Source organism: Camelus bactrianus, chromosome 34 (genome assembly GCF_048773025.1).
Source record: "Camelus bactrianus isolate YW-2024 breed Bactrian camel chromosome 34, ASM4877302v1, whole genome shotgun sequence".
Lineage (NCBI taxonomy): Eukaryota > Metazoa > Chordata > Mammalia > Artiodactyla > Camelidae > Camelus > Camelus bactrianus.
In genome coordinates, this window is record NC_133572.1 from 12,684,575 (window position 1) to 13,739,291 (window position 1,054,717).

The 1,054,717-nt window shown below is 38.0% G+C and overlaps 15 protein-coding genes, 2 long non-coding RNA genes and 1 pseudogene across 37 annotated transcripts; 9 read left to right on the forward strand and 9 right to left on the reverse strand.

Annotated features, from left to right (window-relative positions):
• Positions 1-77,644: 77,644 nt before the first annotated feature.
• On the forward strand, positions 77,645-358,412 carry PDE3A (phosphodiesterase 3A). 3 transcript variants are annotated; one of them, XM_010946497.3, is made up of 16 exons: positions 77,645-79,888; positions 243,187-243,237; positions 301,368-301,625; positions 303,734-303,888; positions 308,175-308,299; positions 318,326-318,545; positions 321,848-321,933; positions 324,258-324,412; positions 325,817-325,954; positions 330,386-330,497; positions 336,620-336,733; positions 336,879-337,078; positions 338,731-338,934; positions 339,628-339,783; positions 341,585-341,840; positions 350,306-358,412. In XM_010946497.3, the coding sequence occupies exons 1-16, from the start codon at positions 78,929-78,931 to the stop codon at positions 350,545-350,547; spliced, it is 3,432 nt and encodes a 1,143-aa protein (XP_010944799.3). In that variant the 5' UTR covers positions 77,645-78,928; the 3' UTR covers positions 350,548-358,412. The 3 variants fall into 3 exon arrangements, with proteins under 3 accessions (XP_010944799.3, XP_074213471.1, XP_074213470.1); XM_074357370.1 differs by lacking the exon at positions 77,645-79,888 and adding an exon at positions 82,454-82,476; XM_074357369.1 differs by lacking the exon at positions 77,645-79,888 and adding an exon at positions 142,323-142,345.
• Positions 351,537-379,511, reverse strand: LOC141575899 (uncharacterized). Its single transcript, XR_012503971.1, has 3 exons — positions 379,340-379,511; positions 377,919-377,994; positions 351,537-351,670 (listed from the first exon to the last, which is right to left on the reverse strand). It is a non-coding gene; the product is annotated as an uncharacterized LOC141575899 (long non-coding RNA).
• On the forward strand, positions 372,441-423,414 carry SLCO1C1 (solute carrier organic anion transporter family member 1C1). The gene is made up of 15 exons (XM_074357371.1): positions 372,441-372,816; positions 376,953-377,115; positions 378,270-378,411; positions 387,457-387,589; positions 392,221-392,345; positions 395,647-395,793; positions 397,274-397,372; positions 399,416-399,661; positions 400,617-400,781; positions 407,675-407,870; positions 411,574-411,739; positions 414,418-414,602; positions 416,138-416,202; positions 420,923-421,040; positions 422,587-423,414. The coding sequence occupies exons 2-15, from the start codon at positions 376,987-376,989 to the stop codon at positions 422,807-422,809; spliced, it is 2,139 nt and encodes a 712-aa protein (XP_074213472.1). The 5' UTR covers positions 372,441-372,816; positions 376,953-376,986; the 3' UTR covers positions 422,810-423,414.
• On the reverse strand, positions 392,406-434,381 carry LOC105062276 (uncharacterized). The gene is made up of 5 exons (XR_834681.2): positions 434,258-434,381; positions 405,498-405,565; positions 399,870-399,953; positions 395,560-395,968; positions 392,406-393,175 (listed from the first exon to the last, which is right to left on the reverse strand). It is a non-coding gene; the product is annotated as an uncharacterized LOC105062276 (long non-coding RNA).
• Positions 434,382-445,988: 11,607 nt separating this feature from the next.
• On the forward strand, positions 445,989-503,349 carry LOC105062275 (solute carrier organic anion transporter family member 1B1). The gene is made up of 15 exons (XM_010946498.3): positions 445,989-446,124; positions 450,441-450,589; positions 475,679-475,820; positions 478,443-478,575; positions 480,708-480,829; positions 481,877-482,023; positions 482,383-482,481; positions 485,150-485,386; positions 488,406-488,570; positions 489,947-490,142; positions 491,896-492,061; positions 494,237-494,421; positions 497,679-497,743; positions 499,336-499,453; positions 502,109-503,349. The coding sequence occupies exons 2-15, from the start codon at positions 450,506-450,508 to the stop codon at positions 502,302-502,304; spliced, it is 2,055 nt and encodes a 684-aa protein (XP_010944800.1). The 5' UTR covers positions 445,989-446,124; positions 450,441-450,505; the 3' UTR covers positions 502,305-503,349.
• A 6,174-nt stretch (positions 503,350-509,523) lies between these two features.
• SLCO1A2 (solute carrier organic anion transporter family member 1A2) lies at positions 509,524-586,844 on the reverse strand. Of its 3 annotated transcripts, none has more exons than XM_074357372.1 (16): positions 586,658-586,844; positions 541,942-542,133; positions 541,476-541,592; positions 538,959-539,100; positions 536,816-536,948; positions 533,258-533,364; positions 530,395-530,541; positions 527,598-527,696; positions 526,821-527,039; positions 524,247-524,411; positions 522,693-522,888; positions 520,591-520,753; positions 519,611-519,783; positions 514,837-514,901; positions 513,867-513,984; positions 509,524-510,275 (listed from the first exon to the last, which is right to left on the reverse strand). In XM_074357372.1, exons 3-16 carry the CDS (start codon positions 541,533-541,535, stop codon positions 510,059-510,061), a joined length of 2,004 nt encoding a protein of 667 aa, XP_074213473.1. In that variant the 5' UTR covers positions 541,536-541,592; positions 541,942-542,133; positions 586,658-586,844; the 3' UTR covers positions 509,524-510,058. The 3 variants fall into 3 exon arrangements, with proteins under 3 accessions (XP_074213473.1, XP_010944804.1, XP_074213474.1); XM_010946502.3 differs by having other exon boundaries at positions 541,476-541,597; XM_074357373.1 differs by lacking the exons at positions 538,959-539,100; positions 541,476-541,592; positions 541,942-542,133; positions 586,658-586,844 and adding an exon at positions 537,860-538,063.
• LOC141575917 (small nuclear ribonucleoprotein-associated protein N pseudogene) lies at positions 567,576-568,281 on the forward strand (annotated as a pseudogene).
• Positions 570,710-577,294, forward strand: IAPP (islet amyloid polypeptide). The gene is given in 4 exon segments (XM_045510383.2): positions 570,710-570,746; positions 572,172-572,247; positions 576,700-576,769; positions 576,771-577,294. Coding segments are annotated over 4 exon segments (318 nt in total). The 3' UTR covers positions 576,906-577,294.
• A 15,301-nt stretch (positions 586,845-602,145) lies between the features above and the next one.
• On the forward strand, positions 602,146-622,714 carry PYROXD1 (pyridine nucleotide-disulphide oxidoreductase domain 1). Of its 3 annotated transcripts, XM_074357762.1 has the most exons (12): positions 602,146-602,353; positions 605,121-605,201; positions 607,623-607,742; positions 610,188-610,316; positions 612,267-612,340; positions 615,315-615,475; positions 616,248-616,348; positions 617,352-617,487; positions 618,408-618,520; positions 619,309-619,431; positions 621,393-621,530; positions 622,314-622,714. In XM_074357762.1, the coding sequence occupies exons 1-12, from the start codon at positions 602,270-602,272 to the stop codon at positions 622,560-622,562; spliced, it is 1,509 nt and encodes a 502-aa protein (XP_074213863.1). In that variant the 5' UTR covers positions 602,146-602,269; the 3' UTR covers positions 622,563-622,714. The 3 variants fall into 3 exon arrangements, with proteins under 3 accessions (XP_074213863.1, XP_074213865.1, XP_074213864.1); XM_074357764.1 differs by lacking the exons at positions 602,146-602,353; positions 605,121-605,201; positions 607,623-607,742; positions 610,188-610,316 and adding an exon at positions 610,352-611,987; XM_074357763.1 differs by lacking the exons at positions 602,146-602,353; positions 605,121-605,201; positions 607,623-607,742; positions 610,188-610,316 and adding an exon at positions 610,352-611,966.
• On the reverse strand, positions 622,715-648,221 carry RECQL (RecQ like helicase). Of its 3 annotated transcripts, none has more exons than XM_010946504.3 (15): positions 648,112-648,221; positions 645,582-645,629; positions 641,109-641,306; positions 639,931-640,110; positions 636,987-637,093; positions 633,156-633,354; positions 629,912-630,078; positions 629,070-629,151; positions 627,882-628,030; positions 627,677-627,794; positions 627,044-627,182; positions 626,084-626,175; positions 624,636-624,855; positions 624,182-624,311; positions 622,715-623,593 (listed from the first exon to the last, which is right to left on the reverse strand). In XM_010946504.3, exons 2-15 carry the CDS (start codon positions 645,595-645,597, stop codon positions 623,444-623,446), a joined length of 1,947 nt encoding a protein of 648 aa, XP_010944806.1. In that variant the 5' UTR covers positions 645,598-645,629; positions 648,112-648,221; the 3' UTR covers positions 622,715-623,443. The 3 variants fall into 3 exon arrangements, 2 of the variants coding, with proteins under 2 accessions (XP_010944806.1, XP_045366250.1); XR_006721862.2 differs by having other exon boundaries at positions 623,455-623,593; positions 624,182-624,363; XM_045510294.2 differs by lacking the exon at positions 622,715-623,593 and having other exon boundaries at positions 623,978-624,363.
• Positions 648,222-648,345: 124 nt separating this feature from the next.
• GOLT1B (golgi transport 1B) lies at positions 648,346-659,597 on the forward strand. The gene is made up of 5 exons (XM_010946505.3): positions 648,346-648,495; positions 652,415-652,506; positions 653,915-654,093; positions 655,130-655,211; positions 657,103-659,597. The coding sequence occupies exons 1-5, from the start codon at positions 648,471-648,473 to the stop codon at positions 657,139-657,141; spliced, it is 417 nt and encodes a 138-aa protein (XP_010944807.3). The 5' UTR covers positions 648,346-648,470; the 3' UTR covers positions 657,142-659,597.
• A 4,793-nt stretch (positions 659,598-664,390) lies between these two features.
• Positions 664,391-672,062, forward strand: SPX (spexin hormone). Of its 2 annotated transcripts, XM_074357330.1 has the most exons (6): positions 664,404-664,552; positions 665,022-665,102; positions 665,512-665,569; positions 666,019-666,081; positions 667,327-667,410; positions 671,161-672,062. In XM_074357330.1, exons 2-6 carry the CDS (start codon positions 665,076-665,078, stop codon positions 671,217-671,219), a joined length of 291 nt encoding a protein of 96 aa, XP_074213431.1. In that variant the 5' UTR covers positions 664,404-664,552; positions 665,022-665,075; the 3' UTR covers positions 671,220-672,062. The 2 variants fall into 2 exon arrangements, with proteins under 2 accessions (XP_074213430.1, XP_074213431.1); XM_074357329.1 differs by having other exon boundaries at positions 664,391-665,102.
• Positions 672,063-673,522: 1,460 nt separating this feature from the next.
• On the reverse strand, positions 673,523-713,202 carry GYS2 (glycogen synthase 2). Of its 2 annotated transcripts, none has more exons than XM_074357327.1 (16): positions 712,742-713,199; positions 704,656-704,837; positions 704,194-704,385; positions 701,172-701,354; positions 697,608-697,752; positions 695,301-695,418; positions 694,997-695,117; positions 692,471-692,577; positions 691,748-691,807; positions 690,760-690,838; positions 689,868-689,981; positions 682,396-682,522; positions 679,173-679,268; positions 677,875-678,038; positions 676,541-676,621; positions 673,523-674,479 (listed from the first exon to the last, which is right to left on the reverse strand). In XM_074357327.1, the coding sequence occupies exons 1-16, from the start codon at positions 712,857-712,859 to the stop codon at positions 674,258-674,260; spliced, it is 2,109 nt and encodes a 702-aa protein (XP_074213428.1). In that variant the 5' UTR covers positions 712,860-713,199; the 3' UTR covers positions 673,523-674,257. The 2 variants fall into 2 exon arrangements, with proteins under 2 accessions (XP_074213428.1, XP_074213429.1); XM_074357328.1 differs by having other exon boundaries at positions 674,345-674,479; positions 677,875-677,952; positions 712,742-713,202.
• Positions 713,203-728,331: 15,129 nt separating this feature from the next.
• LDHB (lactate dehydrogenase B) lies at positions 728,332-745,992 on the reverse strand. Its single transcript, XM_010946507.3, has 8 exons — positions 745,835-745,992; positions 742,873-743,007; positions 736,524-736,641; positions 735,137-735,310; positions 733,033-733,206; positions 731,730-731,847; positions 729,955-730,078; positions 728,332-728,706 (listed from the first exon to the last, which is right to left on the reverse strand). The coding sequence occupies exons 2-8, from the start codon at positions 742,999-743,001 to the stop codon at positions 728,539-728,541; spliced, it is 1,005 nt and encodes a 334-aa protein (XP_010944809.2). The 5' UTR covers positions 743,002-743,007; positions 745,835-745,992; the 3' UTR covers positions 728,332-728,538.
• A 67,978-nt stretch (positions 745,993-813,970) lies between these two features.
• On the reverse strand, positions 813,971-821,512 carry KCNJ8 (potassium inwardly rectifying channel subfamily J member 8). The gene is made up of 3 exons (XM_010946508.2): positions 821,098-821,512; positions 819,808-820,251; positions 813,971-815,603 (listed from the first exon to the last, which is right to left on the reverse strand). The coding sequence occupies exons 2-3, from the start codon at positions 820,179-820,181 to the stop codon at positions 814,703-814,705; spliced, it is 1,275 nt and encodes a 424-aa protein (XP_010944810.1). The 5' UTR covers positions 820,182-820,251; positions 821,098-821,512; the 3' UTR covers positions 813,971-814,702.
• A 14,486-nt stretch (positions 821,513-835,998) lies between these two features.
• Positions 835,999-942,565, reverse strand: ABCC9 (ATP binding cassette subfamily C member 9). Of its 10 annotated transcripts, XM_074357780.1 has the most exons (43): positions 941,962-942,564; positions 941,475-941,589; positions 939,929-940,049; positions 938,893-938,946; positions 937,404-937,566; positions 934,714-934,855; positions 930,047-930,168; positions 923,709-923,875; positions 922,430-922,672; positions 920,047-920,241; positions 917,704-917,856; positions 917,014-917,169; positions 915,733-915,867; positions 913,643-913,805; positions 913,197-913,237; positions 912,127-912,269; positions 904,838-904,946; positions 900,186-900,293; positions 896,097-896,169; positions 894,652-894,757; positions 887,601-887,639; positions 886,004-886,105; positions 884,246-884,330; positions 882,888-882,968; positions 876,721-876,858; positions 876,448-876,573; positions 872,306-872,402; positions 870,055-870,284; positions 869,293-869,441; positions 869,005-869,074; positions 866,748-866,905; positions 863,134-863,226; positions 858,213-858,315; positions 852,810-852,911; positions 852,008-852,128; positions 850,647-850,777; positions 849,823-849,901; positions 847,862-847,970; positions 846,390-846,493; positions 843,898-844,031; positions 841,996-842,058; positions 841,030-841,205; positions 837,365-837,502 (listed from the first exon to the last, which is right to left on the reverse strand). In XM_074357780.1, exons 5-42 carry the CDS (start codon positions 937,543-937,545, stop codon positions 841,068-841,070), a joined length of 4,650 nt encoding a protein of 1,549 aa, XP_074213881.1. In that variant the 5' UTR covers positions 937,546-937,566; positions 938,893-938,946; positions 939,929-940,049; positions 941,475-941,589; positions 941,962-942,564; the 3' UTR covers positions 837,365-837,502; positions 841,030-841,067. The 10 variants fall into 10 exon arrangements, with proteins under 10 accessions (XP_010944811.3, XP_074213876.1, XP_074213877.1 ...); XM_010946509.3 differs by lacking the exon at positions 841,030-841,205 and having other exon boundaries at positions 835,999-837,502; positions 941,962-942,562; XM_074357775.1 differs by lacking the exon at positions 841,030-841,205 and having other exon boundaries at positions 835,999-837,502; positions 941,958-942,562.
• A 43,591-nt stretch (positions 942,566-986,156) lies between these two features.
• On the forward strand, positions 986,157-1,000,581 carry CMAS (cytidine monophosphate N-acetylneuraminic acid synthetase). 2 transcript variants are annotated; one of them, XM_074357235.1, is made up of 9 exons: positions 986,157-986,522; positions 992,076-992,218; positions 992,378-992,533; positions 994,220-994,353; positions 995,997-996,091; positions 996,476-996,647; positions 997,432-997,585; positions 999,861-999,892; positions 999,987-1,000,097. In XM_074357235.1, the coding sequence occupies exons 1-8, from the start codon at positions 986,263-986,265 to the stop codon at positions 999,878-999,880; spliced, it is 1,134 nt and encodes a 377-aa protein (XP_074213336.1). In that variant the 5' UTR covers positions 986,157-986,262; the 3' UTR covers positions 999,881-999,892; positions 999,987-1,000,097. The 2 variants fall into 2 exon arrangements, with proteins under 2 accessions (XP_074213336.1, XP_010944813.1); XM_010946511.2 differs by lacking the exon at positions 999,861-999,892 and having other exon boundaries at positions 986,158-986,522; positions 999,987-1,000,581.
• A 13,934-nt stretch (positions 1,000,582-1,014,515) lies between these two features.
• On the reverse strand, positions 1,014,516-1,033,373 carry LOC141575918 (sulfotransferase 6B1-like). The gene is made up of 6 exons (XM_074357542.1): positions 1,033,129-1,033,373; positions 1,030,858-1,031,042; positions 1,027,024-1,027,150; positions 1,017,724-1,017,818; positions 1,017,386-1,017,572; positions 1,014,516-1,015,749 (listed from the first exon to the last, which is right to left on the reverse strand). Exons 1-6 carry the CDS (start codon positions 1,033,271-1,033,273, stop codon positions 1,015,631-1,015,633), a joined length of 858 nt encoding a protein of 285 aa, XP_074213643.1. The 5' UTR covers positions 1,033,274-1,033,373; the 3' UTR covers positions 1,014,516-1,015,630.
• Positions 1,033,374-1,054,717: the final 21,344 nt, after the last annotated feature.

Below are 1,054,717 nucleotides of genomic sequence, written 5' to 3' on the forward strand. Positions count from 1 at the left end.
GACATCGGTCTTGGAATGGCTTTTAGCACTTCCATTGCTCTCTTAAAGAGGATCCAGGAACAAAGCCTCATAGAGAAGTAGGAAACAGCACATAACGTTTTCTCAGCGGGTGAGGGGAAAGAACGGGTAGACGGACTCCCTTCACTACACAACAAAACTTATTTTTAAAAAAACTTTCATTAAATATCCTTATATTTCTCAGGATTGGGCATCCCATGCTTTCACTTGCCCCACGTTGAGCCTCTGTCATCCCCCATCAGAGATGATGCCCATGCAATTTTTGCTACGTAACCTGGGTCCTGCAATAAGTGAAGTGCAGAGCTGACCTGACCCAGCTGTAGCCTGAGACCGGCCAACCTGCAGACCCTTGAGCAGAATATCAGCCATAGACCCACGAGCTAGAAATGAAAGTTTGCAGTGATAGGGCACTGAACGACTGAGTTGTGTTTGGCAATATCTGGCTAATACAGTAGCCGATGGACTTAAAAATTGGTCTGGTTATGAACAAGCATTAGATTAAGTAAAATAAGTAAAAGTAGAAAGAAAGGGAAGCAGAGAGAAAGGAAAACACAGAGAAAACTCAATGTTCTAGGCATTGTCCACATTTTATCTCCTTTTTTTCTCACAAATACTGTGATACACTTATTTTCATCTCCAATTTATCAATGCAGAAATGAAATATACCCAACTCAGCAGAAGCTACCTCTTGGGAAAGTTAGATGTGTGTGCGTCTGTGGATGCTCCTGGACTTTCTTATTTTATTCACTTATGCAATTTTTAAAATAATTAGAATGTGTTGATTGAGGAAGGGTGTAGCTCAGTGGTAGAGTGTGAGCTTAGCGCACACAAGGTCCAGGGTTCAACCCCTAGTACCTCCGTTAAAATTAATAATAAATAAATAAACAAACCTAAGTACCTCCCCACAAAACAGAACAAACAAACAAAAAACGACAAAAAACCAATTTAAAAAATGAAAAAAAAAAAAAAAAAAGAAACCAATAGAGTGCATTGATTTTAATGTATTTATTTCCAAATTTTAAAAATTGATATTGGGAGCCTCAGTCTGTGTGGATTTGAGTGACTTTCCTATGGTGACACAGACAGTAAGTTGCAGAACTGGGTCCCAATCACACGTAGTCCATCTACATTTATTTGTGTGTATGAAGTTCAGTTCCTCCTCTAAGTTGCAGCTATAGGATGGGACAGAGAGATGGGTAAGCGTCAGTCAGTCTCGTCCCTGTCCCTGACATTGGCTGACCTCTTTCCATCTCTCCGATCTCCATCTCCTCTTATAGAAAATCTTATTTTGCAACCAGAGGTGGTGTATACACTCCCTCCTTGCCAATTTGCGAAAGCAGAGAACAACAGTACTTGTGCTTCACACGTATCGAAGAGTTTGTCAGAATCCCAGGGGCGGATCTGCTCTGAGATGTTAACTACTCCGGCATCTGGGGTGCAGATGACCCTACAAGAAGGTGCTGTGTGTACTGGAAGATTCCAAAGTTGAATAAACATGGCTGAGCGAGCTTTGTTCCAGTTACTCTCTTGCTATTAAGGACCTTGTCCCTGTTTTTGTTAGCAGCTCTGCCATGGCATTTATATTCCACATCTTGCTTGTTAACATCTAAGAATAGAATTAGGATGTTAGCAAAACTGAGAGTGTTTTCTCCTTCCATTTCCCAAGAATATATAGGGTGTGAAGATGATGAGTGGAATGTATTTTCCCATAATATTCTCCTTGGGTAAACAAACCTAGAGATTAAAACCATTCTTTCAGGCTTTCATCTCCTAACTTCAGAAAGAATTTCTGACATCCTCACTGTTAGGACAGCAAATATAGGCTTATCCTAATACATGAATTAAATCAGAAGCATATGCAGAAGGAAAAAAACAGCATCTGTTAAAATATGTCACATTGTCCAATATGAAATACTGGACTCCAATGACAGAGGAACTGGACCCTAAAACATCAAACATCTGGTACCGGTCTCCCATAGACTTTGTGACCAAAGGTACAGCAACACTGATGAAGGCACAATTTATTTGCTCCTGCTACAAGACCACAGAAGGCGTGAAAACTGACAGACCAAATTCTGGGATACTCCAAGCACTATAAATGGAAACTAGGACTTTTGCAATGAAAACAAAGAGTGTATCCCAAAGAAAAGCCTTTTAGCTATCCAGAAAGGTTTTGACAACCTTACAGGATTTGGGGATTAATTATTTTAATATGGTGGTGATTGCAATCTTGGCTTGAAAGGCGTGATAGAAGAACATATCCAAATATTTATACACATGGAGCCAAAGCCTTAGTTTAAAAAAAAAAAAGTGTAACTTTCCACTGGGGAGTATGACTACATGGTCAAATTTATTTGCAACATCTTTTTGTGCATATAATCATTTAACAACAATCTTTTTTTAATACATTAATCTTTTTCTCATTATTTACTTTTTAAAAATTGAAGTATAGTCAGTTACAGTGTGTCAATTTCTGGTGCACAGCACACTGTCTCAGTCATGCATATGCATATATATATTCTTTTTCATATTATTTTCCATTAAAAGTTATTACAAGATATTGAATATAGTTTCCTGTGCTTTAGCAACAGTCTTAACAAATGATACCAAATAACTGAAAAATAGAATTCATATTGTATTTTGGAAGGCAGACCCAAAATATATCACCTCTTTACTTTCACAATATAGAATCAATCTTTGTAATGAAAAGAAATGTTTTAAAAGTAAAATAGTACAATTGCATCTTCTCTTACAACACATTTCTTATTTTCTAATAGATTCTTGTGCAGGAGGTTTTTCTCCCTAAATAGCTCTAGTGTGTTGCTAAGTTCTGCTAAGCTACAGAATGCATGAGACTGAACAAGAACCCTGCTGACTGTGACCTGGGTTAATAACTGATTATGCCATGTTGATGATAAAGTCAAATGACAATGTGGACTAACTTAATAAGCCAGGATCTTGTTCAATAAGGCCCTTGTCGTATTGACAAGGTGTTAAATGTGCTGTACCAACAAAAGTAAAAGGATGTAGGTTGATCCAAATCATAAACATCGCTTTCAGTGTAATTATTTTGAAGTATAATGTGATCTTTCTCTCCACAGTATCATAACATGAAAGGCACGGACAGAGTTTTAAAGATAAAGTTTTCTAGTGATGGAAATGGAGAAGGTTTCTTAAAGAGTTCAAAAAAGAACTTGTCTATTTCTATGAGGGGTGTACATGAATTGCTAATTCACAGAGAAGAAATAAAGTTTCAAATATATTCTCTTACCATCAGTTGTCTGTATAAGCCGCAGTACATTTTGTAGGCAAGAAATACAAGAATCCGCATGATCTTTTTAGTGCCTTGTTTATAGTGGCCCAATGAATAACACCAAAGCATTTATGTATATGTGTAGAGCTAATATATAGAACTAATTTTGTCATTTAAATTGTCATAATCTCAGTAACTTAGACAAGAACTTGTTGACTCTCCTTTTACTTTTTTATTTTTTTGCCTAACAATTCAAATTATTGAAATGCCTCATCTTAAGGAAATATGTTTGTTTAATTCATAAAGTTTAATGGAATATGCTCCAAAGCCAGTATTTTTAAATTACCTATGAATTTTAACATCTATTGAAAGAAATTTGGAGGAAAGAATATGTCTGGATGGGTATATTCAAATTGTTCAATACTGGCAGGCATTTCAAGTTGATTTGCAGTTTGACCTGTCCTGTGCATACCCCACGAAATAGGTCCAGGACCCATATAAATAGACACAAGAAGTAGGCAGATAATGGCATGTTTTAAGGAAAAAAAGATCCTAAGAGACAATTTAGAAGATGGAACAGTCTGCTTCTAAATGCAAAATCTTCCAGGAGTGAAGCTGTTACGGCAGCTAGGCCATCAGTCAGCAGAGATGGTGCAGAAAGACCTAATATTTTTTCCCCTTCGTGGGGCTTTGGTGTGGAGTGGGTGATTTGTCAAGGATAGGAAACTAGCAGCTTCAACTAGACTCCAAAATTTAGGGACACAGCTTCCTTCTGAAGTTGAAGTCCGCTTTATACTTACGCCTTCTGAGAAGTGATCCGTGACATTAAATTATATTAGAAATGTCTTATCGATTATGGCCTCTCCCAAAGGGCTCAGTTAAGGATATAAATCTCCTTAAAACATCAGTGCAGAATGGGACTCTGATAAAACACGTTGTCATCTATCTGCAACCTATTAAAATTTATGAGCTCATGGGATGACTGAAAGTTTTTACAATTGATAAGGAGTATTAAAGAAAAAGGAGCTGAATTAGAACAGCTCTATCAGGGTTTATTCAACACTATGTAAATAAGGGATAGAATGCATCAAGCGTTGCTACATTTCAAGCTCATTTAAGGGTAAGACCATATCTTATTTATATCTAAGCTCAAGGACAGGACTGGGGATTGCACAAACAGACCTGAGTAGACAGGTTTTAAAAAAGGCCTCCCCTCTGGGCAGATGAATTGAACCAAGGGGCCCCAATCAGGGATCTCAGTCCCACGGGGAACAGCTTGGTGAACAAAGTACAGGCCAGATTTTAGGCCCTAATTGTATTTTGTCCCAGCACCTTTGGCGGTTATAAAAATTATACATCAGTATGTGGTGGCCTGTGTGGAATAAATTAATAAGCAAATGAAAAAAATAGGGAAAAGAAAAAATCAGGGCTTTCTGATTGTTTTATCGTTTCTAGAAAGAAGCCATATTAGGATGTTTTTGTCAAGATAGGTGGCCCCAGAAGACCATAGAGATCACTTTCCCCTGGTTCAGCAACGTCAGAAAACCTCCTGATGCGTCGTGTGGTTTGCAGCTGCCCTGGTCCTGGAGTCCTACAAAGCCAGCCTAAGTGTGGCCGCTGTAGGGCTGCATTCTGTAGATTCATAAATGGCTGTCTTCTCCCCCTTCTTTTCTGTGGATTTCAGGAGAGCACTGATCCCCCATGACTCCCACGTTGTCTTAGGCTTTGCGGTATTCCGTAAACTGTCTCGAATAAATCTAGGAAATAATTATATCATGTGTTTGAGGGTTTGGTTAATGGTAATCAGTCCCCCACAGGCTAATAACTTGTAAGTGGCTGAAAACTGAGTTACAAGATGTGTACAACTAGACTCTGATCAGAAGGGCCTCTAACAAGTAATTGCTGCCCTGTGAGGCTCTACCCGAAACATAGCTGAGCGTCGCTACAGACCCACCAGCAAAGTTCATCTTATTTGAAAGTCTTGTCTATCAAAAGCTGGAGGAGGGAAGGGAAGTAGCTCAGTGGTAGAGCACATGCTTAGAGTGCCTGAGGTCCTGAGTTCAATTCCTAGTACCTCCAGTAAAATAAATAGTGAAAAAAATAAAAATTTAAAAAAACAACTGCAGGAGGAATTCTGGAAAAGAGGGCAAAGGCACTTGAGTGGACAACGTAAACATACACTCAAGTTAAGGCCCATTAATCAAAATCATAGTTTTCTAATCTCTTAGTCCTCAATGGAGGAAGAACATAGCAAAAACAAAAAAGTGTAACAGCTGAAAAGGTAACAGTCTAAAAAATGCGTGAGATATTGAAAACTTATTTTTTTGAAACCAGGCATAACAACTCCAAAGGCAACAGGGCCATTTAGTATATAAGCAACAAGCCTAGGATATTTCAATGGCCGCTGAGGGGATTCCCGCCTCATCAAAGAATTCTGCTGTCATTCTGATCATAATGATGGTGCATGAAAATAGTCTATTCTGTTTACTTTGTTCAAAAAAGCAGAAAATGTGTTAATTTTCATAAAGTGGTTAAAACATAAAGTAGTTCAGTGTTTCTCATTGTTAGAACAATGTTTTCTTACTATGATAAGAATGTGTATTTCCACAGTCAATTGCAAAATCATTTCACTGTGACCTGGCACCCTGCAGTGCTTTGGTGAGGGAAGGACTAAGTACTAAAGCTACCACATGATAAATACTTGCTCAAAGGAGGATGCCGCTAATAATAACACTTTAAAGGTCAGGGCTGATCTTAAACTGATGTGAACTCCTTTCCATTCCCAGTTGGACACCGCCAGGGTCCATTCTAATCGGCGAATGTCCTTACCATGCCAGTCACCAAACATGTTGAATATCATCCCTGCCGCAGAGCCAGGTTCCTTCTGTTCAGTATTCCTTTTACCGCCGGGGTCCATTCTAATCGGCGAATGTCCTTACTATGCCAGTCACCAAACATGTTGAATATCATCCCTGCCACAGAGCCAGGTTCCTTCTGTTCAGTATTCCTTTTACAGCATCCCGCGTGGCTGTGCTAACGATACTTCCATCCTACACTGAGCTCAGACTTCTCAACCACATTCCAGAGTTGGTCCAAAGTTAACCAGAACGCAAATAACACCTTGTGGGACATGTTGTACTAAACAGAGGCTTTCAAGCTGTGGAAACTTGGGCAGCTAATTGGCCTCACTTTTTCTGAGTATCCTCATTTTTAAAACAGCTTTGTTGAGATACATTCACATACCATATGTGTTAGATTCCTGCAGAGAAAAGAACCGACAGGATGTGTGTGTGTAGGGAGAGAGAGTGGTTGATTCTAAGAAATTGGCTCATGTGATTGTGAACGCTTGGCAAGTCCAAAATATGCAGGGCCCAAGGCCCAGGGAAGAGCTTCAGTTCAATTGAACGGCACTGTACTGCGGAATTCCTTCTTGCTTTCTGAGGTCAGTCTTTTTCTATTAAGGCCTTCAACTGATTAGACGTGGCCCACCCACATTATGGGCAGGAAACTGCTTTACTCAAAATCTACTAATTCAAATGTTAATCTCGTTTACATAATACCTTCACAGAAGTGTCTAGAATGTTTGACCAAGTATTTGGGTACCATGGCCTAGCAAAGTTGACATGTAAAATTAACCCTCATACCATACAATTCACTGATCTAAAGTATCTAATCCAGTGGTTTTTAATATATTCACAGGTCGCAATACTCATCACAGTCAACCTTAGAACGTTTCATCAGCCTCAAAAAGAAACCTTGTACCTTTTAGATGTCACCCACCTAGCTCCCCAACCCCCCCAGCTCCAAACAACCTTTAATCTTCTTTGTGACTCTATAGATTTGCCTGTTCTGGACATGTCATATGAATGGAATCATACAATATGTGGCCTTTTGTGATTGGCTGCTTTCCCTTAGCATGATGTTTTCAAGATTTATCCATGTGGTAGCATGTATCAGTTCCTCATTCCTTTTATGACTGAGTAATATTCTATTATATGAATATAGCACTTTGTGTTTACCCAGTCACCTGTTGATGGATATTTGGGTTATTTACATTTGGGGCTATCATGAATATCCCTGCTATAAACATTATTAGGAATAACGCTGCTATAAAGAAGTTTTTGTGTGAACATATGTTTTTATTTCTCCTGCACGTATGCCTAGGAGTGGAATTGCCAGGTCACATGATAATTCTATGTTTACTCATTCAAGGATCTGCCAGGCTATTTCCCAAAGCAGTTGCATCATTTTACATTCCCAGGTTCTGATTTCTCCATGTCCTTTCTAATACTTATTATATGATTTTTCTAATCTAGACATTGTAGTGGGTGTGAAGTCTTATCTCTCATCATGGTTTTGATTTGTATTATCCTAGTGACCAATGAGGTGGAGCATATTTTCATGTGCTTATTGATTATTTGTATATCTTCCTTGGAGCAGTGTCTACTTAGCTCCTATGCCCAATTTTCAGTTGGATATTCTTCTTATTATTGAGTTATAAGAGTTCTTTATACATTCTGGATATGTCTCTTATTAAATTTATAATTTGCAAATATTTTTTGGTCTGCCATTTTGTGGTTTGTCTTTCCACTTTCTTGATAGTGTCCTTTGAAGCACAAATGTTTTAAATTTGGATGAAGTCTGAATTATCTATTTTTTGTTATTGTTGTTGGTCAGCCTTTTGGTATCATATCTGTGAGTCCTTTGCCAAATCTGAAGTCATGAAGAGTTACCCCTCTGTTTTCTTCTGAGCTTTATAGCTTTAGATCCTACATCTAATTCCATGACACATTTTTAAGTTTGCTCCTGTAGATGGTATAAAATAAGGATCCAGCTTCATTCTTTTGGATACAGCCATCTAGTTATTCCCAGCGCCATTTGTTAAAAAAAATTTTCTTTTTTCTTTGAGGTGGTCTTGGCACTCTTTTCAAAAGTCAATTGGACCATTGATGCATGGTTTTATTTCTGGACTGTGAATTCCATTCCATTGATCTCTCTGTCCTGTGTCAGTGCCACACTGTTTTGATTACTGTTGCTTTTTTAGCAAGTTTTAGAATAGGCACTAGTGAGTCCTCCTACTTCGTTCTTCTTTTTCAGGTTACTTTTGCTTTTCTGGGTCCCTTGCAATTCCATATGAATTTTAGAATCAGCTTGTCAGTTTCTACAAAAAAGTCATATGGGATTCTGACAGAAATTGCCTTGAATTTGCATTTCTTGGTTTAATTATTGAAGTATTTTGTTCCTTACGATGGTAACATAAAATCTAAATGGGGTTGTTTTTTAAATTTTATTTTCAGATTGTTGTAAATGAAGTCAGTTCCTTTGGAAAGAGATTAGGAGCTAGCTATTTGATGGCTTGCTTCTCCCCCAGGCAAAGTATATGAGCCAGGGCTCCGGATCTGGGAGCTGAGAAAGTGGCTGATTCCCTTGCTTTAGTTCCTGAGCTCTAGGTGGAGGGGCGGCAGTACCCGAGGTCTTCTTAGCTTGCCTCTTCTGTCCTGGAACCACAACTATGAACCCAGGTAAGGGTGATCGGGCTCCAGCAGTTAGTGACAGAGCCTTCATCAGGAGAGGGGCTAGACAGGAGCCACCTCATGACGACACTCACCTGGAACTGGGCCTCAGTGGCCGGTAGCTGGGGGCGGGATGAGAGAGGCTGACATCCTGGTCCTCCCCGGGCGGAAGGCCCCCTGCTGGAGGCGGTAGAGGGCAGCAGCCCCGTGCTGTTGGCTGCACCAGGATGAAGTGGTGTCTTGGCCTTGCTGAGGTGGGAGGGAGGTGTCGGGGAGCGATCTTGGTTCAGACACCCCAGATTTTTGCTTTTCTTACAGAATTTTATAAAGTTTCTTCCGTAATTGTTTATTCATCTGCTGTATTCTTTTAGGACCATTTCCAGAGGCTTTAAATGGTTGTATTTTTATGTCATTTTCTTAAAATGGGGAGTCACTCTGTGAAGCTCTTCACTTGGTCATGTCAGAATTGCCCCGTTTTTAAAATGGAGTTGATGCTTCCTGTTTCATGGGGTTCTTGTGAGAATTAAATTAGATAATACACGTAGTGTGCTAATGCACTTAGAACAGTGCCTGCTGCAGAGAAAAGGACCAAGTAGTATTACCTATTGATGATTGTTACTATTAATTGTTTTATTGATTATCATTGTGATTACCAGTCGATAGGGTAGAGGTAGGTTAAAAGCACAGACCTTGAAGGTAAGGTGCCAGCAATGTTTTGTTTTGTCTTGTTTTTAATTTGTGTAATTTTTTTTAATGAAATGTGCACCCAAGAATGTACACAGCCCCCCTCCCACCTAAAAAAAGCTAGCACCCTGACCATCATGTATCTAGATGATTCTTCTCATCAATCTTTTCTCCTTTGACTCAGGTAAGTATTATCTTGTATCATACTCATATTTGTTAATAGACCATTTTAAATGTCATTTACACATTTTTTAAGGTTTCTTCTGAAGATTTGCTCTGGGGGTTGCAAACTTACGACTCTTAGCCTTTATGTATCTTTACAGAATAATAGCAAATCTTTTAGAACAAACCTAGCAAATCTTTTAGAGCAAATAATAGCAAATCTTTTATGTTCCAGGCACAATTCTTTGTTTATTAATTCATTTATTTCTTCTAATACCCCGTGAAATGGATACTCTGCAAAGTCTATATTTTTAACCCCTAGGCTATATCCCATTCATGTAAGATTACATGCCTATTTATGTATTTATATATATCCTTACAGGACATTTGGTCCTGTCCAAAATGTCCATAAAATATCTGGCCTACGCCAAAAGGTTTTTGATAATTGGTTTGTCTGAAACCATTTGTCACGGAGCAAAGAAGCTCATGGACGTTTTGGACAGGACCAGATGTCTGCTAACCACATACACGCATAGAAGGATTCTCCCCAGTGTCTGAATAGAGATTACCTCTAAGAGGTGGGATTTTCATGATTTTTTTCTTTTCCTTCCATTTTTGAACCGTGTGCTTTTTAAAAAACAAATGAGAAAAAAAATCTGTCATAACTGAAAAAAGAAAAAGAAAAATCCCAGCGTAAATCTGTAGGCCAGAACAAAGCTGAGTGAAGCTCTTTATGGTAGGTGGCATCTAGTGACAAGCGTGATTAGCCTGAACTTTTGTATTATACTGTGTGAACCTTGCTCAGACTTTCCTAGCATGGTTTGTTATGTAGAAATTAGAAATTTATCAAAATAAATTCTATTAATGTAATTCGTTATATTTTAGGCAAAATGTATTGGGGAGAAGTCTGTGCTATGTACTTGTTTCTCTTAGTTTTTCAAGCCCAATCAAAACCTCAGTCCCAAGTTCATGAGCACCTGCTCATTCACCTGGCAGTTATGAAATTTTCAAACTTAATTAATCCCTTAATTTCAAGGGATTCCTTTGCTCTCAGTGTGACTAAACCCCTCACTATTCCTAAATAGCTGAAGAAGGTGAGCCCTCTGAGTACTTGCTTTTATCTCTTTCAAGTAAGACTGAAAAGCTAAATTTTTTTAAACAAGGAAAATATGTAAAGTACACTTAATTTATATTTGTAAATTCCAGTTTAATGCCTTAAGTCCTACAAACACTTACTACTAATTCTTCTCTTGTAAGTAGGGGGGCCCAGGAAGAGTAGTCTTTGCATCAATTTTGTTTGTACTTGAGTGAACTGCGTAAGACCGTTCAAGTTGCCTTGTTTTACAGTATTACAAGTCAAATTTTGTATTGCTCGTTTTAATTTCAGTGACTTTTTTTATCCTCAAAAAAGAAAATATACAGAAATGAATCATTCATATCTTTCATATACATCACAAAATACACTGATTTTTTTTTCCTTTTCCTAGTTACTAGAAATGTAACTAAAGCATAATTTTGCTCTAGGAGAATGAGACAGAATGTCACCTGATTTCAAGCAATCTCCAAATCTGAAATAAGATAAACTGAAAAACGTTTCAATTTTATAATTGCTGAGCTAAAGCTACATAAGAATGTGATGACAGTTTTTAATATAAGCCCAACACTGGGTATTTAAATACTTGTAATTTTTCTTCATTTCTCATTCCCTCCTTTATTGGCCAAACTCTTTTTTTTTTTTAACCAATGTAAAAAAGAACTTGAACATATTTAATTTATGTCTGAGTAGATGCCTGTGATCCCAGCCCACATTTCAAGGTTAAGTTGTATGATTGTTCATATATTATTAGAATGCTGGATCCAAGGAAAACTTTTTAAATTAATCCTACACTGAAAAAGGGAATTAATAATTTATCAACTGCCTTTTTTAAATTTTTTGAGTGATGAAGACTCTGAAATACAAAGCAGGATATAAATCCTGACGTAACGTGCAAGCAACCAGACTTTGGCAAAGAATATTATCAACATGACCCAGATGCGTGATGTGGTGTGAAAGATTTTAATCAACCAAAAAAGGAAAATATTTCTAAGAGAAAAATGCTAAACTCAAGTTACGTGATTTCGTTCATATATTTCAGAACTGATAGTTCAGCTTTTTAATGAAGTTGGCTTTTTCCCCCAATTTATCGCTAATTAAATTATTTAAATCCACATAGTCATAGAGTTGTGGAACTGGGCTTTCAACCCAAGACTGTTTATATAAGAGTAAAAATGTTGAAAGCAACCTAGAAGTCCAGTTCCAAAGGCTTGACCCAGTAATAAAAGATAAAATCATACAATGAAATATTTTCCAGCTATTAAAGTCATTCTGCAGATACAAGTAGTAGGAATGCAAGTTATAAATTGTATCTAGTAAAACTAAATTTTACAAAGCAGCCATATATGCGCCAGAAAATATAAAAAGGGCATCCTTCAATATTGTAACCACAGCTTTAAGGTGAATTATTTATATTCTTTATTATTTTTGCCTATTTCTTTTTTAAAGTTTCTGATTTTTTTTTTTTAACAACTGAATTAGTTCGCTAGGGCTACCATAAGAAAACATCACAAGCTGGATGGCTTGAACAGTGGAAACTGATGTTCTCACCATCCTGGAGGTCAGCTGTCTGAAATCAAGGTGTCACAGAGTTGGTGTCTTCAGAAGCCCCACTCTTTGGTTTGTAGATGGCTGCCTTCTCCCTAGTATCTTCCCATGGTCTTCCCTCTGAGGGTCTGTGTCCAAATTTCCTCTTCTTATAGAGTCACCAGTCAGACTGGATTAGGGCCCACTGGAATGAACTCATTCTAACTGAATTGCCTTTTACAGACGCTATCTCCAAGTACACTTACATTCTGCAGTATTAGGATTCAGACTTTAACATACAAATTTGGCTGGAGGGCATGATTCAGCTGATAACAATAAATGTTCATGTATTACTTTTATAAAGAGAAATATAGGAACTTCATTTTGACAAGATAAAGAGGGGAGAAAAATAGCCTTTTTTCCCTAATATTTATACTCTAATGAATTTATTGTGGTCTTTTTGTGTATAAATCAGTCTCTTTGGGATTTGGTTATTATGAGTCCATCCTTCCAAATCCTTATCAATTCTGGACTGAAGCTTTAATACTTAGATCTTGTGTAGTGATGATCGTCGGATGCCCAACAGCGAGGCACCTCATAGGCAGCTGGCTAGTCCATTTTGGGTTGGTTTTTGAGCTGTGACAGCTTTCTTAACCTCTTGGGTTCAGCCTCTTGTTTCCTTAGCCTGACATAAAGAGACTTTTAATTTAATGTTAGGGGAAGCAACAATTCAAATCTGAAACGTACAGAGAAATAATAGTTATGTTTTCCAGATCACAACCAGTAAAAGGCAAAATAAACACAAGGAAAAGTTTTCTGAAGCCTGTGAAGAAATATTCTTTCTCTTCCCTGGTTTCTCTTACTACTGTGCTCTGTGGACACCACTGGCAGTAGAACCCTGAGAAAAAGATGGGAAAATTCTTGTAATCATAGAAATCTGGAAACTTCCTGCCCATAAATCTCTTTTCTGGAAGATGTTGCCTACTTTTTTGTTTAGTTTAAAAAAAAAGGGCAGTAGAGAGGGAGGGATTTTCAAAGAAGCCTGAAGGAGCAGCAATAAATACAGAGAAACCTAATGACATGGGAAACCGAAAAGGAAGAGAGATCAGATTTACTTGCTATAATCAAAGATTTATTTGCATATTCTCTAAAATATGTTTGAAATAAAGGTCTGATAAAGATTATCAAACAGTGTAAGTTTATATAAATTCATAAATCCATTTTTATTACACATCTTTCAAAAGAATATAGTACTTTGAGCAAAATAAGTGGAAAAAATATTTTTATAACACTCGATCAAAATCTCTTGTCTCTTCTTTGAATGCTACACACTAAATCATACAGTATTTCCAGGTCATGTTTTTCAGTAGAGTTAGCTTGTCTAAATTTTAAGTGATTTTAGGGGTTAGGAAAAGTAAATATATCAGACTTAACCATAGTTTCTCATTAACTTCATCTGTGCTTATAGAATAAAACATTTCTTATTCTCAGAAATAAAATAGTCAGTTTATAAAAATATAGATGCATTTATATATGATTAGCAGTTGCTTTTATGTTTGTAATGTATAATCTCAACTGAATTGAAATGGACTTGAGATACCTAAAATATATTTGACAAGTTAAAACATCTTTAAAGTACAAGTTCGATACTTAAAATCCTCAATCTAGAAAGTATTTAAGATTAAGATTATCTTGAATACAGATCTGCCTTAACAAGGAAATATTTACATATGGCAAAATAATTGGATGTAAACATGAAAAGAGAACAGATACGTCTAAAAAGTAACTCTCGTATCAACTTCTTTAATATTTCAAGTGCTGCAGGTCTTTCTTTTGTAAATAAACCATTAAAAGCAAATCTCATCATCTGCCCCATGTACACAATGCAGACATTTTGATCATTGCTCTAGAGTTGAGTACAGTTCCCATTAAAATGTTCTTCTCTCCCTGTTAATATATTCCATTATCTGAATGACTGTAAACAGACAAACAAACAAAAAAACCAGTGACTGTCTCCAGACTGACCTCCCCAATGCCTTAGGAAGCATTTGTCATCCAAAATAGGACATGATCGTTGGGAGTATATTTTATTTGAAAAACTTGGCAGGCTTCATCAAAGCCATATTCACAAAGTTGTTAGTGGGTGGCAACACAGATTCTTTTTTAATTTAAAAAGGACCTGGATAACTTTGGTACTTCTGATGTCCCAGAAGTATTACTTGGCAAGGATTACGACAAAGAAACAAATCACTTAGCTGTGTAGGCTGGACCTGGTAGGATTTGGAAACCACCTTTCAGAAAAGAACTGGGAAATTTGCAAGCGAATAAGGAAGTAGGCCCCCTGGCAGGATCAAAATGCTTTTCCTCATCTGGTGTGAAATTCTTTTTCTGGTTGCAGCTAATTATTAAACCATGCTAGAATCCTAATTTATGACATATATCTGGTCTATTATAATGAGATATTTCCAGAATGTGCTGTAGTGGTTGAAACTGAGAGCAGCTGAGTGAGGCAACAGGGTGGCCTTAAGAGTTAGTGAAATTTAAAAAAGGGAGGTGGTGGGGGGTGTTGGCTGGGGAAAACATGGATTGTCCAGAAGCTAAGCATTACATATGAAAATAATGCTTGGGGAAGTCAGGAAACCCGAGAAAGTGAGAGGCTGAATAAGAAAACAGGCTCTGAATTCTTCTGGAAAGAAAAGTATTACATTAAGCTCTATCTTTTATTCCTTGAAAAGGCAGGGAATAGAAGCACTTTGAGCCAAGGATAAAAATGAGAACCTCTTTTTGTTTCCTTTTGGTATTTGTTATATCAATGTCTGCAGCATTTTTTAATGTTCTGTAGAGGCACAGAATTTTACTGGGGAAGGATTTCATGGTTTTAAAGGTAAAGAAAGCCAACAAAATCTGTTCAGTTTACTCTGGCAACCGTATCTTTGGGGATGTGTGTGTGTATGGCTTCCTAGTGTTTGGATGTACATTGAGATGAGCAAATCAGAATCTGTTTCTTGTATTTGTTTCTTTTAAAGTCATATGAGTAGAATATAAGCTCCATGAGAGCTAAGTTTTGTCTGGTCTGTTCTCTGCTATTTACGCAGCACTTAGAACAGTGCCTGAGATGGAGGGGTTGTTCCACACCTATCTGTCGTGTGAATACGTACAGTGAGGGCATAATCCCTATGTTCAGTGTAGATAGAAAGTCTCTAAAGTTGAGACAGGAGGGATGGCAACAGGAAACAACCATTAAAAGAATGACGCAGTCATTGAGAATACGACATAAACTGGTTAGAACCAAGCTGGCCCAAGATGGCAGAAGATTCGAATTCCAGTAGACTTGAGCTTCATTATATGCTCATTAAAATATATTAGTGCGCTAAATGACACACTCACAGGTGCCATGACAGTTCTCAGGCTGACCATAAAAGGCAAAAAAGTGGACAGGGCTCAATTCCTGGAAATTCCCGCCCCTTTGCCAAAACAGTTGGAATAATCCTCCCACTTGTTAGGCTATGAAATTACCCAACCCATAAAAACTAACCATCCTCACATCCTGGGGCCACTTTCCCTTCTGAGACGGACCACATTCTGTCTATGGAGCATGTATCTCTCTAAATAAACTTGCTTTCACTTTATTATGGCTCGCTCTTCCTGCATGAGTCAAGAACCTGCTCTATGGTAACAGAGTTGGCTAATCAGTTACTATTATGCACTCACTCTACCAAGTTTGTGGATAATTTTAACTGATCTGTACCTGTAAATGGCTTTAAATCTAATAGAGGAGATAAAGTGTATACGTAGCATGACCTGAGACCAGTGGAAGGAATTGATCTGTTGTTATGATATTGTAGTGTTCTGAAAGCCAAGAGAAATGAAAGTGCCAAGAAACTTCGGGTTGTCAACAAAACAAATAAAGTAAAAGAAGATAAGGTGGAGAAGAGGCACCAGGCTTAGCTTCTAGGAGAGTCAATAAGAGGCTTTGTATTACACATAGTGATGAAGAGCCTTTTCTCTCGAATCAAGCTGCTTATGTTCAAGTCTAAGCTCTGACACTCAGTAACTCTGTGTCCTCCCTGTGCATTGGTTTCTTCTTCTGAAAGATGAAGGTGACAGTAATGCTGCCTAACTCCTATGGGACTTCTGAAGACGAATAAGCTAAAATTTTTGTGAGGCGTTTAGAACAGCGCCTGCCACGTTGCATACACCATTGCACGTTAGAAGTGATCGTTGTCCAAGCTGTGGGGAAAGGACTCAGCTATTAAGTGTTTTAAAAGGAGAGGAGCGTGAAGTTTCTGTGTGCCAACTTTCTGTTACTGAAAAAGCCTCTCCCCTAGAGCTCTGTAAGTTCAGTTATGCAAGTTTAAGGGAAGTAAGGTATGCAATTCTTAGTACCTCCAGCCTTCTCATGTTAGGCAGCTTCCAACATGACTTCCATCGATACTCACCTCCTGGAATCCATGCCTGTGTGGACTCCCCTCCTCAGAGTGTGGGCTGGACCTACTAACTGGGTTTTAACACAGACAACATGGCAGAAGTAGTAGGATGTCGCGTCTGTGATTAGGTTACGAAAGACTACACCTTCCATCTTGCTGGTCCTCTTTTGTGCCAACACTCTCCCTTGCCCTCTTGCTCTCTCGCTTGATCTGTGAAGCCAGAGGCCATGTGGCAAGAAGTTGAAGGAGGCCTCCAGCCAACAATGGGTGAGGAACTGAGGCCTCAGTCCAACAGCCTAGGAGAAATGGAATCCTGCCAACAACCAAGGGAGTGAAGTAGGAAGTGAGGGAGCTGTGGCCTTGGGAGAGACCCAGTCAGGGGACCTAGTAAAGTCACACATGAATTTCTGAGTCACAGAAACTGTGAGATAATAAATAATGCTCTTTTAGTCTGCTAAGATTTGGGGTTATTTGTTATTCAGCAATAGATAACTAATGCACACTGTAAGAAATACATTCTACATTGTGGCTTAACATACAGACACCTGTATGCACGGTTCCCTGGCTAAAAGCAAGAGTTTCTTACTATGTATAATGAGCTTAGATATTTTCTATCCTATTAATTTTTAAAGGTCATTTTAGGGACACTAAATTGATGACTCACCAGTTTGTTGTAACAAAGAGTTTGGAAAACATTGTTTCAGAATATAGCCCCTGGAATGAAATTTCCTGGCTTTATAACTCAGTTCTACCACTTAGGAGTTGGATAACCCTGGCAAAGTTACACAGCCTGACTGTGTGTTGGTTTCCTAATCTGTAAAATGAAAAAAAAAAAAAAAAAGATAGAATATAGGGAAGATAGGGTGGTCTTATGGGTTGTCTCAGATAGTGGGTACAAAGTGTTTAGTATGGAACATCACACGTAGAAACTGTTAATGATTGTTAGCTAATTTTTTTTTATTGTAATGAAGTTTTCCTCGATATTCCCTTCTTCCTGGGACAGAATTGGTAATTCTAGCCACTCCTATGGCTTGTGGAACACAATTACTATAGCATCTTTTACATTCTATTATAATTATTTATTTTTCTATCTATCATTTCATCTCCCACTCTCATTCCATTCCTACTAAGTTATGAGCTCCTTGAGAACAGGTCCTATTTCTGATTCTTCTTTGTCTCTTTAATACATAGCACAGGATAGGCTTGATGTGGGATAGACATTCAATAGCTATAAATGAGTAAATGAATTAAAAGTGAATAAATCCATGTTCACCATCACAAGATAGTCCATTTAGTGTTCAAGATCTGTAATTAGGAAAAAAAAATGGTGCCTTGCAGCAAGTTAAAAACATAGTTTCTACATACTCATTTTCCTATCAAAACAAGTTTATTTCCTCCAACAGTTCTCTTGTGTTCTCTCCTCAATCTTCATGTAGAAGAACTACAGATGGAAAAATAGGATTTGTAATTCCAAGTTAACTCAGTGAAAAAGTGCCAGATTTTTCAACAATTCCTGACCACCGTCTCAGTCATCCTTCTCTAGATGTATCCCCTTTTGCTAGTATTACTGTTAAAATCTGAAAGCCGCATTAGAGCAGGTGAGGGCAGACCCATGTGATATATAAATCTCATTATCCTGGCTTTACATTACAGTTCTGCCAGTGTATTCCAAATTATTGGGGAGTTATAAAATGAAGAATGCTCATTCTTACACAAATATCTTTTTCCACGTACTCAATTACTTTTTAAAAACATAGGTTCACATTTTTATTTATATTTATTCTTATTAAGTATTTGGACTTATAGTCTATATTCTTCAGACGACTTTTAGAATCCTGATTTTCTCGGGCTGAATTAAGATTTCTCAGCTTTATATTGCTGAAAAATGTAGTAAGTGTGCCTTCTAAGATGTTAAGTGAACTAAGCTTGTCGAACAGGATAGGGCAAAGTCATGTCTCTGGATACTACAGTATAAATTGATATTCAGCTCTATTAATAAACACTCTGGCTAGAATTCAATCAGGACAAATTATTTTATACTTAATTATATCATGCATGTCCAAAAAGTCATTATAGAGTCTATTCCAATTGTTCTGATTGAATCTAGGTATTTGAACACCATAGCGTTAACAGAGAACTTCTGTTTTCCACCTGTGTGGTCAGGCTACTAAAAAGCTAATGAGTTTTCAGTGCACAGCCTCCTCTTAGTGAACCCATGCTGGATTCCAGGCATTGCCTTTATAAGAGCCAGAAAACAATGTATAATCCATATTCAAATTTTAAAGAGGATCAAAATTAAAGCTCAGTGATCTGTATTTTGGGGAATTATTTTTGTGTTCTTTCTGACCACGAGAGAATACTTCCTATGTTCTAGTCACTACTACCTTTTTTTTTTTTTATAGTTCTGCAGAGATCTGACAATATTAGAAAGTAACATGTGTAAATTCTTTCCAAGAATCTCATGTAAGACTGTCTCTTTAGCCAAATTGTATTTTGTCCCTCACTTCATATATTGATATCAAATATAAGTCAGATAATGACTTCCACCTTCAGTTGATGGTGGAGTTATTTTGTGACAGAACAATACTCTTGCCAAGAATAACTCAAAAAACAAGATATGTGTATTTTATAAAATGATGTATTATACAATATATATGCTATACAGTTTATAGGTATCAATATATGTGATATGTGATATATATATATATATTCACAGTGGGAAGGAAACCACTACTACCATACTTGCAGTTTTAAATCTTAACGATGACCAAGATGGTTTCGCTTCACTAAAAAATGTCAGTATCCTTCATGGACAACAGGGGAGCCAAATAAGAGCTGAGTAATTCTGCTTTGACACTGTCTTTGGTATTTGGACACTTCTTCCAAGAAATGTGTCAACAACCTGTCTTCCCATTCTTCATACTTTGCACAGCTGCTCTTCCTGTGTGCGTGCCGGTCCCTGGAAGGGCCATGTCCTCTCACAAGTCCATGACATTGTACGTGCTTTCTTCACGTCTAGAAATTTCTTACCCCCATTTATTCATTTGACTTATAGCTCCTTATCCTCTAAGATCCAGTTTAGGATTTAGCCCATCTAAAAATGCTTCCAGGCCCTTCTCTACCCCCATCTAAGCTAGGTAGATAGCCATATATGTGTTATGATACAATTCTAGGATTTTTCTACTGTACTTTATTAGATTTTTTTTAAATCTTCACCATTAGGTGAGTCTTTTACAGTAACACCATGTTTTATTTGCCTTTGAAATGCTGACATCTAGATAATGAATGAATGAATAATAGTAAGTTAACTAGACTTAAAGTCTGTTTAAGACCTGGTTCTGGTTATACCTGTGTGAGATTAGACTAAATTGATTAGCTACTCTGACCTTTTGTTTCCTCTTCTCATGAAGATAACAGCTGTTCTTTTTTCCTTGTTTGTCATTGTAAGGATGGAATGAAATAACGTAGTTAAAAGTCCATGCTATCAGTGAGGTCTTACAGAAACCTACCAACAACTCCCTGAGCTGGGCATAAAGAATAAAAGGAGGAATAAAATACAGTCCTGCCTTTGAGAAACTTCAGTCTGCCATGAATGTCAAGGAAACAGGAGAAGGAATTGTTTCCTTCTGCTGTAAACAGGGAGAAAGTCAAAGAGAGATACAGAAGGTAGCATTTGAGCTGGGCCCTAAAGGCCAGTGAAGCGCTGGCTTTATTTGGAATTTTGAAATAAGATTAATACAAAGTAGAAGAAACAAAGAGTGCTATGGGAGTGCAGAGAGAGAACTGCTTGATTTTGTCCAGGGGAGTCAGATAAAGAAAGCTTCACAGAAGACATGACATTTAAGGTAGAGCTAGAAAGACAGACAGTATCTCCCACCCTTCAAAGCCCTAGCAGGAGGATGGAAATTCTAGGCAGACACCAGACTAGATGCCCAGGCTAGCTGGGCTACAGCATATGGTGTAGTGTGAGGACTGGCTGCAAACTCCCAGAGGAGGGTGTTTCTAACCCCCACCTGAGGGCATGAACCTGGGTTAATAGCAGCTGAAGCCAAGAAGGGCGTGAAGGATGGATGACTGAATGACAGATGGGGCAGAGTCACATGAAGAGTGATGTCAGGATCTGCTGAGGCTGGACGAACAACACAATTGCCAAAACGAAATCTGAGAGCGCAGACCAGGAGTCAGAAATGGATGAATGCCATGGTGTCAACACAGGGCAGGGCAAATTTCCAAAGGCAAAAGTCCAGTAGCCCAGCTGGGTTTGAAAGCTCTGGGTGAGTACCATCAGGAGCAGGGTTTAAAACAAAGACTTGATTGGCCAGAAAAGGAAATCAATGAGAGTCAAGTTGTCTTGACAGTGTAAGGCAGAGGGTGTGGTTATTTCTAAGAGCCCAAAGAGGATTTGTGGCATAAAAACCTTCAGTGTTACCTGTTGGCAGATGGAATTGCTCTCCACTCTGGGGCAGGAAGCACCACTCACTCTACTCGCCTGCCTTTGTGGTTGTTACGTGCAGTTATGCTAGAGGCAAAAAATAAACCTGGGAAGATTATAGAGGGTCCCATGAGGAAGAGCCTAGAATGCCAGAGTGAGGAGTTGCTCTGTGATTTGGAAGGTAATAGGGAGGCCATATGATTGCAGCTGAACTTTAAGAAAATCAGCCGAAATGATAATGGCACAGCTAGTGATGTTCGTGACAAGCGGAACTTAAGTTATAAGAAGACTAAATTGGGGACTGTTTTCATTATTCATTTATGAAGAATAGATAATCAGTGTGGCAAGCACTCACTTATCAAAACTTTATCATCGGCCTTGCAATGAGGCTAGATCATTCCATCTTATGGACCACCTTTCATCATCATCATGCTCGCCCTTCTGTTGTTGCGTGCATGTGGGTGGCGGTGGTGAGTACTGGTATGAAGAGGAATCAGAATTAGCATTTTTGTAAGATTCCACAAGTGCATTTCAAATGTAATTCAGGCAGGTTTCTAGGCAAAATGTGGTCATGTCTGCTTCTTATACTTGTTATGATGACCTAGAATTAGTTACAAACCTCCTGGAAAAATTTCTTACACCCGAATGTGCTTGTTTCTGAAATTCCTCTAGGCTGTCAGGTTGGGAATTCTTGACTTTGCCCAGTTCTGTTCCCTGGGAGGGGCTCTACAGTCCATTGGTCTCTGGTGGCCTTTGTTTCCTCTCTCTGTATGATTGTTTTTGTTTTTCTCATTATCCTCCTTGGTCCCATCTGAAGTGAGCATTGGAAAATATTCTCTTCTTGGAAGCTAGAAGGATTCTCTCAGCCTGTAGAAGCACAGAGACTGGAGGACAATTTTGTGTTTTGAAAAACACTTTCTTAGCCCAGACTCATGATATCTCTATCTATAAACTCTCTTAAAATGATTGACTTCTTATCTATCAAATTTCAGTTAGCTCCATGTACCCTAAGCCATGGTTCTTTGTTCTTTTCTAGACATGCTTCTTAAGTTTTATATATTTTTTTATATATTTTATATATATATTTATAATTATATATATAATTATACATAAACAAATCTAAGAAATGCATGTGTATGCATGTATTCATACATGTAAATATATATTATACACACACACACGTTTTTGTTTGTTTCTTTCCCTCATGCTTCTCTTCCTTGACTTATTACAAGTAACGGAAATCTCAGACTTTGGTGAGAGAGCTGCAACTTTAGTCTCTAGTCACAGAGTCATTTTGTCCAATTTTAAGAATTTCTTGGGCACCATCTTAACCTATTCAAAAGTTTTAAAAATGAGTAAGTATAGCCTTGTTTTGATTTGTACCACAAAGCTAAGTTTTTAAGCAGCCTTTATCCTTCAAGCACTTCTTAATTTTATTTTTTCACTGTTTAGGTTTGAGGAGCGTAGTTGCCTTTTCCATTTATCTAAGACTCCACAGTTATGGCCTCCCTCCATGTCCCTTCACTCCTTTTTGCAGATCAGTTGGCTCTTTTCTAAGGTCATGTCTTTCTTGTATCTTGCCATACGCAGACAGTGGCAACTAACAACGGCACTGACATTCTATTCTCCACATTCTGCTAGAGCTCCACGTTCATCAGATACTTCGTTCACCTTCCAAGCTATTTCAGTTGCGCATGTCACAGACTGCTGTCTTTCCACCCTGAAATGTCAGTTTCCTTACTGGCAGCCTCCTAGTCAATCCACATATTACAGCTTACTGAGTACCTGTCATCCCGTTTCTAGGTACTACGTCCAGTAGCATTTTGGAAAAGCTAGGTTATGCTCCAGTAACTAATCTTACAATTTTAGTGACCTGTGGTAACAAAGACTTAGGACTTTGAAAAAGGAGTCAGATACTCATCACCGCTGAGCACCTATGTCCTAAGTGCACTGCCGTGATCTTTACATGTACTGTCATTTTAATCTTCACAAGGTGTTCATGAGCGTCTCCATGGCTGTACACGGAAAATGAGGTTTACAGAAATTAATTGTTCAAGGATACACAGTATATAGTGGTACTGGGATTCAAATCCAGGTCTGTCAGGCTCCAAAACTTTTGCCTTTTTTGACTACTTGAGGGAAACTAAAATAAAAGTACCTTCTGCCAAAAAATAAAACTAGGCTAGTCACATTGGTTATTGGCCACAGCTACTGCATGTAAGAGATATTCTAAAAACCTGATATATGCTGATTAATTTTCAGCTTTCCTTATTTTATCTTACTGTCACTGAGGGCATGACTCAACATCTACTTTTGAATATCATGTTAAAATATTCTGTAAAGCTCCTCTTTTAAAAAATTAAGGGATTTGTGAAAGCTCCTTTGTATCTTTCCCTTTTTTCCCCATCAAAATGTATGCCTAAAAGATGGAAGAAAAATATAGATTTGCTTTTCATCACATGAAAAGAATCCGAGAAGTGGTAGTGGAATAATAAAAGAGCATTACTATTTGGGAAGGGATAATAACTGCACAAGAGAAAATGCCTACAAGAAAATTAAAATGTATACATGAAAAATAAAAGTCTAAATGAGATTGGCAATAGAACCCTTTTCAGATCTGTCAGTTTAACCATTTCAGTTCTAATTTAGATATTTTGATCAAGAACTTTATAAAACAGAAGAGAACTTAAATGGAACTGTCCATGTAAGGGAACTGAGCTGACGGGATGACAGGAAACTAGATGACCCGTTCAGATGCATTCCACTGAAGATTGTGACTCAGAGTAGTTAATATCTGATGGCTGCTCTCAGATCCAATCAGCGACTGGTCACACTCTCCATCTCCCTGCTGATCACGTGTCTGCACCACACTTCCTGCTGAAATTAACACAGATATCTCTAGCGAGGAAAATACATTTTAAATGATGCTGAATTTCAAGCCATTTTTCAAATCTAGGCATGATTCAGTTAGCACAAATATAGAGAAGGAAAAGAAAAGCTGTACCGTCACCTTGATGAGAAAGAGATTTTTCTCATAGGCATAATCAAAGCAATGCTTTTCTGTAATTTGCCTAACTTAATTTTAGGCTTAAAGTGAACCTTAAATATACTTCTTTAAAAACATGTCCTTCCAGTATAAACTGTTAGTTTCCTCCTCTGAACTGCTGTTTCATTTATTGTGTAAACCGTGTTCATGGTCCTAGCATATATTGTCTATAAATAAAACTTGCCATTTGTACAAATCTGTAATTGCACAATTTAGAAAATGCTTTCACATCCAAAAACACACGTTTGAATCCATAAAAATCCTATAAATGTATCAATAACCCTATTTTACAGTTGAGGAAATAGAGATTGAGTGAGATTGAGCAGTCTGTCCAAGTTCTTAAAATCAGAAGATCTGAGACCTTCCTGATGCAAAATCTGGTCTTTTCATAGAAATTACTCTGTCACTTGTATTGCTGTTTAACTTTAACCCTATATGTACTGAATGCCAACAGGGTGAGAAGCTTCTTGAGCAAACCATGTCTTGTACAATTTTTTAAAAATAACTCTCACAGTGTGTCCTGTGCAGGGCAGTCATCCAAAAAAGTGTTTTGTAGGTGATGATGGCCATTTCCAAGAGGCTTCTTCCAAAGTGGGCTTAGAAAATCTTAGCTAGCTTGGAGATGTGTTTCAATTGTATTTTTAAAAATAGTGAGCTTACTCTCCTGCAGAATTTCTTGATATTAAGAGCCCCAATTTTTTGCTTGCTGAGTCAGTCTTCAAGCTTCATGCTGTAGGTTCAAATAAGCCATAAATAAATAAATAAATACATACGTACATACATACATACATACAATAAAAAACCAAAACAGAACACACTCTCACCTCAATACCTTTCAAACAGAAAATTCAAGTTTTTAGATGTATTCCCTTTTTTTTTTTTTTAACTTGCCGAGAAAAGTAATTATTTACTGCATAGGAAAAAAAGAGAAGCTATCAAAGCCAAATTTAAACACGCCATTGGAGAATTTAATATAAAAGTGCTTTTTGTTTTGTTTCCACATACCAAAGAATTATGATAAACTCAGTCATTAACATCTTTGGCAGTGTGTTTTTATTAGAGGTAACTGATATACAGTGAAAGGGGAAACATCTCTGTAATAAAAGAAACATAATTTCAAATCCTTTAGCATAATTTTTAAACAAATTTCTGTGTTCAAAAGTTCTCAAAATGACTCAGCTCCTGAAAAAACTCCATGGCCTCTGTAAAAATAAGACAAAACGTGTTTCCTCTGAGAATGTTAATTTATGTTCAAAAGAATTACCACAGAGTGAGGCTCAAAGATTCAGACTCCATTGTCGTCATCAACAAAAACTAGCGTTGCTAGAAATAAAATCCCCTAAAAGGCAATGAATCAACAATGCAGTATTGGAAGTTTCTATCCTTAGAAAATGTTTTAGGAACATACTTACTTTCCTTCTTAACAATTTATTTTCCCAGGAGACTCAATTAGGCGCTGCCATTACAATTGAAATGGCTCCTGATAAGAGCCTTCTGTGCGTGGGACAAATATATACGCAGAGGAGGGGGAAGAGTTAGCTTCCCAGAGGGACTCCCACGATGGTGATGGTGGCGTGGGAGTGGTAGACCTTTTGGCTAAATAGCTGAATGTAATTTCTACATGGCTTTGTTTTATCGAATCCTCACAGAAACCCTGAGAGGAAACTATGGCAGGTACCAACCCCATTTTACAAGTGAGAAAACTAAGGCCCAGAGATATTAGTTACAGCATCCAGGTATTCAGCAGAGTCTAGGAACTGCTAATCCAGTGAGTATTCCACTGTATAAATTTACACCTAATTTCCGGATTAAAATTGAGTAAACGGATTCAGGAATTTGGGCTTGTGGGAATGGGGAGGGAGCAGCCATAATCTATGGTTCTCTTCCTGTTACAACACAGATCTCTCTATTCATGCATTTAACACAATTTTAAGGAGTATGCATCGCGCACAGGGCACTGCATGGTACTGGGGTAATGATGGTAAATGGGACAAACATGCATCTCTGCTCACGGAGCTGACAACCTAGTAGGCGAGAAAAACAGCAGAGAAATGCTTTCACACACACGTGATGACATTTGTGTTACACTTGTTGGTAAGTCAGGAGAGGAGCAGGCCCAGTAGTCACATCCCAAAGTAACTCAGTCGTTGCCAAAGCACGAGTCACATGCACAAAATGGTGTCTTCAGAAACAAAATTAATTGTCCTCATTTCTATGTGTCCATTTAGTCACTGAAAATTAGCCTTGTTGATGCTCTTCTCCTGGACCAGGACTGTGGTGTGTCTTTCCTTTCCAGGATTGTTCTGTTGGAAGCAGATGTGTAAACAATATATATATATATCATGTATGCATGTATGTGTGTGTGTATATGTATATATATATATTTTTTTTCTTTTCAAACTTTCAATTCTGGTGGAAACACTTTGTTTTCTTAGAGAAATAGCAGCTGGGGGATTAAACACCTTTGACTGTCATTACCAATGCTCAGGGTGAGAGTTTTAGCTTCCTGTATGTTCACCATTCATAAAGAACTCAGACCGGGAGGAAGATCATTGAACTGGGAGGCTGTGAACTGGGGGTAAAGTTCTGGCTCTTGTTACTTCATAAGCTCCAGGACCAGGGGCCAGTTACTGCCCTTCACTGGCCTCAGTTTTCCGCATCTGTGAAATGACTCAATCTTTAAATACTCTTGTGCCTCTTAAACTCTATGAAACAAACACTCTAAGGGCTAACAAACTTCAGAATCTGTTTAAAGCTAAGAATCTGGCCCATGTATTTAGTGGACAGACTGTGTGTTTCAGTAGTTATTTTGAACGTGTCTCGTGTAAATAAAATAGCCATTAGAGAGGAGAGATTTATTTTAAATTCACTCCACACACAACTAAAAGCAGCAGAGCATTTTTAGATCACGTATGTATTTTAGGAACAAAACCAGCTGATACCTTTTACTCCAGTCAACAAAGAGCCATGGTGAGGTTGGCAGTTAGATGTTCAAAAGCAATGATGGGGAAGGGTAATAGCACCTCCATTGACACACACACACACACACACACACACACAAGTTTTTTTTAAAAAAGCAATGATGGGGTTTCTTTTCATAGCCAAAGAGTTCTGAAAGTAATCTAGTGAGTGAATGTGATGGGGAGACCATTTTCTCACTGTGTTTCCCAAGCTTTTCATGCAAATCTATAAAAATGAGCTTGCACAGACATTCTGTGACATTTCTATGGAGTAAGATGAGCAATTTGGGTTAAAGTATGTGGGATAAATTGAAGAAAGCACATTAGAATGCAGTATTAATGTGAGATCCCCTGTCTCTTTGGTGACATAAATGAGCCATTTGCAGGCAGATTATTACCTAGCCAGGTTAAGAATTTTCCATTCTTCTTCTTTTTTTTTTTAACTCTTTAAAAAAAATTGATGTCTAGCTGGGAACAATTAAGTAGATTAGCACATATGGCCTAGTGGAATAAATCAAGAAGTTTTAACATTTTTATTTAATTTAATAATCACCTTTAGTGCCTTGTCATTTTGAAAGTTTAGCCAGAGCTTAAATTAAGTCAGATTTTATTCTTTCCTTTTATGCTTTCTTTTCTGTCTCTCTTTCTTTCTCTAAGTGTGTATGAGATAAAAAGAATGGAACATTTTTATAAAGCCCTATAAAAGCTTTTATGGAAATCCTCTCAATAAAAAGAACAAAACACCATTCTAAAAAATGAATACCAGCAAGTAAAATATATATGGCAGTCTTAAGACTGAGAAACAGAGAAAAAAAATTGATAGCACCTCTTAAATTCCTGTTGATTCTTCTCTCTCATCTTAAATAGTGGCTGTAGCACCCACTTAAAACTTCTGAACCAAACGAGATTTGGTAGGGACTTCACAATGTACAACAAATTCGAATTCTGAGAAACTTCGCATAACCAAACATTCTATTTCATTTCAGCCTAAGGTCAACATAGCATTTGCTTTCCAAATTCAGTTTTGTGTATTTGGGCTATTGGATTTTTACAAAACATGAAAGCAACTTGTTAAATAAGTGAACTAAATTGGAAGATTTTTGTTTGTTATAATGTTAACTCTTGTTCTGATTAGAAAACTAGGCATATTTCTTTTATGTGGCTAAATTTTTGATTTATTATATATGCGTGTATATAGTTGTACTGTTTTTAGAGCCAAAAGAATTTTTTTACCCTAATTTTTTTTATTGCACTTTACATCCTAAATTCCTCCTTCATAATCTTCACTATATTTTATTTCAGGACTACAGTGTTATCTTGCTTAAGTCACAAGGAAATACCACGTGGGTGTCCCACAGGCACCTAGATCTCAGCCTGTCCAAACTGAACTCACTCCATTTCTCACCAGGCTGGCTTCAAGAGCTCTTATTTGCTCTTAGTCATTAGTGATATCACATCAGAAACTTCCAGTTACCCTTGATTACTCCCTGCCTCTCAATCCCAGATCCAGATGATTACTGAATCCTGTCAAATGTCACAGAGAAATGCTTTGAAGTTTAAGCCTGTTGCTTAAATCAGAAGTAGCAAACAAGATTATACTGTGTATATAGCACAGGGAAATATACACAAGATCTTATGGTAGCTCACAGAGGAAAAAAAATGTGACAGTGAATATGTATATATGTTCATGTATAACTGAAAAATTGTGCTCTACACTGGAATTTGATACAACATTGTAAAATGATTATAAATCAATAAAAATAATAAGAAAAAGAAAATGAAAAAAAAAAAAAAAGAAGTAGCGAATCAGAAGTAGCTCTGCCTCTTGCTTGAATCAGAAGTAGCTTTGACTCCGCCCCGTGACAAGTAAGCTTTAGTGGCCTCAAATACGAAGTGGAGGGTGAACTTAACTCAGAGTGTTGCCAGAGACCACATGAGGTAATACATAAAGCACCGAGCAGACTTCTGATGTGCAGTAAATTGAATCTGAGCTGGGGGAAGGATGAAAGGGAAGAAAAGGTTCAGTCCCAACAGACAGTAAACAGTCTTGGAAACCGGAAGCAGAATAGTCCATTCAAGGGTAAGGATGACTTACTAAGCATCGACAGTTCTCTACATCCATGGCTGTTACATACAGAGACCAGGCTGTTACTATACAGTACAGGGAACTATATTCAATTTCTTGCCATAACATATAATGGAAAATAATCTGAAAAGAAAAAGTATATATGTATGTATAACTGAATCATTTTGCTGTACACCTGAAACTAGCATTGTAAATCAACTACAGTTCAATAAAAAATTAAAAACAAAAAAAGAAACCAGGTTGAGGACTTAATCGTATAATGTTCATAGCTAAATAAGATTTACTCAGGCTGTTGTTTTAATGCAAAATAGAAAAGAGCCGATCAGCATGAAGAATAATGAAATGCCGCCTTCAGACACGGATACGTACATACACGTGTCGGCTCAGAGCACCTCGTAGGAAAAGACCCCCAGTAAGTGACTGACCAGGCGTTCTCAGCTCTGCGTAGAGAATGTTGGGAAGTGATTACAACAGCTACTTTGGCAACACTTTATTTTTGAAGTTTTTAAATTTACAATATTAAAAATTAAAGTTTCACCGTGGCCCTGTTCTCTCAGTCAAAAAATAAAAACAATAAGAAACCTCAGTCTGGGAATATTTTGAGATTAGCCTTTCAACCAGGCCTCACTCATTTGCAATGATTATCTCTTTCTTTTGATCCATTTCAAAAAGCTGTTCCTTTTATCTTCAGCTGATGTGGGCTAATTGTATCTGCACCTGCCCAGAGGAGGGACCAGCCCTTTGGAACCAGTGCTGCAGAGCAGTAGTCAGGACTTGTCTGAGATGGGCAGTGTCCCGTAGCTACAAGGAGACAGAGGACATCGGAATTGGAAAGATCTTTCTGATTTTTCTTTCTGCTGCGAGGAGAGAGACAGCAGGGTATCAGTGATTCTGTCTCCTCTGTGGGCCAGTTTTCCTGTGATCAACAATAAGAAAGAAAACGGGGGAGGGTATAGCTCAAGTGGTAGAGCGCATGCTTAGCATACACAAGGTCCTGGGTTCAACCCCCAGTACCTTCTCTAAAATAAATAAATAAATAAACCTGATCCCCCCCTCCTCCCCCCAAAACCCCAACAAAAACAAACAATAAAATTTCATCTTAAAAAAAAATCCATTAAATGGTTAACTGAAGCTTTATGTGTTTCAGGTAACGCTGAGATGGCCCTTTCTTTGTCTAAACTAAGTGAATTGTCCTTAGGCTCTCTTTTCACTGTTTAAAGTAAGTTTCTGGCCATCGTTGGATATGCCTGCTTTTAAAATATAACTTCAAGGAGACACAGCTGCTTCAGGAATTGTGGTTTACAGTGTATTTGAGGTGTCAGAGTAAGTCCATTAGGATAGAAATCTATAAGGGCTATTAAATTTGTCAACCGTATTTAATAGTCTTTCGCTTTGGCAGATGTTTATCTACAGTTGTTTATGACTTTCTAATTTCCCTGTTTCTGCCAGGGCCTATTTGAAGTTAATACCATTTCTAAAATTTCTTTTGGGTCTTTAGAAGATCATTTGTCTATCATCTCTTCAAAATATGTTGTTATTTTCCTGTGGTTTCTTGCTATGGTTGAAAAACATCAGCACGTTTAAGTAAGAAAAATTATGTCAGGTTAGTTAGAACCAGGAATGATATGGAAGTTGATACTTAAGACTAGGTTTCAAACAAAACTTCAGGAAATTCGAGGAATTTGGGTTGATTAAGTCTAAGATGCAGTGGAAGCCAGTGACAATCCCATAAATGTTCTAGAATGTCAGCCCCTTGCATGAGGCAGTGAAAGGCTAGCGAATTGTATGCAGTGATTACCTCCAAGCAGCACATAATGGCTGCTACTCCTAAAAGGTGATGAATTATTTAGGAAAAACTAGTTTGTTTAGTGATGAGCTGTAGGGGAGGGTGACTATTTTGACAATATCATATAGAAAAAAATCAAGCTCAAGTTCTTATATTTTTGACTTAGACATAAAATCAAAATTAGGGTATTTAAATATGTTTTATTATGAAATATACATTAAAAAGGACCATCTGAATGACATATATGTACAATTTTACAAAGAGCAATAAGATAAAGAGGCATGTGCAAACCACCTGCCTTAAAAATTGGAAAATTAGCTGCAAATCAGGTATATTTCCTTTCCTGTGCATCCTTTTTGGGAGTCAGTGCTCCAAAACTTTCATTAACCATTCCCATAATATTGTTTATGACTTTAGCACATATGTGTGTCCTAAAACTACTGGCTAGTTTCGACTGCTTTTTACTTTTGTATGCTGATAATAACTCATTCTTTTAAGTGCCCTTCAGTGACTTTTTTTCCCCAAAATATTATATTTTGAGTGTCATCCTTGATACCCTGGTTCATCTATTTTCAAAAATGTATGATATACAACTACAGTTAACCCTTGAAAAATTTTGGGGCTGGGGCGCCGACCCTCCCCTGCAGTTGAAAATTCATGTGTAACTTCTGACTGCCCTAACACTTAACTACTAATAGCCTATTGGTAACCAAAAGCCTTAGTGATAACGTAGTCAATGAATACATATTTTGTATGTTTTATATATATATATATATATATATATATATATATATATATATATATATAATATTTTATATATTTATATATTTTTATATATGTTATATATATTATATCTTATATATATATATAAATATATATATATATAATATGCTGTGTTCTTATAATAAAGTAAGCTACAGAAAAGATAATGTTATTATGAAAACCGCAACGGGGAGAAAATCCATTTACAGTACTGTCCTGTATTTATTGATACCAGCATTGTCTGTTTGCAGGATAAATCATCTGTCAGTAGCTACATCAATATTGTCTTAGATGATACAAAACACTGTGGATGTTATATGTATTAGTAACACTGGACATCAGAAATGAAAAGACAGCATAAAAAAGAAACTCATATTTATTTGTGGGTGTAATGATTCATGCATTGATAACGAAGCAGCAGCCATAGGACTGCTTTATGGTAGCCTAGTATAATCAATACGGTCGCTTCACAGTAGCCTAGCTTATATGCTAATGAACGAATCAGTATAAAATTTTTATGGCATATGTTACAGTCATATTTATAATACAGTGTTGGAAACATTGTCACATTAGAAGACACCTGTGATGGTAGGCTGATACGCAGTTTCTGCAATTGTGAGAGAGGCGTAATGTACGGTAACATAATTTTTTGAAAAGCAAAGTTAAGAAAGCTGAAACATTATTAATTTTATATTAAATATCACTCACCTTATGTCTGTGTAAAGATACGCTATCCACTTCGGTACAAGTCCTTCACAGGACGAATACTTAGGCGATGAGGAGGATGATGACACAAAAATTCTCACATGGTTCTTGTGGTATAGATTAGATTTTCACATGATGGCATACACACATACATAAGAGGTAAGCTTATTGACTGTGCGGTGTGATGGTTATGTTACATTGATTACGTGGAAGTGGATCATCATGAGGGTCTTCGTCCTCATCTTCACTCTGAGTAGGCTGAGGAGGAAGGGGAGGTGTTGGTCTTGTTGTGTCAGGGATGACAGAGGTGGAGGAGGTGGGGGGGCAAGAGGGGTGGGCACACTCAGTTTAACTTTACAGAAATGCTCCTAATTTCTTTCTGACCTTTTTGCTTTTTGAGCTCTCCAAAAATGTTTCTATATGGTACCAGTCGTCCTTCCACCATGTGCCTGAGCTTCGGTGCCTGTATTGTAGAAGAGTCCATGTCATAAAAGAAATCAAAAGCAGTCTTGAATAACTGGAACTCTGCTGCCAGGCTGTCTGATGTCAGTTTGCTGTCTAGTACTGCTGCTTCTCTGTCTCCTTCCTCTTTGTCTGGCACTGGTTGGAAAGAACTCATCTCCATCAAGTCATCTTCTGTTCATTCCTCTTGGAGTGATGTCTGTTAGCTCTTGGATTTCTCCAAGATCCCTATCTTGAAAGCCTTTACCCCTCTTTCTTTCTTTCTTTCTTTCTTTCTTTCTTTCTTTCTTTCTTTCTTTCTTTCTTTCTTTCTTTCTTTCTTTCTTTCTTTCTTTCTTTCTTTCTTTCTTTCTTTCTTTCTTTCTTTCTTTCTTTCTTTCTTTCTTTCTTTCTTTCTTTCTTTCTTTCTTTCTTTCTTTCTTTCTTTCTTTCTTTCTTTCTTTCTTTCTTTCTTTCTTTCTTTCTTTCTTTCTTTCTTTCTTTCTTTCTTTCTTTCTTTCTTTCTTTCTTTCTTTCTTTCTTTCTTTCTTTCTTTCTTTCTTTCTTTCTTTCTTTCTTTCTTTCTTTCTTTCTTTCTTTCATTTATTTACTTATTTATTGCCATATCCACAGACTCTTTCATGATTTCCTTGATTGGCTCTGTTGTAATCCTGGGAAGTCATGCACAACATCTGGACACAGTTTTCTTCAGCAGAAATTGTTGTTTCTGGCTGGATGGCTTCCTCAGGTTTTTCTATAACACCATGATGGCATCTTCGGTGGTGCAATCCTTCCATACTTTAATGATGTCGTCTCTGTAGGGGTCTCTCTGTAGCACTGACCATCCTTTGCATAGAGTACCATGTGTAATGAGCCTTAAAGATCTTTATGACCTCTGATCGAGATAAAGGCTGAATTAGAGATGTTGTACTGGGGACAAATAGACCACTCGGACACTTTCAGTAGTGAACTCATGGGGTTCTAGGTGGCCAGGGACATTCTCTAATATCAAAAGAACTTTTAAAGGCAGTCTCTTACTGCCAAGGTGCTTCCTGTCTTCAGGGACAAAGCATTAATGGAAGGAATCTCTCCTTGTCCCGGCCTTCTTGTACAAGCGAAAGACTGGGGGCTGGTATTTATCTTTCCCTTCAAGGCTTGGAGGCTAGCAGCTTTATAGATAAGGACTGTCCTGATCAAACACCCAACTGTATTTGCACAGAACAGTAGAGTAGCGTACCCCTTCCTGCCTTAAATCGCAGTGCTCACTTCTCTTCCTAACTGATGAATGTCTTTACTTGTGGCTTTTTTTTTTTTTTTTCCAGAGTGGTGCATTTTTGTCTGCGTTAAAAACCTGTTCAGGCAGATCTCCCTTCTCTTCCTTCTTAATGGCATCTGGAAAATCTTCTGCTGCCTCTTGGTCAGCAAAGCTGCTTCTCCTGTTATCTTGACATCTCTAAAAACCAAACCTCTTTCTAAAATTATCAAACCATTCTTTGCTGTCATTAAATTCTCCAGATTTAGAGCCTTCACCTTCTTTTTGCTTTAAGTTGTCATATAATGACTTCACTTTTTCTCAAATCGTATTAGTGCCTATAGGTAAAGCCTTTCCTATAGCAACCCTGCACCCACATAAAACCTACGTTTTCAATGTGAGATTTAAATAAAAGGTATTATACAAAAAAAGTGCGAAGTTTTCACACCTGCTGGGGTAGCTGCAGCGATGGCTTCATGAATTTTCTTTTTGGAAAATCGTCCTTATGCTGGATTCATTTATCTTGAAATGGTGGGCAACCGTAGCTGCAGACCTCAATCGATGGTACACAGCAAGCAATTTAATTTTTCTTGTAATGTCGTGACTTTTCTTTGCTTCTTGGGAGTACTTCCAGCATCACTAGGAGCACTTCCTGTGGGTCCCATGGTGTTATTCGAGATTTATACTGTTGCACTAAACACGATGAAAAATACTCAACCTCGAGAGATCACTAGTTACTGATACAACAGTTTAGTGCAGAGACCAGCTGCTCACATGGACGTGATTAGCCGCAGGTGGCCTTTGAAGCAGATACCCGCAACACTTGAGTTCAGCCCAATAGTGACAGGAGGTGGCTGAGGAATTACTCCGGTAGCACAGTGTGTGCTACAGTTACTTTTATGCAGTAATGATGTAATACTGCATCTTCAATTTGTTTCCATTTCTCTCTACTTGAAATGGCACCACGTAGGGTCTGTAAGTGTGTGCATGTGTTTTGATAAATTTCAACTTTTATTTATTATAGATTTGTTTATATTTTATGGTAGTAAATGATAAAATAGACTATATGTCTATATCTATTTTTTGCATTCATTCTAATTGTTTGATATTTCTAGGCTAAGTGGTTCATCTGTGAATTTTTTTAAATTGTCACAAACCACAATTTTTTTTTTCTAATATATTTATTAAAAACATAGGTATAAAAATATCTGGGTATAAGTGGACCCAGGCAGTCTAAACAAGTGTTGTTCAAGGATCAACTGCATATGAATTTAAGATAATTTGCTTATGTAGTCTCCCATCAATGTACATTTGGATTATTTCTGGTTTTTGTCTATGTCAAATGCTACCTCTATTGACATTTTTGTGTATAGTACTTGATAAGCATATAGAAATAATTCTCTATGTTATTTTCCTTGGAATAGAATTGCTGGGTTTAATGCAAGCATAACCTCAACTTTACTAGGTGATGCCTAATTATTTTCCATTGGTTGTACCAACTTAAACCCTCACCTGTACTTTACATATTGGGTTTTATGGTTTTGGGTTTTTTTTTTTTGGAATTCTTATATATTCCGGGTATAAGATTTTCTTGGTCATGTATTTTGAAATATTTTCCTAACTGAGTTTGTTATTTGTCTTTTCTCAATGTCTTTTAATAATAAGTTCTTCAGTTTAATGTATTTGAATGTATTAATCCTGTCCTTTATAGCTTGGATTTTGTATGTCTTATTTAAGAACTCTTTCCCTACTCTGATGTGTTCTCCTATACTTTCATAAAAGATTTTTTTAAGTTCTAAACTTAGTATATGCAATAATCTGTTCAAAGAACTATCTTTTGGCTTTGTTGATTCTATTTGTTTTCTATCTCCTTAACTTTTGCTCTTATCTTTAAGATTACCCTTCTGATTTCTATGAAAGTATGGTTCTTTTTTTAATCTATAACTAGATAATTAATGAATTGTCAGATTTTGTAGTATTTTTATACTTTTTTGGGTAATATTACCTTAGCTCTGTGCCTCAAACTATAATAGATAGGATTACTTTTCTTTAAAAAACTTTTTTTGGCCGTGGGTGGTAATTAGGTTTGTTTGTTTGTTTATTTATTTATTTACTTACTTGGTTATTTATAGAAGAGGTACTGGGGATGAAACCCAGGACCTTGTGCATGCCAAGCATGCACTCTACTGCTTGAGCTATACCCACCCCGCCCCCAGGATTACATTTTCATGTAAGATTTAAAAATGTTAGAGCAGTTACGGTTCACAGCAAAATTGAGGGGAAGATACAGAGATTTGCTATATTACTTCTTGCTTCCACACATACATAACCTCCTCTGTCATATCCCCTCCAGGGTGGTACATTTCTTACAACTGATGAACCTACACTGACATATCATAATCACCCAAAGGCCAGAGTTTCCATTAGGGTTCACTCTTGGTGTTGCACATTCTGAAAGTTTGGATAAATATAAAATGATAGTATCTGTCATAAAAGTATCATACAGAGTATTCTCACTGCCCTAAAAATCCTTTGTGCTCCGTCTACTCATCTCCCCACCAAAGCCCTGGCAACCGCTGGTATTTTTGCTGTCTACATTACTTTGCTTTTTCCAGAATGACATATAGTTGGCATCATGCATTATGTAGTCTTTTCAAATTGGTACTTTCACTTTGTAATACTCATTTAAGTTCCTCCATGTCTTTTTATATAGCTTGATAGCTCATTTCTTTTTAGTGCTAAGTAAAGTTTCATTGTATGGATGGACTACAGTGTATTTATCTATTCACCTACTGAAGGACCATGAGAATTTTTATCGTGAAAAGGTGTTGGATTTTGTCAAATGTTTTTCTGCATCTATTGATGTAACTGTGTGACTCTTCTTTCTTAGCCTATTTATATGATGTAATATATTAATTGATTTTTGAACGATGAAACAGCCTTGAGTACCTGGGATAAATCTCACTTAGTCATAGTGTATAATTCTCTCTACACATGGTTTTGGGTTGATTTGCTTATATTTTATTGAGGACTTTTGCATCTATGTTCATGAGAGATATTGATTTGCAGTTATCTTTCCTTTTAATGATTTTGTCTGGTTTTGGTATTAAGGTAAAAATAGTGGCCTCATAGAGTTAATTATAAAGTAGTCTCTCTGTTTCTAACTTCTGGAAGCTTGTAGAAAATTCATATAAATTCTTCCTTAAACGTTTGGTAGATAATTCATCAGTAAGCCCATCTGGGCCTGGTGCTTTCTGTTTTGGAAGGCTATTAATTATGATTCAATTTCTTCAATAGACACAGGACTATTCTGATCTCTGTTTCTTCTTGCATGAGTTTTGACAGATTATGTCTTTCAAGGAATTGGTTTGTTCATCCAGGCTATCAAATTTGTAGGCATAGAGTTCTTCATAGTGTTCTTTAATTATCCTTTTAATGTCCATGGGATCTGTAACGATGTTCCCTCTTTTATTTCTGATATTAGTAATTTGTGTCTTTTCTTTTTATTCTTAATTAGCCTCACTAGAGGTTTATAAATTATATTGATCTTATAAAAATAACAGTTTTTGGTTTTGCTGATTTTTTTCCTGTTGATCTCCTGTAGATAATTTTATTTGTTTCTGCTCTCACTTTTATTATTTATTTTTCTTCTGTGTATTTTGGAATTCAGTTGCTCTTCTTTTTCTAGTGTCCTAAGGTGGAAGCTTAGGCTATTGATTTAAGATCTTCACTTTTTCCTAATATATCATTCAGTGCTATAAATTTCCCTGTAAGCATTGCTTTTGCTGCATCCCACAAACTTGATAAGATGTATTTCCATTTTAATTTAGTCCAAAATATTTAAAATTTTTTCTTGATATTTCTTCTTTGACCCATGTATTATTTAGACATGTATTTGTTTAATCTCATGCAAACTATGATTTCTATTCTTTTAATTTTGTTGAGGTGTGTTTTATGGGTCTGTCATGGTAAATATTCTATGTGAGCTCAAAGTAGTCTATAAATATTGATATAACTGGTTGATTGATGGCATTTAACTGTGTCCTTACTAACTTTCTACCTGCTGAAACTATCCATTTCTGAGAGAGGAGTTTTGAAGTCTCAACAATAAAAGCAGATTTATCTATTTCTCTTTGCAATACTGTTCGTTTTTGCCTCGTGTAGTTTGATGCTCTGTTGTCAGGCACATACAGGTTAATGATAGGTAAGATAATTATTATTCTTTGATGCTCAATATTTTCTAGTTTTTATTTTTATCTTTTGAACTGTGAGTTATGAATTAGTGATTTTTAAATTTTATCTGAATGACTTTTTAAGTTATCTTTTTTGTCATCTTATTAAGTGTATTTATAAAAACAGAATATGTTCTCTAAAATATTGATTCTTTGAAATTTGTTGATGGTTGATTTATTATACATCACTCAATCAGTTTCTGCAAATGTTCCAGGAATCCTTGAAAGTACATACACTTTGCAGTTTGGCGATATAATTAATTTTATGTGTGTGAGTGTGTGTGTGTATCTTCATTTGAGCAAACTTTATAACTGTATTTTTCATATCATCTCAATCCTTATTAATTTCTTTTCTGATTGATCTATCAGTTATTGAAACAATTAATTTTCTAATATGATAGTAAATGCATCAATATCATCTTCTTTTGTGTATTTTGAAAATATTTTATGACATACTTACCAATTTAGAATTACTGACATCAAATGTTTTGTCAATAAGAAATAGCTTTGGAAAGATACAAGAATACAAAGCTCTTATGTGTTGTTTCTTAAATACATGCAAAGGGGTTATACATCACATTAATAAATGCAGCTGAAAGTGGAAACAACCCCAAATCTATCAGAACAAATAAAAAATATTTCAAAGCAATGAGGCAGGTGTGGCTAATTCATGAGTTATAGAGAACTTTCATTACAAAGGATTAACATTAAAACACAATGTCATAGTTTAATGGGTAATGTTTCATTTTTCTTAATTTAGTAGGCTGTAAAATAATAGTGCCTCTTTAACTGAATGACAGATTAAGTGAAATAAAATATCTGGATATTTAAATGCATCCTGCCCATCTTTGCCTTTTTCTGAAAACTTCGGTCTGTTTGCATTTGTTCAAAATAGATTTATTTGCAGTTGCTATTTGGCCCATTTAGCCCATATTTTCAGCCCTCCAGGATTTTAGTCATATTTTGTTTGTTTAGTCCCCAAATTAGGTATTATTATTGTTCTCTATAGTCAACGTTTGGTCAGGTTTACCCACGTGTTTCCGTTTTCCCAGCTCACCAGACCCTGCATCTTATACCTTCCTTCATAAATCATTTTTCATAGTTCTAATATTCATTCTTTGGCAGTTCCCTTAGCAATGTAAATTAGTATTAAAATTCTCAGGTTTTGTTTGTATAAAATTGTTTTTATATAACTCTCAGTCTTGGAAAAGTGTTTCCCTTCGAATATAATTCTAGAGTGATAGTTACTTTCTCTTAACATTTATAGACATTATCTCTCAATCTTCTAGCTTGCTTGTTGCTTTGTAGAACTTAATGGTTAGTTCTAATCCTTATTATTTTATCAGTAATTTCTTTCTGGATGTCTTTAAGATCTTTTTTCTTCCTGTTATTCTGAAATTCTATAATGTGATGACAAAATTTTGTGTTTGTTTATCCTTCTTGGGATTCACTGGGTTTCCTAAAACTAATTTCATATGTGTTTTATCAATTTTGGAAATTCTCAGCCTTAGTGTCTTTGATTATTACTTCCCTACCATTCTTTACAGTTTCTCATCCTGAAACTCCAATAAGATAATTACCAGTCCAATTTACTATGTTCCCATAAAAGTTAACCTCACCTTCGTATTTTTTGTCTTTTTGATTCTCTGCAGTACATTCAGTCTAGTCTTCAGTTTCATCTTCCTGCTTATCGGTTTCATTTTTACTTGTGTCTAATCTGCTACTTAACACCTTCTGTGTATTCTTAACAAATTCATTGACTTTAACACATTCTAAATTCCCAATATGTGTTATAATATTTTCTATTTCTAGAAATTCTGTGCAATTTTAAAAAATGCTCCTTGCCATTTTTTATAATTGTTAGTTCTTTTGTCACAGTTGGGTTTTGGAATGTACTAAACATAGTTATCTTATATTTCTATATGATAATTCTATAAATTTTTGTTCTGAAATTTTCACATTCATCTGACTTTCTCTAAGAAGCTCACTTCTTGGATTATTTTATGATTTTTTTTTTAGTCATAGGCTTATGTTTCTTGGACCTTTATCTATTGGAGTTCTTTGAAGTCTGAGGTTGAAATTAATTGGCTTGTTTTTGGTTTTTTGGGGCAGTTGAAGGCACTAGCAGGATAATTTCAATATTCAGCTTAAGGCTTTTTGAATCCATCAGATGTTCTGCCCTAAATCCACGTGATGGCTGCCCTATGATTAGGAACTTCCCCTCACCTCCCTGCCTTCCTCCACCACTACCATCCAGAGTGAAGACTGTGGCAGGCAAAATGCTTTTTTTCAGCAAGAATGTTTTTAGTTAACTCATTGAAGGGATTGCTTTGGGGGCCCTGGTTTATATAATGGCATCTCTGTTTTGACTTCAGACATTGGGGGTGCTCTAGTTTTGTCCCTTGCCTGTTACACAGGACATTAAAATTCAAGCTCTACCCTGTCAAGAATTTTCAGATACCCCAAAGGCAAACACCTGTGTAGCTGGCGTCTAAGAATTCACCTTACTTTCCAATTAGCTTATGAATGCTTACAGAAAGGTGATTGTGAATGTGTACATGTGTGCATGTGGGTCTATGTGTGTATGTTTGCTTGATCCAGTCTTTTTTCCTGTTCTATACGGAGAGTGTGACTTCAGGAAGCTACACCATCAGTACATCGCCAGAAATAGAGGAAATATTTCTAGGAGAATTTCTACTATCGTGGTGAAAGAATTTCTTAACTCTTCTAACTAAAGAGCTAAAGGGAAAAAGCTCAAAATCAAGTTCACAGTTTACCTGGAGAGATTTCTTCTGTAATAGGGGATTGGTCTGGAACAAATGGGGCTCTGAGAATTAAAATCAGGATTACAAGAAAAATGGGAGGACTAAGTACAGAACTCAAATTACCCACCTTCAGAGTCTTCTCTACCTAAGAAAGTGGCTCCTCCTCCTTCCCTCTCACTTTTGTCTCCTCTTTGCCTTACTAGTTCCTCTTCTGGTTTTAGGAAACTATCATTTCCTCACCTGGGATAATTACTTTCCAAAGGGAAGACAGGGCTGCAGTTCAACCTCCCATTTTATCAAAATCGAATACATTTATATCTCAGCATGCCCTTAGGAGTCAAGTCCAAACCTGGAGGAGAAATGCCCGCACCAAAGAATTACAGCACTCTTTTAATATGCGTTAGAAACAGCCTCGGGAATATGTATGAAAATTAAGTTTCAGAGTACTCAGAGTATGAAGAAACACAACTTTAGATCAATTAGCCATAAATGATGCACATACTGGAAAACCTAGCTTCTGACAGTTTGCTGGGTGGACTAATACAGATTTCATTCAACAATGACCAATAAATGAAAACGAAATCCAAGAAATGAACAAAAACATAAGATGGTAGAGATAATTGAAATATGCAAATGGATATACATATATAAATCTGCCTTTTAAAGGAGAGCAGTTGTTAGAGTAGATTATTAAAATTCCATCTATTTACTGTTTATGAGAGACATGCTTAAAACACAAAGACGCAGCAAAACTGGAAAAAGAAAATTTTATCGGCGAGGCGCTTTAGAGGCTGGAGTCAATTTCTGCCACATTTGGTGTCCTGCTTTGACCTTTTTACCAGGTGGCCAGAAAAGCTGCTGCCAGCTTTCAGCAATGCTCAGAGCAAGAGAAGACTCTCCATTAGCCCGCCTGCAATGCAGATGACCCACTATTAGGTCCCTGTGACCCAGCAGGTACACTTGAAGTCCCTGCTAATCGGGATGCTGTATACATAACACAAGCCCCGGAAGAAAAAGCACTGAGCTGAGAGCAGCAATTCTGTATGCTATGTTAATAAGCCAGCACAGTGGGTGAGGCTTTTGCAGTTCTTTTTACCATAATCTCTGTCCCATTCGCTATTTTAAATGGTGAAAGATCTGTACCTTGATGAAAACCGTCAGCATTTGCTATCATTAAAAAAGTTTTCTTGTGGAAAGAACACAACATGATAACTACTCTCTTAATAAATCTTTAAGTATACAATACAGTATTGCTTACTGTAGGCACAGTGTTGTACAGCAAATTTCTAGAGCTTACTCATCTTCCATAACATTTGTTGTCATTTAAAGGTAACTCTGTCCTCTTAAGTTAGGATTGCAAACAGGAACATTAACATTTTTTTCCCCCTCAAGTAAATAGCCTAGTGTTAGGGAAGTCAGCTTACATTCTTTTACAATCGTCATTACATACTTGCAGTGCCTTGAAAATAATTGATGAAATATTGTGGAAAATAACTGATGTCCTCTGAATATCAAAAATATTATCACTGGAAGGGCCTTTAGAAATCATTTATTTTAAAACCCACATTTCCTTGATGAGAAAACTAAGGTCCATAGAGAGAAAGTGACTGACTGAGGTCACAGTATTGCATACTGGAGCCAAGTCTACAATTCAAGTCTTCTGATACATCAGCGAGTAGTCTTACATGCTCTTCGTTTGTTTCAATGTATATAATAAGGAAGCTTCTCGTTTACAGTCTGTGTTCAGCACTGGGTAAAAATAAACACTTAGCAAGATCATACTGTATAGCACAGAGAAATATATACAAGATCTTATGGTAGCTCACAGCGGAAATAAATGTGACAGTGAATATATGGTATGTTCATGTATAACTGAAAAATTGTGCTCTACACTGGAATTTGACACAACATTGTAAAATGACTATAACTCAGTAAAAAATATTTAAAAAAATAAAAATAAACACTTAGCAAATTTCTCTAAGGGTGAATAGATGAATCACAAAGTGGATTCTAATGTTCTTTGTGTCCTTCTCAAATACCATTCAAATCCAGAAAGAGGGAAACATCCCTGGAATAGTGTGTTCTTTCATCATTCCACACAACCCAGATAATTATATTGCTAAAATACTAAACATGAATATTTTGCTGAATAAGCTTGAAATGTAGCTTTTCTAAACTTAGCAGCACGGGAAAATGAGCAAATTCTAAGGAGACTTTTATTAGTATGACTTTTGTTTTATAAAATGCCATTTGGTACCCAAATGTAGCATCTCTACCAGAAGACCTACATGCATAATGCTATTTAAGTACCTTTAATGGTCTTTAAGAAAGGTGATCTATTAAGGTTACTATTTAGCATATTCCCTTCATCTGTATAAATTGCTAGTCTCAACAAAAGTAAGAATAAAGTAAAACTGAAAAGTCACACCCTCATATTAGAATGGAACTCCTATTTATTGCATCGTGACCTCAAATACTTTAGATATTTCCCCATCTTTTCTGTGTTCCTGCTCCCTTCCACTGTTTTTTTTTTGTTGTTGTTTTGGTTTTTTTTTTTTTTTTTTTTTGCATTTCTTTTCATACGACATATCTGTGCCTAGAAAACAATTCAAACGTCTGGGAAAATACTAATTGTTCCAATGTTTGTTATCACGTCGTTGAAATATCCTGGTCACTTACTGAACATCCAAGAGGTTTGCTGTCAGATTTGCTTTCTCCACCACATTTCTGCTCCCGGTCATAAAAGGGAGAGAAATTCCGTTGTTTGTACAGTTTGGTCTCAATTATACAAAAGGGCACTCATCAAATTTATTGTCATTGCTTTATGCCAGTCTCTGTTTGTTATTTCCACTGTTTCCTTTCTCCCCTCAATTCTTTAAAAATGTGCCCTCTATTATGCAATACTTGAGTTCCCCACCATTATTAGAGTGATTCACTGAAGTGTTAAATTTGTCTCTGGCAAACCAAGAAGCCCAGGAATCCTTTTATACAAAACAAGTTAAAAAATACTTGGTAATATTATTATATAGACAGAAAAATGCACATTTGCTAACATGTCCGAAGTCAAAAGAATAGAAATTAAACAACATGACCTTTATCAGAATCATCAATTTCATGGTTACTGTGATGGGTACCAAGCATTCAGCTAGGAGCTCTATGGCCATCAGCTCAATTAATCCTCACTGACGTCATAGTATTAATATTCCATCCTCATTTTTGTTGGTAAGGAAGCTGAGGCATAAACAAATGTAGTTTGTCATCCAAGGCACTGTTTCTAGTAAGAGGAGGATTGGGTACTGAATCCAGGTGTATTGGCAGCTGGAGCATAGAATATGCAGCTTTCCATAAATGAAGATAGGCCAGGAGATATAAAAGAAGGTCAGTAGAATGTTTTTATTCTTTAAAATAACTTTTTAAAAAATACAAACGCATTAAAAAAAAAACCCAAAGGTTAATAATACCCCGTATGCTCAACTAAGACCAAATATCTGGTGGATGCCCTTAGTTGTGAAGGAAGGGCTTTTTGCAAATGAATACTGCCTGTTCATTAGAAAAATGATTGCGAGAGTTGAAGCAGGAATCACAAACTTAGTGGCCAGCTAGGTAATACAAGGGAGTGACTCAGAAAGGTTAAGAGCAGTGGTGATGGGGAAACATGACCTAATTCAGTGGTTCTCAAAGTGTGGTCCCTTGACATGCAACATCACTTGGGAACTTGTTAGGAATATGTTTAACTCTTTGGTCCCCCCAGCCCAGCCCTAGTGAATCAGAAACCAGTTGGAGGGTGGGCTCCAGCAGTCTATAACTGGCCCTGCAAGTGATTCTGATGAATGCTTACACTAAATGTCACCACCCCCAACCAAACCAATGGGTTTGAATCTATAGGTTCCAGTCACGTGTGGCCAGGAGGAGCCGGAAAACAACTTCTGTAAAGCTTTCTGAGTTTGCAAGATATGCCAGACATACGGAATTGTATGTCAGTTTTTAAATGTTTGTGACATTTCGGTTAAAAACAAATAAGCAAGCAAAATCTGTGATGGCTAAAGAAAACATTTTTGCACACCAAACCTTCTCTGGGATGCCAGCTTTTAAAATTTCTGGTTGTGAACATTTGTTAAAAGAGAGAATGCTGTCAGCACACCTTGCTTTTACCAACATTTCTTACACTAGTAAATATTCAAGAACCATGGGGTTCTTCTTGAGAAGATGAAGAGCTGGTAAAGCAGTTGTCATTTTCCCTTTGAGATTTGTTACAAAAGGACTACAAATAAATAATACAAATAGCTAAACTCTTAAAATAGCTTGTATATCTTCTAAAATAGTGATCACACATAGTAACATGCAGACAAATATTCTACTACTGACCGTTTATCTTCCCAGAGTTTAGCATGATCAACAATACGTTCTTCTGGTCTAATTTTATTACTTTTCTTCTCTTTTTTGATCCATCAATTTTGATATTAAATTTTATTTGAATCCCTGCAACAAAAGATAATGAAATCCATCTTTGTTTCCCCTGCTTGACATTTTTTCACCTGCTGATTTTTGTTAGCTTCTTATTTCATTATAAAAGTTTGTAAGTCCGCATTTAGTAATTATAATTATTTTCCTATAAGTTGATTTTAAGTTAATAAATACCATTTTTAGTATTATGATCACAGGCATTTTTTTTTTAAACAAATTCAAGGTTTGTGGCAATCTGACATCTGTCTGCGCCATTCTTCCAACATCATTTGCTCACTTGGTGTCTACGTGTCACATTTTGGTAATTCTCGCCATATTTCAAACTTTTTTATTATTATATTATGATGATCTGTGATAACATTTTGATCTTTTGTTACTGTTACACAAAGATTACAACTCTCTGAAGGCTCAGATGATGGCTAGCATTTTTAGCAATAAAGTCTTTTTAAATTAATGTATGTACATTGATTTTTTAGACATAATTCTTTGCACACTTAATAGACTACAGTATAGTGTAAGCATAACTTTTTTATATGCATTGGGAAAGCAATAAATTCATGTGACTCGCTTTGTTGCGATACTGATTTTCCAGCAGTGATCTGGGACTGAACCCGCAGTGTCTCTGAGGTCTGCGTGTATGTAGATTCACAACAGAATTTATTACCACGATCGGACTCAGAGAAAAGAAGATAGGACTCCATAGCTTTAAATATGGGCCACTTGACAAAGATTATTCATCAAAGCCAGGGCATTTCTTTTTTCCTACCATCTTAGCTTTTTCTGGGCATATCCACTTGTCAGTCTTTTTGCAACCCATATCATCTTCTTTCCTAAGGCCCCTTATTATTCTGCTTGAACAGATACTTTGCTTTTTTTCATATAGGGTAAATAAGTGAAGCGTTTTCAGTACTTGCATATAAACAAAAGGCCTTTATGTTGCATTAACCAATAATTGACACTTTGGTTGGAACTCTCAGCCTCAGCCCATTAGACTCAGTCTATTAAGACTCTCAGTAATTTTTCTGTCACAGTTTTGAAGGCATCATTCCATTATCTTCTAGCATAAAGGATTGCTGATGAGAAGTGTGATGTTAATTTAATTCAAAGTCCTTATTGGTTTCTTTTCTCTGAAATATTTTAGCATTTCTCTGTCCTCCGACCTCTGTCCATCATCCTTCAGAGTTATGGATGGGAGACTGACTAGAGAGCTTTGTATAAATAAATGATCCATGTCAAAAATGAAGACGTGCTTAAGGATATATGAGCAGAGAGGAGGCAGGTTGGCTGATTACCCCTACAGTGTTCTGTATAAGGAGAGCTTTATGTGGACAGTGGGGAGTTTAATGTATTTATGCCTGCGTTTCTTGGTGTATTTTTCTTTCCTTTGCATCTCTTGTGGGAGCTCTGACATACCGTAAGTTCCCCTTTGTATCTCTCTCAGACCCGAAGTCTAGGAGTTGTAATCTCGCTTAATTTAGAGACATTCTTAAAGTTTTAGCCTAAGCCCAAAGCAGTCAGTGCCAGCTACGCTGAATACACAGGCAGTACAGAGGGTAAGGGGGACAGTTCCCTCAGGTGATCTGAAAGCAGCTGCTGAATTAATTTCTATGGTCGACTTCTCTTTGCATTTGTTGATTCTGAGACAAGAGCCCTTTCCGGGCTCCCAAGTGACTGCTCTTGCTCCAAATGTTCCAACGGTTTTGTTTATTTACTTCCTTTCTGACATCTCTGTCTGGGAGATCTCATCCTCTTTGCCTTTTCAGGTTGCTGTATCAGTCAGCGGCCATTTGTTTTCTGCCTTCAGGAATTCTTCATTATTTGGGGCAGCTGGTGGGATCCTTTCTTGTACATTACAAGTGAGTAAAATCACTTGTAAAATCACTTGTAAAATCTGAAGCCAGGTTAATCTTGCTCTGCCTGCTACTGGACCAAAATGGATAACTCCCATTTTATAAGAAACTCCTGAATTCTTACAGTTGCCTGCAAGGCTCTCTCCAGTCTAGCTCCTGGACACCTCAGTGACTGCCTTCTTTTTCCTGCTCTCTCCGTCCCTTCGGTCACACTGGCCCTCCTGACGTTTCTCAGATTTGGCGAGCTTTTTCCCGTCTCTCCTACACTCCACATACGTTCCCACATGTTCTTACAGATCAGGTCCTTAATCTACCCAACTCTCTGTTGCGTGTCTCCTCTCCAGAGGGGCCTGGTCACACCTCGCTATGAAAGGAAGTTCCTCTAGCCCCTCAGGCCTGCTTTATCTTTCCCGACGCTTCTTACCTCCTGAGAGGATGCTCTATATTTATTTGTCTGACTTGTTCACCACTCTGCCTGGCACGTGGACCAGTCCTTGGCCTTGGCAGGAAGGGGATAAATAACCCGTTGGGTGAATGTATGAAACAATGATGTCTGTTATTCAAGCTGACGTGGATATTAAATGTGTTGTCTACTTTTGTCATCTATTTCAAGCTAAACAACAACCAAAAAAGCAAAAAGTAAAATCACTACTATAGTTTATAAAACAGATAAACAACAAGGTCCTACTGCATAGCACAGGGAACTATATTCAGTATCTTATAACAACCTATAATAAAAAAGAATGTGGAAAAGAATATATGTATGTATATGTATAACTGAATCACTATGCTGTACATCGGAAACTAACACAATATTTTATATCAAATATACTTCAATAAAAAATTACTAGGACAGGTAGAGTTTCTTTCTTTCTTCAAATGGCACAGCAGTAGCTAATACAAGAAGTTCAATAATCTTAAAATCTGAAAACATCTATGGATAAATGACGGTGAGATGGCTTCTGCCATTGTGTCTGCCTCCTGCCATTGTGTCTGCCTCCATGAAGATCACAGCTTAGTCACTGAACACTAGGAGGTAAAGAGACCGTTGCCCTCCTCCCTTCTGCATGGTTTATTTTCTGTTCCATTTATTATTTACATGGTGCTATCACCATAGCAATCTATGCCTCAATAGTAAAAAAAAAAAAAAAAAAAAAAAGTAAGCAGGAAAGGAGGGGTTGAAAAAGTATGCCCTCTGAATTACTCATTTGAACGCATTCTGCTCAAGAGAAAGATCCTCAAACGGGAGTGACAACGAACGTCCTCAGTGACGACAGAACTGTCACTTTACTGTCTGAGCCTCAGTTTCTCATTTGTGAGATGACACATTTGAAAACGAATGACATTTAAGGTCTTCTTTAGCTCTACCTCCCTGCAGTCCAGCAACTCCAAACGTGGCTAGTTTCAAGCACACTTCTGCAATATTTTTCCATGTTCGTTTTCTATTACAGCAGTCACTGATGATGAATGGACCTCCTTTAATCGGTGGTAGCCGTAAATACAAAACATGCCTACGGAAACAGCACGGTTTCCATCCAGTACTGTAAGCCTTAGCTATCCAGAATGTGAGAGTAAATGGAAAGACCCATAAGGTAACAGTGATCAGTATGGAAACTAAAACCACGCCAGCAAGGTCCAGATCTGGGTCCAGCCACTCTAGATGAATGACTTTGGGCAAGTCATTTAACTTCTCTGTGCCTCCACTGCCTTATCTGTAAAATGAGGATCCTTTTTAGGTCCTATGAGAATGAAATTAATGTATCAGAGTGATGTCCTGAGAATATTGCCTGGCATCTAGAAAGCATTATTTATGTATTTTTCTACTATTATCTAATCCACAGGGTTAATATGAGAATCTAATGAGAAAACACACATTAAAATAACACAATATCTGATAGAAATTCATTAAATAATATTTATTGAGGGCTTCCTCTAGATACTGGGGACACAATATTGAATTAAAGTCTCTGCTTCCCTGGGATTTGCACACTAGTGGAGAGAGACAGAAAATGTACAAATAAACTGTTAAATATAGTGCTTAAGGTAGTGAAAATTGCTAACAATGAAATTAATTTTGGCAGAGAGAATGTTGGGGGTCCTGTTTTACTTAAGATGGCCAAGAAAGTCTTGTCTGACAAGATTCATTTTTCCGCCCAAGGTAATTCATCTGACAAACAGCACTTCATAAATACGGAGTGTCAATGCCATGTCATAATTAATTTCTTTAAAATTTATTATGTTAAGAAGTAAGAGCTTGCATTGGGTATGCCATTGCTATTATGCTAAAAAAATTAGAGTAGAGACATGTATTTTTGATTATTCACTAATGCAGTAAGAAAACATGCTCTCATTTTAGTCATTTTCAGTGAGAAAAAAATTTATATAAAGTCATCTAATCAAGAGTAACTGAAAATTACTGCTATACTATATGATATACATCATACTGATTTTCAGTGTTCATAATAATAATGCTGATAACTTTAAAAAGCATATTTAATGCATTCAAAATACAGAAATGTCACAGGATATTGATTGGGAAATTGAGGACTACAGAGATGTACAAAGTCAAACCAGCAACACAGCAGCACTCAAACCTAGGTCCTTGATTCTAAATTCAGAATTCTCTGCACTGGACTCTAAACTACCCAAATAATAACATATTTAATTGGCTATACTTTGCAGTTTCTTAATTCTTAAATACATATTACTAGCCTTTTCTTTGTTTGTTTGTTTTTTAATTTTCATTCCTGAGGGCCAGGTTGCACAAGATAATTTCATTTGCTGCATTAGTGGACTTTCATTATCTTTGCCGTCAGATGAGAAAAATGTTGTATGCATTATTTTTCATCTTTAGTATCTCATTGATAATTCAGCAGTTATTTTCTACTGTAGAGCTTCTCACTCCATGGTTAACAGTTACCCCAATATGCCAGTGTAACTCCAATGAGTAGTTTATCAGAAACACGTGAAACCCAGAAGTTCTAAAACAAGATGCTGTCCTGCAGCACTGAAAGCTACTTATCCTGTGGTATAAACCAGAAAACATAAAAACCTGCAAATGTGAACTGATGAAATGATGAATATTGATGCTGTACAAAGACGGTGATTTTTATAGTGGGGTAATGTCTGGAGTACCACTCTTAGTCACCTGTGTACCAGTGAAGAGATTCAGGCGTAGGAGAAATAAACAAGAGTAGGAGGTCATAATGTAGGATTTCTATTCAAATATTTTGCCTATTGAATGAATGAAATATTTTAAAATAACACATTTTCAATTCATGAGACTATCTAGGAAGGCATTATTTTAGAAGCGTTTTAAAATACAGTCCCATTAAGTCGGTTTTTTAAAAAAAAGTAATAAATGACATTTTGCTGATGTAGTATCTTTTCAGGGCAATTTTCTTGGTTTAGAAAACAGAAGAGGAAAAAAGGGGGGAAATCCTAGTGCCTCACCCTCCTAAATACAGTGAAAATAGAAAAGAGGATGCAAACACTAAGCCACACAATGATGTTGCACTTGATGCTTCCCCCAGGTGTGTTTGTACACATCCCATCACTTGGAGTTTACAATTAAATGTAAAACTGAGAAGATAGTCCGGCACCAAGCTAGCAGTTAAGAATGCTGTTTGCTTTTGTCTTCAGCGGGGCCTCAAGCTCAGTGTGTGCGAGCTACACTCCTTACTCACTCAGCCACATTCCCGTCTCCTTCGGCTCTTTCTCCCTGATATGATGAGTGACATCACCTGGCCCCTCTAGTCTGAATCCTGGGAGACATTGGTGCCTCTGACCTTTCAGCGTAACCACCATCCTCTCCTCTGAGTTCTCCATGGAAGTATGTTGACTTGCGTGCTCATGATTTTTTTTTCCACCAAAATGATTATAAACCTCTCAAACTCAAAAGAATCGCCATCCCGAGCCGCCTCACAATTCAGTGGCTCCCCAGCTGGGGTAAGTGATCCAGCCATGTGGGCTGCCTAATTAACCTTAAGTCTTCCCCCAGTGATTTTAGCCAGGATAACTCAAACTCCGTCAGCTTCAGCCTCTTCCTTGTCACTTCTCACCTGTCCAGCCACATCCTCCTATTTACTTCCTGCATGCTCAATTACGTGTAGTTCTCAGAATTCTCCATGTTCTGGCAAGCCTTCCGTCCCTTGCATAGTCTCCATCATCTGAGAAGAACTTCCTTCCTCTTTCTTAGCCTGGGAAACCTCTCTTACCAGACTTGGGCCAAGCATCGATTCTCTGTTCTGACTACCCTGATGAACTCCACTAGGTAGCTGCTCCTCAGAGCTTCTGTTGCCCATCTTGTCTGGTTTATTTCCACCATGGCCCTCATCCATTTTCACAATGACCCATTTGTTAAATACCTACTAAATGCTGAATTTCAAAGATAAAAGACAAAAGCTGTGCCCTTAATTTGCTTACCATTCAATGTGGAGGAAAATCAAACAGTTACCATACTGTTATATCAAATGTAGGTCTTTTTAATGGGGATTCAGCACTGTTTTCCCCTTCTGCTCCACTTCCCCACAAAGCCTTTTTTTTTTTAACCCCAAGGTTAAAATTTTTTCTTTTCTTTCTTTCTTTGAGACCAGCAAAATGCTTTACGAAGTCACCCCCACTCTGAAAAGTCATCCAGGATTATTCTGGATTATACAGGTGGGCCCAGGATAATCACAAGGGTCATCATAAGAATGATCAGAGTGAAAAGAAAGAGATGTAGTGATGGAAGGAGCTGAGATTGGAGAAAGGTGATGCTAGAAGGAGGCCATGAGCCAAGGGATGCAGGCAGCCTCCAGCGCTGGCAAAGGATGGGAAAGGGATTCACCCCTAGAGACTTCAGAGGGAACCAGCCCTGCTGACATCTTGATTTTAGCCCAGTACAAATGATTCTGGACTTCTGACCTCCAGAACTATAAGATAACAAATTTGTGTTGTTTTAGGGCACTGAATTTGTGGTCATTGGTTAGAGCAGCAATAGGTAATACACACAGCTTGGCCTGATTTTTTTTTTCTTTTTCAGGCAAAGCAAAGTTCTAAAATGGAAAAATTATAATTCAGTACACAGAAATGTGTTGCAAACATGTTTCCCAAAAAACAGAGAGTTAATTTTGGTTTTCATCACACAAATAATTTAGAAGTATTTCTGCTCTAACTCTCTGGCTAGGCCCAGATGAACACATTATACCCTCTTCCTTGATTATCTTTCAATTCAGCATCATTACAACTGACAAGAACTGGGGGTTCTGCTAAGAATCCCAAATTTTAAATTAGATTTTGTGAAGTGGAAGGATATGTCAGTTAAAATAATGTATAGACACACACACACACACACACACACACATAATATATATTTCCTCAGGTCAGTGAAGAAAAAATATGTATGTCTTAATGAAAAAGTAAAAATAATTACACTGTGCTATTATTATTGAGAGTAATTTTCCCTCTGCTTTAAAAAATTAGCTAAAACCTCTTTCTGCTTTCAAAATTCCATTTCTCAAGTTTGACTTTACCTCTCTCTACTGATTTAATAATTATTCTATGCCAGGCACAGTACTTTCAAAAGAGATAATTTCTGGGAATGATCATTTGTTTTCTAAAATGAATGAGTACAGGGTTTCTTGAAATAGAGACCTCCCCTAGGGCATTTCTTAACATTTCAATTTTATAAGTGTGTGATTTATTCACAGCTTTTCTTGAGCACAATTGTCCCACAAAGTGAGGAGCATCTGTGTGTATATAGTGTCTGTAACTGGGCACGTTTCCATACATCAACCATAGTGCATGCATTTCAAAACATGCCATTTAAAAAGTAGAGCAATTCCCTGGGTTAATTTTGTTTCAAAAGGCTGAAACTGCTGTGTTGAGGCACCAAATGCTTACTCATAGTTACTTTGATCTCATGTACCTTGCTTTATACTTATGGAAGACACACAAGGAAGGAAGGAAAGAAGGAAAGGAAAGAAGAAAGAAAGAAGGAACATGAGAGGGAGGCTCTAATGAGTTAGTAAAATGAGTTTTACCTTTATTTAATTCTGTTTGTCTGAAAGGAAAGTAAACAGGCAATCGTCTTTAAAAGATAGCCACATGATGCCCTGACATACGGCAATGTAATAACAAAATTTAAAGATGAATTTAAATATCCACTTGATTTTTTAAAACATATATTATATCATAGCTTCAGGGGTCAAATCAGAATAAGACACACTGAATTTTAAAAATATGTATTTGTGGTTAGTATCTGCAGATCACAAACTCCCAATTTATCCCTCCACCCACTAACTACTACATATAAGAGATAAACAACAAGGTCCTACTGAATAGCACAGGGAACTATACTCAATATCTTATAATAGCCTATAATGAAAAAGAATCTATATATACACATATGTCTAACTGAAACAATATGCTGTACACTGGAAATTAACACAACATTGTAAACCAGCTATACTTGAATAAAAAAAAGAATGTGCATATGTGTATTTGTAGACTTTCATCTGTTCTCTGTTCCTTAATATTCCCTAGGCATACAGCATACTTACTTGGCCTTTGGTAATATTCACAGACAAATTGCACAATTTCTGCTGGTTTCCAACAGCAGGGACTTAGTGCTGGAGAAAGATTGCATGGCATGTGCCAGTGCAAACATGGACATTTCCTCTCTCTGTTTTCCTGCTCCCAAAGGCCAGCCAATCCAGGGTGAGAACCCTCAAGCCTGGCACCTAGGATTCAGAATCTCAATACAAATGATTATGCTTTCATTCCAGTGCCTCTGCAGGTGATAGAAAGGAAGCTGCCTTCTCTCCAGGAGAGGACTGCTGTCAGTATATTCACAAGTGCTTTTCTTTTAGGAAAAAAAGTATTAATGCAGGGCAGTGCTTAGAAAAACTAGTAGTTAGCTACTCTTGAAAGCAGTGCTTTTTCATTTTAAACCATGACCAGAAAATAAAGAGGAATGTAGACTCTGGGTATAGCTTCCTTTGTGCTTTCCAGATACAGTACATCTAATAAAATTAGAGGTTCTTCACTTTCTATTTCTCTCTCAAATCTTTGAAGCTTTCTATTAGTAAAACTTGATACCAACTTCAAGGGGCAAATCTCCAAGGCATGGATAATTGTTTTCTTTTTATATCCTTAACAATTCTTATTACTTTGACAAGTATCTGTGAAACAGGCAAAGAAGATTCCTCTGTATATTCATTTTCTGTGGCTGCATAATGAATCACCACAAACTTAGCAGTTTAATATAGCAGTCATTTTTTATCTCACAGTTCTGTAGATCTGAAACCCAGCACAGTGAGACTGGGTTCTCTACTTAGGGTATCACAAGGCTAAAATCAGTGTGTCAATTGTGCTGAGTACTCGTCTCAAAGCTCTGGGGGAAAATTCGCTTCCAAGCTCATTTGGGTTGTTGACAGAAAATAGTTCCTTACAGTTGCGTGGCTGAGGTTTCCGTTTTTCTTTCCAGCTGTTAGCTGGAGATCACTTTCAGCAACTAAAGGACCCACTCAAATCATTTCCACATAGCTCCCTCCATCTTCAAGTCAGCAATGACATGTCAGATCCTTCTTGTACGTCAAATCTCTGACTTCCCCTTCTGCTACCAGCTGGAGAAAAACTACTCTTAAAGGGCTCATGTATTTAGTTAGGTCCATCTGGATAATCTTCCTATCTTAAAGTCAACTGATTAGTAACCTTAATTACATCTGCAAAAACCCTGTTGCCAGGTAACATAACATAATCACAGGTATAACACCAGTGGGTGGGAATTATGAGGGCCATCTTAGAATTCTGCCTGCCACAGTGGGTGTCTATTTAGCTTACCCCTGGTCATTGCCACATTTTATTGTCTCTAAACTACTTCATAACTGTAAATTCTAGGACACTGATTACTATGCAAGTGATTCTTATCCATAGAAATACAACTGAAATGTGCCTGGTAGAATGCAACTGATTGTTGCTCTGTGGGCTACTTTTGCATCTATTTGTAAACTTGTTTTAGCATTCCCTATTGCCTGTATACATATGGTTCTTTAAACTCTCCTTTGACTTTGTTGTAACATCTTACTAGTTCCCACATTAAATATTAAATGAAACAACATATTTGACTTGCGTTCATTTTATATTTATATACATTATACTTTTACTTTTTTATGAAAAAAAATCGGTCCTTTAACGATATTTGTTGTATTAGTACTCAAGAAGCTCATTAGTACCCAGGCACAATCTTAGATAAGATGCTAAGAAGCTTGGTCCTTAGAAAATTGAAAAAAATCTCCTAGAAATGAAGGGAATAGTTGAGTGGAAAAGGCATTTACTATTTCAAGTGAAGTTTTCTGCTGATACGTTGAAGAAGTTATTTAAAAAATTGTCTCAATTCCAACAACTTCATGTGTATTTTTTTCAGAAGGAGAGAGTATTGAGTATGTATATTTAGTAACAGAAATACAAAAATGACCTTGAGTTTTCTCTAAATGAATAAAAGCCACAAACAAACAAAAACTGAACTCACAGAAACAGAGAACCGATTGGTGGTTACCAATGGCAGGGTATGGGAGGTGAGCAGGTGGGTGAAGGTAGTCCAAAGGTACAAACTTCTAGCTATAAAATAAATAAGTCCTGGGGATATAATGTAGAGCATGGTGACTATAGTTAATAATACTTATTGCATATTTGAAAGTTGCTAAGAGAGTAAATCTAAAAGTTCTTATCACAAGAAAAAGAAATTGTAACTGTGCATGATGGATGTTAGCTAGACTTATTATATACAAATATTTTCAAATATTGAATCATTATGTTGTATACCTGACACTTACATAGTGTTATGTATCAGTTATACCTCAATAAAAAAGGAAATTTTACAAAGAATGGGTCCATCAGTTAACTTGACTGGTATATTTATATGTCTCCCTAAAAGATACCCAGGTCTATTGCACAATTGATTATACTTACCAGTTATGACAGGCCCAGCATTCTGAACTTAGTAAGTTTTATACAAACATTTTTCTCTATTTGTTTTCAAATATCAGATTATAATGAACTACAATGATAAAACATAGACAAATGTTGGTGTTTGAATGGTAATCAGGACCCCAAACCAGCGTTTCAGTTTGCTACAAATAATCTCTAATGAGGTAGACTATATCCTTAGAGATTCTCTTTGTACATAAGAACAATGCTTTAACTAAGGAAAGACAAGAAAGAAAGATACTTAAAGTTGCTTTACTTTGTTTCTGACTGTGTATTCTATGAGACGCCAGCAGTAATACACCAGATGCTTTCTAGAAAGTATGTTTAAAAAAAAAACAAATGTCTTAAATTAGAGTCAATAAAAAGTAACTTATTCAGCAAGAGGATCTTAGTTAAAAGCTTTGTGAACTCTAGAAGGAAAGCATAAGGCTGTGCTTGGCCTTCATTCTCACTGAGAAAAAATAATTCTCATAGGAAGCGTCCTTTCGTGGCTCATTTACAGTTTTGCATCCGTGAGAAAGAAGGAGGTTGATGCTGAAATCAGCACTAAATGAGTAAAATAAACTTATACTATAGACTTGTGGGAGATAGCCTTCAGCATGATGAATTAGTCATTTCTAGATTCGGTGAGTAGCAAATTCACCTTTACCCCTCTCACCATGCTGTTTTATTCATCAAGGCATTTGGCCAAGAAGGATCGAGCTGTTGTGTTAAAATCATGAACTATAAGGAATACTTTTAGACTTCACAGGCAGAATACTTGTATTTAAGTGGGTTGTATAAATTGTGCTTGTTTTATTTGCACTGCTACATAAAACAAACCCTTGAGATAGTCTCACTTTTAAAAGTAACCTTGTTTGATGCAGAAAATATTTATAAATAAGTCCAAGGAACAAGTAAAGGGAATGCGCACGCTGCAAAAAATCAAAGGCAACTGGCTGGAATTTTTTTTTTTTTCAAATGTGATCTTAAGCTGTGGTCAGATAGACTTGACACGTGAATATTACACCTTTCCAGGATCATTTTCCATTGCCTTTAAACAGTGGAACTCTCTCATGGCCGCATTGAGTTGTACTTTGAATTTCTTGCGTTGATGCATTCCTGATTTTATTGGTGCTTAAAGGCAAAGTTTGGGTTTTATTTATTTGAAATGCATTAGAGAAATATTTGCAGAATGATGGGGTTTATAATAAAGGCTTCTAACAAACAGATCGGTTAATAAACCAGCAAAACTCCACCCATATGTATTCACTTAGAAAACTGATAGAATTGCTTAGCTGATGATTCTGAAACATGGAATATTTTTGGAAACTTTTAAAAAGCTTTAGTGTTTTTTCACACAAGGACAGTCAGATTTAAAATACAGGCCACTCTTCTGTCAGAACAAACGCAACCTAAGAAATTTGTTTAAATATACATCCCCAAATGAAAGCCAAAAAAGATAGAGGCTGGATATTTCCAGGGCCAAAATAAGCAATTTCAAGGGGAAGAATTTGGTGTATACACATGTGGCCTACATCACGACAAGCAGTTGTGGGGCCTGGTGTTTTAACTAGGTTGTTAATAGTACTGAACTTTCGTAGAGAATCCTGCTTTTGGCCAGTGCAGACTTGGCATAACATTTTGAATCCTCCCTGGTGCCCAAAGCACAGTTCAAGTTTGGCTTTCTCCGTGAAGCCTTTCTAACTGATGAGACTACCTTGATCCTTCAATAGGAAATCAGTATCATCGTCTTGTATGCTATGTTGTGTTAGTTTCAGGGTGTGTGCACGTGTGTGTGCACGCATACGTGTGTGTGTTTCTGTGCGCAGACAATTCTCGTCTCCCAGGCCAGAGTTTATACTTCTCCACCAGGGGAGCATGGCCTCTTGCCTTTGCTTTTCCCATGGTGCCTGGTATAGGACATGTTATTAAGCATGAAACAGTTCCACTGTGAAACTCCAGGCTCTGTGGCCAAAGGGGTTTTTAATGGGGTACACAGGAAGTATACTAGAGTCCATATTTTTGCTGAGTGGGGGATCCATTTTCAACTTGGACCTGAGCTGGAATTTATTCTCCCAGCCAAAAGCAGTAGAATATACACCCCGTCCTTGCAACAGCTACGGCGCTGGCAGAACACAGAGGCTGCAGACAAAGAGCATTCAGAGAAGACAGAAAGTTGCTGGGCTGCTCAAATACAGACAGAAGCCAGCCCCTGTATAATGAGTACCAGCAGTAGCCAGTTAGCTGACAGCAAGGAGAGAAACTGCTTTCATATTGTACTGTGTACAGTTTATGAAGGCTAGATCTACGTTAACGTCTGAAAAGCAACCAAAGATGGAAACTAAGAATTTTCTACTGTTAGCAATAAAGAATTTGATACAAAGACACGATGATCTCAGTACAGAAGAGCCAGGGGGTTAAGAAGAGGATATGGATGACAAATTGACTACAGATGAAGAAAATTCCTCTCTGCTGGACCTGAATAGAGATACTTTACTAGTTTCACTGCGCTAATAATACAGAATGGGAAAAGATTTCCCAAACTCCACTCAGTGTTATTTCTAGTTTGTTACATATACTTGTCTTTAAATGGAAGTAAACTCTAATGTCACTCTTATGATAGTTTTCTTCATAGAGCCTTGAGATAAAGAAACCCTCTAGGTACCATTAACGATAGAATCTGAACCTAATAGTTTGCAAGCATGATTCTGGCCCTTATGTTGGAGGTACCAGGGCAGCATTCTTTGTTGAAGAATGCTAGAAGAAATGCTAGAAGAAAAGTTATTCTTACCAGGACACATTGCAGTGACACCTGGTTGAGCAAACATGGCTGTTCGCTAGTACGTGTATAGTGAATAGCATGACTATCGGAATTTCTTTTGGGTTTATTCCTAAAATGAAACAGGATAAAACCGCCCAGTAGTGTCCATACAGTGAAAAGAAAAAAAGCAAGATGAGATTGGATGCTTGATAATCTTGAAATGAAAGAGGAAAAAAAAAAAAAAAAAAAAACCAACAGCTGGCTGTTAATAAGCCTTAGAGGTGACAGTTACCTTGGTCAGTTTACCGAGGCTCAGAGTTTGACATCCCAGACAAAATAATCTTGTCAGTCACCCAGAGTTTGTGAATGTCAGGGAGGCTAACTTGCATTTTCCAAACTCATAAGAGACTGAAAAATGCCAACTTTCTTAATATATTATAACTTAGAGCTCTTGAGCTTAACTGACAAAAACCCCAATGTCGAGCTGGCTTGAGCACAAAAGGAATTTATCACTTTAAATAACCAAAAATGTTTTGAGCTTTGAGGTTTGGTTGCCTTGATAATGAGTCTCAAATAGTATCACAATGACCTGGTTCTCTGTCTTGGATTGATTTCCCTCCTCATGCTGGATTCATCTGCAGAGATAATCATTATTCTTTTTTTAAATTGAAGTATAGTCAGTTTACAATATTGTGTTAATTTCTGGCATACAGAATAGTGATTCATGTGTGTGTGTATGTGTGTGTGTGTGTGTGTGTGTGTGTGTGTGTGTGTATCCCTTCTCATATTCTTTTTCATTATAGTCCATTACAAAGTATTGAATATAGTTCTCTGTGCTATACAGTAGGACCTTGTTGTTTATCTACTTTATACATAGTAGTTAGCATCTGCAAATCCTGACCTCCCAATTTATCCCTGCCAAACCCCCTTCCCTTCTGATAACCACAAGTTTGTTTTCTATGTCTGTGAGTCTGTCTGTTTTGTAAATAAGTTCATTTGTGTTCTTTTTTTTTTTTTTGAGATTCCTCATATGAGTGATATCATATATGATTCTTTCTCTTTCTGGCTTTATGACAATCTCCAGTTCCACTCATGTTGCTACAAATGGCATTAATTTATTCTTTTTCATGACTGAGTAGTATTCCATTATATATCCCAATATGTACCAGATCTTCTTTATCCAGTCATCTGTTGATAGACATTTAGGTTGCTTCCATGTCTTGGCTATTGTAAATAGTGCTGCTGTGAACATTGGGGTGCATGTATGTTTTTGAATTAGTTTCTTCTAAATGTATGTCCAGGAATGAGATTGCTGGGTCATAGGGTAATTTTATTTTCAGCTTTTAAAGGAATCTCCATACTGTTTTACATTTCCAAGCTAAGAATATGGGACCACCCTGAGAAAAAAGAATGTCAGTGAGAACCAAATCTTTTCAGTGCAAGCTAATGATCAGTTGCGGTTCTTTGCAAGTCAGTAGATTTTGGGGTGGTAATAAAACCTGTGGAGAGGAAACAGTAAGTATGACTTCTGGGTTTGTGATTTACTTTTTACTCTGACTTCTTCCAGTTACCTTTCATAGTCTGAACCTGGGTGGCACAAATGATTAACACTCAGCAAACTGAGTATCAAATATTCACCAAGTGACAGTTGCAAGCTTCTAGTTGATTGAGCACAAGTAAACATTATATGAAATTGCAGTATTGATGGGGACTTGAGGTTGCCTTTCCTCTGAAGGGTTGCTATGACATCCCAGTACTTCTCAAAGTGTGTTCCAGGAGCCAGCAGAAGCAGAATCAGCAGGACTAGGGGATTTGCTAGAAATAGAAATTTGGGGGCCCACCTTTTGACCTAAGGAACTGGAAACTCTGGCACTAAGACCCAGCCAATCCTCCAGTTGATTCCGAAATGCGCTGATGTTTGGAAACCACTAGTGGGAGGCTGTTCTTAAGCCTCTGGGACTTCCAGCCTGATGAAGTGGGAGCTTGGTTTCTGAGTGGCTCAGAGCCCATTAGCGCCTTTTCCGTTCATCCAACAGAATCCCATGCCATTTATAACCTCCACCTGAAACAACGTATCCTGGGCAGCCTCGTGTTCTAAACCTTCAGCTGGATCGCTGACATGGATTAGTGTGAGAAATATTTCTATATCACCGCATATTTGCTTTAAAAATATGTTTTAGCTATTTGCCTCACTATGCCACTTTGACCAATGTTATGTGATCTTGAAATAAAAAACCTTGTCTTATTTTAGGGTCTGCTTTGCCAAAAATATTTATGGCTTTCCCAGCTCTGCCAGAGTAGGAGAGCTTCAGGGGTTTGGTTTATAGCAAGCTGACTTGTGTAGGTCAAGAAGGCCTGTGGAAAAATCTGAACTCTGCCTCTTTCCCAAACCAAATTCAGGCCACGGTCCCAAAAGAGAGAAATAAGCACTCAGGTGAAGAATTGTTCATTTCTTGTAGAATGTGTAAAAGATCTTTCCTAAGAAGGCTTGATGTAAGATCAGAGAAATGTGATTAAAAATAAAGCTTTAGCGGGAATTGGGGAGTTCACCAAAATTGGGGATTGGATGATTGTATAATGCTTCATTTCCAGCCAGTTTGCGATCTTCAGATCATTTTGGGAGAAATCCCTCTTTAATAATCTATAGTTCTTTATTTATGTTAGTACAGATGTATATGCACTGAATCTACCATTGTTATTTTGAAGAGTGTTTCTCAATATGTGGGTATTTTTGTAGATTCTTAAGGAAAACATTTGTCTATTTTAAACCATGTTATTTTTTCCACATAAGAGGATGACTTCTATAACTGAAAATTTTATGCTAAGTCTTATGCTTTTCTTCTTTGAAACGTTTGTAATTTATGCATTTAGCTGTTTGCCTGTGGGTTTTTGCCTAGCCACTGTAACATTTTACATAGTTTCTTTCTTTAGAAGAGAGTATTAACGGGGTGGGGTGGGGGCAGGGCATAAAGATATGGTGATATATTGATAATTACCATGAAAAAAGAACAATGGATACCTTTAAAAAATTTATATTTATAATCTGATTTTTCCAGAATGTGTCAGTCTCAGGGAATAGATGGACAGGATGTTACAATCAAGGGATATGGGACAAAATAATGATAATGATAAAAATGTATTTCTTAGAAACTATCAGAGCTGCTGCATCATCTCTTGGCATTTCTCTCTGTCTTCCTCATTTATCCCAGTGCTGGTCACGTGGCTCTCTGTTCACATCTCTAATGATGACATTCCCCTTGTGACATCACCATATTACGACACAGCGTGGCCTTCATTTCTGTTTCAATGGTATGTATGGTGAAATAAAGAGAAATACCTTCCCACGGTTAGATTAAGCTGTACAGACTTACTCCCTCTCTTCCCACAGTAGCACTTTCTTTTTTCCTTTTCTATTTGATTTATGGATTTAGTCTCTTACAGCCTCCTTTTCCCAAAGAATCTGGCCTAAGTTTCCTGAGGGCTTTCCCAGAAGACATTATTTTGCTGCTTTCTTCCCCTGTAATTCCCAGTGTGCTCCAACTCAAGTTCAAAAACAGTTCTACCACGTATGAGCCTCTGTTCAATCTTACGTGATGCCTGAGAGGGAAAGAGGTCACTATTTTTGTGTAAATGCTTTTTTTAAAAAAAAAAATGGAAACCCAGCGTATTCTGCTACTGCCATTCTCATGAGGATGATTATGACTTTCAAAAATATCATCCTAGCCAACCCTCTTAAATGGAGCTAGAGGTGTCCACCTTTGTAGCAAATTGAGGCCCTTCCATTATTACTCTGAGAATATATAGAAATAAAGTTTTTTGTTTAGATAATATCACTTATGTAATTTCAGGAGTCATTATCTAGGTCAGCCTTTCTGGGATCCAGAGAAGGGCGATGCTGAGTTAGCTTTGGGAGTAAGAGTCCTAAGACTGTGCTCTGGTGACCTCTTAACTTGATTATTGGTGTCTGTTACGGACTAAATGTTTGTGTTCCCCCAAATTCACATGTGGAAATCCTAACTCCAAGTTGATAGTATTAGGAGGTGAGACCTTGGGGAGTTAGTTAGGTCGTGAGGGTGGAGCTCTCATGAATAGGACCGCAGACAGCTCTCTCCAGCCCTTTGCCATGTGAGGACACAGCAAGAAGCCTGCCATCTGCCACCAGGAAGTGGGCTCTCACTGGATACCAAATTAGCTGGTGCCTTGGTTTTGGACTCGCAGCCTCTGGGACTGCGAGAAGTAAATTCTGTGTAAGCCATCCCCTCTATGGTATTATTGTTATAGCAACCCAAAGTGGCTAAGACAGCGCCCAAAAATCCAGGGAGGAGTGTAGTGACCCAAATGAAGAAACTTTTATAAGAAGGTCAGGATCCAAGATATTTTACTGGATGGAGCACAGCAATGGGGAAGGAGCCAAAATATATTGGTCGAAGAATGGGATCCGTAGACATTAAAGAGTCCAGTGGGTCAGAGGGAGATTCAGAAGCACACAGAGGACCACAAACTCACCATGTGTCTGCAACAGTTCGTCCCTTTGTGCATAAAAGGAGTCACAGGCTCATCCAGCTTTGTAGTAAGAGCTTTCCCAGACCCACATGAGCAGTATTTTGCTTTCCTTTCCATTATTTGGAGATTGGGAGCCTCTGTAGACTTGACTTTGGGTATTAGGGCTTTACGTCCATTGAATTCAGTTTTGTTCAACATGAATGGACCCTTCATTCCTTTATTTTAACCTTTTTTCTTTCATCTGCCGGATGCTTCTCTCTGTGTTGCATTTGACTGCAAACTTCACCCTAAATCTTACCAAGGGATTGTCTGTCCTCGGCTAAAACACCTTTGGCGAAGGAACATCACCAAAGTTGTTGATCTTTTCATTTTCAAATGGCTTTCATTGGGAGCCAGTTCTTTCTTCTATAGGCAGAGCACGAATGCATTTACTCTGCAGCATGGTTGTGCAGGAGAAATGTAGCTCCTTTGCTGTGTCAGTTTCTGCACTGACCTTGTTCTCACCTGCCCACTCCACACACAGGCAAACTGGAGAGTGTGGACATTGAAGACTTCCCAATGGACATTATTTCCCTCTCTTTCAGTTCAAAGCAGAATCTTTATTCTTTCCAAATTTCAACTCCCTTTGATGTCTGGTTTCATTTTTGATGGCTGTGTTTTCTTAGGTAATTGCTCAGTATTTCAGATTTCATCCTGGTCGCTTTCTTCCCCTAAGGTGGTGCCTAGATGTATGAGACCTGCTCAGTGTATTTTCTCGTCACTGGAGAATAAGTTTCTGCAGACCCACGTGGTGCCCTCCAGGTCATCTGTTCTCTGAGATCCTTGAGAAGTGCCATCCAATCTACCTCTTAGACTGGAGAATTCTGAGGGGTGAGTGGTCCCGTGTACTATTTTAGGCAAATATGGACGCAGTCAACACTGCCACCCATGAGCTTCACAATTTTACCTACAGAATGGAAGAGCCCGCCCACAAAGAGCCCACTCAGTTTGATATCAGGTATCTGTTCATCTACTGGTGTCTTCGTCACATCTGCAACCCTTCCCCGGGACATGTGGGAAATACTGGGGCCCCAGACACCAGTCACAGGCCAAGGGAAACCAGAAACCTGGCCTCGGCTTGACAGAGACCTGATATCCGCAAGTGCCTCTGAGATATTCCTCCTTAGCAGTGCTGGGTGGGGCCCTGAGCCTGTCACCCTCCTTGGGGCCTGAAGCCTCCAAGCTACGTGGGGAGAAAACTGTCCCTGTTGGCTAACATCCACCTCCATTCTCAGTCATTCCACTTAAAGCTCAGCAACAAATTGAGAAGAGAAATGGATCCTGGTGTCTCATCCACTTGCTTTATTTTGTCTCCCTTCTTCCCATGACCCCTGAGAATGAGGTGTTTTTTTCTCTAATAACTGTCCCCTACACCAGGCTAGAAGCCTAATGGCCAGGGTGTGCTGATAAATGTTTAACCACTGGCCCTTTGGGGGAAGAAAACTGATTTGTGGTGTTGCAGATGTCCATAGGGTAAGTACTCCAGGTGTTGCTGATTTCAAGCTACCAAAAGATGACTTTAAATGAATTGAGGAGAGATGCACATCGTTGGCTCCTGGAAGCCAGTGGCAGCCTGTTCCAGTACACGACTGCCCTGGACTAGAGCTCATTGGTCAAGCAGTGGACTCCCTGTAGTAGTGTCCATGATCTGAACCTTCTAGCTTCCCTCAATTGGTAGCCTAAAGAGATATTAAAATTTCTTTTCCCCTCTTTTATTCCAGTTTAACATCAACTGCAGTGTGTATTCAGAGAAGATTATATTTTGTGCATTTAACAAATTATATTATCTACCATTTTAGGAAACTATTTCTTGAGTATTTGAGCAGCCAGTAAATCACTGCCGTGTCAGTCTGCTTTTAGCTCTCTTGGGGTCAAGTCAATTGATATCATCGGTAAAATTTCATTACGTCTTCTTTAATAATGCTTGCTAATTTACATATTGAAATATGTATTAATTTATCATAAACTTTTCTCCTTTATACTTTTTCACTTGATTGAGGTATGAGTGAGAAATAAGATTCTAATATGTTTAAAGTGCACAACCTGATGATTTGATCTTTGTGTATGTTGTGAAAAGATCCTCCCACTGAGCTAATTAATACATCCATCACCTCATATATTTGTACTCCCTGCCCCTTTTTTGGTGAGAACATTTAAGTGCTGCTCTTTTAGCAAATTGCAACTGTACAATAACACAGCACAGTGTTATCGCCTCTAATCACTGTGTTATGTGTTAGATCCTCAGAGCTTATTCATCTTGTAACTGAATGTTTGTGCCCTTTGATCATCCTCTCCCTTCTTCTCCCATCCTCCTGGCAACTACTTCTATTTCTATGAGTTCAATTTTTAAAACATTTTTTTAGGTTTCACATGTAAGTAAGTGACACCATGCAGTATTTGTCTTTCTGTGTCTGGCTTATTTCACTTAGCATAATGTCCTCCAGGCTCATCCATGCCGTCGCAAATGACAGAATTGAGTTCTTTTTAAGGCTGAATAATATTCCACTTATTCCAAATATCACCACACTTTCTTAATCCATTTCTCCATTAATAGACATTTAGGTTGTCTCCATACCTTGGTTATTGTGAATAATGTTGCAGTGAACTTGGGAGTGCAGATATCTCTTTGAGATAATTGTTTCAAATCCTTCAGATATATAATCAGGGTCGTATGGTAGTTCTATTTTTAATTTCTTGAGGAACCTCCTTACTGTTTTCCATAGTGGCTTCACCAGTTTATGTTTCCACCAACAGTGCACAAGGATTCCCTTTTCTCCACATCCTCACCACATTTGTTATCTCTTATCTTTTTAATAATAATCATACCAGTATGAGGTGTCTCCCTTATATTAAAACTGGGAGATTATATAGATTTTTGAAATAATCTAGATGAGTGTCTATTAATTTTATTCTAGTAAAGGTGATTGTTTTAGCAGGAGACCCTGAGACAACGATTTGAATGGAAGTAGTTTGTTTGGGAAGTAATTCCCAGGATGCATTGGTTGGGAGTGAAGAAGTGAGACAAGAAAAGAAAAGGAAATCAGTTGCATTAAAAAGCAGGTTACCATTTTTCATCAATGGGCAATTGAAGCACACGCTGACTGGGAGCCCCTGGGAGACTGCGTAGAGCTCGATGCCTTCAGGCCTGTCTCACGTGTGGCTCAGGCATGAGCCTAGGGCTAAAGAAAGAATCCAGGCAGGGAGGCATGGCTGTAGTCATTTTCAGGGAAAGTGAGTGCTGATTGGTGGGACACTAACGTCTGCTACAGTCCACCCCTTCCTTGGACCACTCGGGCCCGCTCAGGCCTGGCTGGAAGGTAATCTGCTCTGTTTCGGATTCTACGAAGGGGTAGATGTTCTCTATCTCTCCTTCTCTCTCCGCACATGTGTGCGCACACACACACACTCTTCCTACAACAAAGCTCCCTTTTCTACCACCCATTCAGCACTTTCACTGGCCTAAGTTTCTTACCTGATGGATCACAGACCTACATCCGTGAGGGCTCTGAGCCCTACACTGCCTCGATCTTATCAGATTATCCCCTGGGATGGAAAGTACCAAGAGGCTTGGCAGTGAGTTCTTTGAGTTCCTTGAGTTCCAGCCACACTACTCTCTGTTCCCATGATGCAGAAGCGACCCTCTTCTCATGACAATCAGCATAGTGACTCCTTTTGTTGCTTTCTGGTCTCCTGGCATGAGATGCCCACGATGTCTGGGCAGCAGCCCAAAGTTTTAGGTGTAATGAAGCCCTAATTGTGTCCCCAGGTGGAGGCTGTGCCCCATCCACCCTCCCGTCCACAGTTGTCTGCACCTTGTGAGATGACTGAAATATTCTTTCAGGCTAGCATCTTCTAGCCTGCCACGATGTCTGTAAGCACTCTCTGCAACCAGAAAAAGTCCCCAGTCACAGATCAGCAATAAGAGGTCGCTGGTGTGCACAACCAAAGATATGGGAGGGTAACCGACAGTGTCTGCTACGTGCTAAAGGGGGCTGTGATATTGTGATTTGTAATAAGAAATATATATTTGGATTTCACCCCTATTTCTGGCACAGGGCTCCTAAAACTCTTGGAGTATCTTAAATGATGAGAGCCATCAAGGTGTTTTATTATGTTAACAGGTTGACTTTTGGACCTCACCTATGGATGGAGGCTGGTTGCCAGAACCAACCATGTGATTAGAAGATTTACACTTTCAGTCCCACCCCAGACCTCCAGGAAGGGGGTTGGGGTGGGAGGTTGAATCATTTAATTAGTTATGTGTATGTAATGAAGCCTCCATGAAAACCCTAAAGGAGAAGGTTTGGAGAGCTTCCAGGTCGGTGAAGATGTGGAGATTCAGGGAGAGTGGTGGCTCAGTGAGAGCCTGGGAGCTCCAGGGCTTTTCCCCACGCCTTCCCTTTTGCATCTATCCACCTGGCTGCTCCTGAGTTATATCCTTTTATGGTGAAGTGGTAATCTGGTAGGTAAAACGTTTGAGTTCTGTGAGCTGCTCTAGCAAATTAACTGAACCTGAGGTGGTCATTGGAACTCTCACCTACAGCTGGTTGGTCATGAGCACAGGTGATCACCTGGGCTTTTTGACTGGTTCTGAAATGGTGATAAGGTGGGCTTGGGTGTGGGGTATGGGAGGGAAGGCAATTTAGACCTTAACCTGTGGGATTTAATGCTATCTTCAGGTAGATAGTGTCAGAACTGAGCTGAGTTGTAGGACACCCAGTGATGTCTGAGAATTACTTGCTGGGTCGTGTGGGGAAAAAGCCACACACTGGAGGGTCATTAACTGTGAGACTGGAAGCTCCTGTGCCATACTATGAACTGTACATCATATCATATAATTTCGTCTTGATAGCTGCATTCTGTTGCTTTTATCACTCAAAGTACCCCTTCTTTTATTTTACCCTGTACTTTATGCCATCATTGGGACACAAGCATTTTTTTAAGTCAGGTAAACCTGAAGACAGAGGAAAGGAAATAAAGCAAAACAGATACAACCCGTGTCCTCCCAACTTTCAGGACCTCTTCAGTGAGGACAGAGAAAGGCAGTTGTAAGTGTGAGTAGGACTTGAAGTCCTCAGTTACTGAGCATAACTTGTGAGTTTTCTGCAAATAGTAACAGAAAATCGTCTGTTCAGATCCCACTTAGTCCTACTGCTTGGGTGCAAGAGGAAACTTATTTTAGCCTTCAGCCCAGATATATTGGTTAAATTATTACCATTTTAATTTAGAGCAGCTGAGAAAATATATGCCAATTACTCCCAGTGACCCCTGCATTCAAGATGTCTTTTCATTCATTAATTATTGGGGATTGGGCTTTTGTAAGAGGAGGTGATGGTGACCCTGCCCTCTATTTCTCTCTCATTTAACACCTCCTTTGTAGAGGTGTTGTGAGAATTTCTGCCTGTGTGGTGATGAAGTTCAGTAGCCTGCTTTGAATTTCTCAGTGGGAAAGGTGTCATAAAATTTTAAAGCAAAAAATATACTTCTCCTAATAAGGATGTTGATCTTGAAATGCAATATGAAAGCCAGAGACTGGAAATTTAAAACTTGCAATGAAATGCTCTAAAGCTGTGATCTCTTCTGACCTTGGGAGTTCAGCAGGGGTGGGCCCAGGGAAGACTTGGATGGAAGATGCTGCAGGATGTGGTGGCGGTGATTCAGTAGGTGGCCTTCTTCCATCCCAAGGTGGTCCAGAGCCAACTCCCAGCGTGGAGTTTCGGAGTCCTGTGCTGCAGGAGAACCAGCCATTGGATGGGATGTAAGACTGAGGTTCTGACCACTTCTGCTCATTAAAAATTCCAGGGCATTTTTATAAGGTTAAGGAGGCATCCTTGTGTTCTACAATCTGGTTCCAGTTGGGTGGCAGAATTGGCTACTTAGTAAGTTCTAGAAAAAAAGAATACGCGTGGAAATTTCAGGAGGATAATTAGCATTTCTATGGGAGACTATTCTGATGAATTGATTCAAAATTGTATACTGAACTCTTCTTTTATGAAGTAGCAAAACAAAACACCTGTTTGAGTAAACTTTCTTATAACTGTATTTGTAGATGAGCGCTAAATCTCTTTTTCTTATTAAGTTCATGTAATAAGGGTTAATTTAAGGAATATGTCCAGAATTTATATATGCTGATGAAGTGATCTGTGTTTTCAGGGTTTTTTCTGGGCTTTTCTTTAGTCCCTAGAATAACTGATATTTAGGATAGGAAATGGAATAAGATACATAGTGAATGATAATAATTGTTTTAATTTAGAATAATCTGAAAGCTGTTCCTGACCCTGTTTAGCGGTGTGTCACCCATAACTTTGAGAACTCTTGCATGTTGTCACCCTTAATTTTACATGATAATTAATGCATTATAACTACAAAAATCGGAGCAAGAATGTACAATTTATTCCTAATAGTAAATGGACTAAGGTCCTTAGAAAAGAAAAGAAAAAAAGAGAGAGAGAAAAAAATAACATCAGTATAAAGATTAGGTAAAGGAGAAGAGAATGATTATGAGGGAAAGCTTACACATTCCTAGGTTTTTCTAGAGTCTTCCTTTTCTGGAATGGGAGATGAACCACACTGCTTTCTTCCACAATCACTTAACTATTCTTACTGAGCTCAAAATGCCCCATTTCCAGATTTTGGTTAGAGGAAATCATTGAGCCTAAGCTCTGTATGTAATTTGTCATTTCTGTGGAAAGTTACCATAGCTCTGTGGTTCCAGGAGGATGAAAAAAATGCCTCACAGTTTCAGGCAGAGAACAACTCAGATTAATTAACACAGTAATTCCCTCTCAGGGCCTGAATGTGAGATACTGACTATATTGAGAAGCCCGGATGATGCCGTCTCTTCAGAATTCCATAGTAGTGGGGGAAATAGTAGACTCCAGCAATTTCCTTTTTGTATTTGAGTTTAAATCTTTAAGAGTAAATAATAATTTGTAGGCACTGGTTACTTCTTTTCTACAGTTTCTACAGGTGATTATTGTTTAAATGCTGCATGTTGATACTTTTGCTGCACCCTTACAACATAGCGATTGTGTTCAAGCCAATCAGACAGGCCAGAGTCATAAATGAGATGATCCTTTTGGGGCTAATGCTTTGGGGGAGGCAAGAATTTAAGAGACAGTGTAACAACTAGCCCTAAATGCTGTGAGGTCCAATACAGCTATGAGTTATGTAAATGTAAGGAGTGTAGGATAACCAATCAAGTTCCATATTCTTTAGCTACTTTGACTTTAAGATGAAAATTACGTAGTTCCTGGGTTGTGGCATCACCAGACCTGGAATCCAAACGGAATTGTGGAGCATCTGAAGCATCTGAAATCTGAGGCCTGTTTCTGCATTTATCCAATTAGGATGCTCTTACCATCACCATCTATTTTGTATATTTCATAGTGAACAATGTTAATACATCATCTTTGAAAGCGAAGGATAAAACTATACTTAAGTACTTGTATTTCGTTTTAGGATAAACTGATCTGTAATAGTCAAAAGAGTAAACTATTATATTTTCTATTTTTTAAGTTATACATTTATTTTACTGTAATGATATATAACAATTGTTTCAAAACAAATTAATCAAACACCAAAAGAATTTCAATGACAATCTCCAGGTCCATGCATGTTACTTCAAATTGCATTATTTTAGTCTTTTTTTATAGCTGAATAGTATTCCATTGTATAAATATACCACAACCTCTTTATCCAGTCATCTGTCGATGGACATCTAGGTTGCTTCCATGTCTTGGCTATTGTAAATAGTGCTGCTGTGAACATTGGGGTACGTGTGTCTTTTCGAATTATATTTTCCTCTGGATATATGCCCAGGAGTGGGATTGCTAGATCAGATGGAAGGTCTATTTTTAGTTTTTTTTAGTAACCTGCATCCTGTCCTCCATAGTGGCTGCATCAATTTACATTCCCACCAGCAGTGTAGGAGGGTTCCTTTTTCTCCACAGCCTCTCTAGCACTTATCAGTACAATGATACATCAACTTATAGCAGTCAGAATGGCCATCGTTAAAAAGTTACAGCATTTTAGGATGGTTTGCACATCAGTGGAGGCTGTAGAACTGAGGTATGATGTCAATTTATTAGTAACTTACTTGGCAATCACTATTTTCTTCTACCTCTCCCCTGGAAAAATAATTTTTTCATACTATTACACATTTCTTTTAAATTTTAGTAAAATGTATTCTTCTTCATAAAATAGTATTTGAGGTGTTCCTTTAATAGAAAGGTTCATTTTTGTAGACTAGAGTAAATATGGGCTGTGATGCACTCATGAAGATTGTGTTATTGAAAATTCCTGCTAACTTTTCTTCAGTAACATGCTCTCTGCCCACTCTTTGCCCCATCTAAAAAACAATAATTAATTTCTTTGATTTTTTTATACATATTCTTGTATGGCTGTATTCAGAGTCCAGTAGAAGAGAATTTTTATTTTATTTTTAAATTAAAGTGAATGATCTTAAAGAGTAAGACACAAGAGTGAACATTACTCTCAGGCTTTTCCTGACATATTTCTTGTATTTTGAGATTAGGATTTTTTTTAAAGTAATTATTACTGAACAGAAATCAGTTCTCATTCAGTCCCTTCCACCACCATTTACTTTCACAGATACAGTTGAAAATCACTATCCATAATGATGGATTTGAGACATTACAAGATTCTGAATCATCATAGAAAGATTCCATTAAATTTGCTGTGCTGATGGTGCTAAAGCAGAGAAGTGGAATCACTGATTTCAGTAAAACTTTAAAATAATAATATAAGCAATCTTAAAGCTCTTATTATTCATACTAGTTAGAGCATTTTGCTGTTTGTATAAAAACAGACATACAATAGGGGCATTCACGTTCTTTTGTTTGACTCAGGTACTCTGTAACATTCTCTAATGGCCTGTGAGTTCCTTCTTAGTAATCTTATAATCCACTGGCACTGAAACAAGCTGTAAAGAATTCTATACAAGAAAGCGTAAGCCTTCCCTTTTATACAGAACATCAACCTTTGATATATATCTGTATGAGACTCTTAAGTGAAAAACATGCTCATTTCACACACAAACACAAATCATCATTGTTTGGAGGACTTTAGCAGAATATATATTTGTATTAGGACATAATAACTCCCTTTTGAAAGAGTTACAGCGCTTGCGGGTCCAGAGGAGAGAGTTCCTGATGTTACTGGTGAGTTACTGTATTATCAACAAGGGTACCTGATGTGGCTGTGATGGAGAATACATCAACGTATGGTAGGAGAGACTTGGATTCTAGGTCTGATCATGATCACATCTATTATATAAAGCAAACTTAGTGTGTCTCATTTCCAAATTTTAAAACTAGATAAAAATGATGCATTTATATTACGACCAACTGAAAGAATTTATGGGGAAGTGATACAAAAGAAGTCCTAAGAACTGACTCTTGTAGTTGGCAAGCTACTAAGATCTTGGAATTTACCCTGTGTTTTTTAAAAAATATTTTATTTATTTATTCTTGAATTAGTTATTTTTTATTTGGGGGGGAGATAACTAGGTTTATTGATTTTTTAGAGAAGGTACTGGGGCTTGAACCCAGGACCTCATGCATGCTAAGCACGCATTCTACCACTTGAGCTATACCCTCCCCCCATTACCCTGTGTTTATTTTAACAGCCTTCGTAAAGAGTATGGTTGAAATACACATTTTAGTATATTAGTGAGTCAAATACTAGGTGTCTCAAAAATTTTCAGCTGAAGTGCCAAAGGTTAGAAGTGTGCCTGAGATTACAATCTCTCAGGCACCATGCCTGAAGCCTTTGTCTGCAAAAGCCTTTGTCCCTTTAATCCAATGTGACAACAAAACGTTACCATTTTCTGCACGTGCCATAAAGTGAACAAGGCTGGGAATCCTTGTACTGAAAGCATTCTGATTTTCCTTAACTTTCTGTTTAGAAAAGGTAGAGCCAGCCTCTGACACCCAGAATGTGATGTAGGGAAGGTCAGCTCTCAGACGACAGGGGTACACAGGACACGGAGGCCAAGTAAGCTGTCCTGGTGGTTTGTGCTGGTGACAGGCTGACTCTGTGAGTAACAGTGTTGTGGGGAGCAATCTGTTCTCACCTTGATTTTTCTCTTCAGGGTTTTTAGACCAGTTCACACTTGTATATCCAAAGCTGTTACTTAAATTCTTCGGGAATTAAAAAGAGGGGCAGCACTCCAGAGCGGGGAGGGAGGTGATGCGTTCCCAAATGCAAGGTTTCTACCTTTTTTCCCTGATTAGATGTGGAATAAGTGTTAATAAGCTCTGTCTTTCCAAAATGTTTGATTTTTTAAACTTAAATCCAATCCCTAAAGTAGTGCTAATGGAGGCTAGGCCATGGATTATGATGTGAGCTATGACTCTTTAGGCAGTAACTGATATTCAGACATCTCCTAATTCTGGATTTTTCAGCTGACTTGCTAACCAGATGCATATATTTAAATGGCTTTTTCCCTGTGCCTGCCAGAAAACTGCTACAGATTATGGACATTTCAGCTGAGAAGCAATGCAAGGTTTTCAAAACTTTGACTATTCCCTATTTCTCTGATAAATGAGTGATTTATCGAGCAATTTTTGTTTTTTAAAGCAACTTTCTATGAAAAGTGCTGCTTACATGACTTTGCCTATCAGTCCAATTGGGCAGCTTGAACCTTCAGTTTAGATTTTGAGGCATCTGTCCACCTGAACAATCATATGTTAAAATATACGGAGACTGTCTTTCACAATAACAATGAACAAGAAAACAAATCAATGAACAAGACCATTTTGTATAGTGATAAGTGCTACAAATATAGCGAAACGGGGTAGCGTGTGTGCACATGGAGTCCCGAGACTTTCTGATAAGATGTGTTGGAAAAAAGCCTTTCTGAACAGGTAACATTTGAGGTGAGAACTGATGCGGCAGAAGGAGCCAGCTATGAGAAGATCTGTAGATTCCAAGGTCCTGAGTTGACATGATAAAGAGCAGAAAAATGGCTTGAGGGGTGAGAGATGCGCTCTCCATTAGAAGCCGCTAGCCACGTGAGGCTATTAAAATTTAAATTAAAATAAAATAAAATCCAAAAACTCAGTTCCTCAGTGGCACTAGCTATATTTCAAGGGTGCAACAGCCACACGTGGCTAACAGCTGCCATATTTGATGTGCAGAGGATGTCTCCATCCTCCATTGGTTGGAAGAACTTTCCAATGGGCAGTGTTGCACGAGTGAAGTAGGAGGCTTGGCATAGGATGAATGGTCACAGAGAATGGCTTGGAAAGATCATAAAGATCCTTGCGGGCTGTTGTGGGGGCTTTGATTCTGCAAGTACCCTGGGAAGCCTTTGGATGCACAGAAGCAGGGAGTGACATCATTGGACTGACATTTTTGAATGATTGCTCTGGCGACCGTGTAGAAAATAAGTGGTAGGAGGGCAACAGCAGTTAGAGAAGTATCACAGTTGTGCTCGCAGGGAAGATGCGGGGTCTTTGGCTGGTTATTGTAAGAGGGACAGTGAAAAGCAGGTGGGTTCAGGGTATATTTTAGAGAAAGAATCAAGTGGACTTGCTAATAGACTGGAAGGGAGAGCAAGGTAAACAGAGGAAGGAATGGAGGGTGATAACTAGGTAGGTGGCTATGTTTTGTCTTGTGGTGGGGAAGGACCGAGGAGAAATAGGTTGGGTGTGTGGGGGTTGGTGATGGAAGGGAGGTGAGGGAGCTGTAAGTTAAGCGTTGTGTTTTGGATGCATCACATTTTAGATACCCACTGGATATACCTGCGTAGAGGTCAAGCGGGTAGCAGAAAATGAGTGAACTCCTACTGTGGGCTGTAAACGTTTCGAATTTAACATCATTCCCTTAATCATACCATAGTTGGCAAAGTGTAAACAGTATGCAGTGGGGTTCATTTCTGAATTCTCTTCACAAAGTACTAGGGAAAACACGTTCCCTGGATTTGGCTAAGTGAAGAGCTTTTTCAAGGCAAGTTTGAATTTTTCCTTCCATTTTCCATATTCTGTTTTTCTTTGTGTACCACATTTTCCTAGTCCTTTGGCTCTGTTGTCACTTTCTTGAATTAGAACTCATCACTGTCTGCAGAAAATGGGCAGTTTATATTTCTCTGTGATTGCTCAATGTCCACTGGACGTATTGGGACTGACTTTATTTAATACGTTCCGCCCAGTGTTGGTCACTTCTTTCGTTTAGCACCCCTGCAGCTTTCAGTGTCTGTCTAGTGAGTATTTGGTTGTTTTTCATTTCTCCACGTTCTGGATGGTAGTGCCAGTAAGGTGTGGAATTGATCTTCTTTCCTTTCAGGGGACAAATAGCTTTCTGTTTGCAATATTTGTTGAGAATTAGGAGATACCAGGACATTGACTCTGTAATACTATTGAATCCCTGGAGAATGTCATTGTTTAACCTACAGACCTAGTGTTTTTGTTTTGCTGCCATTAACAAATGCCATTCTTATATTTTTTGGTCACAGTGTTGTTTTAATAACAACGTTCCATCTCTTTAGTTCAGTTTTGATAGTGATTTATTGTTTTTTTTTTTCTAAACAACTGAGATCATTATGGGAGTAGGGTACAGAGAAACTGGAAACGTTCTGAAATTCTCACTATTCCTTCCTAACCTTGATACATGCCCAGATTTGCACCATTTTTCATTTTAATACGCTGTTTTTGATGCCAGTGGATATTAGCACGATATTCCAATCAAGGCTTTTCACTCTGCAGTGCTTCAGGTAGGCTCTGGCTTATGAATCATATGTCGAAAAAGGAAACTCAGGAAAGTATGTGTGCATGCTAGGGGGCTCATTTGTCTTTGGCAAAGGCATTGCTGCTCCTGTTCCCTTAATTATTAAACAGATGGTGCTCACTGCCGCTGACTAGCTGCCCAACGTGTTTTCCATGTGGTAGCATGGTTCTGGGCATCTGATGGAGAGGAGCTGTATCATCATAGCTCCTCACATCCATTTATGTCATAATATTAACATTAATCCTATACCTGCCACGAATGAGAGCAGGCTGTTTCCCATGAAGCTAAGCTTAACACTTAAGCCATTTCCTCCCCTACCCCCCATGAATTAATTTCATCTCAAATATCTCCTTTACCTTTTCTTTGTTGCTTCATCTCCACACACAAAATACAGTGGCATCTTGAGCCAATCATCCAAATACTCCGGGCTGTAAACACACTTTAACCTGGAATGTCAAGATAATGAAGACAAAATTGGATTATTATTAATATTATTAGTGAGGGCAAACAACATCTAAGGTAGTCATATTAAAAGTGAACAAGAGTAGACTATCATGTTCCTGTGCTGGGTGTAAAAAGAAACTGGCTCCCAACATCGATGGACTTTAAAAAGTCCATTGAACAGATACTGAATTATGTTTTCATAATCTGCCCAGAAAGTTAGCTTTAAAAATTTTCTTTTAGTTTCTCAAATACTACATTATTAGAGTACGTGAAATGTGTACCTTGTAAACATTAATAACTAGGGTCCTGATTTTTTTCTCATAAGCTTTATTCACGGGAGACATAGTATTTCAAAAGCATAGACTGTCTTCTAAGATCTTTAGTGTTAACCTACTTGTCCTCACCCCCCCCCTTGAGATTTCTTTATATTACTTTCTGTTTGACTGGGCTTTGTAAACCTTCTTGAGGCTAGGGTCCCTTAATCTCAATGTAATTTACCATCCACCGTCAACAGCTGTTGACTAATATTCATACATTGTTAAGTAAAAATTTTTTAAAAAATGCTCCCCCCCCCTTCTCTTTAATGCTGTTATGGGCTAGGTAACTTGTTGAGATTCTCCATTATTTGGACCGACAGGAAAAGCTTGGGTTCTCTGAAAACAGACCATCGAGCAGGAGCAGTCAAGGCCTTAAAATAATGCCACCTGAAGCTGGTTTGCTGTTCTACCTGACTTGGGAACCTTTAAGCATCTTTGAATTACTCAGATAGCAGATGTGGCTGTCATTTTTAATGACAGTGAGAAGTCTGTTGGCTCCTATCGCCTGCCAAATCTCCCAGCAAATCCGTTTTTTCAAAGTTCTGGACGGCTCAGCCAGAGGGCCAGTCGAAGACCCTCGCCCCCCACCCCGGGCTGTGGAGAGCTGGGCGGTGGACGGATCTCCGCAACCCCTTCCCCATCGGCCGGGCTCCGGGGAGAGGAGGACCGGAGCTGAGAGCAGCGCCTCCCCCGGGGGAGGGGCGGGAGCTGGGCTGCGAGAGCTTTCCTAGGGAGTTGCCTTAAAGAAAGCAAGCGGGATTGAAGATCGATCCAGCTGCTTGTTTTTTTTTTTTTTTTTTTTTAAACACAGTTTTAACCAGTCGTCTCCACTCGCTTCCCTTCTGCAAAATTGCAGATCGCCACCAACCTCGCACCAAAAAGAAGGGGGGAAAAAAGAGCAAATCTCCATCTCCCTTCTCACCCTCCCTTTCCTTTCACCCTCCCTTCCACTCCAGCTCGCTTGCCCTCCCTCCCTTCTCTTGCGGCAGCCTCTCGTCTCTCGGACTGTGTCTCTCTCCGACGGGACTTAGCAACTTCTTGGTTATTTCTTAGCCCCTTTTCCATTTTTTCCACCCTTTGCCATGAACTGGACCGACAGACGCAGGGGTGGCTGTGCTTTCTGCCTCAGGGAATGGCGGTTCGCTTCCTGGGGCCGTGCCGGGGAGGATCGGCCGAGGAGAAAGAAAGAGTGATAGAGAAAGAGCCGCAGGAAGGAAGAGAAGGGGGACCTCCGTCGGCCGCGGGGACCCGCGCGCAGCAGCGCCGCGCCAAGCTGCGCCCGGGATGGCCCCGAGCTCGCCCTGCGCCCCCAGCTCTTCCAGCGGCTGCGGCCCCCGTGCGCCGGCCGCCTCGGGCAATCTTTAAAATCCTGAAGTAGGAAGAGACCCCCAGAGGACCGAAGTCGGGGGTGGGGGTGGAGCGGAGAATTTTGAAAAGCTTTTCCAAGAGAGAAAAAGAGGAAGTCTGATCGTTTCTGCCTGTGCTAGCTTGCCACTTGAAGGCGTCTCTTTGGAGCATCTAGTCTTCTCCAGGAGTTATTCGAAAGCTGAAACTTTAAGGGCTCGCGGGCCTGGGAGAAGGAGGGATTCCGAGGGTGGGATTGGGAGGAGGGCGAACGAACCGGCGGGCGTGGGTGCGTGTCTGTGTGGGTGGCGGGGCGGGGGCGCCGGGGGGACCTCCAGGACTCCGTGAAGAGGGCGCACCATGGCAGTGCCGGGCGAGGCCGCCAGAATCAGGGCCCAGCCCGGCCCCGGGGAGGCGAGGGCGGCCCCCGCGGCGGGCCCGGACTGCCACTGTCGCGCGGGCTCCGCATCGCCCCGGGACTCGGGCTGCCGCGGCTGCTGGGGCGACCTGGTGCTGCAGCCGCTCCGGCGCTCCCGGAAACTTTCCTCTGCGCTGTGCGCGGGCTCCCTGTCCTTTCTGCTGGCGCTGCTGGTGAGGCTGGTCCGCGGGGAGATCGGCTGTGACCTGGAGCGGAGGAAGGAGGCGGCGGCGGAGGAGGAGGAGGAAGCTGCCCCGGGAGCAGAAGGGGGCGTCTTCCCGGGGCCTCGGGGAGGTGCTCCCGGGGGCGGCGCGCCGCTCGGCCCCTGGCTGCAGCCCTCCGCGCTGCTCTTCAGTCTCCTGTGTGCCTTCTTCTGGATGGGCTTGTACCTCCTGCGCGCCGGGGTGCGCCTGCCTCTGGCCGTCGCGCTGCTGGCCGCCTGCTGCGGGGGGGAAGCGCTCGTCCAGATTGGGCTGGGCGTCGGGGAGGATCATTTACTCTCGCTCCCCGCCGCGGGGGTGGTGCTCAGCTGCTTGGCCGCCGCGACATGGCTGGTGCTGAGGCTGAGGCTGGGCGTCCTCATGATCGCCTTAACTAGCGCGGTCAGGACCGTGTCCCTCATTTCCTTAGAGAGGTTCAAGGTCGCCTGGAGACCTTACCTGGCATACTTGGCCGGCGTGCTTGGGATCCTCCTGGCCAGGTACGTGGAGCAAATCTTGCCGCAGTCCGCGGGGGCGGCTCCGAGGGAGCATTTCGGGTCCCAGCTGATCGCTGGGACCAAGGAAGATATCCCAGTGTTTAAGAGGAGGAGGCGGTCCAGCTCCGTGGTGTCCGCCGAGATGTCCGGCTGCAGCAGCAAGTCCCATCGGAGGACCTCCCTGCCCTGCATCCCGAGGGAACAGGTAAGCACCCGCAGCCCCTCTCTCTCGCCTCGGGAAAACTTGAAACCCTTGGGATCCGTCACAAAGTGGAGGGAATTCGAGCGCTGGGAACTGAAGGAAAGAGAGCCTAGAAAAGTGCTCGAACTTCAGACTTAGTTGGAAAACTAGCGAGTTTTTCTCCCCCTCTCACACAGTATTTTATAAACTGAACAATAGGAACGCGAGTAAGTCATAAAACTAGATGGCATTTGCACGGTCTTCCCCAGCTGGGCCAACTTTTTAGATCTGCTACACCTGGCATCTGGCTTCCCTACACTTTTAAGTGCCCTCATGCTTTCCTCCTTTAGCAGAAATGTTCGAATTAAGTTTTTTCAATTTTCTTTTTAGTAATGTGATTTTTTTTAAACGTGAATTTTGCTAGATTTCTTTGTTTCTTCGTATAAAATCTCTTCTGAAGTGACAAGTAAACGTTTATGGAAGTCAGTAAAAATATTCTAGAGTAAAAGCAAGGAAAGCTTGAAGGGGAGGTACTGATACACACTTGATGGTTCTGCAGTTTTACTTGAACTTTTAATGCATTTGGTGGGGCCCAGTTTGTTTTTAAATGTAACTTGGGGACATAGGTTATTACGTGCAAATATATTTTGTATTAAATAATCATTAAGCTTCAATTTGGGGAACAATATATCTGAACTTCAGAACTTGTCAAAATCGTGGACTACACTGTTAGTGTCAACTAAAAAAATTCTCTTGAATCTACATAGGTGAATATTTAGAAATTCATATGGATTTATACAGGAAATATTAATTCAGGAGAATATTTCTAAGTTGCTGGTGTTACAAATCTTTCAGAGAGGAGGTGGAGGAATCTAGAATTGTGAGTGACGTTATCCTAGATAAGAGTTTACTGAATTTTGGAGACCAATCTCCTTATCATTAAGTGTTTTGAGATTGTGGGGTATAGTTGCTATAAAAGGCACAAATGAACAAGTCCCAACTTTAAATGCAAATTGTTTCTGAACAGGAGTACCTAAGTGTTCATTTCTCTGCTCCAAATGTGTTTGACACTTGGTTGGGTGTGTGTAGAGAGCTGGTTATGACCAGCAAGTGGAAATTTACACCATTTAAATTTTTGCCTACCTGTGGTGCTATTCGGACAACTTTAGGGAGAAAATCTCCTAAAACATAGAAAGCTTTTTCTCTTTAGGTTATTCTGTGGATAATCATCTGGGTATTTCTAAGGAATAGCAGTCACCATATGGTGTGGTGGCCAGTTTGTTTCTGAAATGGAGTTGATTACACAGACTGGTTGTTTGACATTATTTAGCAGAATGGATGACAGTATCATAGTCTCAGTGTTTATTTTAAAACAAATGTACTTACTTAGCTTCTCGTTTAGATAAAGCAAATATTTCTTGGGTTTGAGCTTACTCTTAAGAGTGAATGAAGTTAAAAACAGGCCGCTGACTGATGATGCTCAGTTTTGGTAGAAATTTGGAAATCACCAGAATAAAGTGAGTTGTCTATTAAGGGTAATCCAATTAGAGGGAAAAAACACAGTTTAATTTCTTTTCAAATATCTTTTAAATGAAAACACTGCTAGTTTAAATATGTTTAGAACACACTCTTCTTTAACTTACAGGGAAATGTGATATGATTGTTGCAAAATTGAACCCTAATTTCTAAGGCAATCCTGTGATTAAATCATACCTAACGTGACTCTAAAATTAATATCATTTAGCCCGTGAGATTAAATTTCTGAAATTTCATACTAACATTTGAAAGTTAAGGAGTTAAGGGTAGAGTTAAGATAAGTGTTCAGGTGAATTAACTAGCAGTGTTAATGAACACGTAGATTTTTATTGGTTTTCTCTGATTTTAATTGATGGAGGATTTGAATCATCTGTGCGTTTATAAGAAAATGACTGAGCATTGCATTTTTAAATGTTTTGCTGATTAAGACTGTTGACAATGTATATTTGCAATCTATCATGGTCAGTTGCTATTTTTTTAAAGGCTGTGTTTATGAAGATGATTTCTAAAGTGAGAGGCTATCTCTGATGGTTGATGGAAAAACAAGGTTACATTTAGCAGAAATTTAGATACTTGAAGTTTTAATGAGGGCTTGAGTGAGTGTGTGGGTGTTACTTAAGACTAGTTTTTATACGTGACCCATTAAAGTTGTTGCTGAGCATAATTGTGTGTGGGGGGGGTGGGAATTAACAAGGACTAGTATCTTATAAGACAGGGCAATATCTCATACGTTAGTTTAACTGTGTGAAAAGTTCAGGAGCTATATAGTAAATGGCTTATCTGTTTTATCACAAGGAAACAAACTTCTGATTAAGGGTGCAAAGTGTACCACTGTCATCTGCATACTTTATGAAGTCAAGAATCAAAATAATTATAAAACCACCATGTATCCCACTGCCCTAAATGCTACCTGATTAGAAGTTTTTTTTTTTTTTTTTTTTTAAAGAACATCTCCTCTCAAGACAATTCAGGCAACAAGTGAATTTTAAATAGAGGTGTAAGGACATAAAGCACAGAGAGTCTGGCAGAGGCCTCTTGAGAATTCATTTGGACCTTGCTCCTTGTGAGGTTTAAAGGTGAGAGAATTTCAGCCTTTTCTTCTCCACGTGAATGACAGTCGCCACTTGCTTAGGAACACTCTCTTCAATGACTCAATTCTAAAAGGTCAAGGAGAAGAGGTGATAAAATTTTCATAAGGCCAACCAAATGACCTATATATTTCCCTCCCTTCTGCCCTTCCTTCCTTCCCTAACCATAATTAAAACAAGAGATTGGCTATTACATATAGAGTTCAGTTTTGCAGCATAGATAGTAAAGATGGCTTCAACCAAAGAAAGGAGACATGGATCCTAGTGGTCAGTCACAGAGTGAATTGGCCACTGGGTGTATGTTTGGGATGCAAGTGAAATTAATCTACTCTCATTAAAGAACAGACCGAGTTTGCAATATTTGCCTGGCTTTTAGTTCAGTCCTACCGGCCCAGTATCTTCAAGATTTTGTAGATCAGTGTGTCAAACTATACTTTTTTTTTAGTTGGCAGTGTTAAGGCAGATGTTTCCATTAAGGTGTATGTATCTTTCCCAAGGGGGGCTGTTCACATCTCAGGGCAGGTATGTGTCTGTCAAGTTACCACTGTCCCCTCTGAACACTAAGGTCCTTAGAATTTATTGAATTATTAGATATTATGAATGATGAGCAAATATGTTATTTTTCAACAAAATTTCAACTAAGCAATTTTGATTACTTGGAAATTGTATTTGAAGGGGTGTCTCTCTCACTTCTCTACACAACAGAGAACACACTTAGCCAGTTAGTCCCCTCTGATTATTGTGACCACCTTGCACATTCATTTTTGAAAGATTCCAAACCAACACCATTTTATTTTAAATACACAAGAAAAGAATTTAATATTCTGGCCTATGGTTGCACATAAACACAAGCCATACACTTCTCACCATTCATGCATCGGTACCACTTCCTGACAGAATTCTTTATGATGGGTTCAATATCCATCAGGTACAGCCATAGACTGCACATTGTGTAATTAAAAATCAAAATTATTTCCCATGCCTAATTCCCTAAAGCTCTTCATTAAATACCTTTAGCAAAAATAGATTTTTGTAGGAGTATAATAATTTTGGTAGGAGTCTGGTGGTTAGTTATCAAAAGTAGAATCAAGTTTTTCATTGCTGTTGGAAGAAAAATGTTTTCCAGCAAAAAAAGCCAACAACAAAAACAAAACAAAAATAGGAGAAATAGGTATAGTTTTCAATGGTAGGCATACAGTAGGCCTTCTTACATCTTTAGTAAAAACATAATTTACTTGCATTTACAGTGCAAATATAAAATACAGAAGTATGTCTTCTGAAAATATAGAGTATAATGTCCTTTAAATTCCTAAACACATTTCAGCACAACATATTTCTCAAATTGAATAAATTTCAGAAACCATCATGGGTTCCTTATTTAGTTGTAGCTTCCATCATATTTTAGTAGTATAACTCAGCTTCCAGAGATACAAAGAACAATATTGATTATTTATGACCTGCTGACAGAATTAAAATGAATTAATGCCAACTTCTGAAAACACTAAAAAGGAAAAACACGATTTTCTTCTCCCTCGGGAAAGGTGAGGGAGAAGAAATTTTTTTTCTGTGTAGGGAACAAAATTGTGATTTTACTTTGTGAATACAGATATTTAAAGCATACTGAAAAACTGTTTTAACTGACAGAAATAGTCAGTGAATCTATATAAATTTACAGAGGTGGGAAGGAGTCAAACAGGAATTTTACTCTTTCTGTATTGAGTTGAAAGTGTAAAAAAGTTAAAACTGTAGAGCTGAAAGAAATGCTGTGTATGCTGAGCTGTCGTGTTAATTAAATAAACAAGCAGAACAGTGACTCTGTGTATGAAATACATTTTGAAAAGCCAGGGGAGAGGGGGTGCAGTCAGGCCAGGGTGAGTGACACTGGCATGAAAAAACATTCGTTATATCTGTAGTGACATTTGTGTGAATTTGTTGTATTCTGTTAGGAAATACAGCTCTGAGCAGAATCTCTTCAGGACTCTGGGTCCATAAAGGCTTTATCAAATTTCACTTCACTTCTTTTTAAAATAAGTTCCCTTTTATTATGTTGAAGTAGGATATTTATGAGCTTCAAAATTAGGAATATGCCTATGCCTATATGTTGGATTTTTAAGGTTTTCAGTTAACATGGTTTGTGCCACTAGCAGCCCAGGAGAGTCGATCCAGACTTCAGTGAAAACTTGTGTTATGTAATCTGTCAAAAGAATGAGTTTATTTGGGGCTAAGGGGTGGAAGTTGGATTTTTCAGAAAACCTTTTTGCATAGGGTGAGCTTCTTTAGCTTTGTGAGATGATGCATAATCCCGCATGTTTCTGGTGGATTGTTTTAGTTGACCATGGATCTCCTACCCCACGGAGTCTCCGCCTCCCTTTTCTCTTCTGGGTGTGATATTTATAATTATATCTTTTAAAAAAAAGCCCTCAAATTTGTCTTTACTTTCTCCATTCATGTTATCAGTGAAACTCTATCAAGTAATTCAGAATGAACCTCAGAAAGTTCAGACACCATGTTCTTGGCACCTAAAGATGTGTTCTCTTAATATTCAAATGAACAATATTTCCTTTACATGGAAATTTAAATTCTTTTAGGAGTTACCAATATGTATAAACTTTTACTAGTGGAAGTATTTTTTTGGAAAAAAAATTGGAAGTATTTTTTAAAAGAGTTCTTGTTTTTGTTTTCAGTAAGGCTATCCTAAGGCATTGTCTTAAATTTGCACTGCGAATGTCTGTTTGCCCTGTTGTCAACATAAAATACATGGGTTTGATCTCTGGGTGAAAAAAAATCTTAAAAGATGTGCATAAATTGTAGTTCAGAGAAAGCTCTGTCAGATAACAGTTGTCAAAAATCTTAGCTGGCTGTATGTGTTCACCAGGAATGTATAAAAGAAGATACTATCCTTAGCAAATAGTATTTCTGAAGGTTTTTGATCTGTGAACCTATAACATGTCATGTTAACATACTTTGGGCATTAAGCCATCTGCTAAAAACCCTACAAATTATATACAGGTGTGATGTAGCACCTTGACTCTCCAGAGCCTAGAGTCTAGTTAGGTAATGAGACATCAACATAAGAAAATGGGAAATCGCAGTAAGAAATACCTGAGTAACCTCTTAGATCATTGTTGAAGGAATGCGTATAATAATGTAGAGCAGGGTTTAAATCTCGCTCCAGGGCATTCATCTTTTCTCTGAAATTTTATGCAAAACTTCATCAGTTCATTTTTCTGGGGAAAAAGTGTCACAGATTTTCAGAAGGTCCTCAACACATGATGGTTAAACATAAATGTCTTAGACTTTGGGCAGGTTTATGCTTTGAAGTCAAGGGAGAATTTTTTCTTTGCAATGGAAATTACTATACATTGATAGGACTTCTGAAATAAAAGTCAGAACATTACAGAATTTAGGACACGTTATACACAAGATAGCACAATGATTGTTTTTCTGTCTTGAGGTGGTATATGACTGTACGTAGCCTGTTGCAGTGAGATCTTAACATGCTTAATTCTGTACAGGCTGTAGTTTGGAGACTAGAATTAGTCTGATTTTAGAGAGAAGAAAGCTGAGGGGGGGAGTCTGCTAAATGTGTGTAGTCAGCCTGAGGCAAAATGTTGGCTTTTATCCAGTTCTCTCTTGGACTTGAATCTGCTGCTGGGGGAACCGAGCAGGAAAGGAGTCAGGCAGATCATTTTAAGTCTACGTATCATTTGTGGTTTTACACTCGGAGTCAACTAAATTCTCATTCAGAATCAGAAGACTGAGTAAAACCCGTTGAGTGTTACAGGGAACACAAAACTCCTTTGAGCCCTTACAGTGAATTTTCTGGTCATCAGATTGCACCGGGCAGCCTTTGGAATATCTTACTTAGGACTTTGTCCCATAAGTGAATGTTAGTTGCATCACAAGGTCTAACTTGTGGAGTCTTTATCTCATCAGAGAAGAGTGTGCAATGGTGGTTTAAATAGTGATTTTTGTTTTCATTTTTAGTTTTCCAATAAATTGATTTTAAAATGTTCAAGGTTTCCAAATTCCAGGCAGAAAGTAATCTGCACGTCTGTAAAGCACTTCTTTGTTAGCAAAAACAGCTGGTGGGTTTTGTTCACCAACTTATTTTGCACGGTTTTCTTAGGAATCCATTAAAATGTAAGTAAATAGGATGTAATATTAGAGGAGGTCCTGAAGGAGATGACCATTTAGAAGGTGGAAAGCTATTTGGAAAAAGTCACAAACTAAACTTCTGCCTGTTTGATTTGATGAGAGCTGTCATTTATTACTGAGGAATCTGAATGGTTATTACAGATTTTGTGTTGCCAGTCCTGCTAAGATAGTAGTAAAACAACTTCGGTGTATTCCTGAGAATATGAACAGTTTTAAGGAATGCGTGATGCCTGTTAGTGGGGGCATGTGTACGTGCGTGCATGTATGTGTATGCCTGTGTATGGGCGACTTTTTTCCTCTGCCAGGAAATTGCTTTGGTTGCATCAATTCGGTGAAGAAACAGTGTCACCCAGTGGCTTTGATGAAAACAGCCCTGTAAACATTATAGATAAGCGCTGTCCAATAGAAATACAACAGGAGCCACACACTGAGTTTCATATTTTCCAGTAGCCTCATAAAAATTAAAAAAATGTGAAATCCATGATTATCCTGTTTAATCCGTTGTCTCGGGTCAATATAAAATCAACATACAAAATCAAGATATGTTGCTTTCTGTTTTGTTGTGCTGAAGTCTAAATAGGTGGTGTGTGTTTTATGTTTACAGCAGGTCTCAGTTTGGTGTAGCCACGTTTCAGGTACTTGATAGACACGTGTGGCTAATGGCTACCTTTGAGACATTTTTTAAGAGGTGAAATACTTGAATACTAATGTCATCTCTTCCATTATACTGGAAAGTCCACGTAGACTTATTGAGAGCAGTTAATATATAGACATTCACATTTATATGTAATCTTGATAGCTCATTTTTGTACCACTCACTGCTCTGATACTTAGCGCATGTCTGTTTTCCCTCTTTTCTTCATTTCACATTATTGCATGTATTTTAAACTATGTTGATTTTAGTTGGATGGGGAGTTGAACAGTCCCTCATAGAGAAGCATTTTTTTAACCTGATTTATAACACAGAATCAGAATTTCCAGCTGATGATGATTTCGCCTCCCAGAGTTTGATTCATCCCAGGCAGGGCTGTTGTGTACAGTGCGAACACGTGGTCAGTCGTGTTCATGGTGATTAGTCTGTAGTGGGGTTATCTGCCGTCTCTTTAGAAATGAAAGTGCTTGTGTTTATAATGTAGGTCGTTATCTCAGTAACTTAGGAAACTAAAGTGACAAACCTGCTAGTAGCTTTAATGCATGAAAATCATAACAGTATCTCTGAAGGGCTGATGGTTCCTCACTGTTGCTTATGTAAACCCCACTCTCGTGGATACACAAAACGAAAACCGTTTCGTTCTGTGTATAGAGAGGATTGGAGATTTTAATAGTGTGGAATTTCTAAGCTAGGAGTTGAGATTAGATGGCTTTTGGTCTGTGATTTCAGGCTGCAGGGTGATCTCAGAAAAACGTACAGATGGAAAAGACTAACTTTTTTTCTTCTTTTTTAAAATCAAAGTATCGTCAGTTTACAATGTTGTGTCAGTTTCTGGTGTACAGCACAGTGTTTCAGTCATATGTGAAAGACTTTTTTTTTTTTAACATTTTTTATTGATTTATAATCATTTTACAATGTTGTGTCAAATTCCAGAGTAGAGCACAATTTTTCATTTATACATGAACATACATATATTCATTGTCACATTTTTTTTCCCTGTGAGCTACCATAAGATCGTGTATATATTTCCCTGTGCTATACAGTATAATCTTGTTTATCGACTAACTTTTAAATGTCACTTTCCTTCCGTCTCCTTTCCTCAACCTCTGTGAATTCATTAACTCTAGGCGTGGTTCCGATATTACTTGTAGAATTAGTGGGAAAATGACTATTTATATATGCATGTTCCTTGACGTGCATAGATATATAGGGTTATTTTTTAAAGTATTCATTTATTTTGTATATATTGCTTTTTATCTGTGTGTGATTTTTTTTTTTTTAATTGGAGGCACTGGGGATTGAACCCAGGACCTCGTGCATGGTAAGCATGTGCTCTACCGCTGAGCTATTACCCTCACTGCTGTGTGAGATGTTTATCGTGACTTTTGATTTATAAATTGCCCCCCTTTTTAAAGCATAGAAATATTATTTATCTTCGCATTAGAGAATAACAATAGTGAGATATGTAGATTTTCACATAGAATTTAGGAAATAATCTAAAAAGAACAAAAAGTAACAGAATCGTGATATACAAAGAAGCCCATTTGGCTAAAAGAAATAATGTGGACTCAGTCTCACTCCTGGTGGAGCCGGCTTAATTTAGACTTCTTGAAGTAGTTAGCTGAGGAATAAAGTGACATAATAATCATAACTGTTATTTGAAAGAGTTTGTATTTGAATGTAACTACTCATTTGCCCTAATTTTGAAATTGCTTTAAAATAATGTAGAGGTTGGTCTTGTAAATTTTCTTTTTTGGCCAGTCTTCTTTTCCAACAATGTACTCTATATATGTGTGTAGATATGTATGTGTGCATGTGTAAATATTTTTTCCCAAGAAATGCATTTTATTTCATATTTTTGTCAGCCTATAGATTCTTCTCAGAGTGTGTTAAAAAAATATAAGGAATCCCTTTCTGTGTCCCATACCCAACAATCCCTTGTCAGAATATTGAAATAATTTTATGCAAGATGCTTGTGGTTTTGATTTAATAGGATTTTAATAGAAATTTTCCATCTTCTGAAGTCAGTTTAAATAACTGAATATTTATGCTAGTCTGTGGCAAGTGTTTCCTCCTCTCCAGGTATAATCCTCTTAAAGAAACCTAGTGTAAGTCTGAAATATTATTTTGGGGGGAATGTTTTATTTTGTGGCAACCCATGTGAAATCAGTGTCCTTTGAACATTTTTAAACTAGCTTGAGTACAGATAAAGGAAATAGTTCTAGTTTTTTTAATTGAAATATAGTTGATTTACAGTGTTGTGTTAGTTTCAGGTGTACAGCAGAGTGATTCATTTATATATATATATTTGTTTTCAGGTTCTTTTCCATTATAGGTTATTACAAGATATTACTGTGCTATACGGTAGGTCCTTGTTGTTTATCTGTTTTATATACAGTAGCATGTGTCTGTTAATCCTAATATAGTTCTTATTTTTAAACTAAGAATTTTAGAGGATCAAATTAACAAGTGCACTTAGGAAGTGCTCCTCAGGACGCAGTGCGAGTTGTGATAAGAAACATTCCCTTGTTCGGGAGTTAGTATTTTGGGTCCTGACTCAGCACCGGTTTCTGAGGAAGTTTGGAAAGGCAACCAGAGTTGCCTCGGCTACCTTGAAAATTTGCTTTCTAGGCTTAAGAACTGAAGAAGTCAGATTCACGTCACAACAGTTTTCATTATAGAAGGAATCAAACTTTTTAGCCTCCCTGACTCAGCCGTAAATATTTCCTTTAGAAAATTCCAGCCTGCTGCCTTGCTTGTTGTGGGTGCTGGTTGGTGGGATAAAAGGATGAAAAAGAAAGAAATGATTTAGTCTGAAACACTTATCTCCCCAGTCTCCTGAGATTGAGCTAGTGATTAAACCGATTTAAGTAAACTTCTGGAGAGAGAAGAGAAGAAATAGCTTATGAACTAGTCTAGGAACTTCCATTTTTAATCTATTTTTATTACTTAAAAAGTATTCTCTGACATATGTCAGGTAAGGGACTGCATTTACCTGGGCTCTTAGTGGTAGGAAAGCCCACCTTCAGCATGAGTCCTAGATATTTATTTTTTAGCTCAGTTCCAACTGAAAATAACCAAAGCTATTATCACTGTGATCACCGTGTGTAGAACTTTAGAAAGAGCTCTGAAATAGGATACATTTTTTAGAGAAATAAAAATTCAAGTCTTTTTCATGTTGAGCTAATAAATTAATTGAAGAAGAATAATCTCACTCTGTTGCCATCACTTTCTACAAAGTGTTGGCTGGTGTTCAGCCACCACCTTTTTACCCTCTCTTGGTCTGTATTCTTATTAGATGTTCTTACTGTGTCACTGTATTTTCTGCAAAGTCTAATGTAAATACTGTCTCTATGTTATCTTTCAATTGCACTCAATTACAAAATATCTGACTTGGTAAAATTAGCTTTTTTTTTTACTTAAAATGTCATCCAACAGTACTGCTAGTCCAATTGTGCTGAATAATCTAGAAGTTTGGTAGCATAATTTCAGAGTCCAGAGGAAACTGAAAAATCACCAGTTCACAAGGTTTTATTGAATGACAAGTTTTTAGTTTATCCAGTCATTTTTTTCCTGATCCATCTAGTTTTTATTAGAATTTGTTAAAATAGAAAGTTTTAGTTAAATAAGAATCTCTTGTGTCTGTAGTTTTAATATTTAATACAGATACTGTCATCTCCTCTCACTGAAATTAGAGGCTTCTCTTTTGAGTATGCTAAGCAGATTATCATGCCTTAAAATACACGAGGAGTATTATGTAGGAAAAAAGTTATTTCCAACTTTCTCCTATGCGGACAAGTTTCTTTCAGTTTGTGGATGTAAAATGGTCTCATAGATAAGATTGTTTAGAATGGTTGCCATTACTGAAAACTTTCAGAGTTTAAGATATCTTTGAATATACTATTTTTTTTTAAAAAAATCTGAATGTTGTTTCTATTTGAAAGCATAAATTCCAAACTGAGAATTTAGTTATAAATAATTCATTTTTTGAAATAATCAAAATATATTCTTAAGGTTAAATGAGCCATTTCTAAATTAATTTGACATTTTTATTAAAAAATTTAGAAGCAATACCTTTAACTCTGTCTTCATTTTGGGACAGGAAGCTAACTGTATGTCTCTACCATCTTGAATAGAGTTGAACGTTGTCTGTTTTTACTCTCAATGATTTGTTTTTGTTACGACTGAAATTGTTTTTGCTAGACAAACAGGACCTACATTGTAGCAGTTATTAAGACAGTAGCCTCATTTTGTCCACTTCTTGTTCATTTTGACTTGAATAATAATTGAATTGGCTCTTCTTAAGCCCTTTGGAGAATGACAATGGGAGCTTCTAAGTGTTTTCAGTGCTGTAAGCCATCAACTGTGAGAATTCAGTTGGGAACGCTGGGTCCAGATATAACTGAACACTGATTAAGTAAGTTATCTAAAAAATCAAGTGGCATTTAGAAATGGAAACTGCCCATCATAAATGAGTGAAAGAAATTAATGCTAGTATCTTGCTTGTGCAGAGAGAAGACTAGATGAAAATCAAAATAAGGGTTCCTCAGTTTAAAACATAGATGTTAATTGTATGGTCTTTTGGGAACATACTGTTGTTGCACTTAAAATCTAGAACTCTTTATGATTTGGAAAGAGGAGACCCTGAGTGGGGCTGCTTCTGGATGCTGGGTAGGAAGTCCAGCCATGCACTGGCTTAGGACCTGTCTTTGGACCAAAAGCACTTACATTATTTTTCAGAGGTCATAATGCTGTGCATGAACTTTCCTGACATCCGTGACTTTCCAAGACATTGACTCTTATTTTTTAGTTCTATAGCACATTTATTACATTGAATTATAAATGGACCCTTATGGTAATCTTCTGTGAACTTTTACCTCTTATGTGACCAGATTGATTAGAAACGTCAGCAAGTAAATATATCTTATTTAAGATCGACTCTATTTCACATTGACTCTTTGTTACTAAGTATTTCAATATGCCTATACTCTTACTTCTTTTTCCCTGGTGCTAACTAACCTTATATAATTATAATGCCCTGTTAATCAAACCATTGTTTATGAATTCTAATAGTAAATGTCTCTCATTCATAGATTAATAGATTTCCTTTGGATGCTTTCAGAATTTGTGAGATCACTTGACCTCACCTTCTTTTGATTACACTATCTGGCACTTTCTAAATCGAGCTGTTCTGTGTTCTCAATGCTATAGTTCTCAATTTTTGCTGTAAATAAAAATTATCTGGAAAGCCTATTAAAATGCAAATTCTGAGGTCCTATGGTCAGATATTCTGATTTAGATATGTGTAGAGTGGGGTCCAGAAATCTAAGGATGTAAGGAGCATTTTGGTTGCCTCAGCAGAGAAACACAGGGCTTCAAACTTTTGTCTACTAAGGGAGGGAGGGTATAGGTCAGTGGTAGAGCATGTGCTTAGCATGTACAAGGTCCTGGGTTCAATCCCCAGTACTTCCATTAAAAAAAAAAACAAACCACCTAATTATCCCCCCTCCCCCACACAAACTTTTGTCCACTAAAACTGGACAGAAAGTTTTAGACTTTTGCAGTCTGATTAAGCAAATAGTTAAAAAGCACTTGGCTCAGTAGCATGGGGAAAACTGATATATTATTTATACACACATACATGCACATTCATACATACATACCCATAGAGAGAGAGATTATAGTTTATCAACCTATGACAGTCAGAAAGTTTTTGCTTTGATTTCCCCATTGAGAATACCTCAGAGAAGTTACTTGACCACTCTGCAGGTCAATGTCTTCTGGGAGATAAGAGCGATAGTTTCTTTACCCATTTCATAGGCTGTTACGAGCTTAAATAAAAACAAATTGTTCTACAGATGTTAAGTAGAAAGAGTATATGCACTGGGCTGAGACAAGTAAAGGCTTTGTAGTATACAAGTTCCTTCAACTTTCTTAATCCCATCTATCGACTTGAATAATCCTATCTATAACACAGGAATACTTCTTGGGGTGTGAAGATTAAATCAGTGGAATCGATGGCCATCGATTCTTGTCAAACATCCCTCCCCACTGAACAGGAGTGGTATCTATTCCTACCCGTTAGGGCCCCATCATTGAAGATGGCAGGTAAATATCAGAAAGGACAGTGTGAAATAATGCAAACAATTTTGCACTTGATAAAAAAGAGAAAACAGAGTTGCAGGGTCTAGCAAAAGATGCAGGTCTTCTGAAGTTAATTAAGATGATACTAGAGAGTTGCTTTAATTACAGTTGAAGAGCCCTGAGAGTCAGACAGGTTAACAGTGGAAAGAGAAAAATGTGACAACGATGGTGACAGGTGCTTCAGAAGAAAATGATGTGAGTGAAAAACGGTGAAGGAGAGGAGGATATTGAGGAAAATTGATTGGAGTCTTTGAACGTGTTTGTGAAAATGTCTGGTGAGTGTTGACTCAGTTGTGCAGTTATGTGTCATATAACCCCATCGGAAACTTTATTTCTGCTCTTGCTGCTGTTACAATCTGTGCTTTGTTTTTGAAAAACAAAATGTTTTCTTTTTTTCCAGAATTGTTAGTTTAATTTTTTGTGGTAAAGTTCTCGTCATAACCTCCCTTTTTCTCATTATTTGCCAATGAGACCATTATTCTCAAATAACAAGAACTTCCTGCTTACAATCTATGGAAAGGAGCTAGTTCACCACTATGGCCCTCAGTAGAAGATAGTGGTTGTTTATGTCATCATATAAGAATATTCCTCTAGCTGTTCCCTCTTCTTACCAGCTTCCACAGGACCCCGATACACAGACCACTTTTCTTCCAGATTTTCCCACCTATTGAGGGATTTTTCAGTCTAGAGTGAGGTGGTTGTTTTGGTTGGACTTCAGTGGGAGCAGGAATCCTGTGTCATCCCATTCTGTCACCGGGGGTTTCCACTTAGACCTTCTGCCTGGGGTAGTCCTCTTATTCTCCAACTTGGTCATGGAAAGTTCTTTGGTTTTTCACTTCTTGATGTAGGAGATGTCAGAGAGGTGAGGGGGAAGACCAGCAGATCAACAGGCCTTGGAGGGGTCACTGCAAGACTGGTACTCCAAGAGTAATGGGGAGCCATCGAAGGAAGGGCTTTAAGTAGAGCAAGGATGTGATCAAACTTACAATCGATAGGCTCTGTGTGCTGAGTGAAAATAGGTGGTAGGATGGAAGAGGGGAGGTTAGAGGACTTGCCACAATCCAGGGAGGACGGAGAGTTGTACAAGAGGTAGTGTCTGTGGGAAAATTGTAAGGATATACAGAAAGTGATGCCAGCAAGGTTGGTACTGACTGGCTGATCTCTTGGAAGGTAGAGAGAGAGAGTTCCTTTAATGTTTTCTCTTTTATTTTGGGGCCTAATATTAAGGAGATATATATAGTCATTTCTTGCTTTTAAAAAATCTGACTGGGTTGACTTTCTTTTTCTTCTTTTCAATTTTATCTCCTGCCTTTGGCTTCCAGAAGATGTACAAATTATGAAGAAAGCCATCATATTGCCTTCTTTTGCAGCTCTAATCAAGTATCTTAAACTCTTTGTAAAGTGTTAACATTTGTTGGACCAAATTATAGCATTCGGTCAGATAAAAGTTAGCTTTGAAATTTTATTCTTACATAAGTGTTTTTTAAATTTTAAAATCAATTTGAAGAAAATCAATGTTTAAGACATTTAAGTGTCATTCTCCTCTCTCTTCAGCAGATACTTTTATAACTCATGCTCTAAAATCCTAAGCTATAATATAGCAAAAAAAAAAAAAAATTGGACTCTTCAAGAAAATGCAAGCCTTTCTCTTTTTATTAGTCTTTCAATAGTCTGACAAATCCCATTTTTATCTAAAGGCATGTTGCCAGTGTTCCCCAGACCTTCCTATAGAGGAAATGCTTCTATTTTGTTTTCATATTAACTCAGATCATTTGTCAACCTACAGAACACTTCAGTGATAGGTGTTGTATAAATATTTAAATTACGATAGCTTGATTGCACTGTAACTTTTCAGAGTTTGCTAACTCTACATAGTGGTTACTATCTGATTATGAAATATTTCCCATACTGCTTGGGAGCAACAAAAGAGAAGGAATTTAAAAACCTGTGAAATGAAGAGTTTTTAAATCACATGGGAAAATACTTTGATGAATGGAGAGGGAAATTGGGAAATAAAATGGAGGATGCAGGATGCTACACAACCAGATGCATAGCAGAGGAGAAAATTGTCAAAATGTTTGCTGTTGCTTGTATGAGGGTATCGCAGGTGAATTTTATTTATTTTTCTATGTCTGATTTTCTAAGTTTTCAGCCCTGCATGCTTACTTTATAATCAGAAAAACATTTAAAACTTTATAAGGAAACTTCATTTTGTGTTGTTCCTCTGGATGTGTTCCCAGGGTGCTCTTAGGACCACTTACCTAATACTGGCTGTTGGACTTAGACGTGGAGATAGGAACTCCGGGGGCTTTTATGAACAGTACTATGCTCTTCAGTCCTGGGTGTAAAGCATGTTCAGAAGTAAAATCCTTCTGCATTCCCAAGTCTTCACCCAGACGGCTGGAAAGGCATAAGTTTCTTGTAAGATTGGAGGTTCACTGAGTATGTGATCCTGCAAATTGGGTCCTTGAAATTATTGATTGGCATGTGCACAATTTTTGTAACTTCGCCTGAAAGTATGGTTTTATGGAAAAATATACATAGATGTGTGCTGAAATGCATACACGTGTATTGAAGCATGCTTCAGTTTTTACAATGGATTTTCGGCCTATTTTTGCTTAAAAGGTGGTAGCAAAACTAACACCGTGACTGTAATGTGTTGAGATGCAAGTGAAAGTGAATTATGTTCTATTAAGAAGCGATAATTCTTTTTGTTTGTTTGTTTTGCTGGGGGTAGGTTTATTGCATTTATTTATTTGTTTGATTTTAACGGAGGTGCTGGGGATTGAACCCAGAACCTCATGCATGCTAAGCACGCACTCTACCACTGAGCTACACCCTCCCCCTAAGAAGGGAAAATTCATTATAAAACATATATAAAGAAAGTATTGAGCTTGCCTTGCTGATTATTAGGCCAGTAAGGCTCAACTTCATAATGACTGTTTTTCAAAGTAATAAACATTAAAAAAAATTGTTTTTGGCCTGAAAGGATTCTGTGTACCAAAGTACTTACTAATACATAGTATGATTTTTGTAATAGTTTATGCATAGTCCATAAATAAAATATAAGCATTTTAATTTTATAATATTTTAAAATGTCATCCATAACTCCTATGCAGAAATATTATGAGTTCTTTCTGGATGTTGCTTTTTCTGCAGCTGAGTTACTCTGTGTATAATATTGATTAATTTCCGTTTTGCTTGTCAGGGTTTTTTTTTTTTATTATTATTCTTTGCATTTCCTGTCTAAGACTAAGGAACTTTGTGTGTTTCCATTTAGTTTTGCTTGTTCCAATAAATGAATAGGAAAAGAAAGCAGTATTTCACAAATTAACTTCCATGTCTGGGATTATTAACATGTTTTCTTGTTTGAAGAACTATCAATTTCTGTGGAAATAATGTTGAGACTATTAAACCAGTTTATATAACTGTCTTGAAAAAATAAAGAGACTGGGGTCTCGCTTAACCTCTCCAAAATTTTTTGCCAGAAATAAATAGGATAGAATCACAGAAGGTAGTTAAACCGAAAAAAAAATAACCTTTACTGAAGTATTGCACCCTCTTTTTACTGTTCTGTCCCAGGAGAGTTAGCAGATTAGTACTGGCTGATTATGTTTGAGATGGTTAAGGTGACAGAAACTGGCAGGCATTTCTCTGTGGGTTGGTGGATGCTGGCGGGTGGGGGGTGGGAGTGTGGAGACTGGAGTTCGCATTTGGCAGGAGTCCATATCTCTGCCTCACAGGTCAGAGATGCACTTTTTCCATAGAACCAGGGGTTATCCATTGCTGAGACACACTAATAATAAAACTCTAACTCATCAATCAGAATGTCAGATTATTAATTTACACTGGGGAATTTAGTTGTAAGGAAGACCAGAATGCCAAACTGGTACGTGCTTCTTGTTCCTAGTGGGAAGGTCACCTTTAGCATGGTTAGCTCCTAGACTGGGACCGCGGCTCTCTGGCTTATGGGAGTTCTCCTTGGAAAACCTACACTCTTCAGGTGTTTTATTCCAGAACATTTGAAGAGTGCCCACAACCTGTTGGAGAGGGCAGGACTGTCGGGGGAGGGTTCTGAATGGACTGCCCCTGCCCACCCACCTCCAAGCTTATAATAAAGACACTACATTAATGGATGATTACAGTGCAAGTGATAAATGCTTTGAAATACAGAAAGTCCAGAAAGGTCACAGCTAAATTTATTGCTTGAATACCATCACCCTCTTAACGTGGATTTCTGGTAATATTCTATCTTCCTTTCCTTTCCGACTTCTTTTTTTGATTTATGTTTAACTTTTTTCATGTGTTTATGTTAATAGTAAGCTAACTGTCATAAACTTTGGTACAATATAAAAATATATCTAAAAAAGAAAAAAAAAGAATGTATCTTTCAAAGAATGTTTTGCTGTATTTCTCTTGTGGGCATGAGGTTCAGAGGGAAGGAAGGAGGGAGAGGATAAAACCGGTTTTGGAGCTGGATGCCAAGTGTGGAGCCATGCTGTGTTCCAGAAACGACAGGTGGAACCAGTAGTCCAGCCTTTGCAGTGGGAGGAGAGGTGGGGTGTGGGACATCTTTAAGAGATAAGATGGGGGGAGGAGATAGCTCAGTGGTAGAGTGCCTGCCTATAGCATGCACAAGGTCCTGGGTTCAATCCCCAGTACCTCCACTTAAAAAATAAGTGAATAAATAAACCTAGTTACCTCTTCCCCTGAAAAAAAAATTAAAAAAAAAAAGGAAAAGATAAGATGGATAAGTTGGGAGTGGGGAATGAGAAAGAGAAAGCATTCAGAATTAGACTGAGGAGTATGAACATGATTGTCTGCACTGAAAGCTATTACAAGAATTTTAGCCAGAGAATGATGTGGACAGATTAAACATAATTTTGATAGCAGTGGATCAGATGAGGGGCACAGTGGACACAGGAGACAGTTAAGAGGCTATTATAAAAGTCCAGGTTATAGCCATTGAAGATTTCTTTGGACAGTAGCATAGAAAGGAAAGGTGATTGAAGAAAAACATGAAAAACTGTATAATTGGCAGGGTTAGTCAGTGGCTTCTCTATGTAATTACACATGTACGAATTAGGCTACACACTCTAGGTCAAGTTTCTGTAAGTCCAGTGTGATTTCTCTTCTTTGCCCACTTGGTGGAGATTGCCGCCTGGTAAAATCTGGCTTTCGGTATTCTTCTAAACTTGTCCTTATATATCATAGTGGATTTTTGGAGAAATTATTTTGTTATTATGTGTATTCCTTTTCCTAGAAAGTGTTGCTGCTGTTACAGGGTTGGAGGGAAGTAAAGGTAGAGCCAAATTAATGAAATTCCAAACAAACGGTCCTCAGTAAGCTTTTCCTTAGTTACTACCATGACAGGAGCCAAGTTCCCTTCCATACCATCTCCCCTCTCCCTTTCCTTCTCTCTTTTCTTTCTCGAGAAATCCAGAATCTGGTACAGTAGTTTAGATGTGGTCTAACTGGAACCAAGCAGAGTTTGACTGTCACCTTTTTTGGTATCAAAATCATTTATGCACTTTTATCAGCATATACTTACCTAAGCACCAATCCTAAACTTAAACCCTATCAAAATGTGGCTGATGAGGCAGGAGGCTGTGTGATTCTGTCACAGACCTACTTACACACCACTCATCTAGATCGTAAGACCCTTAACACATACTAAGACTGCACTGTTTTTTTGGATCAGTACAATCGTCTATGTATTTAATTTTTGGTCAGCTAAAACTTCGAAGACCATCACGAATTAACACTAAGCTTTATCTGTATTGCATTGATACTTTGGACCTTCTGTTCTTGTTTGATTCAGATGAAAACAGGAAAAAAGCCAAGATTTCTGATGTATTAAATACCTTTTGGTGATTTCTGTGTGGCTGGAAGAGTGGGAAGTGGGAGACAGAAGCCCTGTAAATAAAACGTGGTTACATTTTAGGGAATTAAATAGTTCCATTTATCTACTTCCTCTTCATTCGAAGTAGATGTTAAAACTAATAGAAATCTGTAGCGAGTTGAATAATAGTACAAAACCATAGCCAGCAAAAGAACCAGTATGGCCCTGTGACATTTTGTCCATGATTTTGTACATAATACTTAACACAAATATTACAACAATTTGAGAGATTGCTAACTATCACCCCATATAGGTCTAAAAGTCGCTGGAAAAGAAAGGCTTGAGATTCAAAGCATCAAATTATGGGTGCTTTTGGAAGTACTATCCGCATAAGGTGGTACAGTCAATGGTGAAATGAACTTCTCATCCCAGGTGAGCTCTTTGGGATGGCAGGAACAATGGTCCTTTGTCTTCTACAAAGGTGCGTATCACGTGGTAGGCTTTTTCAGAGTCAAGCCTGCCTTTGATTCTGATATGTTCTCTCCAGGGAGACCTCCCCCCAGCCTGAATCAATGCTGTAGTGAGCCAGTTACTGATTGTGTGTCACATCCATCAGGTATGTTGAAGTGAGAAAAAACAAGTTTGCAAGTCACAGCTCTATAAACTTAATCCAAGAAGGGCATGAACCTAATTTGTGGACCAAGTGAGCATTGACTTTCCTGTACAAAATTCCTGTTAGGAGACATTTAAATAAATATAGCTTAGAGGAAGGGCCTTTTCGGCAGTTTCATTTGACATTGGTGAAATATTCTTGCAAGAGGCAATATTTGCCTCAGTTTTTACAGGTCATTTGGTTTTACTTTTGACTTTAATTACTGGTTTTCTAACCTTCAGTGGCAGGCTGTTTCATAATTTTTGTTTCCTCATAAAGTTATGCTTCATTATTTAGTTTCTATAGTTTATGAGTTCATGCTTATAACTTACAGGGAAATCATAAAAAAACGGGGCAGAGTAGCTAGAACACTGAACGTTCTAAAAGGATAGTGCTGCATTAAAGATGGTATGAATTACTTTTTCATGAGTTGGGATAAATAATATACCTCTTTGTGCCGCTTTGGGCAATAGATGAATGTTTACTTTATTTAACGTTGGAATGAAATGAATTGCTAAAGGGTTGCACCTGAAATACTTTTTTTTGATCTAGTTTAGTTCAATATTGATTTGTGTAATATTTGAGCTATTGGAAAAGCAATTGTGTAGAACTCTACATATTCCTCCAGTAGTGTGCCAAAGTCTATAATTTGTCATATCCATGGGGGAAAATGTGATTTTAAAGTGTAAATAAAATATAACAGAGCTTGAGTCAGTTATTTCTGCTAATTCTGTTTTCTTAAATAGAGTATTGCATCGGTTATCAACTGGGGTTAGTTTTGCCCCCAAGTCTGAAGGTGTTTCTAGTTGTCAGGACTTGAGGGGGTGCTGTCAAGGTGCCTGTGGTAGGTGGAGGCCAGAATGTTGTTAAACATCCTACAATGCCCAGGACAGTCCCCCAGACAAAGAATTACCTAACCCAAGATGTCCGTAGTGCTCGGATTGAGGAAAACTTCAGAGTATTGTGCATATATTCTTATTAATATGCCATATGGACAGGAGAATGAAATAAATGGGAATTAAATTTTCTTTTTATTCTAAGTGTGAAAATAGCCAGATAGCAAGGTCTATTAATGGAGAGATTCAAGTACAGGGCAGTGATTAAGATGCAAGATTTCTTAGCGTATATGAGTTCCAGTATTCACTCCAGCCACTTATGAGCTCTCTGGCCTTAAATATTTATAATTAATCATAAAGTGATTAATCGCTCTGAGATTGAATATATTCATTTATGAAATATGGATAATTAAAACTACCTTACAGGCTTGCTCTGGTAAATAAAATGATGTTTGCAAACTGGAAGATATTACACGTTCAATAAATTGTAGCCACTGTTTATTATGTTTAGAATGTAATTTGGGATTGATAGTGTAGTCTTAATTTGGTTTTATATGGAATGAGATAGTAGAAATATTATCAAAAGAGTTTTTTTGGAATGAATCATAAGGATTTCTTTTCAATTGAATGAAGCAGTGTAGTCTTTAAATGTGTATTTGTACATATCTTTATTTGTATCTGAAAGATAAGAAAATTTGACAACCTAGGGAGATCTCTACGAATGCAATCTTCAAGACTGGAAATCAGTATTTTAAAATGCCAAATTATTAACATGAATTACCAGTGGGTTTGGTTAAAAAAAAAAAGCAATATTTTCTCTTTTTAAAAAAATTTACATTTTCTCTATTGATTAAAGGTTTTCTAAAAAAAAAAGCTTATTATATTCCTTTTGTAATTAAGAAAACAAATATTAACAAACATTTATAACAACAACAAAACCCCTCAGGGTTTCCCAATATAAACGAAAAATGTGATACTTGTTGAAACATTCCTCTTTTAATTTATAGAGTTACCCTTTGGCTGATTTATCTCTGTTACTTGGTTTTCCTCTTTAGTCACCTTTCTAAAAGTAGTGAGCTGTAGGACCCATTAAAATTTTACTGGCGTGATAAAGCCGCTCGTATCGATGCCTTTATCTTCTGTTTTGGCATGTGGTGCTGTCGCTGAAGCCAGTGAAATTGGGTCTGGGTGGTGAGAGAAAAAGAGGACAGGAGAATTTATAGCTTGACTCTCCAAAGCCAGGATGCTTTCCTTGCCTGGGTCCTCTTCAGCAGTGTATTAAGGACTTGAATAAAAACACAGGAAGCATATTGATTAAATTTCCAATTGTCCGAAACTGGAAGGTATGGGTCATAGTTTGCATGGTTGGACATAAATTTCAAACCGTGCTGGAGTCAGTCATTGGGCAAAAAGTAAGAATGTTAAATTTAATGGAGAAAATATAAGCTGTGATAAATTTGGTTTTACAAATAATTGTATAATTTTGTGAGAGGGAGTTTAGAACATTATCTAATTCTTGTTTAAATAAAGGATAAATACTTAGGGTTGGATGCCTGCAAGTTCGTTGAGTTTTCTCTCTCTTATGAGCTGTCTTGTTAGATGTGGTTTTGGTAGCATGGATTCCAGAATTCTGCTCTTGCATTTGTAACATTTTGACCGGTTTTGCTTGCCGTAGTTTGAGGCATATAGACCGCTATACAGTGGTCAGAAAGCCTGGAATTAGTAAAATCCCTGCTCTTCCATGTACCCACTGTGTGGCTTTGAGTAAATTATAATGCTTACTCTCTAAAATTTAGGTTTGTTATATATATTAAAACAAACAAACAAACAAACCAAAACGAATTGACTGGGATGATAATTGTGTGTTGGGTGTTTATATTTTAAAGATGGCCTATAAACTGTATTGATTAATTCAGAATTATTAAAATAGGTAGCTCAGTCAAAAGTGATATCAACCCATTTTCTTAAGTGCCAACAAAGCTCATTTTAAGAATTCTGAAAAAGATGAGTTTGTAAATGAACGATAGTAAAGGAAGGTTGTTCACAGGAGTATTGATGAAATATGGGCAGGTTTAAAACAAGTAGAGGATTTGGTGAATACATACTGAACTTTAGTCAATTCTCTAATTCCTTCTATGGAAACTTAATGACATCCATTTGTCCATGAGAGTGCCCTTTTTTCCAGGAGTGCTGGCCATCTCTATCCAGTTCATCCTAACAACCTTTCTCTCTCTCTTTTTTTTTTCCTGACCTTTATTTCCAAACGAGTAATTACTAAGGCTAAACTAATTTAGGGGGAAAATACCCAGTAGTCTATCGGTAAAGGAAGAGGAGGAGGTGTCTGGGGAGGAGAGGAACTTAGTGTTATTCTGGAGGAGAAACAGTAGGGCCAATTTGCAAAATTTTTCCTGTTATTTCACTTTTTTTTAATCCTTAGCGATAATGTGGTAATAAAGATACTTTATTTTATTTTCTCAATTTAGGCATCTCAGATGTCTTATTCTGTGTCATCAATTGATGGGTTTACGCCTACCTCCAAAACTTTTGTCCTGATAACTCTGCCAGTACTGTTTTGAAAACCTGTACTGAGACTCTGAGTTATAAAAAGCCTAATGTTTTTATGAAAAAGAAAGCAGGCCATCGAAAGAACTGTACTTACATTTTAACGTAGGTTTCTCTGTCTTCCCTAAAATGGTATAGGCTGCTAGAAGCCATTTGTTTTAGTGGCTTTCATTCCAGTCTTTGTGAGAACAATGATTCTTAAATGCATAAATTAAATGAATAAAAGTAGACACGGGACAAGTTTGTTTAGCACCAGTGATTGGATATATTATTCTGGAATCAAAACTTCTCCTGACTCATTTTTTTCCTAGAACTCCAGTATCTCTAAGAAGTTTCAGTTGCTAGAGGAAGTTTTTACTGTGTTTTTAAGAATTGTGGTAATATAGACGTAACACAAATTTACCATTTTAAACATTTATAATTGTACTGTTTTCAGGGTCATTAAATATATTCACAATGTTGTGCAACCGTCACCACCATGCATGTCCAGAACTTTTTCATCTTCCCAAACTTCCCAAGTTTATGGAAACTCTGTACCCATAAAATGATAACTCTTTCCCATTCCCAGCTCTCTCTCGCCCCCGGTAACCACCATTCTTTCTGTGTCTGTGCATTTGACTACTCTAGCTACTTCATACAAGTGGAGTTATACAGTATTTGTATCTTTTCTTTTTTTGAAATGGCTTGTTTCACTAAGTATATAGTCTTCAGGGTTCATTTATGTTGTAGTGTGTGTCAGAATTTCATTCTTTTTTAAGGCTGAATGATGTTTCATTGTATGCATAGATTTCATTTTGTTTATTCATTGATGGGTAGTTGGGTTACTTCCACTTTTTGACTATATGAATAATGCTGCTGTGAAGGTGGGTGTACAGATAAGATTTTTATATCACTTAAAATTTCAATTGGGGTGGGTAATAACTCAGTGGTAGAGTGCGTGGTTAGCACGCATGAAGTCCTGGGTTCTTTCCCCAGTGCCTCCCTTAAAAAAAAGGCACTAACCTAAATCTTTTATATAAAATCACCAAGCTGTCAAAGGAACTGTAGCCAATATGGGTGACTTAAGTGCATTTATTTAACTAGGACACTTTCCTTAAACTTATCCTGATCCTCATGGAAAGATGAAAGTTTATAGGAAAAGAGTAAAATGCATACAGAAGACAGTTTTAGCACATTAATTAAGACCTATAAACTTGGGGTTAAAACAAATTTTATTGCTTGACTGGTCATTTTATGTAGGATTCAGACTATTAAACAATTGACTGGGAAAGCTGAAAAATGCTGATTTTAATTATTTTCTACTAGAGAGGCAAGGAAACCTCACTTAAATATAACAGTGGGCAGAAATAACAGTTCTTTTAAGAGCATTCAGTGCTTTACTTTTCTCTATTTTTTTTTCAACAAGGAGATTAATTTTTTCATCTATAAAATCATCATACTAGTATTCTGAGTTCATAACTTGGAAAGATGTCTTCACTGTATTTGGCAAATCTTTTACGAGTATTTTTTAAATGTTGCTTTAAACACTCAATTGTGTATTCATCTTAATTTTCAATGTAGTCATTCCAAATGAGGCAAAATTTTAAGAATGATTGAATTGGACAGAGGGAAGAGCACATTAAGATTGTGGTTTAAGAGCTTTGTAAGAATCCTTTGCTCTTGGTGTCTGCACAGTTCTCCCTGAGTCCTGTCGTGTCCACTTCTGCTTTGAGACATCCATTAGTAGATACTTTTAACACTCATCCTTTTTCTGCCCCAAACACGTGTGAAATCAGGAGCAGGGTTCCAGGTATCATTTTACCTTCTGGAAGTCGGTGTCTGTGTTCTGGCATGTGTCCAACTGAACTCTATTTTTAAAATAAGGAGTTGGTACCCAAAACCAGGGAGATGCTGGAGGATGAGAAACCTTGGTCTCCTGCTGTCTGAAGGAAAGGGACAACCAGACCCTGGTGAATGTGGAGAACAGCAGCTGAACTCTTTGTTATAAAAGTTCATTGGCTCCTTAACATTGTTAATATTTTTAATCCACACTTTTGTTTCTCTTAGTAAGAGAAACTTGGAGTTTGCTCTTTTTTCCCTGTTGTTAATTTTCGCCCAATATGCTAAGCATTTTGCAGATATCACCACTAATTCTCATAACAGCATTAGAGATCTATATCACCATTCCTGTCTGAAGCCCACAAAGGTTGAGTACCTTACCCAAGATTTTATTATTTATCAGATGCTGCGCCTGGGTTTGAGTCCAGGTCTGTCTGGCTCTGAAGGCTTCCTGTTTCCATTGCACTAGACGGCAAAGGCATCACCGGAATTTCCAGGATATAACTTTCTCCAAAGTGATAATCATTATGTCAAGCCCTTCCCTTCCTTTTCTATTCTTGCTGTCCTAGTTTAAGGGCACGTCATACTGGCATGGACTCTTGTGGGAACTTCTGAACTGATCTTCCTGCCCCCATACTCTCTGAGTATTAATTCATCCCTTGCACTAAGGTACTAGATCTTTCCAATGGTTGGTTCTAATCATGACAGTGGTTTTGTTGAATGCTAATATAAAATCATGTCACTGCTTTGATGAAACGTAGTTGGTGGTTCTTAGTTGCCTTTCAGATAAAATGAGCGTCTCTTAATTTGGGATTCATGACCCTCTCTCATCTGCCCTTCCTACCTGTCAACATTTTCAAACTGCTGCTTCCTTTGTCACATCGGTTTTCTAACTAATTTGAATTGCCTATAGCGTGGTGGCTCTTTCCCTCCCCCTCCCCCCCACCTGCTTCTCCCCCTCTCCCCTGCCCCCATAGGTAGATAGATTTCTGTCTCCTTGTTGATTTCCTATTTCTGCTATCATATTTTGCCCCCTGCTTCTAATGCCCATCTCTCTAACTTGATCTCCAACTAATGTCAATAAAAAAATTTACCCATCTTCTGCCTGCCTCATGATGCATTTGCTGATCATCCTAGTTGGGGATTTTTTCTCCTTTCTAAGTCTCTATAGCATTGTGCCTTCCTCATGGCACTTATGTTTTGCACCTTAGACTATGAATGTTTTTGTAAGTGAGACTGAGGTCCTTGCTGGGGGGGAGGTTGGTCTGTGTACAGTTGAGCCCACCTGTCATGTGCGCCACTCTGTTGGTTGTTGTGCCACATAGATGGTCAACAAGTGAGACAGTATCATAACTTACATGTAGGTAGTGCTTGGAAATTTAGAGAATATCTTATGTGTACATTTTCCTTATTAAATTTGGCAACCATAGTGTGGCATTTGGTGGTTATCCCCATTTCATGGAGGGCGTTTGGAAGTTTACAGAGATAGGCTCAAGAAATGTCTATGGAGCTTTGTGGCTGTCTGCTCCTGGGAGAGTGGTGTGATGGGACTGTGAGTTAAGCAGTTTGGGGCCAGAAGGATCTCCAGGGCAATTGAATTCATACTTTCTGAACCTTATTTGTGCCTTGGACTCATCTGCAGGAAATTAATGATAAGTTATTTACCAAGCAAGTCCTACCCCTAAAAATTCTGATTTGATGGTCTGAGGTGGTACCCAGATACTGGTTATTTTTAAGTGTGATGATTTTGAGAAGTATTTCATCATTCCAAATTTATGGAAGAAATTTATGAATGGAGATTTATAATTTCTGTTATAAACACACTAAAAATTTTTGACCCAGTCATTCACATTTAGGCTATTTTTTATTTTAATAAAATGAAAATTCCATTTTTCTTTATTTCCACAGTATTTTCAAAATTGAAGTATAGTTGATATATAGATACAGATATATCATGTATTTTTCAGATTATATTCCATTATATGTTATTACAAGATACTGGAAATAGTTCCCTGTGCTATACAGTAGATCCTTGTTGCTTATCTATTTTATGTATAGTAGTTTGTATCTGTTAATCCCATACTCCTAATTTGTACCTCCCTTCCTCTCCCCTTTGGTAGCCATAAGTTTGTTTTCTATGTCTGTGAGTCTGTTTCTTTTTTGTATATAGATTGATTTGTATAATTTTTTAGATTCCACATGTAAGTTACATCTTAATAATGTTTGTCTTCTCTGTCTGACTTATTTCACTTAATGTGATAATCTGTAGGTCCACCTATGTTGCTGCAAATGACAGTATTTCATTCTTTTTTATAGCTGAGTAATATTCCTTTGTATGTATATATAACACATTTTCTTCATTCATCTGTTGATGGACATTTAGGTTGCTTCCATGTATTGATAATTGTAAATAGTATTTCTGTGAACATTGGGGTGCATGTATCTTTTCGAATTAGAGATTTTGCTTTTTATGGATGTAAAAATTCAGTGTTTTGTGATGCTAGTTTGAAAAATAGGTCTATATCCCAGCTGGAAGATAATAACTCTTCAGAGGCACAGATTTATGTTGATATAATCCTACCTCTGAGCTATTAGAGTTAAACACATTATCCTGTGATACTTTGGGTCAGCAAATGTTTTTGGAAAACACAAGCTTGGGTACCAGTAAATATTACATTTTAAAGTCAAAAAAAGGAAGAAAATTTTATATGTTAAGGAGAATCATTAGTTGAGAGGAAGTTATATAGAAATAGAGAAATAGCATGTAACTCCTACTCATTGTAGAGTAACATGTTATTTTTCTCTCTTCTTTTTTTTTAACATTTTTTATTGATTTATAATCATTTTACAATGTTGTGTCAAATTCCAGTGTTCAGCACAATTTTTCAGTCATTCAAACTCCTACTCATTGTATAGAAATAGAGAAATAGCATGTAACTCCTACTCATTGTAGAGTAACATGTTATTTTTCTCTCTTCTTAAGGAATGCCATCACATGGATTTTTATTGTTGTTGTAAATTATTAACCAAATTTATTTTATTTTCTTAGTGTGTGGGTGTGTACCTAGTACACACTGAGTTTAATTAAATTTCTTCTTGCACGCTCAAGGTCTTCATTGTCAACTTGAATTATTTTAAAATACAGCAGTACAATCACATCCTCAGAAACCATTAAAATGTTTATAGAGGTATTTTCTTAACGCCGAATGACTTAACCTTCTGTGCTTCTATATTGTTCTGTGTGCCTCTTTATAAACTTTTATTCCCTCCCTTAGAGATAGCAGTTCAGTGTTTAGCAGATACCTTTGATTCTGCTGCAAGGAACAACTGTATGTTTGCAGAGAGAGCACTTAACCACACTTGTTAAGTTTAATGGTCTTCTTTATTCGCAGTTGGAGTCAGTGAGTTCTAGATGGAGGCCTGAGGATGACAGTGTGTCTGTCTTTCCTGTGTCAGACATAGGATTTGTGACCACAGTTGTATTTACCATTCAGGGGCCTTTTCTCCATTATTGCTGGATTTACAACTGTGTCATGAATGGAAGAGTTTGTTGGAATAGCTTCCTAAAGGAAATGAAGACACTTAACATCAGAGTGCTCAGGATGATAGTTCACGATAAGGAAATGAGAAGTACAACAACCTCAATTTTGTCTTCTTTTATAAGAAAAAAAATTATATCACTTTCCATTTTTATTTCAGGGCTACTTCAAATCTAAGCTTTAAATTTAAACAAAGTGAGGACTATCAAATATAATGAATTTTTAATTAGATTCTTTAGGGGTAATCAGCCATTTAATCTCAATTATATATATATCTGCATATAAAACTGTATATATATATCTATTTCGAGAGAGACCATATATACATGGCAGGCACTCTAATTTTTATTTTAATTATCCACCCCTGAAAGTTAATAATTTAGTCAAAGTTCAATATTTAGCTTTCTCCCTGAAGTTCCTAATGAATTATTTCCTTTCAAAGACTTTTCCTGGAATTACACTCTTTTTGGCAGATAAATCTGCATATCTAACATGACATCCTTTGGCTGGATTCCTGAAAAAGAATAATTTAAAAGACAGAAAAATGTAAGCTGGCTTTTGAGCATTCTAGTGTTAGAATTTGGGGAGAAATTAAAACAAAGAAATCGTATGCCGTATTTATAGGAATATGTTATTTTATGAAACTCTACTGATAATAACATTTTTGTTTCCTTTAATAAGTTCATTAAGTTTATAACTTTATTTCAGAGGGGAAATACTTTCTCCCCGTCTTTTACTGAGTTGAGTTTTGGCAAAAGTGACTTAATTATAATTTTAGAACTGCATCCTGCTTAAGACTAATTGGGTCCTGGACTTCATAAAATCATGCTTATGTAGGAAGCCATATAATCGTAGGTCTAGAAAAGGAATGAGACAACTTGGGTCATTTCCAAGTTAAAAATATAATGCTGTGAGTTCCTTGAGGTAGGAGCCACATCTCTGAATTTTTTTCTTTATTCTGACTTGAACCTAATAAAGTACTGTATACATAATAGACAGGCATTAAATAATTTTTATTGATTTATTGGTTACAAAATAAATACATTGAATAGTACTGTATCTCGTCTGGAGAAATACTAATCTGACTTAACTAGTATTTCTTTTATGGAAATAGCCATTCTGGTTGGTTTAACTCTTTGACCTGTCAGCCTCAGACCACTTTATTTGTGTGTATCTAAATTATTTTCCTTAAGAGGCATGATTCATAGTCCTTGAGCTGTTGGCTACCTGCCAAACACCACTGCACATCCACCTCTGTGTAGCTTATACATTTTTGGGGAGGGAGAGGTGGGAGCTGAAACTGGCACATAAAAAATCCTTTTCGAAAAAAACACATCTGTCTGCTGGCTAATGCCTGACAAAGAATTGTTAATGGTCTCCTACTGCTTGGTGATTCACAGACCTAGCTTTCTGCTGGTCCCCCCCCCCCATATTTGTTCTTATTCTGAACAACTTTTATTCAGGGGAGGAACCTAAAATCAGGTTGTCTGTGTAAAGCTTTGAATTTGGCGTGAAGGCAAGAGAAATGATAGAGGAAATGGGAGAAGAGGAGGAAGAGGAATTAATGAGTCCTGCTCCTGAAACCACAATTTACTAATCCTTCCCTGTTCCTGCGGGAATTTTCTCTCTGTCTTTGTTACATCTGTTCTGTTATGTGAGGGTCTACTTCTGGGGATTGTTCAGACCTCATGTGATCTCTTTGTGTACGCTTTGTGCACATCTTTTCCTTGCTCTGGTCAGCGTACACCCCATTTCCTGGGAGCCCGCCAGCTTCCTTCCCCCCTTTCCCTCTGCCAGTCCTCAGGATGACCTAACTTCTAGTCCTCACTTACTGAAATCCTGTTCGTCCTTCATGCCCTATTTCCAGACCCATCTCTTTCACAGAACCTTCTGAACCTGTGCAGCTCAACCTCATTTCCTTAAAACTCCCCTTCCTAGCCCCTCACAGGTCAGCAGCTGTTTTCTCCCCCTGTTGCGTGTCTTATTTCCCTGATCACGGCAGCGGTATCCTGCCTTAAGCTGTTTCTTTGCCTTACTGGTGTCAGGAGTCACAGCCACTACAACCCCAGGCTTGGGGTCGAGGCGGTTGTTGATTGTCAGCTGTGTTGCTTGAGGGAAGTTACTCGGCAACTCTGAGCCTTTTTCTTCATCTGTTGAATGGAAATTAAAATTTAAAATTAAATTCAAAAATTAAAATTAAAAATTCATACATAAGATTGAGTTTAGGTATTCAGTAAAAACTTTTTTTTGGCAGCTAATTATACTCCAATTAAATGGCTGAATTTTTAAAAAGGCAATAGAAGCAGGACATAGAAATAGTTTATATTCTTAGTCTATAAAGATAGCAGATATTCTTAGCCTGTAAAGGTAGTAGCCCTGAATCTAACACTGTAACAATTTATATCACGTACCTGGGAATGTTACCAACGTTCCTAGATAAGGAAAGGGGTTGTTGGGTTTTTGAGCCTGATTTTTTAGATTGGATAGTTGCAGGAAGATATTCCAACACTCCTCATTTTCTTTCAATTCAAAGATTCTATTACTTGGAATTAAATTTTTAATTGCTTTTGGAGTACCTAATTTTAGGGTTTAAGTTAGTTTTTGTAAAACTACAGTTGTTTAAAAATTGCTTCCACTTGATTTCCAGGTGTGTAGCATTTTATCTTTACTCTTAGTAACTGCATGAAGAAAAGCAACTGGTATATATAAAAATATTTTAATTTTTTATGGAATTTCATTATGTTTCTGACTCTTCCTGTACTAAAGTGTAGTGAAATATGTTTTCTTACAAGTAGAACTTTATTAGAAAAATCACATCTATAGCAATATTTTAGAAGAGAAAAAGAGGACACTAATGAACTCATCTACAAAAGAAACAGACTGGCAGACGTAGTAAACAGTGTTATGGTTACTCGGGAAAGGGAGTGGGAAGGGATAAATTTGGGAGTTTGAGATTTGCAGATGTTAACCACTACATACAAAAATAGACAAAAAACTAATTTCTTCTGTACAGCACAGGGAACTATATTCAGTATCTTGTAATAACCTTTAATGAAAAAGAGTATGAAAACAAATACATGTACGTATATGCATGACTGGGACATTATGCTGTGCACCAGAAATTGACACATTGTAACTGACTACACTTCATTAAAAAATATTTTAGGAATCTATAGAAGTATGGATAAAATTTTAAAACATTAAACATGTATATCTGGCTCCCTTTATAAAATACTAGTTTAGCACCTACATATATACCTTAAATGAAAACTAATAGCTAAAAAGTTGATATTCTTAAGTGAGATTTATTACTCTGGTATTTACGCTGTTGTGTAGCTCTATAGGTGTGAGAAAACACTCATTATTAAGGGCACATTTTTCTTTGTGGAAAATTGGCTCAAGCTGGCTTTAATTTGTAGATAGCTTTTATTAAAGAGTTTCTTTTCATAAGGGTCATTTTTCTTATTTCAAAGCTTAAGTGGATTTATAAATAATTATTTAGATGTAACATCTGCTCTTATTTTTCCCCATTTAGATTTTTTCCTGAAGTATGTCATGTTTATATTCTGTAAGCTACACAAATGAGTTTTAAAGGAAAATACATAATCCTGAATAATTATATAATTTATTGCCATTCTTTCTCTTACCACAATATTCTTTTCATTAAATACATTTTGCATTCTACATTTAGAAAAGACTTTTCTAAATGCCATGCAAAATTTAAAATCTTTGAGAATGTTAATTATCTTTACATACGTTATTTCTGCTGCCTAGTTTCTCAAAGTGAAATGATGACTCCACTGAGAATGAGGACCCTGGAAATTTATAAAAAAGTGACATATATTTTCCTTCCTTCCCCTTCTCCCTTCCTGCTCTCCCTTCTCGCTTGCCCCTTCTCCCTCCCCACTTCCTCTCTCTCTTCCTTTCTCCTTCTGGAAATGGAACATTTGTTTCTTATGAAATCCTGTTCAAATCCGATGAATGATAGACTAAAACTAACTAACTAGATCCAACCATGGAAGGATGTAGGGATGCAGAGATCACCAAACTTTTTCTCATCATCTCTGCCTGAATTCCTCCTAGCCTACCCTAGCTTCTGAGGCTGCTGTATCTGAAATCTGGAGCTTGAAAGCAACATGTACTAGATCATTTGAAGTCTAAAAATGGTTGTCATGTTTGTAAGTCAGTGACCCAGATTGAAGCTACCAGCAGCATTCTACCTTGAATAGTTTGTATTTTTAAAAAATTCTATATTTCACCAACTGCGGTCACTTCTACAACTCCTCCTAGAAAAAATTGTTTGTCAGATTTGGATCTATTTACTATTACTAGCTCTCCTGTTTAAAGATGAACCAGATCTCTTTTCCTTAAAATATGCTTACCGACAATTCTAATGCAATAGATCCAGTATGTTTTCTTTTTGGAAATTAGCAAGATTGTGAAACCTTAATAGATGGGAGAGGTGTTGATCTTTGCTTATAATGAAATGCTTTCAAAATGAAGTCACTGAATCCAAAAGAGTAAACTTATGAAGCATTCCAGTTGGAAATCACCAGATAAGTTTCCCACCCCAAACAGTAATTATTCTTGTAGTATTTTTGTGGCAAATGTTTATTTAACCACTACTTGAATACCTCGAATGAAAGAGAGCACACCACGTTCAAATCAATGCAGAGATGGAGGTGTGTATATATATACACACACATACATACACAAAGGGTGTAATAGAAAGAGAAGGGAAAAAATGGTAGGTGATAGATTTTTGATGAATTTAATTATAGTAATCATTTCACAATGTATATATATATATCAAAAATCACATTGTATACTTTAAGTAGATACAATTTTTATTTCTTAATCATACTCTAATAAAGCTGGGGAAGAAAAAAAAAAAAAGAAGTGCTTTGGATCCAAAGGAACATTGGTGCAAATTGTGGGCAAGTTAGTGAATTTCTTAGCTTTGATTTTTCATCTGTTAAATGCAAAATTAAATGCTAGTTCTGCAGGTTTGTTGACTGGTAACATAAACAGATTATGTTGTATATAAAACAATCAGTAAAACATTGCTATAGGATGGTTATATTGAGTCAGAAACTGCCCTGTTGTAACTTTGACCCCTTTTTGTTAATATTTATTTTCTATTCTATGTAATCAACTTAAATAGTGAAAGACCATTGTCTTTTGCCTCCTAGGACTTTCACATCTTCCCTCCTGGCTAAAGATGTCCATATAATTCGGTTGTACATTAACATCTTTCTTCCCTGGGATGTAGTGGTACTTGATGCCTACTGGAGGGTTGGGCTGTACTTGGCAGTAGTCATCCTCTGGAAGCCACACTTGTTGGGCATGACCTTGGTATCTTGACTGTACTTGACTGGGTTCAAGCTGAGCAATGACATTCTGATCCAGTAATTTGGTATTGGGACCAAGTGTAAATTAAATCAGTCTTTACCAAAATGCACCACCCCTTTCCAAAACCCCTGCAAGGCTAACGAGCAGAGGAAAGTCAATCTGCAGAAGGAAGAAGCAGATGCAGAGAGTGGGGGTAAGGGAGAGGGATCTGAGTCTCCTCAGGGCTTTGCTGACTCTGCTTCTCCTTCCCTGAGGCTGCACCGTGTGCCCCGCCGGACCGATCCCCTCTTCTGTGAATAACTCTGCCCTAAGCTGTATCAGGTTTGTGTCTGTTGTGGCAACTACTGTTTTTCATCAAAAGACACTGTTCATTGTAAGGTCACCGCAATTCAGAGATACCAAGATGTGAAAAAAATATTTTAACATATTTTAAAAGCATCTCTGTTAACATCTAGGACTCAGAATGGAACATGATGATTAACTCAAACCCCCTGCCTCCTCCCCAGCCAAAATGGTGACACTAAAATAAAAACCAGCATATTTCCTGTTCTGTCCACAGAACCTTATCCACTGTTTCCAGCTGTCCGTGAAACATTTCTATTTAGATGTTCCTGTCAAACATATTTGACAGTTGATTCTCTTCCCTCTGGCAGGCTGGGTCCCATTATTTTATTACAGTTTTCCTCCCTCTTCTAAAGTAGCGATCTAAGCGTAATTTGGAATTCTTTTCTCCTTCCTCCCTCAATTTCAGTCTGACACAAAATTTTGGAACATTTTTTTCTTTTAATTATTACTTTAAACTGAAGTATAATATACATAACACAAGATTTACCATCTCGACCGTTTCTAAAAGCACATTTTCACGGTATTAAGTGTATTCATGTTGTTGAGCAACCACCACCACCATCCCATCTCCATAACTCTTTGCATTTGAAAGGCAGAAACTGTATCCATTACATAATAACTCCCCATCTTCCCACCCCAGCCCCTGATAACCACCATCTACTTGCTGTGTCTATGAATTTGACTACTCTAGATAGCTCATGTAAGTGGGATCATACAGTATTTGTCTTTTCATGACTGGCTTATTTCTTTTTGCATAGTGTCCTCAAGGTTCATCCACGTTGTAGCGTGTGTCAGAAATTCGGCATTTCTCATGTCGACATTATTCTTCCACTTACTCTTCGGCTTTCTTCTTTCCTCTTTGACAACCAAGGGTCTAAGCCTTTGTCACTTTGCACCTGAGTTCCTGAAATAATGTCTTAACATTATCCACCCCTGCTGCTTACAGCCATAATCTATGATGTATGAGGAGTCTTTAAGAACGTGGTTTTCACCTGGTTGTTGACCCCAGGATTCCCATGAGTGGAGCCCCATGGATGGCTGGTGCAACCCAGAGTCTCTGCGTAGCCCAGCTTGCTAAAAACATTACCCTTTCTCTCCTGACATTCCCCATCTACTCTAGCACTTCGTACTTCATTTTTGAGTCCTTCATTATCTAGCTGGACTCTTCATTATCTCCTTACCCTGTGCTTTGTTTACATACCACCATTATTCGCAAGGACCTTCATTTCAATCAGGTAATCACGTAACTTTCCATACAGAATTCAGTGGTTATACGTATCTCTTCTTCTTTTTGCCTTTAATGCCTCTCAGATGAAAATTTCAATTTACTTTCATGACCTATCCAAATACTCCGGGTTCTGTGTGGCTTATCTTCTTCATGAAAACTACGGAACCGTTACAACCCTATAAGTAAGTAGTTCGCTGCTTTTTAGTTTTACTCTTAAAACATATTGCTATGGATTGTATTTCACTGGTTAGTAGTGTCCTAACTAGATTTCAGCTTGAAGCCTGATGCTTGTTTTTCATAGCTCTATTGTTTCTAAATCACCAACCCTTAATTTACTTGGAAGAGCTTTTAAGTTTGAAAACATTTAAGAAAATGATCAGTGTGTGTGTTTTTTTTTCTCCTGAGAAGCACACAGGCAACCTATTTGATTGAATCTGTGTTTAGCCTAGCATTCTTTTAATATGAGAAGTATTTGATTTACCTGTAGGAGATACAGATCCAAGAAAGGGAAAAAACAAACAAAAACCTATCTGAGTAGTCATGTTGGCGCTATGACATCATCGGCTCTTAGGGCATCTGAATGCTGGGCCTTCTATGTAGGTGGTAAATGGGGTATTGGATAAAGAATCTTATTTAGTTTTTCTGTTTTTTGTTTCTTTAGAACTACTCTGTCTTCCTTACCTCTTAGTCCTTTTCTGAAGCTTAAACTCAAGGTCATTGTTGAGTGGGAAGGAGGAATGTTACCCATCCTTTTCCTCCAACTCACGTAAATGGGATTTATCAGTTTGGCCTGATTTTCCTTCTTTCTGTTAATATTAAACATCATACTAGCTGTAAAAAGCAAATACTGTAATTGGGGTTGGGGAGTATCTGTTTAAAGTCCGTACGCATTTTAGCTCATACTTCATATGTGGCATAAAGGCGGTATTACACAATTCAGTAATAGGAAATTGAAACACCAGTTGCATCTTGTACTAGGAATAAAATGATGAAAAAAGTAACACCATGCTGCTTTTGTGGATTTTACAGTGTAGTAGGAATGTATTAAGTAATTACAAGTGTGTGAATATGGTTAAAGTTCTGTAGGATACTGATTGCTGTGGAGAAGATAGCTGGGGAGTTACACCTTGTCTATGGGATCAGTGCAAGCCTTTGAGAAAGTGTCCTTTATTGTATACATTAAATTTGTTTTTGTTTTTGTTTTTGTTTCTGTTTTTACAGATATAGGGGTCCTTTACTTCATTTCAGTTCGGTTCACAATAAACACTTACTACAAGCTTTTTAATGTGTTATACTTGGGAAATCATCAGAAAATAACACTAGGTCATCTGGGATGCATGAGTGTGTATTACAGTGAGAGGAAGACACCATGGCTTTGTACAGAACTTGGGTTCAAAGTCACAAAGCAACCCACGCTGAAGCCTTGGGCAGTTTCAGAAATTCTCTTGACTTTGGTTTCTTGATCTGTCTAATGGGGAAAATAATTCCTGCCTTGCCAAACACAGCTCGTAAGATGTTCTGCTGTGTGTAAAAATGTCAGTGAAACTAGAACATTGAAAGTCCAATTTATTCCAGATGAACGTGCATTTCCTGTACTTCTTGTCCCAAGGGAATATATTTCAGCATTCATAGTCCAAAACCATACCAGGTCTCCTTCCTGGTATGAAGAAAACAACATAAAATAAGGCCTAGAAGTGCAGTCCAGGAGTATGGAGCAGAGTGCAAATTGTAAGCCCCAAATACTGCTTCTGTTTGAATTTAGTTTCGTTTTCACACCTGCCCCAGGCTTTCTCATTTTGTAGATGCTTTATTAACAGAAACCCAGGAGGAGGCAAGGACAGTTGGTTTCTTCATTTTGTAGCACAAACCACCGTCTAGATCCAGCCCATTCATTATGGTATAATGGTATCTCACACAAGTAGTGTTCTAACTTGATGGTTTAAAAGTGATGCGTGGGGAAACCTGGGCTGATAGCAGACATCCCAGAGTAAGAGTGATGAGTGCAGCAGCGAAACCTGCTGAGCTACTGAAAGCTCTGAAGGTATGTGCAGTTGACCCTTGAACAACATGGGTTTGAACTGTGCAGGTCCACTTATATTCAGGTTTTCTTTCCATTAAATGTAGTACCTGTATTTTCATTTTGCACATCTTTAAATTAACCAAGTGTGGGGAAAAGTTTGTATTTGGTTAGAGATCAAAATATGTGGGATCAAAGAAACTAGGGCTTGAGTCCTAATGTTCTCCAAACTCTTTGAGCTTCTTGTTCTTGGGTGAGTCCTTTATCAATTCCTTTGATTTTGAGTCAATATCTGGCTGCGTTGGGGACATTCCCCTACCCCTGGCATTCTTCAATGGTCAACTGTATATTCATAAAATTGTATGCCTGTGATACTGAGTAACAATTCATAAAATCACTGGAATGTAGGCTGTAGATGAGACACAAATTTGGGCTAGAATACAGATTTTGGAATTATCCTTCTACAGATGGCCAGTTAGGCCAAGGAACGAGACACAATTTCCTGGGAGTTTGTAGAAAAGAGGCACTCTTGAAAACATGACTGTCTAGGAAGAGAGGAGAGGTGCGTTTAGGGCAGACAAGTAGAGTTTTAAAATCACATAATTGGAAATACCTCGCACATCTTCTAATCTGATATAGTTCAAAATAAAGATGAGTCAGTGGGGTCCTGTTAGCTTCAGCGTTACGGTTTCTGTAAGTCATGGCATAGACGTCTCAAATTTACCTTTTAGTGCAGGTTTTTAAAATCCAATTCAGCCTCCTGTTGGTGTTTTGTCTGCATTGAATTATACCTTGTGGAAGGGTGAGGATTTCTTCCCTGTGTTAACACCATTGAGTGGCAGCAGTATTTAAGATCTCTCTTGAGTAATCAGATTTGTTTCAGTATATATACGTTGTCCCTGCTTATGAAAAATTATCAAATAAAATAATTCCTTGGATATTACTTCTAGGTCATTTTCCCCAGTTGCTCAGTCTAGTTCTTCCATGAGCTTGGACTAGGAGGCACTTGCTTTCATAAGCCTTACTGGTCTAGACTCTAGGTTCCCCATGGACGTTCTCTTTCATTCATTGAATCCAGAGAAACACAGTGCCTGGCAGAAAGAAAACGGGGAAGATTTGCTGAATGAATGAAATATGCAGATTTCAGAGGCTGCATATTTTTTAAAGGTAGAGACTCACTTATCAGTCTTTTTTCTTTTGGGCCAAGCATAGATATTTGAATATAGCAGAAACACAAGTCTGTTGCATTAATGTTCTTTCTTTCCAGTAGCTATCTTTTCTCATGGTTTGAACTGAGGGCAGCAATTGTTATTTTTAAGAGCATAAGAATGATTTTTTTTAAGTCTCATAAACAAATATAAACCATTATTAGAAATAAAAGTATGTCAAACATCATGAAATTCTGATCATAAAATACTCATTACCTTTATTTTTAATTGAAGTATAGTTGGTTTACAATGTTGTTAGTTTCTGGTGTGCAGCATAGTGATTCAGTTATACTATATATTTCTTCTTAGATCTTTTCAGTATAGGCTATTACAAGGTACTGAATCTAGTTCCCTGTACTATACAGTAGGACCTTGTTGAGTATCTGTTTTATATATAGTAGTTAGTATCTGCAAATCTCAAACTCCCAAATTATCCGTCCACTCCCATCCCCCCTTCTCCCCTGGTAACCGTAAGTTTGTTTTCTGTGTCTGTGAGTCATTACTTTTTAATCCTGACAATCAGCCCTTCCAGGATCACTGATATGGTTAACAGCATATTTTTTTAACCCACCAAAATACCTTTTATTTAAAGACCTTCTCTTTAAACCACATAATATAGAGATAGTTAGATTCTATTTATTCCTAATTTCTCTCTTGCTATTTTTTCCTTTTTTTTTTTTTTTTTTTTTGTATCATGCCCACAGCAGCTGTTTCCCTAGCCCTCACCCCAACCCACAGACTTTCCCACACTCCTCTTTTGGCTCTCCCTTGGCATTGATCCTTCGTTTGACAGATAAAACACGTGTTTGTGTTGTAGTTAATGGCCAAGCTACAATCCATCGGGTTTCCCATAGGGGTGATTATTCTTATTTTACTCCCCAAGCAAGGCTGTCCTTTTATGATATAGTGTTCAGTTTACCCTGAATAAGCCTTCTGTCTCCTCACTGAATTCCTCATTCCTTGGTAACTTACTGACAGATGACTCTGAGGTTCTGTAAACTCAGTGTGAGTGAAGCTCATGAGATGAGATGAGAGCTGGGGACACAAAGAGGCAGCCTGGGGTGGCCGTCAGCATTTGACAGCGGTGGGGTGTGGTCCAAACTCGGATGCATCCTAGCTTGTGACTCCGGATGTAATATTCAGTATATGTGAGTTTTAACCTCCTCATGCATAAAATGAACCAATAACTGCCTCTGTTTGGAAACTCTGCTCCAAAAGGAGTCATTTGGGTGCATTTCAAACCAGTGCGTGATGGGGCCACCCTCATTATTTCATTAAGAAATATAAAAATCATGGTTGCTGATTCTAAGGTGCACATCCATGGTTCAGTGATAGCACAATATGAATTTTGGTTGCAGAAACATTTCCCAGGTTGCTGGTGGATTTATGTGAAATCCTGGGGGGATATAGAAGGAGTGAGGGACTTCGATTAAAAGTCTTGCCAGAAACATCAGCTCTTTTGAATTTAAGGATCTGATAGTATGTGTTCTAAACTATGTTTTTAAAAAAAACTGCCATAGGTTCATTTTCCTATGTGGAATAATTGACAACTAAATTGAGTTGCTTTCTTATGAGCTGTCTTTGTTGTCCTTGTTCCCAAGAGCTATTTTATACATTTTAAGTGTTCAGGGAAGAGTCTGTAATGGTTCAATCAATAAATGAAATAATGAGTTTAAGGCAAATTCAGAAATTTAAGAATGAGTGCATACATCCCACTTTTGTGTGTTGAGTGTGTGAATGCGTGTGTTTGTGTGTGTATGACTAAATGGTCATGATTTAAAATAAGGACAGAATTAAACATTGAAAAACCATTTATTAAGAAGCCAATGTGTACCAAGCACAGTAGAATAAATAACATTTTCTAAAGTTGCAGGTTTTCTTCCCGATTTAGAGGTACTCTTACACATGCTATATAAAGCAACTTAATTCTTTAGTTTTTTTTTTTTTCTTTCAGGAATCTTGATATATATCTAATTCCATCTTCCACAAACTCTATTCATGTCATAGATCTTTTTGATCCTAAAGATCATGCCTTACAGGATTGCTGATAAGATCAATAGCCTGTCTTTTTAAAAATCAATTAATTTATTTAATGGAGGTCCTGGAGATTGAACCCAGGACCTTGTGTGGCTAAGCATGCGCTCTCCCACTGAGCTGTTCCCTCCCCGATAGCCTGTCTTAAAAATCCTCCAGGATATCTTCTTCTGCACAGTGGGGATGATTATAATAACTACTCTAAGGTGTTGGGAGGATTAAATGAGGTAATGCACACAAATTGCTAGCACAGAGCTTGGCACAGAGTGGGCACCCAATAAAAGTTATCTGTTCTTGTTGCTTCGAGGGCATCATGTGATGTGACTGATTGTATCCGCTGTGAGTGCTCCAGCTACGGTCTCACTGAGTCCCATGCACCAGACTTGATGGTACACTTTTGTGAACTAACCTCACCCTTGGCAGTAACTTAGCATTCCTCTTCTCGTTTTCTGGCAGTCCAGTTTCCTGCCCCATTTTGCTTATATTTTATTTAATGTAGTTATATTCTTAAAAGATTCATTAGCTTAAATCCTTTCTGAAATAGACAACGACAGAATGAAAATCTTATTCTTAGTATTTTATCAGTTCTTCTCGTTACTTTTTTCAGTGTTTTTATAGTTTATATAATTAGAATTATAGTATGTATATTGATTGGTTTTCTGTATTTTTAAATTAATATATTTTCTACAACATTAAAAGTACGAGAACTTTATCACTTTTTAACTTGTGTCACTTTGCAGCACTTTAATCACATGTATGCTTCTTAACAGTCAATGTATGAATGTGTCATAATTTATTTAAGCTTTTCTCTCTTGTTGGACTGGTCAATTATCTCCAAGTTTTGTCAGTATAAGTAATACTGATGTAAGTATCTTTATAAACCCTGGTTTGCTTTTCTGATTATTTCTTCCAGGTACATTTCCATATATGAGATTATGGATTAAGGAAACTAAGCATTCTGTATTTTAAAGCAGTGGTTTACAATGTCATAACTAAAACTGGAAGAAAATTTCTCTTAAAAATCATAGAGCAGAGGTTTTTAAAGTACTCTGAGACATTGCCTTTGGGTTTGCAATTGAGAGGAAAGGGCCATACACTGAAAGTAACTTTTTTCATGTCTTATTTATACTAAGTGAAACTTTTGTTACTTAGTAATAAGGATGCATTTCAAAATGTCCGAATTGACAGAAATTAAAGTCATATGAATCTGTTTCATTTTATAATGAAATATAAAAGATTTATTTCTTTTGAATACTCATTATTATGTACTAAATACAATATTTAATAAATAATTTACTTGAAATTAAATTTCAACCCTCTGATTAGATTTAATATTAATGAAGAAAGACAGTGGCATGAAGGTAGTTTTAGGAACTTCTTTTTCATCAAGTGAAGACTGTCTTACTGATTCTACAACTGTCATCAAAATTTCTCTTAGGAAAAAAGTATGGAAACATATTTAGATATTTTTGCAAATATGGGGAAAATATCACTCTCTTCTCATTCTACCCATTCCCAAAGGGCTTGGATGTCAGATGCAGCCAGGGCTTCAGGGAGGAGAGGAAAAACTGTGTGACAGAGAATATTTTGGAATCTTCTTGGCAACTTGTAAAAGAGTAAGGGAAGGAGGAAATACAGGGGACCAGGCGTTGACAGTAAATTGCAGTGTGTAAATCCCCCCATATCCTCATCCTCCCATGAACGCTTGCTTGCAAGTTTTACATGATTTTAAACCTGTGAGAATGAGCCGAGCTTCATGCTGAGGTTGACATGATGTGGGGTAGAGGCAACCCTAGAATAAACTAGCATCCCAAGAAGATGGAAAAATCAACTGCTAATGACAGTAGCTGCAATCTTGGCCGAGAGTAAAGGTCAGGTCGGGAACTTTCACCGACTGGAATTTGGGGGCATCGAAGGCATTTTTTTCTTGTATCCTGAGAGATCCCCAGTGAAGGCTGAGTTACAGGAGTTTTTCAGGCTCTGCCAAGGTCATAGCACAAGCTCTGCTTTTCACTGTCGTGTGGAGCAGAGTCCCTGAAGATGGGCTGCCTGGGGCTCACTGAGGTCCCCTCGCTGGATGCACTTCAGGTTTATCTCTAGAGATAGAAACTTCTGGATGCTTCTGGGTTAAGGTTTAGTCATTCCACTTTGCTATCAGATTCCAGATAAGTTATCGGCTAGTAAAAGGATGACTGTCTCGCCCTTGATTCATATGTCCTTAATCTGACAGGCGTTTGGACTGTACTTGAATAGGAATAGAGGAGGGCAGGTTTATGAGTGACAGGCTTGTTTCATATTGTCCCAAGTACTAGGACTAAGGCCAAAAATAAATGCTTTTCTGATTATGGGAGGTGTTTAAGCCTGAGTGGAAATACAGTTTGGTTGGGATAGAATACAGAGGATGTTGAAATGGTAAAACCATAATAGTAATGATAAGTTAAATAAAATAGTTATTTTAGATAAACTTACGTGTTCCACTGGTCCAGAAATTATCAAAGCATTAAATTACTCACCTTAGAATATTAGGGCATTAAATTTTAGGCCACATGTATTTGTGTTTTTCCCCAGCCCACCCCAAAGTTGACCTTTCTGCCATTTATTTTGCCTTTGTGTAAATGTAACTCTGATGTTTTGCTGTTGAGGAAACATTTTATACTAATAGTAGCTGTAACTTAGATGATCAAATTAGTGAATATTTTTTATACCTATTTCTATCAGATATAAATCTGTGTTTACGCCAGATAACCACTCAACACTGTGAGAATATCCAGTTGGCTGTGAGGCTTGTGGCTTTAATTGCAGCCGAGTTAATCTGTAGAATTTAACAATTATACTGCCATCTGTCTTAAGGGTTTATAACTCTGGCAGAGAATAAGCAAATAGCGTAAAACACTTGTACCTGTGTGTGCTGCTCATAGTTTTATTGGTAATAAAAAAAGACGTACTGACTTTTGTGCTTGGGAACAGAATCTGTTTCTAACCTTTGCTATGAACAGGAAATGGGAGAGGTGAAACAAGGCCTGGCTTTGTGGCTGGGCCAGAGCACTCTGTGTTCCGAATTGTGGCATTCAAGTCTCATGTCTGTCTAGCTTGTTGCTCCTTGGAATAGCTGGCCTTTGAAGTCCTGAAAACATAGATTGGTAATGAGCAACGTCAAGTCGAGAGCGGGCAAATATTTGGAAAATCCAGGCTCTGAGAATAGCCAGTCTAGGATAATTTGGCTCGGACTGTGCAATAACTGTGTTTCCCTTTCCCACCTAAATTATAAAGTTTTACTAATATAATAGCATAGATTTCTTAAATAGCAATCATTGAAAAGTCTCAACTTCACTTGTGTTTTTAGATAGAGCAATTATTGTATTTCTTTTTAAATTTTAGGGCAGCACTAACTTGCTGGCCAGTGTGTTAAAATGACAATCCAGCCCGAGTGCTTTTTTTTTTTTTTTTTTTGTAATTAGGCATGGTATTAGAAGAAAGAATTCTAATGGAAGTTTTTGGTTAAATACTGAACTAATACTTTTGAATAAAAGTCAACCTTTAATTTAGTTTTTTAAACTTAAAATAAATTTTTTGTCCAGTTTTTTTTTTAAGGAGGGGCTAATTAGGTTTGTTGTTTATTTATTTATTTTAATGGAGATACTGGAGGTTAAGCCCATGACTTGGTGCTTGTTCAGTACGCACTCTACCACTGAGCTACACCCTCCCCCGTCCCCAAAATAAACCTTGTATCCAATTGCATATTATTGATGAGGGTGTCCGTTATAATACATACAGTGTCCTGTTTTAGAAAACATTTTCTGTTAGGAGAAAACCCACATAATTTAATAAAGACTCTCACCAAGGTCATGTTCTATATGTGTGTGTGTGTGTGTGTGTGTGTGTGTGTGTGTGTGTGTGTGTGTGTATGTATGTATATATATATATGGAAGGCCAGCTAGACTTAGGTGATTACTGGAGAATACCTCATTTACTAATGTTATATTGTCCCCTCCCTCTAAGGAAATAAAAACAGGCTAAATTTGCTAAGCCATCCCAAAGGGAAGACAGATACGAATATTTTTATATATTTAGGAATGTATGAATTTTAAAAGGCAGTCTGAGTTACTAGCGTATTTATCTCCTGCCTTGGAAACAGTTCTTAAAACTGGAGAGATGATTCAGTTAAAATTACTGTAGATTTTTGAAATCTGATTTAATATTTTAGTGTGTGCTTTTTAAAACTTTCCTGTCTTTTATAGTTAAGATTGTCAGAGTATAACACTCATTTTTTAGAGAACCTCATTTTGCAATACTGATATCATTTTTTTTCCTTTTTCAGATTTATTAGGTAGAATTATTACAGTTTGACTGCACATACATGTTATATTGCATGTAAATACATATAAACAGTATACTGATACCTTTAACTTGGTATAATAATTATGTAACAGTAATAGTTTAAAATTTCTGTTGCATGATAATTGGACTTGGAATGCTAGAAATCACTGGAGTGTGTAGCCATTGAAGCCTGAGTTGATTTTAGTTATGTTTGGTTTTGTACAGTACCACAGTCTAATGCCGCACGCTATTCAAATCTGTAAAAAAAAAAAATGTGGCTTTTCATTTATAAAAATGTATTTATACATATTTACCAAATGTTCAATAATTATAAAATATACACACATTTGAAATAGAGCCCTATGAATCTTTGTACAATCATAAATATGGAAGTTACAAAAAATAATGGCAGGTAGATACTACATCTCTCTCAGGAACTCCATTTCCCTTACTAAATAGTCCTCCTTCCCTTGCTCCCATAGATAACAATGTACGCACTTATACGCTTGTACCCGTCTTAATTGACTCCTTTCTTGGAACTTTAATCCTGAGACATTTCCTAGTACACATACAGCTGAGATGAAAGTGTTCCTTTTAAGTGCACACTCTTCATAATGCCTTGAACTTGTTTTTCTATGGCAGAGGGAAACAACCTCATGCACCTGGACAAACAAAGGTGTTCCTTCAAAAACAGACTTTCAGAATCATTAATTCCAGTTTAGAAATAATTATAAAGGTTAAGTGGACTCTCATGCGTAAGGTTTTAGTGCTGGTGAGTGGCCAGTGTGTGTTTTGCTGCTCCCTTGCTTTCATCTTCCCTACGACACCTCCCTGACTGGGTTGTCTCTTGAAGTTTGATTCCACCTGTAGCAAGTGGGCCAAAGCCAGCCCTCCAGCCTTCTGTAACTTCCTGGTGGTATGCTGGACCCACTGGTTGAGATCAGAAGCACTTCTGCCCAAACACATGCCAAGGTAAGGCTAGTGGTGGTCAAGGTCAGGGGTAAAAGATGGGTTTTTTTATTCCTTTGGGTGCTATAGATGTACAATAAGTAGATAGTACAGATAGTAATAACCTAGTAAGAAATAGTGGACTCACTGTGTGTGGGAGGATGAAGAAATGGCAGTGTCTTTCAGTGAGGGGGATGCTGGTGAGAGATGATACAAACTAGAAGTAGAATGTGTTAAGTTTTTGCCTTTTTTTTAAATAGCATGATTATAAATACAGAATTAAGAGATATTACCAAAGTAAAACTTTGAAAGGATAAATCATTCTTTGCTTGAAATTTTTTTAAACATTTTTTATTGATTTATAATCATTTTACAATGTTGTGTCAAATTCCAGTGTTCAGCACAATTTTTCAGTCATACATGGACATACACACACTCATTGTCACATTTTTTTCTCTGTGAGCTACCACAAGACTTTGTGTATATATTTCCTTTGCTTGAAATAGTTAAATATTATAGTAATCGTATTAGTTCTTGCTGTAAATTGCTGTAAAATAAAGCGGTCAGTTCTCAGTGATGAGGAATGGCAAGGATGAGGATAGAAAGGGAAACATAGTGATGGTGGAGGCATGAGCGGAACAAAGCATCTTGTCCCTTTTGTACTTGGGGGGATAACTTACATCGTAGACCTTTCACTGTCTCTGTCTGGTTTTCTCCCTCCTTTCCCCTTTTGATTGATTTCCCTGATCGCAAGTTTCCATAAGAAAATAATTCAATAAGTACAAGTAGATATGGAGAAGCATATATAACTGGCTGGATTTCTAAGCTAAGAATTCGAACACATGCTTGTAAGTTTTATTTAAAAACCCTATTGTTGCAAATTAACATAAATTCACAGGTGAATGAACAATGACGTTCTCCCAACCATGCTGAAACAAAAATTGTTTGGGAGGTGGTGTGGAATACTGTTTATAGCTGCCTTATGGGTGATTTACATTGAAACTGCCGTGCATGTATCACATTTACTGGAATAATCTGTTTATTGGAGAATCATAGAAAAAATAAGCAAGTTTTCATCATTCACACTATGGAGTAAACCAAACAGCCAGTGACAAACCTTGATAAATATTAGCAATGATTATAATTTAAAAAAACCCAGAGTATCAACAAGAGAACAGCCATAACAAGACAGTGGATCACAATGTAATGACAGTAGAATTTCACGCTGAATTCTGTCTGTCATGGCATCCGCGTTCTGCTCTGCACAGCACTGCAACCACACTTCAAAGCCAGCTGAGGACTAGTTTGCTCAGGAAATCCTAGCGATGAGAAGCTTCAGGTTTTACCGGTATGTGGCCCTTAGTCTTAGGCAAAAATGATAGTCTGTGGAATCTAGTGTCATTGATCTGAAAGCACTAACAAAAGAACATGTCTTAGATAACCTTGCATTAGCAGGAACACACAGGAGTTGCCAAAAAAATACCAATTTACCCTACTTAAAAGAGGCAAGCTCCTAGATTGACTTAGGTGACCCATAAAGTCTGGTGGTAATGCGTGTTTTTTTAGAGTAGTTTTATCTTTAAACTTCAAACAAGTTGGTGACATACATGAAGCTAGTGGGGTTCTTTCCACTGGCAGATGAGTGCTAAAGAAGTTAAGTGATTTTTTTTTTTCATCATGCAGTGTTTCTGATAGTTCTGCCTGCTTCTGTTTTCACCATGCTTCTCTTCTATATTTTAAGAGAATATTTCACTTTTTAAATAAAAAAGTAGTCTCATTATGATTTAATTAAGTTTATTTTTTCTTGCCCTAAGGAACTTTGTAACTTATAAGTATGAATTTATATGTATGCATAGTTGTATTAATAAATGCGTTTATAAAATTGATATTTAAATAGAGCTAACAATCAGGTTGGGCCAGACATTCCTCTAAGTGCCTTACAATATTAATTTATGTAAACCTTTCAACAGCCCTAAAAAGAGACCTTCATATTTTGGATTCAGTATAAAATTATGCTCAGAATGTCTGTGACCTATTTCTGTGTTGCTCATTGTGGTTCTATATATTTATCATCTGCATAATGGAACTAAGACAAACATAGAAATATCATGGTATATTATTTTATTTGCTTCTCAAGTGTCTGATACAGTGCCTATTTTTCTAAGTATTTATTAAGGATCAGGAGGCAGCATAATATTATTGTATTATATATAATCTGGTTCTAAACTACCTGGTTTTGAATCCCAGCTCTGCTTCTTACTGGCTATGTGATTTGGGACAAGTTACTTAAATTGTCTGTCCTTCAGTTTCTTCATTTGTTAAATGTTTATAGTAGTAGTACCAACTTTGAGAGAGTTATTATCCAGATGAATTAATATATTTAAAGTACTTAGAACAGTGTCCAGCACATGTTAAATACAACATAAATAATATACATAAATATATTATATTTGAATGCTCCAGATTTCCACAAAGGGAAAATACTTAATTTAGTTGATAAAAACTTAAGCAATGAGAATGGCAGCTGGAAGAGGTTTTATAACAGAATATAGTGGATTATCCGGAAATTTATCCCTCCCTCAGGCAGCTCTACCCTGCCTGTTACTGGTGTATATGGTTGCTGGCTCCAAGTGAGAACTGAATATGAAAATTTTCAGTTTGTGAAAAACATCTGGAGGTTTCACTTGACTACAAATTTAATATGAGCCAACTGTATGGTACAGTTGCTTAATAGAAAAAAAGAAAAAGAAAAAGAAATCCTCCTTTAGGCAGTATAAATAGAAAAAGAGTGTCTACCTCATGGAAAGTCATATCCTTGATGTCCTTAACACTGGCTGGGTCACAGTTGGAATACTGTTTTCTGTCCAAGACACAATAATTTTAGGAAAGATGTTGGCACACTGGGGAGCCAGGAGCCTGGAAATCATGTAGAAGACAGAGGAAGTGGGACTATGTAGCCCAGAGAAGAGAAGACTAATGGGAACTAAAACACCTGTCTCCATTTATTTACAAGGTTGCCATTGAAGAATAAAAAGGGACACATTTGTGTATTTCTCTTGAAAGCAATCAATATAATGAAAGTCACATTAACTCAAGTGTTAAGGGGGAAAACTTTGTAACAGTTAGTCCAGTAATGGGAGTGCAGTTGACCCTTGAGCAACACAGGTTTGAACTGTGTGTATCCACTTACACAAGGATTTTTTTCAGTAGTAAATACTACAGTATTACATGATCTGCAGTTGGTTGAATCTGTGGAGGAACGGCTGGTGCAGAGGGCTGGCTATAAGTTATACACAGACTTCTCATCTGTACAGAAGGTGGGTGCCCCTAACCCCCGTGTTCAAGGCTCTCCTGTAGTTTGTTCTCATTAATGAGTAGGGTCACTGCTCTACTCACGCAGGGTCTCATGCAAGGTCTTGCACGGATGCTGTACGAAGAATTACTGTATGTGGTCAAAGATTAGCTTCCATCACTCACATTCACAAAAATCAACTTTATGCATTCATATCCTCACAGGGCTTGGGCAGTGAAGATCCCTGGAAAATTTATTAAGATTTTAAGGCTGTTACGTGACTGCATGGATGGTTAAGATTAGCCTCAGTGGCACTATTGGCTATTTCTCACAGTGCAAAGAATAAAAAGTGTGTGTGTGTATGTGTGTGTGTGTATTATATATAAATATAAATAAACTGGTTTAGTTTTATTCAGGCTGGTTTTGAAATCACTTAAGTGTGGGTTTAAGGAACACTGGATGATACGGTATTTTCCCAAATTTCATAAATTCTTCTAAGTTTTAGTAGGTCATTAAGAATTCTTTATATGTGTGCCAGCAAAAAGAATTGAGAAAGACTGGTTGAGTCTTGTATGTTTTGGGGATCTGATCAGAAAAAACCCATCATCTCGTCCCTGATCTCTAGGTGGGTGGAAATGTTGTGTCCCTTCGTATGAGCAGTATCTGAGGTTCATACCTGTCCACTAAAGGTTCTCTTTTAAGGATTGAGTGACATGAAAGTGTGTAACTGAAAAATATGGAAGATAGCTATGGTGTAGCTTTGGGAACTGACTTTGTATTTTATAGGAATGTTTCTCTTGAGATATTGTCATTCTTTTGTCTTCAAATGTTTGCTTGTCTTCTGGTTAGGTATGTCCTCGATGTCAGCATTCCTTTAAACTCATCAAATCCTACCAAATTTCAGACATTAGATTGTTCAGTTTCAGCAATTAAATTTCTTTGAAAAAGTGATAAAATAGACTTTGTAATTCTACATGTTTCTCATGGAAGACAAGCATTTAAAATTTTCATGTAATAGATTTAACCGTACAATGTGTGTATTTCCACATGGGATAAGTAAAAAGTAAAGAGGGATTATCCAACTAGGAGATTAAAAGGCACATTTATATACTTTTCTTTTGCAATGTTAGAAAACATGAGTTTTTTATCATCTAGAATATTCTATAATCCTCTCACAAACTATTTAAATGAATTTCTTCATCTTCTTTGAAGCAGAAATGGGTACATCTGAGGAATTGTTTGCACACCCTTTAGGTGGTCCCAGTCCCATGTACTTTTATCCTAAACTGAATTACTGGGACTGGGTGATGGACCATGTCATCTCCTATAGAATTTTTGCTTCTTGTTGTAATCTGTTAAATTGTGAAGAAACACCATAAATTAAACCATCTTGTTTGAATGTTTAATATTTTAATTTAGACACATATTTTATTTTTTAATGTACATGAGAAAATGAGAGGTAGCTATTATTTATATGTGTATTATTTGCAACCCATACATTTTGGAAGGTTTTCTGGATGTTCCAGAGCATGGGACTGGATTTGTACCAAAGTATTGAGTTATTGTGCATTCGAGAGTTCAGACTGCAGTTTCCCCTGTTCCTCTGCTTCAAAAGTAGTATAATGAACACCATCAAAAGCGGTTTAATTACTGGAATATTTTCTTTAAAAAAAATTTAAAATGTATATGAAAAAGAACACATCGTTATGTATAACTGAATCACCCACTATGCTGTACCCGGAAACTAACACAACATTGTAAATCAACAATACTTCAGTTAAGAAAAAACTTAAAAAAAAGTGTAATCTCGTGTATAAAATGGAAAGATTGATAGGTCAATATCGTAAGTGGGATTTGTGGAATGAATATATTGACTCTAAATAACATTGATGAAAGAAACCTTTCCTTTCCTCTCCGATTATAATTCTGCCACTTGAATTCTCCATTAGGACCTTGGAGGAAAATAACTTTAGGTGATAGTACGAAAAAGTGTTTCATTAAGTAATGGTTGTGAGTATAGTTAAGTTCTGTTTCTTGATATTGCCTTTGATGAATATAGGTCAGAAAAATAGCATATGTAGGTTTGATTTGTGATTTCTTAACCTTTTTTTCCCCTTTTTTCTTTAATTGGTTACTTTTGGGGCTGTGTTATCTTATTTTTTAACCCTTGTCTCAAATTATTTCTTGGCAAAATGCTGCAACTTAACAGCCCCCTCCCCCCTTTTTTTAATAGTTAAAAATTTGAGAATAGAGGTAAGGGCCTTTTGAGATGAAGATCAATTTGAATGTAATTTGAACGTAAGACGATTTAGTTGTAAATGCTGTATTGGTCACATCTGTGTATTTGTAGTGCACTTCTAAGCCAAGAGCAATTTTCAGCCACCTAACCCTGGCGGGTAAGCAGACTATCCTGAGTAATATAGCAGGCTCACATTAAATGAGAAGATAGGCATTGCTGAATGAACACTTTACTGAGCACCTGCTGTGCTCAAGACGCTTTAGGAGGGAAGGACTGTGAAAGAGGAAGTTGATATATTTGGCCAGTGGATTTGAGGACAGGTGTAAGTTCTTTGTGTATTTGCTAAAATTCCCCAGTGAAGCCATCCAGCCCTGGACTTTTGTTTGCAGGGAGGTTTTGTTTGTTTTTTGTTTGTTTGTTTGTTTTCATTACAAATTCTGTTTCCCTTCTAGGAATTGATCTGTTCAAGTTATCTGTTTCTTCTTGATTCAGTCTTGGCAGGCTGTATGTTTCTAGAAACTTGTCCATTTCTTCTAGGTTGTCCGTTTTGTTGGCATATAACAGTTCATAACATTTTCTTGTAGTATTTTGTATTTCTATGGTGCTGGTTGTCATTTCTCTTGTGTTTACTTTCTCGTGTTGTTGTTGACTTTTTTTTTTTTTTTTCTTATCTCCATTGGTTCAGTTTCTCATTTTGCCTGAAATGCTGAAGCATCCAGTCCATCTCTCTGTATCCTGGATGTTGATTATCTGTTATTCCAGCATCCACGCAGCATCCAAATACCAGCCCTGCTGCATCTTGGCTTATGTTGTAGACTTGAACTCCAAGATGCCCCCAAATGTTTTTAAATTTTATTTGTGTACATTTTCAAAATAACCTTCCTTTGAGGTCTCAGTTTTATGTGAACTGTAGTTAAACTCTTCTTTTTTCCATGACTTGTAGCATATGGTATTTAACCGTTCGCTAGTATCACTTTCCTCCAGTAAACATATTTGTACAAAAACATTTCAAGAGAACATTACACTTAATAAGAGGAACTCCTCTAAGATGACTCGACTGCTTAGACAGGGTTTGAAAATTAAAATATATGTGGCTTAGCGTGCTGTTTCATTATCTTTCAAGTTTCATTACAATATCTGACCTTTGGGAAAGAATAAGCATTTACAACTTTTGAAACCAAAATAAGTTTTCTGACATTTTATCCTGAAGTATTTGCCCCTGACAGAAGAAAATCAAATCAGTTGACATTGCAGCCAACCAGTATTGACCCTGCATTTTTAAAAACCCATCTATTGCATGTGGTTTGAAAACATAGTCAAACATAAATCTAAGATTGGAATTTTCTGACCTCAGAGGCTATGAATGGCTTTCCATAAACGATGCCCTTAGTGTCATTTTTCATTTTTTAAAACAAGCCACTGAATTCTCACATATTTTATCCTCATCCGCATTGTCACAAAGGGCCTCTAGCATTTTTCAGTTCTGTTGGACCTGCAACAACGCACCATGCTAATATTGGAATGCATGTTCTCTGTCCTGATGGTGACTTCTGAGAGGGCTGTTGTGTGAAGTGTGAGGTGTGCTTTCCGGATCATGAACACAGCTGCGGACACCTCGAGGGTGATTATAGATGTCGTTTGTGAATCAGAGACATCTGTCTTAGAGTAACTGGGTGACTTGCTCCAGAACATTCAGATACTCAGTGGCCGGGTCATGGTCCAGCTTTTTTAGTGGTGTGGTCTGGTGCTTTTCCCAGAAAATCGGGTGATCATACCCCATGTGCAGTAATCAAGCAAGTTGGCAACCTCTGATCTAATCAGCCATTAAAAAGTCTATAAGACAAAAATTTCAAAACTTGGAGAAGGACATATCATTGTTAGTATTTGTGACTCCAGTTTAGGGACTCAAATGATGAGGGGTAATGTGCATGTTTGTGCCTATATAAATGAATAGTGGGATGGTAGCATGGCTGAGGTGTGGGTTTTCACGTGGCCTTGGATTGAGACAGAACTGGACTCAATCTCGGCTCTACTTGTTACTAGAATTGTGGCCTTGGAGCAAATCATTTAAACTCCCAAAGCCCTGGTTTCTTCATTTATAAAACGTAACACGGTTATAATGTCTTTACTGCAGTCTTTGGGTAAGAATTAGAGATGCTGAATGAAAAGTATGTAGCATAGTGCACGGTGCAGAATAAATTATTTTTTAAAAAGTGATGTCAACAACAGCTTCTCCTCAAAGGGTAAAAGGAAGTGGTTATTTAAATCATCACAATATGTTAAGTCGTTAGTTAAAATTCTGATGGAATCACAAGATAATTTTAGCATGCGTATATACGATAATGAGGACTCCGTGGACAATTTATTTGTCCTCCAGCTACTTATTTTTAAACTGGGCAACTTTCACCTTCAAGAAAGTTAAAGAAACAGAAAACTAGAGATTACTAAAACCTTTGGAGAAGTGATAGTGTGATTCATTTTGAAATTTTTAATACAATGCCTTGGCTAGTATCAAGAATCTATTTTTTTCCCTAAATGGAAAAGTTTATGTGATGTTTAGGAAGATGTTATTTTGCTTAAACACCAACTAACTGTCTTCAGGAAAAGGCAGAATCTGATTGCTTTGGAAGCTGATGTGAGCATGTATTTAATCTCTAACACAAAGTCTGATTTCAGGGTTTGGAGAGCAGAATGGGATTAAATCATTTCAAATATGGAAACAAAAAAAAGCTACTAGTTTAAGAAATTTGTTTTCTATATATTTAAACATTTCATACAGGTTGAACTGCTTACTAATATAATTCTTGTATATCAAGATTTGGACTGCTCACGCCACTCATTCCCACATCACTTTGGATTCCTTCTGTGTACACTTAACCTGGGGGCATCTTCTTGCATAGTTGGAAGAGCAGCAGAAGCTGCCAGGAAACCGTCAGTGAACATCCAGGTGTTCCAAACCTGATAAATTATTTACAGCGCTGCTTTCGTAAGAACAGATGCCCCGAGAGTCGTCTCCTGTTTAAGCTCTAACAAAGAATAGTGGGCACAAATGGCTTTTGGCCATGCAGGTGATACTGTGATCGACTGGTGCTTTGGAGTCAAGATCCAAGAGGCTTGAAGTATTCCATACGCTGCATTAGTATCCTTGGATCACTTGCGTTTTCTGTCAGTGGCTCATCTGAATCCCATGTCCTGAAACTAATATACCATGTAGCTCCCTCTAATGGGCCTGACCATCATTATAGTCTGGGAAATTTCCATGTCTGTCCCAGAGATAAACAGTAACAGGGCCTGTTAATTCCAAGTGTAGTTAACTGCCAAGCTACTCTCCACACCTGCTTTTATTTCTTCTTTATGAAAAGAGAAAATTATCTGAAAAGGAACAGAAAACACATATGTGTTACTGTTTAAAGGACTGTAAAAATACACTGAGAGGAATTTGGGACACCTTATTGTCCTGATGCTCGGGGAAAATGGCCTGAAGGTAAACCTGACACAGATATCATGTAGTTACTCTGTTACCTTGGGCAAAGGTTCTGAAAACTTCTTTAATATGATCCAGCAATCCTACTTGTGGGCATATATCTGGAGGGAACTCTAATTTGAAAGATACACACATCTCAATGTTCATAGCAGCACTATATTCAATAGCCAAGACATGGAAACAATCTAAATGTCCATTGACAAATGAGTGGATAAAGAAGTTGTAGTATATATATATGGTGGAATACTACTCAGCCATAAAAAAAGAATAAACTAATGCCATTTGCAGCAACATGGATGGACTTGGAGACTGTCATTCTAAGTGAAGTAAGCTAGAAAGAGAAACAAAAATACTGTATCACTTACATGTGGAATCCAGAAAAATGACACAAATGAACTTATTTACAAAACAGAAACAGACTCAAAGACATAGAAAACAAACTTACGGTTTGGGGGAGGGGAATAGGGGGAGGAATAAATTGGGAGTTCAAGATCTGCAGATACGAATTACTATATATAAAATAGATGAACACATTTATACTGTATAGCACAGGCAAACTATATTCAATATCCTACAGTAACCTATAATGAAAAAGAATATAAAAATGAAAAAAAACCCCAAAACTTCTTTAAAATATATAAAATAGAAGCAGGTGCTCTTGCTTCAAATTTAGAAGATGCTACTTATTACCAATGATTAATGACTAAAAAGAATATAATTGGAAACTTTTACTACTAACATTTAGATGCACAATGAGAAGATCCTTATCTGGTTTGTGTTTTTGCTGCCTCTCCTAATGCATCAGTTCATGCCCACATATGCTGGGACCCCTACAAAGATGTCTCTATTCAGCAACACTTTGAGCGTGTCAGGTAAATGCTTCGTCAGGTACCTCTTCTGGGAGGAAGGAAGCGCTCCTGGTTCTTGGTGTAGCAAATTCACAAACTAGATCCTTTAAGCAGATTTTTTTTTGAATCAAGGAAGTTTTTGTTCATCCTAAATTGACATAATCCCCTAGTTCTTAACACACACCGTGCCTCACATGAGCTTCTGCATTTTAGCAAGATATTCTTTTGTTGGAAAGAAAAATTGTCCATTTTGTTTTAGAGATAAATGACCCAAATTTGTCATCCTTTGTTTTGGCGTCAGGGTGCGTTATTTTACTACATGAGAGCAAAAGTCAAACCCTGAAAGGAGGACCTGCAAAACCATGAAGTGGGCTACTCAGAGCAACTTCACATTTTACTCTCATTTGGGGTATTTTGAGTGTGTGGAGGGTTAATAGCTCAGTGGTAGAGCTTGTGTTTTGCATGCGTAAGGTCCTGGGTTCTATCCTCAGGACCTCCATTAAAAAAATAAAATAAAATATCATATTTTGAAATAAATAGGTCCCTGCCATATATATATATATGTACACACACACACACACATACATATATATATATAAACACTGGCTGCTTTGAGTCCTTGGGCACCTCCATTCCCTACTTTATAGAGGCAGGTAGGTAGGTAGGTAGATAGATACATGCATGCATTGATACATACATACATTTTCTTGAAAGAATTATGTTGCAGTGAAGGTAATATTTCTGGCCGTTCTGGTATTGTTGCTGTAAGAGCGGGTTAAGCTTAGTGGGAAAACTACCTTATACTGATGTTTTTGTCCAGGACAGAAGCAGATTTTACTCCCTGACTCCAAGCGCTCATCCTGTGCTGTGCTTGTTCCGCAACACTTAAATATTCTGGATTCATTGGAAGATTTTTTTTTTTTTTTTTGCATCTCTATTCTATCTTTTTAGTTCTCATTAATAATATCTCCCTTGGACTGTCTCACGCGTGGAGGGAAACGTCTGCCCATCTGCATTACCAACCCTCATATAAAAGTTTGCTTATTTGTTTGTTGGCCATTCTCTGATTTCATCTAAAACAGGTAGATTGATTTTACGTTTTGAAAATAAAATGAGGCTACTGGGGGATTCTCTATAGAGCTAAGACTAGCTCTGCACGCATAAGGCACCAGGCTCCTATAAACAAAATAAGTGAACCACAAGTTTTAATTTCTGAAAATAGTTTCTCCATATAGGGTGATAGATGATATTTTTGTGGTTCATGGAAATCTTATTCTGCCATGTTGGTTCTTGTGGGGTAAAAAAGATCTTATCATCTGAGAGGATGAGGATTTTGTATACAGTGTTGGAGGGGAAAGATTTTTTTCTCCCTCCATGACCATAAAGTAATTTAGTCTTTCTGAAAATATTTCTTTCTGTTTAAGATGAGGATATTTGAGTTGCTGTGAGGCTGATTTTAAATCACATAAGCTAAGTGTTAGGACACTGTGCCAGTCGGATAGTGACTGGTCAGGGAAAAATAAAACAGAACACATACAGGTAGCTATAATATGCCTAAATTTTCCATGATGTTAGATTATATTTCAATTCCTTGAAATTTAATTGAAGAACATAAACTAAGGGAAATCATGAAATCAGAGATAATCTATGTGGCTTATCTTTTCCGTTGTATATACATCTTTTGAAAGAAAATGTTTCCATTTTATACAGCAGTTTAATATACATTATGCAGTGGCTGTGGCATTCATAACTTGCTGTCTGCTGAGAATTAAAGCAAAATTTTAAGACAAATGAAATTATGTGTCCTGGTAATCTGCCTTCAGGTATTTTTTAATCTATAAGCACTTTAAAAATACATAATCACTTAGGCAGGGGTGGGTATAGCAAAGTGGTAGAGCACATGCTTAGCATACACAAGGTCCTGGGTTCAATCCCCAGTACTTCCTCTAAAAATAAACCAAATTACCTCCTCCCCCCAAAATAAAACAATATCATAGTCATTTAGGAGCATCGTTATCTTTTTTTTTTTTTTTAGCAAATTTTTTTTTGTGAAAAGCAGTGATGAGCGCCAATGTTGATAAAGCATTTGAACCTAGAAACGTTGTTTTAATTTACAGATGTGCAAGCTAAGGCCTAAGGTGGTTAAATACAAATGTGGATTTATCCAATTTCCCAGCACACCAGATGCTTAGGTACTTTTTTTCTGTGACAAAAAGCCAAAAATTTACTCTGCAAACATTTATTGAATTCTCACTGTGTTTCTGGGGTTATATGAGATGGTGGGAAATTTCTTTAAAAAAAGGGGAAGAGCTCAAATTATTTTCTCTTCTTCCCTTTTTCCATGTTATAAAAATTCAGATGGCCAATTCCTTGGTTTATTTAACCTACTTTTCTAAACGACATTAAAAAAAAAAAAACCCTACAGTATGTTTTGAAAGCAATATTCAGTTTGGTACTATGCTGTTTGCTAGTTAAAATTGTTTTTGAAGTTTAGGTGAAAGGTTATGAAAGAATTAAAATGTATCTTTTCGTATGCTTTTGTGTACAGGAGGTAGAAAACGCAAAAATGATATATGGGATATTAACAGAAATATATATTATGTCACAGATGGAAGTCTGGAAGTTCTCAGGGTTGGCTTCATCCAGGAGCTCTGGTTCCATTTTCCCTGGAATTCCCTGACTTTGCCCCCCTCTGGTGGGTAGCCAGGTAGCTGAAGCATTTCTGGGCCTCATATCCACACATCATGAGGATGGGGGAGGATGAGGTGGAACTTTCCCAGCAGCCCCCAGAAGTCATCCTTTTATCTTACTGGTTTGGATAATGTTCTTTGAAACATTCTGTGGAAAGGGCAACGGGATGGCTCCCTGACCAGTCTGACCTTTGGCAGGACACAGATGACCTGTGACACTTGGGTTACATGAGAGAGGTGTAGATGCTGCAACAAATTGGGACTCTTATTAAGGAGGAGGAGAGAGTGGGGGCCACAGTTGATAGACCAGAAACCTTGGGCCTTAGGAAAACTGGAGATTTTGTATTCTTAATATTAGAAGAGGCAAGCATGCAATTCTGAGGATCCATGATGAAGTAGGAAAGAAAGGTTGAAATATATAGGATGCGAAAGTGGTGTACAGCCTTAGAGATTTTATCAGTTGTGGTGATATGTGCTATTACCTTCTGGTTCTGCTTGGGGGGAAGTCTCTATATGAAGGATGACTTACAAAATTATATTATGAAAATTCTGACAAACAACATGGCTTTCTCAAGATAGCTGTTTATTTCCAATTTATTTAGTTTCTAATTATTTAAATTGTTTAATTATTTGGTTTTTAAAACCCAATTAAGCAAACTTTTAATAAATACTGTACCATATTTCAATGTCAGAATTCTAGGAACAGCATTAAAAATCAAAGAAAATAAATGCACAAAGTGTAATTTTAGTAAGATTGAGAAAAGTAGGGGGTACTGGAAAGAGATTTAGGTGAGTGGCTCCTGGAAAGAAAGGTTTCTGAATCTACATAGATAAAATCTATGCCTTCTCTGTCACAATTTTTGCCTTCAATTCATTGTTTATAGACTGTTTCCTGTTTTCTGATCTAACAGATAATCAAAGTTTTCGTTGATGGGTTTTGGGGACAGAGCACGCATAGGTAAAATTCCTAGATGGTCGAGATGCTGTAAGTACCATTGTCTTCCTCCACTCTGACCAGCACTGAGTAAGAATTGCTTGTAGAAAAATGGAGTGGTCAGTTATTTTTTTTCACACTGGGCTTAGTTCTCATTTAACCCAAATTTGATTTATTCTTCCCTAGACTCATTGTGTCTCATGCAGGGGGTTCAAGTTTCCCTCGTTGGTAAAAATAATGTACAACATTGATATTCTTGTAAAATATCAAGAAAGTACATAATCTTTGTTGATTTGTTAAATCGGCAAAGGACTATTGAATGTTGAAGTGACCTTTTCCTTTTTGTACATTTCAGCTGAGTTTATCTCTTATTCTAGCCTTTACTATCTGTTACCCATTCTTGCTCATGACTAAGGCGTGTGCCCCAAATCGTCTGTGGACCAGAAGGGGAGCATGGATTTGTAATGTTGTGAGTTTATAATTTGTTACCATCGAAATTCCCTGGAAGCTTTGAATTGGTGTGGTGTATTGTGCCTCCGTAGGAAGTATTGAAGAAGCCTCTACTCCTCTCTTTATGGGGTGGGAGGAGGGCCAGAGAGGCTATTTAGAATGGTGTTTAGAAAATATTTGCTAGTTTTTAGTAACTCCTAGACCTGGTAAGGCTCATGAGCAGGCGGGGACAACGGATACAGTTGTGAGCAAAAACAGACTCAACCCCTGTTCCGAGAGAGTGTAGCCCGGTGGTAAACACGGGTAAAGCAAGTACATATAAAATATGATGTTTAAGAAGGAGAGGTACATTGTGTTATGAAGAGCCTATAATAGGCTTTGTTCATGAAATTCTGATTGAGCCAAGATCTAAAGGAACATCAGAAATTAAAAGTTGTCCAAAGGATGAAAATTTTTACAGCAATTATTAGTTCACATTAATGGCAAAGAGAGAAGAGTATTTTAACATTTTGTCACATTTATTACACTGTGTATTGTCTTAACATTAAACATTTATTATATTGTGTATTATAATAAGACTTCAGGTTCTTCATTTGATTTAAAGAATGTTTATGGAGCACCTGCTACACACACAGGGGACTCCTCTGGGTGCTGGGTGGGGTGCAGTAGCAAACAGAACAGAAAGGGCCTGGGCTGTTGGACACATGCTCCAGGGAGAACTTCCGTGTGAGAATTGCCTGATAGGCAGGCGGTACCGCTCGCTCGCTTCTCACTCTGCCAGAGCAATATCCCATTTGCATTCCCTGTTACCGGTAAGTCAGTGTGAGAGCCCTGATGGTGGGGCATTTTCAGGTATTGACACTGATGATCTGTGACTAGTGGTTGTATCAGGTTGATCAAAAACATCACCCTGCTGTTGAATCAAACCTTGAGAATCCTAATTCTTCTCTTCGATTCAGCTCTGTCACCCAGCAGAATCCAGGCATCTCTTTCAGATGATAACAAATCATTTACGATGTGACTTATTCTGAAACAGCAAACTCCAAACCAGCCCATACGATATTGACACTCCTTTGTTTGTTTGTTTGTTCTACAAGTAGGGGAACAGTAGGGAAATAAACATCAAAGGAAAGTTGTCTGGTAGGCAGTGGGGAGTCGGGGTGGGGATGTGTGATATGAAAGGTAACTGAAACAGCTAGATGGTATATTACAGTGGAGAGACTCTAGACGTGGTGGTTGGGTCCCCAGATCTGAATATGATTCCTGGATCTGACTCCTACTAGTTATGAGATGCCATGAATAGGTTGCTTAACTTGACTGATCTGTTTTCTCCTTTTCTGACATAGCCATTGTATTCATCTTCTCCGCTCCGCTCACAGCTGTTGTAAGGATCACATGAGAACCGTGCAGGTGCTTTTATATCGTAGTGAAGGTGCAAAGCTAGAAAGGGGCAGATTTCAGACCCCAGCAGTGGGGTACCCACTCTTGGTACAATGCAGTGCTGGATCTGGGCAAATGAGTGAAAGAAGGGAACCTGGAATGTTTTCTCCCACTTTGTGTGTGTGTGTGTTTGTGTGTATTTCTGGTATTGGGCAAGATTGGGGTTTTTTAGCGCAGAGGAATTTTCGTGGTGTCCCTCCAATAAAATGACATCAGTGAAAGTGGGTTAGAACCTGGCTCCTCAGAGGTAGATCTGTGGGTCAGCGGCAGCATCAGAATTACCTGGGAGCTGGTAGAAATACAGACTCCGGGTTCCCACACTCCATGAGTGAATCAAAATCTGCATTTTAACCAAATCCCCAGGGAATTCTATGCAAATTTTCTTAAGCCTTGGGTTGGACAGATTTCTCGCTTGGTCTGCCCTGATCCTTCAGAAGACTCTCTGGGATGTTGCACAGAGAAATGCCGACAACCAGCCCCTGCCGGATGCTTCAGCACCACCTGGGAGAATGGGGGCGCGCAGGAGGGTTAGACGGAAAAAAATAGGCTCCTTTCTGTTCCCAAGAAACCGTTTTAGGGTTGAAAGGTTCATAGTCCATCATCAGTCCCCTGAGCCCACCAGTGTTCAAAAATGTTTTTTCCCAAGACTTTTATGGTGCTGAAGTCAGACTTTTCATATTGAAAAAACAGACCAAAAATGACTGACAGTTATAGTGTCTTGGATTAAGGAAGGAAATATTTAGTCAGAGGAGCTGAGAATTTATCAGGAGAGCTGTGTGATTTCATCTCTGGGATTTGGTTTCTAGTCACCTTTGTTCTCCGAGGATGGTAAGTGCCTCCGTACTCTGCTTGTTCTGAGTTCCGCGACACACACATCGTAGGGGCTCAGGGCATTTTGCAAAAAATATCTTTTTCTATCATAAAGGGAAGAATGAAGTCGGTTGAGACCAAGAGTGGCTTAAATTCTCAGTAAAGATCCCGTACATATTTGAAGACAACTGGTTCTCCAGATTCTATATGCAGTACCCAAACTTTTTGTATATAATTACAAGTTAACCCTCACTTCCAGCCCTAGCAAGGTTTAGGATTAAACACAATTGAGGAAGCTTTTCCCTTAGAACAGTGCTTTTCTTTGCAGGATGGATGAAATCATTTTTAATCTTTCCTCTTGTAATTACAGTTCTTGCAACTTTACTCTTTTCTCCTTTTTCTTTCTTTTCTGCCTGGGGTGCTGGATGAAATATATGACTTTTTTTTCTTTCTTTCTTTCTTTTCTTTTTTTTTGAGCTGGAGGTTATGTGATTCCTTTGTGTGTTGACTCTAGGTCTGGACTTTGTGAACAGAGATGGAGAGTGTTGGGCGAGGCAAGGGAAATCGGCTTTAATACTGCAAATGGATGGGTGGCTCGTGATGAAATTTCCGGCCTTATTTTTCCAATTTTGCTATGAAGTAGAGAAATTTTGTTCCAGCCAGTGTTGTACTTGACTCAGCCTTCACTCATTTATTCAACAGATACTGATTGTGTCCTCAGCATATGCTGCTAACTGTATAGGTGGTTGGCTTACTGTAGAGACTAGAGATTTGAACTCATTCACACAGCTCCCATTTTATCAGGGTGGACATTTGAAATGAACTAAATTGAGGACGAGCACCCTGTTGCTTTGATTAAAGCTTTTTTTTTTTTTCGGTTTTAGCTAACCCCCTTTTATGTAAAGAAAAAGGACTGTTTTTGCCAATAAGACTACCAGTCAAACAGGTAATTACTTTATCATAACTGTCTTGCAAAGTGGACCCGCACAAGGGTATTGCTCACATGGAGACTTTCCTCAAGTTCTCCTACAGCTGATTCCATCAGCAAAGAAGGCTTCCTGCTCTGGGAAGCAGAGCAAGTTGTGAGAAGGAATTTGTTTCATTTTCTCCAGAGTTCAGCAAGTTACTCAGATTTCGCTTATAAGGAAGCTGCTAACTATCCACGGGTGTTCGGCCTCCTAAAGTGTCCGTTTATCTTCAGCACAACCTGCTTTTGAGTGTTTACTATAAGGCTTTAACCGCATAGTAATTTCTCCCTTGAAGAGGTCTGCTGTATATAATGTTAAGGCGGCGTTGTCGTGGCTGTTATTCTGTGTCTTAAGCCAAATACATTTCTCAGCATTCCAAGGTTATATGAATACACAGAAATAATTGTTTTCAGATGTTGATGTTGCACTTAGCGCTTGAAAATTTGGTTCAAAAGTCATTCATCTAAAAAGCAGTGCAGATAAATGCAGTGTGCATTCGGACATATATTATGATGTAGAAATGTTAGAGTGACTTAGCCTTCTGTCATATCTTCGTGACATAGGACATGCAGTGTGCTGTGTTCTGAGTCAGCCTGTTTCCTGTTAATGCAGCTACAGTCCAGACATGATGTGCTTTGCTTCTAATTCAGTAACTGCTTTTAATCACTGAGCCACACCCCTGATTCTTGGGTTCTTTTGTCACTTAATATGTTTTGTCTTTAGGTCTGCTTCAAAAGTTAAAAACTTGAAATCTTCCCGTAGTTTCAAAATGTCATTTTTCTGTAATCACCCCTAAAATGATAATAGGACTTTAACAGCCTTGCCCATCTTGGGTAGTTTTGGAAGGAAGGGGTTGAGAGTAGTAAGTTTTAAGACTAAATTGGAAAAATATTCTACACTTATTTTTTAAATTTATATTTATTTATTTATTTATTGAAGTATAGTTGATTTACAATGATTATTAATTTCTAGTGATTCATTTATATATATATATATTCCTTTTCATATTCTTTTTCATTATAGGCCATTACAAGATATTGAATATAGTTCCCTGTGCTGTACAGTAGGACCTTTTTGTTCATCTATTTTATATATAGTAGTTAGTATTCTACATTTATTTTTGTCCTAACTTTCATACATGCACACCCAGAATCAGATCATTAAGTGCTGAGGGTTTAAAAAAAATCATTCATATATGACATGCAATATGAATTTCATCTGTTTGTATCAACTTATCTTCTAGTCAATAGAGGAGAAACATGAATGAAGTTTTCTTAGACCAGTGGTATTGAGTCTTTACATTAATGAAAGGGCAGATTCTTTTCTTCATCTCTTAATAATTATTAAATTTTTCCAGTAACATTGGAAGAAAACCAAAGAAAAACTCTATTTGATGTATATATATTACACTGGGAAATATTCAGATCACTGAATATTGTTGACTGCTTATTTTGCAAAGCAAAATATTTTGGTATTACAGTATGGTAAGTGCTGTGGGGCAGAAGGGGCGTCTGCTGAGTTTTTACTTTCAAATGCATATTTCTGTCTTTACCTTGTAGTCTTGCAGCACATAATTCAAAGTGTTTGCAAAGTACACGAAGTTTATTGTATTGTTTAACTGTCTGTTTCAAATTATAACTTTAAAAAGAAAATGGGACTCCCTTCCTCCACCCCCGACCCTAGAGACAGATTTTCCATGACAGAATAGTTTTAACCATCAGGATGTTGCATAAGTCAGCCTGGAAAAGATCTGGATAGACAGCTAGCACTATCATCTCATAGAACTTTGCTTTGTGACAACATTTTTTTTTTTTTTTTTTTTTTTTTTTTTTGCTGAAAGAATTATACGTAAGCTATAATTTTCCTATTCGGACATACTTTCAAAATCAATTTTTGTTTGCTTAGTTGTTTCTGATTGTTGTTATTTGGACACTCTATACAAATAAGAAAAATTTTTAAAACTGTAGTGCAGTGTCAGATCCCAAGAAACCTGACTAAGGTTTGACTCTCATGAGTCCCGGGGACAATCCACACGAGGGACGTTTGAAAGAGTTAATGTGTGTGGTGAGGTGTGGAAAGTTAAAGTGATGTGTCGTGTCGGTCATGCTGCCTGGTTTTTGTGTTTTGCAGGGATTATTTAGGATTTCATTTTTAAGCTTTACTTTCCAAAAGACTTACATTCCAGAGTAATTTGTAATGGAAAAAAAAATTGGTGAGATGGCTCTATCATCCTACAGGTTGCTCGGGCCGGCTCTACAAAAGTTCACGGGGTGGAGATTAAAAAGTTCACAAGTCAGAGTCTGTTTTAGAAAAGTTGCAGTTAGTAGGAACTGTTCCCTGAGTTCCTTTGGGTTTTTATTTGCTCACTTAACCAAAGAGACCTGGGCCAGGCCATGTATTTTTCAGGATGTAATGATCAAACTACTGGGCTGGTTGCTTTTCAAGTTCAAACCTATTTCTCAATAAGTCCCATCACTTACACAACACTTCTTGAATGCTTGTTTACTACGCAGACACAAAGGGTATCAAGGAACACTAGGCTTATTTGTTGGTGAAATCTGGGGCGGGGGAAGCTGTTTTTTGATGGCCAGTTGTTTACAAGGATCCCTGTCTACCTGGTGACATCTTGAGGGCTAAGGGAGTGAAGGATGCTCTTCGACCAGCTGTGGAAGACTTACTTTCTTCCCTTTCTGCTCCAGGAATATAGGAGTTAGGGGTTTTCCATCAGAGATTTGAATTTTCCTTTAGGTTTTATCATCAACATCCCATGGGAACTTAGAATAGAACTAATCTTTGATTATTTATAGATGAAAGGAAGGGAAAAATTACCAGTTTTGTGAAATAGTTGTTGTTTCTGAACTTCATGAGTGAAAATATTCTACATCATACTAATACATTTAATCAGGTTTTGTTAGAACTGAATCTAATTCCTTAAATTACTCAACGCTGAAGGTCCATACATTCAAGGCATTACAACTACATACCATTGGAACTATACGTAGATAGATAAGAAGTAATGCTGGCTAGAGGAAGATACAATGTAGCTGAGAAAAATAAGCTTTATTTTATTTACCTTTTATCCAGCAGATAGTTTATACTTAAGTGTCATGAGCAGTTACAAAATATGTTACAGTTCAGAATTGGAAAAGATTATTTCCTGGGAGGTGGGGAGCATTCACTTAGAAAAATCTTTGTGGAGTGGATAGTATTTGAGTTGGATCCTGAAGGGTGAGTGGAATTTGAGGAGGTGGATATTGGGGAAAGACAGTCAAAAGCAACATCTTTAATAGAGGAAGAATGAAAAAATATGGTATCAGGCAATAATGGCTTACTTATGTTCCAGTCATAAAATGCACTGGGTTAATTGGTTAACCCTTACTGAGAGCCAGATACTTTGCTAAAATAAGCATTTACATATATTATTATTTTATTTAAATCTTGAAGATTAGCCTAAGAAGTAGAATTTTGTGGATAAAGAAACCAGGACATCGTACAACTGGTGTTTGGCAGAAGTTGAACTTGAAGCTGGAGACTGGTGCCTTGAAAATTAGCCTCTATTCCTTGATGTTGGAAGACCTTTGGTACCACAGAGAATGAGGTGCATTTTATTCTGTAAGCTGTGGTCACTCAGGTTGAGTGATGTGTTCCTCCCAGTTTTTCTTTTTACCTCGTCTCACCCTCCTATTTCTACTCATTCCTCTCTTCAAATCCTGCCATCAAACTACAGAGAGAAACCTTTTAGAATTCTAGATCTGATCATTTAGTGCATTTAGTGTTTCCAGGTCTCACAGCATGTGTTTCCTGTCCCTTCCCATGTGATACTGTGTACAAGGCCCTCCCAATCTCTGTAGCTTCATTTGGAACTATTTTCCATTCTCTGAAATATTGTCTTCTCATTTCTTTACTTTTCCTAGGTTGGCGCCTCCATTGGGATGCCTTTCTCACTTCTGGGTCCCCCATCCCCCTTCCCACTGTTCTCATTTATTGTTAAATATTAAACCACTTGTTAATTCTTTAGTTCATATGACATTTGAAAATTTCCAGACATGCAGTTCTCAATCAAAATGGAATTTAACTGCTGACGTTCCAGATTCCATATTAAAATGGCTCCTTAAATTATTTAATGTAGGTTGTTTCTCTTTTTTATTTATTTTTTCAAACTTCCAGCGTGTGCTGTAGAATCACAACCAGGTATGTGTATTAGTCAGGGTAGGCAAAGTTGGGTTGCAGTAACAACAATCACAAAAATCGTAATGACTTATAGCAAAAAAGACTTTTACATTCATGTGGCTTGGCAGGAAGGCTATGCTTATCATGGTTACTTCCAAAGAAAGCTCCACCTGACATGTGCTTCCCTAATCATAGGGCAAGAGAACCGGGTAAGTCAAGTATTGGCTCATAGCACTTCAGCCTGGTAGTGATTCATGCCACTTATGAATCCATTTCACTGACCTCACATGGCCTCACTGAACATCCGGGAGACGGGAACTACAGTCCCACCAAGTGGTGGAAAAGTTGGAGGACAAATGGAAATATTTTGTCAACAGCACTGCAGTGTGTTAAAAGATTAAAAATTTGGTGCCAATTCTTTTGAAGTTTATGTTCATTAGCAATTTGAAAAAAATGTAGTCAAACCTAGCAGTTTGGAAATTAAAACTTGAAAACCCTTAGACGCATGATTATGCATCTTTCAAAATCATTTCAGTGGGAAATACTGAATTCGATGTATATGCTTACACTTTAATAAATGTAAACACTTAATGGCTGGTGCACAAAAATGGATGCTAAACCAATCTTGTCCACTGATAATGTCAAAGAAAAGGGCAGTGTCCCAGCAAATAGGTTGAGTTATCCTTGAGTATATATCATCTTGAAGGATCCTCTTTTCCAGGAGAGACCATGGTCATCATTCAGAATTTATCAGTCAAAGGCACTGAGCAGAGTTTGAATGAGTCAAAATTCCACATTAAAGTACTGTGTAGATTTGTTGAATGTACAAAAACAACATTTTTCTTAATATTTATTCTCCTTTGGTGTATTTTCAGTTGTCAGCACGAATGACAACCAGCAATTGTCAACACTCATTGATCTTTATTTCCTTTTACAAGAAGTTACATAGACATTGATTTGTTGGGCACTTAACATGGAGAGGAATCTTTCTTATGTATGGATATTGTTAAATTACATCACTGGCATCCTCACCTGAACAGGCATGTGAGAGGATGTGGGTGAGGGGAGAAATTAAGAATTGAGTTATACCAGAATTACTAATGAATATAAGCTTCGCAGGAAGTACCTCATTGTTTTCTGGGATGAATAATGACTGTATGATCCAGTATACACACATAAAATGAGGAAATCTGAAAGCAGTATCTGTGTGATCCATAGAATTTGGCCAGTAGTTGCTTTTTCCTGTGTTCTGTTTTTATTGCACAACAAGAGTATCACCTTCCATTTCTTGTGTGTAAGTTCAGTATGTGTGAGGAGATCTCTTAGCTTCCTTTTTCTCACAGTAATTGTGCTGAACATTATCAAGAGATGCCATGGCATTAAAGATTCAATATGGAAATCATAAAATACCCTAGTCCATGAAAACAAAATTTAATTTTTTAAAAGGGAAATAGGCATTAATTGTTGGTCTGTTTTTTGTTTTTTTTTTTCATTTAGCCAATCTTCTTATGGAACATCATTCTTCTGCCTCACAGAAAATTTGCCTAATTGTTCAAAACTCCCGCTGAATGTTTGTATTTCCATATCGTCTGAAAAGAACATCTGATTTTGGGTGAACCATGTCTGTCTCCATATTGTGACAATATGAGGGAAGAAAAAGGAGGGAGAACCTTGCAGTGTTGGTTTATGCAGTGGCAAGTTAAAGGACAAGAAAAATTTAAATTATTGAGCATGTGAAAATTAAGTTCCTGTTCTCGGTAGTGGTGCAGTAGGGAAGATTTCAAAGATGCTACATCCCATAATTCCTTTCCCCTGTATTGTATGATCAACCAGCAACTATTTATCAAGTGCTTCTTAATTTAAGATACCAGTGGCTAAGTTTTTATTTCTGCCACACTTCCTCTGTCCTGTCTCCCTCAGCAGCTCCATCTCTCCCATCATAAATATCAGTTTTGCATGTGCAGTAAGTGTCTTCTAATTGGCCTCACGCCACTCGCTTTTCCTTCCTGACACCAAAGACCCATGAACAACTAGTAGCAGTGCCTCTTAAACTTGCAAGCTTGTGCAAAAACCAAAACACACACACACACACACACACACACACACACACACACACACACACACAAAACAAAACCAGTTAGTTGTATTGTTTTTTATCAGCCCATTTATGTTCTGAGGAATCTCATCGATCAGAGAAGTCTATTATTCTGTCTGAATTCATTGACTTTATCCATCAGTCACTGTGTCCTGTATGTAGCAGCGGGTGTAAGCGTATCATTGACTCAACCACAGATGACTGACATTTACAAGCTCAAATGTTGTTTTGTGAGTTTTTGAAATTAAAGAATTAAAGCATTAATCCTCTTTCAATCTGAACCATTCAAGACACAGCCTCACCTCATTTTATGGGTGAAGCTGTGGAAAAAGTGAATGTGTTAAGATGTAAATGTGTGCTCGGTGATATAAAAACCAAATGTGATTTCAGCAAATGAAGGGAAAGGGTGAAGCGTGCCTTAAATTGTCTGCCTCGGAGATGGGGAGGAGATTTGGACACTAATAGAAACAGGAAGTGTTTTATTATGAACCTTGGGTGTACTCAGAGTAAATCAGTTCGCATTCTAAGAAGGAATCCAGGCTCCAGGTTTGAGCCCGTGTGTATCAATAAATTTCACACTAAGAAGTACCTAATCTTGAGTCTTAGAAACCATCTCCTACTCTCACGAGTTGTCAACGAACCCATCACCACAGCTAGTAAAAGAACTCCAAAAGCAAATCCAGCTGGCAGAAATTGCACAAATAAATGAGTGACAAAAGATCGAAATGGGTGAGTTTTACGGCATCATCTCCATGGGGCCCCACACTCCACTGCTTACTTCAGAAATGATGAGAAGTCGTGAGGTAAAGCCTGGCATTAAATTCTCCGCTGATGCTGGAGTGAGCGTTAAGATTTGTGCCTGGGTGCTTTTCCCCCTGCTTTGTCCTGCAGATGTTTCACCATTTAAGAGGAACTGACTATACCTTGGGGGAAAAACAATTCCTCTACCATATTGTGCAAATCCATGTCCATCTTCTCATTTCCCCCTACTCTTTTCAGAGTTAAGTCACACAAGTATCTGTAGGGTTTTTGCAAATTGTTAGGCCTGAGAAACGTTTTCCCCAAACTTACGGCGTGTCCAAATGGCTGCCGATTACAGCCAGATACGAACACGTGCACACTTATGGAGTGAAGCCAGTTTTTAAAATGTGGGTGGCAGTGTCTTTAACGAGGACTCAGCATGCTTTCCACCATAGGGGTCAACTTGAAATTCTTTGGAAGCAAACAGAAGTTTGGAAAGACCAAGGAAAATGCAAACGTGGCCTCACCTTTTATTTCTCACTGACAGCCTTCGTGCCTCTCTTGCTGTGTTATTTATTGTTTCTTCCGGATAATCTTTGCATCCTGAGTCTATGGACTAGAGTTACTGGCCTGGACTCATTTTTTTTCCTTCCTGGAGGTATAAATAGACTGATGACGCCCAACGCGCCCTGCAGCATGAGCATCATTCATATCGTACATCTCCTTTCTAGGTCACAACGCTTTTTAAAAAAAATCAGCCGCAGTAGCAGCATGTGAGGAGATGAACATATGACCCCTTCCTCTCACCTCAAAGCAGTGCCTTTGATAGCATCCAGACGGCAGTGCGTGGAAATGTGACATTTGAGTGACACGAGAATAGCAGAGGCAAAAACAGCCATTCCTACCAAATAGCTTAAAAATAACATCTTCCCCATCACTCCTGCTCCCCTACATGCCTGAAATGAAGCCCTTGCCATTCAAGAGTGCTTTGGGAGAATTTGAAGAGCCGGCGCCATCCCCCAGTACAGTACGTCTCTGCTTTCTCTCTTTGTTCAATCATAGCAGCTCACATCGTGAGAAAATTTCATCTCCCTCATTCCTCTTTCTTCTCCAGTAACAGAAACATGGTCATGCTTCCAGACAATCATTTATTGCTGAGTGGCTACCGTGTGGGGGACAGTGTATTGGGTGTTTTGAGATGGGATGTGGGAGGAACATCGTTCTGTGTTCTCGACTTCAGCTTCTTCACTTTCCTTGTAAACTGTGATCTCGAGTCCACCCCAAGAGGGTTAATTGCTAGAGATCATCTCACTTTTGGGGAAGGCTGGGAACGAGGTTGGCAAGTAGCAGAGGCAGTGCCTGTCATCCAAGAGTTGTGTCTTGCATCTCAACCATTCGTTGCTTGGTTCTCAGTCTATCAAAACTTTTGAGTGACCATTAAGTCTCTCTTTGAGTAAATATTTATCGAATGCCTACTATGTACCAGACTATTCTAAGCATTTAGAATACCAATTAACAAGTAAACCAATCTTCTGTTTACTTTAAATTTCATTCCAATAGGTCATGTCTTAGGCGGAATGAGGGTGGTGAGGAAAAATCAAGCAGGCTGAGTTTTGTCGACAGGTGCTGATGGAACGTGTGTGTTGTCTTCTATTGGTTGCTCAAGGAAGAGCGAACTGAGAGGGGGACAGCTGCTTCTCTCAGGGGAACAAGCCGTGTGCACGCCGGGGGGAGATGGGTTCCAGGCAGACAGAATGGCAGGTGTGAATCTCACAGGTGAGGATACAATGGAGAGAGGGCGAGAGAGGGGTTGTGACAAGAGGTCACAGAGGACGTAGGATGCCCACGGAGGCCCTTGGAGGCCCTGTTGAGGTCTTGGGACTGTATTCTGGCCCAGATGTGCCATCTCAGAGGGGTGGCGTGATCTGATATGCTCTTCAGAAGAGGAACGTGGAACGTAGACTGTCGATGGGCAGAGACAGGCATGTGCTGGTAGTTTGATGAATACATCAAACGTATTTTTATTTCAGAGGAAGAGGCATGTCAAAATTCAGAGCTGATCAGGTCTTGCTGGACGGTAAGAAGTGTAGTAACAGCAAGTTGGCACCAGAGAAAGAGTATTTACTTGGGTGCATGAGCATCTGCCTTGTGATGCTGAGAATATGTTCAAGGCAGTATACTTTTTTTTTAAGTTTCACTTTTTTAAAATTCATTTTTTTAACAATTTAAAATTTGTGTTTATTTATTTATATGGGGGGAGGTAATTAGGTTTATTTATTTATTTTAATGGAGGTACTGGGGATTGAACCCAGGACCTTGTGCATGCTAAACACGCGCTCTACCACTGAGCTGTACCCTCCCCCCAGTATAGGCTTTTTAACTCAGGCTGAGCCAGAGTATGGAGGTGCAGAGCCCAGTTCCTTGCAGAGAGGTGTGTCACTTTTTTTTTTTTTTTCTTAACAAAGCTTGCTGTTTAAATCTAGAATTTAAATCTAACCTTTGTATCCCTTCAGATATGTCAACAAAAATTCAGTATTTGGAAGTCTGCCTTGATCCCTTGAAAAAGGCTGTAGAGGGCAGGAGTCATTGTAAAATATCAGGTATTTAAGAATGTAGTTCAGACCTCCAGTCCAGGAAACTTTCAACCTCAGTGTGTTCACAGCTTTCCTGGTCACTCTTCATGGTTTCTAATTCACTTGTGGCTTTTAAGTTTTTGTGGGTTTTTTTGTCCTTTGTTTTTTTTTTTTTTAAGGAAAGGACGAGTGATCTTCTGGCTGTCAGTAGATCCTGAAGCAAAAGGGGATTCATTTCTCTCTCTCATTTCATCACATCCCATGACCCCCTGGTGCCTCAAGGGCTTTCCTCACATACAAAAAGAGAGTGCTGGACTTCTTTTGGAAATATTCAAACTTTATTTAGAAATATCTGTGCCTGTGATACATGAGCCATTGAATATAACACAGAGACTGTTTAACCCTGTGTCCCATCCCTTCCTCATAGATGTCTTTTTGTTACCTTGCTCCAACGTGACTCGCCCGGCCCTACACCTGCTGAATCTGCCTTGTCCCTCCCTGTGTGTGAACAGTCTTCTCTCTCATCCCCTGTTAACATGCAATGCTCCTTCAAGTCTCAGCTGAGATACTGCTTCCTCTTGGAGTGTGTCGCACATTCCCAAACTCATGTTGAGTGTTGCTGCTCCCGAGTCATGGGTGTCCTCTGTGCTTATCAGGCTGTTCTTATGTGGAGCTGTAAGGACCCAGGGAGACTAAGTTGTGCAGAGGCAAGGATTGTCTCTATCTTGTTCATTATTCTTGTTCTTGGTGCCTGGTTGAGTGTATGGAACGCAGCAATCCATACATGCCTGTGAGTATAACTGAATCAAAATAGTTCTTTAAATTTGGCAGTCAGTTGTTTTAATCTGTTTGTTCCCCTGCACTGTTCCCGGTCATCAATTAGATCATATTAGAATTGAAGTCACCTTTGATAACTGCCTCTTTGTCACCCATTCATTTAATCATACACCAAGTTTTGACCCCTTTCCTTCACAGTGTGTCTCTCAGTGTCCTCATTGTCCTAATTAAGGTCCTTGTATTCTTTACCTGTGGGTAAAATAAGGTTGGCGAATGCTGGTTAAGCAGCCCATGGTTGAGTTACTGCGGGGCTTGATGAAACCTTTAATGAAGGAGCATGGTCCATTTCTACAGGAGGAATATGGGTCAGAGCTTTTCCTCCATATATTCCATCAGAGAGTTGTCTTCAGTCTCCCAGCATCTGATGTGGTTAATGAGCTGCAGAACTTACCTGGGGAATTGCTGGCGGAGGTTGCGGAGGAGCAAACTGCTCATCAAGGGCTGAGGATCGTTCGGCTGTAACTTAATGACAGTCATCAGCCATCGACAGCAAACACATAAAAAGAAAGGATACCAGATCCCAGCCATTGATGACCCCTGACCTTACACACCCTCGCACCTTGTACCAGTTTATCTGGCTTAAGTGATGAGCTCCAAATAGGGGAAGTACATACCTTATTCTCCTGCTCAAGACCCTTCTGTTTCTTCTCACGGTGCTGTGGACTGCTTGCCTTCCTTGATGCTGCCTTGGTAAGATTTTGAAGAGTTGACATCTTCTGTCTTCAGGTATCTTCAGAAAAAATGCTGCGGTGTTCTTATTTACTGCCTGCCTACATCATTGGTTTGAATCAGCAGGTGCAAGGGATTTAAAAAAGCCAGCCTGAAGAAAGTTGGGTAGAAGGCTTATGGGCTTTTGTTTCTCAGATTTGTAAATATAGATATCTCTCTCTCTGTATGTCCTTCCATCCATCCATCCATCCATCAATCCACCCACCCACCTTTTTGCTTAAAGTAAAAGTATATAGGCAGCAAAAACTATGGAAAGAGAGAATCTTGATTTGTCAGAGTATCTAAGAACTAAGTAAATTAGAAAATTCAACTTTCGTTTAGAGAGGCCAGAGAGGACAGCCTGTAAAATGTTAGATACCTTCTGCCCTTGTTTTGAATTTAAATAGGGATCCTGTTCGGGAAATTGTATTGCTGATATATTGATTATCCATTTGTGCCTGTCCAGTTGCTCAGGGTGCATACTTTGGAGTCATCCTTCCTAGCTCTGTTACTCTTACATCCCATATCTGATTTCTCTGCAAAGCCTGTCTCATCCAACTTCAAAGGCTATCTGGAGTCTGACCACTCGTTACCACCTGAGTAGTTACCATCCCAGTCTGAGCCAGCATCATCTGTTACCTGTGTTACTGGGATAGCCTTCTATAAGGTTCCTGCTTCTGCCCTTGCCTCCTTGTAGTTTATTCATCACACAGCACCAGAACACATCCTCTGAAAGATGAGTCCAATGATGTCATTCCTCTGCAATCTCACGATTGCCTCACCACTCATTCAGAATGGAAGTCAAAGTTCTTAACACAGCCAATGAGCGCGGCTGTGAGCTGCCTGCCTGCTCTGTCCTTCACCTCATCACCCCACACTTACCTCATTTCTCCTCTTGTCACGTTAGCTCATGGCTCTTGTTTGAACTTGGTGAGCCTGTCCTTGACTCAGGGTTTTTGCACTTCCTGTTTCCTCTGCCTGGACTGTCCTTCCTTTCAATATCCACGTGGTTTATTCTTTTACTTCCTTGAAGTCTCTGCTCCAGTTTTCCTCAGCTTTCCAAAGCTAAGCCAATTTATAAATAACAGGTCCGAGTTAGAGCAATTAAAATTATGACAAGTGTAGGACAATACTCTTGAGATATTGGTACTAAAGAATTTTTACCAAAAATTTAGCTGGAAATCCAATTAGGCATATATGTGTGTGTCCACGGGTAGAGTTGCTACGCATTGCATGGCAGTTGAACAACTAAGGTGCTGGGGTTTTTTTTGGTTTATTAGTATACAATTTTAATGATCCTTTGTAGTTCCCTTCTTTACAGTGTCACATTGAGTCACAGGTATGGATTTGCCCACTAGAATCAAGCAGAGGATTTATGCGTTTAGATGAGTTTTCAGTTGAGGACCATTGTGAAAGAGCTCTCCCCCCCCTGACTGGGCATGGAGATGCTTTTGTCAGTTAACCTTCATTTTTGCTTTGTCCTCCCTTGGCCTGAGTTATGTCTGCCAAAGCCTCCTTCCAGGGCATCTTTTTAATCCCTTCTATAAAGGCTCATCAATCACTTCCTTCCCAGAGATGCATCTACTTTCAACAAAACCCCAAAAACCATAAAACAAAAAACAAATCTAGAAATTCATAGAGAGATCAAGATCTCAAGTAAATTCTGATTGAGACTGAATTGAGAAATAATCTCCCTCCTAATATGGAAGCACTTACAAGGGAAGGAATCTGTTTTCTAATTCTAAGGAGAAAATGTTTTGATTTCTTTTGTTTTTAAATAATAATAATGTACTCAGACCTTAGATTTATACAGGCATCCTGGATTTCTCTGAGACTCCTAATAGTATTATACTTACAGTATTTCACTTGTTAAAATAAAGCATATATGAATTAAGGGTATATATATATGAGTTTGAGCACATACATACATGTGAACACACAACACGTGTCAAGAATATATATACACACCTTAATTCTTGTATGTTTTATCCATTTAGGAAATATTATAATTCTATATACATATGTTTTGTATATAAATTATTATAATATAGCATTATCCTCTATAATATTTAAGTGGTAGATCCAGAATGGAATACTGGTTTCATAAACGCACAACTCAATTGGTAGAAAAGGGTGTAATTTCTCTATTCAAAGGTATCTTAAAGGTTAACCTACTTCTGGCAGGTTAGAAGTTAGGACATTTTATTATCTGAGTTCTTATATCTGTTAAAAAATAACTTGCAATGTCATTAAATTTGTCATAGTTGGTTTATGGCAATGCTGTAAAATTGAAAAAAAAAAGAAGAACTTCTAAACTATGCCCTGATTAAATGAGTAAACATGTCAGATAAATGACCATTGAGAAGAGTTACTCTCATTTCCCTAAAATTGCTGCATCTTGACCCCATCTTCTCCACAAGTTTTCACAGTATTCTTCATTTATACAGTTGGGCATTATGATTATTCTGGTGATTCTGTTAGATATTTACTTTACTAACTCGCAGATGTGATCTTTGACATCTTTTTCTTAAAAAATATTTCCAGATATTTTTTTCCTCCTGGATTTCAGGAACTTGGGTACTTCAGTCTGTTCGTGAATTTCCATCTTCCTGTGTGTGATTATCTTCATGTGGATGGTTTATTATTTATAGACCAGTTAGGTGTGCTACCACGAAAGTCTGAAGGGCGGTGCCTGCTGACTTTGTAGATTTGTTTCAAGGTTGTTAATATTTCCTGAGGCGCTTCTGTTGGTGGCTTCTTACAGAGAGAGCCCACCTGAGATTTCCCATTTCTGTTCAATGTCGTATTGAATTTGTTGCCACTGTTTCCATTTTCTTCAAAAACAGTCCTTTTATTTATCCTGAATTTCATCAATTAGTATAAATATTAACTTCCAAAAACCTATTTTGGGGTGAATATATAATGTTGGGAAAATTTTTTTGTATAGACTTGAGTGAACTGGATAATAGTCCAGAAATGGCATCTGGTCCTTAGCCTTCTCCCACTTTCCTGCTGATGTGCCCAGAGAAACAAAGGAAAAGATACTTGCAGAAAACTGCCATTGACCTTCAGCCTCTGGCCTGGATCTGGGAAGCATTTTCACTAACTGTCAGGAAGATAGAAGCAGAATGAAACTCATAGTCCTTCCCCCAGCTTTGCTCTACTTCTCTGAAGGTAAATAAGAACACTATCTGTCTTTACAAAGGTTCAGAAACAGAGCTCTTGCAGTAAAAATCAAAGACACACGTGAGGATGCTGTTCATCTTTTACGTGGCTTCAGCCTTCTGAGGCCACCGAGATACCTCCCACTCTATTATACAGTCAATCATATGGTATTTACAGTGATTCACAGAGTGATTGAAAAATGCTTATGGTGAAACCTTAAGGGGAAAAGGGTGGATTTTTAAAAAATGAGTATGGAAGGGAATAAAACATGTGAAAATAACAGTGCATAGTTGTAAGGTGAAGGAAATACCTCAAATGTTCACGGTGATTCCATGTCAGATGGAGGAGTTAGGAATGTCTTTTTTCCCTATGTAATGTTTCTTTGTCATTTCTCAACATTTTTATAATGAACATTTGTTACTCGTAATTTTATGACCATTGAGTGTGCATCGAGTTGCTATTTAAACAAGCAAAAAAAGAAATAGAAATTTTGAGGGTACCCTCATTTTTTTGCATATGTGACTTGGTGTAAAATTGTCAACATTTCTGTGAGGTGGACTTTTATCAACATTGCACAATTAAGAAGTGGTCAACTGGTCAAACTAGGATAATAGTGCAGTCTGACCCCAAACACCATGCTTCTTCCATTGCACCTTGTTGCAAACAATATCGTCTGAATGGAAAATTTCAAAGGTAGGAAATATACTAAAGGATACTTAGAGTGAAAATTTTAAAGGCTTTTTAAGGTTATTAACATAATTTCTTTTTTTCTTAAAAAAATTTTTTTTGAGGGGAGGGGAAGGTAATTAGGTTTATTTATTTTTTAAATGGAGGTACTGGGGATCGAACCCAGGACCTCGTGCATGCTAAGCACGCTCTCTACCACTGAGCTATACCCTCCCCCTCATAATTTATATCTTTAAAATTTTTTGTCTACCCTTAATATTTTCTTTGTGGAGTAAAAATGTTAAAGACATTTTTGAAGTTAGTAACATAATTTCTTTCAAAATTTTTGTATACCCTTTAATGTTTTCTTTTTAGTGAAATAGCATATAAGGAAAAAATCAAGTATAATTTGACTGTAAGGAAATTGCTTAACTTCTTTGTATTTGTGTTGAATGTGGTAGGTATGTATATTGTTATGTAAACATGTATCTGTTTCTAAGATTTTGTAGCCTTAACCTGAAATGTATACATCAAAATGTTCCAATTTAATGGCAGTCCAATTGAATGCCAGAATATGTTTTTGAGTTATACTGGTTTTATTGTGTAGCAGTAGTGTCTGTTCAGAAAATCAAAAACCACTGTAATACAAGCAGCAAGAAACTGAATGAAAAGAATCAATTACATTGATAACAAAAGAACTAGAGGTGCCAAAAGGGAATGAAGAGTTGCTGCCCCCCAAGTCAGAAAGCTGCCACCACCCAGGGCTGGAGGCCAGGAAAGTACACTTGGCACTGAGTTTCTGGAGGTGGGGGGCCGGGGGGGCCACCGTGGCTGCCACTGTGGGAACAGTACTGGTGCTACCGAGTAGACTCCCAGGAGCCAAAACTGCTAAAATTTCTGAAACAAGGAGACTGGCTACCACAGTCACCTGCAGTGGTTCTCAGAGCTCTACTGCTGTTTCCTTGCTTAGAAATAGGGGGAAAAAAAATAAAAAGCTTTTCCTTCCTTCCACCTTCGGATCCCTAACCAGTGCCTCCGTTTGGCAGAATTATTTATTAAATTAGGAAATGAATGGTTAGAGAAATAGAATGCTAGCAAAGAAAGGGAGATGTACTGCTCTGAAGCTCCTCATGCATGGTTTATAAGAAGAATGCATTACAGAAGAATTTAAATCCTGGTAAATGAGATCTTTTTAAGCTTTTGGAGGAACACGAAAATTGTCAATATTAGGGTAGAATTCACATAACTCATCTGTTAGAACAAAGACAATGCCATTTTCATCTTTCGACATGGAAAATAATTTTAGTAGTCTTCTCAGGATTATTAGCAACACCTCTTTAAAACATTTGCTACCTGAAAACATGACTTTGGCTCAGTTAGTTTCAAGACTGCATTGTCCATCAGTTGAAGTAGGGTCATGGGAGTTGATGATCTCAGTGGTGTTTAGATTCCCCTCCTTTTTGGGCTCACTGCTCCCTTTCATGTAATCCAGCGCTACCCTCCCTCAGGCACTCAGATCACAGATGAATGCCAGTCTGTTATTAGCTGAACTACCATCACTCTTGATAAAATATGACTTTAACTTTTTATTTAAGTAATGCGTGTTTAGTATGATATACTGCGGTATTTCTTGGAATGTCGAGTTCTTATCGGTGGTCGTGTGAAAGATTGTTCTAGATGTAACTAGGAATGCTTATAGATAATATGTGTTTCATAAGTTACTTGAGTTTCAGTTCTGTTCACATCTTGCTGATGGAAGAAAGGGGAGCAGATCTCGGTTTGGCATTAGCATGCCTTTCATGTCCCTCCAGCACTCCTTTGTAACAGAGAGCCTTGGTCTCAGAGTATTTGTCAGGGAAGAGCATCTTGCTGGAGTGAAATGGGGTGGCATTGTTTCTCACTGAGTTTAATTGTATGGCAGCTTTCTACTTATATAAAATGTTATTGAGTTTCCATTTAAGTAGTGATAAAAGGTTAAAAAAAAAATAAATTCAATTGAAGAAAATTCCAACCTAAGTACACTATATTATGGATAGTTGACCTTTGATATGGTAGAGTCATGAAGGTGATTGCTACGTGAATAATTTAAATTTTGAAAAGAGTGATATAGAGTACATTTACTTGCATCTTTTCCTTCTTTCTAGTTATATTTACATAAAGATATAAAGCATAAAATGATAGACATCTTGAAGAGTTAGATTAAACTAATCATTTCATCTATTATCTTCCTAGGTAATCTGTGTTAAACTTTGGATTTAACCCAAGAATTAAAAGGGATGCTGATTATTGATTACTGGTTTTTTAAAACCACAGTTCCTATTAAAATAACTTTGCAAATTTAAACAAATTTTGACCACTTTGTTCATCAAATGAATAAGAGCAGATATGTGTCAAAATGTCAAATGACAAGTTGTGGTAGCCTTATTCCAAAAGTGATTTATTATTATTTACTTGATAGATGGTATATCAAAATACAGATAATATCGGAAGATTTTTTAAAAATAGCAATCAGAATAGGAGTAAAAGGGATGCTAAAGGAAGAGGGGGAGAGATAAAGTACTTCTTTTGGTCTCCTCACTGCTGAATTTCTCTGTTTTGGATGCTGTGTATAGAATATATAGATAACAGTCCAAAGCACCACTAAGCAGGACTTATTACCAGTCCTGGATCTTACCTATAACTTGTAATTTTAGTTAGAAAATATATTAAAAGTATTATTTGACAAGGCTTAACCCCAGAATTTCCATATCAATTTTGAACATCGAAAAGGTTAAGAACTAAACTATTACTTGGTTGTTTATGAAGAATTAGGGTTAGGGTTCGGTCTCTGATCAGAATTGTATCCTTCTCCTTGGGGTTGCCCTCTACAACATTCTGAATTGGTTGGCTCATTCCTTTAAAAAAAAAAAAAGAAAGTCCCAATTTTATTTATTTATTTGTTTAATTTATTAATTATAATGGAGGTACTAAGGATTGAACCCAGGACTTCATGCACGCTAAGCATGTGCTCTACCACTGAGCTACATCCCTCCCCAAATTTGGTTCATTCTTAATCTTAGTTTGGGTTTTTAAAAATGTATTTAAAAATTGCTAAAAAATTTATTTTCAATGTCTCAGTATTTCAGTGTTTTCCTTTTTATTCTCAATTTATTAAACATTTACTGCAAGTTTCTTACAATTCAGTATTCATTTAGTTAAAAAGCTCTGGTGAAATACCAACATATGATAGGAGAATAAAATCTATATTTTTATTATACCCAAGATAAATTTTCTCAGTGATAGTACTTTGTCTATGTCCATCTAAATTAGGAATAAAAAGAGTTGCTGCTGCCTCCAACCAGACCTTTTGAGAATAAATACAAAAGTAGTTAACAGGAAATTTAAGTTCCAGGCATCATCATTATTACAGTATGAACAGCAATAGACCAGAGTCAGAAAAGAAGACTTTTAGCTTCTTGATGGCAGAGCTGGATACAAATATGTGATCTCTCTCAGTCTCCATTTCAACATCTGTAAAGTGAAAATAATTATCTTTTCCTGTTCTACCTCTGCTATTTGCAGTATTAAGTATGTTGGTAAGTAATTTATATGTGTTTTTAAAACTCCACATTAATGTTGCATTTTTAATCTTGCTCAATTAAATCTTGGCTTATAACTGTGTGCCTAATATGTAAGAATATTGTAATTTATGCTCAGATAAAGAATCAGCTAAGCCTATGATAAATATATCAAGAGGCAGTAGTTCATTTAGATTATAGCAAACAAACTCTGAAGCTACAAAGATGTAGAATTAGATTCCCTGTATGAGTGATACCATATAGTATTTTTCTTTCTCTTTCTGGCTTACTTCACTTAGAATGACAGTCTCCAAGTCCATCCTTGTTGCTGCAAATGGCAATATTTTATTCTTTTTTATGGCTGAGTAGTATTCCATTGTATAAATATACCACAACTTTATCCAGTCATTTGTCAGTGGACATTTAGGTTGTTTCCATGTCTTAGCTGTTGTAAATAGTGCTGCTGTGAACATTGGGGTGCATGTGGCTTTTCGAATTAGAGTTCCCTCCAGATAAATGCTCAGGAGTGGGATTGCTGGATCATATGGTAAGTCTATTTTTAGTTTTTTGAGGAATCTCCATAGTGTTTTCCATAATGGCTGCAACAACCTACATTCCCACCAGCAGTGTAGGAGGGTTCCCTTTTCTCCACACCCTCCCCAGCATTTATCATTTGTGGACTTTTGATGGCCATTCTGACTAGTGTGAGGTGCTACCTCACTGTAGTTTTGATTTGCATTTCTCTGATAGTTAGTGATATTGAGCATTTTTTCATGTGCCTATTGGCAATTTGTATGGCTTCATTGGAGAATGGCTTGTTTAGGTCTGCACATTTTTGGATTGGTTTATTTTTTTTTTGTTATTAAGTTGTATGAGCTGTTTATATATTCTGGAAATAAAACCTTTGTCAGTTGTATCATTTGCAAATATTTTCTCCCATTCTGTAGATTGTCATTTTGTTTTGCTTATAGTTTCTTTTGCTGTGCAAAAGCTTAAAAGTTTCATTAGGTCCCATGTGTTAATTTTTGCTTTTATTTCTATTGCCTGGGTAGACTGCCCTAGGAGAACATTGCTGAGATTTAGGTCAGAGAGTGTTTTGCCTGTGTTTACTTCTAGGAGGTTTATCGTGTGTTGTCTTATATTTAAGTCTTTAAGCCATTTTGAGTTTATTTTTGTGTATGGTGTGAGGGAGTGTTCTAACTTCATTGATTTACGTGCTGCTGTCCCGTTTTCCCAACACCACTTGCTGAAGAGACTAGAAAAGATGTAGAATTAAGAAACAGGAAAGATCACATGTTCTCAAAGGTGACTCAGTTTACTCTTGTTTTTCCTTTCTACATTTGTTTCAGTACCTACCCAGAGTATTTTGAAATATTATATTATCTAATTATAAAAGTAAGGTGTATTCACTGACAAAAATGCAGAAAGGTATCAAGAGGGAGATTAAACATCACACTTAATCCCACTACCCAGGACTAAACACTGTTCATATTCTGGTATAATTTCTTCCATCGTGTGTGCATGTCAGTGCATGTGAGCACCTTTGTGTAGTTCTTTCAGGCTTTTTTTGATTTTACAAAATGAGGACCTTACTCAATAAAGAGTATGTACATGTTTTATAGCTGAGTTTTCCGCTTAGTTCTTTTTTTCTTCTGAACAGCAGAACCATTTAAAATTTGTTTCTGCCTAGTTTAAGTTGTTAATGATACTCACTCAAGCTTTTATGTTCTTTGGTAATTTGATGTAATAATCATGGTTCTGCACTGGCCACTAGATGGCTCTGTTTTTGGAGTGTGCCCTGTATTAATTATGTTGAAGTGATGAGAAATTTCATTGGCCTTATCAGCATTATATTAAACATACACAAGTGGAATTGCATAATAGTTCACTGAAGTAGGCTTGTGATATTTTAAATAGTATTTCAGTCGAGCCACAAATTTAATATACCCTCTTAAAAATGGGGATTTATATACTTAGAAAACAATGTTATTCACCTAATAAAGTCTACTGGCAATTGGTAAACCAATTTCTGGAATATTATTTTGGGGTCTGTTCTTTAAATCTGTTAAGTGTAGTGTTGAGTGTATCATCATTTTGTCCATTAATCAGTTAATTTTCATCACAATTTTCCCTTCTATTCTTTATTATAGTGAGTCTGTGATTCTGTAAGCCTGTGAGGTATACTATCTATGTAAGATTTTATTTTGGATGTTTGTAGTTGTAAGATGTCTACCGTGAGTTGAATTATAATTACTTTCAAAACCTAGTTGTTTTTGTGTAGGCTCTAAGCCCATACCAGCATAGTGTGTGATGTGAATTTTCTTTCTTCTTGAAGACTCGACTCGAGGACTGTGAATGACTGAACGGCATTGAATGAAATGAGACACTGGGGCACAGACGTTAGTTTCTCATGTGTGAATAAATTCTGGTCTTTGAAATGGTTTACCCAAAACTTCCCAGACATCCCTGACTTCCTACCATCAAACCTAATCTTATAGGGAGTAAATCAGATATTTTCAGAGAAGTACTCTCACCACATTATGAACCTATTAAATATCACGCTCCAGTTATACCATTAAGCAAATCTCAGTTGTATTAACAAGCAGTTAAAAACATACAAGAATATAGAAGAACCCTAGAAGAAATTAGCTTACCTGTGACATTTAGGTTCTTTGTGCATGATTGTTGACTTCTGTCTTCTTAGATGCATGATGTCCCATTTATTTAATCTTTTTTTTTTTTTTGAAAATTTGAAGTTACATATAGTTTATAAAAATTCTAAGTGTTTTTCTTAGTTGATCAAACCTTCCTTTATGGAGCTAGAAGTCAATAAAATTGGAAGTTGCTCTCCACCACTTCTTCTCATTATTAGTATGTCATTTTCCATTTCTACAGTGTGTGTATATCAAGCCCAGAAGGGCCTTTACAGCAGTTCATACCAAGTCGTAACATTACACATACCTACACCTCTGATATGATTCCCTTTACACTGATCTCCCCCCTCCCCGGAACAGTCCTTACATGTTCTAGAACATTGAGTACCTTTACTTCTTTTATTTATAAATTTTTAAATTGGCAGCATGGCTTGAATAAAACAGAAACTGAAGTCGAAAGTCCTGGAGGCGGATAAAGTGGGAAAACAGAGGACAAGTGGCTCCTACTTCTTAGAACTTGAGAGACTGTATAGAAAGGAATGTTCCAGAAGAAGAAAACATTATAAATAGTACAAACATGTGCAAAAAATATTACTCATCTGAGATCTCCCTCTCTGATATCTTAGATCATGAAGAAACCGTGTTTAAGTGGGAGTTGTGGAGAGGCCATTGCTGCGTGTGGGGAGCAGTGAACTAAGTCAGCAGGTTAAATTAAAACCTGACCTCCTGGCCCATTTATTTTTCTCCTTTCTGCCTCTTGAAAAGCATGTTCCCTAGAGATCCGTCCAAACAGTCACAGGGAGTCCTGAAGCCCCACCCTTTGTCCAGTACACTGAACTGTGTTGTGCAACAGCAGGGACATTGCTCCCGCTCCAGTTTTTGACAGCCAGACCCTTGGAAGTCCAGCTAAGCAGCAGGATGCTTCTGTGAAACCCAAACACTTTGCACGGACAGTTACGATCTGTGAATGAAGTGATTTTTTTTTTTTTAATGAAAAAATAAGTTGGTGGGGGTGGTTTAAGATTTAATTTTATGAAGCCTATCAACCAAACTAAAAACTTGTATAGTTAAGAATTCTTGCTGAGTGAGAAGCAATAATTCTGCATTTCAATGCGGTGAAGGGGTAGTGAAGACATGAAAAGGTATCATTTGGCAGATCATCTTAAATGGGGCTTTGGAGTTGTGTTCAGGTGACTATAACGTGACAGAGTGAGTGGTCCTGAGTAATGCATTGAATCCAAATGCTTTTTTATTCTGAGCGTATCTTTAAAGAAATTATTTTAAGATTAAATTATGACTACATTATTTAAACATGTCTCACAGTGAGGCCATTTGTTTATTTTTGTGTTTCCAGCTCTGTTTTTTAGTAACAAATCCAGTCAGAATATAGAAATCACAGTATCTTAATGATCACCTGATTGTGGCTTTGTGACAGATGAAGTCTGAATTTTAGGATGGAATGTTTCTCCCTTTTTCTCCTTCTTAACGGTCACCACCTGCTCCAGTTACTGAAGGGACCTGTCTTTCTCCATCACTGATGGAATGAGGTCTTCAGTGTTTGCTTCTCATCCTGTGGCTGTTCAAGCTCATTTGAACTCCAGAGTTGAGTTCAAAATTTGCCAAAATAAGCACACATTTCATTAGTTTTTTGGAGACTTCTTTGTTGTTCTCATTGTTGAGTGGGCAGCTTTTGTTAAATGTGCCTCCCGGAGTTTTTTTCTTGGTTGTTGAACTACTTGACCTGCATGTTATTTTTAACAAGTACACTCAATTTTTATCTAATTGGGAGTAAAAGAAGACAGCTGGTAAACATAAATTCTAAGTTGTTGGTTGTTTTCGTCTTTCAGAAAATTCTGGTTTGAGAAATAGCAGACAGACTTGGTGAAAACGATAGACTACGTGAAATCTCTAGAAGAGATTTGTTAAGGAAGCAGATAAGAGGTCACTGGTCATTCCACTCTTACTTTGTATTTGGGAATCTTTAATTCTGAAATGAATCATAAATATGGTTTGGCCCAACCTCCTTTTTAAATGCAGGAGGACATCCAGACCCCCAGAGCTTTGTATAATGATGTCCTGTGTTCCTGCCTGGCATTCTCTCCAATAACCTAAAGACCTAGATTAAATGTTTTATAAAAATAAATTGTTATTCTTGATTATATAAGAGAATTTTAAAAATCTCTCATTTTGATTTTCTAAGTGTGTGCTACTCTCAAATGCACTGGAAACATGCCTTCTGACATCTTTTACTAGGTTTTGAACTTTCTTACGTTGTTAGGACATCCACTTTACTCTGAATATTTGGGCTAATTAAACAGTGGAATGTTGGTCAGTAGATAAGAACATTTCTTGCAACATTCACTTAAACTTAATAACAAGTCTGCCTTTTGTAGCCAGCTTTGTGATTTTCGTCCTTTAAGCTCAAGCAAAGTAAATCGTACTGTTTAGATTTTAAAATAGCAACACTGTTCTACTAGGATCTATTTGTGAATTCATTTTGGTATTTGTTTTTCCATTTGCAGTTGATTTCTGAGTATTCTGAACTGTCTCAGAATCTTGTCTTCTTGCATTTTAATTACATTTTGCATACTACGCATATATTTTGCCTTTGTATCTGTCACTTACTATCATTAACCTTTTGTTTGGAAATTACAAAGGCAGATAAGATTAAGTTCAGTGCTAGCCTGTGGTCTGGGGCAAGTTATTTAAAATCTCTGGATCTTATTTTATCATCTGTAAAATTGCCTCAGTCATATGGATCTGTAAGATGGATTGGAAAGATTAAATGAAATGATAAAGATAAATTACCTGGCATGGCATCAGAAACCCAGTAAGTTCTTGCTAATCATAGTTATGCAGGGAAGTCTCCTAACACGGATGCTAGGCAAAGGTCTGCCTGACATCTCAGGTTACAGATAATCTTGCCCTGCACAACCTCTTCCACCATCACACAGCTTCTAGCATGCCAGATTTAAGAGAATTACTTCACTGTTGTTATTGTTACGACTTTTAACCTAACTACCACTGAGGGAAATTAGAAATGAGTCCTTAACAAGTATTTGTTCGATGCACATTAGTGGTGGATTGGCACACACTGTGATTGGATTTTGTGATTTCTCTACACAAAGGATGGAAAGACCACTAAACACCCTCTCAAAGTTTCAGAAGTCTTTACTGGCAGGAGTTACTTTGTTCAATGACCCCAGAGGAGAGGTTACTTAATAGCTTATTTTGCACACTGTGAGGCTGCCGCTTTGTCACTAAGTGTATCATTAACACGATCTGAGGATCTGAGCCCTCACACTGCCACGCTGAACTGGGAAGTGAATCCAGACCCTTGGCACTTGTGGGCCAGGTGCCTCAGAACCCAGTGATGCTCTGCTTAAAAACCATTCATCAAGTAGGAGAAGGCAGAGATCACTCCACTCCACTCTCATGGTTATTTTTCATTTTTATTTCCTTGGCAGATTTTGAGACATATGTTCATGTTTAACCCTGAAAGACTTCTAAGTCATCCTTTAAGCCTTGGAGTGGCTGAAATGTTCCGAGTTTCCAAGTAGCTAGGAAATCAGTAACCTAGCAATTAGTATCCTTCGACTTCCCTGGGTGTGCCCTCCAGGATCCATTTTTTTGCCTGCCCTCTGAATGCCTCTCCTCATTTTTAATATGTTGTAATGTCCTGTCAATTTTATACCTGTCAGCTCCTGTCTATTCCTGCGATGTTAGCCCAGATTAATCACCTCCCAGCCAGCTGGTGGTCATGGTCTTTTGTTTCCAGCCTCTGATGCCCCGCCACCCCATCAGTCTTTGATATTGCTTTCATGGTCACTTTCCTAAAATACACAGCTGCTGGATACTTATTCAGCATAGAAACTGATGGGCTCTTTCTAAACTTGATAAATGAATTCAAATACTGTGTCATTAGTAATAATTATTTAGAAACGATTGGGGTTTAAAAACACCGAAAATTCTCGTCCAATAAACACAAATTCTTTTATATTTTTCAATGACACATACTAAATAATATCTAGAGAAGCTTAATAGTTTTAAGCACAGCATATGTTTTTGATGACATCTGAAAGGAAATATTTATGAGGAAGAAGTAAGGAAATAGTTATTTAGAAAGTCAAAACAGAGTAAATTATTTAAATCCACTTAACTGTGCTGCACTTGTAAATAATGTCTAAATTTTGAAGTGAAACTTCAGTTTGAAGAATGAAGACAGACAAAATAGATATTTCCATGGCAGAACTGTTCTTTTATGGGATTTTGGGGACCTCTAAGTGACATTCTGTGCCAAGAATGACTTTGGAAAGTTGTGTCTTCTTTTCTAAATTTGCTTCCATCTCCACCTCTTCTTGGAAATCATATCTTAAATCTAATCTCTTTCTCTTGGCGACAGTCTTTTGGATATGACTCTGAAAGCAAGGCAACAAAAGCAAAAATTTTTTAAATGGGACTACGTTAAACTGAAAAGCTTCTGCACAGCCAAAGAAACCGTCAAGAAAATGAGAAAAGCACCCTCCAGAATGGGAGGAAATAGTTGCAAATCATCTATGTGAAAAGGAGTTATATCCAAAATACATGCAGAAGTCACACAACTCAATAACAAAGCAAACAAACAGTAAAATTTTTAAAAATGAGCAGGGGAACTGAACAGACCCTTTTTCCAGAGAAGACATTGAGGTGGTGGACAGATAGATGCAAAGGTGCTCAACATCACTCATCACAAGGGAACTGCAAATTAAAACCACAATGAGCTATCAACTCACACCTTTTAGAATGACTGTCACTAAAAGGAAAAGAGATGACAAGTGTTGGCGAGGATGTGGAGCAAAGGGAACTCTTGTGCACTGTTGATGGGAATGTAAAATGGTGCAGCCACTGTGGAAGACAGTACAGAGTTTCCTCAAAAGAATTGAAAATAGGACTACCGTATGATCCAGCAGTTCCCCTTTTGAGTATTTATCCAAAGGCGATGAAGTCAGGATCTCGAAGAGATAGCTGCACTCCCGTGTTCACTGCAGCATTATTCACAGTGTTTGCAATAGGGGAACAACTTAAGTGTCTAAGAATGACTGTATAAAGACCTGATGTGTACAATGGACTATTATTCAGCCATGTGGGAGAAGGAAATTCTACCATTAGCAACAACATGGATAGACCTTGAGGGCTTTACGCTAAGTGAAATAAGTCAGACGGAAAGACAGATACTGTGTGATACCACTTATATGTGGAATCTAAAAAAGTCAAACTCACAGAGAGCAGAGTGAATGGTGGTCACCACGGGAACCGGGGAGATGCTGGTCAAATGGTGCAAAGTTCCAGTTATAAGATGAATAAGTTCTGGGGATCTAATTACAGCCTGGTGATTATAGTTAATAATTCTTGAAAGTTGCCAAGAGAGTAGATCTTAAATTTTCTCACCACAAAAAAGAAAAGGTAATTTTCTGAGGGGATGGAGGTGTTAACCAATGCTACGGTGGTACACGTTTCACAATATATAAATATATCAAGTCAGTATGTTTTACACCTTAAACTTATACAATGTTGTATGTCAATTATATCTCAGGAAAGCTGGACAAAAATCAATCTCTTTCCTGCTTTGTTCTATCCCTGCTAGAAGGGTTTGCAAAAAGATTGTTTTTTCTGACTTGCATAACAGGAATCATCCATTATTTTTCTTAACTTTTAGATAATTAAATACATATAATATTTATTTATTTTTAGGTTTATTAAATATTAAATTTATATAGATATATATACACACAAAGGCTTGTCTAATGAAAGAAAAAAATTGTTGATGGACTTCATGGCATAAAATAGGAGTTTTTAGAGTAGCCTTCGACAATAAGTTTCATCTTGAGCATTGTTTCTATTTGAGTTGGAATGCAGTGTTAAGAAGGGCTCTGAGGCTCAGTGGGAAAGAAGGAGGTAAGAATTAAAATGATGTCTGAGCTGGCAGACATTCAGGAAGGGGGTGGTGTCCCAGGGGCCTTTCCTGCTTTCAAGTATGACCACTGTTATTGGGAGATGAACCTAGAACCATCTGACTACAAAGCTCAAATTATTAAATAGCTAGTCTCTATTGCCTCTCATAACAGTATATAAACGGGCAGGAAAGTATGTTGTAGCTTACAGTCTTTTTGCACTTAAAAGTATATTAGATGGGAGTAGGGCCTGTGGCCACCTGTAAACCCAAGGAAAGAGCTCTTACCAGAATCTGACCATGCTGGCACCTTGATCTTGGGTTTCTAGTCTTCAGAACTGTGAGACAATGAATTCCTGTTGTTCAGGCCACCAGTACGGGATTTTGTTATGACAGCTTGCGTCGACTAATCCCAGATTCCTAGGCTTTATCCTGGAGATTGAGTCAGCAGATCTGGAGAGCAGTCTGGCATTGGAACTCTTCAAGATCTCCATAGAATTTTGTAGTGTACATTTCAGGTAGGGAAAAATCTAAGCTTTAATTTGCCTGCAGATGGTTTTCAGCCATCAGCCTGAACATTAAAATCTCCTTAAGGAGCTTTTTTTTTTTTTAATATATTTTTATTGAAATATATTCAGTGTACAATGTTGTGTCAATTTCCGGTGTACAGCACAATACTTCAGTCATATAGGAACATACATATATTCGTTTTCATATTCTTTTTCACCATAAGTTCCTAGAAGATACTGAATATAGTTTGCTGTGCTATGCAGTATAAACTTGTTTATCGGATTTTGTGAGAATCCTCCTGTATTTCAACGTGAGAGACACTCTGCTGTGCAATTCAGCGGGTTTGTAGATGTGATTCTCAGTGTATCTGTGGAAGAGAGTGAGCTGTGAGTCTCCCTGCTCCGCCATCTTGGCTCAGCCCCTTCCTTAGGTGCTTTTGAAATATGACTCAGGCAAGCTTCCCGCCCAGGTCAGTGAACCCCAAGGTGGGGTCAGGGCTGGCGTTCTGAGGGGCATCCCAAGTGAGTTTAATCTGCAGTCAGAGAGGACCGCTAAATTAACCCCCTTTCCCCTGTGCTTTTGCTCCACAGATTCAGGTTTCTAGAGGTCAAGTCTGATCATAGTCTCTTTCCCCTTTTTCTACATCTCAGAGCCACAGTGCTACTATTTTCTGATTTTCCGAGCAGCAAATCCCAGTTCCAAAAGCCATCTCTTTTCTATTGCCTCAAGTTCATCAGTAGTTGAAAATCCCAGAATCATGACTGAAGAAGTAAAAAAAAATATGTGTATGCATTTTGTAGGATTTTGGGTTCTGAAAATTGGTATTAATTACTTAAAGCTGCACAGTTCAAAAAAGTAATGCATTTTAGATTTTCTACCAAACTAATATTTATTTCTTCTTAAGACTATTTTTCTGGTCTTCTCATTCAAAAAATACTTACTGAGTATCTTTTATAAGTCTGCTAGCTACTATATTTGGCACTCAGGTTGTAAGGGAGAAGGTAACATTTAGAATATATATATATATATTTTACCAGTGTGTTGCTGACATGATTAGTCAGAAAGGACGTGGAACATAAACAGCCCTTATGTTCCTACTGGTGAGCATTGGCACCAAATTTAACACTGAAAGGGACAGATACGTCTCTGCCTCCCCCCTTTTTTTTTTTCCAGAAAGACGTTAAAGTTTATTAATACCACCCCCAGAAAAAAAGCCCCATTAAACAGCTACTGAATATGGGATAGTTCCTTATTTACAAGTGTTACTGCAGGAGACATGTTTTAATCGCCTTTTCAAATAAACAAAGGAGTACAATGATTTTTCTAGAAGTATCAGTACTTCACTTTCCAAGTAGATTATTAAAACATTAAGTGACTGCCCCAATTAGAAACAGATAAAAGAATACCTTAAAAATATGCATAAAAAAGGTCACTGGTACTTGAACATGAATTTTCACTGAATTATTCTTGTGCCTAATTCAATTTGATTCAAAAAGCTGACCTAAATAAATAAATAAAACAGAAAAGCAAGTGAATATAGCTTCATTTAAATACATACTCTCAAGCTAGTTTAAAAAGAAAAGACCCTTGCAGAGTCTTTCATTTTAATATGTATTAGTGTAATTCAGGCAATTCTTGGGTAGAAATCCCAGAGATTCTGATTCAGGAGATCAGAAGTGGGCCTTAGGAATCTGCATTTTTTTAAGCATATTTCTTGAGAGAATGGATAAGAAAAGACAGCTAGAAAGGAATTCAAAGCGTCTTTAACAAACGCTAGTCAATATCATGTATTTGTCTTCTATTTCTTTCAGGGTCTTTAGTGCAAAATCTTTGCTGCCTGATGGTCGACATCTTTGATGTCAGTTTTATGGGGGGCGGGGGGAAGCTTCTGTACATTCCAGCAACTTCAGCTCCTCCTTTCACTCCCACCCCAAACCCTAATCAGTGGGAAATTTGGAAACTTGGAGAGACCATTTCTTTCCCTTTTCTCCTAAAGGTACAACTCTTCAGTTATATGTAAAATCCTCCACTCTTCAGTTCTTAAATCTCTCTCTGAATCCAGTCACCCCTCAGGGGTTTTATTAATTGAAATGACCACGTTATCTCAGCTGCAACTCATCTCAAGAACTGTGTCTCAGAAAACCAGTAAGTAGCTAGTGACTTTCTGTGCCCTGTACAAAAATAAAGAACGGTTTAAAGTCTAAATCTTATCATGGTTTCCTCTGAAATTTTTAAGATGTTGGAATGTGTAGCTTTGAATCTTGTTGGGGGAATTTTTAAAAATTGGCTTGGATTGAAGAGCAAAATATTTGGGCACATAAGCAGCCTACTATCCAGAGATACTGAAGAGTGTATATTTTCAGATCCACATTTTAAATCAATTAAATCATGACTTACGAATAGGGTAAATCTTTTTAAATGTCTTGCAATTAACATATTAAAATGAGTGAAACTCAGTGCAAGCTTCTTGTATGTGATCTTACATGTAGTTAAGTTGTAAGACCTTTTGCTTTTTCAACAATCAATAATGAACAATTCAAACAGGGAGGTAGATCTTAGGAATGGAATCCGATTTGCTGTTATAATTGTTCTGGTGACTTGTCCTATTGATTGATTGATTTAGTTTGGGGGAGTGGTAATTAGGTTATTTATTTATGTTTAAAGGTAGTACTGGGGATTGAACCCAGGACCTTGTGTGTGCGAGGCATCTGCTCTACCACTTGAGCTATACCCTTCCCCACTTTGTATCATTGAATTTTTATAGGTAAAACTTTTAATTGTGAGTATCATGCACCTGAAAGAGTGTATGTGTTCGGTTTGAAGAATAGCACTCGTATGCTACTGTTCAGCTTAAGAAATAAAACATCACTCGTGGTTTTATATCTCCCTTGGGGCTCTACCCTAATCCATCCTCCCCTCCTCCTCGCAGGGTTGATCTGTATCCTGAGCTTTGTAAAAATAGTCATCTTGCTTCTCTTTACAGTCTGAATTCTTGAAAAATGTTTAGTTCTGTTTTTGAAAGTTATAATATTGGAATCATACTATGTGTATGTTTCTATGGCTTTCTTTTTTCACCAGTGTTGTAACTGAGATTCGACTATGTTGATGTCTTTAACTGTAGTTCACTCACTTACCCACTATTTATTAGTAGTAATGGACTTTTAGATGGTTCCCAATATGTTTAGTATATTACAGTCTCACAGTGCGAATAAAATTATATGTGGCTTCTGGGGCACACGTACAAGTATTCTTTCCACGTGTGTACCTTGGAGTGAGTTGCTGGGTCGTATTACATGTGCATGCTCAGTTTTCCTGACAGAACCAAACTGCACTCCGAAGTGGGTGTAACAGTACATTTTCCCTAGCAGATAGAGTGAATTCCGGTTATTCTGCACTTTAACAAATTTCATGTGTGTAAAATGAAACTTACTGTGGTTTTCATTGTCACGTTCCCGATTCTTAGTGAGGCTGAACTTTTCATATATTTAGAGGCATTCATGAAATGCCTCTTTGTGTTTTTTGCCTACTTTATTGTGGGTGGTTTGTCTTACTTATTAGATTTTAAAATTATTTTAGATGCATATCTTATGTCAATTATACATATTGAGAGTGTCTTTCTCAGTATTGTCTTGAATTTTCATTCTAAGTTGATTTTGGTGACAAACATCATGTTTTAATGTAGTTGTACTAGTTTCCTGTGGCTTCTAGAGCAAATGGTCACAAACTCAGTGGCTTAAAATAACACACACATTTATTCTCTTACAATTCTGGAGGTAAGAAGTATAAAATCAGTTTCACTGGTGCAAAAATCAAGGTTTCAGCAGGCCTTGCTCTCTCCAGAGATTCTAGGGGGAAAATTCTTTCTCTTCCTTTTCCAGCTTCTAGAGTTGCATTTCTTGGCTCTTGGCCTTTTCCTCCGTGTGCAAAGCCAGCAGCTTAACATCTTGTTTCAGTCCCCACATTGCCTTCTGCTTCTGTTCTTAGATTTCCCTCTGCCTCCCTCTTACAAGGAACCTTGCGATGACATACATTCAGGACCACCCAGATAATCCAGGATAATCTCATCATCTCAAGATTCTTAATTTAATCACATCTGCAAAGTCCCTTTTACCATATAAGATAACATTCACAGGTTCCAAGGATTAGGATGTGATGTCTTTGGGGCCATTATTCAGTTTACTATAGCAGAGAAAGTTATGTTTTTCTTTTTTCTTTTTTTTCTTATTTTTGGTGTAGATGGGAGTGTGCTGATTGTTGACTCTTCACAGGCCAGATTAGCTGAATGATTTGTTAATTAATCTCTTTAGATCACTGTTGATCAGAAATGAGTGACAAAATAGTTCTGTTGACACTGTTTGACATAAATCACAGCAGTTTTTTTGGCTCCATCTCCTAGAGTAGAAACAAAAGCAAAAACAAATGGGACCGAATTAAACTGGAAAGCTTTTGCACAGCAAAGGACAGCATAAACAAACAAAAAAGACATCCTATGGAATGGGAGAAAATATTTGTAAATGATGCAACTGACAAGGGATTAATTTTCAAAATATGCAAACAGCTCATACAACTCAATAACTCAGTATCAAAAATCAAACAACAACAATGACTTTGCTGTACACCTGAAACATTGTTAAAAAAAAAAACAAAAACAGTTCTGTTGTTTAATTATGAGGGAAGTTTCCTCTTATCATCTACTTTTGGTGCTAAATGTAGGGAAAAATAAGTATTAGTTTCAAATTCCTGAACTCCTCTCCATTCTCTCACTTTGAAATCAGTAAGTTGTCCAAATCTTTGGGCTGAGTGTCCTCCATGAGCTCACACTTATTTTTCCATGTGAGTTCTGTCCTATGGAAAAGTCTAAAGAGTGAGAAAAATGATGCAAAAATGTTTTGGAACCTCTTTGCCTAATTAAATGATGTATTAATTCTAAGCATGCTTGGTAAATAGTAGATAGAGTAAATGCTTTGGGTTCTGTGTGTCTGGAAATACATTGAAATTTAAATGGACTGAAAACACAGGCTATACTAATAAAGGAAGAAATTGAAAAGCAGGTGTTCCTTGGAACCATTGATGAGAAATGCAAGAGACTCGTGCTAGATAAGAATTGAAGTAGATAAACAGGAGTGGAGTGAGTTGGAGACAAGACACCATAAGCACAAGAAATGTTTAAATACTTCAGTTTGTATTTTAGTTCATGATAGAAGTAATGGAGTTTAAAAAAAATCAGGCAGCTTTTTAAACTTAAATCTCTTTGCTTGAATCATTTGCATTTTATATAACTTATTCTTTCTTTTGAGCTAGAAAGATTTTGTTCTGGTTTTTATTCTTATTTTGAAGACTGGCAATATTTACAAAATTACTAGCACAGCATTGCTATTATTAGCAAGCAAAATACTAATGTCACAAACTTCTAATCAATTTATAATGCCTTTAGACTAGGAAAATCTGTACCTTGGTAATGTCTATGCAGGGTGGTAAAGGGGAGACAAGTCTGATATATAGTTTGTGCTATGTAATATTTGATTTTATGACATTTGAATTTTGTGAAATGGATTTTATGAGTGTTGTGATCCTAATCTTCACTTATTATCAATTCTTCTCTGATAGGAATATAAAAAATAATTCAAGGATGGTTCAGTATCCACAAATCAGTCAATGATACATCACATTAACAAAATGAAGGATAAAAATCATCATCATCTCAATAGATACAAAAAACTTTTATAAAATTCAGCATTGATTCATGATAATTCTGAAAAAATGAGTATGCCCTAACATAATAAAGGGCACATATGCCAAGCCAACATCATACTCAATGATGGAAAACTGAAAGTCTTTCCTCTAAGATGAGGAACAAGACAAGAATGATCACTCTTACCACTTTTATTCGACATAATAGTAAAAGTCCTATCCAGAGCAGTTAGGCTAGAAGAAAGAAGTAAGAGTCATCCAAATTGGAAAGGAAAAAATAAAACATGTCACCATTTGCAGATAATGTGGTAGTATATATAGATAACCCTAAAGACCCTATCAAAAACTGTTAGAACTAATAAATAAGTTCAGTAAAATTGCAGGATACAAAAGTCAGTATGCATAAATCTGTTGCATTTCTATACGGTAAGTATGAACTATCAGAAAGAGAAATAAAGCAATTCCATTTTTCAGCTGTGTCAAAAAAGCATAAAATATCTGGGAATAAATTTAATTTAACCAAGGAAGTAAAAGACCTGTGTGTTGAAAGTTGTAAGACATTAATAAAGGAAATTGAAGAAGACACAAAGAAATGGAAAGATGTTCTGTGCTTATGGATTGGAAGAATCAATATTGTTAAAATGTCTATGCTACCAAAATTTTTATTTCTCTCATGCCCCATTCCTTGCCTTCTATGTGTGTGTGTGTTTTAAGATTCCATATATAAGAGCAGTCATACAGTATACAGTGTATGGTTTTGATTTATATTTTCCTGATGATTAATGATGTTTAGAATCTTTTTGGGGAGATACAAATCAAAACCACAATGAAGTATCACTTCACACCTGTTAGAATAGCTACTGTAATAAAAAGGCAAGAAACAATAGGTTTTAGTGAGAATGTGGAGAAAAGGGAAAGCTGTGCACTACTGGTGGGAATATAAATTGGTGCAGACACAATGGGAAACAGTATGGAGGTTCCTCAAAAAAAATTTTTTTAAAATAGAACTGCTTTACAATTCAGCAATTCCACTTCTGGATATATATCCAGAGGAAATGAAATCATTTTCTTGAAGAGATATCTGCACCTCTGTGTTCATTTCAGCATTTTTACAATAGCCAAGATAATAGAACCAACTAGGGTGGAGGGAAATAGCTCAGTGGTAGAGAGCATGCTTAGCATACACAGGGTCCCAAGTTCACTACCTCCATTTGAAAAAATTTAAAAAACAAAAACAAAAACCCAGTTCCTTGTTAAAAAAAAAAAAAAGAACCAACTTAGGTGTCCATTGATGGATGAACAGATAAAGAAGATGTGGTGTATATGTGTATATAGTGGAATATTACTCAGCCACAAAAAGAAGGAAATCTTACAATTTATGACAACCCAGGTGGACCTCGAGGGCATTATGCTAAGTGAAAGAAGTCAAACAGAATGATAAATACAAAACTGTATGACTGCCCTTATATATGGAATCTTAAAAAAAAAAAAAAAAAACACATACATAGAACAGATCGGTGGTTACCAGAGGCAAGGGATGGGACACGGGAGAAGTAAAATTTTTTAAAAATGAAATCTGTATTTTTGACCCAGCACGTGTGTGTGTGTGTCTATATAAATCGTGGCTTCATTCTTTTACTTATTCATTTATAATTTTTGAAGATCTGCCTAGGAGGGTTCCAACAGTGAGCAAAGCTCCATACAATCTTGAAGGAGGATGTACATGACTGAATCTTACAGCATTGGGCTAGGGAAGATACATGCTAATGAAAAAGTAAAATTAGAAAAAGGAAAATACAGCCTTAGGTGTTTAAGGATACAAAAGTTAGGGAAAAATCAACAAAAATATTCTCTGAGAATCAACTGAGTATATGAAGTCTACAATAAAAAGTATGGTATATATAATTTTAGTACTTACAAAATATGTGCTACATATCCTTGTATCAGTATTATACACATACATGCCCCTTCTCTCTGGAGAGTCCATTGTCAAAACATTCACAACCATATCTCTGTTTATATGAACATATACAGTATAACAAGACAGTGTAGAAATTAAAAGTATGTACTAAAAGGTGTAAAAATGGAGCCAGAAGCAAAAATTTTAAGAATAACAGGAACATTAATAAAAATTATCAAAACCTACTTAGTTTCCATGGGTAGCCTAAATTTGCTCTAAATTTCCTAGTAGGCACTGTGAAAAATAGGACCCAGTGTATCAATTTATAATTATTAGATAAAAGCATATCAATTACTTAGAAACTATTTCTGATCCTACATGTTTTTGTAGGGGCTTGGGTTAAAACGAAATAAAATTTCAAGAAGCATTCTAGGAAAGTCGACTGAGTATAATGAGTAGTTCAATGATATTTCTGCCCTCAAGATGGGAACTTAAAGGCAAATTTCATATCATTAGTCTGTTTTGATCATTGCCTGTCCTGTTCCATCTTGTGGCATCGTATGTCTTTTGAATCTGATAGAGGGGAATAGAGTTGGCATCGAAGGGGAACTCGTTACATGGAATTATCTAAATTATCCAAGAAGGATGGACTCTGAGTCTCTTGAACATATGCTTGGGTCCACAGGGATTCAAACCAGTGCCTTGAGGTTTAGATGGAAAGTCCTTCCCCAAAGAGCAAAAAGATACGTCAACAAGATTATGACCGTTGGCAAATTCCATCAGATTGTTTTGAATCTGTGGGCTGAAAATGTCAGTACTTATTAAACTATACATTGAAATTTACTAAGAATATGATTGCTGAGTGCCCTGTATTCCTTTCTGCCATTAGCAATGCAGTGGCAGCTGAGCTGAGCTTTCTTTGCTATAAGGTCACTGTTGGTTGTGAGTTAAAAAAAAAAAAAAAAAAAAAAAAAAAAAAAAAACAACAGAACAGAACATGGAGAAATTGCCTTGTCTCCTAGAAATGCTATCCAGGAATTTAGTGCAGGTGGGACACCCCCTTATTCCACCCACATCCTCACCGGTGAGTTACCTTTTGAGGAAATCCCTTTCTTCAGCAAACACTCAGCCCTTCCTCAGCAGCAGAGTACAAAAAAGGAAAGATGTATTCCTGACATTTTCAAGAATTTCAAAGTCCATTGTATAATTTTCTGGAGCAGAAAACGTACTATACGTTTGATTGCCTGTGACATTTGGAACTGCTAGAAGCGTGAGTTAAATATTTCTTCATAAATACCTCTTTTCCCCATTTTAAAAAATACCATAGCGAAAACCAAATACTGTATGCTGGCAGATTTATACCCATAATTATCATGATAATTATCATGCAGTTTGCAAGTAAGGGATTCTAGCCTTCCAGTTTCTGATCAGAAATAATGCACCCATTGGTTAAACAAATGCTTTATTTTTACGAAGTCAAAAGAATACTCCTACCTCATATGCAAATTATTAAGGCCACAAGCCAAAAGAAATAATTCAATATCTAGCTAGATAACCAGGAGGGGTAAAAAAGGAGCCCTGAGTTTCTGCTAGAATCTTCTGTCTTTAACATAAAACAAGTGATGGTGTCTGACACTTGCTGACCTGGGCTTAGAGGAAGGAAAGTAGGGTGGAAGGCAGTGGAGATGTGATTTCCAGAGTTCCAGACACATGGCTTTGTTCCTAAAGGTTAAGATAGAAGGTACAAAGGCTCATTTTTCTATAATACATGCTCTCTAGTGCCATCAAGTATTGGTTTGTTGTTCAGCAGGGTTAGTTTAAGTTAGAGGGCATCTTATGACCAGCTGACATGATATTTTACATTATGAGAAAAAGGAAAACAATTATTGATTTCATGTCTGTGATTCATACCTAGCCAGACAACTCAGATTTCCAGTGTTGTGCTTAAAATTCTAAACATCTTAATAACAACGTCCAAACATTATTTTTGACTTGAAGGCAGTACATTCCTCCCCACCATTCCTTTATCTGGAATGGAACCTTGGAATTTCTCAAGATTCAGAGGTTTCAGTGAGGTGTGATGAGTAGTTATGCCCCCCACCCCAACTTTGAATATGGAAAATGTCAAACATACTGAAAAGTTGAAAGAACTTGATGTTGAACACCCATGTACAATCAGCTAGATTCTACCAGTAACGTTTTATAGTGTTTGCTTAATCACATATCCATCCATCTCTTCAATCCCTTAGCAGTGCACCAGTGCATCTACATTTTTTGATGAATTTCAAAGTAAGTTGCAAATATGGACACACTTCCCTGAAATCTATCAGCATACATATCATTACGTAGAATTCAATTTGTGTTTACAAATAGTTATGTTTTAAACTTAACTCGTCTAAAGCTGCTTGGCTGAATAAAGAACCTGTGGGGAGAAAAACCTGCCAAAAATAAGAGCAGTTGAGATTTGACCAGAAAAGAGCAGGGTTTGTTTGTTTGTTTGTTTGTTTGTTTTAATAACAGCTTTCAATTATTCTTACCATGCTAAGCTCTTTATATATACTATTTGATTTGATCCTCACAACCCTATAAATTTGTTTTATTATCTTTGTGTTCTTTATAAGAAAATGGAGGTTTATAGAGTTAAATCGCTTGTCCAGGGTATACAGCAAGGCTGGAATTTACATCCACATGTGTTGGACTTTGTTTCTTTTTATGTGTGTTTCTTTTTTAAAACCAGCCTCTTGATAATGAAAAAAATTGAGATACTCCCTATGTTTCTGTAAAAATATCCTCAAAATATATAGCATCCTTTCAAAATTACCCAAGGGGAACCTCTGTTTACTTCCAGTTGTGGATATGACACTTAGAAAAAAACATTTTCTCTAAACTTCTCCTTCATCTTGCAGTAGACAGAAATAACAGCACTCTCAATTAATTTGTGCCTCTGTTTTTTTCTGTTGTTTATAGGCTGATACTAAACTATTTGACATTACATGAAAGCTAATTTCTACTATAAATGTTGAAACCTGACAATTTTCTCTTAAAGGGATTATTTCTAGTATACCATTGATTCAGAAGTATGCTCATTTCTAGTATCTTAATTTTTCCTTTTTGATTTTATATGTATGTGCACACACACACACACACACACACTTAAGTTACATCTTTTTTTTTTGAAATGATGGAACTTGTATTTGCCTTTATTTTATTTAAAAACATTTTTTAACCGAGATAGAGTCAGTTTACAGTGTGTCAGTTTCTGGTGTAAAGCATAGTAGTGCGGTCACACATGTACATACATATATTGGTTTTCATATTCTTTTCCATTATAGGTTGCTACAGTGTATGGAATAGAGTTTCCTGTGCATACAGAAGAAACTTGTTTATCTATTTTATGTATAGTAGTTAGTATCTGCAAATCTCAAATTCTCAATTTACCCCTTCCCACTCCCATTCCCCCCTGGTAACCGTAAGTTTGTTTTCTGTGTCTGTGAATCTGTTTCTATTTTAGTTACATCTGTTTTTAAATGCTGTTCAGAATCTGAGGTCAGGATTGATGCATTCAATTATTATTATGAATATTAATTAATATACCTTTTTTTAGCTATAAGTATCCCTAAGGGAAACACTGATTGTATTAAACTGGAAAAAAAATGCTTTTTTTTAATAAAAAGATCATTAAATTTTGTTATCAGCATTTCCTTTACTTAACTCTGAGGTTCAATAGGAGAAACAGTTTAATTTCCACTGAGAGAATTTATTTCAGATGTAAGCTTTGTTGTACTGAATTCTAGCAGAGAGACTTCTAACACAGCTTGCAGCCTTTTTTGGAGAGGTGGGTGTGGGGAACTAGTTCTTAACACATTAATATGTAATTACGCTTATGGAGCTAATGTCCTTGAACATGTTACGAATTAAGGTGCCAGGTAGAGTTAGGTCAACTAAATCCTACCTGAAGAAATGCCATGCACTGTTGAGTCATCCAAAGGCCTCATTTAAAAACGTTTAGCCGAAAAAATGAGCGTGCATTTGTTTCACGTTTAGAGAGTGCATGTTCCCTCATTCTCAAGCCCGCCCTACCTTACAGCCTGTGCATGTGATACACAATCTGTGCAGAATTACATATCCTTCCTTATGTAACTCAGTGTGCTAGAGAATTTTAAAGGGAGTGAAAGAGTTGTGTATTTTAAAGTCATTAAAATATTCTTGACTTAAAGAAACACTCTGAAGTATAAGAGGGAGAAACCTTGGAAGATTTCCTTTTCTCCGTCCTTGAGTATGTTAGCCTCGGGCGTGAGACCCTGAAACAGCAACTCCTTCCGTTTTTGAGGAACTTCTTAGCACCCCCCCCCCCCCCCCCGCGCCCACCCTTCCTTTATAAAACAGCCAAAGATGGAGCTTGAAAAGCCTTTTCGTGGTTCATCTTCTCCATCAGCTTGCCTTTCTCCTTTGTCACCGGAGCAAGGATTTCTCCCCAGATCTGGTCTTCTGCCAGAAGCCACAGATTTGACTTCTTGAAATCTCGGAAGTGCTTGTTTCCCAAATAAAAGCAAATGAATGAAATGTTGAAGGTTTTAAGAGTCTGCAGATGACGCGTGTTCTTCCAGAATAGTCTGTCAGCAATTGCAGTGTTCAGAATAATAATTGTGAGAGAGGGCTAATTAACTGTAGGAGTCTTTTTTTTTTTTTTTTCAGGTTAAGCTTTTATTTTAATGAGCTCGAGGAATAGAAATGGTTTATTCCTCTTGACAGCTTGGTCCTTGGGAACAAATAGGGGAGCCACGTTTGGAGGCAGCCTGCTAAATTGGAAGGAGCGGTGATTCCAAAGAGGATACTGAGAAAATGGGTAGAATGATGGTTGTAATCAGACCTAAGTACCCTAGGTCGCCATTTGCAGTTTATATAGCTTCATCTGATCAAGCTTTGGAAACACCTAGGTTATGTCATATAATAAGTGTTGGATCCAGAGCCCGTAACTCTGCCCACTACACATTCTGCCTTCGGTGAGCCCCTGATGGGTGTATATGCTCTTTCTTTCTTTCTTTTTTTTTTTTTTTTGCATTTTCAGTACCTAGTTCAGGGTGTGCCAGTCAGTAAGAGCTCAGTAAATACTGGATGTAGTCTGCAAAATTAAAAATTGCCTGTACATGGATTGCATAAATGTTTATTGTAACTGTAAAAATTTCCAGGAGAGAATACTTTTCATCTAAATGTACTACCTATTTTGAAATACAATTGAAGTGACGTTTCTCCTTTGTAACCAGAACAAAATCTGATGGAATATTACATATGACAAAATCCTTCTAAGCACCAGGAGAATGCCAGGATTTTATGGGGTTGTATTTCAATATTGTTAATACTGATGTTAAAAGTTCCTCTTCTGATGGATCTCAAATCATGTCCAGGTCCAAGTTCAGGCATGTGCATTTTTGCCCAGGTTTTTGGATAGTTGAAAAGTCTTTCAGCCCTTCTGAATTTTCTCATGCATTTTCCTCACCATCTTAATAAAAGAGCCGAAAGTAATTATGCCAATTTGAAAACATTCATTTGTGAATTTTCAGCATTTACTTAAACTCCCAGCTTCTCACAGCCAGGTTTGTTACCTATACTTTCTCTTGGAAAAATGGCAGTTGTCTGGGGTTGACTTACGATTTTTGAGGTAGTGCTGTAATACTTGTTAGAGGAATAACAGCCGAGCTATGGTTTCTGTTACTTCTAAATATTCTTCCCTCTTACAGAGTTCTCTTAAGATAACCAACACAGTCAACAGAAGTTGAAAAACACTGAAATGATTATTTTTCCTTTATATGAAGTGTTGCTGAATGCCGTGTGCTCTAAAAGGTTCATTGCAGTGGGTACTGATGGGCTCCCCTCTTTTGATGGGTGTAATGTGATTATACTGTCACAAGCCCCCATTCTTGATCAGTGCCAAAGTTCACATATCTTTCGACTTAAATTCCTTTCAGTTTACTCTCCTGTGCTTTATACCATGACATAGCTCGTTTCTGTTGTTGAGGGTCAGAATTGAAAAATTACCCTGGTTTGGGAGTAAAAGTTAAGGAAAAGGAATCTCTGCAGAAAAATATTTTGGTTGCTCATCATATTAGCCAAATCTTGGTCCTTTGAGCTTGTGATCAAACATGAGCACGCTTATAAAATGCTTTCCTGGGGCCAGCATGGCAAAAGCTGTGGTTAGAAAGTGATTCAGATTACACTGAGGACACTTGGATCAGAGACTTCTGCAGCTGGAATTGCTTAGAAGATTCTCGCCATTTACTTGAACTCTTTTTTGTATGTTAATAGTTGAACATGGTATAATAAAACCTTAAAACGATTTTAAGTTGATTAGTGCTAACACAGCAAAGAAGCTGGGAGTTAGGCGAGAGAGCAAAACCAAGAAAGTAGACTCTCTAAACCTGAAGTCCCTGGATGATTCAATGGCTCAGTTTGTCAAGATTTAATCATCATTTCTGAGTTCTTTTTATCAATGTTGACAACAGCAAGTATCTGAGGAAATGTTTTCTTTTGGCAACAGGGCTGGCAAGAAAGATGAGTTTGTCTGTCCATGAAGTTCTTGCTTTTGCTTTCTGGCCTCATTTTAATAGCTGTGAGGCCAAATCCTCCACCATCTTCGAAGAGAATGTGCAGTTTGGGTCTTCTCGGAGATGTGTCAGTGGCCAGGCAGTAAAATGGATTGGCAATTAGGGTCACTGCTGTAAAATGACACAGTTAATAGTAGAAAATTACAGAGTAGAAAGCCAAATCAAAATGATAAAACGTCTTGCTTGTATAATATTTGTTAGTTGTGTAACAGAGGCCCTCTGACTTCAACTCTTTTACAATTATTTTCTAAACTTTATCAGTCACATAGCAGAGCATCTAGGATTTAAAATTGTCTTGCTTATGGATGAGCTGCTGTATATGCTAGGCATTGCATAATTTAATATGATACATTCCATCTTCTAAAAGTGTTACTTCTCAAAGAAATAAGAGCATTTACAAAACTAACAGAATTGTATTATTAAAGAAATGCCTTGATTAATTGCCAAGTCTTTTAAGAATGCATTTCTGTAACTTGGTCTATTGACCATTTTCATCCCATGGAAGGAAGTTTTTAATATTTGCTTTGGATTGCACAACTTCCTTTATTTAAAAAAAAAAAAAAAAAAAAAAGGACGATGATTTGCCCAGAAGCTATTCCATTCAGCTTAAAAAACCATAGGACAGTAAAGAGAAGACTATTTGCGAATAACGTTTCCCACCATGTTTTCACAAAGATAAGTTCTAGAGGGGGAGAAGCTAATCAAAGAAAGTCAAAACCAAACTGACACTGGCAGTGAAGGCAGAACCCATTTCAAGTTATGAAATGAAACCATAGGAGAAATTCCCTTCACTGACCTCCTGTTAATTAACCAGCTTACCTAACCAGCCAGTGCTCTGCAGTCTCTGTTGGAAATACCAGCTGATGACCATCGCCCGTGTTTGCTCCCAAGCTTACACTGACTGCTCCATCAATTGTGTTTTTTCCCCACTTAGGCTTACTACTATAATTAGATAATTAAAAATTATATTAACTCTTGCACAGGGAAGCATATACCAAGATCCTGTGGTAGCTCACAGTTAAAAGAAAATGTGACAATGAATATATGTATGTTCATGTATAACTGAAAAATTCTGCTGTACACTGGAATTTGATACAACATTGTAAAATAACTATAACTCAATTAAAAATGTTTAAAAAATTGTATTAACTCTTGAAATAGAATCAGAAAAATATTGTGGCTGTTTTTATGAAACCTTGGTTAAATGCTTTTTTTGAGACTTGATGAAGGCCAACTGGATATAACATATATATTATTAAATTAAGTGTAGGTGACATAATTGTAGAATATTTGGAGAACTGTAAAGCTCAGATAACCTTGTTGCATTCCAGATGTTTGTTATCTTCCTTTTAAAAGTGACCTGGAGTACCAAGTAGACCTAAACCTTGTAAGGTCTTGTCCTTCATAGAAAGATTGGTGAATGAGTGTATGAATAATGAGCATTTCAAGTTAAAAACCAAATATTTATTATATGTACATTGAATTTGGTTAAGGGATTTTTCTGTTCCACATGACTCAGCTGCCTTGACTGATTTTTTGTTTACCAACTACCTGTGCTGGTCATCGGGATAAGATGACTTTTGCCATGTGAAATCTAGCCCTGACCAAATCTAACCCTGAAGCCAGTCTTTGTGAATCGCATATAAAGTAACACGATGAAGCAGCTTGAAAAAAAAAATAAATATATGAAGCATTTTAATCTTTATTTGTACTTTTAAAAACATTAAGAGAATCCCATTTATTGCTCACAGCATCTCTTCTCAAATTCCCCAAATTCTACCCAGAGTCTTGATTTAAACAATTGATTCAGAAACTCCAGGGAAGTGACCTGGTAAATAGTATTTTTAACAAGCTCCTCAAATGACTTCGTTTCTGGCAAATAAGGAAAGCACATTATTTCTCCTTGCTGCTCTGACTCTTAGGACTATGTAATTGATCACTTAGCTAGAAAATGAAAAATACTGTGTTAATGACTAAAATTATGCATTGCACATGTTTTTTTTTTTTCCTGTGCTCTAGCAAACCTGATATAGAAGAATATTTCTAACCCATACAGAAGCAAAAAATCTTTTTGTTCCAAAATAACTGACTAGAAAGCTATGGCCTAGAGAAATTCCCTCTCTTCCTGTGGGTGGGCATTTTCTGAAATGACCACATAATACTTTCCTTTGGAGCATGTGGGAGAGAAAAAGTCAAGTGCACATTGAGGATGAGAAAACTGAGTTTTGGGTGAAGAGAAGCAGATTCTGGCACACCGAGCTGAAAAATGCAAAAATATTAGAGCCCAGTTATGCATACTTGAGCTGGCCTGGCTATAATACGCATTAAAATAAAATAAAAGTTGTTTTCTCAAAGGCCAAAATTGGAGCTTAGTGAGTCTGTTTCAGAGATAAGCATTTCTCAACTTTCAGTGTAAAAGGAGAAGCTGGTGTTTATGTAGAAGAATCTATGTAAAGAGCCATATGGAGCTGTCTCTAATAAATATCCATTTAATCAAATGTCACTATGTTTTTTTTTTTTAATGATTTGTAGCTTGATGCGGAGAATGTACTTTTATTTCTTCAACAGCTGCTCTTTTTATAAATGGGTGCAGCTGTACTACAGATTTAATTGGCAACAATTGCTTAATTTTTAGTCAGTTGCTTCCAGTCTTTCAAAAGCAGTATTTCCATGGAAGGGAAAGCCTTGATTTCTTTTTCCTAGAAAGTACAATATGAAGGGGGAATGAGGCAAATAAAAATTTCTGCTTGTTTTTTTTTTTTTTTTGAAAACATGAAAGTGATATTTCCTATATTTCTGGCACTAATTTTCCTTGCCATCTTTTTCGTATCACATTAACAAAGAGATAGGATGTCCACACGTCAGTCTTCATCTGAAAGCTCCTAAAACACTGTAAGCTAGAGAAAATTCTGGCAAATGACCTGAAAATGAGAAAAAAATGATATCCATTAGTTTTTTTTTTTAATCAAAGTTAGTCAGTTTACAATGTTGTGCTAATTTCTGGTATACAGCACAGTGATTCGTTTGTACATTTTCATATTCTATTTTAGGCCATTATAAGGTATTGAATATGGTTCCCTGTGCTATTCAGTAGGACCTTGTTGATCTATTTTATATATAATAGTATTTACAAATCCCAAATTCCCAATTTCTCTCTCCCCACGCCCTTTCCCCTCTGGTAACCATAAATTTGTTTTCTATGTCTGTGAGTCTGTCTGTGTTTTGTAAATAAGTTTATTTGTATTTTTTTTTTAAGATTCCACATATAAGTGATATCTGGTATTTTTCTTTCTCTTTCTGGCTTACTTCACTTAGTATGATGATTTGTAGGTCTATCCGTGTTGCTGCAAATGGCATTATTTTATTCTTTTTCATGGCTGAGTAGTATTCCGTGGTGTAAATATACCACAACTTCTTTATCCAGTCATCTGTCAGTGGACATTTAGGTTGCTTCCATGTGTTGGCTATTATAAATAGTACTGTTATGAATATTGGGGTGCATGTATCTTTTCAAATTAGAATTTCCTCCAGATACATGCCCAGGAGTGGGATTACTAGAGAATTACCCATCACCACATATTTATTGCTTGAATTAGAACCTTAACTTTTCAACACAGAGATACTTTTATCTCTATGTGTTTAATTAAATAAAAATGTAAAAATGTCATTCTCCATCTCTTTATGTTGTTCTGTTTCTCTTATAACGTTTAAAAATCTGCTTTCTGGCTTAGTTACTATGGAGAATTCATCCTTTTATGTGCCTTAAAATTCAATCGTTTTTAAGCCTAGAAAAAAAATTCAAGAAAAGGTAAACATTCATGTTACAGTATTTTCAGTTTATCTCAGTTTCAACATCTTTTATTTCTCAAAGTCTTTCAGCTTTGAGATAGAACTAGGAGCACAGATGTATAGAAATTAAAAACCTGATTTGAAAAATATATAACACTCTTTAATCTTTCAAGTCTTGGCTGGCGAGTTCTAGGTGTATAGGTCTGCTAGGTAAAACCTCCTAGACTTTCTGTTTTTTACTGCTCACATACCCACTCGATTTGTGGTTTAGTTATAGAGCCTTTTTTGTTGTTGTTGTTACGCCTTCTTTATGAAATTTTTTCAAAGATCTACTTGTGTGTATTAGAATCTTTTGAAATGTTACCTAGGTACTTCTTAATTTCTTTGTACAGTAGGTAATGTGGGCAGAAGTCTGTAATAGATGTGAATTTGTATTTCCCCAGCCTAAATCCTAGTCCCTCTTAGTTATCTGGTTATTGCCCAGGTTTAAAATTAATGAAGAACTAGTTACTGTGATAACCTTGAAGCTTTTCGTTTCTCAGAAGTATTTTATGCTTAATGCTAGTGGCATAGTATGTAAGTCAGAAGCAAAATCTGTCCTAATTTTTATATAATATTTTCTTTAACATTTTAATTTTTGCTTATTAAAGAGTAAGCCAGGCATAGTTAACTGAGGTAGATACAGCTCTGTATGCTCCCTCCAAATCAATGATACTTTTATTTATAGTTTCCAATCTTTGAGGATAAAGGAAAATACGATTTTTAGCTTACCTATGATCTCTGTGAGAAAGGGCTTTCTCTGTAGAAGGCAGTAGATTTGTTCTTTCTCATTTTAGTATTAGTGTCTATTAATGAATAATGAACTCCATTAAGTTTAATAAACATTTCAGAAAACTTGATTTACTTTTAACTCTCTGCCTTATCTGTAACCCTTTGTTCTTTATCCCATTATCCCAGTTTTATTTTTAATGATATCTAAACTAAAATAAAATTTGACATATTCTTAATATTTAAAAGTATGGTAGCAAAATGTGAGACAATTGGTGTTAGTCGAACATCATTAATAATAATAATTGATGTTACAATGACCAGTCACTTTAAGTTGTATTTTAAAAATTACTGTTGTCCTTTCAAAATTTTTTTGTTTCTCTTTTCCTTGGTGTGTGTGTGTGTGGTGTGTGTGTGTGTGGAGAATGAGTTGGGGAGAAAGTACTGAGTACTCAGAAAATGTCTTGATCAGTCATTATTAATGTGATGGCAAAGATTCAGCATATTATGTTGAGAGCATAAGTAGCATGTGAACTTGGGCAATGAAATGTCAGTTCTTGCATTAGTTTTCTGCTGTAGCAAAGCACCACAGACTGAATGGCTTAAACCACAGAAATGTATTGTCTCACAGTCCTGGAGGCTAGAAGCTGGAGACCAGTGTCAGCAAGTTTGGTTTCTTCAGAGAGTTTTGAGGGCACGGTCTAATTCTGTCTCTCTCCTAGCTTGTGGTGGTCTCAGGTGTCCCTTGGCTTGTAGGTGGTGTCCTCCTTGTGTCTTCACATCATCTTCACTCTGTGTTCATCTGTCCTTGAGTCCAAATTTGCTCCATTTTTAAGGATGCTGTCATATTGGATGAGGGCCCACCCTAATGACCTTGTCTTAACTTGGTCGTCTGCAAAGACCCTATTTCCAAATAAGGTCATGTTCAAAGGCACTGGGGTTAGGACTTAAATTTTTTTTTTTTTTTTTTTGCAGGACAGGGGAGGGGCACAATTCAACCCATAACAGTTCTTAAAATACTGCTTTGTTCCTTTGTGATTCATCTTTGATAAATTTTCAGAGTGCATTTTATTTTTATTCTGAGAGCTCAGAATCAGACAAAAAATCCATCCAAGTTTATTGATTTATATAGTGGGAAAACAGCTTGACGTTTCATAATGTTACAAAGTGAAATTACCTATTTTCTGCACCTTTGTGCTGATACTGGTATTTTCTGAAAACTAGTAAAATAAAAGGATTCACCTCTCTCCACTCGCTATGGAATCAGTGTTTCATACCCTGTGACATTTACTTCTATGTACTTACTTATTTGCTTTATCTTTCAGCGTTATTACTCATTACCATACTGACTTCAGTACATCTTCTTTTATGATGTGACAGGTTATGGAGTACAAAGATTTATTTGTTTTTCTAGGTTAGCAAAAAATAAATAATCTGAGAAATTTTGATGAGCACTTGGAAATAACTGGGGAGATTGTGGCCTGGACAACCACGTTAAGGATTTTACCTAATACCTGGACACCACAGCTAGTGGTTCTATGGGTATTTCGTTGTTTCTCAAAATAAAACCCAAGCTATAGTTCTTTTCTGATTATTATTTTTTTTTATAGAAGTGCAGTCAGTTTATAGTTCTTTTTAAAATACTAACCAGACAGTATAAGTTCTCATTTTGGCATATTTCTGATAGGCCTATTAAAGTACACTGCTCTGACATCTATATTAATATACTGATACACATTCATTGGGATCAGTAATTCTTGGTTCCTGGTGTATATATTCCTCATGTTTTTAAAAATGAAAACGTGATCAGTATAGTGCTTACAACTGGCTGCTTTCAAGGGGGTCACCTAATCATAGATATTAAAAATATGTTTGAGCACTAGAGAGGAGTGTAGACACTCTCAGGGGATGACTGTAGGTTTTGCGGGTTTTATTTTTTAACAATATTTTTTTCTAATTATTTGAAGTGATCCATGCTTATTAAATACATTTTGTGAAGTGCAGAAGAGTATATGGGGAAAAGGACTTGCAGTTCAACCACAATGTAGATAATCTTAAATCTTTCTGGTGTGTGTATCTGTCTGTGAATGTGTGTGCACATTCCTATGTGTGGAGCTAAAGGATAATTTGTTTAAAAAGTAAATCATGACTTATATAAGTATAAAATGAATACATGCCAGATATTTTATTTAACTGATTAACTATTGAGGGAAGAGATAAGATAGTGCAACTGATTCAGAGAAATCTTATGTGTCACATATTTATCATCAGATAAAGGACAATGGAATGGATTTTAAAAATATGCAAAGCTGATCATTATCTGTAGGGCAAGAAACATTCTCACTCCAGTGGACACAGCGTGCATTTCCATTAGGATCTGGGTTCTGACAGCATTCTGCATTGCTCTCTGCTTCTTCTAACTTCCAGAGTCCTCAGATGGCTCACAGACAGTGAAAGCCAGAGCTATCCAGATGTGTGAGTTGGTCAGGACGCCCACTGATTTATTTTGTTTTACCCATTTCATAGCCTTTCACAGTTTTTCCATGATCATTATGTTAATGTTTATTTTCACCAGTTGGAGTTACAGCTTTACATTTTTTCCACCTAAATCTAATACAATGGAAAATAAAACGTGTATTTCTTCCCATTGACATCACTGCTCTCCACTTGGTTGCCAGTGAGCATTGTGAAATGCACAACCAAACACAAAAACAAGGAAACAAAAACAAACAAAAACACTCCCCCCTTCCCCTCCCTTTTCTTTGCTCTGGGAGAGGGCCGTGCATCACCCCTCCCCTGTGCTCTCTCCCAGTCACCCTGCCCTCCTTCTGTGCAGTTTGTCCCATTCCCCAGACACGTGGGCCGCCTGATCAGTCCAGTCCTGATTCTGGAGTGTGTAGGTTTTCTTGCTTCAGTGGATGATACCAGTCACACCATCTGAGAAACGCATACAAGAATATTGTTTGTTGTTGACATGAATTCTTAACATTGACCTTTAAAAAGCTTCTATTTAACTGCAGTTATATTGTCAAATTAGCCCAATCTTCACTCACCTTATCAAAAATTCATCTTCGTTGTTATTCCCATGAAATAAATCTCTTTCTAAATGAGCAGGCTTTTAAGACAATTAGCTTCGTTAGCACTGAATGCAAGAAATGGCATTCCCAGTGTTCAATCCCATTATTTTGTCTAAAGTATTCAGGGTCAACGACATATCTCATATTTTAGTAGATATTTTTAACTAATAACTTTTTTTTAATAAAAAAGAATATTTTTAACTTCTTCAGGGGCTAAAAATTCAAGAATCATCAAAAAGATTCTCTTGCAAATGCGGTACACACATTCTGAATTTGACTATGGCTATCTCAAAATGAACTTACTTTCTGTTTGCTTTTAAGCGTAGATTTTTACTAACAGTTATTTCTCCTGGTCATTTTTTTTCCCCTTCATTAATGATTTTTCTATTTCATTTTCATTTCAGTGCATGGGCAAGAGAAGAGAAAAGGGCATTCATTTTTGTCTTTTCTAGCAATTAATACTAAATTATTAATAGACAGTTTCTACTGAGAATTTCATCTGGCTGTAGTCTGTAGTCAGAGTAACATAACTAGCAAACTTGGCAGTCAAACCCTAACAATACTAGCCAGCCTTGAGGTGGGCATGAAAAATGATGACCATCTTTGTGCCTTATTACCATTTTGATTCAAAAAACGTTGTTTTGAGTATAAATATACTACTGTAGCCATGCAAATAAGACAGACTAACTGTTTGTTTTCTCTTATGTATATTCCATATAATTAGCAGAATGGGAAGTTAATGTGTAGCTCTCTACCAGTCTCTATAGAGGAAAGGAAATAATTTGTGCCTAAATGTATGAATGTTTAACTGAACTATTTTATATACAATCATATGTGATCATAAGATACAGCATTTACTTAAAATTTATAGTTTAATTCCAATTCTTGCCTCACCCATTGACCACATAGTGCTAGTCCAGTAAAAACAAGCCTGAAAGTCATGTTCACTGATTTAGATGTTGATGACAGATGGGTCTTAGGGCAGGATAACGTCTATGGCTTGGAGACATTGATTGTTAACATTTACGCTCTAATAATGAATGACCTGGATTTTTCTCATGTTTGAGGTCTTGACGTCACAGAGGCTCAAGGATTTGGGGCTGTGGTGTATCCGCTGCTGGCAGTCACTCATTAGTAAATCCTTGGTGGGAGAGTTGGATTTGAGTGACATCTGGAGGCTTTCTGTACCCTGATGTGGGGGGAATTCTGGGTTTGCATGTTTTTCTGGTAAGATAGATTTGGCTTCTAGGGAATACCACAAGAGCAGTTGATGGATTTAACATTTAGCATTGAGAGGAGCTGAAAGATCAGAAGAGTGGAAGGAGAAACATTGGTCTTTTATGATTTCTTCCATCGAATGGAATTAATTTGATTTTAAGTGCTAATAGAAAACATTGCTTGAGCTATGTCAGTGTCAGGAATACATATCTGTTATTAATTACAATCATTACAATCTGAAAGTGAAGACTGAGGGTTTTTTTTTAAGCTATCGGAAAATTAGAGCAGTTATTCTTGAGTGTTCAGAAAGGAGGTGTTCAGAAGGATCTGGCTGTGAGGCGAAGTTATTAGTAGCTGAAATCCGTTTTTTTCCTCGAGGCTGTCGTACTGTGGGAAACTGCACGAGCACTGACGAGGTTGTGTGGGAATGTTGTATTTGCAGCCTGGAAAAGGGAAGGTAGAGGGCTTCTCTGCATTGTGGCTAAGCCGAGCCGTGCATGCATAATGAGCTTGGAATGTGACTGCGACTCCAGTTCCTTGTAAAACTGTGCTTCTATAGTTTGATCATGCAGATTTGATGAAATCTGAAGCAAGTTTCCTCTATTGTATATTAACAATGCCCCAGAGGTAGCTATAAGATTCCATCATTATTAAATTCTGGAGTATAATGTGAAATGTACAATATTAAATGTTTCTCTCTTTTGGTTCTCATCTCATCAGAAGAGCCAATATCTCTCTGGCACATTATCAGTAGAAGAAATAATACTTTACTATTTTCCTAGTCAAGATTTTTTTGTTTTTGCAACCCAGGAGTGTCGATACATAGCACATTGTCTAGACCTCTGTGCTACGGAATGGTTTTCCATACTTTATAAAAAAGCTTGTAGTCAAAATTGTAAAATAAAATTTCAACTACAAAGTGGGTATCTGTCCTAAAAGGGTTATTCTACATGTACCAAATTGCTTTAAAGGCGTAGTCAGTAGTGGTAAGTGGTATCAAATCCTATTGTGGTCATCTCATTAATGATTCATATATAATACTCTACTGGAAAAATATAAAATAAAATGTCAATTTCGTAGGACTATAAAATACAGAAGTTTCATATTCCCCTGTGATCCCACTTTCCAGATAAAACTCCTATTGATAATTTAGTGTGTAGTCTCTCAATACGACAAAAGGCATGTGGACTAGCTTAGTGAGGAGGCCATATTGCATGGTGGGTAGAGGTGGAGCACAGATTCTAGCACAGGGCTGCCTGGATTTGAATCCTGTCTCTGCTGCTGTAGGAGCCAGGGTCCTGGCAGGAAATAGACCCCATCAAAGGGGCCACTGAAAACTTTGAGGAGGAGACTAGTTGCGGAGAAATGAAGGGAAACAAGGGATGGTGAGGCCACCTGGGTTAGTGAGAGGGAGCTGCTCTTCCCAGCCCTGGACGCGAAGGCACAAGGAGAAAGGGAGTTGTTACTGGAATCCAGTGGGGGTAGAAGCTGTAGGAAAGGGGTTACTGAGCCGAAGCTGTGGCTGCGAGTGGGAGGAAGGCAGCCCCTGTTGGATCAGTGCATGGCAGTAAGCAGGGCAGGGGAGGGCCGCGGGGGTGGGGGGTGGGGATACATCCCCCACTTCTGCCGCCTTTCTCTACCCCCACCTTTGAGGGTCCCTCTAGCTTTTGGAATCCAGACAGAATCCAGGGACTCAGAAATCCAAGTGTTTCAATGCATAGAAATCCGCCTCCCTAGGGCAGAGGAGAAAGGTTGGTGGGGACGAGGTTAATGGAGAATTACAAACAAAAATATTTCCGAGCTGTATGATCTAAGAAACAGTGTGGACGAGTAACTCTGGGCTGCAGTTTCCTCGTCAGTTTAATGGAGAGAATGACAGAGCCAGTAATACGGGGTTATTGTGAGGGTTTAATGATTACTACATACAAAGTGTGTAGGTGAGTACCACATGGAGAGAAATTGATCAGCAAGTATTATTAACAGCACCATTATTTATGAATTAATTTTTTATGCACTGTTCAGAAACTTGTGACTTTAACTTCAGAAATATATCTTGATCGTCTCTATATATACAGACATGCATACACACGTACACTATGTATCCATGTGCGCGCACACATGCACGCATGAACATACACAAGTGCACAGCTACTTCTTTCCTCTCTCTCTTTTGCCCCCTCACTCACACGCTCATGAACTCTACTTTTTATTGGCTTCAGAGTGCTCCATTGTATGGGTATGCCCTGATATATTTAAACTTTTCTCTTTAGATGGAGATTTAGACAGCTTCATTTCACTGTTATGCAAAATGCTGTTCTCACATTTCACGTTTTAACTGCTAATTTTGGATTCTAGAGAAGCAAGTGAGTTTTGTGCCCTTGAGCCATCTCGATTAAATCCTCTTCAGGCCAGTCTCTGATGAGAAGGGATATAAATGAGTGACTTTAGGACAGCTGTTCCGGAAGTGGCTGAAGCCTTTTATTTTTCTAGGTCCTCAGCTCATTCAGTTTTATAGAGGAGGAAAAAAAAGGTTTATAGATTTTTAAGTGACCTTTAACTTTATTGTAGGGCAACTTTTTAAATATTATTTTCCTGATACTGTGATCCTTCATACACTCAGGTTTCGTATGTTTTATCAGAATGTTGATGATTGTGTTAACAAATTCAGAGGCAAATTTTTGATCTAGTTGATTTCATTGTAATGAGGTCAGAGAAGCACAGTTATGGGTGATTAACTGGAACCTCATGCGGTGTATGTACTTTTTTACTGTGATGATGTATCTTATGATTGTGGTTTATATATATGTATGTGTATATGTGTGTGTGTGCACATATGTATACAAGTATATGTATGTATGCACATATGTAAATATATGTATATAAGTATTTATATATTTATATAAGTATTTGTGTATGTATATATATTACATATATATACACATTATATATGTTATATATATATAAAATTTTGCCCTAGGACTATTTTTATCCTTACGGGACAAATTATGAAGTAAATTTTCCCTTTACTGTGGAGTATATTTTTCTAAAATTCAGTTGACCAAGTATGAAGAAAAGTGACATTTATTTACTTTCCCTACTTAACAGGGATAGCAATACATGTCATTCTGTAATGAAGTCGTTAAGTATATTCTGCCCTGTAGTGGAGAATTTCAACCAAGAAGAAAGAGAGTTTCTACTTAGTGTTTATTAAGAATACACTGAAGAGGATTGGAACAAGTGAGATTTTATACAACACTGCAAAAAAAAAAAACACCCAAAACAAACAAACAAACAAACTACGCTTTGGTGGCACTGGTAGCAAGCGGTTCTAAGTACGATGCGACTCGATTTCATCACTTAAGTGATTTAACACCCTTGAGATTGTTGTAAAAAAGGAATTCTACAATATTTATTTATTTAAATATACCTTCTGTCTAAAACCATTCAATTTCAGAAAAACAGACAGTGGAAAAGGAAATGTTTCATGAATTTCTATGCAGTTTCCTTTTGCCCTAACTCTACCGGTGGGAAGTGTGTTGATTCGATGCCACTCGGGGTTCTGCGGTCCGGTCCCTGCCTCCCCTGCCCATTTTGCTGTTCTTCTTGTGGACTTGAACACATGATCTGATCATCTCTGCCTCTGGGCTCAGCCTTGACCCTTTATCCCTGGCTCTTAGTGTAACATCCAACCAAACTTGGAATGCTTTCGGATTTTGGATTTCTTTCATTTGTAACCACAAGCTCAGTGTTAGAACGTTAGGATCGTATAAAGAAGAAAAGAAAACTGTCATTATGATCTTACAACTCTGAGATAAACAGTTAATATTTTCAAGGTATCACTTTGTATATTTGACGTAGGTGCAGCAATACAGTGCGTTTAATTTTGAACATTCTTTTCAAACTTAAGTCTATTTCATAAGCATTTTTTTCTGATATTAATGTTCAGAAACATCTTTAATGGTCATGTGCCATTTTACTCTATGGCTATGATATGACTTCTTCTTTGTTGGATATTGTGTGTTGTTTCCTCATTTTCCCTATTACAAACAATGAGATTTAAAAAACTGTATAAAAAACCCTCAAGTTACAGATCTTTTTACGAATATTCCTAGAAGTGGAATTACTAGGCTAAATGGTATGAACACTTTAAAACTTCCTGTATGTTTTGCCAAATTGCTTTCCAAGAAGTTTGTACCAATTTACGCTCCCACCAGCAGTGTAGGACAGCACTTGGTAAGTTTTTAATTGGTTATGTTTGCTAAAAAGCCAAATGGACAATATTTAACTGATCCTGAAAAACAAAAATGAGAGCGTAATTCTACAGGCATTTTGCTATCAAGATGAGCATTTCAGTCTGCTGGATTTCTGTTATGAATTGAAGGAATTCTGTGTGTTAAAATAAATTTTATATCATTTTTAGCCTCATTAGGTCATCTGACTGCAGTAATACATTGACTTTGATTCTACTTCTCCCTCTTTGGGACTTTTAATGTCTATAAAAGTCAGCAGAGGTTAAAAAGTAATGTGCCAGGGTTCTGACCCCTTTACTTTGGACTGGAGTCAGTGGTGAGAAGTGGGGACTGATTCTAAGTTATGGAAGACAGCTGTGCTGGGCTGGCCCACAGTGTTTGCCTTTTCAGTGGAGAGGGAGGCAGTAGCTGAGTGTCTGACCCTCGATATATTCAGCAGATAAATGGATGCATAATGGATGAATGAATGAAGTGGTGCAGTGATAAACTCACAAACCTGCTGACATCCAAAGCCGAGAGCCATCTTTTGTCATTTGCAGGTAGTATAGATGGTCAGCTCTCTTTACTGCTGATGAAAACATGTTTAGCCAATCAGAATTATGCTTGTTAGAACATCATGGCCTTTCAGGTCACATAACCCCCCACCACGCATGTGTGTGTGCGCGCACACACACACACACACACACGTATTACATATCTATGGTTATGGAAGTGACAGAGGAGGCTGATGGGTTCGAAGAGAGAGTCATTCATGTTAACAGCTATACCCTGAATACCACTCTTGCCACGTGGAAGAGGATGGGCCCAGGAAATGAAAGAGAAGTTCATGAAGAAGCATTGTACTTGAATTCTGCTGTCCATGTGATCTGACGGTCTCAGTGTTATCATAGTTGTTTATTTTACATTTTGAGATGGGCATTTATTCCATAATGGGAAGTAGTCGTTAGATCCTTCTTCTCAAGAGACCTATGACAGAAGCTGCCAATGGTAGATCCCTGAAGAAAATGTGCTTACTTAGGAACCATCTTCATAAAATCAAAAAAAGAAAACTTAATGTGATTCTGCTACAATTGATAAAGTACTTTATACCTGCCAATCCCAGAAACATAACTTGTCTTGATTTAAATATATGTGTGTGTGTGTGTGTGTGTATATATATATTTTATATATATAATATATATTTAATATATGTATATATGTGATTGTTTGAAATGTAATGGATTCTTTCTAATTTCTTAACTGGATAAGGGAATTTTAAGAGATTTGTGTACTTCAGTGTTCTTGCTAACAAGTTAAAGTCATGAGCCGGTATTTCTGCTCTAATATTATGTATGAGTCCCTGAAAAACCTAGGTTTTGCAAATTGTGCCCTAAAGCAAAACAGGGACCATGAGAAAAACAGATATTGGACAGACCACTCCAAATTTACACAACTTTGTAACCGGAGTACTAACAGAAACAATAATTCCGAGCACTGCCCTAGTGCCGTTAGGAAGATGTGCTAGTACAGATAACTAAAGAAATGGCACATTAAATATAAAACCTTACCTTAATGTAAGAAAAGGTGAAGGTAGATTGTTGGAAGGAGATGAAAAGAAAAGTTGCGGCTTCTTAGAAGTAGAGGCGAGGGCAAAATACATGGAGACTTGGGAAACACACGTTGCTTGCTTCCAAGAGAGAACCGGGAATCAGACTGAACAGAGAAGAATGGGGTGTGGCCAGTGGGCATCTTGTTTGGGAGTGTGTTGTCCTGTTCGTTGTGCTAGTTAGTATACCTCGTGTTCTGCTGCTGTGACTTGGTAGTTACACATTAACCTGCCGGGGAAGAAAACCTCACATGAGCCATACATCTTTTGCTGGTCCCCTTTTTAGCAATTAATTGTGTGTGAGCTGATGAACTATACAGAAGCATGCAGTGTAGCAGGAAAGACTTACTAAGGTTGTATGGTTAACTAAAAGGAAAATTGGACAAAAGGAAATCATAACCTATGTTTTCTAGTTTTCCAATAAATCCTTAGTAAGCAATTTCTGTTATAATGTCTGTTACTATACCTATTCTGTTAAAACCAAATTTACCCTAACATTAAATCATCTAAGATCCAAATCTCCTAGATTGGTGGGCACTGCGAAGTCTGTAGATGAAAATATGAGGCATCCCTGACTGAAGTACTCTGGAACTCTGTATCCAGATTGATTTCAAAGTCAAAAGTTTAAAAAACAGAGCTTTTACTTGACTTCATCATGTTTAATTTTTCTTTATCTCTTGTACTTAGAACCAATAGGACTCAACTTTATATGTCTGAGACAGAACAGCATGATGGAAAACAGAATTTTTTTTTTGCCTCTCTTTTTCTCTGTCTGCTTGTCTCTTGTCTCTTCCCCTTTCTCTCTCCCCCATCCCTGTCTCCCTCTCTTCCTTTTAAATGTAGACACAAAAAAGCAGCAGCAATAAAAACAAGAATCTGAAGTATCTGATTGCCCCCTCCTGCTGACACAAGAAAGAGATGGACTTCAGTCCATCGTGCTTGTGTTAGAGGGACGGGTAGAAAATTGGCACATTGGGTGTGTTTTGGCACTTCTGGCCCTGTGGAAAGTAGTGATTAAAATCCCAGCCTGCGGAGTTGGGCTTGGGTTCCAATCCATGCTCTCAGCACCAGAACCTTGGAAACCCTGGGCACTTTACTTAGCCTGACTATCCTGCAGCTTCATATTTGTTGGTAGATTGCAGAACATACTTCTGTAGAATTTTTGGTTTTAATGGGCAGTAGCTTCTCAGTGCCTGCCATGCACTTTAAGTTATTAATCCTTAGTCATCTTTGTTAGTGTATCATTCACCCACCCCTTACAAAATGCCTGGAGATAAGCAATTAAAGATAAAGACTTCCACAAGCAATTACGAATTGACTGTGGAATATTCTTGAACTTTTTCCTATGTCCATTTCAGAATTTATAGTGACAAAACATGAGATTAACAAACTGATTTTTGATTATATTAAACAGATTGAAGAGTCGATGCTAGTGTTTATGTAACTAGACTAAGAATGCAAAGCCATTTTCAGACCAGTCACTCTGACTAGACTTGTTCAGTTTGATAGAATCAAGTAGTCTTTATCTTTTCTGTTTTCCTACCTTTATGCGTGTTGTGTTTTTCTTTAGTCATTTTATTGATGTGCGATTTATATGCTGTAAGGTGCACAGATCTTACGTGTGTATTTCAAGGAATGGGACAAATGCATACAACGTGCAGGTTTTCTTTCTGCTCAGACCATCATTTCATCATTTTCTTGACCGTCATTAACAGCATGCAGCACCCGCTGAGTGACACCCAGTGTCGGGTATACATGGAACCTTTTACTGATGTCTTCATCAGTCCTCCTGACAATGCTCCCTGTTTGAAGCTACTGTTAGTCCCGTTTTTTAGATAAGAACTGATTTGAGCAGGGTGAAATGACTTGCCTGAGGTCACTGCCTGTGCTTAAGTCACAGAGCCTGCCTTAGACCATAAGCTTGTGCCTTTGACCACCATCTCTCTATCACTCTTGTAGAAGCCGGACCACGATTTCTTTTCATGCTAATGAAATTGACACTAATTTTCTTGTAACTATTCTTAGTCTTTCTGTTTTATAAACATATTTTAATCAAAATGGGAACCAATATATAGAGAGACATTGAACAGTATTCTTGTAAGTGAAGGGACCTCTTGAAAACGTAAACCATATTATATATATATAGTGGAATGTATCATGAGTGAAATATTCTAATTAGAATTTAATGCAGTTTATTTACTTCATTTATAGTCTGCATTATCTGCTATTTTTGCCTGATGGCAAATTGCCATTGATTGATGGCGATATGTTTTGATACTCAAATAACAAGAAGGAAACTTTAATACATTGTTTAAAAGAAGAAAATGATTAATTTTTATGCTATGAATAGAGTACTTACCCATATTGCTGAAAAAATAGTCCATAATCTAAAATTGCTCCCCTAACCATTTCTCATTCAGACTGTGAATTTTTTTTTCTGATTAATATAATCTGAAATTCTTTTTTCCTTTCTTTTTTCAGGATTTTTTTTTCTGTGTTTGTTATTTGGACTGTTCTTCAGCCAGTTTGCTAAGCAGAAGAATATAACAAGTTATTTGTTCAAGTGGGTGTCCTCATGGTCTTTAAAAATATGCATATTGTATCTTACTTGGAGGGGCTTATTTCTCTGATTTAAAAAAAAAAGTGATTAAAATGAAAAAGGCTTTAACTCTTTCATTGTAGAGAATTTACAAGTATTATAGGTACAAGAGAAAAGTAGAATATTAGTATGGAATTATGACCAAGCATAGGAATTTCCTCCTTAATTAATACTGTGTTCTGACAATTTTGTGAGCAGGAAGTTTCAATACTTTGCTCTGCCTTGGGGTGTATGAGCATCCTGAAACAGTAAGGTGGAATAATTAAATCAGAAACGAGCAGCTCTTCATGGAGTCAAAGGCAATATTTTCTTTTTCTAGTTAAATTTAAATGTCTACAGTTCTATGGTCTGTGTAACCTCAGCGCCACGTCAGGGGTTTGTTTATTGTCAGGAAAGTGCTAAGAAAATATCTGTGAAATTCAATTAATGAAGGAGTAAAAGATTTATTACTTTAACCAGCTGTGAGCAATGCTACTACTCTAAAGAGATGTAAAATTATTCTCACAATCTGTTTACATCAACTTGGGGGTTTTTAAATGGCGTAAGACTTTCTGTTAAGTTCAGTGGAAGTGATTTGAACCTGTTCATAGAATGAAGTAGTTAAATTTTATCATTCTTATTTTCCTAGAAAATTATACCAAAGGAGTTGCTGCCTTTTCATCCATTGAGCTCTTCCAAAAATGAAGCAATTTTGTAGTGCTCTTAAGTATTCTAAATGATCATTCCAGACTATTTTACAAAATCCAAGTTCCTTTAACGCCATGGTACTAAAATTGAAAAAGGGTGCTCGACTTTTGAGAACATAATGGTGATAGAAATGAAAGCATTATTGCTTTTGACGTATCAAATTTAGCTCATTAAGCTGTCATTATTCCAGTCTTAAGCTAAGTAATTCACCTCGCTTCATGCAGCTCATCCTCTTACAGTATTATAGCCTCTGTTCTGACTTCAGTAAACTCTGTTTTGTAACACTAGGCTGTTTGTATGGAGTGAACTTTAAGAAACCAGAGAATACAAATAATTGCTCACCTATTTGTAAACAAAACTTTACAAAGTAATATTAATCTAAGATTATCCTCACATGGATCTTGAGAGGTTATGTGTGCATGTGTGTATACATATGTATATGCCTGTGTATATATAATATATAATTTCATGTTTTTGTAGGAATTATGATGATCAATTTGATATGTTCTACTGAATCACACCACCAGCTCCATTGCCGTGTTTTCAGTTTATAGATGAAGGGATCTGGGAAACAGTTAGGACCAGCTGAATGCTACTAATCACTTCCACTTTCTAAAAGAATCATTTTAAATTTGTCACTTGAAGTGAGAGTCCAGCACTCATACAGAAAAAATGTCTAGTCGAAAGGGTGCCCAACCTGGTTAGACTTTGAAGGGATCTTTGGAATGAGTCTTCCTGCCTAGAAAGCCCTTTCCCTGGGATATGCCTATGGCTTAATTTCTCATTTTATTCAGGTCACAAGTCCAATATCCCTCACTGAAAATCCCTCCCCTGAGGCAGCCCGCCCAAAGCGGGTTTGTCTGTTGTTCATCTTTCTCACCAGAGCGGGATCAGTGAGGACCTCCTTCTGCTGTGCTCACTGTGGTATCCTTCGTCCCTAGAGGTCTGGCCAACGAAAGGCTTTTAGGAAGGAATGAATTATGGAACTAAAAAGAACTGCTGACATGGTCTTGTCTCATCTTTCAAATTTATATGAAGTAAACTAAGCCTAGGGTTGATTGGTTAACGGCTTTCCTCCGTGTTCTGTAGCTCAAGATTGAAGAAATAACAGAATCCCAGTTCAGTGCTTCATTCTGTGACGTTCACTTCTGCCTGGGAGAGTCAGCATAGGAGAGGGTTAAGAGCTGACGTTTGGGAGCCAGACGGACCTGGCTTTTGTCAGAATTTGAGTCCTAGCTCTCCCACTTAACTGGTTTTGTGACTTTGTGAAAGGTCCTTAATCCTTCTAAGTCATTTTCCTCAACTGGCTTGAAGCTCACGTCGTCGTCGTCATCATCACCGTTTAGTCATTATCATAAACATCTTAGAGATGTTTAGTCTGTTACTTCCTAGACTATTACTATATTATTTCTCCCTGAACTTCATATGCCTGGAGCGCCTTAGTTTATCAGAGATGATGTATGCAGTTTAATAGGTTGAGATACTGGTTTTGAATACTAAATGATATTACTATAACATTTAGTTACTAGTCTCTAATACTAATTAACATTAAATATTCATGAGTCCAGTGTTTTTGATTCCTGGGGCTGCTATAGATCTTCCACAGACTGTTCTCTTATGCCAGTGGATTTTAGAAACAGGCAGGATGTAAGTTCAGGTAGTACATTCAGAGGTTGAAACTCTGAAAAATATAATTCAAGAGAAAATCCTTTTATCTCCTTACCACTTTCCTGTCTAAAATGGAAAAATTTCTATCAGTCAGGAATCAATTAAGAGAAGGCATGGATGATGTTTTAGACAGATAAATTATAAAGATACTTATTGGATCATTCTCTATCTAAAAGTGTCATCTGATTTGAATTTCTATTTTTTGAGCATGGAGTCATGTGGAATAATTGATACTATTAAGAAACTAAGTTTTTAAGGTGTATATTTTTTAAGGTGTCGTAATTATCATATCAATAAGTTTCCATGCATGGTAGCTTTGCCCCTTTTAGGTTCTAATTTTAAAAGAGACATCATTTTTGATATTGATTAGAGTTTATAGATTGTTCCCGAGGTCCACTATCTTTAAATTGCAGTTTCTCAAATGTAGTGGATCTGTAATAATTTATTGTTACCATTAGAAAAGATAAAACAGTTCCTTAGCTTGGACATTTTTGCTCAAGAGGAAAATGCTACCATAGCTGATTGTCTTCAGAATAGTCTTTGGCTGATTGATTCATAGTTGAGACTTAAGGACTGTTCATATCAGAATCTTAGGAGAAAGTCTTCAGATTGCTTCCACCCTATAAATTGAGCAAAAGAAGTGCTAGTTGGATCTGAGAAAGTAGATGCCAAACTTTATGAATGCCCAACTGTATTGCAGTTTCCTCATTTGTACAACTGGCTTAAGGTGATTTCTAAAATATTCTTCTTAGTCATTCTGTTGTCATTCTGTGTAGAGATAGAAACACCTGTGTACCCGCAGTAATGTGTCCATACAAGCCAATTCATACACGTGAAAGAGTTATTCACTCCTAACTCCAAAGAGTGTATCTAAGTCTTCTTTCAGTCCCAGGTCCTTCACCTGGGCACATCTTCATTCTTTCAGTGAATGCTTCTTGAATGAATTTTAATAAAGCTCTTCACTCGTCAAGAAAACATATCTTTATAAACTGAGTGTATACGTTTTCTATTGCTGCTATAACAAATTACTACAAGGGCATTAAACACACATGTATTATTTTACAGTTCTGTAGGTCAGAAATCTGACCCAGATCCCACTGGGCTAAAATCCTGATGTTGGCAGGACTGCTTTCCTTTCTCTAGGCTCTGGGTAGAATCCATTTCCTTCCTTTAACTTCAAGAATCTTCCCAGTGTCCTTGGCTTGTGGCCTCCTTTCTCCACTTTGAAAGCTAGCAAAGATGAACCAAGTCCTTCTTACATCACGTCACTCTGACCTCTTCCATCTTCACATGTCCTACTAAATGATCCTTCTGCCTCTCTTTTATAAAGACCCTTGTGATTATATTGAATCTGCCAGATAATCCAGGATAATCTCCCTACCTCAAGGTCCTTAATCACATTTACAGAGCTTTTGCCATGGAAAAGGTAATGCCTTCAGAGTTTCTGAAGATGAGGCTGTGAACATCTTTGGGGGCCATTATTCTGTACACTGAGTGTATGTCAGAGGCTTAAGTACCAGAGTTCATCTCCTTGTAACCACACAGGGAACCTGTTTCCTGGTTAACAAATGCAAGTGCTTTGACCCAGCCTGCCTGAGGTTTTAGCTCAGTAAAAAGAGCTCCATTCTTTAGTTTTAGATTTCAAGTGTATAGTCAGCAGTAATTTTCTGTAACCCTGTATTGATGGACTGTCACTTGAGTTCAGAATACTGTAAATTCCTAACACTTCAGTTCCTCACAATGACAGTTCTGCGTGGTAGATGGCTAATTTCTTGGAACTGGACTTAGAGGACTCCTTCACTCCTCCTGGTAACTTTGCAACCTTGTGTGATCAATTTTTTGTTACTGAACTTCATTTGCTTATGTATAGATTGCATATGATAACTTGACCTCTCTTAATTCCCAGAACCAATGAGATCTCAATGAAACATGTGGTAAAAAGTGTAGAGCTCTCTTTCTACATATACAGTATTTCTCTGAGGCCTTATCGAAGGCCCCTTTGGTACTGAAGTGTTTTATTTACATTGATGTAAACAGACACAACGGTGAATCTTAGCATATTACTGAAAGTAACTCAGCGTTTTGTAAAACCAGTATTTGGTATGGCTTCAAATGGTAAACTTTCAGATTATACAAAGCAGATTTATTTTGCCATGTTTCTTTTGGAAAAGTAATGTGAATCTGGGGATGGTCCCACTTTTCTTTCTGTAGTTCTCTTGCATAAAGATGAAACATTGATGCCTCAATAGTTCTAAATACACTTTTAATTAAGAACTCTCTAGGACAGTGGTTTTCCAAGTTACTTTATGAGTATCAGAAGCCTTTCTGCAGCAAAATATTACATGGCGCTGCCATATGCAAAGTAACTCCACGTGGAGCTCTCGTTGAACAAGAAGATGAGAAGCATCAAGTCCATTGGTTTGTGCCCCCACAGATACACATTCCAATGTCTGCTAAGGCATCCTCTGTGGGTTTCAATGACCAATGGTTATTTATTTGTCAAGTATTCAGTAAGTTCTAAGCTGTACAAGATAATAAATAGTACGTTCAGGTCAAGAAGCTATGGGGACTCTGTGTGTGTGTGTTGGTGTGTATGTAGAGTAGCTTAAATAAATATGAGTTCTCCACAAGTTTATTTTGTAAATGCTAATGCTAAGTCAATGTTTGTTCTCTGAGTTAACCTCTCCTATAACCCACGTGAGTATTTATATTTAAAATTATTTTCTTGAAAGTTACATTGTAAATTCATAAACTATGTCTATATATTATTTGTATTTTAGTATGCACACTGTGTATGTGTATATGTATATAATTGAAAAATATAATCTCTATAAATTTGAAAGTTCTATTTCTGCATCTAGCCACCATGAACAGCGGAAATAGAGGGCATGACGTGACAGCTTTTGCTCTTGGGTATTTAATGTTTACTGATCATCTTTTCAGTGGAAAACTGAGTTTCTGTCAGAATAGCCGATCTAGTTTATAATAACGGATCTTGTAGTTCTATTTGTTTTCTCCTTGTCTGTGTTTTCTATACTCACATTTATAATTTTACAGTAGAATTTATAATTTGGCTCATAAACATCTTCAGAAATGACATTTGAAACTCTTACCTAATTCATTGTCTGAGAGGATCTGTTTCTTGGATAATTGAATATACTTAAAAAGTAAAAGAGAAACAGCATGAAACTTTTAAAACCAAATGATTGGAAAAGAGAGGGAACATTACAATTTTAAAATATATAGATATCAAATGAATAAGCCATTATTTTTATTTCTGTTTTGAAGAAATGAGTTACTTAATGTTCCACATATGTGTATATAATTGGTCTCATGTTGATATATCAAAGTGACTTGTGAGAAACAGGTGATTTTTCCTGAAAACAGTTTACTTATTTGAGAAACAAAACTGTAAAATGTTTTAAACATTTTGATTCAAATCTTGAAAGACTTTGTCTATTTTTATTCTTCCTTTATAAACGATTATTACACTTAATTCGTATCATGAAGGGCATTTATTATGATACTAAGGGGTATCTGTACACTGTTTTGTATCCGCTTTTTGGATTCCTCTTTTTCTTTATGACAGCCCAAATGTAAGGCACATTTCTGTTTGTATTGGGCCACTGAGAGATTATAAAGCTAACGGAAAAGTGTATATATGAGTCCACGTTCTGCCTTTTCCAAAATTCATTGCTCTAAGGAAAATTGGTTAGTCTCAAGGAGTTACTTAGATTTTCTCAATTTAATTTACTAGCCTGTAAAATGGTCTAGTCTGAAAAACGGGAGTTACAAGGATTCAGTGACACAAGGAACGTGAAAGTTTATGGTGTAGTGCATGGCGTGCGTTAAGTGACCAACAAGTGCTTTGCTTCCCTTGTTCTGTTAACTGGAAATTAAGTTTCAGACTTACAACTGTTAAATTTATATCTCCAGCTTGGACCTATCTCTTGAATTCCAGACTCATATATCCAGCTGCAGTAACTGACCTCTTGACTTGGACGTCGAAACATCTCAAATTCCATGTGTCCCAAGTGGAAATCCCAGTCATTGCCTTTAAACCTGCTCTATCAGCAGCCTTCCTAATCTCAGTTGATGGCAACGCCAGCCTTGCAGGTGCTGTGTTAAAGGTCCTGGACCGGGGCAGGGGGTCGGGGGTGGGATTGTTGACTTTTGCCTCTTTCACTAGAAAGCACCATTGTCAAGCTACTTTTTTGGGGGCGGGGTTGTTCACTAGTACTTCCCAAGCATCTAGAACAGTGTCTGGTGCATAATAGATGCTCAGTAAAAACTGGTGGAATGAATTGGGTAAACAATAATTAGATTAAAAATGCATTCCTAGTGTTCTTTACATTTTATCTCATACTGTTTGTTTAAAAGGAACCCATTAAGACAGAATAACAATTAGAATAGCCAGTCTGCAATTTGGAAAACACCTGGAAAGGCAGCATCGCTCAAGCAGTTAGGATATGGTGGTAGCTCTGGAATTGGAATTGGACTCCCTGAGATTGATTCCGGTTTCTGCTACATAAAAAGCTCATTGGAATGGTTAGCTTCTCTGATTCTCTTATCAACCTGGATACCTGAAAGTAATGAGCCATGTAGTTGCTAGTCCCCCTCAAAAATTTTGATTTAAAAAAAATATTTTTAACCCAGTACTTGTTTTTCTTAAGCATCCAAAATCCATACATGGTGGACATTCATTTTATTCTTTGAAGACGCCATCTTTTCAAGATAAAGGAATTATAGCTTGAAGTCAAAACAGAAATTCCACCATAATTTATCTACATAGGTCTTTTCTGATATGTACCCAGCAGTTTTGTCTATTTTGTGTTAGTACCCATGCATTCTGTCACCAGATCTTAAATTGCCCGTCTTACATTGGATTTGTGACGCTGTGCGTCATCAAGAGCTCTTCTCAAAAACGCAGATTCAATTACGTTGAACAAACAGGCCAAATATCTAATCTGCCGCCATTAAATCTCTGTTAACCTGCTTTCGTCCAGCGGGGGCTTGGATAACAGAGCACGACCACATCTGTGTCCACAGCTGCTTCCTTTCAGGCAAGAACCATAGCATAATATTCTGGACAAGGGCTTTGTAAAGAGTCTGTACATAAAACATAATTTGAGGTATCAGGCAAAGCCTGTGTTTAGTGTTCTCGGCCTCTGGTTAACCATCTGTCTCCCCCTAACAGAGTGCCCACTTTGGTTTTTGGGGTACCTACTGGCCTTCTGTTTCTCTCATTAAAAACCTCTTTTCCAGAAACAATCTATCATTTAGGTCTTTGTGTGAACTATTTATCCTGACAGTATTTGCTTTGACAGCCTAATTTTCAATGAAATAAATAGTCTTTTTTTTCCCATTAAGAAGCTGGATCTGAATAAGTTGGTAGAAATATTCTGAGAGGGATTTTTGGCACTACGGCAGTCCCCACAGGTATGTCAGCCCACTCCATCCTTGTAGAATGTCTGATCCTGAACTTAACGGTACTGTTTCTTCTGATTATTTTGTTACCAGATGGCATTTCATGTTCTCCTTTTGATTGTTAAATGTCTTTTCTTCTTTTTAGTGCCGCTTCGAAAATTTAGAAACAAATAGAATGAGAGTAAAAATGACATCTGTTTCTGCCCTTTTCTAGAAGCTGTGAGTCTAATGCTGGTCTTTACAGCTACTAGAATGGGGAGCTGTTTGCAACATCCAGTGCTTTTATTTTCTGAGTTGTTGAGTTACATTTTGCTGTATGTAGTTAAGCTTAAGTAGTTACAAAGATCTAGTAGGAATTCTGACCACCAGGAATTTTTGACTCCATCAGTGACAGGCGTTTTCTTCTGTTTCATATGTCGTAATGCAGTACTAGGAATGACAAGTAATTTTGAAAGTTGTTTGATTTCTTTCAGAGCATCAGTGCCATTTATTGTTCCTGTTTATCACTGATGCTGCTATCCATCTATTCGACAGGTTTTAGTTTAATAACTAAAGTGGTTCAGGAATAGAGCAGGACTTAACAAAATAAGACTTGGCCCCGGTTCCTGGCCAATAGATACTGTGAAGGAAGGGTTGGAGGCTGGAGGTTATAGTGACTCTGAACAGTGGGGAAAGGAGGGTAAATTTGTACTCGGAGTGTGTTTGGATTGCTTGGTTTCACAAATGTGTGACTACAAGTGCTCATATTTGCCATGCTTTTCTCAATCATACGATAAGGGACCATGATGACATAAATTAGCTTCTTTACTGATTTTCTCCTCTGTTTCTTCTAGCTCCCTCACTGCAGCAAACTAAACATTATGCCCTAGTTTTAATGAATATCCTTGGAGAAAAATGTATATCTTACATTTAACTACATATAAATGTGTATGTGTGTGTGTATATATATTCAGTCATTGGGGTGTAATTTGTGAGTCTGGTGTTGCAAATCTTTGCAAATTGCCTGAAATAGCAGGTTCTTCACTCTTCAAGCTTGGTAGGTCAGGGATATGTAGTATAGGATCCTTTCCTCTTGGCCCTGCCAGTATGGCAGAGGTCATCACACTGCAATGTGCACATCGATCTCTTGCTAACTTGTCAATGCAGAATCCCAGGCCCCAACCTTAGGATTATACCTAAATTTTAGACCTGGGATTCTAGACAGTGGCCTGCAGGTATCTATATTTAATAATACCCTCCTGATAAGAGGACTCCTAACATGGGTGGTCCAAGACCACATTTTAAGAAATGCCAACTCTACCATGTTCTTTTCTGAAGATGAACAAGAACTTACCTTTCTCTGTCCTTGGCATGGGCAGTTCCTATGCACTATTTGAATATCTAAATATTTATGTCTCCCTAAGAATTGGGAGATACAGTACATTTGCCCAGAAGGGTAAATTGCAGGCAAAATTCTCCAGTGTCCCAGAAAGGACTGGTTATTTATTCATCAAAGACTGCTTGCAAAGAGAGATCTATCTTGTCAGTATTTAAATATATTATGGGCACAGAAATTTTTATGGATGAAGACTATGAATCAGTTGATTTTTATAGGACACTTTTTCAGAGTTTCCTAATCCTTACTTATGACTATGACTGAACTTTTAGCGTGTTCAAACTTAAAGCTCCTAGGGATGACTAACACTAGAAAAATTGAGATCCACTTGGGAGAAGATCTCGAAGTATATCAACCTTTAGCCCTTTGCTTATTACTAAGAAAATAACTGACAAAAAAAGCAAGAGCAACCAAGTATGAATAGAGGACTGCTTTTTAAAATTTAAGCAAACTGCTGTCATCAAGAAAAATCTAATAGTGGATTGGAGTGTTCCTGTGTTTGTAAACAAAGATTAACACCCCTGAGACTTTTTAACCCTGTCTTTTTTTTTTTTCCTCTTCAAGTAAAAGATGATGGTGACCGATTATTTTTTGTAATGGACAGTAAATAACCCAATTTAATAATGGATTAAATGAATAGAGGGGCATAATCAGATTTTTAAAAGATAGATTATCATTTTAATTCTCTAGACGCAGCACATTTCAATAGAACTTCCTGTGATGATCAAGATGTTTTATATCTATGTTGTTCAGTCTGGAAGCCTCTAGTTACATATGGCTATGGAACGTGTGAGATGCAACTGAGAAATTACATTTTTAATTTTATTTAATTTTAATTAATTTAATGTAAATTTCCACCTGTGGCAAGTACCTACCGTACTGTTCTAGAAGAAAGTGGAATATGCACATTTCATAACTCTAGGGGTTCTCACTGACTTCTGTAGAGAGTCGAGAGCACAATGAATGTTTAGCATTTGTAGTATGTAAAGGTGGCTTCTTAACAGAGCAGTCCTTTGACTTCTTTAGAGAGACAGTTACTATTTCCCACTTTTATTTTGAAAGTCCCTCTCTTAAAGCAAGGAGATGTTCTAGAGTGAGTCAGGAGATTGGTGGTACACAACACCTGGAGTGACCACGTTATGAATGCCGCCCCTGGAATCATGCACCCAGCATCCGTGAGCACCCTGTAAGCTGTGCCACTGCTCAAGGAAATGCCTCATTGACTTTGAAATCTACCATACCTGGCATGTACTTGGTTCCTGATAAATCTTTGTTCACGTAAAACAGAAATGCATATTGCAATTTGAAATACATATGATATGAAAAGATAGTGACATATGGTGTGAAATCCATCTTTTACTATGTGCTGGTAGAGCCCATTGTCTGAATTTTCTCTTTGATTCTCTATGTTCATTGATTTGTTCTGCATTAATAGAGAGCTTACTTTGTAGCAAGTGTTAATTTTAAGTATTATGGAACACAAAGATAATGTGGACACATACGTGCCTTTATGAATCTACTGCTGATTAATGAAGATGAGACTGAAATAAATGTGCTGCGTTGTCAGAAAGAACCAGTGCCGCGGCTGAGGTCCGGGCACAGTGTGGTTTCGGAGAGCGGAGGAAGAGGAAGTGATTTTTTTCTGACTGAGGGCAGAATGGAGGGGACACAGGCAGAGAAGGCTGCATCAGGCAAGTGACTTTTGAGGCAGACTCTGAAAGATGTGCAGGAGCAGGTCTGGTGATGACTAAGGGCGATCAGGCTGTGGTCCAGAGATTTTGCTAAGAACTGTAGAGACATGATCTCACTTCAGTTTTCCCAGTATTCCCCCCGAGGTCGGTGTCCTTATCATTGCTTGATTGATAGCTAAGACTCAGAGTTTAAGACACTTGCCCAAGGTAAATTACATTATTCAGTGAAGGAGCCAAGCCCTGGACCTAGGTCTTCTCAGCGCCAAATCCCATGCCTTGCACCCGAAGTCATTGGGATCGGTAATGAACAACCCAGATGTTTGGAGAACTCAGAAGTGCGGTACCACTGAAGCGCAGGATACAGGGAGAAGCGGCCGAGGAGGTAGGGCAGAGGCCTGAGGTCATGGAAAACCCTCAGTGCCGTGATAAACACATTGGGATTTTTTCTGTAAGTAATGTAGACGCTTGGATGGGTTATTTTTAGATGAGTCAATGACATCATGGTTCCCCCCAAAATTCGGGAGCTAAAATCAGCATCAGATTTGGCTAATTGTTTGACTTGAATTTCTATTTGAATTGGCTTTATTATTTCCTGAATGGGACAGTTTTGCTGGGAAGTGGTTGAGGTCTCCTCGTGTGTGTGCTAACAGCCAAACAGCGAGGTAAAAATTCACCATCCACCATCATCCCAGAGACCCATGTGGATACTTAATTTAAAAATGATTTTCATTGCTTTGCGTATGTCTGCCAATGGAATGGAAAGCTTTTGCTGTATTGTGTGTTCTTTTTAAATTGTTGGTTTGTTTTAATGTGTGTTTATGAAAACATAAAGTAACAGGGCAACAGATATCTCATCAACTTGCCAAGTCATTTCTCAGATTTGGCCCAAAGTTGGATGATCCCTCTGCTGCTTCCTGGCTTCATGGGCTCAGGACCACCCTCTGTCCGCTCACAGCCCTGCGGCAGAACGAGTTATATGATCAGAGTCAGGCAAGCAGACACCAGAGCCAAGTGTCGTTCTGGGGGTTCTCTGCTTTGTTCTTGGTGGTGACCCTCGTGAGACTCATGCTACAAGCGCGGGTCATGAGCCAAGACTGGTGGAGAAGAACCAGGGAGGAAAGCTTGACTCATGGCACAGCCCCTCCCCCACCCCTCTGCTGGAACATTCTTCATGCCCACCTGCAGTAGGGTCTCGAGCAAGACCCCTGCTCCTCACACAGATGAGCACACACTTTGTTCCAAGTGTAGAGGCATGTTTTTCCTTTCCATTTGCTTGCTGTATTCCTTCTCCTTCTGCTTCAGATCCGTTCCTTGCCCAACTCCTGACTGTCTCTCTAGGACCTTTCTTCTTTTCTTGGGCTCATAAGCATCCGGTTAACCTGCAGGTTTCTAGAAGCAGGCTACCTGGACAGGAGGGAAACAGGCAGACCTGGTTTTTAAATATGTGCACGTCTTTGGGAGCCGGGAACCATGGTACAATCTCGCTGCTCTGGGATAAGAACTTATGTTAGGAAAGAAGAGTTGATGACATGAGTAATAGGGACATTATTTTAAAAGTCTGGAAAACTATAGATGCTAGGAACGCAGTCAGGCATTTTAGCTCATCATTTTGAGAAGTGAATGAGGTTAAGTAAATTGAGTCCTCAGTTACGAATTAGTGATTATTGAACGTGTATCACTGTCTTGATTATCAGTGTGTGTGATAATGATCGGTAATACCCAGATTTCCCATTGGATGAATAGCCTGTTTAAAAAAAGATGTTACGTGTGTATTTCTACCTCACTTGGTTTTAGGAATGCTTTGGTATGAACTGTTTAGGGTCTGATGTCCATGGAAATGTCTATTACATTAAAACAGGTTTATTCTAGAATTACTCATTCATTTGTTCAACCACTGTTAATGGACATCTTCCATCTGTCCGAGGCCAGATGCCCTTCCATGTGCTGGGGACGTGGTGATGGTTCCTTTTATGAAACGTCGGGGCTCCACGCATGATTTTGTTCTGCTCTTCCAATTGGTATACACAGCTTTCAGAGCTCTTGTGTTTGGAAGGCTGGAAGGGCCCAGACTTTGAAAGTGCCTTGTTTTCAACTCTGTTTGTTTCCTTTTATCTTAATAAGCTATCTGAAGCTCGTGGATTAAATAGAATAAATTTCTTAAAAACAAAACAACAACAAAACCACAATGGCCCTGCTCTGGAGGAGCTTACACTCTGTAAAACAGTGTTTTTCAAAGTGTGATCCCCGGACCAGCAGTACCAGTGTTACCTGGGAATCCTTAGGAATGGAGATTGTCAGGCCCCACCCAGACCTCCTGAATCTGAAACTCTGCAGGGCGGGACCCAGTCATCTGCCTTTTAACAAGCTGTCCTGGTGATGGTGAGAGTTTGAGAGCTACAACAAAAGCCAGATAAGAAACAGATGATTACGTGCACCAGGAAACGCTGACTCCTAGGAAGAAAAGCAAGCAGGGAAAGAAGATAAAGCAGGACAGGGTAGAATGTCACGTGGCATGGTCAGGGGAGGCCTCTCTCAGGTGCTATCTGAGCTCTGGGATCATGTGAGGAAGCAAACTGTGAGAATATCCCGGCTGCAGGCTTTGCACTAATCCAGGTTAGAGATTTCAGTGAATTGAGGTGTGGTTGAAACTGTGATGTATTTTCAAGGTAGAGGTTCTAGAATTTACTGTTGAATTAATTGGAAAGGGGATGTGAGCTTACAGGATGGTGATAAGGTTGTTGGCCTCAGCCGCTTGTGATCGGCTGACAGTAAGTACCTCCTGGTAAGATGGGAGACAAGGACACGGGGTGGGGCAGGGGAAAGAAGATGTTGGAGGAAGGAATAACGTTTGATTTCAGAAATGTGGAGTTTCAGAAGCTGCTTCGTGATCTGTGAAGCTGTGTATGAGCTGACCATTCAGAGGGACGGTTGGGGCTGGGATTACCAACTGGAGAGTCTTATGAACAGTATTCAGACAAATGAGCTACCATGGGATCAGCAAGGGACTGAATGTATATAGAGAAGGAAAGTGTTCTGAAGACCCAGGGTACACCAGCACTGGGGGGGAAGAGGGATACGGCACAGATAGTGATACTTCAACGAATGAAAAATGATCATCTGCTCTCCTGTTTTGAGGTCGATACATTAAAGTGGCAGCATCCTGCCTCATGCCCAAGTTCAACATCTTTCTTAAATTTGCCATTTTTCTCTGTGACTTTGGTACCCACACAATCGTTCTTGACATTCATGTGCTACAGGCAGCTGGTCAACCATCCGAGCTGCAGGGATAGCCAGTGAGCTTCCATTTTTCACAGTTGATCTGAAATCTAGAGAACGTTTATCATGACTGTATCTTTTCCTTTACTTAGCGTGAAATACTAAAGAGTCTTTCTGAGAGCATGAGAGAATTAATGATTAGAAAAGAGACAAGAGGAGAGCGGGCAAGATAAGAAGACTGTAAAATGGAATGAGTTACTAAAAATTGCTATCTTACGCGTATCAAGAGCCCAAGAAAAGTTTCCCACTTGGGACATTTTTGCTTTTTCTCTGAGTATTTATAAATAATCAGGATGAAAAATAAGAAGTTTTTGAAGCAATAGAAACTGACCTTCTACTCTAGGACTTTATTTAGAAGTTGGTGAGGCTGTGAACACTAATATAAAATTCACCAATAAGATATTTGGAAATTCTTGGTGCCACTTTTCCTTCCCCTCTCATTTCATGCAGTGATTATTGCCTGAGGTCTTTATTGTGACCTGAACATCACTTGATGATTGATTTCATACCTTCCCTGCCCTTACACCCTGCTTAGACACCCCATAGAAACTTCTTAAATTCTTCTTAGTTCATGCAATTTTTTTCCCAACAAAATTACTTTTCCCTTTAATGATATTTATTATTCTCAAGTTGACTTGTAATCAGCAACTCTATAGGCACCTGCCTCTTAACTTTTAGATTCTGTATTTTAATGAGCTAGTATTATTTCTTTTTTAAATTGAGATTGTATTGTATCTTTTTTTCAAGGAACTCGCTTGTGATTAAGTTTTTAAACTGTATCCAGGATCTAAAAGTTTGCTTGAAAATTGGCTTTCCAATCACCCTTGCTAAGGAAAAAAATGTTACAATTAAAGCAAGTCAACATTGGAAAGACAAGTCATACAGGCGTGTGCAATGTGCCTTCTCAACCTTGAAGCATCTGGCAAAGAAATCTGTGTTTCGTGAATGATCCCACAAATCTACTTAATGAGTTCACAACAAGGCGCGTGGTCCTTGGGGTAGTGAACACTCAGTCAAAACTATCATCCATTTGCTTTTTGAAGACATTTACTGCCAGTCTGAAACTGATTTTTTTTTGTTGATTGTTGGATCTCATTTCATATCAACGTGAGTTTATACTGATAATGTAGTATTTGTAATTAATGATTTTTCCAAGTCCCTCAGTGAAGTAAATTATGAAGCTAATAAGATGTGCATGTTTTAGGGCCATTAGGAAACATTTTTTTTCTTTGTATTTTTTAACATGATGAATGCAACAGCAGGAGCATAATTAAATAGCTACCCAACATCTGAAACGACTAATGCATCTCCCCTTTCCAAATTAGATAGCCAGGAGAGTGTTAGTTAAACATTTCTAGTCTTGTATTTGATGATCGTATTTATATAACCTAATAGTCGCCCCTTTTCCTCTCTTCTTTCCTAATAATGAAGACATTGCTTCTGGCATTAAATGAGGGCAAGAGAAAGAAGGGCTGTGAGCTTGATGTGCTGTTTCCTTTCTTCTGCTCCTCCCCTCCTCCCAACCTACATTTCTTGGCATCTTTCCCCTCTCTGTTTGTTAGAGCTCCGACTCTGACGTAAAGAACTCACAGCGAGTGACCCCTGTGGCAAACCTGTAAAACATTATACAACATGAATAAGAACGTTCTTATTAGATCCGCAGCTGGCTGGGTGCAGACATATGGCAGCGAGGATGTTTTGGAAGAAAGGCATCGCTTGACAAAGAAGCCAGTCTCTTGAATAAAGGTTTACATTGACACCCCTTGATGTTTATAATACCTGATGCCAGGGGCAAGACTGCCCCCCCCCCCATTATATTGTTACTTTACTGTTTAAACCCCATCGTTTCATATGCTGAGCTGGCTCAAATGTAGAAGCAGACATTTTATGTGTGCCTATATAACTTTAAAAGAAAAAAAAAATCAGCCCCAGAAAACTTTCTCAGGCTCTGTCTGCCCAGCTGGGAATGGTCTATTCTTTGCGGCCGGAGCTCAGATGGCGAGTAGGGGAATTTGCGAGAATGGCCCAGGTCCTTCTGAGCAGGACTAAAGCCAGCCACCAGAAGGTCTGCAGGCTTCGGAATGCCCTGACAACTGCAGCGGTTTCCTCCGGTCAGTGTTGTTGTTCTTCAGACTGGGAGTAGTAGCCCTCAGTTGCTCAAAATTGAGGCTGAGAATAGTTTGTCCCCTCGGAGGTTGTCACACTGGTTTTCACTTGACGTGCTGTATCGCAGTCTTTCCATTGCAGCCCTGCTTTCATTTCATAACCCCAGCTGCTAGCGTTAAGGAGAACGTGGTCACGTTTCACGATCTGCACGAGCACACTGGTGCTGAATAATAGATAGTGAAATTTTCTCGTGGTGGCAGTTGTGCCATTGCCCCGGGAGGTACGATGACACTTTGAATTACACGCACGGGAACTGACAAGTTCTGTCTCATGGCCAACCAAGGTAAATGAATGAAGCTGCTGCTCCTACTGGGATTATCCATCTCCTTTTATTATTGACTCTTTGTAACCTTGATGATATTTCTAGTATTCAAAATCTTTGGCTGTTATCTTCCTCGTTCTTATTGCACCCAGAATAACTTAGTGATAAGTTCTTGCTCAGTAAGGTGTGCTCACGCTACGTACCTGATAGCATTTTTATTAACATTCCCATTTGACAACTGAGAAAAGTGAGACAGGGAGTGGTCCACGACCTTCCCAGAGCAGAGGCAGGCTGAGCTGGGACTGGAACACCTAGTAAGTAGGTGTCCGCTGACACTTCTGATTTACTAAAGTGTGTGTATCCTGAGAAGTGCATATTTGTAGAAGAAACAGTATATGCAGAGAATGAACTATAGTTTTGAAACCTTGGAGAACATTAGAAAGGGTGTTAATAAGCATAGTATTAAAAGTGCTCTGAATTACGAGAATGATTTTTTCCTAATTTTTTCAGTTTTTGTGTTAAAAATTCTTGGGTAAGACCAATATGTTTGTCTTGTTCATTTCATCTGTGTAAAAAGAATGTGAGTCTAAAAACTGTTCTAGAGTTATAAAAGTCATGGCTAGAAAGGACTTGGAGATGATCTAATCCAAGAGTCCTCAATCTCTAAATCGAGTCTACTAGGGGAATTATATAGTCAATCACTGAACGTAACTGATCCTACTCAGGTTTTTCTAGAGAGTGCAGAAGGCAGCCCAGCTCTTATGAGGATCCTTCATTTGACATGGCCTATCAAAACCACTCATCAAATAGATACTTTATTTTGAGGAAATAAAAATTGCTTCATCCATAAATGGTTGAGAACCCTGTTAGGTCATCAGTCGTCCCAGTTTTATATTTGAGAAAACTAAGATTCATTTGTTATGAGTTGAATTGTGTCTCCCAGCAAAGATATGTTGACATCCTAACCCCCAGGATCTCAGAATGTGGCTTCATTTGGAAGTTAGGTCTTTAAAGGAATAATCAAATTAGCATGAGGTCATTAGGAGGGACCTAGTCCCATATGACTGGTGACCTCATAAAAAATAGGAATTTGGACACAGAAACAGACACACACACAGGGAAGGCAGTCGTGTGAAGACGGAGGATTAGAATGATGTATCTGTAGGCTAAGGACCATGAAAAGTTGCTAGTAAGCCATCAGAACTAGGACGAGGCAAGGAGTTGTCCCCTGTAGGTGTCACAGGGTGGTGGCCCTCTGACACCTTGATTTCAGACTTCAAGCTTTCAGAAATCTGAGACAATGAATTTCTGCTGTTCTAAGCCACTCAATTTGTGGGACTTTGTTGCGGTCACCCTAGGAAACTAATACATCATAGAAAGTACTTGTCATAGGCTCATAGGGAATGAATTAGTAAGGTAGTCAAGTCTGGAATCCATTCTGTGTGTCCCAGGTTTGGTGCTCAGTGCCTGCCTCTAGAAATAAAACGTTTCATTTCTCTTCCTGTGAAGGTGAACAGAGTGTCCTTAACCAGTCGTTAGGAAGGGGCTGTCATTGTCCTACTGCCCATTTTTTGTTATCTTTGTACGTGAATTGATTATATTTATAACAAGTTCTTGAAATGTAACCATTTCAGGATGGGGTTTCATGTATGAAAATTGAAAAATTACGCTTGAGGAGGTAAAAGGTTTTGGTCATTCCTTCCATTTTTCAGTCAAGCAGGGAAATCCAGAGAACGCCATCGTGACTATGTCTTTTCTTTACTTAGTGTGAACACTGAAACCATAGTTTGTAAAATACGTCACGATCCATAGTGGTCAAGGAATTAGAGTCAGCTGAACTCGGCTTCCTATATCTCACAGGCACACAGTTCTTCAGAAAGTGCTCGCGAGACTCAGCGTGTACATTTCATGAGCTAAATCTAATAGGGCTGCCAGATAATAGATGCAAATGTAATTTTTCAAGGATTGGATTTGAGTCTAAAAGTCAATATTAATGACTATAAAATACATTTTATTAAGACTTGGCATCATGGAAAATCCCATTACAGTCCCCCCTTTCTTTTCAAGTTAAAATTAATTAGTAAATTAAGAAGAGAAATATGCATGCCTCTCTAAACTCAACGAATTAAAAAATGCAGCATGGAGCAGTCAAGTCCTCGCCCAGGCCTTTTTATCTTGTGTACGTAATTTGGAATACTGCTCTGTTCATTTTGTAGAAAGTGACCACGTTTTTAAACACCTCCATTCAGTCTGAGTTGGGACTGGGTTTAATTAAACCCTTATAGTATCAAAATCAGGATCCTGAGAATGAAGAGATTTATTGTTGTCTGGTTCAGATTTCAGCCAAGAAAAACACTTGTTTCTTGTGACAATCCAGAGGTCTGATCCTTAGAAAATTACCCACAGGGAGGCTGCTTGAAGTTCCCAAAGGCTAACGGCGTTTTTCCTTATCAGGACATATTTCTGATACCCACACAGCTCTCCTCTTAACTTCATCCTGTTAGACCACTTTCTGTTTATTTTGACATCCCAAAACAGAAGTGCACCATTTGTTCTACTAATTTCAGCAAAATCAGTGCCTCTTCTGTTCCAAAACCACATCTGTGTGAGCATACATCCCATGTTTGTTCTTGCAGGATAGTTTGTAACATAGTCATTTTTTATGCATCATGACAGAGTGAGATGACGTTTGTTTGATGTGGAGAGGAGTCATCTAAAAGATGATTCTGTATTTCTGATGCTTGATCACCTACTAAATTTACAAAACACGTGGTCAGTGGTTTTAGGAATTCCTTCACAATTTAAGGAGATGTATTTTACTCACAATTATTACACTGGGTGAGAAAGCACTTTTATATTCATCCTCTCATTCGCCCCTTCATAGAATCCCTGTGAAATGGGTAAGACAGCAGTGCCCCTGTTTACGTGGACATTGAAGCTCAAAAAAGTGGAATGACTTTCTGAAGTTCTCTTACATAGTGAAGCTTAGAATTAAACGTTAATGCGAAGTTTGTCCTTCGGGGGAAAAAAAGCACTGTAACAGTTTATGTAAACTTGGAGTGGCGTAGTCTCATTAGACAATTATTGTCACTTGTGGTATCGGGCCATTATTAAATAAACGGCACCACTCTTTTAACAGAAGGAAGACTTTCTAAAAGACCTAAGAGGTTAAGTGGACACTCAGAGAGACTGTTCTCAGAAGACTTGTTTTACTTGGAAAGTTTTGAGTGATCTTTAAATCGTTCATTCTGTGTCTTAGGCTTCTATTTTTTAATTCAGTTTTATAAACTATGAAATAAGAGCTTTTTTTAAAAATTTTTTTTAATTTGGGGGAGTGTTTTATTTGGCGAGGGGCCGGGGGGATGATTAGGTTTGTTTACTTTTAGAGGAGGTACTGGGGATTGAACCTAGGACCTTGTGCATGCCGAGCATGCACGGAACTATACCCTCCCCGCAAGAGCTTGTTTTGTTGTTGTTTTTAATTTTATGCCCATGTCGAAATCTGATAGATTTGTATCCTGTGGTTGCAAAATGGATAGATTTGTACTTTGAAGTTCCAGCTTCCGCCCTCAGAGATACAGATAGCAAACAGCAAAATATGAAGCAAATACATTGGACAGTTTAGGGAATTTTATTTTTAATTGGTTTACTTACTAATAGGATCTCTGAATGACTATGTAATTATTCATCTAGGGTCATCGTTATCAAAAGCCTATGATGTGCTATAAATGAAAGTAATGATAGGTGCTTTGGACAGGAAGGCAAAATCTGTGATAAGGACTTTGCAGCTATGAATGCCAGACATTTGTCACATTCTCATTTAACCCTGAGTGGTTAGTAGATATGCTGTCTAGATATTTGAAAAATTTTTTTCATCTTGCTTTGGAAATTCTTTTAAAGAAACATAATCAGTAGCATTTATTAAAAGCTAACAGTGCCGCTTTATGTGTCAAGTGAGTTAGGCAGTCTCTGATCTCTTGAGTTTCCAAACCGAAATTGACACACTGATGTGGTCGGATGTGACAGGTAAGTGACTAGCATTCCGTGCAAACATGAGCAGTGCTGATGTGAGAAGCAAACATTTGGGTTGAACAGGCACATGGATGGCAGGTTTCCGTGTATCAGTTACTTCTTTATGGAAGCTCCCTCGAAACAATCTGCAAGGATGGATTACGGGTCCCATGCTGTATCGAGGGAACTTCCAAAACAGCTCAGTCGGGGTATTCACTAGATATTAGAACTCAAGCTGTACCACTGTTTTCACCGGATTCTTATTACTCTCTTGTCCATGTTCTGTGAGTACCTTGATACTTCAGCATTTAAGTAATTAATCTGTCAGCTCTGGAACATCTCATTCGGGGACAAGCACAGGGTTAGGCTCAGTGCGTGGCAGACGGACCTGCCGTCAAGGAGCTCGCATTTTTTAAGGGAGGTGTTTATAGTACAGTATGGAAAGTGCATAGGTGGTGAGTAGTTCCTTTTTCTGAAGCTGCCCTTATTTGTGGTCTTTAAGTAAATGAAGTCCCCCCTCTGGAATCTCCCTCTCCCCCATTTCCTCCCTTCCTGTTCTCTCTGCTTTGGCTTGGGTCCTGCTTATCCCTTGCCAGATCATAGAAGGATTTCTTAACTGGTCTTCGTGCAGGCTCCCACCTTCACCTGACCCCAGGTGGATCTTTAGATGGGATCTTTCTGAAGAACAAATCTGAACAAAGCAGGGACTGTCTTAAACCCATGGTGTAAATACTCTGAGTCCTTAGCCTGCCATATCAGGTCCTTCAACATTTGACCCCCGACCCCTGCTGTCTACCTTTTTTTTAGTGCATCCTGAATAGAGGCCATCAGTGGACTAGTCTTCTTTCCCAGAACAAACAGTCCAAGTACTTGCACATTCTGAAAATTTGCCACTGGTGTCCCATCCGCCTGGAATGACCCTTCAAACACCTTGACCTCCCTCCATTTCTTTCCTTCTTTTTATCAAAAGCCTCTTAAACCTTCAAAACACATATTACATGGTTTATACAGTCTTTTGTCTTTGAGGAACAGATATTTTACTGGTTATAACATTATATTTTAATTCTTTATTTACACGTCTTGTAACCCCCTAGTGAACGAAAGTTCCTTCGAGGTGGACACTCATTTAGTTTTTTATTGCTCTTACATAACCCAGCATCTGGTAGTAAGTACTTAATATTGTTGAATTAGTGAGTATTACATATGTAATATAGGTCTCCTCATCAAGGCACGCGTATCCTTGGCTTTCAGAAGGCCTTTATCCTTTGCTCTTTCCAGAGCTACCCAACTGACAAAGTGAGTATGATCTACCTCTGATGGGCGGTGTGTATCATGAGATTAATTTTTTTATCATCTCATCTGTATTCACATTCATACTTTAAGTGCATGTTCTCAGTGGGAGGAGCCCTTATGCTAATCTGTGTAATTAAAGATGTGGAGATCTGAGGGCTTGTCAGCTGCTCTAGACCTTGGACACAATTTATGGCTCAAGGATCCTTCAAAGGTGTTCAAGCTGCAGTTGAGATTTAAATTAACTATTTAAAGGAAGAAGAGTAAGATTCTCCCTTCCTACCTTTGTTCTCTGTTTCCTTTTGTTTGGTTTCTAATTTATTTGGCTTTGATTTTCTCTGGTTAATTATACCTGTTGATCCATGGCATCGTCAGGTGTAAATACTGATGAGATCGTGTTTTATGGCCTCCATCTTTGACCTTGAAAGGGTATCCCAATTCAAATGTATCTAGAAGTGATGAGACATTCTCTTGTAGGAATAAGAAAGAAATGGGTGTGGACTTTAAATTAAAAATATTCTTTGAATTCTGTGTTTAGCAGGGGTCTTCTTAGTGATCTTGCCACCAACCTCCCTCCCGCAAGTTGCTCGATCACACAGTCTGCAACCATGTTTATAGACTTGGCTTTCTAAAGCACACACATGCTCGTATAATTCCTACTTTAAAGTGCCTGAAGTCTCCTTTTGCCTTTAAAATACATTCTGAACCCTTTAACTTCATGGACAGAGATCTGTATATCTTGACCCCAGCGTACCTTGAATCCTTGGTCATCTCCTGTGCTTACCAAAAGAATAAAATAAAATAAGAAAAGCATCTCAGACATCACATCCTGTCTTTAGCTCAGCTCTCGCTAATGCTGCTACCTCTCCAGGAAGAAGTCATTGCTTCCATATGTGTGATTCCATTAGCACCTTGTTCGTTCGTGATAGGTGGGAAGTAAAATAAAGTAAGAGCTAGTGTTTCACGGGCAGACCTTGCTGTACGCTTTCCTGCCTTTGACAGATTCCGCAAAGTAAGGAGCTCTCTGTATGTGACAGTCCCATCATTTGTAAAAGAGGGGAAATGATACTACTCCAGGAGGATTATTTCATGGATTTTCAAAATATCATAGAAAATACTTAATGCATGCCTGGCACACAGTAAGGACACAGCCACTAGTAGGAAAAACAAATGTGTGCTTACATTTTATTTTAACTTGCTTATGTATCTTTCTCTTTTTTTAAAATGAAATGGCCAGAATCCCATCTCTGTCTTCGTTGTGCACAAAGCATCCAACAACTCTTGACCTATAATATTGGCTTATATGGTTCTTGATGTTAATATATATGGAAGGTCAGCTGTTGGTCAAAACATTAATTACTTGAAGAAGAATTATTAGAAGAAGATTATTAAAATAAGTGTTTAAATACCCATCCTAATGCTGCAGTTGACGCTGAAATATTTTGAGAGGCATTTTGCTCACAGAGAAAAGGAAAATGAAAGGAACTATGTGAACCACAGTTTAAAATAACAAATCCCAAAATGTCAGATATTGTATCTTTTTAGTGGAGAATGACTCCTGGAGCCAATTTAGAAATAAAAACAATGTCAGTACTTGTGAACTCTCCCTTTGGTTTAGATTCTGCAGGTAGAACTAGTATTAGTGGGAAGTTTCCTGAATAATTCCAGAGTAGCCAGCAATGTGAATACCCATCACCAGGCGTGTCCTTGTCACTGTACTGGAAATGGGCCGTGCTGTACTCACTGTTCAATACGGCTAAAATAACTTGAACATAAAGAGGTCATTGTAATCCCCTATGCCACAATATTTTCGATAGCACACCTCAAATTTAAATGGAGGTGAATGTAATGATTATGATTTTTTTTTCCTTAAGGAGATACTCCTTGAGTATGAAATGTGTGTGTTATTTTTTAAAAACAGCTTTATTATCAAGATGTCATCCACATATCATGAAATGTATCCAGTTAAAGTATACAACTCATTGAGGTTTTTCTTGTATTTCACAGAGTTGTGGGGCCATTATCACTCTCTCGTTCCGGGACACTTTCACCATCCCCCCCCACCCCAAACCCCTCTACCCATCAGCGGTCGCTTCCCATTTCTTCCTCCCTCTCTGCCACCTCCAGCCTTGGTCAGCCACTCGTCTGTTTTCTGTTTCTCTAGATTTGCCTAATTTGAACTTTTCCTATAAAAGGGGTCAGCTATTTGTGGTCCTAGTGATTGGTCTCTTTCACTTAGTATCATGTTCTGAAGGTCCGTCCACATTGTAGTCTCTCTCAGTACTTCATTCCTTTTTATTGCCAAATAAAATTGCGTTGTATGAATAGATCACATTTTTTTTCTTTTATTGAAGTATAGTCAGTCACAATGTGTCAACTTCTGGTGTACAGCACAATGTCCCAGTCATGCATATACATACATATATTCATTTTCATATTTTTTCATTAAAGGTTATTACAAGATATTGAACATAGTTCCCTGTGCTGTACAGAAGAAAATTTTTAAGATCTATGTTTATATATAGTGGCTAACATTTGTAAATCTCAAACTCCCAAATGTATCCTTTCCCACCCCTTTTCCCCTGGTAACCATAAGATTGTTTACTATGTCTGCGAGTCTGTTTCTGTTTTGTAGATAAGTTCATAATGTCCTTTTAAAAAGAATTTTTTTTTTTAGATTCCACATATGAGTGATATCATATGGTATTTTTCTTTCTCTTTCTGACCTATTTCACTTAGAATGATGATCTCTAGGTCCATCCATGTTGCTGCAAATGGCATTAGTTTATTCTTTTTTATGGCTGAGTAGTATTCCATGATATGAATATACCACAACTTCTTTATCCAGTCATCTGTCAATGGACATTTAGGTTGCTTGCATGTCTTGGCTATTGTACATAGTGCTGCTATGAACATTGGGGTGCATGTTATCTTTTTGAATTAGAGTTCCCTCCATATATATACCCAGAAGTGGGATTGCTAGATCATATAGTAGGTCTATTTTTACTTTTTTGAGGAATCTCCATACTGTTTTCCATAATGGCTGCACTAAACTACTGAAAAGACCGCATTTTATTTCTCCATTGATCAGTTAATGGATATTTGAGTGATTTCCACCTTTCAGCCATTACGAACAGTGTTTCTATGGACATTCATGTTCAAAGTTTCATATGGACATAGGTTTTAATTTCTCTCGGGTATACAGTTGGGAGTAAAATTGCTGGATCATAAAGTAACTGCATGTTTAACATTTTGAGAAACTACTAAATAGTTTTTCAGAGCGGCTACACCACTTTACAATGAGGATTCCCATTTCTCCACATCCTCACCAATACTTCATTTCTCCATGTGTGTATGTGTGTGTGTTTAAAATATTACTGTAACTACAGTAGTGGCTATAAAGTGGTCTCTCACTGTGCTTTTGGTTTGCTTTTTCCCAGTAGCTAATGATGTTGGGTATCTTTCCATGGACTTGTTGGGTATTTGTATATCTTCTTTGAAGAAATGTCTATTTAATCTTCTGCCCACTTTTTAACTGGGCTCATTTCTTTTCATTGTTTCAGGATTCTGTCTTCTAGGTACAAGTATTCTGCATACAGGCCCCCTATCAGATTTGTGATTTGCAAGTGTTTTCTCCCGTCCTCTGGGTCGTCTTTTCACCTTTTTCATGTGGTTGTTGTACATCTTGATTTTTAAAACGAAAATCTGACAAATTATTCTGAAAGTGAGATTTTAGATTAGTGTTCATTTCCATGACCCATGTTGAAATGTACATACTTTTGTATTGTTCTTCTCTGAAATTCTTTGTGTTTGGAATTGCAACTCTTAAGATTTTGAAAAACAGTTCATTTCATTGTTTCTCAGACCGTGCTTTACGATGTACAGGTGCCCCATGAGAAATGAGTTCAGTTTCTGAGGTAAGGTATATTTGAGAAATCGAGACTACTGAGAAATTTACTTGTTTTATTTCTAACTCTGAGGTCATAATATTAAAGGACATATAAAATTCTATATTAAAAATAACATGTGTCTAGACCAATATTTCCAATCTTTTAAAATGATTTTCCCCCAAACAACTATTAACAACTAATGATTTTTCCCCCTAAAACAGCTAGCCCGGGTTCTAGGAAACATACTTCAGAAACATTGTTTTAATCTCTTTTCCAAACTAGTTTCACATGGTTCTCACCATGCTGGGCATTTGTTCTTTTTTTAAAAAAAAAAAAAGAGTAATGGTCATTTTTTATTTAAGAACCACATATATGGCAACAAAGGAAACTGAGACATCCACAAATTATTTCCACCGTGTTTATTTAATTCATGAGGTTGAATTTGATACGTTCCGTATACATAATGGCAATCAAACTAGTGACATACATGGTTCCTCTGTGTACCAATCGTATAGTTAGAATGTTATGATTTTGCTTTGGAGCGAATCCAGATTCAGTTAACGTGTGGATCTGTTTCTCATCCAAAGCCTTTCCTGGTAAATACTGGTTGCCTGTCATTATCGCTGCTCTTCCATGTGGAGTGTACGTGTGCGCGTGCGTTTGTGTGTGTGTGTGTGTGTTTGCATTTGTGCGTGTCTGCTCAGATCGAACTTGATGTTATTTTTATGGATTTGGAATGTTGGGGCAGAGGCAATTATCTTTTCCTCATTCCTACTCTGTGTCAGACGGTCATTGCTTTACCTCCAGCATCCTAAACCGCTTCCAGGCAGGGAGAGAGGGAAAAGAGACAAGTGAGCCAGGTCTTTGCCCTTTTAAAGCACTTCCTTGGAGGTTTCCCATAGTGACTTCTGCTTACATCTGATTGGCCAAGACTGTGTCCCAGGGCTTCTTGATCTCTAAGGGAGGGGAGGTCAGGAAATGTAGTGTTTAAGCTGGGAACTTCGCCATCTCTACGAAATGTGGGGTTTTGTGAAGAAGGAAGAAGAGTAAGACGTACGTGGTGTGGGAAACGAGCCGTCTTTGGCCACCTAAGGCAAGGGATGAAAGAAAATTCTGAGTTAGAGAGGGAAGGGGCAAAGTTCTTTACTGTGTGTATTCTCTTGTTTGTATCCTGCGCTCACAGCAACTCAGGATGTCTGCATTTCCATCAAGAGGTACCACAGCATCTTAAAACTAAAATAATAGGCATTTTATTTGTTGTAATTTGACCAACATATTTCACAAGATGCTTTTTATAGGAAGAGAACTCTAGGGAGAATGAAATTGAAGACAAAGAAGTATTTTGATAACTCTAGAACTTTTTAATCAACTCCTCATTATTTAAATTCCTAACTAGGTAACTTCCCTTATTTAATTTTCTTCTGGACAAACCAGACATTCTTTAAATAAATTTTTATTGAATCCCTTAACTGGTGCCAGGTACAGTGCAGATAGCAAATAAGACCGAAAGATTTCTGCTGTCCTGAAACTCACTTTCTAGAACGGGAGACAGATAGAAAGCAAATATTGAAATAAATAGACAAGATAATTTCAGATCACCATAAGTACAGGAAACAGATGGTTGTATTGAAAAGTGATGGGGGATGAAGAAGGTAAGGCTGGCCTCTTTATTTCCTAACCATAATATTTAGTATCAAGCCTGGCCAAGGGTAGGTACTTAGTATATATTTGTTGACGTTGGATGGATGGATGGATGGATGGACGGACAGACGGACGGATGGATGGATGGATGGACGGGTTACTGGTTAGTCATTGAAGGTATCTCTGAGGCAGCACTATTTCAAATGATACCTGAAGGATGACAATGAGCCAGCAATGCTAAGAAATGGAAAAATCTGTTCCAGGCACAGCAAACAATATTCAAGCCTAGTAGGTTATAACAGTGAGTTCACATTTAATTCTAAATGAAACAAGAAGCCATTGAATGGTTTTACATTGATCTCATCTTATCTTCATCAAAGTTATGTGAAGTTATTAATCTTACTATTATCCCCATTTTACAATGTGGAAACTGGACCTACAGATGATACAATAACTTACCCAGATTCATGGAGCTAGTAAGAGTGAAATAGGATTTGATTTCAAGAAATTTGATTCCAGAATCTATTCTTAACCACAATGCAATTGTTATAAAGACTCAATAAATATACTGTAATATGTACAGTAACTTGAATAACAAGACCTGGGTTCTTAAATCAGCAAGAAAGAGAGAGGCTGAAAATAAGATCTCTGCTAATTTAATGGATTCTGTTTTCAAGCATTTTAAAAAAACATTTCTTAGATTGACTTATGAGTTGAATATATAGCAAAGTCTTTCAGAACTTCCTCTGATTGACTTTATCTTTTGAAGTCAAAATTGTGTTTGTGTAATATATCATAAGTTATATTATTCTAAGGAGTGTAGTTTATGATTCTAATGAGCTCTTTGAATATATGGGACTTGCAAAAATAAATTTTCCTTTAAGTTTAGAATAACAGTAGCTTGAAAGAGGGAAAATATTACACATTCAGGCTGGACAGTTCACTTGGCTATACTTCTAAAACTCTATACCATGTGCAATTTATTGATTCTGAAAAACTGAATTTATCATCTTCTAAAGATATTATCTTGAGCATTTTGTACACACCCTGCAGCCAGAAACAGTGTTAGAACACTCACTCCCTCATGACCACTTCCAAAAAAGAAGAAAATCACCAAAGACAATAATTTTCAATTTTCAAATGTGACTTCCTGATCATTTTTGAATCCCACAATTCTAAGTCTTAAATGCCTCAACAAAAGATGAGAAACTAAAGAGTTTTCTGTGGCAGTTTTATGAAAAACTCTGATTATGACACAGCCATAATATACAAATATTTTATTTGTCAAATTCCCTTTCTCGATCACAGTTTATGTTGAAATATGTTTCTTGGTGAAATATTTAATTCTTCCAACCATGGTTGGAAGCAAATAAAATGTGCTTAATAGAAAAAATGTTTTATTGCACACTTCCTTTAATATGTCCCCTTACCCGAAAAAACAGTCCAGGGAATTTTCAATTTAGATAAATATTCAAAAAAGCAGGAATCCCATCCACTATATATTATTGATTCCAATACACAAAGTCAGTGGTAATTTGGTACCTTCATCAAGCTTCCTCTTCTACAACCCAGAATCCAATTTGTTTTTTAAACAGCCATTGTTAGGTAGCTATTTGTCTGTTTCCTTGTGTTTTTTTCCTCTCCAGATTCGCTGTTAAAGTTCTTCCCCTTTTTTATGTTTGGCCTTTAATATAGACTCTGAAACATAGTAGTTGCTTAAAAAAAAGAAAAACAGTAAAAGCAAGAAGTCTCTCAGCTCTGAAACTTGAGGTGAGAACAGAGTAGAGAAAGACACTGTAATTCTTTTTGAGCTTGTAATTCTTCCCACCTCCGTTCAAAAAGTACAAACAGTTATGCATCATACTCTGCTCTTCCTTCTTCCTCTCCCTTTCCTTTGCTACATCATCTTGCATTCCAGTTACTTTTCGTTCATCCCTGGGGAGCCACATTACATCCCCAAGTCCCCAAAGGGAATAAATTTCCAAGAAAATCTTTTCTTTCTGCAAAAGAACATTGGTTGTAGTATAAACAAAGCCATGAAATGACTTTCGGCATATTAAATGAGTCTTGGAACCATCAAGAATTGTGGAGCTATGTCAGATTTGGGGGTGTGGATATACTGTACCTTAAACTTGAGCTGAGAGATTGTCTTCAGGCTTTCTAATAAATTATTTCCAGCAGCACTTAAGAAGCTAAAGACAAGAGGCACATATTTTGTGAAAACTTACAAATTGTAGAAAGTAGGACTAAATTATTTTGGCAATACCAAGTTCAGACGAAAAAGAAAGTTCAGCCCACAAGACGTGTAATGGGTCTGGTATATATTCACTTAGTCATTTATCATTTTCTCCCCACCCCCTGCAACATGATGCTGTTTGAGGAAGAGAAGGAGCATGGAAAATGTTTGGAATTTTGTCATTTTGCTGAAGTTTTTCTGGCACTGATGAAACATGTAGCTAAGCACTGAAAAAAAATAAGAGTTTAATTTTTTTTTTTTTTACAAAGACCTTTTTTGAAAAAATGTAACTTAAAGAGGAAATTGGGTGAAAATGAATTCAGTATTTTATGTCCTTTATAAGACTTAAAATGAGTTTAATTTTTTTTAAAGTAATGTGAATTGCTGAGATTTATTTTAAATATTCCTACTATTGATTTTTAAGGCCATTTCTACGAAAGATGGTTTGAGTGGAATTTTCCTCTGATTGCGTTAGTTTTGTCGCTATGTATAACAGCTTGAAAATGAAGTGGTAACAACATATCTGAACTTCTATAGGTCCACAAAAGTAAACTAGTTGGGTCTCAAAGTCATTCTCCCTTTTTCAGCACACATTATTAATTTTAATGCTGCAATTTAAGAAATTGTGTGTTGTTTACGCCACATGCAGTATTGAGAACGTTTGATTAAAAAAGAGAAAAAAGAAACTTAAAGCCATCCAAATGTAACACCTCTTGAATCTTGTGCGTTAACGCTCCTGCCACAGCTGAGGCTGTGTCTGGATCTCATTATTTACCCTGGAATTTTGAAATTCTTCTTCTAAGGAAAGATCAATTTTATAGATTAGATTCATGAAGTTGCCCTCATGCCATGAGGTTTGACTGAGTTGTAATAATTTTCTGGGGAAAATTGCCTTGAATGAGGCATTGTATAAATGGAACCAGAATTCATAGGGAAACTGAGAAGTATAAGCAAGATTCGGTCTAAAGACAACGGATGAAGAGCTAGAAACAGTGAATAAAACTTTGTTTTATGATTTCTACGCAGTTACCCAAGTTGGCAGAAATAATACGAGCAGTAGTTTAACCAGCTGTAAAATGCAGATTTAGCGTTACGTTCTGTGCTACTCAGAGATTTGGGTTTCACCTGAAGTAGAGTTGATAGAGTTAATAAATTTAAGCCGTAATGCCTTGTTTAAAGTTTCCTAAGAAAACCACCTTTTGTTTTACTGCTCAGAACTTAAAAGCTTTTTTATTGTGGTGATTTTAGAAACATTTGCCATGGATTCGTGAGGTTTGTCTCATTTTATTTGCTTATTTTTTTCAGGCTTAACTATTCCTTGCACTGGAAATTTGGTTGTGCTTCCAGACTAATAGATAATCTGCCTGAAGGTGCAAGTCTTGTTTGTGTTGAACAGACTCGAGTAGCTTTTTCCCCAGCTGATCTTTTCAATTGTTTTTCTTATTTTATTTTATTTTATTATTTATTTATTTACTTATTTATTTTTATTGAAGTAGAGTCAGTTACAATGTGTCAGTCTCTGGTGTACAGCACAATGTCCCAGTCACGCATATACATACATGTATTTGTTTTTGTATCAAATGTTTATTTGTGACACTCAACCTTCTGCTACTCTGTGTGCCCTGGGAAAGTTAAGCCACCCCAAAATCACGTGTCTGCACGCCTCTTGTCACCCAGGGGACGTAGTGATGTTAAAATTTGGATTTTCCAAATGTTACACAGAAAATAAATCTGAATCTGATTCAGTACACTTAGTCGACTTCATAGTTACGTTCCATGTGTTACATGTTACACTGAGTAATGATGCGTGACGTTTTGTTTTACTTACAAATTTGATCAAATTTTGTAATTCGTGGTTTGACGTGGCCAGTGAATGGGTTTCTCTCATTCTGGATTAATAAAAGACAGACATATACATGACATTTGAATTATACTTTTCTTAAAGAATAAGAATCTAGTAACACCCAGAGAAAATTGTATAATTATTAAAAATGATAAAAATGATAGCTAACATTTAATGTATACTTACTAATACACCAGATACTACATACTAAGCCTTCCCTATGTAATAACACATTTAGCACTCCCCAAACCCACATGAGTTAGATGCTGTTATTATCGTGAATTCCAGAGATATGAAAACTGAGGCACAGAAACATTAAATTGTCCAAGGTTATATATCTAGTATGATTGAGCATCATGTCTGATGGGGGATTTGAACCAGTAAATCCAGCCTCTAGAACCCACATACTTAACCACTATGCTCCAGTTTATTAACTGATTCAGAAGGTACTTCAGGATCCTGTGGTGTCTCGGGATCGGCAAAAGCAACATTTGTTATGTGTACCTAGAGCACAGGGCTAGATATTGTGGGTACCCGATAAATATTTGTGGAAAGAATGTATGAATGAAAGAGTGAGTGAGTGAGTGAATGCTGGGGTGAATAATATGTACTAGTGAGATATGCTAACAGAGAATTTGGGATAACTTAAATTCTGATATATCATTTCCTATACATTTTGAGGTAATTCCATACCCAACACTGAAAAATATAATTTATAGTATTTACATAGGACTTTCCAAGAAATTACATTTTTCTCTTATTTCCTACTTTTAAAAGGAGCTGGAGACTAGAGAGTGGAACATGGATTTTGGAGAAGTAAGTCTATCACATTAACTACCACTAGGAGTTCCATGAAGACAAATCAAACCCCATATCTTTTTCTTTTTCCTTGCCAATATATTTAATTGACCAGGACCTGATACATGGTTTGAACTCAATAATTATTGTTAAAAGTTGTACAGTAGAAAAAGTGTATAAATTTGTAGTCAGCGGGCCTAAATTTTAATCCATATTTCCCCACTGATTGTATTTTAATTTCACCTTTCTTTACTCACTTCCATATCTATAACGTAGGGATTATATGCCTCTATTTTTTTTAATAAAGAAAGAAAATAATGCTTAAGTAAAGCATGTAGAAAACTGTAAAAAAAAAAAAAGTTTGTCAGAATTAATCACTTTCGAAGTAAAAGTGTTCTGTGATCAAATACTTTGCAAATGTTACTTGAATTGAGTTCCTTTGTTTAATACCTCGCCAAACTTTAACAGTGCTAATATGTGTTGGAACTATTCGAGTAGTAATTATATTATGCAGAATTTCACAAATTAATTTTACTGTACTGCCATTTCTTTATAAAATATCTCACAGGGAACATTGTTTAAGTACAGGACTGATGTGATTGCATTATTACTAGTATAGTACCAAAAATGCAAACCAGCAGTAAAAGTACAAAAATCCCCTGTAATCAAGATGGTCAAGATGTGTTAAGTAAAAAAAGAAAAATGAAAAAGGAATCTTTGTAGCATCAATAACCACACAGAGGTTTAGGATACAGATTGTCATTGTGATAACAGGGACAGAAATAGAATTGTGGGAACATTCTAAACCAAAGTATGAGAACATCATTATCAGAAAGAGATACAGGACCTACAATAGAGAGGCTGGAATTTCAGAGTCCAGAGTAGTTGAATTTCTATTTGAAGTTTTCTTATTCCCCCATGTTTATAAAATTTATACTGGCTGCTAAGTTGGAACACTTAGAGTCAGGATCCGGGGTTTGTTCTCTGCCAAGTAAATGGAATTTAGGTAGTTATCACTGACTGGGAAAGGAAAAAGTAGCCCTTAATTTCAGTCACATGTGGTGCTGGACTGTTTTCAGGCGCTCGGTCCTTTCGAAGCAGGGTCCTTTCTAAAGAATCTCTTTTTTCTACTAATTAGTCTGAAGGTTCAAATTGGGGAGAAATGATGTTCGGAATGATGAAAAAGAGATTATGATCTTGGGAAAGATCCTTGAGGCATGAAAGGTTGAGACCTTTAAGCTGAAAGAGAGTCTTTTCCCTTGTCTCTCCCCCCCAACCCCTGCCACGAGTCCAGGGCAAGAGGTAGTGACAACTACAAAAAATAAAATAAAATAAAATAAAAATGCTTTGTGACAGCCTCTGAGTTACCTGATGGATATTTTAGTGGCGTGTGCAGTGTTTTGTATAATGTAACCATGTCCTTTCTCCCCTTGGATCTTCAGTAGCGTCCCCTTGATAATGCCTTGTAGAGTGGGATGGATTCGGCGTGCGGGGGGATGTGATGAGGTGGCGGTGCTGCAGGTAGGCTGTGGATGAGAAACTGAGGCTGCGGATTGTACCCAGTGAGCCCAAAGGAGGCTGGTGGAGCCTCCGAGGAGGCTGATAGAAGCCTGTATGGGATTTGGGCCTTGGGTGAAAGGTGTTAAGAACATCCCTGAGTCTCCCACACACTGTCACCCAGTCCTCCTGAGTTCTTCACTGGGGTTTGGGGCCTGGAAGGACCTAATATAAATGGCACTGAAAAAGATCTACCCACCGTACAATGAAAGCCACGGGTATGCAAGACCTTTAATTTGCTTATGAAATGGAAAGTCCCAGGTTTCTCACAGTACCTGGAGTTAAAAGGCACCCCAGCTCTTGCTTTATGACTCTTGAAAAGCAAAACCCATGTGTAAAGGGACAACAAAACTAGATTAAATACTATGACTAATACAAGAGTGCCTTTGTGGAGTGTGGTATATAGGCTTCATAAATTCTTGTTGTATTGAATAAAATTGAGTAGGAGTTTAGGGAAGTGGGAACCCCTGGTCCATAGTATCTCCCTAGAGAGTGGATTTTTTTGTCATTTTTAATTAATGGAGCTAATGATTAACTTTTAAACAGTTTCATACCAGAAGAAGGGAGTCAAAACCCAATATATACCTATGCTTAAGAAGATCCAAGCCTTTTTAAAGTTTTAACTGAAGGATGTTCTGTTTATTGAAGGTGCCACTTCTGCTCTCATGCTGTGGTCTTAGCACCCTCTGTTTCTTCTGTCCTGCACGCCCGTTCCCCAGATATCTGTGTGTCCGCCTCTCCCACTTTATACATTTCTGATAAAATGTCATTTTCAGAAAGGACTTCCCTGATTTACTCACATAAAATTAACTCTCTTCCCAGCCCTGACCGCCGTTTCCCCCTCAGTCTCTATCCTTTACGCTACTCTAGGCTTCTTTAGCGTCTCCTGGAGCATTATATCTTTATGTGTTTATGTTCTGTCTCCTTTCACTAGAATTGTCAGAGCCAGGAGAACAGAGATGCGTCTTGGTTTGTTTACTAATGTGTAGGTTGTGTCTGGAACAGTTCCTTCATGTAATAGGTACACAGTAAATATGTGTTTAATGAATAAATGATGAAATAAAAAGAGGATTTTATATTAGCTTCCATGTATGTACTATATACATAAGTATATCTATATATGCATATATAAATACATAAATTGTGTATGTATATTATTGTTTTCAAAAATATATTATGGTAATAATTTTCAACAAACGAAGTAGAAGAATGGTTTACTTGAGAGTAACGTGAGGAATACCATTGTGACTATTGATCTCCATCATTACTTCTTTTTTTTTTTGCATTTGCTTTCATTTTTTTTATATATGTTTGTTGAAGTATAGTCAGTTTACAATGTTGTGTCAGTTTCTGGTGTGCAGCCCAATACTTCAGTCATATAGAAAGATACGTATATTCCTTTTCATATTCTTTTTCACCATAAGTTACTACAAGATACTGAATGTACTTTCCTGTGCTGTACAGTATAAACTTGTTATTTATCTATTATATATATGTTAGTATCTGCAAATCTTGAACTCCTAATTTATCCCTTCCTACCTCCTCCGCTGCTAACCATAAGTTTGTCTTCTATGTCTGTGAGTCTGTTGCTGTTTTGTAAATAAGTTCGTTTGTATTTTTATCTATCTATCTATTTAAAATCTCTCGGCTCTTTAAGTACATGCAAAGAATTTGCATCTAGTTGGTGGTTTCCTGCAGCTTTCATCCCTTCGGTAATAGCTCTGGTGAATTTTTTTCCCCAGAAGTCCCTAAAAAGGCATCAATGTTTATATTAACAAATAAACAAAAAGAAGAACATAGCACAGGGGAAAATATCAACAAGAATGGAAAATATGTTACATACAGAAACATACTTGCAACTATCTGCATTTCTCAGGCTATTATTAAAAAATATCTCTGCTTGGATAGAACCATTTTGTTTCCATGCTAACTTCTCCTTTGCTTCTCCTGTGAACTTTTTAAATTTGGTGTTTGGCCGCAGTTTTGTTTTCCTTGGAACTGAGTACTGTGTAACATACTGTTAGCTGAAGGCTGTGATGTAGAAATTTATTATTAAAAATAAAAGAGGGAAGAATTTATTCCATAAGGAGGAAAATGACTTAGTGTCAAGGAAGTTAGCTTCTCAAAATGCTTTGCATAACAGTGTGTTCCTTTTCAAGGAAATAAATTTTGTGTCCTAGGAATAAATCTAAGGATCTTCATTTTGCTCATCCTGATTCATGGGAGCTGAAAAAGAAGGAAAAATAAACATTTTTAAAGAGAATTCCTTCATCAGATGGAAAGATTTTGTTTGCCATGTGTAGGCATAACCTTGGTGACCTATATCTCCTCAGACCTTCTGGTTGGATGTTTATTAAAATGTCTTTACCCAGAGCAGTCATCATAGTTAAGTAGCCAAGAGGGTATTTTTCTCTAGAAGATGAAAGACATATATTTTTTTCTTCCTGAATTAAGAAGCCAGGTACTCTTTATCAACTAGAATACATTTGAATTACCTATTTGTTATTCATTTAGTTTTAATCGCTCTATGTTTTACTTTCCTAGAACCTTTATATAACTGATCATAAAATCAGAAGCATGCCTCCTCCAGAAGGAGTATCATATCATGTTAATAAACTTCCTGTCTCTTTTCCCAGAGTGGCCTAGGTATCATGCTGCTGATCATTTATCTTGAAAGTCTAGTCCAGATGAATTCAACTGCCAAAAGAAAAAAAAAAAAAAAGATTCTGCAGTACCCGCTTCTGTTCCTCATTGTCCCTGACCCACTTCTGTCTTTCATCTAATCCCATGATGACGTCAAATGACTGCTTTGGTCATCTGCAACTCGGCGCTAATCCTCCCTGTTGATTCAGAAGATACTTTGACTTTCTTATTGATACATGCACATCGGTTGGCACTTCATTCTGAAATTCATTGACTTACTATGCAAGCTCTCCTCTGTACTATTTAGTATAACTGGCCAGTTTTTTTCATTTGTCCCAGCCAATCATTAGTTAAGAGAGTGGGGCTAGTTATCTTTGTACTTCCCAAAACATTTAGCCCCGTGGTTCTGCTTTAACAGGGATCCTTACCTGCGACTAAATGCTTCATTTTAATTTAAGTAATCTGTACTGTTCAAGAAGTCAGGCAGGTTATCGTACTATGGGTTGTTTTTTTTTAAAGAATCCTGAAAATACTGTGCTTTCATCCGTGAGCTGAGGACAGTGCTTTTATGACAGTAAAATAAATTCTATGTGTAAATAGGGTAGAAATTCATATGCTAGCATGTGCTAATGTGAAACTGATCCTTACTCATTTCCCCCCACCAATCTGTGCCAGGTATGTAATAATCAGGGGAAGAAGCAGAGCTCTGACCCCCCTATCCAGCCCATCCCACTTGATCTACATTTAAAAAATAAATGCAAGAAAATACTGTAACAAACCCCATACACTCAACACTGAAATAATTAATGTTAAATTTTGGCTCAGATGATTTTAATTAAAAATAGATCTTTTAATGGTGAAGCCATTGTATGATTTTGTCAAGCCCAAAGGGAAAAAAAAATTTTGTTGATTTCCTTTGCCTCTCTTCTTACTGAATAGAGAACATCCCAGTATTCTCATTCATCATTTCAGAGTTTGTTAGTTTTTAGACATTTCACATAGCATGTAGATTTCTGTAACTTTTCATTACTTTGAAAAAAAGTGGTAGTCATATCATTTTAAAATACATTTTGAAATATTACCACAAGCTTGGTCAACTCAGACTTTCAAATATATTATAATAATGACATTACTATAGAATATAAATACATATAATACAACAGAATAGAATTCCTTTAGCGTAAATCTCTCTCGTTAGTCTATTGAATACTGCTAAGGAATAACTGTCTCATACATAACACATTTAGCAAATTTACTATTTTATGCATGAAAGTAAGAAGCCAGAGAGTAAAACTTTTGGAGGTTTATTTTGTAAATTCTGGTTTGTAAATTGTCAGATTATCTTCTCTTCTATAGGAAGAGATGACCCAAACGAGTCTACATATTGAATGTTTTTGTTCTTTGACTGCAGAGGGCAGTGAATCTCGTGTTTTCCTTATTTTAGTTCTGATCTTGGAGAAATGTTACCTTCTTGACGTAGGACTTGTCATCATCAGATATCCTCTCAAATTCATACAGGTGGATTACGATTCATGTTGGTGATTTATTTACCTCATTTTATTGTGACACTCATGCACAGTAGAATTCAGCAAGTGACCCTGTTAAAGTTTACTAGCAGGGGGATAATAGTCATAATAACCTTTTGTAAACCATTTACGTGAGAAGATTTAGATGAAACAGTGAGAGGAGAAGGTAGGCCTTCTGCTTAAAATTCATTTTTCTCTGAGAGGCTAGTACTCAAATTTGCTTTCTCTCTATAGTTGCCAAAACAAGCATCTCATCTTCCATTTATTAATGAGAGGTGTTTCCAAAGTGTCAGTAAGGGAGATGACTGAAATATGTCAAAAATTGTTTGGGGTGGTTCCAATGAACAGTTAATTAAATACTCCTAATTTATGCTTCTGAATCAGACTATTTCATTAGTTGATTAGTGCTCATTTACCTTATTATAATCAACTTTAAACTAGTAGTAATGAATATTTACTAGCAGATACATTGCCAGTAAATCTAGAAATTAAAAAAATTAAAGCATTAAAGAAATGTCAACTAGGTAAGCATTCGATTTTATTTAATAACTATCTGGGCTAATTTATCCAAAATTGCATACTAGCCAAACTATAATCAAATCATTATAATAATTCCAAGGCTTGGAATAATTGACCATCTTATTAAAAATGAGTAATTTTAAATTATTGTATTTTCATGTATTATACCATGAGCATTTCTCATGTAAGTTTTTAAGAAGGCTTTGAAAGTCTAATTTTAATTGCTGTATGATATTGTTTTCTATACTGTAATTTATTGAATAGTTCCCCTTCTGTTGGGTAACACTGTGATTAGCACATTGTAACTACTAGATTCTTACATTTTTATTTACTAGTCAAAGGATATGATTTTTTAGGAATATGTACTATGTATACACCATTGATGTATATGGTGTGAGTCTCTATGTGTGGTAAGTGTGATAGGTTTGTATAAACATATATATATCTCAATATGTGTATCTGCTGTGTACTAGCAACAGAGGTAAGTACTTACCTCTCTAAATCCTCACCAAATACTCAACATGATCGATTTGATAATTTAATAGGCAATAGTAGTATCTTGTTATTGTTTATGCTTCCAGTTTCTTTCAATTCTAGTAAAATTGTTTCCCATGAGCCTCCTGACTTGATATTTATTAGGTAAATTATCCTGATCCTTTTTTCCAGTTATCTGCTGGGGTTGTGTTTTTTTCCAATTCGTAGAGCTCTCAGGGCACTGAAGATACTGTCTTTTAGCTGCCATTTACTGCAGATATTTTTCCAATATGACATTTGTTCAGCCATCTGAAGACTTCATGTAGCTTGACCAATTGATCTATGTGTTTTCTTTTTTAAGTTGGGAAATCTATTTATATTCCAAGGTAGTTTATTTGCTTGAATTTTTTCCTACTTTATACTTACAGTTTAATCTTTAAAAAATTTAACTCTTTTTATCTATTTAGAATTTATATTTGTGTATATTGTAAGGTTCAGCTCTAATTTTTTTCTCTTCATCTGTTGAATGAATAATTCATCAAATACCCACTGATTTTTATGTTTTCTTTTTCATATTTTGTTGCTACATGTACTTGAGTTTATTTTAAAACTGTCAACTACATTTTATATATATATGTATTTTTTTTATTCATTCTTTTGAGACTTAACTTTGGGTTAAATTTTATAGTATATTTTAATAACCACTAAAGTATTTTCATCTGTTTTAATATTTTGATTCTTAGAAGTTTATTCTCGCAGATAAAATTTAGGTTCTTTCAATTTCTGAAAAATAATACAAAAAGCTTTTGATTGAAATTGAGTTAAATCTGTAAATATATTGGGGTAAAAGTGAACACAATAATTTTATTGAATTCAGCCTTCTTAACCAGAAGCATTGTATGTCCATCAGTAAAGTTTTATCATTTTCTGCATATGGTTATCAAACATTTCTTGATAATGGTCAAAACTATTTTACTTTTTTTCCTGAACAGTTTCTTTATTTTTTATATCTACTGAAGAGTCATTGCTGTTGTATAGAAGAGCTAATGTATATAAATATGTTTTATAGTGTCTTGTTAGTGTGCTGGTAAGGGTTTCTCCCACTGGTACACTTGAGTGGTGAGTGTACTGGACAGAGGAATGGAATTTTATTTCTCTCAGTTGATATCTTGCAGTTTCTTAATATTCTCTGGTTAAATGTTGTTTTCAATAAATAAATATCATGCTGTGTAAGCAAAGTAGTTGGGACTATTAAAACTATGGGAATAACTTGATATTTTTTGTAGCCTCTGTTTTTATGAAAATCTACATTTTGTGACTTTGGGGGCGTATTTCACATAAAATAATTTTCCTCCTTAGAAAGCTTGTATTTTTGTGATATTATCAAAACAAAATTTAAATGATTGAAATATTTTGGCCTTCTGGTTCTTATCATTCATGACAGTAGACTAAGCTACCCCAGTAGATTTCTTCAGCATATTTTCTTAGTAAATTAGAAACTAATGGTATGCAAATAAAGCTTAACACAGTTTAACATCTATCTAGCACGCTCCTGACAAAGAACTCTATATCTGTACATCAGCAGACTCGTTTTGTCACACAGTGATATTAAAATATCTTCAAAACAACTCGCAGTTGAAATACAAGCTATCACATAAGAAGTATATTACTTTAAGTATGTTAATTTATTCATGAGGGCTGTTTAATACATTACTATTAAAACACAGATGTCAAAAGCCTAATTATTCTTTAAAAGAAAAAGTAGAAATAGTTGTCATGCAAAATAGGTATCATTTTATTTACTGTAATTATTAAATTATCTTACAGCTCATGGGGCATTCAGAATGGGACCACAAACGAGGGCCAAGAGGATCACAGGTAAGTTTCTTTGCCTTTTTTGCATTTTGTGTCTTACCACTTGAGCCATGAGTTTTCTAAAACTCAAGAAATAATAATAAGGAAAGAGAAGAAGAGGCAAAATCATCATGCCATTTGCTTTTATTTAAGTTAGCTGTAATTGAAGTCTGGTCTCACATCCCAAGGGCAGATGCCAGTGTGTTCCTCCTAAGAGCTTTCTGGTATCCCAGATTGGTTGTGTTTATATGAATGTAGATTTTATATTCATCTTGTCTCTGCAGAATACATTTGATCAGCAACCCACGCTCTTGATTTTAATCACTTCCTTTGATAATTTGTCTGTGTATTTTCTTCCTTTCTCTATCTTCCTGTTTTTGGTTAAATATTTTGAAATATAATCAGAGTAAACCCTGAACTAATTACAGATTTTTGTCTCTAAATTAACTGTCTTCATCATTGGGAAAAAGAAAGATGAAAGGACTTATTATTTTGGAAAAGAAACAAATTCTGAACCTTTCTATATTACCAGACTGTTTTCATTGTCTTAGGGAAGAAGAAAAGCTTCCGTGACGCATTTATGCTTTTTAATGACCTAATTAGACAATGTGGATTTGTTTTGCTTCCATAATTACTTTGCCTGACAGGATAAAGGCTGAGTTTTACACTAAGAAAATTCTCTCTCCTCCTGGGGTATTTTGTAAAGAAATAAAAAATCATTTATCTCTTGGCAGTCAGTGTTTACCTGACCATAAACCTGCCAAATCAGGTGGGTGAAACATTTTTAACCTCTGTGGGTCTCACACTTTGTATTTGCCACTAAAAAATATGGCTAAGGGAAAGAGAGTTGAATGTGAAATGCGGTATATGAAAGTCCATTATGAAATGCAAGGTTCTCCCAAGTGTTCTACAAAGCTGACACCAATCTGTGCTGTCACTAAGTTTGCATGGATGACAATTTAATTTAAGTCGCTGGGAAAATAACCCAAGTCAGTCAGTTGTTTTTAGTTGAGAGTTGAATAGCTGTGGTTTTATTTTTGTCCATTATCAATTTGATTAGTAGATAATATCAACCAGTTCGATTCATTTAGGATTATCCGAAAGAGTGTATGCCTCTCGTTCCATCATTCTCACTTCCCCATCTCCATCTCTGTCTTCTCTGGCAACTCTCCTTCCCTCTGTACACATTTAATATTTTAAATAAAATTTTGCTGGAAAGTCAGTAATGAGATGATGAAATCAATGCAGGAAAATGTTTTGTAATTCTAGACCAATAAAAAGCAAAGAGGAACACCAGTAAGAAATTCTGTGTTTCTGATTATGGCCACCAAAGATGTTTTGATGTTCAGAACATGCCAGGCAACTTGATGAGAACATGTCCCTTCAAAGTTAATGTAGTGTTAATTTTTTTAAGTTTGAAATGATGTAATATTTAAATATATTATTTAAAATATATATAACACTCTCCCCAAATGACCTATTTGGATATATTTTATGTAGTCTGGATTGATCATTCTGTCATGATAAGTTGAAAAAAAAATAAGAGTCACAAAAGCACAGCATTGTTTGAGTTAACTTAAAGCACACACACAAAAAAACCCAGAAAGGAAATTTTTCTTTTTTTTACAATTCCAGATACTGCACCTAGGTAGAAACTTCAGAATTCCACACACACATGCAAAATATTTTCATAAATAAAGTTTGATTATTTTTGAGAGCCTGAGATGATTCTTAAAAGCAAAGGCATTAGAACGTTCTTGCATGAACTGCCATTATCAGCATCCAGGTCTTTCTTGGACCTCTCAACCAGCTAAGTAAATATTCTAAACGTGGTATATACCTTTGTCTCACTTTGATCCTCAACTCAGATAAAAGCTGTCAATGTAAAATGCAAAAGCACACACCAAAAAAAAAAAAAAAAGATAACAATTACAACAACATACTTCATTCTTTGGAAATTCTAGATAAAGAAAGTAAGCACAAAGTAAAAACTCTTTAACTTATTCTAATTCCCCACTGAGGGGAAAAAAAAAGTCGCTGTATTTATGTTTTAGATCATTGATCCTTTCTTATCTTGCTGTTATTTACTTGGGTAATATGTCTAAAGTCTGTCCACCATTCAAAAGGAATTCAGACAGACTCCATTTGAACACAGATCTCTAAATGTTTTACCAGTGCTCCAAGGCCTTGCTCAAATCCCATCTCAATTTAGTTTAATTGAAAACAGGTTTTTAAGCACTTACTCTGTGTACAGCACTGTGGGAGGTCTCATTCTGAAGAAAAACTGAGTGACAAGTGTTTCTGCATCCCAAGAGCTCACAAGTTACGGTTATGGTTGGAAATAGAGCAATACTGGAGTATATAATTTGTATAGAAAGCAGAGTGGTAGGTATAAAATTTAATGTATAAACAAGCTGTAATCAGAGTTTAGGAGGGACAGAGTATTTGTTTATCCCTGGTAGAAATGGGAAATTTGGTGATCCGGGGTGAGCCTTCAAGGTGGGGTTGTAAGGTTTCAGAAAGGCGCAGAGGGACAGGAAAAGCTGGGGTAGAAGTCTGAGCTGGCACAGTGTGAGAATGCTTGGCTACATGTGAATGTTCTTTATAACTGCTTTATAAACACTTACTGGCCAGGGGCTTGGCAGGAACTGCTGTGAAGGAATGATCCAGGGAACGTCATTCTTTATTGATTAGACAGGAGGAGGAAGTAAGGAGGGTCAGGAGTTTGAAATTCAGGGCTTCAAGAATTAGTGCCAGTAGCACAGCCTAGTTTACAGGCAAGATGATGAGTTTAGTGTTAGCTGTGTTAAGTGGTAAGTGAAGATGACAGTTCCGAAAAGGAATTTCAGACAAATACTTGAGGGGACGTTCTGGTGCTCTGCAGCCAGATTAGAGCAGAAGATGTCAATTTAGGAACGCCAGTCATACTGTGACAGTTGAACTGCATCAGGCAATAGATCCCAGAAGATATTAAAAGAGGAAGACAGATGAAAGGCTGACTCTTGGGGGAGATTCAATAGAAGCGCTGGCAGGATTCTGGGGAGAGAGTTAAAGCATGCACACGAAGTCTCACTAGAGACCAGTGGAAGGAGACTTAATGCAGAATCAAAAGTAGTGAGTGTGCTATCAGCTTACACTTAGAAGGAGGAGAGCTGAGACCACAACCAGAGGTTCCAGAAAACAAAAAACATGGCAAATGCCTTTGGATTTAGTGAGCAGCGGGACGTTAGTGAACTCCGAGAATGCAGTTTTGATCAAGTGGTGGAAAGCAGAATACAAACATTTAGAAGAAAACAGTGTAAGATATTAGGTCTTTTGGAGGAATTTTGTTTTAAAGTAAAGATAGGATTAAGACAGAGGTGGCAACGGAAGTGAGGAAAATTTCTTTTTATGCCAAGATGTATATCTCAATAGCTGTTAATGGAAGAAAGAGAAACAGCGTAGAGAAGACAACACTGATAATTCTCGAAAGTGTCCTGTTTAAGGACTGAGAAAAATAGTGTAGTTCAGGGAAGGGCGTGCTCTTTTTCCCCAAGTGGTCCTTTTGGCAGGTCCATTTGACACCTGTTTATGTGTTTTTTTTTTTTTAATACTCCATCAGTTCCTGCCCCAGACCCCACTCTTCCCCCAGTTCAGAAAAACTGACCATGTTCTCAAATAAACTACGGGATAAATCCACCAAAAAGCACACATGAAGAAGTTTTGCAAAGGAAGTAGAGATGTCTATATCAGAACAGGAGAGAAGAAATAGGGACAGATAGTAATGAAAATGAAAGAAATATTGTGAGCCTAATGACTTCAGTTTTCTTGGCAGAGAAAGGATACATAAATTGGGGGAAGTTATAGTGGAAAATCTTGAATGGCAGAAAATACATGGGGTAAATTTGTTTTAGATACCTAAAAAAAGAGGGTGCTGACTTGCTGGGTAAACGTCAAGAAGTATCAGGTGGAAAGCAGTGGGCTGTCACAGACGTGAGTGGGCAGCCTACAGGACAAATTTTAACCTTGTTACATTTATTCAAAAAGCACCAGTATATGTCAGCACATTTTTTTTTTAGCCTTTGAGGTGTCAAAAATGAACTAAATGACTTTTGCCTTTAAGAAGCATATAGTTTTTAATCTAAAGTCAGCCTTAGCTCAAAGGGTAAAAAATGATCAGCTTGTACTGAGGGCATTACTCATTACCAGGATAGAGCTAAATTTCTCCGGGTTTTCCTCTTGCGTGCTTACTAAATAAAAGTTTTTCTCAAATTTGACGTAGTCTTCTAAAATTATACGTGCATTATCATAGATGATAAAATGTACCTTTCATATCACGTACTTCTGTAGAAAAATGCCTGTCTTACTTCAAGTAAATTTGAATACTTAATTGCATATGACTCTTCAAATTCAGCAAGAATTTCATTAAAATTGATTTACTTTATTCTCAATACTTCTGTGACGTAATTTGTCAGCTCACTTAAAGCTTTCAGGCTGATTTTTCTTGGTGTTTTTTTTTTTTTTTTTTTTAAGCATGTGCTTTCAAATAGTAGATCATCCAAATTAGGGAAGATGCTAATGATAAACTTCCAGCAGCGTGCAGAGCTCTTTTGTCTGGCAGCATTCCCAGTAACACCAAACGAAGTCAGGGGATAAAATTCTCAGAAGGCAATTAGGTTTCTTGTTTTTTCTTTCCTCTAAATTCTTGAAGAAAAGGTTTTTGGTGGGAATTTAAGAGAGACAAGAGAAAGCTGCTGTCCTCTGAAAAGCTTAAAAGTGGTAGGAGATTTTAAGAAGCCAATAATTTACTTATCAGTTAGCTATGGGTCGTTGGGTCATTGTGGGAAAGATTGTTTGTCCATTTGTGTACTTCTTAACATTTTAATGTGCTAGAAACCAGCAAGCCTTTATTTATCAATAGTCAGAGACTAGCAGTTTCTGTAATCATTTAGTGAGTGTATGTGTGTGTGTATATATATATACTAAATGATGTGTGTGTGTGTGTATATACATATGTATAAAATATATATATTAGTGTGTATATACTACTGGCCAAGCTTTATCAATTACACTTAAGACCACTTATTGAAGAGACAATTTATGTATGATCTATCTAGTCTTCAAATAATTGAAGTATTTTGTTAGACAATGAGACGCTAGTTTATATGTTTCTAAGTCAGTGGAGTATTTTATGTGCAATACAAGAAGATAACTGAATATTCTGGTAGGAAAAAAAGGTAATAGATGTATTAGGCAGTTGGTATACTTTAAAATGAGATGAAAATAGAAAGTGAACATATCAAAGTTTGTGGGATGTAGCAAAAGCAGTTCTAAGAGATAAGTTAGTAGGGATAAATGCCTGCCTCAAGAAACAAAAGTCTCAAATAACCTAACTTTACATCTCAAGGAACTAGAAAAAAAAAAGCCTAAAGTTAGTACAAGGAAGGACATGACAAAGATTAGACAGAAATAAATGAAAAAGAGACTACAAAATCAATAGAAAATATCAGTGGAAGTAAGAGCTAGTTCTTTGAAAAGATAAAATTGACAAACCTTTAGGTAGGGTCACCAAGAAAAAAGAGAGGGCTCGGATTAATCAAATCAGAAATGAAAGAGAAAATGTTACAGCTGATACCACAGAAATACAAAGGACCATAAGAGACTGCTATGAATAATAATATGCCAACAAATTGGACAACTTAGAAGAAATGGTTCAATCCCTAGAAATACGCAACCTACAAAAACTGAATCATGAAGAAATAGAAAATCTGAACAGACCAATAATAAGTAAGGAGATTTAATATGTAATTAAAAACTTCCCCAAAAGGAAAAGATCAGGACCAGAAGTTTGCACTGGTTAATTCTACTAAACATTAGCACCAGTTACCATCAGTCCTTTTCAAACTCTACCAAAAAATGGAAGAGGTAAGAACACTTATGAACTCACTTTATCAGGCCAGCATTACCTAGATACCAAAAATCAGACAAGGACACTACAAGAAAAGAAAATTATAAGTCAGTGTCCCTAATGAACATAGATGCAACAATTCTAAACAAAATATTAGTAAACTGAACTCAGCAGCACATTAAAAGGATCATACACCATGATCAGGTGGGATTTATTCCAGGGGAGCAAGGATGGTTCAACATTTGCAAATTAGTCAGTGTGATATACCACATTAACAAAATAAACGGCGAGAATCTTGTGATCATCTCAATAAATGCAGAAAAAGGATTTGACAAAATTCAATATTCATTTATGATAAAAACCTCTCAACAAAGTAAGTACAGACGGAACATGCCTCAATGTACTAAAGGCCATCTAGGACAGGCTCACAGGCACACATCATGCTCCGTGGTGAAAAGCTGAAAGCTTTTCCTCTAATAATCAGGAGCAAGACAAGGATGCCCACTCTCTCCATTTTTATTCAACATAGTATTCAAAGTCCTAGCCAGAGCAACTAGGCAAGAAAAAGAAATAAAAGGCATCCAAATTGGAAAGGAAGAAGTAAAACTGTTACTGTTTGCAGATGACATGACATCAGATACAGAAAACTCCAAAAACACTATCAAAAACCTGTTAGAACTAATAAACAAATTCATTAAAGTTGCAGAATATGAAAACAGTACACAAAAATAAGTTGTATTTCTTTGCACTAATAACAGACCATCAGAAAGGAAATAAAGGAAGCAATCTCACTTATAGTTGCATCAAAAAGAATAAAATATCTAGGAATAAATTTAACCCTTAATAGCATGGCTTTAATTATCTGCCACTACAAGCTCCAAACTATAAAACTTCTAGCATAAGCAGCATAGACCTGCATCATTTCACTTCTGCAGAAATATTTTAAGTCTCAGCTATGAATTTTTATTGGAAGTTATTATGTTTTGGTAAAGCTACTGAAGTTGATGAACCAAATTCATTTGCCTCCTAGTGGTCTAATTTGGTGACAGGTCAGTTCTTTCTGGGTTAAATCATTTTTTTTTTAATTTTTAGTTTTAATTTTTAATTGAAGTATAATCTATTTCCAATGTTGTCTTAGTTTCTGGTGTACAGCATAGTGATTCAGCTATGTATATATATATATATATTATTTTATATATATTATAGTATAGATATAGATATATATATATATATATATATATATATATATATATATATATTCCATCTCATATTCTAAATCATTTGTTTTTGATAAGAGAGTGTGAAAAGTAATTTGTATGTCTTCTAGGCATACCTGGAATAATCCTACAAAAATTTTTTAAAGTTAACTCCGTATAATACATTTTAGAAAGACTACCATCCAGATTTCCCATGTAATTCATTCCAAGGGATTATCGTGAGCAGATTGGGAGTTCGTTATTACATCATCCAAATGCCTGATGAGTTACCAAGGATAATTCATGCCCTAGATAAAGCTGGCTGCCAGGGTTACTTTTTCTGCAGTCATAGTGTTTTTTGTTTGCACTTCCTTTTCCTTTTTTTCTTTTTTCTCTATATTAATCTAATAACTGTTGCCACTGGTTTAGAAATTGTTCCAATAATAATTTCATTTTTTGGCAAAGTTTTTTTTTTTTAATCATTATGTTGTGAAAGTTGTTTCAATTTTGTTTATATGGACAGAGCCACGCACATCTTAGGTGTGGCCTTGTCATCGCATAGGATAGTGGCAGGAAAGGACTTGCCTGTTTAATACTTATTGAATGACTCTTATCTTGGGGACTGTGGACCCCATTCGTATGCCACGTACACTGCCTTATGCTTGTTTTTTTTTTGTTAAATCAGAACTTTCTGGTACGTTATATAAAATAGAACAAAGGTAAGTGTTTCATACCTCCTATAGGTGTTTAAAATTTTCCCTGTTAGTTAGATTTACACTGTTGGATAGTCTTTTTTACCCTCCCCCTCATCCTGTGAAATTGTTTTTCTCTAGTTACAGCTTAGTGTTGTGCCTTTAATTCACATTGGGAAACTTTACAAGACACAGTCTTAGAAAACCTGTCTCGATGGGGATATTTTTGGAAATGTCCACCACATCCACAGTGTCAAAAGGGTGCAAGAAAAATTTCTCTTTGGTTTTGTTCAGAAAAGGGAAAATAGTGTTTCTCTTTAACCACTAAACCCAGTAGTTCATTACTTCTCCAGCATCTCTGGTCTCTTCCCTAATAGATGCCAGTGGTAAACTCCCCACCTCCAGCTGTGATCATGAAAAATGCTTCCAGACATTGTCACGTGTTCTTTGGTGGGGAGTTGGGGGGGGGATTGCTTCTGGTTGAGAACTATTGAGATTATAGCATAATCTCTTTGCCATGCACATGGAAGAGAATAAATAAGTATTTACTGATTAATTTCAACATATCCTATAGGAAGATGGGAAGATGCGTCTTCAATTACGGATGCTTTCAAGCTTTCAGGTTCTGTCTTTAAGTCCTCCAAACAGCAATTTTAAAGATCATAGTCATTTCATTGTGAAGTAATAGTCCCAGTAGAGTCATGTGCTAGGAAACTCGGAGGAAAAAATGCATTCTTTCTACACTTAAGCATTCAGGTGTCAGGGGAGCAGCCTGAGAGAGCATGGCTCTGTCCGGGCAGTGGTTGTGCAGAGTGTGTGTTTTCTGGTGAACAGATGGGTGACCTTGAGTAAGTCACTCTTTAGTAAATGCCCCAGTCTCTCTAAAAGGACATCAATGAACAGGAATCAAACAAGTCCACAGAAATAAAAGGGGAAATTGCCACTGGCATTTATGCTTTTTCCTCCCATGTTTATAGATCAATAGACATGCTGTTTAATACTTATTGAATGACCCTCTTCTCTTGGGAACTGTGGACACCATTCACATGACATGCGCACTGCCTTATCCTTGTTTTTGCCAAATCAGAACCTTCTGGTACATTATAGGAAACAAAACAAAACAAAAAAATGAAGTAAGCAACCACCGATGACAGCTGTTTATCTGCAGAAGCTGTAAACAGCTTCAGCAGCAGTCAGATTTACTAAATGTATAAAAGCATACTTTGAGAAAGATAAATGCGGTATTACCTAACACTTTAAGCTACAGACCGTTTCTGCCCACTTTTGCATTTGAAACTGTTATCATATTCTTTTTTTTTTTCAGGTATCTTGGTGTAAACATTCAGAAAATTAATTAATGCAAATGTTTTTTCATGTAAGTGCCCATAAAGGAAATGTAGACATTTTGGAAACTAATCTTACGTCTCTAAAGTTTTGCCTTACACTTGCTGGTGTAACAGAAGAAAGATACGTGAACTTGAGAACTGTCCTTTTTATCTTTTGGTTGCAATACCTGACAAAGGGAAATCATTTTTCTGGCACGCTGGGGGATCTTATGCAATCTCTGACATAGAGTAAATCTCGTTCTTCATTAATTGTGAAAACATGCTCTCTAAAAGGAAAGTTTTAGGGGGTAGGTTTTTACATTTTTACTTTACTTTTAGATAAAACTGGTGGGAAAAGATTGTGCTGAGTATGATTAGATTTTCATAGGAGACAAAAATCTGAGAGTTGGTTACAGTGACCACAGCGAAGCATCAGATGGAGCTGGAGGTGGCAGTGAGGCGAGGTGAGGAAGGTCATATGACAGTTGAAACGCCGGTTAACTAGAAGGGGTGAATTAAGGCTGCAGAAAAAGGAAATAGTTGTGGGAAATCGTTGCTCTTTTCAGGTGAATATGGACATCTGTTTTGGTGTACTCACAAAAAAGCACCAAGATGCCAGTTTTTTACTATCTTCTTGGTACAATGTGTAGAAAATTGGAGAGAATAAATGTTTTCATTTAATTTCCTTGTTGTGCATATCCAGGTCATATGTAAAAATCTATATTTCTGATATGTAACAGTCTTAATTATAGTCTAGGAATTTTTCTTTGCTTCCATTCTAGGGGACAAGCTAAAGGGTTATTTAACAGCATTCCCCACATGATTTTATCATGTCATCAAAGCTACTGATTATTTACACTGTTTTACACCAGACAGTGAAGATTGCGTGGTCATTCTGTCCTCAGCACTAAATGATTGTCCCATTTTGTATAGAATGCACCCGTTGTGTAAAATTAAGTAAATTCAAAGCACTGGTGGTAATAATTACAAAGCAAAATCCTGGAACAACATGAGAGACATTAGTGAACTGCATTTATCTCTAAAGTCACAAAAATTAAGCTTCTTGTCACATTTGATTGTCAAGATCATAGGAGTTTTTGTTTGTTTTTTGTTTTGTTTTTGCTTTTGTGGTAATGGCTTATGCAATGACCGATTTCTGGAAAAACTCTGAGTGTCACGAGTTAACGCTTGTTCTTATTGGAAATCTGCAGGTTATCAAACTTGAATTAAAATAGTTTGCTTGCTGGATTCTGTGGCCTGATGGTTAAATACTTCTGGGTAACCATTCACACTTGGATCTCCACAACTCTTTCCATTTTAGCATTTTGTAACCATGTTCTTTTTTTTTTTTTTTTTAATCATTTTAACCCCAGGCCTACAGAAAGTTGTTTACATTGTGTCAGTGATACACACTTAGAAGAACAATTTTTTTTAAAATTGGGGCAAAAAAAAAACTCTCAGAAGGAGATTGTGGGTGAGACAAACAGATTTAGAAGAGGTATTTCAAAAGTAAACCAGCGCGATCCGTTGGGAAGATAACAAAGTGCGAACGGACCAGACGTAAAAGCTCTAGTTCCCAAATGATTGTTGGGAACAGAGGAACGGAAAGAAGTTGTCTATCAAAGACGATACAAAAGAGACCCAAGGGAAGAAGAGTTAGCAAGTAGAGAAAAGACCATGTCATGAAACAAGATAAGGCCATAGTTGAGAAAGTTAGAGACATACATAAAAGCCCTTAGGTTTTTAATGTCATGATTTGGGGGTTTGAGTTCTCTGTTTCTTCAAAAACATGGCAGTGTGGTGCATGTTTATTGTATTTTTAGGCCTTTGTATGATTTTTAAGAAATATTCCAGTGTACCAAGTGTGCTTGTGAAATCTAGTCCGGGGACAATTTTGTTTTCTTCCCGATAATGGATATTATTAGCTACTTTAAAACCTTAACTATTTTTATCTGGAGTGAATTTCTGCCAGATGCTAATAAGGAAAAATAGGAATATAAGTAATCTCTCTCACTTCCCAGTGTTTAAAGGAAATTCTGTTTTCACCTTTTTATGCACCTCCATGGTCATGAAATTTTTAATTGGTAGATGCAGTGAGGGAAGTGAAGAATTTTCCCAGAATGAATAGTGTATTATACAAATTATGTGCATAGCTAGAACATGTGAGATGCTGTGTTACATTAAATATCACATAGTTGGAACCTTTCTCTCTTTTTGTATTATAAAATATTTCAAATATGCAGCAAAGTACCGTGAACAATGTACAAAAACCACGTTCTCATGCATTGAAATCTATAACGTTATTTGAAGAAGGTATGAATATTATTTATTTTTTCAAGCCTGCACTGCATTAGTAGCAGTCTGCATTGTGATAATAAGGGAAAAAAAGAACAAATGCTTTTTAAGGAAATTTTAGTTTGGTATGATTATTTATCATGTGAAGTTAAATTAATGCATTTTCCTCTCCTGTCTTTTTTCCATAAACAAAAGCCGCAGTGCCAAGACCAAAACATAAGAAATAGTAAAATTATGTATTTTTCTTCTTTTTGAACCGAAATAGCAATGCCAAGTTCAGTTTGTTCCATTGGTTTTAAGCCAAAGAAATGGCAAAAAATAGTGAAAAGCCTGGTCACAGCCTGTGTCATAAGTTTCTATTAAAGTCCTTATATAAATTTCAGATCTCTGTGCTGTATGAGACATAATCACTCCTGCACTTAAAAAGTCCATCATGAGAAGAAAGGGGAGGGGAGGAAGGCGCCACACTGACCTTGAATGCTGTGTTTGATTCAGAAATTTTAATTGATAGATAACTGCTTAGAAATTTTCTTATAATACTTTTTCATAATAAGTATTTTCTCATTAATAGATAAATGCTTAGATAAATTTACTTCACTATATTTGACCATGTGGGAATTAACATAATACAGAAAAAAAGAAAAGTAGGGAAAAGAATTAGAGAATATGGAAAGAAATATGGACAAGATTAGTTTTTCAAGGAGACAAACAGGATGCATTTTTCTTTGTTTTTTAAACAGAGTACATTGATAAATATGTATATAAGTAATATCTACTTTAATGTCATTTAGCACAAGCTGGTCTGTGACCCCTGTATTAATACATATGTATTCAGAAATGCATTAACGTAAATTCCTAAGTATAGTCATAAGGATGCCCTGTATTAAAAATAAAATCATTATCTCTTTGGAGATATTAAGGAAAGAATACTAGAAATTTTATTAACATTAAACATTCTGTGCCAAATAGATTAGTTTTCTTAACCAGACTTAAAATTTTTAAAAATCTTATTTTAGAAAATCATTCCTGGACTGGATCGTCAGATCAGACTTCTTAAAATCAACTTCATGTACAGAACCTATAAAGCTGAAAACTGATATGATTAACTACTGCTACAATGTCTTCTAAAAATGTTACTTTCTCTACAAGATGTATAAATATTTCGTGGTTATTGTAGCCACAGAGGAAGATGGCCTCTACATTTTTATTTTAAAAGTTTATTTAATCATTTATCTGGGAGTTAGGATCACAGGTTGTGTATTTATCACATATGTTGTCATATTTGCATACACAGTAGAATAGTGTTTGCAAAGTAGAATCAAAGAGTAAAAAAAGAATTGTAAAACCTACTCAGACAACACTCTATTTTAGGATTTTCCCCAATGATTAATGCAGACAAAAGAAGGCACGTTTACAGTTGGGCATTAAAAAAAGAGGTAGGTAGCTAATGCGTGAAAGACAAGATAAGGACGTAGCTAGAATGTATTCTCATTACATTCCAGTTAAAGTGCTGAATTAATGAGATTAAACTGAAGGGGAGGAAATAAAATTTTGCGTATAAAATTTTATTAAAATTCTAGTATGGAACATGCCTGCATATTTGTTTACAAACAAATGAAGAAAAAGGTTTAGAGATCTGGGTTGACTTCAAGCCCAGTATCATGAGGCTTTTCTAACAACAGGTGCAACCTCAGGCTTCGTTAGCAGTGACAGTTATGGAAACAGAGCAAAAAGGTTAATTCAGCAAAACCTGTATTGGCCCAATGACATCTGTGGTGTTGTGAATGCCAGATTTCAAGACAGGTATTGAAAAGCAGATTCATTCACACAGAAGATCTGCATGTTTAGAAATCATGTGGGAGAAAAGGTGTGTTTTCTTGAATTGTCCAAAGTGTTGGATTGTAGAAGGAAGTGTGAGATTTTTTTTTTTTTCTGCTTAGCCCTGTAAGATGCTGTTTGGACAAATGGATAAGCATGAGTGCAGTAAGATTTCGATTGCAAATGTGGAAGTCAATTCTGGCAATTCAGACTGATAACAGAAGTCAAGTAATGGTTTTCCTGAATATGAAGTTGTTTAAATGATTGTGACATAGCAGATTTCCTATTAGAGTAGACAGACTAACTTCATACTGTATGTTTCCTGATTGTTTCTGAACAGTGATGGATGAGAAGTCCGAGATATTAAAATCTCAATCTCTGAAATTAGTGTGCCTCAGAAGAGAGTCGTTTAATTGTGGTCTTCATTTGATGGAAATTTCCATGCCTAGGCAAGCCCTAAGTTTTAAGCTCAGATCTGGACTGTATTCTGTACAGAGTAGAATGGTCACGTCCACTTGGAGCAATTTTAAAGTAGATGATAAGATACCCATTCAGAATCACCTAGGGAGCTTTTGAGAGATTCTTATTGACAAGTTTTAGATGGACCTAGGAGATTTTCCTTTTAGGAAGTGTCCCAGGTGATGTGAAGAGTGCCCATGTTATTATACGATCGACTTAAGAGAGATGGAATGGATGGTAATGGATTTCGGTGCCTAAAAGAATCTCCTTTGTCTCATGCCTGCCTGAAATTTGAGTATTAGAGCTAAATCCCTTTGCTACTCCTTGTTTATTTATCTATAAATGGTGGGAGCTTACATTTTTTAGTGGATATTGGTCATTTATTAGTATGAATGAAGCATAATGAGAAGAATGTTTGGTGAGGGTATAAGGGCAAAGCAATGGTGGTAGTGGACTTGAAAGACAGGGAAACAACATTGAAGATTAATACTGTTTCTCTTCTGGCACCAGGGCAGGAATTTACACAACTCCCAGGAGAGCCATTCACAGTGCAGTTACATGAGTGATACTCCCTGGGGTTGTGCAGTGTACAACACACACAGCTGCACACATGATTCTATGCAGACCTTTAAATCTATTTCGACACCCATAACAGAAGGATGATTCTAAAACCTGAGCTTGGTTGTGTCACCCCGATTAACTCTCAGGGAAAAGACACAAGCCTTGTGAGTTTCTGACTCCCAGCTCTCTCCGAACATCTTCTGTCTTTCTCCAAAATAGGTCTAATTCCCTGTACCTTGGATGGCATTATGTTATTCCACTCTTCTGTGCCTGTAATAAATACCTTTTTCCTTTTTTATCTTGTTAAATCCTTCTTCAGTACAGTTGAAGCGTTGAGTACCAACTCTTATTTAAACATTAACTGTGCTCCCATGATACATTTTCATCCATCATGCATTTATCATAGAACTTAGAAAACTATGCAGAATATCCCACCAACTCAAACATCTCACATTCAGGAACTGTGTCTTGTTTGAACCTCCCACAGTGACTGCCACTCAGAAGTTATGCAAGAAATACTGAATCAAGGAATGAGTAAGTGGGGTGTCCAGTGTGAAGTCTGAGCCCACAGAACGTTCATTTAATCTGCGTCACAGTTTGGCTCTGGTGTGGCTTTGCTTTAATTTGAGGATGCTGGAGTTCCAGTCGGTTTTCAGAAAAGTTTATTTTGAAGAAATGCAAATTGTTCTAACAGAGGCTGAACTTAAAAAATATCTTATTATTGATTATACATGGTGACAGGATTGACCAGATTGTTTTACTGCAGGTAAAAAAAAAAGTTTGAATTACCTTTTTGTTCTATAAGGATTTTCAACAGAAGTTATATTAGAGAAAGGGAATTAAAACACGTTTAAAAACAAGGAACCCAGAAAGTAACAGAAATCAAGTTTATGATAAATTTGTTTACCTTAGTTCTTAAGTATTTTATTAATTTTAATGTTAATTTTTAACCAAAATATGACCTGGGGCAAAAAAAAAAACAAACCAAAAAAACTTTAAAGCCAAAGTTCTAGAATGATTTTTAAGGTGTTACAAAACTATCTTAGATTGTTAAACAGAATATTTTATTAGCTTAGAACACTTCACTAAACTCCCAAATAAAACCCAATCTTTTCACCCCCAAATAAAATGTGAAACTTGATAATCTTTAGTACTAAATCTCCATTTATCTAAAGATTAATAATGTCCTTCCTTGTGCATTTTTCTCTACTTTCCTTCTGCCTTGATTGCATACTTAGAGTTTTTAAGGTTCTCTGTTAAAATTTATGGAAGAACATAAAAATATATAATACCCTGTCACCATAACAAGGAGTAATAAATATCTTTTGAAAGAATAACAACTTGTGCAGACAGGTGATTTATACTTAAGATATGCGGCTGATTTTAGTGTTTCGGACAAGACTGTTCTCCACCATGGCTGTTAAACTCCAATTTTATAGTTCAAACATGTATTTCCTGCTTTAATTAGAAGTTATCTTTGTAAGAAGCATGAAATACAAAATCAGAAATGTCAGTGTGGGAACCATCGCCCAGTGTTGTATTGATTGGTTTTAATCAGTTGTTCCCAGTCAAAATGCTGATTCTCCATCTCTGATCTTACTGGACTTCCCAAACCTGGGTTTTGGTTCATCTTTTTTGTTGACTTTGATGGGAATTTTTCCCTGTTTGATAAGTAATTTCTCATTGCTTGCTGTGACAGAAGAGAAAAGATCTGAAAAAAAAATTAAAACTATCAGGAGTTAACCGCAGGAAAAAGAATCTAACATTTGTTGAACGTGTTTTTTTGTTTTTTGTTTTTTGTTTTTTGTTTTTTGCTGCATCTTGTGCCAGGTACTTCATTCACCTGATTTATTGTAATCTTCGAAACCATTCTGGAAGGCCGGTAATAATGATTCAGCTCAGGTTTTGAGCACCTCCTGGTGTGGCTGCAGTGCTGGTGGGGAGGCTGTGCCATGGAAACAGGGCAGATGAATTTTGTCCTTCAGGAAGCTCGTAACCTAGACTTCTGGATAGCATTATACGTTTATAAATGAAGAGACCGACGTAAACAGTTTATATGACTTGCCAAAAGTCGCAGAGCTAGAAAGAGGCCAGGTTGTGTTCCAGCCCATGTCTGTCTGACTCAGGAGAGCTGCTTCTAACTCTCCTGTGCTGCCTCACCTCTCACCGAGATATATTTAATATCTGACTTGTTATGGGGCCATCGAAACACTACCAGATAAGGTAAAAACTGAGTTCTTTTTATGCCAATACTAATTACTATCATGTAAAATAATTTTCATTTTCATTTAATGAATTACGAATGTTGAATTTTCATTAGAACCATAAGCCCTGTATCGTGATGGAGGTTATAAATTCAGAGTCTCAGAAATATTTCAGTAACAGCAAGGTCAACCTTTGAGTGGTGGGTTTTCCAAACAGCCTTATAATAAAGGTGCAGGGAATAAACGTTTTAGAATTGCTTTTCTGACAAAAAGTGGTGGTTCCAGCCAACAGAAATACACCACTCTATTTTCCGCTGCCAAGCCTGCCTTACATAAATTAGATTTATTATGTACAGTGCATGAAGAAGTTCTACCCCAAACCTGCACAGCACTCTAACCTTTCCACCTTACCACGTAGGCAGCAGGACTGTTAAGGAGGTTAGTTTATTTATGATGGAGTAGAAATCACTTCTGAATATGAACTCTGGAAGACCTCTAAAAGGGCTCCAACCTCTAATTTAACCAACAGCAGCCCACTGAGGTCAAATTTATTCTAACTCATCTTCTTAAAGCTGCACATCTGTGAAAGCAAAAGGTTGTAATTAAATTTGCTTGGAATTTCATGGAACTACGCGTTTTAGACTATAGTCCTGCAGAATTCCACACTCATTGCAGTGAAAGGCAGGTTGGTGTCATGGTTAGGAGAGTGGGTGATCTTTGACATAATAAATGTTCCTGGCTCCACCATGAAAATGCGATATTTAACCACTAGAAGGCATACTTTTCTCATCTGGAAAATGAGAGGATATCTACCTTGTAGGATTGTTCTGTGGTTGTAACACATTATAAAAGCATTGAATCATAAAGAGTATCTGGAGTAAATGTGCTCATTTAAATGGTAGCGTGAAACACCATTATCATCTGCTTCTGCTGCCGCCGCCATCACCATCAGCACCTCCTCCACCGCCATCACCATTACCATCACCTCCTCCACTGCCATCACCGTTACTACCACCACCACCACCATCGTCATCATCACCATCATCACCACCACCATCACCATCATCACCACCTCCTCCACCGCCATCACCATTACCACCATCACCTCTACCTCCACCTCCTCCACCTCGATCACCTCTGTCTGCAGCTTTTTAAACACTGCATGGCATGAAGGACCCAGGCCTTCTCTCTCATCTGATGCCCCATAATACATCCTCCTCACTTTCCCTTAGGCCACAGAGAAACAACTTACCTGGTCACCTTTGTCAAAATGTTCTGAATACATTGATTGGTAGCATTTTCTTTCCTTGTCTCTCTTTTCCGAAGAGAGAAAGATACTTCCCAGTCATCTTTTGGCAAAGAGAGATGGTGCTGTCTCATGACCTATTCCGCTGAAAGGATGATGAGCTTGAGTTTACCATTACACAGATTGGTTTGATAAACAAGAAATGACATTATAACCCAGCTCCAAAATGGAAACATTGTCCTTCCACGCTTCTGTAAATGTCATTTAACATATTATTTATTGAGTCACCTCTGATTATGTGGGGATGATAAATTATTTGTCTCATTTGGAATGCCTACTTCTCAAATAATTTATGGGAATGAATATAATACCACCCAGACAATATTCCTCAGACATTTTCCATGAGAATGCTAATTCTGTTGGCCTATATTTTGCAAAACAAGTGAAGACAAAGCTGTCCTTGCTAAAATTGAATTTTAACTTTATAAATGGACATCATTTTTATTTTTACTTCACATCAAACCACATGTGAACTTACAATAAGTAAATTTTAGCTTCCTTAATAGCTATATAACCATTTCATTAGGGCTAATATATTATTTAAGATCAAGCTATAAAATTAAGACAATGCTGTACAAAAGCCCCTGTTAAAATCAGGAGAGGAAAATAAAGCTCCAATTAAATAAACAACTACAAAAAAAAAATAAACTTTAACCAAAGACAGAATTTATAAGCACTCCACAAGTTGATTTTGATAGACACCTTGGGTACTAGTTGGTTAACCAGGCAACTTCCAGAGTCCCCTGATGCTGTTTACTGGTAATAATGTGGCCTTCTAGATGGAGAGTGTTTGGAAATCCTTTGTGTATATTTTATATATGATTTATTACATTTTATGTATAATTTATTACATGATTTAATATATGACATATATTAATCTCCTAGATTGTTTGAAGCGATCTACAGACTTCCATCCATGTGAAAAGAGGTTTTTTTTTTTCTACTCTATTCTGAGTTATAGCTTAAGGTTCTGTAAAAATTAGCAGTTTATACAATTTTCACTAGGAAAGCTATTCCTTTCTTTCACCCTTCCATTTTTTAAGCCCATTACTGGATTTGACCTGACAAATGCTCTAATTACAAATTATCATCTGAAAATCTCATTTAGTTTTTTACATACATGATGATTAAAGAGAAGGATTTTTTTATGTTCAGCCAAACTCAAATGCATAAAAAAATGGTAGAAATTAGGGCAAACTTGCATATATTCACAAATCTAAGAATTCACACCCAGAAACTATTGCCACATCTTAATTTGAGCTTTTCATTATATTAATTTATTAAATGAATTTTACTGAGAGAATTGGTTAAATGTCAGCAGTACCAGTCTTTAAGTTTTTAAAATGTGGTTTGGAGTAAAATATTATGTTTCATTCTGAGCAAGGAATTTGAGAATCAAAGTAGTCTCACTTATTAATTGAATTGTGAGCAGTATTTCATATAGTGTAATTTTTACACTGTCTCCTGAATGTTAGATCAGCAGGAAATAGCAAAATTGACTAAAATTAAAATGTGAACATCCTGAAATAAAGACAGTACTATATACAAACTAATTAAAAACAGAGATGAGTAGCTTGGCAGAAGCATTAAGATATCTGGAAAACAGGAAATAAGGCTTGCCGTGGTCTTACATAATGTACAAGGACTAAATCCTCTACTAACAATAAACAGAAAAGAGGAGCTGACTCTGTGAGCATTAAGAAGTCATTTACCAGTGGAAATGACATTAGACAGTCTTCATTTTAAGTATGCTCAATTTATGTAAATTCACAAAAATATAATTCATCTAGCAGAAAACAGTTTTCTTGTCAGTTACCTAATTGATAATGAAAATATTATATATTCTTTCTTAGCCGTGTGTTGTTATAGGCACAGATGGACTTTATCATTTTTCAAATGGAGTGTGTCCATTTGTTAGAATATATGATTCAGCAACCCAGGGTCACACGAAGTTATACAAAGGCTAAAGGAAAGAATATGTTGACAAAAATTTACGTTCTACTGTCCAGTTTCCACTTTTAGATCTTTGAATTTCAGAGCCACACGTAAGTTTACAATTAGTTATTTGTAATTTTTGTCAGATCTTTCTTTACATTCCCATTATAGCACACATCTGTATGATGAACAGAGTGTTCCTTCCAGTATCTATGTTGTAAGTGCATTAATACAAGATTCAGTAAGCATGATTCTTGCATGCCTGAAAATAAAAACAGATACACATCATTATTCATCACTTCATTAAGTCATTCATTCAACATTGTGTCTCTTCTGCATGGCAGGCACTGGAAATAGGAACACAGAAATGGAACTGCCCTGTTCTGAGTCTGATAGATGAAATACAAACAATGGATTATGATTGATACCATGTTGGAAGTATGGTCTGAGAATGATGGAAGCCTATAAAAAGATATATAAATACACTAACTAGCTAGTCAAGAAATGCCTGGTAGAAAGGAGGTTACATTTGAATTGATTCTTGAAAGTTAATTAGGAGTCAGACTAGGGAAGGGGTGTGGAGGACTCCCCAGGCAAAGGCAGAGGGTGTAAAGGTTTAGTAGAGTTGTTATTCACTAAAACAGGGCAAAAACTTCCAGGCAGGAAGTGGCTTGAGACTGAGGGAGGTCACATCTTATGAGTCCTTGTAGTTTTAGATGATAATTTTCTGAAGCTTTTGAAGGACCTTGGATTGGGTACTAACGTAATCGTTACCAAGTCCAAACTCGTTCTGCTCGCCACACAGCAGGCCAATAAATGAGGAGACGAGGTGTTAGAGCAAGGAATAGTGACTTTATTTGGAAAGCCAGCAAATGGATGTCCTGGAGAACCATCTTCCCCAAGTCAGAATTCAGGCTCCTTTTATACTAAAAAGGGGGGTGGGGTGTAGTTGGTTGTTGAATACTTCTTGGTGTAGGAATTCTTTGTTCTTGCAGCTGTCCACATGGGTCAGGTCATGGTGCCCCCATAAAATCTCCAACAAAACAAATGTTATTTTCTATTCTGCAACTTGTTATATTTATGTAAGTGCAGAAGTGTTAATATCCTTAAAGGTCAGAGCCTTGAGAACGGGCTCTCCTGTATATTTCAGGCTCTAGGCAACATTCTTTTACAAAAGGTGCAGAGCTGGCAAGAGTAAGCCTAGGAAACAGGGCACAGGGTTAAAGCCAAAGGAACGGATCTAATATGGAGTCAGATCTGTTCATTTCTGTTACATAATTAGATCTAAATTTAGGAAGATTATTCTGATAGCAGCTTAGCTAGAAGGTGGATTGATCAAGTCTTTTAAAAGTCACTCTGGTAGCACTCAGGTGATAGATTAGTTGAAAGCAAGAGACTTGACGCAGGAGACAAGTTAGGACTATGACAGTAATCCAGATAAAATACAAGCTGGACCAAGTGTTGCAGGCATGCAGAGGAAGGTTGTGTCATGGCATGCCCTCAGAGAAACCTTCTTTTCACAATCTCCTCTAAATTAGGTGCTACTCCCTCCCCATATACATAACCATGATTTATTAACACAAGCTTCTGTTTCCTTTTTAATATTCATCCTAATTTGTAATGAATTTTGATGTACCCATTTATCTCACCACTAGGCTATAACCTGTAAATGGACTGAATCCATATATACTTTGTTCACAGTTGTGTTCCCAATGCCTAGCAAAATATTTGCCACATAATAGTTGCTTGATAAATATTTATCGATATAATTAAAGAACAAGCAAAAGATATCCTGTCATTTTTTTAGTTGGGGCCCCTAGGTATAGGTTGAAATTCAAGCAGTCATTGAGATGTGAAATCCAGGAGGAGGAGCAGATTTTGGTGGGGTTGAGGGTACGGATTCAAGTTTTAGCCCACAGAAATGGTTTCACTTAGAAGTCATCACCATCCAAGAGGCAGTCACACATATGATGGTGAGAGTCTTGAGAAAGGGCCACACTAGAAATACAGATTTGGAAATTTATGAGCTAAACCAGGTAAGTTTGCCCAAATAAAGTGAGGAGACTAGGAGATGGCACCCCGTAAGACAACGCAGCTGCAGTACATACACTGACGTATCAGACGTGTTTCAGAGGCAGAAGGTATTAAATCTTCCCATGGTATCAAGGAGAAACAGGAACAAGGACTACCCAGACTGCCCAAGAACTACCCAAACAAGGAGTCACAGAAAAGCTTTCCTGTTTGAAAGAGCTAGCTACAGCAAAGTTACAGGAGTAGACGTGAACTGCAGTCTTTGCGAGCCCGGAGAATAGGGCAGAGCCGAGGGTAGGCCAACCTGCCAGAGCACATAATCCTTGGGGCAAGCATGTTAGGAAACAGTGAACTAGTTAGGGACCACTGTGGCGTACCTGGTTCGACCTGATAAGGAGTTTGGAATGCAGCCAGTAGGTGATAAAGATCATTAGAGGATTCTAAGGGAGGTAAACTGGCTGCATTCAGTCCCTCCTCCTCCCACAGCCATTGAACTCTGTATTTTTGGATCAGTGCATATTCAAGTCTGTGTCTGTTTTTGCATAACTTCCACAAGACTGGGAATCAGGACCCAAACTTGTGTTAGCTTAGCTCCTGGCTTAGCTCCTAACTATTAACAGCATGATTTTGGATCCATTAAATAGCATCTTTATGGCCCAGTGTCATTCATAATGAGTTTGACTGGATTATCTCTGATGTCCCTCTTTGCTTTAAAATTTTATACTTGTATCATGTGCTTTGGAAGTAGAATTTGACATTTACTGGAAATGTACGGTCATACTTACCAAAAGTATGGGGGGAAATGTTTTTAGTATTTTAATTTAAAATTAGTTTTTTAATCTAAAATTTGGTTTCCTTAATTTTAAAATTAAGGAAAAGATGTTGAAAAATATACAGACAACCGAAGAAGTAGTTCTTAAAAGATGGGACAAAAGTGGAGGTGTGAAATCAGAAACAAAGTTGTAGCAAATGTAGGTCGGGAACATTGACCAGAGTGGGGGAGGAGCTGCCCTATGAGAATTCCACCCATTTCATCACTTGTTCGGGGGAGAAACTGGATAGCTGAGGGTTCACGGAGGCAGAAGGAATTCTTAAAGATGACTTGTTCACTCGATTTCACTTCCTCTGGGAGTTTCACACTTCAAAAAAGAACAAGGAAGGATTTCATCTCACTATACTCCCCAAGGAAGTTTCCATAAATAAGTTACATCCCTTCTGATTTTTGTTTTTAATGCACAGAGAGCATCAGTCAGGATAGACAAACTGGTACTGCAGTACGCAACGGACCCCAGCTCTCCAAACCATGAGGGTCATTGCTTGCCGCGTCGTGTGTTGTCTGTCATGCTGTGGCTTGAGGCTCTGTTTACGTGTTGTTCTCACCTCAACGCAGAGACGGTGGAGACACTGCCGATCACAGTGGCAGAGGGAAAGCAGGTCTCACTTTGGCAATTAAGTGCTACACCCTGGAAGTAGCACACATCACTTCTCTTCGTAACTCGATGGCCATCGCTCGTGACCTGGCCCCACCTAATCACAGAGGAATCAGGCAGCTGTCATCCCTCCGTGTGTCCAGAAGACAGGGGTTAGAAATATTTTACAAACATCACTTAGTTTGCCTGTCTAGTCATTACTGGGTAAAAGAAATTATTCTCTCCAGGGTAAGAAAATGCACAAATTGTCCTTCTCAGGGGAGACATCCAGAAAGTTCCATCTAGTTCATGACCCCATGGTGCACAGTAGTTTCCCCATTTGGGAATGTGTTAGTTTTCTAGCTGCCATGACAAAGTACCACAAATGTGCAGCTTAAACAACACTTCTAGGGGCTGTAAGTCCAAGGTCAAGATATCCACAGGGCTGGTTCCTTCCAAGACTGTGAGAATTTGTTACGTGTCTCTTACTGGTTTCTGGTGGCTTTCTGGCCATCTTTGGTTTTCCTTGGCCTGTATATGCATCACCTCAATCTCGGCCTTTATGTTCATTGGCATTCTCCCTATGTGCATGTCTGTCTCCAAATTCCCCCTTTTATAAGGATGTCAGTCATATTGGATTAGGGCCACCCTAAAGACTTCATCTCCAAATAATGTCACATTCTGGGGTCCTAGGGGTTAGTACTTCAACATGTAAGTTTGGGAGGAACATAATTTAACCCATAACAGGGAGGGTTGAATCATCATTTCTGTATTAGATTTGGATGAGCTCCTATTGATCAAGAAACCAAAGCCTTCCCACCCTACCCCAAGTAATACACATGCACACACTCACGCTCAGGTGGAGGACAGACAGGATCAGCACAATAAATGCTATCATTTGGAAAAGGGAGAAAGGAGGTCACACGGCATTCCTAACCTGAAGCCATTCCAAAATCTTGTTGGGGAGTGGTTTTGAGGTCCCATAACCTGGGATGAGATACATTTCTTGTTTTTTTAGACCTTGGTTCTGCTTCCTGGGAGAAGCCCCCACCCACTGTTCTCTGGGCCCCAGACTCCAACCAAAGATGTTCCCCTGATCTGGCTATCCCCTGGGACCACCTGTGAAGTGGGTATCAGGGAGCATGCCCTCCTTAGGGGCCGAGTGCTTTTATTTGATGACTTAGTACCCGTAGAGTGTTAGGAATTGAAGGGTTGTGTTAAGTACTGAAAAAATGGTTCCTTCGGTGATATAACCCTTCCAAAAACATAGTTCCTTTTAAAATGTTTTAAAATAGATTCTATCCAGCTTCATACGCTAATCATTACATCTAGAGTTTTTGTTTTTGTTTTCCTGGAGATATGTCAAATTTGCTCTCTCTCTGTGTCCTTCTCGCTCCCAATGTAGATGCTGACAGTAGGAGTCTGTCAGACTTGCTGGGAGGCCTTAGCAGAATTTTAATGAGAAAAGCATCTTCAGCCTCTTTTCTCTGAGTTATCTTATGCCACCAAAAGGGTATACTGAGTCCTACCACCTTAATGTGATTTTGCTCTAAGACATCTTCATCCATTCAGAGGTTTTAACTATGGGCGTAATGACCATATTCTCAATTAATTCTTACCAAGGCTGAGTCCTAGCAGGTATTTTTAGCTCAGTGTCCTTTTCAGTTTGTTTTTTGGCCATTTGAGAATGGGAAGCACTTGTCTCTTTTCTGTTCTTGACCCTTTCTGTTCCCTTTTTTCCCTTCCTCGCAAATGATACTGGTCTTTTCTGAGATCATCCGTTTCTTGTCCTACCTTGTCAGATACAACTCACAGGAACCAACGCATGCTATTCACATCCTGTTCTCCCATCTCTACTAGAGCTACAAGTTCATTAGGTCCAACATCTACCTTCTGAGATACTGGAGGGGACAGTGTTACCATGTGTTCTTTCTCTGCATCACATGGACCACCTCGCTCCAGGCTTCATGGCAGGTTCCTCACCATCTTCCACCAGGTCCCTAACCTCCTATATAGTAGTGATTTTTTTACAGCAACTTCCCACTTTTGTGTGCTAATTCCTGAATGACTTTTATTATGTAGTCAGCAGTGTATATACAGTGGTTTGGAGGTGCACCTTAGGTGATGCTTTGTTAAAAATCAAAGTTAAGAAAACAAACGATGGTTACCGAAGGGGAAAAGGTAGGGAAAGGTAAATAAGGGGTTGGGGATTAAGGGACATACACTATTATATAGAAAATAGATAAACAACAAGGACCTACCGTATAGCACAGGGAACTATATTCAGTTTCTTGCAATAACATATAATGGAAAACAATCTGAAAAGAAAATATATGTACATATGTATATGTATAATTGAATCACTTCGCTGTACACCTGAAACTAACATTGTAAATCAACTACACTTCATTAAAAAATTAAAAAGAAAAACAAAGTAAGGATCTTCGGCTCAAATTGGGTCAGAGAAATAACTGAAGAGCCAAGTAGAAATGGAGTGGGTGGAGTCATCTTCTACAGGAAGAAAAAGCTACTTAAAAGATTGGCTTAGAGTTGATTCATTCATAAAGGAAACTGTAAAAGCTTTAAGAAGGACCTTGCTATTTGGGATGGAGAAATGAGACTGTGCATATTAGATCAAAAGTTAATAATATAAAAACAAAATATGACTAATTAAAATTGCATAATTAGCACTGAAAAACTGTCCAATTAAATTAAATTCACTACACCCATATTTATTACGTAGTAAGCCGCCTTTGGGATGGGGTGGGGGGGCTTCTGTGCCAGTTTTAATAATCCCATGACTTGGGGATGGGGAGTTGGGGGCAGGGAGCAAAGATATGAGGAACTCATTTTCTCAAAACTTAACATTTGGATTAGAAGAAAAAGAGGCACTCATCAAAGTTAAGACAACAGACTATAATGTTTATATTCTGTAGCCTAATGTTAACCAGAGCAGATGGAAATTGGAAAAGACAAAGATGAGGATAGGCTGAAGTCTTCAGAGATAATTTTATAGAAGCTGGCGGCTTTCAAGGATGAATGAAAGGTGATTAGTGTGGGAGAGCAGAAGGGGTCATTTCCAAATTCAACTCTGGAACCCCCTGGTAATAATCACAATATTCTAAGGTCCAAAAGTGTTTGGTCATCTTAGCACTGTGTTCATAGCCATCAGTGAGCTACTGTGCATTCTGACAGTCAAGGGCCTTCTGATTCTTCTCTGTTTCTGTTTCTATTGATCACGTAGCTGGGCAAATTCCTGCACATTGTATTTTGCTATTTATCTTTTGTGACACCAAGAGCAATGATGAGCGCTAAGTCAGAGGAATAAATGCACAGCCCGCTAGAAAAGTAATGCTCCTCGCCCTCTCCCCACACTCACACGTGGCTTCCCTGACAAACATGCCAATATGAAAGCATTTCCTAAAACTGACAGCTTAATGGTATAAATTAACCTGAGTCTGCTTCTGTCATTTTCAAAATGATGGTGGCACATGAAAGATAGTGGTGAAATATGAATAATAACCAGAAGGAAGAGCAACGTGTCCTCCTGCAGCTCTCAGAAGCAAATGGAGGGTTCCACTGTCAAGAAAATTACAGCCTCTAGGTTTGTTTATTACAGAGATTTTCAAACAACCTTCCTTACAATGAACTAATTTGGGCTTGGGAAAAAAATAGCAGAAGACAGCGCTTTCTAAATTTCCCTTTAAAATGATGAAAGGCACTCAGAATGTTGGACTCCATCACCCATAAAATAAAGCAAATTAGAAATAGTGTATCACCACGACAAACGTATCAAGTTTAACTCAGAATAGCAGGTACGAAGTTAGTGCCAAATGGAATGCTTTGTGCCCAGTACTTTCAGACTCTTGTTATTTGGAGTAAAACTCTAGTTTTTGTTTTGTTTTCCTAAAGGGTCATCAAGCAACAAGTGACTCCTTAACATTGATTCAGGTCATTGTATGAAAAAGTTATGAGGAACTAAGGAGAGGGAATTGGGTAGCTGGGGGTAGGGTATGTCCACTTCTGCCTCGCCTGCTGCCTCTTCTCTCATGTAAGGTTTTGTTGCTAAACCATTAAATACACACATCCAAAGACTGCAAGCTCCATTACACTGCACTATTTGCAATTTTCTCCTCCTTTGGAAGTGAGCATATAGTATTTACATATGTAATGCATGTGTCTAAATGTAAGATCTACAGAGAAATGGTAAAATACCACTATTTTAAAATGGAGCACAGCTTCGTTGACTCATAAGATAAAGAAGTAGAAGCTCCTTTCAAAGATTTAATTCTGATTCTAAAAACATGTATTTGGATTGTTTAGTTTGGGGGATTTAAAATTTTTTCATCCTCTTAGCACATCTCTCTTCTTTGAGTCAGAGACTTCCAAAGATGCATTTTTACAAAAAGGCTTTGCCTCTTCAGATTAAGATCTAATGGAAATATCCTTCCATGATCTGTTGCTTTAAAAATGGTTGTAAAAGAAAATGATTTCGATGTAAAGAATTAGTCATTTTGTAAATAATACACTTGGCGGTATTATTATTAAATTATATTTTTAAATATTCCAGAAGTAATACAATTATAATAATGCAAATATGTACACTTAGATGGTAAATTATTTAACTGAGAATGGTTTGTCACCACTGCTCCATGGTGTGGGCTAGAATCTGAAACAACAGTTGTTGCAGCTGTATATATTGACATTGAGAGCAGTATTTGGGGGACTGTAGACTTTCCTCATTTTTGTGTTTGCTCTTGCCTGTCCGTAAGTGGGAATATTTATTCTGCCGTGATCCTGTATTGCACTTGAAAACAAGTACACCGTGGCAGAATGAAGTTCATGGTGGAACACAGAGGTAAAAGAATAAAAAAGAAGTACATTTAGGAAGGGAGGGCATAGCTCAGTGGTAGAGCACATGCTTAGCATGCATGAGGTCCTGGGTTCAATCCCCAGTATCCCCATTAAATAAATAAACAAACAAACAAATCTTATTACCTCCTGCCCCTACCCCCCAAAAATAAATTTAAAAAAGAATAAAACATAATAATAATAATTAATAATAATAATAATAATAAAAGAAAAAATTTAAGCAGAGGGGAGCAAAGACCATTTGCTAAAACTAAACTGTTCTTGAGAAACTATCCCCTAAGGAACTCTTGAACTCTGCCGAACAGTTTCAAAATTGCAGGCTAATTCCTTGGGCCTTCCCTTTTTCCCTCCCCTCTCACTGTCTGCATACTGGTTTTTGCTTGTAACATACCCAGATTCTACCGAGTCAAGGCCTGCCAGAAGGCTGGAATTGCCCTCCCCCTGCAAAGAACTTCGGTTCGGAGATACTCCCCTCACCCCTCCTTTGCTTCATTCAGGGTGTAAATTCTTGAATCTAGAAGCTATGTGTAGTCTAAATATCCCACATTTTCTACGGTTTCAAGAAACAGTTGGGAATCAGGAGGTCATGAAGTGGAGGGATGTAATTTTTCCAGTGACTTCCAGACTATCCTGAGGGAGCTGCAGTCTTTGCCCTACCTTAATTCCTGCAAGTGAGTTCGTTAGGAATGAGAGGATTGATGATAATCTCTTTACGTTGGGTTTTTAATAAGGAGGCAGTATAGAGGATAATGGTTCACAGAGCTCAGACGGTGGAGTCAGAGACGGCCTGGCATCACATCCTGGCCCCATCACTTACAACATACGTGACCTTGGGCAAGTTGTTTAAGCCATGAGCTCATCTGTCAAATATGTATAATGTTAGTACCTTTTTTTTCCAGAGTGATGTGAGGACTAAATGGCATAATGTGTATGAAGTGCTTAGACTAGTCCCTGGCATAAGATAAACCTTCAGTAAGTGCTAATTTTGATTTCATTTCCTACCATTATTTTTGTTTGCCTTTTTGAATCGATCAGTGGAAATTATTTGAAGAAGCTACTCATCATATTCCCACAAAACAAAGCAGATCTCATTTTTATAGACTGCAAAGAGTCGGAAAAAACACAAATGGTGTGAGATATGTGTTCATTCTAGTATAATAGAGGGCAGGAGAGTGGCTTAATTTCTATAAAGATCTGTGAGGTACAAGAGAGTTCTGAGACCACAGGAACTTATCAGTGAAGGTCGGTCTCAGCTCAGATTCAGAAAAGTGCTCTAAGGACCACAGCCTTCTAAGTACCATGAGAAACTGGTTTGTGAAGTGGTGACGTCCTTGATGCTCTCAGCAAAAGAGAATCCAAAGAAAGACTGGTTGCTCTTGTCCAGCGAGGTCACACAGATGGGCAGTCTCGTCAGGAGCACGGCCCTCTGTTCTGCAGTTCCAGAAATTCGTTTTTTGTGAGGTCACCTAGAAAATCAAACTCTGAAAGCACAAACTCATTAGAGACTTACATAGGAGTGGGATGAAATGTTATCAACTCAAATCATGTGATAGATTTGTCAGGAAATTACAGATTCTGGACAGTTGCCCAGGAAATTTCACCACGTAGTGCGTGACACGACTCAGAATCCCACATCGCTGATCGGAGGGAGTGGAGCATAAAATTATTACAACGTGCACGTGGTATATACTTCAGTTTCTTGTATCTCTGGGATGTTGTCATCTAGGTAGAGCTTAGCAGCATTATTCCCCCAAGTCAGAACCGCCTCCTTCACCTTAACAGGCTTTTTACGTATTGACTGTTCTTTGATAGCAGCCAGTATTCCTCACTTGATGTTGAATGCGACTCTGGATTGAAATACCCTTTTCTTTAGACTGACGGTAAGAACTTACCGTGTAAGTTCTGTTGTCCTTTGTTACCACTCAACCCTAGGAATAACCCCCAAAAGCATTGCTCTGAATATGTGCTGTTTTACACTGACTCAAGCTCAGACTCGTTCTTAGACAAGACCTGTTCCAGGGCTACAGTTCTGTGTATCTTCTTTTTGTCGTCATTTTCATCTTTTGTGTCGTTGCTTTCTTTGCTCTAAAAACATGTTAACTGCTTTCTGGACACTTTTAGAATCTGTTTTCTTGATTTCTCTGTTGTCTTATTGTAAGAAAAACAGTTCTCACTTAAAGGCAGTTGTGATTAGGTAAGGCACTCAGAACGTTCTTTGCTGCTATGTTTTATTTAATACTTTCTACAAAGAACGTTAGACCTTTCTGCCCGCTATTGAAAGTTTAAAAGTACAGATCTCCTAATAGTTCCTTGATCTCATTCTTTCTCCATTTGCTAAATTGACATTTTCCCTTGCCCGATTCTGCCAGGGCCTTCTGGATTTCTTATTTTCCATCCTTAAACCGATACACACAGCTCATAAAAAACAGTAGTTACCAAGTGACAGGTGTTTTTGAAAAACTTGCTTCGTTTATATGTTCAGTGAAGACATTACCTCTAAATCAGCAGCTAGTAATGACCTTTTGTTCCAGGGAGCTGTTGGAAACCCAGATGAAGTCCTGGAACTGAAACTTAGTTTAGGCTTAGTCTCGAGTTGGTATTTTCCAAATGTACCTTCTTGAGTTTTTATCTCACGTCCTAATGGATTTATTCTTAGACTGTTCCAAGATTCACCTCAGCTTCAACAATAGGTTATTCATTTCCTTCCCTTCTTTCCCCATCCCCTCTTCTGCCTTAAGCAAAACAACAATAAGGTATTAAATATCTTACAAAGTTATAGCTTCCACATACCTGCGTTCCATTCTCCGCCGCCATTTGCCAACCCGGGGCGGGGGAGGGGGGTGTTTAGTAATTCACAAAATCTAAATCTGATTCCTCTTATGTAAATGACAGTGGTTCCCACCTCCGAGGTTTTGTTGACCATTAAATGGGATAATGTGTGAAAATGCTTAGCATGCTACTAGGCACGTGATAAATGGTCAGTAAATCCTCACTGTTCTCCTTCAACTAGACTAAGCTATCTTTTGCATTTCTTTTTCTTTCCCCCTTTTTTTTTTTTCAGTAACGGCGTTTCAGATTTGACTTTGGTTGCTGCCTTGCCTTTCCATTTCTTTGCTCATCTTACCTTCTTTCTTTGATCCCTTCCTTCACTGTCCGTTGGGCACATCGTACCACACTAGGCACTGAGAACACAAAGGTGAATGATTCTCTCCCTCCACTGATGGAGTTCACAGTTTTATGGGAAAATAGACACTCACCATCACCTGTAGGAATTAACATGAGGATATGTGCAGGAGCTTTGGCAAAGTAGAGCAGGCAGACATGGGTCAGCCAAGGCCTCCTGGAGGAGAGGAATTGCAGAGCTAAACCCTTAAGGATGAGTAGGAAGGCTTGAGGAGGAGTTATGTCTTCTATGGAGAGGAAACAGCATGATCTAAAGCCCCAGTCTGTTGAGAGGAATACACCACGAACATTTTATGAAAAGAGAAAATGGCAGGAGTTGAGGTGAAAATGTGGGGAGAGGAGAGCTCAGTCACACGAAGTCTCGACTTGAGGGGCCACTCTCCTCTTGAGAGTTAGTGGGAACAGATTTTCAAATTATACAGCCCCCCCTGTTATTTCTTCCCACCCAACCCCGAAGCCCACATGCTAACTTTGCTCTTTCCACCAATGGGGGAAATTCCTCGAGTGAGTTGGAACAGGACAAAGGGTTAATGGATAAGAGGGAGCTACTGGAGAAAAAAAAAATGTAGTCTGGGAGCAACATCATCACATCTGTACTTTAAAACCGCTAACTCCTGTGATAAATGGATTTGCATGAGTAATTAAAACTTTTCAATATTAGTATATTTAAGATTTTTGAAAAAGTGGTAAAGCAAAACTTCTAGGAAAGACAAAGGATTAATGTATCTAAACAATACCAAGATTGGTTCATCTTACTTAACAGACTTACCCTGAATTTTCTCTGTAAGGTTGTTAACGTTATCGGATCTCATTCAAATGTGCGTTTGTTTACCTTGAGGAGTGAACCATTTGGAGCCTGAAAAGGGGCTGATTAATTGGCTCATTTAATGAGGCCATTTGACTCTTTACTGTTCATAGTGCCTGCTCCTTTCTAGGAACAGACTAGGTATTGTGAGTGTTCAGCTTCTCCCTTGTAAATAAAAAAAAGCCATACTTTTTTTTAGGCAATAATAACTTAAAATTTCTATGTCCTTCTATACTGTGTGCAAATACCAAGGCAGGATTTTTTTTTTTTATTAGGATTTCTGGAAAGCATTTATGTTAGATGGTGTTTTTTCCTATAATTCTGCTGTTTCTTTGATAGGGGTATACAGACATTCCCTTGCTCTGTTTGCTCTTTGTTCAACAAGTTAGAAAAGTATGTTTTCATGGAATGTGTCTTAGGCAAAATAGCTTGATAACTGTATCCTATGATTTCAGCATTGAAAAAAAAAATCTGTCTATTTAGGCGAACTGTTGAAACACGTATGTATGATGTGTGAGTTCTCAAGCCGATGTCTTCACCCTCCGGCTGCAGACATGTTCTCAGGATAACACTGGGTGTTTATTTACCGTGATCAAAGAGAGGGAGCATGTGTTGAATCAGAAGTCAGAGGAATAGTTTTCTTTAACACCTCTAGCCTCGGAACAAAGGTCCTTCGAGTCCTAAAACACAAAGAGAAAAGCCTTTAAGATTTCTGTCTAACCTAACGATCTGTACAACCTCTAACTGGAATTTGGAGAGCTGGGGGCCAGATACCACTGCTGCCTTGATGCTGAAGCTGTTTCTGAAAACGGGAGTGGAACAAGAACTAGAGAAAAATCTGTTTAAAAGGGCGCTTTGCTCCTGTCCTTCTCTATAAGTAGAAGTCGGAGCTTTTTGCCAGGGAGGAGGGGAGAGCAAGGTTGGGGGTGGAAGGCAGTGAGGAGGAAGCCAGTGGGGGCAGTTGTTTTTCTGTGCCTGCTGACGTCAACGAAATTGCCAGATGGCATTTGAATGTTTTGCAAAAAGACAGGAGCCTTTTATTACAGCTGTCACATGGGTTTCATTCATTTGCATTCCCAGAAGTGGTCTGAAGCCTTTCCTAACTGCAGGAGTAACGAGGGCTGTGTACCTTCAGCGACCCAGAGGGCCTTTTGTGGGACCTTGTTACCTTAAGTGGCTCTGATAAGGGACATGTGCTCAGAGGATGGCATGTTTCACTGTCAGTTTCAGAGGGCCGTGGATCACTCTGCTTCAATTAGGACTCTAATGTGATCATTCAAAAAAATCTTCTCTGCAGAAGGTCTTTTGTGCATCCTGACAGCCCCAGAAACACACTCAGTAGCACCTGAAGGGTCTGAAATGGCAGAAACAGGCCTTAGAACAAGAGCGCAGCTTCTGTGAATAGATCCCAGTACTGGCAAATACCGAACATACACCAGACCCTGTGCATACGTAGAGACAGTTTTGCTTTTACTGTCTTGCCCCATGATCCTTGTTGTGGCATCCCCACGCCATCTGGAGAACAACAACAACAAAAAAATAGGAACTTGTAGAAAATGTGTGAGTCCCAACATAGAGGAAAGAGGAAAGAGAGGCATCTTGAAATGCCAGGAGCTGCTCTAGGAAAATGATCCCAGGGCCACTGCCTTGGGCCAGGCTGACCTGTCCTCTTCCTAGCTCATCCCTTCCCACCTTCAGAAGTTTTCATGTTTTACTGTATTTTAATGCCTGGCATTTCTCAAACGTCTAATCCACTGGGTTAGCGAGTGCATTTCTTTTTGTAACGTACCTATTTCTGTAGCGGTTAATTGGATGAATTGATTTCTACAGCCAATTTGAGAACGATAAAAAGGATAAAGTGCTTATGCCAGAGGAAGTTTCTGCGATTGTCGCTGCAACTCCTATTCCTCACGGTAAATGATTTGATATTGTGAGGGTGTTCTGAGCTGTGTTACCCAGGTCTCCTTCTTCCTGACTTACCTGAGATCAGCAGTCTGATACCCTGCAGAAGCAGGAGTTTTGGTGACAGTAGGTCTGTGTTGGGCTGAAATGAGAAGCATCTAGTGTACCAAAGGAATTGGCGGCTGGGAACTCGAAAGGCTCAAAGATTAGGTATTTTTTGGTCTCGTGCCCACACTGGCAGGGATAATAGGATGCTTAAAATAGGACTAATCATCCAGTTTAGTGAAATATCTTTTTGCCGTCTTGTCAGTGGCGACATGTAACGTGGATGTTAAGACCACTGGCTCCAGTAACGGACAGACCTCAAGCAGCTTTCCAGGTGCCCTGTTATGTTGCAAAGGAAACAAATGCTGTCACTTTTGCCATTCCCGGCTCCAAACACATATACAGGCTCGGCCATGGAATACTTTCCACATATAAACAGTACGAGTGGAGTTCCTGGGGAGTGCACTCATCTCATTGTAATTTCACTTTCTGGTTCTGCTGCCAGGGTTTAGGGAGATTTGGGAGGTGATGGTGAACATTATGAAAGTGTAAGCAGTACCTTTCGGCTTCCTCTGATCCCTTCCCCCACCCCCGCTGCAGGGGATGGGCACGTGGAGGGGCATGATCAATATCTTGTATGTGTCCATGGGCAGATCCAGGTCTGAGAGGTGGTGTGAGGTCAGAGGCAAGGAATGTCAAACCATCATCAAGGGATAACTCTGAGGGAAAAAGGAGATCTCGAGAAACAATCCAAATGGGAAGGTTGATGGGAATTCAAAAGGGAGGGGTAGAAATACGTCACCATCTTCCACCCTAGGCAGCATCAAGGTGGTTTGCAGGTAGACCTGAGAGTAGAAGTGTATTCACAAACACGTATTTCACAGAGGATATTCTTGGTCTTGAATCTCAAGAGGATGCAAATCATGTTCAGATCTGTTATATGTCATGTTCATGTTCCTATTCCCCCAGGAATAAGCCTTAGGAAAGCTAGAGTGTTAATAGCAGTGTCCTACTTTGCATGACCCAGCTCCTCATCCACTCTGAAAGCACAGAGCTCTTGTCCCAGGCATGAGTGTTGCAATTGTTGATATTACAATGGTTGTCATTCATCATCCTTTATCTAACATGCTAGGGTTTGCCCGAACATTACAATTAAAACAATATGCTCCTGAAGGTAACTCTAGGTGATCCTCATTTTTGCCATATTACCCTTGGCCCCCCCCCCAAAAGTCCTGAAACAGCAAGCTATTGATTCATTTGTCTCAGCTATCAAAAAATCCTGTTCTGTTCATTTACCTCCCTTAATTATGAAATAAGTTTTTGATTGTTCAGGAATATAATATATTAAATACATTGGGCAGTGCTACAGCTCAAAGAAGTTAAATATATATATATATATATATTTTAGTCAGTTTTGAATATAGTGTCAGGACAAAGAATTGAATAATCAGTTTGTCAAGCTGTCTTAGAGTCCAGCCACCATCCAGTATTACTGTGATGATACCAACACCATTTCTCAATGAGAAGCCATTTGTATATGACTTTGCAGTGCCTGGTTTCTCCGTGCTCATGCCAAAATCCAAAACAGAACTGCATTTTACCAGGGAGAAACCACAGGAGTACCTACATCCTGACACACAGACGTAACCGTCCTCCACCTGTGGCAAATGGCCAGGATGTGTGTCTCGTTAGAGATGAGAGGCAGCGAGGATGTTGGGCTATTCTGGGCTGAGTCCCATGAGTCCAGCTGAGGGCTGGTAGAGGTGTTATTTTTCCTTCAGACGCAAGAACTGTGTACTGGCTTCACCAAGGGAATTCAGGTTTCAAAGAACATAAGCAATTTAACTTATGAGAGGCTGATGAATAAAGCAGAATGTTAGTGTACTCATTTTTCTTGAGAAATATCATTGCCAGACAGATTAGAACACTCACGTTGGCTGTTCAGAATTTTGTTTTCAGAGTAGGAGACACAGTGAATAAACACGTCACTGAATAAATAAATGCATTTATTAATGCAGTAAACATAGTGGGTACCATATGCTGTGATAAACACTGGAGGAAAAGAGTTAAATAAAATATACAGTCTGGTAATGAAGAAAGATAATGCAGACAAATCATTTCAACTTAAATTCAGTGATTGGTACATAATTAGAGTGTTGCAGGAGTACAGATGATGGGTACCTACCCCAGCTTGGGGCAGACCGGGGAATCAGAAAGTGTTTTTAGAAGAATTAGATGGTAATGGGGTTGTGAAAATAAATTAAATGAAGATGGTGGTGAGGGGTGGGGGTGGGACAAGGAGCAGAAGTAACTATATTTGCAAGATGGAGATGATTAAAATCTAGCGTGTGGAAAACGTAAGTAATTGTTATTGGAGCAGTAGTTGTGAACAGAGTGGCAAGCTATCTAGGAGGTAAATATGGCAGAGCTCTGACTAATGGAATGAAGGAAGTGAGGAAGGGGAGCTAAGGTTTCTAGCGTGCGTGATTTGGTGGATGTGGGAGGCACTGACTGAGATAACTGCAGTCAGATAAGCAGATTGGGAGAGTTGGGTGAGGTGGGGTTTGGAAGCTGGCCTTTGAGGAGCCATGATGCATGTCTCCAAGGAGTCCAGGAACAGTAGAAGGTTTGGGGCAGGAGATGGTTCAGGAGTTGTTAGTGGGAAGAGATGATCATGGCTCCCAAGAAAGAGTGTGAACATGCTTAGAAACAGTCGATAGAATTAGAAGAGAAGGGGGGCTGAGAGATGAAACCTGGTGACGTGGCGTTTCAGATGTTGAGAGGGATGGGAAGTGAGGGGAACATTCCAGAAGAAGCAGAACAAGAATGTTCAGAGAGACAGGAAAAGAGTCAGAAGGACATGGGCGCTGAAGGAAGAGAGGTTTTCAGAGAATGAGTCACCAAGACCTTAAACTTCTATGAAGAAGTCCAGTAAGGCAGACACTGAGAAGTATCCTTGAATTTGGCGATTAAAACCCATGGTAGTAGCAAGAGCCATTACAACCTCTGTTCTAGAAGCCCGGCCCGGGGGATTGGCATGTGGGTGGAAGGTGAGAAGGTGAAGACACTGTGAATGCTAACTGTTCTTTCAGCAATTTTGGTAGAGAGATGGGATGGTAGTTGGCGGGCGTGGAGACTGGTGGAAAAACATGGGATTAAAGAGGAAGATGGGCTGTCCGAGCAAAGGAGAGATGAGAGTTTGTCTGGGTAGACTTATAGCCTGAGGAGCAGACACTGGTATCAGAAGTTTGCTGGGAAGTGCAATTTCAGGGTAAAGAAACTCAAATGATCTTAATGGTTACGGCCATCTTGCCCTGAGCTTAATGTGTATTTCTCAATGTCAGGGCTTGATCTGCCAGCTTCTTTTGAAAACTCAAGCTGGCGGTTAGGAACATTTGAGTGGCATTGAAACAAGTTCTTCCTTTTCAACTGCTCCTTTCTGATATCCCTTATCACTACTAATATTTACCAACATGTTTACCACAGTAAATGCCTCATGACACACGGAATTTTCAGTATAGCATTTTCAGTTTATGCCGAGCGTCACAGCACAGTTACCAGTATGCCTCCCAGGAAGAAAAGCAATCATTCACCACCTTATTTAGCTGGATGATACTGTGAAAAGGTGGCAGATCTCATCTCTTTATAGATTTGATTTAAGAGGCCTTTTTTTGAACTTCTCAAATCCGAAGGAAGAAAGAATATTGTCTTCAAAGAGCATACAGGATGCTTATGTGCTGATTTGAGTGGAAAATTGAAAAGATAATATACATATTTTAAGGAAGGAGAGAGATTGACTACCTTTCATTAAATTCCCTTTCATTAAAAATATAAATGATCAGCCTACACTAAGTCAAAGGAATTTAGTCATCGAATGCAATCACACACTGTATACAGTATCAAACTACTATTTTAGCAGTGAGTCAAAATCCGTTCACTCTTATTTTTTTCCTTCTGTTTCCCAGTATTTTCTGATGATGTAAATGTGCCGTTACTACAGAGCAAATCACTGTCTCTCAAGTGTGCAACTAAGCTTCAATACTAATCATAAAAGGGAGACCTGAACCAGTAAAACAGTAAAACTTATTCCAAGGAGGTTGTAATGAATGTTGTTTATGAGAGACTAAATCAGGAGAACGGTCTGAGAGTATGAAACTGTCTGGTTCACTGTTGTGTATCAGGCCTAGGACAGGGCCTGGAAAATAGCTACCATAGAAGAAATTCCTGTTGATTTAAATTGTAAAAAAATTAAAACATAAAATCAGCTATTCAAAATGACAACAAAAAAAGATAACTATGAATGTATTCTTGGACTGAATATGTTCCCTTAAAATTCATATGTTGAAACCTAACCCCTGATGTGATGGTATTTGGAGGTAGAGTTTTGGGGCGGTGATTAGGTCATGAGGATGGAGCTCTCCCAAATGGGATTAGTGGCCTAATAAGAGGGACCTTAGAGAGCTCCCTCACCCCCCTGCTGCCCTGTGAGGAAGCAGGGAGAAGCTAGCTGTCTGTGAGCCAGGAAGTGGGTTCTCGCCAGACATCATATCTGTTGGCATCTTGATCTTGGACTTCCCAGCCTCCAGAACTGTGAGAATAAATTTCTGTTGTTCGAGCCACACACACACACACACACACACACACACACACAAACACACACACACACACACACACACACACACACACACACACACACACACAGATACAGGGGAGCCCTGAAAATAAGCAGTGGGCTACAGGATCAAAGACTAATGGAAATGAGGGAGAACATGGGAGGGACGTCTGTCCAGGCTGCCGCCCTGTCTTCAGCGCTCCCTGTCTGTCCATCGCTCCTGGGAATCTGTTCGCCCGTCAGGCGGGTGTGTTTATTGCAGACAGGCATTCATCCCAGGTAACGTGATACTCAGTAGGAGGTGACGAGGACAGGAAGGGGGTCTTGTCTGACTGTAAGGGCTGGGCACACTCTTCAGACTGATTTGAATGATGAGGATTCTCCGAACTTGGGAGAACCATTTGTGAGAGCAGCATGTTGCGTTCGAAGGCGGAACTCATTTCATGATCACGTTTGTTCAGCTCTTACAGTCTGCTGAATACTAAGATTATTTAAAAAAGGAATAAACATCATTCTTGCTCTCACAATCTGGCAAGGACTTTAGTCGCAAACGATTAGCAATAGCAGAGGATGATAACATACTGTGGAGGCTTTGAGGCTGAGGTGATGAATGTGGTGTTCGTTTGAGAGTGAAGCTGAAATGTTTTCATGTTTTACCGTTTGAATCGTGATCATGAATATCAGTATACCAGAGAAATGAAGCTCTGGGCAGAAGTAACACCATAAGCACAGGCAAGGGGTTTTGTAGCATATTTTAGAGAAATCCAGGATTTCTGGGAGGAAAGACATTAGTAGGGTCTGTGGAAATGTGACTGGGAAAAAGAGGCTAAGGGTTACATTTTTTTTAATTTAATTTTTTTGTTTTGTTTTAATTTTTTAAAACAACTTTACTGTGGTATAATTTCTGTATAGCAAACTACACATATTTCAGATGTTCAACTTGCTGGATTTTGATAGATGTGCACACCCACGGAACCACCACCATAATCAAGATAGCTAACATTTCCATCACTCCCCAAGAGGTGCACATTTCAAGCTCCCCACCTATCCCTTCCCACCCCCTTTCTCCCCTGGTAACCGTAAGTTTGTTCTCTATGTCTGTGAGTCTGTTTATTTTTTGTAAATAAGTTCATTGGTGTCTTTATTTTTAATTCCACATATAAGCGATATCATATGGCATTTTTCTTTCCCTTTCTGACTTACTTCACTTAGAATGACTATCTCCAGGTCTATCCATGTTGCTGAAAACGGCATTATTTTATTCTTTTTTTATGGCTGAGCAGCATTCAATTGTGTATAAATATACTACATCTTCTTTATCCAGTCATCTCTTGATGGGCATTTAGGTTGTTTCCATGTCTTGGCTGTTGTAAATAGTGCTTTTGTGAACATTGGGGTGCATGTGTCTTTTCACATTATATTTTCCTCCAGATATATGCCCAGGAGTGGGATTGCTGGATCAGATGGTAAGTCTCATTTTTAGTTTTTAAGGAACCTCCATACTGTCCTCCATAGTGACTGCACCAATTTACATTCCCACCAACAGTGTAGGAGGGTTCCTTTTTCTCCACACCAAGAGGGTTAAAGGTTAAATTTGAAGACACTTAAAGCTATGCCAAGAAGTTGAATCCTGTTCTGTAAGTTTGTGAAACCATCAAAGAAAATAACAACATATTCTTATCTCTGTGTCAGGGAAAACCAAGTTTATGGTAGGAAAAAATTGGGAGGAAAAAAAAACCACAGCCACACTCATGTGAAACAGGGAGAGATGAGTTAAGCCCAGGATGAAGGGATGTTAAAAGAAATAGTTGACAGAGACTCTTCTGTAGAAAATTCCAGATGCAGTGACCTATTTGATACTAAGGATGAGAAAGAAAAAAAATCAGTTAAAAAAAAAAAGTCAGGGCATCCAGTCTTGGTGAGTGATTTGCTGTTTGCCAAAATAGGAAGGAAAGAAAGAAGGAAAAGAGGAGTTTCCGATGGAGGAGAGGAAGTATTCTCTTTGGAAAAGTTGAGTCTGAAATAATCAGGAGATCTTTTGAGTGGGGCATCGGGGAGCAGATAAGAACACAAGCCTGAGGTCCAGAGAAATGGTCCGTGCTGGAGCTCTCGATAGGGCGGTGGGGTATTCATTATAACACCATGTGAGGGCTAGAAGGATGAGATAAAACAATAACAAGGAACAGCCATTAAGGAGGGAGGAAGAGCCAGTGAAGCAGCCGGGGAGTTCCTTCTTGGAGAGACTAGAAAGCCAGGCCAGGGCAGAGCCGAGGCTGGGGGAAGAGATCACAGTGCCCTGTGGAGGGAGACAAAGCCAAGAAAGTTGCCATGAGATATTTGAATTAAGATATTGATTGCATTGAGTAGAGAATTTTCTTTCACCAGGAAGAGACAGAAATCAGATTGCCAGGAGTGGAAAACTGTTCATGCCTTTCCAAAGAGAAAAGAGGGCTCTTTCCAGGGGGTTGATAGATTAGAATTTAAAAAAGAATGAGCAGCACCTTAGATGGGGGTCAGAGAACAATTTCATAAGCAGGGGAAATGCTAACCATTTTCTTAGGATGAAAGGAGAGAGAGAGAAAGGGGTAGAAAGAAGAGATCAAATAAGAAAATCCGAAGTTAGAAGGAGAAATATGCTGTCCATGTTAGGAGGATGAGATTAAAAGTACATAGAAGGAGGAAACTGATATTAAATAGAAGAAAGAATATTTCATTGAAACAGTCGGGAGAAAAATCAAGAATTAGGAAATCCCGCCTATATTTAGAAACGTATATAGAGCCGAATGAAAATTGCCAGCAAAGGATTGTCTAAACGTGATGTTTTCTGCCACGAAGAACTGGAGAAAGACAGTTCATTGAAACCAATTAGGCATCTCTTTGCTGAGTGTGGTTAACGTCGCTGTGGAAGGAGACAGTCAATACGAAATGATTCTTCTCTTGAAGAACCTCACAAATCCACACACGTGTAGCAGAGTGTGTTTGCACAGGAAGGTTGTAAGACTGGTATTTGATTATTACAAGTCACGTAAGATCCATGGCACATGGCAAGCACGGAAGGCACATTTGAGGACCGTGTGCTGGATGCTGGCGTTAGACAGATCTTCCGAACCTAGGCTCATCGTATTTTTAATTCTCTCAAAACCTTCTGAATGGAATAAGATACCTAAAACCAGTTTCTTAAACCAAAGTAATGAACTCTGACTTGCAGACAGATTCATTGTAAGATTTTATTTTCATGACCACCTACTACTTATTGACTAATTCCGTATACACTGGATAAAGTTTATTTCTAACTATGAGTAAAAAAAAACCTTACTCAGACTAGCTGTAGTAATAAAGAAAAGTTATTGTCTCTCATAATAAGAAGGTCAGAGGAGAAGAGTCTTAAGGATTAGTGAATTCATGGCTCAGTGATGTTTTGTGATGGACGTAGGTTTTTTAATTCTCTCCACTTGACTACTGTTATCCTGTTGTCCCCATCCTAAAGCCGGTATCACTTAAGACCCAAAGGTGGCTGCTGGCAACAACATTACTTCCTTCTGGAGAGAGAGAATTTCCTTTCCTAAAAACACGAAACAAAGTTCCTCTCCTGTCTCACTGACTTACGTTGACTAAAGGCTCCCATCCTTGATCAAATTCCTGCCCTTGGAGGGTGGAATCACCATGACTGGTGTAGTCATTACAACATCCACTGCATATGGTTTGGAGAAAGCTCAGAATAGGGGCGTTTCTTAAAGTCTCTGGACACACTCTCCTTGATGCCAAAGTGCTGCTGTGGTCCGTGGAGCTTCTGTTAAGCCCGTCGATGGATTAGCTCCAAGACCTGCTTGATGGGCATCTGAGAAGCCCTTACAATTTTTTTGTCCTTTGTGGCTGATGATAGAGATACTATATAAGTTAAAATTATTTGGTAGAAATATTAAAACTAGGAGGAAGACAGTTTGAGGCTATTTTTAGTTAGACCTCACTCTGTATTAATTTTAGTCTTTAGTTTGCTGTCAGAATCAGCATGTGAAAGCATTTATTGCTTCTGCCCTATGTGTGCTTTAATAACGCCTTCCTTATTTGTTTCTATGGGAGATTTTAATTAAAGCTCTTGTACCAGACTTCCATTCTCATCTCCTTATTTTAAGATGAAAAAAAAAAAAAGAAATCTAAAATTAACTGAAACAATTTAAAGAGGAGGAGTTCACTAGCAATTTATCCCTAAATCCTTCCTCTTGATCCCCAGGGGAAAAAAAGTAGCCCACATTTTTAATCAGAACTTTATTAGTCCTTTAAGGTTATAATCTTAAAAGATCATTCTTGAAGTTATTTTGTCTTCTTTGCATAGGTCTTTGTCTTAAAAAAAATGTGTGTTGAATTGTGACAAATTGTTAGTCACTTACGTGTCTTAAGGATGCTATTATGGCTAAATTAATGGCATATGGAACCATTCACTGAACTCGCAATTATGTCCACAAGGAAGAAAACAAATCTGTGACATTAATGATGAGTAACTCATCATTATGGCCAAGTAACTTATTTTCTTGCCTGAGTTCCTCCTGTACTCAGCAACACATTGTTGCTAAACGTGAGGAGGAGGGGATCATTCTGAAAGGCATCTCATACCAAACCTTTATAATCCTGCCCACCATCTGCCTAGTAAACATCTCGGTGAGCTACCGGAGTCTGCTGACTCAAAGATAATCGTATTTATTATCTGAATGTCTCGTAGCATTCTGAATATAATCAGATTATAACTGAAACCAGTTTCCTAAACTGAAGTAATTAACCCAGACTTGTAGACAGACACATTATAAAATTTTATTTTCATTACCACCTAAAAGGAAAATGAAGACAGATGCTTTTCTATTAGCAACAGAAGTCTCCACAAAAGCCCACTCGTTTTCCTCCCAGAGGCAAATATTATAAGAAATCTGGCTTTAAGTAGGGGAAGTAGGGAGAAAGGATAAATGGCATTTTTCTTGATGGAGAAATAGCAGTGGTGGGGTCTTCCCTAAGACTTAGTTCTGGGAAGAGTCTAATTTGGCTTTCAGAAAAGATGTGAAGGAAGGGAGTATGCCATGCATTCTTGGAGTTTGCTGATGATGTCAGTATATTCTCCTTGCTAACAAGAGCCTAAATTGATAATTAACTGAAGGAAGAATTTGCAAAGCTAGCAGTGTGGAACAAACTTCCATATCGTCAAAAGTAGGTGACCGTACGTGGGAACAGTTACCCGAAATACTGACAGGCAGTTTAACGTTATGATGAATCGTGTAGGTCCAGACTTCCTGGGTTGGAATTCCACTTTTGCCACTGACTATCTGTATAACTTTGGGCAAGTGACTTAACCCTTTGTGCGCTGGTTTCAAACTCTGAGGGTCATTCCCTTTATTAGGTAATTTGTAGAGCTGTGAGAGTTGCCTTCTGGAAAATCAAGAAATGATATTACAAACTTTTAATAATTTACATGGATCTTCTCTGTATGCAAAAATGTTCACCATAAGCTCATCCCAGCCCTTAAAACCAGTTAGCAAGGAGCAGACCCTCAAATACCCTGAGAGGAAGGGGGGCTTCAAGTTTCCTACTCTTTATTGGGGGAATGGGAGCCTGGAAAGGCCTGGAATCCGTGTTTCAAAGTTGAGGCTTGGGTATTGGAGCTATGAGGGTTCCGGGGGCTGAAGATACTGAGGAAAATGCCAAGAAGTCAGAGGTTTCCGTATCTGACTGACAAGTCTCTTTGTAAGCAGCCCTTCTCCCCTCTCTCTCGTCTCTTCTCTGGAGAATTGATTTTTTTTTTTTTTTAAGATCCTACTTGGGGGAGAGGTGTGGGTGGTAATGGCAACTCAGTTCAGGGCCGCCGTTTTCAGAGTTTGTGTGGAGAAGAGCCACATGGTTGGACGTAGGTGTTTTGAGACTTACTTCCATTTTGAGAAACAACTTCTTTCACTCAGAGGCTGTGGTCCTACATCCACAGGGTTCCCCTGGTTTCCTCTTTTATCCTCCAATCCCCTTCTGTCCCCTGAACATCTTCCACTGGACCACAAGTTGCTTGAGGGCTGCACCCCAGACCCATTCATCTCCGAAGCCTGGACAGGTGTAGACAGTACCAGGTCCCTGGTCAATGTTCAATTAATATTTGCTGGATAAATGAGACAGAAATGGCTATATCCCAGTGCCTCCATATTCCCTTTTTGAATCACACCATTGATAAAATGTATTTTGTCTCTAAAAATATTGCAATGGGATTGAAATCGGGTGCATTTGCAAGAAAAAATGAAAAAAAAAAAATACTATCCTATCTATCAAGTGGTTGTAGAAGCCTTTGTGAGCCAGCCTAGGATTTCATCACTGTTTCTAGTATTATGTATTACTTCTCCAGAAAAATGAGTTCTAAGTTCCCCCAAAATTGACTTGTAAGGGTTTTTAAAATTTGATTTCGTTAAAAGTTTGGAAACCTTATTACTTAATTTATGGTATCTTTGATTACTTGTAGAAACTGAAATGTATTGAGTTTTTAAAATCCATTTATGAAGTGTTTACTTGCCAAATTATTTGGGGTTCTTAAGAGTTTCCACTCCCCCCAGTGGTTGTTTAACGTTGTGGGGGCCTACTTGCATAATCTACCCAAAAGAGAACTTTTTTTTTAGACAATGGGTCAGACCAAATACGGATTTATACATTCACAAGAGAAATGCCCATATTTTATTTTATGAGGGCAGAAGCACTTGAAGACATTTCTGAAAGAAGGAACTGAGGGAAGATTTTGGACAGGGTAAAGAAAAATGTTACAGGAACAGATACGCTGCATTTTTTTCAGGCCCTAATATGGAATCAGTTTACAAGTGTGATTGATCCTCCTTAATATTACTCTTACTCTTCCCTTCTGGGTCACTCATGCTGCAAGAATCCTAGTTTCCACACATTGATATTTGTGGCAGCCTTGGTCAAATCGGTCCTCCTCTTTGCCGTACCTTACCTCTCGTCAAGCACAATGCACTGTTAGGTTACATCATTTTCCTTCTCCGACATGTTTCATCACTCACTCACCAGCTGATAGAAAACTTCATCTTTCATTCATGAGCACCTGAAATCTGGCCTCATATTTCCTTTTCAGCCTTACTTTCTGCTAATAAAAATCAGAAACTTCTCATGCCTGAGAGACAAGTCTACTCGTGGAATCCCGCATCTGGCTTTCTTGTGCAGACACTCCACCCACCTCTGACATCATGCTTCTCTGAGCTGTTCTCCTCTGTCTCTCACCTCCTCTGACCAGTTCTTCCACCTGGATCTCTAGTCCAGTTGTCCAGTTTCCTTTCTTTTCCCTCTCACAGACCCCTCCTGTTTTCATTTCATTGCCTTTTCATGTAAAATTTCATGCTGAGTACCACTGGAAAGTATATTAAAAAAAACCCAAAAACATATTGGAGTTCATGGTCTCAAGCCTCAGCTGGACCTTCAGTATTGCCAGAAAATCTAGCCAGCTCGCCAGCTCACTCTCATTCCTCTTTCAAACGTTCTTCATTCTCTTTGTACCTCTAACCGCAACACTGTCTGATTCAGCTTCTCAACAAGGGACATATGACTAAGTTCTAGAGTGAATAAAAGCCAAAATGTAAGGACCCTAACTCCTCACCTGCAAATCTATGAACATTCTTCTTTCTCACTGTTACCATGAGAAAGGTCCCCAGTGGTAGCCCCCCACCCCAAGCCTTTACTTCCTTCTCTTGGACCCTGGTTTGTTTATCGTCTCATTGTGTCTACTGCATTTTAAATCCCTCACACTCGTGAGACCCCCCCACCTCTTCAACAGTGTTGCTTGCTCACTTTCTCACCAGCTCTAGACCTTTTTTCCTCTCTCGACACAGATATATTTCTATCTCCCCTTGTATAGCTAGTGGTCTCCCTTGTCCCCATTCTCCTATCTTCCTTTCCTTGCTCAGTCTATTGCATTGTGACTTATAACCTCAGGACTCCCCTGAAACGGTTCTCTCCAGTGTTACCAGTGCTCTTCCATACACTAAACTAATGGATATTTCCCAGAAGTGGTCTCTCACTGCCAACTCCGACCTCCCTTGACGAAAGCATTCCCTTGGTCCGTTTGACCCTGCCACTCTTTAGTTTTCAGTTCTCCCTTCTCATTTTCCTTTGTGGGTTTCTCTCCTCCCTGGCCCTTAAGAGTTGGTATTGATGATGGCTCTGCCCTCGGCCCACTTCTCTCTCCTTACGCACTCCCATGGCAGTGTTACCGAAATGGCCGTGTCTGCGGCATCAATACCTGAATGTGTATTTCCAGTCCAGTCGTTCCTCCCGATGTGCGGCTTGAATCATCCTGTGAACATCACACAGTTACTCACAGATGAGTATCAGCAACCACGCCAGAACTTCTTCTTCTCCAGCGATCCCTAGGGAATCTTTAGGGGAAGATTCTAGCTACCCATCTGCCCAGCCTGACTCACTCTTTCTTCCATCCATACTGATAAAATTACCATCCCGCAGGGGTTTCTCATGGCCTTTAGCAGTTCACCAAAGCTCCTGAATTTGACTCATCATCCTGTCTTGATATGGTCCCTCAAACCGAGCCAGACACATCCTTTTCTTCGTTTTTTTTTTTTTAAATTAGATATAATCAACATATAACTTTATATTAGTTTCAGGTCTATGACATAATGGTTCAATATTTGTGTGCGTTGCAAATTGCTCACCACAACTAGTCTAGTTAACATCCATCACCATATATCATTACGCATTTTTCCCCGTCATGAAAACTTTTAAGAGCTACTGTCTTGGCCACTTTAAAATATACAACACAATATTATTAACTGTAGTCAGCATGCCATACCCAGACACGTCCTTTTCAACCTGAAGCCCTCTGTACGTCACTGAACTTTGTCCCCAAAGGGCCATTCTTTCTCTACGTCCAGTCCTTTTAAGATTTTCTCTTTCCCAGTAAATACTCATCCATGTACCTCAGTCCTGTGCCCCCATTCTTGTCATACGGGTACCAGATTATAGAAAAATGTAGACTTGCTTTCTTTTACCAGCTCTGTTTCTTCTCTTTGGCAATTTCACTATTTTCTGGACTGGTTATTCCAGAATCAGCCTATTAAATAGAATTCTTATTCATGATTTCAACATTAGAGTCTAACAGTTCTCAATATTTTTATTTGACTTTTAATATTAGAACATGAAATTGTTCTAGAAAGTTAAATGTTTTAGGATGACTTTTAGAAAGTTCATTTGTTTGTTTCAAGGAAGTAACTTGGGACAGTGTAACTTGGCTTTTTTACATGTCTTTAAGGCACAGAACTGGAGAGAGGAAATTTACTTCTCTTTGGGGGTTTAGAGGATGCTGGCTTATGACTTCATTTATTTCTGATATCATCAAGTTCCTAAAAAATACCAGACACTGAACTAGACTCTGTGGTTAAACTGGTGAATGAAAATTAGCATTGCCTTTGTGCTGAAACTTTCAGCCTAGAAGAGGCAGGACAAACTTTCACCAAATGGTCACACACCAAAAGTTGAATTGAACACTTGTCACAGATGCTGTGAGAAAGGCTCTCTGAATACACGTGAAAACTGGTCAGAGATGTAAGGGTTTTCAGAAGTTACAGCTCCTGGGGTTTTCATCTGTTTGTTTTTGGCTTGGGTGCTTCCACTGTACGAAGTAGCGGAGGGCCCCATCAGGCATTCACACGGCAGCCAGTTTGGATGCTTACCGCAGTGGTCCGGGGGGGTCTCCCTGGTCAGCAGTGGTGGAAACAAAGCACTACCATAGACAGTGGCCATTGCTTATGAGGTGAGAGTCTGGTGATCCCACAGTGGGAGTAGAGCAAATGCCAATGAAGGCTCACAAAACCATTGTTGGAATGTGCATTTTGATGGTTTTGTCTTACGAATACTTTAATCACAATAGAAAGTTCCAGGTGGAAAAATTTAAATCAAATTGCCTATGAAAAAATGGGTCATGTTTACAGTGAGTGGCTTATAAAAATGGAGAAAGGTGACAGAGCTGCAATGTTTGTGATTAGAGAAATTATCCCATGATAATTACAGTTTCACTTTAACAGTGATCCTGAGGAATATGACCCAATTTCAGATTTTTTATTGCTTTTACCAGTAGTCTTATGTGAGAGTTTTGTGTTTTGTTTTGTTTTTAGCTTTTGTGTTTTTCTTTTTTTCTGTGAAAAAAGAAACTAAACTCTGCCTGTTAATGAGGGAGCCGCACTCATTCAAAAAGATGTTCAGACAATTGGAGTTCTTTTTAAAAGGTGGAATACTGCCATCTGTTGTTCAGTAAAATTGTTTGTAGGCTAAGCAAACAGAAACCTCAAGTTCAAGTTTAATAGCATTGCTTTAAAGCAATTCAACAAACAAAAGATCATCAAAATTCATCACCTTTGTGAGTTCATACTTATTTCAGAGATTCTGAATTTTTTTAATAATATTTACTGGATTCAGAGAATCCAGTTTCTCCCACTAACAGAAATAACAATTCTTTGTATCTACATAGCAACTCATACTTAACCAAGCCTTCCCATTTTCATCTGCGTGAGCAGTCTTGGGAACCATCCATTACCTGAATTCCTCAAGCTTTGCCAGCCACCTCATCTTTTATAATTAGGAGAAACAGAACCAGCCTGAAAGTCAAAGGCAGCTAAGGTTATCTCCTCAGAGATAAGGATGCTTACTTGAGTAAGCGCTTTCATAAGTATATTTTATTTCCTAAATAGTAAAGCAGTATTCTGTAATAATTGTTATTTTGGGGGGATGTTGGGCGAATTTGCTAGGATCTGGAAGATCTTAAAATAAACATAGGGACAGTTTTAACAGTTTTGGACTGACTTACAGATAGATTGTAGGGCAGTATGTAAGGACCCGAGAGTGCATACTACATCCTATTTGGTGACATGGAATGTTCTTTGAACATCAAAAGAGAAGGAGGTTAAGAATTCTGGTAACTGCTGGAGTTTGCTGTGTCTCACATCTCAAATGGGGCCGGCCAACTGTGATGTTTTTAGAACGCAGTTTGATGAAGGGCCCTATATGTTTTCCTCCTACTGTACATATATATTATCTTAAGGAGAAAATCCAAATGTCAACTCGTATTCCCTGCCAGAAAATTAAAATAAGCAAACATCTGCTTCCTTAGGATGACATTTAGCCAAGGTTCAGCCTACAATGAGTTACTGCAAAATTTTCACATGATTTCATTTTTAAAATATTTCCCAACCAACTTCAAGTCTAAAATTATAAATGGGTCCTATGAAAGTATAAACACATATGCAATTTTGCTGGCCCTGAGGTCAGAACCAGTAATACACCAAAGATCATTTCTCGAATCCAGCTCATCTTCTAAATGAATTTAGTACGTTCAAGACCAAGATACTACTTCCTGGTAGCACAGAGAAGGATTTGGGGTGGGGGTGAGGGGTGGCAAACTGTTTGAGAGAGGTGGGGTGAAACGGTGCCCCGACACCCATCAGGCATCTTTTCCCAGCATTAGGACCGAAGTTGGGTAGGAAAAGTCCCAGTGGCTCCCCTTCTGTGTCATCCCTTATACTGTTTATCCCTCCCTTATCCCAGCTCCCTTTCCACCCTGAGAATGTTCTTCCCATGCTGTGTTTTCCTCCCAGGGTGCCTCTCAGGATGACTAAATAGAAAGAAGAGGGGGGAGTACTTCCAACAATGGAGCTAAGATGGCTGCTTTTAGAATTCCTTTCACATGGTCTGTGATAAATCGTACCGGTGCAATCAGCCATATTCACTGAAACCAGGACTTCTGGACAATTACTTTCTAAGAGCCTGAAATTAATCTCAGAACTGCTCTGAGTCTATGGGAGGAGGAAATACAGACTGTATTTACCTAGAATAAAAAGTGGAAAAGTGAAACTGTTTAGGTTTCTGCTTTTGTTGTTTTACTTTGTTTTTGTTGGTAGGGAAATTATATCTCTATGTTGCCTTCGTTTACAGAGAGACCACCGGGCCAGGTGTGTGTGAACACCCATGCACACAGTAAGCATCCCTTTTTCAGGGCAATAATAATAATGATGATAGTGGCGCTATATAATATTTTTCAAACAGGTACTGTGGGGCCAAGCACTCTACTGAGGTCTTTGTGTGCATGATCTCATTTAATCGTCAACAATACTGTAAGTAGGTTATTATTACTACCCCCTTTTTAGAGATGGGGAAATAAGAGCTAAGGAGATAAGTGAATCTCGTCAAATCTCAGCAGATCAGAAATTTGAACAGAGGCAGTCTGATTCTAGATCCAGAGTTCTTAAAATCCCCATGCACTACCCCATAAAATAGAAATTTGATATGATGAGTGAATAAAACTTCCTGGCTTATATCCCAGTTTTGTGTACCTTTGCTCCCAACCTCTCACATATACAACCTTCCATATGTACGTGATGAAAATGTACACTTGTACCTTTTTGTACATCATGCTAATTTGTAAACCAGACTTCACTCCTGCCCCTTATTCCAGGAATGGTCATGAATACCTTTGACACAGCAATTATATTTTGTCTCATTTCGAGTGAAAGAAGGTGTTGGGTTTAAAATAGTGTGGAGCACTTTTAACCAGTAGTTGGTCTATTAATTTAAAACGTTTTTAAAGCAGAGAATCATAAAAATATATGGTTTTCATGCCTCTAGTAGTATATTTTAACTTGATACATATAAATATGCAAGCTTTCACACATCTTTCGATGAAGAGCCAGGAATGTTTCTCTTTGGGTATTTTTTCATTATATTAATTGGAGTTCAGAGTTATCTTTCTTACATGCAGCATATCCAGACTTCATTGTATATGACTGCCAGTTTCAGGGGGTTTTTTTGTTTGTTTGTTTTTTTATTTATTTATTTTTTATTTACAGTAGTAATGACTCAGGCAGTTGGAAGCATTCTGAGTTGAAAATCTTTAAGGCACATTATCATTCTCCTCTTGAAACTTTCCAGTTGTATCTCACCTGCTTAGCAGAAATCGATGTTAGGGCCTCATCCTTATGAATCTGTAAGGAGGTCTTTAAATGTATTCAACTTCGCTTTTAAAGAAACTGTTCTATTGTTTACTTGCGTATCGCTGGTTTATAGGTACTTTATTAGCATACGTAAGTTACAGTGACCACTAGAACTGACCTAGACGGATTTGGGGCCAAACAGAGCTGATACTTGGCAAATGTGCAACTCAGCTACTGGGGGTTGAAGCTCCAGATAACAGTCTATCCCCCGAAAAGTCCTCAGCATACATGAGGCACGTTACCATAGGGAGGAAACCACAACAGTAACTCAGTAATAAGTTAGAAAGTGGAGCTTGCGTAAGACTAGCAATTAGCGATGGGTGTCAAGACGGCGGGAGGTTAGCAATCACTGAAACAAGGATTTTCAGTCTACATAATAACTTTAAAATCTTTTTTAAAAAATTTGAAATGCTTCATGAGCCAAGAAAAAGGTTTTTAAATCATTTCTGTCTTTCTTCTTTGATATATATGTGTGTGTGTGTGCTATGTAAAGAAATGCTTTAGACTTACAGAATTGGAGGGACCTTAGAAAGATCCAGGCTAGTTTTCTGATTTTACAAAAGGAGAGCTTGGGTGCTCCAATGGATACAGTATTGCCTAGGGAAAATCCATGGTTGATTTTGGAAACCATCAGAAATTTTAAAATATTGAACAACAACAACAAAAAGTCTCATTTGAGGAATAAAGCATCTCAACTAGGTTATCTGGATAATTATCTCAATCCTAGAGCTTTTGTATTTGTAAACTATCTTTGAGTTTCATGTAGAATTATAAAAAGAGACTTTTGTGCTGCTTCCAATTCCTCTCCTCCAGTTAGAATAAATTAATCTCCAAAGCAAGTGACACAACAAATGATTCTCTGGGCTTGAAGACTTGAGAATTATTACATCTTCTGCTTCTGGGCAGGGATGTATTTAACCTTTTTTCATGAAGTTATCAATTTAATCTTTGCTTCAAAATGTGTAGGGAGAAGAGCTGTAACTTGACTATTCTGGTGCTGCCCCCAACAAAATCTGTCAAGCATTGGATGCACTATGCACTTCACCCCACCCCCTACACCAGATAATCGCTCTGATCATTTTGAACAGCTAATTGCTGTTCACGTCAACTTTCCCATTCCTTTTCTGATTTTCCCCCTGGGCACCTTCACTTTCTTCAAGTGAAATAATGTTTGTTTACTTCTTTATTTCCACTTACCTTGTTCCTGTTGTTATTTCCTGAGACTTCCTAACAATTTTTTTTTCTTTTAGAGATTCTCCATTTCTGAGTAATAGTTTGATAGAAAGCCAGACACAGGCCTGCAGGAAACAATGTGTCATGTTACTTAAAGAGCTAACTTTGTTTTACGTTCTGTTAGTCATTTGATCACATGGATTTATCTGTTAGAATTTTTCATAATTTGCAACTTAGGGTAGTTCAGAAACTTAGACGCCCTTCATAGAATGCAAACACTTTCTGACCCCTCTGCATATTCAAGGCTTTCCCCTTTATCATACCAGCAGTGCAATTTCACAGTTTTAGCACAGAAGTAGTGAGAGTAAAAATACATGTTCTGTAATTGAATTGATTGATACATGCCTACGCTACAAGTTACGTTTTATGTTGATTCTAAGTGTGTTTGTTATTATTTCTTTAACTTCTTAGCTGTAACGTCAGCTTTTCTGGGCCTTTGGTTTACAACGAGTAAAGTAACTTGGAGCAAGCTAGATTGTTACCGTAGCAACCAGCATTCCGTAGGACATCCTGGAGATGGGGAAGTAGACTGGAAGGAGATAAAGGGGAAAAAGAAGATGTTGAAAGAATGGAGTGCTTTGAAAAGTGGTGGATTTACCGAAAGAATCGGCTATTTTTGGTTTGATATATAAAACTGCACTTTACTCCACTGTTCATTAGACTTTAATTCCAGATTTTCCGTTTAAAGGTGGCAATTCAAATTTGGTTGTCATTTGAATAGTACCCAGAGACTTATACTTGCATTTTCTCAAATGTTCAATATAAATATTTCCATTATAAGGAGAGCCCGCAAAGTGAAAATTTTTTATATTGCTGGCTCACTCTTTTTAAGGAAAAGATTTGTTTGATCATATGCACCATAAAAAGACTCAACTTGTGGTTTTATGCTCCGTGTAGTTCATTACTGCACTCAAAAATGATTTCAGGCTATCAGCTTAAGATTTTCCTTTAAAGTAGCTTTAAAATAAACTTGACCTGTAGTATTTATTGTATTTATTATCACTATCTAAGATTTCACCAGGTAGATGAAATTTTTCTGAGCGTGATTTGGTATACTTAGAAATTTAATTAGATTACTTTTAAAGTTGAATAGGTGTGGAAGTACCATCTGTGTGAGTCACTCCATTGTTTCACATTTTGTATCATATGATGAAAAAGCTCTACCGATCAGCTGAAGCCCCCCTCCCTTGAAATTCCTGGACATGCCTGAGTCTTTTTAACTTGCCTGCCATTTATTGAAATAGCAGCCCATCTCTTTCAGTCTTTCAGCATTTCACGTGTGGTTAGTTTCGGTGAGTTTTTGTGGCAAGCGAGTCTGATTGTTGGTTTTAGATTTCGTGCCTCATTGAAGCCTTTAGTTATTTGAGCCAAAAAATGATGATAACTTCTTATGTGTGGTACAACTTTTAAGTGTTATACAATTTTAACTTTTCAATAGAAAAAACTAATAAAACAAAGGCCTGACTTCATAGCAGTAGGGAGACTTTTCCAATAGTAAAAATGTTTGGTTTCTTAGCCGATTCCAATGTGGATAATTCGCTTTTTATTGGCTTGAAAATTGCTTTTGTTTTCACTTGAAGACCTTTGCTCTCATAGAAGCTGCAGTACCAGAAGCATTAAAATTCATAATATGCTTATTTTGTAAATTCTTATGTAACACTGACATTGACTTATAAGGATGAGTTTTCAGTTCTGTTTCTATTTTAAAGTTCTTTTTAAATTTTTTCATTATGTGTTTCTTTCTGAGTATATAAGAAATGCATGCATTACTAAAAAAAAAAAGAAAATGTATTATAAAAAGACATAAAATAAGAGAATTACAAGACTTGTTCTCTCACCAATAATTCATTTAAAGATTATAATTATGATTATTAACAAACATGTTCTACTTTTTCCTCAGGTTTATGTTTTTATAACCTTTATACTGAGTACATTTTGAGAAAAATCTCTTTAATTATTAACTATTAGAACATAAACTGTTAATTTCATTGTCAAAACATCTTAAAATTTTAAGTCCAGCATACATAATTTCAACTTTTTTTAGGGAAACAGTACAGTGACTTACTTGTTCAAGTTTATTAGAAAAACATGGTTAGGAATTCATAGTACTGTTTCAGAAGATCACACTGGATGAGTTTTTCAGAAGCATAATAATTAGACATGCACTTGAAAATACATTTCTAAAAGGGAATATTAACCCAGTTCAGTAGCATTTCTCATGAACACTTTTGAAGTTAACAACGTAAGTAAATATGTGAAATACACATAATCATATATCCTAGAACTATTAAGATTGCACTTAAACTTTCATGTTGATTCATAAAAGATATTTAAACCTCCAAGCAGAGAAAAACATGACACAATGATGAAATAAAGCATTAAATAATTACAGATGTATTTAGTAACCAACAATGAGAAAGTTCGGCATTTTTTTCAGCCTGCTCTTGAGCTGTGGAAAAGGAGTATGGATTTGGGTTTGCAGCCTGACGTTTCCACGCTCCAGCTATCTGATTCGGAGTTATTTTTGACTCGGTTATTTGGCAAGTTATTTTTGACTCATAAAAATGAAGGTAATAAGAGTGCCAACCTTGTCCATTTGTGCTAAATAAATATCAGCTGTCACCATGATTATTACTGCTTGACTCTTTTTATTCTAGTACAGAAGGATGTAACTTCTGTATCACGGCTTTACAGAATAATTTATCCATTGCGTATAGTTATTATAAGACAAGATACCTTCATAGATGTTGGATGTTTTCATAATTATCATATTTTTCTGATTACGAAAAAATACATGTTCCCTCTTGCTGTGATGTGCTTCCCTTCCCACTGAACAATATTTTATGAGTATTTTTCCAAATAATCATTTATAGGCCGACCCAAATCTTTTAAACAAATACACGATACTTAATATTTATAGTACAACTTAAAAAAAAAGTAATTTCTGTTACAATGCATTTATACCCACATTCTTTGTTATCAGAGCACTGCTGTACCCTTTGGGGCCTTGATTTTGTATTTCTGTGTATGTGTAGTTTCTCTTTAGACTAGATGTCTACTTTTTTTTTTTTTTTTTTTTGCTGGATTATAGGATATATACATTCAAACTATAAATTAATAGACTTGGCAGAAATTTCTTTCCAAAGATATTGGATTGTTTTTACTCACTGCTCACTTCCCCAGACCGTTGCTAACACTTGGTGCTGTCAGTCCTTTATCACTTTGCCACTTTGATAAGTAAGCATTTTGTTTACATTCATATGCATCTTAAATATTTGGGAGGCAAGTCCCTTTTTATAGATTTGATTATTTACATTTTGTTTGAACTGTTTATTCATTGCCTTTATCCAAGTTTCACTTTTTAAAAAAATTTTAGAGGCCTTTTATTTGCATGTGTTTTATCTTCTCTGTGCGGTAAGCATTTTCTCACGGACTGTTTTTTTACCTTTGCTTGTGGCATGTTTTCTCATGAAAAAGTTTAGGTCTTTATTTAGTCAGATCTGTTAGATGTTTTCTTGACAGCTTATGCCATTCATATTATTTTTAACAGTCTTCCTACTCTCACCATTATAAAATAGTCCCCCATTTTTTTCCTTTAGTGATCTTATAATTTTATATATTTAAATTTTTCATCTCTCTCGAGTTTATATTTAAGTCTGTTGTGAGAGAATGATTAAGTTGTATTTTCTTCCAAATACAAACTTCTAATAATCTCTTATTGAAAAATTCCAGAATTATAAGTACTATTATTTATATCATTGTTGAACACTTATAATTGCCAGCACAATATTAAGTGCTTTACATATAATATCCCTTTTCATTCTTATCATTAACTCCTAAGATTGATGCTGCACTATATCCATCTTACAGATGGAGAAATCACAGCACTGAGAGCTTATTAACTTGCCAGAGATCATGCAGCGAGAAAGTGCTGGGATCAGGGGTCAGGACTTGGATGTCAATAGCCCCGTTCCAGAACCACGCCAATCACTGTGTTATGCAATTTAAACCCACTGTGTTATGTGAGTTCCTGGTGCCTCACACTGTGGCAACATTCCAGTAATAATAGTCGTCCGCATGCCGTCTTTAAGTTTCAGCTACTCTCTTAACCCTGACTCTGCCCATGCCCGCCCTTGCCCCCATATCTTCCAGCCTACATTGTAGCCTGACCAGCAGGGTTGGGAACATTCTTGTCCTCTGTTTTTTGGTGCTCTTCATTTCTTTAGCAAACAGAGAGTAATGACTCTGAATCCGATAGGCAGTTTGGCAGAAAATGACAAGTGTGCCATAGATTTGCAGAACTGAATTCTGGAGTTCGTACCCACCGCAAGAAGAGGGACATTTCGTGAATCTGAACACAAGTTGAGTTGTTTTTGTGCTTACCTCTAATATTACTTGAATAATGACCACACACCAGACTCAAACGTCGCATTAAAATATTCCTAAAATGAAAATCTTCTACTACATTAATGTTAACTTTTCAGGGTGAAATTTCTTTTTTTTTATGCCTCAGCAGGATTCCATTGTGTGTCTATATACCACATCTTTTTTCTATCCCATCTATTCATGAACACTTCCTAAATAATACACATTAAAATGTTGAGCTCTTCATAAGGAATGATTTTTTAATTGCAAGTATAGTTGATCCACAGTGTTGTGTTAATTTCTAGTGTACAGCATAGTAATTCATTTATACTTATAGATATATATTCCTTTTCATATTCTTTTTCATTATAGGCCATTACAAGGGATTGAATACAGTTCCCTGTGCTATACAATAGGACCTTGTTATTTGTCTATTTGATATATAGTAGTTAATATCTGCAAATCCCGAACTCCCAATTTATCCCTCCCCACCCCTGTGCCCCCTTAGTAAGCATACATTTGTTTTCTATTTCTGTGAGTTTGTCTCTGTTTTGTAAATAAGTTCATTTGTGTCCTTTTTTTTTTTTTTAAGATTCCATGTATAAGTGATATCATGCGGCATTTTTCTTTCCCTTTCTGGCTACTTTAGTTAGAATGATGATCTCCAGGTCCATTCATGTTGCTGCTCGTAAAGAATGATTGATATGAAGGGTTTTATTGGTTTCCTGAAACTTTTTACCTTTGAAAAACTACTGTGTATCTTTTTATCTCTTCAAATATGTCCTGCCCCTCCATAGTCTCTAGCATTAAAAAATGTGCATTGAACACAAATGCGGAAAAAGCCATGGCAAATTTGGGAAAGTTTAAAACAGGAATGTGATGCGAAGTTTGTTTTACTGTCACCCTAGCACCACTTGAGTCCATTTTTGCAGAAAAAGCTGTTTGTCTCTGTGCCTTTAGCTTCAGACCTTTCTCACCCGCCTGCCTGTGTGTGGTGTCTCAGTCTTCAGGAACCAGCATCACTGTGGATATTGCCGTGATGGGTGAGGCTCATGGCCTCATCACCGACCTCCTGGCAGACCCTTCTCTGCCCCCCAACGTGTGCACATCCCTGCGGGCCGTGAGCCACCTGCTCAGCACACAGCTCACCTTCCAGGCCATCCACAAGCCCAGAGTGAACCCAGCCGTCACCTTCAGTGAAAACTACACCTGCTCCGATTCTGAAGAAAGCTCGGACAAAGACAAGCTGGCTATTCCCAAGGTGGGTGTTAATAACATGCTCCTGGAAAGGTTCCACTTTTTCTTTCCATCATCTCCTCGGTCTCTTTCTTGTCACCCCACACCCACATGCAGATTCATATCCATGACTCCGCAAAGATGTATCTGTCATGGTGACCAAAGTCATACAGATTGAATCCTAAAGACCCGTCCTTCTACTTGATAGCTTTCTGTAAATAAAACATTTACCTTTTTACATTACCTTTTTTTATTCAGAAGTTCAAGAAATTTTTTCTTTCTATCAAGCCTTGTTCTATGGGATAAAGATACAGTAGTAGGGAAAAAAAAAAAAAGCAAAAATCCCTGGTCCCACTCTTGTGGATTCTGTTGAAAGTGCATTGCCTTCTGAAACGCAAGATTCCTTTGCTCTTGAATTTCACAGTGTGGTAGCCTTCCTCGTACCCTCGAGTCTTTCTCAAACCCAAGTTGTTTTGTTTTTGTTTTTGTTTTTTTTAATTTTTTTTGCAGGGGGAAGGCAATTAGGTTTATTTATTTATTTATTTATTTGGTTTTTCAGTGGAGGTACCGGGGGTTGAACCCAGGACCTCGTGTGTGCTAAGCATGCGCTCCACCACTGAGCTACACCCTCCCCCCAAACCCAACAAGTTTTGATCTCAGAAAAGCTTTTAGTTGATTTTAGATTTTTAAAGTAAACAATGGCCTTAGTGATTTATATAATTTCTTCTTTTACATAAGATATAAGAGTTGCACAGAAATGAGCTGTAAGAGATAGGGTTCTGTACCTAGTTCAGAACTCAACATTAGTTGAAAACAAGTCATGTTACAGACTGAAAAAAACTGGAGTTTTCAATACATGCAGCACAGTTATGTATTTAGTAGACAAGCTACTGTCCCCTGGGGCTCATGGTCAACCAGTAGCATGTGGCTGTGAGTCTCTTGCCTCTTGTCCTTCACTCAACTTTGTCAGCTAGATACTTAAGTTTCTTTCTTGCATCTACTTCTCTGAGAAAGATATGGCTAAGCATGATATGACAGTAAAAGAATGGGGAGAGATTAACTGATTCCTTTAGGTCTCAAAACAAGCATAAGGTCAGGGACAGATTTACAGACAGTAATCCTGGTGTGTGCAGTGCTTGACTTCTTGTCTTCCTAATGAATTACCTTCTGGGATGCGTATCCAGATCTTTAAGAAATAATTGGCAGCTATTTAGTATCAGAGCTATTCTTGAATCCCAAGATGCCATATATTTACTTCTTGGGCTTTTCACCATCTTCAGAAGAGTCAGATGGGTCTTTGTAAACTCTGTCTACGCGGTTGTTCTCCTAGGACTCACTGGCCACAAATAAGAATGGGTTGAGCATCTGCCTCTTAAGACTATTGCTTTAGTTGTATTAGGTCACCTTCACTTTCATTTTTAAGGTTCAGACTCTCTTTGGAGGGCTGGTGCTCATCCTGGTGAGCCCAGAATCTTGCCACAGTGCTGCTGATGCCACATACTCTGCTTAGGATATGGCAGGAGAAGAACTAACAAAGAGAGGGTCCCAGGTTGATCAGCAGAGTCTTCAATTAAGAGGAGCTGGTCCTGATGACATCACCCATATGCCAGATGTCTGTCGTGTTAACCACAAGAGAAGTGGTACTGTTTGTGAGTGTCACTCTTAGCTCTTGTGACTTCTAAATCAAGAAATTAAAATTAAATCAGTGAACACTTCAGTGTAGTGACTGTTGTGCAAGGTGATAGAAATTAAGCCATAGCTCAAACAAGTGTCTTAGGAGGAAAAACTTCTGCTCATAATAGCTAATACCATGTGTGCATAGGTGTGTAAACCCTATTGAACTAACACAACTATAGAATTATCTCCAAGGTAGTTGACCCTATTCCCATAATCCCATATTTGTATAGTCATTGAAATGAAGATCCCAAAATATTCTTTTGATAATATTCATTCATTTTGCCCAGAGTTTCTTACTGAATTTCTGAGTCACCCGCATTTTAGATAAGTGATTTTCAAACAACAGAGTTTAATAAATTTACTGCCAATTAAAAACCCACTTTCTTTCATTATATGACATACAAGTTAGTGATAGAAAATGTGCTTGGTAATAAAACCATTGCTCCTTCTTCCTAGCGTCTGAGGAGGAGTTTGCCTCCTGGATTGTTGAGACGAGTCTCATCGACCTGGACAACCACCACCTCAGCCACAGGCCTGCCCACTTTGGAGCCTGCCCCCGTGAGGAGGGATCGGAGTGCCAGCATCAAAGCTCACGAAGCACCTTCATCCAGGTTAGGCAACGCTCCTGTTGGTTTCATGACTCTTGGAGAAGTTCCTTACCAAAAATGAATTACAAATTACAGGGGGAGGGAGGCCCAACCGATTATAGTTGGTCACAGGCCATTTTCAAAAAGGAAAAAGGTATATGGTTTAAATCCAGAGCAGAATAGAGATTAACATCAGATAATTTGGCTTACACTGTGTTGTATGACCTTAAATATAAAAGGGGGTTGTGACTTGAGGTGATGCCTGCTACTGTGACTTTGGATGGGAAGGATTGAGCCCAAAGGCATAGGCTAGAATTCACATCTTCGGAGACCTACATTTTATCTTTAAATCAAAAGTATCCAACTTGACATTTGCAAATGACTGTTAGATTTCCCGCAGCCCACGAGGTTAGCTATCCTAGCATTATATGAAAGGCAGAAGATCAGATCAAAAAGTAGATTATCATTCTAAGAGCACCTAGAAATGTTCAATCAGTAATTTAAACTTTATTTAGACAGAGGAAAGATTGGTGGTTGCCAGAGGCAGGGGGAGAAGGGTAGGCAAAATGGGTGAAGGAGGTCAAAAAGGTACAAACTTCCAGTTATAAAATAAGTAAGTCCCGGGGATGCACTGTACAGCATGGTGAGTATAGTTAATAATACTGTACTGTATATTTGGAAGTTGCTAAGAGTGTAGATCCTGAAAGTCCTCATCGCAAGAAAAAATAATTTTATAACTATGTGTGGTGATGGATGTTAACTAGACTTACTGTGGTGATCGTTTCACAATATATACAAATATCAAATCATTATGTTATATACCTAAAACCAATATAATGTTATATGTCAGTTGTACCTCAATAAAAAATAAATAGAATAAACTTTAGTATATTAATTCTCATTTTATAAAGTGACTGACAAGTCCGAATCACCAATGCAAAAGGGAAAGACGGTGCTAAAATCTAGAGAGTTTTGGAGAAAACATCATGAAAGGGCTGCTTTCAGAGGGAGCTGTTGTGTTTGTCTATTTCTATTTAGAATAAACATAGCATACTTTATATGAATTCAAAAATTATGAGAACGTTTACCATATGAGTTCGGGTTTTGGAAACATTTACATCAGTTTTATCAATGACCTAATGGCTGAAAAATTACCACATCTTTGTCAAATTACATGAAGGCAATATTAGAAGTGATTTTTCTCTTGATCTTGACCTTGAATATAAATAAAGCATCATTCTGAGATTGGCAGAGAAATGGAAACCTTTCATATCATAAGAATTTAATGACTGCCGACTTCTCTTGCTTTCTTGATTAAAAATATAATTGGTTTCTTCCAGAGTAACATATTATGGGGAGTCTGTTAAACCTATAGAATGAGAAGTAAGCCTGAATGATTCTTTCTTTCCCATAGTGTAATTCCACCCTGTCTTTTTACCTGGACTTTCATAAAACTTCTGAACGTCACCATTGGAGGGTGTTCCCCAATCTGTTTCATAAACATTTCCTAAAGTTTGAAATTAAAATTCATTGGTGATATTTTCCTCTGAAATATATCTGATAAAGGCTTATTATCCAAAATATATAAGGAAGTCCTGCACCTCCTGGGTAGTTTTCAATCCAGCTGGGTAGAAAGGACACTGGCCTGAGAATCAGCAGTGTCTTCACCCTACCTCTCAGAGATGTGTGTCCTGGGAAGCAGGTCCTTAGCTTGAGCTTTGGTGCCCACTCTAAGGAATTCTTAGGGAAAGGGAGTACTTTGGCACAACTGGAATAAAATTAGGTGGAAGAATGGCAGTAGGTGCTTTTTACAAAGAAGTAATCGAGAGAAATAAAATAGTCCGAAATAAATCACCCTAATCATTCCACGTTGGCCTTGGAAATGACTGACCCCTCCCTTGTTATATTGGGCAGGAAGAAGGCTGTAAACTTAGTAAAAGCAACTGTTAGGACCTGGTAAGACTTTTAGGACCCAGAATAAAGTTGTTACAGGTAAAACTAACGTTATAAAACGCACTTGTGTGGAGGAGGGGGGAGACCTTCCACAGCAGACCCACAGGGAGTTTTCCCCTGCTGTGTGAGTGTGCGAAGACCAAGTAAAGGTTTCCCCAAGCTAGTTTCCTCTCCCAAATCCGAATCATTACATATGTATGAGATCAAAACAGGAATCAAGGTGAAGGTCAATATGCGGCTGAAAACAATTACAAGGGTCACACAAAGCAATGCATTTGAAACTGCATTTATTAATAATATATATTTTAGCAAATTAATATTTATTGGTTTTCTATTTTAATAATTATTGTAATAACTTAATATTTATAATATATAATAATAAATTGTGATACATTAATATTTATTATATTAAGAAAGGATATATGCTAGAATTTTATTTATCTTGAAATTCATTAACTCCCTATACATTAAAGATACTCCATTATTGCACTTTAAGTTATAAAACTTCTCAAATGCATATTATAAATGTCTTTATTAAAGAAATATAAAACAGTAGTAGGCAGTTTTCGAGCTGGCTCTCATAATATAACTTTTTAAGATGTTATAAAATAGTTACTATTCAGATCTCATCTTTTAAAATCTACATAGAGAAGTCACAACCTATTATTGTATCATTACTGAGAAAACACCAAGGCTGCATATACATTACATAAAATTTTTTCATAGTAGGTCTTTTCAGTCAATCGGTTGAGCAAAAGGAGTTGTAAGGAAATAAGATGTAGTTATCTAAGATTCAAAGTTTTTTTGTTTGTTTTTATTGTTTCAAAATTACAGGCATTTGTGAAATGCCTAGGATGAGATTTCCAAGAAGGATAAGAAACAAATATTTTGTATGCTTTTGTTAGTTGCGTTTGATAATTGCCGGGGCTTATTCCTCATTTCAGATATCTTTGGTATATTTTGTAAATCTCTATTAGAAGTAAGGAGAAAAGATGAAGTGCCTAGGTCAATAGTTGAAGAAAGAGCTCTCCAAAAAAGAAAAAGAGGAAAGAATTGAGGTAACAAGTGTCAGAATGTCAAATCAGACTCAACACAAATTAAAGGTCATACCTATCGCTACATTTACTAAGGCCAGGCAGTAGCAACACGCATGCTCAGAGTGTTTTCCTTTGCCAGGTCCTATCCCACATTAGCACTTAATTACATGACAGTCTCCACCCGTTCATGACCCTATAATTCCATCCGTTTCAAGTTGATTTACAGTACGCCACCCAGAGAGACCAGGTACATCCTGCTTACAGTGCCACTCTTGAGATTGGCTAAGGATCATATTGTCCAGTTTTACTCATGCAAATGATAGATTTTAACCAGTACCAAATTGACTAATGCTTGAAAGCACACAGGTGTTAGTTAGCAAAACACAAAGCAAGCACTTTTCCTTTGGCGCCGTCCAAGATGGTCAACATACCTTCCTAAATTCTTTTCTGTCTCAAAATACAATGAATTCTGTTTCAGATTCAGCGTGTAAGGTTTTGAGCAATGCCTGCAGGTAAATTTTGGTTTGGAACACCTTCAAAATTTATATCTCATTAATTACATGGCTTTGTAATGTTTTCCACTCCAACGTTCCAGAGATTTATTGATTCCAGATTTATTTACAGTAACAGCCTAGACAGACCAAGGATATCCTGCTAAAAGCATTCCCTAGGTGAAGACTCACTGTCGTCACCTTTCTCCTAGTAAATAGTATCAGTGTGTTTAGCAACAGGTCCATCATTAGTATGTCTACAGGGGGATTTGACTCATCAAATCTTTTCTTTTCAGGGTATCATCAGTAAAAGAAACTGTAGGCTAAAAGCCTGTTACTAACCTTTTCCTTCACAAGGAAATACTGAAAAAAATACTATCTTCGAATGACTTTACAAACACCTAATTTTTGAGTTTAGATATAGAAAGAATAATTTTTTAAAAAAAGCATAGAAGGAAGCATCATGATATTCATACCTAATGTAAGTTCACCTGCATCTTAACTAGTTAATTTGCCATGTTTTTAGAAAATGTAACATGATTATAGAAGTAAAATGAGGAAGTATTTGATTCCTATTAACTGGATAAATAGTAAAGCTGTCTTTTGCCTTTTGTTAACCCAGTGTCCTTGAAGAGTGACTGCCACATCCCTGCAGTAGAGATAGAATTTAGTTAACCTAGTTTGTCATTTGGAGATAAAATGTCATTGAACCTGAGCCATGACTCAGATTGGCAAGTCTATTACAGAAATGATGCTTGGGTTCTGGTACAGTCTGCTCCTGTAACTGATGAATAATTTCTTCGTTTTTCTTTATGCTCTGTCTTTATAGTGCTATTAATCCAGATTCTTGGAAAAACCCGGTGATGATGACTCTCACCAAAAGCAGGTCCTTCACTTCGTCCTATGCTGTTTCTGCGGCTAATCATGTAAAGGCTAAAAAGCAGAATCGACCAGGTAAGTAACTCATTGGGAAAACAGTTCATATTCACTGAGTGCGCAGTCATGGGATGAACTAAACCTTAAGTGTTGAAACACTCCGATGTGTTTGGTTTGACTGTCCTGAAAATAAAAACCTCCACAACCAATTAGTTACGTAAATTTCCACTTTGTATGATGACACAGAGTCTTTTACGTTTGCTGTACCGAGTATCCGACCGTGAACTTTTTAGATGAGTAGGAAGTCAGTGTCAGCATTGTGGATAATCTCTGGAAGCATCATCTTATAATATAAAAGCTAATGAAGTACTTAAGAAATTTCAATTTCATTTTTAGTGTCTGTTGAAAGAAAATTATTTCCCAGGAGTATGGTATTTATATGAATTCTAGGAAATGCTTCATTTACTATACATACTATGATTTTTTCAAAGGAATTCTTACTCTGTGTCGCTCACCACCTCCCTCCAAATATATAAATATGGAAAGGAAGAGGTTTCTCAATTTGAAGAAAATATAATTCAGGATCTTTGAGAGCCCTTTGAGAAAGCCCACAAATCAGCAACCAAGAGACCCAGCAGCACTGTGAGTGGGAGGTTGTCCTTCCTGTTCAGACAGGTGCAAAGTGAAATTTGATGTGATTTCTCCCATCTGGGATTCGCATGATGATTTCCAGGTTGGTGTCAGTGCGCCCCTTGTGCTTCTAAGCATCAGCTTCTTCCCTTCAAGTGTCATTTACTCAATAAATACGTGTGGAGTGTTCACTCTTTCTGACACCGAACTAGCTTGAGGAATATGGCGGTGATTCAGCCACTCCCTGCCCCTCCTCTCACAGAACACTCACCTGCATTCTAGTGGGGACTATAAACAGATTGCCAGCTATTACTATAGACTTGGTGTGTTAAAGGCTATGATAAGGAAGTGAAGGAAAACTTTCAAATAGTGAAAGAAGAAAAGAGATACAAGACCCAGCATGTAGAGGGAACGCTTCAGGGACTTAAGATTGTATGTGGCTGGCAAAGCTAACCAGCTGAAGGGGAGAGCACTGAAGGCAGAAAGGGAGATGAAAGCGGGTGTGTGGGCAGAGGACAGCGAGCTGTGGGAAGGAGTCTGGCTATCAGTGAAGTTTCAGGGAGAGAAGGAAAGTAAAATGATTTGGGGGAAGATCACCTCATTGAATCAGAATCTGTGCTGAGTCAAAACTTGCATACAGTTTTTGTCTGATACCACGTCCAGGCTGGGCCCCCTCCTGGAATCCCAGTGGAGAGTCTGGGGTATTTACTCTCATCTCTCCTTCTTAGAAGGTTCTCACGCCAGGTTTTCACCTCTCAGCACTGCAGAAAACTCTGCTGAGATTTTCAGTAGCTCTCTGCTTGGCTTCTTAATCTTCTGCCTTAATAGCAGCTAAAGAATTCACCAAATGGCTCAAGGGGAAAGCTGCCCTCTTCCCACTGGACTGTTAGACATTCAGTTCTGGCTGCCATGGCAGCCCTAGACTCCAATACTTGTGTCATCAGCCTCATGACATTACTAAAAGCTCTGTTGGCTTGTCTTCCTAATAGCTGTGTCCGTCTGCCTGGATTCTTCGCCTTTTGTTACATGCCAGTGGTCAATAAATAATGCTCCGGTTGGAAGAACAGTTCACAGGATTTTGGCTCGCCCTTCTGAGGGTCTCTTCTCTTTGGAAGCCTAGGCTCTTAGAATGGGTTGCCTTGCCTGGATAGCTCTTTTAATTTTTAACTCAGCTTTGCTATTTGTTCCCAGAGAAGCATAGACACACTACAGACTACTGCATCCTAGCCAGAAGCAGAAGTCCACAAAGTGGCAGTGTTTCTGTGAGGATTAGGGAACCAGTACTCACGTTTCACTAATAGTTCAAAAGCCCACCATGAAATACAATCTTAATTACAAGAGGCACAACTTAAGGAATCACTTCTGTTGTTGTTTCTCGCATCTAGGAAAGAAAATTTTGTACTTTCTTTCCCCTTTGATCACCCACTTTATACTGGTAACCATTCCTTGAAACTTCAAGCACTGACTCTGCTTACATCTTTACTGTTTAGCATAGGAAGCCACCTCCTGCACAGGGTACCATTTTATTGAAATTGCATCACTGGAAGAAATCACTAAAAGTAGTCTGGTTCTCCAGAAATGAATCTAGTTCTCTCTACTCTTTAGATATATTCATTCCTTTTTTAAAAAAATTTTTATTGAATTGTAGTTGATTTACAGTGTTAGTTTCAGGTGTACAGCAAAGCAATTCAGTTACATATATACATATATATTTTTCTGATTCTTTTCCATTATTTGTTATTATAAAAAATTGAATATAGTTCCCTGTGCTGTATAATAGGTCCTTGTTGTTTGTTTTCTTTCATAGTGATATGTGTCTCTTAATCCCTGACCCTAATGTATGCCCCCCCCACCCTTTCCTTTCTGGTAACACTAGTTTGTTTTCCATGTCCGTGAATCTGTTTTTAGTTTGCAAATAATATTTGTATCATTTTTCTTTAGATTCCACATTTAAGTGATATATGGTATTTGTCTTTCTCTGACTTACTTCACTCAATATACTTTTTGTAACTTAGAAGTAACTAATGGTCTGATGAGTAGAATTGAGCTTTTACTAGGGTCAGGAACAGGACAGTGTGGGCAAATACTTAAATCAGGATTACACTAAGGGCAAAAACAGATTAGCTCAACAATGCAGACACTCGTCTGGGACTTCAGCAAGATGGAGGAATTGGATTTGAAGATTCCACATTAAACCTGAGGCTTTTAAAGGGGCATTAAAGTGGCCCTAGGTCAGGAGGACCCCTTGAGGACTCCTTGAGGACCCCTTGGTTGCCCACAAAAATATGTATAGATAATTTTTGGAGGAAAGCATCATGAGTTAAGGTCCCTGCAACTTCAACATATCATGTTCAGACAAACGGGAGCTTATAACCAAGATCACTTTAAACATGCAAGGAAATAGGGAAAAAAAACACAAAAAAACAGGAAAAGCAACTTTACAGATCTTACTGGATGAGTAGGAAATCAGTATGAGGAAAAAAACAGGAAAAAACACAACTTTACAGATCTCTGAAAGGGTTGAGATATTTAAGTGCTAAAATATTTAAATATTTCATTTAATTTAAAAATAAATAAGAAAAACATGAGGTCACAAAAATGGCAATGAGAGAAGATAAAATTATAGAGCAGTTAAATATCTTTTGGAAGCGTAATCAGAGAAATATGATAGGATAAATGGCGTAAGAGACCACAGAAGGAATAATCAGTAAACTGGAAGGGAGAGAACGTGCAGAAGTTACCCAGAATGAAACATTGATGAGAAACTGAAAGCGTAAACGATTTTAAGCACTATAGGGAGAAGGAGTTAGAGGCTCTAAAATCCATAATCATAGTTTTATTAGAGGGTAGAAAACATAAACTATTTGAGGAGAAGAGAATAAGGGTAAAAAAGTACATATATATCACACGCAGACACCTAATAGTGAAACTGCAGAACACCAAAGATGAAAAGGAAAGAAAAATTAGCTGCAGAAAAGACACCTCATTATCTTGCCATCAGTCTGAGAACAGAACTGTCAGAAATAAAGGGTGTCGGAACCCAGGAAAGTATTCGAATTCTTCAAAGTTCTGAGAGAAAGTAATAGTCAACCTGAAATTGTGTGCCTGGCAAATCTGTCTCTCAAGAATAGGAATGAATTCATGACATCTTCAGCTAAATAAAAACTTTACCACCTACCAAATCTTAACTAAAGAAATTTGTGATGGTTGTATTCTAGAAGGGAAAGTAAAAACAGAGAAAAAGTCTGAGGTCTAATTGAAAGGGCAAACAAATAAATTTGAAAGCCATGATTCCATCCAAACAAGCATTGTATGCATGAATAATAGTATTTCCAGATTTGTAGTTATTTTTTTTAAAGATTTTTAAGGGAAATAATTAAAATATTAGACAATAATAATATGTAACTCACAGGATGAAGTATGAATTTAAGCATTCTTTAAGTGTTCTTGTATAGCTCAAGAAACGGATTCAAATGAGGAAACTGAGACACAGAAATGTTGAGTAACTTGCCCAGTGTCACAGAATTCATCCAGAATTCTTTCTTTGGTCCTAAAGACTTGGAAAAAAATTGAAGACAACAAATTGAGATCATTTGAAATCAGGATTTGGGGGGGGTCTTGTCCTTGGCTGAGGACAAGATAATGGGATGATTCAGTTTTCTGTCTCTCAGTTTCTTCATTTAAGTAATAAAATTAAAATTCTTAAAATAACCAATATGATCGAGTCAAGAAGAATGAAGGTCATGGTTAGTGCAGTCACTGGAAATAACAGAGCAAATGATGGAAACAGACATGAGGAACAGCCTCATAATCTGCGTTCTTCTTTCTACTTCGTATGCCTGCGCTCGAGAAAAAAGGGCAAAGTGTAAAAGGAGCAGAATGTCCACAGAGGATCCCATACAGGCAGATGGGAGAGAACACAGCCCCAGGAGGGGTAAGAGCCTCTCCCTTCTTGCCATGAAGTACATGAAGTATCTGCATTGTCTTTACTTTGGAAGGGATTTTGCGTTGTACCATCTTCAGACTGCTGTCACAGCACTAAATCTTTCTGAAATGACCTGTGTCCTATGCTTATTGAATTCAACTAAACAAATCCCTGAAAGTCTGCCAAAAGGGAGAAAAATATCCATCAAGAATCAGAGAGCTGAAGCTGTTACTGTTCTTCCTGGACCAGACGGGCCCTTCCGTTTGGAAACTCTTGTTTCCCGGCATAGATGGCACGTTGGGGCTGATTGAGCTTCAGTGGGTGTGACGTGAGTAAGTGACAGTGATGCCACCTGGTTTGCCAGAAATGGTGGAAAGGGGCCGAGGAAAGCCCCTTTGTGTGGCAGGGTATGAGGAAATGGAATCAAAGTGTAAAAAGAGCCTGAGGAGGGAAGTAAGCAGCAGTGGGCCAAAGAGACGGGGGTAAATTTAGAGAACAGAAACCCTGGAAGATAAATGACCTGTGTCCAGAGGGGACTAATGAAATCTCCTCTTTGCGCAAATCAAGTAAACAGTGTGTCCTTCTAGCTCAGTCAGTCGGCATTCATTTAAACAGCTGAAACACAAACAATTATTATGCAGTTACTAGTATAAAATAAATGGATGAAATCACACAGGAGTCCTTTGATGAAAGCATAAAAACAGGAGATTTAAATACAATTTGCATTTTCAATCTTGCTTTTCTGTTATGAGTCACTGAATATGTACAGAGGCCTTTATGTCATTCTGCTTTTAAAATCCTTCTAATTCATCCTTATCACATCTGCTGCAGTTCCTTTCCAGATCCTTACAATTTTTGTAAGATTTTTATAATCCTGTTACGGTGATTACAGATATCTCTGCACCTAAAAGTCAGACTGAGTTTTTCCTATAGAAAATTTGAAATGAGAAAGAACTTTAGTTATAGCATTGTGATTTTTTTTTTTTTTTTGCATTCTCTATACTTTAGATACTTCTTTTGTTTTGGAAAAATATTACGGCTGTCCATTTCCTGTGGGCATGAAAAAGAGGCTTGTATTTATCAGACATACTAGTTCCTTTTTTGTTCAGTTAAAATTAAACGGAGAGAGTTTTACAGCACAGACAGATGGATTCACTTAATTTTCCCTCCAGGACTGTTTATTGTCTCCCTTTGATTGCCCAAAGTTTCTTGTGTCTTGACACACATTTTCTCTTGTTCTCAGGAGCAAGGAATTAAAGACTCAATTACTCAAAGGAGTAATTTGGTACTTTAGAATGCTTTAAAGTTCCATTTTTCATGTTTTAAATGTTTTAATTTTAAGTATTTCACGTTACAGCAGTTTGAATCATCCAGAGATTTTTGAATTTCACAAGCTATGTCTTTTTCCTGAAGTCTCTTAAAATTATTTAAATATAAAATGAAGGTAAATATATTTGAGAGCATGCATATTTCTCTGAGTCCCTACGTGTGTGTGTGTGTGTGTGTATGCAAGCAACATAAAGTTGAATGAGACTTCCAAAGGTCCTAAACTTCATCCCTCTAACTTTAGACATGATTACACTTTAAAAAAAATCTTAGAAAATAATTTGGTTTTGAAGACTTAAAAGAATATCCTGTTCCTGTGTGTGAAATAATTTTTTTCAGTCTCTCCTTTCTAGAAAGAAAGAGTATTTGGTTATTATCTGTACTTACATCTCTCCATCTATTTGAAGACTAATATATGTAAATAAATGCCCATTTCCTACAGCATTCCTAATCCTTTCTGTTTTTAAAACTTTAAGTAAACTATGATAAGGCACACTGTGAGAAATAGTTGGCTTGGGAGAAAAGAAATGTGTATATTTAGACCGTTGCCTTCTCATCCACAGAATAAAACCACCCCCCCTTTTCACCATATTGCCAGGACCCATGCTTGTTAGTAGCATTCAAAATATGTAGACTAACAGCACTGCAGAAGCAAAGCACTTTTCCTCTGTTTCAAGGTTTATGTGAAATTTCGTCTCAGGCAGTAAGTCTGGAGTCTTAAGTTCTGCTTATTTGTTTAAGTTTAGTTAATCCATGAGTTCCAAGAACGCTAATCGTTGAGCGGATTTTTACATTTGTATTTTAAGAGTGAATTGGCTTTTTGGGAGAGTATCAGCTGGCCGCTACTAAAAATTAGCAATGAAGAAAATCACTCCGCTCATCATTTGCCTTCAGAAGATAGATTGTGTCAAGACAGAAATGGGCAATGTTCCCATAGACTTTCAACTACTCTAAAAAAAAAAAAGTGGTAGGAAACTATCTGAAAACTCAGAATTACTTATCAAAATAATTAAAGAATTGCCTAAAGCAGAGCCCATCAGGAGTCTAAGATGCAGCAGTTAAAACCTTGCCTTGACCTGGCCAGCCCGACGCCGTCTTGCCAGGAACCCCTCTGAGCCCGTTCCCAGCCCCTCTTCTTCCTCTTTGCTAAGCTGCAGCCACAATGACCTCCTGACTGATCCTCTGACACCCCCCCGGTGGGTCCCTCTTTCTGGAACATTCTTTCCCCAGCCCTTGTCTAAATGTCTTTCTTATATCATCAGACTTCTGATCAAATTTTACCTTAGTGTGTTCTGTGCTTCCCTGTCCTCTGCAATATTTTTTCTTCGTATCGCTTCAAACCATCTGATTTTGTTTTCTTCCTCCTCCTCCCCTCCTTTCTTCTTCCTCCTCCTCTTCTCTTCCTACTTTCTGTCTCCCCTGAAAGAGGAGACCTTGAGACCAGGGAATTTTATTTTGTTCACGACCACCTCCTTTAGTCCCGCAATCAGGCACGCCATCTGTATCTGTTAAATGATTTCTAAGTGAAAGAAGTCAGACTCAAAGGGCTGCAAATTCTAAGATACCAGTTACATAATGTTCTTTCAAAGACAAAACTACAGGTCCGGCAATCATCCGTGGTTGCTAAGTGCTGGGAGTGGGGAGACGGGTTGACTGCAAAGTACAAGGGGTATTTTGGGGGGTGAGAGAACCAGTCCACTCCTGATTGTGGTAGTGGTGATGTGGCTCTACACCATTGTCAAAACTCACAGGAACGGTACACCAAAAGGAGTCATCTTGACGTATGTCAGTTATACCTTAATACAAAAATGGAAAAAGAAGAAGTTCCGAATGTACTTACTTTGAGTGATAACATTATTTGAATATACAAGCCTGGCACAATGATTAATTTAGAAGTCTTATTAGTTTGTGGTGAGATAAAATGGTGATAGTCAAAATGAAATATGTGAGGGTTCTGGAAGTGTGTGTTTTACATACACAGACACACACACACACACATTTATAAAATATTGGTAATTCTAAATGAATCATCTGGAATTGCCTCAGATAAAGAATAATTTTGATTCAACTAAGGCTAAAAAGATTCATTGAGTTTTTCCTTTGGAAAAGCATAATCATTGGACTTAATCAGAAAAATATTATTACTACAACTGTTGAGAATAAATTATTACAAACAAAAAAAGAAAAAAAATTTGTTAAATGAACAAACACCTTGATAACCTTTAAACCACATCAGACCAGCATCCAGCTCCTTAATGGTTAAACTGCTTTTCTAGGGTAATCTGGTGGCTCATCATCCTTAATCTATCAAATAGTCTAAATTAATCTAGTCCTTTCCAACCTTTCTTACATGAGAGCACGTGCACATGTGTGTGAATCCGATAATGTTATATATAGCATTGGAGAAATGGGAAGGGATTTACAGCTTGGTGAAAATTGTGTTTCCTTTATTTTATAAAATTATAAGAAGAAAATCTAATTATAAAATGTTAGAGATAATATTAAAAATTAAATTTATCCTGGGACGTCCAAATAAAATCTTTCTATTGAAAAAGATTTACAGCCATTGGTACTTTATAGCACATCTGTAACTTAACTTGCTGCACACAATGATAGGTTGGCTGGGGAACTCTGAGTTAAGAACTTAATTTTCTTTTGGCTCAGGAAATGATGTAATGTGAAGGTTTGTCAGGATCTTTGGTAAAACAGCTAAATCTTTTCAATAAAAATAGAAATCAGAATGAAAACCATAAGGCATGGCATTGTAAAGAGAAATACAAATGCAACCTAGCAGATAATGAATTTTTCTTCCACGTTGGGCAATCTCCCATCAAACACTGGACGAATAAAGCACAGTTTACTAAGAATAGCTGGGCTCACTCCATAGTCTCCTGTTTACTTGCACTGGAACTCTGGGAAGGCTGTTTCATCTCTCTTCGTCTGAGTGGTTCCATTTGTCAAGTACAAGGCGGGGGACTGATCTGGTGACCAGAAATCAGTAGAAATATTGAGCAAAAGACTAGAAGGGTAGCTGGCCTCCACATTCAATCACAGGAAGAGTACAGTTTCTCATCTTTTAAAGCAAACAAAACAAAATAAAAACATAACAGTGCCAACAAAAGCCCTTCAACAAGCTTAATATTCCTCTTGGTGGACCAGAAAACCTCTGGATATGACAAATAACAACTTTTGAGAAAATTGAACATTGGAGCAAACCAAGCCAGTGGCCGGTTCACCACATAATCTATTCGATGATGTAAATGTTGCTGGTTCCACGTTTCCCCGGAGCGGTGAGAAACAGAAGACAACTTTTAAGATTTCATTTCATTTGCCTTACAGTAGATTGTTTCGCCTGAAATCATGAAAATCAGTAAGCAGGGAGTTGTTCAGAAGTTTTTTTCCTCTCTTTTCTTCAATTTTAAGTGCAGGCTGCCTTCTCCGTGTTTGGAGAGAGGAACTTCAAAAGACGTTATCCCTGTGCTCAGACATCATCACTTTGAAATCTAAGCCAGTGTTTTGTGAAAATGTTCACAGCTGAGAGCAAACACGGTCTGGCATAAACATCCACACTTCTCATTTGAGCTTTAGGCCCACCGTTTGATCTGAAATGGATCATATTAACTTTTTTAAATGTTTCCTTTAGAAATTAACGCCGATCGAAGTAATGTTTCACACACAGAAAGTAGTTTCACTGAACACATGGATGGTTAGCTAAGTCAGTTTCCTCTCAAAAATGTATCTTCCTTATTTACTTATTTCAAGCAGCCGTTGCGTGCTTAAACTCCGCTCCAGATACGTTAAAGTTTTCAAACAACTGCAGGTCCTGCTGCTGCTGAAAACCTCACAACCTAAGAGAAGGCAAATGCATGAGAAATTTTTAACTGTTGTCATCAGGTCAGAATGCCAAGAAGAAACAAAAATGGGAGCAGAAAATAATACCCTTCTGTCCTGAAGTTACTCCAGGACACCGAGGCTTTAAGTGAATTTGCCAGCATGGCCACCAGTTTTTTCATGATGACGCGTTGTTCCCATTCCATGCTGCAGAGACACCCTCCCCCGGCCCGTACATCCTCTCTCCAGATGGTAGCACGCAGCGGAGGCGGCCCCCGGTGGCCTGAGTCCTCACCATACTGAGTTAAAAGGAGTCCCAGGTGAAGTTTACGAGTTGCAGTTTTGACTTCCAAAGATTTATTTAGTGACTTAATCTTACCTCTTTTTCTTAGGTTCCCTAGTGAAAATCTCACCTCTTTCATCGCCCTGCTCCTCACCTCTCCAAGGGACTCCTGCCAGCAGCCCAGTCAGCAAAATTTCTGCAGTTCAGTTTCCAGAATCGGCCGACACAGCCGCCAGACAAGGCCTGCGTTCCCACCGGGTGTTAACTTACACACAGAGTGCCCCTGACCTTTCGCCTCAGATCCTGACGCCGCCTGTTATCTGTAGCAGGTAAGGAATTGATCACTGTTAACTGGAGGTTCACTAATAACAAAACTCGTTCTGGTTTTCCGCTTAGGAACACTCACCAGCAGTCCACGCAGCTCTGTGTGGGCTGGCCCACGTAGTTGACAAGAAAATGCAAGGTAATATGATTTGTGTTGACTAGGCTAGAAAAGAAACTTAATTTTTCGGTGCTTTTTTTTCCATTAACAGAAAGTTTAGAGGCCATATGGTCCACACAGCTACCCTTTGGAGATGATATAAAATAATTCATTGTATATTTTGTCTGCTTTCTGATGGAGAATGCATACAACCTCTAGTTTTAAAAAATCCTTCCAACTAGTTTGATATAAGTTGATATTTTATTGGGATTTTTTTTTAACTTGTTCTCCAGGGAGGATTATGTATCGATTTGAAAGGTACTATTTTATCTTAAGTCTATAACTCCCATTTTAAAGCTTTAAAAATGTGCGGATAACACATGGCCCATTAGGACCTCCCCAAGTGGATCTCTGAATGTGATTAAGTAGTTGCTGGGGCTGCTCTGTCGTATTGAAACAGGATGGCAAAGTGTTGTCTACCACAGAATCAGAAAAGGGCCTAGCATGGTAAGAGCAGTTCTCTTACCTTGATCCACTTGAAAGAAATACCTCCTCTTACTGATCAACAAATTATTCTTTACTAATAGCTTCATGGTGAATAACTAATCTTAAAGCATTACATTTTTTTTTAAGTAATAAAGAGTTGAGTGTTTTTAAACTGAGCATAATCCTGAGAGTGTCTTGACTAAAAAGCTCCCCCTGCCAACAAGGTTAATGCGGATAACTGAATAAATTAATTACATGTTGGTCTTCTAATATCAAATATTGGGTTAGACCCAGACCTGATCGACAAACTCACGTTTAAGCCTCACAGATTTCATTTTTCCATCCTTTGTTCATAAACTCTACAAGTTAAATGATAGTATCTTTTAAATTATCTTTATTTTTACTTCCTTTCTCTTTGCAAATATTTTTTAAAGGGAAAATCATTTGTGTTTGTTGGACCAGGACTACAGTCAAAAGTTACTCTGCCATCTGAAGGTTCTTCTGCTGCCCTCTCTGTAATGGCTTTTTTTAATACAATAATTTCTTTCTTTCTTTCTTTCTTTCTTTTTTTTTTTTTTTTTGACAGTAATTTCTGAGGGAGGTTAATTCCATCTTTTTCTCCCCACCAAAAAGTAAGCTCTGAGCTAAAAGTAGGCTCATATTCTACTCCTGGTGATTCACAACACAGATCACTTTATTACAAGCACTGAGAAGTCCTGCAAAAAAGAAGACATCATGATTTAGGTTCCTTCTAGCATTTTCTGAATTTATTTGACGACAGAACCAATTTCTTTAGGTTAACATCCCATAATTGCCCATAGAGCTAGTGTTTGGCGGAACACCTTTGAGGAACATTTTGTGTGTGTGGTTGTGTGTCCTGAGCCAAGATGAAGCGCAGTGGAGTGACCAGCCTCGGGGACATCTGCTCCCGGGGTTTCTAGGGAGACTGTCCCACTGTGAGCTCCAGACTTGCGAGAAATAAGTAGCCTGAAGGTATAACAAGGATGTTCAGGAAAGATGCACGATTCACGTAACTTTTCTCACCAGTCTGTATTTTTGTATTTTTTGCAGAAAGTATGTGATGGGATTTCTTTCATTTTTTTTTTTTTTTAAGAAGTTTGGGAGAAAAACAAGGGAATTTCACTGCCTACTTGTTCAGTAATGTTAATAAATCCAGGAGTGTGTGTTTTATGTGTTTGGGCTTTTTAAATCTATAATTCAAACCATGTTTTATTATTGCCTTCAAGGCAGTCACCCATGTAGGCACAAAGAGCTCCAGAAACACACGACTAATTATTGTGGTTTCCCCTGCTGAACTTGAAGGGTTTGGCATTGAATCCCAGTCTCTTGGCTGCTGTAATGTCTATGCAACAAGCTGGTTTTCTGGCATATTTGAACTACTAATTTAAATGTTCTTTTTAAGTATTACCTTGCAGTGAAAAATCTTCAAAGTGACACACTTTACTTCTACCAAGTGTCATCCGAGAATATAAACCCAGCATTTACATCTACTGTCTTTTTCCTTTGGTTCTATCATTAAATCAAACTGATGGGATTTCATATTTAGAAATAGCGTATGTGTGATGCTTTCCACTTACATTCAAGGCTTGAAAAATAAATTTACTTTGGATGAAAATACTCTTAACTGGGAAATGTTTATCTCTACTGCACGTATAAATGTGATTCATGGGGGAAAAAGCGATGAGATGTTTAATAAGTTAAATTATAAATGACCACTCTTTTACTTTTAGAGTCGTCTGTGGTTAAATAACAAATAAACAAGAAACCCTCTGAGACCTTTTGTAATCGTAGGCAAATGAAAGAACCCAGAGCGAAATGCAGAGTTAAAACCTACTCATGAAGTCTCTAAACAAGATAAGTGAGAGAGGAAACTTGCCAGGCCATTTGTGGGGTTACTTTTTGATTTATTGAACGGTCAAAACTGTTGAGAAAGCAAAGGCATCCTGCATCCTCCAACCTCCTCTGTCAAAGAGCCCTGCCCACCTTTCAAGTGCCTTCGTTGTCCTCCGTTCCTCACAGTGTGCTCCCTTGGCCTGTTTTGCTCAGCTAGCATCCTGGGTGGTCAATGTTACATTAACTCTTCATCAAAAAGTACGTCTACTTTATTCATTTCCTTAGGGCCTTAAAAGGTGAACTGATCAATCTGAAAAGAGTAATTTTCATTTTGTGGCAAAAAAAAAAAAAACCAAAAACAACTTAACATACTATCATTCTCTTCTTATGCAGTCTTTTCTTAAGGGCTCTTTGGACATTAAATCTCCTAAGCCATAAAAATAAATCTAATAATGTTAAACAGACTCCAGAGGATTCTCTTGGGAAAGATATTTTTGATCAAATACACTTGGGCGCCTCCAAAATCACTCCTGGAAGTAGGTAGCAGACTACCCCAGGATTCTCTAAATAGTGTAGCTCAATTTTGCCGGTGGTTTGACCTAAAGTTTGGTCTAGGCTGTGGAGGAAGATGAGAGCTGAACAGTTTCTGATCCTTTTTATCGAATGTGCTTTCCCCCAAAAAGAAGACATTATCTTACACATATCAGCATCCGTGTATAAAACACAATGAACTTTTTTCTATCAAACGAGTAAGTAGAAGGTGGAAATATTTGATGATTATTCTCTCTCTTAATGTATCCATACCTGGTGCATGCCTGGGATCTTTGGAAAAGAAAAAATTCTTCTTACAGCTGTTCCATTATTTCTCAGCTGTGGCAGACCATATTCCCAAGGGACACCTGCTGACGGGCCCCTGGAGAGAAGTGGGGCAACCATCCAGACACCCAGCAGAACAGGTAATTCTTTATTGGATTCCGTTCCTCAGAATGGAAATTGCTTTACTTGATTTTTTTTCCTGATCCAAAAGGTAACATATGTTTCTGATGTTTTAGATTACACATTTAAAAAAGCCAAGGAAGGAAATAAAAATCATAATCCCTATGGCCGAGAGTTACTCGTAGGTTAAATTTTGATGCAGAGCTGTCCAAAATGTTTCTATACATCTGTACACAAATGTACACTTTTGAAAGTGCGAAGCCATTTTATATAATGGATACCACTATATAGAAATGTTATTTTATCGTGCACACTAGAGGGGCATCGATTTTAGGGTGCTCTCTGGAGATCTCCATTGCAGACCCTAAGAAATGACCCTGCTTAGATCACTGTAAGCTTGTTTAAAAAAAAAATTCATAGTTCTTCCTGGAAGCAGTATTATGGAAAGGTTCATAAGACAGGCTTTGGAGCCTGGTTTATATCCTGATTCAGCTACTGACTCATTTATCATCTCTGTGCTCCACTTCCTTCATCTGTAGAATGGAAGTCATAATAGTACCTACCAAACAGGACTGTTGTGAGAATTAAATTATTAAAGCATATAAAGCACTTATTATAATATCTGGGCCACTGTAAGTAGTGTTTGCTGCCATAATTATTATAATAATTATCATTTTACTTTTACTGATGTAACCCTAGGGACTTGCTTTTGTTAGTGCTGAGCGTTGACAAGTTGGGAGAAAAATAACTTCCCTGAACTTCAGCCTTGAGGACAATAGTTACCTAAGAATGATCCTTAATTACCTGCACCAGCATTTCCTGATAGATACTCAGTAAATATTCATTGATATTCATTGATTATTTGCCTTAAAGAGTGGTGTGCTGTGGTAACGGACAAAGTTCCAGGGACACAGGCAAGGAAAAATCTAAAGGAGAACTCTCTGTGTGGCTGTTATCTGATATCATAGCTCTGGAGATTCAAAATAGTCCCTTCTCTATGCCCCACGGTGTCTGATTCTAACATAGAAGCAGTTGCACGGAAAGATGGGAGAAAGGTGGGTGAGCAGTCTTGAGAAAGGAGAACAGAGTTAGCAGAACTGTTTCCTGACTTCAAGACTCAAACGTCATAGAGGGAGTATGATGCTGGCGTAAGGACCAGCAAATAGGTCAGATGCAGTTGAGTAGAAAGCCCCAAACTAGACCCAAGCCTACAGACTCACTGAACTTTCAACAAAGATCCAATTTTCCAGTCCAGTGGGTTTGGGAAAAAAATGAATCTCATCCCCTACTTCACATTGTATGAAACTTTATTCTGAGATAGCGCCTGACCTAGATGTAAAAGCTAAGCCAATAAAACTTCTGAAAGAAAACACTAGAAAATATCTTTGTGACTTAGGGAAAGGCAAAGATTTTTTAGGCCATGGAAAGCAATAACCATAAAAAAAAAACCTAGACTTCATCAAAAGTAGAGGATAGGATATCGGATAGTCTGGTGGCAGAATTTACCAGCTGTGTGCCCTTGGGCAGTTTACTTAACCTTTCTGTGCCTCAGTTTTCTATCTGCAAAGTGAGGGCAGTAGTGATGCAGTGATGCAGTGATGCAGTGATACCCACCTCAGAGGACTGGGGAGAAGATTCAATGCGTTAGTGTAAATAAAGTGCTTTCAGTGGTACCTGGCACTCAGCAAACACGCCATAAACTTCTTTCAGGCACTCTTTGCAGTGACGAGAAGCTTCTTGAGGTCTTTGCCCAAGAAGCATGTTCTTCAGACACTTGATGCTACCTGACTGGCCCTCTGGTGAGCACAGTGTAGTGCTGACTGCAGTGGGAGTTAGTGGAGACGGGCAGAGAGAGAAGGAAGCCACAGACCCCTAGGGATGGAGATTGGATAGATAGGATCTCCCACGCATCTTAGCACACACTGTTGCCACGTGTTCTGCAGACCACTTTGTTCTCGGGTGTCAACTCAATTTCTCCCACTCCCGTGCCCATCCTAGAGTTAGGATTTTAGCCAGTTACTCATGGTTTAGTGGGTCGAGGCATGCAGAAAGGAAAAAGAAATAGAAAGTCAGGGGATTTTTAGAAGGTATGAACTACTGACCTGAGAATGATTATTGAGGAATTCTTAAATGCCATGGAAGTCACAGATCATAATTCCATCTATTTCATTGGGTTAAAAAAATGTGTGCTTTCTGCCACCCCGTGATCCTATATCCGTGGTGTGTAAGCTCATAAAAGCACTACTCCCTTAAACACTTTACTGTATGCATTTCAGGAATATACACTTAAATGGGATGCCTTTTTCCATTGCAAGTTTCCTAATTTGTTCTCTTTGAACTGCAGATGATACCACTCAAGTTACCTCTGATTATGAGACCAATAACAACAGTGACAGCAGTGATATTGTACAAAATGAAGACGATACCGAGTGCCCAAGAGAGCCTCTGAGGAAAGCATCAGCTTGCAGCACCTACACTCCTGAGACCATGATCTTCCTGGTAGCTCCCTATGACATAACGTTCATTTGCTTGAGAACTTGGTTTCTATGGCAGGGATTGGCTTAGAAACAGATCCCTGAATCATCAGATTTGCAGAGATACCTCACGTGGGTTACACGTGTATCGTAACCCTCCCTGTATGTAGCAGTATAACTTCTCTCTATCCAAGTCTTACTGGTCTCTTAATGGTTCCGTTATGTAGTGATTAAAAACAGAAGTATCCATCTGCACAGCTGATTACAGATATTTCCTAACCCAGCTGAAAATGTGAATGTGTGTAAGGAAATGAATTATTTCATTCAGTGAAACAATGTTTTATAGATGTCCGTTGATCAAAATGAAACATGTTCGTTATCTTAGGGCTTCTGTTGGTTTTTTCTCTAGCGCCTCCTTGATTTAGAAAGCGAACCAATGTTTATTTTCCTTGTTATATTAAACCAGGTTTATATTGCTACCCATTAAAATATCTTTTGACGATGACTTATTTTATGTGTTTAAAGAGAGCCCCTTAGAGAGGATAAAAGCCTCCATTTGAGTCTGGCTAATTTGGGGAGGGAGCTAGTGGTAGGAACTAGTTGACTGTCATGTGATTATCAATTGTTGCTATTATCATTTTTCTTCACCTAATTTATACTTTTAAGTCAAAGAGATTGTCAGAGAAAATAACCTAAATGCTTCTTTATCCTCGTTATCTTTATTTTCTATTTTTTTGGTAAATAAACTCTTACGAAGGTCTTCATTTGGGACCAATTATAAAATGTCTTTACATTTATGTGGTGGATTTTTTTTTTTTTTAAGAAACCATGCATCGCATGAATTAAATTAAAATCCCTGGGGGAAAAATGTGGTAATTGTAATTCTACGGGATTAATGCTGATTTTGAAGTAGTAACACAAATTGAACCAATTAGAGTTGGGGTGATTAACTCCCCCTCCCACTTGGGTTTCTTTTGAGAATCCAGTGTAAGCCAGAAATCCTCATCTCAGCAAAATTTACATAAACATACAAAGAGATAAATTTGCATACAATTGCAGTGTGTTCTGAAGTCCTTGAATCTGTATGTAAGAACTCCACAGAAGACTAGAAAGCAGTTGTTTTAATGTATGAAAGAAACATCCTGTTTTTGCTGCGGCATGTATGAACCAGCGATAGGCAGTGACATAATGCAAACTTCAACGCATCAAAGAGCATTAAGACCTTTTCTCCTTACTTTGGGACCAATGTTTTGTTCTTTTGATCGTTTTTTTATTTTTCTTTTTGGAAGATCACTCATTCACCCTGAAGTTTTAAGTCATTTACTTCAGGTAAACTCCATTGTTGAACTGAACTTACCAAAGGAAGCACAGATTACTTTATAGAAAAACTGTTAAACGTGTTGTTAAAACATTTGTATCTTCATTGCAGGACAAACCAATTCTTGCTCCTGAACCTCTTGTCATGGGTAACTTGGACTCAATCATGCAGCAGCTAAATACTTGGAATTTTCCAATTTTTGATTTGGTGGAAAAAATAGGAAGAAAATGTGGCCGTATCCTTAGTCAGGTAAGAAATGCATTCACACATATGACTTTAAATGTAGGGGGAAAAATTCCTTGGTTGTTTACAGCTCCGTATGTGCTTAACGTCAGTGGTGAGTATGAGGTGGAGAAAGGAAATTTTAATGCCCAGCGTTCTGTAGAGTCCTTGGCGGTGGGATCAGAAAAGAAACCGGAACATCAAGGGACTAGAATATCATATTCTGCAGCTGAAATATTGTGTATTTTTTAAGACAAAATGGAAGGGGCAGGTACACACAAGCAAGATGGAGAAATGATCTAAAAGTCGTAGAATTCAGCAAAAGAAAAGCTGATACAAGCCCTCAAAAGAAGAAACCTGCCAATTTATAAACACCAATCTATTGTCTGTATTTCCAGTGACTTTTTTTAAAACTTTTGATTAATACAGTGCTTAGGACTTATCAAAAATACGATGATATGCTGAAATATGTTTCCCCCAGTGTGGTGAGAAACATATTAAATAGAGTTCTTTGTATTTTAACATGGAAAACAACTGTATATATCACACAAAATATAGAATGCGAACTACTGCAGAATAACAAGATATTCCCCCCCCTTAAGTATTTTTTTCCTTAAGCTAGACTACTTTCAAGGTTTCCTAAATATAGAAATGTTTTGTTTCTCCGAGGGAGAAAGAAAACACAGAAATTAAGAATTTGGACATGTTTGTTTTCAATAAATAAAATGAAACGGATTTGCGCTGTTATCAAGCACTTAGCAAAATACACACTCTTAATTAATCGGAAAGATGTAATAATCTCAGCTTCTTTAAAAATGTTTTAGGTGAGTTCTCAAAGATTGAATAGATATCACGGCAGAGATACTAAAGACAACCAGATTTGTTAATAAAAGACTAAGGTGAGCATTCAGGACCCAGATTTATGGGGGGCCAGTAACCCTTCCTTGCAAAACGCTAGAAGAGAAATCAGTTGTTAGACTGATTTCCGCTCCGTGCATCGGAGGCAGGCTTTCTTCAGACCTCTGAGCGAGTGTCTTGAGTGTGGAACTTCGAGCTGAGAATCCCTGATCTGTGAAGGTTTGAAGGAAGAAGATAGAGGGGCCTTTTCCTCCACTCTTCAGTCCCTCAGACACAAAGTGCTAGTCTAGTCTGCAAGAAGAAAAATGGGTCCCTGCCTTAAAGGAACTCCCTTTCCAACAGGGAAATTAGATACGTGTCAAGATCATGAGAGTCCAACTTGATATGTACAGAAGTGTGCTAACATGATGGATGGCTGTTGGAGCACAAAATAATCAACAGTCTCCCTAACACGCAGCTGGTGCCTCTCCTGGACTCTGATCTGACCACGAACACGTGGGGAACTAGGATGGGGACCCTTGTACTTTTACTGGGAGTTAATACTCCTTCTTTTTTTTAATTAAAAAAAAATTTTATTGTAGTAATGTTGGTTTATGACATTATACAAGTTTCACGTGCACAGCATTATATTTCTCCTTCTTTGTACCCAAGGGCATCTTTACCACCAGATATGTAGTTTCCATCTGTTGCCATGCAGTTGACCCCCCTTTACCTGTCTTGCCCTCCCCCATCACTGTGCTGTGCCCTGTGTCTACATGTTTGTGTGTGTTTGGTTTGTTCATTAATTTTGTTTGTTAGATTCTACGTATAAGTGAAGTCAGTGGTGTTTTTCTTTCCCTGTCTGACTTAATTCATTTAGCATGACATCCTCAAGGTCCATGCATGTTTTTACACATTAGTGGTCTCAGTCTTATTCTCCCTTCCTCCTCAATGCTGAGCAGCATCTTTTTTTTTTTTTTTGGCGGGGTGGGGAGGAGGTGGAGGTAATTAGGGTTATTTATTTACTTATTTACCTTAAAGGAGGTGCTGGGGATTGAACCCAGGACCTCGTGCATGCTAGGCATACACTCTACCACTGCGCTATACCCTCCCCTCTGAGCAGCATCTTTATATGCACTGATTTGAGTGCAAGTTTAAGGGCAGCCGTTTTACCCAGTCCACCTCCACCTCACGCCTCAGGGGTCCCCCAGGGACCTTTTGTGTCCCACTCTCTGAAACCCACTGCACACCAGCACGCTGAGGGAGTGATTTTACCTGGAAATCTGCCTGCAACGGTGCCACGAGAAGATGGGACAGTGGGCCAGGAGGCAGACTTTCTCTTTTACTGGACACTGTGTTCCCTTGTTTTGTATTTGCTGTATATGTCCCAGACTTCTCGAAACGTGACAGCTTAATCTTCAGAGCAACTTTAATGCAGGTTTTTTTTTTTAATCTCTAGTTATAACAGAAGAAGAAACTGAGACTTAAAAGAGAAAACATAACTGTTCATCTAAAGCCATGTGGTAAACATGGACCCAGGACCTGATATGTGCATATTGGAAGTCCAGACTTTTTACCTTCATTGCAAATTCTTTTCAGTTCCCTCGTAAATGCATTTATGTATTATATTTTCAAACTTTCTGAATAGAGAGTCTGAGCAAATAGACAGTGGTTATTATAGCAGTTGGTGTGACAGTGTCACACCTCGGTCCCCTTGAAGTTCTGTGAGCTGGGGGCAGGAGGGGGGGACCTTGACCATCTTAGCCGCAAAATGTTTTCTAAGAGTCATAGATGGAAGCAGACAACAGAAAGATTAGAGAGAATTAACAATTAGATTTTGGCAAAATTCAATAATGTATCTTTTTTTCCCAGTTATCTTTCAAAAACAAATACATAACTACATAATTCTTACTATGTCACTATGTTATTTTTCCAATTTATATAACTGAACTTTGAGAAAAGGCAACTTTATTTGCCTTGCTAAGTAGAACTTTATGGTTTTTTCCTTTGATTTGAGTTTGGAAGTACAAAAATCGTGAAATTTTCACTGTGTAAAAGGCATATTTTTTTTGCGCCCCAGTAAGACTTCAGGGCAGCTGAAATGAATTAACTTTAGCATTCCAAGAAATCACCTTTTGGCTGAGACCACATAGAGAAGGTCTCACTTCAAAAGACTTCTAAAGAGACATATGTGCAATGGAAATGACTTCTCAGCCTCAATGTACTGCCTGCCTTTTTGATGATTATCGTGTTTATTTTAACAAATTTAAAAGGACATCATTCAGATTTTGGAATAGTATTTTTTTTCGGTTACCAATATTTACCCTGTTAACAGTGCCTTTTCTTTATTTGTGAGTTTAGATGATTGGCCATTGATTTATCAGTTTCTTGGTGAAAATTCTTCTATTTTAAAATAATACTCTAAAATATCTTGCCTTAATTTTCAATTCATTTTTCAAATGTTTTAAGAAAATAACAGGAAACTTAAGTCATTGCAATCCTAACAATATTACTTCTCAAATAATGGTGGTAGGATTTGCAGCAGTATACAATCTGAAGCCATAATTCTTGGCTTGAATTCTGGTCCCGTAATGTGTTTACTGTGTGATCTTCAGCAAGTCAGTCAACTTCTCTGTGCCTCTGTGTTCTCTGCTTTCAAATGTTGGTAATTAGCATTATCTTTCTCATAAAATGCTATGTGAATTAATTAAAATGTAAATAATTAATATGTGTAAACTATTTAGAGCAGGCATCACACTTATTAAATGCCACATATATATATTTATTTATATATGTCAACAGTTGCTGCTCTGTTGTTATGAATGGGGCTGTATTCCATTCTGCCTCAAGAATAACCATTTCTCTTCCCATCACCTCCTTCTGTGCCTTTATCATTCTTTTCTTTCTCCATCATTTGCATATCAACTATGCCAGTTACATCCAAAGATATTTACTTGATTTGAGTCTCCAGGGCTATGAAAGTAATTAGAAGAGGAATAGATACTTGGAGGAGAAAGAAGGAAGACAAGTGAGGAAAAATTATTTTAAACATTTTTATTTATACTGAATTAGGACACATCTTTTTTTTTTTTTTCTCCATACGTTTCAGTCAAGGCAATCTTTTTCTCTCTCATAATTCTGTCCCCTTGTTTTTCACCAAGGCACAACTCTGCATCCATCATCCTCCAGAAAGCTTTTATTTATTTGTTTATTTTTAGTTATAAAATTGGTCCACAGTAAAGCTTTCCTTCATTCTTTACTTAGCACTTACAGTGTATATTATACAATGAGCAATTTAGTAAATATTAATCTCTAGTTATTGCTATCACGCATAGTTCAGTGCCTTGATATGTTTCTGTAGTGTGACACTGGATTTTTTGATTGGCAGTTTCTTAGGCATATGTCTCTATCTTTAAAAACAGATTCTATACCCCTCATCAGGGACTTCAGGGGTAGGACATAGAGGTCTTCAATATCTGCTTGATTTATTGTTCCCAATAAGTGTCTCTATAGGCAGTAAATTAATACGGTTGATGGAATATATAATCTTTCCCCCTTTTTCTCTTTACGTCTAACCCACACCAAGGGCTGTTTCGTAAACTCTGTCTTTCTCCTTTACAGGTATCATACAGACTTTTTGAGGACATGGGCCTCTTTGAAGCTTTTAAAATTCCAGTTAGGGAATTTATGAATTATTTTCATGCTTTGGAAATTGGCTACAGGGAAATTCCTTGTAAGTATAAGAATTAATACTTTTAAAATCCTTTGAATTTGCTATAGATAATTAGATACTGAATTATTTGCAGCTAGCACAGCATTACACATCGAAACACCCCATGTGGCTACATGGTATTGTGATTAGGAGGTAATAGTGTATGCCAGAATCCTGGTCCCTTGACACATCAGCTGTAGGGGACCCCGGGTCTTATTTAAGCTCCACATGCCTGATTTCTTCATCTGTAAAATGGGGATCACAGTAGCTACTTCGTAAGATTATCATGAGGATAACATGATGTGAAAATTCTAAAGGGGTGATAATAGTGCCTTGCACATAATAGCTCCGATTTAATGTGTGTTAAATAAATAATTAAATGTTGTATTTATTGCTCATGTTATAATATGCTCCTTTTATTGGGTGAATTCTCAACCTTTGTTCTGGCATCTGCAGAGTTAAGTCACTGCTGAAGTTTTTCAGGATAAGATAAATGTGGCTGGGGAAGAAGGACAGGAGGGGATGATGGTCTAATTAAATAGAAGAGAAGAGACATCTGGAATTTGTTGTGGAGAAAGTGTTAGGAACATTTTAAAAATCGGATAGATGTGAAGACCAAAGGAAAGGATACAACCAAGTGTTCAAGCTTATGAACTTTGAATATTGAGAGAATAAGTTTGTCATTTATGATCTTGAGGAACTGGAGCACAGAGGAGATAGTGAATTAAATCTTCAATATATAGCATTTCAGATATCATTAGGACATGTAAATAGAATTGTGCTCCATGCTACAAAGTATTGCACTGGAAAAAAATGCCTGTAAATCCAATCAGACGTGTACAGAAATCACATGAAACATATAGGAAGTAAATGTATAAAAAGAAAACAAATCAAGCATCATATGTTGGTTGGAGTGTGTATTATTTAAACTGTGTTAAGTTTTAAATTTGCTTTTATGTACCTTGGACTTTAGAACCCCATGTCTGATTGTAGTTGCAAAGAGCTAAAGTTAAATAAAAATTATATGGAGACTAAGAACACAGGTATTTTCAGAAAGGGGTGGTGCATTAAGCAGGTGATCCGATATTAACGTGTTGTTGATTCCAAAATGCCACGCACGTGCAACAGTGGAAAATGAAAATGCACAGTTGACGCTATGTGATAGGAAAGGAGAATGAGTTACTGAGTCTGTAAAATGTGTGACAGAAAAGGAGAATGAAGAATGAAATCTTCAGCTGAGATTTGTTGGAGAATATGGGGCCAAAGGCAGACAAAATAGGACAGCGGGAGTAGAGAGGGGGCTTAGGAGCCTGGGACGCTGTGAGAAAGTAGCTCGTGGGGCCGTGAAAGTGAGGAGAGAGAAAGGAAAAAGGGCTAGTTTGAAAGGATCTCAAGATAAGCCCTGCTTTCTTAATAATACTTTCCCAAAGCTCACCCTGGTTGGATGCCAGTGACTGACCTGAGTGTTGGTGATTTCTCAAAGGCTGAGGAGTTACATGAGCCAGCTTTTATAGAAAGGAAGCCACTGAAAACACTAAGGAACAGCTAGTCATCAGATTAAATTTACCAATAAATATTATATTTCCAAATATATTTTAGTGATATAATCAGCTCTCTCCAAGCTCCACTGAATTCAAATTGACATAACGACTAACTTTTGCTCTAGATAGTGTATCATTAAATCATAGGGAAAGTTGACCAGTCTTTAAGTGTAAAAAGAAGTTTTCAGAGTCTTAATTTTAGTATTCCTTTTCACATTTTCTTATTACATATTTTTATGTTACACATAAATAGGTATTGTTCCTGAAATACGTTCTTCATTCCATGTGAAAAGAATTTGTTCTACTAACCTTACTTAAGTCCCAAACGCTGTCCATAAAGGGAATTTATTTACGTCTTCTCACAGAAAAGTTTTAGCTTAATTGATGATCACTTTTAAATAATAATTACTACCTTGCATGTTGTGGGGTTGCAAGTTTAGACTAATATGGATAGTAATTAAAACTTTTGTTTATCATTAACTAAAATTAGCATGTACAGAAATTTGTAGTATGTCTGCTTATTTAACATTTAATTCCTAGAGAACTGTATTTCTAATGGCTCTATTTAAGTAAACCCATAACAAAATTAAAAAAGCCTAAGAGTAACCAAAATGGGGTTAGATTAGAATTTTTAGAAACAGAATTTTTATTGTAGTTCTAAGAACACCTTTACAAACTTCCAAAAGAAGAGGGAAAGTATGCAAACTTTTAAATTTGTACTCAGAACCTTACTAAAATTTGAAGAATCTATATTTAAAAATAGACATAAATGGGGTAGAGGATTTAGAGATTCAAACTACTATGTGTAAAATAAATAACCTACAAGGATATATTGTACAACACGGGGAATATAGCCAATATTTTATAATAACTATAAATGGAATATAACCTTTCAAAATTGTGAATCACTCGGCTGCACACCTGAAACATATAATATTATACAGCAACTATATCTCAATTAAAAAAAGTAGACATAAATAGATTGATAGTTCATGGAACTGTAGTGGGTAAGATTACACATAGAGGCAACTCACTGATAAAAATATGATATCAAAAATATATTTGTTCAATAAAGATTAGGATAAATTACACTTTAAAGTCAATTGCCAAGGGGAAAAACAATGTTTGATATCATTCATAGTCCCTTTCAGTTGGGCAGTTCAGCTAGTAAAGATGATAAATCATCAGGTCATTTTCATTCATGGATTCAAAGTTACTTTTGAGAGTACTTTCTATTTTCAAAGACTTTCATCTCTAAAATGTATTCTTGCGAACACCTCTCATTTTCCATGTCAAGTTTGAGGAGTGGGGAGAATGCCTCAGAGATGCCCGTGACCACGTACCATCTAATGGCGGAGATTAGAATAGTCTTGCTGGACCTCTGTTTAGTTCGGTTGGATGACAATGTACCCGCCGATTTTAAAGCCAAGCACTGATGTGACATGCTGCAAGCTCCAGGGGCAAAACTATCACAGTATTAGCTATATTCCAGAGGGAAAAATGTTTCAAATCTCTTTTCTAGTCTTTAGTACTTCCCCTTATCTTTTGGTGAACAGGAGCATAGACAGAATTTTAAATGGAAACATCTATAAATTTAGGTGGAAAAAAACCTCTAAATCTTACGTACAACGGCAACCTTCCATACCAGCTGGCTTCACCTCTGTGCTTGATGGATAAGGAGGAAGTGAGAGAACAACTCTGTCAAGGCGGAGGAGGGAGCTGGGCAGGCTCTGGGAGCGGGTGGAGTGGGTGACGTATTTGTGTGCGCACGCTGGGCTTACGTGCTGTCAAAGAGGCAGGGGGGTTGCCGGTGGTGAGAGAATTATTGAGGGCTTTGTCCAAAATGCAGAGATGAAGGAAGAGGATGAGAATGATCATGATAAAGTCGGGAGAGCTCTGTTATCATTGCTTATCCCTGTCCGTTGCCTACCATGGCCAGAAGAAGAGCAATCTTTGAGCATATTTGGATGTCCTACAGAAAATTGTCAATCCCCTGTGTTGCCCTAGCTAGCGTCTTTCCTGGGTGCCTTTTTCTTCTGAGTTGGTCACCAGTGATACCAACGCTTGGCACAATATTTGCACATAAGTACAGGCTAAGTCAATTTTTGTTTAAAAAACATGCTAATGACTGCTTACAAGGCAAATGATTTTTCCATCCTGCTTAGGTGATAATGACAACATAATTCATTTAAATATCTACATGCATCACTGTATATATATTTTTAAGGAGTTATATTTGGTTAACTATTGTTTTATTTTTTACTTTCAAACCTATGCTCCAAAGCAGGAGGGGTTTCATTTTTCCTATATATTACCTTTACCTAGTTTTTAAATCAAGACTATACTAACCTCATAAAATATGTTTGGCAGCTTTTTCTTTTTACCTTTTTAGCACTGAATTATTTAGATAGATTGCTTGTTCGTTGAAAGTTTGCAAGAAGTATCTGTAAAGCCTCCTGGACCTGGACCTTGGGGTGGGGAACGGGGCAGGAGCCAGTATCACTCAAGCGCTGTGTCACCTGTACTTGATGTTGTCTGTTTCTCATCCCAAACAGGCTCCACCAACACCCTGGTACTGTCCCTCCCACCCCTGTCATGCTGGGCGCATGCGCGGGTTTCCCCAACTTGCGACCTTCGGCAGTAATGGTAGTTACATCCACACAGGCATCTTCCCAGCTTGCCACAAAGGAAGAGAAAAGAACTTAACCCAGAAGATCTCTCTTGACTTATCCCCTTACAGTGACCCTCTCTGACCAGGCTGTGTTTTCTCCCTCCCCAGGGGCTTAGCATCACTTTTATTTTAGCTCCTCACTTCTCTTCTTAGAAATCCAGCATTAATTTTGAAAGAAGACCAGAAATCTGCATTTATTCATCTTCTTTTAAGAACAATCATTTACTTTATGTGAATGATATTCGCATCAATCACAAACTTACGATATACCAAGCACTTTGACATACGTTCCCTTCTGTAATTCTCACAACTGTCCCCTGAAATAGGCACGATGATTGTCTCCGTCCTTTTAAGATGAGGATCTGAGACTTAAAGTTTTTAAGTGACTCACTCAAGGTGACACAGGTAATAAATATCCAAGCAGAGACAAAATGAGATCTGTATTAAATCCAGAAACTTCTAGCATGATCAACTTTGTGGCACAGGTATAGTCATAAAATGTAATCGTCTTGAATCATTTGAGATGGTTCCCACACACAGGGATAGAGACTCCAGTTTGAATAAAATTGTTCTTTGGAGACTAGGCAGTATCAGTATTTACGTCTGCAGTGATACCATGAGTGGATTTTGCTGTTTACCCCTCGGGAGCCTAGGAGGTCTGCTTCTCAAAGCTGTTCTGAAGAAATCTTCTCGAGCCCTCACAGAGCCCCTCACTGAATTCCTGGAGTATTTAGCCAAGATGTAGCTACGCGTCATCACTTAAAGACTGACTCCTAGGAGTTGCCCGAAATGCAGGAAAATAGGCACGTCTTTCTGCGTTCTGGTGCGCTGCCAGCATCACCGACGTCACAGTGTCTTCTTTCTCCCCCAGTCGGGGGGCAGGTGTTTCTCTCTAGTTCCCATCATCATCTTGCTTGTTCTCTTCTGCTTTGCTTCTCCTCATCAGTTATTACTCAGAGATGTGATAGATTTTCATTGGAGAAGGAACCTGTATCGTGGCTGGTCGTTAGAAATAAAATATGTAAAGTTAGCATATTTAGGATAAAGCATACCAATCAATGAAGTCTTATGAAGGGCCAGGTAAACAAAAGAGGGAAGTATGGAAGAATTGCATGGAGAAAGAAAATGGGCCAAGAGCACACTGGACCTTTGTCACTGTTCCGTGGTACTGAGCTGCCACGTAGGACCCTGTTCCCGTGATAATGACATTATCCCTAGGAGATGTGGTTCCCCCGTCGTCGTTATTCCTTGAAATGGCTCGATTCCCTAATTATTGTACGAAGAGGTTTTAATTTTTTTCCCTCTAGGTAGGTCCTAGAATAGCATTCTGTAATTAGAATTTCTGCATCAGAGAACATGGATTTTGGTTTTGACTTTGCTTGGTAGATTTAATCTATACATAAAAGTTACTCATTTTATTACAGTGTTTTAAGTTGGATGGAAAAGAGTAATACTGTATTCAGTTCCCAGGGGCTATTTGGGTTCTTTTTATCAGAGAGAAGATGTTGGGTGGTATAGACCATTGGTCTAACCTAGTTGAAGTGTGTCAGGGGGTTGTTTTAATCCAGTCCTCTGTGAAGTCTTGTACAGGAACATGGGAATAAGAGCAAGAATAAATACTACAGTCGATTCACATAGTGAGTTTCCTGAATATGTTAAGCGTCTGGTGGACTCTGGATGCAGATTTTTTTTTCATTTTAAACATCTGCTTGTGTAATGAGTGTTGCAAGTGTTGGGTATTTTTTTTCTTACAGTGAATTAGTTCTGGAGTAAGGGAGGAGTAATCCCGGAGTATTTGTCCTAGAATGTTTGGCTGTCTTTCCCTGGAGCGTTAAAATGTTGGGACTAGCTGTTTACCCAGTAGGTGGCACTCTCAGTCCTTAGACCCCGGAGTTCACAGATGAATGACTGTTGCTTTGCACCGGTTACAGATCATAACAGAATCCATGCCACCGACGTCTTACACGCCGTCTGGTATCTCACGACGCAGCCTATTCCAGGCCTCTCAACTGTGATTAATGATCACGGATCAGCAAGCGATTCGGGTCTGTATGAAGTACCTCTGTGCTCCCTTGTAAATGATGGGAACGGAAGGGTGTTTTTGTTGTTGTTTTTTAAAGGAAGCCAAGACAACAGATATCTGGTTTAACACTTTCTTAAAAAATTTCTCTTTTCATTTTCTCTTCTCAGATTCTGACAGTGGATTTACACATGGACATATGGGATATGTGTTCTCAAAAATGTATAATTTGGCAGATGATAAATACGGGTGTTTGTCTGGAAACATCCCTGCCTTAGAGCTGATGGCTCTGTACGTGGCTGCAGCCATGCACGACTACGACCACCCAGGAAGGACCAACGCTTTCCTGGTGGCAACCAGTGCCCCTCAGGTAAATCTTCTGCGTTTGATCCAGAGAAATAATTCAGAGATTTCTCTGAAGAAAATTAATTTGATAAATCTGACGTAAGCACCAAGTGAATAGGAGCCAAACTATATTCAGCCCTAAGATAAAATTCTTAAGAGATCATGCTGATTTTGAAAAGCTGTCATAATGGTGGGTATGTAATGTTATAGCCGATGGGGACCCCTTCGCAGTTTTCTTAAGAAGAAAACGCGTTAAGGAGCTTCCTCAATGAAGAAAACCTGACCTATACAGAAGTTTCTTTCTGAAAAGGTTAGAGAACCAAATCCTTCTTGGTTCTTTAAGAATTAAAGGCTTCTCCGTATATACATTTAAGACTAAGAATTAAAGGCTTCTCTGGATGTAAATCCCATTCCTTTGAAATATACTCATTATGGTAATTATGATTCTGATGGCATTTCTATTGGTTAGGAGGAATAAAAAACCAATTTATTTCATTCATTTGAGGGAAAATTTTTTATCTGAACATAGTATTCCAAAATCAGTAACTTTAAAGAAGTTCATCTTAGCATGTCTTTAAATTTAAGTCAAATACTAATCGCTAACTATTTAGGCTTCTCCATCTATGTAATTAAACTTAGTAAGACTCTCTTTGGTTTAATCAGCTGGACCCAAGATCTTATTTTGCTTTCTAGAGGCTCTAGAGGCCAATCTGGTCCAATACCTTTTTTTTTTTTTTTTTACCTTGTTTGCTTTTTGTCTTTTACTCCATTCCCCCTCATTTCCACAGCCTCTCTCAAATACGAGTCTAGAATTTTCTTCTAATCCAGATACAGTACAAATGTCCTGATATTTTTAACTACTTATTTTAATTTCTTACAGCATCTCCTTCATACACCAGAATCTGTTATCCCTAAAGATGGGCAGATCCTTTTGCCAGCACCATTTACCATTCAGACTTCCCTGCACGTGATGCAGTTTTACTTCAGTATTAATTTCCACGTGCTTGTTAGTCTTTCCTTTTTGTCTTGCACCTTTTGTCCCTTCTTCGTCCCCCTAGGCACACTAGTTGTCAAGCATTTTTTAGGCGACTTCCTTTTCTTTGCAGCTTCCCTTAGCATTATTAGAGAATTTCAAGCAAGTAGGTACTTACTATATATTTTCAATTACTAAATAGAGGTTGCTATTTCCTATGGCTGATTCTGGGTGAAGAATGTTTTGAATTATGGGCTTCTCAGGGATTCCATTCTTCTGTGTTAGTTGCATGTGTGTAACTAAAAGGAAGTCATTCTTATTCTAGATGGGAAGTAACTGAGTTACCTCTTAGGGGTATCACTATATTTGCCTATTTTTATGGTTAAATTCCTGTGCCCTGCAAAAAAAAAATAATAATTATAGTAACCTGATAAAAGCTAAGTCTAAGCCCTTAACTTGCAACAATTTGAAATGAAGTTCCAAGGAAATGAATTTTATTTTATAAAAAACAACATTTCACCAAGAAAAGTAATCAATGAATTCAGTGTACAGCAACCAGTGATTCTTAATAATGAGCTGTCATAAGATTATGTTTCTGTGTTTCACGAAAAAAGAGGATTCCAGAAGTTTTGCATATTCCCAATTATCTTTATGTATTTATTTTAATTTAAAAAGTTGGACTCTTCACTCTCGTATTTGCCCAGGCGGTCCTCTACAACGATCGTTCGGTTTTGGAGAATCATCATGCAGCTGCCGCATGGAACCTTTTCATGTCCCGGCCAGAATATAACTTCTTAGTTAACCTTGACCATGTGGAATTTAAGCATTTCCGTTTCCTTGTCATTGAAGCAATTTTGGCCACTGACCTGAAGAAGCACTTTGACTTCGTAGCCAAATTTAATGCCAAGGTAACTAGATTTATACCAGTCTTCATTTTATGGTCACATTGAAGGATGTCATGGAGTCAAAGTGTTGAACAAAACTCACTGCTGTCACCTCATATATGTCAAATGTGAAAATGAAATGCAGTGAAGTATTTAATCAGAGGCAGATACAAAGGCATTGGTCCCAATCTGGAAACCTAGTAAGTTGAGATGGTATCGGTATATATTGTACTTTGTACTGCAGAGGAATAATAAAATTCTAACTAGCCTTGTGTTTTTGTTCACTTTAGTTTGCTCTCATCTCTGTGGGATACTAACATAAGTTAGCTGACAGTAGTAAAGGCTTCAAACACCTGAAGCAAAATTTCATACAGCAAAGATAAATGCCCAAATGTCAAGAAAATTTCTTATTCTTTGTAGCCACATTATTTTAATAGTAATTGATAATATATGCTAATATCAAGTAGCATTTGTTTTCAATTCCATAGTTAATCATTATTTTATCCACCATTTAGTATTTTGCTTTTTTGATGAACTATTTTACTATGAATTTATGCAATCCAATAACATTATTTTAAACAGCTGGGATGTTTCTCATGACTTAGCATTCTGATGTGTACATGGTAGGAAGACAATAAATACTACTTCTGTTTATTCTCCTGCTCAACTTTTGCTTTCACTGAGACAAAACTCATTTTAACTTTGCCCCTCGAACAGGTGAATGATGAAGTTGGAATAGACTGGACCAATGAGAATGATCGTCTCCTGGTTTGTCAAATGTGTATAAAGCTGGCTGATATCAATGGGCCAGCCAAGAGTAAAGAGCTCCATCTTCAGTGGACGGAGGGTATTGTCAATGAATTTTATGAACAGGTAACAAACTTACCTATTTATCTTAATCCTTATTTAGGCTGCTCATAAATTCCCTAGAACTCCCCAAAATTGTAAAAGTGTGATCAATCTATTTCATATTCATACTACCATCAGAAAATGCACTGGCCAATTTTAATCAGAGGACTTTAAAAAATGACAATAATTGGACTGAACTGTAACCATACAAACTCTTCAAGTTATTTCCAAGTGTCTTAGGAGAAGAAGGTATTGAGATAATGGAATGACCTCCAGGAACATTAGGAAGACCTTTGAAATGTTGTTCTTTCATTAATTTGGTTATAGTAGCAGACTAGTTTAAATTTATATGGATGAATGTGTATCAGATTGAGTTCATTTACTTTTGTAATAGAGTTCATAACAGCAGTATATGAAAAAGGTAAAAAATAGGCATTTTTTGACATGATAATGTAAGAGTTAGTGCACTACCAACAAACCAACCACAAAAACGTAAGCACAAGCGTGTCTTCCCTGCATTACCCTGCCCTGACCGAATCACACCTGAGACTCTGTGTTTAGTGCTGTGAACCACTCTCTTAAAAGGAATCTTGGGGTGGTAGAGGATGAGTAAAGGACAGGCATCAGCGACACAGAAGGACAGGAAAGAAGTGAAGACACTTACCTTAAGGAAAGACAGAGGTAATGTAATAACTTTTCAGATACTTAAAAGACTGACGTACAAATTTAGGATTGGGTTGATCATGACCTGTTGTACAGATGCAAGGAAGTAAATGATATAAGATACAACAGGATTTGATTTATTTAAAAAAAAAATCCTAGATTTCTTTCTGTTTCCCTAAGAAGGGCATGACTATAGCCAGTCTATAGAAATTACAGGGAGATAGATTTTAGGTCAATGTCAAAGAGAAATTTGTATTATCAAAGCCATCCAGAAATAGGATAAGGCACCTTATTAGGAAATCACTTTTCACTGGACATATTTAAAGAAAGGTTAGAAACAACTTTTTTTGAGTATTATAGACAGGAGTCCTGTAAAATTAAGAGTTTGCTTTCTAGAAAATAATGTATTGCCTTTCCTTGGAATTCATTCATTCATAAGCAATCCTGAAATAATGAAATACAGAAAAAATGAAGAGAAAATTCACTTATAATAATTTCACTACTTAGGCGTAACTATTGTTATTTTGGTATAATTTCTTCATTATTTTGCTAGCTAACTTCTGGTTTATAACCTGGTATTTTTTTCCCCAGAAAGATGAGTCAGTTCAAAATAAAAATACTTACACAGTAGTACTGTTAAACATAGATTAATAAGAATATCAGAAATCATACAATCACAGAAGACATAATTCAACCAAAAGCTGGGTTAGATAGCAACTTTGAGGAATAAATTATTTTAAGCTTTCTGGCAGCCAAGGCCGAAAAAAAAAAAAAGAGAAAAACATGATAGATTATGTATTTGATAATGAAATCCAGTGCTGCCTTTTAAGATGCATTTATACTTGAATTTACACTCTAGTATAAGGAACACTGACTAGTGTGATAAGAAAGATCATCTCCTGAGACATTCAGCCACTTCTTGTATTTCCCACCAAACCCTCAAGATGACCAAAGTGTTCAATGGCAACAAGCAGTCCTATCGGAATCCTGGAATTTGAGTGAAGTGTCCTTGCAGTCAGGGGAGCGTTCACACGTCAATGTCTGGGTTCTTGCATATTTGCACATTTTGGGTGCCAAGTGAATGGGAGCTTTATGCAGATTTTAAACTTTCCTTGTCCTTTGCCTTTCTAGTTAACTGTTCCTGCTGCCTTCCTATTTCCAGGGTGATGAAGAGGCCAGCCTTGGGTTACCAATAAGCCCCTTCATGGACCGTTCTGCTCCTCAGTTGGCCAACCTTCAGGAATCCTTCATCTCTCACATTGTGGGTCCTCTATGCAACTCCTATGATTCAGCAGGACTGATGCCAGGGAAGTGGCTGGAAGGCAGCGATGAGTCAGGAGATACCGATGACCCAGAAGAAGAGGAGGAGGAAGAAGCACCCAATGAAGAGGAAACCTGCGAAAACAATGAATCTCCAAGTAAGTTACAGAATCTCTCTCTGAGGGTTTTTCCTAGGGTTATTTTCTTCCTTAGGTCCCGATAAATTTGATGCTTCTTTTGAATCACCGTTTCTAGTCCAAATACCATCTGCTGCATTACTATGGAGCCCCCACCCCTTCCCCAATAGCATAATAATGGGAATCACAGACTATGGAATCCATCATAATATCATGTTCATACAAAGATACGTTCTCAGCCATGAAGCAAAAAAAAACTCAATAATCAAAACCTATTCTTCAGAGTATCTTAATGATGCAGTAATGAAAGGACTTTCAGATACCATCTAGACCAACCATTGGCTTTTAATGGCTTGACTGGGGGTGGGGGCGCCCTAAAGTGGTAAGAGGTAATAATCACACGTTCATTCATCTGATATTTATTAAATACCTACTCTGCCAAGCATTTCTTCAGCTACTGAAGATAGACAAAAGCAGAGATCAATCCTTGCCCTGTTAGACTTAAATTCCTTAATAAAAATTTTAAAAAGAAGGGGAATATGAAATAACACAGAAAGATTAAAATTGTAGATAAGATAGCCATGGAAGGTCTAAATAGGTTTTTTTTAAAAAAGGAAAGAAGCAAGGAAATGATCCATGGAAATAGATGCGGACCAAGAATTCCAAGGAGAGAGGAAAGCAAGCCACGTCAAGGTCCTGAGGTGGCTGTTGGCTGGGCCTTCATGGAGCATGAGGAGCGCGGGGAGGCTGAAGGAGAGGAAAGGTGTGGGGAGGTGGGGACAGCAGGGGGAGACGGTAGGGAGCCAGATGATGGAGGGTTTGAAGGTAGAACTCTGTAGGTCCCAGCATGGAGTCGGGCTTTTCCTCTGAGTCAGATGGGAAGCCGTCGGCGGTTATGAGCAGAAGACTTAGTGATTCAACTTACATTTTAACTGGATTGCTTCAGCTGCTGAATTGAAAATATTGTCAAGTTTGGGGTAGGAGCAAGGGTACAAGCAAGGCATTTTTTTTCATATTCCAAGTGTTTTTATTCCGAGCAGTAGGTACAAAATATAGTGACAGATGTGTCTTATTCTGTATTCTTCATGCTGCACAGGCTCTGATTTGCCCCCCTGAGCACCTCTCATTTGATCTGCTTTTATAGATTTAACAAATCCCTAAATTTACTTTAGTGTCCACTTCCTTCTTGCTCTCACTGGCAGTCGAGACAAAGTTAGAAATGCATGTTTTCAGACTTCATTGAGGAACTCCAGATTGAGACATGCTAGACTGTGGAGTGAATTCATGGTCAGAGGAGACGGGTTCAATGGGAACGAAGCTCGAAGTCTAAGAGCAGTTGCTGGGCTCACTCTGCTCTTGCCTGGGTTGTTATGAGGCTGTTGAAATTATCCAAGTGAGAGACGACTGTGGCTTTGGACCAGGCTAGTGGCCACAGTGACAATGAGAAACGGTCCCATCTGGCCATTGATTTGGAGTGCATCATGTCCCCATTCTACTCCATTCAGCTTAATTGACTATAAAGTCAGATTATTTTTCTTCATCTCGACATATTCTCTGCTGTTTCTCCTGCCATAGGGAGAAGGCCCCAGGAGCATAACTAGTAAAACCAATAACCCTTATACTGACATTGCACAAATGCTGTCCCTGTGTTCTTGAGAACATGGTGTGTAGTTTCTGTCTACCCTCCTAAAGGAAGTACAGCTGTAATACTGATCATTTTCAAAGCCCTTACCAAAAATATTACCAACGAAAGACATTATGGTCATTTGTTTCTATTTGTTAGCAGTCAGGAAAATGCACGCTTAGTTCTCTTTGGCCATCTAGTAAAGAGATACTCTGCCACGGGTATTACCGCATTTTGCCCTCATATAAGTGCCCTGTTGTAAGCGCACATAAGCTGAGATAAAGAACTCATTATTGACCATAGGCGGGTGAGACGGGCAAATTTGGCTTCAGGTCAGATTTTGGCTTATGTTCTAACCCATATATTAACTTTTGTAGAGAATGGGAGGAAAATCAAGAGTTGTTTTCCTGCAATATTCTGTTATCAAAGTAATTTTATTTTATTCCTCTGATGCTTGTAAGAAGATTTCTATTTAAAAACCTTGTGCTGATCTGGGGATTCAGAGGTAGGAGCCAAGATGGGCTTCATGGATTATTTATTCATTTGCTCATTTAATAAACATGCATTAGTTTTGTTTTTTTTTTTAACTTTTTTTTTCATCCAAAGAGCCAGGTAACTTTCTAAGGACTGGACAGTTTTTCCACTGACTGTTATTGGAAAGAGTAGGCTTAGCCTCTGGAAGAGCTTTGTTCCCATGGGTCCTACCTGATGGCTATTTGGACTCAAATACATTGAAACTACACACTCATAATCCAGGCATCAGGAATTGGAGAACCTAGGCCAGGAGATTTAACAGGCTCAACTTGTCAGCACTGGCTGTAGCAGCAAATACCAACAACCAAATATTTGATTTGTGTCTGTCCTTTAAGGTTTGGGTTGCCGTAGTGACATCCAGGTTCCAATCTGTGACTCTCCTGACCTTCCCATTTTTTATCAAGCTCACAAAAGCGGGAATGGAAATTCTGTGGATTCTGTTTACTAGAGACATCTAAAAGTCAACTCGTCACCTTACATTAAAATTTAAAATATCCATCAACAATGCTTGGATAACCATAGCGTTTGAAAAATTATCTTTGAAGTATCCCTTTATGGCCAAGACAGTGATAAATGCTGGGCACTGTTAGTAGTCAGTAAAAATTGGCCACATGGCATAGTGGAATTCTAGAAATGGAAGGGGAATCGGTGATCATTCAGTTCAGCTGCTCCATTGGGCAGAAGTCTAAACTGAGGCTCAAGTTAAGTGACATCCCAAGGTATGGATGGTTTCTGCAGGACCAGAAAGGAAACCCAGGTTTTTAACTCCATTGTTACTGACATTAGTAATTTTCATTTCAGGATTCAGATTGACTGAGACGGTTAACTTGATTTAGCCTGAAGCTTAGATTTCAGGGGAAAAATTTAAGTACGCACTGATAATTTCAGTAATTTGCAAAACTTGGAGATCTCTCAGGAAACACAGAATAAAATGTTTCAATATGGTATCCTAGGGAAAGAAGGCTTTTTCCCCACCTCATAATTAAATCTGAAAGATTCCCACAGCGAACTAAGAGATTTCTAATGAAGTACTAAGCTGCATTTAGAATTTGAGCAGTGAAAGGCTCTTTGTTCTCATTTCAAAAGGTTCCAGTGCTGAACAATTTGGCTCCCAATACAGGCATGTTTTAGACCACCTGCAGACTCTAATCTACGCAAATGTATTTGGTACAAACTTTCTTCTACGTCACCTTATTCAATTTAATTCCAGAGAGGTTTATTGCTAACGTTTAGCAGCACTAATAAGAGAACAGCTGCTCTCATGGGGACTGCCCTGAAAGGAAAAAGAAAAACTGAGCTTTTGTTAGCTTCTTCTCTGGGAATGCACTGCCATGAATGTGTATAACCTTCGGATGGAGTAATCACCTTGAGCCGTAGAATAGGTCCTATAACTATGATTCAAGTCCATCCTTCAGCCAGTGATCATCTGTAACTCTCTGGACTCAAAGGATTAGGTTAAAAAGTATATTAACATTTAAAGATCTCTCAACAGTGACTGATTTGTACTTACCTACAATAAAAACAATGTAGAAAGAGACAAGTAGATCACTTTGGTGGAAGAGTAATTTTAAAGATTTGCTCTTGAAAATCAAATGTACTAATGTATTTTATTGATTTTTATGGAAAGAACTCAGACTTTTTTAGATTTTCATTTATGTGCCCTTGCTAAAAAGCTTTCAGTTGAAGAAATTAATGTCATGCTCCAGGGCCCATGCCCTCTGCCTGCACGCGTTCTGGTCACTGCTAGAGATGTTGCCAGCCACTTCTTCACCCAGTGTATTTAATTCTCATCATTTACATCTCAGCTCAAGTGTCCTGTCCTTTGGAAAAAGTCTGTTCTCTTCCCTCACAGGTTGAGTCTCTTAGGTTGCCACACTTTGATCTGTCAAGAGAAACTACACTGCACACCTGTTAAAAATGGCAAGGAAGACTTTCTTCAAGACTGTTGCAACAGGAGAGAGAGAAATCAGGCTCAACTCCATTAAAACAAAGGCAGGAGAGTTCTTAAGCCCTGGGGGGAGCTAATGAAAATGTACTGGAGGATCTCAGAGGGGAGTTAGTCAATGTGTTTAGGCCAGTTGTGTTTGCTGGCCGGCGCTTATTAAAGTTAGGCTCCTACCCTCCTACGGAGAAGGGCGATAGGGACCCTGTCTTTCTTAATAATTGCTGTTCAAAGGGATGGCTCCCAGGTCCTGGGGGAAGATGTTCCTGGATTGTCAGACTGGCTAGTGGCCAGGAGAAGATTTATCTCCTTTACAAAAGGGCAGAGAAAGAACTTGCAATTACAAGTTTTGGGGGGGGGTTTGTTAATTGGAAGTATGATTGATATACAGTGTTAGTTTCAGGTGTATAGCAAATGATTCAGTTACGTATATATGTGTGTGTGTGTGTACACATACATTCTTTTTCAGATTCTTTTCCATTATAGGTTATTACAAGATATTGAGGATAGTTCCCTATGCTGTACAGTAGGTCCTTGTTCTTTATTTTATATATAGTAGTTTGTGTCTGTTAATTCCAAATTCCTAATTTATCCCTCCCCACCTCTTTTCTTTCCCCTTTGGTAACCGTAAGTTTGTTTTCTATATAGTGGGTGTTTTCCTATTTTGTAAATAAGTTCATTTGTATCAAAAGTGATATTGTATGATTGTCTTTCTCTGTCTGACTTCACTTAGTATGATAATCTCTGGGTTCATCCAGGTTGCTGTAAATGGCATTATTTCATTCTTTTTTATGGCTGAGTAATACTCCATTTTATGTATCTTCTTTCTCCAGTCCATCTGTTGATGGACATTTAGGTTGCTTCCGTGTCTTGACTGTTGTAAATAGTGCTGCTATGAACACTGAGGTGCATGTATCTTTTCAAGTTAACAGTTTTATCTAGATATAGGCCCACGAGTGGGATTGCTGGATCATATGGTAAGTCTATTTTTAGTTTTTTAAGGAACCTCCATACTGCCCTCCATAGTGGCTGCACCAGTTTACATTCCCACCAACAGCGTAGGAGGGTTCCTTTCTCTCCACACCCTCTCCAGCATTTATCATTTGTAGACTTTTTAATGATGGCCATTCTGGCTGGTGTGAGGTGATACCTCATTGTAGTTTTGATTTGCATTTCTCTAACAGTTAGTGGTGGTGAGCATCTTTTCATGTGCTTGTTGACCATCTGTCTGTCGTCTTTGGAGAGATGTCTATTTAGGTCTTCTGCCCATATTTTGGTTGCTTGTTTTTTTGTTATTACGGCGGATGCGCTGTTTGTATACTTTGGAAATTAGTCCTTTGTCAGTCGCATCATTTGCAAATATTTTCTCCCATTCTGTAGGTTGTCTTTTTGTTTTGTTGATGGTATCCTTAGCTGTGCAAAAGCTTTCAAGTTTAATTAGATCCCATTTATTTTTGCTTTTATTTCCATTACTCCAGAGGACAGATCCAAAAAAACCACTGCTGTGATTTATGTCCAGGAGCGTTCTGCCTATGTTTTCCTCTAGGAGTTTTACAGTATCTTGTCTTGCAGATTTTAATATTTTCTCCTTATCCTTAATTTTGTCAATTTGATTACTGTGTCCCTTGGTATATTCCTCTTTGGGTTGATCCTGTGTGGAACTCTGTGCTTCCTGGGCTTGGATGACTGTTTCCTTTCCCAAGTTTGGGAAGTTTTTGGTTATCATTTCTTCAAAAATTTTCTCAGGTCCTTCTGTGGCCCCTATAATGCAAATATTAGTGTGCTTCATGTTGTCGCAGAGTTCTCTTCTTTTCATTCTTTTTTCTATTCTGCAGCAGTGATTTCCAATAATCTTCTAGCTCACTGATCTGTTCTTCTGCCTCATTTAATCTATTCTTGGTTCATTCATTTCAGTAATCTTATTCTTCAACTCTGGGTATTCTTTATATTTTCCAACTCTTTGCTAAAAACTCTGCTCTGTGCATGTATCCTCCTCTAGAGTTTTCGGAACATCATCCTTACTCTAAACTTTTTCTCAGATTGCCTGTCTCCTCATCACTTATTTCTTCTTCTGGGATTTTATCTTGTGCCTTTTCCTGGGAGATATTCCTCTGCTGCCTCATATTGTCTTTCTGTTTGTATTCTTAGGTAGGTTAGTTACGTTCCTTGACCTTGGAGAAGAGGCCCTCTGTGGGAGGCATCCTGTGCGTCCCAGCAGTACACTCCTCTCTTGTCACTCAAGGGCCAGGATCCAGCTGGTCCCAGTATAGAGTGTGGTCTGTGTGTGTGTGGATTCCTTCCACAGGCTTTGGGATTGTTTTCTTATTTCTGGTATCTGCCCCCCTGGTGGATGAGGCTGGACTAGAGGCTTGTGCAAGAGGAGGCACTGTCTGCCCACTGCTGGGTGAAGCTTGGCCCTGGACCTCTGGTGGGTAGGGCTGTGTCTAGAGGTGTTTGTGGCTCAGGAAATCTGTTGATAGGTGGGGCTAGGTCTTGGTGCTAATGATCCAATCAAGATTTCAGCCTCCAGGAAAGCTCACATAGATGAACACTCCTGGAATGTCTGCCACCAGCTTTTTTGTCCCCAAGGTGAGCCACAGCCATCCACTACCTCCCCAGGAGACCCTCCAAAACCAGCAGGCAGGCCTGGCCCAGGTTCCTATGAAATCACTGCCTCTGCCCTTGGGCCCAGTGCACATGCGCTTCTGTGTACACTTCCCAAGAGAATGAAGTCTGTTTCCCACAGTCCTGTGGGGCTCCTGGGGTTAAGCCCTGCTGGCCTTCAAAACCAGATGTCCTGGGGTCTCCTCCTCCCAGTGCCACCTCGGGCTGGGGAGCCTGACGTGGGGCTCTGAACTCACTCCTGTGGGATGGCCTCTGCAACTTAATTCTTCAGCTTGTGGGTCACCCACCCCAGGGGGCATGGTGCTCAATTAAATTGCAAGCATGCCCTTCCTACCATCCTGGAGCTCTGGTTCCCTCTTTGTGTTTCCAGTTGAAGATCTTTTTTGCTAGGTTCGTCTTTTTCTCCAGTGGTTGTTTAGCAGTCAGTTGTGGCTTTGTTGTAGTGAGGAGAGCTGAGCTTGTGGTCCTACAACTCCGCCATCTTGACCAGAAATCTGAAATTGGTTTTTATTACACTTTCTCAATCAAGAGCTGTAATTCTGTGAAAATCGTCTTTAGAACTTACGTATCGAAAGCATTAAACTGTATGGTCGCACGACTATAATTATTTAAGTGCATACTTGCTGAGCCTCGTCATGCATAAGAAATGTTCAGGTCTTTACAAGACTCCCTTAAAGAGGCTACAGTCTAGTAAAGGAGTTGACTCTTAGAATATATGAGAACAAGATAGGTGCCTTAGAGTATATACATTATTTAGGACATTGGAGTTCTGTCCCTTGTAACAAAAACACTCAGATGAGTATATACCAAAGGGAAATGTTCTGGTTCATGTAAAACCTGTTCTTATCTGTGACTTACCTGCCTGACAGCATGTTCTTTTAACCTTGCTTTCTTTTCATGAAACTGGAATTAAATAGTCAGCTCTATGTTCACTTCATTCCAGACACACGAGCAGAGAAGAGCCCCAAACCTCATTTCCTGACCCCATACTTGTTCTGTGCTGCTGGGAAAAATCTCAGCTGACTTGTGTCACATGCCCACCCACTGGCCAATCACTATGTGACACAGTCATGTTGTCAGGAGAGGGGTGAGGAACTAGAGTCTGACCACTTCTAGAAATGCGTAACTGAAAGGAAGGGTGAGCATTCCCCCACGTGACTGACTTTGGGTGCAAAGTTACCAGAAAAAGAAAGAATGATCATGAGAAAGAAGAAAAGAAACAGTATCAAGAGAGTTTAGAAGAGACAAATTATTTCTTAGAAGAGGAATAATCATAAATGGACATGAAGTCTTGGGCTGAGAAGAGCATTTCAGCGTGAGGGGCAGTTCACTGCATAGGTGGAAAGGAGAGCAGAGAAGGATAAACAGAAGCCAGGTTGCAGGCAGAGGAGGACTGTGTGTGTGCCCCAGAAAGAAATTAGTCTGGTAGACTTTGGTGAGTTGAATTGGTTGAGAAAGCAAAGGAAGACATAACAAGAAGTTAGTTATTCCAATAATCTAGGTAGAAAATCTTGGGAGTCACAACTCTAAGATACAAACAGAACTCTGTAGTGGATGTTACCAGATACTGAATACTGTTCCCAGTATGTCTCAGTGATATAAAGCCATCTTCCCTTTCTTTTCCCTCCTCTCGAAAATTATTATTCACAATATACAAGTCAGGTGATAAATGCATGTAACCATTTGGTACTTAACTCCTATTAATAATGTGAAGAGAGAGAACTGTCATGTAATAAGTAGTCTAATTTGGTGTTTTCTCAGGAAAGAAAACTTTCAAAGGGAGAAAAATCTACTGCCAAATAACTCAGCACCTCCTGCAGAACCACAAGATGTGGAAGAAAGTCATTGAAGAGGAACAGCGGCTGGCGGGTGTAGAGAATCAGTCCCTGGACCAGTGCCCCCAGCCGCATTCCTCAGAACAGATCCAGGCCATCAGGGAAGAAGAGGAAGAGAAGGGGAAGCTGAGAGGAGAGGAGACCCCACCCCCAAAGCCAAACCAGTGACAGTGGATAGGATGAGCTGTGTTTCCGAACAGAGTGACTTGTCACAGACTCCTTTCAAGCCAGCACAACACTTAGACACAACACTGTAGAAATACATGAAGATGGGCAAACGGCTATTTGCATTTTGGGATTCTTCGCATTTTGTGTTTATTTTTACAGTGAGGTTAATGGTTTAAAAAAAAAAAAAACTCTTGCTCAGAGAAGCTTTCACATTGTAACACCAGCTTCTAACGGATTTTTTTTTCAAAGGAAGACATAGATATGTGTGTGTGTATATAAGTTCTCACGTACATACATGTAAAACATATTCACAGACACACACATACCCACTGAAAGCCGGGATTACTGGCGCCACAGTTTAGTAACACTCATATTAAGATATATAGTGGTCACTGTGATATGATATAGTAAATCATAAAGGGAAAGATGAAGGAGAAACAAACCACAAAGGAGATGGTGCGGCTTAGAAGGAAACCAGTGCAGCAAATGTGGGTTACACTAAGCAGCTTTTGCTCTTAGTACTGAGGGATAAACGCTCCAGAGCATTGTTTGAATTCTTACACATCCTGCCAACGTTGCGCGCGTGTGTCTGAGATAGAGAAGATGGAAAGGGTGCTCGCGTGTATGTACGTCTGTGCGTATGTAGAGATTTTTGTGCTTTCAGTTGTTCACAGAATTGCAGCCGACGACCCAGCACATGTGAACAAACAGGATGAAGTTCACTCTGGAGGGTCTCTGACAGACAGCCACTGCAAACACCTTCCATCTGGCTTCAGGCAAAGCCCCTCTGCGGAGGGAGGGGATGGGCAGGCTGGGGGAGAGGGCCCTGGGACTGGTACTACTGCCGTGCACCACTTGGAGGCTCTGTGTCACCAGCCTTAAAAACCAGGAAGACAGGCATTTTCCAGTCTCTTCGCCTAATGAATGTAAAGGAGCTATTCGTCTGTGAGTATGTCTGTTACTCACCTAAGATCAGGTCACCAGTTAAGGGGATGCATTCTTCACGTGGAGACGCGTAGGAAGGAGCTGGAGTCGGGTCTTCCCATCAGGTTAGAGTTCTAAAAGGTTGCCAGAGAAGACTTGGGAAATGGCTCTTAACAGGGCTCTCCCATGTCTCAATTGGCTGCAGAACAGAAGAAAAAAGGCAGGCAGGTAAACAGAAACCACTCTGGGATCAGCAGTGAAAGGTGAAGGGCTTCAACCTAGGGCCTGGTGGTTCTGACACAGTGCAAGCCTGATTCTTGGCCACTGTTGACAAGTGGCTTTTGGGTGGCGAGGGTGCAGCGACAGCCCTGCTGTGGTATTTATTCCAAGTGCGGTGTGCTGGGGTGGCTTCTCGTGGCAAGGAAGACGCCAGAGGGATGTGGCGGGACTGGGCCTATAATGGAAAGTCTTTTTTGTTTTGTTTTGTTTTTTTTGGTTTGTTTATCTACACTTGTTTATGCTGTGAGCCAAACCTCTATTTAAAAAGTTGATACTCACGTTCAATATTTTATTTCATATTAATTATTATATTTGTCATGAATAGTTATCTTGGTGTAAATATACAAGATTTGTTTTTGTTTCTGTAGATAGTAAACTTTTTTTTTAAGGGAAAAGGGAAACTTTTATAAAGTTCTATTTTAATCACCATTTTGATACATTGTAACTATCTCCAAGCCCAGTAAGAGAGTGATGACTTATTTGCATGGAGGTCTATGACTAGCCACTCATCTACATATTCTAATTTAAATGATAACCTGATACAGTTATTTTATGCCAATTAAATGAGGATGCTGCAAAGAATGTTTTTTCGCTAGTAACTTTTGGATCCATGTCACGCAAGTGAAAGACTTTCTTAATATCAAATGTTTATAAATGGTGTCCATTTCTTCCCAGCATTTTTTCATTATAACTCTTCCTTTAGTACCACACCCGGACCTGCTCATCATCTAAACAATCTCAGCTTCCAGTAAACCCTGCTGCTGGTTTCTACTTTATATTCCATCTGAAATCAGAGAAAAAAGCATGTCTACATTTAAAAAATGCCTTTATTGCTCATAAATGGATAGGCTTCCCTTCTGAAGCAATGATTTTTACAATAATCCATGGCATTTTTTTAAATAAGGTAAAGATAATACAATCAAAATAAATGTGGTTTCAGGCAAATTTCTCAATAAGTAGGAAAATATGAAAAGGATCAAATGGATGCAGACTCTACCTAAATAATGAAAATCCTTTCTTTTTTTTTTTAACACCAGGTCTTCATTATTCCTTTTTTTTTTTTTTTTAAGTATTGCCTATGTGTCTCTGTTTGTAAAACTTACTGTGAGTCAAACACATTTCCCCAGTGAACATAACTATTCTCCTTCCATTGCAAATAACAGAAGGGGGGAAAAAAGCATTTATACTCATATACCTCTTGGATCTAATTAACAAGAATAATATTTTCCCTTGCTCCAAATGCCATATGTCTCTAAAATAAATCAAAGTCAAGGGAAAATCTAGGTGTGCAAGTAGAATGGTAAATAGTTGTGGGTTCATAACTGTATACTGGCAGCTTCATCAAAGCTATACGACCCCAGATAGGGGCCAGCCTGGCTGCCAGAGTAGAAGTTTAAGGACACACTGCCTGGTTTTGTTTTATTTTCAAGACGTGAAATAATGATGGCCAAAGCAGTGAGAACCTCATCAGTCTAGGCAGATGAATCATTTTTTTTTTCTTCAAAAATAAATTGCCAACGTATTAAAGCTAGAAGTCAATTCAAATAAATGAATGGAGAATCATCAAGGGTGTGACTTTCATACACACCTGGTACATCGCAAAGGATGCCCCAGGACATGAAACCCTATTTTCTGCTAGTGATAGTCTCCCCACCCTCGGTGACAGCAATATGACTGTGTTCACTTCCAACTCTGGAGCTTACTTCCTGTGGTGCCAGTGTATTTGTTGCAATTTACTACATTTTTATATGAGCCTAATTATATAGGTGCCATTAGGTAAACTCAGGTCTTTCAAATGAAGGAATGTCTCGCCCATTTAGGGAAAAGGGTAATTGTATAGACAGCCATGGAACTAAGGTAGGAAAGGCTGGAACTGGTGGCCTTGCTCCTCTGTTAAGGAAAAGACCAGGTAGACTGAGAGTCTCATTGATGTCATTTCCAGCATGCTAATGGAATGTCTTTCTGGTTATCTAAGCCAGTCTTGAGAATATTGTTTGCTTGGTGAAAACACCACTTTAGCATATTTTTTACACTATTACTTGTTTTTTGTCATTTCTGTTAAGACCTGGTTTTGCTCTCAGTTGAAGATGGATACGGTAGCTTTGTACAGGGATTTATCTATATTGGTCTTCATCTGAGCAGTGAAGGAATTTCCTCCTATTATGGTTAGGAAAATATCCACTTTCTAAAAACAGAATCCCCAATTGTGTCTGTTCCGTTTTGATGCAATCCCAGAACGAATCCCAGCCATTGCAGTCCCAATAAAGCTAAAGACAAGGGACTGTATGTCATGCAGACGTCATATTACATGTATGTATTATAATTTCCTCATGTCCCTGCCTCTCTTGATTTGCAATTTTACAATGTCCCCCTGTCACTTTCCCAGAGAACTTTCTTTGAAGGTAAAAGCTGTGCAAAAGGCATGAGACTCAGGCCTATTTTTTTTTTTTGTTGTTTAAATGATGGAAAAATATAAATTATTTTCTAAGTAATAAAGCTATGAAAATTATCATTGTAAATAAAGTCTAAAGTTTGAATTGACTGCTTTACAAAAGTGAACTGTTTGTGTGGTGAACAACTCCTGACTAATGAGAAGTGACTCATCCAAACATCATTTCTGTTCTACTTTGGCAGGTATTTTTGGTGCTTCCAAGTCAGTGTGGGGATCGCCCCTGTCCTTGTCATTTAGGGCATTTCTAAAATAATAATGAAAACCACAGAAAAGGTCTTGTCCTTCTCTCCATCCTAAGTCTGATTCCCACCTGATGCTTCTCCTGGTGTATGTGCCATTTTGGAAATCAACTGCCTTTTCCAACTGGCAGAAGGCTCCAGTAAAACAGGGTTCTGTCAACTTCCAGGGTCTAGAGGAAATCGAATTCCCTGTACTCTAGAGATGATCAGGTAATGAATGGGTGTGGGAAAAAATAAAATCTGAAATGCTAACAGCTCAACTCCAGACATTTCAGCACTAAAATATCTATATACTCTGAAACCAAACAGTTTCTTTCATTTGCCCTCTCTCCTAGCAAGCAGCAAAACAGTGTACGACCAGTCATTCATCTCTCTCGTGAGTTTTCTATGAGTAAAACTATGAACTTTCTGATCCTGTCAGTCCATTTTTCTAACCTACTGAACAAAACGGAACTTTAGGAGACCAGTTCGCCATTTTAGGTCAAGAGTGTTCCAAAGTTAAATTATTCTTAGCATTTCTAATCAGAGCGAAATATACCAGTTTTAGGTCCTACAGGAGTATCAGTTTGTTCTCTAGAAAAATATTCAAATTACTGAAAATTTGGGAGTACATTAAACTTTAAGCACTGACTCAATTAATTACAAACAATGCATTCGATAAAGAACTTAAGTTGGGGTTTGCATAACTGTTGTAGTTTTGCACTGATGAACCATGGCCAGGGAGGAACAAGAACATATTTTTCAATCTTTTGTACGCACTGTGGACGTTGGGCAGTCTGTCCTATTACCTAACAGATTTCATCTGTTAGAGCGATGCTGTTTCTACCCTACCTGCACTGATCCTTAAGTTCACACAATCAGATCACTCTAACAGTAGGCTAACAATGGAGACAAAAAATAATTGAGCATTTTGTTGCTAAGTATGTTTGAAGACACAAAATTGAAGACTAAGGCATTGTTTAGTTAGTGGAACTCAATATGCTGATTCAAATCTACTGATCAGTATAAATTGTGTTAGCAGAGCTAAGACTATAGGCTATAATGTGATGATGTACAGACGGAAAACAAAATTGGCTTTTGACATATGCTGAAAGCTTTTATGAATCCAAATTTCCCATCTAAAGGCAGCTAGTTCTTCTCCATATCCTACTTTTAAAGTTGATTACCTTGACGGGCACTGGTATGGATTTCTGCTTCCCTGAGGCATTGTGGAGCCAAGAAAAGGCAAGCTTTCTTATTGATAAGAAATACTGAACATATCCAAGTTCAGACACATTCCTTCATTATTTCACATCAAGAAGTGGTTTTTTGATCATGCTAATAATTCTAATAAAAAATGCTTCAAAGAGAAGAATATTAAATCCTATGGAAGTACTATCAAGAATTTTAAATTTATTTTTTTGAAGCAAAGCTGTTAAAATGTTTTAATCAGCTAAAATGAAACCAATAAAATGACATTTCATTGTATAGAGACACTAAATATTTTGATATAATCACAAGTATTATGTAATAGGAAACTGGAAAGAAGAATATTTAATTATTTTTCTAATGCCCCTCATGCCTCAGGGAAGAAAATGTTTTATGAAGAGTCCAATAAATATGTGAAATAGGTAAAAATAAATTTAGTCCCCATAATTAAATTAGATTAAGTGTACAGATTATAGTCTTGAGTTATTCCCCCCTAAAAAGGAATGTATTATCCAGTGATTTGTTGTGGATTAGGTTATTTTAAAATAAATGTTTTGTTAATACAGATTATGTTTTACTATATTCTAACACCAGCAACAACCCCAATACTTATCTTCATTACTAAGAAAAATCTTAATCTTGACTTTCATAGAGGAAACACTGACCAACCAATAAACCACACACACGACGTTCATCTGCCAAGAGCAGTCAAATGGCAGGTTGGAATTTGAAATTCAATAGAAAACGGATAAAAAATGTTTTTAAAGCTTAAACAGTTTAAATTTTTGGTGTCAATAGAAATACCTATTTCAAATGAAACACAGGATAGCAGAGAATTATTTCTTCTTTAAAGTGGAAAAACAAAGTCAAACTCAGGAGCAAAGTATGACTTCTCTCCAATTTTACTTCTCTAACTCAAAATTAGTAAAGGAAAATTCATCAGAAATTCTCTTCTGCTAAAATAAGGAGAAAGATGCCTTTCAGTCCAAGTTTTAACTCCCCACACCCAGTCTCCATTGTGCAGCCCATGGTACTGAACAGCAGAAAAAACAGCTGTGGATTGGGAGTGAACACTACATGAAATATGAAGGGCCCTCCCAGGACACCTCGCCGTCCTTCTTCTGGCAAACCAATTTAGTTATCAGTTACTCTGGAGTAAAGGGACTAAATGAGTCCCTGTTTCAACTCTGACTTCCTTTATGACAATCAGCACTTAAACAATTCGGATTGTGAACTAGCCCTTAGCTCTTGGAAACTGCTGCTTGAGTAACTTTTGAAGGAAAGGATTTTTTTTTTATTCTATTAATTTTACTCTCTATCTAAGAGCAAAATATTCAGATGCTTTAATGTGAAATTAAAATTGTTTAAAGATGTTTTGTGTATATAAGCTGTTGGTGAATAGACTTCTCATCACGTTTCCTTTAAAAATGAACTGATTATTTTTATGACTCAAAACCCCATATTATACCAGATATTTCAATTTAGCTATGTATAATAATCCAGTACTCGAGTATTGCTATCTTTAAATAACAACCCTGACATACCTATTTATCACCTGTCAGTGGGGTTTCAATGGCTTGATTTTAAGTATGTATTTGTTCATTAGTTTAAAAAAATCACTATTTTAAATACTCTGTAAAATATGTGCATGGGATTTTTGCCGTATTATATTTGCATATGTATATTTTTCCATTTTTTTCCCATTTATGAGTTTCAGTTCATTTCCTAATACATCCTCACAGAAGAAAGCAAACCATTTTGGTTTGAACAAGAATAATTTGTTAGTTGACAAGCACTGGAAATAAATATCACTGAACCTACCACCTTCTGATATTTCTTCCTAGAAATTTTTTAATCATACAAATCACAAAATGAAAATTGGTGCTTTTATATTTTATAGATATTCTGAAACTCTCAATGCAAAAGAATAAAAACAAGATTCTCCCTAGCTTTCTATAACAGTATTAGGATATGCAACTGAAAGAACTTTAACTTGAATTCAGAGTGTTTTGGGTTTAGGTTGGTTCAGTTAAACTCATTTGGTTTTTGGTGTTAAAAATTTTTTTTTCTGATTCTCGATGGAGCAGTTGTTCTGATCAGTCATTACCTCTTCCTGCTAAAAACTTTCCTTGGAAAGTTCAAATTAGTATGTCCCAAATATTTGTCCTGTTGGATATTTGTAAACCAGAAAGTGTTGAATTAATTTAATTTAGTATTCCTAAAAAAGCAATATTTTGAAATAACTGCCAACCAAAGCAACAGTGTAAGGGACGTCATTTGTACATGATCATTTTTAACAATGTAATTCTCACCACTCTCAACAAACCTGAATGTTTGTTAATAAGTTTCCAAATCCATCGACTTTTAGAAACAAAAGAGTGAGGCACTGGACTCACGTGATCATTTTGCAATGGAAATAAATCCTGCCCTCGCACCTGTATCTTGCACTTACTATATATAGCAATACTGCCTATCATCGTGCCACAAGTATTTGTTACGTGACTTAGTTAATGGCTGATAAATGTTTTGTAAAATGTAGAATCTGTACAGAAAAAATATTAGATGAACTGTATTTATTTTTATTATTTTTTAGCTTAGACACTATAATGATGCTCCTTTTTCCCAGAATTACTGGAAGTGCCTCTTGGTTTTATATATACATATATATTAATGTTATGGTAAATACAGAACTCAAAATTATTAGAATTGTGTCACAGATGATCAATGTGGATGTTATAATGTGAAGATAATGTATCAAACAAATATAATTCTGTGGTATCATGTTTGATGTAGTCATTTGTACAACCCAAGTCCTTCATCCAGTTTGGAAGGCATCCTTTGCTCTCATATCCAAATGCAGTAGGCTGTTTCCCACCTACACCGCAGTGAGACAAGGACTCCTGGGGGTTTCTGTTCCCATGGTCATACCCCTCCCTCTATCACTGATGAATCCTTAGCTGCATTAATTGTCATCTAATTTTCTGCAGCTAAGCAGTGCCCTTTCTCTAATGAACAGTTAGCACCAAAACCAAGATACCTGGAATTCTGGTATTCAAATTCAGAGTCCTATGAAATAGTGCTGCCATTTACATCATGAATGCTACAATTTATCCTATAAAAATTATCTATGGATTCCCAATATATGGGATGGTTGGTTGTACCAAGTCAGAATTGTTTTTGTTCTGGGTATTTAAAAGCACTATAAAATTCTGAATGATTTGAAAACACTCAAATATAGTTTGATTTCCTCCATTACCTATGAGACAAAAGTCTAACTTCTAAGCCTAATATATTCAAAGCTCCCCTCACTCTGGCCTCAAACCATGTCCCCATCAAAAGAACCAGCCATTTATCATTTATATTTCTATATCTTAGGCAAATCAAATTAGTGGAGTATTTACACACTATACATTTTTTTCCCTTCATGCACGTATGCATACACACACACACACACACACACGAATTCTTCCAACTACACACAGCACAACAGGGCAAGACTGACTATGTCTTCTTGAATTGTGGGTTCTGCCCCTCCCCCAGGGCTTTCCTCTTATGGTGATGCTCTGGTCCTCAGTGGAAGGGAGGCAATAACTCGGTAGATGGTACAGTCTGAACCTTAATCACCTTCCCTTCAGTTAGGCGCTATCAAATTGGCCTTAACTAAGGAAAGTTAATTTACCTGACAGGGTGTAAGACATGATGACAGTTAAGTTCTAATGGAGCCTGAGATCCAGGCCAGAAGAAAGGGATGGCCAAGGTAACTGCCTGGAAAGCCTCAGAGATCAGAATAGTGTGTCCTTGGTCACACTAATCCACACTTGGTCCAACTCTGCAGATCACCCCTACACCCACGAACCACATGAGGTGGAGCTTGGGAAATGGGTATCACACCCTGACCGATGAAAAGAAAAAAATGAGACCAGTTCTTAAATAATTAGGAAACCTTCTGCTTATTAGTATAGCTCTAGACAACATTCTTGCTTCTTTTATCCTGAAGTAACTTCGTGTCCAGATCATTTTTCTGACACCGTTGCTGGCTTAAGAAAGGAGACCCAGGCCCACCCCTGCTGAGATCTGACAGGCGTGAAGAGTTGAGCGGCCCATGCTGTCTGGGATCCTCTGGGCTCTGGGACCAGAAAGAGCTGGACATGGGAGGGGAGGTGTTGCCTCACACTCTGTAGTTTAGGATTCAGGAGATGGGCTCACTCCTTGCTTCACTGTCAAACTGACTGGGTTTTTCCCCAACAAATGCCAAAGGTGAGTTCGTTGAAGCCTTGGGCTCTGGTCTTCAGGGACTTCAAAAAGTAGGTAAAGATGATGTATTCATTTTCTGTTTCTGCTGTAATCAGTTACCACAAACTTGGTGACTTGAAACGATGCACATTTATTAGCTTGCAGCTCTGTCAGTCAGAAGTTCAGATGGGCTTGGCTGGACTCTGCTTGGAGTCTCTCACAAGACTGAAATCAAGTATTTGCCAGCCTGGTCTCTTTTCTGAAGTCTAGAATCATTCAGCTTGTTGGCAGAATACAGTTCCTTCCAGTTACAGGGCTGAGGCTCTGTTTCTTTGTTGGCTATCCTCTGGGAACCCTTCTCAGCTTCTTAATGTCACCTCAGTCCTCAGGGAATTGCTCCTCTCACCCCAACCCCATCCCACCTTCAAAGCAGCAATGGCATATGGTTCCTTACACCCTGAGACATGGCATTGGATCTGGGGCGGTCAGGTCCAGGGAAAAGACTTGACTGTGAGACGCAGAGGCAGCCCAGTCCTGGGTGGGGCCTGGGTCGGGGACAGCAGCCATTGTTGGCATTTACTCAAGCAGCGCCCTGGAAGCAGCCCAGATCTCTGACAGCTGCTGCTCCAGCACAGCTCAGCCCTCAGTACAGGCCGAGAGTCCCCGGTGCCCTGCAGAGTGGTTCCACAAGGGGGCAGAGGAGGCGGAGGCTGGGCAGTGACCAGCTGTGAGGGACAAAGCGGACTGCACCCAAAGCTGCAACTGGGTGGAGCCTAGGCACCCATACAATGAGTGCCCTGGACCTCTATCTGTGCACCATCCCCACCTGCTTCAGCACGCCCCTACTCTGGGACAGGGTCCTGGTGCAGGGAGAGAAAAAAACAAAACATTTAAAGGGAGCAGAGCCAGCTTGGGCCCAACCCTCAGGGCTTCTGCTCCAGCAACCTGGGATCAGACCCTGGCCACAACAGAGCAGCAACAGCCACCGAGGCCCACATCTCACTCAGCACCAGTTCTAGCCTGTCTCCAGCCCCAATCCCTACCATGGTGATAGCTGCCAGCACACCCTGAGGAAAATATGACTTGCATCCACATGAAAGCTAGCTCTCCAACCAAAAGGCACTGGGCACACACAGTCTGTATAGGGACATTCCTACATAAGGATGCCACTTCAAGATCGTTAGCTGGTAACTGTTTCACCTAAATTCTCAGAGGCAGAGAAAGTTAAGCAAAATAAAAGGGCGGAAGAACTACTCTCAATTGAAGGAGCAAGAGAAAACACCTGGAAAAATAATGAAACAGAAACAAACAATTTACCAGACAAAGATTTCAAAGCATTGGTAGCAAAAATATAACCTGAATTAGGGAAAATAATTGATGTAAACACTGAACAGTTTAACTAGAAAATATATAAAAGACCCAATTAGAGATAAAGAATTTAATAGCTGAAATATAAAACACACTAGAAGGAGTGACTAGCAGACTAAGTGATACAGAGGAACCCTTAACTGATCTGGAAGATAGAATAATGGAACTCATGCAACCAAAACAGCAAAAAATTTTTTAAATGAAGCAATTTAATAGACATTCACATTATAGTGGTCGCAGAAGCAGAAGAGACACAGAAGGGGACTGAAAATGTATATGAAAAAATTATTGCCAAACCTAAAGGAAGAAACACATACCCAGGTATAAGAAGCACCGAGGGTCCCAAACATGATGACCACAAACAGACCTACATCAAGACATATCATAATTAAAATCGCAAAACTTAAAGAGAAAATTCTAAAGGTGGCAAGAGAAAAACAAAGAGTAATATACAAGGGAATCCCCATTACGCTATCAGCTGATATTTCTCTGCAGAAACCTTGCAGAAGGGTGTGGCATGATATATTCAAAGTGCTGAAAGGGAGAAACCTGCAACCTAAGATACTCTACACAGCAAGTTTATCATTTAGACTAGAAGGAGAGATAAAGGACTTCTCAGACAAGCAAAAATTAAAACAGTTCATCAATACTAAACCCTAAAAGAAATATGTAAGGGTCTTCACAAGTGAAAAAGAAGAATCTATAGAAAAGGGAAAAAAAATCCCACTAGGAAAGCAAATATATAGTAAGGACTGAGGATCAACCACTTAAATAAGCCTGTACAGAGTAAAAGAGAAAAAACTATTTAAAAAAATAACTGCAACTACAATAAACAGTTAGTGGATAAACATGAAGATGTAAAATACACATCAAAAACACAATATGAGGGGGAGGGGAGTAAAAAATGTAGATCTTTAGAATGTGTTTGAACTTAAAGGACTACCAGTTTAAAACAAGTATATATAGTTACAGGTCAACATGTATGGAACCCATGGTAACCACAAATCAAAAACCTACAACAGGTACACAAAAACTAGAGGAGAACAGGTGTACAAGTAAAGAAAATTATTAAACCACAAGGGAAGAAACAAGAAGGAGAAGAAATAGAGAAGTACTTACAAAAACAATCAGAAAACAAGTAATAACATGGCAATAGGCACATACCTGTCAATAATTACCTGAAATGTCAACAGACTAAAAGCTCCAATCAAAAGACATAGGGTGGCTGACTGATAAAAAAAAAAAAAAAAAAAAAATAAGACCCATCTCTATCCTGCTTACCAGAAACTCACTTCAGAGCTAAAGACACAAAAAGACTGAAAGTGAGGGTATGGAAAAGATATTTCATACAAATGGAAATGACAAGAAAGAGGGGTAGCAATATCATATCAGACAAAATACACTTTAAAACAAAGCCTGTAACAAACGACAAAGAAAGGTATTATATAATGATAAAGAGATCATTACAAAAGAGGATATTATACTTGTTAACACAAATGCATCCAATACAGGAACACATAGTTAAAGCAAATACAAACAGGCATAAAGGGAAAAATTGACAATAATATAATAATCACAGGAGGTTTTAACACCCCACTGACATCAATAAACAGATCATCCAGACAGAAAATCAATAAAGCAACAGTGGTCTTAAATGGCACAATAGACCAGTGGACTTAACAGATATCTACAGGACATCACATCCAAAAACAGCAGAATATACATTCTTTTTAAGTGCGTATGGAATAGTCTCCATGATAGATCATATGCTAAACCACAAAACAAGTCTCAAAAAACTTAAGAGGATATAAATTCTATCAAACATTTTTTCTGACCATAACAGCATGAAACTAGAAAGCAATTATGGAAAGAAATATGGGAAAAGAACAAACACATGGATATTAAATAACATGCTACTAAAAAAACCCAATGAATCAAGAAATCAGAAAATACCTTAAGATAAAAAAAAAAATGGAAACACAGCACTCTAAAATCTACTGGATGCAACAAAAGCATTTCAAAGAGAGAAGTTATAGCAATACAGGCCTTCCTCAAAAAATAAAAGTCTCAAATAAACAACCTAATCTACCGCCTTGATGAATCAGAAAAAGAAGAGAAAATGAAGAACAAAATCAGCAGAAGGAAGGAAATAAAGATCAGAGAGAAAATAAATAAAATAGAGAACAAAAAACTTTAGAAGAGATTGATGAAACCAAGAGCTGTTTTTTGAAAAGTTAAAAATGATCAACCTTTAACCAGACTCAGCAAGAAAAGACAGAGGACCAAAATAAACAAAATAACAACTGATACCACAGAGATACCAAAAAATCATAAGAAAATACTATGAAAAGTTACATGCCAACAAAGTAGACAACTTAGAAAAAATGGAAAAATTTCTAGGAATATACAACCTGCCAAGACTGAAATGAGTACAAACTGAACAGACTAATAAACAGTAGAGAAATTGAATTTGTAATTAAAAAAACAGAAAACAAAAGTCCAGGACAAGATAGCTTCACAGGGGAATTCTACCAAACATATAAAGAAGGGCTAATACTTATCCTCAAGCTATTCCAAAAACCTGAAGAGGATGGAACACTCCCAAATTCATTCTACAAGGTCCCAATTACCCTGATACTAAAACCAGACAAAGACTAAAAAAATTAGTATTACCACCCCATACCATATAGATGCAAAAATCCTCAACAAAATACTAGCAAACTAAATCCAACAATATATAAAAAGGATCATATACCATGATCAGGTTGAATTTGTTCCAGGGACACAGAGACAGTTCAGCACTAGAAATTCAATCAATGTGATACAATCCATTAACAGAAAGGAGAATAAAAATCACATGATCATATTTTCTATTTCTTCCTGGTTCAGTGTTGGGAGATTGTACCTTTCTAAGAATTTTTACACTTCTTCTAGCCTGTCCATTTTATTGGCTTTTGGTCATTCATGGTACCCATATGATCCTTTGTGTTTCTGTTCTGTCAGTTGTAACTTTTTTTTCATTTCTGATTTTATTGATTGGATCGTCCTCTCTTTTCTTCTTGATGAGTCTGGCTAACAGTTTATCAGTTTTTTCACTTAAAAGCACCTGCTCTTAATTTCACTGATCTTTTCCATTGTTTTTAGTCTCTATTTCATTTATTTCCAATCCTTATGATTTCTTTCCTTTAACTAACTTTAGATTTTGTTTCTTATTCTTTCTGTAGGTTCTTTAGGTGTAAAGTTAGGTTGTTTATTTGAGGTTTTTCTTGTTTCCTGAGATAAGCTTTTATCACTAGAAACTTCCTTCTTAGAAATGCTTTTGCTCTGTCCCACAATAAATGGATTATTGTGTTCTCATTTTCACTTGTCTCTAGGTATATTTTGATTCCTCTTTAATTTCTTTACTGATCCATTGGCTGTTTAGTAGCATATTGTTTCACCTCCACATATTTGCGTTTTTTGCAGTTTTTTTCTTTAAGTTTATTTTACAATATTGATTTCCAGGAAGAAACAGAATATATGAATTCCAATAACCAGTAATGAAATTGAGTCAATAATTCAAAAACTCCCAACAACAAAAAAGCCAGGACCAGATCACTTCACAGGTGAATTACAACAAACATTTAGAGAATAGTTAGTATCTATCCTTCTCAAACAAGTCCAAAAAACTGCAGAGGGAGAAACACTTCTGAACTCATTCTATGAGGCCAGGATCATCCTGATACCAAAACCAGACAAAGATATCACAAGTAAGGAAAAGTACAGGCCATATCACTGATAAACATAGAAACAAAACCCTCAACAAATTACTAGCAAATAGAGCCAATAATACATTAAAAATATCATATACCATGATCAGGAGGATTTATCCCAGGGATGCAAGAATTTTTCAGTATCCACAATCAAACAATGTGATACAACACACTAACAAATGAAGAATAAAAACAATATGATCATCTTAATAGATGCAGAAAAAGCTTATATTAAATTCAACATTCATATATGGTAAAACCTCTCAACAAAGCCAGCAAAGAGAAAACATACCTTAACATAATAAAGGCCATATATGACAAACCCAAAGCTAACATCATATGCGATGGTGAAAAGCTGAAAGCATTTCCTCTGAGATCAGGAACAAGATACTCATTTTAATCACTTTATTCAACATAGTTTTGGAAGTCCTAGCCATAACAATCAGAGAAGAAAAAGAAATAAGAGGAATCCAAATCAGAAAAGAGGAAGTAAATGTCACTGTTTGCAGATGACATGACACTATACTTATAAAATTCTAAAAATGCCACCAGAAAACTACTAGAGCTATCAATGAATTCAGTACAGTTGCAAGATACAAAATAAGCATACAGAGATCTGCTGCATTTCTATACACTAACGACAAAATATCAACAACAAAAAAAAGATACTGAGGAAAAAATTCCACTTATATATTATAAAATATGTAGGAATAAACTTACCTAAGGAAGAAAAATACCTATACTCTGAAAATAAGGCACTGAGGAAAAAATTAAAGATGACAGAAAGATATAACATATTTTTCATTGGAAGAGCCAATATTGTTAAAATAGTTATACTACCCCCCCAAAATCTATAGATTCAATATAAACACTATGATTATACAAACAGCATTTTTTCACAGAACTAGAATAATTTTATACATTTTTGCATAGAAACACAAGAAGGCTCAAGAGCCAAAATAATCTAGAAAAAGACCAGAGCAAGAATAGCACTTCCTGATTTCAGCAGAAGAATGGCACTTCCTAATTTCAAAATATACTACAAAGATACAGTAATTGAAAGAGTATGGTATAAGCACAAAACAGACACAGATATAAATGGAAATGCATACAGAGCCTAGAAATAAACCCACATGCCTATGATCGATTGATCTATGACAAAGTAGTCAAGAATACACAATAGAGAAAACAGTCTCTTCAATAAAAAGTGCTAGGAAAACTGGACAACTACATGTAAAATGATATTAGAAAACCTCATCACGCCATATAGAAAAGTAAAATCAAAAAGGTTAAAGACCTAAATGTAAGACTGGATACTATAAAACACATAGAGAAAAACATACACAAAACAATGTTTGAGATAGATCACAGTGTTATTTCTTTGGATTTATCTCCTAAAGTAAAGGAAATGAAAATAAGCAAATGGGATCTAATTAAAATGAAAGGTTTTTGCTCAGCAAAGGAAACGATAAACAAAATGAAAAGACAACATGTGGAACAGGAGAAAATATTTACAAATGATATAATCAACAAGGGGAAAGGTCAAAAATACATAAACAACTCAATATCAGAAAAAAATTCAATCAAAAAATAGAAGACCTGGATAGAATTTTTCCAAGGAGGACAAACAGATGGCTAAGGGGCACATGAAAAGGTGATCAGTATCACTATTTATTAGAGAAATGCAAAACAAAATTGTGGTATCTCCTGACACCAGTCAGAATGATTATCATCAAAAAGTCCACAAATTACAAAATGTTGGCAAGGATGTGGAGAAAAGCCAACCCTTGTACACTACTGGTGGGCATGTAAATTGGTGCAGCCACTCGGGAAAATGGTATGGAGTTTTCTCAAAAAACTAAAACTAGAACTACCATATGACCAAGAAATTCCACTTTTGGATAATATCCAAAAAGAACAAAAACACTAATTTGAAAAGAAAAATGCACCCCAATGTTCACAGCAGCATTATTTACAAAAGGCAAGATAAGGAAGCAACCTAAGTATCCATTAATAAATGAATAGGTAAAGAAGATGTAGTACATATGTACAATGGAATAATACTCATCCACAAAAAAGAACAAAATGTTGCCATTTGCAGCAACATGGATGGACTTGGAGGGCATTGTGCTAGTGAAATAAGTAATTCTAGATAAAGTCAAATACTGTAGAATATCCTTATATGCGGAATCTAAAAAGTACAAGGAACTAGTAAATATTAAAAAAGAAGAAGAAAGAAAAACACTCACGATGTTGAGAACATTCAGGAAGTTACCAGTGAGGAGGAGGGGAGGGCTGATATAATGTTGGAAGAGTGGGAAGCACAAGCTATGGAGTGTAAGGCAAGCTCAAGGATGTACTACACACCATGGGGCCACTATTTTCTAAAAATGTTAATAAAAAGTAACCTTTTAAAATTGTACAAAAACCTTTTCAAAATTAAAAAATAAAATTAAAAAATCACATGATCATCTCAATAGATGTGGAAAAAAAAATTCAGCATCCATTTTTTCTCTAGTTGCAGAGAAAAACCCAAAGTTAGTAGAAGAAAAGAAATCATAAAATCAGAGTTAGTAGAAGCAAAACCCAAAGTTAGTAGGAGGAAAGAAATCATAAAAATCATCCAAGAAATCATAAAAATCAGAGCAGAAATAAATGAAACAGAAATTTAAAAACAATAGAAAAGATCACTGAAACTAAAAGCTGGCTCTTTGAAAAGATAAACAAAATTGATAAAAATTTAGCCAGACTCATTAAGAGAAAAACGGGAGAAGATCCAAACCAAAAAATCAGAAACAAAAACGGGGAAGTTACTACACTAATAAAATGCACAACCTAGAAGCAATGGACAAATTCTCAAAAAGGTACAATCTCCCAAGACTGAACCAGGAAGAAATAGAACAGACCAACTGCCAGTAGTGAAACTGAATCAGTAATTTAAAAACTCTCAACAAACATCCAGGACCAGGTGGCTTCACAGGTGAATTCTACCAACATTTAGAGAAGAGTTAACATTTATCCTTTTGAAACTATTCCAAAAAATTACAGGGGAAGGAACAACTTCAAACTCATTTTATGATGTCACCATCACCCTGAAACAAAAACCAAAGATATCACACACACACACACACACACACACACACAAATTACAGGCCAATATCACTGATGGACATATTTGTAAATATTCTCAACAAAATACTAGCAAACCAACTCCACCAATACATTAAAGAGTTTGTAAACAAGATCAAGTGGGATTTATTCCAGGGAGGCAAGGATTTTTCAATATGTGCAAAACAATCAGTGTGATAAACCCCATCAACAAATAGAAGAATAGAAACAGTGATCATCTCAATAGATGCAGAAAAAGCTTTTGACAAAATTCAACATCCACTTATGATAAAAACTCTTCAGAAAGTGGGCATAGAGGGAGCATACCTCAACATAATAAAGGCCATATATGACACACTCAGAGCTACCATGATACGCAACAGTAAAAAGCCTGAAAGCATTTCCTCCAAGACAAGAAACAAGGATGCGCACCTTCACCATGTTTATTCAACATAGTTTTGGAAGTCCTAGCCACAGCAACCAGAGAAGAAAAAGAAATAAAAGAAATCCAAATTGAAAAAGTAGTATTAAAACTGTCACTGTTTGCATATGATACAATAGTATACATAGAAAATCCTAAAGACCCTATCTGAAAACTACTAGAGCTCATCAATGAATTCCATAAAGTTGCAGGATACAGAATTAAAACAGAGAAATATGTCACATGTCTATACACTAACAATGAACTATCAGAGTCATTAAAGAAGCAATACCATTTACCATCACATCAAAAAAATAAAATACCTAGGACTAACCCTACCTAAGGAGACAAAAGTCCTGTCCTTTGAGAGCTATAAGATGCTAGTGAAAGAAATTGAAGATGACACAACAGGTGGAAAGATATACTGTGTTCTTGGATTGGAAGAATCAATATTGTTAAAATGGCCATAGTACTCAACACAATATAAAGATTTAGTGCAATTCCTATCAAACTACCAGTGGTGGTTACCAGTGGAGAGAGGGAAGGAGGAAGGGCCACTTTAAGTGTGTGCGATTAAGAGATACAACTATCATGTATAAAGTAGATAAACAACAAGAATATACTGCATATTACAGGGAATCATAGCCATTCTCTTGTAGTAACTTGTAGTGGAGTATAATCTATAAAAATAGTAAATCACTATGTTGTACTCATGAAACTAATATAATATTTTAAATCAACTAGACTTCAATAAATTAATTGCTTGATTAATTAAACAAATAAGTTACAACAATGCCCCTGAGGCCCAGTGAGATCAGTGGTCATAAATTTAAAATAAGACATGATGGCATGTGAATGAGTTTTTCTTCAACTATTTAAAACATTGTAGATGCAAACAGAGTAGACAGGAAGCTGGATTTTACCCAAATATAGTTTCCTATGGGAGAACAACAAATTGACAGATTAACTAGATGGAATTGAGGTGGTTCAGGAGTAATTATAAAACAATAGTGATTAAATTAATCTAAAAATAGAATTACCATATCATCCAGCAATCCCACTCCTGGGCCTATATTTGGAAAAGACAAAAGCTCTAATTCTGAAAGATACACACACCTCAATGTTCATAGCGGCACTACTGACAACAGCCAGGACACAGAACAATGTTAAGTGTCCATCAACAAATGAATGTATATAGAAGTAGTATACGTATATATATATATATAATGGACTATTACTCAGCCATAAAAAAGAAAAATAATGTCATTTGCAGCAATATGGATGAATCTAGAGATTATTATACTAAGAGAAGTAAGTCAGAGAAAGTCTAATATTATATATGACTTACGTGTGGAATCTAAAAATTAGTACAAGTGAACTTGTTTACAAAACAAACTAATTCAGACATAGAAAACAAACTTATGGTTACCAAAGGGAAAGGTGGGGGGAATAAATTGGGAGTATAGGTTTAACAAATGCACATTACCATATACAATATAAACCACAAGGATTTACTGTATTGCACAGAGAACTATATTCAATGTCTTGTAATAAAATATAATGGAAAAGAACTGAAAAAAAGAATATGGATATAAACATATATATATGTATAACTGAGTCACTTTGCTGTCCACTTGATATAAACACAATACTGTATACCAACTATACTTCAACACAAATAAATAAAATGATTGCATGAATTCAGAAAAGGAAAGAAATGAGAATGTGAGTGCTATGGGTCAAATTGTGTCCCCTCAAAAAGATGTATTGAAATATTAACCCCTTCAATCAATGGACATGACCTTATTTGGAACTAGTCTTTAAAGATATAATGAAGCTAAGATGATGCCCTTAGCATAGATCCTAATTCAATATGACTGGTGTCCTTTCAGAACAGAAGAGAGAGAGACACCAGGAGAAGATGACTGTGTGACAATGGAGGTGGAGGCTGAAGTGATGAACCCATAAGCCAAGGAATCCCAACAACTGTCAGCAAATCCCAGAAGGCAGGGGAGGCAAGGAGGGATTTTCCCCTGCAGGTTCCAGAGGGAGCCTGGCTCTGTTCACACCTTGACTTTGGACTTCAGCCACCAGAACTGGGATAATTAATAAAGTTCCATTGTTTGAAGCCACCCAGGTTGTGGTACTTTATTACAAAACCTGAGGAAACAGATTCATTCATGATTAACTCACTGATGGATGATTTCACACCACAGTGGCAGAGTTGAGTGATGGTGACAGAGATTGCATGGCCTGCAAAACCTAAAATATTAATCATCTGACCCTGTACAGGAAGTTTGCTGAACCCTGGTCTAGAGTGTGAAAGCAGGATGCAATCCGATGCAAGGCCGTCTAGAAACTCTGGGTGTCATTTAAATAAGTCTGATACGCATTCAAAATAGAAACATGAACTGTGGACTGAAGGGGTCAGAAAAGAAATCATGTTAGTTAATTTGAGAACATTGGGACTAGACCAAATTACACCCTCAGGGGGAGAATTGCACCTCGTGGTGAGGAAAAGTAGGTCTTTTGTGCTTTTTGTCTGGTAAATAGTATCTCCCCTTTACTGTCCCAGTGGTCACCTGTCCAACACACTGAAAAGTGTAGGACGTGTTATGACATTTGCTCACTATTTCTGATGGCAAAGTGGGCTGACTGCCAAAATCAAGCGTCCAGTCTTTTAGAATCTAGATATACCATTGCTTCATTATAAGATTTATTATTTATCTTTCTTTTTTCTTTTGTTGTAAAATGTTTTATAACAACCGACTATTAATTAATGATCCTGACCATTGTGTGAACTGCAATTATTTATGTCATGATAACTTTTAGTCATTTAGTGCTTTGTTATTTGCAATGCATTTTTTTTATTTTTTAACACCTTCATTGTGGATGGTTCCTGTACAGTAAACTACATATATTTCAGATGTACAATTTGATGCATTTTGATAGATGTGTACACCCATGACCACCACCACAATCAAGATAGCTAAAATTTCCATCATTCCCCAAGAGGTACAATTTTGGGGTTCCCAATTTATCCCTTCCCACCCTCTTCCCCTGCCGGTAACCATAAGTTTGTTCTGTATGTCTGTGAGTCTGTTTTTATTTTGTAGATAAGTTCATTTGTGTCTCTTTTTTAAGATTCCACATATAAGCAAACATATGTGGAATATTTTTGAATGCATGATATAATTTAATCCTTAAAACCACTCTGTAAATCTCTTTAAAGTAAAAAGTTTGCTTTACAGGGGAAGAAGTTGAGGCTCAGTAAAGTGACCAAGTTAGCATCACAACAATTTTTTTTTTAAAAAAGGTGGATCTGAGATACTTCCAGTAGCAAATTCATTTATTAACATAAACCACATGCAAGCTGATACTGCTGAAATTCCTCTAAAATGGTACTCTTGAAAAAAGAATTTATTAGAATTGTAAAATTTCTCAGTGCAAGGAGTTCTCTTTTCTTGGAATTTAGATCGAATAAATAACTGAACGCCCAAAATTCAATGTTTTCCTTTTTTTCTACTTTGAAGATTCATAGTAACTGTGGTTGTGAGCAACTGACCATATCTCTGACAATTAACACTTTCTGGACAGAACTCTACAAAGCCTTGGTCCTGACCCAACACGTGGTCCCTGCAGATTCTAGAAAGAATCCCAACGGGAGAAGAAACCATACAGAGAATTAGCCTATGAGCACCCCCCAGCCCCTGTTTTTTTTTTTTTTAAAGAAGAATTCCAGTGATGTCCTCAAGGAGCGGCTGGCTTAAAATGTTCTTGGAAGGAGGAGGAGAGATCTTTGTTATAGACTTCCGTCCCTCCTCCTGCTCTGTTCCCTTACCCTCTGCCCCCTGCAGAGTTGTGTTTTCTGGGAATCAGCAAGTAAGATCACAAGTGGTCTTTTCTTTTTTCACTCTCTCCATAAAGAAAGCTTTATCACGTGTGGCCTTAAACTCGCAGCAAATTGCAAAGAAATGGCTCAAAGGCTTCAGCTCTTTCTGTGCCCTGGGAGCTGAGATGCACGTCAGTGGCTTTGCCAGCGTGGCCTGTTCCCTGCAGACTGCCAGAGAAAAGAGGCCAGGAGGAAAGAGAAAAGAAAAGGGTTTGGCCAGGGGTGAGACCATGCCCTTCATCTTTTCTTTCCCCTAATCTGCTCTGTCTGTGTCCATCCAGGCTCTCCCCACCTGGCAAAACTGCTCAAAGCTGCTGGAGACTCCACCTGCTTTCTCTTTCCGTCTGCGGAGCGTGGTCCAGCCTCTTGCTGGGCACGTTGAGAGGAACTGCCTGTCTGACCTTCACCTCCAGGTAAGATCTGGTTCTCTGCTTCCGTATTTTATTATGATCATATCAGATTCTCACAGGAGAGAGGTTAACAAAAACTCTCATGTTCTGCATGACACGTGTCTTATCCACAACACTTCTGAAACGTGTAGGGGCCCTTGTTAGGTTGGTGGAAGTGGGAGAGGATATCGGTTCAAGAAGTCAGACAAACTCAGATCTGCATTCAGATCTTGACTCTGAGGCTTGTTAGTTGGGTTGTTTTTGACAGGCCACTTAACTGCTCTTGAGTCATATTTTTTTTTCTATAAAATGGGAATTATACTGTTAACTTTGTTGAGTTGTTTCAAGGATTAGCAAAAAGTTTATTAGATACCTGGCACATAAACCGTCCTTATTAAATCTGCATCTGACACAAACAATTCCTTGTAGTGAAGGGAACCCCTCTTCCTTAGAACGTACCATGAGGTTATCTTCCCTCCTGAAGGGAGGGATGCTGGTGTCCAGGAGACAAGCTCACGCAGAGGTTATCCTCTTGTGAGATGACTCAGAAAAGAAAGTGATGGCAGTGGCTGCCTTTGTGACTTTGTGGGGTCTGCGGAGGCTGACTGCTGGATGGAGTGTGTCACGGGATCAGGGCACGGAGGTCAGTATATCTGCATGATCCAGCTACTCCCTTCCTAGTCTGTGTACCTGCCCTCTTGAAAGACTGGAGGATTGCTTCTCTGACCCATGTGAACAGAAAATGCCATTAAAAAAAAAAAAAAAAAAAACTGAATGAAGAACTTGGCTCATTTTTCTTTGGCCTCCAGGGTAAATTACACTCCAACTCAGGGTGTTGGATGAAAACTTTGCAGAAGTCTGTAGCAGAACAAATAAGGATTTGCCAAATGCAAATCCTGCTAAATAACTGTGTTTTTACTTTACTTCTGCAATTGCTAATGGGGAGAGTGCGAGAGGGAAAGAGAGCCCGTCATGCATGCCCTCTCTCTCCACTCACCTCTCCCCTTCTTTTCAATGCTTGCAAACATAGCCTCCTTGAAACAGACGATACTTGAGGTTATGCAAATTAGCCATCAAGATGAAATTGTAGTTTCAAACTATGCAATGTCAATATTTTAAGCTAGATGTTATTTTGGCTCAACACACCATCAGCCAGAATGACTACAGTTCTCTTGTTTCTGTTATCGCTTCTGATTCTGGTTAGAGTGATTTTGGTGTTAATGTCTTTAAATATAAGACAGTGTATTTTGGTGTCTCAAGTTTTTAACGTTTTTTTCAACATTTTTTTCCTCTTTAGCATTAGCATTCTAGATGTAACCCTTTGAATCTTTTAAAGATGCATTTAGTATAAGTGGTAGTATATTTTATTATTAAACAATTTATTTGCTGGTCACCAGCTTTAAAATTATGATTGACCAGAAATAATATATCTGAACCCCTAAAACAGTAGGCCTGTTTGAATTCCATAGTTTAATTTGTGGAAGAGGATTGTGTTTCACACTGTAAATTTGACATTATTCATTTTGCATTTTAAAATCTTTCCGGCATATAGTTCTTGCTTGATGATATTTCTATGTGTTTAATATTCAAAATAATTTTCATATAAGAAATGTATGTTCATTACAAAAAAATTAGAAAATAGGGACACACAAAACATTTTAAAAAAATCATCTGCAATGTCACCAAATGTTGACCTTTTCTTTATAAACTTTATGAACCTCTGTTTCTATGTATATACACCTATGAATATATGTGTGTTTCTTTTTTAAGTGTTACATATGTTGTTCTGCAGTATTTATTGTTCAAATCAACAAGGTAATAAAAAATAGTTCTACATGACTATATTTACTTCTTTACACTAATTTCTAGTGATTTCAAAAGATTTCATTGTGTGAGTATACCATAATTTGTTGGACACTTAGGTCATTTTGTTGTTTTGATTTTCTTTTTTTTAACTAAGTAATGCATCTCTCCAAGAGTTTAATTAAAGGTACTCAATAGTTTTGCAGTAAAGAAATCTATTTAACCCAGTGGTCCCCAAGCACTCATTCATTGTTCTGGCAAAACATTGCTCTGGAAAACTAGTTTTAGCGATTTGATGGACATACGAAGTTGGTATTAGATGGTAAAGAAGAATGTCTATGTCTTCAGTTTCTTAGAATTTTTTTTTTAAATCATGATTAGATGTTGAATTTTATCACCTGATGTCTTGCATCTATTGAGATTTTCATATTTTTCATTTTGAATTTTTTTCTAGCTTTATTGAGATATAATTGAAAATAAAATATTTAAGGTATACAATGTTTTGATATATATAACATTTTGAATTTTTAATGCGATGATTTAGGTGAATAAAGTTCCTAATATCAATTGTTTCATTAAAAAAACTTATAGAATTTTAATTAATTTGTATCTGCTAGTATTTTATTTAGGATTTTAGCATCTCTAGGTTGGCTCTGAAGTTTCCCTTTTTGGGCTAACTTAATGAGATTTTATTACCAAGATAATTCTGCCTTTGTCAAATGAATGGAGACTATTAACATCTGTTTCCATCATCTGCTGTTTTTCCTTGAAGGGTATTACATCATCTACCCTTAGTATTTTTGTTTAGGGGATAGTTTTAGAGTATTTTTTGTTAATGTCTTCCTGGGCTATTTTTCTCTCCTGGTTTGCATCAATACAGGTAATTTATATTTGCTAGAAAATTATCCATTTTGTCAAGACTTTAAAGTTATTCCTATCTATTTTGGATTATTTTTATTTTAGATTATTCTAAACACTTGTGTTTAGAGCTAACATATTCTTGTGTCTTTGGCTTTTGCTCTTGTTTAGAATTCTCTGCTCTTTAGTTTTTTGGCTTTAAAATTCTTTTCTGTTTTCCTCACTTTCCTTTGTCCCCTTTTAAGTTAAACTTATGCATGTTTATGAAATTAAATAATCTAAAAGTCTAATAATAAATTTAAAAAAATGTCCTTGCCCTACCTTTGTCAACCCATTTCCCAACCCCTGGAGGAATCCCCTCCAATTTTAAATCTTTTAGGTCTTTCTTCTGATATTTAACTCCATCTTTCAAAATAAATTGTGTATCCTATTTCTTGATATTTCAGCTTGAGACATTATCTATGAAATCAAACTATGAAAGACGAGGTTTCATCAACACAGAACAAGCATTACATTAAGTCAAGTTAGTATATAGAGAGAATAACCCTAAATTTCTACCACCATACATTAAATTTTTACTTCTAACTTTATTCTTTCAGTTAGTGTGACGAGAATACAGAAGATCTCTATTAATGTACAAATGCATCATCTGACAAACATCACAGTGATCCAGAAGTTATTTTTAAATTCATCACTTAGAAGACTTAATCAGGCAGGCACTGAGCTATATGGAATCCTGAAGAAGAGAGGGCACAGGATATGTAAATATTGGTGTGAACAAAGGGGAAAATAGATTCAGACTCTGTGAATCTGCCCAGGAGGATGGGAAATTAACACCAGCAGGGAGGCCATCATTCTTACTTTTAAAGGCAGACCAAAGACTACTTTTGCCTGAATTAAATCTATGCCTCAGGCACAAATCATGCTGCTTCCTTAAGTGTCAAACTAAAATGATACACAAATTGGTCCCCCCACCCCATCTTAAGCCTTACTTTGGATGCTGCAGACCTATAGGAATCACAGCGTGCTACAAGCATCGACCAGGGGCATCAATCTTTTCTATCCATTCTGCTAAGATGATAGATTTAAAGGCTTTAAAGTCTTGATGCTAATGAATCAATGTTCAAATGGCTAAATTCCTCATCCTCCTTTCCCGTTTGCTGCTAGTTTAAGCTGGCAAGACCACAAAGTTAGCAAAATTCTTCCTTGTTATTTATTCCAAAGGCAACACCTAAATTTATTCTTTGCCATAATGAGGCTTAAACTGGACGGATTGAGAAAGAACGCTGGCTACAGAATCCCAATGGCAGGATTACTTAATCAAATATCCTGGTTGATTTTAATAGAAAAACTTTGCCAACTTACTGTGATAAAATCAGGTAGCTTCAATGTCAAGTTATGATGTCTACAGAATTGTGATAACACTGTGAAATAAAAACTTCATTTAATAAACTATGTGGACTAGAATTAAATTTTTTGTTTTTTCTTTTAAAAATCAGCTTTGACAGATCAGAGTCAAGGAAGGTTTTCATAATGGACACTTCATCCAAAGAAAATACCCAGTTATTCAGCAAAAATTCAGTGCAACCTGTTGAGAGGCCTTCCTTTAAAACAGAACACCCCTCCTCAGAGGAGGAACAGCCCTGCTGCGGTGAACTAAAGGTAACAGACAATTAAATGCTAAACAACCACAAGTGGTTAACTGAAAAGCACCAGAGAATTCAGTGCAGTCCATGCTCTTGGCTCTCAATCCAGATATTTTCTATACGTTGTAGCTAGAAGTGAGAATATTTTTTTCTTTTTTAAAAAGTGGTCTTAGATGGAATTTATGAAAACCACACCTTGCTGGGCAGTGAAAGCAGTCTTTGACCATGTAGGTTAAATTACTAAATATTACTTTCCTGGCTGATTTGAATGCCCCTCCTGAACAGAAAGGAGAGAGGTAGAAGAAACTAGTATTTATTAAATATCTACCAGGTACCAGACATTACGCTATGCCGTTATAACATTTAATCAAGGAAACATCCATATTATTCCCATTGTACAAATGAAAAATTTGACTTTCCTGGCCAGACGGTAAGGAACAAGGTTGCCTTTTAAATGGGGCTCCATGTGACTCCAAGTTCTTGTTCTTTCTTTGTATCAAACATTCACTCAACAAATATATATACATATGTTTTTTCATGTAAATGCTAACCTGCCTAATGAATACGCCATCACAGACCCAGGTCTAGCAAAATACGTAAGCCAGATACCAAAAATATATTTTTTTCATTGAATAAGAACTTGAGTATGAATTTAACTTGAATATGAATTTAAACACAAAGAACAGTAGTTCTGCTTTTTCAGGCTATTATGTTCCCTGCTGAAACATGCACCATCTCTGTGAAATACACAATCATGAGTTCTAGATTTGGGAAAAGGCATTAAGTGTGTGGCTTATGGTTTTCGTTTAATTTTCTTACCTTTCAATGGCTTCTTCCTCTCTTTGCTTCACCTGCAACGAATCTTCTTTTTGAAGCTAAGACAACTCTGAATATCCTTTGGGGGAAGAAGGGAGAAAGTGAGGGAAAAAAAAAAAGGAATTCAACATACCCTATGAATAAAAACCTGTCATTTCCAGGAGAATCTGAATTTTTAGAACTCCACACGAGCTTGAGGTGGCAGGAAGCCTATTATTGTGCTTGACTGAAATCTTCAGCGATAACGAGCTTGCTACATGGTTCCTGGTTTGCGTTTTTTGCCTCTTTGTTTAGTAAACTTCCAGTCATGTGTCAGGCTGGAGTTAGACTAAGTTTGCCTTTCATGTTTTTCAGGTGTTCTTGGGAGCCTTGTCTTTCGTGTACTTTGCCAAAGCCCTGGCAGAAGGCTATCTGAAGAGCACCATCACGCAGATAGAGAGAAGGTTTGATATCCCTTCTTCACTGGTGGGAGTTATTGATGGTAGTTTTGAAATTGGTAGGTATTGCAGATGCCCTGACTTTACTTAAGTACAAGGTTTCTAGGCATGACTGACTAAGTGACAACCTCACTGCCTTCTGCTGTCTGCTAGAATCAGACCCTAATTGTAAAAATCTGATTTGGGCAGAATTTGCCATGACCTTATGCTACAGTAAAGGCAATTTGTTTTCTCCAAGCAAACAGCAATTAACATCCTGCCCCAGGTGTTCACTATTACATGACTCACACAATTCAGTTTCTAATCAGCATTTGAGGGAATTTTCTGGGAGAGACGGAAAGATGCTGCTGGTATTTTGAGTTAAAAGAATGTAGGAAGAATTATATATCCTGGAATCCCTGTGATTCAAAGTTCAGAAAAATCCAAATGAGCCCTACAATACTGTATTGTAATGATTTAAGAAGAAGGTAAACCATAAAAGGGTTTTTTTTCCTGCCCAGTAGCCTGGAAAGAAAAGAAAGGGATTCGATTAAGAAGAACGCTAGAGCAAAGCAGGCAAAAAATTTTCTGCTCTCCCGAGTCTTTGGTTAGCCATTGACTATACGTGTCCTCCGAGAACTTGAAAAGACTAAGTGACTTTCGACACTGTTTAAAGACTGTAATCCCACTTAGTCAGCTTCTTGAACTATAAACTAAGAGGCTTTGATTTTTTGTTGAAGTAAACAAAATGAGTAGCCTCTGTGACCCTTACTGCCTGTTGGGACTCGAATATATGCTACAGTAAAATCTCTGACGGCTGCAGGTGCAGCTTCACTTGAATTTTCAGAAGCAGGAAGGAATATTTTTCAATAATTACTTTTTAAGTTCTATTGGGCTGCACTCTGCCCGCCTGCAAGCCCTGTACTCGCCCAGCTTCAAGAGCAAAGAGAAGAGCCCGGAGCCAGCAACAGAGACATCAGTGGTTTAGTGGATAGAGGGGAATCTTACATGTCTGAAGCAGGGTCCGGAGACGACACACCATCCTGCAGGGAAGGCAGCAGACCGGCCATGGCAGCGGCTTTCACTTCCGGGGTGGGTTGGGGGGAGGTCACCGCTTATAGGGGCAATTGACTTCAGGTTGGCTCACTGGTTACCAGGGAAACCAATAGAGGGGCACGCCCCTCACCGCCTCTTTGATAAGCTAACTTATCCTAGAGTGAAGTTCTGGTCTAAAGTTAGAGCAATCACTAGTGGGGATGGGGGCAAATACGTAGGATGGCAGTCCTGTGAGCAGAGTGTAGGTGACTCAGGGACTGGTCAAGTAGGGGACATACAGAGAGCAGGGGAACAGCCATCTGGGGTGGCCCGATCCTGCAAGTTCACACTGTATATTTCAGTTTTTACTCTAAATATGACAGAATGAAGAGAGTGAATATGTCAACTTTTGCTTCCCAAATCCATCTTTCATCATCCTACCAGAAAGATTTCTTGGTTGAGTGCTAGTTAAACATGAATGTTCACACAAATGACTGGATAATTCTGTTAAAATAAAATGCGTAGACTGATTCTGTAGGAAGGGAGGTAAGAGTCTGCGTATCTAACAAGCACCACCTGATGTTAACGCTATTAGTCAATAGGCTGCACCTTGTGTAACAAGTTTCTGAAAAATCTGATCATATCACTCCCTTGTGTAAACTCCTTAGATAGGACTGGATGGTTGATTTATTCCTTGATGCCTGCCCTACCTAAAAACTGAATCCCAAATTAATGAAAGGCCACGGAGAGTCAAGGTAAGGGTATACTGCATCAGGAGAAGAAGCAAGTAGGAAGAGGCAGCTGGTGCAAATCAAAAGGATCAGTTTTACAGAAGAAAGAAGAAATGAGCAGATAGAAAATTACATACGAAGGTTTTCTTTGATTATTGCTTGCTCTAGATTATTGTGTAAAAACTTGTCAGAGCTGAAAAGACTTAGAATCTGGTCCACACTTTTCGTTGGATTCCCAGATCCCAATGCACAAATGGAGAGAATCTATGTTTGATAAAGGGTACTGATGTTTCACAGGAAGTGACAAAGGACCCGAGTCCAAATTCACAGTAATCCTTCCAGACCATTCTAAGGATAGAAATTGTTTACTGGATTAGATGAAATAAAAGCCCCCTTCCTTCCATTGCGAGACTTTATCCCAAATATCACATGTCGCTCTAATTAACAGTTTTCCAGAAAAGTGGGTTTCCTGGCTGTAATCTTAATTTACTCCTTTCGTCTCTCTCCACATTCCTTCCTTCCAGGATTCTGTACTCATTTCTACCCTCTTTCTCACACTTTAAATTCTTCTCTTTTTTTTTTTAACAGAACAATTTCATTTATCTTTTGACATCAATTGACATGATCATCTAACATCCACATACTGGACAGTCAGTTTCTTCCCAAGTAAAGAATTTTTTCATAACAAGGAATCTTTCTCCAACAATGTCAGAGAGTAGCCAAGAAAATGTTTTCTATATCAAGCCCTTAACATTTCCAGATACTAATTCTTTGTTTCAAGTATTTTTTCATGTGTTTTCTTCTAAATATTTTAAAACTTTTGCTTTTTACATTTTAGTATTTAGTCAACTTGATGTAGATGTTTTTAGGCATACTTTGTTTTTTAAGGCAGTTTTGGGTTCACAGTAAAATTGAGTGGAAGGTACAGAGATTTCCCATACACACCCTGCCCAGAGTGGTATGTTCATTACAATCAATGACCTACAATAACACCTCAGTATCATCCAGAGTTCACTTAGGGTTCATTCTTGGTGGTGTATATTTTCTGGGATTGAACAAATGTATAATGACATGTATCCACTATTAAAGTATCATACAGAGTAGCTTCAATGCCCTAAAAATCCTCTGTGCTCTGCCTGTTCACCCACCACTCCCCTCTACCCCCGGCAACCACTGATCTTTTTGCTGCCTCTGCAGTTTTACCTATTTTAGAATGTTATATATTCAGAATCATACAGTATGTAGCCTTTTCAGATTGGATTCTTTCACATGGCAATAAGCATTTAAGGTTCCTTCATGTCCTTTCATGACTAGGTAACTCATTTCTTTTTGGCACTGAATAATAATCCATTTTCTGGATGGAAACCTTAGTTTATTTATCTGTTCATCTACTGAAGGACTTCTTGATCGCTTCCAAGTTTTTTGGCAATTACAAATAAAGCTGCTATAAACATCTGTGGGTACAGATTTTTGTGGGGACATAGATTTTCTGCTCTTTTGGGTTAAAACCAAGGAGCATGATTGTTACAGTGTATTTTGTGGTCCAGAATGTGGTCTCTCTTGGTGAATGTTCCATGTTGTATATTCTGCTATTATTGATGAAGTAGTCTGTAGATATCTACTATCTACATATTGCCAGTTGATTGGTGGTGTTGAGTTTATCTTTTTAGATTTTCTTTCTGCTAAATCTGTCCATTTCTGATAGAGGGGTGTTGAAGCCTCCAACTGTAACAGTTGACTCTTCTAATTCTCCTTGAAGTTCTACCAGTCTTGCCTCACGTATTTTGATACTCTGTTACTAGCATATGCACATTAGGGATTGTTACGTCATCTTGGAGAATTGACTCCTTTATCATTATGTAACGGCCCTGATAACGTTCCTTGGTCTGAACTCTTGCTTTGTCTGAATTTAATATACTACTCCTGCTTTCTTTTGATTCCTGGTAGCACGCCGTATCTTTCTCCATCCATTTACTTTTAATCTGTAGGTGTCTATATGTAAAGTGAGTTTCTTGTAGACAAAATCTTGACCCATTCTGACAATCTGTCTTTAATTGGTGCATACAGACTGTTGATGTTCAAAGTGATTACTGATACAGATTAATGTGTCTACCATATTTGTTACTATTTTCTATCTGTTGCTCTTGCTCTTTGTTCCTCTATTTGTCTTCCACTCTTATTCTGCCTTTTCTGGTTTTTATTAACCATTGATAATATTTTATCTTCTGCCCTTTATTAGCATATCAGTTACACTTCTTTATCTCACCTGCTTTTTTGGTTGCTGTAGAGTTTGCAGTATATATTTACAACTAATCCAAGTCCACTTTTAAATAACTATACCACTACCTGGGTAGTGCAAGTACCTTAGAATAACAAAATAATTTATTTCCTCCTTCCTATCCTTTGTATCATTCCTATCATTCAATTTCACTTATACGTAAGCATACGTACATCATGCATAAGAATACATCATTGAATAAATTGTTGATATTATTATTTTTGGACAAACCATTATCTGCCAGATCAATTAAGAATAATAAAAATAAGTTTTTCATTTACCTCCACTTATTTCTTCTCTGATGCTCACCCTTTCTTTATGTAGATCTAAGTTTCCAAACTTTATCAACTTTCCTTTCTCTAAAGAACTTCTTTTAACATTTCATGAGAGGCAGGTTTACTGGACACACATTTCAATATTTGTTTGTCTGAGAAAGTATTTCTTCTTTACTTTTGAAGAATGACTTCACAGCGTACAGAACTATAGGTTGGTGGAGTTTTTCTCTCAACACTTTAAACATTTCTCTACACTCGTTCCTTGTTTGCACGGTTTCTGAGAAGAAGTCAGATGTAATTTTTATTTCTGTCTTCTATAGGTAAGGTGGGATTTTTCCTTGTCTTTTCTGAGGAAATTTCTCCTTATCTTCGATTTTCTATAGTTTGAAAATAACATGTCTAGTTTAGATTTTTTGGCATATCTCATGCGCATCGTTCTCTTAGCTTCCTGGATCTGTGGTTTCATGTCTGACATTAATTTGGTAGAAATTCTAAGTCACTATTGTTTTAAATATTCCCTTCTTTCTTCTCTTTCTAGAATTCCCATTACCTGTACATCACACCGTTTGTAGTTCCACAGTCCTTGGATATTCTGTTCTGTTTTTTACAGTCTTTTTCCCCTTTGCTTTTCAGTTTTGGGGTTTTCTGTTTCTGCACCCTCAAGCTCAGAGACTGTTTCCTCCGCTGTGTCTAGCCTCCTAGTAAGGCCATCAAAGGCGTTCTTTATTTCTGTTACAGTGTTTTTGATCTCTAGCACTTTTTTTTAGTTCTCAGAATTTCCATCTCTCTGATTACATTGCCCATGTGTTCTTGCACGCCGTTTACTTTATCCATTAGAGCTCTTGGCATCTTTATCATACTTGTCTTAAATTCTCAGTCTGAGGACTTCAACATCTCTGCCATGTCTGGTTCTGATGCTTGCCCTGTCTCTAAAAAATATTTTTCTTTTTATTTTTAATACGTAATTTTTTTTTTCCTTCATAGCCAGAAAGGATGTACTGGGTAAAAGAAAGTGCTATAAATAGGCCTTTAGTAACGTGATGGTAAAATATGAGAAAAAGGAAGCATCCTATAGCCCTGTGGCTCTGGGGTTCTTAGTGAGCCTGTGCCTCTGGACTGTAAACTTCAGACATGCTTCTCAGTCCCCCTGACCTCCATCAGTGGGACAGGATGGCTAGAGCCGGCTGGAGTTGGGTATTTCCCTTCCCCTAGGTCAGTTAGGCTCTGATCATGCCCCAGCAGGTGAGACTCTGATTAACTGGTTTCCCCTAAAGTCAGGCTTTCTTAAGAAAAACAGAGTGCTTGGCATATTTCAAAATGGTTCTCTTTCCCCTCTCCATGCAGGAAGCCAAAAAGTTTTACTCTCCAATATTCACTGTGAGAACCTAGTTGAGCTTTTGAAATAAAACTCACAAAAGTGTGGGGAACTTCAAACACTAGGTCCTCCTGGAGCTTTTTATCACTCAGAATTGTCCATGCTGAGCCTCCAGCAACTTGTCAGTTATAGTTCAGGGTTCTCTTTCCTTAGCACTTGTTCCTAAGGAGATTTGTTCTTGTGGAATTCTGCTTCAGCGGGCCACAATTCTCTGCATTTGCTTATTGGTCTCTCCAACTTTGGGGCCAGCATTTTGCCCTATGACCCCACCTCTCTGACAGATTTAAGAAGAGCTGCTGATTTTTTGGCTTTTTACTTGGTGTTAGGATGTAATGGCTACTTCCTGCTTCTTACATGCTGGACCAGAAAGGTACATCCTCAAAATAAATTTTTTATATAAAGTCAGGTAGCAATCTCTTTATGTTATTGTAACTAATTGTCCAATCACCACTAATTGAATATATACTTAACTCAATTATTTGCAATACATTCTTTATCGTATATTATCTACCATTTAAGTGCAAATCTTTTCTATAAGTCTGTTTATCCATAACTCAATACAAGACTGTCTTCTTGATTATAGTTTTATAATTAGCTCTGCTATTAGGTAGGAAAATCTACTTTTCCATCAATTTTTTTTTTTTTTTGGCTATACTTGGATAAGTTCCCTGAAATACCCTATTTTGGCTTGATTGAAATTGCATAGAATTTATATATCAAACCAGATAACTGACATTTTACATTAGTGAGTCTTTCCATCCATAAATATGGTATATCTCTCCATTTATTCAGCCCTTTTTTATAGCTTTCAATATTATATTTATGAACTATAAATAAACTACTAATCTTTTGTTAGATGTATTCCGACATATATAAAGTTATATTGCTATTTTGAAAAGAACTTTTTAATTACATTTCCTTTTATTAATTCCTGGAACACTGAAACAGTATAAATATGTAAGCAGCAATCTAGTGAACTTATGTTAATTTTAATTAATCGTTTTTAGATGCTGTAGAGTTTTACGAACAATCATATTGTCTGATACAGAAGACAATTTTGTACAATTCTTTTCAATTCTTAGATTTGTTATTTCTTGTTCTTGGCCTCAGAATTATGTTGAATAGAAGCAGTGACAGAGGACATCCTCCTCTCACTTCTGACCTTAATGAAAATACTTTTAAAACTTCACCACTAAACAATATGTGTGCTGTATGGTTTTGATAGAAAACACTTTAAAAGCTGATTTTTTCAAAATTTTTTTTCTTATCACAAATGAGTGGTTAATTATATCGAATGGTTTTACCACATCTCTTAAGACAATCATGGAATTCTTCTCCTTCCATTATTTAATATAGAGCTTTAATTAATAGATTTTTTTGGTAGTACCTTTGCACTTCTAGAATGAACTGCATTTGATCTTTCCTTTCATTGTCCTTGTCTAGCTTGGTTTCAAGGGCATATTACTCTTATAGCAAGAGCTGTGTAGCTTTCTTTTCCATTACCTGAAGTACCGGGGTGGGGGGGTGTTTGGGGAGAGAGAGAGAAAACGTATTTGTAAAACTCTCTGGACCTATTGTCTTTTCCAGAAATTAGTGACAGTAGATGTGAAAGAATTTTGATGCCCAATTTGGTTTTTTACATTACTCATCACCACTTATTTTCTAGGTATACCTTCTGAGAATTCAGAAGAAAGGATACTAAGCAAAGGAGGCAAAAACTTGTGTAGATATCACTGACACTAAAACGGTATCATGTACTGTTTGGCAAACCCACTAATGTAACACAGAATTAGTCTGTAAACGTGAGTTCTTTGCTGTGAGGTGTTGGTGGCCCGGGAGTTGGGGAGGGAAGGTGATGGTGCAGTGGGGCGGGGGAAGGACACATTACCTATAAATTGAAAGTCAGCTTTCACTTTAGTTTGGTTGATTTACTGTGACAGATCAGCAAAACTATAGACATAATTATCAATATGATATGATAACAGAATTTCTTAATGTTAAATGAGGAATCGCACACTCAGTTAGGTCTTTGTTTAATCTGAAAACTGAAAAAAGTTTAATTCTTCTTGGAGCCACAGAGCCTGGAGCCACTGTAGCCTGGAGCAAGCTACTTTTCTCACTGTCATGATTGTCCTCGAGGCTGTTCTTTTCGCACATGACGAAAGCTGGCAATGTGAACAAACAGTAGTAAATTAGATGATTGCTTACAGATGTAAGGAAACTCACTCTTTCTGGAAAATTGGAAACATCGAGAACTTCAAAGCGAGGCCACCCAACAGCCATCACAATCAATTGCTGGAGAATTGCTAGGTTTTACTCCAGCTAGCACTGCAGTTCTTAAAAACTAAATATTCCAAATGCAAATATCTAAAACTTTAAAGCCCCTTTAAATTTAAGACCCTAAACAGTGTTTATCAAAGCATGTTCCAGGAACCATCTCCATCAGCATATTTAAGCTGGTATTAAAAATGCAGATTTCTTGGCCTGCTCCCCATGCACCTCCCCCATCCATGGAATCATAAACTGTTAGGAGCTGCCAAGATTCTGCATTTTTAATATTTCTATTTCCCTCACCATCCCTTTCCAGCAATTTTTGTGCACAGCAAAGCATGAGAACATCCTTCCTAAAGTATGTTTTATCAGTTATCATCACCATCAGCTAAAATTTATCACATCCTTCCTTCACTAGAGATATTTTAGGAGGACCTAAGTCCCACCTTCAGAAAAAATATTCTTTATTTTTTTAAAAAAGAGATGGTCATATTTTATACAGATTTTCTATTTTATAAAATAGAGGCATACATTGAGGGTTATATAAAACTGATATATTTCTGAAGTTACGTGGAATAATTTTTATTTCTATTTTGAGTCATATTTTTGTAAAAAGCATATAAACATGTTTTTCATAATTTGATTTCATTTGAAGTGAGGCACAGTTGTGTTCATTTTATTTTTTCTTTCAGGAATGTCAGCTAAAGCAAGAGTATATAATGTATGTCAAGAGCAAATGGGAAACTAGTAAAAGTTTTAATAGAAAATGTTAACAAGTGAAGAAACAGTAATAAAATTCACTTCAAAATCACCAGGGAAAATTTAAGAGAGCAACTAAAGAAAGCCTTCTATTACTTGATTTACTGATAAACCACTTTAAAAGGACAGATAATTAAGCTGGATGAAAATAAGGTAGAAGTGTTGGTTATGAAAATATTTTGATAAAGGAATGAGATGATTGAAGTAACGAATCTAAAGATAGTTTCAACAGCCATCTCAGATTAAAGGAAAGAAAGACAAATGATGTGGAAGATGTTGGAGACGGCTTAGTCAAAAACAGAATGTTGCCAGACCTTCTACAGGCATTTGTTCATTTAGTTACTCTGATGACTTATTTCTAAGTTCTCTAACTTATGAATATTTTATTCTTTTCCCCAAAGGGAATCTCTTAGTTATTACATTTGTTAGCTACTTTGGAGCCAAACTTCACAGGCCAAAAATAATTGGAGCAGGGTGTCTGATCATGGGAGTTGGAACACTGCTCATTGCAATGCCTCAGTTCTTCATGGAGAGGTAAGTCTAAAGCAAACACCTTTTTCTTGCTTTAACCAACTGCATGTCTTCCTTTTGATGATTACAATTAATTATTTACAGTTAAGAAAATAACTCCTTGCTTAAACCATGACAATTTGTATCTTATTTCCAACCACTTTGGGCAAAATTTCAAAATGCTTACAATTTTACTTATAATTTCATAATCTATAAAATACTTTTTTGATATACTACTATGTATTGATGTCAACAAAATTAAACAGAAATGTTCACTAACGTGTCTTCATTCAAATGTTTTCATTTAGCTGTGGAGGCAAAGTATATAAGTAAAAAGAAAACAATATATTGTGTGGTAAATGTCGAATGAGTGTCCAATGGGTAATGAATGAATGCCACAGACAATATGCAGGACCATGGTATAACTGACTAGCAGATCTCTGACTGAGGGACATTTAACCAACTGAAGTAACTATTCAATGTCCAAATATTTTCTCATAGAATTTTCTCCATAGAAGATGAGTATTTGTATTCCTTAACCCTGGAGTTTACTTTTGATAGTAATTCTGTTAGTACTTGCATACAAGTTTAGTCGTTCCAAAGGCTTCCATATTTGTCATATCATTTCACCTTTACAAAAACCTGTAATTGAGGAAAGCATAGTTTATCTTTTTTATTTTAGAGCTAAGGACAATGACTTAGAGAGTCTGGTGACCTTCTCAAGTTTAGGTGTTCTGTAATCATAGAACCGGAATCCTAAAACAAGTACTTTGAGTTCTTTGCACATATTACCGTTGCCTCTCTTCTCTGTGATTACTTATTGCCCACTGAGTGAAGTGACTACCATGAGATTTTGAAGACAGAGAATATTTTAGAAAATTATATGGCAAGTAATACTTGGATGATTGCCCACTCTAGACCACCATATCATGACATTTTAGAACTAGAGAGACTTAGAAATGATCTGGTCCAAACTTCCTTTTGGATTCCCAGGTTACTTTATATAAAAATAGCCTGATTTTGACTTCTGTGTCCAATCTATAAAGATCACAGAATCCTCTGTGTAAGGCCTCTCCTACCTGTTTGGATGGTTTCTCTGGCTCCTTTGTCTTCACTTGGAGAGGGATCTGTAGCTTCAGGACTTCTGCATGCTCTTTGGACATCCATCTGGCCTCCTTTCCATGGGGCAGTTTTCTTGATCATTGAGGTTCTACAAAGGTGTATATGGGGCCAGTGGGCAAGGAGGAGGCAAAGGAGAAGGCTGAGGAAATGGGTCTCCAGTCCACCTAACCCCTCCCTGACCCATAGCTGTGTTATCTGTTCCAATCACTGAGCCCCCATGCAACAGTTTACTCAGAAGGGGAAAAAAGTTCCACTACTAAAAAAATTTAAAAATTTGAAAGTAGTTACAGAGGATAGATAAATCCTTGACCACTGACCCAACTCATTCTGGGGTGGATCTTCTATGTGACCTTGATCATGGTACCTAACCTTCCTAGGCCTCAGTTTATGCATCTTAAAATAGGTATTATAGATATTGAAAAGAATACTTAGCTTGTAATGCTGTTGCAAATACTAAATGATGTGACACAGGTGAAATGGTGACCAAGTTTCCTGACCTAACTAGTAGCTGTGTTTTTCTTGTTGTGTATTGTTATCACATCCTCCTCAGATAAATAAGCCACCTGGTTTTAACCAGAGACCAGAAATAAGTTGTCTTAAAGATGTTGCATTCAGATTAATAATAGTCTTATTTTAAGTTAATGACAAACATACTAATACAAGAAAATCAGAAGGAGAATTATATCTAAGAGAAGCCAGCCAGGCTAGTGCTGACAAAGGATGTCAAACAAAGACAGATTCTTATTGACCACATTTTATATGTTGAAAGATATATTTGTTCATTTATTATTCAGTGTCTGCCATTTGCTTGGTACTGTGCCACGTAATGGGGAAAACCCAAAACGAAATAATACAAAAATACGCACACATAATACTTGCCCTCATGAAGTTTGCTGTCTACTGAGGATACTGCCCAGCTTCATACTCAGAAAACGTAACTAAAAGCCTATGAGTTCTCTGTAATAAAACAAAATTATCAATAAAAATTCATGTGCAAATAAATAAAAAAGTATTTTAAAAATAAAATAAAAAAAATAACTTCTTTTTAACCTTTTGTAGCATTAGTCACTAACTGGATACTTGTCCAAAACGTAATTTCTGTTCTCTCAAAGATGACTACACTTTGTCTACCTGCAGAAATACCCTTCAGGTCCAGCAAAACATAATATTACTTATAGATACCAATTATTGAGGGCCTACCCCCAACAGACTGTGTTCAGCTTTATGTGTGTTAGTTCCTCTGACTTATGAATTTAATAAATATATATGGATCATTGTTCTAGGTAATGGGGATGGAGTAGTGACAAAAATCTCTGCTCGGAAGGATCCTATCAGGAGGAGATACACAATAAATAAACAGATAAATAATGCTATAGTATGCAAGATCCAGTGTGATGTGAAGTGCTACAGAGAAAAATAACCCAGGGAAGTCACATAAGAGTGCATGCGTGTTGAGAGGGGAATACAGTTTAAAGTAGGGTTGTCAGGGGGTGGATCGCTGAGATGATGACATTTGGGAAAGGCTGAAGGAGATGCGGGGAGAGCCATCCAGACTCGGGAAGAAGACTCTAGGCTAAATGGACAGTGAATGCAGTGTTCCTGCAGCAGGGCGGATGTGGGCACGGGGTGAACTGCAGGGATGGATGAGCGTGGCAGGAGTGTGAGGGGTAAGGAGGAGATGTCAAGGTGTTTCTCAAACTGTGATGGACATGTGAACCACCTGAGGCTCCTGGCAACGTATATGATTCTGATTCGGTAGCTCTGGGGTGGGGTTTGAGGTTCAGCTGCTGCTGCTGGTCTGCAGACCACACTTCTGGTAGAAAGGTCACAAATAATGGCAAGGACCTTTCCTTCTCAGAATGGCATGGGAAGCCAGAGGAGAATTTTGAGCAGAATGGCATGATCTGACAGATTTTTAAAGGGACACTCTGACTATTGCTTGGAAAAATAACTCTGGTGGGGCAAATTTAAAAGCAGAGAGACTATTTAGGGGGCTGATATAAACTTCACGCATTACAATCAAGAGTGCGTCACTCTGTGTTGGAAGCCAGGTCAGAACGAAAATCCCTGATTTAAAAGCGTTTCCACCACTGGTCCCCTGTTTAGTCCCTTCCTTGTCTCCTTATCCGACAGAGCCTAAATAGACCCAGAACACAGCTACAGTCTCCATTTTACAACTAAGAACACTGAAACTGGAAAAGGTTAATTGATTTTTCCAGGGTGTCACATATCGTAACTAGTGAAAAAGGTGGCCCTTACATAAAATTCTGTTTATGCAAAATCTCAATTGTGCTTGCAGTAATTGCCTTATGATAGATTAAACTGAGAAGACTCAAATAATTAAAACACTTTGAAATATGACATAATCACTATCGACACTCATTGTAAGAGCCTTTCGGTGTTACAATAGTCCCTGGTATCTCTGGAATTATATTAAGGAAAATTATATTTACCATGATTTTAATGCTAAATGTTCTCTGTACCTAAGAATTAAAAAATGGTCATCCTCATTAAGTGACTCTTAATTTTCATCAAGGACCCATTTGATAGAAGTGACAAAAACTATGAACACCTTCCCTTAAATATTCACATGCATTACAAAAATAGTCTTACTTTTACCATGGGGTTCATAGACCCATGGAGGCATAGGTTATGCAAAACTGATATAAGCTAACCCATTTATCAACCTGAATATGTTAATGACTCCATGTATCTTGTCCTTACCATGCTGAATAGGTTTTTACTATGAACGTATTTCAAACATTACTATAATTATTAGCCTTTAATCCCAAAGTACCTGAACAAAAGGAGAGTCAAGGTGATGTGATGTCCCTTTGTTGGGTACCTCTACCCTGGAGGGTACAAGAAGAGCAGAGAAATTAGCTCCCGAAGGATGATTTGAGAGGGAGTATGGCACCGCGGCACTGTAGATAGAATAACCCCAGTCCTACTACCCAGCATTGGCTCTCCAACCCAGCCGCCACTATAACCTGATAAACAGAGGCAAGGGTAGAATTGGAAATAACTTGGCGCCAGATTAATAAACTGTAGAGGGAAAGGCTACCACCTGGATAAATGGTTCTGAAAGCTCATGTATCGTCATCAGTTCTCTGGAGTCAATATTGCAATTGTTCTACTAAATTTACGACTTGAACTGAAGTGTGCCAATGGCCGTAGTTGTCAAGTTATTGCTTTTCCTCTGGCTTAGAGATAATCATGATTTTATTAAGTGTTGGGTATTTTTTCCCCATAGGAGTAGATAATTTGTAGTCATTATTTTATATTAAAATGAGCCTCTCTAAATAATTCTTACTTTTACTTTCTTTCGTAATGCTGGGTAATTGGTTCAGATATGGTGTAATACCTGTGAACCAAACTATTGTTAAACGCTGGTTTGGTTGAGTGTTTCAGATTCGGGAAGAGCTGTAAACTCAAACAGGTCCCCTCGTGAGCTAAGCAGTATACATAGCATGTTTTTAGTATGATGTTAAATGAGCCTGTAGTAAAGGAAACACTTTTTTTTTTTAATCCAGGTACAGATATGAAAGGCATTCTCTCTCCTCTAATTCCACTCTCAGCATCTCTCCATGTCTCCTGGAGTCCAACAGTCAATTACCAATCTCAGTTATGGAAAAACCACAATCCAAAAGAAGTAATGGTAAGATGATTATTTTTTTACTTGACTAAGCCAGCTCTTTTTAAAGACTTTATTGGAGCTTTCGTATGAATAAAAGAGATCTATGTGATTTTTGCTGTCAAAAGCTTTAACTACATAAGATGAGATGTTCGAGTGTGAAAAAAAAATTCCCAGAATATACGGTAGTATATGATGAGATCCTAAGAAAATATGCAGACAATCAAATTTTATGGAAAGATGGGGCATTAAGTGCTGGTGACTGACAAAAGCTTCCAGTGGTTCCAAATAAGGTGGACTGTGAAACAGGGAAAAACTAGTTCAGCTTGTACAAGTCTCAGTCCGTTGCTCAGATATAAAAGAAAAAATATTTTCCCTCCCAAACTCAGTTTAATTTCCGCGTTCGGCCCCTTTTTGCCAGAATGGTAAAAACGTAATCTCAGCCAGTTTGTCCCTAACCTCTACCCATTTTCCCAGGGGTTGCTTACATTCTGGGGAGCTTACATAACAGTAAAGGGGAAAACTGGGGGACGGGGAGGTCTTGGTGTTATCAGTCCTCGGTCAGACGAAATATCTAAAATCCCTCTGGTCACAGTGTTGGGTCATACATGTCATCTTGGGGTCATCTTATGTCCACGTTCATGTCCTCTTCAGCACAGCAGCTCTCTCTGATGCCAAAGTGGCCTTGGAAACATGGAAATAATTCTACTTTCCACATGAGATAGGATGTGGGGAATCTGGTGAGACTGTCCGGAGCTCCACATGCTGACACACACTGCACAGCAGCGCTGCATGTGAGCCACCGAGGGGCTGTGGGAATGGTCTCTTCTGAGTCACTCCAGGCACTGAAAACCCTGGGAAAAGACAGAGGCAGGCGTGCTTAGTACATGGTGCAGCCATCCCCGATCTGGGGTCTTCTACCTCCCTGGGCTCTACCTGACCACGGTGGTACAGGTTCTCCTCACTCATGCAATCCACGAATCTATGCACAGGGGTTTTCCATGTCCCCAGGATGCTGCACTGGCTGGCACTCAAATCCCTTCTCTCCGTAACCCTTTAGCATCAAAACGCTCAGCACTTCCTCCCGCCTCCACCATCTCACCCCCTACTCCTAGCCTGGGGAATATTTCCATATAGGCAGTGTGGATGCCTTTCATTTGATACACCTGCTAGCCAGCCAAATCATTTATCTACACCATGAAACCTTTTCACTCCCCTATGTCCTCATTCATGCTTTCTTTGGAGATGTCTTTTCCTGGTCAGTGAAGAGGTCTGGCTCTTTGAATGAAGGGAAGGGCCAGGGGATTAAAAGACATATGAGGGGAGAAAGTGGGGAGGTTGTAAAGCATATGAAATATTTACTGTCCTGCTGTATGAAAAGAAGAAAGAGAATTCCAGAAGAAAACGCAAGTGTGAAAGAAGGTGATACCTTCAGGAGGACAGACATAAATCAATGGATGAGAACAGAGGGCTTGTTTATGTCAGAATATAATGGAGAGTAAACTCCATTCAGGTCCACGTAAGGAGGCAAGGGCATGAGCTAAAGGATATGGACTTTCATCCGTGCACAATGTACAGTCATTGAAGGTGTTTTATGTTGGTTTTGGTTTTGCCCATCAGGGAAGAGACATGCTATCAACAATAATACAACTAATTAGGAAATATTTAAACCTTTAATGGTAAAAAGAGAAATGGAGGGTTTAGAGTTGAGGAATGCAATTTTTTTTATGTAAGGAGACACGTTATTAGGCAGGTACAGAGTATAAGACTCACAACTCAATCCTCTGTTTTTCCTTCACATGAGGCCCTGCACCCTTAAAGTCACAGACATTAAACAGTGGACACGAGGCTCATCCTAACAGTGACAGCGGGGTAAACAGAGGACTCTTCTTGAAAATGCTTGGCACAGAAACCTGATTTCCCCCACAACCATCTAGAGCAGAGCTGTCCACTGAACTTCTCTGATGATGGAAATGTTCTGTTCAGTACAGTAGCCACTGGCTGCATGTAACAATGAAGTACTGGGAATATAGCCAGTGTGAATGAGAAAACTAATTTTAATTTTATGTAATTTTAATTAATTAAGTTCAATAGTGACATGTGACCCCTACATTGAAAGAACAGATATAAGTGTCTACACTTACCTACAAGACTCCTCTACTAACAAGCTTAGTTAGATCTTGCAAGTGTTAGGGCTGGAATTGATGTTGGAATCAAGTTTTGGAAAAGGAATTCCCACTATATTTTGGGGGGTGGAATAGAAATCCAGGGAAGATACGTGAAAAATCCCTAGCTCCTTGGCTACAGTCCTAGGAGAGGCAGAATCAAAATTAAAAGCAACAGTAGTGTTTTCTGTCACCAAGTCTGATTCAGCTACACAAAAACATCACCCCAGTTCTTCATAACCCATCCTTTACCTTCAAAGATTACTTTCAAGGTCACTAAAGGAGAAAACAACTCCTACCTCATAGGGTCACTAGGAGAATTCAGTTGACCAATGTCTGCAAACCACTTAGCCCAGCGTCTGGCAGAAAGGGAGCATTTGGAAGTGGTGATCTTTGGAGGGTGTTAATATTCTCACTTGTATTAAAGTCACTAAATTCTTCAAAATATATTTAATTGATGATATGGGAGCAATTATTCTACTTCACATGATCATATTAAGACACGACTTTTGGGACAGCATTGTAAAATTGTTAACTTTGAATGCCACTCTAAAAATACTGTTGAAGGTTCTTTTTGTCAGAATAGTTCTGCAACCGAAGCACACAGGGTTTTACATTTTTATATGAATTTGCTCTGAAACAGGAGTCTTCAAAATGACCATTCACTATCAAACAATTGTAACTGTGGGCAATGTGGCTCAAATTTGAAGTTATCACTCATATAAAATTTTGAATTTCAGATAAAACTTGGTCAGCAACAAAATTCCAAATGTTGCAAAATAGAAAAGTTTAAAGATTTTAAAGCCTTGGTTCAAAATTTTGTGTTTTGTCCCAGACAGGATATTGAATGTTATGGGGGGGGGGGGGAAGAATTCAAAGAATTTATTATAAACATGAAATAAAAAGAAGAGAGAAAAGAAGTGGGGAACAGGTATGAGGAGAAGTCGAGTTCCTTGGTCAGAGGCTCTGCAGGATTTACTGTGCTGAAAATACTGGAGTTACAAAACATTTTCCAATCTGGCTCAAACTCCTATCAAATTACATCGATTGCCAACTTCTGCATTTTAACGCACCTTTAGGACAACGTGTAGACATGCAGAATAACTGTTTAATGTCGACAGTGATCTAATTTCAATCCTCTTGTTTGCTTTCCCTTCAAGAGTGTGAAATTGACAGCAGCTCCTCCATGTGGGTTTATGTCTTCCTGGGGAACCTTCTTCGTGGAATTGGGGAAACTCCCATTCAGCCTCTCGGCATCGCCTACCTTGATGATTTTGCCAGTGAGGACAATGCGGCTTTCTATATTGGTAATGTGCACCTCATCCATCTTCTTGGGAAGCAGGGTGCCTGGTTTTCTCAATTCCATTCTCAACTTCATAGGGTGTGGAAGGTTTCATACTTCATCTCCAACTTCTTTATTCAGTTCACCTGTGAGCTCAGCGGCAGTGATGTACGACCCTGTACACGTATCTTCATGGAGACCTAAGAAGGACCAGAACAAGGCCTGAGCTAACCCCATGTCTGGAACAGGTCCCAGTGGATGGATTAGCAGCTAAAAATCACAAAACCCAAAATACAGCAAAGGCAAACTCCAAATCCAGATGAATCGAAGCAGCATTTATTGAGTGCCTCTTGTATCCTGGAAGCTAAATTTGTTCTCGGTTTCACACAACAGTCTTGACTTCTTGGGGTTCTGATCTTTTGAGGGCCTCACCCTCAGAAACAGGACAAGATTTCAGTTTACTGAGTGGGGTGTAGCTAGGGTCACTGTATAGTTCTGCCCTGGCTATTCACACAGGACTCCACAGGGCTCTGATGACAGCCAAGCATGCTGTGGTTAAAAACAAAGCACCCGTTCTAACGGAAAATTTCAGCATAGACCAATACCTGGAACTGGAAAAGAAATTCCATCACACATTCTAGGCAATCACTCTGGAGATGGGAGGAAAGGTGGCAACCCGGAGATGCACGCAGGGGTTGGGGTGTCCCCGTCCTGTCCAGGAGCTCAGTGCCTGTCCACTCTTCACCCTCTCTTCTGTTCTGAAAGGATCTGATAACTGCTGTCTACTCCTCCAGTTAATTTAAATTAATCTCCCAGTGATATGTGTGTATTAAGCTCTGTGGTGAAATAAAAGACAAATGGGAGCTACTTTGCCAGAAAGAGCAACCTTTCTGGTTACTAGAAACAGTGTCATTTAGGACACCTGCCCCACTTGCCTGTTTAAGCTGCCCAGGCTGCTCCTGTGCATCCCGGAGCGCATCTCTCCCCTCTCCCCTCTCCCCTCTCCCAAGTGTAGATCCTTGGCTGGCCACGTAGTTACTGCTCTCACAGATGGTCCCATGGAAACTCTGAATGCACGTTCTTTTTCATTAAGGTGGAAGAAATCAATTTTCATGTCAAAACAAGTCTTATGCTTAACTGACCACAAAAGGTTTTTGAAAGACTGTCACAGTAGTATAATTCAGATTTTTATCACTGGGGGAAATCTAATCCGAGGCAGTAAGTTTTTGCTCCTTTGGGGGAAATTAACTTCTTCAGAGTCTTAGTGTCATTTTCTTACTAGAGTTAATTGACACCTTAAAAATGTTCATTCTTCTTCCAACACTGAGAAGGACTTATTTCTGGATTCAATGAGGTTGAAAAATGGACAAATTAAGCACATTTAAGTGAAACGTCGATGACATATTTTCAGCTACTAGCTGGATCTCACGCATATTTCTTGCTTAAAAATGTATTAATTTACAAAAGCAAAGAAATGGTACTCTCTTCTTTATTTTTTGGTGCAGGGTGTGTGCAGACGGTTGCAATTATAGGACCAATCTTTGGCTTCCTGTTAGGCTCGTTATGTGCCAAGCTGTATGTTGACATTGGCTTTGTAAATCTAGGTAAGGGAGTTTATTTCTATTTATTCGTTTATTCTAATTCCTGTAATTTTTTAATGGGGCTGGTGTCGAAAATATCAAGTTGCCTTTCATAAAATGACAGGATGGTAGCCTTTCACAGAATGAAAATAATCCATGGAAAACTTACTACCTATCTAATCACCACACACACTAATAAATGGAATAGGAAAACTGGAAAAATAGGTGGTGATCAGAACTGGATGACCCATGGTTTGTTATTCAGATGTATCATTTTCCACTTCTGGTTTCCCAGTTCAAACGCATTCCAACACAGTGAAGACTAACAACTGTGGCTACTTGTCGGCTCTTGTTGGTTTCAAGTACATCAACATTTGTTACAGTTACGTTAATTGATAACATATTCATGGACTTGCCAGTAAGGCCAAGGACTGAAAGTCTTCCGGCAACTAAAATTCCCTTCTTTAATGTACAAACTTTTTTTAGTTGAAGGCGTATTATAGTGAGATGAACCTTCCTTTCAGGGGAATGCTTTAGGGGAGGAGATGAATGCAGGACCTCATCTTTCCATAACTATTAATTTGCTTCTTTCCTTTTAAGATGCAGGCCCTAGACACAGAGAGTATTCATCTGTTTTTTTTGTTTGTTTGTTTAAGAAATCCAAGAAAACAGAAGCAAGAAAACAACTTTCATTTTTAACAATTCTGGAATTGCATTTTCATCAGTCTGTGTTATAAATGATTATTGTGTATTAAAATAGAATGCAAAGCTTGGGCTAGTTTTCTTTTTTTCATCAGATAAACTGGAATAATGCATTCCCCAAATTCTATTTATTCATTTATTACCCCCTCCCCCAAAGTTTTATTTTACTTCTGTTTTACCCCAGGTGATATTCTACCACAGTGAGCAAAATAGTTGAGTTCCTTGACTTCATGAAGTTTAAAATATGGTCATGGAGACTGATACAGATAAGAAAGTGTAGGTGTGATGAGTGGTACAGAGGAAAACCGTTAAGGGGAAGCAATGAACATGCAGTGACAAACTAGTATAAACATTTTACTGAGTATAATGTGGTAGCAATTGACTAACTGTCAAAGGATTCTCATAGAGTGAGGTGGAGGGAGAGGATAATAGTATGTTTCATAGGTTCTTATATTGAAAAAAAAAACACACTTGATTTGATTTTAGAAACTTTGTCAATACTTAACTTTTAGTCAAATAAGAAATGGTATCAAAAATAAAGTCTTTTGGAATGTGGGATTAATAGATATACACTACTATATACAAAATAAACAATAAAGACCTACTATATAGCACAGGGAACTGTATTCAGTATCTTGTAATAACCTATAATGGAAAAGAATCTAAAAAAAGAATAGATAAATATATATCTATATATATGTCTGTATAAGTGAATCACTTTGCTGTATACCTGAAACTGTGAATCAACTATATATCAATAAAAAATAAAAATTAAAAAATAAAGTTTTATGATGAATAGATATTGATGTTTTATTTACATATACAAATCTTGCTTCAGACCTAGAATAGCTCTGAAGCATTACTAACCATCATGTAATACAAAACCTTCTCAGTGGTTCAGACTAGTTTTGGGCCAGAGGTTGTAGGGAATAACTTTTCCTTCCAGTAAAATCTTAGACGGATATTCTGCATGTAAATCAGGTGAGAGTGGTAATCCTGCTGGGTAGCTGGCAGAAGGTCTGAAGCCCTCATAACTCTCCCTTACATGTTGCTTTTCTCCTGTTGTGGGTCCAGGGGTCCCTCTGCAGAACCCAGAGCAGAGTGAGACCCGTTTTGGTATGTAGACTCTATTAAACTTTTCATCTAAGGAACAAAAGACAGCATCGGGCTCTGAAAACACCCCTTTCCCTTCAAAAAGCAAGATAGTAACAATGTTCAGATTCAAAAATGTTGTGTATGAATTATTAGGTCTTTTTATGATGTGATAGAGCTAATATTAGCTTTAGGATTTTTTTTTTAAAGAGGCTTATTTCAATACATTAACTTCTCTGTGCATGCTCTCTGGCCACCCTCTCTCTTTTTCAGACCATATAACCATTACCCCAAAGGATCCCCAGTGGGTAGGTGCCTGGTGGCTTGGTTATCTAATAGCAGGGACCGTAAGTCTTCTTGCAGCTGTGCCCTTCTGGTGTTTACCAAAGAGTCTACCGAGACCCCGAAGCAGAGAACATTCCAATTCCTCCTCTGAGAAGTCTAAGTTTATTATGGACGATCACACAGACTGCCGAACACCTCTTGGAGGAAAAGCAAAAATAATGGAAATGGCAAGAGGTGAGCCAGATTCTCCTTGATTTTGAAGCACGTTCGATTTTCCTGCTGAAAATTACAGGGAAACTATAAATAATACCTCTTTCTCCTCTTCGAGTGTTCAGGAAAAAAACAAAGAGAAACCGTACAGGAAGCAGAAATGAAGGTTATTTAAAAATCAGCTTTATTACTGGAAAACTGATTGAAGAAATTGACCACAAAGCCTTGGTACCTTACTTGTTGATGTCTCCACTCTGACGTCTCTCAGTATAGACGTTGCAACGGCCCCTACCTGCAAGGGCTGCTTCGCGTTAGCCTGGGTGGACAGAAAAGGAAAGAGTGACTCTTCAGGGCTTGTGGTCTTTTAACAGATGAGATCCACCCACTTGAGAAACGTGTATCTGGGCATGTGTCCCACCAGTGACCAAAGGAGTGAGTGTGGTGTGGGGCAAAAGGTCAGACGTTTTCCAGTGAATTCCCTCCACGAGGAACTGGGTGGCCATGAGAAAAACTGATCCCTTTCAATTGGCCCAGCAACATTTACATTTATAAAAATCTTCTCGTTTCTGTTTGGCTGGGTAAAAGGAAGAAGGGAGAATCCCAAAGTTCATTTCTTACAATAATTAACTGGAAATACCTTTCCTATTTCTTTCTCTGTACCCACGACCCAAGTTTGAAGGAGAGAGACAAGAAAATTGAAGTCGTGGATGTCTTGGCTATGACTTGTGTATTTAACCCACGTCAGAGGAATCTGGTCCCATATGACCGATCTAATCTAATTTAGATAAGCGAGTTGTCAGATCTCAGCCTTGACTTGTGCCAGTGTCTCACTATCCATGGTACACATGTGCACCGGGCTCTAAATGCTCCTGAGAACTACCGCAACGGAACTCAGCATTCTAAGCCCTGATGCCACAGCTGTATCTTCTGCCAAGTGTCACACTGCCTTTAATGACTCCATGCTATTTTTGTCTTACAGATTTTCTGCCGTCACTGAAGAGTCTTTTTGGAAATCCAGTGTACTTCTTGTATTTGTGTGCCAGCACCGTTCAGTTCAATTCTCTGTTTGGCATGGTGACATACAAACCAAAGTACATTGAGCAACAGTACGGGCAGTCGTCCTCCGAGGCAAACTTTGTTATCGGTATGCTTCTCTGTCCTTCCTTCCTTCCAATAGGTACTAGCAGCGGCGTCCTGCTAACCCTTAGTAATTTTAATTGTTCCAATATTTAGACTGAAGGTAATTGATGGCATTTCAAAAAGTGAGTGAAAAAAAATCTGGCAGAGTGAAGTATTTAGTCTGTGGAACAAGTTTATAGCAAAAATTATTCAGAACCATGGGTGAGTGACCATGAGAATACCACGTGGAGCAAACGTGCATTTAATTAGTCAATGGTTATTACTGAATATTTGTCTTTCAAGTGTAGCTAAAACCTGCTAACAGTGGCTGTTTTACCTGAACAGTTTTTAGGATTGCAAAAAGTGAGCATTCAGACAGGTTGAAAGGCGTTCGTTACAAAACAAAGTTTGTTTACAAAATCAGAGTTAAGAGACTTCTCTGATTCCTGGCATTTGGATTACTCTGAAAGGCTATGTTTCTAGGACAGCAGGACAGCTAATAAAGAGAAAGATATTCAAGGGCAAAGAAAAGCATGAAAAAACAAATGGAGAACTAGAATCTACAAATACATAACCATCACCCTGCAAGCAATTGTATACCTTTAAAATCTGGATTAACTCCTTTAGTCCATGAAGATGTCATTTAATGCTACTGTTTCAAAGGGTAAAATATATTCTGTTTCTTTGGACATGTTCCTTTATGATAGGAGACTCCAATGGTTTAAAATAATTTCTTCTTCATTTAAAATATTTAAAGAATTGCTTTATGCATCTATCTCTGAAAGAGACCTCAAGGTTGGCGGGGTGGTGGTGGGGGCTGTGGAAACAGCTGAGTATATTTTAGATGTATGATTTTCCTGTAACAATCCTGGGTAATGGGCACTTAGCAGATGCAATTCTAGTTGACTGATTATTTGAACTGTTAGTCCCCTAAATTCTAAATGTTGAGGCGCTACCACTGAAGTTTTACTTTCACCATTAATTGGTTCAAGTTAATTTAAGTTTATTATTAAATGATTGACCTGAAGAAATACTTTAGGGGTTTTTTTTAACCCCATGCCCCATCCATGCCAATCAATGCTTTATACTGACTTTAAGACTAGAAGAGGAATAAAAGTTTGAGACATTTCTTTTTAATATTTTTAAATTCTTTTGTGTTTACTGAGATATAACTTACAAACAATAGTTAAGTCTACAGGCCTTAAAAGTGTAGGTCAGCTGGATAAATGTTTATATATATATATACATATATGCATCGTGACCATTATCCAGAATATATAGCACATTTCAGTACCCCCAGAAGTCTCCCTTAAAGTTTCTTCCACCTAATATTCTTCTCCCAGCTAATAACTATTTTGAACTCCACCATCATAGATCAGTCTTGCCTGTTTTTGAACTTTATATAAATGGAGTAAGTTCTGTACTCTAGCTTTTTTCAGTGGAAGTGAAATCCACAAGATTCATTCATGTTATTGTGTGTAGTGATGGTTTGTTCTTCTCATTACCGTGCAGTATCCCATGGCGTGAATACCCCACAGTTGATGCATTTTCTTGTTGACGGACATCTGGGTTCTATACTGCTTTGGGATACTATAAATAACACTCCATGAACATTCTACATCTATTTTGGTAGGCAGATTCACTCATTCATCTTGGCTATATCTTGGAGTGGAATTGCTAGGTCATAGGGAGTGCCTACATTTGGATCTGGTAGATGTGGCCAAAACATTTCATAAAAGAGTTGTGCAAATTTTGTTCTTGTTGTTGAGGTGATATAATATTATGAGGTGATGAATGTGTTAATTAACTATTATTATGCCCAAGAAGGATGACTAATTTTACTACTTTGTCTGCACCCAACTGGTTATATGAGTATATAAATTCTTCCTTGGATTTCTTTCTCTGTTAAATTCAGATTTTAATGCTTATTTCTTCTAACAGTAGGGTAATATTGTGAGGGTCCATGATATAACATGGACTTTTACTTCCCTGGGACAAAATCTCTAAAACATCCCAAAATACTGTTATTACTATAACTCATTACTATGTCATCCTAATGGCTAAGGTTTTCATGCACCTGGATGGGAATGAATCAAAGTTCCCAGTTTATATTGTAATTGCGTTGACCATCTCAAAACATTTTACACATCCCTTGTAACTCTTGTTTGGGACAGAGGCAAAAAAAAAGGGTCTTTAATGTGAACAAATGTGCTGAAATAATAATAATAATAATAATAATAATAATAATAATAATAATAATAATAATAATAATAATAATAATAACAACAACAATAACAATAATAATAATCTTTTAAATTTCTCTTAGCTTTCCTTGGGTACTTAGGTAAATATGAATATTAAAGTCAAGAGAAAATATATAAAATAAATCGAAACAAATTGCAGGGGCTGGCATAAGTTGCAGTTAATATTTCCATTTGAAATATTTAGATGGTAAACATTTTAAGAGCAACACGTTTTATGGTGTGAGTGGAAAAACTGTGCAGTGAAGAAATCAGAGGGAAATTTCACTCTTTAAATGACTCAAAATATACCTTAGATGAAAGAAAAGAGGCTTTTGGAGGCAAGAAGCACATCTCATCTGGTGTTCAGAAAGTCTGCCATCAAATTGGCCCAGCAAGGACAGCTGATAGATTTTAGGAAACCTGAAAGGGTGAATCAAGGTGACAGTATGTTTGAAAAGTACTGTGAATCTTTTTGGAATCATGTTATCGTTTAGTGATCTTGAAGTTGGAGAATGAGACATTCTGGAGAAATGAGTTTTATGCACATTTTTATGGAAAACTGTCTGTGTAAGGAACACAGGATTCAATGGTGAGCACAGTTCTTGCCTTGAAGGTTGGATTGGAGGGTGAGAGGTATGATCCAAACAAGGTAATAAGTAATTGCGGTAGGTACCAAGGCTGCTGCCCACAAGGGCCTTGACTGAGGGAGGAAGGGGGTTCTAATGACCACGCTGTGCACCCTGGTGTCAGATGTGTTCCCTGGGGGCACACGTGGCTGGTGGAGGGTGTGATAAATGCTCTGTTCAGGGGAAGCCCAGGGAACTCTGAAGAACAAACCCACTCTGGGAGTCAGACAGACTTATGTAGGAGAAAGTGATGATACCTAGATCAAGAGCAAAAGGATAAGGAGATGTTAAAAGATGAAAGTATGAGGACTGGAGTGGGGATTTGGGAGGTCACTGGGTCAGACAGCAAGCATCTTGAAAGGAAAGACCTAGAAGCAAGAGAACATGTGAAACTTCATGGAAGTTTCAAGTTAGCACAAGCCTCTGCAAAGAGGTCAGTCAGGAGAGGGCGTTCCTGATTTTTAACAATCCACATGAGGGAGCAGTGCCCCTAGAATCACTGCATATTGATCCTCAGGCTCTTCCAAGCCAGATGGAGTGGTGCGACGTCTCTGGACTCCAGGATGCAGGTAGCTACAGACTAAAGGGTGAATTTTGTGCTATGATTTCTTTTTTTTTTTTAAGGATTGTTGATATTTTATTATTTTTTTTAAATGGAAGTAGTGGGGATTGAACACAGGACCTTGTGCATACTAGGCACGTGCTGTACCACTGACCTATGCTCTGCCCCCTGTGCTGTGATTTCTTATGTCCCCAGTTTGATGGGTGCTTAAGAAAAAAAATAAACTTCTAACCACATTTTCTGAAGGTTTCAGTTCAGAGCTTGGTTTTCAGAAGATATTCTTTTCCATGAACTGTTTCTAGGGGACAGAACTGAGAGAAAGACTAGGGCTCTGTGCTCTTTTGTGTCAGTCTCAGGTCTATGAGAAGGGATTCAAAAGCAAATACTAAGAATGTGTGTGTAAAAATACGGATTTAAATGATGTGCAGCAAATCCATGGCAGCACTTATTCTTGGGAAGGAAAATGGAACCTGGAACAGAGGGACAATCAGTTTTCTATATCTCCATATTTTAAAAATCAGAAAAAACTGGGAGAAAATATTAGCGATTATTAACTTCAGTCATGAAATACCAGGTTTATTATAGTGTTGTCTATTATCTGATCTCTCTTAAAAAAAAAATAACTCATTCTATGAAAAGTGCCTTTGGTACTTTGACACAGATTGCACTGAATCTGTAGATTGCCTTGGGTAGTATGGTCATTTTAACATTAATTCTACCATGTGACCCAGCAATTCCACTTCTGGTATATATCCAAAAAAAATCCAAAACCACAAATTTGAAAAGATACATGCACCCCAGTGTTCACAGCAACATTATTTATAATTGCCAAGGTATGGAAGCAAACTAAGTGTCCATCAACAGATAAAGAATATATGGTATATATTACATAATGGAATATTACTCAACCATAAAAAATGAAATTGTCATTTGCAACAACATGAATGGACATGGAGGGCATTATGCTAAGTGAGATAAGTCAGACAGAAAAAGACAAATACTGTGTATCACTTGAACGTGGAATCTAAAAAAAATACAACAAACTAGTAAATAAAACAAAAAGGAAGAAGACTCACAGATATAGAGAACAAACTAGTGGTTGCCAGTGGGGAGAGGGAAGGGGAGAGGAGCAATATAGCGGTAGGGGATTAAAAAAATTGTTAATATGGGATTATCTGAAATCACTTGTGTGAAACTTTTTAAAATTGTAAAGCACTACAGAATTTAAAGAATCTTTCATTCAATAATAAATAAATGAGTAAACTTTCAAGTCTAATAATAATAAATAATAATAATCTGGTGCCTCTCACCTGATGTTTGGCTCTTCAGGGGTCCAACACACATTCTCTGCCACTTGTACTCATAAACTTTAGTTCAGCTGAAGAAGCAAAAATTAAACATTTTTTTAAAATTTCACTAATTTCATGATCATGCCTTCTTCAAGGTGAGTTGATTTCTAATGTGATCATTTTAATGTTAACTTAACGTATAGTCAACTCAAAAGAGACGAAACAAAATGCCCTTTTAAAAATCATCTATCAACCCATGGTGAAAACATTTTTAAAATAATGTAATTGCTAGCCAAAGATCACTAAATATTTGATATTTGAGAGTCTATGAAACTTAGTTAGGAGACTAGATATACAAATCTAAAAAGAAAGAAAGAAAAGGAAGAAAGGAAGGATGTTAGTTTGCATGTCATCATCACTAGATGTGTTTTTAATTTTTAACAGTCAAATTGCAGTGTGAGTCAGAGACAGGATACTTATAATTGTTGTTTACCTTACCAATGCTTAAGCTCATATATGAACCTTGTTTGCTGGCCAAAATTTCTACAAACTTCAGCCCTTTTATTATTTGAAAGAAATGTGTTATCTCAAAACCACACGATAATGTGGACATCAGTGACAGATGAGTAGATAATATGAAACATAAATTCTAATTCACAGAGAAGTTCTTTACCGTTGAGTGCCTGATTGCCTTACTGTACAGTTATTTACCAATTTACAGTCCAACCAATGGACTCTTTCCAAAGAACCTCTTTCCCCATCCTTCCTAACACAGAGGTATTCCACTTCCCCTATCCCAGTATTTTCCTCTTTGTAAATCTTATAGATAGAAATGTTAATAACTTAATTGAATGATATTTTGTGCCAGTAATATTGTGCTTTTCATATCATTTAATCCTGTCAACACTATTATTAGTTCCATATTATATGGGAGGAGACAGGTTTAGAGAAGTTCAGAGAATTACCTGCACTGACACAGCTATTAAGTTGTAGAACTGAGATCCAAACCCATGCAGCTGAGTCCCTGAACTCCAAACTCTCAACCACTTTGTTGGATTTCTTTCTAGTGTTGTTTTTAAGTCACATTTATTTGACTACTAGTGAGGCTGCACATCTATTTATCAAGAAAACTTCCTCAAATTCCTTGACGGAGAGGCAGTTTAACATAGTGATTGAAAGCATGAAACTTGATCTCAGACTTCCTGGATTCAAATTTGGCTCTTCCACTTACTAAGCACAACCATGAATAAACTGCTCTTTGAAATGAGGATAAATAATATGCTTATATCCTAAGGCTGTAATGAAGAGTAGATGTAACAGATATTCTATCAAGTGCTTAGCTGAGTGACTAGTACATTGTAAGCAAATAACAAATATGAAAGTTGTCTAATGAGGAGGAGGAGGAAAGAAGGAAGGGGAGGAAGAAGAAGAGGAGAAAGAGGAGGAGGAATGGAAGGAAGGGGAGGAAGAAGAAGAGGAAGAGGAGGAGGAGGAAGAGGAGGAATGGAAGGAAGGGGAGGAAGAGGAAGAGGAGGAAGAGGAAGAAGAAGAAGAGGAGGAAGAGGCAGAGGAGGAGAAGAAGGAAGAAGAAGAAGAAGGAAGAAGGAGGAGGAGGAGGAGCAGGAGGAGGAGGAGCAGGAGGAGGAGGAGCAGCAGGAGGAGGAGGAGAAGAAGAAGAAGAAGTTGAAGTTGAAGTTGTTACTGTTACTGTTACTGTTATTGGTAGAAAGGATAGCAAACTAAGAGGCTGGGTCAATAAAAACAAATTTGAGGAGGGGGCTAGAAAATAGAATCAAGGCTATTTTTTTATTATTTGCAGTAGTCCATGTGCCTATTATTCTTTCATGCACAATCTTAAAGAACATTAGAACATCACCTATTTGCCACTTGAGTATATGTTAATCCTGGGATTAGACCAGAAAGACACTGATTCATTGATTCAATTGGTGTTTACTGATTTCAAACTCTGTGCTAGACACTGTCATAAAGAGAACTCTTGAGTCTGACAGTGGTCCTATCATTCATCTAAAACCTAGATGATAGTGACTGAGTATTTCTATAACTTAAATTGACCAAGTAGTCTAATGATATGCCAGAAACTGTTGTACAGTTTTGTGTAATCCCTTGGAAAGCTTGTGTGAGTGTACTCAGATTTCCTTTAGAGATTCACAAAATGATGTATTTTTCTTTTTCCTCAGGGCTTATCAACATACCTGCAGTGGCCCTTGGAATATTCTCTGGGGGGATAGTTATGAAAAAATTCAGAATCAGTGTGTCTGGAGCCGCAAAACTCTACTTGGGATCATCTGTCCTTGGGTACCTCCTATTCCTTTCCCTGTTCACTTTGGGCTGTGAAAACTCTGATGTGGCAGGACTAACCGTCTCCTACCAAGGGTATGTTCACTTATTGAGTTAATCTGAGGAGATGGGCTTGTTCAATCAAGTTAATTATCGATAGAGTTCCAAAATAAGATAGTTTACTTTTTAAGTATCATAAATATGAAAAGCAATTATTGTTTTATTGTGGAATAGTGGAAAATGCTCATGACACAGAAGCTGTTATTGTCACCAAAATCTCTCCTGTCTTTGAATCTGAATGTGTTAGAGAAATATAAAAAAAATCCACATCTTACTTTAGGGAAGCAACCTGACAATGGAAAATACAGTCCTTAAATATTGCCTTTGCCCATTTTTAGTGAAGTGACATTGTATGGGTTATTTAGCCTCAATTTTCCCATTTGAAAAATAGAAATAATAACTGCCTTTTAAGGTTTTGTAAGGCAAAAGCAAGGTAACATGTATGAAAGTGATTAGAACTTACCTGGCACAAAATAGATGTGCCCTACATGGAAACAACTCTGTATTTTTTTCTTTGATCACCTGGGTGACCAAAATGGTCTCTGTGCCATCCTTTATAGTCTCTCCTATTCAAATCAAGTGAAGTTTCAGAAGAGAATGGATATCCCAAAATCCAGTGACCCACATGCCAACTCTCCTTAGCTCTCTGAGGTTCTCTGAAAGAATATTTACTGATGCTTTCAGACCTAAGCCATCCTGAATGGGATGGGCGATTAGATTTTTTAGTTTCCAGAGTCTAAAGGCTGGATCTTGAAGAAACTATTTTCCCTTCCCTTTCAAGAGTCCTTGCTATCACTCTACCTCCAAGCATGTGTTCCCAGAGGCAGCTGTCTTCATTCTTCCACCTAGCTATATATTACTTAAAAAAAAAAATTATTGAGCTGCTGTGGTTTCCAGGCCAAACTCCCTGTTGTATCTGCCTGATTGCCTGTGGCCAACACTCCAGACACCATACTCTGTTTCCTGATGGTTCAGCTGCCTCTTGCATACTGCTTGCTCTCTAGCTCCCTTCCTGTGCTTCCTTCCACACTTAGCTACTGGTCTTGTGTCCATGTTCCAATCTCCATCACTTTAACCTGGTTTCTCCTGCTGTTAAGTGAACATCAATTATACATTTTGCCATCTAAAATGTCCAGGAAAATTAGTGAATGCAAAGTTCATATACCGTTACTTCTAGGAGTTATCAAAGCGATGTTAGACTCAACAGAGTGTAGTGTTGCCTTGGCAACAGTCAGCAATGCAGATTAAGAATGTCAGTCGTAAACAGGAACTGCAAGAAGATTCTGGAGAGAGTAGAAGCCCTGAGCCATTTTTCACCGTCTCTATGATCCTCACGGTGGATCGACAGTGGTGAAGTGTTTTATATTTTGCAATTTAGAAAATACCTTAGCTTTTATTATCTCACTTCTAGCTTCAGATACCTTTTTTTGAGATAAGTTTTATTATCCTCATTTAAAGGGAACTGGGCTTAGAAAGGTCAGTTTGTTTCCTCAAAGTATAATATTCTTTCTAAAACATTATGCTGTCTCAAAGCCAGAAGCAAACACATAAATGGACAGCAAAATTTTGAGGTTTACATTAAAATTAAACTCACATGATAAAAGATCAAATATTTTTAAACAAATAAAAATAATATACTCATTGGGTGAGTACTAGCCCTTGAAAGCAGTCACTTTGTAAGACTATAACTATACTGCAATAATGCTATCCTTGTTTAAAGCTCCTCTTTTGAAATTGCTTTCCATATTCTCAACAATGGCAAAGATTTAACCTTTAAGGACAGCTCTGTTATTCGAAGCAGCCAAAGAAATGGCAACATCACAGGGAAAATCTCTCCCCTCCCAGCATGACTATTTTGAAAGAAAAATCTTATTTGAGTATTAAGCATTCTGGCATATTTGATAAAACTCATCTTACAATTAAAATTTTAAATAAAGACTCTACTGTCAAAACATCCTTCATAAAACATGTATGCAATTAATTTCTGCTTCAAAATTGCTCTAAGTGATCATTTTTAACTTATCTTGAGTAATAAAACATAATAGGCTTTATACAATACAACATGCTCTCCAGGGGTCATCCAGAGTTTCTCTGTTCCACAAAGCTGTTTTGGTTCTGGACATTCACCAGGAACACTATAGGCAAGTTTTAGATATGGTAATAGAAGAAATCTTTCTTCTGTAATGATGAGAGTAAGTCTGATGCAAGATAAGAATCTAGAATCCAGAGGCCTGGAAGGTTCTAATTCTGGGTTTGTCACTCACAAACACTGTGAATTTGAACAAATTGTCTGCCTACCTTGGACCTGACTTTCCTGATCTGCCCAATGAGAAGTTGCATAGGTTCTTTCAGCTCTAACTTTCTATGCTCAGCCCTATGGTATCCATAATGGCCTGATTCTAGGCTTTCAGAGACCCATATTTATACTTTCAGATACTGCAAAATAGTGTCAGTTAAAAATTGATGCCTTAGGGAAACCTCCTACACTGTTGGTGGGAATGTGAATTGGTGCAGCCACTATGGAGAACAATATGGAAGTTCCTTAAAGAACTAAGAATAGAGTTACCCTATGATTCAGCAATCCCACTCCCGGGCATATATCTAGAGGAAATTCTAATTTGAAAAGATACATGCACCCCAATGCTCATAACAGCACTATTTATAATAGCTAAGACATTGAAGTAACCTAAATGTCCACCAATAGATGACTGGATAAAGAAGATGTGGTATATACACACAATGGACTCAGCCATAAACAAGAATGAAATAATGCTATTTGCAGCAACATAGATGTCCCTAGAGGTTATCATATTAAATAAAGTAAGTTAGACAGAGAAAGACAAATATCATATGATATCACTATATGTGGAATCTAAAAAAACAGATACAAATAAACTTATTTACAAACCAGAAACAGACTCAGACACAGAAAACAAACTATGGTTATCAAAGGGGGAAGGTGAGGGGGAAGGGATAAATTAGGAGTTCTGGATTAACATATATGCACTACTATATTTTAAATAGATAAACAATAAGAACCACAAGGAACTATATTCAATATGTCATAATAACCTACTATGGAAAATAATCTGAAAAAGAATATACAAATATATAACTGAATCACTTTGTTGTATGCCTGAAACTAACACAACATTGTAAATCAACTATACTTCAATTTTAAACAGAAGAAAAATTAGGGAAGAGAAAAGGATGATGTATTCCTAGATGACTTCTCAGGAGACCTAGTTAAATACTCTTTCATTCTGTTAGAAGCATCTCAAAGGGTCTTTTGTTTTTGCATTTGAAGTGACCAAATCCAAAGCAGTTCTACGAGACAGAATAGCGTAAGAGTTTGTTCTTATATACAATAAGAATAAGGTCATAAATTGCTCTTAAAATTTACTTTGCTTTTTCCCTACCTTGTTAGCCATTTTCGTACATCTTTGCCTAGAAATAGATTGAAGATTCTGGAGTCAGTAGATATTAGTAAAAGCCATTAGCTAAGAATTGGATATGATGTGAAGCTGTAAACCTCTAAAGATAATTTTCAAGAGAAAGCTGTTTACTAGTGGATTCACATTTAATGATCAGAAGCTGACATTTCTGATGACAATTGTGTCTCCCAAAAGCAAACTTCATTGGCAGTGCCATTTGTATCACTCAAGAATATTGATTTTTGAAAATATTAGGGTGCTGCCTACTAAGAGGTAATATTTTATACCATTACATTTCTTTTCAGAACCAAACCTGTCTCTTATCATGAACGAGCTCTCTTTTCAGATTGCAACTCAAGATGCAAATGTTCAGAGACAAAATGGGAACCCATGTGTGGTGAAAATGGAATCACGTATGCATCGGCTTGTCTTGCTGGTTGTCAAACCTCCACCGGGAGTGGAAAGACTACTGTAAGAAATCTTTTCTAAAGTGTGTGCCCATGGCCCTGTGACAGTGCGTAACTATACAACCCTATGGGGGCCCAGGGACCAACCCAGGAGCAGACAACACTGGTAGAATGCCTGACTCTTACTCTGCCCCTTGTTCTTTTGTGTGGAGACAGGGAATAGAAGCCTCACTAGTAGAACTAGAACTGCTGGAAAAATTAGGGTAAGAATTAGAATAATCAAACAGGTTGGAGGAACTTTGCAATTATGAAATCTGGGTCTCTCATTTTGCTTGTAAGGAATATTACCCTAAAATGTGAAAGTCTCAGTTATAAGATCATATAAAGACATTTGCATTGGCATCCATCTCTCCTGAACCCATGACCGGAGTCCTTGGAGGTTTTAGGGAGAGGAAAAATAGAGGCCAGTGTTAGGAAGTCTAGCCCAAAAGGTTTAGACCTAGGGGTCAAGGAGCCAATTGTGAGGAGGTTAATGGTTCTGGGACAGCTCTGCCAGAGCTATCAAGCCAATTCATGTCATGGTGAAAAGAATAGGTGGCTAGAATGAAGGGTTCCTGTAAGGTGTAAGAGGAAGAAGAGGTTGGAAATAGGTAGGAAACCAACTGTGAAGGATATTATGTTCTCGAATCATTAGCAGACTCATACTCTGAATCACACCTTTAGATCCTTGTCCCAAACACAGACTCTTCCTTATGCTCGCTGTGTATATGGTACAGTGGTCAGATGGCTTTCTACTCCTGGCTGATGAAATGTGCCAGTAACTGACGGCCCTTGAGGGCTGAAAATGAAACCACACATCTATTTACATATTCTTATCAACTAGATAAGAATGCTTAGGCAAACACTTCTGTAGACACAGATTCATGCTTGTTAAATTTTTCTGTTTATTATTATTTTATTCAGAGGAGAAAGGATTGGTCTCTAGCAACAATGCATACAACCACCCACCCATCTGAAATCTGAGTTTTTGCCCTTCCTCCCTCTTCTTCCTTTTCCCCTTTCCTTTCCCTCCTCCCCAACTTTGGCCACTACTCTTTGGCCCAAACTGCTTGAAGGTTTTCCTTAACCAGAGTTTTCATTTACTGAAAACACTGCATTCCAGGGACTGATTGAGGTGCTTTAAAAACAAAATTGCATCTAAACATCATGATCCTCGAGTGACTGTGTATTATTTTACTTAGTTCCCTCACATGAGAACTGAAGCACTGAGATACAAGGGACCTGCCTTAACTGCCATATCTAGTGGGGCCAAGTAAGGATTCAAAGCTGTTTAGCTGACAGTTAAAAAATATACATACACACAAACCTATATTGCTACTCTTCCTTGAAAAAGAAGTGCCATTTTTACTTCATTTTTTATCAAAAAATTTACAAGTTCTTCTGTAATAAAAATGACAACTCATCATATATACACATTCATACATGAAATTTACAGAAATAAACTGATGAGTGCTTATGAAAGTTGCCTCTCCAAGATTTAGTTGAGTTTTATTACTCAGATTTTTTCCCCTCTCATAACCACTATAAATTCTGTCATATCTTCAAATTGTGCACATTTAATACATTTTTATTGAGCGCCTAAAGTGAGGGCCTTTTGATAGGCTTAGATGGACCTTGATGACAAAGCAGAGTTTCTGCCAGAGGTTACATTTTAGTGGCGATATGCAGTTTAAAATGAAATGATTATATAATCAGAGAAGAAGGAATAAGCACTGCGAGGAAAACGTAAGTTAGAAGAAAAGTGTGGAGAGATGGAAGTATCCTATTATTTTTAGTGGAAGTATCATATTGTTTTTTGCTTTTTTTTGGCAGGAGGAGGTAATTTGGTTTGTTTGTTTGTTTGTTTATTAACAGAGGTACTGGGGATTGAACCCAGGACCTGGTGCATGCTAAGCATGAGCTCTACCACTGAGCTGTATTCCCTCCCCTCTGAGGTTTTATTTTGAGTGGGTGGTCATGGAGGCTCCCTTTAATGAAATATCTGAGCAGAGACCTGAAGTGTGTGTTCTAGCCATGGAACTCTCCAGAACTGCCCAGCAGAGGAAACAGAAAGGCCATGAGGCCTGGGTAAACTCACCATGGCAGTGGGAACTCACCATGGCAGTGGGAACCCATGTGTGTAGCTGAAGTAGAGGGAGAGGAGGAAGACCACTGAGTGATGAGATGAGAGCGGGATTCAGGAGTTGCCTCATGGATGGTGTGTAAGCCGTTATAAGGATGTGGGATTTTAGACACGTACAATGAGAAGCCATTGGAAGGCTGAGAATGGTGATGCAACGTGACTGCCATTTTTAAAGGCTCACTTTGGCCACCGTGGGAAACACACTATAGCTGGGTTAGAATAGAAAGACGTTTTTGCAATAATCAAGGCAAGAAAAAAATGGCAGCTTAAACTTAGAAGTAGTAGAGAAGATAAGGTACTGTTAGATTTGGTGGGATTTACTCCGAGATTGTTCTGTAGGATCAATAGTTTGTAAACCATCTGCTCTTTGGATATGGAAATGTTATCTCCAGATTCCATTTCGCTTGATAAACTCTTAACACAGAAAAATAAAAGCATATCTCCCCATTTTTATATAATAAATGTATATTATACTGTAAAAGTCTTTAAAAATAAGTATTTCTCTTTAATTTTATTTAAAAGTTACCTCAATAATTGGATTTTTCCCTGCTGCATTTCAGATATTTTACAACTGCACCTGTGTGGGAATTGCAGCCTCAAAATCAGGAAATTCTTCAGGCATGGTGGGAAGATGTCAAAAAGATAATGGATGTCCCAAAATGTTTCTCTATTTCCTTATCATTTCAGTCATCACGTCCTATACTTTGTCTCTAGGCGGCATACCTGGATATATATTGCTTCTGAGGTGAACATGGATTCTCCCTGCCCCGATTTTAATATAAGACATACTGTAATCATTCAGAGCAATGACCTCAAATTCTATTCTGTGGAATCATTATCATTTTTATACAAAAATGTGGTTGAACAGAAGTTTCTCGATCGTAATATAATTTACACTTGAACATTTTTTACTGACTCTCTTACAGATCTCTACAAAAAAATCTATATAAACTCAAATTTTAATATTAGCTTTGTAATAAGTATTCTCAGTGATGAATTTTTCCTCCCAATTGAATTAGTGTTGCAAATATTCCTCTTATACAACTGTTGAAAATAACCTAAAAATATGACAAATTTGGATAAATTAAGCATGAAAAATCAAATTTTGTTGGAAACCAATCTTTTATGAGATGAATTAGGTGATTTTTAAATTAATTCATATATCAAAGGATGAATATTAAGTTTTTCTAAAATGAAACTAATATTCAGTATGAATAATATGAAATAAATATTGCAAATATCTTTAATTTCCCACAGTTTACATGATAGAAATTGATCAGGAAAGCTCAACAGAAAATAGGACCTAACATCCACAAATCTGTTTTTTAATAAAAGCATTTAAGGAGAACATGAGAACATGAGATACTGGTGTTCTCAAATGGGAGCATGGGTTTGTGGAAAAGAACTGCCCCAGAGTCTGCAGACCAGACCAGGATTCTTCTTGGTCACCTATTTATTCAACATTGTTTTATATTGTGCCAAGTAGTCACCTGGGCCAAGTGAATAATCAGCTACAAGATCAACCAGGCTACCAGAAGAATTTCCCTCTCCACCAGTCCCTCAAATGAACCATGCTTTATTTTGATGTCAGAAGGAAATGTCCTTTGTTTGAAGGAGAAAACTGTAATTTTTGACTCTTTTAAAGCAGAGACTAAATGAGGAACTTATTACCATGGTTAACACTCAACAGTTATTATCCTCATGATTATTACAATTAAAATCTACCAGCTAACCCACCAGTTAAAGCTACATAGTCATATTAAGAATGCTCTTGTTATTTTAGGTATCCTTGTACTTGGCTGGTAAATTCAGGTCCCCACTACTGAGCAAAAACACTTAGCATGCCACAGTGATTCTGACTGTATCAACTCAGATCAATATGGTCTTGAGCTTTTTCAGACTAAAACCCACCTATTTTATAGGTTATTAATCTTTTATTGTACCTCAAATTCTTACAATATCTTAGAATTTGTTTTCTTGTGAATCTTAGTTATTTCACTGATTAAACGTGATTTTACTTTACTCAACACCATTTGAATATGTCTAGTAAGGGTGGTTTATCTTTTAGAAATATTAACTATAAAAATCCTTGATGAATTGAATACAATGGACCATGGCTTTTACATAATTTGCCTCCCTTGTGCTGAAACTGTAGTGGATTCTCCATCAATGCTACTTGAATTCTAACATCATTTCATGTGTGTTCAGTATATTATTACTGATATTACTATTTGCTTTAATGAACTAAATTTTTTGTAATAGTGCTTTTGTTGTTTATAGGTGCATTAAGCCACAACTTAAGTCTTTTGCCCTGGGTATCTACACATTAGCAGTAAGAGTTCTTGGTAAGTATACTCTGTCCTTTAATTACAGTAGCCATCACAAGTGTATTTTGAATACTTTTCTAAATATTTTTACAGAATTATTACACATAACTCAATGATATAGGCAGTTAGGATCCAGTTTTTTATATTTTCTTCCTTCATTTCTTCCTTTCTTCCCTCATTCCTTTACTTCTCTCTTCCCTCTTTCCAGAAATTTTGAGGACCAATGCTATACCCATGATAAAGTGATTTTATGAGAATGACATTTCTTATTTAACAGTCTTGTCTCGTCCAGCACTGGTAAAGTGTCCAAAAATCCAATGCTGTTATGAAAAAGCCCTTTGAGAGGAAAGCAAAAAATGAATCATTAAGAAAAGCTGAAGTCTAAATATATTTTTTTCAGTTATTCAGTGGAAGGAATTCTTTTGAGCTACTCTCAGTGCTACGATATGTCATTTGGTAGAAAGATAAGATTCAAACAATCAAAACAGCGTAGATTTGAGGTCATGATTTTTCAAACGTAACTGGAATTTTTTTTTTCTGACTACCATACATTTCAATATTCATTTGTTACAACCCACAGAAAACAGAGTGAGTAAGTCAGATAAACTTTATTGCAGAGTTTATATTCTAAAGATGAAAGTGAAACAATCATAAATATTCCACTGTAATTTGACAGAGAGTGATTACCTGGGAGAAAAACAAATCCAGAGCTTTAAATAAATGTGGCTTAGATAGACCTTGCTATAAAATGGATATAAGTGAAGATATAACATAATCCTGATAAAACCGGGAAAAAACAAAAATGGAGATTTATGCCATCATGGCTAGCTCTAATTCAACAACATAAAATCAGAGATTATGTAGAAAAATATCAGACTATTGAGCTTAAAGTACATCCCTGGCTGGAATTAGTCTACAGCTCTGGGAAACATAGATATAACCTGGAGTGTGAAAAAAAGATCTCAAGTAAAATAAATATTCATAAAGTTGATTCCATAAAAATAAAAATGTACTTGAAAATGACAAAAATACTACAAGGCAAATGAAAAACTGGGAACAATTGTTTTTCAATCTGTATAACAGACAAGGGGCTAATACCCTTATGATAAAGCTCCTAAATGCTGAGAACAAAAAGACCAACACCAAAGGGAAAAGGGGGTAAAAAATATGAGCAATCATTTCATGGAAAAATAAATGTAAATACCTCTTAATATATAAAAAGATGGTTAAGGCCGCTCATAATAAGAAGAGTATGATTAAAACTATTACTAAGATACAGATTCTTACTTAACAGATTGGCAAATTGCCAAATGTTGTTCATCATGTATTACAGTACAAACAGAAAATAAAGTTATACATTGCTGTTGTGAAAATTATACTATTTATGGGGAGGGGTATTTGGCAAAAATTAATAAAATTTACATATAGATTTGTCTTTTGACCTAGCAATCCCTCTTCTATGAAGTGGTCCCAAAAATTTGCTGGCAAAAGGATGAAGTATGTCTAATCTTAGGGACGTCCAATCACTGTGGCATTATTTATAATAGCAAAAGACTGCAGGCAGTCTTAAATGCCCACCAGTATGAGATGGGTTACATGAACTATAGAAAACCCACATAATGGAATACTATGCAGCTGTGAGTACAAATGAGGAACTCTCTCTCTCTAATGTCACCAAGTTTACTTGTCAGTACTTGGTGCCATAACAGAACACCCTGGACTGAGGGGCTTAAAAACAGAAATCTAGTTTCTCATAGTTCTGAACACTGTGAAATTCAGATCACAATGCCAGCAGGGTTGGTGTCGAGGGAGACCTCTTCTGCCTGATTTGTAGATGGCCACCTTCTCGCTGTGCCTTCATATGACCTTTCCTCTGTGCACATGTGGAGAGTGAGAGAGAGATCTTTGGTATCTCTTTCTTTTCTTATAAGGACACCAGTCCTATCAGATTAGGGTCCCACCCTTATGACCTCATTTAACCTTAATTATCTCCTTAATTAATTTGTTTCCACATGCACTCACATTGGGGGTTAGGGCTTCAACATACGAATTTTGGAGGGACGTGATTCAGTTGATAATACCAAGTAATTTCCAGGATATGCTACTAAGTGAAAGAAAGCAAAATGTAGAGCAATGTTTATCATATGATGCATTTGGAGTAAGTATAGAAAAGTGGAAATATTATACACACACACAAAGGTATTTGCTCTTGTTTTAACAAAGACACAATGGAAGCATAAACTAAAAACAAATAATTTTTAAAAAGGTTGCCACTAGGGAAGAAAGGAAAGAAGGGAGAGAGAACAGGATGGAAATGAGACTTTGTAAATGTAACTGTTGTATAATTTTCAATTTGAAATCATGCCAAGATTTCATATAATTTAAAACGATTAAATTAAGAGAACCAAAGAAATTCTTAAAACAAACCAAAACTAACTATATATTATATAGGTGATATAACCGTACAGAAAAAAACTTTAAACTACTACATAAAAATAGAATTATTACTAAATCCCCATAGCTTCACAACATTTTATAGTCTTGTCATTAATACTAACTTTGGTATTGTTATCTTGAAACTATTATACATTTTAAGATAAAGTAAGATATTACGTTAATACTACTAGGAACCAATATTTTCAGCATAATAGAAAAGGGACAAAAGCATAAAATAAATAATTAAAGTAAAACTCTTTCTTAATGTAAATTTAAAGTGTTAATATGAACTCATATTGTTTTATTTTTAAATAATGTGTATTTTATAACTCTGTCTCCTGGAAAATCTAGACTCTGTGTAACCCAGGAGAAATGAGCACCTATAGCAATGAGTCTGTGGTATCTAAATATCATTCCTCAAGAGAGAAGCCATAGCACCTTGGAGAAGTGACCAAGGTCTATGGCAGAAAATGCATAGGATGATTATGCGACAACTTTTGTGTGGTATAGTGAGAAAACTATCAATGGGATATGTTAGAAGGACACAGGACATATCTGAGGAGTTGGCTTCAGGTGAGATAACCTGAAAATACTACTATAAGAATAATACATAATAATATTATATTAATTAATATACAATACAAATAATATGCTATATTAACATATAGTATATTAATAATTGTAATAGTTGCAGTGTCTTAAAATACATTGAATATATATGAAGACATAAATTTGTAATGATACTTAAATAATTTTGGAGAACACTGGGACACCAACTCATTATTCTTAAAGTTGATAAAGGGAAAAATAGAGCCTTTATCCTACCTTCCCTCTACTAATTATATTTCCTTTTTTGTGTGTTTTTGTACCAATTGTATTTCAAAGTAACCAAATAAATAGTCATGAGGGAAAATTCTCTTTTATAGAAAAATCCTAAATGATTTGTACACAAGGAATAACATCTTTTAAAAAAATCCTTGTTTTGCAACCTCATCGAGATTTGCTAAAAGCTATAGGTGAAAACGGATGAAAGACTTGATAATGGAGGGCACAGCCCCATTTTGACACTACTAAGAGCATCAAGCAGGTGACCCAGTCCAGGACACAGAGAACCACCTGTGTCTTGTTCCTGCCTGACTCTAGGCAAGAGCTAGCTCCCGGGTGACTGGAAACGTGAAGGACAGGGGAACAAATTAAACGATGCTGTGAAGAAGCAATCAGTCAAATAAAGACTGTGGCACATTCTACAAGACAAATGTTTTTCTTCAAAAATTATTAGTATGAAAAAAAAGTTGGGGAGGAAGCAGCTATAAAGAGTCATCAACTAAATGTGTTCATCTGGGTTGAATCCTGATTAGACTGAAACAACTCTAAAACAATGCCTTGAAGACATTCAGAAAATTTGAATGTGGATTTTTGTTAGGATTAAAGAATTATTATAAAATGTGTTATGTGTTAAATGTCATAGTGGTACATTTTTTAAATGTCATCAGTTAGAGATGTGTTCCAAAATACATCTAAGGGAAATGACATGATGTCTGAGGTATCTCTTAAAATATTAAAAAAAAAAAAAAGTTTCTGGATGGGGGCTGGGCTGCGGGACTGGAGAGAGACAACACAGGAATGGCAAAATATTAATTATTATTAAAGTTAGTAATGGTACATGAGATTTCATTATATCATCCTCTCCAATTTTGTAAATGTTTGAAACTTTGACACGTAAATTTTAAAACATAAGAAGATGGCAAATATTGGAATCTTGAGGACCACCTTCAGATTATTAAAACTAATGTAGTTAGTTATCATCTAAAGGTTTTTAAGTGGGCAAATAATCTATTTAGTTGGATATAGATATAGAGAGAAATTTTATTTAAGGCATCAAATAATCCAAATTGATCATTAGATATAGTTATCTAAGTGATCTTCTTGCTCACAGGATTTTATGCAAAATAGGGTCGTTTACTTCTTTCTTGAATCTGGAATCCTTCTCTTCCTGGTACAGAGAGGACAGACCCTTGCAAATGATTCCCTTTGTAAATGTACATTTTCCTTACAAAAGGGAAACTTGAGCTCTGTCTTCAGAGCTTCTCCTACGTCTTCTGTTTCTCAAAATAATCAGCTCAAAATAATCTTTATACCAGAGCCGTATTTTGGGGTAGCATATTCTGGTGTCCTACAGATGCCCTGTTATCTCCAATGCAGGAATTTTGGGACTGAATGTGGTTCCTGATAATCATTCATTACAGACTAGCCAAAACGATATGCATATATGTTGAGTAGCAATTATCTGTTTTTCTTACAGCAGGAATCCCAGCTCCCGTATATTTTGGAGTTTTGATTGATACTTCATGCCTCAAATGGGGATTTAAAAGATGTGGAAGTAGAGGATCCTGCAGATTGTATGATTCAAATGCTTTTAGGTACTGTATCAAACCTGTTCCCACATCTCACTGTGACAACATGCCAGGTTTACGCAATGCAACTGGCACTAAAAATCCTAGTGGAGTTTCATTGCTTGTAAGCAAAAGGATAGTCTAATAAAGAAGTGTGTTCTGTTTTATAGAGTAATTCTATTATTATTTACTTGGCAAGATTTTTCATTTTTTTCTCCATTCTTAATCTTGACTCCCATTTTAAATGAATAATCATTTGAAAAATATATGACACAAGATTTCAGAATATAGTAGAATTTTGAAAGTTTATGCACGCAAGTGAGTAATTCCCTGAAACTCAGAAGCATTTAAATTTAGGTCACATTTGGGGTTTAATTCTATTCTTTTTCAAACTGAGCCAAACTGTCCCATTTACGTCAGATATAATCCCCCTGGGCAAGAGTTGGATTTGGCTCTAAATCTGTGCGGCTTTTCTTGCCAAACTGATGTTCAATTATTCCAGTACTTGAAATGCATAAAAGTAAAAGGTTTTCTCTGTGTGTGTGAGTGTGTATGGGGTTGAGGGGCATGGTTTTTCACTATGGTATCATTCAGTTCAATTCATCAAACATTTAGTCCCCTTATTGCTTAAAGCAATGCTTCAATGGCTTAAAAGCAAGAAGGATTTTTTTTTAATGTACAAGCTGAGTACTCCCTAGAGAAATAAGCTTGGTGCTGAACCGTATAAGCTGGAAGCTGGATGTGAATTGAGCCGACCATCTCAGATAAGTTCGTTTGATTTAACAGGCTTTGATGTTATGTGAGAAATTTATTTTGGCCTTTGAAAGGGACCTGAACTATGAGAAAAATTTACACTTTATTCACATTTACTAAGGCTTTATTTACTTTAATGTAAAGACAGTGTAACTCAATGAGAGACTATGAGTGTGAGTACAAGGTAACCAGCATGAATCAATGTGTCCTTTCAAACTTTCGTGTCTTATGAGAGAATGCAGAACTAAAGTCTTCTCATGGAAGAAACTGATTCAAACCTCTGGTTTGTTCTTAAGTCTACTCTACGGAGAGTTCTGACTTCCCCCTAACATTGCTTCTTGCAGTTCTTCTGAGGAAGTGAATTTGGGCAAGTTTCGAGGGTAGGGTAACCACATAATTTATCATTCAAACCTGGATACTTCTGAGAGTGAAAGGGGGCACTATTAAAAATTACACTGGGACAACACTAGCATAAGCTGAGACTGTTCTGGGCAAACAGAGATATAGTCACTTGGTCTAGGGAATAATTTACAGAGAGGATGGAACTGATTATATAATTAGCAGTAATTGAAAATGGTGGGACTACTAAAAAAATTGCTTTATATTAGCTCACTGCCTTCAATAGTCTATCGAATGTTCACAGAAAGGCCTTTTCTAGCCACTGAATCTGCATCCTTAAAGAAAACCATTCTCATGATGATTTTATCGATATTGATTGATTTCATTGACATTGATATTTATTGAGTGATATGACTTTACTGTTATATTTTATTTAAAGTTGGACAGTCACAATAACTAAGACTGAAATTCTCTCTTCTAGGCACATGTATCTGGGACTAACCATGATGCTTGGCACAGTGTCCATTTTCCTAAGCACTGCAGTACTTTTCACTTTAAAGAAAAACTATGTCTCAAAACATAGAAGCTTCAGAACCAAGAGAGAAAGAACAATGGGGTCTACAAGAATCAGGAAGGAAAATTTTACTACAAGTGATCACTTGCTGCAACCCAGCTACTGGCCAGGCAAGGAAACGCAGCTTTAGAAAAATGATGACTTCAAGCCATTTTTTCTAATTTCTGGAAATTCTGCAAACAAAATTTTAATGAAAAGGTATAAATCCTTTCTCCGTTCAAAAAATGTCTAATACCTAGTATCAAAAACAAAGTAAAGTACCTGATAAAAAATATAATTAATTATGTTATAGGAGATATAGAGGGTAAAGTTAATCTTAAACCATTTAATTTATAAATAAATTCCTTACATTATTTACTCATTCTGCTTAATTTTGCTGGCACCCATTGATATATTAGCTGTATTCCAAGTAGAACAACTTATCCCTCTAGTTTAATGACTATGTGTAAAGTAATTACTAAGCTGAGATACTTGTCCAGGATAAGAGAATACATGAAAAAAAAATTAAACCATGTCTTAGCCTCCTTCAAATATCACCTTAATGGAGGAATATTTTATCTTAAGCTCCTCTTTTGTTTTGAAATACAGTAATTGATATAGAAATGTATAGAGGCAAATGATCTTGGGGGATTTGAATTTTGGATAATTAGCTCTTCTCCAGTTCATTACATGTACATTATGTGTGAGAGTTTAAGTGACCATAGTTGGAAAATAATAAAATTAATATTAACATGATTTATTGTCCTTCTGTGAGTTCCACAGAGTAAAAAAAAATTGATAAATACAATACTGCCCATATCTTAATGTATGTAAGCAACTCCAGTCTTATACATATGACATGGTCCTAAAGCATCTTTGAAAGCTGAATTTCTGAAAGTCTACAATAAGCTTAGATGTTATAACAGGAATGCAGAGTGACAGGCTGAGTGATGGTGTGGTAGCTTTTGGTGCTCTACCTGGCACCTGTCATGGGGCCTGCGGGGGCTGCCACTGGGACAGCCTGCCAGACAGTTCTCTGTTTCTCTGCAACTGAAGAAATCAAGGCGTTTCCTCTTCCCTGGCTTCCTGGTCCTGCTCTGACTAGAACTAGTGGGTTCTGCAGTCCATCATCATGAACCTTCAGCTCTGTTAGGTTCTGGGTTTTTCTTCCTCCCCCACAGCTACATCCTTAAGAGGGGCCTGGCCCCTTGCAAGAAAAGCAGACTTAGGTAGATTCCCCTGAGTGGAGTCTTAGAATTAGACCACAATTCTACGCAGCCTGTAGAACAAACAAACAGGGCAATCCCTACAAGGAGTCCTTCTGAGATATTTCTTGGGAGCCTATGTCCAACAAGAAGGTCCAGCTCAAAAATGCAGATTTACTCACACAGTGGAAGGATCAAAAAGCACACACAAAAGGGTTTACAGTTTTAAAAATTTTTTCCTTATTTCCAGTACTGAGAATATGAATTAAAAAAAAAAAGAAAAAGAAAAAGAAAAAAAACCTGGAGATGGAAAGGCTGGTGATGGGAGGGCAGAGAAAATTTCCTTTAAATATGTATTAGTTTTGTCATTTGATTTGAATTGGTGATGCAAGATTATTTTATATTTTGCTATTTTTTAAAAAATTAAAATAGACTCATTTTGTTTCTAGCAGGTCTACTTCAGACCTGCTGCTGCTGTGCTAATTTGTGGGCAGAAATCCTTTTTTGTCATCTCAGTATCAGCCCTGCCCATAACAAATATTTACTGAATGGGTGAGTGAGTACGCTAGTCAAGAGTTTCCTTTGTGGAGAAGTAATTAAAATTCAAGTTCCTCATCCTGTCTCCCACATCCTCTTTATTTTTTCAAAGCTTTTTGTAGCAACATCCTGAAAAATAACTTCTTTGCAAGTAAATTTCTAAACAGACTCCTATCCAATGTACTCTTGAATAACTTGAAAAATAAAACTTGGCATAAAGGATATTTAAGTGATTTTTTTTTCATAAAAGCACTGACTGTCAATGAAAAGGAAGCATATTTTTATGCATAATCTTTAATCAACAGTGGAATTACATATACTAAATTCAGTTGTATGGCATATGAGAGTATCATTTAGTGGCAAATTGAATTTACTAAAAGGAACCTTGATATTTTAGATGAGTAAATTCATTTGACAGAAGTAAGCAGGCTTTTTATGCCTCGGAAAGCACATGATTAATTTTTTTTTATGACAAGTCAAACCCCATTTCAGAGGTCAAAAAATTCCCTCAACCACAGAGCCAAACATCAGAGGTAAGGTCTTGACAGATGTGTGGGACCCACGATTGCTGCACAGTCAATGGGCCACTTTATTTGCTTATTATACAGTCATGAGCCCAAGGGGGGACCAGCACCTTGAATGAACATCTGATTCACTATAACCTTCAGACAGATAGCGTTTCAGCAATATGAGTGTATAAATGGAGTGACTTAAATTGAATGACTTCCCCCAAGGCGGAGGTAGTTCAAACTAATGCTGGGTTCTGCCATTGCATCATGATGCCTCTCAAGTAGATAATAAAAACAAACAATCTGAAACCTCTAAAAACAGGTGGGAGGACTTTTGTGACCAGGAGCATTTAAGAAATCTCCACTTACTATAAATGCATACACTCAGACATAAAAGGAAATTGAAAGAACACGTTGACTGTAACATATATTTGAGAATAATTTTTATAATTGTTGTAACAACTATTATGTACAATTAATATTAAGCACTCTCTTTATTCGTGCTAAGTGCTTTAGACACATTGTCTCAATTTCAAAGATCAAAATAACCTTATGTATCAGGTGTAAGTACTGATACTTAGAGGAAGAAACTGAAGCTTAGAGAGTTTTAGGGACTCTTCCAAAGCCACCAAGTTATAGTATTTGGTAAAGCCAAGACTTCAACTGAGGCTTATCACAAACAGCCATGTTTTGCTTGTATTAATCTATATCTTAAATTGTTGTCTTTCCCCTTTGTCAATTTTGTACATAGACATTAGAAAGGTTTTAACATACTAAAGCATGCACATGGTTAAAAAAGAATCAAATGGTACAAAGTGATTTAAAGTGAGATGTAACAGTCTTCCACACCACCTTCCCTTCTGTTCTTCAAAGGGAATTACTTCTAACCAGTTTGGTTGGTTGGTTTTTCTGATGGTCACTTCCATTATCATTAAATACTATGCACATACCACTTTCCTGATTTACTAACATGGGTAAAGTTAATTTACCTCTATTCTGATAGGTTAAACTAATGTCACTTACTCATCCCCTGTTGTTCTTCCCTGGTAATCTGTACATAGTGAGGTCACTGTTTTGAGTTCCTCAAATGTCACGTCAGTACCTCCATTTCTTGTTCAATAAACATTAACAATATCATATGTTCTCTTTGCAAAATGAAGATCTTAGGGCCCCCCTCCCTTCTATGTCTCTAAACTCTCGTCCATCTCCCTCTCTTAGCTGTGCCTTTACTTTTACACTGTTAATGATGACAATTTTAGTCAGCTCTACAGCCATTAAATCTAGGAAAGGCCAGAGTGGTTATGATCAAGATTGATGCCACCTACTGTTGAAGTCATGAAATGTCACTGCTAGAAAAAAATGAAGTAAGAGGGAAAAACGTATCTAATGAGGACCTACTGTGAACCAGGCATTGCAGGCACATTAATATATTTAAATGTTAGTAAGTGTGATGTAAAGAATTATTTTATGTTTGAATAATTTTGGACTATGCTGAGTTAATGACAGCTCCCATTTGATTGCAGAATCTCTCAGATTCTTTAATTTAATGACATACATTGCCAATCTCCTAAAGGGAGTGTGTATCACAAACTTATTTGGCATCAGATCCACTGTTTTATTAACAGGTCTTCAACCTAATTAATTTTCAATAGAGTATATTTGGAAAACACAATTTTGTCCTCTTTTTAAAATTTTTTGCTGTCTTTCTTAGCTTCTAGTCAAGAAAACGATTTCATTTTTAAATGTCTGGATAAGATTTTATAGCACAGGAATTATCAGCTCCTTTTACACCGAAGGAATGTTTTTAGCCTTTTTGAGAAATAGTATCTCGAAAAGTTATTGATTATTGTAGCTTTAAAAAAAATCTGCTTGCTGATTCAACTGTTAACATTTATATTTTTTCTAGAAAAATCTAGACTTTTAAAAGATATTTTTAATACTATGAACTTAGATGAGCTAAGATAATTACTACAATCTTTTCTCATTTTTAATTTTGTGTATTTGGGTTTGGCTTTTTTTGCATATTATGCTTGTCAGGAACTTACTTCATTGGACTTTTCAGAGAAATGCCACTTGGAATCTGTTTCCCTGCTACCTAATGATTAATCTTCGTGTTTTACTTTAATTACTTTCTTCCTTCTGCTTTCTTTAGGTATGCTTTAAAAAAATCTTTACCTAAATTCTTGATTTGTAGGCTGATAACGTGTATGCTCTAGCTTAGTAATGAAAACTTTAACATGCCTTAATGTACAGCTTTGTTCATAATACAAAAGTTATGCCATGCTGTAGTATCAGTGCTGTTTTTTTAGCTGTTTACAAATGCATTCCTTGATTTTCTGTTTAAGTCAAAATTTCTGTTTACTCTAAAAGGAGAATAATTAAAAATTTCCCACTGTTTGGATATTTCAGTTTAAACGTCTTTTAATTTTTAGATTAATTATATTTATAATTAGGGAGCACAACCTATTCAATTTATCCTTTTGGAAATTCAAGGGTTTAAGCCAAAGAAATCATCAATTTGTGAAAATGTTTGGATTTTGAAAATAAATTCATTGATTATAGAGGATAATACCAGATATATATTTACCAAATCAAACCAATTAATTATATCATTCACATCTTCTGATACTTCTTTCGTTTTCTTTCAAAGCCTGAGAGCAACAGTATGTCAAAATCTCCCAATTATAATTGAATGAGTTTTTGTGAATTGCCTCCACCTTTAAAAAAGTTTTTATTTGTAGAATTGAATGTTGTGTTTCATTAACTATTATATCCTTATAATGTATACATTTGATTTTTAAAACTTTATTATTGTACTATTTAAAAATTTTTCATTGAATTTTATTTGAAGTAAATTAATTTTCTTTATCAGTACTGCCATTTCTGCTCCCTTTATTGATTGTGTTTCCTTGATATGTCTTTGGTTCTGCCTTTATTTTTTAAAATTTCCTGTGTTCTGTTTAAGGTTAGATATTTGTTAACAGTACAGAACTGGATTTTATTTTTACTTTATCTAAAATTCTGTCTATTAATAAGGTATTTAATGATCACACATGATGTTTGGTTTTATTTTTGTAATACTGTTTCATTAAACTTTTTCCCTTATGTTTTCTTTTCATTCTTCCATATGCTAAACGTACTATACTTTTGCTTTTATTTCTTAGCAATATAGAAGTTACAGCCACTTTTTTGGTAACCTGAAAAATATTCTGCAATTGGTTACCCCAAAATTATAAAAATATATATTCATATTATTTTCCTCTTAAAAATTCCAAGAATCAGGTAATAAATACTGTCTATTAACTCTCTCTGTGTAAGAGTAAGCTCCTTGACATCAGTCTTAGCATGGTTTTTTAGATTTGCCCCAAAAACAAAAGCAACATAGCAAAAGTAAATTAGTGGGACTGCATCAAACTAAAAAGCTTCAGTACAGCAAAGGTAACCCTCAACAGAACAAAAAGGCAAACCTATGGAAGGGAAGAAAATTTTTGCAAATCATGGAAGTGGTGAATATCTAAAATATATAAAGAACTCATACAACTCAATAACAAAAAAAAAAAAATCAGATTCAAAAATGGGCATAGGATCAGTACAGACACTTTCCAAAGAAGATATACAAATGGCTAACAGATACATGAAAAGATGCTTAACATCACTAACCATCAGGGAAATGCAAATTAAAACCACAATGATATACTACTTCATACCTATTAGAATGGTTATGGCCAAAAAGACAAGACATAATAAGTATTGGAGGGGATGTGGAGAAAAGAGAACCACTGTGGTGGGAATGTAAATTGATGCAGCCACTATGGAAAACAGTATGGAGGTTCCTCAAAAAATTAAAAATAGAACGACCGTATGAGCCAGCAAATTCACTTCTGGATATGTATCCAAAGGAAGTGAAAACAAGTTCTCAAAGAGGTATCTGCACTCCATATTCACTGCAGCATTATTCACAACAGACAAGATATGAAAATAACTTAAGTGCCTGTCAACAGATGAACGAATATATATACATATCTATAATGGAATACTATTCAGCCATTAAAAAGGGAATCCTGTCATTTGTAACAAATGGATGGACCTTGAGGGCAATATGCTAAGTGAAATAAACCAGACAGCGAAAGACAAGTACTGCATGGTATCACCTGTATGTGGAATCTTCAAAAAAAAAAAAAAATCAAACTTGTAGAAATAGAGAGTAGAAAAGTGATTACCAGGGGCTGGATCATGGGGGAAGTAGGGGGACAGGTTGGTAAGAGTACAAACTTCCAGCTACAAGATGAATAAAGTTTGAGGAGCTAATGTATAACATGGTGACTATAGTTGATAACACTGTATTATATTAACTGAAATTTGCTAAGGGAAGAACTTAAATGTTCTCAATAACAACAACAAAAAGATAAACAGGTGAGGTGATGAATGCATTAATTAACTATTTTGAGGGAATTCTTTCATAATGTACTTAAGACAACTTATTAATATTTTTACTTTATAAATCTTCTTCTGGCTAAATAAACAAATCTACAAGCAACATTTCATGCATGCATCCTTTCCCTATCTCTATTTCTTTAAGATAGATTCCTAGAGATAGAATATTTCAAACATGTTGACCAATGGCGTTACAAATGGGAAAGGCAGTAGAGCCTAACATAAACATTTGAAAGATCAGCTTTTCTCAAACTTCACTAATTCATCAATTTTATGAATTTAAAAAAGGCCATTTCAATGTTCTGACTTTCATGCTTTTGCTAGCGAGTTAAAACTTTTACAAGTGTACTATTCATCTCTCTTCTTTTATAGATTGTGCTCATGGCCTTACTTACATATTTATATTTTGGTAGTTACCTTATTAATGATATTTACCATTAGTGTGTCCCATGTGTAATAATTATTTTTCTAAATTGGGGGCTGTATTAGTTTGCTAGAGGTGCCATAACAAAGTACCACACTGGGTGGCTCAAACAACAGAAATTTATTTACTGACAGTCTGGAGGTTAGAGGTCCAAGGTCAAGGTCTGGCAGGTTTTGAGGGCTCTCTTCTTGGCCTGCAGATGGCTGCCTTCTCACTGTGTTCACATGGTCTTTTCTCCGTGTGTGCACAACCTTGTCTCTTTATCTGTCCTAATCTCTCCTTATAAGGACACCAGACTGATTGGGTTCATGCCCATTCTGATGGCTTCATTTTAACTTGATCACCTCTTTAAAAACCTTATCTCCAAAAACATTCTGAGGTACTGGGTGTTAGGGCTTTAACATATGAGTTTGGGGAGAAAACAATTAAACCCATATTAGAGGGGTAAAATTGAATTTTGTTTAATGTGATTTTTTTATTTAAAGATTTTTAAAAATTTATACAATCAAATATCTCCCTTCTCTATAGATTCTACATTTGCTTCTGACCATTGGACTATAAATCAAAGATCACCACAAGCACCCTTACAGGTTCAATACAGGCAAACCCGGGAGATAGTTTGATTCCAATTCCAGACTACCACAATAAAGCAAATACAGTCTATTTAGTATGCAACAGGATTATGTTGAAAAAAACAACATGTATACTCTAAAAAATACTTTATATTGCTAAGAAATATGCTAACCAAACCTGAGCCTTCAGCAGGTCATATGTAGGTAGTAACATAAAAGATCACTGATCATCAAAACAGTGAAAAAGTTTGAAATATTTTGAGAAACACCAAAATGTGACACACAGACACAAAATGAGCAAATGCCCTTGGAAAAACAGCAGAAGACTTGCTTGACACAGGGTTGCCACAAAACGTCAGCTTGTAAAAAAAGCAATTATCTGAGAAATGCAATAAACAAGGCATGCCCCAGACAGCTCACAGAACTCAGGAAGATGTTACTGAACGCAAGTTCATGTGCTGGACTCACCGTGAGGTCAAACTGAAACATTGGAGTTTGGAGCAGAGAAAGGTTTATTGCAGGGCGAGCAAGGAAGACAGAGTGGCTCATGCTCAGAAAAACCCCTGAAGGTTTTCAGCTGAGCGTTTTTAAAGGTCAGCTGAGGGAGGGGCGCCCCAGGGTATGTGATCAGCTGTGCACAATTCTCTGGTTGATGGTGACCATTCCTTGGGTGCCAGAAGGTCTGGGGGCCATGTGCTCAAGATCATCAAGTAGTTAATTTCTTCCATTTGGTGGTAGGTTTTTAGCATTTGAAAAACTCGGGAAACATGCCTGAGATACCACTATCTGGGTACTTCAGAGAGGAGCTATAGCAGTGGATATAGGGGAGGGGTCTACCCAGGAAAGGCCCCCGGGGGTCCTGTTCCATTTCAAAGACTTGATAAACTACTGAGAGGATCCGACTCAGGAACAGCCAGATGGAAGAGGTGCGCAGGACAAAGTATTTGGGAAGGGGCAGGAAGTTTTCATGTCCTTTCCAGGTACATCACCCTCCTGGCTCTTCCAAATGTTGACCAACCTGGAAGTTCTCTGAAACCATGCATCCTTGTGGGTTTTTTTTAAAATGATGGTTATTAAATAAGCATGGTTAAGTTATTGGCCATAAGCAATTAACTCAGCCTCCAGCCCCTCTCCCCTCCCTGGAGGTGGTCGGGTGGTGGGGTGGAGGTGGGGTTGAAAGTTTCAGTGTTTCAAGTAATTGGTTTCCCTGGCAACCAGCCCCTCAGCCTTAGGGGCTTTGCTAAAATTACCTCATTAACATAAACTCAGGTGGTTGAAAGGGGTTTGTTATGAGTAACAAAAGACGCTTCTGTCACCTTTATCACTTTTATCACTTAGGAAATTCCAATGGTTTTAGGAGCTTTAATCATAAATCACAATATCACATAATCTCCTAGCACAAACCTTAGAAACCGATATTTTTATAATTCTGAATCTTTTCATCAAGAATATGGTTTGTGTTTCTCAGTAAAATTTTATAGTTTTTTGAAAAATATACATACCAAATATTTCTAAGATTACTTAGAGTCTTCAACATTTGTGTCATTAATATGATTGGAATGTTTTCTATTTTATTTTCTAAAAGATTATTTAAGATCTTTTATTTTATGTGTAACAGATTTAGCAAAGCTGTTAGTCACTTCATGTTTCTATCGTAACTGGCCTTCTTTACCAAAGTTCATCATTAATTTAGGTTGTTCAATTGATTCTCTAGGTGTTTCTTGGTGTGTAATCAAAGTCTATGAAAGAATATTATTTTGACTCTTTTTCAAAGTTGATACTTCTTATGTCATTTTTTTCTTGTCTGATAGAAAATCCGGTGATGGTTATATATGCCATATATCTAAAATTGAAATCTGCTTGTGATATTCTGTTATTCAAAATCATCTAGCAGGCTTCCAGCATTTTCAGACAGCCTCAGACATCCTTGGTAAAGTCTGACTTTTCAAGACCTGGTCCCTGACAACCTCCTCATTCCATCTCCCAGATAACCCCTAATGCTAATTCTTTACTAGATCTTCTGGCCACGTTGTACTGTAGTTTCCTAAATGTTCGGACCTGCTACTTTCTTTACCCAGAAAACACTTTCTCCGTTTTCCTTTTATTTTCACCCTTCCACCCAGCTCAGGGCTTCTCAAATTTTACTCTGTCTGTGAATCACCTGGGGATCTTGTTTGAAATGCAGATGTGACTCAGTGGTTCTGGGGTGAGGACCTGAGAGTCTGCATTTCTAACTAGCTCCGCAGATCAGCAGCATCACATCCTTAGCAAGGACCTGGCTAACTCTTCCTCCTTCTCCTCCGTGACTATTTAGTTCAGTCACCTCGAGTCAGCTTCCCTTGACCACAGCCTCACAGCATCCCCAAAGTACCAGGTGGTGGCCCAGTACAGACTGATGGTAGACACTCTTATCAGTCTACACTATCTTGTACGTTACCAGAGACACACTACAAACTGAATACTGAATAAATGAACAAACAAATGATATAGGAAAAATAAGCTCCATTTAGGGATTGATAACAGGATTAATAAAACCTTTGGCAAAACAGAATAGAATAATGTTGTGAACAAAAATACTGCAACCATATCAGTAAACAAAGAATGCTGAAACCAAGTCATCAGCGGCTGCTGCCACCCCCCAGTGAGGACAGGCCTGCAGCCCGGCCTCTGCAGCCACTCACATTGGTGCCCTCAGAGCAGACTCAGAATAATAAAGGACAAAATAATGGCCCTTGATAGCTAGGTGTTTGTCAAAGGAATGAATTCAATGAGCCCAAATGTTTGCCTCCTCCCATACATAGAAAAGCACTAAATTCTTTAACTTGAGATGCCTGGTTTTCTTTAGATAACAAGTAATGTTTTATTGTTCCAACTACCTGGTCTTTGTTGTAAAGCTCCTGTATATCCTGGCTCCTCCCCTACCTCTTCGGAGCAGTCCCTCAGAGCCATCTCAAGGGCTACCTTCCTGGCTCCAGTCCTCCCACCAAATAAAACATAACTCTCAACTTTTAGGCTGCGCATTTATTTCAGTAGACAGCGTGTTGATAGAAATAGGTTATGTGCTCCAAAGGTATTCTGGATCTTTGAAATTGTGAACATACTAAAACTAAATAAATAAATAACCATTAATGAAAAGCATTGTTTTCTATTACTTGACCAGCTAGATATTTGATGGACTCTATAAATCATTTTTTTCCAAAAAGAGTCAATTTCAATTTAGATATGCATTTTATCTTAGAGCATTTCTATATCATTCTTTAATTTTGCCTATTTCTTTAAAATCTATAAAGCATTATAGCACTTTTTTTCTCTTAATTCCATGTAAAGACTGATTCTATTTCTTCCCGTTACAGATGAAAAACCTGAGACTAGAAGAGGCTTATATAAGTTAACCGTGCTTGTTAAGATCACAGAATCAGGTGCTGGCAGAGCAGATGCTTAACCCCACATCTTCTGATGCCTCCAGTGTTCTAGATACTTACCACACCTGCTTGAAACTTTTTCAAAGCCCCAAACTAGCAGAGACAGTGATACGATACCATACCCATGATATTCAGTTTTGGTTGTGATCTAATCAGATTTCACCTCTAGTCCACAATTTTTTCCCCTATATTGAAATAACAAACTTAGTTTTCCTCTCCTGTTGTTTCCTTTTCTCTGTTTTCTTCTTCTAAGCTAGAGCTTAGCTTTGTGGGCTGGCTAAAATACTTGATTTGTGGCAGAAAAAAAAAATGGCAGTTCATACCCTACGAAGAACCCCGTAACAGCTGCAGGGCTGATGAATGAACACCGAGCACCTATCACTGCGGTAAGCAGTTTCAGCACTGGAGGGCGTCACAGAGGTTGCCCATGAACAGACAGGGGGTCAAGGCCACAGAAGCGAAAGGTCTCATAGTCCAAAAACATCCAGTTACTTACGGTCTGTGCTGAGCTGGCTGCCTGGGTGCCCTGACGTCCGCCCTGTGATCTCTCACCCACATTGGCCGCGGATCAACCTGAGTTGAAAAATCAAAGGCTTTGAATTTCAAGGTGGACTAACCTGGGACAAAAACTGGTCTGAGAAACTCCGATAACTTTGTAAATAAAGCAGTCACGCTGATATGGCATGTAACTGTTGGTTGTATATATTTAGTGTTACCATGGTCTTACGTAAGCTAAGCACCGCTGCCTCTCAAATCTTATTTTCTCTTACTCTCCCCACACTCACTCTGCTCCACTCAGGTCCCCTCTCTGTTCCCCCAACACACCAAGCAGCCCCTAAACCTGGGTCTTCACACCTCCTGGGTCCCCTGCCTGCAACAGTTTGCCCCCTAGGACTTGATCTTTGTTCCCACATCAGCCTTCTGGAGACCCTCCCTGACCACCCTCTCTAAACCAGCATGTGCTGGCCCCCTCCATCCCATTAACCTCAGTTGTCTCTCTTTATAGCAGTTTTCACTCCTTAATGTAGGTCTTCTTGCTAATTTAATTTCTTGTCTGCAAGCTCCACAGAATAGTTGTTATTTTCCACTGTAATGAACTTGGAACAGGGTAAACGCCCAATGACTGAATGAATAAAACATCCCAGACTTGAAAGTGGTAGAAGGAAGACTGAGTAAAACCTCAGAAGTGTAGAAGTCTTCTTCTCCACTAAGGAAGAGAATCAATTTACCCCTAAAAAATGTGTAAATAGGTATCACATACTGGAAACTACTCAAACTTTGGCAGGAGTTACTCCTTACAGAAAAGCTTCATTAAGGTATTATTTACAACCAATTGGACGTCACTACTGAGGTGACTAGGCACATCCACACATAAGACCCTTTAATAAATGGCATTTTCTAACATTCCGGCTCCAACATCAGTACAACTCAATCTTAGGTTACACCGTGCTTTAGGCCAGGTCTGGCTTGGATTAAATCCATATTTGAAAAATCCAAGCATTGATTGATTTCATGCCTAAGGCCAGTGTGATTGGAACATACTCCATGCTTCATAAGCAGAATCCAAAGTTGTGAAAGATTCCAATTCCAAGACAGAAAAGTATTCAGGAGGCTAACAAGTGCATCTGTTTTTGCCTTATTCAGAAAAGCATGTTTAAAAACAAAACAAAACAAAACCCTGGCAGAACCCTGGCCATTTTGAAAGCATACAGTTTACGGCAATTCTGAAATGGAGCCTTTGCCATCCTAAATCTGGGCTGGGATGGCCAGGGAGTTGGCAAAGTGCCATATCTGCACTTAGACATCAGTCACCCACCCGCCTCCCCATTGCACTGAACTTCAGGAATCCAGGCACCCACACCACTGAGGCTCCCAAAACATTCTACAGTCCCCAGGGATTTCCCAGACAGCCAGGGACACTGCAACTAATGTGTCCCTGTACCTGCTTTCTTCCTCTTTCCCGCTATTTCCAGACTTCCGGTTCATCTACCTCGTAGATGGCTCAAGAAACTGACTCTGTACCTAAGAAACTTAGGAAAGCTCTGGGTCTGAAATAAAGCACTGCTCCAATTTTCACCTTCTCTCCTGCATCACATTCCCACTAGACGGTGAATTCCTTTCTCTCTAGCTATTAAATGTTTAAAAAAGAAAAAGGTAAGAGAAAGTAAAACAATCCTCTCTTAATTCTACGGCTCCCTCTAGTTACCACTTTATTCCTCTTCGCTTATTGTAACTAGGTTTCCAAAAATTTTTCTGTAGCATAAATATGACTGAAACATTATGCTGTGCACCAGAAATTGACACAACATTGTAAACGGACTATACTTCAACTAAAATTTTTTTTAAAGTTTTTAAAAATTAGTAGTGTATATGAATCACTATGTAGAGGCATTGTGCTTACCAACTAGAACAACTGAGATGTGTGAACGGTTCTTATCCCCGTGTTCCAATGGGGAGGACACTGAGGCTTAGAGCAGTTCATTAATTTCCACAGAGTCACACAGAGAGTACACAGCAGACCTGGGGTGCAAATCCACAGTCTTGCTACCATGCGCTGAGATGGCCAAGACACACCATCTGCCCAAGCTCAACACGCTATAATCCAATGTCCAGATAACAAAGTTTCCAGCTCAAACCAGAACTGTTGGCCGCTTTTTCAGTCCTTCTTCAGCACCAGGAGCCTTCAGCTCTTTTTGCCTGCCGATCCCCACTCTCCAGGCTGCCCTGTTGCATTCTCTCTTGGACCCCCTCCTATTTCTCTGACCACTTCCTCTCAGCTTCTCTTTCATTGCCATGTCTTCTGAATTTACATCCTTTTTAATATTCATACTTGCACCCTCCCCTACGTGATTTCTTTTGCATTCGAAGATTTTTCTCTACCATGTCTCCTAAAAGTGGACACCTCTAATTGAGAGCTATCTATTGGACACAGTCTTACTTAATCACAGATACCTCAACCTCGATTTACCTGTGAGGAGACCACCCTGATGTTGCTCTGTGAACATGCAGCTTTTGCAAGCGTGAGAAGACCTGTAAGGAGGAGACTCCCACACTGAATACAGGGGGTCATGGAAGGAGAGGGTAGGCTCTAATGCTGGAAAAGAGGGAGTCCTAAGATGGAAAGTCTGAGAGTGGGACGTAGGTCAGTGAGAGAGAAGGCTCAGGCTCCACTCTGAGTCTAGTCACCAAATAACTGGTATTACAGGTTTGTACTCATTACAGGTTCTAATATGGAACCCACCATAGAGAAGAAGACCAATAGCTAGAAAAGGATAAAGTTCTCAAAGGCAGGGGTTACAAGAGGGGCAGACAGCATACATTCAAGGTAGACCATGTGATCTCTGCCACTGCCACTTAACTCTGTCATTGTAGCGTGCCTGCAGCCCAAGATAATGTGTAAGTGAACAATCATCTCTGTGTTCCAGTAAAACTTTTTTTTCCCCCGAAAACCACTGAGGGGCTACTGTTGGTCTTCAGTCCATAGTTTGCTGACCATTGATCTAGAGAGACAGAAAGTAAAGATCTGTAAGTTGTCACCATAAAACCACTGCCAGCTCCTACTTTTCTTTCATCCCCTAGCATTTAGTTTGAACATTTTACTGATTCCTCAGCTGTACTCAAAGAAGTTTAAGGACTGGTAGTTTGTCTACGCATGAGCAGGAGTTTCACTGCGGAAGCAGCACACCCCAAGGTCAGGCATTTTATCTACAACTAGTCTGTGAGCCTCTCGAGGGCATGAGCATAGCTTATTCTTTTGTGTCGACGCCCAGCACTGAGCACCTTGCTTAGCATATTAACGCTGCTCGACAAATTTGTGTCAGCTGAACGAGCTGAGTCTTCAGCACTGGTAGGTTGTACTCAGTCTCCAGTTTTCAACTATTTCCCCTAATCCCAAGACTGATGGAAATGTTCCCAATGTACGTAGAGATGACACAAATCAACAGAGGCCAGCTCAAGCCCTTACTTCCTGACATATGGAAATAAAGGCGACTTTCCCAGCCTTTAAGTCATTCATGTATTTGTAATGGTGTTCCAAAATTTAGCTTTGTGTTAAAGGACTCTACACTGAGGCTGACCTGGCTGGGACGCCAGTATTAGAGCCTTTCTCTGACATAGTCTATCCCGGTGGCCGCGTCTTTCCTCTTAGGACAGACAGTGTTGGCCTTGACTCATGTTTCTACTGGTTATGTTCAACCATGGAGTCCAGCAGAGGAAGAGAGATGAGGGCTAAAGAAGGCAGTTACCATCTGTGTTGTCTTCCTATTGCTACAATGCAAAGTATCACAGATTTAGCGGCCTGACACAGCACAAACATATTCTTACAATACTGGGATCATAGGTCTGAAATCAGCTTCACTGGGCGGATGTCAAGGTGTCAGTGTGGCTGGTTTCTTCTGGAATCTCTGAGGGGAGAGACTGTTCCCTTGCTTTTTCAATTCTAGTGACCTCTTTCATTCCTTGGCTTGTGGCCTCTTTCCTCCGTGTTCAAAGCCTAGAACTCCAATCTCTGCTTCTGTCATAACATCACTGTCTCCAACTGTAGTCAGATCTCCCTGTAGTCAAACCTGCCTCTTAAATGACAATTTAGGGCCCATCCAGATTACTCAGGCTACTCTGCGTGTGTTAAGATCCTCAACCTAATTGCATTTGTAAAGCCCCTTTTGCCATTAAGTTAACATTCACAGGTTGCAGGGATTAGGATGCAGATATCTTTCAGGGCCATTATTCAGCCTCCCACATCATCATTTTCCACTGCCCTTCAACTTCCTTTTATACATTACATGCATTTTACAGGGGACACTGCTGAGATACCAGATCCTGAGAAGAGACAACATTCAAACGTTAATGGGTTAAATAGTGACCATTCACCATTTTATTAACAAATATTTAACAGGTATCTAGCAGGAATCTGGAACTGTGTTAGCCCTTGAAGCAAACACTGTAGACATCCCCCTGCTCTCATGGCGCTCGGCGGTCACGACGTCGTTACTAAATCACGCCTGCCCTCCCACTTACTTCCTTCTCTGTGGATTTGCCCTTCCTAGTCCAGCCCTGCCTTCCTGACCCTAAGCCGAGTAACACAGTCTTTCCGGGAGGATGGAACAAGAACAGAATTCATTTCCCATGTAACATGACTGAGTTAATAGCATTAAAAACCTACTTAGATGATGTTTCACTCTTTAGTTATGTTTACTTCTCCTAACCTGAAGTGGCATGGAAAAATATTGCAGTATCCCAGGCATGGGTTAAACTTGCGAAGGCTCCTAATCTCCTCTGAATAGGGATTAGCGACTGCATAAATATAGGCCAAGAAAGAGCTGATTCCTGGAGGATGAAAGCTGCTTTCACCGCAAAGTGCTAAATGACGACTCAGATACATGAACTGTTTAGTTTCCCTCTTTACAGATAGGGGTCTGCTTCCACCTACTGGCTGGAGAATTTCACAACCATCAGTACAACACAGGTAATTTCCACTTGGATCTTTGTATCTGTTTCTGATTCGTAGCCATAATGTCAGCTCCTGTCTACCAAGGACTTCTTGACTCCAGAACCTACCAGCTGTCTCTAGTCCCAGCTTCTGGAGTGATTGATTCGACGAGCCAGTGTGTTATGTTACAAAAATTGTTAGGCAGCTACGGATAGCCAAGGGATCTAAGAGGACATCTGAAGCCATGGAGACGTCCATAGGACACAGCACACTAAGAGAGGCCCAAGGAAAATGGGTAAGATGATTCAAGGAAGTAAGGTCATGGCTGGAATTTCAGGGGACATTTGACTAGCAGTAGTTGAGAAAGGAGAATTCTGTTGCTCCAAACACAATGTTGGGGATTGTGACTGGTCTTTGTTCAATCACGTGAGAGCAAACAACTTGAGAATTCTCTAGGAAAGTTAGAATTTCCAGAGAAAGAATGTTTACTTGGTGGTCCATAGTGTTAAGAATATATTAGAAAATAGGGCTAATTAGGATTTCTATTACAGAGAACGAAATGCTATACTGGTGCTATTCAACAGGATACACATTTTTGCCTTTTGAGGATGAAAAAATATTATCCTGAGTTTGAGCCAAAGATACCAGAAAGGGATGAGGGAAATAATATCTGTATCATATGAAATATATTAGAGGGCTTTATCATAAGGTCCTATGGAATTAGCATAAATACTGTCTCTAATCAAGTAAATGCAAAATGAAACAACAGTGAGTTTCCATTTTGCAACTAACTGTCCAAAATGGAAAAAAAGATATGACCGATGGCTATAAACTGAGAGGTGCAATATATATGGAGGAACTGTTGTTGATAGACCCTTTCTGGAAACCAATTTGAAAAGTGAGTTTTTAAAAGCTTACACTCTTTGAATCAGTAATTTTGGTGCTAGGATAGTATGCTATAGAAATAATCATAGATGTGTTCAAAAACTAGAAGATGTTCATTACAGTACTGTTTATGATTAGAAAATGCCTATTGTAATAACTACCACTTACTGAGTGAGTATAAAATCTGACATTGTGCTTGATCCTTGATCCTGAGGGATAGCAGGAAATGAAAGGGAAAGAAAAGGGAGGAGGAGAAAAAGGGAAATCATGTATGAAAACAGAATTAATAGAGCACTTCCTATCTTTTTTGTTTCTTGACAGCTTAATGATTTGGTATTTCAGTCCTTGGAAAGAGTTAGGTTAAAGGTAAAAGCCTTAGGAATAATTTAAGTGAGACCTTGACCCTGGCCTCACACCTTAAACCAAAGTTAATTCAAAATGGAGTATAGACCTCAGTGTAATAGCTAAAAATACAAAACCTCTGGAGAAAAATGAGAAAATTTTAATTGACCTTGATTTTGGCAAAGATTTTTCACTTAGAACATAAAAAAGCACAAAATGTAAAGAAAGAAACAAATTAGACACTATCAAGATTTTAAACTTTTGCTCTTGAAAATCTTTGCAAACATTTATCCTTTGTTAGAAGACATCTACCAAGAACCCTTACAGTTCAGTAGTAGGAGCACAATTCCAGTAAGAACTGGGCAAAAGATTTGAGCAGACATATCAATGACAACAAAGAAAACCCATGGTATGTTTCTCTTGTTTGGCTTCTTTCATTTCTCTCAGCACAGTTTGTAGTTTTAAGTGTACAGTTCCTTCACAACTTCTGTCAAAAGTGTTAAGCATTTCATATTTTTATACTACTATTAATTGCAATATTTTAATTTCAATTTCTAACTGTCCAGTGCTAGTATATAGAATAGGGTACCAGACACTATTCTAGGCACTGGGGATACAGCAGAAAATAAAATAGACAAAGAACTATCCTTGCTCTTTCAGAGTTTACACTGTAACGTAAATGTATCAGTGCTAAGGCAGAGAAAGGCAGACAATAAACAAAATAACATGACTAAAATTCATAGCATGATGAATGATGAGATAAAAATAAAGTAGTAAGAGGTCAGAGTGGGTAATATTTAAAATAATTTTCAGAGAAGACCTCACTGGGAGAGTATCATTAGGGTGAGAACTAAAAGATGCTGATTGAGTGAGTTATGCAGATATCTGGAGAAGGACATTGTAGACAGAAACAACAGCCAGTCCAAAGATTCTGAGTACAGGGTCTCTGTCTTATAGGGCCTTGAGGCCATCCTTTGGACTTTATGCTGAGTGATGTAGGAAACCATTGGAGGATTTTAGCAGAGCAATGTCATGACATGACCTGTTTTAACACGATGATTCTGGCTGTTGTGTTAAAGTTTATGTAGGGGGGTAAGGTTGTAGGGGTGGTGCGTGTAAAGGAGATAACTTGAGATACAATTTGAAGGGTGCTGCAATAACTCAAGACCAGAGTAATAACTGGGGTGGTGGTGAAAAGCAGTCAGATTCGGGATATATGTTAAAGTAAAGCCTGATAATTGTATAATGGAGGAGTCAAGAATTATTCCAACATTTTGTGAGTGTGTGCAACTAGAAAAATAGAATTACAGCTTACTGAGATGGAGAATATTCTGGGAGGAGGTCTGGGAAGGGAGGATGATGAGAAGAGCTTGGAAAATATTAAGGATGAGGTGCCTCTGACACCTGTAAAGGGGGATGGTGGGCAGGTAGTGGAAAAATCTAGGGCTCAGGAGTGAAGTCCTGGTCAGAGGTAAAAATTTGGGAATTAACAACATATAGATAGTATTAAGACATGAGAAAAAAAAGAGATGATCAAAATATAACAGTTAAATCCTGAGACACTTTAATTAAGAGGTCAAAGTATATAAAGGATTTAGTAAATGAGCTTAAGATAGAGTAGCCAGTGAGTTAAGAGGAAACTCACAAAAGATGGTGTCCTGGAAAGTATTTTCAGGAGGGAATAATTAGCTCTGGACAATGCTGCTAATAGGTCAAGTCAGATGAGGATGCCATCACATGCGGCATTTAGGTAACTTATGACTTAAGCAAGAGTAGTTTGAGTGAAGAGTTGGGGCAGGGGGGAACTTGACTGAAGTGTGTTCAAGGGAGAATGTGAGGGAAGGAATGGAAAACAATCATTATAGATAAGCCTTTTATGAAAAAATTTTAAGTGTGAAAATAGCACAGAAATAGAGTAATACCTGGAAGGGGAATGGGACCAAAAAAGGATTTTTGAAGATGGGAAAGTGATGGCGTGTTTATATGGTGATGGGAACATGTCTTTAGAAAGGAAAAACTGCTATCCTTGGGAACACAAGAGGAAGTAATCTGGTGCACACACAAGTGGAGTTTGGCCTTAGCTATACAGACAGTTCATCAAGGCAGAGTATGTGGTACTGATGCTATTGGCAGACAGATGTGGTGAAAGGAGCTTTTGGAAGTTTTGTTCTTCATTTTTGTCAGTGAAATGGTCATCAGCTGAAGGTGGAGGTGGGAAAGGATGTGTCAAGAGTTTTGAGGAGTGAAATGAAGGCAAAAAATAAGTTACTCAAAAATCAAGATGACTTGGACTGGGAAAATGCAACATGACACCTGAACAAAAGAAAGGCCCATTTGGGTTTCATGATCATAAATTTAAAGTCAATAGGGTTGAGCATTTTTCTTCAACCTCATTCAGCAGCATGGATGAATGGATTCAATCCAGGCTGTAGTTTTGTCAAGCAATTCAAATGATGCAAAGGGTCACAAATGACTTGAAGCTGTATGGAAGAAAGGTTATGGGACCATTAAATTGAACCTAGATATGGAGGGAAATGAAAGCATGAAATAAGGAACAGTGACATCTCTGGTAGAATCAACTGATGGTCAGATAGATCCTGGTTGGTGGAAGCATTGCTGTGTCCACAGTATTACAGCCCATGAACTGGCAAGATAGTGAAAATTTAATCCTTGCAAGTGATACGATGGAGAGGTCGCAGTTTCGGTGTGACAAAGTCTACGATAAGGCCATTGGTCAGGAAGAAGCAAGACCACTGGAGAAGAGAAGATTGAAAAACTAAGAAGTCAGAGAGTGAGAAGGATTCTCTTCATGGTTGTTGAAATCATCAATAATTATGACAGCAGGAGTACTTTGAGAGATTGGGTTTGAACCAAGAAGTGGGAGTGACTCAAGGACTGATGGATGATTCCAAGAAGCAGAAGAGACAGAGTCTCAGAGAAGAGAACGTGGAAGCAGCAAAGGAAGGAAAATTGGAAACTAGCGCATCTGGCATGGAGCGACGTGGAGAGTAACACTGCCCTCACTGATCACAGCAGCAGGAGAAGCAGTGTCTTCAGGGAACGGCCAGGTTTAAGTTAGAGCAAGAAGGTGAAGCAGAGAAGTTTCAGGGAAGAGGCTAAAGGTAAAGGGAATTCCACTTGTGATTAACCATGAGTTCCAAAAATCTCAAGAGAAGGATCTCGGTTCAGGATTGGGGGAGGGAAAGGAAATGAGGGGCAGATACAGGGGTGGGCAGAGCCACTTGGGGATTAGACAGGAGCTGATGAGAGTGATCAGAGAATCCCGACCTTCCTGTGGTGGTGACTAACACAAGAGAGATGATGGCCATGGTAAGCTTCAACATGATGGCGCCAGAGCTTCAGTGTCGGTGGGGAGGAAGGCGTGGGGTTCTTCGTAGGAGTATACAGCCTCCTGGAGCTGTCTCTAGACCACTGTCAAGGGAGGTGTGTTGGGACGCATCTGCAGGTTGGCTTTGAACCTGAAGGCTCCCTCTTCCAGAATGCCTGTGGCACCCATCTGAGCACTCTGGAACTAGAAACTGCTGGGTACATGTCTTAGAGATTTTATTTCTACTCCTATAATATGAATTAATTGCTTTAAATATTTATAATACACTAATGTCATATAATGAATCTTATTAGGTATTAGGTATTGAATCTATCATTTTTCAGGTACTGTGTAGAGCACTTTACATTCTTTAATCCTTACCCCAAGTATTGCCTTCCTGTTTTACAGAAATGGATATTAATGCTCAGAAAGTTTAGATCACCTGCTTAAGTTCGTATTGCTACCAAGGAGCAGAGACAAACTGACATCAAGGTCTATCAGATTTCAAAGAGAGACATCATCAGAACAGTGGAAGTAAATGCCAATAAGGTTGTTTTTAGCAACTTTTTAGCAATTTTTACAATTCTATCGACCCATGGATGTCAGCAAAATATTGATCGTGAAAGAACTGTTGCAATGTCTTTCCCCTACTTTTGTTCCTCCGCAAGTCACACAAGAACAACAGTCTCAGGACTTAAACAGTCGCAGAAAAAATAAAGGGCAAAGGCTCTTTGACCTCAGGAAACCCTCTGGAATTTCACAAGATAGCTTTAGTTTAGGAGTTAGAAACACTCTAGTTAATCTGTACTGTTTTACCATCCTTCTCTATAGTTGTCTCAAAACAAGGTGATGCGCCTTGCGTGGCATAGAAATTTGAAGAGAAAATCATTAGCACAGGAACACCAAAGCTGTATGCCGACTCCAAATGGAAAGGAAGTACCGAAGTCACCTGGAAATGTTCTCCAGCTCTGCCACTGGAGTTCTCAAAATCTGGTGTTACATAAAAATTTACCGAAGTGCTTATTTTAAAAAAGTATAATCTTGGGTCAACTGAATCAGAATCCCCTGGGTGCAGGGCCCAGACAACTACAGATTCTGACTGAGCAGAGGGGTATTTGGGAGCCTGGACCCTGATCTTCCCTGCCCCAGAACTACATTTCTCAGTTCCCTTTCATTGAGGAACTAGACTTCCTAACCTTTCCTCTCCATGCTCTGGTTCTTCCCGGGATTCCAACAGTTCCAAGAATAAACCAGGATAGAACTAATCTATCAAATAACTGAGATTCAGAACTTAAATAAATACTGTTGCAGCTGTAGCAACAACGGCCCTGCAGAAGTGATAAGAGGTAAAAATGTTTTCAAATTTGCATCCTCAGATTGCTATTTATGTAAGTACATATATTCATTCCCATTGCTCTCTCTCTATAATAGCCATATATATGTATACAAATATGTATAGTGCTCTCTGTAGAATACTTTGCATATTACATGTAAATATAATACATGACATTCACGATATAACGCATATAACATATGCCATTCATTCATGTCAGAAGTGTCTGAATCTTACTTGCATTAGTACATCTCCAGAACAGAGCCCAGTGTCTGGGATGTAGATGTATTCTAGGGAATCTTGTGAATGAACGAACGAGTGCACAAAATGTCATCCCTCTTCAAAAAAACTTTCAATTGGGTCAAGCCCTCCCCTCCTCTAAAAACACAGTTAATAGAAGGAAATTATGGGACCTCTCTTTCTGCAGACTTTGATATAAGAAATCTCCCGTGCAAAGTAGCCTTGACCTTTGTTATCATTAAAAACTTTGTCTTAGAAGACTTATCTTGTAATGAATTGGTACTTTACTGTTCCATATGGGACATCCAGGATCTAGACACATCATATTAGAACTGCACCCAAGCATCAAGCAAAAGAGTATATTTTATCTTTTGAAAGCTAAAGTAACCTGTAGACCAGTTTTGAAAATTGTCTGGAAATCTTTTCTATGTGGAAAAGTTTTAAATACTTTGGATAATCTGTTGTATTTGTATTTTTAGAGAAAAATATCTTATGCAACCAACTTGAGTAAGCAAATATAAATTATTTTCAGAAATAAAGCTTAATTTTTGAACTTCTACATACAAATAATTTACACATTCTGAGAAATGATTAACATAATTAACATAACAAAATATAGGAATGCAGAGAAGATTCTTAGAATAAGTGGTTAACTTTCTTCTATTTACCTTGGACAATGACCTAACAAGGTAGTTAATCATCATTGGACTGTAAAAAAAAATATAGCCAACCAACTATTTAACAAGAGACTCCAACAACAGATAAAGGGATGGACCTATTGCTGTTCCTGTAGGATCCAAAGTCCAGGTAAGGACCTCTGAGATTCTTGAATTTCAGTGTTTCTTCTATGTGAGAAACTACAAAAAATTTCAAGGAAAAAAACTGTTTTGATAGACATGATAAATGTCATGTACTTTATGCTTTGTGTCTTCTACACACTTCTAGAGGTAGCAGAGCCTCCGGTTCATGAACTTTTGAAAATAAAATACAGAAAACCAGATATTTATAATTTAAAAATAAAGTTTGAAATCCAGGTCCTTCCTGTTACTTTCTGGACAAGTGCAACTTCGGTCTGGAAAAAATGTACTTCTGGTTACCTTCTCAAAATATGCTACAAGGCAATTCTTTTCACTCACTGTATAGAATTGGTAGACTTACTCCCTATTTCTTTGATTCTATCATAACTGGGTAATGTGGGGTGAAGAGTTAGTCAGCAAACATGAAGAAATGGGATGTGTCTCGGAGCCACTTACCTGACTCTATTTTCCTTGCTTCAACTCAAGTTCTACTCGAGGTGAGAGAAAAGAAAGAGGTTTTCTAGATAATTTTATCTCTGATTATATGAGAAAAAAATTCTTAGCAGAGTTCCGGGCATAAACTAAGAACCCAATAAATATTAGTTCCCTTCCCCAATTCAGGAAGGTGGCTACCCTTTTAATTATTATTTTTATTTAATTAAAACTGATTATACCTCAATAAAAAATATATAAATAAAAAAAACCTCTTACATCATTTACAGACCCAGAAAAAGTCTAAGAAGTTAGTAGACTTTTTCCCTCCTCAGTACCACAGGTACATGGTAGGAACCGGGTCACTCGGCTTGCCCTGCTTTTCTGTGCTCACTCAGATAGTAAACGCTTGCACAGATAAGCAGAAGCTGGTGAGATCTGCCCTCTACGCCACCCCTCAATCAAAAGGCAGAAACAGGATGTTCTATTCAGGGAAGAGTTGCGATGCTATGTCTGAATGCCTGTCCTATAAAATATTGTAGTTTATGTCTTATAAACATACTGTGTTCCCAAAATTCATTTACATGTTAGTTGGTTAGAGCTCTGAGAAAAAAAATGTCGAGGAAAAATAATGTTAAAATATCTTCAAGTCAGGCTTAACATGCCATGGCAATGTGGAAAGTGTGGTGTTTAGCGTCAACCCTAAGGTGACATTCTAACTTTTTAACTTCTTTGTAGTGATTTGTTACAATTTAATCTTTCTTGGAAATGAGGTAAAAGTACCTACATTTCCAACTTTTTTTCCTGGATATTTTTTCCCATTATGGAGGAGAGAGGTGTGGGATAGTAGTCTGTCTGGGAAAACAGTGGAAATACAGGGAAAAATAATGACTATGTTACAAGGGATATTCTCCAGTGGAGCAGGGGTGCTGGAAATGTTATTTCAACTGGGAGTAATGGGAAAAAAATCTAAGAGGGGTGATTGGGGGCAAAATTACAAACAAGAGACGAGGAAGAACATTATAGGTTAAGAAGAAACATACAGATAGGCAGAGACCTTTCTTCTGGGACAATGGTCCCACGTAGTGGGAAGCGCTTACAGGCATACTGGGAAGTAAGAGCAGAAACAAGGACTGGGTTATTTTGGGAAGAATGTCAAATACGAAATGTGGATTTTATTTTGTGTGGTACAAGGGACCCCTGAAAGAGTCTGAGGATGAATATGATACACATAGGAAGGGGACAAGGATGGGAGACAGGTTAATCATTTAATCAATTGCAATAAACGAGGATAGGAGTGATGAGATAACAGCATTCGGGAATACTTTTTCAGTAGCCAACCCAACCAACCAGACAAACACGAAACTAAAGCTAAAGGGTGACTATCCACCTTTAAGATCATTCAGATTTGCAATTCTGCAATTGAGTGGTGAAAAAGGATTTCCTAACATTTAAGTCTTGAAGAAAGATAAGGAGATACTCAAGTGAAAAAAATGACATACGATTTACCAAAAGGCTGCCAGTGACTTTGGGACCACCAGATTACTGATTCTCTCCTCACTCCACTTCATTCAGTAACTGAACAGGCACAGGTGTATGTATGGAGCACATACTTGAAGTAGATAAGTGGGATTCACTTAGATGTACATTGGTGTGGGTTTCTGCATTCATATGTAAGACACATCTGCTCATATATACACAAGGGATAATGTGTTCAGGTAGTGATCATTTCTACAATTCTACATTAACCATTAAATATGCATTATGCCTACTTATGGACTTAACAGATTTATAACAGAGTCTCCATAAATCCTTGTTGAAGAGAGGAATAAATAAAATACCCAGTTGATCCTCATTATTTGTGGATTTGGTATTTGTGAATTTTCCTACTCACTAAAATCGATCTGTAACCCCCAGATCAATACTGCTGCTTTTTCATGGTCATTCATATACCTGCCCAGAGTGGCAAAAAATTTGAGTTGTCTCACACGAATGTTCTGAAGTCGGACAAGGGAGGACCATGCTTACTTGCTTCAGCTCTCATAAACAACTGCCCTTTTCACAGTCTACTTAATGCTTTTTTTTTTTTTTTTTCAGTTTTGTGCTTTTTGTTGGTGATTTTGCTGTTCAGACGACTCTCTAGCGAAGCGCTGAAATGCTGCGCAGCGTTCCTAAGTTTAAGAAAGCTGTTATGTGCCTGATGGAAAAAAAATACATGAGTTACATAAGCTTCCCTCAGGCGTGAGCTGCAGAGTGTGACTAGCCACAAATTCAATGACACTAGGTCAATAATATAAATTAAATAAGGGGTCTTAACACAGAAACAGACATAAAACCAGGTTATGTATTGAATGGTTGACAAAAATGTTGTGACCTCAGATACACAGGAACGGACTCCGTATTTCCCCTAGCAGCAGTGTTTAGTGTCTGCTGCCTCTGTGTTTGCAGGGACTTTGGAGAACACAACTACTGCAAATAATGAGAACCAGCTGTATATATAACATATATTAACTGCATTGTATAATTAGTGCCTTATTAATAGTCATACATCTATGCTTATTTGTGTTTCTGTATAAACATGGATATTCTGGGTACATAAATATGTATTCTGCACATATGAATGATTAAGAATACATTTTCTCAACCTCAGTGAAGAACCCACTATTCCATTAAAAAAAAGAGCGAATCTAAGGAGCAAGCTGATTCACTTTACTAGTCTTTAAAATAGGGACTTAACATTCAAAATTGTAATTCCTTGTACATTTGACTCCAAAACTTCACTTGTAGGAATTTATCCTACAGAAATGATCACACATCAATAAACAGACTTCTTAAGAAAATTTTCTAATATGAAATAACCAGATGCAAACTAATCTAAATTAGGTCCTACCTAGACATCAAACTAGGTAGATACCAATGGACAATGGAATACCCTGTAACCATAAGAAAACAGAGGAAGTTATTTATTAATATGAAGTTGAATATATACAGCAGAGCAAAAAGAGAACAGGATTAATGGTATGCTGCCATTTGTGTTAGTTACAAATGCCTACCATATTTCTGGATAAGATTTTTTAGAAGTTAATGATACTGATCCTCAGAAAGAGAAACTGAATGCTGGGGAATGAGAGTTAGAGGAAAAATCTTTCCCATATGTCTTTTTTGATCTTTCGTGTTTTCAACTACATGCACATATTTTCTTTTTGTAATAAATGAACAAAATTAAAATAAAGTGGAATCACAATGGTGGTAAGGTTGAGCAGGCTCTCTGAGAGGTACTTAGAGCACACCAGACTCTTTTTAACAAATCCAAACTCTACCTACTTTTTGAGCCTGGTTCCAAAGGTATCTCTTCTATAAAACATTTTTAAGCCACTCATTACAATTCATTCTATTATTTTGCTATCCATTTTTGTCTATCTACTACATGCAAGGCACTGTCTGGCACTTTGCAAAACTATACACATGGATGAAACCTACATTTGCCTCCCTAAATCTTATAATGTAGATATACAGAAAATATAATAAAATTTTATCTCTGACAAATAATTACTAATTTAATCTAAACAATCAATAAAATATTAATTAATCTAATCTAATAGAGTGTGTGATTGTATATTACCTGATTTATTTGTTGTTTCAAGTTTTTCTCCATACATTTATCTTCCTAAATTACAGTCTCACTAAAGCTAGGCATTTGTGTATGTGTGTGTGGTTTTTCTCCCCTCCTTTTGTGTCCCAAGTTTCCCTAGCCCAGTGCTCAGGACACAGCAGACCTTGAATGAATATTAGTGGACTTGCTGATGATCGATGTTGATCCTGCAGCATTTATTTCTGAACTGAATACTGTTATTGTGTACAGTGAGATAAATTATACTTTTTCTCCCCAAAAAGGCAATCATTTCGAATCAAACATCGACAACAACTGAAAGCATTCACATGCTCGCTGCAGTTCAGTGATGGACCAAAACCAACATTTGAAGATGGCAGAGATACAGCCTTCAGAAAAAAGGAAAACTAGATTCTACTGCGATGGATTCAAGGTGGAATGAGTTTCATGTTTTCAAACTGAAATAAGTGAAGGGAGAATTTTTATTTAAAGAAAAGGCAGCCAGTGTTTTAAAAGAACATTTTACTTCAAAGTAGAGTTTTCAACTGAAGCATATATTAACATAGTAACAGGATGATCTATATCTTGATTTAAATCAGTCTTTAAATCTGAAAAAAAAAATATTTCTTTGGTGATATTTCTGATGGTTAAGAGTTTATTAATGTCGAAAATTTGGAAAGATTTTGATATCTTTTTTCTGATTCTTGATGGATCAAAAGATACTTTTAGATGTGATTAAAATAAAAGCAGTCTCTGTGTAATGGATAATATGTAAAAAAATATTTTCACATTTGACTTATAAACAGAGAAGTTAATCAGCCTTGTGATTCACTTGTGGTCTTGACTTACTCAAATTATTTTTTTGAGAGAACAGCATTTTTTATTCTAATAACTCAAATAATACAGTCTTATGAGAAAAGGCCCATAAAAACAACCAAAAGACCTAGCCCAGAGACCTAATTGATGATTTAGGAAAGCCATTTAATTTTTCCATATGCAAGCTGGTAAAAGTAGTAATTCTGTCTCTTGCTTTTGTCACAAAACAGTGGGACACTAAATGATATAGTCTGCATTGGGATTTTCTTAGATAGGGAAAAAAATACTCCTTGAGCACAGTGTTAAGGCAACCAAGGCTCCAGGAAATTGAGAAGTTTACCCCAAATCATCTATGCTGTAGATGGAAAACTCTTGAGCCTAAAGCAAAGCCTTTAAACTTCCTCTAGGGAAGACTAGAGGGAAAAAAAAATCAGTCAGCCTTCCTTTGATCAATATTTAAAGTGTTTTCCTTAAAGTTGTAGTTTTATCTAGCTGAATAAAGATCAGAGATTAGACTCAACTGCAGTCATGTTATATAAGGTCTGTTTTAACTTCGTCCAGAGAACATGAAATCTGTTTATTTTCAGAGATTACTGGTGAAGTCTGTTCTGATGAAATAGTTAAATAATATTTAAGCAGAACAGCAGTCACCAGGAGAAAGTACTAGCTAATGCAGCTGTACCTCTGCTGCCTAGAGCTATTATGGTGTGTTGGATTAATTTGCTTTTAAACGTTGATGGTTACAGTGATTTCATTTGCACATGCGTACAAGGTGACAACAACCTAGCTGAAGCAAATAAAATTGCCAGAGTGGTCCCTTTGCAGCATATCTGGAGAAGAGCTTCGAGTTAGCAAGTTGGCAGTGTGTTTAAAGAAAGTGAATTGCAGCCCAGTAATAAAGATCAGAGAAGCAATAACAATAATAGTAGCTAACATTTTTAGTGAGCACTTACTGTATCCAGACACTATTCGAGTGTTTTACAAGTAGTGGATTTATTCCTTACCACAATTCAGTCAGCCAGATGCTATTATCTCCCTTTTACAGATTAAAAAAAAAAATCCAAAAAACTTAGAGAGGGCAAATGACTTTCTTTTCTATCCCTAAGCTCATAAGTGGTGGAGTTGAGGTCTGAACTCACGCAGTTTAATTCCAGATCCCATGATTTCGATTGTACTACATATTGCTAAAGTAACTCAAGATGTCCTGGTAAGCATGAATTTATAAGTGGGCTATTTAATCCTCTTCCTCATTCTGTGCTTCTAAAAATTCACCTTCACACCAAATAATTTAGTTTCAAGCAAAATATGCACGTGCTCACACACAAATACACGTGTTGTTACTAATGCATACACAGGCTTAGCAGGGAGAAATGTGCAAAAGAGCAAACAGATAATGATTTTGAATAACAACAACGTATTTTGATTCTTTCAATTTCCTTTCCTTCAATTTTTAAGCTGAATCAAGGAGGTTATTACATAAACCTGACAGTAGAGCTGTTATCTTGACACTTGTCATTTCTGCATTTCAGATTTCTTGTACCACTGTGTTGTGATGAAAATTCTTTAAAAACACAAAAGTAATGCATCATTGTCGAAAGACATAAATATTAGGGCAAAATAAAAGTTCTCTCATTATACCTTTATTCCCACTTCACTTCCAGATATAATTAGGGTAACTACCCCATTTGTAACCACAACGCTATCCATATTCCACAGTTTTCCTCTGGTTCACCTTCCTCCAGCCATATTAGCCTTTTGGCTATTTCTCAAGAACGCCAAGTGCACTTCTGACTTGGAGAAGCTTGTACCTGCTGTTTCCTCGTCTGAAATGTTCTAGTCAAGACATCTTGTTCTTTCATCCCATTCAAATCTCTGTTTACACAGTACCTCTTTCTGACCACTTCATATATAATAACAGCATTTCCTACCCATAACTATTGAGCCAAATTGACTTTTTTCATAGCATTTATCACCACCTAACACTGACACACAAATGCACACATTAAGTATATGTGTGTGCGCATGTGTGTGCAAATGGAGTAAAACAACACAAATTTATTACAAGTTTATAATAATCTTACAGTTCTGAAGTTGAGAAGTCTGAAATTGGTCTCAATGGACTAAAATCAAAGTGCTGGCAGGGCTGTATTCCCTTCTGGAGACTCTAGGGGACAAATCATTTCCTTTCCTTTTCCAACTTCCAGAAACTGCCAAAGTTCTTAGGTAATAACTCTCTTCCATATTCAAAGCTAGTGATGGTTGGTCAAGTATATTTCTCCCTTTGCATCACATTAACACTGACTCTTTTGTCTCCCTCTCCCACATTTAAAGACCCTTGTGACTACATTGAGTTTATGGGGATAATTCAGGATAATCTCTTTAAAGTCATCTGATTAGCAACCTTAAATCCATTTGTAACCTTAATTCCCCCTTGCCATGTAACTTAACATATTCATAGGTATGCAGAGTAATGGCACTCAAAGATGTCCAGGTCCTAATCTCCAAAACCTGTAAAAATACATATTTTCCCCCTAGAGGAAGTCATTTGCCCTCTCTGTATCTAATTCTTTTCATCTGTGAAAGGGAAATAATAGCATCTGGCTGACAGAATTATGGTAAGGAATAAATCCACTAATAGAAGTAAAACACTAGAACAGTGTCTGGCATATAGTAAGTGCTCAATAAATGCTGGCTACTATTATTGTTATTACTCCTCTGGTCTTTATTACTGGGCTGCAATTAACTTTCTTTAAACACACTGCCAACTGGGAACTTGAAGCTCTTCTCCAAACGTGCTGGAAGGGACCACTCTGGCAGTTTTATTTCTTCAGCCAGTTTGTTGCCACCTTGCTATGCATTGTGTGAATGAAATCACTGTACAGGTCATTGAGATATAAAGTTAGGTGGCTGATTTGAGCTCTTCTTTTTTGTTTTGTTTTGTTTTAAATGTAGTTAATCACTATGAACTTCCTTCTTAATACTCTTTTTGGTACATCCCGTATGCTTTAGTATGTTGTGACTTCATTTTCACTTATCTTGAGGTATTTTCTAATCTCCTTTTCTAATTCTTTGACATACTGTTGCTCAAAAGTGTGTTGCTTAATTTTCACGTATTTGTGAATTTCCCAGTTTCGCTCTGCTATTGAGTTCTAGCTTCATTCTGTGGGCTGAAAAGATACTTGGTGTGATATCAGTCTTCTTAAATTTGTTGAAACTTATTTTGTGACCTAATGTGCAATTTATCTTGGACAAAGGTATGTGTGCACTTAAAATGAATGTGTATTTTGCTGTTGGTGGGTGAAATGTTTTGTGTATTTTTTTCAGGTCAATTTGGTCTATAGTGTTTTTCAAGTTCTCCATTTCCTTATTAATCTTCTATCTGGGTGTTCTGGCCACTATTTAAAATGAGATATGAAAATCTTCTACTAGTATTATATTGCTGTCTATTTCTCCCTTCTGTTGTGTCAGTGTTTGCTTTATGTATTTAGGTACACTGATCTCTGATGTGGGTGTCTGTATGTGCATATACATATACATATATATATATATATTTTGTGTGTGTATATAAATTTTATACATATATATAATTTAAGTAATTCTTTCGAAACTCCTTTCAATGTTAGTCTGTATGTGCCAAATATTTTGAAAACCTACATGCTTGAGAATATATATCCTTATAGTCAAACAACCATTTGGTTAAATATAAAATTCTAGGGTCTATGTTCTTTTACTTTAATACTTCAAAAATATTTTTGTTTATTTTTATACCTCACTTGCTGTTAAACAGTGATTTTTTATCTTTCATGTTGGATATTCTATGGGCAGTACCAATCTGAGGTTTTTTTCATCTTTGTTAAATACTAGGAAAATTGCATTTATTGTTCCTTTAAATATTTCTCCTCTCCTGTTTCTTTCTCCTTTTAAGAAATCTATTATTCAATTATATTATTCAATTATTATAAATTTTAATTCAATGTTTGTATATCTTAACTTCTCATATATGAATGTGTATATATCTAAATTATCTATTTATCATCTTTTTTCTTCCAGCTTTCATATATATTTAAATAATTAATTAAGGAAAATTTATGCCAGAAGAAGTTCATTTTTTAATAAAGCACTTTAAAATTTGCAAGCAAGTAAGGCTAATAACATAGGTAACAGCCAGGATATTACCAAAAGCTAGGGATTATGAGAGTGAACTCATAAAATTTGGCTGAAATGAATCAAATAAAAATACATCAAAATACACAGAAACTAAATATGATAAACTCAGTAAAAATGCAAAAGGAATTAACCACAAGGTGTTTATCTATCCAAAGTGAGTTTGGGAAATATAATTGCCTGTAATTAGTAAATAATAGAAAAAAAGAAGAAAGATTAAATATCAAAAAATTTAAAAAGTGGTTTGTCTCAGTGTATTAAAATTATATAAAGCAAAATTAAATAAAAAGATGTAGATTTACAAAGATAAAGACATATGTTTTTAAAGCATAATGTTTGATTTTTAATAAAATTAAATATTTGGCCTGGGTATACTACCCGATTTATGCATCAGACAAGTGCTTTTTAGTTTTTTCACTCTGTAATACACGTTTCTAACTTAGTTATGATATATCTTACAGAGATCATGGGAAGGGCTTTGGCACTGAAAACTCTTCCTGTTCTTCCACTAGTGCTAAGAATGATATATTTAAATGGAGAATGTGAATGGAGCAAACTTTCAGAAATAAGCCTTATATTAATAAAGAGGAAAAAAGAGGATAAATCAATAGTGGCCTTCCAAATTCCACACATTTTTGATGCACTGACATTCACAAATACATTCATGAACTCATAAGTATCATTCCTTTGAATGTTACAGTGACCCTATAAAATAAGCAAGTTAATTATTACATATTTTCTTTTAGTGGATTAGGAAACTGAAGTTCAGTAAATTGTGTAACCTTTTCATCTTTGTTAGGTTAGTAAGTAAAAAAAAAAAAGAGAGAGAGAGAACTATATCTAGACCTTCTGATTGCGAAGTACATTCTTTTTTCTTGCATCGCATGCACACCAAGTCCATGGCTAGTTTTCTACTTTTGCTGAGAACAGTTCACTGGGTGAGAAGTTATCAGAAGAAAGAAGGGGAAAAGAGTATGAGATATGAAATCCAGATATGAAATAAAGCCAGGTAAAAAAATATATAATGAATCTAAAACCTAGTTTTTTCTGAAACACACCAGCAAATTGTATTCCAATCTTGTTTGGAAATAGTATATTAAATCTATAGTACTTAAACTTAATTCAAAATTAAACTAAACCTTATGAAAATTGAGAGCTAATAAAAAGGACAGTCACAAAGTGTTCTAGCTAGGAATTCTTCTAAGCAATTGTACAATTTAAAGGTGAGAAGAAGACAATCAATTTATCTCAGTAAAGCAAATAGCACAGTAATTTTAGGTGACAAATATTCTGAAATTAAGACTAATTAGTGGGTGACATCAGCATCATGGTAGCATGAGATTCTCCCTTTTTCTCTCCCCTTTATTCTACAACCAGTAAAACATCCACAACCTAACAAAGCTGACTCTGGACAACACACCAGGATGCCAGAGAATTCCACACATCTGTCCAGCCAAAGTTGGACGGGTTGGAACACACAGGGGACATGGAATTGGGAGGACAGCAGAGGCAGGCCCTGTGATCCCAGACCCCTATCCGTGGCTGCTCTGCTGAGTCTGGAGCCTCAGAGAACCTGGTAGCATCAGAGGAGGCATTGCACACAGCTCTAGCCTCCCAGCCACAGCAGCGCCTGCACCTACAGAGAACTGGGCAGCAATGGCAAAGTGACCTGCAACCCCGTCTTCCAGTTGGGGAGGTGCCCACAACTCTGGCTCACCCCAGTTGGTGCACCGTGAACCTAACAGTACCAGACACAGCAGAGGCATCTGCCATCCTGGCTTCCCAGCCACCCATTCTCTCCCTCCCTCTGCGGTGGAGGAGCCTGTGACTCAGGAGATCCTGGAACAGTGGAAGCGCCCACCATCCCAGTGCCCCAGGTGGTGTCTCTGGCAGCAGTAAGGAACCAACAACCACAGAGTCACAAACAGTGACAATGAAGGCACCAGGCTACACCACTGACAGAGGTGGTGGAGGGTGGAAAATGCTTATTTTCAAATATACTAGAGGGAGCTCAGGTTAGAGTGACCAAAAACCTGTGCTGTCGCATTACCTACTGAAAACATCATCCTCAGTAGTAAAAAAAAAAAAAAAAAAAAAAAAAGAGTTATTCCTCCAAGACCAGGAACAAGACAAGAATGTCCACTTTTACTACCTTTGTTCAACACAGTATTGGGAGACATAGTCAGAGCAATTAGGCAAAAAAAGAAATAAAAGGGATCCAAACTGAAAAGGAAGAAATAAAACTGCCACTATTTGTGAAAGATATAATTTTACATAGAGAAAACCCTAAAGACTCCCGCAAAATGTTATTAGCAATAATAAACAAATATAATAAGGCTGCAGGATATGAATCAATACACAAAAATCTGTTGTGTTTCTATATGCTAACAATGAGCTTGTTAAAAGAGAAATGAGAAAACAATCCCATTTACAATTTCAACAAAAAAGAAGGAAATATCTAGGAATAAATTTAACCCAGGAGGCTAAAGACTTGGACACCTGAAAACTGTAAAACATTGTTGAATGAAATTGAAGATGACACAAAGAAATGGAAAAATATTTCATGCCCATAGAGTGGAAGAATTAACATTGTTAAAATGTCCATATTACTTAAAACAATCTACAGATTCAATGCAACCCCTATCAAAATCCCAATGATGTCTTTCACCGAAAGGGAACTAAAAATTCTAAAATCTGTATGGAACCACAAAAGACCTCAAACAGCTAAAGCAATCCTGAGAAAAAAAGAACAAAGCTTAAGGTATAATACTCCCTGATTTCAAAATATATTATGAAGTTATACTAATCAAAACAGTATAGTATTTTAAAAAAACCAGACACATAGATCAATGAAATGGAATTGAGAGCCCAGAAATAAACCCACACATATATGGACAAGGAACAAAGATCATACAATGAAAAAAAGACAGTCCCTTAAGTAAATGACTTTGGAAAACTGGACCGCCACATGCAATAACACTAGACCACTATCTCACACCATACAAATAGATCAACTCAAAATGGATCGGACTTAAATGTAAGAACTGAAACCATAAAACTCCTAGAAGAAAAGACAGGCAATACACCCTTTGATATTGGCCTTAGCAATAACTCTTTGGATATGTCTCCTCAGGCAAGGGAAACAAAAGAAAAAATAAACAAATGGTACTACATCAAATTAAAGAACTTCTGCAAAGCAAAGGACACCATCAACAAAACGAAAAGACAACTTACTGAATAGAAGAAGATATTTGCAAATCATATGTCTGATGAAGAGGTTAATGTCCAGCATATGTAAAGAACTCGTAGAACTTAAAAACCAAAAGCCAACCTGATTAAAAAATGGGCAGAGGACTTGAATACACATTTTCCCAAATAAGACGTACAGATGGTCAACATGCACACTGAAAGACATTCAACATCACTAATTATTTGGGAAATGCAAATCAAAACCACAGTGAGATATCATCTCACACCTCTCAGAATGACTATCATTAAAAAGGCAACAAATAACAAATGCTAGGGAGGATTTGCAGAAAAAGGAATCCTTGTGCATTGTTGGTGGGAATATAATGCTATGGAAAAAAGGATGGAAGTTCTTCAAAAAGTTAAATATAGAACTACCTACCATATGATCCAGCAATTCCACTCCTGGGTATTTATCCAAAGAAAATAAAAACACTGATTCAAAAAGATATATGCACCCCTATGTTCATTGCAGCATTATTTATAATGGCTAAGTTATGGAAACAACTCAAGTGCCCATGGATAGAAGAAAAGATAAAGATGTTGTTTACATATACAATGGAATACTACTCAGCCATAAAAAGATGAAACCTTGCTACTTGCAAGAACATAGATGGACCTTGAGGGTTTTATACTCAGTGAAATGTCAGATGGAGAAAGACAAATACCATATAATTTCACTCATATGAAAAACAAACTGACTGAAAAACAAAGTAAATGAACAAACCAAAGCAAACTCTGTAGATACAGACAACAGAGTAGTGGTTATCAAAGGGAAAGAGGTGTAGGGAGGGCAAAATGCATAAAAAAGGAAACTAACTTTTTGGTGGTGGGCACACTGTAGTGTATACAGAAGCAGAAATATAATGTTGAACATAACGAAACTTTTTGAAAAGTTTCAAGAAGAAAAGCTGATCTTGGTTATAAAAACAAGTATTTTTCAATAATATTGGATATATTCATAAATCAATTCTATAAATTATCATTGCACTTTCCTCAAAATAAATTTGAATTCTTTAATCAAAGTATTCAATGAATGGTAAAAAATTTCATTTTTAACACTTTTTGCATATTTCAATTATTGAAATCATAATTTGCAAACAGAATGTAAAAAAAGAGCTGAACAAATTAATTGATTAGCGATTATATAATGTATAAAATGTAATTTGTAATTCTAAAACTGTGTTTTAAAATATCTTGACATATGGAAAAATTATTTTAATACAGGTCCTATTTGAATTGGATAAACTTATATTCTGTACCTGAATAAAATGTAACTGAAAATACCTATAGTTTTCCAGCACTGAAAATTGTCAAATGTTAAAAAAGAAAACCTTATTTTTCCTCATATAAATACTTTACAACAAAGATACTCTAAAGAGAGGCAAAAATGATAGTACCTGTGATATTTAGAATACAAAATGTACATAGGTTAATATTTTTAAAAAGGAATTGAGAATATTTCCATTTAGCTCAACTTGCTATGGGCTTACTAAGAGAATATTTTCTTCATTAAAAACATTATGACCTGCAGAGAAGAGTCAATTGAAAATGCTGACAATTTCAAATTTAGTAATCATGAAATGCAATTCTGATGATTTCAGATAATTTTATGAATAGACTAAAATGTTTAAAAATAATTTGAAAAATATCCTTCAGAAAAATCATAGTGACATAACATTAGAGACAAATACTCATAAAAAACTGACTAAAGCACATGGATATATGCAGATATACATACTACTGGTATACATAAAAAAATCAATCAAGAATAATTACACTGTGTACACATAATTCTTATAATATAAATATTAAAGTAAGCAATGAAAAGAAAAATTTTTTAAATGTTTCCATCAATTTACTTGGATATATATTTTTATTTGAAAAAATAGAATAGTAACAAAAAAGTTATTGATCAATACAATTTCAAAAAATGTTTAAGCTTAATTTTTCACCACCCAATTTGCTCTAAAAAGTATTCCAGTTTATATGATCAATTATATATTTACTCTAGGTATAAAAGAGATACAAACCAAATTCCTACGAGGGTAAATAAAGCTTTACTACAGATGTGTCACTGAGGTAAACATTAAAAAGCTGAATTCACAGAAATAGCATAGAATAGTGGCTGCTAGGGGCAGAGGGTGGGGGAAATTGGGTAACGCTGGTCAAAGGGTATAAACTTTCAGTTAAGGATGCGTAAGTTCTGGGTATCTAATGTACAGCATGATGACAATGGTTAATGATACTATATTACATACTTGAAGTTTTCCTAAGAGAGTACATCTTAAATGCTCTCACTACAAAAATAAAAAATAGGTAACTATGTGAGGTGATGAAGGTGTTAACTAGCTTTATTGTTCTAATCATATCACAATATATGTATATGTCAATCACAATGTGGTATACCTTAAATTTATACAATTTTGTCAATCATATTTCACTAAATCTGGAAAAATAAAACCTCATGCAGTACTCCCATTGCTGCAAATGGAGGAAAGCAGTCAGACTACTACAAATAAAGCAAATGAGAGGTAACAAGGGTCTGAGTTAGAACAACAGAGAGATGAAGGAGAAGTAGACTAGTATATTAACTCCAAGAAATGTTGCTTTTCCGTGTGCGAAATTCTTGTGTTCCAATCACAGTTCTGCTACACTTTTAGCTTTATTCCCTTAAATAACTTGGTTAAATAATTCCCTTAGTTAAATAATAATCTCTACAAGTTATTATTCTTACTTGTAAAATGAAGAGTAATACTTGCCATGCAAAGACTATGTGAGCATTAGAAATAATACTTGTAGAGTACTCAGAACACGTCCTAGCAGATACTAGCTTCCATATAATAACATGATTTATATGCATGCCCTTCCTGTATTCATTGGAAACAGAAATACCTAGTGGACGGGAAGGTATTAAGTTCTCTGTAGGATGTCTGATGCAAACCTTCATCTGTGCTGTTAAACATGTTTCAAAAGCTATAATGCCTAGTGATAGTTTCTGTTTAGACAAATTTAGAGATGTGCTAAGATCTATGTCATAGGAAATAATAGATTACAAAGAAAGTACACACATCTATCCAGAAAATGTGGCATAAACTAGCATATTGATTATGCATATTTATTTCAGATACTGTATTTTTCTCATTCTTATAGTTTATTTTTATAGTTTTTGGTAAAATTTTCTATTTCATTTATTATGAGATTGTTTTCCTTTACTTGAAAGGCCTGGTTAGATTAGTTGCTTTAAAATTCTTGTCCAGTAACACTAACTTAAGTGTAATGTAAAGGTTGGTGTTGGCTGATTGTTATTTTTCTTGAGAACTGGTCACATTTTCCTGGCTCTTCAATATGGTGGTAATTTTGGACTTTGTTTCATTCTTCCAAAGGGTTTTGATATTTTTTGCTTGTTTTATAAGGCAATTAAGTGTGTTGACCTCAAACTGCAAGCTCCCTTAAGCAGGAGTTCAAATCTCATTTCAATTACTTTATCCTTAGCTGGGCTAACCTGAGGTGCCCTGTTCATGCATGGCTCACAGGTCAAAGATTTGGGCAGTTTATACACAGAATCTGGGGCCCCTTCTCTAGATGTCTTCCTTATGAGATTCTTCCCTTTTAGGTAGCAGCGGTTAACCTAAACTCTTCTTTCTCATTCTTCAGGCAAAAGGACTGTGGGTTTTTAAAAAGTGTTTTCGCTTTTCTGAATAATGCTAACTGTGGCCTCACCTTAAAGCCATGAGAGTGACAAACTAAACTCAGGCATTTCCTTCTTTTAAGTGTCAACTCCTGTCCACAATCTGATGACTTTTGTTTGCTCTCCTATGCTTTTAGATGTTTTTTGTTTTCCCCTCACACTTTATCATTATTTGCTGCAGGATCAGTCCATGGGAGCTTATTCAGCTATGTTGGAAGTGGAAATGGTTATAAATATTTAAAAATCACCCTGGCTGTGGTGTGAAAAGAGTTAACAATGAGGCAAGAGATGCCAGTTCAAAATGGTAGTAGTCAGGATGAAAAGTGATGGTCATTTGAGGTGAAATTATAAAGTGGAGCGTACTGAAAAAAGAGATGTTTATAAGATTAAATTTTTAGCTTTGGGTGACTGATTGGATGTGATACATAAGGGAGCAGATGCTGGCCTGGGCAGCAGATAGCAGGTGGTGACACAGGAAAAGGGAGGTGAAAAGGGAGAAAGAAGAGGATGTGATCTGGAGGTAAAAACCAAAATGAAGCCCTAATATAGGCACATTGGAAAAGCAGCCTGAACCTCAGCAAAAGCAAGCTTGGCTCAACATACAGATTTGACAATCATCAGCATTTAGGTGGCAATAAAAACAATGACAATTGACGAGTTTTCCCAGAACGAATATGTAGAGTAAAAAGACAAGAGTCCGAAACAAAACTCTGTTGAAACAAAAAATCTGGAACAGCCAGAATAACATAAACCTGCTAAGGACACTTGAGAAGAATAGTGCAAAAAGTAAGATTTGGGTCATGAAAATATAAACAACTCAGTTTTTACCAGAAAAGACAAAGAGAGAGAGGTATGGGAAAGTGAGGATGCGGTGGGGCAGAAGGAGGTTTTTTTTTTTTTTTTTTAATGGAATAAGCTTGAATATGGATCAATTGCACAGCTATTTTCCAGTAAATCTCAGAACTACATCCAGATAAAAACTCTTTCTTGAGAACCAAAACTTAGCAGCGTCTGTTGGATTTATGTTTACTTTTTAGTCATCTCAAATTTGATTTGTGAAAAGATGATTTCATTGTCTTTAACCCCAAGACTTCTCTTTTTCTCATCCCCAATAATCATATTACTATACACAATTATACACACTGGAAATCTAGAAAACAAAATCAGTACATTCATTTTCCATTATTCCCACATTTGTTGGTTCTCCTCTTAAACTTCTCCCAAGTGTGTCTGTAACCTTTTGTTTCCCTTTCCCATCTCATCTTTTTTTTTCCTGAAATCTGCTTAACTATTTTTTTTTGCCATAAATTCATCTTCCTTATGGCTGCCAGCATTATCCCTCTGAAATTTAATCTCTTTATGTCCCATTTAAAAATGCAGAATGATCTCCCAATGGTTGGTATATTTCTGTCCTTATGTTCCACCCACAGATGCTCTTTTTGTTTTTCAAAAGATCTATATTCTTTCATTACTCTTTTTGAGTGCTTCCCAGTTTGTTTTAAATGTTTATTTATTCTTCAATTTCTAAGAGAAATTATGGTCATTGTGTTTGCATCTGTTATTCCCCAAAAGACTTAGTTCAGATGTTACCACATCTACAGAAACTCTGACCTGTGTTGGCAGAATTAATCACTCTTTCCTGTGTACTCACAAAATTATAAATTTATAGCAATTATAGTATTCATTACTGGATTATACTGGCATTATTTATTTACTGTTTATTGCCCTAGGAGAATATTAGTTCTCTTAGGGCATCTAGTTTGTCTTGTTTTTACTTCCCTACTTATTCTGTACCAGAAAAGTACAAGGCTTAGGAGAGTAATTGCCATATTGTAGTTGCTCAATAAATGTTTGCTGAGTAAATAAAGTGAGGTTCAAATGAGTTAACTAAGTTAATCAGGCTGAAGGTGTGTCAGTGTGGAAACCTGGAACTGTTTTCGGACTTCAGTTCCAAGACTCTTGCCATGATAAACAAAACACTGACCTGCCACGACTGCAGGTAAATAGACTTCAGCTCTTATCTCAATGCTAGCTGTTTCTTTCTGTTTTGGGTACTTCAAAATCTGATGATTGTGAACATTTAACTCTGTGTTTTGAAATCTCTCAGTCTTAAATTCCCCACCTTCATGGCGTGGGTCTTTTACAATTTTTCATTGGAGTGTGTAGCTTTATTAGTATTTAGTTTCTTATGTTCTCGGAAAATCATCATATCATTCTTTCTCTGAACTTGTCCAACATTAGCAGCATGGTTGAAAACACCCACTTCTCAGGGTTATAGAGAAAAGAAAGCACATTTATAAATCTACCTTTATTAACTAATTTCCTATCCTTCTAAACTCCCAGCTCACTGGAGGAATCCTATTGTAGTCACTGTGTTTGCATCTGTTACCCTTTTCTTCTTTGTAAAACCAACTTAAGGTTACATTGTGAGAATTTTTATTTTAATGAGTCTTTCTCTTGAGCTAATCTTCCCTTTAAGATTGAAGACATGGACATTACAAAACCTATCTCCGAATTTTCAGGAAGCTCCTCTAATATAGGACAAGTTTTATACCTGGTTATGCTTTAACGGGGTGCCTTGTTACTTTCTCAAACTCCCTCCTCTTTGATTTCACCAATTAGTGCTTTGATGATCAGGATTTAGGTAAGCGTTTGCTTCGGTTTTTCTTTAATAATCAATAAATCATATTCTCAGTATGCTCATTACCGATTCTGCAGCAGCTATAACAGTGCCTGACAAAAAACAAATGTTTGGCTAAATGATCAGAGTCCTATTTTTATCTGAACGAACTTAATAGCTAGATGACAGTAGCTCAGTGGTAATAAAAACAGACATCTATCAAAGCTTACTATGCAGCAAAAATTTAATGTATGTTATTTTAATCTTCATAACAATTTTACTATAGTTATCTCCATCCAAAAGCTGAGAAAACTAAGGAATGAGAGGTTTCACTATATGTTAGCTCTGTACCAGATTTATAGCCTAAACTGGGGAATAATAATTTATTCAACAACTAAAAAACATTTATTGAGCATTTACTCATTATGTGTCAGGCATCTGAGTTTGATACAGAGCCTCATAACATTTTTGTCTACTTATTTATTAAAGAAGGAAAGACAGAACTTGAAAACTTTCAGTTCAATGTGGTAGACTGAGAATAATAAGGCTGAAATCACCTCCTCCCCCTTCCAATTTTAATAAATGATTTTAAACGTATTAAAAGCAACGTATACATCTCTTAGAAAACAAAAAGAGATACATTCTGTAAATCAGAAACCATGATACTTTTCTAAAAAGTAAGATGTAGAGAGAATTAGGGTAAAGAAATCACATTCCAAGACAAATGCAGGAGGAAAAGAAACCTGGAAAAACATGGAAGGGGCTCCAAGGGTGTTTTAAAGGCAAAAGCCACTGGATTATAGTATCGAGACAGGTTCCCAAAGACAACCGAGAGGCGGTTCTATAGGATATTTCAATCACTCAGTCGGAGACAACAAGCCTCTTCCCTTGATTAACATTTCCCCTGATCAAAATACCCCCACTTAGTCCAACCAGTAAACTACAGAGGCATCTACCCTGGGCAGGAGGAGTGAGTGTGGATGGATGCTCAGACATACGGAGTGTAACTGTCTCAGGTGGCTGGTGATACCCACGGAGACAAGGAGTGCCCACATACAGAAGATTAACTATTGACTTACCCTGCAGCTAATGATCGCTGCTTTCCACCCCAGACAGACTTCACAAAGACTGAATATTCAGAGACAAGGAAACTGGAGCTTCTGCAGCAGCTATAATTTTGATTAAACATCCTTTTTTTTTTTTGGTGGAGGTACTGGGGATTGAACCCAGGACCTCGTGCCTGCTAAGCATGAGCTCTACCACTGAGCTATTACTCCCAACCCTCCTTCAATTTACCACTCTTAATTGGAGGCAACAAACTCAACAAATTAAAAAAATCCATCCATGACTTTAGGGTCAGTTTCTGGAGATTTTAACGTATTCCTTTAAATATGTCTTGGTACCTTATTTCTTTACATGCCTTGTTATTTTTTGTTGGAATGTTGGCATTTGAAAGATCAGCTAACTCAGACTTTGTGGTTTGGTTTTGTACAGGGATGATTTTCTCTACCCAGCCAGGCTAGAGATTCTGGAGCCCTCTCAAGCTCTTTCTGGGTTTATGTCCCCTGAGCTATTTGAAGAGGTTTGCTGGTTTCAACTCTGGCGTTCTCTCCGGTGTCTTGAGATACTATGGCCTCCCACTGATGCCACAGTAAATCACAACATTGGCCTCCCATCTAGTGTTTATCTGTGGTACTGCAGCTGCCACTGCATAGTTTATTGTCTGTTCTGAGACTCTTAATCTGACCACCCACTCTTGTCAGCCCTTGGATTACAGACGAGTCCCTCAGGCAGCCCCCCAAAAGTCAGAATGCTGGACATAAGTTCTTCGCTTCATCTCCCCAGGGAGAAGATAGGAGTTTGTTTTTCTTTTATACCCCCAATTATATCAACCATGCTTGGTTGGAGAAGGCTCTGGAAAGATTGTGGAGAGTGTCACAGATTTTCCTCCTGGGCTTCCGTGTCGTTGGCTTTGCACTGCCTATGACGCAGGAATGCTTTAACTGGTTTCTAGATTTCTCACAGAAACATCTGTTCAGTTTTTTGTTGTTAAATCCATGTTTTCACGGGGGAAAGAAGGTCAAGATCTTCCTAGCCTGTCATCTTGCTGATACCACAGGACCACCAACATTTCTTCATTTTTGGTGTCAACAATGTAATTTTTAAATGTTTAGAACCTGAAATGATTTTATTTCTGTTCTATGATGCAAAGTCTGTATGATTCTACAAGGTTTCAAAACTGACTCTCCTTGAAGAAAATCTTCATAATTTCTATCTCTATTGGATAATATCTTCCTAAGAGTCTTGTTCTTCACTTCACCACTTTAGTAAAACTAATTTTGACTTTCTTCCACCTTTTGTGTTTCATTCTTAGACGACTTCCTTTATCTTATATAAGAATTCTTAATTATCTCTAATAAGTCATATCATTTTACACTTTTTTTCACAAGTCCTCTCAACTTCACTGAAAGTTCTCAGGGAAGGGCGAGGATGGCGGAGTGGAAGGACCCTCGGAGCTCACCCTCTCCCACAAATACACCAAGACTCACATCCACGGACCCACCCAGCCAACCAGAGCACCTGCTTAACTTTGACAGAACATCGCCTTCTTCAAAAAACAAAATACACCACCAATCTGGTAGGAGAAAAGGAAAAAAGAGAGAAGAACAAGGAAAACAGTGCGGGACGGGTCCCGCGAGGGGGGAGCGGCAGAGGAGGACTGGCGCTCCTTCGCTGGGGCTCCCCTCTCCAACGGGGAGGCCAGCAGGACAGAGGGGGAGCCTCTGAGGCTCGGATCTGTAAGGAGCAGCCCTTGACCGACAGAGCTAAGATAAACCGGCACAGAGGATCCCCGCGAAACCAAGCCTGGCAACTGGGGGACAGGACAGGCCGCCCAAGCAGGGCGGAGGACGGGTCAGCTGCCCTGAGTCTGCCCCGGGGGACTGCAGGGGGCTGCGCGCCGTGGCTGGGAGGGGATACGGAGCAGAGCAACCTGGGTCCTCCATAAAATACGAGAAAATAAAAGCAAAGCAACACGGCCGGTGTGCCCTGGGGGGAGGGGCGCCGTAAGCCTTTGTCTCCTCAGACCCCCGGCGCCATTACTGGCGCCACAGCCGCCATCTCCTCCTGGGCGCAGCCCCCGGCGGGGGCGGGGCCGAGACCTGAATCCGCACCTGGGGGCCGCAACCTCCTGGGCGGCACTGAGACTTGTTCACAGCCCGAGGCAGACAGGAATGTTCTGCCCCTGTGCCTCTGAGAACTCGCGCCTCTAAGGCAAACGAACAAACAGCGGAGTTCTAGCACAGAGCAGGGGCGAGGGCTGGAGCGGCCGCTTTCCCCCAACCCGCCTGACAGGGAGCTAGGACCTGATGCGGTGCAGGCAGCCGCACTGTCCGCGGGAGTGACCCGCCCAGATACCCTGCAGGAGCCCGGTGCCTAGACGCAGTGTTGGGAGGGGGCGTGAGCCGCCTGCTTACCTTGCACTAGTGCGGCTACGGACAATGGCTTTCGGAAGAGCTGCAACCCCCGCCTCCCATGCAGAGCATGGCGCTGGAACAGTGTGGAGGGGGGCGTGACCCGCCTGCGCACCACGCAGAGCGCGGCGTGGGGGGGGGGCGTGGCGTGCGTGCGTACCTATGCTGAGGGGGTGCCCGAGCTCAGCTGCCGAGAAGGGGTGTGACCTGCGTGTCTACCGGCACAGGGAGCAGCACAGACCAGGTGCGTGACCCAAGGAGGGCCACTGGAACCAGTGAGTGGTGTTCGAGCAGCAGGGCAAGGGTAGGAGCAGTGACAACCACAGAACAAAAGGGAGGCCACGCCTAATGGCTAGGGGAGACTCTGCAAACCAGAACCCCGGCCACATCCCCAACCAAAGGGATGACAGGCAAAAGGTAGGGAAGACTTGACAACCACCCATACTTAAGAAGGACCTCTTGACAAAATTATTAAGAGCGCACAGTCTCCATGGGAACACACTTCTTTTCTTTTTTCTTTTTCTTTTTAAAATTTTACTTTTTTTAAATTTTTGTTTCTATATTTTAATCTCTTAAAATTTTTTCTTTTAAAATATTGTTATTATTTTTAAAAATTTGCCTCAATTTCATTTTTATTTCTCTTTGTATGTTTTGGTTATCAATTATACTGTTTTCAAATCTTTTTTTCTTCTTTTATTTTCTTTAAATTTCTCTCAATTTGATTTTTTATTTCTCTCTGTTTTGTTCTTCTGTTATTGATTATACTCTGTTTTCAAATCTTTTTTCTTCTTTTAAATTCCTTTTAAGTTTTATTTCTGCATCCACTTTATGTAAAAAAATAGATAAATAAACCCCTTAAGGACCACAGAAGATAACCAATATTCCATAAACCATAGTGCCAGAGAGATAAAAGTAAAATGAAGGAGAGGAACTACTCCCAATTAAAAGAACAAGAAAAATCCCCTGAAAGAAAAATCAATGAAATAGACCTTGATAGTCTACTAGATCATAATTTCAAAAAAGAAATGATCGGAGTAATGAAGGAACTAAAAGGGATTGTGTATAGAGACAGAGAATATGTCAAAAAGGAAATTGAAACTATAAAGAGGAGCCAATTAAAACTGAAAAACTCGTTTGCTGAGATGAGAGCTGATCTAAAGGCTGTACAAAGCAGGCTGGATAATGCAGAGGAACGAATAAGTGACTTAGAAGACAGGGCAACAGAAATCACCCAATCAAAACAGCTGAAAGGCAAACAAATAAAAACCAATGAAAACAATATAAGGGACCTATGGGATAATATAAGCATGCCAACCTATGCATAACAGGGGTCCCAGAAAGAGAAGAAAGAGCTAAGTTGATTGAAAAGATATTGGAAGAAATCATGACTGAAAACTTCCCAAACCTAAAGAAGGAATCAGATATCCAAGTACAGGAAGCACAGAGGGGCCCAAACAAGAAGAACCCAAACAGACCCACACCAAGATATATTATAATCAGGATGGCCAGGGTTAAGGATAAAGAAATGATTCTAAAGGCAGCAAGAGAAAAACAAAGAGAGTGAGTTACAAGGGAACCCCCATAAGGCTTTCAGGCGATTTCTCTATACAAACTCTATAGGCCAGAAGGGAATGGCAAGATATATTCAAAGTCCTGAGTGAAAAAAAGATGCGACCTAGGATACTTTATCCAGCAAGGATGTCCTTTGGAATAGAAAAGAGATAAAGAACTTTACAGACAGGCAAAAACTAAAAGAATTTAGCAACACTAAACGTATGCTAAAAGAAATACTGAAAGGTCCTCTCTAAATAGAAAAGAAGCAGGATGCTACAGAAAGGAGAAAGCCATAATTGGAAAGATAATAACTACCATGAATTACAACAAAATAAACATGAAATTGTAAGAGGACATCTAAATCATTAAGGATGGGAGAGGGGAGCAAGAAAATACAGATTGTTTTCTCTTTTTTTCTTTTCTCTTCTTTTCTTTCTTCTTCTTCTTCTTCTTCTTCTTCTTCTTCTTCTTCTTTTTTTTTTTTTTGTTCTCAGTAGGATGGGTTTGAGCTTATATTACTACCTGTTTAAAACAAACAGATATAGTAATGTATTAATATATGTACAAAACAGGGTAACCACAAGCCAAAAACTTACAATAGAGTCACAAAAACTAAAAAGAAACCAAGATAACACAAAGGAAAATTATCAAACCACAAAAAAGAAAGGAACAAAGAGGAAATACAAAGTCAATTGCAAAACTAAGTTCAAAATGGCAATAAACAAACATCTATCAATAATTGCTACAAATGTCAATGGACTAAATGCTCCAATCAAAAGACACAGAGTGGCAGACTGGATAATAAAACAAGAATCTACAATACGCTGCATACAAGAGACCCTCTTTAGTGAGAAGAACACATATAGATTGAGAGTGAGAGGATGGAAAAAGATATTCCATGCAAATGGAAATGACAAGAAAGCAGGAGTAGCAATACTAATTTCAGACAAAATAGACTTTAAAACAAAGGCCATAAAGGAAGATAAAGAAGGACATTTTATGATGATCAAAAGAGAGGGTGTGGAGAAAAGGGAACCCTCCTGCAATTTTGGGAATGCAGTTTGGTTCAGCCATTGTGGAAAACAGTATGGAGATTCCTCAAAAGACTAAAAATAGACTTACCATATGACCCAGCAATTCCACTCCTGGGTGTATATCCAGAAGGAACCCTAATTCAAAAAGATACCTGCACCCCAATATTCATAGCAGCACTATTTACAATAGCCAAGACATGGAAATAACCTAAATGTCCATCAACAGATGACTGGGTAAAGAAGATGTGGTGTATTTATACAATGGAATACTACTCAGCCATAAAAAATGATAACATAATGCCACGTTCAGCAACATGGATGTCACTGCTGGAGAATGTAATTCTAAGTGAAGTAAGCCAGAAAGAGAAAGAAAAATACCATATGACATCACTCATATATGGAATCTTTAAAAAAAAAAAAGACAAATGAACTTATATATAAAACAGAAACAGACTCACAGACATAGAATACAGACTTGTGGTTGCCAGTGGGGAATGGGGTGGGAAGGGATAAACTGGGGGTTTGATATTTGCAGATACTGACTGGTATATATAAAATAGATAAACAAGTTTATATTGTATAGCACAGGGAAATATATTCAATATCTTGTAGTAGCTCACAGTGAAAAAGAATGTGAAAATAAATATATGTATATTCATGTATGACTGAAGAATTGTGCTGTACACCAGAAACTGGTGCAACATTGTAAACTAACTATAACTCAATCTAAAAAAAAGTTCTCTAAGTAGGAAGAAATTTTGCCTGCTATGGAGGATCTATATTGGGCCCTTTTTCTCTTTTCTTCAAGCATGGCCTCATGTAAAACACACAGTAGATTCTAGTTAGACAAAAGTTTGACGAATACTTTTTGAGCAACTGTGTTGCAAGCATTTTTCTAAGCACTGAGAATTTAGCACTAAACAAAGCAGACCAAAAAAAACCCTGCCCTGATGAAGTTCATATTTAATTGAGGGCAATATACATTAAACAAGTAAAGAATTAAAATGTAATGTGAGGGGAGAAATGGTGTAATTTTAAATAAGTTTGTCCAGGAAAGTCTCACTGTGAAAGTTACACTGAGCAAGAACCTCAAAGATGTGAGGAAGTGAGTGATAGGAGTGTGACTCCGGATAGGAACGTTCCCTGAAGAAAGAAAAAGCAAAAATGGAGAGTCTGAGGCAATATAATAAACATGGATTGCTCAAGGTACAGCAAGAAGTCTACTGTAGCTGTAGGGGAATGAGCAAGGACTAGAGTTACAGAAGATGAGATTTGCAAGGTAAAACGTGGCACCTGTTGGGAGGCCATGCTTAGAGGGGGAGAAGAGATCATTTGGGGCCTTCGAGGACATTGGGAAGACTAGGTATTACTATGATTGGATGGAAAAACAGGGAATGGGGGCATGATCTACTTTTCATCTTGAAAGGATTTTTCCACCTAATGTGTTGAGAAGAGACCATAAGTGGACAAGAGCAGAAGCAGAGATCTATTAGGAGGCTAATGCAATGATCCACTCTAGACACGATGGTGGCTACCACTGGTAGAGTAGAAGGTGATGAGAAAGGCTTGTGCTAGTCAGCTTGGGCTGCTACAACAGAACACCAGAGACTAAGGGATTTACAAAATTTATTTCTCCCCATTCTGGGGGCTGGAAGTCTGAGATCAAGGTACCAGCATGGTTGGGTTCTGGTGAGAACCCTCTTCCTCATTCTCAGATGGCTGTCTTCTTGCTGTGTCTTCATATGGCCGAGGGAGAAATATTAATCCAATCATGAGGGCTCCATCCTCATGGCCTGATTATAGGTTTGCTTTACACCATTCACTTTTACCAAGGACCTGCATTGGTACCTGTTTTCTGCTGACTGAAAGAAATCCAAAGAGAGTTTTTGCTTTTACAAGAAAGGGCAAAAAAGTAAAAATAGCATTTAGCATTTGTTTTGCAGCGAGCCGTTAGAGGGGCAATGGGCACTTCCGGCAATGACAGAGACACCGCCAAGCTCTGTCCCTGCGAACTACACTCAGCATCTCAGTGTCAGGCTGCCATAGACTTGAACTGTGTCTGTGAGCATCTGTGCCTTTGTCTCAATTTATTTTGTGCATTTGTTAGCAAGATATGTCCTAAGGTAATTGCATTTTGGCTTATGAAAATTTCAGAGGGATGCTCTGCTTTCAGATAATGAGGGAAATCTATACCACTGAAAGGACCCATCTCCAAATGTTGTCACTTTGGGGATTAGAATTTCAACATATGAATCTGGTGGAGATACAAACATGCAGGTCATAACAGGATAATATTTTAATACTAGATATAAAAGGAATTTACTTATGGATATAAATGTAGACTGTAAGAAAGATGAATCAATAAATTTTGTCAAAATCAAATTGAATATAAAACATCTATAACCACTGGAGTTAAAAGTCTTTTTTTTTTTTTTGAACACTGACTATATTGCTTTGTTGTGTTCACTTTAATTTATTTTTCTCCAATATTAGTGAGGTTTTTTTTTTTTTTTTTGGAGCAGAGAAAGGTTTATTGCATAGCCCAGCAAGGAGCATAGGTGGCTCATGCTGTGCCCCCTACCCCCCAAAACCCCAAACTCCCTGAAGGGTTTCAGCAAAGCATTTTTTTTTAACATTTTTTATTGATTTATAATCATTTTACAATGTTGTGTCAAATTCCAGTGTTCAGCACAATTTTTCATTTATTCATGGACATATACACACTCATTGTCACATTTTTTTCTCTGTGAGTTATCATAACATTTTGTGTATATTTCCCTGTGCTATACAGTGTAGTCTATTCTACAATTTTGAAATCCCAGTCTATCCCTTCCCACCCTCCACCCCCCTGGTAACCACAAGTCTGTATTCTCTGTCTGTGAGTCTATTTCTGTCCTTTATTTAAGCTTTGTTTTTGTTTGTTTGTTTGTTTTTGTTTTTGTTTTTTAGATTCCACATATGAGCGATCTCATATGGTATTTTTCTTTCTCTTTCTGGCTTACTTCACTTAGAATGACATTCTCCAGGAGCATCCATGTTGCTGCAAATGGCATTATGTTGTCGGTTTTTATGGCTGAGTAGTATTCCATTGTATAAATATACCACCTCTTCTTTATCCAGTCACCTGTTGATGGACATTTAGGCTGTTTCCATGTTTTGGCTATTGTAAATAGTGCCGCTATGAACACTGGGGTGCAGGTGTCATCCTGAAGTAGATTTCCTTCTGGATACAAGCCCAGGAGTGGGATTCCTGGGTCATATGGTAAGTCTATTCCTAGTCTTTTGAGGAATCTCCACACTGTTTTCCACAGTGGCTGCACCAAACTGCATTCCCACCAGCAGTGTAGGAGGGTTCCCCTTTCTCCACAGCCTCTCCAGCATTTGTCATTTGTGGATTTTTGAATGACGGCCATTCTGACTGGTGTGAGGTGATACCTCATTGTAGTTTTGATTTGCATTTCTCTGATAATTAGTGATATTGAGCATTTTTTCATGTGCTTTTTGATCATTTGTATGTCTTCCTTGGAGAATTGCTTGTTTAGGTCTTCTGCCCATTTTTGGATTGGGTTGTTTATTTTTTTCTTATTGAGTCGTATGAGCTGCTTATATATTCTGGAGATCAAGCCTTTGTCAGTTTCACTTGCAAAAATTTTCTCCCATTCCATAGGTTTTCTTCTTGTTTTACTTCTGGTTTCCTTTGCTGTGCAGAAGCTTGTAAGTTTCATTAGGTCCCATTTGTTTATTCTTGCTTTTATTTCTTCTAGGAGAAAATTTTTGAGATGTATGTCAGATAATGTTTTGCCTATGTTTTCCTCTAGGAGGTTTATTGTATCTTGTCTTATGTTTAAGTCTTTAATCCATTTTGAGTTGATTTTTGTATATGGTGTAAGGGAGTGTTCTAGCTTCATTGTTTTACATGCTGCTGTCCAGTTTTCCCAACACCATTTGCTGAAGAGACTGTCTTTATTCCAATGTATATTCTTGCCTCCTTTGTCAAAGATGAGTTGACCAAAAGTTTGTGGGTTCATTTCTGGGCTCTCTATTCTGTTCCATTGGTCTATATGTCTGTTTTGGTACCAATACCATGCTATCTTGATGACTGTAGCTCTATAGTATTGTCTGAAGTCTGGGAGAGTTATTCCTCCAGCCTCTTTCTTTCTCTTCAGTAATGCTTTGGCAATTCTAGGTCTTTGATGGTTCCATATGAATTTTATTATGATTTTTTCTAGTTCTGCGAAATATGTCCTAGGTAATTGGATAGGGATTGCATTAAATCTGTAGATCGCCTTGGGCAGTGTGACCATTTTAACAATATTGATTCTTCCAATCCAAGAGCATGGTATATCTTTCCATTTTTTAAAGTCTTCTTTAATTTCCTTCATCAATGGTTTATAGTTTTCTGTGTATAATTCTTTCACCTCCTTGGTTAGATTTATTCCCAGATATTTTATTACTTTGGGTGCTATTTTAAAGGGGATTGTTTCTTTACTTTCTTTTTCTAGTGAGGTTTTATAAATGAAAAAATTTCCATTTTTCAGCTGACTTCTTGGAAGTGCTTCCTTTGAGAATGTCTAGCCACTCCTATCACAGTTCACCTCTGCTATTTACTTGGTGATAAATAATAGCTTGTCATCATGGCCACCTCAGATCATTAACTAGCTTCTTAGAAATCAGCTAACAACTTTGTCCTGCTTTAATAATGTGATGCCGTAACCAAGTTAGAAAATGATACTTTATCGGTATAGTGATGTCACTGTTAAGAGGACTAAGAAGTACCAATTGGAATAGAGAAAAGGTAGGTATGCTTTTTATGATAAAAAATAATATTAAGTAAAGAAGAAAAGCTATTTTAATTCTGGGCACATATCAACATTATGTAGTCCTTTGAGTAATCATTTACCCCGTTCCTTCTGTTTTTTCTTAGATGTTCTTGGGAGCCCTGTGCCTCAGCTTTATTTCTAAGGCACTAAATGCGGTCCTTATGAAAAGCTCCATCACTCAAATAGAAAGGAGGTTTGACATATCATCTTCTACTGTTGGCTTAATTGATGGAAGCTTTGAAATTGGTAAGTTTTATTTCTACTTTTATTATTACTTAGTAACCAGATTTGCAGAGGTAAAAACTCTTCATACACGCTCTACACAACTGATTCTTAACCAAGGGTGAATTTGCCCCCCAGGGGCAATTTGGCAATATATGGAGACATTTTTGGTTATCATAACTGAGGGTCAGAGGTTCTGCTGGCTTCTAGTGGTAGGAGTCAGGGATATCTTAAAACATCCCACAATGCACAGGACAGCCTCCAAAACAAAGAATTATCTAGCCCAGAATGTCAAAAGTATAAGGCTGAAAAACAGACTCATTTCCTGCAAACTGATACTTTACAGGGCTTAATCTTCCCTCTCTTTAGATGCCGTGAAAAGAAAAAGGTGCAAAGAAAAAGGTTGGAGAGAGGTTTATGATTCTGATGATTTGAGAAGGGAGAAACCATTTTGAAGCAATCTTTGTTAGATTCTACTGTTAAACTGGATACAAAATTTAGAGTTAAAAGTTTTTTTTTTCTTACAACATTAATTATATTGCTTTGTTGCCATCAATTTAGTTTAGATTGCTCCAATAATAGTGAGGTTTTATATAATTATTGAACATTCTTTTCTCTTACTTTATGAACTGGTAGCTAATTACTTCTGCTCATTTTAGAATTCCCCCACATTTTAACAATTTGAAAGGACTCAAAAATTATGTCTATTGTATAAATCATGCATTTTTTTTTACAAGTTTGCTCTTTATTTCTTAACTTTATTTGAAATATACTTGGCTATTGATTATTTACAAAATAATTATATGAAGGAGGACTTATCTATCTTTTTGTTATGAATTCTAGCTTTTTGTGATTCACAGGCTATTGTACCAAGCATATCCTTTATGATTCCACCTCCCAGGTTTAATAGAACCATCTAGAACTTTAGTTTTAGATTGTTGTAAGCTTTAAACTCTAATTCACTGTATATCTCTTTTTTATTGAGGAGTTGACTCTTATTATGTTTGTTAAACTTTCTATTTCACAGCAATTATTTGACACGGTTGTAAGTTTTACTAATTTCTTTCTCACCACTACTTCTTGAACCTTATTATTTCAAGTCTCATCTTTAGTTTTCCTGGAGTATGTCTTCAATTAGTTAGTTTTTTCCAGAAATAATTGAACATACGACATTTTTCTGAGCTCTTGCTTGTTGGCGAATGTATTTACTTTACTACCATAGTCAAGTGATAATTTGACTGAATATGAAATGAACAGTTCAAAATCTTTTTTCTTAGAATGTGTAAAACATCTACTGTGTCATAACATCCCATATTACATGCAAGAAATCATAACTAGTATTATTGTCATGCACAAATAGTTACCCCCTCTTTATGCCCGAATTTCAGAAATTTTACCAGCATGTATCTAGGACTCTCTCTTTTCAATTATTTATGCTGGAGAAATGTAGAAATTTTCTTCTGAAGCCTTAAGCCTTCCTTTAGCTCAGGAAATTATTTTATATATTTAAATTTGTTTCTTCCCCTCTAATTTCTTCTGAAATATATATAAGATAAATATTATATTTTCTGGCCATTTTTTCTTTAAGTTTTCCTTTTTAAATGTCTACATTTTTTTCTTTAAATTCCATCCATCTTCTCTGATGCCATCTTCCATCTTATTGTATCAGGTCCCAAATGTACATTTGTCTACAGTATTTTTAATTGACAACAATACTTTATTGTTCTCTTCTTATTTTTAATCTGCCAGTTCTTATTTACAGATGCAACATACCTTTGTACCTCTAGAGATACCAACTGGATTTTTTTCAGTTTCTTCTCTTTCTAGTTTCCTTATTTAACTGTTTCTTCATGGTAAGTTGCTTTATCTGCCGGTTCAGTTTGGTGCTTCTATTTCATGTTACTTTTCTCCATCAAATGTTCCGTAATTCTTGGCTGTTGTCTGTTCATTATTATACCTGTAGCTCCAGATGGATTAGAATTGGTAGTGACTCCTTTCACTTAGAATGCTCGTCTTCTTCTTTTTAATGGAAATAACTTATAAACATTAAATTTCAAGTGACCTACCCCCAGGAAACTTTCCTGAAACCACTAATTAATTTGCGCTTTCCTTTTCTGTGGTCTAAAAGCACCTTTATCTATCCATTTATTTTTGTCACTGGTCTGCAGTTTCTTCTAGGGCTGATACCATGCATGGTTTATTCTTTTTAAAAATTTCTGACTTCTAACACCATGGCAGGTACTTATTATGAATTTAAAGAATGCTACGAGTGAATTCAAAATGCATGAATAAATACCTTTCCCTCAGGTCAGGACTTTGTCCATTTTTCTCCATTCCAGTACAACCCACTCAACTTCAAATTCTTCAATAGAATTTTGCTTTGCTAATACTGCCAAGTAATTGAAGAGCTTTCTTTCTTATCTAAAGCCAATCCTACTTATTATTACTACTGTACAACTTTATAGTGAATGGCTTAATATAAGTGAGTTTCATCTTAATTAAATTACCTGATCTTTGACAGAAAGTACCATGTCTTGTGCTCTATTTGTATCCATTCTGGGGCCTTCCATCTACTGGACACAAAACTGGACTCAGGCACTGTTTACTATGAGGAATCACATCCAAATAATGTTGTTCTCTTTCTAGGAAATTTGTTTGTGATTGTCTTTGTGAGTTACTTTGGAGCCAAACTACACAGACCGAAGCTAATTGGAACTGGTTGCTTTATTATGGGACTTGGAAGTATTTTGATCGCTTTACCACATTTCTTCATGGGATAGTAAGTGGCTCTGTGCCATTAATTCTCATTTACTTGCAAATTAATGATAGAATTTTATTTTTTTCTTTTACATAATGAATCCCCTTTAGAGAAGAATATGCACTAAGTATGTATAGAAATTGAGTATATTTCTATGTATAATTGCTTTACCTAATGGGATGCTCACTGATATTGAAATATGAATAGCAATAAATAAGGTGTAGTTTCATAGGCTATAAATAAGCATTTTGAGACTTTTTAGTTATAATATGTATTCTGTGTCTTTGCCTACAAGACTTTGATGATATTCAGTAAGACTTCACCACTCAGCCCACTGTAATATGATTTTTCCCAGTGCTGTTTCCATTGAGACTTCTTAAGTCACTGTGTAGTTATAATTAGAATCAGATCCTAATGGCAGAAAACCAAAAATAGTGATGGCTTAAGTAAGATAGAAGCTTGTTTTTTTACATAAAGAGTTAATGTAGCCAGCCCAGGAATGGTGTGGTCCTTTTTATCATATTGCTCTGCCTTGCATGGCTTTGACTTCATGGTCCGAATGGTGGCAATGTTGTTCCTTGCCATAGGATAGAAGAAGGGGAGGAAAAAAAGAAGAGAAAACAGAATGCACACAGGCTGAGGCATATTTTCAGAAACATAACACTTCTACCAACTTCACATTAGCTGGAAATTTGTTACACCTCACATCCAGATATAAAGACATTGGGGAAAATAGACTTTATTTTAGGTATCCACTTCCCAGCTAAAAATCCCACCTTCTGTTACTATGGAAGGAGAGAAGAATGGATATTGAGGGCCAGTGAGCAGTTTCTGCTGAAGATACCAATTACTTACTCATTGCCAACACCAACAGCCATGCCTTTTGGTTACCATGTTAATTATTATATTTGACCCTCATCTTCTTCCTAGTACTGATCCTTCCTATTTTCATTGTATTATTCTCTCCATGTATTTCCTCCTTTTGGCTTCTTCATCATGCCCATCCATTTCTTCTGTGGCTGACGCACCAATAAGGTCAGTATTGCCTAGACTCCCTCCTCAATCTTCTCCACTTTTCATTCTGCATGATTTGTATGGAGTACATGCATTAAATGCAGCTATCACTATACACAGTGAATTTTTCTTATACTGAAGATCTGTGTAATCAACCACCTCATGGGTAGCTCCTCAGCATTCTTTTATTGAAGTATAATTGACTTAAAATATTATATTAGCATCAAGTGTACAGCATAGTGATTCTTTATTTTTATGTGTCTTATTTGTTTTATACCTAATAGTCTGTACCCTTTAATGCCTTTCCCTTATCTCTCCCCTTCCCCCACCGCTCTTCCACTGGTAACCGCCACAAGTCTTCTGTCTGTCTGTTTCGATTTTGTTATATTCGTTTTTCTTCTTTTTTTTTTTTTTTTCAGATTTCACATATAAGTGAAAACATACAATATTTGTCTTTCTCTGCCTGACTTACTAAGCATAATACCTCTGAGTCTATCCGTGCATTTTTGGATATCAGCATTTATCTCTATTCTAGCTCCATCTCTGTTGTTCCTATTAAGTCCTTCATAAAATTGAAATGGATTAGAATTTTTTAAACCAAGTTTTGAAGAGCCAGGCATATGACAGTGTATGTGTGTGGGTGTGTGTGTATCCATGAAAGAAAATCAGACAAGTTATTGATGAAAAATGCAGATGAATCAGGATAATTATAGATTGATTTTGAAAACACTGCTCTAAAGTTTATTAAACATTGTAAAATTTGTCAGAAAGTTTAGATTGTGACCATCTTTGAAGATAATTCAAAGGGAATGGATAAATACAGTTACCTGTTGTTTTTTTTTTAAAGCATTAAACCAAGGTATTTCATACCTTGATTGGAATATAAGCACTCCTAGGATGAGAGCAACACGATAAGCCACCTTGCCTGGGGACTATTGCATGATATTTCTTACAACACTCCTATTTCACTTTTACCCATCACATCTCCTAAAATACAGGCTTGAAAACTGTTAGAGAGGATCCTGATAATTTGAAGAAGAGAATGGTGCAAACAAAGGGGAAAATTCCGCTGTATTTTTGGGAAAGGTGAAAATATTCAGTAGATAAACAAAATTTTAAATATAGTAATTTTCTTACAGTTACAGATATTCTAAAGACATCTCTACTAATCCATCAGAGAATTCAACATCAAACTTATCAATCTGCTCGATTAATCAAAATTTGTTACTCAATAGAACATCACCAGAGATAGTTGGCAAAGGTAAGAACTGAACTGATACTAATGAATAATAATGTCACTAATAAACATTCTAAAATTTAACAATTGAATTACATGTGTAAAAAATGATTGTGATACCTAGTAGCAAAATTGATTTAAAAAAGGAAAAATGTTTATATATATATTATATATAAATAAATATAAATAAAAGAATATAAATAGGAAAAGTATTAACATATCATATATAAAGAGCTTTTAGAAGTAATAAGAAATGAGGACTATTTTGATAGGAAATTGGCAAAGGATATATGCAATAAAAATAAAGAGGAAGTGACATAAATATGTTAAAAATGTAACTTTATGAAAAATGCAAATTATTACACCAATTAAAGATTTTTTACCTATTATAGTGCAAATTGTACATTTAAATAAATTATAACACTAATTTTTCTATCTATAAGATAAGAAAAGATTCAAAATAAAAAGAAATGAGGTAGAGAAAAAAGACTTTTATGTATTATGGGGAATGTATAAATTTCTCTTTTTGGAGGTTAATTTTCACTATGGTAAAGAACAAAAATATGCGTATCTGCTTAAATCAGCAATTCTACTTTCATTGTTTTATCTGAAGTAAATAGTCAGGAATGTGCAAAAGGATTTATTTCCGGTTATAGCCGTAGCATCCGTGGCATAGAATGAAAATTAGAAACTTTTTGTCAGTACAAAGAAAGAGATTGATTAAATAAATGATGAGACTTGCATTCAGCACACTATTGTGCAGTCATTAAAATCCTGATATAAGTAAGTAAAGAATATTATGCATATTTTTATATTCACAAAAATGTGAAAGATATATACAAGTATTAGAAGTGGCTCTCTGTGTGTGGTGGGATTACAGATAATTTTTACTTGTTTTCTTTGTGCTTTTTGGTAATGTCAGATTTTGTAATGTGACTATAAATCATTCTTATAATTAGAAAAAAGCAAAAAAAATTCTTAAATGGAACAATTAAAGGGTTAAATTAGTTGAATTTTAAACAGGAATGTTAAAATCAATGTTTTAAATAAAACACTCTCTTGTCTACATAGGTTGGGAAAAGGAATCTGGGTCATATATGTGGATATATGTCCTAATGGGTAATATGCTTCGTGGAATTGGGGAAACTCCCATAACACCTTTGGGGATTTCTTACATCGATGATTTTGCTCCAGAAGGACATTCTTCTTTTTATTTAGGTAATGCACAGAAAATATTAGATTTTATGGTTACTCTCCCTGAGTTTACCTTTAAATAATATTGTTCCCAAACTTGTTCTTTTACTTATTAAAAAAATTATTTGGAGAAATGTCTGTGTAAGTTTACTTTAAAAAACATATTGATAGGTAAACAACACAGGGAACTATATTCAATAGCTTGTAACAACCTATAATGAAAAGGAATATGAAGAAGAATATATATATGTATCACTGAATCACTATGCTATACACCAGAAACTAACACAACATTGTAAATCAACTATACTTCAATTAAAAAAACATTGAATAAGAACCTTGTATTCTTGGCATCTAATAAGAATGTTTTATAATATTTTTAGGAAATTTGCATGCAATAGCAATGATTGGCCCAATCATTGGCTTTACAGTGGGATCTATTTTTTCTAAAATGTATGTGGATATTGGATACGTAGATCTGAGTAAGTACAATCAGAACAAGGTAACATGATAATACTTTCCAAATACATGACAATTAATTGAATTCACTCTTTCAGTAGTCCTTTGCTGACTATTTGTGAAAACTTACAAATAGGAAATAAATCTGCTCATAGCCAGAATAAAAATAAAATTCAGCTCCTATTCTACATCAAGCTTTGACAACAAAGTGCAAAATAAGAAAACTGAACAAACTTGCTGAAGATGACTTCATCCAAAGTAACTGCAAACTAACTGCAGTTCCCTCAATGTTCTCTCGAATGTCACTTCCTTGCATTTCCCCTTAGAAAACCTTCTTTGCCTTCTCTATTTGCATACCTCTTCAAGTCTCTTCCAAAATGTATCTCCTCTTCAGAGAAGCCTACTTCACCACCCTCCACTGGCCCCAAGTTAAGTGCATGTAGTAATCACCAAGTGCATACTTTTATTGTGGTGCTTATCACAACGAGCCATAAATATTTGTGCACTGACCTGCCACGTCTTTTAGAACGTAACAGTATAGTATCTGTCTTAATGTATCATAAATAATTAGTGTTTGTGAATAAAGAAATCTGAATCTCTATTTCACCCAAACTTACACAGAGTAGACATCATACTAAGCCAACAAATAACCAGAAACTAGTAAGTATTTTATAATATAAAGCTGAGACATGTACCTGATACAATGTTTTACGTCCTCTATTTTGGACGTGTGAATTAGAGTGAATTCATGTGCCATATGTTTCTATTCATTCACTTACAGGTTCATCGTTGTTTTTTTTATCACTAAGAACCCAGAAATAAATTATTAAAATCTTTAGAATGAGTTTTGTAATCTCTTTTCTATAGTCAGCAATCACTACTCACAGCATTTTAGATCCATGGTGATTCCATTTCTACTGCTAAATGTCTAAACCTTATTACATCCTCTCTTATTCAGTTGTGGTTATCATGTAAAAAAATACGAAGTATACTTTGGCAATACTCCAATGCCTAGAGGACCAACAAGATCACATAAATGAGTAAAGAGTGTCCCAGGTGGTGGTTAAACTGGGAAAAATTAGTGGTGGTGAGTTACCCTCTGCACACCCCTGAAGGTGCATGTACTGCTCAGCCTTAACCTAGTCTTTTCATGCAAAAATTTAGATCCAGCAATGACAAAATCTTCTGACTGGTTTTCAAAAAAATCCAGAAATCCAGATTTTCATGTAGAATTTCCCAATTTTTAAGATAGTGTATGAGCCAAGGAAAACACTTTGGCAGACCATGTCTAGCCAGGTTATGACCTCTAGTTCCTACATGTAGACCAGTGATAGAACATGAAAAAAAAAATGTAACCAAAGAGGCATTTCTGAAGATGATGAATAAACCATTAGCAAGTAGATGGAGCCACTGATTTTACCAATGATTTCGGAAGTCTGTCTGAGTTGCCAATTATGGAAAAATACAACCATGTAAATCAGTTTTAAACTCAGATCTGTGCATACTTGAAAACCACTTCAATAAACAAGATGAACAATTTATTTCTATATAGCAAGCCAATGTTTTCTCGTGTTAATGAGTTTTCCTATAGATCACAGAGTAACAGCACCATTACTGTGCTTCAAACAGCTATGCTGTGTGTGTGTGTTGCCTTCTCATTAGAATGTTTACTTTCTACTTACTGAAATGGCTTTTATACTTGTTTGGATGTATCATTAATGAATCACTCATGCAGCGGTAAAGAAAAATATTATTGAAATAAAATGATTAAATTATCCCTAAAATTTAGAGTCTAACTCTTCCAGGTCACTTTTAAACTCAGATTGTCACTCTGGGCATGTTTTCACCAATATCATCCTCTGTGCTGTCAAAGAACTGGAAATGCAGATTCTGAGGGGAAGAAGCCCCACTCTTAGCTCTGAGAATTTCTTGCAAATGACTGTAAATTTCATCGCTGGTGCTTTCTTGACCTTGGGGGATGGTCCCAAGAGAAGTTTTCAGACAATAATGAGGATTCGTGCTTTACCAATGTTGGTCCTCAAACAGTTTGCAGGCTTCAAGTTTCAATAATGGCAGCTGCCCCAGTCATGTTGCCAGAAAAGCCACCAAGTTCATACAGGCTCCGGCAATGACAACAATGTCATGACTGATTCCTGGATAACAGCAATTGTAAGACGTTATTGAATGTTAGACTTTTTCTTATTTCAAAGATGAAAAAGGGTGGAAAAAAGAAAACAGTGTCTCAGATTTGATGAAATACAGTTTACTTTCTTCATCTACGGAAGACAGCACTTATTGCCATTGTTGCCCAGAAATTCTTGCATTTCAGCACTTCCAGGGTATTCAGCCCACATCAACACAAATATAGGAATACGGTAAAAAAAAATACAACTGACCTTGGAGATATTTACCACTACATCATTTTATTAGTGTGAATAATGGTTGTCTTAACTTTTTAAATCTAAGTGTTCTGTGTATTGTACCATTTTCTAAACCAAGTCAATTTCAGATTCTATGGTGTCCTTAGAATCCTTTTCAAATAAATATAACCAGGGAACTCTGGGTGAAAAATATCCTGAAATGTGGTTTATCTTCATCCTGAATAAAATAGCATAATAAACAGAAACAAAAATTAAAGTTAGAATTAAAAAAAATTTTTTTTGACTGGCTTCTTCTAATTCTTTTTTCTAGGCACTGTCAGAATAACTCCTAAGGACTCTCGTTGGGTCGGTGCTTGGTGGCTTGGTTTCCTGATGGGTGGACTAATAGCCATTATTTCTTCCATACCATTCTTTTTCTTGCCCAAAAATCCATATAAACCGCAGAAAGAAAGAAAAGCTTCAGTATCTTCGCCTGTGCAAAATGAGGAAAAGAGTCAAAAGGCTAATTTGACCAAGCGTGGGCAAAAGTTTACCGAAAGTATAAATGGTAAGTATTTCATGTTTGTTGTCCATTTGGGATTATTAATCCTAGTGAAAGGCAGAAGTGAATATTCCAAAATAATGTCGTCTTCCAAACGTCTGAAGTTAGCATTCTTCTGCACCAAGTTTGGCTGAATTACTCTAAGATTCCTAATAAAATTCATAAATATTTTCTGAACAGACATCAACTCTCTGAAGAGAAGAGGATTAGGTTTATGGTGTTTGGCAGGGAGAAACTAATCAAAGGCTAACAATATCTGTTATTTGTAAATCAAAGAGTACGTGTTCATTTCCAGATTATATAGTGTAAACTACGAGGGTTAAAAGGATTGTATTATTTCTTCCTTCTTTCCTTCCTCCCTTCCTTTCTTCCTTCCTTCCTTTCTCCCCTTCTCAAGTATTACCAGGAACCATACTATGCCCTGGCAATAGAATATTGTCTCTGTTTTCCAAATATTTAAAATCTAATGGGATTGTACCAAGAAATATATAGATGATTGCAATATGGTGCCTATATAAGGAACTACGAGTGCCTATAAATTGGGCAATTTAACTGTTCTTACATGGAAAGATGGAGTATGGAGAGGGAAATCAGGGGAGATTTCTCTCTGGATAGAGTAAGATTATTTTCTTATATAATTATATAAATTATTATTAATTATATAAGTAATTATATAGGGAAAAATATGCTTACCTACACATTCAAAAATGAAGTAGAAGCAACAGCAGTAGTTAAGAGTATTGGAGTCCATCATGTGAATAAGAATCCTCTACCATTTGATGGTGCCTTTCCTTTTAAACATAAGCCCTGAGGGCTAATAGAGAACAATTTAGGAGCAAGGAATCTGGGGAATGATTCAACAGCAATCAGAGCAAGATAGCTGAAACAATGAGATGCTAACAGCACAGTTTTCAGATTGCATAGAAATGGTGGAATAGTAAAAGTCAAAGCAGAGCATCACCAGAACCCTTGGCAACCTTTTCAAGTTGAAGTGACATTAGAGATTCTCAACTGTACCCAAGTGCTCCCTCTCATCAGTTCTTCCACTCACAACTTTATTGTTACTTTCTTCTCTCTACTACTCTAATCCAAAAGCAATGGTGTGCCTTGTATTGGCTCATGAGAGAGGACTTAATTTTTCAGCTGCATTGGTAGCCTGAATTTGGCCATGGTGGGAGAAGTTACCCCCATTTATTACCGTGGAAATTGGAAAATACTCAGGTCAGGCCTTGCTTTTCCCAAGAATCAATTGTTAAACGTTTACCAGCAAATCACCGAGTTAGAAGTCTTTGAAATTTAACATACACACTAAAAGTAACATTCCAATAAATTTTCATTTGGTCTTTGTTGTTTCCCCTGTAGCAAATTAAATCCATAAAAAAAATAGTGGTTTATCTAAACCCAAAGGATTGGATTGACTGTGAGCCCAAAACAAATGGAGAGGATAATGAAGAAGCAAAAACAGGGCAATTGTAAACATCATGTATGTCATCAACTGTGTTTGTAAGATAGTGACCGAACTAAGACAGTAAAGAGGTCCTTAATTGTGTGCTGTTGGTAATAGACGAAGTAACTAAGAACATTTAGTCAGAAAAAAAATCAAATTTGAATAGAAATAAAATTAATTGGTTAGAAAAAAAGAAAGATTTCAGTTCACTGCAAAAACAATTTGTAAAAAAGAATAATTGTCTAAAAATGGAGCAATGCCTTTTGGAGATAGTCAGCTTACTGTCAGTTGAATTGCTTATTGATTGAATTATCAAGGGTATAGAGTGGATCATGATTGTGTAGAAGTTCAGACCAGATGCCATCCAAGTTTTCATCCACCTCAAAAATTTAATGATTTGGTGAGCCTATCTGCCTTATTTTATTTTACTTTTTTATCAAATGTCACAACTCACTTACAGTGCCTCACAAGTTAATGGTCCTTCCTAACTGAGGAGTCCCATGGAGAGGAGTTTAGCATTTTGGCCTAACAACTTTAAATACTATTTATTCCTGCTATACATTTCCTTACATCTTTTTATTCTTCCATGCCCTTTGCCCTAATCTTTGTTCTTATTATTATAAGCAAATTAAACTATTTCTTAGTTACCATTGGAAAGGTTTCATTCTGACCACATCTAACGGAAACGTTTAGAGATCTACAGCACAAGATCTTTCAGAGATGTCCATGCCATCGATCCCTCAATAACCATATCTGGTTCTGTCTTGCTAGACTCTGACTCTTCCCACTGTTTTTCTGAGTAGTTCCTTCCACTTTTAATTCCCATTGCAGCTGGTTAACCTGATGATCAGAGACCCAGATCCCATAATTCTTGGTAGGTATGGAGATTAAGAACTCGTTACACATCTGTTTGTAGGCATAGGTTTTTGCCCTGTTATTGTCATAAGGTCACTTGAGACAGAATAATACCTTAAGAAAGGTGATTGATAATACTACCAGATTTACTGACACAGTATTTTATGGTAGAAAAGCCATATCCCAGGAAACAAGAGATCTGAGTCCTGGTACTAAATTGAGCTTTGTGATTTTTGAGCCTTAGTCTTATTTCTGGGTGCGTTGGATTATACTATCTTTAAGATAAATTTCTACATAACAATTACATCATTAATATAACAATTATATTATTAAGTGCTAATAAATAAGAAACACTGCATTTCATTCACTTTTGTTTCTTGAGTGCCTAGCATATTACATGGTACCCAAATGAAAACCAAACATTTGTTAAGTGAATGACTAAATGAACTCATGAAGTATGCAATTGTATGGTAGACTGCGAAGAATAATTAAATATGATGTGAACAAAGCAAATTGCTAAGCAAGTAAATATTTGATCTTATTTTGGAGTAAGATGAACTAACTAAACAAGAACAAATTGTTGACAGTAGGACTGCAAAGTATGCTGACTTTCTATGCTATGTATTTATGTAACTTTGAATCTTATATAACTTACATTTATAGGATTAAGCTATTAATATACATTTAACCTGCATTATAATATTTTCATCTCTACTTTTATAGGTTTTTTCCAGTCCTTGAAAAGCATCCTTACCAATCCCTTGTATGTTATAACATTGTTTATGACACTTCTACAAATCAGCAGCCATATTGGCAGTTTTACTTATGTCTTCAAATATGTAGAACAACAGTATGGTCAGTCAGCTTCTGAGGCTAACATTTTGTTTGGTAAGACCCCTTGTTTATGTTTGCTTGATAAATGATATGCTACCGAGTAATTGAGTTCCAAGTGACACTGTGGTATGCAGGAAATTTCATATTTTAGTAAATATAATTTCCATTTATTCTTTTTCAAATTTTGTCAAATCTATCGGTGTTGTGATAGCAGCATTGTTCTGCATTTGAAGTTGCCTTTCGTGTTATTTTTGAAGAGATAAGTCCTTAAAGGAAAAGTCACATGTGAATGGAATATTTAGACATGGTATCTGGATAACTGGATCTTACACTCTAGGGCTGAGATTCTGAGACAAATTCTTTCGTAATGTAATTATTATTATTCCATAATTCATGGACTTTGAATCAGAACCTAGCTACATACAAGAAATAAGTCAGTAGTGTTCTCCAAAGAAAAATCAATTTAAACACATCACTGATATCTAGATAATTCAAAACAAGTATCTTATTTAAGAGAGTTTTTTTTTTTTTTTTGCTACACTGTCTATTTCTAGTGACACATTGAAGCTTGTTTATGAAGGAAAGGTTTTCTTATATCATTCTTTCCCTACATCCAGTATAAGATTCTTAAGAGCAGTAAAATATACAGTACAGTAACCAGCAGACTGTGGAAACTCAACATTTGATAAATTAAGCTGAATTTATTAGTGGTATATGAATAAGTCGTAAGTAAACAAGAAAATAATAATTCTGTATGATGCTCTTCTTGAACTTGAGATAAAAGTTAAAACTAAACTTAAGTTTAATCCCTAGTAAGATTCTCAGCCTAACTTTTTTTTGTTTAAGGGTACTTCATGTTTAATAAATCTTGCAGGACAATGAAATGGAAAAACTATAAGTGGAATCAATTATTTTTAATACCATGTACTGGCCTATTTATCATTTCAGGGCATATGTGTGTTTAGATGAATAAAGAAGAGACATTAAATATTCAATTCTAAAGTACTGGGCAAATTTATAGTAAGTTCTTAAGGATAGGAACTCTTCATTTTAAGGAGATATAAAAGATTTTAGATGGTACAATAAAAGTTTCATAGGCAGGAAAGTGATATTTTGTTGTTGTTTTCCAGGGGGTGGGACAAAAAGCACATTATAGAAACTATATGTTTACACTTACAGATGTTCTTGGCCAAATATTCTTGGCCTTTGCTATTGAGGAAACCAAACCTTTAGCACTGGCAAGAAGAAATTATTTGTTTCTCTCCTACATGGTACAGTGATCCTTTACCTCCACCCTGGCCTGCCAGCCTTCTAGTTAAGAAGTAATAAGATCTGATGAATTTGGTTGATATACACTGTATTTCATATGTAAAGACATTCAGAATAACCATCTTTATATAATTACATCTTTTCTGCTTTTTAATTTCTAGGATCCATTTCCATACCAACTTTGGCAACTGGAATGTTTACAGGAGGATATATCATTAAAAGATTCAAACTTACCTTGGTTGGAATTGCCAAATTGTCATTTTTCACCCATGCATTGGCCTTCATATTTCATCTATTAAATTTTGCACTAATCTGTGAAAACAAATCAGTTGCCGGCCTAACCTTGACTTATGATGGGTGTGTATATATCAGTATATCAATTACACAATATATAAACTATCCAGTGTAAAAAGAATGTAAGGAAAACAAGACAGGTAGCAGTTTTAACTAAACTTTTAATTTAGACAAATTTCAATTGATAAATTTTTAAAACATCCATTTCTTAGGATCTCAAAAAGTTCTTTTTTCCCTCCTTCCTTAAAGAAAACCTATATTGGTTATAATGGTGATAGTTATCGTTTATGGAGTGCTTACAATGAGTGATGGGTACTTTTTTGTCCATTTTATAGATGAAGAAAAGCGAAGCTTAGACAGATACACAGGTTATGTGGGTAACAACGTTAAGACTCTGACTCGAATTTGTAGGTTTTGACTCCAGGACTCTTAGTCTTAACTGTTAGAATCTCGGATCCATCGTCAGAGAAACATAAATGACATTCTCCAAAAGTGACTGGACAATCTTTATCAACATTTACCTTTGATGTTTAACAACTATCTTTATAAGAAAACCATCACATTGTACTGAATTCTCCTTTTCTGAAAGCTAATATTGTTTCTTTGGGTATTGTTTTCACTAGCAGTAGAATTGATGAATATCCTATATGTAATTGCATATTGGACCTGGAAAACGTTTACTTTTTATTATGATTATGTAATGTGCAGTATTCCTAGCACAACAGCCTCTACGCCAAGTCAGGGGAAGGTTTCTGTGCAGATTTCTTATCTCCTGAATATAGCCAACAACGTAAGCTTAAGAAGGTTCATGTTCCGGCCACAAGCAAAGATCCTTGGATCATAGTTGAGTCAGCATGCTTCTCAGTGCTGCTTGTTGCTGGGTTTGAGCATTAAACTCTGGACCCTCTGAGGTGTCAGTTTGAACTTGTTAAATCTCTACACATTCACTTACCTAAACGTCACCCTATTTTTGGAGGCTAAATCATTCCCCATCTTATGCCCCCAAGCAGGAATAGGTATTAAATGCTTTTAGTAAAATTCTTGATTATGGACTTTCTGAACCTGCTTTTTTTTTTCAGGAAAAATACTTTCTCATTCAATGATAATTTATCAAGATTTCTACCACAAAACAGAAACATAATTTTAAAAATCTATAAGCAGAAAATTAATTATGCAAATAATCCATTTTGTAATTTTAGCCATGTTATAAGATTACAGTTTATAAACACAACCATGTTTTACAGTAAATAATCACAAAATATGTTGTAGTTTTATTTTAAAAGTATATGGAGTTTTTCTAGTCCTTCTCAGCTGATTCTATTCTTGATTTTTAAAAATTAATCCTTAGGGATTCTGTTTTGACTATGTTGAGTTCTTGTGTAATTAAAATATAGATTTTTAGAATCAAACTAGTTAAATAACATTCACATATTTATGGGACTTTACAGTGAGCTGGGAGGAACCTTACTCTAATGCCCTGACCCTACTGAAGAGAAACTAAATCTCAGAAAAATGTAGTGACTTTGAGTAATTTTTTGATAGAATCACAAAGACCTCTTGTGTTTCTCTTTTTATATTTTATTTTTTCTAGGTAATAAATTATGTCTGGGTAAAGATGAAGGGTAAAAAAGTTAATAAGCACTAAAAATAAATTTTGCCATCTTGGTGTCATAGCCCACCAAAATTTTCCATCTAATTTAAGGATAACCTTTTCCCTTCTTTCTCCTCTCTTTCCCTCTCCTCTCTCCTCCTCTTCCTCCTTCTTCTCCTCTCTCATCCTCTCTCTTTTTGATATATGTCCATCATATATTTCCAGAATTAATCCAGTGGCATCTCATATAAATGTACCACTTTCTTATTGCAACTCAGACTGCAGTTGTGATGAAAGTCAATGGGAACCAGTCTGTGGGGACAATGGAATAACTTACATGTCACCTTGTTTAGCAGGATGCAAATCTTCAAGTGGCAGTAAAAAGTCTATTGTGAGTATTAATTTTTACTTTCTTCTCCTTAATGAAAATTGCAGATTTGATTTAACTTACTTTAACTTGATTATTACTTATCAAATCTTTCTACAACGAAGTTCTCCAGTAAAAATACAGAAAAAAGATTTCCATTATTGTCTGTCATTGTGATGGCTGTGATGTGTAAACAAAGCCTCATGTAGAATCCTGCTTGGAACACAAAGGGGTTTTTTTGTTGCTTGAATTCTTATTTGAGATTACCTTTTCCCCTTGAGTTTATAAGAATATGACCTTTTGAAATTTAAAAGCATTTAGGGTCTCTAGGAAGCACTTAATTTGACTAAAGGATATGATTTCCACTAAGCTGGAGGTACTTTACCCTTCAGGAGCTGTAGGAAAGTCCTGAGCCAACCCCTTGTCAACTCTAGGTGCTTTTCCAGGACAACCATCTACATGCAACCTTGCGTATAGATTCTGATGAGTTCATCTCTAGGCTCAATACTCTTTTGAATTTCCAAGAAATTAACCAGTGCTTCATACTCACTTGACTGTCCAATTTTTGGCTTCCAATTTTGATTTTTTTCAAAGCTGGCACTTCCCCTACCCAGGATAACTTAGTTATTCTGCTTACCTATTGCTAACGTCTCCCACAGAAGTGCTGTTCCCTTCTTGACTCAAAATATCCGCTTCCATGCAGATTATGGGTTCTCCTCAATCCCCTGAGCAACTTCCAACAGCTGGGCATCAGAAGGGTATTCTCTACTTCACTTCCAATCCACTGAATATCTCACAAAATTGGGGAGCCATTTCCTGGACCATTTTCCCATCACCAGTATTAGCAATATTATCAGCTTTGATCATTGTTCTCTACCACATCCTCTGTCTTTGATTTTCAAACATTTTCCATCTTTGTCTTTCCTATAGTCATTGTATTAATGAAGGACATCGAGAATTTTGAAGCATAAAGCACCTAGATTCTTTAAAGCTGAGTCATAAATTTACACAAATGTGGCCCAAGGACTGTACTTAAAAACCTGCATCTCATATTCATGGCTATAGTGCCTTTCACTGAGAATGGTCCATTTAATCCATGGTCCCACTTTGCCCATAAGAGAAGGGCTGGAAGAGACATGATGTTAGAAGCCTAAAGAGAAATCTGTCCACTATGGAGACACTATCTTAATATTGACAATCACTGTATCATTTGGAGGCTACTGGGGAGTTCTTTTGCCAAATTCTTAGTAATCAATCATCCCTTTTTAATTACTCAAAATAATGTTCTTTGTATCTAAATTTGGTTTTATTGGCCAATGCTACATAAAGTCCTCTGTATTATTTCTACTGAGAAAGTAAAGCTTGGTCATCAGATTAGTGTGGATTCAAATTCTTCCTCACTTCCTCCTTCAGTAATTAATCTTTAGCATTAATAGGGTCAGACTTCCCTTAAACCTTCGTTTAGCCTAGACTCAGAACAGAATTTGTTAAGGCCACCTATCTACATAAACTGCCTGCCAAATTAAATCTCTAAAATTGTTTGCTCCTAAACGTTCTCTGTCTGTGCTTTTACCTTTGGGGGGTAGTCTGTTGTGTTAGATCTCTCTGATGATGGCACCATTTATGCTGTAATCTGTCGTTCTGCTCCTGGATGTTGTATTTGCTGGCCAAAGTAGAATTCTAGCATCCCTGCCTGGTCCCTTTGCCTTAGACTCTACCCTCCTCTGGTGGTGGCTTTAGTTCCAGGTTTGGCCCTTCCAAAACTACTATATTTTCAGGATTCCCTAGGCAATCCCTACCCAAGGAGTGGCCCTGATACTTTGTAGAGACTGTAAAAGAGAGTAAAGCAGGTGTGTTACAGAAAGTAGAGGAGAATGGTAGAGAAATATTTAAGAGAATTTGTATTAAGGAGAAAACTGTATACAGAGTATCAGACATGAATTCTTTCTGTTCTTTCCCAATTTTTAATTTAGAGAAGAATGAGAATTTAATAGTAAATTACATTTTCTTGTCCAGAAAGGAATCCAGGAAACTATTTTGCCTTTCAACTATTAAGCAATTTTTTTTACAATGTTTTCTTTATAAACTGTAAATATTTTAGCTTGAATGAGTGAGATGTATTTAAATATAAAGGAATGTATTTATAACCTAATCACATTTTGCAAATATATTCTGTAATATTTCAAAAACTATTTTTAGGTGTTTCATAACTGTAGTTGTGCAGAAATAAATGGTTTCCAGAGCGGAAATAACTCGGTGAAGTTGGGCGAATGCCCGAGAGAGAATCAGTGTGCAAGAAAATTTTATATTTATATAGTAATACAAATCCTTGGTTTTCTTTCCATGGCATTGGGAAGCACCGCAACTATCATGCTGATTTTTAAGTGAGTATGACTGTTTTTAAGGCATTTTCTGTATATTAGACTATAAACACACCTAATAATGTACATATTTTTTTCATAACATATTTGGAGCCCAAATTCATATTTTGTTACAGTTTAATTTTTCTAAGAATGTATTGTCTTAGGATTACTGTGATAGTTCAGTGCTGTAATTAATAATAATTTTGCCTTGGATTCTTCCACTACAAAATCTAGATTTCACACTTTCTCCTCTAATTAAGAATTTTAAGACACGGACTGATTGACAACTGCTTCAATGTGAAAGAATCCTTGTTGTGATTCTGAAAGAATTTTTAATTTTGAGATACTTTCTATCCTGAAGGGCCTATCAGAGTGAATCACCTGTTGATTTTGTTGAAAGAAAACATTTGGGAACCAGACTGTGAAATATAAACAGTCCATGATATTCCAAAGCTTTAGTCTACTCTCAGAATGGCTTTTGAGCTAGTCTCTCAAATACCTTCATAGAGAAAAGAAACAAATGTATGAACAGAATTAGTTCCTTTCTTCACTGATTAGGCAAATATTGAGACCATGCTTGATGAAGATACTCCCTGGTAAATAAAACAGATAAAATATCTGCTCTCATAGATTATAACAGGAAAGACTGACATAAGACAAACAAGCTTAAAGATAAACACATAATTACACATTGTCATTAGCACTCCTAAGGAAAAAAAGAGTGTTATTAAAGGGAGTTAAAGGGAAAACGAACATAGGATCGAAGTGTGGAGCTGTGAGGATGAGGACTCAGCACTTCTCAAATAAAGATTAAGTGAGTTAAAATTAGCCCAGAGAAGAACTTGACAGGGAGAGGGACTAGGTGCCAACGCCTCAAGGCAGGAAAGAGCTGATGTGGCTGAGAAATGAACAGAAGCCAGTTGGTTGGGACATACAGACTGAGAGAGGGATGGCACAAGGTAAGATTAGAGGGTTAGGAAGGGGACAGATAATACAAGCCCTGTTGGTGAAGTTCATCATTCAGTCACCCAAAACTGAAAGCATATATGAAGATTTGCATGTAGGTCTTAAAATATATATATGTAAGTACGGTGACCTAGGTTAACATCGAATTATGCCTCGAAGTCTTAGGGGGTTAGCCACAGGCTCATTGTCAGCCAACAGCATGATGTGGAAGGGAAAGAAAAGAAATGTATTAACTTTTGTTAAAATGAGTATAAACCCATAAACTGAGTCTACAGTTGTGTAAATTCCACAACGACTCTGAATCTTGTCAAATTACTTATACTAATTTATTCCACAGATATTGCTCTACCTTAATATAAAATATTGTCTGCTCAAAAGGAGGAGCCTTCCGTATTTGCCAAGTTACAGATCTATTAACTTACAGGAGGTCTTCTCAAAACTCCAGATTAACTTGCTTCTCAACAAGTTTTGGCTTCTTAATTTAAAGTTTTTTCATGGAAAGAAAGAGGGTTTTAGAGATCACTGTTCCAACCTTGATGATAGCTTTCCCTATTAAGAAAGTTGTTAAGAGCAACATTATCATTTATCAGAAACATTTGCTGATCTCCCACCAGCCTTTGATTTTTTTTCTTTGAAAGAAAACTGTGAGCCAGACTGTAGAATAAAAATGTAAATTTCAGTCTGTCAATGATGCTCCCATGCTTCCATCATAAGGTTATTGTTAAAACTAGACTAAGCAGAAGTGATGGCATTTATGTATTCAGTATGTATTCATGTCATGTGTTAGGCACAGTTCTAGGCGCCAAGGATGGAACTGTGAACAAAAATGATAAAGTTTCTGCTTTCATTAGCTTCCAGTTGGGTGAGGGGTGGTGAGGGATGGAAGACTGTATGGGTATAGGAGACAAAAGCAACAAATAAGCAAGTAAATACATAAAATAGAAGTCTTAAGCATTAGGAAGAAAAATCAATCTGAGTAAAAATATAGAAAAGGTAATAAAATTACAATGTTTGGAAATATGAGTGAAGGGAGTGAGGAAGTAATTCTTTGTACTATTCTTGCAACTTTTCTGCAAGTTTGAAATAATTAAAAAAAACCCACATTTTTTAAAAGAGATGGCAGTTTCAGACATTTCCCTCCTAAATATTTGAAGGCTCAACCAATCCTGTGAGTCTTTAAAAATTGGACAGGAGTTGAAGAAGGTGATTCATCACGAGAGCCCCTTTCCTCTTAACAAATGCCACCTTCTCTGCGAGAACAGTCACATAGTGAAGAAATCCACATGTTATGGAGTAACTGAGCCTAAAGCTGTGATTGGGATGTGGGTGATAAACATCCCTACTTCACTTCTATGAAGTGTGGTTAGACTAGCGAGCACTTTCCTGGGGCATTTATGCAGCCACCTATGTAAGCTGTTGAAAGGGGTGGGTCACCAAACTAGATCACCATGAGCATCTGAACCTCCAGCCCTGCCAGGTCAAGGACCTACCTCTCCCACAGAAAGCAATCAGCCAGTCACCATGCATCCAAAATCTTAAACACGCGGAAGGCCTACCAGCAAATTCTGTAGCACAGTGCTCATACTCTCAGCCAAGCCCTCCATTCCTAATTTCTGGTGAGGAAGCAAGCACACTTGATCTTCATTAGCTAGGATTTAGGTCACTCTCCATCTCAGTAAATGGTAAAGGCAGGGTCTGTCTTAGGATCCTCATTCCGCTGTCGCCACAGCCTGGCTTGATGTGCTCCCAGAATGCGAAAGGGAAGACCATCTTTAAGAGAGCTTACAAATGTGCTCGCTGTCTTTAAAATGACATTTAAATACACCGGATGCTAGAATACAGATAACCTTTTTGACCTTCCTGGTTATATTATGTGGTTCACGAATCATAGTTAACTCTTCTGTTAAAAACAGTGGCAGAAATAAGGTGGTCAAAAGAGTTCTGCTCAGACCAAGACCTACATAATATCTGCTCCTGTCAACTGAACAGATCACACGAAATCAGTTTCTTCATAGATATAATAAAGCATGTTTCTACTAACTATCTCAAAATTTCCTAAGGATCAAATGTGAAAATGTTTGTAAAACTGTCGAGATCATAACACACTGAATAAGGAAGGGACTAATAATTATTAATGTCATTCAGATGTTTGCCTACTAAAACAACTGAAATTATAACTTTAAATAATGTCAGCTCTTCACCTAAAAGTTTTCATTTGACCCTGAAGAACAACACTGAGAAATGTCTTAATGTTTAGCTCAGTTTGGTCTTTCAGAGATGTTTAATGCTGCTTTGCCTTCATTTTATTTCAGAAATGTTCAACCTGAACTGAAATCACTTGCCGTGGGTTTCCATTCACTAACTATTCGAGCACTAGGTATGATACATATGTAGATGATGAATTCCAGATATAAATTTTCACCTCAAAGCTCAAAGACTGAATTGCCATCCTGACTGTGAGCCTCCTATTTTGATATGTCCAGTATATGTCCAATGGAACCTAACTGCTTCCACGGGAAAAATACAGACTGAGTACCAAACGGCCAATCACAAACAATTGTCTGAATACAATACAGGTGTAAATTGTGGGAGGTGTATTAAAAATCCTGAAAAAATATTTGGAAAACAGGTCATTTGAAGTTTTAAAATTTCAGTAATGATTAAGACCAAGTTTGTTACCTAAAACATTTAATTCATTGTTTGATCATTAGACATAGAAAATAAATTGTTAGCATACATTTTTCATTTTTCCAAGGATGGCTCTGATTTGCGGAAACCTGTGAGGTCCTAATCCAGTTTCTCAGCACCAGTATTCCTCAGACATATTTGTCTCAGACACTAGTTCCTGGACATTCTAAGATTTCTCACTCTCAGAAAATTAAGACTAAGATTAAATAGAGTTGGCAAAATTGTAAAATATGAATCACTATCACTTTTAAGTAACAATATAAAATTTGAAAATCATTCATTAAACTGAAAAAAAAAAGAACAAAGTAAAATCATGATGACTTCAGTTCCACCAACTGAATTGTGGATCTCTAATAGCATATTCCTAAAATTTTGCTCAAATTACCAATGCTGAGAACTAGGAGTCAACCTCAGAGTTTATTAAAATAGCAATAAGAGCAGATGGGTACTTCCATGTTAAGACAATATATGTGTTCTTGAAAAGCCTCAAATTCTACAAACTCATACACTACAGATAAAAACTGGGTTAGGTACAGACCACTGGAGACTTGGTCATCATGGTGATCAGAATATCAACAGAAACAAGATTCAGGCCTAACTTGGACGGCCCAGGCAGCTTCAGGAGGTGTTAAGAATGAACACAGTCAGTGGAGAGAACACACATGATTGTGGGCTCCAGTGACACCTAGACTGCGGGAGTGGAGCTCTGACACAAGAATAAAGGGCAGCCTACTAGGAGCCCCACACTTTGTGAACCTGGGCCTGTCTTCTCTGGGGAGGAAGTCATACTGTTGGCCTTCACCTTTTAATTTTCTTAAAGATCAAGTTGAAAAATCTCCTGCCTTTGCACAGTTGAGCTGAGAGCTTTTTTCTTTCCCTGTGAAGTTCTAACTTGAGTCCCACTATTCCAGCTGTCCTTGCCTAAGAAAAATTACATAGGAACCAACATGACTTCTATGTTTTGCTGACAACATTCTCCTTTTTACCAACCAGGCTTATGCTAAATTGGTATTCTAAGATGAACAGGCATATAATCTTCCTCCTTCCCTATGTGTGCTGGCATGGTAAAGGTAGACAAAAGATGTCTGTGCTATTAAATGTGATTTGAGCTTTTAGAGTTCTAATAATCTTGATTCTTGAGTAGAGTTAGGCCAAAACAACGAAAGAGTCCATCCAAATTTTTAACTTCTACGGACTCTAAAACGTATCCATCTGCAATATCACCACCCGGTTTCCTTTGAAACATTTTCCTTGGATTGATATCTTTTTAACTCTTTGCAGGAGGAATTCCAGCTCCTATATATTTCGGGGCTATGATTGATAGAGCATGCATGAAGTGGTCCATCAACAATCTTGGGAAGCAAGGGAGTTGTAGGATATATAATTCCAAATTATATGGGTAAGTTGTCTTAAATATATTTTATTAATTGATTTTTTCCTTTGACTATGTTAATTCCTGAAGGATGTTATTTTCAGTATAACATTAATAATTATAGCCAACATTTAAAAAACTTTGTATTCAGTGCTATATCAGGCAATCTGGCATCTCATTTTAATAGAAACTGTAGATGATATTTTTCTCCTTTTCCCTTAAATATGAAGAAACTAAGAGCCAAGGAGAATGAGTAACTTGTTCAAAATTACACAGTTAATATCAAAAAGATCTGGGATTTTTATTCAGGTTGTTTTTGTTTCCAAAAACTCTCCTAATACTAAACAACAACAAAAACTACAAAAACACACACAAAAAACCAAAAAAAAAAAAAAAAAACACTATATACAGTGGCCTCAGCCTTCTCTAGGAAGACAGAAAATTATCAACTGGGGCTCTGGTCATAATTTAGTGGGAAAAAATATTTCTAGACTCTTCTGTACATAGGGAAATAACTGGATGGTTGTCTAGGAAAAGATAGTTGTAGTAATTCCTTAACCTTAAATGAAAACTAACTGCAAATTAATCAAATATACAAATTTAAAGTGTGAAACTTCAAGTATGAGAAGAAATCATGGTAGCAATTCTTTTAACTATCCAGGAAGAAGGAATGTATTTCTAAGTATGACTTAAATCCCCCAAACCATGATAGGAAAAATAAAATAAAATATTTTAAAAACTCTGTATCACCAAAAGTTCAAAGACAAAAGATAAATTGCAAAAAGAATTTATAACTCATGACATAGACGCAAGGCAAATGTCCTAAATATATAAAGAGTGCTTAAAAACTAAGAGTAAACCATACCAAATGCTGGCAAGGATGTGGAACAGTAGGAACTCTCTTTCATTGCTGGTGGGAATGCAAAATTGTTCATTCACTTTGGAAAACCATCTGACAGTTTCTTACAAAGCTAAACATAGTCTTACTTTATGGTCAAGCCATTGTGCTCCTGAGTATTTACTCAAATGAGTTGGAAACTTATACTTACCCTAAAAGCTGCATGTGGGTGTTTAATAGCAGCTTTATTCATAAATTGCTAAAAAATGGAAGCAACCAAGATGTTCTTCAACAGGTGAACAGATAAATAAACTGTGGTACATACATACAATGGAATATTATTCAACAGTAGAAGGAAATGAGCTATGCAGCTACAAAAAGACAAGATGGAATCTTAAATGCACATTGGCAAGTGAAAGAAGGCGGTCTGAAAAAAACTCTGTCCTGTGTGATTCCAACGATACGTCTTTCCTGAAGTTCACACTATGCCTGCCACCTGGAAATGACTGTCCTCTTTAGAACTCGTTACACTTTGTGGCTCAGTCATGGCCCTTATCCCGTTTCTTTCGGTTAGTTGTGTTCATTGTCTAAGGTAGTTTGCAAAGTAATTGCCTAAAGATTGTCTGAAGAGGAATTTTTAGAAAGATCAGGGGATTCGCCAATGAATACATATGAAAAAACTTAAAGTCACCTTATGATTTCTTTTGGATTTAATACTTTGAGGTAACTAGATAATTATTCATTGCTTTTATCTAGCATAGACAAATAACATGAACAATTCCTAATCCAAGGAGTAAAAGTCTATATTATAATATCAATCCTGAATCTAAACCTAATTCAGTTTCTCTCAGTAGCAGTCACGTAAGGAGAAACCCACATTGGTTTTTCTTGGTAGCAGTGGAAATTTTGGGAAGTTTAACATTGGTGATAACTATTTGGCATAACCCACGCATGAGGCAAATATATCTGAAGACTTTAAAAATATTTCTTTAGTAAAATTTGGTACAGCACAACATCCTGTTCCAATTTTAATAAACTTAAGCTTAAACAGCTCAAAGTTATATAATGAATTCCATTCACCTTCAGTTAAACCTGCTAAGTGTGTTCATGGTATCTTTTGCTTAAAGCTTGTCAACATTTAGTTAACGAGGCGAGCGCTTCCTAACCTAGCAGGTCAGTGGTCATCAATCTTTCCTGCTCACTGGAATCACCTGAGGAGCTTTAAAAAATACTAATTTCTGTGTCCCACCTTTAGTGATTTTGACTTAATTGATTAGGGGGTGTGGCCTGGTTATGGGATTTAAAAAAAATCTCTTAGGTGATTCTAATGTTCAGCCAAAGTGGAGGATTACAGGAATAGACCACGTCTGCCAGGTAATTTTATGCATTTTTGTTAAAAACTTGTAGTGGACCACACGGCAGGGTCTTGTGGACTGTAAGCCAGTAACATAAACGTTGGCTCCTGGTTCAACTTAAATGGATTCAATTTGATTGTCTTACCATCAGTTCATTGCCTTTATCATCTGTTCTCATTGCATGTGAGCTAATCTGTCTTTGAGAAAGTTAAGCATTCCAAATATACCTTATTTTTTGGAAAGCACAGATAATTAACTACCCTTAGTTTCTAATGGGTTAATATTCCTTTAAAAATAATCACAGATTCCTTCTGCTCCAATCAAAAGAATCACTAAAATTGTTACCTCAATATTCTTCGATGTTTTTATGCAAGATTTCAAACATCTTTTTTTTTTTTTTAAGATCTTCTGCATCCTGGAGAGCAAACATACAGTGTTGCACACAATTCCAAATGAAAATTGCCTCTTTTATTTTTTCTCTTTTCACAGAAATACCTTTTTTGGCTTGAGTACATGCTTAAAATTCTCAGCACTTATTTTATATGTTGTATTAATTTCTGCTATGAAGAAAAAATATGAAGGAAAAAACACCAAGGCATCAGAACCTGAAGGAAAAGCCGTGAATGAAGCAAACTTAGAACCGTTAAATGGTGATGCCACAGCAGACCATGAAACACATATTTAAGGGGAGAAGAAAAATTTCTTCTGCTGCTGGGTTTTTAACTAACATTGTATTAATTGAGTAGGATGTTATTTTTGAGCAGTTCCTGGCCCTTTCACTGATGATGTTCCACATTCCTTACTAATAATGGAGCAATGAATCACCTATGAATTTATGACAATGAAACAAACTATAAATGGGAACGAGAATGGGAGTGTTATGGCTGTGCATCTGGGGTTAAGAATAGAATATATGATCTATACAAATTTAAAGTGAAAGGCATAGTTAATATGTAACAGAATAAAAAGTATTTGTTTAGGTAATTGTAACTCATTAAAGCAGTGACTAGTAACTAGATAAAGGTGAAAAAGGAAGAGAGAAATTAATAGCCTAAATAAGGAGAAAAGCCTAATGCCATTTTTAAAACCAGTTTGGACCATGTTACTCAAGCCTAAAGTCTAGTATAACGGAGGAGTTATGCTATCATGACACCTGTCATTCATATATTAAGTCATATATTTTCCAAACCTTATGAATGTATAAGCTGAAGTTGTGTTTGACTAGCAACCCCCTGATACATTGTCTTCCAAACTCTCATTAAGATACTGCTGAAGAAATAGAGCAAATCAAAAATTTGCAAGCTGAGATGGTCAGACAGCATATTACAGGATGTGTTAAGTTTCTTTCAGGCTCATGGAAATGGATTAAGAAAAACTGACATTAACTTGAAAAAGCAAAGCCCATTTAAAAGAGGTGACTTCATTCCATTTGTCTGCTGTCTGGAAGAAGTGAGGTCTGCACCAGATCATTTACTAGCTGTCTTGCTACTGCATGGCTTTTTTTTTTTTTTTTTTTAATGAGTTTATTTGTTTGGTGCACAAAGAGACTTCTTTCACAGCCCCACCAGTAGAGCAAGAAATAGAGTAAATGAGAACACATATTTGAATATTGTATTTGCTAGTGATGGCAGCTTTAGTATAGTAAATGCTAGAAATTGTAGTTTTTATTCTTAATAGGCTAAAAGGAAAAAAATGGCATTAGAATCACCTGTGGAGCATTTTTTTTTTTTTTTAAAAAGAAGCTACAATCATACACCCACTCCAGAGATTTTGATTCAAAACATATGTGATACAGCCTGGACATCTCCTTCCTTTAAAAAAAAAAAATCCAGATGGAGCCCTTGATAAAGAGATACAGAAAACCAAGCCTCAGGATAGAAGAAATTCCTAAATATACCAAAGTCGCATAAGATGAATGCTTGCTAGAATCTGGGAATGAGACTGAAATTTATATGTATTAACCTATTCTCAAACTGTAGACCTGAGAAAAGATTCATTAAACACATAAGCAGAAATTTGAAAAACCACCCACCTGCTAGATTACTATGTGAAAATTTTGATGGGATCTTGTCTCATTAAAAAATAAAGAGAGAAAATTATGGACTTCAAAAAAAATTACAAAGAAAAAGACAGTATCTTGAATATTTATTTCTTCAACAATTATTGAGTGTCAAAAATCTAACAGGCAAAATGATATATAACAGTAAACAAACAAGGAAGGACACTACCTTACAGAGCTTACACCTTAAAGGGAAAGAAGACTATAACAAAATTAAGTTATAAAATTTTATACAATTATATAAATTGAAAGAATAAATTTATATTTAGAAGTCCAATGTGCTATCCATTGCACCACAGAGACACCTTAAATTTATATTTGTATGTGACATGTACAGTGAAGGAGAGGAACATTAAAATGTATAGCTCAGATTATTTGATCTACTTCAGAGTCCAAGAATCCAGGATAAATATTAATCCTTACTTCAGTAGCAGGTATTAAACATGAATACAGACCCAAGGGGGAAAATTCAACAGAGATAAGAATATGATAAGAAAAGGTTTCGAGGAAGCAAAATAAGGCAAAATAGTTAAAATATATGTTGAATAAGGTTGAAAGAAGACAATGGCCCCAAACCCAAATCCATGATAAAAAAAAATACAGTTGAAAAATCTATGAAAATCTGGAAGAAAAAGATAAAGAAGAAATTTGTGGAAGAAGGTAGGTGATTTAGAGGATCAACTAAAACACCAACCTAAGAAATCTATTTTTGAGGAATTAATCAGAGCTGAAAAAGAAGCATTAATCAGAGATTTAGTGGGAGAATGACTTCTTTCTATGAAGAAAGACTTAAGTGTCCAGACTGAAGTCTCCTTCTTGCCCCACATCTTCACACTCCCATCCTTTTTCACACAATGAGGTCTTTGATCATGATGTTTCTCTCGCCTGAAAAGCTCTTTTTTTTCCTGAGTAACTGCTTCTTGGCATCCAGATCTAAGCTCAGTCACCATTCTTTCAATGTCTCTGACTTCTTCACTGGTTAAAATCTTCCAATATATTCGTAGCAATGTAACACTTATCAAAGTGATAATTTTACATTTTTAAGATTATTTGATAACTGTTTGTTTTCCCCACTAATCATGAGCTCTAAGGTAGGAAATGAACTCTTTTTACCTACATATTTTATTTCCAGCATCTAGCTTGGTGCCTGACAGCTTGCAGATGCATCATCAATTATTTCTGAAAGAATGATACATGAATGAATAAATGAACTCTAAAAATGCCAGTCATACAAAAAAAAATGCATGTTATAAATAAGAACTAAAAACAAGATGGAAAAATTTAAAATAGCTACATTAAGTCATTGGTATGGAGTGATGGTTTCAGATGTTTTGAAGCTTTTCTTTAATATTTTAAATGAAAAATAAATTTGAAATGTCAAAAAAGTGTTTTTGACTGCTATCTACATGCTAAACATGAGAGGTAAAAATATTTACAAAATAGAATCTTGGCCCTTTGCCAGCCCACAAATGAGGTGGAGAAATAGCATGTAAACACATTATAATATATACCATAATAAATACTATAATAGAATAAAAATGTTCATGTCTCTCATTCTTAGAAACTATGCTAATCTCTTTGTTTCAATTTCAACATATGTATTTCTGGAGCTTTTACCCAAAAGAAAGTATTGAGCAATAATCACAATAAATTTGACAGTGGCCATTGTCACTTTCCTCTTGTGTGTCTTCTACCCTCCCTAAATAGACTTGCTCACCACCTGGAAACCAAGAACCAACCTGATGAGAAGATGATTACACAAAGCAGTGTGATTTCAGCAACACCATGGACCATTCCTGACCACTAACCTGTAAATGCACTGTTACCGAACTTGGGTTTGGCCACTCACCACTCAAAAGCCAATAATTCGAAAGGCAAGTGTTAGTAGAAAGGAAAGGTCCTTTAATCACAAAAGCCGGCAATCTAGGGAGAAGGCAGACATGTCTAAAAACCAACTTCAAAGATTCTGCTCAGCCATGACCGTTTTTAAAGGGAAAAATGGCAGCGGGGAGGAAATCTCAGCGAATCATCAAGGCAGGAGGTTGAGTTCTGCTCATTGTCCATTGCCTGCTGACTGGCTGACTCTCTCGTCACATGTTATTTTGCCTACGTGACCTGCCAGCAGGATTGCTAAGGGAGCTGTTGGGGGTAGAGAGCTAATCGTTCTTTAACTACTTACTTCTTCATTCTTCTTTTTATCTAGAAAAAGAATGAACAGGTTAGGAAAGACATGGTGTGCACTCAGGAGAGCATAAGTCAGGCATTAGTTTCACTAGCTTAGTGACCTCATACCTATAATTAAGTTCTTTCAGGGTTAGAGGGGAACAGAAATGTGCAAAGAGCAAAAGGGCAAAAGAGCTGCCTTCAGTTCCCCACTGTCAAACATCATTCCATTTCTATGAAATCAGTGGTGAAGTTCCATCTCCTGTAACTCCTTTGGGTTGACATAGGGTATTGTAGTCTCAGAGTGGAAGATACAGCCTCTTGACATGGGTCTGTAGCATCTTTTTGCCGACAATTTTAGTTGCCCACTTACCTATACAGGTAGAGCAAGCTATAATTATTTTGATGCCTATAAATATATAGATTATTATGAGCAAAAATGTTAATCGCATTCTTGAGGCCAGTTCTTGGAATTGTGCTAGCCACAGGTTCAGTGCTGCTCAAGATGGAGAAGCTTATGTCATGTCGACAAGTCTGATCATCATACAGTTAGCTCCCTCCCCCACCAAGTGACAGTTACGGTATTTACAAAACAACTCAGGAATGTGTATCAGGCACTAAGCCTGTGACTCTATTATCCCTAATCATTAACCGCTCAGTTTTGTACCTTGGGGGTGGGCTGGCCTGCAGGGTTCTGCTCCATTCCAGCACCTCTTGCCCCTAACTAATCTCTGTTGTTAAGCTTGAGGCTGCTTCAAGGTCTATCACTAGAAACTTACCCCTTTAAATTTAGACTTTGTCTCCATTTAAATTGGAAGAGACCACAGATTATCCGGCACTTCACAGTAGCAGTGAGAGTCCAATTATTTATAAGCAATTGGTTTTTGAAAGGAGTGGAAATGGAAAGCACAAAGAATATTTAGAAAGCAAGAGAAAATTTAACAGAAAAGTGACATGTCATTAGGATACATTAAATTATTATTTTATTTAGAAACTGACTTCTTCTGTGTTGGAGGGTGGAGGGAATGAAAAGTGCCCGTCAAACTGACAAGGCATCTCGAGACAGAAAATTAAGGCAGGCAGCTTCATGTAATTAATGGATCCTTTATTATAGGGTAACTTACTCACACGGTGGGATCTATTGGGATCAGGCAGTAAGGAACTGGAAGCATTCACATCTGCACTCCCCACCACCAAAGGGACATAGGTGTAACTGAGCAGGATCCTATTATCATCAGTGACCATCTGATATCTGCAATGGCACTTGGTGGCTGCTTAACTGTATTATGGTTTAAAGGGTTTTTCTCATGCCGTTGCTGACCAGGGTTGGGCTGGAGAGGAGCGAGGCTTGGGTGGTCCACCCAACCCCCTCATGTTGCTGTGTGCAGGGAGCATGCTCAGTGCCCTCCTCTTGACCCCAGTCCCCACCTCTTGACCCCAGTGCCCTCCTCTTGACTCCTTGTGGTTTCCTTGTATCCTGTTGTTCAAGCTGCGGGCCTCAGCCTGCAGCAGGAGGTCTCAGGTCTCAGCCGCTTAAAAGGCTAAAAGCATTTACCAACCTGACTTTAAACTGCACAATTTTTTTCTCTAGAGTTCTTTTCCATGGAGCCCCTTCCTACACATCCTTTGTTCTAGGTACAAACATATTGTTAGCCCCAAAGCTATAGAGGTAGACTTCATATCCAGCAGAGGGAAGGGGACCACTGCATCTGCAAAAGCAAGGACAACTTTGCAACAATTTGTTATCCTATATGTGATCCCCGTAGAAACTAGCTCCCCCCTTCAACTCTTGAACGTTTACTATAAAACCCTCTGCCTTCTGTCCACAGCAGGCTCACAGTCTTAAAGGCATTAGCCCACTGTGACCTCCTTTGCCTGGCAAAGAAATAAAGCTGCTTTTTCTACTTCATCCAAAACTCTCTCCTCAAGTCTCATTTCAGTAAGTGGGGTGCGGAGGCCATATTTGGGCAACATTGGGACAATTTTATAGTTAACCTAGGGAATGGAGGTGGGTGCTTGGAAATAAGACAGGCATTCCTAAGTCAAGATTTACGAATAGGTAACTAGTCTTATGAATGCTGGGAACATGTCAGGGAAGATTTTCATCATTGTTTGAGAACTAACAGAGCATACAGGCTATTAGCTCCTAGTGATTATTAAACAATATCTATTAACTGCAAATCCCCTGATGACCGAGAAGTGATTTACTGCACAGTACAGTCCTGGGTAGGGTCTGTGGAAGGACAGGACAAAGTGTAAGGGCCCAAGGTGGCATCAGCCTTAACAGCCGTACACACAGGAATTACGGACATCTGAAGGCTTGAAGAGTCTTGTAAGATTTCCTTTTTATTTTATTTTAAAGTAACATTTGCTTAAATTTTCCTTAGGGCTGATTGCAAAAAAAAAGTCTCATATTTTGTTTTTATCACACACCAGGCTTTACTTTGACAGCACTGTTTATAATGGACCTCTGAGTACTGCTTGAGCCATTTCTATCATTATTGTCCTGTATGAGTCACATATGTAAGTCATATTCATATATGACCAGGCTATAACATTGAGAACAGTAAAAAGGAAAGTAAGTGCATTGTTTAAAAACATAAAAATAATCTCCTCAGGTACCTACTCAGGTGTTTGTAGGATGCCAAACCTCCTGAGTAATAAATTTAAAAATTTGATACAAGAGTCATAAATCTTAAAATCACTTCCAAGATTTAATATGCCTACTATGTACTATGTGGCTGAACAAACTGAAAAAAATCTTAAGTATACAGTCAATAAAATAAGCTCCTTATTTCTATTTGTCCTAGAGCAGGAGATAATATTTATATCAATGCAGGTTTCAAGACCATGACGTTGTGTAATAGCATTTATTACTCTCACCCTAGACACGGGCAAACTTAGTGTGAAACATAACTGGCAATATCCATCTTCTATCTGGATGTGTATCATCCAGTATAATAGTCACTTTCCAAATCTTATCAAGTATTTGATTGTTTTTCCTCCTTCTCCCTTTCCTGTCCTCTTTTCTTTCCCTTCCTTTGTCTTGTCCTTATTTTTCCTACCTGAATAATTCAATCCTGAGCCATTAGATGGTGCCAAGCAAGCAGGTATACAGGAATGTGGAGTAAATAAACCTGGCTGTTCATCCTACCCTCTTGGACCGGAAACTCCATATCCTCCACAAGGCCTCTTGTGTCTCTAAAATCCTTTCAGACTTTTATTGTATCCCTAAGCTACAAAACAATTGAGTAGATTTAGTCTTAAATGTGCATGTTGAATTTTAGTAACCTCAGTTCCATAACAGAAGCTACTTTTTAAAAGCTTCATTCTCTAAGATGATGTATGGAAAATTAGTCTTTGTATTTTAATGTAGGACATCCTCAGTGACACAAACATTAGATGCAGGCGGCGTCCTGAATCTGGGAAAGTGGCTTTTTTGGGGACAATATCTGACACTGCAGACAGTTTTAGGACTAGTGTTTTTCTAATATTGTCCTTTCATCCTTTGACTTAGACGCTTGTTTTTAAGAGAGAGTTTAGTCACCACGTTTGAATTGCTGAAAAAAAAAAAGTCCAACAGTTTTTGCTACATGATTTTTAATTACCTGATTAAGTTTGTCAGTACTCTGAACAAAATGAGTAAATGTATGACACGAATAAAAAAAGGCAGGGAATGAAATAAGAGCAAGTGATGGCATATTAGTGAGTAATCTACTTTAAAAGAATCATGTCTAGAATGAGTAGGAAAGGGTAAAGAACAATTCCAAAATAGAAAAAGACTTAGGCTTCTGTCACTTAAAGTGATAAATTTGAAGAAAAATACTTCAATATTCACAGAAGATAAGAATTTCAGTCTCTAAATCAACTCGATATCAAAGCAGAAATTCAATGGCCTTAAATAGATATTCATAATAGGAAAATTTTAGAATCTCTTGGAAAAGGAGGTGTGGGAGCTATTCACTTATTTTGCATGAGTTGAAAGAGAAGTTGCTGTTTTAATGTAAAAATAAAGCTGGATCTAATATCCTGTTTTGAAGGTTATAAATGTCCCTCTGAGGAAAATCACTTCACCATCAGTGAACATTTTTTTACCTTGAGTAAAAAGAAATTTTTGATAAAGACAGGGACAAGTTACCTGATGTACCTCTACTGATTTTAAAAACAGCTAGGTTGAGTGTGTTGTCCAACTCTGGGAGACATGCGATAGCAGAGTGCTACAGTTTAGTTTTTAATTCCTCATCAACCAAAACTTTGGACTTTTGGTCCATCTCTTTGCACTCAGTTTCCTTCCCTGTAAACTTTGTCTCCAGCATAGTTTCTGAAGAGGCATTTTCCGCAGGTAGACGATGCTTTCTCAAAATAAGTAGGATCAAAAAGGCTGGAATATAGCTTGATCCTCTTAGTGCTGCTGGCAATCCCAGGTAGATGCGTCTATCAAAAAAAAAAAAAAATAGTTAAAACATATTGTATCTTACGTAGACAGTGTGGTGAATACAAATTGGTTTTGCATATTTTAATTTATTAATATTTTACTCCCATAAGGACAAAGCAGCTAACTGTTTTGCATGTCAAGCTTACAGAAGGAATTTTGCTAAATTCGCTTATTAGCAATTTGTTAAAATAATTTTTGGCCTTTCTAAATCCAGAAAATCCAAATTAAATTTCTTCCTTTCTAATCTTTTGTTACTGTTTTTATGTTATCTTTTTACATTGAATAGACTCTCCAACTTAAATTTAATACTGACAGTCATAGAGATTTTATTTTGGTATTCAATGAGAATTTCAAAGAGTCACCACTAATTATGATGTTTACTCCTGTGTTGTTGTTTTTTGATGATCTTAATTGGGTTAAGTAAGTTCCTCTTTTCTCTTCTGACTTTGCTCAAGTTTTAGTTATGAATTTGTAGAATATCACCAAATCGTTTTTCTGTGTGTAATTGTAGTTAGCAGAATATCCAAGATGATTATTATATAACAAACTCTATTTGTTAGCTTTTATACATTACTAGATTCCATGTGTTATTTTCTTGCATGCATATTTATAAGTAAAATCAGCCTATACTTTTCCCCTTGTACTGAACTTGTCGATTGTCAATATCAAGATTGCACTAGCTTTGTAAAATGTATCGGGACATTTTCCCTCTTTTTCCATTTCTAGGAATAACTTGTATAATACAGGAGTTATCAGTTCATTAAAGGTTTGTAAGACTTGCCTTGAAGGCTTCTGGACTTGATACCTTCGGAAGATGGGAATTTTTGACTGATACACATTTTTAAACTGCCATGAAAATATTCATGTTTTCTATATATTTATAGTAAAATTTAGTAATGTATACTTACCTAAAAAACTCTCTATTTAATATGTTTCCAAATTATTATGTCTAAAATTCTGAAGTATCTGTACTTGTATTTCCTGTTTCATTCTTAATAGTGTTTATTTGTGCATTTTCTCTTTATTTGCCTTTCAGATTATTGTTATTATATTTTAGTATTTAAAAAAAATACACATTTTCATTTTTTTGGTTACCTCAATGGTGTGCAGTATAATTATTAATTTTTGCTTTTTATTGTCATTTTTCTACTTCTAATATTTTCTTTTATTATGAAACATTTCAAGAATGCAGAAAAAGAGTTAAAGATATTTGTATTTACCACCCAGATCATTTAAATGATCAAATTTTGTCATTTTTGTTTCAGAACAATTTAAAAGAAAGTATTAATACATTTAATTCCCATGTGTATTATGATCCTATTACATTCGGACTCATTCCAGCCGTATGTAACACTGTGTTTAATTTTATAGATTTTGTTCCTAGTTAATTTTCATAGTTTTACAAAGCATGCATGTATCCATTCATAATATATATAATTATTTTATATGTTTTTAGATTTTAAATAATTGGTATATTATATTTTTATTCTGAAGATTTTCAGATCAGTCCAACTTTTTGAAACGATGCTCATACATATAGTTCTACTTCATTTATTTTTAACCATTGCACCACAGTCCAGTGAATGAACACACCACAGCTAATTATCCATTTTCCTATTGTATATTTATATTGTTCAGTTTTTCCTTATGTCACCAATATTGCAATAAACCTTCATTTACCATCTCCTTGTGCATGTAAGAGTTTCTCTAAATTATGTCTAAGGGTCTTAGACTACGCAACTTAGCAAATATGTTCCCAAAGTTCCTTTTTGATAGTTTTTATTCCCCACCAGCCATGTATGAGAGTTCTTGATGCTCCAAATTTGTGCTCTGTCATTCTTCATTGTCTATAGTGTCTTTTGTTGCAAAGAAAATCTAAGATTTTACATGCAGTCACATTTGCCCATTTCTTGCTCTCTGGTTTGTGATTTTGTTTCAAACCAAACCCAAAGCAATAGGATCATAAAGATATTAGGGTCTATTTTTGTTGGTAATCTAACTACTATTGGTCTAACAGTTATTTCTTTATAAACCACATGTTTATTTCTCTGGGTAACTTTTATGTTTTTCTTTATCTTGAGAGTTTGTAATTTCACTCCAATATGTCTATTATATTCCACTAGGCTTTTGAAGTTTACTTTGATCTGAAAATTTACTTCTCTGTTAAATTCTAGGAAATTCTAAGCCTTTAATTCTCTAATTATCTCTGCCATTTCCTCTGTTCTCTGTTCTAGAAATTTTCTGAGATATATGCTTTAATCTGTCCCAGGTGGATGGGTCACAGCTAAGAAATCCTAAATTTAGGAAATCTCAATCTTTTAAATGGGTTGCAAACACATCTGCCAATCTTTGCCCTAGAGGGAGCTATTATCCTCATCATCCTGGTCAGAAAACTCTGCTCCAGAGGGAAAGATCATTTACATCTTCCAGCATTGCTTACTGTTCAAACACCAAGATAGTTCAGACCAAAAGCCTCTGCTAACAAGATATTCAGAAATTCAAGGGACTCATGAAGAATTTTCTATCAACATGTAATTCTTATTTCTATGTTGTATTAGTTTTTGGTGAATTTTCTCATGAGTATACTTCACTGGCCATGCTAATTAACCTGACTAGACAAAGAATGGTACTAAATACAATAATTTTGTCTGAAAAAGCATTTAATCAAGGATACTATCAACAGGAATCTCCAAGCAGCAGGATGAAGCCAACCTACACCAGGGATCTTCGGTGTTCCTCGACTGTGATGCAAACCCGTGACGTGCACAGTGTGTCCCTGGGGCCTCCTCCGCATTATCCCGTGGAACTTTAGGGGAAAGAGGATCTGAAGAAACCATGAATCTCATGCTGTCTGCTCTCTTCACAGTTCTTGACATATATCCTTTTACTGATCAAGAGAAGGCCTTAGACTATTTTAAACAATCCTAAATCATTTTTCAGTAAATAAAAGAGTTTTTTCTTACTGCCCTATAAGGAGAAGCTAATACAAATTTAAACAACAATCAGGTCTCCAAATGGGAAAGAATGTGAAAATAGAAAGTGAAAAATAGAAGAGTTTTGTTCAAACACAGGTAAATATTACCATGAGTTTTGTTCAAAATCAGATCTATATATTAACAAAAAACTAAGGCTTTAAGAGAAATGAAGAACATTGTATCAGTGAAATTTAATGAGGGAGAATAAACATTATTTTGGAGATGGGAAGTGGATGGTAAAAGGCAGTAAAGATTCTGGCTAGGAAGATGCTGAAATAATGTAGGATGAAATGGGGATACTTGAGAGAGTAATATAGTTTGATAGGTACAGACTTGACCTTCAATGATGTATTGATTGCAGGCAATTTAGGGAACAATCTTTTGAAAGTCATCCATGCTTATATTTACCAAGTACTTTGAAAATATTGAGGAACTGAAATTCTAGTGTATAAGTGAGAAATGGAGATACAGTATCAATATCTGTTCTGGAAACAAAGCCCAAAGTTGTCAGTCACTTGACAAGGAAAATGTTACACATGAATGGTACCATTTTATGCCCAGTCTATGCTTAGAAAACAATTCTCAAAACAAACAAACAAACAAACAAAACTTTACCTGAAGTTAGTGGAATCATAGATCCTGCATGCCCCTGACTCACCACACTTCAAAGTTCCCCAGTGTAAACATGTGGAGTCAATTAAAGCTCCAAAATAGATAGGTGCAGGAATTCCAGCTTCAATTAAAAGGGAGAAAGAAAAATCCATTAACAAGGTAAGAATTAAGATACATTTTTTTGTTAGGAAACATTTTAATTTTCTCTATCCATAGAACAAATGAAGTTTAACAAAATATAAATCTACTGCTTTAAACTTTATTTTTAGAAATTAAAAGTTACTATTTTTCCCTTTTTATTGAAGTATAGTTGATTTACAATATTGTGTCAGTTCCAGGTGTACAGCAAAGTGATTCAGTTATGTATAGTTATAAAATATTTTTTTCAGATTATTTTCCATGGTAAGTTATTACAAGATACTAAGTTACTTTTACTGTAAACATTTTAGATGATAAAAGAAAGTAATCTCATAGATAAATGCAAAATAAAAATTATCAGTAGAGAAAAACATTTAATTAGTGATTCTTTGTATTTCTTCTCTGCAATGGTTTGGGCCAGTCACGGGCACACTTTATTTTAACAAAGCATTTCCTATTCCTTTGCTTTTCAAATTGCACTGATGAAAAGCAATTGATGAAAAGTAGAATTAAGGTCAGCTAGGTCTTTTCCAAGTAAAAAGGAGAAGTTCTGCATTTCTTCTTGTGCTTCATTCTCATGCTAATTACAGGGGGGAGGGTATAGCTCAGTGGTAGAGTGCTTGTCTGGCACGCACAAGGTCCTGGGTTCAAATCCCAGCCCTCCATTAAAAATAAATAAGTAAAAAAGAAAAAATACCTTCCACCTCATGCTAATTACAAAGTTCCACTTACAAGTGGAAGGGATAGTTGTTCCCGTTACTCTGAGGGGGTGATTTCATTTACTTAATATTAAATAGTGATCTGATGTGATGTTAGAAAAAATAACTATTTTTACCAAATATTCTTGTGCAAAATGCATGCAATCCTACGCCAAGCGACTTCTCTTCAGACTTGATACACCTAAAAAATAAATCCATAAATAAAAGAAAAATAGAGGTTTTAAAACTACCATAGTTTTTTAAAAGGACAATTTGTGCTAGTAACACACTGAGATTAGAAAATTTTCTTGCATGCTCAGGTCTTGGTTATTTAATGCCTAATTATCCAGTTCATAACCTACATAGGAGCCCCACCTCTGGTCCTTGGCATTTTATCCATCATTTTTTGCTCACTCATTTCTAGCTTAAAATTGTCAAAGAAGAATACATTTCACATGAATCGATTTTTTACCCCAGTATCCTCTTCTTGAGTAGTAGTTCTTGATTCTAATGGTGAAATCTTTTAGATGAAGGAAGAGAGTAAAGACATGAAGAAAGCTGAAAGCATGATTAAGTACTTGTCTTAACATAAAGTAGATATTAATACTATAAAAAGTTTTGAAGCTGATAGGCAAATGGAAACTGAGTTAAGAATTTCAATAATCAGGTTAACCATTTGAAAGATATAACTTTTAAAGCAGAAGAAGAAAATACGATACAATGGAAAGCAAAAAAAGAAGCAAAAAGAAAGTCAAATAAATAGAATATGTGAAATAAAGTATGAAATAAAGTGGCAAAAAGAGCTCTATCACAGTGACTGCAATCCATACAAGCAGGTTAAACTCACCAATCTCAGATTACAAAATCAGATCTAGCAAATTGTCTGTAAAGTGAAATAGAAGATTGAAATATTGCAAATAAAAGGAATAAAAAAAGGTATAACATGAAACAATGAACCAAAAAAAAAAAAAAAGCTAGAACTGCAATTTTAATAAGAAACAAAATAGAATTCTCTGAAAGAAAGGACAAAAAGATAAAGAAGAAAATTAAGTGCTGCTAATAATAGAAGTATAATGATCAAAGACACATTTACATCCTACAAGAGAGACTCCAAACATGTAAATTAAAAAACTGACAGAGTTACAGGGAGAAATACATCAGCAATTTTTAGAGATTTTAATACCCACCTCTGAAAAACTGTTAAGCAGACAAAAAACAAGTATAGATTTACAAAGTTTAGATAACACAATGAATTAACTTAAGTCCAAGGAATATGAAAACTGTATATTGAAAACACAGAAGTTACACATTCTTTTCAGAAACACATGAAAAAATCAAAAATTGAACATGTGCTAGGCCCCAAAGGAAGCCTCAATATTTCACACAACCCCACATCTTTCAGATTATGTTCTCAGAACATGAAAATGAAATAATAAAGGATACCTATTGAAATTTCCCATAGATATGGAAAGTCTATAACACACTAATAAACAAATTTTGGTTTAGTGGAGCAAATCGTGAAAGAAATTACAAAACAGAATTAAGCTTCATGGAAAATACTATTTGAGGCACAGCTAAAGTAATAGTTGGAAAGAAATGTGTGGTTTTATCTATATTAACCAACATGAACAAATGATCTAAGTGTTAAACTCAGATAGCTGCATAAGGAGCAACAGAGCAAGCCCAAAAGGAGAAAAAAAAATTTTAAATAAAACAAAGAGCAGAAAAATGTGAAATAAAGATTAACAAACTCAAAAACTCATTCTTTTAAAAAGAAAATAAAACAGAGAGCTTTTGGTAACAATGCTTAGGAAAAAATAAAGATGGTACAATAAAATACAAAAGAGAAAAAGGGAAAATCCTTTCAATACATGAGAGAATATTAGAATGATAAAAGGCTGTTACAAACAGGTACATACTAACAAGCATACAGCTGGTGTCGGCACTAGTATGAATAGACACTAACACTAAATAAAGGAAAATAGTAACCAATATCACTATCCAAATAAGCCCAAAGTGTAGTTTCACAGGTGAATGCACAGAACTTTCAACAAATAGATATTTAATGCAAGTAGTTACAGAAATTAAAAAATAGAAAATTAACCAATTCAAAAAAAAAAAAAAAAGAAAATTAACCAATTCTTTTGTAGGCCTAGAATGATTCCAAAACAAAAAGAATAGAAAATAGTAGGTATGTTTTACTCATCAACAAAGATACAATAATTTTAAATAAATTATTATTTAAACAAATCATATATAAAATATATCATGATTAAATATGGTTTTTCTTAGATTTGTAATCAATACAATATAAAAAAAACTATCACTTTATTTCACCACACTAAAAGTACTGAGTAGAGTCTATGTAAGTTTTTTCCTGGATGCAGAAAAATATATTTAATAGTTTAATACTGATTCTATTATTAAAACTCAGAAACTTGATGAAAACTGTATACTAAAAATCTACAGGAAGCATCATATTTAATGGAAAAATTTTACATGGTTTCCATTAAGATGAGAAAAGAACAAGAATACGCACTGTCACTAGTAGGGTTTAATATAGTTTTGGAGGTCCGAGTTGATGTTCTAAGAAAACTTTAAAAGCCTAAGATGTACAAAGTTTGGAAATGAAGAGATAAAATTTTCCATATTTGCATACATTTCTACAATGAAAACCTAACAAATCCACAAGTTACTAGGACAAATAAGAAAAATTGATGGATAAAAAGTAAATTTTTAAAAAGCCAAAGCATTCCTCTAAACCAACAATAATCAACTAGAAAACGTAAGAGAAAATAGTACCATATAGAATTACAAACGTATGTGTGTGTTTGGATATATATATATATATATATGGATATGTATCTCTTTGTAAATCTACATGGTACCATTTTGTATGTATATGTGTATATATATATGTGTGTGTGTATGTATGTCTGTGTATAGAAGCTATAAAAGAAAATTTAAATAAATGGAGAGAGAGTCCATGTTCACAAATATATGATGTCAGAGTTTCTCTGATTAAAATAGGGAATCTGCACAATCAAAATTCATATGAGAGTATAAAGATCCATGCATTGAGAGCTAAATCAATTTGGGAAGAAAAGAGTAAAAGAGTAAAGGTGAAAGTAGTGGGTGGGTGAGGAAGAGTTACTTTGAGACATTAACATAGCCAGTGTCAAGGTAGCAAAATCAACGTGGCACTAGTCTGAGAACAGACAAAACTGTGGGACAGAATAAGAGTGAAAACTAGGCCCATGTTATACAAAAACCTGCGATATGATAAAGGCAGCACCACAAACCAATGGAGAAAGGACCTCTTATTATGCTATGATGTTAGGAAAACTAGTTTTTTGGAGAAAAATATCACTGAATAGCTCTTTCTCTGGCACCAAACATAAAGATAGACTTGTGATGGTTTAAAGAACTAGGTAAAGCTACAAAGTTAATAGGATAAAATTTAGGGGAATATTTTTATAAATTAGGAAACCCTTTTTAAATATAACTACCCAATACACCAACTCTAAGGCAAGAAAATTGTTAGATTTCAGTACAACAAAATTTAGGATTTAATTTCATTAAAAATACTATGGAAAAGTTCAAAGAAAGATGAAAGACTAGGAGAAGATAATGATATCAAATAAACAATATTATATTAATATCTATAATTCACCAAAAGTATAGACATTATAATAGAAAATGGGCCCCCAAAATGAAGAAGCATCTTGAAGCAGAAGCATTAATAACTAGAAAAAAATTTGAAGAGATTCTTAAACTCACTGAATTAGACAATTGCGTATTAAAACATCAGTGAGCTACCATTTTACACCCACTGGAATAGCTGAAGTCAGAAAGTTCAATAATTTTAAGTGTTAGTGAGGTTATAAGGCGGGAGAAACTCCCACGCATTGATGGTGTAAGAATAATTCATAAGTACTGGCAGTACTTGGTGAATTTATGTCCACATGTGCCTCATGCACCAAAACAAATTATAGCACAACACTACTTGTCTGAATATAAAACACAAATACACATAAAACTTAGTATTTTACAAAGGAAATTACATATTTAAGAACATATATCTATCATACAAATGTGGATGCCTATGGTTGAGAGGAAGTGGGGAATGGAATGAGAAAAATAAAAATAAAGTAAAATGAAGCAAGAGGGAAATCCTACCCCAGCCTATGATGACAATGTGTTATGAACTGAGAGTTATGATCAACTTAACTCTGCTTCATGATGAAGAAACGAGAAAGCAATGCACTTTGTTTACTAGGCATGTTTAGGATTGTTTATGAGGCACGAAGATCAAAAGAACAAGGGTCATAAACCTAAGTGTGAATCCTGGCTCTGCAATTTCCTAGTTTTAGTAAGCCCTTCAGCACTTGTGTCTCACAAATAGCTTTGTTAAGACTGTTGAGCATTTATTATTATACCCAATTTTTAATTAAAGAAAAGCGAAGCTCAGAAAGATCCATCGACCTGCCTTTTGCCCTGTGGATATTCTTTGGTGAAACTGGAGCTTCTGACAGCTTTAAACTCCACTGCCCTACAGGTTGAACCACAGGAAATGAATGCAAGAACCACTCTGTACCCACGAAAATGACTGTTTCATATGGCTTACCCTAAAATGTAAATGTGTCTCTTCTTGTGTTAAACAATGAGAGGTTTTCTAATTTAACTCTACGAAATAAGGAAGGAAAGGTCAGCAGGGAAGTACCAACCGATGAACATTTTATACTGCTAACTAAAATTTTGTAAAATTCAACAGTGCTGAATGAGAATATCTTAACGCTATAGTAGAGCACTGAGTTCTTAGGTACCGTGGGCTCCAAGTGGCTTTCTTGGAAAAAGTTCCCCTACTAAATAGCTAGAAATAAATCTAAAGAAAGAAAATAATTCTTGTACCTCAGGAGAACCATATAGCCAGGTATGGCAGATAAGGAATAAATGAAACTGCTGACCACCGACAAGATTAAAAAGTACTGGAGCATCATGGAACAGTCACGTCCTTTGTCACATAGCCCAAGGTGTGCGGATGAATTTCCTGGTGTTTGAATGCAGCTACAATTTTGAAACATCTGTCGAAAAATAACATATTATCCTATTTAAGGAAGGAAATCTTGAACACAAATCTCAAATATTTATTACATCACCAATTGGATCAAGATGGAGACTTTATTCACTTTATTCTTGCATCCTTTATGGTGTCTCTCAGGATTATAGTGGGAAACAAAACAAAAGTGTGGCTTCTGAAAAATAGAATTTCTTCCTAAATATACTGAGTAAATTTGCAACAGCTCAGCTCTCCTCAAGTCACGCTTTTGAAAAACATATACTGTCTTGCCACACACTGAATATGACAAAATTTGCTTCATGGTGCTCAGTTTAAATATATAGATACTTAACAATAAACAAAGATTTGTTGAAAAAATATGTAGTTTATTTTAAAAACAGAATAAAGTCAACCCTTTTTGAATTCTTATGTTCCCAGGTTTTAATAAGAATCAAAATTTGTATTTTATTTTCATCACCAACCAACATTATAAGTGATATTTTAAGGCAAGAAAACATGCCCAATTCCATCTTCTTAGAAAGCTGTCAGAATGTGAAAAACACAGACAGCACATGTGTTTTTATACACAGGGAAAAAAAAAACCTAGCAAAGTCATTAGCTGGGTACTCGAGATCAAAACTGCCAAGTTTATCTCGGTTTAAAGTACTTTTAAATAAAATTATTAAGCAATAATGTCAACTGCTATGGAGTTAAAGATCAGTACATAGACACTGTGCAGATTTAAAATAAGATCTAGGAAATAACAGTTAAATCAAGTGAGCATATAAAAAGTAACTTATTTTCAGTAATAAAGGCCAATAGGATGTGTTACCATGTTTATTCCTGTTCCGGAGGATGTCTCACAACCAGCAAGACAGGCTGACATATATGACAAACCATTGTTTCCACATACTGGGTCCCATATTTTAGTTGGGCAGTTGCAATTCATGTTACAGTCAGCAAGGATATTTCCCATATGAAAATCCTGTTGCATTCTGAAATGATTTAAAATAACACCATGGATATTGAAAGAATATTGGAGCATTTTCTTTTTCTTTTCATTTCAATTTGCAGTTGTATTTCCTCTGCTCCCTAAAATAGAAACAGAAATCTTCCAGTTGTCAATGTGTGGCCTGGGTACTATAGCTCTGGCATAAAAGACACCAGTTTCTGTGATCATAGCCACTTTTTCAATGATTTCTTTAAGGTAAACAAACAGCCACTGAACCACTGGGGGTCAGAAGAAGGCAGGCGGGACTGAGAGCAATCAGCTTTAGATGTTGGCAGACTGTATTCCTGCTTGCAGCTGTATCCAAGCAGAGATCCCAGCCAGTGCCTCTGCCCATCTGCAGGGCTGAGCAATGGTCCCCTCTGGCCAGAGTTCAGTTGGCAGTTATGCCTGATTTGGGTCTCCAGTCAACCATCCATACTAGCCATGGAGTTCTGCTCACCTGCTGAGCAGAGTCTCCAGTTCTATCCACCCAGAAAGACTGGCCAGAGAACCTGGGCAACCAGAGAGCCCATCCTATAGCCACACAAGACCCCGGATAGTCAAATAGTCAAGGGAATCTTGAGAAAGAAGAATAAAACTGTAGATAATCACATTTCCTGATTTCAAACCATATTACAAAGCTGTATCACCAAAAACAGTATGGTATGAGCATAAAAACAGTCACATAGAACAGAATAGAAAGCCCAGAAAAAAAACTCATGCATACATGTCAATTAATTTACAACAAAAGAGCCAAGAATATATACAGTGGGGTTGAAAAAGTCTCTTCATAGATGGTGGAGGGAACACCAACCAGACAGCCATGTGCAAAAGAATACTGGATACTTATCTTACAGCACACACAGAAATTAACTCCAACTGATTAAGATTTAAATTTAAGACCTGGAACAATGAAACTCTTAGAAGAAATCATTAGGGGTAAGCTCTTTGACTTCAGCCTTGGCAATGATTTTTTTGGGTTTTCTTATGCTCTGTGTAATGTAATGGAAAGAGCCATAGAGAGGGAGTCTAGAGATCACATTAAAGTCCTGACTCATAACTAGATTATGCCTTTTTACACATCTGTTCTGGGAATCAGGATAATTGGAGATGGAGATAATCTTTAAGATTTTACCAATTTTAATTTTTATTTTACTATACTGATGGAGTTGAAGGGGTGTTCCATGACCTCCCTTGGTCATTTAATCCCTGTGAATCTGAATTTCTTCATCTGTAAAATGGAAAAAACAACACCTACCTTAAATGAAATTTGCAAGACTCAAATCAGATAATATATAAAATTACTTTTATGATTATATATTTAATATTATTCCAATTGCTTAGTCGTCAACAATGTGAAAGGGAACATTTTAGGATGCTCTTCATTTCATTTTAACCGATGACTTCATTACCTACGTATACCCTACAGATGAATTTTTAAAATTCATGTCACTATGCAAAACCTTCCTGTGAACCCAGATAACCCTCAAAATGGAAATCTGAAACTATTCAAGATATAGACACACTTATATGAATAAAATATATAAATTTATATATGAATTTCTGTATCATGTATTAGGATTCAGTTTTGTTAAGTTTAAGCCCATTGTGGAAACATGTAAAGGTAACTGAGATTCTAGTTAACTTTAAATTTTACCTATATGTGAGAGTGTAAAATAAATAGATAACACATCCTAATATAAACTAAAAGCATAGTTTCTTCACTCTACTATCTACTAGGATATCACAAAGACAAACACACACACAAGCAATCATAAACTCACTGACTCGGTGACATATCCCCAACCTCTATAATAAGATAGAGAAGGAATACAGATTACTGCCATTAGCTTCAATTAGCAAATGATCTGGTCATGTATAATTACTGCAGAAAATGTTATTAAATGTTGAAAGAGAACAACGTTTATTAGAAAACAACATACCCTTCATAAGAGGTGGTTATGCCAGCCACTGAGGAATTATCACAAATCATGAGAAAACACAAAAAATAGAGAAGATATTCAAATAAAGATAACCAGCATCCTATGTGGGCAGCTTGTACGACAGTAATCTTGAACTTCTTCATAATTAAACCACCAACTATATATCCGATGCATATTGGAGGTAAGTTATAAATACCTACAAATGCAAGTAAAATATTATGTACAAAGTGACTTAGCAAAGGGACAAAAGTGACGTCACATTTATCTAGTATGTCTTACACAAGCAACCACTTAGGTCCAACTCACAGTGGAGAAAACTGATTTAAATTTATTCCCACTTAGTTACATGTCACATACAGAGATATTTTAATGCCTCATAACATCAAAGTACATTTTGGAAGACTGTTGTCATTCATGTAATTAATAGCAGTAGATTGTAAATTTCTCATATGCAGGGTTCATGGTCTATGTCTCTTTTCTTAGGATCCAGGTAGAAGTAACAAGTCAAAGTTGACTAGTCATTTATTACTTTTCATTCTTTGGAGTGGGATTATGTATATAATGATTTGTATATAATGTATATCATATAATCATATAGAGTATGATTAGTATGATTTTGCAGCTGTTTATTCCCGCTATGGTTGTTAAGAAATTTGACTCAGCTCAAGGTACTTTAGAGGTACTTTGATAAACCTGTGATTGTTAAGTGGCTTTACATTTCATATTTTGCTGCTACTGACTAGTACTCTCCCTCCCCTAATCCTCCCCCCCAAAAGGGGGAGGGGAAGGGAAAAGATAGTCCTGTGTTTCATTCTTACAATGCCAGGATTTGCTCACTGAATCACATTCTTAGGAGAGATTGTTTAAAATGCACTTCCAAGTCCCATACCAGAGAGTCTAATTTAATCTGTCTGAGGTGGGCCCCAGGTATCTGAACTTTTAACAAACTGTAAAAGGTGTGTGAGTGTAGGTAGTGTGAGTACGTGTAATCTGAAAATTCTCTTTTCAGAATAGTGAAAGAAAAAAAAACCCAAGAGAAACTCAGGGTGAAGTAGACCCCCTGGGGTCAGTGTGGTGGCAGGAAAATCAGAATGTATGGGATGCAGAGATGTCTCAAAACACCCAGGGGCGGGGGGAGGGGGGCAGAGAACAGAGTTAGAAACCATGGAATTCATGAATTGGAGCCAAAAAAGGTAAAATCTGAGAGTGAAACACAACTCCTAATGAGTTAACTCTGTCTTGCTTTTTTACATGAATGAATTGCCAATCTGAAAACTGTATCTAATTTGGGCGTTCCCCAAGATTTCCTCAAATATTTTGAATTTGCATTCTGACTGGAGAGAGACAAAGCAAGGAGAAAACCAGGATTTTCTGGCTTCTTCCCTTCCCTGCCATCTCTTGAGTTCCCTGGAGAGCAGAAGGGGGAAAAGTACCAGAGACAGAAATATCTTAACAGATTTCAACTGAGGAATTTCCCAGACCCATCGTCACAGTATTCACCATTTCATGGGAGGTAAAAAAATGGGGTACCAATGCAGAGAAGAGCAAACATACCAATTAGAAAGATTGCATCTGAGGCTGATTTTCCATAGTGCTGTTCCAGATACTTAGGCATGAAGGAGATCATATTGACAAATGCATTGAACTGTAGCACACTTATCAGTATGAAAAGCATGTAAACTGGGTTGCATAAAAGACTTTTCATGAATGGTAAAAAATCTGAAAAGAAAGAATGACAATAGTGTCAAACGAACTTGGCTTTGCATTTTACGATGGACTTTTCCTGAAACATCAACCTCCCCTCCAAATGATGGTTTTCTGTTTTATAATGCACGTATGTTTCTTAATTCTTTTCACCCCTCAAAAGCTAAAGTTATATCATTGCTTTGGTAGTGATGCGGCTGACTGGGTAGGGATCAGAACACAATCGCTTTGCCTTCACCAAGTTACCATTGTGTCTTAAAGAAAAAGTACAACATGACCAAAATTTTGTCCGAGTTCACACCATTTCCTCTCATCCTTCTCTTTTCCTTCTATTAATATCTTCTCTTCTCTAGAGGTCATCTAGAATGAAATGTGCTTGTTCTCTTATTCTGTTCTCTAAAGCCAGGAAGGAAATCAATTTGATAAAGAAGTTCACATTGAAATATTGATAATATCACTCCTGAGTATTTAAAATGAAGATACATGTGGAAATTCATGGGATATAAATTTTCTCAAGTAGTAGGCACTTCTCTGCTTCTCTAGAAAAACAGTTTTGGTGGTTCTGCCAATGGTGCACAGTCTTTTAAAATACCAACCTCCAGGCTTCTCTCCCTGAGACCCTGATTTATTTGGTAAAGACTAAGGACTATGTAAAAGATTTAACCAAAACGTTTTCCTCTTTGGGTGAACTGACAAAGCTCAGAGCCAAATTTGTGGCCCATCTCTAGCAAAGGTTTTGGGTCAAAATGTCTCCATTGTGGGTCAAAGTCTTACTGATAGTTTCTTTTCACTTTTCTTATCTTCATGTTCTCTGTCTTGATTTCCTTAGTTATTGTGTATAATCCTGTTTTGCTTAATAAGCTGTCTACTATTCATTCTAGAACAAAGTATCAAAAAATAAACAAATTGGAAAGGAGAAATCATAGCTTAACTCAAAGAAATGAACTCTAGTAGAATTCATATTTATCAATAAAGTACACAGCCAGGGAGAAAAGTTGTGTTCAGAGCTTCTTGGAGCTGTTTAAGGCACCCATGTTTGTTGACATCCTCACCTAACAGGTGAGTCCCATTAATTTCAGTGTCGTTTCTACATGTCTTATACCAAGCCCTTTCCTAGTCTTGAGAATTGATCTTGCAGCCTGCAAACAACAGTGTGTGTTAAAATCCTCTATCAGTCTATACCAGCCCTTCAACAAGCGTTGTGAATATAATCGTAACGACTCAGAATTTGTAAGATTCTGAATGGCTCCTAATGATCCAAGAAGTATTAAATTATGTTCAATTGTCGTTTAAGTGAATTTGTAATTGCTAAGATTTCTGGGCAAGTTGGTACTATAATTTATGGGTGATGGAGGAAGCAGCAACATCCACAATAATAATACTAAAACCAGGAAGCAGTTAATAGTAGTCCTATGTGTTAGGGCTCTGTCTACCCTCACACAACAACTCTATAGTCATAAATAAATAGTATGTCCCCATCTTACAGATCAGGAAACTGACCCTCCACCACCTTCCAAAAGAACACTCTTTAAGAATCCCAAGGGCCAGCCCATACTTCATACTAAATACACCAGACCTCTGGGGAACACTACAGAGTTGCAGGCATCAGTCACTTTAGAACTTTCCGAGGTGATATCCCTAGCTGGCCCAGGTTGACAATGAGTGCTCTTGAAAACGAATACATAGACAACCTTAGCTTAGTTTCTCACAGAAAAACCTTCTGTCAACTATGCTTTGGAGCTTTCATTGAGGATCTGTACAAAAAACAAACCCCCAATCTGTTCTATGAAACATGCTCCTGCATTGGCTGGAAAACCACTATGTGACGCAATAGGCCCCACACGTCATATGATAATTTTTTTCTTTTATACAATTTGTTACTTGGAGGACGGTTCCTTTTTCAGAACTGTTATCCTTTCCCGTCTATCAAATGTAGAGAATTATATGACATTTTGTGTTTTCTTTTTCTACCTTAACTTCCGAGATGCTCACAGCTAAGCCAACATTTTTGGTTTCAGAACCAAATCATACCTATTTTGAATAGCATGTATTTTTTTCTTCCTTTCGTTCTTGGTTTGAATTTCTTTTTTAATTAGACCTATGCTGCCTATAAGAGAGATTTTTTTTTTAAGGCTAATGGGATCAAATTTATTTATTTATTTACTTACTTACTTACTGAGTGCCCAGATTGACATATAATTTTATACAAATGCTGATCTGAGATAATTCAGCCCCTAAATTATATGGTTTATTTCCATGGAGTAGCATAGGAGGAATCAGACTAGCCAGACATTATTGACTGCTGACTGTTAATGACAAATTGCCTTAAGGCAGCCTAGCATATTGAAATGTTAGATTAAAATACAGACACATCTATAGCAACCAAAAGGTAAATTATGTAGAATTTAAAATGTTTATATTTGCCTTTAGTGATTGCATCCCTCTTTTTCTTGCCATTGCTTTGTTTCTCTTCTTTGTCATTTGTGACGGTCTCAGCGCTATTCTCTACTCCTTCCTTTGGAAGCGTTTTGGGCAAAAAGAAAAAAGGAATGGCAGTGAGCACATTCACTCCTGCACAAACCAAAAAGCCAAACCACCATGCACCAACCCAACGAGTATCAGTGGGGGTTATGGTCAGAGCATCTGTAAAGAGATACACACATATTTTATTAGCTTAAGTCATTGCTTCCTGTATGAACAATACAAAATTATTAAAATTATAATTGTCAGGTTCTATCCAAGTATGGAATTGATACATAATTCAGACACTGATAAAACTTCTCTGACAATAAGTGATATTACACTATTGTCTAGCGATAAATGAGTTTGACTATCTGTCCTATTGTGTAAGGAATTTATAAACAGGTATTTATTAAATAACTACAAGGTCTGTTTCGCTATCCACAAATGATTGCTTATATTAAAAAAAATTTCAAACCTATATGCTTAACTCTTTTGAAAACAAGAAATACTATTTTGGTGCAGTAGAAAGAGCGCCGGATTTTGAGTCGGAAGATCAGCGTTTTATCTTGCTCTCCTGCTCCCTGGTTTGAAACACTGAAAATTATTTAAATGCCTTCACTTCAGTTTGGTCACCTGGAAAGTGGAAATAATCTATGTAGCTGTGTAAAGTAACAATTAAATGTGATAACATACCTGAAGATGCTTGAGACAGCTAATAAATAGATTTTATTGAGTTACCTGTTTTCACAGATCCAGTGTCAACATAAATATTTGCACAGAACGATGCTAATGAGAGTCCAATCAAAGGACCAATGATCGCTCCTGTTTCTATAAACCCTAAAAATAAAGGAAAATATAAAGTTATATATAGTTTATACATCCACATACAGAGTTCTAATCCCATGAAGAGTTTGAAGATTGAATTGTTTTTACCTTAGACTTTTTTGTACTCAATCTGTACTGAATGTATTTGATCTGTAAGAAAATTAAGCTTGGTGTATGTATAAATAGCAAGGCTGTTTCTTTAAATGTTGAAAAAAGAGCCCCATCGTTTGAAGCCACTTTCTCTAGGGCTCCAAATTCTCTCTCACGCTGGGTTACAGGTAAAGATGTGCTGTAGTAGCGTAAGCTGGGATCTTGTTATTGACAAAGTTACAACACAGAGCACAATTCTTGTGATGCCTTCCGTAGTCATACTTTTAGAAGAATTTTAAAGCAATACCATGTTATGATAAATTCCTTGTGGCATATTCCTCAGAAAAGCTTCACTCCCAGATCTGCAGCTGGAAACCTCCTCTGGCTCTGTCCTCACCATTGCTGATAATTCTCTTCCCTCTTCTCACCACCTCCTTTCTCAGCCTCCACATTCTTCTCTTCCAATTCCATCAGTCCCCTCTGTCCTCGCCGGACTCGTTACACATCTGGGCCATTAGCATCAGCTATCTCGTGACTCGTCTAGACCTCTGACTCTATGCTGAGCCCTCTCCACTTACTGAAAATCCAGGCATGAGCTTCTTCAACTTTCTTCCTCTTTACTTCAAAATGTGTCTTCTTCTATTGCCTCTGCCTTCTCCACGGTTCTAGAGGCTAGTCCAACCAGTACACACCTGACTTCTTGATGCTAATCCTTTCTGTCTTCTCTGAGGTCTTGCTCAGCCAAACGCTCCCTCTTGTGTACTTGTCCAGTCGCCCCCATCCACTGATTTCTACAATGTCTCAAATCCACGCTGATTTCTTTCCTGTCATTACATTTGCCTTCGCTGCCTCACCACTCACCCATTCCACTCGAATCCTTTCACATTCTACTCAAAATCCTCTCTGATAGCCCCCGTGATTTCTTTGCCACTTATCCAGTGTCCTTCTCTGGTCTTCATCCTCTTAACTGGCCAACTTTCTTTTAACATTTTCCTCCTAAGTCCCCTGAACTTATACGTTCACTTATTGCTTTATTTTTTCCCTTATGACGACCCCTTCTTTAAAATTTCTCCCTCCTACTCTGCTACTTAAGTAGAAGTGTTCCCTAGTATTTTATTCCAGGATCTCTCACTGTATGGTATGTGACCTCCCATAGCAACCTTATTTCTCCCTCTTCATTTTATTTATTGTCTCTGTATAGGTGATCCTGAAACTTTATGTCTAGTTTTTATGTTTCTCCTAAAACACCAAACTGTTTTCTTGATGTATGGCTAATTGATATATAGTTATTTAATTAGACACAGACTTATCCACTTATTTCATTTTTTCCCTAAATTTCATGTAATCTTTCAAATTTAATTATATACACATATTTATCAAATTTTATTGATTTATAATTATGTAGTTACTTATATACTAAACCTTATATGGACCATGTCTTATTCATCTTAGGACATATAGAGATGATCACAGTTGTTTCTATATATTATATACTGTTATATTTGTTTAAGAAAATAACACATGTTATAACAAGATGTTTGTTAATCTCTAGCAGGTAAGCATTTTGTTGTCTTTCAGTATAAGTATGTGAAGGGATTTGAAAGAACTGAAATAGAAAAACACTGAAAAAGATTATTGCCAAATAATCAAAAATTACCAAAAGTTGCTTGAGGTAATTGTTCCTAAATATTTTAATCTCATTATGTGCAGCTCCATTCCTGTCTTCTCTCACCCTCTTTGACTTTTCCGGTTTTAAAAAGATATTTCTACATTAACAGCAAAATGTCTCTCTGCTCAAAGTTATGATTATATAACCAATAACAGATGGAATAACTAAAGATATAAGCAAGTTATACATATTAAATTGAGAATATTTAGGAGATTGCAAGACAACATACAAAGGTGGATCTTACGTTGCCTGTTGTGGGAGGTATTGATAGATTTTAGAAAAGGAAATTTCAGGAAACATAACCAAAAGTATGAAGACAGATATTTGTGAAAAATATGAAACAATCTGTTGTTATAGAGAAACTTTTAAGAAAACTAAATAGATACATTGATTGCAGCTATGGGTAATAAGTGGGGAGCTCACATTTAATAAATAAACACTCAGTACATTTCATGAGCATGAAAGAGAAGACAGAATGTTTGAGAAAAATTTTACTGTGAAAATGGTTATAAGAAATTGATTAAAAACACTAGAGATAAAATGACCAATAAAGAAGTTATAATAATCTACATGTGAAGTAATGAAGACCTGAACAAAAACAGAGATCATGAAAATAGTGAGAAGTTTTGAATATGAGACATTTTAGAGAAAACATTGGTAAATCTCAACAGATTGAGTATAGAGTTGTGCCAAGGAAATGGGGGAGTCAAATAGAACTCCAGGGTCACTAGATTAATGGTATTTTCAATAGTAAAAAAGCAGATTTAGCAAAGTGGCCTATTTGGAGGTAGCCTGTAATTGCTTCATTCAACTGACTTTAATTGATGGCCAGCTGTGCCAAAGCTCTCTGATTATCATTCTGGAAATCGCTGAGTTTAAACAAAGAACCAATATCCACCCTCAAGGAATTTACTGTCCCGGAAAGAGGCTAAGGCAGATTTTCCAACTCACCAATATATAAAGGAGAGTTTTCAGATTTGGCAAAATCTTCTATGTAGGAAATGCCCAAAGGCATGATGGGAGTTTCACCAATTCCACGTATAATATTTCCAACCAGTACATACACCCACATTAATGATTTAACTTCCTTCACACACTCTGCATCAAAAGCAAAAAAGACATGGCATTAGTGTTTTGATAGTGAAGTATCAGCAATACTTAATTCGAAGTTTTTGGTAAGCATTTCACAGTTCTTATGCGAGCATGGCACCTTGCCAACAATGCACGTTACTATCCTGGCCGTGACTCACTCATCGGGCCAGTCCTCTTGCATTGTCGGGCACAGTCTTATGTATGGCCGACAATCAGCGGTGTGCTGGGGCCCATTTCTACTGCGCTGGGAGAGCTGAGTATACGCATCTCTTCCCAGTTCGGTGTTTAGTGATAACTTATGGGAAGTTTGATGGGGGTATTTATACCACTGACAAACACTGAAACTCAGGGCTTTTCTTTTCCCTGCAGAGAGCTAATTTACCACCAACTACTTAACTCAGTTAGCTGCTATAAGTGCTTTCCTATTTATATACCAACTTCGGAAATAGGGAAAAAAACCGTAAATATCCTTCCCTAGAACTGACACTGTATTTATAAGATTTGAATGAGTCTCACTGAATTTTGAATTCTCTGCAGTTCTAATTGCTTTATAGAAACTAAAAATATTTCACATTTTCCCTATAGAGCTTAGTATATACTGTTACCACCGAATAACTTTTTAAAAAAAATTGGAGTATAGTGACTTACACTATTATTTTAGTTTCAGGTGTACGACACAGTGATTCAATATTTTTTAGATTATACTCCGTGTAAAGTTATTATAAGATGTGGGCTATATTCCCTGTGTTGCACATTACATTCTTTGATCTTATTTATTTTATACCTAGTAGTTTGTACCTCTAAACCCCCTTCCCCTTTTTTCCCCCTCCCACCCCTCTCCCCACTGGTAACCACTAGTTTGTTTTCTGTATCTGTGAGTCCATTTCTGTTTTGTTATACTCATTCACTTGTTTTATTTTTTTACATTCCACATAAAAGTGAAAACATACAGTATTTCTCTTTCTCTGACTTATTTCACAAAGCATAATCCTCTCCATGTTCATATATGTTGTTGCAAATGGAAAAATTTCATTCTTTTATATGGCTGAGTAATATTCCTGTGTGTGTGTGTGTGTGTGTGTGTGTGTGTGTGTGTGTGTTACATCTTCTTTATTCATTCATCTATTGATAGACACTTAGGTTACCTCCATATCTTGGCTATTATAAACATGCCACTATGAACATTGGAGTGCATATATCTTTCTGAATAAGTGTTTTTGTTTTCTTCAGATATATATCCAGGAGAAGAACTGCTAGATCCTATGGTAGTTCTAATCTGAATTTTCTGAGGACCCTCCATACTGTTTTCCACAGTGGCTGCACAAATTTACATTCCCAGCAACAGGGTACAAGGGTTGCCTTTCCTCCACATCCTAGCCAACGCTTGTTATTTGTTGTCTTTTTGATGCCAGCCATACTGGCAGGTGTGAAATGGTATCTCATTGTGGTTTTTGATTTGCATTTCCCGGATGATTAGTAAGCTGCACCACCCACAGATGTGAGGGTCCTGAGCACAGCTGGGTCTGGAAATTTCTTGTGAGGCCATCTCACAGTCATTCTCCATTCAGAAAAGTCATAGTCTCCATTTCTGGGTATTCACATTTTTATCTATGGTGAGCACAATTATTTGTGTCTAGAGATCATAGGCAAACCCGAAGTTTCCTTTAGGGCAAAACTGAAAATATCAGGTTATCAAGGAACCAACACATTTTCCTGGAGATACACCAGACTGGGAAGGCTTTGTTTATCTACTACAATGCACATTAAAAGAAATAGGAAATAAGACTTGAGTTAGTTTTGGCAAAAGCCAGCTCAAGGAGAGAACACAGGCCCTTGTTGATGTCCCAGTTTTCCTTTGTTTCCCCAGGAGTTTCCTTTGGGTTAGAATTTCTGAGGCAGTTATTCTTAAATTCTTTTAAACTATTTTGGTTCCCTCTGATTCCATGCTGGCAGTGAAAGCCCCAAACTTGGGGACCATCGTAGCTTCCAGTAATACGAATCCAGCATAGAAATGTCCCTGGCACAGGAGAGAAAAATGTTCTGGTCTGAGGTAAATCAACAGGGTCACCTCCAGACTAAGTATTACAATATTATATAGGTTCCCCCAGCACACGAAGGGGCGGAGGCAGGAATGTTGGCGCTGGGACGGCAGGAAGCTGGAAGAAGTACCACTGTTGTGTTCTACTGTGAAGTAGCATCTCAGGTAAAGAGGGAGAAGTGGGGCAGAAAGACAAGTTCCTAGTTCAGCAGAAAGAGAGGAGAGCAAATCAGAACTCCAGCATCCTCGCCTGCTTTCTCTGCTATAGAATGTCAGTCATATGACACAAATTGTTTGAACTTTGTTTCTGCATCAATTTCCTGTCTTGATAATTGTATAGACCAGATAATCAGCAGAGACCCATCCTTCTAAAATACTTTCCTCTGTGGAATTAACTCCGCAGTGGTCCTTGGATGGGTGTCTTTGACTTATTTTTAAATGACCGTTTAAAAAAGTAGACAAGGCAATCTTTATAAGTACATTCAAATAAAGAGGAATAACATTCTGTGTTATTCGCCATTCCTATTTCCCCACCACGATCGCCTCTAAAATCCCTGAGGGAAAAAAGTATGTTTTTGTTTATTTACGTTACTTAACCAAACCCAACAAGTCATTCAGAGCCCCTCCACAGAAAGTGTTGAGTTACAAATCAACTAAAGCCGAAAAATGAAGTAGGCAGACAACCTGGATTCTCTGTTGGTTTGAAAATCTTCTGGGTTCCATTTTCCATACACAAGAAACTCTTTGAGGACAAATTGTCTGCAACTGAAACTGTAGATTCATATTCATATCTGTTTGAACAGAGGGAAGACATGTTTATGTCAGGGAGCCAACAAGGACAGTGTGAACATTGTGAAGACATTAACTCCTTCTTCGCTTAAGACACAACAGCCAAACCCAGTAAAGCAGACATCTTTCCATCTTTGCCACCTAATCACCAGAGATTGTCATCATCAACAGTAAACTTGCCACTCACCGTAAATGTGCTATTCATTGACCACTTGCTTTTAATTATCTATATCTGTATGACCTACCTTTTAGATTATATACTATCAAACTTCTGTGCTATTTTAGGTGATTGTTTCCTGGAAATAATTACTGTGGGATAAGGAACAAAAACTAAGAAAAATAATAGACTCTACAAAGTATAATTAAGAAGATAAAGGCTTCGGGGGAAAAACAACACAACAAAACAGCTCTCCAATGTGGGCTTCTCTGAGGTTTGCTCATAAAGAAATATACCCCCACTTTCTGAGAATTCAGACAATAATTGCTTCACGCATTCATCGGTCCTCAAGAAAAACAAGACATCTGCCCATCGTAATGAGAGACTTCTGGAAACTCAAACACTGTGACAGTGCCATGTGATGACTTTCTCTCTTCTCATAAGAACAAAAGGGTTAACAGATTGTGACTATGTACCTTAGGTAAATTACCACAAAATTCATATGCCCTTTCTCAGAAGGTAAATTACAAGCTGCAATAATGGAAGAAAATTGGCCCAGATAAGTCTCTCTTTGTTAGAAATTATGCTAGCTTGGTTTCTATATTTCTATTAGATAAGAAAAAGCCAAACAAAACAAAACAAAACAAAACACACACACACAAAACCAAAAAAACCTAGCCCTTCTGAGTTCCAAATGAGCTAAAGGATATTATGCTTGGAGGTCACTAATAGTTCTAATTTCTGTGCAATAGAGCATAATATAAAGGGTCAAAATAACTTCCCCTTAGAGCAACTGCCCAGTCATGCCCATACAGTTCGGCTGTGAAGTGTGGACAAGACGTCCATCTCCATACCTATGATCCCATGAGATATGCCAGCTTCAGACAAAAAATATAACACCTTTGGCAGAGGGTAGAAAAAAGATAAAGAACAGCTGAATATTACTTGATGTCGTCTTAGGATAGGAAATAAAAAAGACGGTAATAACTCCTTGCCTGGAAACTTCTGATTGCTTCAGAAATACCTAAGAAGATAACATATCTTTTTCATTTAATTTATCCATTAAAGCCCAATAACTCATTCGAAGTCCATTCATCCCCAAACTATCAGCAAAATGACAGTTCATGGATTTTAAAATGGAAAAGGAAAAGGCTTACAAGGGTATTAAGCAAGAGAAAAATCTACGTATTTAAAAGTGAGGTTCCCACTCCCACCTGGCTGGTAGCTAAGTTTCCACGTCTCAGGCAACAGATTGGAGAATCCCTGCCTGGGATAACTGACACGTGATGGGCAGTTCTGCACCATCTATAAATTATCCAGTCCCTGTGCTGTGAAGAAGTCCTCCATTAACCAAGTTCCACACATGTTAGCTTGGTGTTGTTATTTCTCTCTCTTAAATGTGAAGAGCTAATCAAGAACCATGGGATACACGAAGGAAGCCTATCACAGAAAGAGAGACAAAGCAGATTAAAAAAACCATACACTTGAAGGAGACAGAGACATGATGACAGATGAAAAAATGTAGCTGGAAAAAGACATTGCATTCTTGAAATAAGCAAGATGTTCCTTACAAAGATACAATCAAGGAACAAGAGTTCTTGAAAATTAAAAATATGATAGCAAAAATTAGAAATCCATTCAAAGGTTTGGAAGATAAAGTTAAAGAAATCTCCCCCTTCCAAAATAACAAGAAGACAAAGAGATAGAAAATTAGCTAGAAACGATGAGAAAAATGGAAGTTTAATTCAGGATGTAACAACATTCAAGAACTAGTCAAAGTTCTAGAAAGAAAGAATAGAAGGGGAGAGGTGGATGGATATTATCAAAGAAAGAATACAAGGAACTTTTACAAATGTCTGATTGAGGGCACCTAGTAAAACAGAGCAAAAGGATTTATACCAAGACAGTTATAAAAATTCAGACTCTGGAGTTTAAAGAAAACCCCAATATCTCTCAGAGAAAAGAAACCTGTCACAAGGGTTAGGATGACATAAGATTTTCAACAGTAACACTAGAAGCTAGAAAACACATGGGAACAATGTCTTAATTCCTACAAAAAACACGTCAAACTAGACCTTTATACCAGTCAAACTATCAACCAAGTATGGGATAGAAGAGGAATACTTTCAGATGTTCAAGGTCTTAAACCTTTTAATTCCCTTACACACTTTCTCAGAAACCTATTAGATTATGTTTTCCGCAGAAAGGAGTAAGAGTAAAAAGGAAAGCAGAAGATGTGATACCCAGGAAATAAGTTACTGAATGGAAGAAAGAGGCAAAAAAAAAAAAAAAAAAAAAAAAAAAAAAAAAAAATCCCAAGGAGAAGGATGAGTGAAAATTTCAAGGAAGCAGCCCTGCGGGGGCCTGGAGGGCTCCCAGTTCAGATGGCAGATGGAGAATTGATGGTGAAATGGAGAATTGATGGAGAGGTATCTCAAAGACAAAGGTGAACCCTTTGAAATAATATATGAGGATATTGAAAAGACATTGCCCTACCAGTAGAGAGTTTGGTGATGATTAGTAAGAAATAAAAAGGAAATGAATCAAATAAAAAAGTGAGGCAATATTAAATCCAAGGAAAATAAAAAGTAAAATAAGAAAGGAATAATAACAGCATGGTTCAGCTGAAATATGAAATATATTTATGTAGTCATACACATGGGATAGTAAATATGATTTTATAGTAGGAAGTCAATATATATATAACATAACACTAAAGCACCGAAAACAAAAAGAGTTAACATTTACTTAGAAAAATGGAAACAAATAGCTGAAGAAAGAGCTAAAAGGGCTGGGGGGCCTCTGGAAAGCCATAATACGAGCAATGTCGAAGGAGCAGGGGTAAACTCTTTTTTTCTTTCCATGTAAGTCTTTAGTATAATTTTATTTTTTACAGATTTGCACACATACTACTTTTGTAAAAATTAAAAATCAACCTTCAGACAGGTCTGTCTCTTGATGACCTCTAATTAAACAGAAATTCAACTATAATTAGAAGTTTCTAATTAATCCTTAGAAAGGGGTAATCCTAAATTTTGCCTGGTCCTAAGAATCTTTTCATCAGATCAACTCCATGAAAGACTTGTCCTAAATCCCTGTTTTGTAAAATTGACCTGTAAGTGGGGACCAGACAGCCAAGAGCAGAAAACAGGCGTGTGCAACAGAACCTGTGCCTGGCAGTTCCCCTTACAGTGCTCAGTGCCTTTAGAAGCATCGTTTCTAGAAAGGAAATCCAAGCTTCGTTTCCTGCAGCTGAAAGCTGAACCTAAAAAGTCATCAGAAACTGCGCTACTTACCGGTTCATGAGGAAATGAGGTAGTGACTGTAAGAAACACCCTAGGCCCATAACCACACATCCAACACCAATCATTATGGGTCTATGCAGTTTAGTTCCAAAGTAACTCACAAATATAATCAACAAAAGATTTCCTAGGGAAAAATTGAGATGAAAAGATGAATATTTCAGTTAAATGTGAGCAAAGTCTGAATTAACAGCCTCACCCAATCATTTGCCATCGAGCATTTATTGCATTAATAAATATCTTAAATACTGGGACTGGTGCTAGGAGGGGCATGAAATAATAAATGAATAAGACACAGCTCCTGCCCTGAAAGGAGGCTCTGTTTCACAGTGTCTTTTAACAGGGATTCTTGACTTGTAATCTACAAATCCCGAAGAAGCCCATGGACAGAAACCAGGCATTCTATGAACTTGAATGAGAAACAAAAATTGCATCTGTATTTTCACTGACTTTATTAAGTATTAGTGTTTTCTTTGACAGTGAAAGAAGACACAAACTATGGTAGTATTAATGGTACCTACGATTTTTTTTCACCAATTATCACCAATACATGTTACAGATATTTGCACAGGACATTACAGTTGCTTCAGATACCTCAAAATATTATTGACACTGATGATGACTTCAAAATTGGTGGAGATATTGTTACTTATTGTGTTGGTAAAAAGTACAAAAATTAGGGGGAGGGGTATATATAGCTCAGTGGTAAAGCGCATGCTTAGCATGGCCAAGGTCCTGGGTTCAATCCCCAGTACCTCCACTGACAAAAAAAAAGTACAAAAATTATTATATGACAAGTTGTTTTTAATATTTTGCTAATTTACTTAAACATAACTGGCTTCCTTTGTAACCATATGGCTTTCATTTTATACAATTAAAATATTATCCTGAGATCATCTGGTACCAGATTGCCAAAGAGGTCCTTGGCACAGGAATATTAATAACTTCTGACAATCTCTTAGCGACTCTCTGTTGCCCAGAGGATAAAAAGTAAGTTCCACAGCCAGCACTCAAAGCTCTCCATAGCCCATCTCTCACCTTTGCCCATTTCTCCATTCTTGAATCCTAATAATTCCCACCTTAAGCTTGGCCGGTCGATAATACTGGGTTGAATCTTGCGCCCCGCACGAGCTACCATGCTGTTTCATCCTTATGCTTCTTCTTCTATTGGAATTCTCTTCACCCTCATCTAACCCTGTTTGTTCATTTGAAAAATTTGTACTTATCTTTCAAGAGACTGCCTCCCCTAAGTGAGGTTGTGTCCCTCCTCTGTGTTTCTATAGGACCTTGCATATATCTGTGTCACCAACCTGACTACATTCAATGACAGTTATTTTGCATCTGTGCTCTCTGTTAGACTGGACCGAGCAGCACCTGTTTCCGCTTTGTCTCTGCTCAGTCCTAGTTTTTCTTTCAGATCCTGATTAAAAATATTAAAGGCAATTTTCACCTCGAAGGAAGTAAAAACCATTACAAAACTATAAAGGAGTAGCTTTCATGTTTTTATGCTGCTTTGTTCACAGGAGAAATCTTTCCCTTCCTCGTTCCTTCTCTCTGTCCTCGCATCCTCCCAGTCAGCCACAGAAATCAGAGCCTGAGGACAGACTTTATTCTTCCCTAAAAGCTGTTTCTGAAATAAATTCAGGAAGATGCAAAACCAGTGTCTTCCTTCCTCTGCACTCAGACTAGAGAATTGTCAGCCTCCCAGAAACAAAAAGAGAGAAAATATATTCGCTTTTTCTTTTAGAAAATAGATCCCTTTGTTTTCCATGATATACTTTAAATACAAAGATAAAGCCCTAAAGGTTATCAAATAATAGATTAAATATAAGTACTCTAAATACTCTGCTACTCATGCTAGCTAACTGAAAAAAAACCTATTAAAATAAAAAGAAATTGTTTAATTTTAGAATACAAAGTCCTGTGATAACACACATGACAATGTTTAAGTGTTATTTGGGGATAATATTTAAATGAATTGTTTCTAAGCATATTCCAAAGTGAGCTAGGCTATTTCAGAAAACATATTCAGTCAGATTAAATGGCCTAAAACAGCAAATAAAGAGAATAAAATTCAGACTCGCTCCATTGATAAAATAATATATAAGAAGAACGTAATGCAAGAATAATTCATTACCAATCTCAAAGCTGCCATTTATAAATCCGACTAGGGATGTTGGGATGTTGAATTGTCTCTCTATTTGTGTGAGCATGGAATTCATAAAAGATCCAGATAGTGTTTTGGATACATATGCACATGTTATTGCCAACAGAAACATCTGGGGAGAAAAAAGGTATAAGAAAACATATGAGAAATTTATTCTTAAGTTGTATAATTGTCACCTTTGGATGAAATATCTTCTACCACAGGACCGATCGTCTCCAATTCAAGTACCTCTTGCATTTTCAAGAAGCTTTTAAAGGTAACCTTGACCACTCACTCCTTATCTTCCCACCCTGCTGTGTGCCTGCCTCTATGACAGCCTTCAGCACACACTTCATTTACGTGTTTGGATGCCTAAAACCTCCTCCTTCACTAGGCTACGAGCACCTTGATAATAGGAACTGTATGTAACTTACCTTTGTATCCTTGGTGTCTAGCAAATGCCTTGCTGATAGTAGGCACCCAGGACACCTTTAGTGAATTAATGACAGAGTAACTGTTCAAAAACATCTTAAAGAAATGTTCAGAGCTTTCACTTGAAAGTGAGCTGAATAGAAGATGAAATGCAACAGGATTAAATACACCTAAGTCAAAAGTTATCTGCACCAATTAGTTTGGGGAACTCTGAATAGAAATTTATGTCAAAAAGACCTGGGAAATTTAAATATCAAGCGCAATAGGAGTCAAAACTCACATTGTTATTTGTCTGATGAGACAGTTCAGATATTTCTCTAACTAATTGTCTTTTTACACTAAACATCATTTGTAGAAAATCTGTCATCACACTGTAAATCTTTGCGAAGCACATTGTTGAGAGTAAACAATTTTTTCATGGTTTTATAGTTCAGGTTTTATATGTAAAAGCAAGCAGGGTCTACCACATAAAGTGAAGACCATACTTGAGAGAATGATTTATTTTATGTAATATTTTCAGAAAGGAAACTAGATGAATCATGATCCCAACACTCTTTTCCTGAAACACCTAGATGAGCTGTCTAAACTGTAGGCTTCATTTCACAGAGTGAAAGCAACTAGTGACTATTCTGACTTGGGCTAGAGATGATCAGACTCCTTGTCTAATGCAAAATAATCTCTCTGTTTACAGATCTAGTCCCACCAGCTTTTAACAATGCCCTAGAGTTTGAAGCAAATTTGTTGAATACTTTGATACTTTCTAAAACATTTTGCTTAAGGAGCATATTTCTAGGGCCACATAAACAGAAAAATACAGCTGATTATTAAGCAATTGTCTCTTTTACCTGATAAACTTGTGCTGTCAATATTTTGCCATAGCATTCACGTCAATGTCTAAACCCAACAAACTCCAAAGTAATAATAAAAATAAAATTTAAAGATCAATTCTTTCTAAATAACACCTGACTTGACTTTTCTCCACAAATGCTATTAATAATAGCTAATATTTATTGACCCTTTACAGTTTTCTAGTCATTGTTCCAAGCACGTAAGAAGAAACAAATTCTATGAGATAAGAATATTGTTATTACCTCTTTCAGATGAGAAAATTGAAACACAAAGGGGTTAAGCAACTTGTCCAAGGTCACACAGCAACTAAGTAGTTGAACTTGGCACACACCTAGGAAGCCAGGGCCTCAATCTTTATTTCTAACCTCTTCATTTCAGGAGATGGACGTGAGAATTGAGGGATAATTTCAGGGGAGTTTTGAACAACAGTGTAATTCAAGTAGCATTTCGGGCAAAAGTAATTTTTACATCTATATCATGATTCTCCACTTTGTACATGCATAGATTTTTCCTACACGTGTATAAACAGAAAAACTTTTGAAGGGAAGAAAATTAGTGGCAGTGTCATAGTTTGGAAACCACCTGCAGGCACTAGCTGTAGAATCAAGACAATTTTCCCCAAGCCCTTGGTTTAAAATACAGATTTTGTTTGAAGGCAAAATGGCTTTGAAGCTCTGCAAAAAGAATTTGCTCTGAAATAGTCAAGAATACCAGAAACACCCAACCAAATGGGCATTTTTCTTATAGAGAATGATTGGTATGTTGCCCAAGCTCTAAGAAAACATTTGTTTTAGTGGGTCATTGTGAGGTCATCACTGCATACAGATCAATAAAGCTTTTGTGTCCAATGAACCATTTTCCAGGAGTGACCTCCACACTCCTCTGACCTAGAAGTCCCAGAAGGGTAAGAAATAAACTGGCCTTTGATTCAGGAAAAACAAGTCCTGCTCTAATATAATGTGTGCTTGAAAATGTTTACGACCCCGTCTTCCATTTAAATCCCCACAAAACTATTTCTGATTAAATTGCCTGAATCAATAATCCTACTTAGACACACTCTCAGTTACAAACCAACTTCATTAAAGCAAGAAATTATCGATGTATCAGGCCTTAGGACATCAATATTAGATCACTACATGAGGATATGAACAACTTTACAAGGTCTAAGTTTAAAAAATTTATATATGTATGGTACAATACATTTATCCACACAAAGCAAGTCCATACCTTCAACTTGGAAAGACATCTTATTCTATGAGTTTCAATTCTTTTCTCAGTTTCTCCCATGTTGCTCTTCCAAGTGTTCCAAGATATTTATGTTTTAAATCTTGATATTTCTTAGTTCTATTCTTTTAAGGAGACAAAAATCTATTAAATTTCTGACAAAATCATAAATAGTCATTCTTCTGAAGAAAATACTAAGTTTGAAGAACAGAATCAGAATCCATTGTATTACAAAAATACCTAGGAAGCTTCTGATTGAGATCTCGAAAGCAATGACGTTGGAGAAGATTTAGTTGTTAATTTTCCATTGAAAAAGTTACATCAAATCACTGTAGTTACTCTTTAGTGAGATTAAAGATTAGAATAATTTGTTATGGTCCCCTTGCAAAATAATGGCCACGTGGTTGAAACAAAGGTTTCATTTCTTTAGCCAAAACAAATAAAATCAAAGTGAACTCCTTGGACTTACATGAAAATGCTGCTTTTAAGAACACACAGACTTTGATTTGTGTTTGTGCTAAAAAATCTGCTTTAGCCAGCCTACCAAGGATCAAAAATCTCTATTTGGCCAGGTTCCCTCTTTGAGTTCTTTGCGTTCCAAGACTTCCCTGGAGTCTCAGGAAGGGAAACACTTTCTGGGGCACTGCTGATTCACGGAAACCTGGGGAGACAAGGAATTTTAATCATGGAAATTGCCTAAGTGAAAATAACAAATACATCTACGATCTGGAAAAGAATCCTACAGCTGCAAGTTAAGATGTAGGTTTAGGAGAAGATCAAACACATAAGAAGAAATCCATATGTATATCCACATATAATAAATGCAGATATATGTGTATCTATATATACAGGCACACATTTTATATGTAAATCAAAAAGATGACTTAAACTCTATTAAATTCTACTAACCCCTTGTCAAAGATTTTTGTCAATTTTGTGTCTTGAAACTAGGGCAATATTTTGTACCAAAACCAAAGTATTTCACTCTGACAATATTTATTCTAGTAAATCTACTTCAAGTTGCCAGATGCTATTTTAACAGTATCTCTGGCGTTAATTTATTAAAATCTTCTGAATGACATCTATTCGACAACATTCTGAATGGCACTTAATTCTTAGAAATCTGAATCCCACTACCCTACACACAAATAAGGCAATAGCCATGGAACGATGATGTATGAGCTTAGTTCTTTTCACTCAGTCTCTCACGAAAACAACAGATATTTATCAAAAGTCTACTATGTGCCAGTCATTGAAAGGATTTCAGCAGTGACCAAGGCAGACACGTTATCCTAAAGACAATATTAACCAGGTTGGGAAGTATAAGGCTCTGCGGAAAGTCCTTGGACCCAGATCCCAAGGAACTTAACACTTTCATTGGGAAAGGTAAAACCTTTCAAGAAAACACATCGGAGTAGAACTAGACAGTTTATGATCAAATACAAATTGGTCCGGTAGGTAGGTGGTGAAAAAAATTCAGAGGTCATGGATGGAGATTATTAGACACATGCTTGGCAATTCTGAATGGCTGTAGGAATGAACTTATCCTGAAAGAAATCCCTCAGATAAAATTCCAAGCAACCTTAACTGTAGTGCAAATACATGACACTGGGTTTGGAAAAACTCATAGAATGGGACCATTTTGCAAAAGAGTGGGGAGAGCTATTCTTTGGTCTCCATCTGTAGTGCATCTGCTTTTATCATAAACCCCTCAATAGCCCTCATTTCTCCTTCTCATACATTTTAGGACCCAATCCCTCTCCACTATCCTTCTTTCCTTTTATCCCTCCTTGCTGGTATTTTGATATATTGAAGCTCAGTATAGTCACCCAATCAAACAAAGAGAGAGGGAGAGAACTTAATCCTTTTTGTATCAAAGTTGACTTCATTCTTCTCAGTGGCTACAAACAAGACTATTCAAAATGCCTAGTTTTTCCACATAGCTGAGGGGGCCCAGAGGGTGGAGTTGGTAACACAGAAAATCACCACGTCGGCAAATTGTTGTTCCTTCTATGCTTTGTGATACTGTGCAGGTTTTATCATCATGCCTCAAAGATTTGTTTCAAAATGTGTTTACAGCCTTGAAAGAAGTTTTATAAACAACTGTCCTGACTGGCGTAAAATGTATTGTTAAAAGCTAAGCACTTGGAAAGAATGTGATCCAATTAACCTTAAATGTTCCCTAATTTGCCAGCTTGTACTGTGAAAACATTTCAGCTTTTCAGACACTTTTTTTTTAATGGAAGAAAATCAATAAATGAATGAATAAGTTCTATTCTTTTTATTTAACAAAATTTGTAAATACCCATAGTGAACGTCACAATCACCGTTCAGGACTTGGGCCCCAAATCAGAGAATGCACCCGTTGTTCCTTTAGATCCTCAAGGCCGGGCTAGCGCCAGGCATGTGAACAGTCCCCCTTTGTTAGTCCCCCTTGTTTACACGGTGACTTCTGCTCCCAGGACCACAGCATCACTGACAACTCCCCATCAGTCACCACTGCTAATGAAAACACCTTGCTGGAGTTTTATTAAGCGGAGAATCACTTTACGTCTCTAATGCCTTCTCGGCATTCACATGGGGGCAGGCCATTCTTCAGGACCTTACTTCGCACAAACGTACTTGAGTTTCTTGCAGGTCTGCTGGTCACGACTCTGCTTTTGGTTTTTGTTTTTATTTTTGTTCTAGCTGGTAAAGCACATTACAGAATGGTTAACTCTCTGCACATTTTGGGCCAGTGGATTCCTAGAACTTTTTCATCCTGCCCGACTGAAACTCTGTACCCACCGAACAGCAACACTCTGGGGTCTGAGACACCTCTTGGTTTCTAGCCCTGAATGGCATGTCTCAACCACAAGAGAATACAATTTTTGGTAAAACTAACAAAAGGTCTTCTTGTGTTCTCTCCCCGGTGGTAAATACATAGACATAGCTTATTTTACTCTAAGTCATCTGGGAAAAAAAGCCATACATTTAATCTTATATTATTATATACTATTGAATTAACAAAATAAAGGCTTTATCATGGCAAAAACTCGTAGTACATACATGAAGAAGACTTAGGAGAACATCCTTTCCCTGGGACAAAAGAGAGGGTCCCACCAGCAAAAGTCTTACGAAAAATGTTTATTTCCAGAATCCTCAGATGGCTCCCAGCTCTGCAGGAAGAGGACAGGCTCTTGGCTGTATCCAGCAGAAATTATTCAACCAATACCCAGCCAAGAAAGTACGTGCCAAAGCAGCACACGGAGAATCAACAGTGACCCTTTGTTTGATGCCTACCAAGTTATTTTGCTTCTATTTGTTCCTTTTCGTCAGAAACCAAAGGATAAGACAACGGATTCTGCAAATCAGCCTTACAAATGTAGGCATTATTTTAACTCCAAGCTCAGAGACCAGGAATGCATCATTCTAGGAAAACCTAAGGGAGAAACCCACCTGGGCCATAGACTCATACAAAGGATTTTACCACGCAAACAGGGAACGGAACACACAAAAACACAAGCAAAAACCATCATCAACAACCCAGTAATAAAAATACCTACCAGGTTACTTTAGAAAACTTGCTGCCTTGCTCCAGATAATAGACCCAGACATGGAAAAGTCATGCTAAAACCTGACTTCTAAGGAGAAGTCTTTAGGAGAGCTGGTTGTAAATACTGTCACTATTACATCTCATGCTGAGTAACTCTAGAGAATGATTAGATAATTATGGGAGTAGCCAATGTTTTCCACTTTTGCAATTTAAACTGTTTCGTTTTTCAGATTATTATCCTAATTCTTCTCTTCCTTTTGCCTGCATAAGCATAGTTTCAGATACAAAAGCTTGTTCCTTCATTTAATGATGGCAAGTAAATACTGAACTCCTCCTTTTTCTCACAGAGAGAAGACTTTCTCTGTTCATGAAGCTCCCTGAATAACTGAACATCTAGTAAAACGTTCAGAGTTTTTTTTTTTTCCCAACCCAATTGTTTATGAGTGTGTTTATGCATTCACATTAATGAATATAGCAAGACGTTCAGAACTTAAAGCGCAGTTAGCTTGGGTTTAACCTAATTAACTTGTGAGCTGTTTCAACTCTGAGCCTGTTTTTCCTTATCTATGATGCTGGAAGATTTATGCCTACCTTGCAAGACTGTTATGAAGATTGAGTTATAAAATTTCCGTAAGACCCCTAGCATGCTTGCTGGAATGAAACAGTCGGTCTGTAAGTGGAAGTGATTATTATTCATTCATTCCACAAATATTTATTAAGGCTCTACTACATTCCAAGCACAGTAGCTGGTGCTAAGCATACAAAGATAAGTAACACTCGTTCTTGCTCTCAAGCAGTCTCACAAGCTAATGGGAGAGATTGACAATTAAAGACAGTAAGAGCTGGTTAGTCCCATCATGTAGACAATCTGGGCTAAGTAATTAAAATGAGCAATTAATGAAAACTATTTATTTGCAGACTATTCATTTGGAATATCATTTGGATACAGCATAGAGGTTTAAGTACTTGAGCTTCGAAATGAGGCACTACTGATTTGAAAGCCTATTTTTTTTAATTGAGTTATAGTCATTTTACAATGTTGCCATGAAAGCCTATTTTTAAACTAGCTGTGTGGTTTTTGTACAAGTCCCTTAATCTATCCATACAATGAAGATAATCTGTATCTTTATATAAGTCAAGGTCTAGACATGAAAATAGAACCCATGACAGGTAGTTCGATTAGTTAATTATGGGACACCAGTTCTAAAGTTATCAGAAGAGTTAAAAAGCCGAACTGGACAGTGGATAGGCAACACAGAGGTTTCCGCCCGTGGCAAGTCTCTCCCACTCCTAAGGCTGTATCGGAAAGGGAAGAGGGCTGAGCTGCAGGAGCTGGCGACCTCAGGGACACACAGCCACTGCCAGAGGCACCGCTTAAAGGGGGGAGCAGGAAAAATGCCCTGCTTGTTCCCCTCTACCACCCCAGTCTCACACCAAGTCCTATTGACAGTCCAACTGGAAATCAGATGCAAAGGAACCTGGAAAATTTAGTTTTCTGAAGTCAGTCCCTTGGGGGTACAGAGAGGATCAGAGGATGGGAAGGGACAACACAAATGACTGGCACAATCACGATCAGCTGCAGTAAAATTAAATAAGACAACACATGGTAAGTGTGTAAGATGATGCTAATACACAGTGAAGGGTAGCTATTTATGCCATTGGATATTATACCTTTATTCCTTCATGCTCTTAAATTCAGGAGATTTCACTAGTTGGCCTAGTTGACTAGCTCTTGATATTACATATGCAGACCCTGTGATCTCCATGTGTTACCAAGTGAGACTTTGTCATCCAATCAATCAATTTTAATGGATTCATATATATTAACCAACTACTTTTGCATCAGGTAAACCCAGCCATTGAACCCTTCACTCAGCAAGGTATATCCAGCTTCCTTACTTAAGTTATGTGTGGGGAAAATGTCCAAAGAAATCCGGGACATATAGTCTGAATTACCACCAAGTCCTTAGTTAGAATGCTTTAAGGAGCAGAGCAAACACAATATATTAAAGTCAGAGGGTAAAACCTCTTCATGGAGGACGGAGAAAAAGGCAAAAGGATACTGTTATTATTCCTCATTCTTGTTATTTCTTTCTATGTAGATGGAATTCCATTAGCACCACATGTCCTTCCTCTCCCTGTCCTCACTCACTCCGTGTGGAGGAGGCTGACATGGTCTGATGACTACATGGGGAAGTCTACCTGTCTGGAAGTTAACTATAAAAAAGCCTGCCTGCCAACAGAAACGAGCCACATTCTCTCACATCGGCTTGTTTAGTGCTAACAGTGATATTTTGGACTCTGTGTAATACTTCTCTGTTTTATTTTTCAACTTACTCACAGTTAAAATAGAAGGAACAGAACTGGTATTTATTGGTATCTATTTATTGGACATTCTCAAAGACCCTGACATACAGGAAAATCATGAAGAAGCAGATTGTCCTGAAGGGCTAAGACCAGGTTGGAAAAACACAAGCTCTATTATAGTATATACAATGTGATGGTATTTTCGGTAAAACTGTATGTAATTGGAGATAATAATAAAAATATATAAACATTATATACTACTCTCTATATTCCAGACAGAGTTTTAGAAGCTTTACAGATGTCAATCCATTTAGTTATCACAAAACTTTATGACATAAATAATATCATCCTGACTTTGAAGATGTGGGAATTAAAGCACAGAGAGGTCAAGTAACTTGTGCAAGGTCACACAGCTTGTAAGTGTCAGATGTTTCTTCACAATTAGGTTTTGACTACACATTTTGGACAGGAATACCACTGAAGTGATACTATATCCTCCTCAGTGAATTATATTTTGAGACACATGATGTCAGTTTGTTCCAATATTGGAGAATGTTAGCTTTTGTCACATGGTTAAAGTATACCTGCCAGGTTTTTCGGTATGGTTAATATTCTCCTTTTGTAAAAATAGGTAATTTTCATGGAGATGTTTTGAGCCTATATCCTATTTCTCACCAGATCTTAATCCTCTAGTTTTAGTATCCATTGATGATTTCTAATCCTTTTATTCATGTTATATCTATCAGTTGGCATTCTACTTTACAAAAGACTTCCCCTTTCTCTCTCAGTATTTATTTATCCACTTGTTTCAGTATAGAGTTGTGAGTTTTTATTTTTTCAATAGGTTACAATCTATTGTCTGTATTATTTATATTCACGTTTAGATCTTCTAGTAGAAGTCCCTTCAAGCTGGTTCCTATATCCTCCTGATATACCTCCATGTCTAGTAGAAACCTCTTAAAATTTGTGCCTGTGTTCTTCTGATATGTCCCCCTCATGGTTTGGCCACTTCCTTACTTTCTGGTTCCTAAAGATGTTCCAGGCTCATTTCCCACTTTCTCTGACACAGCTCTCAAAGTAACCCTTTCTCCAAGAAATCTTGGTTTCTATTGTGGAGAATAATATTTAGAAGCTAAGATGGAGATTTATACAGGCAAACCTAGGAAATACGTGTCTGCATCAACAAATATAGACAGATAATGTAAGTAAATGTAAAAATATTAAATATGAGTTCATACTGATATTTCCAATTCCAATCCAACACGATCTTCCACTATGACCAACACTTATCCGTAGCGAAATAATCATGAATTTTTTTCCTCTTGGAAAAAAATTTTCCCCTCTATTACCAACTTCATATAATTTTTTATCTCAGATTCTTAGATCAAGAAGATTTTGCTTTTCCCCAGTATATTTGACTCCCAAACCTAACACAATGTCATGTTATCTTTGGATGTATTTGTCAATTAATTCACGCTTACTAATCCAAAGTAAAACTAAACTTCAAAAAGTACTTGCCACATTTTTAATTTTTATCCAGGGATTACTATCCAAAATCTATTTGCAGTTGACGAGATTTGCGCACATCTGTCTGTTCTGATCACCCTTTGTCCTCTGGCGAATTGCCTCTGTGTTCTCTACTAAGCTGAAGCAATGGGAAGCCTTTATTGTACTTATTTTTCATGGTGGTTGGTTTTTGTATTTTTTTTTTTGTATTGTTTTGTAAGTTTTTATATTTTCCTATTTTTTTTTTTCTTTTTGCTAGAGGGTTAGCTTCTAGATTGGGTCCAAGACAAACATTCTCCCTCCATTCAGCAGAAATGTAGAGTCTGCTATAACTCTCCCTCCAACTATTAAACACCCTCCCCAGAGATAGCAATGAGTAGCTTTGCTGTTTAACTTTTTCTCACTTACTATTGAGATTGACTATGCACATTTGTACGAGTCTTCATATGTTCATGTAGATAGTCTTTGTATGAGGAAGGGTATGTGGCGTACTTTAAAGAAAGCAAAGTTGACTGGAAGCTGAGGAAATTTTGAGGTGAGAGGAAGTTAAGAGAATCTGTGTAGAATGATTACCACATTCTCACGAGGAAGGCAAGTTCATCAGGAGAAAGAGGAGTGTCAGGGAGGTGTTAGAAGACCTCAGTTGAATGCAAAAAGTTAAAAATAGTCAGCATGGAGATTAAAACAGGAAGTTAAGTGGAAGTGAGTAAAAGAAAGGACTGGTAAATAGCACTGATTGCTTGACTGCATCAGACTGGATGATATGAACTTGTACAGAATATCATCAGTATCATTATGTGATTTTATGCTGGAAACATTCGATGGCAAGAGAAAAGGGGGGAGATAAATAGATGTATGTATTTACTTAGACTTTGAAATTGGCTATTTTGATTCAGCAGTGTGTTAAAGGAATAAAGGAATCTAGGAAGCCAATAAATGTAGAATTGAAGTTATAGACCATGAAGTCAAGGTTGAGTACAGAAGGAAAGGAAGAATAAGGAAGTAACAGACTAAAGCCACGGGGAATGCCGTGTTACCAGTAATGTGATACAGGTGAAAAGTTGATTAATTGAAAAGGTTAGCGAGTTAGGCAAATAAAATATTACTGTTAAAGCAAAAAAAAAAAAAAAAAAAAAAAATTCAGATGCATTTCCTGGTGGAAGATACCAGATGAGGAGTAGTTTTTTGAGGTGACAAGACCACGTGGAACAGCCAGACATGTGGGTTGTTGATCTGAGGGTGGAAGTGAAAATAACTGAAATGGAGAAAGGCAATGCCAAGGTTTGAATAGTTGATCCACAAGTGTGTGAACTTTACTCAGGCTACGCAAAAAAGTTTTCAGATATATTGCTCCTGAAAATTCCTGATACATTTTATAATTAGTATTTGGCAAGATTGTGAGTTCTGCCATTAAAAAAAAAATTTTCCCATAGCCAACATCTCAAAACAATCTATATCTGTTTTGGGCTTTCCTTTATGACACACCTCTTACATATAAAGTTTCATCGAGGTTTAATATTGGCAAGGGTTAAGCTAGCATGCTTCTAGAGTGTCTCTTGGAAGTTTGAAAAATTGATAGTCCACACTAAGTGAAATAGAAATTCCAGAACTTCCATGGGAGATGCTAGAAGAGATGAAAAAGGTCAAAGAAGTGGGTGTACTCAAGTAGATACAGCACATAAGGTCAAACCCCCCAGCAGTCATCTGTGTTTCATAGGAGAGCCCCGAGAATGCTCCATGTGCCAGAGCAATAAGGATTTCACTGGTAAGCATTTTTGAGAACCCGGGGGATGGCTGCCCTCTGCAGGGCAGGGCTAACATTCAGAGATACTCTTACAGAACAGGGCTCTCCAAGAGCAAAGGGGATGAAAAGGATCCAAAACAACAGAGGCCAGCTGGTAGCATTTAAATACCCGAAGCAAATTGGGTATAGTTACTGTAATGAGCATCAAGGTTGGGGTAATAACCAGCGGTATCTGAACTACAGGAAGTTACGGGAATGGTTAATAGAATGTGACAACCCTAGGGGCATTGGAGGTAGATAATCAACAAGGATATGACTCAACCTTCACAACCAAAAGGAATCAAGGGTGGAGTACCAGGGGGCTGAGAGCAGCCATGCCTAGCAAAACGTTGTAATAGCTTATTCAATTTCCCTAGCTGAGCCATTTTTTCAGATTGGAAAGCATTGGCTAAGGGAGAGGCCAGGTCCCCAGGAGAAAGGGCACATGATATCTTCATAAGTATATTGGTTTCCACCAGTCCTTGCTCAGAGAGCTCTCTGGTCATTTACTAGGGCAACCTTACACTGGGGACAGTTCAAGGACTAGGATATAGAGTCTGAGTTGACATGGGTACCTCATCATCATAGTCATCACAGACCTCCTGTTAGTCTGAGGCCATATGAGGGCAGATAATAAATGGAGTCCGAGTGCAGGTCTGGCTCACAGTAGGTCCACATGCACACTCATGGTTATTTTTTGGGTCCCCAATAACTAGAACAGACATTCTTGGTAAATGGTAGAACCTCCACCTTTGTTCCTTGGCTTGTGGGGTAAGAACTATCATAATGATCTATGGAGGACCAAAGGATGCAGAACTCCTTTCCTATGCCCCATTTAACACACCGCTCTGGCTCTACAGTAAATAGACAGATCCTGGAAGATGACAGGACATTGTCACAAATTCAGACTAGCAGGAACACCATTTGTAGTTGCTGTGCAAGATGTGACATCTTTTCTAGGGACAATTGACACGGTCTCCGGTGCATGTTATCCATGTATGTTATGCAACCATTTACCGGTAAAGTGTATTCTTTTCTAACTTTATCAAAGAAAAGAACCAGATGATGCTCATATTTCCGTGGGAAGGAAAGCAGTATACATTTACAGAGACAGCCATGGTGGGAAAAGACAATGTGTGAAGATGATGGTAAGATCCAATATAAGAATCACAGAAGAGAACCCCTGGGCTTTTAAATCAAGGCTGCAGCCACCAGGGCCTGGAGACAGTGGACTGACTGCCAAGGGCACATCAAACGACCATGTGGCTGGAGCTGCTCACGATGAACTGGGTTCTGTCAGCCTCACCAAGTCAGAGAGTGAGGCAGGTGCTGGGCAACATATCATAAAATGGAAGTGATACATTCAGTATCAGACACAAGCAAGTTCAGAGGGCATGAGTCACTCAATGCCATCCCCCAGTGTTGCACTGCATTTCTCCATTATATCATATCTGTAAAATCAGCAAAGTTCCTTAAAATTAGCTGGCAGAGGAGGCAGAAAAGACTGAGTTTGCCTTACAAGTGGGTGAGCTCAATATGTGGATACAAACCAAAAATGAATTGCCCCTCTCGGAGATGGGGCTGAAAAACAGAGATGACAACCAGTCTTCCCAATCAGCAGAACTTCAGGAGGTGCACCTGATCATTCACTTTGTGTGGAAAGAGAAACGGCGCGATGTGAAAATGTGTGTGAATCAAGGGCAATGGCAAGTGGGTTAGCTGGTTAGTTGGAGACTTACAAGGTAGGGCTGGAGGAGGTCTGGGGATGAGGCGTGTGGATGGATTTCTAGGAACGAATGTGAGTGTGAAAATCTGTGTATGCCTACCAGAGAGCATCCACCGTCAAAGAGGCACTTAATAACCAAATGATTCAACAGAATGATTCAACAAGTTGGTGTCACTCAGCTTCTGTGGTTGACCAACCCAGAGCTGACATTACGAGGACTTGAAAAGAATAATCATAGGGAAGCACGGAGGGAGTGTATGGGACCAATGAAACAGATTCCAGCAAACCAAGGCTGATCAGTTCATCACTGATGAATGTCCAGTTTGCCAGGAACAGAGACCAACTCTGAGCCCTTGTTATGGTACACCTGAGAAAACTAATCAGCCATGAGGTGGCAAATTAATTATACTGGACACCCTGCCAGGGGTGTTGATTCATCTGTACAAGAACTGATACATATTCTGCGTTTGGAAATGTCTGTCCTGCTCACAGAGCCTCAGTCTGGGACCATCACCTAAGTGCTTACAGAGTGTCTGGTCTACCAGCATAAGATCCTGCAAAACATTACATTTGGACCAATGGACCAACTTTATGACAAAAGAGGTTCAGTAACAGACAAAATACCATGGGATCTACTGGTCCTATTAAATACTGTACTATTTAGAAGTGACCAATCTGGGACAGAACAGTAAATGATCTATTGAAGTCACAGTGGAGGGGCCAATTTGGAGATGACACCCTGCAATGATGAGGTACAACCCTCTAGAAGGCAGTATACCTTGGTGATCATTACAGACTTCTGTGTCATGATAAACACAAAAAATGATCTGCGAACCAAAGGGTAGAGGTGGGAATGCTGTCACTCATCATCACGCCCAGTGGCTGTCTTGTAGAATTTGTGCCTCCCACTCCTGAAACGACCAGCTGAGTAGTCCTTACAGGTACTGGGTGGGTCCCAGAGAAAGAGAGCTTCCGTTGGAGATAACGTTATGTACATACCTCAAAACCCTTCAGTGGTACCAAGAGTAGACATTGGATGTATTAGTCAGTTTTTCTTTGGGAATTCTGCCTAACAAGCCACCACGGTATCTTAGTGGGCTGCAACAACAGATATTTATTTTTTTTAATGTTCATGCGTCTGATGGCTGGCCATTTGGTCTAAATGAAAGACTCTACCAGGCATGATTTTCACCCTTTCAGACGTCTTTAAAAAAAAATTATTTATTTATTTTTATTTATTTACTTTGAAGGGGAAGGTAATTAGGTTTATTTGTTTATTTATTTTAATGGAGGTGCTGGGATTGAACCCAAGATCTCGTGCATGTTAAGCACGTGCTTTACCACTGAGCTATACCCTCCCCGCTTCAGAAATCTTTATACAGGCCATGCCTTTGCTCTGCAGCTGCACCTGGAGAGCAGCTCTTGGATATGGTTTTTGCCCTATGGATGTGTCTTAATGGCCAATAATTCTTCAATGTGGTTTAAAAAAAAAACGATAACAATTTTATTTTGCAATTGCAGGTTTCTGGGCTGTCTCTAACCTCTTTCAATTCTACTTGAAAACAAGCCATTTTCTGAGCACCTCATTTTTTGTGGTTCCTTGTCCATTGCTGTTAGCAACAACCAGCTCATGATGTCAACATTTCTGCCTCAAGACCTCCTGGCCAATGATGCAAGTTCATCAGGTATTTTGCTTGTTTGTTTGTTTCTAGGTTATTGTAGACCAACTACTTGATTGACCAAATGTTTCATCACTACATAACATGGGTCACTATTTTTCCAGCTCACATATAGCTTCTTGCCGTCTGATTCTAAAAATGATGTATAGTTCATGGTTTTTGTTACAGAAGAACCCCATTACCAGTCCCAGTTTCTAGATTTATCAGGTTTTGGTGCAATAATGCTGCAGAACAACATCAAAAACCTCAGTGGCATGGAAGCAAGTGTGTTCACATTTGTGGCTCTGTTGTTCGGCTGTGGGGCAGACACAGACCGAACTGAGTGGAGCCAGGCTGGTTATGAGGCTTCTATGATGCTTTAGTTCTGTCCCACGCATTTTCATTTAGGAACACAGGTTACCTGATGCATAGCCTTCTCATATCAGATCACAGGAGGGCTAGTGAAGTGAGGAGAAGTGTGCAATTGCAATGAATGCTCCTTGATGCCTTGTGCTGGAACTTATGCAACATCTTTCTGATGCATTCCCCTGATCAAAGCATGCCATTTGGTCATGCCAGTGTCAGCGGGGCAGAGACGGATATTTGCCCACAATCAGAGGTTCTGGAAAGTCATCAGAGCCATAATCATTTCTGTATTCACCCTTTGTTCCAGCTCCGCATAGTTGCTAGTTACTTTTTCAAACTCACTGCTACTTGTATCTCCCCAAATGATGTTCCATCTCTCTAGAATATGTTACTGCTTTCTCTGCTAATTCCCTTGTTCTTCAAGGCCAAACCCCAAAAGGACCACTCTTTGCAGTCTTCCCATCCCAACTCCACCTGCCTTTATATAATGTGTTGTTTTTCATTGTATTATAAGTATATGGATGTCTGTAACAAATTATAATCTTTCTGAAGGAAGATAGGATATTTTACTCATCATCCTCCCCTACAACAGAGCTTCCCAGACTGCAGGGCTCTTATTTAGTGAGTGGGTTCAAGGTGTGGTGAGATATTAACAGTTTAGCTGAAGGATGGCCAGTCTGGAGTGGCCTGAGTCAGTGGGCTGCTCACCTCCAGGTGTTTATCTTGATATGAAACACAAGTATCTTTTCTATGTGTGCACAGAAAGAGCTCTAAAGCACCTAGAAAAGTGTTGTTCTGTTAATAGTAATAAATAAATAAGCTGTAAAATCTTTTTCTATTAATTAATTAATTAATTAATAAATATCAAACCATTTAAAACCATTCATTGCTAAGCAAATAAATAAATATCAAACCATTTAAAATCGTTCGTTGCTAAGCAAATAAAAGTTCAAAATATTCCTACAGGTCAGTGTGAATCACACATTTTTCTTGGAGTTCGGGATGCAGAAATCAAATAAGCTGTCACACAATTTCTTAGTTATGACATTAATACCCAGAAAAATATGATTGTGGAAATTACACAAGAGCTACATGATTGAATAACACATAAAAAGACACTCTTAGCTAACTATCTTCTCTCTTGAATAAAGTCCAACAAATATGAACACGTCAGATGATAATAAACAGAAGTTTGCCTCAGAAAAATTCTTCAGCACATTTCTTCTGATCAGAAGAAAATTATATTTCCTTGGGGCTAGTGAACACATGCCAAGTTGAGTTATGATACAAACTAGTTTCTATGTGTCCACTTTTGTCTCCCTCTGAATCTTGGGTGATATGATTCTGCCTCTGACAAAGCTAGAAATCAGAAGGTAGGGTGAAAGCTAAGGAAGGGGCTATGCCTTATCTCTGATTTGGTGGTAGGCAGCTGTCTCTGTGTCTTATTCTGCCTTCATGACATTCATCACAGTGCAGGTGAGATAGATAAAGATACCAGGCACAACCCTTAGTTTACAGATCTGCCACCCGGAGTGGGGAGAAGAAATCATTAAAAAGCTTCATAAGCCGTCTTGTTTATTTCATCTTTCTCTTCTCCCTCCTAAGTAGTCCTTGGATCCATTCTGGTTTTTTTCCCCCCATCTCTTCGCCACTACCCTAGTTCAATTTGCCACCTGGTCTCATGTGGTTTCATTGTTAGCACTTCTATTTAATAAGGCAAAATAATTCTTTTTCCTTTATTTGATTGCATATGTCTCTCTATCCTTCTAGGTCTCAGATTTGTTCAATAAACATATATTATGTACTTAATATATACAGAACTGTCTTCCAGGTGCTTGGAGGATAGGTAGCTTTAGAAGATGTGGTTTCCATCTATATGAGACCTATCGCAAGATAAGGTACCTACAGCAGAAACTATCATTCAACGTTATGTTATGCCAATGCCCAGGTTAAGGAATAAGGGCATAGGTTGGGAGCCAGACCATCTTGATTCCAATTTTGATGCATAAATTTCTCACGGTGTGGCCTTGAAAAAAAATTATCGGACCTCAGATTCCTTTTCAATAAAATCTACTCTATAGGAAGACTCGCCTCTGAGCTTTCTTGTGAGAATCATATGAGTTAATATGTACAGAGATCTTAACACCATGCCTGGGGCATAGAAAGTGCTCAGAAAATGTTAGTCACTACTATTGAGGGAGAAAAAGATCAATTTCAACTTTGAGAATCAGAAAAGCTTTCATAAATTAGGTGGCTCTCAAGTAGAACTTGAAAGGTAGAGGTTAGACAGATAAAGTGAGGGGAGAAGGCATTCCAGGCAGATGAGTAAGAGAGCAAAGGTCTAGCATGACAGAAGCTCCTTTAAGAAGCTCTGCATTTCCACCACGGACACACAGCAGAGAGGAGCCAAGATTTAAGGCGGGCAATTGGTAATGCCTAGGACCAAATATCTGATGGTCGCTCCTGCTCTGGTCCTTGTCTACTCTCCTCTCCCACTGTTTCCACCCTGATGTTCCCCCCCCCCCCCGTGTGTGAACACACAGGGACAGATTAGATAATTACATCATTTTCCAGGCGGGGCAACTGAAACCAAAATCATTAAGAGATTAGTTCAAGGTAACATCTTAGGTATTTGGAGGAGCTGATCTGATTCCCAAAGCAGCCCTTTCCTTCAGTCTCTACCCAATTCTATCCTCCTAAACCCCCAACACACACATACAGACACACCCCTCCCTTCTTTTTCATCTGTTTAAAACTAGACAAATATGCACTCTAATGCAAACACCTAGAGATCATGACCCCAGTTTTCTCTATATGAACCCAAAGGAGTGGTTGGTTTCAAGCCAGACAGAAGAAATAAAGGGCCCTGTAGCCTGCTGTTAGGAGCATTTTTTTGAGTAGGGAGGACCGCAAAGAATTCCTTCCTGTAACCCAGTTGTAGCTAATGCTATTGTGCGTAAAGGAGAAAATGGAGCTGATAAAAGTCTGGTCTGCACCCCAAAATGATGTGAATAAGTCAGGCACAAAAACCATTGTTCAACACTAGAGAGAGCTGAGTTTAAAAAATTAATTACTTCTGAAATATTCAACCTAGCGCTCTGCGTCTTAAGTTAGTAGATATTTGCCAATTTAGCCTTTACTTGGGACGGCATAGAATTGACATCAGTATCCCAAGTAGGCAAAGCATTATTTTAAGTTAGCCATGCATTTTTGTCAGCATCTCCCTTATGATATTATCATTTAGAATAGATGACATGTGTTAAAATATGAACCAAAATGCCTTTGAGTTTATCTAATCATCTGAGTTGCTTACAGATTAGCTGTGGTACTCAAAGGGCTTTGATTAATGCAACTTAGAGAAAGAAATGTGATGTAGGTTGGCTGCAGTGCAGATTTCATTTTTCTCAAATTTTTCATAAAAAGTCGTTCATTATGATTCATCAACCCCAGGCTGATGGCACTAGATAGCATTTTACTTTCATTACTCACCAGGCCATAATTCTGAGTTTATGGATATGCGCCTCTTTTCAAATTCAGCATACAATGACTGAAAAGGTTTTGGGTTAGCAGCAAAACAGCTAATAGATGTAATTTACTAACGTGCTTTTTGTTTAAAATATCATTGGCCTTAACAATAGAGAGAGAATTAATTAAACATCTCTTGGTAGTCCATTAACTCTTTCCTTTCAACTGGGCCAGAATAAATGGTTGCCTATCTGGTGGGATTTTATGTAAACTAATTCCAAAATATCACTCTCAAAAGGTTAAAATTTCCTACGCTCCTTCATAATGAAGTACTGAAGAATTCCTTTTAAAAATTTACTTGCATAGGTCAAAGATGCCCAGTAATATATGCAGACTGGCTAATATATCAGCCACAATTAGATGGCCTTATGCATATGAAATACTTGGTCAATAGATACAGTTGATAAGCTTTTAAGCTGCACCACATGCCTCCACTCAGGCTCACACACCCATGACACTGAGAAGCCCAAACGCACGTGAGCTCCCGCATGACCTACAACTGTCATCGTGGAAGTCAAATTGTCATTTATTTTTTTTTCTTCTGAATCCAGATGAGAGATGACAGGCTAAATCAAAGAGTAACTTCCATGAAAACATAACTTTCAGCCCCTTTTTCTCTTCTCCTTTCCCTCTAACTCTTTAGATATTTTCCTCGGGGCCTAATTTTGCTACTTTACAATGTAACATCAGCTAACCTAATTCATCATTCTGATTAGGGGCAATTATCCTTTTATCCTTCCCAGCAAAAAAAAAAACGCGTATGTTTGTAAAATACAGGATAAAGTTTTCACTTTGGTTATCTCATGCAAGGGAGAAATTTTGATGACAGACATTTCTATCAGCAGGGACACAGGACAGAAGAGGACAACATTTTGCAATACCTTTCAGATCATATCCATCACATAGCCACTTACTCTGTCTACACATAAACCAATTCTTTCACACAAGGCATGAGTGTTGATAGAAAAAAAAAAGCAAAGGAATCAGATAGGTCAAACTTTTTTTTTTTTTTGCCTGCTGGATAAATCTGATGAACCTAATAAAAGTACTGCTGAGCAGTGAAAGCTGGAACTTCTGTAACTGAATTTATGTATCTTCAAAAATCAGATCAGTGTCACTTACTGAGCAACTATTTGCATCTTGCATTAGTGTTAGGGGTTAAACAGTTCTATGTGCCGCCTTCCAAAACTTCTAGAATGAGAGAGCTGCAATATTTTAGCATCATAGGAAGCCCGAGAGAAGACAGAATCAAAGGACAGCGCCCTTCCCTTATCTACTGTACCATAAACTCACCATATACCCCACACTTGACCTCACGGAAGTGTAAATTACAGCAATTCGCTTGACTCACTTTCCACAGTAGTTTATGCCCTGCTTCTACTCCTTTCTAGTTGCTATGAAACTAATCTAGTTAATAAATTCAAACTGATACATTACCACCTGTTAATTTTGAATTTAATATGCTCCTCCTAGGCAGATACACATTTTTAATAGGGGCCTTTTGTTAAAGATTTTTAATTAAAAGGACTAGCTCACATGTTAGGAATTTTAGCACACAAGAAGCCAAAGAGGCAAATACATTTGGTTTGGAAAATCTTTTAAGACCCTTCACATCATACAGTAACTTATCTGAATGAGTGTAGCAGAAAATTACATGCATAAGAGAAAGACAAGAGGAAATGAATGCATTAATTAAAGTCCTACTTTAAAATTAACAATGCATTTGACTCGGGTTATATATAAATAAGGTTTTCTTTTTAAAGGAAAGGAAACAGTTTGAGCATTTTGATTTAGAGTGAGTCTTCCTGTTAACTGAATTCAGATGTTAGTAAACCCTACTCCTTATTTCTTTAATAAGTAACGGGACTACTGTTTCTCCCTTTTCTTAGTAAAATCAGTGTTGAGAATAAAGATTCTTTCTTCAAAATCCCTGGCTTATATGTGCAAAACAATTTTCCTATTCCATATTTATATAAATACAAAGTAATGACTCTGTAGGAGACAGTGAGTAAATGCTATTTCTTATGAACACAAAAACGTAGAAACCATAACAACACATTCAAAGAAGCAGGTTAATTTTTAATCCTCAGTTATTTGTAGCAGTTTTGATTTTGATCTGTTTTTGTTTTGTGTTTGGTTTGGTTAAGTACAATTGTAGGATTTTCTAGGACCGTGATGTCTCATAGTCCAAATGCAGCTCATTCTTCACCTAAATCTCAAAAAATCAAAGCTAAATATATGCGAAAGTAGCATTTTCATGTGGAATCTACCTCCTCCTTGCAGCAGGAAAATTAGGTTATGATTCTGTGGACCAATTGGTGTAACTGACGTAAACATAGTAGCCTAGAGATGTGAACAATTCAGCCTATTCTAAAATTATGGAACCAGAAAAATAGTAACAGATTTACCTGCAAGCAAGACCACAACATCTTTATTTTTCCCTTTAGGCACAGACAATAAATAATTCTGTTCATTCATTTTAAGTAAATAGCCAATCCTGAAAAATTCAGGATCATTATCAGTTTGTGAGGATGGATTCATAATATCATGTTAAAAATTAAAATTGATTTTAAGTTAGCTTTTGCTATATCATCATAGAAACTGAGTAAGCAAGACTGAATGCAAAATATAAAACTAAAATGTATTTTTCCATTCCAAGTCATGAAAGACAATCACAAATTATGCTTTCTTAAGCAAATGGACTGACAATAGAATTAAACTTGAAATCAGTTACAATGTCAACTTATCAAACATCAAACTTGCTAAATTTAATAAAAACTTTTTATAAGGTGTATTTTTTCAATTGTACATTAAATACGTCTTAGAAATGCTCAATTTGTTGAAAGCTGGGTCTTAGACTTATTTGGTCTTTTAATGGCTATTTTCTAATAGATTTTCTAATAAATATTAATATAAATATATTAATAAAGAACAAGTTCTAATGACATAGTATTATAAGCATAATAAAGATGAAGAAATTCATTGAAAATGTTCATATGTGTGAAAGATATATTCATGAAGAATATAATAAGGAAGAATGCATTTATGAAGAATATATTTATATGAAGTATGTTTTTCAATAGGTTCATGAATATATTCAAGAAGAAAATATTAATATTTACTTAATACAGTCAATAAATTGCATTTATAAGAAACCATATACAGAACCATTTCATATGCTTATGCAGATTAATCTTTAAAACATTGTTTCTGGTAAGCTAGTAAATTTAGAAAAAGACTATCCTTGATCTCTGAAGAATCCACCTACTTCCATGACATGGTGGTGAGAGCATAGTATGTACTGAAGAGAAATCAAACAGATAACGTTTTTTCTGAGCACAGAATGTAGAGCTAGGGTGAATATTGTGTTTAAGAGAATTTATATTGGTAATATATACAGTCAAATCAAACCGTAACTGCCAACTATACGACTTTGTATTGAAAAGATACATCCCGAAAAGAAAATATATGTGAAATATATATGACTATCTTTTATCCCACCTTCAGCAAAAACCACTGGTACAGCCATCTTCCCAGCAGTGTTAAATACCTAGTTATTTAACCTGGTGGGAATGCAGTTTGGTGCAGCCACTGTGGAAAACAGTATGGAGATTCCTCAAAAGACTAGGCATAGACTTACCGTATGACCCAGGAATCCCACTCCTGGGCATATATCCAGAAGGAACCCTACTTCAGCATGACACCTGCACCCCAATGTTCATAGCAGCACTATTTACAATAGCCAAGACATGGAAACAGCCTAAATGTCCATCAATAGGTGACTGGATAAAGAAGATGTGGTATATTTATACAATGGATACTACTCAGCCGTAAAAACTGACAACATAATGCCATTTGCAACAACATGGATGCTCCTGGAGAATGTCATTCAAAGTGAAGTAAGCCAGAAAGAGAAAGAAAAATACCATATAAGATCGCTCATATGCAGAATCTAAAAAAACAAACAAACAAAGCATAAATACAAAACAGAAATAGACTCACAGACATAGAATATAAACTTGTGGTTGCCAAGGGGGCAGGGGGTGGGAAGGGATAGACTGGGATTTCAAAATTGTAGAATAGATAAACAAGATTATACTGTATAGCACAGGGAAATATATACAAGATCTTATGGTATCTCACAGAGAAAAAAATGTGACAATGAATATATACATGTTCGTGTATAACTGAAAAATTGTGCTCTGCACTGGAATTTGACACAACATTGTAAAATGATTACAAATCAATAAAAAAATGTTAAAAAAAAAAACACCTCGTTATTTAAAAAACAAAAACAAAAAACTAGTTTTAGATTCCAAAGCAATTTCCTTTAGATTGAAATTTGGCCTGTTGTGTGACCCAAGCTCCAACATCATCAGATACTATATATTCTGAACTTGCAAAGTCATAGCCAAGGCCATCTGCTCTACTCCACGGTGAAAGAAACACCCAATGCACTTCATTTGGAAACAAGATGAGCTAACAAGCCATACATGTGCCATTAATAATGGTAGGGTCATTGTATTTTATGGTAATTGCCAACCTAAATCCACCTACTTAAGATAAAACACTTCTTCCTTCACTCCTTGTGCGAAGCTCTTGCTAACAGGACTAATCCTAAATTCAGACCACAGGGAAAACAGCCCCTATTTGTAGACTGTCTGTTAAGACTTTATCTTTTTGAAAGATCAAGAGTGTTTTAAGACACAGAGGCACTGACATTCTTTTGGTGACTTGAATTGGAAAGAAACTGAGTATTGAAAGTGGAACAACTTTGAAGAAAACCTGCTTAAAACGTCATTGTGGGTGGTCACTGAACTTCCTGCGGTAATTTCTATGATGTATGTAAGTCAAGTCATTATGCTGTACACTTAAACTTACACAGTGCTGTATGTCAATTATAGCTCAATAAAGCTGGAAAAAAAATCAATATTAGGAGGCTATTCATCAAAATGTTGTTTTATTAGGGGAAGGGTATAGCTCAGTGGTAGAGGACATGCTTAGCATGCATGAGGTTCTGAATTTAATCCCCATTACCTCCATTTTTAAAAAAAGTTGTTTTCTTATCTCTGGGAGATGAGATTAGGTTGGTTTATACCTCAGCATTTTTCTTATCTATATTTTCTATGTTTCTTTAATGAGCTTTTACTGGGTGATTTAAAATTTTTCCTCATAAAATTACTATTGTATCTGGAGAGCTTTTGATGCTCCAGGCACTGTATAAAAAGCTTTATCTGTAATATCATTTAATTAGCGCATAAACATACAATATAGTGGTTGTTACCCAGTATCATAAATGAGGCAATAGAGATTTAGAGATATTAATTTGCTTAAAGTCGCACAACCTGGATTCCCGCCCAAAACTGTCAGCCGCCAGAGCCCTCACTCTTAATCATCACATTATAATAACAAGGTGCCTACAAGTGCCCAAGCCATTCTACTGAGAGATACCAAGTAAACCAGAAGTTAGCAATTAGTAGCCCTCCCATTCAAGAACCTTGGAAGCCAGTAGATAAGACAGGTAGACAACGCGTGGCAAACTTCGTTAACATGAGACGTGCAAGCTTGGGAGTCACCAAGTTCAGGGTGTGCTGAGAACAAAAAGCAAGTTGTCTTGTTTTGTTATCGCAGTTTCTCAAAATGGGGTCTCTAGTCCACCTACAACATATTCCTGGGCCCACCTCAGACTCACTAGAGAAATCTCTCCCCCACCTCAGATGAGTTCAAAGTATCTCCACGAGCATCCCAGATTCGGTGTCTTACACTTTTTAAAACACCTTCCAATGCTTATAAACTTTAGTAGAAAAAATGTTAAAAGCCTGGGAAGGGCCACTGATCAAGGACATACATGAAGTGTATCAACACCAGGCTTTGTTATGCCCCCAAATAACTGAGATCAGACAAACACCACGTAAGGCTACCCTACCCATACCCCATGGGCCTTTGGGTCTTGGTTTGTACTGACTTGAAATTGGTCTTAGGAAGTTTTCTCCTGGGTTTGGAAGAAGGCTTGACAGTTTGTGACTTCAACAAAATCTTGGGACAAAATCTGAAGGACGGATTGAGAGCGATTTAAGATACCTCCAGATGCCCATATTGTTCTGAAAAATTTCAGGCCTCCACTGCACCACACTTCTAACCTATATTTTGAAAGGTCTTGCTGGGGTGTTTGTCTTGGTTTGGTTTGGTTTGGTTTAGTCTTGGTTTTAGCAGTCCACATTATTTTATTTTCTTTCTTTGTGGTTGAGTTTTGTTTTTATTGTGGTAAGAACACTTAACATGAGATCTACCTTCTTAAATGTCTAAGGGGACAATACAGTATTGTATAAGCATAATGCCCTACCTCAGTTCTCCAGAACTTATTTATCTTGTGTAACTGAAACTTTATATCTGTTGAACAGTACCTCTCCAGTTCCCCCTGCTCCCAGCCCCAGGAAACCACCATTCTGCTCTGTTTCCAGGAGTTTAACTATTTTAGGTACCTCACATAATGCGAATCTCACAGTATTTGTCCTTCTGTGCGTGGCTGATTTCACGGACTGTCGTGCCCTCCGGCTTCATCAATGTCATGGCACGTGGAGCTACCAGACAAAAGCTCCTTAGGGCTTTAGTGACTCAAATCTCTTAGTATTTTGTCTAATCGCTACCATGCACCCCTCCTGGTCTTTCCTCCCTTTGCATTTAGGAAGGTTTGCTGTTTTATTTAAGGATAGCCTTTCAAAGGAAGGCTTGCTATTTTATTTCAAAGATTGACAGCTTAGAATTGTACTTCACTAAGCACTTTGGTCCAGACCTACAGCCCCCAAACTGAATTTATTTCTGGAAATGCAAAAAAGAGGCAAAGTTAGGAGAGGTGGATGGTAGCAATTTGATAAAATTCTAAGCCCTGAGGGCATCAATTCTAGAGTGTCAGGGAATACCAACTAATCCTATTCTGTTTTCCCAGTAATTGGATCATTATTCTATTTCTCCCACTTCATCTGATTTTACATCTGATTTCAGTAAGGTCACCTGATTGAGGGGATCTCTAAACTAAACATTTTGAGTCTTCTTACAAAGGGTACTATTCTAGTGGTGTGTGAGTGTGTCCAAAAACATCAGTCATTGTCAACGAGTCAGTCCATCGTGGCTGTCCACATCCCTTTTTGCCTGTCATCTGTTGTTTACAGATAAAACTTTGTTGTTGTGGGTCTCTGAAACTCAACGTGTGTCTTCAGAAAACAGAGGTGTTGGCTCTTCCATCCTCAGCCAAAAGTGTCATGCAACAAATACCTTCAATCCAGGGATGCTGAAACACATTAAAAGAAGAATACTCTTTCTCTGTTCCTCTACATGTTTGGGTGGTTCCTAGGTTGTGTGACTGTTTCTGTGGGATTGGGGATGGGAGGAGTATGGGTGGATGTAGGCAAAAATACCTCAGTGAGCTTGGCAATTTCGTCAACCAATCAATTTACACTTACAGTGAAACCACTAATCTTCAAAGGAATTTTCGGCATAAAGTATTAAATTTTTTTTTTAACAGTGAATATAAAATAGCTAGATTTCAACCTTAATTATATATTAGTTCTCTGAGCAGTGCTACAATTTAATCACAGGGTATCACTCTTAAATTATTATAGGAGCTACTTAAATAATCAAATCCAAACCAGAGTTCTTTGGTCTATTCACATTATCATTTAAAACTCACCTCTCAAATTACATCCAACCACAACAGAAAATGACTATTTGGAATCAGTTATTTTTGTTTGTTTTTGGAGGGGGGAGGTAATTAGGTTTGTTTATTTATTTATTTACTGATTTACTCAATGGAGGTACTGGGGACTGAACCCAGGACCTTGTGCATGTTAAGCACGCACTCCACCACCGAGTTATACCCTCCCCACTGGAACCAGTTAATGTTATCCCATATCTACTTAGCTTGGAAGTTACTGAGCATTAGATTGAATTAAAATAAAACTCAAGTGCAAACAACATAAAGTAATGCTATTTATGAAGGGTTCCTAAGTATAAAACAAAACAAAAAATTTAAATCAGGTTTCCAAGAGCTAATAATCTTCTGAACCAAGATGGACAGTAACATCGTACAAAGGGGACAAAAGTTTGTCCTAAGGCTTCTCCAACAGGGAAGACTTCGCAGCCTCTTTCTACACTTTCTGCCTGTGTTGTTCAACCCGCTTTGCGGTACTTTTCTCCAGCAGGTTGACAATATCACTGCTATTTTCTGTTTAGTTGCCCAAATTCCCAACTGGACTACACTTGAGGGTTTAGTACCCAATGGATGCTCCAAATATTACTGAATGAATAGTTCAAGCATTAAAGGAGAGTAAATTAAATTCTCCTTACAGTCTCTTCTAACTCAGACGTTGCTGTTCACAGTAAGACATACTGGAGAGCTGTAGGACACCGAGGCTCCACTCCTGAAGGCTGCGTGCACAAACTTGCCTGCTCTCAGTCCCAGCAGAGACAGCAGGTCGAAAACTGCCTGGGACTCCGGCCATCCTGCCAGAACTGCCTCAGGGTGCACCCTAGCCCGCACCAAACTCCTGCTCCAGCTTCTCTTGCTCCGGCACTCTTCCCCACTGAGGCAGGGACCGCCATTGCAAATGCGTGCGCACGCACTGGGGAAGAAGAAGAGCCAACGCAGGGCCAGCCCTCCCTGCAGCCAGGGCAGAGACCTGGAGCCAGCCCAAAAGTGTGGCTCAAATCCCCTGGGTCCTGACCCCGCCTCTGATCAAGGCAGATACTCAGAACCAGCTGAGAAACACAGCTCCAGCCCTCCAGGGCCCCAGCCCCATCCACACTGGGGCGGCGACCACCCCTGAAACTGGGAGAAGCCCTGGCTCACGCCTGGCTCCAGCTCTAGCCCTTCCAGCCCCAGCCCTGCTTCCCACCAAGGGGTGGCTGCCAGCACGGCCCAGGAGTCACAGCCTATGTTTTCTTCAGTTCCAGCTCTCCCACCAAAGCCGCTGGGCACAGGCAGACTGCCCCGGGACCCTCCCACACAAGGACACCCCTTCAAGTCCGGGATAGACAACTGTTGCACGTAATTTCACAGAGACAGAGAAAGTTAAAATGAGAAGACAGATGAATATCTTTCAAATAAAAGGACAAGAAAAAAGCCTGAACAACTTAAGATCCCTATTGAAATGGAGATAAATAATTTACCAGATAAAGAGTTCAAAGCGATAGTAATAAAAACACTAACTGAACTTGGCAAAAGAATAGAGGAACACAATGAGGATGTCAACAAAGAACTAGAAAATATAGAAAAGAACCAGGCAGAGCTGAAGAGTACACAATTACTGAAGTAAAACTACGCTGGAAGAAATTAACAGCAGATTAGGTGATACAAAAGAATGCATAAGTGACCTGGAAGATAGAATAGTGGAAATCACCAACAGAGCAGCAAAAAGAAAAGGCAACCTAGAGTGTCAACTCTACCTGAGGTGACTGCAGCAGCAGCAAGTGCCTGTGGTGGATTTCAAGGGGGAACTGACACAGGCATTCTTAGCCGAGACACCAAGAGGTGGTTAAAGCAGTATTGGAGCAGTCACATGGTTCATTCCAAGTGAAGGAAACCAGGCTCCATCACAAGCTTCTGACTCAACTTGTGTTATCTGTAGGAGAACCCTCGTCATACCTGTAACTGTAGCCTTTCCTTTGTCTTAAGGATCCTGGAACTTCCCTGTGGACCTTGGATTTAGGGGAAGAGCCGCTGCGACTGTGGGAAGAGCAGTAGGATGCTGTAGACGCTGACTATAGAATGAGATGTACCTTGCAAGTTGGCCAGATCTTCACTGGCATCTTTAAAGCTTCTGATCAGCCTTTGAGCTTGAACTCCTGTGTCTGTGATGAGTTCAGGGAGATCAAGCCGAAGAATGTGAAGCAGACAGAGCACGAAGAAAAACGGGTTTTGGGTCTGGTGTTGCTGCCTGGGGAGAACTTGGTTTCCATGACGGTGGAGGGATCACCCCCGGTATCACTTGCTGGAGCTACAGGAAGCCCTGGGGTTGGCAGAGCAGCTGGCAAAGGCATACCAGCTGGTGTGCCGATCCCCCAAACTCCTGCTGGGTTAGCAGGCCCTGTCTGAGCGTTGGGAGGCCACCCCACCAGGCAATGACTCCACAGGGAAGAGGCACCATCACAGCTGCTCCACTTGCTGCTACTGCCGGCACTGCGGGAGCCCCAGCTCGGTACTCAGGTGGACAGGGGCCTCCGTCCACACCTGCTGGCCGTGATTCTCACCTCCAGGCACTACAGTTCCACCCCCTGGTATGAGACCGCCCAGGGACCGGCCAACTGGGTTTCCCCCTGCTTGAGCTTTTTAAATTGTGAACACACGCACACACACACACACACACACACACACAAATTTGGTCAAAGTAGAAATTATCTTTAAAGACATTTAAAAATCTTTTTAATCTTTAAAAATCGTATAAGAAGCCCATTAATTCATATGATGCATTATATCCTAACCTGGCACTCATTTTTGTCCTCAATTCCTTCTCATTTTTCCCCCCTGCACCTAATCTTTTCCAAGTCACGTTATGATCCTGAATATAATTTGAAGTCATTTACTCTCTAACTCCTCTGTCCTCACCCCAGTCTAAGGCTTCATCATCTCTCATCTGGAATACTGCCTAGTCTCCTAGCAGGTGTCTGGTTTTCTCTCCTGCAACGCTCTGATCCACTCCATGCACAGAAGTGAGACTGATGTTGAAACAAGAGGTGCAAAACAAAACACGTTACTCCCCTGCTTGGACCCTTTCGATAGCTTTGGATTGCCCTCCTTAACTCAGCCTCTGAGCCCTGCACCTGTGGGCTCCTGCTTCCGTCTTCAGCATCATCTTTCCACCACTTTCTCCTTCCCTCACTAGCATTTGCCAGTGCTGCTTCTCTGGTCTTAAACATGTCCCCAGCACTCTTTCCTTGGTTACCTCTCATGTTTTACGATTCAACCTCAGTGCTGCCATTTTTTTGGTTTCTCTAACCACCATATTAACTCTCTCCACAGACTTACCAATTGTAATTACATATTTACTTACTCATTTGCTTGTCTTTGTTCCCCCAAAGGCTCTAAGCTGCACGAGACCAGGAACTTGGCTTTGATCCCTGCTGTATTTCTAGTACCTACAACATTCCCTGTCCCAGAGTAGGTCCTTAATCAATACTTACTGAATCGATGAATAAATGAAATGTACAACAGGACAGTTTTTCTCAAAAGTAGGCATATGACCACTGAGGAGATCTGTTTTTAAACACACCTGCTGATTCAGTAGATCTGGGATGGGTCATGAGATTTGGCATTTCTGATAAGCCCCTGGGTGATGTCAGAGCCGCCGACATCTCACTCACTCTTTTGACTAGCATGGCTAGAGGGAGAACAGAGATGGCTGATAGCAGTGTTTGTCCTGAACGAAGGAGCTTATGATCTGGTAATGGAATTGCCCCATAGAGATCATCACAGCCACATCCCGTTCATTGGTATAGGAAACATGTAAGACCTAAAATTAGTTGAGATTGCAGTAGCTGTTGACCTTACCAAACATTATACAAGACCAACAAAAAGCCATGTGTAGCTATAACAAAATCATTCAAAGCATTATAATAAAATACAAAATTGACAGGAAGCAATTGGTAAGTCAGTCTATGGGCAGAGAGACTTTTTTTTTTTTTTAATTTTTTAAGGTCACCAGTCACCTGCTCCCTTACTGCTAATCCAAGGTCATTTCTTAGTCCTCATTTTACCTGACTTACAAGGCATTGATCACTTTGTCTTTTTTTTTTTTTTTTTTGCCTCATTTTAAAATTTATTTTTCTTTATTTAATTCTTACTGAAGTATAGTTGATTTCAGAGAGACTCTTTTAAACAAAGAGTAAATACATATCATGGGACAAACAGATGAGAGTTGGAATTTCACTTTGCCCCTGAGTAGCTGTGTAACCTTAAGCAAGTGACTTATCTTCCCTCAACCTCAGTTTCATCGTTCATCAATTGGGGCAAATGATAACCACCTTAGAGGTGTGCATATGGAGTGAGGTTTCATATATCAATTAAATATATGTGCCCGATACAAGGTAGTCCTTGAAAAATGTCAGATTCTCCTGTTCCTTTCTTAGGCAGAACATTTTTCTTATAACCTTAATTTCTCAGGGGTGAGAGTCCATTTTTGAATGTATGTTTGACACCTTTAACATCTCAGAGGGGAAAAAAAAGGAAAATAATTATGTAGGTTAAAAGCAGACATTTTGGTCTAAATGAACACTCATCTGTGAATCAGAAAAAGCTCTTGTCCAAGATTCAACACAAACTAACTGTGTGATATTGGACACAATGTTGAACATCTCTGGGCCTCTGTATTACTTCTAAATCTTTGTATGCACTTTGTTAAGTACATTTAGTTATCTTCTTACAGGAAATCATTATTCTTCCAAATGGTTTGAGTTTATATTTCCTTTTGGAATATCAATAATTTTCACAGAAATACTAGAATTTCAGAATCGTTGATAATTAGAACAAGGATTGGAAAGCAATTTCTTTCCTCCTAAAATCTCTACTAAACACCTCCAAACTATGTAACTCAGCTTTAAAGAAATACATGGAATCAGGGAACTCAACTTTTTTACTTAAAGAAATGTCATCTTTTTTTTAGATTATACAGACATGCACATTTTCACTGTCTTAGTTGCTATATATGATATCAAGGTCTCATAACTTAGAATATTAACTTACACAGGTCTTAAAAATACAAGAGAAAGGAATAATTGGGGGAAAATAAAAAATAAATTCAATCTATACCTTCAAAATAATTGTGATGTTTCTATGTAACAATGGAAAAAGTCAGTGAAAAACTGCTTGACTATGGTTGTAAGGTTATGTGTCTCTATCTAAATGCTGACAAGTGAATTTTTATTTTCTGTGTCCTTTTGTTTAAATTAAAGTATGGTTGATTTACTATGTTGTGTTAGTTTCAGATGTACAGCAAAGTGATTCAGATATATATATATATATATATATATATATATATATATATATATATATATATATATATATATATATATATTTTTTTTTTTCTTGTTCAGTCTTTTCCATTATAGGCTATTACAAGATACTGAAGATAGTCCCCTGTGCTGTAGAGAAGGTCCTGGTTGTTATCTATTTTATATATAGTAGTATGTATCTGTTAATCCCAAACTCCTAATTTATCCCTCCCCATCCCTTTCACCTTTGGACCTAGAAATGATCAAACCAAGTAAAATAAGTCAGAGAGAGAAAGGGAAATATATGATATCACTTACGTGTGAAATCTTAAAAAATGGCACAAATGAACTTACTTTCCAAAGAGAAATAGACTCTTCTGTGTCCTTTTTTTTCAACCTTGCCCTTATATCATAATCTACTACTGAATGTTCATGGAATTAAGCCCCAGGAGTTATTGGAATTTAGGCAGACTCCTCACTGTCCCTGACTTCACTCTGCATATAAACACATTTGTTGTTGTTCTTAATCACTTCTTTTTAATCAATTCCTCGATAAAAACTTCTATTGAATCCTTGTAAATCCACTCTGGTATTTTACAAAGATGGCAAATTCAAACTTCTGCTGTATGTGATCCACCATTAATTCTACCAAGATGCTCTGTCTCTGCCATGTTAATATTTTTGATGTGTTCATGTAATAATGACCCATCTGCTTCTGATGTCTCTGAGGCATTTTCTAGCTATAGGGATAGAAATTAATGACAGAGTCTCTCTGAGCTGCCTGATGTCAGAGGTGGGAAATGTGTAAAGGGTATATAAGAGGTGGATGACTGGTTAGCAAGACCGGAGTAAATACTCCAAGGGAGGCAAGCTTGGGATTTTTCATGAAGCTTCCTTGGTTTTAAAGGCATTTTCTGATATTGCTGATGCTAAGACATTAGAAGGTAAGGAATTTTCTGTTCCTGGGAAAATATTATTTACTTAGCATTAGAGCAAATTTGAGATGAAATATATGGCTTATTTCATAGCAATAAAGCCTTTCAAAGAAAGGCTAAAGGATCATGTGCTATAATATTAGTTTTCCAGATTGTTTCAAGAAGGAAATGGGGTAAGTGAAAATTTTGAAAATGTTTGAAAATTGTTTGAACAGTATTAAGGGATTATATTAATAAAATTATGGTCCTTGGATATTATGTTTTTTAAAAAAATTTTCTTAAAAGTAGGCTCTAGTTTAATGTATCATGAATCAGAGCTATAGTAAATCGCTTGATTTCAGGGCTGAATTATTCATTTCAGAAAATCTGAGAAGCAGTGGACATCATGAAGCTGCCAGTAGTTCTCATTGTGCTCTCTGTTGCATTAAACCACTTGGAAGCTACCATTGAAAGGTTAGTAACTAAAATTCTGTTTTTTTTTTTTTCCCCCGCAAGTATGAGAAAATTAGAATTAAATACTGCTATATAATTAATAGCCCTTTTGCCACTAGATTTTGACTAAGAATATGAAGCCGTTCAACTGTTCCTTAAATTCCATGCTTTTTAAAGAATATCTGTCTAGTCAATCTATCTGACGAAACTTCCAACCGACAGGAATGGGTATTTTCAGTTTTGTCAAGAAATATGCTGCTGGAACCCAGAGGGACAAAGCCAGAGCCTGAAGCATCAAAACCTAAAAGGTAATCATTTCAACTATACTGACCTGGTTCTCAGACAAAATGGAGAAACTTAATTAAAGCATATATTTTATATGAGATGGAATTTTACTGTATGTTTACCTAGATTTTTTTTTTCTCAGATGGCTCTGGCAACATCCAAAACATTTAGACTTTCTTCTGGAAATTGAAATACATAGAAGTAATCAGGCTGCAAATTAAAGTTGCTAAGAAATTAAATTTAAAAGATCTAGTTAAAAAGCCATGTATTCTTTGTGCATTGTCAATCATTCTGTTAATGAAACAAAATTATAATTAAAAAATTATTCTCCATGAGGGTACTTCTGAGCTGCTCTAAATGTAAAATATCATCTCTTAAAAATGTTTTCAGTGGGTAGCATTAGCATCAAGATTAAAAAAAAAAAAGCTTATTTTGAAAGGTGTCATTTCATTCGAACGGTAATTTTAAAGCAGTCTAAATGTCAGGTGAAAATGTTAGCAGTAATTACAACTTTCAAGTGAAAAGCCTTTAAAACTGTAATTCTCCATTTACTTAAAGATTCTCTAGTTCGAATTCATGCATACATCATAAATAATACAATAAGGATTTGTTTGTGCCTAAATCGGTTTTGACTCCATGTAGCTTTGTAGAACTGAATTTATACTCTCTTAAAAACCAAGGAGAGTAAGTTTATGAAAAGACTTCGCTTTAAGTCATATTAGAACTCCTTTTATAGAATTATCAGCATCTTATCTATTTGTCCTTCTGGGTGCTTTTTGTTGAGATGGCGTTCTTTGGTGATATGTAAAAATATGTAGAATGCCTACACATACTAAATAACAGGAATCATCAGAAAATTTTCCTTTTCATTTCAGGGCTTATCCAGTTTATGGGACATTCTTCTCAGAACCGACTGTAATTTTCAGTTGGTTTTCTCCTGGATAAAAATATCTTTAAAACTGACATGAAGTCTCTGCTAAACTAGCAGAACAATTGAATGATGACAGGAAAATTAGCAATATTACTTAGCATTTCCTTCTATATCTTGATCTTTTCTTTCATTAGATACATTCATTTGCTTAATATCTTTACCCAATATGTTTTTAAGGACATTAGTTTATTATGAAGTGAAACTCACTCAGAAATAGAATACTACATAACATTATTTATTAAGAAATTATATTTTCATGCTAGTATCACAGTCTCTTACTTTGTATTATTAGAAATACTTATAAAACATTCATCAGTTTTTTTTTCAGGAAATTGAATTTCCTGAAAACCAGTATGTTTGGTCATCTTTTTAAAGAGGGAGGAAGAATTTAATAATCTGAGCTCTTCAACCATGTAATATTCTATAAATCTCATAAGAAGCTGAGAAAGCCTATGTGGAAAATGTCTTAAATTTTAAACACCTCAAAAAAAAAGGCTGATAGAGATTTATTATTCAACGTCAGTTTTTTTTTTTTTTTTTAAACAGAATTCAATCATCTCATTTGGGATCTTTTTCAAGTTTTATACATGTATGAGCTGGGATTAAAATGTAACAAACTGACTTTAAAAGCCATACCAAAGAATAGTTTTGTGACGTAATTCTCATGACTGAGGCAAAAGGAACCCACACTTACCCACCAACTTTTAAACTCTCAATAGTAACCATCCGCCTGGCAGATAATCAGAGGGCAACCAAAAGTATAATGACACGGGTTTCAAGCTAGAGTCACTGGGAGCTTCCTGTAGGAACTCACACACCTCCACAGATAAATAGTAAGCATTGGGATGAGGGATCCATTTTAAAATTGTTTTAAAAACCCTTGACGGGGGTAGGGTATAGCTCAAGTGGTAGAGTGCATGCTTAGCGTGCACGAGGTCTTGGGTTCAATCCCCACTACCTCCTCTAAAAATAAACAGATCTAATTATTGCTCTCCCCCTTAAAAAAAAAAAAAAAAAAAAAAAAAAACCCTTGAAACGGAGATGTTTTTAGAGAGACAATTTAAATAAAAATTATAGTTTGGCCTATATCGTCACTATTCAAACTCTTTTAAAGCCAAGAATTTCCGTGTGTGTGAGCGCTCACACACAAGCGCGCACATAAGCGCATGCGTGTAAGGGGTCAGTAGCTTTAAACTAGTGTTACGTTACGAGCTGGCAGGGCAGCTGGCAGGCCATGTCTGCCTGGTAGTCAGCGAGAAAAGACACCTGAAAGTAGAGCTGTGCTGCCTTTTATTAACTCTTCCAGCTATCTTCTTCCATCTTCATGATAGACTGGGGGTAGAACCCTGACTGCCGTATTTCCACGAAAAGGCCCGTTTTGGGAAAAGTTTCACAATTATGAAGCCAGCAAACATAAAAGCGCGTAGTCTTTGCTTAAAGTAGAATGGTGGCCCTCCTAGCTAACTCCAATAAGGTAACATTTTGGTTAGAATAATTTTAAATCCTGCGATAGAGCTTGAGACCAATTATCAAACATTTATCAGTTATCAATTATCAGACATTTAGCCCATAGAGTATTTCACAGTCTGCTCCAGGCATTTGTCAAATATGTCCTGGAACAGAAATCCCTTTGAACCTTCTCAATTTGACCCATTATTTCCTTCGTTGTTTTAAATTTATTAGTTTGAAGTATTTTGGTCAAATTCCAATTCTTGCTGTCTTACAGGAAAAATTTATAATCTTTTAGAATTTAGTGTTCAGTGTATGAATTATTGGTACAGTCCTTGGACGTGCACAAGGGTCATGCTTACTACACATGCAAAAAGAAATAACTAAACAGGTAATATGAATAAGAATGATATACAGACCAGGTAATAAGGCCTTAAAGTGGGTTTCCTTTTTCCTGAATAATTGGTTTTGTCAGCATACATTCACACTCAACAGATAAATCAGTTCACTTAATGCTAAAAGAAGAATTTTCTGTATTGGGGAGAAAATGTGAGAGTAAAAACCATAAAGTTTCACATGAAATTTTAAAATATTTGCCCTTAGGCTATCTCTCTACAAAGATACAGATACTGAAGTACTCCCCACACAAAATTAACACACTGAAATAAAATCCATTCCATTTGGCCTCAAATTTTGTATATCCACTGGCTTCTGGACATTGAGGTTTTAACCTCATAGCTGTATCTCTTTCCTACTTTACACTTAACCTAAGTTTAACCAGCATTTTGGTTTCTATGGAGTGGAAAGCTAAAATGTTTTCCCAGCATTTCCAATAATCAGCACGAAGCAATGTTAGAGTTCTGTATCTATTTCCAGTACTCCTGTGAGAGCACGTTGAAAGAAAAGGTGAGCACATTGAAACAAAAGGTGGTACCAAAATATGGAGCTGATGTAAGTAAATTCTGTAATTAGAGAGGTTAAAATTCAAATGAATGATTTAATCCTGGTTATCAATTCTGACTTATCCATAATATTATTATGTAATTGTTCCAGGTGGCTGAAGGAATATGGTGACTGTCAATACCACTGACGTAAAAAGCCTTTCGGTTTTAACTTTTAACGTAATCCTGTCGTTAAAATTGTTGAAAGTCTAGGAACATAGTAGGTGACAGGGACATGGTAACCATGTGTTTGTGCTAAGAGTCCTAGAGCTCTCATGCTGCAATAGTCAGAGTGCCTGAATAGGTGATGAATTTTATTCCCTTGAGACTTTATAATATCTGACATTTCTCTTAACACTCCGGATTCAGTGATCTCAGGGAACTTAGCAAGAATAAGTTAACACTGCTTAATTCTTGTTGGAAAGATGTAGGAAATGAACATATATTATATATATATATATGTATTTTTTTAATTCCACACACTCCAGGTTACATATATATTTTATATTCTAAATCCTTTTTATTGGGAAATAGATTAATCAGTATTTAGAGGAATATAAGACAAAGACACTTTAATTATTATCTGGACTACATTCTAAATTTCCATAAAAAAGAGGGGGGGAATCATACTGGGAAATTCAACACTGATTGTAATAGAAGGTTTGCTGTATGATTTCCAAGCTACATCTTCAAGTTGTTCAAAAATCCGTCAACCATCCAGATATTTGCAAATCAAAACATTGAGTTACTGATGATGTGAAGTTGTTTCCTTTTGTTTTCATCAATGTGAGATATTTGGTGTCACATAGATGTATCCAATCCTGAGTCTTAGGCCTCTAACCTTTCACATTTGTTCCATGTTACCAGTCATCAGATGGAAAAACGGACATGCAACACTGCCACTTCTACGACTCAACGCCTGGCAAACTTTTTAGTTCATTCCAGTATGATGCCATTCCAGTATGAAGCTTGACGCCGTTTTCTCACCTACCAATGTGGGATCCAATACATATGGCAAGGGGAATACAGTTGAGATTTTAAAGAGAGAACCACTGAATTACTTACCCCTTTAGAGCTCAGTGCACCTCTACAGTTCTTCTTGTTTTATGCATAAATACTCTAGTGATTTCCTGTATAATTTAACAGTATCTTTTTTCATTTCTAGAGTGAAATTATGAATCTGCATGTTCCATGTTTGTTGCCAGTACATATAAATTGTCATGCTAAGAAATGTTTTAAAGTTAATACTAATTAAGATCATATAATAAAAAGGCAACATCCTTAAAAGTGAAGTGTTCTTGCTGTAGATTTTTATTTTAAAAACACTTTAAAAAGTCATTTCTTTCACCTGTAACTTTATGACCTGAGTCTGAGAACAAAGGAGAAAATGGTTGTTGGCAACTTGGTAAACTATAAACATCTAATAATAAATTTATGATGCTGAAGATTAGGAAACCAGCAATTGTAAGTACTCTTGTTAAGTAATCCCTTTTGCAATGGATTTTTGAAATGAGATAAAATGCTCTTTAAGAAAACAAAGCCTGCTTCAGATTCAATCAATTTTTTTAAAAAAAATTCTAGGTTTTTTGCTGTACTTGCTGGTAGTAAGAGTTTACTTAAAAATATTTAAAAAGCAGTTTGTGTCCCTGAGGGTTTCATTGTGTTATCATCAGTGAGCTTTTATTGAATATATGTGCCCTTTATTCTGTTTAAATTGCTGCAGGAAATCTTCTTATGCACAGTAATGCAAAAGCAATTTGTATTCCTATTAATTTTGTCTTCATATAAAAGACCATAGACTTCTGGAAATTATGTACTGTTGGCAACTTATTTTCATTGTTTAATCGATTGGACATTTCTGGGAGAGGTTCCCATGTCTGATGCCCCCTTTTTTTTTGAAGAAAGCTGCAGTATTGACAGGAAATGAGAAGTTTCACTTTAAGTCAGATTCTTACATGGTATCTGCTTTTCCCTGACTGTTTTTACCTTTGGAAGTAGCATTAAATCATATAAACTGCTATCATGCTGTATTATGCATTTTAAAAGGTGACGATGACAGTGTAGAAATGTGTATGAATTTTTAAAAAAGCTACAGTATGGACCAGAGATTTGAATTTTGATGTAGCATTATTAATCCGAAGTCTTTTTCATGTCTTAGAAGAGGTTGAAAATCTACATTTCTCCTGGAATGAGGGTTGAAGATCCTCTTTCTCAGCAGAGGGAAACACATTTTGCTGCTGGTCATCCTGCAGCTGAAGATGGGAGATTTGCATTTGGTCCACAGCAAGTCCCCTCGGGGGGGACAAGGGGACAGTTGATGAGCATGTATGTTCATTTGTGCTATATGGTAGGGAGGCTGAACAGCCTCGAGTCACAGAGACTTGGGTGACTGCGTTCAAGTTACTCTGAACCTCTGTCTCCTCATGTGTGACATGGAAAGGATAACTCAGAGAGGGGCAGGCAGGATGAAATGAGATCATCAGTGATGAAAATAACCAGGATTTCGGCTCCAAACCTGCCCTGCAATTAATACTGGTTCCTTTATTCCGCCTTAGAAGCTTCCTCTTTCTCCCTATAAAGTGTTTCCCACAAGGGTTACCCTGCCACAGCAGCATGGCACTGGACCACACTTTGTAATGAGGGTTGTGTGTGTGTGTGGGGGGGGGGGCGTTACCTGCCCACTGCAGAGCTCAGGAAGGTGCTTGTGGGAGCATTTAATGTTTTTTTAATGACAGAGACTTGACTCTACATCTGAACTTCCCTATCGGTTTATCTATCCCAGCTTGTACTTGGGAGGATTTAATTGGTACCCAAATTGCTAAGCCCCATTGCCTTCCCATTTAGAGCTTCGTTTATGGTGGGCTGGCTCACTGTGTGCCAGATGCTATATTAAACTCAATCCCATGTATTATTTGACTTAATCCTCATAAAACTCTGTAAAATAAATACTATTATTTCCAATTATAAAATAAGTTGTGGGGATGTAACGAACAGCCTGGTGACTATAGTTAATAATAATGTATTGTATACTTGAAAGTTCATAAGAGAGTAGTTTTAAAAGTTCTCATCACAAGAAAATAATCTGCAACCATGTATGGTGATGGATATCAACTAAATTATTGTGGCCATCTTTTCTTAATATATACGTGTATCAAATCATTATGCTGTACACTTGAAACCAATTTAATGTTAAATGCCAATTATAGCTCAATAGAAAAGACTATTATTAGCCCTGCCTTACAGATGAAGACACTGAGGCTGTTTGACCTTGGGCAAATCACTTCACCTTCTGCCTCAGTTGGTACCAAGTACAAACCAAGTCCCATGGTGGAGCCAAGACATTAACCCAAATAGTCATCATTCCATATGTTTGCTTAGCACCTATTATATGCCAGACACTCTTTAAAGTGCTTAAGATGCTTCAGGAAACCAGGCTAGGAATGAAATATGCAAAGTATGTGCATATCTTGGGTTTCAGTCACAGATAGCTATTATAGCCATGATGAGTGTACACCAGCAAAAGAATGATACCGTATTACAGTGGGTCCTTTTGTTACTGATTAACAAACCAGAAGGATTTAAAAAGAGGGGCAGGAGAGATAAAAGTAGGTAACAAAAGTGGGCACAAAACAACGTGGGGAAAGGTTTGAAGAAACAAAAGAGGAATAGAATAATGACAATAACCTACCCAAATCCTAAATAGGATTTGTATCACTAGATACCTTTCCTGCTCCAATAACCCATGACGCAAAGCCCCTTATCCTGCACAATCACGTCTAGAATTACGAAAATTTGACAGACCCATACAAGATGCAGGCTCTGAAAATCCACCCCTCTTTCTTCCCTGTGGGAACATTCCTTTTGTTATTTAGAACAACAGTTAGGATCAGTAAGAAGTGGTAGGCAAATCCTAAAAAGGGAATAACAGACAATATAGAAATAGTATATCTGGTAGAGTTTACCTGGGTTGTAAGTAGATTAGAAGAGGGAGAGCAAATTCTAAAATTTCTAAAAGGATAGAATTTAAGTCGCTGGAGATGTTACCAAATATATAACAAACCATGTATTTAAGAAAGCCAGTATTTTAAAAATTGAAATCATGGGCAAGTATTATAAAAAAGAAAACTAATTTTATCAAAAAGTTGTAGACTTAAATAAAAAATATCTTCCTAAGCAACAAGGATTTCCTGTTTATTACAGGGAACTATATTTGATATCCTGTAGTAAACTGTAATGAAAAAGTAATCTGAAATATTGATATATATGTATAACCGAATCACTTTGCTGTACACTTGAAACTAACACAATATTGTAAATGAACTATACATCCATTAAAAAAAACTATCATGACTGTTTTAATTAAAATTTGGAGATTTTTGTATCTTCTTCATCTTCATAGCCTATGTTCTGTTTATCCTATAAGCGTGTGAATGGTGGCCTATGCAACTGAAATGATGAAATAATTAGTGGGAGCTTACATGAAGGCTGGGAGGCTGCGGTCCTGCTCACAGCTATAACTGTGATAAAACTGTATTCTAGTTTGTGATAATTCACTTCCTTTATTGAATATGTGCCTTGACTTTCGAAATATAAATCATCTGAACAAGCAACGGGTCTTGAGCAGGACCCCTGTGCCAAATTAACCTCCCCTCCAAACTTTCTATAATTTGAAATTCATTCTTTTGCATTTTAAAAACCTTTTAGTTTGAGACCCTCATTAAAAGACAAATACAGGGAAACTTTTCACTATCAATGAACACCCTCGTTGAAGTTACTTAACAGCTAGCTGAGAATAAAAGCCTAAAAGAATGCGCTAAGCACTGGGAGACAGGAAAAAAAAAATGGTGAGGGAAAAGGAAGGGTGAGGTGTAAGGAAAAGTAAAAGGAGAAGGGGAGGAGGTGGTGAGGGGGATGGAAAGGCATAATGGATCCCCAGCTACCTTACAATTTCTGTGTCTGGGCTTTGGGGCCTACCTACATTTGCAACCATTTTCCTGCAAATGAACAGGATTTAAAGCATCAATTTTACTCTGGTTATAAAGATTCTAAATGTTCACTTGGGTCGACAAAGTAGTGAAAGCTAGCAGGACAAAACAGGGAAAAGAACAAGACAGTGGAAACCACGTGTTTCTCTGAAAGTTCGCCAGGCTGCCCCAGACAGTATCAGATCCTTGGGAACCCTCTTGCTCCAGAACCCCTCCTGCAGAAATGCCACTGGAAAAATAAAAGAGGCAATGAAACAGAACCAAACCCTTTGAGCTCCAGGAAATTCAAACTCAATTTCTGGAGCTTTATTTGAATTTGAGTTTACGCTCAGTATCTGTACCAAGAGAGATGGTCTAAATATCTTCAAATGTCACAATACTAAAGCAAAGTTAAGCATTTAAGAAATTCCCTGTTGTGATGTTGAAGAGCAAAAAAATCAATAGGACAGTGAAAGCAACCAGAGTAAGGCCCCTCGGTACAGTAGGAAGGGCTGGGTTTTTGGAATTAGGCTGACTGATCGTTGTTAGGATTCTGGCTCTTTTTAAACTTTGTATACATTTCTTAACTTCTTTTAGTCTAAATTCATATATATATATAAAATCTCTTCTTGGCAGAGATATGAGGATAGATAGAATGCATGAAAAGCACTCAGTATGCAATCATACCTGTCTTTACCACATTTAGCAAATATTAGCTGTGGTTATTATTAACCAAAATCTAGGATATGGCACTGACCAAAGCATGAGGTGTTAAAAAAAAAAATTATACAACTTTCCCGTTCAGCCCTACCCTAATTCTAAGACTTCTGAGGAAAAAATAAGAAAAAAGTAAACCCAGGTCAAGATGTGGAGGAGAGTCTGGTAGCCACAGCTGGTAAAAATCTGCAAGTGGAGGATTCGTCTTCTAGAGCGTGTTCGAATGTAGAAAAGACTCTTGTGCATTTCATTGTTGTAAACAGCATAACACAACAATCCAGCAAATGTTTAAATGTAGCTATCTTAAGATATGGTGTGCTAAGGCTCTTTAATAACTTTTAAATCTCACACATCTCTACTACATGCTGTCCTTTCGGTATTTTTGAGTTTAGGAGCGAAGTCACCTAAAATGGATAAGGCATGGCTTTACCACCAAAGATGAGCTTGGTCAGTGTGACGAGGTAAATGGTTTTTCCCTCTATAACACAGGAAGGCATTCGGGTATACTGTTTGCCTGTCCATAAAATACGTATAATCAGTAGACTTACATTTTACTATATGATTTTATCTAAAATTTTGCCCCAGGAAAACTTAGATATTACCACCACTTGCACACATTTCTTTCTAGTCCTTTCTAGGAATGTATGTTTAAAACTTAATTTAACCTTAGAAACACCCACAAATGTGACCATAATTTCCAGATACAGTGAGACATTAACAAGCAAAGATCCAATTTAGCAAATGATCAGTGTCCCAACTGGGAAACAGAAACTTCATATGTAGCTTACCCTCTGCCTTCTTCCTTGCGTATATAAACAATTTGTTCTCCCGTGTAAATATAACAAAAGATAGAACAGAAAATTCAAAAATATGCTCACTACTCAAGTGTATATTTCTGACATTTCTGAATTTATTTCCTCTGAATGAATATTGAAATTCATACTGGTAGTTTGATGAGTTCGACTAGCCTCATTTAGCGTGGTTTTAACACCAAGATTTAAGGCATAAAGAAAAGGAGCTCATGAATCACAAATGACATACGAGGCACTAGTGCATGAAGGAAAAAAAATCAAACCTTCACAGAGATTTAAAAAAAAAAGAACTGGAGAGGAAAAGAAACCAGGACTTCTTCAAAATGAGGTGTCTCCTGTGGGCTATTTGCAGTCCTATATTATAGGCTGTTTGTTCATTTTAGAATGCAAATAAAATTTATATCGTTTCACTGAATCACTATATTATATTCTCATAAAAGTAGATGAAATCAATTTTGATAACTATGTAAGTTTAAAAAGCTAAAGCTCTAATCTGTTCTTAGAAACGACGATCAGATCATATATGTAAACAAAAAAATGTGCAATATATTGTAAGTATATATTTACATGAAATATAATGTATATGCACAGTCATACCATAATAATTCTACCTAATAAACCTGAAAAAGAAAAAAGAAAAGAAAAGAAAAATAAGTAGATGAAATCAGATTGTCACTATCAAAAAATTTCTAATTTGTAAGACAAAAATATTGATGAACCAAGCCAAGGTAGAATCCAGTCTGCACTGCCCCCTCTTTTCCTGCATCACCATTTACATCATATATTTGGATGCACCACCCAAGCTTTTGCTGCCGCATCTGAATTAATTCTAACGTTGAAACCCAAATAACCTAAATATCTCTGAAGCTTCAGAAATTGCCAGGGGACAATCTAGGTAAACCTCATTAGGCTCCCTAGTCTTGACTCAATAGGAGATACCTAAGTCTTCTCTTGCTGGATCCTAAAAAGATTAGACTAACACGTGGCATACAATTAAAAATGAGATAATTGATATAAAGTGCCAGTCTGAGGGCCTAACCTAGTGTAATTTCAACAGTTGGTAGCTGTCAATTCCTGCTGCCTCTATTGCTAGATAAAGTCACTGACAAGTTGTCAAGCTTGAGTTTCAGCTTGTCTCCATCCTGCCTTGAAGTAGCTACATTAAGTGACTCCTAAGACATTTTCTACTTTCTGCCCTCATTTCAAATCTGGGGCATGTAATCCTATTTATTTTGTGTCTAATAAGAAAGAAATGGCTAGTTTGAAGATTTAAAATTTCTGAAATTTTTATCATCATTTAAAAAATTTCTGAAATTTTACACATTTCTGGAATTATTATCATCATTATTGTAAATTAGTAAGTTCTACTTAAAGAATCTCCCTTTAGAGAATGACCCACGTTTGACTCCCATGCTTTGACGGTCCTCACTGTCCTGCGGAATTGATGACATGCCTCTAAAGCTGAATTTCTTAGGTTAAATGGCAAAATATGATGTATCTGTAGAAAACGTTTAAGTAGAAAAACAACCAACAGTAGACAGAAGTGATACGAAGGTGAAAGGAAAAAGATAATCCTGGGATCTTTCTGAGAAAGCCATTGATCCCTGAAAGGGAAGAGTTATTGAAAAAAGGCTGTAAAATTGAAATAATCCACTCTTGTGCTCCCAAGCAATATTTACATTAGAAACAGATTGTAAGTTCCTTGCACAAATGGCATTTATGATTTCTGTGGTAATAGCAGAAAACAGCCTCAGTCTCCGCCCCTCCAGTGCCCATCAGATCCATTTCAGGGCCAGTTCTTTTCCTGACGCTAAGCAGAATCTCAGACAGGTCATTCTACTTTCTGTTGCCTTTCAAAAGAAAAAAAAATTTAAAGCCCTCTGGTCATGTTTCATCCCACAGAAAGGCTCGATTCTGGAGTACTCTATCTAGTTCACTTTGAACTTCATTTAAACTAAAGCTTCTTTCCTCTCACACTAACATGTCCAAACCCTAAGGTTGGGAAAAGGGGTCCAGGTTGTTTCTGTTTTCTGTCGCCAGCTTCTCCCGGCCTCTCCCCACCCCCACACACCCACCTCTTTCCCTCACAGTGGAACAGGCTGCTTCTGTCTCCTCCAGGGTTGAAACTTGTAGGACAGGAGTTAATGAGCCAGGAAATGTCTTGCCTCTTTCAGTTGTGAGGTATTTAAAACTGATTCTCTTTCATGGCCACGTTCCAGGGTCTTGGGAGATCCCACCTTTCATTCACCATCTCTCACCTGTAGTGTCCTTGGCAGGATAAATGCACCTGCTCTTTCAAATTTAGAGGCACCACATACATTTTTAGCCTCTTTCTACTGAGGTCGCATCACGGCTCCATATAATTCGATCAGTTCAGATTTAAGACAGCCCCAAACCAGCTCTGGTGGACCCACCATTGACTAGGACAGCTCTTTTTTAAAGGTAACTCTCTCTTCTTTCCACCTCCTGGCATGCGGATACACCCACGGCCTTCTGAATTGTAAGCTTCTTAAGCACACCTCTCCCCTGTGTCCTCCAAACTGTAGAGGACAAATATAAAGCACTGTGAGCAGACTTCTTAAAGTCTTGCTCACTAGGCTTGAGGTCAGGAGAAAGACTGCCCCACCCTGCCCTGAAACTGAAAACGGTGGTAGGCACCTGCTACAGGAGATGCTAAAAACTCCTGTAACGCTAGCGGGGTTAAAACAACACATCATAAGCAAAAGCAAAAAACAAACAAACAAACAAACAAGCAAAATGGGCAAACAGGTCACTTTTACAAAACGGAGTCCACTAGTGGATCCAGTAAAAATGAAAATATAATATACGGTAATAATTTGAATAATAGTTCACCAGGAAAAATAGAGCTTATTTAATAAATGATATTAACATTGTAATTAAATCTCCACCTGGGAAGGAAACTAGCTCTTCCTAATATCATGTTTTATAGAAAAAGAGCAATGGTTTAAAGAGTTTAATGTAAAATATGTCTATATATTTGAAAAATGTTAGGGTCAGGAAAAAATTCTTCAAAAAGACAAACAAACAAACAACACCAACAAGAAACTGTAATAAAAAAATTTGCAGAGTTGATGTCATCATAAGTTACACGAAGGCAAAAAAAAATACCATCAATAGGTTTAAAAAAAAAAGAGAGTGAAAGATGGAAAAAATGTTTGAAATATATATGAGGCAGGGGTTTATATCTCTATATAGCCCTGTAAAAAAAAAAAAAAAAAGAGTTCCTACAAATTGGTAAGAGAAAAACAAACATGAGTATGTACTAGGGTTTGCAAAAGAAGAAATGCAAATAGACAAAAAAAGTTTACAAAAGCTTTTTACGAAAGAGGCTAAGTCTCACTAGTAGCCAAGGAAATGGAATTCAAAACGGCACAATACCCTCATTTTTGTTCATATAGCAAATTAATAGGAATTGAAAGATTCATAGCATTCAGTGGAATGGGGTAGAGAACTAGTAGGGTTGTGAACTGCAGTACACACTGTTTCTGTATTTTCACTTTTGGAAATCTATTCTAAAGAAACAGACGTACTTCTTTCTACAAAAACAATAGACTATGAGTGATCGTGATATATGTGCTGACCTAGAGGAATATCCACAGGGCACAGTTAAACGAATACAACAAGTCAAGTCGTGCCTATGATGATGGCCCCATTCATGTGAATCAAAGTAAGGGGAACACGTGCATCCATATGGGTGTAGCTGTACGTGTTCTCTATATTTTTTACATGAGCACAGAAAGACATTGTAAAAACGATATGCGTCAAGTTGACTTTGTCTTTTGTCTTATTTGGCTTTAAAAAAAATAACTTTCTCATTTTTGAATTTTGAAAGAAAACTCCAATGAAGTGTGTGTGCATGTGTGTGTGTATATAGACAACTAACCCTCTAGGATTTGGGGGGAGGGAGAGAAGGATGTGGAGAACATGGGGCTTGATGGGAACCAGAAGGATGGACTTGGAGGAACTGGATAAAACAAGAGGGGCTTTTCAGGCCAGGGACGAAGCAGGAGGAAAAAATTATCTGGATCATTTAGACTCACTTCAAATATTCCAAACCGCTGGTAACTACATTTGTGGGGAAAAAAATCAAAGTATATAACCATATATTTGTCAGTGAACAAGCAATAGTATTACAATTACATGATCCTGTAGTTAATAGAATTGTTATCCTTATCAGGAAATTATAGACAAGGAAATTACAAAACCCAAGGAGTCTTCTGTCTCAGAGTATTAAATCTACCTAAATTTTTTTCCAGACAGAAGTGACTGAATTGCAACCCACAGCAACCCGAATAAATGAACTCCTGTTACCTTAGCATTCGCCATCAACTTCATTCATTGCTGCTTCTACACGGTAAGATCATCAGATTTTTTAAAAAACCAGTATGAATAAAGCTCTGCACACGTGTGAGCTGGACCTTCTTGCTCCTCAGAGAATCTAAGTTGTAAATAAAGGGACCTTTGTTTACATAAGTTTTAATCCTGTGGTAAGTTTCTTGGGCTCTGAGGGTTGCATAAAACAGGTTTCAGAAAAGATCAGTCACTTAGAACCAGAGGCTCCTCCTTACTGCTTTGTTTTGTTTTCTCTTAACAGTTAACCCTTATGTGGCCATGGCTCTGAGTCTAACATTGTGTTCAGTGACTACAGAAAAACTCAGTTAATGAACTAATGTGACAACTTGCTGATCCTCAGTTTTCTCAGTTTTTCCTTTTGTGCTTTCACAAGTCTTTTGTAAATCAAAGACTCACTGATTTACTCATTAAGTAAGCGAAGATGCTTATAAACGGAGCTTGAGTTCAGTTTCCTGTGTGGCTGCATAGCATGAGAAGAGATGATACTAATACAGTAAAACTGAGGCGTGGGAGGTTGGCCGTGTCCCAGGTAGGGGACGAGCCCCGTGGACATACCCACCAAGTGAATGTCCTTGGCTTTGCTTAGGAAAGAATTCAAGAGTGAGCCACAGGAGAGTAAAGGTAGATTTATTCAGAAGATACATACTCCATAGACAGAGTGCAGGCTATCTCGGAAGGCAAGAGAAAAGGCCATGAGGTGCGGGGTTAGTTTTTATGGGCCAGGTAATTTCATATGCTAACAAGTGGGAGGAGCATTCCAAGTACTTTGGGGAAGGGACTGGGATTCCCAGGAATTGGGCCATCACCCACTTTCTGACCTTTTATGGTCAGCCTCAGAACCTTTATGGCACCTGTGGGAGTACCATTTCGCAAGCTATTGTATTTCAATGTGGTCTTGAAACTCAGGGTCTACTAGGGGTTGAATCTTCTGCCATCTTGGTGCTAAATGCTGTGTCATTCTTTTAATGGCTGTGCCCTGCCTCCTTCCCTCCCATCTCAATACCAAAATAGAAGTTAACTTGGAAGCACAGAGTTGCTGGAGACAGGAACATTTATTTTTATAGGGTGCCACCAACAGTTTCGAACAGTAGACTGGTGTGAGAAAACCAACGTTTACCAATTATTCTATCCATAACTTGCTAGCTGGATTAGACAAGTGAAATATTAGGCACTGTGAGGTGGTCATATCCAGGTGGAATTTGAGATGAAGAGCAAAGCATAGTTTGGATTGATCCATTAAAGAGGGAAACGTAATATGAATGCTTCGGAATGCTTAAAGGCACCAGCTGGACGCAGCTCTGGCACTGATGAGTTGTGACCTTGGATGCAACTGATCATTAGCTTCAGTTTTTCCATCTATGCCATGGGATAATTACAGCACCTACCCCAAAGAATTGCTGTGATGAGAGTTATTTCATTCAACAAACATTTGTTGAGTGCCTATGCTATGCCAAATACTATTCTAGATTCTGAGGATATAATAATAAACAGAGTAGTTTAGATTTCTACTTCATTGACTTCGTTAGTTCTGATTAAAGAAAGGAAGAAAATAAACAAGTTATTCTCAGTGAAGTAAGCCAGAAAAAGGAAGAAAAATACCATATGATATCACTTATACACGGAATCTTAAAAAAAAAAAAAAGACAAAAAAACTTACTTACAAAACAGAAACTTACAAAAACTTAAAGACCTAGAAAACAAACTTATGGTTACAGGATAGTGGTGGGGAATGGGGCGGGAAGGGACAAATTGGGTGTTCAAGATTTGCAGATACTAATATATATAGAATAGATAAACAACAAATTTATACTGTATAGCACACGGAACCATATTCAATATCTTGTAAGTTATGGTGAAGAAGAATATGAAAAGAAATGTATGTATGTTCCTCTGTGACTGAGGCACTGTGCTGTACACCAGAAATTGACACAACATTGTAAACTGACTATACTTCTATAAAAATATATTTAAAAAAAAGGGAATCTTTTCCCTTCACTCAGCCTATTTAATAAATAAATTTCAAAAGCTGTAAAGTGTGTGTGTGTGTGTGTGTGTGTGTGTGTGTGTGTGTGTGTGTGTGTGTGTACTTAATGATCAAATAAATTAGAACATTTTTTTCTACCCAAATAATATTTAGTAATTCTCAGGTATAACTTGTCCTGCTCCTTAGCCTCTGGGGGTGAGATTTCGGTCTTTATTTTCAACTGTTTAAATAGTTTGAGGAAGGTGGGACGGAAAAGAATGTCTGCCCTCCTGCAGCTCTGTGGACAAATTCTGGGAACTGCTTCAAAAGTAGGGGGTGGAGGGTTTCCAGGTCGGGGGCAGGGCAGGGGTGGGACGTGTTCTGATCTCACCTATCACTTCCTGCAGGGTGGAAATGGAAATTTCAACTTTCATTTCTCTTAAGAAGCCCCAAGAGGCAGGGTTGTTTTCTGTTCTCTGGTAATAATGAGAGTCAATGTTTGTTGATTGTTCCTTATGCTACGGGTCATTCTCAGAAGTGTATTAACTCCTTTGATCTTCTCAACAAATTCACCAGGACATGGGGCACAGGCAGGTCTCAATGCCCTCAGATCACCCAGCTGGTGAACAGAAGGGGAGGAGTTTAAACCCTAGCAGCTCAACTTCAGATCAGTGCCCTGCACTGCCTCTCCACAGTTGAAATTAAGTTAGCAAACAGGTGGGAAAGAGCATTCAAATAACTCTATGGAGAATTGCAGGTTCTTTTTCCTCTTTATGTTGCAATAGGTGTGTGTTATCTCTTGGAATGTTCAACGACTTGGAGAACCATACTTCTGAAAATATATAATAGTTTAAATATCTTAACTTCGTTTAAGAGAAAACATAATGACATTGCCAACATCCCAAAACACCCCTACCCCTGCCTGAGCCACCACCCACCCCCATCCCCAGCCCACCTCCCACCCCAACTTCTCCATCTTCCAGCAGGATCATCCAAAGTTTCATGAAACCATTTAACAAGGTAATTTCTGGAAGCTGGAAGAGCTGAGAAGAGAAATAAACAGGGGTGGGATAGAGAGTGCCGGGGGCTGGGGGAGGCAGTCTGTGTTTGGGGAGATTGTCTGGGAAGGCCCCTGAAGAGCTAATACTTGAGTTTAAATTCAGAGAACCAGACAGCAACTGTGTGAAGATGTAGAGACAGAGCCGTCCAGGCCCACGAGAAGGGCAACACAGAAGCCCTAGGCTGGAAGACAACAAGCCTGGGGTACTTGAAGGCTGTTGAGGAGTTTGGTGTCCAGGCTGAGCTACAACCACTGCGGAGCGAAGTGGGCCGAGTGGGGCTGGGGCACTGAGCAGAGGCCAGACCCCACCCAGCGCTGCCTGCGTGCCGAGGCGTCAGGATTGTACTCTGTCGGAAATGGGAAACCACTGGGGCAGTGACATGACTGGATCAAAGATGTGTTTTTAAAAAATCAATCTGACTGCTGCATAGAGAAATGGCTGGGCACAGGGAGCAAGAGGAGAGCCGGGAAGCTATTGCCACGGTGGATAAGGGTGGTGGCCCTGGAGGGACCTGCACACGTTTGGGATGTTTGGGAGATGACTGAAGATCTCACTGAGGGAGGCATTCTAGGAACCTTTCCAAGATAGGAAATGTTCAGAAAATTCTATGGCCACTCCCTGGACAAGGACTCCCAGTAGCTAAGCCATGAGATTATTTCCTCTAGGATCTTAACTAGTCTGATAAATTTTTAAACGAAGTAATTATCCCCTAACTTAGATGGTCCTGCTCAACATATACAAAAATAATTTATTGTACAACAAATGGACTTAATAACCATAGGGAGAGGGGTTTTAAAACACTAATCATTACCCCTTGGTTGTAAACAACACACTCTTCTTTTGCGTATCTCTATCAGCCACCTTTTTGTATTCAAAAGCAGTGTCTCTTCTTTGAATAAATATCTCCCCAAGGTCATTATCCCTCCCTCAACCGCAGGGAAACACAGAGTCCTTTATGCTGTTGCCATCACCCTGGCTCTGCTCCCAATATTTAATGTGATTTCTTAACTTTCTGTATGATCTTTCCACATGACATGTTGTACCCAAAGACCTGTGCGCGGTCTCCTCTGCACTGGGCTGGGGAGCCCACCAGAGACCCTAACTTGTTCACTAAGCAAGTTGCCAGTTCCCTTCTCTGCAGATGAAAGACCAGTGTGGTCTGTATCGTCTTGAAGACACTGGTCCTGTAAGTTGCCAAATGAAATCTTTAGGCAGGCACAGGAGTCAGGAAAGCAGGCAATGAAGATGTTTGGCTACCTTTTCGCTGTGGGCTATTTTTTTTTTCTTTTTTATAGACAAGATAGAGCTCTGTCATTGCAAAAACTGAGCTTGTTATCTGCTCTGAAAAATAGGGTGAAAAAAAAAAAAAAGCACATCCAAAGATTTTCAAAGATCCCCAAAGCTCTCCTGCAACCGTTTCTGCATGACTGGTAGAATAAAGCTTACTTTTATTGTCAAACAGCTTCACACTGATAAACACACAGGCGGTGACAGTGTAGCTCAGCCCAGGAAAGGCACTGATCAGTCTCAGCCCCTAAAGAAAACTGAGAAGGCTCCTTTAAACTCTAAAAAGTAGAGCTTACTTTCTTTCAAATCCTCATTTCAAATTCGCAACTCTGGAGAGAGTGTTATTTGATAATAATTGTAGTGCAAAGATTTCTGTAGTGTGGATCATAGAGTTTTGTTTCTTCTCACATTGGAAGATGGGGCAGCTGTTGGGAGATAACTCATTAGACCCTAAGCTCTGGCCTAAATACCATCTTACCACGCAGGCGAGCATGCTGTGTTGATGATCCCCAACAGTAAGATAAAGAGGCTAATCAATGGATGGATAGGATAGAACAAGGGTTGGCCTCTTTTACACTGTTCGTGGGAATTGGTGTAGCCACTGTGGAAAACAGTATGGAGGTGTCCCAAAAAACTAAAAATAGAACTACCACATGACCCAGCAATTCCACTCCTGGGTAAAAATCCAAAAAAAAAAAAAAAAAAAAAGAAAGAAAGAAAGAAAGAAAAAGCCCTAATTCAAAAAGATACATGCACCTCAGTGTTCATAGCAGTATTATTTACAATTGCCAAGATATGGAAGCAACCTAAGTGTCCATCAATAGATGAATGGAATACCCAGCCATCAAAAAGGATACAATTGTGACATTTGCAACAGCATGGATGGACTTGGAGGGCTTTAGGCTACGTGAAATAAGTCAGACAGAGAAAGACAAGCACAGGATGATATCATTTACATGCGGAATCTTAAAAAATGCAGCAAACTGGTGGATACAACAACAACAAAAGAAGCAGACTTACAGATACAGAGAACAGACTAGTGGTTACCAGTGGGGAGGCGGGGGAGGAACAGTATAGGGGTGGGGGAGTGGGAGATTCAAACTGTTGAGTGTAAGAGAGACTCAGGGATGTATCACACAACATGGGGAATACAGCCAACATTCTGTAATAATTGAAAACGGAAAGTAACCTTTATAAATTATATTTTTAAAATTCTAAAAACTTGGGGTAAATAAATAAATAAATTGGTAGTCAAGTATTCCGGAAAAAAAAAAACAAAACCAGAGTTAAACACAGTACGCATTGGCTTTCCACCTGCTTTTGTAATTAGTTTTGTGGGAACACAGCCATACCGCATCACTTAAATTGTATCTATGGCTGCTTCGCAACTACAACGGCAAGCTTGAATACTTGTGACAGCAATCTTATAGCCTGCAGATCCTAAAATATTTGAAATATTTACTATTTAGCCCTTTGCAGAAGAAAATGTTATAGGATGACACTTCTGGGAGCAGCAGTGCTGGTTTGGGGGTAGTGTCAGCAGCAGTTCTGGTAAAAATTGGGGCCTGCAGCTAATGGAGAGCACTGTGGAGGACTGGAATGAATTCATGGATGGTGGGTGACCCACCCTACCATCCTTGACTTTGAAAACAACCTTTGAGATCACGATTATGAGTCTGAGTTGTACGGTCCAGACGCTTCCCTCAGAGTTGGCACATCCGGCTTATATCTCTCTGAACATCAAACACATAATGTGTGTTATCTTCATGTCACTGCACAGGCTCCTCCCTCTTTGTGAGCACTGGTTAGTCAGTCATGGTCCCTCATGATTTTTTTTTTTCTGTGCTCTATTTTAAAATGTGATAAATAACTCTTTAAGGAAATCCTTCATTTTGGAAAAAAATTTTATTTTATGGACCTCAGAAACACAGAATTAGATTAATCATATTCCTCTCTTCACAGCTTGTTCCGTCATTGTCCACACAGGGTATGCTCTTACTTGTAAAACTTAGAACCTCAGTAATAAACTACTTCTAACCAAGAGGTTTCCCCACCAACCCACCTCCTGTCCCATCCAGTCAAGGGTAACCAGACACCTGAATCTTTGGTTCACTGTGAATCTTTTGTTCACCATTTTCATTTTTCTTTTATAGTTTTGCATTTATGTGTAATTCTAAAGAAACTATGCATGTGCACATGCATGTGTGTACATGCTTAACAGTTTTAAACTTTATGAAGAGAGCTTCAGGCTGTATGTAATTTGAGGGGACTCAAGTTTTGCTTTGACATCCATTTGGTTGTGTACTATATTATTGTGGTTCATTTTTATTGCTACATAAAACTCCATTGGGTGAATGTACCACAGTTAAGTCATCTGCTTTCCCTTTGATGAGCATGTGGGTTTATGAGATAATAGAAAATATACACTGGTCCCACCCCCGGTTCATGGCACAGAGCCCCCGAAATTCTTGTAAATTCCTAAGGGATAAGAACACTAGGAGCATCTTTTGTTCTATCGAGGTGACTCTGGGAGGGTCCCTGGATGGGGAATGGTCACTGGAAATACCAAGACATATGAGAAACGTGGAATTTTTAGCCTTACTCATCGTCCTCCAGAGTGGGGAGATGGGCTGGAAGTAGACTTGATAATTGATCATGCCTACCTGAGGAAATGTCCATAAAATCCCAATAGCAGGGGTTCTGAGAACTTCCAGGTCGAGAACACATCCACACAGAGAGAGTGACACACCCCAACTCCACTGGGAAAGAGGCTCCTGCACTCGGGGCCTTCCCAGACCTCGCTGTCTGTAACTCTTCATCTGGCTGTTCATCCGTGTCCTTTCTCATATCCTTAATAAACTGACGAAAGTCAGTCAATCCCTCAGTTCTATGAGCCACTCAGAAAATTAACTGAACCTGAACCCGAGGAAAGGTCTTGTAGCCGAAGAACAGAAGTTGTGGGTAACCTGGGGACCTATCATGATTACCTGTTGAGTTTTTACAAACATTTAGCAAAATGGTGGTATGTTTTTTCTCTCTTACTCTGTTAATTAATAAGTTGTGTTTATGGATTTGTCTGTTTTGTTAGTTTTCTGGAAAAAAACCAATTTTGGGCTTTCTCATCTTTGAGAGGTAAGAGTTAATTTTTCCAAGATGAATTCCCTGCAGGCTAGCCCTTACAAAGCCCCACCAGAAACCAGCTAGTTTAGTCCTCGAGGTAATCATTCTTGGTAGAGTGTTAAGGTAAAGACTTAGACCCCAAGTTCTGTAAGGGTTACATGTTAGCCCCTGACGGTGACAGAGGAAAGACTGGCGCTCTTCCATTTAAGAATGTCTTAGTTGAAAAATCGGGATAAAGGCCAAGAGTCTACCAACTGACAGTGCTATAATTCATACTCTTGGACTTTAATCTTGAACACACCAGGGAAGGAGATTGTGTTTCTCTCCCTGTCCAAGATCAGCAGTCTCTCTGGGAATCTGGTATCCAGCTTTGCTAGATTATGGGTGGAATGCCCAGAGTGCTATGGACAACGGGTTGGGGGTGGGGCAGGCACATACACCTCTTACTACTGTTAAACTCATGGGTATCCTCCCAGTGGTGTTCCAGAAACAGTTGTGTGCTTCTCAGTTTTGCTCCTGCATTCTTTTTTGTTGATTTTAGTGTACATGTATACTCCTTTCTTTCTACATTATTTGGGCTATTCATTTGTCCTTTTGACTTAAGACAGATACCTAGTTCACCCATTGAAATGCTTTCTTCTTTTTTAATGCAAGTCCTCAAGTTTATAAATTTCTCTTGAAGCCCCACAGATTTTGTAATCAGTATTTTTCTTACCATTTGGTTCTAGACAATTTTTTTTTGAATGTAAGCTACAGGAGAGTTTCATTTTTCTTTGCAACATTCAATTCTTTACCATGATTCAGGGTAGGAGGGTCTTCCTTAAAAAAAAAAAGTATTATCATTTACATACAGTGAAATGCACAGATCTTAAGTGTACAATTTGATGAACTGTGACAATTACATAAACTCACTTATACCCCAAACCAAGATATAGAGGTTTTTAATCACCCTAGAAAGTTTACTCTGCCCCTTCTAGTTATCTTCACAGAGGCAATAATTATTCTGATTTCTATCACAATAGACTGGTTATTCCTGTTCTTGAACTTCATATAAAAAAAAAAATACTATGCTTTTTTTGGCTGGCTGCTTTCACTCAGTAATATACCTCTAAGATTTGCCCATGTTGTTGCATTTAGCAGTAATTTATTCATTCTCAATGCTATGCAGTATTCCATTGTATGACTATTTCTCTATTTCATTTTTCTATTCTTCTATTTATGGACATGTGGTTTAGTCCCACTTTGAGGGTATCATAAATACCCCCAAACTAGATAAATAAGGGGGGAATGTATAGCTCAGTGGTAGAGCACATGCTTAGCATGCTTGAGGTCCTGGGTTCAATCCCCAGTACCTCCCTTAAAAATTATAATAATAAATAGATAAATAAATGAACCTAAATACCACCCCCTCCCAGACAGACAAGAAAAAAAAAGATAATTTTTAATTTTCACTGTGGCTTTTTTAACCCATGACTTATTTAGTAACTTTTAAAAATCTTCCAAATATGTGAGGAATTTTGTATTTATGTTTTTGTTAACTTCTAGCTTAATTATTAACTTAAGGTTGTGTTTTTGGTGCTAACTTTTAATACAATTGATTTATTTGCTAACTTAAGACTGCTTGACTTCTAATTTAAGATTGTTGTCTTATAGCTTGAAATTTACTACTTCATGGCTAGGTTTTTAATCAATTTTTCTAAAGATTTCACATTTTCTTCAGAAAAACATACCTTCTCTAATTGTTAGATGCAGAATTCTAAGCATGTCTATCGCATTAAGTTTGTTAAAAACATGGTTCAGAAAATTTCAGTCTTTCTAACCTTTTGAGTATTCGACCTATCAGCAATCAAAAGAATGTACTGATATTTCAATTCTGATCAAGTTAATTTGTATTTCTGGACCCACAAAATGGAGACCACCCTCGCGGCCTAGCCCATATCATAAATCTAAATGTCAGTCAGCCTGCACTTATGGGGAATGCTTGTTGAGGAAACCTAACATACACCAATCATAATCCTCTAACTCAGCTTTCACTAGCTTATCTTACTCTAGTAAAGAGAACCTGCTAGCCTTTGGAAATCTCCAACCTACAAGCTAATCAAGCCCTACTTCTGCATTGCTTCTTCTAATGTTTTATAAAACTCGTTTTTTGCCCCAACTCCCTTGGGAACCACAAAAAACTGAATAACTCACCAAATTGGCCAAAGTCCTCATCTTCAACACTATCTTCAGCTAAAGACAAAAGAGAACATTGGGAGTCAGTAGTGGTTTGGAACTTCAAAGAGGAGGAAGTCAATCCACATGGAGATGGAAAAGCAAATATCTGGTAAACAAACGTCTGCTGGGTCCTACAGAGACAATGGGACAGAGAATGGACTCTCATATCTAGGCCCTGCTAGTCTCTCTCACTACACACAGCCCGTATTTTTTATTTTTAACATCTCTCTGACGATAGCTTTGTTCCAGGAACAGGTTCTTTATCTAAATTTTTTTGGCAGCTAAGGGGGAAGTAGAGAGAAAGACTTCTGAGTCTTCTGTTCCTTAAAAATAATCAACCTAAAATAATCCTCACGCCAAAGAGACACATTTTGCAGAGCCAAATTTGCTGCCCTATGTAGGAAATTCTAAGAAGGAAGACCAGACCTCATTTTCTATCTGCCACCATTAAATTAGAGTGAGAAATAGTGTATCCCTGGATATAGAATCCAACACACAGAAAAGAACAAATGATAAATGCTGGAGGGAGTGTGGAGAAAAGGGAACCCTCCTACACTGTTGGAGGGAATGTAGTTTGGTGCAGCCACTATGGAGATTCCTTAAAAAATTAAAAACGGACTTACCCTATGATCCAGCAATCCCACTTCTGGGCATATATCCAGAGGAAACTTTAATTCAGAAAGATACAACCACTTCAATGTTCATAGCAGTACTACATACAATAGTCAAGACAGGGAAACAACCTAAATGTCCATTGACAGATGATCTGATAAAGAAGTTGTGATATATATATACAATGGAATACTACTCAGTCATAAAAAAGAATAAAATAATGCCATTTGTAGCAACATGAACTAAGTGAAGTAAGTTAGAAAGAGAAAGAAAAATACCGTATGATATTACTTACATGTGGAATCTTAAAAAATGAGACAAATGAACTTATTTACAAAAAAGAAACAGACTCACAGACATAGAAAACAAACTTATGGTTACCAGGAGGGTTACCACTGGTGGCAGGATAAATTGGGAGTTCTGGATTTGCAGGTACTAACTACTATATTTTAAACAGTTAACCAACAAGGTTCTACTGTATAGCACAGGGAATTATATTTAATATCTTGTAAAAAATAAAAATATAATAAAATGAAGTAACAGATGTACATTTAGATTTTGCAAATACAAGTCAGTAGGACCATTCCAATGTCATTTGAAAATCTTTAAGCTGTTACATTTTCACACATATACTCATTCAACAAATATTTACTGAGCACCTGCCGTGTGTCAGACATTGGTAAGGGCACTTGAGAGATATCAGTGAAGAAAATAAACAAACAAAACTTTCTGTCCCACCAGCGCTTTTCTTTGGAAATGTCCCTCCTCTAGCCATTTGTCTTCCTGATCCAGCTAAGTGGTTGCCCCCATCCTTGTTCCACGAGACCTTCATTGCCATCACAGAAATTTCATTCACTTAAGTTGGAGTCCTTGTTTCCTAAGTCTAATGACTTATTCTTTCTCTTGTCTTAGTCCGTCATTTGTGATGAGTATGCCCAGTGTGAAATGAAAAGTTGAGGCCTTTGGTTCAAATTCCAGAAGGAACAGCAGACCATTAAGCCAAGTAGGGGGCCCCCCTGAGCACGAGGCCCTGTGTGACTACACAGATCACACACACGTGAAGCTGGCTCTGCTCTCAGGCTTAGGGAATTGCGACGAAAAAGAAGTGTCTTCCTGATGCTTCTGCTACCCGGGGAACAGGTAATAAAAACCTGACCTGAAGAATTATTTTGGAGGAAGGGTTAGTTAATTGCTCCGGTGAAGGAAGACCTTTCCTCCCCTTGCACTTTGCCCACCTTCCGATTTTAATGCAGCTCAAGACATCAGATATGAGGTAGGAGAAGCCCTGGGACAAGAAAGCAAAAAGAAACCAACCTTGACTGTAGTTTGGTGAAACTTTAATTGGATGAGAGTCTGGAGTGTTGATGATAACCTGCACTGGACTTTTCATCACCCAAGAATGACCAGAAAAGCTCTGAGGCCAAACAAGGATTTAATTTAGAAGATGAGAAAAATATGTCCATGGGAAAATTGGTGAGAAAGAAGACTTTTCCTTTATGCATTTCCTACAAAGTCCAGCTTGTTCAATAAAACAAAGACAAAGAAGAGATTCTGGGAGGAAGATGAATCCAGTTGTGATTCATGCTGTATTTGTGGAGACTGGGGTAATCTTGAGAAGATATCCAGGAAGATTTAGAAATTTCAGGTTTGAAGATTCAGAGTAATGACATGAGAGATAGACATTTGAGAGTTAAAAGCATTGTAAGCTCATCGAAGTAAAGAATGTCAATTACATCTTCTGATCAGAGATACAGATGGTTCACCTCCCTCAGGTGGACACCTTAACCACTGATCGTACTGGGAGGCACTCACTGTTAGTTTAAGTATATTATCCTCATCTATACCTCAAAACAACTCACAAGGTAGATCTTATACCCACTTTACCAACAAGGAAACAAAAGCTCAGATGGGGCAGTGACTCACTGAAAGATCACGTCACTGAGGAAATACTAGAACCATATTTGATCCCAGGTCATCTGACTCAGAAGTCATTAATTATTAGCTACTCCAAGAAACTTCATTGTTCTTTCCCAACGTTCAACCAGTCAGCTCAATAAATTAATCTAAATTCTCTTATTTTAGACACTTCTGGAATCAGCTTGGTGAAGAATAGGTGGCTAAGTTTTCACCTAATAGTTTAAAAGTTAGAGGTGACCTTCAAGAAAAGTGAAGGAAGGAAGCAGAAGTAGTAAGATAAAGAGTTTTATTTCCTTCAGTGTGTCCAAAGAAATCCTGAACTCCCCAAATAATTTTTTTTCCCTTTCCTTTTACCATCTCCTATATTTCCCATGCTCACTTTGCCCACAAAACCTTTGGCCCTTGAGATATTTCCTACTTGGGTTGCCAGATCGTGCTTTTCAACCTATCCAAATGCTTCTGAGCCTTTGAGGATCAGGATAAATTCTACATCTTCTATGAAGCTGTCCTTGTCTACTCCGGACCCCACTATTCTTTCCTATCTCTAAGCACATACCATAATTTCTAGTGACACACTGGTCTTTCTTTTACTCCTCCAAAACAGCCACCAAGTGGGTGTGCCCTTCACTCCTAAGCTTACCGACCACAGTTAGAAGGGAGCTGATGTTGTATTTTCTCCAGTCTTCTTCTACCCCTTGGCATTAAAGCCTCCTTCTTGTGGAGCCAGCTGATGCTCTCTGAAGTCTCTTTGAAGTCTCTCTAAAGCCATAAAACCCCCATTGCAGGGCTCTCTGTGTGCCTGGAGCCGAATGATACCTTTAACCTCCACTCCCCACTTCAGGATCTTCCCTATGCCTGCATTTCTTCAAGATGAACAGCATCTTCCCTTGATATGAGTTTACCCTAGCAGAACTGACCGCCCCCCAGGAAATGGCTAATCTCACAATGCCGTATCAGGACAGGCATGGCTACAGAAACTGCCCTCATCAGAGTCCTAAATCCTATTACTCAGAGTAGACCCTGACAAGCCTCACCGCACTTACAGCCAATCAGGTACTCCTGCACGAATTAATCATGCAGCCCCTACTCTTTGTGTTCACAGCCCCTGCCCCCCAATAAAAGACCCGGCACGTTCACCCTCAGTGCTCACACAGCACCCCTCATCTGTGTGGCCCACTGTTGCCTAGAGCAGTGTACCTATTAAACTTTTCATTTCTTAAACTTTCCTTTGTCTTTGGTAAATTATTTTACCGCCTATGACAAAGGCCCGCCATGTCCCCAACACCTCATTTCTAGACTAGTTTTCTCTGCAGTCACCTCATCTTCTAATCTCTACCTGTTGCTGCCCTCCCTGAGGAATTCATGATTCCAACCTGCCTGTATCTTACTTTTAACCCATTTCTTGCTCAGGCTGCATTTTATTTAAATCAGTTAACACTAAGGTGGCATGTATTGCTAAACTTTTTTTAGTGCTCTTCCCCAAAGGTTCCTTAATGCTTAGCAATCTCTAAAAGTTACATGTTCAGACCAGTGAAGGAGGCAGCTAGATCTTTTCACTGTCCTTCACAGGCCAGTCTTCAAAAGGAGAAGGGAAAGAGAGAATGTAGGGTCAGCATTCCTTCTCATTTGAGAGAGGAGTCTCCCCCTGCTTTGCCTCCTTTCCCAGGCCCACCCATCCTCCCATCCAAATCTGGTCTCTCTCCGTTTCATCTAGGAGCTTGATTCTAGTTTGTCCTTCTCTTTGCCTTCCACGGAGGGGAAGTAGCTGTTATAATATACCAGACGATCTTGACCCTGGACAATAAATCTAATAAGTCTTTAGGGGACTTCTGGGCAGTCTCATGCTGCACCCATCTACTAATTCAATCAGTGTTTTTACATTGGACTCTCTCTGCGAACTGAAGATTGGAGACACAAAGAGAGACAAATAATAATCCCTGATATTAAGGAGTTTATTGTCAGGAGGTAGGCTGTAGGGGGGATTAAGATGGTCAACAGGTAATTAAAATAAAGTGCTATGAGTCTAAATTCAGAGAATGATAAAGTGCTTTTGGAACACATAGAGAGGACACCTAGCTCAGTCTTGAGAACATTAGATAAAGCTTCTTAGGGTAAGTGATAACTGGTTGAGCCAAAGGTCAGTGAGGATTGGCGAGGGAAAATTAATTGGGGAAGAGCGTTACAGAAATAGTCATGTGCAAATGCTCAGAAAAGAAAGAACATGCCATATCCTGGGAGGTGCAAGCGTGAGATCATGTGAAAATAAAGGAGAGAAGTAAACAAGACTAGATCTGTACTGGCTTAAAGCACAATTTCCTTCTAGAAATGCTTTGGTTGTCTACCTTAGTAACAGGAGTTAGAATCACGGTAGAATCACTAGAATCATTGAACAGTATTGCCTACTATTTATTTCATTAAAGCAAAGCACAATAATTATTAGGGATATCAGTAAGTATCTGTAATTAGATATGTTAGGTTTTCCTGTTTATATACACTGGTTATTTCCAGAGTGTAAAGAATGAAAGAGGGATTAGTAATTGTCAGTTTTGGAGTGAGCCATTTAGAGAAATAGTATCTTAATGTTCTAATACAACGTCCCGGGGAAAGTATTACATGAGACAGCAAATGTAGTAATGAATAGTTAAAAAAAAAAGTGGATAGTGAATAATGTAATAATGTGAATATGAAAATTAGATTGGGACTATTTAAATCAGCCTTCACACATGCTGCTATTTACTAGAAACTTGGGCGGAGGGAACGTTCGTTGATTTTGACAAAAACGGCTAGCAATTCTATTTACCACGGGAAATTATCGCTGAGGTCAAAATTATAAATGAGAATGACAACTTCTTAGAGAACAGTTCAATTGTATTGCTTTGGCTTGATTCATACACCCACGGAGAATGTGCTTCCAAAATATAAAATCTGGGATCGCTAGCTGAAGGGTTGGGAAGGGTGATGTTCCTTCTACCAAGACCGGAGCCTCCTTCTAACCTCCCGCAGGAAGGAAGAGCGAGAATTTCAGGGCAGTTCATTTATTCTAAGATGACTACCTCATGAGAACACTGGTCTGTCTTTAGACAGTCTGCTGGCGACCCACCTACTTTACTTTGGTTTGAGTTTCCGTCTTATCTTTATCAAACCTACGTGGGAAAACTACACTCAGCTGCAGCGATCACAATGCAAAGCTGTGAAGCCGACAAGCCGCCTCCGCACTGGGGAAAGGCAGGCCGTCCGCCACGCGGAGGGACTAAGTGTGGGCGCGCGGGCACCCGTAGCTCGGTTCTCCGGGGCAAGCGCCGGAAGTGGCCGCCCGGCGCCGCGCTCCCTCCGGCTGTGCGAACTTTCCCCGCTTCTCCGCCGTCGTCAGCAAACTGCTGGGCGCCCCAGAGCATGGAGGCGGGGCACCCACCTCCGACGGCGGGGCAGTTCGTGGTGGTCGGCGGTGGCATCGCGGGCGTCACCTGTGCGGAGCAGGTAAGGCGGGCGCGCGGGCGGCTCCGCCTCTCCTGGAACCCGGAGGCCGGGGCGCCCCAGGCGCCCTCACGCCCCCTTTCCTAGTCCTTCTTCCAGGTCGCTGTTTAGCCGCTTCCTTTCCCCTTCCGCACTTCTTCTGGTTCCCAGATATTAGAGACCGTGTCGTGGCTTTCAGATGATGCCCTTAATTCCTCTCAAGCTTCGCCTCAGGCACAGGGAGGAGGGATGGAGAGCAAACTGTTGAGGGGAACGGGGAACCCAAACTGTTGGAGGAGGGACCCAAAGCCAGGCTCTAGTCCTAGTAGTGCCAGAGCAGACGGGGCTTATAACTAGGAACTACTTGGTCAGACAATTCCTCGAAAGTCCAGCCCCCTTTCTTAATTAGCTGATTGAATTCCTCTTTCACATAGGTGCTAAGTCCTTAGTGCTTGGTAAATAAATGATAGAGAAACTCTTACGTAAGTTTTCTATGCTTTGGACTCCCAAGATAGAAGAGATGTCATCTCAAAAGGAACGTACATATGAAATTGAATAACTATGCTGTACACGAGAAACTAACACAACATTGTAAATCGACTATACTTAAGTTAAGAAATAAAAAAAAATTTAATTAAAAAAAGATGTCATCTCTAGTAATGTTTTGAGAAACAGCCGCCAAGGGATTAAATGCAGCGAGGGAATGCTTTTCTGATTATAGTGAATAATCAGACCACATGTATACATTTACATATATTCCAAAAAGGACTAGAATATTTTGTTAATAAAAGTAAACATAAGCAATCACTGATGTTGTAAGAAATTCGAGTTTTTTTCCCCCCTTAACGTTGAATCTTTGGATGTGTATTCTTCACTTATTCACCAAGTAAACATCTATAATCCAGGCACTGTTCTGAGGGCTGATCTGACATACAGAGCATGGTACCTCCTTTTTAGGGACTCACAGCCTAAGGGAAGAGATACGTAAATAAATCATTTCATCTGTGTGTTCGCTGTCATAGGGGTGCCTGTGGAGTTGGTAAGGAGCCAGTTAGGGAAGGAATAACCTTTCTCAAAGGAGGTGTATTTTTGACTTCGTATAGGCATACTTCATTTTATTGCACTTTGATTTATTGTACTTCGCAGATAATGCGTTGTTTACTGATCGAAGGTTTGCGGAAACCGTGTGTTTTTGGCACCATTTTTCCAATGGCATTTGCTCACTTTGTGTCTCTGGGTCATATTTTGGTAATTCTCACAGTATTTCAAGCTTTTTAATTATTACTCTATTTGTTATGGTGATCTATGATCTTTTACTGTTACTATTGCGAAAAGATCATAACTCGCTGAAGGCTTAGATGATGGTTAGTCATTTTTGAAAGTATTTTTTAATTAAAGTATGTACTTTTTTTTGATAGAAATAATGCTATCACACACTTAATATTGACAACAGCATAGTGTAAACATAACAATTACATGCTCTGGGAACTTTTGGGAAGCCAAAAGTTTCATGTCATGCTCTTTATTGCAGTATTCACTTGCAGTGGTCTGGAACCGAACCCTCAATGTCTCTGAGGTATTTCTGTATAAAAGAGTGTGTAAAAGTTTACTAGGTAAACAGGAAAAGACAGACATGCCAACGGCAGGCAACAGTATAATCTTAGGTGGAAAAGCATGGCACCATCCAGAAGTAGCAAAGCTTAAAGCAGGTGGTGCTGGGGGAGGAGTGACCAGAGGTGAAGCCGGGAAGGCTGGCAGCGACCTGCTCATAAAGGATCTTATAAATCATGCTGCGAATTTAACGAGAACTTAGAAATAGTCAAACAGTTTCGAGCAGTGGAATAATACGATCAAAGGAAAATTTTTGAAAGATGATTAATTAGGATGGTTTTGGGGCCTGGGTAGCTGGTTAATATGAGACTGGAAGGCCAACTTAAAGGTGATTTTAGTAGTATGAAGGATATTGAGGGCCTGGTCTAGCAGTGGAAACAGAAAGTGGGGAAATAACTACAGAACATACAAAGGAAGGAAAGACGGAAAGAGTGAAAATATTGTGAAATATTACAGAAAGATTAAATAAGGTGGCACTGAAAAGATTCTGATGGGTTTAAAGGAGGTAGAGGTGGATTGAACATGCTCAGTTTTAATGGTATAGTGGAGATAGAAATTGGTGGGGTTAAGGAACTGGAGTGTGAGGTAAGAAAATGCTTTCAAGAAATTTAAAGTGAGCAAGAGAGAGGTTGAAGCTGGAGGCAAATGGTGAAACACTAGCAAGTTAAACCTCTAAAGTTTGATAAGGCTAATGTTAAAATGGCTTTGTCTTCTCCGAAAGTATACTGATTGGGCATTTGGAAGAGGCGGAAGTGCCAAAGCACTTGGGAAGGTGCTAAGGTTTTAAATGCTAGTTATTAAAGGTTTGCTGTAATTTCATTCTACGAATGAAATTATTTTATAATAAATAGAAGTTTGTTTAACTGTTAATTAGGAAGATAGTTTCTTCTCATCCTCTGCATGATCATTGTTAAGAGTTTAGTGTAAATGTATTTTTCATTTTAATCAGTATCTATATTTAATCAATATTTAATCAAGTTAAACATTACTCACCACTACTCCATAAACATGACCATAACCCAGGATAATGGAGACCTTTAGATGAAGAACAGTGAGTTTTTACAGTAAGGCATATTAATAACATCATTAAAATTGCATTATCCCTGTTTCCCCCCCACCATGCCATAGTGCTAATACTTAAAGTTATTTATCATATTTTTCCTACTTTTTAAAAAATAAGTTGGCGATTCACTTTCCATCAGAAGATATTCTCCTGATAACAGCTTCTCCTGTTATTAAAGCGGTCACAAATTTCAAGCAGGTAAGAACCTTTGTATAACTTTCTTAGTATTAATTTTTAAAAACTGCAATAACTTGCATAACAGTGTAATTGTAGGACTTAATTGTTGAAGATGACAAATTTTTTTGATACTCATTTAAAATCATAACTCAAAGTTTAGAATTATTCAGATTGAATACCAAAAGCGCCCAGAATGATATTGAATTTCTAGTTTCCTCTTTTCTCCCACTTTTTCTTCCACTCAGAATTACTTTTCAGAAAATTTAAAATAAGATTCTTTTGAGGAAAGATGTTATACAAATCTAAACATGAATGCAAATATACATGTAAGTGTGTGTGTTTATTGTGAGTGTGTGTGTTTACAAACCAGAAGAAAAATGCTTCTGAGCCAAGTTTACACTTGCTGATAATTAATGTTTCAGTTGTGTAATAAGCATCTCAAAACACTTTGTAGTTCCGTAAATTTATTTTACACATTTTAACATTGTAACAGGACTCTAAGGTCATTTTGGCTATAGTATAGAAAAGTGGTCTTCCAAACATTTTTGATCCTGTGCCTCACCTGTTAAAAAAAGTTTTGAGCTCGTATCTAAATATTGTATTTATAAATTATACGCATGTACTGAAGTGCTAAAATTATGTTACAATGCTTTTGCAAAAAATAAGTGACTAAAAAGGCAAAAATGTTGATCTTTTCTTCCCACAATTCAATGAAGACTACTTAAATCATCTTTGATTTAATATAAGTTTTCCCTTATAATACCCTGGTAATAGAATATCTTTTTTTCTTTTGGCATTTTGTCTAAGATTTATTGTTTATTCATATAAAGTTTAAAGCCTTGATACTAAGGAAAAGCCACCGTCTCCCACAGGCATACCTTTCCAGTCTTAAAGTATGTTTTATGAAAGTTCTTTATATATTGTCTCCCAGGGAAGAGATCAGTATACAGTTAAGCTACCTCATTCTCATGTATAAACCCCTGAGATTTACATAACCCCCTAAGACTAAAGGTAATTTACTGCTATATGTTGCTCTTTGTTATAACCTGCGTAGAGATAACATAAGATATCTTAGTACTACGTGCAGCCAAAAGAATTATGGGATTGGGAGAACCAGAGAACAAATTATGGCTATTAACCTCTAAATACGTCCAATTACAGACTAAGAGTACACACGAAAGAGAGATGTTTCTCTGGGCCCTCTAACTGTCTTTCCAAAAGACTTAATTTGGTGTAATGATACAAGAAATGTAAGACTCGAGTTTAGTTTTTGCCAGTCTTTTAAAAGTTTTGTACAGTAGAAGAAGAAACCTTGGGTTCTCGGCCAGTTATTTACTGGCCATGTAGCCTTGGCAAGTTTCTGTATCTGAATTGTACCATTAGGATAATACCTTCCTTGCTTACTTAACAAGGTTGTGAGCTGAAGATGTACCAATTATATGTTGACAGTGCATTGAAATAACAAATATTATGCAAATGTCAGTTATTCTTAGTGTTTAGAAGTCAGAAATTGCATTCTCTTTATCATTTATTGAGCATCTCAATTATTTATCAGCCAGTGTGCTGGGCACCCAGGACATAGAGATTAAAAATATAGAACATACACCAAAAAGTCACCAGTGGTTATCGCTGGGGTAGATGGAATGTGAGATTTAAAGAGTGGTAAAGAAGGACTTTATCATATAATTCTATATTATGTATTGTTATTGTTTATTTGTTTATGTTAAAAAGAGCACATATTCATGGCTTGTATAATTTTTGAAGGAAAAGGGGGATTAATAATAGTTCACATTATTTATGGAGTACTTATGCTATACTTCTGAATGTTTTAAATATATTAATGTATTTAATCCTTAACCCTGTGAAGTATATTCTTATATTATCCCCACTTTACAGATGAGGTAATTGAGTCACAGTGAGGTTAGGTAAATTTCCAAGGTGCATATAGTCAGGTTTTGAATCCAGGCACTTTGGCTGTAAAGCCCTCATGGTCAATTTCTCAGAATGATTGTTTTCTATTGGGTCAACAGATAAGCAAGAAATAGTTATCATACAGTGTAAAGGGAAGAACAATTGAGGTCATATTCCAATATATGCATATTATTTTTATACATATAACACAATGTGAAGGAGTGCCAGAGCCTGCCTTTGAGAATCAAGGATGTTGCATTGAAACTGGGACTTAAATAATAAGAAGGTTTTACCGTGTTTGTAAGAGATCAAGTACAGATAGTCACATGCCAAGGTGCATGAAAGTGTATGACTGTGAAATGTGCACCAGCAGGGACCAGTCCACTGCCGGAGTGTAATCCAGTCAGTTCAGATCTAAGACAGCCCCAAACCAACTCTGGTGGACCCACCATTGACTGGTATTTTCATTATTTAAAATTCTTGAAAGAAAAAAGTTTGAGTACACATTTTAATCTCTTTGATCTAATACAGGTTTCTAAAGTATTGGAAGAATTTGATGTTGAAGAACAACCAAGTACCTTGTTAGAAAATCGCTTTCCCAACATTAAGGTTATAGAATCTGGAGTGAAGCAGTTGAAGAGCGAAGAACACGTAAGAGGATTTTTTTCTTGATGACCTTTGCCATTGTTAAATCTTGGTGAGGTTTTGCCTGCCTTCTTTTGACCCCACCTGTCCAACCACCACCCAGGTCCCTAGCATGTAAATTGTAGTGACTTTAATTTCCATTATTTTTAGAAAAATTTACACCTTTTGTGAGTTTTTTGGGCTTATGTGATTGGTTTAGTTTGGCATTTTAGGTTTTACATTTCAGATTCACATTAACATTTATATAGGGTTCATTGTGTTCTGGGCCTTGCGTTAATATCGGGAGACACTAGCAGTAATAGAAGGAGCCTGCTCCTGGGGACTCTCAGTGTCATGGGAGTGTAGACATGCATACATTTAATGTATGCACATGGGAAAAATAACAGTTCTTGAGATATTATCAAAATTCTGATATTAGATATTTAGGAAGACTTCACAGATTGAGTAATGTATGAGCTATGTTTTAAATAATGGGTGAATTAAGAGTTCTCCAGATGGAAAAGGGCATTCCAGGAAGAGGAGATTGCATGTTCAAAAGACCCAAAGAAAGGAAGGGGGGCATGTGGAATAGTGAGGTTGTTGAAGGAATTGGGATGTGGATAAGTAAAGGAGATTGGCGGATGAGGCCAGAGAAATAAGTAAGTAAGATTATGAAGAACTTTTTATGTCTTGCTAAGGAATTGAGTTAATTTATAATCAATGGAGAAGCAGTGAAGAGATTTTAAGTGGAAGCCAGGATGATAAAATAGATATTCTTTTAGGAAGGTATTTCTGACAGCAGTGTCAAGGATGAGCTGGGGTAGAGTGAGGGGCTGGTGGCCAACAACCAAATTAGAAGGTGGGGATAGCAGTCCCAAATGGTGTAAGGCCCAAACTGGGACAGTCTCAGGAAAGGGGGTTGTCAGATGATTACCAGCATCTTCAGGTGAGCTGTAGGCAAGTTGGGAGGTCGAGTTTGTTGTTGTTTCTCTAAAGCAGCTGTAATTTGTGAGTTCTCCCTCAGGGAGAAAACATACCTGTCACATTTGAAACAAATAATTAGACAGGAGGAAAAAAGTAAGAAAAAGTTCTAAGTTTATGAGAAAAATATTACAAAAAATATTATTAATCTGAATCCCCAAACCAGAGTAAGTTCCTAATACTTGTAGTGGTAGTACTCACTCCTTAAAGCACCCATGTCAGTTAAGCTGCAGACTGAAGTTGGCTCAAAAGTGTCAGGATGCATCGTGAGGGAACTTACATATCAGGGCATTTGAGTGAATCAGAGTGCCCCCTGTTGCCATTTGAACAGTATCCTCCATGAGATACACATCTGGATACGTGTCTGCATCCTCTTGTCCCTCTTTCATGTCTTTAGTAAGTTAGGAATGATGTGTTTTACCTTCATGCCTACTTTCAAAAAAGTAACAGTAACCAGTGAAGAGTTTTTGTGTTTTTATAGTAGCTAAATATGGATTATTTTTAAAATTTGGTCAGTGTCTATAATTAACTCTTTGTTAGTTAAAATTCTCACCAGATTATCTAAAGGAAGACTCACATAAAATTTCTGTATGATTATACTGTGTTGGATTATCAGTTTTATGTGTTTGTCATGCAGAGTTAAAATGGGTATCAAATGTCTCATTGGGTGTGGAGGTACTATTTGCCAACTTTTATAAATCAAAACACATGACACAGACTTGAACCCCCTAAACCATTCCAGCAAAGTCTAGCATCTGTCAAAGGAGCATATGCTTATGTATATCTGCTTTCTAAATGCTACTACTTATATGTAGCTATTCATTCGAGGTTAAGGAAAAGAAACAATGGATCTCTAACATGTACTTTTAGATTCATCTAAATTAAAGAGCATGTAGTTTGCTGGTAAAGTAATTGTTATTTCTATTTAAGAATATAGATACTGTTTTTTAGTACCAATTTTTTTAGATTAAGCAGGCACATTGTGACCTTTTCTACCACACACTACTCCCCTGTGCCTATCACAGATATTATGGTATGATAACGATTAGATTCACTAGATCTTCTTAGAGTAACATCCATCGAGATCAGAAATGGTCATCAAATCAATGTTCATCAGAATACTCAATTAAAAAATTTCTGTGTGTTTAGTTTTTAATCTGAGGTCAGCATGCTTTTCCAAACATCATGAGATTCCTTAAGTTTTATACAAAATTTTGTTGGAATGTACTTTTTTTTTCCATGGGAGAAAAAAAGTAAGAAATCTGGTTTTCATCAGATTTTTTAAATGGTTCATGGCCCTAATATGATTAAGAATCACTCGATTGGATTGGAGAATGCATTCTCGTGCTGAAGCTTTGTCATAAGTATTGGCTGCCACCAAGAGGCAGCCTTAATGTATTTTTTGCTTTTGTCTTATTGAATATTTAAAGTGAAATTGTACCCGCGTGTAAATGTTATGGCTCTCCCCTTCATTGCTCTATGGTTTTACAGTGCGTTTTAACTGAAGATGGCAATCAGCATTTGTATAAGAAACTCTGTCTGTGTGCTGGAGCTAAACCGAAGTTGATACGTGAAGGAAATCCTTATGTATTAGGAATCCGCGATACAGACAGTGCTCAGGTAACATCTGACATTGGGTTGTGGGAAAAAAACATGAAGATTTCTTAGACTTTATATTTGAATCAAAGTATTCCACTGAAAATGTTAATGCCTAAACTGTAGGAGCAGAAGGAAGGTTTTTTGCTTCATGAGCCATAAACCAAAAAGTAGTTATCATGTTTTATTACTGCCAATTTGAGTTGAGTTTTAGCTGATATTTTATCTTATTTATTAATTCATGTTCTTTGCATTATGTGATCTCCCAGATATGATAACTATGCTAAAGGTGACAACTTACATTGTATACACATTCATTACTCTACTCTGACCGAGAATATGTGATTTGCCACCTAAGTAATGTAATGGTCTTTTTCTTAAAAGGTAAAGCATGTCCCAAACTCACTCCTCAGCAAAGAAATTAATATTGCAGAGGTCTTTCTGATACAGAATCATGACTGAATCCTAGAACTGAAGAAGACACTTGGTTTATTGTTCTGCTCAAGAACAGTGATAAACTGTCCCAAGAAGGTGAAACTCTATCTGCAGAACCTTAGGCAGCTTCCTGTGGTCATTTACTTCAGGGGTTATTGACCCTGACTGCTCAGGAACTCTAGGTTTCCAGACACAGTGCTCTTGCCTCAGGTCATTGTTGTTGCTCTGTCCCATGACATGATAATTTTACATTTATATAATGAGGTTTTATGGTCTTGATAATATTTTCTTTGAGCTCGTTCTTAATTAGATAGGAATTCAGAGAATACTAGAAGGACTGGTTATCTTCTTGTAAACATTTTAGGTTCATATTATCAAAGATTGAGTTTATAGGTATGTTCCAAAGAGGTCACCTACATACATACACTCATTGAATCCTCCTGATGATCCTGTGTGACAGGCATTACTCGCACTCTGCAGAGAGGAAGTGGAGATGGAGGGACGAAGCCAGTTACCTGCACTAAAGTGGGTACTAAGCGGACCAGAGGTGTGAGCTCATGACATTCACCTCCATGGCCAGTGCTCTTTACGCGGCTTTCTTAAATTACCTACTGCCTTCAGTGAAAGACAGACTAAAATTAACTTCGGATTTTTTTCTTACAGAATTTTAAAGAAGCCAATTTTTAGTGGTTATTTATTAAATATTACAGTAAGTTTTGGGGTCAATTTAATAGAAATGGGGACCTACCCGTAGGAGGAGGAATTTAGCTCTTCATAAATTATCCTGAAGCAGTGAGCCTAGTCTCTACTTTGGAAAGTACCCTAAGAATGACTACTGGTCATTTTTTTCCTCCAGGCTCATTGTGATCTTTTCTGGGGGGATGGGGGTGGAAGCATCAATTAGCTGTCTTATAATGGGAATAACACTTTTTCAATAAATTGTAGGCATTATTGTGTGCCTGCTACTCCTAACGGCTGTATCTATATGATCTCACTTACTGGTTACGGAAACCTTGAGATGTAGTCACTTCTTATTTCCACTTATGGTCGGAGAACCTGAGGTGCAGAGAGGTCGGGCAGCTTGCCCAGGGCCACCCGGTTAGCGGCTGCCTGCCAGAGCCGGGCCGAGCTGCTGTGCTGACGGCTGCTCGTTCCTGCCCGCTCCCAGTGCCGACTCACTGCAGGGCAAGTGGCCACTGAGGGACTAGAAGAAAAGCAAGAATCCTGTGTCCGACCGAGGTGTAGATCAGTGTTGTGTTGGTAAATGGATTTGGTCAAATAGTTGGGGACGTGGTAAAATAAAGACAATGCCTCTTTCTGCAATTCTAAATATAATGGAAGAGGCAAGGAAAATCAGGAGAGACGTTGCTAGAAAGGCAGTTTGGGGTGAAACATAGAGGGGAACATTTATTATATTCTAACTGGGAGGGTGTGTGCTGGCGGAGTGGGAAGTGAAGTTTATTAGTTTATTATTATTAGTGAAGCCTCTTGCCTCAGGTATTGCCTACTATTACAAAACACTCTTTCTTTTTGATACAGGAGTTTCAGAAGCAGCTTACTAAAGCTAAGAGAATAATGATCATAGGGAATGGTGGCATCGCACTTGAATTAGTGTAAGTATATATTTTTAAATATTATTTAAGAATTTCTCTGTGTTTCGTGTGATTATTGACAGACTAGAAAATAATCTTGTTATCCTAAAAATCAAAGATAAATAAAATTGTCACACATTTTCAAGAAGAAAAATCTTTATTTTTTTAGCTTTCATGGAATTCATAGTTGCGAAAGTGTCCTTATAAGACATAGGAGTTTAGGGGATGCTGTAAGTCTCAAAGGGCCATGCACTGGTGACTGGCTGGACTTGACCCATTCATGTACTATATACAAAAAGAATTTAAATGTGTACACCTGTTGAGATTTCTAGTCATAGTCCCCACTACTTTTTATTGCTTATACCCACTGTGCTTCACTCATTCACATTGCCTGTGGCCCATGAAACCAAAAATGTTTGTGAGTTCTGTTTCAGAATGTGTAGTACTCTCGGCTCCTGGTTTTTGGAAGTTTGGGGAATGTGAGCACCTTAATAGGCAATATTATCATCTTAAAATTATATTTCAAGTCTGAAAAATACTGAGGAGTGTCCTGCTGTGGAAGGCAGGGCATTGATTCACTTTCTTTGTGATTTTAGCTTTCAGCCGATGGCTGATATGGAAGAGTCTGGATATTATTCAGTCATTGGGTCTGTCTACAAAGAGGACAAATTTATATCAAAATAAGGAATCTGCCAAAGCCCTGTCTTTGCTCACTTACATTCATTCGAACTCTAAGGCTAGGTTTTTGCTGCCCCCTGCCTGTTTAGAGGACAGTGAGCCCCAGTGGAAGTCTGTAAGAGTTCTTCAATTGCCTGAGTACTAGGAGTGGCAGTCACTATTGTAGTTATGAAGGTTGTGGCCTTGTATGGAGAAATGCAGAGAAAAAACTGGAGAGTCAGCACCAGCTGGACCAAGAGGAGGGAGGCATAGATTTATTGTAAGAGGGGCTTTAAATCTTTTCATGCGCATGACAGATTTTCTCCATCAGGTATCACCAAAATATTGTTGTTGTTGTTGTTGTTATTTACATTGAAAAGCTTTCTCACATTCAAAAATGTTCAATCTCACAACATTTAATCTCATTCCTCACTTTCTTTACATTGGAGATTGAAGGCCTTATACTTGGGTAGAACTCATGATTTTACATTCACTAAACCGTTGGGTAGTTTCAGAAAGGCCCCCTAGAGGGCTCTTCTCTCGGTTTCAGTGCCCTGAATGCTTACACCTTTGTCTTCTCTTGATGAAAAATGACATATCCCAACCCTTCCTGCTTTTTAATAATCCCCGTGTCCCGCTGAAGCTAATACTGGTTTTCTTCAGTATACTTTTATTTTAGCTAGTATCTTTCTTCCAACTGTAGGTTAATCCTTTCTCTTTCAAACAGATACAGTTTTTCATAATTTCACAGAATATAATACTTCACTGTTGTCTGATTTTTAAGAGTGGTTTGAAAAATGCAAGCAGTATTTCCCCTATGTGCGATAATACCTTCGTGCTTATGCATCTGTCTGAGGACATAGTTCTTAGGGTAAGAGGATTAGAGGGTGTCCTGTGAGGAATGGCACATCCAGGAGTTATTTGTGGTAGTTACGGATAATAACTGTGGCCTGCTAGTCAAATGTCAGTATTTTAGGCTATACTGATACGTGTTATGTTGCTTTATTACTTTAAAATGTATAAAAAAATGGTAATTAGAGCAATTTATAATTTATGAAAGTTTAAGCATTTCGTGGTAACTATGTGCCTGATTGTAAATTGAATATAAAGTGTATTACCAAGTGTGTGTGTAGTCTGCTTTCTGCTCATCAGCAGTGCTGTATGACCTGAGCAGCTTAAGGCAGAATGTTCTCCAGATAATCTGAACTTTAGTAACTATAAATATTCTTGGCTGGAATTGGAGAGGAAGAAAAATGAAGGCCCATTGATAAGGCAGGGGCTCCTGTAATACACCAAGAGCATGAACATCAGGTGACCTGGAGTCAGATGTACTGAACGCTCTCTCCATCATCTCATTGATTAGCCTTGAAGTCATAGAACTTGTTACATCAGTCTGAGAAGTAAAGAGGGCAGTATTTTTTTTTTTACCATAAATAATTGTTAAAAATTAATAACATTAACACACAATAATTTCAAATAAAATTCTAGGGTAATTAGGATGGCCGTACATCCTGTTTGTCCAGGATTGTCCCAGTTCATTTGTACCAAAACAAGTATCAATAGCAGATAAATTATAGTGGATTTCAGGGACTTTGTGGAATGAGTGTTTAGAAAACCACATTCTCAGTGTCCAAACCTAGAGATGAAACTGCAGGTGCCCAGGAGCTGTGAGAGGTCATGGAAGGGGTGTCTGTGTACCGTGGCCATGCCTTTCTTCCTTTAAGAGCCTTCATTTTTCTGCAAACTGGACCTTTCTTTGGCCAGGTGGCTTTTCTGAGATGATGGGAATTCAGTGCAGGGTATTTGTTCCTTTATAACAAAGTTAAGATTTTAGTTTGAAACTCTCATTCTCTCATTTTTCTACCCTTCTATAATGTGCTTTGACTACATAAAATATTTGTTACCAAAGAAGTCAGTTGTTAATATTGTAGCTCTATATCACCTGTCTGTCCATCACTGATCACATTGTAACCGGGTAAACAAGGCACTGCTCACTCCTGGGAACCCTTGGGAACATTCATGTAACTGTGTTGTAGAGATTGAACACTTTCAAGTGGTGATATTTCACTGTGATGAAATCTTACTTGATACTCAGTTACATATTTTTGTCACTTTTATTTCTTTCAGTAAACTAGTTAAATTTCTTGTATTATTTAATCTACTTTAACTCTTATTTTCCTGAAGCAGTGTTACATTCTTCTTTATAATCATTGTTTTCTCAGTTTGCTTTAAAATACCTTCTTTACTTTTGCCCTAAGAGATAATTGTTATTTGTAGATACAGATATTTCCACTTAGGCTTTTGAAATTGCTCTAAGTAGCTTTAATATTTCTTCTAGGTATGAAATTGAAGGCTGTGAAGTCATTTGGGTCATTAAAGATACAGCTATTGGGAATACTTTCTTCGATGCAGGAGCAGCTGAATTCTTGACTTCAAAACTCATTGCTGAAAAATCAGAGGCTAAAATTGCACAAAAAAGAACCAGATATACAACTGAAGGTAAATATAGCATCTAGCTATATTCATTCACAGATGAAACTGTTAATTTTTTTAACCATATAAAAAAAGGCTGTAAGAAAATTTAGCAAAGTATTTTATTTGGGAGATAGGAATATTTATTTCTATATCCTTATGTGACTTTTTAAGATTTTCTATATATATATGTGTGTGTGTATGTGTATGTATATATGTTTATATATATGATATACTTTTTAGAAAAATATGTATAACTAAAACTGGAAGTTTAAAGTGAATTAAATAAACCAGCCCATCTACATCTCCACAGACATAAGCTACAATTGGACAATACCTAAGGTAATTTTATAAAAACTGCAGTGAGTTTAAAAACAAATACAGCTTTTTAGTTTAGAAGACCTTTTTATTTATTTAAACTTTTGGCTTGTAAAATTCAACAAGAATTTTGTAAGTTTTGGGGGTCCTAAAAATTGACAAAATTTTCAAAATTTGATGCCTAATTTTCTCACCCTTCATATTAACCAGTGTATATGACATCCATAAAACACTTTAAATATGTTTATACACAACACTCAGTTGCAAGTTTCACTAAATACAGCAGTGAATTTACCCATTTTATAGCTCTATATCACAGAATATTAAGATAATGAATAAATTGATGAATACAGATAAGTTAATCCTATAGTATGAAAGTGTGTGAATTATTCCATTGCCTAAAAATTTCTGAGCACAAGCGTAATTCTCTTCCTGGCAGTTTTTATATCAGTTGAATTTTGAATTGAGTTTCTCTCTTCAGGAAGGAAAAAGGAGGCACAAACCAAAGGCAATGCCGGTAACATAGGCAGTGCCTTGGGACCTGATTGGCACGAAGGCTTGAATCTCAAAGGAACAAAGGAGGTATGTTTTCTTATACTGATTGAACATGTCTAAATGCAATTTTAAATTCTCTAACCGTTTGTTAAAGACTGGTTATAAATATATAGTTAAAGAATAAGTTAAAATCTGTGGTGCTAGGAAAGGACTTCAGTGCCCGTTGGCCCAGGTGAACTCTGCAAGATACAGAGAGCTCCAGACACACATAGTGAATACACCTGTCCTGTTTTAAATTACTTTTCTCAGAGGTCACTTCAGACACATTATACATTTTAAAGATTATTAGGTAAGAGTCTAAATAAAATACACATTTAATATCCTGATTGCATAAGCAGATGACATGCTTTTACTCATTTTATTAGATATTTTTGTGTTTTTTTTAGTTGTTAAAAGGTGATATTTAAATATTGTAAGAAACATATATTCAGTCCTTATTACTATGTGTCATTTCTTTTCAGCCCTCAGTAGGCTGGAGGGGGGCTGGCTTCACAGCATATCTAATTTCTGTGATGGAAATTACACAAAATCACTTTTTCCTGCACCTTCAGATCCTAAGACTAATAGTATTTTTATCCTGAGAATTTCAGTTTAGTACAGTAAACATTTATTGAGAATCTCCTACCTAACTGGCTCTTTACTAGGATGCTGGAATATACCAGTCTAGGATATGTCAACTTAATTTTTTAGTCTATAACAGTCATAATTAAAAAAAATATATATATATATATATATATATGTGTGTGTGTGTGTGTGTGTATGTGTAATTATCATACTAAAAACATGCCCTTGGTGCTACCTGCCAATTCAGCTTAGATCTCGTTAAGCAAGGAATGAGTTTCTGCTCACTCCTTTCACACACACAGATTGAGACGCATTTTTTGGCTATTCAATGTGTTTTCATTTATACTATAAGAATTATCTTTCTGATAATGTTTCTACAAGTATGTTATAAATTTTTTCTTCATCATCAGTAACCTAGGTCATTCTTTCTGGAACTGTTATGGTGATCAGTATGTCTTTATTTTAGTTTTCTCATAAGATTCACATTGAAACTATGTGTGAAGTGAAGAAAATCTACCTTCAGGAAGAATTTAGAATTTCTAAGAAAAAGTCCTTGACTTTTCCAAGAGACCATCATAATCAGTCAGTTACAACTGACAAAGGTAAGTGAGGAAATAAAAAAAAAATAACCTCTTATTTGAAAGGAAGACAACTTAACCTTGCTTTATTATATTAAAAACAACTTCATATTTCCACATAAAACTTAAACATGAAAAAGTAAAAATAAGACTATAATAATGTAAGTCATTTTGCTTTCACTACTTTCTCTTCACATTTTCTGATAAATTAAGTTGTATAGAGCTTAACATTTTGCAGTAGGGCTCATTGTTTTGACTGTCATAACCCTGTGAGTAAATCAGAATATCTTGCAGATCAAAACAAAACAAAAACTTTAAAAACCCGAGGCTCTCAGACAAAGTGACATGTCCAAAACCAAACAGGTTGAAAAATCTATGAATTTGAACTAAGACACAGATCTCCTAAAATTCCTATTCTACACTTTTGTGAGAACTAAGGTCATTTGAAGAAATATACTCAATCAAACCTAGTGTGTGAAATATCCCACTGCTCTGAATTCTTTGAATTTTTTCATAGGAAAGGGGGGAAAGGAGGTGTTAGAGTTTGAATATGAATAATAAGGGAAAAGACTGAAAAGTGAGTAACCAGTTGGACTAAACTGTCAGTGAAGTATAATCTATTAATAAAGATTTTTAAAGAAATAATTTATAAGTTAATTATCAATTTAAATTTATTTTGTTAGCATTTCTGTGTTTAAATTTGAAGAAATGTTTAGAATGCCTGTTACGCTTTTGCAGTTATACCCAAAACAGGGAAATTGCATTGATTGCGTCAAAATGTTTTTAGCAAATGTACCTGATAAAAATTATTGAGGAGTGTTGTTTTAAAGTTATCTCCTGCCTTTTTCTTTCTTTGTTCTAGTCATTGTATTCACATAGTGCTATAGACGGTTGGTGGTAGTTATAGTTGAGAATAAAGTCTTTTCTTTCTTTATTTTTTAAAGAGATATGGCCTGTATATGTGGAGCTGACCAATGGAAAGATATATGGCTGCAATTTCATTGTCAGTGCTACGGGAGTTACACCGAACACAGGACCTTTTCTCTGTGGCAACAACGTAAGGGGAAAGTTTTTGTCCCACTATCAGTATTTGTCAACTATTCATTATTTATGAAGACCTCTAATTCTCAAGAATGACTATTTATTTATTATTTTAATATAGAACTATAACTTAAAGATGGTTGAAACAATTTAGTTTATATTCATGTCTTGATTTGCAATATTATTATTTTTTTATTGCTTAAAGTCCTTAAGCAATTAACATCCCAGCATAAGTGTCATTATTAAGGGGACATAATGCACAATTTATCTAAGTGTTGGTAAGAGACTGATACATCCTTTGAATCCTTAAAAGTTTCTCTTAGAGAAACAATCGTGTATTTTTTGCTTTTTAGCATTTGAAGTTTACAGAAACTGAGGAATATTCTTGTAACTATGAGTGGGGTAGTCATATGGTTTTTGGGTATATTTTTGTTTGTTTGTTTGTTTTTTTTCTGGGGTGGGAGTAATTAGGTTATCTATTTATTTTAATGGAGGTACTAGGGATTGAACCCAGGAACTTGTGCATGCTAATAAGCACGCACTTTGCCACTAAGCTGTACCCTCCTCCCCATCATTGGGTATTTTTGATGTTGAAGTTCTAAGAATTTTGTGGGTTTGTCTTAGTAGGAATTTGATTCCCTGGAAATTCAGCTTAGTTGTCTAAATCTTGCAGCTGTTTTTTCACTTTCCTCACTAAAGATCAGCATGCTGACATGGAGAAATTGGACTTGTTCTTTTACTTTAGAATGAAAAATTCATGTTTCGTTTCTCTTATCCCATAAGCTTATGAGGAACATTGTTTAGTTTGATGTAGGAGAAGACGGGGGCCTGAAAGTGAATGATCACATGCACACGTCCCTTCCTGACATCTACGCCGCAGGTGACATCTGCACGGCATCTTGGGAGCCCAGCCCCGTCTGGCAGCAGGTGAGCCAGCACACGTGATCACAGGTTACCATCAGAGATTCCATCTGAAAATAAAGGAGTCGCTACCAGCAAATCCAGCTTTCTGGTTTTCCAGCTTTTCTAGTTTAAGTAGGAAACTATCAGTTTTTTTTGTCACACAAACAAAACACTAGAATTTTTCCATTTTGGTTATTATATAGTGATGGAACAGACTGGAAAATCTTTTACCTTAAAAAGAATTATGGGTGGGGGTATAGCTCAGTGGTAGAGTGCGTGCTTAGCGCGCACAGTGTCCTGGGTTCAGTCCCCAGTATCTCCGATTAGAAAATAAATAAATAAATAAATAAACCTAATTACCTTTCCCCCCAAAATACAAAGAAAAAATAAAAATAAAAATAAAGTAATTAAAAAAAATAAAGAATTATGACTGTTACTTTTCCAGGCTCAGATCCTCATCAGCAGCGTCCAGTCAGCTAGCCACTAGCCACGTGTCTGTCTGCTAAGCACTTGAAATGTGGCTAATGTGACTGAGGAACTGAATTTTAATTTTACTTTAAATAGCTATGTGTCTAGTAGCTAGATTTGGGGGGAAGGTAATTTATTTATTTTTGGAGGAAGTACTGGGGCTTGAACCCAGGACCTCGTGCATGCTAAGCATTCGCTCTACCACTTGAGCTACACCTTCACCCCTTCTAGTGGCTAGATTTTGAACAAGACAGCTTTAGATTAAAAAATAGCCAACAGATTATAAGCAATACAAATAAAGAGTTCTGTTCCTGATGATCCTGTTCTGTCTGTCCCTGTGGGAATTACTGCTGAAAACATGTTACCATGGCAACCAGCCTTCCTCAACCTAACAACCCTTCCACCTGGGTCTAGACCAGCCCCTGCCCTCACAGTGCTGCCTGCCTCCTAATGGTGGAGCAGAAGACCAGAGGCCGCTACTCAGCGGCCAGAGGTGGGGCTGTCTCAGGAGGAGTGGAGACAGAGGGACGCATCACCGGTAAAGGAGCCAGGCGGCACTTGCCTTGGTGAAAGCCCAGCTCTGCAGGTGGGGGCGGTGGCCATTCAGGCTGCCTGTGGCGTGGGGGGCGGTGGGAGAGCCAGGTACATTTTAATAGGCAGCTTATTGCTGTGCGTGTGCTTTATGTCCATCAGAGACAGCTCAGTAATGAGAGCGCTTTCAGCCGTATTTCAAAGATGCTTCAAGCCAGCTTGTTCTCAGTTTTCTCTGCAGTGACATCCTGTGTCGTTTTTATGGCCGATCTGTCCCAAACTCAGTTAGGAATTGAAGTTTGTGAGATTTTTTTTCTTTTTCTTTTTTTTAAATATTTTAACATTTTAAGGGTTGAATCTAGGAGATGTATAAATTATATCCTTCATGTACCTCATACTCTGATATGGGAAAGAAATGTCCGAAAATAAACAGGTGTTTCTTATTTTGAGGGAATCTAATAAACCCCATCTCTTAATTTGCAGAAGCAGCTACATACTAGTTAATTTGTTTCCCATTGTCCAAGACACAGACTTAAGGGACTTGGAGGCTGGACTCCACTAGGTGACAGTGAGGCAGTGTCACACCGCAGACCATTTGCGCTCATCACCACAGCCTGCCTGTTCCGCCATCAGACCCACCTTGTTTAGAGAGGAGGCTGAATTAGAACAAAAAAGACCATCACTTCTACCGGAATGCTTGAAGCTCATATCCATGGTTATGGTACTGTTCTTTGCACACAGGAAAGCATCAGTTACACAAACATGAGGTTTGAGACTTGTCAAATACCAGAATCAGTTGGTTAGTGTGGACTGGTGATTGCTTCTGTGGCAAAGACAATCCAATCAGTTATCTAACTAGCTAGACCTGACCATTCTCAAGGGCTGTCAAGACGCTGAATCCCTTGAAGGAGTTTTACTAGGTTACAGTGATAGGTTTTTCAAATAACGACACTGAAAATTACGCTGCCTAACATTTTTTATTTCAGATGAGGCTGTGGACCCAGGCCAGACAGATGGGCTGGTACGCGGCGAAGTGCATGGCGGCAGCCAGTGTGGGAGAGTCTGTTGACATGGATTTCAGCTTTGAGCTTTTTGCTCATGTAACAAAATTTTTTAACTATAAGGTAAGACGGATACGAAACTAGTGCCTTTTTTCTGCTTGTGAGTCTTGAAACTAATTATGGTCATCTAATTTTCTCATGTGAACAAAACCTTACATGGTTTTAGTCACTTTACAAAAAATGACAAATTTCCTCATTTCTTGCAAATCAGTACCCAGTATTATTGCTGGTCTTAATTTCTAATCATCTGATAAGCATTACCTACCTTCTCACTATATGATTTTACAGTTAAGGGGGAAAAATTTCTTGCAGATTCGTTCCTGTTGGTGCATTTCTGAGTTTTATTTGAGATTCACTCCTTCTTTGTGAAGGGAACTAACAGCCATTATACGTAAGAATGAGCATGGACTTTCCATACATATTTCTTATTTGATCTTCTCTACATTGCTCTGAGGCAGGCTTTTTCTTCCTAATTTACTGATGATAAGAAACACACATACAAACATATACATAAGGTTCAGGGAGATTAAACACTTTGCCCATGAAAGCTCTAACCCAGTTCCTTATTAAATCTTTAAATCCTAACTCCATGCTAGTGTGGTCCACATCCTACGTATTTCTATATTTACTAGATATTTTTAATACCCATATAGATTGTGGGGTTGTGTCATCTGTAGATTGAATGCATTACCATACAAGCATTTTCTTTGGGACCCTCCCAATGGCACTTTCAGCTGTAAAATTTTGTGAGTTGATCTGCCATTCTAGCAAAACACAAAGTAACTGCGTTATTATGTTTCTTTTTTTGTACTCACTAAAATAACTTTTTCATGTTTCTCTATATAGGTTGTATTGCTGGGAAAATACAATGCCCAGGGCTTAGGTTCAGACCATGAATTAATACTGAGGTGCACCAAAGGACAGGAGTACATCAAAGCCGTCCTGCAGAACGGGCGAATGATGGGAGCCGTCTTAATTGGTGAAACTGATTTAGAAGAAACATTTGAAAACTTAATTTTAAACCAGATGAACCTTTCAGCATATGGAGAAGATCTGCTAGATCCAAATATTGATATAGAAGATTATTTTGACTAAAAAGGGAATTTGAAGAGCCATGTCAAGTTCTAAATAAGAAAGTCTCACATGGCAACAGAGTAAATGATCGCACTATTAATGATGACCATCTGAAGTTAAAAATACAGAAATATGATTTAAAAATAAATAAAATTCTACGAATGAAGTCAAAATCAGTTCAGATAATTTATTTACAGATACCTTTTTTTCCTAATACAAAAATGACCCCTTATTATGTAAACATTCTTTAAGTATTCTGTGTTTTAAACTTGGACACGTTCATTTACTATTTATCTTTGGAGCAAATTGAACTAGGCAGTATCTACGTAGTCAACAGTGTGATCTGGTTAGTATACCAGAGCCAGTCTGTGTCAAACGAGGGCTGTGTTTTCAAGAAGCTTACAGCTTTATCTTCCTAAAATGGAGCTGTAGCAGTATCTTACTTGCTAATATTATTTCTATTGACACTTGACTCCTTTTCTACTTGGATTCAACAGCTGTTACTATAACCTGAAACTACTCACTTTCTGTGATAAGCCTATTCAGTATAATAACAGTTTTCAAAATACAGTTATGTCAAAAGAAAAACTACAACTAGTTAAAGCAAAGCATAAAGAGCTTAAGATGGTTATATGAACTTATTCTCTTAAGTATTTAACACTTAAAGAGTTTTACATTAAAAAATTTGTTTTCTTTGTTTCATACTGTAAATTTATACAATTCATGATCTCAAAATTTCCTAATGTCTCAAATTCTCAAGTCTTCAATACTTTAGAGATAAATTCTGAAAATATAGCTCCATAGGTATAAAATATTAATGAAATTGTCTTAAACTTTTGATTAACTACAAAAATACTGGTGCATGCATGCATAAACTATTTTCTTGGAAAGTTTAGAAACACTCATGCATCAATTTTTCTTTTCTTAGCCCCTGTCTTCTTACAGTCAGGTTGCTGAAACACATTTGCAGACTTCTTTTGGAAGTTACTTGGACTTTTTTCTTCTATCTTTTTATCAGCTCCTTCAGAATGACAGCTTTCAGGTGATTCAATCTACAAAACAATAACAAACACTGGTAAAAATTCAGCGATTCCATTTTCTCTGGAGATTAATAACCTCATAGTCCTTCTTATAGCAGCTCTTTAATTAAGTGTCCAGTGGTCTGGTTTTTCATCTTCAGATATGAGCGCTGTCTTGGAATAGAAGGGGCTGAGCGGTCAAGACCGTAAACAACACCTGACGTGTCCTTAGATGCATTGCTTTTGCAGCTTCAGAGTATTTAGTTTCTAACAGGGGTTTTCAGCCTCTGCCTCACAGCCAGACTTCTCAACCGGTACAGACCACAGCCAGTGTCGTGAGGGCGGGGATGGCACAAAATCAGACATTAAGACAGAGTCTTCACATTCCAGGAGGTTGGAAACCCCGAGGTCTCGATTAAAAAGCTGGTCTAAATTCTTCCACTTTATACCTCTACAGAAAACAAAAGGTGTGTTTTCTCTCTTTCCTACCCAGGTTCCAAGGAGAAAACTGACTTCTCTCTTCTTATGTCCCACTGGGCCCAGGAGAGTACTAGTTACAGAAACATCCCATAGGCTTGAAGGTATTTTCTAAATATGTGAAAATTGGAAATGAATAGTTACCCCAAAACAGTTCTGCGTGGCCTTCTTTACTTGCATGGTAATAACATGAGCCTCGCTGTTCAGAAGATTAGCTTTAGGTCCTATTTTCAAATATGAAATGGTAGCATAAGCTGTAAAGCTGTAGTCTTCTCTGCAGAAGATAAAGGCCAACAAACAGGTTTTGAGTAGTTGTAGACAACAAACTGAAATTTGTAAAAGAATAACCATCAGTGCAATAATTTTAAATAACATTCATGTGAAATAGTAAAGCTTGTACTATTAAAGTGCAATTTGTAGAAAGTATCTTAGTTTTGTGCTTTTTTTGACATAGTGATCACTTAGCTTGAGTTTTAGATAAACTTTGTATAGCGTTTAAAAGTTCACATGCAACAACCACAAAACCATTTGTTCTGTTGCAATTTTAAAAATGAGAATCACAGAGGCATCAAAGGACAAGAAACAGGTCTGCACGTACCTGAGATACTGCTGTATGAGGACGTGCGCGATGATCTTTTCCAGGTCTTCGCGAGGCAGTGCGGGAGGGGCAACGCCGGCTGCTCTCAATTTTGCTGCCCCCTTCCCCATCCAAGCATCGATCAGTTTCAGCGGTGTGAGCTTTTCATTCAGCTCCTCCGCCTGCTTCAGGATCTTGATGAGATCTCTGCAATATGCTGTTATGTTCTTCCTTTCAAATGCTATAATCAAAGAGAGATGGTTACCAGCAATTGGGATTTTGAAATTAGGGCGAGGATGTCCTGTCCTAGGCGGTTAGGCTGGTTTAAAGTGAGCCGTCCACCAAGGTGAGCCACCCTGAACTCTGATTTGTGACTGTGTTCTCAACTAAGACGAGGTGAGTGCTCAACTCTCTGTCACTAGACTGTTAAGAGTCTCTAAGCCACTATGGGACTTAAGTGACGGAAGGAAAATAACATGGCTATCAGAAGGCCTTTGGGTGTGCCCCAGGGACCAGAGACAGCCAGCCAGACACGACTATGGCAAATGCTGAGAGGCGTTTAGACAGGAGAGTCAGTCTAGTCTTTGTATTTACCTGTTTGTGCTCATTAAGCAATATTTTGAAAACCAGTGTGGCTTCCTAGAGACAGTGATATAGAGACAAGAATGTCCTGGACAGATACTCTCAATTACTGATACTAGCACTCCGATTTACATAACAGGTTCTCATTACCTTGGGCACTATAACACAGTCTAAAAACACACAAATAATGTTCCTGCAAAGTTAAAATTGTAGTGACCTTCCCCCACCGAGGCTTCACAACTCAGGAATGGGTTAGTCCAACTCTTCAAATACAACACATACACACAGGATGAAAAAAAGAAAATATAGCACCAACACACTGCTAAATCAGTGTCTTAAGAGTAATTAGCCATTGTATGGGTCAAAAATAATTCCACTTTGGGGGAAGGTATAGCTCAAGTGGTCGTGTGCGTGCCTAGCAAGCACGAGGTGCTGGGTTCAATCCCCGGTACCTCCTCTGAAAATTAAATAAATAAATAAACCTAATTACCCCCTACACACAAAATAAATAAAATAAAGTTTAAAAAATAAATAATAATAATTCTATTTTGCACTAAATTTCTCTTCCCAGTCAGTGACTATAAAATATTAGGGATTATCACGAGAGGTTAAAAATAAATTTTTAAGAAATCAAAGAAAAAGTTTAAACCCTTCTGAATAGAAATGCTATTTAACGTGTCCTCAGCATAGCAATATAAAATACATGCATACACATAATAGCTTTTCTTTTTATTTGCCTTTGTTTCAAAATTTTGTGTTGTTACTTTTAAATCTGGGAAACTCTATTCACGCCCTGCTTACCTAAATCCACTGTGGGGTCTAGCACTGCCCTCATGGAGCCCTGGCTATACACGAGCCTATAAAGATTTACAAAACTATGAACTCACAAATGTCTTTACAGCAGTTATCACACATTTTGTTACACGCTTCTGGGTTCCACACTTCATCAAAATGTTGAGCTATCAAAACACGGCGACATCTGCAGACACATTAGAGGTACAAATTATTAAATGAGCTAAGAGTCTTAATCCTTACTTCAAAATACAGGGTTATATGTTGCATTAGTTTCCTCCTACTGCCATAACATTACCACAAACTTGCTGGCTTAAAACAACACGGATTTAGTACCTTAGGCTTCTAGAGGTTAGCAGTCTGGCAGGGGTCTCCCTGGATTTCTTCTGGAGGCTCGAGGAGGGAATATTTCCTTGCCCTTTCCAAATTCTAGAGACTGCCTGCACTCCCTGGCTCAGGGCCCCTTCCTTCCATCTTCACAGCCAGCAGCAGTGGACTGAGTCCTCACGTCACTCTGACCTTTTCCGCCCCCATCCACATTTAAGGACTCTCGTGATCACAGTGGGGCCACCCACACAACCAGGATTTATCTCCCTGTTTTAAGGCCAACTGCTTGCAACCTTAATTCTACTTGTGACCTCAATTCCCTTCTGCCATGGAAGGTAACATATGCACAGGTTCCAGGAATTTGGATGTGGAATGTGGACATCTTTGGGTGATGCTGCCCAGCACATATGTACTTGCTTTTAAAAAGCTGCCCGAGACTCAGTCTGAGATTCGCTTTCTCATGACGGCAGAAAGACCTTGTTTTATTGTGCTTTACTTTATTGTGCTTCGCAGAGACAGTCTCTTTTACAAATTGAAGGTCTGGGTCAAGCACCTCCTGCAGGTTCATGTACTGGTTCCCAGCCTTCAGACGTCTGTTTTTACTGGTTTGCTCTTGATGTTTCACCGATGTACTTACTCACTTCGGTAAGGACTCCAAGTCACGCCATACGCTTTCATATTGTGCCTGTCTTTAGTTGACAAAAGTGATAAAAAGATGCGTGGCTTACTTGCTTATGTTTTGGCAGTAGGACACCATCTCATAAAGCTTCTGTTGTCCCACGTTTTCCATCACCACCATTGAACTTATCCTGAATATATCTCCAAAACCATAGTACAAAATACAGTCTGCTTTCATGTCATCTCGACCTGCAGGGGGAGAAATCTTGAGGTTATGTAATCACTTTAAAAATTCAAACTCACAAAAATAATCTACGTAAAACTAGCTGGCAATACTTCATAGTCTAAATAGATCATATCTCGAAATTTCAGACAGAGATGTGAAAGTTAATTTGTAGCAACCTCCCTCAAATTTTTGAAAAAATTAGCTAAAGAGATCTATCAAATCAGCTTTATTCATTAAAAAAATGTGCCCAAAGTAATCCAGTCATTTAAGTTGTAGACTTGAAACTACTAAAAACTCAGGAGGCAAAGACGGATAGCAAACGTAAGAAATAATTTTGACATTCCAATAGGACATACGTAAAATTTCCCCATAGGCAAATAAATATAAAACTTTGAAAAAGACTTCATTGTTATAAAAATACCAGCCATTAAAGATTAAAAATACAGTATTATTAAACATCGTTTACAGTGTTTTTAAAGCTTTAAAAAAATTACTTCTGGATATGAGCTATACATACCTGCACGTCCACTCTCCTGGTAATAATTTTCCATAGATTTACTCATTGAATGATGAATGACGAACCTCACATTTGGCTTATCAATTCCCATTCCAAATGCAACCGTTGCCACTACCACCTACAGTGTTTTAACATTGTATACGTTAATTAAGTTAAAATGTATGTAAAGGTGAATTAGGCTTCTGTTGAAGGTATATTACCTCACCTGAATTTCATTGGCTGACCATCTCCTATGAACATTGGTCTTATCCTCTGGTTCCATGTTGGCATGGTACGCACCGGCATGAATTCCCAGTTTCTGTAAACTGACTGTAACCTGCTCAGAGTCTTTCTGAGAAAAGCAATAAATGATTCCTGTAGTAAGATATGTCCAACTGTTAGTACATGTCTGGAAGATAATTTTTAACTCATACATGTAAGATACTGATAATTACAAAATGCATGGGGGTAAAAAAGACATGAAAAATCCCAAGGCCCTGAACACACCCTGACTTCTCAGTGTGATTCAAGATTTGATCACCAACTTGCTCTACAGCAGAAATGAGCCCTGAGCCACTGGCTTGGGGTTCCCACCATCTCTCTTCTTTCTCCAACTTTATCTCCCACTACATAGTCTTTCTCAAACTGATGCCCCGCGGCTCCACAAGATGTTAAGAAATGTGCTGTGAAAAAGAGTTTCACATGCACATGAGTTTGGGAAACACTGCACTGGACAAAATTAAACAAGTGTCTCTATTTGCTGGGCTGGTCAGAACTTTGAAGGAGCTGATACACCCTGTGACTCTCCAGGAGGAATCAACGGCTTCAGCCTTTCTCAAACTTACTTGACCCTGGACCTCCTTTTACCCAGGGTACCCATTAAGATCTCCTGCAAGTCTACAGAACAGTTTGGAAATGCTTCTTTTACACCAACTCTTTGCTTCGGGAACACTTGTCTATGCATTCATCCTGGAACACATGTATACACACTCTATTCCATCTATACTTGAACTCATTCAAATGAGTACTACTTATTTCTTTAATGTGTCCTTTCCTACAAGGAACTATATTTTATACCCCTTTATGGCTTAACCTCCGGTCTTATACACAGTGGATACTTACTAAATGTGTGCTGTTGTTAATTAACATTACGTCATTAGGTCCACTCTTTAATTAAGTGTAAATAAGCAAAAATAAATCAGTTTCATTGCACTTATAATCTATGCCATTAGCAAATGCCACACCCAATTCCTAAGATCACCAAGCAGGTTAATTTTATCATGACGTTTTCAAGCATCTTCGGCCATGCATTAGTATTTTTTGGTGCTAATTATTTTTCAGTGTATTAGTGTACTATTAGTTACTTTTTGGAAATTCTCTGTCAGTCTTCAAATGTGGTTTGTTTTCATATTACCTGATTGCCCCTTGTATCTTCCATTAATGAGCTTTACAATATCCTCAATAAAATCTTCAGTGTTTGAGGGCTTCTGCCGAACCTAAAAAAAAAAAAAAAAAAAAAAAAAAAGGCTAAATTATTAAAAAGTAAATTAATGAGTACCAACCATGAGGTCATTTACTTACAACTTTCAAGGCACCATTCTTTCTTGAGCGTAGTGTTTTTTCCTATTACTCTTTCACTCACTCGCCTCATCTGACCCTGTCACCTCTCAGACTCTTCGTGATCCTTATTTTTGAATTTACCAGAAATGAGAAGGCACAGGAGCACTGAATAACTTGTATAGATGGCGACTTTTTAAAATCTTCTGTTGCTTTTATAAAAACCTAAACCATGGCATAAATCACTATTCAACAAAAACTCCAAAAAATATGAAAAAGATTAGAAAGAAAAAAAAGCTGTGAGGTTATTTAACCTTCCAGTTTATATATCAAATATAATCTAAATAGAGAGTATTAGCAAATCTTTAATGGCATATTAATTTTGCATTATTTCACAATCAGTTTCTATGGAGATGTCCTTAGGGTCCTTGGTATCAATCTATGCATTCTGCCCATCCTTGCACAGGAAAGAAGGTATGCAAATTTAATGATGTCTTCTTCTTAACCTAGCAAAGGATTATGCAGCACAAGAGACACATAAAGAAAGCATTAATAATTAATACATCTGCTTATGATCACCTGATTTTTTAAACTTTTAAATATAATTAACAGTGACTCACATAAAATACACATAATGAAAGGTGAACTCTCTGCTGAAATCCTTCACCACAGTAATAAACTGGCATGAAAGTTACATACCTCGTAATAGAGATTGGGCCGATTAAAAGAAGCTGTAAAAGTAAAACACTTTTCAACACACAGTATCTTCTGAGCATCCTTCAGAACGTGACTTGTCGCAGTTGCAGTCAGCCCAATTAGTGATGCGTTAGGGAACTGCCGCTTCAAGATACCAAGTGCCTTATAATCTGGAAAAATAAAATACAAGATTGCCCTCTTCCTATCCTTGAAGGAGTAAATCACATCTTTTAACACTTCGCAGCCTGTCAAGATGACTGCGATTTTGTTTCCACCGCTATCTACATCTCACCTGCAGTTGCTGCCTGGCCTTTGCGATAGGCGGGCTTTACTTTTTTGTTCTAGTTTTAGTTTTATGGGGGTGGGGTTTAATTAGGTTTCTTTCTGTGTTTTTAAATTAATTTTTTTACTTTTTTAGTGGAAGTACTGGGGACTGAACCCAGGACCATGTGCTAAGCATGCACTCTACCACTGACCTATATCCTCCGCACTTTACTTGTAACTGGTTCTTCAGAAATACTATTCTTGGCCACAAGTGGAACTCCTTGTTGATGAGAGGGAATGCCAAAACATCTCCAGGAAGCCATGCACTGGTCTGCACCCGCTGAACAGTGGATTCAAGAGGCAGTGGGAGTAGCCATAGTGTTTGAATCTATTCCAAGCGACGAGATAAAAAGGCAATCAGCCGGCACCCTCCCACCACAGGTGTCACCCAAGAGTGACAAACTCAGACCACAAAAGCGTGGTGAGGGCATTGCTTTTCAGATAACCCATTTCAGGGAAACCATTGTGGGCTCACATTTACCATACACATCTAAATCGCTAGGTAAGCTGTCCTTGTGTACACCCTTCAGTGCTTAAACTGTTTGGAGAAAAGAGAAAAAGAAATGTAGTAGAAACTGCTAGTGTTGAAGGAGAGGGCTACTATGAAAATATGGAGGAGAAAGTAACTGCCTGGAAGTTGTGAAAGTTTCAAGGAGAAAACATCAGAACATCTGGGTCCTAAAGGACTGAGAAGTTTGGCAGGAGGGAAAGAAGAAGAAAACATCCAGCAGAGGAAAAAGCACACACACAGGGGCAAATACACTGGCAGGAAATCGCTCGGCGGGTTCAGGTACCAGCGAGCATTCCAGAGGGGCTAACTCACAGGGCGCCGTGCTGGACGGATCTAGGTCAACTCCAGGAAAGGGGAGCTACCCCCTGTATGGTTTCGAGTTAAGAGCTGGCCCCAAAGGGGGAACTCGGGCAAGGCATGAGGCATGAGGGAAGCAGCTGCCATTCTCTCTGAAGGTCTTTCTGAGCAGCTGGGATGGAGGATGGAGGCCCAGACAGTTCTAGCCTGTCCCAGCTCTGTCCCACTCCTCCAGCCCTTCTTCCCAACTGTAGCCCTCGCTGACCACCTCGATGCCTGGCAGCAGACCCCGAGTGGTGAGAGCTACTCAGAAGAAACAGCTAACCAGAGACCTCGCCCAAGCTCCCCTTGCAGGGCCCTCTTGGGCAGTGGCCACGCCAGGTGCATATTTCCCTCCAAGCACTGGCTGGTCCTCCTGCACCCGCGCTTCAGAGCTAGTCAGGGGCTTGAGGGTAAATTCCTAGAAACATAAAACCTATCAAAACTGAGTCATGAAGAAAAGGAAAATCTGAACAGACAGACTACTGGTAAGGAGACTAAATCAGTAATCAAAAACTTCTCAACAAACATAAGTCCAGGCCCAGATAGTTTCACTGGTAAAATTAAAAAATCAAGTTGTGTTTCTATAAACCAATAACAACTATCAGAAAGAGAAGTAAAGAAAACGATCCCATTTACAATTGTATCAAAAAGAATAACATACCTAGGGATAAATTTTCCCTAGAAGGTGAAATGCCCATACACTGAAAACTGCAGGACACTGATGAGTGAAAGCAAAGAGCATGCAAATAGAAAGTATTCTGTGCTCGTGAACTGTAAAAATGAATATTGCTCAAATGTCCACACTACCCAGAACGATCAACAGATTCAATGCAATCCCTCCCAGAATTCCAATGGCATTTTTCACTGAAATAGAAAAAAAAACCCTAAAATTTATATGGGCCACAAAGACCCCAAATAGTCAAAGCAATCCTGACAAAGAACAAAGCTGGAGGTGTCATGCTGATTTCAAACTATATTACAAAGCTATAGGAATAAGGATAAAAGAACATACAAGCAAAAGCTATGGCTAAAGTAACAGGATCGAATAGAGAGCCAAGAAATAAACCTACCCATATGTGGTCAATTAATTTACTACACAGGAGCCAAGAATGTACAATGAGGAAACAATAGTTTCTTCAATAAATGGTGTTAGAAACATTGGACAGCCACAGGCAAAAGAACAAAACTGGACCCTTACCCTACACCATCCACAAAAGTCAACTCAAAACGAATTAAAGACATGAACATGAGATGTGGAACCATAAAACTCCTACAGGAAAACATGGGATATGGGCTAAGATCTCTGACATCAGCCTTGGCAATGATTTTTTGAATCTGAGACTGAAAAGAACAGCAATAAAAGCAAAAAAAAAAAAAAAAAAAAAAAGTGAGGTTACCTCAAGCTTTAAAGCTTCTGTACAGCAAAGGAAACCATTAACATAATGAAAGGCAACCTCTGGAATGAGGGAAAATATTTGCAAATCATGTATCTGATAAGAGGCTAATTACTACACAAATTGTATATAAGAACTCATATGACTCAACAACAAAAAAACAAACAATTTGATTAATTTTAAGATTTTTTTTTTTTGCATGGAACAAGTCTGAGTAATCTGTTTCAGGCTATGACTGTAGGATTGTGTTGGAAGAGCAAAGAATAAGGTTACTAAAATCCACCATAAACTGTAGTTGGGTGTCGATCCTGAAGACACCTTGAATGATGAGTAAAGACAACTTGGAAGGAGAAACAAATTCCTCACCAGATGTGAAGGACAGTCTGGAGGTCAGTACATCTTTACAGCTAAAGATGGGAAGGTACAATACTTGCTAATAAACACTCATTTCAAGATGTAAAGGCAATTAGACTAATAAACATCACCATGGGGGGGGGGAGGGGTAAAGAGAGTAAAGACGCTGCTTCTCAGGCTGTCCTTATATTAATACAAGAAAAAATGAGCAATAATTACCTGAGAGGCTAATTTTAATGGAAGCAGGGATTTCCATCATGTAAAGCTGAGTAAGAAAATAGTCTCTCTCTGGCATCAAGGACTTTTCTAGATACAACATACCTACCTGGTCTGAAATCATGTCCCCATTGACTACAGCAATGAACTTCGTCTACAGCAATTCGGGTGAATCTCCTCGCTTCGTAGGCTTTTTCTAGTCTTGACATGAACATCTTGCTTTTTGCAATTTTCTCTGGAGTCACATAAATTAGCTTCAGCGTGGAGTTTTTATTTACCATTTCAGCATGAACCCATTTCACGTGCTCCTGTTGAAAGGGAAAACAGACACAACGCGAGTAGAGCGAAGCCAGCAGACTGCGTTGCTAAGCGGTAAGTGGGGACGTTCATTACTCAGAAGCAACAGCCCTGGGAGGTTTTAGCGGGGGACGTTTAGCTCATGGACATTTAGCTCATTAAAACCAAAAGGACGTTCCAGAACTAAACTTCATGGCAGCTCTGTAAGTAGCATTTTAGTTATTTACTTACATCCAAACAGCTGATAAAAGATTAATCTCATTTGACAAAAGAGAGAAGAAAAAAATGAATGTGAAGGCAATCCAATGAGCACTTATCCCATGAAGACATAATTCTAAGTTTTTCATAATAAATGCAATATTGGCTATAAAGATGGGTTTTATTAATTTTAACATTATATTTACAATCATTTCATGTATTTGTAAAGAAAACTTATTCTTGATAAGCTACTAAAATGATGTTATCAAATCCATTCATAATCTCTAGGTTTTATACAGTATCTTACTGATTAAATCAAGATTTTATGATATGAAATACATATATATATTATATATATAATAAAAGTAGATCTTAAGAGGTAACAACGATTAGGTTCTTAGCTCTCCTATCATCTTCTATAATAATTAGCACATCAGATGTTGTATTTTTCCTTCTAACCTAATTAGGACCAAAAGAAGTGGTGAATGTGACAGAAAATCAAAACTGCTTTCATGGTCCCAGCAAAATAGTCTGTTAACTCCTCAGGACATTCCTAGTTTTGTTAAGAGATGGCGAAAGTGTATTAAATATTTCAACTGGACCTAAATGTCCCAGAAATCTTAGGGGTGGAAGTGGGGCAAATAAAAGGCTATTTCCTCAGAAATCGGCAGGAGCAAACAAAAATATTAGGACCTCTGGCTGAATAAATGGAGAAGCAAGGCGGAAAAAAGTTGTATTCACATCCTATGAACTATCAGTGAAAGCAATCAGGAAACCCTTTCTCTTTTTGTGTCTGCAACTTTTCAAGCGGTAGTGATATCCTACGAACTTGCAACTATCTGCAACTTTCTAACTACAGTTGACCTTGGAATAACTCAGGTTTGAACGGCAGGGGTCCACTGACCTCAAGTTTTTTTTCAGTAGTTAATACTACACCACCACATGGTCTTCAGTTGGTTGAATCCGTGAATGTGGAGGGTTGACTATAAGTTATATGAGGATTTTTGACTGTGTGGAGGGCTGGGAGCCCTAACCCTCTTATTGTTCAGGGGTCAACTGTCCTTTCTAGTATTATTACTCTCTTTTTCAGTTTTAAAGAAGTAAAATATGAGAAGGCAATCTTCTTCACAGACTCACTTTGCTGAAAGAGAAAGCAGTTATCACGACACAAGAGTTTAAATAAAACAAAAATATATGGGGAAAACTAAAGGAACCAGGGCTTCTTAAAGATACAGGTGATGCCAGGTCTGGGAGGAAATATACAAAATGAGTATAGAGTAGCTTATAAAAAAGAAAGCAAGGAATCAGGAGCAATGAGGTGAAGGAAAAAAATACAGAAACCAACTTAGACTCTCACTACCCAGAGATAGGACTATTTCAGCATAAAGAATAACTATGGATGAGACATCAAATATGTTAAAAATCTGTAAGTTTATAACAATACTTGAAAAAAAAGGACCTATTAACCACCTTTGGGGAATGCTAGAAAACCAGCTCTTACTGAAAACTGGTAAAGAAAAGGAAAGAACTTTCAATCTGCAAAGAGTTAACAAGGAAAAAGTTCTTCTTTATAGAAAAATCTAGTTAATAGAAATAAGGGGGGTGAGAATTAGAAATCAGCATTTTGTACTCCGCTAATTAAATACTGGCTCCAAGACAGGCCATAGTCATTAGTGGTTGCTAAAACCATTAGGTGAAAACCTGACTGAGAACTTGATCATTACAGCGCGGGCAGACGTCACCTCAACCCTGATCGAGCTAACATCACAAAAGAATAACCAGGTATTATATACGTCCTGAGCGATACCAGGGAAAGTACACTCTTGCAAAACATAAAAAATAAAAATAAAAAAGCCCAAATACAGCCAAGCTTTTAGATCTAACTAAAAGTTACAAGGTAAATAATATCAGGAAGCACACAATCAGGAAAAGACAGAATGTAGGAAACTATAGGACAAAACAACTAGTTTCTTCAACAAACAATTTGCATGTGATACAAACAAGAAATAAGGGGAACCTGTGGCTATATCAACCAAATCCAACGGAACGCATGAATTTTATCTGAACCATGATTTTTTTTTCAAAAAACATAACATTTGATGAGACAGAAATCTGAGTAATTTTATTTGATGGTTTTGAAGAATTAATACATTTTTTAGTTGTGATGATGGCATTGTAGTTACCTATTTTAAAATGTTAGAGATACATACTGAATAAGTTATAACTGAAATGATATGATGTCTGGGATTTATTTCAAATAAATAAACCAAGGAGGAGTGCGGAGGGAAACTGAGGATCATAGATGGAAAAAGATTGGCTGTATGTCAATAACTGTTAAAGGTACTTAATGGGTACATGGCAGTTTTTAAACTACTCTCTCTACTTTCGTATATTTCTAAAAATTTCAATAATATGCTTTTTAAAAAAGAATACCTGGGAAATGCTTTATTCTACAGATGAAGGTAAGGGTGTCCGTTCCCAAGAAATTCCACAGGGGTTGGGTATCTTGTTACTAATTCATTTTTTGTATTTAATTATATTGCATAATCAGAAATTCTTGCTTACTACTTTAGATTCAATACTATAAAACAGGTCAGCAAATGTTTCCTGTAAAAGTGCCAGACAATAAACATTAGCTTTTGTGGTCCACATGGTCTAATCGCAACTACTCAGCTCTGCCGATACAGCATGAGAACAGTCGTAGACAGCATGTAAAAGAACCAGCACGGTTCTGCTCCAATAAAACTTTATTTATATACACTGAAATTTGAATTTCATATAGTTTTCACACTTCACAAAATATTATTCTTCTTTTGATTTTGTTTAACCATTTAATTTCATTTTTTTACATGTAGCTGTCCAGTTTTCCCAGCATCCCTTATTGAAGAGACTGTCTTTTCCACATTGTATATTCTTGCCTCCTTTGTTGTAGATGAACTGACCATAACTCATGGGTTTATTTCTGGACTTTCTATCCTGTTCCATTGATCCATGTGTCTGTTTTTGTACCAGTACCATACTGTCCTGATTACTGTAGCTTTGTAGTATAGTCTGAAGTCAGGGGGCATGATTCCACCTGCAGCTCCATTCTTTTTCTCAAGATTGTTTTGGCTACTCTGGGTCTTTTGTGTTTCCATACAAATTTAAAAAAGTTTTGTTCCAGTTCTGTGAAAAATGTCATTGGGAATTTGATAGAGATTGCACTGAATCTGTATATTGCCTTGGGTAGCATGGCCATGTCTAACCATTTAAAAATATAAAAACTAATCTTAGCTCACAGACCATACAAAATAGGCAATGGGCTAGAACTGGCCTATGAGCAGTAATTTTAGACTCTAACATAAACAATTATCAGTTTTTAATAATCAACTCTATTGTAGATAAGGCTCTTACTTCAGTGAAGAGTTAAATAAAATAAAATAAAATAAAAGCCACAGAAGCATACCTTAGAACTAGAAGCATTTAACATGGTAGCTGAAATTCCTAATTGTTTCAAAACCATTAACTGGTCTTCCATAAGGGAGATCAACGGGCAAATCACGAGTGTAAAACCTAAAAGAAAAAGAAATTGACTTTAAATTTTACACCACCACTGGAATGAGTTACAACCACGTACCTTCTTTACTATAACTTGGAGCCCCACCCATCAATTCAGACTGATTTTCAATGCAGTCTTAGCAATATACCACCTATTTCTCATCCTCATTAATAAAGCAGGTAGGTACGAATAAATGATCATTAGCCAAATAAGATATAAGAATAAACAGAAATCTCTCACCTTATTCAGCCCTGTAAAAATAAAGATGAATATCATTTTGAAGTTTGAATTTACTATTTTTTTTACCAGTTTTAGTAATCTCAGTAAAACGATGTAAATCAAGTCAAATACCACCCAGTAACATTAGGAAAAAGTTATTTCAAAGCTTTCCAAAGAAACCATAACAACCTATATAACCCAGAATGAGAGTTAACATGATTATTTTTGTCCACTAACTGCATCAGATTAATTTATTCTGAGCAGAAATCAGTGAACAGTTTATTGCCTGACTCAAGTTCTGCTAACAGTCCCCTTTCTCTGGGAACTGAAATTGTTCCCAGCTGTTCTACCGTTGTTAGAATCATATAACCTTATGTTTCTATAGTTTCTTCCTTAAAAGGATCTGGGGTAGAAAGCAGACTCGTTTAAAAAGGAGACTCAGATGAAGACCTTATCAAGGATTTCACCCTCTCCATGAGTCCCCTCTCCTGTATTTTCATTTTCTCCCTCATTTTTGGCAACTTCTCATTACATTTAAATATGGTCAAGCCTCTCTCAAATTTGAAAAACCCTGGACCCGTAATTCAGGGCCCTGTCTTTTTCCCTCCTTAGCAATTCTTTCCAAAGAGCGCTCCTTTCTCTAGTTCCACTTCCTCCCTCCTACTCACTTGCAAACAATTGCTATTAGGTTTCCACCCAACCATTTTGCTGAAACTGCTCTAGCCAGGGTTACAAATGAGTCCTTATGTAAGTTAAATTCACTGGAACTTTACATCCTTATTTTATTTGACCTTTTTCCAACAGCCATCACTATTTACGCTCCCCCCTCCAAAAATACTCCCTTCTCTGGGCTTCTGAGAACACCATGCTCTATGGACTCTCCTGCACTTTGCTACTCCTTCTCAGCCTTCTCCGCAAGGCCCTCCTTCTCTGTTTATCCCTAAACTCTTGGTATTCTGGTTTTTGTTCTGGGCCCTCTTCCTTCTCATGCTGCTCTGGATGATATAACTCGCTTCAGTGGCCACCTCCTCACTAAGAACATCCAAATCAGCTACCTCGGATCTCTCAGATCCAAGCTTTATACAAACATCCTACTCAAAGGACAATTCTACCTGGGTATCTTGCAGCCATCATAAATTCAACATGCCCCAACTTATCACCTTCCTCCTCTCTCTATTCTCAAAAAAGTTCTTTCCCCAACGTACCCTATTCACTGACCTGTGTCACCATCTGTCCCAGCCTCAAATCTGGGCCCGATTCTAGACTCTCTCTTCTTCCAGCTCTCTATCCAATGACTACCTCCTCAATATTCTGGAATTCCTAGAATTGTCTAGAATTATACTTCTAAATCACAAAGTTAATTTTAAGCCTCTTACCTGTTTAAAACCCTACAATGGCTTCCCACTAATGTAAGAAGTTTTAAAAATATCTTTAAAGGAGGGAGGGTATAGCTAAGAGGTAGAGCACATGCTTAGCATCCATGAGGTCCTGGGTTTGATCCCCAGTATCTCTATTAAATAAATAACTAAATAGGCCGAATCACCTCCCCCTTCCAGAAAAATAAAAGAAAAGAAACAAAAAGTCTTTAGACTCTTTCTGCACATCTTGCCCCTCACTGCCTGCCACACTAAAATTCTTCCAGGTTGTTGACTGCACCACACCACGCACATTCTGTTACTTTCGGGCTCTCACAAATACTGCTCCCCTGCATGAATGAATATTCTTCTCCACCCCACCCACAAATCCTTTTCTTGCCTACTTACCCTTTAGCTTTTAGCTCAAATGCCAATTCCTCAGGACAGCCTCCCCTCACAGCCCCGAGACCAGATAGATCTTTGCACTGACTTAATTCTCTACTAAAACATTGATCACAAAACCTGTATTACAATTGCTTGACATTACCTGTATTCTCTAGACCAGGGGTCAACAAATTGAGGTTTGGTTGCTTGTTTTTGTAAATAAAGTTTTACTGGAACACTGCCACATCCATTCCTTTAACCTACTGTCTCTGGCCGCTCTCTTGCTACAATGGCAGCTCTGTAGTTGGCAAGAGACCTCACGGGCCAGAGAGCCTGTAACATTACTGACCAGCTCTTCAGGGAGGAGTCTACTGACCCCGGCTCTGTATCCTTGGAAATGCCCACAACAGCAGCATCAGAGAGCCCGTGAGAAGTGCAAGCTCTGGGTCTCACACTAAGTCTGCAGCTGCGTGTCGACTGGATCACTGGGTGAGCCCTGGACACCCTGAAGGCTGAGAAAGCACTTTACATGTGAGCTCTGAGAAAACGAGGCCCACGCCCATCTGCTGACTACAGTGTCCTAGGCCCTAACACCACAGCAGACACTCCACAAAGTCCCGGGACTAGACTCCTGGCCTACAGATTCCTTTTCTAGTGCTTTTTCTACTACAACATGTCTTTTAATTATGCTTCAGGAACCAGATGTAAGAATGACCTACGCTCAGAGTCTTTAACATTCCCTCTTTATATGAGCCCTTGAAATGTCTATTCGTGGAGAGCTAAATCAGCCAGAAAGGCACAAATGTACGGTTAGAAATTTTTTTAAAGACTTAAACATATATTAAGAGAAATAATGTTTCTTCAACTTAAAATGAATGCTCATTAAAACACACCATCTGAACATAACGCTGGTAACTGGTAGCACAGACTTTTCCCGCCTCCTGTCGGCATCACAAGAAATACCTCCTTTCCAGACATGGTTGCGTTAATTGTTTCGAGCTGAAGTGGCCTGAACTTCTGCAGTTTAAAGACATTTTGCAGAACATCTTTAACTTTACCAGACCACGGAAAATCTAGGGAGAGAAAAACAAGCGAAACAGATTAGAACTACTTAGGATTCTAAATGAGACTCAAGGGTGAATGGCTATTTTTGTAACAGAGAAGAATCAGATCAACATTGGTAAGACTTTTAATACTATGGACAATTCAACTTTTATAATAATAATTTTGAGATCAGCTGAACTCACTAAGCTAAGTAAAGTCAAATTTAATGACCTATCATAAGAAAAAGTACATCAGAAGAAAATGAAAATATTTGCCAGCTGAGAAATCACCTACACAGAGGAGAAAGGTGCTTGGTCAGGTATTTGAAAAACAGTCTGAATGTCGATCAGGGAATTCCTGGTGTCACAGAAAACTCAAATGTCACAAACAAAGTTAACGATTATCTGGAATTTTGCGTGTCAATATCTTGTTTAAAAGTGAATCCCTGGAGAAGCGGGGTGGGGACAGCTCAGTGGCAGAGCACATGGTTAGTATGCACGAGGTCCTGTGTTCAATCCGCAGTACCCCCATAAAAAAAAAAATCTCTGTGGATAAAAGTGAATCACTAGCAAATAAAGCCTATAACGCACTGCAATTCTGCCAAGAGCTCTAGTATTTCACGGTTAATGATACACAGGATGCTTGGCAAGATCTTGAATCAAGAAAGGTTTGTTCACAAGGGCAGGAGAATGAACAAGACTTTGATGAGGAGTTTGAATTTCTTTCGTTTAATTTTTTTCTAGTTAAAACTTAGAAAATTGAGTAAAATAAAAATCTTGTTAATCTGATTGATGTTGCTAGAACCATATTTCGGCCAAAGAATAAAGTCTGAATAATAAAAGCTTCATTTAAAAAGAACATGGGTAAAAACCAGTCTGCCTCCAAGTTGCCCCGCCACGTAAGGAGCAGCTAGTTTCACCTCTAAGCTGCCTGTAAAGTACTGACCCAAGCACAGTGATTTAACTCCAGTTTAAAGAAAGGAGAAGAACAAAGATCACAAGGGGGGAAAGAAGAAAAAAGAGCAAACCTTCTTTATTCCAAGAAGCAGGTGAAGAATCACACGCACTGCTTTCCCCGGAGTCAGAATTCTCTAAACACTGGTTTATTCTCTTTGTTAGGACGTTTTTTTTCTGAATCAGCTCCTGTTGCCTTTCTAGAAGTTCTTGAATTTGAATGTCTACTGCATGTAGCTCATTGGTTATAGCATCCAATTCCTCACTTAGCGCTAAGGAGGAGGAAAAAAGATACAATGACTAGACAGAGTTAATTACAACTTTAGGCTAACCTATTGTTGATTTTTTTGATACTTCTCACCATCGAAATTATAGAAAACTTACCGTAGTATATAGCAGAGTGGTTAAGAGAATGTGTTTTAGAGCCACAAAGACCAGAGTTAAATCTTCCTCTTACCTGCAGAGTGACCTCAGGCTAAGATTGTTCCCATCTGCAAAATGGGGATGTTACCTGGCTTTCCTAGTATTGCTATGAAAAATTAAGTGAGATAACATATTGAAAGTTCTTAACACAGTACCTGGTACACAGTTTAGCAGTTAATAAATAATAATTATTATTCTTTATTATGCTGTAGGGCAGTGGTCCAATCATCTCCTAAATCATTTCAGTAAAATGACCAGACTTTGAAGCAAAAGGAAGTTATTTAAAAGTAATCCCCTAACTACTTGGCTATTATTTCATAAAAACATTTCAGATTTGGGTTCGTACGGTGGCGTGGTAAGGAGTCCGTGATTATAAACAAGATGGTATCATAGTAAAAAGAGAAATCAAGTGTGCTGCTGGCACTGGCATTACAACGCCAGCACACTAATTGATAAAGAAGCCTTAACGTATGATTCTAATCAATTTGAGTATTAAAATCAAAATGAGATTTCTTTTGACACCACTTTAGTGGCAGCTGGAAAAATTTTAAAGATGTCCTTGGTGCTTTTTAACAGTGTCCAGTTCTAATGTCTTTTCATGAGATGAAATCTTACAGTTGCGATTTAAAATAGGATGCTGTCGTGGCTTTGAATTAGGGATTAGTCTCTGCACGGTCATGGGACCTGGTGAAGCAGTCCCCTGCTGGTCCTGCAGTCAGAAGTGCCCACCACCTCTCAATGCTTCAAGACCCAGGAAGCCCTAGAGGATGAGGTACAAAAACGTGACCCACGAGAAGACATGAAACACACCAAAAGAGTTGCATTTGCCAATATCTATCACCAGAAACTAGAGGACATACATGGGAACAGGTCGTAAGGCTACTAAATCAAGGTGGACAGAATACAATATTGAATGAAGCCAAATTCACTGGTGTGGATTCAATAAGAAATCCCAATTTAACATGCTAAATATAGTGGCCAGGAGTGGCTCTGATAATTTACTTAGCTGGTCCAAAGACGAATATCAAAAAGTTGGGATGGGACGATACAAGTATAGATTCCAATGGAGTCGAAAGGCTAGAACCTCCTGGATACACTCTAGAGGAGGGGGTCGTGAGGCTTAGGGAGATGCAAGTGCAGGTGGATTGATCGTCCGACCTCTGACTGACCCCCAGGAGGATCTGGGGGACCCTCCCTTCACCAAGGCTGTGATAAATGCATTTATGGGGTATCCCCAGCATCCCTGACGAGCTCTGGAGTGGCTGTTCTCTGTAAGCCAGGAACGACAGTAGAAGTACCTCCTTTGAACTAGACTACCTGAATCAACGAGAATGACGGATTCCAAGGTATGGGGGCTAAATGCTGGCAATTCAATTCATGGCCAGAGGAGAGGCAGAAGAGGTTACGTAACAGAGCAGAAGCAGTAATCAGAATAGCCTGATCCACAGAGATCTTTGGTACTGGCCAGTTGATCCTGGTGTCTGAAATGGAAACAGGTTACTAGATTTGTACAGGCAGAATACTAAGGCCTGATTCTGGTAAACACAGGTCTGATTTGAGTCACCACCACAGAATCAGAGACCTTCAACCAGGTCCCAGAAGGCAGCCAATTCATAGACCCAGAGTCCCTTGAATAAAGTGTAGGCTGGGGCCCTTTGAAAAAGAACTCTTCTACACAGCTAAAATTTTATGCAGTAAATCTTTCCTGCATGAGAGAAACTTACCAAGGTAAACCGTGTATTGGGAAAAAGGAAAATAACTTCTCAGAAATCACTAGACATCAACTGTGAACTGGTAATTTCTGGAGGACTGAAACACCATGGTGAGGCACCAATCAGAGTATGGACTGGACTTAGGCAAGGCAGGTGATCAGTGCAGTTGTGCTCAGGCCCGTCACACAGTGGGCGAGGAGGTCCTCTAACCGCTCTGCGGTTACTTCCTCAGTTCCAGATACATGAGGGCAAATATATTCAGTAACTGATCAAGTTTGCACATTGGTCTCCTGGCGCATAAGTAAGGACTGTTACGGTTGGAAAGACCAAGTGGAAGGCAGTGTAACTGTGCTTCTCTACCGAAACAGTGAAGAGTGCTGTTCCTCCCATAGCCAGGATTCACGGGCCTGGGAAACAGGGGTGAAAATGGGAGTGGCTCCTCTTACTATTACCCTCTAGTGATCCACTAGTGAAATCTCTGCTTCCCATCCCTGAAACTTTGGACTCTGTTGGTCTAGAGGTCTCAGTTAGCAAGGAAGAACTGCTTCTACCAGGGAAGAAGCAAAAATTTCATTAACTGGAAGTTGACTACCACTTGGCCACTTTGGGTTCTTCATACCAGTGAATCAAAAGCAAAGAAGGGGCTTACTGGAGTGGCTGGGGTGGGTGAGCCTGACTATTAAAGGGAATTGGATTGCTATGACACCAAAGAGGTAAGAAGGAATACATGTAGAATATAAGGGATCCTTTAGGGTCTCTTGTGGTATTCCCATGTCCTCTGATTAAAGTTAATGGAACAAAGGTATAAGTTATATAGCAACAAATTGTACAACCTAGAAGAAATGGACAAGTTTCTAGAAATATACAGTCCACCAAAAATGAATCAAGAAGAAACAGATAATCTGAACAGACCAATCACTAGAAGTGAAATAGAATCAGTAACTTAAAAAAAACCAAAAATCAAAACCCAAAAAGCAAAAGCCCAGGACTGGATGGCTTCACTGGGGAATTCTACCAAACATACACAGAACTTACACCGATCCTTCTCAAACTCTTTCAAAAGACTAAAGAAGAGGGAACACTCCCAAACTCATTCTAGGAAAGACCATCACCCTGATACTGAAATCAGACAAAGACACTACCAGAAAAGAAAATTACAGGCCAATATCTTTGATGAACATAGATGCAAAAATTCTCAACAAAATGTTAGCAAACCAAATCCAACAACACAAAAAAGATCATACAGTATGATCAAGTTGGATTCATCCCCAGGACACAAGGATGATTCCACATATGCAAATCAACCAACGTGATACACCACAATACCAAAGGATAAAAATCACACGATCATCTAACCGATGTTTATTTAACAATGGCTATATTCTATATCTACATTATGTCCTTAAAAATCCCATTTTAAAAATCACAAAACAATATGTATGAAATATAATAAATTTTGTTGAAAAATAATACATCTGAATGTTACACTATTAATCTGAGTAATGAAATTATATGTGATTTATATTCTCTACTTGATAATTGCTCAGGTTCCTAAAATTCTATCAAAAAACACATCAGTCAGCATTGCTGCTGGGAATGTAAGATGGTACAGCCACTATGGAAAACAGCAGGGAGGTTTCTCAAAAAATTAAACATGGAAATATCATGTGATCCAGCAATTCCACCTGTTGGTGTACATCCCCAAAAACTGAACGCGGAGGCTCAGGTAAATATTTGTACACCAATGTTCATAGCTATGTTATTATTCACAAAAGCCAAAAAGTGAAATAACCCAAATGTGCACCGACAGACAAATGGATGAACTGAAGGCAGTATATACACACAATGGAACATTACTCAGCCTTAAAAAGATACACATTACAAAATGGATGAACCTCAAAGACATGCTTAAGGGAAATAAACCAGACACAAAAGGACAAATACTGCATGATTCCACTTATTTGAGGCACAGAGAATGATCAAATTCACAGAGACAGAAAGCAGAATAGTGTTACCAGGGGTTGCAGGAATCAGGGAATAGGAGTTATTGTTTGATGGGTACAGAGTTTCAGTTTGGAGTGATGAAAAAGTTCCAGAGATGGGTAACAGTGATGGGTGCACGACAATGCAAATGCACGTAATGTCACGGAATTCTATGCTTAAAAGTAGTTAAAATGGTAAATTCTGTTGCATATTTTAGCACAAAAAATCTGAAAAAACATCCTTTCTAGAAACAGAATTTTTAAAGCAAATATTTTTAAAATTTGCTTTTATTAAGATTTTTTTAAGGAGCAGTTTAAGGTTCACAGCAGAATTGATGGGAAGGTAAAGAGAAAAACAAAATTATTTTCAAAGAACATGCAATTAGAAACAGAACAGAATGAACTACAAAATGTAATCATTTCCACTAACCTGAAATGGATGCCATTGTAAAACTGAATTGGAGAGCCAAATTTCTTTCTAAAAATGAAAGAAAAGTCATAGCAACAATTAAAAAAAAAAAAGTACCGTTGATAATGCGCAATGATAATCTGTTGTTACTAAGCATGGAAAATATTAGAAAGTAAATTATAAATGCATTGACCTTTCAGTAAGGACTACAAGGTTTTTTCCACTCCTAATTTTTATGGAAAATTCTCTAGATTTCAGAGAAGTGTCCAAAGTCACATAAACGTATAATAACAAGTACAAAGTCAAGAACACTTAATAAACATTCACCAGATACAAAGTTATATTGCAAAAAGCTTTGAGGTTTAACAGTTTTAGCATTGAATTACTGTGTGATCTTAGCAAAGTTAAACAACCTGTTCCACTAAGCCCCTTTCCCTATCTGCTAAATTGGGATGGTAGTAGCTATCTTACAAATAACAGGTTGGATAGATTCAAATATCCCAGATGAAGCAAAACCCATCAACACAATACTCAGATTTGGGGGGGGGGGATGGTATAGCTCAGGGATAAGAGTACATTATTAGCATACAAGAGGTCCTGGGTTCAATCCCCAGTACCTCCATTAAAAAATAAATAAATCTAATTACCTCCCCTCAAAACAAACCAAAAATCTTTAATTAAAAAAAAACCAGAAAAACAAAATTAAAAAAATAATCAAATTAATCACTTAACATTTTACTGAGAATTAAAGGGTTACAATTTAGGCACAATGCTAACAAAGGAATCAGTATCACTGGAGGGGTGAGATTTCATAAGGAGAGAACGTGAAAGGTCAGAAGTGGAGGGAAAACCCAGTTTGTATTAAGGAGTTCGAAATATTTCTGCATGACTCAAACATAAGAGTACACATGAACAAGCGGAAGGAGATGAGGCTCAAGAGTAGGAACTTTATTTAGATTGTCCACACTCTCCAAGAACACTTCCCCAACTCTGGCATGAACAAGTCACATTTTCTAAAACTAACTTAAAATGTTCTCCAAAGGTAGCTTCAACATCACCCTACTCTATCCTTACTCGGACTGCTGACCTTATGCCCTTCCTCACATAGAATCTGGAAGCCACCAATAGGCTGAAAAAATAGGTAGGGTCGTCTTTGCCTTGCTAGAAGTTTGAAATAGACACACCACTAGAAGATATTAAGTAGGGGAGTAAACAAAGGACTTGTAATTCTTTATTTATATGAATAGGCCTTCACCATTTGGTGGAAAAATAATTCTCCAGGAGGGCAGGGATTGAGTCTCTTCACCCTTGTTCCCACACAACCTAGCAAAGTGCCCTGCATTCAGCGCAGGCTCAGGTGTGCCCCAGATTGAGAACAGAGGCTCCCTCTATCATATGAAAGAATGTAATCTACAACCATTTCCCCCAGCCCCAACTATTTCAAACAACTCCTTTGATTATACCGTTAAAAAAAACTGCTCATGAACTCCTTCCCCAAATGATGTGATTTAATAGCAAAAGCTATCTGAACATAAAATGTGTTCAAAAATTAATAAGCTATATTTAGCAGGTCTGTCAGAAGTATACCTAGGCACAGTTAAAATCAAAAACAAACGAAGACCAGCCTTGAAAAGTCCCTTGGCAGACAAAACCAGCACAGTCATACAAACAAAGCTTAATTTAGCTTGTCTTGAAAGATTAACTTGACCTGGGGCATTTCTTTTTTATGTCTCTGGAAATCAAAACTTAAACTGTTTCCCAAGGTTGATATGCGATAACCACTAACAAATTTCCTATCGTTTAAGAAAATCCTAATATTATAACCAATCCGGGTGAAGAATAAACAGTCACTGCCCTCTTACTAAATAAGCTGCTTTATGACAATATAGCCCTGAGCCTCATTCCATGTTTTGATGTTCTGATTTGAGTGCTCTCGACTGGCGAGCTGTCTTTTTAAAAATCTCGCTCTCTCGCTCTCGACTGGCGAGCTGTCTTTTTAAAAATCTCTCTCTCTCTCTCTCTCTCTCTCTCTCTCTCTCTCTCTCTCTCTCTCTCTCTCTCTCTCTCTCTCTCTCTCCCTCCCTCCCTCCCTCTCTCCCTCCCTCTCTCCCTCTCTCTCTCTCTCTCTCTCTCTCACACACACACACACACACACACACACACACACACACACACACACACACAGCGTCCCCAAAGGCGTTCCCCAATAAACAGTGGTTGCAAATAAACCAGTTTTGGTGACCAAGCCTCCTGCATGGAAAAGACCAGCGATAAAAAGAGACCGGTCGGCAGTGGAACGTGCCCCTGAAGGCCCGAGTTCCATTACAGCTGGGCAAGGATGGAGAGTTCCATGAGAGGGGCGGGGGCCCCCGTCTCTCCCCTGCCAATGACTTGGTGGAAGGAAGTGACCCTGCCTCCCCATCAGGCAGTAAAAGAAATTATCAGGCCTTTCAAAGTGGTAAAAGGAGTTCCCCCGAACCTCTCCCCAAAGGGTTAAGGAACGCCCTCCCCGCCCCGGTCTCCGACCCCCAGATTCAGGTCCGCTACGCACCGCTGTCAGCCGCGCTCGGGTAAAAACTTCCCGCCACCGGGCTTTCCTTTCTCTCCAGCCGTGAGCATCCACCCTTCCGGGTCGGTCAGTTCAACCAATTGCAAGTAACATCCTTCTCTTATTGGCTGAAGGGTGTGGCCACCATTTGCGTCACTGAACAAGATTACAGATTATTGGTTGATATTGGGAGCGCGTTACACCAATGGGAAGCGGCATTGAAGTGGGGTGGGGGTGGCTGCGTGTTTCCGGAAGACGTGGCGGCTCTCGCCTGGGCTACTTCCCGGCTTCATTTCGCCCGACTTCGCCTCACACCCTGGGAGCCCCGAGGTGTTGTCGCCGCCGCCCTCACCCCTGCAGCCATGATCTCCTTAACGGACACCCAGAGTAAGCACTTGCCCCAGGGTCCTCGCCTCGAGCCCCGCACACCCCTTGCTCGGGCTGGGTCTCGCCCGCCCCTCCGCCCGCCGGGGTCAATGAATGAAGCTCCCCGTTGGGAGCGGCGGCCTGGAGACCCAGCTAAGGCTGCGGGCGCCTGGAGGCCGCCTTGAGGAGCCGGGGGCTGGACTTGCAGGGGCGAGTCTGGCCCGGGAGAGGAGTCGGTGGAGTCTGGGGAGGCGCCCGAGCTGGGGAGGGGGAGCTTTTCTTCTCGCGCCGGGGTCGCGCCGCTCTCACTCCCAGGGAGATGGGCGCTTTGTTCCTGCGAGCGGCTGAGAAAGTTTGCTGCGCGTGCCCGCGGCCCGTCTTGGGGACAGTTCTGCACATGACACACTCGGGGTCCTCTGCAAGTTACTGCTGGTTGTTTGGGAGGCTGCGTGTTAAATGTCACCTGTGGTAGGCTCTTTTTGAAAATGTGCTTACGCTTAAATATTTTGAATATTTGCCTTTTTGCCACCACTGGAAGCAGCCTTTTAACAATCCCTTGCAACAACTTCACTTTTCTACCGGCTAATGTCTCCACAGTAGTAAAAAAAAAAAAAAAAAGCCACTTTGTGTTCAGTTAAACGATCTATTTCCTTAATACTGTATATGGTACTTGTGGCACATTTTATTATTTTAGCATCTTTTTCTGCCTGCCAGAGTTCTCCAGGCTTGTCTCTGAGATTAGCATTGCTGTTTTCTTTCCTTCAATGTAACATTTCCACTTTTCTTCCCCTTTTTGTCAGTCTTAATAATTTTGTAATTACATATCTGCCAGCCCGGCTCTTCCTATCTTCTGATGGTCGTGATAGTCTTTTTATTTCTCTTTGTTTGATCTGTCACGCCTTTTTTCCTCCTTAGTCTGTATAACTTACTTGAATTTTCAAGATTTTTAGAAGTAAACAGTCTGCTGAAATAAAAAATAGAACTTCCGTTAAAAATGCCCTGTTTTAAAGTGGAGTCTTAAGGTTTGGCTAACTTGTCATAGCTAACTTGAACTTCAGGGGAGCTTCTGATAATCTCCTGCACACACTGGCCACCCCAGTCAGGTTGGACGGTCTGTACCTTGGGTGCCCATTTTGGTCTACCTGTTCTGATCAGAGAAAATATAAGTATAGTCCTTTTTTGTTTGGGGGTTTTGGGGGATTCGTTTTTTGTTTTTTCAGTGTACTGTTATAATAAAACTAGCAATTGTATAAAATTGCATAAAAGCATCTTGTTTCGGTTTACCATGTGCTTTCGTATAAATCATTATCCTTAATTCATCTAAGAGCCCTGTAAGGCAAAGAAGACTTACGTCTCTTTTATAAATTAAAGGAGACTGAAAAGAAATTCAGTGTATAATCATGAGGCAAGTGACAGAAACAAGAATTGATCCCAGGTCTACTGGCTCAAAAATCTTTGTTTTTTTTTTTTTCCCCACTGTACCCCATTAGCATCTATATATGAACTTTATTTGAAATCTATCTTAGAATGATGAAATTCTCCCATAGCAAAAAAAAAAAAAAAAAAAAAAAAAGCAGTTACAACAGTAAATATATACCCTATAAAATTGTGCATTGTTTTTTTTGAGAGATTTTGTAGGATATTCAGAGCCTGTTTACTTTATGGTGCACAGTGCTCTGTTCCCAGAATTTAAAGTCCAAAGAATTTAGCAGAATTGTATAAATTGATAGAATTTATGTCTAATACTACTAATTACTCAAGGAAGTACTTAATCTCTATATAGTTTTCCTATCTTAACTGTTAATACTCCTATCTGAGCTTGCGGTTATTACATTGATAAAAATATGAATTATTTATCCTGTGCATAGATTTTCTCTTCTATCGGAGTCTTATAGGGTGAAGTGCATGATGTACATCCTTCCAAAAACCAAAACAAGGGGTTGGGTTGGAATATGGGCAGAATAGGAAGCATTCTCCTCACTTCATTAAACTGATGAAGAGGATGATTATACTCTTTGCTGTTTGTTTGCCAGATGTTTTAGATAGGACAGTGGATGGGAACACAAAATGATTAGTGAACCAAAAGCTCTTTGGATTTCAAATTGTGTTCATGTGTGTGTTTAACTGTAGGGATTGGCCATCATTCATGTGATTTGCCAAGATTAGTCTGGGATCCTGATTCTGGGAGAGGGTGACCAAGTACTGATGAGAATAGAGTAAATAGCAATTCCTGATTGTTTTAAGGGGTTTTATACTTGCACTCCCAGCCCCAGCCCCCCAGCCCCCAAAAAACCCAGAATCTTCATTGGTAGGTTGGAGTCGAGTAGTTCCTATGCTGCCTTGAGCTCTTTACTTCATTATGTCACATTACCTGAAGTTCTACCATGATATTCAAGTGAGTTCTTTATTATGATGTTTTTTCTTTTTTAAAGGGCATTGTAAGAAAGACAAATGCTGCCTTAGAATATCTTAAATAAGATACCAAAAAATGCTAACAGTGACTGTCATTGGACTCAGCGTATCTTTTAAGCATGAAAAATATGAGCCTCCAATTTTCATAGCAGTTTGTGGAATACACTTAGCAGTATATTTATGGACAGGCACCTGAATTCTTTTAGACTAACTTTCAGAGTAAAGGATAGCTGGAACAGAAGGCAGTAGTTAACTGTAAATTGAGAAGGTGAAGGCTGTTGAAAAAGGCATATGATAGAAATTTTCAACTCATCAGAACATTTTACATGCCTTAAATTTTGAAGTAGCTGTGACCTAGATTTTAGCTTTCTGGAGCCGAGGCAAAAAAGTTAAGTAACAGATCAAAAATCACTATTGTGTATTTAAAATTATGTTTCCAAAAATATGGTGGCTTCTGCTCTGATTCATTATTTTATGTAGATAGTGTTGACGGGTAAAATAAGGGTTGGTGACTATTTCCTGAAAACAAACCTAAAATGATCAAGGAAATAATTCGGTGGATTGTGCTTTGTAACATTAACAGAGCAGTGCAACTGTAACCTTAGAGAGTTAAGACTCTTCAGACTTAAAGGTAAGTCTGGAGTGTAAAGGCAGTAAAATTATTAGTTTTATCTAAAGGGCAACCATAGGCTTAAAAAGCTTATACTTTGTCCATCACTCTGTATTCAGTACCTAGGACAGTTGTTGCCATCTAGGAGTTGGTCAACAATTCTTTGTTTTTGAATGAAAGAGTGAAAACCCAGAATATTAATATTAGGTAAAACCATTTGAAATGTTGGAGAGGTGATTTTAGGAATATAACACTAAATATGTGAATGGATTCATAGTTGAGATAAGTTTGTAGAAGATAAATCATAAGCTGTCAGGATGTTAAAAGTGATGCCTAACTTGAAAGTTCACTGTTAAGGAGACAGCTGCTTAATTCTCAGAATCTTTCCTGTTGCCATTGTAAGAGGCAGGGGGTAACTGAGTGAGGTCTGTTGTGACCTCTTGTAGCATTTCTAGTAGGTTAAGGAAGGAATTTGTTTTAAGAGAGGAAAGAAGGAGCTGCGGGTATTGTGCATATAAATGCTAGTTGTGGACTGCGAAAGGAGAAAAGGAGACTAAACGTAAACCCGCATATGTATGTCTGGTGCCAGAAGGGTTCTTGGGAGGGAAAAAACATAACCAAAGGTTTAGAATCCTGATTCATCTTTCTCTATTGTGAGTATATTTGTGAGAAATGCTATCTCTCATATAAGTATTAGAGATTTCCATTCATATTTTAAATTGAGGGTAATTTGCTGATGTTAATATAATTTGTTATAGGTCTTAATGAATGTCATTATAAACTTAACCTGCAGTGCTGGGGTCCTGTTTCTTTATATGGGTCAAAAGGAAAACTGAAAATTTTTTCTTAGGTAGTTAACAGTGATCTTAACGTAACTTTGATGTTTCTCTACCCTTAACCATGTAACTTGCATTGCAGAGATCGGAATGGGGTTAACGGGGTTTGGAGTGTTTTTCCTGTTCTTTGGAATGATTCTCTTTTTTGACAAAGCACTACTGGCTATCGGAAATGTGAGTTTTTCAATATATTTTTGAAAATTCATAAGGAAATTTTAACTACAAATGAATTATTGCCTGCTATTAAGTTTGGGGGAAATAATTCACTGTTGCTCGTGTGAAGATTCCTGTTACACTCTCTTGTTTCCATCAGGGATGAAACCTGTCACCTTTCTGTTTAAGTAAAAGGTAAACGCTTAATGAGGTTTTCTAATTTCATAACTGCTCTGTTGAGGGTTTGATATGTGATGTATAATAGATTAAATTAAGACTACCTCTAAATAGGAGCTCAAAATAGATGACTTAAGAGCCCCATGTCTTGGTAAATTTGTTAACATGTTTTGACTTTATACCTCTGAGATTTAACATTTGCTTCAATAGCATAAAATGAACAGATTTTTAAAAACCACTTAACCCTTTAAAAAATAGATATCACTGTTAATATTTGACTTGCTAAGAAAAGTGTGTATATTGTTTATATGGAATGTTTACTCTGTTGTCCATGTGTGACGGTTGTGCAAGAGTTCTAGAAAATAATAACCCTTCTCAGAGGCCAGTAGAGTCACTGAATAATGATTAAATATTTTTGAAGTGTATATTAACATCAGGCTATTAATTGGACATTGGAAAATATAAAGAATAACAAAATTGTTCAAAATTGAGGTTTTGATAAACAGTAATATAAACAGTATTGGTATCTCAGAATGTGAAGCTTAACCATGAGTCTTAATAAATATTTGTGAAATACTTTTTACTAAAGAATTGTAATGAAGAAAGGCAAACATTTGGGAATAAAACCTGGGGAAATGCAAGCTTTTAATAGATCACCAGTTTTTGTCCATTGTCTGAAAACATGCAAACTATATAAGTACACCCGAGAACGCATGGCTGTATTTCATTGCTGCTGCTACCAGATTTCTGGAGTTAATAAAACTAGGCTCTTCTTGCTGGCTTTGCATGGTTTCTTCTACCACCAACTTGGCCATGTCAGTATGTCTCCCATCCCATCCCTAGGAACTCCTGTAGCCCCCATGATGCTTTTAGAACCAGGAGTACCTTCAGGTGACACATTTTTGGGCAGCTCTTTTGCCTTGCCGCTCACTCATCTGCTTGACTAAGTCATCTCCCTCTAGCCAAACCTGGGGAAACCACTGCAGATGCGGGTGCCCACTGGTAACACCTGATCTTTCTTTGTTTCTCTTCCTCATGTCATCAGGCTAGAAGGGGGCTGACAGGAGTGGGTTACAACTGCAGCGGCAGCACAGTTCCACCTCTTGGTGTGCATTGTAGTTTTCTCCAGCCAGTTCCCCACATTAAAAGCCACACATCCTACTTTTTATTATATTTAGCTTTGACCTTACTTTTCAGATTTATGCAGTGCATTTCACTGCTTCTTCTATGTCGCATTTCCTTTCTCTTCTAGGTCTTATTTGTGGCTGGCTTGGCTTTTGTAATTGGTTTAGAAAGAACATTCAGATTCTTCTTCCAAAAACATAAAATGAAAGCGACGGGGTTCTTCCTGGGCGGTGTATTTGTAGTCCTCATTGGTTGGCCTTTGATAGGCATGATCTTCGAAATTTATGGATTCTTTCTCTTGTTCAGGTAAGGCAACCATTTTATTTTATTTTTTTCTCTTTCAGTAAACCATTAAGTCCAATACTTATTACAGAAACCCAGATGTGTTTGTTAAATGTAGATTGCCTATGTAAGGATATAAATTATCTTGTCTTTTCTTTTTTAAAATTTTTTATTGAAGTATAATTGGTTTACAGTGTTTCCGGTATACAGGAATGTGATTCACTTACACACATACATACATATCCTTTTTCAGATTCTTCTCCATTAGAGGTTATTATAGATATTGAATATAGTTCCCTGTGCTATACAGTAGGTCCTTGTTGTTTATCTGCTTTATATATAGTAGTTTGTATCTGCTAATCCCAAATTCCTAATTTATTGCCCCCCCATAATGTATTTTCAATGCAATAAAATTCATTTTGTTGGCATTTTAAGGCACTCTCTTTATGTTCGCCATTTTTATCAACTACACAGTGATAGATAACATAGCTCGATCCAGCACTTTAATTCTTAGAACTTGATGTGCAATAGCCACTGCCACTTGCTGACACTTCCTTTAGTGCATATAGATGTTAGAAAATTTTGCAGCAAATACATCATGGGAGGTTTTGATCAGTCAATATTTTACAAATGCCACTTCCCAAGTAAATAATAGTACGCAATGTGAGAGAATCCTTGTAAGTAAAGTCGGTTTGATTATTTTTTCAAAAAATGTGTGTCATTTGCCTTCTGTCTGCCAAGCCCCATATTGCCCTCAGGAGACACCAGAATGAATTAAGTGCCAAATCCGCTTTTGAGAATCTCTCATTGCTGTGTGGGAAACAGACTGTAAAGACACCAGTGGGCTGTAGTAGTAGTGCCATTCTGGATGTATGTGCAGAATGTCACAGAGGCATAATTAAGGAAGGGATCAAATCCAGGGAGAGCTAAGAAATGTTAACTGAATTTTGATCTCTGGAACATTCAGAATTTTAACAGGACTCTTTCTTTTTACGTGATTAACGGACGATTCTGGTCATAAAGAATGTGTTCATTCTAAGAACTTTTTTCCCTCTCCCAGGGGCTTCTTTCCTGTGGTCGTTGGCTTTATTAGAAGAGTGCCAGTCCTCGGATCCCTGCTGAATTTACCTGGAATTAGATCAGTAAGTAATCATGTATTTAGCGATATATTTTTTAAACCATCAAAATAAATGCTCTGTGATGCTCTTTACTTTTAGAAAGCTAAGGAATTGAGACATGATTAATTGGTAAGTTTTTTATTATGATATAAATGGTTACATCACATAGATTATGGTTACCATGAATACCGGAGAAAATAATCATTGCTAAACCTGTAAAACCTGAAATTTTGTTCCACCATATCCATTTTTAATACTATTCTTCAGTTTTTAATGTAACTTGAATTGATATCCTGTGCCTCTCTCTTTGAGTGTTCAAAGGCACTTTTCAATTCATTTTTGTATGGTTTCTAATTTTAGAAACAGTAATATAAAAGGACACCATTATTTTTTACAACTGTTTTCATTCTTAGACTGTCTTACCAAATGGGGTACATTAGGACCATTAAATAAAGCAGTATGATACTGGGAGTCAGATGATAGAATTCTGTTCCCAGCTCTGTCCACAGTTTAAACAGTCTTGTCAGATCTGTTTCTCCAGTGCAGGCCGTCAACTTCTTAAAGTTGTTTACAGATATATGTGTAGATGTTTCTAAAGAGATGGAATTCTCAAAGAGCTAAAGGATGGCTTACCCACTAAAGAATAGGTACCACTATAAGCTTAATTTCATTTGCATCCTCAAATCAGTTTTAGAGTCAGAACCTTACGGCCCAGATAACCTACATATTTGAAGTTACTTTTGAAGAGAGATTGCTGTGCTTTCTCACCACCTAAATTTACCATAAAATTCTAATGAGTCCATGAATATTTTGAGAGCAGCTTTTCTTTTCAGGGTGCTGATTGCCTATTTGTGATAAAATAACATGTGGGAAGGCTAGGCTTATAGGGGTGTATCCAGATTTCATTTGCATTAGTCTCCAAGCTCATACAATAGTCAGTATTTATACTTAGCATGTCTTTTGAATGTACTGAAACTTCTAGTTAAAGAGCTATAATCATGAATCATGTCCTTAATTTAAGGATTTTTCAGTATTTGCATAAATGGACATCCAGTACTATAAATTAAGTATCCTATTATTACTACTTCATTGTAATGAATACTTATGTAAAAATGTGAATAATGAAAAATGTGAAAGAAAGGGTTAAATGATTACTGGATTTTGATAGTATTATAGCCACTTGGGTTATGTAACTTTTACTCTCTCCACTAATTACTTTGTTTCAACATTTGTTTGCATCACCATCTGGAATGCTGGAGAAAAGCCCAGTTGCTTTATATTTGGGGTGGAGTAACCAAAGTAAATAACCACTTACATCAATGTGTGTTAAAACTTACGTTCCGTAATTCTCAGTTTATGCTTGCATCATTAAGTTTGTTTTTAATGTCATTGCCACTTTCAGTCTGAAGCCCAGAATACACATTTAAAATATTGTTAGTCAATAGCTGTTGTTAATTATTGAACTTAATGGAGTTAAATCTGTTCAAAGAGTACATAGGCCCAGGCGAGATCCACAGTAATGGTCAGTTGAAATTCCTTATTGGGTTCATTAATGCATGAGTGGCCGACATTTCCAGCTTTTTGTTTATTTTTATTTGTTGTTGAGCTATCAGTGTTAACTTCATTTTATCCAATCCAATTTTTTTACTCATTGTGTTGCATTTCTCATGCTGCACCCTTAAAGTCATATGTATAACATGCCAAGCAAAAACTTTTAGAAAAAAAACTTTTTTAATACACATTTATGTGTCAGAAGACAGTGGTGAGCAGTACTGGATCAGTCATTGTCAGTCATACCTTAGATTTCCACAAATCTTATAAAGCTGGGTTTTTAAATCAACATTTAAAGCGGTGCTGTAATGTTTTATACTGTTCTAGGCTTTCTTTTAATTACCCGTTTTTCTTCTCTGTACAGTTTGTAGATAAAGTTGGAGAAAGCAACAATATGGTATAACAACAAGTGAATTGAAGACTCATTTAAAATATTATATTATTTATAAAATCCTTTGAAGAATATTCAGCACAAAATTAAATTACGTGAAATAGCCTGTAATGTCCTTTACAGAAGTTTAAAACGTGCAGCCTACAGAGTACCAACAGCAGTTAACAAAGAAGCGGGGAAACAGGCTTCTAATCCAGTGATGCAAGAACGCAGCAAGCAAACTGAAGGGGATGAAACCTATGTTACAGCGCACACTGAAACTCTTGAAGGCCATTTTTCTTGTTTTCCCACCATGTGCGAAACACAGCCATCCTTAGAGAATTGTAGCGCCTGTTTCTTTTCTTTTTCTTTTTCTTTTGAAGATGCAAGAGCGCCCAGAGGCACTGGCTTTTTAGAAATGTCCATGGCAGTGGCGGAAATATTTCCAGCTGGACTGTGTCTCTGAAAGTGATGCATGAGTTAGATTGGATTATGTCCTTTTACTGTATTCAAACCAGGAAAGCCCAGAGTCGATGTATGAATCACTTTTTTTTCTTTTTGTAAACATATGGTTAAAAAAACTTCTGTGGTTCTTCTGAATCTTAATATTTTAAAGCCAGGTGGAAATCAGAACTCGATATTCTTTGTTGGAATATGCAAAGGTCATTCTTTACTAGCTTGTAGTTTCTCAGTTACAGCTGACGAAGCACTTTTGTGTTCAGCAACAATCTCTGAAAATCCTCATACCCCTTGGGGACCTGACCTGAGTGTCTGTCTCTGTCATTAACAAAAAGCATCCTTGCCCATGAAGGAATCTGTTACATAGCTTGTTTCATTGAATCGTCTTTTATTTAAGATACTAAGTGATGAAAACCAAATGGATTTTTCCATGTCATGATACAGGTTTTCTTTTAGTTTTTGAATCTTAGCAGTGGTTTATTATTTTGCTTTTCATAAATTAAAATAACTACTGGCAATGTTTAAGTTGTAACGTGTTAAAAGGTTCCGCTTACACTTGTTTTTTTAAAGGCTATTCACATAAGCCGACTTCTCCCCTCATTTTCAGCTTTTTCATAACATAAAAATCAATATGCATAACATTTGCTTTTCACATGGGGTTCATGGAGAGAATATCTGAGTTCACACGCTAAACTTATTTTACTGTAATTAAACTGGCTATAGTGTTCTGCACAACATGACACTACAAAAATGACATGTGGTTTATTCAACTGTTGCTGCTTGACAGGCAGCAGTAGGAAACAGTGGTTACTTCTTCATTGGTAGTTTTCCAGGGTGGCGCCCTTTTGGTAGATATAGGAACACATTTCAACAGCCATAGTTCTTTGTTTTACCACTAACGATTGTACTATTTGCTTTTTTAAAACAGTTGCAAAGCTTTTTAATGCATAAAGTCGTAATCAAAATTTGTGATTTTTATTTACGAACGTGTCTACGAAATATTTTATAGCCTATGTTATTTTTTGTTAAATCTCTTGGTGCACAGAGAAGTCCCAACCTTGCTCAGCTAAAGAAAGAAAGACTTGGTATGTAGTCTGGTGGCTCAGTCTTGTGGATTAGTCTTTTTGGTACCGGCGTTTGACTTAGGATGTAATCTGTGAAAGTAGATTGATTACTGACAAAATGAGTCTCCTACCTCAATAGTTCATGGAACGTTAAGAATCCTAGTGTTATGTCTGATGTTCTTCAAAAAAGTAATATCCTCACTTGGAGAGTGTCAAATATATACATATTTTGGGGATTGACTTACACAGGTTGCCCTGTAGGACTCTATTATACAGATTTTTGACTGACCCATATTATTTCCAGTGGCTAGATACTTCTGCCTTTTTAGAGCAAGAACGGTATCTGTTATTGTAGGAACATCTGTATTATTCAACTCCTTTGTAGACATGAATTTCTATCAAAATGTTCTTTGCACTGTAACAGAGATCTCTTTTTCAACAATCTTATTTCAGAGAGCATTATCAGACTGTGTAAAGGATGTGATCATCTCCCAGTCGTTAGTAAGATCGAGAGGCTTGGAGCAATTGGCAGTCTTAAGTGAATCCAGTTTTCTCAAATGTGAGTTTGGGACTGCTTGGCAACATTGTGTGTTTCTTATTCAGAACCATTGATGAGGCTCTATTTTTAAGCATACTCATCTTCTGACAAAAAGCAACATACATCACATCGTTCCTTCCTTTCCAGAATTAGTCTTCTGTCTTCGTGACAAAAAAATATACACTTTGATTATTGCTATAAAGATGGAAGAAAAAGGTCTAATGCGACTTAGCCTTAAGTGTTTCTGGCATTGTTCCAATGTATTTTCTGTAACAGAAACATATTTGGAATGTTTTTCTTTTCCCCTTAGAAATTGTAATTCCTGGGATACTGCTGCTTTAAAAGGCCTCACAGATTATATGATCTAACAATTGACTATTGTAAATACACTTGTCTTACCTCTCAATAAAAGGGTACTTTTCTATTAACTGGTGGTCGTCTGAGCTTTGGGGACTGTAACGAAATTCCATAGACTGACTGGCTTAAACAACAGATGTTTATTTCTCACAGTTCTGGGTACCAGGAAGTCCAAAATGAAGGTGCTGGCACATTGTAAACCTAAAACTGGGCAGCCCTTTGGGGAAATTATTTCTTCCACTTGCTTGTGAGACAACTCACCTATGGGGCTAACTGGCCCTGGCAGAGAATAAAGCCAAAGTAGGAATTGCTCCCAAAGACCCCATTCATCCTGTACCAGAATCCTCTATTCTGTCATCAAAGAGGTCATTTGGATATTTTAGTATCTTAATAGCTATATTGTCCAGATAATCTCATCCAAGATAGGAACTGTTTGAGAAAGATAAATATGGTATCACTTATGTGTGGAATCTGAAAGAATGATACAAATAAACTTAATAACAAAACAGAAATAGACTTGTAGCCATCGAAAACAAACCTATGGTTACCAGAGTGGAAAAGGGACTGTTTTTTTTAATTGTTAAATTGAAACATTCATGATTTAATACAACAAAACAACAACAACAACATTTAATCAAGTGAAAAGTAATGAACTGAACAATAAACACTCAAAACTATTTCCATTGGAAACATGTTAAGGTGAATATGGGGTTTCATTACCATCTTACTGCAATTTTCTTACGTATTACAAGCCTACATACCCCATGTTTTCTGTAATCATGCAGATGTGAATGGAATTTTGATTAAATAAATGAAAAAGTCTGTTTACTGTAGAGAAGGAACAAATTAGGAATAGATAATAATAAATCAGGAGTTTGGGATTAACAGATACACACTACTATATATAAAACAGATTAACAACAAGGACCTACTCTATAGCACAGGGAAATATATTCAATATATTATAATAACAATGGAAAAGAATCTGAAAAAGAATAGATACATATACATATGTGTAACTGAATCACTTTGCTGTGCACCTGAAACTAACACAACATTGTAAATCAACTATACTTCAATTTAAAAAAATGAAAATAAAAAAAGCTTAAAATTTTTTTTAAAAAGAGGAGCTGTTTTCTGTGTGAACACAATATTACTGATCTTGTAAGAACGCGGTTTAAACTGTGACATTCAGTATTGTTTAAGTAGGGCCTGGGCACTCTCCGGTCAGCTAGAAGCATTCAGATAACATCAGTGATGCAGGCAAAATGGTCCCCACTGACAATGCCTTTTAAAAAGGTTTAGAATCCGATTTGTCCAACATCCACTGCCTGGTCATAATATCAGAAGAATAAAATTTAGTAGTTTGTTATGCAGCAACTTTTTTGTTTTTTGTTTTTAATCAACTAAGTAACTCTTCTTAGCTCATCTCCAGGTTTAGACCGATAATAAAAATCTTAAAATTTTGTGACTTAACAAAAACATTTTATTGGGAGTCAATGCCCTTTTCGAACAAACACATTCTGGCGTGTTACTTTTGATAAGACTACAATATTGATAATACGTCAAAGCCATTCTCTTCACTTGTGCGTATTAGGCTGAAAATGGCAGCTTTGACGTAAAACACCTGCTTGTGAATTCATTAGCTAAACCATTATAGACAAATCACATTATTTTTTCCTTCAGATTGTAAATTCAAACCTCGGTTTTATTGGCAATTCATTTTCCTGTCCCTCTTTCTAAAACTTTCGTGTATTTTTGGTATGGAGAGGGGAAAAAGCATTTTAGTTGTTAAGGTAACCTAGTAACCGGTTTCACTTAAGAGTTCATTTAAAATAAAAAAACACACGTAATCTTTTATTGCTCTCTTTTAGAAGTTGCTATAATCCTTTGAAATTGAATTCTAAAATCCTAAAACAATATTTAAAGGAATATTAAGATTTTCTCTATATATGGTGGTAACATTTCAGTCTTTAGTTTTTATCATTTTCTTCTCGGTGTAAAACAGTGGCAAACACTACATTAATGGTTCTGGCTCCTTCCGGCTTCAGTTTTTCTTTAAAAGGTGTAAATATTCCTCAAGTTTCTACCTACAAACTACTTTCTATATTTCATTCTCATTTACTAACCAAATCTGAATTTTCTTGTCTGTACATGATCGTCAAGTCCAAATATCAGGCGCCCAAACCCCAGTCTCTCTTAGACAAGTATTTGCAGATAGATAGGACCACCCCTCAAAATTCACTTCCAAACCAAATTCCTCTGTTTTCTCTCCATACTCCCTTACATTTCTATTGCTAGCCATCCTCCCAGTCATGCAGACTCTATGCTTCGTTTTTACCACGCTTTATATCCTCTAAGCTTCACTACTCAAAATGTCCGAGGATCAGTGGAATAGCATCCAGCAGCATCACCTGGGAGTTTGTTACAGATGCAGAAGCTCAGGCTCCACCCCAGCTACACTGAATCAGAATGTGCATTTTTAACAAGATTCCCAGGTGATTCAAAATCACATTAAGACCTGCGGAGCGCTGCTCTAACATTCAGAAGAGAGAACATCTCTCTTATCCATGGTACCTTAGCATACAGTGGCTACTTGGGTCCTTGTTCAGTATCTCCCTGTGTATATAACTATTTCAACTGAATGTTCACATAGTTAGGTCCTATTCCTCTTGCCTTCTACAAGTTCCCTTTTGCAGTTCTCTTCCACAGCATCAGTTTCTCCTTCTCTACTGACCGTCCCCATCAGCTTACATGTTCTGCAAATGGTTTCTTAGCTGTCATCAAGAGAAACCAACAAACTTGGCTGGTTTAAGCAAAAGAGGACTTTATTTAAAGGACACTGCTTGTGGTCTCACCATCCCCCTAACACTGGATGTTAGAATCTGTCACTAGCATTGTAGTATTGCCCCCCACAAACTGAAACTTACTACACCCACTGCTGTGCCAGAAAATGTTTATCCTGATCCCCACTTCCTTCCATCATAGCTCCAGGAAGCGTGTACATCTGATTGGTGAAGCCTAAGTCATGTGCCCACACTTGACCTAATAGGGAGGCTGGGAAAGAGCATCTGGCATTTTCAGCTTCTACAATAGAAGGAAGACTGTCTCCCACCAAGAATCATAATTTATCATTTAGGGAATTTTAGAAATTCCCTAAAAATAAAAGAATTCAGATGTCACTGAAAGGCTGAAAAGAGTAATACATCTCTACCACACTCATATATCTGATCTTTTTTTTTAAGTTTATTTTTCCTTTCCCCTTTTTAGTGAAATTTTTTTTTAAAGGTTGTCCACGCTTGTCTTTATTTCCTCATATCCTATTCAACCCATTCCAATCTAGCTTCAGTCCTCAAAAACCATCATATTCCCAAATCAGATGCACACTTCTTAGCTCTCATCAATTTGACCTTTCAATGTCATTGGATGATCTCCTGGCTCCCATGGCCTCATGGTCCCCTGGAATTTCTCCCTTTTTTCCCTTCTTTCACCTCCACTTCCTTTGCTGGCGTTCCTTCTGTCTCATTCTCAGTTCATGCTCGATCTTTTTCCTCTCTTTAACTCCATTATCTCCCTAAGTGTTCTTTCAATCTCCAATTTTTCCCCCCACTTTAAAATTCTTAGAATTCTCAAAATTCTTAAAACCAATCATTCCTGCCCTTAGAAGAAATCCATAGGTGACCCCATTGCTGAGCTCTACAGAGTGTTGCATCTTTAAATGTCTTCTTCGCACTTCTACTTGGTTGTGTAATATATATTTTAATTTTAATACATTCAAAGACAACTCTTAATTTCCTTTTCTTATTTGGTTCCTTATGAAGTCTCTCCAATTTCAAAAAATGGTTTCATCATGCACCTGCTATTTAAACCAAAAGTCTAAGAATCATCCTTGATTTATTTTTCTCAAATTCTTGTATCTCATTTATCCACAGGTCCATATTTTCTACGTCCAACACACATTCCAAATTCATTACAGCTCTCCATTTTCTGCAAGCACTCCCCTAGTCAAAGCCATCATCATCTTTTGCTTATAACCAAATTCCCATATGAACTGGCCCATTTTTTTTCTCTCCAACCTCAATTCACAGCACTGTCCCCTGTCACCCACACAACTTTGACTCCACTGGTCTTCTTCCTGTTCCTCCAGCAAGCCAAAGAGTCAAGCTCTTTGCCATCCTAAGATTTTGCTATTTTTTTCCTCTGCCTGGAATGCATGCAATATTCATTCCCATCCCACTTTATCCCAAGTCTAACTCTACCTTATCCTACCAGACCCCCTGGATTTTTACCTCCCCTAAAACAGCCTACCACATACCTTATCACATCATTTTGCTTACGTTTCCTTTATAAAGCAAGTAAAAATTCTGTACTTACCTTATTTACCAGTTTGAAGTATTTCTCTCCCAACTAGAAGACAGGCATGATCAAAGCAGAAATCTGTCTTTTTAATACATGGCTGTGTCCTATGAACTAAAAGGAAGAATGTCTAATACACAGTAAGCATTCAATAAATATTGTTAAATAACTGAGCGGATAATTAAGTGAATGACTGATGTCAAATTCCACTGTGATTCCCTAATCTTTTCATTTTTACCCAAATGATTCTTCTTTAGTCATCAGTGATAGTTCAATAGTGATAGTTCAATAGCTAGTTACCTAAGACAAGTTTTCTTACTTTGTCCATTTACTTTTGACTCTGCCTGGAGTTATTAACAATTTGATTTAATAATGATGATGATGATGGTGATGATGGTGATGCCTTGGGAAGCTAGTAGGAAAAGTAAAGGTTATGTTGCAGACTTATGCAGAATATCTCCTGGATGATGTGGTCCGTAAACAGTGTCCACTCATCAATCATTCCTCTGCTTCCTGCAGCTGAATCTCCCAGGAGGCATCATCAGATCCTTTCAATCTTGAAGACTGACATGAAGTCCCTGTGGAGTCTAACTCAACGGAAGATCAGGAGGGGTCCCTGACACTGAGATTTAAAAGCCCCACCCTCGGAACAAGATTAGAAAACTCACAGGTAAAGTAATACTTGTTGCAGTTTCTGGAAAGGAGCAGAACATGAAGGTAAGTAAAGGTTTTATTTACTTGAGATTTTTTTTAAGCTATTTTATGAAAAGCTGAATTGATTTCTACCACTTTTATGTTTAGTAAGTGTTTTAGAGGCTCAAGGATGCTTAAACATTATGCTTTTAAAAATATCAGAATCACTTGATTTTACTAAGAAAAAGATTCACTTATTCACCCAATTCCTCATTTGAGTTAAATAATGAAAATAACGTATATCTAAATAATTTTTTTTTAAAGAAAAAGAGCTCTGTGGATTAACTAGAAGATAAACTGGGGAACTCCCTTCTTCCCCACACACTGAGTGCTAAAACAGAACATAGCAAAAAGGAAGGGGCTTGTAATTGTCCAGGCCTCGAAGAAGGGATTGGAAGCTCCAATAGGCACAGAAATAAATGACTTTCTGCCATTTTTTCCTGCAGGGATTCAGAAATCTGGTGGTAATAACCTTGGCTCTTTCCCTGGTGTTTTCTTTCATGGGAAATTCCAGCAGTGCTCCGCAGGTATTTGCAAATGCAATCAAATGCAAAGACGGGGGCTCATGAATGTGCTGTGTAACCACTGTTTTCCTTCCTTCCTTCTCTCTCTCTTTTTTTCTTTCTTTCTTTCTTTCTTTCTCTTTCTTTCTTTCTTTCTCTTTCTTTCTTTCTTTTTCTTTCCTTCCTTCCTTCTTTCCTTTCTTCCTTCCTTCTTTCCTTTCTTCCTTCCTTCCTCCCTCCCTCTCTTTCCTCCCTCTCTTCCTACCTTCCCCTCCTCTTTCCTTCCTTCTTTCCTCTTTCCTTCTTTCTTCACCTTTCTTCCTTCTCTGCCCTTTTTTTCTTCCCTTTCTCCCCCTCTCCCCCCTTTTTCCCCCAGTAGAAGTCTGGGCAGCAACGTGTTACTAACTGCTTCGCTCTTCTCCCCTGGTTGTAGAGATTCTTTGAGAGAAGGAACTGGACCCCTCAAGCTATGCTGTACCTGAAGGGCGCACGTATGTTGCAAATACTTGGCAGTTCCGACAGCAGTTAAAGGGCGATCCTTGGGGATGCGTGAACCCGTGGGATAGACAGGAAAGCTGTGGGGAGAGAATTTTATCGCGTTTGCTCCTGGTCGCAGTTAATCAAGGGACAAAGACAGCAGAGGATGGGGGCGGAAGCGGTGGCGCGGAAAGGGTGGAGGGGGAAGACTCTGATTATTAGAAATCCTCCGCTCTAAACCGGAGGGTTGGAGGCACTTGCGCAAAGGAAGACACTGGGGTCCCTGGGGACACATTGGCGCGACTGGGAACAGAGGCCTCCGCCCCTAGAGCGCACTGGGCCGCCCGGGGGCGCGGGGCGCCTCTTGCCCCATCCGAACCCCGGCAGCCCCGCCGGCTCCCGGCCCGGGGACCCACGATCGGCCGGGCCGGGTGGGCGCTGAGCCCGTGTCTCGCCTTGGCAGAGGGGCGCCGCTTCATCTCCGACCACAGCCGGAGGAAGGACCTCTCCGACCGGCCGCCGCCGGGTGAGTGCCCGCGCGGGAGCCTGGGGGCGCGGCCCGGCGACGGGGAGGGGGGCTCTCGGGCCGCCCCGGGGGGAGCCGGCCCCGCCTGCCCGGCTGGCGCCGGTGGGGCGCGGGCGGCGGGGACCGGGGCGGGGGGGCCGGGGCGGCTCCCCGAGCTCAGCTCGCTCGCCGATGCTCAGCCGGGTGCGCGGGGGTCCCCGGGGAGGCTCCGCTCCCGGGTCGGGAGGGGTGAGAGCTGTGCGCCCGCCCCTAGAAATGTCTCCTCTTTAACGCAGGGTCTTAACAAGATTTCTCTTAAACACTGCTGTTTTTGTCAGTGTTACTATCGTCATCATCATCACCAAAATAGTGACTTGCCTAAAAACTTCAAGCGCCCCTATCATATTACTGAAAAAAAGCTATCAAAAGGTTCAAAACCAGAGATAGTTGGGGGGGGGAGGGGGCTTAAGAATGGAACCAAGAACTGTTCTTTTTCATGATAAACCTTTCCACGCCATTGGCTTAAAAAAATACCATTCATTTTGATAAACATTAGAGATCAAAATGGTAAAAAGGCAAAGTCCACTCATTTTGAAAAACGCCAGACACTATGTTGGGCACATAGTAGGTGCTTATCACATTTTTGTTTACCTTCTCCAAGCCTGCCGCGGAATTAACCTCATTTACAGTATGAGGGTAAGGTTTGTTTCGCCACTTCAGTTGCTCCCCAATTAAAAGTCATGGTTTGTGTTGAATCAGGACGTTTTATTTTCTGTCCACTTAGATTTGAAATAGTTTTGAATATGTTGCAGATACTCCTTCAGTCAAATAACTGCCTTACATGTGGCCAGGATGTAGACTAGCATCTCAAACTGCTTGGGAAGGAACAAGAGAGGAAATAGTCCAGGCTCCAAGCAGGACCCCATTTAAACATTTCCTCCCAGACACCCCACTGTAAGCTCTGAGGGGGAAGTTTTTCTTGGGCTCTGTATCTTAATCCTCCTTGCTTTCAAGAAATTCTGTACTGTATGTAGTTTAAATTCTCTTCCATTCCCTGCAGTACACAACATAACCAATTGTAAGCAGTGTCCAAGGGGAGTGTGCAATGTTTCAATTCATAAAAATCCTTCTGTGTAAGGAGCCCTTCGTGAAGGGATGGAAAAGCTATTTCACAGAGGTTTCTCCAGGACTGTAGATACTGGAACAGGATTCATCGAGATGAATATTTAAATGTTAACAGAATCATGTATATTTTTGTTTCTCCAGAAAGACGAAGCCCAAATCCGCAGCTACTGACTTTTCCAGAGGCAGGAGCTGTGCTGTGGGCTTTCTTGCAGAAACCGCAAGAAGGTACGAGTATAGTGACCTCTTTCAGCTGCAGGACAGAGAAGCTCTGAGTGCTTTGGGGATTCTGCATTGAGCACAACAAAGTTGCTTTTATTTTTTTTCAGATTTTTAGGAATAATTACGAGCTGCTCCCCCCGCCCCAGAAATTCAGAGATGTTTATTATTTAAAGGGCAGGATATTTCTCATTAAAGTGAGTCCTGCCTGAGAATGTCAAAACATTTCCTTGATGAGGCTGGGGGATTTCATATTAATTCCACAGTCCAGAGCCCATCGTAGCCTTGATTTCTCTTAGAACTCTAGAACTGAAAACACTCCAAGTCCACCTTTGTTATTTCATAGAGGACAAAAGAGGTTTAAATAATCACAAATCCAATTACTCACTACTAAAGTCTGAACCACGTGAAATTGCTGAGAAGCAACCATGTTTCACTCAGGGGTGAACAGTCAGTGGAGCAGCAGAGCGTGCTAGAGCCATGACTACAACTCTCACATTCTGAGACTTCAGCTACTATTCTTACTACCTCTAGGTGATAAGTACTGAGGGTTTACTAGAATGCAGTGGGTCAGGCACTGTTCTAAGCACTTGATACGAGTTAAGACATTTATTGATCCATATCAAATAGATTACCTCCCAGAGTCATCCTAGGGAGTAAGCACTGTTACCATCCATAGTTTACAGATGAGGAAATAGAGGCACAGAAAGATGGAGTCACATGCCACTGTCACCTAGCAGGTACATACTAGGCAAGGATGGAGAAGGGGAGGTAACTTATTCTCTATATGAGAGTCAGTAAGATGGTCTGTGGAGTTTTACGCAAGAGACGACAGGATGAAGGATGATGAATCCGGTCTTTGCATATGGGGTAAGAACAAAAGCAGTGACAATAGCTGCACCACGGGACCATCCACTGTGTGTCAGATAGTCGCGCTGATCATTATCACTCAGAGAACAGCCTTCCTGAGGTGTATATGCTTTCCTGTGGTCACGCCAACAGTCAGAAGGGATGTGGGGAGTTTAACTCAAGGCTGGGGGAATCTACCTCTTTCAGTCACACCATGCCACTGGTCAGATGGATTGTGCTGAAGAGGAAAGGCTGGAGAGGGAAGTCAGTGAGAGATGAAGTGACTCAGGAGGGAAGCGATGAGATCCAGGTAGTCAGGAGGAACGGAGGCTCAACTCTGAGCCACGCTGGGAGGAAGAAGAGATGGCATGGGGTAACTATTTGCTAAAAGTATAAAACAGAATCCAGAGTCAAGCACATTTAAAATTTTTTTTAGTATTATTTTTTAATGGAAGTACTGGGGACGGAACCCAGGACCTCGTGCATACTAAGCATGCACTTGACCACTGAACTATGTCCTCCCCCACCCCAAAGTACATTTTTAAATTATTGTGGGTGAGAGTTTAAAATCATGATACACACACACACACGAAACAACAACTGTCAAAAAACCTGTCAAAAAATAAAATGGTGACACTGATAGAGAATGAAAATTTCTATGGATATCACAAAGGTTCAGTTGGAGGTACCAGAGACATTCCAGTGGATAAAGGTGTATAGGTCACTGGTTCTGTGCTCTCCATATGCGGACTGGTTCCATCAGAGTTAACTGGAAAACTTGCTGAAAATACACATTTCTTGGTCTTTGGCCCAGAGATTCTGATTCCATACTGCTTGAGTGAGGCCCCAGAAGTTAGATCCTGAAGAAGTTTCCTCACATGACTGATGATGTCAGGTTTGGGAACAACAGGAAATTCAGAGCTGGTTAATAAAGGCTGAAAGGGAAAATGGAAATCTCTCCCAGGCCGCAGATGCAGTGAGAGAAGGGCAGGTAATTAAGGATTTGCCTTGGAGAGTAACCAGAGATCAAGGGAAAGGGGGAAATCATATCAGTAAAGGTACCTTAAAAGGGGCAAGCAGAAACATAAGAGGAGAACTGGAATTGTGGAGTATCCCAAAAGTCGATGATGGGAAGTTTCAAAAAAGGAGTGATTAGAAGCATCAAACATAGCAGAATGCTATGTAAGAGTACAAAATCCAAGGACAAGGAAGATTGTGTTGGGTCGGTGGCGGGGGGGGTCATTGAATCATGATCACTAAATCATGATCCGCAAGTCTGTCCCTCAGCCCCTGCCCAGCGGTACGATTTGCTGCTGCCATGCTCATTCTGAAACCTTGTTTAGAAGGAATTTTGGAAAAGAAAATTAACTGCAGAGTTAAGAGAAAGTGGATGTTAGCTGGCATGGCTCTCAGATCCTTTGCAAGGAACAGGTGAGAAATAGTTGAATCATGGGTAGAAGATGCTGCAGCCAAGGTGATCTTTTCTAAACTCAACGCTGGCATTTTTGCCGATTTTTGAAGTCACTGGGAAAACAGCACTGGTGGAGATGGGTTGATGGTGGCGTCTTAGATTTGATTGCTGGGAAGATGTGCAGAGCTAGAAATGGATGGGAGCTGGAACGGAGAAGGGAGAGCTAATTTTAAAGAAGAACGGGATCTTTATTAGAAACTTTACGGAAAGATGTGACTATAGGTCCCCACTTCAAGTCATTTTTGGAAAATAAACATAAATTTTAAATTATTGAAGTTTCCAAAGTGGCCTGCCTCTGATGATGAAATGAGGAAACAAAATTATATTAGCCTAAATTGATGGAAAAGATTTGAATTCTCATATGATATAATAATCACTAGTCACCTTCAGCATTTTTATTCTGATGTTATTTGGACTTATTTTATGGAATGTTAGTTTAGTGGAGGAGATACAGGGATGATTCCTTACTTGTTGAGCTTTTTTCCCCTCTTAATTTTTTTAATGTTATTTATTTATTTATTTATTTATTTATTTATTTATTTATTTATTTATTTAATGGAGGTACTGGGGATTGAACCCAGGACCTACCACTGAGCTATTCCCACCACCTCCCCCACCTTCCCTTTAAATAGAGCAGCCGATTATCTGCCGTGTTTCAAAATGTGCTAGCGATTCAGGTTATAATGTAACTCACACACTCAAATTATACTGTAACTAACTGGGGGAAAGTGGTTTTCTCTGGAGATGACTTTAGAGAAAATTAGGAGCAGCATTTTGCTTCCCATGACTTCCTTTCTCTTTCCCATCATTGATTTCAGCCCTTTGACCCATTTTTTTTTTGGTCCCAGGAAACTGCTGTCATCTCTGAGCTACTGGGAGGAAGAACAGATGGCATGGGATAACTATTTGCTGAGGGACTACCCCTCCTGCTGTAAAATTGTGCAGCCCCGTCTGGTCCAGTCAACAAGTTTCACTTCTTTTTTGTCTTACATCTGCCCCAGACCTCTAGCTCAGCTAATAAGAGAATTTGTGCAAATGTCATCTTTCCCAATTACAATGCATTTTAACAGGAACTATAGAAAGAGTACCTTGATGCAAGTGAATGGTTGTACTGGTGGGTATTTTAGACATGAGGCATATTTAGAGCAAGGTATGTGACCTTTTCAGATTGCTACCAAACACACCATGTTATAGTTTCATTCACTGTGGAAATTCAGATGTCAGATGTATTCCATGATGTATTCCAAGCTGACGGGGGAAATTCTGAAGCAAAATCACTCAAAATCCTTTTTTTTTTTTTTCATTTTCAGTAGCAGAGTGCACGAGTTGGCATAATTTAGGGGCTAAATGTTTATTTCCTGAGGTTCCCGTCATCTTATCTTTTCTTCTTGTAAAACATAGGATCAGGGTTTATTTCATGCAATTTTTTTTTCTTACAGCTGGAGAAGAAAACTTTGATCAAACCAGATTCCTAGAAGACAGACTGCTAAAGTGGTGAAAATATATCAGATTACGTTCAATTATAGTTCTATTCTCGTTGGAAGCATGAACCATGGGAATAAAGCCTTTGGACTCCTTTGACTTCATTTGTGATCTTAGGAACACACCCGGCCAGTATTAGTCTTCCAGAAGCTAAAGTGATGTCTAGTTCTTAGTGAGAACATTGTCACCCTCTTCCATTGCGTCAGGTCCTGGTTAGATCACTTTGTGTCTTACTCTCAAATATTTCAGCTCATCTATAATTATAAGATTGAAGGCTCTTTAGAGGAGGGTTCTTTCTGTTACAACAAATACCCACCTTGAACTAATAATTCTTAGTTGTTGGTGTTTTCATTGTTACCCATTTGCATTGTCTTGTCACTTGGCAGTGAATCCCCACTGCTTTTGCCTCTTTTTTTTTTTTCACCTCCAGGGATGTGATTGCTGAGAAAGGGGACCATTGGTGAGGCTGGAGCCAGTGGAAGGTTCTGTAGCCAGAAGCCCCCCACTTTGCACTCTCTGTGGAGCTCCCTGAATTCAGTTTAGAAATGTGGATCTAAACGTTACTGGGAAATAAGCAGATAGAGACACACTCTACTCTTGGGTGCATTGTACAAAAGAAACAGATCAGCTTTTCAGAGGTAACCACTTTCCATGGCTAAAGAGGCTCGAAGACTGTTTATTATAATTGACTAGAATGCTAAGCTTCCTTTGACATAAAAGCACTACATGAAGTCACCCTGAATAACGTAAGTGCATATGGTAATATGCCTAATTTATTCAAATTTATTCATTTAAAAAAAAGTCAACTAGGTTTCAGTACTATCTGAAAAATAAAATACATATACCCCCCCCCCAAAAATACATATACCCATATACCTACAGCAAGCATCATAGTATATTTATTTGGAATTACAGTATGACCATCATGTTAATTACCTTTGACCTAATGAGTTGAAAGTTGTTATCGATAAATGTCATAAGTGGAAAGTATTGTTAATTCTTACTGTCATCAGTATATAGCTATTAGTCAGTAGCTAAAGAATATCGTTATGTGAATGTTTCTGTAACTTGGAATTACAATTTTACTGTGTTAAGTAATCAAAACCCTACTTATAAGATTTGTCTGTATTTCTTTTCACCATTGAATAATTATATTCAATAATATATTGCATAATAACTATGCTCAAGTTAATGTAACATTGATCTCTGCTAAAAAATAATGTGCCAGCATTAAAAAAAAATCTATGTGGCATTATAATAGGTGCCTGTCATTCATTATGATTTGATTTTAAAGTGGATTTTCTAGCCAGTGTGTATGTCCAGTTTATTGAGAATTATTTACTCATCTAACACAGGCTTGTATGTATAGGCTATTTAAATATATTGTGTCTATTCCCAGAATACGTGTCCTGTACCTTTGGTACTTTCAGTAACAGCGGATCAACCAATTAAGCAGTCAAGAGTATTCCTTGAATACACACATTGTGCCACTTCACTAGGGGTATATTTTCATGGTTATTACCAGAGTGAAACTCATTTTATCATGAGATCTTACTGGCACTTCAGCAAATGAGTATTTGTATCATAATACAGATCTATTTCATCTTTTTTCTGACCTCCTCTGCACAACTTTCCAAACTGCTCTGCAGACGCTGAGTTAATTGATATCTATAGGGCATTTTTCAGGGATTCGGCTTGAGGCAATTTATGTTCCTTCTTCCTAAACCTCTAAAATGGAAGCCGGTTGTAAACTCATGAGTTGTCCTTCCTGATTTGTTATTTGTATCCACCATTCTTCTACTTTTCCCTGACAATGGTGCGACAGGAGGGCTGGGGTAGTTTTCTGTCAGACTTGAACCATCTGACACACCCTCATTGTTCCTCTTCCCTTGCTGCTATCAGCAGTCCCTCACTGAGAAGACCAAAACGGTCTTAGACCCTCTACAAACCTAGGCCAATTGATATGCCAACCAAGATATTCACTGTGAACTAAATATGTCAATCCTCAGTTGTGGAAAAAACAATCTGAGCATGAATGTGTGTTAGTTTGGGTTTTTGTTTTTGCTAATTTAGATTTAATTACATTTAAAACACAAATATGTTTAACTACACTCATTCAACCATGTCTCTAAGCACATTATGAATGCGTTAGAGACACTGTCCTTATAATTAAGTAGACTCTATGTTGTCTTTTTGCTAATTTTTTAACGGTTTTTATTGATTTTAGATGTTACCCTTTGTAAGGCACTATCCTGTAGGTGTTTTGTACATGTTATCTTATTGAAACTTCTAAAAGAATTTTAAATGAGACATTATCAATGAGAGTTAAAGCCTTAAATATTGATATATTTATTCATTAGGATTTAAAAGTTGGAAGATTGACCCAGTTTTCAGAAAGCCCTTTCATTTAAACAACAGAAAGATCGTACAGGTGGTATAGTACAGATGGTGACATCTTCCCATCATTAATCTGAGAAGTGACCTTGTACATATGAATTAATATGCATCAAAATCTGAATTTAAGGGAGCTATCGTCTTATGGAGTTTGACTGTCTGCCAAGCTACATATAAACTCGTGATTCTGACTCATGTGAAAAATAAAAATAATCACTAAAGATCAACTTATACATAGGCAGTGCACATTGATGGTGAAGATCAGGATCCTTTCGCGGGGAAATGGCAGACTTGTTCAGCAGGCATAGCAGCTGTAGAAACACTAAGCAAAGGATTGTGGTGATGCTAATTTAAAAATAAACATTAGGAAATGAAAATTCTTCTTACTTAAAATAACCACTTAAAAAAATACTTACAGTCTTCCTCTAATTAACACCCTTCCTTGTGCTTAAATTTACTGGGGGAAAAGGAGTTGGGGAAAAATAATTTGTATTTTATTATAAATTACAAAATGGCCATTCACCTCGTCTCCTCCACTCTTTAGGCAGAGAATAGATCCCACTGTAATACTTAGAAGAGAGTGAAATGGGTGGCACTTTCTTTTCTTTAATCCTTCTTGCTGTGTTCTCATTAAACGAATCTGTTCAACAAGAGTGGAATTCAGTTCTTGTATTCGCCGTGCAGCTTCTTCTTTCCGTGAGGAACACGACCCAGAGTAAATGGGGACTTGATATTTAACCGATCCCTTTCCGCCTCCTCTTCCTCATCGTATCTGTCATCTTCATGCTCATCCTCCCCATCACTGCTCTGAGGACTGGAGACCTGGGACCCCGAAGGAGAAGGTGGGACCGAGGAAGGCCTGGGGTATTTAAACCCTTCTGTCTGCCAAAGACAAAAATAAGACACAAAACATTATAACAACGTCTTGACTTTTCAACAGCGTGAACACATTGCATGTGCATCATAATAAACAACATAGTTGGATTTTCTTCATGGTCCGTCCAAGAGAGATTCATGGAATAAAATAGCCTTCTTTTATTGAATACTGAAAATGTGCCAGGCGCTATATATAGATGATTGTATTTAATCTCCAATCAATTTGTTCTTCCCATTTACAGAAGAAAATTGAGAGTTCAAGGGGCCAAATGACCTGCCCAAGTTCACACAGCACGTAAGTGGTAAAGCAAAGATGCGTTCCAGGGCTGTGATCACCCCAGAGGCTTTCATATCAACTGCCACGATGCACTGCTGATATTATCCATCTCTATGTCACCTTTCAGATTTGCTCCAATTACAGAATGTGGACACCTTGGATACTCCATGGACAGCCACCACTAGAAAGAATCCTGGAAGCCAGGCTACTTCGTTGACCTTGAAATTCCAACAGGTCCTCTTAGTTAGCAAGCAAATGTCACTAGCTTTTAGTCACATTGCCCATCTACCTAAGATTCACCGAGATAACGCATTTGACAAACACATACTAAAGTATCACCTATGGGTCAGGCATCATGATGTCACTGAGGAAACAAAGATGAAAAACATGGTCCCTGCTTTCTAGATGTGCCTATGCTCCATTGATCCGGAAGACAAAGGCATAAAGTGGTTACAGCACTTGCCACTCTGTACTTCAACTATTTTTAGGCATCATTCTGTCACTACATGGACCATCACTTCAAGGTTCGGCTGTTTTACCCGAAAGCGACACAAAAAAGAATGCTGAATCCTGCACTTAGGATCTGCCTCAGAGTAGGAGCTCCGTACTTAGCCGAACTTGCTAAATAAATGCATGAATAAAGCTGAATTATCATCAAAGGCAGGGACCGTCTCTAAATAAACCAAGAGATTCATTCTGATAGAATCATGGATGCGGGACTTGGAATTTGTATACTGAGGGATTCACAAAACACTTTCATTGTCTGGTTGAACAGATTTCACTTTGGGTTAACATTCTAGATCTGTTCCCCAGACATCTGATAGAGGCAGAATATAGGGGATTAGGCAAAATTGTTTATGGTAGAAGTGATTCCTGATTGGAAAATTACAACTGAGTTTGGAGGATCTATAAACACTTCATGAAGATCTGTAGCTTTTGGAAATCCTTGAATTTGATGGCTCTTGCTAATTGCACATGTTGCTTGTGGAGAGCCTAGAAGCTTGTCCCTGAAGATTTACATGAGGTATTGGCTCCTGTGGGGTGCAGAACCACTAAGCTAAAATGGATCTCGTACTCAGTGGTATGGGTTTCATCTTTTGCACCTAGGTTTTCATCTGGTGGGTAGCGGGTAGAGAAGTTCCGTTCTTGCACTGCTGTGTAGACTGCTGTCAGGACTAATTGCATCGAAGAGAAGTGCCTGCTACTCCCCTACTTCAAGCTGTGTTTTCTCTCTTATATCCTCTTAAGTGAATGTTGTAAGTAGCCTACATTATAAGTATCCTATATAAATACCTAAGTGAACTTTAGAGGAAGACTCCCTGGTGGGCATTGCTGAATAGAACACAGTCGTCTGGTCCAGTTCCTCCTGTGGTGCTTGAATTGTCTGTCTCCTGCTCTTGCCAAATCATCACCCTCTATTTAAGCCTTTCCGTGGAGAGCAGATTCACTTCAGATTAAAACGAGCCACTTTATTTTTCAACAGCTCTCAAAAGAATGGATATCTAAGAGAGGTTTCCGGCACTAAGGCAGGGAGAGCTTTGAATGAAAGAGCTTCTCCGATGGCTGGAATTAGCTGACCGCTCCCTCTAGGCATAAGTCACCTCTGAACTGAGCACTTTGCGTTCGTGTGCTTTGTCAGTTTCTCCATTTACTTCGCTGCAGCACGAGGAACACGCACAACCGTTTGTGAACTCAGCCACTCCCAAACCAAAGGCATTGTTAGGACTTCCCCATACATTAAAAAAAAAAAATAGCTTTGAAAACAATAAACAATACTTTAAACTATTTACCGTGAGTGGTGATGTGGGTTCCATGTGGAATTTATCTGGAAAAGCTCTGCTTAATGTCAGGTGCCTGGCATGCTGGTAATACTATGACAGAAAACCAATCCACGGGTTAAAAACGACTCGATATATCTCGGTAACCAAGTTAGTATATAAAATCTTATTCTCCCAGTTACAAAAATACATATTTTTCAAAGTGGCAGATTCTCTTCATCCTAAATTTAAGAATCAGAAAACATGTGACCACTTAGAGTTTTATTGTTTTTCAATAAATAGGTAAAGAAATAGTACCAAAAATTGGAGGGGGAAAGCTTAGTGAACGCTGAGCTGAGTGCTAAGGTGACTGAAAACACTGGTTTCATTCGACAGAGAAGCAGTGCGGCCTGGAGAGAAGATGAGGCCTGAATAATTACACAGACTGGGTTTAAATCCTGCCTCAGACCTTAGGTAAGAAGCATGACTTGTGACCCTGCTTTCATGATGAAATGAAGACAGTGAAATTAATCTCCCAGAGTGGTATGGGCATCGCTACGGGCGTTAGTGTGTGTAGACACTCAGCTGATGTCTGCATCCGTCACCCAGAGCTGAGCAGTATCTAAGCAGATGCATTATGTGAAGGCAAAGTCAATTTAGCTTCTATTAAATCATCCAGAGCCTAACTACACGAACATCTGAGTATTTACAAACATATTGCACGATTGAAGGGAGGTATTTCCTGTATGTGTTTTTTCCTTCCACTTTAGAAAACCTCTTTTAATTAATTTATTTATCTATCTTTCCATTTATTTTCATTTTGGGGGGAGGGAAGGTAATTAGGTTTATTTATTTGATTTTGATGGAGGTGCTGGGGATCGAACCCAGGACCTTGTGCATGCTGAGCACACACTCTACCACTGAGCTATACACTCCCCCAGCCCCTGTACCTGTCATTTTGAGGAACAATACTATTCTCACTCCCCACTGTAGTTGAGGAATATGGTCAATTATCTCTTAGAGTGAAATAAAATAGAGACTTTCCTCTTGATGTTTTCCTCCTCTTCTTGAAACAATACCTGTAATGCATCCAGTTAAGTACTGGCCATAGAATAATGAATAAGATCATGGTGAGATCCTGAAGGACTGGCTGCTATGGGCTCAAACTAATTATGAAGAATTGGGGTTTGGACTTTGCAAACTCATATCAAGTTAAAAAGTACTCATATGAAGTCCATGAAAACATCCCTGAGATTTTAAGAATTCTGATACAGAAGCGACTTAACAGATTACGACTTGAGTCAATTCTTTGACAGTCCGGCGGGGTTTTTACAGGGGTATTCTGTGTGGATCATGAACTTGCTTACTCTGCCTAAGTATCTCCAATCCAGAAGGTCCGAGAGCCTCTCGGTTCGGTTCCTCTGAATAATCCTCTGGCGGCGTGACTGTTTGCAAAATCCATAGAGAAACTTGGTCAGCTGATTGCAAGAATCATCCAGAGAGCAGAACCTCCTGTCAACAATGTAAATACCTGAGGGGCACAAAAGCCAGAGCAAGGTCAAGGCCGAACTAACCAGAGGGGATTGCTTCTCCCGATCCTGAGGGTCCATCCTAAACCACTGCCTTTCCACTCCCTGAATCCCCTGTTGCCTCGGATTTATCTTTTCCCTTCCGAGGCTGTATTTTTGCCGTGACTTCCTTCTAATAGTTCACAACGGTCACCAACACACAGCCAACAAAGTGGTTCTTGCCAAAGGAGATCTGGCAGCTTAAAGATATCCCGGATCAGTGATGCTCCCGGGGGCTGCTCACTAACCAGCATCTCCCAGGTGAGACCTGGGTGTCAGTGGATTATAGGTTCCACAGTGTTCCCACTATGCAGCCACAGCTGAGGACCATGGCCATGATCCAAGGAAAGATGACAGTGCAACACAACTCTAAAAGACCAGAGAATCTGCAGATATTAACTGCTATATATAAAATAGATAAACAACAAGGTCCTACTGTTTAGCACAGGGAACTATATTTAAAAGCTTGTAATAACCTATACTGAAAAAGTATATGAAAAAAAATGTATAACCGAATCACTATGCTGTACACCAGAAACTAACACAGCATTGTAAATCAACTATACTTCAATTAAAAAAGGAAAAAGAAAAAAAGACTGAGGAATTGGCAATGTGTAGTCAGAAGATCCAGCCCATTCTAACTTTTCTTGCGACCAGTCAACACGGACTTATAAATGTGATATGCAAATTCTTCTGCCATCTTAAACAATTTATGTGAATTTTGCTAACTTGGCACGGAACATATAAAATAATTATGCTGACCAATACACGTACTCTAAAGCCATGGTTATTGTAATATTACTTCTAGGTAGTGGAGGGCCAAACCAGTACAGAAAAACAAAAAGGTAAAAGGGCAAGGTTTGTCCAGATTTAGCACTCTTTTTGTAGTTTGTCTTTTGGGCAACATATTTAATATTAAATATCATTTTTATCTTTTCTCTGGACCATAGGATGAAATCTACTTTTAATTAAATGGGAAGTATAAACGTTAGTTTAATCATCGGGATAGTCTCCGAGTTTGCTCTGTAAAGACCCGTGCTACGTTTGGTTAGAGATCTCACTTCTTCCTGGGCGGGGTTAATGACAAAAAAGCTCACCATATGCAGCAGGATCAGCCACGTGCTCCTGCATGAAACAGCCAAAGCCGGAGAGGTTGGTGGTTACGCTGGGGATACCCATCACGGTGCATTCGGCTGCCAGGGGAAACAGACAAAGGCGTGGCTTCAGACCAGCTCCCACTTCCTCTCAGGCAGAGGAGAAAAGCCCCAGCCCACCCAGTAGTAGCAACGTTTAGTCTGTGCCAGCCCAGTACTAAGGTGCTCTTTACATGCATGGGCTGATTTCATCTTCTCACAACCCCACGCAACAAGGCTATCCTTGTCCCCATCCTATGGATGAAGACACTGAGGCACAGAGTGGTAAATGGCTTGCCCGGCTTCACAAAGCCAGGGACGTGGTAGCCCTGGGATTTGAAGCCAGCACCCAGCTGCAGAGCTCTTGCTGGGAATGGCTGCTCAACCCTGCCTCTCCCATCCCAGCTGGCTTTCATTTTGCTTTGTTCTAAGCTTGGGTCTCTAAGTGTCCGGCAAGTTTATGGACAGGACCAGGTCCCACCTCGTATGCATCTCCCTTGTCACAAATCCCTTCCACTTTCTTAGGTGCTAGGTGAACCCATGGTTCCTTTCAGTCCTCTGTCACCTTTTGGTTAAAACGTTTTTTTTTTTTTTTTTCAGAAAATAGCAGATACGTCTTAAGAAATGTTACCACTCTTAAGAATGTTTGGATTTGAAACCACTCCCAGGAATGTTTGAATTTGTAATTCATATTTGATTATGGAATTACTCTTGGTTGGCTAGTGAGGATGGGTGAAAAAAATGGAGATTTCCTCATTACCCATGGACTCCTGTTCTGCAAATATTTCCTCTTGGTTTAGCTCTAGAGAGCAGTGGTTTCTGAATCTGGGGAGGAGAGGAAGGTGGGACAGGGATTACTGACCCATTTGAGAATCTGATGAAAGCTCTGGGACTCCTCCCCAGAAAAATCTTGCCTATAATTCTATGGAACTTCACAGATACTAGTTTTTTTTTTTTAATTTAATTATTTTTGTTGTTGTGGAGGAGGTAATTAGGTTTATTTATTTATTTATTTTAATAGAGGTACTGAGGATTGAACCCAGGACCTCATGCATGCTAAACATGCACTCTATCACTGAGTGATATCACTATACCCTCCCCCACAAATCCTTAGTTTTATTAAATACTCAGTAACACACATATAATCAAATGCCAGGGACCCATGTTCATTGACTAAGTTTAATGCAATAAGTGCTTATCTTCATTGGGTTTCCTCAAAACACGAAACACAGATTCTAGTAAATACTCCTGGAGTGAGAGTTAGTACCACATAAAACAATTATCCTAAAAAATTAGAGTTATCTAATATGCTAATGCCAAACTCACACCACCAGAAGTTTTGCTGTTTCTGGAACGACAGGTTAGGTAAGGAGTGGCCAACTTCCTTTGGTTAATTTGAAACAGAGAATGACTCATTCACTACAGAATACATATTTCTCACACCCCTTTTTCCATCTATTTATCTTTTATAACACCTTCTCTGGTCTTTATCAGAACACACTAGATATATTTCCTCTATCATTTTGAGTTAAGTTTAACTTTGTGCTATAAAATGATATTCTGGTAGAAAGTCCACTGAAAGATCTATAACATTCTCTTCACTCAATACACATCACTTCCCACATCCCCTGCGTCAGTCATGCTTTGGTTTTGTGCTTCTCTCTCTGCGATGCTTCCAACAGTAAATTATGTTACTTAGTAGAAATAAGAGGAATAAGAGTTAATAACAAAGTTTTAAGTTCATCAAGTGAATTTTAAAAATGTGTCTCAAAAGATAGACACTCTGTGATAAACAATTTAAGGTCATTACGTGGACATTTCATAGGTAAGAAGACATTGCCTTCACCGAAGTGGAGCTGGTGACTAGAACAATTTTTAGAACCACAAGAGAGGTAGCTGGAAGAGCTAGAGCAACAACTTTTCTAAGTCATGTTTCAAGAAGGGATAATTCTTTATCACTTTTCCCCCTCAAAGTTCTGATGTTTCTACAGCTGCTGGCAAATTATTTTTGGTGGAACCTGTAGCAACAGCATAGAACCTCATGGCAAAAGGTGCAGAGCTTTCATGTCACTCCTATTGTAAAAGTTATAGCATCCTACTTATACAGAATTTTAAAGTCTATACTTAAATTCTGGGGTCAGAATGCAAAGATTAGAAAAATCTGCTTCTTTATAATTCAGCTTATGACCTCTCTGACCCTGACGGCTGCTGTCCATTACTTGGGCAACGATGTCTTTGAGATGCAGTAGGCAAAATGTATTCATTATAAATAAAAATTGCTTTCTGAGCCTTTTTAATAAACAATTATAAGTGGAATTATATCTACACTAGGAGAAAAATCTCTGATCACCAATAAGACGGAAAAAACCCAGCATTGTCTTTTTTGCATTGGCATGTATTTAAAGTACTGATTTCCTTTTAATTAGGCATTTCAGTACAGATACAAGTTGATTGCTCAACCATGCTGGTAGGCACCAGAAAAGAAAAGCAGATAGTGGGTCTGAGAATCCACCATCTGTTAAAAAATTACATTAGGGGAAGGCGGCAGATGGAGGGTCAGAATGGAACTACGTCATTGGGCATAATACCTACCATGGAACTGGCATTTTATCTTTAATGTACCTCTTTTTCAAGAGACTTGGGTGTGAAGATGACTTTTCACTGTACATCTTCTTATACTATTTCTGTCTTTAACCATGTGAATGGGTTATCTAATTAAGAATTAAATGTATCTATTAATCTAAAAAAAAGAATTCTTCTGAAATAGAATAGACCTGTTTTAGAAAACAATTCTGTGGGACCATTGTTTCTCATATTAACCCTCCTTACGGTTCGTGTCTCCTTCGTAGTAATGAATGGGACTGGTGGAGTTCACTAAAAATATGTAATCTTTATAAAACATTCTTTTTCTTTGGAATGCAGCAATAATTCAGATATCCACAAAAATAAGCCAACCACAATCTCGTATACTTACCCAAAAGATGATTTATTATGTCCTTATTCTTAGGTCAGGAGCTAGCATAAAATTGATCCCTGAGAGAGATCCAACCAAAATCACTTTCAAAACAAACCACAAAACCAAAACCCTGGTAAAAATTACATATCAACTTTGAATATTACATACATATGCATAGAATAATATACTAATACAATTTAGAACATTTCACAGTCTATACATGTCACATACCTGGAGTATAACCCCAGGGCTCATAGTATGATGGAAATACACCAAGATGACAACCGCGGACAAACTCTTCATAATCCATGGGTAACAAGGGGCTGGTGGAGGATAGGAACTCTGGATGCAAAATCACCTACAAAAGAAAAATTCGAATGAGAAAAGAAAAAAGAAATTAAAGCAAGAAGTCTTATAGTTTGGTTATTTCAATACTATAGAATCCTTCTGTTCTAGATTCAGAGGGGAAAAAAAGAGAGCGAGAAATAAGAAAAAAGATAAAGGAAAAGGTCTGGGTGTTTTTTCTCCTCTCTCCGTTCTGTGTTAATATCTACTCTGTGGACTAACTTTCCCTCACGTTCCAAGGCCTAGACTGGAGGATAGAGTTAGTGTATCCATTTTGGTTCTTGTGCTAAACTCCTCCAACTCAGCCCTGATGAACAATAAAGATTTTTTTTTCAGTTCTCTAACTGTTGGCCCCTGTCTTACGTCTCAGTTTATTCCCACCTTGAGCAGGAGGAGGGGGAGCTACACCTACAAGCCCCAAGCACGACTTAGCCAAGTGAAATGGAGCAACGGGTCAATTTCAAGTTACCAGAGTGATGTCACTGAACTGGAGATGGGAAAAGCAGTGGTAGTCCATACAAGGTATTTCCACCATGCGAGTACAACACTCACAAACTACCTCAAGAGCCTGGGTAATAGGAAAACGTAGTAAATAGGATGCGATGAATTTTAAGCATTACCTTTCTTTTTAGCATAATCGATTTACTTTTTTAAATTTTATGTAATTTAATTTTACACAATGGCTGGGTTTAAAACTGGACCACAGCGTTGCTGAAAATTTAGCAATTGGCTCTTGTGCACTGGTATGAGCCTGCTCTCGGGGTGCAATGCCTGTAATTTTCTGCAAAGGCAGAGACCAGAGAGGGCGTGGCTGTACTTGGAAAGTTGTGAATAGAATAGCTACTTAACGGATCACCTAGATGAATGAGTTCTATTCCTCCTATTTATTAAATTTATGAATTATACATTATAATATAATTATAATATAAAAATTATATTATTATCCTAGTACTGTAAAATCGGATTTAAAACATTTATTAGAATTTATTTTGAATAACTACTTAGCTATAGGGGGAGGCTGACAGATAACCTGTTTGGTGAGGACTTTAATAAAATGGAGAAAGAGGAGGATTATATATACATATTTATATATAAATTATATATTTTAATATATACTAAATGTTAATTTTATATAATTATATATAAATACATGTATGTATGTGTGTATATATATATATAATTTGAAATAACCCCAAATTTACAGAAAATTTGCAAGTCCAATGTGAAGAGAATAATTTTTCCAGAACCATTTGTGTATAAATGGCAGACTGCATGCCCATCATCCACAAATACTGAACATGTATTTCCCACAAACAAGAACATTCTCTTACATAACCACAATAGAACGATCAAAATCAGGAAATTAACACTGATACATCACTACTATCTAATCCTTAAATCCCATTCAAGCTTCTCCAGTGGTTCAAACACTGTTCTTTAAACCAAAGGATCCAGTTCACAGTCACACGTGACATTTAGTTGTCACTTCTCACTAGTTTCCTTCAATCTGGAAGAGTTGACCGTGCTGGCAACTTGACCTTGGACTTCCCAACCTCCAGAACTCTGAGAAATAAAAGTTTGCTGTTCATAAGACACCCAGTCTGTGGCTACAGCAGCCTGAACAGACTAAGACAATCGTCCCCCATGTGACTAGTCCCTCCGTCCCTCTGTCTCACACACATGGACTCTGCCTCACTCCTCTCTGGCTCTGACCCCTGTCCTGAGTGTCACTCCCTGCTTTGTGGACCCTCCTCACCCTGCGTGGGCTCCAACTCCTTTCTCTGGACTCCCTCAGCATGACCCCCTCCCAGTGTAGACACCTACCTTGTACTCCCCCAGCTAACAGCTTCAGAGCTGAATTATTTGGGAAGGGAAAAGAGAAGAGGAAGAAGAAGAAGAAAAAGAAGCTTAAAAAAAAAAAAAAGACAAAAACAAGCACACAATCCTTGTTATATTCTGTTCATGGAATAAGTGTTTATTCTTCCAAAAAGGTTACATCAAAGAAAAACCCTAATTTTAGATATACCACAATAATAATAACAGTTATATAATACTTCATATACTTTAAATCACGTTCACGTATGTTGCCTCATTTAATCTTACAACATTGTGTGATGGTGAGGGTGGTCATTCTCATTATCTTAATTTTAGAAATAAGGAATCTAAGACTTCACAGACATTTGTTCCATCTCAGTAGACCCATAAAGAGGAGATACGTTAAACCTAAGAAATAAAATGGTAACGTGTCCCCAACAAGTACCTATGAATGATGGTTTAGTCAATCACAGGAATCACAAACTGGCAAAGCAAAAAATGGATAAAGTACTTTCCTCCACAAAGCATAATTTTAGTTCCCATCACGTGCAAAGTACTGTGAAAAAAGACCAAAGACACAGACACAGGCTGAGTCTGGGCAACCACCAGGTCAGAAGTCCATTGCACTCTGTTGGCAAACACCAGCAGAGGGGGATTTAATAGGCATTGTGTCTCCTTTGGCTTTTCCAAGCTTAGGAAAATCTGTACTCTCCAAAGCCCATTTTGGAACATGAAAACCTCACGGCTCATTCATTTTGTTTCCAGCCAAAAAGGATGACGGCATGACTAAAATAAGAAAACAGCTGCTCTGGGCCCTCGAACAGCCAATGGCCGAAGCCCAGGGCAGAGGAAAGGATGTCAGAGGTCAGCCCAAGGTTACGGGGAGGAGTAAATGAGATCCTGCACACAAAAGGCCCCAGCAGAGCACCTGGCTCACAGCAGACCCTGGATCAGTCAGGACAAAAAAAAAATAAACAAAAACTTGCCAGGACCGTATTTATCCTGGGAAGGAAGTAAGGTCCCAAGGGAGTTAGGTGACTTTCAAGGAGTGGGAGCACAGGGTCCAGACTTGAAATCTGCAGTCTCGGCTACCAAGGCAAGACCACTGATCAGTTCAAATTCAAAATAGTGTGCAATGCTTCCCAAACCAAATGGTTGCATTCATATAAAAACCTTGTCAGTTCAGTCGGAGAGTCAAGAACCATATATAGCCGTCTCTAAATATGCAGGCGATCAAAGAGATATTAGCACTGAATGAGTGTGAAGCTTTTAAAGGATGATATTAATAAAATTAAATACCTCATTCTGAACTGACAAAAATTGATCTCAGTGCTCTGAGTGTATGTTGTTAAAGAGGGGCTATTCTTTAATTTCTTTTGTGTGTGTTTACTTTATGATAATAATCAATGAATAGCTCAAAAAGTTCAGGAGTTTAACTGCACAAACACAACTTGTATGAGACCAGCTTCCTTCTCCGTTCACTCTGCCGAAGTCATAGATGTATTTTATATCTCTGTGCCTTTTCATCCACTTCCTCTGCCTGATGAGCCCACCCTTTTATTATTTGCTTGATAAACTTCTGCTCATTGATCAACAGATCATCTGTTTTATAAAACATGTTATTAAATCCTGCAGGCAAAGATCAATCTTCTGCCTTCTACTCTCACTAAACTCTGTTCACACTTCTAAAAAAATATTGAGCAGCTATGATGTACCAGGCACTGGACTGGGTACTAATAAAAGGTAACATTTATTATGTGCCAGGGACCATGCTAAATCGGTAGCTATTATTTTTCAGTCCTCACAACAATTCTCTGAGTCCGTCTATATTATCACCATTTACAGGTGAGAAGACTGAGGCACAGGTAGATGAAGTAAACTTACAAACTGAGTAAGTGGCAGAGATTTAAAGTATGAGGACAGTCTTGAAGGATTTGGCATACAGCCTTCTTTAGAGATGGGACAGCCCCTGAATCTGCTGCTCAGATTTCCTTCACGAGATCCTAGCCCAGGATCTTGATTGATAGCTCCAAGTGCATCCCCTGTGCACCTCCCACAGCGGCTGCTCCCAGCCTGTAGGACCTGCGGACACGGACATGTGTATCCGTGCTAACCCATTTCTCCCCATCGGGTGATTCTTTTCATGGGCAACTTTTGTTTGGGGGGAATCCCCACCCCTACACATGGAAATCCCTATTAAAACTGTTGCATTGAATTGTTCATAAAGGCACCCATCTGCCTGCCAACCTGAAACTCCTGGTTGCGGGAAGTACACATGAAGGTAAAACACAAGGAAAAAGTTGTTCGATAAAGGAAAATGTCTATAGGAACAGTAATATACTTAAAATAAGTCAACAGAAAACCAAAGTACACACACTCCCAAATGGGGATCTTTTGTATTAAAGAAAGGAAGCCTCTTTTTTTTTTTTTTTTTTGTATAATAATTCTGAATTTGTTTTAGCTGTAGACTGAGTGTACTGTTGAAAACTACCTTTGTTTGTTTCTGTGGGCCCATCAGCATGCACGTGTGTGTGTGTGTGTGTGTGTGTGTGTGTGTGTTTCCTTCCATTCACTGGCAAGCCATGCCTAGTGGTCTCGGGCCACTGCTTTTCCCATTTATACTGTTCTATATGTGTGTATTTTTTAGTGTATTTGCTGATTTTTTGTTAGTTCTAGTGTTTTGTTAATTATAATTGACTTTTCTTTCTAAAAAAAAAGGCTGAGTATCTTTTAGCACTGGGCTACACCCTGTAGGTCTCCCTACCTCACCCCTCCTTCTTCTCATCCTCTCATCCCACCTTCAGCCTTGTTCCTTCTTCTGGCTGCACCTCCCTGCCTGCTTTGCTTTCAACCTCTTGATTCTTCACAGGCATTTTCTGCCAACAAGCGTTTTCCTGTCTACTCCTGTCTTGCTGTCTGCTTCTCAGGGAACAAAAACCGAGAAATCAAACATGATCGCTGCCTCAAAGAACCCAGAGTCTCAGGGGAAATGGACACGTGAATTAAAATATAGAAAACTCAGTGTGATCATTGCTATAATCACAGTAAACAGGGAGTGTCTTGAGAACACAGATAAGGCAACAGCTGTTCTCTGTGGCGTAGATGAATGGACATTAAGGAACAGTGTAAAGAAGACATGACTTTTAGGTTAGATCCCGGAAGAACTGTTAGAATAACTGAGATAAGGTTATCTCAGAAGAAGAGACTAAAACCAGCAAATACACAGATATATGAAAGTGTTTAATACTTTTAGGAAATGTTACTTGTCCACTCCTGGGAAATTGCTTCATTGTCACTACACTGTTTTAAAAAAAAGTATCAATCTGTATTTATTGTACACAAGTGCCAACCACGAAGAGATCGTCAGATTCAGATTTAGATGTGGGTGTGACATGAAAGGTTCTGGGAAAAACAGACATCTACAGGGAAAGAAAAGATTTTCTTGCTCCCACTATTTTCTCTCCAAAGGACAAAAAACTTGAGAAGGACCAGTCTGGAGTAAACGACACGAGAATGAAACTAAGTAAGTGTTGACACACTCTGTGGATCCAGTCCTGCTGAAAAAACTTAAAAGGATGGGGCATCCTTGGCAGAGACCGTCCTGCATTTCCAGGGGGAAATGTGTAGCCTGACTACTATAGGTGCACTAAGTGAAATTTTGGAAATCCAGAAACACAAATGAGAAATAAAAACCACCCATAATTCTGTGTCTTGGGGCAACATACACACATATGTGTGTGTAGAATATTTTTGCAATGAAAGGGTTAACACAACACAAAACATTTTATAAACAGCTTGCATCATTTAATGCTGTATTATGAATTCTTCCTACTATCACGACATTTTCTCCTGCCTTGATTTCTGAGATCTTTTCCTCTGTCTTTCTTTCAATCTCCTCTGAACTCTTGAAGTTTCCTTGGGTCAACAGTCTTCTTCATTCATTCAGCCTGGTCTCCCAGCCTGGCAGGGTCGTCATTACCTGGTCTCCACTCCTGCCCACATGCCGACAGCTCCCTTCACAACTGTCCGGATGAACCCCAGGCTTATGTTTTCTAAGTACCTCTTAAGCATCTTAACTTGAATATCTCACATGTAACTCAAACTCAGTCTATCAAAATCTGAACTCAGTTCATAACAAGACCCCTCAAACCAACTTCTTTTAAAGCCTCTCCTTAAATTTTAGAAAATATTGGTTACATACTGAAGCCTAACCTTCTCCCTCTTTCTCACTGTCAGTGCCCACTGGTCACTAAGTATGGTCTTTTCTGCAGGCAACCAACTCTTCCATTGTTCCATCCTCTCTAGCTTTGCCGACAAGGCCTTTGTAAGGGATCCTCAGTGCTTCTTACCGCATCCCTGTACTGTGTGTCTCTTACTGCATCCCTGTACTGTTGCAGTAGGTCCTTAATTTGTCTCCATGACATCCATTCACACCTACATCAATGAGTGAGTGCAGGGTGAGAAATAAATTTCAGGATAGACTAATTTTTCCCCCAGAAATTTTGCAGAGAAGAGTAGAAAAGAAACATTTAAAAACATCAAGAGGAGACAAGGTTAAGGCAAAGTTGTTTATTTTTTAATGTGGAAAAATTTAAGAAATATCTGTAGACAGCAAGGGAAGGGCTAGTAATCCTAGAAAATAAAAGAGGGTAATTTCCTAAGAATGTGGGAGGGAATAAGATCCCAGAAAAACCCTTAGAATCTGAAGGAAAAGAAGTAAGCATAGGTCAGAATTTATATTTGAGGCCAGTATGATGGGACTTCAAAGGAGTTTATAACTCATAGGATTCTCAGGTCATCTGCTAAAGGTGAAAGGAGGAAGGGACAGTGGGAACTTGCCCTTGAAAAGATTGGTTAAAGCGTGTGATCTTGAACGCAACTTGATCTTGAATGCTGATGAGTGGAATTGAGTAGGGATAAGCAATTATCTGTGCACACGTTCGCCATTGACCCTCATGCCTACCACCACGCCTAGGACATAACAGATCCTCAGTAAACATCACAGAGTCGCAGTGGCAGAAAGCAGGTCTTATTTATACACCTAAAACTGTGCCTCATCATCATAGAAACTCAAGAGTCAAAGGAATGAATTGGTCTATAGAAAATTACAGAAAAAAACATCATTAGCCACATTCTCTGAAACTGGAAGCTTCTCATACCATAACCTTAAGTTGAACTTTATCAGGAAGAAACAAAGACAATTCAAGTTAATCTCAGAGAGTCATTAATTAAAGCAACTCTTAGAATATATGTGTTTCATTAAAAATTAGGCAATTTCCCTTATGCTCACTGACTGTATTGTGCAATGAAAATGAATGCTAAATTACCACTCAAAGTCCTAAATATGCTTCAGTTTTTAAGAATGATACCAAAATAGTTATTATTCTTTAGTTACCCAAGGCAGGAAGCAGAATTAATTTTCTCTAGAAATATTATTAAAAAAATTCTGATAGATGTTAAAACAAGTAAGGGTACTTCTAATAAATCCTCAAAAATATATTCTACATGATTCTGACGTGCCCCCACGGACCAATTAGTTCTACCTTGACTCTGTCTGTGCGGCCGTTGAAAAGCCCGATCCGTCTAATGGTGCTGAGGATGGGATCGGTGGAGTCATCAATCATGTTGTGAGTGGTCACTGGGGGCAAGGACTGCCGCTGAAGGAACGGAGAGAAGAAAATGTCAGTCGTGGAGAGAATCAATAAGTGTGACTAATTTCAACGATAGGTCATCGGACACACGTCATCCAACATTTATGCCTTCCAGTCAGAGACGACCCTAATGATGATGACAAATTGTATGAGTGTTCCAGAGGAGCATAATGGTTGAAGAACTTCCTTCGCAGATCGTGAACACACAATATTTTTGTTTTTCACCTGCAGCCACTATAGGAAAGGCCTAGAATTCTCGATGGCTTCTGGAACTTGTTTGGCATAAAAGTCCTGAAATCTTGACTGGCGACGAGCCACTCTCCCGGTTCCCACTAGGGGGCTGTCCTCCAGTGCCTCACTGCTATTGACAAGCTTTCTGTACGTAACTAACACACATTTTTCTCTTTTATCATAATTCCACTTGACTGAGAAACATTCACCTTTTCTCTATAGTGACTCCGAATTGTACGCTTTTTAAAAACTTTAGGAGGTTTTTGTTATCATTGCAATATACATAGTTTTTCAACTGGACGTATTGGTTCCGAATGTATTTTTAAAGTAGATACAAAGACAAGTTCCATGAGATGTTTTAAAGAGCCCTGAAAACCACTCATGAAAGAGAACATGCAAAGATATCACTTAGGTAAATACTTAAGAGTGACTTTCCTAGTTCTCAAATTTCAAAATTCCCCAAATGAACTGTTCCAATCAATTTTTAAAGATATTGATGGAAATAGACTTGAATAAACATGGGAAGTGCGTTGGGCACTTTTTTCTTTATTACCTGAGTTGAAAAGATGGCTCTTTTCATAATTGTTAGATCATCTCGATCCAAAATGGTGTTCATGTCAGGAATTTCTCCTCTGTGGGGAAAACAATTTTAATAATAAAAATAAAAAGTGCTAGCACCAATGGAGTGCCTCCTGTGCATCAGACTCTGTTCCAAGCACTTTAAAAATAAATGCAGAGCAAACATAGTTTCCTAATGAAGCTCACAGACACATTCCTACAGTGTGCAAAAGTCTGATAAAAGAACACCTTTGATAGCAGAAAAAAAATGAAATTAATTTTTAAAGCATTAATGTTGGTGAGCAGGAGAATTCTCTCATGATATTTTGCCAACTCCTGAATACAGTGTTCTCAAGTCTCTGTAACCTGTCCATCTGTGAGTTGATATTTTTACTGGTAGAAAGAAATGGTGCACACCTGCTGCCATGCACCAGGAGACAGCACACCTTTTTTTCATATTGAAACAAAATCCATATATTTTGTATACTTATTATTATTTTGTAATACATTTTAATTTGGCTTTATTATTTAGATTTCATTTTATTTATACATTTGTATATTTCATTTATTTATTTTTATTTAAATAATGTACATTATTTATTAAGCAAATATATGTTTGTTAACATATTAATTTAAAATACATGTTAATATAATTAATATAAGTATATACTTACTATATATTAAGTCAATATATATTTTGACTTAAAACCTTATGAAATCTCCCTCAGCTTCAGAATCTCCTTTAAGGAAATTTCCACTGAATTAGAACCCATCTGCCTTTATAAATATGTTCTCATTTGTGTAGCTTGTCTCACATATTTATCCAATGAAGAATAAAACAAAACCTGCTCATATGATGTAATGCATCTTCAAAGGGTAGTCATTCCCTTATATTTGGAACAAAATAAACATGGTGTCTAAATTATTAAGTGTAAATAGTGAAGCCCTACATGTTTGCAGTGTTGAGTGGTCCAAGCACCCACCTTAACAATGCATCGTACAGTTTCTTTCCAAACTTTTCCTTCACAGAATGCGCAGTGTCCCTGTGTGAATAGAAAGATTTACAACTTAAGTAATGTCACAATTTTAGTCATTTGCCACGACAGTGCTGTTGTTCCATCAGTGCATTCTTTGAAATTACAGGTCTCTTCTGTATAGCCTCTTCTATTATTTTCCTATTTGCCAATTTAGCCTGAGTTAAAACCGCCAGAGCTGAGGCAGCAGAATACCCTGACCAGGGCAGAGAGCATACCATTTTTTTTGCTTGATGATAATCTGGGGAGGGTGGGGGAAGGGAGAGGGAGTGGATGGAGGTACAGATGTAACATCGGGAATCCACTGACGATTGCTGAGTCTGGGCTGTTGGCGTGCAGGGGGTCATTACATGAATCTCTTTACTTTGACATATGTTTTTAAATCTCTGCAATTGAAAAAAAATTTTTTTAATTCAACCCATCTTTAAAGATTTCTACAGAGGCCTTATCCTACTGGGGTAGCTCACTTCAAAGTTCTTATACTCACACCGTTTCACAGGCATGACATAATCTAATATACCAGCCCAATGAAAAGAGAACCGAGTAACATTTGTGCTATCATAATCTTAAAGGAAAAGAAAAACAGTTCAAGGAACCAGATCGGAAATCATGCACTTGAAAAAAATCCCTTTCCACCTATTGCTTGAGAACATTTACAAGACGCGAGGTTACCAGAGCTGTTTTCGCACTGCCTGGCCTTTCAGGGTTTCCACATTGAAATTATTTGTCTTGGCAGGCATGATGAAAAACACCACCACGGTGACGTCACTTTTATGCATCTGATGGGGGATTAGAAAACACAACAGAGTGAACTATCAAAGATAAGATAAGCCATGTGACAGTTGAACCTTACACTGTGAAAAACAGGGCATTAAAGTATCTTTAAATTAAAAAGAACATTTAAGTTATGATCCACAAAGAAATTACAGCCCCTGTCCTGAGGCTTTTTCAGAAATTTTAATTTAAATATGGCTTTAAATCAAGATTTTCCAATAAGCAATTAGAAAATCCACGCATAAGATATTTTCATGGTATCGACTACCTAAAATGGAGAACAATTGCTATTTGATATCACTGTGCTTTTCTGTGGTTAAAACAAGTTAAAATGTAAGTTATGATTCCATGGATAAAACTAGCTCTTTCAAATTTCAGATTGGAAAGTTAATGAACCTTTCATTTGGCTTTATTCTGTTTTTTTTTTTTTTTTAACAGTGAATTCATGAGGATGGGCACACATAGATTATTTAGTTTTCTATTAAGTGTCTTGATTCTCGTGACGTTGCATTTTGGTTTCTTTAGCCCTGAAGTAAAGGAACAAGCATGAACTTCTGGTGTGGCAGCCACTCTGCTGGGTGATCTAAATGCATAACTTAACCCGAGCCTGGCAATAACTGCGCACACTACCGTCAGTCTCCTCATTCATCTCAAAAGGGAGTTGCAAGAGGTTCAGTGTCTTGTCTGAGCTCCTATGACAGGTTATTGGCAAAGCAGGGATTCAAACTGTTTGTTGTTGTCTTTTCTTTGACTCTGCAATCTGTTTTCTTTTCCTCTTTTAACAAATACCATTGACCTGGAATTTCTCAGAAGGAAATGACAGGCCAAACAGCTGTGGGAATGAAATCATAAACTTACTTAAAACTGTGAACAGATGAATGCTCTTGCCTTCGGAAAATGACTATCCCCCGAGTGCGGGGCACTTAATCATCTAGTCCGTGGTCTCTGCCCTCTAGGGCCTGATATTCTGTTCAAAACATCGATAGGAGCCTCAGAGTAGGAAATTCTCCCCACGAGTAGCCAATGTGCTATTAAAGAATAACTATGCTATATGGAAAGAGAATGCTTTCTTTCAATTTCTCCAAGGATTGTAATAATTTTTGAGGTCTAGAATAAGAGAAACTGGGTTTTCTTTTTCACACTTAAAAATAAAGTGACTATTTAATTAATGTATGCATAAATTGATTAATAATGTCCCTAAACATCATACGTGTTTGATCTAGCAGTGAATTCATCTGTAAGCTTGTTGAGTAGATACAGACCAGGAAATACTCTGAAATATATTATTCCAGCTTATTCTTGAATCATCTTTCTGGTCTTCAGTCCTCTTTTGTAGGCTTGGGTTTTTATTAATGTGGTTTTAGGAAATCTTTTAGCATACTTGGTACAATGTCTGCTCTAGGGCAAGGATAAACTACGTTCAAGAAGTAAAAATTTAACTGGAGAGCAGGACAGGGCTTAGCAAAGTTTAGACTGTCTCAAGATCTCAATAAAACTGGACTTCTACCCTGGTCTTCTGCATTTTCCTGTTACTTATTCTATATTTAGATGTGGTGTGATTGGAATGTAAGCCAATAATTTTCATCCAGAGCTATGACATGCTACTTCTATTGGCACAGGTTTTATTGCTGGGTTAGTTGGGAACCTATTTTAAGTCTTACCCTCCTGAACAAAAATTGAGTCCACATTGTTGGGAGTGGAAAACTCCTTTCCCTCCTTTGCGTTTCTGTGTGGTGGGACCTCTCCTAGTTTCACAGTGCAAGACTTTCAATCTCAAGGAAGGGACACTGCTAGTGAGTTGGGGGAGGTAGAGAGTTTGTGTGCGTCTGCCCTGTTCTCCAGAGAGCAGCTGTTGGCTGTCAGCTGTATTGCACATGTTCTTCTGAAAGCTTTGCTCCAGTTGTGGGAGGATGGCAGTGGCCAGAGCTGCCTGCAATTAGATGTCTAACACCAAGAAGTTTAATACCAACGTCCAGTCTTAGGAAGCCTATTGGTGCCATATACCCAAGCGACATGGTCCATTGTAGTCTTTATTGGTTTTTAAAAAGGTGAGATTTTGTTCTCCATTTGGTGTTTTTTTTTTTATTTTTAAATATTTATCTTTTAATTGTTTCCAAACTCTTGGGAGGAGGGTGGGAAAAGGGATCTTATATGGTGGTCTTAAAACATTACACATATAATGTGATAAGCTTGTGGCTCTTTAAAAACTACCTAACAACTTAGACAAATATAAAAGTGAACAATGAGGCAGTCTTAATATGTAAATGGAAAGACCGAAGCCATTTGGAGAACAAGGCTGTCATTTTAAGTCTTCAAAATCATATACTCTTTTGAAAACGAGTTAAGAAGCCAGAAAATTCTTTACTTCCCGCAGAAGAAGGTTCTCCTATAAAAGCAATGCATGGCATTCTAGAGTGGTCTTACCCTCAGCAGGAAATTGAGCCTGGATAAGGATTCTAGGAAGATGTCAGCTCCTTTGTTTGAAAACTCATACCTCCCAGCAATGAAGAGGAACAACGTTTTTTCAAGATCAAAGTCCAGGTGACTAAAACAAAACAAACCAGTTTCAAACAAACTGAAGTAATAGCAACAAGATGTACACAGGAATTTCAAGTACGAAGGCAGCTGGGAAAGATAAACATTTACTCTAACTACCCTGTTTTTCCTCTGTATCCCAGATCCTTAAAATCACATGCCAATTTTTTTTTTTTAATAAAGAAAAACATACCCATAAAAATGACCTCGAACAAAATCTTGGATCCTGGCCTTGTACATGGCATGTAGATTTTGAAATTCATGTACTGCTGAAAATTTCTTAACATTCAAGCCATTTGGAGTAATTACATCTGGAAAAGCAGAATAAAATCACAAAAAATCTCTTCTGAGAGAGGGTAGCATTGTTTAAAAAAACATGGTTTTTAAAATCTGTAAAGTTTGGTGTCTCTTAACATTTCTAGATCCTGACTATCATAGAGTTGAAAATTCATAAAACTTTACAAGAAATTGCTGAAGTAGGAGATCAAGAGAACCTGACAGAAATAACATTGAGTGACGGGTACTACGAAACCATCTAATGAATAGCAAAAATAATCATATAAGAGTTTTTCATTTACTGATTGCTTACTGTGCACCAGGCACTGCTCTAAATGCCTTGCAAAGTAATTCATTCATCTTTGCAACAACCAGGGGAGCAGGGTGCTTATCCGCATTTGCAGAGGCAGAGACTGAGGCACAGAATTGCTATGGAACCTGTTCCAGACACACACGTGTCCGTGGGAGTAGAAGCCACGGGGTCTGCCTTCACCTACTGCGTCCTTAACTGTGCTGTGCGCTAAACCACCTCTTGTCATCTTCTTCTGACCGAGCGTGTGGGAAGTGTCCATATGGAAAATTGGAGCGGTAGCCCTTTATTTCTAATACATAACCGATTCTTTCTGTCTAGAAGATTTTGTTGCTTGGGCCAGAAGACATTTTTGGTTTTCCAGAACGTTTGTCTGTGACAAGAAAGATAAGGCACTACTCAGAGTTCTTGACGGGAGCCACCTACTGAGTTGAACACTTGGGTTATTGCATTTAGTAGCAGTGAAAATAAAGGTGATAGAAAAATTTAGCACATGGCAGTGGAGATTTTTGCAATGGAGGTTTGAGCTAGAATGACAAGTATGCCATCATTTTGAAGGATATGTCACAGTTCCTAGGCCACTCCCTTGCCGTGGTTCCACAGAATCACCCCAGGCTTCTTGGTCCTTTCTTTGAGGGGGATGGAAAGAACTGATGTTTTTTAAAAAATTTTTTTACTAAGTAATTGGCTCTACTCGTTTACAGATCTTGCCACGGGTGGGTCAGTTTTAGGTTGCTAAGATTTCCGGTCAAAGTCCTTATGTGAATAATTCCTGCATGAACTGTACAGTGTGATCAGGATAGCAGACAATTCCCTCTTACAATGTATTTCTCTTTCTGTAATAATTAATTAATTGATTAATTAATTCTTTGAATTGAGGTATAGTCATTTATAATGTGTTAATTTCTGGTGTACAGCATAGTGATTCAGTTATATATATATTCAGTTATATTTATATATATGTATTCCTTTCCCTATTCTTTTTTCATCATAAGCTATTATAAGGTATTGAATATAGTTCCCTGTGCTGTACAGTAGGACCTTGTTGTTTATCTATTTTATATATAGTAGTTAGTATGCTTCAGTATCTTATGGCAAAGATTTAGCTGGGCCTTAGGAATTAGTTTAAACCATGGTCTAAATCACTGTGGAGAGTCTAGCATCCTCTCTCTCGATCGGTTTCTGCTTCTTATTGTACTTCATTGTAGTTTAACTTCCTTTGTATCCCGTGCTACATAATAGAAAAATGGAAGCTGCCAGCAGCTTCAAAGCTTGACATTTCTGTTATACAAGACTGCATTCAAAGACTCATGTGTTTAAGACTCCTTATGAGAGCATTCTGATTGGTCCAGCTTATGTCAGGTGTCTGCCTCTGGACCAATCAGCTGTGGTCAGGTGACAGGGTCACGTTTTATGAACGTGCCTCTTGGCACTGCAGCCTCTGGATGTGTCTGGATGTAGTTCCCAGAAAAACTTGCAAGAAAATCTTGGGAGAAGTAAACTTAACAGGTTTCTACTAAACAGGACAAATGAGAATATGTTATAAGATGTAGTACTGGGGTAGCCTCACACAGATTTCTGATATTTTCTGGACTTCCGTTTTCTTAAAATAGAAAAGCCAACTCAGCTTGCTTACTGGGTTGTCATAATGACAGTTTAGAACTAAGGGATTTTAAGCATCGTCTGTTTATTCAACAAACACATATTGTATGCTACTATGTTCCAGATATAGCTTAGTGTTCAAAAAAGCTACTGAAAGTGAGCATTTAAATATGTGTAAAGATTTGGGTGGTCATAGTGAATGCAAATTTTCCTCCTATTATTATTTTGTGCATTTTCGTTTAAAACACAATTTTCATATTCTAACATCATTTGAGCTGAAAGATCGGTGACCAACTCAGGGATGATAATTACCAGGCTTTCTCTTCAGCATGTGCTCTGCCTCGATCGCTGTTATTTCGGAAACTGTGGTGAACACATGAGCACAGTGGACAGAAGCCCGCTCCATGCAGTACCGGTGGTAAATCTGCCTCTCCCCAGCCTCTTTGTCTATGTTAAACTGTTAAAACAAAACAGAACAGTTTAGGATTAGCGGATACACACTACCATACATAAAATAGATAAACAACAAAGTCCTACTGGACAGCACAGGGAACTGCATTCAGTATCTTATAATAACCTATAATGAAAAAGAATATAAAAAAGAATATATATATGCATAACTGAATCACTGTGCTGTACACCAGGAACTAACACAACATTGTAAATCAACTCTACTTCAATAAAAAATAAAATAAAATAAACCAAAAAAAAAAACCCCACACATATACATTTGCTTACACTGATCTAACCACACAAAACAAAATCACATATTTTTTATATTGTTTTTCTCAAGGCTATGTGACATTTTATGGCCACAAAAAGAGTAATGATAATGTTTTACTAAACCAACTACTAAAATACATAGCTACTTATGCTTTAAGAAAATGTTGTTTACTTCGTTTCTGCTTAAACAGCCATTTAACGCCCTAAGTAAATGTTATTTCCACTTTGCTATAATCATAGAGCATTCTTCATCTTTTTGTACTTTAATTATACTTTTACTTATTTTATAAATATTGAGCTAATTCCTTTCCCCAAGGTCTTTATCATATTTTTTCCATATGCAATGAAAAAAGCTGACATTAAATTTGACACAGAAAGTAAGGATAATTATTATTATCATCGTCCATTCACTGAAAAAGACCTGACAAAGAGAAAAGACAAATGCTTTCCCATGCTTATGTAACTTCCACCACTGTGTAATTTCAAGGAGTGTACAGTTACTTTAATTAGATGGTGTGTTAGATTGTGCAATCACCCATTATTCTGGGCATCCTAACTTTAACCAAAAGCCAGATCTCCAACAATTACTTACATAATTGGCAACCTTTGTGGGCTTTGGCCATTTTGCTTAGTTATTGAATGTTATGTCTCATACAGCTGCATATGAAACTACAATGTCTAAGAGAAAAAACTCTGTAAAGTTGCTGCCATTATATTAGCAGGTGCTTTTTGGAGTAAAGATTATTAGAAGTTTGACACTGTGTATCAGACACTCTTCTAGGCAAGATACTGTATTTAAATCCTCATAAGCCACTGAGACACGTATTTTGTCTTCATTTTATGCAGGGGGAAATTGAAAGTTTTAGAGGTTAAAAAACTAGCCCAAGGTCATATATCTATTAAATATTTTAGAAGAGCCCTAAATTGATCCCAAATCAGTCTGACTCCACACTTGGGGTCCTATTTGCTTTTATATAAATTAGATTCCAGCCCTATCAACAAGTCAGTCCCAATGGTGACTGCACCATACAGAGGAATACGCCAAAAAAGACTCATTAGATGATTCTAACGGTTACAACGGGGTCATTCCTAGGGCATCCCTTCTTGACTGTAATATTTGCAACCATCTCTCTTAAATTAATTTGAGTCAAGTCTCCATATGACATCCTTAGATCAGCAGATGTTTTCTTAAAAGCTCTATATGGCTGCTCTCATTCATTCAACTGAATCTCTCATTCAACCTACATTTGTTTAGTAATTTACATATTTCGGTTGCTTTCAAAGAGCTTACAAATTAGTGAGAAAGCAAGTAGAAATTAGGCAGAAATGAGTAAGTGTCTGAGTAAGGTATAGGATCTGAGAGGGTCTGATTGATCCTGGCTAAGGATAAGGAAAAGTGTCTCATATAGGTGTTCATATTGTCAGCATCACCTCTTATGTTGAACTTTAAAATTTTTTTCATGCATATGATTTGGTGTTTTTTGTGCTTTACCCAAATTCTAAACCTACTGTGAGCATTGGGACATCTGCTGTAGAAAATGATTACAGGGGCATTTGCTATGAAAAATGGCTATGAGTTTAACTCCAAATCTAGCTTGTAACCACTTGTTATCTACTAGTCCCTCCGCTGAGCGGGATGTTTTACTAGAAAGATGGGCTGGGGTCTGATGAAACATGCATATTTCAACCAGTGAGGGGCTTTGAGCTGTGGGGATATGGAATCATTTGAAGGTCGTGTGATGTAAATTCTGACCTTTGATTGAAAGGATAAAGCTGTAATATATAACTACATACTACATGATAATGCATTTGTTCCTTGACAACTAATAAAATCTGAAGTGTATTATTAGCTGTTTTATTAATTGTTACTGTCCAAGGCTCTAAGTGTTCTGAAGTGAAATATTTGATATGCCTCTGTAATATTTTCTCTTTCACAAAAATCCAAGTCTGCCCTTCTCCAAGAATCACGGTGGCTGAGCTTAATACAGATCACTGGTTTGCCCTTGTTAGTCTACCATTAGGAAATTTGGCTGATCTCCTAACTCTCTGAAGTCTTTGGTGTCTTTATTTTAAATACACATCCTATGTTTACAATTTGACCTTTAGGTTAGGCTGACCTTTTTATGGGCAAGCTCTCATTAGGACCGCTATGCAAACGTGAAAGTTTGTCCGCAAGAACTTTCCAGCACTCCAAGTGTCTTTGAGATAGAGGATTAACTTCCCCCCTCCCTATTTGAGTAATGTTACCTGTGTATTACAAACATACACACATTTACAAAAGCACGCATTCTGTTTCATAGACTCCTAGAACAATTTTTAAATTGGGGGAGTCTTTAGAAATCAACTTTCCAACTTTCTTATTTTCCTGAGAGTGAAAGAGAGCCCTCAGATGCTAAACTGATTTATTTGGCAACGGAGACGACAAATCAGCAAAACTCCTGACTTTACGGTACTCAAATGCTTTGTCAATATTATTGACATGATGATATAAAAGACATACTTTTATTAATCTGATTTAATTGATGGAAAATAGAAGAAAGAAGCCAAAACTGAGTGACTTTAGGTCATAGAATAGTGCAGTCTTCCAAGGTAAGCAAACCCAACTGTTTGGTCACCAAGGACCCACATCCCTGGTTTTGATAACTTGTCTTACTGGACTTCCACCGAAACTCCACTGTGCTTTGCAGGGTTACAGGAGAAATCTGACCTGTCTGTTCACTTGGGGGATGGAGGAAGTTAGGTTCATAGTACAAGTTGATGCCTAGAATTCCCATCGTGTACCTGCCCCCCAGAGCTGTGGGCAGATCCGGGGCCCTCACAGCATTTCCCGAGCTTCAGAGTGGATGGTAGCCCAGCCTCACGCCCGCAGGGTCTGACTCCCACCACGCCCTTTTGGATCTTGGGTCTCTGGCTCCAAGGCGGACAGACATCCGGCCTCTCAGCGCTACACGCCACTGCACTCTGAGCAAAGTTAAACTCTATGAGCAATCTGTCCCCGCAGGGGAGGCTTTGTACGAATACTGATTAGCTGAAAGGGCATTCCTGCCATGTGGCTGGCAGTGAAAGGTGAAGAGCAATACTTCTCATCCTGCAGCTTTAAAGGTTGGGAAGAAAGGTGGTGCGGGGTGGAGGGGAGCTGGAGGGACCAATTACCTTATCAAGATGGTTGTAGAAATCAGTGTTTGCTGCACAGAGATACCTCCCAAGCAGTGTGGCGTGCGTGGTGAAGACTGTGGCGATTGGAAGCTTCTGAGCTCGAGAAAGGATCAGTCCGGTTCCGGCCTGCCATTCATGGAACTGGACAATGACGTGTTTCCCATCTGCGTGATCTGTCACCTACGCCAGGGAAGAAGGTTTACAAAAGTTGCTGATGAAGATTGACCTCGCTCATGGCCCGCCCATAGGCAAGTTATCGTGCCTGTAAATTTTAGCACAATTTTAAAGGCTCTAAATATAAAGCATTCAGATTTAACAAGTTTAGGGGCTTTGTTGGATTAGCAGCATGTTCATAAAGCCCATATATTTTGATGGCATTATCCTCCTTTTCAGTAATGGATCAGTTTATTTGTTTTTAATCTGCAGAGGGGCCTCATAGAATAAATGCACAGTGGGCACCCAATAAATAGTCATTGCATGGATGAATGAATAATAGCAATTATATTTTTGAAGACTCACTGAGCAGCTGAATCAATTGGGACCACCCACTTACAATCTTCTTTTAAAACAAAAAATAAATGACTTCATGTTTTTAAGACAGTCTTATTTGGATTTTCCGTTCCTTGAAGTCAAAAACATTTTAATTGATATATTATTATTTTAAGACTATGGCATTGGGGAGAAAGATTAATAATTTGCTTAGAATCAAGTAGAAATTTAGTAACACATTGAGGACCTACCCAGGTCTAATTCTGGGTCTGATTCTAACACTAGGCAGAGAACCAGTTTCTTAACGTTAGAGTTACTTTGTTTCACTAAAAATATAGCTACTGTTATGATCCAGCAATCCCACTCCTGGGCATATATCTGGAAAAGACAAAAACTCTAATTCAAAAAGATAAATGCACCCTAATGTTCACAGCAGCACTATTTGCAATGGCCAAGACAGAAGCAACCTAAATGTCCATCAACAAATGAATGGGAAAAGAAGATGAGGTATATATATCTATACACATACATACAATGGAATATTACTCAGCCATAAAAAAGAATGAAAAATGCCATTTGCAGTAACGTGAATGGACCCAGATATTATCATACTGAGTGAAGTAAATCAGACAAAGACAAACATCATATGATATCACTTATATGTGGAATCTAAGTACAATACAAATGAACTTATTTACAAAACAGAGACTCGCTTACATAGAAACCAGATTTATAGTTACCAAAGGGGAAAAGGGTGGGGAGGGGTAAATTAGGAGTTTGGGATTAGGGGGGAAAAACTACTATATATAAAATAGATAAACAACAAGGATTTACTGTACAGCACAGGGAACTATGTTCAATATCTCGTAATAACCTATAATGGAAAATAACCTAAATATATATATATATAAATATATATATAACTGAATCACTTTGCAGTACGCCTGAAACTAACACAATATTGTAAATCAATTATACTTCAATAAAAAAGTTACTTTGTTTCACCCCTACAAAAAATTGTTATTTACATCCCACTCCCCTTATGGCTGTTTCCCGAACATGGGTGTGGCACCAATAATGAAAACACCTGTGTACAAGAAGACTGCTCAGAAAATTGGGAAGTCTGGAGAATTAACTTACTTCTCGTACTTAGTGTACATCAGCGTCATCTGAAAGGCTTGGTCAGCACTAATGTCTGAGTCCCACCCCCAGATAATCTAATCAAGTAGTTCTGGGCTGGGGGTAAGAATGTGCATTTCATACAAGTATGCAGGTGAAATCGTCTTTGAGAACAACTGACTTGGGCTAAGATCTTTGTACTTTAAAGTACCTGCTGTTCAAAAAGTTCCTCACAGCTGTTACCCATTGGGCAGATCGAGGGGTGCAAAGAGGTGACAGCAGAAACGGGGCTTGCCCGGCAGCCTTGGATTCCTTTCAGTGTCTTTCCCCTTTGAAGCAAAGAAAATCTGTTTCTGGAACTGCCTTGTTTTAGAGAAAACTGGGGCTCTCACTTTTGTGTTTCTCTCCCCTTTAATTTATTTTAAAAAAGGATGACTGCAGATACGTGCACGCATGCGTGCAGCCCTGGGGGCAGTGGCTCAGGAAGGCAGTGCGCAGAGGAAGAGTTGGTTTCAGCAGCTGATGATAAACAAGACTGCACGTCTGTCACTGGGCCAGATCCTGTCAGCACCTTCAGTGTTCTCCTATTCTGTCGCCAAGACAAAGCAAGAGGGCCGCCCCTCCACTGCCCCCTTCAAGGCAGCCCTTCAAGGCTGTTGGACCGACTTCATCAGAGAGAAGTCAAACTGGTCATGAGGACACACCCCCAACACATGGTTCTGTGATGTGTCCTTGGACCACACCCCCACATCGCTAGGGACGCTCTTCCTTCGTTATCTGATTTGTGAGTCATGCATAATCATCGTGGAAATGCAAGGAATGGGAAGAAATCCTACTGCTGTACTCTCAGGACGTAGTGCGGGCTTGGCTCATTTAACAAGGACTGATTTCCAGTGCGCTCGTTTTTTTTACATCTATGGGATATTTCACTGCGATGGACTCCTTAGCAACCGCTGAGATCACTTCAGCCTTTAGCAAATGACGAAAAGATCTAAAAGCCACTGTAGTTGCACAAGCGCTCATGCATGAACAAAACCAAATATTTCAAGCTATTTTCTCCTCCCATGGTTCTAGAATTCATGTACATAGTGCATGATGTATATTATTTTTTTCTTGCATATACACTGACTATTGTCAACGTAGCAGGCAATATAACTGGGTGTTCTATCCACATCGCTCTGTTTAAACCTGACATGAAGTAAATATTAATACGCATCATTATTACCCTGTTCCAAAGGCTGGTATTTAGTTAGAGGAAGGCTGAATATGTTCTCAGATTCCTTTGAAATGTTTTAGGACAATTCATGGCATCATCTCAAAATTCGCTTAATCTAAAGGTTGCGGGATCATCGCTGGGCACAGAGAACAAGTGTGCTTCTCCTCCGTTGTACGACTATCCAGTAAACTGTACCTCTTTTAAGAACCAGGCAGTTAATGATCCAAATATCAGCATATCGTTGGCTTCCTGGTCGTGATAAGGGATGCCGACGCTGCAGGCTTCCCAGAGGTCACCCTTCCACTTGTCCAGGTTCCAAGCCGAGTAGCCTATGTCAAAGAGCACCACGTAAGGACTCCCTTCTATCAGCCATCTCCCAAAGTGCACCTGCACATAAAGAACACACAGTCATGGAGTAGGGCTCAGGAGTCTGAAATGGGTCTTATGGGTTAAAATCAACTTGTCAGTTGCATCTGCAGTCTCTAGGGGAGAATCTGTTTTCTAGCCTGAGGTCACCAGGATTCATTTAAAATCAGGTTCATCATCTTTCTCATAAACCAACTCCTTTTCCCTAAGTAGATGAGTTCATGTAAACTGTGTTTTCCCGCAACAGTTTGCTAAGACTTGCTGATTGGAGAGGCAGACAGTACCCTTTACCTGGCAGCCGTGTTTATTCATCGTGCTCACGGCTCTCCCAATGGCATCATTCACAGGTTTGCACTGTTCCACCTGAGTCTTCATATTATGCTCAAAATACGGACCAATCAGAAAATAATTGTCTCCCCATTCATCTGCAGTTGTTTTGGCCTTTGTCTGAATCACAGTATAGATGCCACCAACTGTTAAAAAGAAAAGGTCCCATAATCATTCAGGTTAGTAATTCATTTTAAGTGATGAAGGGATAGAAATGAGGCCATTTTTTTTGTCTATGTTATTATGTAAGCCAACATTGTCATTATTTTTTATTGAAGTACAGTTGTGTACAATATTGTGTTAACCCTCATTTTTAAGTTAGCATTTGAGATTGATCAAGCATAAGGGTTTAATTTAATTTTCTAAAAGAAAGTTTTTAAGGGATACTATCAAAGAGTTTCTATTCAGTTCAATTTCGTGCACATTTCAAAGCCCTCCTGGGTGCTTGTTGGAGAGCAGAGGGTTGGTAGCAGCAGAGAAGTACAAACATTTCAAGGAAATCCAAAGAGACAATTGAAATAAAGTGGCACTTGGCTTAAAGCTCTATCCGCATAGAAGTGTCAAAGTGGGGACAAACAGCTATTGTCATGATGCATGCTGTCAGTGGCCATAATCACCTTTCATCCCTTCTACAGTGGTCCAAGGGAATGACATATAACCAAGTAAGGGCCACTGCTCAAATTATGATCAGGTCTCCTAGAATAAAATGCCACTTATTTTCTAGGTACCAAGCAAGTACCTTTTCACAAGGGGAAGAAGCGGACAGATTTTGAAGTGATGCTTGGCCCAACCCTCATGTCAACCCCAATGACATAAATATGAGTCTTTGTATGGTATTCCATTTTACCTCTCTGGCATTGCTGCCATCACTATTAAAAAAACACAAAGCCCCCAAATAGGTATACTTCTGAAAAATACGCATACTGTTATACTCAGCATGTCTACATCTAGAAAATTGTTCTGGAGGAAAAATAAGAAGATACATGTATAACGATATTTATTAAAGAATTATAATGGGGGAGGGTATATAGCTCAGTGGTAGAGTGTGTGCATGTGCTTAGCATGCATGCGGTCCTGGGTTCAGCTCCCAGTACCTCCATTAAAAATAAATAAATAAATAAAAATAAGCCTAATTATCCCCCCAAAAGACAATGTAAATAAATAAAAATTTAAAAAAAAGAATTATAATGATGAAAAATTGTAATCAACTTAAATTGAACTAGTTAACTCAGTTAACCTGCCTAAGGCTCAATTAGCTTTCCTGTTCAGGTCCTCCTACTGCAATTTCATGTGCTCAAGGTCCATTTCAGGCTCCCTCTGTCCTCCTAATTTGTATATGCCAACTACTTTCCCTCGATTTTCACTCTGTCTATTTACCATCTTTTGCCCCAAACTCCTCTCTCGGTGTGCTAATTATAGGTGAGGGTGATGGCATAGAAATGTGGTCATTCCCATTTTCAAATTTGGAGTATAAACCCAAGGTTCACCAATGCCTAGTTTTTCATGAATTATTGTTTTACCACAGTGTGGGTCATTGAATTTGGACTTCCTCTTTACTTTCAAACACGTACTTTGTATTTTATTGATCTCTGCTTTTCCTGAAACAACATGGGAGCTAGCTTTAGTGTGAGGGCAAAGTATCAGGGTTTTCATAAGAAAGAAAGGATGAGCTATCATAGCTCATAAGTCAATGAGGAAGCCGAAACCCAAGTTTGCCTCCAAGAACACTGCCAGTATTGTTAAAAGTAGGATTCCAACGCAGTATGGAATGTGGACACCTGCCCAAAAAAGGAGTTATATATTATAATATATAAATATAAACATATATATGGGGAGAATCTTCACTATTTTTAAATGGTTAAAAGTCAGAGAATTTAGACGTCTAGGATTTCAATATGCATCACTACTAATCTGACCCCTCGTCCCAGCACAGAGCTGCTGAAGCAGGGAGAGTCATTCCATGTTAGACATCATTCTCTGAGGCAGAAGGTCTGTTAGAGAGTAAATGCCACTGGTTACAATGGTCACCAAACGTTCATGTGCCCAGCCACCTGCTGGGTCTGTGCTTCAAATCAAAGCAGCCGCAGGCCGGGGCAGTGGGAGATGAAACACAGGCACGCCCCGCCCTGATTACATCCACAGTGGCAGCTCCGAATGCTTTAGACCAGAAGGGCTTAGTCATGGCAATCTTGATGAAGAGGAAGTGGGGAGACCAGTGCTCGTCTTCAAGCTATGTTTGCACCAAGCATCTTTCTTTCAGAGATTGTGTTTCGTGTGGCGGGGCGTGGGATGCCTTTGACACGGCCACTGCACATCCACACCAGGCAAAGATACCCCAAGCTCTAATTACAACGTCGCCCATGGTTGCAGGAACCCTGATCCGTTTCCTCCCCTCCCCCCTCCACCCCTTTCTGCTTTTGCATTTAAGGAGAGAATCATGGCGTCACTCAAAGTGAAAGCCAGCATAAAAGTGGACACTCCGACTTCCCTACTTTATGAACCAATTTTATGAAGAAATAATAATAATAATAATAAGCTAACACCTACGGAGTGTTTATTAAATGCTAGGCACTGTTCTAAGAGATTTACAATCGGTATTTCTTCTAGTTTTCACAACACCGTTAAGGTAGGTGCTATTATTACCTTTATTTTTAGGTGGGGGAAGCTGAGACATAGGGAGGCTCTGAGAAGGATCCAGCATTACACAGGTCATGATGGAGTTGGGGTTCCAATCCAGACAGTTTGACTCCAGAGCCCACAAGCTTTCGATAGCAAGATTGTAAGTATAGTTGTCCCCCAGTATCCACAGTAGATTGGTTTCTGGACACTACACCCCAGTGACCACTGTGGATACCGAAATCCAAGGATGCTCAAGTCCCTTATATAAAATGAGTAGTGTTTGCATACAACCTGCTCACAGCCGCCTAGACACTTTAAATCATCTCTAGGTTACTTATAATATCTAACACATAAATCTAATTACCTCCCCCTACAAACAAAAACCAAACCAAAAAAAAAAAAAAAAAAACCTCATCTAATGCATTGTAAATGCTGTGTACATAGTTGCTGGTGCATGGCGAATTCAAGTTTTGCTTTTTGGAACTTTCTGGAATTTTTTTCTTTGACTATTTTTGATCCAAAGTTGGTTGAATCCACAGATGCAGAACCGTGGGTATGGAGGGCCGGCTGTAACTCTACAGAGCAAAATACCGATGAATGTTTGAAAGTGGTGGTGGGCGCGAGGCAGAGGGGGAAAATGAGCAGTATCACGAAGAGACAAGAGCTTAGGTCTTAGGGAGGGTGGAATCCTTTCTATTCTGCTCTAGAGAAAGGCCATTTGGAAAACAATACTTAGGGAAAATAGCTTTTAAAAAAAAATCTTGCATTTCTGGGTTAATAAAAAGGAACCTAGAGATTTAGGGAGCTTTAGAGCAGTGGTTCTCACATCAGTCATAGAGGCCTTTGGAAATCTGATGAAATCATTCAGTCTTTTTCTCTGAAACAATACATACAGATATGAATGCACAATTTTCAGATACAAATTTAGAAGGTTTACAAACTCCTCAAAGTTCAATATTTTTACGTTTTTTTGGGGGGTGTATTTAGGTTTATTTATTTATTATTTTTTAATGGAGGTGATGGGGATTGAACGCAGGACCTCATGCATGCTAGGCATACACTCTGCCACTGAGTTATACCCTCACCCCGCTTGAAGTTCACTTTTAATCAAGGTCCCCAGCTTTTGAACTTCTGCCCTAGAATCCAGTGGCAGACTTACAGTCATAATTGGTCCCTACCACATCACTTTGACTGTAGTGTTCTATTTTTCCATGTGTCTTTTGTACCATGTGACCCAGAACTGTGGTGTCAAGTTTGAGGAGGGAGCTGGTGACAGTATTATGTCCGGCGATACGGTGGTGTAGACAAAGAATGTCACCCCCATGTCAGTAAACAAAGGACGTTGCAGCCACTGCAACCCCCCAATTGTGCACCCCAAGGGGATTCAGGATGGACAAAAACAGGATATTGGCCGTAGATAGTTAAGGGGCACATCAAAGGAATGATTTCAATGAGCCCAGATACTTTTTTCCAGTGGGGAGAGGGGGCAGCGGGGAGACAATACAGGACTAGAGAGAAAAAGGGTTATTATGGGATGATTTGAAATCATATGTGTGAAACTTGACAAGTGTAAAACACTATAGAAGTTAAAGAATATTTCATTCAATTAAAAAATTTTTAGGAACCACTTCTGAATACCTAGCGCTTTCCACTATCTAGAATGTCAATGGCTTCCCATCATTCATGGATGGAAAAATGTAACTCCTTAAGGCTAGTAACTCATCATAAACTTCACAGTCCAGCCCTTGCTGGTCTCTCCCATCTTCTCTCTTGCGCCCCTCCTTTTCTGTCTCTGAGCATCCCTCAGATCTTTGAGCAGAATATACTTTCTCACCTCTGCATCTTGGCATGTACAGTTCCCTCCCAAAGAAGGATGCCGTCTCCTCCGTCGTCTCTATCCAACAGCTATTCATCCTTCAGGCATCACCTCAAATGTCTCTTTGCTAAAGGTTTTTTCCAAGCCTCCAACTAGATAGAAACCTCCCCCTGCCCCCACCAGTGGACAGGCAGACCTCAGAGACATTAGAGGTTCAGTTCCAGACCACCCCCATAAAGCAAATACTGCAATAAAGCAAATCTCGCAAATTCTTTGGTTTCCCGGTGCATATAAAAGTTATGTTTACACTATTCTGCAGTCTACCAAGCATGCAATAGCATTTTGTATATAAAAAAAAAAGTACAGACCATAATTTAAAAATCCATTATTGCTAAAAAAAAAATGCTACCCAACATCCAAACCTTCAGCAAATTGTAGTCTTTTTGCAATAGTAACATCAAAGATTGCTGGTCACAGATCACCAAAACAATACAATAATAAGGAAAAAGTTTGAAATGTTGTGAGCATCATTAAAATGTGACACAGAGACATGAAATGCATAAATGCTGTTAGGAAAAATGGCGCTGATAGACTTGCTTGACCCAGAGTTGCCGCAAACCTTCAATTTGTTAAAAAAAAAAAAAAGTCATATCTGTGAAGCCTAATAAAACAGGGTCTGCCTGTGTGGTCCCAGAGCGCCTTGTTCTCTTATTCTTAAACTCACTACATTTGACTATAATTGCATGGTCGTCTATCCTTCTGCAAGTTCATAAATTCTGGAAGATTGGGAATCAATGCTGTACTGTTAAATTCTATGCCCTTCGTTTCCCAGGGTCTGATACCCAATAGACACTTGATGAATCTTTATTGAATAGTAAATGGGTGAATGAATAAGAGCAATAAATTTCAAGGTTAATGTGAACAAGTGGAAAAGGTGATTTCAAATTCTAAGAATTAACATCCAGTAATTTAACCACGACTCTCTCACTGGTTATATTTTACACGTTTCCATTGTTTGTTGGAAAAATTCTGGCAGTGAGGAACTTTTTCCCCCTCTCTAAGAAATCTTTTGCTTTCTTAGGTATGAATACATTCTCTTGTTTGCCACAAAACATTATGAGATGGCTGGAGTGTATTACATTCATTTCATCATGAAGAAACTGATGTTCAGACAATTTAAAGGTTTTTTTTTTCTGAGTCTCAGAAATCCCTGAACTTTCTGACTGCAGGTGCTGTGTTCTTTCACCTACAGGACATTAACTTAGACACTGCACGTTTTAATTTTTAATTCTTGCATAGTAATGAAAGAGAGAAGTGTACTCAGAGGAGACCTAAATGCTAGTCCTAACATGTTCATCTGCTTGATCATTTACTTCATCTCATCTACGAAGTGATGGAGTTGAATTCATGATCTCTAAGATGTCTCCTACCACTGCTTTGAACAACAGGGAAGCAAAAGTTCAAGGTAAATTTTTAAAAGAAACTATAGTGTCAATGTATTGTCAGGGATGAACACAATAATGGTCCATTTATATAAAAATTTCTTTAAAATCAGACTGTAAATAAATATTAAAGCTATGTTGGAGATGATATCAACTTGGGGAAGTCACTTTTGTGGGTCCCCTTTTGATAAGAAAATCCCCTTCCTCTTGCATGGGAAATGAAAGAAAGTATGTAGCAAAGGCAGCAGGAGGTTGAAAAATAAATGTATTCATGCTTTCATGCCAAAAAAAAAAAAAAAAAAAGCAAAAAATAAAACAGAACAAAACTGACAAAAAGCCAACCAAACAAAAACAACGTTGAACATTTTTGATGCACCAGGCATGGTTCTAGGCTCTGAGGTCAGCATGCATGTCATCAGGTTGTAAATTCCAGGGCTTAACAGTTAAATTTCACCAGTGTGTGTCCAGCACTGGAAGACAATGCCCCATTAACTTTGCTTAATGAAGAGAAAAGAAGGAGGAGAAGGACTCTGCTCAGGTGCTGGAACCCACACAGAGGTTTTCTGAACTGATTCCTGGTGCAAAAGAGTCCCTCAGGTTTTTCCATCAATAATCTGTATCCTTGAGTCCCTGCCTACTCTGTCTGGGATTTCTGTGTAGTAGAGATGGCCCTGTTCCCAGGAATCTGGAGCACATTTTAAAACCTTGTGACTGGAAAAAGAACAATAGGAACAGCTATTTGTAAAATACTTCACTTTTCCATATTAAGGTTTCTGTCCTTTTTGCTTCCTCCTCACTAAATTGCAAAGAGGAATTCTGTGCTTTGTTCTTTTACATTCATTCTGTGCATTTCTAACAGGAAGAATTGATATTTAATTTTGATTGGATGATATTAGGAATTTTATGAATGCATACACATGAGAACTTTGAACACTGAGCATAAGGTAAAAATCAGAACAGATGCTAAACAGAATTTCTCTAATTTTGAGGGTTTTTGCTGGCTCTGATTAGCCCAAAGGAAAAAGTAACATATCACATTCATGTTTATTTCAGATCCTTTAAATTACTGCAGTAAACATGCAAAAAAAAACCAAAATGAAAAACAACCATGTAATAGATCATACCACATATTATCATTTCAGATCCTTTAAATTCCACAGGTTATCACTATGTTTTCCCCATCAATCATTCAGGCCTGATTCTTCATGACCTGGAAGCACTCAACCTTCAAAATCATGACTTTTTCTTACTAATATTCCCTCAATATTAGTGTCAATAGTCTCAACACTTTTAAACTAGACAATATTAATCCACAAAGAATTGGTTTTTAATCATTTTACAGACACTTTTATTATAAAAATCATTTAGGTCACAGTCCTTTGCCTTGCCTTTTCCAATTTAGAACAAATGAGATTATACCTTTTTAGGAAATTATTTTGTCAATTTGATTTCCTTTTTTTTTTTTTTGTAATTATTATGTATATATAGTATTGAAGGAAAACTACATGCATTATTCTTAATAGGAGTTCAATACCATGCCTTCTGAGTTGCTTCTAAGTTAAAACTTTAATTCCACATTCATCCTGAATTATCAGAAATGCCATTGAATAATTCAAATAATTACTAGCGGTGTATGGAGCAAGAGTTTCTAACTGGGCCTGATCAGGTACAATTCTCCCTAAGATAAAGTACAATGCAGAGGGTATAGCTCAGTGGTAGAGCGTGTGCTTAGCATGCATGAGGTCCTGGGTTCAATTCCCAGTGCCTCCATTAAAAAAAAAAAAAACAACCAAAAAAACCTGATTACCTAAGATAATGTACAAAATTGTGCTTTTTCGCTGAGAAAAATCATTAAACCAAAAAAGTAAATATTAACCCTATATTACTGTCTTGTTATAACATGGATTTCAAACTTTAATTCAAATGCCCATTCCCTGGCAATGACTAGTATTTTCAGTTTTCTTGCCCTTCAACACATGCCCAAGTCTAAGCTTTCATTGCCTGTTGAAACAGACAAAGTTAAGCGTAATCTAAATTTATATTCCAGTTTAAACAGTTTCCTCTCTCTGTGGCCATTCATTCTCACTAGAGAACGTTCTGTGAAATCCTAATCTACATGCTGTCTGCATTCTTAGGAGATCTAGCAAATAGCCACTTCAGGGCCAGTACAAACCTTTATTGGTCACTTCCCAAGCGACTTCAAAGAGCAGTAAATCCTCCACAGGAAGTTGAGCTTCCCACCGAGGCAGTCCCCCCAGGGACGTGACAGACAGGGATCGACCTCGGAGCATTCTTCCTTTGGTTCTCTGACGGTTTTGAATCCCTCTTTCAATTAAAACTGCAATCCCCAGGAGCCGTGCGCCTTTAGAGACACTGAGGTTCAGAGCTGGCAGACCACCGGCTTTGGTAGCTTCTCATAGGAATCAACCAGCAGAAAAGAAAGCTCACGTGCTCCCCAGAGAAGTCCCAGTTAAAGGGAGACTTCTCAGCTCCTTTGATAGTCTTTCTGGGAAGGTCCAGTGAGGACAATGACTCCAATCAGTATTGATCTACCCAGACAGCCCAGAGCAATCACAAGTAAAACCCTCCCATCTGGGGCTTAGGTAAGCACCCCGAGGGTGATGGGACCCTCCCAGGTGGATCTTGATGTGAGCCCAGACCTTTAACCCTTGTCCTTTTGAACAAACTCCTAGACTCACACAGTGACCAGTGCTTATTTCATCACCTCCAAAGTGATCCAAGAGTAGCAGTTCCCCTTATAAAATTTGCAGACCATTCTAAGTTACAGGTAGAATTGGCTGGGACATGTTTCTAAGCTTTACATCCCTTTAGATTTCCTCAGAATCACTTTTTCTTTTGAATCCCATTCTAGGTCATTAAAATTTTTTTCCGGTTATTTTATTGTACATTTACAAATCGAATTTTGATGATAGGCATAGATCTTGGTTCCTGTTTTCTCAATTACTTTTCTTAAAAATTTCCCTATGAAAAAGTATAAATGCCAGCATGTCTCTGGGTATAACATACAATGACTGTAATTTTGACTGGTCAATGATGATCAAGCTGTGATATTAGATTTAATGAGATATTAGAAATTAATTTTAGTCGTAGTTGTACATTTACCTCAAATATTATCAAATTGATGAAGAATAATTCAATGGATGTAAAAATGTTCAAATATGGGAAGAAAATTGCAAAAAATACTGGGTTCTGAAATATGACCAGGATCAATTTGTCAATAAATGCTACATATTTATTTTTCTGTGTGTGGGTAGGCATCAAACTACATATGTGCTAATTTAGTTACACACACAGATACAATCTGTATTGTTCCTAAACAGAATAAAGACATTCACAAGCATGCTTAGTTTTGAAATATTTTTACTTTACAGATTTAGCCTACAATCAGTATTTTTATGTTATTATTCCATATAGCAGCAGAATTGAAATTCACACAAAATAGCTTTTACTTGAGAATTGTAAGCAGAATTCTCCCCAGAATGATTTGTTAGTGCCATTACTATTTTTATTTTTCTATTTATTATTGCTATTTGTTTTTCGTTAGTACTATAACCTAAAAAAGGTTAGAATCTTTTATTAGGTCTTTAGCCATTTTCTGTATGGTGGGCCTTACATACTTAAGCATATTTTAATGACTCAAGGTAGAGAAAACCATATTTCATTATCTGGTATTAATAAATCAATATGAATCAAGTAAAATATGTCTTCCATGATTCAGTGACATATTTGATTCTTATCTTTGTCTATAAAAGTAAATTGAAGCATATAGATTATTATCCGTTCATTTGAGTAGTGGGAAAAAAAGTAATATGGCTAATCAAAAGATTCAAGTACTCAGACAGTAAAAATCAGAGAACAAATAATCGAAATGACTTTCTGCTTCACAGAATGATTTGCTTGTGTTGACATAACCCCTGTGAGTCCTGCAAATAGAAATGCCAATAAAACCAAACAGAAGAACACGTTGACAAGAAGTGAGAACGGGGTGGCAGGGCTATGACAGAGCTTGAAGTTGGCATTGTCCAGTCTCCGCAACCCTGAGACTGGTCCTTCCAGGGCTGAACAAGCCCCAGGACAGCTGATCCACGTTATCCAAGTCCCACTGTAAGGCTTTATTCACTGACTTGTGTGCCAGATACCACGTGATTGGTTGTCAGTTAATCCCTGGGCGGGTGGGGTCGGGGCAAGTCCGATCTCCCACTTACCAGCTATGAAACCTCCCACCAATTTCTTAACTAAGCTTTTGTTTTCTTCCTAAAATGGGGGTGAGATCATTTATGCAAGGGACTTAGTATTATGCCTGGCACTATGCAGACCACTTTAGTAACTTTCAGCCTTATTTATAAGACCTACAGTGGTCAATTAAAAGCTTCCCCTAATAGCAGAGGTTACTGTTGGAGAGAAGAGGAGTAAAAAGGAAGCAAGTTTATTTAGAGAGATACACATTCATAAACAGCACACCATCCGCTCAGGAGGGAGAGCGCCCTGCCGTGTGGGCGTGGTTAGTTTTTATGGGCTGGGTCATTTCGCTTTACTATGGCGTGCCCTTGATCTATTTCTTGTGCAAGACAAGAACCTGCTCTCTGGTAACACCTCCTTTTTCCCATTAAAATTTCGATAGAATCAATAGGACCACTTTTTTTTTTTTTTAAATATCAGTTAAAAAAATCAGAATCTGGAGCCAACATTGCGAAGTTGAGAGCAAACTCTGCCCAGAGTGGAAACCAAGGCCTGATGATACCATAGGTTGGTCAGATTGCTGGAGAGATAACATAGTCAAATCGTTCTTTAAAAAAGGGCTTTGGAGTCAGGCTAGTCTCAGTTAGAGCTGAACTATGTACTGGCTTGAGACATGGGGGTGGTAATACATCATAAGCTTGTTGCGGGCATTAGTTAAGAGAATGTATGCTCGTCCGTGGTACAGTGTCTTCCAAATCCTGCTTTGGCTCGGAGCTCAGAGATTGCAATCTGGATGCATGAAGTTGCGCATGGCAGGCCAGCCCAAGCTGCGAATCTGCCTGTGTCCTGGTCTCAACGCAGGAGATCATTGGCTGCCTGTCACCTAGACTCCCTTTTCTCCGAGTTCTACTTAGATTAGGGACACTAGTGCGGAGGTTTAGTTTCCTGACATTTTCCACCCAGTTCAGGATACAAAATGTGGCCAAATCTTTTTACACAATGATTTTATACCAAACACATATAGATATCTTATAAAACACATACATATATATAACAAATATGATGAGCATAACAAGGCAAATTACATATGTGATAATATTAATGAAGATTGCTGATGTAGTTATATTTGTTATTTCTTTTGTTTAATACAATGAAAGACACTTGAATATTAGTATGGCCATTGTACTACAGTGATCTCTGCCAGGTGGAGTACCTGCTGGTAACAACCTCTTTCCCTTCTAGTCAACGCTTACTGTAGTTATCTGCACCAGAGAATCAGTCCTACCCAGCCCTGATGAGACCAGCAACGCACAGGACCCCAATTAACTCCTGATACCATCAATGTTCATCAGATGTTCCCCTGAGAATACATATTTTTGGATCTACCTGTTTCTACCAATCTAGTAAGTCTCCACTTTTGTGTGCAGAAGGCATAAAAGCCTGTTTTTATTAAACACAAATCCTTGGATGCGATAGTGTCAGATCAAAAGGAAAAGACATTACTCAGCCCTGTTAGAAACACAATTCTGTAGGAAAATCAGATTTTAAAACTTGATGTTAGATATATTCATATTGAAATTAAAAAAAACGTATCTTTCAGAATGTGAAAATGAATATATGTATGTATATCTATGATTGAAACATTATGCTGTACACCAGAAATGGACACATTGCAAACTGACTATACTTCAGTAAAAAAGGATGCAAAAAAAAAAAAACTCTTATCTTTCACAAGGTCAGTACCAGGCTATTTCTCAATCACTGCACTTGGAAGAGAAGAAGTATTACTTTATGTGGTTGGCAATTCCACACGCACTTTATCTAGAAAACAAGTTATTCCTGTAACACTGAAATGGTTCCCAAGGAATACTGTGGGATCACTCTCTTGATATGTTTATAAAACTTTTTAGTGTTGATTTAGATGGAAGCCTGAGAAGAGGAGAGAGGTATTAAAAAATGCCAAGAGATTTTTTTCTAAGTCCATGTGAGCTAGCAGACTTATGGCAACTATGTTCTGTTATTTGCTTTATGAGGTCTTTCTAACACAGAACTAGAAGGTAAGTATGTGTGGGAGGAAAATATAATTCCAGTACATTGATATCTTAGTGATTGAGAGCATGGGTTTGACTCTTGGGGTTGTCTTTTTTTTAGATGTGTGATTGCAGTCAACTATTCTAAATAAAGTCCATGTTTCACCAAACATGTATATAGCTGCCTAGTGGAAAACGCACATGAATAGGGGAGGGAAATAGCTCAGTGGTAGAGCACATGCTTAGCATATAGGAAGTCCTGCGTTCAATCCCCAGTACCTGCATTAAAAAAAACCCCCACATATAGTGCAGTAAGCCAGAAAGAGAAAGAAAAATACCATATGATGTCACTCATATGTGGGATCTGAAAAAAAAAAAAAAGAAAGAAAGAAAGAAAAAAGAGGACACTAATAAATTCATCTACAAAACAGAAACAGACTCAGACATAGTAAACAATCTTATGGTTACTGGGGAAAAAGGAGTGGGAAGGGATAAATTTGGGAGTTTGAGATTTGCAAATGTTAATCACTATATACAGAAATAAATTTAAAAAAGCAAATTTCTTCTATATAGCACAGGGAACTATATTCAATAACTTGTAATAACCTTTAATGAAAAAGAATATGAAAACAAATATATGTATATATATATATATATATATATACATGCAAAAAACCCACATATGAATAAATAAATCAGGGATGAATAAAGAAGTGAATGATAAAGATAATGCTTCTCGCCCTATAATCCAAAGGACATGTTAACATTATTATAATAAAAAACTTTTTCTTTCTTTTAATTTTAGAGCCAATATCTAGAAACTTTAGCTTGGCTTGCAAAAACAAGTTTATTTCATGAATAAAAACAAACTTTAAGAATGCTTCCTTTTTAAACTATATTCGATATCTGGTAGTAACCTATGGTGAAAAAGAATATGAAAACAAACATATGTATGTTCCTACATGACTGAAGTATTGTGCTGTACTCCAGAAATTGACACAACATTCTAAACAGATTGTACTTTAATAAAAATGTATTTTTAAAAAGACTGTTTCTTTTTAGATTGTGTACTAAATTGGCTTTCTCATTCATCCTGGGACTATGGCCACCTGGCTGAGACACAACCCCCCATCTTCTGGAGACAGGGTGTAGACAGGGAACTAATTTTTCACCAAAGGAATGTGAGCAGGATAGATTTATGCTGCTGACCCCAGAAAATCCCGTGTTTCATGAAAAATGTTATTCTTGAAAATGTATCATATAACATCCTAATAGCTAAATAGTAGTTCTTTTGTAAGGGGCAGCATATTCCTGAGGGTGAATCAATCAGAGAAGATTAACTGCAATATAAGCAGATACCACTCAGGTAAGTTCAGGAAATGAATAATCACTAATCTACATAAAGTAGATAAACAACAAGTTTATAGTGTATAGCACAAGAAACTATACTCAATATCTTGTAGCAACATGATAAAAAAGAATATGAAAAGGAATATATGTAAAAAAAAAGATATAAGCATGCAGTGTCTTTTAAAATAACCATGGAAGAGTTAAAGTTAAAAGCAATTTATTATCTCTTTGGCAATTAGCCTAGAAGTTCTTACCTTCATGGGAGAGGTGGGCAAATACATGGGGACACTAGGTTAGAGGTTTGCAATTAAAAACTGGTGTTGGGTCCTTCAGTCCTAGACCAAATTAACCTCTATATTGAAGTTCAAAGATACTGCTTGTTCAAAAGGCATTCATTATTTCAACTTTGCTCCTCATTAAAATTAAGCCTTGATAAGGAATAAAGCATACAGGTTTCACAAGCTTACTTGTGGAAAAATAGAAAAAGACCTTGAAAGTTGTTTTCAAAGTTTTTTTGGTCTCAAACCATATAAATCTTAATTGGGAATTGGCATGGGTTTTGTCATATGAATTGTCAGATATCCAAATACTTCCATAAGACAAAAACAAAACAAAACAAAACAAAACCTATGCCTGAAACTGGGTGAGTTCTACAAACTACAAAGCATGGCTTTTTAAGTTTGTGTAAACTGTTTGTTCATCCGTGGCATAGTTCATGACCACACAGGAGATTTGGGACCTGCTGGGGCATGTGCACCAGTCTGTGAACATATATATGGAATGAATAATTTTATCTTAACTGTGTAGAATTTTAGATATTCACCTCTACCAAAAGCGATCATTTCAAGTGAAAATGTTTTCTCCTTCAGGAAGGAGCAGAGCAGTTTGTAGAAAAACAGGAAGAGAAAGTAATTATCTGTTCTAAGCATCTGTTTCTTTCTCTCTTGGTTTTCTTTTTTTTTGAGGGCTTCAGAGGGTTGTTATGACTAGACTTTCACTCTTGTTAGTGATGGTAATTCTTCTTTACCAAAATGGTAGTTTTGAAAAACATCGTCGTGTAGAATTGACCTCCTTAAACCTACCTGACATAGGGAACTATATTCAATACCTTGAAATGGCCTATAATGAAAAAGAATATATATATATATATATATGATATATAGCTCATATATCATATATATATATGAGTCACTGTGCTGTACACCAGAAATTAACACAACATTGTAAATCGATTATACTTAAATTTTTTAAAAATGGGGGAAAAAACCTGCCTGAGAAGTCAGGAGAAAGAGATTGAGTCTCCCCCGGTGCAAAGAATTCCTTCTCAAGACTCAACATATTATACAGAAATTGGACCTGTTAAAACAACATTCCGCGGGCAATACTGCTCACCCGGTTTCCTGACTCTGGGGAGCAGAAGCTTGAGTGCAATTCAGGAAGCATTCACCTAGCTGAGGGATATAAGGCGTATCAGTCTTTGGAGGATTTCATTATTTACGGTTTTATAAAGACAACAGGGTAAGGTAAGCATGACTGAGTTCACATGATGCCATGAGTGATACGAACAATTTTTAAACATTTAACTTGAGCATAATCTGTGCAGCAAAACACAAGTGAAAGTTCCAACGTTAACTTCTAGTTTCTCCTGTGCAAGGAGCTGCTGAAAACCCTTAGCTACATGTGGATGAGAGAAAAGCCTTTCTTCTCATCATTTCTGGATCTTCTTTTTAAGATGTCCAGGTTCGATGGAAACTTTTCCTAATGTTTCCTGATACTCCCTACAGGAAATCACTATCTCACATCAGGGTCCTTATTAATACTTTCAGTTTTTTCGTTCAACATCTGGAAATGTTTGTAGTTTCTGTTGAGCTCTAATTCTTATCAATTTTTTCTCTTAACTGTGTCTCAAAGGCGTCTATTTTTCTCCTCTGCCTTTGTCACCACCGTGGTCCAAGTTGCCCTCAGCTGTAACTTGTTAACTGCCTTGATCTTGTTACTCGTCCTAACTAGTCTCCCCGCATTTATTTCCCTCGCTCTCCTTCCTGCCACAGATACACACAGTCCATTTTTCCATGCAGCAGTTAGAGTGACCATTTAAATGGGAAACTATGACCATATTGCTCTGGTACTTTAAATGTCTCCTCTAACTCCATCGCACCTGGATAAATCCATTACCAGCAAAACAATCAGCCTCTCCTCTTACCTCTCACCCTACCAAACCAAAACCAAAAACATCAGTTCATTCAGATTCTGCTTGGAATTCAAGTAATTTTATATTAGGAAGAATAGATATCTTTATGATAAATATCTTCCCACAAAGGAATATAAAATATCTTTGTATTCAGGTCCTTTCATTAGTAAATTATATAATGTATAAAATTACTTTACTAAAATTTATAATTAGTAGTTTCATCATTTCTTCATATAAGATTTTATTTTTATTTTACTTTCTTATTTATTCATAGGTATTTTAAATCCTTTATCATTAGTGTGATATAGGAAATAAGATTTTCCATTTCAAGTTTAAATTTCTTCTAGTATAAAGGAAAGTGGTTGCTGTTGACAGTTATCTTGTATCTGGCATCTTGTTATATCGTCTTATTAGCACTGATACATTCTTAACGGTGTTTCTTGGATTTTTCTAGGTAGGCAATCATCTAAAAATAGTCATTCTTTCCTAATATTTATAACACGCTTTATTTTTATTTGAGTGCAAGAGCTAAAATATACCAAACACTGCCAAATAATTACGTGTCTATAAATGACTTTACTGAGACTACTTTTAGTATTAATAGTTCAGTATAATGTTTGCTCTTGACCTCTGAAATGATAGCTTTACCATGTTTAGTAATTTTTCTTATCTTTTATCTTATTTTTACTTTATATTGATTTTATTTATTTATTTTTAATGTATTAATTTCAGATGTGGAGTTTTATTTAAAATAATTTCTTGGAAGTTCTTAACACTTCCCACTAATCTTTAGGTGGATAGAAACCCTGTCTGTCACAGTCACTTTGGTATATCTGCACCTAGCAATTTGCCTGACATGCTATATACACACTCCAGAAATATTTACTGAAAGGATGGATGAATAAGTGTGTCCTGGTAGCTTCCTAAGGAGGGTGCTGCTAGCTCCTTATTGCCCAAGGAACAACTTCTCTGTCGTTTTCATATTAGTGCTCTGTGATTTCTGTGGCAACCCACTTGTGATTGTGCTCTTTGGGGTTCAGCATTTTTGTGGCAAAAAGGATGTTCTTTCATTTTTAATCACCTTTTGAAGGGAGAGTAATTTCCTCTTTGGGGTCTGACCTAAAAAAAAGAAAGAAAGAAAGAAATTCCAATGGGCAAAGAAAGATACAATCGTTTCTTGTAGGTTGTCACCAGTTCAGAGCTTGACAGTTGCACGCTCCTACAGGATTCCTCCTAAACCAACTGCAGCCACATTTGAATACAGTGAACGACAATTCTGGTCGTCCTCTGCAGCTCCTTCTTCTGCACCTACATTCTCCATATCGAGGCTGAGAGCATCACACATTTCTAGAGTACTGGTGCCAGTTACTGTGCTAGGTGTTTTATGTCTATTAAGGACTTAGTTTCTCACAACAGCCCTGGGTGGAAAGGAACAATATTTTGCTCATTTTACAGATGTGGAAAATGAGGCTGAGGTTAATGGATGGGTTCAACGTCACACAGCTAATGAGTGTCAGAGCCGTGATTTACATCAGGAGTCTGGTGCCAACCACTGAGTCCTCGCCCCTGCCTGTTGCATATCCATGCAGCCTTGTAAATATCTCCAGACTTCTCCGGCTTCTCCAGTCTCCCCCTAGTCTAAGTTACATTCGTCTCTTGTGATGGTTTCCAGGATCCACTCTTGCCGTTTGACAACTCAAGTGGTTTTTGAAAAACGCAAAAGGGATCAAGTCACACTTGAACTCGAAACATACAATTGCCTTCACATTCTTAGGCTAAGGATTCAGATCCTGAACCTGGCTTACAAGATCTTGCAGAATACGGTGACTGTGTACTTCTGCATTTTCTTCTGTTTTTAACTCTCTCTTCTTTTTTTTCTCGGAGCCCCAACCCCGCTGACTTTCTTTCAGTTTCTTAAGTAGGCCATGGTGCTTTCTGCCTCAAAGCCTTTGCACAGACTGCGCTCTCTGCCTAGAATGCTTCTCAGACCTTCCATCTGCGGATCAAATGTAACTGTCCCAGAGGGAAGCTCTCAGTGGTTTCCTGAAATAGGGCACGCTTTCCTCGTAAGGCTCATTACAGTTTGTAACTCTATACACCTAGTTGTGTCATGATTTGGTTGGTGTCTTTTCCCACTAGGCTTCGGGTCTGCAGCTTTCCACCTTTGCTCCAGTGCTTCTCATTTTGCCTGGAACCCAGTTCACACTCAGTCAAAATTAATAGCTAGGCATACATCTGTTCCTGAAAGCATAGGGAAATTTCATCGTATTTAGGCACTATTGGTTTATTTTTGGGGGAGGGTAGGGAGATTTAATTAATTAATTAGTCAATTAATTAGCTAATATTTATTTTTTTTAACACAGGTACTGGGGATTGAACCCAGGATCTTGTGCATGCTAAGCACAGCGCTCTCCCACTGGAGCTATACCCTCCCCCTACTTAGGCACTTTTTAAAAGCAAAATCAGGAACATTTCAGTCATCAAGCATGAGCAACATGTTGAAATGTCACAGTTTAAAACAAGAAGGAAAAGATAGGTTTGGAATGGATTAAGGGGAGGAGAAAAGGAAGGAAGAAATGGACAATGCGGAGACATATCTCAAGCTTTCTAAGCTGCCGCTTGCTTGCAAGAGAGTTGGAAGTACTTTGTGAAGTACCAGGAACTGCCTCTTTCCCAGGGAAAATCCTTCCTTTGGGAATGATGCGTTTTTTTCTTGAGTCCGGCGTCTCCATGCATACCAGTGGTCAACTCTCAGGGGAAGGAATTGAGGAAGAGGAGGGAAGAGACCATTTTTCTTTTATTTTTTAAAATTTTTTTCCTTTTTATTTAGTTATTTTTTTTAACATTTTTTATTGATTTATAATCATTTTACAATGTTGTGTCAAATTCCAGTGTTCAGCACAATTTTTCAGTCATTCATGGACATATACACACTCATTGTCACATTTTTTTCCTCTGTGAGTTATCATAACATTTTGTGTATATTCCTCTGTGCTATACAGTATAATCTTGTCATTTTTCTTTATAAAATACATTGAAATCAATAAATATATTTAGTGTTTCTTGAGTACATTGTTTTAAAATCCCTTAGCCCTGAAAGATCGTGATTATTCGGACAGTCTAAATATTGCCAGCACTCTCTGTGGATTTGGAGATGCCATGCGTCTTGTTGCGTCCTTCTAACCTTCTCTAGTGGGTATCTCTGTGGAATACGCGCCCACACCTGCCCAGCCGCATGTCTAACGCGCAAGCCGGGACTCCAGTGCTCCAGCGCCATCAGGCTGCATTTCAAAGCCCCCACACAGCATTGTGAAGTGCTTCTCTTCCTGGACAATTATTGTCCCTCTGCCAGGAATGGTTTGCTGGTCACTCCTTCGGTGCCCCGGACCAGCTCCTCTTTTACCCTCTAGGTGTCACCTGGACCAAGATTTTCTTAATCTCTGTCCTCCTAAATTACCATAGATATTCCTCCTTAATGCTTCTTTAATGCCCTGGGCATATCTCTGGCTACGTTCGTTATAATGTGCTTTATAATGTTCATTATAATGCGTTCGCATCTGCCTCTTCTCTGTAAGACTGTGAAAGGTGGAACAGTGTTATTTCCATCTTTGAATCTCAGCTCCCGAGCACAACGCCTGGAACATGACAGTCAACAGAAGTCTGAAGGTTTTGCTTGTTGCTGCTTAAAGTATACATTTTTTAAAGACAATATTTCACCTGGCTTACAATGACTTGTGTGAAGGCAGCATATAATTTTGAAGCAGGATTAAAAAGAAAAACCAAGAATGAGGATAAAGGCCAGTTTTAGTGACAGAACCAACTCCCAGACTTTTAAGCAGTCAGGGAGGGAGCTGCCAATTTTGATTTTGTGTTTCTCTTTACCCAAATGACTTTTTTCTTTCCTTTTTGGAGGAAAGGGGAAAAAAGCAGCAATACTGTCTTTGTAAGTTATACTCTGTATCTGGCTCTCCTGTGTATGTTAACCACTTAAATGTTATCATCCTGCTTCAGTTTTATAAGGATTATGAGGTATTCAATTCAAGTATACAATTATTTTCTCATTAAAATCCACTGTGTGTTGTGTTTTATATATATGTATGTGTGTGTGTATATATATACATAATATATATATAACATATATAATATAATATGTATTATATATACACACACATATATATAATGTATATATATGTATATATATATATAAAAATAAAGAACAGATATAAAGGATATTCAGGAATAAAGTTAAAACTGGATACCATCATAGGTAAAATTCCTTGTATTATAAATTAGCCTTGCAAATGTCCACATAAAACAAGACATTATTTCTCTTGTTCCATTCTTGATGCTCACAAAATAAAGGGTAAAATCAATTTCTTTTTTTAAAAATTATTTTTATTTGGGTTTATTTTGGGGGGAAGGGGTAATTAGTTTCATTTGTTTATTCATGTATTATTATTATTATTTTTATTGGAAGTACTGGAGATTGAACCCAGGATCTTATGCATGCTAAGCATACACTCTACCACTGAGCTATACCCTCCCCCCAAAATCAATTTCTTAAGAGATTTTGTTTTTACAAAGGGTTTAGGTTATCCAAATACATTTTTATTATTAAAATTCAAATGACCTTACTATTTAGTGCGTGAGTTGAGGCATGGAGAAAAGTGTTTAAAGGCATTTAATTTAAAAATGAGATGTAAACACATTGAGTTTACAAGATGTTCAAAATTAACATACGGAAAAAATCATGCCTTCTCATGTATCAATATGAAACTTATATAAATATATTTATGTATAAAATAGGTCTTTTACCCCAAACATGTGTGCTGTTAATTTACAAGCAAACCAACATTCATTAAAAGATTGTGCTGGCACGCTTCTCCTGTCCCCCATCCCCACCCCCCACGTTATTATTAGGGGTAGAAATAAAATGTAATCTTTAAATTTTAAGTTAGCTCATGACGTTTCCCTGTAAAGCCCTTGGCAAATATATGTGTGTTATTTTTGCCCACTGTTAAAAATATCCTGCTCATGGTTCTGAAATTACATAGTTGATTAGAAAGGACCACTTAGGTCTTGGACATGAATTGAAGGCGACAGCTGCCGGGCATCAGGTGGGAGCCATAATTCCCAGGTGGCCATTGACTTCCTCATTGCTAAGAGGAAGTGCCTGGCAACCTTAAGTGTTTTGCAATGTGGGTGGCGGGGAGCCAAATACCGTGTCAGTAGAACAAACATGAAATAACCTGGGAAGTGAGTTGTCATCACCTTCTGATTGATCTTTTTCTCCTTGGGAGAAAAACTGCCTGTATATTTATTTATCCCGTCCAAACCACAGGTGTTTTTTTTTTTTTTTAAATATATTTCTTAGAAAGCTCTTTTCACCCCAAACTAGATTTATCTCAGAATAATCTCATCACGTGGATTAGAAGTTAAAAGAGCCAGGGCGTTGGAGGTGTAACATTTGAAAGTAAGTGTAGGACTGTGTACACTAGACTAAACATGAATGTTGTGTGACTACAGATATATTTGTTTTAGTTCTCTGATCCCTAGTAATAACATTTCTTGGTTATTTCAAATTAAATTAAATCTGTCTTCCAGGCATGTAAGAATTCATTTTTCCTCCACATCACTTAGTTAAATCTATTGGTTGAACATTGTAAAGTTTGTTCTCTATTATCTGAGCACAGATAAAATAATACAGAATACTTAAAGAGAATGGTGGTTCTCCAACCATTAGCTTCTTTGGGTTTCAAGCTAATAATCTAGAAATAAGAAAACATGGGTCTCAGTGCTAGACTCTGAGACACAGTGTCTATTCAGAAACAGCCTGTTTTGTGGGCTTGAATAGAGGTACAGAATTTATGTCTTATCACAATGCTTATAAAAAGTTATGCAATGGAAATATCCTATATACTGCAACATTGAATTCAATTTCAAAATTTCCCGAAAGACAATTATTAAATCTTGAAAAAGCTTGGTTAACTCTGACTTCTGTAAACAATAGCAAACACCTCTTACAATCAGATGGCCTGACCGGCATGGGTTGCTTCATTTTATGATCCAGGCAAGAACATTAAAAGAAAAAAAAATCAGCATTAGAGCCTTCAGAACGTTTCTAGAGGACACTTCATAAAAGATTAAGTTGTTTTTGCTGTTTTCCCACAGTGTAGGAGGCTGGAAAAAAAATGAAACAAGAAGACAAAATTAATTGATCAGAAATTCTGAAGAGTTTAATGTCCTTGCTATTATTTTTTACATTGAAAGCAATTTTAATATTTTTTTAATTAAAAAACATTAACCAGCAATACATTCCCCTGCTTCAACAGCCATAAAGTATAAAAATTGTACACTAGAAGGCTCCTTTTCATATGCCCAGGTCTTTCCACATTCCCCCTTTCCCAACCATCACCCATTAACTCTCAAGGTATATAGGTTTTTTTTTTTTAAATAACCTTACAGTTTGTTAATGTACATATGATCAAATACCAACTATGTTCTTTTTCTCCTTCCATTTTTCTGCAGGCGATTCTTTTCCACTATCAGTCCCCCTTTCTGTATTGATGTGTGGAGAGCGTGCAGACTCTTTTACACAATGGAAAAGTATTCCACTGAGTGGAAAGATACAATTCAACAGTCTTCGGTTGGTAGATATTTCAATTGTTTACCATCTTTTACTATTACAAACTATGCTGCCCTACTAACTAAACTAACGCGTACGCCACGTCGTTGTTCTTATGTTAGCATGCAGGTTTAAGTTTCCAAAACAGAATTTCTGAATCAAAGGCACTATACTTTTACAACTTGATAAACATTGCTTAATTGCCCTCCATGAGGGTTACTCACATTCCTCCCAGCAATATTCCAGTTCCATTTCCCCACAGGCATGTCATTAGGGAGTGTTAGCAAACATTTGGATTTTTCCAGGTAGGCAAAAAATGTTCTATCAGATGACTTTTAACCTGCACTTCTTACAAATGAAGTTGGAATTGTTTTTTTCTCACATATTTCATAGTCATTTGCTTTCTTTTTTGGGAACTGTACATTCATATCCCTTTGATTCTTTTTTTTTATGGCATTTAAAAATCAGTTTCTAGCAAGTCCTCGTATGTTAGGGAGATAAACCCTTTGCCTGTGATTTGAATTGTTTTCCCTCAGTTTGCTGTTATCTTTCAACTTTGTTTTTCCAGGCAGGCAGTTCTTTTTCTCTATGGTTGAATTGAACTAGTCTTTAATGCCTCTAGATTTGGAGACTTAGAAAGGCCCTCCCAATTTCAAGGTAGTAAAGGAATGTACCATATCTTCTTTTAGAGGTTGCGTTTTTTTTTTCTTTCTGCATTTAAGTATTTGATCCATTCAGAAATTGTACTGTTTTAAGGTATGAGGCATGCATCTAACATTATTTTCCAGTCATGCTGTTGAGTTATTCATAATCTTTTCCACTGACTAAATCTTGTTTTCTATCATTCTTTAAAAAAATTTTTTTTATCGAAGCATGGTCAGTTACAGTATGTCAGTTTCTTGTGTACGGCATAAGGTTCCAGCCATGCATATATATACACACACACATACATATGTTCATATTTTCTAAATCATCTCTTGTAAAGTATCTCTCAGTCCACAAAGATTTACTTTTCAGAACTGTTGTGGTACTTGGGATTTTACCACTGTTCTGCCACGGTGAGAGTCAGGAGACAAAGGCCATGTCTTTAGGGAAATCTCTCTGTCTTCCTCTCAGTTTCGCTGTGAAACTAAACCTGCTCTAAAAAAAATTAAATCCTTTAAGAAAAAACGGTAACCATAGGCTCAGCAACAAAACCGTCACACATGTTGTGACAAAGAATTGTTGTACTTATCAGTGGAAGGAGGAGAGAAGATGGAACATAGATGATAGAAATTAGGTAAATTTCTGACACAGGGAAAGAACTATTTGAAAAACTGACGGAGATCTTTCAGAAACCGTGAAACAAAGAATTCCAGAGACAGAAGCACACTACGATCGTTAATTTTATTTGTTCAAGGACTCATATTGCAAGCATTAAACCAAGCACAGGCTTTGATTCTGTGAACCCAGATTCACAGATTTAGGAAGATAAAAGCAAGCTGTGCCCCATGTACATAGATGAAAACTAAAGGCTCATGGCTAATCACACTGTAGTTTTTAAGTTTCTACAGCCTAGAACTAGAAGCCAGTAGTCACAGGTCCTTTAGGTCCTTCTGGATGTCCCACAGGGTGTCTGCACTTTTCTTGAGTTGGGCGACCTCCTCGTCCTTCAGCTTCTGGTTGATAACACTGGTCAGTCCCCGAGCATTCAGGATACATGGAAGGCTCAGGAAGACCTCATTCTCAATGCCATACATCCCCTGCCAGACCAAGAAAAGACTCAGATTAAGGAATGAAACCGCAACTAAGAATGATCACAGGTCCTAGGTTAGAACAGAAGGAAATGCAGGAAATTTGGCAAGCGTAAACTCATTCTTTAGTTTTTTTAAATCACGGACAGGCCTGTATTTCCCTAACATTTACATGCTGAATTAGACTTTATACACAGCATTTACAAATATACATGATGATAAAACTAGAAATTTATATGAAAGTAATGAATACTTCATCGAACTATTGACACCTCTCTGCTTTGATAACATGTCTTCAAATTAAATTGCATTCAGTTGTGGTTCTTACTGGGCTTTGTTTCATGAAATCTTCAGTTTCTTAAAATTCTTCAGTTAAGGAGAGAATTTCAGGGGATAGCCGACCTACAAGGTGCAGGCTAGCAGTTGGAAGCCACTCAATGGTAAGATTCTTGGAGAATAGTACAGTTTCCAAAAGACTACGAGTTTTTCTTAAGTAATTCACTCACAGGATCAATTTAACTATATAATTAATTAAATTATTTAAGTATGAGAATCAAATTACTTTAATATATTTTTCGAAAATTAACTTCCAAAATTTTTGTACATACACCAAAGTAGAGAAAAAAACCAATTCCTCTATGTGCAATAAGACTCAGTAATTATCCAATTTTTGCCATGCTTGCTTTTAACTTTTTCTTCTATAGTATGTTAAGAAAAAAATCTGACCATGTTTTATCCTCAAATACTTCTCTTTTGTATGTTTCTTTTAATCTACTGCATTTTCCCTTCTCTTTCACCCCTGCCACTGACTTGAGGAAAATGAGTTATTTTAGACAATGCTTTAATACAATTTTAGTTTTATTTAAAAATGGTTTCTACTTAACCGTTCCATAGCTTTTGAATTAAACTATATTTGCTAAGGTATCACATGCATTACATACATCAAAATCCATCTATTGTTTAATACACCAAATTGAAATGAAACTATAGAAATTATTCAGGTGATCACCTGAGGATGTGTTGACTCAGAGTTAATATTCAGTTTGCCACATCATACGAGGGAGAAATGGAAAAATATATTCAATGTCTCAGCTCTGTAAATTCCTTGCCCTTGTTGCTCTGAACTTTTGTTGGAAAGGAGAAGCTTCCATAAAACTTTGACATGAAGAAACAAGTGTGGACTGAGACTTTATCTGGTCCTTCTTAATCTTCCTAAAAAATACTATGCTAGAAATCATATATTTCCTAACAGTTTACCTTCACCATCGTTGACACTGGGTGAATCCTGGAGAGATTTTTCAACATGGATTCAATGAGATCAGCCACACTTAGTCCAATAGCCCAGTTGGTGTATCCCTTCAGCTTGATGACTTCATAGGCACTAAGAAATAATAATTTTAAAAAAATTCATAAAAGAAATCATTGAAACCAGAATCAATAATCATCAAAATCAGACTCTGGGTTTGACTCCTGCTCTGTCACTTAACTGGATAATCTTGAGTAAATAATTTAACCTACCTGTCTCGGTGTCTGCTTTTGTAAAATAAAGATAACAATGGTACCTACTTCATAAGTTGGTTAAATGAGTTAAAATTATGTAAAACGTTTAAAATTTAAATACTACATGGTAGGTGCTATGTAAATGCTTTGAAAAATTTAAATAGTTTACTGTATAAGTGAATATTTATAAAGGGCCAGTGGTAAAAATGTACATTTTCCAACCTATCTTATTCATAAACATATTTCCAAAGATATTAATGAAATCAGGGCATAAAGAAAGTAAAAGGACCATCACATTTAAAGGACAAAATATACCTTAATTTAAGGTCTCTTGGAGGTCACTAACTATTGTCACCTAAAATACTATGACCAACTAACTTAAGAGCAAAGAGACAACAACCTTGCCTGGCAATTTTCTAAAAACAAACTGAACACTTTGAAACCCACGAAGGCACTTGTACTTGAGAAGCAGGTGGCAGGAGTAACTTGGTATTGGAAAAATTGGGATTTGATGCAATCTATGACTGACTAGAAGACCCGGGGAAAGTTTCATTACCTGGGTGAGCCCTAGTTTTCTCATTTATAAAATAAAGGGTTTATGTTAATGAAATTCTAAAATACTTTCAAGTTTTTAAAGAGTTTTTTCCTCCATTTACAGGTCAAATTCTTGGAAAACAAAAAAAGAGCTTGAAAAAGTCATTAAAATTGAGCAAAATTATTCCATATTTGAGAACTCAGTAAGAACTCTCTGCAAAGCTAACATTCGTTGAATGCTCATCAGTGATAAGTATGTGTGCTTTAATCCAACTTTTGCAATAATTTTTAATACCTTATGATTTTACAGATGAGAAAACTTGAGATTCAGCTCAAAGGTTAAATGGCTTCCCAAGAATATATGTACAGTTAGACGGCGAGAGGGTATGGCTCAGTGGCACAGTGCATGTGTAGCATGCACAGGGAACGGGGTTCAATCCTCAGGGACTCCATTAAAAAGAAATAAACATGCCCCCCCCAACCAATATATATACAGTTAGTTAGTATCAGTGCCGTAATTTGAATCTAAACCTGCATTCTTTATTCTACTGCAAAACGACACCTTATTTTATGATAAACACGAAGCTCATAGAGAGGATGGTTATTAATAAAAAATAAGTTTTAAAAAAAGAGGGGAAAAGGGTATCCTTGGTTGGGTGTGGAAAGGTAAATAGAGCACGGCTTGAACACTTTCAGCAATCAACCAGTAAGTATTTTGCGCAATTCTATTTAACTTCTAAACAAGTCAGCCTTATTCGTCAAGAGGAGGCATTTTGAAAGCCTTTCTCAGTTAATTCCACGTTATGCTCCCATTACTTCTACAACAAAAGTTCTCTAGAAAAATGTCTGCTTCCCCAGGGGGACTAGCCTAGTAGAAGCTCGTCTTGCCTCTTTTAGCTGTGAAGAGTTTATCTGAGCAGGCAGCCATGGAGAGTGTTCTTAATATTGTCTAATGAAGATGAAATTAATCATCTTAAGTCAGGCCCCCTTCCACTGACCTCTCTACCACCAACTTATGCACTTCCTTCCAGTTTTCACTGTCATTGTCCGTTCCCATTTCTGGATTCAGTTCCTGGAGAGAAACACCTGCCACATTCACCCCACTCCACACAGCCACTGTAGAGGGGGAAAAAAAGAGAAAGAAGAAGATGAACATTCTATCTAGCTCTGACACAATTTTTAAAAAATCTTCTCTTAGTCCAGATTTCACCCCTGATCTAAGTTATCCACTTTAACTGCTCCAACTGACATAATATTCTTCCCCCAAAAGGCTGACATCTGCCTTCAGATAGCCACACATCTACACATCTGACCTCTTAACTTTCAACCATTTTCGTGAAAATAGAATTGCTGTGTTATACTTACAGACACGGAGGAATTCGTGCCTTTCTCTAGTTTGTGAAATTGTAAGGGATTCTAGTTCGGGACTATCCTCAACTTTTGGGTTTGAGGAATTCTTAACTTTCCGCCTGCTTATTTTTCAAATATAAGCCCCCCTCTTTTTTCCCTAAAGTGAAGTAAAAAAAGAATTCTTGGATAAAACCTGAAGATAATCTAAGTCTAATTACCTCTTCTCATGCCCCAAGTTCAGTCTCTTTCTCAAAAGAAACTCCATGTAACCACAGTGAATTTCTCTGGTCTTAACCAGATCAAATATTTCCTTCCAAGCTTGCTCCCAAAGGTGCTGTCCATCCTTGACTAAATCTTTTGGAGGTTTTGATGCACCAAAACAGGCAAGTAAAGGACAGTAAAGCAATGGAACATGCTCTCACAGAGGTCTGGAGAAAGTGTCATAGAACATAAATGTAGGGAAAGAGTGCCAGAAAGGGCTACAAAAAATAGGCATTTGAACCAGATCCTGAAAAATAAGTATGTGTGCCTCAGGGACCTTTGAAGAACACTGTAGCTTTAGGAAATATGAGCAGAGGCCTGGGGGAGTTGGGGTGTGAAGGCTCGAAACAGCAATGAAGTGCAAAGCTGCCCGTGGCCAAACAAGATCGCTTTTCATCCGTAATTTTGCAAATTCAGGGTACTTGTTGAGAAGACTAGGGCATTTTCATGGTCTTTGATTAAGCCCATGAGATCCATGTAATGATGAGAATGGTTTAATTCTATTTCATTTCATGGACACAGTAAGTATTTACTTAGTATCAAAATATCCTGCCACAATTACTTCTCTGTAATGTGAAGTATGTGAGAACATATAAAAATAAAATGTAAAAAGCAAACAAAAAACTCAGAAGGTCAAAAACAATACCATACGGACACAGTAAATATCTTTTCTTATTTTTTTTTTTTTACCGCTTGAGTCGCCATGTTCTCCCAAAATCCATCCGTGGCAGCTGCTGGGATGAATGCCAAGTTTTTCCGCCATTAGGTAGCGGAATCTAGCAGAATCCAGATTACACCCGCTTCCAATCACACGGTGCTTGGGTAATCCACTTAGTTTCCAGGTAACGTATGTGAGGATATCCACTAAAAGGTTTAAAAATATATGTGTGTAAGTAAATCAAAACTGATTTCAACTGCTAATGGCAATTAGTGGGTGCCAGGGTTTCCTCTCTCCCACTGCCCCACCCCCTAAATAAGATGTGTCCAGAAAGAGGTAAATACTTGACTTTCATAGTTAGAGATAATGGGTTACAAAAGACAAGAAACAACACTTAAGCTTTATATTAAGAGAGATTATACCCATTTTACAGATGCCACATTTTTAAACCATTACTCTATTGTAGGACATTGATGTTGTTTTCAAATTTTAAGAACTGAATTATATATATTTGTTCCTTTAAATGTGATTATTATTAACACCATTACTAAATATCCACTGATCCATGGACAAAGAAAAAAAGATTGTAAAAATATGAAAAATGCAACACTGCGGTTTTTTATTTACAATGTCACTTGAAAGAGGAATACATAAGAACCTTGCAGATTAATTAATTTCCTATAGGTGGAAAGAGAAACAGTTGAATTAGATCGTCACTTCAGTTTTTTCTAATTCTAACACTTTATAATGACTGTCAACATAAACCAAAAGCTATTGGTTACAACATTGTAAACTGACTATACCTCAATTAAAAAAAAAAAATGAAAAGCTGTTGGTTACTAAAGTACCGAGGCCTGCTACTCTGTTTCCCTGGGCCTAAGACACCAGTCAGTAAACAAATGTGATAATAAAACGTATTAACGTTTTCTATCGTTACTTAATGACCTGCTGGTCTAGAGAGGATCATAGCACTTCCAGGCTAAGCTGTAAAAAAGGAGGAAGTTGCGCACACAGGAAGACTAGTCTCCACCTCCACCCTCAAATATAGACGCCAGCTGGGATGCTTTCGGGCCATTTTGGCCTGGATGTTATAAACTCTTCCTGGGCAACTCTGATTCAGTAGGAGTGGCTCCCTGGAGAGTTAAGACTTTGAAGCTATACCAGGAAAGTTGTATAACCAGTTACTAATGTCAGTCTTTGGCATGGGATGGGGCAACTTCTTACATGCCTGTTGTTTGCCATTCCTGCTCTACGCCTATCCGCCACTCTATGTTTAAGAGAAGTTTTAGAAGCAAGATTTAAGTATTTAGGAAACTCCAATCCAGGATTGCAGAGAATAGTACTAAAATAACCTCTGGTCTTGCTGGCTCCCAACTCTCATTATCCCGAAAATTATCAGGCTCCTCCTGGCTTTTATCACAGTCTTTCTCATGTGAAGAATCAGAGGCAGCCAGTTTTACCATTTTATCAATGTGTCCACTATGCTCACCTATCAGTAGTAAGCTTGGTGGCAAATTATAGGCGAACGTGTGAAATAGAGACTGAATTTTGACTGTTTAGGCTAAAAAAAAAAAAGTAATTCTTTCTAAGCAGAAGTTTTAAGTCACAATATTTGGTGTTAAGCATATTTTTATTCATCAATACAGCCCATTTCTGTCTTTAAACCTGGACTAATTCATGGCTTTCTTAAACTCTTCCAATTCAATCCTATTCAATTTTGAAGAATTTGAGAGATAAGGAGACTAGAATGCATTTTCTGGAAAACAGAAGGTCAAATATGCTAAAATATTCCTTCCCAATTGAAACCATATTCAAATGTTTCATGATGCATGCCAGGATATCTTTATAGAAATTTTTAAAGCTTTTAGACGCCACACAGACCCAGATAAAGCGAGCAGATGAAATTGTTTTATATAAAACTCCTCTCACATTTTTAAACACTGGGCCTGGGACACTGCCATTTGTTTTGCACACATTACTCTTTCGTGGCCAACAACAGAAGACACGTGAATTCCTTCTGCCAGTGAACACCAAAACAGATTTTTAAGTTCAAAAAAAAAAAAAAAAAAACCAGCAAAAAACTTAAATAGTGATTTTAAACAGAACCAATTCTTAAGGCACCATGATGATTAATACCTGGGTTAGAAACCACAATTATGACGCAATCAGGACTGTACTTGACGATCTGAGGAATAATGAACTTGAAGACATTAACGTTCCTCTGCACCAGATTGAGGCGACTCTCCCCCTCTTGCTGGCGAACTCCTGCAGTCACCACCACAATCTTGGAATTGGCGGTCACAGAGTAATCTTGAAGGAGAGGAGAAAAAGGCAATTTACACACAACCCTTCCTCAAAACATGCCATATGATATGCTTTAGAAAGCTGAACATTCATAAGCTTCTAGAAGCTAGTGAGAATGATGTCTTCTGCATTGTAAGGGGGTTGAACTGCATGCAATGCTCGAGGGACGTGGAAACATTCCAACCAGGACGCTGGCTCAGAAAATGAACCCAGGAAATATAGAAGGCCCTAAATGATGTTTCAGCTAGCAAAGTCGAATTGCTATTGGCTTTAGAGAATATCGGATTGTCAGTGATACAAAGTATAAACAGTGAGTCCAAAGTTCAACAGGCTGCCCTCCAACACAAAACCAATTTCAGGGTAACTGCAGCCTTGTTAATTCAGTTAATGTTAATTCAGTCTGTGAAGGGAAGGAAGCACTTGAGTGTTCTTGGCTAGAAATTAATTTCTAATACTCAATATTTTAAAGAAGCGTGTTCACTTTAAACAGTACGTTTCTCTAGAGAATATTTTATTTTTTTCTTAAGGAAGTGTACCTTTCCCAAATTATACAGACATTGAGATTTCATGTGATCATCAGACCCAACAGCTCTGGATGATTGATATAATTAAACCCTGTTGTTATGTGACTTGACTGTTATTAATACTTTTATCAGTTTTCTCTCCCATAAAATGGAGGCAACAGGGTTACCTCTCGTAGGGTTGCTGTGAAGATGGGACATGCAGCACATTTCACACAGCACCCAGAATGCTAATATTCAACGAGTAGCAGCTATTATTAGTAGTATGGTGAGAAATTACTTCGGAGGCCCACATTTCTCTATCTTTAGGCACAGCCATGCTGTGGTGGGCAGCATCTCTTCCTAAATGTGCTAAATCCAGGACAGAGAATATGAATTTATTTAGCTTCTTCAAGGTACTCAGATTACTTTGTGCAAATTTTTTTTTTTTCCAGATCGAAAACATCCCTATTCTCAGGTACGTGTAAACAAGATTCAGGATACAGTTTCCCAAAACGCTACGCATCATATGGATGGAAGACACGTGGGGCAGGGTTTACAGAGAGGTACCGCTAGTCTTTGTCCTTGAGGATGACTTGGACCCAGAAGGAAAGAAACTGCCAGCACTGGATTCACCAGGATGGAGAGACCAATTTTCTTTCAAGGGGTGAGGACATTAACACATTACGTGACCACTTGGGGCATGAAATCACCACTACCTTTATCTGCCACAATTTTGGGTGTCTGAAGAAACAAGCTCCCATGCTGCAGATCCATCATTTCGCCTTTGAGTTTATCTTCCAAAACATCCACAAGAGCAAGCTCATCAGCCAGAGACTGTGAACACAGAAACAGGTTAGTGCCCTAAGCCACCGGAGGACACCACAGCTCACAGTACCAGCCAGAGAGCCTTTAAAAGGCCAAGTACCAAATTCTAAAAACTGGGAATTACTGTGGAGTTAAGTGTGCTCTTTAAGCAATTTCAAGATAAAATGTCTCGAGTAATGAATTATTAATATTTAGGATACCAGTTTTTCAGAATTTCACCTTCTCATTCTCCACTAGCACAGTACAAATTGCTTGAAGAATATGTAGACATGAATCCAGCTTGGTTCAACAGTGACCTCTGAGAGCACAAGTCTTCACATTAATGGTGGGGGTGTGAAGATGAGACTCAACAGACCCAGAAACAGTCTTGCACAGCGTGTTCACCCCAGAGGTCACCTCCGGAATGGAGGGGTTTTGAGAGGGCAGATTTAGTTTATACCATCAAGAGGCTGAGCTCACTTTAGAGTAGGATTTGAAGCCCTGGTTGAAACTAGGAATCCTCAAGTTGGCTCTGACCAACTCAAATGTCCTGATGGGGAAAGGAAAGAGTTCTGTGGACACAGGAAAGAGTTCTGTGGACACAGGGAGTCGGGGTCTAGTAAATTCTCTAGACATGATCCATCCAAACCTGCCCAGTCTCTTTTTCTATTCCGATTGTCATACTGGACCATTCATCCAAAGTAAAACCCTTAATCAACAATCACATACATTCTTCAGCAAGTCCTTGGTCTTTTCTTCTTGGAAAAATGATGGGGGAAGGTGTCTATTTAGTTGTATCTAAATAAGCTTTCAGCTTTTAAAGACAGTTATCTTGGGAGAATCTCATAATTTACAAACGCTTTAAAAAGTAGTTATCCTTCCCATTGAAACATCATCAGAACCCTTGCCTTTACTGGGTTTAGGGCAGTTAGCAAAATGACTAGTGTAGTATGACCTATCACACTTAAAAATGCAAATACGTCTTCTAAGAACAGTGTGATCAGCTCTTCAGGTGAAGGGTGTGGATGGGAAGCGTTAAGTAACTGGGGATCAGGAAGCACTTGGAAGAATAAAATAGAATAATCCAGGGTGGAGCTGGAGGGTCAGGGAGGCATTGAGCAGCAGAGGGAAAGCAAAGAGAGGTGTGGAGGCCAATAAGAAAACCTGACCTAGTTTAGCTTGCCAACAAAGGAGGTCCAGCTCCCGGTAGGGGCCAACGGACCAACACTGCCCCCTGTCTCTAGAATCCCCATGGGGAGCCGGCTTCAAGGAGTGTCTTCAGTGGGCTGGTTTGTGAGGGTTTCCTTGAGACTCAAGCCTCCCTGTGACTGAATGTGTTCTCAGTTCTGAGCAACTGATTCACTTGCAGACTTCTGAAATGGCCCTTTTACGAGCTGAGGATTACTTGGTAAATATTTTCTCATTTCCATGTACAGTCAAATATTGGCATTAATGTTCACCCATTTTCACTTCAACAGGTGTTTTAACGCTTTTACAACGGTTTTGCTGCTCTGCAGCCTCCGACAAGATGACACCCAAGCCTCATTTGTGTCTCGTATGTCCTAAATCCATACAAAAGAACTTATGAACTAACAGTGTGGTCAAGGTCCTGAGCACCAGGAACATCACTCTTATTTTGGGAACATCACGTGTGCACTATTGAAGTCAACAGGGCACAACAATTTGGGGCTTAAGTGGAAAAGGATGTCACCGGATCTCAGATCCTGTCTTTTGTTTCAGTGGGCAGAGAATTGGCTGAGAAGCACAGACTCAGCTGGCAAGGAAGGAAGAGATCCAACACTTGCAGAAAATAATTGCAGTGCTGAATTTAGCTGCATCTGCACGACTGAATATCCTCCCAGTGGGAGGCAGGCAAATAGAAGACAGATAACCAAGTACAGACACTTTGGCTTAAATAAATCTCCCCCTGTATTCACATATTGTATAACAGCCTATGAATTGACCATATGCATAATCCACTTAAGCTGTAAATATGTTCTTAAATGTTTGATACACCAAGGCTTAGATTCAGAGCAAAAGCAGTAACTTGTTAAGGAACAATGTCAGTTGGAAGCCAAGGACATCACTATTGAAACCTTGTTCTACATACTACAAAGTAAATATCTCTTAATCTAAAATCCTATGTGGACCAGACACGGCCATAACCCATCTCTGGGTCCTCTCAGCTAGTAACTTCCTGCTGCCCATGCCTTAATATCTGAAGGTTGTATTTTTATATTCAGATGTTCAGTCTGCATGACATTTTGTGGGAGGAAAAGATATAATTCTTTCCAAATAATTAGCTAAATGGACAAGCACCATTTTATTCAAAATTTTTTCTTCTCCTCTGAAATGCTACTTTTTATTAAATACTGTTTAGGCTTTTAGTTTGTTCCATGAACCTGTCTATTTTCATATAAACACCAAATTCTAATTAAGTCCCACTTTTAAGCCAAGTCCCGGACTGCAAACACTACTTTGTATTGTGTGTATTATTACATCGCTCCTTCTAAGAGACTTCAGATGCTGTGTTCATACCGCAGGAATGTGGTTACAATTAACTGAGTCATGAACAGACACTCAAATCAAAACCAGCTGGATCGAGCCTAACAGTTGAATGACCTCATGGAAGCTCTGTATGTCAGATCCCTGACAACATGCCGGGATCTCGGCGGCTGAAACAGAGCTTGTGGTTGGTAGAGGGGCGCAGAAGCCACGAAGAAAGGAAAAGCTTTGATCAAAACTGGACCGTGTGTGTGCAGTTTCGTAGTAGCACGGATGTTCATTTATTTAATGCATATTTACTATTGAATGTGCCAGGCAATATTCTACTGCTAAGGACCACAGTAATGAACAAATCTGGCAAAGTGCCTGCTCTCATGGAATGTACCAGGGAGGGAATAGGAACTAAGCAGAGATGATTCTGAGGATGGAAGTGCTATAAACAGCATAAGGCAGGGTGATGTTAAAGCTACTGAAAGGATGGATGGACCTAGACGCGATCACACTAAGTGAAGTAAGTCAGAGAAAGACAAATATATGATGTCACGTATATTTGGAATCCAAAAAAAATGACAAACTTATGACAAAACAGAGACTCACAGACAGAAAACAAATTTATGGTTACCAAAGGGAAAGGCAGTGGGTGGGGGTGGGGGGATAAATTAGGAGTTTAGCAGATATAAACTACTATGTATAAAATAAATAAACAATAAGGTCCTACTGTATAACACTGGGAACTACATTCAGTATCTTATAAAAACCTATAATGAAAAAGAATACAAAATAGAATACATATATATATATATAACTGAATTACTGGGCTGTACACCAGAAACTAACACATTGTAAATCAACCATACTTTAATAAAAAATAAATTAAAAAAATTTTTTTAAGTTACTGGAAGGGCGTTACCCTGTATTGGATGGTCAGGGAAGGCCCTCCCACAAAAGTGTGATACAAACGACAGGAGAGAGTTGACTCTGATGGTCCAGGGCAGACAATTCCAGGAGGAGGGAAATCAAGCACTAAAAAGATTTAAGTAGCAATGCGCTCAGTGTTTTGAAGAAAAAGGGCAGAAGGGGTGAAGTGAGAGGCAGTACAACCACCTTGCACTGGAAGGCGCCCCCTGGAGTTGTGCACCTGCCTCGCTCTGAGAGTCAGGCAGGGAGTCACCCTGCCAGACCACATTTTATGTATGCTTGTCATCGACGGGCGCTGTGACACCATCGGAAAGTTTTAAGTAGGGGAGCTACTATTTTTATAAACGCTCACTATGGTTACTAGGTTGGCAGTGAGGATGGGGGGAGTGGGCAAAGCAGCAGGAAACACCCGAGTCTTTGTAATGGTGGGACAGTGGGCTGGGAGCCTCAGCTGCCTTCCCAGGCCTGCTCATCTCTAACCTGGTGCCCTTGCTTCACTCACTTTCTGGGCCCAAGCAGTGTGACCCCTCTGAAAAGCACACTGGTGACGGGCTCAAAACACCGGATCTGGCACTGCTGGTCTCTGAGCTCTTAATCCAGGTGCTTAATCTTTCTGAGTTTCTTTTTTCTTTCCAACAGTCCCCTAGAGATGTCACACCCCCTAGAACTTCTGGGTAACACACAGACATCTAAGTACCACTGTTATTAGCTCCCTTTTTTATTAAACCAGTGGGGTTTATAATCCTTACTGACTATTATTAGCAATTTCGACTTTAAGATTAAAGTCCCCATTAAGATTAAGATTTAAAACACTTTTAATTAGTAAAATGGTCTTTGGACAAGGCAGTCCAGCCCTCACAGCAGCTAAATTGGAAGACTCCTACTGTGTTAGAAGCCGGGTCTGTTCCCTCGAGCACCTGAATTGGGCCAAAGTATTATATAACTGCAGACCGAGTTGCACTTAAATTATTTACCAAAGAGGAGAGATACTCCTTATAGTCATGACAGCTCTGAAATAGTTCCCTGAAAAGTCAAAATTTTGAGATTAGCAAGAGGAATGAAAAATCTCCCACTAGTCCTTTATTAGTACATTTAATATGTTGTTAATTGCCTCAGTACTAGCATAGAATAAAGAGAAGCTGCAAGTCACCAGAAGAGTTCAGTGCCTTGGAAGAGTTCAGAGCTCTGTCACCACCAGCTGTGTGGCCACAGGCAGGCCCTCCATCCCTCTGAGCCTCGGCCACCTCCACTGAACACGGGACACAAACAGTTCCCCTTTCTTGAGCTTGTTGTTTGAAATGAAGCATTTTAGTTAAAACACGGTCCATAATAAATATTTTAAAAGAAATGTAAGCTTGATTACTTTTCACTTCTCGGGCTATGACCAGTGAGCACTAAATTGAGACGACAAATTCCCTGTGATTTGGGAAACCGCACCCACAATCACGGGCACCTAGTCAATTCCAGCAAGCTTTAAAAAAAAATGCAAAGGAATAGAACTTTCACTGGTGCACACTAGAGATTTTGGTTGATTTCCTGATGACTTTTTCTCAGGGAAGATTCAGAATTTGTCCCTTTAGAATGTAAGCTTTGTAAAGAGAGGGATGTTTGGCTAGGTGTCACTCAAGCAGCCTTCGCATACAATACAAAGGGACAGCTCACTCCACTGGGCTAAGGCAGCGGCGTTTGGTGGGGAGGGGTTCCCCCACCACCAAAAACATTTAAGACAGCCTTCAGAAAGAACCAGGATCAGTTCAGTGAGGGAAAGCCAGAATGTAGGAGGCAAATTAAAAGTCTACGGAGGTTTATGGGGAAAATACAGTCACGAGGAGAGGAAGGGGCTAGTAGTGTGGTATCAGTGTTAAATCTCCTGATGTTGATCATTTGCACTGATTATGTGAGAATATGTCCTATTCTGAGGACATGTACTCTGACAGATAGACTGAAGGGTATGCTTGCATTTATTCTCAAATCATTCAGAAAAAAGTCCACACACACACAGAAATACATTAAGAATTGGTAAATCTGGGTGAAGTAAGTATGAAAGTTCTACCTTATTTTTTTTTAACTATTCTCGCAAATTTTCTGTAAGTTTGGAAATTACTTCAATTTGAAACTATTGGGTAGAAGTTTGAGGGAAATAATAGGACATTTCCACGACCTTAAAAAGCCACTGTGCAGACTATGTGTTAATTATAAAGGGCAAAGGGATCTTTGCAGGGGAGAAAGCTTGCAGTTAGCACTTCACCCAGAGGATTCTTGGGCACTGCCAGAAACAAGTCAAGCTGGACATTACACGCCTCCTGATGTGGGGCGTCGTGAAGGACACACCATCACCTGATCATAAACTCAGCCCCAAATCTAACCTGATCCTAATCACAAGGAAACATCAGACCAACATAAACTGAGGGATGCTTTCAAAAACTGACAGGGATTCTACAAAAATATCATAAACATGAGACAAGGAAAGGTTGAGTAAGGTCCAGATTAAAGAGCAGAGATGACAAGTATGTAAAATATATGATCTTGGACGAGGAGTGACAACAGCTATAAAAGGCATGCTTTTGACAGTTGGAGAACTTTTAATCTGGGTACCGTATATGAGGTAATAGCATTGTATCACCATCAAATTCCCTGAGTGTAGTAACTCAACTGTGTCAGCAAGAATGTCATGCTCTCAGGAGATACAGGCTCACGTATCAAAGAGTATCATGATGTCTACAACTTATTTCAAATTATTCAGGAAAAAAAAAAAAAAGAAACCTTTAAAGATACAATAAAACCGTCAAGTGCCACAGGCCGAAACTGTCTATCGGGCATGGAGTTCCTGAAAGGTACCTTTCCCAGAATGCTGATGGCACACGCCATGCCAACTTGTCCAACACCCACTACAGTGATCTTATTGTTGGGAACCGTTGCCTCTTCTTCTGCAACTGGTGCAATCAGTTTTTCCTTAAGAGTTGCCATTGTGCACTGAAAGAAAAGAAAATATTATACATGCATCCACAGTGAACCATAAATGGGAACAATCCTTATGTTACTTTTGCATTAAGCTACTATATATGAAATAGATAAACAAGGTCCTACTGTATAGCATGGGGAACTATATTATCTTTTAATAACCTATAATGGAAAACATGAAAAAGAATATGTATCACTGAATCACTATGCTGTACACCAGAAACTAACACAACATTGTAAATCAAATTCAAAATTTAAAAGATTTAAGAAAATAAAATAAAATGAACCCAATGATATTCTAGAACACAGAATATATGTTAAAGAACCATGTGATTTACTCAAAGTATTTAATCAAAACAAAAAACCTCTATGAAGCCCATTAGAATTTGGTTTGTTCAGCTTCTGAGTTTTTGGTAGTATTTAACAAAGTTGCAACAATTTTGTGGTTACTCATTTACTGGCTAAAAATCATGAATTCTTATATTTAAATTGTCTGATTTGTTTCTACACTCCCTATAAAGTATTTAAGGGTAACAAGATGGGGCTCAGTATTAACCCATATGTAAGCTTGGTCTCAAAGAACGGCCAGTTATAATATGATCTTTATTACCTACGGTTATTATCACTCTTAGAAGATAAGGACCCTTTATCATTATCACTTATTATCACTCTTAGAAGATAAGGTTCTTCTATTTTCTTCTACTTAAGTCTCACTTAAAATTTGTCACAGTGTACTGAGCATACAATGTGTGCTTAAATACAGTGTCAAATAATGTTTGTGCAAAATCTGCAAAAAAAAAATATATATATATATTACTGAGTTCCTTTTAGTGCACCTTGGAAGCTTATTGGAATGTGGGCAGATACTTAATACACTTTTTTTTGGGGTGGGGGGGTGGGGGTGGGGTCACCTTAGGGGAATATCAGCCTTTGAGTCAGTTTCTTTCTAGTCATTAAAGAAAAAAAATCAAAAAATTGTAATGTTAGAAAATATTTATACAGTAACATCAAATTTATCTATGCCATCAGATAATTAGATGTGTTTTCTGGATAACTAAAACAAATGGTAAAATTTACTGTATTACCTTACCTTATTAAACAAAGAAAGGGTACAGATCACGAACAAGCCCTACCTTCAGAATCAAGCTTCATTTATAATTACATCCCGATATAATGTCTATTATTTGTGCCTGCCTTTTACTTTTAATGCTAGACCGTCAGAAGACACTGTCTCTGTTTCCAATTGTACCCCTGCCTCCCAGTCTGGTTTTCTGTTTCTTTTATGCAATGAACTAAGTAACAAAACCTAGTGTAGTAATTGTATATGTTAAGTAAGAGTTAGGCTCTGAGCTGGAATAAAGTACTTGAATTCGGAGACAACTGCTTAACAACTATTTTGTTCTATAGTTAGACGACCTTAACAGGTCACACACGTCCTACATCTTGAGCAGAATCAGAAGAAAGAATCCTGCTTCTCTTGAAGAAAGACACAAATGCAGTGTTTCTTCACCATGTTATTTTCGTTGGTTGGTGTAAGATCCTTTAGGTATACAGAGGAGCCAGGAAAGCAGTGGAAAACCCAAATCCAGAAAGACTGTTACAGAAACAGATTAGTTGTTCAGATAGATCTTTCAAACTATCCGGGGAATTTCAGAAATGACGATGTAGAGGCTTGAGCCAGTACAGATTTCCTTTCAGACCTTTCTGGAGAAAAAATGATTAAAAATATAAATTTTTCCTTAATAGGGGTTCTTTGATAGGAGTTGTAAGAAATTAGAAGAAAATGTTTTATGTTACACATAGGCCTGTCCCAAGATCAAAGTGGTGGCTTGTAAGGAAAAGGAATGATAAATGGGGTAAAAAACAACCTCCTATTCTTGGTCCTTTATATCCCTACCACCCTGCCCCTTTCGTAGATCTAAATCATCAGAAACGAACCCGTGCCTTAAGTTCAGGAACAAAGATCCACTTTGCAGACCATCTCTCAATGCGAACCTTTTCAAGAGCCCAGTCTCGCCGTCCAATTCCTCCACTAAAAAGTGCGGCTCTCGGCCGCCCCCTGCCGCCGCGCCGCGCTGCACTGCAGCCGGCACTGCCCGCCACCCACGCGCCACCTCTTCCTCTCCGCGCCCGCAGCTCAGAGCGCAGATCACAAGGGGAAGCGGCAAGCACACAGCTCCTCGGAGAAGGTCTCTAGAGGGGAAGGTCTAGGCCTTTCTCACTCTCGACTCCCGGGAATGGCAAATAAACAAAGCACCCGAAGCATCAAAAGAAGAGGCCAGCGATGAACCGGCCCATCGTTCCGGGAAGGGAAGAGGCTGGCGTGCAGGGCCAAGCCCTCAAGTCATCCTTGACCCTCATCCCGGCAGAAGTCGGGGCCTTCCTCCATTCCCGTGGTTGCAGACGCCGATACCCAGGCTCACGATCCGCCAGGCTTGCCGGGTTACCTGGCTCCTCCTCCCTCTCCTGGCTCCACCAGCACGTGTCCGGGACACCAGGGGTGATGCGGCCGCCATGAGCCCATCAAGGACACGGAGGGCCTGGGATTTAGCTGCAAATGCGACAAGTCTGTTCCCCGGTCGAGCAAGGCTGGCGGTGACCCCCGGCGCGCGGCGGACAAAGCCCGGGGAGGGATCGCAGCCCCTCTGCTCCGCCCCGCTCCCCGGCCGAGGGCACGGCCCGCCGCCCCCACCCGAGCCCAGATGCTCAGGGCCACAGGCCCGGGAGCGCAGATGTCCTTCCTGGTCCTTCTCCCCGTCTTGCTACACAAGGGTTTCCCTGAGCTTCCCACCTGGGTTTGCCTGAGAGCCAGGATTGAGGGTCGCGAGCTGAAACCTACCAGGGGAGAGAAAGTTCCCAAGACGGCTGTAAGGGTGGCCCGGAGAGGACAATGTCAGCAGCGTGCGTCTCCTCCGGCTCAGGATCCGCAAAGAGGCAGGAGGAGGCGGGGCCCGCCCCTCGGCCGCCTCTCAGCTTTCTCCATTGTGATTGGAAACCCGAGCACCGCCCCCCGCTCCCCTCCGCTCGCTCAATCCCCTTCAAGGACAAGGGCTCGAGTGTGCCCACCCCCTCCCTCGGGCCCGCTGAGGAGGTCACCTTATGGCCACTAAGGCGGCCTGGCTCGCAGCCGGTCCCCCCCAGTTTACAGGCTCCTCCACACAGAGGCTGCGTTATGTCTAAAACCTGACCACCTTCGACTCTTCCGGAATCTCCCGCGCTGGTTCAGATAAATTTAGTTCAGATAGAAATAAATGTTTATTTTTGCGTTCCGGGTCGCTCTGTGAGGACCACTGTGTTGAGCTCCGTGAGATGCGGGTGATGCGTTCCCCTGCGTAGTACTGCTGCTCCTGGATGTTTTTAAAAATAAAACTGAATTTTCATTTCTCCTCCTCTACGATGCAAGTTCGTTTGATGCAACAGGGACTGGTGGGTTTTTCCTACCTGGATTCAGCAAATATGCAAATAATTACTACTTGCCTGTGAAACTAGTGAAGCCTAGTGCCTGCCTTCTGAAGTTCCTGTAAGATGCCGTTTCTCTGTTAGTCCCTGAGCGGCTCCGGAGCTGCATGTCGCCATTTATCTCTGTGTTGCCAACACCCAGCCCAGGGCCTGGTGCCTCAATACAGTGTGAATGAATGAATGATTAAGCAGGTGAAGTTATCCTAAAGATTTGGCTCTCGTGTGTGAGTGTGAGTGTGTGTGTGTGTGTTTTAAAATGCTTTGAGGTATAGCAATCTCACAAACTCCTTGTATTTTAAAGCGAGTTGTTTTGTTTGTTTGTTTGTTTGTTTTTTCCTAGTGTGATTTAGTAATTTGGTCATTTTTGGTAAATGACTATTAATCCTATGCCTTAATTTCATCTCAGGGCCAAGCATGGAATGTACAAATATGAATATAAACTATGCCCACTGAGATGCTCCCACGTCCAGAAGACAGACAAGTAGGCAACCTCTTTCAATGACAATACAATGTAATAAGTGGTTAAAAAAAAAACTTGGCTAAATAAAATACAATAAAGAAATTCAAAGAGAAAAGCTGCTAAGAAAGGGTGTGTCTAGAGGAATTGATAAACCTCAACCTCCAGAATTAGTCCAGTTGGTGGGGGCTTTGGATGCCCCTGAAAGCACAGTCTAGTTACAAACAGAAAGATAATGATCAGAGAGAGGAAGAGGTTGGTGAATAACCTCTAAACTGTGATCCTGTTCCTCTTGAGTCGAAGTTTGAAGCAAGAAAATCTAGTAAGAGATCTAGACAGCACCCTAGACCCTTCTCATCTGCTTTCCGAAAGAGTCAGTCTACATCCTCTATAAACTTCTTAATATCTCCCCAATTTCCCCACTTCTTGCCATCTCTGTGTGTTTTGGGGAGGAAGGAGGGACAGGAAAAAAAAAAAAAGAAGTTCCATTTCTTTCCTCTACAGTCATGTCCATCCCCTCTGTAACCAGTTACTAATCTGATCGATCAAAGTGAGTTCTCCACCTGCAGCTCTGAGTGCCAGCAGAGCTCGCACTACCTGCCTCAAAGATTTTTTTGAGAATTGCATAACCAGGCAAGTTTTTTTTTAAAGTGTAAAGTGTGAAAGACAATTTTATATACAGTGATTCGTACAATATACTCCACTGATGGAGTTCCCAACAGTTGGTACCTTGGCATATTGAATACCTTAACCCAAGGGGTTTGAGGAAACAGCAGGAGCAGGAAGCTTACTCTGACTTCCCCCTACCCCCCACTTTTTTTCTGGGAGCAGAAATAAATCCTTCCTGTGAAAGGTCCCCTCCCTTTACCAGGAAGAAGGGAAATGGGACCAAGACATTTGTATAAACAAATTGTTAAATGAATCTTTATTGTCCTTGCTACTTCTTCACCATTTACTACCCTTCGCCCAAACCCCTCTGTCTTGTCACACTCTTCATGAATTTATTGTTTCTTTGTCTACACCCTTGTAGACAAACTCCCTCCTCTGGCCACTTCTTTGGGGCTGCATTCTTTTGTGAAGGTTCCCACGCACACGTAAAAGTTTAATCAAATATGTATGCCTTTCTCTTGTTTAGCTGTCTTTGTCAGTTTACTTTTCAGACCCAACCAGGGACCCGTAAGAGGGTGGAGGAAAATTTTTTCCTCACCCATCGTAGTCCATTCTTCAAGAAGTCATTCTTCGTTGGTGAACATGCATCGGAGGGTGACACACCCCAGTTCCACAGGGGCAGAAGCTCCTGTGCTCAGGAACCTTCCAAACCTCCCCCCCCATGGACCACTTCATCTGGATGCCCATATGTATTCTATATAATATCCTTTATAATAAATGGGCAAACGTGTAGGTGTTTCCTCTGAGTTCTGTGAGATGCTCTAGCAAATTAACCCAGCCCGAGGAAAGGGGCATAGAAACCTCTGATCTACAGCCAGTGAGCTGGAAGCACAGGTAACAACCTGGACTGGTGGATGGGTATCTGAAGTGGGGTGATCTCGTGGGACTGAGCCCTGAACCCGTGGGATCTGATGCTGTCTCCAGGGAGATCGTATCAGAATTGTGTTAAATTTGTGGCACACCCAGTCACTGTCTGCTGAAAATGGGAGAATTGCTTGGTGGCGTGGAAAAAGCATTGGGGGCAGTGAATGCTAAACCAGTTCGTTTAGAGATACAGCTTAAAAATTGCCAGAAATCTGGTCACAAAACTGAATGTGAAAATAAAACAAAATCATTAAAAGAGAAGATTATTTCTTTGTTCAAAGACTTGTAAATTATTTTTTTACTTTTTTTTTTTCCAGGGGAGGCAATTTGGTTTGTTTGTTTGTCTGTTTGTTTGTTAATGGAGGTACTGGGGATTGAACCTAGGACCTCGGGCATGCTAAGCATGCACTCTACCCCTGAGCTATACCCTTCCCCTCTAAAAGAGATTATTTCTTTCAAAAGAATATTTCTTGAGACATCCATGACAGGCATGGACAAGATGCCTGCTGATGGAAACATATATTCTAATGAAGGATCAGAGATAATAAACAAGTGAATAAAACTGATAGGATAAAACACGTAAACCTGGTAATATGCAACCACTTTGGCTAGGCTTTTGCTGCCTGCAGACCTTTGTGAATAATTTATATGTCATGGTAAAGCCTCCTACAGAAGGTAGAGTGCTTTGCTCCAAAGCAAAACACCCCAAACTGCTGCTTTGTTTTGTTTTTCTGACATCTTGAGCTTTAAAAAAAAAAAAAGATCTCCTGTGTCAGACTATCCAACTATTTGAAAACCAAACTAATAGAATTTGAGAATGGAATAGGAGCTTTGACATAATCTAATCCGAATGAATGCCCAGAGTTTTGAGTGACTGGCCTCCAGTTACTCTGTGAGTTAAGAATAGAACCAGAAATAGCTTTGGTCTTGCCGCTATCTGTGCGCCTGCCTGTGGGAATTCTTTTAATTCTATTCTTCTGTTTTGTTTGTCTGTGGTTATGAAACATGATTAATTTTATTAGAACTGTAAATTCCTTGAGGGTATTTTATTCATCTTTTATTCACCTCCAAGTAACACAGTATCTGACAAGATACTTGTGTCTCTCCCAGTTTGATACTTATTAAACTTGGACACAATAGGAGCAAATAAACTCTCTGAGTTAGGATTTAAGAGGCAGCCCTTGATTCAGACTCTTTTACACCATATTTTTTTTTCTCATTTTCCTTTATTTCCCAATTCTTAGATATGTTTCGGACAGCTGAAGTTCCTTGAAGCTGCGATTCTGGTAGGCAAGTTGTTACTCAAGTTGAAACTCTAATAGCAACATTTACTTGTAAATGAAGAACTGATGCTGGTGAGTATCTCTATCTACATGAAACAGATCTGGCCAGGGAGAGAAACCGGTGTCAGTGGGCAAAGAAGAGAATTGAAGATGTAATTGTTCAGCCATCATCAGATGGTTGTACTTGGAGTGCTTTTTCCATGTACATACTAGTTGTTCCTTTTTAAAGGGAGGTAATGAACTATATATCAAATAGATAAACAGCAGGGAACTTGATCACTTTCTTGTAGTAACATATAATGGAAAAGAATCTGAAAAGAAATAATACATAGGTGTATGTATATGTATAACTGAATTGCTTTGCTATACACCTGAAACGGATATTGTAAACTGTAAAACTACAGTTCAATAAAACATAAAAATTTTTAAAAATGTAAAATAAAATAAAATTAGTTTAGAGTTTAAAAAAAAATGAAGGGAGGTAATGATATTCTGAATTATACTAATAGTTTTGAAATGACCTATTTTGATGCCTAGCTGGGTAAGGACTAGTTTGTTCTAAGCAGCATTGAGCCTCTTAGAGCACCTAAAAAATAGATGTTTAGAAGTCATGTTGGTACCAAATTCCTGAGCTCAAACCAAAGAGTACGTGAGCAGTTTTACTTCTCTTGTCCTCGGAGGCTGTCTTCTCTGGGTGTCTGAAAAACATCAGTGCATAAGTCTAACCACATCCCTCTCATGGAAAAATGCCTTTCTGCTGGGAGAGATGATAAGTCTTTGAAAGGCATCTCAGGTGAGACATGCCTTGGTAAGGGTTTACTTTCCTCACGGTGATATTGAGAGGGAAATACTCACACCAAGTGAAATATACACCAGATTAGAGTTCACAATTTTTGCCTGAAGAGGAACATTCAGGCCAGGCAGCTCCAGCAGAGCCAGTCAGAAAGTAGCACTTTTTTCCTGCTTACAAAGTGGTGTCCTCGAATTTGCCTGGGCGCTACTTCTGGGAAGAGAAGTGCCCATCCCATACGCCCGCGGGGCATTGCCAAGGTCTTCCTCGTGTGAAGTCCCCCACCGACATTTCCCATTCCTGGAATCATGGCCTCTTATTCTTCCTGGTGCCAAGGGTTTTCTTCTATAACTTTGAATACTTCTTTTCTTATTTTAGAGACCTTGAAGAAGATGACTAATTTTTCTCTGTTCTGAACCTACATATTTCAACATATATATATTTACACATATATATTTAGCAAATAAAAGATAAAGAATCAAATGGAATGAAAATGCTTGTAATAAAATACATGGCCCCCTGCCCCTTCCCTCTCCAGCCCGATCTGGATGCAATCACTTCTTCCTAACCTCTTTTTGAATTGTAGTCCTGAAGCCCAGCTGCATTTTCTCTTCTTTCCTTGTACTCATTTAAAAAATGAGTGAGTATGTAGTGCTTTAAATCACATCTATTTGTAAGGTGGAAAGTATTATCACTGTGATTTTAACTGGAAGACACTGGGGTCCACATGACTCAAGTTTTCTTAGAGTTCTGTGGCATTACACATCAAGGAATTTATTTTATATCATTAAGCAACTTTCATTTATTGTAAAAAAGTACCATGTGCCAGGCATATGATACATCAGAAGCATGTAATACGTACAATTACACGAATTAACAACATGGAATAACTTATTTTACTTGGCGTAACATGTAATCCTCATTTCAATCCTGTAAGGCACGCTTATTATCCTCATTTTACAGATGGGGAAAATGAATCACAGAAGGTTACTATTCTGCCCAAGATCATAAAACTAGTAAGAAAACTGTTTTAAAATTTGAAGATCATTCTTTTTTTATTTAAGTATAGGTGAGGTACAATATTATATGTTATAGGCATATGATACAGTGATTAACAATTTTTAAAATTATAGTCCACAGTTATTATAAAATTATTATAAAATATGTTTATAATATTTTATATCCTTGTAGTTTATTTTATACATAATAGTTTGTGCCTCTTAATCCCCTCCTTCCTTATTGCTCCTCCCTTCTTCCTTCTTCCCACTGGTAACCACTAGTTTGTTCTGTCTGTGAATCTGTTTCTTTTTTGTTATATTCACTAGTTTGTTGTATTTTTTAGATTCCACAAATAAGTGATAGCATACAGTATTAGTCTGATTTATTTCATTAGGCATAATACACTCTAAGTCTATCCATGTTGTTGCAAACTTGATGCAAACTTGAGGATCTTCTTAAAACACAGATTTATACATATTTGTTTTCCTTTTAAAAATATTACTTTAAATATGACATGAAGCCTGTGAGGTTACAAATATTCAGTCATTCAGAAATACCATGTTTTTGTTCAACTATTTCCATGTTTTGGGATATTATGCTTTTTGCTGTAAGTAGCACTGTGTAAGTATCCTTGTACATATCATCAACTGTAGTTTTAGTCCCTTCCTTAGGATCACAGAAAGTGAAATTACTGGGCCAAAACACATGAACAAATTGTTTTCCAGAAAGGTTATGCTCTTCTGTGCTTCCCCAGCCATGTCTGTCTTACTTAATGTTTTATTTCTGCCAATTTGTCAGAAGAAGATGGACTTCTGTTCTAAATGTATGTAATTTTGATTATTGGTAAAGATATATGTCTTTCGAATATTTAGGGAACACTTGCTTTTTTCCTCATTCTTTTTTTTAACTTTCCGTATCTGCTCATCTACTAGAGTGGACGCTTGTTTTGTGTTTTCCACTTAGCAATTCTTCACTTTGTGAAACCTGCCAGGAGCTCGCTGTCCTCTTCTCATCCCTTCCTCCCCTTGGCCGCATCAGAGCTTCTCAAGAGAAGAGCCTGTTCAAAACTGAAAGCAACCCAGAGAAGTGAGAATTGGGGGACGGCAGGCAAGGGAGAAGCCAGGCGATGGCATCTGAGCCCTTCCCTGGGCTCTTACTGCTAAGCGAATCACTGACCGAATAAAGGGTGCTCACTGACACGTTCTTTTGTCCGTTTGTAAATCACACTGTCCTTATTTGCTTCAACACCAAAATATTAAAAGTATAGGTGATTTTAAAAATTTTTATTTATTTTTAAAATTTTGTTTTCTATTGAAGTGTAGTTGATTTACAATATTAATTTCAGGTGTACAGCAAAGCGACTCAGTTATACATACACGTGTATTTTTTTCCATTATATGTTATTATAAGCAACTGAACATAGTTCCCTGTGCTATACAGTAGGTCCTTGTTGTTTGTCTATTTTATACATAGTAATGTGTGTCTCTTAATCCCAAGCTCCTAATTTATCCCTCTCCGGCCCTTTCCCCTATAGTAACCATAGTTTGTTTTCTATGTCTGTGAGTCTATCTTTGGTTTGTAAACAAGATTTTTATCATTTGTTTTTAGATGTTTTATATATATATATCACATCATCTTTATCCAGTCATCTGCCATGGACATTTAGGTTGTTTCCATGTCTTGGCTGTTGTAAATAGTGCTGTGAACATTGGGGTGCATGTGTCTTTTCAAGTTATACTTTCCTCCAGATACATGCCCAGGAGTGGGATTTCTGGATCATAGGGTAACTAACTAAAAATAGATTTAGTTTTTTAACGAACCTCCGTACTGTCCTCCATAGTGGCTGCACCAATTTATATTCCCAACAACAGTGTAAGAGGGTTTTTATTTTTCCACACTTTTTTTCTTCAGTGCTTTCTTTTCTTTTCTCTTTTTCTTTTCTTTCTTTTTTTTTTGAGGGGGGGGCGGTAATCAGATTTATTTGTTTATTTGTTTGTTTATTATGTTTCTTTAATGGAGACATTGAGGATTGAACCCAGGACCTCATGTGTGCTAAGAACATACTCTATCACTGAGTTATACCCTTCCCCTCCAAAGTATAGGTGATTTTTAAAAACTTATTTTGAAATAACTTTAGACTCACAAAAATTTACAAAAATTATTTGGAAAGTTCCCATGGACCCATCACTCAGCTTTCTTCAATAATAACACCTCATTTAAACTTTGTGTATTATTAAAACCAAGAAATTGAGGTCGGTACACTGCTACAAACTATGAATCTCATTCAGATTTCACCAGTTTTTATATGGATCGAGTGTTTTTTCAAAGATGCATTTCTTTATATTGAATAATTTGTGCAATGTCCACAGACAATTTCTTTAACTAGAAAATAAACATTATAGATATTTTAAAATATATCAAGTACTACCAAGGTTTTTAGGCAGTGTCTCTGGGCTCAAGGACTTTCTTTCGCTTTTACAGTAGAAATGTTGCAAAGAACATACGCCTCAGGCATTTTGGCTGTGGACTGTGTATTTAAGTTAGTTATCATGTCCTGCTGATTATTTAACGCAAGTTAAAATGCAACTTTCTGCAGTGTTCTTGTGCACCAGAAAGGAATTTATTGCTACCACCCATCCATCACCAGTGGCTGAAATCGGTTAGCTTAATGGGTTTCTGAAAGCAATTTTCCTGCAGCTGTGTTTACCCTTCACTCCAAATGCTCAGTGGCACTTCCTAAGCAAAATTATGATAAGAAATACTTTGTTCATTTGCATTTAAATATTAAAAAGCACTTTTTTTTCTTAGTGTCTCATTTTGTTTTCTTTGATCTTAGCCAGTAGGAAAGAAAGAAAAAAATCAACAACAAACAAAATCAGACTGAAAAAATAACTACAGAAAAGCAGATGCACCAAAAGCAACCGCTAAAATCCAGAATCTTGATTTTGCTCATTAAATGAAAAAAATGCGTGCTATTTTGGAGTAAGACATAAGGGAACTAGTATTTATTGAGACCTGCTGCATATTAGATGGGATCCTGGGTGCTTTGGATGGTCCAAGATTTGGCAACATGGTCAACAGTGTACTATTTGCGTTGAGACAATTAATTGTCTAATAGTATTTAATGAAGAAGGGTGACAATCTAAGGAGGCAACAGAATCATAGTAAAGTCAGAGGCAGAAGAAAACGTCAACCAATTTCTGGCAAATTGATACCATACTGTCAGGTCATCTCATTTTAACCCTCTTAATTTTATTTATTCTGTAAATAGTCACGATTTTGGAAAGAACTGAAAATAAATAAAAATGTACAAAGTAGAGAGCAAAAATCCTCAGTTTCCCCATCTCCCAATTCTTCTCCTTAGAAATAATCACTGTTAACAATTTATTGTGCCTCCTCTGTCTCCACATCTTAAAATTAAATAATAGTTAAAATTTTAGTCAGTATACAATAAGATTTTAATAAATCCTATTCCTTTTCAGAAGTGAATTATTTATTATTTGTCACAAATGTTTTAGTTTTGGCAAATTTTATTTTCTAGTTTCAAATATTGAAACTCTTAGACCACCAGATAGGAATAACTTACCATGATCGATTTTTTTCTCTTCCTGTTTTAGAATTTAATAAAAATTGTTCAAATTCTTTGAGTGATTACTGTGTGATTACTTTACCCATGTTAACGTATATAAACGTGTTTAGTCCTCATGAGAACCCTTTAATCCAGGTGCTATGACCCTCCCTATTTGAAAGTTAGGGAATATGGGGTGCAGGTAGGTCAAATCAATTGACCACAAAGGTACTAGGCAGTGATGGTAAGAATCAAGCCCAGGAGCCGTGAAATCATCTGTGTTCGTCTGCTTGATATCATCCCACAAGTCAGCTCTTTGTTCTCTCAATGCCTTGGTTTGTATAGCTTTATAGCTACTTTTTCAAGTTCGCTGAAATATTCTTCCATACTCTTTAATCTGCTTTTAAGTCTATCCAGTAGATTTTAAATTTTAGATACATTTTTTTCATCTTTGGGAATTCCATTTGGTTCTTTTCAGAGTATCAGTTGCTCTCTTGTTTATAATCATATTTTCCTTTACTTCTTTGAGTGTGTGCATGCGTGTGTCTGTGTTTGTAAAGTTCAAACTTTTGTCATTTCTGTTTTCCGTTTGTACTGACTGATGTTTTCCCCTACTTCTCCCCATATATGGCATTTTTTGTTTTGTTTTTTGGATGCTGGACATTGTAATTGTGAAGGCTACCATGTTGAAGTGTCTAGATTTTGCTTCTTTCTACAAGGGTGTTGACATCTCTTTGATGGGCATTTAAGTTACTTGTGGATCAGCTGAATCCTACTGAGGCTTGTTTTAAGCTCTGTTAGAACAGTTCTAGAATAGTTCTACTCTGAGGCTGGTTTGCAAGTATTAACAAGGCGTTAGACTTCCAGCATATGTACAGAGAGACCCTGGGTCTTCAGTAAGATTTCTACACAATGATCAGAATATGAATGTCACCAAATCTCATTAAGGTTCTGGGAATCATCCAGTTACATTTCCTCGGCAATTGTTCTCTGCCAACTTCATATCTTCTGCGTGTCCCGCATATTCCAGCTGCCTTGTCTTTCCAGAACAGCAGTCTCTGTCTCTTCAACTCAGGGAGACATCACTGTTCTGCTCCAACTCCGTCTACCAACATTGTGGTCCAAAAAGTGCTTCCAGGGAGAAAGTCAAGTCAACTGTAAGGCTCGGCTTCTTTTCTTTTCTTTTCTTTTCTTTTCTTTTCTTCTCTTCTCTTCTCTTCTCTTCTCTTCTCTTCTCTTCTCTTCTCTTTTCTTTTCTTTTTTTCTTTTCTTTTCTTTTCTTTTCTTTTCTTTTCTTCTCTTTTCTTTTCTTTTCTTCTCTTCTCTTTTCTTTTCTTCTTTTCTTTCCTTTCCTTTTCTTTTCTTTTCTTTTCTTTTTTCTTTTCTTTTCTTTTCTTTTCTTTTCTTTTCTTTTCTTTTCTTTTCTTTTCTTTTCTTTTCTCCAGGGATCATGGGCTTGTCAAACCTGTTCTCCAACATCTAAAAACTGTTGTTTCTCCTAATTTATTTAGTTTCTAGTTGTTTACATTTGGAAGTCCAGACAGTATCATTCATTCTACTGCGGCCTCCAGATCTTTCATAAGCAAGCATTGAAGAAAATGCTTAATTTTTTACATTATCAGAATAAAATAGGTGCTTTAAACAGTTAAGGTCCAGGCTGACACTCCTGGCCTCGTATATTTAGAAGCATTTTGGAAAATTTTGAATTTTCCTTTAAAACTGTACCTCAATTTGGAATTATAGTAGTGGATTTAAAAAGATATTCCAAACGACTTACTTGAAACCAATATTTTTCAAACACCTCATACAGAAAAGTTCCATTTCAGTGGGTAAGGGGTGGAGTTCGAGTATTTAGTAAATATTCAAGGGACTTCCAAAACACGCATTTTGTGGAAAGCTGTTCTAAACCACTAAAGAGTCTCAACACTTACCTCTGACTCCCTAATCTCATCTCCTTTACTCCACTCCTGAAAGAAGACATAAACAGTTCAATGCCAAATGTTTTGATCAGGGTGACAGGCAGAATACAGGCGGCGGTGAGGGTGATGATTCCAGGTAAACATTCTCAGTCAGACTTTCAGGGTTTGGATCCAGGCTTTCCCATTATTAGCTGTGAGCCAAGTAACTGGGCAATGTAATCTCTCTGAACCTTTCTCATCTGTAGAATGGGCACAAGAGTGGCATTGACTTGGTGAAGCTCAAAATAGAGAACATATGTACAAGATTGGCCTAAAACTGCAACCAAGAGAGAATTAACCCCTGATCTAAAATTCCTGAAATCTTTTCTTAATGTAAACAAAAGGGAAGTGCCTCTGTTACTGATTCCTGGGCACCTTGTACCCATATCCGTGTGGCCACAGCATTGCTGCCCTGTGCCCGTGGAAGGGCTTCCTGGAAGGTGTGACACCCTAAAGTGACTCACCCGCACGCAGGGTCTGCTCATTCATCTGCGAACGCAACGCCTAGGTGCCCACCTTTCTTCTTGTATTTTCGGCACTAAAACAATGCAAGGCATGTTGCAGAAAATCACTTAGTGATCTTTTTTTTTTTAACTTTTAAGTGGTTGAATGAATGAAGATTATGTGAAGACGTGGAAGGCTCAGCCCCTCTTGCCGTTCTAGCTGCAGCTTCTTTTCCCTCCTCCTCCTTTGTCTTCATCTTTGTCTTTGTCTTTTTCTTTGATGTATTTTAGCCAACTTCCCCTACCGTGTTCCTGGCCTCTCTTTCGAGGCACAAGTTTTGAGCAGGTTGGGCAATGAATGTTTACAGGGCTTTCAAAGTGCTCCTAAGCTCAAGTGGATGATTGGCGTGTATCAGGGCAACCTGAGACCGATGCCTCTCCTCTGAATGTTCCACCAGCGTGAGGAGGAAAGGTTATCTTAGGGCACTCTCTTAGAGTTGCGACTGCACCGAGGTATGAACCTCTAAGAGGACAGAACAAGATTCTGTATTGCTCACTGTTGCATTCCCACATTCCTGGTGCACAGCGACTAGTCAATAAATATTAGATGGATAATAGTTGTTTGCATCCCTCCCTGTGCTATTAAAAATGCAAAAAAATTCAAAAAGAGATGGGAAATGTTTGCTATAAAAATTCACTTTTGAAGCCCTGACCACTCAGGAACTCATCAGAAGGAGTTGCCTCATTCTCTTTCAGAGTATGTTTTGCTGGACTGGAGACAGAAGAGAGGATAATTTATTCATGGGCACAGGCTCCTTTTGAGCAAGCCTGTTCAAGGACAGTGGTATTGTTGCAAGTTCTCCTGAAAACAGGTTCAAACGGGTCTGAACTTTAAGCCACCAGGATTTCAGCACAGAGTGTCTGTGTCATACTTGGATGTACATGTATTTGCTCATTCAGAACCATTTCTAAGTTCCAGGCACTGTGCAAAGACCTGAGGACACAGAGTTAAATCACTCACAGTTCCTGCACTCAAATTTCTTAGAGCCCAGAGGTACCCTGTGAGATGCCGTGCTCACGAGCAAGGATCCTCGCGGCGTCTGGCTGGGGCAATCAGGGAAGGCTTCCTGGACCACGGAGCTCTGTAGATTTCTCTTTGGCCGAATCTTCCTTCCTTCCTTCCTTCCTTCCTTCCTTCCTTCCTTGCCTATATTTATGACATGTCCTTTATGATCGATTTATTTTTCTTTCCTCTTCCAAAACACTCCAAGAATGAATGATCATTGCATTGATTACATTTATTTTTGAAATGCATTTTCCTTTATATAGAAAGTAGAGCATAATGATTAAGAATGGGGTCTCTGGAGAAGGAAAAAAGCACATTTTGAACCACAGTTTTGCCATTTACTGGCTGGGTGGTCTCAAGAAAATGTTATTTTTCCTCTAATATTTAGTTTCCATGTCTGAAAACTAGGAAGATGGGAGGACACACGTCACAGGGTTACTGTGAGTCTCACATAAATACATGGAGGTGAAGTACAGCCAGGAGTTAGTTATGTTTATTCTAAGTATATTTATGTTTTCACCTGTTACAAGTGTGCCAGATTATTTATGCCTCGTAAAATCAAATGTGAATTCATGGTGTTAGAAGTCAGGAGAGTGGTTAAGGAGAGTTGTGAGTGTAAAAAGTGTTGATGGAACTCCTGGTTCTGAGAATGTTACATCTTTAGATTTAGATTTTGCTATGCAGGTGTGTTTCCTTTGAGAGAATTTGTCATCTGTATGCCTGTGATTTACACACTTTTCTGCATGTATATTATACTGCAGTAATACTTGGCACAAAAATAGCAAAGAAAGAAAAAGGAAGTTATGAATATTATGCACATTTGATTCAAGGTGCCTTGCAAACACAAATTCCTCTCTTTGGAAAAAGCCCCAATTCTGAAAGGAATGTGTACTCTAGAAATATATCATATGAGAAATGGAATTGGCCACAGATGATTCTTTGGAACTATAAAAATCTCAGAACAGCTTTAAATATATTGAATGAACATTGACCCGAAAAACTGTAAGATAAACATATATGAAATATAAATTATTATGGGAAAATTTGTGTCATAAGTTCTGAGTGAAGATGCAAAAGGGGAACATAAAATTAGTCAAGAAACAATGCCTAGAGAATGTTTTTTGAAGAGAATTATTGATGCAAGATAGTGTCGTTTGAGGCAAAACACACAACCTAAGTGCTGTGAGTTGTGCTTTATCTGGGGACCTGCCTGAGGGGCTATAGCCCGGCTGACAGCCTCTCAGATCACTCTGAGGAGCTGTTCTGAAGAGATAAGAGAGGAGCCAGGATGTATAGGAGTTTTGCTGGGAAAATAAACAAACAAACAACACTTAATGGAACATCAGAAGATTACTACTTAAGCACAAAGTCCAGACATCTCAAGTTAATTATTTTAGTGCTTTTCTACGTGTGGGAAGATACAAAAGTCTGGGCTCATTGAAATGATTCCTTAGATATGCATCTTGACCATCGAGTCCAGCCTTGCGTCCTGCTTTCCTCCATCCTGAATCCCCTCACGGTGCCCTGTCAGTGAGGAGGCTGCATTGGCTGAGGGCTTGATTGATAGTTTCAGTAAATATTCTTCATTTACGGAAATGATAAGTAATTTTTTTTTGGGGGGGCGGGGGGTCCACAGTCTGTACATGGATTGAGAAAGAATGAAGCAAGGAACTAAAAAATTTTTTGAAAATTTATTTCCTTTTTTTTTGTTTTTGTTTTGGAGGGAGGTAATTAGGTTTATTTGTTTATTCATTTATTTCTTAACTGTGGTACTGGGGATTGAACCCACGACCTCAGGGATGCTGAGCATGCGCGCTACCACTGAGCTGTACCCTCCCCGCCAGCAATTTTTCAGTAGGGAGAGTGCATGTAAAGTTTGGAGGTGGAAAAGACAGAGATGTCCGCAGCAAGGCAAACGGTTTGTTAGACTGGATTGGGGGACGGGGGCTGCAAAGTGGCGAGGAATGGCGAACTTGGAGCTGTTTGTCAAAGGCCTTCACCGGGACGAGGAGGGAAACGCGGTGGTCCCTCGTGTCGCCAGGCGGGGCCAGAGCATCTTCAGCAGTTCTTGGGCCACGGGAGCAGCTCCCGACCTTGTACTTCACACGTGGCCTCGGCATTTGAGACGCGATATAGAATAATAGCCATTTAAATACCACTCTGGAGCAGAGCCCACAAAATTCCAGAGGTGGGATTGATGCTTGGAGCAATTTCAAGGGCCTTATGCAGAATTCCCCAAATAAGATGAACCAAATTTACTGTAATTTGCTAAAGCCGAAATTCTCTACCAGCAAGTTGAAGGGTGAATCCCAATTATCTGGAAATGGTGAAGCTTTAGCTCCTGAACTTTTCCAATGACAAAAAAATAACTGGAAATGCAAACGTGGGCCAAAGTTGAAACGTGTTTGACACCCAGTCTCATTGGAGCAGTAACTGCAGTCAAGGCGTGGCTTTCAGGAATGTTCCTAAACACCGCCACCTAGTGGAGGTTTGCTAGAAATGCTGTGTGAACTCCCAACATTTCCTGTATTTCAGTCTGACGTCACTCAGCTCTTCCTCGTCATTCTCATCAAGTCAGTCAAGATTAGAAGCTAAGGGAACGGAAAAATGCAGCAGTGTTGCCGACAATTTGTATTTTTCTGTTAATTTATGTTTTCTTTATTGTTGCTCTTCATAAATTTAAAATGGGAAGAGTTGATAAGAGTTTGAGCGATCATCTATTTAAGACCACACAGGATTGTAATGATGAAAGGACAGCTTGTCACAGCTTCTAGTTCTTGGGGATGGGTGATGGCTCGTCATAACAAAGTAGTTTCGTCTGTGGACAGGGTCAGGTGGATTGATTCTGAAAATCAATGTCATTAATCCATTATAATCGAAAAAGAAAATGAGTTAGCAAGTTCATTCACATGAGCCACCTTGAAGAAGATAATAAACGTGGTTATTTCATCGGCAGAGGAGATGGTGTGGTGTTAAAGATGATTTTTAGAAGATGTTGCAGTGTTTAGCAAGCACATTAGCCATGAGGAAGGTCTGGCTTGAATTCCTGGGGAGGACAAAAATGGAAAGGTATGGAGGAAATGGTGGTAAGAAGCCCAAAACTGTAAGCGGGAGCCTAAATTAAATGCAGTGTGAAATGACAATCTGTCCTTGGTGATGTCTTTTTCAGAATGAAAATATGTTTTAGCTTGAATTGCTTCTTTGATGGTTCAGGTTTGGTAGCATTATATTGCCATTGCCATTTGGTGGACAATTTGGGAGTACCCGGTTTTCTCAGCTGTCAAATGGTATCATAACATTCAGTCCTTCACAGAGCTGTTGGGAAAATGAATCAGATCATGTAAAGAAAAGCCCTTTGTAAAAGCTGAAGTCTTTAATGTGGCTTTAAAATCTTTAAAATAAACATGACCTAGGGTGGGACACCAAAAAATTATCACGTACAGATAAACTAGTATCATTGCTTTGCCACGGACTTACTGTTTTATTCATATTCCTGGGAGAGTAGATTGTGCAAATGGCAAAACTTCATTTTTAATGGCTGAATAGTATTCCATTGTATACAGGTACCACACCTTCTTTATTCATTTGTCTGTTGATGGACAGTTAGGTTGCTTCCAATATCTTGGCAATTGTAAATAATGCTGCTATGAACATTGGGGTGCATGTGTCTTCGAATTAATGTTTTCATTTTCTTCCTATGTATATGACAGACAGGGACCTGGTACTCAACCCATCCTCAGACACCAGGCCTTCTTGGTTCGGTGCTGCATCCCCGTGTCTCACAGGCCCTGGCACACAGTGTATATTCAAAGAATGTGATCAGAGGATGGATGAAGTGAATGGTGAACGGGGTTAACAGCCTCCTGCCTCTTTAAAAGCATCACGATTGTGGCCATCGTTGACTTCTGAATCCCCAAGCCTCTTCACTCTAAGTTTTCTGACCTAATTCTAGCAGGGAAAATGATATCCATGCTCATCACCTTTCTGGGTGAGCTCTCCCCTCGCCACACCAAGGACATCCTCCTTTCCCATCAGTCCGAGACCACCAGGCGAGCTATCCTTGGGTTTTGCAGCTCTCAGCTCTTGCCAAGGGATGTGGAGCTTCTGCAAAATTACATCACTTCCTGTCTTCACCTACCTTCCCACAGAGATGCGCCCTTTGTCTTCTTCTGTTTATTTTCAGGCTGGATTTCTACCACTGGCCCTGCACGTGAAAGTAGAATTTGTTTTGTGTCATTATGAAGAAATCCTTGGGGGCAAACACCACCCCACATCTGCAGCTGTTTTCTCTCCGTTCGTTTTCTTGTCATTTTGTACCTGATTTGAATGCTCTTCTTCGCCCTGAAGTATCTCAAATCTTCCCCTGGGTAGTCCCTCTTTCTGAAGCGTCTCCCCCTTCAGACTATCTCAGATGAGTTTCCCTGCTGGAAAAGCCACTGTGGAAGACAGTGCCTCCAGAAGGCCTCTGAGCTGTGTTGATAACATTATACCCTTTTCTCATTCTCATGTCAGATTAAATGAGAAAGACCTGTTATTCCTCTACCATCCCGGAGCCGCCTGGCTCTGAAGGAGTCACACAGAATCTACAATTGCTGTAACCCTCAACCCAGGGGCTTGCTAGTGCTGGTGTCTGGGTCACTCAGGGGATGTGAACGTCAGTCAGGGTGGGACCCAGGAGGTTTTCTCAGTTGAAACCCACCCATGCGGTCAATGGTAGATTTCGACTGGCCTCGGAGTGCAAGATGTCCTTAGAATAGAATGCCTGTAATGGGCTAAGAATACTAGAATTAGTAGAAAAAGGATGAGCAGGTATAAAATTACTGTTTCCTTTAGCTTCTGGCGTCTATGTTGAATATTTTTCATAATTTTTGGGAAATTCGCTGCCGTTATCTCTTCAAATATTCCTTCTGCCCCATTCTTTCTGGACAAGCAGCTGGATGTGTTCACGGGAAAGAGATAAGGTTGGAGTGGCTGATACAAAAGGAGTGAGGAGAGAGTGATGAGAGGAGACTGGCGAGGTGGGTGTGGACCTGGTTATGCAAGTCCTTGTTGGCGAAAGGTAAGAATTCAGCTTTTATTTTTACTTTCTGTTTTGGAAAATTTCAAATATATGCAAAGCTAGAGAGAATTGTTTAACTATCTCCCATATACTCGCTGGTTTTGAACAATTAACAATTCAAAGGCAAATTTTTTTCCTTTATGTCCCTACTTATCTCGTCTAAAACACCAAGATCATTTTGCAGCAAGACCCAGACACCGTTTTATTCACAAATATTTCTGTATCATTGAAAGATAGGAACTTTTTTTTTAACATAACCACAATACCTTTGTCACAACAATGATATTAACAATTATTCCTTAGTATCATCAAGTACTCTGTCAATATTCAAATCTTCCCCATCGTCTCCATTTATTTCAAGTTCATTTTTCTTTAAATCAGGTTCTGAATAAGACTCATACACTGCCATTGGCTAATCTGTCTCTCATGTCTTTTTTAGTCCATAGGACCTCTCTCCATCAATTTTTTCCCCGCTTGTAATTTATTTGTGGAAGAAACTGGATTCCGCCGGTTGCATCTTGGTGGTATCATTTTATATATTTCTTTAATTTCAGTAAAATGATAGTTAGGGTGTTGATGAAATCTGGGCTTATTTTTTCGGCAAGAGTATTTGATAGTGAATTTCTATCAAGAGGCACCTATCACCTAGTCAATGCTCTTTGTGTGATTTTAGAAGTTGTTAATGATCATTGTCTAAATCTATGAACTCATTAGAGTTTGCAGAAGAGTGATATGCACTAGACTATCACCATTCTACAATCCCCTCGTTTTTATTAGCTGGAATATTTCTGTACAGAGAACTCTGGCCTCATTAACCATTAGTTACTCTGAAATATAATTTATAGAGAAAAAGCAAGATAAAGTTTGATTCTTTTCCTTTACTCACTAGTTTTCAAAATGACTGCGTTCCTTCCATTCTCCAAGGGTGGCCAGTTTGCTTGCTTGCTTGAATATGACTGCAAACCACAGACTCGACATATTTATGTGGTTGCTTTTATTATGCTTATTTGTGCTCTCAGCCTAGCTTTGGGGCCGTGCAAATCTTTTCAAGCTGAACCATGGAAATGATCTGGGCAGTGTTTCTTGTTTTTTGACCCAATGAGATGGTTCAAGTTTATTTTGTAAATTTCTTGCTCTGGGTTTGGAATCCACCGTTTCTCCAAGAAACCCAGTTTCCTTTTAAGTGGAAAATTAAAAAAAATATATTTAGACACCACAATCTGGGCGCTTAGGGTCATTATTTCTAGGTCTTTTCAGGTATCAGAGTTAGGAAATCCTTCAAATCCTTTTTTTTAAGATAAAATTCATCATGGGTTCACACTGATATTTTCAATGAATAGTTAAGAAGACAGACTTTCATTTCATTTCATTAACTTTACCATTGTATTGGCTCTTTCCTGCGCTGAAATTCCTGTTTGTCAGTAACACAAGACATCCTTATTCATTTGCTTTATCCTACACGACACAGTCAACAGTCTCAGAATGACAGTAGCAACACTACTATAAAAAACATAATTTACTGAAGTTTTTTCAGGGTTTTTTTTGTCCTTAGACTATATGCCATTAAGGATGTGCAGAGAGATGACTATGTTTGAGAATTACTTGTGCATAACATAGAAATATTTTATGTATGTAAAAAATACTCAGATGAAAGTAGTCACATGGTTTGCAACTCAAATTTATAAAACAAGCTATATTTAAAGAAGACTAACTTCTGTCCCTTCCCTTTCACTCTTTATTCCCTCTTAGCCTGCTGGTTAAGCATTTTAGAAATTTCTGTCATTTGTCCTATTGATACTTTAAGTATTTATTAAATATATACTCTATAATTATAAGTAATATAATATAATATAAAAATATGAATTATATACAGACACACACATCTATGCTATCTTTCGATAAATAGCAGCATGCTATACAAGTTATTCTCTACTTTTATTGTTCTTACTCAATAATATACCCTGCATAATGCATAGAAATGAATGAAGATGTTTCTCACTCCTTTTTAAACTCTGCAGAGTACTCTGTTGGGGACAGATAATAATATTTAACTAACTGGTCCCATTTTGATGGACATTTGAGTTGTTTTTAGTCTTGAAATTATAAGCAATGCTGTAATGAATAATCTTGAGCAAATGTATTTTTGTTTTTGCTAGTGGATCTTTGGCATTGATTCCCAGAAGTAGGATGGCTGGATTAAAGGTTAAAAGGACTGTATTTTTTTCCCTAATCTTAATGCGTAGTCCCAGAAGTGTTGTAACCCTTGCTATGATCATGGCGGAAGTGGGGATTCTCAACGCATCAGGGCCCCTGGCAGTGGGGCAATGGTCTAAGAAATGACATCAACTTTGAATATACATTAATGCACACACACACACACACACACACCCAACACACATACCACACTGTATACACTTTCATAAAACTACCACCCTTGAAACAGTAATTTCAAAAAATTCTTGTTTCCTAGGTGAGTGATGATTGCTCTTCTCCTTAAAAATAATACTTTAGATTATTTTCACGGGAGTGTAAGAATTCTCTCCCAGTGATGGCTACTCTTCTTCCTTGACAAGACTAGAGAGCAGGAAGTACAAAGATCAATCTGAATATGATTCCTGGGACTTATGTAGCTGAACAGTTTCTGTGCTGCATTTCCCTTTTGTCTTTGTATGTTAGGAGAAAGTCCTAGAAAAAAACCAAAATTTAGAGGCACTGAGTTAGTTACTATGACTTACTGGCGATGGACAGGGATGATGACAGTTTTTGGCTGGCCTCTGGGAGAAAACTGACAGACAGAGCTACCATTTTCACATTTAGAACTTTCTGTATGGTCACTGCCAGGCTAGAAAATTCAGGAGTCTGGTGTCCTCTGCTTTTTCCAGTATCTAAAGGTGCTCTATCCAGACCTCACAAGATTTACAGCCCCTACAGAGACCCTTGCCCTGCTATTCTCGACTGACCTTTCAGAGGCGTCCAATATTGTATAAGAGCTCTTTTTGTTTTGTGAAAGCACGGCTGTTATCACTGAAAACAGTTAATCACCCATCTGAATGGAATATCCAGTGTACAGAAGGGGCAGAATTAATAAAAACCCACCTCCACTGTGTGCCTGACATGTAACAGGCATAATGTCAGTTAAACTTTTTTCATGGATTGTCTCGTCTCGTTTTCAAAAAACTTGATCGGCATTTCAGTTGCCAGACTGAGGGTCTGACCATCAAGCTCGTTTTTCAGTCTCATACCTTAGAGATCCCGACAGAGGATGAGGTGTCCCCTTTGAAAGCCACACCCCTCAATAGCATTATCGATCAGCTTTTAGTTCTGGATTAAGAAACTCACAACACCTTGATGTACCCGGATATTGAGAAAAAAAAAGATGTGATTTGGAACAGCTCAAATTCCAGCTGGCCTGGGCCAAATAAGTGACACAAAACATCTAGTCATCCTTTTGGAATTAAACATTTTCTTAACGTTTTGTAAAGCAAGGCATTTCCCAAACGAATGAGTTCTTTCTCTTTTAGAATGTATCGCCTGTAGTTTTGCATCTTTGCCACCAGATGGCAGTAATAACCCATTCATCCATTTTTTCCTCCCTCCCTCCTCCTCCGTTATTATTGTTCTGCTTCATGTTATTCTATGGACGAATCGATGGCTCTAAGTTAAAAAGAGATGGCTAAACATTCCCTCTGTATTTCCTATGACAAGTCAGCATGCTAGACTCCTAATTTCCTGGTGCAAAAAAAGTGGAAAAATGTGCATTGAGGCAAGTGCCGGAAATAAAGTGATTTTATGCTGGTGTTGAAATGCCTTTAAGTAAGAGATGCCATTAGTAAACAACAAAAAATTATCCCAGCTTCTGTACGTAAAAGTGCACGTAAAACCATGAGTTGGCGTCGGGGCGGGGGATCTCTTTGGGTTTGTGGTGCAGGCTGCGTATATGTGACTTTAAGAATCACCTGTCCTGAGCAACCCGGGTCACATCCTAGGCACGACTCCCTTAAGGATGAGGGAGTGAGGTTACCCAAGGGCTCACTGGGACCTGCCGTGACCCAGGTCTCTATTCCACTTAATCATCACCTTGCCTGCTTAGTTTGCCTTCGTGTGGCAAACTTTCTTTCTTTCTCAGATATCTCCTCCAAGAATAATTTTCTTGTCCAGCTATCCTGGATTTACAAGCCCACGTTTCAGCTTGGGAAGCCAATTTTTTTTTTTTTAAAATTTCTTGAAAATATCTATGAAAACCTTCTAAAGATTGAAAAAAAAAAACCCCTCACCCTATAATTGTGCTAAAACCAAGAGGCTACTTGGACACACTTCTTTAAACTTGGCGTGATGAGGCTGTTTTTAAACCAAACATTCACACTCATAATTCAAGAGACATGGAAAAAGAGCTGGAAATGGATGGGGGTTTTTGTCTATTGTGTCTTTAGACAGTGATTCTTAGCTGGACAATTTTCAGTAGCTTGGCGTGATTAGTTGATCTGATTTTAGCTGCAGCAGAGAATTTTCAAGTCTTCTTCCGCTACCGAGGGTGTGGCTGCAGACCAGGGAGCACAGGTTTTATCAGTGAGATACAATTATCTTTGCAATTATAATCCAGAGGTCTGGGTTTGGTTGGTGCGCTTTGGTAAACCAGATCCACCGATGTGGACATGTTTCCATCCTCAGATATAATAAAATGGGGGTAAAAATGCCTACGTGAGGATTCCCTGAGACACAGCCTAGGAGGTGCAGCCATGCAGGTGATGCTTAACAAAGGCCAGTTCCTTGTCTCTTTCTTAACCTCCCCCCAGGAAAAAAGTTGTCAGATTCTAACTTTTACAAAGGGGCAAAGCTCTAGCTTCCACATTGATTGTTCCCAGAAGTTCACTCTGTGAACATTCACTTCCATGTCTCCCTTTGGTTCGGAATTTTCCAAATGGCCATCTACTGGGGAGAAGGGTTTTTAGTTCTTATGCCTGTCACACCATTTTGGAACACGACCAGGTACCACAGGCTGCGCCCTCTCAGAACGGCACTGAATTTGTGACGTGGGCGGAGGGAGAAGTAGAAGCAGACAGGACGAAAGAAATTACATTTCTTGCCTTTGAACAAAAAAACGATGCTACCAATTGGAATACTTTAGTTGTTACCCAACCAAACTTGGGCTCTCCCATCCGCGGTAAGAGCCAACCTACTGACGCTAGGTTGCAGGAAAGGAAATTGCATTGTTTATTGCAGGCACCAGACAAGGAGTGAGGGGTGGCGAGTGCTCAAAAAACCTGAACTCGTTGATGGGTTTCAGGGAAGCATTTTAAAAGGCTAAGTGAGGGTGGGGAGTTGTAGCGTGTGAGATTAGTTCCTGCATAATCCTCTGCTTGATGGTGAAGTCACGGGGGTTAACCTTATCAGTCCTCAGGCTCCAGGGGGTCTGAGGGGCTACTGCTCATGGTCAGCAAGTCGTTAACTTCTCCCACTGGGCTCTAGTATCTGTAAAAGAAACTAGGAAGGTGCATCAGATACCGTTATCTATGTACTTCAGGGAGGAACTAAAGATTCTGTGACAACCATATGGCTGATTTACCGTTTAAATTCTTAGCAGTTCTCCAGACCAAACTGCTACTTTGTCACTACATGTTCACATCCTTTCAGTCATTGATGCTTAGGCCAGGCTTTTGTGACAGGGAGAGGGACAGGGAAGGCCTGGGAGACCACAGCTTTTCTGCAAACAAGAGGCAGGCAGAGGATGTGGCAGGGAGGGGTCTGCCCCAGGGGAGGCCCCATAGGATCCTGCTTGGTTACAGCTAGAATAGCTTAGTGACGATTCAATAAGGTAATTCACAGTTTAGTGCTTTGAAATGCTCTCTTCTGTTAAAGGGACAAAGAGACTTAAGGGCATGGTTTAATATAAAAGGTTTTCCACAAGCCTATGTCTTGGGGGGCCTCTAATAATCTATCTCCACTAAGGGTTTCAAACTCCATCACATATTTCTGGGAGCTGCGAATCTGGCTACTCAGCATTGACTGATCAATCTTTTATTTTTGAAAGCTTTAAATTTTATTTTTAAAATAGAGGATAATGTTCCCATGGAATCTTGGCATTTTGAAGGAACAACTTTGTGTTGAAAAATTTTGCTTAGGAACATTTGAGGTATCAGGAGCTCAAAAACCGCTTAGCATGTTGGCAAACCTGAGTGACCAAGTTGTATTTGTTCAATAGCAGCCTTCAGGTGCCTTATTCTAAAGTGTTGAGGGCTCTGTAGCATCTGGACCTTTGACCCTCTTCACCCATTACATACCCCCCACTGCCACATCAACCACCAATCTGTTTTCTGTTATCTGTGAGTTGGTTTTTCTGTTTGTTTGTTTGTTTGGTTTGGTGTTTTAGATTCAACATCATACAGGTGTTTGTCTTCCTCTGTCTGACTGACTTCACTTAGCATAATCCCGCACGTTCCCACTATGTTGTTGCAGATGGTGGGATTTCCACCTTTTACATGGCTGAATAATATTCCATTATATACATACACCACATATTTTTTCTAACCCACTCACTTAATGATAGACACATCAGTTGTCTCCATGTCTTGGCTCTTGTGTATTATCTGCAGTGAACGTGGGGGTGCAGGTATCTTTTCAAGTTAGTACTTTCGTTTCCTTCAAATTTATACCCAAAAGTGGGATTGCTGGATCATATAGTCATTTATAATTTTACATTTTTGAGGAACCTGCACACTGTTTTCCATGGTGGCTGCACTTGTTTACGTTCCCACCAACAGTGCCCAAGTGTCTCCTTTTCTCCATACTGGCTGTTTCTTGTCTTTTTGACAATAGCCATTTAACAGGTGCAAGATGATTTATCACTGCTTTTTGCATTTCCCTGAAGTTTAGTTACTTTGAGCACATTTTCATGTAACTTTTGCCATCTGTACGTCTTCTTTGGGAAACCATTCAGACCATCGGCTCATTTTTTATTAGTTTTTTTTTTTTTTTTTTTTTTAGTTTAGAGTTGTATGTGTTCTTTACATAGTTTGGATATTAACCCCTTGCTCTAAACATTTATGTATAGGTTTTTATCTAAACATAAGTTTTTGATTTCCCTAGTGTAAATACCTAGGAGTGAGATTGCCTGGCCGTGTGTACAACTTTGTAAGAAATTGCTAAACTGTACTATTTTGTGTTTCTAGCTGCAATGCATCCAAATTCCAGGTGCTTCATATCCTCCTCAGCTCTTGGTACGGTCATTTATTTTTTCAGTTAGCCAGTTTAATAGGTGTGAAGAACAGCTTTTAAAAGTTATATTTTCTGACAGTTGCTAGTGTATAAGAATATAATTTATTTTTAGAAACCTTTTAAAGTATAGCATATGATAAATACCAGATGTGTGTTTATCATGACAGCTGGATGAATTAAACACATCCTGGTAATCAGCAACCAGGTCAAGAAGCAACGTTACAAGAACCCTGGAAGCCCCTTCTATGCTCCCTTCCATCACGGCACATCCTTCTCAGCCCTATGCTAACCTCTACTAGTGTGGATTAACGTCACCTTTTTGTACATCATGTAAATGTGGTCATACGGTATGTGCTCTCGAGCCCTCTGGTGGTTTCTCTTGCCCTTTATAAAATGTTAGGCAGAAGGAAGTAATCCAGGAGAGTGAACGCATTATAATGAATCATAATTAATAGTATATTATGTTAAAATATTTATTAGTAGTTATTAAGTGCCCACACTGTTTGCATATTGTATACATTCCTTACGATAATGATGGATATTGTGTAGCTGAAATATTAAGAGAGGAAGCGTACTATTTGGACTTTGTACTGTGAAGGTTTTCTTTTTTATCTTAATTTCTTTCTTTGCAATTTTTGTAGTTATGAATGACACGACCGTGGTTTAAGATTCGTAGTTGATTTGCTTGATTGTGTGCCTTTCACACACTTTTCCCAGTAAAAAATGTATTTTCCTTTTTCCTGAAGTAAAGGGGGGAGGCACATAACTCCTTCATCACCATCTGAAGTTTCCCTATTTCTCATTGTCACGACCTCCATGTGGCAGCCGCGAAATTGCTGCCCACATGGCGGTGGTGAAGAGATTAGGCAGCTCTTTAATTTCCATGTGGGACTTCCCCCTGGGAAATACCACCATCACTGGTCCTGGTCAGTAGAACAGAAGCCCACATTTGCTGTCAGAGTAAGTTCACCACATGTTTTTGACTTAATCTGAACTGGACCTTATGAACTTGCCTTAGTAAGTACCTCCAAGTTTACCAGCATACATAGATACCTAAAATCTTACTCATCTATGTTGTTTTCTTTAGGTCATAACTTCAGCAGTCTTCTATCTTCAGTAATTCCTATTTACACACACATGTACACATTGACACAACACTTAGAGGCATAGCTAAGTTACTGTTTGCACAATTTTTCTTCTTCATCTATTGTGTATTTTATGATAGCCTTGGCCAACAAATATCAATTACATTTTAAGAAACCAATTCTCATATTTTCAAATCAATCTGCAAATGATGTCTTTCTATGAATGAGGAAACTGCAGCATTCATTTCTACATGTCTTGATGCAAAGAACAAATTATTGCTATACCAACATGCCTGTTTATTTCCAGCAATCAGACTACGTAATTTAAAAACCAGAGAAAATATTTCAAAGGTAGGAGGGGTCAGGGGTGTGTACATAGCTCTCTGGGGGGAAAAAAAAATCAACTTTAACCTTCAAACCACATTTCTCTACCAGAAAAAGCATTTCTCAGAAGGCATGACATTTTGCACTAATGGGTTCGTTACCAGCTGCTGGGCTGGCCAGGGGTGGCGTCTTTCCCCCTCTGGATCAGGATGCGTGTCAAAATTTGGCTCTAGCAGAATTGCAGAGTGCTTCCACACACCGGGGGTCGGAGCCAGGTGGCCTGGGTTTGAATCTCCACTACGTTGTCTGACCACTCGCCTTGCGGTCACTGTGTTTTTGCTTCTTCATTTATAAAATCGGGAAAATAACAGTGCTTATCTCATGAGGATGTTGGAAGGATTAGACGTGTTTATACATTTGAAGTGTTAGAAAAGTTCTTGGCTCAAGAAATATTGAGCGTTATTGTTGAATAAACAAATTAAAACATTAAAAGAGTATTTATAACATAGTTCATCTTCTAGATCTCATTTTCTGTCATTAGCCTGAAAACTTAACAGTGTTTTAGAACTAAAAAGACTTTTAGGAATTATCTATTCCAACTGACTTAGTCAAATCTGAAGAAAGTGAGGTTGAAGAAGGTCAAATGATTTGTGCCAACAGGGAGGCACTAACAGAAGTCTCTTAGTCTTCTTGTTCGAGGGGAATTGACTAGCCTAATGGTAACAAAAGGAAAATGCAAATTTCAGGGGGAGAGTATAGCTCAGGGGTAGAGTGCCTGCTTAGCATACATGATGTCCTGGGTTCAATCCCCAGCGCCTTCATTAAAAAAAAACACTAATTATCTCTCACCTCCAAAAACAAAATAAACAAACAAACAAAAAAGGAAAATGCAAATTTCAACAGTCAAAAGCCTTGCAGGTAACCTTTTTTTTTCTCTTCCATTGAGAGTAACCTATGTTCCACTACACAGAACTTTCCACTTTGTTCCTCATTTCCTGTTTGCATATTAACCAAGCATGATATTAGTTGTTCGTTTTGGTGGTTATGGATGCTTTGAAATATTTAGTTTCTTTGTATGAATTTTAAATTTGTATTGAATGCTGCCAGTGCCCAGAGGAGCAGACATCGGAGCCTGGCTAAGGGACTGCGTGTCTTAGGTTGTATGAGATGCCATCCAAAGATTTCCTCAACTTCTTTTGCTTCTTTCAGAAAAATAAATGCTTGTCAAAGACATTTTAATCAGACGGGTCCATGGAAGGACCAAATGGAGTGAAATATCTATTTCATTCCAATGTGATCAAATTAGACAAATCGGCTGTTTTTCAGACTTCAAAACAGGAATTTCTTGTTTGTGCCCATTGAATCTGTGGTTAAAATACTCACAAAGAGAGCTTTAATGCTGTCCTACAAATCTCACTGACCCGGGAGAAGCAGTTATTCTCAAAAATGACCAAGAAAGAGAAAGAAAAGAAAAGAAATGATATGCTGCACTGTCCTCTAAGAAAGTCTTGATTGAGTGTGTGTGTGTGTGTGTGTGAGAGACAGAGAGAGAGAAGGACCATGTCCCCATTTTCTGGAAAAAATGAATTAAGTGCTAAAAATTCAATAAACTTTTATTACCAGTTTATTAGGTGTTAGCCCCTTTTCTAGGCATTCAGGACGCAGCAATGACTAAGATAACATGTCATAGCCAGTAAGTCTTGGGAGCAGGAGTCAGCTCAGCCCAGTAACTTCAGAGTGAGCTCTGTTAATCACTACCTCTTAAAATGTTCTGTGCAAAACTATCACCAATTTTTTTTTTTCCACTAGCGGCGAGGGAAGAAAATTGTGGCCTTGCTTCCACGTCAACATTTGGCATAAAAGTGACAAACGTTGATATCTTGAGGTTGCATCTTCAATTACACAAAACGTCTCGGTGAAACTTTCAAATAATTGTAAGGTGTGGCTTGTTCTAGTAAGTTCTTCCTTGGTTGTGCCTCAGTTTCCACACTTTCTGATAGGCAATTCACTGCACTTATTTTTCACTTTATGATATTGGATGGCTCTTTCCAGGTACTTCTGTGGAAGGGGCTTACCTCTTCTTGGCCCCGGCTTGGTCCCGGCTCCTTCCTGAGAGCAAGGCATCAGAATGGGCGGCCGTAGGTTCAATTCCCAGCTCTGCCACTGAGTTGTCTCATTTCTGACAAGCAACTTAGTTTCACTTACACCTCAAGTTTTTTCATCTGTAAAGTATGATAGCTCTCACAGAGGTAGCAGTTGCTCAAATTATTATTCGGTTAAATAAAGTACTGTTTACCTCAAGCCTGATGTTAGATTGCATTCAATCAAAGTCTGGTATTGTTGTTATAAAATGAAGGCGGCAGGCCAGGAACTTTCTTGCTCAAATGAGACAGAATCTATGACCCCAGATGACGTTAGGCTTTTCCCGATGTTCTATAAGGTATTTCGCACTATTCAGACTTTTATGAATTCAACTGGACTCTTCTGTTTTTGAACATTGTGAATTAAACTACAGAAGCGCAACTTCCCAGCCTGCTTAGGACTGGTTGTGTTACTCTGCTTTCAAACACTGTCTTTATCCTGCAGTTTCTGAAAATGAAAACCCTGTGAGATTAAGTATTTGATGCCATTTCCCTAAGATAATTACAGGACAGCTAGAGTTCTGGTCACCCACCGCTCACCGAGCACTCTTCCTGGCGTAATGCATCACTTTTTTTTATAAAAAGGTCCAGTGAGAACAAGTCATTTCTTTACCACACTCAAAACATTTATGGGAGAGGCTCCCATAAATCTCTCTAATGTGTAACAACGGGACAATAAAACCAAGGGTTTGGACCTCCCTTTGGCTCTCATCACTCCAGACCTTTGTGATTTAGAAAGTCCATATGTTAAAACCTCCAAGAGGCTGATTCAGAGACCTCTTTTAATTTGGTGTTTGCTGGTGACCTCTTATTTATTTCTTTTCTCTTATTTTTTTTTCCAAGCTAACATTTTTCACAGGACTTCATATAATTTTTCCAGCTTTTCTGGTATAAACCATCTGTGGTTATTTTGCAGAGTTTCTTTAGGTCATGGGAAAGTTCTGTCTTTCCTACACAGCCCGTATACAAGTCTTGCTCACCACGGCCACTTTTTAGTAATGCTTCCATGTGTCCCTAAGGAATTTAGATGGAGTCACAATGTCAGATGTAGTTCCTCTATAACTGTGAAAAAATGTTGAATGCTTATTCATGTAAATAACTCATTTGTCAGTTTTTAACATGAGCTTTGCCACTTTCTCAGAGAAAGGCTATTCTAGAATCTCTGTTAGAAAATGGAAGTTTTCAAATGCGCTATTCGATATGTTAATAGTATATTTATATTAGTTTTCCAGATACCTTACAACTTAAAATGGCCATTGAAAGGGCAGAGAATGTGAAATGCAGTATATTGTCAGGCAGGTGCTGTCTTGGATATGTGGCATCCAGTCCTGACTGTCTTTTCTTAAGTTTTTATCGCTTATATCTTCTTATTTGAAAAATTTTTAGCTTCCTTCAAGACACAGCCTTGACACCCTTCCTTGACTCCTGTGATCCACAATGCCTCTGAATTTCAAAATACGAATGATTTCCTCTTTTGATGTTTGAACCTATTCTGTCATATATATATTTGAATTTTGTTCAGTGTGAGCTTGTGTGGAGTGAAACTATAAACTCCTTACAGACTGGGACTCTCTCACATAATTCAACTAAAGTCTAGACATATACCTGGTGGTTACAAATTTTTAAAGTAATGTATGTTACTTGAAATAATAATTTCCCCAAATAGCAATACGTACCCCTTTTGGGTATTCTGAGAAATACCAAGATAAGAAAGCAAATCTGAAATGATCAAAAATTTTAAGTAATATATTTATCTATTTTTTTTCTGTGAAAATATGTGTGTTAACAAATTAGGATCATGTTATATATAATTTTGATACTTGTTTTTTAATAATCCATCATGAATATTCTGTTGTGAAATACTCAGTTGCCCAGTCTTGCTAACCATTATTTTATTTAGCCATTTACCTATTATTAAACATTTAAGTTGTTTTAGTTTTGATTTTATTTAAAAAAATGTTTTATCTGTATATTCTCCTTCCAGAAAATATTTACCAGTTTATAATTCCAATAACCCATCACAGTGCTCTTTGACTCCGTTTTTGCAACTCTGGGTATTGTCGTTGGTTATATGTACATTATTTCAACGATTTTCTATGCAAAGGTTTTCTTATTATTTTAAATTACATTCTTTGTTTATTAGGGAGATTATTGATTTCTGATGTGTGATAGACATTTAATCTCCTTCTTTTGTGACCTGCCTATTTGTGATTCTTTCCCAGTTTAATTTGGTGCATGACATGTTGTGGTCAGGTTCATAACAACTCATTATATATTAGGGACATGATCTGAATCTGTATCTATGGAAAATTCTTGATAGTACTTGCAAATAATTGAATTTAATAATTTTTTCCTTATGAGCTTTTCCATAGAAAGCATTAAAAATATTTATTTACATTTTCTCCTGACTTTGATTTTTCTGCTTTGGATTTTTAATATTTAACTTTATAATGCACTTAGAATTATTTGGGTTTTTTTCCTCTCAAATATTTGATCAATTTCCCAGACCCACTTACTGAATGCTCGTTTCTTTCCTACTGATCATATATTTTCTTATTGATGGCATTTTTTTTTAATGGTTATATATATTTTTACTGATCACACATGCATGATACACCAACTTCTTATACAACTCTGTGTATTCTTGGGCTGCCTGTTACATTCCACTGATCTGTTCATCTTCGTTCTGGCTCCATAGTTTTGATTGTTATTTCTTTATGGTAAATTTTAACATGGGGTAAGATAAAGTCTTCATCTTGCTATTTTGTTCTTTACAAAAATCCATTGGTTTTTTCCTGCCCATTTCAGCCTACAGAAGTTTAGAATTATTTGCCAGGTTAGAATATTTGTTTGGAATTTTGTATAGAATTGCACTAAGTTACTTTTTAATAGCTTAAGTTATTTGAGACGCACCAACAAAATATTTATAGCATTCAATGTGTTCTTTCTTTCAAATCAGACCGACACCTCCACGTTGGAAGATAGCTCACTGCCCTACTGCAGCCTTCTCCAAGGGTGTATGAAGGAGGCTGTTCAATTGGTGACTTACATCTACAAAGAACACGGTAAAAAGAGATTTTCCAAAGTAACTCTCACAGCCCCTGCTTTACCCATCTGCTACTTTTCCTTAGAAAACTGACATGAATTTTTTCTCATCAATAAGTCTCAAGCAAAAACAAAAGACAAAAACCAAAAAACAACTCAAGCAAATATTTGAATCCTGAGTTTTTTTTAACACATTGGTGATCCCTATTTAAGTCAACCTTTATTAAAATATTGAAGTAAATATCTTAAACAACTTTCATATTTGAATAAGATTTAAAAATTTATGACTGGAAAATTGCCCCAGAATCTAGTTGTAACACTAATGTAAACAACAAAAAATAGTTTTCGCTCATCTAAACCTCCTTATCTGTCTATTGTTTTTGGGTTCCGTTCAGGTTTTCGTTGTCTCAAATGCATGTGTCCTTGTTTCTGGTGGGAATTTTTACTAAGTGAGATGTGTCCTTCTGTTCCTTTGGGATTTGAACTATCCCAGAACCATCTTTTCTCTTTTTTTTCCCATAAATTCTGCTCTTTGGATGACAGTGTCCGTGTTTGGTTTCACGAACATCTGAATGAAATGTGTTTATTTTCCTTTAGGAATGTGTATTATAAACTGAGTGAGTAGACTTTTGTTTTTTGAAAAGTATAAGGTGACAATTCAAGGCCTAGAAAGACAGAATTTTTATGTTCAGAGTCAGTGCAAGAAGAGTAGCCTTATTTCCAAAACTCTCTGTGCAGAACAGCATTTTAAGATGAGAAAGCAATTCAATTATTTTGGATAGTTCTATGTATTTCTTTTATTCTATGTACATATTTATTTGGCTTTTGAGCAGCAATTTCAAATCAAAGACAGCTGATTATCAAGATGGGTAATTTTTCTTAATTCTTATTTTATGCTCTTAGTAGAATGATAATCTAGCAGCAAATAAAAAATATCTAACTGATGGTGGTTGCAGGTACTTGGGAGGTATCGAGTGCAGAAGCATTCTGTGTTTTTGGAACTCATAGTCTTTGAAAATTTCCTGTTTTCTATGACAATTAGGAAAATAAGAAAATTTTGATGTTAGTGAAAAATTAAGCTTGAGTAAATTATAGACGCTAATGCTCTAGTCTGAACATAATCTTTGGAAGCAATCATGACCGTCAAACGGGCACCACAGAAACACGCAGTAAGATGGACGGTGAGAATCATGTATTTTCCTTCTGTTTTCAATGTAACAATCTGGACTTGCATGGCAGTGGGGTTCTGACGATGTTTGCAGCAATCTGCCTTTGGAAATATCTATATAAGGATCAGTGTGGCTTCCCAAGCATGATGTGTATTTGAGAGCCTGAGCTCATGTGCGTCTTCTATGGTTTGTGAAACTGGAAATAATGACCATTTCCTTATTTAGCGGGAAAGCCACTTTTCTCAGAAAAATGGATTACTACTGCAAGTATTTCATTATAAATTTACTTTATTTTAAAATGTTAAACGTAGATGAGGTTATTCTCCAATTTGGTTCATATACAGTTTTTATTTTTTTAAGAAAATGCCATTCAAAGATGCCAAACAATCATAACATTGTGCCTACCACAAAACATGCAAAGAATTGCTTTTATATTTTTATGAAAAAAATCTACCAATGACCACCACTAACTGGATTTTCCTTTTTTCAACGCTACATTTCCATGGTAGAAACTGCTGAGCTGTCTAACCAAACAAATTACCTCCTGAATGATGAGAATACTGCCGCTTGGTGCTGATCAACCCCTGGCAGAATATCACAGAAAGAGAGGAAACAATTAAAAAAAATTGACTTATGCAATGGTCAATGTTTATTTTAAAATGTTAATTGACCACCTACTATTAAACAGAGAAATCTTTGCCATCAAGGAGTTTACGTTCTAGAGGGTGAGTTTGGTAAATAAATAGGTGCTGTATAAGGCAGATGTCAATAAACTATGGTTCAGAGACCAAATCTGGTCCACCCACTATCCGGGTAAATATAGTTTCATTAGAATACAGCCTTGCCCAGTCCTCTGCGTGTCGTCTGCAGCTGCTTTTGTACTACGATGGGAGAGTTAAGAAGTTATGGCAGACATGAGAACTTTGACTCCCAAAGCCTAAAATATTTACAATCTGACCCTTACAGGAAAATGGGTTGACTTCTGGTGTAATAATGTGTCGGTGGCCATAACTGATTTTTTAAAAGGTGTATTTTCATATAGAGTGTGTCAGGGTGTGCTTTTTGAGGAGGTAACATCTGAGGAGACCTGAAGAAAGTAGGGCAGAAAGCTCTGCACATTTGAGAGAAGAATCCAGACAAAGAGAACAGGAAGTGAAGTGAGGTGGGAGTGGGCTTGTCATCTCTGGGGACCAGCAAGGAGCCCAGGGTGGCTGGACTGCATGGAGCGAGGAGCAGAGTGGTGAGAGGGGCTGTCAGAGATCTCAGAGGGACTGGTAATGGAGAGCCTTGTGCATCCACATGTTGACTTTGCTTTTACCCTGAGACTGAGTCACCGGGAGGTACAGAGCTGAGGGGAAGCGTGATATGTCTTATATTTTAAGAGGAGACCTCCAGCTGCAGGTGGAGATTAGACTGGAGGGAGACAGTGGTGCGAGTGGTCAGCTCATACAGAAGGCTAACTGCAACAGTCCAGGCGAGTGATGATGTGGCTTAGACCAGGGTGGTGGTGGCAGAGGAAGTAATAAGCAGCTGGAGTACATATGAAAAGAGTAACCAATGGGGTTTCCTGATGGACTGGATGTGACGTGTGGGAGAAAAACAGCCAAGAAAGACTTGAAGCGACTGAAAGACATAAGATGTAATTTACTGATTAGGGGACCCACTAGAGGAATAGTAGGTTATGCTGGAAGGAATAAAGAATAATATATGTATGTATGTATTTATATCTTTTCATAACCTTTATTTTTTGGTTTAACAAATCAGGAATAAAGATCTACCAAAAAAAAAAAAAAAAAGAACAAAAAAATCTTTCAGTAGGTGAAAACATCAGAAGCAATTCCCAGAGCAGCAGCTGACAGTGAACTCATATCTAACTCCATGGTGTCCAGTCAGTTTCAAGATACTTGACCTACATCTCTGGCTCATCCTCCTTCTCTTTCAGTTTAGCCTAATGCATTCACTTCTGTCCTTTCCCCTTGTGAGTCCAGGTGTGGCAAGGTGAGCCTCGTGAACACACAGCTACAGCTATAGGAGTTTGTTGTAGAGCACACAATTTTGAGATGGCTGTTAGCATCCAAGTGATCATGCTGTGTAGGCAGCGAGATATCTGAGATGAGTTTCAGGGAAGTAGCCTGGGGTAGAGACAGCAATTTGGGCATCATTTTGGCATAGAGATTAGAAACCATAGGACTGATTGAGGTGACCTGGGAGTAAGTGTAGGAAGAGAAAACAACAGTGTAGAAATCCAAGGATTCCAAAATTCCATGTGTAGGATGGTGATGGGGAACTAATAATGAGACTGAGAAGGCATAACTGGAAAGGTAGGAAGGGGACCCAAAGGACGAGGGGTCCTGGAGGCAAAGTGGAGAAGTTGTTTGAAGACGAAGGAGTGATGCCTCTTCTCAAACGCTGCTGAGGTCAAGTTGAGGACTGAGACTTGACCTTCAGATTTGGAAACGTGAAGGTCATTGGGGACCATGTAAAAGTTATTTCAGTATAGGAACAATAGCCCACCTACAGTGGGTTCAGGAGAAAAACAGGATATTCAGGGAACTAATGTAACTGTGGAGCAAGTGGAGGGAATGAGAACAGGTAACTCTCACAAGAAGGTGTTCAGTGAAGTCAGAGAAATGAGACAGTTGCTAGACGGAGATATGGGGTCAAGCAAGAATTTTCTTTTTCTTTAAATAGGAAGTATTATAGTATATTTGTATGATAATGGAAATGATCTCCTTAAAAAGGTGAGCATTACCTGAATGAGGTCCTTACATAAGAGGCGGGGTAGAAGACCCTAAGTGGAAGAGGTGGTTTTACGTAAGAGCATGGAAGGATTCTGCACAGCACGGGAGGGACGCTCAAGCCCAGGAGCACGGAAAGACGGAGCGATGGGTTATATGGGAGACCCGTGTGGCTGTTACCTCATAATCTGACTCACAGTTTTCTACAGAATAAGAATCTAGATCATCAGCTCAGAACGAGGAACTAGGAAAATGGATGAGTGAATGAATTAGGGAAATGAGTGGAATTCTACTGACTGCTCTAAGGACCTCCTTGAGGTGGATGGTCCTATTTTTTTTATTTATTTATTTATTTATTTATTTATTTATTTATTTATTTATTTATTTATTTATTTATTTATTTATATTGATGGTCCTCATTTTAAAATGAGCCCCATCAGTGTGGTTCAGTGCTTTTTTTCTTTCTCTTGGCTCTCTTCTCTTCCTTCGGTGTGTGTGAAAACTAAATAGTGGTATCTAGCCAGGCATGGAGTCACCCCAGAGGACGGCTATGGAGGGGAAGCAGGGCAAAAGAGTACACGCTGGGGAATGATGGTTGTGATAAATTCTAGACTTTAAGCTGGATAAGGAGGAGGTGAGACCATGAGGCAGGCGAGGGACAGGGAAGAGGGGGTGGAATAACTGGAGATCCAAAGACAGGTCCAAAAATACTGAGTAATTGTTAGAGTCAGGGGCACAAGTCAGTGATCTTGAAAGGTAGAACGTGGTGGTTGGAGAGAGGTGCACTTGAAATTGAGCTTGGGGAATGATGCAGTTGTAGATAAAACCTATGGACGGAGTGACTGTGCCAGAGGTGATCTAGGTGGCATTAAGGACAATCACAATTCAAGGAAGGAGGAAAGAATTTTAATGGACAAGATAGTTGGAGGGGTTGTCTACCTGGATATGGAAACAACCAAAAATTACGGCAGTAACTGTTTTGGAGTGATCATTGCTAATATCTTCAAGGAAATGATGGGAGGGTCCTGGAGGTCCACAGATGACCAGAATAAAGAAGGGTAGTGGGTAATATAGCTCAATGGCATGAGCTGGGAGTTTTGGAGATTCAGCTCCCAAGAGAAGACTAAAACATTCATAGAATAAGGTCCCCCAAATTTACTGCACATTAGAATCACCTGGGAGTTTTGACATACCAGGATCCCCCAATCCCAGACCATGCTAATTAAATCAGAACATCTGGAAATAGGAACCCAACATGAGTAAGTGTGTCTTTCCAGATTCCTACGTGATTTCAGTGTCAGCAAAGTTTGGCAACTATGACAATAGGGTCGACCCTATATTCTATCATTTGGTGAGAAATAAAGTAGGACAAATTGATCTTGGCTGAAGGCAGATTTATTCTGAAAATATCTCTACGTAACTGGGGAGCAGGAAGTGAAAACAGCATCGAGAACAATAACAAAAACAGCTGTTGCAAATCAGCCGGAGATGGGGAGGTTATGACGAGAAGAAAGTTGACGATTTGAGAATTCGAGAGGGTGCTTTAGTTTAGATGATTAGTTTTAATATCCATGTGCCAGGGACTTAACTTCATCCTCAGGCTCCTCATTTGCAAAATGGAATCAAAATATATACCTTTCAGCTATTGATAGAATATGCCTGTCTCTCTGGCGGAGTTCCCTTAAGAAGTATAAATTCCTCCATTGAAAACATTTTTGTATTTTCTCCATAAATGCTTATGTAATGTTGCTTCCTCATAGAATTTTTTTAGTATACTTTTTAATATGTGTGTCATAATTTATGTTATATTTAGTTTGCAATATATATGTGTCTATCTTTCTATCTATCTATCTAACTATCAAATAAGATCAAAAGACAACAAGCAGTATGCTGCTGGTATGTGCAAAACTTTGCCAGGGGCTGAAGTCAGGTTCATTATTCATCTCTCAAAGTCATTGTCTGATAACATATGACTGTATCAAGCTCTCTATCTTCTCTTCCTTGTGAGAGGATAGTAAATAATATTTCTGGAGAAGGGAGGGAGGAAAGAGGTCACCCCTTGTCTTCCAGAATCACTTTGGAGAGGCTGCACTGCTCAGTGGTTAAAATCACAGTCTGGAGTGAGTCATCTGTGGGGCTCAGTTTACTGTATTGCTTTTTTTTTGTATATATATATTTTTTTAAATTGAAGTGTAGTCAGTTTATAATGTTGTGTCAATTTCTGGTGTACAGCACAATGCTTCAGTCACATAGGAACATACATACATTGGTTCTCATGTTCTTCTTCACTATAGGTAACTACGAGATACTGGATGTAGTTCCCTGTGCTATATAACTTATATGTGGAATCGAAAAAAAAAAAAAAAAAAGGACAAATGAACTTATTTACAAAGCAGAAACAGACTCACAGACATAGAAAACAAACTTATGGTTACCAGCGGGGAAAGGGGGTGAGAAGAGATATAGGGTATTGCTTTTTACCTGACATCATTAAATCTCCTCTGAAGGCTGTTGAGATAATGCTGGTGCCAACTGCATAATTAGCAACTGGCCCATAATGAGGGTTAGTATGTGTTTACTAAATGATCACTATTCATATCCATCATTTACAGCCACTTCAGTCTGGGCCATTTACTGTTTCACACGTCAGTATTACTATTAGAAAAATTTAAAGTAATGCGTGAAAAAGTATACAAATTCCTCATACTAGAAAAAATTGGTTGTTTCATTTTTTGGGTCAATTTTCTCGACACTTTGTTTACTCAGAACATAAAGATTACAAAGACAGGGATTTAATTTTCTCCGATAAAGAGCCTGGCAGGAAGTTGAAAAAAACTGACAAGATGGATCGTTCCTCAAGGGCTGAGTTATTTAAGACATGAACACCACTAGGATAGAGACCTAGCTGGGGAAATGGGTTTTTTTTTTTTTTTTCCCTTCTTCATGAGCCAATGACCTATTGTCCCTGCTTACGATTTGCTGAGTGTGATCTTTGCTCAAGAGGAGTCACAGAGAGCCAGCTTTGCAGGGTTCCAAGAGCCGCCCTCCAGCGGTGGTGAGCCAATGGCAACATTCTGCAATACTCGCAGGAAATCCGCTGCTTTCTGGGTGAAACGGGCCCTCCCCGACTAGCTTTAATAGCATGCTGTTATTTCACACGCAGCTATTAAACTGTCTACATGAGAAACAGACCTTCACTCCAGAGGCCTCCTTGGTCCCTTTCCCTTTGATTTTTCTGCCTATTATAAACATGCATAAATTCAGTCTGAAATTTTCAAGTCTTGTGAAAGGCCCAGAAAATTTCAGGTCAGTTAACAAAACCCTGTTAAGCAGTCTCTTGGCACAATTCTCTAACACTTGACAGGTTTCTCTGGGCTGTAAATTAAACAGGCCTTCACAGGAGTTTAAACAGGTTACTGTGGGGCGGAGGCGGGCGGGGTTGGTCTTTGACAAAATGAGCCAGAGAAGGGATAGGTTAATCTGGGGAAAAGTATAATTCAATGCCTTTTAATTTCTTCTTAAATCACCAAAACCTTGTATTTCACACAATTACTTGATGTATACCAACATTAGCATATTCTTGGTAGGTTCCTGTATTCCATCATCAGAAAGTGATAATGCTTGACTGTGAAGGTCTTTTTAAAAATAAATTTAATTTAATTTATTATTGTACTGTTTTTTTGGCCAGGGGGAGGTGATCAGGTTTTACTATTTATTTTTAGAGGTGGTAATGGGAATTAAACCCAGGACCTCGTGCATACTAAGCGTGCACTCTACCACTTGAGCTATACCTTCCCACCCTGATGATAAAGGTCTTGTTCTGTTGACCCTATTGATGACAAAGTGAGAAGGTCTCTTTTTCCTCTGCATCTAACCGAGAGTTGGCAGAAGCTTCCAACGTAACTTTGAAAAGCAGATTCGGGGACCACACTTTAGTCAGAGTGGATAAATCTTTCTAAAAATGTCATGCAGAAAGAAGACATTTAAGTTAAACTGTTGACTCTTTTTCTAGGCGCCTGGGCAGTTGTGTTCATTCTGCATAAAGACAGCATGAAGTCAGGCATGCTGGAGGTTGAGATTTGGAGGAAAGATTGTTTCAAAATTCTATGAAACAATTAAATGAGGTGTGGTAGTAACAGTGAATGAAGCAGAAGTTATAGGCAGGAAGAATTTAGAGAATTTGCCGAGCAGCATAGTTGAATTTTACTTAATTAGAAAATAATGCCTTAGGGCTCCAGATCATTTGGGGTTCTGTCCAGCTCATCTGTAGCTCCGAAGACTGAGTTTTGAAAAAAGATATATTCCCTTTTTTCCCTAAATGATACCAGGATAAAAACGTCCAGATTTAGAAAGAGCTCTAGAAATAATTTATTTTAACTCTTCTGTTTTATAAGCAAGAGTCACAAGGTGCAGAGGAATGAATGAACGACAAGCTCACTGCAGTAATGGATTCAAACAAGTGAGGGCCTCTGATTCCCACGGTATCTCCTTCTCCATTTCTCTTGGATGCAAAGACAAGAATGTGGGTCATCTACAATCCTGGACTGTGGCACTACATTTACCAAAGGATATTAAAACAAAAAATCAAACAGGTAAAAATATTTAATACCAACCCTACCCTACTATAATACATACTGGGGCTCCACCCCATCTGATAGGCTTTCCAAATGTTTAGGTAAATTTTTGACATATAGATTTCGAAGTACATTTTGTAAAGTTCCGTAAGTGATTTTGTTGCTGAAAAGGAAGGTTTAAAATGTAAATATCCTACGAATCAAAAAGCAAAAGTAATAAGTCAAAGATATTACACCCATAGGAAAAATTGTATTATGCACGTAAGAACCAAATGGAAGAGGTTTTACATGAATTTTTGTACATTCTCTGAAATCCTTTGCTTGCGTGAAGTTATTTGCAGGAATCCTGGCTCGAGAGAGCATTTTACAGACAGACTCAGCTTGGCTCAGGGCCCCTCTGCACTGCGTCTACAGGAGACTAGAGAAGGCATAAGTTTCACGACTCCCCCAGTGTAAAATATTAAACTGATGAAATATCTGAAATAGCAGATTTATGCAGAAACAACATGTATAGAGAACAACCCTGATGTTGGTGAATATTTAAAGATGTGTAAGGTTTTCCAACAGTTTTGTATTTGACAGTTATAGGAGGCAGTGTTCCAACAGTAAACAGATAGCATATTCAGAGCAGGATAATTTGAGGAATGGTTTAATGATGGATCTATTTACATGGATGCGGGCAGAGTGTAGGGAACCGCAAAGGCTGGTGCAGTCAACTTGGCGAGGGTCAGGAGAGCTCTTCCCATTCTTTATCCCAAAGGAAGGAGAGAAAGAAGAAGTTATTAGAATGGGGAAGAAGAGCACGGAGAAAGCCATCTTGAAAGGAACAATAACCTTGGGTCCAGGGACAGAACTAATTCAAGGTGGGTGCACAGAGAAGGAGGCAGCAGAGGATGTCACTTTACTCTCTCCCTCCATTTCCTATCTCCATCGGCCAAACCCATCAAGGAGTCAGAGTGCAAGAGAGCGGAGGAGATGGAGAGGGCACCCAAGGAGCAAAGGGCAGGTATCCAGCACACGAGTCCAGCGGGAGAAGCCTTGGAAAGGTTTAGTGTCTATTGATAACATCGTTAATTCATTCATCAAACATTTACTGAGTATTCACTCTGAGTCAGGCACCATTACTGGTCATTGGAAACAGAAAGATGAATAACACCAAGTCCCAGAAATAAAGGAGCTCACAGGCAAGATGGAGAGAATCATAAATCAACACAAGAGCAAAACTTCCATATACGTGGAAGGTTAAAATTCCAAACAAATGACAAAACTTCTGGAGAAGGATTTCTGCAACTGCTTTTAAAAAGGATGTGTTCCTCCGAAGATTCTCTAAAGATAACAGGAAATGCACTTCCAGGATGAACCTTGAATCTGATGGGTGAGGAGGGAGAAAAAACAATATCAGGATGTTACATCAAGACCGGACAGCCAGGGGTTGATAAGAATTGATACAAGCATCCAACTGAAGAAGTGCTGAAGCAGTGTGGATATTTTCCTAAACCTAGGAGGGTCTGTGTGTTGATGTGTACAGGGAGGCGGTGCACTTACGCAGGGGTGTCAGGATGGAGGAAGGACGGGAGAAGGGAAGTATTACAACAAATGTAGATTCTGTGTCAAAGGTCATCAAGGAGCCTTCTTTAGGGAAATTCCATGTGTCATTCAGAAGCCAGTGGGCACTTCCCTGTCCCTTCTGTTTTGTGCAATTTCTCTTTTCCCCCCATGTCAACCTCTCTCCAGAACTCAGCCCCCGGCCCCACCTGTATGCACAAATTCAGTCACGTCAATTTCTCAAGAAAGCCATTCACGACAAACTTGTCATATCTTTTATAGATTTTGCAAAAAGTTTTGTAAGGGGATAATTGTGAAAAAGTGACCCTCAGTGATCGGCCATCATGCTTATTAACTTCCTCTCCCTTCCTCTTTCCTTTTTCTCTCTTTCTCCATGTAGATTCTTTCCTGGCACTTTAATGATTTCCTTCTATAATTGTTAATCTTGTAAAAAAAAAATAGGAATGGGTCTCCAACTTTAGCCTTATCACAATCACCTAGAGGGCTTATTGAAACACAGATTTCTGGGGTCTGAGATTTTTCATTTCTAATATGTTCCCAGATAATGCTGAGGCTGCTGGGCTGGGGACCACACTCTGCGTATCATGGCTTTAAGTTACAATGCAACACGTCTCTGAAGACCATTTTCACTTTCAGGTGATTTTATTTCTCTGTTGATGTCACAGGGCAGGTACAGATGGGTGACTTCACAAAGACAGCTCCAGTCACTTTTGGAAAGAACGTCTCTTTCACTGGTTTGGACTGTCCTCTGCCCTGACCATCGTAAAGACATTGCACCTGGTCGTGGTCCTTCTTTGAGCTGAACCAGGTGAATTCAGATAAAACCAAATCATAACATCTTTCTTGGTTTTGTTAGTTACACAAGAATCAAGGGAAGATAGAGGCTGGAAATCATCATATGATTTTTAGTATTAGTCTGACACTTGATGGCACTGAATAATATTTCATAGACCTCTGATGAGTACTTTTATTGTTAAAAAAAAATAAACCCTCAGCCTGAAAGAAAGTTTTGAAGAGGGAAAATCTACCAAAAGTCTCTCAATGTACAAGTTCCCCTTTGATGTGTTGAAGTTCATTCAACAAGTATTCTCTCAATCCCTAGTATATGCAGAACACCTCCCTGTCCTGGAAGAAATATAAAATTTAGGGAAAAGAAACAGACAGAGGCACAGAAAACAAAAGAGTGCGAATCAATAAGTGGTAGAAAGGAAAAACATTGCATCTATGTGGAGTAAGGAAATAGCTGACCTCAAAGTACATAGCTGAACCTTGATTCCATAGTTTGTGCAACATTTAACTCTTTGGTTGGTGGTATGTGTCTGGGATAGAAGAATCGGCCACAGGGAGAAGCCCTGACCCAGGGATATGATGGGCTCCAATGGCCCGTGTCAATGACCAGTGTCTGCATACAAGTAACAGAGTGCCCAGCCAACAACAGAGCAATGAGGAAGAACTTCTCCTTTCTTTCTCCTTCTCCTTGTCTGGGATGAGGAGTCTGATGTGGGTTCAATCGTCCAGTTGCATTGCTAAGATCTCCATGGGTTTTTGGGTTTTGTTTTGTTTTATATTTTCCCTTATCATTTTGAGATGGCAACTGCATGCTCTACCAGCCTCTTGTCCACATTTGGGGCAGGAAGAGAGGAGGAGGGAAGATTCTGGTAAAGCTTGTCCTTTGTTTCCTTCTGGGAAAGGTTGGAGACACACAACCTTTCCCAGAACAGCCTAGCAGAATTTAATTTACATATTACTGGCCATATGTCATGTGTCCAGCTGGAGCTGCAAGGACAGATGAAAAAGTATTTCGCTAGGTGCATTCCCACCCCAAACAAAATCAGCCTTCCATTACCAAGGGGAAAAAGAGACAACTAACAAGGTCTGGCAGCCACTATGGAAAACAATATGGAGGTTCCTTAAAAAACTAAAAATAGACCTACCATATGGTCCAGAAATCCCACTCCTGGGCATATATCCAGAGGAAACTCTAACTCCAAAAGATAATGCACCCCAATATTCATAGCAGCACTATTTACAATAGCCAAGACATGAAAGCAACCTAAATGTCCATCAACAGATGACTGGATAAAGAAGATGTGAAAATATATACAATGAAATATTACTCAGCCATAAAAAGGAGTGAAATAACGCCATTTGCAGCAACATGGATGGACCTAGAGATTATCATTCTAAGTGAAGTAAGTCAGACAGAGAAAGACAAATACCACATGGTATCATTTATATATGGACTCTAAAAAAAATGATACAAATGAAGTTATTTACAAACCAGGAATAGACTCACAGATATAGAAAACAGACCATGGTTACCAAATGGGAAAGGAGTGGGGTGGGTGGGGATAAACCAGGAGTTTGGGATTAACACATACACATTAGTATAAGATAGATAAACAACAAGGTCCTGCTGTATAGCACAGGGAACTATATTCAATTTCTTGTAATAACCTATAATGGAAAAGAATCTGAAAAAGAATATATATATGTATATGTATAATTGAATCACTTTGCTGTACACCTGAAACTAGCACAACATTGTAAATCAATGATATTTCAATTAAAAAAAACAAACAATGTCTGCCCCAGGGAGGTACCTTGGGAAGTTGTTTATCACTGTCAGGAGGATGCTACCTTCCTCCTGCCTGATCCTGCTCTCCTATCAGGATTAACACTTGGGGATGTGGAGAACAGAGTTAAAATCTCAAGCTCTAGCATCCTCCCGCTCTATGATTTAATCCTGGGATAGGCACCAATAAGCTGTGTGACCTTGAACAAGTTACTTTCCTCCCCTGAGCTTACATTTTCATAACTGTAACATAGGGATAGTATTATTACCTTCTTCCCCAGGGTATTGGTAATTTTAAATGAAGCACTATATGTGGCACCCTTCCCAGGGCCTGGCACACAGTGAGTGCTCAATAAATTAGAGACTTAAGAGTTTGAGTTGCTGAGATCTGTCCTGGGGAAGCACAAGAATGGGTGTCTCCAGGACAGCTACAGGAAAGGATTATGGTGGGACGCAGGAATAAATCCTAGCTTAAGACATAGCTCGGTACAGTTTGTCAAATTATTATAGTTGTATATAAGCAAATTCTTTCCAGTCTACTTTTAGCCTGGCACTGTTCACACTGCTAACTTTTACAGCCTTGAGTGTTTATGTGAGCTGATGAAAATGAGCTGTAACTCAGGAAATGTAAGTAGAAGAGATTTAGTGCACGATTGTAACGCACATGCTGTTAGCTGTTGGATTCTCCTCTGAGTTGCTTTCTCTTCCTTGTGAAATACAGAAGGTGTGTTTTACCCTAGTTCTGACACTGGGTCCTTTGATGGGTGGGACCAGGTAAGTAGCACCTGAGCTTATGTTATGTTAAACTTGTGAGAGTAACAAGACCTTATTCTAACCGTGTGTGTATCCATGGTACACTCTCTGGACATACATATGGGCCTTCTCGGTTCCTGCACTTACATAGGTAAATAAGATTTCATGTTAATTGGTTTCTACAAGTCACTTTTAAAGCCTTAACCTCAATCCTTAGTTCTCATTTCTGCCCTCTGCTATTGTAGGGATCTCCTCTCACCCTCCGGGGCAGATCTGCTAGGAAGCTAATGAAATGTAAGTTTCTGTGATCCTCGTGTACATAGATCGCATCAAAATCACAGTACTTAATTTTTGGGGGCGGGGTGTAGGTATGTAGGTTAATTAATTAATTAATTTTAATGGAGGTGCTGGGGATTGAACCCAGGACCTGGTGCATGTTAAGCACGTGCTCTACCGTGGACCTATATCATCTCCCACTATAAACTCACTCCATACATTAAGTATTAACAAAAGAAATGTTGCATAATTTGTTTTAAATTTTTTCTTAGGTTTACTTATTGATTTATTTTTAATGGAGGAGCTGGGGATTGAACCCAGGACCTGGGGCATGCTAGATACGTGCTCTACTGCTGAGCTATACCCTCCCCACCACAGTGCTTAATTTTGTGTTAAATATATATGACCTGAAAAGGGCTCTCAAGTTGTATAAACTTCAAGATTCACAAAATCTCTTCCACTCTTGCTCAGCGTTTAGACCCTTCTGATTAATTGGCTCCTAAATTAGAGTTGCTTATTGTGGTGTTCCCCCTAAGTCTCATGCTTTATTTCTCCAAAAACATAAACAAAACAAATACTCTCCTTTCTGTGGGGTTTCCTTATAGATAATTCTCAAATATATCAGCAGTTAGCTCTATTTTTTATTACATTTTTTAAGCATGATAAACTTGGACAATGTAGAAACTGGATCATTATTTAAATAAATATGGTATTAAATAATTATAATACTCTTACTGAGCATAACTAAGGTCTTCTGGTTTTTTGGTGCATTAACCCCATTTTACAGGTGAGGAAACAAAGGTCCCCAGATATTCTACGTTAGTCAAAACCCAAATACCACCTAATTTCTACAGCAGGGTAAAGACAGAAAATCTGTGAATTGTACCATAGTTTAGGTCTCTAGTCCCCAAGCTGATTATCAAGTCACTTTTGGAAAGGGGACAACAGGAAAAATACTCGATATTCTTGGTTTTCTGATGTCTTGAGCCGGAGTCACATTTATATCCATATGATTGCATATAAAAATTTACCTTAAGAGGGAAAAGAAACAGGAAAAATGAATCTTACTAGCATACTCTTATTCATCAAATAAGATCGGTGATCACGCAGGCAAGAAAGAAAGGAAAGTAGAAAGTAGTAAATGTACACATAAGAAGAAGTTAAGGACTTAAGTCATAATTTGCTTTTCACAACATCATGCAATAAAATGTTTTATAAATTCTGCTGCTAAAAATATGCATTCCCATGTTTGCTAAATGTCAAAAATCTGCTTTTAAAATTCAGTCAGGTAGCTAATTATGGGACTGGCTTAATAACATGCATTGACAATCTTTATGATGATTATTTCTGATACCTCTTAATTTTTTATTGCCAGGAAAGTAAATTAACACCAAAATTCACACTGTTTATTCTTTTTTAAGCTGTTGTGATTTATGATTTGGTTGTTTGTGTGTCTGGCTTAAATTGTGAGTCTAATGGCTGGGATCCTGTTCTTTGGATGCCTTGCTAATGCTAAGCATACCGTTGGCTCTCAGCAAATAATAAATTATTTCACTCATAACCTCTAACATTCTTGTCTAGACAATCTTCACTGTGGTGCTGTTCTTGTTTCCATATTTTCATCAATAATAGCAGAATGAGTTTTGAGGTTAATATGCAGATTTAAAAAAAATTACAGCTTTCAAAATAACCAAGTGTGAGCCATTCTGGGAGCCATGTTTTATAACAAAGAACATTTTAGAAATACTTCCATTGGTTTGAAGGATTTCAAGAGTCAATTTCATAACAACCACATTTTAACAAAAAATGTCTTTACGGTATCGTAATCTGGGGATAGTCAATTGGTACCTCTCTGTATTGATTCTTTTTGACAATTGATGCCTGGGCTACCCCTCAAATAATGGAGTTGCTGGCTGTTTAAACAAGAATTCCATTTCATTGAAGGTCACGCCAATCAATCTTATGCCATCTTTGGCATTCAGAATTATTGATTCTTATTTTCAAAGGTAGGAAGCTCTGCTGCTGTTAACTTCTTTATTCTTCCTATATGTTGAAGTGTATTTAAGAACTATGAGATATAAAGATATCATTCATTAAACACAGCTATTATTTTTATCTGTGACTATCAAACACAACATGACAACGTTCAGAGGAACAGGACTACACATGCCCTGTAAAGTATGTGGCCAACCACTTAAAGATGATCCAACACAGCAGAGAACAGGTCATTAGAATTCGGCTGGTGCCCTCAGTTATCTTCTGGGTCTCTGCCTCTGTTTCTTGCCATTTTTTCTTGTCTTTTTTAAATTGATGATGTAGTTTTCAAAACAGGAATAGATTAAAACAGTTTGATACTGATAATTTTGTGAAATGGATCCTGATTCATTCAAGTCTTGAGAAAACCTAGATAAAGTTCATTGGTAGCTCCCATTACTTTCAGTTCAATTAAGATTCTGCCTGAATCCCCAATATGTGTAATGCATAAAATGACATCACTTTACTCAAAGAGGCCCCTTGGACCCTGAAAAGGTGTTTGGGTGTCCACAGGTTTCTTTTGTAAACTACTGGCCCATTGGTTGAAGACTTTACTCTTTCGCTATCTAGTCTCTGTCTACCTAAATATTTCATTTTCTACTTCTCCTTTGTATTTTTCATGCTTCAGCAACATTGAATACTGTAATTTTTAGGACCCACTGTGTGTTTTCATGTTGTAATTCACTTGCATAAGCTAGTCGGATAGACTAGAATGCTGTCTCCCCTTTTCTTTTGATCCTTTCCTTGCTCTCAACTTTTTGGCAAACCTCTCTGAAGCCTCTTTGCATTTCCCAAGAATACTTAGAAATAGCTCTCTCTATGGTTCCAGAATATCTTATGCAAACACCGTGCTTCTTAATTGTTGAACAGTTCTGGAATTGTGGATTCATGGATGCCTACCTCTAGAGTAGGACCTCCTTCAAGTTAACTCTGTAACTTTTCATCTTTTTACCTCTGGTCCTTGTCTCTCTGTGGTTGATCACCAAATACATATTTAGTAAACAAATTAATTCAAAATGTATTTGACTCCAATTAAAGCTTATTCATTTCCCCTAGTTATAGTTGTGTACTTTCTAGGTTATTTTACTTCGTTTTTGAACATTTGGCCCTGACTGAAAACACTATCATGAAATCTGATGTGAGAAGGAAAGTATATCCAACTGTATTGAATGGAAGCAGCTATGACAGTAGACCTATGGGTAGACTATGTCCTATTGGTTAAAGAATTTCTTATTAAAGTACATATATTTATAATTTTGGAAGTAATCATGCCATTAAAAAAAAAATAAAATGTTTGTGAGGCTCACTTGGCTCTGGGAGCCAGTTCCTTTAATTCACTTAGTAAATTATCCTCCTATTTTAACATGAAAGTCTGATTTGAACTTCAACAGAGGGCAAAAAAGATAAACAGCCAAGATAGGTCTTGTGAGGATAGTAAACTTGGCCGAATGAGCTGTCTTCTTCTGGAGTTTGATCAATATCTGTAGGTGAAAATAACTCTTATTAGGTCATTAAAATTTTTATGAGCTGGTTTCAAGTTTTCTGCTTTCCAAACTTCCTGGCATTATAAATGTTCAGTAATTATCTAACAGTGGTTTTTAAAAATCAGATATAGATTTTTAAAAAAGACTTATTTGGGCATCATATAAATCCTGGAATTTTTATGGTCTTCATCTTCACATGCTTATAAGAAAATATTGATTCCATACCACAGTCGTTTAAGGACTATTGAATTTCAGTTGTTGGTTTAGTTTGCTGGTTTTCTTCCACATTCCTTCCTTGGTGCCAGAAAAACCCCACTTGGCTCTAGTAATTCCAAATCATTCCAGCAACTTCTTATGATTGATAAATATTACAGTCAAAAATTATAAAGGCTAAGATGAAGAATAATTAACAAATCATATGGCTTTTTTAACCTAACATTTTCAAGACTGTTGTATAAAATAAAGACTTTTACAGGCTTTTTAGATCTTGAAAATAAAAGAATTTATTAGGAATTGTCATTGAAGTAAAATGGCTGAGATAACAGTTAATTTCTCTATGGCATCCAAACATGTCACCACATTTGATCTTACAACAATCCGTGAAATGATATTACAGTTCTTCAGATAATATTTCAAACAATATGTTTACATGTCACAAATTTGTCCTTAGAAAGTTGGTTAATTACTTCTCTGGATAAATACATAAGGGATTCTAGAATCTGTGGTTTTATCAGTTTTCCAAATGTTATCAGCCATTATCTCTTCAAATACTGCTTTTGACCATTTTCTTTTTTTTCTCTGTCTCTGAACCTCCAAACACAAGTATTGTTACTTGTTAAACTCTCACTATCCTCTATGTCTTTCAGTTTCTCTTTTAGATTTTCCACCCATTTGTCTCTTCATGCTTCATTATGGATTTTTGTCTCTTTCAGTTCAGTAAATATCTCTACACTCTTTCTCACTTACTGCTCTACTCCTTGAGTTCTAGTCTGTTACATACATGTATATGTGTATATGAATTTCCAATTCACTGCTACTATTTTTAACCTCATCATTTCCTTGAACCTAATGAGTATTGTTGTTTTAAAGTTCTGCTCTGTTAACGCCAGTATCTGGAGCTTTTGTGGGTCTATTTCTACTGTCTGTTGTTTTCACTGGTTTATTCATTTTCTCTCACCTGCATAGAATTTGCAAATTCCTCCAGGAGAAAAGTGGCACTAAATTCCAGCTCACCTTCTTAAGCTGCTGTCTTTCTATGGATTTTGTCTCATCATTCTTTACTACCTTACTAGCTGTCTAATGCTTTCAAGCAGAATTAAAAAAAAAAAAAACTTTGCCAAATTTTCTAGCGTGCTCAGCAAGAGGGTAGTTCTGGATTGTCTACTTAGTGATTACCAGAAACAAAAAACTTTAGTTGTTCTTCTGCATATGTGTTTGTCTGGTTTATTTTATAAAACAATCTGGAAAAATGTATTTTAAAATATAGTTAGTCTTAGGTGCATAATAGGCTTATTTCAAAAAAGATGTGTATGACTTGTTTATTTGAGGAAGTGCTCTCAGAAGAAGAACCTGAGGAAAACTGAGGGAAGTGAGGTAGAATAAAGGAGAAAGCTAAGCAAAGTTGGGCTAAAGCTAGTCTGGCTTCACCTTGCCCTTGGAGAACTCTAGAGTTAAATATGTGCCACAGTATTGTCCCAAATTTAGTTAAGGGGGGTGGCCTCTTGCACCCCTGAATTACTCAATAATTGGCCACATGCTACCCCTAAGGACGGAGGTTATTCATTTCTGGGCACTTCCCTACGAGGCAGCTCCTGTCTGGCAATTCTGGGAGAAAGGCTTAATGGTGAGCTCTTAGCAGACATCTCACAGTAGATGGGGGATTGGTGCCCCTCGCAGGGATCTGGGCAGGGCATCCACAGCAACCGTCAACATCCTGTAAGTTACTTGAAGTGTAAGGGAGTATTTTCAGGGCTATGAAATTTAATTTCATATTTCAACGCTATGGAAAATAAGTTAATTTTATGTCTTTGTCTTTTATTATGGTAAAAAACACTTAACATAAAATTTATTATCTTAACCATCTTTAAGTATACAGTTCAGTTTAATTATATATATTGACGTTTTTGTGAAACAGATCTCCAGAACTTTTTTTAATCTTGCAAAACTGGAAGTTTATAACCATTGAACAACAACTTTTTTCCCTCTCCCCTCAGTGCTGGTATACTTTCTGTTTCTATGAATTTGACGAATCATACAGTGTTTGTCTTTTTGTAATTGGTTTATTTCACTTAGCATGTTCTGTGTTTATCCGTGTTTTAGCATGTGACAGGATTTACTTCCTTTTTAAGACTGAATAATATTACATTGTATGTCTATACCATATTTTCTCTATCCATCCTTCAATGGACGTTTGTATTACTTCTACCTCTTGGCTATGGTCAATAGTGCTGCTATAAAAATGGGTGTGCAAATCTCTCTTTAGTTGTTCCTTTTTATTTTTGTTGCATTAGTTGTAACGTCCTTCTTCTTGACTTTAATTATTTAGTCTTTTCTCTATTTTTCTTGGTTAACCTAGCTGAGGGCTTGTCAGTTTTGTAAACAAAACATTCGATTAGCTTCACTGATTTTTTTCTATGTTTTTCTATTCTCTATTTCATTTATCTCTGCTCTAATCTTTATTATTTCCTTTCATTTTCTAGTTTTGGGTTTAGTATGTTCTCCTCTCCTTTCTCTTGTTTCTTAAAGTATAAAATTAGGTTCTGATTTTAGATCTTTCTTGTTTTTTAATGTATCTATTTATAGCTATAGACTTTCTTTTTAGCACTGCTTTTCCTGCATATCATGTTTCAGTATATTTTGTTTTCATTTTTATTTGTCTCAAGGTATTGCTCATTTCCCTTGTGGCTTCTTTTTTGACCTACTTGTTGTTCAAGGGTGAGTTGTTTAATTTCCGCATATTTGTGGGTTTAGCTGTTTTCCTCCTGCTATTGGGTTTCATTCCATTGTGACCAGAAAAAAATACCTTGTATCATTTCAATCTTGGACTTGTTGAGACTTGTTTTGTGGCCTCACATGTCTATCCTGGAGAGTATCCCATGTGCACTTGAGAAGAATGTATGTTCTGCTGCTGTTGGAGGCAATCTTCTGTGTATATATCTGTTAGGTTCTATTGATCTATATTCAAGCCCTCTATTTTCTTATTGACCTGCTGCGTAGTTGCCCTACCCATTATTGAAAGTGAGTCATTTATGTCTCCTGAAATTCTTGTGTTGTTTGTCTTTTTCCTCTGTTAATTCTGTAACAGTTTGCTTTCTATATTTAGGAGCTCTGAGGTTTGGGGCATAAATATTTATAATTGTTATAGCTTCTTGGTGGGTTGAATCTTGGTTATTATATAATGTCCTTCTTTGTCTCTTGTAAGTTTTACATGAAGTCTATTTTGTCTGATGTTAGTATAGTCACCCTTTTTTCTTCTTGTCTTCCATTTGTATGCAATATCTTTTTCCATCGTTTTACTTCCAGCCTATGTGTGTCCTTAGATCCAAAGTCTCTTGTAGACACTGTGTAATTGGATCCTGTTTTTTATCCATTGGCCAATCTGTGCCTTCTGATTTATATTTACCTTTAAATATATTACACTACAAATATTCAAATGTATTTATTTTATATTTAAAGTCATTTATATTTATAGTAATTACTGACAAGGAAGAACTTATGGGGGATTTCTTCCCTGTTGTACTGCACTAGTATTATGCCACACTGGGGGAGGGACATGATCGGATGCTGCAAAACTCACAACACTTCCTACCCATTTTCCTGGAATCCTTTCTTGGCTCTCCATTGGCCTGGGTGATGTAGCCTCTCAGCTGTGCCTGGAGCTTCTTAGTCTCCCACTTGCTTACGTCACTGTGTAGGATTGCATTTGTAAAGTGAATGACTACCCCAAACTAATTTGTTTCACAAATCCCTGTTGTTATAAGTTGATTTTTTAAAAATTGAATACACTACCATGGGAATTTCATTGCTTCCTGCTCTTTGTCTCTCTCTGGAGAACGTAAACCTGTATTAATGTTAGTGTCTTAGCATAGGGCCTTCCCAGCACATTTATCTACTCTCTTTACATACTGTAAACTGCAAGTCATGTTGCCAGCCAATGTCTTCTATGTGAACCTATACTCTTCCTTTTTGGGAGAACGTCTCTTGCATTAAAGTTACAACTGCAAAATATGTTTTTAAACAATTGCTTGAGTGCAAACATTTTTATCAAGCTATTTTCAAGCATTATGACATTTGATATAAAGACAGTCTGTCTTCTGCTATTACTTTATAAATAGATACAATTGTGGCTTAAGTAATAGATTCCTGGTTAGGTTCTTGCTAAAACTCATTTGGTATCTCAGCTACCAGCTGGCAAATCATAGGGTATTAGGTTTGCCCAGACCCTGAAAGAGTGTGGGTAGCTCACTGAAGAAGCTACTTTTATACCACACTTTTTTATTAATGCCTCGACATTGATAAACACTGAGTGCTATGAATATAGAACATAAAGTAGGACAACCTTTGCTTTTGAAAATCTCTTCTGCCAAGAACGCGACATGACCACGGTGCTGGGAGGGGGCGCGATCTGCCCACCTGCCTCCCCACAAAACGCAGCATCTGACTGAGGCATCGGGAGGGGGAGTGACCTGCCCGCCCGCCCACCGGGTAAGCGCTCAGCTCCTGGCCCAGTGTTAGGAGGGGGCGCGCTCTGCTAGCTGACAGCCACTGGGAGCAGCACAGATGAGGGTGCCAACAGAGGGCCTCTGGAAACAGCAAGCTGAGTTTGAGAAACAGGGCAAAGTCACAAAGACCTCTCCATAAAATTATTAAGAGCACACTGTCTCCAGGAGAACTAGATAACTGATACTCCTTAAGTCACAGTGCCAGAGAGATATGAGCAATATGAAGAAGCAGAGGAACCACTCCCAATTAAAAGATCAATCTATGCATAATAGGGGTTCCAGAAGGGGAAGAAAGAACAAAGGGGATTGAAAAGGTATTTGAAGAAATAATGACTGAAAACTTCCCAAACCTAAAGAAAGAATCAAATATCCAAGTAGAGGAGGCTCAGAGGGTCCCAAACAGGAAGAACCCAAATAGACCCACACCAAGACATATCATAATCAAGATGGCCAGAGTCAAGGATAAAGAAATGAAGGATAAAGGATAAATGCAGAAAGACAAAAGCAAAGAGTGAGTTACAAGGGAACCCCCATAAGGCTCTCAGCTGATTTCTCTACACAAACACTACAGGCCAGAAGGGAGTGGCAAGATATATTCAAAGTCCTGAATAAAAAAAAAAAGATGCAGCCTAGGATACTCTATCCAGCAAGGCTATCCTTTAGGATAGAAGGAGAGATAAAGAACTTCACAGACAAGCAAAAACTAAAAGAGTTTAGCAACACTAAACCCATGCTAAAAGAAATATTGACAGGCCTACTCTAAATAGAAAAGAAGCAGGATGCTACAAAAATGAGAAACTCATAACTGGAAAGGAGATAACTGCCATGAATTACAAAAAGAATAAACACAAATTGTAAAAGAAGACATCTAAATCATTAAGAGTGGGAGAGGGAAGCAAGGAAAGCCACTGTGGAAAACAGTATGGAGATTCCTCAAAAGACTAGGAATAGACTTACCATATGACCCAGGAATCCCACTCCTGGGCTTATATCCAGAAGTAATCTTACTTCAAAATGACATCTGCACCCCAATGTTCACAGCAGCACTATTTACAATAGCCAAGACATGGAAGCAGCCTAGATGTCCATCAACAGATGACTGAATAAAGAAGATGTGGTATATTTATATGATGGAATACTATTCAGCCACAAAAACCGACAACATAACACCATTTGCAGCAACATGGATGTTCCTGGAGAATGTCATTCAAAGTGAAGTAAGCCAGAAAGAGAAAGAAAAATACCATATGAGATCGCTTATATGAGGAATCTAAAAAACAAACAAACAAACAAACAAAACATAAATACAAAACGGAAACAGACTCATAGACACAGAATACAAACTTGTGGTTTCCAAGGGGGTTGGGGGTGGAAAGGGAGAGACTGGGATTTTAAAATCCAGAATAGATAAACAAGATTATACTGTATAGCACAGGGAAATATATACAAGATCTTGTGGTAGCTCATAGCGAAAAAAAAATGTGACATTGAATATATACATGTTCATGTATGACTGAAAAATTGTGCTCTACACTGGAATTTGACACAACATTGTAAAATAACTATTACTCAATAAAAAAATGTAAAAAAAGAAAAAAGAAAATCTTTCCTGCCAAGAAAACACCACCTTCCTTTCAGCCCATCCTCATGTATTTGGAGAGGAGCTACACTTTCTGTTTGAGTAAACAACTTCATTTTTCTTTTTGATCATGAAAAAAAGGGACATACACTTATTTTTTCCACCTGATTATTATTCCAGCCAAGATGTCTTGAGTAAATTTTCCAAGAGAATGGAACACTAGAGATTTTTTTTTCCTAGATAGATCTGGGGTGTTTGTTTAGAGCTTGTGTCTGGGGTGTCTGGAGAGTGATTAGGAAGGTTAGTCCATGCATCTTGGCACAGAGCTTTATGGAGTTGCCTCTCATTCTCCATTCTCCTTTTCTGTTTCTGCCCTGGAACTGACATCCACAGAAGCAGCGGGCTGGCCTGGCCTTCCAGATGGATTCTGTCTCGCACAGACTGCCGTTCTCCAGCCTAGGCTGCCTCACCTGACACCCACGTTGAGTCACCTTGAAAATTGCACTATGAAGCTTGTTCTCATCCTGTTTCCAGACAAGCTGTCCAGTCTTAATGTATCTTTGGTAAGCATTCTGGTCAAAATGATTGTTGCATGACCTCAGATGGAGGACAAGACTATATTTGCAGAGACTAGTGGAAGTCTGGCTCCAGAAGGGAAGTGACTGTTTATAGTATGTAAACTCAATGACCTGGTTGGTGTGTCCTAAGTGAGATAGGGACTGAGTCTAATTTTTTCACTGTTTTCTTTATTCTTCCCTACCAGCCTTTTAAAAAATTTTACTAAGTGACTATTTTATATCATTTTTGTGGGTTTTTTTGGGGAAGGAAGTAGTTAGATTTATTTATTTATTACTGGAGGTACTGGGGATTGAACTCAGGCCCTCATGTATGCTAGGCACACACTCTACCACTGAGCTATACCTCCCTGCTTCCATTTTTCTTTTCTCATCTTGTCTTTCCCGTCCCCTATCCCACTCTCTAGACACAAGAATTTCTGGGGATGTTGAGATCATGGCTTATGTCCATGTTGTTATAACAGTCCTCTTCAGCCTTTCAAGGAGGTGAAGCCAGATGCTCCATAGTTGTCCTTATGGTGTTTCTCTTCCAGCTGCAAAGCTTCATTTCTGCCGTTTTCTTCCTCAGCTGCGTGTCTAAGAAAAGTCAAAAAATTAACTGATGCAGAGAATTGTGTTAGTGACTGAGATAGCATAAAGTGTTATCACCCGAGGGGTATTCACAACTTCAATGTGTGTGCAAGAGACATCTGATTCCTAACCAAAGGCAAGCATTGAAACGCCTGCTTAGCTGTTAGCATTTTGAAGAAAGGGATGAAGAAAAGAAAGGCGGAGTGACAACATTTACATATGATCCCTATATTTACATATAATCACTCCACATTTATATACGATCCCCACATTTACGTATGATCACTGCAGACTTGCTTTCTGCCCATTCCAAATGCTTGCCTTGTTTGCAGTAGGTGTACCCATCACACTGCTTTGCACCCACTCAGGATTCATAGACCCACCTGCCTCCTTTCACTTCATGGGAGCTGTTACCTGTGTCACCTCTGGGACACTGAAAGTAACAGGAATGCAGTAGTGCGGGTGGCACTGAGCAGTTCTCAGTAATGCTTTCAGAGTGGTAGTAGGGGCAGAAGGTAGGAAGGGTTACAACTTCTCAGTCTTCCTACTTTTATTTTTAAAAATGAAAAAAAAAAAAAAACTTTGTTAATGAAGTGAATCACATCACGCTGGTAGAATACTGTCTGTAACTTTCATCTTTCCAGACATGTCCTCGAATAAGATTCCACAGTGTAAGAAGCTTCCCTTGGGCCTGAGATGAAAATAAGGTCATTTTCCCAGGGGAGTAACCCATCGAGCAAACATTTAAAATAAACAAACTGCCTGGCTCTGCCTTGAAATGAGCAGTGGTTATCGAGATTTACTGCAACTGACTTTGGACCTCATCCAAATGTCGAATTAATACAGACTTCTTATTAAATAAAATGGAAGTCTCCCTTTTGGCAGATGCAATAGAAAATCTCTTTTTTCCCCAGATTCTGGAAGACCCAGTTGCCCTCTCACCCCCAACATGGGTCACTAAGCATTGTAACAGAAGAAGCAAGTACTTTTGGTAAGCATTGTGTAAGAGGTCTGATTTCAGTGTTCATAAAGTGGCACAAATCATTTATAGGATGCAAAATTAGGACAATGTAATTGTGATAAACATGGTGTGATTTTAATGTTTCTGGCCTTTGCCCCCTCAGACAACTCTGTTGTACAGTGGAAACACATTGGGAGCCAGGCAAGTGGGTTCAACCTTTTCTTAAACAACTTTACCTTTAGGATGGTTCTCTACAAAATGGAGAGAGTTGCCTTGCACAACCTCAGTTTCCTTTTAATCTTAACATTCTAAGAATCTATAATTCTTTGTTCTTTTATGGAAGGTGAGAAATCACTCAGCATATTGTTAATAAAATCGTTTTCATGAAGTGAACCCATGATCACATCCTTTGTTTCAGAATAAATCCATACTTCCCACCGGGACACTCAAGCCTTTGTAATATGACCCTAATCTACTTTCTGAATTCATCTATCTCCCTTTTCTCATTTATTTCTTCAGTAAAAACTTCATCTTATCCCTTTCTGCTGTTCTTGAACAAGCCCCTTTCTTTTCCACTTTGCTCACAGCCACCAGAATAAACTCTTTCCATATACACATAGAGTTTATATATATATATAATATTATAAATATATTATAAATATTATAAATATATAATATTATATGTATGTAAATTAGATGGTGGCCAGCCCTGCCTAAGTCCTTTCAATGCCTCCCCACTGTTTCTAGAGTGAAAGTGGAGGCCTTTTGTGCTCTGACTCTCCAAACACTTTCCATCTCAGACACATGACCTTTGTCTTATTCCTCCCAACAAACCCTGTCTCAGGCTTCTGGACACTTCATTGCCTTTCCTCTGGCAACTTCCTGTCTTGCAGATCTCAGTTGAAATGTCACCTTTTCAGAAGAGACTTTCCTACGTCACCCCACCTAAAGAATTGCCCATGTCCTTACCCAGTCAATCATATCCCCTTGTTTATTTCCTTCATCTTTTTTTTTTAATCCTTAGCTGAAATTATCCTGTTGCTGAAAAAATTTTTTTTGTTATCTTTTTGTTGCTTGTTCTCCATCACAACATTACAAATGAAGCCAGGGACCTTGTCTATCTTGCTCAAAGCTGCGTTCCCAGAATTTAGCACTGTGATACCTTGCTTAGTCAATATATGTTGAATGAATGAATGAATCAATGTCACTCATTTGCATGGTTTATACTCCTTGTCATCGCTGCCTGTTGAGATATTGCCATTACTTAAGCCCGTATCGAAGTCTTCTTGTTCTTTTGTTTTGGTATCTGAATATGATTCCCACCCTCAGATTTTTACATAATCTTTTGTTTGCACACCTCTTATGGTCCTGCCAGGTTCCACCTTGTTCTAAACCTCCCATCCTCTCTTCATTAGGCTACAATTTTCTCTAGCAGTGAGGTTTTGTTATGTTCCTCTTTATATCTAATTACTGTGCCAAAACAATTATAATTATATACATATAGTTACATACATAATCAATATGTTGAATTGAAAGGCAAGAAATATTGCAAGAAATACTGCTAAAGTTTCACAAATGATTCATAATTCTGTTGGTTTTAGGGCTTAAAGGATGTCTTTGTCTCTGGAGCTAATTATTGATTGAAGAATTTATTTATAATGATCAGTGGTACCAATTAATAGTTGTAAAAGGCAGATAGTATAAATCACATCATTTTAAGGAAAAATCAACTCTAAAGATTTTTTTCCCCTTTTTGTTTTTAGAGTAAAATAAATAGTCCATGGATATGGGTATCTAATCGGTCTAAAGAAACCGTAATGTGAAGTTGATTTGAACTTTAAAAGTAGAAGTAAATAGGATTTGACTACCCTACCAAATATTAACAAAATATCGAAACTATATTGAAGTATAATTTGTTGGAATCACAGTAGTCCCTGTTTCAAGTAGTGTCTCTCTTACTTCGATATAGTTCATTTTATTTCTGCCGCTTTCCACTCTCTGTTAACTGGATGCATTCATTAGTCTTTACCCCTTGTGGTCTCTTGGTGGCTTGGACATTCTACCCCCTGTTTGTACTCTAATCTCCTTGTTGCTGTCTTACAGTTTTAGCAAACATGTATAAATTTTGTCTTTTCTGTAAGCATTTCTAATTACCACTAAGGATGAGCATTTTTGTGGCTGTGGCAATAATGATCTTTGGAGCACCCTGAGGAAATTAAGAGGTTGCTGTTGGTTTTGTTCTGGGTGTGACAATTTTTTTTTTAAAGCTTCCATATCTTTTAGATATGTAGTCAGATATTCACAGATAAAAGTATGTGATGCTGGGAGTTCTTTAAAACAGAGAGGGACACAGGGAAGCACAGGGAGGGAAAAGAGGAAAACGGATTGGTTGTAAGCTGGTCATTATTGAGGTGGGTGATAAATACATGGAGTTGATTATATTATTTTCTCCACTGCAGCATATGTTTGAAATTTTCTCTGATAAAAGGTTGAAAAGAATCCTATTTTTGCTCAATGAATTGTATTCGATTGGCATTAAAGGTGGTGTGCAAAAGGAAATCAGGGGCAGAATCATTTTATTTTGAATAAATATACAGAAAATCTTTTATTCAAACGCCAGAAATTGTATTTAAAGTTGATAAATGCCTCGTGTTTACTGAACACTTGTTCTTTGTTATGTTTACCACAGTTGCCATTCCAGCATTCCAGACTAAGCTCTCTGTACATGTTCCTCTGTAGGTGGCCTCCGCGGTGAGGCACATTCCCATGGCAACTGCATGTCCTGGGCAGCCTAGTTCCATGCTTCAAACCAGTTCGCTTTTTCTCCCAAATCCAGGATAACACCATTCAAGTACAAAGACCAAAGGCATGTCAGAAACCCTTTCTGCCCAATGGTAGTTCCACCTAAAATGGAGATACTGTAAGTTGAATTATGTTCCTAGGTGACTTAAAAAAAAAAAAGATTTAATGTCAATGTCAAATTTAGACCCTTTCGAGAATGCCACAGTTGGGATCTGTCAAGAAGCGTGTCAACATACATAATCTTTAAACATAAATTGTGACCCGATGTTAGAAACTTTCAAAGGGCATTGAATAAAACTTTAATTCAAATGCTACCCTCAGCTGGGATCCTTTTCTTTTTCTCCCTATCACTTGCGGTGGCCCAAGTGACCTGCAGGCCCAGAGCTGCACTGGCCTCACTGGCGACCTCAGGTACTAGTAGGGCTCCCGGTGCCCACGGTGCCAGTCGCTGTCCTTAGAGCAGCACGTGTCTCCACAGCCCAGCGCTGTCCCCGTTTCACCGTCTGCTCCTGTTTCTGTTCCCAGACCCTCCCATCTCTGGACTCTGGGTATTTTCTGACCTTTGCTGTCCAGCCACTAGTATCTCTTCCGAGTGAATCTGGGTCTATGCCTCAGCTCTGATTGGTTTTCCCAGCCACTCTGTTCCATCTTCTTTATATTTTCCAGAGATTCCTCAGGGTTTCTTTCCCACTGATGAGAAGCTTCCTTATTTATGGGACTGCAGTAGACTAATTCTGATTTAAAATTTTTGTGTTTTGTTAGTTCAATGTCAAGGGGATGAGCTAAAGGCATAGCTTGTCATTTTGAGTTAAAAATCCTACTCACATTCACTCCATTTTCTAATAGTTCTCTAATTCTAAGCCATTTAACCTCTGCAGGTGACTCTGTCACTTATAATACAAAGAAGGAAACTCATATAAGAGGAGAGGGCTTGGATGCCCTCACTGTCTTCTTTCCTGCCTTCTAAGATGTTTCTGTCTGCGAAGTCAGACACACAACCCGGGGAGAAGGGGGACTGTAGGAACTGCTGACCGCGCAGCAGTTATCAATGTCTTCGTCTTCCCCTGGGGTCACAAGGATTCTTCTAGGAGCCTTGTACACAATCTACAGCAACTCCACTCTGCCCCCCTCTTTTCATTGGTCCCTTATTGCCTTCTCTGCTAAAGATTTCTTTTCATTTTCTGCCCTTTGGTTGACACCACTCTGGAAGCAATCCAAGCTATGCCTGCTGCTGCAAAAGTAACAGTAATTACATTGATGAAGGTTAAGATTCATTGAGGATGTACTAAGTTTCAGGCACTGTGCTGAGCACAAGTTCTGTCTAAATCCTCAGAATAACCCTATGGGAAATATATTAGATAAAAATAAGTAATTACTATCATTATGTACAATTATATATATATATATATATATATATATATATATATATATATATCATACAGAATACATATATGCAATTGTATAGATACTATATATTGTATATATTACATATATATATTATATATAATATATAACACACATAATACATGTCATGTATTATATTGTTATAATGTATTATATATGTTAAACATGTTATATATGCTCATATGCATTTTGTATTATTTATGTATAATATATGTGCTATATACATAATATATGTATTACAATATATATTAAATATCATAATATAGCAATAATATAATTGGGCATAATCTTTCAGGCTATAGGCACCTTGCCATGATATGGTTTACAATTTGTATTCCCAGAGTTTTAACACAGTGCCTGGCACAGAGTAGTTACTAAAGAAATAATCATTAAATGAATGATTATAGTTATGCTCCAGCATGAGCTCTAAATCTCAAAACTGTGATACTAATATTAATAAGTGCACTTTAAATGGTATTAATTTTATAAGGTCTTTTAACAGTCATTCAATCCAGAAAAATTCAATGCATTTACCACACAGTTTAAAAAGTAGATTTCCATCCCTGTTGATCAGTTTTAATTCATTTTTCAGTGGTTCATTTTTTACCTTTCATTCTTTCCCTTTAACATATTTCGTTTGCTTAAATTCTTTTAAATTTTATTAAAGAAAACTGTGCACATAAAAACGTGCTCAAGTTATCACGTACAGGTCCATGGATTTCCCCAAGGTGACTGCACCTGAGTAACGGAGTATTAAAGGAACCCAGAAGCCTCCTCATGCTGCCTTTCAGATACTGCCCTTTGCCCTTCAAGGGTAAATGATGTCTTGACTTGTAAACACAACACAGTTGTGCTGCCTGTTTGTAAATATTTTGATCTCTCAAGTGTATCTGAGAGATCTACCAGCGTGAGTAGTTGTCAACGAGTCACTCTCATGGTTCTATAGTAGTCCCTTTTATAACTCTGTTTTGATGCACATGTCCATCTTATTAGAGGTAAACATTTGGGCTGTTTCCAGTTTGGAGCTATAATACAGCGCTACTATAGCCATTCTCATACCAGCCTTTTGAGTATACACCCCAAGTGGACTTGCTGGGTCACGTCTGCCATGTTTAGTGTTAGAAGGACCCTCTCACAGTTTTTCCAAGTGGCTGCGGCAGTGTACTCTTTCACTAATAGTATATTCGAGTTCCTCATCCTCTCCAATACTTTTCCCTTTTTCGGATTAACCATTCTGGTGGCATGAAATGGTATCACACTGTGATTTTACTTTGCATTTTTTGATTATGGGTGAAACTGAGCAACTATTGCTATGCATGTTGGTGTTTTGGATTCTTTCCTTTGTAACTGCTCTCTCATGCTGTTTGCCAGTTATTTCTATTTGTTTGTCTGTGTTTTTCTTATGAATTGATAAGAGTTCTTTACAAATTATACATATGAGTCTTTTGTAGGGTACGAGAATGGCGAATATCTTCTGCCTCTCTGCGGGCTACCACTCTATTTGATCTAATTTACCACTGTGTTAGTTAGGGTAAGGCTAAGCTGTACTATAGTAACAAAATATACAAATAATTTGAAAAACTCAAAAACCACTAAAATATAAATAAATATTTCTTTCTTCCTTACATAATTGTCTAGAGGTAGACAGTTCAGGCTGGTGTGGCTCTATCCCACAAAGCCAGTTAGTGTTATTTACATTTTTTCTTTTTTCTTGAAGTATAGTTGATTTACAGTGTTATATCAGTTTCACATATACAGCTAAGTAATTCAATATTTTTATAGATTATTCTCCATTAAAAGTTATTACAAGATAATGGCTGTAATTCCCTGTGCTATACAATGTATCCTTGTTGCTTATCTATTTTATACACAGTAGTTTGTATTTCTTAATCCCACGTTCTTAACTTGCCCCTCCCCCTCCCCACTGGTTACCACTGGTTTGTTTTCTATATTGTGAGCCTGTTTCTTTTTTGCATATACTTAATTTGTATTTTGTTAGGTCCACATATAAGTGATATCATACAGTATTTGTCTTTCTCTGTCTCATTTATTTCACTAAGCCCAATATTCATCCACTTTGCTCATTCTTTTCATTCTTTTTATGACTGAGTAATATTCCATTTGTACATAAATATATATGTATATATGTGTTGTATATGTTTATATGTATATACATGTGTATATGTATATTTATATACACAATGGAATATTCTTTACATCATCATCTTGGTCAAAGCTGGTCTCCACCATATATCTGTTTGGTCCACAGGTAGGGAAAGAGGATAGAGAAACATAAGCTCAGGGTTTTTAAAATCAAGAATGAGAAGTAGTCCATTTGACTCCTGCTATCAGGCCATTGGCCCCAAATTAGGCACATGGCCACAGCTAATGGCAATAGAGGTGGGGAATGCGGCAGCTCTGTTGCTATTAAAGTAGAGAAGAATGGATTTGGGAGAGGGAATTGTCAGGCTGTTTCACCATCTATTTTAGGCAAACACTGTGCTAAGTAACCTGGAGAAAAGACTTACAATCTGAGGAGAGATGTATATGATATGAAAACATTACAGAACACCAGTTATTATGAAATAGCCAATCAACAGAGGTACACAGTGTGGGGATAAAGAAGTAATCTAGATGGAGGATTTGAGAAGGCTTTGTAAAAGCAGTAGTTTTGGTAGACAGAGAAAGCACAGATTTTCAACCCCAGAGATGTGCTGGCTTGTCTGGGAGACAGAGGAGCGAAGCGCTCAGTGAATGTGAAGCATCATGTTGTACATTGCAGGGTTTTACACGTGACACTGTTCGAACAGGTCAGGAAGCGAGACTGTAAATGTTGGAATCAAACCGCAAAGTGCTTTGACTGTCATGCTTGAAGAGTGTAGACTTTTTTTCCAACAGTCAATGACAGGTAATTGAAGACTTTTGAAAAATCTGTTACCATGGCTTGGGTGAAAGGTGTATTTTAACTTCAGTTTTACAGACAATTCTTTTATCCTCCATTTTTTCAACATTTATTCAATACAAACTGAAGTTAATCCAACAGTAGGTGGAAACCCAGCCTTCATATTTTTATGTTTTCTCAAGTGATTAATGTAAACACTGTGCAAAGTAAGAGTTGCATTTAAATGACCCCAGGGAGTATTAAAGTTAGGGGAGGGGTGTCATACAGTACAGTTCCTGAGAACTGGGACAACTATTGAAAATGAGTCTGAATGAAGATGTAAATAACCTAAAATGAAATTTGGCTCCGATAAGGTATTTTGGTCTGAAGTGAAAGGCTGGTTAAGATTTTCATGAACTTAAACTTGGATCTGTGCGGTAAATTATCAAGGGGGTGTAATTAGAGTAACTTCCTTCCTCTGTCTGTAGGGAATTCCCATCACCATTGATGGGAATTGTGCATAAAGATCATGGGAAGAGCGTGGCCCTTGGGTTTCCTCTTAAACAGCCTGTAGGATTTGTTATGGTTATTTTAATGCACGGGTCCTTGGAGACACTCATTTCAGTTCTGTCGCTACCTCTGACATGGTGAAAATGACAAAAGTTGGGAGGGGGAACCCCAAGAGATCTAGACATCTTTTCATTCTTTCTTCTTTATAATTATGTTTTTATCCAAGAGGAAATTTCTTGCCCCATAAATGCCAAATCTTTAAACAGCAATAAGAAAAATCAACCAATGGAGGGGAAAAACATGCTTCTTTATGTTTACTAAGTGGCTAACCACTTCTCTGGGAGTTAGACTTTCTTCGGGAACTGGGGGCCATTTATTTAAGTCACTGCTGGTTCTGAGACCTTTATGTGTCAGGACACTGGGCCAAATATTTAGAAATGTCTGTGGCTGGGGGGAACAGGATTTTTACTTAGAGAAAGTCTCGAGCCAAGTGGCAAGTGATGAGGAATTGTGGAATAAACCTGTGGCACTGGGGTAAAGTAAAGCAGGGGAAAATGATGGTTTTAAGGATGCGTAGTGTTCTGTCTGCTCACCCAGCTGGCCTCAGAGCTACTGGGGAATAGCTCTGGATCTGCCGGTGTCAAGTCTGTCTAGTAACCAAGGGTTGGTCTCAATTTTGATTATGAGGTGGAACTGTCTCTTCTGCAATTCTGGACCCTGAGCCCCTTTTTCCCCTCCTGATTCTTTCCATCTCAGACTACTTTCGGGCAGCATCAGCACCTAGCCTGCTTATAACGTCCCACTCCTCCTAAAAGAAAAGAAACACACCTAGTTGTTTTCGCCAGATGGCAGATGTCCAATGTTTGTCACTGGATGAACAAATAAATGACAGGTGACAGCGGAAACCTCCTCTGTGTGTAAAATGTTTCCCTTTACACACTGTCATATTTTACACATTACACTATTTGATGACAGGCAGGTGGCAGGTGTTAAAGAATCTGGAAAAACAAAAGTGAGTGGGCAGGTATAAGTTCTTTACTGCAGAGTTTGTAAGAGATCAGATTCATGTGGCAAAGATCATTTTTCTCTGTCCTAGAGGACACACGTAATGCGTTGAATTCGTCATTTACTAAGAGTCTAGTCAATTTCCAGGCAGTCCTTCATTTCCAGCTTTTGTCCTTCGTGAATGAATGAAACTATTTTAGCTTTTTATGCACATGAACTCACTTACAACTTGTGAGGTAGGTACTATAATCATTCTGATTTTATGTATGGAGAAAATGAGTCACAACGAAGATACTTACTTTTGTTCAGACCTCACAGATGCTAAGTGTTAAAACTGAATTGAAAGCAAGAGAGTCTTGCTACAAAGTCTATTTTCTTAACCACCATACTGCACTCTCTCGTGAGAGGGCGCTGGAGCAGAAACCCTAAATAATCACAGGAGGAGGCTTGCGGGGGAAACGCTCCAGGTGGAAGCGAACTCATGATCCGAGAGTATGTATGGTTCTGTTTCAAAGAACAGCAAGGCCAGCGTGGTAAAGTGGAAATGATCCGAGGGGAGAGGTAGTAAAAAGATGTAGTGTCTTGTGGGCCTTGGAAAGTGTTTGGTTTTCATTTTTCGAAAAATGGAAAGCCATAGGCGGGTGTTAAGTAGAGGCACAATGTAATATGATTTAAAAAAATATTGTGGCTGCTGTAGGCTGACTAGGATAGAAGTGAAGAATCTAAATATTTAATATAAAATTATATTTAAATTCAATACATAATTATATATACACACAGTCTTCTTATAAGACTAAATAGTTTCAATCGTGCTTAGCCAGTTAAATATATTTTAGCAAAAGTATGTTCTGAAATCACCGTAATGTTCTAAAAGACTTGTAGATTTCTAGAAATGGATGTGACTTTTTTTTTTTGATGTGGTTGTCACTAGCTAAAGGATGTCCTCATCTGAGTCATTACTTGATACAGGGGCCCATCACCCTCTTCCACTGACTTCCCCATGAAATTGATGGTCATCAGGTCCGTGGCACCAGTATTTGGTTGCAGCTGGAAGGTGTCTCTGCATCACCTGGACTCAGAAATCCTCCATCTCAGCCCCACTATGTACCAACATTACCTGCCCCACAACCTGTGTCACCTTCACAGACATTGAGCTGCCACTGCAATGAGCAGCAGGCAAACATCATACATGTTCTTATTGCTGGTCTGTTTAGCTGCCCTGGGATGGGAGTAGGGGACCCACATCTGTGCCAGAACTGCTAGGAGGTCTGATACACAGTTCTGTGATCTCTGGTGTGCTACGTCTTATTAAGACAGAAATGTTTCAGTGTTCTAACAGTTGGTACAGCTACATCCGTATATACTGGGTGATGGGTACCCAGACTGGACTGAAGGAGGCAGTAGAGAGCTAGAGAACCGGCCACACTCTGGATATATTCTGGAGGCAGACCTAACAGATTTTGCTGACAGAGAGCACATGAAGTATGAGAGAGAGGTGTCACGTACAACTCCAGGTTTTGGCCTGAGTGACTGGAAGAAAGGCTGGGGGGAAGGGTCAAGTTTTGCCAGTAGGAATGTAGCATCTGGTTTTAGACATGGTGACTTTCAAATGTGTATTAGGTATCCAAGTGGAGCTTCAAGTACCTGTTTGATACACGAGTCTGGAGTTCTAAGGAGTGGTGGAAAATGTTAAGAAATGATTAACTCAGTAACCTGAGAAACAATCTCCATTCATCTGGTTAGAGGCATGAGTCTTCTGCTTAAGATAGGTTTTTTTTTTTTTTAATATATTCGTGATTCCTTGCCTATTTCAATGTTCATAAGTGGGGTAAAATAAATACAAACCCCAAAAACCTGTGTCAAAGGCTACACAAGAGCTCAGCTTTCTGATGCTTAGCTATGGGAAATATAAGAATAAACCTATAGGTTATTTATTTTGTACTTCTGTGTTCTCATCCCTTCCCCGAAGAAGCAAGAGCTAAGGGTGATTCAATCAAGCACGGATTGAAAATCTCACTTTAGCAACTGAGATAATGCCAAATCTATATACACCAGGCTTGAATTCAGACATTACTGAGAAGGAAGCAGAGTTTAGAATGGAGGTGGGTGATTCAAAGAAAAAAGGTTACAGGATTTCCATGATACATCAAGCTCAAAGAGAAAAGCTGAGAGAACATTCTACAACTTGGAACGAAATGAAATCAAAATGAAATTTAAAAAATGTAGTCCCTGGAACAACAGATCTCACAGAGAGGGACCCTCAGGGAGAGATCTCAGAGGTGAATGTTATCTCTCTGTGTTATCTCTTTCACATGCCTCTAAAATATTTGTTTTTCCTTGCGCTTTAACTGGTGAAAATCAGAAAACTACAGTGAATACAAAGAAAACAGTTTAATACAACATTCAATACAGTGGAGGCTCTTAAGAAGAAGGGAGAAGCCAAAAGGAATAGCTGTCAGTTTGGGGAAATCCAGTCCTAAATGAGACAGGAATGTTCTTAGCTTTTCTCCAAAGCTCCTGGCCCAGTTGGTTCTGCCAACAGGTGGCCATGAGAAGGACAAAGAAACCTCTGGAAGTCATTGTGAAGAACTAAGTGAATGAACAGAATCCTTTTAGAAGTAGATTAGAACTGAGCAGTTTTGGCCTCAGGCTTCTTACCTGGTACAGTAAGAAAGAGAGAGAAAGAGGAAGAGAAAGAACAAGAGAAAGGAGAAACACAAGTTTGGGTCCCACATTTTCTAGAGCAAACACCAGATTCAGAGAGATCCAAGCATTTCAAACAGCACTGATCTTTGGCTAGCTTTTGTATTCAAGGTCTACGACTATTAATGTGATGCTTGTGTTTCAAATTGAAAGAAAACGAGAGAGAATTTCCTTTACACAACTTAAGCCTATGACTGCCAGTACTGCCTGGAGGAAGCAAGTGTGAGCCATGAACCCTCCACCTGGTGTGTGATGGTTTATTGACACAGAAAGTGCTGCTGCTGGAATATGACTATCATTTAGTGCATGGAGATAAAGAAGACCACACGACTGTGGTCCAGCTTTGGTGCAGTCTGACGGTGCCCTGCCTAAGACTCTTCGACTTTCCTGGGGGTGGTCTTGCTGTCAGGATTCCGATGTGTTCTGAGTTCCCTCTGGAGTCATAAATTGCACCTTTGGCACCATGAGGGATGAGTTGTTCCGGCGAATGGAGTTGTTCCTCCTCATGGAATTGTTTCTTCTCATGGAGTTGCGCTTCCTCAGAGAATTCTGGTGGGACAGTTCACTCTTCTGGAGGGTCTGAATGAGGATGGAAGGCTTCTCGTCCAGCTCTCGGGCACTGCACCTGGGGGCGGCTACCTTAACGGTGTTGCCAAATTTGGAGTAATCCACAGAGTACACTCCTTCCTCCTCGGTTACAATGGACACGAAGCGATGGCCCCACTGGATCTCCTCAGCGATGTAGGAGGTTCTTGCTTGCGTGGTAATGCCAGTGGTTTCCACCACTCCTTCCAGGATGACGATCACCTCCAGGTCTTGGTTGGCCAGGTCGGTTGCTGAGATATCATACAAAGGACTGCGCTTGTCAATCACATGGCAGATGATCAAAGGGGCCACCAGAAAAATGTTATTACTCTCAATCGGATTATCGACGGGAATGTCCAGCTGGTGAATAGGCACCACCTCCCCTTCGGGTGTGGTGGTTTTCTTGACCACCTGGATGCGCACCGAGGCACTGATGATCATGCTCTTCCTCAGGTCGCCCACGCGGAACATGAAACACAGTTTGCCATTCCGGACGGCAATCACAGCATGGCGGCTGAAAATCAGGGTTTCCGCTCTTCTGTGAGCCTGGGCTGTTTTCATGAAAATGCAGCCTAACATGACGGCATTGATGATCAGACCCACAATGTTCTGGAGAATCAGGACTGTGATGGCCAGAGGGCATTCCTCTGTCATCATTCTCCCTCCAAATCCAATTGTCACTTGGACTTCAATGGAGAAGAGAAAAGCAGAGGTGAAAGACCTGTAAGGAAGGAGATCAGAAAACCACGCCATCAGATCAGACTTTGAGTCAAGAAATAATGCGTTACCCTGGATTTTTCATTCTCTTCTTCCCAAGGCTATTCAATGCTTTTGGAAAGACCAGCCAACTTAACTATCAGATGCCCAGTTCTATGCACTTGTTTATTCTCTCTCTCTGCATGCATCTACCTCCAGATTTCTGGGATACACGTCTACTAATATGTTCTAAATCATGTCATGAAGGACCTAGTTATGTGAAAGCATTAAAATAACACAGATACCTTTATATTTATAGGCATATTTTACTTTGTGAAAGATTTCCACAAAGGCACAGTTAACTTTGGGTAACTATCTTCCAGCTCAATGTTTATTACTTATTGCATATCTGTGTTTAAGTGACTTGAGTCATATGGAACATACTGTGTAATGAGTGAACTTTTTATTATTTCCAACCATTAAAGTCATATTCATTAGTGAACACTGATTGTGTACCTTCTATAGAGAAAGCTAAAGCGTGGGACAAAACACATCATTCAAAAATATTAGTATTTTTTTTTAACAAACAAGAATGGTATACCATTAGGGATGAAAAATGTATTCTTATTGATGGTCTCATTTTGCTCCGTAAACGATCTAGAGAATCCTGAAACTATGAAAGGAAGGATTTGAGGTAGGGATTGGTAAGGAACAGTGTCAAGATCACATAAGGAGAACCTGGATCCTCTCAGTTCTGGCCTGGTCTCCACAAGAGGCACAGGGAAGCGGCAAACAAGTGTCAGGGTTTACATGGGAAGCTTTTTCAAACTGTGTTCCTCTTCCTGATCTCAGTGTAAACACGGATTTGATAGACTCAAGGTAGACCTGGTCTGATTCGGATGACCTGATCATTCTGATTTAACCCCCTGGTTGAGAAGCACCACGCTGGGTTATTCTTGTCATTAATTTATCCACTTGACTACATATCCCGCCTTGCTGTGTCTTCTTAATAGAAACAGTCTTAGTCTTGTGTTTGCTCTCAACCCCAATTTCAAACTTCTCTAATTTTATTAGAAGATATGCCCTCTGTCAAAGTATAATCTGTCAGTGAGTGAGCAAAATGTTTAAACATCTGCATACTGAGTATACACACTGCACTTTGGTGGGACATCATAAGAGGGACGCAAGCACACATAGATGATTCTTTTTTTTCTGTTTGGGCTCATAATCAGGGATCTTAAAATTTTTTTAATTAAATGATAGTTGATGTCACACGTGATTTAATTAGCTTTTAAATGGAGTGTGAAAATTGCTTTTTTTTTTTTAAACCCCTTCTGTTGCTAAGCAGGATTCATGGGAAATCACAACAATTGCTTTTTATACTAGTTACACACAGGACATACCATATGATCCAAAAAACATGGCAAAGAATAAGAACAGACCCCAGAGAAAGGGCATAGACACAACACTGATTTCTAATAATGTATACACGCTTCAGGGAGCAGTGTAACGAGCATCTCCAGATGTACAGTTTTCATGACTTAAGACTATTCATGTGCCATATTTTGTATGTTGTTTATTTTATGAAAGAACTTACTTCTAACCATTATAGGGTGCCCGACCCAGCCTTTTATGAACACCTGACATGCTAAATAACCTCAAGTGTTTAGCTGCTCACTTGTGCTGCTACAGAGGAAGTGAGGCTGAGTAATAAGAAGAAATATGTTGGTTTACTGTGTGACTCACGTTAGAAAGTCATCCACAGGAAAGGGAAAGTGAGAATGTAAAATGTAAGTTGGACACACTGGAGAGTGTTCATTACAATAAGTTGTTTTCAGTTTTGATGATAAGGTGGGACATTGAGCTTACTAAAGGAAAGGAAATGCAAAGAATTAGACATATTATATAGTCATCTTTTAAATCCCCTTTGAAGAGAATAGAGATTTTTCTGTTTCAATTTTTTTTGGCAAAAAAAGTATTTATTATATATAGTTTGTTATGGTGAAACTGTGTGTACATTGCATGAAAGTATAAATAGTATCTTCATGGGAAAATAAGACCAGTAAGATTTTTAACCTTAAAAGATGTCAAATAATAATTTTTTTTTTGGTAAAAAGTGCAATTAAAAATGCTAAAAATTGTTAGGCTGACAAAATCAACTTTGTCTCATTGTTTCTGTGATACCATTTTTTAAAAAAATTTATTTATTTATTTGTCTTGGGGGGGGTCATTAGGTCTATTTATTTATTATTAGTTTGCTTTTTTCCATCAGAGGTCCTGGGGATTGAATCCAGGACCTCACACATGCTAAGCATGTGCTCCACCACTGAGCTACACCTCACCCCCAGTACCATTTCTCATAGCAAACTGGATGTTCACATCAGCAGGAATTAATCAGGAGAATGAACACACTTCAGAACACATCTTGTTGCAAAATAAGAGCGAGCAGTAAAACAGCTTTTAATAACCAGTGTACTCTAAATTTCTCTTTAAAAAATCATTGAAAATATATCACTTTTGATGATGTATCTTTAATAAATTGCTTAATGACTTTTTATTTCCACAAGAAAAACCAACATACTTGTCTTGTGAATAAAATCTGTCATTTACCTTTCAAGGTTTATCATTTTTGTTTCTTTTATCTCTTTTGAAGAGTGTCTACTTCATGTGTATTAAAAATGTGCCTTGAGAGGAATATGGTTCCCCAATATCAGTGCCAATAAATTTCTTAAAGAGAAATAGTATAGATATATTTGACCTACATGTACCTGTTAAACACAGTATTTTAATTGTTTCCTTTATATTTGTCATACTGATGATTACCTACATTTTGCCTATATTTTCTTTGAGGCAAAAATTTGTGACAAGCTGAAGACAAGAAAATAATATCTAACTCAGTGGTAAAGGCAATAGGTCAGTTCAATATTGTTCTCTCTCCTCAAAATCTGAGCTGAAATTGGTGGCATGTGATCTCTGAACACACATACTGCACCCCCGCCCTCTCCCTGCCCCCCCACCCCCACACCTTGCCCCATATGCCGGCGCTGCACCCACTCAGGGAATAGAAGGATGGACAAGTTTACAGCCTGGGTTCCCACTTCTTACAGTGGGAACTAATCTCGTAAGATTTGAAGGTCAGTAAAGGTCTTATTCTTCACAGTTTCCTGGCAGAATGGTGCTGGTTCAAGTTGCTTTGCTTTACGCACTATGTGAATTTGGAATATTATTCAGAAAGTGTCCTGGAAAACTTTCTAGTATTATTACTGATGTTTCGCTTCAGAGTGACTATTTTTTGCAATTGACATGAGTGATCTCTTTTGATCTTCCAACAAAACAAATTAAGAGAAAATTCACCCGAAGTAAACATTCTTAGGCCATGTGAAAATAGAAAAGAATCACTGAAATAAAATTCATTTTACTTATCGTTGAAATATTTATGATCTAAGAGAAAAAAACCAAAATTAGAGCAATCTAAAAACTGTCTTCCTATCCTACTAAAACTTTTAAAGAAAACCACAACATGAAGTTGCTTCTGCATAATCTCTTCCATTGAAAATTTGGACCAATATCCATTAAAAATTATTTTTTTCTAGTTCTGAATCTTAGCATAACTTTTAATTTTAGAATTCAATGCAAGCAATCAGTTATTTAAGATAATCTTGACAAAGAAAGGCTTATATTTAAGTTATTTCATTTGTAGTGTTTTTTTTGTTTGTTTTGTTTTTTTTATCTAGGACACCTCTCCACCAGTGTTTTCCCATTTTTCTCATTATTTCTGAAAATGTTATGGGTAAGAGAATTTGTGGAAAAACATGACTAGCATTTGCACAGTATTTTCTGTTGATCAGAGATATTTCCTTGTGGACACTGGAACTATGGACAGCAGCTTTTTCATACTGAAAACTAAATGTGTGGGGTTTTCTTAAGAAGGCATTCTGTGGAATTCACTGAACCACAACCATTTCAAAATAACTGGTGGAATATTTTCGAGGCCAGCTCAAGGGCTTGAAACTCCACATTTTCAAAGATTCCTCATCCGTAAAGCTGACTCTAAAAAGACTGTCAACACGTTAGATTCTTTTTTTTTTTTTAACTTGTTTGTTTCTGAAGGTAGTACAGCAAACCTTAAGTTCCCTTGCAACAAAATAACAGAGTGAAGAGAGAAAGGGCAGTTTAATCTTTTTTTCTGTGCTGTTTTCCACCCTTGCCTCATCCCACAGCATCCTTACCTGACATTAGTCACACACACAGTGGATTCCAAACCACTTTTCTCCATCCCGCTTTTCTCCATGTAAGCGTAGATGTCCCCGTGGGCAAAGGCCACCAGCCACCACATGATGGCGAAGAGCAGCCAGCTGCAGAGGAACGACATGGTAAAGATGACCAGCGTGTGGCGCCATTTCAGGTCCACCAAGGTAGTGAAGATGTCCTGGAGGAACCGTCCTTGCTCCCGGATGTTCTTGTGCGCCAGGTTGCAGGCCCCGCTTTTGGCGATGAAGCGGGCCTTGGGGAGGCGGTCCCGGATGCGCGGTTTGCGCAGGTTCTCCGCCGCGATGCGCGCCAGCACATACTCCTCCGGGATGATGCTCTTTCTGGCCAACATCGTCCCGTCACCATAGCCAGCCTATCCACCTGTCTCTGACCTGCCTTTCCTTCCCTGGAGACCCGTCCTCCTGCAGGAGAGAAATGAAGATTAAAAACCCCCTCCCCCTCCCCTGACCCATTTCCTGGCCTCTTCGGTCCTCGCATGTAGGGGTGTGTCTATACATTCGAGGTGACGTGCAAAGCTAAAGGTATGATTTTATTAAACTAAACACAAGTCTAGTTAGTGCTTGAGTTCAGGGGTCCCGGGCAAATTACTTGGTCTGAATAAGAACTGTTTTAATTTTCCTTATCGTTTTGAACACATAAGGGCATAGCTTTAGGTAAAACAAAACAACAAAACAGGAGCCTTTCTGTAAGCAGCAGGCTCAATGCAGCGTCTGTACGTTAGTGCAAAGGATACACGCGCACGGCGTCTAGGAGGAAAATTAAGGCCAGCTGGGTATCACGATCTATTTACTATTCATGTGATACAGCAATATTAAAAGCAATGAGGGGAAATTCTTTTCCCGTTATTTTTAGAAGTAGGCAAAGAAAAGGCCGTGGCCTCCTGCGCAGTATAAATGACATATTCGGTGTAAATCGACAAAATTGTCATTAGCGGTGTGCTATGTACCTTGAAAATTACGAAGAAGTATTTTAAATTTTAAAAAAGTACGAGTTGCATTTAAAAAAAATTCCCACCGGGACTCAATATTATAACTTGAAAACTTCTTTACAGCGAAGGGATCGAAGATACAAGCTGCAGGAAAAACCCGGACAACAGCCTGTGGGGCTGCGGCTAGAGTTCATTAAAAGAGTGTGCCCCGAAAAGTCCATCCGACGCTGTAAACCTCGCCCGTGTTTTGCATTTTAAATCATTTGCGGGGACGCGACAGGCTCCCCCTCCCCTCCCCGGGAGGAGCGCTGAAACTTACAGACTCTGGGCAGCGGGCGCGGCGGCCTCACCTCCCGGCACACGCTGGCCGGCCGCGGGCAGGTCCCTCGCTGTCCCATCTCGGCGCGCGGGAGCAGGGACCGCGACTGCCGGAGGGACAGAGCCGGGGGCCGCGTGTCCGAGGGAGAAGAGTTAAAATAATAAAAGGTGCAATTGAATCTGAACGCGGGGAAGTTTGGAGGAAGGGGGATGGGTGTAGATCTTCCCCTCCCCCTGCTCAGCTCTATCCCTTGGCCTCTGCCTGGGGCGGAGGAGGGGCAGTGGGGGAGAGGAGCTGGGGGTGATGCTCCACAAATCAGGCTCTCAGTTCGGGCTTTGACGCGCGCCAGACCTCGGAGGCCGCCGAAATTGCTGAGTTGGGGGCGGGAGGGCGAGAGGGAGGGCGAGTCCGGGGGAGGTAGGGAGCCAGCCAGAGGGAGGGGCGACGGTGGGGGGAGGGCGGGGCCTGCGGAACTAGCTCTTTTCCCAGTAGCTGCGACCCCCTGCCGCCAGCGTGACACGCACGTCTTTAAAAGGCTCCCTGCTCAGGAGGGAGAAATTTCTGTGTCCAAGTCCACTGACGTAAAGAGTTTGTTTTTTTTTTTTTTTAAACCTGGGCAGATAACTGTGCTACTTCAGATTGAATAAAACCAGATACAGAGAGCAGAAAATAGTCTTTTGAGGTGTCCAGCCTCACTTATGAGTTCAGGCAGGCACACATCACTTATTTACATTAAATTTCCGTCTGGTAAGGACGATACAAGTGGAAGATGTTCTGAAACCCGCTACGTCTATTTCTTCATCAGCAAAGCTGGTTGTCAGGGAATTAAAGACACACACACATCACACACACACACCCACACACACACAAAACAACGACCAAAAAAAAAAAAAAAGTAGAAGGAAAAACCACTCGAAGTCTCTTGCAATAAAAAATTTTACTCCAAACAGGGACTGCTGTCAACACTTTAGAACTCAACCCGTCATTCTGCAGTAATTGGTTGCTTTCTGAAATGCTGCAGCTTCTCGGTCTTGTCTAGATGGCCTAAATGATAAAACAGAGCAACTGCGCGCAAGAAAGTTTCTGCAGTAAATATAGTTCTATAGCTTTTCGAAAAGGAGCCAGCAAAGACAACTATGCTTTCTCCCACAGGTCAAGCCTCCTGATTTGGCACTTGTGTTAATGGAAACTTTAATTCTTGGAAATTTCATGTATTTTCCAAGACTCGGGGCAGAAAGTGTATGGAGCATAAACAATGTGTTCATTTAATTACCAAGAGACCTAAAATTAGTCTTTAATGAAGGCAAATGAAGAATCGTTTTTTTCCCTTGTGGACTGATCTGCTTAACCCCTTCAAGCCTGGGAATCCTGTTCTGTCCGTGGTAGCTCTCGCCTCCACTGTTGTTAATTTTTACAGTAATTTATGTAGTAGTTTTACTACAAGTATGGGGGGGTGGAATCAAGTTGTACAGTTAATTTCATTATTTTACAACTGTTTGGTGTGCAATCTATTCCCCATTGTTTTAGCTGGGGGAACAGTCACTGAACACCATAGTTGGGGAAGGGATACATAAATAGTCACAGTCTGCTGTTCTTAAGATGCAGGTGTAGTAAGAGACACGACTTTGATAAACTAATACAAGGAAGGATGTGATTAGAATGGAAAGGAAACACAACCGAAGTGCCATGGGAATTCAAATTATAGATATTAGGACTGGAAGAATAAGGAAAGAAAGCTTCATGGATTATTTGGCATCTGATCTAGTCTTTGAAAGACCAGATGTATTTGGGTTTGCAGAAAAGCCAGGAAAAGGCTTTTCTCCACTGAGAAGGAAGATCATGAACAAAATGATGGAGGATTGACAAGAGTGGGTCGTGGTTCAGTAACAAACTAATTTAATCAGAGTTGATGACGCAACGTGAGCAAAATAGCAGGACTGGGTGCCTGAGTCCAGTGCTTCGTGGGCAGCCCCTGCCACCACCACTCTGAACACAAAATGGGTTATTCATGGACTTGTTCCACCGCCTTGCACCTATCCCAACAACCGGTAAAACGGCAGGGCTGTGATTAATCTTTGTATCTTAAGCCTGTAGCACAGCTTACAATACAGAGGGGCTCAAAGACTACTTTTGAATCAATGAACTGGAAAGGTAAGGCTGAAGACCATGTTGGTGCCTTGAAAAAAATATACATAGACAGACTTAACGAAAAGGAGTTTGGACAGTCGTTAGGCAGTAGTGGTAAGGATTTTGATTGGACAACACCAAGCACCTGCTTTAGGAGGTTGATCAGGAAAAAGAGGCCAAGATGGCATTGAGGGTTACGTTGCTAAGTAGAGTCCCTTCAGGCTCCAAAACTCTGTGACTGGCAGAAGGGGACGCTGGAAATTATTGTGTTAATTAGAGAAGGAAAGAGATCAGGGGAGAATGGCAATGTCAGTAGACAATATACAAACAAATACAAAAGGAATGCTACAGGGCCAATATGGGGAAAGCATAAAGTCACAGGCGACAGTGACATGTATTGTGATGACAGAGAAATAGTAGGAAAATTAAGTAAGAAGTAGACCACTGAGGAGAATTATGGGAAGATTTGCAGCAAGTCCACATCCGAATCCTGTGAAAATTCTAGTTTTTTGCTATAACACACTCTTAGGATTCAATTTTTTTCTAATGAGATACAGTCTTCTAAATGGGCGATTTCAAGTCAAGGGTTGGACTTCTTTTGAAATGACAGACTTTACACCTCACTTTTTAGTAGTCAGTACTTTCAGTTGATTAGTTCACAGTAAGGGCATGAAGACTACACATAATGAAAGTTAATTTTAAGAAGTTAATAAGTAAATTTTTGGCAATAATACACCTAAAGACACATAGCAGCCCTTTGGGAAAAAAAGGTGGAGAAGGTGTACTATAAAAATATTACAGGCTTTTTCTTTTCCCTTTCTGTTCCTTTCCTGATTTTTTTTTTAAAACCAACTCTTTATGTCTTTTTTCTTTAAGTAGTTTTTCTGCACTGCATGAAAGCTGCATGAGGACATGTAGTTCTTAACCTTACTTAGATGTTACACTTGGCATTGGCTGGCTCTGTTTCCCTTGACAACTTTTGAGCCTGATGGAGATGTATCTGTATCCCTGAAGGTCTTTCTGGACACACAGTAGCATCTCAATAAATATTTATTATTGCTTGATCTCTAGTTCCTCGCCATTTACTCCTCGTCTTCTCATATTAAGTTCCAAAGAATGAACATTTAAATTTACCTCTGAGAAATTTGTGAAGGAAATCAATTTCTTCAAGAACGCACTTGCTACTTCAGGCTTATGTGACGGGTCTCCTTATTTAATCACTATTTTGCTGCCGTCCACTGAGAGTTTTCTTCTCTGTTCTATAATTTCCTAACTGTTTTTTCAGGAATGAAGACTAATTTGTGCTTTACTCCTAGAGGAGACCTACAATAGGTTTAGAACAGAGCTAGCTTTAAATTTTATGATTTTCTTAACTATTCAGGAATCCTGCAAGAATCTGTTCATGTTACGTCCCGGAGAGATTGATGCAATGATTGAGAAGCAATTCAAGGATATCTGTTCACTTATAAGTAAACATCTTTTAGAGTCCTTTTAGACCCTTTAAGCATCTTATTTGCAGATAAAGAAGTTTCTGCAATTCTCATTCTCTTAAGAAGCAAAGTTTGTCAGGTGCCTTCAAACAAGTGAAGAAAGGCTGATACTCTTCCTGTTTGTCTGCTGCTTCGATCATCAAACACAAATCCGTGAAGTCCTTGAAAGCTCTCTTGAGATAAACGGTGAAGTCTTTGCATTTGATGACCTCACCTTTGACTTGACTTGTGAATTTAAAACTCTGGGTTTTCCTGAGCCATATTAGACTTAAGAATTTGGAGAGTCTTCAAAATGACAATGGAAACAATTCATGTTAGCAGCCCAAATAACAGTTGGTCTGTTTGCTTGGTGTGCTGCTTTATTAGTGTCCTCATATAAACCACTTTGGAACATATTGGTTTGGAATCAGCTTAATAAAACTGTTACATAAACTAATAATCAAAACAGCATGTTATAAACTCACTTTTTTGGAGTTATCATGAAATGGGAATGATAGTATAACTGTTCATACTTATCCATTCCAATGAGTTCAGAGAACATTTCTTTTCGAGATATGTATCTATTTATGTGCACAAATGAGGGACAGAGCTTCACTCTCCTTTAAATTATGTCACCCCGTTGCCTCACCGATCTCCATTAGAACCGTCAATGAGAAAGATCTCCATCCAGCTTGCATGGTTAGCGCCTCGAACTTCTGCCAGCTGACAGGTGTGAGTCTGAGCGTCAGGAAGGGGGTGTTCATAACAATCACTACCTTCTTATTATAACCAGGGAAACAAGTCAAAGTTCCTGCTCCAGTGCGTTCTTAGAGAGGAAGCTGTTAGCAAACAAGTAGACAAGGAATACGTTATATACTTACCAGTGGTGCTAAGACTTGCAAAGAGAGTAAAACAGGATAAGGATTGAGATGACCTGGGGCCAGGGATTGGCAATTTTGCATAGAGTTCAGAGGAGGCCTCTTGAAGAAGGTGGAATTTGAAAAAAGAATCATCCAAGTGCCCAGGCAGCTCAAGAGCAAGTATAAAAGCTTGATGTGTTTGAAGAACAGTGAGAAGATCAATGTATCAGATGCAAACAAGGAAAAGCAGGAGATGAGATGAGAAACGTGGGAAATGCATTCACTGATCTCCTCATGTCTCCATTTACCCGATGCATGAAGCCTGAGAGCCTGCGTATTCCAGGTGATGAAAAACATTGAGCTAATCGTGGGGGCAACTCTGTGAAAATTAGGTTATTTTCCTCATCTGACACGAGTCGATTAGAGTACAGCACAATGACATCTAAAATCAAATATCTAGCAGGTAGAACACTACAACAAACACAAAACATCTGATCCCTCATCCCAAACTCTTTTCACTGAAAAATATCTCAGAGGGATAATTGCTAATCCAGTGGTCCTGCTACATGGGAAACGCTGATGCCCCTTCAGGCTTTCATGGAGGAAGGATGGAATAAGATAGAGTATCTTTGGCTCCCAAATTAAAACATCTTTCATGAGAAGGTATAAGTGCTTCTAATAAAGCACATTTAAAAGTTTCCCTGAGTAGGGAGGGGATAACCCAAGTGGTAGAACGTGAGAGCTTAGCATGCAAGAGGTCCTGGGTTCGATCCCTGGTACCTCCTCTAAAAATAAATATATAAAATAAATCCCCCCCCCCCAAATTTCCCTGGAGACTCTCCTGTCTTCTTAAGTTTAAGAAACTCAGAATCATTCTGAGGACAAGATGGCACAATCCACGTAAATTGCTTAGGATGGTGGCTGGCCTGTTATAAGTACTTCTAAATGTCAGTTCATATTAATAATTAGGGCTGGTTTGGGTTTAGTGATTGTCAAAAAGATCTCAGAGCTGGGCATAGCAGTGGAAAGGGGAAGGGATAGACCCACAGATTCCTATAACTATTATTTAGCTATTTTTCCGCATCTAAGACCAAAAACAGAAAACACAGGAGAATACCGTTTTATAGGCTTGAGTATTATTTTTGAGATCTCACCAACCTTCAGAATGCTAACCATCCAATACTTGTACTGGCATCGCCTCAACACTTGAATTTAATCAAGACTTGGGACTGAAATGGAGCCAGCCAAGATACTGGTAATAAAATAAGGACCCAGGACATCAACATGTCTGGTTTACTATAAGAGTGTCTCCAAGAGAAAAGTGGTTCCTTCCATCAAGCAGAGAGTAGCCGTGGTAATTCTTTTCTGCCAGTAGGGTGCAAAATGCTAGTGCTAAGTAAAGCTGGTAGGGTCTCTTCCAAGAGATGAGGAATAGTAGCTGTCATTGTTCCTTTTTCCCAGCCCTTGAAATTATGCCTTGATATTCTGATGCCAAAGAAAGGCAAGTTCGCATGAGCCTGGGATCTGTCTTGCCATAAGCTTCTCTGAAGCTCTTGGGGAAGTAGCAGTTCCCAACAATGTGTTGATCCATGGCTAAGCTTTCACGTCACTGTGTTTTGAATAAATCAGTGACTCATACGGTGCTTGGAAAGAGAAACCTGACATTTTCCAGAACTCTCTGTAGGGAGCTCCTTATTGCCACCTTTCAAAAAATGCCTCCTGCATAAGGGATTAGAGAAGTTGAAATTTTTAAAGTCATATTCAGACTCATTGACCCCAATGATCATTTGCCAGGATTTTTTTCTGCTTTTAAATGACCTGAATTTTCCCTTAGGTAGAAATTACCTGTGCCAGAAAAGCTTTCACGAGGTCAGTTTTCTAAACAGTTTCCTATTAGAATTAAATATTTGATATCTGGTGCTAATTTAAAATGTCGAATTACTTCCTTTACTGTTAGAATAAATCAGGTAATAAAATGCTATCCTTTCTGTTGAGTCTTTTTTTTTTAGTTGAGGAATTGTGTAAGTTGCATAAAATATACTTTTTGCTTCAATTCGTAGTTTTAGCTTTAGAGTCAGAAAGATCAGTTCTGCCATTTCCTTGGTTGGTGGCTTTGAACAACACAATCACTTCGTACCTCAACTTTCTCTTCTGTGAAATGGAGATACTACCATCTACCTCTCAGAGTTGTATAGATTAAATGAGGTGGGTACGTGAAGAATTTAGCACAGGCCAATGACACTTAAAACATAATATTTTCTCAAATAATTATAACTTTAATGCAACTTCCTTAATTAACATTTACTTAACTTATTATGAAAACATATGTTTTCTTAACCTGCATTTGCTAGTATTTTTGGATCAAGAGTAAATAAATAATAGTGCTGGTTAAGGGCATATTTTTCTTAAGGATTTTGAGAAAATGCTTCCAGAATATATAATTTACCTAGTTAGCATTGTAAGGTTGTGTATGTTTTTCTATTTTTCTGTGTTTTTCAAATCAATAATGGATGATGGATTACATAAAAGGCCTTTTTAGCATATACCAAAATGACTTTTTCTTTCCCCCGTCCTGGCCAGTTAATACAGTAAATAAAGTCACTAGGTTAAAAAAAATTGAATTATTTTTACATTCCTGTGATAAATTCCAGTTGGTCATGGTAAATTGTTATTTTAAAAAATTGCTGGATTATTTTTCCTAATATTTATGTAGGATTTTTGCATAAATATTTATAAATGAGATTGGTCTGTATTATCTGCCCGTGGTATCTCTGCCTGATTTTGGATAAATGTTATGAGTCTTTGTAAAAAGAACTGATGCGTATTCTTTGTCTATGGATTGAAATAGTTTAAATAAAATAAGGATTAGCTACTTCTTGAAATCATCTGAGTCCAAATTTTTTCAGAATAGTTCTTGGCTCTTCAAATCCTCCTCATTCTCTTTTTTTCCCTCTGGGACCCTGATTTCAGACCTTCTAATTCTGTCCTCCACAACTTTCCAGTATTCTTGTTTCCTACCGGCTTGTTCTGTGTTGCATTCTAGATACATGCTAGATCTGTTTCCAATGGAAAGAAGTCTCTCATCCTTTAAGCTTAATTACTATTTAATCTATCCATTGAATTTTTAATTTTGATGGCTTTTTAATGACTTCTAAAAATTGAAGTATATATATTTTTTTAATTTGTTTTTCTGTGTGTGGGGGTGGGGAGCTATTCTGTTTATTTACTTACTTATTTCTTTTTAATGGAGGTACTGGCCATTGAACCCAGGACCTTGTGCATACCAAGCATGTGCTCTCCCAATGAGCTATATACCCCTCCCCACAGAAGTACAGTTGATTTACAATGTTAATGGATTTTTTTTCTTTTCTAGAAGTTCTATTTGGTTATTTTAAATTAATTTCTCTTTTCCCCGCCTTTTAAAGACTTCTGTATACAACTATGTAGCTGCCATACAGATCACGGATCAAGACATAAAACATGTCTATCACCCTAGAAAATTTCCTCCTCTGCCCCTTTCCACACCCTCATTGCTCCCCACCAGAGCTAACTCTGTTATAACTTATTTTGTTATCAGTTTGTTTTGCTTGTTGCTGAGCGTGGGATACATGAAATCATGTATAAAGACGCCGTGTGCTATCTGTCTTCTTTCCCGCACCGTAATGTTTGTGGGCTGTGGCCATATCGTTTCGTATACCAGTAATAGTATTTCATTGTGTGATTCAGCCACTGTTTATTTAGCCATCCTCCTGTTGATGGGCATTTGGGGCTGTTTTTGTTTTTGTTTTGATTCTTATGAATAAAGCTACTCTGAACATTTCAGTACAAGTCTTTTCACGGACTCATTTCTCTAGTGCCCAGGAATGGAAATGTTGAGTCCTGTTAAAGGGACATATTTAGCCTTAGTGAAAACAGCCAGCTTTCCCTACTGTTATGCATTCACACTCAACAGTGTAGAGTTCCACCTTCACCAACACTTGGTATTGTCAATCTTTGTGGTTTTAGTCATTTTAGTGGGTAGGTGGCTGTTTTTAATTTGCAATTTTTATTTGCATTCCTGACAAAGAATGATATTGAGTACGTTTTCACTTCCCTTTTGGCAAATATACATATTTAAAAATCTCTTACAGATTGTTTTATTATTTCTAGTTCTTGTGCAAATACTCTTATTCATTGTGTCTCTTGATTCCTATCCTAGTGGTTTTAATTTTGAATGTGAGTTAATTTAATTGATTTTTTTCTCCTCCCCAGGGGAGCTAGGTTCGACCCCCAGCAGACTGATTTTGCATTCACCTTTTCCAACCTCAAGGATATCAGTATTCTGGAGCCATTGTTCTATAATATTTCAACTTGAATGTATCATCTCACCATTGTAAAATTGGAATCCTATCAAACTTTTTAAGAAGGAAAAAGCTTATTTTTGTTCTTAAAAAAAAAATCCCTGTAATACTACTAAGATGTGGCATATGTAGTGGGTCCTCAATGCTAATATTTCATATCAGAATGTGCTCTTCAAATCATGAAATTCTTTCCCCATCATTTAATTTGAGGTTCACAAAAACCCAGTGAGGTCAACAGGCAGTGGCTGCCTTCCTCCATCATGCTTTCTTGTTCCCCTTTTTGCAAATGAGGAAATGGAAACTCAGGCTTTCAATGGTAAGTCCAAGGTCATTCATTCAATATATGATAGAACCAAGGCGAGAACTCAGGTCTTCATAGTTCTACATAGACTGACATAACCATTTTTTTATCATATATCACATATCATATAAATCATTTATTCCCAGGAGAACTTACTTGGTTCACTAATTTTTAAAATTACTTTTATTTTTTTAATGGAGGCACTGGGGATTGAACCCAGGACCTCGTGCATGCTAAGCATGTGCTCTACCACTGAGCTGTACCCTCCCTGCCCTGATTCCCTAACTTAGTCATTAGTCTAGTGCAACACTATGGCTATGAGTGTGAGCTTTGAAGTCAGATTGCCTGGATTTGCATCTCAGTTCTGCTAAATCTTCAGCAAGTAAGCCAGTCTGAAACTCAGCTCTATAATGGGGATAATAATGCTTACCTCACAGAATGTTTGTCAAGATTAAATGAGATTCTCCTTGTGAGGCTCATAGCCCATCTTCTCCGTACATGTTAGCTATTATTATACTTTCACCAGATTTTTAATAAGATGATTTAGGCAGTCTGCACTCTCCTGATACCTGCATTGATTTCGCATTACTCCTCTGTTCTTTGCCGCTTCCCCACCCAGCTCCCTCACCGGGTATTTGCTCTCTCATGTTTAATACAAGACGGTACTAGACATTACCGAGATTATATGATATTTAAATCATAAATCATTATGTCATCTCTAGGCTTTATTGGCACACGTAGCTAAGCGTTATTAAAATATTATTTAAGCCAAGAATTTCCCATGAAATATTAAGGCTTGCTAATTTTTTCCCTACGTTTTTGGCCAAAAGCCTAGATGCCTTGTGTTTCCAATATAAAATTTTACTGCATCTAATATACGCTGGAAGTTCAGTCAAGTGGGAACAAAGAAAAGAAGCTCCTATTTTCAGGTGAACTTTTGTCACCCCAAATCTGCCTTTTGCCACTTTCTCTTGCCCGTTCACCAAGGCGACAGCAAGTTCAGTGCCTGGACCAAGTGCTTGGCACTTAGAAATTGAAGTGATAGGTCTCTGGGAGAATTGGGGGGTGCCTCTCTAAAGTATGCTTGTGATTGCCATATGGGTTGAGACTCCTTACATGAGTGGGATGGTGCAACCCCAGGTGAGTGTTACTGCTCATTTTGAATGGTTGGCTGTGAAAAAGAAGTTCCACAGGCTATGTGTTACGCAGCCATTCCCACAGGGAAATAAAACTTGGGCTCCAAAGTCAAGACTTGGAGGTAATTGCTTATGACAGGAGATTTTGTCTTGTTTTCTATTTTTAAAGAAAATTACGTCCTCCTTTTGGACTTTCCCTCTCTCTGGTGCAAAGGTAGGTGTGGGAACACATGAAGAATGCCCAAGAGTTTAGTCAACGACCTCACTCTCGTGCTCATGTGACTGTTCTTCCTCTCTCCAAATTCCCCCTTTTTTTCCCCCCCAAAGGAAGACAGCCAGTAGCCAGTGCAGTCTCATCACTCTTTTTCTGGAACTACTGGTTGTGACTTGAGTTCATATTCTTGTTTTCATGTCACTCTCCAGATGTGTTAAATTCTTCTCAGCAGAAGACATGACTTCCAATTGGCTTATACCTTCTGGCCACAGCTTTTTAGGCCAGAGGTGGATCCTTAACCCACAGTGAGGTAATGCAGATTTGTTCAGTCACACGTAAGATAAAAAGATGAGCTTAACAAAGCAGATGTTGATACTTGGAAATTGACAGTCTGAGAAATGGAGATGGTTGTGGATCCGGGCGCTCCAAGATTTCATCTGAGAGAGGAGTGGGTCATAGAGGCTGCACCGGCCAGATGAGAGCGGAGTAGACAGAGGGATGGAAAAGGCCACACAGAAGGGCAGAAGGGAGCCGCGAAGACAGAGAAAGAGAATTAGGGAGTGGACGGTGCCTGAACTTGGCCCAGTCCTCACTGTCCCTGACATCCAATAGGTCTGCATTTCCTAGATTCCAGTGCACAAGCATCCTGTCAGTAGCACCCCTGTCTCTCTACTCCCATCCCTTCATGTTTTAAAAGTGCCATCTCTGGATTCAGACAGATTTTCAATCAATGATTTGGGGGTAATTCATTTAAATACTAGCCTCAGTTTTCTCATCTGTAAAATAAGGACAATAAAGGTAGTTCTTTCAGAAGATTTTATACTGTTTTTCATATACTAGAAAACTTTGTACTCCCTGACAAATGATCTCTCTGACTCACACTTTGTTACACAAAGGTGACACTTAGCAGATAGTCAACAGATTATCAATCAAGATGAAATAACCAAAGTTGATGCTCAGGCAGCCGCCTCTAGTAGTGGGACAACCACCTTTCAAAAATGCCCAGTTCACTACCTTTCTTAACAATTACTATCATCCCTTTGTCGGACTAAAAAGAACCTGCTCACAGTAACCCAGCAAAGTGTTGCCACTGTTATCTTAAAAACTGGTAGAAAAAGTGGGTTGAACTTCCTATCATCGGAAATACATTTTATGACTTATCAAGAAGTGAAATTTCTTCCTAAGGTGACTTTGTCTCTGGAAGATACATTTGAAAAATTTTGCAATTGTAAGGATCTCTTTAGGACGTCCGTTCTAAGCACTTGTACTTGACTTATCTATGCATTGTGTTAATATATGCTGTAAAAATTCATAGCAACTATATACATCTTTAAGGCAGCAAGTTAAGATAGATGTGAATATATACACTCGTATGTGTGCTTGGGGTGGTGGGGGACACCCACGTGTACTGAGAGGTCAGGACAGAGAAGTGGAGAAATAACGTGTGAAAGAAGGTTCCTAGTACACTTCTTTGGATTGAAACTGTGGAGGATTCTGTGTATGTCTATCAAAGGATTAATGAACATTTCGGGTATCTGAAAGAGATTAAGAATTTAAAAAAATTGCTCTTTACTTACCTAGTCTTGGAATAAAGCTCCAACTACTATGAGTCAAAGTACAAATACTTAGATATGGAACAGTTGGCCTAAATTCACTTGGTTCTGATAATATTAAAGGTCAATAGTCTTTCCCTTCATAAAAACTGATAACGTGTATAAATAGCACATACTGTAGCCCTCGCTAAGAGAAAAATGAGAGTGAAGCAGCATTAACCTGTGTTGCACTGTTGCTTTTATAGGAACAAGTTATTTATTTTATGCAAGGGACAGATGAAGTGAAAAAAATCAATCGTCTGAAAACAGTTCTTTGCCATTAATATATTGTATATATTTGAAGATGGTCTGTGATGGTTGGTGGCACTGAGATCCCAGAAGGCATTCTTCTTCCAGCCAGTTAACATTTTTAGCGAGGTATGACTCCCTTAATCTTTGTCAATTTAGAAACAGGGCATTGGTGATCGTAGGATGAATGCCTAGGGAAGGGAAATTAGCTACAGCCCATAGAAAAAGCAATAATTTAAATCCCATGGAGTGCATATGTAGAACGAATCTATCAGCTTTCGTATGTCAGCAATGATGTTACCTATAGGAAAAATGTGAAGGTGGAATGGGGAATCACTGTCACAGGCAATCTGCCTTCCTTCCATCTTGTGAAATATTGATAGTGAAACCTCCCTAAACTGGTCACATTTACACACTATGAACGTTTGAAAATATGAATTCAAATTCAGCAGAGCAATGTGCAAATGATTAAACAGGTAATTCAGATGTAGGGGAGAAAAGCTTTGCATCTTGGTGAGAAACTTTTCCCTTAGATCGCATATTGCTAATTAAACCACAAAACAAAATAAAAATAACATTCAGAGTCCCTGTTTCTATCTTCTCAGCCAAGTTTCAGTTCATTTCACTACGTTTCCCTTATGATGGAACTAAGGCAATTCATCCAATGACACGGAGAGACGTGTTCTGGAAGTCCAGGATAGGTTAACCACGGCAAAGACAGGAAGCATGCGGAGATCACCTTCCACAAGCATGTTATGTGTAATAAAAAGAAAAGAGGGTGGTGACTGGGGTAGATCAGTGACTCCCAAACTTGGCCAATTATAAATCTTACCTAGAGGCACTTGCTAGAAATACATCTACAAGCCTTGTCACAGAAGAGTTTGAGCTAGGTGAACCTCACCAATGCTTGAGCAAACCTGTTGTAAATGATGTGTAGTTACTAAAGAAAAAATTCAGCTTAAGTTACAGGATACAGCCTCTTGGCTACTGTTTCTTATGCTAAAAGGTTTAAGATGAGAAGATTGCACTTAACTCTGGATAATGGGTTCATAAGGGAATTATCATAGTAGTGTAAGTCACAGAGCTCCAAAGAATGTAGCACCAAATAAGTGACAAGAGATATATTGGAAGACAACCATAAGAACTGATCAATAAACCTTCGGAAAAAGTCCAGACATCCAGCTACTAGAGATGTAATAAAATTTAATGATATAACTTTTCCACTTGATGGAAACTTCCCTAGACCCTCTATATAAAACTAATGAAGTGCATGGCTGTGGCAGGTGTGAAACAAAATTGTCAAAGGATGATCAGATATTGCCTTGTCAACTGGTGTTAATTCACATCTATTGATCAGTCCTGATTGATATCCAATGAATGGTATTATAAGTGGAAGAATGATCACCCTTTTTAATCGAGCAAACAAAAAGAGTAATTTATTATACAACACCAAAGCAATGTATTTTTACAGTAGGATAAACATAACACAGAAAACGAAGAGTTACAGGCACGTGGCTAGTGGTGAAATTGATCAATGGATCAATCAACTACACTTATTGGGGCCTGCTGTGGTCCAGGCACTTGTGTTATAAGCCAAGGGCACAGAGACAAACAGGACGTGGTCCCGGACATCAAGTATCAGTTACTCAGAGGGGCCTTCTGGTATCTAATCCAGAGTGAAGTTGACTTTTGAATTGATCATGAGGAAGAGCATGAAAGTAGAGGATGCACAATCCTTTAAGAGGAGTATTATTTCTCTCTCAACATTATCAGTAACCTTGCTATTTTCACATAAAGCTTAATGTACTTACTGCTTTTAACGAATATTAAGGAGTTACAATTGGTAAAACTGATTTGGTGAATTTAGATGTAAATTTGTGAATATGAAATTTGATTTGGGAAAGGCTGGTCTTCTATAAATATGCATCTATTTAGTAAAAACATATTTCAAGATGAGTCATGTCTAGATTCAAAGATCATGTGTATAACACAAGTGATTAAACAATTTAAAAAATCATCCTTGAAATTTGACTCAATTTAGTTTTGTAAATAATTAAACACTCAACTTCAGTGACTACAGGTTATATGGGAACCAGTAACCATTTAGGTGTAAAAGTGGTGTGATTTCCTGTTTAGCAGAGTTAGATATGCTTCTGCTGACATTACGTTAGCAGTATACTTTACAAATATTGTGAGGGATTATTTCTAAGGGTAAATCCCCATTTCTCTGTAAGAGTGAGGAATAACTTGGGACTAAGCATCGTGTAAATTTAGCCTTACAAAGCATTTGCATAGCAGAAATACTTCCAGGAGATGGGTGGATTGTTTAGGAAATATTTTCAAGATCAAATCAATAGTTACTGATTTTGTTCTGTTTTGCTTTCAGGAAACAATATGAGGAATTTTTTCCCAGTGCAGTTTATATATATACTACAAAAGGTGACAATTCAAGCTAAATAACGAGGAACACTTTTGTCCATCTTTGTGAAACTTATTTTAGGTAAATGTCAGGACTCTATATTCAGGTGCCAGCCCAGTCCTAAGTTCTGGATACACAAACATTACAGATTTTCCAAGTATGAATATACAATACAATAAACTGAAGACAAGAACTACAGGAAGGGACTGTATATTGTCATTTTCCATCAACTGTAATTCTTCAAAAATCTTACAAGCACATGAATCCTCACATGAAAATCAATGATATTTACCAGATGGGCACAGAATTGCAGTAGAAAGCTTTGGCTGCTAGCATGACTTTTGAGTATTTTTTGACTTTATTTATATTCAAGCAAAGCATAACACTAATATCCCATAAATTCTGACGTACTCTTAACATGCACATTAAAATTAGAATAAAATTTTGATACACCTTTTACATGTACATTAAAATGAGAGCAGGAGCAAATGTATACATGTATGACACCAATGGAAATAAATGTCTAAAAGATACCCTCTTCCTCCTAGAAATAAACATGTTTTTAATATATACATACCTACATATGTATATTCATGTATGTATGTATACGTGTATTTTGTGAAAATAAGGCCACTTGCCTATGTTCCTGAATCTTGAAAAAATGTGGAATTGCAGGGCTTGAGGATCATAACCACATCTAATGATTAAATCATGGAAAGCTGAAGCTGTCCTGCCACTGCAGGACTAAACCTAATTACTTTCTGAACTTCAGTCTGGAAAAGGCACATTATACCTGGTATCTTAAGACCCCTGCTCCTACTAGACAGGGAACAGTGGAAACTTTGGTGTCATTTTTCAAATTTTTCAAACTCTTTTTATGATCTTTCTAGTTAAGGTTTTGGCTTTACAGAGTTATTAAAAATATGACAACCTGTTGGTGACTGGAAACAATTTAGATGGAAAAAAAGAAACCAATAAAGAAACATCTGTGTTACTAATGGTAATGAGTACAGAAAAAAGTCTCAGATAGTAGATCATGAATTTTAGGGGTTCATTTTCTAACTGATTAGAAAACCTGTCCTCTTTTTAATTTCTTCCAACATCTGGAGACACCAACACAAAGAAAATTTTATTCTCACAAAGAAGAGTGTAATAATACTGAATCCTCACTGTAACTTCCACGCCTGAGAGCTATTTCAGACTTAAATATAGCTGTTGATTTACCACATACAGGAGCTTACATGTTTTAATACAACCTGTTATTTTTAAAGGTAATATGGCTTAATCACCAGAAAAACATCAGTAACGAGCGTATGAAGCAATAATAGCTTGGAAAACAAAACAAAGAAACCAGGAAGAAGAGATGTCAACACAGAAAACACAATATTAGCTGATAAAGTGTTATCATTACTCGTTACAAAGTCCCACAACAGAACAAGTAAACTTTACAAAAATGTGTCGAAGTTTAAGATGCCACTTTCCAAAGGTTGAGCTCATGATCCATTAAAGTAGATTATGACGGTGTTGTGCTAAATACACGTATGGTTTGAAGACATCCCTTCACATGTCTGCGCGAACGAAAGAAGCAAATACTCCATCTTCCTGGGCCAAGAGGCTTTCTGGAGTGTCATATTCTAAAATATTTCCTCGCTTCATCACAATAACTAGGTCCGCCGTCAGGATAGTGTGAACCCGATGCTGTGAGTGAATAGAACACAAGTATTCGTTACAAATTTCAGGCACGAGCCAAAGCAATGGAAAATGCATATTTCAGCGATTATTCAAGGACATTTTTTTATCTTGGGGAGCCAGGAGGTGCAAGGGGCACAGACCCTCTTTTTCTTTCTTATTTAAAGTACGATTTATTTACATACTTTGAAACCCCGGCCAGTGTTTTATATAGGTTGTATCAAACTGAGTGTAGCTAATATAGGAATTTCGTCATTTTCATGGTAGTATAAACAGGCTAACAGATGTCTGTCAAATAAATTAAATAAGCAGAGCCATCGTGAACCAGTTAGGTTATAGTTTAGTCTAGACTAAAATTATCTCTTGTGTAGAGTCAACTAATTCCCTGGGCCAACACACAATTTGGAGAACTCCAGAAGGTGGTTCAGTTCTGGGAAGACAACGTGGAGAGGTCCATTCTGGCATGCAGTGTTAGAAGGAATTATCCACGATGTTAGGCATGCTGTCTTTTTGTCTTTAGGCATCCCTGCCACTCATTCATTCTCTCTCCCCACATGGTACCCTTTGGAGAGATGCTTTGGTGTTAGGACTTCATCATAATAAAAGCTATCACTTACTGAACATACACTGTACATTAAGTACTCCACACACACACGTGTTAATCATCAGAATGTTCCTCAGCTGTGGGTGCTATCTCTCTCCACTTTATAGGGGACACCCTTGGGGCTCATAGAGGTAAAGATAAATCAGATCACTTTGATAATAAGGAGCAGAACCAGCATCAAAACCAGGCTTCTTAACTTCAAAGTGTGAGATATTTCCACTCTGCCATCAGACTGTTTTGCAGAGAGTATCTGGTATTTTAGAGAATCGTTCACCTGTCAATATTAGCATTATGGTTAAGAACACAGGCCTTGAAGTTAAAGTGGACTCTTGTTTTGGTTTCACCCCCTGTTAGTTGTGCCATCTTGAGCAACAAACTTAGCTTTTGTATGCCTCAACTTCCACATCTGTAAAGTGATGGTAGTAATAGGACCTGCCTTGGTGAAGATCCATGAGATAAACCAAGTTAAAAAATATTCAGCACCTTGTCTGATAAACACAAGCAAATAATAAATGTCAGCCACTGTACTTTTTGACTTTTAGAATTTACAAGGAAATAAATCTTTGCAGTGGGCTTTTTCACTACTCTTGCTAAGACCAGTGCTCCCAATAGAAATATAATGTGAGGCATGTGGAATTTAAATTTCTTGGGAGCCACAGTTGACAGGCACAAATAAACAAGTAGAATCCATTTTAATAATGTCTTTTAACCCAATATACCCCAAATGTTATTCCAACATGTAACCAATATAAAAATTATAAGTGATATTTTTTTATTTTCTTCTGTCAGTACTAAGTCTTTGCAATCCAGTATGGATTTCACACTTACAACACCTCTCAATTAGGATGAGCCATATTTCAAGTGCTCAATAGCCACATGTGGCTCAGGGCCACCATAGGACCTGGATCAAGCAAGTCAAAACACTGGCATGCTAGTGGGACTGCCAAACCTAGGAAAAACATTCTGTTTAGCTGCTACACAGTCTTCCAAATTGTCTTCTCCTAACAACCCAAAGTCCAACCTAAGCAACCCAAAGTCCAACCTGAAGCCATCCCCAGAAGCAAAGGCTTAACATTTGCCCAAGGCCATGTATTGGAGTAGTTACAATGTTCATGCTTTCAGAAAAGCAAGCAGTCATAGTTGGTACTCACAACTATGGGGGAAACAACATGTATGAGTGGGATAAAGATGCCAGCTTAGAACATGCACCATTTTGAACATCTTGAGACAAATCTCCATCATTCACTAAATACTGGTAATTAAGGATAATGTTTGTTTATCTTTGAGAAAGAACTAGAGCCAAATGCATACCTATGCATTTAGAAGAAAATAAACTTAATAAGCTGTTTAATATCTGCTGTGCATTTTCCTTCAAACAATTAATTCTTCAATAACCATATCATAAATATAAAAAAAAATTTGACTTCCAAATCCATAAATGGAATATTATAAACATTTCTCTGCTATTCTAAAATGTTCATTTTTTCCAAAATATTGAAAAACCTGGCCTATAGAACTCAATATACCCAGTGTTTATTCCATTACTCCAAAATATTTTTTACTTGACGAAGTGTGGTGTCAGTCGTCGGAACGTTGATGACATTTTCAAAATATTTCCAGAGAAATTAACCACATCCAGGGTGAAGAATAGATCACTTTCAAAAATAAATGCTATGTACTTTTTGGGGAAATGAGGGCTTCTTTTTAGAAGCCAGAGAAAGTTATCTTTTTAAGTTGTTCCACAATTTTCAGTGGCACTTGGCAGAAGTAACAGAACAACTTTTATCAGGGAAGGAAAAATAGTGACTCTTAATAACACTGGGGATCGTTGTACAAGGGAGTCCACCACAAGTCGGTGCAGCTCTCCCTCCTACGAGCCTGGTGTGAGCCTCACAGTAATCTGTCCTGCCCCAAAGCTTTCCGGGTGTCCAGGGGAGAGAACTCGAAGTATCCTGGTGGCCAGCTCCACACCAGTGGTCTCGAAATTAGGAACAGGTGAAAGATAGACAAATAGACAGAAAAGTATTCAGTGAATGTAGGAGAACAGAAGTCGGGTAAGAGAACATAATTTTTTGGTGAAAAAATACAAATTATGCTCAAGCAATCTTCCAGGTGTTGACTAAGTGGGACCATCCAACAATATCATGCTCCACGCAGAGCAGAGAAGACTAGTCTTTTGAGTAGGCAAAGGTCTGTTTTCCCCCATTTTAATCTGCCCTTTTGGAGGCAACAGGAAGATCTTTCTCCCCCCAAATATCTCCTTATCTCTCAGTGAGAAATTTTTTGAAAATATTATAGAATCATTTTTTTCAAGTAGCTACTTCTCTCACTCATTAAGTCATTCACACTTTAGTGTAAATGGGTTAATCAGGTGACTCCAGGGCAGAAGGAATCACTGAGTTCACCAGGAAAGTAAGAGAAAGTGGGTTTTTCTTTACTTAGGCCCAGTTTACAGAAGGTGAGCCCAGATGGGGAGTCATTTCCAGCCACTGTGAAAAAATTGCCCTTCCAAGGATACCCATTCTTCCACACACCATTCACAAAAACAGAAGCATGAGCACGCACTCCTTGCATAACTCCCATGAGTCAATGGTTAAACTTGAGTAATTACTAAATGACACAATGCATTCTTCAGGATAGGTCAGGAACATGTACAGTGCTTTAAGGACACTTACAGAACATCCCCCAAGGAATAGTGAAATTGGTCCTTAGGCTAGAGGTAAATCTGGCTCCCGGGTTTTCATACTCTCTCTGGCACATGTATACGTTTGAGTACACAGTTATGTGCCTCACTTGTACTGAGCATCACTGAAGCATCTGGTTGAGTTGATTTGTACAGTAATACCCTGGAGTTAGTTCCCTCACCACATCCCTCCCTTTTAATCTCTGCATTAACCTTGCCTTCCTGGGGGGACGTCGCTAAGATAACTACCGGAGAAGGGGGTACTCGGCAGGGGAGCTCATGATGGTCTACTTGTTGGTCATCACCAAAGTGGAAAAGAGGCCGTTCCTGAGAGCGAGCAAGTTTGGAGCAGTGTCACACTCCACTAAAATACCCTCAGATAAGACTAAGACCAGGCCTGCGTCCAAAATAGAAGAGACACGGTGCTGGAGAGAAAAGAGAAATGGAAAGAAGAGAAGAGAGTCAGCAAGAGGGAAAAGGTCCAAGTGATTCATTTAAAAAATAGTTTTGTTAAACATTAAGTCTAAGCGTGAGTAAGAACCCATCCAGCTGCAGGAGAAGAGAGGAAACCATGGCCCCTTTGAAGTAAGCTGTAACATGCATGACAAAACGTTAAGCAATTCTTCAATTTGACTGGTGCTGTTTAAAATCAGAGAAAGTATATGTATGTCGGGGACATTATGCTGTACACCGGAAATCGACACCTTGTGACTTAATTATATGTTAATAAAAAATTTAAAAATGAATAAAACCAGAGAAAGTATTTGTCTCTGCTGGGATCTCATTGCCTTCTTTGTGCAAGCAGTTAAGTCAATAGGAACAGAGAAATTACGTGTAAATAGTAGCAGAATAGGCAGTCAAACTTACGAATTTTGCTTCTGACACTGCTCATCAATTAGATTATTGAGAAAAGAATGATCCTATACTAACTACCATCTGTATCTGGTGACAAAGCCCTGGCCATGACTTGCTGGAATCCTGAGATTTGGGATGTTCTATCATTGTAACTTACAGGAGGAAATAGACCGTTTGGAAAAAAACAAGGTAAAGGCTTTTGAAACATAGCTGTTCTTTTTTCCTTTTTTGCACAGACAGACTTATTAGCAGAGGAATACAGGATTTGATACAAGTATATTTTAATTGCTCAGAAATAAAGAATATTGAATCTTGGAACAAAACCCAAAGAGGAGTAAGTTAAGTGTCTCCCATACTTACAGCTATTGTAACAACGGTGCGGTCAGCAAAAGCTGTCATTACCACTTTCTGCAAAATGTTTTCCTGCCAAAAAAAGAAAAAGAAAAGAAATAGAGTCTGAATTTTTTTTGGACTACTTTCTCTTGCCATAATATTTTGTCCCCAAGAATAATGCTCCAGCACGCCCAGTCTCTTCTGAGAACGTTCACTGCTAAGTCTCCTGCAGAAGGTAAAACAGGGCGCAGTGCCCACCAGCAAGCTCAGGCTGGGTTCTGTACACATTACAGTGTCTTCAAAATGCAAATAAAACTCGGTGATCAACCGGGCATGACTGATAGACTTATTGCCAGGAAACTGAAGGAGGAATATGAAACCAAATGGGCGTGGAAATGCTCATTAGAATTATGTCACAAAAAGGGATGTATTCAAAACTAATGAAACCCTAAAATAGTGTTAAATTTTGGGTCAGAAAAGAAGAAAATTAATACATGCCAAAAATTTGGATGTTGACCCCTAAAAGGACATTCCTGGCAAGAACTATTTTTATTCCCACTGGAAACCATTTTTATCATTTTATTTTAAAAAATGTTTTGGGTAAAGATTCTATCTCTCTCATAGAGGTGGGGAAACAAAGCTTGATTACCTAGGTCTTAATATGAAGGAGTTATTTCTTCCAATAATTTGGTTTATTACCAATTAATTAATGCTTTTTATCTTTCTGTCTCTCATCTCTACTGAGGCTGTTATCCTTATAAATAACCTCCAATATCGTAAGACCTTAGCAATTAATACTAATTTTGATGTAGCTATGTTTACTTAGTGACATTGCTTGATTAGAAACTATTTGATTGCTTTAAATTAAATTAACTTTGAGAAGGTTATACAATTTTGTATAGAGACTTTAACTGATTAGTCTTACTTAATACAAAGAAATGTTTGTCAAACTAACATCTCTATATAATTGGCTCTTAATAATCTTGAAACTATTTTATCTTTTTGGGTAGTTTTACTCAATCTAAAGTGTAAAGCAAGGAAAAAAACAAGGTTTTTATTTTTGTCCTTTCTGATGCCAAACTTGTAATATCAAGATAACTTTTATAAGAACAACATTAATTGCTAGCTTATATAGTTTGTGGCTTAATGTGACATTTTCCCCACTCAATCACAATCTTCCAGACAAATCCTCCTTAAACGTATTTGATGCTTTTAAATGATTTCTTTCAAAAGGCAAAGTTTCTGCCTTGTTACCGTGAATACATTGAGATGGTCCTTATTAATTCTAGTGGATCCCTCTTCAAATTGCATTAGAAGATGATTGGTTTTGATTATCAATAGACTCGATTAAATAGAGATTTGCATACTTTGTTTTAGAACTTCCATGACACAACATTTGAATACTTGAATACAGGAAAGTACTCTCATCAACTGAGCCCTGGGATTTTACTGTTTTGAGGATTTAAAAATGATGGCATTGGGAGTTTGAGATTTCGAGATACTAACTACTATATATAAAATAGATCAACAATAAGTTTATATTGTATAGCACAGGGAACTATATTCAATATCTTGTAATAACCTATAATGAAAAATAATATGAAAGCAAATATATGTAAGTATATGTATGACTGACGCATTATACTGTACACCAGAAATTAGCACAACATTGTAAACTGAATATACTTCAATTAAAAAAAGTGATGGCAGATTTATTTTATGTTTATTGACAATAGAAACTCCCTTTAAACAAGAGTCAAGTCGACTTTACTGACATTCTCAATGTGCTGTGGATCAAGGAGGTGAATGAGAAGACACTCAGAATTACAGTACTGAGGCTTCAGAACCCAAACAGGAAAAAAGAAATTGGAATTTTCATGTGCCTTTCCTCAACTCATCAATTTAAATAGGCTTGGACGATGCACTCACTGTGGCCATGTCGATGGATGCTGTCGCCTCGTCCATGATGAGAATGCTGCTCTTGCGGACAAAGGCCCTGGCGAGGCAGAACAGCTGTCTCTGTCCAACGCTGAAATTCTCCCCACCTTCCGTCACAACGGCATCTAAATCAGAGCAGGACGCAAGGACTTCACTCAAGCAACCCTACTAGCATTGTCCTTGGGCAAACGGCTGAAAACCACATGGTGCCCTATAAGAGCATGCTGGACCTCACTTTGTACTGGCGCAAGGATTTCATACTGGCAAAGCCAAGAGGAACCTGGAGATGACAACGGATGGCAAATTGCCTCCTTATCATTGGATAGAGATTACCAACATGTTTTAAAGGCTGGGAGATCTTGGAGATTATCTATTTATTACAATTCTCTAAGAAGATTATTTAATAGAATTATCCAAGGCCCAAAGAGATGAAGTGGCTTACCCAACATCGCAGAGCTAATTTGTAGTAGAGCTTGATAAGAAATGGAATAGTCTCAACTCCAACACCTGTTCTGTTTCCTTGACACTACCCCACTGGACTATAAGCTCCCAGTGGGTGAGGACTGTGTTTGTTTTCATCACTGTATCCCCAGCACGTCTCACGGCATCTGTGATAGTAGCTGAATGGAACACTGTTGCGTGGATAAAGTGTCCTCATTACAGTTCCCTCTTTTTGGTTTTCACCTGCATTTCATAAATTACTATTGAGAGTTTAGCTTAACTTCTGTTTCCCAGATAAGAATAAATTTATAATTTCCAAGATAACCTATTTTATTAGGAGTCACACCCCTTTAAGTAGGGTTCTGAGGGAAATTTTCTGTTGATTATAGTCTCACTGCATCAAATTCTTATAATTTCTCTTGCTTGGGGGTTATGCACTTAGCCTCCAAATTTTAATGTATATAATAAATAAGAAGGAAGCTGGGGGTGAAGAATGTTCTCCACCAGAGGTGGCTTAAACCAGATCTTTATCAAGCAATTGATGTCATCTTTATTAAGAGAAGGAGCATAAACAATTTTCAGCTACAAGTGTAAATACAATCCCCTGTTGCTCACACTGTACCGTAACCCCCAGATACTACGTGCGTGATTCCAAACAGGTACAGGCAGTTCTCATGTTAGTGATTGAGGACTGTGAAGATGTAATTGCCTGTCTTTCCAACTATGAATGGGGGGAAGGAAAAGTCTCTAAATACCAAGGGGTAAAAAGGTCTATAAGCATTGTCTCAGGTAGACTTTTCAGTTTTTCAAGTACCTTTGCTGGGTTCAGAGGAGACATCAAAACTTACTATGGGAAAGTTCATCTAGACCTCAGGAATTACTCCCACAGCCTGACGCTGGCAAGATCAATAAACCTATCTTCAAAGGCATGCTGTCTCCATTTCAGTCTGTGGGATGCCTTTTCCTTGGGACTTAATTATAATCATAAAAGGTATTGTTTTTGAGTAGGTCCCCTTCCCCAAACAAACCAACAAATAAACATGATCTCATTTTGTGGGTTAATTTTTAAAGGAAACTAGATGCCAAACAAAACAATCAATTTGGCAACTACATATTACATATTAAAATTAGAATACTAACCAGCTATTATCTTTCCAATATCATTCCTAAATGATGAGTTCAGATTTTAAGCAAACAGAAGTCCAAAACTACCAATGTTCATTTTTATGAATTAAAAACTATATCGTGAACTCTCTGTTGTTCCATTAATCATGTTGATCTCTTACTATTCATGTAATTCTTTTGTCTTGTCATCAGTTATTTGCTAGAAATTATACTGCCTCTGGGACTGAATTTGTATCAGTGATCATTAGAGAACCTGTTTCATTCCTTTCACAAGTTCCAAAACTGATACTGCAGCTAGAGAACAGAAAATAATGTCTTCCAAAAGTTGTGTTACATAAGTAAAAGGAATATACCCTCCTGGTGGCAAAGAAAGTGGCTGCCACCGTGGAGAACGAGCTTGCTTCTAAATAGCACCCGGGACTCCTGGAACCTAACAGCCTCGCCAGTCCTCCTGTCTGTTTACTGAGGGTAAGTGATCATGTAAACCGCATGAGCAGAATGACCATAAGGAAACGGTCTAATTCAAGTGATCTGTACCCATCAATGGTGGAAAGCCTAAAGAGATAGATGTACCAATTGGAATATTTTGGCGTGCTCACATAGAACAGAAGGTTATAAGGTTCATCTTCTTGCATCCCATGCAAAAGCACCAGATTATGAAGTGTCCTAATGACCTTTAGGAAATTTTTTTTTCTTTTAATTTATTTTTTGTTAATGGAGGTATTGGGGATTGAACCCATGATCTTGTGCGTGCTAAGCATGTGCTCTACCACTGAGCTATACTCCCCACCCCTTGGAGATTATTTTAAAGATCAGGATACTTAACACTAGAATTATGATTCTAGCATGAAATGTAGGTAGAGACATGTAGAATTCATTGTATATCTAAAAAGTAAATACATTATTTAGAAATATACCTAGACCTCCTGGTAGGGATTTGACCATATTCTTCAACTGCGCAATTTCTAGAGCCTCCCAGAGTCGGTCATCTGTGCATTTGCATTCTGGATCTAAATTAAATCTGTAGGGAAAAAAAATCGATTCATTAGTCAATAAATTTAAAAATGCATTTTTATCTATGTTTGCTTATTGCTGTTTTTCCTTTAAAATGGAAATCGTATTTGTTTCGGCTGCTGTTGTATCCCCAGCGTCTACCACAGTCCTTAGGATGGAGCAGGTGTCCGACGCATGCTTGATGAGTGAAGGAACAACCTTACTACTATGAACAATGGTTTTTTATGTAAGTTGTACGTTTAAATGCATGATAAGACCTGGTAAAACTCATTACATTGGGTTCATCCACTTTCATATTATGTTTAATGTAACCTGAATAGTGTCTAGCAAATGATTCCTACAGAACTGGTGTTAAACACATAAATCTAAATGGAAACATGTAATGCTATTTCAGACGACCTGTGCTGCACCAACCACAATAACAGTATGCATCGTAAGTGTGTTCAGAAAAGCAGATTTACTGTGATATTGCTAGATAACTTGATACATCCAGAACGTTTAATGAAAATAATTTTACAGTTGAATATTGAGCAATCTTACATACATTTTCTGTTTGAGACAAGGAATATTTAGTAAAAGGTGGGAAATACTCCTTTGCAATGAAGTGGGTGAAGGAGGGGAACAAGAGAGAACAGAGGGGGGATGCAATGAGAGGCATGATCTGGTAGATGACGTCATGGGGGGCTTCGGAGTTGGACAAACTTTATTTGGAACGGCAGTTCTACCACTTACTAAGTGTACAAACTTGGGGGGGGGGGTGCTGCTGCAGCTTCTCTGAGGTTCAAAACCCTCATCTGTAAAATGGGGACAGTGAGCTGTGCACTAGAGGGTGCTCTGAGGATGTGGTGAGACAGTATATAAAAAGCACCTAGCAGAGAGTAGATACCTCCATTCTTTTTTCCATGAGAAACTACAAACCAGATGTGCAGAGGACTGTAGCGTCTTCTCCAAAGCAATTCTGGCTGAAAGAAGAGTTGTGAGGGATGGAAGGGAATCAAGGTATTGGCCAAACTCAATTGTCTGCTGAGCTGAAGCCAGACACACAAGAGATCGGCAGGATATCTGAAGGGTGGGTATCTCAGAAATGTCTGCCAAGAATCACTGCCCCCAAGTACAGAGGGGAAATGTGTAGAATCAAACAGAAAATTCTAGAATCAAACAGAAGAGATGAGCTCCTGGAGGCACAAAGGATGGGCTTCTGCAGCTTAATTAAGCCACTCTAGGTTCCCCAATGCACGCTGTCAGACAGAAGATTTGATCTCATCTTGGTAATGTCCTTTCACACCTACCTTAAAAGCAGTTCTGAGCAAAACCCTCCTATGAGCCAAAGGGTTAATCCTGAGGCACATGAGTTTCTGTTGAATACATCACCTACCGAATAGAACCACTGAACAGGATTGGATCCTGCAGGATGATTGAAAGTCTAGAACGTAGTGTGTGCAGTGGCAGTTTCGAAATGTCTATCCCATCAATGACAATCTTTCCTGTTAAAGAAAAACAGAAATGATGGGCATGTGGTACAATGACAAGAACCATAAGATTTGTATATAAATTGGAAGTACTTTCCTAGTTCAGGGTTGAAATTCAGAAGATGAAGCTTTCCATTTAAGTATTAAAAACATTAATGTACATGTCTAAGAAAAATATACATTTTGATGATCTTTACTCCCAGAGGAGTAAATTTACTTCCACTTTTTATTCAGTTAATGTGGCTCATACAAACCAAAAGTACTTCTATTTCCCCTCGATAGTCTTCTTCCTTCCAATATTCCTTTATCCTGTTCTCTGCTTTATTTTCCTTCACAGGATCTTCTATAAACATGTATTGATCTTTTTTATTGTCTTTCTCTTCCAACTAGAATGTTAGGTCCTTGAAAATGGAAACTTTTGTCTGTCTTATTCACTCCTTTATTGCTTGAACAGTACAGTGCAGGACAAGTAAGAACGTAAACTCTGTGACATAGATATCACATTTTAGTGGATTTCTCCACACTGTGCATAGACTTGTGCAAACTTGATGTCCTTTCTTTACCTCGACTGATTTACTTGATCATATTGCTTTGTGCAAAGACAATATTGCCCTATGAGATGAGCCTGCCAGGAAAAGAGTGATGACGATAGTCCTTTTTCCAACTGGATTTAGATTTAAGAGCAGGCAAAGTGATTTGCTTAAACTTTCTTCCAAGAACAATATATTGTCTATTAAAATCTCAATTGCCTAATGTTATTAAAAAGAGAGTCAGTCGTCAGTAGCCCTCATGGGGCTCAGAATGATGCTTCTGGACTCATGAGCATCATGTTAATCTAGTACTTTCCATCATAGCCACAGTTTTTTAATAAAAACTTTCAATCAATTGTCTTTGGATGATGTAACTAGCTCAGATCCCACTGAAACTCCTTCAAGTGTCTGTGTGTTATCAGCAACCGTGGAAAGAGTGAGCTGCTAATCCAGACGCAGGTACCGCCCCTGTCCCTGAAACTAAACCCCAAAGAGCCTGCAATGACCACAGTTCAACTCCGTTGCCCATTAACTGACCTCTTTATCTCACAGAGCTGTTGTGTAGATTCTATTAAATAATATGAACTGTCACGCACAACAACAACGTGAAGCCTTGTCGCCACTGTCATAATCATCACAGATAATGACAGTAAGCACGTCTGGAGCTGACGAACCCCCTTCCGTTCAAGACGGCTTAGGTGCTGGTCTATTTATAGCCCACTTGGTAGACTAAATAATGTGACATATTTTTTCTAAAGCAAAGATGAAATTACTTCCATATATGTTACTCACAAGTCTGTGGATGAATAAATATTCTTGTATATTGTCAACCCGTGCTTGACACTTTATGGCGAAGGTGGCCTCCTCACAAAACGCTCAACAGCATTAAACCATGTTATTAAGAGTCATGCACCAAAATTAAAATGCAGACTCCTTATCTCCTTGCATTTTTTTTTCCCGTCGTTGGAAAGAGATGTATTTTTAGTTTGCAGGAGGCGAGACAGTCTTTTTCTTTCTTCCTTCCTCTTGAATGCCACCGCCATCTACTGCTTTTCAAAATGGGTGACCTTGTTTTCATTTTACCAATTTAATAGAATTCTTTAACAATAATTTCCAGAGCTGAGTTAGGGCTAATAATTGTTTCCCCCCAATTCTATGTTTTTGTCTCCACTCCTAGAATGTTTATCTGGGATACCTGCCTTAAACCATGGGTTGCAAGACACAAAGTCCTTATAAGTGTTTGCTTTTTACTTCTGCAGGATTACATAAATTGAAGTTGCATTTTTTTTAAAGGAAAAGCACACATGGCCAATGAAAAAATTTAGTTAGTAACTCACCATCAAATATATCAACCATCCTGAAGAAAGCCAGAGATAAAGATGACTTCCCACTGCCAGTGCGACCACATATGCCCACCTGAAAAAGCAACCATCACTCAGAGAGGACTCAGACAAAAGATAGAAAATACACAAAACTATTTTTAACTTAGATAAGACACCATGGTGAAACTACAACTCTGTTTAAACAGTCGCATTAACATCATCTTTCTCCTCCCACTTCTCCCTCATGAGCTCTCATCACTAGGGGAAAATCATGAGGTCTTCATCAGATCTTCAATGATTCCACTCTAACTCTTTCTGTTTCTATGTGGTTGTGTTGTCTTCCCCCTGTGGCTTCATTTTTGCATTTTAGTATATTGTTGGATACTAATAAATGAGTATTCCATTTTATCTTAGAAGTGATGATTTTACAACAAAAAGTAAAATGAGTTCATTTTCTGCACACTTGCTCTTTTTCACAATAACTAAAATAAATCATTTTGGGACTAGAGCTAGCACAAATGTAAAGGTTCTCCAGGGGATATCTGGAATGGCCATGAGCCAAAAGCCAGAAATTTTGAAAAACATGCCTATTGTTCACTTTTCCAATCTTTATGGGAGATGAAGGAATGGCGATACAACTTAGAGAACACATATTTTATCTGCATCCTCTCTCTCCATTTTCTCTTTTACGCAGATAATCGGACCTGTAAAGTGTTGGGGATATTATGGGACCTGCGGAGAATATGTTTGGCTGGGATGTCTAAAGAGCTCTGGTGGTGATGGACCAGCTCCATCAGAGGTTTTGTATAAAATAAATCAAAAGGCAGTGAATTCCATACCTTTTGCCCAGGTTTGATGTAGGCCTTGACGTGTTTAAGAACAGGCTTCAGATTATTTTCATATCTGACACACAGATCATGAATCTTGATCTCCCCTTCCTGAGGCCAATGTTCTGGAACTTGAGAAGGATCTACGGGGTGGGAATGGAGTACGGAAGAGAGACAGAGACAGAGAGAGACAGAAACACATACTTATACACACACCACACACACAATTTTTTTCTAAATTTAAAGTAATATTGAACCAAATTCTATTTTTTTAATTAAAATTACATTCAGTGTAAAAGCCTCTTGATTAAGAACTTTTAAAATAGATTTTTTGTGTTTGTGTTTAGAGCATTAACTGGCATCCTATCTCCCAACATTCCATCACTCAACTCTATTTATGATAGTTCATCCGTGAATGGTTTTATTTGTTCAGTCAGATGGTCATCAAATATTAGAGTGCTTAAAATGTGAGGGGTGTTGTGTAAGATGTCAGGACTATGGAGATGGAAACTATGCTTCCAGGTGCTCACTGGGTCCTGGGAGGAACATACAAGTGGGTGAGCTCCTTCAGGACTGCATGGAGAATCAAGCGATGGAGGCCAACGCAAGGTGCTCTGGGAGCAGAGATGATGGTAACCCAAGAGTTCCAGGAGGGTTTCAAGAGGAGATGGTGCTTAAGGTAAATCTTAAGAGTTAGGAGATCTGTTTCAAATATGTATCTAGAGAGAAGAGCAAAGATCAAAAGAAAGCATAGCATGTTGGTATGGCCAGAGTAAAAGATGTATACATGGCTAATGAGAGATGAGACTGGGTAGGTGGGTGAGGGTTGACTAATGAAGGGTCTAGTGGATTGAGCTACGTTATCTGGATTTTGTCCCTGAAGACATGGAGAACTATTGAAGGATTTTTGGCAAAAAAACACATTTTAAGCATGAGATTTGCATTTAAGGAAGATGATTCTGCCCTCAGTATTGAATTTCTGGCCAGCTTTATTCTAGCAAGGCTAAGAATTCTCAGTATAAGATCCAAGTTTACTGGCATCTAAGTTAATAAGATGTTGAGAAAGAAAATACACTAGTTCACAGTTTAGGTTGGTAATTAATGTAATAAAAGGCCCAAATGTTTTTTATAATCCTCTTTAAATACTACTCAGTAATATATATTTGGATCCTGGTTGTATACAAGACTTTTCAGGCATAAATAACCACATCTTTTCAGGTTCAGGTGTCCATTATCAAGCAAAGTCAAGATGAGGGGGAATTCTATGGACACTGAAGTGGAAAACCAAAGCAAAAATGACAACATGCCTGACACACAACTGATACTTTTCAAATTACTATTTAAGGGAAACAAAATAACATTCAGAACCATACCCATAGTGCCTTCATAGTTCTCAGATTCCATAGTCAAGAAACTGTTCACTTTCTTCACTGCCCCCATCTGGACCTCCAGGTCAGCCAAGTTCCTCACAACCCAATTCAAGTAGTTGGTTATCTGTGTCAGGTGACAAAAAATTTAACACATATAAAATGAAGTAATCATTTTTTTTTTCAAATGGAGGTACTGGGGATTGAACCCAGGACCCCATGCATGCTAAGCATGCACTCTACCACAGAGCTATTTCCCTCCCCCTGAAGTAGCAATTCTTGTAAACACTGGATATTAAGAGGTAGGATGACTTGGACAGTTCGTGGAGGTACAACTCATAAGTGCTACAGGATATCAGAGGCTAGAGAGGACATCGAGGGATAAAGCTGACAAAGAAGGTATCCCCCCGCTCTTCTTCATGGGTCCTCAAGTGTTGCTGTTCTGTGAACTCTTCTGGTTTGCCTGCACAGTGGACAGTTGTAGGTACCTCTGTTTCCACCTACCTCACTTACAGTCACATTAAAGTTAGTGCCCCTAAATGGGTTGTGAACAAGTCAGGACAAGAATCCCAAACAGCCTTGACCATCAGGTTTGAGGAGTTTCTGAAAATTGGTTCACAATATCAGAAATGAATCCATGCTGTTCTAAAATGCTGGGTTGGAACGCAAATCTACTATTATTTTCAGGCGGTCATCTTGTTATGAATTTCTAATTTCTACTCTAACATCCATGATTAAGAGTTGATAATAACTATGGAAAGTATTTCCAACACTGCACAAGAAGAGAGAGATTTTCATCTATACCTACCGTAAGTGCGTACAGAAGACCCAAGCCCACCAGTCCAGAATTGGAAGATCCACTAATGGACGCAATAGATGCAGTGAGGACAATGCAGGCTCCCAGATAATCCTAAAAAGGGAGCAAAAAAAAAATGTTGAAAGATTTTTCTCGGGTTCTTAAATCAAAGATCTCAGTCAATTCAGATGATCACTAGAGAACAGACGTTGTTCACCGTGTGTCCTTTTAAGTTTCAAATGCAAGTTAAAGTTATGTTATAAAATTGTTATTTCCATATTATCTTTTCTAAAAAGACCCATTAAGAGTTTGTGCAATAAGTCTCAGAAAGTAAGTTAGTACCAGGGCATACGTCCCGCAAGGTACTCCCAGCTTGATGTAAAGAAATATGCCAGCTGGCATCTGAGAAATCTCTGTGGGCAACATATACATTAAGGGCTTGAAGCAAGGCATGTTTTTATTAATTTCTATTCTCCACTTCCTCCCAGCTGACCTCACTGGAAAGAAGAGCCTCATTCATTCATCCATCCAACCATTCGTTCATTCATAGATTCTTTTAAAAGTATATGTAACTGTTTAAAAAGTGCTATTCGTGTCATCTTTTAGTTATATCAATGAGATGCTTTTCAGCTCACTCCTGGATTACTCTCACTGCTCAACAAGGCTTTTTCCTAAGGAACTGGAGATTTTTGGAGGCATTTGACTAGAATTTTACCTCAATCTGTGTATGAGAGGAAGCTCCTTTGTGAACAGTGTCTATGAAGAAATCTCATTGCAAAATCACTAAATTCCAATCACTTTCCTTCAAACAATACAAGAATATAGATGCGTGAGATTGACAGGTACATAAGAGCTTATGTTAGCTCCCCATTCTCCACTTCCTTTACCATTCAAACTTAATGAGCTGAATAAACTACAAAGTGATTCTACAATTACACCTTCTTTCCTTTCCTTAAAGGCAGTAAGTTAAGGAGAAGCAGATGGTCTGAACAACTCACATACAGGAGAGTAAACACTTAGGGACCACTAGTAGCATATTTTCTACTTCTAAGGCCTTCCACATCCCACTCAATCCATTCAATGAAAAAACACCTTCAGTCAAAGTGATATGATGGAAGGAGAGGCTCTAATCCATAGGAAATAGAAACTACGACATATATGAATTACCCATTCTCAAAGAGGGGCCAACGATAGTACATTTTATCAGTCTAGCAATGAATGATACCTTCCATCGAATTTGTGAATTCAACATGCCCCTCTAGAAGGGAAGCCTTTGATTCCTATGTCAAAAAAGAAGCCTCTTGTCAGCTTTCTAGCAATTCAATGACATCTACCCATACGTGGGATGACAGTGAAAAGTGTAATTTATAAAACCGACGTGTACATGGTTAATCGCAACCCCATCTCTTTCTTTCACGTAGCCCTCAGACGCCCACAGCTATGGTTCCCCTGGGTGTCCGGGCCGTCAGATTACAAGATCAGTGCACACCTGCCTATCACGGAGTTAGGGACACACAAAAAAGCTCTGTGCTGTTTCATAACATAGACTCTCAGGCGGGCTTATCTTGAAGACTATTTTCCCTTTAGCCTGTTGATTCTCAAGTCTTTCTTTCTTTCTTTTTTTTTTTTTTGGCTTCTCCATGTGATTTTTCTTTTATCCTTTCACCACACAGCAAGACAAAGCCTTGGAGAGACACCCTTTAGATAGAGTTACACAATTTTCGCACATGGGAACACCGACGCCAAAGAACTGGAACTGTTTAGTGCAGAGGGATGAAGAGAAAACGCTGTGGGGAACAGAAGAGCGTAAGCAGCATTCAAAGGTTAGGCTGCAGTGACACACCGCAGACGACTGCGGCCTCCCTCACTGGGCGCCCAGATGGGAAGCACCCCGCCCCCTCCACGGCCCAGGCAACCTGGGTGGTCACAGTCTGGCTCCTTTCCCACCAACCAAATTATTTTATTCTTTTGGATTCTTGTCCTTTTTGGATTTGAGTGTATAGTGACCTTTATTTATTTATTTTTTTTTCCTAATTCAAAATGAGTACGAAATGAACATGGTGGGCGGGGCTCCACCTTCCACAGGGAACAGTGTTGAGCCAGAGAAAGGGAATGACTTGTAATTGTCTTAACTCTTGCCTAACACGACCAGGCAAAAAACAGAAAAACAAAAACAAACAAACAAAAATCCTCCCAAATCCAAAAATCAAACAATAACAACAACAACAAAAAAAGAGAGCCATATAATTTTTTAACAAATAGATAATAAATAAAAATCGGGTGGGGCTTAGGGATCTTCCCGAATTCAACAAAAGGTGTTTTCACTCTGCCTTCCTTTCCCTCCTTCTCCTTGAGATTATCTGTTCACAGAATTCAGTGGCCTTGCTCTGGAAAGCTAAAATTGAGAATGAAGAGAAAAATAGCCTCAGAAAACTAAGATAAGTTTTCCCCTCTTTCTCTCCATCTGGGTCAGGAGTCCATGAATTAGAGTTGGTGGAATTCCCAAATCTGCATCAGGAAATCTTGCTGGCCTCTTCCGAATTATGCCCAATCCCTGTACCCTATCCTGGTATCGTTTAGTTGTGTTTCGGCTATAGGAGCTCCAAGAATATTTGCAATAAGCTGATATTTTTGTTAACTGACTGAGTAATATATCAAAAAACAGGGGATGGAGGGAGTTGTAAATACTATAGACAAGATCAATGCAGAGTCACTGTGCTGAATAGAAGTTCTCATTACTTACTCTTTGTAAATGACTCACAAGGCAGAATGTGTCCAGCTCTGGGGTTTGGAGAGCAGTTCACACCCCAGTCTCCAAGATCCTGTATCTCTATGTTCATATTTCTGACATAAGGTCCATTTATTTCAAACTGAAATTGTGTCTCCAGGGATGTGGACATGTCCACAGAAGCTCAGTAGTGATGGGGTCACACTTACGTGTGTACAATTGGGAGAAAGGTAATTTCCTAATTGGAGTTATTAACTTTGTTTATTCAATGTTCCTACTGTGGCATATGTCCTTGGACGGTTAACACTTATATTCAAATAAATATTCTAATATTCTGGTTCTAATGAAAAAGTAGTGTACTCCAAGAACAAGGAGAACAAATCTGACTGGTTTTAGGCTGGATCTCTGGGGTTCTCTAGCAGACTAAGGGTGTGTGTGTGTGTGTGTGCATACACACATAGACTCATTGATGCATAAATACAATAGACGAAAGAGACAAATCACACACTAAGGACTCTGGACCTTGACTTCTGTCAGCAGATATGCCTGGAACGTTGCAAAAACCAACAAGTTTCTGACCAAAATTTACCTTTACTGACCAGAAAGAGAAGCAAAGGATTCTTTAACTTTTTGCACTGGTGTTTAAGGGAGAGTTCCAATCATGAGATGAGGGAGCAAACCATGGAAAGATTATACAACACAGAAAATAAAGACAAGACAAATGCATTATAAGGTAACAGAATGAATAGCAGATTCTGCCCTTCCTTTTTCAAATATTAGTCATTTTAGGTTTCTACAGGTGGAACTAGAATTCTTTTCTATTCAAGTAGGTCCAGCTGCCTTTTCAAGGGTTGAGGAGTAGGCAAGGTAGCGGGTATGAGTCGAGCTAAACGAACCCATTCTGAATTTGGCTGCTGGTCCTCTCTCATCTTTCCTGACCTTCCCTTTCTTGGCAGTCTGAAGCCTCTAACATCTTGTCTTCTGGCTTTGAGAGAGGAACTTGTGGTTTGCTTGAAGATGCCTGTTAAACATTTGTCCATTAACCTGACAGTAGGAAGTGCTAAGGCATAGAAACAGGAGTCAAGTCAACCACTCACCTCAAGTCCAAAGAAAACACACTTGCCCCTAAGAAACATACTTGATCTTCAACTTCAGGTAAATCAAAATACAAAGGTAATGACTGACATTTCTCCCCTATAATTTTAGGGCATTCTTTGATTAAGCTACTTCATCATGAATTCTGTTATTCAGCTATGATTTCTTTTCCTTGGAGAAAACAGATTTAAACAAAGAAACAGAAGCTTAAAACAAGGATTTATGGTCTGGGTAAAATCTAGGAATAGTATTTTGGTTTTGTTATAAATCCTAAACACTTTACCTGCCTTTATGTTATTTACAGGTAATTCAGAAGAAAAATCTGCCCTGCCCCTGCCCAGTCCCCACAGCTACCTGGAAGAAATGCATCTATCCAAAATTTGTGAAATATAATTGCATCATGTTGATGAATAATTTCAATGCAATGACTGTTATACCGGTTGAGATCTCTGTAAACAACGGTGAGAAATGATGGCAACTATAGCTCACGGAGGTGGAGGGGGGTGGGCAGGGGTCCCTATCCACCTATATCTGTCCATCAACAACTCAGATTGTAACTTGGGCTCCTTCATTTCAATGTTATCAAATTTCCATTACCATCTGCCCTCTCTGCTCTGCTGAGTTTTGAGAGGAAACCTGCCTATGGTAAGTATGCTTAATCAGTGGAGGTGAAGTTCTTGCATTAAGCACGGATAAACCTTTTCCTCTTCAAAAACTGATAGATAATTATTTTTAAAAGATTATAGTCAACTCATCATTTCCACCCAGGGAGCTTATTCATATTGCAGATCACGCAGACCAGTCGGCAAACGACATTCCCTTCCCTCCAAAACATCTGTCTCTGACTTCGTACGCCGGCTGCTTGGTTTATTAGCCACTTAGCAGGGCAGGTACTGCTTCCACTCATTTACTCATTCATCCATCCTTTCAAAAGACATTTGTCAAGTGCACTTTGTAATCAGTGAGCCAGGGGGTTTATATTCTTATTTTTAATCCTAACACCCTCCCCCCACCCCCATGAGATAATATTCTTACTCCTATTTTATAGATGAGGAAGTGGGACTCAAATAAATTAATGAACTTGCTGGACCAAGCCTGCTCGATGCCGAAGCTTGTGTCCATCCTTCTACTTTATATAGGACAGAAGACAATAGATGATTCATTGCAATTTTGTACATTTTAGGCTAATGTGATCCTCTGCTGGCTTAAAACACAGAAGGTCCCTGTCTCTCCCAGGCCTGTTCAGCTCAGGGAAGGAAATGAGTACATCTGTTCACTTGTCAAATTTGCTCATTTGAAAAAAAAAAAAAAAAAAGCTGAAGTTATACAAATATTTGCCATTCCATTAACTTATGTAATCTAGCGACTAACAAACACAAAATGAGTTTTTGCTTCTGGGGTTGTTTGTCTTGCCATTAGCTGAAAACATTATGACAAATTTCACCCATAACATAAACAAACCTGAGTTATTTTAAAGTCCAGAAAATGTGAAGTTAGGGCTGAATCTCAGTGGAAGCCTCATTTTTACAACTACCTCCCTCTTTGCCTCTCTTCTGTTTGGTTTCCATTTCGAAAGCATGACATGAACATACCGTTCTGACCTCTAGCCATCTGTTGGCAGCTGAGAGAAATAAGTAGGCAATGTTGTTGGTGTCTGTCAGTTCCAGCATACGTTGCTTAAATCTGGTTTCATGCCTGCAGAAAACAAAAATATTATGATGTGAGCCACACAAAAAGGAGAAATAATAAAAAACAGTCACACTTACTACTAAACTATTTACTCAACACGGTGACACACTCATGGTATGGAATAACTAGTTCATGGACTCCTACTTTCAAATGAAGGCCAGCTGCTACTGATCTCTGCACCCTGACCGAGACACAGTGTGGTGCAGCGGCTCCCTCCTTTCTCAATCCCTGCTGCGACAAGGAATCTTTCTGATGACAAAGTCCTATAAAAGATCGCTTCATAGATTCCCCCATAATTACTGCAGCTATGAAAACCAGGCATGGCCCATGTCACAAGGACCTTATTACAAACCAGAATAAGTTGTACAGAAGTACAATATACTCCACCTACTTTTTTATTGCATGTATTTTACTTTTCCAAATGGCACCGTTAGAGTTGGGTGGGTGGTACCAGAAGAGACCCAGGGAAGACAGGAAACTGTGTGTTGATAACAGGCAAACATACAGTTTATTTTTTTTCCTTTTTTGCTCAATGTTTCTGAAAATCAAAGAAGGAACTTGAGGTGGCAGGCAGTAAAGGATGGGTGTCCTTGGAAATGACAGGTGTTCTTATTAAGCAAGGTATCTTATATCACAAAGTTCCAAACTATCTGTAAGAATGGTCGTTGAATGAAAGAAACCTGTGGTGTGTGACATTTACAGGCTTCTAGAACACATACAGTCTAGACTTTAATCCTAGACCACATGAAGTTCGTTCCTGGTAATTGACATAATCAGACCAAATTCTCTACAACCTGTGTGACAAAGAGAACGTCTCATGAAAATCTCATCCATTTGAACACGTGAGCTACTTTGCACAGAAACTCACTCTACATGATGATAAATCTTTCTACATCACAAAAATAGCCTCTTTTCAGTTTTCAAGTATTTTCCCTGAGTAACAGAAACAACGGAAAATTGGATTCCGTCATCAAAATAACGGGTTTGAAGGTCGGAGGAAATGCCAAATCAGACTGCGGTCTATTCAACTTTCTGTGGCAACTGCTGAACATATAGGGCCCTTCTGTCTACCTGTTAGGTTTGCAAGGAATAGTCAAAGTTCACCTGACAGCCTGGTGGTGATTCCTGTTTAATGAGAGACTGCTCCAGGTCTGCCCTCCAATCTTCAAATCCATTTGCAGAACTTTACAATCAACCATCACTATGTCAAAAATGAAAAAGTCCAGGGTGGGGTGCTCACTTGGCCCGGGAAGCCACCCATACAGGCCAATATAAAGCAGATACTTGGTATCTGTCCAATCAATCTGACAATTCCAATGGGCCAAACCAGAAAGATCAGATAATTGAGTCAGAAAGCAGAATCTGATCTACAACAATCAAAGGATTTGGCAATCAGAGCCAAATAATGACCTCACTTTGAGTTATGTAGCCTTGACCCAAATGCCACGCACAGGAGGACCTGCGCTGAGTGGCAAGGACTGGGGCGGGACTAAGCCATCAGAGGAATGGGACTACCCCCGAGTTGACCCTTTTAGAGATGGACAGAGTGCGTAAGTAAAAGGCAGGTTGACTCACAGGGTTATAGGAGGTACTGAGATACTGGATTTGACTGTAAACAGATAGAGCCAGTTTCGTACTTGCATAGTTGGGGTGAATTTTCATCCATTCATTCGGAATCATTTAGCAAGCACCAACTCTAAGTGAGACGTTAGAGTATATACTTCTGAACAAAACACAACCTCTGCCCTAGGAAAGCCCGTTCTTTAGTGAAGGAGGTCAACACAGTATGAACAGTTCACAGATGGTGCCGTACAGAAGCCAGTCATAAGGGCCCCCTACACAAAATGCTACATGAACATAAAGGAAGGGGATGATGTGCACTGACCAGAGGATCAGGCTGGCAAGGGATGGGGTGGAGGGTGGGGAAAGAAGGATCAGCAAGGTTTCGCAAAATACTGGGGAGGTGGTCTAAATGAGGTTTTAAGGAATGGGCTGAATTTTTCGGGTGAACACGGAGGGACAAAGTATTGGAAGCAGCAGGAGCAACATGAGCAAAGGCACAGAAAGGAGAAAACTCAACACGCTCAGGGGCTGGAGACAGGGTCCTCTCCCTAGAGGGCTGTGATGATGGAGACATAAAGTGGGGAGGTGGGTGCCGTTGGACCAAAGCCTGTGGACGACCCTTGAGACGACCATCAAACACTTCGTTGGGACAGAGTGCATTGTCCGGGACCCTCTCCTCTTCCTCTTCCTCTAGTTTGGGGATACTGTTTCAGATACACTCTGAAAGAGTCTGTAAATGGAGCTGGCAACCGTCTGAAGCTGCAGAGAGAGGGGAGGGGTGGATATGCAGTGAACATTCTTTCTGTGTGTTTCTATTTGGCAAGAAACCTTCTGTTTTCCTAATGGAAACTTTGACACACTCAGTCTGTATCTTTTCATCCACATCCAGCTCATCTTCTGAACATTCTTAGACCTTTATTCTGTCAGACCCTGCACCCCACCCCCCGCAAAAAAAGTAGGAAAGGTCACTGAAACCGCAGTCTAATTTAACTGTGCTATTCGGTGGTAAACTACTGGAGGGAGTTCACTACTGCATGTGAGTACATCACGAACCCTGAATGCAGGGGAGGAAAAGCAGCCAGCCTAATCAGTAAATACGAACTTTCCAAAGAGCTGACGACTCTGGGGACTCTTACGAGTCCGAAAGAAAGGAAGAAGTAAATGGAAAAGAATGTGTTTGATTCTTTTCTTTTTTTTTTTCCTGTGTTTTGATATTTATTTAATAATCAATTTATGATTCTCTTAAATTCCGAGCTGAACCTGAGGCACATTAAAGTTTGAGGACGCTGCATTTCTCGACATTGTCCTTGCTCTCGGGGCCACCCATCCTGCTTTGTCCCCTCTCTAGGATCTTTTCTTTGTAATTTTTTTTTTTTCATTTTTTTTCTCATGGAGAGAATTTTGGCTTCTTCAGTTCTTCATCTGCACGCTTTCCCTGTCCTGCTGTGGTTTCCTCTTTATGTTTCCAGTTGCAGAAGATCATTTTTGCTAGGTTCCAGTCTTTTTTCGATGGTTGTTTAGCAGTCAGTTGTGGTTTCATAGTAGTCGCAAGGAGACGCAAGCCGAACGTGTTTGATTCTTAACCACAAATCGCCAAACGTAAAGATTCCAGAATTTCTTTTTCCCCCATGGGAGCAGCACTAGCCCTACATTTTGACACGTCCTTGGTTTGAAAAATGCTGATATTTGTGGTATTTAATATTTATTTTACAAATGAACCCTGGAAGATCCAACTCTGGATAAATATGATGCAGGCACATCTACAAAAATGTTGGGTTGTCCTTTTGTTTCTTCCGATCATAATTCAAGTCTTAGGGGACATGGAGGATTTTCTCCCTTTTATGTCTACTTAGCATTTTTCCTGATGTAAAATTAGGAAGAGTCATGCCAAATTCTGCTCATGTGTCTAGTGGAAAAGGTAAATGAAAAGCCTAAACCTTGACTCTTGGTCAATTCTTCTTTCATTGTAAACCATCCTCATTACCTTCAAGAAGTGATACCTGACTCTAGTCCTCACCACTCTCGGAAAATGACCTCGCCGGTTCTTTATGGAGAAAATAGACACTGTTTTCTGTTGAACCCATGAAACGTTCCACCTCCCAGCTTGCCCGAATCCGGGCACTGCTTGTCCCCCACCTGCCATGTTATCTTACCTATTTCCCCGTGGTATCTATATGGGGTGGAAATGAAAGGCCCTGTCTTTGCAGTTTTTGTAAATCCACAGCAACCAGTTGCATCCTACCTGTGTTCAAAACTCAGATAAATGAACTTCAGAGGACTTGTCCGGCGAAAAATGTAATTTTTAATACAGTGTACTTTATTACCACTGGGCATTGCTGGCTACTATTAGAATATCAATTTTGTCTTAATACCCACATCCAAAGTCAATAAATGGTTTTTACCATCACCAGTAAAAGGCACTGCACACTCTGCTGGGAAAACACATCACTGCAGAAAGTATAAATGCTCCATGATGAAACCTGGGTAGATTTATGCAGAAGTTCTGTGATGCATGTTGTAGATGGCTGCAGCTTTATATTCTACCTTTTGATTTTTTTAATGTAAAATATTAAATATTTCTTAGGTTAGGAAAATCTCTAACTGAATCAATACATGTTTGCATTCAGCACTGCAGAAGAATATAACACGTTAAGATGTCGATTTTCGATTTTCTAGATTAGGTGACATTCAGTAATGCCACCTTCTTTTCTGATTTTCCCTGAATAGGGAAAATTTTGAGTGTTAAGCAGACACTCTTGATTAAAAGCTTGGGTTATTACTCTGTTTACCAACATTGAAGAAAATTGATTAAATCCTAAAATAACTTTGATGTAGTAATACTTCTTTTACTATTATTATTATTACGAATACATTTATTTTAACTTGCATATTGGGTGCTCCTTTCTAGCCACTGTGGTTAATGCTATACCTGCGTTACATCACTGAGTACAACAACCCTAAGAAGCAAAACTGATTTCCCCATTTCACCAGTGAGGCCAAAGAATTTAAAAGCCTGGTCTAAATCACACAGCTAGTATCTTTCCCACAAGATGCTTAATTCTTTCTTTATCCTTGTTAAAACTTCCAGTGACTAACCTCTAACTCTGATCCTTTTTTGCCACATCTTTCTCACTGCTAGTTGAGAACACTGCCATGCACACAGTGGGCATCCAAAAACGGGATCAGCCGCCAGTGTTTTGTAGGTGAATAACCGTTGATGACGTAACTGCCTAATTAACAAAGGAAAACACGTTCACTCGCCTGAATGCCCGGATGGTGGTGAGTCCTTCAGCTGTTTCTGAGAAGTGGCAAAGCAGAGGGAGCTGGGTACTATCGTCGAGTTCCTGGAGGTCCCTGGGGCAGAGACAAGTGCAAAAATCAGCTCCACACTCATTCAGAGTCAAAGACCACAGGGTTCACTCTAAACTAAGGTTACTATTTGTCACCACAGCTCTTTTCCTCTAGCACTCAAGGAACAAAAACCCCAGCAGTTTACAATCTAAAGAGGAAGAGACAGATGAGTACGTGATGATGAATGTGGGTCAAGGAGGAATAAAATGTGTGGTACAAAAACATCAGCTTTGTACAACAGCTGAAGTCAACTGCTATGGGGACACAGAGGAATGAGCAATCCAGTCATATGTAGGATATGGGTAATACTTGCTTTAAGCAGGCGGAATTTAGGCCAAACCTTAAGCATGAGGAGGGCTTCAACCGAACAGATAAGAGGAAGTGCATTCCAGCTAAGGGAACAATAAAACCACGTCCAGAAGACTAAAGCACTGGTGAGTTCAGTCTGGCTAGTGTCCAGAATCCTTTGGAGGTGTTGTAGTGGGAAAAGGCTGTACAAAGAATGGATGGGGCTAGATAGAGGAGGATCCTGGACAGGCTGGGGAAAACCACTGAGAACTAGAAATAAAATGACCAGAGCCATGTTAAAGCAACATAACTTGGGAGACAGTGCAAAGAGTGGAAGAGAATGAGTGTGTTAGGATAAGTCTATGTAAGAAGTTTTACAGCACTTCTGAATTAGTGTGAAATTGCTGGTGAAATTGAAACTAGGGGGAGGACTGTGAGACAGCCTACTAGAAGTGGCCTTCTAAACTGCTACAATCAACTAGTTACTGCGGAGAGAACAAGAGAGGAGGGTCAGCTATGGCTTGGTGGTTACTTAGTGGACTCGGAAAATGACAGCGCTATTTACCAGGACCAGGGGGCAGAGAATGAAGATACTGGAAGAGAAAGATAATGAGTTGGCTTTGGCCACAGTGAGATTGAATCCCTGCCTTATGGTATGCCTATTCACTGGTCCTCTGAGGAACTGTACATTTATAGGTATATAAAGTGCTCAGTGAAATGCCTGAATCAGACCCTTTCCCTGAAGACGCCTTTAAATCATATAAGCTAGCTTTTCTAGAACACAGGCTAAGAGTTATACCAGGTGTTTCAAGACATGCCTCTTTTTTCTTTTCAGCCTTTTCCCCCGCCTTTCTCTAGGTCTTTGGGGTTGAGGATTAGAGTAGGCACGTTGACATTCACCCACCAGAGTCAACTGAATTGATTACACTGTTACATAATCTTCAACCGTTACACAATCTGAGGCCATACCGGGCTGCCTATATAATCCCACAAACAAACGCAACGTCTTTTCTGAGTTTCTAAGATGGATTTACTCACTTTAGAAACTGCAGCTGAGGGGAAGGAAAGAGAGCAAGGAGGAGGAGTATGATTATGAAGGAATGTGAAAAGTCTGAGATTTTTCAACATAAAACTAAGTGGTTATTTGTAAACTTGACACAAGCCACAGGTGGTCACTACATCGAGGTCTATCATGAAGGGGGAAAAATTAGGAAGGAGGAAACTTCTGTTTATAAGACTGTATTTTATGAAACCAAAAAGGTAAGGGTGCAGCTTGATTTTGTATTCTTGTAAATAGGAAATACTGACTTGCAGAGGCAACCACACATTAGGTCTTTGTAAATATTCAAAATTTCATGGTGTTTCCTGTAGCTAGTCCCCCACCTTAATTCCCTTCTGTGTTTACAAAATAGTCTGTTAAATTGCCTGAGCTTTTCAATGTGGGTGAGTTCTGTTAAATCTCAGCATCTTAGAAGGATCTTTTTGTCTGTGAGATTTAATATCATGGTCATATTTGCTAACCTAAAGGGAATTTCAAGTAAGAATACCTTATAATCTATTATCAATGTTCATTCGTTAAAGGTGACCACCCTTCGGGTATAGGGCAGCGGTAGAGCACAGGTTTAGCATGCTCAAGGTCCTAGTTTCAATCCCCAGTATCTCCATTTAAGAAATAAATAAACGGTACTTAGTTTATTAAACAAAAATTTAAAAATAAAAATGATCATCCCTTGCATATTTTAACTATCAGTGTTAACAGATTATTCTCAATTATAATGAATAGAATTTGCAATTCAAACCTGTAATGCACTAGGGCCATTTGCCTGGCCTTTGCACTCCATTTGTATTGCTCAGGGGCGAAAACAGGCTCAGATGAGTGTGTAACTGAGGTTAGACATGACTGTGTAGTAGCAGTGGCCAGAGGGCAAGGATAGATTTGGAAATAGCCAGCCTCAATGAAGGAACAGGACTTTTTTGCCCCTCCAGCAAACAACATCAGCAAAAACTGCCAGAAGAAATGAATGAGTGAATTTACTGGCTAGCCTTTTCCTTTTGGTCTGAATTTGCTACAAGAAAAGGGAAGAGCCTGGGGATGAAAAAAACACTCGAGGGAACAGCCTTAACATTTGAAGGATGCTAATTCATAGCCTGGAGGGAGAAACAACTATATTTTTAAATTAAGAAATTTTGCATGATATATTCAGAGGTTTTGAACTATAATTTTGCTTTTTCTTCTTAATGATTTTTCTTAATTTCCCTGCACTCAAGTCTTATTCAGTATTTTCATTTTACTGAATGGACTCAATATTTTCCCCCTATTTCAGCACTTAATCCACATATAAAGTTTACTGTATGTTTTATCTTCCCAAGAGACTGTAAGTTTCTTGAGAACTGGTTCTTGTCTTGTTGAACTCTTCCTCTGCCACAGGGCTTACACAGTTATTTACAACACAGTAAATGCTTCATAAGTGTTTGTTGAAATAAAGTGATTACTGCAGTGATATAAAATTTACTGTACTATTTAAAGCAAGGTTTCAAAGTTAAACCGGAAATTTCAAAACAACTGGTACTGTATTTCACTTAATTATTCAACATCTCAGCAAATGACAAATCCTATATTAATAGAAGAATTTAAAATTCATGGCTATCTTTTATTTACTTGGCTAACGATCAAGTGCATGCTAAACGATCCAATCTGAAAGTTTCCAAACTTAAAATTACAGCACTCCCATCAGACATTCCAGATGCTCTACTTTTACAGTTATCACTCTGATTTATCTCTTTAACCATTTTTTTTAACTTCCACTAATCTTTTACAAAATGCATTTTAAGCATTTGAAAATATTTTACCTGTTCCTCCCCACTGTGGAATATAATGATATTAAATTGCTTATTCTTTGGGACTATGTTTAATTTCATAAGTTATCTGTCAATGTCAGGCTCTGAAAAAGGACTGTGGCATGAAAAATTTGGCACAGTCTGTGGACTCAAAATTCAACAGATCAGTCCACACATTAATACATGTCCAGACCGTGTAAGGCTCAGACAACCAATTATAGAAGCAATTAAAATATATCTCCAAATGAAACACAATATCAAGATAGGTTTCATCATGTTAAGAACAGGTTTCATTTCCAAATTCCATATCTTATCTTGAAAAACACTACAGCAAATCTGGATCACAGTAAATCAAAACTGTAGGCTTTTGAAGACGAACAGAACATTGTTTTACTTACTTAGAGGCCACTCGGAAGTATTTCTGGATAAAATAAAAGGCGACCCCCAGAGGCACAAGTGCAACCAGGAACACAGGGGTAGCGTAAGAAATCATGCCAATGGCAGACACGCAGAGCAGTGTGGAGCGAGTTAGGGATTCCAAAGTTGGAGGGATGTGCTATTAAGAAGGTAGTTGGAAAGGAAAATGTTTTAGCTTAAATGAAACGTTGGTCATATGGCAACAAAACATTCACTTTATATTAACGTTACATAGTTCCAAAAGTAGTGTATAAACATTTTCACTGTAAGCAATTCATCACTCCTTCCACGTCACTTACTTCCCATAGTCTAGTATATTTATCCATCTGTCTACCTATCTACTTTCCATGGGTCATTTACCTATCTATGTATTTATCTTGTGGGATTTTATACATAGTACTATACCCTAAATCTTATTTGTCCATTTGCTTGTTTTGTTTTACTGAACAAGAAGGGTTGTAAATCTCCCCATGCCACTCTATACAAGTCTATTTCTTTTTAATGGCTGCCTTGTATTAAAAAATGTATTTAGCTGTTCCTCTACTGCAAGATATTTAAAATAATTTTCTGTAATTGCTCGCTCTCATTCTTTGCTAGTTTTTCTCCCAATGAATCTATTATATTTTAAATTACTCTTTGATGCTTTTAGCTCAACAGAATTTTAAAATTTTAGAGTCATTTCCTTTGGCTTTTTTCTCTTACTGTTTCTGAGTTTTGTGCCTAACTTAATAAGACCTTTTCAACCCAAAATTCTAAAACTACTCTCCTACATTTTATTTTATAGCTTTATGTTATTATATGGCCCTTTATATAACATATATATTTGTTTTGTAGTTTATAGATAGCTAATGGTCCCAATATCCTTTACTGAAGAAATAATTCTTTTCTTTCAGATTCAAGATACGCTGGTGGTTTTGAGTTCTCCATTTTGTCCTTTTGATCTGCTTGTTCTCTGTGTGATCATCAAAGTGTTTTATAGTATTTTTTAGGTATCTGATAGGGAAATTCTCACTACATCTACACGGGATTTCATAATTTCCAGGACTGTTGGATGGCTTTTCTTCACATTAGGTTTATTTTTATTTCCACAGTTCTTGTTGTTATTATAAATGAAATTTACTTTTCACATAATTTTTTAATTGGTGTAGAGAAAGTTACTGACTTTTCTATCACATCTTATGCAAATACTCTGCTGAACTTTCTAGTTGGCTCTTCATTGTACTAATTGCTTTGGACTCTGTAGGTAGCAATCGTATCATCTTCTACATAAGGAGTGTTTTGTCTCTCCTTTTCCCATATGTATTCCTCATGAAGTGTTTTAGGTGCAGCGTAACCTGATACCGAGGCACTGAAAACATCAAAAATTTTCAGCATGCATTTCAGTCAGCTGCATGCATCAAGTATTCATTTTCTAAATTGATGGTAATTTAGATGTTCATGGGGGGAGGGTATAGCTCAAGTGGTAGGGTGCATGCTTAGCATGCATGAGGTCCTGGGTTCAATCCTCAGTACCTCCTCTAAGAACAAATAAATAAACCTAATTATCTCCCCCCCCCAAAAAAAATATGTTCATAAGGCCACTCTGTGAAATCAGAAAAGGCAAGAGCTGGATGTGATTAATTCTTTGCTCAGTCATCCTAAAGAGACTGTTCTTGGAGTGATCCAGTTTCAGAGTTTGAGGTCTTTCATTTCAGGGTAAACTTCTAGAAGCCTAAGGATCTAAGACTAAACTGGGTATCTTTAAAATATTCCCTAAACTATCACACCATCTAAAGTTTCTCTCACTCAAGAGCCAATCTGATCAAAGTAAAGGACATTGAAGACAGTTTGGTAATCCATTCTTTACTTCTGGGAGACACTCTGCATTCATACTAAACTGTAAGAACTTTGCTGTGAATAGAGATACATACAACACTGATCAAATTCATTTTGTATTACAATGAAAAAGTTTAATTTTTTTTTTTTTGCTATTTCTCTCTATTTCATGCAGATTCTCTAAGTATTCTCTTCTACATGCATAAATTATTTTGAATTACTTGAAGGAAATTAGTTTTCTTTTAAAATTTTATTCTAGAAATCATTTATGCATACATGTAATATTGATGTGAATTCAAACAGGCTTTCATTAAAGTTTTAGAAATCCTCTGTTGTTAACAGGAATCATGGTTTCTGTTAAAATGTGATTTAGCTGACACTGAGAAATTTATTTTTGAACTTGGAAGTAACTCAGGCACTCACCTGATCAATGATATTTGTATCAGCTGAAAAGCGATTGAGGATCAGTCCCAGTGGTGTGGTATCAAAGAATCTAGGCAATGAACAGATTGGAATGTTTGATAATACTGAACTCTCTGGAGTCTGAGTACAGCTAACGGACATCTTGGGGTCAGGAAAGTGAGAAAATCCCCACTCATCTGCTCAAAGACTGAACAAATTCTTTAAAATTTCGTATTTCAATTAAACATTAAAATGCATGCTTTTACGATTGGGGGGGGGCAGTGCATAAAAAAGTAACTCCTTTTTTACCTTATTGGTCCAAGAATTATCTTATTGAGGAGATTGTGGTGAAGATTTTTGGCAGCTGTGAGACCCATCCATTCTACAGTGAGAGATGTAACAAGGCAGAGAAAAATACCTGCTCCACAGAGTATGCTAAATCCAGCCACATAGTAGGTCTAAGAAGCAGCCAACACAAAAAGGACATAGGAAGTTATCAACTGAGTTCTTTTTTTAACTAGAACGTCAAATATCAAAGTCAGGCAATACTGTCAACTCCATTATCTTGCGTCAGTTTAGACAGCTGAAGGAGTGCAGGCCTTGGAGACTCAGGGCAGTATCCCCACCAAAATCCCAAGGCCAAGTCCCCACTTGCTCCCTTCACTCTCCTTCAAGGTTTGCTTAAGCACAGAGGAAGTGTTAGCGTCTGCTTTCTGGTTTGAAATATTCTTGGCTTTTTACATCATAGAGTTCTCTCTTGCTACCTCTAATCTCAGAATGACTACTACACTGGTATAGATAGTTAAAATCAAATGCCATCAGAGCAATGACAAAAGTCCTGTGTGCATATTATACATACACACACATATATCATGTGTATAACATCCCTGAATCCAAACCCAAGCATTATCTTTAAATGTTTCTTATGATATTTAAAGTCCTGCTCTAATTAACTTACTGAATCATTACAAAAGTCCTGTGACATCTGAGCTATGTCTATCTACCTAGGTAAAAAGTGTCACGATTAATCTCAACATTTCCTTGATAATGTAAAAACAGAACCCACTATACCTGATCAGCTTTTTCAGTATTGTTTATACTGTACTCTGAGGTCCATGTGGCCAGCCAGTAGTCTATAGCTACAATGACGGAATGCTTCAAAAGCTTGGAGAAAATCATCAGGAATAGCAAGAAGAATCCGCCAGAAGTAAGGTACCGCCAACACGTTTTCCATGGCATTTTCGTCCTGAGCCTCATTACAGTGGACATGTTATCATCCTCATCTTCCTCTTCTTCTTCCTCTGCATATGAAACACTTGTTTAATCTTCCAATGGCCAACAGGGAGATAGAATTTGTATTATCCCCCCCTACACACAAACCTCCTTCAAATTTATAGAAATACAAGTATTAGTCTTAGAAATTGTAAATGCTTTTAGCAGGGAAAAACATCATTTTAAAAAGTAGGTGACTGCCCATCAATGGATGAATAAATGAAGAAGATGTCATACATATACATATATATACACATATATATTTGTGTGTGTGTATATATATATGGAATACTACTCAGCCATAAAAAAGATGAAACCTTGCCATTTGTGATAACATGGATGGATCTTGAGGGTATTATGCTAAGTGAAACAAGTCAGACAAGACAAATACTGTCCAATTTTACTCATATATGCAATAGAAAAAACAAACAAACAGAAGAAATGAACATCCCAAACCAAACAAAAACAAACACATAGATACAGAGAACAGAGCAGTGGTTACCAGAAGGAAAGGGGTCGGGGGAGGGTGAAATGGTTAAAGGGGATCAACTGTATAGTAGCAGGTGGAAAATAAATTTTTGGTGGTGAGCGTGCTGCAGGGCCTACAGAAGTAGGAATATAATGTTGTAAACATGAAACACATAATGTTATATACCAATGTCACCTCAATAAAAAAAATAAATCAAAAATGGGTGAAAATGAATAAATGAGTGAATGAATGAAAAAATAAGCATAATACCTACATCTGGATGAGACAATCTGCTGGTTTATTACACATCAAACTGACTAGAAGTATAGACTAGAAGTTGATGAAGTTATTGATTATTTTTTTCACTTCTCCGGTACCTAATCTGTCCACATGATGAATTGGCCAACGGCTAGCAGTAGAAACAATATGGACCAGGGGGAGCAACATGTTAGGTAATACGTACCATCCTGGGCTCTTTCTTTCTTTCTTCCACAAACATTACCCTCTTTTACTCTCTAAGAAAAGTGTTATTATCTTATCTTACACCTGAGAAAATGGATTTACACAGTAAGCCAAGGGCAGAGTCAGCCTTTTGAATGTTATCCTCACCACGTGAACACTGGAGAGAGCCACCGGGCATGACTGCATTTTTAGAGTGTGTTAGAAATCATTGGTTTCTAATTCTAGAAGCTTTCTGTTTACAGCACCAAACATTCTTTAAAATACATTTTTAAATCTATGAAACTGGAGTGCAAAATTCATTCATTCATTCATTTATTCGATTACTCAGTAAGTATTTGTTGTATCACCTGAAATGGAAAGGTTGTACATTTTGGTGTCCTTTGGCTTGAAATTATAATTTTCTCTGTTGCTTAACTGGCTTGTAGAAATGTGGTCTTAAGCAAAAACCAATTAGGAAAAATGAGATATAGGATATTTACTGCACGGACTTACGTGTGGTTTATCTTACAAACTTCTTGGCAACAAATGTCAAAGCAATGTAACTATTTCATCTCATTCCTGAAATTTCCAGTGAAACTTTTTCCCTCATGATACCTTATTAGATCCAGAAAATTGAAACACAACAAATGCTTTTCTAATTCTCTTATTCTTCATTGCTATAGTATCATGAGGACCCCATAAGAATTTACTGAATGGTTCGGGTATAAATCTCTCAAAAGAGTATTTTCTCCATATTCTGCATTTATTATTTCCAAAGGACTGATTTTATTAATAACTTGATTTGGTCATTGTATTAGACCTTTCCAGTTTATCTGAACTGGGGTCTAGACCTGTTGACAAACCGCTGTCTTTTCCTTTCAGCCCTCTCACACACAGCACAAAAATGCTAGGACGCACTGTGGGAAGCCCCTCGAGACGGCTGTTGGTTGACTGTATCATACACCTTTCCTTCACTCCTATTCTTTCCGTTTTCTATATTATGCATTTGATTTGGCCTTTTCCTCCTGCAAAGAGGCTTGTCACTCCTCGCGGGCATATTCACAGATCCACTGCCAAAGGAAAACAACCTTTGCCACCTACTCCCCATTTGAATGTTTCAAATACAAGAAAAAGGTCTACCTTCATCTTCATCCTCCAGCTGGGCTTTAGCTTCTCTTGAATACATGGCCCTTCGGAGAGTTTTCCTCTCTAAAGTTGTTTGGTCAGCTTCCATATCCTGCAGGAAACATCGTGCTATCATTCAAGGAGCTCACAGCCACAGGCGAGTTCTACTCACCAATGAGTGACCCACAGTACCAAGTACCAGTCGTTAGTTCCCTTCACTGTGGCAGGGTCTCTGCTCGCTCTACAGATGGACCACTCCTGTCATAGGAGCCAGTGTGGATGTTTGAGGGAAATGTGTCAAAGCTCTGAGGCACAGGGCAGTAAGAAGCCAGGAAAAGTAACAACATGATGGAGCTGACCCCAGGGGCAGCGGGACACCTCCTGGTGTCACCATTGCTACTTGTTTTATTTTTATGTCACTTTCCTGTACTCCTATAATGTTTCTAACTGAAGATGCATTTACATTAATAACTATCTTTTTAAAAAAGCATGTAGTTCTGGACTGGTTAGAGCACTATCAGTCATCCACTAATATTATTATTATTATTATTAATTTTTCTTCCTCCTGACAGGTATCTACTTTGAACTTCTTCCAGAGAACGCAGTGACAGTTCCCATTCTTGATCTCTGGCTTAGTTCCCAGGGAGACTGCCTCGTGTCATGTTTTATTCTCGGTGTCTCCCAGGCTGGTTTCCTCACCGTAAAAATTAGTGGTGGGGGAAGGGACCATCAATGAGCCTTGAGAATGATGGGCTTTGTCTCATGATGGGTGATGTTAACACTGTGGGGCTGTCTGCTGGCCACATTCCTGAGTCAACCACTATTATTATGAATGATTACATCAGCGTCAGTTTCTGACTGGGCATCTCTCTCAGGGAAACGCACAAAAGAAAGGGATTCAGCAGACACTGAAGGAAGGTGGGTGCAGAAAGAGAAGGGAAAAAGCCACAAACTTTGTGAACTTGTAAGGGTGGCTCCAGACTTGTCTTGTGCTCAAGAAAGGGAGAGGCATTGTGTTTTTTCCAGTCCTCCGCTTCCAACACTCCACCCCCTTGGCTTTGGAACTGGAATCGTGGTATTAGTTCAGTTCCACTGCAGGTTAAACCAGCTTCTGCAGGACTGTCTGGGAAACTAACCATATCTCTGTTGCTGCAGGGAAATGCATTCCAAGTTCCAAACAACTGACCTACGCACTTTTGGAAACCATGGTAAATTGACGGCTTCCTGTACATGCTGACAAAGAAAAATCACAATTTGTTACACTGATAAACCAATCATTCTTTGATGATCAGTCTCTAGGTAGTGATCTTATTTTTGGTTTTGTTTGGCCTCATACAACGTGTGTGATATAGGAGACTTGCTAGGCTAGAAGGATCTGTTGCTTCCAAGTTCTTGGTTTAAAAAAAGAGTCAAAGTGAAAGTGTCTCTTGAATAGTATTTTTTCAGGGACAATTTCATGTTAGCTTTTAATGGTGCCAGGTGATATGAAAACCAACACTTGTACATGAGATTAGATAAAACACAAAATTTAAAAGGACCTGCTCCTTTGCTTATAGTGTAATGAGATGAAATGAACATGCACGTTGAAAAACAGAAGACTGGGTTCTTTTTCCACTTGTCAATCTGTGTGAGCAAAAGATTTAACACCTTGGAGACTAAAAAAATCATTAAACTCATTTTTCTTATGAATAAATGCTCATAGTAAGCTCACTTGAGGTTAAATATTTTAAACTGTGTTGATAATCTGGATTAAGTAAATACAAATTTAGTTTCATTTACCCAATAAATATTTACTGAATGCCTGCTAAGGGTTGGATTCAGGTGAGGACTGGAGGCTGGGGGAGGAAAAGTTCCAAGATGCTAGTTTATTTTATTTAATAACGTCATGAAGATGATGAGCGATGTCATCCAAGGTAGAATTTTTAATAACATTTAAATCACCTAGAAGTCTTATCTCATTCTTCTTATAGCTGTCATTTCTATCCTTGTAACATATTCTTTCCTGGTTACCCCTTAACCCTTAAACTGACGGTTCTGGCCAAAGCCCAGCGACGGGCTGTTACGTGAATCTTTTAGTTTCACTCCCTTCTCTGCCTGCTTGATCTGTTCCGGGTCTCAGCCAGCATTTCTCAACCTTAGCACTATTGACATTTTGGTTCAGAAAATTCTCTGTTGTGGGGGCTGCCCAAGTAGCACCTGCCCCCTCGTTGTGACAACCAGAAATATCATTAGATGTTGCCCAATGTCCCCCGAAAGACAAAAGTGACCCCAGTTGAGAACCAGTGTTGGGCAAACACGCAATCCTGCCACATGACACACTGAACAGGAAGCTGTTTCTACAAAAACTTCCCCAAGGTGCTGTGGTCTTATCCCCCACAGTGTGACTCTCCCTGGCTTCAGATGAGTTCCAGGTGCCTGCCTATCTCTGAGTGGCAGTAACTCCCTCCAGCCCCAGGTGAGGATTCGGGGCCAGGGCATGGATCGTGCTGGCTTCTACTGGCCGCTGTTCCACCTCGCAACTGGATTCGCCTTTTCCACACAGCGACTTGCTCCATGTCTCCCGCAGCTGATTTATAACCCCGTGATGTGTCTTTAATTACAGAGCTGTGCTACCTCAAGTGGTCGCAACGTTTCTAAACACAACTTAATGGACCTTCATCTTGGCTTGTACAAATGTCAGTATTACAATACAATCAAGCCAAGAGCCTTCTCTCTCTCTCTCTCTCTCTCTCTCTCTCTCTCTCTTCCAGATCTTCTTTCCAAAGTAAACCATACGTGGTCCACTCCCTAAGCTTATGTCTTTTTTTTTTTTTTTTTTTTTTTTTGCCCCTGGGATCTAGACCACTGAAAAACGGTCACTTGGAGCCATCCCAGGAAGTTCATAATCAAGCTTCCCACCGCGTAATTCCTAATTCCTCTTGCCAATTGTACCTTGTCATGTTTTGATGAATATCCTCGTTTCAGTTTGTCCTACTCTAAAGATTTTTACGTATATCTTTTCTTTCTTACATAGTTTGCTTTTGAGGTTTTTGGCAAATCCACAGAAGACAGAGCAATCCCATGGTTTGTCTGACTTTTTATCTTCCTTTCATTACTGGAACACAAATCATTTTTCTTTTATAAGATAATATATTTTAATTTCTTGAAATTTTCAGAAATTTGCTGACATAAAGATTTTTATTTTATAATGCTCATGTCTAGCCAGGACTACCAAATTCTGGACACTTCCTTGTCCCAACTCAAGAGAAAACATATTGAAAATTCACAAATTCAATTTATAATTTCACCTCTCAACCTCGAGTTGTTCTTCTTTCATCATCCTCCATCTGGTTTCCAACTCCGTTATCATTTCATTCAATGTATATTTATATCACACATAACATTGTACTGGAATTACACTGAGTGTGAACCTGGGTTTAAGTCCAACTGGTACCACTTATTATATGTACTGTGCAACTGTAGGCAAGTTTCTTAGCCTCTCTGAGCCCCAGTTTAACCATCTGTAAAAGTCAGATATTTTCTTTGCTCATTTCTGGGGTTTTGTGAGAATTAAACGAGATCACGTGAAAAAAAGGATTTCTGGTTTTAAAAACTATACAAATATAAAATTTTATTGTTACTTCCTTCTGATCACCTTCCCTCACCCACCCCACAACTCCACCCCAGACATGCTCTGCCACTATTATAGTGGCATATCATAGTGCTTCCTACTCCTATTTCAAAATCGTCTCAGATTTTGTTTCGCTCATAAGTCCCCAACTGTAAGTGGTGAATGAAAATACTCTCATATGACAGATAAGAGAAATAAGACATATATCAGGAAAAATAAGATAAAATGAGGAAACAGCATGCTTGAGCAAGTAGTTCAAGTTTTAAACACACATAAAATTGCAACATGTTTCAAATTTAAATAAAAATCCTCTAAAGACCTAACAATTCTTCATCCAAAAGATACCATTAGAATTTTTTAGTTTCAAAGTAGTCTGTCCATTAATGATACATAAACATACAATTATTTTGGGTTTCAGATGAGAACCATTATATTATCAAACATTAAATGGTAATAATTCTTTAAAAGGATTGTTTTAGTCATTACACACTGCGTGTTTGACTCTTCTGAACTGGACTCTGAACTCTTCTGAACTATGAGCAATTACCTTCTCTAGTTCTTGGTCTTGCCGATTCATCAGTGTTTTCCAGTGTTCGTAAAGCTCAACATCTTTGGTCTGAATGTCCTTCAAAGTCCCCTCTCTTAGTACACTTCCATCTTTCATGGCTATGATCTAAGGAAAGCACGCGTTAGAAGAACTGCGACAAAAATCCTTAATTGGCCAAGTGAATTAGCTGTATCTCGGAACGCATTTCTTAATGTGCCTATCTATTTACATAACTGTAACGTAAAATTAATGAAACTTCTTTTACACTCTTACCCAGTCGGCATGTGTTAGATACTGTAACTTGTGAGTCACAAGAACGAGTGTCCTCTTGTCATCTTGGAGAAATTTCAAAATCCCTTCCTGCATTAAATGATCACTCAAATGAATGTCCAAGGCAGAAAATGGATCATCCTACAATAAGTAAAACGAAGAGATGATGAAATTTTTTTTAATATTCTCTTCGGCACTAAATTCCTCTAGAAAGCAGAAAACACAAATAACTCAAAGCAAAGTATCCCACAAATGCAATTTATAATAAACAGACTCTGAATAACTTTAAATTATGGAAAAAGGTATTAAATTCAAAATGAAGCTGCTATTTTCTCTTTCACCTTAAAAATAATTCTAAAAGTAAATAACAGTATTCAAAGTGGCTTGAATTCTTATGTATAGAATCTCCAAGTTGAAAACCCAACATTACTCAACAACTTGTAACAATAAACCAAAACAAAGAATGAAATGATAACTGAAGTAGATGGATTTTAGGTAATAAAAATGTGCACAGACTCTGGACCAAGATGGCAATGTCAGAGTCTCTTGAATTTTCCTCCTACCACGGATGCACTGAATATACAGCTACACATGCAGCAACTCCCTCTGAAAGGAATCCAGGAACCAGCTGAGTGATGCCTACACATTAGGTGACTGAGAAAACACACACATCAAACTAGGCAGGAAAGGCTGAGACACACTCTTGCCATAAACCTCAGCCCTGGAAAATTCACAAATACGTGGAGATTGAACAACATGCTCCTTAATAAACAATGGGTTAAAGAAGAAATCAGAGGAAATCAAAAAATATCTTGAGACAAAGGAAAGTGAAACACAACATATTGAAACTTACAGGATGCAGTAAAAGCAGTTCTTTGTTTTGGGAGAATTTTATAGCAATAAATGCCTACACTAAGAAAAAAGAAAGCGAGAGTGGCCAAGACGGTGGAGTAAAAAAGCTCACCTCCTCTCACAATCACACAAAAATCATAACTATCTGCAGAACAACCATCAATGGAAAAGACTGGAACCTACCAGAAAAGACCTTCTACAGTAAAAGACAGAAAGAAGGAACCACAATGAGACCAGTAGGAGGGTTGGACCCTCAATATCATCAAATCCCATACCCTCCCTGGGTGGGGGAACCACAAACTGGGGAATAAGTATATTTCAGGGGTTCTCCCACAGGAGTGAGAGTTCTGAGCCCCACGTCAGGCCCCCCAGCCCAGGGACCCGGCACCGGGAGGAGGAGCCCCCCAGAGCATTAGGCATTGAAGGCCAGTGGGGCTTCACTGCAGGAGCCCTCCAGGACTGGGGGAAATAGAGATTTCACTCTTAAAGGGCACGCACAAAACCTCACATGCACCGGGACACGGGACAAAAGAAGTAAACTTGACAGGAGCCTGGGCCAGGCCTACCTGCTGGTCTTGGAGAGTTTCCTGGAGAGGCAAGGGGCAGCTGTGGCTCACCCTGGGAACACAGGCATTGCTGGCAAACATACTGGGGAACATTGTTGGCTGCTGACATCTTGGCTCATTAGCACCAAGACCTGGTCCCACCCAATAGCCTTCAGGCTACAGTGCTGGGACGCCTCAGGCCAGACAACTAACTGGGTGGGGACACAGCCCGGGACAACAGCAGACAGGCTGCCTCAAGCCTATGGTGCCCACAGCTGCCTCTGGGCTCGCCCCTAGACCCAGCTCAGCCCACTGGAGGGCCAAGATCCAGCTTCACCTACCCGTGGGCAGGACCGGCCCCTCCTGCCAGGAGTCCGACCAAGCCTCTAGATCAGCCTTATCCACCAGGCAGGAGACACCAGAAGTAACAAAACTACAGTCCCTAGATGCAGGCCAGATCCGAACCTGGGACCAGCTGGGCCTTGACTTTGCCCGCTAGCAGACCAACGCAACCTTCAAGACACCCCAGACCCCATACACAACTGTGTCAGGAACTGATATTCCCCCACTCCCCCCTCCCCCGGTGATGATCTGAAATGAGCTCTGAGATCCTGGGGCCCTGCAGCCAGACTCCAGGAAGCAGCTCTGCCTACCAGTAGACCAGCACTCACCCCAGGATCTGGCTTCACTTGCCAGTGAGTGGGCAACAGACCCAGAGTCTTCGGGACTCTGACTCCACCCCGTCGTGAGCCAGGACTAGCCCTGGGGGCCCCTAGGATTCTGCAACCAGCCACCTCATGACCAGACTCCCCTAAACAGTCTGCAGCATCTCCATGAGGCAGGGCCTGGCAGCCAAACAGACCAGCGGCCAGCCAAGCCTGCCAGACTGCCCACAATCAGCCCGCCACAACTGAGGGACCCCTAGCTTGGGTGACCAGCGGGGTCTGCATTGCTGGGATGCACAGGACACCTCCTACAAAGGGCCACTTCTCCAAGGTGGAGAAGTGTAACAAACCCACCACACACATAAAAATACAAATAGCAACTTAGACAAAATGAAGTGGCAGAGGAATACGTTTCAGACAAAGGAACGTGATAAAACCCCAGAAGGAGAACTAAGGGAAGTGGAGACAGGCAGTCTACCCAGGAAGGAGTTCAGGGTAATGACTGCGAAGAGGATCGAGGAACTCGGGAGGAGACTGGATGCGTGGAGCAAGAAGTTAGAAGGTTTTAACAAAGAGACAAGACAAAGAACAACCAAACAGAGATGAACACAATAAGTGAAATGAAAACTACACTGGAAGGAATCAGCAGTAGACCAGGTGATTCAGCGAAAGGGTCAGTGAGTTGGAAGATTTACAAATCTAGTTTTCAGACCTCTTTCAGAGTTTTCACTCCATCTAATCTCGAATAGTAATACACTCTTTGGGTGGACATATATTTTGGAAATAACCTCTTAAAAATATATTCACTGATACAGCACATTTATAGATGCCACGAAACCTTAAAAATAACTAATATGCTTGATACATAATTAAGATGTTTTCACATGCCCTTGATACTGTGTAAAGGGTAATTCGATAAAGTTTAATTAGAGAGCAGAGCAAAACGTAAAACCTTTTAATTAATTATTTGTACAAGTAAGGCCCTTAAAGCTAGAAATAATGTCTTTTTTTTCCTTTACCCAGAACAGAAGATGGGACTGAACATTCATTAAGCATTGATGGGTGAAAAGGAGGGAGGAAGTAAGGAAGGAAGAAAAAGAGAAGGAAAGAAAGAAGAAAAGGAGGGACAGAGGTTTGGAGGAAGGTGAAAGGAAAGAAAAAGACAACACAGGTAGTAACCTGAGAGTAATAATGTTTTAAAAAATGCCAGAGAATCTTAACTGATCAACCTAAATGTCCACTGACAGAAGACTGGATAGAACACGCTTTTTCAAAGGGACTCTGACAGACATTATTACATCCAGAATTTTAAAAAGTGATAAAAATTATGTTATTGTCCAAGAATTAAAAATACTAAGCTTACTTATAGTCTAGAGAAAAGTAAATTAAGGCAAGTTATGACAATAATATTAAAATGTTGAACTATATAAAGAAATATATTTGCTGCTGCAGAAACAGACTGGGAACCAATTAATGGAAAACAGACAGAAGCAGATTTCAATTCTGTAATAACGTTCCAATAATAAGAGCGACCTGCAGCAGACAGAATGATGGTCCCCAAAGATAACTATGTTTCACTTCCCAGAACCGGTGACTATGTTACCTAACCCAGCAAATGGAACTTTGCAGATACAGACATACCTCATTTAACTGCATTCCATTTTATTGTGCTTCACAGATACTGTACACGGGTTGAGGCAACCCTGCGCACAACGAGTCTATCGCGCCATTTCTCCAACCACATTTGCTCACTTTGTGTCTCTGTGTCACATTTTGGTAATTCTTGCAATTTTTCAAACTTTTTTCATTATGATTACCTTTGTTACAGTGATCTATACTCAAGACCGTGATGTTACCATTGCAAAAAGACTGACTCACTGAAGGCTTAGATGACAGTTAGCATTTTTCAGCAATGAAGTATCTTTAAATAAAAGTGTGTACGTTGTATTTTTAGATACAATGCTGTTGCACACTTAACAGATTACAGTATAGTAAACATAACTTTTTATATGGACTGGGAAACCAAAAAAAAAAAAAGTGTGACTTTCTTTATTTCAATACTAGCTTTATTGTGATAGCCTAGAACTCATCCTGCAGTATCTTCACAGTATGTTTAATGATCAAGATGAAAGACCTTAGATGGGAAGATTATCCTGATGGGTCTAAAGCAATTACAGGAATCCTTGAAAGCAGAGAACTTTCCCAATTGTGAAGAGAGGGAGAAGAGATAAATGGTCAATAAAAATGATCAGAGATGCAATGTTGCTGGCTGTGGAGATGAAGGAAGGCAGCCTTGAGCCAAGGCATGCGAGCAGCCTCTAGAAGGTGGGAAAGGAGAGGAAACGATTCCTTGGAGCCTCCAGAAGGGAACACAGCCCTGCTGACACTTTGCTTTTAACCATGTGAGACCCATGTGGGATGTCTAACCTACAGAACTGTAAGATAATGAATTTGTATTACTTAAGCCACCAACTATGACAATTTGTTTTAGCAGCAATGGAAGCTCATACACTGACCAACAAGGAAACGTTGCTTTATTTCGATATTGCCGAAAGATAAGCAGTCTGTCTTCAGAAGAGAGTCATCAAGAAGCTATTAGAGATGATACACAAAGCCATCCTATAACAAATGGCTGGGAATCCACAATAAGTTTACCCTATGACTTCTTTGAATTCCATGATTTACAGTCGAAGTAAGTAAGGGTCATGAAACTGGAGGCAGTGGAATGAACTGGGATGGAAAACCACACTCAGAGGACCTTGGTCTCTTTCAGATTTTCAGGTCACTTGGTCCTCAGGTGGTTCAATCATTCACCTAATTGATCCCAAAATTCAAGAAGTGGTTTCTAGTTGTGGGTCTTCCCATTATGAAAAAGATTTATAATTATGTAGATTGCTGTTAGATCCTTCTGTGGCTTTTATGGTGTTGTTTTCTGGAAAATATGGGCAACAGGTATTCTTAGGGACACTAACCTGAAATGAATGTCCAGTACCATGCCCAAATTCTACTCCTATCCCTAGTAATGAACCCAAATTTAGTGGAAAAGTCCAAAACCAACCCACTTTTTGAAGATGTTTGAAATTAGATGGAATGAAAACTCTAAGGGAGGTCTGAGAACTAGATTTATAAATGGTTAATAATTGCACAGATGGAGGAGGCAAGCGAAGGATGCATTTACATTGCCTGCTGGTCTCTGGTATAAACTGTCTACTCGTAAGCTGATTATGGCTGCATCCTGCTACAGGAAAGAAGCTAGAGCAAACTTGTAATCAACATAATCATCAAATTTTATTTGTGGATCCATAGGTAGAACCAAGTTATTAACCCAGGATATACAAGAAAAATCATCTATGGAGCTTTTTTAAGATACATTTTTTTCCTTCCTTCCTTCCTTCCTTCCTTCCTTCCTTCCTTCCTTCCTCCCTTTCTCTCTCTCTCTCTCTTTCTTTCTTTCTTTCTTTCTTTCTTTCTTTCTTTCTTTCTTTGACATTTGCATTTTCCTAGCATAGTCTTTATTATTATTTTTTTAATTGAAGTATAGTCAATTTACCATGTGTTAATTTCTGGTGTACAAAGATACATAATTTAGACTCTGCCTTTGCGATTACAGTTATGATTCAGTAGGTCTAGGGTGGTATCAAGGTTTCTAAGAATCATTTCAGGAAGCTTCAGAGTAAATCTTCCCCACAGCCTGAGTTGCATACCACTGGAATGAAGTATACACTTACCTACCCCTACGTCCACCAAGAGTGTGTTTTCCAGCCCTTCTTACCTTGCCAGCAAATATAAATGAGAAGACCTATGATCCTGTCCAGCTCATCCAGCACCATCCACACTCTTTCATTAATGATCCTCATGGTTAAAATAAAAAAAAAACCCTTATAAGCAACCACTTGGGCACCTCAATCTCTTGGACATCAATCTGGATGCACCAACTCTCACCTTACCTATTGATCTGATTTGTACTGTTAGGATTTGTTTCCCCAAATTCGCTGTGATTTCACAAGCTAAACCATCTTTCCTTTAGTTACATGACTTTTCTTTTTAAAGACTCATTTGTCCAGAGGGAAACATGAAGTAGCAACAAAAGTCGAGTCTATATTCTTACCAGGAAGACGATGTTGGTATTTTGATAGAGAGCTCGGGCCACACAGATCCTTTGCCTCTGACCCCCACTCAGGTTGATGCCCTAGAGAAGAAATAGCCATAAATATTCGATTTTCCATTGGTAAATAATCTGTTGGTTAAAAATTCCCTGTAAAATTCAAACTTATCAAAACAAATCTTAAATTGATGGTAATTTATTAAACTGAGATAATATTGGTAAGATAAACTGAGAACTGCTTAGTGGTTAATACTTGAATTGTATTAAGGAAATTTTTAACTGATAACATTAATCCTCCTTTCACTCTGATAGAGAGCTCTGCTGTACAAAAACATTAATAACCAAACCAAACCAAACAAAGTGAGTGCTGAGGACTGCAGGTAATCCCGAAATTGTTTCATGAACTGCATCTGTAGTGTACTTAACTTATACCTCTTAAATTCAAAATTACAAGTTTTGTTTAACAGAACTATACAGCCATGGGCTCTTATAATCAAGTCCTAATTATAAAATTTTTAAAAACTAGTATTTATTGAACATCTAGTATGTGCCAGGCTTATATGAATGGCTTTACAGTCCTTATTTCTCTTATTCCTTGGGGCAACTTCAATACATAGGTATTGTCCCTCACATGGACACTAAGGGCCAGAGGAGTTAAGGTCACACTCTTAAGCACGACACTACGCTGCAATAAAGAAGAGCCACGAAGAACGTAGACTACGGAATCAGACCAATCCCACCCACACCCACAACTCTGATGGGGCAAGTACCTTAATCTCTCCCAGCCTTTGTTTTCCCAGCTGCAATACACAGATAACAAAACACCCCTATAACAGATTCGTTGTAAAAGTAGATAATGCATAGAAAGCCTTTTGCACAGTACTTGACACGTATAAGAGTTAAAAATTTTCGCCAAGATTGTTATAAAGATTACCTACAGGTATAAATATTTTCTAGCGGGTCAGAATAATATGATATCAGTGTAAAACACGTTTATACAAAGGAAAAAAAGCACTTGAACAAGAATAAATAGATGCTGACAAGAATGGAAGAAGTTGTCAGAAGCAATCTTAGTTTCCAAACCAATTTAAACTCTGAGTAAGGAAAAACACATTCGATCAAAGGCAGGGACTGCTTCGTTTCCCTTGAGGACTCTCAAGTGGCTAACAAAATGTGACATATACTCAGGTTACTCAACACATACGCAAGAGTCCCTGTGCTCCTGTTTCTGGAATTTGTCACTAGGAAAACACACAATTCCTAAGCTCTCAGATTTGGCTTTGTTCCATGAAAAGTTGAAGACAACTCGAAGACTTTTCTAGATGTTTGTTCATCATTTAATTAAATTCCCCATAGCTCACCCTCTCTCCAATTTCAGTTTGGTCTCCAAATGGTAGTAAGTCAATGTCTGGCTGAAGAGAACAGGCATCTGTGACAGCTTTGTACCTTTGGGAGAAATGGTTTTGGGTTTTTAGATCACTATGAATAGACTGCCCATCAACTGAGTCCCAGGTTCAATGTCTTAGAAGCTGAAATAAACACTTAATTGAACAACTTAGTATATGCTAGCCTCTACACTAGCTTTGTAGATATAAAGATGCATAGAAACTGGTTCCCACTCTCATACAACTATTAAATGGAGCAGAACACGGACACAGAAACAGATAAAAATGTACCTTTTTAGGCACTATGGACGGGCAGGCACAAAGTGCTCCTGGAATATACAAGGGGAAATGAGTGGCCGCTCTGAGAAATCAGCAACACCTTTGTAGAGGGGGCTATTTGTCAGGCGTATCCAGAAAGATGAGTTGTAATTTGCCAGGAATGAAAATGAGGGAAAGGAGGCGTAAGGAACCACATGAAGGTCGACAAGTTCATGGTGAGTGTGAGGAACAAAAGGATGCTGCTCAGACTAGAGCATGGGCTCCAGGTGGGGCTCTGTGCCCACTATCATGATGCTGAAGGGAGGGAAAAATGGAAGACAATGAGGACTGACAGCACTCAGGTTGGCGTAAGGCTGGGACTGGAACTTGGAATGACTGGAAATACTGGAATGACACGGGGATTGGTAGTGCTGGGGAAAATATCAACAGTTTCACTTTCTCCATCAAATGTTCTTAAAATAGTCAAGTCATTCTTGATTCCTCCCTTCTCTTCTCCCTGCTCCTATCTGTCTATTCTTATTCTAGAATGGCTTTCTGTCAACCATCTCTTCTTCTTCCATTTCCATGGTCACCCCCAAGCGCAGGCAATAAACACGGCACGCCCAGATTGTTGTTCCAACAAACTTCTTAATGTCTTTTTGCTAATTCAGATTCATTTCATATAAATCTGTCATGACACTGCCAGATCACATTTACTTTGTTAGTCCCTTTTCTAACACGTGCTGTGTCTCTGGAGAATGCACAGAATTATATCCAGTTGGCTTTTAAGGCACTTTACTGCCTCATCTGAGCCTTCCTTTGCAATCTAGTTTGCGGCTGTCAATATACACAGATCCCTTTCTCTCCGGTTTGTTCCCAGGTCCCAAACAATCCCATGTAATTCGGGTTTTTCCTCCCACACTGTCTGCTTTCAGCCTCTCTCCCCTTTCCTCATGCCTCTCCTCGAATCTCATTCTCCTTGAATTTCAGGGTCACCTCCCTTAGGGTCTTAATACCCTCCCCACATCTTGGGGGGATGGCTTCAGGAAGGGGTTGTGCCTTTGTACCCTCCACTGGGTGTTTAATAACAGATGGTAGAAAGATGGCATATTCTGGCTGCTCCCAGTAACTAGACCCCTCAGACCCCACATTCTTCCTCTTCTTTCCATTGTTAACCCTCCTTCTGCTCCTTACTGGGATTTTTTTTTCTGTTTACCCATCACCCCACATCCACTTCCATTTTGGCTGTTTAATTTTGGTGTACCAACTGTTCTCCATAAATGTATAGGATGAGTTGAAACTTCCAATGAGGCTTCTTTTATAAGAGTTGACTCAACAGACCTGGTGATGAGGATGGAAAGAGCGCAAGGAGAGAAGAAAGGAAGTCCTAGTATAAAAGATTCCAGAAACTGTGAACCAGACAGAGGGATCAGAAATAGCTTGTTTTGGTTCCAAATTGCATACATGCAAAATTACCTCTGTTTGTTGAAAGGACTTCCAAAGGTAATATTTTCTTCCACTGTAGCATTTAATAACCATGGCTTTTGAGCTGCATAAGCCACAGAGTATCTGTTCCTACTGGAAAATGGAAAAGAAAAACAAAACACCAAAATTATGCAAAGGTGCTGTGCTGCATTTGTAGGTTAGTGTAACTAAGAAAAATTAAAGTTGATAAAACGTCTCAAAGACGGAAATGGAGAACTTCTAAAAAAGAACATTTTAACACCCATCAACCTTATTAATTAATGGTTAAATAGTCCATGAAATTAAAAGGATTAGAACTTAATTAAAACTTCACATGGTATGCAAATTTGATTTTGCTATACTAAAGAAGTATGAACTGTCAATGAACTATTAATTAAAGGTATGAACTATTGATTAAAATTTTATTTTCTAAAATGACTATACTTTAAAGTAATTAAAAGATAAATAACAATTTAATAGCCACTGATATTTCATTTTATTTTAAAAGCACTTTACATATCTATGCATTTTATGTGAATACCTTTAAAAAAGACAGGAATTGATACTATAATTCTAGTATGTGTTTGTGGCTTAATCACATTAACATATTTTAAGGTCATAGATAATATAAATATTTCAAAACAAAAAGCAGTATCTTTAGGAGTTCTATTCAATATTAAAATAACTACACATTAAAAAATTTTTTAAAAACTACACATAACTTCAATATTAAAAACTACACAAATACATATTGAAATAGTTTATTTTTAAAAAGTGATAGCCTCCGCCCTGTCCCCTATTTTTTTTTTTTTTTTTTGGCTTACAAATTCTACCAGATGTCTATACATCAGATTTTAATTTGCAATAATTAGGAAAATACATGTGAGTTGAAAAGAAAGAAAAGGATGGGACTAGGGTAGGAAGGGGGTCAGCTTAAACATCACACTTCCACAGTTAAAGGTCTGTAAGTACGAATTAAGGAATTAAAGTTAAAAGAGAGTGTGGTTAAAAAAAAGAGTCATTAGAAATGCTCGGTCATCACTTTAAAACATTCTGTCTTAGGAGTTTAGAAGACGTGATAATGTACAACAGGCTGGTAGTCTCTCAGATAACCACATGTGCGGTAAACAGTGGTTCCCAACCTCTGGCGTGTCTGCCTCCCTTTTCACCGGGTGCTTTAAGGGTATTTTTTCTTTCTTTCTTTCTTTTTTAAATAGATGAAGCACTTGGCTCTCTGTCTCTAGCTGAGAGGCAGATTTCATCACCATTTAACTCATAAACAATACACATATTAATTCTTGCATTCTGATTTTATGAAATCCCAAATTCAATTTGCTAAGAACAGTTTGAATTTTAGCTGAAGCTAAGACACGTGTGACTCACGGAGAGGAAAATGGTTGATACAATGGGTCATTTTTTTGGCAAATTAATTCTTTGAGTAACCTCCAAATGTTGGGAACTATTGCTATTGGAAATATGTTAACACATTTTAATAAATAACTTTGTACATTATCAGAATGAATATAATGACCAGGTGTAAGAGATTGAGTATTAGGTAAAGTCTGAGGAAGTTATTCTTATAAAACGCAGATTAAAATAGAAATAATACCTTCTGGTTGCTTCAAAAGAAGGTTCAGATTCATTTACACTGCAAGTATGGCAAACAATGTTCATTAATTATGAAATATAAATATAGAATGAATACACGCATATATCAGGTAAGAGATAAACATTGGACATATTTAAATGGCTACATTTCCCAAATGGTTTTTGATATTAATTCCAAAGGTAAACCAGATAAGTGATGGTCTTCTTTTATATATTCATCCAGGAAATAATTAGTTTGTAAGCTTCCAAAAGAGAGATAGTACTGTTCTTCACACAAAATACGGGTCCATATAATGGCCTCATTCTAGCCCCAACTTTGCTCCAATTAGCTGTTTAAATTTAGGTAATCTCTCCAGAATAGTTTCCCAGTCTATACAAGGATTTGATATCTCCATGTGCCCCCTTTCAAATTCGAATTTAATCTATTTAAATTCCTAATTAGACACCTTAAGGCAGGAGAAGAAGAAATACTTTTTGTGCTCTAAACTTGAAAGGTTTAAACACAACCTGGCCCTTAAGAAACTGGTAATAAAGCAGACATGCACAATAGATCACACTGCAACATTTGGGTATAATTAATTACTAATTGATATGATTTATGTAAAATGAGATACATGACTAATTAAATTTAATTATATCTACATTATGAGGAAAAAGCATCTGAAGACATTCATTTTATTATTCTAAATTTTACTATTTTATTTGAACTCTATCATTCTGAAACACCTGAATTCAAAGCCACACACAAAATTAAAGTCTACAGGAACTCTAAAAATAGATCCTCTTTCACTTTGGAAAGCGCCATATGCTTTTATGGAGAAAATTCACCTAAGGATGTTATCTAGTTATGTTTGCCTTTGAGTTTCTAAAGTTAAGATGTTCACAACTGCACATTTCTAATGACATCTTGGGATGGTTAACAGAGGCAGGGAAAAACAATCTTAGACTAAAAATTCACTCTCAATAATGATTACTCCCTGATTTAAGATGCTCATAAAAATAATAAAATGCACAATTTCCCCAAGTGATATTTTCCACACAGTATGTTTTAGATGCCAAGAAATTTGGATTTCATTTTATTTTTCAGTGGTAAAAAGCCAATAAATGGCCTCAGTGGCTTTAGTTAGTCTGAGGAAGACAGAAAACACATAAGGAAGAGCAGGTGAGTTGCAGAAATTGATGGATTAATTTGCCTATTGGCCATCCAGGTGGAAATGTCCATTAGACATTTGCAAATGTCAGCCCAAACGAGATATGAATTTGGAAGTCATCAATTTTTTTCAATTAACATTGCAGGTCATTGTCATTGGAGCACAATGGTAAGGGTGAGTGGAATGGCAAAACATGAATTTAAGGAGTTCGACAAGGATCAGATCATGAAAGGCCCTTTTATGCAAAGGTGTCTGAAATATTTCTTCTATGCTTTGGCCAGTCATTTAAAGAGGGAAGTAGTTATATTTTCATGTTGAAAGGTAAATCTCACCACAATATAAAGAAAGATGACGGAGTCATTACAGTGAGGTGTTCACATAGGCTATAGGTACCTGAAGCAGGAAATGAAAATAGACAAGAAATGTAAGGACAGACATAAGAAAAGTGATTGGTTGGATTTTTGCAGGCAACGGACAGAGAGAAGAATCTAGGTTAAATCTCTGAGCTCTGACTTGGGCACCTACCGACTGATTCCAGGGGGTGAGGACACAACTTTTCTAAGTTACAGGAAGAGAAACAGGTTTTGGAAATATGAGGGATAAAAGCTCATCTGGATGTGTTCAATTTGCAGCTGTATAAGATTTTTTAGAGGCGCTCTTAGGTTTTCAGATGAAAGATCTTGGCCAGAAATGTACACTGGTGTGTCACTAGTATTTAAAGAGTAGCTGAAGTCAAAGATGTAAATAAAAGAAGAGGATCCTACGGTAGACAGCAGAAAGATTGAAGGAGAATTACAATATCCTTCCTCACTTTCCACCTCCACTTGTATTGCAGCTCCTTACTTTTTGATTCATTAATTTTGTCTTATTCTTCAAATGTAAGTTCAGGTATCACTCATTTATGCCTCCACACCCCCCCCCAAAAAGCCTTGTTGACCTCAACTAATCAACTCGGGTCACCTATGATTTATTCTTATAAAACCCTGTACTTCTTCCTGGCATTTATAAATACTTAACCAAGTAATTATAAAACCATTTTCTTACTTCCTCATGGCCTTCCCTGCTGAACAGTACACTTCATGAGTATAGGGGGCTGGCTTTCTTCATTTAGTTATTTGCCCCAACAACTAATACAATGATTTGCATGTTTGATTGCATAGGTGTGCAATACATATTTTTTAACAAATGGGCAAGTAAAAGTGTCATGGAAACCAAGAAAGGAGTTGATTTCTGGGAGTCATCAGTGGTGAACAGTTTCCAAAGCTATGGAGAAGTTAAGTAAGATTGAGAACTAATTATGACAATTTAGCATTTAGGCAGTCATTGGTGAGAACTTTTCAGCCAGACTGCAATGTGCTGAGTAGGAGACCAAGGAGGTTAAGTGAGTGTAGACTATTGTTTTAAGAAAAGAAATGCTCCAGTTGTTTACGAGACAGGCAAGACCTTTATTTAAATGGAGGATAATGGAATGAGCAAAGGAAAACATTAAAGACCTCTATAAGAAAAATGGGTTAAACTTTACTGTATATAAAACAGATAAACAACAAGGACCTACTGTATGGCACAGGGAACTATATTCAATTTCTTGAAATAACCTAGAATGGAAAAGAATCTGAAAATATACGCATATATATGTATGTATATGTATAACTGAACTGCTTTGCTGTACACCTGAAACTAACATTGTAAATCAACTACATTTCAATATAAAAATAAATTTTAAGAAAGGAAGAAGGTTTTATTCATGTCATAATGTTCTGAAAAAGGCAAGACAGCACATGGTGGGTCTTCACTTCTGAAGAGCTCTCCTTGGAGGATTCAGACATATTTTTCTTTAAGAATGAAAGTTAAATATCATAAACTAGTTTCAGAGGAAGGAAGAAAAGGCAGTTAAAGATCCATTTGTAGCTAGTCATTTCCCATGAACAAATTAAAAAATTAGCTTCTTTCATTTTCCATGTTATAGACAAACTTCTCACATACTAATATATTTAATCAAATTCAATTACGGAAGATAATATTTTTTTTCTCTTCCAAAATCAAAAAAGAAAATAGAGTTAGCTCTGAATTCCACACAGATTTTATTTGATTACATGAAAATCACCGGTTCCAAGTCTAGACTCATCATTCACCACTCAATGTGGCCGTAAACAGCACTGAAGGCAACCAAGGAAGCGAAGCGGTCAGATGGACAACCCCCTTCTGGAAAATGGCATCCAATTTCAGTTCTGCATGCAGGATTTGTGTGTATTTTCCTTCAAGAGTCAAAGTTAAACCTGATATTCTAGCTACGTCAAGTTCATGGTTGGAACGGGAAAGAATGACTTCTGCAAGCTTACATCAGTAACAATATTTGGAAGAACGGGAGCTAATGTGAACACAAGCATACAATACTCTATCTGATCCAGGAAAGCTGACTCAATGTGTTATTATTCCATGATGCTAAGCAAAATCACATGAAAAGGGGTAACTCCTCAATTTGCCAGTCTTAGAGTAATTGAGCCACCGTTACAATGCTAATTACACCAAGACATTAGAAAATAGAACAACACAACATGTGGGGTCTGACTGTAGGGTGGTTGACGGCACTGGCAAGATGGAAAGGGGAAAAAAAAGGGAAACCAAAGATAAATGATGGCTACGTCTCACATGATTATCACAATTATTACACATTCTGGACTCCCTCGCTGGAACTGTCTATCATTTTAGTTCTAGTTCCTAAAATATCAGTAGGAATTATTATTTATCATGACTACTAGAAAAGGACAACTTCAGTCAGGCAGAACATTTGCTTTTTAACAAATACAGAGCACACCCAGATGCAGGGGCAAGAACCCTGGCGTTCCAACAAGTTTAGAGGATTTTTCCATTTCTCCCTCATCTCTCTCACGTTTCTCTTCTGGGCTCCAACATGTTAGACTAGGTCAAAGGTAGCAACTGCCAAGGGAGCATCCATAGATGTCTTTGCGTACCAAGTTCTACCCATGTAGCTGTGTCTTGGATGAGCAACGGTACCTTCCTTCCCACCCAAAGTATATATTTCTTGCTGCAGTAAAGCAGAACTTCACTTCATGCCATCTATGAGAACACATTTAAAAATAAAATTCATGCAACCAGAGATACATGCAATGGCAAAAGAATGACAGCAAGGCACTTGGTGCCATACCATAACATTTACTTCATTGTTTTGCTTTATTTTGAGCTTTGAAAAATAGCAAACAATTTAGTTTGCTGAAGTCAAGTACTTTTCAGTATTTGTAAGTCATCAGTCTTCAACATTGGTAATTCTAAATTAGCTTTCTCTAATAACACATATACGTTATTGGACCAGGCACAACAGGTTTTTTCCCTAGAATAAAGAGTAATTGCAAATAACTCTTTAAAAAGAAGGTCAGCATCCTCTGAACATTCTTGATCTGAAAACATGTTTTATCAGATATTAAGGATGCCAGGGAAGAAAATTAAGTAATTCTCATAAATAAAGAAAAATGGAATTTGTGTTAGCTTATCCAACCTCTAAGAGGGTTAGGTTTTAATTTGTGTGTGTCAGAGCCAACCCAACCATTTTTAAAGAAAATTTTAGTCCTTTCTGCTATGAAGAGATGGGATTATTGTGTATTAAGGCAAGTGTTCATAAAGAGATGATTTTTAAATGAAAGGGATTTTATAAATATTTAGAATTATCTCAAATCTTTCTCACATCTTCATCCTATTGGCCCCAACTTTAAAATATGATATCTTTTATTAGCTTTTTTAAAAAATTAGGATTCATGGGAGACATTTCTTTCTTATTTCTTTAAAAAAAACTTAACATTTATTGAGTAAAGGAGTGTTTTTAATCTCTTGTTTCCTTCTTTGCCTAGCTTCCATGAAGCTCAGAAAAGAATTTGTGACTTATATTTTATAAATATGCAGGACACCAGTGCATGGATTTCAATCTATTAATTGCTCAGACTATTATTTAAACTTTATTTTCCTTCTTGATATCTTTATTTTTCAAGCTTTATTATATTATGTTTTTTAAATAGAATCATGTACAACCTTTATGAAATGAGGTAGGATATGAATGGTATATATTTGCTTAAGATAGATGTGTTTGCAATAAAAAAAAAAGGTGTGTGTCTGTGTATGTGTGTACGTACTGCTTAGGAGCCCAAGAAAATAAATAACTAGACTGTATGAAATACTTTTCTAATTCCCATACCATTTATTTACCCATTAATAAATTGGTAATTATTATTAACAATGAACTTCGGAGCCAGCTTGGCCCAAGTTGAACCAGGGCTGGGATCTTCAATAACACTAGAGAAGGTTAGATTACAAGAACTTCCTAGAGGTATAAAAATAAAATCTCAAGCTTGAGGTCATGGTCTCTCATTCTTTCTCTCAGTTTTAATGCTCGTGAAACAAGGCAAAAACAAAAGCCACATAACTTGATTGTGGCCACCCATGTCATACAATATAATTTAATCCAGTAAAACCTGCTTCTCAAAACCTGCATTCATCCAAGATGGAAGGTGATCACAGCAGGGCACACACTATCTAGTGCTTGACCTTAGGGATCAACAGGAACTTAGCGCGAAGCAAATTTCGGGTAGCAATCCTTCACCCAGCTCTCTGCTAGATCCGCTCTAGTCAGTTTCATGTCTACTGTATGTGAGATCGCCCACCAGGACTAAACTCTACCCTCAACACTTCTCAGCCTCCCTCTTTCACCAACGATACCAAAAATAGGATTTACAGTCCCGCTGTTTCCTGTTCAAGTTCCACATCCAAGTATTTCCATCTCTTAATTGTAGTTTAAAATAGAATCTATTCCAAAAATGCCTGTAAATAGCTTTTACTTATTCTTGTATGCAAACAGCAGACTGAGTCACAGTGGAACTTACAATGGCAAGTACAAAATAATATTAAAGAACATTTCTAAGTCAAGAGCAAGCTTTCTTAACCTCTCAGCACAACTGATATTTGGAGCCAGGTAATTCCTTGTTGTGGGGGGGCTGTCTTGTGCATTGTAAGATGTTTAGTAACATTTCCGACCTCCACTAATTAAATCAGTAGCAGCCAATCCCCCCCCAAGTATAACAACCAAAAATATCTACAGACAATGCCTGACGTCCCCTGGGGGCAAAATCACAGCTGGTTGAGAATCACTAGTCTACAATCCAATATCTTAAATAAGCTGTCACCAGTTTCTTCTCATGGAGGGTCTACTAGGTAAGTCACACTAAATAAATAGGATTTATTCTTTATTACACAATTAAATAATATCACGGTTCTGAGTCATTCTATTACTATAATGTGCTTTGAAGAACCCAAAGCAACCAAATATTCAGAAGAAGCACATGTTAAATACTTCCTCCTCCACACCTTTGGGGTTGCACAATGCACCAGTCTGACCTACCCGTATCTCTAACTGGATACTTGCGGTGTCCAGTTTCAGCTGCGTGTGAAGAGAAAGGACTGATTTCTCAGTCCCTTATGAAGAGTTTAGAAAAAGATTATTTGGCATTTCTTCTCTAAACATGGGACCACTGAGGCTCTGTGTGCATTTAGGCTTTATAAATAATGCAAGTTTTCCATAACTTCTTTATCGGGTGAAATGTATGTTTTATTTCTTTGAGTATTACCCATTTAGCTTTAAAAATCTATCTTGACAATTCCGATCTTACTTAAAAGCAACATACTAGTTTATACTATTACAAATCTCTAGAATAGTTTTACAATTTTTAATTTATAACGTTTAAAGTTTCCATCAATTTGATTTTTTTTAAAAAAACTCTGTGTATTTCCTAGGGGTCCTCAGACTCCTAACACAGGAATCAATTGCTCTAATTTCTTCCCTTGGAAAATCATCAAATGAATGACAAAGCCACAGAGACTGATTAAAAATACACATACTTGCTCCAGTGAACTTTTCCTTCCAGGGTCTGCATCTCACCGAGGATGGCAAGGAGAAGAGAGGACTTCCCACATCCTACTTGGCCCACAATCATGGTTAACTGACCTACGGAAAAGAAACAAAGGATAATAACAGGATGCGATGGAATTCACTTAGTAAAATAAAATCAAAACACGTTTAGAAAAGGTCGTTGTTTTACCACCAATGGTCCAGTTTTGATCTCCAGCAACAAAGTATTCTAAACAGCTCCTTTCCTTGCTACATAGGTTTTTTGGACAAGGAAAGAAAAATTTTAAAACATAGCTCTTGATTTAGTTGTCAGCCATAGATTTCTCACCAATGGCGTCAAAGTATTTGTAGTTTTCAAGCAATCTTTAATGTGAAATATACATGTATAATAAGAATGAATGCTGTATTACAGACATTGTGTCAACCCATTTCAGGGTAATTCTGTGATGTTAAACACAATTTTTAAACATTTTCGTTGTATTGTACATATCACTTAGCCTTTTGACTAGCATCAAAATTTCATTGTAAAGTTTAACTTGAACAAATTGTGTACTTGCCTAGTAGTTAGAATTAGTGGTAAAATTAAAGTGTATTTTTAATTTCTTAAGTTCTTACCTGCCTTCCTCCTAACTCTTTTGTATCTGATATGCCCACTGCCCAGGAAGCACTCAATAAATATAGTTCACCGAAAAAAAAAATTTTTTTGTACAGACATTTAATTTTAAGCTGATCTTATCACTGAGGCACTGACCACCCAACACCTACCATATTTTTTTTAAAAACTACGGGAATAACCAATTTTAGTAAAAACAGCAGCGAGATACTTGCTTAAAGCATCTAGATTAGTTTTACTTTTCATATCAACTTATTCAGGAGAAAAAGGCAATTTTGACTAAAATAAATAATTGGGATTAAAGTGATTTGGGCTGTTCTTACTTTGATTTGCATGTATAACAGAAAAATCCCAAGCTATTGACCACGAACCCAAGTGAAAAAAAATTTCTATTCAATTATCCAGACATTTTAAATAAAAATTATTCTATATTTGAGTCTTAAATATCTTGAAAATTTCACCAGTCTTCTTCAGAGATAGAAAACTATTTTCTCATATGCCCTTTCTTTTAATTCTTTCTTCAACAAAATGAGAAATCAACAACTCCATTATTTAAATGCCATAAATCAGCAAATAAACTAAAAACAGTTTATTTGGACACGAAATAACTTGTCAAAAAGTCTACACTCTGCAGTGAAAGCCAGGTCTTACTATTCCCAGTCATTCTCAAAGTGGCTCATGAGCTACACGGAGCAAATAAATTATCAGCAGCATTTATATCTTTAAAAAGTCTTCCGCTCTTTTTGTTGGGCATAATTATCTTAGAAAAACATGGTGCCTGACACTTAACAATGACAAAATTGCATAACAAATGACTCTTACCTGTTGGAATTCGAATATCTATATTAGATAATGTAGCTAAACCACTGCCCCATGAAAAGTACCCATTTGTGACCTAGAAGATAAGAATATAGACATTAAGTTATAAAATTATATAAATATGTAATGTGAGAGAATAATTCCAATTAAAATAAATTTTCTTTTTAAAGCACTTTAAGACTTTCAACACAAAGTGAAACACACAATGGTGAAATTCTAATGTAGAGTTATAACTATTTAGGTGTATAAATGAGAAACAGAAAAGAATGGAAGTGAGAAGAGGGTCTTTGAATTAGTGATATTATGAGGAATGCTAAAAATTACAATAATTTTCCCTGAAAATTTGGGATTACTGGTTCATTAACATGTGAGCGTCCTTAGAAACCAATCACCCCAAATATTTTCCAGTGTAACCCCTACACTGATTATTTGCTCACGGCTGCAATTCCCAGAATCCTGGTGATGCAAAGTGAAGAACAGAAATAACTACAAATTGAGTGCACATGTCGAGCACATTATTGCTGGCGCTGTAATGTTAGGCAGGATGAGGGGATATGGGCGTGAGGATCTGGGATAAGGGGGAAGACTGAATTCAAATGTAAAGGCAGGAACTAGGCAGACACAAAAAGTCACCTATTGTATGATTCCATTTATATGAAATACCCAGAATAGGCAAATCCATAAAGACAGAAAGGGGTTGCCGCGGCAAGAGAAAGGGGAAAATGGGGCGTGACTGCTTAATGGGTATGGGGTTTCCTGTTATGGGGATACAAACACTTTGCAACTAGATAGAGAGGATGGTTGCACAACATTGTGAGTGTACTCCATGCCACTGAATTGTTCACTTTAAAATAGTTAATCTTATGCTATGTGAATTTCATCTCAATTGAAATAATTTTTTAAAGGTGTAGAGGCAGGACTTTACACATACCATTTCCTCCCACTGGAAATAAGTAAAAATGAGGAATAAAATATAGTTTGTAAAAAAATCTCATTAAAGCAAGGAGTAAGGAAATGCCAAGTGAATGTATAAGGAAGAGGACAAAAAGAGATGTAAGGCCAATCAAATAGCTAAGATGTTTTAGAAGAAAAAAAAATAAGGTATAAGAACTTGTCCTAAAAATGTCAATGCTTATTCAAAAGTTGTAATAGTCATAACAGTGTACTATTGGACAGACAAATCAGAGAAGAATAAATAAAGAAATATGTGTGACTGAGACAGCACTGAAGGACACTGGGACTGTGACCCATATATGGTGCCTGGACAACTGAACATCATACAAAAATTAAATCAGACCATACTGACTTACTACTAAATGTACTAAAATTACTACCACACAGTTTACTACTGCTGACAATTGACAACTAAAATTATTTATTATTGATTTCTCTCCTAAATCGCAGTCTTACTTCATACCAAACACAAAAATCGATTCTGGGTCAATTAAAGTATTAAAAGTAAAAGATGTAGCTTTAAAGATTTTAAAAACTTATATAAAATGTCTTCATGACTCTTGGCAGGAGAAGTTTTTTAAATGAGGCGAAAGCAAAGCCTTAGCCATAAAGGGAGTTATATAAGCAAGACTACATTAAAATTAAGAATTTCTGATTCCATAAAGAGAGTGAAAACCCAAGCTGTGTAGTGGGAAAAGAGCTTTGTAACATATATAACTGCCAAAGAAATGGTACCCAGAGTTTTTTAAAACAGGAAGAACAAATAACCTGACAACTCACAACAGAGGAGCTCCAAATCCAAATGGCCAATATACATATGAAATGGTGCTCTACTTCATTAGAAAACAGAAAAATGCAAATAAAATCTACAGCAAGATACAATTGCACCTCCTCTCAACACTCTACACACACTCTGGCAAAATACTGGAAGCACTGGTGAAGATGTAGACCAACTGGAATGCTCGATCACCCTTAATGGAAGTGCAAATAGGCACCACCACTCTGGAAAACAGTTGGCCGTTATCTAGGGAAGCTGAGGACGTACCCACCCTATGACTCAGCGATTGTTCACAGCAGCCTCAAAAGGAAAGATAACCAAAAGCTCACCAAAAGTAGGACAGATAAGTAAATTATGGTATATTCATACAATGAAACGCTACACCGCAATGAGAATGAATGAATTATAGTTTCACATAGCAACATGGATAAATCATATATACATAATGTTGAGCAAAAAAAGCAAACACACACATACACACCACACATTCAAACTTGAAAAAACTAAAGTATGCCACTAGGGAGACATACACAGCAAGGGTAAGCAAGGAAATGATGGCTGTAAAAGCCAAGGTGGTGGTCACATCGCTGGGGAGAGAGAGTGATGCAGAAGTGTGTGTTGGGGGGACCTCGGAGGGAGATGACAATGTTCTTGGTGGTGGTTTCACAGAAGTTTACTTTTTCATCTGATGGTACATATATGTTGTACATATCTCCTTGTAGATATGTTAGATTTCACAATTAAAATAAAAAAAGATTCCAAAAAGACAAAGTTACTAGCCATTTGGGAATTTCCACCACAAATAAACAATTAATTTGAAATTGAAGGTGCACTTGAAACAGCAGTGGTCACTCAGGGGGAGAGCAGTCTCCAGCCCACGGAGGAGCAGGGGTATTTTTGGTTTTTGTAGGGGTTCTGGTGCATGAAGGGTCAATTCTGGGGGGAAAAAATCATGAGAACCTCCCCTTTTTCCATTTGAAATGAAAATAAATTGAATAAGGCACATGGAAAAGATATAATATATTTTTAGGCTCCTATTCTATTGAATAGAAAATGTCAATTAAAAAACTGGCTTTTTTTTTTTAAAGTCACTAATATATTCTCTGTTTTCCAGGCATCTTTGCGAATTGGCAGCATAGCAGACCCTTTCTGGTCTCTCATTAGTTACTTTTGCATAGCTTAGCGGCTCATACCCTGCTGGCACATTGCAATTGTCCAGGGAACTACTAAAGCTGTGTTCAAGATAAATAAAAAATAAATAATAAATTACAAATAAAAACACAAAATTAAAATAAATAAACGCAATAAAAAATAAATTAAAAAAATAAGGCTCTCTAGGTGATTCTAATGTATACAACCAAGGTTAAGAATCACTACGGCTCTTTAAAATTCACAGGTGACACGCGTTTTATCCTCAAAACAACCATATTAAATGGTATTCCCACCTCAAGAGGGGCAAACTGTGGCTTAGAGAGGCAGTTTGCCCAAAAATCACACAACAAATTAGTGGCAAAGGTAGGGCGGGCATTAGCTTATTCCATCCAGTAACACATCTGCTCCAGTTACAGAGAGCCTACTGTGGGGCAGGTACTGCGTCAGGCAACAGGAGAGAGAGAATAATTCAGCGTGGCTCTTGGCTCTACTGCACACCCCGCTGAGCATCCCTCCCTCTCCCACTGGCTGCGCGGGGCAGGGAGTTGAGTGGCTCCAGCAGCCTGTGCGCCTTGCTTTCTAAATGGCTAGTTTCCAGGACCCTGGTGGCTCCGAGGTCCAGAGGCCTTTGACTGCTGCAGGCATCTCTTCCAGTCCTGGCACAGCCCTGACCCCTCTCTGGGGCTGATCCCAAATCTCAGTCCTCAGCCTGCGTTCCCGTGGTGGCCTGTCCTACGAAGCACACAGGCTTGGGGAGGATACAAGAGGCTGAAACTGAGATTAGTCCAAGGCAGAGTCTGGAAGCTGGGTGGATGCATGTAACCCTGGTCTAAGCCTTTCCTGGTTGAAGATAATAACTACCTAATTTATTTCCTTAAAAAACTGGATTTATAATATTGGGGTTCTCTATAAATGAATGTACTTGGTAGATCAATATGACAGTACGAGAGAAAATACGCTGGAGATGAGCTAACGTGGATTCAGAAGACAGGTTCATTCTCCAGTTTTTAAAACATATTCCTAGAGTGAAACTGTGGTTGAGAGGCAAGGAAGCGCCGAGAATTATAAACTCATCGAAATATTTTTGAAAATGTTATGAAGATTAGTGACTACTCTAAAGTGACTTTAAAGACATGATGGAAGACATTTTGGCGGAACTTCACCATAAAACAGTAACATTCATGTAAGAATTTCAGAAATAAAAGAACCTTTATTGCAATATCCTCAGTCTCTACGGGACGTAGACGTCGCGTTGATTGCTCATAGCTGTCCAGGTGATATCTTCCAGGCTGCTTCCTGTTTATAGTTTTTGGCTGCTGCATTCCAAATGGAAAAGAACACAAGTTGAAACTTTATGAAAAAAAAAAAAAAACAAAAAACATCTGAGGTTTTACTGAACATTAAGTCCCAATGCTACTTCTCCACTTGAATTCCAAGAAAAAGAAACAAGTAAAGTACATGTCATATTTTAATTATTTCTGTGGCTTCCTCTTACAAAAAAAATGACAATAAAAAAAAGCAAATGATAATGAAAGGTGTTAAGCTATCATTTTAAACCTAATTCACAAACCTTTAAAGAAAAATGAAAATATGAAGATGTGATACTTGTAAATGATGGAAGTTAAACTGGACTTTGGATAGTCTTTCTCCAGCTATCTGGATGGACATACTCATGTGATTAAAAAACACACACACACACACAACAAACTGTACCATGGCAAAGGCAAGCAAGCTAACTCAGGTTAGACTAGAATCTACTTGTTACACCATCAGGCTCGTAAAAGTTCCAACAGTCCATTTTTGGTCAATCCTCTGACTCATGAGGATTTTGAATCTGATGAACTCACATAAATCAGATTGGGCTACACGTCCCCCGAAGAACCATTGTGGAGTGAGAAAAAACATACAGATCTAGGATTTGTTTCCCCAAACATATATATTATTTCATAAGGAGATCCATAAACACTGTAGAATGATCTAGTCTTTCCTGAATGTTCTCAGTCAAAGGACAAAACATCCACAATAAAGAGGATGCCAGCTAAGGCTGAATAATCTTCATCTACATAAAATGAACTCGAATGGGGTCATAACCAGAAATCTGTTATTCTCTAATTTTGAGTTCAATTTCACAGAGATAAATGATTAAGGTAGAAAATCCAGCTCTGTCAAACTCTAATTTAGGAAAATATATAAGCTCACAATTTGTCCAAAAATCTAGTAAGCAAGTATTTCAACATAAATAATTATCTCTTACTTAAAAACCTTCTAGAGATTAGGAAAGCCAAATAGTAATACAGTTTATTTTTTATTGAAGTGTAGTTGACTTACAATGTTGTGTTAGTCTCTGGTGTACAGCATAGACTATGTATATAAAATATATATATATGTTTCATGATCAGTTATTACAAGTTATTGGATATAGTTCCCTGTGCTCTGCAGTAGGACCTTGTTGGTAACAGCACATTGTTCAACTGTTAAGTTACCTATAAAAGCAAAGGATTCTAGAATTGTGAAACTTTTTTTGGCTTGAAATTGCAGGTTTAGCTTTTTGATGACCCCACTGAGTTCTATTATGGGAATTAGGAGTGGCTTCAAATAATCAGTGAGTTAATCCAAACAAGACAATGCTGTCCAATTTACATCAGCTAGTGTGTCAACAGACTATCAAACCATCCAACAGCACAATGCTAGACTACGTGCAAATCAACCCACCGATTGGAAAGCCACTCGGGAGTGCCAGCAGTGATTCTGTCCGACAGAAAATACCTAATGCATTTTATTGTTTGTCTTTTTTTTTGGGGGGGTAATTAAATATTTATTTGTAACAAAGGTACTGAGTATTGAACCTTCATGCATTTTAAATTTAAAAGAGAAAAAGAGGGTGCGCTCATGAATTTTATTTTACTTTGTTTTCCTTCTCATGGTCCTCACAGATGACCCTGGGAAGTGCTTTACAAGAGGTGATGTATAAAATCACTAGCCCTTAAGCTCAGTATATTTCCCACCCAAGACAGGTCTCTACCCATACGTGTAGTCCCTGTCTTCTAGAGTTTTTACTTCTGTAGTAATATTGCCCCCAGAGGTCCAAAAGGAATGACTTCATGTTCTTCACAAAACTAAGGAGAGGCTGGGAAGAGGAGATGTGTTGACAGAGAGTTGAGTCGGAGTTTCACAGATGTAATTTGAAGAGACTCTGGCTCTAGAATGTCACTAATTCTCCATGGAGATTCTGCAGCCAAAACCACTTAACTCTAAGCTTTCACAGAATACATAGCATCTTAAGCGCTCTCGAGAAGGAGTTTCCATTAGTGTTATTTTCAAACACATGGCTTTTTTCTCTCCGTTCTTAAAAGTTTGTCATTTGTGGTCTGGCCCATTAGCTGTGATGAACGGCCGCGAAAGACATCAGAAGTCCAGTCTGGTTTCAATAACCCTGAAGATGTTAGAGGCATCTGAAGGAGATTCTTCTTCCCTTCTAACTTTTGCTCAATTCCATTTTCCTTCTGTCCCTCATCTATTCTTCAGAGTTCCCTAGCTCCTCAAACTTGACCTCCTATATCCCCTTCTCCTGAGGTTACCACATTCTGCGCAACCCCGCCTCTCTGCAAGATGATCTAATAGGTTCTTTGGTAATCTCCTATCATCCAAAGTGCAACAAGGCTGGTTCTAATCAAATGCTGCCTCGGAGTGTGGGCACTCGAGGATGTGGTCCTGACTTGGTGTCTGCATCCACACGATAGCATAGGAGCATTTTCAGGCTTGATAACTTTGGTGTCTACGAGCATAGGTGGGAGTTTCTTTGCAGACAAGAATCACACCTACTCCACAAAATAACTTGACAGAGATTAAAAAAAAAACACAGAAAAGCAGAAGAAAGCAGCAAGTCTAAACACAGCCAAGTGCTTGTCTTAACTATTTTTAGCACTTTGAAACACAATGTGAAGAAAAATTTAATATAGATTGACTTTCTGGTAAAGGCTTTCCAAGCCTCGGTCAATTCCAGGACTGCACGTGCATTTTTGTTGGGTTACATAAATGGTAAATATATTCACATTTTTCTCCAGTGGTAACCTGAATAGCTACTATTAACTTACAACGTGACCCACTTTAGAATAACTTTTCTTTACTGTTATAAAATACGCATATGAATTTTAAAGAGTTTCTTTGTAATTTTTCAGACACAGCTCTCAAGAAAGTAGTGTAATCCAGTCCCATTATTCTGAATATTATCTAATGACCAATGGCTCTTAAATTTGCATCTCCAATGGTGACTTCTCTTCTTGGATGTCAATAATATCTCAAAATTATCATGTGCAAAATATACCTCTTGACTCCACCTCAACACCAACCTACTCATTTCTTAGCCTCCCTGTTATAGTTACTGACCCCACTATCTATGAGCCAGTTGTCAAGCCAATAACCTAGGATTCATTCTTGTCTTCTTTCTCCCTCATCCCCTCCATTCAATCTATCAGCAAGTCTTCATCAGCTCAACCTACAAAATGAACACTGAATTTGATTACTTCCTCACAAGGTTCACTGCAACTGTAACAAAAACTCACGCTAACCATCGCCATTTCTTCCCTATGTTACTATAACGACCTTTTTACTGATCTATCTGTTCCGCTCTTGTCCCCACTGATGACTCTCCACCCAGTAGCCAAAGAGATCCTTTAAAAATACAAACAAAATTATATTAGTCTCTATTTAAAACCCTCCAATGGTCTCCTATGGTGTGCCAATAAAATCCAACTCTTTCCATGGTTTACAGGACCCTCAGTCCTTGTCCTGACCGCATCTTAACTCTCTCTTCTTTACCAGGCTTCAGCCAGAGAGCTTTGCTGTTGCTTGAACACACCAAATAAATTTCCACCTCATGGTCTTTGCATCTGCTAGTTCTCTGCCTGAAATGATCTGACCCTCTTTCTAGGTCTTTGCAGAACTGGTACCTACTTTTCGTTCAGATCTCAGCTCCAATGCCAGCTCTTCTGAGGGGCCTTCTGGGAAAGGACCACCTTGCTTTGGGCATCCCAGTCACTCTCTAACACCCTCCTTTTTTTTTCTTCTCACAGGGAAATGACCTCATCTTTTTACTTGTTTATCATCTGACTTCCGTCTCAAGAAAGCAAACTCTGTGACAAGAAAGAGCTTGTCTGCCTTATTCATAGCTACATCCCTAGGTCTTAGCACAAAACACAGGGTAGCTGGTAAGCCTAGAAACACAGGCAAGTGCACAATACATATCATATTCCATGCAACACATGACAATTAATACTGACTGTGCTTCCAGACTTTATATAGATACTGAGTAAGTATTTGTGTATGGATGAACAAACTGGTTTCAGGAGTTACAAGACTCAGGTTTTAATTCTGATTCTGCCACTCACTAGTCTTATGACTCTATTCAAACCACACAACATGTAAACTCAATATATTCATCCAGAAAATAAAAATAGGTCGTGAAATGCAACAGTGCAGATGACTCAAAAGACATAATGTGTCAAAAAGCACTTTTTAAACTAAGAAGTGTAATGCAGCTAAAGGTATTAAAAGAATATGGTACAGGAGTTGTAAGCTTGCTTTGTATTATTTTTACATAAAGCTTGGAGTAGACAACCCCTTTTGAATTAGATGCAGGCTGTCCCTCTTGGGACAATCCTTTGATGATTTATAAAGACAAGCCTTATACATTTGTTTATTGATTTTTACTTGTGAGGTTTGTTGTAGAAGCAGGTGGCATTTTTTCTTCATATGGGTTAAAAATAAAGCTTACAATTTCATCTAATTGCACTCATTTAAAATCATCCATTCTCCAGACTGTTTCCTATTCACATCTCCTGTAACACGAAAGAGCACTTACAACTCCAGTGTGCTTCTTACAGGACTCAAAGGGAAGAGAGCCTTCCCCAGTCCGCCAGCTGTCCTCGCCAATCTCATCACTTAAGAGAAACTCATTCAGCTTTTGAACACTGCAAAAGGCAAACAAACACAAAAGGGTCAGAAACAAAACCACGGCCACCAACAAAGTTCTACCTAAACAAACAAACTTTACCCCCATTTGTTACCAGATTGAGTAAGCCACCTCTGAGTCATTTCTCAAAACCAGCAAGGGATTCAGCTAGGACGCCCAGACTGATGGGCTCCTGGGACCAGGGGAGTAGAAAAATCTCAGTAGAAAAAAATCTCAGTAGAAAAATATCTCAGAAAAACCAGAATCAATTGGTTGCCCCAAATTCAGCCAAATCTCTTTTGTTGGTTTTTTTTGGTTTTTTTTTTTTTGCAATTGTGTTTCTTGTCAAAGACAGAATTGGAGAGGAACTTAAAACAGCATGCTTAAAAATAATAATACCAAAGAAGGAAGTACTCTCATTACTCTAATTTTACAAATGAGGGGAAATAAGGTACAGAGAAGTTAAGCAAACTGCCTACAAGCCTGTCGCACCCAACGCACAGATCTGGGGTCCATGCCCACCACGCTATCTTGCTTGAGCACCACTGTATATACAGGACATCTTTTCTCAACCTGGTGGGGGGAGGACCCCCTAGAATCTTGCATCAATCCTACAGAGGAAGGATTGCCGTCGGTAGGGAACTGAAAAATACACATTTGAAATAAAAGATTTCTTTATTTTTCATTTGAGTTTGTAGCCAAGCTAAGGACCTCCAGGTAGGTCTGCATTGTTTTTGTGGCAGACTAATAAAATGAAGAAAAGTAAATTTAATTGAGTCTGTTGCCTATGAACTTTAAGCCTTTTAGCCTTGTATGCTACAGAAACTGTTTCCTTTCTTTGGAAACATAAAGGTAGAGAAAATCCACCAGGGCGGTCTATTAGCTTCTAAATTCCATTTACAAGAAACTAAAAAATAATTTTTATTGAAGTATAGTTAATGTACAATATTATAAGTTATGGGTGTACAATACAGTGATTCATTATTTTTAGAGGTTATACTCCATTCACATTTATAAAATGTTAGCTATATTCCCTGTGTTGTACAGTATAAGTTTGTAGCTTATTTTATGCATAATAGTTTGTATCTCTTAGTCCCTTACCCCTATGTTGCCCCACCCCCTTCCGTCTCCCCACTGGTAACCAATAGTTTGTTCTCTATAACTGTGAGTCTGCTTCTTTTGTGTTATATTTACTAATTTTTTTGTATTTTTTAGATTCCACTAAAAGAAATCATTGTTCAAGGAAAGCTTTAGCTGAATAATATTCCATTGGAAATATGTGCTACATTTTGTTTATTCATTGGTTGATGGACATTTGGGTTGCTCCACTTTTTGACTATTGTGAATAATGTTGCTATGAACATGGGTGTACAAATATCTATTCAAGTCCCTGCTTCTCTGTCTTTGGGGTACACACCCAGAGTGGAATTGTTAGATTGTATGGTAATTCTATATTTAGTTTTTTGAGTATCTGTCGTACTGTTTTCCACAGCGGCTGCACCGTGGTTCTGGAACTCCTGACTCACTTAAATATATTGGAGTTATGACAGCACAGATGAACCTTGAAAGCATTATGCTAAATAGGCCAGGAACACAAAAACCAAAAATTGTGTAATTCCACTTATATAAGGTAGCTAAAATACTCAAATTCATAGAGACAAAAAGTCAATGGCAGTCACCAGGGTCTGGGAGGAGGGATGAAAGGGGAGTGATTGTTTAATACGTCTAGAATTTCAGATTGAGAAGACGAAAAATTTCTGGAGACGGATTGTGGTAACGTTTGCACAACAATATGAATGTACTTAATGCCACAGAACTGCACACTTAAAGTGGCTTCAATGAGAAATATTACGTTATGTATATTTTACTGCAATTTTAAAAGTAATTTCAGAACCAAAAAAAGAAAGAGTTTCGGGTTTTGTACTCTCTGAGTCTTTGTCAGTAAAGCCTGACCATAAAGACTTGAAAGACAGTGTTAGAAACGCCTTACGAAGTGGCATTAATTCATCTTAAATGGCCGTATTCCCTCTTTACTTTTATAGACTTCAATTGTCATTGTGTTCTAATGTTTTGAAGAGACTGGGGTTTAAGGACCACAGCTTTGTCAATCAAAGGGATTCCATTTAAATCATCTCACGCTGTATGTCTGCACACAAAGGACAGTACGGGGCCAAGTTCATTTGCCTTTGAAATGCTAAGTCCAGCAGCTCCGGGCACAAATTACTCAGTGGATGTAATAACTGTTTGTTGAACACGTCAAACAAGGAATAAACCAATGATTCAGACATAAGTAAAGTTGGTGGATTCAATTCTCCATTTCGCTTTCCCAGCACACACACACAAACCTTACTGAAGCTTTTAAGGAATTAATGAATTAATGAGCCCCATTCTAGCTGAATATCAGGACAGTGAAGGTTCCCAAAAGCATGAGGAGAACTTTCTTTCCTCTTCGTAACATCCCATTCTGGAACTCCAATTACAGTGAACATCAGAGGACCCAACACAAGCGCTTTTCTGAAACTCCCCCTCCAGCACCCCTCCCCTGACCATGTTATTCCAGGCTTTCTGGCCAGGGGTCCCCTGCACTGCTATCTTGTTTGTTTTATTATGTCTATCTCTCCCACTAGACTGTGAACTCCTTAAAAGTGAAGATTTTAAGAATCTAGCCCAGTGCCAAAAATATAACATAGCAATTCCTCAAGCAGTGTCTGGTGAACGAATAAATAGGTAATACCAAAAGCATTTCCTGTTCACACAAGGGCCTTTCAGAAATCATAGAGGCAAAACAAGTATGGAAAATGCATGAATCGTGACCAAGGGTGAAGTAATTTCTACCACGCTGCCAGGGTTGTATTTTAAAAATGCAAATCTGTACATACAACAGGCCTCTCCTTAAAATAACAAATGGCCCCTGCACCACTGTGCCCTTCGGCATCCTCAGCTTCATCCCTTGATGCTTCCCACATCAGGACCTTTCTCCAGCTACATGCAATTACCTTTAGTCCCCGGAAGGTACCAAGATCTCTCACCTTGCTCACCTCTTCCCATCACATATGTTGCTCCCTCATGTAGAACGTGCTTTCTCTTCTTCAACTGACCAAGTCCTACCTATTCTTTAAGATCCTAGGAAGGAGTTCCTGCCTCCTTTACACCTTGACTGACAGGACTGTCTTCCTTCTCTATAAGCTTCAGTGAGTCTCATATGTGGCCCATATATGGCATTGAGTGTAGAGCGCTGTGTTGCGTACATAACACATCACGTTGTAATTCGTTTTCCTTCCCAGTCTCCCCAGTCAGACTGTGGTCTTCTGTGAATTTCCTTTTTCTCCCTTAACGGAGACACTGGGGACTAAACCAGCACCTCGTGCATGCTAATCCCGCGCTCAAGCCCTGAGCTATCCCGCCCACCCCCTCCTGTGGAGTTCACTCCACCTCTCATCACTGCCATCCCCAGTGCCTAGCAAGGTATCTGAAGTGCTTAATAAAAGAACGTAGACCCACAGAATACATCTCTCTGAAGTGTGAAATGGAGTTTAGTAAAATGGTGGTAAAGTACTAAAATAGAGAGTTGTTAAATATCTAACATATTTAGGCAACGTGCAGGGCACTTTGCATGTATTTGCTCGTTTACTGTGCTCATCTGATAAGTCAGGACGCTGAGCTATGCAGGCACCAAGTAATATGATCATGGCTGAACAATGAGTATTCATCCCAAGGTTGTGCCAAGATTTGAAAGCAGGTATATTTGATACCAACCAATTTCCTACCCCGCCTCCATCACCTTTATCGTTCAATATTTTACTAACTTCTCATTTGTTCAGGTAATTCATAAAAGTATGTAATGTTTCAGTTACCCATGTTACTTTTTCACTTCTCACATTTCACGTAGGGTGTTGATACACAGCTTGACTACTTTGGACAGGTGCTATGTTTACTGGGAATAACTGATTTTGCAGCTGGCAGCTATGAGCTTTTCTTGTGGGAACCGTGAAATTTTCGTAAATAGGGACCAAATCAATGTGTGAGCGTGCTCTCCAAGTCAACGTGTGAGCACGCTCTCTGATAAACATCAGTAACAATTTATTTGATTGAAGGTAATCACAGTAGACTAGCCAAGTGTATGTTCGTTTGGGAGGTACATGAGAGAAAGGACACAAGTTATCTTCCAGCAAAGCGAAGGATTCATTTTACACATTTTTTCCTTGGCAAATAGCACCTTTGGACATAGACACTGCATTGTATATCAAATACCAGGAACCTAAACTCAAATTATTTAGAAAGGCTACAACAGAGCAACTTACATTTTCCTGCAGAAAAGCAAAACACATAAATTATTTTCTTACAAGTAAAGGAAAGAGCAGAAGCGAGGCAAGCATCCTGAAAACAGTAACTCTTCTTCAACTATTTAAGATTTTAGAAAATAGTGACTTTTCTTCATTTCTTCCCTCTGTTTTGCAAATGGAGACTGGAAAACAACATCATAAAATGTCCACTCAAATGATGTGGGGAGCTGGGGTTATGAGGAGATAACCTGAGTTCTAACTTCCTCTTTCTACCGTTTTATGATATATATGTGGCGTCCCACTCACTGAGCACCATGAAGATAATTTTGTCTAACAAGCTAGACATGTTTCAAAGAAAGCATACAGTTTTCTCCAAGTTGAGAATTTTACACGGCATGGAATTTTCCTACAGTAGCAAAGTTTCCAAGTCTCTCATATGCACAGGTAATACAAGTTTGGGAATACACTGCACCCCATTCTAACCCACCACATTTCTGAATGCATTTCAGAGTATAGCAAAGAACTTATGACTTCCACAGTCTTGAGGAGGAGGTTTCAAAATCTGCTAACCAAAGTCCCCGATTATAAACAGGCTGCTCGACTCGCTGTGGGCCAACTGGCATCCAAGACTGGTCACGGGTTCCCAGGCACAGAAGAAAGTTCCAAGTCCAGTCAACACTGGGAAAACGCTCCTTTGGGTTCCCAGAACCAGCACACAGTGGGAAGAAGGACTGGCTCCTGCTGACAGGTCATCTCTGTGGGACCCACAAGTCAACCACTGAGATTCATTTTAGAGAAGCAAGTTTTTATAAGCTGATTCTATTTGGCCTATGGCTTGGGAAATCTGGAGCTGAGCCCTGAAAACAGACTGGTCTTTATCAAACTGGCAAATGCCTTTCCCCTGGAACGTACAGAAGAGAGAATGCTGGGCAGAAATTTACAAGGATTATAACCCACCCTCAACTTTACTAGGGTTTACTACAGCAGGATTGTCTACTATGGACTTGGGAGACACCCACAGCCCTCATTTATTGATTTTTTTTCATAGCAACTCTTAAAATCCTTCTGGTGCTTGGTAACCTCCTGATTTGAGAGCAGTTATCTATGCTCACCTATATCTCCACTTGTAGCCATCAGAGAAATGAAAATAAGAACCAAAATAGCAGACTCTTGACCATTTATCAGTTTTATTGTTTGAAGTAGCTTCCCTTCCAGAGCACTGCCTAATTTGGAAGTGATGCTACGGAAATCAGTCACCGATCCGTACCAGTGTTTCAGGAGGCAGAGCGATAAGAAAAGAAAATGAGGGCAGATGAGGCCAGAGGCCCTGAGCTTTAAACTCTTAACAGCTCCAGAATTGGTTCCTAACAACAAATCTGACAGATTAGGATTGTTTGGCGTGCTACGATATTATTGTAACCAATCAGAACTTGGTTTATAATAAGAGAAGGTATACGCATTTTAATGACATTTGGTATTAAGTCAATGTGAAGCCAATATAAACTGCTGTCTAAAGCTGGAGATTCTGATATTTTGAATATTAAATACCAGTTTTCTCAGTAATCCGTAGACATTGGGAAAGTTACCTCATTTTAAAAGATCTTACAAGAGATGCTCTCCATTGCTATCAAGGGTAACACCATAGTTGGTATATTTAAGGCCTCAATTTTCCAATTTTCTTTCAGTATCGCAACATCTTGGCATTTCTTTCAAAGGCCTAATATTAAATATGACAATGACTATTTATCATACATGCTGAGGTCTTGTAAGGTTTATAAGATCTTATAGCAAAAAGCAAAGTACTACTTTAAGATCACCTTATTTACAGTATAGACTCATACATAGTAAGCTATGTTACATACAGTGTAGCGTAGTATATTTTGTTAACATTTATTACATAATACAAGTAAAAATGGTGGTCATCATCAGAGCACATCTATTTTTAGAACTGTGCACTGTGGGAAATTGTGAGTCTGAGATGACGTCTACATGGGTTAGAAACACTGTAGGAGTGCACTTAAAATGAACAAAACACTGCATTCAGTTTGGCAGAATCTTTCCATTTCCAGAGACTGTGAGCCTGAGTCTTTCTTTTTCTTTCCAAATTAAACTGAAATTAAAACAAGGTGGGAGGCTATAGCTCAGAGGTAGACCGTGTGTTTAGCATGTATGAGGTCCTGGGTTCAATCCCCAGTATCTCTAATAAAATAAATTAAAGAGTAAATATACCTAATTATCTCTTCTTCCCCTCCCCCCAAATTAAAATCAAAACAGAAAATACGTATTGATGTGAACGTCCTCCATCACTGTTGGTAAAAATATCAACTAGCACAGCTTTGCTGGAAAACATTATGGCTATATTCATGAAAAAAAATTCGAAAAATGTGTACACCTTTTGACTCACCACTCTTTCAATGGAAAGCAACCTAGCTATAATCATCAAGGACCTCAAAAAGATGCATACGATCAGAACAAGTATCACCACTTCTAGAAGCCTGACTTTAGAAAGAGATCAGAGAAGCGTTTAAAGATAAAATGTTATTTACATTATTTATGTTAAGGTAAAAATAGAAATGTTCCAAATGCGCGATAAGGAAGTAACCAGTAAATGCGTTCGAATACCTCCAGACAATGGAACTTCATGTAACCAGTAAACATCATGCATTAGAGTCTTAATGAGGGGAAAAGAAAAAACAAAAAACAAAAAAATCACAAATTTTATTTTGAAATAATTATTTTTATATGGAATAAAAAAAGACTGAAAGGTAGCATACCAAAATTTTGACCAGTTATCTGTGATGACAAGTTATCTCTGGGTAGTGATTTTGATGTTCATTTTACACTTTTCTAAGTTACTGCCAGGAGCATGCAGATTTCTATAATCAAGCAAAGGACCCCCAACATTCGAGCGCATACCTGATGATGGCTTTGACTGCAAATCTGACCACCGTGGAGAGCAGGAAGAGGGGAGTGACCAGGATGTGGAAGAGAGACAGTGAGGCAAAGGCCTCCGCAGGTTTCAGATTGTTCCCGCTGGCGTACGCGTGGGTCACAAACGTCTGTGCGGAGCAAAAGTTTCTTTAGAGAAAGCTGGAGACAGTTTCACAAATGCTCACATTCAATGTTACAAACCTAACGTAGCCTGCTCTGCCAATATGTCTACTGCCACTATGAAAAGAACTACTTCACCCAAATGTCTCCCAAAGAAAAATACTTGCTATTGGTCTACATTCATTCTAGCAGTAAACTGGTGAGAAGGGCAAAATAGATTCTATTGACAGACGAGAAGACTGACTAAGTCATGTCAAATTTCTGAGTGAGGGGAATAACCGAAAGAGAATCCAGTGTTCTTCACAATTGGTCAGGCTCTTTCCAACCAATGCTTAATTTTCAGAGACGAAAAAAAGGAATGTTCCATTGTTTTAGGGCCCCTCAGGGAGCTCTTTCCTAACATTACCAACATTGGTATCTAAGGCAGACTTTTTTACATTTCTGAATAGAATACTGATTCCTCAGTTTGTCATTTTCATTTGAAAACTAACGGAATTATTTAACATTTTTGGGTTGTTGATCTAGCATCATCCTGTTGTAAGAATGTCTGGGCACTGGGCCCTGGAGGTTAGGAGAATAAATTTTCAATCTCAATCTGGCTCCCCAGGGCACATTTATCAGTGTCTCGGGATATCACTGATGGTCATAACTGAAGCGTACACATGACATCTAACAAGTAGAAGTCAGAGATGCTGCTAGCTAGACATCTTAATGCAGAGGATGGGTTCTTACAACAAAGAAGTAATTACCAGGGCCAGAATGACCACAGCACCACGCTTGAGAAACCCAGGATTAGAACCATCGCAATGGAAACAGCAAAGAGAAGACTGGCCGCGGCGGGATGATGTATATGACCACCCACACATTCTTGTCCCTAACTTATTTCTAAACACTGACTTGGCTCCATTTCTAAAGGTAAGAAAAAAGTGTCTTACAGCAAGAACGGCTGCTATGGGTATTGCTGCATTCATGAAGACTGTGGAAAGAATCAGTTACATTAGTTTCAGTGAACTGTGCAACATTTTCAGTAACTTTAATCAACATCTATTATTGCTTTAACTTTCCCTGAAGACAAGAAGGACCAAGTGCATTAAATAACATTTCGTCTTGAATCCATAAATATTTCCCGGTTGGTATTTTCTGGTTTACTGCTGTGAGAGCTTGCATCCCCTAGTCTCATTCAGAAAATATTTCTCTTTATTGAAAAATTATTTTTTATGAAATGTTATAAAGAGTAAAATTTAGCTAAATAATCCTTTAATGACATATGTTTTTAGAATTTAACAAATGTGCGTTTTTCAGAGTATTTGCAGTCTAGATTTTGTTTGGTCCATTTAAAGTAACATGTTTTCTGACGGTCCTCTGAACAACAGCAACTTACTGGAGAGTGATGTATAAAGAGCAAAGGTTTTGAGGCTGGATAGTTCTTTCATTCTTGTTTCTTCCACGCTCTTGCAAAAGATGTGCTCCCAAGCATACAACTTTAGAAGTTTGATGCCTTTCAGTATTTCATTCGTTTTCTTCAGTCTCTCAGTGGAATAATCCTATAAAAGAGAAGAATAAAAAAACAACGTAAGCTACATCCAAGTGAATCTAAGAGGCAAGACCAGGTACTGGAGAGGGATTGAGGGAACTCAAACTCTGATTTCTGCTTGGTTCTGTGAGATTCCAGGGAGAGGTAGTTAAACTCTCTGTGCCTCTGTCTCCAACATTAAAATGAAGAGTTGAATGGGGGAGGCAGGGTGCAGGAGAAGGTTATAGCTCAACTGGTAGAGCATGTGCTTAGCATGCATGAGGTCCTGGGGACTGAACCCAGGACTCCATCAAAAATAAAAAAAAAGAAAAAGAAAAAGAAAGAGAGAGAGAGTTGAATGAGATGGCCTCAAATTTCTTTCCACCTAAAAAAAATTTGTGTCTCTGTTGCTTTGGTTTAAATAAAAGCAGTTTCTTAAGTTTCACATGACTTCCTTGAATAATAGCTACAGAGAGTACAGACAGACCTTTGGGGACATGATGAAGAGGCTTTCAGTGACTCTAATATCTAAGTCACTTCATTCTCCCCTCCACACGATCACTCACGTTTAGGAGAAGAGAAACAATGAACTTCAAGTTCACGTGCTTCTGATTTGGGAATGTGAGGGTACAGTGTTGTGCGTCTCCACACTGAGTTGTCATAAGACACTTACTGAAACCAAGCCCATTATCTTTAACTTCAAGAGATTTCTACCTCCTCCTTCATAAGCTCTTGTTTAAGGCTTAAGTTAGATAAACTGATTACTAACAACTTGGATTAACTGGAGGGAGATGTGTGGCAGATACAAAAGCCTCCATTTAGTCAACTGTTTTAACTTCCACCACCACCAAATATTACATCAGAATTACTCGAAGGTATGGTGTCACCTGTGAGATCTCAGAAGGAGCTGCAGAGGGGCAACAGGCAGATAAGAGGAAGCAAAAGCAGCAAATGGTCTGATTTTATTTATCATTTTGTCTCTTCAGAGTCTTAGCTGCCTATCAAATGACTGTCGGTGAGTGAATGAATATAGTATAAAGGGCTAAATGAAAGTCAGATGTTGGATCGTCATGCCCCCTCCTTGTGTCCCTCTTCCACACTTTTCTGTACCCATGTCCTGGAGTCCAGAGGGGAGACGGCTCAGTCAGAAATAATGAGCAACCTCGCCAGAGGCAGCAGAAAAACAAGTGATAAAAACCACTTGCGTGGCATGCAACTTACTCGTCACAGTGGAAACACCAACTTGGGAAACCGTCCACCAGTGGCAGCCTGATTTACAGACAGCCTTGCTTATATTTAATCAAACTTTATTTCTAAAAATGCTGTCAACAATTTTATTATTTGCAAATATTTCTTTAAAAGAAGCCAATTCTTGCTCAAATGAAATGATTTCATGGCACACTGAAGCCAGAAAGGGTCAATAATTAGGCTTCTTCTTGCTTGCCAAGTTGACCATGAACGTACTTGGGAAGAGAGGATGCCACTGAAATATTTCAGTGAAACCCTAGAGTTCATCGCGTGGCTTGATCCAACTCTAGAGACATTTAACTTCAGAACACCAAATCTGACCCTTTATCTGTTCCTTGATCCATTTCTCCCATGTCAATAATTGGCATCCAATGTACACATACTCAAAAGTACATGTAAGTTATTGTCTGGTTCATGCAAGCGTAGGTAAGTGACCTACAAGATGATTCAAGGCCTCATTGCATCATGACACTTAAAAACATCAGTGACTCTGGTATTTAGAGTCTAAGATCATTAAGTCTTGGGTTTCAAATCCACTTTAAAAAAAATTGTTGTGCAACACAAAAAATTCACATTGGCTGCCTAAGAACTGACATGCACGATAATGATTTCCAAATAATCTTGAGTGGTATATATTAATTTCTTATATTTTAAAAATAAAGCAGCATTACTGGATTTTCCTAATATAGTTTCCAGAGGAGGTTACTTACAAGAGTGCTCTTCTGAGCCTCTGCCAATTTTGTAGCAATAAAGTACTGAATTGGCGCAAGAAGTACAATGACAGCTGCGCCAACCAATGCGCTGGATCCAAGTAAATTGTAGAGCAGAATCACTCCCATGATGATCTAGTGAGGAAAACACAGGGAAGGGAAAATGAATAGGGGTGTGGAGACCACGGCATGGAAGGAAATATTTTCAGTGAAATTGTAATATTTCTTAATTATTATATTAAATTTATTTGGAACTCAACTCAATTGTGACAGTTGGGTTTTACTATGATTTATCTGGGGAAAGCTAAGTAGTAAGAATTTATTTTTAGTGTAAAGATGTGTACAACCGGTGTCAAACCGATTTACTGCACAGAGCTGCGGAATGGTGCCCATGCTTCGGACCTAAAGTGGTCTTCAAATTTTTAAAAGGATACACTTTTTATTTTTTGAAAATGTGGCCACCCACCATAAATTTACTCAGAATTGTATTAGCTTTTCAAGGCAGGAAGGATGGAAAGTAAGAGCCAGCACCATAACGCAAGAGGACAAGATGGTTGTTTGTGGACTAAATGATCTAAGCTCTTTGCCTTCTCAATGACCGCAGATGTTGCTGAAGACAAGGCAGGCAGGACTAACTAAAACCGTGGAGAAGCTAAGGTTGGTACCTCCATCTTATCTCACTTTCCTTTTAAATTTGTTTTCCCAAACCCAAGACTGAACCACTTACACCTACTATCCCTGGTTTGTCACTGTCTTCTTTTTTCTTTAAAAACTCAGGATTTATCCCTGCTACCCTGATTTTTTTTTTTCTAGTAGTTCAGCTTATCATGGCTCAAAACATCATCTAATGAATTGTATCCATGCAGCTAAGGCATTTAACCCATGTCTATATGCCAGCGATAACAGCTCAACAGTGACCTTCTAGAAGCACTGGCCCATGTTTAGTGCCAAACCAATTAAGCTCTTTGGGAATTCCAATCAAAATGAAAATTCCTTTCAGGTCACCCATGATGCAGTCATTCAGAGGCAGCCTGGGAGTTCTGACACCCTTTAAGTTATACCATGCAGCCAGCTCCCTCATTGATCTGGTACATTTGGACGAAATGAAACAAAGCACGTCTTAAATCTTACTTTGTGCCAAGCACTGTGAATGACATACACTTAGATTTGATTTGGATTTTCATTAAAAATGAAAAATCCAACAATAAATTTTAAAACCGTGATGTCTTTTTTTTTTTTTCATTTCCTCTGCAAGTAAGAATTTTACTTATATTGACCTACCTGAACAGGCATAGCCCATAGATTGGGACACAGGAACAAGAACCACATGAGTTGATTGGTTTCAATGGCGACCAAGTTATTGATCTGACCCAAGGTCATCTCACCCATGGATAAATTAGATGTAGAAAGCCGAAGGATTTTATTGTATATCATGGCCTAAAAAAAAAGAAGAAGAATAAGAAGAAGAATGATAGACTTGAAGCTCTAAACTTAATAATCAACACTCTGCTTATTTATTTTCATTGAAAAAAATAGCATTCTAAAATTTTTTTGAGAAAAGGGAAAATAACCCTATAATGTTATCTTCTTAAGTCAACCATTATTTTCATTTTAGTATTGTTACTTTCAGTCCTTAACTAAATACAAGCTTATTTTTTCTGGCACTATAATCAAAACATACATTCAACTTTAAACATTGTCTCTGGAACAAATATTGCAGAAATAAAGAAATGCAAGATTTCAAAGTATTTTAACATATTATTACAAAGGTTATTTTTTAATTCAATGGGCTTATGAATTAGCCCTGTGTTTCTTTTATTAAGTAGATTCTAGAAGTATTGATGTTATAATATCAAAGTGAAAACGAAAGGAAAAAAAAAAAACAAACAGAACTGAAACTGCTACCATTTCTATTACTGGATGGTATGTGGCATTTTCAAGAAACCAAGATCACCCAAAGCTTGTACACACCAGCAGGGCTCCACGGAGGTTAATGCCAGTCTCTATGGTTACGTAGTAGGAAGCCTGCAAAAATGTCCTTTGCAGAATCAGAGCCAAGAAGAGAAGAACGGCGAGAACGTAAGCATTTTCAAGAAATTCCTTCGATGAGAGGGTTTCTGAAATCTTATCCCAACAGAAAAAAGACACACATTAAAAACTTTTCATATACTGGTATACAATTTGCACTTATTATATGATACATGGTTGTTAAATATATAAGACTCAATATCTTCATATACTGGGACATTATGCTGTACACCAGAGATTGACACATTGTAACTGACTGTCCTTCAATTAAATAAATTAATTAATTAATAAACTAAAAAAATTAAAAAACCCTTAAGGTCTTTATAATATAGCAATGGAATGAGCCACAGCAAGGCAATTTTGGCTTTTCCTCATCATGGTCACAGATACAAAGACAAACCAGTTCAATGGATAATATCCCAAATTGATCATTAAGATGGTTGGAAATGCCTGATTAAGAAAGCAGGTACTTTTTTTTTTTTTTTAACTTTTGGGAGGGTTTGGGGGGAGGTAATTAGGTTTATTTATTTAGTTTGTTTTTAGAGGAAGTAATGGGGATTGAACCTAGGACCTCATGCATGCTAAGCATGCACTCTACTGCTTGAGCTATACCCTCCCCGTGAAGAAGGTATATTTTAATATTTTTAAAAAGTTGAGTACATTTTCCACAAAGATATATTCTACTTTAATAAACTGGAAAGTAATCAAAGAAGATAGAAGTTAGTTTAGACTGTAAATTACAAGGAGAAGCTACAAAACTGATAGTCAGCAAGACCAATGGGACAAAAATACAATTTAAGTAGCCTTATTAATTAAAAAAAATTCTACATAGTTGACTTTTTCTGACTTTTATATATCTTAACTGATATAATGAAATAAACTATAAATTACAAAATACATAATTTGGCCATTTATTCCACTCACATGACATTTTCAGTGACAATATACATCTTATGAAAAACTGTTTTAGTAGGATTATGACTGAAGTCATCATAAGAATACACAAACTTATTTTTTTTTTGCAGTTTTAAATTTAGATTTATTGACTACTGATTCTCAAAGACTAAGTTTTAAAAAATCTGTTCTAAACAATTCCACTGAAAATTATACATACACAAAATTATTTTTTGTTTGTAACAGTAGTATATTCTAACTTATTTAAAAACATGGTTAATATGTGTAAGGCAGAGGGATGATGGAATTCTACGTGGAATTTAGATATCTGTATGTAATTAGGCTAGGAGGGACTATCACAAAAATGTATTCGATGGTGAAAATATATGGTTCACCTCAATAATGATTGAGCGCTAATATATGCAAGGGACTGGGTTAAGCATTGCGGGCATTAATGGAACTGTTCAGAGTCATTCGGTTTAAAGAGCTCACAACCTAGAAAGATAAGCATATCCATAAATAACACGCTTCATTATAAATAGCGTTTCTGGAAAGTGCCAACGCAAAGTAAACAATGTGTTGGAGAACACCAAAGGGAGTCAAATTCCAATGAGGACAATCAGAAAAAGCTTCACCAAGGAGGCATCATTCACTGTAGGCTTTGAAAATGAGTACAATTTTAACAGGGAAAGGAAAGAGGACAGGAAATGAAACTGCAGGACTAGAAAAAGGAAACTAACACACCTGGACAAGGATTTCTATCTGTGAAACTGGGGAAATCAACTCTTATTTTCAAAAGAAACTAGGAAGTTCACGATGCAGACTTTCTTGAGAGCAGAAAATAAAGGATTATAAATGTATAACAGCAAATACTTAAACTATATAGCTCTCAACAGTAACATAATATCTAATAAAAATATGTGATTTGCCCTGATCATTGTGAAACAGGGTGATGGCTTTTACTACACAGGAAAAGAGAAAAGTACATATTACAAATCACATTGCTAACAGTATTGGTCATAAGCCTCTTAGAAAGTGACTCAGCCACCCTCTTGTACTTATGCATGAAAATTCTTTACAGGATTGTTACAAAGATCCAATAAAATAATCAATGTGAAAGTTTCAAGCATAGTTTCCAGTACACAGTAAATGCGTATTAAATGTTTATAGTTTCTGAATCTGAGAAACAATTTTGTTGGCCCAATCCATTCAATGAATGATTTTTTTTCTACAAGGAAAATTATGAGTTTTTTCTTCTTTTAAAAATCATTCGATTCTCTGTAAATACATCTGTCTGAACTGCTTATAAAACTGCATTTTTTTTTTTAAAAGTAAAGATTACAGAGAAATCTGTCAATAATACGTTTCCTTCCAAAAGCACCACAGACTTACTCCTGTTGTGTTATTTGTCCCATTCTGGGTTTCATTCACACGCTGAACTATCCCAGAAATACAGAGAGGTCCAGCAAACCCCAGCAAGTCAGCAAGATAACGAAACGTGCTACTGAGCAGAATTGGGCGCCCAAAAGCCCTGTACATCGCTAGCCATATAGACGGAGTCCGATTTGGATGATCTGCCACTTTTTTCTAAAAAAAGAAAAAAAAAAACCCAAAAACCTTGATGAATCAAAATAGAACAACTAAAACAGCAATGAATCTCAACAAACACAGAAACCCTTTCAGATATTTCTGATATTTTTTAAGTTTAAAAATAAGAGTTACTCAGATACAGAAAACCAACTAGTGGTTTCCAAAGAGGAGAGGGAAAGAGGGAGGGGAAAGACAGGGGTATGGGATTAAGGGATATAAATTACTATGTATAAAATAGATAAGCAACAAGGATATATTGCACAGCACAGAGATTACAGCCATTGTCTTGTTACAACTTTTAACTGAGTATAACCTATAAAAATAATGAATCACAATGCTGTACACCTGAAATTAATATAATATTGTAAATCAGTTATACTTTAAGAAAAATAAAGAAATGAACTGAAAAAAAAAAGTGTTACTGAGTCTCGTTCAGTATTGGTTGCATAATTTGGTATCCCTGCACTCTTTACAAACAATGGCTACTGAATGTGTTTTAATAGAAATGGAGAGAATAAAAAGTAACCAGGCCAGTTTTCAAACACTTTGTATGATTTTTAGTTGTCAAAGGATGATCCAAAATTCTTAAGGCTGCCTTACTTTTAATGTCCTTTTATTTAGAAAAAAATGAATAAATCGGTCATGAATATTATCGAATAACACTGTATGGGAAAGAAAATAGTAAAATACATCGGTTCAGGCTATTGACAGGCTGGTTAAGATTTCTGGAGTTACTAAATCACAAGAGAGTCACCTGTCAAATTACTACAAGCTAAACAAAAAAGATCATCCCAACTTCAAAGTGTTTCTTCTCCAGGTATTTCCCATCATCTTGAATGGCAATCACTAATTTTAAGGCTATGTTAGACTTGTGTTTCCTAATTTTTCCTTAAAGAAATGCCAAATGAAGAATGGAATACTTGCTTATGCCAACTCATGGCTTCACATTTCAATAGTCTTTGTTGAAAAGACTTTAAGACCTAAACAATCATAACTACATCTTGGAGAGGAGGTAGATAAAGTTTTTTCATTGTGGTAAAGCAGCAGCTCAATGCATTCAACTGTGTTTCATATTCAATTCCCTGTTAGATGAATAATTTTATTTTTTTAAGTTTACTGATAAGAGACATTAACACACCAAGTCCAAGTGACTCTGTGTTAACGAAGAGCACTTGGAAAACTTAAGCTATGCTTAGGCTATATTGTTCATCTTTACTTCAGAAGAAAAGTTTTTAAAACATTATGCAATACTTTTCCCAGAGGTGAAACCATAAGATGACTCAGGTTCATTTGTAGTAACCATTTCCTGCAATAGTAATTTCATAACACGCATTTTTGACACAAAACAGAGGTCATTTTCATCATTTACCATAAATGCTTTGTTGATCTTGATTTAGAACAGCCAAAAACTCTTTAACTGATTCACCATACTCTAGTCCCTTCCCATGTCATCATGAACACTTATATTTTTAATTATGATACTATTTGTAGATGATTGCAATATAAAATATCACTGTGGGTAGTAGCATACATGACTCTTTAGAATGATGACAAGAAATACTGTGAATATTCAAAGATTCTCATATTTAAATTTTTAAAAGCAATTATAAATGCTCAAAGAAAGTACCAGAAGAAACCAACTTTGGCAGACATATAAGATGACACGTGGGGTAGGTGGTAGGTAGACAAGGCCCCTTTACTTAACTTAGTTCCCCAACTTTGAAATGTAGAGTCCAAGTTTTAGTTAATAATTCATTTATGGATTTTAGTTTCTCAAAAGTAGTTATTTATGGATATGATCTGTTTTCCCTTTAAATAACAAATTATTGACCAGATACTTGAAAAAAGACAATGAAAATTCCATGAATTATTAGCATGATATAGTAACCAGGATTAGATGTACATGATTACTGAACTTAATTCTGACTTTCCACTTGATCCCAGAGAAAAGATGGTGACTTCTCTGTCCCTCCTCATGTAGTGACTGGGCAACTAACACAGCATATTTCATTGGCTCTTCCGGTATCTTCTCAGCAGCCCAGTTAACATGACTCAAAACTCCTGGGGAAGAGGGATGGAGAAAACCTGCTCTTCCTTAACCACAGCTATTACTTAAGCTTAGTGCCTTTATGTTAATAGGCTCATTCTCCACCATGATGGACATGAAAAACAGAAACTAAATTACCTTTTGTTCTTCATATGCATCTTTTAAACAAACATAGTTTGTTACAGCCCGCATTGCTATTGGTAATTTTCCAATTGCCTTCAGATCAGTAGGTTTTTTATGAGCGGATATGATGAGCGTGTTCATCCACCAGTACGTTGCTTTGGACAGTAAATTCACAAAGGGTTGGAGAAATCTCACCCCCAGATCCTGGAGGTCTTCAGGAGGCTTTACTTTCTGAGGATTCATGAAGAACACATACCTCTGTGGCAAGAAAAATTCCACAGAATAACAGTGAATCCAATTCTTTTTTCCCACATACTGAAAAATAAAATTTTAACCGTTTCTACACATTCATTTCAGGAGGCCAAAATTTCTATTTTCATACTTCTTTCCATCCCTTCCTGAAACATTCTTCGAAATAGTTCCCTTTTGTTGTGACTAGATTCTCATTAAATTCCAGAGTTTCACATTGAATCCAGTTGGGCCAATGCTAAAAAATCCATTATTCCTTTAAAAGACAGCTGTCACCAAGAATCGATCTTTCATAATATCCTTTTATGATAATTAATGATAGATTCAACTAAATGAAGATCTTAACAGTATTTGGATTGTTTAAATGTGTTATCAACTTCATTGTTGAGTCATTCTGTTAATCTGTGGTCTGGCTGATGTTCACTGACTGTTTTCCACCATCCACTGCAACACGTATCTTGCCATTCGGAGCAAATTTAAAGTGCTCTGACAGGAAACGAACACCGAAGAATGGGTCACTAGTAAGCCACACAATATAACCGGCCACATTATGTGGCAGGAGGTACAATGGATCTGTAATCACAGACTAGGTGTGAGACTTGACCATGCTACTTTGGGGATAAGACTAGAGTCATCTCTTACAGAACTTTCTCCATCAATGAAATGGGCAAACTGGATGAGGTCATCTTCTATTCGCAATGTCTGAGACTACACTAATTTGACTAAACCAGGTTTGCTTTGGACCAATCACAGATGATGGAACTTTCTGATGAAAATAATTTCATATATAATACAGGCTAAGCATAATGTTAGGCACATCACATGCACTCAATCAATATTTGTGAATAAATAAATAGATTCCACAGTCATATTGAGATTTCTGGAACATTAATGGTCTGAAACTTAGTAGTTCAACTTTCTATGTATACACATAGATGATACACATTTGTTTATCCTCTTAAATACTAGTGATTTCTAGCTGACTATGATCTTTAATACTTGGGTCTTGAATTCTGGTAATTGAACAAAAATCATTGAAACCTACTCTGACCCGAATGACATTGATCTCCACAGCCATCAGGAGTCCATTCAAAATGACCATTATGCCTGTGATGCAGAAACGCAGGTCTGATACTCCCCAACCGGACTGCCAGTACTTGACCAACTTAATGGTTTTTGTAATAAAGGCCATGACCCAATACAGGAATAAGGCTGGGAAAATAAAAAGTGAAAAGAAAAGATAAAATCTTTCACTGATTTTTTTTAAAAGGTCATGAAATTTCAATATAAATGCAATGCTTTTTAATAACAAACACAATTTAAAATATTCTATTTCCAGGTAATTTTATTTGTTAAGAAAACACCATATGTGCTGTAGTGCACTTTGAGGTTTTTGAACTGAAGGTATGGCAATGAGTTTTAAACCCTTAGTCTTCCATTCTGATTTTGTGTGACACCTGTGCAGATACAAGGAGCCATAAATAAGGATCAACTATATTCTTTAGAACTTACGTATAATTCTATAGACTCTAAAACTGATTATCTTTTGTCTTGTTTTTTTTTTAAGAAGTCCTGATTATATGAAGAATTCACAAGTTGGTATGGGTGTAACCTAGCCAATAGGTGTGTTGCAACTTCCAGGAGCGTTACCCTAGAATTAGTACGGAATCTATGCAGCCATGTAATAGGTTTTCTGCTGCTTAGCATTTAAGTAGTGACTCTTCTCACCCAAAAGGTTTGAGACACCACAGGCATCCACAGAATACAGAGAACGATGCTCCCGCAGAGCAAGCCCAGACCACAAGTATTTAGGTCAGAGAAGTAGGGATCAATATCATCTCATAACCACAGCCAGCATTTTGCAGAAACTATGAAACAGAAGCAGAGACTTTCCTAGAAATCTGTTGTCAAGGATTCAGTATACTTTGAATAAATCTAAGTACCAATGAATATGGGATGAGGAAGAAGAAATCTAAAACATATATAAGACAATCCAGTTTGGACAGCATTTATCAAAACAAGAAAGTTTAAGGGTGATCACAACTTTTCTAGTGGAAAAGAACTGAGACTCATCTTAAATATAAAAAACAGTAGATTGAAAATAAGTGGATGGAAAAGGCTATACGATGAAACAGTAAGCATCAGAAACTTGGAGGGGGTATATTAGTGTCAGATACTAATCAGACTTCAGGACAGAATATTATTAGACATTTTTTAAACTTTTAATAATAAATGTGTCAATTTTTCATGAAGACACAGTAAAAAATACATATATGACTAATAAAGATTTAGGTCTCAACATTATCAACCATCTTGAACTATTTGATATGTATAAGAGTATTTGACATTTAACATTATAAAAGTGCATCCCCAAATCTCCAAAATATACATTCTTGTTAAATGTATATGGTACGAGTACATACTATATACTCACTCAGAAAACAAGAAGCAATAAATTTAGAATAACAGATAACCTATAGAGACTGTTCTCTGATCACAAAGAAGTTAAAAATCAAATTAGCTAGAAGCAAGTCACAAATCCACTCACGTTCAAGGGGAGAGGATTATACAGAGTGTGAACATCAAGCAAAGATAATGGAGGTAACCTCTGGGTCTTTTCACATGGTAAGATATCTAGGAGTCTCCAAATATTTGGAAATTAAACAATACATTTCTAAATAACCACACGTTAAAAAAGAAACTGCTAGGGAAAGTAGAAAATATTTTAGCTAAGTTATAATGAAAACACTACAGATTAAAATTTTACAGATTCCAACTAAAACAATACTTAGAGGAAAATATATGGCTTTGGAGATAACTTAGGTTAAAAAAAAGAGTCAGGTCCAAAATCAATGACCGAAATTTCTACCTTAAAAGCTAGGGAAAGAACAATGAACAAAATAAAGAAAAGAAAGAGCAATAAAAGTAGAAAGCAATAAGATAGAAAATGAATAATTGAGAAAAGGAACAAACCCAACAAATCCAACAAGGTTGTTTTTTGAAAAGATCAAGAAAATTAGTAAGTCCTCAGCTAGACTGATCAAGAAAAGAAGACAAATTAGCAACACTAGGAATAAAGTAAAAGTTATCCCTACATATCCCATGTCCTTAAAAAGCATAATCAGGAAATACCTTGAACAATTTTATGACAATAAATCAAAAAACTTAGATGAAGTAAAAATTTTCTCAAACCTTGTAACTACCAAAATTGACATGAGAAGAAATAGACACTCTCAAGAGTCTTCATCTAATAAATAAATTTATAATTTAAAATCTCTGTTTAGTTAAAACTTCAGGCCCAGATGAATTCATTAGTGAATTCTATTGAACATTTAAGGAAGAAATGAAATTAGTCTCACCCAATGTCCTTCAGAAAACAGAAATAGATAACATTTTATATGCTGGGGTATATTTGTGTATCCCAGCTTATTAAAAGCCTGGCAAAGACATTGCAAGAATAAAACCAGAACAATATCCCTCACTACAGAGGGATAAAAAACCCAAACAAATTAACTCCAGCAATACATAGCATGAGTAACAAATCATGACCATGTGTGGCTTAGCCAAGGATGCATGGTTACTTTATCATTTGAAAAATCAATCAGTGTATATCAACACAAACACACTAACCGAAATATCATTTCAACTGATGCAAAAAAAAAATCTTTCAATGAAATTCAACATCTATTCATGATAAAAAAAAAAACTCTGATAAAATAAAGCTTTGCATAGAAGAAACCTTACTCACCTGATAAAGGTCTTACATAACAAGCTTATATAACTATCATTAAGTATGAAAGACTGTTTTCCCTCTAAAATCAGGAGCTGGACAAAGATTTCACTGTCACATTTCTATTCTGCATTTTACTGGAGGCTCTACCTAGTGCAATATAGCATAAAAAAGAAAAAGAAAGCATAAAGTTTGAAAAGAAACAAGTATAACTGTCTCTATTTTCAGATGGTATGTTTGTTTACATAGAAAGTTCCAAGAAACTTACAAAGCAATAATTAAAAGCAGTAAGTGAATTTCCAAGGTAGCAAGATCAATATACAAAACCAATTGTATCTTATTTAGTGGCAGAAACAATTGGAAAATAAAATTTTAAATATAATTTTAAATGTAATTCCATTTATAATCGCAGCGGTCAAACAAAAAAAAAACTGGTAATAATTTTAACAAGACATAAAAGATCTCTACATTAAAACTATAAAATATTGCAAAAGGAACTGAAAGAAGACTTAAGAAAATAAAGACTGGATTGTGAGACTCAACATGTTTAAGATGTCAATTCTCCTCCATATTGTTCTGTATATTCAGTGTAATCCTTATCATAACCCCACCAAGAATTTTTTTTTTTTTTTTGGTATGAACTGAAAAATCTGATTCTAACCTGCTTTTAGCAATGCAAAAGAATTAGAATATCCAAGGCAGTCTTGGGAGAAAAACAAAGAAAAGAAGCTGTATGATTATAATACATGACTTCAAGACCTCCAAGCTGCAGTAATCAAGACAGAATCATGATAGCATAAAAATACATGAATAGAGCAAAGGAATAAAAAATACAGAGCTGAGAAATAGATCATACTTAAACAGTGATTTGCTGTAGTTTTTTTTTTTTTTTAAACAAAGGTCCCAAAGCAATCCAATGAGAAATGGAATGTCTGTTCCACAAATGGTGCTCAAACACATAGATATCCATTTGGGAAAAAAAACAGAAACTTGATGCCAAATTTATATACCATACACACCATTAATTTTAAATGGACTGCAATTCTAAAAATAAAAACTGAAACTATAAAGCTTCTAAAAGAAAACAGGAGAATATGAGGGAATCCAATTTTGAGGGAAGGCAGGGATTTCTGAAGACACAGAAAGCAATAACTATGTTTGAAAAATAATAAGGTATACTATGTCAAAATTAAAATTTTCTGCTCATCGAAAGGCTCTGTGAACTAAATGAGTATGCAAGCACACACTGGGAGGGAAGTATTCTCAAAACATGTGTGTGATGACATTCTAGTATCTAGTATATACAAAATACTCCTACAACCCAATAACAAAAGTGCAGTCCAATAAGAAGTAGGCAAGAGATAATAGCCACTTCATAAAGATAACAAATGGCCAATAAACTCATCAAAAAGTACTCCATATCATTGATCATCAGGGAAATGCAAATTAAAACTACAATGTGTTATCAGTACACACCCATCAGCATGGCTAAATTAGAAAATTTACGTCATCTAATGGAACAGCCAGAATTTCCACACGTTGTTAGTGAGTATGTAAAATTAATTACTTTGAGAAAAGATCTGGTGGCTTCTTACAAATGTAAACATTTACAGACCTACCCTATGACCCAGCAATTCCACTCTGAGGTATTTGCCCAAGAGAAATAAAAGCATATATCCATAAAAAAAAATTGCACATCAATGTTTATAGCAACTTTTTTTCATAATAGCCAAAACCTGGAGACAGTCCAGGTGTCTATCGACAAGAGAATGGAAAAACTGTAGTATATTTATACACTGGAATACTAGCCAAAAATCACAGGAACTAAGTACTAATCAACACTGCATTATAGATAAGCCTCCAAAAAATCATGCTGAGAGAAAGAAGTCTTACAGAAAAGAGTCTACACTGTATGGTTCAACTTACGCGAAGTTCCAGAATGAGCAAATCTAATCTACGGTGGGAAAACGTTCAGATTAGATGTTGCCTCTACAGAGATGAAAATGAGGATAGACTGGTGAGGGCACCAGGAAACTTTCATGGATGATGCCAATGTTCTATATCATGATAAGTTTATACAGGTGTCTGCATCTAGCAAATCAAGATGTCTTTACTTTGCTACATAAATTTTATTTCACAAAAGAACTGCACACAAATATTGAACGTGAGTTAATTATATGCATGCTGAAGTAATTAGGAAGTGATGTACAATAAAACCTGCAACTTACTTTTTCGGGGGGTGGTGTCAGTTTTACTTTTATTTATTTTTATATGAAAAATTTTACAAATTCTTAATTTTATTAAAGTCACAGCTGGTATCTATCAAATATTTCAAATTAGGACTTTGAGGCAATATTATATTTCAGATTCTCTAACACACTTCAAAACATTTAAATAATAAGCACAGAGGTTATCTCCATAATTACAAAACTTAGTACTAAACTTGCTGTTGCCTTTTTTGGCATTTACATAACAAAATTTCCTTGATAATATCTGCCTTCCATTTTGTATCAGTTTTCTGTAACGATAATTCTGACTCGGACAAGACTTTTAAATTAATATTTAACCCTGACAACTTGTTTTTATAAGATTATCTTTGCCCAATTATGTAATGTGATGCAACACAGAATTAAATAATTGGCATTTTCCACTATTCATTTCAAATGTTAATGTCCCCTGGATAAGCAAATAAAATAACATTTATATGACTTAATTATTCCGGTTCCTAATTGCTGTATCAGTAGCCAATGTCATTTACATCATATAACAATCAAGTGAAATCCATGAACCTTAGAAAGCCATAAACATTTGTTTACGCAAACACACACAACTCCGCCTACCACGTTAGAGGACACACAGATCCCTGCCACCCACACACCATCCACGTTCTCTACCTCCGTCTCAGCTCTCCACGTGAAAGTACACACCAAGGCACGCAAGAGCCAGAGTATCATGTATGACTATTTGGGATGAGTTCTATCATTGCAGCATAAGGCGAAAATAAAATTAGGAATTCTTTAGACAGCTTCTAATTTCCACAGGCCAGGAGGCCAGAGAGGCTTTGAAACATGATGTCAGGCGTGATGCAGATGTGAGGGGCTCGGCTTTGGGGGCATCTGCTTCTCGGGACAGCCTAGTTTCCAGCAGGCACTGAAGCACATGCTGCTGTAGAGAGGACCCCAGTGCCTCAACAGGAATGCTATGAAGAGCGTCCATGAACTACTGGGACCTTCGGGAAATGCCTCAGGACTCCAAGTCAGAGGCAGAAGCACTCAGGACTCGCTGAGATGACTTGCTCATGGGCCAGTATCGTGCAGTAGCTCTTGGCAAGAGCTCTGATTCTTGGGAGTCCAGCTTCTGCAAGCCAGAAGGCCAGCGTATGCCCTTCACTTTCTACCCACCACACACCAACACATCACAAGGGGCATTTCTTGGCGAGCAGAGGTCCTGGGGGAACGGAGTTTTCATAGCCAAGAGCAACTCAGTTTATCTGCCTCTCCACATTAACTGGGAGACAACAGAGTAATTACTTATTGTGGTTTTCCCATGCCTTCCAATCCCAACCCACGCTGAGAGCATTTAATGAGGAAAAAGAAAAACAAACAGCTCTTTGGGGAGGGAAAAAAAAAAAAAAACCACTTGATCATACTTACCTAAAAGTAATTTGGGAAAATTTGATGTTTCAATATTATGATAATACACTATGGATGTGGTGGTGGCAACAAATCCCATCACAGCCGGCATGAAGAGGTGGAGGTGCCGGGAGTCCCGCCGCCTACGGAGAGTGATACAGCATCAGTGTCTGCGGCGGATGGCTCCGGATTTTCTCATTTTCTTTCCAATTTGTTTCATTAAAACCCCCTCCTAGCAATATTTGAAATACAGAGCGAGATACTCTATATACAGACTGCTAAGAGAACATAAAAGGAAGACTGCCTTGGGAGACATAATTTTGCTGAAAGGATTTACCCTAACATGAAGGGTTGGAGAAATACAGCTAAACGAGACCTTGCAAAATGCTTGCAACAAAACTATCACTTTTCCTATATTGAAGAGCAGAGCTGCTGAAATAATTTAACACCAAGTAAAATAATTTACTTGAATTTACTTAAAATAATTTCACCAAGTGAAATAATTTACATCAAGTAAAAACCAGCAACGGAATGTGAATTCTAATGTCGTTGGAAAGAACACCTGTTCTTTGGTAGCTTTCCCAAACTTGACGGCTTTCCGTGATTTTTCCATTTTCATTCATTGATTCAACACATATGGGTTCGCTGGTCCAGACACTGTCAGATTGCGGGATGCAACAGTGAACAAGACAGGATATAGCATCTGTGGTCCCAAAGTCTAGAGTCTTTCAAGGAAAGCAATAGGAAATGCAAACGCAGGTGAAGGGGCCAGGAGGGCGTGCAGGGCTAGCGTCTGAGACAGAGCAAGCCTTGTGAAGGAACTGACTTCTAAACTGAGACCTTAAGAATGAGGAACTGCTACTCAGAGGAAGAAAGAGAGGAGGACTGTTCCAGACAGAGGGTCAGACATGTTCAAGGGTATTGCAAGCAATTCAGTATGACTGCAAGGAGACGAAATGTCATTCTGGGGGCAGTAGAGAGCTTCCAGTGGATCGGAGTTATGCCACGACAGATGGGCAGGACCGACAGCCCTCAAGTCCATTTGCATTAATTGTGCCACACAGTTCAACCTTTAAATCTTCTCAGATTACTTAAATGATGAATACACAATCGGTATAGAGAACAAAGTAACTAGTTCAAAAGTAACGAGAGAGAAAGAGGAACATTTGGGAAAAGGCAGAAGAACACTTTAAAAAGAGGAAACAAAATGCGCAAAATACACAGATGCACGATACAGTATACAATGTTCAAAGTTTTCCAAGAAGTTTAACGTTCCTCAGATAGAAAGTCTGAGATAGGACGCATCATGAAAGGCTTTATATGCCACGGTAAGGAGCTGAAATCTAATCCTGCGGAACACGGAACACTTGAACAGCTAAGTGGTGTGGTCAGATGAGGCCTTTAGACACATCAATCTGGTAGTAACGTGGATGGTGAAGTTGACAGGTAGTGGGGTGGGTTGGAGAGGAGGGGAGAGGCACAGACGAAGGAAAGTAGTTAGGAAACCATGGGGAGAGGCCAGGTGAGAGACAATGAAAGCCTGAGTTAAGCTTTGGCAGGGAGGGAATAATACATTTGGAAAAGACTGTCAACACGGACAGGATTTTAACAGTTAAGGTATGAGTGTGATGTGGATGGAGACAGAGACTAATCCCCAGGGAGCTTGGGTAGATGGTGTTAACAGAAGATTTTAAGAGGAAGAGCAGGTTGGAGAGAGGAAGCAGGAACGTGTGGGCTGTGAAGGTATGTAACAAGCATGCAAAAGAAGTTGTCTAATAGGCAAGTGCATGCAGTCTTAAGGCATGAGGAAGGATATGTTTGGAATCATGAATACAGACAGAGGAATGAAACTGATGGCATTATCACAGCATAAGAGCTGGCTTCAAAATCACCCATTGCCTCCCAGAAATAGTTCAAAGGGTCAAAGAGAAAATGCTGGAAATAAATATTTCATCAGTACCGAAATTAAGAAATGCCTCTAAGCTTCTTTAATTACCGAAGCAAAGAAAGAATCAAAAACCCACTTAATAGTTAGAAAGTTTAAAAATGAACATACTACCTATCAAGTCCTATAAAATGGTCAAAACCACACCTAGAAGAAAGTTTATAACCTTGAGCATATTCAATAAGAAATCATTATGATAAATAATTAAGTGCTCAGTTCAAGAAGTTAGAAAAAGAATAACAAACATCAGTAAAAAAAAAAAAGGAAAAAATATAGGATTAACACAGACAGTAGCAGCTACAGCAAGGTTTATATTTATGGCATTTCTTTAGTAGGGATTTAACGTGTTTTTTAACCATGCTAGCATTTTTATTAAGATTCCTGTTATACTGTTACTGCTCTGCTTACAAAGTAGTACAGGTTTTGAGTGGGGCCCCAAACCTTATTCTTTCCTTTAACCACTATTATTTTTAGAGCATGATTTGCAGACTTCAGTGTTTTAGTAGAAGGACGTATATCCCATTATAGCAGAAAATCTTTAGTCAGAAAGTTAAAGAGAAAGCCAAAAACCATATATTGTGGAAAACAAAAGAACAGTTTCAAAAAAGAGAAAATGATAGAAATAAAAACCTAAATGAAAACACAATATTACAGTGAAGATTTTAATGTGCATTTTTAGTATTTGATGAATTAACTAGTACAAAAATAATCAACACACAGGGCTTTAACAATCCAAATCAGTAAACTCAATAAGGTTCTGTCTCTTATAAGTAATAAGAATAAAGAATTCTTAATACTTAAGAATATATTTTTTATTTAATACTTATTACTTATAAAATAATCACTTAATTGACTCTAACGAAAATGTTAATAAGTCCCCAAAGGTATTCATTTAACAAATTACCTGCTCTAATAATAAGCCAGTCAAATTAGACCAAAAAGCAGAATCACAAATTATTTAGGGAGAAATAAAAAAGGGAACACTTCTTAGGAAAACTTGTGGAAAACAGAATGTTTCAAAAGAACAATCAATAGCTTTAATATTTGTATTACTCAGAAGGAAAATCAAATATTCAATGAGGAAAGTCTTTGCATTGTTTTATTAATTATAATAAGCATTTGTGATAGTTTAACTAAAAAACAGTTCATGAAGTTTTGTTAGAAAAAAGAAGGAAGGAATGATCAGCAGAGTCAAATATAATAAGTGTGTTAAAGAGTAAAAGATGTCCATTAAAGTGTTGTTCATGATTTTTGGGATTCTTGTTGAAGCAGTTTCCAGAATAAGACAAAGCAAGAGGGAAAGCAAACTGAATCTTTGGGTTCAGAAGGAACCGGAAGTTTTTTTTTTTTTTTTTGAGAGTCCTGGATAAAACGGGGAAGGAGAAGAGTCTCCAGCTGAAGACTGGGAGACGGCAGCGCAAGATCAAGGGTGTATTTCTGCTTGTTTTTAGTGTGGATCTCTTGTACCACCGCCACGATAAAACAAGTTTCCGCCATGAGCATATGTTGTCATTATTAGTTTAGCTTCTGTTCCAAGTCTTTGACTGGATCTACACATCAGCCCCAAGGCTGAAAGGAGGAGTCACCCTCGTCTACATGATGTCAAGCTTTTAGGACACACGTGACTTCCACTATCTTCCACTTTACACGTGCACATAATAACACGAAGAGTCAGCCTATATGCCAAGGGAATGAAAAAATGAACACTAACATTGGCTATGCTGATACAATATAAGACAAATATGCCAAAGAGCTGTAAACAACTCTCTAAATGCTTAGAAACGTGACACATCTTAGGGTCTCTGATTTTCCTCTGAATCAGAAACTCAGATGTGCACATTGATGCAAAGTACTGTCATAAAACATTACAAAATTGTTGGCTGCATGACAACAGCCTTGAAGTTTCATTCCTTGTTAATTGCAACAGAAAAACATAAACAGATGTCTTGTTAGATAAGAGGAAAAAATCACTTTGAAGATTTCTGTTTCAGACTTTAAATTAGTTTCATAGCAATCCTTCAGTGAAAGGTGTAATATTTGGTGTCATTTCATAATGAAAATTTTCCTATTACTTGAGTTCATTTTTTGTTACTATGTGATAAAAATACCTCCCTCATCTGATGTTCAAGTTTATAAATAAAATTCATTATATCTAACTGCCTAGTACAAACTTCTTTTATTAGAATGTCAGAATTTCTTCATAAATAGGGGTTTTATGACAACTCCTGATTTTGAAATAATTATGTGCTTTGCCTCAATCTGCAGCCATATCCTCAGTGGCTCTTTGACTTCTTGAATGCCTGTCTCAAGGCAGGCTGTTGTATCTTTGCTGTTTTACAAAATAAGTTGGAACATTTAAGCACCAGTTATATATTTATATATAAAGATCATATATATATGATCTTCCTTGCTATTTATGTTTATTTTGAAAAAGAAGGTAAATATCAAAGCGTTTAAAAGGAGAGAACTTTTGGCCAAGGCTACAGAGACGAAGGAGCAAAGAAACAGAAAATACATCAATGAGTACAAGCCACAGAGATCTGAACTCGTGTTATCAGAGAAAAGATGCAACACAAAAACATAGACAACGTGCATGATTGTCATGTAAAAAGGAGGACGGCTGTGGTTCCTAGTAAGTTCTGACCAAAAAGTTAAGCCTGGCTTGGTACGCTCTTAACTACCATCTGTATCAACGCCTCCCACTAGGATAGCATACTCCCATTAACTAAGTGGAGTCACTTACGAATCTGAAACAATGCCTTCTGCTATTTCACAAACATGCACAAACAGGAGGGCAAACGTAAGAATCCATCTCAGGTTGTGTCCAGGAAAATGAAGCCATGTGTTGTGATGAATCTGGACTTTTGAGCTCTGACTCCCCCACCCTGAAAAGAAGAAAAAGGTCAAGAGATCAACAAGGATCAATTATAATCATGGAAATGATTTCCATTGTGATAGATTTTGGGGTGAGTTCCCTGAAACCTTACTCCTTTCTAGGGTAGCAATGGAAATCCTGGTCTATTTGCATTATGTTGAAAAAGGAACAATTTCAATTCATTTTTACAGGACTGCCTAGGTAAGACATTGACATTTGTTGCTTTGCTCAGGAATAACACAACATCTGGATGACAAGGTGATTATTTTATGCTAGTCACAGCTCTTACTGACAGGTCTCTGATTCACTCAAAAGAAAAACAGATTAATGATGATATTAATCAAAGCAATCTGGATTCTAAAATCTTTCAAAACATGGGATCTGTGGGAGGATTAACAAAAAAAGTCATATTTGGTGATGAAATATAGGACCCATTGGCTGAGTCAACTCTTAATCACATGCACATCATGCGAAAAAAATGATAACCTATGACTGGGCCAGTGCTAGTGATATTTTCTCAAAGAAGGCTACAGTTTTGTTCATTGATGAAATTTTAAGTAGGCTCAAGAACATCACAGGTTCACCCTTAGCTCATCACTGGAGATAAAATTAGTTACCAGATTACATTTTAGTAAAATGTTGATGGTTTCCCCTCAAAACCATAGAGTAATGCCAACTGACAGATGGTGTGCTAAGAAAGGACCCTACTCTTGTCTCTTTTGTCACCTTTTGTTCTGAATTTTTGACTTGGGGGAAAGCCCTACATCCTTCAAGAATGATTGGGGTGTCCACTTAAAATACTGAAGGAAGGAATTTTTGTATAGACAAAAGGGACCCTTGAAGCATTCTTTGAAAAGAATATTGGTTCATTGCTTAGTTGTTCCCAAATATACTTATTAGAAGATTAGTTACATTTAATGTATTCTATTAGAATTTATGCTATAAACTCTTGCAGATAAGCTCTTTTATTTTTCCTACAACACTGTAATTTTCCTTATGTCTGAGATACTTCTTTGAGATTCAGTATGGTCTCTCACTGACTCAAGTAGCCAATGTTATGGATGAATACTCTGCATTTTTTCTCCATCATTTTCCTTTGATAGTGTTCATTCCAATTCCACTTGATTCAAACATCCTTTCGCGAGCCTCTGTGTTGATGCCAGAGACACAAGCAGCCCAACAATCGCTGTCAGTGAGTTAACTGGATGTCAAAAATGAATTATTTAACAGTAGAATTGCAATTTAAAAAAGGATGTTCTACCTTTGGCCAAAGGGTCATTCTTAATGTCCTACAAATGCCACCACCTATACAAAAACTAGTGTTTCTATAAATGGCCACTCTGGTCCCAATATATTTAATGTCTATACACTTGCTTGACCTAAATAACTAGGTGCCAAGAGTTATGCTGGCTTCTGCATAATATCTGTCATATAACAGAAATTTTTTGCTCACTGTTGGAATGCCCGGTACTTAGTAATCTCTCAATTAAGATTTGTTAAATGAAGAAATAAAAGCTTAGAGATTACTTTTAAACATTCCTTTAAAGCAGATCCTTAAATTATGAACGTTTTCTCAAGAAAATCAGTCAGATAGCCTTTTGATACACTTTTATGAGCAAAATTATGCATGGGACTATTAAACATCAAATTCAAAATAGTGGTGACCTCTTTTGAAAGGACAGGAGCGTAGGATGTGGGAAGAGGATCAGGGAGTTGTACTTGGACTGTTAGATTCCTTGCAATGAGTGTGACAGATTCAACAGGTGTTTATTACATTACTCCTGGTCATTTTTCTATATGAAAAAAATCGTATAATTTTAAAAAATGCTAGAAGGTCTATTTTGGTTGTTTTGAGGAAGTTATACAAATTATGCATAACTGCTCTAAATAACTGGATTTTGTGTCTACGTAAACTGTAAAACAATAGGGAAAACTGTCTAACTTCTTTCTAAATAGCTTGCCCACCTACTCTTCCTACCTGAAGACGCCCCATCACTCCTACTTTGACTTGCATGCTCTGTATCTTTCCAGTCCCCAACCATGTCACTCCACGTGCCTTCCCCACTGGCCCTGAGAAGAGCTAGCTGTTGGTGGGCTAATGCTCAGGACAGTTTCTTCCTGGATCTGTAAATGGGCTTACAAGGCAGTATCAGCATTTCTTTTGACTTTGACTTACGTGTTTCACTGGGAAATTCCTGTGACTATTCCAGGCAAGCACTGTGTTTTATCCACTTTCCGTTCTCCTCACCTAGCACAAAGCAAGTACTCAGTGGATGCTCTGACCTATCTTATAAAACTCTTTCTCTTTTTTTCAAAAACTGCGGCTTCTTGAAGTCCTTTCTAGAAGGCATGTGACTGCTATTTTTATCTACAGAATATTAAATGCCAAAAACATCAGTAATTGGAAAACACAAGATACTAGTTTGTTCTTTGCCCACAGACTTACATATTAGTTCTCATGCTGGAAAATTACATCAATGTTATACCAAATCTCAGCCATTAATAAGACCTTTCCTGTCAACACCAGGTGATGAAATATAGGACAGGAGGTTACTCACCGATAAACAATATTGGAAAAGTGATAAACAACAGGAAGACATGAGGGACCAGGTTGAGAGCGTCCACGAAGCAGGGGTTTTGCAACACACCATCATAGATATTATATGAAGAAATGTTGTTACCACAGAATGAAAGGCTCATTTCTTCTTATATGGTTTAACCCTAAAAGGGAGAGAGAGAACGAAAAGCCTCAATTTACTATTGAATTCTCCTTCATACAATTATAGCCTTAAAGAGGTGTTATATTGTACAATTAATCCTCTTTATTTTTGCAGTTGAGTAAAGGAAACTGTATGCCAAAGTCAGTTGAGAGTTACTTATAAAGGCCTTATACATTCCATAAGGTCCACTTTGTAAAGATTTTTTTTCAGAGAAAAATATTCCTTTTTAATTTGGAAAATAAACAATAATATCTACCAAGAGTGGTACCTGAAAGGAGTATTTGTCTGAATAATATGATTTCAAACAGCAAAAATGGTTGATTACCAAGAAAAAGAAGGGAGGAAATGAAATTACTGACTGAAAACTCAAAAGAGGGTAATAGTAAATCCTTTCCCATGCGCACTCATTGAAAACGCTTTCACGAACGACTTCAGCCGGACACAACTTTCTGCAACATTTTATTAATTGCAGGGCATAGTAGTACAAAGAGACCAACGTGTCTGGAACCAGCACAGAGCCTTTCTCTGAACAACAGTTAAATCAAGTGTTTAAGGCGAATCAGCTACTATTCAAGTAGCTCAGGCCCCATAGTCAGAGGATATTCTTATGTGAAATACACTCAACTCAAGGCTTGGAACAAAGGATGTCTTCTCATTGGAAAGCTGTATTCCACCAGAGAAGCAGACAAGCTTAGAGAGGAAACAGAGAGCAAGATCACGGAGGATTTTCTTAGCCATTGTGGGGACTCTGGCTTCTACTCTGAGTGAAATGGAGCCACTGGGAAGGGGGAGATCAGAGGAGTGACAAGCTCTGACTTCCATTCAGATGAATTCTCACTGCTGCGCTGAAATGGATGGTGTAAGAGCAAGGGTCACTTCATCAAAACGCTACTGTGAAATGCCAGCAAGACTGTCAGCATTCTGAAAACGTCTTTTATGATGCCTGCTATTTATTTCTCACCTACTAAATTCTGGGAGTTTTGCATGTATTATGTAAGCCCTCAGAACAACCATGCAATGTTAGTGGCGTTCTTTGCATTTTACAGAGGACAGTATTGGGGCTTAGACAGTAGCCAACCAGGAGAGTAGCCGGGATCCACACCCCCGTGTGTCTGACTCTAAACTATGTTCGTCCCACTCCATCACATAGCCTGCAGCCAACTTTTTTTTTTTTTTTAAATAAATCTCTTATCTGTTCAGGTTAAAATAAGTAACAGTTTGAGATTTTAATCTCACTGGACTTTGTTTCTTTTCCATATTTATGTCACCCTGGATTCACACTTAGATTATTAAAGGTTGGCAAAGGTTTGAATAATTAAAGAAGTACCTTTTTTCTCCTCCCTTGCATTGATTTAGCAGTGGCCACGAATCATATTTTTTCCTAGAAGAAAACAAAGCGTATTACACAGAAAAGATTCGCAACAGTAGGTGAACTATTGGAGAAATAAAATTTTAAACAAAAGCTTTATAAAGCATTACATGAATAGAACAACTAGTTAGAAAGCCTATGTGCTTACAGTCTGTAAATTCTTAAATGGAATTCCTCTCATATTATTTCTGGTAATACTTTTTTTTTTATATGCTCTCTAGTCAAGACCTTTTCTTATCTTTTTAAAAAAATGTTTTATTTAAAAAAGAACTCATAAAACTTTGTAAATCAACTATGCTTCAATGAAAAAAACTTTAAAAAGTGTAAAAAAAAAAAGCCCTCAAGGCGAGGTTAGAAACTTGCCAAATTCTTAACCAACTGTTAAGGTTCTAAGCTAGATAAAAGAATTTAAAAAGGACAAGATTTTTCAAATAGCAGTAAAATGGAAGTTCTGATTTCATAATTGTACATTAGATTTATTTCTGGTAAACATGGAAAAAACAGAAACTGAAAAAAATAGTTTGCAATGGAATTTTTAAGACTACTTCTTTTATTTAATAGAAATGATAAAAGGATACTTTAAGCTTACTCTTAATTGAAAGACATGTATAAACTTTCCTACAGCAAATTGAAAAATAATTTTTACTTTAGCTAGTTTTATAATTTTATCCAAAATTATAGTATTCCAATTGGCTACATTCATAAATCTTGATATTTAATCACTATCAATATTGAGTCAGATACTAAAATATAATCTGAATTTGCAAAACATATATATACTTCATTAGCTATAAGCACTGCCTGCCTCGTATTTAATCAGTCCTGAAACCTACTAATTCAGTAATCTTGGGATAAATGTGTGGAACTGTGGAAAGAGAATACCAAAGAAGTACAACAGCCTGAAAAAGTCAGAGAACATTTTCAGCCATGCACTTGATATCTGGGATTTTAGGCCATTAATTAATTAACTGTAAAAATATTTATTGATACTGACCGTGTGCTAGGCACTAGGAATTCAACAGCATGCGTGACAGAAACAGTCCCTGTGATCTTATGCTATATAAATCAGACTAGATTAATGCCAGTAGTTCTTGGTATAATGTAGAGGTTATGATCTAAAAGACAGAAATATATACAATGACATAATCACACAAAGTAGCATACTTCAGCTTGCTAAAGTAAAAACTTTAGAATGATATTTTCTTTCTACCATAATCCTAACCTCACACTCCCCCCTGGCTCCCCACCTGTTACTGTCTCTCACCACATCTCTCCTTTCACTTTTTCTTCTGCCGCTTCTTCCATCCTTCTTGCCTGTGCATGAGGCACGGAACAGCCAGCCCTCACTACAACCCGCCATGGACCAACAAAGGGAAGAAGTGAATTTACTGCAGATGTGTCGAGAATGTTTGTGTTTACCTGAGGCATTTTATTCAATCAAGATTTTTAACTAATTCTTAAATCTCCAATTGTCATTCAGGGTTTCCTTCCCAGGACCCAGGTTAAGTTAGGGATGCTTTGGGAAGGGTACAAATTGTTGCCCTTGCCAAAGAAACCCCGTCAGGTGACACCTTGCAGCCCCGCCCCTTCTGGAGCTGTCTAGTCCAGCTAACACTGATAGAGGCCCCAGAAAAACGAGGAGTGAGAGGGAAGGGGGCCAGATAGGAAGACAGGACATTTTTTTTCCCCACAAGTATAAACCCACGGAAAAGTGTTCAAGTGTTTATGACAGCTGATAGAGTTGGAGAATTTGAGTGAATGAACTTTAAAGACAAACACCAAAAGTGAAACTTTGATTATAGGGATGGTCTGTGGAGCAGAAAATATATAACAGAATAGTCCTTGATGACCAAACTTACGTCTTCATGGCAAGAACACTACCCTTGGTATTCTTATTCCTTGAAATGCATTATAGGAAGTTCCCCATACTCAGGAAGTATAAAATTTGGATTCAGTCGATGAATGTAAAGTAAATAAGTGAAAACTAGCACTCTATTCTGTTCACCTAGCAGAAAGTCAGATCTGATGGAACAGAAATCCCAGAGAATTTAACATGCTGGAAACACCTGGAAAAAACACGCTAAAGGCAAAGTAAAAGCGTTCATTCTCACACACCAAAATAACTCATACTTTAGTTATTCAGAAATTAACCAAATTATGTTGGGAGACTGAAACAGGACATTTTAAAGAACTTAACTGGGGCCTTTATCATTATCTAGGGTATGTTCAGTCAGATCACTTAGGAAAACAAACGTAATAAGTTATTTGAAGTTATTCAGTCCATGGTTCATAAAACACGAAGTATAAGATGTCTGTCTATCGATCTATCAATGACAGATCCAAGCAGGAATTCACCAGCTTTACGAAGAGACTTCTGGTTAAGTGCCTGGTCTGAATGCACCCAGCGAAGTTGTACTGCACACCAAAGGAAATGTTGGAACCACTCAGCAGATAAGATTGCTTTAGAGAGACAACTCCAGTGGTTTTTTGTTGTTGTTTTTTTAATCCCAAACTGGACAAGTAAAGCAACAAATAAATACCTTGGGCAATTGCTTGACGCTGCTTCAAACCCCTACCGGTGCACCTCCACTACCTTCAAAACACCGGCTTCCTACACTGTCTTAAGTGTAAAATTCAAACCCGGACGCAGAACTCCTAAAAAAGCAAAGAATAACACAAATTAAGCAGACAGAAAGAAAGCTACTTCATGAACAAGATGGGAAATGTCTAAGAGACATACACAGAGAGAGAAAGAAATGGTAGTAACTCCCTGCATTATATCCAGTTGGTTTAAGCAGGAGCCGGCCAGAGTCTTGAAAGTAAAGCTGGAAACCTGATCCCCACGCCCTCTGCTCCCCGGCTGGGGCCCCGTCCCTTAATCCTAGAAATAGCGACGTTGAAGGCGAAGCGCAGCGAGAGTGCTCGGGCGCCTTTTGGTTGCCGAAACGCTGGATCAAAACCGACAGCTTACGGTTATCCTTCAATTTTTTAAAATGATATTTATGTAAAAGACACGGACTCACTTACTCCGAAGGCAGAGTGTTCCTCCCCTGGCCGAAGCACGCAGGGCGCCGGGCGGATTATTTTTAGGGTGGTGGGAGATCAGCTGCTGCCTCCTATCGAGTTTCTCAACTGCAGAAACTGCTCTCGGCTGGGGCGGACGCGGCGACTGCGAGGCAGGAAACTGGGCAGAAGCCCCGAGCGCAGCGCCTGGGACTGGAGACCCTCCCCACCCCCGCTCGGCCCAGCTCTCCGCACCGGAGCAGCTCATCTGGGGCGCGCGAGATCACGATTTTACAAATGCAAGTAATGTGCGTCCCCTCAATTCATTAGACACTGAAACTTACTGATTCACTGATTCACCGCAGTCGGGTGTTCCAATGTTAGATCACTTGCACTTGTAATCCCCCCTCCCCGGCTCTTATAAACCACACGAGGAAGCGAATTTGGGGGGTTCACCATTTTCCCCCAAGTGGACCTGGGAAATGAAGGACTCATTCCGGGCACAGGAACCGGCTGCCGGGCTGTATTCGCGCGTGCGAATGTCTCGAGGAAGCAAGGCAGACTCAAGCCCAGTCATTGCCCCAGCGCCCCGGGAAACCTGGTTACTCCTTGGGACCCGTCACTGCGCTCCAGATGGCCGACGCTTCCCCCAGCTCCCCGAAAGCGGGGCTTTGGCTTCCCATGGGTTTACACACGGTTCCCCTGACTCTTGCTCTCGACCAGAGAGATCATAAATTCCCAAGGAGATAATGTGTTTAAAATACACTCACTCCCGCAATAACTCCCCCCAAAACGCAAGCCGTAAATTTTGTTCCAGGCAACCCTTAATCAACACTCGATGTTATCAGAGGCCAGCGCTCAGTCAACTCGAAATAACCATTGTTTTTGTCAACTGTCCCGGTCTGCTAAAGGATGGTCAGCCTGGGGGCTCCGTGCGCGACCCCGAGGGGCACCGCTCCCAAGACCTGAACCCCAAACTCCTGCGGCCCACGGACTCTGGGACAGAGCTGACCTCCGCCCTGCCAGCCCCGGGCTTTCCCCGCGGGAGCCTCCCTGCTCGGAAGGTCTCTGCGTTCCCGGGTGAGGCCCAGTCTCCGCCAGCGACTGAAGCTGGAAGTCGCGGCCGCTAGAGGTCTGCCGGGCCTGCTGGGGCGACACCCGGGAGGGTCCGGGAGACTCAGAGCCCGCGAACTTTGAAAGCTCGGCTACTGCACCCTGGAGCTGTTTTCCGCGACGCAGGCGCAGGGACAAAGCGCGCTTCAAGGATGGGGATCCCGGGACTGCGGCTGGGAACCCTGAGGATCCGATGAACAAACCAGAAGGGGGACCAGAGGTTCCCAGTGCGTCTAGGGAAGAGAGAACTGGAAATGAGGGCTGCAAATAATTCCCAGATACAGACCCTGAGTGTGACCACACAAAATCAAGTTGACTTTGGGGTTTTAAATATATATATATACACACACACACACACATATATATATATATAATTAAGGTCACTTATTATGATTAAGTCATGCTTAATTTTTTTAAGTCAAACTTTGGAAAGTATGAAAAATATAAGGGAGACCAATGAGCCCTCAAATTTATAAAACTACCGAAAACATTTTGATGTATTTTAACAAAAACAAAACCAGCGGTATAGTGTAGCGATAAAAACAAACATGGATGCGGGAGCCAGCCTGCTATCAAATCCTGCTACCGCACTTGTCTCAGTGCTCAGAGACTTTGGACAAGTTGCTTAATTTTTCTATCAGTTTCCTCACATACTCAATGGGACGGATACAAAATATGTATGTTTCATAGGCCTGATGGCGAGGGTAAATGAGAGAATCCCTTCAAAGAGCTAAGTGCCCTTCCTCTAGGTGAAAGCTAATATGTATGTTATTCTATTAGTTTTTTCTATGCATATTTTACGTTGTTGGCAACGCAAAATCATTTACCTCCTCACAGTATCCTTTAAAACAATTATTTTCTGATGGCATTTAAAAATCTTTGTAGAAATCATTTAAATGGCTCCAGAATATTTCATTGTGTGACTACACCATAATTTTAAATCCATTTTCTTATTGTTGGACAGAGGGTTGTCAAATTTTTACCACCATATTTAGTCCTATGATGAATTTTTATAAGGTTTTTTTTTTCCTTTGGTAGCAGATAACTTCTTTAAGATACATTCTCTGAAAAGTAATTACAGCATCAAAATTAGTAAATATTTTTAAGGCTGTGGATATAGAATGCAAAAATACCTTTCTAAAAAGTGTATATAAACTCCCTCCAAAGTCCATGAGACAGCCTATTAAACTTACACCCAAACCAGCATTGAATATTCTTATCTTTTTAAAAATCTTATAATTTGACACATAACATGCAATTCCTTGTTATTAACATCCATTTTTCAAGTGTTCATTAAACTATGTATTCCCTCCATTTTGAACAATTTGTTCACATACTTGTCCATCTAATGGGTTTTAATGATGTTTCCTAAAATTTGCATAAACTTTTAGTGAGAGGGACATTAATCCTGTTTCATATGTAGGACAGATACTTTCCCAATTTGTCATTTTAAAAAATGATAGTGGTTCTACCATTACAAAAAATAAAAAGAATTGTTTTCATACAGTCTATAAAAATTTGTGCACACCATGTGCTTAGACCTCTTGCCTGACACAGAGGTCAGTGGTGGGTCAGACCTCCAGGGTCACTGCCTTCATAGTGCTTTTCCTTAAGGGAAATTTTACTTGGGCAAATTTGATGCTTTTTATCATTGCATTGTATTCCAATGTTGTACTTAATAAATATTAACCATCATTTATATTTGTTTAAAGGTTTTTTTTTTTTAAATTCAATTCTGAAATTCATTTTGGCATATACCATGGGAAAAGAACCTAAGTCAATATTTCATTTGTTACATCAACACCACTCAATGAATAATCTTTTTCCTTTCCTCTAATATGTAATACTGCCTTTGTCATATACATATAATTATTTTATAAGATCTGTTTCTGAGCTAGTGTTCTGTTCAATTGACTTATTTTTAAATTTTTTTCTACTCTATTACTATGATCAGATGGAGGTGATTATTATAGCTATAAAGTATATTTTAACCCTAGTAGTGTTAGTCCCCTTTTTACTCTTTTCAACATTTTCTTATCTATTCTTTTTTGGAGATTTTATTAGAATTTCACTACATCTAGGAAATAATTTATAAAGAAATGTCATCACTTCGGCGTTCTGTCTTTTCCATTTACTTGTCTTCTTTTTATCTTGATATTAAATTTATATAGATTTGTGCATTTCTTGTAATGATTTATCATACAAAGTTCATATATTTGTTTCCATACTTTGTTCTGCTATTAAGAATGTTCTATTTGTTTATATTTTCTGTCAAATTATGTATTTATCTTATATCCAAGCACTTTACTAAGCTTTCTCAATAATACCAAGATTGTTTTGCCATGTTACCTTGACTTTCCAGAAAATACATTATCTGCAAATAGTGGTACATTTGTGCTATTCACTGTATGCTTGTGTTCCCCAAAATCTCACACATTGAAATCCTACACCTCAGTGGCACTAGGAGGTGGGGCCTTTGGGAAGTAATTAGGTTTAGATGATGTCTTGAAGATGGAGCTCCCATTGTGGGATTCACGCCCTTATGAGAAGAGAAAGAGACTAGAGCTTGCTTTCTCTGCTCTGCACCATGTGAAGACACAGCAAGAAGGCAAGTAGCTGCAAACTAGGGGGAAAGCTATATAATACAAGCCTTCTCCTTTCCTCTGTCTCTCTCCCCACTCCTAAACTAGCCCCGCCTCCCAATCTCTATTGAATTGCTCCAGTGACTCAGATTTAAAACCTTGAACTCAATGCTCACTTTCTCTCACTCGTCCCTCTTCATCCTCATACAATTATTAAATCATTCATGTTATGCTGAGCCGTGACTTCCCTCCACTTCTTTCCTTTCTCTCTGCCTCCCTTGTCTCTTAGAGTCTCATTAGTTATCGACTCAACCCCTTAACTGGTCTCTCCCACCATTAACCGTTTTACACAGACATACCATATTCATCTTTCTAAAATGCACCTTCAGTTACCGAACTATCACACTCACAAATCTTTCACAACTCACTCTGTCATTTAAGGTCTTCACAAAGCTTGCCTCACCCTCTCTGACCTCTTATCTTCCAACCAACCTCTACACCTTAACAGCTTCGGTATACACCTCAATACTCTTGTTTTTGCTCATCCAACTGCCAAACGATCTCTTCTATGCTCTTCCCTCTCTGAATCCTGGCTGTTTCAACGCTCTTCCCAAACATCTCATTTTCTGCATCACTCCACCGTGGGTCTCGCAGTGTCTGCCACGTAGTAGATGGTAAATGGGTTGTGACAGCCCCTTCTTTCTGTATCTGCAGTCACAGCACCCCCTTCGATGTGGCTTTTGCAGTGTTTCCCCTACAGAGTGTGGGCTCCAGTTCCAGCCAGCACACCCCTCCCCAGACCAAGTTCTAGCCAGCACACACCCTGCCCCCCAAGATCAAGCCAGCTGAGAAGGCAGCAGTCGTCACGTCCACTACAACTGCTCTTTCCCCTGCAAAGCATGGATGATCCAGAGGACAAATGAGAAAAGGCCAGTAGACTCCACTCAAACAAGCAGTCTTCTATCATCTCTTACATGACGCCCATCTTCCCGCTAGCTCCACAGCAAGCTTCATGGAGATTGTGACAGCGTCCTGTCCTTAGGTCTTTTTTAAATGAGAGCAGAGACTGAAGTGGGAAGAACCGCAGAGGTTAAGAGCCATGAGCTGTGTTCTTGGAGAGCTATCAATCAGTGAGGACACTTGCAGGTGTGAGACCGATAGGATTTTGAATCCACCTTATGGGTTTTAAAACAATGGACTTTGTTTCGAATCACATTATAGTTACATGACCTGAGCCACAGAAACCAGAGAGGAGTTTCTCCAAAGATGGTTTGAAGGAGTAAATGATACTCATAATGTTAATGCAAGACTAAAGGCATAAGTAGGATCTATGTCTCCATGACTGTGCCTCTTAGGCATCTGGAAATAGACATTCATCCACGTGCACTTAATATTGAATATTTACAAGCTCCTACTGCAGATGTGAATAGAGAAAGTTCCTTAGGAAATACTATAAAAGGATGTAAGGTTAGAGTCAAAATTTAAAAAAAAAAAAAAGAAAAAGAACATGATGTTGTCCCTGGGAGAGCAGATCACAGAGACTAATCTGGGAAAACAGATCCTGAGGGCATTTAATAAAGTTAGATAAGCACTAAGATTACACTGGCTTGGTCACGTAATAACCATTTTTTATTCTTTTGCAAATGTGAACCGTGTAAAGAGTGCATTTCCCTTTTTACGATTCACTTGGGAAAAGAAGGTATCTGCCTTAAGCAGGAGAAAGTACAATTCATTTGATCTTGATGAAAGCGAAGCCCTCAAAATCCACAGGTGGGTGTTCCTGGTTCCACCAGCTTCCCAGAGCATCTGTTTCTTGAAATGAAGAGAATTAAGACTTGCATTGATTTATTCTGTCCACACATATTTATTGATGATCTGCTGTGTGTCTCACATGTGGTAGGAGAAAACAGCACTGAACAAGATAGACATGCCTTCTGTCTTTCTCGAACTTTAAGCCTGGCTGGGAAGAAAGCCATTAAATAAGTAAGAAGAAACACTTTTAAAAATAAAATTGTGATAAATGCTACAAAAGGAAAGTACAAAGAATTATGACATGGTATTATTGAGACCAGACATAGTCAGGGAAGTTTTCCCACGAAAATGGCATTTCAGCTGCAGCTTGGAGGATAAGAAGGACTAAGTCAGATGAAGGGTAAGAGGAAGACAATCATGATCTAGTCAGGAGAATATGTGCAAAGGCCCTGTGGTAGAACGGGCTGCATGCCTTTGAGACCAGTGGCTGAAGTGTGGTTAGTGCACAGAAGGTCAGGTAAGATGAGACAGATGAGCAAGGCCTGGGAAGGTCATTAAAAAGATGTTGAATTTTATATTCTTTTTTAAAATTTTGTTTTTCAGAACAGGGTGGAGAAGGAAAGCTCCTTTATTATTTTTTTTTTGGGGGGGGAGGTAATTAATTTTGCTTATTTATTTATTTTTAGAGAAGTCCTGGGGATTGAACCCAGGACCTCATGCGTGCTAAGCATGTACTCTACCACTTGAGCTGTACCCTCCCTCCCTTGAATTTTATTCTAATCTCAATAGGAAATCAGCCATCAAGTGAACATTCAGGTGATTTCTTTTCTTTTTTTATTTTATATAAACTGATATAGAGGTCTTTAGTATTCATCCATTTTCTTGTGTTGGATTATTTTTTGAGTACATTACTAAGAATAGACTTACTGATTAAAGTGGTAGAAATATCTTCGTTTCTCATACTGCACATTAATATATTATATATGAATACGTATATATTTCTTTGTGGGAGGATTGCCACATGTGTGTCTAGAATCTCTGGGCTCTGTTGTCTTGAGGTCTTAAGCAAGACTTTCATTTTAATGTTCTATTACACATTATTTCAGTCTTCTTACTTCGTTTGTATAAAGAAGACTGGAAAGTCTGGCAGGAACAGTTCAGCCTTTTGGGTATTTTTACACAAGATTAAAATAAGATAAAGTGAAAGTCCTTGGCAAACTGTAAAACATCATAAAATGGTAAGATGTTAGTATTACTTGGTGTTTATTTATTATAAATACTCATTACATTGAAAAGATCCCTTTTCAAAACATCGTATAAGAATATGTAATCATACTTAAACCAGGTTCAATTTATTTGGGATTTTTCTGTATTTAGCATCTAGTCATGATTTCATGGATTTAAACTTGGCAGGGAAAGTGAAAAGCATTAAAAAAAAAAAACTAACTTTACTTAAAACATTTTCCATAATTTTCCTCTTTCCATCTCTCTCTCAATTTTTTGTTCCTAAGGAGAAACACCAGAGGAAACATTTCAAATAATAATTTTAAAAGACAAAGAGGAAGCTAAATGGAGTGAAACCTCTTTTTTGAAATACAGTAAATAACCCAATATTTTATATATATATAATTTACATTCTATTTAAATATAGTAAATAACCTAATATTACATACATTTAATTTATATTCTATTTAAATATAAAGACCAAGAGCTAATACCTCTTCTCATTGGAAAACAAAACCAGTAACAATAACTTAGTCAGAAGATAGGAAAATATACAAAACTTCAAGGAAGAAAAGACTGACTTAAAGAGAGGCAGGAGATGAGATATGATTAAAAATAGGAATGCTGAGGGGAAAGGGAAAAATGTGCAAGAAGATTTCACAGAGAAGGGAAATTTCTTTTTAATAGGAAGAAGGAGAAAAAATGTTTCATTCATTTTACACATTAGTGGTAAATTCTTCTTAGAAAGGAAAAGAAAAACTTAGAATAAATATAACAAAATCTGTGCAGCCTACGGTGAGCGGGAGATGGGACCTCTGTCTTTGGAACTGTTAGGATGATGTTTAATTGTTTTGCTCAGCAATTGCATACATCCATGTTTCCATCCAATGGGGGATCCCTTTCTAGCTCAGGCCCAGACTGGAAGGGTGAGAAAATATAGTTCATAAAAACTTAAATTCGAAAAAAACATGTGCTCCAATGTTCATAGCAGCACTATTTACAATAGCTAAGACGTGGAAGCAACCTAGATGATTGGATAAAGAAGGTGTGAATGAAATACTACTCAGCCATAATAAAGAATGAAATAATGCCATTTGCAGCAACATGGATGGAGCTGGAGATTGTCATTCTAAGCGAAGTAAGACAGAAAGAGAAAGAAAAATACAATATGATATGACTTATATGTGGAATCTAAAAAATTATACTATGAGCTTATTTACAAAACAGAAACAGACTCACAGACATAGAAAACAAACTTATGGTTATCAAAGGGGAAAGGGTATGAGGAGGGATAAATTAGGAGTTTGGGATTAACACATACACTATATATAAAATAAACAACACGGTCCAACTGCATAGCACAGGGAACTATATTCAATATCTTGCAATTACCAATAGTGAAAAAGAATATATACGTATAACTGAATCACTGTGCTGTACACCAGCAACTAACACAGCATTGTAATAAATCAACTGTACTTCAATTTTGAAAAAAGAAAATAGAGCTTGGTCAAGTTCATATTGCCAAGTATAAAGTTGAGATTCAAATCCAGAACAATCTGAATCCAAAATCAGTCTCTCTTAACAATATCGACTTGGCTGTTCACATATGAAAAAATTAAGAATGGAGGTCCCAGGGCAGAAGGATATTTTGCTGCACAGATTATTATAACATGTAATGGGAGGGAGGACAGTGTGAGATGCCCTTCCTATTGGGCTCTCCAGAAAGCGGATGCTGAGATGAGTCGTGTGTGCAAATGGTTTGTTAGAGAGGCTATGACCTTACAAGGGAAAAGGAGGAAGTAGGATGGGGCCAGGGGGCGGTGGGGGAGCTGTCAGATCATGACACAGACATGACAAAAGCTGTGCCGGTCCATCTAGGCTCTTCAGAGCAGAGACTGTCTGAAGCTAACCTTGCAGCACTGCTTTGCTCCATCCCTGGCCGGGAGGCAGGCTGAGATCTTGACTTCTGTTCAAAAGCTGAGGCAGATCCGGAGGGAGCCAATGGCTGGAGACCGGCAGCTGCGGCCCTCCACGTGGCTGGGTAGCAGACTGTTCAGAAGGGAGACTGAGCAGCACACCTCGGCATTTGCCCAGAACAGCAGCAGAGTTTGGAAGACTCAAGAAGAGAAAGCAGAGCAGAGACCGCTTTTCCAGCAGTCACCTGCATTTCCTGAATCTCAGCAGTTTCGATCTAAGAACAAGATTACAAAAACAACCATATCTGAAAAAACTATCTGTAATTGTACTCATTCCTCCATGTATCCCCCAGAAGCTCTTCCCAAATAAATGTAAGAATATCCAGGCGGTGTCTCCCGTGAGTCCTAGTAACATTCCCTTGACCACCACGGGGGAACCTACTGTTTTTCATAACTTCTGGTCCAGATCGCAGAGATAATGTGTCTGATTACAGCTAAGTTCAGAGTGGCAGCTATGCCATTGTTACCTGTTGACAGTATCACTGTCCACATACTGCCCCGGCAGGAAGTACCGCTGAGGACGCCAAGTAGCCCCAGACCAAGGGTTCCGATCTCTAGTCAGGGAAGCGTTCTGATGTCTTACATCCAGCTGGAAGGCACTGCAGCCAGCGCGCCACCATTACTCACACCATCACTGCTACTGTTGTCAACACGGCGAATGCTCTGTGCCTGGGTTACCAGTGCCCCCACTCCAGAGGACTCGATGGCTCACGGAAGTTATAAAACAACAGCTTTGTGAGACTTTGCTTACTTTTTCATCGCAGCCGCCTTGCGCTCGGGCTGAGGATGATCATCTAAGTGACAAATGCACACGTGCTCCCTTCTGGCAATAACACATCGGATTTGACCAAACTCTGTACTTGGGCTTCTTCTAACCTCAGGAGCTCTTCTTTCTTGGTAGGAAAGTAGTCCTTTGTTGTGCTGTCCTCTCTTGCTTTTCCAGACTAAATGCAGATGTTCCTACATGCAAGGATGCAAGCTGAGATGCCTGGGACATTTGCTTCAGCTCTTTCTCCAGTTCCCAGGGAATGAGAAATTAATAGCAGACAGGAATTGAATAGCTGATAAGATTTACAGCATCATCTCTGTAAGGAATTGAATAGAACTGTCATCTACAGTGTGAACAGAGTTATTCTCCACAAATCCTTTTTCTGTCTATAAAAATTTAAATAACTCTTCTTTGACCAAATGGCAGGCCCCACGTGACCGTGATCTGTTGGCCAAACTGGGCAGAATCGGTGTATACCATTCCTCGTAAATAGTCTTGAACTTCCATTTGATTTTTCCATGTGTTACACTAATGCCAACCTGGAATGCTTCCGGTCCAGCTACTTGCATTTGAGAAAGTCGAAATAACGCGTTCGACTTTGGAACTACAGCTGATGACTTCTGTTGCATTTGACTCATTTGTTAAAATACCTGCTTGCTGGAAATCTACATGCTTCCCCCACAGCCTTATTTGGGCTGTGATCTTATAAGACGGTGTTAGGAGGGGCAACATTTGAGGGAGCAAATTTCAGTACTTTTAGGAAAATACGAAAGAAAAAATATCCAAAATCAAGACTTCAGTCCCATTTCCTGTCACACGGTCAGCTTGTGGGAATTTTTCAGTTTCTTTGGGATAAAATGAAAACTAAGAAAAGTTGTACTTCAGTTGTTTCTCCAGCTGTCTTGGAAACCTTACATTATTTTCTAGGAGAAGGGGTATAAAACAGAGAGTTTTTTTTTTTTTTTTTAACTAAGTCTTTTAATGCCACAGAAATAAACTACCTCTGGAGGCCACAGAGCACACCGATAGAGTCACTTCCTCTTCTGGTGAGAGTGATGGCGTGTCCTTCCTGTTTACCCTTCTTGAGGATGTCACCTTTTCCACACTGCAGTTCCTGGAACTCTTTGACCTCTATATCTTCTCTCCCAAATTTTCTCCATCACTGACCTCAACAGTTAGGAGCCATCTGGGGTCCACTCAAGACTCCTGGGGTCCAGATTAAGACTAGCAAGGCACAAATCTTCCTTCCAGTTAAAGTTTGATGTTTTTGCCACATACAACTCATCTGAAAGAGAAGAGAGAGAAGATCCAAAACTGAAGGATTGAATAAGCTGAAAACCAACAGAGAACTGAAAAACAGCCCTTTTGCAGACACAGTCCAACGTGTCTAACAAGACTAGCGTGCAGACATGTGTGTTCATGGACACCTAGTCCCTGCACCTTTCCTCATGACAGGCTGGAAGAGAGGAGCTCATTATTTTGGTGTTCATGGCGTTTAACATTCTTTGGTGACCGTGACTCCCGCAGAACAGAGAAAATTCACAGGATCTCCCGTGATATCAACTATCATTTAAATGCAGGGCAAATTGACCAAAGGATCACATGCAGCTCAGGACTTAATTAAAAAAAAAAAACAAAAAAACAGTTAATGCCACAAGTATTTATTCAGCTTCCACCATTAAGAAGCTGAGCACAACTGAAACTTTTGGTAAAGCCAAGAACATGCAAGTGAAAGGACGAAGATCAGAAAAGATAAAGGATCTTATAATAGAATCAAAACAGTAACAGATTCAGTTCAACCAGAGTTCAGGGAGGAAGGAGAAAAAGGAGAGGGAGAAAAAATGGAGAGGAACCAGGTTAGATCCAAATCCAGGAGAACTTTCAATGACAGATTCGATGAATTTATTATTTCATTAGGAAATAGGAAACGATTGGAGATTCTTAAACGAGAAACAGATACGATTAAAACTGTGTTTTAGGTGGATTAAACTGATAGTATCTGCTGGTCGGACAATGAGAAAGAGACCCACCAGAGAGGCAGAGACATCTGTCAGCAGAGAGATTTGCTTGGGTTTCATGGACCAGAGTGGTGGCAGTAAGAACAAAGATGGGGACGGTCTTGCAGGTAGAACTGACAAGACTTGGGAGCGATCTGTCATGAGAGATCAGAGGAGAGAAGTACAAAGTGTCTCAGGTTTTATTCTGAGATTTTTATCTATTTTATTTATCCTAAATTTCTGAGATGGAGCTATTAACAAAGCCACATATGTCCTGAAGGATACGATTACTACGTATGGCTAAAAGAACGTGCTGATGACTAAGGAGTTAATGAGGCTGTGAAGATGTTTGGTAATAGATGTCTAGAGGACAGGACCAAGGCACTTTTATCTTCAACTCATTTTTGAACTAGTGACTGAAGAATAATTCTCACTCTGTACAAGGATCTATGCCATTACTCCTAATATATACCTGGTGTTATTCTTTCACAGGTATACATTTAAGGTTTTTGTGGTCTCAAATGTGGACTATTAACAAAATAGTGTTTGTGTCCTATGCCAATATTTTCTGGGCCACTTAATCATTTTGGGGGACAAATATTTGTCAAAGGCTTACAATGTTAGCCCAGATTATAGAGGTTAAAAAAAAATAGTTTCTAACTTCAAGGAGCTTATATTCTCATGATGATAACAGACAAATGTCACAGTGGGACTTCTGGTTTCTGTAAGATGGTAGACATAGCTGATTTGAAAATATCTTCCACGTGACCAACTCCTAGGAAATCTGGATTTAAAATAAGAAAAGATGGATGCAGAGCTAAACTCTCCCAAAAGAAAAGGGAATATCTGAATGTCAGAATCAAACAGTTCGTCAGTGCCCGAGTTTAGAGTTTATACTGAGGCAGCTCTAAAGGGAGATATGAGAGGGATGTAGAGGGGAGGTAATTAAACCAACTAATACCTGGACTGAAGAATAATCCTTGCATTCTACAGGAGATGAGGGTTTGGAACTGAAACCTTGCTTAAAAGCCTTTGCTGGGGGTGTGCCTTTCATGTGAAGAGGAACCAGGAAAACAAACAAAAAATGCTCAGCAGCCCAGGGAGCTGACATGCAAGCTCAAGTTGGCTTGTACTTTGGGTGAAAACAAGTCTTAAATGAGAAATCAGCTCCCTGAGACTTCACTTTTCAGAACAGAAATCCGCATGGTATCAGAGAATCCCCACGCGCAGAAGCAAACGTAAATAATTCGTCCTCAGCCAGTTCTGCTCTGAAGTTCTTGGCAAAATCCGAAGCGAAATTGCCCTGCGGAGATATTGTAGTGGATAATGTCAATGTCTGTGCTTCACCCAGATCCCCTGGAACCACTTTTACTGTTTCTTGGGGTGCTGGTCTCCCTCTTTGGTGAGCTTTCCCAGCCAGCACTTTCTGGGTCTCCTTTTTCAGAGAACTGCCCTCCCAGACATGCCCCCCACTCCAGGCTTCCCGGAGCTCCCAGCCTCAGTTTAACAACTCTCTTCTGTAATTTAAACTCCAGAGTCCCCTGCAGGATCAGCCTGAGGTCATTTTCTGTGGGACTTTGCCTGAGATCACACCCTTGTTTGGATTTTTCCTCCTGTCTGTCCTGTTCTTCCCCACCCCCTTGCCAGTTTCCCAGTGGCACATTCTTAGTAAGCACTACCACTGAATCCTCATCCTAGGAGTCTGGGTCTAAGGAACGTGACCCAAAACACCCTCATGGGATTCTTTCAAGAAAATAAACAAGCACCTCGGAAGACAAAACTCTCTAGAAAAAAAATTTCGAAAAGGGGAAAATAACCATCAGAGACAGAGTCTGCGAAAACAGTAACAGAAGTCTTAGTGCTCCTAAGAACTTTGTGTAACAGAAAAACAACTTGACAGAATGTGTAAATTATCCAGGATCCGGACTGAGAGAACTAAAAATGGAAAGCATGACAGAGAGTTTAAGAGATACAGGGGAATGAAAAGAATGTTTGCCATGTTTCTACGCATCGTTCCTCGGAGGAGAAGACAGAGTGGTGGTGGGGAGACAAGACCTGAAGCGATAATGTCTGAGTGGTTCACAGAAGTCGCAAAAGAGAGGAAACAACACATCTCCTGCGTAGGAGGCATCAAAAGTAAACGCGCCTTAAAGAGACACGCACAACTCAGAAGCAGAGAGGACATCTTAACAGTAACCAGATGAAACAGGCAGATTATCTATTTTTAAAAACAGTAATTACAGACTGCGAGTTCGAAATCTGTAGATCCTGACAGGCATATGCCGAATAGATAAACAAGATTGTATTGCATAGCACAGGGAAATGTATACAAGATCTGGTGGTAGCTCACAGCAACAAAGAATGTGACAGTGAATATATATTATGTTCATGTATAACTGAAAAATTGTGCTCTACACTGGAATTTGACACAACATTGTAAACTGACCATAACTCAATTTTAAAAATATTAAAAAATAAAAAATAAAAAAACAATGATTGGACTACCAGGAGTATGTAATCCAAGGCAGCAACAGAGGCCGGAAGACAGCAATATCATGTCTTCACAGTGGAAAATAACTGTCATCATGAACTAAATAACTAAACTATCACTAAAGAAGGAGGAGAAAATAAAGACGTTTTCAGACAGCGACTGTGAGATTTTATAATATAACTAGTAAACTTCCACGAAAGAACGGAAGAAAGTCTGAGAAGCAAGAAACAGAGGAACCAGAAAGGAACACAGGGAAACCTATGTGGTCCCAACTGAACCAGCATTGACTCTAAAAGCTACATCCGCACGACAGAAATGCTTGCTTTGGGGAGGTGGGTGCTTAAAAGCAAGATGAATTGTAACTGACGTGTGACCTGGGAGCAGAGGAGATCAGAATGAATGCATTCTGCCAATTTGATACCGTCTGAGAGGAAAGATACTGGTTATCGTTACACTTTCTGTGTCATATGTGAACACTGCAGATTTATCTACTTAAGGAATAGAAAGTGAATACATTCCTGCCATATAATCATAAAAGGAGAATAAAAGAAAACAGGAAAAGAGAAGAAAGGACACAAGGGAAATAAAGAAAATAAAAAAAAGACAGAATGACATGGTGGTGCCAGTGAATATGGCTGTATTGGTCTCAGACAAAATAGGCATTTGGGTGGGAGGGAGCATCGTTATATTTCAAAAGGATTATTCTAAAGGGAGCAATTCATCAGGAAGCTATATCAGTTCTGGACTTGTTCATGCACCTAACAACACATATGAATTATGATAAGATGAAAAACTAAAACTGACATGATTACAAGAAGTTGACAAGACTACAGTCGTGACTCTAAACTTTAGAACAGCTCCTCCAGTGACAGAACAAACAGAAGAACAGTTCCTAAAGAGATGGCTGATTTGAACAACACAGTTAACACACTTGATATAATATATAGAGAGGGAGGCTTACATCTGGTAATTAGGGGGAAAAACATCATTTTGAAGTCAAAATTTGACTTCTTACTAGGCTACAAAGCAAGTCTCAACAAATACCACAGAATAGACATCATACAGACCCATATTTTCTTATCACAGCAAAATTAAAAACAAGATAACCAAGAACCCATATATTTGGGGGTTGAAAAATACATTTCTTAAAAATTAAATTGCCAAAGAAGAAATCCAAATTGAGATAAAAAAAAAAACAGTTTATGTGTTATGAAAACACTGCATATCAAAGCTAATGGGATAAAGTTCAAGTAATATTGAGATGAATTTTATAGTTATGTTCATATATTAGTAAAATTAGTAAAAATAAAAATGAGTAAACTTGGCATCAAAATCAAGAAGTGAAAAAAAAAAAAGAGAAAACCCAAATAAAGTAGAATAAAAGAAATAATAAAGACTGGAGCAGAAGGCAATGACAAAGGGGGAAAAAACCAATAGGGTGGATCAGGAAATGATGAGGCATTATGATAATTTATGATGGAAGTACGTATGTGCAAGTTTCCATCTGCCTTCAATGGCTTCCGGTCGTACTCCTGACCTGGACCTCCCTGGGTCCTGGGTCCCTGTCTGACCCCACTTCTTACTGCAGGCCTTCTTTGCCTTCCTTAAACGTACTAAGCTCTTCCTCCTCTAGGACATTGGCACTGGTTCTTTCCTCTGCCTGGAACACTTTGACCTTGCATTTCCCAAAGTATCCATTGCCTTAATGTTTACATCCAAAACAAATGATTACTGAGGATCAGTTTTGTTCCTGGCACTGCCTTAAGCACCGGGGATAAACAGGGAACAGAGAAGATAAAATCTCTATTACTATGGAGTTTATGTCCTAGCAGCTGGCATCTTCTATCTATCATTCAGGAAGTCTTTCCTGATCACCCATCTAAATGTCAATGTTATTCTTTTTTTTTCTTCTTATTTATTCTGTCTCTTCCCACTAGTGTGTCACTTCTTTGAGACGAGGGACCTTGTCTGTCTTGTTCATCACTCTACTCGAAAGGCATGGAATGATGTCTGAACCAATCATGTGTTCAGGAAATACTTGTTGGAAGATTGAATGTTTAAATGAATGAAAATAAATATTGAAATGAATGAATTCACTGAAAGGATCTCAGAGGAGGAAAAGCTTACAATTGTATTTGAAGAAAACAGAAGACGTTGGCTATAGCAAAGGTGTGTGTGTGTGTGTGTGTGTGTGTGTGTGGTGAGTATGTCTACAATAAGGAAAAGAAAACCCATGTAAAGGCAAGAGAATGGCTATTATGACAGAAAACTAAGTGGTTAGACAGACAGGCAGGGACCAGAACTAGCCTGTGTGCCACGTAAAGGAATTAACATTTCATCTTACAAAAAGTGGAGTGTGCGATGGCTGTAAGATAGTAATTTCAAAACCATGATTTGATCATAAAAAGTCAAGAATGGTTCCATTTTTTTAATAAAACAATCTCTTTGATTACAGTCATTTTTTATGAACTCAACTTTTATTAATGTATATTTTATGACTGCATAGGCTACCTCATTGTTAGAAGGACATTTTATTAATAACAACTTTATACCATGCTTTATATAAACTTAAACATTGGAAGAAGTCTATATCGAGCATTGGAACTCAGTTATATACAAACTTAGAATGTATTTTCTCCTAACGGGTGTCAGGTTAGGAGCCCACCTGGGTCTGGGTGGTGAACATGTCATCCTCACCATCATCCTTACCTTGACTGTGTACTGAGTGTTTCTTATGTTCGAGATACTGTTCTAACCATTTAATTTTCTCAAAAACCCTTGATGTAGGGACAGTTAATTGCTTGAGGTCACATAGCTACTGAATGGAGTAGCCAAGATTTGATTGTGGTAGCTTGGTTTGAAGTCTGTAAACCACTACTCCACACTGATTCAGTCCCTCCTTGATGATTTCAGTCCTGCCCATTGGGTTTTGTCCTCTAATCTTTTCATGAAAACGTGTCCTATACAGCTCTAAGTCATCTTCTCACCGAGTCCTTCTCTACCTCTATGATTTTCTCTGCCCGCCTCCAATCCCGTATCTCCTCTCAGGCTTCCGCTGCTGGTGTCATCCTCAGGTCTGGCCCCTGGAACTGGAGCTCCTGGCCAAAGACAGTCACAGCCAGGTGCTGTCGGAGGGGTGAGATGGGGGGTCCATGTGCTCCGTCAGAGTCAGTCAGATGTCAGTCGTTTCCGCTGATGTGGGGGTGTCCATGTAGGTGGTGGGCGGGTTTGTTAGCCAATGCGCATCTCTCCCAGATTCTCACCAGTGGTGCACACGCCCCTCTGGGTACACATTCTGCTGAACAGCAATCTAAGTGGCTGCTGTCCCTCTGCTCAACTTTGGGCTCCCTCATGTGGAATCTTGGGGATTAGCTTCCATGCCTTCTAGGAACAAGGATAAGTGGCCCTCGTGCATTCTCTTTTTCTCATGCTGTGACACTCTCCTGACTTCTGGCCTTCTGCTTCAGGGAACCTCCTCATTAGTGGGGTTCCTGCCTTCAGAAATTTCCCAAGAAAAGTCAATGGCATTCCCCAATTCTTAGAGCCCCTGAAATTGCAGAGCATGCAAGTCCAGTGCCTCTTCCAGTTTAGGGGTTGGGAGCTAATCAAGTCCTTCAGGAACTACACTTTCTCTGGGGGAGTAGATACCATTTTTCTCTTTCCCCTCAGGATTCTCTGGGAACTCACCACTTTGTAAACTCAATGGTAGGGTGTCCCATAATTTAGGATTAGGGAGCAGGGGACATTCCTGGTGTTCAAAATGTGAGCTCATAGTGGCTTTTAATCTCAGCTGTGAGTTTAGCAACTCCTACATACCAGTCACTATTGCCATGGGATTACTGGAAGGGCTGAGTCAGTACATCACATGCCCATGTCAACACATTCATATTATGAAACCACCAAGAGAAAGTGACATCAACCAAGAGAAAGCCGGCATAAGGAATTACAGGTACTCTATGGGGTACTGGTGACTTCTGGGAATAAACACACCCCATTACACACTCAGCTCAGTGAAGTGAACGTTAAAACCACCACTTTGAAGAGTCAAGAACAACATGAGCTGAGCTTTCTCTCCTGGTCATAGGATGCACGGTTTTCTTTTGAAGGATGAATTTTTTTGACTAAATGTCAAATGCCAAAAAATTAGTTTTTCTTAGATAGATACACTTTCAGTGTTTGTAGGAAATTTTAAAATACAGTTAACCATGTTTTGTATCAATTCTGATCATATTCATGATACTAATATATTATAGTGTGATGATCAAATCATCAAGTATGGCTGATATTAAGCCTGTCTTCTAATTTGAAAAATGTGGTTGGCACTACCTAACTCATCAGGGTCGTAGAGAAATCGGGAGAATGACATATGTGAAGAACCAGGACAGACACTTCGGACATGTTAGCTATTTTTTTTGTCCTCTGTGTTGCAATATTTTTCCCCCTAATTCTTTGTCCTTGATTCAAATTTTCTTGAATTTTTAAAAGTGTTTTTGACCACGAACAACACAGTATGTTCTCTGCATAATATAATGATCAGTCATTCTAGAAGTCCTTTTGTATTCAAGGATCTACTTATTATGACCAGGTCGTAATTGTATTGCTCTTGGCCAAACACTTTTCTCCCTACTTATTCTAATTTTTTTTCTCCTTACTAGTTCCCAAATTATTCCCAAGAATTAACAAAACTTGGCAGCAAAGTCCTTAAGAGCGATACGTCCTTGCATAGCAACTTCAACTTTTTAAAAAAGAGCGATATGACCAAGGCCCTGGATACTGTTTAATGTATGGACTTGGAAAGTCCCAGGCTTGGGGAAAATTTCCCCCAAAAAAGATTTTAGCTATCCAAAGTAGCATTCCCAACTTTCACTACCTAACGTCACTTAGAAGGTGCTCTCCTGTCTGGTTAGAGAAGTCGCTCACCATGCAGATGGTTAGACGTTCTACCACTGCCCAGCCGTTCATATCTTAAGTTTTGTAATTTTCAGTAGTCCTGTGATGATCCGGAAGCACAAAGGTTCCTGAATTTTCTTCTGCAGTGTTGCTCCCCCTAGTGCTGAGTTAAGAGACTGACCATTCTCGAGATAATGTAAGCATCTTGCTAATTCAAGGAATAGAAAAGGCAACTGCAGAAGGTGTGGAGAAGAGAACCCTCCTACACTGTTGGTGGGAATGTAGTTTGGTGCAGCCACTATGGAAAACAGTATGGAGTTTCTTTAAGAAACTAAAAATAGACTTACGCTATCATCCAGCAATTCCATTCCTGGGCATATATCCAGAGGAAACTCTAATTGGAAAAGTTACATGCATCCCAATGTTCATAGCAGTACTATTTACGATAGCCAAGACACAGAAGCAAACCTCAATGTCCATCAACATATGACTGGATAAAGAAGATGTCGTATATATATACAATGGAATACTTTTCAGCCATAAAAAGAATAAAATAATGCCATTTGCAGCAACATGGATGGACCTAGAGATCATCATACTAAGTGAAGTAAGCCAGAAAGAGAAAGAAAAGTACCATATGATATCATGCATATGTATATGTGGAATATGAAATAAGACACAAATGAAGTTCTTTACAAAACAGAAACAGGCTCACAGGCATAGAAAACAAACTTATGGCTACCGGGGGGTGGGAAGGGATAAATTGGAAGCTTGCGATTTGGAGACACTAACTACTATCTATAAAACAGATAAACAACAAGGTCCTACTGTATAGCACAGGGAAATACATTCAACACCGTGGAATAGCCTACAATGAAAAAGAATATAAAAAAGAATATGTATAATTGAATCACTGTGCTGTATACCAGAAATTAACCCCACATTGCAAATCAACTACACTTTAATTTAGAATAAAACAAGAAAAGAAAAGGTAACTGCAGAATTATAGCATTTACACATTGAAAGCATTTCTGCAAGGCAGGGATAGGGTGCTGTTCTTCACCATGTCTCCAGCAGTGAGTGCGACATTGACTCCTAACACGTACCCTTTGAACCAAACTGCCGAGAGAATACTTTCGTAGAACGAAAAAAAAAATTGACTGTCTCTGTCTTTAATTTTTAATTTTAAGATGTGTCTTTTATAGTGACACTTTAATTTTTAGACACATCTTATTGTAAAATAGCATTATTTAACTAGCTATGAAAAAAGGAATAATTAATTCTTTTAAAATTGTTTTACATTTTCCAAAGAATGAGAAACATGATTCCAAAACACTTGAAAGAAGCAATTCAGCAAGTTTCAACTTAGAAGTGACTCTGACAGTTGGATATTGTGCCCACAGACTTTTGAGGAACTGGCCTGCATGTCACAATCTGGAGCTACTGGACTGAACTGCCATGAATCCCACAATCCCTTAGGGATGGTTGGTGGCAGCTTCTGACAAAGTTTACTTGACTCAGTGAGACCTGCCCTGTGAGAGTTCTCCTGCCCTCTCTTCTCAACAGTCAGCCGTCTGCTTCCAGTCTTTAGTTTTCTCCTCTCCTCCCCAACCCCTCTGTATCCAAGCAGCTCCTTCCTCGAGTTGACCATACTCTGCTCTTTGACTTTGCAGGTTATTGGCCGGGATCGTGCAACTCTCACTTTAGATCTGGAGCAAGGACTTTCCATTGAAGTAACAGTGATAAAAACAGACATACCCAATCTGGGGGCCAGGGAGGTCATATACTAGTCAGTCCATTATGATACGTATATTCTTGAATAAGCATTCTAGTGGCTCTCATAATTCAATCTACAGGAGTAAAGCTTGACCAGGTTGCCTCGGCTGGTGGAACTTGTAGATAGCACAGTGACTTCCACCTGTGCCCTTGGAAGCCATGTCAGAATCTCTGAAGTAGAGCAGTCATGACATTTTTATGTGTATCTGAAAAAGCCTGGGTTTTCAACAGTTGAGAAACATGGGTCTAGTTTAGAGAGGCCCTCTCTTACGAGTTACGAGGGTTTAAGTCCATGATCTTGTTAAAGTCTCAGAGTGAGAGCTCAAAATTACACAATCCATATACAAAAATAGTAATCTCAAAATAACTCAATGCCTTGACTTTTTTCCCCATATACATGGTCCCTCTCTTCTTCAGCATCTTTGCTTCTTCTATCCTATGGTCTTTCGTGGTATTTGTCCCCTTCCCATCACGTTCTTCCTGATTCCTTACACAAAGCTCAGAAAAACCCAGCTGGGAGAGGTTCTCAGGCAGTGGAGGAGGAGAGGAAACTTGGCAGACAGAGTTAGTACCTCTTAAGTGGGCAAAAGTAGAAGAGAGGTTCAGAGCATACAGGTATTAAAGTGTTTTAACCCATGTCATAAAGTGTGTATTAGGGTTGGAGAAGGAAAAATGGTTTAAAAAAGAAAAAGAGTGCATTTTAAACTCTTACCACCCTGAGGGAACAACATATCTCTGGTAGTTTCAATTCTGGTCCTTCTCTGAATGTTTACACAAGGTTTAAAGACACTCTCGGTGCCTCTTTAAATTATGGAAGCAAATAGCTAATTGTTAACTTTCCCATCCATATTTGCAAAGACTCCTTTGAGAGCAAGACTCACCGTTGGCAGAAGCAGCTGGCTTGCACAGGTTACTGTCCTAAAGTCAGGGAATATTATTATCAGGTTAGCCACAAGGGTATACAAGAAGATAAAGCAAGATGGGAATTCTAGCTGTAAGAATTGAATAAGATGATTTCTTGTGTTAATTAATAAAAATTCTAGAATATTGCTGAGGGCAGACGTTTAGGACTGGCATACTTCTCTGTGTCTGGATACCACATAGAGCATTCACACTTCATCAGACATGCTTCTGGACTAGCTAGCGAGCAATGAACACTGGAGACCAAGACCAGCACTTAACAAGAGTAGCGGAACTCAAGGTTCTTCTGTACCCGCTGCGCCAAGATCGGGATTTATATGAGACAATGAGACCCTGATACATGACTGGGATCATCTGAAACTCTTTTTTTTTTTTTTTTTTAAACGAAGGCATTAGGGATTGAACCCAGGACCTTGTGTATATTCACGCACTCTACCACTGAGCTATAGCCCCTTCCCCTGAAATTCTCGAATCTCTAGATTTCCCTGCCTTGGGAACCCAGAAATGGGTTACTCCTCCCCATCAAGGGACTGAAGATTTGAAGATTATATAGAAATCCTTCCCTGAAGCCCAGTAGGAACCTCGATCAGGATCCACCCCCACCTCCTCTCCTGGCCACTAGGTTAGCAATAACCCAGCTGGAATGGGTTGGACCTGATAAGGAGGAAAAGGTGCTGTACCCCAGTGGAGCTGAAGGATCTAGCCAACATGTATTAGCAGAGCTGGATTCTGAGCTCACGGGATCAAGAAGGGTGGGACATAAACCTGAATAAGAAAGAACACTAGCCTAAGGTATAGGATTTAAAACCCTGGACATGACTGGTGCAGATGGCGCAAACATGATATTAAGATGGTTCCTCAAAGTTCTGGAAAGTGATGGCTCACACTACATGATATAGAAACAGATTTAGGAGAACTTTCATACAAACAAGATAGCTACCTATAAAAACAGTAAATTCCATGGAACTGAAGCAATTGAAATTTGTCAAATTGGAATTAGTTATCTGCATGATAATTCGGTTTTGTTTTTCCCAGTGGATTTGAAACTCCATGAGGCCAGAGACTACGTGTTTTGTTCAGTCCTCCAGACACCGCGCCTAGCAGAGATTAATAGGCTCCCAGTAAATACCTGTTGAACAGATAAATGAAGGAATGTCATTAAGAAAAATTACATATCAAACAAGAGTATACTGCAGAGAGACTAGATACCTTGGAGATTATTTTTTTCTGGCTCTAAGATGCTCATCTTTTTCATTTTGATTCCACAAAGAATGTTCTAGAATGTTAGTCAGCCTCTCAGGGCACTTCTGTAAAACACTTCTGCTCAATCAACTTCCCCTTTGCCTTGTTTGGGGTAAAATACTAAAGTATGGTGTTTAAAAGGAGCCACAGAACTTATAATCCATCTTGATAAGCCTGAGAAGACCCTTGTTTGTGGAAAGTAATCAAGAATCTGTTCTAAAAAGAACGTGCAGACAAAGTTAGTGCTGTGGTATCTGCCCTCTTTCAGTACTTTTCCTGTGATGGGAACGGGGGAATGTTTGTACCAGTGGGGATGGGAGACACCCACAGTTTCAGCCCTTGAATAGCTATAACAGCAAAGACAAGCACCCCCTCAGTTATCACCTAACAACTTTTGACGCCCAGGTTTACCCTGGACTAGAGCTATTAAGGAAAAGTTTTTTGTCTTGCCACATTGGTCATGACAATAAAGATCCACTAATGACAATAAAGACTTAAGTCTGAAAAGACTCCTTTTGTTTTTGGAAAGTCCCCCAGGCAAGGCAATAAGGCCGACTTAGTTGAGGCTTGTCTTGGAATAACCAAAGTGTGGCTGCTGATGGGCCCTTTGGAGCTTTCAGCCAGAAAGAACCTGCTGTGAGGAGTGCACCCTTCTCACAATCCTCCCCACAGCATAAGGTTTACATTAATTGATCAAAGGTGTTTTTTTTCCCCTTAACCCCAAGACTTTTCAGGTTGTTGGTTTGTTTCCCTCAATTTGTGTATTTCCATTACTTCCTCCATACGAAAAAATCATCATAGTTTGGCTACCATGGGAATGTCTTTTTGCTTAAAACAGATGTTAATGACAATTTGATTACAAGGAAACGTCAGAAAAGTCAAAATGACTATGGGAAAACGTGGTGTTAATACACTTTGGGGTTAGAAAAATATAACTCTGTTGTATTGACACACTTGGAGGACTAATGTCAAAATTCTTCCTTTGGTTATTTGTCCACATGAAACAGACTTGTAAGCCAATCCCAGAGCTTTCTACAACATGAAAGACATTTTCCTAAATGACTGGTTTTGAAATTTTTCTGCAGAGGGATAGTAAAAGTATTCCTCCTATTTATTCTGGATTATTCCCTCCCACTCCCTTATATTTTACACTTAAAGTACCCAATAGTTTGTACACTGTTTATAAATAGTCTCGATGTGTGGAGAAAGGAAGGGGAAGCCCAGATGGGGTTGAATGAGATACTTGTTAAGGCTCTAGATTCTGCTTCATCTTCTAAGATCCCGTTAATTATTCTGTATCAGACGCTTCTATCTGGTCGGGGGTGACTCATTTCCTCCGTCTCAGCTCAGTGACATGGAACCTCTTCTGAGGTCTTCTGAGGGGATGTGGGGGTTACTGCTCATGAGAGATCCTGCTTGACCTCTTCATGGATTCTTTCCTTGCACTGTCTTCTCACCCCCTTAGCCAACTTCTTTCCAAGTCAAAGAATCCAAGTGGTATTTCTCAGGATCTTGTCCCGTTTTGCTTCTTGGATGAGGTTGCTGGGAAAAAATAAAAACCCTGGCCACCTGAGATTCTTTGGCTTCTATTATCGAAAAAATAGAATTTTTGGAAATTTTGAAATTTACACCTCGATCTTGTTCTGTGATTGGTTTCTTGTGGCGAAGCCTTAGCTTTGCTGATTATTACTTTTGCCTGCTTTCATTTGGGTACTGGGGGAGTGGGATTCGAGCTCTTCACATTGCTCTGTTGTCTTAACTGGCAAATGTTCCGACTTTACCCTTCACATGCAGGAAACCTCAAAGGAGAGTTCAGGTTTTGTGGGGGAGGGTTTAAGTAGAGGATATAGGAGAGAAACATGAGCCAGTGATACCCTGCCTGGACCATCGCTATTCTTGAATAAGATGATGAAGTCTCTGTCTTGGTCATCATAGACGGGGAAGAGTAAAAGCAAGTTTGGGTACTAGAAGTGCAGGATTCTCCCCATGAGCCACATATTTTGGTATACTTGGGTCAGATCTACATTATGTAAACAAAGGAATATAGAATTATGAGCAATTGTCTGTTGAGTTTAGGCAATGAACAAACTATTGGCTGCTTTTCAGCCTTAGCTATTTCCTTTGACTAAATTCATTGGAAAATTTCTGAACACACTCCTCAGCTCAGCTTGCTAGATTTCTAAAGAATTAGAATGTGATTTATAACTTAAAAGTATGATTTTCAATACCCAGAGAGAGAGACTGGAACTAGAAAGAAGTGAACCTTTATACAATCCTTTCACTTCTTTAGAGGACAAATTTTATCCTGATTCTTTGCTTAATGACATGCAAAGTATAATATATAAATAACTCAACCCATAAAACTATTAAATTAGGAAATTATTAGCATGATTAAAGCCTTGCTGAATTTCTAAAAGGATTCTAAAGATCCTTTCAGCATGTAATTTTTTATTTGCAGGTTAATAAAAGGAGATGATTAACAGAAGAAAATTCAAAGAATTAGCATTGCATTTGGAAGACCTATTAAGAAGTTAGATTTTCACTTAATTCTTTGAGACAAACCTAGTAAATTGAAAATTAGTCATAACTACGGGCAAAATAACCATCCAAGCAGCTCCTGAAATGGTAGTCCCACACAGAAAAGGATTCCTAAATTTAACCAGGAATTCAGCCAACTACTGTGTGTGATTCTTTAAACTTGCCAGTAGCCATTGCAAAATAATCTGCATCCGCAAAAGAAACCACTGCACTTATGTTTAAGGATCTATGTCGTGAAACCTCTAAACTTGCAGGTGTTAATGACTTCAACATTACTCACTGCACAAGTTGATGACAGCGCTGGCAAACTTTAAGATTACTAAAGAGTGCAATGACCCTGGAAAGATATTTAACATCTATTTAGTGACCTATGGAAAACCTGCCCTGTTTCGTCCACAAGTATTTATTAAATACCTATTACACAGCAGGGACCTAAGATTTGGTCTCTCCAATGAAATCTACATTTAATTATCTTGTATGAATGTTCTGTTCTGATTTGTCCAACAAATAAACCATTCACTAAATTATACATGTATATTTTTAGCACCTACTGTCTTTTTTCCAACATGTACAACCAAACTTGGAAACTGATGACATGATAAAACAGTTAAATAAAGTTATCTGAGACCTCCTTCATTTTTCTGTTGTGTCACCAGGATTTTGTGTTGGTGTTGGCAGCTGTGGCGTGGAGACAATGCTAAACCCAGCACCACGGAGGACACCCTTTAGTCAGCTTACAGAGACTTGGGATTTATCATCCTTTCCTTCCCTTCCCCCACCTAATGGCATATAACGACTTCTATGGTTAAAATATAGCCTTAAACTGGACCCTCAGCCACCAGAGAACTGAACTGAATCTCTTATAAGCAAGCTGTCCATGCGGGAAGTGCCATTCCCATGGGATCTTTTGTACGACTGTTCAAATTTAAACATTATATCTGGGGAAAAGAAGGAATGCGGGAAAAATATAAAAAGTTTTTCTTGTATGTTTGTATGATTTCTACTGTGGGGCCAAAAGGAGTAATATGTAATCGATGGTTTCACATTTTTCAGCACTTGGTTCCAAGCCAAGTTGAAAAATAGCTCCTCTCCCACTGAGAATCATCTGAGGCTTTAGTGTCTCTTTTGTGTTATGAGAACCATGTCCCAGGATGTTTCCCTTGTTCTGAAACGAGGAGAGTGGACGTGCAGACCTGAGCACTGGGGCCTGGTCATTAACACTCGCCAGCTGTCTCAAGACATGGGATCCCAAAATAAAAGTGATGTGAAACATCCCCAGACCTAAAAAGTCACTCTGCTAACACCGGGGCATGAGAGAGGAAGGAACTCTGTGACTCCAAAGTCTAGCTTAAGTGCCAGGGGAGGGACACTTTTCCTGGTGGTGTTGCTACAAGTGGGGGGTGGGGAGAACGCGGGCTCTGTCTGATCGTCAGCAGCCTCCAGGGATCCAGGTGTGGGGAGCAGACATGGTTGCCGGGTGACTGCCCGTCCCTCCTAAACAGCATGTGATCTCTACACGCACTGCTTCTGGGCTTCATCCTTATCAGCCAGAGTCTGGGATCGGAAGGAGAATCTACTTCAGACAGAAGTATTTTGTACCATTCTTATTTTCCCATGCAAATTTAGGTCTAGAGATAGGTTAATTTTTTATGAGAATCAAGACAAAATCTGGATGGGTTGTTAGAGTGGTCCAAGTAACTCAGCTCACTGTATTCTTGTCGAGTTAATTTTACTGTGTGGATTAAACTGCTGCATTCTTTAGGACGAAGGACTACATCATTCAACGTGTAACATGATGAAACAGTCTACCCCCACTTGTCCAAATCTAGGATGTGTGTATAGGGACCGAACACCAGTGTTTCTTTTAAGCCTATTTTTAGCTAGAATATAATCAAATAAAATCAAGTTCATTCTGGGCCAGGATGGAATTAGAGGTGAGCTTGGAAGCTGAGGCATCTCTGAGATATAAATGTTCAAGAACCATTGGACTATTTGACTTTTAATATGTCTGGGTCCTGGTGCAATACATATGTAAGTATATTTCACCTTAAAAAATTAAGGGAGTCAGGGTAGTGACTCTCATGAAAAGATCATGAGCTTAGGAATCCAAACTGGATTGGAATCCCAGCGGGGCTACCAGCTATAGTATGTGACATTGGTCAAGCCATTTTATTTTCCCCCGAGCCAAAACCTCCGAGTCACCTACCTCACTGAGTTGCAAACAGTAAATGGTAATGTGTATGTGACAGCCTAGTCTTGTCACATATATACGTACATGTATATGTTAGCAGTCTGATTAATGTCAATTATGTCAATTTCCTTCCTTGCTAGGACATCTAGATATTCGAGATATTAAACATTCCTCAGATATTAGCACCTACATAGTATACATTAAATTTTGTGAATTCTATTTTTAACCAGGCCAGCTGTCCAATATTTTAAAACTTCCTTCTAGTGAGTCCACCATTGGTTCACTCAGCTTTGAAAAAAAAAAAAAAAACTAAAACTCATCTTTTCATACATCACCTTTATCTACACAAAAACCCTTAGTAGTTATAGCTACTAATATTTCAAATAAATTTTTAACAAAAAATCTGAATATACTAGAAATATCTTTCAAGACACTTGGGCAGTGGTTCATTCCTTTTTGAGTAGCATTAGGTACAACGACTTCAAATATTAAAATACAAATGACACGTCGCAGTTTAATAGAAATTAATTTGGCCTCTAATGAGTGCATACTTATAGCGCCATCTACTGTTTGGTAGTAAGATCATAACATACTAGTGAAATCGAATAAAGAAACAAAACGTAAGTATCTTAGTATTATTAGTAACTTCTTTCTGGAAATCAGACATTCTGTGTGATAACACTAACCTAAAGAATATATCCCATCATTTCAGTGAGGAAAAATGATAACTAACATGTTTCACATCAACCCAAAATCCTTACCAATTTTACAAAATGTAACAAAAGCTCACTAAAGCATATATGTGAATCTACGTATAAATGTATACATATGTATGCAGCAAACTATGTTAGAATAAATACTTGAAATATTACTTTCCAATTACCAAGCAATTGATATGCTTGTTTAATAAACAATTGTTTTGCATCCAGTAACATTAGTTGGCCATTGACATATTTATTAAAAGTCTACAAGTAATTTCAATTTTCTTTGAACTATAACTCAATTTTTTCTCTAATCATTTGTTTAACATATTATAGTTACTATATAGAATTATCTCTAGGGTATACTGTCAAGTGAAAAATTAGAGAAAATTGTGTATAATTTATCAAATATTCATGCACTTTAACAAAGTTTTATATTCAATATTTTCTCTCCTTATTCTCTCCTTGATTTTACTTCCTTTGAAATCAATGCAAAAATACTTTATTCATTTGAATAAGATTAATTTGTAGACTCCACTCGGATATAGGACTTTGGGTTTTTATAATAGTAGAAGGTCATTGTTTACTGCTTTGTTTTCTTATCTCTGTGCTTTAAGCACTCTGCCTCTGTGAGGAAGGTGAGCTGTCATCTTCCTGTGTTAACATTTTAATTATCACAATTCATTTATAGAATGGTAAATAGTAAACTTGAATGATGAGATCGGTAAAGTAAAATAAAGAAATAACAGTGCTTCCTCCCTTCCTTCCGTCCAGCCTTCCATTTATTCAACCAGATATTTACTGAGTTCCTGTCATGTGCAGGCTTTGAATGTGCAGCTAGCCTCAAGAAGCTAAGAGTGGAATCAGAGGACTAGGAAGAGCAAGGAGGAAACAAAAACAAAAAATATAAGATGAAGGTTCTGGTCTTTTTATTTCATTTCTACTTCAACCAGCTCTTCTTCAGCTCACATTAATAGCCATTGTGTTAAAGAGACAGCAATTCTCAAACTCACCTGTGTCCTATTAGTAGGTGTAGACACAGAGGCCTGGGAGGAGTAGCGTGGACGGGAGGAGTAGCCATGACAGTGAAATGAGAACATGTATAGCATCTGATTGTCAGAGGGTCCCATCCCACCCCTCTGTAGGGCTCATTTTAAAAGGCCATGTCCTCCTTAAAGTATTTCCTGATGCCCTGAACTGGAGGTAATTTGTTTCCCCTTTAAATACCAAACTCTATTATTTATCCTTTGGTACTCACGTTTCTCCACCCGCCTTCTGTAAACTCTACTTGTATAAAGCTCTTTAAAAATTCCTCGAGGACAAAAGCTGTCTCTTACTCATTCTGGTGTCTTCTACATAATAAGAACTTAATAAATACTGGATCAGGTTGAACCTTTAAAAGTCATAATGAATTCGCCTACAGCCAAATGTTACACAAATCAAACTGATTTGTTTACCACCTGTTGTCTTTTAAAAGCTTGGAATATAAATGCAGTCAATTAAAAAGTGTGTGTGCGCGTGGGTGCGTGTCTGTATACACATACACATAATATGATCATTTATACTTTATACAACTATATATATTTCACATGATGAAATGTTCTAGTCTATAAACTACTCTCTCATAGTACCTAAGGGATCACTTTAAATTTAAAAAGTCACTTTTTGAGTGCTCTCAAATAGAGCCCACCGAATGAAATAAAATCCTTTTCCAGGTTGCTAGATCGTCTTTCATCTTCAGTTCATAAATTTTTATGAGAAAAATAAAAGTTGTGATAAAAACTCTTTGGCTCTCTGAAGCCTAGTAGGAGATAACCTCCCTCCCCACAAAACAGTGTGAGGCATACAAAAGAGCGTTTGTATTTGGAAGATCAAATCAAAAGCAGACGAAAAGATATAAGTAAGATGTGCACAACTTTGTTTACTTAGCAAACGGAACAATATTAGAAACTCTGTCATCTCATCCGGAAGGTAAACATATGCAATAATCACATTTTGCAGTCATTTCTGGGGAAGGCTTCCTAGCAAATTTTCTGCCTACAATGCCTGTGAATTCAGTTTAGCCAAAACTCAAAGGAAAATGGCAGGTTGTGATGGAGGTGGTCAGAGAAATAGTCCAGAACCAACATGAAGGTATTGAGTGCTGGAACCCAAAGGGCTCAAAGTGGATTTAGACTTGCAACCACGGTGACTCGAATACCAGCCGTGTGAAATAGGCCCCCAGATAAGTGCTTTCTATAGATGCTCCCTTTACTTCGTCTGCAGGGAGGCAGAAAACATCTAGCAGTAGCTCTGGTTAGGATTTTTAATTTTTATTAAAAGATTGCTGCAAATAACTGTAATAGTAGTTTAGGATCTAGGTAATGAGGTAAGGTAAGATAAGAGTTTATTTCATTAGGAAAGAAGGAACGATGAAGACTTCCAAGAGTGAGATGAGATTTGCCCTGTTTTCTGAGCACTGTGGGAGGAGAAATCCTGGGGTACGATTTTCAGGACTTTGTTCTTCTGTAAACGAATCGACTTTTCTCTTCCACTTCGCTCAGTTCTGACTTCTTTATTCAAGAATGTATGTCACCGTTTGTTATGAATTTGAGGCATTCTCCTGAACTGTTTTTAAATGTAGGGTTCTTAGTTATCTTTGTTATCATTTGAGTTTCTTCTTCCCTTTAATAGCAAATAAAAATATGTTGACAGTAAACAACTTCCCATGATGGTGGCAGGATACAACATAATGAAATATAACTTCTAAGTATATTCACATAGAATTTATAAACATAAATAGAATTAACTTTGATTTAGATAATGTGTGAATTTACATAATTTTTTGTGTGTCAGCTTATTATTTAGATCCTGAGCACTTTCTCATCTTTATCCTGCTTTGATATCTTAAATATATTCTCCACAAGTACATGCTGGAATTAAATTCATTTCTATTTAAACTTTAAGCAAGCAAGATTCTTTGTTGTCCTTTCTTACATTTGATTGGCAGATCATTCACACGTATTTTTGGCCAGGGTTGTAAGAAAGATATGATCTAGCTATGGGATTAGACTCTCTATTCTTCCAGGTTAATGTTATTCCATGAATATCAATTTGCTCAATTTCCTTTTTATTCTACATCCTATAAAATTGTTATAGCCATTGACATGAGAATTTTATAATATTCAAGATCTTGCGTCATAAAAAAAACGAATATACATATATGGTCATTAAACCCGTCTTTGGAGTTTTGACCTCTATCCTGGCATTTTATAAAGACAACCCAAAATACCTTTTTGAAAACACTAATGTGATACTAAAAATATGGACATTAAAAAATAGACACTAAAGATTGGCTTTGACGCATCTTTCTGGCATAGTGATGAGCACTTATTAAAGTTATTAGCATCGTTCACTATTTATTTGCATATTCAATTAAAGGGGATATTTCATTATCATGGATATAATTAAGTCAAGATTAAACAGACCATCGAGAAGAAGCTTTCTCAAGTCATCCAGGGCTTCTCTCTGCCATTACCAGCTTTACAAAACCCTAAAACTTTGGAAGAAGAAGTTACTTTATATATACCCAAACACAAGGGTCAACTTTCATTCAAATAGATTAAGAGACCTGACCAAGCTTTCAGTAAGTTAAGAGCCAGGACAAAGTATTGAATTGATGTTATGGTGATGAGGCCAAAAATAAGGTCCAGAAGAACTGGATATTATGCCTCTCACTAGTATTTTGGAAAACTCAAGAGAAATTTAAAAATCTAAACCTTGTAATAGGAAGAAAACATGTCATTTAATTGCTAACTGCTGCCATGGGAGGTAACAAGCCTAGGAAGAAAGCAGAATTCCTCTCAAAACAACATAAGCAGCAAAGACCTGCACTTCTTTTTAGAGACAATACCTCAAAATGCTGGTGTGATTGTAAAGGTGAGTTTCCTCCATCAACCTTTTTAGGCAGAAAAAAATTAAAGCATGCTAAACTGTAACGCATAATAAAGTGCATAAGCACTATTGGTTGCCTATACAAAATTAATTCCCTCCTTCTTTCATACAAACAAAATCCTGACTATTCAAGTCTGCCTCCACGCAAGGGTGGGCACATTCTTAACTCAAATACGGACCATTTAAGTCAGTGATGGCGGAGGGCTGGGGCCCCCTGTGGATATGTGAGGGAGTTCTGCTTTAAGGCTTTTGGGAGGGGGTTCTTTTCTCTTAAAAAGAAGCAGCTGGATGAGACAATCTCCACTTCTGGATGTTGTGTTTTAGTTATGATGCCTAGAACTGCTGCTCATATTTACTGAAGAAAGGTAGTCTGAGAAAGAAGGCAGCATCCTAAGAATTGCAGAGAAGAAAACCAAACCAGAAAGAACCAGGCTACTTGATGGCATCACTGAACCCTTGACAGTACCTGAAGCCTCCCTATCTCTGGATTTCATGTGGGAGATAATAAACCATCTTATGATTTAAGCCACTTTGAAAGGGGTTTTCTGTACTCACCAGAAGCATCCCAGTACCTAAAGCAACAAGAATTTTGAACCTTACCCTGGCACGTGAAATAGACAACCCCTTTGGGAGTTAACAGAATTACAGAGAAGCATCTTGCAAAATAGTTGGGAGTTGGGGAGAAACATCTAAGTAAAGAGTCAGCAAGCAGGACCCTAAGGAGGATGTCTGGTGATAACTTTCACATTGAGAGGTGACTGGGGACTTCCGTGCTAAGCACTCTAACAGCCATCTGCAATCCCACATAGCCAGTAAAACCCAGCAAATCTACAACAACCCTGTGTTATTGCTGCTTTGAGAATTAAAAGGAGAGAGTACCTGGCAAGCACTAACATGTTGTAGAGAGAGTACAGGGACTACCCCAACAAGCTAAGAATTTTTAAATCTGCTGATCATTTGGTCACCAGTAAAAATATACCCCACCATGCAAAGTTTTCAAGAAATTTGAACAGTAGATCTAGGAGCTTAAAAAAATTATTGTAAAATAAAATTAGAAGAAATACTAAAAGATATTGCATTAGAACATCAAAATTATAAAAGCCTTTAAATATATATATTATATATCATATATTATTATAATATGTTTATAAATAATAATGTGTTATATATTATAGTATGTAATATATTCTATATTATTAACCAAGGGCTGGCATCCCCTCTCCCAAACCCTCCCCCAAAGCTTTGCCCTGCTGCCCTGCTCCCCCTCCCCCACCATTGTCATCTCAGCCGTGGGAAATATTTCCCTAAGCAGCTGCCCCAGAAGAAACAGTGTTACCTCTGTGGAAATGAGGATTTCTTAGAACTAAATTCAGTTCATAGGAGACCTGGGAATGGGCTGAAGGTGAAATATTTTCTCCCTGGATTTTTACCAGTCTCACACAGTTCCAGACATCACCTTGGACCACCAAGCCTTGAACGATGTTGTCAATTATCCTCCTCCCAGGGAGGCTAATGGAAGCTGAGAAAGGCATGACTCCTCTTCTTCAGGAACTCAGAGCAATGGGGCAGGCAAGCACATTCATGATGTGCAATAATGTGTGCAACAAATAGGTTAAAGAGTGTAGGACAAGGAGTGATGGACTGCAAATGGAAAGGGATTTATTAAGCTTAACCTTGGAAGCCAGTCAAGGTATCAGCAAATGAGGATGAAGAAATACATCTACCAATGGAAGGACGAAAGATAAACAAGTTATGGTGATAATGAAGAGTGTTCTTAGGAAACAACAAATCATTTTACATTGTTAGAGAGTGAGGACATCAATTTACAGAAAGTTAAAGACATTCTGTTTGTATTGGTGCACCCTGGAGGATTTTGAGGAAAGGAATAACGTGGTCAGATGTATTTAAGGAAGTGAACTCTGGCACAATAAGTAGCTGAATAGTCATTGAATAAGACAGCCAAGAATAACAGTCGGCGGATTCCAGGTGTAGGGTGCAGACTCCAGTGGTATCAGTGGAAATAAAAAGAAGGTAAGACAGGAGATGCTCTGAAGATAGGGTGCACAAAATGAAGTACAGACGTGATTCTGGGATTTTCAACTAGATTACTTGAGAGAACTGTGATGCCACTGATCAGGACCATCAAAGTATAGAGAAGGACAATAATATTGGAAGTTTCTGAGGAATATCCATGTGACATCAACCACAGACGAAGGAGAGAATAATCAAAAGGAGAGAAGCCAGGGATAAAGATGACAATTTAATAGTAATTCATTCAGATGAAACTGAGCTCAGATGAAAGAAAGAAAGAAAGAAAGAAAGAAAGAAAGAAAGAAAGAAAGAAAGAAAGAAAGAAAGAAAGAAAGAAAGAAAGAAAGAAAGAAAGAGAAAGAAAGAAAGAAAGAGAAAGAAAGAAAGAAAGAGAAAGAAAGAAAAAGAAAAGTGAATAGGAAGAAAGAAAAAGGCAAGGATAAAAAAATGTCCAAATTTAAGATTAGAAATATCTTGTTTCAAAAGTTGGCATTTCTGCCTTCTCTTGCGGGAAATCATCCAAAAGCAATGAGGAGAAAGAGAAACAAAAACACTAAAGCTGTTTTTGGCAAAACCAGAAGACAGTTAAAACTCCAAACCAGAAAATAGGTGAAAGGGCTTTCAAAAGCAATTGGGATCAAGCCCACAAATGCCCCCCCCCCCCAACACACAAAAAAAGCAGAGAAAAAAAAAAAATGCTGCCGTTGTATAGCTCAAAAGATCCAGAATAAATATGCATTTCCTGAAACAGAGGCACACACCTTAAGGTACAGAATCCTATATCCAAGGTCTACAACTGTAGAAGGAGCGTACGTGAGCTGTAGGTATTCAGTTTGGTTCCAAATATTGGTTCAGGCAAAGCCAAACAAGGAGTCATTCAAAAGGGCCGTTTTAAATGAAGCTGTTTGTCTCTGCAAGAGTGGAGGAGAGATTTTACCTTGTAAGACAAACAAACTTTATGGTTGCCTATCCAACTATTCTGCCACAAAGACCTGGTCCTTCCTCACACCCCCAGATTCCGGCAAACAGCTAGAGGAAATGACCTGTTTCACTGATAAATTCTACAAAGGAAATCTGAGAAAATTTAGACTCACGGAGGCTAAGTCATTTCTCAAGGTCAATCAGCTAAAAAGTGGTAAAGGGGAAGTCTGAACACATAGACTATTGAGCACAAGGCATGCGGAGGAGTCACTCTGTCCTCTTTCAACCCCACACAAAGATCTTCTTGGCGTCACCCTGTGGCAGTTGGAGAAATAGGCAACGTTATTAACTGGGACACACTGGTATTTATGGCTTCCTCCCAGGGTCGTAGACTCCCTTATGCTTAAAAGGAGCAGTGCTGGCCAGATCCATGCCCACACTGGGCAAAGCAGTGCCTGTGATCAGTCCACTGGGCAACTTCGTGACATCCTCTATAGATAACTCACCTCCGTCTGCAGCCTCTTTTTCCCGGTTACAGGCTTCTTCAAGAATGGGGCTGGACCTTCAGGCTGGGGCCTGTTTATTTGGTCCTGTGTGACCTGGGGCTGGGAACTGTCTTCTGCTCAAGACAACTTCTGGGGACAAAGATCTGATCGATGACTCTGTTTACGCAAGAGAAACTTGTTATCTGACCCTATCTATTCTGAATGTGTGTCCTCTCTGTTCTCTCCTCTCCTCATCAAGTCAAAAGCTAACTATTAAATCATTCAAGACTTGTTCTCATAACACAGGGGTTCAGAATTCAGATTGTAGAGTTGAACAATGGGTTTGAATTCTGGGTTCAAAGCTCACCTTGACCACTTGCCAGCCTCAGGACTTTGAGCAGGAGTTAAAGTTGCTGAAAGACCCAAGTAGAGCTCAGTTTTCTTACCTACAATTGGGGATGAAGTTAAGGGGTTAGGGAAAAGTCTTGAAAACGAAGTCAGTTAATGTATGTAGAGACTTGGCATTCTACACGGCACCGAGTTCTCAGGAAATGTTAACTTTCGAATCCATCCTTTCCCATTAACATCCGCAAAGTAGTGGGCATCCTTCATTCACACCACTGCAGAGTGTTGTTCCAGAAACATTTTCCTTTCAGGGCTAGGCAGAACCTTCTCTAGTTTTCTTGACTTTAAATCTAGCCTTTGAGGGGTTGGTCCCATAGCTGTATGGAACACGACGTCCTGGTGGCTTCCTGACCTGGCCCCCCACCCCTCCTCCTGCCCCGCTTCTTGGCATTCTCAATAACAGAGAGGGGCTCCTGTGGCAAGAACAATTTATCTGCTTCCCTGCACCTTTGATTCTCCTAAACCAGTCACAGAACCATGGTCTCGAGTGCCTGTAAAGACCTGATATTTTGCCCAGGGGTTCTCTAATTGCAGACGGTTCTTATCAGATGTTTTTAATACCACGAGCAGCTCCACTGCCTCCAGGCCTCACTCTTATCTACCCTCCCATGGAGTTTAAAGTCTGGAACAGCTGAAGGCCCCACTAGTTCTGAGCTCAGAAGTTCTAAGACACCTGCCTTTCCTTCTCTTTCTCAAATCATTATCGGTAAGAATTTGGTAGGAAGAGGCAGGTGCGGGTCCAGTGGGTCCTTCAAGTCTTGCAAATAATCTGAGCTTCCATAGAACCATTTCCCTGCAGGTTAACCCTGCCCTCACTTTCTCCATGCAGGTTTTCAAGTTTATTTTCTACAGCTTCTTTCCAACTTACTTTTTGGAATAATTTCCCTAGCATTAATAGATCCATGTTTTTTTTTTTTCAAAAAAACCTTTTTTTTATTGAAGTATAGTTAATTTACAATGTTGTGTTCATTTCAGGTATACAGCAAAGTGATTCTGTTTAAGATATATATATAGATAGATAGAGAGATATCTATATATATCTATCTATATATATACACACATGCTTTTTCAGATTATATCCATTAAAAAATCATTTATCTCAATATAGATTGGAAAATTAATCTGTTCATCCCAGGTATTAAAAGCCAATTCAAATCTTAATAATTATAAGGGCACAAACACCAAACCACTAGTGCCTTTGTAGTAGTGGAAGCCCGCTTATTCAGGATTCTTTCAGTCTATTTATTTCTTCTGCTCGAAGGATGTGCATCTTGGGTTATGTCCCAGCAATAGGGTCCAGCCACAGATGAAATTTCTCCCCTTTGGGTGCTGTCATCACACCTTCTGGGTGTACCTGTGATCTGATGATCATGTGTGCTTTATCATGGGCTATAAAAAAAATTCCACCAAGCTATTACTTATTTGGGTATTATTAATCTTCTCCTGAAGATTCTTCCTAGGAATCTGGAGCCAGAGTGCAATTTCTCCTTCCTTCTACAGCTAATGAAAAAGAAAGAAAGAAAGAAAGAAAGAAAGAAAGAAAGAAAGAAAGAAAGAAAGAAAGAAAGAAAGAAAGAAAGAAAGAAAGAAAGAAAGAAAGAAAGAAAGAAAGAAAGAAAGAAAGGAAAGAAAGAAAGGAAAGAAAGGAAAGAAAGAAAGAAAGAAAGAAAGAAAGAAAGAAAGAAAGAAAGGAAGAAAGGAAGGAAGGAAGGAAGAAAGGAAGGAAGGAAGGAAGAAAGAAAGAAAAGGGAAGGAGAGAGGGAGACTCTATGGTGATTTTTTAAAATATGTTGATACTTTGACACTCTCCCCTTCAAAAGTTAGCCAATTTCTCTTGCCTTGAGAGTGGGCTGGACTTAGTAATTCATTTCTAACAAATAGAATGAAACAAACGTTACATTGTGTGACTTTGGAGACTAGGTCTTTAAGAGATATTATGGCTGCCATCTTGCTTGCTGTTTTTCGCTCTCTATTGAATCACTTGCTCTGGGCACACCAGCTGCCATACTTGGGCTGCCTCATGGAGAGGCCCATGTGGCAAGGATCTCCGAGAGGCCTCTGGCCAACAGCCAGCAAAGAACTGAGGCCTGTCAATGGCCATGTGGATGAACCACCTCGGAGCTGGATTCTCTAGCTCAGTCAAGCCCTGAGATGACTGTGATCCAGCCAAGAGCTTGACTGAAACCTCATGAGAAATTCTGCACCAGAACCCTCCATTTATATCACTCTCTGCCCCTCGGAAACAGAGATAGAAAGGTTTGTTGTTAGGGTAATTTATTATGGGGCAAGAGATAACTTATATGTGACTAGTAACAACCCGCAACATACCCAGATAGCATTGGGTCTGAGTTTGGATTCAGAGGAAGATGATCACTACATTTTAATCAGGTAATTTCATCGATAGACATCTGTTCCAGAAACTATCACCTACGTAATTACCAATTCATACACAAAGTTATTAGGGATTATAACCTTACCTAAAAGTGTTCGGCAATAAGGAACTGCTAAAAGAAATTATGGTCTGTCAGTTGAAAGTAATTTTAAACAATGCTTAACAATAAGTTTAAAGACTTCATAATGATATAAATAACAACAAAAGAATATAAAATTATATATATAATATATAGTAAATATATATTTTGTGTGTGTATATATATACATATATATATATATATATATAAAACTTAAAACTCAGTAAAAATCTACGTGTTAAAAAACTAGTAAGAAAATCCTAGCTTAGCTCCAGAGAGAGGAGTGAGGTCGGTGGGTTTCTAGCAACTGCAGCCACTATGAGTGGCAGCCAGGACTTTCATTTTCATGGGCACAAATAAGACACCTTTGAGGAATCACCAAAATACTAAAGGAAAGGGGACTTTATACAGAGTGGGGGTTCTTGCATCACCAGAGACCAACTGATCCCTAGATTCTGATGTCGGGGTGGCTTCACTCCTAAAAACTATAATGAACACTACAATTCACCAATTTTAAAATTATGAGCCCAAATCTGGGCTTGGCACTTTTACAGTATCTCAGTTAATTCCAGCATAAAAATGATCCACCTGAGCCAGAACTGAGATATAGACATGGCTGCCAGATGGTGCTACCTGACACCCCTTCCACAGTTTTCCTTCATGTGAAACTAATCTACATAGTAGCAGAGGGAAGCATTCTAGAAAAAGAACTCAGCTAGTGTCTGTGGTGGGGATTCTGTTACATACACATGCCAGGGGGACTGAGGGCTCCTGCAAAGAGTCATAAACTCACAAAGGAGATAGTAGGACCCCTGAAACAAAATTCACCAGAAGGAAAGAGTGAGTCTGGAATGAAGACTTCGGATTCTGCAACAGTCCCTGAGAAACATGACCTTACATAACAGAGACTTCGCAGCCATGATGAAGTTAAAGGTTGCGAGATGAGGAGTTTATCAAGGATTACCCAAGTGGGCTCAACATTTCATCACAAGGAGGCAGAGAGAGATTATAAACAGGAGAGGAGGCGGCAATGTGACCACAGAGACAGCAATTGGAACGATGCGGCCACAAGCCAAAGAATGCCAGCTGTCTCCAGACGCTAGAAGAAGCAAAGAATAAATTCTCCCCTAGAGCCTGAAGAGAGAGCATGGCCCTGCTGACACCTTGATTTTAGCCCAGGATGTTGCTTTCGAATCTCCAGCTTCCAGAACCATGAGAAAATAAGTTTTTGTTGTTTTAAGCCACCAGATTAGAAGTAATTTATTCCAGCATTCATAGAAAACTAAAACACCAGTATTTTGCTGAGGACTTTTATGTCTATATTCATAGGGGATATTATTGGTCCATAGTTTTATTGACATATCTCTGTCTGGTTTGGGGACCAGGTTAACACTGAATCCATCGACCCACATGCCTGACCGCGTGCGCATAAGGTGAGCTTCCCTTCTGTTCTTGGCCGAAGCCCGTCCTACCACCCAGCATGAGATCGCATCCCGGGGTCTACTCGAGACTGCTACATCAATTCTTCCCTTTTTCTCCTGCATCATTAATTTTTCACTCTCCGCTTTCCCCTATCACTGTACAAAGGCGCTCCTATTTCCTGCTTCTTAATTGAAACAATAAAACCTCTTTGGACCCCACTTAACCCTTCAACGACTGTCCCTTTCCTCTTTTTTCTTACACCAAAACTCTTCTGTTGTCCATACTCACGGCCTTCACCTTCCCACCTCCCATCCCTTCCTTAGTCCACTTCAATCAGGATGTTGCCACCACCAAGCCAGTGGCCCTCTTTCCTTAAGATCTCTGAAGAGTCTACACTGCTAAGTACAACAGCTCCTTTGTATGTAACCATCACAGAGCATTTGATACAATCAGTTGCTTTTTCCTCCTTCTGACACTTTCATCCACTTAGAGTTCAGGCTACCTTACTGGCTTCTTTCCCATGTTTTGGCCATTCTGTCTCAGTCTGTTTCGCTGTGTCCTTTTCATCTCCTTGACCTCTGCATGGCGGAAGGCCCCAGGGCTTGGTCTCTGGACTTTTCTATCAACTTTTTCACTCTAGCTGATCTGATCTAGTTTCTTCTCTTTCCTATCCTCCATCACCTCCTACATCTCTAGTACTACAGCTTTGAATATTACTGTACGCTGATGACTCCAAAGTTATATTTATGTCCTAGATGTCTCCTGTGATCTCCAGGCCAATGTATTTAATAGCCCACTTTTATATCTTTTCAGATGTCTAATAGGTGTATATAAGACAGAATTCCTAGTTCTGTCCCCAAAATTGGTCCTTTTATACTTTTTTCCATCTCAGTTAATAGCAGCTCCCCCATCAATGGGCAAAGATCCTGCTATCATTCTTGTCTCCCTCTTGCTCTCACACACCTTATTTGGCCTGTCAGCAAATCCAATTAGCTCTACTTTTAAGATATACTGAGAAATTAAGCACCTTTCAGCACCTTCAATGTATTTCCAGTGCCCAGAAAAGTACCTGACACACAAAAGTCACCCAAGAACAATTTTGTTGAAAGAATGCAGTGAATTATGTCATAACTTGTCATAACTTCCTTAACAAAGCTTGGCCCATAATACCCGTACATGCTGTAATCTGGCCCACGTGTTCCCCTCGGGTCTCATCTTTTGCTACGAACCAACAAGAATCAGATACTCCAATTATAGTGACCCACTTCAAGTTTCTGAACTTATGCTGTTTCATTCCTCTGTGCCTTTTCCAATGCTGTTCCCTCAATCTAGAACATTCTTACACTTGAACAGTATTTCAAGAGTCATCTCAACCAACGAAAATCTCACTGTAGCCTAACTACTTCTCCCCTGTTCACACGTACTTCTGGCACACTCCACTGAGGTTTGCCTGTCTCCCCATCAGAACGCTAAGCTCTGGGTCCTGGACATCTTATTCCTAAAGGCCTGGCTTGTGGAATGCAATAATATGAGCAAATCGATGAATGCAATAAATACGAGCAAATCGATGAATTGAGTTTGTTCACATACAGAATCATAAAACAAGAGGTGATACAAAGATATTTTCTTCCCCTGAGTGAATTATTCTCTGACAGCAAACTTCACACTCATCTTTAAAGGAAGGATGAGTGCAAAGATTTGCTTTGAGGGCCATTTATTTTCACTCCTTCAAAGTAAGCCAAAGACAAGCTAACATTTCCTCCTCCTAGCAAAGTCTCTCTCTTTTTAAAAATTTTATTTATTGTGACAGGAATACTTAACATGAGGTCTGTCATCTTAAATTTTTAAATGTAACTGCATTATTGTTGACTATAAGTTCAATGTGGTATAGCAGATCGCTGGAGTTTATCCATCTTGCTTATTTGAAACTTTATGCCTGTTGACTACACAGAATAAAAATACATTCAATGAGTATATTCTAATTTCATTGAAAAAATATTTATCAAACTTCCAAACAACAAGGTCCTACTGTACAGTGCAGGGAATTCTATTCAATAGCTTGTAATGACCTACAATGAAAAGAATCTGAATAAGAATATATGTGTATATATGTATGTATCACTGAATCACTATGTTGTATACCAGAAACTAACACAACATTGTAAGTCAACTATACTTCAATTAAAAAAAAAAAACTTCCATGTGCCATATATTGAACTAGATGGATCATCTTCCACTTTTACTATCTCCTCCCCTCACCCCTTTCTCTGTTTCTTTCTCAAGATTGGGATCAGCCAGTTGTCAAGTCTAACAACAACTGCACTGTAAAAATACAAAGCGTACAAAAATGCTTTATTATCATGAGACTGCAACTATCTATAAAAGTCCATGTGGGCAGAGACTGGAAAAGTAACATCAGAGGCAGTTCACTGCCATTTGATAAGCAGATACTGAGACCCACACACTGTCCTGGATTTGATGACAAAGAAGGAACAGTCCCTCTCCTGGAGGAGTCCAGAGTGTCATGGCTTTTACGCAAATAGCCGTAATCTCCTTTGATAAGAAACAGTGGTGTCACTTGCTCTGTCCCCAGCTTGGAGGACACCAATATACCAGAAGAGTCAAACGACTGAGATGTAGGTGGCTCACTAGGGTCTGTGGGCCTCTAGGGAATTACTGCAGAGAATGGCAACTATAGTATTAGTGGGAACTAAGATTGTTAGTGAGGTGAGAGGAGAAAGGGGGTTTTGGTGTGTAAGAAGCAGCAGATGTCATCCTCATAGGGTTACCCCAACAACAGTGTCTGTGTCTCTCAAGTATAGTAACTGCAAAGTTCCTAGTCAAAGAGCCAGTGTGTGAGGGACTCAGTGACCACTTGGCCTGTAGTGCTGGGATGGTTCCTGGGTGCTCAGCCATTGCTCCCCTCCTAGAACCAGTCCCAGAGAGGGCAGGGCCATCAGCTACTTCCCAGACAAAAAGATGAGATGATGTGAGATGTGAGATGTGACGCTTCCAGTGCCTGCCCAGGACCCAAAACCCTAAAGGCTTATTTTGTCTCCTTCAGAAAGGGCCAAGACCTGAGAAACACAGAGGCCTTGAGGAAGAAAGACAATACCACCACCTGTATTCCTTCCTTCTGGATGAATTAGCCTCCACCCAGGACAGACAAGGAGACGCTCTACTTCCAGATGCTGGCTTGCAAAAGTGGTGAAAGACAAAACGCAAGATAGGTAGGAGATACTTTCCTAAAAAAAAAAAAAAAAGATGAAAAAAGAGTTGTGTGTGTGTGTGTTTGTGTGTGTGTGTGTGTGCACGCACACCTCTGAACCTCCTTACTGGATCAAAAGGCTAAATGATGCCTTCAGGGCTCTTTCTCTCTTCTCCCTGCAGGTCTCATCCCTTGCTTTCTTTGGCCTGCCCTGAGGAGTCAGGTTTACAAGGTCCTTAGCACCCAAAAATGTAGCAAGAAAAAGATCTTTTCTTTCTCAAAGTCTCTGGAAAGGGCTCTAATGGGCTCTGCTTGGTCATATGCCTGCCCCTAGACCACAGCTATGCTCAGGAAGGGGAGGTACTTAGTTTGGTCAGCTTGGGTCACATACCCATGGCTCCAATGCTGAGGATTGGAGTGAAACTCACCAGGTTCCTGAAATAAAGTTTCATCAGGTCAAAAACAAAAAACAAACAACGACAGATGTCTACTACACTAGAAGGGAGTAGTCAAGGTTGACTTCCAAGTTTTTCCATCTAGAAGGGTGGTGACGTTGATAGAAAATGCAGGCAGAAGTGTTACCTAGCCCTCCTGCGGTGATCATTTTCCAATACACACAAATATTGAATCATTACATTGTAGGCCTGAAACTAATATGTTTATGCCAGTGATACTTCAATTTCTAAAAAAAAAAAAGAAGAAAGAAAAAGAAAATGCAGAGGTAGAAGAAGTTTGAGCCCATTGGCAGAGTTGTTTTTAAAATGCTGAATTTAAGGTGCCCGGAGGACATTCGAATGAGGTAATTTCTTGGAAATCAGGAGCATAACAGAAAGACGTACGTAGGAAATAGAAATTTTAAAACACAAAATTGATCCGTGTTAAGGTGCATCTGGTTGTGCTGTGGGAACCCCACCACAATTCCTAAGTGGGGAAGTTCTTGAGCAAAACATCGGGAAGCTATGGTGCCTGTTTTATTCATCTCCATACACTATCAAGCCCGCAGAGGCTGCACCTCCTTCCAGTCGTGACTGGCCTCTCGCTGCTCGTCTTGGGTTCGTTGGGGTCGCCCAGGCGGAACTTGCTGGGCCGACGGGACCCTGCGAGCCCCCCGCGGACTACAACTCCCGGCGTGCCCCGCGAGGGCGCAGGACAAGGCGGTGGGCGGGGCCGGGGACAGCCTCCCCCGCGAGCGGCCGGGCGGGGAGATCGGGCGGCGCCGAGCTGAGGTGGCGAGGCAAGAGCTCCCGGATGTGGAGAAGCTGGGGAGAAGGCGTGGGAGGAAGATGGACTCGGTGGAGAAGGGGGCCGCCACCTCCGTCTCCAACCCGCGGGGGCGGCCCTCGCGGGGCCGGCCGCCGAAGCTGCAGCGCAACTCCCGCGGCGGCCAGGGCCGAGGCGTGGAGAAGCCCCCGCACCTGGCGGCCCTGATTCTGGCCCGGGGCGGCAGCAAGGGCATCCCCCTGAAGAACATTAAGCACCTGGCGGGGGTCCCGCTCATTGGCTGGGTCCTGCGTGCGGCTCTGGACTCGGGGGTCTTCCAGAGGTGCGCATGTGCGAGAGTGGGCGGCGCGGCCTGGGCGGGGGTCGCGAGGGAGAGCCGGGCCGCCGGAGGGGCCGGGGCTTCGGGGGCAGTCGCTCCCGGAGGGGGTGTGCCGGACCCGGGGTGTCCGGGCCCCGGCTGGCAGCCCAGGGAGGAAGGGCTCCAGCTTCTTCCTTGTTTCGTAGCTGCTGATAGCCGTGAACTTGGGACCGTTCCTGTCGCCGCCCTTGAGCATGACATCCGTAGAAGGGGGGCTTTCCCCATCTCAGCCGTCTGCGCTGCGCGGGTTGACCTCCCAGGGTAAAGGAAAGGAGGCCACCCTTGTGGAACGTCTTCGAGAATACGTGAACTGCTTTAGGCAGAGGCCCCTGGCTCTCCCCTGTTGCTCAGCGTCTGAGACCCGCTTGGTTCTGATCGATTCAGGCGGCATCAGGTTCATGAATGGAGTGTCAAGGTGTCAAGGCTGGGTGTCAATGGCTTTTCTAATTTCAAGCTCAGCTTGGAGCTCCTTTCCTGACCTTTGGAAAACACTCTAAGCTATTTGCCTGTGAGTCAGCACAATCTAGAAAGCTCCCTACATTTGTACCTAGGTGAGAGACAGTGAGAAAGCGCCCCACTGGGCTGTTTGATGAAACGGTTATAAATGGTTTTATCGTTACCTTTGGAACCTCGTTTGCCCCAAGGACAGTTTTAATTGTGCATCTTTTGGAGACAACGCCATATGCCATATTGGTCAGGAGTTACAAGCTGATGTCATTCATAAGAGAAGGGAGATGGAATTCTGTGCCAAGAGTGAATTTACACATGGGAATTGCACCCTGATTATGCTTGAATTTGTAACCGTGGAAAGTAAATTATTTTTCACCTTTTGATGTTTGGGTTTTGGTTTTTAAAGAGATAACTGTATTTTAAGTTTTATTCACTACCCACATTAATAAATGGTACATGATTTTCATTTAACCAATCTTGTTTACAAAGGGGATATCAAAAAAGTATAAATTCACTAATTTTCTTAATGTTTTAATCCAAAGGAAGTCCTGAGTGGTGCGAAGTAAATAGGAGCTGGCCCTCAGCAGATAACACTAGTGTAATAGGAAGTGTGCAAGGGAGAGATAGGGAAAGGCCTGGGGTTTTGGTTCAGTTCAGTAAACACTTACTGAGCCCTAATTTCTGCCAAACACATCCAAGGGAGTACCGAGATGCATGGGACATGGTTCTTTCCTTGTGAAGCTCACAGACTTTTGGTTGTTTTTACCTGCTTAAAAAGGGTTGACGCTGGGGGAAAAAAAAACAAAAACGGAGAGGAGGTGCATCCAGGCAGCAGTGATGTAGTAAAAGCCTATTTTTATGAAATGAACTAGAGATCAAAGTCACTTTCTTGATAGATTGAGGACAAAACTCTTTTACAACTCTTTGGTTGCATATGTCAGGAAAGCACTTTCAGACTGGCTTAACAAAAAAAGGTAGGGCTTGTTCGAGGCGTAGTCAGATTCAGGGGCAAAAGTGATTCTTTCCTTCAGTAAATATTTATTGGCTAACTGCCGTGTGACAGGCACTGTTCTGTGTCCTTAACCAGGGTTTATAGCAGTAGCGCCCGTCCCTAGTCTCGTGGAGCTTGCATTATAATAGGGAGAGACAGTTAATGTACGAATAAATTAATATATACCGTATCAGGTGCTAATACATATTTTTAAGAGAAAGAAAGTAAAGGGAGGGTGTACTCGGCCACCATAATCCTCCAGTTCTTGGTTCTTGATCGGCTCTTACTTTATAGTGTCAAGATGATTGTGCCGAGAGCTGCAGAACTTTCCACACATAAACAACTCCATCCAAACCTCCGTGTTCAACCAAACTCTGTCATGGTTTCTAGCAGCTTAAGGCCTTGTTCTTAGAATGATCCCAGCCCCCCTAAAAAGCCTGCTCATCGCTGCCAAGAGAATTTACCTTTGTCCCGGCAGATAGCCCCTGGCCGCTCTCCTACAACAATTACTTTAGGAAGTTTGCGATTACAAATCCCTTCTCTGCCCTTTGACATCTAATCTACCACCTAAATGTGGTAGGTGTGAATTTATTTGATTTACTCTGAAGCTGCAGTCAGTTTGGAGCAGCCTCCTGCTGCTCACCCTCTACTTCCTTCCTTCAACACATACTTAACACCGCGAAGGAACTGGACTGCACTGCAGCTGCCTGATTTGTGTTTTTCGCGGCTGGGAGATATCTTGGAGATTATTTTGTTCAAAACCATGATTTGACTTGGTTGAGTGTTCTTACCAGCTCAGAATCAAAGCTGACAATACTTCCCAGGTTGCTAGTTTTATGTACTAACTTGGGTAGTTAGCAGTCAAGAAAAATGCTGAGATCGAAGTGTTTTCACCTGGTAAAAAGTTATTGTTAGAGGTGAGTTTGTAAGAGCTTGGTTTTCAACAGTGGGTGAGTGCTGTGTAAGGAAATCTCAGAATAAATTTTTTTTTTTAAATGTTGCCTAGCATACTTGTGAAAAGTAAGCACAAGTTTGCTTTCATTTCTGCGGTGTGGATGTGTGATTAATGCAAGGCCTGTGCTGTGTTGTCCCTGTCATGGTTGGTGTTCCTGTTTATCCTGTTAGATGTAGTGTGACTTCATTTGAGGCTAAAGCCGTTGGCATTAGACTTTGACATTTACTTTATACTTGATTTTAAAGCTTATTAGTCCTGTTTGTTCAGTTGCTCATTGTTTCTGTTTTGTCCTCCGTCATCTGATGCCCCTGAATCAAAGGAAAATCATTGGCTTATTTAGTCCCTTTAACAAATGATGGTCATTGTGTTTTAAGTGTACAGATAGGGTGGTGTTTTCATGTGTACAGTGCCATTGCCTTACAGAATACAAACAAATTAGACATTCGGACCTTTGAAGGTCTGAAAGCGGAACTTGAGTTTTCCTTCCAGCAGAGTCAGTGTGAGGATTAAATGAGACTGTGTAGCTGTTCTTTTATTTCTATTCCTATTTTATTATTTTCAATAGCTAGCATTTATTAAGTGTTTATTCTGCATTGTGGTTTATATTTAATTCTCATAACAGCCATTTTAGATAATTGGTACTATTATCACTTCCATTTTGCTGAAAATTGAGGCTTAGAGAGACTGTGGGTTCGCCCTAGGGTCATCCAGCTAGCTTGTGGTAGACCAAGAATTTAAACCCCTCCAAAGCTCATACTCAACCATTTACTGTTTCATTCATTCAACAAATGTATATTGAGCACCTGTTATGTAGCAGGCCCTGTAAAAACACTGTAAAAAGTTAAAAAGGTTTATAGGAAGGTTAGTCATTGCTTCTTTGCCTCTCTCTGTCTCTGCCAATAGGCTGAGAGTTTCTCAAGACAATGGATTATATATCCCCTGTGTCCGGAGTAGGGCCTGACATACAACAGGCGCTCAGGAAACATTTCATGAATGAAGGAATGAATGAATAATAAAAGGGAGGAAAGAAGAAACACAAGCAAACCTCTTTCAAAACCTCTATTATTTTTTATTTACCTTTTAAACATTTCAGAAAGATCACTGTATCCTGTGGTGTTGAATTTTTATTACAGTAAAGATCAGGATAGTAAAATAAATGGCTTCAGTAATTTATTTTCGTTAGTGACGTAAACAAGATGTCAAAAGACTCATCTGTTTCTTTTACTGGTTACTTTTTACTGCATCGCCCTCTTACTATCCTCCCTTTACCCTCGCTTTAAAAAATTTACTGGATTTTCATTGGTACTTCACTCTGTTATATACCTTTGTGACATTTCTGCAGTGAAAAACCTAACCCCAAATTATTTCAGATTTTGAGATGGAGGAAAATGAGGGCTCCTGTATTCTGCCTTGTGCAGAATGACATGAGTAGATATGAAACACTTCACCCCTAGCCTGTGGCTCATCTTGCTTACTGTGCTTCCTCTGGGGGGAAAAAATTGTGGGATGGTTGGTTATTGGCTTATTTCTAGATTTAAGTCTTCCTTCTGCAAATAGTAAAGGGAATAAGTGAATTTAAATTAATTAATGAAATCCAGAGACGTTAGAAAATTTTCTTTTGTTTTTTCTTTTCTTTTCTTGACAGTTGAGCATAGATGTTTGAAAAATGCAGTTTCTCTTTCGTTCAGTAGACATTAAATGAAAGAGATAAAAGTAATACTGTTGACCCTTGAACAACATGGGGTTGGGACCCCCCCCCTTGCACAGTCTAAAGTCCCATATTACTTTTTGATCCCCCAGAACTTAACTACTAATAGCTACTGTAGACCAAAGCCTTACCAATAACATAAACGCATTATGTTTTATTATCTGATTTTTTTAATTGAATGAAAGATTCATTAAATTCTATAGTGCTTTACAATTTTCAAAAGTTTCACACACGTGATTTCATATAATCCCTTAATAACCCTTTTCCCCCTACCCCTGTGTTGCCCCTCACCTGTCCCCTCTCCCAAACTGGTAACCACTAGTTTGTTCTCCATATCTGAAACACATGATGTTTTATTTAGTTTCATGTTTAGTTTTGTTCTGTTTGTTTTATTTATTTTTATTATCAATGAACACATTTTGTGTATGTGTTATATACTATATTATAGTGAAGTAAGCTAGAGAAAAGAAAATGTTATCAAGAAAATCATAAGGAAGAGAAAATACATTTACAGTACTGTACTATATTTATCAACACTATAAGTTTACCTTGTCTGTTTACAGAATGAATCACCTGTCAGTACCTACATCAATGTTGTCTTCTGTGATACAAAACACTGTAGATACAGTTGCTTCACAGTGGCTTAGCCAATATGCTAATAAATGACTTGTTATAAAATTTTTACGGCATATGGCATTACAGTCATGTTCATAGTATTCTGTCAGAAACATTGTTCCATTAAAAAAAACGAACACTTACCTGTAATGATGGGCTGATAGGCAGTTTTCCCAATTATGAGAGAGAGAGAAGGAGAGACTTAAAGTTGGCTTGAGGGACTGTTTGGAGCCCAGACTTGGGCATTTGGTCTCTGCTAAGTTTGAAACTCTTTCAGCTTTGTGGTTTGACTAAAGCCAAGTCCGTTTTTTCTTAGCAAGTAGATTAAATACTTCATACGATATTTTGGATTTAGATGGGGAATAAGAAGCAAGATCTTCTTCATTTCCTTTAAATTTGAACTTCTCCTTCTACTATTTTGTTTAATATAATACTAGCCTTAAAAATACCAATTACCTTTTTTTTTCTAATTTTATTAAACTATATCTAGGGCTATGTAAATAGTATGTCTATAAACAATAATATGTTATATGTAGTATGATTATTTATATATGTAAATATAAATATTATTCTTGGACCACGTTTTTTGATTCCGACATTTAAAAATGTAGTTTACATATAAAATACAGTTCTTTAAATTTTATGTTACATTGGATCGGTAACATTATTTTGATGGTACAAAAATGAATCTGACATTATCTAAGCTGTATTTTTGGAGTTACAGAGCTCCTTTTTATCTTTAATGATTTTTTTTTAGTGATTTGGCTTTTTATTTTTTATTTTTTAATATCTGTACAGTGTGTGGGTTTCAACAGACCATGATGAAATTGAGAATGTGGCCAAACAATTTGGTGCACAAGTTCATCGAAGAAGTTCTGAAGTTTCAAAAGACAGTTCTACCTCACTAGATGCCATCATAGAATTTCTTAATTATCACAATGGTATGAGTTTGACTAATAGTTTATTCAAAATTTTACCTAATTTCCAACTTGCTTATCCTTTCACAAGACTTGTTTTAACATTTGAACTTAGATCTTAGTACTACTTGCTCGCAGAGAACTTTATTTTGATGTCCTTTTCATTTGTTTTGTCTTTTTAAGAGGTTGACATTATAGGTAACATTCAAGCTACTTCTCCGTGTTTACATCCTACTGATCTTCAGAAAGTTGCGGAAATGATTCGAGAAGAAGGATATGATTCTGTTTTCTCTGTTGTGAGACGCCATCAGTTTCGATGGGGTGAAATTCAGAAAGGAGGTAACCTGTGGTATCAATCTTTATTCTAGCTAATTTTATGAACTGATTTTTTTTCATGTTGTAAGTATTCTATAGGAGTGAGGAGAGTAAAAAGGGAACACTAAAATGGAACAGGGGTTCTTAACTCCAGTAGGCAGTGATGTTTATAATCAGTTCTAAATCTTGTGATTATTGAGGCAAAACAGTGAGACCAAATTAATTCTCTGCTTTACATTTTAACAAAGGGACACTTTAACCATCTATTTGTTTTGAGGCAGACGCGTCATTTTTCTAGAGCAAATACTTTTATGTTTGATAAACTCCCTATAAATCATAGAGAATTGTGGGAATAGAAATCTTCCCACCAAAAAGTTCTGGAAAACCTCTAGAATGAATTTGTGGAATTGCTTCCCCAAATTCATAACTCCTTGTGCAAAAGGAGTTCCATAATATTTAGCTGGAGCCTGATTTCTAGCCAGATGAACTAGCAAAATATGTAATAAAGAACAGACAGGTAAATGTAACATATGTGAAGAAAGGCAGTATGATTTCTGTTAAGCGCTCCGACATTTGTTGAACATGAGAAAGCTGGCCCATTTGTCTCTAACCTGTATCTGACTTAAAGGAGATAGTAAGGAAGATGCAGCGAAAGTGGAGAAAGGACACAAAGGAGCGGTTAGATAATAAGGTAAAGATAGACAGAAAATGGTGATTTTTCCATCTCTAAATGTGAATGTTACCAAAATCGATAAAATACATCCACGAATGCATTTATTTATTGATCTCATTCAGTAAACATTTGTTGAATTCCATGTTTCTGTGCTAAATTATATATGTATAGTGTTTTGAGCTTCACCAAATCTCAGAAATGAATATAGGAAAGATTAAAGCTTAAAAAACACATTTTTGAAGCAAATCAAGGAAGCCCAGTGGTAAACTGAATATTGAGCATTATATGCTAAATGATTGAAGTTTAAAAGGTCCAAGAAATGTCTATACACATCCACAAACACAGAATTGGGAAAAAATCAGTGAAAGGGAAAGGGAGCCCCTCTATACCAATACTGAGGGCTTTGTTTATTATATCATGTTGTAATCATATATGTTGGTATCGCAGATCCTTCATTATTACCAAAGATAATAAACTATTTATTCTTATGTATATTTTATATTAGTATATTTTTTAACTTCTGGTAAGAATATATAATATATAAACATTTCTATCAGTATGAAAGCTTCAATAATTTAATGTGCAAATCTTGATTTTTCTATAATAATTCTCTGAAAATAGTTTCTCAGCCCCACCAGATAAATAACACATACATTATTATTTCTATAGCAGCACATAGGAGAGGTAGATTAAAGGGCTTGGATATTGAATATGGGTATTTTATGACATGTTCAATTCTTTTGAAATTACTTTAAGGTTGCCTTTATGTCCTCCCAAAGCACCGTATTTGCATAAGTAACCTAAAGCCATAATTATTCAGAATTTGTCTATACTTAATTTTTCCATTACTGTTATTGAAAAGCAAAGATAAATTATCAGAATTAGTACGGGTTTTGTTACTTTAAAAAATCCTTCTGTTTATTCAGATACAGAAATATTCTACATTGAGTTCATTTTTATGTGCCTTTTTAAAAAATTACTGAATGAACACTTGGTTTTCAAAACACCTTGGGCTTACTATAGCTTTTTGCTTTTAGTTCGTGAAATGACTGAGCCTCTAAATTTGAATCCAGCAAAACGACCTCGCCGACAAGACTGGGATGGAGAATTGTATGAAAATGGCTCGTTTTATTTTGCTAAAAGACATTTGATAGAGATGGGTTACTTACAGGTTTGTGCTCTCGTTCTGCAAAAAACCTTTTAAACCCTTTTATATGTATACTTTGAGTTCTAGGAGAGAAGTCTGGCTTAGTTCATAAAGGAAAGTGTTAACTCCTTGAGGAAAGGCAATAACTGACAAGATCTGTCATCTGAGGCATTTATCCTGCACACTGACCCCAGACTTTGGAATTTATGCAGTGAATGTGCAAGGGATTCTGCTACAACTGTAATATTAAGATGAGAAATGAATCAAGTGTTGAATGTTCTACACGTGTCCTGATATTCATATTATTCCATTCATAACTCTTTTTAATCCATGGCTGTGTTACTGTCAAGTTGTGGTTGTACTGTTGAATAACGTCTATTGCTTTTAAAAGAGCCAAAATCACAGCAGTGTCATAGAGGTGAACGAGCACCAACGTGGGTGTCAGGAAAACCAGCTTATGGTAACATCTCTCTAACTGCGGAACCGTGAACGTACCATTTTATGTGTTCTGAGTCTTAATGCTCTCATTTTATAAGTGGGTTGGATGTCTCCTCATCTTCAGAGCCTCTGTAGTTACATCATATACCGTGTGTTCATTTTGGTGATAAGAAGGAAACAGTAGCTCTGAAAAATGAAATGATTGGCTCAGAGCAAAAACACGTAGTAAATGATACTGTCAGGATTTGGATACAAGTCCTTATGTTACTCAAAAAAATAGCATTTAAAAAAAAAACCCAGACTTCACTCTTTATAATAGAAATTCAAATGTGACTCATCCTCTGAGGGGAAAGAATTTTTCCAGTCTTCTGGTCAGCGTATAGGAAGACTGTAGGCTGGATGTTCAGTTAAGTTTGAGTGTTTAGGAAAGTTAGATTCGATGTCTAGATGCCACCCTCCCTGAGCTCTTTGCTAAGGGGGACTGTGATTTGACCCTTTCCTGAAGTGTAGAGAAAAATGGAAGTTTCTCATTGTACCAAGATTTGCGAAGAGACTGGCAGCTCTGAAAAATGAAATTTTCTAATAATTGATCTTGGCATTGAAGTGATTGCAGTCATGGGAAAGGCCTCTCTCCTCTTGCCCTCATACCCCAGGCCCAGGATCACGGCACCGTTCCTGCCTTTGCTTGCATGTGACCCAGACAGTTATTGTCCACTCCCATCTGTAGCGCAGGGATCTAAGACAGTTCTGTGCAGTACGTAGTACAGTTACTTTTCTTCTTCTATCTTGCCCCTCATGGCAGACAGGAACAGAAGTTCCAAAAACACTTACACTGCTACTTTTGGATCATGATGGGAGAGACTGCCAGAACAAAGGGGATACAGATGGGGATTCCCAGAAAATTCCTTGTGGTTAGAATACTGGAGGATGTGTACTATTTCTGCTTTTTTTTTTTTTCAATCTTAAAATAGAAATCTATTTAAAGAAAAATGGGGACTTGCACGGTGTAGACAGAATTTGAAAAATGTTAAAGTTATTTGTTTTATGTGGTTCGACTATATCGGAAACAAAAAGCTTTCTTTCACCTCCAAAAAAATATTTATTATATGTCTGGTATTCATTTTTCTCAGTGCTGTAGAAATGAATTCATTGTTCTGTATTATAATAAACTTTTTGATATGTGTGAATGCATGTTGAAAAGAGCCCCGTGGCATCTGTGCTGTCTTTAGGGTGGGAAGATGGCGTACTACGAAATGCGAGCCGAGCACAGCGTGGACATTGATGTGGACATTGACTGGCCTATTGCAGAACAAAGAGTGCTAAGGTATAAACAAGGCTTGGGGAGCCTTCGCACTAGACCATAGCAAACTATTTTTAGTAGCTACATTTAAATTCACTTACAGACACTGATTTCTGATACTCCAAACATCTTAGGATCTTTTGTAATTAGTGTGCTCATTTGAGTACGACGTACACATAAAATATGCCTATAGGTGGCTTATTCAGTAATTGAGAAGCATGTGGTCTGGTTAGACCACACCTGAAGTCCTTGCACTGCAAGTTGAAGTGTGTATGTGAAGTCACTTTGAAGGGTAATGTTTGTGTATTTGATGGAGGATGGGTTATTGAGTTTACTGGTGCCAGTCAGACGAGAGGGAGTGAATAAGTATTGCATTTATCATCAAAGGTCTATTTTGGTTTCTTTTAGATTTGGCTATTTTGGCAAAGAGAAGCTGAAGGAGATAAAACTTTTTGTTTGCAATATTGATGGATGTCTCACCAATGGCCACATTTATGTATCAGGAGACCAGAAAGAAATAATATCATATGATGTAAAAGATGCTATTGGGATAAGTTTATTAAAGAAAAGTGGTATTGAGGTATGTTCCCCCTGAACGTAGCAGTGTGTTTTAAGATTGTGATTCAGGGTCAAGGAACGTATGAGGGAAATAAGAGATGTACACTTTTGCTAGTATCTATTAAAATACCTGAAATTTAGCCTTCATGTGCTTATAAAATTATGCCATTTACTTTTAGTAAAAATTAGGAATTGGTTTATCAACAAATAACATTTCTTGTTTATTGAATGAGTACGACTATTATTTTCAATGGGCACTATGTCTAGCATTTCTCATAGGATCTTGCAACAAAGATTTCATAGAAAATAGGTGTCAGTATTTGGAAAAAAAGCAAATATCAGGTGGATTTTTTTAAATGTAGCTTATTCTTATGATTGAAATTTTTAATTCAAAATAACAATATTTATGTATATTTTCAAAAGTGAAGGTTAAGGTGATTTCTTATAATTCCCTAGGAATCTTAAATATCTGTTCCTAAGCAGCACAAGAGACAAATTATAGACTTTCCTCTGGGTATACTGAATCATATGAGAATCTTAGATTATTATGAGACAATGTATATTTTATTTTTCACCTGTAGACTGAATCTTTTTCACTGCAGAAAACAGTGTTCTCCTTTATTGGACGACTAGAAATAAAATGTGTTAAAGTTCATCATTTTAAAATAAGTTAGTTGATTTTACTTAATTAGTCCTTCAGAAGGTTAAAGGACTGCTCATTTGTCATTTGTATTGTTTATAAGGTATTACTTTATTATGAGAATTGTTTCCTCATTTCTCTTTTTTCGTTTTTTTTTTTTTTTTAGGTGAGGTTAATCTCAGAAAGGGCCTGTTCAAAGCAGACTCTCTCTTCCCTAAAATTGGATTGTAAAATGGAAGTCAATGTACCAGACAAGCTTGCAGTCTTAGATGAGTGGAGAAAGGAGATGGGCCTGTGCTGGAAAGAAGTGGCCTATCTTGGTTGGTATCTGTTCAGCCGAAATAATGGATTAGAGGTTCCTGATATATAGAAAGTACATTCTGAATATTTCTTGCTCTTATTAAAACATACATCGATTTGATCCCCAAATTCCATTCCCAGGAAAAACATTGGACGAATGTACCAATAATGGAGGAAAAAAAAAATAACTCACTTAAATATCCAGCAAAAATAGGTTATCCATGAAATCAAATACCATGCAACAAAACAACAAGGTCCTACCATAGAGCACAGGGACCTACGTTCAGTGTCTTATAATAACCTATAATGAAAAAGAATATATATATGTAGAACTGAATCACTATGCTGGACACCAGAAACTAACACAACATGTAAATCAACTATACTTCAATTTTTAAAATTTTTAAAAATAAAAAACAAATACTCTGAAGCCATTAAAACCAGTGCTGTAATGTGTATTCATTGACATAGTCAGAAGTCACAAATTTTTCACTTTAGCATTAAGCAAGTATATTTATCAGGTGTCTGCTGTATAAAAATGTATTCCTTAAAAATACTGACACTTTTTTCCTTTCAGTTTATTGAGATGTAACTGACATACAGCACTGTATAAGCTGAAGGATTTTATTTTTGTATATTGTGTGAGAAAGTGATCCTGTTTTGATTCTCTTGCATGCGGCTGCCCAGTTTTCCCAACACCATTTATTGAAGAGGCTGCCTCTTCCCCACTGTATGTTCTTGCCTCCTTTGTTGTAGATTAATTGACCATAAAAGTGTGGGCTTATTTCTGAACTCTCTGTTCTGTTCCACTGGGCTGTGTGTCTGCTTCTGTGCCAGGACCACACTGTTCCGATGAGTGTAGCTTTTGAAGGCAAGAGAGCATGATACCTCCAGCTCGGTTCTTTCTCGAGTTTGTTTTGGCTGTTTGGCATCTTTTGTTTCCACGCACATTTTAGATTAATTTATTCTAGTTCTGTGAAAAATGCCTATGGCATTTTGATAGGAATTGCACTGAATCTGTAGATTGCCTTTGGTGGTTACGGTCATTTTAACAATATTAATTCTTGTAATCCCTGAGCACAGTGTATCTTTCCATCTGTTTGTGTCACCTTCAGTTTCTTTTATCAGTGTCTTAAGAGTTTTCTAAGTACAGGTTTTTTACCTCCTTAGTTAGATTTATTCCTAGGTATTTTATTCTTTTTGATGCAATTGTAAATGGAATTTTTCTCCTAATTTCTCTTTCTGATAGTTTATTATTAGTGTATAGAAACACAGACAAAATTAATTTTATATATTAATTTTATATCCTACAGCTTTACTGAATTCATTCATTAGTTCTAAGCAACACTTTTATAAATAAAATTTAATTAATAAAGCTTAGTTTGAGGGCTGGATTATGCAAAGAAGTACTTTAATTTTATCATGTTTCATTGAAAACAATTCTAATTTCAAAACATTTGATAATAAAAGAAAAAAAATTCAGTGCATAAATTTAAAACAAATTTAAAACAAGTTCTTTAAACCAGCATTTTATTAGCATATTTGGTCTATAGTATAGTAATAGTTATACTCAGGATGGTGAATCTTAGGTCCTGGGAGCTTCTGAAATTCATCCTATAAAAAAATAAAAGGGTATTGTGGAGAGAATAAGTAAGGCAAGAAGAGAAAAGATGTAGTTACATCAGTGTGATGGTAACTTTTCAACAAGCAGCATACAAATAAGAACTATTACAGATTAAAAGAGACTCAAGACATATATCAACAAAATGCAGTATGTGGACTTTGGTTTCTGATTCAAATAAATCAACTATAAAGACAGTTTTGAGACAGCTGAGAATATGTGAGCATGCACTGGGTTATTAGATGATATGAAGGAAATATTATTGATTTTGTTAGTTTAATGATATTGTCACTTTCTTAAAAATATTTGTATCATACATAGATGCTGAAGAGTTTTTGGGTAAAATATGATGTCTGGGAATTCCTTCTTCTCCCTTTCCTCCAAAAAGCTTGGGGGGCAGGGAGTAGAGAAGAAACTGATAAATAATGCAAAACATTAATAATTATTCTACATGAATTTGGGATTCTTGCATGTTTGAAATTTTCTTTAATAAAACGTTTAATTATCATTTATATATAGAATGTCTACTAATTGCAATATGCATGGCATGCAGAAAGTATATGCCATTCTCTTCTGGTTGGTAAGAGCTTGTTATGATTGCTTAAGAAAAACCCTAGACCTCCAGCATTTATTACACTTGTAAATACTTTATTTTTTTTCCATCGATTCTCTAGTACTTATATGCAGTGCCTGAGGTCTGCTGAAGGTATCAGAATTACTTCTGGTTGCTATTTACATTATTTAGAAAAAATATCCTTTGTCTCTTTAAATATTCAACCAGTGTCCCTTTGACTTGGTAGGGAACGAAGTGTCTGATGAGGAGTGCTTGAAGAAAGTGGGCCTGAGCGGTGTTCCTGCCGACGCCTGTGCCGCTGCCCAGAAGGCTGTTGGATATATTTGCAAATGCAACGGTGGCCGGGGTGCCCTCCGAGAGTTTGCAGAGCACATTTTCCTACTGATGGAAAAGGTTATTAACTCATGCCAAAAATAGAAATTAGTATAATGTTGGAAAAGAAATTATACAGCCTTCTTCAGCCACTTTAATTTTTGACTAAGTACAATTCCATGCTGTAATGTTACAGAGAGTGTGATTTAATTTGTGATAATCTTAACATCTTTTAAAGCGAAGTCTTCTCAAACTGTCACTCCAAAACCTTCTATGAAATAATTGTGCTCTACTTTTCTCTTTATGCAGGATAATTCTTTAGAGGTTGATTACAGTCTTTCTCAGATTTTTAGTAAATGCAAGTAAGAACATCATCAAAATTGACTTTGTATTGTACCCTGTAAAACTGTGTGTTTGTGTGCTTTTAATGATACGAGACTATTTATTTGGGGATAGTTTGTCTGGTAAGACATGCCCTTCTATTAATTAATAAAATTGCATTTCACAAACTTGATGAAAACTACCTTGTTGATATCAAAGAGATTTACCAAACACTGTGATTTCCTCTAATCACTGGCCATGCAATAGCGTGAGAAACAAGCCACTAAATGCCAGCTGTGGAGCATCCGATTGCACTTCATATAAGGAGACATACAGCACGAATATACAGACACAGCTGCCTGAAGAAATCACATGTCGTACAGGGTGTGTAATGATTTGCAGTAAATCTTTCGCAGTTACCTCTGAAGTCGTGGTAATTTTGTGTACTCCATTTGGCTATTATCACAGTTTGACAGCCACCCTTCTCCTACCTGGTTAGATTCCAAGAATGTGGCATTATCTAATGAACGTGGACGCTTACCTAATAAACACTAACCACTTCCTGTGGAACATTTTCATCTATTCCCACTGTGAAAAGAGCTCATGTAAAACTCTAGCAAGAAGCAAGCCACTCACACCATGCTGTGCAGGAAGCTGTTTTCCTGGCAGGACTGGGTGGGTCTGCACGGTTCAGAGCCTGCCCGTGGGGAGAAAGTTGGAAGAAGAAAAGATCACCCTCTGCCATGATTTTCTTTCCATCCTGACCTGGTTTTGCTCCCATCTTTGCTGCTTTTCCACTGCTAACTTCATTTTCTCCCACCCTGTTAAATTTACACATTCCCAAAGGCTGTAACCCCAGTTCTTCCTGAAGGCTACATCTCTGTTCAGTTTCAGCTGTAGCCTCCATGCAGATGACTCAAAAATCTGATGACTCCAAAATCAAATCTCGGTTGTGAGTTCTGGCTGCATCTCCAACTCTTCATGTTTAAGCCAGACTCCTGTACCTCATCTCTCAAACGTCTGATTTTTTCATTAGGCCATCACAGCCTTCCTCAATTTTCTCCTTTTCATTTCTAGTCAGATGCTAAGTCTTGAGCTTGATGCAACTGGCCGAGTGACCTTTCAGTTTATCTCATGCAGTTGCTCAACTGATTGACTGTGTATTTGCTGTTATCCTTTACAGAATCTTTAGTGACTTCATGCTGATCAGACTGTGATCAGACATTTCCCAGTCCTAATGTTCCCTGGATACCACGTAATATTTCCAGCCTCAGTTCTTGTTTCTTGTGAGTCTCTCCACCCGATTCGAGCTATTCTGTGTAATTCTCCAACAATTCCTCTGTTAGTCTATTCTCATGTCCTACCTTTCGTTGCCACACGAGTCACTGATTCCTGATAAAAACTGCCACAATACCTCCCAAAGTGAATACTCTGCATGAGTATAGGTTATCCTGGAGCCCTTGCTTCATTTCAGTCACCCTGAGCCAAATACAAGGAGACAGTCCAGTCCTCATCGTGACTCCTGCTTCCTGTGTGCCCAGTGGTAGGGGATCTTAGTCTAGAAAATACATGTTCAGCTCTGACAAGTAAAGAACTTAGAAGTTGCCAGCCCCTTCCTTACAAGACAAACTGGACAAACAGTGACTTTTCTTGGACTTCTCAGAGAACTGAGGTGGAAAGACAAACAACCACTGCCAAACCTGAAGTGACAGGGACTTCCAGAGATTCAGCACCTGACAGTCATTGGCCTGTAGCAAAAGCTACTGGAAGCCATAAGCTAGTAGGAACTAGTGATTTTGAAAATTAATGGAGGTTGCATGGACCAATTTGAGAGCGAGAAACTCCCGAAGACTGCAGTCACGGGGGTGGGAGCGGGGAACGCTTTCCCTCCAGAAATGGCCAGCAGGTCATCACAGAGTGGATCTGAGGATTCAGGCCAAATCCCCTCATGGCCCTGGCAAGAGAATAGCCACCGTGAAGCCCTCCAGGATCCTTCTCACTAACAAAGGGCTGCTCCAGTGGGAAGGGGTTTCCCCAGAGGGCGAGACTGAAAACTGACCCAGATGGGAGAAGGGAACTCTGCTCCACTCCAACCTTCCTGTCTCACCTAAGGGTGAGGAGGAGGGAGGGAGACTGTGAGCGCTGCAGGCAGGAAAGACAGTTGGAGCAAGGGGAAGAAAGCTGTACCCTGGAGGAGGGGCAGAAACACTTGTGAAGGCATACTCCCAAGACAAGACTGCTAGAAGGTTTCAGAACACTCCCCCTCTTCCACACCCTCCGCCACACAAGGATGTTGCCAGGTTAATAACAGTGGATTGCAGCGTGAACGAAAAATACTGCAAGCCAAATCAGTAAACAGAGATTGCTGAAGCCATCAAGTCATCAGTGGCTGCCGCCACCCCCTAGTGAAGACAAGCCTGCAGCCCAGCCTCTGCAGCCACTCACAGTGGTGCCCTCAGAGGGACTCAGAATAAGAAGGGTCAGGATACTGGCCCTAGATAGCTAGGTGCTTGTCAAAGGAATGAATTCAGTAAGCCCAAATGTTTGCTTCCTCCCATACATAGAAAAGCGCTAAATTCTTTAACTTGAGGTGTCTGGTCTTCTTTAGTTAACAAGTAATCTTTTAATGTTCCAACTACCTGGTCTTTGTTGTAAAGCTCCTATATATCCTGGCTCCTCCCCTACCTCTTGGGAGCAGTCCCTCAGAGCCATCTGAGAGGCTGTCATCGGGGCTTGAAGGGGTTCGAGTCCTCAGAAATGTCCGCCAAATGAAACATAACTTGCAGCTTTTAGGCTGCGCATTTATTTCGGTCGACAGCAGCTTAAAAGTCTACATGGCACAGACTTTCTCCAGGGAGCCGTACAAAGAGAGGTCCTGGGAGACCAAAAACAAGGACATTGGAGGAATTTGAAGTCTCTGATACCTGTAGTTATAAGAAACATTAAATACAGCCCACCTCCTGGCAAGATCAACATAAATCTTCACGCTAAGAGACCTATTTGTCTCAGTACCTATTACCCAATAACATATCTCTGGCTTTTGACAACAAAATTATAAAGCATACCAAAAGGCAAGAAGAAGCAGAGTAAGACACAAAGCAGTCATCAGATCCAGACTCAGATATGACACAGATTTTAGGATTCTCAGACAGGCCATTTAAATAGCTATGATTAGTATCTGAAAGGGTGTCATGGGAAAAGAACACAACGTGAAAGACCAGTTAGGTGATGTCAGTAGAGAGATGTAAACGCTAAGAAAATGAGGAAGTGCTAGAAATCCAACACGGTAACAGGAATGAAGAACGCCTTTGAGAGTGGCTGAGTAGACTTGAAACAGCTGAAGAAAGAATGGGTGAACTTAAATATTAGCCAGTTTTATTTTTTGTTTCTCTAGGTGATGCAGGAAAACGGGTGTGGGGCGTGAGGAGGGCCGTGTCCCAGGTCTGGATTGAGCCCCTGGGATGTGCCCCGCCAAGTGTGGGTCCTTGGCTTCGCGCAGGAAAGAATTCAAGAGCGAGCCACAGTTGAGCGAAGGCAGATTTATTTAGAGATACATTGAAAGGCAAGAGAAAGGCCATGAGGTGTAGGGGTTGAGTGCTCAGATTAAAAGTAGGTACACACTCCATAGACAGAGTGTGGGCCGTCTCCGAAGAGGGAGAGAGGGGCAGCCATGAGGCCAGGTGCCGTGTTGCTGGTTTTTATGGGCTTGGTGGCTTCATTTGCTAGTAAGTGGAAGGACGAGACTAAGTAGCCTGGGGAAGGGGCTGAGATTCCCAGGAAGTTGGCCATTTCCCACTCTTTGACCTTTCGTCGCTAGCCTTGGGACTGCCATGGCGCCTGTAGGCATGTTATTCACCATGTTAATATATTACAGTGGGCATTTAATGAAGTTCAAGATCTGCTAGAAGTCAAATCTCTCATCATCCTGAGCCTCAAGGCCTCCTGGGGGTTGAATCTTTCACCATTTTGATGTTAATTGCTGTGGCATTCCTTGAATGGCTGCGCCCTGCCCCCTTCCTGTCTCATATGCATCTAAACTACATGTTATATTTTATTACATTTTAATTTTTTCCAGCTTTATTGAGCTATACTTGGCATATAGCATTGTGTAAGTTTAAGGTATACAATGTGATGATTTGAAATATGTATACACTACAAAATGATTCCCACAATAATATTAGTCAACAACAGTTACCGGTCCGTATGTGTTTGTGTGTGTGTGATGAGAACATTAAGATTATTTTCTTAGTAACTTTCAAGTGTACAGAATGGCATTGTTAACTACAGTTATCATGCTATACATTAGATCCCAGAAGTGTATGTATCTTATAACTAGAACTTTGGACCCTTTGACCAATGTCATTTATTTCCCTCACTCCCCAGCCCCTGGCAACCACCATTAATACATTCTCTATTAATTTGTTTTGTTTTGTTTTAGATTCCACGTATAAGCTAGATCTTATGGTATTTATCTTTCTCTTCTGACTTATTTCACTTAGCATAATGCCATTACAGTTTATCCATGTTGTCACAAATGTCAGAATTTCCCCTCTAGGGCTGAATACTATTCCATTGTATATATCTGTGTACTACATTTTCTTCATCATTGACACTTAGGTTGTTTCCATGTGTTATGAACTTGTCAAATTAACACTTATTAAGTGGAGGACATAGATATAGGGCCAACCAAGATGGTGACCCAGGGGACTCCTGAATGCCTCATATAGACACAACAAATGGCTCCACACAGAGCAATTTCCCCTGAAAGAAATCCACAAACTAGCTGAGTGACTCCTATACATTAGACAAATGAGAAAATAACCCACACTGAAGCTGGTAGGAAAGGCTGAGACAGACTTATGATAAACCCCATTCCCAGCACAGTACAAACTCCCCAACTCCCAGCTTCTCCCTGAGGAGGGAAGGGTTTGGACCCCACATTTAACACCCCAACTTTTAAGACTCCCACCCAAGGGATGAGCCCCCCAAACACCTAAATCTGAAAGCCAGTGAAGTTTGCATATGTGAGACCCAAAAGACTATCACAAAGAAGCAATTGTTAATGGGCACGCAAGCACTTAACCAACACTATGCCCCAGAGCTCGGTACAGAGGAAGCAGGCAAAAAGACCCATCTCACAGTTTCTCCTTAGAAGCAGCTTAACTACATTCTTTGCCAACTGCTGCCTAAGAGCCCAGTCTAGGTAAGGCATATATATCCAGGAATTTATCCACTTGTAGGGTATCCAATTTGTCGGCACGCTCTTGTTCACAGTAGATTTTTGCAATCCTTTGTATTTCTGTGGTGCCAGCTGTAATGCTTCCTCTTCCATTTATAATTTTATGAGTCCTCTCTTTTGTCTCCATTAGTTTAGTTAAAAGTTTGTCAATTTTGTTTTCAAAAAACCAACTCTTAGTTTCATTGATTTTTTTTTTTCTGTTGTCTTTTTAGTCTCCATTTCATTCATTTCTGCTCTGATCTTTATTATTTCCTTCCTTCTGTTAACTTTGGGCTTAGTTTGTTCTTCTTCTAATTCTTTGAAGCAAAGTTAGGTTGTTTATTTGAGTTCTTTCTCTTAATGTATGTGTTTCTCACTATAAAATTCCCTCTTAGAGCTGCTTTTGCTGTATTCCATAAGTTTTGGTATGTTGTGTTTCCATTTTCAGTTGTCTTGACATATTTTTAAAATTTTCCTTTTGAATTCTTTATTGACCCATTGGTTGCTGAGGAGTGTGTTAATTTCCGCATATTTGTGAATTTTCCAGTTTTTCTCCTGTTACTCATTTGTAGTTTTATATCATTCTGGACAGAACAAATGCTTGACATGATTTCAATATTTTTAAATTTGTTAAGTCTTGTTTTATGACCCAATGTATGATCTCTCCTGGAGAATGTTCCATGTCTGCTTACGAAGACTATGTATTTTGGTGGTGTTGGTTGGAATATTCTATATATCTGTTAGGTCCATTAGGCCTATAGTGTAATTCAGGTCTGCTGTTTCCTTATTGACTTTCTGTCTGGGTCATCTGTCCAGAGTGAGTATAGCATATGGATAAATAAAATGATTGACAGCAATGTCTCAAGGGATGGGAAGGATGACAAGAATACACTCTTACAAAGTACAGCAGTATAGTGTTATTTGAGGGTGGGCTAAGGTTATTTTAAAATGTATATTGTAATCCCTTGGGCAACAACTAAAAGCTTTTTTTTAAGCATAAATGATATATCAAGAAACAAAGCAAAATGGAATCACACAAAATTCGCAGTTAATCCCATGGACATTAAGAAAAGGGGATTGGGGAATAGTGAAAAACTGCAATGTATAGACGACAGTTACAAAAATGGTAAACTTTAGTCCAACCATATAAATAATCACTTTAAATGTTTATGGTCTAAACACACTAGTTAAAGGACAGAGATCTTCAGGTTGGATTTTTTAAAAATTTATCCTGTCTACCACAAATCTACTTTAAATATAATTACTCAGAAAAGTTAAAAGCAATGAGATGGAAAAAGAAACACCATGCTAACACTAATGAAATAATAATGTCATACGCTGTACCAGTTACCTATTGCTAAATCATGAACTATTTCAAAATATATTTGCTTAAAACAACCGCCACTTAATTTCACATAGTTCTTCAGGTCAGCAGTTTGGGTAGAGCTCAGCAGGGCTGTCCTTCTCGTCTCACCTGGGCTCACTCCTGTGGCTGCAGTCACCCGGTGGCCAGCATGACTGAATGACCCAAGTTAGTTTTACTCACGTGCTGGCTGTTGTGCGGACATTTCTCTTCTTGTAGTCTTTCGACTTTAAGGAGACCAGCCTAGGCTTGTGAGCATGACAATCTCAGAGCAGCGAGAAGGTGAGATCGGAAGCTGCAACACCCGTTGTGGGCTTTCTTAGAGGTCACCCAATGTCACTTCAGTAAGGCCATCACTGATTCTGCAGCCCAGACCAAGAAGTAGGGTGATGGAGTCTACTTACTGGTGAAAGGAGTTTTACTTTTAATCCACTGTCTATGTTGATGTGTTTGAGTTTGGGAATTAAAGAAGCTGGAAAAAGAGAGATGTTTGAGGGCTTTTGTTATAATATTATGCATTATGCACTTTGGGTAAGTTAGTCAATCTCTCTATGCCCTACCTTCCTTACTCCAGTTGGAGCTAATAAGATTAGCTCACTCTCATAGATTAAATGAGATACTGTAAATAGCATGTTTAGAGGAGTACCTGGCTCATGTAGAGCCTCTAAGCATTGATGATATTGGTGACTGATTGATTGGTTTAGCAATTAAGACTTCTAGATTTCAGCTTCAACTTTGTCACTAACTAGCGAGGTGACATTTTTCAAATGATTTAAAACCCTCCAACTAGTTTATTTGACTATGAATTGAGGGGCTTATGTAATAGACCGCCTCCGTGGTCCCTTCTGATTCTGCAGTTGCAAATGTACAGATGTTTAACTGAGAAGAAACATTTCACATAGAATAAATATATGCCAAATTTATGGTAAATGTAGGTATTTAGGGCTCTGGGGACGACTGGTTACAGAATTACACTGTGGAAGTCTTTAAAGTTTGTTATTACAAAAATGAACTTGGAAAGGAAATACTCTTGATTAGATTCTGTGGTTCTTTGAGGAACAGCCCCTATGAAAAAGTAATTTAATCTGTGAGGACTGTTTCCTTTTTTTCAGTTCAGCAGTTAAGCATTTGTCATATTAAAGATACAGCAGTAGTCCCTGAAGATCAAAAGGCAACTAAGACACCAGTTCACCATCCAGGCTGGCCAACAACTGTAGGGGATGGGATGAGAGATGAGTCTGGAGTGATATTTAAAACCAGATCACATAGGGCCTTACGAGTTACGTTAAGGAATTTTTACTTTGTTCTAAGACTAAGGGTAGAGAGAGGCCCTTAAAGAGCTTGAAGCAGGAAACGCTTTTCAGGTGAAGGTGGAATTTGAGCTGAGCCTTAAAGACTACGGAAAATTTCCCGTGTGTCAAAGGATAATACGAGAGGAATGGGGTTAACATGTCCAGAGAATGGAAGAGGCCTCTGGCATACAGGGCCTGCAGGACCTAGAAGGAAATGGTGAGAAAGGAGACCAGAAATCTAGGCCAAAATGGGGGTGACCTTTGAAAGAAAATGCTTGATTCTTATGTTGACTTTGAAATGCCCAAAATCCTGAACTGGCTGGAAAACTTCTACCACCAAAAACAGTGCTAAGGAATTTTGGTTTGTCTGCATGTGATTGATGACATTCCCTAACGCAAGACTATTTCGTGCTTTGTTATTGAATTGCTCTCAAAATATAAAGATGAAGTAGGTGCCGTTTTAAGTATTTGTATGTGAAGGAAAATATATATTATTTTTAAAATCTCAGTGGTTAACATTTTGGCCACTGGGTGTCATCACAGTTCTAGCTTTTAAAAAGATGGCTTTTTTTTTTGGAAATAACTAATAGAGTCTAATGAGATTTAATAACACATTTTCATCGTTCAACCATCATACACTGAACATTAATATTCACTAGAGCAAATTCTTTGTAAAGTACAATTTTAGTCCTTTTAGTCTTTCTTTACGATAAATCACACGGAGATGAATTTCTTTTAACCATGACTCGGGTGTCTTGAGTGAGTGGACCAGTGGGGCAGGCAGGCTAAGGCTGAATTACTGCCTCATCAGAAAAGGTCTAGACAGTGTTCTCAAGATGTCGTGGTACCTCAACTACCTTCATCAAAATTGTGCATAATCATGGGTAAAGTATAACTGTTAATGTACATATTCCATGTTGCATACTAGAGCTACTGAATCAGAACTAACCCAGACCAATAAAATCAGAGGCTCTGGGTACAGGGCCGAGAGAATTGGTATTTTTAAAAAGGGTTGTTTTTTTTTTCCAGGTGATTCTCACATGCAGCCAGAATTGATAACTCGTATTTTTGAGCATTAGTTCTCAAATGAGATCTTGAACAAGTTCCTTAGAGGTGACTCTCGTGCAAATTCTGCAACATACGCTGTGAGAAACTGTCCCAAAGAATAAAAGACAGGGCAGAGAAAAGAATGCCAAGGAGGGAAAAGAAAAAGTTAGATTAAGTCTCTTGCAGGTGGTCCTGAAGTAGGGCTGGTTTTCCAGATCCAGAGACCAGGAGGCCCATGTCAGAGGTTGAGTGAGAAGAGACTATTAAAAGGCCGGCAAGTCCAGCCTCAGCCTCTTTCTTTTCACGCCTGACTCACTTGGCCAGGGTGGGTGTGTTTTGCAAACTCTGAGGCCTGCTTGGCTACGTGGGCACCACGGGTACACGTCGGCATCACCAGCACAGCTGCACATCGGGTGTCCTTCACGTGTGAGGGACCACTGCCCTGCCAATGGCAGTCCATGGGGCTCCTGTGTGGACCCATCCCTAAACCCACGCGGAGATTCAGGCCTGTGAGAGCTCCGTCATTGGACTTTTTAATCATCACCCTCCACTTCTGGTCGTAAGCTCTGAAGACGTAGCATCTGGCTTATTCACTAGGGATGTTCAGGGTCTAGAACAGCACCTGGAGTCCGTTCTAAGGGATTCCCGATACTTTTTTCCATCACCTGTGAAAATAGTGGGCTCATTCTCAATGAAGACCCTTTTGTGCCAACGGAGCAAAAAGCCTGAAGGACCAGCAGCCAGTGAGCAACACAGGCGGAAGTTGGAGGAAAGGGAGGTCCGGATGTGGCTGGGGAAGATGTCTGTTTCCTGCATCCTCTACCCGCACCCGGCATCCACGTCCCTCATCCTTCCCACTTCCTCGGGGGAGAGTCCCTGAGGGAGGCAGTTCAGGGCCCAGGAGAGGTGCTGAGCTAACGGGCCCCCAGGGGTCTTTGTACGTCTCCTCATTACATAGAAATAAACGCTGCTGCTCGGGTTCTCTTTCTTTGAATTTCAAATCTCTTATTGCATAGCAGAGACCCAAGCCAAGCTTTCAGAGCCAACACCTCTGGTGGAAGCCTGGAGCTTAACTTGAACCAGCAGGTGACTGTCCTTGGGTACCAAGTGAGGCCCGACCAGTGCCCCTGTTAGCCGTCCTTCCTGCGACCCTGGCCCCTTCTGTTTGACTGGCACCCCAGAAAGAGCACTGTGACAAGGCTTGTCACTGCAGCCTCGTCCCCCTTGGGTCTTAGTTTCATTTGCGCTCTGTTGAGGCCTCAGGGAATTCCCGCTTAGGTTTTATGAACCTCCGGGCGGAAACCTGACTTCACGCTGCTGGCTGCAGAATGCTTATAACCTCAGCTGTAAATCAGAAGCTGAACTCTCACAGAACAGGATAGAGCTGACCTTCACTATGCAAGCAAAAGCAGGGTGGGATGAGGTATTTCGTGGACTGGCTAAAAGCGCCTTTGGAAGCAAATTTAATATTCACATTATTAATTTGTGTACTTACCTGATGACTTAAATGTTTCTGTCCAGAGTGAATAGACTTCTCTGTATCATTTTCCAGCTCAGCTCTCCTAGCAGGATTTGGCTGGTCACATTCATTTGTTTTAATTAAAATTCCCTTTGGGCCAGTTACTAAGGAACATGCCCTCCCTCCCTAACCTGTCTGGTTATCACAGGGGGCTCCCTCCCTGCCAGCCTGCACCTCCCTTCAGGTGTCATTCGCACAGATCCTGGTAGACTATGAAACTTTCACAAAACGAAGGAGTTATCTAAGTAATTGAGAACACCTAAAGACCTATATTTTCTCATCTCTATTAGAGCAAATTTGATACTGTAAATTGACATAAGCCATTGACATAAATAGCAAATTTGTATTGAACAAAATAATATTTTTAGAAATATGCATACATATGTATGTGCATATATATATAAACTAGACGTAGACTGGCTCAAATTTCTACTCGTATTTTTTTTTAATTTATTTTTATTGAGTTACAGTCAGTTTACAATGTTGTGTCAATTTCTGGTGTACAGCGTAATTCTTCAGTCATACATGAACATACATATATTCATTTTCATATTCTTTTTCACTGTGAGCTACTACAAGATATTTAATATATTTCCCTGTGCTATACAGTATAGGCTTGTTTATTTGTTTTATATATATCAGTCAGCATCTGCAAATCTCTAACTCCCAGTTTATCCCTTCTTCTACTCCTGTTATTAATTATAGTTTAAGATTTTCCTTTTCATCCCAGAGATAATCACACAGTCAGTCAACACTTAAGGATTAGTAAACCCCCACAGTAATATACCAAAATTTAAATTATTGAATGATTATATTGCAAAAAAGCCCCCCAAAACTCCAATACTTATTTACCCAAATCTGTGCATTTTAGGCTGGGATTACAAGTGTGAGATTCCTTCACACTTTAGAAGGGTAATAACCCAGAGTGTCCTTATCCAAATGGGGCCCGCACCCCATGTAACTCTGCGTGCTGTCATTAATTTCCCTGAGATTAGCTTCTAGGTTGGCAGCTGGTGGAGGGAGGGCTGGTTAGATGGCCAATGACCCCTCAGTTGCTCATGTCTTGTGTAGCTATTCATCCTAAGTAACCATAGGGCCATTTCTTGCTTCGTCCTCTGCTAACTTAGGAAATTCCATCTAGAAGTGTCCCTGTGCATTTAGGGAAAGAATCGACAATTCTTTTATTAAACTAAGGTAAAATTAATAAGATCAATGTGAATTTATTTAAACGTTACATGATTTCTCTTTGACACTTTCAATTACCTGGCTCTAACTAATATTTTATTAATAAGTGAGAGACCTGCTTGAAGACAAAAAAAATATTTCTATTTTCTCATCTTACACATGACAAGGAGAAATTACCAAAAAAAAAAAAAAAAAGAAAAAGAAAGAAAAGGTTAAAAGCACACACACATTGTGTGACTTCCCACAGACCTCTCCATGAGATTTAGTTACCCTGCAGGTGGCAGCTACAGGCTAACCCCCCCATCATTTGTAACTGATCTTTGCTTACTTTATGCTTGAAGGGAAATTGATGAAGTCTTTCATTACACTTAGAATGGATTAAGAGATTTTTGAAAAGCAAGAATCAATAGTATTTTGCGACTGGTTTGAGTTGGAAAGCGAAGGAAAAGCAACGGCTTAAATACAACCCTAAGCATTCACACCTGCAGGACCAGGAGGCTGAGCAGGTAGACAGACAGGGATGTGTTCACTGATTCCTCAAATCATTCGTTCACTCACTCATTCTTCCCTTCAACCCACCCAGGGATTCGAACTGGCAAGAACCTTACAAGCTAGACTAGGAGGCAGGTGTTTACCTAATAATAACAAAGTCTGGATTGTTAAGTGTGGGAAGTCAAATAGAAGTGAAGGGTCAATGAAGAGCCATTGAGACAGATATGAAAAATAGCGGGTAGGGAACTGCGAGTGTAAGAGGTTTTCTGGGAGTTGGTGTTAAACCATATGTGGGGTGAAATGCCTTTAAGTCACAAACAAATACATGGAAGTGAGAAGAATCATTAGGACCCAGCAGTGACGTAATAAGGACAGCGACTTGGTGGCGGGGGGCGGGGATGTGGTGAGGGGCGTAGGTCAGAGAAATGAAGGAGGAGGAAGAGTGGAAAGTAAGTGACAGGCAAATCCGTAAGGAAATAGTGGGAAGCAGTTTGAATGAGGAAATGGATATAAGTTGTCTTGTCAGATCCAGGGAAGTGAAAAAGCAATGTGGTGGGTTGGAGTTCAAGGGGAGAGATCCAAAACTTAGCTTTGACAAAACCTCCATGGACATGGGGACCAGGCTTTCAGGCTCCAGACGCTGGCATCATCATGCAGCTGCTCGTGTCCCAGGTGCTCTGTGAATCTTCTAAACTAGCCCAACTCCCCGCATCTCCCCAGTTTCTGGAACCTCCCGCTTGGCCCCAGGGAACAGCACAGCAGTCATCCAAGAGATTCTCCTAACCAACCAGTTACCTGTGTCTAACAGCGTGGCCAGAGAGAGGGCTTGGTCCACAGCCCTGCCCACCACCACCAAAATCATCCTGCCATCAAGCCTCCATATCTAAATAAATGGTACCTCAGATACTCAGTTCGTTGGCCAAAAAATCTAGGCTTCATCTTCTATTCCTTTCTATCTCTCATTCTTAGATTCATAGGTGAGCAAGCTCAATATCTCACCACTCCCACTGCTACATTACCTAGAAGCTCCTCCTCCCTCACCCACACCAGGTCCTAGCCATCTGCCCCTGCCTCTTCCCTTGACCCTGGGTCCATCCTCCATCTGATCGTCTGAGTGATCCTGTGAAAGTGTCCGTCAGAATGTCTCACTCCTGCCTGGAAAATCCAGCATCTGGCATGAAATACAAACGCCTTCCCGTGGGCATTCCTCCGAGCCCGGGGAGCCCCCTTCATCACTCGCATTGGAACTCTGACCTCCCCTCCTCAGAGTCCTCAGCCCAGCACCCAGCTAAGGCAGGCACTGTTTCCCACATTAACTTATTTGATCTGCTTTATAGCACATATTGGTACCTGGTGTATCTCAAACGTTTACTTTATTTTTTAATTGGATACTTTCCCCTACTATAATGTAAGCATCCTGAGAGCCTTTTCAAGTTCATCTGTGTCCTTACAGTCTACAGTCAGGCCTGGCACATAGAAGATGCTCAAAAGAAATTTTTTTTTGGCCTGGCTCATAATGATGTGGGAATTAAGGCCCATGGTTATAGGTCTAAACAGTTTGCTATCAAAATTGGATTACAATGATCCCAAACATAGCTTACAGATCTAAACTACCATAATGTCATCCAGTGAAATCCTATTTCAGTTCTTTCCATCTCAGCAATCATTTTAATATGAGAAAATGATAAAATCGGCCCTGGTGCCTTGAACACCACGGTCACGGTCTCCACTTGCCAGCCCCATCGGATCCCCCTTTGCCTCACTCCAATGGCTTTGTCTTTCTCTGCACGTCAACATCAGGGAAAGATAAGTCTGATTTTAGCTGCAATCTGAAGATAAAACTTTGACCAAGACAACACCCGACTGCCTTTCTCATTCACTAACCTCATTTATTTGGGGAAGGGAGATGTCTACGTAAATCTCTATGCGTGTTAATTTTGAAGTGAAAAAAAAAAGACTGAATTGCATGAAGTTCACAGGAATACATTTTATTGATAACAAATACATCTAATAAAGGAGATTTATCAAAATCTAATACTTACTGAATTGTGATAAACTTGATACAAAAGACCCCAACAGATTTGTTACTGGAAATAACATTTACAATACACTGAGGTACAGAATCGAAGTGGCTGAATTAACTAACTCAACCCATTGCTTTGAGTTTATAGCTCAGAGTCATATACAATATACAATTTTGATTTTCCACTTGGCTTTGAATTAGATATTATGGTCAAGATGTAAACAATATGACATAGATGTTCATAACTTGTATATTGTTGTTTAGGTAATAATCCTAAAATAAGTTCATTGAAATTTCATTACAATGTCCTCTAGGCTAAAGCTTCAGAATAATATTCAATAGGAGAGAGACAATTATAGAGATTATATTAAAACTAGAAATGCTTCTGGGAGAAAGTATCCATATTCAAAACACTGTAAAAAATCACAAATAATTCAAGGAAACTTATACATTTCAAAACTGGAAAATAAGAAATTTTGTAACTTGACTTTATGAAAGATAAAGAAAATACTGGAATGCCATGCCAGTGTCAATTTAATGGTAAAGAGTTGCGGTTTTTTTTCATTCTTTATTCTCACCAATATACTGACTGTGATCATTGATATAATCTATCAGACATCCCCACCTTAGTAAAATTATGTTTGTCACTGTATGATACTGGAGACTATTTCTACCCAGACACCAGGGAATGTTGAAATAAAAATGTCTAGAGGTCATGATGGTCCAAAAAGGCAGAAAATAATTTCTTCTCAGACATTTGTTATTTGAGATAATCCCTCACCTCTTTTGTAGTACACTAATGCAGCTTCTAGAACACCCACAGAAATATGCTCTCTCTGAATAGAAGTAATCTCCTTTGCCTTATGAATATCCTGAAAGCAGATATATAATTCAGCCATTCAAAAATCATATACTTCCTTTTATTAGTAATTATGTATCACCAAGTATGCTAATAATAGTCTCTCACACATGACACTTTTTCATAAGGTGTGTATATCTCACTGAAAGAAATATTTGCTTTCCACTTTGGTGAAAAATTTGTATTCCCCAAGCACAGCACTGCAAAAAAATGGAAATTGGTTTCATTTCCCATTTCTATTAGGAGTACTCTCCAAAGTGACCTGCTAGTTCACTGTGTTTCATTTTCTCTGTGAATAGTTCATCAAATACTCTCTTCTGCTTTGAAGTAAAGTAGTTTATCCAATCACCCACTGCACCTGTAAAAAATCGGAAAGAAATTAGACAAGAGTCAATTTAAATATATAGTATTCACAAAAAAGAAATCTGGCAGATTTCTAAGAAAATGTGAACAATTTCCTGATGACAAGATAATGGGGAATTTTTCTTTTCTTCATTTGCTTATCTGTTGTTTCCAATTTCTTCAGTAATGGTAGCATATTAATTTGTACAGTTTAAAAAGTTACTTATTAAAAGGAAAGGAAACTGAAATATATATAAATATCCTAGGTTTTATTATAGCTGGCAAAGAAAGATCTCACCTAAACTCAATACAGACATAAAGCAGACAAAGGGGACGTAATGATGCTTCATTTATTTCTCTGCCTCCGGCACCACTGCAGCTGTGGCTGTGCTGATAACATACCGTAAGGATGGGTATCTGGTCTCATTTTTAAGGAAATTTCTTTTACAAAATCAGTAATGGAGAACTGAAAACATAAATACCAAGTTATTTGTATGATGTCCTCACCTTACATATAAGGTGTTTGGAAATTGAAATAAATTGGAGACATGCACTTCACACAGTCCATCAGCCTTTCCTGATGGTTAGAGTTGCCTTCTCAGCCTTGGCCACTGCCTCAGCCCTGCAGGACTGCCCTTCTGTCCTCCATAACACACACCAGGCCAAGCCCCAGCCCTCAACCTGGCCCGTCATGGCCCTTTGCCACTTCTGTCCCCAGGCTTCATCTCTGGGGTCTAATCCAGGTGCACCAGAGCTCATAACACATCATTTCATCCCTCCATGAGAGACTGTCTTACATTGTTCTCTATTATCTTTTCTTTGCAATTAGCTTTAAACTCTCTCAAGTTAAGGACAGGATGTCTTGTCCATGTGCGATCAAAACCCACGGCTTGATTGAATGTCAGACAATGTTACCTATAGCAAAGAAACACATTACAACCTAAGAAATTCTGGGTGTTGTCAATTCCTGGTCCGAAAGATTGCGTTTAAGAAGTGAAGTGGAACTCTTCTGTTTGGCGGAGAAAGAAAAGGAAAGAAAGTAGTATCAGAGGCAAGATCCCAGAGTCAGGAAATGGAATTGCTTCTAAAACTTCTTCAGACAGCTTTATCATTTTCATCTGGTTGGTTCCCGTGTCTACCTCTCAGATGGTTCCTAACTGAGCCTGGGGATCTTGACACCCGGAAAGGATGCAATTCAGGAATTTCACTTAATAAACATTCACTGAGGACTGACAAGGTACAGTCCCCTGTGCAGGTATGGGGTGTATGAAGGTGAAATGAGACATTAAAAATGGCGAATGGAACTACTTCCAAATATAAACCCAGGCTCAGAAACAGACTCACAGACATAGAAAACAAATTTATGGTTACCAGCGGGGAAAGGGAGTGGGAAGGGATAAATTGGGAGTTCAAGATTTGCGGATATTGATTACTATATATAAAATAGATAAACAAGTTTCTCTTTACAGCACAAGGAACTTGTAGTAACCTATAATGAAAAAGAATATGAAAAGGAATATATGTATTTGTACGTGTGACTGAAACGTTATGCTGTACACCAGAAATTGACACAACATTGTAAACTGGATATACTGCAATTAAAAAAAGAATCCAAAAATAAACCCAGGCAAAGCGTCGCAACTTTGACTTACCTTTCCTAAATACCAGTCTCCTATTAGATGTGAGGGCACAGATGGTATGATTCGGATCACAGTTTTCTTTGACTGCATTATTTTTCATTTCACTGAATGACGTTTTCCGAGCAATCATGTTAATTTCACCATCAGTCAAGTTTAAACCAAGGAAAGTAGTTATTTTCTTTATGTTTTTAGAAAGATCCTGAGTAATAAGCAAATACATGTATGTAAAAAAGTGTAACTCATCAAGACACCAAATTCATTCTCTGAAACCTGAAAGCGGCATTCATTGATTGATATTCTGTTTTAACTTTACTTAAATTATCATTGTTGAAATGTTAGAAAGGACTTACTGTCTTCATTTCTTCGTAGAATATAATTAAGATATTTTGAGCATTTTTGTGTTCTTCCCAGCTTAAAACGTGATCAAACCAAGATCCATATACAACTAGAAGAAAAGTGAATTGTCGTATTAGTGTCAAACTCTATAAAAAAGCTTTTATTAAACATTATAGCTTTGTGTCCCTGGAGTCTTCCCACTTCAGTGAGGTAGTCAAAGTAAGGCACACACATATTAGACTCGAGTGAAAGAATTTTCCTTAGGAGAGCTCAGTTTCACTATTTCAACTAAATACAATATTGTGAAATGAAACTGCCTGGCCATCTCTTTTAATTAGGCAGTGGTTTTTTGTTTTGTTTTGTTTTGTTTTTTCCTATTTCTAGTAAATATTCTTTTATCATCAGAAGTGACAGCAGAAATTCAGAGATACATATTTTCCCAATAATTGTGTTCTGATAACTACATTGGCTCTTGGGAGAAATAGGGAAACAATGAGAATTTATCATTTTCTTCCTGTAAAGTGACATTTTTTCATAATTATAAGTTCTAAATATAAAAAGTTTTTAAACTTCCTCAAAAAAAATAAATTCTGTTCACCTTAGTTCAAGGAAAAAACAGTCTTAAGGATTTATCTGTAGTTGATAATACCTCTCCATCGTTTTGTTAAATTGACAGCCTTAAAAATCCCCAGGGTTTAAAAGTAAAATGTTATCATGCAAAATAACCTCTAAGCAGTGATGATTATAAACTAACAATGAGCAATTTCTCATCACCACAGAAAGTTGACTAGCATGACAATCTAAAACATAAAACGCAGTAATTTAAAATACTACATATACATCTTTCCATGCCTCTGATGAAACAAAATTTATATCTTAGGGAAGACAAGCAAACAGTTTTCTCAGCCCGTTTAGGCCTTGTCCCTCCGCCTGTGTTTTGCATCTGCCTTAACCAGAGCTCCTTAGGAGACAAGGATCCTTCTTAATCTCAAATCCTTAGGAGATAACTTTCCTCCTTAATCTTGAAAGGACTCATTTTGTACACGTAGATCTGAATTGTGTCAACTGCCAATACTACCTCATTTGCATATTACCCCCTTGTCTCAAAAACTTATGTAACTGTGCTTTGACCTCTAAGGTGCAGAACAGTCATCAGAGTGTTCTGAAAGATTATCTCCTGGGTTATAACCTTCAGATTGGCTCAAATAAAATTTCCCACGTCTTTCTTAGACTGGCTGTTGATTGAATTTTCATCCATATGCATGGCGTGGCTAGCAGGGTAGCTGAGAATACCTGGAGTCTGCCCTGAGCTGGCGCTCGGTACCTGGGTGCACCCACTGAGCCCCACTGGCCTCTCAGTACTCCTGAGATACTCCAGTGAGCTCTCCTGATATCCAGGTCTATTGCTTTTAAGTGATCCTACACATTTTACTCAAGTTGTTTTTTAACTTAACGACTTGGAAAATTAAGGTGCTTTGGTGTGTTTTTTAGGCAGAGACCTAAGGAGATCCGGGCAAGAAGTCCATGGAAACAGAGATGGCTGGGTTTTTCTCAAATCTGACTTAATCTGAAAAAAATCAAGGTGATGTGTGGTCTGAACAAACCATTTGCTAGTAAAACGGGAAGCTGAATTATTCAGCTCTCAAGAGCAAGGAAACCAAACCACAACCATCAAGCAAATACTGCTCGTCCAAGGACACATGATATAAAACCAGATCATCTTGTGCTCTGAGCACCCATGGCAGTTTTCGATTGTTGGAGGGAGAAATGAGACATATAAAAGAGTGGAACTGACTTATGGGTGACACCTCTGGGAGCTAGACTCAGAAGCAGCACGGGGCTGATCCACCACACTGTCCTCAGAACATTGTTCAGATCCATCTCATGTCTGAATTAGGCTACCAGACTGACCATAGGAAATTGTGCCTCAAAGGCCAAATAGCTCCCAGATGGACAGCCAGCTATGGAGATACCAGCTGGGTTTATGTAAGCTTGCAAGTGTTAATTGGGAATTAAAGGGAAACCTGCCCTGAAACGGCCAAGAACGGGCTCTTTGGGGCCCTTCAAAACTGGTTTTTGTGGGCACAGTTAGAAAGAGCCAGGGGAAATTCAGTTCTTACCATGTCAGTCGGTCTCCTGGATCCCTGCCTGCAGGGCCCACTAGAAGAGAGTGGTAAGAGTTTTTCTCTTTTCTAAAATTAGATTAGCAGGGGAAAATATTTGTAGGGTTAGCTCCTTGGATTCTTAGAATTGGAAAGACTTCTAACATGTTAATACTACTAAAAATTAATAAGGAACACATCTTTGTATGCAAGAAAAGAAGGTATAAGGAAAGATGCATTTTGTTAAGGGAAAAGAAGGTAGTCTCCTAAAGCTGGTTATTTCTAAATGGGAAAGAAAATAGGGCACAAATTAATATGGATATAGAAAGTTGTAGAAGATTTGTGGGGAAAAAAGTCTTTGAAAAGGATTTCTGTGTGTGTTTCAGGACTTACTAAGGTTGGAACAAATTTAACTGAGTAAATGAAAATTAAAGGTAAAGTAGTACAAAACCTGAATATGGTTTTCTCTCTGTTTAGAGGGCAAAGTTTTCTTAGATATTAATCTACTTTTGATACCAGCTTATAAAGTTTCTTTACCTTTTAAGTAATCTTTTACAAATTTCCATATTTGCTTCCTAAATCCATTCTCACTTTGCTTAAATGAGTATTGTTTCACAGTGACCTCTGATCCTATTTGACCAAATGTTTTGAAAACTTCTTGCTATTTTTGACAAACTTCTTGAAGATCAAATTCTAATGAAGTTTGTTTGACTTCTCTCTAACTTCGAGGTTTCCCAAAGGCACCCTGAAACATCTCAAGAGAATTATTTTCTCTCCTTATCAAGGAAAGATATTAAACTAATTAGCCTTATTCAGTATGTTAAATTACATGGGAAGCATTGTCAAATGAGTGGTGCTTAATCTTCTTAGGTTATATCATATGGGTAAATGCTATTAATATAGATAGTCTAGAAATTATATGAAGCTCCTAAAAATTTGGTATGTTCTGCTAAAATGTTGTCAGTCACAATTCTAATTATTATCCTAAAATGTTGTGTGCCATAGCAATAACCAAGTTTCTTTATCAGTTGCATTATAATCAGGTCTTTAACCACACAGTTTAAGTCTTTTGTCATTTATAGACAGTGATTTTTATTCTCTGATGCTTTTGCAAAAACATTTCACCTTCGAGAAGATCCATAGGAAGAATTTTTTGACATGCACAGGTTTCTGATAACTTTCAGATCATACCACTGAACTGAGTAAGAAATTAAAGAAATCTAATGGGAAACCTGATGACTTCATAAAATCGTTAACAGAAGATTAAGATTAAGGATCACGGGACTGAGTGAACAGATGAATATGATTATGATTTTTTAGTTTTTTGTGTGAAATATTACTGTTTTTTAACGTGTGTTTTCCAGATATAAGGGAACCCTTCCCCTCAAGCTGTTTATGACTTACATCAATCTGGTAAATTATACATTTGGAAGTAAAATCGAAACATTTATCTTTTCCCTCTACTTGATTTTTCACACCTGATGTGTCTTCTAATGTAACTTGTCTTATCACACATGAAGAATCAGATTTCCCTGATGAAAGATCTACTTCCCAATCGAAGGGAAATACTAGGAAAATGATTCGTTTGAGGAGGATCTTGGCTTCAGTCTTTACTAACGACATTGTTACTCCTATTGGCAATTCTGATTACAGTTTGTGTGACTTATAAAGTGATAGTTTCTTGCCTCTCAAGCTGTGTATCCCTGACTCCTACTGAGATAATGATATCTGAACAACTTGAAACTATTTATCATATCTACAGTGCTCTATAAGTTAATAAACGTGCACAATGGGCATGCAAGGTAAAATTGGCATAAGTTCTACTGCACAACTTGGAAATGACTGTTACTCTTTGCCAGACATCTTACTAGTACAACCTCCTAAAAGGAAAGAAAGAACTGGGCTATTAAGACCCGACATCAAGGGACATGGCAGGCTCTGGGCAGGCAAGCAAAAACTCTAGCACCAACACACAAAATATTTGACCATCTAATGCTTTCTATCAAAAAAATTAATGATCAAAAGCAAGAAATTGATGAAATAAAGTTCATACTTTATGGCAAGATAAGAAAAAGTTAAGCATAACAAGTTTTTTCTGCCTATTTGGGTCTCCTCCCCCACCATTAGAGTGTACTGTGCATCTGCATTAACCAGACCTTCTTAAGAGATAACATTCCTTCTTAATCTTGTAAGAAGTCATGATGACTCATAATTCACCTTGTACTTCTGGATTGTGGAAACTACCAATAATACATCATTTGATGTATAACCTTTTGTCTCAAAACATATAATTGTGCTTTGACCTCGAATATGTAGAACAGTCCTCAGAGCTTTCTGAAAGACTGTCCCCTGGGTTATAATCCTCAGGTTGACTTAAATAAAATTTTTCGTTTTTTTCTCTTAGCTGGACTGTTGATTAATTTTTTGTCAATATCTCCTTACCACCCAAAGATTGAATACTAGCTAATGCCTCAATCATAAAAGAGCTACTCTGCTAGTGATTTCCCAAAGATCTGCTGACTATTGATTCCTTTAATAAATATTTATTAAACCCTTGGTGTCTGTCAGACATTTAGAACATTAAATCTTTGAATAAATTGAAATAAAATTAACTCCAAACTAACTGCAATTTTTCATGGCTTCAGCTCCTGACGTAGCAAAGGGCAAAAAAAAATAATCATATGAATTTTTAAAACAAGATTTTCTGGGACTAAAGTGGTATTGTCACAGAGCCAGCCCAATTTTCTACTCCATGGGCCCAGAAGCCTGCATAATAAGAACTGGCGGCCCTGATACAATCGTCAGTTATTAGCAATCTCACTGCTATTTCATGAATTTACATAATATTTTATCTTAGAATTACCAAAAGTACCCTATCAGTGATAAGAAGCTTATCTTCTAAGGGTGGTCAACTTTTTTCCCAGGCACAAAACACTTGGTAGGAGGAAGACTAATCTTCTCTCATGCAAATCTAGGAAGTCTCTAGAACCCTGGGCTATGCTCACAGTCTCAACCTGCCTCACCCGGAGAGCACCCACAGCCCAGCCCTGGTGATGACAGTTGTTGCCTTAGAGTCACTGATGTTACGGACGCTCTCAATACTGTCAGGGAGCCGATGCTTCTGTGGCTAGGGAGTTGGGCAGGGATTGAGACCCAGAGTCATACCCCGTGATTAAGTGTAATTGACTTGTCCATTATGTTTTTCAATAGGAAATGTATTCCAACATATCCCAAATAGGTTTCAGAATAAGCTTTGCATCATAGCCTGGTCATAATTTGAAAGCCAGCTATCCTATTGCTGACTCATTACTTTATACTCCACCTTGTTCCGAAAGGACGTAAGCCAGCCAAAAAATCTAAAACAATTGGCTGCCTGTGGCTTCCTTACTAATATAAGAAGTTACAAATTTGGTTCATTTATTAATCAGAATCCTCATTGTCTAGGTCATTAGTAGACCTCTGGCTTTCAAGAAAATACAGCTTCTGAAACAGATTTGAAATCTTCCTTTTATAGGAAATGGTTTTCTACACATTATTCACGTAACTACAGAATGATTCCACCACCTCCTGGCCTTAACATATGCCTCGATGGCCCTTCTCCTGCTATCCAAAACTACTCCTTCCTCTGAAATGCCCCCAGATAGCTCTTTCTCAACCAACCCATGTGTCTTAGGGTCTGGATAGTGACTCAAAAATCTCACTGATTCCTATCAACTTTCAGAGCTCCTTCCTCCTATGGGACTCAGGCTCCTCTGGGACACGTGTTTTTGACCACATGACTCTTTCCATCCTTGTCTCCATCAGAAATCAACCTTCTGATCTCTCTTCTACAGTCACTGAAGATTCTGATTTTAGATCAAAATCTTCGTAGGTGGCTTCTACAATCCCCTACTCTGACCATTTCTTTTCACTTTCTTCCTTTTACTCATCCCCTCAACTCTTTACTTGCCAATAGCGTCAACATTTTTGCCCCCTTGTTGTTTATTTCAATCACCGAAAAACACCCACTATGAAACTAAAGCACTTCGTCCTTTTTCCTTCTCTCTCCTTGATGCTGAGTTCTGCTGAAGAAATGTACACAATTCTGTCTGTTTACACCACTGCAAGCTCATTTTTCCAGCCTTGAGGGCCCCAGGGCTGCCTGGCAAACCCATTTGTCTTAACACATTCTCCTGTTCCTCACGTCAGCTATTGCAAACCTCCCACACTTTCTGCAAGCCCTCTGCCCCACTCTTATATCCAGGTATAATGAGGATCTTAGGTTCTTGTTTCTAGAAAGCATTCTGATGACAGATAACTGCAGAAAACAGAACTCATTAGGATAAAATGGCCCAGGAAATACAGAGTTCCAATATAAAACTGGAGAGGAGGCTATAGGAAAAACACAGTAAAATGTTAATATTTCATTGAGATATTAATCTGTCAGGATATTGCCAGCACACAATTTATAGTTATTATTTAACTTGAAAATTTAAAGCGTATTTGTAAACTGAAAGAAAATTCAATGATTAGATAAATGTGTGGTTACACGTATATATCTTTACTGTACTGTCTTCTCATATCATGTGTATTTATTTTTATGGTTTGGAGTTGGGTACAGAATATCATGATCCCTCAGCTATTAAATAATCTTTCCAGATAAATATCTGCTAGTAATATTTCCACCCTAAGGTGAAACTGTTTAAGTCTTTGCGTCCTTAAACATCTGTGTCTCATAGAACAAGTGGGTAGATTTCTACAGCAAACTTCAACCATTACTTAATTATAACCTCTAAATAATTCTACAAAATAGGTATTTTTATTACTCCTAGTCTACATGAGGAGTCTGAACCTCAGAACAGTTTAAACAACTTGTTCACAGTCACACAGGGAATAAAATACAGTCCGGACTTAATCCCAGCTCTTCTGCCTCCACAGTCTGTTCTTTCTATTATATCAAGTCAGTTGCAAGAGAAATAACCCTCCTCTCAAAAAGTCACTGAAGAACAAAAGTCACACACACATAACCCCTCCCACACATGCACGAGAACAAACAACCCTATCTTATAAATAGTAAACAATGAAGCTCCCATTCAGCTAAATTTAAATAGTGATTCAGTGACGGTTCATGTTTTGACAGGATTTGTCTAGGCGGGATTACCCAACTGTAGAATACTTACAAGTCAAATCCCTATTAACTTGCCTAAGAAGGTGTGAAAGAGTATGGAGTATGTTTTCCAGCCACACTCTGCCCTTCCCAGACTCCCTGCCACGACTCCTGACAATGGCATGGCAGTAAAGATAGATGCTCTACAGCCTCTAGCTGGCTTCCCTGCATCTGGCCTGAGTCGTGGCTGCACTCAGACAAATCACCTCAAGAACAGGAGAGGGACCTGCTCAGACCACACGCAGACGATGCTTTGCTTTCTGGGCACTGCAAAATATTAGAGACGGCACCAAATTCCAGCCCACGCGGTGGTGAGAGAGGGGTGGTGAGCCACAGTGTGTATGAGATGAATGAAGCTTCTCTTTTCTTGAGGAAAAGCAGACTCCAGATTTCTTTTTTCTAATGTAATCTAATGTATTTAAACTCTGCTTCTTCCAAAAATGGAATTGAGGCAGAGTGAGGCATGCTAACTATCTTCAAATATTTAGAAGGCTATCATGTGGAAGATGAATTAATGATCAAGGACAGTTTTTTGGGTTTTTTTTTTTGTTTTTGTTTTTGTTTTTTTTTTGCTGGACGAGTTATGGTCCAGGAGTAGGAGCAAAAATTTTGGAACTGACATCTGAATTAAATCTGGGCTCTCTCCTTATTAGTTATGCATCTGTGGACAAGATATCTGACCTCCCAAGGTCTGCACTCTCCTCACCTGAAAAATGAGGATAGTAACATGTACCTCGTGTGGTCTAGTGAGGATGAAATGAGATCAAGTGTTTGTATAGCACTTAGCTAGGTGTCTGCATCACGGGGGACGTGCACAGTCTATATGACACGGTAAGATTTTTTTTAAAGCATCTTAGCAGTGCCGATGTTGAATGTGTTGCTTTAGGGCAGGAGTGAGGGGTGTGAACCTGTCGTCAAGGAGAAGAAGTTCAAGCTTAGCCTCTACAATTCTTGGGGACGTTGTAAAGGGGACTTAAACATCAGGTGGGTGTTTTAACCAGGTAACTTTTAATGAACCTGTCATTCCTGAAACTTGACGGTTCTACTCAGTGTGTGAGGAAACAGGGAGCAAAGAGGAAAGAAAATAGAGGGGTGAAGCAGTGTGAGCATAGCATCATCTTCCACAGAGATCATAGCAAAACAAAATATAAAACCCTGTTGCTGGTGAGTTTCCAATGTCCTCATGCTGCGGTTACTCTTGCTGAGGGCTCTCTTAAATTAACAAGTAAAAGCTTAACAATTTGCAAGTAAAATAGTGAAAGTAGTAATTAAGCCCAGTAAGAGATCAAATCCTCTGGGAATACACCATTTCTAAATCCTGTCTCTTTCAGATTCTGCATCATCTTGGTATATTATTTTTGTTTAATGAAAGCCTTGGGAATTATAAGAGTCTTTTTTTTTTTTTTTTTTTTTTTTTTTTTTAAGTGCTCTAAACACCACGGAGTCAGGGCAAAAAGGATAAATTCGAAGGTCATGCGTGGTGGCAGGACCAACGTGTGCTGGGCAGCTCAGTCAAATGATGTATCACTGTGGTGTTTTCAGGATAAATTACGTTCTGCCAAGTGTCCAGATGGTGAATTCTCTCACATTTGTTATAACTGGGGAATCTGGCGTGTGTGTGTGTGTGTGGTGTGTGTGCGTGTGTGGTGTGTGTGCGTGTTTGTGTACTGTTTGCTTGTGTTGTTTTATTCCTTGTGCAGGTACACATAAGGCAAGTCTCAAGCCACCTGCCTAGGTTTCAGCTGTATCTTGCTGTACCAATCAGTGAATAATTATTTCACTGAAAAGACTGACGGTATATGAAAAAAAGAAATGCTTGATCAGAATTCATCTTTGTCTGAATAATAAGTCGCTGCTAATATGTACTACCCATCGGTGATAAGAAAGACCGTGAAGACGCAAAGTAGGAAAGAATTTGCTTAGAAGAGGCAAAAGAATAATCTATTCAAATGTATATCTAAAAGTCGGCAGTCAGAATCCACTTGAACTTTTGGGGAAAAAAATGGTTTCATTTTGAGCAGAAATGTTCCCTGTATGTTATGGATAACAATCATTGTTATATTTACCATCTCCTCTTAGGAACAGCTCAAAAAATTCGTTCCAGGTTTCAATCCCGGGGAGGTTAGGGTTTTCCCTGTAGTAGTGGAACAGTGAAACAGCTGTGTCTTTTGGATTCCTAATGATGTAGATAACCTGTTTAAAAAAATATCAATTTATTTTTGAATGGAAGTAGCCCCAATACAAAATGTTTCCTACAAGAAAATAGCAGCTAAACTTATCTGTGCAAGTCACACTTTTTTGGCAGCTTCAGCTGGTTATTAGACCTGTGTTTCCCAAGACTTAAAGTGCACGAGTCATCAGGGGATCTTATTAAAATACAGATTCTGGTTGAGAAATTCCAGGATGAGGCCTAGCAACGTGCATTTCAATCAAGTGCCCAAAAGATGTTGACGCTGCCAGCTCACTGACCACACATTTTTGAATGCATGTGCTCAACTTAATTCTATTATTATAGGGGCAGACCTGAGACACCCCTCCTCATTTTTTAATATCCATGTATTATAAAACATGATTTACATACAATAAGATTTCTTACAAACTGCTGTTCTTATTTACAGGGAGAATACTGTTTTGGAAGTGGGGTACCTGAGATACCCTCCCCATTTACACAAATGCAGCAAGGGCAATTTAATTCAATAAATATTTATTTAGTACCTACTGTCTACCAGGTAGTGTGCAATGTTCCAGAGCCAAGGAATATAATAATGAGCAAGACAGAAATGATTCCAGCCCTCTCAAAAGTTGCAGTCAAGTGAGGGATGCAGATAATTAAGCACAGTCTTGACAGTGTAGTGTTATCAAGGTTGTACTAGGGAAGTCCAGGGGGCAGAAGGAGCACATAAGAAACCTCAGGAAACCAGCGTGAGAAGCCTGGGTATTACAGGACGATCCTCGATCATGGTCAACATAACCTGAGTACCAGAGGTCTTACTTGCTTTTTCATTGAAATCCCAGGCTGGACACATTTTACCCAGATAAGAAAGTATTTGCTGAGTCATTTTTAATACATAACTATCTTTCCCTACTGTGTTCATAGTCCAGGTATTGTGTGTGACCCTCATGAACTGTACCTGCCTCTCTTGAGAGATATGTGAAGACCACGGCACCCAGGAATGAAGAACCACCTTTACCCCCCGCCATTATCTTCTCTTCATCCCAAGAGATAACTGTGGAGTGACCCAACACCTCAGTCTTTCTCTGACTGCCCTTGGCTTCCTGAGTGATTCACAGAACCCCAAGGCCCACGGACAACAATTTAAAAAATCCACTGCCTTAACAAAAAGGAATAAATAGCAGAATTTTAAGCATTAGTCACCCAGTTGGATATATATATATATAAATTTTTTTTTTGGTAGAGAGAAGAGTTTTTTAGGGTCTCTGAAGAACCCTCAAAGTTACATGTCAATATGGTTTAGTGGGAAGAACAGTGCAACCCATTAACACATATTTTGCCAAAAAAGTTAAAAGAATGTTTTTTGTGACTGTGTATGGTGATGAATGCTAAGTGGACACTGTGGTGATCATTTTGCAAGATACACAAATATGGAACCACTATGCTGTACATCTGAAACATACATAATATAATGTTATATGTCAATTACATTCAACAAACACAAACGCACACTAAGAATATATTCTAAGAAAACATAAGAAATATTTGGGAGAGGTTGAGGGATACAAAGGGAAGGCAGAATGTTAGTCTGGGGAAAAATTAAATATTAACTAAATATCATGAAATGAGTTGAAAACATAAATTGCATGTAAGAAAGTTTGGAAACATAATTAAAGAGAGACAAAGGTTAGGAAGAAAATATAGGAGGCCAAGTAGGTAGAGAGCTGATAGGGAAGAAGACTGGAGGAGGAGCATACAATCTGATCAGCCCCGTTGGGGCAATTAAGGCTTGTCCAGCCCCTAGGCTCTCAGAGATAGCCATCAGCAGCAGAGGACAGGGTAACTAGGGACAACCAGACAGTCTCAGTTCCCATTAAAGGTCACATTGAAAGGCTTGTACCTTAAAGCTGTAAGGTAAGTGTGGGAGTTTTAAGAAGCACCCTAACCTTTCTGAGTTTCAGTTTCCTTGCTTATAAAAGGAAAAATACCTACTCTTGTCATTGTTGTAATGTTTGTAAAACACGCTTAATCCCTGGTAGTGTTTATCAGTGTTATTGCACTGCCCTGAGTACAGGTTAGTTATTGAGCCTGCAAGACTCCTTTTCTCCCCAAATCTCTCTCTCTCTCTGTCTTGGAGACAGTCTGTTTGAGATGAAAATGCTCAGCTGAGTGAAAGCGTAATCAGGTCAGCACACTGTCACCTGTTCTGATAGATTTGCTTGGGATAAAAGCAAAACTCCATGGTGTTTGCCTCTGGTTGTGTTTATTTTTATTTGGGTGGCAGGTAGCCATATGGAGACATTGCAGTCATAGAGTTATTATCGCTGGAAGATCTACTTTGATTTATTCGCATTTGGTAGGGTTTTTGTTTGTTTGTTTGTTTTTGGAATATGACTGATGTCTAAAGATGCTTCATTACTGGGAAACTGTTTACCGTGGACATTTGTATCTTGCCGTTGCTTTACAAATATGATTCTCTTTTTTATTCTGATCAAAATAGAATTTTAAAATGCTTCATATACAGATATCTGTAAAGAAAATAAAATCCAACCCTAATGCTATACCGTTGAAAGCACTTGGCATGTTGATATATTTACATTTAGTCCTTTTTAATGCATTTATATGTATATCTTAACTAAATTGAGATCATTCATTATATATGGATTTAAACCATGCTTTCTACTTAACCTTATTCCATGAGCATTTCTCCATAAAAACAAAAATTTGATTAAGAAATATATGAAAATAGAAAACATTTTTAAAATAACAATTAACTTTTAAAATAATAATGTGGGGACTTTAAAAATGGCTTGAGGTAACTATTCTTTAATGTTCTATGTTACAATTTATTTTTTATTCTTTTCCTACATAATCTCTTACAAAAATGATAGATAAAATAATTTAAATAATATTATTAAGGCAGTTTTTCTTTCTCTAGACATCAATATTTAAGATAAAAAGACTCAAGCCAGATTCAAAATAGAATAAGACACTGTCCAGTGTAATTACAGTTGATACGCTGATGTAATATTCAGATTTCCTTCATTACTGAAAGATGTGAAAATAATTCTTATGAGCTAGATTCTGTGGTAACACCTATACACGCATTATCTTGTTTAATCTTCATCCCACTGTATGAGATGAATACTATTATTCCTGTATTAAATAAGGAAACCAAAGCTCAGAGAGCATCAGTAATTTTCAAAGATCACACAGCTTGAAAGCAGCAAAGCAAGAATCCAAGACCAGTTCTGTGTACTCTCGATGTAATACGGAAGAACAAATCTGACTCTCTATTAGATCTGTTCCTTTAGCTCTAACCCTGTGCCCTGTTTATACCTTTAAGGGTATAACACTTTTCCACTCATATAGAGATAAAAAGTTGCAGAACAGAGAAAAATATTTGTCTTGTTGGAGGTTTACAGGAACATCATGATGTGGCTTATGTGGACAGCTGCAAGAACAAAGGATTCTGACACCAAGAAGTTTGCAACAACTAGACATACTCCCTTCCCTTTTTAGTATAAAAGGAGCCTGAATTCTGACTTGGGTAAGATGGTTCTCTAAGACATTAGTCCCCCCATCTTCTTAGTCTGCTGGCCTTCTGAATAAAGTCATTATTCCTTGCCCCAACACCTTGTCTCCCGATTTACTGGCATGTTGTGCGGGGAGCAGAGAAAGTCTGGACTCGTGACATCGAGCCTCTGCCCTTTACCATTGAACTTACCTTGCATTGTTTCTGTTTAACATTCGTTGGTAGCATGTCATAGCTCAAATGTGTTGGAATAACTCTTCTCTCACAGTATGTTTTTAGCTCTTCAAATTTAGAAATGTCTCCCAATTCAATAGGAGATGTTAGGGTAATTCTAGCATTGGGAATGTTCTTAATGACTTCTGCAATCCAGTGAGTGCCTTCATAAGAAAATAAAATGAAATGCATTTGTTAATTAAATGATTCTCGATGAGATGAATATAGAAAATCAGCATAAGGTTATAAAAGCAATGAATGCAATTAATTTTATTATAAACAGTTATTATTACCTCCTGACACCCATTGAAACTTCTTGAAACATTTGAGATGTTAATTTATTTCACAGGAAGAATCACATTTTAAAGAGCGTGAAGAGTTCTGAACATTGTATACGCTGTTTCCTCAGCTTCAAATACTCTCGCACGCTGCCACTCACTTCTGGTACCTTCTTCAATTCACAAACACGTAGATCTTTCCATTCATGATTCCTACTGGTCCTGCAAGCTCATGCACCTTGCTCTTTTATAAAATGTCTTCTGGGTCCCCCACCCTGGCCCACTCCGCCACCGTAATAGCTCCAAGGCAGCACGCACCAGAGTAGAGTTACCACCGCTTGTATCTGTGTCTATTTCCCCATTTCCTTCCTGAATATAGACACTGAATCTTATTTTTGTTTGTGTGCAGATACAGAGTAGTTGTGCAGACAGAGCATTTGCAGAATAAATAAATGCTGTATTCAAACATTATGGAGATGCAAACCTCCCACCATGAAGTCTGGGATAAATACCACTTTATGTAAAGCAAATGAGTATACACTCTAGTGTTGTAGATCTTAGTAAATTGGAGCAAAGAAGTAACAGTTTGGGTGGGGAGGGTGTTTTGCCAAAGTAATGTCCTTAAAGGGTTTAAATTAGGTTTAGTTTCCATTTATCTCATTGTAATTACAGTTTGATACAGTATTAACAAATTTACGGGTGAATAAATGTTTAAACAGTACTCCCTTTTGCACTGCATGTTTTAAATTTTAAGACTATTGGAGATTACAATGTTAATAAGTTAAATATTCATAATTGTAATATTCACATAAACGTGATTCATATAGTAGTGATATCTGCCTTATTTTAATTAAATGTATTGATTGATTCTGATGAAGAAGAGAGAATACACAGTTTTGTGCTGCTGAAGGGGGCCTCCTGGCAGCTAATGGAGATGTCAATTTATAGGCACCCATATGTACAGTGGAAGCTTTATATACAGTTGTGTGTGGTATAAATTAGCCGCCTGTTCCAAGAACCTTAAAAGTATCATAAATTACTTTCTAAATTAACATATCATTTTAAGGTAAGATAAATTTTTCACAGAGTAACTTATTACATAGGGAAAATACCAAAGTATTCTTGAGGTAATTTAATTGCCATGTGCAGCAATATTTTCCAATAAAGGAGATACACATACAGTTTCTGTTTATTCTGCTACAGCCCCCGGGGAGATCTGGCCCTATGTCAACTCTGGGCCTTCCAATAGGAAGGGCTTCTTGGGCCTGACTTACAATCAGGTGACGGGACTGCAGTACACACATAACTGGAAGGGAGCTTAGTTCTTAATTGTTTAACTCATGCTAGCAGACGTACGCCCATCCACACACGTCCACTTTTCTGGAAACAACAACAGGCAGTTAAATATTACATATCCTGGTCACCTCTCAGAACCAAAAATAATATGTAACTAATTTTGATTACTCACAGAATGACATTATTCATATTAATGGTTCTTTCATGAGCCTGTACCTATATGTGGGAGTAAACTTTGTATGATAACACATAAACTTTAACAATAAAGTATTTATGGCTCTTATTAGCCCAGAAGAAAATAATTATTTATTTACAAATCAATCATTAAGTATAAATTGAACAAAAACTATTTACCACCATGCCTGGCTCAAAGTAGGAAGAGAACTTTATCATATTATAGACATTATGCTTATTATATATATCAACATTTATATGTCTTCACAAATAAAATAGAAACAGGAGTGTAGTAAAGCTCTAATTTCTTCAGTTGACATTTTCTTAAATCACATTGTTTTGACTTTTCTAATGTCAAAATTTTTCATTAAAATAAGCATTTAAGATACTTCAATTTCCTATGGAAGAATTCTGCAAAATAAGTGTATTATAAAAATTATTATTATATGTATTATTATTATTGCATTTCTACATTTTAAAAACACATTAAAATAAACTTTACCAGATTTGGGGTAGGAAACCAGAAAAACATCATCTTCTCTTGCATCAAAACAATCCAGGGAATTTAGAAGTTCTTCTGAAGACATAGTAGAAAAGAGAATTCCTTTGAATTTATGAAGAACACTCCACTGGTCCTGGGATGACATCTTTCATTAAATCAATCAAAAAGGTATTTACTAAACACTAACTTTACAGAAGGCACAGAGCAAGTGTGCTCTTCGATTTTAATCCTAGCTCACTGGCAATGCAATCTTAGAAGCACTGAGCTGACATTCCAACTAGAGGAACATATAAATACCTTTTGCAATTCTTCACAAGAGTCATTTTTAAACGATAACTGAGCCAAAGTCTACTGTGAAAATGATGTTATCTGAATTTTGCTGATAACGCATGTTACAAAATATTCCCTCCAACTTGACTCAGATAGTTTACATACACAGCTATCAAGCTATCAGAATGTAATCATTGTATTAAGGGATTAAGGTTCATCAAATCCTTTGGCTACATAAGGAAAGACTTTTAGTAGCTGCAATGGATTATGTCATTATAGGAAAGATTGGGAAAACTGAACTTCTTCTAGTTAATATTAACACATAGTAGAGGAAGCAGCTAGAATTGCATTTCAGGAAGAGAAGAGGATTGGAGTAAGAAAATATAAATTTTTTCCAGGAATTGGCAGATAAAGCTGTGACTGAAGATAAACTTTACAGGAAATGCTTTAAATAAAAACTATTTAAAGGTAACACGGGAATCAGGAAAACTAAGGAGGAAAAAAAAATACCTTGAGCTTTGATGTACACGGGAAGCTTTTGACTGAACTAAATAAACTCTTGTCTGAGTCATTCTTAGCTTTTGTCATCAATGTTGTTACATTCTGACTCAATTAGACATGGCAGCGAAGTGCCCAGTTACGTCAGTGAACCACAGTTGAATTTTTTTGGTTTGCTTGTCTAAACATTAAAAAGACATGTGTACCAGCAAGGAAATGATCAGCATTTTAGTTGAGCACAAAAAAGTTGAAGAACTAATTGAAGATGAAAGCTATAAATGATAGCGCCAGAAATAAAAGGAAAAATGATTACACACATAGAAAATTCCAAAGAATATATAAATGATTAGAGTGAATATGTAAATTGAGCATGGTTACCGGATTATGAGGTCAATACATGAAAGTAAATGTATTTCTGTATTCTAGCAGCAAACAATTGAAAAAAACAATTTGAAAACCAATACTATTTATAATAACATGAAAAAATTAGATCCCTAAAAATAAATCTAATCTATTAGATTTAGAGGTGACTGGCACTGAAAGCTACAAAATGTTAGTGAGACTAGTTAAAGAAGACCTAAATGAATGAAGAAATACACTATGTACATGGACTAGATGACTCAACATTATTAAAATGTCAAAAGTCTCCTTTTTGGTCTCTAAAGTCAATTTAGTTTGATCAAAATCCTAAAAGGCGTGTGTATGTATGTGTTTGTGTCTGTGTGTGTGCATGTGTGTAAGTTGACAAGCATTTGTATGGAAGTGCAAAGATCCCAGAATAGTCTCTTAAAGAAGAACAAAGCTGTAAGGCTTAAATTATTATATTTCAAGATTTATCATAAAACAACACTAATTAAGATAATGTGGCCTGAGCCCAATGCTGCACATATAGATCAATGGAACAAATAAAGAGGACAGGAAAAGAGCCACATGTAAATGGTCACTTGATTTGTAACAAAGGTACAATTCAGTGAGGCGGGGAATGGTCTTTTTAAATGAATGGTGCTTATTCAATGAAATCCATATAAAGGAAAATAGAAAACTTACATGTCATATACAAAGAAAAATTCAAGATGGATCATAGAATTAAACTGGAAAAAAAAAAAAGAGCTTCTAGAAGAAAATGTAGGAGAAAATCTTCATGATCTTTGGGAAGGCAGAGATTTCTCATACATGATACACAGAAGAAATATCCATTAAAAAATTGTAACTAGACTTCATTAAATTAAGAGCCTTTGTTGAGTAAAGTTGCCATTAAGAGAGCAAAAAAGGCAAACCACAGACTGAAAGAAAATATTTTAATACATATATTCAACATTATACTCACTTTTAGACTCTTTAAAGAACTCTGACTAATCAATATTTTTTAAAAAAAAATCAAATAACTCAACCACAAAAAAAGAGCAAAAGATCTGAATAAGCTTTTGAAAAAATGTTCAGCATTATTGGTTGTTGGGGAATTGCAAATTAAAATTAACATTGTAGGGGAGACCACTTCTGGAATGTTGGCGTGAGAAGCTCTGTGGATCCACTCGCTGATAAAACAACCATGAATGGTGACACTTATTTTTAAAATAAAACAAGCAAATAAATATTTTAAATCTAGAAATTGTCCTAAAAGCAAACAACAAATGAAGAAACAATTATTCGAGAAAATACACTGAATCAGTGTAAGAACAGCAAGAGTCTATTACACTTGAACCACACCCTCCCTACCTCCGCACGTCCACTGCCCCTGCCAACTAAGCATCAAAGCTTCACTCCAAGAGGTGTGGCCAAGAAGATGGGTCTTCTCCCCCGGCTTCCAGGCAATCATATGAAAAAAAAAATCAAATCCCTAAAAATACCTCCCTGATACTTCCCTGGGAGGAGCAAGCCACCAATTTTTCTCATCCCTCCAACTCTGTGTTGCAGAGGCTAAATTCCAGGGACTGCAGCCAAGAGGTTTAGAGCTTTCTTCCTCCATCCAGTTCCCACTCATAGGATGGAGGCCCTACTCCTGGTATGTCAGGCTAAAAATAAGGGGTCCCTGATCACCTTTGGCCCAGCATGCTCATAGGCCAGAGTTTCTGCATTAGAAGAGGCAAGCCAAGAAGACCAGAGGCTTCCACCACTTAGCAAATTCCTGCACACAAAAAAACAAGTGAGTCACTCCAAGAGAAATGAGCCACTGTCCCCATACCCAACTCCAGAGTAAACGGTAAATTGAACAACAACAACAAATTAAAAAAAAAAAAAAACACTTTCCAGATGGGAAAGAAAGAAATAAAACCATTTCTATTTAGATAAGGCATGATTTTGTATCTAGAAAATCCCAAGGAATCTACTAAAAGTTATTAGAATTAATAAACTAGTTCAGCAAAATTGCAGCAAAGATTAATACACAAAAGAATTCTATTTCTATAGAAAAGCAAAGAATAACCCAAAAATTAAATAAAGAAAACAAATTTATTCACACTAGCATCAAAAGAATAGAATATTTAGGAATAAATTTAACAAAACGCAAAATTTACATTCTGAAAACTACAAAACATTGTAGAAAGAAACTAAAGATGATGTAAAGAAATAGAAAGACATATCCTGTGTTCATAATTTGGAAGCCTTAATACACAAGATCTTATGGTAGCGCACAGAGAAAAAAATGTGACAATGAATATATATATATGTTCATGTATAACTGAAAAATTGTGCTCTACACTGGAATTTGACACAACATTATAAAATGATTATAAATCAATAAAAAATGTTATATTGTTAAAAAAATAATAATAATAATTTGGAAGACTTAATATTGTTAAGAAGGCAATACTCCCCTCGAACTGATCTACAGATTCAATGCAAATGGTATTAAAATCCCAGCTGACTTCTTTAAAGAAATTGGCAAGTTGATCCTAAAATTCATATGGAAATTCAAGCGATCTAAAATAGCCAAAAGACTTGAAAATGATAAAAGTTGGAAGACTCACAATTACGGATATCGATAATCGAGGTAGTGAGGTACTGATGTCAGTTACTGGTACAAGGAAAGACAGATATGTAGAATTCAGAAATAAACCACCATATTTATGGTCAATTGGTTTTTTAGAAGGATGCCAAGACAATTCAAAAGCAAAAACTGGTATTTTCGACAGTTGTTAATGGGACGACTGGATATCCACATACAAAAGAATGAATTTGGACTACTTCCTCAATACCAAAAAAATTAACTCAAAATGGACTGTGGTCCTAACTGTAAGAGCTGTAACTATAAAATTCCTTGGAAAGACATGCAAGTAAAGATTTATGACCTTGGGTTAAACAATGCCTTCTTAAACAGAACTCCAAAAGCACAAGCAAAAGAGAAAAAAATTAGATATATTTGACTTCATCAAAATTAAAAACTTTGCTGCTTCAAAGGATACCTTCAAGAATGTGAAAAAGCAGCCCACAGAATGAGAGAAAATAATTGCAAATCTTGTATCTGGTAAGGGACTTGGGCCCAGAATATGTAGAGAACACTTACAACTAAAAAATAAATCAACCCAATTAAAAAATGGGCAAAGTCTACACTGTTGAGTGTGAGTAGAACCCAGGCCTTGTGCTGGTAGGCAAAGCTTGAAAGTATAAAGGAAATGAAACAGGCTGTATTTTAGAGAGCCTTGATGCTAAGCTAAGGAGTCTGAACACTGTCCAGAGAGCTGTGGGAACCACAAAAGGTCTTAAGCATCAGGTTGTATACTAAAAAGACCATCTGGTAGTCGTATGGAGGTAAGTTGCAGTTGAACCGGAAGAGACAGAAACTAAAGCAGAAACAAATGGGGACGAGCAAAGAGGAGCAGATTTGAGAGTGCCTTCAAGGTATAATCTCCAGGAATTAGTAGCCAATTAGGTGGATGAGGGAGCAAGAGAAGCCTCAAAGTGGCTACACCACGGACCAAATTCAGTTTGAACATTTTTTGCCCATTTGCCTATTTTTGCTGCTTGAAAAATTAAATTTGAACTGCATTGGGTGTGATTTGCCCTATCCTGTTTGCCACAGTCCTCACCATTCCCTATTCTCTGTGACCCAGCGGGACTCTACCTTCCTGCATGGTCCCTGAAGGCATCTGAAGCTGAGAACCTAGTGGAATGATTTCCCTAGAGAGTCTTTTAAAAATTTTTACAGCATGGTAGCTGTATTTTGAAAGGGAGCATTCCAAGAGACCAAAGCAGAAAGCACAAGGCTTCTTGTGACATATTCTTGGGAGTCACGTGACATCACCTCAGCACATTCTACTAGTTACACAGGGCCAGCCCAGACTCAGTGGGGAGAGGCCTACACAGAACTTGAGTACTGGGAAATGTGGTTCCCTGGGGGCCATCATGGGAAACTAGCTCCTTTAACCTCCAATGACTCATTTCCCTTCGAGCAGCAAAATATTCTCACAACCGTCATAAGACCTTCAAAGCCTCACTCTATTAAGTCATCAGGCTTGAAGTCTGTGATCTCATTACCTAAATCAGGTCCAGTTATGAATGGAGCTCCTTGGGGCCAGCCCCTCTGCTGAAAGTCACTGAATGCAATTCCAAGGGCATGGTTCTCTCAGTCTGGAGACTTCTGAATTAAAGAGACAGGTTATTTCCTCATGCACACCCAACGTGCAAGGTTAGACAGGGAGAAGGAGACTGTAGGAGACACTTCTATTTAAAAGAGGAAGCACGTAGCTGTCAGGGAGCTACTTACATCCATTGTGGACCTCCTCCCTGCGAGTGATCCTCTGGCTCTAGGCTCTGCCTTCAGGGTTCTTGGCTCCACACTCTGAGCCCGCCTTCCTCTCCATAAGAAACAGCACTCTTACCAGCTGAAAGGACCTCTCAGACTGACCAGGCCTGCAGAAGATCGGAGGCAGCAAGGGCTTTTTCCCTTAAGTTCAAGTAGGTGGTTTTTGTTTGGGTTTGGTTTCGATTTTTTTTTTTTGTCAACACGACACTCTTAAAAAATGGTATAATTTCTCTGTGATTATTATTGTTGCTCTCTTCATGAGACAAAAAAAAAAAACAAAAACAAAAACTGATAAATATCTCCAGAATGGGTCATGTTCTTCCTTGAAATGAGGAACCAGGGTGCTATGAGATGATGTTTTTGAAATTCTTAGAAGCTTTTTTGTCTAGCTGATAAGGTCTTAGAGTCATGCCCTTAAGATTCTTGAAAGTCTCTTGTCTACCTGTGAGGTCTACGGAGCACACACACTTTTCATCTTTTTGAGTTGTCAACAAAAGATCTTGGGGCACATCCTTGACTTCAGTTTACCCTGACACCATGTTTTGCTGGTAGTGCCAAGGATGTGATCTTTGTTCAGAGGTTATTTCTCACGTTGAGAACCTTTTGCTAGCTAGAAACACTGTCATGGATTTACCTCATAAATTCTAGTAAAAAACTGGACATTACCACACATAAAAACAGATTAAAAAACAAATTTCTTCTGTATACTACAGGGAGCTATATTCAATATCTTATAATAACCCTTAATGAAAAAGAATATGAAAACAAATAAATGTGTATACATGCAAGACTGGGGCATGGTGCTGTACACCAGAAACTGACACACTATAACTGACTATATTTCAATAAATGAATAAATAAAAACTGGACAATTCCTTTTTCAGTTCAACTCTCTCTTCTTCTATTTTTATTACAGGCGCTGGAAGAAGCCAGTTTTTACTTTCAGTATTCTGCCTGGAAATCTCCTTAGCAAAGCCACATGTTTGTTAAGAACTCCTATTTTCCAAACTTACTCAAGGGATAATCTTGCTAATTGTTCAGCCATACAACCTCTGTCATTCAGACTCCAAGAATAACACCCTCACTGTCCTTCGAGAGTCTGATAAGCTTCCTCATGCCTTGTCAAGCTTCTTCTCACTGTCCAGACCCCAAACCAATGTTACATGTTTTAGGTTTTTGTTACAAAAACAACTCACATACAGGTATCAATTTCTGTTTCATGATATATTTGCTGAATAACAAACCATTGCCAAAGCATAATGTTTTAAAGCAACAATGTATTCTCTCTCATGGTTTTATGATTTTTCTTGGCTCAGCTGGGCAGTTCTTATTTGGGGTCTCTCATGGTAGCTGGGACTAGAGTCACCTGAAGACTGAGTGAGTCGTCCAAGATGGCTCCCTTGCGCGGACAAGAACTGATGCTGACTGCTGGCTGGGAGCCCACACAGCGCTCTTCACCAGGCACCCTTCCTTCTTTTTCCCCCTTTCCTTTCTACTCTTGTTTCTCTCTCTCTCTCTCTCTCTCTCTCACCTTCCTTCTCCTGCCTCTCTTTTCTTCTTTCTTTCATTCCTTCTTTTTTCCCCCTTCCTTCCTTCCTTCCTTCCTTCCTTTCCTTCCTTCCTTTCCTTCCTTCCTTTCCTTCCTTTCCTTCCTTCCTTCCTTCCTTCCTTCCTTCCTTCCTTCCTTTCTTTCTTTCTTTCTTTCTTTCTTTCTTTCTTTCTTTCTTTCTTTCTTTCTTTCTTTCTTTCCTTCTTTCTTTCCTTCTTTCTTTCTTCCTTCCTTCCTTCCTTCCTTCCTTCCTTCCTTCCTTCCTTCCTTCCCTCCTTCCTTCCTTCCCTTTCTTTCTTTCTCTCTTCCTTCCTTTCCTTCTTTTCTTTTCTCTTTGATACTTTGAGACTTTAGTCTTTGCAATGAGGAAACTTGGGAGGAAAGAAGTCTCACCCTGGTGTCTTGACCAAGTGTTGACAGTTTGTCTGCAGGTGCGTTTCTGGCCACAGGAGCAAAGTATGCTGCATCTCCCACCACTGGTAGGTTTGCAGCTACATGGGGTCCCTAACAGCTTGGTTTAAGCCCTAAAGGTATAAAACCACGAATCAGTGACTGATAATTACGATCCATCAGCCAGCAGCCAGAAAGAAGAACAACAAACAGCACTCTCGGGTTTGGAAGGATTTTATGAATTAGAATTGCTGGAAGGAATAAGTGACAGCTTAAATTTAGAAAACAAAGAATAAGAGTATTTTGGGAGATGCTATTAAAACCGTTAAAAAAAAAAAAGGCCTTTAAAAATGATTTAGAATTACAGAAGTCAGAAAGTGAATCAAAGGAGAGATTGGTTTCTGATGAATACCCAACAGGTAACCTGTAAGAGTCAAAAAAAGAAAAATCACAAAACACATGGCAAAAATTAAAAGAAATAAAGTAAAAATGATATAAGTGGAGGACAGGTCCAGGAGGCTTAACATTTTACTACAAGACATAAAAGAATAAACAAATTTGACCGGATAGAAAATAAGTGTGTAATGGGAAAAGATATCATAAATTGAAAGACAAAGATTGTGAAAAATATTTTCAAAACACTATGGCAGATAGTGTTTTTATCTATAATAAGAAGATTTAAAAATTGATTTTAAAAAAGAAACACAAAAAGCATAAGAAAAACTACACCGATCAAAATCAAGGTAAATTTTATAATAGAAACCTTACTTCCATCAGTAAGGAAATGGTGGTATAAATTCAGATACAGTCATACTGGGAAATATTATGTCACTGTTAAAAAGATCCATTGAAAGTATAAGCAGCATAAAAGGAAATGTGCATAACATGGTCCCATTTTTATAAAGAAAGCAGTACGCCCCAAAGCCTTACATTTCTATACATGTATGTATGGTACACAGAGGTATTTGTGTGTATGTGATAATGTGAGCTGGAGAAAGATAAGAAAATTTATGACACCTGGGTGTTATGGCTGCGTAAGAAGAAACAGAGGGAGGAAGAGGCAATAATAATAATAAAAAAGAACAAGAAGATTGTTTCTGAGAAAACCAGCACATATAATATGATATAAATTATGTAAAATTATATATATACAATATAGGTGTGCCTTTATGCATGAAGAGACATATGAAAGGCGAAACATTCAATTTTAATGGTAGTTATTTCAGGCTAGAGGAAATTCAAGCATCAGTTTCTTATATTTATGTTAATAATTGCTTGTTTTGTTTTGTTTTTGTTTTTGTTTTTAACAGAGAACATCCTCGCATCCTCAAAAATGAGGAGATGAAGGATGGATAAATTTTGGATGAACACGTCTTGAGTAAGAAAAGGGCTGAGAGGATGTCTGGTTGACCATCAGCAAGACATGGGCTTCGTTGCAGCTATGGGTGGACCTGCAAGAGAGCTTTGGTGGCTCCAGAAATAGAAGTTGACCAAAGTAGCTCTAATTGGATGGGAAGGAAAGCCCCTTCCAGCATCGTACTCACAGGAGTGCTTTCCTCTCATCTGAGAGGGGGTGGGGGACCCTCGTGGTGTGGTGACTGAGCCAATCGCAGTGTTGGGACAGGGCAGGAAGAGCATCAGTGTGTGTGACAGTGGTGACTGAGCACACACATTGGTGCCGACAGAACACACGGGCGAACCCTTGCCTCCTCCCCCACTCCCTCTTCTCATAATCCCCTGGGGCCAGAAAGGGACAAACTCTCTTCTTTAATCTTCCTTTCTGGACCCTCTTAAGGAAAACCCTAAGCTGGCAGGCCTGGTTAGGAAGGGAATGAAGCTAGCCTTCATAAGCTGAAAAAAGTGGTGGTGGGGTAGACTATTAAGGAAAAGTTTGTCTTCTTTCAAAATGATAATCTGGCTTACTAGGATATGTCCTAGTGCATAATTCTATTTTCAATGTTGAATGTGGAAAATGATCTTCTGTTTGCTTCTTTGGTAAATTTGCTAATTCCTTTTTCCTACCTGGAAGAGTACTGAGGTGAAGTTTGTGTGCTGGAAAGTCAAAGAAGAGAAGGATAGTAATTAATTTTTAAAAATTACCTCTAGCACAACAAGTACCATTCATAGTGTACTTACTACATGCCCGGCTTTGTGCTGAATTCTGTGTGCACATCCTTACAACAACACTATAAAAGAAATAGTATTAAACTCATTTATTTTAGTGAAAAGAAACATGCTCAATGGGATTAGGTAATTTACTTAAGAATATACTTAGCTAGAAAAGCATCATCAGTGGTAAATACGATTTACTTGAAAGCACATGCTCTTAATCACTGTGGGACGTTCCTCCTGGTCAAATTCATGCTGTAAACAAGCAGGACCCTGTGGGGCCTTCCTGGGACAGACCCTCCCCCCCATATCCTCTGCGGTAGCTCCTCTCTGAAGCACCCAGATGACAGTACCTCATGTGTATTTCCTGAGTTTTTCAAATGCAGAAACCACCACCAAAGGGAAGAAATTAACTACTTGATGATGGAGAGCACGTGGCCCCCAGACCATTTGGCGCCTAGGGGTTGATAGTGTTGACTACCGTGTTCCCTCCACGTCAACCAATCAGAGGATTGCGCATGAGCTGATCAGGTACCCTGCCACCCCCCTCCCTCACCTGGCCTTTAAATATGCTTTGCTGAAACACTTCGGGGAGTTCGGGGTTTTCTAGAGCATGAGCCACCCCGTCCTCCTTGCTCAGCCCTGCAATAAACCTTTCTCTGCTCCAAACTCCAGCATTTCCATTTATTTGGCCTCACGGTGTGTCAGGCACATGAACTTAGGTTCGGTAACAGTGCAAGTGTGCATGTGTGCATGTGTGCGTGTGTGTGTACTCACGTATGAGTAAAATGTCCTGAGTAATCTTTAAATATCAGACATTTTATCTGCCATTTAATGTCCTAATAAATAAATTCCTGGTGGGAAACTGAAACCTGGAGCAGACCCAGGCCCCACAGGTGAGGGAGAAACACGGGGCTCTGAAAGCTGAGTGGAGGGAGAGACCGTCTGATGGACCATCAGGAATGTCTCCTAGAGAGGGTGGCCTTTGATGGGAAGATTTTCACCAACAAAGTGTAGGTGGGCTGGGACTTCGGAAAGGAGATCAGGGTAAGGGGACCGTGGGAGAGAGATCTGGGCCCAGAGGACAGTGCTTGAGAAGTTCAGCTGCAGGAGCTTGAGTCGGAGACAGAACAGGAGCAGCAGAAGACGAAGGTAACAGGTCATTGCGGACAGTCCTGAGTGCCCAAGAGAGGAGTCTGCTCTCAGTCTGGGACATGAACAGCATAGGGTCACACATTCTCAGCCCCATGGAGCCCAGAGAGACAACGTAAGTGGGTGAAGAGGGCCAAGAGTAAGACACAGACGTACACTTTATTTATATCAAACATTTAGAAATTACCTTCAGTTCTCTGAGCATATATGTTGCTTTCAAATTATAATTTAAGTATATAATTTCTCAGGCTATCGTTCATTTGAAAGAGAGATGAGGACAGGGAGATATTTCTCCACTCTAAGAAAAACAACAGCACAAACACAACCACAAGTAACAAATTACACTCAGCCCCAGCATCAGGCATTCAGTAGGGTGAGCCGAGGACTCAGACAAACTCAAGTGTGTTTGCTCTGACTCTAGGACATACTCAGTACTCAGCTCCTTACTGCCTCTTGGGAGCCTGGGCCCAGTGTTTGCAGATCTTCGAGGTTTTCATGAGAAATCAGAAAGGCTGATTTTGATATTAGAATCCCTTGATTATTTAACAACAGCTAAAAAATTTGTTTTAAAAGCTGAGTCAGCCATGGGGGGAGGGAAATAGCTCAGTGATAGAACATATGCTGAGCATGCGTGAGGTCCTGGATTCAATCCCCAGTACCTCCATTAAAAAAATTAAAAATTAAAAAAAAACAAAACTGAGTAAGCCAAACAAATAAAACACATGTCCCATCTAAATTAGAACTGTAGGCTCTTAATTTGCACCTTCGCCTGGGAAATCATTAATGTTTTTTGAATAAAAGAAAAACACATTTAGAATTTACTATAGGAACATTATCTGAGAGCCAGATAAGAAATGAACTAAAGCAAAAGGAGAATTTGGAAGCAGGTAGACAGACTACTTAAGGCATCTTTCAAAAAGCTTGAGCAGGAAGCTGCGGACATAGAAAGGTCTTTTCGTGTACAGGACTGTGAAAAGAGAATGTCTGGGATTTGGTAGCAGGAAGTGGGGAGGAAAAAAGAAAAAAACCCAAACCCAAACCCAAAACCAACACACAACCCGTAGTGTAGAGATGGTTTTCAATAATAACAAAAACCCAAGAAAAAAAAATTTTTTTTCTTTCTCCCATGATTTTGACACCAGGGGAAGGTATGACGGTGGCCTTAATTGCCAGGATAAGACAGACCCCAAAACAGGAACTGTGAAATAACAGGAAGACTGACTGGCAGAAAGAAATCAGATAAAAAGGAGATTTCAGGAAAGGCTCACAAATAACACAAGTGATGAAGTCATGAGGAGCACAGATGTCAGCGAACACAGACTATTACTATATGTGATAGTAATTTTTTTTTAACTGTTTCCATTTCTTTTAGAAGGCTCTCTAAGAGCAACCATGGCTCCAAGGCCAGAGGCAGAAAATATTCTTCTGACATATTTTACTGCACACTTCTAATGGGCCAGACATTGTTCTGGCTACAGGAAATAGACTGTGAATATGAATGAAAAGTATACACTTTTATGGAGAGAATTCTAGCTCAGGAGACAATTTTTTTAAAAAATAGATAGCAAGAAAGTATCGAGTTATGATAAATAAAATACAAATAACAAACCCACAGAGATGCTGTAGAGAATAACCAGGGGGCTACTTTAATTTGGGTGGTAAGGAGGTTTCTCTAGGAGGGGCCAGTTTCTGTTTCTACGTTCAAGGGGAGGACATCATCTAGAGTCTAACACGTGTGGTCGTATGAGACAGTGACAAGAAAAGCACCTCGGGCCTAGGAGCACAGGTATTGAGGAGTTTGCTAAGAGAGGTCTGATCTATTAAATTCTCCTCAGCAGTAGGGCAAATTCTCAGCTGAACACAGATACAGCATTATGAAAATGCAGTGCTGGCAAGTGAAAATTTGTTTTTAATGTATTTGTTTTCTTTGTTTTATTTTTCTCTCATGGAGTGTTTTCTTGCCTTTAATATACGTTGAGGGAGGCTTCTGGCAAAGATGGAGGAACTGGGAGCTGGAATACTTTCCAGCAACTAAAACAAAAACAAAAACAAAAATAAAGGAATGGGAGGTGGAGGGGACTAGCTCAGTGGTTAGAACACATGCTTAGCATGCATGAGGTCCTGGGTTCAATCTCATTTTTTAAAAAAGAGCAAAATATAAGAAGATTTAAGAAGCAGTGTGTTTTAAGACAATGGATGCAGAGCAGCAACAGTTTAGCCTGCCAATATTACTTTTTTTCTTATTAAATGACTAAGTTTAATTGGCTGAAATTAAGAAGAACTTAGTGCATACTAAGTTTTGGTGAGAATTTGGAAGAACTAGAACTCTCCAGTGGGAATATAAAATGATTACAACCACTTTGTAACACAGTTTGGTAGTTTCTTAAAAAGTTAAACATATTCCTACCACATGATCCAGACAGTCCACACAGAGGTATGAGAAATGAAAACAAATATCCACACAAAAACGTGTACATGAAAACTCCTAGCAATTTGATTTGTAATATCCAAAAACTGAAATCAAAATAAAACAACAAATGTCTATCATGAAGTAAATGGATAAATAAATTATGGTATATCCACGTGATGGAGTACTATTCACCAATAAAAAGGAACAAACAATTGATACATGGAACTACATGGATGAATCTCAAAATAGTTTTGCTAGATAAAAAGCCAGGCAATATACTGTGTGATTTTATTTATATAAAATTCTAAAAATGTACATTTGTCTTTAATGACAGAATAGAGATTAGTGTTTGCCTGGGGTTGGAAAGGAAGTAGGAGAGGCAGGAGGCAGAAATAGAAAGGGGTGCAAGGAATATTTTTGGTGTGATTAAAATGTTCATTATGTTGATCGTAGTGATGTTTTTCGCAGGTGTGTACATATGCTAACTGTGTACTTCAAACGTGTGGTTTATTGTATACCAATTTTACCTCAATGAAACTGTTAAAATTATTGCAGAAAACATTTCAATGTCCAGAATCTGACAATCAAAGATTACTGCAAACTCTTTGCTACTTAATGTGTCTGTGTGTCTGTGTCTGTGTGTATGTGTGTTTGTGTGTGTTTGATATGAGGTGGGTCTTGACCAATGCTGCTGAAATTGTCTGACAAATCACTTATCTTTAAAAATTGGTTACAAGTCTTTTTCATTTAGAGATTTGATCGGCAGTTTTAAAATTAATGATGCAAAACTACTGGAAATATCATGCAATTATGCAGTGTCTTTCTTAGTTATCTAGTTTTTATGTCTTTTCAGGGGCTAAATATGCCCTTGTTTTCTCCGCCTTCCCAGCCTGCTCTTCTCACCTCCTCCCCCACCCCTTTTCAGTCTGTCATTACCTATCAACCAACAAAATAAGTAAGTAAGTGTGCCACATCAAAAGGCAAACTGAACCAAAGCATCACTGAGTTTAAATATCAGGGCTTTATCTATCTCCTCATTTAGCTGTTGAATCAGAAATGCGCTGTATGCAAATAAGGGTCAGTTTGGGAAAGCATTTTATACCGGAACAGTGCCTATTTCTCTTTAGTCCCAAAGATTCATTGCTTTTCTTCTTCTGACTCTTCCACATGCATTAAGACAGAGCTACCGAGAAGCTTAGCTGTGAATACAAGTATTGCGGGAAGTGGTTGGTGAGGGGGCTGTTCGATATTTCAGTCAAGTTGGATCTTCCTTTATTGCATCAGCTCGGTTTGTACCCCGCGCTCACACACGTGCTGTTAAAGGTTGCTGAGAGTGGCAATAACACCCACTGAAGGCACTGCTGAAAGAAGTATCAGAGATGCAAAGTTTCTTTTTTTTCTCCTAAACCTTGGAAGAGACACCTCTGACACAGTGGAAAGTCAAGATGGAATGGGATCAACTCTGTAATAAAATCACCGGTGTGATGTGGTCTTTGACAGATCAAGAACCGGGAGAGAAAAGACAACTGAATGAATGAGGGCATTTATTGACCACCCCTCCCCCGCATAACCCCGCCTACCCTTGTGCAGAAGGCATTTATTTGGAAAAGCAGAATTCTATTCACAGTCCTTTTCTTTTTAAGAACTAACCACTGATCCCAATATAGCTTCCCAAAGGGGAAAGAAGGTTTCCCTAAAATGGACAGTAATTTCTTTGGAAGATTCAGAATCCTTGTCACAGAAGGTTTACAAAAAGTTATTTGATAGTAAGGATAGAACTCATAAAAATGATACCTTGAGATTCCTGCAGATGCTGTAATCCTGCTGTTCTTTGGGGCTTAGTATATTGCCATAGTAAGAAGACCAATTAAAACATTCAGAATAGAGAGTGCATTTTATTTAAAATTAGAAGAATTCAGTTTTACTTATAATCTCTACATATTAAGGCCATCTAGCCTGAATTGGAACATACTGAAAATAAGAAATCTCATTTTGTCTAATCAGCCATGAGGGTGCCACCAGTATCCTCTTCCTTCCAGCACAAACATGTACATAGCATAGGCTTCCATTTGTGTGAAGCTCGAGAGTCCAGAAACCTAGTCCCTAGTGTCAGAAAGCAGATAGCGGTTTTCTGGGCCTAGGACTGGGAGGATTTACTGAAAAGGGGAATGAGAAACTTTTTAGAGGGATGGACATTTGTCTATTCCTTATATCGTTTGTCAAAATTCATCACACTGTGTCCTTAAAATGTATTCATGTTATTGCTTTTAAATCCTACTTCAATAAAGATTAGTTTCTGAAAACTGTATTAAGATACCATTTTCACCTATCACATTGGCAGTCAATTCAAAAGCTTGACAGCATACTTTGCTGGTGAGTCTGTAGGGTGATGGGCCCTCTTATGTTGCTTGGGGAAGAAAAAAAAATTGTTCAATCCCTAAGGAGGGCAATTTTGTATGCCTCTTGATATATTCCCAAGAATATGTAACATTCCTGCCCCCAAAATGGGTTAACAGAATCTAATCATGTGGCAATATCAGACAAGCCCAAACTCAGAGACATTCAATTGATCTGAACTCTTAATTAAAAGATTTCAGTGTTAAAGACAGAGGAATAGTTCCAGATTGAAGGAGTCTAAAGGGACATGGCAACTAAATGCAGTATGTGATCCTAGATTGGTTATTGGAACAGGAAAAAAAAATAATAAATGTAAATGACACTACTGGGGCAATTGATAAAATTTGGATAGAAACTTGTAGAAACAGATAGTATTACTATATGAACATTGAATTTCTGAAATTATTTTTATACTTTGGTTACATAGGAAAATGTTCTTGTTGTTAGGAAATATACACAGAAGTATTTGGGATTAAAGGATTATGGTGTCTGCAATTTACTCTCAAATGGTTCATCAGTAATAATAACAACAATGATTAGAGAAGTAAATAAAGCAAATACAGGCAAGACACTAATGATTGTTGCCTCTGAGTAGAGGTTATATGGGAGTATAAATTTTAAGACTTTTTAAGTTTAATGGATCTTTTAAATTAAGATTTTAAAATAAATAACTAAAATGAATCTTCAACTAGTTGTTTCCCAATTTTTAAAAAAAGCCGAAATGAGAAAGCAGAGAATTTTTTTTTGCCTTGGGCTTCTAGAATTGAGTAGACCTCTTGGATTCTTGGGAAAGACTTTCAAATGTCCCAAAGGCTATAACTTTGGGTGGCCTAGGAGCTCAGAAAGTAAGGCCAGACTGTAGCTTGAATAGGAAGTGGGCAAAACTGTGTACATGTGATGGTAAAGGGAGGAGGCCAGTATTACTGCAGCCTCATTTCTACTCCTGCTGTGCCAATTTGGTTCTCTAATTCAGAGGGCTCTGAACATCCCTTTGCAATTTTGGCAACGTTGGGAAAATGCACACACAGTCCTCCTAGTAAGAGGTATTGATGGCCACCATAATTTCCTGGAGAGAAAAACATGTTCCAGCATTTACCTTGAAACAGGAATGGGCAACTTCTTTGGTCCACAATGAAACCCTCAAGATGAAGCCTTAGAGTCACTGTCAGGTCACTATGGTTTGAAATACCCCAAGAAAGAAGACAAAGACAGAAGAAAGAAAAGGAAGACAAGAATAAGTCTGTGGCCCTGGCATTACCTCTGCTGCCCGTCCCACAAACCCCAGCAAGGAGGAGCCCCTGAAAGACAGGGTCTGGCCACTTGAATGAAGATTACATTTTTTTCCCAAGTCGAAGAAATTTAAACTGGGCAAGGATTCACTACTCCAAAAACTTTGCATTTTTATGAATCTTTGTTTGCTTGTCTCACGCCTCCCTTTATTTTAATTTTTATACATGTTTTATCTCCCTTTCCAAAACTTTAAATCTTCTACAGACTGTAGCACAGAACATAGTAATTGTTATAGTTCTCAAAAAGTTCAGTATATTGCCTAACAACTCAAGCTCAATAAATATTTGTTGAGGGAACAACATTAAAAAAAAAAAAAAACAGGCTGTCAATATTTTCATTTGACATGCTGCTGTGTGTCAGAGCCCCCTAGTGTACAAACACAGCTGTGTGAAGGAGCCCAGATTCACAGGAATTTGAACAAGTTTTCAAGGGAATGATCTCAGACTTACCTCTTTCATTCAAGATCCTTTTCTTTTCTCATCTCTGTGATTTATCCTTCTGAGGGGAAAGGCCAGTTTTAGAACATCGAAACTCATTCATTCTCGGCCATGACAGCACTGACTCTGTCAGTCTCCTTCCAAAATGACTTTTCTTTTTTCACTCCATAAATGGAAGCTAAAGGGTGTCATTGATTCTAAGAGACACCTTTTCACATTTTAACATTTCTGAAGTCAAACAGCATCGTACTGTCCAATGCCTCTCACACTCACTCACTCTGAGCCAAGCAGTAATCATGACGTAGCCGTCAGGGTCCACACGTGTGCACACTTGGTTACGGCGCATCTCCCGGTTCTACAATCTCACATCAGTTGAGTTATGAGCATTGTTTGTACATTGTTTGTTAAATTGACCTACCATTTGAATATCTTTAAAAAGATCTATGTTAAGATACACTAACAATTGCATATCTGTTTCTATATATATATACACATATACATAGAGAGGGATACCACCATGCTTGGCATTAAAACATAAAGCTATTGTGTTTGCAAAAAAGGCAGGAGAAAAATTACTCAGTGGGATGTCAACTGACTAGTATAAATTGATTAGTTTTTGGAAGAATTCCAGGTTGTGCTGCAAAACAACAACAACAAAGCTTCCTACAACACCTAAGAAGGGAAGATACCCAGAAATCAAGAGCTGCATTGCATTCTATTACTGAGATGCAAACAAAAAGATTGCCTAGTATGTGCCAGAGGTGGGAAAGTTTGCAACTATCCCTCTAAATAGATAAAAGAAACTTCAAAGTAATGAGTGACCGCTGTGAACTATTCGAACATTGTGTGAGACAATCAATAAGATGTTAACTTGTCAGCATCTTCTTGATTTTTTTGGAACAGAAGCTGTTTACTTGTAATGATACATGATTCACTTGAGGTAAAAATGGAAACGCTAGTAGTAGTAAATTGAAAATTCTGGTGAATCTTTAAAGTAGAAACATTTCTCAAAATCTTATTGATGGTGTTAAAAGTGTTAAAGAGATCAAGACAATGAGCCCAAGTAAGAAAAATCAGCATAAATACAGCCACTATGGAAAACGGTATGAAGGAGCTTCAAAAAATTAAAAATAGAACTACCATATGATCCAGCAATTCCACTGCTGGGACTAGATCCAGAAGTAACAAAAGCACGAACTTGTAAAGATTTCTACACCCCCGTGTTCATAGCAGCATTATTTACAATAGCCAAGACATGGAAACAACCTAAGGGTCCATCAATGGATAAATGGATGAAGAAATTGTGGTGTATATATAATGGAAAGTCATTTGGCCATTAAAAAGCAAAGACAAAAACACCAAAAACAAAAACCTAGGAGGAAATCCTACCATTTACAACAATGTGGTTGGATCTTGAAGGCATTATGCTAAGTGAAATAAATCAGACAGAGAAAAACAAATACTAGATGATCGCATGTATAGGTGGAATATATATAAAAAAAAAAAAACTGAAAAAGTAAACTCATAGAAAAAGAGGCCAGATTTGTGGTTACCAGAGGCAGAGGGTGGGGGAAGAGGGAATTGGAGGAAGGTGCTCAAAAGGTACAAACTTCCAGTTAAGACAAGTAAGTACTAGGAATGTAATGGACAACATACGACCAAAGCTAACACTGCTGCATGATATATAGAAAAATTAAGAGAGTAAATCCTAAGAGTTACATCACAAGGAGAAAGATTATTTTCCTTTGTTCTTTTCTTCTTTCTTTTCTTTTTATTGTGTCTATATAAGAAGATGGATGTTAGCTGAACCTGATGTGGTAATTCTTTTCACAATATATGCAGATCAAACCACCATGCTGTGTGCTGTACACTTACAGTGATGGGGATCCATTATTTCTCAATAAAATTAAAGCAATCAGCATATCACTATGATAATAGGCATAATTATTGACGACTGAACGATAATCTCCATATATTTAATTTTAAGCCACAACATGAAATCTAAGAATGAGATCTCCAAAAATGCCTTATGTGTGAGTGGTTAACTACTTGGATAATGGTTGAGGTGGACAGCCTGAAAGTTACTTGGAACTGGTGTCCACAGCGTCACATAACCCACACAGTAGTTTGACTTCTGATGCATTTCATGTCCATGTATCTCAACAGCTAAAGGAGAAGCAAATTGAAAACTATAGTAATGTTGGATGTCTTGGCTATTCTTGACTCTTTCCTTTCCCAAAATACAAATTACAAGTTAAATTACACGTTAAATTACACCACAAGCTCTCTAGGTCTAGATCAATTTTAGAAGCAATGACTGACATCTTGAAGAAATGGAATCTTTTTGTTCATGACTGCAATGCATCTCTCAACTACTGTAGATCTTCTTAACTGCCTTTCATTAATTTAACTCGGTAGAAGACCTATGAATCTTTTGTTACATTGACATTTTATGTTTTTGTTGCTATGAAATAAAATCACTTTACTTTTCAAATTGGATTTTCTAGCTGTTAGGAAATACTAGTGATATAAAATGAACTTGACTTTCATATACTGATGTTACTTCTATGAAAGACCTACGTTAGTACCTGTTTGGAAGGAATTCTGAAGAGGATTTTTGCTTTTACAAAAAAAAAAAAAGGCAAAAATAACATTCAGCTTTTGTTTTGCAGTGAGTTTTTACAGAAGCTGCACACGCCCCGGGCGGTGAGAGAGGCATTGCAAGGTCCTTCTCCGGGAGCCACACTCAGCATCTCAGCATCTCAGCATCCAGCCACCATATCTTTGAACTGTGAGCATCTGAGCTTTATCTCAGTTTATTTTGTGCGTCTGTTTTCAAGACGTGTCCTAAAGTAATTGCTTCTTCACTTTATGCCATTTCTGCTTACCAGAGTTTTCACAGGGACGCTCTACTTTCGGATAGCAGAGGGAACTTACATTAAAAGTTCAATTCATGAAGAAAACATAACAATCTTAAAAATATTTCAAGCAATTGGCTGTCGAGGTGGTCAGTTAGGACAATGGGCCAACTTGAAAGTAACGAGCAAGCTTTATTCACTTTCTGTGACATGACAAACAAGAGGCAAAAACAAGTAGTTTTGTTTTTGAAAATGAAAATGAAAACCAGTTCCTAAGGGTTTGATTTTTTCTTGCAGAATGGCACTGGACCAGAGCCAATGGATGCAGTGCGGATGGGGGATCATTTCACTACCAAGGAGCCCTAAACAAAAGTCTTCTGCCTCTTTTTGTACCTGTGGGCCAGGAGTTAGGAGACACAACAGGGCTAGGAGTGGAAAGGTGCTGAGTTAAAGTAGAGAAAAGCGTCTCAGCCTAGACCCCTGATAAGGAGGGCAGGAATTGGGCTAGGAAAGCAGGCGTGCATCTAAGAATGGCTGTTCTGGGGGTCTGGAGTCCTTGACTGCAATTCACTCCAGAAAAATCAATGCATTGGCTCTGTACGAATCTGGTGTGGACAGAACAGCTTCTCCTCACGAGGCCTGCCAGGCAAAGCCTTGTAATTACCTCTGGTCGGGCATGAAGGATCAGACAGTTGTGTGGCCTGGAATCAGACTCCTCAGTATACGTGGTTTACCACAGAATTGCCAAGTACATAAAGCTAGAATTTATAGAACTAAAAAGGAAATGGGCATATACATGAAGACGTTAACACTTTTTTTTTCTGTAATTGATAGAGTAAATTAATTAATAGGTAAAATGTCAATGAGGATACACTTGACTTAATAAACGTTTTCAGTACACTCCTACCAACAACTGTACTCATGGAAGCTGGGCCATAAAACAAGACTCAATACATTTCAAAAAATGGAAATGATACATAGGATATTTTCTGATCATGGCAGAATTAAATTAGAATTAACAAAAAGATACGAGTAAACCCTTCCTATATTTGGAAGTTAAATATATATATACTTCTAAAAACACATGGGTTAAAGAAGAACCACAAGATAATTGGAAAATATTTTGAATTAAACAGTAATAAAAGCACAGGATATCACAATTTGTGACGGCCACTCCTACTTCCATTCCTTGGTCCCCAGATCCAAATATTCTACATATGATCCAAATACCTAAATATGGGAGAAATTGGTCACTGTCAAAAATGTACGTCATCTCTTGTAAGATGGGGCCACAACTTCCTAAGATACTATCTCTCAGATGGTCCTTAAAGCTTCCTGCTGGGCCCTGCCAACTTTCTGTAAGGCAACTGTTTCTAGGTCATTGTTTCTCAAATGTTTTTCATTATCTCCCCACCCTTATTCCAAGGAAACTTCTAAGATTTTTTTCCCTAATTATTGTAATAGCTATGTTTTGTTTGTTTGTTTGTT

Bases quoted from the DNA above. Each gene is read 5' to 3' on its own strand.
- PDE3A (XM_010946497.3), top strand. From the start codon at position 78,929: ATGGCAGTGCCGGGCGAGGCCGCCAGAATCAGGGCCCAGCCCGGCCCC. The intron at 243,238-301,367 runs GTAAGTTTCTTT...GTGGTGTCTCAG, and splicing joins GAGGGCCAAGAGGATCACAG to TCTTCAGGAACCAGCATCAC. The intron at 341,841-350,305 runs GTAAGTTACAGA...GTGTTTTCTCAG, and splicing joins CGAAAACAATGAATCTCCAA to GAAAGAAAACTTTCAAAGGG.
- SLCO1C1 (XM_074357371.1), top strand. From the start codon at position 376,987: ATGGACACTTCATCCAAAGAAAATACCCAGTTATTCAGCAAAAATTCA. The intron at 378,412-387,456 runs GTAGGTATTGCA...TTTTCCCCAAAG, and splicing joins TGATGGTAGTTTTGAAATTG to GGAATCTCTTAGTTATTACA. The intron at 400,782-407,674 runs GTATGCTTCTCT...CTTTTTCCTCAG, and splicing joins CGAGGCAAACTTTGTTATCG to GGCTTATCAACATACCTGCA.
- LOC105062275 (XM_010946498.3), top strand. From the start codon at position 450,506: ATGGACCAAAACCAACATTTGAAGATGGCAGAGATACAGCCTTCAGAA. The intron at 478,576-480,707 runs GTAAGTGGCTCT...ATTTTCTTACAG, and splicing joins CCACATTTCTTCATGGGATA to TTACAGATATTCTAAAGACA. The intron at 499,454-502,108 runs GTAAGTTGTCTT...CTCTTTTCACAG, and splicing joins TATAATTCCAAATTATATGG to AAATACCTTTTTTGGCTTGA.
- SLCO1A2 (XM_074357372.1), bottom strand. From the start codon at position 541,535: ATGGGAGAAACTGAGAAAAGAATTGAAACTCATAGAATAAGATGTCTT. The intron at 539,101-541,475 runs GTATGGACTTGC...TTTTCTCCCCAG, and splicing joins GATGTCTTTCCAAGTTGAAG to ATGTTTCTGTTGGCAATAAC. The intron at 513,985-514,836 runs GTAAAAATAGTT...TTTTAATTGAAG, and splicing joins ATTTTGCACAAGAATATTTG to CTGGAATTCCTGCACCTATC.
- PYROXD1 (XM_074357762.1), top strand. From the start codon at position 602,270: ATGGAGGCGGGGCACCCACCTCCGACGGCGGGGCAGTTCGTGGTGGTC. The intron at 619,432-621,392 runs GTGAGCCAGCAC...TTTTTATTTCAG, and splicing joins CCAGCCCCGTCTGGCAGCAG to ATGAGGCTGTGGACCCAGGC. The intron at 621,531-622,313 runs GTAAGACGGATA...TTCTCTATATAG, and splicing joins CAAAATTTTTTAACTATAAG to GTTGTATTGCTGGGAAAATA.
- RECQL (XM_010946504.3), bottom strand. The intron at 633,355-636,986 runs GTATGCTTCTGT...CCCTTTCAACAG, and splicing joins TAAATGCTTCTAGTTCTAAG to GAGCACGTGAAATGGGTTCA. The intron at 624,856-626,083 runs GTGAGTTCATAG...CTTTGATTATAG, and splicing joins TAACTGCTGTAAAGACATTT to CATTTGAAAGGAAGAACATA.
- GOLT1B (XM_010946505.3), top strand. From the start codon at position 648,471: ATGATCTCCTTAACGGACACCCAGA. The intron at 654,094-655,129 runs GTAAGGCAACCA...TCCCTCTCCCAG, and splicing joins GGATTCTTTCTCTTGTTCAG to GGGCTTCTTTCCTGTGGTCG. The intron at 655,212-657,102 runs GTAAGTAATCAT...TTCTCTGTACAG, and splicing joins ATTTACCTGGAATTAGATCA to TTTGTAGATAAAGTTGGAGA.
- SPX (XM_074357329.1), top strand. From the start codon at position 664,995: ATGACTTTCTGCCATTTTTTCCTGCAGGGATTCAGAAATCTGGTGGTA. The intron at 666,082-667,326 runs GTGAGTGCCCGC...TTGTTTCTCCAG, and splicing joins CTCCGACCGGCCGCCGCCGG to AAAGACGAAGCCCAAATCCG. The intron at 667,411-671,160 runs GTACGAGTATAG...TTTTTCTTACAG, and splicing joins CTTGCAGAAACCGCAAGAAG to CTGGAGAAGAAAACTTTGAT.
- GYS2 (XM_074357327.1), bottom strand. From the start codon at position 712,859: ATGCTCCGAGGTCGATCCCTGTCTGTCACGTCCCTGGGGGGACTGCCT. The intron at 695,118-695,300 runs GTATGTTTTTCT...GTTTTGTTTTAG, and splicing joins GTTCGAGGTCATTTTTATGG to TCACCTGGACTTTGATCTTG. The intron at 692,578-694,996 runs GTAAGACCACTC...ATCCCCCATCAG, and splicing joins GGCTCAATTTCCTGCTGAGG to ATGCATAAAAGTGACGTCAC.
- LDHB (XM_010946507.3), bottom strand. From the start codon at position 743,001: ATGGCAACTCTTAAGGAAAAACTGATTGCACCAGTTGCAGAAGAAGAG. The intron at 736,642-742,872 runs GTACCTTTCAGG...CTGTGTTCACAG, and splicing joins CCATCAGCATTCTGGGAAAG to TCTCTGGCTGATGAGCTTGC. The intron at 733,207-735,136 runs GTATTAATCATC...TAAACCTTTTAG, and splicing joins AATTGTGGTTTCTAACCCAG to TGGATATCCTCACATACGTT.
- KCNJ8 (XM_010946508.2), bottom strand. From the start codon at position 820,181: ATGTTGGCCAGAAAGAGCATCATCCCGGAGGAGTATGTGCTGGCGCGC. The intron at 815,604-819,807 runs GTAAGGATGCTG...CCTTCCTTACAG, and splicing joins GTGTGTGTGACTAATGTCAG to GTCTTTCACCTCTGCTTTTC.
- ABCC9 (XM_074357778.1), bottom strand. From the start codon at position 937,545: ATGAGCCTTTCATTCTGTGGTAACAACATTTCTTCATATAATATCTAT. The intron at 870,285-872,305 runs GTAGACCTTTTT...TTTCATATGCAG, and splicing joins GCTGGAGGATGAAGATGAAG to AGGAAGAAGAAGAGGAAGAT. The intron at 844,032-846,389 runs GTATATTTCTAA...GCTCTGATTTAG, and splicing joins ATCCCTACCAGGAGGTCTAG to ATGCCGTTGTGACGGAAGGT.
- CMAS (XM_010946511.2), top strand. From the start codon at position 986,263: ATGGACTCGGTGGAGAAGGGGGCCGCCACCTCCGTCTCCAACCCGCGG. The intron at 992,534-994,219 runs GTAACCTGTGGT...TTTTGCTTTTAG, and splicing joins GGGTGAAATTCAGAAAGGAG to TTCGTGAAATGACTGAGCCT. The intron at 994,354-995,996 runs GTTTGTGCTCTC...TGCTGTCTTTAG, and splicing joins TAGAGATGGGTTACTTACAG to GGTGGGAAGATGGCGTACTA.
- LOC141575918 (XM_074357542.1), bottom strand. From the start codon at position 1,033,273: ATGTCATCCCAGGACCAGTGGAGTGTTCTTCATAAATTCAAAGGAATT. The intron at 1,017,819-1,027,023 runs GTAAATATAACA...CTTTTCTTCTAG, and splicing joins GCTGTTCCTAAGAGGAGATG to TTGTATATGGATCTTGGTTT. The intron at 1,015,750-1,017,385 runs GTAAGTCAAAGT...GATTTTTTACAG, and splicing joins GAGACTGGTATTTAGGAAAG to GTGCAGTGGGTGATTGGATA.